Source organism: Camelus bactrianus, chromosome 29 (genome assembly GCF_048773025.1).
Source record: "Camelus bactrianus isolate YW-2024 breed Bactrian camel chromosome 29, ASM4877302v1, whole genome shotgun sequence".
Lineage (NCBI taxonomy): Eukaryota > Metazoa > Chordata > Mammalia > Artiodactyla > Camelidae > Camelus > Camelus bactrianus.
Window position 1 is genome coordinate 13,946,449 of NC_133567.1, and position 1,053,133 is coordinate 14,999,581.

The 1,053,133-nt window shown below is 40.4% G+C and overlaps 8 protein-coding genes, 2 long non-coding RNA genes and 2 pseudogenes across 21 annotated transcripts; 4 read left to right on the forward strand and 8 right to left on the reverse strand.

Annotated features, from left to right (window-relative positions):
- Nucleotides 1-94,306: 94,306 nt before the first annotated feature.
- Nucleotides 94,307-97,184, reverse strand: MSC (musculin). Its single transcript, XM_010967141.3, has 2 exons — nucleotides 96,387-97,184; nucleotides 94,307-95,487 (listed from the first exon to the last, which is right to left on the reverse strand). Exons 1-2 carry the CDS (start codon nucleotides 96,894-96,896, stop codon nucleotides 95,401-95,403), a joined length of 597 nt encoding a protein of 198 aa, XP_010965443.3. The 5' UTR covers nucleotides 96,897-97,184; the 3' UTR covers nucleotides 94,307-95,400.
- A 129,969-nt stretch (nucleotides 97,185-227,153) lies between these two features.
- On the reverse strand, nucleotides 227,154-277,874 carry TRPA1 (transient receptor potential cation channel subfamily A member 1). The gene is made up of 27 exons (XM_010967140.3): nucleotides 277,487-277,874; nucleotides 273,330-273,489; nucleotides 270,657-270,832; nucleotides 266,450-266,557; nucleotides 265,022-265,130; nucleotides 264,689-264,834; nucleotides 264,082-264,218; nucleotides 261,911-261,959; nucleotides 259,776-259,875; nucleotides 259,028-259,128; nucleotides 257,717-257,886; nucleotides 257,464-257,628; nucleotides 255,501-255,615; nucleotides 254,377-254,543; nucleotides 252,068-252,161; nucleotides 248,796-248,855; nucleotides 248,199-248,297; nucleotides 245,526-245,596; nucleotides 244,819-244,981; nucleotides 243,842-243,931; nucleotides 242,269-242,438; nucleotides 240,526-240,655; nucleotides 239,936-240,118; nucleotides 236,974-237,042; nucleotides 231,391-231,504; nucleotides 229,570-229,670; nucleotides 227,154-228,921 (listed from the first exon to the last, which is right to left on the reverse strand). The coding sequence occupies exons 1-27, from the start codon at nucleotides 277,595-277,597 to the stop codon at nucleotides 228,717-228,719; spliced, it is 3,363 nt and encodes a 1,120-aa protein (XP_010965442.1). The 5' UTR covers nucleotides 277,598-277,874; the 3' UTR covers nucleotides 227,154-228,716.
- On the forward strand, nucleotides 277,143-402,514 carry LOC141575527 (uncharacterized). The gene is made up of 3 exons (XR_012503162.1): nucleotides 277,143-277,675; nucleotides 397,003-400,449; nucleotides 402,073-402,514. It is a non-coding gene; the product is annotated as an uncharacterized LOC141575527 (long non-coding RNA).
- A 6,564-nt stretch (nucleotides 402,515-409,078) lies between these two features.
- On the forward strand, nucleotides 409,079-779,636 carry KCNB2 (potassium voltage-gated channel subfamily B member 2). Of its 2 annotated transcripts, XM_074355138.1 has the most exons (4): nucleotides 409,079-409,189; nucleotides 410,395-410,475; nucleotides 452,363-453,042; nucleotides 767,437-779,636. In XM_074355138.1, the coding sequence occupies exons 3-4, from the start codon at nucleotides 452,464-452,466 to the stop codon at nucleotides 769,594-769,596; spliced, it is 2,739 nt and encodes a 912-aa protein (XP_074211239.1). In that variant the 5' UTR covers nucleotides 409,079-409,189; nucleotides 410,395-410,475; nucleotides 452,363-452,463; the 3' UTR covers nucleotides 769,597-779,636. The 2 variants fall into 2 exon arrangements, with proteins under 2 accessions (XP_074211239.1, XP_074211238.1); XM_074355137.1 differs by lacking the exons at nucleotides 409,079-409,189; nucleotides 410,395-410,475 and adding an exon at nucleotides 427,015-427,151.
- On the reverse strand, nucleotides 423,085-426,550 carry LOC123611892 (uncharacterized). Its single transcript, XR_012503265.1, has 3 exons — nucleotides 426,414-426,550; nucleotides 425,646-425,718; nucleotides 423,085-425,366 (listed from the first exon to the last, which is right to left on the reverse strand). It is a non-coding gene; the product is annotated as an uncharacterized LOC123611892 (long non-coding RNA).
- LOC141575581 (motile sperm domain-containing protein 3 pseudogene) lies at nucleotides 716,145-717,248 on the reverse strand (annotated as a pseudogene).
- Nucleotides 744,823-746,104, reverse strand: LOC105066053 (eukaryotic translation initiation factor 3 subunit F pseudogene; annotated as a pseudogene).
- Nucleotides 779,637-804,759: 25,123 nt separating the features above from the next.
- On the forward strand, nucleotides 804,760-835,163 carry TERF1 (telomeric repeat binding factor 1). Of its 2 annotated transcripts, XM_010951313.3 has the most exons (10): nucleotides 804,760-805,104; nucleotides 809,364-809,459; nucleotides 812,797-812,918; nucleotides 814,375-814,461; nucleotides 815,806-815,955; nucleotides 816,649-816,758; nucleotides 819,816-819,875; nucleotides 821,373-821,461; nucleotides 825,617-825,726; nucleotides 833,841-835,163. In XM_010951313.3, the coding sequence occupies exons 1-10, from the start codon at nucleotides 804,798-804,800 to the stop codon at nucleotides 834,015-834,017; spliced, it is 1,308 nt and encodes a 435-aa protein (XP_010949615.2). In that variant the 5' UTR covers nucleotides 804,760-804,797; the 3' UTR covers nucleotides 834,018-835,163. The 2 variants fall into 2 exon arrangements, with proteins under 2 accessions (XP_010949615.2, XP_074210949.1); XM_074354848.1 differs by lacking the exon at nucleotides 819,816-819,875.
- Nucleotides 835,164-843,719: 8,556 nt separating this feature from the next.
- On the reverse strand, nucleotides 843,720-865,786 carry SBSPON (somatomedin B and thrombospondin type 1 domain containing). 4 transcript variants are annotated; one of them, XM_074354874.1, is made up of 6 exons: nucleotides 865,182-865,786; nucleotides 855,449-855,643; nucleotides 853,474-853,601; nucleotides 848,882-848,972; nucleotides 847,212-847,388; nucleotides 843,720-845,468 (listed from the first exon to the last, which is right to left on the reverse strand). In XM_074354874.1, exons 1-6 carry the CDS (start codon nucleotides 865,712-865,714, stop codon nucleotides 845,351-845,353), a joined length of 1,242 nt encoding a protein of 413 aa, XP_074210975.1. In that variant the 5' UTR covers nucleotides 865,715-865,786; the 3' UTR covers nucleotides 843,720-845,350. The 4 variants fall into 4 exon arrangements, with proteins under 4 accessions (XP_074210975.1, XP_074210976.1, XP_074210978.1 ...); XM_074354875.1 differs by lacking the exon at nucleotides 853,474-853,601 and having other exon boundaries at nucleotides 855,420-855,643; nucleotides 865,182-865,782; XM_074354877.1 differs by lacking the exon at nucleotides 853,474-853,601 and having other exon boundaries at nucleotides 865,182-865,512.
- A 72,442-nt stretch (nucleotides 865,787-938,228) lies between these two features.
- C29H8orf89 (chromosome 29 C8orf89 homolog) lies at nucleotides 938,229-958,271 on the reverse strand. 7 transcript variants are annotated; one of them, XM_074355014.1, is made up of 8 exons: nucleotides 958,065-958,271; nucleotides 957,457-957,490; nucleotides 946,324-946,490; nucleotides 944,624-944,777; nucleotides 942,352-942,448; nucleotides 941,543-941,597; nucleotides 940,006-940,041; nucleotides 938,229-938,532 (listed from the first exon to the last, which is right to left on the reverse strand). In XM_074355014.1, exons 3-8 carry the CDS (start codon nucleotides 946,448-946,450, stop codon nucleotides 938,384-938,386), a joined length of 618 nt encoding a protein of 205 aa, XP_074211115.1. In that variant the 5' UTR covers nucleotides 946,451-946,490; nucleotides 957,457-957,490; nucleotides 958,065-958,271; the 3' UTR covers nucleotides 938,229-938,383. The 7 variants fall into 7 exon arrangements, with proteins under 7 accessions (XP_074211115.1, XP_074211114.1, XP_074211113.1 ...); XM_074355013.1 differs by lacking the exon at nucleotides 957,457-957,490; XM_074355012.1 differs by lacking the exon at nucleotides 957,457-957,490 and having other exon boundaries at nucleotides 957,977-958,271.
- Nucleotides 958,272-963,126: 4,855 nt separating this feature from the next.
- On the reverse strand, nucleotides 963,127-965,949 carry RPL7 (ribosomal protein L7). The gene is made up of 7 exons (XM_010951347.3): nucleotides 965,795-965,949; nucleotides 965,131-965,257; nucleotides 964,697-964,863; nucleotides 964,038-964,175; nucleotides 963,809-963,918; nucleotides 963,481-963,690; nucleotides 963,127-963,195 (listed from the first exon to the last, which is right to left on the reverse strand). Exons 1-6 carry the CDS (start codon nucleotides 965,806-965,808, stop codon nucleotides 963,482-963,484), a joined length of 765 nt encoding a protein of 254 aa, XP_010949649.1. The 5' UTR covers nucleotides 965,809-965,949; the 3' UTR covers nucleotides 963,127-963,195; nucleotide 963,481.
- Nucleotides 965,950-966,697: 748 nt separating this feature from the next.
- RDH10 (retinol dehydrogenase 10) lies at nucleotides 966,698-994,771 on the forward strand. The gene is made up of 6 exons (XM_010951359.3): nucleotides 966,698-967,782; nucleotides 969,393-969,628; nucleotides 989,062-989,160; nucleotides 990,295-990,440; nucleotides 992,169-992,300; nucleotides 992,405-994,771. The coding sequence occupies exons 1-6, from the start codon at nucleotides 967,494-967,496 to the stop codon at nucleotides 992,526-992,528; spliced, it is 1,026 nt and encodes a 341-aa protein (XP_010949661.1). The 5' UTR covers nucleotides 966,698-967,493; the 3' UTR covers nucleotides 992,529-994,771.
- Nucleotides 994,772-1,053,133: the final 58,362 nt, after the last annotated feature.

The following is a 1,053,133-nucleotide window of genomic DNA, read 5'->3' on the forward strand; positions in this document are numbered from 1 at the left end:
AAGAAGATCCCTATGAATGAGGTGGGAAGGGTGGAGCAGGCTCTGGGATGGGAAACGAGTATCACCATTGGTCCCCTAGTCTCCACCGTGTACCTGCACCATCACCCCCTTCTGCACAATCTGCTCCCCTCGCCCCACACCCTCTCAGCCCTCTGTCTGCTCTCTCTGCCCTGGATCTACAATCTGGCTGAATAAAGCCAAAGGGTGGTGGTGATGGTCACAGCAGGTCCAGATGTTGGCCCGAGGCAGGTAAGGACAGTGAGAGCTCATCTGCAGAAACTGGATACCATCAAGATGCTGAAGAGCTAAAGCAGTGGCGGATGTCAGATGAACTGGGGACAGACGCAAAGACGTCTCCCCTGGAAGAAACCTCTAGAGGAACCCCATGGACCTTCATTCACATTCATGAATGTGACCTTCATTCAATGCCACGATTTGAAGAGGCTGGAGGTCCTCTCAGCCATATCCCTGTCCTGGCAGTTGTGGTGACACCTTAGGAGGAAAGGGGGAAAGGGGACTACGTTCTCAGACCCTCTTAGTTACAGGCTGCCTCCTCACAAGGAGGCTGCTTTGTCAAAGCCAAGTTGATGAACAGACCCTTACACTGGTCCCCGACTGAGATGCGTGAGACCCCTCCTGATTGTGGTTTCTCATGGCGGTACCACACCAGCAGGGAGATGAAGTGCTTTCGTTTATGATGATATCAGACTTTTAGCCAGTTTTACTCATTTATGGACTGTTCACACATGCCAGGCACTGGGCATGTGGCGTTTAAAACTTAAAACCTCTAAATACATGTTATTATTATTACCCTCCTACAAATTTGTATAGTTGTATAAACGGAGGCTAACAAGGTAATAAGTACTTGTCCAAACTCACGTTGCTGGTAACTAGCAGGTAGGATTCATCTTCTGGCAATTTAACCCCAGAGCCTTTTAGTAGCTCATCATTTGACACAATGTTCAAAATAACATACATTATAAATGCTTTAAAAATTGCGAATTAAAATGAACTGTCTCAATATGGATTAAGCAAACTGACCTAGTCTTAACATGGATTAAATATTAAATAAGCTAATTTCCTTTTTTTAACACCATTATAACACCACTGATTTTGGAAATACACTCTGACTTTGTATCAACTTACAAATATAATGTTGAAACACAACCAGCTGGTAAGTTGGGTATTAACTACGTACATGATTTACTGGGAAAACTTAGCAAAATCGTTATATACCACAAAATCTGATAATTTAAATCTGTAATTTCTGAGATCCATTCCAGTCCTGTTTATTAACATAAATGTTCACGAAGGTTAATTCTTTTACCTCAGAACTGCTGGCAGTCAAGACTTACTTAAATAGAAGCTTTGGATTCATCCAATTAGCACCTAATTGAAGCCCTGGGTTTTTATAGTTTAAATCGCAAAAGAAATAACCTGACTCAGAGAGATTTTCAGCCTAGGCTTCCACAGATCTCTGATTCTCAAATGAAACATTCAGTGATTTCATTTTGCACAGGCTTTACCCTGATGTATCCACTACGGGCCCCTGAACCCATCCTCACATAACTAACACATTAACATGTTGAGTGAAATTGTTTTATATTATCCAACTGGATGTCAAACATAATGAGTTTGATTGGAGTATAATTATTATTTGTCCTTGAAAGTTATTGACCAAAACATCCATGTACTGGTTAATTGCCAACAACAGTGGGTCTCCAGGAATGAAAGAGAAGATTCAACTGCCATCATATTAATAGGTGAGTGTTTTTCCTGTTTGTTTTAGGAGGAGAGAATGATTCCAGTCCATCTAAAAGCAAACTCTCCAAGGAAGAGCTGGACAAAGCCTCATTTCATATCATTTAAATAAAAATTTTACTGAGTCAAAAGGCCATCACTGCTATTCTAGGGCTCTGAGTTGCCCTGTAACAAGAACTCCAAAGGAGCATGATACATATATACCAGACTGATGCTGAATTCCAGAACTGGGCCTAAAATCATAGATCAATATGGTGCTGCCCAAATGCTCAGCTGTGCTCTGGAAACAGACTCATTCCTGGAAGGCCAGGAACTGGCTTTCTTTGGAGCAAGGCAGCCAAGGATGTTCAGGAAATGGCGATTCAACAATCAGCAACTAACCCCAAGGTTTACCACTTTGGAACTGGACACATGGGCAAATCGGACAATCACATAAATACACAAAATCAGCCACTTTTTCACTGCTTTGGAGAGGATATGTACCTTCCTCACATCTGCTCCAGTGTCATCGTATCAGAGCTTCCCTTGACCGCTGACCCTCTGCTCCTTCCTCCTGCTTCGACTGTCTTCAGAGCACTTATCACTACTGAATACATTATTTATGTATTTGTTTACTGACAGTTTCCACCAGTTAAAATGTCAGTTCTGGGAGGGCAGGGCCTTGGCTCTGGTCACCTAACAAGCTTTCAGTGACTGGTGGATGAATGAACTTTGGGGGTCTCAGTCTATCTCTCTGTATAAACTTGTTTGTTGAGATTAAACAAACCTGTGCCTTACACATAGTGGGCACTTTTCTGCATATTTCTCACACTGATTGGAGGGAGAACAGCTTTGCTTCTGGGAACCTCTAACTTTTATACCCTCTAATCTACATCATCGGGACCATCAAAACCACAGGCTTTTCTGTCCCATGGATAGAAAAGACAGTCTGCTCATTTGTCACCTATTCACTCAACAAACATTTATGCAGCATATGTAGGGACTCCTCTGATACTCCGGGAAGATTCCTTGTAGCTGAAATTTCTAGAACTTTCATTTTTCCTGGGCCTAGAATGTTCCTGAAGCTGGACGCTGCCCCTCATCCTCTCTGGTCTGGCCTGAAAAACTGCAGCGGCCTCTGCAGGAAGGGCCCTGCTTATTTTCCGCAGCTTCTTGTTGGCATGAGAGTGATGCTGTTTTATCTTTCCCTACTGAGTGAGAGCGAACCTAATTTCTTTCTTAAGCTACTTCATCTAGAAAATCTTATTTTCCTAAGGGAAAATGACAGCAAAGAATTTGATTTCAATTGTAGTAGCAGTAATCCTTGTTCTAGCCCCAGAATTCTTAGCAAAACCTCTTGTTTGTAATAGAAACGGGCAAAATTATTGAGGAAAGCAACCACTAAAATATGGTATTGTCTTAAACACTCATGCAGCCATTAAATCTGGATTGAGTTAGCCAAGGTACCTCCTGATGTGTATTTCAGCAAAACAGATTCTTTTTTGCATTCAAGTGGAGAGAGTTGTAGCATCAATCTCTTCCAACAATTGCTCTCACAGTATCCTCAAGTCAATCACATTCTCATCTGGCTAATTATTCACTTCAGAAAGATGAGGTATGGGGGGGAGGGTATAGCTCAAATGGTAGAGCGCCTGCTTAGCTTGCACTAGGTCCTGGGTTCAATCCCCAGTACCTCCACTGAAAAAGTAAAAAAAAATAAATAAACCTAATTACCTCCCCCCTGCAAAAAAAAAAATTATAAAAAAAAAAAAAGAAAGATGAGGTATGATGGTGACCACCTGAGCAAGGTTCTACTCATGAATTCCTACAGTCTGGTTGATAGTTGTCAGAAACAATGGCATCTGAAAATCTGTAGGTTGTGAATAACTGTTCTGATTTTATTTTAGTATCTTAAGCCTGATGAATGGAGAAGTCCTGTGAAACATGAGTCGATTTATTAGAACACAAGTTCATTCTGCACGATTCCTATGGAGCCTTGGCCAAGGTTTCTTAATCCACTCCCGTGGAAAAGAACATGCCTTTGACAAAGTAATGATGCTTTCCAATCTTTGCTTTTAAGCTAAGATATCCCAGATACCAAGATAATGCAGTGGTCACCTTCAGCCAATGCAGTTTACCCACAAATGGAATGTTTTATGGCCAAAGTAATACATGCACATTGTTTGGGGATAGCTTTCACTTCTCTGGCAGTTTCTTGACTAACTACATCTCTATAGAAAATATAAGATGCAGAATCTCCAAATCTTGTATAATCTTGTGATTTGGTTTGTCATCAGAGATAAGCCAGAATTGACGTTATTATGAAAATGTCCAGTGATGGTGCACAACACGGTTTGGATGCTCAGTGGTAGATGGAGCACATTTGCCTCTCCTGTTGCTCTTTAGAGTGGTGGGTGGCTTTTTCAGCCAGAAGCATTTTGCCAAAAATATAGCTGAGGGTGGGAGAGTCCAGATATAATTTTTGATCACTATGAATTTTAAGACAAGGCCTTGGAAGTAACTGTAGAACTTCCTGATTCTGACAAAAATCGTTCTGTCAACTTTGATTTGGGTCTGTGATTCCAGTCTGTCTGCTGTTTTTCTTGAATAATGAGTAATACACATTTTTCGAACATTGTGTAGCAAAACATATTTCCAGCACACTTGTACTGCGGCCTTCTCAGGATAATTTGGTAATGCTAAAATGTACTATAGCTGTAAGTTTTACGTGTAGACTTGACTTTGGACACTGGCTTTCAAAGAAACATTGTTTTAGATTAAAACAAAAATTTTTACAGAATAGAACCCCAATTTTAAATGTATTTTAAAGCTGAACATAGGATTTCAAAGAAGTTCTGACCTTGCTGGGCATCCCTTCTGGCCAGGCCCCCAACCTAGGATCTATGCAATCCTCTGTCTGCTGTTGGGGGTATGTGGTGGGAAAGTTTCCGGAGAATGTTTTATGCTAGAGTGCTGGGATAAGAACTCTTAATGTGTTCACAGACTTAGAAGTGAATGACCACTTCACAGCTTAGAAAACTTTCCTTAGACTGTAATACAGCATCATGGAATGCCTTTTTTCTTGCAGGCAATAATGAGGCTCTGCAATGGTTGCCTTTTATGGAAGAAAAATGTGGTAGAAATTAGATAGTACCAGAATGACCTGAAATGCTTAGTTTGCTTTTGGAGGAGGTGTATCATGGTTTCTTCCCTCCCTCCTTATCTTGAACAAAGTAAATATCTATCATTCTGGGGCAGTGACTTAATAATGAACCTAGCGCAGTTCTGATTTTACAGTTTAACTTTTCCACTGTTAGGTCAAATCAATGTAGGACTTCCTATAATATTTTTGTGAGTCTCTTTTCAGTTGATGACACATTCACTCAGTTGTCCTGTAGAGCCTTTGAATTCATCAGAGCCCTAAACCTTCTTCCTGCATGCTAAGAGTTGGCAGATTGCTCTGCAAAGACTCAGATAATAAATATTTTAGGCTTTGCAAGCCACAAAGTCTCAGCTACAACTACTCAACTTTGCCATTGTAGCAGGAAAACTGTCACAGGCGATATGTAACAAATGCCCGTGGCTGTGTTCCAATAAAACTTTATTAACAACAATATGGATACAGTAGACTTTAGCTGAGGGCAGTTTGCTGACTCTGCTATATGTTCTTGCTTAGCTAGTTCCACAGCTGCCTATTCACTCCCCCGTGACCAAAGTTCTCCCTCTCCATTCAGACCCAAATGAAGATTAAGTCCAATATTTTCCCCTCTTATATTAGTTTTGTAGGGCTGTTGTAACAAATTATGATGAACTTGGTGGCTTAACACAGCAGAAATTTATTCTCTCACAGTTCCAGGGGCCAGAAGTTCAGAATCGAGGTGCTGGCAGGGCCATGCTCTCTCTGAAGGCTCAAGAGGACAAGTCTTCCTTGCTTCTTCCCAGCTTCCCTGGGGCACAGGCAATCTTCAGCTGCAGCGTCTGGTCACTGTCTGCATTGTCACATGTCCTTCTCTCCTGTGTCTCTGACTCTATGTCCAAATTTCCCTCTTCTCATAAGGACACCATTCATTTTGAATTAGAGCCAATCTAATCCAGCATGGTGTCATCTTAACTTTATTACACCTGCAAAGACCTTATTTTTAAATAGTGTCACATTTACAGGTTCCGGGTGGATGTGAATTTTGGGGGGATACATCCAATTTCCTAATCTGTCCTCTGTTTTCTATCTCAGCTACCATAGTCCTAATTCAAATCTTTATCACCCTGCCTCTCTCATCTGACTATTCCAACAGCCTCCACAGAGATCTTGCCTCCTACAATATCTAGAGTGACTTTTCTCAAATGCAGATGTCACCATGGCCCTCTCCTTTTTACAATCCTTCTTGTCCCTGTCATCTCAGCAGAAGTCCTCTGTCTTTTGGCCAGCACACATGATGGATGAGTTCACTGTGTGACAATGTATTGGGTGCCCAGATGATGTGCAGACTGACTACACCTCTACTCAACTGAGTCTGCTTGAATTTACAGAGAAAAGCAAGGCATTTAAGTTACTGGCATTGATGATGTTACTTTCAACTCAACACTGATTGGGCCAAACTGCTTTTCAACTCTATGGCAGAAAGTCACTGGCATTCTGGAAACAAGCTCCTCCCTCATGGGACCTTAGCATGCCCTCTTTTTCTCCTTGTCTTCTGGCCGGTGCTGCTTCTCTTTATTTTTTTACTCATACTCATTACTCTTGTCTTTTTTTCTGGAATAATACATACTCTGCCTTCAAGTAACTTAATGATAACACTCTTTCACTTTAGCCTTGGGAATCTGAAGTTCATTGGCATAGCTGGACAAGTTCAACAAGTACAAGTGTCCTTTGGGAATAACATGACCGGGTATCTGAATAAGTCTATCCCAGAAAACCGAGGACATGTGGCTGCCCTAAGAAAATATAACAATATATTAACAACTTCTAATGTATTTTCCAAATTTTCTGCAACGAAGAGATGCTATCATAAAGGAATATGGTAGACAGAAGTCTGTCTCCTGGTCTCAGTCACTCTCACCACTTAGATCAGTTCTCTTCATGTCAGGACAGTTTCCCTCAAAGGCAAATCTCATCACTTGCCCCTGACTGTCTTCTGGGTGAGACCCTTATTTTCACTGTGTTAAACAAGACCCTTCATAGCTTGCTCCTGCCAGTTTGTCAGTCACTTGGGAGCCCAGCCCATGGTTCAGCCCTCAGTAGTTCTTCAGAAATATATGTTGAATGAATCAATCAGTAAATGGATGGCTACATGAAATGTTTTACAAATTAAAGAAAATGCTTTAAAATAAGCTGTAGCTAATTTCATCACACAAGTAAGTCCTTTGGTTGGAGGATATAATCAAGAGGACTTGACCACTGGCTGACCCTGAAGCAAGACCCAGGCAGTCAGAGGCTCCTCACGTCTCCCCTGCCCTTGGAATATATGCTCTATCTACCATCCCCACAGCAGGAGCTGTCCCAAGGACATGGCTTTGGGAGAGGAAGGCATTGTGGAGACCATCTGGATTGAATGCATGACTGCATCCTGTTACAGCCTCTATATACATTTTTAAGATTTGATGGGGGGATACAGAAAACTATCCATTTTGTAACCACTCAAGAGCAGCCTCATTAGTGAGTTTCCTGGCTTATTAAACCTGCCACCTACCAATCTGGAATGTCCTGCCTCTTTCTTGGGCCTCTCCCTGCTGTCTGTGTGCAGGAACCACTTTCAGACCACATCCAGGAAGCCCCCAAAGCTGTGACTCAACACCCCTCTGGGTAGAGAAGAAAAGTAAAACAGAGAAACTAAATCATTTGCCAAAAGTCACACATGTGACCTATAGGTATTCGGACTTCAAATTCTGCTCCACAAAAGAATAATATATCTACTTTTACATCATCACTTCAAGTGTTCTAACCAAACTATGCTGCTATATAGTCAACTTTACATTTTCAAAAGCCATTGGCCTGTTAGTAACTGCATGTGAGTTTGACATAAGGAACATCTAATGGGCCTTAAAAGCTGCACGCTGCGCTGTTAACCACTGAACACATGGGAAGTAATCTTTTGTGTTCAGTTCATTCATTCATTGTAAAACTGTGAACAATCAAATGACCATCTCTCCATCTGTCCTTTATAATGTATAAACGTCACGGCTAAGTTACATGCTGTTCAAAGATTTGAAAACATCGTTCAGTTTCTACTTTAGCACCTGCTTGACAGTTCTTTAATTATTTAATGTTATTAAGGTACTTAGGTTAAAGAAAAAATACTTGCATGTCTTCCTCTGGGTGTGACTAATGCTCTGACAATGCTGCTAAGAAAGACAGGACTTGTCAGAAGATGACAATGAAGGTGATGCAAAGATAAATGCCTAATAACTTGTCAAATTAAAGGAAAACTGTTGTAGACCACCAACTTAACTATACTGTACGAGCTATCAAAAGAAATTTCACACTAAATGACATGATCTCTCATTCCTACTAAATGCTAAGATAACACAGTCAAGGAAAAAAAATATAAAAGTAAATATTTCATCCTAATAATGTTGGAGAAAAATAAGAGAAATAGGTTTGGAAAAACGTATTTTTTATTTTGATATGGTAGCAGCACATACAAATCAGCATTATTTTTCTTTTGTCTTGATGCAGAAATGTGCTGTAGACATAAGCTTAATGTCAGGTTGCCAAGACCATTACAGAGCACTGTAGGGAATACTGTAGTGAGCCTTGTTCTTGTGGGTGGATAAAAAGAGGAATGTTAGACACCAAACTCCCTCAGCCTCCCTCCCTACTTCCTGGCCTTTCTGTTCTCAAAATTTTCCTGCATCTCCATCCAACTTCTCCTGCACTTCACCTCTTTCCTCCTACTCCATTCTAATCCTTCTACCTAATCCCTTGTTCCTAACCTGAAACTCTGCTGAATCAATTAAGTGGCTCCTACCCCATCCCCATGAACATTTGTTAGTATTTCCCTCTTCAAAAGTCCCTTCCATTCAGCTTGCCAACATGCTATTGTTTTCCTATCCAAACTCAGCTTTCTCTTGATCCTCCCATTCCCTCCAGCTCCCCCATGCTTCCCTGGTTCCTCCTCTGGGCCACAGCCAGACTCCTGGAAAGATGATTGTCCGTCACGGTCTCCCAGCACCTACTCAGACCACTGATCTGGTTCTCCCAACTCCTTAAAACATCTCATTCCCAAACTCACCTACTTTGGCTTATATAACTCTCATCTCTCCTGCTTCTCTAACTTCTCTGACGATGCCTTCTCTGTCTCTTCTCCCACCTGACATTCTCCATGTGAATATAGTCTGGAAGGATCAGTCTTGGCTCCTCCGTTTCTGTTTCTGGGACCATTTTCCTTCTTTCTTTCTTTTTTCCTCTTTCCCTTCCCTTCTCTTCCCTTTCCTTCCCTCCCTCCTTCACTCTTTCCTTCCTTCCTCTCTCTCTTTAATTGAATAATCTCATCCAGTCTCAACCATTCATCCATATCGGTAGATACCAACTCCTGCTTTCACTTTAAACACTCTCCTTGACTCTGGACATGCACTTCCCTCTGTCCCCAGATATGTTTATTTTAATGTTCTAACTCGGTCTTAAGTTCATTCATTAATTTGCTTATTCAATCATTCACTCAGTATATATTTATGAAGTGCCTACTATGTTAGCTAAGATGAGAGTTAAGCTCCTGTCCAAATACAATGACTTGAATAATGCAGGAGTTTGTTTTCTGTTTCACAAGATGGCAGAGCACCTGTACTCTAGGAAGTCATCCAGAAACCCAGGGCCCTTTCAAATTATCGTTCTGCCCCATGAAGTTGTTGTCTACATATGTCTGGCCAGAACTGGGTTATGTTCCTGTCAGCATGTGAGAAAGAGAAAAACAAAATGGAGAAGTCCATGCCTAGGGTCAGAAGACCAAGCCCCAGAGTGGTCTCTGTCACTCAGCTCACATGTCATTACCCTGACTCAGTCATGTCACCACACTGAACTTGTCAGGGAGGCTGAGTCTCTAGCTGGGTGGCCCTGCCTTCTGCTGAACTCTGTTGCTATGGAAGAAAAGGAAACTATATTTTTCAGAGGAGGGACATCTAGTGATCTGTCACTCCCAGTGGGACTAGGCCTTGTGCCACACATTCAAATTCATTATTCAGAATAATTCTCATTCTATTTCCTCTGGTTTCTGTTCAGGATTTTAAACCTCTATGAATGGTATTGTCATCCTTGTAGCCACTTTTTAAATATCCATGATATCTTTTTTTATTGAAGTATAATTGATTTATAGTATTATATTAGTTTCCTGTGTATAACATAGTGATTCAGTACTCCCAAGATATCTTTGATGCTTTGTCAGCCATTCCTAACCCCCCCCATAGCAGTCACAATTTTCCAAAGTGTGATGTCATCTTCCTCTGTCATATTCCTCGCTTAGCACCATTCTTTCTCTTTTCCTTAATCCATGTGAAGAGTCAGTGCCCATCATTACCATTTATTTGGGGAAGAAAAAAAGACAGACTCCCAATTTATCTCCTGTGTTCAGTCTAACTCTGCTCTTACTCATTTGCACACCCCACAGTAATGTCTCTGAAGCAAGTGCAAACCCTGTGTGTAAAGGAATGATGCAGACTGCTAGGAATGGCATTTGAGGTTTACGAGAAGGATGTGTGTCTTGTCTAGGACTGGGGATTGGGTGCCAGCAGCTTCCCCGCCCACTTCACTGGCCCTGAGACATTCTGCTTTGAGTCATAGTACAAGCTCCATATTATCTTCCTCTGCACATTTGTTCACATGTTCCCCCTGGTTATCATGCCCTTCTAGATCCAAAATCCAAATACTCTCAATATTTCAAGACCCAGTTTAAATTCCATCTTTTCAAAAAAGCTTTCTTTGTTTCTTTTATGAAAAAAAATTCTCTCTCCTCAGATCATCTATAAACCTTTATGTGTACCTCACTTGTGGCATTTAACCCTTTATTAATTGTATTATAGCTTATTTATTGTATTATAGCTTGTAGTTGCATGTCTTCTTTTCCACAGAAAGCCCCTCAATATTGGGACTAAGGCTTATTCTTCTGTGTTTTCCACTTAGGCTCTAGTACAATGCACAAAACAGTGAGTGTTTAACAGAAATCAATTTAATGAATGAATGTTTGAACAATCAGTTAAAGACATCCAGACTGTGGTAAATACAGGGCAGAGAGTCTATTAGGAAAATATGTCATTTTTGACTGAAGGATTGATAGACTATTGATTCTAGAACTGATTTCCACTCAGTTAAAATATTAGTAAGACATTAGGAAGACACATTTGTAATAACAGCAGATGGCATCTTGGTGTTTTAAGTTAGGAAGAGGGATACAGGTTTAAAAGAATCATCATAAAAGTGTTTTCCTCAACAAAACACACTTCCATATGACTGTCTAAGATGCTTGTGAGGTCCTAACTTCTTGAACTATTGTGGGGTGTTTTGGGGCTTTTTTTTTTGTACTACATTTTCCAGTTAAGCCTAAAAATATTGAAAGCTTTTTCATTCTAATTATTATGTGGTATTTCCAGTCCCAGTCAGAAGTAAGGCTATGAAAACTCTTATTAGGAAGACTCTTTTCATAGTATGTCCCAATTGAGTTTTATAGCCTGGAGATATTGCAATTCTTAAGATAATTTCCCCCCAAAGTCCAACATTTTTCCAAGCAAGAATTCTGTCTCTTTTGACATTTATGTATCTGAAGCATTGGTAAAATCAAACAAACACTTACTTGTAGCAATGCTACATCTCCCTTCTGGAGCTAGGACAATATTTTAAAGTGGCAGAATCTCATAAATGTTTCATGGAAAATAAGAAGAACATGCTATAAAAATCAGCAAACCGTGAGATAAGAAGGAAGAGGAAGGAGTGGGTGATCAGTGAATCCCTCTGGGATGATTGTGGAATAAGTTCTTCTAAATACTGGCCACATTTTCACAACTGACAAGTGACTTTCTGGCCATACATTAACTAATTCTGGAAGTTGCTTTAACCCTTTCAAGGTTAATCCTTTCAAGAACCGCACTTCTATTATCTACACAGCTAAACTTGGTCCTTTCTACATAGTCTACATTTTATTCTGGAATCCCCCACTTCAGTTAGAAGTGGCTCCTTATCAACTGTGAAATCTTGGCAAGTCCCTTTACCCTCTCAGAGCCTTAGTATCAGTATATATTAAAACGTCCATTATAGAGGTTTCTGTTACACTGACAATGGTGGGTACATAGACTCATTATTTTTGAATGTTTGAAATATTTTATGATAAATTTAACATGGGACTAAAATATAGGCAAGTTTTGTAAGAATACAGAGATTATGAATGCAAACTACCCAGTTCAACACGTGGCTTAATAGTCGATAATTATTGTTGCTAATCATGATGCTGTTGCCGGTGGTAATTGATACATTTCCTTAGCAATAGTTATGTACAGAGGAGTGTATTGGGCATTGGTGGGAGTGGGGAGCAAAGAGAGAGGACAGTGATTTAAAAAAATGATAAGAGGCCTAATCCCAGTCCTCTGTGATCTAAGCATTTTATTCTGGAAGAGTAGCATTTATAGACATAAAACTATTAAGTAACAATGCAAGGTAGCATATGATGAAGGTTAAGTGAATTATGCAGATAATATGTTCCAAAGGAGTTCAGAGAACCATGTGTTCAAATAATTTGTGTGTGGTGTTTGTGTGTGTAAAATACATGTTAAATAGGACCATGCAGGACTTTAAGAAAGGAGAAACTTTCACATTGCAGCCCAGAATGACAGAGTACCACTGGAGTTTGTTATTTAAGAAGAACTCTTTCAGGGGCCATTTTTTGAAACCCAGAGACCTGTTTGTGACAAGTCTTTCCCCTCCTGCCTACAAATGCCACCCGTGTACTATTATCCTGACATATATGGTAAAGCATAAAATATGCAGAAACCGCTGAATTGATGAGTTAACAAAATACACATGAGCACCAGGAAATTAACAAGATGATGGTCCCAGGTTAGCAGGAGGCATATAGCGTTCTGCTCTGTGTGGTTTTCTGGCATGCTTATTAGACTCCTGGGCAAGGAAATACCTCTACCTGGAGATTTAGACACTCGAATTGATACTCCCCAGCGAGAGTATACTGTTTATAATAAAAGCAGTCTTTGTGTGGAGAAAATAAAACTGCAAGCTTTGTACACTTGTAAACCACCCCTGGCTCACAAAGTTACTATCCCTGCCTTACTCTCAGATTGACAAGCTTTTAAATCTGATATATTTTAGTCTGGGAAAAAAAAAAAAAAGAGCAAGATTCTGTCAGCCTAATCTCATTACACATGTAGCTATTACAGTCAAAATGAGTTTCCTCTGAGTAAGTTTGGGTGAGTTTCAAAACCAATTCTCGGAGGAAAAGAGTCATTACGTTGAAGTGTGTGTTGCGAGATGGTGCTTTCCTATTGTACCAGGGCTTTTGCCTCTATGTTTGCTTAAGCCAGAGGGTGATGAGATGAATAACTCAGATTTTGTTCAATGAAAGAAGGGGAGAAAAACATTTAAAATGCATACTGTTAATACCTTGTTAAAGGCTTTCTTTAACAAGGAGAAAGTAATAGCCTTGGGGAATTATCTCATAATACTCCTCTCTTGCCTCTATTTGCTGTCCTACCAGTCTCTTTATTTGGACATTTTCTACTCAGAATCATTTGTCTGTTGGCCCTTTTGGTCCCTTAAACCACCTCACTTCCATCTCCTTCTTTGTTCTTTTATATAAAACTGTGTCCTCTCAAAATACATGCTGTTTGATGGCAGGGACTGGGCTTGGTGTTCACTGCATCTTTAGGGACAAAAAGTATCTTATTCCCAGTAGGTCTTCCATTAATGTTTGTCTGTAACTGACTTTACTCTGGAAGCTCCCTCTCTAGTGACTCCCTGTGAACTCAGTACCAGAAAAGATAAAGTCCTCATTGTGCATTTTGATAGTAAGGACAGTAAGGGCTGCATGTGCCATGAGAGCAGCCTGGGTCCTAAAACAAAAGTTCAGAAAGAGCCCTGATGGCGAGGCCTTGTTGCAAAAAAGTCTGCTGGGTTAGGACATGGAAAAAAAAAGAAAAGGACACGTCTTTGATTACTGGGCATTCATTATTTATTTCCTAGTTTTCTTCAAAAGTGTAACCAATGGGGCTTTTGTTCGTGTTTAGTTACACTAGGAACTTGCTTTTATTATTCTTACTGCTGCTCAATTGTCCAATCCTTGGCCAGGAGAGCCTGTTCAAGTTGGCTCCTTGGTTCTTTTGACAAAACACTAGATTTCTTTCCTTGCTTTGTGGTCATGACAAGATGTGGTAGCCTCACCTTGCTCATTTCTTGCCATAGACCTGTAATTGGTTCTTTCTCTAAGAGTATTTGTTTTTTTGCAGCAGGAAACACTTGGAGGCTACAATTTGTGCAATAGGGCTATTCATTGCTGTTCATTGGTCATCATTCATAGGTTTCTTCAGTGGATATATTAGGGAGTGTGTGTGTGTGTTAAAATAAATCATTAAGTCATATTGATCCAACCAAATCAAATTCAGGGATGTAGGGTTTTTACTTAACCTTGTGAGTATTATATTTGTATCTACTTTCTTACACAACAAAAATCTCAGTTCCCCCACATGGGGAAGGGGGTTCTGAGAGATGTAACTACCCGATCTCTTCTGTGACACAGGGGACACCTTGTAACAAAGTAGAATGAGTCAGATACTAACTAGCCTTTGCTTGTCCTTCAGGAAACAGAATTTTTTCCCCTCTACTTTAAAATTATTTCATTTTTTATTCATTTTTAGATGGGAAAGGGGGATTGTGAATCCAGCTAAAAATAATAAAAGCAATAGCCCTTAATTAGCATTTATTATGCGTTAGGTATTGGGCTAAAGTCTGTGCACATGTGTGGGGACAAGAAAGGAGGTTCTTATCCTCACAGCATTTTCTCTGAGTTTAAGTAGTTATAAGGCTGCGCAGGGAAGAAAACATACTAACAGGCCAATATTCACTTATGAACTGGTAACACAGTAGAATTTATAATTAGACTACACTTAAAAACCTTCTTTATTTTTACTAGCATCTTTTCTTGACTATAATTTAAATATCTTTTGTTTGTTTTTCCTTTTTCAGTTTTATTAGGTAGAATTATTATAGTTCAACTGCACATACATATTATATTGCATGTAAGTACATATATATAGTACACTGCACTTTTTTAGTTTACATGTGTGTACTAATTATTGTTTCTAAGAACAGATTTGAGCTTTAGCTTTTTAAACTTACATAGTTATCAAAGGAATAAAGCCAACTACAAAATAAGAATCAACAGAATGTGGTAATCCAGTCATAAAGGACAGTTAAATGTGTTTTGATTTGTGATAATCAAAATAATAATTAGTCTATTTGTGTCCTGATTATGATTTTTTTTTGATTCCTCATATAAATGATGTCATCTGGCTTATTGGTTAAGCTCTTGAAGATTGTACCATGTTGTAAATATTTAGCAATAAAATAGCCAAGATGATTTTGAAAAAGAACAAGAGTGCCCAGTTTGTAGTCTCTAAGTACAATTTTCCACTAAAAGGAATCTGGCTCAGAGAACTATAGAGAGAAAATATCAGGAATAGGAAATGTGTAACATCAGCCTGGCAGGTCTGTTTGTAGCAGAAGGAAGGAAATAACAATGACTATTGGGGTGGTACCAAATGGATTCAGAAGAGAGTCCCATTAACCAAGGATGAGATAACCTGACCATTACCAGTAACACTGTCAATGGATTAAAATATATCAAGTATGTTTAAATCCATGGGTTCACAATGATACACAAATTGATTGGGGGAGAAACTTCATGGGTTATCTTTAGAGGATGCTAGGGAACAAACTCATTATTCTATAAACTGATAAAGGGGAAAAATGAGCATTTAATCTGCCTTTCCTGTTTAAATTGAACCTCAGAGTAACCAAAAAGTTCATGAGGAGAAATTTCTATGTTTTTAATAGAAGTTTTCTACCAAATAACTGAAGAGGGAATGATAGACTATCACCACTTTTCAAAATGCTAATTAATTAATGCATCTTAACAATCATCAAAGGCCACAACATAACAAAATGTGAGGCAAATGGAAATTATGCCCCTATTGATAGGACATAGAGTCATGTGCAATTATTCTTGAAAAAAAAATTGAATCTAATCAACCCCTAAATCTAACCACCTTTTGATTTCACTGGCCCAAGAACACTGGCAAGGAAGGCAGATGTTATTGCCTGGGTGTAGACATTGCTAATCCTGGTTAGCCATGGCTGATTCAGATTTTTAAATGGGGTGGGCTGTGTGTGTATGTTGTGTGTGTGTGTGTTTGCACAATTGAGGACAGGTGGGATAGGGTGTCATCTCGTTGAGAGAGGATATTGAAATTTCACATATAGAATTCTTAACACTTTGTTGAGATGACATCGATTGTCAATGTCATAGAAAGGGGAGCTTTATGGAAATTCTGGAGGGGAATCAAAGATCCCTGTTCCCGTACAGCTACAATAATGTTACTGTAGCCCTAGAAAATAGAGCCATGCATATTTGGGTTCTTTTATTAGTCTCAGGAAGGAGAGGAAAAAGATGTTACATTCTAACAAATAAAATTTAATAAAGGAACTATTTACAAAATGTGGGAATCCAGCAGGCACCATAAGCACCTGGTAGTTAGCACTAGCAGGAAGCCATTACTACCCCAAGGCTATGGGGAAGGGGTCACTGGAATTCAGAGAGAGCTGTAGCTGAAGCTGTCAAAGAAAACTCCCAGACAAAAGATGTGGCCTTTGGTAGAGGAATTCAGTCACTGCCAACCTGCACCTAGTGGAGAGGGAACTGATGTCGGTCCCCTCCTCTCCTCTGACCTCCTGACCTCCTCTCATCACCTCCCAGTGGATGAACTGAGCTTGAAGTCAACTGGAAGCCACACAGCAAGAGAGCCCACGGAGACAGTCTATGAAGGTCCATCTCCCAAGGTGATGTCAGCAGGTCAGCAGGGTGACAAGGGGGGCTGCACCCTTGCAGTGACAGACAGAGGCTATCCACCGTAGACCTGCTCCTCATCTAGGGAAAGCTGTCTGTTCTTGGGTGATCCTATCATCATTTTTTGATAAAATATTGAATCTCTGACTTTGACACTATCAGTAATCAAGTCAACGTTTTATGATTTTATGGTTCTAGGCAGAATGTGGGTTCTTTTCCACCTTGCACATCTCCAGTGATCCCTCTATATTCTAGAAAAGAAAACAGAGAACAGGCCACTCACCATTTGGTTGAGCCCAACCTGCTCTCAGTTTACCCTTATTCCGTTCCCCTTATTCAACTCTGAACTTCCATCCATTTCCCCTTTCTTTGCCTAAGACAGGCATCATCAATTGGTCTTGGCTCTCTTTCATGATGAGGTAAGTTGCAGCCTCAGGATCTTTCTTAACTAGTTGATTTAGGAGTCAAATCAATCAATTGGAGTTGGGGTGCAAGATGAAAGCTATTTATTTTTTTAATCCCTGGTCCGTGAGTAGCCTTCAGTTAGATGTTTCCACATTTTGTTTAATAGGTCATTTCCCATTAACTCTGAGAAACATTCGCTACCCACACTGTTTGTCTTTACCAACTGGAATAACATCACCATCATCACCGTCATCATCACCGTCATCACCATCATCGGTAGTAGTACTAGTATCATTAATTGGAAGCCTTTCTTGATCTTTCTAAATAACAAGGTCTCACAGCTTCACTTTTACTGTGAGTTTCTTTTCTTTTGTGTAGCTTAGGTCCGACATTCCATCCTTTGTTTACCACTTCTACCACTGACTATGCTTTCATGACCAGGTTCTGATCAGAGCTTTGATTCTCTTACTTAGGAGATGCTGCTGCCTCACAGGATCCGTAATAACAGTGATACCTCATATTTATAGAATGCTTTACAATGCACAACACACACACACACATATTCATAAAAGTCTTTCTGATGAAAGGCAACCTTTTGTGATATAATTAAAGGATTTCAGATTTTTGGTTTATGGGACTAAATTACTCTTTAGATGTTGATTATCTTTGTATGGCTTTCAGTCACCTTTAAAAAATAATCTTTCTACCCACAAATTTCAGAGCTTCTTTTTCCTCGCATATTTTCCTTCAACCGCATGGTAATTTTGGCTTTATAGAGTTGGTCAAAGGAAGCAAGCCTTTAGAGAAATAAATCTATAAAACAAACTTCCAATTTCAGAACTGAACTACAAATAATTTCTTCCTCCAAGATGATATTCAACAATTGGACTTAATGTAAACTTAAGTTCACACATATATTGTTTAGCAATTTACATACTACAATTTACTTACAGAAACATACTGACATCACTTTTTAGACACTTTTTGTTAAGAAGGGATCTTTTTGAGGATATTAATGTTCTAACCCGCTGTTTTTGTTGTTGTTGTTAAAGAAGGGGAATGGTTTGTTTGACATATTTTAGCTGGTCCTTAAAGAAAGTTACACGTGAAATTTACATTTCTTGTGGTCTTTTTTATTGGGGGCCTTCTTTAAAAATCTTTTCACCTTTTTAAAGCCTGTTGTACCAATGCCTTTCCATAGACATATTTCATCCAGGTGTTCTGGCTGAGCCTGTAAAGCTTTCAACCACGATGAGCAAACTGGAAGCCTTACTAAACTTTTTAAAATAATGAGACCTCATCAGGCAAATTTATGATCAGGCTTCTTTTCTTCCCAGGCTAACCCATTGAATCTCACATCAGTTCATAGTTGGCCATGGCATGTGAGACAGTGGTAGTAAACAATGAAAAGGGTTTCCTAGGTGTCCCAATCTCTTTATGAGAAAGAGGAAATGACCGAGTGATTTCATGTTAGTCTGTAAAGTCATTGGATATATTGTAATGCCATTATTAACCTTGAGTCCTGATTCCGGCTCCTTTATTTTTCCCTCCAGACTGTTTGCTTCCCTTATATGATAAAGCCAAAGCCTGCAGTATGTTGGAAAAATAGAAAAAGAAAAAGGTAAAATTAGAGTGTCTCTTATCCTCTTTTAATATTCCTTGTGTTTCCCAAGGAACTTCTATTCTCGGTCATGGTTAATCTGGAGTTTGCAGCTTTAGCATTCTTACAGTATTTTGTTTCTTCTGTAATTCAGGGCCACTAACACCCCAGGGAGTATCTTTAAAACAGGAAGTTGCTCAAGCAAATTATTATCTTTAGGAGGACAGATCTATGACCAAAACACTGCAAAGGCCAGTTGCCTTTTCTTCAGGGAGGCAAGCTGACAGAGGGATACTTGAGCAAAACCAAACACACAAGGATGCTGCTTTCTGTCCTCTCTCTTTTACTCTTCAGTGAAGCCACTGATGAACCAAAAATAAGAGTCACTTAAGATGAATTGTTAAGAAGCACTTGCCAGCTTCAATTGAGTTAGTTCCTGTTTTTCTGTAAAGCATTAAGTGGTTACAAACACGATCTGCATTTTCCTTCAACATCCCCACCTTGCCCATGGTTCAGTGGCGAGCTTCATGAAGTCTTTTCATTCAAGTTTTACTTCTTTTTCCACTTCATTTGTCACCCAGCGCTCTAACGCACGTGTGCCCCTGCAGTAGGCTCCAGACCTTCACGGTTGTGGGGGAGGCGGCAGAGAGCCCGGGTGAGGAGTTAGACCACTTTGATGAACTCTAGCCAGTCCCTCTTATACTGCTTTGATTTCAGGACTTGAAGATTCCTGAATCTTATTTCCTACAGCCCCTAACAGAAATGGGATGTAGGGGGCATCCGCTGAAGGACATATCAAAAGGCTCTGTACTAAAGTTGGGAAGGATGTTAATGGATTTCAGCTTCAGGGTTAAAATCTCTTCCAGAGTAGAATTGAAATTTTTCACTGCACAGAACTTTGAAAAAGCAAACGACAGAATGATTTTGTCGTAAATGTCTATGTTGGCTGTCTGATATGGGAAAAAATGGAGGTCAAATAGTATGCAGAAAAGATAAAAGACCTGTGCAGTAAATGCCCTGTGGAGTGTGCACTCCTGTCTTAAGATGCCTTTAGGCCTTTGGGCCACCGTAGGCATGGAACCCAGTAGGCATTTAAGAATTGCTCATGAAATAAACAGGTGTCTAGCAAACTGAGTTAATGTTGAATCCCAGATAAATTTAGACAAATGGTCATAGAAAAGTAGAAAGTAGTAAGTGAAAAAGCCTTCCGTTCAATTTTCTCCAAGAGAAGTGGACTCATGGTGCTTAGTCAGAGATGAACCTGAGGTTACAGATGCTTGAGTCCCTTCCACTTGCAATTTTTAAGGTAAAAAAACTTCTTTTAAAAACAAAGTATAACACTATGAAAACACTGAATGTTTGATGTGGAAACCTTTTTTAACACCAGTAAAAAAAAAAAAAATTCTTTTATTTCAAAAACAGGGAAATGGTTTTGGATTTCCTTGAACATTTTAGAATTTAAAAGAATTTCCCATGCATGAATAAAATCAGATTATCATCAAAAGGCTTTTAAGCAAAACTCCACACTTTTCTCCATAAAACAAAACAAATATTTTGCAGAGCAATATTCTCTTACACAAAAGATTTTTACAAATCATTAGAGTGTTCTGTGTGAGGAAAATATAATTCAAAATTATTCAGTAAAATATTTTTCTTTCATTTTTTATTGCTACTGTGAATAAGAAAGCATTAAAGAGGATGTATGACTATAGATGAAAGTTATCCTGCCAAACATTAAAAAAAACGCTTTTAATGTTTTGGTCATGAACTCTGACAATGATAAATCACTTTTCAACAGCTGCAGACAGCTGTTAAAGTCTGGAGCCTAAAACGCTTAATTGGGGAAGTGTGTTAAAAGTTAAAGGGCCAGTGTCCTTCTAGGCTACATGAGGACTTTCTTCAGCACGCTCGATACAGTGCATTCTAAGGTTTGGGAAAGAATCCTCTGTAGATGCATTAAACATAAAATGTTAGATGGATAAATGTAACATCTCCCATTATATGAGCAAGAAACAAGTGGCAGAGTTTAATAAAAGCATACAAACTCCTTCACTTAATAAAGTTTTCATACAGTATTTGGTGATGTGACTGAGATGAGTGGTGCTTTTATTTCAGATGTGTGAACTGGCAATTCCTAAGCCTCTCAATGTGGGTTTTATCACAATAAACACATTTACCCGGGATTAATTTACTGAGCCATGATTTCCAGCCCGATTCAAATCAGTAGAACAAGAAAAAAATTTTTAAAGCTTAATGGGCTTTTTGTGTTGCTTATATTTTATTCTGGCAATATTTGGGCAGTGAGATACTCCAGTTAGTTTAGGGACTTCTTCACCTCAAAATTTTTCTTCATTAGGATATTTCAAACCAGTTTGCAGTCATAATGTTTATCCAAGGCACACAACTGCTGAGATAGTATCCTTTTGAAGCAGGCTTTGTTGATTGCATGTGACTTTTTTCCAGTGTGTGTGTGTGCATAATACATTGCATATATTATATATATTCACTACACATACTATATAATAGTCACTGTATAATGATATATTCACTGCAGAACACTATATATGCATGTGTATATATATATAAACTCTGCAAGAACTGAACTGGTGGTTTTATTTTACTCTTTTCCACGGGTAGCAAGTGTGTAAAGTTAAATATCATATATCTGTTTGAGGAGGGACATTTCCCATTGAGTAACTGTCGGTAGGTCATTTCTCCTCTGTAAAACTCCTGACATTCAGGAAAGGGAGTAGTTCTGTTTCACACTCCGTAGCAAAGGTGAACTCTGGGAATTGTTTGCTGAGTAATTTGCTGTTACGCAATACATCATTTTTATTGGTAATAAGGCAGATGTCACCAACAGCGGAGTTTGCCCAAGGCTGGCTCTGAAATTTCCTTTAAGGCATTATGCTCCCAATCAGGCAGAAAATCATCGTCAGCTATTGCAGATTTAAAGATCATGTTGCAGCGTCCAAGGACTGTTTATGACTTTTCCAGCTATACACAGAGTGGGTGGTGGAGAGTGGCCTTGTGCAAGCATATTTGTTCCAGATATGATGTACCCAGTGTATAAAATTTGGGAAGAAATGCACCATAAAAATATGTCATGTGAAGTTCGTTTTGTGTGAAGCAGATGAGTTTATATCAAGGATGGACGGAAAAAGACCCATTCGCAAAGTCTGTTTTATAAAGGTGTCTATTTCTAGCAATTTTACCTAGGTCTTAAAAAAAATCTAAGATGCATGGCTTTAAATGAAAGCTCTTTATTGCTCGTTTAATTAGAGAGACAGGTTTACACGTGTCATTCATTGGAATCTGGTGGGCCCTTCTTAACACACTTAATGACCAGTGTGTCACCATCTATACTTTTTCAAAGTTCTGTGCTACATAAATACAAAACAGAAACAGACTCATAGACATAGAATACAAACTTGTGGTTGCCAAAGGGGCGGCGGGTGGGAAGGGACAGACTGGGATTTCAAAATGTAGAATAGATAAACAAGATTATACTGTATAGCACAGGGAAATATATATAAGATCTTATGGTAGCTCACAGAGAAAAAAAATGTGACAATGACTATATATATGTTTATGTATAATTGAAAAATTGGGCTCTACACTGGAATTTGGCACATTGTAAAATTATTATAAATCAGTAAAAATGTTAAAAATAAAATAAATTTTAAAATTTCTTTAAAAAGAATTTTTAAAAGGTTCAAATTCAACAAATTACTTCAAACTTGAGACAACATGGTACTAACACTATACACTAAACTTGTGACTTTCAGTCTCCCAGGAATGTAGACAGATCTTCTTTTACCAGGAGCTAAGAGCAGCAGAGCCAGAATATAAATGTCACCTTTGCATCACAAGAGTGGTGAGATGGCTCATGACCAACACTGCACCAAGCCATACATTCTCTTGCTGCTTTGTTAGTACAATAAGGACTGTGTATTTCTAAAGGTAACACTAACTGGTAGAGATACCACCCTAATATTTCCATGGCTTTAACAAAATTAAAGTTTATTTCCTCTCACATCACAGTCCAACGCGGATGTTCCCAGTCAAGTGATTCTATCCCAAGAGGTGATTGAGGAACCCAGGCTTCTTCAGTCCTGTGGTTCCATCATTGTCAGTATAAAATAGCCCTATGGGATGATATTCATTAAGGAAGGGAGAGAGTGGAAGTGTCTGGGGCACTCATCCCATTGGCCCACATGCCATTGGTCAGAACACAGTCACACAGCCTGACCTAGATGCAAAGGATGCTGGGAAATGTAGTCCCCCATTGGGCAGCTACTTCCCAGCAACTCCATCTATGGAGGCGAGGCAAGCAGGGAACTTAAGTGGACAGCTAGCCACCTCCACCAGAGAGCAGAGACGTGAAGATCTCATGTTCACATTCTCTTCCTCTCTCCCTCATTCTTTCCTCAACACTTGGTTACTTGTTTTAGGGATTAGAAAGTAGGGTAAAACCTGCAGTAAAAATAAACAAAAACAGTAAATAAGAAAAATCTTATTTTGTGGGATTTGCTAAAAGTCTCCAAGCAAGAGTAGTTCTTTGCTCTTGTTTTTGTGATAGCCAACTTGCTAGTGACTTAAGACTTTAAGTATTTGAGCTTAATTAATATAAAGAAAATGTCTATACCAGCCTCCATCCTTCCCCCACCTCCATGCCCATCAACCAGGCTGGGAGCTCATGGAGTTAGGCACACAATTCTTCTCAGTGTCCAAAATGTCTAGCACATAGTATGTGCCAAATACATCTTTGAAAGTTGGCCTATCCTCATGCATGGATAAGGGAGCATTTGTGGGAGTGCATATATAAATTTAACCTTGTTTCCTGTTGGAGATCATTTTCAAGAGTAGATAATAAATACATTCCTTAAAATGTTTGTAATCTGGTTTTATAAGAAGAAAAGGGGATATGCAAAAATCTAAATTTGAAAATTAACCTTAAAAAGAGACAAATGCTAAAACTGGGGCTTCCAAGAACAAGAGGAGACTTTTTTATGAAGTAAGGAAAATGTATTTCAATCACACAGTTGATTTATGCTTATCAAGTTAAAAAAATAATGTGTGGCAAATATATTGCAGAAGTATTTTTAAAGGCTAAACATTAAAACAGCAAGAACTATAACACAGCACTTAGGATATTTGAAAAAAAAATATTAAAAAAGTTTCCACAATAATAACAACAAAAAATAAACAATTCAAGAAACCAAATGCAAATGTGTATGCCCACAAGAAAAAGTTGGCATTGATTGCTCAAAGATAAATCCAGAGAGAGAACTAAGCTAAGACATATAAGAGTAAAGGTAAAGAAAATGAAAAGACGTGCTTGTGTAAAAAAAATAAAAAAAGACAAATGCTAGTGTTTCCATTAATTACATAGACAAATACATCTTTTTATTTTTTTAAATAAAATATTTACTTTAAAAATACTGAGGCCAAGCCATGCTTTGTAAATGGGCAGGAAATCACTTTGTGTAGGAAATCATTTGATAAAATCTAGGTTAAGAATAATTGGCCAACATCTCTGAAAAGACTTGGGACAGAGACAGGAAAGAACCAGCACTGCTCATAATTAGAAGAAAAGGAAAAGCCTTTGCCTTTCATGACTGGGTAAGGAGGAAAAAGAACCCAAACAAAATCCATTCGGACTCACAGACATGAAGGGTCTAGGTTCTTAAGAACAAATTCCACCAGGCTGTGCAAGGATCTGCCTCTAATGAAGGAGAAGCCAGCATAGGGCTGAGGGAAGGATTCCACACTCCTTTACTCTGCATATTCATCAGTGGACCCAGCAAAGCACCCGAGACCACTTAACTCTTAAGTATCTTCACACCCATGAAGCATTTCTTTCTGGGAAAATGGGCGGTGGAAAATAAGCATCTATCTTAGAAACCTCACGTAAGTTAGCGGGCAGGGATTGGTCCTCTCAATGGGTACCATTTTCAAGTGACCTCTGCATGCTGCTTTCTCAGGGAAGCCCCAGGCAGATCTTAATGGATTTCCCAGCTGCCCTGATGCCTCTTGTTTGTAGCCTTTATCTTGATTGTAATTTATATCATTTGGGGGAGTGATGATGTGTTTAATATTTGTCTTCCCCACTAGACCAAATGCTCAGAGAAGGCAGGGCTCCTGAGTGGTCTGTTGCTGCATTTTTAGTATCAGACACCATCTCTGGCAAATAACAGGCTCCCAATAAATGTTGCTTAGTGAAGGAGTAATCTGAGGATTGGAAGAATGTTCTTCCCTCCACTCTTCACTTGGTATATCCCTCCTCTTACTTCAGAACTTGACTTAAGCATGGCTTTCTCAGGAAAGCCTTCCTTGATCCCCCCGATGAAGCCAAATCTACCTGTTCTGTCACTGTTTTTGTCAAAGTTGCAATTTTATACTTACTAACAGGAGTAACTGATTAATGCCTCTTCCCTCAATAGTCTGAAAGATTTATGAAAGTAGATCATTTTATTCCTAGTACCTAGCATAGTGATCAGCATATAATTGGCAGAATTTAATTAACCAGCATATAACTGGCTCCTATAGTTGAATGAAGGAACAAATAAATGAATACGTGAATGAGTGAAGAGACTGGTATTTATAAAGTTTGCCATTAAACATGTCCTAAATCTGAAGATAATCTATTTGCATATTATTCGAGAATAAAAATGTAAAGTGATCTTTTAAATTGATAAGGTAATGAAAAACAAAATGTGTAGTAACATAATAAGGCTAAAATATAAAATGCACAATGTAATAATGAGAATAATATACATTAGATACATCTTTGCTAGACAGGAGTGAAGTCAAAGTTCTGAGATTAACAATTGAAAAAGAATAAGGAAAGGAATATATATATATATGTATATATGTACAACTGAATCACTATGCTGAACACCTGAAATTAACACATTGTAAATCGACTATACCTTAATAAAAAATTTTTTTAAAACCCCAATACTGAGATTCCAAAATTATGTGGGAGGAATTCTCAAGGTCTAGGTTGAGTGAGCACCAGCGAGAAGCGTGTACCTATCTGGCTACGCCACTGCATACAGTTAAAGAAAACCTGAAGCAGATTCAGGGGAATATCCATCTGAAGAATGAGTCAGGGAATGAAAATTAATCCTTAAGAACATGTTAAAAGGACTAGTGCAACTGAGCTCCAAGGACAAGGAAAGAGGCAGCACCCTTCATGTAAAACCTTTTACACTGAGATGCTATTAGTGAGCTATTTCCAACTCTTCTGTTGCCAGAGTGATAAAAATGAACAAAATTCAGCAAGTGGGATCTATATTAGAAGTAAGGATAATTACTTGAAATTGAGCCTTTCAAACTTTGGACTAACTGATGAAGGGCACTGTGTTCCTCTCAAAAGTCTATAGGGGAAGGTCTCTTCTCAGTGCGATGGGATGATTTAGGGGCAGTCAGGGGAGGAGGTCCAGGACAAAGACCTTCGTGACCTCTGCAGTGCCCTCTACCTTCACACTGAATAATGAGAGTGAGCTGGGTAAGGAAAGATTGTTTTTCCATGGAAATCTTTTATGTCTTCACTGTAAACTTGCTCTGTGTTCAACCACATGATCTGCCTACTTTGTTAGTGAAACATCTTCAGGGGTTTATCATGAAAGGAGACAATCATAGCAGATTTATCCAGAATGTGAGTCATAATACAGAATTACTGGATCATATGGAATCCAATGGTGATTATTTCAAATTTGGGGTCAGGGATTATAAATTGAGACTGAGGAAAAATTCATACTATTAAACCAGAAACAGACTGAAATTAGTGCTAAGTTTATGAAATACAAAGTTTTCAAAAGTTAAGTAACTGTTGATCAAGTGTCTGAGTATTAAGAAAGCTACAGTTTTTTTGTCCTGAGAAATTTTCAGATATCACTGGTTCATGACAGAATATGGAACTGCCCTGTGACCAGCTAGTTCACATTATTTTTTCATTCAGTGTCAAGAGAGTATTAGCTGAGCACCCATCCTTGTGTGCGTGAAGTCAAGTGTGAAGTTCTGTGGAACTCAAGAAATTTAAAACAGGAAACCCTCCCTCATGAGGTTTGCAAACTAACCTTCTTTGGATTCAGTGTATCAGAAACTGGGTTTAGCAAACTCGAAAGTATCTATGTTTATTCTGCCCTAATATAATTAAACTCATTTATTTATTGATTCTTTCAATCAACAAATATTTATTGAAAGAGAAATGAAGCTATATTTTATCTCAAGGAGTTCTGGGTTTAGTAGGAAAGAAAATCAGTTCACACCAATATCCAGGATATCAGACAATCCACTTTCAATGCCCAAGGCAGATACTGTAGGTTGGCTCTCTCTCAACACAACCATTCCCAAACCACTTTTCTTTGTTTTCCTAATCTATCATAAAAACTAGAAAGCCAAATGTTTGATTTTGTAGCCTCTCTTGCAGTGAGGGTGGCCTTGTGACACAGTCTTCTCCCAAAGGATGCAGGGCAAAGTCTGCTGAGGGAGACTCTGTGAAAGCTTTTGCTTTCCAGGTGAAAACAGACACAATCTTTTGTTATCCTTCCTAAGCTTCCTATCTGGGATGAAAAATGATACATAGAGAAACAGCAGCCATCTTGCGTCAAGAGGCAAGAAGTATAAGAATAAAAAGTCAACATGACAAGTCTCGTGCAGTCTTGGTGTCTAAGGACACCAGTGATCAGTGGAATCAACCCTAGCAAGGGCCCACCTCCAGATCTGGAAAGAAACAAATTCCCTCCGTTTGCCCTGAAATAAAATAAAACATACCTAGGAAACATTTATTGTGTCTTCACTATGCTCTAGAAACTATGTTAGTTGCCGGGGATATAAACATTAACTGTCTCAACCTTTCAGGAAACTTACTGTTAGTTGGGAAAAGAGGCAAGCTGCCATAGTTTCTATGAGGCAAGCTTGTCACTGCACAATGGAGCCATGAAGGAGGGATTCCAGCCAAAGCTGAACAAAGTCAGTGCCATGAGCTGACAGTCATTAAAATGGGGTTTGCATTTTTACTTACTAGTTTTACCTAAGTAAAACATCCTTTATACTTTATTAACTAACAATCAATTTCTTCTCACATTACCTTTTACTATGAATAAAAGTTTTGAATTAACTCTTCTAAGAACAGAGTATTTGTGCCGTAGATGTGCCATTAAAAATTGTCTTGGAAGCACAGAGCTGATTTTTTTTTGGCATAATGCTGTGCGTAGCACAGGTCAGTCTTGGAGTCAGCAGGAATTTATTTTTAGAAGCAGAAAAACAGCTCTTATATAAGGTGGTCTTATAAACCATCTGGCCCTAGAGCCCACAGCATGGCTCCTAAGGATATTATTGAAATAAAATTCTGGATTAAAAGATACTTTTTAAATGATTTAGAAAAGAAAAGTATAGTTGCATATTTTTAGGAAAGATAAAATACGTGCATTAAAATTAAAAAGTTGTTTTATTTTATACTCTACTGAAGAGATGAGGAAAACTTAGAAGAAAATTAATTCCTCCTTTAATTTTAGCCATTGAGCCCCCACAACCCCCAATTATTCCTAAGGTGGTTTCTATACACAGTACATCCTCATTTTTAGATCCTGGGAAGGACAAGGCTCTTTGCTTCAAGTCTTTTGACTTCCACCCCCTCCCCCTCCACCAACCCCCGGTGACTTTTCATTCAACACCTCCAGGAGCAAATGAGTTTCTTTTGTCTAAAATTGTCTAGACAGATACAAGGGGGCAGGGAGATCACCAGACTGCTTTTTTTTTAGCTTGGTAATTGAGGCTGTATTAACTTACTCCATCCCAGTTCATACAAAAGACTTTGAAAACTGCTAATGTAAATCCACGTATTTAGATAAAACTATAGTGCTTACTTGTCCCTTATCTGGTGGTGCCTGAACATTATGAATATCCTTTTAGCAGGAATAATCTCCTATTTGGCTCATGATGAAAAATCTTCGTGCTTAAATCTCTTTGCTCACAAAGCCCTAAAGTACAGGAACTCTTCTGCTTTTGGGGGTCTACTTGAGAGCAGAAAGCCTGATTATTACACTCCTGTGTTTTAGCTGAAATGTAGGCTTTGTTTTCATGTTCCGGGAGCTTTTTCAGCTTCAGCAAGATTTTAATAGTAATTTTTATTCACAAAGAGAGTGACAAGAATTCCTCTCCACTCATCAGTGGACAAACAGATGACCTTGAAAACTGGCAATCTGCATCCACTCCTAAGGATGGCAGCTGGATAAAGAAATGTTTCAGGGCTCAGAAGTGACTGCTTTCTGCATATGTACTTACACGCATGTGCATGCAGGTATGTGTGTGAGACGCTTTGCATATTAGTGTGTTGTGTGTGTTAGTACATATTAGTGTATGTGTATCAGTGTGTATTGACATGTTAGTGCATGTGCCAGTGTGTATGGTGGTGTGTGTGTGCACCTATCAATGTGTGTTGGTATATGTGTTGTGTATGTTGGGGTATGTGTTACAAACACAGGGGCAAGGATAAACCCCCAAGTAGGAATAGGAAATTTGATGAGCATATTAAACAAGGAAGTCTGGGTTCTGGGTTTTTTACTTCCATGAAAATGCTAGCTGGACCTATTCCATAAAGCTCTGGGGCAAAGAAGATGTTGGGAAGAGAGGAATCAATTGAGAAAGAGAAAAAGCAAGAGTGAGGAGTGAGTGAGTGAACTAAATAGGGAGGGAGAGAAAGACAGAGAAAGTACTCGGAGGAGGCTGGAAAGGCAGCAACACTCCCTGAGCCCAGGAATGCCCCTGGCTTCCCCACAGAATGTTGAGAGTAGAACGTGCAGGAAAAATGATTGAAAGGTCAAGTTCAACCACACGGGCTGAAATCCATCTCACCTCCGTTCTGCTTTGCTCTCTTTCTGAGGAACGTTAATGATCAGTCTGATGAAGGCGAGTGCTGGGCCAGGACACCTGAAAGCTTCTGAGCTGCGGGTGACTGCCTGGGGCCAGACCACAGCGTCCTCCTGTGGATGCAGCACTGGTCCCAGGAAGAAAGGGGGAGCTGCCCCGGGGGGCTGATTCTCTTTGTGTGTGGGGTGGTGGGGGGAGGACAACCGAGGCAGAGGGAAGCACAGTTCCCCTGCAGAGTGAGATCCTTTGGAGCTGTTGGGTAGTCCTACCTGTTTTCATCTTGAGATCTTACTAACGGCATTTTATTATGATTACTAGTAAAGATTTAGTCATATTATTTATCTACACACACACACACACACACACACAAAATCCTAGAGCCTTGCCCTGCAAAACAAAAACTTTAATTGCATTTAAAAATAAGGGAGGTTAAAAAAAATAAATAAGGGGCATATTTGTAGAGATAAACATTCATGGCAAACGCTAAATGTGGTTTGGACCAAAGTCACAGGTAACATAATTAACAAGAAAACCACTGAAAGATTTGTGAGAAATATACCCTAAAATGCCTCAGAAGGGAGACGGGCTTTCCGAGTCCCCTCATTCCTCATGCTCAGCCCCCATGTCAATCATTTCCCTCCCAGCGGTCACTAACCTGGTTATTTGTCTGTTTCCACACTACTGCATCACAAAACATCATGCCCACTTGCCTGGAAAAGATAATATCTCACACATATGGGGCCTGCCTTTGATCTCTGTGGTCGAGCTAGGGGTCAGAAGCCTGCCTTCTCCAGGCCCTTACTTCAAATGATTCCTTTCATTTACTGAGAAACCAAAAGTTAGAAGGGCAAAGGCAGGAAAAATAAAAGCCGTGATTTAATAGCAATTTATGTGTTTGGCCTATTTCAGTTTGGGTTTTATTCCCTTTGGGGCACATCTAACTCGCCCTCCCTCCCCCACCATTTGTTTGTTTTTGCAGCCCTCAGACAAATTGGCCCTCAAAGGGATGCTTTTAGATCCTCTTCCTTCACTTCTGCTGCTCCATTTTGTCAATGTAGCATTCAAGACTTAATTCACTCTCTTGTTGAGAGGAAGGAAATACTGTACATAAGTCACAAGGCACAACTCTGGAGGAGACTCTTGTAAATTGCATGTTTTACATTGTGGACATAAATGGCTTTTTTCAAACTCACATGATTCACTGAGGGAATGTTCTGTTTGTACACAAATAAGGAAAGGAGGTAGAGGATGAAGCAAGTTGAACCCCAAATCGGAGTGGAACTTACCCAGGGAAAAGGATTTTATGATATTTTCTTTCATGAAAAAAATAAAAATTATAGTATCAATGGCTGTTTCAGATTTTAAAAGTATGAATTTTCATGTAAGTTATAATCATTTGTTTTGCAACTATTTCACAAGGTCATTAGCGATCAGCCCAATGCTATACTTCACTGCATAATAACGTGGAACGTTTGCATTTATTAAGGGCATCCCTTGTGTACCAGGCACTGAGCAAGGTGCTCAGTTACCTTTACTTCAAGTCATCCTCACAAATAAGCCTATGAGACAGACTGTATTATTCCACTTTTTAAAATGACAAGCAGTTTGTTGGTGAGTTGCAAAGAAAAATGCAAACCACTTTGATTCTTCTTGAATTGACAGCTCCCCTGGTGAGACTGACTGGAATGGATGTGCTTTACTGAAAAAAAAAAAAATGAAAATACTCTACTGTGCTCCTAGAAAGGGAGGACTGGAGAGCTCCACTCAGTACTGCAACGCTGGTGTCCTGGGGGCTCAGCACTCTCCCTGCTGTGCGTGTGGGCAGCCTCTGGAGTTAGAGGGCAGTGGAATCCCAAAGCCAATGTTAGCCATGTGCCGTGGGCAAGTTATGGAACCCCCTGGACCTCAGCTTCTCTATAATGTGGGTTGAAAGAGAGTACCTACTGCATGGGGCTGTCATGAGGATTAAATGGGATGACATGTGAAATCTTAGTTTTGTGCTTTCTGTATTCCATTGTACGTGTGCACACGTGTGTCCCATAGATCTAGGCCCCAACATGTATGTATATATGGGGGGCACAGAAGGAGAAACTTGGAGACTGAACTGACTACTGTGCCTGAAAATGGATAGCAGTGTTGAGTGGAAACTGGGACTTGTGGAGACATAGCAGCCATGTGATAAAACAGTCAAGACTTCTGCAGCTGAAAAAGGGGTAGCAGCAAAACATTTCTCAAAAAATTAGAAGTAAAACTACCATACAATCCAACAATTCCACTCCTATTTATCCAAAAAAAAAACCCAAAGTAACAAATTAGAAAAAGATATGTGTACCCTGACATCCATTGCACCATTATTTACAATTGCCAAGATATGGAAGCAACAGATGAATGGATAAAGAAGATACGGTGTGTATATATGCAATGGAACATTATTTGGCCATTAAAATTGATGAAATCGTATCCTTTGTGACATTCTGGATGGACCTGGAGGGTATTATGCTAAATGAAATAAGTCAGACAAAGACAAATACTATATGATTTCACTTACATGTGAAACCTAAAGAACAAATGAACAAATAAAATAGAAACAGAGTTATAGATACAGAGAACAAACAGGTGATTTCCAGAGCAGAGGTCGAGGGCAGTAAGGAAAGAAATAGGTGAGGAAGATTAAGAGGTACAAACTTCCAGTTGCAAAATGAATGAGTCACCATATGAAATGTATAGTATAGGAAGGATCGTCGATAACTAACTAATGTCTTTGTGGTGACATATCATAACTAGACTTATGTGAAGATTATTTTGAAATGTATAGAAAAAAGTCATCTGTGTAACAGGGACTAATGTAGTATTGTAGGCCAATTATACTTCAAGAACAAACTCAGAAAAAGAGATCGTATTTGTAGGGGTGAAGGGAGAGGCAACTGGATAAAAAAGGTATGGAGGAGGTAGTCAGATTTCTCAACGTTACAGCGTGGTTAGCTTATGGAGACTTGGCAAAGAAGACAGGAGCGAGACCTCTGCACATACTATTGCCTGACTATTAAAAAAACAAACATGAGTTCAGTTGATCTGGTCTAAGCAGCTTTCTGTGCACAGCAGGAGGGCAAAGGAACTGTCCCAGGGTTGCTATGTGGGGCTTGCGCAGTCTGTTGAGGACAAAGGCATGCTACATTTCCTGTCAGTGAAAGGGCAGCGGTGTGCAGTTAAGAGCCTAGACTTTGGAGCCACGCAGCCTCTGTTCAAATACCAGCTCTGATTATTAGTTGTTGGACCTTGAGCGAGGTCAGCACCTCCACCTCCCCATGGGTGTGGCACATACAGGTGTGGGGGCTACATGAGTTCATGCATGGGAAGCACTTGACAGCACTGCCTGGTACAGTGTCAGGGTTCAAAGGATGCTCACTATATAGGAACCAGGTTCAGGCTGGGTGGATTCATGTCCATGCCAGGGGCTGCCTGGAATATTTTTCAAAGCTTTCTCTCATGGCTCTCAGAATCTACTGGAAACTTTATTAAGAAGGAACGATGCAAAATTGAGAGGGGATGACATGAGCTTTCAAGAGGCTTCCAGTGTCTGATCCATTCATTGTTGGGTTATGAGAGCATACACCAGGCCTTGCACCAGCCAGGGTACCATTTGCTTCCTTTGCTCCTGAGTGAAAACACTGATGACCCAAGAATAGCCTAATGGCTGAGAAGAAAAGACTCCAGTGCTTCTGTCTGACTGAGAGAGCAAAAGACTACAAACATTTAAGAAACAAGAGTTGGATGGGAGCTAATGTCTATTTTTACCGGATGGTTCCATGAAAGTATGAAATTTAGGATTCTGAAGGATGGATTGGAACTCGAAGTTAATCCAGTTGAGAACCAGTTGATGCTACAGTCACAAGACGAGCCCAGGAAACAAAGAAGATGGCTTAGTTATGTTAGGTTAGCATTGTATATGCTTATCGTGTTCATCCAGCATTAGCTACACTCGCTTGACAGATTTGTGATAGAAAAGCCTTCATGATAATGGATTTTTAAAGAGTAGGTTCTCCCTTCACCCCAAAATGGGTGAATCCCTTATTTGGGAAGGCTCCTTGCTGACACCTAAGAGAAAGGGACAATTACACAATTAACATCAGTTTCTCCTAGAGTTAGAGGGAAAAAGCAACTGCAGTGGAGATGTATATATTTGGCAAAGAAGTTAGTTTTTTACTGGCATCCGAGAAGCAGGGTCTGGGGCAGGAGACACAGGGGGAGATACCCCTCTCCGGGTCCCTGTTACAGCAGCTGAATTCTACCTCTCAGGTGCGCACTCCACAGCAGGAAACGCTGCAGACGGGGATCAGCACCTGTGACGGTCTAAGCTCGGGGTGACCTCGGAACACAGGAAGCTAAGCTTGTCTGGGGAGGGGTTCTTACTTTCCACTCGTTTGAACTGAACCCCATGCTGCTTTCCTACACTTTTCACTTCCCACTGTGCCATCTTTCTCTATTATTTTTAAAGAAACTCTCTTGGGGTCTCCAGCTGAACCTGGTCCTGATTGGCTCACACTCACTCATCTCCAGACATTAACAGTCTGAGGTCCTGAAGACCTGGATCTCCTATCCACCTGCTAGCGGTTAAAACAATTACATGGTCAGGAGCTCACAAACAAAGCGGTTCGTAGTGGACCCAGCTTCTGTTTCCTCCTAGTCCCTCATGTAGGAGGATGAATTATGTATGTCCTTGTCCGCCCAGGACCTGTGTCTCTGAGACAATGGCGCACACACACAAAGAAGAGTGGGTCTTTTTTTTTTTTTTTTTTAAACACTGCTCCCAGTAAAAAAAAAAATCTGGACACCTATCTCCCAATCCAAAAACGTCACCTCGCAGTAAGTAATTGCTCCCAGTTTGATATTACAACTTACATTTTAAAATCCTTTTTTTTTTTTTTGGTCCATCATGTATCAATTAATTTTTGCTCGTTAATCCGATACTTAGCACATACTCGTGAACTGCTTACCGTCCCCGGGGTCACGGTGTGACGATAAGCAGAGAAAATCCTTGATCTCTAAAACTGGTGCTCTCCGGTCTGGGTGGTCCGGCAGCGCCAGGGCATGGCTGGTTACATAGAAAGTTACATCCGAGGGTAAACAGGATGTTTTTCAGTCTCCTTTTGGTAAGTGTGAGTTTCAATACTAAGTCATTTGTGATAATTTGTAAAGAATTCTGGTCCTCCCGGAAGGCACTGTCTCTGCTGGGGCTGGCTGGCTTTTTCTGAGTTATCCTGCCTCCTGTTTCTCAGAAATCCTCAGCATGTCCCGTGGCAATCCAGGTAGTGTGGCCCCTTTAAACTCACTTTAAATTAAAAAAATAACAATAAAAGCCATGCTGGAATAAATCTTTAAAACATACACAGCAGAGTGTAAACATTAAATTCAGAAAACAGGAAAAAGTAACATTCTGCCTGAGGAAAGGGGCGAGGGGCGTTAAGCCCATTTGCACCAAGGGATTGTGGGAGCTGCCTTTTCAGTGTAGCTTCAATTAGGAAGCTTCCCCAACCCAGGCCCGTGTGGCTCAGGACAGAGGCTTCTGGAAGAAAAAGCTGTGGACCCAAGAAAATAGTGAGAGCACAGGACATTTTGGAGCTTGGGGTATGGCAACCCTTTTCTAATACAGCTGATAAATTCATTCCAGTTAACAAACACGTGAAAAGCATCTTCTCTGTGATGGGCTTTGTGCCAGGTGCTGTGTGAGGAGTGGATTGGGGGGTGAGATTGTAAGTAGGGATATAACTTATTTTTTTTTTTTGCTGTGAATAATTATTTTTAATTGAAGTAGAGTTGACTTACAATATTGTATTAGTTTCAGGTATACAATAGCGATTTGATATTTTATAGATGCTATTACACATAAAGTTATAAAATATTGGCTTTATTCCCCGTGCTGTACATTAAATTCTTCTGTCTTATTTATTTTATTCCTAGTAGCTTGTACCTCTTCATCCCCTTCCCTTCTGTTGCCTCTGTCTTCACTGGCAGCCACTAGTTTGTTCTCTGTGAGTCTGTTTCTGTTTTGTTCTATTTGTTTGTTCCATTATTTTAGATTCCACATATAAGTGTAATCATACAATTGGCATTTAAGTGTGAACTTGGTATAGTTGCAGATATAAAACTGAGAATTATCAGTCAATAGTGACAAGGCTCTTGATACAAGAAAACAAGAAACCCAATGTGTCCCAGAGTGACCACAAGTAAGAGAAAACAGGTATGGAGGGGAGGGTGTCATGAACCCTGGTGTTAATTAGAACAGACAATTGCTGCCAAAGAGATTCAACCAATTCCTATCGACGAAGAATAGAAATCCATATGAAAACACTATCACATAAAGTTTGTTGTGTATGGTTATGTTTAAATTAATTGTATAGTGAGCTGTGTTCGTTCAGGCAACAGATATGTATTGAGCGTTTATACAAGTGGTTCCCACCCTGACAACATTAGAATCACTTGGGAAGAATTTTATACTCAGAGTCCCCACCCCAGACCAAATCAAAACCTTGGTGGTGGGGTGCATACACTGGTATTGCTTTAAAACTCACCCAGTGAGTGACTTGGATGTACAGCCAAGAGTTGAGAACCATTGGCCTAATGTGGTGGTTCTCAAACCTAGTGGTACATTAGAATCACTTGGGGAGCTTTTAGAACGTACTGACCTTAGTTCCCGAGACTGACCAATGAAGTCTGACTTTAGATGGGCGAGGCCTAGACATCAGGACTTAAAGTCTCCCCAGGTGATTCTAATGTTCAGCCACGGTTGTGAGCCAAGCAACCCCAGACACCCTGGTTAGGTGCTTGTCAGCAGAGAACAAAGCTAGGGAACAAATACATCAACCCTGTTCGCATAGAACTTAAGATTTAAAAAGAAAAATGCAAACAACATGGTACAAACAAATCATGATAAACTGAAACGAACATGATAAAAACTAAAAGGTGGCAACAGTTGAAAGTTATGGTGGAGTGTGAGCAAATTTAGGCAGAATGGTCAGAGGGGTGACATTTAACCTGGAAATTAAAGACAAAAGAGCTAGTCTTTGGAATAGGAGGGAGGGGGGGAGAAGGAATAGGGTATAGATGTTTCCAGGTAATCTGAACAGCACATCCTAAGGCCCTGAGGTGAGACAAAGCTAGACATGTTCAAGGATGGCAGGGAATAAAGATGAACACATGATATGAGACGACCTAGAGAAACTAGGCAGGGGCCTCATCGTGCTATGTTAGAGAACTTGTATTTCATTTTAAGCTTAATGAGACTCTATCAAAGGTTTTTAAGCAAGGATGTGAGATGCTTCCATAAGTTTTTTAAAAAGATCAGGCAAGAGATGAGAGAGGCCTGGATGAGGGTGATGCAGTGGAGATGTAGAAAGATAACTTTTATCAGCTAGGAATCCTATGTGATTGTAACAGAGACCCAGGATAGTAGTCATTTAATAGAGATTCAATTTTCTCTTACATAATGAGCATTCCAGGGCTGAAATGGCGGCTCCTTCTGCTCTCACCACTATCTTCCCTAGAGTGTGCCTCCACCCTCAGTATAATCTTATGATTGCAACACAGCTGATGCAGCCCTCGCCAGCCTGTCTTCACTCCAGGCAGGAAAAGAGAGGCAGAGCAAATAGTTCCCCACTTTAAAGCTCTTTAAAGCTCTTTACTGGAAGCCCCACCCATTTCTTCTACCTGCATCCTATTTGCCAGGACTCTGGCTAGCCCCCTGTGCCAGAGAGGCTGGAGAATGAAGCTTTGCAACTAAGCACGTCGTGACCTCCAACAAAAATTAGAATTTTGCTGAAAGGAAGAAGGGAAAAATTGACGTTGGGTAGGCATTACTGGGTTTGAGATTATATTTGGAATTAGAATCCCTATACCTTGCTGACTTGGAATGGAGAATTATCGGAAAGGGAGCAATAAAGATAAGGGCTGCAGGAGACGGGGGAAGGGCATGGAGCAAGAGGTTAGGGAATCACGTCCACCTGGGAAACAGCAAGGTGAAAACATCTGATACCTAAATGGCATTGTTAAGCAAGCGTGTGACTGAGAAAAAGAATTGAAACCAGAGAAATGGTATGGGCTGAAGATACAAATTTGGGAGTGATCATTTAGTTCAAAATTGAAGCTCTCGGTGGAAAGAGGCTGCACAAAGAGAAGGCCGACAGGAATAGCAGAAACTGGTTGAGGACTGAACCCTGAAAAATGCCAAAATGTAAGGTTCAGTCTGATGAGAGGGAGCTGGCAAAGGAAACAGAGAAGAAGCCGGTGATTTTGGCAGGAAACTGGAGGGTGGGTCAGGGCAGCCCTGAGTGTAGAGAACTTAAGGAAGGTTGGACTCAACCTGTCTAAGGCTTTTGAGAGGTTGAGAAAGTTAAGGACAAGGGTGTGTCCATTGGCTTTGGCAAATGGAGGTGACCAGTGACCTTGAAAAGAGCAGTTTCAGCAGACTGTTATGATAGGAGCTGACGGAGGAGAATTGAAGAGAGAATGGAAGATGAGGAAGTGAGTGCAGACAGCATGTCAAAGACCCCTCTTAAAAGAGGTGTGACTTGGAGAGGAGCAGAGTAATGAGCAATTGCTGGGAAAAGACTGAGAATCAGAGGGTTTATGTTGGTAAATTGGGAGACACTAGGGAATCTTTGCAGGCTGAGGGGAATTAGCCAATAAAGAAGGAGAGAATGATGATGCAGAAGAGATGGGGAAACCGGAGAAGCTGGCATCTTTAGGAAGCCAGGAAGGATAGAGTCCAGGGCAAAGTGGAAAGCCTGGCTTGTGCCGGTAGCACCCCGCAACCTCCACCACGTGGTAATGCGTTGTGTGAATGTAGGTCAGACACTCCCGGGTGATTTTTTTTCTTCTGTGATAACGTGCTCTTTAAAATCTTAGGAAATTCTGTCGGGGACAAGGATTGCAGTTAAGATCCTTGGACCCATCGTGGGCTGAGCAGATGAGCAACACCCCCTGTAAAATGCAAGGATTGTTCCCCTCTGCAAGCACAGAACAAACTTAGTAGCTGCACTACTTTTTTTTTTTTCCTTTGTCAATAGCATACACTGAATATAATATTATTCCTCATTTTCTTTGTACTGTAACCTCAACCCTCATCTTTGTTTTGAAGAAAGCAAACATCACAAACATTTTCAGTGATTTAAACTAGCACGTGTATTTGGGTACTATTTAGTTTTCAGGCATGGAGTGCTTGTCTCCAGACTAGGTGATATTACAGGGGAAAGACAGCTAGACAACATAAGATCCCCAGAGTTTTGAAGTGTCCAGTCAAATAGTAAAGTTAAGACCATCCAGAAGTAACCATTGGTAGAAATCTGAATCAGTAGTAAAGTTACTAATCCAAGTATTTCAACTCCAGCTGAACAGAGAACTTAAAAGGAGTTCTTTTTTTTTTTAAGTTTATTGTGTTGTGAATTTCAGAGAGGCAACTTTAGAATGTATTTCACCAGATTGCTTTAAGATTTTCTATTTAAAAAAGCCCTCTAAATGGTAATGATAAACATGAATGAAAGTTAAAACCCAGTAATGAGGGAAAATAAGTTACTATGGAAAAGTACTTTCAGATTTTATTTTAAAAGTTGTATAAAGGAGACTAAAAAGCCATGATAACTAAACACACAATGTGGGATTCTGGATTGGGTCCTGGGACAGAAAAAAAGGATGTTATTGGAAAATCCGGTGAAATCTGAATAAAGTCTGTAGGTTAGTTAATAGTATTGTACCAAAGTTAATTTTTTAGTTTTGATAACTGTACTATGGTTATGCACAGTGCCAACATTAAGGAAAGCTATAGAAAGCTGAATGAAGCATGTATGGAACTCTGGACTATTTTTTGCAACTTTTCTCCAAGTCTAAAATTATTTTGAAATAAAAAGCTTAAAAAATCTATAATGATAAACATAAAACAACAATAAAGCAACAATCAGTTTTGGTCTCCTAAAATGTTAGAAGAGCCAGGCAACATTTCATAATTATTTATTCTGAAGCTTGTTTAAACAAAGGAGAAATGCGCACATTGAAACATCAAAGTACCTGATGGAAATCATCAGATGCTTAAAAGTGTCCATCTCTATTCAATGCCAGCTCAAAGTTACAATTTAAAAAATTTAATTCTGTACCCCAGAGGCTGCACCTAAAAACGAATGAAGAGTTGCTTCATAGTATTTTTGTCTGTTCAAGCTAATTGCTGACAACGTGGTTTAGTTTCAGAGTCTAATAAACAGCAATCATTTTCTTCTTTTCTTCCAAATGCCTGAAAATAAAGTGCACAAAACCTCTGCGAGTTTTGTCATTAGACTTAAATCTAGAGCCACATATACTTAAGAAAATATAATTTCCACATATAAATTCATATAAAAATTGATAAAGCATCCAGATGAATTTACATGAAATACCCAAACTAGCCATATATATTATTTTAATTCATCGTGAGCTTGTTACATTTCTACCATCTTTATTAAACAGTTGTATTAATTTTTTATTAAACAATTTTTAAAGTACAGAGTTTAGCAATTTACCTTGTCTTGTATTTTATGACATGAGTCAGCCCAAATATACAAAGTTTATAAACTATTCTCAGCTACCACACTGACCTAGTTTTTATATTTGGGAAGCAGTATCATCTAATAAATGAGAGTGAAAAAAAGTTAGGCAAATACTTACTAGAGCTTTGCAAACAAAAAAGAAAATGTAGCTGACAAGTATTTGCAATTTTTTCTTTTCAAAATGCATCTCTAAACTCAGTGATTACTTTCCATTAGTATAAATACAGTACTAAAATATTTCCAGAAACTGATAAAAATAGAAGATTGAAGGTCTTTACTCAAAGTTTCTCTAAAATCTGCAACCCTACAAATAGATATTTACATACTTTTGGCAAGTAAATGCATCTATACCAAAAACAGAGGGAACTGGACTCATCTTGGTGATACCCTCCCCATACCAACCGGTATTGAAAAAGTAAAATTGCTCAAGGTTCATCCGCCTGATTTGAATGAGAGGAAGTTTATTCTTCATTTCCCAGCAGATTCTCTTTAATTTGGAAGCCACATTGACAGGTGGCCTCAACACTCAGGGCATTGCAGACCACCTTGAAGATCTTAGTGCCAGTAGCCTTTGAAGTCAGAATAATCAGCAAGTCATTTGATACCCGATCAGATGAAATGGCCCCATGGAGAAGGCTGTCTCTCAGGTAGACCGATTGTCTATCAAACAGGAATAATTTGATACAGTTTGCTGAGCCAATTCATAGACTTAATGGAACTCTAAAGTGGAGGTAAATGGGCATTACAGACTGATTTTCAGTGCTCTTACTTTCTTTATAAGTATTAATACATTTTCTTTCATGAGTGTATAAGCATCTATTAAAAAATGGTTCTTTACTAATAATGAAGGGAAGAAAAAAATAGTTTGTATTTTATGGGCAGATAAATCTCCCTCTTTTTTTGTTAAGCGGTGAAGTATTTGATCAAATATTTTGAATAAGGTGTCATCTAAAGTCATGTATAGTACAAAGAAAAAAATTAATTTTTCCCCATGATGTGTGAATAGACAGAGAAAACAATTTCCATTCTTGGAAAGGAATTGATTTTTTTCCATCAGGACAAAATAAAATTTTCTGGACATTGAATGTTCTCTACTCTAGGATGATGTTTATTAAGATTTCTGTTTCTCAAACCTGATTCCATTTGCATTGATTGAGTTCTTAGCTGGGTTTTTGCCCTTAGTTGAGCAGGTAAATTCATAGTTTTACTTTATGTAACCAACCCTTTGTGTTCAATTGAGGAGTGATTTATAGCTGCATTGTGTGCTCAGGAAAGGACCTAACAACATTTACTTGTACCTTTGTGACACTTATATTGTTGATGCTCATATCAATTCAACTTAGTACAGAAGTGTCTGAGACCCTCCTATAGTTCACTCACTGGGCCAGGTGCCATGTGAAGGCTGTTCCATAGATTACAATGGCTTTCTCAGTAGTACCGACAAATGTCCTGGTCAATCTCCCCAAAGCGAAGGATGTGTTTGACATCCTTTACATGGCTGCAGTTTCCAGAAAATCAGTTTCCTAGTTCACAGGAATGCTTGACCTTATGGAATAGGAAGAGGTTCCCATTAACAGGGACAGATCCCATGATTCACTACCTGTACTTGGGAAAAAATACCATTTTTGTTAACCTTTCCCTCACCTACCATAACCGGCCCGCCTCTTTAGAAGCTCAGACAGAGTGAAGGAAGAGATGACAATAAACAATGTAAAAAAATAATTCTTTGAATACAAACTAGTAGCCCTGGGAATGTTCCAAGACAGCTGAAGACTCATCTCTCTATGATTCCTGGATTTAATAGTCACTGGCCTCATCTTCAGTGAATGTTTGCCACTTGATTGTTGCCACATGGTACTAAGGCAGTTAAAGTGGAGATTCAAGGGCAGACTCAAAAGCTACATGCTGTAGGATTCATTTAATGACATTCTAGAAAAGGCAGACTTTTAGGAACAGAAAATAGATCAGTCATTACCAGGGGATTAGGGTGGAGGGAGGGATTAATTACAAAGGGGCAGTGCGAGAAAATCTGGGGAGGTGATGGAACATTTCTGCATCTGGATTGTGGTCATGCTTACACAACTGTACATCTGCACCTAGAGACCTGTAAGCCAAAAAGAGTTCATTTTTTGAGTGAGTAGAATAACAATAAACCAGAAAAAAAAAAATCAAGGTGTTTGAACTTGTGTGGTTAAGAGGAAAAAGATTAAAAGGTTAAAAACTAGAGAAGACCTTAGAGAACTAGAAAGAAAACCAAAACTATGTAGAGTCATGGAAGGAAAAGGAAGAGAGACTTTCTAGCAGCAGATGATGGTAAACATAGTGTCAAAGAAAGTGATTGTTGACTTCAGAAAGAGCTGTTTTAGCAAAAGAGTGACCCCATTTAGCAACCACTTTATTCTTTCTTAGATCAGCAATTCGATGTGACTTAACCACTCTCATAAGAGGTCTGGTAATGATAAGAAAAGACAAAGGTAGTTATTAGATGTGGCTTCAGGTTCAAGAGACAGTTTTAAAGATGGGGACAGACTTGGGAATATAAGACAAAGGGGCAAAGAATTCACAGGGGAAGAGGAGTCTAAAGATGTTGATGGGAGTGAGAATGTCCCCTCGGGATGGGAAGAGCTAGAGGTTAGCCTTTAAGGAAGGGCAATGGCCTCTCTTCCCTTGAGTCAGAGGGAAAGACCAGAGATAAGACAGTGAAACTAAATCACTGAGGGGCAAAGGGCTGGATCCTGGGGTGATTATCCCAGATGGCTGTGAACTCCATTCTTTCTCTCCAGTGGTGATGAGTTTTCATACAACTTACTCCTTCCTCTGGTAATTTTCATAATGGCTGGTGGGAGGTTTGGGGGGGTGCTGTTTTTGTTTTTGTAGCTTTGACTACTCTCTTGGGCAAACTTACACCAAAGCTTACACAGTGGGCCAGGAAAGTGTTAAACCAGTGCCTCCTTGTGGCCTCAGGGAAGAATGGGGCCCATTGTATACTTGGAAACACAAACTCCTAGACTCACGGTGCTCTGTAAGAGGCATACAGAGGTGCCATTACATCCACCAACATTTTCTTCTCTGTAACGTAACCACGGTTTACTCAAGTGTTGCCCTGAATAAATATTCAGGGATAATGTGCAAGTAGAAATATTAATAATGAGTACAATTACTGTTTGAATGAATTCTACTTCCAGATGTGTTCAGGTACATGTACAGCCTTCATTCAGACAAGACTTGTGAGTCTATAACTTTTGGCATCAACGAAAAAAAAAAAAAAGGAGAGTAAAACTGGCTCTGAAATTGTTCTGACTCTTCCGAAGCTTAATGGGTGTCATTTATAAATCTGTTCATAAGCCTATGGACCAATGGCTGAAGGACTAGAAACCAATTTGCAGTGGTGTTTGGAATGGGAGACTTGGGGTGCAGATGTTAAACATCAGCAAACTCAAGGCAATTGTTCATGAACAGGCCTAAGAATTGATAAAACTTGACATATGCCATACCATGTTTGCCAATTAAATAAAAACCCTGCGGAGACACATGTAGAGCTTTAATTGCAAAAATAACACCTACACTAAGGAGAGGTGCAGCAAGAATTCTCATGATTGTCATTACCTCTAATTGGAATCAAACAGCAAAATCCCTGGCCTCCGTAAGCCATATTCATTTCACAGCTGACATTTGTTTTTTTTCCCCTCAACTGATATTTTAAAGTTATCACATAGGAAGGAAAATGTTTTAGAGCCCTGCTCCATTCAGTGTTCTAGCCTTGATTTGTAGGATTACATTCAGAGGCCAGGCTCAGCCCTTTCTCCACATTCCTTTAGGTCCATATGGCAAAACGAAAATTGTAGCTCTTCCTCCTAAGCCATCATGTCCATGGGAAGGTGTCGGGGCTAAGCAGAGGAAAGTGTGAATTTCCACACTCAGAACCTGTTAGTAAAGAAACAAATGACTTTATGGTTTCCATCCTTAAATGGAAACAAAATGGCTTCACCTTTGACTCATGACAATTTTGTCCATTCCGTCCAAGTGGTTCCCAGAGGCCACAAACTTCCATATCTGGAAATGATTCGATGTGGTAAAAGTGAATGGCAGGATGTGCCCGAATGTTTAGACCCCGGTTGCCTGTTAAAGGCTGCTAACCTGAAAGCTGAAATTTATAACAGCTTCAGAGCTACGATGGTATTGATTTCTCAAATTGGCCTGGTTGAGGATTGATAAATCTGTCAGGAAGTACCACTGGGAATCCCTTCCCTGTTTGCTTGAATGGTGGAGAAGAATGAAAGTAACATGGCTGAGAGCTGAAACGGTATTTAGGGACTGCCCTGAGTCTACAACGGCAGATGCCTGAATAAAAACCAAAAATGCAGTCAATTACCCTGGATGTTTGGCCCATCCAATAGCTAAATACACAAAAGGAAATAAAAGCATAGACACAATGTCTTCCCTGCACTATTGTTCTTGGATCCACTGGAGTTTTCTATGGAGAAATTATAATAAGGTCTATTTTTTGACTTTCTATTCTTTTATTATTTTTAAAGTTGTCATATAGCAAAATTGTTTCCTTTTTGGTGTACAGTTCTACAAGTTTTAACCCATGTATAGACTTTTATTACCATCCCTACAGTCAAGTTACAAAATAGTTCCCCCAAATGCCCTCTTGCTTTATCAGTCCATAGTCACGCCATCCACACCCCAATCTCTGGCAACCACTGGTCTATTCCTCGTCACTGTAATTTTGTCATTTGTGAATGTTACATAAATGGAATTACACAGTGTGTAACATTTTGAGACTGGCTTCTTTCACCTAGCATAATGCTTTTTGAGATTTATCCAAATTGTAGCACGTACTAACAGTTCCCTTCTTCCCCAGTAGCTGTGTATGGTGTAGATGTATCATAGTTTGTTTATCCATTTACCCCACTGAAGGACATTTAGGTCCTGGTGATTATGAGCAGAGCTTCTTTCCATTTTTTGTGTGTGCCGGGGTTATCATTTCTCTAGGACAGACACCCAGAAGTGAGCCTGCTGGGTCTTATGTTAAGCGTATGTCTAACTTCATAAGAAACTGCTCAACTGGTTTCCCATACCACGGTACCACTTTGCATTCTTACCATCAAGGTGGAAGAGCTCCAGTTGCTCTGGAACACCTCTGTGCTTGGTACTGGTGTTGTCTAAAATAGACCTTATATCAGAGAATGTGACCCCAGAGGCTAATATGTCAGAGAATGCGACATAAGTTCTGTTTTAGATAACACCAGCCAGAAGAGTGAATTCACCCCCGAGAGTGATGGTAAATCAGGACTAGAAAGAAATAGATACAGACATAAACTCACACAACAGCCTTAGGGAGGAACTGTGTGAGCAGATGAATTTCCCACACCTCAGAGCACAGAGAAGGACCATCAGAAGGTCAGGGAGAGGTGCCTGGTGGGTACATGTCCAGCATCACACTCATCTTTATCCCCACCTGACTTTATATACTTATTTAGCATCTGTCCTCCCGACCCCAACCCTATTTAGAAGCTCTGTAAGAGCAGCTGTTTTGTATTTTTGAAGTCACCGTGCCTAGATCATTGCTTGTAATGTAGTAGATCCAAGGAAAACACACAGATATGGTGAGTGAGGTGGAGAAAAAGACAAAGACAAGAGATGAAAAACTGTGGAAAGAATCACAAGAAGTAGGTTGCTCATTTCTGGCTGATGAAGCTGAAATGTACAGATGCAAAAATTCTAGGAAAGGGCTATACACGAGGATAATGCCTCAGAGAAAGGTGAAGTGGCACTGAGAGCAAGCCGACCATGTCATGAGTGGTGTAGCAAGCCTCCTACTGAGAAACATTCCTCCTGGTGGTCTTCCTTAGCACCCAGGAGTCTCTTTTCAATTAAGGCAAAGCATTTAAATTGCAGTGGAAAAAGCAGGAGGCAGAAAAGAAGATTAGAAGCTATTAACACAGATATATCTCTGATTGTCACCTTTCCGCTTCACTATGTGCTTTTTTTTAAGATGACAACACAAAAGTGTGATGTAACACATGACAAAAATGTCTTCCTGATTATTGGGAAAATTTTCCAAAATTAAGATTGCTTATGGAGATGAGGACTGAAATGTGTTTGGAGTACATGATGTGATCTTATTTCAGCACATTGCATTTCCTATTCTGATCAGGTTAATATACATGCAGCTTTGTTGTTTGCAAGTATTCCTGTTGAGGGCAGAACAAATGACCTCGGAGGCTAATACGGTGCAGGGAAAGCAACTTGAGATATAAATGTGCTCTGAATACGTACAATGAGCCACCTAATACTTCTGCGTTATCGTTGCTGGTCTAGGGCAGCCAGCCAGAGGAAATGCATGTCCTAGAATTCAATGGTGGTCTGGCTCAAGCTTGAGACAATTCAGCTTTTTAATCAATGACACATAAAATCTAATAGAAAATATTGCCATTAAATATATGGATGGCTAAATTAGGCCACTGTGGTGCTATAGAGAACCAAATTAAAAATAGCAAAGCAACCTTATTAAATTGTCAAATAGAAAATGAGGATACAAGTGAGCAAGACAGGATTGAAAGTTACAATCTGACAAGAATCAATAAAGGAGGAGGAAAGGGTGGGTAGGAAAGTGGGTAAGGAGGACCCATTCTGTGCAAACTGGGCAGAAGAAGATCTGATGGTCACAGTGATCTGCAAAATGAATACTAACCAGTAATGTCAAGAGTGTTATGTGCTTTTATGAAAGCAGCTAGTATCATTAATACATGAATAGGGACATGGGGGTGAAGGAAGTATCTATACGAGTTGTTCCCTCTGTTTTTTTTTTTTTTTAAATTCAGACTAACAGAGATTGAAGTCAACCTGCCACAGCAAGCTGCCTTTGCCACTCAAGCCCACCACGTTAGGCTGCTGAGATCTGCTGGAGTGAGGCCATCTCTTCACAGATAGGTTTTCCCATAGTTCCTGCTTCCTCCAGGTGACGGTGACCACTGATCTTGAGCATTCTCTCCTAATCTCCAACCCACAGTTATGTGAGAGCAAAAAATTAGTGAGAAGGAGATGCCCCGTAAGAAAAGTGGCCCTTAGCCATCTGGGGAAACTGACTCTTTGGTCTAGTTGCTTTGCTAACAACACCTGGAAATGAGTGGCTATCCTTTGTAGCTGGAAAAATTATTCTGCAACTTACCAAAGCACACTTAACCATCTCTCTGCTCCAATGCCCAACAACCCCCACCCAGTCACTGTTGACTCCCACCTGTCATCACTAGTAAAGGATGGGGGCTGACTAGTTACATAGGGATTGAGCTGAGACACAGGTGCCTGGAACACACACGCAGGTCATGGGAGTCCTGACTGCAACTTCAGTGTGTGGCAGACTGACTTGGAAAATGCTCAAAAACAGTGGTTAAAAAAAAAAAGATATGATTATGGGTTCAGGAACCTGATCTAGTGGGGAAAAGAAAAATGAACTGTATCTATTTTATGAACAGAAGAGAATCCTGACTGGGGATCCTGTTTGTGATGGCTAGTGGCTGTTTTATGTTTGAACTTAAGAATGGTTCAGGAGCCTTGCTCTGCAGAGTGATAGATGCAGGTGAGACACGAAGACCTGCCTAAATGAATCATTTACAAAGATAATGAACTTCGCTATAAATTTTTCAGAGGAGACACAGCATTTTGGAATGTTTGAAATCAATCACATTAAATGTATATGAAGGTGTGTGACTTTTGAACTAACCCCAACTAGGATCTTCTGGGGAAGCATGTACACATTTAAGGGGCAAAAATAGTCTTCAAAGAAAGCTCACGTACCCAGGTCTGTTGAGCCATCCAGCCTTAAATACTGTTTTGTGCTCTCTATTCTCCAGATTTTTTTTCTCTTGAGCACTACAGCTATATTTAAAATATGGTGATAATTAAAGTTAAAGGAAACTTTTAGGGTCAAAGGAAACGGGCTTGGAGATGGATGAGTCAGGATGGAGTGGTGTCCTGCTCACAGTAACCTTTTCTAGAAAGGAAGAGAGGCATGGCAGTGTTGGGCTCAGGCCACAAGTTTCGTGACTTCTGACCCCAGATTAGTGACTTAACTACCTCTGAGACCCTGAATTAACCTTCCTGAGCATAACATTTTTTATAACATGTACAATAGGGATAATGATATCTACTGTGCTGTGCTGTTAATAGGATCAACACTGATTTAAATAAATAGCTGACATACAACTGGTACTCAGATTGTAGTCATGATTACACCTGTCCCTTCACATGCCACACCGAGATAGATTATACCGTATTGCATTGTATATAATGTGATGTTTACCTCTACAAACATGGTAGATAGGCAGCCAACTAAATCTGATCTGAAATTTAAATTCCAGATAAATAACATTCTTTTCAGTGTAAGTGTGTTCTACGCAATTTGTGGGACATACTTATACGAAAAAAGTGTTTGTTGCTTATCTGAAATTCACATTTGGCTGAGTACCTGGCATTTTTGTTTACTAAATCTGGCCAGCCTGCCTACTCAGCATTTATTCAGTTTATCCCTTTCTAACAGTAGGTAGACTTTCGTTCTGGTAATGAACCCTCCCCTACAACAGTTGACAGTGCATTTCTTCCCTCTGGCCGAAGTAACTGGTTATTTGGTAGGCATGTGATCTAAGTCACAGTGAATTTAGGGACTCTTGTCTGGAACCCCTTATTGGAAATACTTGCTCTCTGTTGAGTGTAAACAAGAAGTAACGGCTCTCCACATTGTTGGTAATCATTTGGCTACCATGCAAGAAGCTCACCTATAAAAGATGAGAAACCCAGCTGGGGAACTGCCATCCCTGGAGCTTGGGGTAGGACCAGTTTCCTTCGAGGTACATGGCCTTGTGGGATGTAGGGAGAGATGGACGTCTGAACAAAATTTTTTTCCTCTTTTTTTTGGGGGGGAAGGAAGGTAAAAGGGATAATTAATGCATCATGGGGAACTGCCAATATCCACTACAGGGTGAAAAGTTGAAGCAAGAAAAAGTGTGTCCTCTGGGTTAGAATGCTTTAGTTGCAGGTAATAGAAAAAACCTAACTCAAGTATAAACAATAAAGGGAATTTGTAGGTTCTTGTAACACAAAATCCCAAGGGTAGGGGAGCTTTGGTGTTGTCTTCAGGGTCCTGGGGAAGCTGTTTATTTAATAGTGAAATATAGCGACAGAGGGGAAGGGGGGTAGTTCTCTTTTTTTTTTTTTTAAGTTATCCACTTATTCCATTTTTCTGATTCCATAATTTTATGATAATTTGGCCAACTCAAAATGCAGCTGTACTCATCAGTTTTCCAAATGAATATTTATATAACTTGATGCAGACTCCGGGGCCAAATTTTTAGTGGAACTTTACAAACATTTCATTGCATTTCAGTCTTATCTGCTTAGAAAGGCAAGCATCACATTTTCCTATACACATCCCAGAATTACTTCTGCCAATTTAAGATTTCATGATAAGTTTGCATTTGTAAGCTTCATTTCCTGATGACTTGACGTGGGCCCTTGCAAATTATAATTCTGTGTATGTTCCATAGGATTAAGAGGGCAATCACAAAGCCTGGCCTGCAATGGCCCTTATTGCCTGATTTTAGAGCTCAGATTTTTTATAATAATATTTTTCCCACAGCTGATTTTAATAAGCTCTGTAATACTAATTGCTTTGAAAATGAAGGGCATGTGATAAGGGTTCTTCCTTTCAGCCCAGCAGACTTGTTTTGAACACACTGGTGTCTAGCACTGGGATATTTTTACACACATGAACTATTAATATGCATATAATGGGAAATCTTTGATCCAGGGGTCGGGACACTGGAAATATCCAAACAGTGGAATTGTTTTGAAATTTTTTTTAAGTGGCCATCCATTTTTAAAATTAAATATTGAAATACTTGAAAATAGTATAGCTAGGTACCTTCCAGGGGGCCACAATGGCAGCTCAGTGTTGCTCTGTGGCCTCAGAGGTGCCAGGGTGGCCATCAGAGTAAGACAATCACCTGGCGGGCATTTGGGTACCATACTAACTGCCTTAGCTCTCGGCTGGTACACAGTTACCATACTAACTGCATTAGCTCTCGGCCGGTACGCAGTTCAGAAGGCAACCACTGTTTTAAAGTGTTATTTTTCAATCGTGCAAATACGTGTTCTATAAATCATTCCTTAATTAGGATCATGAAAAGAGATACCACAAGGATGCACCTAGGGGCACAGAGCAAGTGTTTCCCTAATCGCCAGGTTCCATTGGAGTTCAGACAGCTCAGCTCCTGAAATACTGTTGGTCTGGACTAAGATTTCAGACTATCCCAATGAATTCTCCCCTACTAGAAACATTATTTTATTAATGATGAAAATAAGACTGGGTCTTATTTACTAAGCTGTTATTACATCAGGAACTGAGCTGAGAGTTTGACACTTATAGCCCTGTCCTCATTTTGTGGAAGAGTTTTTTTCCCTAAATCCAGAGTCATGGTCGGCCGCTTGGTCCAAGTGTCTGTAACAGCAGAGCTAATGAGGACACAGATCATTCTGGGCCCTGCTGGGGATCACAGGCAGTAAGGGACATCCTGAATAGGAGAGTTTTGTGAGACAGGCACTCATCTGCCCATTCCGGAGAAGAAACTAGTCATTTGCCAAACTCACAGAGCTGATAAATGCAAAGCCTTTAAATTGAGACTTCTGACCCTAGCTTCATTGCTCTTTCTACGAAGTATCTGCTAATGTCCCGTTCAAATACTGTATCAGTTTTTATCAATTTGGCATAAAAAGCTTAGGAATGCAGATGACATCTCCCTTGACAGAAAGAAATGTCCAATGGCAGAGCTAAGATGAGTTAAGGAAATTTTGTGGTGTAATTGATTTGGAAGGGTAAACTTTCAGAACACTCAGCCTCAAAGACAACTTCTTTTTAGTCACTGTAAGCAAAGGTAGCTAAATGCAAGTAATAGCATTCTAAACCCAGATATTTCTTCTAGCCATAGACAGGAAAAAAAAAAAAAAGCTGCAAAACAACATCAACTTTGAGAGAGGCATTTTCCTTACCATGCGGTCAAACAGCACACACAAGCTCTATTACTGGCGTTGCTGAGAAATTGTTTCTTTTATGTCATTCAAATGGCACCATAGTCTTCCCTTCAGGATCTGGCTTAAATTCAAAAAACAACAAACTACAAATTAAGACCTCCCTTTTCCAATTACTCCTTTTGTTCTGCAAAGCTGGGGCTAGCCCTCCAAATCAGAGAAATCGGTATTCCAGCAGAAAGCTGCTGCTTTAAGCAGAACAGCCTTTAATATGGGAAGATTCTTTTTTAGATTGGCCAAAGTTTTGCTTTTCTACTTGTAATCAGCTTTATAATTATAATCTACCAACAAGAAAGATGTCTTTCATGGGACAGTCATGAGAAGCAGACAGACTATTCTAAAGGCCAGGTTGTCCTTTTCACTCTCTATGCTGTTGTCCTCGAGGAGTGGCCTAGATGTGGCAGTGCAGCTTGTCCTCCTGCCTGTGTGGGGCAGGGTCCAGAGCCTGACTACCCGGGACTTGATGTTCATGTGCCTACATGCATGTACATGTGGGTGTGCACGTGGGTGTGCACCTGCATTTTGACATATTTCCGCCTCTCACCTTGGAAAAGATCACCTTTTAGGCTTCAATCTCCTCCTCATCAATAAAACTAAGGCATTGGACAAGATCAGCCACTCTCAAAGGATGGTCTGGCAATATCTGGCGGTTCCCAAGACCCTTTCAAGCAGTCCTCATGGTCAAAACTATTTTCACGATGACAGCTAAAGGTGTAATTTTCCTTTTTCACTCACGCTCTCACCAGTGGACCGTGGAGTTTTCCAGAGGCTCCCTGACATGTGATGATGTCATCAATCTAAAAGTGTGCTTAATCATTTTTAGTCTTAAAAATCTAATAGGATTCTCAGTAGGTTTGAGGAGTTAAAAGGGATCTTAAGATCAAAAAGTTTGAAAACTGCTGGACTGGATCACCTCTGCCTTGATGGTTTCTAACTACTACTGCTAGAGCTCAAATGTCCTTTTTGTAAAAGGTGGTGATGATAGGTCTTAAATGCTCAAATACTTTTTTAAAAACCTTCTACTTGGTAAGATAAAAAGCTGTATCCTTTATAAGTCCCTCCATTAAAAAAAATTATTATACTACTGGTTTATACACAGGCAGCCCTATGAACCCTTCTTGTTACTGCCAAAGATTCGGAAAAAAACATTACTTTTTATGTAGACTGCTATCACTCAAACAGGCATTCACAGTGTTCTATGAAACTGTCCTCAGGCCCCCAGAGCATTTATATAGAGTTTGCACTTAGCTGAAAATGTAACTAATAAGGAAACACTTCTCTCCATTACCACCGATTCTCTAGTGTTGAGTTCTGCCCTGTTTTGTCTTTACTTGGGCTTTCCTAGGTTTCCCACTATTAATTTCAAGTCAGATCCTGAGACAAGTCGAAAGCTCATTCCTCAAACATTATTTTAAGGTGTCAGAAAGAACTGATCAATGTAAACTCTTCCAGGAGGTGCTCAAAAAAATGCCTACTGGCAACCTCCAAGGGGAACATTCCCAATTCAATCAATAGCTCTCTTTGCAACAGTATATCTTTGACAGATTACTTCTGGGTAAGCTACAAGACAGAAAGTTCAATTTTCAATTTTGAATAGGAATCTTTATGCTTAAAGAATTGCAACTCAGGATAATATCAATGAATATTTCCTTTCCCGAACCAATTATGTGGTAAAATAGGATTATTGTGTTCATTTTATCTGTATAAAGTCCATCACATTAAATGATACATCAGCTAATCAATTGATTCCAAAGCACTTTGGGAGTGCCAAAGAATGCTTTGGTAACTCACAGACTCCCTCTTTAATTGGCTTTCCATGGTACTTTTCTCTTGATTTTTTTAAAGTACTTCTTTTTATTCTCCATTATCTCATCTTTTTTCCTCCTTGTTGGACTGATGTGACAAAGGGTGTCGAATTCATGATGAAAGAAAATAATTGAACCCAGTGAACTCACCACAGGAAACTCTGAGTTCCAACTCTGGCACCGTCTCCCCTTCATTGTCAAACCCTGGAGTTTCACAGTTGGGACAATGTATATTGTTATCATACTTCATGGAGATGTTGTAAAGATTACTGAGTGCATTTCCTTTGGCATCACTAGTCTAAAAGGCGAGGCAGAGATAAATCTTTTTCCAAATGCACTCCCCTTGAGCGAGGGTACAAGATCTGGGAAGCAACTGTCAGCCCAAATGGCAATCAGGTCAATAGCACTAGAAACAAGGTGATTAGTACTACGCTTTTCTTCACTTGTAGGAAGTTGCAGTTAGCTTAATTTCTTTGGGAGGAAATCTGAGGGACTTATCACCTGGGAAGTAGAACCTTGTTTGGAAATTGACTTCATTCTGGTATGGGTTTCACAGGTAGGTGAAAGGATCAGGGAGCAGGTTTCAGACCCAAATGCTCACCCAGCTCTATTACACTTTTCATTTGCTCTCTGGGAAATCATCAGCTAATAATTTTCAGTGCAGAATCCCTTTGATCGCTGCAAAGTTCTATTCTCCTATGGAAGGTCCTTCCCAGTGATGACATCCCTGTCTGCAGTCGAGCTTCTCAAACCTGAAGCACCACTGACATCTGGGAGAGCGTAGCTCTTTGTTTGGGAGTGGGAAGGCCTGCACGTTGGAGGATGTCTAGCAGCAACCCTGGCCTCTGCCCGCTAGAAGCCAGTAGTGTTCTCTCTTCAAGGGGTGACAATCAAAAATACCTCCACACATTGCCAAATATTCCCTGGGGGCCAAAATCACCCTCAGTTGAGCACTGCTAGTCTAGAGTCATAGAATGTCAGAATTAGAAAAGACTGTTCATATCATATAGTTCTTTTTTCTCCCCAAACTGTAGCTCATTGAGGTATGTACCGCTTGAGGTATGCCTGATGGTTTTAGGTAGAAAGCAGCACTAAACAGCATCGACTTTCATAGCAGACAGTAATTGCCTTTGCGGTTGTCTCTTGGACATTCTTTTTAATCAAGTAGAAAGTCTCTGTTTAGTACTACAGCCTCGTTAACACCTCCCTAGTATTTGCATATGGCAGCTGCCAAAGCCAGCGAGGCCTCAGGCACACAGCCTTCAGCAGCCATTGTTGAGCTGGTATGTAGTAACATTGTTTTCTTTTTTGAGGTGGGGTGTAAAATAGGTTTGTTTGTTTATTTCTTTGTTTAATGGATGTACTGGAGATTGAACCCAGGACCTCATCTGTGCTAAGCACGCACTCTACCACTAAGCTATACCCTCCCCCCACCATTGTTTTCTTTTTATGGCATTTCTTTTGTATGGTTTTCTTTTTTGTGGTAAGTGGCATTGATTCCCCATCTGCCCTACTGATGCAAAAGTTTCTTTTAAAATTAATGTATTTGGTAACCTCACTGGAAAACACTTACCTACCACTCAGCAATGCCATGCCTAGATATTTATCCACAGAAACTTGGATTTATATTCCCTGAAAGACATGTGAAGAATGTTCTAACAGCCCTGTTTGTAGCAGTCCCAAATTGGCTATTATCCAGAAGGCCATCCACAAATACACTATAGACGCTCACATAAGGGAACTTACACAGCAAGGAGAAGAATGAACCAAGACATTACACAGCAGTGAAGGTGAATCTCACAAAATATTGAGTGAAGGAAGCCAGACCAAGCAAAATCTATCTATTTGGTTATCAGGAGAGTAGTTACCCTTATGCACGGGACAGGAAGGAGCTTCTGAGTGCAGGCGATAATCTGGTGGTGTGGGTGTGTCAAGTGTGTAAAAGTTCATCTAGCATATATTATGATTTGTGAGTGTGTATACACTAAATTTCCATAAAATTTCAAAATTAAAATAAAAAGATAAGTAAAGTAGTAAGTAGATTGAGAGACAAATATTAAGAAATATTAAGTAAATAATTGTACCCATCATATGTTGAATGAAGGAACATAATTATGCATACAATTTGTAAACAACTGAAGTTGGGGAAATCCTGGTTTCGTACAACCCTGTGGGTGTTAAAAATAGGACACGTCAGATCAGGAAAAGGAGTGACCTTCCCAGAGACCTCAGGCCACGGGTAGCTGGTGACTCTGCAACCATAATCAAAGCGTTAACTCCCACTTCAGAGGCTTCTGTAACAAGACAGGTGCTTGCCAGGTGCCCTACCACCTGGTCTCAACCCTCCATTTCTGGCATCCCCTTATTCCTGCCTCTTGAATCAGCCACCTGCCATGGTCACACCAGCGCTTTCAAGTGGACAAATCGGAAACTTATTGACACGATGCACCTCAGTTTTGCCCAGTGTCTCCAGAACATCCGGGTACCCACGGGTCTGCGCAGGCACTGGGCCGCCTAATCGTTCCCCGTTGGTTGATGTGAAGGAACAGAGCAAAGTGGGGAGGACTCCCAACCCTGCTTGTTCTCATTATCTTAATAGAAACCACACTGATAATTTCTAAAGCTTGATATTATTCTCAAATAATTTCAAAGCATTTCCAGGTATCACTGTCTAACATGAAAGCAAAATGCAGAACACTGACTGTGAAAAGGGAGAGGGCAAGAGTGAAGGCACCCTCTTCTTTCTTCTAAAAGACGTTGGTTGAAAAGCTCCTCTGCAGCCCCTAAGGAGCAGTTTTCTCCATTGTCCTTCGTACAGACTTACTTGTCACCTCCTAAGGACACTGCTCTTGAGTTCAGAACCATTGTGGTGAGGTGGAAAGGGAGGGGCCTGGGTTTGGTGTGGGATGCTTTCAGCGGTGGGGGGGGCTGCTGTTCATCTCACAGAGCCTCAAAATCATCACCTGTGAGATGAGAATGAGAAGCATGCACCCTGTGTATCCCACAGGGCTGTCACGGGAACCATGCAAAATACAGCATGTGGGCAACGACGTGTATGAAAGGTGGAGTGAGGATAATTGCTTCCGCCGTTAGGCAAATACTTTGCCTCTCCTAATGGACATCATAGTTGGCATATCTTAATATTAACATGGTATTGGCAATGCTACTTTGCCTCCATAACATATTTTAACTTGACCAGAGACAGCACCTTACAGTTGCTTCATTTATAATGGGGCGAACCCAGGCTTAAAGTTCTAGAAGAAATGTTCCATTTCATTGCAATGAGAAACTCAACTGAAACAGATTTACTACTGTGTCCCTGGGATGATTATTCTTCTAGATGGAAACGCTTCTCTGCAGTTTTCCCCAAGATAAGCAGTGTGGCATTCTGGGCATCCAGCCGGCTCCAGTGGAGAACTGGGCATTATGGAAAGTTTTGCATGAAAAGTATACAGAGGGATTCTGTATTGGTGTTAGAAATTATGCCAATGACACAGTGGATGATTAAGCTATGATTTCTTCTCAGACGCTACTAGACCTCTTCGCATACGGAATCAGGGTGAGAATAACGGTGGTCTTCAGCCTGCATTACACAGAAGTTCGACTTCTGAAAGTGATTTTTGAGCCTAACTGGTATGATTTTTTATTTCCCAGGCCAAAATTATGTCAACAGCAGAGGCTTAATTGCTGTCTTGTCAATGTGTTTAGGTACCATGGAAGGTGCTTGTTTTTACTTATGTGTGACAATCACATTGGGCTGAAGAAACAGGAAAAGCTCCTGCGATGAAACGCTCTGCAGTGAAAGGGACTCAACCTTTACAGGTTTACAAGTTGCTGGATTTCCAGTGGCATGAGAGGAAGCCCCTAGAGCTGGAAGTTGGCATGTCATTGTGTAGCCCTTAGCCTGACCTGCTCCAAACATCAGCTCAGACACAAAAGACACTTTGCTCCAAATGACATTTTTACCTCCAGGCTGGTAACCCTATCATCTTCCTGAGTGACACCTCCACCACATCCACTCTTGTCAGAAAGGAAACCTTTTCATTCTTTGAAGCTCAAAGCCAGCAACTTTCTTCACAGTGACCTTGAGGGGCTGATCACCCCTTGGTACTTGCCAACCACAGATTAATTTCTATTGTTCCACCCAGAGACATCTGTCAAGGAGCTATGGATTCATGTAAGCCTCCTCTGATGGGCTAAGTCAGTTTAAATTTATTTGCAAGTGAATTTGTTTGTGGTTGATACTTTGATGGGAATTACGGAACATAGCAGGCTCTTGAAAACACTCTCGATTAGAAAAAATAGCATGAAATATCAGTGGAGCTGAACATATTTGCATCCGTGTAAGGACTACAAAATTGTTAGAAGAAACAAGTTAGGTTAAACCGTTCTATTTTGTTAACTAGACCAAGAGAAACAGAGCCAAAGACTTGATTTGAGGGTTGGCCTCAAATAGCTTCCTGTAATGAAAATGGGGAGGAAAGAAACAATCCAAAGGCAATGAGAACCAACTTCAATTTAAATCAAGCTGTTGGAAGCTCAGAGAGAGTACTTTTCCTTACCTTGTTTTCCATTTTAAAAATCCTCTTTCTCACTTAAGGCTGTGTGAGAAATTGCCCAGAGATTATTGGAAAAACTTGTTAGATGGGCCATCTGACACATTTTGCTTCTGAGCAGCAAAAGAAAAGGCCCAGGGGTCCTGCCACAATATCATTCAAGAACAGAGTTACTGGGAGTTGAATTTGGAGATGCTTTTTACAGTTTTCTGTGTTGCATTGAACTGAAACAGAAGGCCTTTGGGACTCCTGGAGTACCATGCACTTGTGCTGGTCCTCTGTGTCTTAGGGTCTCTGTAACCCTTAAATGTTGAGGGGTCTGTGTGTGTGTATTTGTGGGTTTTAGTTGAGGTGAAATTCACATCTCACAATATTAACCATTTTCCAGTGTGCAACACAATGCTTTTTAGTGTATTCAGAATGCCATACATCCATCACCACTAACTAGTTCCAAACATTATCATCCCCCAAAGAAATCTTGTGCTCCTTAAGCAGTCACTCCCCATTCCCTGTTCCCACTAATCCTTAAGCAACTACTAATCTACTTGTTGTCTCCATGGATTTGCCTATTTTGGCTATTTCCTAGAAATGGAGTTGTGTAATATGTAACTTTTTAGTCTGGCTTTCACTCAGCGTGATGTTTTCAAGGTCCGTCCGTGCTGCAGCACGTATAGTACTTGATTTCTTTGTATCAACAAATAATATTCCATTGCATGGATAGACCACATTTGTTTATTTATTCATTGATGGATATCTGGGTTGTTTCCACCTTTAAGCTACTATGAAGAGTGCGGCTGTGAATATTTGTGTGTAAATATTTGAATACCTGTTTTCAATTCTTGTGGGCATTTACCTCCGAGTGGAAATGCTGGGTCATATGGTAATTCTGTTTAAATTCCCTTGGGGAACCACCAAACTGTTTTCCACAGCACGTGCTCAGGTACTTGTGTGCATATAATCCATCTGTTTTCTTTTCACATCTTTTCGAACACAACTCAAGCAAAATAGATAAATCTTTAGAGGACCCTGTCTTCTTGAAGCTTCTCAGTGTGGAGTTGGAAGCAGCAGCTGTCATCTGTTCCATTTGGAAACCCTTTCTGGGGGCCTGATAATATGAGACTTTGTTCAGCCTGCTTTATGAATCACCCCCAACTCCAAATCTGTCTCCATCGGGGAGGAGAACTGTCCTATTTGGGAAGTATTAAACACAGTAAACACTTGCTATGCTGTGGCCTCTTAAGACCTGGATCTGCAGTTGGAAATCTGCCCCCTTTCCTCACATTTGTGCAGAGCAGCAAAGGGACTTTTAAATCAAGGGAACCAAGCTCCTGAGGCTGTTGGAGGCTCTGAGATGATCGTGTTCTTTTCATGCCCCCAGGTTACATCGCATGCTCTTCTCATTCTCCTTCATGTATCTAGGGTCTGGGTCCCTGAGCCTTGAGAGGTGGGAAGATGTTCAGCAGGTGGGCCTCCAGGAGAAGGGAATTCCAGGCAGAGAAAATGGTCCATGGAAACAAACATTATAAAGGCTGAGTGAAAGGAAGGACTCTTGAGAAGGGTGTGAGTTATTTCCAACTTTCTCTGTGGGAACTGGAAAACTGTTGAGAGGAAGTACGGAATCCCATAGGAAACAGAGATCCTCTCTTTAAAAACAATGTTTTATCCATATTATTTTTGAATTTTCATCCAAAGTTAGAAAGAAAGCTCCTTTACTTTGTTAAAACAAAAACAAAACCCGACAGACGTCTTTGAACCCTACACATTGCCCAGCTCATACGTGGATACATAGAAATAGGAGGTTCTGACATTCTGGAATATCATCCAAACCATTGTTTAAGTTTTGAGACAATACTTGTTTTTACTCAGTCTTTCCTGGAGGCTTCCAAGTTCTCCAAGATTAATAAATAAATGAGTTATTTAGCCATTTCTGTGAATTGTTTATGTTACAAAGTCACCTCCATCCTTTAGTCTCCAAGCATTCCGTTACTGCCAGCTGATGACTGTTAATACACATTCTCTGATTCCCTGAGTGTTCAACGGGGCTAGAGTTTCTTATTAAGCATGGATTTAAGAAAGAGTTCATTCTTTCTGACTTCAGGTCATAATGACTTCTCCATCTCTGCTCATTTATCGGGAAGACAACTTCCTCTTGGAACCACTTCCTTGGTTCTTGAAATATCACTGGGTTTGACTCTTACTTGCTAAGTTATGGATTCAAAAAGGCCCAGTTTGCTACCTTGGATCCCCTGGTGGCTAAAGAGACTTAATTTACACTCCAAGTGATTAATTTATGATCCTAGGCTAACTTGGACACAGTGCAGTGGCAAATTTGAGTCTGTTTTTTTTTTTTGAATGATGTATTTAAGATCTATATAATTTATTTTTTCTTTTTGTCCATAGACCATCTTTGTACTGACATATTCTATGTTGTCTATTCTTCCATTTTACTCTTACATAATAAAGTCTTTGAAAATCCTACCTCTACATTTTCTCTTTTCATGGGTTAATATTACTCATGAGACCAGGAAATTTCAACAGTGTCTCAGATCTCACTTCTTTTCCCTATCATCCAAAAATGGGAGAGCTCATATTTAAGAATTGTGTTTCCAGGGACTTGAATGGGCGGTGGTGTCCTGAGAAAGAGGTTGAAAGGGGCAAATCTTCTCCCAGGTCTTCCGGAAAAGGCAATGCAATGGCTTGTGTGTTGTTCCCAGACTGGGGCAGGACCACTGGAGACAAGCTAGGTCACAAAGGAGCCACTGCTCAGCTCCCTGGAGGTAATTTATTTGAGTCGGTTGTGGAACAATCCACACTTTTTTAAACTCAGCTGTTCTCAAGATGCAGTGCAGGGAGACAGGAGTGAAGTGCTGAGAACTCCGGGCGAGGGTCATGTCCTGTGTTATTACATGCTTAAGAAGGTAGTTAAGAGGTTGGTGGTGGAGAAACCACCACTCAAGGGAGAGGACGGACTCCCAGACACACCATCTTTGAGCTCCTTTTACGCACCACCGAGCCAGGCCCTCGGGTCTAGCCCGATTTGTATGTTAGACAGTCTCCTTTTCTTTTAAGGGGGTCACGGATTCTGTTTTGTTTTCCATGCTTTTTCCTGAAAGCATGCCATCGTGTTACTGTACCTCTCTCCAAAGTGAGTCAGACGTGCTGACCATTAGAACACCAAAGTGGTGGTTCCCATAGCAGCCAGAACCACATGGAAGCAAACAATAGAATACCAACCCTGTTCTCAGACCAGCAGAGAACTATGATCACTAGAGCAGATCGGGGATGTCGTCAGGACGCCGTGCCTTCCTGAACTTATCATTTCTTTTCCAAACTGGAGGAGTTGTCCCTCCTTCTCGGAAGGCGTCTTCTCAAAGTGAACGTTAGAGTTGCTCAGACTTTCCGAGGAAGGATGCTCTTAAGTTCCCTCCTGTATGCACAGTTCTGGCTAGGATGACGTTATACGGTGGACTCACAAACAAGACCCTTTTGTGGTCTTTCAAAGTAAAGCCAGATGTTAGTTGCTGCTTCCACAGAGACTAAATGAGGTTTCAGGTAAATCAGATATACGCATGATTATGAAATTGCATGGTCCATTTCATTGAAGTCTGCACTGGTGCAGAACATAATCTCCATGGTACAGCCTTAAAATGTGGAGTTGAACATTTACCTGGAAATATTTTCAACTTCCATAGAATCATATTTGGGTGAAATAATTACAGGGACTTGCCAGTTTTAGAATATTTACCTTTGGAACAAGGAGAGAGAAGAAGCAATTGTTCTTATGAATATGACCAAAAAGGATTTCCTTGATTCTGTATAAATAAGACAAAGAAGACATTAAGTAGGAGACAAAAAGGGAAAATTTCTAACTGATACATTTGCTTGTGTAATCGGGAGACAGTATAACTCAGGGGCTAAGAGCATACACTCTGGAATTAGGCAGATCGGTGTCTGTCTGCGAGCTTGACGTGTCCAAGCCTTGAGTGCCTTCCCTTAAGAGGGAAATTAGAGTAATAGCAATAGTTCCCATTTAGTGAGCATTTCCTGTGTGACAGGCACTGTGTCAATGTTCTATCCTCATTTAACCCGCCAACAACTTTACAAGATAGGTGCTATTATTGGCCGATTACAAATCAGGAGACTAATACAGAGATAAGTAAGTTGCCCAAGTGCCTCACAGAGCTGCCCTGTGGGTTAAGCAGTTACTGCTGGGCCTGATACATATCAGCACTAATAGATGGTACCTATGGGGGAATTGGACAGTTTGCACAATGTGTATCATTATTTTCTGTTTCATTTAGAAACGCATTTTTAGAAAGTTTTTTTCTCTCTTTCCTTTTCTCCCAGTTTTATTGAGGTACAATTGGTATACAAAAACTGCACATAATTAATGCATACAATTTTGTGAATTTGGATATATGCATATACTTGTGTTAGCATCATCAGAATCCAGGTAATAAACATGTCCATCACCTCCAAAAGTTTCCCTGTGTCCTTTCATTGTTTTTTTTGTTTTGTTTTGTTTTGTTGTGAGTGATAAGAACATCTAACATTAGATCAACCCCTCTTAAAATGTTAAGTATAAAATATTTCATTATAATTATTATAATATTATATGATAATATTAACTATGGGCACTGTGTTGACGGGCAGATCTTTGGAACTTACTACCCTTGCATAACTGTAACTTTATACCCATTTTCAAACATCAGGTTTTAAATCTGGTCTTCCCCACTACAAGAAGTGAGCAATAGATCTTCAAAAGAAAGATTTTCTTCTGCTGCTGCTTCTCTACCTAGAGTCACCATTAAATGTCACGGGGCAGTTTTACTTTTTTTTTTTCTCTAATAAGTGAGTTTAGTAAGGTTGCAGGATACAAGTCAATACGCAAAAATTCTTTTTTTGTAGTATAGTTGGTTTACAGTGTTGTGTTAGTTTCAGTTATACAGCAAAGTGATTCAGATATATTTATATACACACACACATATATATTCTTATTCAGATTCTTTTCCATTGTACATTATTACAGGATACTGAATATAGTTCCCTGTGCTATACAGTAGGTACTTGTTGTTTATCTATTTTATATATAGTATTGTGTGTCTCGTAATCCCAAACTCCTAATTTATCCCTCCCCTCACCCTTACCATAAGCTTGTTTGCTATGTCTGGGACTCTGTTTCTGTTTTGTAAGTAACTTCATTTGTATCATTTTTTTTTAGATTTCACCTATAAGTGATACATATGATATTTGTCTGACTTACTTCACTTAGTATGATAATCTCTAGGCCCACCTATATTACTGCAAATGGCATTATTTCACTCTTTTTTATGACTGAGTAATATTCCATTGCATATATATACCACAGCTTCTTTTTCCAGTCCTCTATTGATGGATAGGTAGGTTGCTTCCATGTCTTGGCTATTGTAAATAGTGTTGCTGTGAGCATTGAGGTGAGTGTATCTTTTCAAATGAGAGTTTCCATCTTTTCTGAGTATATATACCCAGGAGTGGGATTGCTGGATCATATAATAGTTCTATTCTGAGTTTTTTTAAGAAGCCTCAATACTGTTCTCCATAGTGGTTATACCAGTTTACATTCCCATTAACAGCGTAGGCTGTTTCCTTTTCTCCACACCTTCTCCAACATTTATTATTTGTAAACGTTTGATGATGGCCATGCTGACCAGTGTGAGGTGATACCTTATTGTAGTTCTGATTTGCATTTCTCTAATAATTAGTGATGTTGAGCGTCTTTTCACATGCCTGTTGGCTATCGGTATGTCCTCTTTGAAGAAACGCCTCTTTAGGTCTTCTTACTTTTAAAAAGCTATTTTTTATGCTACTCTAAAATTAGTCATCTCACCTCCAAACTTTTTATACATTTTTTTCCTATGTTTTTGGGAGGGTATTTCTCCACTTTCTCAGCTCTCATGGGGAAAGTATAGAGCAAACTCTCTTTAGGGAGAATTTCTTCCAGTGAAAAGGAAAAACCTAAAAACATATCTGAACAATCCAAACACCCATAAGTGCTTTAAAAGAAAATATTCGGATCCCCATGTTTATACACATCCAGAGATGTACATATCCCCACAGGCTGGACCAGAGCCCACCTCAGACAGTTTCTGCAGTGATGAGAAAAAAAATAAATGCATATGGAGCCATGATATAGTGAAACTCTTATAAGCCTTATTGTTTCATGCCAGATAAAATAAAAGTGAGTTGATTGGGAAAGAATGCCTAATAATGCTAGCATCATCAAGAAACAGGTTAAAAGATCTTGTAGGGAAATGAGAGCCAAAACAGATCATCATAGGCTTATTACATAAATAATAATCTGTCCTCATATTGTGGTTGTGGCCCATAAATCTCGATTCATTTTTCTGGCTGTGGGGATGAATGTGACCTGACCCCACTCACACAGCCTTGTCTGGACCGCCTCGTGATGAGGGTCAGGAATTTGTGGATGTGGGTGGGATCTGAGTGCAATCCAGAATATGAATCAGGGGCACAGCTTTCTGGTCCAAATCCTGTCCTGGCCATGCTGCCATGGGGCTCTAACCAAATGAGTTACTGTAGGGAGCTGACTGCTTCCACACAATATTTCCAGAGTTTCAAAGGATGTTTCATTTCTGTTTATTGAACTCACATATCTGAAAAAGATAGCTGTTCTTAGAACTGACATCCAGCAGGTATGTCTAGGGACACGAGCATTTCTCCTAAATATGGTGCCTATGAGTTACAGGTTAGTAAATATCTTGACTATCACCCTGAGTGATTGCATGGTACGATATAACCTGTTCATACAAATACTTATCGAAAGTCTGAAAGCATGTTAGATTTTTAAAATACCAATGCAAATCAGACATTCAGAATCTGATGTCTAAAACTGGCTTTGCTCAGTCCACTTAGATACGAATTTTTCAATTTTTTGCCTTGGAGATGTCTTTCTTTCCAGGGTTGCCAGCTGAGTGTTGGTAAATGATTCTTCCAGGAAGGACTAGGCTCTCGCCATTGAAGAAATGATTTCTGTGACCAGAGGATCTACCTGCTTAAGCCAATCACCGAGTCTGGGGACCATCCAGACTTCACAGCAGTTTCAAAGTATACATTTAGACATTACAGTTTTGAAAAACTTCCAAAACATTTGCCAAGTGCCTCCCCCGTCCCCCCCAACTTTTAATATTTGAACAGATTTAAGGGAAATCTAATCCATATGTTTCTGACTCATTTACACTTGAATCATATATTATTATCTAAGAGCCATTTAATAGCCAACAGCTTTCTGTCACCTGCAAAATATATATTTTTAGACCTTCTTCCCTTAACAACAACAACAATGACAAAAAACAATTTTGAGCAAACTAACGTGGAAAATAGGTACAATTCTAGTTCAAAGTTCTGTTTCGGGCTCATCTTAAACTTGGCAAAGGGTGCTCCTTACATGTTCTCTATTTGTTATGTTAACTTCAGAAGCATGCCAATTTTTCATTCTTTTACTATATAATTATTAACTTTAGTGCCGTTGTGGTTCCTGTTAATTCATTCCACACGTTGGATATCCTCTGAGGACCTTTATTTTTCAAGTATCTTCAAGCTTAGGTCATTTGGGGCTGAAAGAGGAAAAGAAACAATTTGGGGGGTAATTTTGCTTTTTTTGGAATGGTGAATAATTTTTCAGCAAATAACTTCTTAAAAGGCATATACACTCTGTGATCCCTAGCCAGCTCTGAATTATTTTTTCTTCATTTTGAAAACAAATAAATAAAATTCCAGACAGCACAATCATTCTAGGAAAATGCTCTAAGGAGGCCAATAGCCATTAATGCAGTCCTTGAATTTAAGGTGATTTGAATCAGAATCTGCTGTTTCCAACGCACTCATGAATAAAGAGGACTGAAGGACTGGGAACCTCAAAAACACTAGTATTACACATTACTGTATGACAGCCAAAAGCTTTTATTTTTTTAGCAAATATTATTTTTTCACTTTCTCCAAAAAGTTCATCTTGTTTAATGCATTTCAGTAATGGCCGTAGATATGTTTCTATTTCTCACTGAAAATACTTCTATTAATTGCTTCCATGTGTTGGTATCCATGCTGATGTAAAGTTGTCTTTGCTGGGAAGCACCCAGTTATTTACTTTGACATGATGTTTTAAGTATTCTGTCTTTTCCTTACATTTGTTTAACAGCTCCATACACTTGATAGAGTTCAATTGCTATCAGATTTATAGCTCTATCTTGAGAAATAAAATGGAGCCCAAGAATTTTGGGAAGAACAATTACTGTTGGTCCCATGAGATATTTCATGCATGTGTATGTGATCTGGCAAACTATCTTCCAATGCATATTTCTCATGAGGTATAATTAACACGTGCCAGGAATATCCAGGCTCCATTAAGCTATTTATCTCAAGAGTTTAAAATTCACTTTTCATTAAAAAGGAAACTACACGCATTCAAATATATCCATGAAGGTTTATTTTGATTGGAGGTATATCAGAGGTTATTAGAAGATTCAGTAAAAATAGTTCATACTACATCTACGTGACAAATTCATCGTAGTTTCACAGTGCATAAGTCTGCAGCAATTCACAGTAGACGCAAAATCAATGGCATGATAAAAAGAATGGTTGGGGTGGGTGGCCAGGTCTTTGCAGTCAATTGATTTGCTGTCCCCACTCGCCTCCCCTAGCCCAGGAGCCATTTCATCAGCTTATGTACCTGACTGACATCATCTCAAGACTTTTCTTTCTATTCTCCCACTTCCTTGACTCCAGTGCCATCGCTCACCCTCCCTGCCACATGTAAGACATCCTAAGACACCCTACTACTGCCTGCAGCTCCCACCAACACAGACAGAGACTTTAGCTTGGAAGATATCCTTGCACACATACAGAGGAAAGGGAGCTAATATTTTTGAAAATCTCACACTGATTGAGAAGACTTTCATTATCATTTTCCATGAATGAGCCAAGTTGGAGAACATAGGAAACTTTCAGTGATCAATAAAATCCTAGGATCCCAATGCCTTGCATACCTAAGCATGCTTTAGAGAATCACCGGCTCATTGATAATCTATGTGGTATAATTTACCTCTATGAGATAGAGGTGTTTCAAGGAGACACGCACAAAAGGTTTTGTCATCTCCTTTAGTAGCCACATTGCTGAAGCCTGAGTAGCATGTGTCAAAGAGACAGACACTGATCTGAGCAGTGCCAGCAGTTGCCTGCTATTATTACATCCACATTTTAAACACCTGATCTTATTTTAGAAGTAAAAATCGCTGTTTTGATTCCTACTTCAAGCCAGAGAAACAAAACACACATTTTGGCAGTATTGGACAATACTAAGAAAGTCTCCAAGCAGAAGCCAACTCCTTTACAGTTGACATTCCAAAGGTTTATTTCTTAAGGATCCTTGGTCAAATGTTCAGAGAATTTATGTTCTGAAATCCTGACTCTACCATTGGCTTGGCACACAGCCTAGGGCATGTCACTTGGATACTAAGTATCTTGAAAAATTAATATATGGTAAGAGACTGTGGGGTCCTGGAGGAAGGGCGAGCCTGTATTCAGGCCTAGGTATGATGATATGACTACAAACATGGAAATAGGGGAACCCAGGTTGGTTCATGGCATGGCTGGGGAGCAGAGAGACAGAGAGGAAGTAGCAAGAGAGATGACCTGGGGCCACATTGAGATCAATTCCTTAAGCCATGCTCTTGAGTTTGTGCTTTATCCTCAGTGGCCAAAGGGAGCCATTGACATGGTTAAGCAGGGAGGTGACAGTCATTTAGAAAGCTCACTCTGGCTAAAACAGTGTATTTTTGAAGTTCAAGGTCAACAGAAGCACTGTGGACCTTAGGAGGCAACTCAGCATTACTCTACCAGGATCAAGGGGGAGGCCACCACCTAATCAAGACCTACATTTTTAAGGTGCTCTTAGTTCTGTATAATAATAGGACAAGACAGATAGTATCACATAAGCTGTTTTAATGGCAAAAAAGCTTGAAAACTAAGTGCCTGCTCTGTGTTCACCTTCTATTGTTAACAGAATAGTCTAGTAACAGTTTTCACCACATGATTAATCTTTAATATTGCTATTTATATCTACCAAATTCATACTAGGTGATAACAAATGTAAATTATTCCATCTTCTTCTAGGTTATCTGTAGGAATGAGACCAATTAATCAAATTCTCAATATGATCTTCAGATGTCCCTATGTGACAGTGATTCTGAATAATTTGCTAATGTCACTAAAGGACACATTTCCTCCTATTCCAACTAAAATATTGTACTGAAGTTGCCATTTCTTTGAATCAATTCAAAACCCATTCCTGGACCACTCAACTCCTTTAAAACCTATCAGCCTCACTAATATTTCTTTAACTTTGGCACCTAGAAGGGACTGTTGGAGAACTGGTTATGATGACCAGAAAGAGAAGGAGCAGCAGAGAGACAATTTGAGGTATGGACTGAGAAAACACCAAGTGGAGAAAAAAAGTCATCAATCTGCAGTGGGGCTTTTGCTCAGGGGTAGAGAGAATTAAACTTGGCCCAGGCTGGGGAGAATAGCTGTTCTGTAATCGTTAATACTTCTGATTTTCATACATTCATTTTTCCACTGGAAAAAAAATATTTATTCCACTAGCCGCTCCATGGGACATGACAAATACATAATAAATGGAAACAATAACTCCATTTGATACAATTTATTTCAGTGGGTCAAGGCACATTTTTATTGCTCGCGGTCAAGGACCTTGTGTTTGGAGTGTGTTCCTGTGTCTATTTATCAAGAGACAGGTACTGATATTGGCGGAAGAGGGGGACCAACAGGAACTAATCAATTCCAAGCTTGTGGTTTCGTTGGAGTTCTTCAGCTGCCAAACGCACAGGCTGCATTCAACATTCTAAGAGCCTAGGAAACCACAAGCCAGTAAAACCCACTTTGCTCTTGCAGTGGCACATCCTGCAGAAGGACAGATTTCCCTGGTTCGAGGTGCACCATGACATTTGGTGGTGAGCAGGAGGTGGGGGCTGATGCCGGCCTTCGGAGAAGCCTGGCACTGTTGACTGTTGAGCCAGCTGCCTGGCCTCACATTACTTGGAAAACAAGCCTTCATTTTTCACTCCCCCAAAGCTGGAGGGCGGTAATTCTCGGGCTCATTACCCTTCTCTGTAAAATATTGCAATGTGAGAATGTGCTGGAGAGGGTTTCAAAGCCGGAGGACTTTGTGGTCTCGATATCTACTTGGGTGCCCAGCTCTGCATTTTATGGCACCATCGCCCTGGGTGCTCTGTGGGCATTGTACTGGATAAGCACATTGCTGCAGCCAAAGCCAAGAGGACCCGGGGTGACCAGACCATTTTTCTGTCTGTCATTAAAAACCTGATTGTGTAGAGATATTTCTAAGCTATATATTGTGAAATGAAAAAAAAGATGGATAGATAGGTATGTATGTAGATATATATATATATATTTTATTTGTAATATTCATAGGGGAAAACCTGGGAAGCCACGCGACAGCGATGTTGCAGATAGTTCCTTCTGAATAGTGGGATTTAGGTTAGTATTTCCACGCATTTATTGCCTGTGCTTTTTTCAGAGAGCCAACTCTGGGTTTGAGTTCTTCCCCCACACACGATACTAGCTGGCGATTTAGGGTGTTATTTAACTTCCCTAAATCTCAGCGTCTCTACTTGTACAAATGGAAATAATCATCAGACCCACTACAAAATGAAATGAGGTTAGATATGTAAAAGCTTGGTTCAAGTCCTGGCTCACGGTGAGCACCCCGTGAACGTCCGTCCTTGCGCACACAGTGCTATTCTGTCGTGCTGTTGGTGGTGCCATACATGTATTTGGTGAAACTGACAGAGGCAGTGATCACCTGAGACCTGTGCCCACCTGCTCACATGTGTATGTCGTTCATGAACCTCATGGACCAGGGTTATCCATCCCAGCAGTGCTTCCCAAGATGGGTGGGATTGGTGGGTTCCAAGCTCACCCACACCACTCACCAAAGTTGCTTGGTCCATACCTTATCTAAGAAAATCACACATTCATGTTTTCTGCCTTAACTAAAAAGAAAATAATCTTCAGACCATGGCTACTCACAGGATCCTTTACATTCTCTTAAGTCACTCGGGCTATAGTGAAAGTCCCAGGTAACTTAATCGGAGGGTCCTGTGAGAGAATTTCAGAGTGAACATCCCACTCCTACAATCAAGTCCCTCATCTGAATGAAACGAGTGCATGATTCTTGCCATCTCGCAGACCCTGAGAGTATTTTCAATGGGTGAGACTGCATGCTTCCAAACCTATTTCCTTAGGATGCTGGAAATCCTTACCTTCATGTTTATCAGAGTTGAGATGTTTACGAAGGGTTGTTGAAATTTCAGACTGATCTCTAAGTATTTTGAGTTTCTCTACAAGGTTCAAGAGATTGCACCTGCATCTCCTCTCTGTAAAGACACGTGGATGAGCTCTGCATTTTTATAAGGAGAATCGACCTTAGGCCGGAGCATCTTCCCATGGATGAGATTCCAGAAACCTCAAACTGTCATGTCTCCCAAAAAGCCGTCACCGCACCCATCTGCCAGGATGTTGCCCTCCCCACCTCTAACTGGTCTGAAATTCCCTCAGAGGAGTCATTTCCCTGGATTAGTCATTATCTCCAGAGAACTGACATTTTGATGGGAAGGGGTTAGGATTCTAGTTTGAGGAGCTCTCTCAGCCTGCCTGCTTTCCACTGGCCTGGGTAAGTCATCTCCACTCTGAACAACTCTTAGCAGTTTCCAAAAGGCAAGTTGACCCCTGCACGTATTGGCAGATGCAGGCAATGTGAGGAAATAATTGTAGCCCAGTCTGATCAGACTTAGTGAGGCAGGAAAAGAGGAGAAGCTTCTAGAGGCTGGGCCTTCGACTCTGGGAGTGTTTTAAGGTGGGGAGTGGTGGTGGGTGAGGTAGAGGAAATATCCAGGGCTTGCTGAGGGGGTTGTGCCCCAAAGGGAGTGGGGAGAACCTAAGCCCGGCCAGGATGACTTCCTTATTTTGTCTCAGGTCCAATCTGCCCTATAATTATGTTAGTGCAGGGAATAGTAAAGATCGTCCTGTCCAACGGTTCTGGATGGATTGAATGTCATGGGGAGCTAGTAAAAATGAGTTTTCCCAGCCCACTTCTAGGAATTCTGATAGGCCTGGCAGAGCCAGGGCAGAAATCTGCATTATCACAAGTATTGGTGATGCAGGGGACAGTTGGACAAACTGTAGCGTCCAGGGATCTTGAACTCCCAAAAGTGGACAATGTCCTGTGTCTGCAGACATCATTCAGCTCCATCCTTTTAATCCTCAAGTCCTTAGATTTGACTCAGACGAGATTAAGGTGACAGAACATGGTTGGAAACTTCATTCTCCACCTTTAGGGCTCTATTGAGGGAAGACTGACATTGATAATTATAAAAATCAGAGAGTGGCAGAATAAAACAAATAGGATTTTAAAAATATTGAATAGGGAGAAAGTTGCTGTAATAATAAATCAAGCAGTTAAATAAAGTCATGGGGAGAGATGTGAAGTCTCTCTCTTGCTCTCACACACGCAAATGTACAGGGAATTGGCATAATGCCAGAATTTTTTTTTTTTTAAAGCCAAAACACTAGAAAAAGAACAATAAGTCCAGAGTAACTGAATTGTGGTGTAAAAACATAGGGCCAATGTTTCTGTTTGCGAATTGTGACATTTTGGCTGTCAATTCTATCTTTCTGAACTTCGCCACAGAGATCTGGAGAATTAAACACTGAGCTCCCAGTTTTGCTTTTCTTCAGTATTTGCCCTTCATTATAGAAGCGCTTTAGAATGTGGAGACGCTGTTTTGCTCGGAGAGATTTAATCATAATATTTGGGTATCTGATTCACGGAGGGTGGTGATGAATGCAGCCTTTCATTCTTATGCACGTATCCATTCACTTACCCACTGAGATTTAGAAGCTGACCTCCACTTCAAAATGATCTCATCGTCCTCCCTCAAACCCTCCTCTTCTCCAGTGTTGACTGCTTCTGTAGTGGCATTATTGTCCTTCTCTTCTCTCTTTCCCTCACTAGCCACCCTTATCCCAACTCCATGACAAGCATCCTTGAAAATCTAAGTATTGACTAAATTATCTTTCCCCTGCCTCAATCGGGGATTGTCTGATTTTTCTTTAAATCTCTCCTGTGAGGCAGGTACCTGATCAGAGTAGGTGATTAATGAAAGTGGAAGGAAGGAATGAAACAGGGAATGAATGAATGACTCATCCTTTAATCTTTCTCACATGCATATCTTCTTTTTACTACCAGGGTTATAATTCAGATCTGCAACCCCCCTGAACAGACCACTGAAATTGTTTACTGACACAGCCTCACTTCTATTTTCTCCCCACCACTACCATCCGTTCCCCACACCCTCCCTTCAAGCAAGGATCTGATCTCGTTACATCTCATGAAGTCTAAAGGCCTAAAATTGGCACTCAAAGCCCCCCCACCATTTGGCTCCAATTTATCTTCTCAGCCCTACCCCCTACTCCACCCCCATTAAATCCCTGCTTTAACTGGTCCGGACTACAAATATGGCTTTGCCAGTTTCTCAGTCTTTCTTTCTGTCTAGAATGTTCCTGCCTGGATGCCCACGGCCACCCCATCTCATCCTATCCAAATCCTACTCACTTTGAAGGCTTACTTGTACAGAGCAGTTTGCTCTGTCCCCTTGGGGTAAATTTTACTTACAGCATTCATCATTTGTCACCATATCTTATCTTCCTCTACTAGATTATTGTATCGTGATGGGGAGAATTTGTGCTTCATTTATCTTCCTTCCACAGTGTTTAGAAAGTGCCTTATACATTTTAGGTACTCAGTAAATGATTCTAATTGAATTGAGTTGAACACAGAACTGCAATACAGTCCCTACCCTTAAAAGAATTCGTGAAAGAACACAACAGAGACAAAGCAGTCAGCCTTTGGCCCTAGAGATATTTTACTGCCAGTGAGAAAATGCAGATTTGTACCATGTTCTATCAGTGTTTCTTATGTGTCTGACACTGGGAGTGTAGAATCCTTCTGCTCCGATCAGGGTATTAGCAATAAAGCGTTAAACACACATAAGATTTAGCATTTTCCGTTGATAATGGACTTAAAGATCTCTTCTATGTCCCTCATACCAAACATGAAGATGCTGAATGAAGCCCAACGAGGTTAATAATATCCTTGCACCTTTACTATGTGCCAAATGCTGAGCTAAAGGCTTTATGTGCAATTCACCCTGAATCCTTATCACCCGGTGAAGTGGACACAGTTATTAGTCCACATTTCACAGGTCGGGAAGCTGAGGCTTGGAGAGGGTGAATAACTTGCCCAGGTTACATGAAGCAAGAAGCAGACAGAATCAGGGTTAAATATATAGACATAGGTATATATATATAGATACATAGTCTGGTTCAACTATATTCTTCATTATGTAGGTAATGCAATGTTTTCAAGATCTTCCAGTGAGTCAGAGGTGGGTACAAGATGACAACTCCAGATTTCTGAAACCTGTTCCATGTCTCCTTCATTTATCACTTTCATTCGGATTTTGCTAGTAAATATGGCAAGTTTGCAAGTCCTTAGGAAATGCAAATTAAAATTGAATACAATTTCCTTCATATCTCTGAGTGGGGGTGGGTACTCTTCTTTATCTATTCTAATGTCTTCTGTGCTTTTCTATATGTTTGCAATTACCTATAATTTTAAAAGTCTAAAAGCAAATACTTTATAATAACCATAAATAGAGTATAACACTTATAAATTGTGAATCACCATAGTGTAGACCTGTAACTTCCATAATAGTGCATATTAATTTATTTCAATTAAAAAAGAAAGAAAGAAAAATAAATTTAAAAGGCTATGTCCAAAACATAAATAAAATAGGATTTATTATTCTTCAACACTAGAGAATCATTCTCTAGGGAAGGGCCGTGTCAAAAGCTCCTTGGCAGGCTTTATTTTATCAGCAATAATCCTTTTCAAGAAGATTTTCTACTGAGACTCATCTGGGAACACAATTTTTAATTTAGGTAATGAGTTTGCAGGACAATGTATCAGAAATGAGGGAAGATCAGCATATAGTTAAGATTGGGTGGGGGTGCAACGTAGTCCTTTCCCAGGCAGAGGCTGCCCTCTGCTGCAAGAAAGAAGCTTTCACAGCCCCCTAGCGGATTCAGCTGCTGAATTCTTGTATCAGGTGTGCTACATGAGGCAAGATTGTTAGGTATTAAGTGCCACATTTACATTCATTATGTGAAAATCTTTTTGCCTTGGATCTGAAAAGCAGGATCTGAGCTTCAGGTCTGTGGATTCAGCTAATGAGATGATTTTCACACATGGCTAAAAAAAGTCACCTTTTTACTTTATAATGCCTCCCCAAATGACCAAATCTTATTTAATGGGAGGTCAGCGCCACTAACCAGAGCATTTCTTTTGCTCTCCTGCCAAAAGGAAGTGCCAAGTTTCCGTCGCAGGATAGTGGTCCAGATTAAAAGACGTATGCAAAGCACCCAAGCGCGAAGCCAGGCACATAGTAATTGCTCAGCAAATAGAAGTTTTCCTCATTATCTTTATCTTCATCATAATCATATCTAGAGCAGGATATTAGTGTGCTAGGGCTGCCATAACAAAACACACAGACTGGGGGGCTGTAAACAACAGAAATTTATATTCTCACAATTCTGGAGGCTACAAGTCCAAGATCAAGATGACACTGGGGTTGGTTTCTGGAGCGACGACTCTTCCTGGCTTGTAGATGGCCAACTTCCTACTGTATTTTCATGTGGATTTCTCTCTGTGCACATGCTGGGAGACAGAGCTCTGGTGTCTCTTCCTCTTCTATTGAGGACGCCAGTCCCACTGGATTAGGTCCCACCCATATGACATCACTTAGCCTTAATTACCTCTGTAAAGCCCCTACCTCTAAATATAATCACATTAGGGGTTAGGGCTTTGGGGCAACACAACTGAGTCCATAACACGGAGGACAATAAAACGTCTCTCGGGCACATCCTGGAATGCACAGACAGGTTGGTTGCCCACCTTTTACTGTTCAGGTCTGCAACTGGGTAAAATGAGCATTCAGGTGTGATAAAATGACCCCACGGCACTGTACAATTCCATGGGACCATCTAGCCTGAAATTCACAGGCTGGCCTCCCGCACTTCAGAAAGATTTTCAGTGGGAGCTGAATCAATTTATATTCAACACGAAAGGAGTTGGATAAACCTTAATTTAAGCTGAAAATTCAACAGGAAGTATCCCAGTCCTCAAAGCCCGTCTGCTTAGTGGAAGTTTCACTCTTTTCTTTTCCAGTGGTTTCATCTCACATCTTGAAGCCAGAGTAGATTCTCTAGTGCGGACCAACCATAGGACCAGTCAGCCTGTCCTTGTTGACACCAAGGCTCCAACAGAATCGAAGCAACTGTTGGTCCATAGAGGGAGGTCGCTTTGTACTGGGAATAAAAGTTATGTTGTGCCCCCAGGGCTATTTTTTGGCCTCCCAAATTGCTAATTCATTCGCAAGTCATTTAAGACCCAAGGCACTATTTGGTATACGGTAGTAAGTATAGCAGAAATGCTGAAAAAGTGCTCAGATTTTTGTGGATTTCACTTAAAAAAAATTATGAGCATTTTGGCCAGAACATCAGCTTTCACTGGACCCACCACCACATCGATTTCATAGAACAACTCAGGGAAATGAGAAAATGCATTCACATCATTCCTATTTTGCTTGCTGAGATTTAAATGTTTCTTGTGTTTTGTGGGTAAGAAATCAAGCAGAGGAAGAGAACAAATTAATACAGAGAAGAAAAATGAATCTATAGGTTTAGAACAATGGGCATCTGGCCTTCCACCTCCTCCTTGTCTTACTATGGAAAATATTTCAGCCTTTGACAAGTGGTCAAAGCTTGTTGCCCTAGAGTGCTTTCCTTTCAGAAAAATAACAATCCCCGTGGTTTTAAAAATCTTCTTGGTCAGCCCAAGATTATTCCCAATAGGTTTTTTGTTTTTTGTTTTTTGTTTTTTTTTTTTTTTTGATGCGTAGCAGATACTTTTGTGACTTCATTCTTTCAGGGATCTCGAGGGACTTGCGAGGAATGAGACTTCTTCACCAGGCCAGCTAGACTCTTGAGAATCCAGCCGCAGGCTCAGACACTTCTTCTGCTCCTCCTCCTTCTAACCATTAACTCACTGATCCCTAAACACGCTGTAATTGCTCTCTACTTCACATGCCTTTGCGTAAGCTGTTGCTTCTGCCTAGAACGCCTCTCTAACCCCATCTTGTCTGTCTGTCAAACTGGTAACCATTTACATTTTAGATTCAATCTTTTGATGCTTTGAAACATCATAACTGCAACAGAATTTATTTGCATAGAACGTGCCTTTGTTATAAGAAGTGACAGCACCTCTTAATAATGAAAGGCAACTCTTTCCTTACATAATTGCAATAGCGCACATTTTTGAATCCATCATGTGGTAAGAACTCTGCTGTATATTTCACATGCGTTGCTCCTTCTCCTCCTATGAAATTGCATAGTTGTGGAAATTGAGGCTAGGAGGAGTTAAGGGGTTGGCCTGTGATTACACAGTTCCTGTGTGTGGAGCTCAGCTGGAAGCCCATTCATTTCCTTTTGGTCCACAAGCCAGGCGCTTCGTCACCCGTTACACTGCCACTCTATTCCCCACCCCCACGAGATGACGGGCTCCTTTTTGTCAGGCTCACACTCAATGATTCCTTTTGGCCATCCGAATGTGAAGCACGATTCCCTATATCTAAATGTCGTGTCAAAATGCATGCTGAATGAATCAGTGGATATTAATGAATCATTGTGAAAGTGCTTTGAAACAAAAGTCAAATAGAAGTCTGCTTTCTAAGGTTGAGAAAGGAGGTCCTCTGAGGGAGTCTACGTGAATTTCTCCTGGTCTGGCCCCGTGTCCTCACCTCCCATCCACTTCCCTGATTTTCCCCTGCCCCCCTGCACTTCGGTCCCGCAGAGTTGGTCCCTGTCCATGTCCTCAGACACGCCAGTGCAGCTCCCTACACTGCATTAGATGTCCCCACTCCTCTCTCACCTTGCTCACCAAGCCCTTTTTCTTTTGCATCCATGCAGCTGGTGAAACCCAGACTCCCACCAGCAACATTTCCTGGACTCATCAGACAAGGAGAGAGTCTAAACACTAAAAGCTGTAAAGGGCCAGCCCGCGGGGGCAGCAGTGCCAAGCAGTCAGATGCCAGGGCTCTGGACTCAGGCACACCTGAGTTCATCCAGTGATGCTGCCACTCACTTTGCTGCATCATTTTGAAAAGTAGTTGAAGGTCTCCACACGGCAATCTTTCTCAGTGTGCCCATCTCCCAGGGTGCTTCTGAGAATTCATGCCTCTAAAGCTTAGGATTTGGTTCAGTATAACCACTCCAGGAATATTACTAATAAAACAGAAAAGGAAAATGAATCCTTCTGTAGATGAGTGGTCAGGCAGAATGGGAAGGGAAGAGGGATCTTTAGCCTCTCTGCAGATTTCAAGGCCCAGCTTTCAGGGATCTTACAAAAATCCCTAACTCCCGGGCTAAGTACATGGATGTAGCCATGGTCTGTGCATCTTTCTTTGAAAGCACATTGAAATTTGGGAGCAGGAAGCAAAAACTATAGCCCTCCCGCTAGTAAGCCAGGTAACAACTCCACACCCTGTGATTTTTGGCAAGGAGATTGATTCAAGGGCAACTATTCAGGAAAAACAGGCCATTTCCTGTTTTATGGAAACAGCTCGTAAACACATGGGCTGTAGTCTTTGAACTCGAGCACGTCAGGTCTCCAGTGACTCATGTTCATAGAAATTATTAATTGCAAGGCAGGGACACTTAACAAGTGTTGAGTCTCACGGAAAATGAATGATGGTTTCTTCAAAGGTTCATAGAGGGAACATGGGTCAGGGCAGGGGAGAGGAAACAGACTCCCATAAGTAACAGGGACCCGGGAGAGAAGGCTGGGAAGATAATATTGTCCTTTACCCTTATGCCTACAGAGTTCCCAACAACCTCTTTGACAGGAAAAAGGAACATTTTCTCTTCCAAAGTGTCCCTTTGAAGTAAAGGCTATGTCCCCAAATGATGCTTCCTTGGGGGAAAAACCTTTGGAGGAAGCTCTAGGGTGTGGTAGTCAGAGCAGAAGCTTGAAGTAAGGACACCCTGGGCTTGATCCCAGCTCTGTCACTCAGTAGTTTGGTGACCTCGGGCACTTTGCTCAATCTCCCTGAATCTTGGGTCTTTTCACTGTAGCAATATAGATAAATAATTTCCACTTCAGAAAGTTATTGTAAGGATTCAATGCAAATACCTACGAAACATCCTTAGCATGGTGCTGGTACTCAGTATTTGCTCACACACACACACACACAAACACACACACATATACATATAGCCAGTCTTGGGAATCCAGCCTCACACTCCCTCTCCAGACATACCTTTTCCTCACCTTCTCCTGCTCCGTCCAATCAACCAACTTGCTGACCCCTAAACTCTATCCATAAATACAGGTATACATATATATTTCTAATTAACCAAATTATATTTGCAGTAGAGTCCCCATGCCCTATGATAATACATCTATTTTATTTTATTTCATTTCAGTTGATTTACAATGTTGTGTTAGTTTCAGATGTACAGCAAAGTGATTCGGATATACATGTATCAGAACTTCATTTCATTTTCTGAGTTACATTTACTTATCAGAATTACATTTCAAGAATCTGAGAAAGAATATGTATATATCTGTAAAACCTGCTGAACTACCTGAATCTTCCAGGAGCATGTTCTCTTTCAGTCTCCTAAATTGGGAAGCACATTTGAGAAATTAATAAAACCTCCCACCAAATGGCTAAATACTCTATTGTTAATTTAATTGGGGCCCACGACTAAAAACAAATTTACAGGCTGATATTAATTTTGCTAGTTTAATGTTAAACGAACATGGATGCAAAGTTATAAATTGGGGGTGAAAAGATACAACTGTGCAAGGAGAGATAAGTAGGTTAGTGGTGAAACGTGTGAAAAACAATTAAACGAAATCAGTAAGAATTGAAAGTGACATGCTTGTCTATAGAAACACTTCTGGGTCGCAGCCATGAGAATGCAATGAATAGAGCCAAGGAGGCCGTAGGCTGGGATCCTTCCCATGCTGAAAGTGACGTCTGCAAACTTGAACTCATCCAAGGGAGGGCAGTGAAGGCTCTCGAGTGTAGGTGTTGTGACAAATGAACAGCAGATGAAAGGCCTTATGATTCGCAGCTTGGAGAGAATCTAGAATGAACGTGATGGTGTTTTCTTGCTTCAGATGACCAGTATAGGAACTAGACTGGACTCTGGGTACCACCGGGCAGAAACAGGTGGAGGTGGGGGAGCCTTCAAGAGACCAAAGAAATAGCCAGGGAAGGGGGCGGGAACCAAGAGTGTAGTTATATCACAGAAGCCAGGGAACAGCTCCTAGCCTGGCGGTGTTCCTCTGGAAAGAGACTCATGGCATGGTGCGGACTGCCCCTCACCATGGCCATGCCAACTGAGAGACCAGGAGGGAGAAATCGGATGCTTCCAGAAAGGGGGAAATCCTGGAACACTCTCACATTTATGTACATTCTGTGTCTTGTCTCATATCTATGTCCTTGATTTGGGCTAATCTGGGGGGTGGGGGGACTCAATTCACCTGTCCGCTGCCTTTACTCTGGGTCTAAATGGTTGTTCACTGCTGCCAACCACCTGTGAGGAAAGTTCCTGAAGACCATCAGAGTCAGGAAAAATAAAAACAAGGTAATAAGTTTTCCAGTTGAAAGAATTGCCCTTCATTTTGAAATAACATCCTTCCTACGTTTTTGTCTGAGTGTTAAATACTCCATCTTTTTTGGACATGATGATAGTTTGAACATGACTTTTTTGTATCTGATTTTGGCAAAATCAAAATTTATCATCCCTTTTATGAATTTTCTTTTTTTTTTTTTGTATAATTTCTTTTACTGGCAAACCCAGAACTCTGAGATCCAGGGCTCCAGAATACACTAGAAGGAAAAAGATTAATTTTTAAAAAATTCAAAGACAGGAACCTCAAAATTATTGTGGAAAAGGACTTTTTCCTAAGAAATCAATAAGGAAGGAAATGATGTCTAGATATGTTACTTATCATTTGGGAAGGTTTTAAAATGCATAGGTTGGGTACGTTTCAACATAAAATTAATTAATTAGAATGAGTTTTGGACTAATTCAGTTCCAAGCTTTTGCATCTAGCATTTCGTTTGAGGTTGTTCTAATTTCATAGGGGAAGGCATCATCTCTTCGGTGCTCACCTGGGCCAGGAACAGAGCGAAGCCTTTTCACATTTCATCTGCTCCCAGCCACTCTCTTAACCTCTCGTATTTACTCCATTTTACAGAAGGGGAATGTGCGAGTTTGGAGAAGTTAACAGACAATGGAAGAATTAAATTCTGTGCCATAGAACAACCAAATTACACGCAGCCTTTCCAAAATAACTGCCTTTTTGTTTCTCACTGGCAACCCTCATTTCTGTTATACCACTATTGACCACAAGGGAGAAGTATAGACTTATATTTTCATGTGTTCATTTTAAATGACCGGTTTTACCAATTTTTAGATTAATTAAAGCAGTTCAAAGTGCAAAGATATATGTTAACCATTTTTTTTTCAGTGCTTCTGCTTTTATCCATACTATCATTTGGCTGGAGTGAAGAGCCAAAATGGAAAAAAAGTAAACAGAAGTCAGTACTGCACTAGAACGTGTGTTTTCATCTCAACGGTCCTATGTGAAATAAGTGGGGGAAATGACTATAATTATGGCCGCTTTACTCGTGTTAGACCCAGACCTTGTCTTTGAGAATAAATATGGGGTGATAGATTCTCTTGCTGTGTCTTTATGAAAATACTAGAATCACTCTGGTCCTTCTCATGGAAAACCTACATCCCACATGTATAAATTCCTTGTCTGTTTTAAGATGAAAATACACATTCTAGTGCAGTGGGAGCCCCTAACATTTAGACACACATGCAGAACCCAGTTTATAAGCCTCTTTGGGTTCCCTCCAGCAAGGACTGGTCTCTAGAAAGACCCCTTCCAGCAGCTGCTTTCTTGTTGGTTGCTTAGGAAGAAGTTCCACCTCTAGGGAACGACATTTAATGAGCTCCATGGCTGCCTTCAGTAAGGGGACCGCATCACCAGCAGGGACTCCTGACATCGTGGAGGGTTGGGGGTGGGCACACCATCACAGGGCTGTGTCCTTGGAGGAGGGTGTGGGCCTGGCCCCAAGTGGTGCCCAGGGCAGGTGTATGGGAAGGAGACTCCAGGTGGGGTGGACCTCCAGGAAAGAGGGATAGAGAAGGCAGGAAATCCATCCCATCCCTTCTGCAGGACCTCCACCAGAACCACCACCCTCTGGGGACCCAGTAGTTTCCTGCAGCCTCTCTGAGCCCTGCTCATCCCCAAACTGTAAGCAGCTTAGCTCTGGACCACCGTATGTTTGCTCGCCCTCCTTCCCTGCCTCTCTTCCATTTCCCTCCACTTTTCGCTCTCCTTGGATCCCTGTTCCCCAGTCAGGTGTTAGCACACATGCTTTTGCCTCAGGCTCTGTCCCTAGGGAATCCAGGATACGACAAAGTATTCTTATTGTAGAATTTGAAGTCTTCAAGAAGGCGTGTAACCCTGACCTTTGTATTCGTGACCAGTAATCTTAAACCACTTGAGCTTGAAAAAGCAGAAAGTAACCTCAGGGTTGATATATGCAAGCAAAGGATTTGCTGCAACTTACAAACTGGTCACTAGATGGTACGCTGATCACAGCCTTGCATGACTGGGATGGTTGCATGACAAAACTCAAAAACTTGACCTTCAATTCCGTTATTTCTCTGATTGAACCCTGTGGTAAGTACTGGAGCTGCAGAGTTCCCAACACAGCAGAAACGGTGGTTATGGAAGCAAATAACATAGTGTGGAAATGTCTATTGACAGATGTATTTACTGTCCTTGAAGGTGGATTTCAGTGACTCATTTTCTTATACTTGATAACAAATATATGTTATTACTTTAAAAACATCATTTTTTTCAGATGAAATTCACATGACATTAAAATAAACAATTTTAAAGTGAATAATGTAGTGGACATTAGTACACTGACAATGTTATGCAACCACCATCTCCATCTAGTCTGTAAACATTTCCATCATTACAAACTAACTACCTTTTAAGGGGTTTCTCCTTGTTCCCCCTCATCCCAGGCCCTGGCAACCGACCAATCTGCATTTTGTCCTAATGGATTGATTTATCTATTCTGGATACTTCCTATAAATTGCATTACACAATATGTGATCTTTTGGCTTGGCTTCGTTAACTTAGCATATTGTTTTCCAGGAATATCCACATTGTGACATTTATTCATTTTTATGACTGATAATAGTGTATTGTATGGTGATGGCACAATTGGTTTATTTATTCAGGACATTTGGGCTGTTTCCATCTATGGGCTTTGTGAATTGTGCTGCTATATACAGTCATGTGCATATCCTTGTTTGAGTACCTGTTTTCAATCCTAGGAGTGGAATTGGTGGATCATATGATAATGCTGTGTTTAGCTTTTTGAAGAACTCTCAAACTGTTTTCCACATCAGCTGAACCACTTAACAGTCCCACCAGTAATGTGGGAAGATTACAATTTCTCCACATCCTCACCAATACTTGTTACTGTCCTCTTTATAATTATTAGCATAACCATCCTAGTGGGTGTGAAGTGGTAACTCATTGTGGTTTTGTTTCAAATGTTGCGAGTGACTAATGATGGTAAGCATCTTTTCATGTGCGTGTTAATCACTAGTATAACTTCTTTGGAGAAATATCTAAGTCCTTTGCCCATTCGAAAAAATTTTAGACTGTCCTTCTGCTATTGAGCTGTAAGACTTCTCTACATACTCTGGTTACTAGACCCTTATCAGAACACAATTTGCAAATATTTTCTCTCACTCTGTCAGTTACCTTCACTTTCTTGGTAATACTATCTGATACACAAAGGTTTTTAATTCTGATGAGGTCGAATATGTCCTTTTTGTTGCTGTTGCTCATTTTTGTGATGTTATATCCACTGCCAAATCCAACATCTTGAAGATTTACCCCATGTTTTCTTCTAATAGTTTCATGGTTTTGACTGTTACATTTAAGTCATTTATACATTCTGAGTTGGTTGCTGTGTGAGGTAGAGATCCCACTTCACCCTTTGGCATGTGGACACCCCAATGTGCCATTTGTTGAAGAGACCATTATTCCTTATTGAATGGTCTTGACACTCTTTCAAAAATCAATTGACCATAGATGTATGGATTTATTTCTGATTCTAAACTCTAGTCCATTGGTCTTCAGTCTATCCTTATGCTAATATCACACTGTTTGGATTGCCGTAGCATTGCTGTAGTACGTTTTGAAATTGGGAAATGTGGGTCCTCGAGCTTTATTCTTTATCAGGATTGTTTTGGCTGTTGGAGGCCCCTTGCAATTTTGTATGAATTTGAGGATCATCTTTTCCATTTCTGCCTAAAAGCCATTGGAATTTTTATAGAGATTGCATCGAATTTGTAGATCACTTTATGTAGTGCTGACATCTTAACAATATTAAGTCTTCCAATCCATGAACACGGGACCCCTTTCCGTTATTTAGTTGTTCACTTTATTTAAGCAATGTTTTATGGTTTTCAGTGTACAAGTCTTTCACCTTCTTGTTTTAATTTATACTTTTGGATGCTATTACAAATGGAATTTTTAAAAAATTTCTTTTCAGATTGTTTATTGCTAGCATAGAGAAGCAGCTTATTTGTGTGTGTTGATCTTGGATCTTGCTGCTTTGCTGAATTCATTCATTAGCTTTTGCAGCTTTTTGTGGATTTTTGTGGACTCTACTGTAAGTATATAGGACTAGGATCATATCATCGGAGACGAGATAGTTTTAATTATTTCTTTTTAATTTGGATGCCTTTTATTTGTCTTTCTTATCTAATTGCTCTGGATAGAAATTCCAACACAATATTGAACAGCAGAGGGGAAAGTGGGCATCTGTGACTTGCTCCTAATTTTAGGGGGAAAGCTTTCAGTCTTTCACCGTTGAGTTTGATGTTCGCTGTGGATTCTTCATAATTGCCCTTTATGATATGGAGAAATTTCCCTTCTTTTTCTACTTTTCTGAATTTTTTTTTTTATCATGATAGGGTATTAAATTTTGTCAGTGGCCTTTTCTGTGTCAGTTGAGATGGTCATGTGGGTTTTTATTTTCCCTTATTCTATAAGGTGATATGTTACAGATTACATTGATTGATTTCATATGTTTGAAAAAACACCCTTGCTTTCCTGGGCAATCCCTAATCCCAGATGGTTAAAACACCTCTTATCAGGCAGCTTCCTTAGGGGTACCCTAATTCTCACATGTTTCAATTCAGACATATTATCTCTTGTCCTGTCCTTGTGAAAATGGATAATGCAAGGAACCACCTGTTGCTAGTGGAAAGTTATGTCTTCCTCAGCTGACTTAAACAATGATCTATTAGGCACATCTAATCCAACTGGCCATTGTAGGCAGGGTGGGGAGACAATCAGAGAACACTTGTGGTGAGAAGGGCCCTCAGTCATGGCCCTTCCCGGCTCTCCCCACCTCCTTTTGCCCTCCAGTGGTTCGTCTCTGATCTTCAGATTAGCCACTTCCTGCCTCCTCTGCTGGGCTTTTCAAGAGTGTACAATCTTCTGAGCTAAACTTTCCAGGTAAGGATAGATCTACGTCTTTCAGCTCAGCATGTAGACATCAGGTGTTTTTCAAATCATCTTCCTCAGAAAATAAAGAGGAAAACACAACCAAAGAGGAACAGATATCTTTATAGATTTCAAGTGCCTTTCCCTGGGTTGCTGTGGTTGGCACTGCCAGCTAAGCAGACAGACCCTGGCTTCTTTCCCCATGTCCACACCAGCTGAAGAACTCAGAGCCAGTGTAACCCTGTGGCTCATCCATTGGCCCTAGGTCACACCCAAGGCTAAGGTGGCCTTGTTGGTGGAGACATCCTTGGGGAGGCAATGGGATGGGGCTGGTTAAGGGTTCAGATGCTGAACTAAAGAGAACTGGGTTTAAGCTCTGAGTCTGCTACCTATTCCCTGTGTGGCCCTTGGAAAGTTACTCAAGCTTTGTGGCCCTCGGTTTTCCTCTCTGTAAAAGAAGAGAATCACAGACTTACTAATAGTCTAATGAGAGACTTAAAGGGTTACTATCTGTAAAGTGCATAGCATGAGACTTAGCATGTTTACAATATTAATGTGTCTCTTCCAATTTTAAAGCTTTGTGCTTTATGATACTGACTCAATAAGTCTCCTTTCTGTCTGAAGGATCCCAGGAACCATCAGATCACATGCAGAGATGGCATGCTGCATTGTGCACCAGGGACCAGTGTCACCGGTCAAGCAGTGTCCTGGTTGTTCTGTGACAACTGCGTGTCTCAGGTGTCTCTAGAGAGCAGGCTTTCCCAAATCACCATCATTTCACAACAGAAACATAATTTAAACCAAAGAGTAGCATTAACTATTTTCTATTAGCACTAATTCATTAAATATTTATTGAGCACTTGCTTTGTACCAGAAAAACAATTTCATAAAAACACACACTGGAAAACCATGACCCCTGTGCTGAAGGCATTTACAGTTCAGTAACAAGAGCAAGCCATGGTCATGCAGAACTGGGGCAGGGACATTGTTTCCAAGATTTGTGTCTCTGAACCAAGTAGTCCTTGTCTCTCCTTAGGCTCTGAGCTGTTAGTGTACCCACTTCGAATCTGAATCCCTGGAACAAAACCAAATTTGATAAGAATCTTGTTAGGCCCATGCACGGTAGAGTTCCTGAATGAATGGTAGGGTTTCTAAATTCTGTACTCTTTCAAACTTGCCCTTTTAAACTTTAGTGATAAATGATGACTCATGACATACTGTATGTACACTGTCTGGCCCAAGTCAGAAACCTTGTAGTCATCATTAATTTCTTCCTGTCTTTCATCACCCACATCCAGTCTACAATCCAGTCAATTCAATTCTAGCTGTAAAATGTCTTTCAGCTTCACCCCTGTGTCCCCACCACCACTCTCAGCCTCAGGGCTCGGTCTCTCTTGCCTGGCCTGTCCAGATGGGACCTCCTTCAATCCATCCTGCAAACTGCATGCCAGTGAGCATTCTAAGAGCCCAGGCTCCGGTGAATCACATCTTGAGACGTGAAACAAACTTACAAAGTGTGCTGTTAAAGCACCAACCAAAATTTTGAAAAATCACACAGGTGAAAACTACAAAAGTAGCAGTGGGGAAAGAACCTACCTAAAGAAGGAAAGGCTCACTCGATTCTCAGAACCAGAGAACAGATGTCAACATTTCCTAGGCTTCTAGGCATATTAAAGAAAGCCTTTTTTTTTTTTTGTTTGCCTTTTTTTTTCTGAAGTTTCTTTTATTTGGATCTGATGTTTTTCCACTATAATTCTGAATCTGGGGCAAATCAAATATCATCATAGAACACTTGTTCAAAGGCCTGACAAATCTCCTTGTCTTATCATATTTTCTAATACTAATGAAAATCTGCCTTCAGAAAGAAATAGCTTTAAACATCAAAACTTACTATTTTTCGATTTCTGTATCACACAGAAGAAGACTTTAGTACCTTTGTAAGACTGAGCATTTATCATAGAAATGAAGAGTCTGTAGTGAAGTTTACAATTGACAATAAAATCACGCAGAAATAGCACAGTTCTTCCATAGAACAGACAAGTCAAAAGATGCCTGCGGGGTTTGAACTCATCTAGAACGTTTATGGTGGACTTTGTCCTTCTGCTCAGGGTTTCAGCCTCCCTGTTTGTGATGTACCAACAAACTGCAGGAAGCATCACCGACGGCATTCAGAAGACCCACAACAAAGGGGGCACTTTAGAACTGAGAGAGGCTGGAGGCTTCAACCAGCCCAGGCCCCTCATTTTCGATGAGAAAGCAAAGTTGGAAAAGGGAGTGGTTGCCCGGGGCCACCCAACTAGTCAGTTTCTCACATCACCCCACTTGTCACCCTAGGCAGCCTCCCCAGTGCTTGGCCAGTGCTCTTCGAAAGCAGCTGCAGAAAATAGCTGTCGTGGTGCCAAATCCTTATCTGCTGGTGTCCTTCAGATCGAGTGGGCCGAGTGCCAACGGGAAACTCAGAGTCTGTGAATTCTAGTCCAGGACAGTTTGGGTCAGAGGGTCTTAAATTTCCCTCCAGAGCAGAGGTTCTGTACCAGATCGGAGGGGAGCTGAAAGGCAGGGGTGCATACTGTGGGTGCATCTGTATCAGCACAGATGGTTGGTGCTGTTTTTAACCCCGGTATGTTATAATGGCCGTATGATCAATGTTCACATTTTTCTATCCAGCTGTCCTAACCATGCACATATATTTTAACAATCTATCCTCACACCCCAAAGTGATCTAGGTGTGTTGCTTGTCGTGCAGATCAATACCTTGGAGATTTCAAAATTTGGAAGAGGCCAATCCCTTTAGAGGAGAGCTGAAACAGAATCACAGTTAAAGGCTGAGAATTTTCAGATTTAAGGAAAAATCAGGGACTCTGAGTAGTCAGAGAGATTCCTAGCAATTTCTCCTCCATGCGGAGAAAATGACTTTTCTCAAACGGTCATCTCAGTGTGCAGGTGTCACTGACGCTGAAACTAACAGACTCACATTTGTTGACCACCTATGATGCCAGGCCCTGTGCTAAGTGTGTGACATTCACTGCTGGTTTGAACCTTCATGAACAACCCCATCAGGTAGGTTCTATTCTATCTTAATTTTACAAGAGAGAAAGCTGAGGTTCAGTGATGTTAAGTCACTAGTAAGAGTCTGTGTTCTTCACTGCCATACTGGACGTTACCCTTGTCATCAGACTAGAGTTGGAAGCCTTTCTCTTGCTTTGTCCAGACTGGCCTCACCTGTTGGCTCTGTGGGAAACCTTCCATGATGATCCAAGGCTGGGTGTTGTGCCCTTCCTCGCAGAGCATCACCTTCCCTCATGGCACTCGGCACACCGTACTTCAACGATCCGTCCATTCATCCCTTTCTTTGTTCCTTGGCAGCTCTTTGAGGCCAGGCAACGCTGTCATTCATTTCATTCCATCCAGCACTGTCCTGGCTCATAGCAGATGATCAGTAAGTGTTTCTTGAATAAATGGCAGAGGTGGAAATTGACTTGACAATATGTTTTGCTTATCTATTGCTGAGTTCAGAAACTACCCCCAATTCAGTAGCTTGAAACAGCAACTGTATTATGATTATGTCTCACAATTTTGCAGGTCAAGAATTAGGACAGGGCCTGGTGGGGATGGCTTACCTCTGCCATCTGTCCTCCAGAGCTTCTTCACTTTCCTTAAGACACCTCCACTGTTGGCTCTGCTGGGATCATCCATGTGGGGCCTCAGTCCTCACTGTCAGCTGGGCTCCTCAGTTCTTAGGGTCTCTCTCCTGTGGCCTCTCCATGCAGTCCCTTCAGAAACATGGTTGGAATTCTCACACAGAGGCTCAAGGATCCCAAATAAGTGCATGGAGAAGTGTTTAGTCCTTAAGGCTTACGCTGGGAACTGTCAGAGTCACTGCTGCCACCTTCTATTGGTTAGAGCAGGTCCCTGGACCAGCCCTCCACAAGCGTGTGGGCAATGGGAGGCCCGGTTCACCAGAAACCATCTTTGATGGTTAAGTTCCCCATCGTCTAGTCCAGCCAACCCCATCCCAGCCCAAGCATCCAAAGAAATGGTGTCAGACAGAGGAGGTGGATAGCTTGATCTACTCCATCAACACTGTTTGAGGGAAACCTGTCATGAAAGCACATAAAAGTTAGGGATTGCCAGACCGTTGTGTGCATGTAAACAGCGAGTGGTACAGTGCCTGGTCAGAAGCGCTGAAGATGTTCTGTTTAGTACATAGCATCCAGCCTAAGCCTGGTGATGTGGAGGTCTGAGACAGTGTTAGAACTGTGGTCTTTCCTCCCCTCACCGCTCCCTCCTTTTCTCTGTGTACATTGGGTTCACCCGCCTGCTCCCCTCAGGCTCCTGAGGCCTTGGCTTCCGCCCCTTCCAGCACTGCCCTTGGCCACTTTGATGCTCCTTAATTGGGTTCAGCCTGAGGAGTTTCTGCTATTACTTCTGCAAGAGGATACTCCCTCCTAATTCCTGGCTCTCAGAACAGTTTCTTCAAGGATCATCCAAGTCCCCTGGACCTCATGTTACTGAACTTTTGAGTTTATGGGATCCTTTCTTTGCATTTGAAGATGCTAGCTTCCAAAGAATTTGAGGACTCTGTGCATTTTTGCTGTTGTTTTTGTTTCTCTTCTACTCACATTCTGCATGTCAAGGCCTTCAGTTACTTCAGTGATGTGCCCTGTAGAAGTTAATCAACATTGTCATGAATCAATATATTTTCCCCTACTTGGCAAACCTACACGTGAAAACTCTTAACTGAGGAACAGTGCAAATGATTCCCCCATTTCCTTAAGTAAATTTCTTACATTAGTGCTATATAATGAGATGATTCTAACATAGCCCTCAGGGAATATTAACATAGGGGCAAAAGAAATTGGATTTTACCGTCATGAATTTGGAACATCACTTTCTCTTTCATCTGAAAACCAGGTCCAGTCCTGAGGCTACAAACGCTCAAAATTAAGAGCCTATAGGGACAGGAGAGATGGGTATGAGACAGAAAGAGTAGGAAATGGTACCGAGATCTTTCTGAGAACAGCCTGTGTGGAAGCAGTACACACTTTGGTCCTGCTGATTTTTCTGCCTAGACCAGAGCCATGTTGCCTGGAGAAGGCCTGCCCGTCTAAGTTGTCATCTTAACCTCTCCAGAGAATCTTTTGGATGTAATGTTTGCTCCTGTATCCAACCTGGACGTGATCTACAGGCTCCTGTCCTGCTGAGATCACCACAAAAATCAAGAAAATGTGAATTTTATCAATGAAAAGGGCCTTAGGAATTATCTAGGTCAGTGGTTCTCAAACATTTTTGCCTCTGATATTTTTACATTTGAAAAAAATCTTAAAGACATTGAAAAACTTTTGTTTATGTGGCTTGTATCTGTTGATATTTACTGGATAGGAAGTCAAAGCTGAGAGGAAACTTCTGTTAATTTATTTAAAAATAATAATGAACTAATTACATGTGAAAGTAAATAACATATTTTCAACGAAAGTAACTATGTTTTCCAAAATATTTTAGTGGGAAAAGTGGCAACGTTTTGCATTTATGCAGACCTCTTTAATATCTGACTTCATAGAAGAGAGCCTTCTCATTTCTTCTTTCCACATCAATCTGTTGTGATATGTTATTTTGATTGATGTATAGGAAGAAAATTCAGCCTCACACCAAGTTGCAATTGTAAAGGAAAGAAGTGTTTTAATGGCCGTTTTAGGTAATTGTGATATTCTTTGATTCTACACCTAGACTGCACAAGTATGGTTTCTGAAAAGTTGGCTACAATGTGAAATCTGAAATCATATCAATGAACTTTTTGGATTCTGTTACATCAAAATCCACTGGTCCATCTTGCATTCCTAAATGGATTTGTTTTGTATCCTATGTATAATTTTTGATGTTAAGTGTTATTTATGATCTTCATTTTTAAAGAGAAAACCAAATGAAAATTTCTCCTTCATGACAACAATATAGGACAACTAGATGTGGCATAAAAGAGCAAGGCGATAAATGTGATGGTGGGGAATGGCAGGACAAATGTGCAGATGAGGATTAAGGGACAGCAGAACTATCATTAGAGGAAGGAAAGAAGTCAAGTCTTCAACTTTTTAAAAAAAAATTAATGTTTATAGAATATTGCTCAGGTGCTTAAAAGAATTATCTCATTTAATCCATTTTCAATACAGTCTGTGATGTAGGATGTATCAGTCGCACCTCACAGAGAAGAGGGAAAATGGGTAAGGGTGTAGGGCTGTGGATGGCAGGGCTAGACTGGAACCAGCTACATCTGACACGGCAGCTTGCAATCCTTTTAAAAAATATGAGTTTTTAAAAACTCTAAAAATAATATATAAACTTTTTAACAAAGAAAAGTGAAAGATAAAAACCTCTTGCTCTTTACTCCCTACTCCTCCCCATTTCTATTGATAAGAGTAATAGTCAATACGAATACCATATTTCCATCCAGCTGACAGCTCCTGCCTTTAACTGCTCCACAAGTCTCTTTACCACAAGCAGTGAAGGATCTCAAAGCTGATCCATAACCTATCATGGTGAGAGGAGAACCACAAGGGCTGAGATCATTCAAGGCACTAGTACTCTCGTGCTAATTACGTTTACACAATTAGATGTAGATTTCAGGTTCCAGCTACTTCCTAAACTGTCTTAGAGTCATGGATTCCAGGGATTTCTCTGGACCATTTTTTTCACTGTTCTGAGAGAGAGAAGAAAAAATAATACAAGAGGCAAAACAGCATAGAAAAGGCGCTGAATGGTAGGTGGTGAGTGCAAAGACGCAAGCCCACTGCCCACCCTCAGGTGGATAAGCTGAAGTGCTCAGTAGGAAGAGAGTAGCCAGGTGCCCAGTACAAAGGGAGCCAATCTGTACCTCTTAGTGAATTCTCCCAGAAGTCAGATGCTTGGCAGTGAGAAGTCAATTATGAACTTACCTACTTTTTTGCCCTCCCAGACACTTTCTTGGTCATTTCATTTTATTTTGAAAGTATTAGGCAAACCATCTACCTATTACCTATTAAAATAGGGTATGTTCCACATAGTTCTTTTTATGGAGCGGGGATGTCTTTCTTATTTACTTTTGATTTATGAAGCATTTATTACTGGGGGAAAAAATCTCATCTGTAAATTGTAATGGTCATTGTCACTGTCTGTTGAAGGAGCCATCAGAACATGAAGTTGTAACTGGAAGCTCATTGCAGAAGAACACGCCCCCGGTCAATTCTCCATCCACAACCAAGAGCAATGCCGAAGTGTTTCAGAATTACAGGGCTGAAAACATTTCTTTTAAAATATTCATCTTAGGAAGAGCCTGTGAAAGGGGATTTTTGTTCTCTTTGGTTGAGTCAGTCTCACTAATAATAATGCTTTGGCCCCTCAAAAAGCCCCCTAAAGAATATTTTTCAATTTACTCATTTGATTTGTCATTCAGTACTTTTACATTATATTTCTTAAAATTTTTTTCCCTCAACTTTTCTCTCAGAGTTGTAGAATCAAATGGAAATAACCCTAAAGACAATCTTACTTCTCTTTCTTTTTAATTCCCTCATTTCCCCAGCCCCAACTGCTGTTTCTCCAACCCAAATCCCTAAAGGAAAATGATGAAGCCAAAATAGAAGAAAGGAAAGTCTGGGGGTGCTTTTCTACCACTTTGAGCACACGGTAGTCAGAATAGTCAGTAGTTGCGGTTGATCAAGGAAGGACCGATTTAAGCTGCTTCAGGCTTCTCCCAACAGCATCCCTTGCCCAGAAGCTTGAGCAATTTATACTGAATCATTGGGACTTACTAGAAATTGGCCTCTCTGTTTCTTCTCTTTTTGTAAAATAACAATTCTTGACATTGGATTTTTTACGGAAACCACGAAGTAAAACATTCTTGAGAAAATGTTGTTTATTCTTTGTAAATTGTCGGATTATCAAGTGCAATAAAAAATGAATTTGCAGAGTACAACACTGTGGGTCTGTGAGTCAGCAAACAGTACCATCTGAATGGGTGTGGGAGGCAGAATAAGGGGCAGAAAATCTGTGAGTTTGCCCTTGAAGTGTCCTGAAAGAATATAATAGTATTGTAATAGTAACACATATTTAAAATATTTTCTTTGGTTTATGAAAATGTGCCCTAATATTTCCTTGTTTATTCAAATGCTTTTTCTTATCTGTATTTGCTACAAATATAGCTTTTCTTTTCTTTTCTTTCCTTTTCTTTTCCTTCCTTTTCTCTTTTCTCTTCTTTTCTGTTTCTGCTCTGGTGGGGCACTACTCTCACTGTTTTCATCCAGGCATCTCAAAACAGGACCCTGTCTTAAAGACTGGATTCCTGAGATGTCCCACCTGTTTAAAGTGTCCTTCTCTGCCAAAGCCTCCCCTCCCTTTTCTCATAGTAGTCAGTCAGCAGTTAGGGCACTGCTCACTGCCTTAGAAGAGTTGCTGAAATATTGTTATCACATTTATTCCTGATGACAGTCTCCTGAGGCTGGCACTGTTATTATTCCATTTTGTAGATGAGGAAACTGAGGTTGAGAGGGGTCCCTAGTCTGTGGGGTGGCAGAGCTTGGATTTCAAGTAGGGGTCTTCAGACATAAGGTTCACCTTCAAAAGATGCCTAAACTATGATGCCTCCTTTCCATGAAAAGGACCTCCTTGGCTGGAAGCTTTGGAAAAGACCTTGACTAAGAGCTGGCTTCAGCCGACACCCTTCATCTAGGCACCCAGAACTTACGACCAGCCAAAGTGCCTTTAACCTCCATGGTAAGGTTTCCTGTCACTACTTACTCCCCGGTTTTCTTTTACCAGAGAGCCAGATGCCACAGAAACCAAGTAACTAGACCCCCAGACTCCTACCCTGAAGACTGGACCTGTGGGCTGGATCCCCACTGAGCATGAACAAAAGCCCAAGAAAATGGTGCCAGAAAGCAGTTCTCCAGAGTTTTGGTTTGGTTTAATTCAAAACAGGAAATCACGTTCCTCACCTCCCTCTCACCTCCTAAACTCCAGCTGTATTTTCTCTCTCTGGTCAAGAAAACTGCCTTTCAATTTTATAAAATAACAGACACACCTCAAATTGGACAGTTGTTTAGGTAGTTTTTCCCCTTCACACTTTTCTACATTTTCTAAATGTTCTACAAAGAAAATGCTCCTTTAAAAAAAAAAAAAAAGACCTGCATTTAAAACACCATGTCATGGGCTTCCCAAGTCATTACTTCCTGCGAAAACTGCAGTGGAAATGGAAGAAAATAACAAGGAAAATAAGGTGGTTACGTCAAAAGCTCTATATAAGAATTATTTGAAAAAAAGAAAAGCGCTACTGAAATGCAAATTGGCACCTTGTATTACGGTTTTATTCTGTCAGTTGGACCGGAGACCCATCCCCCACTCCGGGTGTGTGGGCTTGAACTACCCAATCGTAGGCAAGGGGGTGTGCTTAATAGGTTGATGAAAGTGTCCAATATATGTACGTGTGTGTGTGTGTGTGTGTGTGTGTGTGTGTGTAAGGAAGAAAGAAGTGCATCTATATGCCTTTGAAGAGTGTATACCTTTCAACCTGACCCTGACCCCAAAAGACTCTTAGGGCCTAACAAGCCTCCAGGGTTTGCCTTCCAGTAGCCCTTGCCTTGAGAAGAAGAATCAGAACCATAGAAATTAATGAGAGTTACCTTTGGAAATGCGCCCTTCTGCTGACGCGACCCAATCCCTGCCTAGAGACAAGAGGGCACCTTTAAGTGAATTCCCAGGCCAAGCTCGCTCAAGAGCAACAAAGACCACACTCTGATGCCCCAAGGGCACTCGGTTTTCACAACGCGTTTTATTATTCATAAAAAAATAAATTTATTTACATCTGCTAATTATGGTAGTGCAGCCTGGGGCAGCGACGCGGTCCCCTTGAGCAGGTCACTAGGTACCGAACAGCCTCCGCGGTCCAGCCCGAGGTCCTGCCACGGAGGAAAACGTGGGCGGCGCCGGGAGGCAGTGTTGGAGGAGGAGGAGGCCACCTGAGCTTGGAGATGGGAGGCCAGGCGGGGACAGTCAGGAGTTGCAGGGGACGTGGGGTGAGTGGGCTGCAAGTAGGTGTGGGAGGAGGGAGTAGAGAGAGGCCCCGAAGGAGGCCCAGCTAGGTTGGTGGTGGGAGGCCTCTGGGAGGTTCGAGCCTAGAAGGGGAGGAGGGTAGACTGGAGCCCGGTTAGGAAGAGACGGGAGCCTGCGGAGAGTGAAGGGCTTCGCCATACCGGAGGCCGAACTGCTGAGAAGCTCCCGGGAAAACCCAGCGGGGTTTGGCCTCTGAAAGCGCGCCTCCCCATCTCCCCGCACCGAGAGGGCACAGTCCGTCCCGCAGAGGGAGCTGACCTGTAGGGTACAAACCTGGGCCAGGTGTGCCACACTCCTCTCTTTGCAACTGAAGAGCGTACCCCGATGTAGGTCTTAAGTGAAGACCTCTGTTTTTAAAGCCGACCATGGAGAGCGCGTTCTAACCACTGCCTAACCGTGAGGGCCTGGCCTGTGCAGAGTCGTGCCACCGCAGATGTGTATCTGGCTTAGCTTGCAAACTAACGCTTGGGCGGCTGGCCTGGGCTCAGACTGCAGCGCCGGGGTTAGTCTACACTGCTAAAAGCCAAGGTTGGATCTGTGTCCGTGCGTAAAGTGTCGTCGCCCGGACGCGTGGCAGCCTAGCGATCCGCGCCCTGTGATGACAGCTGCGCCTCCGACCCTCAGGCTCTGCCCCCAATGCCCGCCACCTGTTGAGTTCACAGTTCCGGGGTGGGGGAGTCTAGGAGAATCCAATGGAACTTCCCATTTCTGGGGTTTCTCACGCGGTCTCGCTTCTCTCCTTGGCCCCCAAACACAGGCGCTTAACCAATAATCCTGTCGAGTTGGCGCTCCTTCTAAGCGGTGGTCCCACATAATCTGTTAGCTGCGGCAACTTCTTTGGTGTCAGAGTCGGGTCGTCCCGAGACCACAAAAGGCCAAGTCTGTAAAATCAAAAAGAGCATTAGATACTGTGGGAGAAACAACCGTTTCAAACCGAAACCGCTCTCCAAAATGAACCCTGGAATATCCCTGTCTTTGAGTAGATCTGAATTTGTCAATATTCTGGGAATCTGCCTGTTTTCTCTCTAAACTAAGACTTTAATTTTACTGGAGTTTGATAACGTGAGACGTGAGGTGTCCGTCCATGCTGCCCTCACGATGATTCGGTGAAACTTGCATGAATTAGGGATTTTGCCGCTTAATTTTCTTCTCCTTAACACACACACACACACACACACACACACACACACACACACACACACACACTCAGCCATTCGCTCCAAGTAGGAACTAGGATATGATCTTTCTCAAGCCCAGAGTGTTGGCAAGTCGGAGAGGGACTTTCCAGACAAATCCCGTTTGGGGAAACCTCTGCTGTTCTTCAAGAACTGAAAAATCCAAAGTCTTTTAAAAAAGAGCTCGGCCTTTGCTCCTTCCTTTCAGAAAGTAGAGCTCGTTGATTCAAACCTGTCACACTCAGCTGGAAACAGTTAGGGAAGGGCGATTTGCCATGCAATCTGCAACGGGGTAACGGACTCAGATGGAACCTAGATTCACCCCGGAAGTAGGATTTTAACCAATAGCTGTCACTGGGCAAAGCACCAAGTACAATGGTCAGAATGATGCAAACCCAGAAGGGTGGATGGTTCTCCTCCAGGAAAACCGCTGGCATCTCCTATGATTTGGGAGAAACTAAACTGGTCTCCTCACCACCCAGTCCGGACTCCACCCGCCATCCCCCTTCAGGGTTCCTCCCGTCCACTAGACTCTGCCCGGTGCCCGGGAGCGCGCTGGGCATCTCTGGGCCGCTCGCCCCGGGCCTCGCGCGCAGCGCCCCTACCAGGTTCACCGGGTGCACGTAGCTGTTCTCGTAGCGGTCCTCCTGCAGCAGCTGCCGCAGGTGCGCGATGTAACTGGAAGCCAGCCGGAGCGTGTCCAGCTTGGAAAGCTTGGTGTCGGGGGGCACCCAGGGCAGGCTGGTTTTGAGTCGGGAGAAGGCTTTGCTCAGCACGCGCATCCGGGCGCGCTCGCGGGCGTTGGCCGCGTTCCTCTGCGACTGCTTGCACTCGGCGGCCGAGCCCTTGGGCGGGAGGGGCTTCTTGCCGCCGCCGCCCCCCGCCACCCGGGGCCGCTTCCTCTTGCAGCCTCCCGCGCCGCGGGCCGCTCCCAGGGCACAGCGCTCCTCCTCGCCGTCGGGGTCTTCCTCCTCCGCAGAAGAGTTGTCACTGGGCGAGATGTAGCTGCGATCGGCGCCGCGGAGGGGCGGCCTCTTGGAGGCGGGGACCGGGTACCCCCGCTGCAGACCCCGCAGCTCCATGTCCTCGGGGTCGCTCACCGAGCCGGTGGACATCGCTGTGTCCCCCACGTCCCCGCCTTCCTCCTCCAGGCCAGCCTCGCGGTCTCCGCCTTCCGCTCGCTTGCGGAGGCGGGGGGACAGGCTGAACTCCCTTGAGCTCTAGATACCGCGGCCGGGAAGCGCGGAGCCCCGCCGCTGCCCCGTGAGAGCGCGGCCGAGAAGTCAGCGCCCTGGCCCAGGCTCAGCGCTCACAACCGCGCGCTGCGCCTTTTGACAGGTCTATTTATCCATACTGCTCGGAGCAAACCACCCCGGGCAAAGAACAGGGGGTTGGAAAGTGGGGCAAGAGGTGGGGCGGGGGCGTGGAAAGGGTGGGGACCGATTTTCTGAGTGCAGAGGATCTGCTGGTGGGGCGGGGAAGGGGAAGTCTCTGCTGAGCAGAGATTTGGGCCCCTGGGCCACACCGACGGGTCACTGCGAGATAAGTGTGAGTAAAGTGAGTGGAGGAGGGACCTTCGTTCCCACCCACTTCCCTCCCCATTCATCTTAGCGATGGCTAAGATTGCCGGACACTTGGAAACCCTAGGATTGCGACCTTTGCTTCTGTCCCAAGTTTTTTCCATCAGAACTGTATTTTCCAAGTTCATCACTCATAATGTATGACTGCCAATCCAAGCCTGGCCCGACGAAAGAGTAAAAGCTAAACAAGCAAACAACACCGAACTATCTGCAAGTTACCTCTCATTTTCCTGCCCTCTTTTCCTTTAACGTCAATAAATGATTTACACAACTTTCATCTACATTGGTTCCTTTATTTTCAAACATCTGTGATTTAAATGTTATTATCTCCGCTTTGCAGAACTCGGAGCTAAGCCTCAGACGTAGATTTTAAGGACCCCAAATCAACAGGGTGGTAAATAGGATATGGAGTCAAAATCCATGTGTAGAATCCCTGGCCCTTCGGTATTCCAGTCGCTACACCCCTCCTGGCCACACAGCACAGGATGCTGTATCTGCTGTTTTCTGCTGTCTTGAGAGTTCCTTGCGTCAATTTTGTTTTTAATACCACAGTGCGTAAGACAGAGGAGCCTACCCCAGCTCTTCAGGTTATAGTCTAGGGAATGGACTATTTTAGATGGTGTGTTGAAGAGAGCACTCCTGGATGCTAAGGCAGCACAATCATCCAAAGTAAAAACAAAACAAAACAAAAAAGACAAAACAGCACCCAGAAGTATGCTCCGCCCCTCAAAGGAGACAAAACACAACTGCGGTCTCATCATTTTCTAACTCGAGGGGCGTTTGCAAAACGTGGCCTAGGGATGTGTACTTCATTTTGGAAGAGGACACCAATGGCCAGCTATATTGAATGCCTGCTGTGTGTGCCAGGCACTGCTCCAGGCGCCACGCGACTGCCCACTGAGTAACTAAAACACACAAAAGTAAAACAACAAAATAAAACTCTATGAAGTCGGGGTTTGGTTAGTTACTCCGTTTTACACTGAGAAAATTGAATCTTCAAGTGCAAATTAGGTATTTACCTGTCCTTTTCCTAAGAGCCCACAGTTTCCCAAGCTGAGTGAAGCTTAAGGAGACAGATGTGCAGGCAGCCCGGGGCGGATTGGGCAGAAGCCACCGGGCCAGCCTCCCTCCACCACCTCCTCCAGCAGAACAAATGCTCCCGGCTCCCTGCCTGAAGTGCAGCAACAGGTGGCTGGCCCGGGCTGACTTCATCACTCAGGCATCATTCCACCTTCGTCTCCCGTGGGGATGTTTCGCCAAACCCCTCCAGTTCGCCCCCTTTTGCAGAGATTTTTCTCCCCGTATATTTTGTCATTTTGTTGGGTGTGGGGTTGGTGGTCGTGGTGGTGAGGCAGGAGGGGAACTGGGGGAGAGGTTCCTTTGGGAGCAGTTAAGTGAAAAGATCCCTTGCTCTTGGTTCTCTCTGGGCTGGGAACACCCAGGGAGTACTTGACAGAGCAGAGAAATCCTTCCTGGGATGCCTGAGCTTGAACTTGACTCTAGTGGGACAGGCGAAGGAGAAAAGTAAAAAGAGAAGGGGGAGTAAAAAGATGTAAAGGGGAGATCTCAGGCAGCTTTCTGCATCACCTATTGATGACTTGAAGCTATCAGTATAAGTACAGAGTCTCACACATTAGAGGCAGGCATATAGGTTTTGAAAATCTGGATTGTTTATACAGGTGCAGAACAAAGTCTTTCTTTAGAAAAGATTAATGGCAGAGAGAGCGCTAGATTTTCTCTAAACAGTCGCAAAAACTGTACCCAGCCTCAACGCGAGGCAGGTCATGGCCAGTTTCTTTTTCTTGAAGCAACTGCCTGACCCCAAGGATTCGTTCTTTTTTTCCCCCCATAGCTCTTTCCTTTGCTTTCCCTTCTTCTTCTTCTTTTTTTTTTTTGCTGTTCTCTTCTTTCTCCCTTCCCCCCTCCCTCCCTTCCCTTCTCTCCCTTCTTCCCGTCCTCCCTCTGATCTCTTTAAAGAAAGACACCTATTTTCTCTATTTTATCTTTTTTTCATTTCCCCTTCCTTCCATTTCTTCTAGTTATATTTCCATCCTTTCACTCTTTTTTTTCTTGTTGCAGACTCCTAATGAAGTTAAGAAATGTATCTTCATATATATTTCCTGTTTGTATGTAACTGAAGTTTGCTTTTAACATGTTTGTAATGAAATCTGACTTTTGTCACCACTTCACACTTTCAAAATGCTTTTACTTTTCCTTCTCTCTCAGTGACTCCAAAAACCTCATGAGCTGAATAACGCAAGTAGAATTCTTTTGAAAACCCAGTTGTTTTAATTGTTTGGCCTAGTTACCACACATTGCAGGTGAATAATAAAACTTTTACTTTTGTATTTTAAAAAAAGCACATTGAAACCAATTCCTACCTGCTCATGCTTTACAACCTTTTAGATGTGAAACATGAATACACAGTTGCTTATGGTATATATTGATGATTTTGAAATTAAGATATTCTTTTTAAGTATGCAATGGGAAGTGGGGTTAAAGTTATCTTATCAGACATTAATACATTTAATTATAATTAATACATTAATAATTCTGGCTGTTCTGCTTATTAGCTGTATGACCTTTGGCAATTTACTTTTCCTGAGGCTCAGATTACTAATCTACAATATGAAGTATCTATTTTGTTGTGAGGAAGGGAAGTATATAACCAATTGCCTGGGCCACAGCCCGATGCATGGGAGAAAATCAATAAATGCTAGTTATTTTTATTACTATGAATTGCCTTCTCAACATCACACATTTACTAAGTGTCAGGGCCCAGAACTGACCCAGAGTTTGTATATCAGGCCTTGTTCTGGGCTTCAGAGGGCACCAGATGTTTCATTTGCTTTGACTGCAGGTTTCTAGGGTCTGAAGTGCAAGGTCCCATAGCCCAACGTTTTCCATAGATCTCATAAGAGACTTTACTGAGGGAAAATGGATGGAACTACATTAGAATCTATCTTTCTCCAAGTTTTCTCACCATGAAAGTCATAGCACTTCTCCAAGGTTCATTTTCCCTATCTGAAAACTGGGATGAAATGCCTACATCAGAGTTACTGACAGGATTAAATGAGAGTGTGGAGAAGCAGCATGCTACGTGTAACACAGAAAAGGTGCATAATTTACTAAAATATTAAAAAATGCAGACTTTGGCTTTCTAAAAAGGGAGAATGAGGTGGACAATAATCAGAGACTATAGAAAAAAGCCATTTAATGCCACTCGCCCACCAGAAGTACGTACTAGGTAAGGACGTCTGACACTGAGCAAGTCAAGTACCTTCAGAATTTTTTGGGGGGGGGGCTGTGTCTATACTCTGTGAACACAAGTCAAAGCTTGTAGTAAGTAGGTTTAAGAAATGGTTGTTGGTGGGAATGCATTTGAATGGATACAGTCCTCCCCACATGACTTTCCTAGTGGTGTCCCCAGAGCCTCCTGATGTTCTGGGTTGTCCAGTTGGCCGAAGAAACTGACCATACCTTGATCTAAAAAAACAGTCTAGATCAGCACTGGCCACCATGGAAGCCACCAGCCATATGAGGAAATTGAGCACTTGGCATGTGGCTAGTTGTATACAGTATTGTAAAATACACATCAGATATTGAAGACAATATGAGAAGAGTGTAAAATATCTCATTGATTTAAAAAAATAAGACAAGGATAATACTTTGGATATACTGGGTTAAAGGAGGCATATTATTAGAGATAATTTTACCATTTCTTTTTATTTTTATAAAATTCCTAGAAATTTAGAATTACAGATGTGACTCACATTATTTATTTCTATTGGATAATTCAGGGATAAACGCTGCAAATGTGCATTGGGTGTCTACTCCTTGCCTCGGGCAGGTGTTGGTGAGACCAACTTCCGCCCACTCAGAAGGCACATTCTCCTGGGAAAAAGCACCATAATGCGGGAAGCACACATGGCAACACGTTTCCTCTTACTAACCCTGTCCTCTGCCTGCACCATTTCACGTGTACCCAGCTACTCGAATCTGTGCAACCCCAGAACAGGCTGAGAAACGCTTCTGGTTGGTTTGGATTTCTGCAGCCCGCGGAACCGAGAAAACTACCAAAGAGGCGCTGGGCTACGTTCCCCAGGCAGGACGGACCGCCCTGCAGATACCAGCCAGGGCTCCAGGGCCCAGGTCGCGGGCCTTTTCAGGGCAGCACCGGGTACAGAGTGCGACGCCCGAGCCTGGGAGCTGGAGGTTTCCGCGCAGGCGCCGCGCAGGTCACGTAGGTGCCGGTCACACGGGGGGGGGGGGGGGCGGCGCGCAGGTCACGTGGGTGCCGGTCTCGTGGTTTGCAAGTCACACGGCGAGGGGCGGGGCGCGCAGGTCACATGGGGTGCGCAAGGTCAGGCCGGCCATGTTTCTTCGTCTCCCCGAAGCCTGGGGCCGCTTTCGCTCCTGGGCTCGTGCAGGGTGTCTCCATGCTCCCTGACCGGGAGAGAATGGAACTTCTGGCACTTGGACCCTGCCAGTCACGCGCCTGTGGGAACAGTGGAACTGGGATGGGAGGAGTCCTTTGTCATCCATGACGCGACAAATCCTCCTCTGCTCATTTATTTATCCAAGAATTGCAGCCAGGTTTTTCCCTCCTTGGAGCCCCAGGAGGCCTTAGGGTTTAGGCAGGCCAGTGCCTGGACACATGAGGTTTGCGAAGTTTGAAGGTAGACAAGCTGGAATGAAGCATGAAAAAGGGGAGCGGGAAGTTGATGAGACTCAGAGACTTGATTTTCTCTGCCATTTAGGGCAGAAGGAAAAGCCCTCACTGATTGTGTTGGCAATTGAAAATGCAGGAGACTGTGAAAAAGATTTTTTTTTTTAAAGCTGTACATGTGGATTCTTGGACGCCATAACTGTTTTGCAAACCCCAGATTACTAGAACGCTGCTTGTCTCCTGCAAATGACTTTGAACACTCCATTAGGAGATTAAAGCAGCCCAGCTCTCAGGAAGAAAAGCCCCGTTGGGCGAAGATCTCCTTGGAAGGCCTGTTTGCAGAAACCCTGGACTTCTCCGATTTGGTGGTTCCTGAAGAGCAGGTTAGTCTGGACTGTGGGTCATGGGTCTGATAGAAATTTTATTTAAAAAAATTCCTTGAGACAGCCTTTCATTCCTAGGCAGAAGCTAAGACTCTGACATAGGAGATTTTTTTCTTTTACTGTTGAGTTTTATTGGCAGTACTTTGGAAGTGTGAAAACCTTCCATTACAAAACATGCCTTGAAATGTAGCAGCCAGCTCTGGTCTCCAGTATGTGATCCCAAGCCTTGGATTTAATTTAAGGAGAGAGTGACATCCTGCCATGTGGCATGTTCTGGGAAGAGGCACCTCTGCTCTAGATATTAGGAGGTTTCTGCCTATCAGCTCAGCCACCTTTGGCCACTTGCTGGCCTTCTTGGAGCTGTTTCTCTGTGCATAGCCACCTCCCAGGTGGTCGTGGTGAGGGACAAGCAGACCGCCGGTGTGCAAGTTCCACTGGAAACTGTAGAACATTGTACAAGGTCAGTTATTACGTTATTGTCCCCATTCTCTCCCCTGGGGGCTCGTTCTTGTCCTCCCCCTCTCCCAAAAGTAGGCTCTGCTCAGAGTCACTCTCATTTCAGCAGCCCTGCACCCTCTGTCCCCTTCCCCCTCAGTGCCCCATCCTCTATAGAACATTAAGTAAAAACTAAATGCTGCCTGGCGCCAGAAGGAAGTTCTCATGTAATAGATACTTTGTGGTGTCGGAGAGCAAGGATTCTATACACTTTGTCAACCAGTCCCTTAAACTCTTCTGTAAAAGGAGGCCTGGCTTATTTACATACAAACTTTGTTTTCCTAGCCCCAAGCCCCTCTGACCTCCAGTTCTAAAATGAGCTCTTATAACGATCAGAAAACTGGGAGGTGTTTTGGGAAATGTGCCCATTTTTTCTTGATTTTTTTTTCCTTTGGCTTATTTGTGCTGCTCTGCCCAATTAGCAAGGATAATGAGCCAATTAGCTAGCAGAGAGGGGAAAAATGCTGCTACATTTCTCTGCAGGTTTCAGTCTCAAAGGAGAACTCTTTGAGGATGTTGGAAACAGAACTGGGTAAGTTATCCTCATGCCTGTTTCATCACCCTGCCCCTAGTCCTTCTTAGATTGCCACACTCAAGCCACTCCCTTTAGGGAATAGAGGAGCAGAATTAAAATAAATAATAAGAAAAGTAAAAGACTAAATTGTAAACTCAAGGAAGGCAGAGGCTGTGCCTTGTTCATCTGGGTCTTCCCAGTATCTAGCACTGCCTTTGAAAGGTACTAACTAAATATTTGATGATTTAAAATATTCACAAACACGTAAACACAGTCCAGTATTCACTCGTTATTCATGGGAGACACACGTTCAACCTATCCTTTGCCCTTCATTTAACCAACTCAGTTTATTGCTCTCCCCCACTGTCAACACTTACAGAGATCCAATTTAACTTTTCATTAATTGAATGGACTTCTAAAGAGTATCTTCTGTTTTCAAATGTAGCTTTATATGTCTGTTTACTGATACTATACTTGCCACAACCACGGAGTTAATTCTAAATAACTAAAGAGTTGCATTTATGGTAAACACTGCAGTGCAAGATTTCTTATGAAAATGAAATCTGACTTTAAATAGAATTTGTAACTTTTTTTCCTGATTGAAAAAAATTCAAAATTTTTAAAAAATTTCAGGGGATCACAGACTTACAAAGCCTCAGATTAAACCTTTATCATAGAGTAAGGGGAGACTGAGACCCTTAAAGGCCCACACATTTACTGGGTGAACAGAGAAAGGGGATTCAGAAAAAGGGGCAGTAATCAGAGAGGTGAGAGGAAAACCAAGGGAGAGTAGTGTCTTTGAAAGCAAGGGAGGAATTTCAGGGATAATGGGGGTGGGACTTGCAGTTGAGGAAAGGTCTTATTTTGAAGCTTCCCCTGTGCTCCGAACACATGGCAATAAGAGTTAAAGTGTAACAGTAGGAAACTAAAAAGACATAGCCATGAGCAAAAGCTAGAAAAATACCTCTGTGGACCAGGAATAGAACAGAAACTGAACGTTGAGTGGAGTCAAAGCTCCTGGCAGGTCCTCAGGGTCTCCTCCAGGCAGGAGCATCCAGGAGTTGAGTTCCTTTGCACAAAGGGGAATGTAACTGTCCCAGCTGAGGAGGGAGACTGACCTGGGTCACTCCCTAAATTAGGATGCTGGAACAGGGCTCCACCTTAGTGAATGCAACCACTGAGGAAGTAAAGGAAAGCAGGCCCAGACAGCATGTTGGCTGTGTGACTGGATCAGTTTCTATTGTATTTTTTCTCTTAATTGTGGCTCACATTTTCCTACTACTTTGCATGCCTGGTGACTTTTGTTTGGATGCCAGACTTTGTGAATTTCGTCTGTTGGTTGCTGGCATCTTTGGATTCCTGGAAGTATTATCTGTCTTATTCTGGGATTCATTTAAGTTAGTTGGAAATCATGTAATCCTTTTCGATCTTGCTTTTAAAATAGGTAGAAGGAATCAGCGCAGTGCTTGTTCTAAGCCTAATTATTCCCGCTGCTGAGGCAGGACTCTTCCGAGCACTCGACCTAATGCCCTGTGAATCTTGAGCTTTTCCAGTCTGGCTGGGGCAGGTATCATTCCTGGTCCTGTGTGAGGACCTGGCACTGTTCCCTCTGATCTTTTTTGGTGGGAGTTCCTTTCAGCCTTTGGTAGGTTCCATGTATTCTTGTGCTGATCAGCTGAAAACCCCAGGGGGACCCTCTGCAGATCTCCAGAGTTCTCCCTCTGTGCAGCTCCCTTCTCTCTGGTCCTCTTCTCTGTGAATTCCAGCTGCCTTGTTCTGCCCAGTCTCTCAGCTCTGTCTTTTCCACTCAACAGGTCAGTCTGGGCTCTCGCTTTCTGCTTCTCAGCCTGGAAGCCTCTGTGGTGGCGATAGCCAGGGCGGCTGTAGCCGTTATAGGGCTTTCCTGTCCCTTAGGGTCCCCTGTCCTGTACTACCTCGTGCCCAGTGTTTGGAGAACCATTATTTCATGTATTTTGCCTGTTTTGTGGTGGTTTCACATGGAAGGGTGGGTCTTTAATTTTATCTCTGGAACTCAATTTTCGTCAAGTGGAAGTCTTTGGAATTGCACTTTAGTAAGAAAATTTTCTTTCTCTCTTTATTTCTTTCTCTCTCTCTCTTTCTTTCTTTCCTTTTCTTTTATTTTCTTTTCTTTCTCTTTCCTTCCTTCCTTCTTTTCTTCTTTCTTTCTTGAATTAGACTTGCTTAGACATGCTTGTATTTTGAGGAAGAGATTAAAGATTTTAAAAATATGAGAAACAAAAAGGAATAGCAATGGGCCATATTCCCAGAGAGATGGAGGGGTTAGCTTTGAAGAGCAGAAGATACACCTCTTTGCCTGAAATGAGTTGAAAATAATGTAGGATGCACTGTAGATCAGCAGAGGTTTCTCATGGGAAGTTAAAGTGCTGCTAGCCGCTGAGAGGCTTTATTTGCTCAATGGACTTTAAGTTAAGGTTATTGGCTTAGAATAGGTGAGTAGGCATGAGGAATCCAGATTAACAGAAGTGGGAAATGTGGAGTAACCATTTTGGACAATGTAAGAAAGGACTGAGTAGGTGTAAGGAAAGTCTTTCAGAGCTGCACTAAAGGCCCTGATGAGGTTGGCTGAGTAGCACTTACACCCAGTAACAAATGTGAAGTTTTCTAGCACTGTGGTTGATAGGTACTGGTTTTTAGGTAAAAATAGTTGAATCTTGATAATGAGGTTGCATATTTAGTATGAAGAATTTGTGGGAATAAGCTGCTAATGGGTTCAGTTAGGTTTTAACGAGGTAGAGAGGCAATTTAAGAATATGGAGATATTAGGGGAGATACTCTGAGTTTTAGAAGAAGTTTCTATGGTTGGAGACCCGTGGTATGCAGGAGGGAGGCAAAATGAAGGCACATTTTGTTTATTTTTTTCTTTTTGGGTTTAGTAGAAACGGAAGGATTTGTAGACACAGTGCCACTGAGTTGCACAAGTCTCGAGGGTGCTATTGGCACAGAGTACAATATGGAAGTGTCCATATATTTATTTTCTATTTATTTTTTAAATATTATGTGTTTTTTATTGAATGTATATTATATCTTTCAATTGTGCCTTGGCCTTACAACTAAAATACATAAATACATGCATGCATACATACACACAAACTGTTCTTCAAAATTTGGGCTACCTGCAGGTATTGGCAGATTTCTTTCAATATATTCCACAGCCATTTAGAACACAGCAAATACTGGGTATTTTAAGTTAATGGTAAGCCCCTGATTTCTTAATATTAGCCAAAGGGCACTCACTGGCGTGTGATATATAATTTAATGGGTGGAAAAAAACTAGTGTAAGTCAGATTAGTCCCTGACTGCCCTTATTTTCTCACCCTGCACACCGAATTTCAGTATCCTCACACATTTTACAATAAAGGTATTGAGGTTAAGAGAGGTGAAGTCCCTTGCTGAGAGACAGCTGAAGGAGAGCTCAGAATTCCAGACTAGAAGTCTAGCACTCTTGTTACCATATGCCCACAGTGGTTAATTTGATGTTTCAGTTTGGCTAGGGCATAGTACCCAGATATTTGATCAAACTCTATTCTAGATGTCTTTGTGGAGTTTTTTTTTTTTTTAAATGAACTTCACATTTAAATCAGTAGACTGAGTAAAACAGATTATTCTCTGTAGTGTGAGTGGGCCTTATCCCATCAGTTGACTGTCTTAATAGAAAAAGACTGGCCTCCTCCTCAGAAGAGGAGATTCTGCAGGGAGATTGCCTTCAGACTTGAACTCCAGCTCTTTCCTCTGTCTCCAGCCTGCCGGCCTACCCTGCACAGAATGTTCATAAAGACAGTTAAATCCTAGAGAATTTAATAAGCATGATCATGTGCAATACTAGGCATTCTGTGCTTAAATTGGGAATATTTAAATTACAAAGGGATAGTGAATCTCATAACCCTTGAAATTTAGTTCTCATCTTAGAAGTCATGGAAAAATTAGTCTTGCCAGGGAGGAAAATGCCCCAAGTAACTATTAAGTATCAACACGTTGACTTTTCATATTTCCTTTTGATATTATTTATGCTGCTTGGTTGAAAAATACTGATTTTAATTATAAATTTTCCTTTACATTGTTTAGATGGATATGACCCCTGAATCTTTTCCTTTAATAGAAATATAATTCTCCTACCACAGAATTCACCCTTCGTAAACATGCAGTTCATGGTTTTTAGTATTTTCACAAGGTTGTACAATCATTACCTTTGTGTATTTCCCAAATATTTTTATCATCCCAAATGAAACCCCAAAACAATTAGCAGTCACTCCTCACCTCCTGGAAGCTACTCCTCCACAGCTCATGGAAACCACTGATCTTTCTGTCTCTGTGTATTTGTCTCTTCTGGTTATATTACATGAATGGTATCATTTAATTTCATTTATAAGCCATCCATATAATAAGCTACAGAACTTAATGCCTTAGTTTATTTATTATAAACATATTATTAAGTATAATGTTTTTCAAGGTTTATCCATATTTTAGCGTATATTAGTACTTTTTATATGGCTGGATAATACTCCATTGTGTGTATACACTGAATTTTGTTTATCCATTCATCAATTGATGGACATTTGGGTTGTTTCCACTTTTTGGCTGTTATGAATAATGATGCTATAAATATTTGTGTATACAATTTTGTGTGAACATATGTTTTAAAGCCTCTTGGGTATATATCTAGGAGTGGAAATGCTGAGTCATATGGTAACTCTTATGTTTAACTATCTGTCAGGTTACTTTCCGAGGTGGCTGTACCATTTTATGTTTCCAGAAGCAAAGTAGAAAAGTTCCAATTTCTCCACACCCTTATCAACATTCTTTATTGTACTTTGTTCAGGTTATAGTCATCCCAGTGGGTGTGAAGTGCTGTCTCATTGAGGTTTTGATTTGCATTTCCCCAATGACTAATGATGTTTGGCATTTTTCTATATGCTTGTTGGCCATTTGTATATCTTCTTTGAAAAAAAAGTCTATTCAAGTCCTGGTCCATTTTTTAATTGGAGTGTTTGTATTTTTGTTGTTAAATTGTAAGTTTTCTTTCTTTATTCTGGCTGCTAGACCCTAATCAAATATATGATTTGTAAATATGTTTTCCCATTCTGTCTTATTAAACTATAGTTGATTTACAATCTTGTGTTAGTTTCAGGTGTACAGCTTCAGATTCTTTTCCATTATAGGTTATTACAAGATATTGAATATAGTTCCATGTGCTATACAGTAAATCCTTATTGTTTATCTATTTTATACATAGTAGTGTGTATCTAGTAATCCCCAACTTCTAATTTATCCCTCCCCCCACCTTTCCCTTTGGTAACTATAAGTTTGTTTTCTATGTCTGTGAGTTTGTTTCTGTTTTGTGAATAAGTTGATTTGTATTACTTTTTAAATTCCACATATATGTCATATCATATAATATTTGTCTTTCTCTGGCTGACTACACTTAGTATAATAGTCTCTAGGTCCATCCATGTTGCTGCAAATGGCATTATTTCATTATTTTTATGACTGGGTAATATTCCATTGTGTGTGTGTGTGTGTGTGTGTGTGTGTGTGTGTGTGTGTGTATATATATATATATATATATATATATATATCACACATCTTCTTTATTGATTCATCTGTTGATGGGCATTTAGGTTATTTCTGTGTCTTGACTGTTGTGAATATTACTCCTATGACCATTGGTGTGCATGTATCTTTTCAAATTAGAGTTTTTGTCTTTTCTGGGTGTATGCCCCAGAGTGGGATTGCTGGATCATATGGTAACTATTTTTAGTGTTTTAAGGAAGCTGTAGACAGTTTTCCATAGTGGCTGTACCAATTTACTTTCCTACTGACAGTGTAGGAGGGTTCCCTCTTCTCCACATCCTCTCCAGCCCTCTCTCTCTCTTGCTTTCTTGCTTTTTTCTTTTTGGTCTAATTGTCCTAGCTAGAATGTTGAAAAGAAGAGATAAAAGCGTATGTCCTTCTCTTATTCCTGAATTTTGGAGAAAAACATTCATTCTTTCACCAATAAGTATGATGTTAGCTGTGGATTTTTTATAGATGTGCTTTGTCATATTGAAGAAGTGTCATTCTACCCCTAGTTTGTTTGATGTTTTATCATGAAGAGTGCTGGATTTTGCAAAATGCTTTTTCTGCATCTAATGAGATCATCATGTGATTTTTGTACTTATTTCAATTGATATGGTGAATTACATTAACTGGCTTTTGAATGTAAAACCAACTTTACATTCCTGGAATAAATCCCAATTGGTTATGATACATAGCCCTTTTTATATATTGCTGGGTTTGATTGGCTAATATTTTATCAAGGATATTTATGTCTATATTCAGAAGAGATACTGGTTTCTTTTCTTGTTATGTCTTTCTCTGTTTTTGGCATCATCAGTGCAATACTGGCATCATAGAATGAATTAGGAAGTGTTCCCTTCACTTCTGCTTTTTCAAAGAGTTTGTGAAGGGTTGGTGTTAATCGTTCTTTAAATGTTTAAAGGAATTCACCGGTGCATTTATGGGCTTTCCTCTGGGAAATTTTGTAATTACTAATTTAATCTCTTGTCACAGGTCTATTCAGAAATTTTATTTCTTCTTGAATCAGTTTTGGTAGTGTGTATCTTTATCTGAATTTGCCAATTTAATTTAGATTATCTAATTTGTTGGCATGCAATTGCTCATAAAAGGTTTATAGAGAACCTTATAATCCTTTTTATTTTTGTAAAGTCAATACTAATGTCCCCTCTTTAAAGCCTGGTTTAGTAATTTGAATCCAGCCTCTTCTTTTTGGTCATTCTAAGTAAAGGTTTGATTTCGTTGATCTTACCAGAGAGCTAACGTTTTGATTTTGTTGATCACTCTTTATTTTTATATTCTTTGTTTTATTTCCACAGTGACCATCGTTTTCTTCTTTCTGCTTGCATTTGCTTTACTTTGCTCTTCTAGTTTCTTAAGGTGGAAGTTTAGATTATTGATTTGAATCCTTTTTTTCTTTTTAAATATAGGCATTTACAGGTGTGGTGGATAATTTTATGTATTGACTTAGGCTTAGTGATACCCAGAGATAGCTGCGAAAGCATTGTTTCTGGACACATCTGTGTGGGTGTCTCCAGAAGAGATTGACATTTGAGTCAGTGGACTGCATAAAAATGATTCCCCTCACCAACATGAATGAGCATCATCCAATCGTTTGAAGGGTCTGAGTAGAATTAAAATGTGGAGGAAGGGCAGGTTCACTTTCTCTACTTGAGCTGAGATATCCATCTTCCCCTGCCTTTGGACAGCAGCTGTCCTGGTTCTTGGGCCTTCAGACTCAGACTGAATTCCACTGCGAGCTTGCAGATGGTGGATTGGATTGTGGAACTTCTCAGCCTCCAAAATCCTGTGAGCCAATTCCTATAATAAATCTCCTCTTATATGTATCCTTTTGAGTTTGTCTCTCTGGAGAACCCTGACTAATACAAAAGGTATAAGTTTCCCTCAGGCACTGCTTTAATTATATTTCTCAAGTTTTGGTTTCTTGTGTCTTCCTTTTCTTACATCAAAGTATTTTCTAATTTCCTTTGTGATTTCTTCTGTGACTTACTGACTTTTTAAGGAGTATGTTGTTTAATTGCCACATCTGTGTGAGTTCCCAAATATCCTTCTATAATTGGAGAAATACTTCTTATTATTTGAGGCTTTTACTTTACTGACACTTGTTTTATGATGTAGCATACTCCCTATCCTGGAGAATGTTCCATGGCATTCTCCTGTTGTGTGGAAAGTTACATATACGTGCATGTATTATAGTATTGTTCAGGTATTCTATTTCTTTGCTGATCTTCTTTCTAGTTCTGTCCATTATTAAAAATGGGATATTGAAGATCCAACTATGATTGTTTATTTTTTCCTAATTATTCCTTTAATTCTGACAGTTTTTACTTTACATATTTTGGTATTCTTTATATAAGTTTATAATTGTTACATTTTCTTGGTGAATTGGCATTATTATTATTATTATTATTATTATTATTATTATTATTAGTCTTCAATCTGTTAAAAATGTACTATAGTCTGTTCTGTCTGATATTGGTATGGCCACTCTAGTTCCTTCAGTGACTGTTTGCAAAGTATATCTTTTCCATCCTTTTATTTTATACATATTTGTTTCTTAGAATCTAGAGAGTATCTTTTGCAAATAGCATACAATTAGATCATGTTTTTTATCTGTTCTACCAGTCTCTGCTTTGGAGAGTTAAACTGGAGAGTTTAATTCATTTATATATAGGCAGTTACCAATGAGGTAGGATTTATGCCTACCATATCACTGTTTGTTTTTTGTATATCTTACATGTTTTTTATTCCTCTTTTCTTCCATTACAGCCTCTTTTTGGTGTTAGATATTTTATAGTGTATGATTTTAATTCTTTTGTCATTTCTTTTACTATATATTTTTGGAATTACTTTATTTTTGGTTGCTCTGAGGGTTACAAATAATATCTTAATTTATAACAATCTATTTTGGATTAATACCAACTTACTTTCAATAGCATACAAAAACCTTGCTCATATGGGGCTCTGTTTTCTCCTCCCCCCCTTATTTTCTGTTACTGTCATACAAATTACATCTTTATGCATTGAAAGAAATCCATCAACACAGATTTATAATTATTGCAGTATGCAGCTGTCTTTTAAATCAAATAGAGGAGTTATCAGCAACAGAAAACATTTATACTGGTTTTTTTTTTTTTTTTTGGCTACATTGTAAAGAACAATGCTCTTTTTTCTTTGTCTGTATTCAAGAATTTGCAGAATACTGCTTAGCTCCCTTTAGTATGTCTTGTAGGGCAGGTTAGATAGTGACACATTTTCTCTGTTTTTTTTTAAACTGAGAATGTCTTAATTTGCTTCTAATGTTTGAAAAATAGCTTTGCTGGATATTGACTATTTTCTGTCAACAATTTGAATATGTTGTCCCACAGCCATATGGTTTCCATGGTTTCTGAGAAGAAATCACTACAATCTTATTGGGGATCCCTTTTATGCGATGAGTTGCTTCTCTTTTGCTGTTTTCAGGACTCCCTCTTTGTTTTTTTTTCAGTTTGATTTTGATGTGTCTCAGTGTGGATATCTGTTTATCTTATCATATGTTGAATTTCTGGAATGTATATAGATGCATACCTCTCATCAGATGTGTGAAAGTTTCAGCCATTAGTTTTCAAATAATTTTTATGCTTCTTTTTCTCTCTCCTTTCCTTTTGGGACTCCCATAATTCATATATTACAGTATGTCTGTGTCCTACAAGTCTCTAGTCTCTTCTGTGTTTTTAATTCATTTTTATTTCTCTTTCTCAGATAATATTCTCAGTTCAGCTGTCTTCTAGTTCACTTGTTCTTTTTCTGGCTGCTCAAATCTGTTGAATCCTCTCTGGTACATTTTTCATTTAAATTTATGTACTTTCAATTTCCAGAGTTTCTATTTGGTTTCTTTTTATAATTTCTGTCTCTATTGATAGTCTTTATTTGGTGAGATATTATTCTCATACTTACCTTTAGTCTTTAGATTTTCTTTTAAAAGTTCTTTGAACATATTTAAAATAGCTAATTTAAAATCTTGTGTCTAGTAAGTCCAATGTCTAGGACTTCCTTAGGTATATTTTTCTATTGGTTGCTTTTCTTCCTCATGTGTGGGCCATACTTTATTGTTTCTTTGCATGCCTCATAATTTTTTGTAGATAACCAGACATTTTGAAAAAAAACCAGACATGTAGTGGTGGCAACTCTGGAAATCAGAACTTCTTCCTCCCCAGGGTTTGCAGTTCTATGCTGTTGTTTTTGTTTGTTTAGTGACTTTCCTGCACAAATTCCCTAAAGTCTGTATTCTTTGTTGTGTGTTACCACCAAAGTTTCTACTTAGTTAGCTTCATGGTCTGCTAATGATCAGGCAGAGATTTCCTTAAATGCCTGGAACCAGTAAATCTCCCAGTCTTTGCTGAGGAGCTCACTGTGTGTGTGCTAGGACACAGCTTCAACACTTAGCCAAGCAGTTCACAATTCTCCCTCAGCCTTCCCTTCCTGTTTGCAGAGAGCCTCGAGGTCTTAAGCATGTGCACAGCTCTGGGAATTTGCACAGACGTACCTCTATTTGTGGTTTTCTCAATTCCCAGGAGCATTTCAGAGCTTTTCAAAGCCCCTGTAGATGTCTTATCCAAACTTTTCCCTTTAACATTTTTGGTTAGCCTATTATTATCCGGGTACATTATTTACTACCTTAAGCAGCTTCAGAGTTAAACAATTGCCTATAATTTTTGACACATGCACCTGGAGAAAATACTTTTTGTACTGGGTGAGCTCTGAGTCAGGTTAAATAAAGATATCACTTCAAGTAGGGTCTTGCAGAGAACTAAGTTCAGATAATGACAAGTCTTTTGGAATGAAACTTTAATGAAGCTCTACCTCATTCTGCTCCCTCCAGTGGCTGTTAGTCTGCTGAATTTCACTATGATTTTGAGCTGTCAGCTTTCAAGGCTAATGTAGAGAAGCTGGAGAGGAGGAATGGGCATAGGGCAAATTAAAATGCCACAAAGCACACTGTTCTTACCAAGATTCAGCTATTTTTTTCTTGCAAAGCCACTACCCAAATTTCTGGGAGCCTTTGGTTAATTTTTAGCATTTCTGAAAATATTGAATCTGACAATTTGTTTGTGAGTTTTCTCATTGCTTTAATGGAGGAGTTGGAGGAGAGAATTTTTGGAGGTCATTGATGGGCCGTTTTTGCTGACATCATTCCCTTTCCCACTGAATTGTGATGTATTTTACACACACACACACACACACACACACACACACACACACACACACAATGAGATCTAATTAGAAACGCAGTAAATGAAGTGTCAGTTCTCCTGTTCATGTGTAAGGAGAAGAATGTTAAGAGGCCTTATATATATTGAGTAATTTGCTTTCAATCTTTTCTTTCAACTTCTCTTGGTATGAAGTGTGACTCTAGGAGCAGCAGCTAGCTACTGGGATTTAGCTAGACTATTTGCACACTGCTTGTCCACCACATCGTCCTGTGTAGACCACACTCCTGTGCAGACCACACTCCTGTGCATGTGTGCATTTGTGGTTTTGCTTCTACATCTTCCTTAATAGCTTTTCTGTGGTTAGACTTTCCATGGCAAGAACTGAATCATTCTCTTGAGAGTCTGGTGTAGGAACAGCTGTGTTCTAAAGGCTTTCCCTCTACATCCAAGAGGGAAGGCTACTGAGAAGGGCGTCCTTAACTATTTGTCTCTATGATGATGACAAGTTAATAGTACCTAATACTTCAGTTAAACAGTTCCTAGGTGAATAAAAATAAAATGTATTAATTTTTTTTCTTTTATTCTTATCTCCCTGATGCTTTCACATACAAACACAAGACTCCCATTGCTACCAACTAGCAATAGTCATTTTAGCATACATTCAATCAATAAATTCTGTAATGAACCCAGTTAATTTAAGTTCACTTTTTCGGCAAGGACATGGTGAGCACCTACTATGGACTAGGCATGTGATTCAATTTGTCGCTGTCATTCTCCCAGAATAACAGGATTCTCCTGTTTCTTTTATATCCTGGTTGTGAACTATAGACTGTGAAATTGACTTTTTTACTGCCTCTTGCTTTATCCATAAACACAGAACAAAGTAATCCAGATGTCACACAAAATAGTCAATATTTTTCCTCTCTCTCTCTCTCCCCTTGCCTTCTCTCTCCCTTCCCTTGTGCACGTGCACACGCACATGCACACTACACATACAAAGTGAAATAAAAGTAGAAAAACTACCTATAAAACCAGTAAGTGTCAAATGAATATAATTTTTAAGCTCACACCACTTCCTAGTGTGAGACAAGATGTACTAGAGAATGGTCATCAATTAGTTTTTTCTCCACTGGTTTTGCTCAACATCCAGAGGCATGTTCAGATACTAATTTGAGATTTTGAGACTGTGGGGAAATTCTTCTCTTGAAAGATTCCACCTCTGCATCCAATATGTGGAAGGTATTGTTTTCAAAAATATTTCCTCAATTTACTGTGTAGAGTTCAGAATTTGCTGGTTGGATATTAGAGGTAGTGAGATTGCCAAGGTTGTCCTATTTCCTGTCTGTAACCTTGTTTCCTCTTTGTACATAAGCAGACAGAGCCTGCCTGGGACTTGGGACAGTCACGTGGGGGAGGGTGGGAACACTGACAGCTGCCAGCACGGCTGTGGTGGGGGATGGCTGGATGCAGGTGCACAGGCTGCCTCAATTTGACAGGCTTTAAGGCTTACATTATTTCTGGTGATATCCAATATCCTAGCCAATGAGGTGCTTAAAAACGACAGAAGCAACACAGTTACAGATACTCACCAGGGCATCCAGTTCCATAATATTCACTCAGATCTACGTGGATAAAACATCTGCAGTGTGTTATTTTTGTGATCTGCGTGGTCCTGGCGTCACAGCAGCTTAGACATTAAATCATGCACCTGACATTCTGATGCTTTGTTATCTGCATGATTTTCTTTTTGCCTGTACCCTGTATCCTATATAAAGATTTGAATTCTGAAGTTTACATAACAGTTTCTTGCCAGAGCAGTACAGGGATCAGTAGTAACTGCTGGGTGAGTTATTCTTCTGGTAGAATGTTCTTGTAGAATTTTGAAGCTATAGAATGAATGTTAGTGTGCCTCTGATTTTGAGATTTTAGTCTCGTTGTCTGATGACCTGGACTTAGTCTCACTCCACCGCTAACTAACTAGACCATGGCTGAGTCACTTAACTTTTCTAAATCTCCATTTTCTTGGCTATAAATTGAAATGAATAATCCCTGCCTGGCAGTCTCACAAGGTGGTTTTGAGACTGAAATGATAAGAATGCACATGAAAGTAATTTGGAAATGGCTGTTAGAGGCAGATAAGAGCTCGAGGTGGCCTCTCACCCCTGTAGGGTTCTCACCTAGAGAGAGAAGAATCACTAGCCAAATTGGGGTTCATAGTATCACCATTTTAGGCAGAGAAGTAGTGGATAAAATTCAAGGCTCTGGGAAATCTAGTTTGGAGAACGTGGCTCAGACATTAAAATTCAAGGTTCTGGGAAGTCTACATAAGGGAATATGGCTTAGACCTGAGGTCAAAATTGCATCCCCTTCCTCCCAGCCCAAAGAAAAACCTTTGTATTTGCAAAAAGAGCCAAATCTGCTGTGTGGCCATCCGGTCCACTTACCGCCAGTCCAAGGACGGCTTCCGCAGGGTGGGAGGAGTTGGAACAGGAGAAGATGGCAGGTGTCCCCACCAGCTGGGGCAGGCTCTTCTGCAGCGGGTCAGTGCTCAGGACAGGCAGTGCTGGGCTCACAGCAGAGGAGGAGAGGGCTCTTACTGCCTCAGCCCAGGTCCATCCAAGAGAACTAGATGTCCTGCTGCAGGCGAGCAGTGGCCTGTCATCTCATCAAGCAGGGAAATAGGCGCTAGTGGAAGCCAGGCTTCCACCAAACAGATCAGCACCGCTCCTTCCTGCAGGGAGGAGCAAGTACGCCGGGAAGAGACAGGGAGTGTCTGCTTCCTCCCCTTCAGAGGGAGGGAGAGATTGGAAGTTTGCCCCTTACTGATTTACAAAGGAGAGCAGGAGTCCCCTCCTGTCACCTGGTCATGGCAGTAAGGCACAAAGGGATCAGGGTTCACCTTTCTCGGGTGTGACTCAGTGAAAGTCTGAGGAAGTTGTTTATTAATGTCCATTAGAGGTGACTTAAACAGTCCTCTCATTTTACAGGAAGAAGGGGCCCAGAGCAGGTGGGGCACTGGCTCAAGTAGCTGATGTTGATTATCTAGTTCTCAGAAGGAAGATTAGGTCCAGAAAACAGGACACTCACCAGGGAGGGGAGGACTCTGGTGGGGGCCTGGGCTGCTGCAGAGACCAGTAAGGGAGCAGGGGAGCGTGTCCTCAGACAGGAGAGGGGAGAGCAAGATGGATGTGGAGGGCGTGACGATCATCATTTTGTTTAAAGCCATTTCCTTCAAAGAGTAAATTATGGCTGTGATTCAGATACTCAAGTGGAAATGATTTTAATGATGTAAAGAAGGGACAGGTATTTCCTTCTCACTGCCTTTCAGAAGCACATCTTCTTCTCTCTAGTCTTTACCCTCCAGGCCTTCTGATGGAAAAAAAAATGCACGAGGTTCCTTTGAGCAACTCCACTCTCAGTCCTCGTGGCAAGATAGGGCTGACCTACTCCCAAGGCTCGTGGGTAGTCTGCTGACACAGACCTGGCCAGTAAGAACATTGCATTTCCTGGACTACAGGATCTGGTTTAGGGAAGGGTGTGTGCCCCAATCCAGGCAAATGACACCCTTTTCTGGGCCTCTTCGAAATGAAAATGCCCTTTGCTGGAGAGTTTGGTGCTGACACATTATGATATAACCTAAATATAAAGCATCTTGTCACCATGAAGAGGGAGTTGCCTTGAGAATAAAGCCAGCCTAGAGGAAAATGAGCTGAAAGATGGAGAGAAACATGTTTTTTAATGATACTTTTGAGCAGCTTAATCCTGCATGTCCAAGGTCAGCATCCCAATACAATTTTCAGTTGCATGTACCAATACGTTCCATAGTTCCCTTTATTTTATTTTATTTTTATTGAAGTTTAGTTGATTTACAGTGTTGTGTTTGTTTTTGGTGTACAGCATAGTGACTCAGTTATGAATATATTTATATATTTTTATTCATATTCTTTTTCATTATACGTTATTACAAGATGTTGAATGTAATTCCCTGTGCTTTACATTAGGACCTTGTTATTTATCTATTTTATATATAGAAGTTTGTGTCTGTGTTTTTTTTAAAGCCGTTTAATTAAGGTTTCCATCACTTGAAGTCAAAAGAATTCTAACTTTCTCTTTCTCTTTGGGACCTTTCAAACATGTGGCCTGTGAGTAACATTTTTCTTTTCTCCTCTTCTTCCGTTCTCCTCTTTAGTCAACCAAGTATATTCTAACTTGAAAAATAAAACAAAAAATCATATCCCATTTATCAAAGATCCAGAGAATGTTTTAGTTTTCAACAATATTAGGCTTTTTTTTTTTTTTTTTTTTTTGCCCGGGGCTGTCTTAGGTTTACGGTCTGGTTGTATCACAGAAGAAATTGTTTTTGCAGTTTTTTATTATTATTAAATTATTGTTGCAGATCTATCTACCCCCAAACTTTGTGCTCACAGCAGCAATCATTTTATCATGTTATGACGTGGTCTGTCAGGAATTTGGCTAGGGAGCAGATGATGCTTTTTCTTCTCCATGTGGCATCAGCAAGGGTCACTTGGAGATGTTCAACTGATGGCTGGCCTGGTCTGAACAGTCCAGGATGGCTTATGCCTGGCGTCTTGGTGAGGATGACTAGAAGGCTGGGTGCAACTGGGGCCCCTTCCCATTTAGTCATGGAGCCTCTTTACATGTTCTCTCATGTTAGCTCAGGACTTCATGAGCAACCATTCCAAAAAGTCTTAGGTGTAAGCTACAAGACTTAATGCTTCCTAGATTCGTAAGTCCAAAGATGTCATTTTTACCTCATTCTAACAGTCAAGCAAGTTACTAAGGCCGACCCAGATTCAAGGGGAAAAGACAGTTAGATTTCATCCTTCAGTGAGAAGAGTGGCAAAGTATTTGCAGCCATCTGTAATCTACCACGGCATGGGACAGCAGTGGGAAGAGCTTGAGCTTTAGGCTTGGATCAGCCTGTCTCAGGGGGCTTCATCCCTCCTTAGCTGTGATTACTCAGCCTCAATTTGTAAAATAGGGGATAATAAAATCTCACTCAAAGACTTTTGAAAATCAAGTGAAGTACCCCAAGACAATGCCTAAGAGTAGTAGTTACTCAGTAAGTTATAGTTGGATTTCTTTAAAGAGATTTATCTTTTGATGAGATAAGTTCTCTTTCAGCAAATAACAGAATCTCTCTCAATTGAGATGGATTATTAAGTGTGCTGGCTCTGTCTCCATGTGTTAACTCTGGCTGTGTGCAGGCATTTGGGGTGGTCCAAAGCTAATTCATGGACTCTAGCTGCCTCTTCTTGGTTTCAGAGTTCACCTTATTGCAGGTTGTTAACGATGATATCAGTCTGCCTGGGGCCAGAATCATTTATTTTGTAGAGGAATAGTGTCATCGAAAGATAAAAGTTCAGCATCTTTCTGCAAGACTGCAGTCCTTTCAGCACAGGATTTCTCAGTTCACCATTGCCCTTGCCACAACCTAGACTCAGATCAGGGCTGAGTATAGTTTAGCCATGGACTGCCATTGAAGGGCTTCAGAGAATCCAGTTGAGGACTCAACAGTTCATCTGTATAGAAATCTCATCGGTGACATCTGGGGTCCCTAGTCAGCCTCAGAATTCCCTTGGTATTGACGTTGGTGCAGAGGGGTTGTTCTACATTTGTGAAGTCCCTTCCTCTTGAGCCATAGTCCCTTCTCCCTTTGTGTCATGATAATCATAATGAATTGGCTGTACGTGCCGGCTGCCTGGGGTGGAAATAAATTTTATGGCCCTAGTGTAATGGGAAAAAAGAAGAGACATGCATAATACTCATACTTGGAATTACTAAACTCTGGGAGCCATTATTATTACACCCATAGCCGAGTCTGTGGGTTTGCATTTGGTACATGAATTCCTAAGTGCTACTGCTGAAAGTTACGTGCAAGGAGGTGTAGTTACTGAATTATGAGTCTTCTGTATTTGAAGGCTTAATATTTTGTTCAGTGCTTTGCATAAAATTGCTCAGATGTCATGAGTAGTATATGGGTCTTGCCATCATTTTTCAGTTGTTTGAGAAAAATGGTACCCTTTAAAGGCTTCTAGTTTAAAGTTTTATAAAAATGTCATTGTTTTATTTCCACTGATCGTCTCTTAAGCTATTTGTGTTTTTACTTCTTTAAAGCATCTCATGTTGCAATATTGAGGCAATCTGGAATGTGGGTTTGCAGATTCTGTTCTGAGTAGCAGGCCAGCTGGGAGCCCTGCACAGATACCACACACCACTGCTGTGGGAAAATAGAAACCTCTTTCACCACTAATGACCCCTATAAAAGCAATCAATTTTTAAAAAAGATACATATTCTTAATAGCAGCTATTGAAAATCTCTATTTTTTATGAAGATATTTCAACTCAAATATCTGGAAGAAATGAAAGAATGAAAGATGATAAAATATCATAATTTTTAAAATTGATGGTAATGTCAATAAGGTCATCTATCTTATTTCAAATTTTAAGATCAATTTAGGTAAGGAGATAACTTTAAGAAGGTATATATTAGGTTGAATATTACAGTCACCCACTGGTATATTGCCACATTATTTTTCTGATAATTCAGGCATCAAACTCAATTTCTTGGAGGGAAAAAAATCTAGGCTTTGCTCTACTCATTGTTCTACCTTTTTAAGTGCTTCATTGTCACTGTTGGGCCATGTGAGCTGTGTTCACTCCACTAAAATACGTAAGACCTATTCTTACATGGAAGCGTCCATTGGATAATGTTTGTACAATGCTTTGAACTCCTCCAAAGTATGTTGTTCCCCAAATTCAAAATGTATTAATAAGTCTCATAAAATTCACACAAAATTTTCCCTTTATAATTACTTTAAAATAACACAATTTTTGAATATATGAGTCCTGTTAACTAAAATACCTACTCTCCTTCCACTTTATCAGTATTCCCACTGCCTACCTATTTCCTCTGCTAGGTTACATTTTATCACACAGGCAATATAAGTATTTCTACACTAATGGGAAAACAGTCACACTGAACCAATTAAAGCAAGCAAAAGGAAGAATTAGCTGAGAAAATCTGTGGTGTTTTATGGATGGAATTTCATATACAATATCAAACCTCACATTATCATAACTCACAGACTTCTTACTTTCTTAATGAGTGACAATAGCAAATCTGGAAAACATCTGCCTTGAAAAAGAACACTGACTGCTCTCTGCTTAAAAAATGTTGCTCGGCTATTACTGTATAGCAGCCATGCGTATCATATTGTGGTATGAGATGTCTTGGTTGCAAGAAATTAACATTCTCATGTTTGATTTCAAATTGCCTAGAACAGAATCCCAGCATAATTCAAATCATTGTAAAGCCACAGTTGCAATAAAGAACGTGATTTACTGTTCAGCAAATCTTCAACACTGCTGCTCAATTCCCAGGAATCACTATGACTTGGATGAAAGAAACTTAGCAAACTGTTGCATGATTTTGTGCCATCTAAAAAAAAAAAATCTGCAATATAAAAAGAAAATCTAAGAATAACCTCTTAGATTTAGTTATATATATATATAGTTAACCATTGCAACTGGTAAGCATGTTTTGGCTACACAAGTCAAGTATATTCTATAAGTCTCATTATCACCTCGAGAGTGAGAGCAGCTGTCATCAGAATAAGTTTATTAACATTCCCACCTGTGTTTCTATCATGGACAAGAGTGTTCTTCCTTTCTTCTCATTACCAATTGATAGGGGTTTGGAAGATGAAAGAATGACACTTTTAGAAGAAGGAACAAAAAGCAGTTCTGGTATCATTTGTGTCCTAATTTTTCATTAATTGTCAAAAACTCTGAAAGTTAAAGGTATCTGTTCATTCATTTTTTTATTTCTCCTGAAAGTGGGAAGTAAGATCACAGTAAAGCACTTTCTCTCTCTGAATACATGTTCTCATTGTACTAATACTGTATTATTAATTTCTAAACCATTGCAAAAGCATAGAGTTTGGCAGAATGCTCATTATTTCTTTCTTGGCTTAGCAAATACATTTGGTCATGGAAAAGAATTCATTTCTGGACTATCTGGGATATTTGTCATCATCTTTTTTTTTCAGTAGTGATGCATTATTATTACAAAGTGTGAAAATTTTCATTGAAGAGTGACTTTATCCAAGACATTATCTAATGGAACAGCTGGTACCCTTGTTCAGACTGACCCTGAACCATAGAATAGTTCGCAATTCTTGTAGACCTTTGATTTGTCTTTGTTATAAACAGAGAAGGGTCTGACTCACTTATATTAACTATTTAGCTCATCATCTATTGTTATGTTTGATGAAATATTTCCCATGAACTGAAGGTAGAGTTCTTCCATATACTGAGTTTTAAATTACATAGTTGATTTAATCTCAAACATTCATGACTAACAAAACTACTCTCAAATTGCACCCTCAAATTCATAAATTTTATATATCTGTATATATACAGATATAAATATATATCTGTTTTTAGATAATTCTACTCTTTAGCTCAATGCATAAGCAGATTTGAATTTTTAATCTTATTAGTTCCAGAAGACAAACCTAGCAGTGTATAAAGAAGGCTGAGCCAAGTCTGATGGTAGTTTGTGAATATTTCTGACTCTGAACAGAATCATATACCGTTTACAGTTGTCTTCTGCATGCAGGTGCATTATGGGAAAGCAACCCACCTCTGAAGAAGTCACAGGAATCCTTTGCTTCAAGTCTTTTAGAATCACGTAGTAAGAAATTAACAATACTATATTTGTTTTCTTTTTAATATTTCTCATATTTCTTATTCTCATTCTGTAGGAATGCATTCTAATCCAAGGACACATTCTCATACATTCATTAATCCTTGTGCTCCAAAACGATTCACATGAAAACTCAGAATCAGATGGTTTCATGTGTTCCAACTTAGCTTTTGCTAAAACAGGGTCGTCCTTGAACTTGTCATCTGCTAAGGTATTGAATTCCCTATTTCACTCAATTACATGATCTTGAGAATGTGGCCATTTGCCATTTGTTTCTCAACTTTTGAACACATGTTTTTACATCTAACTGTCCAGCCTCAGTTATAAATGACCTTCTGGGAAAAAAAAGTAAATCATTTAAGGAGCTACCCAAGTAATACATTAAAATGTTATTTCTGTTTAAAAATGAAGTATTATTAATGTAATTTTTCTGGTGATGACAAGTTTCAGCTCTTTAAAGCATGCTACTGTAATATGTGAGATACAAATTAATTGTTTAAAGAGTAAAATGTTCCTTTAGTTTTAAGAACTCTCTTATATTTAATGAAGTTTTAATCAGGGTGATATTTTGAGAGGAAATCAGTTATTTTTTTCAAATTTAAAATAGTATCCTAATGTGGAATAATTTAATTGTAAAAAATTATTTCACACATGTGTATTGTGTTACTCAGTTTTCTCCTAAAAATGAAGTGGCCAGATGTTAGTTTCAGATAATCACAATTAAATAGCTGAGTCAGGTTAAACATAATTTGTCTTCTCTGCTGGACTAAAAGCTCCTTGAGGGCACAGATTGTTTCCTGTTCATTCTTCAGAGGGAGAGATGATCAGCACAGAGTCTGCCGTAGAGTAGATGCTCATTAGATGTTATTGAACTTACCTGAATCTTTATGTGACCAGATATAAAACACCTGTTTTATTTTTTATCATATAACCTTCAACTAAAAAATAAAATATAAGCTCATGCTTTGTATTTATACCATAGCTGTTTTCTTTTTCTTTTTTTCTTTTTTTTTTTTTTTTTACTTTTCAGATCATTTCCATGTAGTTGTACCATTTGATCCTTTTGGAGTGATGGGTCTAATAAGTCTTATCAGTCCATTTTTCTTATTTGAAGTCACGCTCCTGGTTAATTAATTATGTGGCAGGAACTGAAAATTTGTTTTTTTTTTCTTTAAAAACTTGTAGACAGACATAGAAAACAAACTTATGGTTACTGGGGGGAAAGCGGGTTGGAAGGGATAAATTGGGAGTTCGAGATTTGCAGATAGTAACTACTATATATAAAATAGGTAAACAACAGGTTTCTTCTGTATAGCACAGGGGACTATATTCAATATCTTGTAGTAACCTATGGTGAAAAGGAATATGAAAACGAATATATGTATGTATATGTATGTCTGAAACAGTATGCTGTACACCAGGACTGTTGACACAACATTGTAAACTGACTATACTTCAAAAAAAAAATTAAGAAAAAAAACCTTGTAGGCCCTTTATACTTATTCACTGTTTTATGAGAGGTATGTGGGATGAGTCAAATTGCCTCTTTGTAGAAAGACTTATTATTTCAATTTGGAGATAAAGAGTGCTGAAAGGCTCTATCAGTCCTAAAGAAACAACAAGAAAAAAGCTGACAAGCTGGAAATTAATGACCTTTGAACCCAGGAGAACTAAAATTGCAGGGCAAAACAACTACCCTGAAATATGGGGAGAGACAAGTGCTTGCAAAGAAAGATGTTGCCAAACTCTATATAAACCAAAGGGAAGATTCAGCCTGGAAATTTTCAATGAATTGCTAAAGGCTGAGTGGGAGTGTGAAGTCCCTGGGGCTGCAGACATGTGTGTGTGTAGAGGGTCACAGTCTTGTGAAGGGTTTTCCTCCAGGAATTCCTCTAGGAATTCACAGGGAAGGTTGGGGAGAGGTCTAAGAAAACTTCCCTTGTAATCCTGGCTGGAACAGGGGAGGGAACAGAAACCACTGCTGAAACACTACCAGATTTATCCTCTGTATCATCTCAGAGGAACCAAAGCCTTAATATGCAGGGAAAAGGAAACTAAAGTGTAGACTAAGGCCATGGAGGGAGTGGGGCTGGGACCCTGTAGACCCAGTGTTACCCCTGGAGAAGGAACGGGAATACTAGAGATAATCACAGCCGCAGACCCAGGTTCACAATGCCTCCCTAAATCTGAGGCTTAATCAGAGCATCAGACAACACCTCCTTCCCCTATTCCTGCAGCTTCATTGCCCTGTCAAGTGTCAAATAATATTAAGAGTAGAATGCAACTGGGAGAGCTGCAAGAGACAGATTCTCTGTCTGTTGCACAGAGGACAAAAACCTAAGCCAAGTGTGAGACCCAAACCCAAGAAGGAAGCAAGCTTCAGACCAGCCTAACTCCTGACTAGACTGATATGAACCCTACACTAACGGCCCAGCAGAAGGAAAGGTGTACCCATCTCCAACTGTAACTATCTCAGTATCTATTGTCATGTACAATACATCCAATTCTAAACAAAAAACTTTAGAATGCAAAGGGGGAACTAAAAACACAGTTTAAAATGACAAAGGAGTCAACAGAGTCAGACTCAGATATGACCTAGATGTTGGAACTGTCCGATGGGAAATTTAAAATAGTTGTGGTTAATAGGTTGAAGGTGCTAACGGAGCAGGGAGACAATGTTCGTGGTCAAGTAGGTACTTTGAGCAGAGACATGGAAACTATGAAAATGAAAATCTTAGGAAAATAATTCAGGAACAGATGAAGAATGCCTTCAGCAATTTTATCTGTAATTTTATCTGATTTGATGTAGTTGAAGAGAGCCAGTGAGCTTGAAAATGGAGATAGATCAACAGAAATTACCCAAAGTGAAACACTGGGAGAAAAAAATGCATGATAAAAAAACAGAACAAAGCATCTAAGAGCTGTAGACAACACCAAATGACCTAACATACACATAAATGGAATTCCAGGAGAACAAAAAAAGAAGAGGGCAGAAAAAATATTTGAAGAAATAATGAGTAAGAATTTTTCAAACACCCAGCACCTATGAACATCATATTCAAACTTCTGAAAGCTGAAGGCAGCCAAAGAACACGATGTTACATAAGTGAACAAGGATGCAAATTACAGCAGACTTCTCATTAGAAAGCATGTAAATAAGAAGGCAATGAAATGCTGTCTGTAAAGTTCTGAAAAGGAGAAACCTGACATCTGTAAAGTGAAAATATCTTTCAAAGGTGAAAAAGAAGCAAAGCCTTTCTCAGACAAACAAAAGTTGAGGTAACTCATTACCGCAGGTCTACTCTGCAAGATGTGTTAAAGGAGGTATTTGGGTGGAAGACATATGATATCAGGAACTTGCATTATACAGAGAATGAATAATGAAGATAAAGTGGATTTTTCTAAATTTTTAGTTCTAAAAGCTAACCATGTAAAGGAAAAATTATAACTGTTTATTAGTAAAAGTTGAGTGTATGACAACAGTGGGGTGAGGAATGGGAGGACTGGAGAATGTATTGTTACATTGTATCTGAGGGGGTATAATACTATTTGAAGGTAAACTCATTAATCATTAAAAAGTTAAATATTAAAAAATAGTATCAAACCTCTGCGAGAAAGACACTGTGGCCACTGCTCCTGACTCACCACAGTTCCTTCCTGCTGAGGAAGAAGTCAGTCAGGAAATCATGCCACAGTCACGTGGCAGCCACGGCTTTTACTGATACTAGAAAGACACTGGTGGAACCGGACATGGTGGTTCACTGAGTAAGAATTACCCTAACTGTCCCCCATGTAAATTCCCTGGGGAAGGTGTGTGCTGACTTGATCAGATGCTCAAAGGAAAAGAACAGTAAAGTGAAAAGATGGGTTTGGATGTCTTCTGAGATTGAGAATCATTATGAGAAAAACTCTTCATGGTGAAGGTTCTAAGACTTGCCGCATTTCCAGATGAGGATGTGTAAGTGATACACTGTCTTGTACAGCCCTTCCAAGCATGTTAGGCAGATTACTTCTGTCCTTTTTGAGCCAGGAGTAGAGATTGAAGTCATCATTGTAGTTGCTTACATCGACTATTTTAATAAGTTGATTATTGGTTGTTTAAAAAAGAGATATAAATAATAAGTAACTGTAGGAGATAAAATAGAATCATAAAATCATTCAGAGAAGGGAGAAAGTAAATAAAAAAGCAACTAAGACCAAATAGAACAAGTCGAAAACAGCAAGGAAGTAGATTTTAGTCCAGCTGTAACAATAATCACTTTAAATGTCTAAATACATCAGTAAAAAGGCAAAGATTGCTAGACTGGATTTAGAAAGAAGACTCGGTTATGTGTTGTCTATGGAAGACTCACTTTAAATATAGAGAGATAAATAGATTGAAAGTAAAAGCAAATACAGGTTACCCCCTCTATCCAAAAATAGAGCGTTCCTGTGAAACCTCTCATAAGCCAAAATGGCTTAAAGCGAAGAAGCAGTTGCCTTAGGACACATCTTGCTGACAGATGCAAAAATTAAATCGAGATAAAGCACAGATGCTCACAGGCACATTTGAAAGCTATGGCAGCTTGACTTTGAGATGCTGAAGGTCTCTTGGGGAAGGAGCTTGGTGGTGCCCTCTCACTGCTGGGGGTGTGCTACCTCTATGCTGCAAAAAATGCTGAACACTAGTTCTTTTTTATTGAAGTATAGTTAATTTACAATATTATATTAGTTTTGGGCATACAACACAGTGATTCAGTATTTTTATAGATTATACTTCATTTAAAGTTATTACAAAGTAATAGCTGTATTCCCCTGTGCTCTACAATATATCCTTGTTACTTATTTATTTTATATGTAGTAGTCTGTATCTCTTAATCCTCTACCCCTATCTTGTCCCTCACCCATTTCCTCTCTGCTTTTGCTTTTTGCCATTTTTATAAAAGCAAAACTCCTCTTCAGATTTCTTTCAGTTAGCAAAAACAGGCACTAATATAGGTCTTTCATAAAAAGGAGGTGCTGTAAAGCAAACTTTCAAAAAGCAAAGGATACCTTACCAATCAAAGGCTGTCCACCCATCTGCCCCACCCCCCCGCACACAAAAACAAAAACGATAAACAAAGCTAGACTAGCTACATTAAATTCAGTCAAAGTAGACTTCAGAAAAAGGAGTATTATCAGAAATAAAGTAGAACATTACATAATGATAAAGTGGAAAGTTCTACAAATGGACATAGCAGTCTTAAAGGTGTACACACCTAATACCAGAGCTTCAAAATACATGAGACAAAAACTGATGAATCTGAGAGGACAAATAGACAAATCGATAGTTATCAGTGGTGACTTGAACATGCCTTTATAGTTATTGATAGAACAAGTAGGCAGAAAATAAATCAATAGGGATATAAATGGTCTGAACAACATTATCAACCAACTTGACAAAATTGACATTTATCACACCACCAGCAAACTTCAGAATACACATTCTTCTTAAGTGCACATATTTTGTGACCCATATTCTGGGTCACAAAATAAACTAACAAATTTAAAAGAACAGATGTGATACCAAGTATGTTCTCAGGTCATTTAAAAATTATATTAGAAATCAATGAAATAAATATATCTGGAAGATTGCCAAATATTTTGAAATTAAGCAATCTGAATCCAAAAAGAGGTCTCAAAGGAAATTTTAAAATATTTTGAACTCTCAACAATAGGAAAATAAACAAGCCAATTAAAGCAGGGTAAATGACCTTAACAGAAACCTCATCAAAGAAAATACACGGATGCAAATAAGCATATGAAAAGATGCTCAACATCATTTGTCATTAGGAAATTTCACATTAAAACCATTACATGCCTATTCAAATGGATAAAATTAGAAAAAAAAAAAAAACCAAAGAAAACAACCCTGACAATACTAATTGCTGGACAGGATGAATAACAAGAACTCTCACTATCTGTGGGAATGCAAAATAATACAGCTACTTTGAGAGACAATTTGGCAATTTCTTATAAAGCTAAATATAGTCTTATTATACAACACCCCTTCCTACCAATCAGATTCCTAGGTATTTATCCAATCGATTTTAAAACATGTCCACACAAAAGTTTGCACATGAAAAACAGACATTGTATCATCCTTTAGGCTATAGTAACTTCTGAAAAAAATCTTGCGTTGCTGGATTAGATAGTATATGCATATATATATGTGCATCATATGTAAAACACACACACACACACACACACACATATATATATATATAAAATCAAGAAGAATAAGATATCTTGAACATATACCTCTACAGTTCAGAAAAAGTGAAATAGATAAATCACAAATCACAGATTTTACTGTTTGTTGTAGTGCAAAGTGGTTAAAGAGAATCATTCCTGGAATTTTTTTTTCTTGTGTATATATTACCTGGAGATTAAGTAGATTTATTACCTGGGCTCTAAGTAGTGAATTAACATATGAAATGAAAGGTTTGAACCCAGCTAGGGTAGAAGCCAAGAAGCTGGCCACCATTATTCCCTCACTCGTTATGAATTTCCTCCTTCAAATTCCTGGAACTTTGTGTTTTAATTTGGTAGGTAGATTGGGAGATTATGTTTAAACCATTAAGGGATTTTAACTGGAGAAAGGTGAGAGCTGAGGCGTAATTGTTCCTGGATGACAGTAAAAGGTGCTATCAAGCATTCAGCTTCAACTTGGATAATCATTTATTTTCTCTGCATCTGGAGTGCCAGCTGTAATCCTAATCAATTACGTGTTCTTTCCTGTTGACTTTTTTGTTTTCTTTTTCTAATAGAGTGACTGGGGCTTTGGTGGGAGGGGGGAGCTGAGAGGCATAAAAACCCTATTAGTCATAGAGAATTATTTGTTGTATAGAATTACTTATTACCGATGGTGAACTGTTTTTATGGGCCATTTACTAAAACTTAGAAATGATTTACCTGGTGTAGGGGGAAGGCCATGGACACTGTACAGAAAGACCTGGCTTAGAATCTCAGTGCTCTCACTTACTACTTACATAATCCTTGGCAAGTCCACCTCTTTGAGCCTCAGTTTCCTCTTCTCCGTGGTGGGGATAATAATACCTGTCTTAATGGAGCTGTTGTGAAGAGTAAGTGAGCTAATATGATAAGGTATGTGGTAGCCACTCAATGCATTCTCGTTTTCTTTCCTTTATGACGCCTCACACTTCTGTCCACAGGCTCATTCCCCCTGCTCCTTCTGGCTGTCGAGAGCCACTATGGGCACTATGTCCCCACTGTGTCTGTTCTGCAACCCTTCATTCATCCCAGGAAAAGCACCTCAGCTGTGGTCCTCCAGGCTCCTGCAGGTCTCAGCATGCTGACGACTGTCACTCCTCCTCTCCTGCCTGCTCTAATGGTCATTGAGTGCAATGTTAAACTCTTTAGATGTATGTTTACTTACTTAATTAGCAATTAATAACATAATTAATCATGTCTACTTAAACTCCACAACTATGTTATCCCTATTTTACAGACGAGGCAATGAGACTTAAATGAGATTTCCCTCAGGTCACATAACTAGCTAATATGACACAACCTGTCCACTCTTGGTTGGCTCCAAGTTACCCAAAGGACCCAACATCAGCTTCTCAGGATGGAATACAGTTCTGTTCCTGGTGGGGTCTCCTGTCCCTCCACTCTAAGCTTCAGCCATGCTCAGAGCCGTTCCCTAAGCATTCCATGTTCTTCCATGCTTCCCGCCTTTCCACACGCTCTTCTTTCAGCCTGCAGTGCCTTGGTCTTCTTTTTCCAACCATCTAATAACCTTTGGCTTCTGTCTTGTAGCCTGGTGAAGATGTCAACCCTCTGTGAATCCTTCCTGCCTTGTTGCAGGCCCTTCAACTTCTGTAGCCCATGGCACAAACTCATAATTATAGCACTTTTCATACTCTTTGGAAATCAGTAATTCACCTGTTCCTTTTACTGTACTATTATTTATCCTATACTATTATACTGTATTATTATTATCCTTCGGCTGCTGGCAAGGAGAAGAATTTTTGCCTCCTAGTTGGTGTTTAATAATGATTTGTGTGTGTGCATGCATTTAGTTGAAATTTCTATTAAGATCATTTTAATTCACATGCAGTTAGAAGAAATAATAGAGAGCCCTTGTATATGTTGCCCATTTTCCTCCAGTACTAACATTTTGTAAAACTATAGTGTAACATCAACCCCTGACTTTGTTCAGATTTTCCCAGTTTTACTTGGAATCATTTGTGTGTGTGTGTATTAAAATTACGTTAAAATTTATCACCCATGTAGGTTTGTGTATCCGTCACTGCAATAAAAATATCAAGCAGTTCCAATACCACAGGGATTTCTCCTGTGCCCTTTTAGACCCACATCCATGGTCTTCTGTCCCTTGCCCATTTCCCTTGACCTCCTTAACCTCTGACAACCATCTGTCGGTCCTCCATTTCTAAAATTTTGTCATTTCAAAAATGTTACATAAATGGACTCATACAGTACTTAATCTTTGGGACCTGGCTATCTTAACTCAGTGTAAATCCCTGAAGATTCATCCTAGTTGTTGCATTTGTTAATAGTGGATCCCTTTTTATTGCATTGTAGTGTTACGTGGCATGTCTACACTGCATTTTATTTAAACATTCACCTGATGAAGGACATCTGGGCTGACTCCAGTTTGGGGATATTATGAATAAAGCTGCTATGAACATTCATATTCAGATTTTTAGGTGACCATAAATTTCATTTTCCCTGGGATAAATACACAAGAGTGCAAATGCTGGATGAGATGGTGATTGCATGTTTAGTTTGGTAAGAATTTTTGGCCAAATTGTTTTCCAGAGTAGCTGTACCATCTTGCATTCCCACCAGTAATGCTTGAGTGGTTCAATTTCTCTGAATCCCAGTCAGCATTTGGTAGTGCCATTATTTTTTATTTTGGCCATTCTGATCTCTCTCTCTCTCTCTCCCTCCTTCCCTCCCTCCTTACCCCCCCCCCCACTTCCCATCTTCCCTCCATCCTTCCTTTCTTTTCTTCATTCTGAGAATTATTCCTCCTTCATTGTGTGTAGTCTTCTACTGTGAGGGCATTTTTAGGTAAATGCTCACTTTCCTCCATGGGTATTTATTTTCTTGCCTCCTGTATGTAGCTAAGTTGCTTACATGAAAGGGAAGGCAGGGGTCTTTTATTTTGGCTGAGGTGCTGAGCACTCTTCCTGCTGTGGCTCCTCCTTTTCAGCACTGACAGTTCCTTCTTATTCCCAAACTTGTTTCTCCAAACACCCTGCTAGGTGAACTTCAGTATGTTTTCACAAGTTAATCTTTGCTTCGTTTAGCCAGATCTGTTGCTAGCAGTTTTGAATCTGGGTTGATATAATTTGTTTTGTTAAATGTAAATGATTTTAGTGATGCCATTATGGAAAACAATATGAAGATTCCTTAAAAAATTACCATATGATCCAGCAATCCCCTTCCGAGACATATATCTGGAGGAAACTCTTAATTAAAAAAGATACATGCACCTCAGTGTCCATAGCAGCATTATTTACAATAGCCAAGATGTGGAAGCAACTAAATGTCCATTGACAAATGAATGGATAAAGAAGATGTGGTGTGTATATAAATGTGTGTGTATATATGAAATACTACTCAGCCATAAAAAAGAATGAAATAATGCCATTTTCAGCAACGTGGATGGACCTAGAGATTATCATACAAAGTGAAGTAAGCCAGAAAGAGAAAGGAAAATACCATATGGTATTACTTATATGTGGAATCTAAAAAAATGACAGATGAACTTATTTACAAAACAGAAACAGATCAACAGACATTAGAATACAAACTTATGGTTACCAGAGGGGAAAAGGGATGGGGTAGGGACAAACTGAGAGTTTGAGATTTGCAGATACTATCTACTACATATGAAATAGATAAACAACAAGGTCTTACTGTATATAGCACAGGCAATTATATTTAATATCTTGTAATAGCCTATAATGAAAAAGAATATGAAAAGGAATATATGTATGTATAACAACTGCATCACTATGCTCGACACCAGAAACTAAATTTAAAAAGTAAATAAATGTAAATGATTTTAGTAGTCATAGTAAAATATTTAACATGTATTTCAGTGTCTGTTCTTAGTGATATAAACATGTGGAACCATTACATAATGTGGAATAGTGCTAAATATAAAAGACAAATCATGTAGGTTCAGAGGGAGAACTATTATATTTACCTGAGTGGAGATGGGGAGAGGAAATTAGGAAAAGCTTTATGGAGGATGTAGAATTTGAGTTAGGTCTTAAAAAGCAAATAGCATTTGGACAAATTATAATCCACATTGAATAGCCATTTGCTGAGTTTTGGTTTTATTTTCATCCAAATAGGCAACATAATATTTATTGACCATCTTTTCTGCATTTTCACTACTTCTTCATTTACCCATGCTAGATACATAGAAAATAGATCCTGTGCTCTAACACAGTCTGATCACCTTTGATTGGTGTAAGTGTATCCCTGTCTGCCCTGAAAGAATGATGGCAATTGTGGTGGAACTGAATTGTCAGCACTGGGGAAGAGGACACAGTATAATATATTAGTATTAGGTACTTTACAAGACAATACCCATTTTTTTGTTTTGTTTTTATGATTATTGGGGTTTTTTTTTAAGTTTTTTAAAACATACTGAGTTTTATCTAGTTGCAAAACAAGATGGAGATATGAATTTTAAAAGTATATATTTGAATATGCTGGCAGGAATTGCATCACTCCAAGGGGACCTACCCACCCATGCCATGCTGACGGGTGGTCAGGAGCAGTATCAATGAATAGAGCATAAAGTAAACTTGGGCTATCCTGTGTATATCAGAGTATAAGCAACATTCATAACTCGAAGCAAAAGCAGGTTGAATATGAAGGTTATGAATGTTAAAGTAAAAGAAACAGATACAGAGTCAGATTTGTTCTTCCCTATTGCAGTCCCTCCCAGAATATCTACCTGAATGCCACAGCATAGCCAGGAGGAAGAGCTCACAGAAGTTTCTCCTGGTGGAGCCTCACACGTGGTAAAACCTAGGTAGAAGAAACATATCTGCTAATTACCCAGTCCAGGAAAACCCAGGTAATAATTTTTGTATTGACCAAACTGCTTTATTAGTGTTATTTTTTGTTTGTTTTGTGATAACTGTGAGACGTCTGATATTTTTTGGTGCTATTTTAGCTGCTACATTAAGTAAAAAAGAAATAATGCCCAAATGTGTGATAACAAGTTGAAAACATTTCTAAATAATTAGAGGAAGGAGTGATTCTTAAATCCACTCAGGAGGCATCCAGAACAGCTGGAGGCTGCGCCTGAGTCCTAAAAAGCTGATAAAATAATGCCAGGCAAACCAGTGAGCTGAGGATGAGCACTGAGCAAGTCACTTTGATGAACTTCGCACCTGTTGTGGAGTCCAGCTAGCTTCCTGCCTTTGCCTTTCTTCCACTCGCATATGTTTGGTACTATTTTGCATATATTGATAGACTCCATGGAAAGATTTGTTGGGTCTTTCACCCTCTGTCCCTGGTGGTCCTAATGGGCACAGATACTCTGGCAAAGCAAGGAGGGAAAAGAGGAAAAAGTTGGCCATGATAAAAACAAATAAAGGAATTCATGTCCCTCTGGAGAAGTTTTAATGACACATGTGTCTCAGGATGAAAAAAAAAGACTAAATAAGTTTTAGCCGTTTAGGGGTCTGCATCTTGCTAGAAAATGGGAAGCCATCAACTAGGACTTGGTGTCAGATGCTGAGGATGCAAAGAATTGCTAGAATTCTTGGTTGCTCTCAAGTTTCAGTGCACAGTGTGAGGTCCCAGAGACCGGGGAGGTGCACACAGGAACCAGTGCCCTCAAGGTCTCACCTGCCTAGTGGGGAAAAGTAACAAGCCCCAGTGAGGACAGCCGAGGGGAAGGGTCATGCGAAGAGTGATTGTCTTCTCACTTCAAGTTCATACTGGACAGACCATGAGGCGGTTAACCCAACATCCATTCCCAGTTGCCTACTTCTCCGAGAGCAGCTGGTGGGAGAGCTGAGCGCCTACTTAGCCTCTCCTACGGCTTGGGGTGGACATGAGATATGTGCAGAAAGTGCTGGGGAGTGGGGGTGAAGAGTGTGGGGTTCTCAAAAAACTTTTGCTTTCCCATTAAGAGGGTCAGCTGTGGCTTCTTTCTGTCTTAAGTGGGGATGTGCTGCAGGAGCTGGGGGCAGCTATCTTATAAAGGAGAGAAAGGTGTTCAGAATCATTGTCCCTGATGTTGAGCTGCTGACCTAACACCAGCTTTGGCCTACGTGCAGAATTCTCTTGATGTGAGAGAAATAAACCCCTATTTGTTGAGACTGCATAAAGCTTTTTTGATACTTCCTGTTGAAACGTCCTACCTTACCTTATGACGTGTATTTCATCTGAGTTTTCTCTCAGTTAAAACTTCTGTTAACTATGCAGTAAGTGTTGTAGTCCTGTGTCCCAGGTATTTCTGGGTCGGCTAGGGAGGGCAGCGGAACCTCTTGACAACATGCTGTGAAACCACCTGGAGGAATTAATAAGATAACACTTGTATGGATGAGCTCAAATGCAATGGCATGTTATCCACAAATGATCTCACTGACTCATTGTTGATTTTTTCTGAATTGTTTTCCCAATAATTTGATAAATTAATGATTCATCCACTATAAGGTCATTTCCATTCCTGTGGTTTTGGGGTAGTCTGTGCCCCTGGTACTGTTGAAGCTAGCGGATCCTTCCAGATGAGGTCAGTGAGGGACACTTGGTATAGAGAAGAAGACACAGAGAACAAAGTCTGTGAGAGTGAGAAAGTTGGAGTTGTGGGAAGATTGGAACAGGGCTTCCAAAAATGTGCTCAATTCTGTTTTCTCTTAGTTAATATTTCTGGAATGTTTTAGATGAAATAGCATTATTAATTTCAAAATAACAGTCTCATCTCTCTTATTCTTGGTTTATTTTAGAGTCAAAGCCCAAAATTGAATTACCCTAAGGGAAACTTCCAAAATTTGCATCCCCTGTCTTCCATCCCCACCCTTGCCCACATTCAAAAAGGACAAGAAACATACTGAAGTGTGTCTAATCTTACGAGCTTGGTGGGTCTGTTTCCAAGCAGAAGTGTGGGGGATCAAGTTGGGTGATCTGAACCTTTAGAAAAAGGGGTGGTAACCAGTGAATTTTACATTTCACTAAGTGTGATGAAAACAAAATAAAACAGGTGCCTTTCAAATGAAGGCCTGAAATCTGCAAGGCTTTTTTTTCCACTCAGCTTAACTGGAATGGTTTTTTCCTGTGTCAGATTTGGTAGGGGGCTTAGAAATTGAGTTCTCTGTTCTGGGGGTATTGTCCCCGGCAATGAGGCAGGGGCCAAACAGCAATCAGGTTGGAAAGTTAAAGTTGACTGAAAGTGTCTTCTAAAACTATATTATTTCTGGTCTTCTTCCCTGCAAGTCAAATAAATCTTCAGAACTCTTCACATTTCAAACATAATATTTTTTCATGTCCACCAACTGATTTTTTGAAGCTCGTGAGTATCCTTGCTGCATGTGTGTGGCTTTTCTGTCTGTATGGTGTTTCCCAGCCATGTTATTAGTCATGCTTCCTGAGAACCCCGAGGGTGAACTCATATTGTTAACCTGGTTTGATCCTTAAGAAAACTGGCAGAGACTTATCAGAGGCCAGCTCTGTGAGCTCTTGGAATGGTGACATGTGGCAAATGGCTGAATCGTTCTGTACACTATGTTTTTAATGAGTTTTTAAAACATATCCTAGTTAAAAAAAGAAGACCCCACAGCTTAGCTATATTGCCACTTAGGATATCTGAGTCTCATATCTCATATAATATCTCATATAGCTCAGATTTTTTTTAGGTTTAGCTACTTCCTGATTTAGAGTTGATATAGACCATTTTGTGTGTGTGGATTAGGTAACATCCCTAGAAGATGATACACTTACATACAGGACCCTTTCCAGAGACAATGCTCCAGTTCCAACTAGGTGTAGAAGGAAAGCCCTAACTTTGCTTCCTTATCTGGAAAACTGGAAACTATTCTATTAGCTGGGGATTTTGACCTATCATTGACACCTAGTGTAAGAGGCTCACTGAATGTAACTAAGTTCCCCGAAGCTGGCTGGGAGCAGGACAGACGGGGGGATGGATGTATTATGGAAAGTCGGGAAAACCAGTGGCTTTCACCTCTGTTACCCTGAAGATGGACTGTTATTTTGACTTCTCTTGGGACTATTTGGCATTTAGCTCAGTGAAGGATGGTTTTAGAATCAGGGGTGACTGGGGAGAAAGTAAAGAGCTAGATTCTTTGGTGCTCAGTTTCGTAATTTTTCAGGCTTCTCGACGTGTGTACGCCAGGAGTCAGGACCACATTGAGACTGCTTGTATTGCCTTTAATGGGGCTCAGAACCGTCTAGAGAAAGCATCCACCAAAGTCGTGATTTGGGGAGGAGGAAGATTTGGCAACTAATTTTAAGGCTTCCACTTACACTGAACTTCTTTTCTATGAGTTAAAAAACTATCTACATTTGACAACATCATTCTTTCTGATCTAACAAGTCCCTCTCAGCTCATTAATGCTATATTTGTAGGAAACACAATGATAAACATTTTCTAATTTTGTTTTCAATCTGTAAAACACAGAGTACTGTAGAAATCAAATTATTGATGTGATTATGCAAGTACAAAGTTGGGGATTTTTTGATACCAGATACTGTTGTATTACAAGAACATTTATTAGGGGAAGTTGGGGAGGGAGCAGGTGTGATCCAAAAATGTGACAGCACATGAACTTTCTATCTCTGGATTTCTCTTTACACTAGGAGTGAATGGTTCATTCTAAGGAACTGGAATTTAGCTGTTTGTTTTTGCTTTGTTTGTAAAGCACAAGCTCTTTATTTCTGAGCATCAGAATGGGCACTTACCCCAATGAGACCTATAAGAAAAGTATGTTTATATTGGGAGATAACTCTGAAGAGTTTGATTTTCCAATGTTTCTTTTGAAGTTGGAATATGTATTAGAACATTGGGAAAAGAAATACAGGAAAGGGAGACAGCCAGGAAAGGGTGAGTTATGAAGGCAGCCACCAGTGTGGATGACTGGAGCTTAATTCTATGGGGGAAGCCCTGGGGAATGGTGTGGGGTCTTAAAATAATTCCTTTGAGGAGGTGAGGAAGCTTGAATACCTATACACCAGCTCCCATCATTGTTGGCTGAGTGTCAGTTCCTGGCACTGGTATTTCCATGGTTCTGGCAAGAGTCCCCTGGCACTGAGAGGTGAGGCAGGCCCTGGCCATTGGATGTCATCTGGAGGAACTGAATAGTGGGGCTCAAGGACTTTGAGTGGGACACTGACAGTGTCTGGTACAAGGGCAGTGACTCATAGATCATCAGAGGATTGTCTGACATGATTCTGATTTTGTAGATTAGGAAGCTGAAGTTCAGACAGTTTTAATGACTGGCCAGTGTCACAGAACCACTTTCAGCACAAGGGTCTCATGATTTAATAAATTGTGATGAATGAATGATCTGGCTATCATTAATTTGATTAACTAGAAATTTCAAAAAATTAACACTTAGGCAGAATGGCTCCAGTGCTCTTGGCCTCCACTTTCAACACCATTTCTTCTGATCCCTATGTGAAGCTCACCCATCATGCGTGGCATCCTTTCTGAGTTCCAATACTTGAAAGCCGTTTTCTTCCAGAAACTTAACTTTACTCCATATCCCTCAAAACTTGCTTAGGAAAAGGTCTTTTAAGTTTATTGCTACTAAGGTATGAAAGATTAAATTAATGTTACATTGAAATATTTGTTCTATTAAGAAAGTAAAATCTTTAGCTTCCATGATGAAGCTTTAGTATTTTCAGGTGAAGGAAAGTTCATTTTGAGTTCGGAGGGCCTAAGACTAATTTTAAGTATTCATACACATGAATTGTCACATACTTTAGGAAAATACTGCTGATCTTGTAATCATTGAAGTGCATTTTATCAAAGGAGATTGATCTACCCTGGAAACCAGGTTGGTCCTTAGAAGAGGGAACTGGGTGTTAAACAGCTATGAGTCATGATAATATAGTCATCACTAGAGCTGTACAGTTTGGAAATATCTAGTTGTGTTTTCCATCATACTGGGTCAAATACAAAGATAATGTCTGTTTTTAATTACAAACTAATGGAAGTAGCAACTCAGAGGATCATAAAATATTCAAATTGCAAATTAAAAAAAATTCAGTATTTGGTTTTTACTGTAATCTTTCCCAAACCATGTTTTGTTTTTGACTAAGATGAAATTGCATCTCATTATATTCAGTACTGATAGCTATCATTTTTTGAACTCCTATGCACCAGACAAAATGTCAGGGGATTTACATAATGTAATTCATTCAACTTTATAAGAATCTTGCATGATAGACATTTTTATCCTTGCTTTATGAACATAAATGAATTAAGTACTTAATTTATGTAGCAAATTCAATATTTGGCACATAATACACATTTAGTATTAGACATTAAGTAAATATTTCTGAATTCAGAATGAGTGAAGAAGACATGCCCAATGCCAGAAAGCCTCTGAGTAGCCCGTGTAGCCGGCCAGCAGCACTGCCGCCTTCGGGCTGGTTCAGCTATGAGTGGGGAACAGGTTTCCTGTAGTGGTTCCGAAGCCTGGGAAATTGGACTCACCTTGGCCGGAGGTTGCACTCCAGAGTTGGAGCCCTGCGGTCCAGTTGATGCTGTGTTGTAACTAACTCCTGAGAGCTGGGTTCGTCCTCTTCAGCAAGTCCGCTCTATTCAACATTATCAGCTTATAACTCTTGTCAAGGACTCTCTTCTTACCATGGAGGGTCATGTGTTACTCATTTGTCCATGTGCTCATCAAACGTTTGTTAAGAACCTACTATTTGTTGGGAAATTGGCTGGATTCTAGAGATAGGAAAAAGAAAAACCACTTTGTCAGATCAATATTGTGTCAGAGGCAGGCACAAGCAACCTAAAAAATGACTAAATGGACCTCTTAAATTGTTCCCAGGATCCCAAAGGAAAATGCTTTTGTGCAGAACATGTTAGTAGATCAGTAAACTACTGATTAAAGGATAACATACCATTCAGATGTTGGGTTTTAGACTTCTGTACCACTTAATGTAAAATACTTGAGAGCTAAGAGAGCAGGGGGAGAAGCATTTCCTTACACCAGGTCCCATTCACCCAGCGCTCACCCTGAGAAGAACTGCTGAGCTATTTCTCATCACCCATCTAAGAAGGATCTTGGATCAGACATACCCAGCACAAAACCTAAAAGGCAGGCAATGGGGTGCGACCACTTTGGGAGTCACGTTTTCTTTAGCGGCCATAATTCCCAGCGTGTGATTGTAACATGGCTTCGTTGCACATTCTTGATGGCTAGTGATAGGGAGCTATTGTTTTTGAAAGATCCAAGCATGCTCTGCAGCGTGGTGTCAAAATGAAAATACAGAATCAAAAAAGGCAGTTCTTAGAATCTGAATTCTTCCTGAAATCAAAGATCTCTTCTGTTAAAAAAATTTTACTTGTGATAGGTGAACATGTCCGGGTTTGTTCATAGACTTTTGGAGGAAGGCATTTCAGTGCTAAGTTTCAGTGCTAAAAGCTAGTTATGGTGTCAGGAAAGAGTTGAACCATCCTTTAGAATTTTTTTCTGGGATTTCAGATAAAATGTTTTTGCAAGGAACATTTTTTTCCCCCTTCAAGGCTCACGTTAAAATAAAGGTCAGGAAATTCAGTTGAGTAAACAAGTTAGCCACAACTTTCATCCAAAGGGACACGCATCACAGGTGTCGCTTGGTGCTGCTGGAGTTGGTTTAAGCACATTGGTCATGGTTATAAATAGCACACGAAGTCCAAACACTCACTCCAACTCCATCATCACTTACTCAGGTTGTCCCAGCAAATTCCTCTTGGACTATTTCTTTGCCAAGTTTAAAAAGTAATGGATTCTAAACTATAACAGAGAAAAATCAACTTCTCCATTTTTGAAAAAGGTAAAAAAAATATTCTCTTCCTTTCCCTAAAAAGGAAACTTTTCACATACAAATAAATTTGTAAGTAAGTGCATTTAGTTACTATAACAATGAAAGCAATAAACTAGTTTATCTCAGTAGATGAAATTTTTATAAATTAAAAAGTTATAAGTAAATGTCATATTTATTTTATGGTTTTAAATGCCATGGAAGATAAGAAGATAAGAAATAGCAAATTAATTTACCTATTATGCTTTTTAAGTAAACCTTTCTCTGAAGGAAAGTATACGTATAGAAATACACAGTTCATAAGTGTGCACTTTTTCACAAAGTGAATACACCCTTGCAACCAGCACTCAAATCAAGAACTAGATTTTCATTAGAGCATTATCCCAGGAGTTCTTCTCTTGTTCTCTGCTAGTCACCATCATTTCCTATTATTTAGGGTAATCATTACCCTTGGTTCTGACACCATAAACTAACTCAGTCATTTTTTTTTTGTACTTTGTGTAAGTGGAATTGTGCAGTATGTACTTTTTGTGTGTGTCTGGATAATGAATAGAACTGGCAGGAACATAACTGTACAAATCTTTTGATGAATACGTGCATGCATCTGTCTTAGGTATAAGCCAAACACTAGAGTTGGTGGGTCATAGATTGTGTATGTGTTCAGTTATATAGATAATGCCAAACTGTTTGCAAAGTGGTTCTGTGTGCTTTTTATGCATGCCTGTGCTAAACTATAATGCTTTTCCCTATCTCATTTGTCATGAGAGACTTTTAAATTGAAAAAAAAATCTGAAAAACTTCTGCTTCATATATTTAAAGATAATTTTGTTAATATAGTTATTTTGAGTGAAACTTTTTTGTGACCTAAATTGTAACTTGTGAAAACATATGTTCATAACGGTACTGACAACTCCACCTGAAGTCCAGGCTGGAAGTTCTGCAATGAAAGGTGAATCATCATGAGACAAGGCTGTAGTCCAGCTTAGAAATAGTGTGCATATTCTAATTTTACGTAACCAAGCTTTCTATATTGCAAACAGATACTAGGTTGCTTTCCAGGATAATCAGGTAAAAATGTGTTTCTAAGTCTTTTCCTCAAAATAGCTCAGACAGTTTTTAATCACCAACAACTGAGACCAACCCTGGTTAATTTAGCAAAAAGAAATTTGATAAAAAGATATTTAGAACCACTCAGTCTCTCAGAGGGTCAGAGAACCAGTCTTGGAGACATTTCAGTCATATAAGATGCCTTTGAACATGTTTTGGAACTGCCACAGGATATAAATCCACAGACTGCCCTGGGTAGCTGTCTTCAAGATGGCCCCTGTGAGTCTCCCATCCTGGTATTCATATTCTGTGCTGTCTCCTTTCACATGAAATTAGAGTTGCTCTGTGTGACCAATAGAGTTTGGCAGAGGTGACAGTGTGTGACTCATGAGACTAGATTATAGAGAACATTGAAGCTTCCCCTTGGTATCTGAGATTGTAAACTCAGGGGGAAACCAGCTGCCATCGTGTGTCAAGGAGCCCTGAAGAGAGGAACTGCATTCCCAGCCAACAGCCAGCACCAGCTTTCCAGCCACCTGAGTGAGCCAACATGGAAGCAGGCCCTCCCTCCCCACTCACACCTTCAGATGATTGCAGTCTTCCTAATATCTTGACTGCAAACCACTCTGAGCCGTGGCCACTCAGCGGTGCTGCTGAATTCCTGACCCACAGAAACTGAGAAAAAGAAATGTTTATAGTTGTTTGAAGCCATTACCTTTGGAGGGAGGCAGAGAATTTGTTACACAGCAACAGAGAGCCAATCATCAATCCTAGATACGGGGTACAACTGTTGGAACTGTTGCCACCACTGCCTTTGGGAACTAGATGCATCCGTAAGCAGCATCACCAAAATGGATTCTGCACGGTCTCCCTTTCTTCAGTTTATGGCTTCTGATTCAAAATCAGGGCTCTTTGCATTTGACAGACACTGCCTGGAATGATGTGCCCATATTTCAGTTGCAAAGAAGGCTTGGAAATGCAAGTAGCTGCCCACTGACCATTTCAACTTCTAGTATAGAAGGTGAGTTCTGCCTCAGAAGAAAGTTCCCCAAACCTAGGAAGATAGTTTTGACACCGGGCAGCCAAGAGGAAGCCAAGTGTCTGCTGTGTCATGACTCCTCCAAGTGTGCTGTTCTGTGAATTTTCTGTACTTGGCCTGTGATAGACAAACACAGAAAGTGAGAATGAGCTTTCAGAAACTTTTATAGCCATTTGAGATGGCCACAATATTTTTACTGTGTTTGACAACAATGTTGACCCACAACAAGTTGAAAATAAAACACAGAACTGGTTCTTCCTAAAACCACAGATAGTTTGAGAAGCACTGTCCTGCACCATATCTATCACAGTAGGACTCTTATTTGAAACTACTGTGCCTCTCAACTCTGCCTTGAGAGCCTCAGGAAGACATTGTTTTCTCATGTGACTGATGTCGCCGAGGGACAGTTTTCCCTGCATCCCTTTAGCTACTCAGAGATCCTGACATCCTTCATACCTCAACTCCTTGCATTAAAAATCAAATTGTTTTGGCCCAGGGACATGATGGGAATAAGAGGAGTAATTCTGTAATCCTCACAACAAATCTATGAGATAAGTATTAGCGTGGCACCTGCTTTACCAATGAGATCAATGAGGCACAGAGAAGATAAGTAACTTGCCTGGTCACGCAGCTCCCCACTGGGCAGAACCAGCCTTTGAATTCAGCCAACCAGCTCTACCTAGAGATCGCACTCTTGGCCACTCTACCACATAGCCAGCCTCTCTAGAGGACGAGGAAAAAGACTGATATGATCCAAAATATTAAATCAAAGGGTTTCTTCGATATGGAGTTTGTTTCCTCTTTGAGTAAAGACCTTTGTGGAGATCTCTAAGAAAGAACTTTTAGGAAAATGCTATTTTTTCTTAGTTGTTAATCTACTGTATATTTCAAGAGCTCTGGTGCCTGCCTTCTACAACATTATAAAGCCTTTGAAACATAATAAGTAATCACATTCCAGGGTTATGCTTTTAAGACAAATACCTTTATGTTTTAGGTCATTTGTGAATATGGCTTTAAAAAAATATATTGGAGTCTCTCAAGACTGAGATATACAAATCTTTCAGAATTTTAACTTCCAAGGGATGAAATGTTAGGTGGATTTCAGCATTACACACCAATCTTATAAAATGTATATGTATTATTTATATATATATATACATATATATATATATATAAAATTTTATCCCTTAAGAACTGTGGTCCATTTAGCAGACCATAAAGCTAATTTCCAGAGGTCAAAGAACCAACTCACAGTTATGAAGCAGCTGTCCATGACCTCAGAACAAGTCAAGGCAAGCCTGGACTCCAAGTTGAAGGCTTTTGTACACCTTGTAACAGTCCACATCCATCTCTTACTGACAGAGTCCTAACTGGATTTCAAACCCTGTAAATTCCCAGCACACCTCTAAGAAGTTGAGGATGGCTAAAAGTCATTTCACAGTAGGATTGATTTGCAGCCAGAATCAACCAGCCTTTGGCCTCATTTTTGTGTAGCTTGGATGATCCTATCATCAGATCTGCCTCTCTATATAAAATGTTTCCTGTTTGAATTTCCTTTTTCAAATGAATGGATTTATTATCCTAGAGAAAGACTTGGCCTCGCTGTTCTCAGAAGGGCAGGAGGAATGAAAGGTTATAGATCAAATGCATTTCATGTGGCCCTGTCAGCTGAGAATTGGTTTATGTGTATCATTTTATGGAAGGCAGAGGAACAGAGACACACACATTGGATATATTGACCTAGGTGTAACACCACTGGCTAGGTCCAAGAAAACAGATATGTATATGGAGAGAGAAAGAGAGGGCCAGAAGGGATAGAGAAGGAAAGAGAGTGAGGGAGGTGGGAGAGGAGAAAGAGAGAGAGATCACATGGTCCATTCTTATCTCACTTGGAATGTGTGGACCAAAATGGAATTCCATGCCAGTAAGTGGAGTGGAAGAGGGAGGGATCAGTGTTGGATGAAAAAGACTGAGAAGCCTTCATGGAAAAGCTGAAATCTTAGGCAGGATTTGGATAAAAACATGGCCCATCACTTACTGAATACCTGCTTTATTAAACATGATCTTAAAAAATCTTTAGCAGCCGTTTGAGGTAGGTACTACTGTACTTTACTTTCTGTTTCACAGTTCAGAAGTAAGTTGCCCATATCACATAGTTAAGAGGTAACTGGAGTTCAAACCAGACTCTAAAGCTTGTGCTCTTAACTCCATACTTCTCTTTGCTGCCTCAGACCAGGCAGAGGAAAGGTACCGAGTCCAGGGATGGAGAGGGAGACAGCAATCTGAATGAAGGTTGGGAGGTGAATGAAATCATATTCTGGGGTCAGTGCAACTGGCCTGACCAGTAGATGACTTAAGTGGATGGTTTTGAGGGAGAAATTGTGGTTGATAAAACTGGAGAATTGATAAAGTTGAAAAATGTTATAGGAACTAAAGATTACTACATAAATGGATTCTTAACATGGAAATAATATTATGGAAAATATGATTTTCTTAGGAGGGTGAACTCAGCAGTCAGTCCTGTGTAGATGAACTGACAGGGGAAGGATGGGAGGCTGGGAAGTCACTGAGAAGATCTGCACAAGTGACAGAAACAAGGCAATGAGACATGGACTAGTGTAGCAGTTCTTGGATTTTTGGTCTTAGGATCATTGATAAAAATGATGGAGGACTGCAGAGTGCTTTTGTTTACATGGGTTTTTATCTATTGTTTGTCAAATTTGAAATTAAAAGAAAATTTTAAATATGTATTAAATTATTTAAAATAATAATAAACCCATTATATATTAACAAAAGCATTTTCATGAAAAAGTATTTTTAAAACAAAATACTGAGAAAATGATTTTGTTTTACACTCCTGCAAGTTCCTTTACTGTCTAGCTTAATAGGATCTGTCTGGATTGTCATATATTCAGTTGCCATACAGTTTGTTGTAATGTCACAAGACATGTGGTCTCCAGAAAAATCCACTGTACACTTGTGAGAGAAAGTGAAAAAGGCAAATAGCACCTAAAAATTATCATGAAAATTGTTTGAACCCATGACACACTGAAAGACTTTTGGGGACTCCCATGGGTCCCTGAATGACAGTTTGAGAACCACTGGGCTGGAATGTGTCCAAGGAGATGAGAAACATGGACTGACCCAGAGAAACAAAACAGCAGCATCTGGAGACTGATCGGGCTTAGGGGGAACTGCCAAGGGAAGAGTCCTGTGTGATCCACACATCAGACCTGGGTGACCTGCAGCAGTTGTGACGCTGCTTGCAGGATGGGGAAACCCGCAGGGGAAGGCAGTCTGGTGGGGAAGTTGGTCATTTCTGGTTTTGGTGATTTGAATGTGAAGTAACAGAAAGACATTCAAGTACACGTGAAGTTAGGTCACAGAAGGTGATAGGACCTTTTGTTACTAATGAAAGTAACTTTTTCAACAGTGAGTTTTAAAATGAAATTTAAAAATTTAATTTGAAAATGAAATGGAAGCAGGTATTATGCTTTCTGTTTAATTCATCACAATGCATTTATTTATTTATTTATTTAGGGTGGAACATTAGAGGAATTCAACTGTACTTGAAAGATTTTATTTCTTAAGATGAGGAATGTGTATATGGGCATTTATTTTATTATTCTTCATGCAGGTTTATATGTCTAGAATAATTTATAATAAATCAAAAAATTTAAAGTTCACATCACAGACTAATTCACACATCTCTCTGTCATATACACGCGCACACACAATATTTATATTTCTTAGATTAGATGCCATTTTATTTCCAGATGCTAGTGCTAAGGATGACCATTTAGAAAAAGAAATAAGGGAAGGGAGAGAGGGAGAGAGAGAGAAAGAGGTGGGGGGGGGAGAGAGAGGGAGAGAGGGAGAAAGGGAGAAAGAGAAAGGAAAGAAAGGAAGAAAGGGAGGGAAGGGAGGGAGGAAGGGAGGCAGAGAAAGAAAGGAAAGAAGGAAGGAAGAAAAGAAAGAAGAAAGAAAGGCAGAAGAGAGGGTGAGGGGGCAAGGGCGTGGGGAGGAAAGAAAGTATGTAAACTAAATTCAAAATCTTGCACCTTCTCTTTAGAGATTGAAATGCAGTCTGTATGGAAACGACTTATCTGCCACACTGACAAAGTACAGGACAAGTGTAAGCTGAATAGGAAGGTGCCAGTATTCACAGGATAGCAGAGACCTGTATGTTAGTTACTATGTGCATTGAGCAATGAATGATTTAGTCAGACCCAAAGTTCCTAGAGGAGTTTACAGCATTTTGTGGGAAAGATGAATGGGAAACAGAATTTCTACTTATGTGATAAGTTTCCTGTGGAATCAGAGGCATCAGAAGAACAAAGTACTTACAGGGTGCACCAGAGGAAGCAACGGCATGTCCCTGCTCTGGGAGTGGAGGAGATCTGAGTGTGAGCTCTGACTCAGGCACTACTAGCTTTGAGCCATTGGGGACGTTACTTAATTGCATGAGCTTTAGTTTTAAAATATTTTTACAGATTAAAAATATAGTAATAGTAGCTGCTTCCCAGGATTGCAGCCAGGGTTAATGCAGGGTAGACCTCAGTGAATGGAGGCCCCTCTTACCATGTATCACAGACCATTAAACCTCCATCTGCCGTCCACCCCTGCACTCCCCCCAACCCCCCCCCACAATGGCCGCCCACATGAACGCTCATATTCTAACTACTTTGATTACAGTCTCCACCACAGAGTCATGCAATTGTCCTCCTCCTTAAGCCTTCAAGAGCCGGGGCCCTGGTTTCTATCAGCCTTTGCCCAATCTGGAGTATTTCCGGGGCATACCTTATGCCTTCCTTTCTGTGAATTTCACAGGCTTTTCATTTTCTGATCCTTCTTTAGCTCTGAAACTATTGCATATTCACCATATTACATACCTTTCCAAAGTGTGTCTTATAGCCATTGTAACCAACTAATAAATGAAGTGGGCAAGAATATATAAGTTTAATTTTTATGCAAGAAATTAACATGCTAATAAAAACTCATAAAATTCTTTTAAAAAGCATGTTTGTGGTGGGGGTGCTGTGAGAGGTGATGATCATTAGACTATCTTAGATCATTAACAAGTAGATTTACAGGTAGAAGAAGACAGTCATTTACCTTCAGTGTCTATTACAGTGTTTAGTGAATATACTCCCACCTGAGGCTCTGAACTAGAAGTAAGCCAGGTGCCTTCTTAGATCAATGAATGAATGAATGAATGGGGCAAGTGAAAAGATGTATGCAAAGACTGCTTAGCCAAAAATAATGTGCGTACGCTAAAGTGATGAATTTCACTGTGTAGGCAATTTAGCTAACAATGAAGCTTAACTTTCTTGACAAACAGGAATTTCATTTTTGGTTCTTTTTTTTAATCCAAGGATATCATTCATGTAAGGTAGGGACAAAAGTTACCTTAATGCCAAGTAGAACGTCTATCTACTAATAATTGTTTCATAAACATATGTGTTCTATAAACTGTCATAACCCTTATTCTTTTGTACTCATTTCATGACCTTTGCAAACAAATGGAAGACTCACATTTGCTCAGTTCCCCTTAGTACTTAATTACTAGAAATTTAAGGACGTAGCAGGGATGACAGCTGTTCTGAGTTTCAGTTATTTTTCTGCTTGTCTTCCAGGCTAATAACTTGGAGGTCTGGGCTGAATGCATTCCATTTTTAGCAATGGGAAGCATCTAGAGAATCTTGTTTCCCACATAACTGAGTGGAACAGAAGTGGGTCACCCACAAGTTTCAGAAATCCTCTTAGAGGAGCTCAGGAGCTAAGTGGAACATTTCCACTCTTGGGAACAATTGGTTTTAATCAGAAGATTCAGCAATGAAAGCAGAAAGCTGGGCTGAAACAGAAGGGGTGGTAGAGAAGACTTCCTGAATAGTAACAATGCCTGTGCAAAATAATGCTTGACATTCTTTTGGTGAATTTGAGCATTATTGCTGTGGTTTACACCAAGATATTGAATCATATGTCTCACATAGAATCATAGACTTAAGACCTAAATTGAATTGAAGGTGCTACTTGGATCAACTTCTTTTACAGCCCAGGAGACTGGGATCCAGAGAGCTGAAAGGACTTATCCAAAGTCCTATGGCTCGTCCGGGGCAGAGCTGGGAACAGAACACATTTCCTCTTCCCAGTCAGAGCACTTCCCTCCCCACCACATCTGCTTCCTCTCCTCCTTTTCACTTTTGTCCCTCAGGTCAGAGCTCTAGTGCTCTGATGGGTGTTCTCAGCACAATCTCCAGATGGCAATTTTCGACACTTCTGTGTCTGGGTACCTTCTTGTCTCCCAACTTAAAAAAAAAAAGTTTTTGTGAAGTTATTCAGTTTTGTGGTAGAGTCAAGCAATGATGTTTGAAAATTTATTGCATTTGGATAATATCTAGATGGCAGCTGATAATATATAGCTCTGTGCTATCGAGGTAGGTGTGTTTAGAGAATCATACAGCTGGAAGGAGTTCTTTGGCTCATGTGATCTAAGCCCCTACTTTACAGATTAGGAAACAAAAGCCTGGAAAATTTAGTGGCCATCAGTTTAAAATACATGGAATGTTCTAATGTCATGGAATGTTCTCTCAAAGCAACATTTGTGTGTTTAAACTTTGATTCTATAAAAGATTTAACAAAAATGGTCATTTTTTTCTTACATTCTAACTAAAGCTCTTTGTATTTATTAAATATTAACGTACATTATTATATTATTTTTTTGTTTTATTCACTTGGAGGAATTCTAATAGGAATGCATTAAATCATCAACCATTGAAAATTATTATAATACTGGGGTCTGAATAACTTAATGTAACTTGAGCAGCAGTAGGCTACTTTGGTCATCAACATTACCATTTTGATTAGATTGACAGTGTACTTGTCACACATGTATCTGGTTATCATTGCTTATGCTGTTGTCATCTCAGCATCCTACAACTTCACCTGTGAAATCCTCCCCACTGCCCATCCTTCAAAGCTCAGGGCAATGCCTCTCCCCCATGAAGCTTTCAACAGTTGCTCCAAACCTAGAGCATCTCTTCCTCTTTTGCATCCCAAATTCTTCTCTTCTGTCACGTATTACACTAGCCTGTGTTTTACTAGTAAATTAAATGGTGCTGTTACTCCTATTCTGGATTTTAAACTCCACAAGGGAAGAGATTAGGTTAATAGTTTTGGATTCCCTGCAATATCTTGTATTTTAGAGATGCACAGTATTTGTTAAATGAGTAAATGAGTGAATAATAAATATGAAAGCACTTGGCCAAACACAAAGCATTAAACTTTAGAATATTGATGGTGAACAGCACAAAGTGGGGAAGTCCTAAGTTTTTAAAGTTGAGACTCACTTGAGAATTTATTGAGAAGCTGAGTGTCCAGAACAGATATCATAAAGAATGTCTTCAGTTCCTCTCTGGGATGTCTTTATTCACAGACTAATCTGAGAAATAACAGTTGGTGAAATACCATACGACATTGCAAGTTATAAGGGTGGAGTTTCCATAATATTCAGTTCCCTGCGATTGGAAAACCACATGTTGCCCTTTCAAGAACTGTTTTAGCCGTATCAGGTGCGTGAACAGACTCCAGGCACCATCTGCTCCACCGCTGCCAATTAAGTTTGCTGTGTTCTCCCTGCCAGGCTGACTGTTCCATTAAAACAAGGGGCTTTTCCAGGAAAAAAAGATCTTGGGATTTTCTTTGGTCATTAGATAGCTCTACATCAGATAGGAGCATAAAAATTTTCTTTGTGTGGGGAAAGAGGAGAGCTTTCCTGAAGTGGGGCTCATATTACAAAAATGGGGGGAAAGGGATTTAAGCGCTTATTTCAGTTCCTTTTCCAAACATGGAAAGTTAAATAGTAGTTCAGCTTCAATCCTTTCAGAGGAAGATCTCATTGCAAATGTAAACTCCACTGCTCGCTCACAGTGTTTCATATATTGCAAATAACCCAGACTTGAGATTCAAGCGGCCACATGCAAATCCTAGGTGAAAGTCTGGAAGTGTCAGTGAGCTCAAAAGCAAAAGAATTCTCTCTACACACTTAGGTTCTGATTTAACTGTATTTTTTTTAACTGCCTATATTATGAACCTCCATGTTTTATCCTTTTAAATGTAAAACATGAGAAAACTAATACCACCCCATTATAAGTTGGCCACAGAGTAAATCATTGGCAGAAATGAAACATGGCCTTTGAATTTTAAACTCGCTCAAGTCCATGAGGCCAGATTGCCTCGTACTTGGCTTTGCTGTTGCTGCTGCGTGGTGAGGATGGATTAAGCATACCTGACTATTGTCTCTAAGGATAAAAGCTCCATAGAACATACTTCTTGAAACAATTAACTGAGACGGAAAACTTCATCTGTATTTCCTTCTCTGCAAGTTACTTGATTCTGTGAGCCTCATTGTTCCCAGTTTGCAAAATGAGAATAATCACTCGCCCTGCACCTCTCTTATATTCATTACAAAAATCAAGAGAGCCTCAAAAATTGTGAAGTCCTGCGTGCATTTGAGGTATTGTTGTAACTGTAGAGTGCTACATGTATTCATCTTGTGAACCTTTGACTTTCTTTAGTGAAACACTGAAACACACTGAATATCTGGTACCTCCCCAGAGCAGGCCTACTATTCTGTAATTGCTTACCTAGAAAAGGGAAAAGGCCTGCTATCCAGGAGGTGTGGAGGGAACAGACAATTTTGTTAATTAGCATATAAACACATGTAGGGAGTTATCTGTCACTTGAGGAAGTGCTTTCCTTCTTATTCCTTCTCTTCCTTCTTCTTTCCCACACACACATGCACGCATGCATGCACGCACGTACACCAATATAGACTCACTGATTATTTCTTGTTGTTCAAGTCAGTAATAGCCCATTACTTTTATTATTCATTTTGATGCTCAAATTGTCACAGTTTGACCATGGGGAGCCCCTTAAGTTGTCTCCTATGGCCTGCTACATGTCCCATCATTTTTTGAGCACTTCCTTACTTATTTTTTGCACAAGATGTGCTAGGCTCACCTTGTACTTTCCTTTCCCCAGCCCTAGAATCAACATTTTCCCAAGAAGTTCTGGTTCCTTTTGGTAGAGAATGGGATTTAGAAACCAAGATCTTTGTGTTGGATGTGCCCATTGCTCCTAGAGTGTCATTGTTTTTAGGTCCTCACAGAGAACAGAGGAAAATAAGGAAAAAGATGTAGCCGGTCTGAAATGTGTGTTTGTAGGTGACATAATAAGTCTTCCAGGTAGAAGAAATCATGGGCATATGTATGTGTTTTCTTATTTTCTTGTTTTTAATTTCTCTGATTACTAATAATGCTAAACCCTTTTTGCCATATTTATTTGTCATTTATTTTTATTCTTTTGTGAAAATAAGTGTGTACTTTTTTCTTTTTCCTAGTTCACTATTGGGTTATTTGCCACTTCTTTTATGTATTTGAACCTTTTCTTTTTTTAAACTTTGCCCTTTAAAAACTTTACAAGTATATATATGTATTTGAAATATATATGTATATTTGAAAACAGGAACTGAAACAGATATGAATATTCATATTGCAGCATTACTAATGCAGCATAATGCAGCATCCTTGCTACATGACTAGTGATAGACAAAAAGTGGAAGCAATTCAAGTGTCCGTCAACAGATGAATTGATAAAATGTAATGCTGTTGACCCTTGGAAAACAAAGGTTTGAACTGTGAGGGTCCACATATTAGTGGATTTTTTTCAGTAGTAAACACAGCAGTGTACTACATGATCTGAGGTTGGTTGAATCCACAGGTGTGGAACCATGGATATGGAGGAGCTGGATACATGAGGAAGGTTATGAGTTACAAGTTATGTAAGTTGACCGACTATAAGTTATAGGTGGATTTTTAAGGCATGGATGGTGGGTGCCCCCAACTCCTGTGTTGTTCAAGGGTCAACTGTATATGCATACAGTGAAATATTATTCAGCTATAAAAAGGGATGAAGTTTTGATACATGCTACAACATGGATGAATCTCAGAAACGTTGTACTAAGTGAAATAAGCCATACACAAAAATTGAATGATTCCACTTATATGGATTATCTAGAATAAGAAAATTCATAGATTAGAGGTCATCAGGGGAAGGGAGAATGAGGGGGTTATTGCTTAATGGTTAGAGTTTCTCTTTGTAGTGATGGAAAAGTTTTAGAACTAGAGAGTGGTGATGGTTACATAGCATGGTGAATATAGTTAATGCTACTGAATTGCACACTTAAAATGGTTAAAATAATAAATTTTATGTTTCATATAAGTGAAGTAAGCCAGAAAGAGAAAGAAAAATACCATATGATCTCGCTTATATGTGGAATAAAAAAAACAAGACACAAATGAAGTTATTTACAAAAGAGAAACAGACTCACAGGCATAGAGAACAGACTTATGGTTACCAGGGAGTAAAAGGGGTGGGAAGGAATAAATTGGAAGTTCAAAGTTTACACCTCTTGGGGAGTGATGGAAATCTTAGGTATCTTGATTGTGGTGATGGTTTCATAGGTGTTTACATCTATCAGAATTCATCCAATTGTACATCTGAAATATGTGTAGTTTACCATAGAGAAATTATACTACAATAAAGTTGTTTAAAAATAAAAATTAAATAAAATAAATATTTCTTCTGCCTTATTCCCTCTTTTCCTTCTGGAGTTCCACTTACAGTATATTAGACCATTTGGCCTTCTTTCGGAGCCCTCTTGGAAGCCCTCTTATGCTTTGTTTTTCACTATTTTTTGTGTGTTTCCATTTGGGTAATTTCTGTTGCTTTGTCTTCAAGATCACTGAATTTTACTTCAGCTGTGCAAGTCTAGTAGTGAGCCCCTCAAAGACAATCTTTATATCTGGTACCATTTCCGTTTGGTTCTGTCTTTTAGTTCCCCTCTATCTGCTGAAATCGCCCTTTTCTTTATGGATGTTGCTTATCCTTTTGTCAAGAACTTTTAACATATTAATTAGAGTTATTTTTAACTTCTTCTCTTGAAGTAATTTTAGACTTAGGGAAAAGTTTCAAAGATAGTAAAGCGTTCCTGTAGATGCTTCACTCAGCTTCTCCTAATGTTAACATCTTACCTAACCACGGTATGGTTACCAAAACTAAGAAATTAACGTTGGCGCAGTACTGTTAACCTAAGGACAGATTTTACTCAGATTTCACCAGTTATTCCACTAGTGTTCTTACTCTTTCTCAGGATCCCAAACAGGGCCCACAATGCATTTAGTTGTCATGTTTCTTTAATCTTCTCCGACCTAGGACAGTTTCTCAATCTTTCCTCTATTTGTATCCTCCTTAACACACAGGAGTGTCAAAAGTAGTGTCAACAGTACTGCTCAGGTTTTTTTGTAGAATGTCCCTCAGTTTGTTTTCTGTGGTGTTTTTCTCATGAGTAGATTAAGGTTATTTATTTTGGGGAAATGCATCACAGAGATGATGGGCTTTTCTCAGGGCATTATATCGGGGGCTCATAATATCAATATATCTTATTAAAGATGGCGTTAATTTTGGTGACTTGGGTTAGGTGGTGGCTGTCAGCGTACTCCAATGTAAAATTATTATTTCCCTATTTATAATTAATAAATATTTGGGGGGAGATACCTTGAGGCTGTGCAGATACCCTGTTTCTCTTTAAACTTTTGTCCACTGATTTTAACATTCGCTGATAAAATTTGCCTGTAGCAATTGCTGCTGTTGTGTTCTGATGGCCATTCTATTTCCTTCATTCTGTCTACATTTAATGATTGGAATTATTCTGCAAGTATGAATTACTCCTCCTCCTTCATTTATGTATTTGTTTGCTGTGTTTATATCAGTATGGACCCCCGGTAACCACCAATCTGTTTTTCCTCCTGATAACTTTCCCTTTTTAATGTTATATAAATGGAATAATGCAATATATAGCACTTGGGATCTGGCTTATTTTGCTTAGAAAACACATTTAAGTTTCATCCATTTTATTATGTGATTCAGTATTTCATTCATTTTTACTGTTGAGTCATATTCTAGTGTATAAGGTATCATATTTTATTTATGTGTTCATCATTTGAAGAACACCTAGGGTTTCCAGTTTTCAGCAATTATGAATAAAGCCACTGTAAACATTGTGTACAGACTTTTGTGTGAACATCACTTTTTCATTCATCTGGATAATACATAGGGGTGTGATTGCCAGGGCATGTGGTAAGTAAGTGTTTGGCTTTACAAGAGACTGTCAAACTGGTTTCCAAAGTGGCTGTAATCATCTTGCATACCAACCAGCAGTATGTAGAAGTTTCAGTTGTTATGCATTTTAGGTATTATTAGTTTAAAAAAATTTTAGCCATTTTAATAGTTGTGTTCTTGTATCTCATTGTGAATCACAGAAATTTAAACCTTTTGTTTCATAGATTTAACATCTGCACTACCTGAGCCTGGTTCTGTTGATTGGTTGGTCTCTTGACAGTCAGGCTGTCTTTTTTCTTTCTTATTGTGCATCATCTAATAATTTCCTGAAACTCAGGCTTATTTATTTGTGCCTAGTAATGAACACAACCCTTCTTTTGCTAGGTCTTTATTGTGAGGGTTTAAATTCTTCTTAGGAGCCGAGCTCAATTTGCGTGTTGTTATGGTTACTCTTAATACACTGCTGGCTTCAAGTATTTCCAGCATTACTTTGTGGTCAGGGCGAGGACTGGGTTTCTGATGGGTTTTTCTCAATTTTCCTGTTCCACTCTTAGCTTTAGACTGTACTGTGAGCATGTAGTTCGGAGATCTCTCCCCAAGCTCTTGTCTGCCTCTCATTGGTAGACTGATGTTGATTGTTATTCAAGGCTGGCTAGCTTGGTGATGGGAGATTAGTACACGTTATCTTCATCCTGGCTTGGCCTCATTCTTAAGCAGGCCCTGTGACTCTGGGTCTCAGGGTTAGGACTTTCTCAGTGATCCTGTTCCTCCCCAGTGGTAGGGACTCACTTGTGTTATGAGTTCCTGCCAGATTTCCACTCCTTTCCCAGGGGAAGTAGTTTTTTTTTTCCCCCTTTCTCTTCCCTATATGCAATAGGTTTTCATGAGTGCCTGTGAATGGCTGGGACCTGGGTGAAGAACATTCTTTGGACTTACCTTACTTTGGAAGCACTGACACACTAATTCAGGTGATCCTCACTCAGAGGTTTGTACAAGCACAAGGTTGGCATTGCACAAACCTGGGAGTGGGTGCCTCCTTGTATTTTGCACCTGCGTGCATCACTTACCTCATCCTAGTGCTGGCCTTGGCCCTAGGGATGACAAAGAGTTTTCTGCTCTTCCCCTAATGCCTTCGGGCTTTTGGTCCCATTGGAAGGAGAACCTTGGTAGGACTTCCTGCCCTTCCACACTGGCAACTGCTTTCCTTTTCCAGGCCTTCACACAAGGTTGTTTTTCTTGGGTTACCTGTCCTATTTCAGCAATTTTTGTGCCCCAGTGAGATCAGGGAAGGGTCTGTGAGTGGGTGCAAGCTCCCACATCTGTAATTCTCAGAACATGTAAACTTTCACTCTCGCCCCACTTGACCTTTAGTAATATGTCATACATTTCAGCCAAAATGTTACCGCCTCCTTTCGCCCTGCCTTCTTCCTATGCTCTGCCCCCAGGGACGCATGTGCGTGGAGGCACTTGCCTTTTCTTAGATGTCCGAGGAGTTGGTTTCTCTGTGTCTTCAGTTCTGACGAGTCCAAGAAAAGTTATGATTTTAGAGATTATTCAGCTTTTTTGGTTGTTAGTATAAGAGTGAAGTTTTTTCCAGCACTCTTCATCTAAGGTGGATTTTTTCAATACTTTAAAGGTCTGATTTCCTTGTCTTCTTAGTTGCATTTTGGAGGCGGGGGTTTGGAGTTTTTTTGCATGAGGAGTCAGCAATCTTGTCTTTATATCTCTATGTAATGTTTGTTATATATCTGCTTTTATAATTTTCTATAACTATTCTCTTATACTTTTCACACTGGTTTTCAGAAATTTGATTATGAACTGCCTTGGTGTGCTTTTCTTTGGAAGCATTGACTTTCTTGAATTTGTAGGTTTATATTTTTCATCAAATTTGGAATTTTTTAGTTATTATTTCTCTAAATGTTATTTTTCTGACCCCTCTTCTCATCTCTTTCCTCTAAGACTCTAATTAAAAATATGATAGACCATTTGATAGTCCCCACACCTCTGAGGTTTTGTTAAACTTTTTAGTCGTTTTTGATCCTCTGTGCTTTTGAAAAATTTTGGTTACTTATCTTCAAGCTCACTGATTTTTTCTTTGTAGAGTTGAATAAGCTCTTCTCCTATCCAATTTTAGTTTTGTATTTTGTATATATTATCTCTATATGTTCCACTTGGTTTTCATATATTTAATTTTAATCATTATGATATTCATGTTTTATTTCAGATCCTTGAGCATATTTATAGTAGCTATTTTTAAGTCCCTCTTGCAAATATATAATTTATTTCATGTCTGTTTCCATTGGGTGATTTTAACTTTGATTATGGGTCATATTTTTCTGCCCCTTAGAATGTCTAGAGGCCTTTAAGCAGAATATAGACATTATAGATATTGCATTGTTGCATGCTGGATTTTGTTCTTTCCTCAGAGAGTGATGGGCTTTTTTTTGGCATGCAGTTAAGTTGCATACATCCACTTTATCCTCTGAGGCTTGTTTTTAATCTTTAGTAGGGAGAGTTTAGAGTAGCCTTTACTCTGGGACATGGCCCTTCTGGGGTCTATAGTAAATGTTTTGAATGTTCAACAAGGATTCCTCACTCTACCGAGTAAGAAATTTGAACATCTTTAGCCCATGTGAGCTTTGGGAATTGTTCAGCTTGTGGCTTCTTGTTCTTTATGTAGTTTCATGGAATTTCACCCTATACATGTGTATGCTGGTAGTCAGCCAGTGATGCTAGATGAATGATATGGAGAATTCTAGAATCCTTTTCTTCAAACTCTGATACTCAAATACCAGTTGATTCAGGCTCATGAATTCTAATATTTGTCTCATAATTTCAGTGAGACCCATCTGTACCACTTGTGAGTCCCCCTCCCAATACAGTGGATCAAAAAGTATGTGAGATTGAATGCTTGAGTGACCATAGAGCTTCCTTCATTTATTTTCTTTCAGGAATGAGTCTTGTGCTATTACCAAATCTTAAAATCATTTGTCTCATAAATTTTGCCCATTAAAAAAGAATTATTGTTTACAATGGGAGAAGTATTGTCCCAGTTATGCCATCGTGGCATCCTCATTTCCTTATTCTAATTTGCTTTAATTTTAATTATGCTTTTCATTGTCATGTTCTGATCCTAGCTAAAAATTCTACTGTATTTAGTATAATGCTTCTGACTATTCTTTCAAAATGTTGTGACAATTTTTTAAATGGCAGGGAATGCATTACAGTATCATTAAATTATTTTGCAGGGTTTTATTCCTGCAAAAGAAATACTGTGGCTTAGGTTCATTGCATATCTACAGAATAAAATCCATATTTCAGAATTCTGTTTACACTCAATGTTTGTAAGAGCACCTGTGCCTGGTTCTGATGTACTAATTGTGTTTATGATAATGTTATAATTTTCCTGTCACAAGACAGTTATATTGAGTATTAGAAACAACACCATAAAAGTCAGAAAGGTAATTGTGTGTCATTTTAAATTCCCCCTGTTATCTTGTGTTTTTTGAAGTTAACATTTTATTCTTTTTAAACATCAGTCTGTGTCATCAAATGAAAATATAATTTTAAAATTATACATCTAAATAGATCAACTAAAAATAGCCCTGAAATCCCAAACTCAGATGTTTATAAATAGTCCTATAAGTGCACTTATAGCAGTAAGTTGAACTGGTGTGGAAAAAGCCAGTTTTGGGTAAAATCAGAAAGAAACAAAATTAAACTACTGATTCATAAAGAAGTTAATTTTATTTTTTAGTAAATCTCCTCAGACTTTTGTCCTTACATTCCATCCCATCAGTTCAGCAGATCAGCCCTTTGTCACAGCTACAGAGCACTGTGACATGGCAGCCTCCCTGGTACCACTTGTGAGCATGTGCAGCGTGCCCTGTAACTCAGCTACAGCACTGTGGGTGGGGTCCTTGGTCCCCCCTGCAGTCCTGTGCAGTGTGCTCCGTGGAGCACTAATAGTATGAGCAAGCTGGTACCTGCAGACAGACTTAGGGGTGTCACTAATCTCTGACCTTTGCCTCCTCAGGGAGACTCTGACTCCTGTTTCCTTCCCCTTCCTTCCCACCTTTGTAGCCTTTACCAGACTGACCCTTTTGAGGGGTTGGGTTTTTGTTTTCCCCACCAAGTACCATTCTAACAGCCTTACAAATACTAATTCACTTACTCTTCACTGTATTATGAACTTGGTGTATTATTATCTACGTATGTTTTTCTATGTACATCAAAGATCGGCTACGGGTCTTGACTTCACTAGCCTTATGCTCAGAATTATCAGTGTTAAGTCACAAACTTGCATGGCAATGAAAGCTCTCCTGATTTGTCTCACTCAGTTTCATGCCTCCATTCCCTAAACCCTCCAGGTGGGCAGATGTGAAAAAACAAGTTTCTCCTAATTTGCTTTCATTTATATGTGACCAAAACTTTGACTTAAAAAAAATAACGAACAACTACTTAGTAACACCAAGACTCCAGGCAGAAGTCCTGCAGTTAGCCTGTGGTTTTGTGTGTCTTTAGCACACCACTGTGATTACCCACCCAAATGTATGCATAAAATGGTTTATAGGAGTTTGCAATATTACATGTTAACTTTAGTAAAATCTTCCTTTCTAGAGATCAGTCATTTTCACTATTAACTGAATGATGCCCAAGTGAGACCCCCAGGGCTAGTCATAGAGAGGACTAACAGGAGAGCTGCCTGCCCACAGTTAACTCACTGGAAGGAGAGGTCTGAGGCCAGAGGTGGCCAGTGATGGTGAACTAGAGCATGTTTTGGTAGCACTTGTGTGCAGGAGATGATGTGTAGATGCTCAGGAGAGCTGCTAAGCTCTGGAGTTTTACAAGCCAACTGTTACACACAGCCATTGTGAAAAATTAAATTATTTTAAACTTCCAATTAAATAAATTATATTAAAAACAAAGGTAACAAACACTCAAAACTCCTTGCTTCCCAATTATTTCACCCTTCTTTAAGCTCTTGGAGTCACTGACATGTATCTGTGTGATATGCTACTACCGTGTGTCCCTTACAAGCTCTGAGTTCAGTGATGTCACTTGATAGCTTGAAATTGTCCAGGGATTTACACCACAGAAAGCTGATTGTCCAGCATGTACCAGCACACCACTGCTTGGAGGGAAACAGAAAGGAGCATGGCAGAGATTATAAATGAAGCAGAGATTTCAAAATGAAGGCATTCCAGCTCAGAGATAAATTTTGTTCGCCTTCTAAATTTAAAAAATAATTTGTATTAATTGGCAGTGCTTCTAAATGAGAGAGTTTCATGTGAAAAATCAGATTTCCAGCCTTCTTAGAAAAACAGAACATACTGGTGGTTTACTGGTGGTCATACTGAGCCACCTGCTACCTTGGCAACAATTGACTGGAGTGAAGCTTACCCTTTAGGAGGGTATCTCTCCTCTAGGATTCCTTTACGTTCCTGGCCCAGGCTGTCTTTAATACTATTCCTCCTGCTGTAATGGTAAGTGCATTGGGTTCAGTGGCCAAGAGGTTGAAAAGAATTGGGGAGTATGAGGTGCAGACTGAATGAAGTTCTGGGACTCAGCTTACAGACACAGAACATGTCAATCAGTGTTCCTTTAATGAGAAGCTTAGACTTGCCAGGACTAGCATGACTTCTTAAGAACCCACACAGATGTGGACATAGAAAGGTCTCTAAAACATCAGGATAGATGTCATAGAGTTCGTGACTTAAGGATTTGATATTTTGTGTATGGCCCATGCTCTTACTCAGAGCCTGGTTATTTGTTCTAACATTAATTTTTCTTTAGACATAATCACAAAATCATTTATATTCTCTAGTTTTCTAGACCAGAGTAGCTTATAAGGTAAAAATTGACAATAGGAACAGTACTACTAAAAACACCATCAGAAGTCAGAAATAATGGTTGATAGCAAAAAAAAAAAAAAAAAAAAACCCAAGAGATTACAGGGAAAACATATATCAAATACAGGGCCTCAAGCACAATTATATGGGGCCATTTATTTCAGGGACAGCAACTCTCCACATCTCTACAGCTCCTAAAAAGGCCATTTCTTAAAAGAGTATAATTAGTCACTGATGATTAAAATGATAACTTGAGTAAGCCAGAAAAGTTTGTCACATATTCAGCAATTTAGTTACATAGGTAGGGAAATGCAAACCATTACAGAGATGCCTGCTTTTTTCCCTCTAATCCTGGAGTTTGCTTCCTCCCAGGACCTTGTCTGCTTTGTGTCAGTTTCTTTTTGCCTCTCTTGTCATGTGGCTAATTTCTGTTTATCTTTCCAGTTTTAACTTAATATTACTTCCTCAAGGAGATCCTCTTTGATTTTCTGGTCAATATTAGGTCCCTCTATTCCATACACTGCTTCACTGTACCCTAGAATTTCCTTTACTGCTTACTCAGTCATAATTATAGTAATTTCCACCTTTAGTTTTCTTTGCTCCATGTTTATCAACATCATTAGACTATGAATTCCATGAATGCAATGACCATATTTGCCTTATTCATTGCGATGTTGCCCAATTTTGGGTGTACAGTAAATAATTTTTGAATAAATAATGGCCGAACAAAAACAAATCTAAAATGGTTGCCATTTATCTGCAAAACCTTAGTCTTAATAAAAACATGAAATGTGACTTAATTCCTATGTGTACTTTTATTTCTGAGTAGCTCATAACACAATAGGCATGGGAAATATTTGCTGAATGAATGATGCCATACAACGATAAATTTCACTTTGGTTCTTTTTCTTTAGAGCCAGTGGTTCTCAGCACCTGAAATTTGAGAGTAACTGTGCATTTACACATTTTAATTACAAATGTGATTTCTTTTACATTACAGGCAATTTCTTTTAAAATATTGGAATATTCTAAATCTTGTCTAATGTAACAATGCTGCAAATGTAAGAAAATGCGAGACTTTGTACTTATTAATTAGCCACTTTAAACCCTCACATGTTTCCAATTTTAATTTTTTGGATCATAACACTCTGCAGACTCGAACTACCCGAAGCATGTCCATCTCACCAAGTGATTCCAAAATGGAAGCGGACCCTTTCTCTAGCTAGTGATAGGCGTGTGTGGGAGACAGAGACAAAAATGTTTTAGTGGGGAGGAAAAACAAAGGCTATGTTTTAATGTAGTGGAAAATTAGGAATCCTAAACAATCTGCTCATCAATCAAAACACTGGAAATTCCAAAAAAAAAAAAAGTGAACACTTTTTTCACCTGGGGCTCATTAGTGGTTCCAAAAGTGGTTCTTTCTCCAGTTTCTAACTAATGCATGGCTGGGAGTCGGGCCAGGTGTTCCTCATACTGATTTCCACTCTGAGCAGCTTTATCCGAAAACCCATCCCCTTCACACCACACACATGTAACCTGTTCACTGGTTCCATTAAATTAGCTCAGTCTCCACCACTGTGCACAGACCACGGCAGGTGCCTGGTTTCCACTATAAAAGCTAAGAACCCTAAATTCTTCTGCCTTTTTATCTTTTGTTAATGAGAATTCGAGCTGCTTAAATTCCGAAGTCCTTTTTAGATTGTCTTGCTATGTTAAAGGAATTAAATGAGACAGTTCTCATATTCACTTTAAAAATTTGAGCAGTTAAAGCATTAGACTGATATTTTTAAATGAAAAATGTTCAATTTGCAATTTTAAGTGTACAAAACATTTGTCTTTCCCCCATGTTTCAATGAGAGGGACTGCAACTGTGCTTGGAAGAGGGTCTTGCTCCAGATCAGTTCGGCTTCTCCCATCACACTTTCCCCATGGCTTTCCAAAGCTGGAGCAGACTTGTGTTCTTCCTGTGCTTCTGTTACTTCCTCTTGCCTTGGTGAGAAATGCCTTGATGTATCCTTTTAATTTAATAATGTAAAAACTCGTATTGAAGTCTTTGTGTTGTAGACTTTCTTTTCAAATCATGGGGCAGTGCTGTCAACTGAGAGCCTAAAATTTCAACAGAGTGCACCGTAACAGGTTCCAAGGGTGACTGAGTGGGGTTCTCTTACATGCCACGTACATGTGAATGCTTCAGGCCCAGGTGCTTTGGCGAGCGATGAAGAAAATAACACAGTTTTAATGATTTGGGAAAATGGGAAACAAGTAATAAACTGTCATAAGGGTGAGACATCCTGTGCCTCCAGTGTAGCGAGGGAGTCGGGGAAGGCAGGCTGAAAGAGTCTAAGGCATGTAACAGCAGAATGAATACAGCTCTGCAAGGGAACCACGGCGCAGCTGCGGGTGGGGGCGCAATGAATTTCACCTTTGTCTTCTCAGTTAGATCAGAAGAGTTTAATTAATGAGACACAGAATTGTGTCCTCGGTACTTAGAGGAGGACATGGCCTCACATGGGCCCCCATGAGGAAGTGTAAAGACCGTTTTCAGAATCACTGAGTATACAGCTAATGCTATTAGACTGCCCACATCCTGACGCACGTGGGGAGGAAACGCCGTGGCTCGAACAGTAACCGGGGAGTGTCAGCACCCTCTAGCTGGGGGGATGTGTGTGTTTTCCTGATTCTCTTTCAAAGGGCAGTAGTATTTTTCACTTGAAGGTGTTGTGCAGCACATTCTGAGACTAGCTCCTTGTCATGGAACAGACAGTATCTAGCAAGAAGAACCAACTCCTGAATGTGTTCATTTTACTTACACTGTAGCATCCTGTGAGGAAGGTGGACTGAGTTTTTCCCCAGTTTCTCCCCACCTTTCTGGGTCCCTGATTTATGTGGCTGTGCTGGTGGATGGGACAGAACTAACAGGGAACTGAACTTGCTCACTATCAGGACAAGAGATTGGTCTCTTATGTTCAGGGTGACTGTGTTCTAGAGGGACCCAAATGGCCTGCTCTTCTGAGAAGTAAACTCGAGACGTACCTCCTGCCTTGCCTTAGGTTACTAAACCCCTAAACATACATCCCGGATGTACCGACCTCTCCATTAGCTTGCTTTGGGAAAGAGGGGCAGGTGGGCAAAAAATATACCTCTTCTTTTCCAAAAAGAGAGTGGTTGTTTGTACTTGGAATTTTAAGTCACTCTTGAGCAAATGTTAGAAATCATTTGCTTTCCTTAACCAACCAGGACAGCCCAGGATACGGTCTATACAGACAGTCACGACTAACCAGCATTAACAGATAATTTTGATAAATTGGGAAGGACTTTTCTCTCACGTCACTTTTAAAGGGTTCAGATAACTCCAGAAGAGTGGATAGCTATTACCCAAGTGCTCTTTTGGATTGGGTTAATTGAGGATGGTAGAAATAACTTATATAAATGTATTTTAAAATAGCATTAAATAACTTTTTGTCTCATAGTTCCTGGTTGTTAAGCATTACAAAAAAATCAACTCTTTCAAGGCACCAGGAAGATGTCATAGTTATGGTATGACACCTATATAGTTAAAGTCATAGAGTCGCCTCAATTTGGAAATAGGACTGAATCTAATAAAGCTCATAAATTGTGGTGCTATTTGGGTTCAACATACAGTCTATGATACGTTAAGAAGATAAAAACTTGGTTTAATTGTTCATTTCAGAAGCTGGTTGAGCTGTTTCTGCTACTGCTATCAGCCTTTGGTAAAAACACACATACTCAGTCAAACTAACGTGTGGGTGATTTATGGGTCTCAGCAGGTATTTATTTGAGAAGGAAATCACGGCGGGTCCTGGTTCACACTTATATGTAGTTATCCCAAAATTAGCTTACTGACTGCCTCTCAAAAATTATCCATGTGTAATACCAGTCTTTGCTTTGCTTTTAATGATGACCAATGAAACTAAGACCTTCCATTTTCCTGGTTTGGTAACCTGTAAGTTGCACCATAGGCTCGGTTTCAGGAAGCCAAAATCTCAAATGAAAACTAAAGATACAATGAACTCCCTATTTGTGGATTTGCAGCAGACAGAGGCCAGTGCAGTTTTAAACTAGATCTTGAGGCTAGATCTCCCCCATAGGAAGCTGTGAATACCCCTGATAAACCTGTGTCCAAATAGGGAGGGAGCGAGAGAGAGACAGAGAGATAAGAAGAAAGGAAGAAAGGAGAGAGGGAAGGAAGGTAGGAAGAACAAATAAACTTGGGTCTTTTCAGGATTTTGTGCTATTTAGGGTTTCTTTTAGTATTTGTTTAAAAAGCAGTGTTTAAGAATTGCATACTATTTCTACCCTAGCATGCTCTTCATTCTGTTTTAGTCCTGTCTAATGGCTTCTTCCACCTCGAAGGTATTCATCCTTTTCGTAGGCCACCTTCCATCCCTCAGTTTCTTCCTTTTCTTATTCTCCTCTTAGGACTTTCTTTCTAAATGTTCTTTTCATACTTTTCCCTTCTTCTTTGTTCTCTATGAAAAGAGTAAAAATGTCCTCCAGAGTTTCACACGTGACCAAATTCTTAAGTATCACATACATTTTTGTTGTTGATTTTTATAAAATTGTTTTTCACGTGCTATTAATTTAATATAAAAATGGCAGGACTATCGCTTATTTGGAATATTATATTTAACCATTAGGAACTGGGAATTTCTGTGAAAAACCCCAAAGAAAAGGAAAGATCCTGAAAGTTCTTGTGGGAACCTAGATTACCATGTATGTATGTATGTATGTATGTATGTATGTGTGTATGTATGTATTGGGCTTTGTGATATTCCCTGGAGGTGTCAGGTACTCAGTCAGAAAACATAAATGGGGAAGCAACTGAAGTCCATGCCCTAAACTGTACCCTTTCTGGTGAGTTTAAATTGAAGGGACAGGACGAATCTCAAGGAGGAGAGGCTCAAGTGCCTCACATCCACTGTTGATCATTCCTGCTTCTGGCACTGCACCAAGCATGTCTCTGGGGTAGGGTTTCACCACTGCACACTCAGGAAGATGAAGAACTAGGAAAAGACAGTCTCCTTAGATGATGTTCCACCAGCCATGCCAGTTTGGATAGAAAGGGGTTGGGTAATCGAGTGTCCAAGGGCAGCTCCTCAATCAGCACCCACCACCACTTTTATTAACTGTTTACACACAAAACTTTTGAACTGCCCTGGTATCAAAGGACCCCAGTCCTGGTGCTTTGGCTGTTCTGCCTATTTCTAGGGAATTGATGGCAGTGATTGTACGAAGACAATACAGGGTGATGAGAGAGAAAATGAAGTGATTTCCTCCAGTTTATCCTTTTTTTTAAAATTGAAGTATAGTTGATTTACAATGTTGTGTTAGTGTCTGGTGTACAGCATAGTGATTCAGTTATACATCTATATTATTTTTCATACTCTTTTTTATTCTAGGTTATTTCAGGCTATTGAATATAGTTCCCCATGCTATACGGTGGGACCTTGTTGTTTATCTGTTCTACTACTTCCAGATCCCTTCTGCCCCAGGCTTCAGTTGCAAGCTCCCACCCACATGAATTTAAGACAATGTGCAGTTTTAACAAGAGGTTACCATGGTCTTTTCTTGTGGCCATTTCACTTATTTCTAGTCCTGGAGCCCAAGCTTCTCTTTAGTTTCTATAGTTTCTGCAAGTTTGATTTTGAGGAAGAAGCTAGCTGTGTATTCACCATCTTGACAGTAACAAGAAGATGTGAAAGAGTTTCTAACTTGTACTCTGAGGAAGGTCTCTTTTTATATGCTGCCCGATCTCATTTACTCACTGAAAAAGTATCTTTACACTTAGTAGCTGGGGAAATACTAGGTATGCCCTCAACATTCTTGTTGAACCTTCAGAATTCCACAATAGCTAGATAATGATTGTTGATTTTCTAACATTTAAAAACATTAGGAAATTTTTCATATGCTGTAATTTGATATTTGGCTAAATAACGTGATTAGATTGATAAAAATTATATTAATTTTCTGTTTAATTATTGTTACCTATTTTGTATTGGCTGATTATTTAAATCATTTGTGACTGCTACTTAATTAGCAAGAAAGAGCCAGCATGGTCAAGTCAGTGATAGATAATAAATAATCTCTACTTTGTCTAGAACTATTAAAATGACTGTGTGAGCTGAAACTATGCAAAGCAGTGTTAATAACCAATAGGAAGAAATTATGATTGTTCTGTGATCTTTAAAATTTTTTGTCAAACATTAAAAACTCTTACTGTAAGATAAATAAATAGGAAAATAAAATATAGTAAAACTAATATTTCTTTAGTATACTGTAATTTAAAGTCTTGGAAACATTACAGATTAAAGTTACACCTTTGCAAAAAACTTATCAAGAGTGGTTTGCAGAATGCTTGCCTTCTCATCATATAATTTACAATATGAGTGAGCATTTTCCCTGTGCTTCATTGAACCGTCATGCTCCTTTCTAAGTTTGGGTCAGCTTCTAGCATTTTATCTTTGCACTTCCAGTGTTGTGAAATATCTCTAGGAGCTTATTTAATATGGAGATTTTTAATAGCATCAGTCCTTCTGTGATATCTTTATCTTTTTCATCACAACTTTCCTCATTAATGTCAGTAACTCCATCTTCACTGTGTTCTTCTGGTTGCATGTCCAGAGTCTCGAACAGGGGCAGGATCAACCTTCCCATGATCAGCTATTTCTTCTCTAACTCCCTTTACATTCAATTCAAATTTCACTTCTAGCATTGTCACCTCTTGGTTTTTGTTTGTTTGTTTGTTTGTTTTTTTGACTTTCATATTCTTTAGCCATTTCCCTCTTCTGATTATCCATTTATGAAATGTCATACAGGACTGTCACTAGGAGACAAGGAGATGATACAAATGCTTGCTTTGCTCTCTGTGCATGAACTTTATAACTGACACACAGTGACCAATCACCAACAGACTTTGAAAGAAGTGATGTGATTGGACATTGATCAGGTGTGCATCTGTTATGTATGTAGTGATCTGTGAACTAAAGAGCTAGCAGCAAAGTTTGTACTTTATGCAGTTTACATACAGTTAATATAACGTGGTAACTGAAATTTAAGCCATATTGTTTTAGGACTGTTGTTACTTAGCTGAATCATGATAACTGAAATCCATGCATTTTGAAACAGTGTAAAATGAGGATGGCCTGTCTATGTTTTATAACAAAGCCAGTCATTTGACAACTGGTTGAGTGTGGTGGCCATGCAAATATGCCAATCACTTCTCTTCTAAGGGAAGTGCTTGCTGGATGGCTCCAGGTGCTAAGCTCTGAACCTACCACTGTGTTCCCACCAGGGCCATGCTTCCTATGAGCTGCTCCTAGCCAGTGATTGACTGTGGCACAGATAAAAACATCCATTCCTGCCAGATGGGTGACTCTGGCCCAAGGACTCCCCATTGGCCTAGCTGAACCTCTTCAGAACTGCTCTGCAGTATGTGACTCTTCCCACCCAGCCCTGCTCTCTTCCCTCCATCCTTCACGGAGGCCACATCTGCACTGTCATCCAAAGATTCTCGCCACTCCTCCAGCTCTTTCCCTTGCAGATGTTTCCCTCAGTAAATCTCTCGTACATCTAATCTGCTTCTCACAGGTCCTAAACTAACAACAAGTAATCCTGAGAGTGGTCCCCAAAAAACAAGGATCATATGGAGATTTGGGTCTGTCACCACATGGCAGGTGAAGAGAATGCCATCATGAGTGGTATGGAGGGTCCAAATAGTCCCTTGTTTCAGATTTTACAGATGGAGAGCTGGGAAAATGTCTGGATGAAGTAGAAGGTTTACAGATGTGATACTCTGGTATCTAGGAGAAAATCTACAAAGGCAGTAGAGTTGGGTACCTGTATAGGTGCCCCACAGAAGGAGGATGAGAAATCAAGGGCCATTAACACACAGTTTTAGGCACACAGAAAAGTCCTTCTTTCCTGTACTTGAAGAGCAGAGGCAGCTGAACAGCAGAATGATGATCTGATGGAGTCACAGAGCTCCATGAATGCTCGGCTAAGCAAGTCTGCTGTGTTAAGGAGAGCTTTGGTTAGGAGAATCTGGTACCCTGAAACATGAGTTGGGGACATCTAGGTGATTGCCCCTGAGGATTCTGGCTCTACTGAACCACTCTGAAATTGCAGAGTTTGTGGCAGTGGCCCACCCTTCCCTGGAACAAGCTAGCCCTCCCAGGGCTGGAAGGAACTGCAGAGCCCACTCCCCAGAGGCAACAGGTGCCCCTCAGGAGCTGCCTCACCTGCTCCTCTGGCTGCTAGGCTGATAACTAACCAGTTGTTGACCTCGTGGTATTCTCTATCTGCAGGAAAGACAGAAAAGAATGATAATACCTGGGTCTGTGGACTACAAAAGCGGGGTGGTATCTAATTCAGTCTCTCTTTTTTTTTTTTAACTTTTTTTTATTGAGTTATAGTCAGTTTACAATATTGTGTCAGTTTCTGGTGTACAGCACAATTTTTCTCTAATTCAGTCTTGACCAAAGGAGGGACAGAGAGAATATAGAGACTGATCAGAAAAGGTCAGGCAAAAAGTGGGGATATGAACCTTGGTGGGAGAGAAGAATTGATGAGGGAGAGGAGGGGAAGGAGAAGGAGAATTCTGCACAAGAGGCAGGGCGCCAGCAGAGACATGGAGGCCTTGGAAAGCAGGGCATATATGGTAGCTGAAATTTGTTCAGAAGAGCTGAAGAGTATGGACACAGAGGAGCAGGGAGAGGTGAGAAAGAGAGGGTGACAAGCGCCTTGTATGCTTTGACAAAAGCTCTAGCTTTTGTGGTGAAGGTTATAAGTAACCCCAGGAGAATTTCACCTGGGGATGAGTGTGAATTGTGTGATGATTTTTGCATTTATGAAGGATGACTCTGGTGGCTGTACTGGAGACAGACTGGAGGGGTGATAGATTTAAATGAGGATTAAAGGAAGAGGCTGGGAGCAGGGAGGTGCCTTAGGAGGCCATTACAGGAATCCATGTGAGAAAATAATGGGAGTTTGAACAAAGACAGAGGCAGGGAGAGGGAGATAAGATGCATTTCAGAAAGACATAGAAGTATAAAGAATAGGACTTGGTGACTGGATGTGTTGTGAAGACAGACAGGATAGAATGGTCCTCAGGCTTCTTGCTTGGGTGACTAGATGGAAGGCTCAAGGTGACACATTCCCTCATGTAGGCAAAAAAAAAAAAAAAAAAAAAAAAAAAAAAAAAGGAGAAACAGGTTTTGGAGAAAGCCAAGAGTTTAGCTTTTGGACATGTTGAGTTTGAACTGCTAGTTGGATGTCCCAGTGGAAATATCTAGGCGACAAATAGATATATAGAGATTTGCATTCAGGATAGAGATGTGGGAGGTATATACTTGCCTATCTATACACATACATTCTCATTAATGTTATAGATATACACTATTTGTGTGGCTCATATATATTATGTATAATATATATGAGCATATATGTATATGTGTGTATCTATAAGTGTATATATGTATGTGTATATGTATAAACCATCACATATATAGCATATTTGAAACCAAAGAATTGCTCAGATGGGCTGGGAGAATGTATAGAAAAGAAAAAGTGAGCCTGAGACTGTGGTCCTGGAGAACCGGAAGATGGAAGTGTGGGGAGAAGAAAAGATTTCCCTAAAAGTGGCTGAGAAACACTGGGCAGGCTGCAGAGACAAAAAAGAGTTGGGGAGGCCAAAGGGAGGGTTCCCTGGGGCCCTGAGGGAAGGGGACGCCCGCCTGGTCAGTAGCACTGATGTGGCACATGAGATAAGCAGTACCATTCACTATGTTACTCCAAAGTGTTGGCAGCCATCTGGTGCACTTTGTATATGGATACTCCTGGATTCGTACGACCCCCCAAAACAAATCACAGTGAAGAAAGCAGAGTCCGTGAAGTTAAGAGCTATGTCCAGGATCACAAGACTTCAGTCAGTGCTAGGGCTTGGGTGTGAGCCCACATCAAAGCTCGTGCTCGCTTCATAACATTATGTTGTCTCTAGACAAGAGAGCAGTTTCTACAGAGTGATGTAAACAGTGGTAGAGATACCAGTTGAAGTGGTGCACAAATTGTAGCTGTAGTATGCAGTCACCCAGCTTACCAAAGAGGTGATAAGTACCACAGTGATGATGGAGCCAACAATGGTCCTTTGAAACACGCTCCAGCCTGACTATGTGACTGTTTACTTGGTGCCTGCATCTCCCCACTGGCCTGTAAAATCCAGGAGGGCAAGGACTGTGTCTGTTTTCACTCACAATTTTATCCCTGAAGCCTGGCACATAGGAGTTGAGTGAATACTTGTTTTATGAATGACTAAACTGCAGTTGAATCATTTATTTTTGGCCATTCTCATTATTGATTTATGGACCGTAGATTTGTGTAGATTTGGCTGCATAGTTCAATTTGGTTATTAAGATGATCAATTTTTTTTAAATCATTTTATTAGTATCCTGTGGCTGCTGTAACAAATTACTACAATCTTGGTGACTTAAAACAACAGAAATTTATTCTCTCACAGTTTTGGAGGCCAGAAGTCCAAAGTCAAGTGTCAGCAGGGATGAGTTTCCTCCAAAGGCTCTGGGGAGGTTCAGTTTCTTGTCTCTTCCTGCCAACTTCTGGTAGCTCCAAGTGCTTCTTGGCTTATGACTACATTGTTCCTACTGCTGCCTCCATGGTCACATCCCTTTCTCCTCTGTGTATCTGGCTCAGCGCTGCATCACTCCAGTCTCCACATCTGTCTTCGCACGGCCTCCTTCTCTTCTGTCCATGTGTTTTCTTTTGTGTGTTTCTTTTAAGGATTCTTGCCATTAGATTTAGTGCCTACCCAGATAGTCCTCTTAATTACATCTGAAAAGACTCTTATTTGTAATAAGTTAACACTCACAGGCCCTGTGGATGTTTATGTGGGAATATCTTTTGGGGAGGCACCATTCGATCCTCTACAACCATGAAAGGAGAAAAATTTCCTATTTCAAGTATCCTGGTCCCAGAGACTTACCTCACTGTAGCATCATATATGCACCAGGTAGTTGTCCTTGTTTTATTTTACTTGGCAGAAGCAATGAGGTTGTTAATTTTCAATAAAAACACTGACAACATAAACTTTACTTTTGTGATTAGGTGGAATTAGGAATGTAAATACACTTGTGATTCATCCCCTTAAAATGTTTGTGGAAGTTTCTAGGTGGTTTAGAAAGTTCAGCAAGTTGAATTCACTGGATGTTCATTCTGAATCCTGGTTCTTAGGAAGACATTTTTCAATAGGAAGGCCAGCTTTTAGCTTCTATTTTCAGTAGTTCTTTTCCAGTCAACAATCTAAGAATTGAAAGAGAATGACTACAGAAAGCTTCTTGCAGAGGCTCAGAAGCCAATGGGAAATAATAAATCAAAAAAAAAAAAAAAGATTTGAAAAATGTCATAAAAAATTTAATTTTGCAGAGGAAGGGCGACTTTGTTATAAAATTTTTTTAAAGAACAACTAACTTAACAACTAACTTATCAGTTGCCCTTGAAGCCAAAGAGCTCTGATTGAAAACTTGACTTTAGGAAAGACTGGGCTGACTGAAGATAAAGCCGCTGATGTTATCTCTGGGTGATTTATTTCCTTTTTTCCTAGAAATGAGAATCTAGAAATTTGGGGAGTACTTGCTTTGTTCTGTTCTACTTTCCTTTCCTTCATGAGACAGCAAATAGCGTTAAGAAGTTGATTCCATTAAGTAGCTGCATAAAAGATTGACATTTATGCTCAATATTGTTACGGCCATTATTTGGTGCTTCCAACTTGGAGATCCAGAGCAGCACAATGAGAGATTTTGTCTGGAAAACATGGATTTGGGGTTATTTGGGATGTAAGGAAGTGGATCAGGCCCCTAGTTTTCTTAAGAGTGGGATTAAATGTTATTTTTGTATGTTTTTATTTAGGGAAATTTAAAATGGAATTGATGAGAACTGAAAATGTCATTTAATGACTGGGCAGGATCTGAATGATCAACGGAAAACGGTTTTGTCACTATTCCAAGTGTATTCTCTATGAATCCCCCTAATATGCCCAAGTCCAGATGCTTCTTAAAAGCCATCAGTATAATGAATTAGATGGAAATATGAATCCTTCATCTGGTGTATTTTGACCCCAGCTGGTAACAGGACTGTGACCCGAGGCAAGAATTTCCAGAAGTACTAAAGGCAGTTGGAATAGCAGCAACAGATATTAGTCTCAGCTATCATGATATCAGATTTTCATTCTCCTCCAGCCTGGTGCTGCATGAAGAATACAGGCAGTCCTGTGAGATACTTCTCAGGCCTGGAGCTTTTGTGTCCGGATCCCCAGAATCTAAATCTCTCCTTGCATAACAAAAAGAGAACCTGGAAAATATGTTGAGGAATGAGAATTGGGGTAACAAATGTCCAGTTTGTCAGGGATTTGTCCAACGTGTCTCACAACGTAGTGCATGGACAATAAAGCTGGACCAGCCCTGGGTCACAAAGGGAGAATTAAAAGACGACCAGCAGCTGTTCCCATCTCTCCTGAGACCACAGAGGAAATGGGTTTACACCGGAGCGAGAGGGATTTAGGTTGGTATATGAAAGGATTTCTGACTCAAGGTAATGTTTTCTCACGAAAGCACAATCGCATCTCCCGCTTCTGTTACTTAAAAACACACAGATTCTGGTGTCTTCCAAAGTGGATTAGAGACCAGAGCCCCCCACAGTCCCAGAGGCCCACAGGATGGCTCTTTTTAATATTTCAAAAAGCCTAATGATATAAACATTTAAAACAAGAAGTCAAATAGACGACTAATAAGAATATCTTTTTGAAAGCTCTTTGATTGAAATTATATCAGCTCAGTATTATCCCATGTTGGTCAGATGCTCTTATTTTAATAAATGTTTCCTATGACTGCAAGTGGAGTATTAGTTGTTACTTAAACTCTATAATTTGTTTGCTGCTCAAAATTCTATCAAAACTTGGGTACAATGAGAAAAATAAAAAATTAAAAAGAGATCCTTGGTGGTGAGAAGGCAGCAGTCCATTTCTTTAGAAGAGAAAGCATAATGTGTTAAGAAACTAGGTTTAGGGTTCAGATACCTCTGGGTTAGAAGTCTAACTCTTCACTCACTGTCCAAAGGCATTTTCTGTAGCCTTGCTAATAAGCCTTTCCTTTGCTCATTCTAAAATAATGATACTCAACTTGTAGATTGATTGTGAATATCACATGAGAAAATATGTACAAAAATAGACTAGAAGTTCTCTAGTTCTGAAGAAGGTGGAAGCACAGAAATAAGTTTTCTAGGAAGAAAATCAAAATATCCATGGAGCCAAAGAAGAAATTTCAACAAGTGGGCTTAAACATGGCAGTCGTGTGACTGTTGCCTCTGAAACACACATGCTTGCCTGTTTGTTTTTCTTCACTACGTAAATGGAAAGGACCCCCTTGCAAAAACACAAGCAATAATAAGAATGAGGAGCTTTTAAGAGTGACAGTGATTTTATTTATTTTTTGCTGTCTCTGCCTTCTCGGTTATTGGTAATTTTGTTAATGTGGTTTCAATGCAGTTGATTATATATCCAGCTCATTTATTATTTATAGGATTTATGTGTTGTTATTCCCTCACTGATTTCTCAAGGCTTAAACATTCTTTAACCCATTGGAAAATAAATATGATGTCGTTCTTAGGCGCTGCTCTCTGTGTTTCCCATTCTCTTTTGGATTGTACTGACAGCTCACTCTTAAGAGAGGATGTGGCTGGGAACCCAAGTCTGTGTTGAGCCACATCCTTTGATGGCTGTCTTGCTTCTCTTACTCAAGTACAGGTGATATTTTGCTTTTCCCACTTTGAGGCTTACCCAGGTGCTTTTCTGGCAAGGCTGAATAAGAGCAGAGGGCTCAGCTCCTTCTGCAAAGGACACGGGGTGCAGTTGGGGGACTGCCTATACATGGTGGAAGTTTTGGAGGCAGAAGGAAGATCCAGAGAGGATGTCAGTGTGGCTCTCCTGGGGGTTTCTCAACAGCTGGTTTCCAAGGAGCATGTCACTTGGAACTTCTCTTTCTGCTTTCCTTTGGCAGTTTACCACCAGGGCCATCATCCATATATTTAATCTCTTTTTTTATTTTATTTAAAAAAATGAACATTTTCTGAGCTTTCTAAATATGGATAATTCAAAAGTAGACTCTCGTGGTTTGGGTAAGGTAGATACGTGGCTCTGAAGAGTTTCGGTCCATGGCAAGATTGATTTATATGTTTTTTTTTTTTTAAGTAACGACATCTCTAATTTTTTTATGTAACAAAAAGGGAATCTCTAATCCGAAATGTTGAATGCTGTTTTCTTTTAAGGAAATCAGAAAATAATAGTGTGGCTGCAAATGGTGATCAAGTTTGAATAGGATAATCTTTTGAGGCAAACTTACCTCAAAGGTTAGAGTGTTTTTCTTAAAAGATTCTATAGAAATTATGAAATGCATCATGTCCCTGGATTAGACAAGAATTCCTGAGAGGCTGAAATGTTCCTCCTCAGAAGGAGAAACACTTGAGCTGTGTGTTTTCCCTGCGGAGCTGGCGCATCCATTACAAAACCAACCGTGGACTCAACGGCCGAGACTGTCAGCACGTTCAGAGTTCATCTTCCTACGGGGACTTCTCTCAAAATGCAATTAGTAGGACATTTGTAGACATCTTTTCAGTGTATGGTTACAGAGGTGGGGGGGTCAACTCAACCTGGAGGATGGCAACCACAAGGCCCTCTGCTGTTCTTTTCTGAAGAGAGCAAAGATCTCTTTTTTTTTTTTTTTTTGCCATATTTAACATTTAAATACACTTAGCCAGAAAGCTCCTTAATGCTCTGTCCCCACCACCATTTACCATGATGCTTCCCCACACGCTACTTGGTCAGTGGCACAAACTCCCTCCAGGCTCCTCACCCACGCTTTGGAGAGCCTCTGTCGTATTTTTTTGCTGTCTTTTTTTCTCACTTCTGATGTGGATGAAAGTCTGCACTCACAGCTCTTTCCAATAGTTTAAGGATATTTGATCCTTCAGTATTTATCCATTATTGGCTCTGTTTACCCAAGGGAAAATTAAGTGCAGGGCCTTAGAACACTGAGCGCTTTAATACGCGGATGCATATGCTGATCTCTGACAGATGTTGGTCTTTGGGAACAACAGAAGGGAAGCTACGTCATTTGCTTGGGAAGCTGCTTGAGCAAACTGACTGATCCTGCAGGTGCCCGGGCAGCGTGGGGTGAGCAGCCCGCAATGCTGAGAAAAATGTCTGGTGCAGGGACAACTCCCGAAATATTACGGTTTTTCACACACACACCCCAGCCAGCTGGCAGGGGAGTCTGAACAGTGCCTTGTAGGAAAAATAGTGGCTCTAAGAAGTTTTGATTTTGAGTCTATATTAGTGGGCTGTAATTTGAATGGGGGGGCTTAGTAATTAGATTTTTTTGTTTGTTTATGTATGTATTTAATGGAGACACTGGGGATTGAGCCTGTGATAAGCCTGCCCTCTACCACTGAGCTATACCCGAGCCCCCATCTTAGTGGGCTTTAAAATTTCACTGTTTTATTTCTATAAAAAGAAAAATCTTATTTGTATTTGTCACTAGATAGTCTGACTTTTTTTAAATTTAATTTTTTTTAGTTTTTTTTTTTTTTGGGTGGGGGGAGGTAATTAGCTTTATTTATTTATTTACTTTTTTTTTTTAGAGGACGTACTGGGGATTGAACCCAGGACCTTGTGCTTGGTAAGCATGTGCTCTGCTTTGAGCTATACCTTCACCCCCTGATAAGCTGACTTCTCAGTCTACCCAGGTGTGGCCCTTTTCTCAGGTTAAAATGGATTTTAGGCAAAACGGTTTTTGTGCCTGCAGATGGGGGGGGTGTCTGTGTGTGCAGGCTCATGTTTATTTGTAGTAGAAGAAAATCCTTCAGGCCAGTTTTGGTAGACTCTTTTATTTCTGATTTAACTCCCCCACCCCATTTTTGCTGTTATATGAGCCTTTAGGAATTTCCGTTGCCCTGAGTCAGTGTGTGAGGGCCACAGGACTGCCCTACTGCCCCACTGCCTTGAAAGCACCTGGGGGCTGGGCCATCTCACTTATCGGGGTGTCCCCTGAACCTGTTACACTGTGGGTGCTCGTGTGTTCAACAACAGCACACCCCTGACCCAGGTAGTTGTCCCAAACACCAGATATAATTGCTTCCGTGTATCTTATTCCAAAAAGGACAAAAACCCTTCAAGGGCAGTCATGGCCCTGGGACTTTGTGTGAGAACTTTAGGGAAATTTTATCTTCATTGGGTGTGTAAAATCCTCGTTTTCTCAACCACCACCCATGATTGAGACAGCATGGATCTAAATAACCATCGGCATCTTACGTGATTCAGGCACCTCCTATGACTCAGTGGAGAGCTGCCATTAACATCCTGAGACCTTGCCTTGAGGAGCGGCAGCTGGGAGCCAGTGCCCAGGCTCGCATCTCAGCCCTGCCTCTCTCCGGGTGACCCTGATAACTTAGCCTCTCTTTAGATCAGTTGTTGGTGTGAAGATTAATTCAGTCAATCCGTGTGAAGTTCTTAGAGCAGTACTGGCATGTACTACATGTACATATTAACTATCACATAATATTATGTTATATCATATTGTGTTGTATTACTGAGTTCTCTGATAACCTCCTTCCTCCTGTTCACAGCCAGGGAATGAGGTGAACTCTGAAGGGAATGTGAGAACACTTTCATCCTTTTCCTGTGCTCTGAGGCCCATGGTTTCCATGCCTCACACCTGTGCTCTATGCTTGAGGCCTTCCTTCAACAGATGAACATGAGCCACCCCACGTGTCTTTCCTCAGTCTACCTTGGCTTCACCTTTGCTTCTAGACAGAACTAAATTCTTCCCTGTCTCTCTTTCCAAATTACCCTGCACTCTACTGAAGCATTTATCATTCCTTTAAACCTATTGATTAACATACCTGTCTCCTCGTCAGCCTTGGTATCTGAAGGACAGAGACTTTTTCTCTATTTTGCTTGTATATTCCCAGGGATAGGACAGAAGTGGTCTTAAATGTGTGTTAAGATTAATCATTGAATGTCTCACAGCCCCAAATGTCTTTAATCCTTGCTTGATCCAAGTCTACTGAAATTATCAAATGCTTTTGAAATACAAATAATCTTAGTGGACAGCTCTGGACAGCTATCATTCAACAAAGATCTTATTCTAAATACTCAAAGCTGAAATACACTTTTAGTTGGGGAATGCAGGGGTCATACAGCTATTTGGTGGTCAGTTCAGAAGAACCCTGGACAGGGCATTGCACCAGTGGGGAAAAAAAGCCCTAAATAACTATAGTACACTATAACCTACGTAAAATGCTATCTGTATTTATAAATACAAAGTATTTATTAGCATGTTTGAAAACTACTTTGTTTTTTTTTGTTTGTTTGTTTTCTTGGGCTCCTTAGGTAGTGAACGTGGCCTGTGAACTGATTTTGAAGAATAAGTTGGAAATGGCCAGATGGGTGAAGGGGGAATGCCTGCTAGTGAAACAACTGACCAGGAAAGGAGGTTACGGGGAGTACTGAAAGGTTAGGGCAGAAGGGGGGTCCTTGTCTAAAGCACAGGGTGTTTGTGGAAGTAGAAGAGAGCAGTCTGGTAGGGGGGTGGGAGCTGATCATGGAGGGTCTTACAAACCCCACTAAATTCCAAAGACCACGGGAAGTCTCATAAGCATTTCTTCCCAGGGAGGGATGTTATCAAATGACTTAAAAATAATTCTAAAGGTGTCCCTGATGCTGGAAGAGTAATGATGATAACTGTTGATGCTTCGGGAGTCCTTACTTTGTGCCAGGATCTACTCCAGGCACTTTATATGTGTCTCTGAATTTCATTTTTACAGCAACCCTAGAGATAAGTGCGAGCCTTTCTTCTTTTACCAAGTTGTGTAAACAGTAATTAACAAAGCTGAAATTTGAACTCAGGTCAGGAGGCGGGAGAGCCTGTGTGTTTAACCAATGGGCTATACTGCCTCCTCAGAGACATGGGGGATGAGGCCAGAGGTAATTAGCTGAGTTAAAAAGTGAAAGCAACCTTATAGGAAAGCAAATAATAATCTAGGCCAGTAATAAGGCAAATACAGAGAAATTTTAAGAGGCGTTTAGGAGATACAAGTAATTAGATTTGGGAAGGCACTGGAAAGCAGGTAAAGGGGAATGTTTTACATCACGTCAGGCCAGTGGAGGTGCTGATTGCAAAGACAAGGAACCGGAGAAGATACTGGGTTTGGGGCCAGGAGGAAGCTTTCAGCATGGAGTGGGATTCAACATGTAAAGCGAGTAATACTGAGCAGTGTGACAACGTGCTGTATTCAGAGTTTTGAACGCACAGAGAAGAGGTGATCCTTTCTGCTTGAAGATGGCCGGATAAGTCAGCTGGAGTTTGAAGGACATAGAGATTTTCTCCAGTTACAAGAGGGAAGGAAAGCCATTACAGGCATGGGGAACAGACTGCATGTTTGCGTGGAGCTCCAGGAGGTGTGTGAATCGGGCTGGGTGCAGGGTGAGCTGTGGGGAGTGGGAGGAGATGAGGCTGGAAGGGCCAGCAGGAGCCACCTGGGGAAGGGCACCTGCATGTTTAGGAGCTCTATCTCTGCTAACTAGCAAATCTAGCCCCAGAAGTCCCCGGGTCAGCTGGTACCTGAGTGTGCTTGTGCCTTTGGAAGGTTACAGCCAAGGTGGTGGATGAGAGTGACTGCTGAGCCTTAAAGAATCACGAAGGAAATCTGAGGCCTGAGCAGACAGGCCAGCCAGCCCCAGAGGAACTCCTGTTCCACTGATGGATCTTCTCTGCATTCTGGCCCCAGGTGGGCACGGGTGGTGGCTGTCACCAGGAGAGCATTTTGCGTAGTGCCGTGACCCCTGGCCGAGAAGACAAGCCCCTCAGAGAACGGGTGGATGGGTGGGCACTATTCACAACCCACCCCGCCCCACCCCAGGTCACTGTTTCTGTCACAAGGTCTGACACACGAGCCTGCTACTGGGGACAAATCTAATTTATCCAACTGCTCGTCCCCTTCATCACCTTGTACATTCAGTGGCACATTTTCCTCCTTTCCTGCTTGTGCCTCAGACCCTCAAGTCTCAGTTCAGAACCTCTTTATTACACTTTGCAGTTTTACAGCATTGGCAAGTCAGTGTCTGTCACACTTGATATAATTATCTGTTGATTAGTTGTCTCCTCCCATGGACTGTGAGCTCCCTGTCCTGCTCCCAGCCCCTGATTTCTGGATTCGTTGTGCCTAAGACAGTGCCCAGAATCTGCAGGTACTCAGGAAAGTTTCTTATTGAGAGTAGTGATAAGAAGAAGGGAAGCTAAAACTTCTATAACATGTACATTTCTCTCCATGTGATTCTTAACCAAACGTTTTTCCTTTTCCCCACCACGGTCAGAACCCCCTCACTGTAGGCTTTGGAAATGCAATCCTTATGGGGCAGGGTGCTTGATTACCTTCACAGAGGATCAAGACTCCACTCCTATTCCCATATTTCAAATGATAATTTTTCTGGATTATGTGTGAAATGCGCTTATCTATGGAGGAATCGATCAGTTCTGACTGTTGACGCAGCTCACATCTGCAGGAGGAAACGCGCTCATGAGTAAGATATGGCGAGGTCCATAAGCTGTGAAATCCTTTTAGCCCAAGTGAGTGTTCTGGGTCCTTTGTTCATGGAGATTGTGTAAAACAAGGCGCACATGTTGTAATGGTCACTGCAGCCCCACTTAGAGAAGGAGGGTTTGAGTTGTGTCTAGAAAAATCATTCTCGCAGATGTGAGAATAGAGAGAGCGAGGGTAGAACAGAGTGTAGCCACTTCACAAAGAAGAACGTAAACTGTTCTCTTGAAATAGTGGAGCGCATCTCCCCTTCTTTAAATTGGCCTCAAATAGCAGTTGTACACAGTTTGCTTCCAATCTCAGTGTTCTCAGCGAAAAAGAGATGACAATAGGGTTTACTCCAGGGCATTCATGCAGGATCTGCTACCTGTTATGAGCAGAAAACTTCGCAGATTCTTTGCCCTAAGGTATGGATGGGGGAAGATAGTGTTGACAGTACTCTTAGTAGTTAATTTTTAGAAGATGCAAGTTTTGTTTTGAATATCTAAATCATCTTAAAAAGAGAGAAACAGTGGGCTGTTGGCTAGCCAAAGGGTATGGCATCTAGGTTGACCTTGAAGGATGACAAACAGTCAGCAAAGATTACAAGGGGCAGGTATTCTAAACACAGGGCATAACATGTGCAAATGCAGAGCAAGGAGAGACCAGGGTGTCCCACTCAGAAAAGTCGTTCTGAAATTCTGAAATGCTGAAAGTAGTTCTGTAGGACTAGAGGATGGGGTAAGGGGGTGGGAGATGAACCTGGAGAGGGAGGCAGAAGCCAGATAGTGAAGGACCTTATATTAGACCCTAAGGACCATGCAGCTTATTTTGTAGTGAAATAGGGGCCCGTGGAAGATTTTAAGCTAGGAAGTCACATTGTTAGTTTTTTTTTTTAATAAAAAGATAACTTTAGAAGTGGACTGAGGCATTCATCTAATTGAAACAAGACTTGAGAAGACCCAGGAATGAGTCCCACTTCCAGGTAGATGTAGCTGAGAAATTTCCTCACGTGTGGGTAAGAGACACAGGAAAAGAGATCATTACAGCCTTCTTTGCAGTAGCAAAGAATCCAAAACAACCTAAATGCTCATTTTTAAGGGATTGAATGTATCAAATTACATAGAATCACATGAATAAATGTATTAACATAATTAAATGGTATGAATTTGATTTTACATAGCAGTGTAGACTGACCTTAAAATACTAGTGTTGACCGTCCCTCACAAAAACAAGACAAGTAAAAAATTGAGCATGGCATCATTTATGTAAATATAGGAAATACATGCAGAGACAAATAACAGATGACATATGTGTTTAAGTAACAATTTTAAAAGGCACTGGATGGCTGCACACCTATCTCATAATGCTTGAGGAAAGGGTCAGGGAAGGAAATAGGCCTGAATAAGGGTAGTGAATAAAAGAAGCTTTAGCTTTATCTGAAATTCCCTTTTTGTTTTAAAAGGGTGATATAGGATTACTATTACTTATATACTTTTCCCAAGGGTGTAATTGGGGGAAAAATGTGTCTGATAGCAAATACCAAACAATGTTAAAAGGTGTTAGTTCTGAGTTGTGGGCCAGTGTTTATTAGATTATACTTTATATTGTTCTATACTTGAAAAAATAATTCTTTCCTTTTAAGTGAAAAAGTGTGTGTGTGTGTGTGTGTCTTTGTGAGCAGGGTCCTGAGAAGTGTGTGTACCAACAAAGTCTGATGACTATAAAATCAAGGGATGTGAAAGTTCAAGAATTATCAACAAGGTCAAGATGAGAACTGCAAAGAGTTGAATTTGTGATTTAGCAGGCTGTTGGTGACCTTGACGTGGATGATTTCAGCGCAGTGATGGGAAGTCCTAGGGCTATTGATGGAGAGAATGAGTGGAAGATGAAGACAGTGAATTCCAGCTGTTTTCAGAAGTTTGACCACAAAAGGGAAGAAACACATGGACTAGTAAACATGGACATGAGTTTAAGGGAGGTGGTGATTGTTTTTTGTGAGTAGAAAAACTTGGTATTGTTAATCTGAAACAGGAAAATATAATAGGAGGGGAGAGGTTGATGATACATCTGAGACAGGAGGTAACTGATGGGCTGGGGTTAATGATTTAGTGAATGACTGAAAACTTCACCGAGCTTCAAGGTGTTTGGAGTATCATTTTTGTCACTAAGATCATCTAATTTCTATATTCTTGGAAAGCGTCCATGTGAAGAAAGCTCATGACATTGTTACAGTTGAATATCAGCCCTGCTAGGAAGTGACTGTGCTTCCCACTCCACCAGACTGCCTGACAGTGGTTTCAGTTTCCAATTAAAGCACTAGTTTTTGGTGTTCTTGAAACCAACCAGGGGCAGGGAGGGGGAACTTGTGAGAGCAGCAAAATTCTCAGGGGATGTTTAACATTAGCCTAGAATTTCTTAAAGAATTGGACCCAAAAACTTGGGTGCAAAGAGGAAAAGTAAATTCATCAAATTTTCAGCTAGAAAGTTACGTTGTGAGGTTGTAACCCACAACTCTTTATTTATGTATAAAGAACTCAACTTTCGATACGTTAATTAATTTCAGCCAAGACCCTTCCAGACAAATTGCACTGTCTTAGCAGATATGTTGGTTTAGAGAAGCAGAAGTTGAATCAAATGATTTTTTTATTTGGAAGCTTTCATACTGTACTATTACAGAGAAAGTCTGGGTAGATCACATATTTGATTTTTTTCCCGATTATTTTGACATTTTTGATACAAAATTATTTTATAATTTTTTCATAAAGTCAAAATGTTTGTTAATGAAAGGCTAATTAGTTGAGATGGAGGTGTATCTTGAATTTCTAATAAATCACTTCTTGGGAGGGAAGGAACAAAGGTCGCAAAGCCAAGTGCTGTTGTGCACAAAAGCACCATCTAGTGACCAGAGTGAGTAACTGCGTTCACATAATCTGTAAGAATAAAAAGCAGAACCCATTGAAGCACCAGATACAGGGACTGGCTCCCATGTGCTCACTCTTCTAGCAGCCTGAAGAATATTTGTCAGTAATTAGTTTCAAGCAATACCTTCATCTCCTTTCAGTAAATTCTTAGGTTTTTATGTACTTTCCCCTTTTCAATATTGGCTGTGTTACGAATTGACCTGATAATCATATTAAGTTGTAAATGACTGATATTTGCCCTAAACTCCCCCGCCCCCAAATGGATTCAAATTTTGAAAGACCACATTCTGCTAACAATAGAGGGATCTTGGATGTTACCTATTGTGGTGATCATGTCACAGTATATGCGTACATCAAATCATTATGCTGTACACTTGAAATTAGTAGAATGTTATATGTCAATTACATCTCAATTTTTAAAAAGAGGGATTTTTATGGGTTTTTAAGTCTGTAACTATTTTTGATACAGATAAACTCCTCAACCATTTAAAATAACTGGCCAACTGTTACTAGCATAAAATTTCCCCTGATTGCCTGGGACAGCCATTAGAAAACCACTTGGAAGCACCATCCAGGCATCAAAATTGGTGGCCTTTGGTACTTTTCTGTTGCTTAGGAGAGCAACACATGTAAAGCAAAATGCTAGAAAATTAGGTTGATATCTGTTGGCATTATGTGTTACAGTGTGTTTTTTCTTATTCAACATCAGGATTTTTTGTTGTTGCTTTATAGCCAAAATACAGCTTACTAAAAGCTAAATCCTGACTGATGCCTCTCATGAAGAAGACACAGATTTCCTGAGAGTACATCCAGGAAGGTGGATGACAGTGTCTCTTTCAAACCTGAATTTTCATTCCCTATCTGCTGTACAACCTGCCTGTTCAGCATGTTCCCACATGCTTCTAGGACTCAAGAAGTGTCATTTTTATTATTTTTATTTTTATTTTACCATACTAATTAAGAAAATAGTATCCACAAACTAAATGTCCAACAACAGTGGAATGATTAAATAAAATACAGCCTATCTCTATGCTGTACTATATGGATAGTGAAAACAAATTGTCTAAGAATATTTATCAATATAGAAAAATGCTTCTGATATACTTTGATGACATTTTTACCTTCACAACTGTATTTTTAGTTTCGGCTCAAGTTTGAAAAAAAATTTTTTTAATATCCCTGGAAAAAATACTGGAATGATGACATCATTATCAATCGTAGTTACCTGTGGCTGCTGGAATAGGGGATACATTTTAATGTCCTGTTTACCCTCACAGGTCTTTTTCAAAATCTCAGCTACTATTTTTGCCAGATTGTATGAGTGTCCTTAGTTATTCACCCGTCTCTATGTTCTTCTACTTCGCCGTGTGATTTTGTAGCTCTCCTAATAAAAAGGAGTATTTTTGCCACTTCTCCTTATATTTCGGTTCACCCTGAGACTTGCTTTGGTCAAGGGGATGTTAGCAGTCATGCCATGAGCAAAGGCCTGAACAGTGGTTCTGTTTGCCCTCTTGCACCTCTGCCATCTCCTTGGGAAGACTGGCCTTCATCACAGGAGGAGGAGGAAATGCGCGTGGAGCCCCTCTGACCCCACCTCCCCGCACATCTTTATCTGCAGCTGCGACTTTCGTGGTGGATTGTTACACAGCATTATTGTCACGATAGCTGTCATACTCACTGTTACTACAAGGATAAAGCTGAATGTGTGATTCAGACAAGTAGAGTCCAGTGTAACTGTGGAGTAGGAAAGAGAGACCCAAGGATGGAACAGATGTCTCCTCACTGCAGAATGCCTGGAGTAGTGCTCATTCTCAGGGCATTCTTCCTGCTCTTTTACATCCATGAGATCTTAAACTTTGAAATCTGTAGTCCAGATGTATAGAAACTGCAAGGAGTCTGGGTCAACTCAACTCATTTATGAACTTTTACTGGGATTTTTTTTCCTTTGCTTTTCCTTCTAGTCATTAGTGAGGAAATTGATCAATAATATATATTCCTTGTCAAAGAAGTCACTGTATTATTTTTCAATTTTCTTGCTCCAGTCCACACCCCCTTCTTTCACTCTCTCTGTTCATCCGTTCTTCCCTCCCTCAGTAGCCTTCTTCATTACAACAGTGAAACAACACAGGGCAGCAATTCTAGAGGGTTCTTTTTAAGGACGATGCCTCTGGAACAACTCGATTTAGTGCAGCACTGCTTCACTATGTTTTTTCCCCGAAGGCGCTGCTCTTGCGTGCCATCCACCTTTCTGGTTTATGGAGTCCCCAGTGCCTCAGCAGAGGTTGTGTGACTGCCTCAGTCAGCCAGGTGAGGGCAGCCAATCCAGCCACCGGCCACTTGCCTCATGCCAGAATGGGTGGTGTTTTGGTCAAGGTGGAGGACTCAGAACTAAGCCCATTTATCCACTGTGGGTTCTGAGGACTACTGCTCTCTGAGACCTGGGGTGTTAGGACTGGTCCTGGACCGTCGGCAGTGCTGAGGAACCAGCTGTGTACCTCCGTGCCCTGAGCTAGTCAGTATTTAGACACCTGATTCACAGATGGAATGAGGGGCTGCTCAGGGCTACACAGAGAAGCTGAGACAAAGAACAGAAAAAGAGAGGATTCTCATCAGGGGTCTTCAAGCAGGTGGACACAATCCGGGCTCCTCTTACCTCCTCCCCACTCGGCCTCAAAGGATCAGGTGTGGAGGAGAGGGAGGACTCCCATCCCAACTCTGCTCCCGGAGCCTCCCACCTGTGCTAGTCTGGGAACAAGAAAAGTTTGAAATGAGTATGATGTTCGAGTTTAAAAAACAAAACAGGAGTACACTTTAAGAATTAAAAGAAAACTTAAAATTGAAGTGATTCAAAAAGAGGGACTCAGGCTAGTATTACCAAGGAAAACTGGAGAGTTTGGCAGAGCACAGTTGAGAGCAGATACTAGAAAACTGAAGCCATTTACCGTGTAAACTCACAGCCTGCTAAGACTGCTTACGAAACCAGCTTCCTCAGCTCATAAACATGAGCTTTGGGGTGGGGAGGGAGGAGAGAAGGACGGGTAGGACTCTTTCTTTGCCTTCACTCCCCTCCCAGCCATCTCACCCCCACCCCTTTCTCCACACCCCAGAGGGGACCATGCTGGTTCTGTGGACTGGTTACTTTCAGACAAGAGACAACCTCCAGTCAGTCATCCTTCAGTCTTGTAGGAAGAGGGGCCAGGTGGCTGGGTCAATTTAGGGAGAGACAGTGGAGGCTGCACACACACTGTGTTCCTCATAAGGTCTCAGTCCCTGTCTGAGTCCTCGTGTGTGTGTGTGTGTGTGTGTGATGGGGGGGAGATGAGCATGCTTGTCCAAATTCTCCTAAAATCTTCAAACCTAGAGTAGGAGGCACTAAGTTCCCTGGGTTCTCATCAGTGGGCTGTAGTCCTTAATTCCTGGAAGCAAGAAGCACTTCCTTCGCACCTCACACCAGCCTGTTGGAAGTACGTGCCTCGTAGGAATGTAGCTCACCCACATTGCCTCTCATTTGCCCAACCAGCCACCTGGCTTGAGGTACTGGCTTGCACTTAGCTTTTATTTCTATTGCTAAAGCCAGTAATGAAAGTGGGAGTTGATAAAATACTCCTGGAGCGTCTGCTCTGCTCCAGGTGTGTTACCTGCTTTTTGTCATTGAGGTCTTACTACAGTACAAAGCTTTATTAATCCATGTGACTGATGAGGAATCTCTGGCTTGGACCACCTCTTTCCCATCCAAGGTCAGAGTTCTGACATTTCCTTTCTGACTTTGTGCCCCTCTGAGGCAAGTTAGGGGCCGTCACAGCCACACCCCATCCAGGAATCCAAGGGCCACCCCTGTTTTTACCTGCTGCACCAGCCAGAGAAGGGACAGGTGGGAAGTGACTTTACAAAACCAGTTACAATGGTTCACAGGTTCACAACAATGATATACAGATGTTCTGTTGACAGCAGCATGCAGACTGTTTCTTCAAAGTAAGATAAGATTGGTTCCCTACTGGGTGGGCAAGAGGAGTCCCATTTTGATGGCTTTTTGCTCCCTGCTTCTGTTAACAAAGGACCTCTGGGATGGGCCCCTACTTTTAGCTTTCACTCTGCATGGCCTCAGTTACCTTCTTTGTTGGTCCCCTCTTGTGGTGACACTCATGGAGGCCTTGGAACTGTGAGACTGGAGAGTAGGCATGAGCCATGTTTGTAGGTCAAATACTGGATGTGTGTATGCTTTAACCAACACCTTACACTCACCAGACCAATGAGAGGGTCCTGGGGGTTTTATGTTGTGTGAAGTCAACCACTGTACATTCTATCAGAACTGCGTTAGAAGCTTTAATATTCCAACATACCTAATGAAAATATTTTCATCACTCCAAGTTTCCTTTTATAATATGAGCAAGTAGTTGTGGCCGACGTTTGTTTAGCACACGAGGATTGTTTTGGCTAAAGTCTAGCACAGCACGTCTGTTTGGCAGAGTTACCTATAAACTGTCATGAATCACGTTCAGTTTGACTGCACGTCACACTGAAACATCGGTAAGAGAAATAATATTAAGCAAACCTGGAGAAACTAAGTCAGAAAAGTATTCATGGACTTGTTCACTTGGAAAAAAAAAAGTATAACCACTGTTTAAAAAGAGCTACTTGTATTTACTTCAGGAGTTCTCAAGCCAGAGAAATTAATGTTCTGAGTGAGAGAGAACTGAGTTTAGCCTTTCAGGGAGAAAGAGCTCTCTAGGGCAGCGAACTCTCCTGAAATGTTGCTTGGCCTCCGATTTCACGTCAGCTCCTCTCCCATCCTGATTCGCAGCATTTAGAAAGGCCCCTTTCCTTGTTGTTCAAGCCACACATCCTAAAATCCTGCAGCTGTTCGCCCCAGATTGCCAGCAAGATAACAGCTATAAAACTCAAACCGTAAGATGCAAATGTTTGTACATTTCTCCACTCTAGCCGAGAAAAATATTCCACATCCTTCCCTGCTTCCTAAGAGCCACTCTGTGGGGTTTTATGATTGTTCATAGGGAGGGGAGAGGATCCTGCAGACCACTTGAGCTCCCCGACCCCGTGTCTTGGTTTCTCTCGGGCCCACCGTTTGTCCGGGGAGTGACTCAGTTTAGAAATGCCGTGTTTGTTTCAAAGGCCAGCAGTCGCAGAAAGGGCCATCTTTGAAGCGAGAGGGTGCAGACAGACCACCCTTTTGCTCCTGCCAGTGAACAAAAGCACACCCTTTCTAGTTCTGATAGTTTGGACTAATACAGTGTGAAAAACTAAATATAGAATACTTTTGTTAAAAATCAGATTAGACTAATTCTATATGAAGTGCTTTAATGAAAAATGTTTAATGGTTGAAATACTATAACTCTGGAGTTAAAATGCAGGTGCAAGAATGATATTCTACACTCCCTGGAGGCCAAACTAGTACATACTGTGAAATATCAATTAAAGTTTATAGTTGCCTGGGTTGGCTAAATGTCTTTTTCATGGGAAATTTTCATTCTCTTATGAAATAATCATTTGGGGTTAAAATATGTGCTGAATTATGTGGGCATTCCAAGTTATTAAGAAATGGATTTATTTTACAAGCAAGCTGTAAGCATTCTTTGCTGTTTTTATGAGGTCATCGACATGACTTTTAAATGGGGCTCCAGGCCAACTCTGATTCTCACATCAGTTCATTAATTCACACAGCTGTCTCTGAAAACTACAAGAATAATATATACTGCAGACAGAGGGCCAGAGAGGGGGTGGAGTGAGATTTCAAGGCTGTATTTCAGTCGGGAGAGCCTGCTGACATCATAAACTATGAGAAGACAGCTTAAGCTGTTTGGGGAACAGCAGTAGCCCCCCTGATGGAAATATGGCTGGTCTAATTGATTCTTTTTCATTTCAGAATCTACAGAGGGGGGACACCCAGTCGTTTTTATTCTGAGCAAAGTCAGAACATGAAAGGCAGACACTGCAGGAATGCATTAGCAGGGAAACCCAAGCGGCGACCTGAGGTGTGGGGATGGATTTGATTGTGTTAATGGTGTCTGAGCAGCCCCGCTGACATATGAAGGGCATTGGTGGAGTTTACTGCACAATGATTTTGTTTTATACGCGATCGTGAACTCACTGTCTCTAGGAAGAGTTTTTCCAAATGAGATGTGACAAGGATGATGTGATTGTCCTGTGAGCGAGGGGCTGGGAGGACCAGATCCTCTGGAGAAGGTCCCTCACCCTCTCTCTACTTCCTAATTTGTAGCAAACATTGAATGTGAACTATCCCACAATGAGACTTCTGACAGCTTCTCCCACTTGGTTAGAAAGAAGTATTGCTCATAGCTGCACTAAAGACTCAGCCTGCTCTGAGCCCACATTCAGAAGGATTTGGTACCAAACTGAATTGGGGGGCAACTTCTGCAAAACTAATGTTTACGAGAATGTCCGGGTTTTTCAAAGCCTCCTTCAGCATTCACATGATAGTTTTAACAAGACGAGCTGCAGTTTCCTAGCCTTTAAATTCCAAATTTGTTTTGGTTGCCATGGGAAGGTGAGCTAAGTCTCTTTGAGAGTAATTTCAGTTTTACAAATAAATCCAGCCAAGTTTTTATGTCTTTGGGTGGGGGAAAGTTTTATGAAATGTGACATTTTAAGTGTGCTCTTCAGTGACTCTCCATTAAAACATTGACACCTGTGTACATGTGGATGCTGGAGATTTCCTTGCCCTTATCTCATCTGTATACACAAATGTCTTTTTGTACATGTGAATTGAAGCATCGCATGAAAAACAGATGTGTCCTTAAAGAGTATGAGACTGTTAATGCATAAGAAAGAGTGAAAAAATTCAAAATTACTGAAGAGATCAGGGTTGAATCTCCTCTAGGTTTCCCCTGCATACATGCTTTTTCATTCTCCTCGTCTACTTAATTACTCTGTGGATAAATGCTGTGGATTTTTCTCTTGGAATCTTGAAAATGTATGAAAGCCTCACATGTTGATCAGATGCTACCTTAGTCCTTTCGGGTTGCTGCAACACTTTAGAATGGGTGGCTTATAAACAACAGACATTTATTTCTTATGGTTCTGGAAGCTGCAAGTCCAAGATCATGGCACCAACAGATTCTGTGTCTGATCTGAGCTCACTTCCTTACACAAGACCTTCTTGCTGTAACCTTACAAAGTGGAAGAGGTGAGAGGGATCTTTCTGGGTTTCTAAGGGCACTAATCCCACTCATGAAGGCCCCCCTTATGACTTAATCACCCCGCAATGGCCCCATCTCCTAATACCATCACACTGGGGGTTAGGATTTCAACATATGAACCTGAGGGGGACACAGACATTCAAACTATAGCTGGAACCCCAACAAACAAACAGCAATCCCCAAGCACGACCCAAGAGACTTTTCAGTTGGCAGCCACAGCTCTGCACCCACTGCCCCAGGCCTTGTCACACCTCCACAGCATCCTCCACTACTCTGTGAGGGATGACAAGACAGTGGATCACTTGGGAGCACTTCCTCACCAAGAAGAAGTTGAGGACTTCTCATGAACAACCCTTGAAATCTTGAGAAGGCAGTTCTACCCTTTGATGGGCTTGAGAAATCCAAGTTTAGTTAAATGTGTTGTAATTTGCCTTAAAATGAATTTTTGTGTTAATTTCTGTACACAGAGGAAGTATGACAACAGCCTAGTAATGGGTTTTCATTTGTTAAAAGAGAATGATTCTTAATTTTGCATTCTACAGGTAATAAGTGGTTGAAATAAATGACACCTCTCATGGATGAGGAGACCACAATAAGGCAAAAATAGACAGTTAATTAAGAAGGATTAAACTTACAAATTAGATAAGAAAACAAGAATTAAGAGAAAATTTAGTGCAGTTAAATGTGCAGCAACCAATAATCAGAGAGTTTGTTGAAATCAGAAAGCAGTCTTGCTAGTTGTTTGAGGGTTAGGACCTATGGAGTTAATGGTTGGCAGGAGTTATAGACTGATGTTTGTGTCCCCACAAAATTCATAACTGAAGCCCTGACCTCCACTGTGATGGCATTCGGAAGTGGGGCTTTTGGAAGGTAATTATGTTTAGATGAAGTCAGGTATTCTGTTAAAAAAAAATGAAAAAAAAAAAAAAACCCAACAAAATTCAGCGGAGTAAAATTTGAAGATCTAATTGGCTTTGTTCAACAATTCATGAATCGGCCAGCATCCCATCTAGCAAATGGAAGGGTGCTCTAAGGGTACTGTGTAACACGGAAAGGTTTTATAGGAAGAAGGGTGTTGCAAGAGAGCAATTAGCAAGGTTAAAGAAAGGATTAGTTTTAGGCCAGGACATCTTCTTTTGAGGAGGGAGGAATAGGCAAAGGTTTCATCACACAGGTGTTCATCTAAAAGATAATTAAGGTCTTATTCTCAAGAACAACCTTGGGCAGAGAGTCTGAGGATCTTTGCTGGGCAACTAATGCCTTAGCAATGGAATATACAATATCTTCAAGAATTAAGGAAAGGTTTCTGATCTTATTCCCATTTGTATCTGTTCCTACTCAGGGAGTGCATTTATTCACAGGAATTGCTGTGTTCAGTTATAGATTTTCTCCTAGCCTGAAATAGAGTCATCCTAAATTCCAGAGGTAACCTCTGTCCCCTCCAACCCTGCCCTTGACAGTGGCCTGAGAGAGACAGATGATTGTGTTATCTTTCCAGGTCAAGGCCAGAGTAAAGGAAAGAAAAGAAAGGATTCTTAGTTAAAGTATGAAGTCCTGATCCATCATCTTGGGTGGAAGCAGTCTGCGTTGATGTCCCGCTGCTTCTCTTCTTTGTCAGTTTGATTAGGAAGCCTCCAGCGTTTGTACAGGACAGGCATGGGTTGGAGCCTTCATCAGCTGTGAGATGTGTACCCAAGACTCAAATCCCTGATATTTGATTGACATCTGGGTAGTAAGTCCCTTCCAAGAAGATTTAAGGGCAGTCTTTGTTCTAAATTATTCCAAACCCATAGGGTGAGAGTAATTTGAAAATGTTAGTTGGAGAGTCATATTTGAGGAAACTAGAAGAATTCAGGATCCAGTCCCACTTAGAGGTCATACAAGACCTCAAAGATAATTAACAAGACTAGAATATAATTTCTACAAAAGTGCAAACATAAATTTTCTCTCTACAATTACCCTTTTTTTTAACCAAAGATAATCACAGTAAAACTTTTTTTTTTTTTTGACAATCAGCATGAAAATAAGAATACTTACTGAGAGTTTCTGAATTCTGAAAGGATCAGATGGGGGAAAAAGTAAATGTTTCATCGTTCACAAAGTATATCTTATCAAACTGTCAATAGCTTAAGAGAAAAGATTTCTTTAAATCTGAAAAAAAATTCTAAGAACCAGCAATAATTTAAACACAAACTGATAAAAATTATAATCATCCTCATTAGTTCATTTAGTCTCATGTTACTAATTCTTGTTCTGTTTGAATCTAGTTTTCCATTAGTTCTCTCAACTTTGCCTAATAATTGAGGGTGACAGGTACAGGGATAATTGCAGGAAGTTTGTAAGGTTTTGTTAAGGCTCGTATGGTTTGCCTAGTGAAGTGGGTGCCCTTTCCCTGGAGATTGTGGAAGGTATATACCCCATATGAGAAACACGGTCTCTAACAATTTCTCTGCTGCTGTCAGGGCATCAGCCTTGCAGCAAGGGAATGCTTCACTCATCTGGAAAACATACATGCAATTACAGGAGCATATTAATAGTTCACACTAAGTGGCAGTTGAATGAAGTCCAGCCACAGGTGTTCAAAGTGTCCAGAGGGAGGAGGTCTGAGGCCTTGTTCTAGGGGCAAAGCTAGTTTTTCTTAAATGGAATATGATGAGTAAAAGGAGGAGGAGGAAAGGAGGGAGGGAGAGAAGAAAGAAAGAAGAGGGAACGAGGAAGGAAGGAAGAAAGGAAGAGAGAGAGAGAAAGAAAGAGAAAGAAGGAAAGAAAGAAAGAGAAAGGGAAAAAGACAAAGAGAAAGAAAGAAAGAAAGAAAAAAATGGGATTCACCAAGGAGCCAGGAAGATCCAAGAAGGCATCTTGGCTTTTCCAGTAGCCCTTGTTTATGCATCTAAATTTCTTTGGGGAGCAGACATCATGTTACAAGGACATCAAGATGGCAAAAGTCTGGCAATGAGGGGTCATTTTTTGCAGGAGCAGAATGGATTTCATCCACATGGGCCACAATCTATACATTCTGTTGCTGCTGCCCTTGAATGAAAGTCAGCCGGGGTATTTCTCTGATTCTCAGGTTCAGCCCTTTTAGTGTGAACGTCCATTTTGGTAATAGACATTTTATGCCAGGACATATCAAGCTTCCAGGAATTTTACACAATTTCTGGAACACTGATAACATCCACCTATACAGAAACAACATAAAGAAGGCTTAATGTTACTTCTTATTTGACAGTGCTTCCCATGTAATGTAATGTATCAAGTAAGCCTAATTAGTTTAACAAATCTTTTGGAATATTCCAAGGGCCCTCTGGAAAAATCTCAAAGTTTCTCTCAGGTCAAAAAGACTTCATTTTTATAATTTAATTTTGGGAAGTTTGTCAAAAATGTCCAAAAGTTTGGACACTTGACTAAATAGGATCACAGAACAATATGAAAACAATACTTAGTTTTCTTATCTGGTAAATGAAAGAAAATTTAGTTCTAGTTTTATGTAAGTACATTGTTGATATTAAAACTTAGTTTTTAAAAACCCTCATAATAACAATTCAGTTTTAGCCAGCTTGATTACACAAGGTAAAATTCTTTCTCTCTTCAGCCTTTTGTAAACCTTTAGTTTGTCCTTCATAACCAGAAAGTTCTATTTTAGACAAAATTACTCATTTTCCTTAATAAAAAATGCATCTTTATTTATATCTTTTAACTAAAAACCACATCACACAGAGTTGTTTCTCTTATTTCCAGTAGTTTTAATTGTATATGTTAATTAGAATTCTTAACCTTTAGAAACTTTAATTTCTAGTGAAAACTAAGAGGTAAACAAGTATAACCTGTCTTTCATATTTGCATTTTGTGGCTTTGTAAATACTTTTCATAATTTCTAGAAATGTATCTTTTTCATAGACAATTTCTCAGTGTGGCACTAAACATGTTTACTAATAGATCCCAATTTATCTTCAGTTTCTCTATAGTAAGAAGCCAACAATGGAGAAACCTGTATTCAGTAATTAAACTTGAGTACTTTTTTTCTTATTTGGGAATGATCCACATAGTCAATAAATTTTTTTTCATTTAACTTAATCTTAGCAAATCTTTAAGGTTTCAGGTTACCAAAAACATTTGAGAAACTTATTATAAAAATTCACCTAATTTTTTGATACTGGTCTTATTTATTTAATATACTACCTCTTAACAATTATATTTAGATTACTTATGAAAATTTTATCATACCAACTTATTTTTCGTGCAAAAAAATTGTAAGTCTAGGTAGAATAAAAGTACTATATTTAATGCTGATAACTCTAAAGATAGATCTGTTTTAATTAAACCAACAAATTTAAACTAGCTTTTATTTACTAACTATTATCTTAGGTCATGTGAACTTGGAAAACATTTGGGTTAGTTTCTGTTATATTTTTGAGAACTTTGGAATGCCCAATCCTTACAAACTTGTCTTCAAGCCAACTACAGAGAGCTCTTCTACAAATTAATTTTGTCAATACCATCCAGAGGTACAAAAATACCTTAATCTGCATTATATATAGACACACATAGATGCAAGCAGGTGACCTTAGAAGACAGTTTAATTCCCTAAATTCCAAATGACACTTTCCCCACTTTCTACTTTCCTTCTGATAATAATTATCTCCCTGAAGTTTGTATGTCAGTGAGATTACCTAGATAGGAGTTCACGTTTATATCTCAAAGGCACAAGGACAAGCCTTTTGAGATAAACAGGAGAGGTTTGGGATCTGGCGAAAAAGATTTTTAGACTTTGACTTGTTTCTGAAGCCGCACCTCTGGTCCTGTAAAGACTAGATTTGTAAAGTAAGAACAACTGTTTTTAATACCTCGAAGAATTAGGTTGTCACTTAAATGGTATTAGAGGAATGACACTCCCATCCACCTATTATTGGAGTGTTTCTTTCCTTCTGGGTACATTTAACTGAGGGGAAAAGGCCTAGAAAATACCTATCAGGCTCTGAATGTCAGCTTCCAGTTTGGCCACTTTTCTGATCATACAGTGATTAAGTCCTTTGAAATATCTTGTCAGGTTTTAACCAGAATGAACAATAAATATTTTTGGCAATATTGAATGACCCCCTTAATTTTAATTTTAGTTTCCCTGTGGCTGTTTAAGGGAATAACATAGCTGTTAACCAGGAAACCCCTCAGAGTCCTGTGAACTTTGGAAGGGGCCGATACAGGGACAGTTAACTTCATGTTGAAGAATCTGCATAGGGCCTTTGAGGATAATCTCTTTTCCAGCATTCCAGTTGATTATAACTGCGACATAGATTTCTGGGCCAGGGTTTTGATAATGGACATCTAGGAGGGTGTACTGAGGGCGGCCTAGGTGTTATTTTGGGTCTCTGGCCCTGGAGCTGTTGTAGCTGTAAAGCTATTAGCCTGGCAGGTTTCTGGATCCTTTAAGAGTGCTCAGCTGTCGTCAGGACTTCAGTCAGGCTACAGGCCTCCCATTTTATTTTCTACTGTTTTGTAATGGCTTTTAAAAGACCAGTTGCTATTTTGTGAGCCCTTTCTGGTCCGGGATCTGGAATATTATCCTTGGGGGTTTGCCCTCTGTTGGGACAACTGACATCCTTCAGAGCCTGATGACCCCCATTCCTGGGCTCCCAGATGCCTGACATTCTTTGCTGGGCAGTTTCCCCGAGCAAACTGACAGCCCCAGGTGATGCCCACCTTATCAGGGTCATAGACCCCACTGCCCTTCATAGACCCTAAACCTCTTACCTCACCTACAGCCAATCAGAGACTTGTGCACAAGCTATAAGGCACCTTGTGACCTGACCTTATAAAACACCTCAACAACAAGCCCTCGGGGATCACACGGGCACCTCTTGTCTGTGTGGCCTGCTGTTGTGTATGGCAGTGCACCCTAATGAACTCCTTTCTACTCCCATACGTTATCTCTGGTAAATTCTTTTACCAACCCGAGCATCACCATGTCACTGACCGGCCACCTCAATGTGTCCCACTATACCCTCTTGCTTCCTACATCCAGTTTTGGGCTTTCCCAAGTCCTAGCAACATGTGTACAAGCTGAGGAAGATCTGGGAGCCTGGGGTCATAGGCCCCCAAAATAACTCAATTCTTCAAAAACTTTTGGGGTTGCTCCCTAGGTTTGGGAATTTCTTTTACTCTATGTGAGGGGGTTCCTCTGTGCCTCGGATCATTTTGTCCTCAGTGGTGACTGTCTCATAGTCTCCTCAGGGTGGAAAGGCAGTTCAGAAAGAGAGAGTTAGGGGTATGTGCGTGAGGGCTGCGGTGAGAGAGGGAAGAAGTGCGCTGCACATCACTAGTAGTTTTGTTTTAGGTACTTCTTACGTGTCTAATTTTGTATCAGCTTTTTGCAATGAATCTTTCAATGAAGCTACTTTGGAATTTGCAGGCTTTTGCATAGCTCTTGCTTTAAAATGCACCTCTTATATGATCTTACCTATTTGAAACATTTCCCCGAGGACCATTGTAATTCCCTGAGGGCTAGTAACAGTCTGGTAGGTTCTTGGCCACAAAAAGAGTTTAACCCACATTTCTATCCAGCCATGTTTAGTTGTAAATGAAGTACAACTCACATTTCTGTTCGATCGTATTTTGGACCCCAACCTGAAGCTATAAAGTCAGGCTCTCAGGACATAAAACAAGCTTCTGCATAAAACAAGACAAACATGTGCACCTTAATATGTCAGCAGTAACCTAGAGATGTTACTCCATCCTGGACTTTAACAGTTCCCAATGAGGAATCTGGGGAAGGAATCCAAACAATTGGGGAATTGCAGACAAATGTCAGGAGTTCCTAACATGGAATCTGGGAATAGAATCAAGGGCTGGGGTTTTCCACCATTGGCAATAACCAAAAGATATTGCTGCATCCTGGGAATTGTGGTCTGAAAAGGTTAGGGGCTTGGCTTTGAGTTGATCTGTCTGCCAGCTCAGTTGGGCTCCATGACAGAATCCCTCTGCTAGCTCAAGCTGACCTGCCTGCCCTGCAAAGGAAAGCCAAAGAGATTCGGAGTTTGAATACAAAAAGAGTGGAGCTCAGCCGAGAGGAACTTAGCAATGGCCCTAGGAAATGGTGAGAAAAACAGAACTCCAAGGATTCTCTGGACACTATACCTATGTTTCTGGTTGTCCCCAAATGCAGTTGGAAACTCACTTCAATCTCACCACTGCCACCAAATATATATAAAACAAAACAAAACTCAACCAAATAAATATAAAGATCTAAATGTCTTTACTCAGTGATTTGTGAATCAGACAGCATCCCATCCAGCAACTGGAAGGATATGCCCAGGGGTTGTACAAAATGGAAGGCTTTTATAGGAAGAATGGTGGGCAAGGGAGCCATTAGAAAAAGAAAGGAGAGGATAATTTTTAGGCCACAACATCTTTTTAGGGGGAAGGGAATTGCAAGGATCTTTCAAGCAGATGCCTGTTCTTCCTCAGGGGGATGGAGAGGGCCCATCTGACAGATTACCTTACTGGTGCTTGACCAGAAAATTCCAGACTGGTCAATTATCACCTTTCTGGGGAAGGTCAAAACTGACTCAGTTATTAAGTCTAGGTTTGCCATCATGGGCTTTAGCGCAGGTGACACCATTTTGGGCCTGTGGTTTTCCCTTTAACACTGGCCAAGACAGCAGGTTTATTAGAAATTTTATTCATTTGTTCTGGTGAATGTGTACTTTTTAAAATATGGTTACTGTATTTTCTTTTTTGTTATAAAGTTTTGTTTCTTTTATTTATAGATTGTAGGTATCCAGACTTCTCAGTTTTTTCCTTGTAGCTGAATATTTCAGGTCATTGTTTGCACTGTGTATCACACCTTTCCAGTAACTGGTAGCAGCAGAAGTGGAAAGCCCAGATGACAATAAGACATCCAAAACATCCCTGTAAAATAGAAGATATTTTAGAACTTGTGGGTCTTTAATATGTTCACCTAATAAATAAATCTAGTATTTTTCTTGGTGAATGAAAGTTGAAGGTGTTAAAAAATATATTCTTTTCTTGTGAGAGTATGTGATATTGGCACAATAATGATGGAAACCCTGTTTTCAGCTCTTGGATGTTCATCCTTGTTCTCTAATAGAAAGCTGACCTGGGAGAGGGATTCTAAATATTGAATAGATTCATATTATGAATAGCTTCACCTGTTTCAAGTGTAGCAAATCATTCCAAGTCTGATTCCAAGTATTTTGCATGTAAGCGATGGTCTAGTCTCAGAAGGAATGGCTGGTCATAGGAAATAATAATTAGCCTCAAAAGAGATTAGATTGCATTTTTAAGTGACACAGCCCTCTGTTTCTTAGAAAGAGAGCAGATCACTTTAGATAATTTCATTACTTTTTGGTAAGGATTTTTTATTAATGATTTTATTTATTCTCAAGAGTGCCTGGAATTGTGGTTCTTCAGTGAACTAGGTGGCTGGACCAATTATCCAGCCATCAAGACCAACTGAACTTCAGCCTTCCCTCCCTACTCAGGAATCTCCCCATTCCTTAGTTATTTAGTGTTTCCATGGCTTCCCCTCACTGTTTCTGGAACCCTGGGGAGCAGTGTTAAGTAGTGGTTAAAAGCATGAATTTGAGTTTCAGACAGACCTCAGTTTAAATCTTGGTTCTGCTATTTAAATATTACATAACATTGAGAATGACTCTTTCTTCATCTATAAAATGGACATCCCAACAGGCACACCACCTCATGAAATGGTCATGGGGGTTCAAATGAGATGATGTATGTGAAGTACCTGGGAGTACCTGCACACAAGGGGGATGCACTCAGTATCAGTCCCCTGCAGTCCTCCACACAGAGACCCATTTCTTCTGCTTACTTTTCCCATTGGAACAAATGTAACAAGGATTTACACATCGATATCAATACCTGGTAAAACTGAGTTTCAAGGAAGTTATGAATCTTTTCTAAGATGGTAGAGTAAATGGCAAAATCGAGGATTAAACCCAGGGTGGTCTGCATGACCTTGACCACTACACCAGACATGCACACACGCGCGCACACACACACACACACACATATATGTATGGTTTTTTGTTTGTTTATGTTAAAGTATAGTTGTAAGTTGTGCCATTTTCTGAATGCACTGCACTCTCAACGTTGGGACCTGAACATTTAGACAAAAGTAGTATATTTTTGGAATTTGTTTTTCAGCAATTTATATTATAGAACCTGGGGATAGGGGTGATACCCAAGGCTTGAGATCTAAAAATATGCATATACATTGTTAACACTTGTGCAAATATATACATATCCATACAGATCTTTTCATAGAATGTTGTGTTGGGGCAAATGCACCATTAACAAAAATATTTCACATACTAAGCACAAAGTGAATCTTAACAAATATCAAAGAACTTTTGTGCATGGAGAGAAACTATACTCTGAGTACAGTGCAATTAAATTAGCAATGATTACTCAAAAGATATCCTCCAAATACTTTTGGACTATTAAAATCCTTCTAAGAAATTAATGAGTCAATAAAAAAAATCATAATTAAAATCATAGTTTTGAATATAGAAGAAATTCCAATTAAAATATTTGCATATCAAAACTACCAGTATGCTAGAAAAATATATCAGAACCAACGGTTGTTTAGCATAGGAATGCAAGAACGAGTTAATATTAAACACTCTATTAAAGTAAGTTAGCACAGTAACAGTTGAAATATTGCATTATAAATTAAGGGAAAAAATGACAGCCTATTAAGATAAAAATTGGGGAGGAAATTGGTTGTGATGTGGAAAAAATAAGTTAGGTTCCAAATTCACACTATACACAAAAATAAACTCCAAATGGCTTTAGGAATTCAACTCAAAAAGTAAATTAGTTTTGAGAACAACTTTAATGTCTCTCAAAAGAGGATAATATTCATACAGTAGAATACAATAGAGCAGCTAAATAGATGACCAAAACACTACATTTATGAAGAGTGATGAATCTCTAAACTATAAAGAAGAGGAAAATAAAGTCACAATTGTGACAACAATTTTGTAAATATAGGTAATGAAATTACAACAACATACAAGGGAAAGGACTGACATCAACCACAAGCCAGTAGTGCCCCTAAGTACTGAGAGAAGGGAACAGTGTGGACTAGGTGGGAATTTAACTATATTTTGTATGTTCAATTTCTCAAAAGAATGTAAAGCCAATATGATTAAATGTTAATATTTGCTAATAAGGGATGGTAATTAAACAAGGTCCATTATTTTATATACTTTTCTGAATGCTTAAAATAATTTAAATTAAGAAAACAAAAAAGCAATTTATGTGCATCACAGTCAAGCTAACCTTATGGTTATTTGTGTGTGTGTGTATGTGTGTGTGTGTTTTCTTATATACTTTAGGAATTAATCCCTTATCAGATATGTGTTTTGCAAATACTTTCTCCCATTCTGTAGGTTGCCTTTTTAGTCTGTTGGTTATTTCCTTTGCTGTGCAGAAGCTTTTTAGTTTGATGTAGTCCCACATACCTGTTTTCGCTCTGGTTGTCTGTGCTTTTGGTGTCAAATCCTAGAAAACATTGTCCAAAACCCATGTCAGGAAACTTTCCCTCTAAGTTTTCTTCTGTAAATTTTAAAGTTTCAAGTCTTACATTTAAATCTGTAATCCATTCTTAGTTGATTTTTGCATATGATGTAAGATGAGGGTCCGATTTCATTCTTTCACATGTGGATATCACTTTTCCTAACATCATTTATTGAAGAGAGTATCCTTTCCTCATTGTATTCTTAGCACACTTGTTGAAAATCAATTGTCTGAATATATACATGTATATTTCTGGGCTCTTGATTCTATTCTGTTGTTCTATGTCTGTCTTTATGCCAGTGTCGTACTAGTTTAATTAACTGTAGCTTTGTAAAAAAACTCTGAAATCAGTAAGTATGGTGCCTCCAGCTTTGTTCTTCTTTTTCATGATTGATTTGACTATTCATATTCTTTTGTGGTTCCATATGGATTTTAGAATTGTTTTTTCTAGTTCTGTAAAAAATGCATTGGGATTTTGAATTGGATTGCATTGAGGTTGTAGATTACTTTGGATAATATGACAATTTAACAATATTAAGTCTTCCAATCTATGACCATGGCTTTCTTTCCATTTGTTTGTATCTTCTTTAATTTCTGTCATTAATGTTTTTATAATTTTCAATTTCAATCTTTCACCTGTTCAGTAAAGTTTATTCCAAAATATTTTATTCTTTTTGGTGTTATTATAAATGAGATTGCTTTCCTCATTTCTTTTTCAAATAATTTGTTGTTAGTGTGTAGAAATGCAACTGATTTTTGCATGTTAATTTTGTATCCTAAGACTTTATTGAATTTATTAGTTATAATAGTTTTTTCATGAAGTCTTTAGGATTCCTTATATGTAAGAGCAGGCCAGTTTTACTTCTTCCTTTCCAATTTGGATACCCACTTTTTTTTCCCCCTTGCCTAATTGCTCTGGTTAGGACTTTCAGTACTATCTCAAATAGAAATGGCAAGACTAGGCATCTTTTCTGTGTTCCAGATTTTAGAGGAAAGCTTTCAGTTTTTTATCATTGAGTGTGAGGTTAGCTGTGGGCTTTTCATAAATACCTTTATTTTGTTAAGTTCTTCTTTCTATTCCTAGTTTTACCATTAAAGTGTTTTGAATTTTGATAAATGCTTTTTCTGAATGTATTGAGATGATCATGTGATTTTTATCTTTTATTTTGTTAATATGGTATATCTGATTAATTGATTTTTGTGTTGAACCATCCTTGCATCCTAGGGATAAATCCCACTTGGTCATGTTGTGTAATCCTTTTAATGTCCTGTTAAATTTTGTTTGCTAGCATTTTCTTAATGATTTTTTGTATCTATATTCATCAGGGATGTTGGCCTGTAGTTTTCTTGTGGTGCTTTATTCTGGCTTTGGTAATGAGGGGAATGTTGGCCTCATGAAATGGGTTTGAAATGTCCTTTCCTCTTCAGTTTCTTGGAAGAGTTTGAGAAAGATTAGCATTAATTCTTCTTTAAATGTTTAGCAGACCTTATTTTTTTTAGCAGATCTTATTTTTAAAGATAGTATCGCCACTTAACTGCTATGTAATTGAGAGTGTAAATATAGCCACCTCATATCTTTTCTCATCTTTAAATGGGAAAATAGATGTAAAGTCTTACCACAGAGTATGGGATATAAATGAAGCTCCATTAAAGGTAGTTTTTCTTTCCCTCTATCTCAATAGGCATATAAGGAAAGCTCAATAAATATTCATAGAAATTTTAAAACTTGTCTACACACAAACACTCATAATTTACATATCACTGTAACAATAAAATCTCATTTTTAGTTGGTATCTGGCAGTGAATAGTACCTGATACAAGCTTTTATCTTTTTATACAATAAGTAACATAATTTATTATTATATAAAAAGTGACATTTTAAAAATATTTGATTAGTGATTTGTTATAACATTTACAAAATTGAATTAGGATAATAAATTGTTATCTTTATTAACACATTAATATATTTACAAGATTAACCTCTTAACTTTAAAAATAACATTTTTATTCAAGTATATTACCAGAAATTGTTCAGTAAATCCAAGAACCATGATTACAGCGTTAAGCTATAAGCTGTTAACAAAAAACTATGATGCTCTTTTTCTGGAAGGCTTCAAATCAAAATGATTCAGATCCTTTCCAAATATACTTTTCTGGAATAATTTGTTCTGTTTTATTTTATATATTTAACCCTAAATTTTATGAGTAAAATTCCAAAATACCTGATGGGTAATGAGACGTTTCCACTTTATTTGCATTCTACACTGAGCAATTTATTCTTCCATTTCATTTACAAGATCACTTAAGAAAAACCTAAACTAATGAAATTTAACTTTTTTTAGACATATTGACTTCCTAAAAAGTTGAAACTGAGTTTCCAACCTACTTCGTTTGTTATGCTGGAATTTTACCAGTGTTATACTTTCCCTTTCAATATATTATGCATAGGTAAGGCCAGTGCATACCTGGAGATTGAGGACAGATTTTCAAATCTATTTTCAAATGTCCAAATGTTCTGACTGTAACTTAGCAGGTTATAATTAAATATTGTTTCTATCCTTGATTTCTAGGAACCTCCTTAACAGCATTAGTTTTATCAGTGACTATGTAAAATACAGTACAATTAAACATCTTAAACTTACAACTTTATTTACAATAGAGATTTCTTTATCTCACTATATTATAAGGAATTTCCTAATTTTGATAATATTCAGGTTGATTTTCAAAATGTCAGTGTATGCAAATATTTTCATTTGGTTATTTTCACTAGTGTATTTGTCTAAATATTACCCATCAGTGGGATTATCTGCAGCATAGTTCACACAAATAAATGCATTTAACTTAAGTTAGTTCATATCAACCTCATTAAGTTAGCTTTGGTTCATTTGTGGTTCTCTGTAGTACTATTACTTTTCTCCTCACTTTTAAAATGAGTTGCTTAAAAAAAAATAACAAAAAAAAAGCCAAATGAAAATCACTGTGTATGAAATATTCCTGTTGCCTTGTAAAATTAGCGACAATAAGATTTATGAAGCTAATGATATATCAGTTATTGGCTATGGAAATGGCTGGGTGCTTTGACAGGTAGGCACATGCACATATAGAATGAGTGTAACTTGATCTAGATGGAATTTCACTTTGAAAGAAGTAATTTATTGCATATATGATCCATCCGATCTGATAAAGGAAAAGTATTCACCGCCAAAATTATAGTACCTCCTATAAAGAAATTCTTAGATGAATGTTCTGTGCTATTTTAATATTGAACAGATTGGTCTTTTCTTAGATCCTTGTCAAATAAAATAATTCTTCATCAGACTAAAATGAAATTGCATATTTTAAAAATAATTGAAGATGAGCTTTCTTTGGGTCAAAGGGTAAAACTTTTTTTTAACTTAAATGAAAATTATGTAATTGAATATGAAAAATAATTTGTAACTATTATCAAGATTCTCTTTCAAAATTAACTCAGCTTATGGAGTTTAGCACAAATTCTTTTCTATGTTGTTGGAGCGACTTCTTGAATTGGCACAGTTGTCATTAATTTGAAAAGAGATTTTAAACGACCTTAAGGAAAACTTGCCACCCTCCCACCCCCCACCCCTCAATCTATCTCCCATTCAAGTTGCCCCAGCAATTGGTATCTGCCATTATCTTTTCCATTACTTTAGTGATGACTTCATTCAACAGAGTGACCTCCCCGCCTAGACTTCCTAGCTAGAAATTTGTGTATCCTCAGCTTTTCTCTCACTTACAGCCTCCATACTCACAAATACCTCCCAAATTCTGTCCTTTTTCACCCTTATGGCCATTTCCTGGAGTCTCTGAGCACCACATCTCCACCGTGAGGCTGTTAGTAGGCTGCTCCTGCACTCTCTCCCTCGTCTGCTCAGTCGCTCACAGGTCTTTTGCTTCAGACACACTAAATTCTCACCTTTCCTGGAACATTTCTGGCCTTTTCACACCTCCATGGCTTTCTCTTCGTGGCTCTACTTTTATTCTGCTTAGCGTAAAATAAAAAAATAAACAAAGAATATAACTCACCAATCAGTAGTCATCTCAAATGCCACCATCTTTGTGAAGCCTTCCTTGACTGGCTTTTCTGTACTTGAACAGCATCTCTCTCACAGCACTCATCATATTGTGGTATAATTTTACCTACATCCTCCCCACCTACTAGATCAGGCTGCCTGAGAACAGGGATGATTTCTTAACTAGCCTGGGTGCTGACAGGCTGCATTTTTTTTTTCAGTTGAAGTATACTCAGTTTACAATGTTGTGTCAATTTTTGGTGTACATGTCTGCTATAAAAAATGTATTCTTTTGATTTTTTTAGAATTAACTGCATATATACATTTGGAGACATGGAAGTACCTCTGAGACTGCTGTGACCACCCTGTCACCAAGGTAAGTCTGTCCTCACATTATCCACAAATTGTTGGTCCAGAGTAATTCCAAGTGACAAAAGGGAATACAGGCTGCCACCACCCTCGTGGACAGCGCCCCACTGCAGTGGAGCTGATAGACTGTTAGATTTATCCCAATATGCGATATGTTTTCCTTCCAATAACATTGTGAATTGCGTGCTCATTTTAAGGCTTGACTTAGTTGATGCTATGAATCCAAACCACGTTCTGAGCTCCTGTAAGAATGCAGTGCTTCTGAGTATTAGCTTTGTTTTCTTAGTGACATCAGTTTGTTTTAACATTCCCATCAGGGATTCTGTTGTGAGAGGAGATGTAAATTAGGCTTTATTTTGTTTATTCTGAGTGGCTCAAGCAGAATTTTGATGAAATGGTCTTTGAAAATCCAGAAGAACCTACACACTGTGGTAGCCTAATCCATTTTCTCCTTTGCTATCCCATCTGACATCCTTCTGGAAAAAAAGAATGAGTATTTTAGGCAGGAGACAAACTCAAGGGAAAGAAAGGGTTGGGGGGTGAAATGGGGGCCGGATGAGAACTTTAGTTTTGGTGAAACGTATCTGCTCATTTGCTGTTCCGATTCTCAATCTGCCAGCTTCCCCTGCTTCTCCGCTCTGGTTGACTCCCCCCCACCGCATGGTTAGCTGCTCCAAGGAGCAATTTATAAACTTGCAGTTCATATTCTGGTTGCTGTTCCAGGACTGACATGAAATTAAATCAGTCTTGAGTGCTGCAGGATACAAAAGCTACCTTCTGAGTTTACGGAGCCCTCCACAATGCCTAATAAATCTTGGAAAGGTGGCATTCCACCAGTAACTGCCCAGTTTCTCTGCTCTCAAAAGGACCTTGAAATGGAAACAATGAAGTTTTCTTTGAGGCCATATTTCATATCGCAAAGAGAAAGATGTACGTGGGAGCCACATTCTTAAGCACCCTTTCCAACTCTGGGGCAAGCACTTGGTAAGACAGAGTTAAAAAAGCCCTTAACTCACTCCTCTACCTTCCACATTATTGGGGCCACAGGGTCTGGAAACACCCACGAAAAGTTGACTGGACCCACAAAAGATCTTTGTTGTTTTTTTAGAGCAGAAGGTAAGTTTTTGAAAACTTGATGAGCCTATAAACATGCCTTTTCTACAAATGTGTCACTCCCCAATTTCTAGGGACCCTGAAGCATGTTGCTGGGGGCTCAGCAGTGTCACTGAGAAAAGATTTGAAGCAGATGCTGGGACATGGTTGTGTGCTGAACTCCACCTGATGCTAACTCACATGTTTTAATGTTTTCAAACTTAGTCTTAAATTGAGTCAAATCTGCCCTAAAATCTTGGGACACAGAGTCAGTTATCAAGTCCTGTGCAGTGTTTTTTAAGCATTAATGCTTAATTTTCCCCAGACCACTCTGAGCAAAGTATTATTATCATCCCTTGTGATGTTTAATTTTATGTGCCCACTGGCTTGGCCACGGTCCCCATGGTACCCAATTTGGGGCTAAGCATCAGTCTAGATGTCACTGGGAAGGTGTGTTTTAGATGAGACTAGCATTTAAATCAGTAAATTTTGAGTAAAGCAGTTGACCTTCTATGATGTGAGCAAACTCATCTATTCAGTTGAAGGCCTGAAGAAAATAAGACTGAACTTCCCTGAGGGAGCGGGAATGCTGCCTCCAGACTGCTTTTAGACTCAAGCTGCAGCCTTAGCCCTTCCCTGGGTCTCCAGCCTCCAGGCCTGCCCTGTATTTTTCACACTTGCCAGCCCTCAAAATCATATGCACCAGTTCCTTAAAATAAATCCCCAAAAAGTAAATGGATAAATAATATATATATGTATATCTAGATATACTATGTTATATGTATGTGTGTGAATGTATATATATTATATATAATACAATATATCTGAATATATAGAGAGTTCTCTGGAGAATGCTGACAACTACATCTTCATTTTACAAATGATGAAAGCAAATCTCAGAGAGAACCAGTAACTTGCTATAGGCCACACAGCTAGGTAGAAGCAGAGTGTGGGCTGCCCTTTCTTGCAAAGCCATCATCCTAGTCAAACTAGAGCCCAGGTTCCTCCCAGCCTGAGGCCAAGAACCACATGAGGGGTGTGTGAGGAGCTGGTTGTGTTTAATCCTGTCATCGCTTTATTGGAAAGCTTTCCACTGCAGCCCGAGGGAGGGAAAATGATTTGCTTGGATGAATGTGGCCACCAGTGCATTCTTTCCCTTAATCTAAACAGAGCCTCAGGCACACTCCATTGATCATGCCTTCAAGCTGAAAGGTTGCCTTAATGCTGGCCAGCAAATATTATGTTTCTCATGCTGTCAACCACATTTCCTGATCTACTCTGATGAGATATATAAACAGCTTCAGTAAAACAGAGCCCGAGCTTTGCTGTTCAAAATATAAGATAAGGCCTCCATAAAGATTCATCAACAGCAGAGACGCTGTCTGTGCTAGGCATGAGCCCTCAGAGCTCACAGCTTTGTGTGTGTGTGTGTGTGTTATAAGAAGGGTCACTGGGCAAATAGCTATGATTTATAATCACGTTTTAGTAGTGGCTGGTGCTCTGGCTAAAGGATGCCTTGGGGAGAAGAGAGGGTTAAAATAACTGAGCAGGGTCACAAAGTGGTCTCGCATTCATGACCCAGCACATGGTTGATTGACGTTCCTAAAAGTTACTCAGTCATTTTATATCTGCTAAGAATTGTCAACCTGTCCCAACTAAGAACAGGGAAGAGGTGGGCTGATGCCTGCAAGGTATAGAAGGCTTGTGAAGGAAGGATAAGGACCCTCCTAAAATTCAGTTAGAGAAATGAAGCAATCAAATCCAAACATCTTATACCTCCAAACCATCATGCCTGCTTCAGATACATCTTATACTATAAACACATGCAAGGCAGGAAAATTTTTTAGAATTTTATTGCAGATATGTGTGTTTAATTTATTTTTCTAACATTTGTCCTGACGATGGACTAAAGGATTTTTCTGGTTCCAGCTTCTTTGAAGGATAACATATGCCTTTTCTAGATGCTTTTTGGTATTTGTTTTTCAGAAGGGTAAAAGGATTATTAATATCAGTTTTAAAACAGAAAATGTAAAGTGAGAGCAAGAAGAGAATTATCCAAAATTGCTCAGTGGGAGAATGTAAGAAGTTAACATACGAGGCGAAGTTTTAATTTGCATTAATATTTATATGTAACTTCTAAAAGACATTTTGCTCACATAAAGAGCTGAGTACTCGCCGCTTTAAAGATCACTTACCATTTTCCTAAACAAACCAATACAATTTCTACTCAATACTAAGAATAATTGCCAACTTCTATTGAGTATTTACTGTGTTCCCAGGACTATTCTAAGTACTTTATACAAACTAGCTGAGAAAATCCTGCCAGCAACCAAAGAGTTTGCTGCTTTTTTCCCCCCTCTCTTAATCTCAGTCTATAAAATTATACATGCTAAATTAAATCTTTCTTGAACTGGACTAGTATTCTCCCAGATTTGGGTTAACATCAAATATAAATGTCTTTTATTTTCCTGAGATAGTAGTTTTGTTTTCTTGGAATTATCGTAACCAGTGGTTCCTATGTCTAGCTGTTCATCAAATTTATGTGAGGAGCTTTCAAAAACTACAAGTTCCTGGGCCACACCCCCACCTGTTGGCTCTATAAGGGGGGGAGCTGGCATTCCAGCAAGGAAGGTGCTATTTTTATTCCTGTCACAGAAGAAGTAACGAGTCACCTATGAGGTAAATAATGGCCTGAAGTTACACTGATAGTAAGTGGAAGAGCTAAAGGCAAACACAGGATGGCTGTAGGGGGTTTGCAGTTATACTTTGGTTAGTCAGTGCTGTTTGTGCTTCTATAACAAGGAACATATTTTCTTTGTACAAAGTACTCAAATGCTAAATGCTAAAATGAGATTAGGCTGCACTGAAGGGTACACTTGGGGAACTTAGGCCAGCTCTCTGAGGCTTCCAGAAAAATAAATAGATTTGGACTATCTTTCATTCTTTCCTTTAGATCAAATATCCTTAGGTTTGTTCACCTCAGTCTATAAAATTATACCTACTAAATTTAATGCTGTATGTATGCTGAGTATACTGCTGAGTATCACTTAGCTTATACATGCTAAGTTTAAATGCTAGATGCAAATGAGTTTCACTTGTTCGATGGACTGGAGAGAACCCTTCAGACTCATGTGGATCTGTGTGCACAGCTGTACAGACATTTGGGACCATAGGCATTTTCAGGAAGAACAGACATAACCCTGACCTACAGTCAGCAGACAGGGTCCTGGTCACTTCCTGTCTGCTCAGCCCTGAGCCAATCTCTGGATCTCTTTGGGGTCACTTCTAGTTTTTACATCTAAGTTACAGGGTCCCCCAAAGGACAGTGCCCCAGGTACTCTCCAATGAGGAGTTCTACAGCTTCCCAAACAAAGGCTCAGAACAGAGGGGCGGGGCCAGCATTTGAGAAGCCCATTTCTGAATCAAGGCAAATTCTTCATAAGAGACAAAAGTGAATCTCTGATAAAATCCAGACATGGATGGACCTAGAGATTATCATACTAAATGAAGTAAATCAAAGACAAATATCATATCACATATATGTGGAATTTAAAAAAAATACAAATGAACTGATGTAGAAAATAGACTCACAGACATAGAAAACAAATTTATGGTGACCAAAGGGGAAAGGTGGGGAGAGAGCTAAATTAGGAGTTTGGGATTAGCAGATACAAATGACAGTATATAAAATAGTCTACTGTATAGCACAGGGAACTATATTCAATATCTTGTAATAAACTGTTATGAAAAGCAACGTACATATATAGTATAACTGAATCATTATGCTGTACACCAGGAACTTACACAACGTTGTAAATCAAGTATACTTCAATTTTTTTAAAAAAAATCCAGATATGGAGAGCCTTAGAGAAGGTCCTTCCCTTCAGTTCACATTGGCTTGCTTGACATTACCAAGCCATAGGTGGTGGGGAAGGACAGGTTGCACTTAGTTTTCCATCTGTGGAAGGGAACATTCTGTTCCATGTGCTATTTTAAAAGTTCTCCCAACATACTTCCCCACATTTTCTAAGGAATGGAATTTTATATTATAAACATTACAGTCAGGGCCTTTACTGTAACAGTAGGTTTTTTCCTTAATTTTCTCTTAATTCCCAAGTACACAATACAGAGATAAACAGATCTAGCCTTTTTCCATTTAAAGCTCTGAAGTGTTTATATATAAATCCAGGAGCACTGCAATCCAGTGCACAGAGTGATACAGATCAAGTTACTGTGCCTTACACTGCATTCTTTGGTTGTAACTTCCTGTTTATTTAAGGTAAAGAAGGGTCTTGTTCCCACAGCCTGGAATCAGATATAAGCTGTGTGCACCCACCAGAGCTGGACTTACAAGGACCATCTCTGTTTTTTAAACAAGCTGTGTTTACTCTAACCTCTACAGGGTTTAGACCTGCCCATTTCCTCATTATGTTTATGCTGCATAGCTCTATTTACATATTTTTTCCAAAACCCTATGATAGCAGCTGCACACATTGTGATTTCTTTCCACTATAACACCTTTTCCTCGTATATCACATCTGGCAACTGCTACCTTATGGCACTGCCAAATCTACTGTCTTCTGCTGTTCACTGTTGACTACCTGGTAACATCTGAAATAAACATGAAATTGACACAGATCCAGTTTATAAAATAAATAGAACAATTCTCTGCAGCCCCAACTTTATGAAATGCGATTCATTCCACCGTACCTAAGTTTACTTAAATTGAAAGAAATGTTGGTCTCCCCAGCCGAAGAGTGATCAGCTTGTCCAATGAGGCTGAGCTTTGCCTGTCCTTAGTGTCTTCATCATTACTTGCCTGTTGGGGGCCCCTGCATTGCTGACTACCTACAAGGGCCTTTGTGCCTTCTTGCCATAATGCCTTACAATGGTGATTACTGATACAGCCCTTTGCCTTCAAAGCAAGTACCTAAGAATTGCTCATTTTTGGTTTCTGACTAATCCTATTTTCAGATGCAATGCTGACTAATCTTCCTATTTTCAGATGTGGTGCTGAGTGGACTTACAGAAATGCAAAGTAAGGAGGTAGTTTAAGAATTAGCAAAAGTCTTTAATGAGAAATTGATTTAGCATCGAGGGACATCCACGTGGGGAGCTGGAACACATTTTGAGAGTATCTTATAATCTTATAACTAGACCTATGCATGAGTCCCTGCCCAGTGACAGCAGATAAATAGGTCAGATCTTCTGGAAATTCTAGAGAACAGTTAAGTGATGACCCTTCTCAGTTTCTGTTTCTGTTCTGATTCAGTTTTAACTCTTGTAGGGTATTACAGACTTTTACATTGTCTTGAATATTGCTCCTCTGCTCCAGTATATGTCAACCTTGGGCTATTGAATTTTGGGTCTAATTCTTTATTGTGGAAGCTGTCCTATACATTGTAGGATATTTGGCATCATACTCATTAGATGCATGTAGCATTCCCCCCACCCTAATTGTGACAACCAAAATGTCCCTGTTGCCTGTTCTCTGCCCCACATTGAGTACTACTGCTTTAATCCTCTACTCCTAAAGTCACAGAGGGCAGAGTAGGGAGCAAGCTGCATCTTTGTCAAGTGGATGAAGGTATGTACTTCCTATAAGCCACATGCAGACCCTAGAGAAGGGAGTCAGCCACTCCCCATCTTGTGAAGGACACTGCCCTAGAGGGCTTCCAGCCAGCAATGAAGCATCTAAGCCAAAAAGGCTGGATATATGACATGGGATATAAAGATAAGGGGTGGGAAGGCAGAAGTAACTAGCAGAGGGACAGAACACACACCAGGGAGCTGCAGTTAGAGGTCCCCAGCAGAAGACTCTCAAAAACTCACAGTAGCATCTCATGAAAGAGTTCACTCTGGATGTTTGCCAGAGGGTACCAATGTTAGATCAGAGCTGCACTGTTCCATTAAGACTCCTCCTTTTCCCCTCCCTGTAGGACAAGAGGCAGCATACTGAATGTGGGAGGAAGGACTGATGAGGAAAGAGAGGAGAGGACAAATATGACACAACCTCTCCACACTGTAGGCTCCTAAAGCAAGCCAGGCTAGGACAGGGGAAATATGCTAAATTAGGTGAGAACCTTTCATTTTCAGATTGAACTTTTCATTACCTAAAAGTGACTGGAAGGTTTTTTGCCAATGGTCAAAGAGAAATAAATCTTCAGAGTGAGTTTGCCAGACTTAAAACTGCTTTTCAGCCTGTAATTTACCAAGTTCTCCAGACTGTAACAGGCATATGTCCATCTTTGAGGTCTTCAAACTAGATGAAAACAGCAAACATTCGGCACTTAAATTTCCAGTCGTGAAATGGAACAGACATTCAATAGGAAGATGAAATGCCCTAAAGAAAGAAAACATTGGCTCCTGTTAACCAGTTGTGCCAACCCCACCCTCTCTTGGCCTCTTGTCCCGGACACAGTTGACTTTTCTGGGTATTAAGTTCTAGCTTCTTGTATTTTCATGAATGTCTTCATCTTCTATCCTGCAGTGATGAGACAGATCACTGACCACTCTCCTCTCTAGATGCAGTGAGGGAACAGCCATAAGCTCCTGCTGCATACAAGCCTTTTTTTTTTTTAACATTTTTTATTGATTTATAATCATTTTACAATGTGTCAAATTCCAGTGTTCAGCACAATTTTTCAGTCACTCATGGACATATACACACTCATTGTCACATTTTTTTTATCTGCATACAAGCCTTTTTAAAGAACACATTAATAAGTGAGACTAGCCACAGGATGACAACCAAGGAGCGGATCGATCAACCAAGGTAGAATATTTTATTTAAAAATGTTGGAGGAGATGAGCTTGTATATAAAGAGAAGGGAAAGAATGAAATAATGGAATCCACACTAATCATCTTTCAATTTATAAAATTAAAAAGGGAAAATTGTGTGCTAACCAAGAAGGCTAGCTAGGCAGGGGTTAGAGGAAGCAAGTATAAAGTGAAAACATGGCCTGGTTAAGACTTTGGCTGTACTGGTGATTGATGGCTCCCTGTCAGGAAAACACTTGAAGAGTTCTTGAATTGGGTAAAATAACATTTTTTTAAGTGGATGAAATCAGCATTATTGCAGTCAGTTCATTTATTGGTGGTCTTTGGGGTCCCTGTGAACACTGGGTCTGGTCTGGGGCTGCTTTGGGCTCTCTGTTTATTATCATCCTCATTGCCAGTTTCTTCTTTCTGGCTCTGAGAAAGGCTAGGCCTGCTTTGTCTTCAGACCAGCCCCTACCCCTTGTCCCAGCTTTGCCTGCACGAGAAGACAAGGCAGGGCCTCTGAGTGTAGATGAGGAATAAACTCCACCAGCCCAATGAGTCACTAGCAGATTTTGCCTATCAGATACTGGTCAAGAAGAAAATGGTCTTTTTTTTTTTTTCTAGCTTTATTGAGATACAATTGACACATAACATGAGTTTAAGGTATACAGTGTGTTGATTTGAAACAGTTATAAAATGCAAAATGATTTTACCACCATAGTATTAGCTACTACCTCTATCCTGTCACATAGTTCCCATTTCTTTTTTTTTTTTTGTAGTGAGAGCATTTAAGATCTCCTCCCTTAGATTGGCAGGTGAGGGAAGGAGGTGGAGGGAGAACCGTCCACTATGTGCATTTTTGTGTGTTTTGGGTTTTGAACCATGTGAATGGATTAGCCATTCAAAAATTAAAATGAAATTAAAAATAAAACTGCCCAAGGATACGTACAGACACATAAAATTTAGTCTTTCAAACTGTTCAGGTATATGGTACAGTGTTATGAACTATAATCACCATGCTGTACTTTTTATTTAATCTTCCCTTTTGGAAGTCTAGTCTCTCAGTCATGAAATTCAGCTTCTGGCCCTCCTTCTGCTCTTGAGTGAACTCTTTCAGAGAACTGATGCTGTCATTCACTGCGCCCACATGCTGGGAGAGACACGTCTTCAGGGCCTGGCCCGCCCTGAAGCTCATCCTCTGTTCCATGTGCTGCTCCATGTAATAGGTCTTAACTGAATATCTGTTGAATGAATGAATCAGTCAGCCAAGAAAGTTTAATTTAATTTTATTTTTATTTCTGGGGAAATAGTTTTTGTTGTATTTATAACAGTAATAGGATGAAGATATGTTTTAAAGTCATGTCTGTCAGTCAATTAGAAGGACTCATTGTGTGCTCATTAGAAGATAAATTATCACAGTAGTGAATTATGTTTGCCTTCAGTCTCCATGGAACTAAAATCAACTGAAGCATAATCAGTAGAAAAAGACCAAAGAAGAATGGCAACACAGCTGGCAGAGGCTGGACAAAGGAAAGCTCCTTTAACATCCAATTACCATAGAAAACCAGTAGTTACTTAGAACAGTGCCTGCTGTATATGGAGTGCCCAGTGAGTGTCAGGATGATGACGATGCTCTCAGGATAACAAGATAATTTCAAGTGGTAGAGACAGTTAAGATGTTAATGTCAAATCACACACTGATGAAGTTATTTCCTTTTAAATTCAATTTCAGTTATTCTGATGATCTCCAGGAATGTTGCCAGATGGCACTAGTGTATCTTCTACACTTATTGATGTTTGATCTTTGAGCAGACCTCAAGCTCAGGGCTCAAATTTAATAGCATGTTTTGTTTTCATCACATTTATATTTATATTATATATATATGATATTATATTTGTATTATATATGTATATTATATATACAGATGATACTGATTTTTATTAATGGTAGTGTTTAAAGATTTCTTTAAAGTAATATTTATTTATGTAGCTAAAGCAAGTCAATTGAAGGAAAATGTGAGGTTACGAATAGAACAGGAGGTATGTAGATCAAGCAAAATACTGATGATAGAAGGACCACTACCTGGCCACCTGATTGGCACAGGTGGTCTAGAAAATAATTACTATCGGAGAGAAGGAAGCACCCACTGGAGGCTACACTACCTGTCAGATGCCTTGGCTCTCTTCCCAACTCTCCTGCGGAGCTGGTAGTTAGATGTACTCATAGAATCCTGTTTAGCAGCAGGTAGAACTCCTCCACAAAAGATGTAACACTTACCTCCAGTTGTGCACAGGTAAATGGTTAACAGCGGTGGCTCCGGGGAAGGCCTGGTTTGTGACATTTGCTGATTTCAGTGATCTGAGTACTTCACCTTAGCTGATTCAGGTGTGGCTGTGTTTAACACATGCTGACAAAATTCCTGAAGATGTGACAATTTCCTATGGGGAGCCAGTACCAGCAGGCTCCAGCACCCCTCTGTAAGTCATCTCCAATGTAAGCATTTGATCATGGAACTACGTTTTTCCCCACGTCCATCTTTTCTTCTAAATTTTAAGCTCTATGAGAAAAGAAACTCCATCTGTCTTATTCACCATGGTAACTCCCATGCCAGGTGCAGTTCTGACACCCAGCAGATGCCTTACAAATACTTATTAGCTGGTGCTTATTGGTGGATGATCTGAGATTTTAAAAAGTTCCCACAAAGGCCCCAGTTCCTTAAATCATCCAGATTTCTTAAGCTTAGGAAAGTTTGGTGGGTTTTGTTTTTGTTTTTGTTTCTTGGAGCAGCAGACCGGCACGGCTCCACAGTTTCAAAGAGCAAGTGTATATTCTCCTAAGTCTGAGATGAACTGGGGCTGGAAGGAAGCAGAGCAGGGCCCACCAACTCAGGTCCCCTGGGTTCAAGGGCTCCTGCCTCCCGCAGCCCAGCCCACTCTCCAGTAGTTGCCCCCATGCCACCCACCCGCCCTCCTTGTTAGTGTCCTGAGAAAACTCCCCGCTGTTAGGAGAACCTTGGTGAGTCAGGAGAGTCTGAACTGGAGGCCCTACCCCGCTGACAATTGGGGGGGCATTCCGGCCTGCACCATCGGGGGTGGGGGCAGCGGGGATGGGCAGGCGTGGTGGTGCATACTGCTCTGGAAGGAGGGCTGGGGCACTGCCACTTGGGGACTGGGAGGTGGCACTTGGCTCGGGTGCAGGGAGGCAGGCTGATGGCGTGGGTGCAGGATGCTAGTCCCCAGCGCTGTTTCCCAGGCCACCTGCGAGACCACCTGCGAGACCACCTGCGGGACCACCTGCTTGGCCACTAGTCGTCCCTGGACGTGGGTGGTGATAGGCTGGGGTGCGCTCAGCATCGCAGATGAAGTCCCAAACTTCTCTCCCCCTTTCAGTTTAGGATTGGTAACATCTCTTTCCTCTAAAAGGCAGCGACCTTCAGGGACCTGCACTTACCCTTTGGGGATGAAGGGGGTGTTACTTAAGTGGCTTAAAAGGAAACTATCCTTCATGTTCCAGCTGTCTACCTGTCCTGCTCCCAACTGCTGTGTGCAGAGCCTGTGCGGGACAACAGTGTCAGCTCCCTGGGCTTCAGAGCCACGGAAGCTGGCTGAGAGGTAGTGTCCATAGAAAGGACATTTCCCCCCAGCCTGGGACCCCAGCCTGGAGAGAACCTACTTATTTCCTATAGTACCTCTGGCCTGGGAGCTTAAAAGTACTAGTGAAGAAACCCTACAGGCTGAGATACCTTGGTTCTGTTTCCAGGGTCCTCACTAGAGGGCCGCTTACTGACCTTTAGCAAGTTACTGAACTTCTCTGGACCTTAGTTACTTCCCAAAACAGATGGAGTTGGACCAAGTGACTGTTAAGGTCCCTTTCAGCTCTGACAATCCAAGACACCAAGATTCTGCTTCCTGACACTATAAAAATATAACACAATCTCTTCTTTTAGGAATATTGTACACTTACAGGGAACAAGACAAATGCCACAGGCTTGCTTCACATATGGCAAAAAAAAATTAATAAAATACATATTTAAGAGATTCAGTATGTATTAAAAGCCCAAGTGCAAAGTGTTTAAAGTATCTGACAAGGAATGGATGACAGCAATCAGATAAATAAATAAAATGATGAACTGTGCCCTCTGTTTCCAAAGAGCTCTCTTTATATATAAGTTCTTTGTGTGGAAAAAAAAAGGAAAAAACCTTTTACATTAAGGCATATGAATGTAAAAGATTGCAACACAAGGCAGGACCAAAATGAAGAATAGAGCAACTGAGTGTAATATAGAAGATTGAGACAAAACTATAGTTGCCCTTGGAGAAGGGAAAAAATAATGCCTTTTACATTTTCTTTGGATTATAGCTAAGACAAGGAAACAGGCAAGAGTGATCAGGTGATTTTTTTGCTGTTCTATGTCAAGACTCAAGGCAGTCCAAATATATTCATAATACCATTATTAATGGCACGCAAGTCCTATTTCCTGATAAGTACTATCATTCACTGCCATCTAGTGTTAACCAGATGAATAAATTTCTTTCATATTGTTTTTCCTAAATTCCTTTCCGGTCCTATGTATGCTTCATTAAAATGAAGCATGCAAACCATCTCTCTTGAAGATCTAATCTTGTGCTGTGACGTCTGTGTCCTGAAAACTCTGTGTTTCTCTCCTGTTCCCCACCCAGGCACATCCTGTGGCTCATAGGCTCGGGTGATTTTCTGTTCATCTCCCCTGGACCTCCATCACTGGTTTTAGCCCTCTTTCCATTGATTTTTCCTCCAGACCATAATCTTAGAGAAATAGATGCACTAATTGTTGGGCAGAACATTTGTAGAATGAGAAAGCCTATAACTCACAAATAAATTGAAGAGATGACTAAGAAAAGTGCTTCTCCATTTTTGCAAGTGAGTTTAAACTTTCACTTTAATAAAACTCCAAATCAAGGGAAGCTTCTTAACTTTATATTAAATACTTGAGTTCCAAAGGCTCTGAAATATTTTCTAAAAATCGACCAAACATTATTTAGGTAAACATCAAGTTGCTTTCATGTTTGTCTTGTAACTGTAGTAAATCCATCTCTAAGCATAAATACAAATGGCCTTTATTTCAAATATCTCCAATTGCTCATATAAAATTCCTACTATAGTTGTTCTGCTCAACTTGTTAACAAAATCAACAAAATCCTAAACTTTGATGATTTAGAAATAGAATAAAAATAAAATAATTCACTCATAATATTTAAATTTAAATCATCTATATTTATAAAACACTATCTTAAGAATGATAATTCTATCAAGCTTCATTTTGAATAATTTGCATAATCCCTAAATAGTAGTAAAACTAAAGTATAGACAATCTAAAGTCCCATTTTATAAGAGATAAAAACTATTGCTATGTTCCTGGATCTTCGGAAGTAAGTTTATCGGAAGGTTGAATTAACTTCTGCAGCTAGTATGTAGGGACAGGAAAACAAACTCAGCATTTGGTGAAGACATTTTATATTGATAACAGAAGACGTGTTGGAGCAGGAAAATCCCTTGTTCTGTTCACTTAGTTCATTCACTCCTTTCTTCTCTATTTCCATTTCCTGATAAAGCAGATTTATGCATTCCTGAAGATGGAGATTTTCATCCAAACCCTCTTTTATGGCTTCCTTAAGCTGTTCTCCTTTCTTCTGACATATTTGTAAGGCTGTTTTGACTGTAACCACTTGAGACTCAATTTTAATTCAACTTCTCGTATCTGGAGTAAATCCTTTCTGTAAAGTCATCCATTAGTTCAACAGTCAATGGGATTCTTTTAGTAGCTGATTACCTTGGAGGAATCGGTGCATACACTTATAGAATATGGATCTTAATCCCTAATTCACTTGAAACTGATTTTGGGCTCCATGAAAGAAGGAACTGTATCTGTGTTTCTCATTGCTGTTGCCCCCACACCTAGTGCAGACCTAGGGCAGAGTAGGCACTCATAAATATTTGTTATGTGAATGAATAAATGAAACTTTCTCAGACACTTCAAAAAGCTTTCACACCTATTTCATCTTTTTCTTTGACATCAACAGGTCAAGATTTATCCCCATTGTACAGGTGAGGAGACTGAAATCCAGTGAAGTCCCTCATCCCTCGGACTAGGTCCTGCTCTCGTCTGGGGACCTAATTTTGGCATCTGTGCTACCCCAGCAGCTGCTACTTTCTGTTGGCTGCCCTGGCCTAGCAGACTCTTCTCCACTGGTTCCTTGGCAGCTATGTTTTAATAACCTTTGTGGGTCACACAATTCATAAACGTAGAGCTGGGATTAGGCTAATGGAGGTGCGATAAGGTTCTCCCACAATATTTCTCCCCATGATTCATTACTACCAGTTATAGCTTGACACATTTTGATAACTTATTTGAAAGAAAAAGGTTAATAACTCATGAATTCCTTATAGATCAAAACCCTTATCAGTGTAAAGCAATATTTTTGTCTTAATTTTACAGTTTTCCCCTTGAATTCTTTGTGCTAAATTGATCTTGTCACTCTTGTTTACATTTTACATTTACTTTTGCTCATCTTTCTGTAATACTGGTTTAGATTATTCTCTAGTAATTACATTTCTTAACCCAAATGGATAGTATCTTGCCTTTTATATCTGTTATCAGAATTGATAGGTTTTATTTTATTTATGTTGTTAATGATTTGGGATTTTCATGGGTCTTGATGTTCTCCCTTTTTTAAAAGCTTTTCTTATGTTGTTTGTTTTGTTTATTTTCCTCTTTATTTTAGTGTGTTCATAGATATTTATTCTGTTTAAATTATGTTTGTGGTTACTTAATTTTTGAAGGAAATAATCTAACCTATATTTTAGTTTCAAATGTCAGGTATGAAATAGTATCTTTAACTTTGATTTGAATAGAATTGACTCCTTGCTAAAATAATGAGTGATACAGTATGTTTACTGTCCCCAGTTCACAACTGTGAAATGCAAACCATTTGACTTTTTTTATAGTTGCCTGAGGTGTCAGTGATTAATACAGAAAATATAATCTAGGTTACATAGTGCTGGCTGGGTCTTTGAAATGTACACAGTGGAAATTTACAAAAGGGTTAGCCATTTTCCCATAAACATCTGTATCTTATGTCATATACATCCACGCAATGGTGTTCCTGATCTCTCAGAACATTTGTTAATTAGTGAGAATTCATAGGTGTCTCTTGTTCCAAATTTGAACTCTGGCATGGTCAATTAAAAATGAGTTTTAAAACATCATAAAACAACTATCCAGTGCCCAGTAGGACCTTAGGAAACATTCTTCTCTTGGTATTTCAGCCCTGTGTTTTATTGTTCCTGTCTTATCTGGTGGAATTGTCGCACATGTCAAATGTACTCCTCATTATGGTGAAAAATGAAACAAAAGGTACTTTTTTTCCATTACCTTATATCCTGAAATAGCCAAAATATATACACATGGCACCAGAAGAACAGAGAGTTTGCCTCTTTCTAACCCATTTTAAAAGTGCAGTGCAGACAGGCTAAATCCAGCTGGGAATTCTGTGGGTCACAAGTGTCATTAGCAGTGCAGAGTTGAAGACCCTGTCTGGGGCTGACTCTTCAGAATATTTACATGGTAAAGTTAAGCTGGAAGTGTATTTTTGTTTGTGTTGACTTAAATCTTCTTCTTAGAAGGTTATGATAGCTACTAAATGACAAAGATTAATTTTTTTTATCAGCAATACACTCTTTGTTTAATTCAGAAGCATCTGATACTTTCATCTTAATAACATTTTTAAGTTAGACACATAAAATTCTGTATAATAACACAAGAGCCCAAATGCATAGTCACGGTTTGCCGTTTACCCATTTGATCTGTGTCATTTGAAATGTACTATTTAAACCTGATTTTACATTTCAAAAGTTATCTTCAGTAGTAACTCAGTATATTCACTTATAAACAGTTCCTAGAATGTCATTTTTCAAAATATGGAGATATATGTATATAGCCATGTGAACTTAAATTCTGCAGCCAGTTACTGTTTTCTGATACTGTGTGTATATATATGTGTATATATATATAAAACTATATATATACATGTAATATTTTCTATGATGATAGTTTCTTTAAGTATTTATTTAAAAGAAAATGTTAACAATAAATGAAAGCATTTTAAATTGTACTTATTTTTGCAGTTGCCATTCTGAGTGGTTTAATCAAAACACCCACACTGACTTCTTCCCCGCTTTTTCCCGCTTGTCCTTTCCCAGCAGGTAGGGATCTGAATCTTAGGAAACATTTTATCCAAGCAGCACAGCTGTTGCCCATCATGAAAGGCCTTCTCCATGTTTTTACTCTAGTTTCATGCTTTTCAAATTATAAACAACCTTAAAAACTAAAAATAGAATGACTCTTTTAAACAACTCAGAACTTTTTTTTTTTTGCCCTATTTTATTTTGTTTTTAAAGTGGGTTTTGGTACCAATCTTGGGGAAAACTAGAAGCAGCAATTCAGCTTTTCACAGGTATTTCTCTCACTGACTCCCCACCCGGAAAGAACATCAGGGAAGCCCTGGGTATTATATTTATAACAAGGAAGGCACTGTTTTTTGATGTTTCTTATTATAAATGCTAGGACTTAAAATGGCAGTATCAAACATACATCAGATTTTCACAAATTTTCACAAAATTTCACAAAATTTCAACAGAATTCAGTTTTTTTTCCCACCTGGCTTTTCTTTAGAGTTAAAATATATACTGCCTTAAAAACTACTTAAATTGAAACTGCTTTAAAAACTTAATATTTTGGAAAATTAGGCCTGTCACATAGACAGTGCATTCATACTATGAAACTAACGTATTCCATGTTTCAAAGTTCTGTGGACTGTCACTCATCAGTTTATGGAAACTTCCAAAATCCATGATCTTCTGCCATTTATTAGCAGCGTCATCTACCAGCTTGGGTCCAGTTCTTTTCAAGGAGTGAGTTTTCAAAGTAACGACGTGTGGTGGAAATTGCACCCATTTTTACAGGCAGTTCAGTATTGCAGTTCTCAGGACTTCCCTGGTTTCTGTAGCACACTCAGCATTTGAAAGGCAAAACCCTTCAGGCCATCATGCTGCCTGCGGACCACTCAATTCTGCTGGGGTGGAAGAGACTTTGAGTCTCTTGCTGAAGACTGCAGTTTGGCTTACTGGTTTCTTTCCTTCAAAGGACCTAAGCTGTATCTCAATGGCTGGGGACATCACCTAGCATCATCGTAAACTTGGGAGTTGCAGATTTATCTGGTTGTAAAAGGTTTTGTGTCTTTTCTGAAAGTAGAGATGTCTGTATTCTTCATCCCCAGTTCCTGCTTTGTTTCCATGACTCTTTCCTCATACAGCATCAGCTTCTTCAGAATCAATGCTCTGTGTCTGCACAGCAGTGGTTCTCGGCTGATGTGTGCAATTTTTGCCTTTACTGAGTCAATTTGTTGACAGGAAAACAGTTGCCTTTGAGCCACCTGATTTTCCCCCCATACTTTCTTCTTTTTGTCAAAGTCCTTAAGTAGAGATTAAACTGAGGATCATGCCTTGCCCTTGGACCACATCTGCAGCAGGTCTTGGTGAGGTATTTGAATTTTGAAAGCAACCATTTCTCTGGGGCTATAGAAGAGTTGGTTGTGATTCTCACAGATTCCTGAGCTTCGGTATTGCTTCAAAATCAGATTCTTGCCAGCTTGTTTAGAAGGTGCAAGTGAGACCTTCCCTTCAGGTTTTGCTGGTACTGACATCCTGTCCTTTCTGTCCATAAGCCATAGCCACCCTCCTCCTCCTTCCTTTCTCCATCAATTTTTAAAAACAACTGAACACCTTATGTTACCACTGGTAACTTTCTCTTCTGAGAGTTTTCTTCCTCAATACTCATTTTTTTTTCATATTTGGTTCTAGAGAGAGGATTATATTTTCTTTAAGCTGCTAAGTACTTTTGATTCACATAAAAGTACCATTTTATACACCTGGTTGTTCTGCATTTCTATTTATTAGAAGCCTAAATACTGTAACATTGCAACTGCAACTGAGGTCTCCTTACATTACTACCACCATCTACCTTTGCCCTTGCAAGTTACCAATAAATTTCAATAAAGAAGGTGCAGAATCACTATAGATTTTCCTAAGATGAAGGATAGTCCTGCAGGAAACGGAGATCTCCAGTGACGTCCTCTGTTCCTATTAAGCATCAAGTACACCTCTAGAAAGCACTGGTTTAATTGTTGACCTTAGTTGGGTTGCAGCTCTGATAGCTTAAGTGTGCTTTTGCATGCTCAGTACCTGTGGAAGTGCTCGAATCCCTTTTTTGGGGAAGTCTACGGTTAGAAATTGCGAGGGTTAGCCCACAGCTTCCCTTCAGGGAAGGGAAGAAACTTCAGGCAAAAGAAACTGCTTTGCCTGAAGGCATGTCAGTATCAAAGACTTGGCAGAGACTTCAGACTAGAGGGTTCTATTATAAAGGGTTCTATTGTAACAGAATGAAGTTTGGCCCATCATAAAGCCACACAGTGAGCAGAACTGTGACAGTCCTTAGAATCAGAGGGAGTTCCTCTGTCAACTGACTCTGATTACTTTTAAGGCACCATTTCCACAAGGTCATCTGGAGGTTTCCCAGCTCCTGATTCTTGCAATGTCCCCATAATGGTACTCTGGATCTTGCAGTTAAGCAGGTGCAGGGTTGGTAGCTTGAGACCTGAGATCCCTGGGTTATGAGATTACTGGCCCCTCTCAGCCCTGGACCACACGTGCTACATATACTGGCTAATTTTTTTTTAATTGAGGTACAGCTGATTTACAATATTATGTTAGTTTCAGGTGTACAACATAGTGATTCAATATTTTTATAGATTATACTCCATTTAAAGAGACTACAAAACAATGGCTATATTTCCCTGTGCTGTACAATTTATCTTTGTTGCTGATTTATTTTATTCATGTTGGTTTGTATCTGTTAATCCCATACTGCTGTCTTGCCTCTACCCTTCCCTCTCCCCACTGGTAACCACTAGTTTGTTCTCTGTATCTGTGAATCTATCTGTTTAGTTGTATTAATTTACTTGTATTATTTTTTAGAGTCCACATATAAACTAGGTTTTTTTTTTAAGTTAAACATCTCTTAGGTGTTCAGTTGACCTTTGAACAGTGTGGGAGGGGGTGGTGTTAGGGACACTGTCCACAGTCCAAAATCCTGGTATAGCTTATACTCTGCCCTCCCCAGGCAGTGGTTCCTCCACATCTGTAACTCTGCATTCTCAATTCTACCAGTCTTAGATGGTGCACTACTATAATATTACTACTGAAAAAAATCCATATAGCAGTGGACCCTTGCAGTTCAAACCTGTATTGCTCAAAGGTCAACTGTATTTTGTCAGGGTTAAAAGAGTCTCTTCCTTTTTAGACAATGATTATTTGTTTTGGGAGGATGCTACTAATTTCCAGACTGCCTTCAAATCTCATCACCTTTAAAAAAATTGGCCTTTAAAATCTGCAGCCTAAACACATTTAGAAGATAGAAAATGAGCATTGAAAATTCTAATATTTATTGATATTTATATTTAGTCTTCAGGTGGTATGTTTTAGTTTCACCATCTTCTTATAAATCACCATCACTTGAAATAGCTTTCAGACTAGTGAAAGGACTATCTAGGTATCTATTTTAGTCATATTAAAGAAGCGATTTGCCCATTTGAGCTTTTACAACTTACAGAATGTCACTCATGATCTGGTAAGATAGTGAAGTCTTATCACGTGCATGAATTAAATTATATTTGGGAAATTTAGGAAACTGGGAAAAAAATCTGGAATATGGCTGAATTTTTTAAAGATAGTCCATATATAGTTCTTAAATTTCTCAGTTTGTATATAAAGGGAAAAATATCTTAAATAAATGGTTGTTCTTCTAGATCTTTATAAATGATTTACTCTTTCATAATGACTAGTGTTTATACTGAGATATTGCCAATTAACTTTTCCAAGCATTTTACCTACATTAACTTATTTCATGCTCAGCACAACTCTCTAAGGTATGTGCTTTTAATATCCCCCTTTAACAGAGAGTTTAGGTACATCTCTCGTTCAGGATCACACAGCTAAGAAACAGCTGGACTTGGAAATGCCTCAGGCAGCCTGACTGCATGGCCTGAGCACTTATTTTCATTGTGCTTCTGGTGTCCCCTGTCTCCCAACCTTTAAATGTGCTTGCCTTTGAATGTTACATCACAAATACCCACCCAGCAATCTTTCAAGTTAAAGTCCCAGAGGAAAAATTATCTTTTCTCTGATTTTTATTTCAGAGACAGTATAGCTTCATGATAGGAACACAGAATCAGGAGGAGACTGGTGAGTTCACATCTCAGCAGTGTGACCCTAAACAAGTTACTCCATCTGGAAGTGTCATGATTTCTTTCATAAAACAAGGGTGTTGGTAATAACAGTACCCACCACATATGGTTGCTTTGAGGGTCAGGTGAGATGATACACAGCATTTGGAGCAGTGCCTGACACAGAGTAAATACTTCATAAGCCTTTTTCTTTTTATTCTTATTTCATCTACTCATATCAAAATGTCTGCAATGGTTTAAAAACACACAATGACAGTGATTTTTCTTTTTTTAATTGTAGTTGATTCACAATGTTGTGTTAATTTCAGATGTATAGCAAAGTGATTCAGTTTTATATATTTATTCTTTTTCAGATGCTTTTCTATTATAGGTTATTATAAGATATTGGAATTAGTTCCCTGTGCTATAGAGTAGGTCCTTATTGTTTATCTGTTGTATGTATAGTAGTTTGTATCTACTGATCCCAAGCTCCTAATTACCCCTTCCCCACCTTTCCCCCTTTGGTAACCATAAATTTGTTTTCTGTGTCTGCAAGTCTTTTTCTGTTTTGTAAGTAAGTTCATTTGTTTTTTTTGTTTTTTTTTAGATTCCTTGTATAAGTGATATCATACGATATTTGTCTTTCTCTGTCTGACTTATTTCACTTAATATGATAATGTCTAGGCCCATCCAACAGTGATTTATTTTGACTAGCAGAAAGTTGGTGCTCTGTTGATGTTTAGTGATTTGAATTGGAGGCAAACATCAAGATAAGAAAAAGTGCTGTAATATTTAATCAGTTTTCTCTAAATGTGAGGTTTTTATTGTGGTACATACATTTCAGGATTTGTTTGGCTGATGAGGTCCAGAAGTGCCTGGAAGCTTCAGCTTGTAATAGGCTGCCAATTAGTAACATCTGTAAAATTCCACGATATGAAACTGGTATGATATGAAAACTGCAGTGTTTTAGGACCCCCCTTTACCTCCAGTAAATCAGTTTTCTTAAACTCACTGCAGTAGTACATCTACTGAAGTAGGTACTCTGCATGCACAATATTGCCCAGCCCTGCGCCACCACAGGAAAATACATTCCTGTTGCCATTTTAAGAGATGTGGAAACATCCACCCACTCAACTGAGAGGAGTCAGAGTCAGCATTAAGGTTCAAGTTGTTTTATTGCAAAGCACACACTCTATGGCCCATGCTAGCCATAGTTACAAACCATTAAACAAAAAACAGATTGAAGGAGTGAAAAAAGGCAGAAAAATGTTGTTTCAGTGTTTCTTCCATGAGTTAGAGGGAAATCATTTAACTTCTCTAGGACACAGGGTCCAAAGTTGGAGGACTATGAGGACTGTGAAAAGACCATTTGTTCCCATGATCAGGACACCCCTGGCTATTGCTCCTGTATTGTGAATTTCCAGCCTCTCTATTTAAAGGAAAACAAAGGCCAAAGATCCTTCTCTTCATATCAAAGATTAAGGCACATACAGCATAGCTTCTAAGCTGTCTGTTCTGTTGGACCACAAAGGTCAAAACGCCTTTTTTTCATATTACATACTGTCCTTCAGCATTCTGCCTCTTTATGTGAGTATGAGTATGTTTGTTTGAGGATGTCTGTGATAGCAGGAGGGGGAGGCCACCAGTGTGTCCATCTCTGGAGCAGAGATGAATCCAGTGTTGGGGAGCCCAGAAGTCCTGTACGAAAAGGGCAGATGGCACCTCAGTTGTATCTTGTAGACATAATGTCCAGTGGGAAGAAGTAAAAAAGAGAATGAGCGAACAAGAGACACTGAGTAGCAACACACCTAAATAAGAACGTACCCAAAACAACACGGTCGACAAAATGCAAGGAGACCTACATGGCTGAAGACATTCATTAGAGAGGGTGTTTCTGGGGGTAGTGAGGGAATAAACATGAGGACCGGGGTGAAAGGGAAAATAAAACAAGAGAAGGACCTTAAAGAGATCCATGATGAGGTGTTTGATTGATTCAGACTTTGTACTGGACATCCATATGTGATGGAGATGTCACTGCAAATCTCAAAAACCTAATGCAATAAAAGGCTTACACAATAATCCCTGGGGTGAGTACAGATTTTACATTTATTATGATCACTGGCAAACAAAAAACAGAAACAACATACACTCTACATAGTAAAAGTCATACATAAGGGTTATAAATTTAAAGTGACATCAGGTCTGCTAGAAGCAGTGGGAACAGCAGGGGGATTTATTCTGGTCAGAACACAGCACACAGGGTTCCACTCACAGGTTCTTCCAACACACACAAGTATACCAAGTGGTAGGACATAATACAATACTTTATTGTGTAATGCATTTACCTACCATATAAATGTTAAGCAGGGATCCAGTACTGACATTTGTATTCTAGCTTAATAGTTACATGTATTACTCCTTATCGTTAAAACTGTGTGTTTTAGTAAATTAGTTTTCTGCCCATTCAAATAATGAGAGGTAAATTCCAACCTGAACTTCAATCAGCAAGGATACTCCGTGTACATAGTGACTGGCAGAAAATAAGAAGAGAGAGAGAGTCTATGTTTTATACAGAATGCAGGGACCATGATTTTACATGTAGTGAAATCAGAATTGTATGTCTGCTTTTTCCTCCCTCTTTCCAAATTGAAACTTAGACGCAGTAAGTCAGGCCACACACCCCCAGTGGGTGCCCCATTGCAGGCGTGGACAACCCATGCTAAGGGCACTGTGTTTTCACCTTTACTGCTCTCAGTACAGAATTCCACTTGCTATTCCTCTGTTCTAACTGCTGTTTCTTAAACCTGTCTTGAAAAGAACTATGGTAATCTTCATCTTCTGTCTCAGAGATGATCTCCATCTTCTGAATGATGAGTTTAATAAGTTCATGCTGTTTTTCCAGAAGAGAACTGAGATCCTTCAGCCTAGAATGACATACGTTTCATGAGTTTCTTTTCAATAATTCTTTCAGCCCTTGAGTGCAGAAAAGCTTATGTACTCAAAGTGTTCTATATTGAATTAACTGTGCTCAGGGTTCAGCCTCACAGTAGTCATAATCCTTCTAAAGAGTACTTATTTTGAAAGTTTAAGTGATTTTTCCCAAGTGATTTTTACACTGCTGGTTCATGGCTACTTAATTTTTGTTCCCATTTTAAAGATTAAAATGCTATTGCACAGAAAGTTTAAACAGCTTGCCCAGGTTCATGCAATTAGTTAACAGTTGAGTAGGTCTTTGAACACAGGTAAAGTAAGCCTAGAGCCCTCATGTGACCACTGTTCACTACATAGCTTCTCCAGAGACCCTCAAAGCTTCCAGAGCTTTGATGTATGAATTCAGACAGCTCATGAATGTAGTTTAGAATACTGATGGGCAAACGGATTTGTCAACAGCAGCAAATCAGTTGTTTGGTCTAAAAAAAGTCTCATGATTCTCAATATACCAGCAACACCAGTCAATTAAAGCATGACTTACTATATGAGATAAACATGAATATACAACATAAACTTATACTATCCATCATTATTTAAGAGTTTTAAGTTTCTCAAATACAGATAAAAGGGAAAATACATACCGGTATTTTTGCTTTATTATTTCGGTTTCCAAAGATGTATCAACATTTGGTATTTCTTGTCTTGCTTCTTGGGTGCAGAAGATATAATGAAATACACCACGCTGTGGGGTAAAAGATTAATGGTTATGCAAGTAGAACTCTATTCAGGAAGTATTTCTTTCTTTCCTTCTTTATTTTCTTTAATTGAAGTATAGTTGATTTTCAATGTTGTGTTAGTTTCTGGTGTACAGCAAAGTGATTCAGTTATATATGTGTGTGTATATATGTCAGATTCTTTTTCATTATAATTTTTTACAAGATACTGGATGTAGTCAGGAACTGTTTCTTGAACATGTGCCATTATTTAGCTACTGAGGCAGGCAAACCAGCACAAATATTCAAAGACACAGCCATGGCCCTCAAGGGGCTCACAGTTCCTTAAGAGAAATAAACATATGTAAAGAGCTATAAAATGAAGTCATAGTTGTTGGCATAGATGAAAGTACAAGATGGATAAATAATGCAGAAGAAGGAGTGAATTGGAGTGGAAGATTGTTAGGAAAATATGCAAGTGAACCATGTATATTTTCTCATGAAAAATGTCACTCATAAGTGGTGGCATTCTGTGCAGGATTTGTTGTTATTTCTCTAAAACAGCTATGCACCATTATCCAACACAACTGAATTTCACATTCTAAATGTGAAATTTCTAAAGTGCTATTTTAATATGTATTTTTAAATTTAGTGTCTTTGAAACCACTGGTGCACTGGAGAGGGCCAAGGGCAGGTGTGAAGTGGCTAGGAATGAAGTAATTCTAGGAGTCCCAATGAGAGAAGATGGCCACTCACACAGGCCACCCAGGAAGCCAAATGGACCACATGTGGGACCAATTGGGTGTGCGGGGTGAGAAGAAGGAAAGGAGATGGCAAGGATGACATCCTGCAAAGGCACATGAATGGTGTGGACATTCACTGAAATAAGAAAGTCTGGAGAAGGATGGGGCTTCTTCACTCTCCCTGCAGGGGTGTCAGGAGGAGGTGAGACACAGGAGGAGTGGGGAGCATGAGTCTGTTTTGAACATGCAGAATTTGAAGTGACTTGAAGATATACTAGGGAAGATGTCACACAGGCAGTTGGATAGAGGGGCTTGGAACTCAATGAGCTCTAGGCCAAAGCATCAGCTGCTGAACCTTCTACATTTCAGCAGTGACTGTGCACACGAAATGTGTGAGATTTCAGATGAATGAAATCAGGCAGGGAGGTAGGGTAGAGTAGAATAAAGCCTAGGCTGCTACTTAAATTGACTTTATCATTTATGACTACACAATGGAAACTTAACTTATGAAGAACTCAGAAAGAATATTCATAGATGCAGGTGGAGCCCAGGCGTGGGCACACTAGCATCCAGTACTTTGGACTCTTAGGATAGTCCCTTTTCCATTATATCACGATGGCCTTGCTTAGTCTCTGCCAGTTTGTATGTTTTCTATAATACACACTTCCCCTGTGTGTGTGTGTGTGTACCTGTGTAAATGTACATGTGTGTTCTATATATGCACACCCATATCTGCACATATATGTGACATGTGACTAGGAAAAACAAATGAGGTGCACCTGCACTGTAAGAAAAAGTACTTAGAGGATATGGCTGGCCCACCCACCCAACTGCTCTCACAGAGGTGTGGTGCATCCTTAACACAGAGGCTGCGGACCAGCCACCTGGAAGACGGGAGCAAACATCTCCCTCCTTATCGCCCATAAACAGGCGCCCTTACAGATAACATGATGAGTGAATGTCTAGCACTATCGCAGTATTTACGTTATTTGTCACGTGTACTTACTAAGAGTCCTCCACCATATCTGGGTCTGTTGGGGTACACGACGATAGATTTCTGATCGACTTTGTGTAGGAACCAGAGTGGCAGCTTCTTCTCTAAGCTGGTATGAAGTTCCACCTAGAGTGCATTTTGGGTTAATTGAAAGGAATCATTAATAAGCACCTGGAATCCTTTGTCGTTAGCACAGCACACTGAAAACTGACTCCCGTGTCCTGGTTTGTGCACAAGCTGGGCTGGCCCGGTTTCCTTCACCCCAAGCTCACAGTCATCAGCCCCTACATCTCCCCCCATCACAGGGGCAGCCATCTGCTGTCAGGGGCCAGCTGGTTAAAGGAGAAACTCAACTCAAGTCAGCAGATGTTTACTGCTGAGGGACTGTGGCCAACACTGGGCACGGAAAGAAGAAAAGACTTAATCCGTGTTCCTGGGGCATTACACTGCAAAATGTGTGCACCCGGGAAGTGTGGCTGGAACAATGCACACTTGTGACAGGACAAAGGCAGGAGGGCTTAAATGGAGAAATACAAAAGCAAGTAGGGAAAGAATTAGCACTAGCACACCTAAGAGGACTTTATAAACCTTTCATGCTGTGCTAGCAAGTGCAAAAATGCTTATCCATGACCCGCCTTGAGTGTAATTTCTGTTTTCAGAGATAAAATCATCTTGTGTGATGTTTTTACCTTGGCTTTATATTTAGTTTAATTCTCGCAGTTCAACTTTTTTTATTTGTATTTGCCAAATTTATCTTTGATTCTTTTTTTAATAGCCCTTTGTGTCTGTTCAGCTACATTTAATATCATTACTGTATAAGTGAATTTTTGCTTTCTAATCTAAGACCATATGCTTTTTTAATATATGGTCATCTAAGTGGTTGACGTTCATAAATGGTTTGGTGGTAAGAACTTCCTTGACCACACTGTTTGAAATTGGAGCTCCCTCTCCCACATAACACATTCCCTATCTTGCTTGCCTGGTTTTTTATAGCACTTATCGCCACTTAACATACTGTATATTAGTTTGTTTCAAGAAAAGCTATGTTTTCTTCAATCTTATTAATAATTCCAACTAGATGTTTTGAGTAACGTAATAAATAATTTTCAGGGTTCTCCTTTTCCCCTGGGTCTTGAGGGTAATTTTCCCTTCCCTTGCCATACGCATTTTTTAGAGGTCATATTGACTTACTCCAACTTGATTGAGAAAGATTTATTCAAGCCTAGTGTTTGACAACAGATAAAGCACGTGGAGTTTCTTAACTTTATTCATTCTCTACATAGGAGCTGCCAGATTTCCTTTCTCAAATATGGTCCTGGGGAGGATGGCAGGCAGAGCCCCAAGACCAATTTTGGTGGATCCAATGGGACCCACCCAGTATGGATCTTCTGGGCTAAGGGAGCATCTTCAGCTCCTCTAACTGGTGGGTTTTCTGTGTTAAGGGTTAAGATGTACTCCATGGGTTTCCTTTTGTAATTTGCAGCATGTAGGCTAAAGTTTATAGAGTGTCTACAGGTGCCAGACTGTGCTGGAAAGTGGGGATACCAGTGTTAAAAACTAAATAGCTCCAAGCCCCTCAATATACGCACAACTATTGCCTTTGAGGACTGATACTTCACTGAGTGAAAACATCTCCCAGCACATACTGTCCCAGGGACCATTCTGGCCCCACATGTGTTTGAGATGATTTTGTGTGCAATGCACTCCTGCCCATTTATTACGCCCCTTGTTATGATGTGGGCTCAGAATTTGTAGGCCTCCGCCTGAAGGCTCTAGAGAATAAGCCATGGGCTAAACTGATAAAGCTGTGAGGGGTGTCACATAGCTGGCTGGATAAGAGATGGCCTATTTAATGTATCCAGTATGGACGGCTGGATAGCCAAAGACGGGTAAGGTCCTCAGAGGAGGACAACCTAAGACAGGCACAGCCGGCTGGATGACACGTGGCCTACACTAATGTGTCCAGTGTGGACGGCTGGATAGCCAAAGACGGGTAAGATCCTCAGAGGAGGACAACCTAAGACAGGCACAGCCGGCTGGATGAGACGTGGCCTACACTAATGTGTCCAGTGTGGACGGCTGGATAGCCAAAGACGGGTAAGATCCTCAGAGGAGGACAACCTAAGACAGGCACAGCCGGCTGGATGAGACGTGGCCTAAAGTGTCCAGTGTGGAAGGCTGGATAGCCAAAGACGGGTAAGATCCTCAGAGGAGGACAACCTAAGACAGGCACAGCCGGCTGGATGAGACGTGGCCTAAAGTGTCCAGTGTGGACGGCTGGATAGCCAAAGACGGGTAAGATCCTCAGAGGAGGACAACCTAAGACAGGCACAGCCGGCTGGATGAGACGTGGCCTAAAGTGTCCAGTGTGGAAGGCTGGATAGCCAAAGACGGGTAAGGTCCTCAGAGGACAACCTAAGACAGGCACAGCCGGCTGGATGACACGTGGCCTACACTAATGTGTCCAGTGTGGACGGCTGGATAGCCAAAGACGGGTAAGGTCCTCAGAGGAGGACAACCTAAGACAGGCACAGCCGGCTGGATGACACGTGGCCTACACTAATGTGTCCAGTGTGGACGGCTGGATAGCCAAAGACGGGTAAGATCCTCAGAGGAGGACAACCTAAGACAGGCACAGCCGGCTGGATGAGACGTGGCCTAAAGTGTCCAGTGTGGAAGGCTGGATAGCCAAAGACGGGTAAGGTCCTCAGAGGAGGACAACCTAAGACAGGCACAGCCGGCTGGATGAGACATGGCCTAAAGTGTCCAGTGTGGAAGGCTGGATAGCCAAAGACGGGTAAGATCCTCAGAGGAGGACAACCTAAGACAGGCACAGCCGGCTGGATGAGACGTGGCCTAAAGTGTCCAGTGTGGAAGGCTGGATAGCCAAAGACGGGTAAGGTCCTCAGAGGAGGACAACCTAAGACAGGCACAGCCGGCTGGATGAGACGTGGCCTAAAGTGTCCAGTGTGGAAGGCTGGATAGCCAAAGACGGGTAAGGTCCTCAGAGGAGGACAACCTAAGACAGGCACAGCCGGCTGGATGAGACGTGGCCTACACTAATGTGTCCAGTGTGGACGGCTGGATAGCCAAAGACGGGTAAGATCCTCAGAGGAGGACAACCTAAGACAGGCACAGCTGGCTGGATGAGACGTGGCCTAAAGTGTCCAGTGTGGATGGCTGGATAGCCAAAGACGGGTAAGGTCCTCAGAGGAGGACAACCTAAGACAGGCACAGCCGGCTGGATGACACGTGGCCTACACTAATGTGTCCAGTGTGGACGGCTGGATAGCCAAAGACGGGTAAGATCCTCAGAGGAGGACAACCTAAGACAGGCACAGCCGGCTGGATGAGACGTGGCCTACACTAATGTGTCCAGTGTGGACGGCTGGATAGCCAAAGACGGGTAAGGTCCTCAGAGGAGGACAACCTAAGACAGGCACAGCAAGCCAGATAAACGGATGGCCTACTTAATTAAGTTTCATGATGAACTTTAAAACAATCTGTCCTTGATCTTGTAACGTCTTGTGCTTACTCCAGGATCCTAGGAACCTTAATAGCTTAAGATTAACATTGTTATAACTTAGATGGTATGTGAGGCATCGTGTATGTCGTATGTAAACCCTTTTACAAGAATCAATAGAGAAATGCTTTGCTTAACTCCTCACGGTGTTCATGTGTACATGGTATCGCGCCACTGACAGACTTCAGTTGTAAGTGTGATTTAGCGAGTTGTACGTGGATGGAGGGTTGCTTGAGAAACGAGCCAGAGGAAATAGAAGAATGGCTTCCTCATTTTCTAGTTGATATTGTCCTTGATCCAAAACAAGGGACAGGTAACACGGGGCTACTTGCTTTGCCTGCTTCTCTTGGAGACCTTTGTGCTGTTTTGATCAGATCTAATATAGGATTGTGCTTTTCAAATCAACTGCACTCACACTGTAGTTTAGCAGGCTTCCCCCAGACAGGTTGTCTAGTGCCCTTGCGTTGTGTACTGTTCTTTGTATTTGTTCCTCCTGGTATTTTCAAGAGTCATTAGTTATGAAATAATGCTGACCTGTCAGCCAAGAGATTAAACATCCCTTCTGCTCTCCTCGTCGTTGTCCACCTCCCTGGAGTCCTGCACTCCATCTTTGTTATGGTAATACCTGGGCATTAGCCCTTCCTTCCTCCAGTCTTTTCCCCAATAAACCAAGATAATAACATGTCATCTTAAAGGCCACTTTCCCTTTGTCCCCATTCTTTGGAAAGGCTGTTAATAATGTTCCACTCACCAGATAACTTGAAGCGCTTCATCATTTACTGTCTTTTCTTTCAAAGCTAAGGTTTTTCTTTGTTTGCTGTTTTTGAACAAAGCCCTTTCTCATCTGGAGCAGCCTTATCCCCCCTGGAAGGAGCCATCCTTCCAGCACCGGGAGCCCCATCACACCTCCTGATCCAGTTCCTGTGTTCTGCCTTCAGTCCTTGACTCCTGTTGGGTCCCTTCTTTCTGGACCAGCCTTGCTGCCCTTCTAAATTCCACCATCTTTCAAGGACAGGTCACATCCCAACTCTTCCGCATAGCATTTCCTTAATTATCTTTACATTTATTTTCTGTACCTGATATTTTAACCACTTAATGCATACTTTTTGTTCTTTAATATTCCAAGCTCTCTGTATGGTATACAGCTTAGTCACAGAGAACAGAGTTTAAGGATAATGGTTCTAAGTTGACCTTGATATTTGACACTCCTAATGTTTTAGTTAGTGTGCCAATTAGGCTTATTTTGCTTATTATAAAAGTCAAAGATCACACCCCTTTAAATCCCTCTGGGTTCTCATGCTAAGTTTTACTGTGCTGTGTACATACCGTGTACTGGAGCAAATTTTTAGAATAAATACATGCTAATGTATAGCTGGATAAATAACAGAAGAGAGTAGTATGACAAAGAAAAGCAGAAAGAAGAGTGAGGAGAAAGTTGTATCTTAGTAGGAATTTTTCTTCCTCTTGAACTGGCCAACTCACCATCAGATATTTCTGAAGCATTAAATATTCCCATTCCAATTTAAAATTTAAATGCAGTGCAAACAAGAGCATGGGAATAGCTTTTTGTGTAGCAGGGAACTACCTCACAAGATGCAATAGCCAAGGACTATCCAGAAACCTTTGACTCTAGCAAATTTTACATCAAATTGTCTAGAAGACAATTTCTAGGGAACAACATCTCTTGGATGCAGTTAACACTTTACTAGGTCTCTGTGGGAACTTTGTAATTCTGTGCTCAGTATAGCAAGCGCTCCTTTGAACAGTTTGCTGGGAGGAGACAGACTCTAGACAGCTAACCACCCAGATGGCCACATGTTGACAGAAAAAGAGGTTCCTGCAGCTTCCCAATTTCTCTGCTGAGATTGTTGCAGAAAATCTTTTTCATGATTTTTGATTCTCTGACCAGACCAGGTACACCTGAGAAAGTGCACGACCAGCCCAGTGCAGTGATTCCTCAGGACCAAGACAATGCCTGCATTAGGTAGCTGCGTTCTCAGAAATCCGCTCTTATACATGAGCACTCAGGATGGTGCTAATTTCAGGAAGTTTTAACTAAGTATAATACTTACCTGCATAGCAGTCCTCTTCAACAGTGCGTGCTTCTGGACCTCAGCAATGTCACCAACTGCCAAACCAATCTGAGGACCAACACAGCAGTGAATCACTACCAGTGTAAAGGCTCACCCAAAATGCACTTGTGGTCTCCCTGGCTACAGTTTGGAGGCAGGCATGAAATTTACTGGCCGTAACCTCAAAATGCTATGCTTACACACCTTACAGAAAAGTCCAAAGCCTATGTACCTTTGTCACGGTGCTGGTCACAACAGTGGGTCCAGTGATTGGAAGTATTTTCATGAGAAGTTAAGATACACAAATTAGTGAGCACTTCATCTTAAAATAAAAATATGATCTTTTTGGAGAGGACAGGGGTGATGTGGTATCAAATGTGATTGGTGCAGTCATGCAGTGTGGCTGCAAACTCCAGGAGCTGAGCACCTAAGGTGACCTCACAGCACGGAAGAGGTAAAACATTAAACTGAGGGAATGGAAGGAATCTGTAACTTTCATATGTTTGGGAGGGAAAGGTGCACTTTAAGGATGGGTGAGGTTCTGGGAGGAACTCCATGTAGGAATCCATGGCTCAGTAGAATTAGGTGAGGGGGCTTTCAACTCCATTCTACTGAATCCAAATTAAAGCAGCTTACATTCACTCACTCTCTATTTGTGAGATACTTAGTACTTGTCTATGCCGACCCAGCCTCGTGCACACTGCAGCCAGAGAGAAAAAGCCAGTCTCTGCTCTCAAGGAGCTCAAAGTCAAGCAAACGCCACTGGACAAGGGCTCTGTCTGCCCAAGTCACCAATGGATGCCCCAGTACTTAGAACAGTGTGGGACATGTGGTAGGTACACAGAATAGCTGCTGAATGAATGAACAGTGAAAGAGTATCTTCTCAGGTGTGCACACTAGCACTGAGAACCAGAGTCAGCAAGTAGGTTTTATTTGGCAGGATAATTTTTTTTTTAATTTTTAATTTGGGAAACATGAGATGGGCATTCTCTCTGGTTTATATCAGCCCCCATGAAAACCTACTGCCGCATAACTGCTGCTTTACACACTTAAACTGCTTGCCTGGCCTCTGGAGATATCTGAGCTTGTGAGTTACAGGATGCATCAGTTATTAATGTTTAACCATAGTTAACATTTATTAGATGCTTATCAGGTGCCAAGCGCTGTTTTAGGTGCTTCGTTTTAGCTCATTTCATCCTCACGACAGCCTAGGAAAGGTTCTATTATCTTTCTCTGATTTGCGTCCTCAAAACTATGAAAACACAAGGAAGGGGCACCTGATTCAGACTAGGGTGAGGGGGTGAGAGGAGCTGCTTAAGAAAGTGTTCCCAGGAGAGATGATTCTGGAGCCGAGCATTGAAAGTTTATAAAGAGTTAACCCAAGGTGGGAGGGCTTTCCATAAAAAAGATCAGCCTGTGCAGAGCCCAGGACACAGGAAGGAAGGCCTGGCACCCTTGATGAATGCTCACATCTGGGTAAATCCTGCTAACGGTGGGGAGTTGGGTAAGATCTGGGTAGGAGCCAGATCATGAGAACCCTTGTGTGTCATGATGATGGGTTTAGACTGGATTGAAGCCTTTGAAGAGTCATAAAAATTTTTTTTGGAAGAGCCAGTGATGGGCCCAGCTTTTCATTATCAAAACATCACTGTGGTGACAACCTGCGGGAAGGATTGGACAGGGAAGTGAGACGAGATAGAGAGACTCTTGGGTCCCCGGCAGCAGTGTGGATGAGGCGCCATGAGGGTGCAGGCCTGCGGAAGTGGCTGTGAGAGGCAGACAGTTCTTGGAAGAAGTGAGGAAGAGGGGCGGTGATCTGCAACATCTTCCAGTGATCTGAGGCAGGTGACTAGGAGATGCTACTGAGAGTCAGTAGCAGAATTTGAAGGGAAAACACTGTCAATCTCGGCTCTGTTGGCTTTGATTTCCCTCTGGGATATGCAGGTGGAGATGCACCTTGGGTGCTGGATTTGTGAGCTTGAGTCTGGCCCCAACCTGTACTTCTACCAGGCCAAATTCTCCTCTAGATAATTATCTCCCTGAGCATACACAATTCGGAGAAGGATGTGGACTTTATCTCATTTTTTATTATTCTTAGCGCCATCCTTTATTTTTCTAGGCCACAGAAAGAAAATTCTGAAGTTATATCAAATATGTGAATCGAAACATTAAGTAGTCTGTATTATTTATTTTTTTCTTTTGAGAAACACTGCCCAGCATGATCTCTGCTACACAGTCAGACGTGGGAAAATGTGTACTGAATGCGTGTCTGCACAACCAAGTAACTAAGGGAGACCCTGCACTACGGTGCTGGCGAAGACCTGGAGTTGGGATGTACTTCTGCCTGCATCCGCCAGGATGCTCATGGCTGGAGCAAGCTCTCTGGGGAAGGGAACGCTTGTGTCTGTGAGGGCATCCTGCCTCTTGACTGGCTTAGAGGTGGCAGCTGAATGTGGCAGATGCCCTCTGCATGAGCCACTCTTCCCCACTTGAATTTCTGGAGGGTCGGTGAGAAATTTGAGGGCAGAGATGAGGTCTTAATCCTTCACTCCATGTCTGCCTAACCTTTGACCCCCACCCCAACCCCAAAGCAGCACACACCATTATCATTATGACATCATGGTACATACTTCTTTGTTTACTACTCAGCTTCATGACTCGTTTATAATCATGTCAGGACTGGGTGTTGGTCTGTTTTGTTCACCACTGTTTCCCCAGGACCTGCATCAGTGTCCGGCATTTAGTAGACTCTTGATAAGTATTTGCCAAGTGAATGCATTTTGCCTCCCCTGACCTCTCACTGCCTGGCCTCCCCCTCCCCCCAGGCACCAAATAAATGTTAAATGAATGAGTGAGTTTTATGGTAGTCTCCTTTCCCCTTCACTAAGGAGGCTACAAACCCTTATTGGTATTAATGCCCCAAGTGATTAACACACAGAAAATACAAGGATAAATTACTTACAAGTAAATTCATGAGGACAATTGGGACGAAAATGGTGAAAAAAATAAGTTGCACAAAGGATAGAATTGGATATGCCAGTTTATTTCTCAAAAACGGTTCTAGGAAGGCATCACGATAGCTGATATCTCCTAGCATCATGCTGAAGGTCTGCATTACAGAAAGCAGCGGAGAGCTGAAAGCATCCTGAGAAAAGACAGTCAGGTAAAAGTGAAATGCAAAATGTGTATAATGAAGAAATGTTTCCTGGAGAGGGAAATGATAAAAATCCTTTTTAAAATATATTTTTTAAGACAAAAGTCTATAGCTACTGAAATACAGTAGTATGAACTGCTAATAAACTGGTAAAGTTATCAAAAAGAACTTTTCTGCACATGTAACAAATCATCAGGCACTAGACATAAACAGTGGAAAAAGTCCTTGAGTAAGACTAGACTTTTTTCTGTAATAGAAATCATATAAATGCTATTATATAAGATAAAATATTCAAATAGTTATGTTATTATGAATTTTCTATACCATTAAGATTTCTGTGTAACTATATTTCCCAGTATTTATAGCAACAAAATCAACTACTCATGCAAATGCCTCACCTGTACACTCAGGAGGACATAAAAGCTGAGTCCAAAAGCCACAAAAAGGAAGGCAAACACGACTGTAGATTTCAACAGAGTTTTCATGATTACCTCCAACATCACGATAAAAATGCCACATTTTTCAAATCTAGGAACATTTTAAAAATTAAAATATTTATTCACTTTTCTCTTCAAATTGTCTCACTCAGTGTCAGTATTTATCATGCACAAGGTAATAAACATGAGACAATTACTTTCTCAGTTACTTTCAGAAAGAGGCATGAGAATTCATGAGTAGTCAAGTCTTTATTTTCAAGCTGGTTGTCAAATTGCTGTTTCTTTTTTTTTTTTTTTTCCTTTATATGGAGGTTATCTTTAATGGTTTTACCACTTGACCATTAGACATTACTTCAACTGAAATAGGAGAGGGAAAATCCTAGCTTCCCAATGTCAAAGCTAACGCTACCAAAGGCTTGATGAAGGGTGTCGAGTGAGGTTGTGTGACGCATCAGGGGAGGATGGATTTGATAAGCTCATTTGATGAAGCTCATGATGAGCTTCAATAGAAAGCATCTATTCCAGGGCACAGTCTCTGATTTACATGGCCCTCCCCAGTGCTTTCTGAGGTTTCTCCTTTGCCCCCCAGCCACGGACATTGTGAAATGTTTAGGTAGATAATAGGTGTGTCACTGCCACAAACCTGTGCTTTTCCTTTGGCAAAGACAATTTGTTAAATGGAGGAAATCACATGATTTTAAAGCTGAAAATGAACTTCAGAGTTCTCAGAAACTAAGTTCCCAGATATGCCTATTAACTCACTAAGGTCACAAAGCCAAGGGAGTGGCAGTGCCTGAACCCATCTTGAAGCCTCTTGCCCTCCAAGCCACCACACTTCCCACCATCCCAGGTCCTTTCCTAGGGGCTGGGCACATCGCTGCAGTGTAGTGCTCATGATGCAGCATTGCAGACCGCATTGGGGGAGAAGATGGCCCTGGGAGATGGGAAGACCTCGGTAAGTTGCCTACATCTTGACTTACGAGCTGAGATCTTTAGCCAGTTAATCAACTCAGGGCTTCAGCTTCTTTTGTACACCACAAGGAATAATATTTAGCCCTTACAATTGTAAAGATTATGCAAAATAACATTTCACTCGAGTTAGCGATTGCAGGAGGTAGTGGAGCTTAGTCCTTTTTACCCCCTCTAGGATTAGATTCTTCGGACTTTCTTTTTCTCTTGTGTCATTTTTCTTTCCATCACTGTCACTTCATTTTGAGGCCTTTATTCTGAAGTACATGCTTACCAAACTACTTGGTAAAACAAGAGCAGCCTGTGCTTTTTTTCCCACTTACTCTCAACACTTAATCTAGATTTGTCTAGACAAGTGGCCCTTGACCCACGGTGATTTTGTGGCCCAGGGGATATTTGGCAATATCGGTGGACATATTTTTTGTTGTCACCACTGGTATCTCATGGGTAGAGGTCAGAGATGCTGCTGAACATTCTACACTGCACAGGACAGCCTCCAACAACACACAATTCTCTGACCCCAAATTTCCACAGTGCCAAGGTTGAGAAACCCTGGTCTACACTTTGAACCACAAACCTCCCTCCCCTTTTCCTTAATAGACTATAAAAGATATCTCCAGTCTAAAACAATTGGAAAAGAAATAAGCCACTTAAAAATTTATGGTACTTTTATTAATTATTGTTTTGATATTAAACCTGCCTAAAGGATGTAGAAGCCATTCAAGCTGGTTTTACCTCTGAAGATAGAATAAGAAGTTGATCCAGTAGAAGTGTACAGCAATGGCTCCACATTGCCACTGCACATAGGCTGGTATATCAATGAACAGGGGTGACACAAAAATGATGCTTGTTGTGTAGATAACCCATTCAAGTGCATTCTTATTATCCAAGAAGTAATTCATTTTCTGGGTTGAAAAGAATGAAGAATTACCACATGTAAAGACAGAAACCTGGTATCTTATAGACGGTTTTATATAGATGCAGCCAGTAACAATAGTTGTCTGGCATTGCAGCTGGAGAGAGGTTTAGGATGAAGGAGCCAGCTCCTGTCATCCTGGACTTAACTCAGAGCTTTGGGCACAGATCAGTCTTAGGATGCCCCAGCCTCTTCTGTGCACCTGGCACTTTGGGTGTCTGATGCCTAAAGAAATTCTACAAGTTTCTGGGCTTTCTCCAGAGTTCACTCCATCTTAACTCCTGGGGGGCTGCAAAATTGGTTCAGTAATTCCCCTCTGCCTATATAAGGACATGCAGGTGAACTTCTCAGGATATAAATGAACTAAAGCTGTATCTATGGAGATTTGGGAACCTGTGCTAAGACCTTAATCACCATGATGATTTGGTGTCATTTCCTAGTCTTAAATATTTCATGTTTTGGACATCAACTTTCCTGTAGAGTAAACCACTTAAATCTCAGTAAGAAAATGGTGAGACTAAGTCCAATAGAGAAATAATATAACTTCATAGTTCAACATAGACTATAATCTGTACCTCTCATCTTTAAAAAATAAAAATAATGACAAGAGAGATTAAATACTATGCCTTGAATCATTTAAGGTACAATAGAACAATGTAGTTGAACTCCCAGAATTGTGACAATTTACTAACAGTATATATAGATGTATAAGTACTTGCAGTGTCTAATATGAAACAAGTGCAAAACACTGTCATATCATCAACATTCTCTAATGCAAATATCCTTGTGTTCAAATCATGTAAGAACGTAAGCAAGGTGTTGTGTAAAAGGTATATAACTTATCAAAAATAATATTCACAGAAAATATACCAAAAAGTGAATAATAAAAGACTTCAAACCTCCACACTGAGAAGTAAAGGATTGATGCCATTTATCGACCAAGACAAGTACCTGCAGATAATTTAAATAATTCTGGGGTCTGATCTGAACTTGCTTCACGCATTTAAAAACACGGAGTATAAAGAAAAATTGTGCTGTAAAAAGTTTCCCACCTTTATTATAACAGGAAATTTTATCCAATAAAAAAAAAACATTCTTGTTAGGAAAAGAATTCAAAGAAAGACCCATTTGAAATAGAGTCTTGGGCCAACTATGGTCTTTATCAACAGTTACATTCAAAATTATCAAATTTAAAACCTAACAATTGTGTTACCAAAATATTAAACCAATATCAGGGAAAACACAGCAAAGTAATAAGTTCATCTGTAGCTAGGCAGACCCACATGGACTAGTAGAACTGGAACATCTTTGCTTCAGGTGAGTTAGGCAATTAATTTATGTCCTGCATATTAAAATCGTTGCAACTTTAGATATATAAAATGTATCATGTACCTGCTGAAAAATTTGAGCCACTTCTTTGCAATATCCAAATATACTTGATATTAAAACCAAAATCATGCAAACTTTTATAGTATATGAATTCTGAAACAAAAAAGTGAAAGACAAACAGTTATGAGGGATATAAAATAGAACAACATTTAGTCTTCATTATAATCTCCACTATTAAATATTTCTATTGTTTTTCTTCTTCACTGCAAGTACTGTTCATTTTGGCTTTACACAGAAAATGACTGTGATGTCAAGATGACACATACTCATTTCATAATGTCCTTATTAAGAGAGGTTCAAAACCTGCCAATTGAATTCTAAAGAAATAAGAATCTGTAGACCTATGTAATTTTTTTTTTCTGTGGTAAAATAAATATAACATAAAATTTACCATTTAAAAATTTTACATTTTATACGTGCATTTACATTTTAAAATCTTCAATTCTATGGCATAAAGTATATTCACAATGTTATGCAGCCATCACTACTGTCTAGTTCTGTAACTTTTTCATCACCCCCAAATGGAAGCCTGGTCCCCACTGAGCATTACTTCCCTCTCCCCACAACTCTGGCAGCCAGAAATCTACTTTCTTGTCAACCTATTTTAAAGTTTTATCCTTCAGCATTCAAGCTAGCTTCTCCTACATGTCAATTCAACTATACTTCAACTTTTAAAATATTTTTTTAAAAATCACCAAAATTGATGCAGAAATTCAATCGGTTATTAAATATTTGCAACAAAGAAAAAAATTTTATATTTGTTTACAAGCTCATTTATTGACTTATATATTAATATTCCCCTTCATTCCACAAAAGACTTTAGGAGAAATTGCTACCATACATGATTTCTATAGGCTATTTATAATAATCAAAGTCTCAATATTTCAGATTTATCATGAGGTTAATATTCTTAAGGGAAAAAAGCACTTTGATAATTCTTTATTTTAAAAAGTTGAAATATAAAAACCAATTGAAAATACCTTGGTGTCTAATATTTCTGAATGATCGCTAGTTTCATTGATGATGCCAGTTGAGTTGAAAGCCATACCTGGTCTTATATTGACAACTAGAAAGGTCATAGGCAAGAGCCCAAGGCAGTAAGATCCTAGGTTCATAACATGGGCTCTAAATCCGTAAGCCAACCTATGAAAAATAAGCAAAGCATAATTAAGTAATTGTAATGAGAAATATTTACTCAAGGTACCTGCAGAAACAATAGTTATAACCTCTCTCAGAAATCTGTCTGTTAAATTCACTAAACTTTAAAATCAAGAAAATCTTGGAATTCACCTTTTTCTTTTCCAGAAAAGGAATGGCAGCTTCCCAAGAAATCATAACTTACTTAAAATCTCTCACCAATTAATGTAAGAGACTTTAGCTCATAGCTTCTGACTCCAGGAACACACTTGTCACTTCCCTGTCCACTAAACTACAGGGCCCAGGAATGCCTCCTCGTGTTTTATATAACAATTCCGCCACCCACCAAATACTTCATTTAATGCTAAAGATAAATAATAGCAACATTTTTAATACTAAATTTTGCCTTTGACAAGTTTCTTCTTCAAAGTCTAAAACATTAATTAGTAAAATATTAAATATTAAAATACCATTAAAGCATAATTATTTAAAGACTTTAAAATAAATTTAATGAGAGCATCATTAAAAAGAAGTACTTCTTAATACCCACCATTTCATAAGTAAATATTCTTTACACACAGGATGGTTGAGCAGCTCTGTGCGGTTATGTTGAACCATTACCTGAGAAATAAGAAAAGCTCAATAAAAGTACAACCTCATTAAACTACTAAGTATAAACTAAGCTTTTTGTTTGGACCCATCAGAGCTTATAACTTTATTTTGATACTATAAAATCAACACCTGTTTATTTTAGAAAATTTGAAAAATCAAAAATTATATCAAGAATGTGTATTTATTAAAACATAAGAGAGATAACCATTTTATACAGATGCAAATATTTGATTGTTCATCTCTTTCAATTTCTCACTAGTTGAGATAGCATAAGCTTTTTAAATCTTATACAAAGTTATAACTCAAAAGGACATTAAAGATAAATAATAACTACACCCTTGTTCTTTCCTTAAAGAATCTCAGGCTCATCTTTCTAGAAGGAGTTCAAATAGCAGAATACACACAATTCAGAGTTAAATTAGCCTATAGATTATAAATTTTCATGAGTTATTGGAAACTACCATTATCTATTTCAAAATTCATTTTTAATTATTCAAGAAATACATAGAGGAAGTGAAGTCAACAAGAAGTGGACTAGGAGGCCCCAGATCTTCCTTCACCCCATAGAGACAGAAGGCGTCAACATAACAGCAATACGAGGACCAACTGCCTTTGTGAGAAGTCTAGAAGCCAGTTAAGAGGTGCTTGCACCCCGGGTGAGCCTGTAGCCAAGAAGAACCACATCAAAGACAGTAAGAAAATTCATGGCATTTACTCGCTGTAACTTCTCCCCCAGCACAGAGCAGTGAGATCAAGAGAAAACTTCCAACTACTGGCTTCTCTGAGGAGGGAGAGAGTGGAACACATGTCCAATGTCCTCTAACTTTTTGGGGGGACTGCCTGAGGGGACTGATTTCTGTCTTGCCTGAATCTAAACCCTGACAGATCCAGAGAGGCTTTCAGACTTCTGTGCACAATAATTTCTTAGACCAGACTAGCCATCGCTCCAGAAGAACCCCACTCTGTTCTCTTAAAACTAAGGCAAGTTTTGCTATATTAAGACAGATGTTGTGAAGGCGCTGTTCAGTTGTGTACTGATAGGTCACTCACTGAGTGTGATGTATTTATTCAAATGAGCCTGTTTCATATATCATGTCACATCATAGCATAGATTATAAGTCTATAGCGTATAGAGTCCATTTCTTTTTAAAAGCTACAAAGATTTTATTTCTTCCTATTTTCATTCTGGTGGTAGAGATCATGCACTCTTTCTGATAGAAGTATGACCTATTCCATAAATTACAATGACGAAAACCCCACATACTTACACAAAAATTCTCTTAGTGTAACTGTGGTGTAGTTACTCTTAGGTCACTTAGCTATTGAATCTGAACTATAATAACAACTGAAAAGCCTAATATTCTCCAGCAGAGCTAAGATGCTTGCATACAGCAGAAGTGAGAGTCTGTTGCCATCGCCAGCCTATGGGCATAAAATCCACCTGACTTCTTTCACACTCCAAACACTTTAGATTTCACTTTAGGTGATGGTTGGTCCTATGGTCTGTACCAAAGGCTTTCATGTAGGGAAGTAAATTCATTTAAGGTGAATGAAAATTCTTAATTGGTCTAGACCAGTGCTGTCCGATGGAATTTTCTCCAGTGATGGAAACGTCCTCTATCTGTGCTGTTCAATATGAGAGCCACAAACCACATAGGCTCCTGAGTGCTTGAAATGTGGCTCTTGCAAATAAAAGAAATGGATTTCTAACTTTATTTAATTTTAATTAATTTTAATGTAAGAGGTCACCTGTGGCTCAGGTATCATATTAGACAGAGCAGATCTAGATCCTAGACCACAGCTTGCAAATCCAACCTTCAAGTATGTTTTCTTTTGCATGCACATGATTTTATGTATTGCCAATATTTACACGGGCCTGGGCTGCTGTTCCACATGGCAAAGCTTTGTTGAAATGTGTAGCTGCTGTCCTCTTAGAGCCCACTCATCTGGTACCTGTTTCTTCTGCAGTGTTTTGAGTTTGAGGCCCTCAGTTTAGACTAAAGTTGGTCATTTCCATGGCTTTCACTGCCTCATCTGCTAGAAATGTAAAAGCATTCTTAGGAATAAGAGCTGGTTTGGTGCAAGTCTCTTGGGAAATTTGGGTCCAAGCTGTGTGTTCAAGGCCTGTTTTCAGATTGAGTTCATGCTTCCAGAAGGATCTAAGAGCTTCTGAAAGGTCAGAGTTTAATGTGGAGCTCAGTGCTTGCTGGAACTTAGAAGTTACGACTGTACCATGTCACCCCCTGCATTTTCCTGTGGTTGGAAACTCTAGAACATGGATACTTACATTCAGGGGGTGGAGGTGGGGGCACGCACTGATGGTCAGCCTGTGTTGTCCATGGTATATGGGATTCTGGGTTGGGCAAGTTTTGCATGACTATTAATTAGGATTAAAGTGATCAACAGTGTGGGGCTTTAAGGGACCAAATGATAGCCATTGTAGAAAATGACTGCTTTCTTTATTAAAAAATAAAGAGGTAGGCTGCATGGCAGACACAGACATCAAACTGTAAATCTGGAATTCTTTCCAAGCTCCTTCCTGGAACAATTGTACCAAAAAATTACAGAACCTACAGAGAGACTACTTGGATAAGGAAAACACTCGACTTACATTGAGGGTTTTCAGAGGCTCGTATGTAATGTCCTGTATAGGTGTTACTTTTTTGGTGAATTCTAATGGACATTGAAGATACCTGAAATTATACTCAATCTGTAGGAGATAAAATTAAAAAAAAAAATTACAGTCTAGCGTAAGCCCCAAAAGTAGTTCTTCACAAATCAAATATGCAAGCTTATAATTCTGCTGAAAATTAAATGTTTCAAATAAAGTTGGGTCATTTCATTGGAAGAAAAGTAAATTAAGTTATTCTGTATTAGTTTCAAAAAATAAATGTCCTAGAAGGCTGTTTTTGATTGCTTTCTCAAAAGACCACTTAGATCTTTTAGAATTTCATTCTTCAGGCAATATGACCCAAGAAAATATAAAGACTAGAAACACTCCAAAGTAATGCTATTAGGAACAATTAAAATACTAGGAGAAAACTGAGATCTAAGGAAAAATTTCCTCACAAGTAGACAATATAATAATCTGAAAATGAAGACAGTTACCATCTTTTGAGATTGTAGAATTTTAATAACATTATTTTTAATATTTCTTAAATAATTATAATAAAACAAACTTTAAGTTTTTACAATAAAATAAACTTACGTGGTAGTCGTGGGAGGACTTGTCTTCTGTGGAGGGTATCATGCAGAAATCTAAAAGTACCTTTGAGAGAGGAAAACCAGCTAAGCTACTGGGCAGGAGACTAGATACGAGATGAGGTTTGATTCCATTTCTGAACTACCACCTGAGATATTCCCTTCCCCTTCCTTTGCTTCTTGCACCTCAAAGATAAACTATAATTTAAGTCATTCAGGAACAAAGTCTAAAATACGAAGTGTTACAAGTACCACTGCATTCCTTAGAAATACCAAGTGATTCAGAAAAATATCATGCACTTGAGAATGAAATTGCATTTACAAAAATGTGGGTAAGAAATACTCCGTTGTCAAAATTGTAGAATAGATTAACAAGATTACACTGTATAGCACAGGGAAATATACACAAAATGTTATGATAACTCAGAAAAAAATGTGACAATGAGTGTGTATATGTCCATGAATGACTGGAAAATTGTGCTGAACATGAATTTTACACAACATTGTAAAATGATTATAAATCAATAAAAAATGTTAAAAAAAAAAAAAAAGAAATACTTCGTTGGTTTTGCCTAAGACTTGATGTCTTCCTGGGCTTCTAGAAAATATATTAGATGATTAAGGTTTCCTTTGCTCAGCATCTTCTAGTGATAACTTATCGTTCCTGATCAAGACCTTTCGGCTGAGCACTGGGGTCTTCCCGTGGTCTAGGTCTCAGCTCCTGAGTCACTTGAGCTTGGAGTACCATGTTTGCTTCCGTACCTCACTTACAGAGCAACGTGGGCCAAGTATCCATCCAGAGTGGTATGGACAGGATAGTGGCCAGAGATGTGATAACGAGAAACAGTTGAAGGTCCTCTAGATGCTCAAAAAGGGAGAAAACACTTAAGAATTAAGCATTAGACCTGTCCCTAGGCTGTGGGGACAAACATTTTTATGCAGTCTCTGTCTACAGGAAAATGATTTGAGTCACCCCAAATCTGTGTGTTGGGACCTTTCTGGTGGCTCAGATTCATGATCCTAAGAAAGAAATACTGCTCAGTCAGACTGCCCTCCTGGAATTGGATGTGGACACAGGGCCCAGATGAGTGCATCAATATGTCCCTTGGAGTTCCTGGGGCATCTGGTTGACCCCATCTGCAGGACAAGGGTAGAGGGTTGGAGAGCACCCTGAAGATGAGAAACAGGGAACTGGGCCTTACTGGGAGGGCTGTCCATCCTGGCTGGTCTCAAGCACCAGAACAGAGGGACTTAAAAATTTCAAAGAAGTCTCTGCTGGTGACCAGGAGGCAGTACTGGGGATCATAAAAGGCATCATGAAAAATAAAGGCAAGATTAGTCAGCAGTGCTGTGCAAGGCAGAAGCAGAGAAGCAGGTCTGGCTGTGACAGTCCGAGATCTTTGTCATAATCAGCTCAGGCAAAGTGAGGCTGGGCTGCCTGGGGAGGGGGGAGTGGAGGAGGGATCGTGTAAGTTATTCAAATGTGTGGTGTGAGGCTGAAATGAAAGACTTTTAATTTCCTCTACTTAGAAACATACTCACAACACTAAAATAATACCAAGTCATTACAGAAAACTAACTAGAAAGCACATAGTAACATAGAAGAAAAGAAAAAACCAACTGTAATCCCACAAACTGTGCTCATGGTTAGTATTTGGGTATAATTTCTTTTCTATGTTTTCCATATGTGAACGTTTCTACCATATATTTTTCACTATGATTAATAAAGCTGCAGGAAACATCATTACATGTAAAGCTGTCTGTACCTCTGGTTTATTCATTAGGACAGATTCCAACAACTGGAATTACTGAGTGAGAAAACCTGAGGTCATTTTCAATCCTGAATATTTATGTGCCCTTGGATGAGCTTTATGCATCTAAAATGCTAATCTAGGAACTGGACTGGCTCCAATTTCCATTAGACATCATCCAGAAAAGTGCCCAAGAAGCACTTAGCACACACTAAGTGCTTACTAAATAAATAAAAGTAGTGTTAGTAGTAGTGCTAATAACCACATAAGCAGTGTAAAAAGAGTAGGATCTATACCATCCTGAACAGTTTTTACATTTTACCTCTAAATTTTGTAATCACTTCATCACTTCAAAAGATCAATATCAGCATCACTGTTTTAATTAGAGATTTAGAAAATAAATAATGATGCTCTGAGACGTGAAATGACCCACCTAAAGCCGCAGAACAAGAGGCAGAACCAGGATTAAACCCTAGGGCCACCTGGCTCCAAATCTGGCCTTCTATCCCCTGTCTCACTGCCTCTTCCAGTATTTGAATATGGTTTTCTCTTCAAATGGCATTTGAAGTCATTTTTTTTTTTCTTGATTATTCTACCTCTATCCCAATCCTCAAATCCCAACTTTCCCAGGAGGTCTTATATCCGCATCCTGCAACACTCACGAGCCCCACGGTTCATGCGTATTTGACTTGGAGCTGGTGTCCAGCCTTCCAGGTGTTACGTTTAATCCAGAACAGAGTCACACGTGCAGAGGCCCACAGAGGCCAGGCAAGTGCTGGAAGTGAGTGAACTGTGCCAGCCTAAGAAATCTTTCCCACTGTTCTTGAAATGTGGGCTCTCCCTGTGCTGTCTTTTATCTTCACGGGTTGGATAGAGGCACATGCAGAAAAATCTATGGGTTGGGTAGAGGCACATGCAGAGAACGATGAGGAAAACAATTGCACAAGAATGAGAATACATGGCAACCAACGCTCGATATGAGAACTGAGTATCCAAAAGGAAGAGGTGGGGTGTGTCAAATGGGAGTGCACCTGCCCGTGGTAAAGGAAGCCGCTGCTACTCAGCCCAGTGATTCCTGTCTTGTGAGGAGGTAGCCCAGTCACTAGACCTTCTGATTTCCATATAAAGCCAGATACTGGATAAGGAAAGCATCCTGGCTATAAATATTAGCAACTAAAGCAAACTTGAAATAATAACATGCATGCCCCAAAAAACTACATCTAGAGGCATTAATCAGCCAGCAACCGGCACTGGTGGTCTCTGCTCTAGACGTGAATTGTTTAAATACAAAATCTAACATATTTTCCTACATTGCACATAACAACTAATAGGATTTTTTTAGTCCAAGTAGGTCCTTCTCAAACATTTGTTGGCTAAATTCCCTTAGAACCTATATAAAACTAGAAACTTAACTTCACTTTTAAGATCGAAATTACTATGATTTAGGTTGTAATTACAGCAGTAAATCCTTACATTTTTATTATATGCCAAGCATATACCCAGAAGGAGTTTTGTTTTGAGAGCTTACCTTCATGCATTCAGGGAGGTATTCTACCATTTCCAAGACTGGACATTTATTGCTTGGAGAATAATGACTAAAAACCATAAAACATTCTTCCCATCTGCAAAGAAATAATAATAATAATAAAAAAATAAAATAATAATAATAATAACAATACAGCAACAATTCTTAATCCTTCTGCTCTGTGCAACAACAAACCTACCAGCTGAAACTCAAGATTTTATCTTTAGGAGAAACTGAATTAGTTCCAATGGAATCATTATGTGAACCAAGATCAGTGCAGTAGAGTCCTTGTCCATTAATGGAAATTAGACATGTGGCAAATTCCAGGATGGCTGTTACAATCACTGTCCTATCTCTTATCTAAATGCCTTCTCAGGAAGGCAGGGCTTTGCCTTGTCTTCCTCCTGAAGTCATGACACGTTATGTATTTTCAGAGCTGGCCATGCTAGATAGAGGTACCCGCCTTCCTGTACCTACAAGAGCAGCAAGGTACTGGGCACATGATGCTTTACATTTAATCCAGGTATACATCATGTACTGCATTAAACTAACTAAACTACAAAATAACATGTATCAAGTACATTCATAAATATGGGCTCTGTCAGAACACTGCCCCTGTCTTTATTGCCATCCAGTTGGACAGTGTAAGAAGATGCTCATGAAACCAAGGGTGAAATAAATCTACAACAGAAAGTAGAAAGATATCATTTATCTCCAAGAGCCTATCTTTGCAATAAGAGTCTAGCTCTAAAAACTACCCAAATTTTCTGTTAACCCATCCAGGAAATCTGTATAATCAACAGAAAACTTCAGTTGCACACTTGCATTGACTAGTGTTTCAAAGGAATAATCAGCAGGGGAATCTGAAGTCTGTCTGTGCTCCAAAGCACAGGCTTGGTCTGCCTTGAATATGAGATTGTTCACCTCTGTGTCCACTACTGGGTGACACTGGGCCCTGGTGCTTATCTATCTGTGATTATACAAAATAGTTTATGTTCAACACATGGGACAAAGTATCCTCCAACTTCATCATTAAAACTCTTTAGAGTAGGATTTAAAACCCCACAGCCACCACCGCAAAAGATCATGTGTTAAAGAAAATTCCTTTCGGTGGCACTGGTAACAACACAGATTTACCTCGGAGAATATTTTCACCAACATCCAGTTTTGGGGTCTCCAACAGCAGGAGAGCATCAGGCAAGTTCAGGTGGGGCAGGGCAGAGTTTGTCTGACAACAACCGTAGTGCCAGACTACACACACCCGGACCCTATGAGCCTCATGGGAGTGCTAAGAAGGTGGTCTATGCACCCATGATTTATAAATGGAAACTGCAGATCAGGGAGGTTAAGCAGCATGTCTATTGTAACCCAAAAAGTTTACTGAAAATTTTATGTAAACAATTAACGTTTTAAAATGTTGATTGATTTTGTTTGGATCTGTCTCCTAAAGCAAAGGAAATAAAAGCAAAAATAAACCAATGGGACCTAATTAAACTTCAAAGCATTTGCACAGCAAAGGAAACCTTTGACAAAACAAAAAGATAACCTCTTGAATGGCAGAAAATATTTGCCAATGATATGACCAATAAGGAGTTAATATCCAAAATATATAAACAGCTCATACAACTCAACATCAAAAAAAAAAAAAAAAAAAAAGAAACAAACAAAAAAGCAAACCCAACATGATTAAAAAATGGGCAGAAAACCTGAATAGACATTTTTCCAAAGAAGATGTGCAGATGGTCCACAGGCACATGAAGAGATACTCAACATTGCTAATTATCAGAGAAATGCAAATCAAAGCTATGATGAGAGTATCACCTCATACCTGTTAGAATGGCTATCATCAAAAAGAACACAAATAGCAAATGTTGGCGAGGATGTGGAGAAAAGAGAACACTGTTGGTGAGAAATTGGTAGAGTCACTGTGAAAAACAGTATGGAAGGTCCTCAGAAAACTAAAAACAGAACTATCATATGACCCAGCAATTCCACTCCTGGGTATATATCCAAAGAAAACAACACTAACTCAAAAAGGTACATGCACCCCAATGTTCACAGCAGCATTATTTACAGTTGCCAAGATACAGAAGTGACGTAAGTATTAGTCAACAGATGAGCGGATAAAGAAGTTGTGGTATATATATACGGTGGAATACTATTCAGCCATAAAAAGAATGAAATTTGCAACAATGTGGGTGGACATGGAGGGTATTATGCTAAATGAAATAAGTCAGACAGAGAAAACTGCTTCCTCTCAGGTTGTGAATAAGCCCTGATGGCAGAGGCTGGTGGATGGGAAGGCAGGGTACCGTTTGTTCTTGATGGTCGTGAGAACCACCTCCTTTCTCTTGTTGTGAATTGCAACGTGCAGAAAGGAGGCCAGCTGCTTGTTGAGGACGACGTCGGCATCGTAGCTCAGGAGCAGTGCAACGGCCTTGGCATGGCCCTCTCTTGCAGCAAAGTGGAGCGCAGTGTTCTTTCAGAGAAAACAGAACCACAGACAATCTGGTGACAATGGCTGCTCATCCTGTGGCTATTTTACTGCTTCATCTCACTGTTGAACTGCTTAAAAGAAATTACTGACAAAGCTAACTACTTAATAGTAAGTACTTAAAATTGAAAACTGGTGTTCAGAATCAAGCTTCAAAATAATGAGTTTCTAATACAAATATTGTGTGTGTTTGCACGTGTGTGTGTGTGTGTAGGGTGGGGTTGGGAGGCCTGTGTGTGTGTGTAAATGTGAATTCCAAGTGGATGGCTTTGCTTCTTTTTTGCAGTCAGTGGGATGTTTCCACAGGGACAGAAGACAAGCTTTTAGGGATGAGGATGTTGGAACAAACACAGAAGAAAATACTTCTGGAGATTAATCATCCATTATCGAATTGGTTTCCAGATATTAGATTTTCACAGGCTTGTAAAAATTTTTTTAAATCAGAAATCACTGTAAAGTTGCCAGTCTTTAGTTTTGCCACATAAAGACATACTAAAAAGCAATGACAGTCCTCTGTCTCCATCATTCCGTGAAAGAGTGTGTATTTCAATACTTGCTTTCCAAAACAGGAGGAAGGATGTCATAGTGGAATAAAGAACAGTCTTTCAAATCAAATCCACTTAGTTTCAGGGAAAACTTACCCCTGCTATCTTCATTTCCCTCGGTTCACCAGGGAATAATGAAAATTGTATCTTCAGTCCACATGGGCCTGTGGGCAGCCCTCTGTGAGGCTGAACAGGTGTCCTCAACATGCACCCACCCCTTGGTATTGTCTCCTTATTCTGTTCCCCTTTTACTCACTAACGGTCTGCATAGTGAGAACCCAATGAAAGGCCATGAATAGAGCAAGAAGGGAAGGGGGTAGCTAAGAAGGTTTCCTGCAATTTTGGAAGTTTCCTCTGTGCCAAGGTTTTAGGTAGGTGTGAGGAACATGTTACATACCCCTTCTTCATCTGGCCGATCCGCACACTTCATGTTAGTGTCAAGAATGACCTTCATGGTCTGAGTGTACCCGCCCAAGGAAGCATGATGCAAAGCAGTCCAGCCATTGTGGTCACTGTTCAAGAGTCAAGAAAAGACCTTTGTGTTCACCTTACAGATGAAAGGTGGGAAAGGATGCCACCCATTTGAAAGGTGGGTCTGATGACCAAGGGTAAAAATAGCGTATCTGAGATATCTCAGTTCTAGCAACTAAATATTAATTACATATTTCTAACAAATGAGCTAATTTTAAGCCTAATTGGATGAACGTAGTCAAAAGGTACAAACTCCCAGTTATAAGATAAATAAATCCTAGGGATGTAGTGTGTGACATGATAAATATAATGAACACTGCTGTATGTTATAAATGGAAGTTCTTAACAGAGTAAATCCTGAGTTCTCAACACAAACAAAAAAATTTTGTTTCTTTTTCCTCTTTTTTTGTATCTGTGTGAGATTATGGATCTTCGCAAAATTTACTGTGGTAATCCTTTCACGATGTATAAAAGTCAAATAACTAAAGCTGGGCACTTTAAACTTATACAGCATCAATTATATCTCCAAAAATTGGAAGGAAAATAAATAAAAGTAAATAAAAGTGTATAAACATATAATCAAATAATTGGGGTGGATGAAACTAGAGTTAGCATATCTATGTCATACAAAATTTTTTCAAGGCTGTAATGTACTTATACACACTATCTTAAAATTATTCTTTAATTGGATATTGTATCAAAAAATTTCCATGATGGTGGTATTCATCTTTGTGGCCACTAGTTATGGCTAATAATAATGATAATGATAATAGTATCATCTTCCAGAACATGGCTATAAGATACTTAACTTAGGGCCACTTATTTTTCTAGGAGTTCAGGTCTGAAGAGATCTTTTTCTTGTGCTCCCAAAGATGCTTATTTAATCCCTTTAAGAAATGTTTGTCCGTTCTCACAGAAATTCAGGGTGTAAATACAGTGAAGGCTTGCCTTTTTTCCAAATCAGAAATAGAAAAAAAGCATGAGATCCGGACACAATTTAATTTCAGGGCTAGTGAGCACCTGCTTTAGGGTGCAAGAGCCACCTCACTATTTCCATTATGCTGTAATTAAGCAACAACTTTCGGGCCTGGGTTCTCCCGGGGTCCCCTTTGCAGGTCTGCTGCCTAGTGTCCCCTTGGAGGCAGGAAGGATCTAAGGAGAGCATTTATTTCTTGGCTGCATCACTGCTTTGCTGGGATTGGCACCCCGATAAAGAAATGTGGCTTTGAACATTAGCCTAAATGAGCAATTTTGCTACCACCTTGGTACGATCAGAAATTAGCTCATCACAAATCTATAAAACTTTTCTGGATTTTCCTTCTCTTTTTACAGAGGTGTCATTTAATGATGCCACCTTTTATTAGGCTTAATCATTTTTCTTTGGTTTTGCTCCTTGGGTTAGATTTCCTTTAAGTATAATGAAATTCAGAAAATTTTTAAGTCTCATGTTATAGCATAAAGGGAGCCTTTCTGTCCATTATTCATCAGATTGAATGAAAAGTAGAGTCTTTGATTTGTAGTGTGTGTGTGTGTGTATGTGTGTTAGCGCGCGCATGTGCTGTTTTGTATCTGCATCAACAGATGGTAGCGTGACGAAGGACAATATGAGGAGCTGTTACTTTGGAGGTTCTGGAAACTACTTTGTACAAAGCCACTTATTCTGTGGCTTTGAACAAGACCTTCAGCTCTATAAACCTCAATGTTTTCATCTGTCAACGGGAACTAATACTGACTTCCCTTTCCATATTGGAGAAGTCATATAAGTAAGATGAGTAAAAGTACTTAGTGAGAAAGTTAGATATCATAATTAAAAATAAAACAGAAAAACAGCCTGAAAATGACTAACCAATTAAAAAGAATATATAAAAATTCCAGTCCTATAGTCTCACCTGAGAAATAATGCACCTTTTTTCAGAAGAAGTTGAACTACTTTGTCATGCCCATTTTTTGCAGCCAGGTGGAGAGGAGTCATCCCATGAAGGTCACCTTCATTCAAAAGCCTCCTGTCGCTCATGTCTTGCAGGAGCCTCTGACAGGTGTTAATGCGCCCATAACTTGAAAAAACAAGTCCGTTTCATATTTTCAAAGCAAATATTAAAGAGAGAGAAGACACGCTCATGTGTCACTTAAACTGACCCTTACCTGGCTGCAAAATGCAGGGGTGATTTCTTATCTTTGCTTTTGGAGTGAATGGACACATTGAAGTCAAGCAGGTTATTTACAGAGACAGGGACCCCCTGTCTACACGCATAATGTAGGGGAGTACACCCATCATTGTCTTCATCCATTACCAGCTGTTTAATATGTTGCATCTATGGGAAAAATTAATATTCAAAGTATAATTCTGCTATGATGCTAATACAGTATTTTTCAAACTATTCTGTAGGATAGTATTTTCCAACAAGGGCCAATATGGATCCAGTGAGGGCAAAAATATAAATAACCTGAAGGGTACTTGAGTAAAATAAATGTGGATGATGGCGCATGCTCTGTCTCTCTGTAATGTACATTACCAAAGGCTCTGAGAAATCCTAAGCATAATAAATGCATTTAACATTTATAACCCAGCATTTTTCAAATGTATTTGACTATGAACCACCTCCCTCACCCCACCAAATGACACTTAACAGCTTAATGCTAATGTGTTCTGTTAGGCAAAAGGGACGAGATGTTAAAATTAGGAACACTCTATCTTTATCTTTATATGTATATTAAATAAAAAATGCATGGCAAATGAGCAGCTTAAATAAATCCATAAACAGGGGAAGGTATAGCTCAAGAGGCAGAGCACATGCTTAGCATGCACAAGGTCCTGGATTCAACCCCTAGTACCTCCTCTAAAAATAAATAGATAAATAAATACCTAATAACCCCCCCAAAAAAACTCAGAAAAGGAAAAAAGAAAATCTTGAACAGTTTGCTTTGTCATATAAAAGAGAAGACACATGATTGCCAAAAATATCTTGTCTCATTCTATAGTATATAGCCCTTCACGTAACACACGTTCAATAAATGTCCTTTCAGGAAATTGTAACTGACTACCCTTCAATAAAAAGAATATTAAGTGGTGGAGAAAGATTCAAAAAAACTATTTTAAAAAATCCATAAACATTTATTTTTTTAAATACTCAAATATACATTCTGATTCTTTAGGAAACTGACTATATTAAAATCTATTTATTATAAATACATTTATTTATTTTAAAAATATGTTGAGGATATATGGAAACTCTCTGTAACTTGGAAAACTCAATCCCAAAGTAATTTATTATCATCATCATAATCATCATTACTACGTTGTAAATAAATGGCATCAAACATGGCATCTTTATTTAAAAATAACTTTTAAATTCCAGTATCAGCCTTCAGAATAATAAAAATCATAACAAACAAGACCACTTTACTCTCTGCTGAACCCAATTCAGTTTCTGGAAATCCATACTTGTGTATTACCTGCATAAACTCAGGTCGCAAATTCTTTAATCCATAAGGTTGTTGTACAGTCAAATGCAAAAAATTACGTCCAAGATGATCTTTTATGTCTACCCGGGCACCTAAAAAGCACAATATAAATATAACTTTTGCTCATTTATTTGAAGCAAGGCCTCTGGTGAATATTCAATTTAAGAAAATAGAAGATTTTTGACCTAAAACTTTGCCAACCTTTAAGTTAAAAAAAAAAACTTTATTTAGGTAAGAAAACTAAAATAAACACATTTTCAAATATCTTTACCTCAAACAGTGTGCATGTGTGTGTAAGGGAGTAGAGAATATATGATTTATTACATTAATTAATATATGAGGTCTTACCTTTTAAAACAGAAAATATAAATATAGAGAGACTGGAGATCAAGAGAGAAGAGGGGAGGGTACCTTTCTTCTTTGTTATCATATCAGGTTATTCTCTAAGGTGAGGACAGTTACAGTATCACACAGGATGGATTCACTGAGAGAATGTAAACAAAATGTTCAGCAAAATGCCTAGGATATAATCATTCCCTTACAAATGTTATCTATTATTGTTCTTAAATTATCCTTTCAAGTACTGCTGGACTGCAAATTATTCTAGATACGGGAGGTATTCCATTTATCTTTGTATTCATAGCCCCTGGCTCAAAGCCTGGCACGTAATAAACGGATATTAAATGTTTAACCATATTGAGCAGTAGTTCTAAAGGCTTGGCTCGGTCCCTCTTAGTACCTTCAGAGAGGAGCAAATTTACAGTATTCCAGGATGCGGAAGCAGTTGCTAATATAAGCGGAGAACGTCCTTCGGAATCGGTGCTATCAATATCTGCTCCCTAAAATAAAATACGTCATTCACCAGAGAGCTTGTGAAATGACAAATTAGCTTACATTGCAATCTGTAAGTAATGTTAATTCATCGAGACAGAGTGTCCAAAATATGGCTAGCACTCAAGTGTATGACTACTTTGAAACTTCCCTATGATTCATATGTTGTAAGATCGGAAATCAGGGCACTCTTTTATAACTTCAACCACAAAAATTCTTCTCATGTGTTAATCTTTTGACTGACATCCAGTAACAGATCTATGTTACTGCCTACGTCATAAAAATAAAATGCTTTGACCTATAATGCTACTTTGGTTCCCATCTTAAGAAGAGATTTTTAAATGGCCATAATAGGGAGTGGGTAATAGCTAAGGGGTAGAGTTCGTGCTTAGCAGGCACAAGGTCCTGGATTCAATCCCCAGTACCTCCTAAGTTTATTACATATGTGATTTGAAAAACATTCACAAGAAATTGTTCACTTTTACTGCCAAGAGAGTGAATCCTGGAAGCTCACATCACAAGGGGAAAAAAATTGTTGTAACTTTGTATGGTGACCGACAGTAGCTGGACTTACTGTGGTGATCATCTTGCAGGGTATATAAATATCTAATCTGTATGTTGTAACCTGAAACTAATATAATGTCAATTATATGTCAATTATAACTCAATAAAAAAAGAAATTGTTCACTTTTTAAAAACACTACTTCATCTGAAATAGATGAACTGAAATGGTTGAACTGAAATCATTCACATCCTAAAGTAAAATTCTAGCCAAATATCGAAGAGAATTTGTATTTAAAAATCACATATATATATATTTTAAATGAATAAGTCAATATTTATCATTCCATGCGATGGTTTTAATATTTGATATGACAAGAAACAAGCTTTTTAAAAGTTCATGGAAAGAATTCTGCCTTTTGGACAGGGTAATGTAAGTAGCTTAAATTCTGATCGTAGATATGACCCTGTTCTCCCGGGACCCACTGAAACCAGATGACCAAGGCAGCCATAGCCCCTTTGAAAGCATGATGGTGGTCAGTGAGGTCCTGTTCTGGTCCTCTCGCCAGGTAAAGAGATGGCTGCATTTGCAGGAAACCGTGCATGGCAAAACTATGGCATAGAATGAGCCTTCCCAGGATTCTTCTATGTAAATATCACAATTTCAATAGTTGCTATTGACAACAAACACATGTTAAATACTACAAACAGGGCTAGATTCATTGTTGGTATGGTGGGGCTTAAATAAATACATCATAGATTCATCTGTATAAAGGGCTAACTACAATTGAACTCAGAAGCCAGCTGATTCCACTTCTAAGGGTGAAAAAGATCTTGTGCTTTCACTGGTAACAAACCTTGGACAGCGTTTTTAATTCTTCACTTTTTTTATTATTTAAAATCTGGCACTGAGGCAGCTGGGGTAGAAGTTTACCATGGAAGGTGAAGGTTTCATGTGCTGCCTGTCCCGCCTCCACCTGAAAGCCACCTGTGCTGTAGAAGGGTCAGCAGAGTCACCACGCCCGACACTCTCCTAGGACCCAATCACAGAAGAGCTTTCCTTGCCATGGACTTGCCAAGTCTCCACACTAAAAACACTGATATGGGTATCAAAAGTACACACTGGTACTTCTAACTTCCTGGAAATGAGGCTTGGCCATTATGTATTCAAACACAGTATATTCTATTTGCAAATGTATCAATCATCTTGTCATCTTTTTTTCTTCTGGTTTTATTAAGATATAATTGACATTCAGCACTGTATATGTTTAAGGTGTACAGCAATGATTCAGCTTACATACATCACGTAATGATCAGCACAGTAACTTTAGTGAGCATCCAGCATCTCAGAGACACAAAATTAAAGAAATAGAAAAAAATTTCAAGAATTTTTGCAAGTATATCAGTCATCTTTTGTAAACCTTTTTATTGATAATCAAGAAATTAAAATTTAGTTTATTTTTGAATATTCCTAGTAGGTAACTGTATGATTTTCAACTATAAATACTAATTAAAAAATAAACCTGTCAATGGAATAGTTACCACTGAAATTAAGTAGTCTGCTAGTTCATGGTGATCAAATAATGAGGCTCTGCAAAAAGAGAATTACAAGCATATTAGGGAACTATTGATATAAATACATAAAATAAAGCTACTGTATTCAGAAAGTGAATTTAAAGGATCATTTAATAACACGATAAAATGCTAGAGAATTAATAACCTTTCAAAATCTGTAACTGATTCTGATTAGGGTCATTTTTCAAAGTAAGAGTAATAGAGAAAGGCCAAATGCATCATAAGATTTTCTTCCTCATCATATCATAAACCTGTTTTCTCTATGTAAAATCATCATGAAGATGTTCTGAAGTAAACAGTAAAATATGTCCTAAGAGCTTAAAATGAAAGACAAAAGAACTGGCTATTACCACTGCGACCATGAGGAAAAACAAAAGTTGCATATAAGGTTCACCCAACATTTATCTATCTGCAGGGTTCAAAATGCCCCCCTCTTTGGCCAAGTTAACAAGGTAGTGTTAGCTTTCCTAAAGTTTTATGACGCAAAAAAAAAAAATGATGGAGAGAGTTGAAGTCAGTGGATACCATCTCGACCAGTCATAAGGATAATGTTCATTAATAAAGCAAATAAAAATGAAATGTTTAATCTTTATTATAGGACCACCATAACAAATGCTAATACTAATGATTTTAAAGTTTGTGTTTCCTATTGCAAATTTTATTTCTTTGTCCCTATTCAAGATTATCTCAGCAAAAAAAAGAATTCTGGCCCAAAGAGTAAACTTTCCTTTGAAGTTCAAAATAAACACCAAATTTCACTGGCTACTAGAAGGATGTTCCAGGATCATAGATCAGTAGTAGATTCATCAGAATTGGACTGAACTCATCCAAGAAATCTTCAGCCAATCCAAATTGCCTGTGTCCTGCTAGTCCCCAGGCTCAGGATACTTGTGAGTCAAGTTGATAGGTCTGTCTCCCTAAAATAATTCCCTCTAATGCATATTTACACATTAAAGCTGTATTCTAAATAAACACATTTTAACTATACCCAGATCACTAGATTTCTAAATTGGCCAAACTTTGGAATCATGTTAAGAACTTAAAAAAATTCCTGAGACCCATCAGGAATTCTGATGCAACCTGGGATATGAATGGACACTGGGGTTTTATAAACTCCACACATAGTTCTAATGTGCAGTAGTTTGAGAATCTCTGGTTTAGAGGTTAATCTATCAATTGAGTTTTTTGTTTTCTTTCTTTCTTTCTTTTTTTTTTCTTGCATATCTAAGTTTTCTAACTGGACCTTTTTCATATCACCAATCTTTGATTCATAAATGTCAATTTGTTTTCCATAATCCATCATCTTAATATACTTATTTTTACATGAATATCTCAGCTCTCTTCTGTCATTCCAGGCTTCCATCTCTCTCTTTTTCTCTCTCACTCTGTGTGCGGGGGTGTGTGTGTGTGTGTGTGTGTGTGTGTGTGTGTGTGAAAGGCAGACAGACAGACAGACAGAGGCAGAGAAGGCTTATCTCAGCCACCTCTTCACTCACATAGGGAGCATTTAGTCCTCGAATTCAAGGAATGAACTCTCAGTCTACACTGCCTGTTTCCTGTCCTCGCAGCTAGTAAGCCTACAGTTTCAGATGGTTTTCTCTAAAGTGTATTTATATTAAACTCAATAGAAACATTTATCTTCTTTGGAGCTTGGCTATCATTCCCTAAAACTACGTATATGTTTTGAGAATGTTTATGTGTAACTGAGGGCCTAAGTGGAAAGGAAACTAGGGAGGGAGAAGTGAACCATCCATATGTATCTGCTCCATTCTTTTCACTGAAAATGAGAACACGATACACATGAGGAATTGGAACAGATTAGAAAGGGCTTGGAAAGTCGTGTATGTTGACCTCCTGAGCATACAGGAAATGAATCCTGAGCCTAAAACCACTGGACTAAGAATTGATCCAGAATATTCCACTGGAGATTTTATCCTATGACAATGTATTTAATGCTCCATTTTGATTCCAGAAGAACATAGAGATTCCAGTTGAACCACAGAGTCTTTATTACATCTGCTCTTTTCTTTTGAACTGTAGAATCTCAGCTACCACAAGTGCTGACTTTTTCTGTCAGGGTATAATTCAACTCACGAAGACTACAAGTCTGTACACAGAATGATCAGCAGGAAACTTACTTGTGAAGCAGCGACTCCTGATTTCCATCCACTGCATTGACAATATCGCTGCTCCCAGAATATGAAGATATCATCAGTTTAACAATCTCAGTGGCCCCCTGGGTGGCAGCAAAATGGAGGGCTGTGCATTTGCCCTTCTGTAAAGAGTTGTGACGTCAGAATCAGTCAATGTGTAAGTCCCAACATAAGGATAAAGCCTAAATTCAGTTGTTTATCCTTCCCAGGCCAACAAAATCATGGAATATGGAATTTGAGATGATGAATAGTAATCAGTTTCATCTCCTGAAAAGCATCAATGTACAAATCATAGCTAGCAATTTGACTTCTTTGCAATCTGACAGCTCTTGACAGCTCTGACGGTATTTCTACTGCTGTCAGTGTCATTATCTTTACTGTATCTGTATTTGTGTTTGCAATTTTTGGGGGGAGCTCTCAAAATTCTTTAGACAAATTAAGATTTGGGAGTCTCTTGTTCTGCTTCTTCATGAACAGCGGGAAATATTATCTGTTTCCATCTAAATTAACTAAAAGAGCTGTGAAGCATTTTTGGCAAATACTACATGACAATTCTACAATAAAAGAATCAGAATAGAACATGAACAGTTACCTCCACCAGGTCCAATTGTGCACCGTTGTCCAGGCACATTTTAATCATTTCTAGGTCACCACTTTGGACCGCCATGTGGAGGGGGCTAGCTTTCCCGTTGTTCACAAAGTTAATGTGAGACAGTCTGCTATACCCATGTTCTTCACCTTTGGGAGAAATAAAATTTGAGATAACAAATATTATATATAAATAAAAGGATTTTTTTTAAAAAGAAAAGACTTTTTAGACTTACATAAAGACCAAGTATAAATTCTATTAAATGTTTCTCAGATTAACAACATCCACCAGAATAGACTTTTTTATAATACATAATGGAGAAAAGCCTCTACTTACCAAACTTTAGTATTATTTCCATGCATTTTTTGGCACCAGAAAATGCAGCCTGGTGAATAGGGAAGCATCCCCATTTATTTGATTTACAGAGATTAGCTCCTTTATTTAACTGAAGAAAAGAACAAAAAAAGTCATGATGCAAGTTAAACTCCAGATCACAAGGATGGGCAAGATTTTGTATGCCTCTCCCAGACCTTTTCACTACTCTGTGCCTATGTAAAACTACATAGAAAAGCTTCAGATGCAATGGAATCTATGCAAGGTAATCTGGGAACTATGCTAAGATTCTAAAAAGAGACCCTTTATATTTTATAATGATGAGGTAACAATATAGACACAAGAACATCAGCTTGATCCCCCAGGAAACTAAAGTCAATACATTTTTCAATGGAATTAAAGAGATTTTTTAAAATATTATTGTGATTCCTCCTACACCCATTCTCAATTCCTTATACAAATAAAATGACAATATTTCCCTGATTCTTTCCCTTTCATTTGTGTAATTAACAGATGATTAGACCGGCACTCATGTTAAGCTATAAAACTCAGGCATCTTGACTAAGGCAAGTTCTCTACTAAAAAGTTGTTAAAAGAACCCTGGAAAATATGTTAGAACATATTTGTAAATTGAGATACCAGGTAGATATTCTGAAATTCTTTTATTTCACTGTTGCACTCTCTGGAATGGTGGAGAGGGACAATCAGAAATACAGAACCTGGCCTGAATAACATACAAGTGATTAAGGAGTATTTAAAAGAAAGCTATTTACTGGAACTCTAGTACCATGCTTGAAAGGGGCACTATGTGGAGCAGGAGTTGGCCATTCTGATGGGCAGCTCCAGAGTTTTACTGGACCAGAGAGAAGACTGGCTCTTCTGTTAGGGCTGTGGCTGAGGACCTTAGTCATTATATCACTTAGGGCTCCCTTTCGGAGAACCCAAGGCAGCAATTTCTTCTCATCTTGGGAACAGGTGATGGCTGTGTTTCCCTTCGCTTTTATTTTAGGGCCCAACAATAAGTCTGCAAATGACTATTCCTCTTGCCTTTGACTCTTCAGAAGCTCAGAGTCAAAAGTATGATCCACTTTTATTAACATACAGGCCATTATGCTTTGCATTTTGTATTCTAGCCTGACCACCGGCTTCGCCTTAATATTTCCTGTCTTTATTTTCTTTTCATTTCAATCTTCTCGCATTTTCTGTAATGCTTTCCTGTTAGTCTTCAATAAGCAATCTCACACTCATTTAAGATTTAAGGGGTGTATATATACATATACCAAAGCACACAGAACTATTTTTTTCTGACATATATTCTGTATTGTATATTTTGCTGAGAAAAGAAACTGAAAGGTGTTGTAAGTAACAAAAATTCAGGTTGTACGAACTAAAAGATTCAGAAAACAGAAAAAATATGATTAAAATACAAACCAAAATCTGCAGTGCTTCACTGTTATCTTTGAAGCATGTGATTATCAAAGCTGTGTTTCCATTTTCTCCTTCCAAATTAATGTCAGTACTGCTGTGTTCAACCAAGAGCTACAGGAAAGGGGAATAATAGTCGGAAAGTTAACTTGCCGGTTTCCAAACAGGGTATTTGCCTTCCACTAGATTATAAGCTCTCAGATGCCAGGGACCACGTCCTTATTCACCTCTGCTATCACTTCTCCCACAGAATCTGGCATAAAACCTTGCACACAGTGCGCACTACACAAATTTCTCAAATAGATGAAATAATGGCAATTTCTCTATCATATCAGTTAAGGCAATGTGGAGTGTAGAGCTGGAAATAGAATAAGAATTGTAGATACTAGTTAACATAGCACACTTAATACTGCTCAGTTGCAGTAAGTGAGCTATATTAAATAATACCTACCAAAAACTAAACTGGAATCTGTGGGTGGCAGGGGAGGAAAGGAGGTGAAGGAAGGAGAGAGGGAGGGAGGAGAAGTGGGGACGGAATGGTTTCCTTTTTCCATCTAGTCATTTTGCTTTTACCTAGGTTGCAGGTATTCTGGGAAATGTCAATTAAATGAAATGAAATCTCCATTCTCTCCAGTAGAGGAAAGAGAGTTTCACGTTAACACAGGTATAGCTTAATTCAATCAATTTAGACTTCGTCTGGAACAGAAAACTTCTCTACGATGTAAGAAATTCACCTTCTTGATAAATGGATGAAGCAATTTCCCTGATGGGAATTTAACTGAAGACCTGTTATTCCTCACCTGCTGACTACTGACCAAGAATCTATAGATCGTTAACCGGTCTTCATTTTATATGAAATCTAACAATAAGTAGCTCATGTAAATGTGTCTCACAAAAGAGAAGTCTTTGAATTGGCCTACTAGAGGCCTTTCCTCTTGCAGCATGACTATGATAAAACTATACCATGTGCTTACAATTAAATTGTTTAAAAATGAATTTCTTAAGCAAGCTGTTTCCTAAAAATCTTGACTTAAAAAGAAAGGCACACAGAGCCCCTTGTTGAGAGAATGTGCCCCAATGTGTCAGTAAATCAGCAAATTAGGTTCACTAATCAGCTCTGGTCATAAAAGAAAATTACACTGAAAGTTTAGGTCCTAAGTACAAACAGGGAGATTATCAAAGGACAGTGAGAACACACAGTTCAGTCTATGGATGTGAGGCGTGTTCACGTGTTGTTCTTCACAAACTCTGGATTCATGTGCGAAGTAACTCACCCAAGTCTATGAGGAGGGGTTTGCTCTCTCTGACTTCTTAGAATCTTGCATCATAGATTTGGAGCATCTATTAGGTATGACTGCTCACAGCCGTAAGCACAATCTTTCCTAAAGCTGTGTTAAATTGGATAAGGCAGGGGCCCAGAGAGAGCAACAAAACTGTGCACCCATTTCAAACTCAGTCATGACCAGGCAAGTCTGGAGGCTCGCAGGTGAGGCCTCCGGAGGTCCCTGTCATGAGAATCCCGGAAGTCTCACAGAAGGGTCAAACCACTGGACACTTTGAGGTTAAGCCCCAAGAACACCTGCAGGCCTGCAGGCTACTAAGAAGCGAGGCCAGCCCCCAACCCCAGAGTCAGCGTGCCCCAGGGCACACGGTGTATCTGGGTAAGAACTTGAGCTGACATAGGGCTAGCTATTTTTTCCTTTGCAACTACAAGGTAGTGGTAGAAGGTCTGGGGAAAGGCTGGACAATGGAGAAGCATCTGAAATTGGCAAGAGCTGGTGGGTTACACCTGACCCCTGGGCGTAACTGGGATAGGCAGGCCCCTGGGACTGCTATTGGCCAGCACACAGAGAGACCCTCCTCCAAGTTCCCTCCTCCTCTTCTATTCTCTTCATCTCTGGTGAAGCAGAGGGGCTCAAAAATATTTTTAGATGAAGTTGTGGCTGGTTAAGACCAAGCAAAGGAGAGACAACTAATTTCAATTCTCTTGTAACCCTAATTTTATCTTGTTCTGGTGTCACTTAGGAAAATTTTTGTTATATCTACCTTCTAGTTTATAAAATAGTTATGAGTTTATTTCTAAACTTTCTTTTCTATTTCTATTTCTGTATTTGTTAGTCTGAAGATTTCCTTTTTTTATTGAAATATAGTCAGTTTACAATGTTGCATTAATTTCTGGTGTACAGTATAGTGATTCAGTTATATATGTATGGATATTATATATATATTCTTATATGTATATACACACACCATATACACTATATATATATATATATTCTTTTTCACATTCTTTTTCATTATGGACTATTACAAGGTATTGAATATAGTTCACTGTGCTATACAGTAGGACCTTGTTGTTTATCTGTTTTATATATCGTAGTTAGTATCCACAAATCCCAAACTTGCAATTTATGCCTCCACCCCCTCACCCCTTTCTCCCCTGGTAACCATAAGTTGGTTTTCTATGTCTGTGCATCTGTTTCTGTTTTGTAAATAAGTTCATTTGTGTCTTTTTTTAGACTCCACATGTAAGTGATCTCATATGGTATTTTTCTTTCTTGTTCTGGCTTACTAGTCTAAAGATTTCTGATTTCTAATTAACAGTAGCCTTTCAACTGTTACCTGCCTTTGAATTCCCAAATCACACTTTCAGAGCCAAGATTAATGAAGTCAATGGGCATTTGTTTCTGAAAAGAGCCTTCGGAGGAAGCCTGAGAGTTCTTTGGGGAAACAGATGGCATCTCTGGGGGGCCCTGCAGTCACTGGTGGCCCAGCCCAGACGGTACAGAAGCAGCACCTGGCTCATGAATAATGCAGACAGTGAGAAAAACAGACAGCCTATCACCAGAGGATTTCCCAATAACCTCCAAATGGGGGCTGCCCTGACTCCTCTTCTTAGACACTGAGAGGAAAGTGTTTGGATGAAAGGGAGCATGGAACTCATGGACACCCCTGAGATCTCTTTGGTGATTTATAGACAAAATAGGTTTGGGTGTGGAATGATGAACTGAATATTTTTGTCCCTCAAAGTTCCTATATTGAAATTCCAGTTCCCAGCGTGGTGGCAGTGGGACGTGGGGCATTTAGGAGGAGATTAGGTCATGAAAGAGGAGCCCTCATGAATGGGATTTGTGCCCTTATGAAAGAGACCCCGCGGCTCTCTCGCCCCTTCCACTACATGAAGACGTCTGTGAACCAGGAATCAGGCCCTCACTGGACACCAGACCTGCCAGTGCTTTGACCTTGGACACCCCAGCCTCCAGAAGTGTGAGAAATACCTGTCTGTGGTTTAAGCTACCCCGTCCATGGTACTCTGTTACAGTAGCCCGAACTGGCTAAGACAGGTGCTTCTCCCAATAGCCAAGTTACCTGCAATATTGTTTCTACAGGACAACTTACTGTAAGTTCCAAATTGCCTGCCTTAGAAATGAATTTCTGGAACATGAGCCATTTGTAAATTGCATTTCTCTTCAAGTCAGGATGGGTATTTTCTAGTGTGTCTGTGAGATTCTGTGATGTAGTTTAAAAGCCACGGCCCAAATGGTACGCTTTAGGCATTTACTAAAGTTTCTTCTGTTGACCAAACTCACTCCCTTGGAAACAAATAAGAAATTTCCCAGTAGTATTATTATGTCTTCTGCCAAGACATGCCATCCACTAAGGTGTGTCATCCACACTAACAAAAACAGTAAATCATAATTACGTTCTCTGTCTCCACTGAGGCACTCAGCACTTTCTTCCCTTAACCATGAAATTGGTCAGATGAAAGCAGTAAAGCCTGGACTTGCAAACATAAAGATGGGAACAAAATTCCTAATTCTTGCTTCCACCACCTAATTCTCATGTGATAATTAGGCAGGTTACTTCATTTTCTCTCTGCCTCAGTTTCCTTAGCTATGAAATGGGGATAATAACAGTCTTACTTTATAGATTTTTTTTAAAATGAGGATGTGAAAAATGAAAACATAGAAAGCTCTTAGAAAAACACTGGTACGTAAGAACTGGTCAATCAAGATGAGACTGTTATTTTCATTGGCATCATCATCATCACCATCGTCATCAGTCCATCAGAAGAAAAGCCCACGTTGAAATCATTACATGTCATTGGCCCTGGTGGCTTGGTTGGCCATCCTGACCCCAGCGGACACCACTGGACGTGGGTCCTGGCTCGAGCTATGAGGGTCGGTGCCTGGGGAGCCACCGGCAGCCTTACCTTCAGCACCTCATTGTGCAAGAACTGTGCAGCCACGTGCAGCGGAGCCATCAGGTTGTAGTTCCGGAGGTTTGGGTTGGCTCCTTGGAGAAGGAGAAACTTAACACTTTCAACCTGGTTCTTTTCTGCAGCCCAGTGCAGAGGGGTATTTCCATAATCATCCGTCACATTCAGTTCTAGAAAAAGACACCAAAATCTGGGTTAGGCTTTGTTTGGACCATATTCAACTCCTACTGCATGCCTAGTCACTTTAGAGCTCACTGCCCCTGCAGCTGGCTTCACCTTCTCTATGAAAAATAAAATGTAGCTTCAGTTCTCAAGAAATATCTACTGGACACCCTTGGGGGTGCACATAAGTATGGTGCTGACTCTGTCAAATGAGTTAGATATCGAGCTACAAGCAACCTTAAGAAGCTGACCCTCCTATCGCTGCATGCTTTTATCTGTGGTACGAATCTGGGGATTGCTACAAAGCACAGAGCTAATATAAAAGTAATGTGTTATGCCAGGCACTCTCCTAAGCTCTGCACAACCCTCGTTTCATTCAGCTTCCAACAGCCTACAGAGAACCATGACCATTTTTCAAAAAAATCAGGAAAGATGAGACCTAAGGAGGTTCAAAATCCTGCCAACATTACATGGATAGTAAGGAGTTCTGTAAGTTGGCATACCTCTTTGAACCTCAGTTTTCTCATATTCAAATTTGGTGGAAGGAAGGAAGAAACTAAAGAAGGAAGGGCAGGAGGGAAGGAGGGAAAAAGATATGTATACCTTGCAATGTTGTTAGGAGAAGACTGTCCCATAATGTCTTCAAAGATCTTAGTGGAGTGTTTGGCCCATTGCAATGGTTCAAAAAAAATGTTAATGAAAAAGAAAAAAAAGACACACCACTAATAAACCACAGGACTGGACTTAGAGCTCGGGTCCTTGATGCCACCCATGGTTTGCACATGTTTCTACAGCACAATATACTGTACTACTTACCCTGTGAGCTCAGCAGAAGATGTGCTGTTTGATACTGCAGTTTTTTATATCTATTTTAAAACAGATATGACTATCAATTTTAACAACCATTTAATTAGTGGCAGTACATTTTTATGTCTGAAGAGGGGGAAACATGCCCATTTAGAAATAGGACTTAGGGACCATCTACAACACCTAGGACTGTGCTGCACCCACATTTCCCATTTCTCTCCCTTTAAAAATGCATCCTTCTACTACCTCCTTTCATTCATCCAAGTGCCTCACTCTCAGCAACACAGGCACACACACACTCATAGCCTCACACACTCATATACTCACACACATCCCTTGACCATTCTGTCCGATCAAGACAAAGCACTCCATCTGTCATTGCATTCAGCACCCAGCCTAATTAAACTTGGGCCTAAACTTAACAAACTCCCATTCACTAATTAAATAACTTGAATTTGGCTTTTATCTCCAGCATTTTTCGGAAATCATTTGTACAGAGGTTGTGGAGGCCTTCCAATGTCAAGGTTATTGTGATCTTCTTCCTATTTAATCTCTTCATGGCACCCGACCCTTTGAACTCCTCTCTCCCAGTGACTTACTTCTCTTTTGGCTTGTGTTCATCATCTCTTATCCATCACTGTCTTCACCATCCTTTTTCTGGCTTTTCTTCTGTCCTCCGACCCTGAACGTTGGTGCTCTACCCTTGGCTAACTCCGTTGGCAATTTTTTGGTCTCCTAAAGGATTTTCATGCATGTCCACAGTTTGAGCTACTTCCTATACAACAATGCCCCTGTGGTGTGACTCCTTTCCTTCTAAATTTCTCATCTGCTGGACACTAGATATTAGGCTACGAGTCTACTGAATATTTCCAAGTCAGTGTCTCCTGGGCCTTTTAAACTCAGTATGACCAGAACCATCCTCTCACACCCTCATGCTCACTTTTCTTGTGTTTGCTTACTTGCTTTCTTTTCTGGGAGGTTATACCATTAACCTCATTCCAAATTGGGAATCTCAAAGTCAGTTCAACCCCTTGCCACTCACCCCTCACCTTCAGCCTTTGTCAAGCACTGTTCACTCTACATGCAGAATAGCTTCTGAATCTCTCCCTGTCTCCTTGTTCCAACCTCAAAACCTTGGGGGACTCTCATTTCTCTGTATTCTAAAATACACTTTTAATTAACATTCCACTTCCAATCCACCTGCTGTAATATTGACAGAATTATCTTAACTAATAAAGGTCTTGTAACAGCACCTCACTGCTTAAATCTCTGGGGCACCCCCCTTCCTCATTTGACTACAGTTGAGTTTCTCAAACAAGGCTGGGTATACATGGCTGGGGAGGGTGTTACATCCTCTGGGGGTCTCATTTTTATTCAATGATAAGCAGTTTAAGTGTAGAATGACCTCAGTGGAAATAGTATAGAATAATACATAAAATGCATATGAATTTTTATAATAGGTCATTAGAAAGTCTGTGTTTGCAGTGGGCTGTCCCAGGTCTCTGCATTATCCTCTGCAGTTTCTCAGTAGAAAGCATTGAGGAGCACAGCCTGCAGGGAAAGCCACCCTCCTGAGTGAGAGATTCATGCCCTTGATAACCTGGGATGAATCTACCCTTCGGAACCCATTCATCCCACTTCCTAGTGAACTGAGTGGTACAATGGATTTAGGGAGCATGTGTCGTAACATTCTGTTACCTTCACAAGAGGAGTCACTGACGATCATCTCCATCAGCTCCACTTGACCTTCCTCCACAGCGTGATGCAAATGGGAGGCATTCGTATCATTGTATTTTTTCAATCTGTTTTGCTTCTTCACGAAGTTTTGTAAACCACATGCATTTTCCTCAAAAACCACCTAAAAGTGTATTTAAAAAATTGCTACCTTAAATAAGCATATGTAAAACTTACTAATATAAGTTAACCATTAAGAGATTATCAACTAAAACTAGTTATCATGCTCACAATAAATTTTTTTTTTAAAACCATAAAATGCTTAGACATATAGAAGGTGCTAGCAGATGCTGAAACATTGTTAAGGACATTAAATAAATGACTTGATTTTTTGATCATAAACCTGTACAGGTTGTAGAAATAAAAGCCTTGAAAAGAGTTTTAAAGTGAGAGTAAGGGATCTGAGCTGGGAAAAATGAAGTATAATGAAAACATAGAGGAATTTTCTCTGCCAGATGAAAACTGTCCAGAAACTACAGCATGAGGGATTTTAGTTAGATAAAAAGATTTTCATGCATGCAAGGATTAGGTGCAGGAATCTAAATTACTGTTCTCTCTGTGGCCTTCCTGTTGATGGCCAGTTCCCATCCCTTGTGTCCTTAGATAATGGAGCTAGAACCATATTGAAGGATCATCATGTAACTCACTTGGTCAGTAATCTAGAACAGCTGCCCACTGTCCTCTGGGAATGAACAATTCCTCCTCTTTTGCCTACTGGGGTCCTACACCAGGCCAGGGCAGGACAGGTTCACTTCCTCATTGTTCTCTGCAGGCAGGAAGGGCTACTATTATTGTGCACTTAGTGCCAGAGATCAGGACACAGAGGTTACATCATTTGCCCAAAGGCACACAGTAAGGGGCAAAGTTAGACTTTGAATAGCAGGTGCATGGGGTACGGATTTTGGCTGACTGATGAATGTCAAAAACAAACCTACAGCAGAAACTGAAGCTGAGGTCAAAATCACCACCCTAGAATGAACTGTGTGATACAGGAAGATACTAAAGCATAAGAATTGACTTTTAAGAGAAGACCCAGTAAGTTCTGGGCATAGTTGACAGCTGTCATTGGCCCATAAAAGTGTAATTCCAAACAGATGTTCATTTCCACTGATGTCAGGAGGAGCAAGAACTTTCTAGAATATCTTATTTTTCTCTAACACTTTTCCTTGAGGCTTTTTATATTCTTTATTATGACTGCACTGAAGTTAATTTATCATGGATGACATTAGGTTTCTTCCTTGTGAAATTCTGAGGTGACTGTGTTGACATTCTGATTTAGATTCATTCTCACAAGATATGAAACCTTTCCAAATAGAACTTTTTCTTGAAAAACTCATGGCCTAAATAGGATAAACTTACCAAAAATTAAGCAAATCTTTAAAAATCATTTTATTTAAGGTTACTCATGTTACTATAGCAACCAAAACTTCACAAAAGCCTTCAGGTCATAAACTGCCTTCCATTATCCTGCCTTTCATTATTATTTAAATTTTAATATATGTTTTGGATCAAAAGTATATTCTGGTCTCCCTAAAATTAATAATGCATCCTCTCTTAATATCTATATTAACTGACAACCTAGTTCCCTATTCAACTACTTGAAAATTCTAAATATCCATTTCCATACAGAAAATTAAGAATTTTCAAAATCATTATAGTCATATTTAATTATACTTCAACTGATTGACAAGATTTTTATCCAAAATTGCTTCTAGAATTCTTGCCTATATTTTAAAGTGAATATTTAGGTATTATCAATAAATATGAATGACTCATTTTATTGCTAACATTTTTACATTGTTTAGCTGTGATGGTATCATTGATCACATACCAGTTCAGAGACCCCAGAAATGGCATCAAATCAGGTATTCTGATATTTGGTAGATCACGTTTAAAGAAGCTAATTCTGACTAAGCCCTTTAAAATGGAGATATCAAATACGTCTGTTTTAGGTTGCCTTAGTGAAATACATATAAGCAGTAATGGGGCAAAAAGAGAGAAATACAATGAGAGAAATAACAAAGAGAGATTATAACTATGAGGAATTATAGCAAATGAAAAATCAAATGCTAAAGTATTAAGTCTCTTGAAAGAAAGTCATTGGAAAAGGTTAAAGGCATCGGTCAGATGGTTCCTCTTCCACATTTCTCATCTCGTAAGGTTTCTGCTATCCTTCAGTTCTGTCTGTATTCCTGAGACAGTGTGTGTGTGCTGGAGAAAATATTACACTCCACGTCTTCTTAACTAGGAAATCCTTAGAGTTCAGAACTCTCCAGAGTGTTGTATATGTATTGATTTGTTATTAGTCTCACCACTGAGATTTCTACAGAATGATCTGGAGTTACTGTAGGTAATAAGATAAAATGTATAAATCCTTCCATCTACAAGCTCTTCCATAGCTTTTAAAAGCCTTAAGTAACATAAACACCTCCACTTGACTTAGGCAGTAAAACTAAATAGAAACAATTAAAAATATGAAGAAAAATAAGTTTGAGACTTTGTGCTGCAGAAACCCCTCACTAATATCTCTAGAAAACAAAAACCGCATCAGTAAACAAGGAAGTATTTCTGGCGTGATTTTTGAAATTTAAAAATTTCTTCCTGTCACTTAATATTAATTCAAAGACACTATTCTAGTGCTTGATGTTCTCTTATGACCTCAGTTCTTTTTATTAAGTCAAAAGACCATGGTTAATATACTAATATTCAGGAGGAGAAAAAAGTCAATGTTTAATTTGGATGTGCAGGTACACTCGCCTTGGGAGGCCCTATTTGTTGCTGTATGTGATTACTACTCATGCCTGACTCACACATGATTGAAAACAGTGTCAATCCATGCAACCTGTTTAGAGGGCAATTTGGCATATTCTACTCATGATCCTGCTAAGACTTTAACATACATACACACTCACTAAGGCACCAGTGTACAGACAGACGAAGCCACATCTACATTCAGAGACACTCAGTGGCATGTGTAATAGCAAAACAAAACAAAATAAACACCACCTAAGTGTCCAGGTTGCAGGACAGGTTAAATAAAGCATGACACATTTATACAAGGGAATACTATAAAGCTGCTAAAAAGAGCGCGGTATATCTCCAGGTGCTGATTTAAAAAGTATTCTAAAATATATTTATGAATAAATTCCTGTGCAAATGTCATTCTTTGTTAAGTAAAAAGATGTATCAACGTGTGTGTATTTGTATAAGCACTTTTTCCCTCCTGGAAAACACATAAGGAAATGTTAACGTGGTTCCACCACGTTAAGAGATTTGTGGCGGGAATTAGACACTTTTAATTCTATTTTAACGTTTAGAAAGAGATCCTTGTATTGACAATGCGTGGAAATCCAGTGGCAAGTTTTCTGAGCATATGACGACCTCTGCCCTCAGACTGCGCCATCAGGCGGCAGGGAGAGCTGGTGCTGCCTTTCAGTCAGAGTGACCCGGAACCGCAGAAGAAATAGAAGCCCCATTTTAGCCCTTAGGACCTCCTGCAGACCACCTACCCAGCCTCGGAGGTTTCCTCCCCAACAGTCCCTCCTGACTCCCTCACCCTCTGGAGGAATCCGCCTGTCCAGCCATTCCCTGAAACGCTTCCCTGGCAGGTGCTGGTTTCTCTGTTCGTCTCAAGAGACAAGTATGCTTCTGAAGCCCCCAAACACCTCTTGAATAGCTATCCGACTACCAGGTACAGCATCTCGTTGTTTGGTTCTAAATAACATCTAGAAAAAGGTCAAGCGAAACGGCGCACGCTCCGAAACTGGCCTGATTTTAGGTAGCTGCCTGATTCTGCCAAACGCCAAGGGTCGTTTGGGGGTAGGTGTCCCCAGACTGCAGCTGCCCATCACGAGCTAGAACTGGTTGACAGCAAGCAATCAGAAAGAAGGGACGAAGCAGGCACCGTGTGGGCCCCTTAATAACGCGGTCGCTCCAGCTCCCCGCATCCTGAGCGGGTCCGGTCTTGGACCACACACACACACACCCGGAAGCAAGCAGCCCGGGCTTTCCAGCCCGGGGCTGCCCGCTAGGAAACCTCAACTCGAGGAGGGCAAAGTTATGAAGAGCCGACCCCCCGCCTGGACTTCGGAGCCCGTCCCGACCATCGATGGCCCGGGTACCTTAAAAGAGTCCTTGGAGTCGTCCATGTCGTCCTCCACTCCCTGGTAGACGACGCCCTGGGGCTCCTTCTTCTCCCCCGGGCGCAGGATCTTCCTCAGGCTGCGCTTCATTGACCACACCCCGGACGCCACCTGTGGCAGCTGCTCCCCGCGGGCGCGGGCACCTGGGACGAGAGAGCCCCGGCAGCGGTGAGCCGGCGCTGGGCGCGCGGGGTCCGTGGGGTCGCGCGCGTCGCCGGGGTCCGGGTCAGAGTCCGCGTTTAAGCCCCAAAACTCCGAGCTCTTCCGTGCCCGGCTGTCCTTGTGATAAGAAAAGCTTGCTTGGCGTGAGCCCGGGAGGATTTCTGACGGGAGTTCTCCCCCAACAGGCTACTTGCAGCGCGGGAAACAGGAGGGGCACAGGGAGGGGTGGGGACGCGGACATCGTGTCCACGGACGGCCAGGGGGCGGTGGCGCCGCGTCTACAACCCGGCTCGCCCCTTTGGGCCGAAAGCGCGACTTGGCAGTCCTGGCTGCACCTGCAGCAGCGCACGGTTGAGTCCCCTAGGTCACCTGAGTTGTGGTGTCAGTTGAGGAGGGGTCCGGTCAGGGTGGGTCCAGTGAATCTGGAATATTTTATAAAAATCCCAAGAGCCTCCACCCTGCCCCACAATCAGAGAGAAAGGGAACGGGTGGGTAGGATGGCGAGGGATAGGGAGAGAATACCTGGGTACACTGGCAAGATTTTTACTTAAAAAATGTATTTTTTCTAACTAATAGCCACTGTGCCTCAGTTTACCATGTCCGCATCATTGTAGAAGGCTCTTTGGTTTGGAAATAAGCTCTTTAGAAAACTTCTCTTTCCGAAAGAAAAGGGAGAATGATTAAATCCTAGCACTTGGTTGAGTGATTAGATGAAATCCCTTTGAACCTCTGGTCCCATTTCCTGTGCATTACAATACTAATCCCCTCAGGGGGCTGGCATTTCAGAATGGCTAATAAAATGACTGTTAGGTCAAACAAAAGTCATAACCGCTTGTGTCCACTTGTTTACCCTTGGCTTTGTTTGAAGAGCTTATCCTCAGGGGCCTGCACTGAGTTTATTCATCAGCAACATAGGTGTAAGTTGTGGAGTGGACGATATGTACTCTCCATGAGAGAGGCTAGTTCCACATTTACCAGATGATGGAGCCTCTGAAGCTGTTCCCACTGTGATTCTCCCACAAGGTTAGAAAGCAAAAAAACTTCCTTCCAAAGCTGATTACTCTTTGCACAGGCTAGAATTTAGCTTTGACAGGCTTTTGTTTGAACACTCTGTGTGCTCCTCTAAGACCCTGCATTGTCATAGTCACCTGATGGTCCCCAGCATCTGCCACAAGAGCTGCGTGGGTCCAGGACCCTGCAGAGAGCAGGCACTAAGTAGAGGTTTGTGGACTGCCTGCCCTACACTGGGCTTCAGGACATGTAAAGTAGCACGATGATACTGTGGAACTATGGGAAGTTTCCCTCTAAATCTTCCAATAGTTAACAGCAGGCTGCCATCGGTTCTACACTTTGAATGGAATTCTTTGGAAGGATACTATTAAGGAAGTTATCACTGGTCATCAACCTGTGAATGTGGACTTTTGAGAGACTGGTGAAGGGACGTAGTATTCAACTTCAACACCTGCACAGTTTTCCCATTAGTGTCTGTATTCAGGGAGTACAGAACAGGGATCAGTTTTACACCTTGTTGTTATTTGGCTGAAGTATGTAATGTATTTGGGAAAACCAATAAAGACAAAAATCAGAGGAAGGGAAAAGAGAATAACCTCAAGTCACTGCTGTCTGCTTGGCATTTTACATACATCAGGCCTTCATTGTAAAAAAGAAATGCCTCATAGGACTAGTAAGACTTTTCATTTATAGTTGTCAATTTCATCGATCAATTGCTTTTCTCCTCTTAGCTGGAAGGGGTCACTAAGACAAAAAAAATAAAATAAAGAGGAGTCTGTTTCAGGGGTCATTTTGGAAGCTGGGCAGAGGGCATGTCATGGTGGTAAGCATCAGTTGGCTGTGCTGGCCTTAGCGGGGAATGTGGGCCCAGGAAGCTCCAGCATTAGTGGGGGTGCTGGCAGGAGGGTCACAGGAAGACAACTCTCCTCCTTAGTATTAGTCACTGGCTTTGGCTGCCAGCCCAGCATCTCTCCAGAATGATGCCCTCTGCATTCTTACTTCTGTGCCCCATTTTCATCCCCCAAATCATGTATTCTTTTTAATTTGTACTCTCGTGTTTTAAGACTGAAAAATAGAGATGGTTGGTATTAGAGGTATCCCCCCACCACACACAGACACTTTCTACTTATGAAAGCAAAGAGATTGAAATATTATTTAATTTTTCCTTTTATCTTTGTCTGGACTTGTCCATTTCAGGCACTTTTCAGGCAGTGGCCTCCTGTGACCTCTCAGGAATTCCCATCAGTGTTCCTTATTAATAGTTAAATTATTTCCTACCCATCAAAAGCATCTTTTTCTTAGGGCTTCCTTTTAAAAATGACTGCAACTCACTTTAAAATGCATAGTGTAGACAGGAATAAGATGGTATCTAGTGATTTACAATCAATATCTCATTCCCTTTGAAGTTTAATTATCAATGGATAGTAATAAAATGCAATATTTTTATACCAATTTTAATTTCAAAATAGGGATACTCATTAGAGAAAATAATCTTTAATGGAAATTTCCAAAGGTAATTTTTATTATCAAATTACCTTTTGATATTACACAGGACTTTTAAACAATGAAAAATAATTACAAAGAGGATTTTATTTAAATTCTCAGGGAAAATAAATATAGTTATATACATATATCAGCTCAGTAACTTTTTACAAAGAAATCTAGATTATCAAAAATTCTCTTTAGTTATCTTCTTACATTTAAACATTGTTTCTGAGTATTTGTTCACAAATAATTACAAAACATTTTTTAAAAACATCATTAATTCCCCTCCCACCACTGGCTTATGATAAATAAGTTCATACTGTATAGCACAGGGAACTATATTCAATATCTTGTAGTAACTTACAGTGATAAAGAATATAAAAACAAATATATGTTTATGTATGACTGAAGCATTATGCTGTACACCAGAAATTGACACAGCATTGTAAATTGACTATACTACAATTAAAAAATATATATACAAGAAAATAAAGTACATCTGAGAAAAAAAAATCATTAATTCCAAATATATTAGTAGTAGAACCTATAACGGAAGGCAGAACTGGTTACTTTACCAAAAGTGCGCAACTCAATAGTATAATGAAAAGGGATCCAATAGACCCACTAAGGAACAGAAAAATTGTGTTGCATCTTTTAAAAATCATATCATAAAATTCACTCATGGTTAGTGTATGGTTTGATGATTTTTAGTACATTTATACAATTTTACAACTATCTCCACAATCTAGTTTTGGAAAACTTCCATCAATTCAAAAAGTTTCCTTATGCCCAAATGCAGTCAATCCCCTCTCCTACCCTCAGCCCCAAGCAACCTTTAATTTGTTCTCTGTCTGTACAATTTTGTCTTTTCTAGAAATTTCAGATATATGGAGTCATACAGTATACAGTCTTTTGTGTCTGACTTCTTGCTTAGCATAATACTTGAGAATAATCCATGTTGGAGTGTGAATCAGTAGTCCCTTCCTTTTTATTGGTCAGTAGTATTCTGTTATATGAATGCACAGCCTTCTATATCCGTGCACTCAGCATCCCCAGATTCAACCAACCCCAGATCAAAATATTTTTTAAAAAACAATTCCAGAAAGTTCCAAAAAGAAAAACTTGAATTTGCTGTGCACTGGCAACTCTTCACATAACACTAACATCGTATTTACAACTATGTACATAGCATTTACTTCATATTAGCTATTATAAATAATCTAGAGATGATTTAAAGTATGTTGGAGGATGTTTGTTGGTTATGTAAAAATGCTGTCTCATTTTATATAAGGGACTTGAGCATCTGTGGATTTTGATATCTGTGGGGGTCCTGGAGCCAGTCTTCTGCAGATACTGAGGAATGACTATAGCTTATTTTCTTCATTCATTTACCGGTTGATGGACATTTGGATTATTTCTAATTTTTGTCTATCATAAATAATGCTATAACTTTTTCATACACATATTTTTGCGGACATATATTTTCATTTCTCTTGGTTAAATGCCTAGTAGTGAATTGCTGAATCATATGCTACACGTGTGTTTAGCTTTGTATGAAACTGCCAAACTGTTTTCCAAAGTGGCTGTGCCATATCACATGCCCACCAGCACTATATGAGAATTCCAGTTTCTCCATATTCTCACCAAAACTTGTATCAGCAGTCTTTTTGATTATAGGCATTCTAGTGGGTTTATAGTGGTATCTCATCCTGGTTTTAATTAGCATTTCCCTAATGACTAATGATATTGTCCATGTTTTCCATTCCTTATTAGCCATTCATATGTCTTTTTAATGAGATGTTTATTAAATTATTTACCTCTTTTTAAATTCAATTATTTGTCTTATTATTGAGCTGTAAGAGCTCTTTATTCTGGATACAAGACTTATCAGATAAGTGACTTGCAAATATTGTCTTAGACTCTGTGGCTTCTCTTTATTTTCTTAATGGTGTATTGAAAAGCAATTTTTAAAAAAATTTTATAAAAATCTAATGTTCATTTTTAGGGATTGTGCTGTGTGTGTCATATATAAAAATGTTTGCCTGCTAAGATCAAAAAGATTCTCTTCAATATTTTCTTCCAGAAGGTTTATGGTGTTAGCTTTTACAAAGATTTATTTTGAGTTAATTTTTGCATATAGTGTGAGGTAGGGTTCTAAGTTCATATGGTTATCCAGTTATTACCACTTGTTGAAAAAAACTATACTTTCTTCATTGAATTGCCTTGGAACCACTGTCAAAACTCAATTGACCAGAAACATATGGGTTTGTTTCTAGACTCCTTATTCTATTTTATTGATAGATATATCTGAGTTTAAGCCAATACCATACCATCTTGATTTTGTAGCTTCATAATAAATTTTGAACTCAGATCATTTAAGTCCTCCAAATTTGTTCTTTTTTTTTCTAAATTGTTTTAGCTATTCTAAGTCTTTTGCACTATAAATTTTAGGATCAATTTGTCAATTTCCGTGGAAAAGCATGCTAGGATTTTGATAGGAATTGCATTGAGTCTATAGATCAGTTTGGTGAGAAGTGCCACCTTAATAGTAAGTCTTCTAATCCATAAATATGGTACTTTTTTTTTCCATTTATACAGAACTTTCTTGATTTCTGTCAGCAGTATTTTTTAGTTTTTAATGTACAGGTCGCACACCTTTCTTGTAAACTGTATTCCTAGGTATTTTATTAATTTTAAGATATTTTGATTGGAATTGTTTTCCTAATTTCACTTTCAGATTGTCTATTGCTAATATATAGAAGTACAGTTGAATTTTTATATTGCTCTTGTTCCCACAAGAGCTAACCTTGCTAATCTTGCTTATTAACTTTAATAGTTTTTTTTATAGATTCCTTAGAAATGTATACATATAAGATCATGTCTTATGCTATGAAGACAGTTGCTTCTTTCTTTCATAACTATATGTCTTCAGCTTTTCTTTTTCCATTTTAGTGCACTGGTTAGAAGCTCCAGGACACTGTTGAATAGAAATCCAGAGAATGGACATCCTTGTCTTGTTCCGAATCTTAGGGGGAAAGCATTCTTTTTCACCATTAAGTATGATGTTAATAATAGTATTCTCTTGATTGTTTATCATCAGGTTGAGGAACATCTACTTTATACCTACTTTGTTGAGATCTTTTTATAAGTGAGTGTTCAATTTTGTCTGATACTTTCTCTACTAGTTGAGATGATTATGTACTTTTTCTCTTTATTCTATTATTTTATATTAATTGATTTTCTAATATTAAATCAACCTTTTATATATTGCTGGATTCAATTTACTAATAGTTCGTTAAAGAATTTAATGTTTATGTTTATGAAGAATATGGGTCTGTAGTTTTTTTGTGTTTGTGTGATGTCTCTGTATGGCTTTGGTATTGGTGTAATAGTGGCCTCACTGAAGGAACTGAGAAATGTGCCTTCTCCTTTCTAAGTAGTTTGTATATTATTGACGTTATTTCTCTCATATTTGATAAAATTTACCAGCACAGCCTTTTGGGTCTGTCTGGGGATTTTTTGTTTTCTTTTTGGAAACATATTTAATTGCCAATTCACTTTTCTTATCCTTTATAGATCTTTTTTTGATTTTATATTTTCACTTGAGTAAACTTCAGTGATTTGTGTCTTTCAAATGATTTGAGAAATTTGTCCATCTATGTTGTCTATTCATTACCATAAATTTGTTTATAAAATTCTCTTATAATCCTTTTAATTTTGGGGAGGGTGTGTAATAATATCTCCCCTTCCTGATTTTAGTCATTTGTGTCATCTGTCTTTTCTAGAAGAAGTTCATCAATTTTCTGGATCTTTTCAAGGAGCCAACTTTTAATTTTATTGACAATCTCTATTTTTTTTTTTCTCTTTGGTTTTTCTTTCTAATCACTTTGGGTTTGATTTGCTCTTCTTTCTCTACTTCCCTCATATGTAACCTGAAGATTATTGATTTTAGGTCTTGTTTTCCTACTAATATAAGCATTTAAAGCTACAGAATACTTTCTAAACACTGTGTTAGCTGCATCCCATAAATTTTGTTTCATTGTTTTTATATTTGTGGTTTCTTCTTTAATTCACAAGTTATTTTTTGTAAGAAGTGTGTGTTTAACTTCTAATATTTGAGGTTTCCCCAAATTCCTTTCCTTTGTTGTTGACAATCGGTTGTGGTCAGAGAACATACTTTATGATTTCAATCCATCTAAATTCAAGTGTAAACTTACTGAAACTTGTTTTATGACTGGCATGTGGTGTCTCCTGGAAATTGTTTCATGTACACTTGAAAAGAAAGTGTATACTACTGTTGTTTGGTAAAGTTCTGTATATTTTATTAGGTCCAGTTGGTTAATAGTGTTCAACTCTTCTATATTCTTAATGATTTTCTATCTAGCCTTCTATCAGTTGCTGAGAGAAGAGTATTAAAATCTCCAATGATAACTGCTAAATTGTCAATTTATTCTCTCAGTTTTGCTCAGGATTTACTTCATTTTGAGTGGGTGTCTGTTCTTTGGTGTATACATATTTGTAATTATTGCTATTCTGTCATATTTTCCCTCTTATTATTATGAAATGTATGTCATTGTCTTAAGTAATATTTCTTGTGTTAAAATCAATTTTGTCTGAGATAGCTACTCCAGATCAATTATGTTTGTTGTTTACATGGTAGAACTTTTTCCATCCTTTTACTTTTAACCTATTTGTGTCTTTAAAGTATTTCTTATACACAACATAGAGTTAGATCTTGCTTTTTTATCCAACTCGATAGTCTCTGCCTTTTTTTGGGGGGGGTAATTAGATTTCTTTATTTACTTATTTATTTTAATGGAAGTACTGGAGATTGAATCCAAGATCTTGTGCTAGCTAAGCATACACTCTGCCACTGAGCTATATCCTCCCCAAGTCTCTGCCTTTTAATTACAATGTTTAGTCATTGATATTTAATGTAATTGTTGCTATGGTACTGCCATTTTGATATTTATTTTCTACATCTCATATCTTTTTCTGCCATTCTATTTCTCAATCCCTGGCTTCTTTTATGTTCAACAATTCTTTTAGCGAACTATTTTTAATTCATTGGTACATTTTTAATAAGTTATTTTCTTAATGTAGTGGTTATAATGTTCATCTTCGTTCAGTCTATTTCAGGTTAGTACTTATTTAATTCCAGTAAACTATAACAGCTTTGCTGCAATACACCCCTACTTTCTCCCCCTCCTTTATACTATTATTGTCATATGTAATACATTTATGCATATATACTATGTCTATGTATGTTATACTCTTCAAAATATAGTGTTACAATACTTACCATATCCAGTACTCATCATTTCTTCTTGTAGATTTGAGTTATTGTCTGGTATCATTTCTTTTCAATCAAAAGGCCTTCCTTTAGAATTTCTTGTAAGACAGTTCTGCTTGAAAAAAATATTAAAAATACTTTTGTTGGATGTAGAACTTTTATTCAACAGTTTTTTAAAGCCCTTTGAATGTTATTACACTGCCTTCTGACCTCTCTTTCTTATGATGGGAAGTCCTCAAAATATCTTACTATTGTTCCTCACTTAAGATTTTTGTCAATATCAAAGATTGTCTATATCTTCCCACTTACAATATAAGCTTAGCATGTTTACATTTCTCTATTCATGAGTGTCCCTCTCATCTGTATTAATATATTCAGTATTTTAGTTTCAGATTTTTAAAAATTAAACTTTATAAAAATATTTAGACAATTATACATTGTATTGTTGCTGTCTGTCACAATCTTTATCATTCTTTTTCTTAGATTTATAGGAATTTTTCTGGATTCCATACATAAGTAATTCTTCTAGAGAAGAATTTGTTGAAGAGAAGTTGGTGGTAAAATTTCTAGGTCCTTGCATGCCCAAAAATGTCCTTATTTTGATTTCCTATTCGATGATAGTTTAAATAGATACAAAATTCTTTCAAAGTCATTATCCCTTAGAAATGTGAAGACTTTATTATTCTCTTTCATCATCCATTTTTACAGGTAAAGTGTCTTATATCAACGTATATCTTATTCATTTCTTGGTAATTGATTTTATTTTCTCTCTGGAATCTTTTAGGATTTTTATCTTATTCTGGGTGTTATGAAATTTCACCATTATGCAACTCAAAGGGGATTTCTACTGTTTATCTTGTTCTGTACTCTGTGGTTACTTCTAGTGATTATCTTTGGCTTGGGGAAATTTTCTCCCATTTTATTTAGTATCATCATTTATTTCTACAAGGTTAGGCAGCTTTTCCTGGCAAACAATAGAAAGATGCAACCAAAACTGGTTTAATCAATAGTGGAATTGATTGGCTCAAGAACTAAAAACTCCTGTGACAATGTAGCACTAGTGTAAGACAGGTTAATCTGGGACTTAGTGTTCTCTCTTTCCTTCTATCTCTTTTTTCATCAAGAAAGGGATGAAACTCTACTTTTTTGAAGGCTCACCTACAGCAGCACGTGGCTGAAATCTTCCAAGTTTACGACCATTGGTATGATCACTGCATTTTCTACCAGCTCTATGAAATTTCATGATGTACCATTAGCTCTAGTTGAATAATGAATTCAGTCTTTTAGTCAGTCAGCGTGGCCAGGAGAACTGTGATCTGATTATCCATATGTGAGTTACATGCCCTCCACAGGACAGCTTTGCCCAAATTGCATGGACTTGGGGGGAGGTAAGGATATTTTTCCATCACCCTGAGAGAAATTGAAGTACTTTTGGCTAAAAAAAGAGAAATTGATGTTGAGTGTCTGTTTCCATCTGGATGTATAGACATTTATATACCTTCTTTCCCTTTGATTTTTCTGGGTACATATGAAAATTTCTTAACCCATTTCCTTGCATCTTAAGCTTGGCATCATATTTATATATATTTTTACTTTTTTGTTCTTTAATGCTGTATTATGAGAAAAGTCTATACTTGATCTTCCAGTTCACTATTTTGTTCTTCAGTTATGTCCATCTATCAAGTATTTTAATTTCATGAAGAAATTTTTTATTCCAAAATCTATGGTTAAGTCTCTGGGAAATATAATATATTCTCATATTTTTATTTTATTTCATTCTAAAGTCCTGATGTGCTTGTCCTGTTAACTTCATTTCCCCCTTAATAATAGTGTTAGTTTCCTTTACATATTGAATAATCCCTGTCTACTCATTTGTTTGATATCTCTATTCACTTGCATCTTCTGTTCCCTCAAGTCAGTCCCTGGTGACTATGCAGGAGGGCCGAATGCTGCTGGGAGGGCTGTGCAGTGTGCCTCAGTTTCCCTCCTGGGTACAGTGGCTCCTGTCCTCCTGGAGCACTGCCTGCCTCAAGAGTGCAGTCCCTACTCTATGCTTTAGCCAATGGGCAAACACCATTGCTGCCTGCTACTTACTACCATTCAGAGAGAAGAGAGGTGCCAACCAGCCTCACTCCATCTGTGTCTCCCCAGTTCATAACCACTGTGAGGGATGTTTAAAGACCACCTCTGTATCCCTGTGGGCACTGGCTCCCCCATCATTCTTCCCATCACATTATTTTTTGCCCATGTTTACCTTATGTTTTCCTTTATTTATATCTCTATAAATCTGGTCTGGTCCACCTCCCATCTTTCTAGAATTCTTTAATATTTTTAAACTGTTGGTCGCATTGGATTTTGTTTTCCTACATTGGTTTGGATTTAACTCTGTTAAAAACTATTTTTTTTAAATTTTGTAGACTTTCAGATAGGGAGGTAGACATGTGCTCAGACAACTATCTTAATCCAGTTGCTTTGTCTTATTTCCTATGAAATTAAAAAAAAAATCTATCCTGTTTCTGCCAACTTGTATGGAAAGGAAGACTTTTTTGTATAGCATATCTTGAAATAATTAAGCTGCATTAGAAAAGGGTTGGGTCTGAGAGGAAGGGAGGAGAATAACCTTCATGAGATTCTGCTTCTCGCTAGGCTAAGTTGTTAGTTTAGTGGCAGCTGAGTCCCTGATGGAAATTTCTGCTTAAAACAGATAAATAGATAAATTACACACAGACACACACACAGACACACACACAGACACACACACAGACACACACACACACACACACACACACACATTACTGCTTTTCTACCAGGGATTCAGAGAAACTCATTGTGCTTTGGTACAGAGAAACCTGAAGCAGATTCTGCCCTGTCTGCTTCCCAGAAGATCAGCTGATATACACAGATTATCCAGACCAGCCCCATTCCAGGGCCCTTGGCAACCGTGGTCTAGAGGGATTATTGGAACAGTTAATAAAAATGCAAATCTGATAAAGGTTATTTCAAATGTGAGCTATTAAAAAAGGCTAATTAAGTTGGCCCCCTAGACAAAGAAAACCTTGCTAAGAGTCAGTTGTGTCATGGCAAATAGGATTTCAAATTTTAGAAAAAGTAAGATATATAAATTTATTTGGTTTATATTCAACTTTTTTAAACATTTATTCTATAACTTAATCAGATGGTAGAATTAATCTTTATGTTATAAATTTTTATTTCTAACTATTTAACCTGAAGCAGCAGCCAAAATTTAAAATACATTTCCATGATATCTGCCAGAGAATGAGAGAGAACTGCAGGTCTCTTGTAGTAGTAATATTACTTTATGTGACTTGAAAGTACAATTGAAGCTACCTGCTGATTATAAAAAGCCTCTGTGGTGCAACTTTACCTATTATTACTCTTAATTAATTTACACCCAGATCATTTTAGACTGAGAAAGTGTAGAAAAGAAGGCTCTTCTCTTCTTAAGCACTTCAGTTATTTCCCTTAATAACTTTATTATACATGGAACCATTTGGGCACAAGGATATTTTAAATTAATAAATTAAAACACTTTATTGATTTATCTTAAGTAGCTGAGACAAATAATATCTGTAGTTCAAAGTCTGTCTTTAGTATACAGAGATATTCTTGCTTTATGGTTTCAGGGATATATATTTATCCTAGACTGTGAAGAGAAAAACTTTGTAGGTTCCCAAGTCTTGAGCCTCTCAGTGAATTCTGGACAACCATAGCTCAAACAACTGCTGTGCCTATGTTGAGTAATCCCTGTCTACTCATTTTGTGTTTGGTGTATCTGTTTACTTGCGTCTTCGATTCCCCAGAGTCAGTCTCTCATGACTGTGCAGAAAGGGCTGGAATTTATATGTAAATATAAGGTTTTTATTTCATCCAATTCATGATAGGAACTAGACAAGACTGAAATTAAATAACACCAAATATAAAATGAGAACTTGTATTCCTTACAGTTGAACCCCAAACTAGCCTTTCAGATGTATAATTGGTATTACTATTCTGTTAATTCCTCCTATCAGAAACCTTGGCTCATCTCACATCTGAAATACATGCATTGTCCTTTAAAGATATGAAAGTTACAGGATATTGAATAAAAATTATACTTACCTTTATTCATGGAAATTGACATCCTGTTTCTGATGTTGCACAGGCATAAACATCCAAGTAGAGAGATGTCCCTTTTCTCACACAGTCAACAGGTTGCACCCACTTTTATAGTCCCATATAATTATACAAGGGGTGGTTCATTCTAGGAGTCAATATTATGCCTTTTTATTAGACTCCCTTATATAAATGATGAGCTAACACTAAGTTTTTATAATTTGAGCTTTGAAACTTGATTACTGGCTACTGAAAAGGAGTCACCTAATTTAATTATTGCTAATAAGTTTATCTCACTTACTATTGCCTCTTATAATGTAATGTCACAAATCAAATAGTTACAAGTGGTAGCCTTAGGGAAATGATCTAACTTCTACAGGAAACTAATTATTACCCTTCTATTGAATGAAAGGCATTACCAAGAAAACTAAATAAAGGATTGCAGCATTGTCATTTATGTATTAAAATTTGTTATATACCAGTAAATTGAAGAGAAATCCAAGAGAAAATTATCCAAAATAAAATATGACAAATGCCTCATATCATAAATGTATATCTGGGTCTACCATAGATATGATTTGAAGAAAAATAAATTTATAAAGAAAGTAATTAACCAAGATACTTTGTGAAAGCTGTGATGTTTTTTAAGTTAGGCTAGCTTTGGACATCAAATATGACAGCTTGTTTGGAGATGCCCCATCTTATGTGTCCTCTGTTTTCTGTCCCAATGCATTTTTATTCTCTCATTCAGTTACTAATTCAGAAACATTTATTGAGCAATAGTTATACACTGGTATAGGTGATATATTAGGATCTTCCAAATTGCTGTGAGCTTAACGAGACAGAAAAGTAGACATTGGCACCAGAGCGTACAGAGTGTGTCAGCACAGGCTAACTGCGGGACTGAGAGTTGGTACCTTGATCACGCAAAGTCCAGAACAGGTATTCCTAAACAGCCAGAAATGTCTCTTAAAATCATGGTTCAAAGACCAGGGATGCTGCTACATAGTGACTTTGCCATCTTCATCTTGCACCTTCCCATGTTGCCTTGTTTATTTGCATGAAGCCATGGAAGAGGAAAAGCGAGAAGAAACTCTAGGTACATTGTTTTGAGCCAGGGCCATTTGTGGTCACATAACCATAATAATGGCAAGGGAGGCTGAGAGATGTAGTCCCTAAGAGGAAGAGGAAGCGTGTTTGTTGATGGTCCTTCTGGAGGTGCTGTGGGACTATGGGTATGGGTGGGAGGTTGGTCAGGGAGGGCTCTCTGAAGGAAGCAAAGCTTTTCTTATTTGATAAGTAATAGCAAACCAGGAGAAAACTGGGGTGGTGAAGGAAGATGCACGTGAGCAAGATCATGGTATATAGAAGGAAGAGCATGTGCAAATCACGGAAGTGAGAGGATGTTGAAATTAAGGAATTGCAAGAACATGGGTTCTCATGAGGAGTTAGAAGGAAATGAGAGCGTGAAGCTCTTGTAATGAGGTTGTCCATGTTGTAGGGTCTTAAACTCTATGTTTTTTTTTTTCAGATCTCTCTAGCAACATTGTAGGGGATGAAGCAAGCAGGCCAGAGCAGGGTCATGAAAATCAATAAGGATGGCACAGTTGTTGTAAAGCCAGAAAGGAGGAATCCCTGAACCAAGGGTGGGGCAATAAGGAGAGGGCTAGGATTTATCAGACCTCTGTGACACAGACACTACGGAAGTGGGAGCACAATTTGAGGGTGAGATGAGTGAAAGTAGAGTCTAGAATGACTTCAAGGTTTCTGATTTTCTGGGAAAGAGAGCAGGAGGAAAAAAGTAGGGTGTGTTTGGTGTGTTCAGAAAGGAGGGCAGAAAAAAAGATTCTATCACTCAGAAGGTGATGAGATGAGAGAGCTTCAAGATGGTAGAAAAATTTAACTTTGCAGAAACTGCAAAACGATAAAGAAAGCAAGGACTAAAAAGTATCCTTTTAATATGAAAACTAGATTCTCACTGGTGACCTTGCTAAGAGCAGTATGAGGATTTAAATCTATTGCTGATTAATAGCAAACATTTTTAATAACTTTGAAAATAATAAGACCACATTTTTATGGTAAATAATAGTATAGCTTACTCTAGTGTTTAAATAATTCAGCTACAGATAAGAGGCTTTGATGTTTAGCATAATGATACCGAACAAAGTTTAAAATAAATCTGGTTATGCTTTGAATGTAAAAAAAAAAATTATCTCTAGTTTAGAACTACTGGAGCTCCCACCCTAATATGTTTCCATATGGAAGACGTTGACCTCTGCCTAAATTTGTTGAGAAATTTGACGATGATAATACATATGACTATTATTACTAAAATATCATGCTGACTGTTGCAATTTGCAATAATATTTTTTAAAGTTCAATATCAAAATGATAACAAATCATGTTATAAGCAAGTGATGATTTGTGGAGTTTATGACAACAAAATTTCAAGCTGTGCAGAATAAAAAAGATTTTTTTCAAACCCTTGTATTAAATGATAATGTGCTTTAGCTATTATTTAGTAATCAAAGGTAAAGATTTTAATAACAGACATTTCATATGCAATACAGACTCTCCTAAGGGTACAGAATAGCTTGTAGAAAATTAGCAAAACTGGAATTGGTAGAATAGAAGATTGTGATTTTGCTAAGAAAATAACCTCTCAAAATTAAAATGCAATACTGCATTATCTGGAATAAAATCTCAAAGAAATTAAGGTGATGCAAAATAAACAACACGATATTAATGTATAGCACAGGGAACTACATTCAATACCTTGTAATAACCTATAACGAAAAAGAATATGTAAAAGAATATATAAATACATATATGCATAACTGAATCACTGTGCTGTACACCAGAAACTAACACAACATTGTAAATCAACTATACTTCAATTTAAGAAAAAGTGATGCAGAAATTCACCCACTAAATATATTTGGTTATGCAATCATTGATCCCCTTAAAAATGGAAATGGTGTACATTTTCCACCATATATTCTATGAGAAACTCAAAAGCTTAAGTGGAAAATGATATGCATTTATTTTAAACTTATGGTGAATTATTACAAAGAAAAAACAAAAGGAAGTAACCTGTGTTTCACATTTGGTTGTTTTGATTTTGTTTCTCAGTGGACTCACCAGGGATGGAATAAATATGATAATTTCATATTAGAAAGTAAAGACCAATATAGAGAATACTATGAGAGTTGGTCCATGGCCCCAGTAGGAAATTAGCAAACCCACAGCCAAAATACCATGTCCCCATAGAAGAGCCCACAAATGCTCTGCTAAACCAGTCTTTTCCAGGCTAGGGGATCAAAAGGTCATGCAATGACGTGGAATTTGAAGTAAGACCAAGGTTTGATTCCCACCATGCCATCTGGCAATTTGGTAGCCTTGGGTCAGTCATTTAATTTCTCTGAACTTCTGATCTCTTATGCACTCAATGAAAATGGTAAAACCAGCCCCACTAGGGTTATGTTAGAAACAAATCAGACAGTGTTGAGAAAATGCTCATTAAACTATGAAGTACTGTATAGCACAGTCATCTGAGTTTTACAAGCAGCATTACAAAATGTTGATTTTTGATGCTGATGATCATTTCAGTAATAGGAGAAAGCATTAGGAGCAGAGTACAAGACAGAGCATTATGAACCTCTCAGGTGGAGAAAGATTAAATCTTGGACTCTTCTGGACTCTTCTAAGATCAAAGGTGCTTTATTGTGGTTCTTGGGAATAAGATACACCATTGAGGAAATGACTATAGAGTAAGTTTTTTAATTGAGTTGCTCTAATGAAAGGGAAATAATTCTTGTGCTTCCTTTTTATTCCAGAGTCACGAAGATACTTAGTGTAATTACTGGACAGTGTTCGCTGTATTGATGGCTAATATTTATTACTGATCACAGTGAGCCAGATTGCATACTTATTATCTCATTTAAGTGCTTTGCATTTATTATCCCATTGAATTCTCATGATGATTTATGAAAGTATGTCCTTTATTTTTCCTGTTTTACAAATGAGGAAGTTGAGGCTTAGAGTGATGGAGTGACTTTCCCAAAGTCAACTTATATGACTCTTAAGGACTGTTAGGGACAGAGATTCCCTAACCTCTTTGGTTGCCAGCTCTAACATTTAATAATCTCCATGCATCATCAAGTTGCCTCACCTACCCCTGCCATTGCTCTACTCATGTCATTGTTTTCTTCATCTGTAAACATTGAGATTTGGTAGTCTGATTCATCCTGACTATGCTCAACAGATACTTCCAGACAGATTGCCTGCCCAAGAGCAAATCCTTACAGATATAAATTTCCTGTGTTGTGGCTAAAGAAAATGAAACAAAGGAAAATTAAGTTCTTGCTCAGTAAGGTATGAAATCGATACAAGTTAGGGTTAACATTGAACAAATTGTGTCTCACTCTCATCGGGAGATTCCACGCACAGACTGAAGGAAGATAACCAGTGAATCTCTAGTAAAGACCAAATTGAGAGTCAAGGTGAACATCATCACCCGCTCTCCTTAAAAATCATTTCACTTCTACTGGAAACATCAAAATACATACCCCAGTTTTCTTTTACATCTAACAACATTTAAAATAAATTTCAATGTACACATTGAAATAAAGTATTGAAATGAATACACAGATAAACATTACTCTTCTATTTTAAATGATACATTCATTCAATTAACATTTGCTGAAGACTCTTTGGGCTTAGATGCTGGAGAAACAAGAAAGATGTGGTTTCTGGGCTTAGATGCTGGAGAAACAAGAAAGAAAGATGTGGTTTCTGGTTTCACCTTGAGGAAAAAGCAGTTGGATGTGTTAACAGGAGTCAACAGATCATGGAGACGCCCTTTGAGGGAGAAGAAACATCACGGATAAAGGCTTGGGAGCCTGAAAGTCTGATATAAGCTCTCCCCCTCCCCCCCTTTTTTAATTGAAGTATAGTCAGTTTACAATGTGCCAATTTCTGGTGTACAGCATAATAGTTCAGTCATGATATAAGGTTTTCAGTGCTCTTGGAGCATGAAACTGAGAGGTGAGGGGCTGCATAGGTGAGTGGCAGTGAGATTGTTGAGATTGTTAAGGGCTTTCTCTCTCATTTTATAGGTTGTGTGAGACATCAAAAAGTTGGAGCAACATTCATTTTGCCTCTTAGAAAAATCAATCTGCTGGTATGAGGAATGGGTTGGAAGGCACAAGAACTAAACACAGGGGGACCAGTTGGGCAGGTCCTAAGGGCAGGTCCTAAGAGGCCTGTGATGCTAAGAGTCTGATGGGGAGCAGTGAAAATGCTTACAGTGAAGGCTGGTGAGTGGGAGAGTTTTATAGGCAGAAACAGTAGGAACTGTAAAGAATTCGATGTGGGTAGGTTACTGTTTCTGGGTGATGCATGGTATCATTTATCTGAGGATCAGGAGAAAGATCTAAACTCAAGGTAGAGCTGAGACCATTGGAGTAAATGAGATCAACCCAAATGAGTGAGTGGAGCCAAGGCTGCAAGTCAGACTGCTATCGCAAATGAGCGGGATTGGTGGAGAAAGAAAAAACACTGTGCAAATGAGTAAGCTGAATGAGACTGGCAAACTTAGAAGACTACATCCTGTCTAAAACCCTGCTCCTCACAATGTGGTCCAGGGACCTAAAGGCTTGTTAGAAGTGCAGCAGCATCTCAAGCCCAGCCACAGGGCTGCTCTTTCCAAATATTCGTGTAAACAAGATTCCCGGTTGCTACCCAGGCACACTGAAGTTTAGGAAGCACAGATTTCTAAAAGGTGTAATTTTTGTTCTGCTCTAGATAATTGTATTGTGGGAATCTGGGTCTGGTATTATCAAGTCTTCTCATTTTTCTCGAGGCAAGTTCCCAATTTTAAGAGATAGTCACTGTATGGTCAGGATCCCGAAGGAAGCAGAATTACCCCAGATGATTCAAAAGTACAGCCTTCTAGCAAAGGCTAATTAGAACCAACAGAACAGATGAACAGTGTTGAGGCTTCCTGGGGTCAGCAACAATGCCATGGGTGGGAAGTTTTACAGCCTGCTGGGGCTGAAGGAAAAGGAGATGGAGGGCTGAAGGAGGGGCTGCTGGCAGGAACAAGGCTATTGCCAGAGACATGGCACTGAAGGAGGGAGGAAGCAGGAGAGAACCACCATGACTTCTTCTCTTCAGTGTTCTGCTGGTATCTTCTGTCACCCAAGCCATCCATTAGCAAGTTGCATGGAAGCCTATAAGAGTCACCTCCCAGGGCAACTGAGCAAGGCAAAGACAGGGAGAGAAAGGAGAAATACCATGCAAGCCAAACCAAAACTCTTTGGGTTTTATCCAGAATAAAGGGAGAGGTGAGCCAAGAATAATGTCCTGGGCCGCACCATGTGGGTGTGACGCATTGCCTTTTAAAGTGGTGCCATTTGGAATTAGGATAAAGAATGTCGTACAAAGGAATAGCTCACCCTAAGAAGGAGCCCCAGAAACCATCCAAGAATCTTCACTAAGTAGGAGCCGCCATCCTCTGTTTATCTCTTCCTATCTTCCTGTTGTTTCCCAGTCCTATCTCTCACTTTTCCTTCAGCACCCTGCATTTCCAGATCTATGTCTTTTCTTTTGGGTGAGCTTCCTTTAATGAGGATTCCAGTCACATTCATGGGAATAACCTGACCCACTTCCATCCATTTGTTCAAACAGTAAAATTCTGCTCCCCTTATAGACCACATACTCACAAGACGCTGGCCAGTCTGGCCAGCCACAGGTACAGAGGCACCGAGGATGCACTGAACACCTCAGACTTTGGTGCACACTGTTTGAACAGCTAAGTTTCCTTCTTCCCAGATGTTAATCTTCCATTATGATTAGTATATTAGGTGTTTATATTACCAAATGTTGCCTGATGATCTGTAAAGTTGCCTCATCACTATTTCACAGCATTGCTGCCTAGTCACAAGGTCGTCTAGTCATAGGAAAAATTTAAAACATCAGGAAAGCTATCTTAGCAAATGAAATAAATATTTGGGGAGAAGATAAACGCAGATGTGTTTGTTCCGGAATAGCAACCACAGTAACATCTCTATCTTCATTTGTTGATTTTTTCCTTCTTTCAGTGGACTTTTATGCTATCTTTTGGAGTTCTTTGATGCATTTTTTACAGTGTTACTTTATTTTGATTTCCTGAAAATTATTAGGTGATCTGGTATATAAAGAAATGTCACCAGAAGTAAATACTCTTTTAATTATTTTTTATGATGGTGAGGAAATTGCATTAATCTGTTAGCACTCCTTTGAGGTGTTATTATAGGATTGAAAATGTTTGCTCCAATATTACCCTTATCTCAACTTACTCATTTATCTAGAGCAAATGTTACTAAAGTGACATGACTTAATAAGCCTTCCATAAATGTGTGTGTGTATATATATGTATATGTATATGTATATGTATATGTATTGTTATGTTATGTTATGTTATGTTATGTTATGTTATGTTATGTTATGTTATGTTATTTGTTACATCCATGCACTAAAAGTGTTAAGAAATAAGTTGTTTTTCTTGCTTTTCATGTTGACTTCTGCTGTCCTACACCTGTCATGTAATATATGTTGAAGAATGAAAGGTTGTAAAACTCACATTAGGACTTTTGTTCAAAATGGCGCATGGCAAACAACCACGGTGCAACCCAGGGTAGATGTCCCTTGCTTACCTGAATTCCATTCCATTATTTTCTTTGATAATACTGAATTTTGTTTGATAAGTTCCAGGGACTAAACTATAATAGGTCTACACTAAATATAGTACTCCCATTCCACTTTGCCAGTGATTGGTTTGGATATGAACAACTAGAACTTGAGACATGAGGAGGTTGGCTGAGGCGGGTGGTGGGCTTCTGAAAATAATTTTACTCCTTGATTGAAGGAGAGTACCATATGAAAGTCCCTTTTCTTCCTGCCTACTTCCTTCCTTTAGCTTGGGACATTATCATATGAGGATTTAATGCCTGGTGCTGTGGCAGTTGTTTTGTGACATGAGGCAAACTGCATGAGAATGGAAGTTGGCATGCTAAGAGTGGTGCTGAAGGATGAATGGAATCTGTGTCTGTGACACTATCGTTGAGCTACTGAACCAACCTTGGAATTGTTTTACCCTGTACTTTTTGTTAATATAACAATAAAAGCTATCTTTTCCTTACAGTTGAAAACAGTACTTCTCTTAAGGTACTGGGATCCAGTTTCAATGTTTGGCAGAAGTTTCCACACACCAATAAACAATTCTCCAGCAATTCTTGTGGGACATTTCAGGGTGTCCCACAATTCAACTCAATTCTGACACTTTCTCCCTGGAGATAGCATCAGATTCCATAGGTGACAGGCTCAGTCCCAACATACTGCCCCCATCCCTATGTCAGAGGCCAGTAGCAAGCTCAGGTTGTCACTTGTGCTTCTGAGCAATGAGTTAGGGATTGGAAATCCCAGTGACCCCCTTCTTGGGCTTCAGATGCCAGTCACAAGTCCAGGTTGTTACCTATACTTCCAATTGGCTGTAAATCAGAGGTTCCTATTACCCCTTCCTTGCATTTGATTAATTTGCTAGAGTGGCTCACAGAACTCAGAGAAACATTTTACTTGCTAGCTTACTGATTTATTATAAAAAGGATATAACTCAGGAACATCCAGATGAAGACATGCATAAGCCAAGGTTATGGGGAAAGGGCGTGGAGCTCCTGTGCCTGTTCTGGACTCTCCACAAATCTCCACATGCTCACCAATCTGGAAGCTCTCCAAACGCTCTCCTTTTAGTGTAGGCTACGTTACATAAGAAAGATTGAATAAATCATTGGCCATTGGCATCTGAATTCAATCTTCAACTCCTCTCCTCTCCCTGAAGGTCAGTGGGGTGGGGCTGAAATTCTCTAATCCTCTAATCATGTGATTGGCTCCACTAGCAACCAGCCTCGATCCTTAAGTTACCTACCTGCTTTCCAAAAGTCACATTAACTAGAGATACCTTTATAGCTCTCACCACTTAGGAAATTCCAATGGTTTTAGAAGCCTTGTGCCAGAAAGGGACAAAAATCAAATACATACATATATATATACTTTCGAATACATAGCCTCTCCCGATTTCTCACTAATGACACAGGAAAAATACTAGCAACTCATTCTAAAAATGAAACAAGAACACCAAAAGCCCTTATCACAAACAACTATATATAAAATAGGTAAACAACAAGGCCCTACTGTATAGCACAGGGAACTGTATTCAATAACCAATTAAAATAATAATATTAGCTGCAAAATTCTGGCTTTATTTTTTATTGGGGGCAGGAGAACTCATTACCCATATTTTCAAGAATAAAATCAGTTAGCAGGAGTTTTTTCCATGCCCTGCTTATCTTTTGCTGAAGCCAGTTATGGTGAGGAAAGAATCAGTATTGGTAGCTTTGCCAAATTACTCCCCTGCTTTTGTCACCAAAAATGTTTATTCTTTGAAAAATTATCCAGGAAAGCACCATCATGTTTCAAGGGCTTAGGCCAACTTCCTCAGTGATGAGTCATGTCTCCCAACATCAAGACATGTTGAGTAAATATAGGTCATGGTAATATAAATCCCTTTTGCCATCATAAAGGAGAGCATCACTGGTGTAAACATCCTGTGCTCAAGAAGTACCATAATTTCTTTATACAAATGTCCAAACCACAGCAATAAATGTGGCCAGAGTGTTGTGATGTGTCACAGGAGTCCACAAAGCTAAATCTGCTGCAGAAAGCAACATTTTCATTTTCTGCCCTAATTATCTTATGAGCCTTTTTATAATTGTAAATTCAAATACTGATTTTTAAAAGGCAATTTCATCTAATATATTTGCTCATATGCATCATTCCAAAAATAGAATATTAAAAAAAATGTTTAACAAAACTAGAAAACTCTATCATAGAGATCCTTAGGCAAGGGGGACATTGTAAGTAGAGTTTAAATGTGTGTATGTGTGTGTACCTAACATTCAGGAAGCATTGTCACTTACTCATTACACAAACCATTAACAACTAATTGAACTTGCTTTATCTGTATGTTCATAGAGTTGAAGTAACAGATGAAAAAAATAAGTCAGGAAAACAATACGGGAATCAGATCCCATACTGAATGGACTTCGTGAAAAGTGAACTTCTCTAGCTATTTAAAAACAAACAAACAAACAAACAAACAAACAAAAAACTGTGTATATGCTCCACTTGGAAACTTGAATGTTGACTACATTTTTTATAATATCAAGAGATTATTGCCAATTTTTTAGTATGATAATGATACTGTAGCTATGTTTTTAAGAGTTCTTATGACTTAGAGATACTAACTAAAATATTTACAGATGGAATGAGTGGTATAGTGTCTGGAGTTTGCTTCAAGATAATATGGAGCCTGGGAAGTGAGAGTATATTTGAAGCAAAATTAGTCATACGCTGATCATTGTAGCTGAGTATGATTACATGGGTACATGATGGTTCCTCATACTATTTTGTCTACTTTCTAAAAACTCTGTAAGGGACATCTCAGTTTTCATGAATTGAACACACCTGTGTAACTGGCATCCAAAGGAAGAAACAAAATATTACCAGAACCTCACAAGACTTTAAATCTATCTGAATCTTCATATTTAAAATCTATTTTCTTGTAGAGAACATACAGTTGGGTCTTGTTTGTCTTTTTTTAATCCACCCCAACAATCACTATCTTAACTGATATATTTAGATCATTTACATTTAAAATGGTTATTAATATAGTTGGATTGATATCTATTATGTTTGTGAGTGTTTTTCTATTTATTACACTATATATTGTTCTTTGTTTTGTTTTTTTTTTTTTTTCCTTCCTATATTAGTTTCCTAGGGCTGCCACAGCAAATTGCCACAAACATGTTGGCTTAATTAAAGCAGCAGACATTTATTTTCTTACAGTTCGGGAGGCCATAAATCCAAAATCAGTGTGTCAATATTGCTTGTTCCTTCTGGAGGGAGAAACTTTCTCATGTTCTCTTCTAGCTTCTGGTGTTTTCTAGTAACCCCTGGTGTTCCTTGTCTCGTAGGTGTATCACTTCAATCTCTGCCTCCGTGTTCACATTGCCTTCTTCTCTGTGTGTCTCTCTGTGACATCTCCTCCTCTTAGGGACACCAGTCATTAGATTTAGACCATAAATCCAGGGTGAACTCATCTCAAGATCCTGAAGTAATTCATCTGCAAAGACTCTGTTTCCAAGTAAGGTCAGACATCCTGAGGTTCTAGGTGGACATGAACTTTGAGGGGGTGCACTATTCAAACCTCAGTCCACTCTCTGCACCCTTCCCCAGTTTACATTCATTACATGTGAAAATTATTCATCCCATCCCAACATCCTGAAAAGTCTTAACCTATTCCAGCATCAACTCTAAGTGAAATCAGATATGGGTATGGTTCATCCTAGGGCTGAACTCCTCTCCAGCTACAGACCTGTGAAACTAGAAAACAAGTTATCTGCTTCCAAAATACGATGTTTGGATGTTCTGTTTATGATGAACTATGTATTTTCTAAGTGAAAGAAGCTTTCTCTGCCATTCTCCTTAATTCTTTCTGAACCCTCGCCAGGATAGCTTTTCACAGCCGTGATGCAAGCTTGTGCCCTGTAAGGGGCAGGAGGGGAAGCAGGAGCAGGTAGGAAGAGCCACAGACCACAAGGCAGCTGTGAGGAAGTCTTGTGCAGGCCAGTGCAGAGCCCAGAGCAGAGACTGACCATTATGGGGGCCCTTCAGTGGGCAGGAAGAGCCCCGCTCTGGCACTCTGCTCCACAGGGCAGCTCAGGAGAGTGTGGCCTTGCTGTGAATGCTGCCAAGGATCCCAAAGGTGTGGCAGCTGGGTACGGTCAGCTAACTGCACTCCTCACAGTGGGGTTTTCTGGGAAGGTCTGAGTGGCGCATTCCCATGGCTGCCACAGGGCACCATTCAGGAGAAGTCTGCTAGTGGTAGAGAAGCTTAAAGGAACTTCCAGCAGAGTCCTGGTACTAAGGGGAAAAAATGAAATTTCAGGGTCTGCCCAGTGTTAAGAGGAACGAGGGATTTGGGGAGTAACTTTGAGGGTCACACCCTAGGAATAGGGGCAAACTGGAAAAGGGCCATCTTCTGCAGGAACTAACCCCCAGCTTCTGCTCAGGTCAGTCTCTGATGGGATTCAGGAGACCTGGAATCCCGAGCCGCAGCCTAGATGCTTACACTAAAAGCGGGTGCACATCCTCACAGAAGGAACAGTAAGCCTCAAATGATCTATAGCTTTTTACCTTCAAGGATAATAAAAACACAAAGGTGAAATTGCATGTAGCCATGAATAAAGTCAACTTCGTGTAGTTTGTGTGATGCTGAAATTGAATTTGCACCCAGTAGGTTAGACCTCCATGAACTAAGTACTAAGCATGTGGCTGATTACCAAGAGAAAATTTTAAATCAGCCACTTGAGATCTAGAGTTCCCAGGGGAAAAAAAAAGTAGAACTAGAAACATTAAAAACTCCTTCCAAGCTTTATCAAATTTGTGATTAGTAGTTTTAATTAGTAGTTTTAATTATTAAGAGAGTTTGCTTTTAATGAGCATTTTGTCCAAATTAGTGCCAATGAATGGATACTTCTATAGTCACATCTAATTAATTACAAGCAGCATTCTGCAATGCAATTCAGTATTTATTCCTTGGACATTTGCTTTGTGCAAGAAACTGAATGAAGCAGTATTTTTTTTTTTTTAAATGAAAGGAATTATTTTGCTTGAGAAGGAAGCAGTAGCAATTGAAAGGGAAAGGGACCAATGAAAAAAGACAAGATGGCAACATTCTAGCCCTGATCCTGGTATCATCTTGCAATGGGGCTTTGGATAAAGTGCTTCAACAGGCTGGCTCTCAACTCAGAGTTCTGTGGAATGAGATAATTGGAAAATACGGCATTTTGTTCTAAAGCTGAATCACAAAATAGGTGATTCTCTAAAGCATGTGTGCTATAGGAGAGGACTATGAAATATTTCTAGAGTCAAAAGGCAAAGGATACTTGATCTTGGAGATCCTTCTTCTCTCTACGACAGAGAACACACAGCCTGGTATGAGTTTGTTATAAGGAATGGCTTGCATGTGAGCAAAAAATCAAGCAAAGGCATATGTTGTTTTAAAAATCATTTTATTATAAGCATCCAAGTACTGTTACTAATCACCATCCTATGAGTTGTTTTTACTCATGACACTCCTGACACCAAATATGTGGATTTTTTTTTCCTCACCATCCAATTTGCCATCTCTCCAGACACCAACTGGGTCCTACAAGTCAATTCAATTCTGACAGTAACTTCTTAGAGCTCAGACCCACAGGCTTAACACCTTACTCCCACAAGACTACTCTGACTTTAGATGCCAGTCACAGGTTTGGGGTCCCCTGTTTACCTACAGTTCTGTACAGCTTGGCTACAGTTCAGTGGGTCCCATGACCCACCCTGGATACAATAATATACTAGAATGGCTCACAGAACTCAGAAAAACCTATTGCACTCAGTTTATTATAAAGGATACAATTCAGGAACACCAAGTGGAAGAGATGCACAGGACAAGGAATGGGAAGGAGCTAAGGGGTATATGGCAGAACCTCCCTGCCCTCTCCAGGCATGCCACCCTCCCAGCACCATGAGGTGTTCACCAACCTGGAACCTCTCTGAGCCTTGTTGTTCAGGGGCATTTATGGAGATTTCATTATATTGGCATGATTGATTAAATCACCAACCATTGGTGACTAGCTCAATCTCCAGTCTCTCTCCCCTCTCAAGACATTGGGGGTGGGGCTGAAAGTTACAACTTCTACCCATACCTTGGTCTTTCTGATGACCAGATTCCACCCTGAAGCTCTCTAGGGGCCCACCGACAGTCACCTCATTAAAATAAAAGACACTCCTGCCACCCAGGAAATTCCAAGGAATTTAGGAGCTGTATGTCAGGAATCAGGACAAGGACCAAATATTAGGAAAAAAGGATGCTTCTATCATCCCTACCACTCAGGAAATTATAAGAATTTTAGAACCTACATTAGGAATGAGGGACCAAAACCAAATATATATATATATATATATATATTTCTTATTATGCCACACATCCATTTCAACTTAGAAATAGCTATTTTATACTAAATCCTCTATCACAAGAAATTTAAACTGGGCTAGTACTTTTGATTCTTGAGTTTTACTGACAATTTACTATTTCCTAGAATATTAAGTCAATCACGCTTTTAAGTTTTGAATAACAGAGATTTATTATCGTAATTTCATTCCCACAGAGAATTCTGATGGTCAGTGTCTTAGGTCAGTAAGTATCTAATGGAATCATGGAACTTGAAATAAATGTAATGTTTCTTACCAGTCTTCACAACTTATCACATGAAAAAAGGTGAAAAACTCTTGGCAAAACAAAAGGCTAAACAAAATCCTCAACAAAGTGCATTTGGATAATCTTCATTTTACTTTAATTTACTGTATTATTAAATTCCTTAAGCTCTAAAGCTTAAACCACTAAAGTTTTTTTTTTTAGATTAAAAAAGGCTTGTATTTCTAATTATGTATTTTGAAAAATTTAGTAAGAAGGTCACAGATGTCTTCACTACTCACTCCTTGGGAAGTTGGGAAGAACCACCCTTTTATGGTGTGAGGGCATCATTTATCATTCATATGTTATTATCCCTATATGTTTTAAGTTATTTTGAAATTATAATTCTTCAGTCGTTGTACTTTGGAGGATACCACTGTGTAGGGAGAAAGGACTAACCTGAGCAAAGCTTCCTAGAGTTCCCAGGATGGGGTTGAGTGGGTGATGGGCTGGTTCACTGAGGCTCTGAGATGTCAACCTTGACCTCCTACAGCCAGAAACTGGTTGAACTAACTGGCAGAGACCTGAGAGTGTCTTAGAGGTTTGAACCAGGAGATTTTGGTTCTTTTTGGATTTGGGTTCTAAGTGGGAATTTTTAGCATTTTCTATAGGGAAAGGACAAGAGGGAAAGAAACACATTTCCCATCAAGTGGCAAAATAATGACACATAAAGGGGCTTGGTCAGGAAGTCAGGAGTCCAAGTGAAGCTTCTATGCTAGTTATGCCTACCTTGCACATGTTTAGAAATACCTCATGTAAGATATATACTTTTTTTTAAATTGAAATATAGTTGATTTACAATGTTGTGTTAGTTTCTGGTGTACAGCACAGTGATTCAGTTATACATATTCTTTTTCATTATAGGTTATTATAAGCTGTTGAATATATTTCCCTGTGCTATACAGTAGAACCTTGTTATTTACCTATTTTACTATTTACTGTTATATAGTAGTTTGTATCTGCTAATTCCAAACTCCTAATTTATCCCTCCCCCACCCCCTCTCCCCTTTGATAACCCTAAGTTTGTTTTCTGTGTCTGAGTCTGTTTCTGTTTTATAAATAAGTTCATTTGTGCCATATTTTAGATTCCACATATAAATGATATCATATTGTATATGTCTTTCTCTGACTTACTTCACTTAGTATGATAATCTCTAAGTCCATCCATGTTGCTGGGAATGGCATTATTTCATTCCTTTTTTATGGCTGAGTAGTATATATATATATATATATATATATATATATATATATATATATATATATATATATATACACACATGTATTTATATATATATACACACATACACACACCATGTCTTCTTTATCCAGTCATCTGTCAATGGACATTTAGGTTGCTTCCATGTCTTGGCTTTTGTAATAGTGCTGCTATGAACATTGGGGTGCATGTATCTTTCGAATTAAATTTCCTCTGGATATATGCCCAAGAATGAGATTGCTAGATCATATGGTAACTCTATTTTTAGTTTTTAAAGGAATCTCCATGCTGTTTTCCATAGTGGCTGTGCCAAATTACATTGCCACCAACAGTGTAAGAAGGTTCCCTTTTCTCCACACTGTCTCCAGCATTTATGGTTTGTGGACTTTTTAATGATGGCCCATTCTGTGACATGATAACTCCTTTTAGTTTTTATTTACATTTCACTGATAATTTATGAACAATGTAGACTCTTAAATATGCCTTTTCCCAGCTTCATTTAAGTATAATTCTTTGTGAGAAGATTAACTCCTTTAATGGGTTTTGGGGAAACAATAGAAAGAATTTGGTGCCCTGGAACTAGTAGATTATGGAGGGACAGGGAATCTGGGGAAGCCAAATGAGATACTCCCTTAGGATGGGTATAGAAAAGCTCAGAGAAGAGGCCAGGTCTGCACATCTGACTGCCTCATCCCATCCAGAGACTCTCTAGCATTCTAGCAGGTTCAGACTACGAAGGTCATGGTACGTCAGCTGGATAACGAACGTCTTCATCTTATATCATTAAAGAATACTTACTAGGAGTACTTTTTATGAAAGTGAAAAAGTCTTTTTCTTCTAAAGCATTGGAATATGATTTAATAAATCTAGAAGGCACTTTTGCTTCTAAGGTCTTAGAGAACTTGATTTGTTCAAAATGACAAATGTACCAACAACGGCTCCCAATTACTGCTGCTAGATGGGATTCATCAAATAACTTTTGTGGATCCATTCTCATCTAGACCGACATTGGGACTCTCTTTTCCTTCCTTTACTGTTGCTGTTGAACTCTGTTAGAATGCTTTCCTATTTCACTTCCACATCAGCTTCCAATTCCCGCTGCTGCTCCCCCACCCGCCTGGGTTTCTACATTATTGCTACTCAACAGGTCCACAGGGCTGAGGTTTCCTTCAGCACTTTTCTGAACAAGAAACTTCAATTCACTGTGAGAAGCCTAATAATATTAAAATTGCGCTCTCAGAGAACATTTTTCATCTTCCAGATGCTTAATGCTGCCCATCAGGGCTCTCACTAGATGGAGATGAGGCTTTTAAAGCCCATTAGCCTTCCAAGAGCATCCCCCTTCTTCCTTGGGTTCAGATCATTTGCACACTTTCCCTCTGGGAGTGGCACCAGTAATGAAGGAATCAGCTGTTAACTGAGTTCCCGAAATTAAGCCCATCAGAGAAATTTTTCTCCAAGTCTACCTTGGTCTCAGGTCCACCTCTTTACTGAAATCTCAGTTTAAGCTTTTATGAGATACAGTTTCTATCAAAGTTTAGTTAGTAAACACTTCATCTGCACGTGCAATCACATAAATTAGGTTACATTGGAAAGCATTGAGAATAGAAGGGCAAAATTTTGGGGGGCAGAATTTAAAATGACATTTTTGGAACACAAAATTTAAGAATACCTTAATAAGGAAATAGATCTATATTTTAAAGATTATAGCTAAAGATCTTTATAAAATCAGAATTGAATACATATTTGTGGCTTCCAGTTATCTCTCATATTCATATATTATGCTATTGCTTGTGTAGAGAGATCATTTTGTCATGTTGAATAACTGAGGAATGACATACATCAAACAGACCAGAAAGGTGTTCTATTGCCCGTGGAAAACGAACCACACTAGGGTGACACTATCACAAGTGAAGAATTTTAAGATTCTTTCTGAAAGACTTACTTTTTCTTATTAGTTAATGAAATCAAAGGTTAAAATGAAAAACTTTATGGAGGGGCTCGTGCTCCATCCTATAATGCCAAGATGTCTCCTTTTTTCATCTAGAGTTTTCCTGCCCTCTTGGTGTATTCTGCTTCCATACCATAGTGATCAGGGTGCCAACATGAGCATCAGACAATTTTGATTCTCACACAAACCATCTGTGTGATTTTGGTAGGTTATATACTTTCTCTAAGTCTGAATCTCCCCGCCAGGGGGCTTGGGGTGATCATGTTCACCTTGCAGCTTCATTATGAGGATAACATAGTAGAATACTTAAAGATACCTGCTCTTATTATGCTCAGTGCCTAAAATACCCTATTTGTTTAAAAATGTTTATGGACTTGAGTTGTAGACCTATAGGCAGCATTCAATTCTATGCCCATATTATTTTGTTACTATGTGGCTAAAACTATTTCTAAAGTTTTTTTTTTCCTACAAGTGCCACTAACTTATAGATTACTTACTGGTTGTAGCCCTAACAAAGAGATCAATAAAAATTACATCCTAAAAGTTTATCCAAATGACTTGACACTTCTGCTCAGAAGTGGCCAGGGAGACTGTATAAACAGGCCATTTATTTTGCTTGTCAGTGCCCTTTGAGACCCCTGGGAATTATGAAATGTTCTCTTGGCTGGGGCATCGGATTACTCCTAAAGGCTCTCCCGTGGGTAAGTGTATTAGTTTGCTAGTGCTGCCAAAGCAAAGTACCACAAACTTGGTGACTTGAGCAGCAGAAATTTCACGTCTCATTGTTCTGGAGGCTGGAAATCCAATGTCAATATGTTGGCAGGGTTGGTTCCTCCTAAATGAAATGATACATGCTGAAATGAGCAGAGAGAAAAAATTAAGTGAGCTGTAGAGATAAGACAGAGGGAAGAAAAGACCTTAAAAGTAGAAAATAAGACTAACAGTATCATAAAAGAGAGAAGAAAAGACATCATATCCATGAAGCATAAGTATTCAGAGGAAAAAAAATCTTAGAATAATACATAATATATCATTTTTTTAAATTTAAAAATTCATTCAAAAATTTAGAAAATAAGATTGAGAAAATCTTAAAGAAAGTAGGGCACATAGATAAAATAGATAGAAGAAAGATGAAAGATGGATGAAAATAGCCAAAAAAAAAAAAAAAAGATAACTAGAATACATCTAGATATTTGGAATTCTAGAAAAAGGAAAAAGAGAAAAGAGAAGGGAGGAAAGAAATAGTTCAAGAAAAAAAATTTGTTGTCTAAATCATCTGTTTCTCCTCACAACAAATTTTCTTTACACGAGAAGACAGGAACTTGTAAACATGGGTAATTTAAAATAGAAGTAATGTAATAGCCTGTCTAAAGCAATGATAATTTAAAAACGCAAACTGAAATTTCCTGAGAAATTTAAACACCTAAGTACATACATCACAGATCATGTCTTGACAATTTAAGAAAATTTAATCAATGCTCCTAATATTGTTAAATTTCCATGACAAACATTTCCATTACACAGGAAAGGAAAGGAGAAAAAAATGAATTAATAGCTAATAAGCCTTGAGCTGTGAACAGCGATGAGTCTGATGGCTCCATAAATTGATATTTATGAATGGGGAGGGTTTAGAGCAAGGAGCCTGAGAGACTACCTAGTATAAATCCTTCATGGAAGACTTCTAAAACCCAAAGTAATTGGTTAACTGACTGGTATTGATTTGATGTAGGACTAATTTTAAAATAAAGCACATTCATTTTCTCTAGGTAGTGGATCATTTGTACAGAGATACACAATTGACAGAGTGTGTATAAAATCACAAGCAAGCTTTCTTTCTGCCTCCTGGCAACCCAGGACTCAATTGCAGGAAGGGGGAGAATCCCTTGATAAAGAGGGAAGAAGGATTCTAGGCTAGTTTCTGTGCATCCCAATAGAGGAGAAGTGGACAGGCTTTCTCACTGGCTTTCCTACCTCTCTCTGGGAGAAAGGGGTAGAAAATAAGGCCATTTGTTTTAAAAGTTAGATTTTATTATTATTACAATATGGTGAAGCCAACAGACCAGAGATGATTCCCATTGAAAAGAGAGTTATTACAGATCCCAAGAAGAGGTACACACTCTGCCACGCAGAGCCACATGGGGAAGCACTGGCTTCTGTCAGGAGGGGGGCGGCGGAGGGAGCAGGGGCACGAGCCTTTACTGTGATGTCAGTGGGAAGCAATGGACAAGCCTGGATGAGCAGGTTTAGGGCTGGCAGGCTCTGGAGGGTAGGGGCTGTCCTGAGTTGTCTGATGCCTAGCCTTGAGTGATCAGGGCAGGAGCATATTGGCACTGATGGGAAAGCCCAGTAGAGGAGGCAGTGGGACATGAGGGCTCTGGACTGGCTAGTTTGCATTTGGAAGACAAGCTCCTAGAAATAGTTTATTCTTTCCAGGAATTGACTAGCCCTGGGGAAGGCATTCTCTCCAAGACATGCAAGGCCTCAAGATGCCAAAGCATCAGAAATACAGAAAATACAAGCTACTGTACATAAAATAGATAAGCAACAAGGATTTACTGAATAGCACAGGGAATTATATTCAATATCCTGTAATAATTTGAAAAAGACATATATATATATATATATATATACATATACAGTTGAATCACTTTGCTGTACACTTGAAACTAACAGAATATTGTAATTCAATTGTAATTCAATTTTAAAAATACAGAAAATAAAAGCTGTGGTTAATACACCATTCTACATGAGGTCTACATGGATCATTAACAGCAGTTTTCCTCAGCCAGAGTAGGATATCTTGCTGTTTTGCTTTGATTTATTTTTTCCTCTGCAAACATACTGGCTAAATGGGGAAACAGGAAGAGCTGGCCATCCACTAGTTGCAATAAGAAGTATCTAGTTAATATTTTCCCAAGGAATTGGCCATATTTTTTCACAGTTTCTGCCAAAATTCTTATATATTGTCATAATTTCTTTTCACAATTTGCATCATTTAAAGAAGAACCCAAACAATTTAAATTGTGGCTTATGGTCCTAAAATGAAGAAGTTTCAGAGTATTTTGTTTAGATTAATCTTATTTTCTTTGTTTCTCCTTCCTCTCCCTCCCCTTTCCTTCCCTTTTAATTGGTCCTTTTTTACCTTTATTTTTTTCTTTCATCTGAGCTATCAAAGTAACTTCAAGATGCTATTAAGAAGATTGAATCAAGCTCACATTCCTTAGGTGTGTCCAAGTAAAATACATAAAACTAACTCTAGTCTTATAGAACAACATGCCAAACAAACAACACAGTGTCAAAGTCAATAAAAAGGCCATCTTATTAACCCTGTAATACTGCTTATTTCACGTTAATCCTTATGCTGAAAAGTCCCCAAAAGTGATCAGATGGAATATTTTATTGGAATATTTTGAATTTTTATTGATTTTGAATAATTTGTTGATTTTTGAATATTTATTGATTTTGAATAATTTACTGATTTTTGAATTTTAATTGATTGTCATAATGTCCTTAGCAATTTCTAGGTCACTCTTCCAGTTAGGATATAGAAATTTGAAAAAGATGATCATTCTCATCGTAACAGTGAGAAAATATTAGATAAACTTTTCTTTAAAAAAAAAACAAAAAACCTCTTTTTTGATCTACTTAAGAGCTGCAGAATTAGAGATGAGTAAACAAACTAAATTCCGGAGAGAGGAGACCCACTCCTAGGTGCGCACAGACAGTGGCTGCTTCTTTCACTGGGGGAAGTTACTACGTCTGGGGTCATGGTTGGGCAAAGAAGCAATCCTGCCCCAGACAAAAGTGTTTAGGAGGGAGCCCAGACTCAAAGCTGTCCTTCCCTCTTCCCTATCCAACCGTTCTCTCCCATGAGAGTTCTCCCGCATATGTTCCCCAGGTAGTACCTGGAAGCCAGAGGTGGGACTGAAAATAGAGATCTCAATTTTCCCCTATGTTTATAGAACCCTGCCAAGGGAGAATCCTGAAGCCAACCTCAGGACATTTAAAATCAGAGACGAACTGAAACTAACTAATGCTGCACGCCAACCTTGGCTCAGCTCCCATCTCTCACCCGCCTCCAAGCCTACTCAGGACAGACCAAGATTCCTTTTTCTGAATTTCCATAGAATCCTGTCTACCTCTTCTGTCACACTTTATTCAATGACTGTGACCTCCTTGAAGGCAAGGAATATTCTTACAACACTCTACAGAATGAGTGCCAAGCTTCAAGGAGAGAACTCAAACCACAGTCTGTACTGAGCCCACGAAAGTGTTTTGTTCACCCTGCACCGTGTTTGTAAAAATTCGAAGGTAACATCAGGACCCCTGCCTGGGTGGCATTCCTGCGTGGGAATGACCCTGAACTGGAGGCAGCTCTGGAGAGTCTCCAGCTCACTCTGATCCTCTGGCCTCCTCCTGGCTCCCAGCACTGCTGTCAGTTGCCTCATTTCTTTGACTTGTTTGCCAAGTCAAAGGAGCAATAAGCATTTTTGGAATGACTGAAGACATTTATAGATTAAATGACTGTAAGAGAAAGCTTTTCCAAAAAGAAGAAAAGCCTTTCATGGAAAGAGGGTGGGTTGGGGTGAATTTATAAAATTCTAATGATAAATCCCAAGCAAAGTCATTCATTTTCATGATTGTAAATGTCTCCAAGTGATTCTCTGCCTTCTTCCAAGGCCAAAGTAGTCACTATTTCTATATGTGCCACTCAACGTCCATCTTAGATACATTTTATGACATTGATCCTGTTAGGAAATGCAGAACTGTAACTTCCAGGTGCTACAGGCTGTTTTCGGTTTATACAAAGCTAATTCCAGATACCTCCAAATTAAGGGTCTCTCATTCATTTGAAAACATTCAATGGTAAACATTTATAACAAAATATGGGATTCAGATTGAATAATCTTTCCATTGGAATCTTTATAATATTTGCTCCCTGCCGCTGTGACAGCCATTTGGCATCGCTTCCCATTGCATCAATAAAGCAAATTATTTCCTGAAGTAGTTTCATTGATGTGTAAGTCTGGAAGCCCCTTCTAATTGTAGTTAAATGATGCTGTTTAAAAAGCCACAGTCTTCAGAGGGCTGTTTTGGGGCAGAGAGAGAAGTCTCTTTTGCCTGGGAAAAGCCAAATAGCATATGTGAAAAGCTTTTATTACCTGGGGGGTTCTTGAACTGAGGGGAGTTGATATGGCATCCAAAGTGTTTCATAAAATATCACTTATAAAGTCACTGGAAACATACAGAACAAACTTATAGTTACCAGGGGGGAAAGGGGTGGGTGGAGGGATAAATTGGGAGCTCAGGATTTGCAAATACACACTACTATATATAAAATAGATAAACAAGGTCCTACTATATAGCACAGGGAACTATATTCAATATCTTGTAATAGCCTATAATGAAAAAGAATATGAAGAGGAATATGTATATATGTATAACTGAACCACAATGCTGTACACCAAAACTTAACACAACATTGTAAATTGACTATACTTCAATAAAAATATAAAAATTCATTTGCAGCAACATGGATGCTCTTGGAGAATGTCATTCTAAGTGAAGTAAGCCAGAAAGAGAAAGAAAAATACCATATGAGATTGCTCATATGTGGAATCTAAAAAAAAAAAAAGCATAAATACAAAGCAGAAATAGACTCACATAGAATATAAACTTGTGGTTGCCAAGGGGGCGGGGGGTGGGAAGAGATAGACTGGGATTTCAAAATTGTAGAATAGATAAACAAGATTATACTGTAGAGCACAGGGAAATATACACAAGATCTTATGGTAGCTCACAGAGAAAAAAATGTGACAATGAATATATATATGTTCACGTATAACTGAAAAATTGTGCTCTACACTGGAATTTGACACAACATTGTAAAATGATTATAAATCAATAAAAATTGTTTACAAAAATTTAGAAAAAGAATGTCACTAGAAAAAATAGAAGCAAGTAAGTAGGAAAAAGTTATTGACTATTTTAAAATAAAATTATTCCTAAACACATAAATAAATATTCTTCCACAATATATATGGAGATAAGCAGTATACATTTTAGAGATTGTAAGAAAATTGCCCTTTATAAATGGAAGAGATATAGGTAAGTAAGTTATTATAACCATACAATAATAACATACCTTTGACTTTATAGATTGTTACGTTTCTAGGGGACAGGGCTTCACTGTGTGCAGAAGTCCAGAAAGTAGGGACCTTAGAAAATGGACCCCTTTATAAGGAGAAGGGAAACACTGCAGTTGGGCTTTGCCAGACCTTGGAGGCATAAAACCTGTTATAAATTCAAGGGAGTCCTGTGATATGACTCTACAACCCAGGGTTTTTTTTCTGTCCAGCGTATTATTAATGAAAAGCTTCAAAAGTGATAGATGTGTTCCTGTTAAATGTCCAGCTTAGTAGTTAATTATTAATGTATGTATTGTCCCCAAGTGCCTCACACTGAGCCCTGTACATAATAGTTGCTCAAGAGATAGTTGTTTAATTTCCTGCATCTGACTTGGGGCCCCCCCAGCAGGAGTGTAGCTAAAGTGTCTCTCCATGAGAGGCACCATTTAATTAGTGGGCCTCCTGGTCAATAGAACCTTGAATGCAAATATCTCTAGTAGAGCCTAGAACGTACTAGAGCAACAGTAAGCAAGAAGCGGAGAATGCCGACCCCAGAGCATGGAGTGAGACTGCTGGGCAGTTTTCTATGTAGTTAATGAAATTGTGGAGGGAGATTAGGTAGATGGATAGGCATGTATGTGTAGAAATGAAAGAACTGGATTTAATTAAAACCTGTCTACCTGTTTTTCTCCTCTCTATCTATCTATCTATCTATCTATCTATCTATCTATCTATCTATCTATCTATCACTTATAGGAATACAGTCATCACAAATTCTATACACAAATTCTGGTAGTTACTTTTTAATTCTTCCTAAGGAACTGGTTCAAGGGGGCTATTAGTTTGCTAGAGCTAAAAAGTCTTGCCTCACAATTCTGGAGGCTGGAAGTCCAAGATTAAGTTTCTGGCAGGATTGATTGCCTCAGAAGGTTGTGAGGGAGACTCTGCCCCATGTCCCTCCTGGCGTCTAGGGGTTTGCTGGCCCTCTTTGATGTTCCTTCACTAGTAGATGCCTCAGCTGGATCTCTGCTTCCCTTGTCTTGTGGTGCCCTCCCTGCGCGCATCTGTCTCTGGGTTCAAACTTCCCCTTTTGATAAGGACACCAGTCACTGAATTAGGGACCCACCCTACTTTAGGATGACCTCATCTTAACTACACAATTATATCTGCAATGACCCTGTTTCCATATCAGGACACCTTCTGAGGTATTGCAGATCAGAACTTAAACATGTGAAGTTTGTTTTGTTTTTGTTTTTGTTTTTTTTGTGGGGAACACAATTCAACCCATAACACCAGGGATGCTTAAGATAAACGTCTGTGTTCACCTTTCCTATGCTTTCCAGATCCCATCAACCCTTCTCTCTTTATCTCATACTGGTCTTTCCTTGTGTAAAGTACCCTGGGATGGTTGCTGCTTTATATCAGAAACTTTATGACAAATGGAAATTCTTGGGTCAGGCAAAAAGGTTTTAAGAACAATCTTCATTGGCTCTGGGTGAAGGGGGTGCCCCTCAGCTATGAGGTCTGGGGGTCCATCACCGGTTAGGTGTCAGTGGGACTGGCTTCTCTGGGGGACCGTGCTGGGTGAGAGCGCTGCTCGCTGCCTCCCTCCACTCTGCTGCCTGACGTCATGGTGGGCAGTGGCCACGGGAGGAGAGTACCTGCCAGATGGAGTTGGAAGGGCTTCTTTGCTGCCCAGAAACACGCTCTGACAGGCGTCCAGCCTGTGACCATTGATCTGCATCCGGGGACTTTCTCCTGGTCTGCGTGGATTATTTGATACCACCACCAGGTTGATCACTACCCTTAGGTTTAGACATTCAGAAATAAGTGTCTCATTCCCTCTACAGAGATGCCATCCTTGCCAGCTTGTCATTATGAATATAAATAGAAAGAGAAATTCAGAAATTTTATAAACCTAAGGTAAAGGATGGTGGGTTTCCTTTTATCTATACAACCTATGGCCCAGTCACAATTAGAAATAACATTTCTCATGTTTGGTGTTCTTCCCTAAAGGTTATGCTAGCTGGATATGATAGTTTATTTTACATTTCTCTCTTAGGTAATAAGCAGCAGCATTTACTAAGCTCACGCTAAGGCAGTCATTACACAGCAGAGGTTTAGTTACAAGAATCCTTGGGGGAGAAGTCAGTGTAAAGAGCTGGCTTTCTGGGTGATTGGATGTGATTACTTCCAGCAGCAAACCTCAGGTAAGTCGGTAAATAAACAATCTCTGCATATGAGTTTTCCTGGCTAAAATCTATGTTTTCTGCTTGCCTTAAAAGCTATTTACCTTTAACTTCTGTTGCAAATGTTCTCATCAGTATGAAAATAAACTATTGTTCTGAATTTTAGCCATTACCACAGAATCTGCCCCCAAATATGACTGTCCTTGCACTAAACAATCAATAAAATCACCCAAAATTTCTCTTTGGAAATCTTATATTAGATTCTGATTTTTTTCCTGCCTTGTCCTTAGATGCTGGGGTTTTGTATATAGCCATATTAACCCTCTTGTTTTGAACTGACTTAAATTAACCCATTTGCTGCTTCTAATCTAAAGGAGAAACCAGGCGCTCAAACTTGTTAGATTTCTATGCAAAGTGAGCAGAAGGGTTTGGCTCAGGCACCACGGGGGAGATAGTCATAAGTGTTAGTGTTTGGATACTCTGAGACTTATTTGGGTTTCTTAGATTCTCTCAGTACTTTTTCTCAGCTTCTTTTCTGTCTGTTAGATGTGTCCCCAGAAATCTGAGGTTTCCAGACACCTGAGTCCTGGAGAAGCTAGGCGCCGTCCTACTAATCAGTAATAACAAATGTGCTTTCACATGCATGAGCTCTTCTACTTTGAACCCAGTTCTTATGTCAGACTTTCTTAAGAATATTAAGTCTCCACTTTTGAAGAGTTAATGATCTTATTGGACTACACAAGGCACCCAAATGAAGAAGACTGAGAACATTTACAAAAGATTAGACATTTAAAGATCATAATAGAACATTTACGGGGCATTAAATGGAGTAGTACAGGGATGAAATTAATCAGGAAAGAAGTACCTTCCCCATGGGACTGAAGAGGAGGCAAGATGAGAGGGCTCTGAGGGAGCAGGGGGTCAGATGGAAATATGTAAATGGAAAGAGCTCTTGGTACCGGATGAGGAGGAATGAAAGCAGAGAGTCAAAAACTAGTTCCTAAGAAATGCACCTTGGTGACTAAGGGCTGGGGAACGTAATAGGGAAAGAGCTGCAGGGCAGGAGGTATGATGTAGTTAACTGCTTCTCACATCTCTGTGTTTTGTAACAGAAACACACTACTGCATAAAAAGAGGTAAACAACAGAGGCCTACTGTATAGCACAGAGAACTGTATTCAGTATCTTGTAATAACCTATAATGGAAAAGAATCTGAAAAAGAATATATATAAGTATAATTGAATCACTTTGCTGTAGACAGGAAACTAACACAGCATTAAAAATCAACTCTATGTCAATTTGAATAAATAAATACATAGTCTGTGTGCTTTGTATTCCTTTCTCCTGGTAGAGGATTCAAATGTGTTATTTCCCAAACACAGCAGAGTTTCAGTTTTACTTTCAGCCCCTCCCCAGCATGTTTAGCAGGGGCTGCAGTTAATTTCAGTGCAACTAGAAGCAAATCAGGCAGTGCCGTCAGCTGCCCTGTGTACTTCCTTGTGTCTTCATCTCTCTTCTTACCCCTCCATCCCCACTATCATGGCCTCTATAGTTTCTTTGGAGGTTCCACTGGGTGGGGGTTCCTCTCCTACAGGAGCCCAGCCTAACACTTCTCATAGTGTTGTTACCAAGGATACAGTATTACTAAGGACAATGATATTTCTGCATCCTTGGTGCCCCGTGAACCATTCGGGTAGAACTGGCACTTGATGCCCATGTGTAAGGAGCAGAGCTATTTGGTCAATCCATACCAAATTGCCAATATTTGATCAGCTTACACCTACAAAATCTCTCATAAAATTCAATCTCATATTTTTATCCCTACTCCCCGTGAAAGGAACTTCTATGTACTGCTCTCTTGGCCCTCTGGCTTGTGGTTCCCTAGACCCTCTCATCCAAGAAAGAGTTCATGGGGTGATGCTGTTATGCAATTCAGTGTTTTTCCAACCTTATTCCAAGTTTATCAGATTTTATTTACTCTTGAAAAAAAAAAAAACCTGCTTGTCCTTTCTCAACAGACAGATACATATATATTTGCCTGTACCAATTGTGTCCAGTGTTGTAGCAGCAAGGGGATTAAGATTTATAAAATTAAGAAAGCCACTGGCTTCATTATCACGTTTCTTCTGTTTAAGAAATCTTTTGCAAAATTTTTCTTTGAGGACACAACATTTCAACTTGTATTATGAAAAATTCTTCCCCACTTTGGAAATCAAGCCACAGCCATTACTTAATGAGGTTTACAAACAGGATTAATAAAATCCATGCTGCATCTCGTGCTCCATCTGTTTCCTTTAAAGCAAAGATTGCTTCTTTTCCATGTGGAAATGTTGAAACACATTCCTCTTAGATAGCATCCGAGGAATGAGTTTTCTAAAAGTACTTACAATCGCAGAATTTTGAACTGAAAATGAGATTAGAAATAATCTATTCCAACTTTCAGATTTTTTACCATATGAAACAGACAAGCAAATGAAGGAACTCGTCCAAAGTTTAACACTAGTTGGTAGAAGCACTGGAATTGTCATCCAAATTTTTAAAATCTTAGTCAAATTTATTGCCATGTCTACTGAATACAAGACCGAGTCATGGAGAAGCAAGAATGATCAACACCTAGAGTCCTTGGTCATCATCAGGGCCCCTGCCCTAGACGTGGCCAGCCAGGTACCACGCAGAGAAATGGAAGCTTCCTGTGTTCTTCTCCTCTTTAGAATTTCATGGGAGTTGGTGTTCACTGGGACCTCTGAGTTCATTTGCTGACAACTGAGGCTGTTACTAAATTAGTTACCCGGAATGGCAAGTAACCAAACGTGGCTCACAGTGGTAGGTGGGAGATGTGACTATATTGTGTGAAACTGAACACTGAAATATGGTGGCTCGGATGGGATTCCTGTGGGAGCAAGAATGTTGCATTTGCATATGAACAGAAAACATGGCGCTCCCTTGTCGGGAATGATGCTGTTCAGCCACCCATGCTGAGGACTGCAATGTGCACTCTGACTTAACATAATGGGATGACATCTGGAAAAAGGGTTCCTTGCTTGCCTCTTGAGAGGCTCAGAGATTCTTGGAGTTCCCTAGATTTTGAGGCATGCCAGCTTAGTCCCAGGATGTCTGCTGAGCTCAGAGTGCTTCCAATCTAAATAAGATTATGAAGCTCTAAGTCACCCTAGAAGTAGGAGGAACTCAGGGATTTCATTCATATCAACCTCCCAGATCTCTTTCAAGCCAATTTCAATTCATAGGAGTTTAGAACCAATTTTCCTAGGGTTGGATAGAATCTAAATCTAACGCTATAGGAACCTGGATTGGCTCAGGTTCAAGGGTTTGATCTTGATCTGACATATACAGTTGAAATGCATAGTGGTCCTAAAAAAAGGCACTTATTTCTAAGTATAAAAGAAGAAGCTGTCATACGTATGCAGGTCTGGTTGCATTTTTATTAATGAAATATAAACTGTTCTTTCACTTTCCTTTTACCATGGATATTAAGATAAGACTTGAGAAATTGACACAAATATATGAATTAAATGATTACCTTTGGTCCTAGAAAGAGTTTGCTCTATAGCCTGATAATATCACATAACTATATGCTATTGAAAATAGGAAAGAGTACGAATTTAATTTAAAAGGATTTGACAGTTTAAAAACTTTTCATTTGAGGAGATTAGCTAGATTCCTACTTGCCATTATTCTTTCACACGCTTCTTGATCAGCGTGACAGATTCTGCTGGTCACCTCCCCAATACATCCTCCCCTTCTTGTTTTAATAAGGCCCCAGGACTAACTGGGCACAGAAAAAAAGACACAATTCTTTGCCTCCCTGGCAGCAAGGGTCAGCCATGCTACTAAGTTTTGACAAAGGAATTAAAAACAGAAGTGTTATATGCCATTTTGAGGAAATTTCTTTAATAAGGCAGGACGTACTCTTCTCCACTTCTCTTCTTTCTTCCTTTCTTCTGCATTGAGTATGGATTTTATACGATGGCTGGAGCTCTAGAAGCCATCTTGTGCCACATGGAAGAGGACTGGTAGAGTAAATAAAAGAAAGGCTGGACCTTGGATGATTATGTACCTGCCTAAGGAGCTGTACTGTAAATGTTTGAATTTCTTTTTCATGAGAGAGAAATTAGCTTCCTTCTTGCTTAAGCCTTTGTTTGTTTAATCATATAAAGTAAATGCAATCCTAAACCATGCAATAATTTAATGATTAGTGATATCTTCTCTAAGAACTTACTGAAAATTTATATTTGATAGAAGCAACTGTACTGTATAAATGGGGAATTTATTCCTTTTCTCTAGTAGTATGAGGTGTACCTCACTCACTCTTTGCCTTGGGAGGAGAAATAGCTGATCTTATTGGTGAGTTTAGGGAAAGGACACAGCACGCACTGGTCTTTTTTTCAGGCGGGCCTGGTCCCAGCCCCTCCTGTGGTCAGTTTACCGCTGTTGGCTCTGCCCACAGGAGGAGAACTTTATAGTCACCGAGGGAGAGTAAACCGCAGTGAGGAAGTTATTTGTGGCCTCACACCTCCCATCTAGCTGTATCAATATGTAAACTGATGTTTTTCATCTCCACTGATATTTTTCAAATCTTTTTCACCTGTAAGTTCTATTTTCCAGCATTTGCTTTTTCTCCTGAAGAGCCTTATTATATTATTTTATAAATAATCATCTCTTAGATTAGTTAAATGACATTCCTATCATTTTAGCTCCAAGATAAAGTCAATATTAGCACTCCTGTGACGCTCAGCACTTACCCTGATACCCATTCACCTCCCCACCTGCAGCAGTGGTTTCCTGACCCCCAGCAGCATGATCCTCACCAGTTTACAAACCCTGGATTGTGCACAACTAGGGGGTCCTGTCTACATTGTATTTACGTGTTTGTACCCGATGCTCTATACAATTGCTGACCGTAGTGCAGTTGAATCAATCAGTAATTGAATGAATGAATCGTCAAATTAATTTTTTTTAAATTGTACCTTTTCCAAACACCATATGAGGAGCCTGAATGATTGTCCCTGCCTTCCTGCCTCTTCCAGCCTGGCCCCAGGCCCCTCTCCCCTGCCTTTTCTTAGATTTCAGTCTCAAGCCATTGGTTCTTAACTTTGTCTACACTTTGATATCACCTGGTGGCTAAAAACACTGATGCCTTTGTCCTGTACCTGGAGATTTTATTTGCTTGGTCTGCGGTGTGACTCTTTTACAACAGTCCTGGAGATCCTGTCCTGCAGCCAGAGTTGAGAATGAATGCCTCCCTCGCATTGACAGAGCACCAACAGCTCTGGTTCTCTCCACTTATCTCGTGTTTGGACAGTTCTTATCCTGTCCCCGCCCCCACACTATGCCCCTGCCTTTGAAGCTGATGCTGTATGTAAGCTTTCTGTAAATTATGTTTAAAATCAGTCATTCACAGGATAAAAGCAGATTTCTTCTAAAGATATAGGTATTTAGATTGTGCTTCTGGCTTGGTGTCATAAAGAGAAATGGTTAATTAAGGTCATCACAAATTAGCCTGTTTCAGTTGGATTGAGCCAAGAGCGCGCTCAGTTTAGCTGCAGCACTGCTGCCACCTGCTGGAAGCCTTCAGAACAACAGCTTTTCTGCGCTTTTCCTTTTGTTTTCCTTCTGCGCTTGTTGAACATGGTCAGTTATTTGCGGCCACACGCACACACTCACAAAAACACAGTTAGCCATTTATAGTTTTCTGTTGTTAATCAGGCACTCACTTTCTATGGGCAGTGAGCCACACAGCCTCATGCTTGGGTCAGCCAGACTGTCCAGCATCCTCCACTTGGTCAGCATCTTCTGGGTAATGGTTTGATTATTAAAAGCAAGATAAATACCCTAGCAAATGAACTATTTAGTGACTCCCTACCTTCATCCTCTAAGCCATTACCATAAAAGGTGTTAATTTCATTTTAATGGTTTATTCTTATCACCACTATTTCTTCTCAGTAGAGGCTAGCACTAATACTCTCCAATACGAAGGATAATTTATCAAGAAACACACATTTAGGAAGATATTTTTAATTTTTAACCTACTGTTTCCCTGGTGAAATAGTATTGTAGGACCCTCTGACCTCACTTTATAATATTGAGCAATTTAAAAAGTTTAGGTCATTGGTTTGGATTAGAAATGGTGAAAGAATTTTTTCTAAAAACCAAGTATTCCTGACAGACAGAAGGCTTCTGCTGTTTTATGTCATGTGGCAGATTTTGAGACGGTAAATGCAAACTTCAAATGCTCAGACTTTTCCTAATCACCCAGAGGATGGCTGGATATCCAAATTTTATTGACTCCAAACATATAAGGGAAAAGAATGCACCTCCCCTAATTCAGTAATGCTAAATACTGCTTTCCTTTTAGCTCCATGTAATTTCATCCTTCAAAGGCTTTACTCCTAATACTATAATGTCTTACATTTTGCACGTAAAAATACATAATCACTGTAACCACATCTATAATTTTCCTGCTAGTGAACTACATTTTGATTAGCACATGACTCCTTCCTTGGGCAATAACAGAACAATTTGTCATATTCTAGATCAATACTGTCCAACAGAACTTTCTACCATGGTGATAATATTAGACCTACACTGTCCAAAACAGGAGCCACTAGCCACATGTGGCTGTTGAGCACTTTAAATGTGCTGGTGCTATTAGTAAGTGTGCTTGTGCTACTGAGAAACTCAGTTTCTAACTCTATTAACTTTGAATTAATTGAAATGTATAAAGCCAGGAGAATACAGTTCTAGATGGTACAGATGATTTTGTCGGTGGATCAAATTGCTTCTCCTGACGTCAAATTGACTAATGTTACTTTGTGCATTAAAACTTGCTCAACTGTTTTAAATGCATTTACTCAGAAAAGACTGTCTCAGAATTAAACTTTTAAAAGAAGTTTTCAATCTTGTTCCTGATTGAAGTCTTTATCAGATTCTCCCTAATCTCTCTGTTTCTTTCTAAAGTTCACTGCTGCCACCCCCAACCTGTGGCTTCACACCTTTTTAAATTGATGGATTCTTTTTTGTTGTTCTTTGGCCCTCCCATCCAAGTGCTGCTTCTGACCATTGACTTCTGTGTTCTTACACATTCTCCCAGTGTTACCCCATTCACTTCATGGTTTTAATTCCCATTTCTCTGTTGTTGATTTCCTAATCTGTAGCAGCAGCCCTGACCTCAGCTTTCCATGTCAGCACATTTCCAGCTGCTTAGTGGATACCTCCACGTGGAGGGTTCCAATAAAATATCCAAAACTAAACTTATATTCCTCTAAGTGGGCTCTTTGTATAGATCATATTACAGCCAATCAATTACCACGCCAGGTACTGAGCTCCGCCATTGACTTCTTCTCCTCCCCCTCCTGCATATAATCAATCAGCACGTTCTACTAGTTTTGATAGTGCTCAAATCCTTCTCCCTCTCTCCCATGGCAGCAGCCTTCTCAGTGGTTTCCTTATTTTGTCTGCCTCAAATCCTCTCTCCACACAGCTATGTCTTTTTATAGCCAGCTTCTCCCACTTAACACCTTCCGAAGGCTCCTGAGTCACCCAAGGATCAAGTTCAAACCTCTTTGTGTATCTTGCAGTGTTTCCATGACCTGCTCCCCCAACTATCCAGCCTTGATTCTCACCATCTGGTCTCATGCTTTGCCCTGCCATGATTTCAACTGCTTATAACTCCCTGAACACCCCACTGTGTTTCCCGTCTCTCTTTTCATACCTCGGAAGCTGTATTCATTCCACTCCCACCATTGGAACCATTGTCTGTCCCTCACACAGAGACAAATCCCTCATTTCCTGGCTATTTTCTCCTTATTCAGGCACAACTCAGGCAGCATCTCCTCTGGGAAGCCTTCCCTCAATGCCCAGGCTAAACCCAGGCACCCTACTACAGCTCTTCACGTATCTTTATCTTGGCAGTTGTAATTGTTGGCTTTCTCATTCAGCTGCTTAAAAGCAAGGATTTAGAAAAAAAAAACAACAAAAACCTATCTTATTCAATGACTGCACCCAGTAGATGCTCAAACCCAAAATTTTTATCAAACTTTTGAATGAAACTCATGATCAAATTGGAAGAACCGCTCCTCTCATCTGAGTAAGTATGCAGGGAAGTGGAGGGTGGGTCTGTAAGGAGGAAAATTATGAAGCAGCCCTGGGTAGGACTTGCCTGTATCCAAGTGCACTAACTTCCCAGTCACGACAGATTTCTTTGCAAAATCATCCCAAGTGGCCTGTAGTGTATCTCAAATGTTTGCTATGAGATTCAATATCTAAAGGCAATTCTACCAAATAGTGCAGGGGAGGGAGCATCGAAGACACTCACTAAGGGAGAGGAATTTGCATGGTTTGCCTTTATAAGTGTGGTTCAAAGCTTGATTATGAGAACTTAACCTTGGCCTTACCTACACCTCGCCAGGTTTGGTGATTCACAGTAGATGGATTCCTGGTGACTCCAGACTGAAGCCGGCACAGGAATCAGTGGGCTAGCTCAGGGTCTGGAAGCTTCCTGGCCTGCTTCCACTCTTCACCCTGTGACCTCTGTGCTAAACATCACACCCAAGCCCCAGATCCACACTCTATGCACAGAGCTCCATCTCCATGGACAGCCTTTTCAATTCCCAGATCGGCCTCCCTGTCAAGAACAGTGAATTTCTCTTCTAGATCAGAAGCCAAAACAGTTAAAATTTTGCCAACCGTAAGGCATTACATTCGGAGGATGCCTTCCTTCCTTCTCATTCTGGGTAGCCCCAGTGTAGGACAACTTCGTGTGCAAGCGGTCACCGTTGGCATAGAATTAGTCATTAGTCACTGTAGGACTGCACTCTGGGGACTCTAGAAAATGATGCTCAGCACTGGCAGGCCTTCCAGAAGCTCAGGCCTCAGCAAGGAGACCAGCAGGCAGGGCAAGGGCCCAGCGGGAGCACGAGGCTCTGCAGGTGCGGGGGACATGGCTGAGGTGTCGGAGCTCATTGTGCAGATGGAGCTGCTGAGCAGCCACGGCCCAGGTAAAGATGCAGCTGGGGAGAGCAGACGTGTTCTCCCCTTAGGACTTTTCATGTGGGGAAAGAACAGTTTGAACGGGTTCGCTGTCTGCTTGCTGGGTCTGCAGTTCCGCTGTACACGTGCCACAGACGCTGCTTTTAGATGGTTAGTACCGGGCAGCTAGACAGCGAGGGCTGGAGTGGTTGCCCCCCGATTCCATCTGCAAGCAGGGCCACGGAGGAAACTGGAAGACTGTCTTAGAATTCAATTAGCTTATTCACAGACTCCTGAGTTTAAAAATTCCAAATAGCTTCTAGGTGACAATACAAGTGATACGGGTGTCCTGTAGGTGTGCTGGGAGGGAAAACATGTGATAAATATGCAGAATTCAAAACCACAGGGAATAAGTGGTATCGAGGTGCCCTGTCTGAGGTCAGTTCCTCACTCACCCCCTCGGGCAGTGGTTCTCAAACAATAGACTGCATCACAGTCCCCCGAGGGCTTGTGAAACCACAGGTGGCTGCCCTCCTTCCACCCCACCCCCAAGTTTCCTGTGGGTCTGAGTGGGGCCTGAGAATTAGCATTCCTAAAACATCCCCTTGGAGCCTGATAACGTGAGTCTGGGGACCAGGTTTTTTTGAGAAGGCATCAGAGCATCAAAAGCAGCTTCAGTCCAAGTATCAGTGGTTTTCCAGCTGAAACAGACTTGGGTTTGAAGGGGACGATCTTTCCTAAGCAGTGGGGTTATTAGTGGGCTAAGTTAGAAGTCAGCTGAAAACCTGAAAAGAAAGTGGGTGAGAGTTACTGGGCCCCCCCTAAAAAAGCCTCACCATTCTTTTTCCAATTAAACTAGAAAATTGATTACCATTCTTCCAATTGCATGAAAGTAAAATGAGCAGATGGTTGGGATCCTAAGTGTTGTCCCAGGTGAGAGCATCCTTTTGTCGCATTTATCCACTCGCCAATTTTATTGGGTATCACTAACCAAAATGAACAGATTATTAACCAAGAGTTTACTATGTTTTAGGCCCTGTAATTATGCAGATTTCTCCTCCACCTTCTCCTTTGTAAATGATCATACAAGCACTAATACTACCCACTCAGGACGGTAGTCAGGATTTTAAAAGAGTCGAATTGTGTTGCTCAGAAGTGTGCCTGGCCACATGGCAAGTGAGTGGTTAGCTTTGTTACCTGTTGCTGAGTGTTCTGGAACAGAAGTACAAGATACCAGAGGAGTGCTTTGCCTGGTCCAGAAATGTCACCGGCAGTGATGCTTAAATCATGACCTGAAGAAGCATTATTAGCGGGCGCAGGTGAAGGAGGGTCCACATGGGAGAAGGGTGGTCCAGGTGGCAGGAGAGTCTGTTGTGAATGCCCTCGGGTGGGAAGAATCTGTGGGATCTGAGGAACTGACAGATGGTCAGGGAGAGGTAGGAACGGAGAGGCCAGAGTGAGACTGAAGATGTCTAGAAAGACCTAGAATGTTCCAGAAGCTTGGAAAACACATGATGCTGATCCTTTAGCACCACATGATTGAGCTGGGGAGAGAGATTTACACAGATAAATATCCGGTGCAGCGAGGCAGCACGTGACAAATTCCAAAAGGATGTGGAGAACTTCTGGCACCAGGAATCTGCCAAGAGGCGGCCGCCATTTTTTCCACTCCTGTCTCCACTTTAACTGGTTGCCCCCATTCACCTTCTCCTGTGAAGTCCTGGGTTTTACCTGGGCTTTGATGCCAAATGCTATGTGCTTGGGAAGCGCCGGCTTCTTGCTGTGGCTGCGCCACCTTTGCTGTCGGGCTCCTGTCTGTGGTTCCTGTGAGCCCAGCTGTCTCTAGATACTACACATGTGCTTTCTCCAAGCTTCACTGTCTCCCTGATCCAGCAGGTCATCTTTATTTTGTTGAACATTTTCATAGTATTCGTCTGTGTGGGGGCAGATAGTCGCAGTTCACTTATTCTCTTTGCTACTTCATAGTTCATTGTACAAACGTCCCATGGCTGATTTAACTGCTCCATTTCCTATGATTTTGATGTGGTTCTCACCTATCAAATTTTTAGCAGGGGAATAACACGATAGAAATAATATTTCAGGGAAAGGAGTCAACAGTCAGTGTACCAGAGGAGCTGGAGAGAAGACAAAAGAAACACAAACTATTTGAGTGCTTTCATGTGCGAGGCACCTGAACTGTCCAGGCAGGGGCGGTACCAATGGCCCAGGAGGCTGGCTTTGGTCACGGTGCACTCGAGCTCCGCCAAGAGCTGACTTGAGCTTCCTTCTCTCAGCATATGGCACACAGGGCAGCCCATGAGATCTGCTGTCACAGCCCTGCATTCCCAAACTGATGCTTAATGTCAAAATGAGACTGATGGTATCGCCCTCCTGGGATTGTTGCGACACTTAGGTAAGATGTTTTCAGGAGTCCATTATTTCATCAGCATTTCACAAGTCAGGACATTTAGAAAAGTTAAGCACTTTTATTCCATTTCTCCTCTGGTCCCTGTCTCCCCATTTCCTGTCCAGTGAGAATGGACAGGAGTCGCTGAAATTCTTACCCTTGAGACATCAAAAGAACCAAATACTGTGCAAAATTGCACCAGAACACAAGACAAATAAAGCCTCTGATACAACTCTCAGGAAGGACCGTGTCATTTCAAATTCTGTCTCTTCATGGTTGTGACTCCCTATTGCAAATACATGTGTTTAGGATTACCGAGTTAGGTACTTTTCCAAACAAATCAGTGTGAGAACCAGGGTTTATACCTCTCCATCTCTCTTTGAGCTCAGAGTGAGCAGTTTGGCTAAAGATATGAATTATCTTCTTTGACTCTAAAGTTTCCCTCCAAGATGACAACATAACAACCCATGAACTTCCAATAAAATCACCGGAACCTCTTCACCAAATAACTCTTGAACCATGGAGCAATTTTCCTTAAATGTACCATCACTGGACACACTCCAAATAGTTAAATTTGGTCCAAGTCACAGAGATGCTGGCCTTTTTAGAAGAAAGCACAGAGATTACAGTTAAAGGATGTAAATGAATTTCGTTGGTCACCATCAGCAAAATTTTTGACAAGTGTAGACCTAGCCCATTTCTAATCAGAGGGAAACTTGATTTAGTAATCATCAAGGTCAGCTTCTCAGTATAGCCATATTTATTTATAATGTTCACATGTCTGCAAAGTAGTCTGAGGGCAGTGAATAGAACAGAATGCTAGATAGAGAGATGGCTCTGATGCTCAGAGTTGTCTACAAGGTTAGCCATGAACCCAGTGGGTTTCTATATGGGAGATACCTGTGGGGGTTTTACTCAGTAGGGTAAAATTGCTACCTGTTTTGATCTGATAACATATACATGCTATAGCCTGGCTATCAATAATCTAAAGCCCTTTGATTCATTTTGCCTGGCCCAAACAGCTTCTTCATTCTTACAGAAAAATTTAGTGTTCTAGGCTTCACCCTTTCAGACTGAAAAAAGTAATACATCCCCCTGGGTTAACTGGTTTACAACAAGAGACTGAGGCTGGTTTATACATACAAGAAGAAATAGATAAATGTGTGAGTCTTAGGCCAGTCTGCTTACATGCAAGAATATCAGAGGAAAGAAAAGAAGAATAAAGTAAATTCGTGTTCAAATCGGGGCTGATTTCTAAATCATAGCAGATGGTAAATGAAGGGGAGAGGTGACTCATCATAGCTATTTAGAGAAAACCAGCAAACAGACTGTCACCCATCCTCTTATGAGTTTGTTTGCCTGTGAACTAGCCCAAGAAATTTACCAAATTTATTAAATTGCCCCATGGTAAAAACGGCTTAGTGCAAAAAGTACACGAAATCCCTGTTGACCAGTCAAGTCCTTAAAGTATAGAGAAACATACACCCACCAAACTGAGGCCCACAAAGGAACATATTCCCAAGTGAGTTCTTTTTGATGCTACCAGGTGCCCGAGTTCACTTACGTAACTCAGCTGTCTGCAGTGCCCTCATCTGCAAAGCCTTATGCCTTCAGCACCTTGTCTTCAGCACACAGAACTGCACCTCTTTATTGGTTTCTACCACCACCCCAAGCACACTGAGCATTTTGTGAGAGTTATAAGTTCCACTCAAGAGCCTATTGCCCTGAAATTTCTCTTGGACTGCTTCCTTTCCAACCACCCACTTCTTATGCTAATAATGCAACCTGCATCTCAGCCCACCTCCCAACCCGTGGCTGCCAGCAGACCTTGCATTCTGTTTCCCTCTTCATAGTTCTCAAGTAGTTATAATGCCAGGCAATTTATCTGTCCCAAGTTCCACTTCAGACCTGTGTGCCATCACACACCAAAGCATTTAGCATTCTAGTTAGAATATCCACCCTTTTGGGAAAGATTCACATAGTACATATATTTTGTGTGTGTGCCACTGAAATATATTGACATGTACAATGGATTTCTTCATAACATTTAGCATGAATCTTATCCACATGGTTAAAATCTGTTTCCAAAATGTCTGTTCACATTTTTAACCCTACTTGGGTAAAAACTAAGATTGTACATTATGTATGCATGTTCACTGATAAATGTTCGTGGCACACCTGCCTGATTTGGCCCCCACCTGGCTCCCCACCTGCCCCACTGCTTTCTGTGGCCTCGCTGCAGCCATGCTGGCCTTCTTGCTAGTCTTCAAACTTGCCAAGTCTGTTCCCATGGCAGGACATGTCCCCATACTGTTCCCTCTGTGTGAATGCTCGTCCTCTGCCTCACTCCTTCACATCAGTACAGTCTTTGCTCAAATGCTGAGTTTTCAGACCTTGCCCATCCCCCCTGTCTCAGGTTACCTATCACCTGGTCCCTCTCCAGCCACTGGGCTGGCTTTACTTTTCCTCCCAGCCCTTATCTCTCCCAGAAATCATATTCTGTTTATATGTAATCTGATTTTTCACTGTCTTTCTGTTACTGTGTGTGAACTCCATGAGGCCAAGAAATGTGTCTTTGTTCACTGCCTTCTGTCTTGTGCTGGGAACAGTGAGAGCCCAGCACTCAGTAAGTCACAGTAAACATTTACCAAACCAGGTGTTGGTTCCTGTATTTTCATTTTCGTATGCATTCCTTATTTTTATCTCTGCAATTTTCAGGTCTAACATAGAACAAAAAGTCCAACTATCCCCTCAAACAAGAGGGGATTCTTCTTACCCGACTGCCTTTGAGGTGGGACATTGGGTTTCTTCCTGCCTTTGGACTTGAACTTAAACCTCAGCTCTTCCTGGGTCTTGAGCCTGTTGGTTTTTGACTGGAACTTCTCTTTTGACTTGTCTGAATCGCCAGCTTGCCGACTGCAGATCCATGATCATCACACGGGGCAGTTTCTTATAATATATGCATACATCATACATATAAACAAGCATCCTGTTGATTCTGTGTTTCTGGAAAACCCTGATCCACGGAGGTTGTCTGTTTTTTCTGTAAGTGACATAGATGGACACTAGGCATGTCAACAGACTACCTCACAGAGCTGTGCCCTTGGTCAGCTCCCCCAGGAGAAGGACCACAGATGGTTGATTCCAGTTACCACTGCCTTTAGACACATACCTCAAGGAGCCTATGAATCCTGGCTCATTTCTTTCATTCGAATGTGTAAACAGAGGTCAACACACTCACGTTAAACCACGTAGCATTTCAACAGTACTTTGCAAGCCAAGCACCCTCTGTCATGCATTTCCCTGCGATAAAAGCTGAATCTCGGGGCAAAGCCTGTCAGCACCAAAGGCGCCTTTATTTACACTCCTTCCTGTCACATTTACAGTGTGTGTCACCCCACCTTTGAACTGCGTTTTCTAAAAATGAGTTAATTTTGCTTGGATGAGTTGGTTTTAATAAAGAATACATTTGTCTCTCACATTTGAACTACCTAAAGCAAGTTCTTTTTTACCCACTCAGACATTTCCAGACATTGTGTACATTTTAAATTCCAAGACATTTTTGATGATGTTTAAATGAATTCTAATCATAGAATATTGAGAAACTGACATTTGAAATACAAGGATCGCTTTTGTGGGATTTTTTTTTTCATTTTCATTTACCTGAGAGGAGTCTAAAATATGTATTCTTTTCTCTGTGCTAATTAGATGTTTATTGGACTATAAGCGAATAAATTCTAACTCAGTCTCCTCCAGTTGCTTTGTATTACAGTTCTGTTGACTGTAAGGCAGAATTTCAAAGAAAGAGAGAGAGAAGCACAACGGTGTTGTACATCAAAATTCTTTGCCACTCTCCTTTGGAGTCAGTCTTTTTTTGTTTGTTTTTTTAAGAGTAACTTATTTATTTACTTAGGGTTTTTGTCGGAGGAGGGAGGTGATTAGGTTTATTTATTTCTTTATTTTTAGAGGAGGTGCTGGACCTTTGTGACCCCAGGACCTTGTGCATGCTAAGCATGTGCTCTGCCACTTGAGCTGTACCCTCCCACCTTGGTGTCATTCTTTATATCAGTTTCCTTCAGGTGGCAGAGACTAATCTTTTCAGTCCTTTTTACATCTTCAGTGTCTGCCAGCACATTATAAGTGCTCAATAATGGAATTTTGGAAACTTGAGTTTTTTAATTGAGTAGAATTGACTTACAATATTATATTAGTTTCAGGTGTACAGCATAGTGATTCAGTATTTTTAAAGGTTATGCTCCATTAAACATTATTACCAGATCATGGATATAATTCCCTGTGCTATACAATATATCCTTGTTGCTCATCTATTTTGTACATAGTAGTTTGTATCTGTTAATCCCATACTCCTAACTTCCACCCCTTCCCTTTCCCCTTTGGTAACCACCAGTTTGTTTTCTATGTCTGTGAGTCTGTTTGTTTTACATATACATTCATTTGTATTATTTTTTAGTTTCCACATACAAGTAATACCATACAGTATTTGTCTTTCTCTGACTTGCTTCACTGATCAGTAGTGATTTTTGATGACCACAGTTACCCTTTACTTAAGCAATAGTAAGAATTACACTTGTCAATGCCTTGTAAAGTGAAATCAGTCAAATGTGGGTACGGATTTGAATTGCCTGCCAAAATTTATGCTATTTTGCGTACTTCCCCTTGTTCTATGCCTGTGGATTTTGGTGGGTTTTGTGTCTGAGTTTGCTGAGAAGGTGCACTGCCTTCCCTCCCCTAGTTTGCCCCAGCTGTCTTGAGACCTGTATTTTGACACTTATGTTGCTATCTCATTCGGAGGGATTGAGTTTACTCACCAGCACGTGGGCTCCGCCCTAGGACTGCCCTGCAGGAAAAGATAAAATAGATGGACTGTTTTCTAAGTTTGTGAGACAAACTTAATTTTATCTCCTTTTTTTTAGAATTTTCTTAACCACTTCCATTATCCTTGAATCTGCATTCTATATAATATACAATTTCTGAGATCTCAAAAGTAGACCTGTCACGGGTTCTGGCCTCCAGCCAAGCTTCTTTATGTGCCTGTGGGGACCCAGGACAGCCTGGGCTCCTCCCTCAAATTGATTCAGTGGAGCCATCAGCTCAAGGGGGAAGGGTGTCTTCGGTTTTTACAATTTAGAGAGGAAACACATTATGAAGAGATTTGAAAGATCTACTAGGCCGAAGAATGAAATGTGAGAGAGAACTTCTATCATTGTAAAGTTTCTGATTGCTGTCAAGAGAGTCTTTTGTGAGGTACTGTAACAAATTGAAGATCAAGGAACAAAAACATTTGAGAGCAGAAACCTGTTGTAAGAAAGATATGAAACAGAAAAAAAAAGTTACAAAATGAGCAGGCATAAAGAAGATATGAACACATTTGCTACCCATTGTAGTGAAGTTATTCTGAGAATGTGCCAGAATATTTCAAAGTTGCCTGGGTACCTTAGATGAGTCAGATATTAAATAATCCAGATAAAACATCCACTTCAGCTTTTTAAATTTCAGGCTATAGTCTCCCAAGGACAGCACCAGAAATTTCATCACTAACAATTTTAATATGGATGAGAAAGTGATCAGATGTTGCCTCATGCAAAAAGAATTCAGAAATCACAAGGAAAATGCCTTTATATGAGACGGGATTTAATGGAATTTCAAAAGTTCCCTCAAAAGGTAGTTTTTTTAAGTTGTTCTTTCAAAACAAGTCGAGTATGTCACAAGAAAAATACACTCACCCTGAAAGGAATGACAATAGACTGTACAGTAAACTTTACATCCTGTAGTCCATTCATGGGAGAAGTTCTCTCTCCTGTCTTACTGACAAGGAAGACAGAGATTTGAGAGTAGTTTGATGTATGATCTGCTGGCAAGAACCATCTACGCTGAGAAGTACATTGAAGAATTCATAGAAGGGGTGCTGACTCTCTCTCTCCCTCTGACAAGAGGTTAGGACAAACACTCACTCTTTAAAACTCAAAGGTATGTTTCTAACTATGCCAGTCAACACGTTCTGTAGCATGCAGTGATTAGATAAACATTATTTTTGCTCACTTATAAATTTTGACTCTGTCGGGTGCCCCGTAGTTGGTGACCATGTATAGGAATCATATGCATTTATGAGCCTTTAAGGACATAATCTTTTTAAAATCAAGCTCAGAGTTCTATTGTACATCAGCTAGTTCAAACTAAAGCAATGCAGGAAAAAAAGATATTTACAAGAATTGCATATGCAACCAAGCATTTATTTATCTAAACAAAGTTTTAAGAACTATAAAATGGTTGAACCTTGGGTTAGCATTCTGAGAAAACAGCAGAAAGACTAATGAGATATTAAACGAGATTATCCAATGAGCAGCAGGACCAAAATGAACCTGCATGAACCTCTGTGTATCTTCCACAGAGAACCCCAAAGAACGGAAGAAAAATTGGAAATAGGAAGAGTGAAACTAATCACATAGAATTACTGGATAAGAATAGTCATCTAACTGTAGTAAATGTGGGAGAATAAAAAAGAAGTATCTAATACAAGCATGAGCACTGCAATGCAGGCTAAAATGTGTCAAACAATTATAATATCCATACCTATTGATCAAGATTTGTTAGAATGGCTAACATTTTAAAGGACTTTGTTTTTTGTTTTTTTTTATTAGTTTTTTTTGTAGTTCAGTATTACTAAGGATTTAATTCTTGGTGGTCATGACTATACACATTCGATCATTAGTTATGTGCAGGAATGGGCTTCCTTTTATCTAATGAAATACCATATTCTCCCACTGGATGGCAATAATGGTTCAAAAACCACGACTGCTTTCAAGTAGGAATAGTGTCATAATCATCTTAGTATCCCCTACACCCAAAACAGTGGCTGGTACCTATAGATATTTGATAAACATTTGTTAAACAGAAACAAACTGAAGGTATATTCAGTTTTATATGGGTAATTTTAAATTACATAAAATTCCCTTCCAACCATCCCTGGCTCTCCATCTTTGCAAATGTTGTAAAGGAATGTCAGCATTTATTTATTCCCTCAACAGAAGTATTGGGGACTTAATGATATTATCAGTCACTTGTTAGGGGCTGAGAGTTTATATATGAATAATACCAGGTAGCTCCCCTCAGGGAATTAACAGTTTAATAAAGTAGAGACTTATAAACAAATAATTTTAGAAGGTTCTAGAAGTACTTATAGAGATACATACAGTCTGCTGTGGAAGAAGAGAGAAAAGGAGCAATACATTCTAATAACAGACAGGTCTTAAAAGTCTTCAAAAAGAACGCATTGAGGTGTTTTGCAACCTGTACACCTACCCATCAAAATACATAAATCTCTCATCCGTCAGCAGCATAAACTGTCAGAACCACAACACCCACCAGAGAAAATGTCAAATTAGAAGTCATCCAGCACCTGTCAAAATTCAGACTAACACAAGTGAGATTCCATGAAGAGATGCTAAGTGTGTGAAAGATATTATCTATTGACTTGTTTGGAAAACAACAGATTTGAGCCAGGTGCAGAGAGCGTTTTTGCCTCCCTGCATCGCTCTAAATCTTGATCAAAAGCTGCATGAGTAGGGTGTCCCTCAGTTCAAAAAGTCATTAAGAAGAGCCCCACAGAGCCCCAGGGGAAGTGTTCCTCCTCCCCATCCCCCTCTTGCATGGGGCTTCTGCTGAGAAGACCTCGCAGGAGACCGGCATCCTGTCGTCACTAGTGCATCCAGGAGAGGGCTCCCCTGAACGCCCTATGACAGGGTCTACGTAGACTTGAATGGAAGCGAGAGCCTCGTGGTCTTTCCCCTAGTTCATTTCAGTTCTCTCACACAGCAGATTTCAGTGGCTTGACTTCTGTGAATACCATTTCTGCCAGACACTTATTTTGTTTACTTAGTTCTGTTTGGTAAATACTGAAAACCCTTTCACCGTCTTCCCCCGGAGCTAGAACTGTCAGCTACCAGGAGCTAAAAATAAGAGGGACTCACAGGCATTTAAACAAATACTGACATTTAAACAGAATCTCTCTTCTTTTATTCTAAGAGTTCAAAAATAAGGTCCAGGCAATTATTTTTCACATACTTTAGTGTATTTCAGTGAAAAATAGTGCCATGTTTTAATATCTGTAACTTAGAATTCTCATCTAAGCAAAAAAATGTTCTGACTTCTCGGGACCCCATTTGACAAACATCCCTTAGGGAGATTGATCCATAGATATATCAGTACTTTATTTTAAATGTGAATCCCCCTTATGAAAAACATATTTTCATTGGCCAATAAAATTCTCGCAGTCCCTCAGTGATTTTCCAGCCTCCAATGTAAGTCCTTATTAGGAAAAGCAGGACGTGAACTGACATAGTTTGGTGTCTGTTAGGTTAGGGTTGTCTGATGAGCAATTTCCACACATTGCCTCCTTCAGGTTTTTATAACGATCCTCTTAGGGAGACATTATTTTCACCATTTCCCTGAGGAGAAGACAGATTTGAGGGACTAAATAACATTTCAAAGATCACATAGCCAAAAAAGTGTCAATGCTGGGATTTGAGCCATGGTTGATCTGATTTTTAAATTGCTGCTTCCAGATTTGTGAGATTTATTCTATTCTTGACACATGTATGGAATAGTGTCAAGACTAGGCTCTCTTCCTCCAGCCCTGGTTTTATAGGAAGGGATTGCAGTAATGAGATAATTTTCTACAGTGTACATCTTGTACACCCGACATCATATCAATAATTAAATGTGGTTTAATTGTATATGTAGTTATGTTTTGGTGCAGGTGAGACTCACAATTCAATAGCAATAATGAGAATGAATTAGAGTTTAGATTCTAAAATCTGGCTTGTATACCATGTCTTCTTTACTCTCAATGAATATATTGAAATAAAACCACTGCCAAGTAAAATGGCTGAATGGTGAACTAATGGAACATCCTAGGGTTCTTGGTGTGTGTTTGGGTCTTCCTGGTGTTCCAGCTTTACTCTAGGCCAGGGGATTGCAGCCCCCTGCAGGCAGATGTTGACTATTACATTTTCTAATCTTTTAAATTACCTGCCAATCAAAAAAGAATGAAATAATGCCTTTTTCAGCAACATGGATGGGCTTAGAGATTATCACGTTGAATGAAGTCAGAGAAAGAGAAATATTACGTATCACTTATATGTGGAATCTAAGAAATAGTACAAATGAACCTATTTACAAAACAGAAACAGACCCACAGACACAGAAATCAAACTTAGGTTACCAAAGGAAAAGGAGGGGTGAGATAAATTGGGAGCATGGGGTTTAAAGATACACACTACTTACATAAAATAACCAGTAGGGTTTACTGTGTAGTGCAAGGAACTATAGTCAGTATCTTTCAATAACCTACATGGAAAAGAATTTTTAAAGAATATAGGTACATACATATGTACAACCAAATCACTCTGCTGTACCCCTGAAACTGATGCAATATTGTAAATCACCTGTACTTCAGTAAAAAGAGGAGATGGACGATGGCCTTTGTTATTCGTATAGGCGAGCAGAACATTCCAGGCTTTTCCTGGTTCAGCTGCTTCTCTGTGTTGGCCTTGAGGCTTTCGCATCTCTGTCTCACTTGGTAAGGACTTTGTTGTGGCTTGAGGTCACTCTTTGAAATGTAAGAAAGTAGCTTTCACCTCCAAGTTCTGACTCCATTTCTACTTCTCAATTCTTTGTTTCTGTCAAGGCTGGTTTGACATCTTTATTTGGGTACCTGTTTAGTCCTTTCATAAGACCCCACCTAAAAGTAGGCCCTGCTCTTCATTTTAAATTTTATCTTACATTGGCCTTAAACTCTTCTGATTTTCTCCCTAGGGATGCCTGTATAAATTTAACTATGAAGGTCCGAGTGGAATCTCATCTGAATGCTTGACTGGGAAGAAATTGCTTCCAAGTATGTGTAGTTGTTGGTAGGATTTAGTTCCCCAGGGACTGCTGGACTGAAGGCCTCAGTTCCAGAGGCTGTCATCAGTTTCTTACCACATGGGCAGATCTGGGGGAAAATTCACTTCTGAACTCAGCCAGGTTGTTGGAAGAATCTAGTTCTTTGTGATTTTAAGACTGAGGTCTGTGTTCCCTTTCTGGCCATCACTTGGAGTCTGGTCTTTGTTCCTCAGAGCTGCCTGGACTCCTCATCAGATGGGCCCTGCCATCTGCAAAGCCAACAACGGTGTGGAGAATCTTTCTCATGCTTCAGGTTTCTCTTACTTCCCCTTTTAACACCAGCCAGAGAAATTTCATTGTTTTTAAGGACTTATGTGATTAGATTAGGCCCACTGAGATAATCTCCCTGGGTTGAGGTCATGTGCCACTGAACATAGCACAGTGATGAGAGTGATACCTTATTTATACTCACAGATTCTGGGGGTTAGAACCCAACATCTTTGGGGAGCCAGAAATTCTGCCACCACAGGCAGTTTTGATTCACTGAAGTGTGGTAGCTTTAGAAAGCAATACAGCCTGCCAGCAAGATGCAAGTCACAGCGGTGTGTGAACAGCAGGAGGCAGTGAACACTGGGGCCCCATCACACCATGGTCTGCCTGCCATCCTGTCTAATGTTCCTATTTCCTCTGTGAAGTAGGGACTGAGAATGAGCAGGAGTTGCTATGGCCAGAAAGGGGACCATAGCAACTCCTATGAAGAAAGGAGAAGAAAGGGGGAATTTTCTACTCACCACAGTGGAGAATAATGAAGCACACAGACTAGGGAAACGCGGAAGGACTGCTGGGCAGTACCAGATGAGGCCCGGAGGTTGGAGGTTAGGAATTTCGCTTATTAAAAAAAGACTCACAAAATGCTTCCAGTTTTCCAAAATCTCAGTCTGATTTATGTGGCACAGGTACCAGATGGTATTTCTAGAATTATGAATGGTCTGAGAGACTTTGGTTAATTTAGCTACAGCAAATAGGCCATTCTTTGCAAGATCATCTTATGCGTAGCCATGGCTCCAAAGAGATATTCTACCCAAAGTCCAGAGATTTACACTCACAGACATGTTTATTTTGGGGGAAATAATCAAATATTTAGTCAATATGGTACTATAACTAAAATGTGAAATTACTACTGAGAAATGCAAGGCCTAGTTGGATAAATGTTTAGTTAAAACGATTGAGCTGGCAACTGTGTTCATGGATTTCAAAATTTTCTTAGGAATCTCCAGTCTTGCACAATTTGAACAACTGTGCATAGACTAAAGTTACTGAATGAAAATAGCCTTCAATAAGCAGATGAAAAGTATGTAAATTTAGAGCTCTCATGTATGTTGCTGGGTGGCAGAATATTGTTCTGACCTTAGACGAGTTACTGAACCTCTGGACCTTAGTTTCTTTATCTGGCAAATTGGAGCAATAATATATCTCTCACAAATTAACTGTAAGTATTAAATGAGACAACATCGTAATTAGTACAGAGTAAGCAATATATGTATTTATTTATGATCAGCGCATTTTTATTGCTCAATTTACTCAAAAAAGAATGATTAATCCAAATGTCATTCTGACCTAAATCATTGTAAAACCAAATCAATGTCCAAGGTCTATTTCAAGACTCAAAAGGAACTGAAAGGAAAGTCTTGGAATTTTTTTCTTGTTGGGATGGGAATTGGAAAATAATGCAACCCCTTTTTTCATAATAGACACTTTATCTTAATTTTCTACTTGTTCAAAGGGCTGATTTACAGTTACTCATTGCGTTCTGATGTTGGTGAAGAACCCAATTATTTCTCTAATGGAAGTGACCTATAAATGTTTGTACTTCAAAAGGCTTAGTAAATAAATATTAATCAGAGAATCTCACAGAAACTATGAATGAAAAATGTGCATATGAGTTCAACCAAGAAAGAAATGGATATGATCAGTCTGCTACTCGATTTGGAAATTGGAGAAGGAAGGAAATGGCTCATTTCATGACAAATGGGAATTTGCCTATAGCCAAAATACACTTGATGGTTTATTGTAGGCTCAAAAAAATATGTAACATATTAATTAAGTTTTAATTATATTGGCCTCTCCAATGGCCATTAATGTTCACATAAAACTTGAATTTTGCACTTCAGGTTAACTGAAATTTGAAAGGGAGTGAAGTGTATTTCAATTTAATATCCACTCTTTTTAAATTAATCCACCATTGGTAATCAAGGAATATATTATGGGTACTTGTGCCTTTTTTATATCACAAGCCATATTTCCTGCTTCATTCAAACAACTTTAATGGTACATATACAAAATTAAAGGCTGGAGTAATCATTTAAAATTTCCAATCGCTTGGGACAGCTTGATTCTCCTCTGCTCAGGAAGCAACATTTGCTGTAATACAATTTTCACAGTATAATTTATTTGAATAAATTAGAACCTTAGATATAACATGGAACTATAAAGGCCAACTCTGAACTCAACATCATACACACACACACCCTTAACTATGGCACGTACATGTTTAGTGACTGTGTAACACCTATTCATTAATTCAGTGAGCAAACAAAACTGAGCTCCACATCTTGGTGGGGCATGATTTATGTTATATAGACACAATATTAAACAAGAAATAGTTGCTGCCCTCAAAAACTCACAGATCGGTCAGAGAATTAAAACAAGCAGTTGTAATACCCTGTCATAAGTGTTCCAGATAGTAGAAGGAACCTCAGCACATGTAGGAAGGCTGGCTCCCACTCTCCTATCCCAGACTGCAGACCGCTTCTGGAGGAGACAAAACATATGGATGACTTCATACATTGTCATAGAAGCCCCTAGAAAATCTAGTCAATCCATTTATCCTACTTACTATGGGCTTCTAGGCATCACTATATTTGAATTACCACACATTTTTTTCCAGACATCTAGTTTGCTGTAGGAACATCCAGTTTCCCTCACATTCTTTCACTTAAATTTTTTTCAAGGAGCAGGATGAACATGTGATAAATGATACTTAATTCATTCAGCTAGCATTTACTGAGTACCAACTACATGTCAGGCACTCTCCTAAGAACTCAAGACACACTGGGAAATCTAGACAGAAGTCCCTATTCTTATGTAGTTATAGTGAACAACTAAACAGAAAATGTAACTTTTGATGTACAAATGTATCATGAAAAAATTTAAGACAGGGTAAAGGGCTGAAAAAGATGGGAAGATAAGCACTATTGACAAAGAAAGAGAATTAGTCCAGAGAAGACTAGTCTACAGAAGTGACATTTGATGTGATGATAATGATGATGATGGAGACAGTAATGACATGATGACAATGATGAGGAAGGCAGTGATAACAAAGGTGGCCAAAGGTTAAGCCAAAAGTTGCTGGACAGTACATGCAGCTCTGTTACATTTCCACTGCATAGTGCGGACTCCCCAGAACAAGTCGTCTCTTGTATCTAATTTGTTAGATGCTTGAATGAAAGATTGTGTAAAAATGTGAGAATAGCACCATTAGTCCTGTTCCTGATTCTGTTACATTTTGTTCTTTCCCAAATTGCTTGCTTACTCTTTTAAAAAAGATTACTTATACTTTCTAGGATGGATCACAATGTATTTTAAGTAGGATCATAACCATCACTATTTCTTATCAAATAGAAAATTTCACAATTCTCAAGGAAAGTAAACAATAAATTCTCATTTTAATGAAGACTTTGACCTAAGGCAAATTAAACATGTCTAATCTTTTTCAGCAATCAAATAAGTTCCCAGCAAGAGACTAGCCAAAGACATGCCAAGTAATGATTTTCCTTGACATGAATGTTATTATTTCTTCATCTGGGGAGCTAGTCCTGTTCCTACCCTCACCCCTACCCACCCCCCAAAAAAAGACTTTTAATGATGTGAGTCCTTTTCAATATAATCCTGATACTTTCAGGCAAAGGGCAAAGCATATATCTGAAGTAAGCAATCCTCTTACTTCCTTCAAGAATAATACAATTTTCACTTCTATTGTCAGTCATGTTATACATCAAGATTAAAGAAAAAAATACTATTGCAAACCTATTCAATTCTTCTTCCTAAATCCTTTTGACATCCAATAATTCCAACATCTTTATTTATACCCAAAATAGACTCAATGATAAGAATTTCCCCAACTAATAATCATTTTCATAAGACTCAGAAATTCATGTTTTTTAATTGAACTATAGTCATTTTACAATGATGTGTAAGCTTCTGGTGTAGAGCATAGTGATTCAGTTTTTATATATATATAGTTTTATTTATATATAGTTTATATATATATATGTATCTTTTCATATTCTTTTTCATTATAGGCTATTACAAGGTAGTGAATATAGTTCCCTGTGTCATGTTTATTTCAAAAGATATACTTCCTAAAGATAAATCAATTATTTACTGATCTATACTGTTTTTTTAGAATTAAAAGTTATGTGATTTGCAGAAGAAATAATTTTAATTCAGCATATCTTGTTTACAAATAATGCTTTTGCACAAATAGGAGTTTCCACCCTTTGCAAATAAGTTGTCCTCATAATATTTTTTTTTGCTCATTAAAAAAAAATTCTGCTTATTTGAATGTCAGTGACTTCTCTGTGACAGTCTTCCCAAAAGTAACAGCATCCTGAGCTATGTGTGCATGTGCTGGGGTAGTGGGGAGGGAGTAACTGGAGTGTGGGTGGGCTTACAGGCAGGAATGACCCTTCTTGACCAGAGTGTGAAGTTCAGATTAATTAAATTGAGGCAGTTTAGTTTATCTAAACTTCACACAGGCAGAAGAGTTATTTTCTGCAAGAAGCTACTACCTATTCCATAAATGGCCTAGGAACAAACATAGATTGGTGCCTTTTGGAGGCAGAAATGCCACTTCTAAGCATCCGTGACCTGCAGTGACCATGGAGCAGTGGAGCAGGAAGGTGGACCATGTACTAAGCTAGTAGCTTAATAACCAACCTATTAACCCATGGCTTTGTTTTCTTTATCTTATTACATCTAAAATCGGCTGTGATGATGAGACCAATTTAAATTGTAGGCTTTCAATGAAAGGTTCACAAGAGACTCAGTTCCACTCCCTTTACTTCTGTGATGAATTGAACTGTGTCCTTCAAGATCAGATGTTGAAGTCCTACCCCGTAGTCCCTGTGAATGTGACCTTGTTCGGCAGTAGGGTCTTTGCATATTTAATCACGTTAAGATGAGGTGTTTGGGGGTGGGGCTTAATCCAGTATAACTGGTGTCCTTATAAAAAAAGAGGGCCATGTAAAGAGACACAGGAAGGGAAGATGCTATCTGATGACGGAGGCAGAGATTGGAGAGATGCGTCCCCAAGCCAAGGACTGTAGGTAACACCAGAAGCCATGAGGGGCATGGAACAGATTCTCCTTCAGAGTGCTTGAGGGGAATCAATGCTGCTAACACCTTGATTTTGGACTTCCAGCCTCTAGAACTGGGAAACAATGAATTTCTGTTTTTTGAAGCCACTCTGTTCATGGTACTTCGTTAGAGCAGCCCTGGGAAGCTAGCACAGCCTCAGAAAGCACTTCACCATGCACTCCATTTCCCCCTCATCTTCAGATCTCAGGGATCTCAGGTGATAGCAACACACCTCTCTGACCACAAGCTAGTCCATCCCCTTGCTGTTGACTCTAGCTCATCCCTGCATCCTTGCGGGGCATCACTGAGGGAGAAGGACACCATCATGTGCCCTTGCTTCTGACTGCATCGCACTTATTCTGGGACAAACATGACACTTCTGATCATTTCCCTTCTTTAAAAAAACAATGGCTTCCACATGAAGTCTTATATCAATCTTTCATTACTTTATTCTTTTAGAAGGCAAATATATCTTCAAAATGTCATTATCAACTTCCAAATTTCTTGATAGTCTGTTACAAAAGATAAAGCCACTTGTGTCCAGAGAGAGAAAATGATCCATTAGATGAGCCTTTTACATTTCAACTCTGCCACTTGGCATTGGTTTTCCATGGAACTTGGAGTAAATCATTTAACATTTCTGTATCTCAGTTTAATACTGTTGACCTCCCTTATAGGGATGTCCTGAAATTAAGTAATGTTGAGTTGAAAAACCCTTGGGAACTATAAGGATAAATGTAAAGGTTAAAAAGAATGACCCTTCTTGACCAAAGAAGAAAATTCAGGTCCTGATTAATTTAATTACTCTCCAGCCACACACCATTCTCAAGTGATTTTTCTTGGGGGGAAGAAAACAAAACAGACTGTTTACTATATTTGGAGCAATAGAAAATCACCTTGCAAGGTAGGATTGACATATCTTGCTGATTTCAAGTTATTCACAGCTCAGTCACTATATTAAAGGTAATAATAGGATAAAACAGTGTTTTTGCCTTCATGTATTGCGTATTCACACTACTTATTTCTGCAGTATTTCTTAGAGGAAGAACTGCCAGAATTTATCATGGTCCTAAGTCATAATATATTACAACTCCTGAAGTCATAGACAGACTCTGTGTTTATAGTAGCCGAGAAATCTATGTTTGAATTTTGTGATTATTAAATCATTTGGAGTGGAGGATGGGTCATTGTAATTCATTTCACATTCTAATTTAAATGGATTAAAATTGTTTACCTTCGAGAGTACAGATGGGGCCATCCAGATCCTGCCCAGATAATGGAAGATATAAGCCAAGTTCTTTTGTCATTTCATTTTATGGGCAGTTTGTTTACTGCTGCCTCATTCTGTGCCCTGGTTGGACACATTTGCTTTAATGTATTACAGCACTGAGATTAATTTTTATGTGTTAACTTATTTTGTTGGATAATTGATATAATTATATTATTGTCAGATTTCTCTTTCAAGGACCTGGGGCTCAGGATAATAAGGAAAAATGGTAAATTTAGCTGGCACTCCGTTCTCCTAGTTATCGAGGAGAGAGGGCTGCAATACTTGCTCTTTGCAGGGTTAACAAAGAACATACAGAGCCTGTGTTCAGTGGTGGGCACAGAATGAATCTGTGGAACCCAGATGCCTGGTTGCTCCTTTGATTGGGCTTCCATGCTTCCTGCTGGCTTAAAGGCTGTCTCTAGAGTCCTGTGCCCTTTCATGGGTTGCCCCTTAGAGAATGTAGTTTGTTAAGTTCTAGACAAGATGTGTGACCTGACCCTTACCTGTAGGAGATGAGCAAGTGTGGTCACCTCTCAGGACTCAGGACATCTTCTGGAAGCAATCTGACCAGAGGTGGAAGACCAGCCTGTCCCAACCTTGGAGCCAAAAATGGACTCTCCACTTCACATCATCTCCTAACCCCAAATTCTCTGCTGATCCCATATAAACCTGTCTTTGCTGGAGAAATAGCTGGTAGTCGATTTTTTTAGGTCCACAAATATGACTATAAGTAGAAAGTAAATCCCTGAAACTTAGAAAATAAATAAATCCCGTATAGAAAAACAAATACTCAACTTCAATATAAAGTAATTTCTGAATTAAATATGTACCCGAAGAATTAACTTTACTAGTACTATTACTTGTAAAAGCGTTCTTTCCAGAGACGACAACGTGCTTTGTAAGGAATTCTCTTTGAAGACAGGCAAATGCCTCTGGCTTTACCAAAGCCCAAAGATGAAAACCACACCAAGCCAAAATGTGTCAGAGAAGCATCATTTCAGTTGTAGTGTAAGAAATAAAAAGTATCTTGTTCCTGAATTGTACAGTGAACTTTCTTTCTAATGCTTCTAGTCGTTAGTCCCTGAATCATGCAAATAGACAATGAGTCGTGGATAAACTGGGGGGAAGACTGGATAAGAAAGGAGGGTAGATTTACCCCAATGTGTATTTTAAATCCGGGCATCCTTAGATGCAGCGGTGATCTTTCCTGGAGATCTTTCACAAGTAATGCTAAGAAAGTTTCCTAGGAACACTCAGCCTTAACTCCCATCTCTGCTGACATTTGCTGTTATCTGATCTATATTTTGAAGGTAGCTTTTTTCTTCTTTCTCTCCCTGTATGTGTGATTTCTTTATCTGTTAGGTTGAACCATAGGAAGTTGCTGTATTTAACCATTTTTGACCTATAAAAACAATGATTTCATATATCACAACCTAGTAATCTATCAGGCACAGTGTTGCATATTGTAATTTGTGTATTTCTAAACTTATTTCATTTCTTTAGATTTAAATTTTTCAGGAGAGTTGTTGGTAAATTGCATTATAATTTTTAAAAACTAAACGACTTTATTCATATTATTTAGGATCCAGCTAACTAACCAGGCAGACATAGAATTCCAAGGGCTTTTGCTTCTTCAGTTATAAAAAGAATACTTAAGGGAATCATTAAATAAATAATCAACTGCAGAAGGAACTTGAAACCTCATAAATTTCATTCATAGATAGAAAACTAAAATCTTACGAAGATTGACATTTTACCTTACAATATTCTTCAAAAATACAGAGCAGATTCAATCCTACTATCTGGGCTCAGTCAACACACAAGATAATCCCTGGCAGCAAATCTGGGAAAGAGAAGCCAGTCATTCCTTCCTCCCTTCCTTCCTTCCTTCATCTATTCATCCAGTTAAAATTTGTTGACTTGCACCAGTATATCAACAGAGTTACACTCATGTAAAAGACAGAGATGTTGCCTTCTCCTACCGAATTCACATTCTATTCTAACCATGTTGGCACCAGGAAGAGTGAGAAGGTTCAAAATACCCATACAGATGTCTGCACAATGATCTGTCAGGGATCTGGTCTATATGTACTATGGTGTACCTTATTTGTATGACTTCAGTTAGAAGAACAGTTGTAAGAAGCATATTGAACTTGATGATTATATACTTCCATACAATCTGGATTCTGTCATTTGACGTACATTAAATAATTTTTGGAACTAAAATTTCTTAATAATGATGTTGTTATTTGCAACATGACTCTACATGCATATCCTGCCTTGTGGGTATTAAAAGAACTGATTATTCCCAGCTCCTACTGTTAAAAGGAAATTGAATCTCTGGCTCAGTGGTTCTCAACCTGGGATGGTTTTACCCTAATCCCTGCCCCTCTCTTCCCTCCCTTGTCTGCCACCCAAGGACATATGGCAAAGACTGGAGACATATTTGGTTATCACTACTGGTATCTGATGCGTACAGGTCAGGGCTGAAACTAAACACTCTACAATGCACAATGTAGCAAATGCTCCCCCCCGAAGAGAACCCCAAATTTTCCTCCCCAAATGTGAATACTGCTAATGTTGAGAAACCCTGCCCTCACTTTTATTATAGATTATTCCCATCCCATCTTATTTTCCCTCTGTCTCCCCACCTCACTTTCAAAAGTTTAATTCCATTGATTTAGTCAACCATTTATTTATTTACGTTCTTCCAAAAACCATTGTTAAGACACTGTGGGGGATACAAAGATATATAACATAGCACATCTGGTCTTTAATTTACATCTGATTGCAAGAAACTACGTTACATCTAGCTGGAGAATGACTTGGCTTTCTGAAAAGGATGAGTGACCAATTGAAACATTCCTTTGGGTGATGATACCAGGACATCTTTTGTGCATTCTGTTCATCATCCCAGCTCTCTCTACCCCATTTTGCACCGTACAAGTCTGGTTCTGAATTCTCTGCAAGATAAAAATGCAGTTCTATTGTTCAAACTGCATGAAAGGCAGAACTGCGTAGGGGTGAGAAGTACAGGAAAATACGACCCTTTGTAATCATAATATAGGGGAAATGTTTGGCTTAATAACAGGTTACAAAATAGATTTCTTAATCTAAATGATAAAATCTCCTGAAGAGGGGCAAGCTGATACCTCAGATCATGGACAAGTAAGGCAATATTTATTCACATTATTTACCTTGGGATAGGTGGAACCAGTAACCCTTCCTTGTCTGCCATTAGTCACATTTACCCTTTAACAGTACACAGATCCTCCTCATTTGCCCCCAAATGGCGATGAGTCACATCAAGAGGAGAAGATAACATCAGAGTTGTGTAACAGATCCCTAATTGAACAGTCAGATATAGGTGTTCTTTGACTCCATTTGACTAAGAAAATAGAAAGACACAGAAAAGCTAAGTATGAACAAAGCAAAGTTACTGTGTTTTCCCATCATCAATCACTACACACATACCCTACACATGTGTACACACACAAGCATTCAGTATTATCCAGAAACACCCATGTAATGAAGAGGTACCCTGCCTGTCTTTTCTTTAAAGAGCTGATTAAGTGGTTCACAGTAGAGCAGTGAGCTATTTACTCTTAGCCTCCATTTTCCTGATGATTCACCTAGAATATGGCTATCTACCTAGAAACAGCTAAAATTAACAGAACAATTTAGAAAACCCACTGAGCTAAAGTTGCACAGCACAGACTAAAAGAAGGGAGGAAGATGGGTGACTCAGGGGATTCTTAATGGATTTTAAAACTTTCATTTTCGTGCTTCCTCAATTTATGGACAAAGCACTCTTCTCTTGGACACTTTTGAAGTGCTTTTTTGGACAACTCATTACTTCAGATTGGGATAGGCAGATAGCAGGAGACAGGCAGGACTAGAGGCAAGATTTCTTGCTCTAGATTTCTGGTGTTTAGCAACTTGATTTATAGGGCACACTGTCAGTGACGAAGGGACTGGTACAGCATTGTCTGCCACTCCCCTCACCCTGGGAGACCTGCTCCCGTGCTGACAAGCTTGTCCCCTAAATCAGCGCCAAGGTCTGAAGGAGGGGGAGGGAGGTGGCTAGAACATCCCCCACAGTCCTGGGGGAGAAGCTTCCAGGCTGGGAGTGAACCCACTGTAGGGGTCATTGTTGTCCATGAGTTTCCCGCCTCCAAACCCTTCCAATTCAGATCACAGCAGTTGAATGTGTTCAAACATTTAAAAATCTGAGATGGATACTGAGTACTTTTCCAAAAACAGATAATTATAAGAACCAGTGCAAAACTTTTTCAAAAGCCCACACTCACCTCACTTTTCCTAGTATCTCAGAGAAAAATGCTGTTTCCAATTTAGTCTTGTTATTATGGAGACAAATTCTCCCTTTAATTCATGACCGTGAACCTCAAGTGGGCCCAGCAGCCAAAATAAGACCAAGGAGCACACTCCAGCAAGAAAGGATAGTCGAGTTAAAGACTAAAAATTAATCATCAGCTCTAGCGGTGGTGACCATGGCAAGAATGTGAACAAGAGATTTTGTTTTGGCCTCGGTTTATAAGATATCAGTTGGTAAAGATAAATATTTTGAGAAGTTTTACTGCAGAAAGCAACAAAGACGTTTTAGTAGCTGGGTGATAAGTGGGGCCAAGGGGAGTTTTTTGTTTTTGTTTTTTTTTCTTTTGAGTTGGAAGAATAACAGTGTATTTGTATGCTAATGAGAATGATCCAGTAGAGACTGCATTTGCTCTGGAAAAGTAAGGAGAGAATTGCTGGAGCAATGCATTTGGATAGAAAACAAGAGAGAGGCTCTGGTTTTAGAAAAGAGTGAGGAATCTTGGCCCTGCTCACCACCTCCCCTGCCACCAGCCCATCCAGGCCATCGTGGTCTCTCACCTGGACAACTGTGGTAGCACCTAACTAGTCTCCCTGCTTCCTTCCGTTATCCACCTATGAACCGTCCTCAACACAGCATTCAGAGCGATCCTCTTAAAAGGTGTGTCAGATCAGGCCAGCCTTGTGCTCCAAACCCTGCAACGGACCTCACTTTACAGGAGAAAGGGCAGAGTCCTTGCAAGGTACCTGGTGATCTGCTGCTCTCCCTCACTCCTCCTGAAACTCCGAGGAGCCCCTCCCAGTGCCATTGACTGTTTCCTTCTGTTGATTACATTGTGTTGCCTCTCCCCCAGGTACAGTGTGAGTCCCATGAGACTCATATTCACTAGTATCTTCAGCTTCTTAGAACTCTGCCTAGAACATAGTAGTCAATAGATATCTGTAAGTTGAATTAATAGACTTAGCTATCAGAAAAAAAACCCTTGTGAGCTCTCTGAAGATTTATGAATGAGAAGTCAGAAACTGCCTCTCTGTGCCAGGTAAATATATTACTCTCCATAAATCTCATCAATGGTGTGTCTGCTAAGCTGCAACAAATTAATTAGAAAGCTAAAGGAACTGTATGATATTTTTATTTAACTCTTTTGCATTCAAGGCAAAACATATTCATCAAATAAATATTTGTAGTAACCTTCACAGATGTTTAGCAGCTACGGATTTATGATTTCTTTCAGTTAAACCTCCCCAACAACATTGTGAGATGGGCATTATCATCCTCATTTAATTGATAAAGAAAATGAAACTCAGAAGACTTAAGTGGTTTGTGCAAATTCTTACAAAATTAGTAAATGGCGGGGCTGGGCAGGTCTTAATTACAGACTTTCTTTACATTCCAATGGAGATGCTTCCTAGCTTAGCTATGTTATATGAAGCACCAAATATTTGTAATTTTAGTATTGAAGGAATTTTAAAATTTCATATTGGTAGTTTGTGAGCCTCCACATCAAATTTTATCTAAATATCTATATATCCATCCATCTGTCTGTGTATCTTTCTAGCCATATAATGTACATATATATTTATATTTATTGAGTATTTACTGTGCCAAGCATGATGCTAAGAGCTATGCAAATATCACCTCAGTTTTATCCTTTCCTAAACACTGCAGTCAAGGTATCCCATTTTACAGACAGAAAAACTGAGACACAGAATGGTTCACTAAGTTGCCCCAAGTTGACAGCAGATGGAGCCACACAGTGAACCTGGGAAATCTAAGGACACAGTCAGTGTACCTAACCGTCACAACATACATTTTCCTTCCTCTGTTAATGAGAAGAGGTTTGATTGTCTTAATCAGATAATATTTAGAGGAAAGCAAATAATTTCTGAACCACTTTGCTTCCTCCTTGAAGAAAGATGCCTGTTTCTTAGCGTGCCTCTGATGTGTTCTGCTGTGGACCTATGCTATTAAGCATGCCTGCTGTCCCACATGGGGCTGATGCAAAATGACCATGGCAGTGAGGCTGGTGTGGCCCGAGCCCCACATCTTCACACACATGCCTCACTGCCTCCTCAGACTGGCCACCATCCACCCAATTCCTGGAGCCTGAGCCCAGCATACCAGCATTATAGGTTAAAAGATGGATATTTTCATCAGAACCTTCTCATTTCAAAATCTGATTAACATTTCTGCATGGGTTAAAAATTTTTCTGGAATGGGAGGGTGTGAGAAGACCAAGCTAAACTTTCAGATTCAGAATGCAAATATGTCCGTGTGAAGGGATAGGCCTCTGGAAAGCAACCCACATGCCTGTAAGCTCACTTTAACTACATTCCAGAAATTGCCCCGTGCTCTAAACCTGACTGGAATTTCATAGTTCAAGATCTAAGCTTCACAAGCCCTCAAAGAGCTGGGCAGTACTCTCCACTGCTTCTCTTGGCCTGTCATTACCACTGGAGGAACTAGAGAACAGAGAAAAACAATACTCTCATTTTTAAGAGATCAAAAAAATTACACATAATCACATTCTGGGGGCTTTCCCATCATTTGTGATAAAGGCATTCTTCATTTATTGAAATTTGTCAATACTAAGAAGATACAGGCAAGTTTTTTTTTTTTTCATGTAACATAATGAAGTTAAGTTGGATAAGATGAACTTAATAACTAGTCTAAAAGCAGTACAAACCCATCCCCTAAAGTGATTAATTGAATAGTTTCTTTCCAAATATGATCTGATTTCTATTGGGCTAGCTCCACTGTATTCTTATTAGACTTCTCTTGATTTCTTCTAAACATCAGCCATTTATTCACTTATTGATTTAACAAACATCTTATTGAATGTCCATGTGTTAGAAACTGCACAAGGCATCAAGAGGGACGGGTTCCAATCAGTTCCCACCCTGAAGGCACTCAAGGTCTTGTGAGAAAAGAACAGGCAGTTACACTCTAAGTGATAACCACAGTGATAGAGGTAGTTATACAAGACCCTGTGCCTTATAGGATTGTTTTAAACCAGATAATTTCATCTGCATACGAAATCAAATCCAAAACAGAAACTACCACACTATTGCATGCAAATCTGTCCACCAAACATACAATGTATACAGCCAAACTGTATTTATCTCAATAACAGAAAAGAAAAAAAATCTAATAATTACAACTCAAAAAGTATCAAATCATTACATATGGCGGATGGGGCTATTTAATTAGCTGCACGATACTTTAAAAAATAGTACTTTACAAATGTGCTTTGTTATTTTTTAATTCCTAATGATTCTATTTTTTAAAATATTTTATTCAGTAAATTTTTATTTTTTAATTTTTTTACTAAGTATGGTTGATGTACAATATTATATAAATTACAAATGTACAATATAGTGATTCACAATTTTTAAAGGTTATGCTCTATTTATAGTTATTATAAGGTATTGGCTATATTCCTCATGTTGCACAATATATCTTTGTAGCTTATTTTATATATAATAATTTGTACCTTTTAATCCCCTACCCCTGTGTTTCTCCTCCCCACCTCTCTCTCCCACTAGTAACCGCTAGTTGGTTCTCTGTCTGTGAGTCTGCTTCTTTTTTGTTATATTCACTACTTTGTTGTATTTTTAGATTCCACATATAAATGAAATTGTCTTTCTCTGTCTGACTTATTTCACTTAACATAATACCTTTAAAGTCCATCCCTGTTGTTGCAAATGTCAAGATTTAATTTTTTATGGCTGAGTAATATTCTATTGTGTGTGTGTATGTGTGTGTGTATATATATATATATATATATGTATATACCACATCTTCTTTATCCATTCATCTATCGATGGACACTTAGGTTGCTTCCATATCTTGGCTATTGTAAATAATGCTGCTGTGAACACTGGGGTGCATGTATCTTTTCAAATGAGTGTTTTGGTTTTTTTCAGCTATATACCCAGGAGTGCATTTGTTGGGTCATGTAGTAGTTCTATTTCTATTTTTTTGAGGCACCTCCATACTGCTTTCCATAGTGGCTGCACCAATTTACAGTCTCACCAATAGGGTTGCCTTTTCTCCACATCCTCACCAACATTTGTTATTTGTAGACTTTTGATGATAGCCATTTTCACAGGTGTGAGGTGACATCTCATTGTTGTTTTGATTTGCATTTCTCTGGTGATTAGCAATGTTGAGAATCTTTCATGTGCTCATTGGCCCTCTGTATATCTTCTTTGGAAAAATGTTTTTTCAGGTCTTCTGCCCATTTTTGATTAGGTTTGATTGAGTTGTATGAGCTGTTTATAAGCTTCAGATATTAATCCCTTATTGGCCATGTCATTTACAAATATCTTCTTCCACTCAGTAGGCTGTCTTTTTGTTTTGTCAGTCATTTCCTTTGTTGTGCAAAGTTTTAAAATTTAATTAGGTCCCATTTGTTTATTTTTGCTTTTGTTTCTTTTGCCTTAGAAGACAGATCCAAAAAATATTTCTATGATTTATGTCAAAGAGTGTTCTACGTGTTTATGTTCTCTTCTAAGTGTTTTATGGTTTCAGATCTTACATTTAGGTCTTTAATCCATTTTGAGTTTGTTTTTGTATGACATTTTCTACCCTCTGGAGGCTCCTTTTCAAGTCAGAGTGCTACCTGCAGCTCTTCTGTTCTGGGCCCACTCAGAACACTGATTCCTCTGCCTCCTCAGTAGTAGACAGTGAATGCTGAGAGTTTCCTATGTGACATTCAGGTCCAGATTCTGGCTTTGGTATTCCCTAACCAATCCCATTGTTCTAACATGAGTGAATTATCCTGATTATGGTCTAAGTCCTATCAAATCAGCTCCAAAAAAAATTAGTTTTGTTTTTGTAGCATTTCTCAATGCCAGAAACCCACTTCCATCTGCTGCTTTAATTCACTGATCACTACAACCCACCTGACACCTATTGACTTATTTTTCCTTGTTGCCTATGATATACCAGGTACTATACTGTACACCTGCACTTCCGTTATTTGAAAGCCAGAAATACTTGGGCAGACAAAGTAGAATCTTATGATAAAGAACTCAAAGTATTTACATGTACTATTAAGACTGAAAGGAAGTGTTAAAATAAAACTTACATGATATATTAAAGTTATTGGAAATCTAAAAATCACATGAGTTGCTGTTGTACAAAACTCCCTTCTTTGTGTGGTACTGGAAGGTGGGAGGGGAGTTAAGGTCTAAGATACAGTTTTTCCTCATTTGCTTCTGGGAGAATATACTGAGATTGTGTTCCTGTGACCTTTGCACTTTAATCACTCTCTACCATTTACATTTCTCCTTTCAGCTGATTAACAGGTGAACTGATATAAAACCCTTGAATAAATATGTCTTGCATAAGTGGGACTGATTTACTGGGACTTAGTAAAATCGAAGCTCCTAAGGGCTCTCACAGATAAATTTTCTTCAGCAGCATCATCATTAATGGTGATTATACCACTTCATGGTGGAATCTATAGTGCATGAAAATCTTGGTTTAATTTTATTTAAATTCTACCTGTTTCTTTATAAGCTATTTGGAATAAACCAACACACACCAAGATAGAATAAATAACTGCAAAATGTATCCACTTTTCTTTCCACTTGACTTCCAGAGGTTAACTTAAAGTAGGAAGTGACACATCTCAGTGTTCAGTTCCTAATGAGACAAGCCAGGGGACACTAGACAAAGGGTAGGCTATGTGATTTCTTAGAGGAGTGGCAGTGGTGGCAGCAGGGGACAGGGTGGAAGAGGGTGAGTGGGAGGGAGAGGCGGTGAAGGGTGAGCAGAATATAGATGTGTGGTCAGAGAGAGCTAGAAGAAATAGCAGATTTGGAATTTACAAATATCTCTGAGTAGGTTCCACACATGTGCTGTTTACAAGCTGAGCCACATTAAAATATGCTGAAAATAAGGGAAACTGACTTAGTGACAAAAAGGATAGAGTAGAGATAAATGGGGAAGAATAAAAATGCTAGACTAGACCGTAATAACTGAATGGGATTATGTGGTACTATCTCTAAATTCATAGGTGTGTCAGTTAGAAGCTTTGGCTCTGAAACACAGAAGGCTCAATCCAAACTGGCTAAACCACAGTAGAGGTTATTCAGTTATTTAACTGGAAATCCAAAGGTAAATTGGGCTCCAAGATGGCTTAACTAAGCAGCATTAGCTCTACTTGGCTGTAGTTCTCTTACTTTCCTCTCTTCTAGATGTCACATTCGTCCTTGCGCTGGGAATAAGATGGTAGCAGCCACCCCGGGTCTTGTGTTGATATGTGACAGCTTCCCCTGTTGCAGAAAAAATGTGTTACAACTCAGTTGTGACAGCAACCTGGATCCGGGCAAGAGACCAAGCAGCACTCAGAGAGTTGGAGAACTCAGGTTTATTATGCTAGCAGGCCCAGAGGAGTTAAAACTCCAAGCTCTGGACCCCGTCCATAGGTTCACACAGGCTTTTATAGGCTGCCAGTTTTTATAGGCTGCCAGTTTTATAGGCTGCAACATCATATGCAAATAAGGTATAACAAAAGTTGACTAATTAAGAACAAGCTTTGTAAAAATGGACCAATCAGGAGGGAGAGAAATAACCAATCAGGAGTGAAGAAAATAACCAATCAGGAGTGAGCTCAGGGAACCAATAGAATTTTAGGGGTAAGTAAGCCGTTTCAGAGGCAAACAGTGAGATAGAGACTCTGGGCCAGGGAACCGGATGGTGCTGGCAGGAGAGTAGTGGCCCTGCCTAGGGGTCCTGCCAGTCTTTTTATGGGCCTTCCCACCTCACCCCAACAAAGGGACAGAGATTTGTTTCTTGAAGTTCCTAAGAAACATTACCCAAAAACATTCCTAGAAGCCTCTTCTTTAATCTCATTGGCCCATGTTGAGTCACATGGTCACTCATGAAACAATCACTGGCACAAGAGATGGTCTTCCCTCTCCTTAGACCAGAAGGCCATCTGTGAATCTGGGGTTTGGTCAACCTGAGGACTCAGGCCTGTCTGAGAGCTCTTCCAATCATCTGACACTTGGCTGTTTTTCCACTGCTGGAAATAGTTACATTCGAAAATATCTGAGTAGCATATTTTGCAGTGAAGTTTTTTCTATTGTAAGAAGAAAACCCAAAGATTTATTTAGAAATATTTCTTTCTCTTATAATGTAATTTATTGGGTTTTTTTATTATTATGGAAATGATATTACTCCCTTTAGAGAACTGTAAATACAAAAAGCATAAAGAAGAAAATAAAAATTATATATAATTTCTCACCACCATTAACATTCTAAAAATCTCTTGCTACTCTGTTTTCTATGAATATTTGTTTATCCCATGTTTTACTGGTTATTAATGATAGAAAGGCATTCCAAATTGATTTAAATAAAAATGAGAATTTATATAGAGTACACTGGGGATATTCCAGAGAATTACAAGGGCAGAACCATACAGGTACAAACATCAGAAATTGGGAAGCAAGTGAGGACATAGGGAGCAGTGGCTCTGTTCTCTCTTTCTGTAGCCTGGCTTTCTTGGCTTTGGCATGCAGCTAGTCAAATATGGTTGCTCCATAGGTTCCAAGTCTATACTGTATTCTTTCTACCATTTATTAAAAACAAGTGTAGATTCCTGGGGGAATCAATCAGTTTCTTCAAGCTTAGACCAAGAGTCCACTCTTTGTCCAATCAGCTGTGGTTGAGAAGCACTCACATAAGACAGCATGGATGCTGAGGGCCCGTGTGTGTGGGAAGTGGATCATCTGTCACAGAAAGAGAACCCTTGTCCCCTGGACAAAGCCTCCAGAGCTTACTACTACATTACCCTCCTGCTATTACCGCTGCTGCTACCGAGACATAAAACACACCTACACAAACACGTAAATGTCACTGAGACCATCCTGAACATGACAACGTGTAACATGCCTTTGAAAAAAACTCCCAAACATTCTAACGTGAACATCTCTTATGTGATTATAATTGCTCCCAAAACATCATCTTCTGTGGCTCTTTAACATCCCTTCTAATGGATATACCACGACTTAGTTGTACCATATCTTAATTGGAGAAAGAATGTTTACACCTTTCCCAATTTCCTGTTATCATAAATAATACTTAAATAGATATTTTTGTAAAGTGATTTTTGCTTTCATACTGGCTTACTCTCATAGAATGGAGTCTTAATAGTGGAAAATATAGGGGCACAAAACTTACCAAGACTCAATCATTATTTTCCAAAAAGGTTGTACTAAATTACGTCTCTTGCAGCAATGTCTGAGAGTTCTCATCCTGTAGAGTGTATCTTTGGTAACATATCTGATTATCCAGAGAGAGTCCCTTCAGTGAATTATACTGTTATATCAGAACAACATTATAAGTGCTTAGAATTTATTCTGTTATTAAAGTAGAATTCCCAAACATTTCCTGCTCCCTACATCCTGCCTAGGTCCCCTGGGTCCCACTTTCCCTCTCCTAAAAGCCTGGGGCCACAGGGCATGGCCAGCTGTGAGTGTTGTCCATCCAGCCTTAGAACAGAGTGTGGGGAAGAGGAAGTCTTTTCTGTTTTGCCATGTGTCCCTGGGGAATGGTAATCAGGGATTGAGTCCTAAATGAATGCCAGGTCAGATGGAGAGCAAACACTGTCAAACTAACTATCCATCAAGAGAAAGTTAAGGTTGGAAGCCAAAGAGAAGGCGGAGACAAGGGGGTGCAAGAAGATTGGAGGCAGGATCTCAAATGCCTTGAGGGGCCAGGCAGGTGGAGGGTGGAGCAGGCTAGGATGTGGCTAAAGCTATCTGGGAAGCCCACGTCTTACCTAAATCACTGCTCCTCAGCCCCAGCAGGTGCTACCCATGGAGATAGCTCAGAGCTTTGAGATTCAAAATCTTTTAGAAATAAACCAGAAATGTGGATTTTTATAGAACTCCTCCTAATTTTTAAGTATTGTCTCAATTTAAAAAAAAATGTGTCAGACAAACATGTCTATGGTCTATAGATGAACAGTTTGTGATCTTTGACCTAGATTAATAAGAAAGCTGGACTGTAGTCCCCTGCTGTGGTCTTTTATGTGATTTTCATAAGCACAGGCACAGTATGGCTGGAAATATTTAAGTTTCAAGATGGGGCAGTTAAAAGTCAGGCAAATACAAAGGTGGCTGGAAGTTTCAAATGAGATCTGCTCTTGTCCATAAGTAGCAAGACCCCTGGGAAGGACAAGTCAGACCTCCATTTTATAACAGAAAAGGTAACTTTACCTCGGCTGAGGCCATGTGACACCTCTAGAGATGGTGAGTATTGTCACATTCCTCTGCAAAGAGCACATCCCCTGTACATGAGCCTCTGGAATAAGATGCTCAGGGAAGTGGTTTCACTGGCTAGCACCAGCACGGCTGGACGCTGTGACAGTTTTGTCATGTATCACTTCAGCATGTAGATGAGTCCAGATAAGACAGCAACATGGGATGCTCAGGTCTAAAAATAGAGCCACAGCTTAGTCAATGTTGCCCTTTAAATTCAGTTTGCTTCTAACTTTGCTGGCAGCCAAGTCCTGGGATCGGCATGAGTCTGATCATAAAAACAAGAGCCCATGTTTAGGAAGGAAAGCTGATTTGTGTTGGAAATTGGTGGACATGGCTGTTTTGACTGGCTTGCTGTTCTCAACCTTAGCAATGCCATCTACCCTCATAGCTATAACACGAATTACATGTGAAGCCTTTGGATTCATAGCCTTCCAAGGTCTTTCATTGTGGATCAGTTCCCTCAGCTCAGTCGAGTGGAGTCCTCCTGGCCTTGCCTCCCACGTCGCCAACACCAGTGACCACTCCCCTTCTGCCTGGCACTCTCACCAGCTTGGGGTGTGCTGCAGATCTGTCCCTGGTCGGGGAGGGATCACGCTGAAAGAGAAACCTATGTTGAAGCACTAAAATCAAGACAGGCACACACATTTCAAGCTGTGTTGCTCCCTGTTGCTAGTAGTGGTGTAGCAGAACAGTCAACATGCAGGCTTTTCACACAGACCCATAATTAGAGACTCAAAAACCAGCTCTTGGTGTGGGAGCTCCTGCTTGTCTTTTTGCACTGCTTCATGCCATGTGGGTTTGGATACTGGGGGACAGAGTTTAGTCTGCCTGCTGAACAAGATGTGCAGTAATATGTCAGCATGCACTTAGTCCAGAATTAGACACTCGGATGAATTCTAAGAAAAGCCCTGAAGTGAGGGTGGCTTAGGATTGAGGGTCCTTTTTTATTCTCTAGACATAAAGGATTCCATTAATAAAATCTGGTAGGGCCTTAGACTCTCGACTCTCAGATGACCACAACTAGTCATGAATAAAAGAATTCTCAGTAAGTATGATACTTAATGAGATACTGCAAAGCACAGGAATCCTTATTATTTATTGAGTTCTCGCTATGTGCCATGGAGAGTGCTTTATGTGCATTTTCTCATTTAATATTCATATGAGCCTAGGAGGGGGCATAGCATAATAGTTAAGCACAAAACTTCTGGAATTAGACTGCTTGGATTCAAATCCTGACACACTCCTGTTATTAACTGTGAAAGACTGAACTGTTCACCACCCGGAGCTTCAGTGTCTGTATCTGCAATATGGCCAAATAGTAATTACTGGGTCACAGAATCACTAAAAGATTAAATGGAATAAATCAGACAATGGTCTTAGCTCAGTGCTTGGCACATAACAAATGCTCAATAAATGTTAACTGTTATATATTGTAATTACTCTAATTATGGAACCAAGGGTCAGATAATGTAAGAAACCTGCCCAAGATCACATAGCTACAATTTGAAACACATCTATCAGAGGCCAAAGTCCCTGCTTTCAGCCCCCCTCAGTATTCATTTCCATGACACATAGATAGATATTCCTGAACTATTTTGCCTCCTGTGTGGATAAATGGACTCAAGTCAAGAGGTCGAATAGGGCACATGAAAATGAATGGGAATAAGACATACAGCTGCATAAAGTGTGTCTCCCCCTAAATAGACTGTTAACTCCTTGACACCAGGGACAATGTCTTATTCACTGTTGTATTTTCAAGAGGTCTTACCTGACTTATGTCTCCAGTCCCTTGTGAGGCCCTGTACATGAGCAGGTACCTGACAAATACTGAAGGAATGATGCCTTCAGGACTATTTCCAAGGACCATGCTACCATGCAGACTTGTCCTTTCCCAGGCTACTGCTGGATGCAGAATTGTCCATGGGCTTTAGACTCAGCCCAGCCTTTGCTCCGCAAAGACCAGAGCCTCAGGAAAATAATCTTACTATTCAGATTTCCTTTTTTTAAGATATTATGCAGTATAATACTCTTCTGTCATGGGAATATTTTTGAAATTAATTAGTTTGATTTTTTTTGGTATGTGCACAGAAAAAAATCAGAGTAAGTGTACACCAAGCTATTAACAGGTTATTTCTAAGAGAACATGAGACATTTACTTACTAATTTTCTGTATTTTGTAAAATATGATTTTCTTTGACAGTGAACATCTACTATTTCAGTAGATGAGAAAAACAATTCAGATTTTTGAAACAATTAGGCTTAATTTGTTTACACTCATTTTATATGAATTAAATGATCTCTTCTTTGAGATATTTAAGAGATACTTTTAACTCATCAGCAAAATCTTTGTCCATCTGGAGGGTTCCCTCTGAGGTGACTCATCAGGCTTTTGCACTGATTTGCATTAGGTTTTTAGAGAATTGTATCTTCTGAGCTTCTAGGGGTACATAATACTGAGAATCTTCAGTTTCAAGCAACCCAGATGCATTGATGATGCCTCAGGAAACTTAGAGAGAAAAGTAACCTAGATTCACAATGACGTAGAGTTGACAGGTTCTGGAAGTGATACAATCCAGCCTTTGTTGCCCTGCTGCTCTCTCCTGCACCAGCCTCTTCGGAAAGCTTCCTGGAAAGGGGAGCTTGGAGACTTAAGAGGTAGCGTTCTCCATGGTTGTGCAGTTTTGTTGAGAAATGTTGAGAAAACATTCAGCTGCAACTTGCCCTATTGTTGTGTTCGTCTGTTCATGCCCGCTCTGCTCTCTGGAGCTACCGAGACAGGGCTGTGTGCCAGCACCATGACTCCCTCCACCTGTTAGAATCTGACCAGAGCTGTTTGCTGGTTTAGTGATGTGAGCAGGAGACGACTAGCTGGAAGGAGGAGACGGATGTTGAAGAGTAAGTGGGATGGGCACACATTGCTCTCCAAAATCAATCTTCATTGTTTCACACAATGTTAAGACACAAAAGGCTTTTTTATTTCTTTTACAGGAGCAAGGGACAAGGTAAACTGGCTATAGATGAGGGGGAAGAGTGTTTGGTCTTACTGATAGATATAGTTTTTAAAGGAAAGACCAAGACATTTAGTCGATAACCTAGGTTGTAGTCCACATCCAGATATGAAAATAAAATCTCGGTAGCTTCCACTCTTTCTGCTCATAGGCCCAGAGTGTGGGGCCTTTTCAGAGATGACTGTTCTGTAATAAGATTTCCACAGTGTTCTAACAACTCTCTACACTTGGACAGAGCCTAGAACTGAACGGCCTCACAGTGAAGAGGACTATGGTGAGAGCACAGAGCACCATCACACTAACCATCTCGTGTTGCTGTGGGTTTAATGCCTCCACTGGACAGTTATAGTGTCTCTTGATTCCATTACCACAACTTGGCAGGCTTCTGAAAATAAAAATGACCAGATAATGAAGTGGAATTGGGGAGGAGGGTCAACTCGGGAGGTCTTGCACAGATCTACCCTAGCAGGAGATTTCTTTCCAGGTTGACTTGAGGCATTAATCAGCATCCTTAGGGCTGAGTTCAGCCAAGGACCAGTCTTGTACTATCATCTAAAGACCATGTTTCTACTTCTGAGCCACTGGGATATGACGAAGACTTTGCCAAAAAGTCTTGCTGGGATTCAGGTGTTGGGCCTCCCCAGTTTTCCCCAGTGTCACCATTCCAATTCTAGTTCCTTTAATAAGCATGTGACCTTTCCTTTCCCTTTCCATTGTTTCAGTTCTGAACTTACTAACAGAACAGAAATGACTAATAATTCCTCCACTCAGGAAATAGACCCATCTTTCTGTTCATCTTGTTCTGCGTAAGCACTTCTTTCACAATGTAGACGACAATGGGAAAGGTTTCCAGAAAATTTAATAAAATGTGGAACAGACAAATTCATAAAGATTTACTAGGAGATTTTGTGTTATATAATTAGCAGTCCTTGGTGACTTTTGAAAAAGAAGGAAATAAAGTTCCCCACAGGCTGAGGAGGAGGATATTACAGAAATGACTTTTGAAGAAAAGAGGAGATGGTGAATAAAATAAGGTCAACAGTTGGAGGGATGGCCTTGAAGATGAGAGAGAAACCATGTTCTTCTGAACGAGGGAAGGAAAAGGGGAGCTTTGAATATACTGAAGCGTTAGAGCAGTGTTTTAGTCTTCTCTGCATGCTGTGACAAATGACCACAGACTTAATGACTTAAAACAACAAGACTTATCCTCTTATAGCTATTTAACTGAGAAGTCAGGTCTGGGTCTCACTGGGCCAGCATCAAGGTGTTGGCAGGGCTGCATTTCTTTCCAGAGGCTTTAGGAGAAAATACGTTTCCTTGCCTTTTCCAACTTCTGCATTCCTTGGCTTGTGGCCTCCTCCCTCTGTTTTCAAAGCCGCAGTGTCCAGTTGAGTTTTTCTCACATTGCACCACTCTGACCCTCTTCTGCCTCCTCCTTTCACATTTAAGGACACTTTTCATTACCTTACCTCACCTGATAAATCCAGGATAATTTTCCTGAAGACGTTATTAGCAACCTTAATTCCATCTGCAATCTGGTTCCCCCTTGCCAGGTACGGTAACATATTCACAGCCTCTGGGGATTGGGACGTGGACATCTTTGGGAGGTGATTATTCTGCCTACCACAGACAGGAAATTGAGGAAACTTGGGTAGAGTGATTTGCTTTTAATTAATGAAATTGAAAGCTTAATCATTTTCTCAAAGCAAGAAAAAAGAGGATAAGGCTGGAATTATTTTCATTTTCAAGAAGCTAAAAAAAGCTCAGGCATCCTGCAGCAGCTTTGGCCGACGTTAGCCGTCTACCCTGACACACCAGTGTCAGTTTTATATCCTAATATAAAGATTGGCTTCCCTGTGGTGGCTCAGTTCCCTTTTTATACTTTCTTGTTTAATGTCTGTTTCTCCTTTAGGCTGTAAACAACATAGAAGGTTGAGGGGACGATGTCTTTTTGTTCTCAGTTGTATGCCCTGCACCTAGAGTCTATAATAGGCTCTAAATAAATGTTTATTGACAAATTTAAATAAATCCTACTGGACAGTCTGACATTTCCACACTTGTAAAATTCAAATGGTTTTGCTGGTAATGAAATCCAAAAGCTTCCACAATCACCGCCGCTCAGAGAAAGGCTTCTAAATCATATGGTTCAAAGGCTCTCCTCAGCCCTCCAGGTGCACGTTCTGCCTCTTGGTCACTCCCTCGGTCAGCGTGTGCTGTTCCAGGTTAGTCCTGGGCACCTACAGACCTGCCAGAGTGGGGTTTATCTTGGTGTCTGATGGTTTAATTTTCTCACCAGCATCCAAATCCCCGATTTCAAAAAGGCATATATTAGAGTCTTTTACTCTGAAAGCATCCAGCAGTTTACCCCCAAGACAGACAGATTTTTTAACAGCTTTATTGAGGTGTAAATGATATTTTAAAACTGTGTGTCAGCTTTTTAATCTATATGACATGGTACGTTTTGACATATGTACACCCCTGATGGTACATATCCATCACACCTCAAAAGTCTTCTCCTGCCCCTTTGGGGTTTTTTTGTTGTCATCATTGTTGTTGTTTTTGTTTGTTTTTATTATGATAAGATCACTTAATATGAGATCTACCCCCTAGACATGTTTTCAGATGCACAAGACAATATTGTTAACTGTAGGCACAGGGTTGTATAGCAGATTTTATAGTGGCTTCTCAAAAAGTAATGCTTTTCTTCTTCCAGAGTCTGTAAATTGAGCCATTAACCGTGAGGTGCTCATTGCAGGCTTTCTGGAGCAGCTGTCAGCCCCAGGCCCTCCTCCCCCTCCTCTCCAGGTGAAGTCATCCTTGAAGGGTAGAGGTCGTCCTGACTCTAAGAGTGGATCCTGGGAACACTGTTTCATCAACAACAGCCATTACCTCATATTAAGTTCCAGCCACGATCCTGTGTGCAATCTGGCCATGACCCTCACAATTCAAGTTACTGTGAACTTGGATTACATCATTCTGAGCTACATAGTTCCTTCAGACATGAAGTTGGCTCTCCTAACATACTGAGATCAGGGAACTTTCTAAGGGTTGTTTTTCTACTTGTAATAATAGATTTGTGCTGATCTCCCCAGTTCTTTTTGTCCTTATCTAGAAAAATTAGACCATGGACTTGGGTCAGGAGTATGGTCTGTGATGATCCAAAGTAATAAAGATAAAAATCACTCTTTGGTGATTTAACCCTTAATCATATGAGAAATTTTAAGGATTTAAGTAATTTAAAATATGAAATACACAAAGTTCATTTAATTTTGCTTATTAGAAGGTAACCCCATTCCGAATCCCATAGATTCTAACAAGAGATTCATGAGAGAGCCTGTGAGTCTTAAAAGGAATACAGTCTTATCTCAATCCCTACAACAGAGCACGTTCTAAATAAATTGAAGAACTAAATATAAAGTTAAAGACTATAGGAAAATGGAAGCAAATATTCATCAAATCTTTAGGAGAAGAAATGTCTAAATATGGAAGCAACAGGAGAAATTACAAAAGAAAAGATTGAAAGACTTATATCTGCATAAAACATTTAAATTCCTCTAATTAAAAATATAATAGAAATGGATGTGGAGAAAAGGGAAGCCTCCTACATTGTTAGTGGGAATGTAAATTGGTGCAGTTACTATGGAAAACAGTATTGAGGTTCCTTAAAAAACTAAAAATAGACTTACCATATGATCCAGCAATCCCACTCTTCAGCATATATCTGGAGAAAACTCTAATTCAAAAAGATACATGCACCCCAGTGTTTATAGTGGCACTACTTACAATAGCCAAGACATGGAGGCAACCTAAATGTCCATCAGCAGATGACTGGATAAAGAAGATGTGGTATATATACAATGGAATACTACTCAGCCATAAAAAAGAATGAAATAGTGCCATTTGCATCAACATGGATGGACCTAGAGATTATCATATGAAGTGAAGTAAATCTGACAAAGACAAATATCATGTGATATCACTTGTATGTAGAATCTAAAAGATTATACAAACTAACTTATTTCACAACAGGAACAGACTCACAGACATAGAAAATAAACTTATGGTTACCAAAGGGGAAAGGGTGGGGAGGGATAAATTAGGAGTTTGGGATTAGCAGATACAAACTACTCTATATAAAACAGATAAACAACAAGGACCTACTCTATAGCACAGGGAACTATATTCAATATCTTGTAAGAACCTATAATGGAAAAGAATATGAAAAAGAAAAATATATATATATCCAAAAAACTGACTCACTTTTCTATTAACCAGAAACTAACATAAAATTATAAATCAACTATACTTCAATAAAAAAAATAAAAAATAGAAATGGAAATTCAAACAACACATTAGAAGAGAGCATTTGCTTATTATTGATAAGAAAAGATTATTAATATTTTTATATAAAAGGTTAACATATTTTGATAAGAAAAGCAGTAAGATTTGATGGGAAAATGAGCAAAAGATGAGAATTACCTTAACTAACAAAAGAGGAAACACAGCCAGTTTTTAAAAATATATAAAAATGTTCTACCTTGTAGTCATCAATGAAAATTTTAAAAACTAAGATACCACTTCCATTCCTTTAGTAATAGTTATTTACTTATTCAGTACATGATTCACCCAGCCAGCCTTTATTCAACAAGAACAGGCAAGGTGATAAGAGTTAGTGGTTAGACACCCAGAGTCCTGCCCTCAGTGACATTTCAGCTCCTTGGAGAGAGAAGGGCTCAAATAGAGAAAACAGGTGCAAAAAATAAATGAGTGGTAAAATATACATGGTATAGGAAATAGTTTTGCAAATATTTGGTATCATTAATAGTACCACTGCTGATAAGAATTTGGTACAAACAGGCCTTCTTACATATGGCAAGTAGGAGTCAAAATTGTTACCATTTCTTTTTTTAGACCAAAATTCTCATTTATTAGTCTACTGTGAGAAATAGAACTGTCAAGATGTCCAGATATTGTTCTGACTTAATACAACCTTCCTTTTAGGCCTTGGATTGCCAGGACTGTTACCACCTTTTTGGAAAGAAATTGTCAAAATATTTTATGAATGCCAGTGCATGAACTCTAAATCCTTACTCTTTGACCCAGTTCTTATTTTTCTAGGCACCTAGTGGAAAGGAAGGATTTTGTGTCCAGAAAAAAATTTATAGACAAAGATTTTCATAACACCAGCAGTGATCATTATAAGCACAAAAGATTGGAAGAAACCTAAATGGCCAGAATGTAGAGAAATTATGCTTCCTCATCTTAATGAAATATTATACAGCCAGGAAAGATAATTTTCATGAATATTATTCTATTGAACAAATATTTGAAACCTAAAATTATATATATACTAAAATAAAAACTGTTTAATAAGTTAACTATGCCCAAAATGATTCCTGAAAGTTTCAGCAGAAGTGATGTTTGGATATAGCAATTGTCATAATGTTATTGTTCTTAATAATTCACTTTACGCATAACTGTAAGAGGCTTATACCTCCCTGTCCCCTGAGTTCTGGGGTTAGCCACATGACTTGCTTTGACCAGTGGACTGTGAATAGACAAGCATACTCTCTGTCCCAGGAGAAGCTTTCTTGCAATTGCTTGATTGGAGTCAGCCTCTTGCTCCTCTGCCCTCTGCTGTGCAAGCAGCATGACCTGATTAGGGACCACTCCTCCAGATCTCAAAATGAGAAGGCACAGATCACCCTGCCGACCCCCGGTAATTGAGAAATGAATATGTTACCATGAGTCTCTGGAGTTTTAGAATTGTTTCATCAGCAAAGGCTGACTAATACAGAAACTTGGTGTGTTTCTTTTTTAGAATACTGTATTTTCAGAAATTTCTTAATAAGCATTTAATGATTTTCAAAGTTTCAAATATAAACAAGAACCACTGCCTGAAACCTAAGAACGGCCTGGGAGGGAAATGAAAATCGTTGTTTTTCAAACAAGATGGAGGATCACATCTGGGTACCATGGGAAATTATCATGATTTGTCCTGAGGATTAAAAAAAAATTCTGTTAAATTCAGTAACTTTTTTTCACTCTTAAGCTGAGTTTACTTTTTATTTTTCTTATTGAAAATGAAGGGGAATGTTATTTGGGACAGAGAAACTGGAACAACTAATGAAGACCCATATTCAGGAACAATACACATCCTTCTAAAGCATTATTTCCCTTCCTAGCTCATTCTCATTATCTTGGAATAATAGGAATCAACTGCCACTATTACACTAGGAATGAGTGCAGTGGCTTTGCCTGTTGGCAGGAGTGACAACAAAGGACCCCTAATATTTAAAACCCAGAATGGGCCATTAATAAATGGCAGCAAATAATACTCAAAATATTCATTGGAGACATTTTTCTTGCTCCAGAAATGAAAACAAGAATCTTTCTATAAACTCACTACTGCCAGTTGCATATCTAAAATGGTGCATAGGAGAGTCTATCCTAGGGGAAATAAAGAGATTTCCTTTGATAAAGAACAATCCAAGAGTCATACTTTGGCACTAGCTCCAGAAAAGACAATGAGAAGCAGAGCAGGAGCTCCCTGGCAAGCAAAAAAATGTACAGTTTATCGCAGGTTGATACTATGTATGTATTTCTCCAACAAAATGTTACTGAGCATCTGCTGAATCTCATGCATTCTATGAAGTACCAAGTGAAGAAGATGGACATAGCTTCTGTTTTTCCAGACCCTTCAGAGACTGATATGACCCTAGCCTTCATCAACCATATAATCCAGTGGGAAAAAAACATTAATTAAGGGAAAAAAAGTTATTTTGGGAGAGCAGAGCAGGAGCAACTTAGCTAGAGTAAGAGGGAATCAGGGAAGACTTCTTAGAGGAAATAGAACTAAGCTTATTTTTAAAGGATCCATAGGAGTGATGCAGGAAGTAGGAGGATGGGGACCCTGTGGTGGAGAATGTTCCGGGAACAAAGAACAGGATGTCCAAAAGGGAGACAGAACCTGTACATCAGAAGAGGCTAGGCAGGGTCAGTGTGAATGAGGGACGGTCAGGAGAGGAGGCGGGAGCCATCACTCAGGCGCTTCACTCATGTAAATTTACTAGGATTTTATAGCAAAAAGAACAGGATGCCAGTAAAAAGAATTTCAGGCAGAAACATAATGTCAGGTTTGTATCTCAGTGAGATCATCTCGATTAATATGGGCCATCGAAAAAGAGTCCAGAAAAGCGATGATGTATCCAGAAGTAGAGCGAGGGCAGGGAAGATGACAAGTAGATGGGTTCAAGACATATATCTAGGGGGCAGAATCATTTGGAATTATTGAAGCCAACCAGCTCCCTCCTCTGGCTTTGTCATCACACCCCCCATTATCATGTTAGGTTGCCCTCACCCAGCTGCATATGGTATCTAGACAGCTAGACTTCTTATTACCTATGAATAAGTTATATTTCTAGTTAGACATTTCTGATTCTTGGGTGCTTATTGAGAAGGAAATTAAATCAGGATGCCCAAGTCTGATAAACTCTAGGACTCGAAAAAGATTTTCTGCCTCTTCAAGACCAAGGGCTGGTCCTCATGTAGTAAATTCACCAAAGTCACGTCATCCTGTGAATCCCCTTGGTAGGGGCCCTGCCACCCACACTTACGTCAGGTACCACCCTTGAACTTCAGTCTCCCGGAGGCCTGGAGCCATGATTAGTGCTGGTTGCATGTGGTTCAGGGAGCAACAGCAGCAGTTGTAGGTAAAGCAGCTCGATGTCAGGGAAACCTTCATCAGGGCAGACCAACGATGAATCGGAGTTCCCTAAAATCTTTAGTACTTCCAGAAATCATTAATTCATTGTTGAAGACTTACTTTTAATCATGTGCTCTTACCTGTATTTCCTCATGATTGGCCTAGTGTCTCAAAATATAAATCCATCTAAATGAGTAGCTCCCATTGCACTCTTCATGGATTAGGAATATTTCTTTCAAACTGTTTTCATCATTTTCAGTTGTATATTTGTAAAATAATTTTCTTTAATAGTCATTTGTTCCACTAGGCTTGTTTTGCTCACTACTATATTCTCAGTGTCCAGTATCCAGTAAGCACTCAAGAAGTATTTGTTAGTTGGTTGTGTGATTGATTTCATGGGTTAGAAAGTTAGATTACTTGACTTTAAAAGTCTGTGGTTTTATGAGAGCCCATATTTCTGCAGATAAGGATTTCTATGCCATCTAGATGATCCTGATTGATTTCACCCTGCTTCCGCACAGTGAGCAGTGCCCTGTGAATAAAGTTAAACCTCTGAAAAGCTGAATAGTTTTCTGCAGATCACATCGTGGTGGTTCTTGAACTCTGGGACTGGACTAGCTCCATGGCTTGTTAAATGTGCAAGCCAACACGAGTCACCTAAAGTCTCTGCGTGCCAGGTTTCTCATCATAAATTGGGGATCGTTGAAGTACCTGCCTTATGGTTGTTTCGGGATTTAAAGTCCTTAGGAGAGTGTCTGGCATATAGGAAGTGCTGTGTGTATGTGAGTTATTATTACACAATTGAAGATGATCTAGCCTTTTGATTCCTAGGATCATGAGTCCAGCTTTCTGTTCAACACATTTACTTGATACTCTCCAAGACCTAGCTATGAGTCTAGGTCTTCAGGATGTGAAAACAATTTAGACAGGTCTTGCTCTTGAAGAACGTGAGGTCCAAGAAGGACAAATAAGCCAGAGGACAGATATCACCATGAGATTATGACAAGTATTGCTGCTGAATTAAAAATCCAAGTGTTCCAGGAGTATATATGGCAAAGTAACCAATCCTACTTGAGGCTAGAGGAGGGACTATACTTAATGGCAAAGTGGTCATCTCAGTTGGGTCATGAAGGATGCATATGAGTTAATAGGTGTGGCAGACCCACATTTATGACATCCCCTCTTCTCTGAAGATAGGAAATTACTTTTTCAAGAACCTTGCAGAGACCCCTGATCTTAAGGCAAATAGGTCTCTACCCTAGTCCCATGGATCTATCAAGATTGATTTAAACCAGTCCTGGTACTATTTGTCTTCTTAGCCATCAATTGGTTCAGTCTGTCAACCTAGGTGTATGAAAAGATGACCCTTCTTGAATTAAGCAGACAAAGCCTTACGATTAGAAGGCCACTGTTCCCTTTTCCCTTCCCCCATCTGTCTGGTACACAGATGCAATGCCTAGAAGGAGGTAGAGTAGAGGCCAGTGGGCCTCAGAGGAGGGAGCAGGGAGGTAGAAGGAGCCCATGTCCCTGACACTGTGAGTGAATCACCAGGGTAGCCTGGAACTCCTGCCTTTAGTCTTGTTAAGGGAGAAAAATACATCTTGATTTGGTTAAACCACAGTGGTCAAGTTTTCTGTAACTTAACAGCTGAAAGCATTCCTGACACAAAGAAGCAAAAGTGGCAATGTATTCTAAACAGAGAAGTGTCTGTGCAGAGGGTCTGTTTGCCCACGGATGGGTCAGAAGCTAAGAATGGCAGGATCATAAAAGAAAGAGAGAAAAAAAGAGATGGGGGCCGCAGCAGGAAATGAGGGTAGAAGTGAAAGACCATGAATGCTGTAGGTTTAGATTTGGATTTGTATCTTCTTGGTAATTGCAAACCAACAGAGAAATTGAGGCAGTTATGTGATACGCTCAATGCTGCTTATTTAGGAAAACAGCCCAGGCAGTTGTGTCCAGCGCACTGGAATCCAGTTCAGGGGTGCAGTGGTTTAAGAAAGAGGATGAACCAAAACATCAACATGGGATGAAGAATAAGGGTCAGCCAGAAGGACCCTTCCTGAGGTCATATTTCTGGGGCCAGCAGACTTCCTTACTTGGCAGTAGTTCAGAAGCGGAGAAATGTATGGGAGAATTGAGAAGTGAATTTAGCCTCTGGAGTCTGACTGCTGGTTTGAATCACAGCTCCCTCATTTGGCACCTGTGTGAGCCTCACCACCCTCAGCCTCACAAAGCCACAGTGTTCTCACCTGCACAGTGTGCTCAGTAATTCAGTTGTTTTAGTTTATTTAACAGACGGTGATATATCCCCACTGACTTTATGCCAGGATGTTCCTAAGTGCTTTACAAATATTTCTAAATTTAATCTTCATAAGAAACCTGTGAGATAAGTACTTTTACTATCCCTGTTTTATAGTGTTGCCTTGTTTATTCGATTGCTGTGGGAATCAATTGAAAACAATGCTTGTAAAATGCTTAACACAGTGTCTGACACGCTGAAAGCCTTCAATAAGCACTAGCTTTTGCTACTGCCTCTTTTTTTTTCTATTCAAATTGTTACCATGGAATTTTTTTTTTAATTTCTTACCCTTTGAGTGATAAATAGTGGTACAGAAACATCACATTTCTTTCCTCACTTTTCCCTCTGTCTGTCTGTCTGTTTCTCTCTCTGAGACGGGATGATCGGGTTTATTGCAATATAAGTGATATACAGTAAGTTTCAGCCTTTAAATGACTGATGAGTTTAGACAAATATGTATAGTTGTGTTCCCCTCACCACTTTGGAATGCTTTGTCACCCATTTTCAATACCCCAAAAAATTATCTCTTGCTCTTTTGCAAATCAGTACTTTTCCCCCAATCCCAGCCCCAGCAGCCAGCGATCTGAATTCTTTCCCATTTTTATTTTTCTTTCACAAAATGTTGTATAAATGGAATCATATAGAGTGAATTATTTTGATATGACTTTTTTTCACTTCGTAGAATGCTCTTGAGGTGTTGTTGCATTATCTGCAGTTCATTCCTTTTTATGGCTAGTGCTGTAACATGTAAATACACAAGTGCTTTATCAAATAAATCATTTTCAAATATTTTCTCCCAATTTGTGGCTAATGTTACCTTCTCTTCAGAATGTTTTGCAAAGAGCAGGAATTTTAAATGTTGATAGTTTGTAGTTTTTGTAACTTAAGTCTTTGTAACTCTGGTTCACAGAGAATGCAAACCCTTGCCTTGTTCCTTATCTGACAGAAGCATCCAGACTTCGACTATTATGTCTGAGGCTATCTGTCAGTTTTCATGAGTGATCTTTATTGGCTTCTAGAAATTTCCTGCTTTGTCTGTTTCAGTGAGAACTTTTTACAATGAACGAGTGTTGAATCTTGTCAAATTATTTTTCTGCATCTACTGGGCTGAGCACATGGTTTTGCTTTTATAGTCTATTAAAATGGTGAATTAGATTGATGTGGGGGTGTTGAAACACCCTCCCATTCCTTGGATAAACCCCAGTTGTTCACGAGGCACTGCCCTTTTTATATTTAGCAGGATTCAGTCTGCTGGCATTTTGTGAAGGCTTTTTTTTTTTCATCTGTGTTCTATTTTCTGGAAGAGTTTGTGTAGTGCATGTATTATTTCTCCCTGAAGCATTTGGTGGAATTCACCAGCGAAGCCATCTGGCCTGTGGTCTTTATGGGAAGGTTTTTAACTTCCCATAGATGTAATGCTATTCAGGTTATCTGTTACTTCTTGAGTGAGCTTTGGGAGTTTGTGTCTTTCCAGGAATTTGCCATTTCATGTAAGTTATCAGATGTATTGGCATGAAGTTTTTCATAATATTTATTTGCTGTCCTGTGATGCATATAGAATCTGTAGTGATGGTTCCTCTTTTTTCCTAATCTAGTGATTTGTTCTTCTCCCTCTCCTTAATCAGTCTGATGAAACATTTATTAAATTAGTTCTTCTTTTAAAAATAACCAGCTTTTGATTTTGCTTTTTCTCTATTGTTTATTTCATTGATTTTTTTTGCTCTAACATCATTTTCTTCCTTCTTGCTTTATGTTTAATTTTATCTTATTTTTCCAGTTTTCAAGGTGAACACTTAAGCATTAAGACTTTTCTTATTTTCTAAGATAAACATTTGATGCCACAAATTTCCCTCTAAGCACCACTTTAGTAGCATCTCACAAGTTTGATATGATCTGTTTCATTTTCATTCAATTCAGCTAATTTCTGTTTACCTGTGGGTTTCTTCTTTGATCCTTTGGTTATTAGAAGTGTGTTTAATTCCAGATATTTTGGAATTTTTTCCTAATTTAATTTTATTATGGTCAGCAAATTTTTTTTTTTATGATTTCAGCCATTTTAACTTGCTGGGATTTGTTTCATGATCCAGAAATTTTGTAAATGTTCCATGTGCATTTTAAAGAATATGTCTTTCTCTGTTGAGGGTTCAAGTAGCCTATAAATGCCAAGTATAGTTTACTGAGAATGATGTTCAGATTTTCCATATATTTGTGATTTTTTAACCTCTTTTTCTGTCATTTGCTTAGAGATCGGTTGTGAAGTCACCAAGCTAATTGTTGATTTCTCTGTTTCTCTTTTCATTATTAGTTCTGTTTTATGCCTTTTGAAGCTCTGTTACTAGGTACAAACACATTAAGATTGTTATGTCTTCTTGATGAATTGACAAATTGTAGTGTCTCTTTTCATCCTAGCTGTATATCTCCTGTGTTCTGAAGTCTAGTTTGTCCCATTCATATATTTACTCCAGCTTTCTTGTGATTAGCTTTTCCATGCTATGTACATCTTCTGTCTTTTCTCATCTACATCTATATATTTAAATTGGGTTTCCCGGTAGGTAGCATATAATTGAGGCTTGCATTTTGATTCAATTTGATCTCTTTGTCTTTTAATCAGAATGTTCAGGCCATTGAAATTTAGTGTAATGATTAATATAATTGGATTTAAATCCACCCTCTTCACAGTTGTTTTCTGTTTATTCTTTGTTCCTTTTTCCCTTTGTTTCCTGCCTTCTTTTGCACTGACTGAGCATTTCTTAGGCCATATCATTTTTACTTATTAGTTATGGCTTTTAGTTAAACTTTGTTTTTTTTGGTAGTGGCTTTAGGACAAGGATTCTCAAATAGAGGCAGTTGTTCCCTCCAGGGGATATATGTCAATGTCTGGAGGCATTTTCGATTTTCACGACTCAATGGAGGTGTTGCTGGCATCTAGTTGGTAGAGGCCAAGTGTTCTGCTAAGCCCCCTATAATACACAAGGCAGCCCCCATGACAAAAACTTACAAATATCATATCGCCAATGTCGATGTTTGTCTGGAGGCTCCCTGTGACTTCCCACTTCTCTCCCTGCTTTCGAGCAGCCCCACAGCCCTCTCTCACAGCTGACAATTTCCTCTCACACTTCACCGAGCAAAGAGAAACCATCAGACACAGACTCCCTCCCTTCCTTCCACCAGAGCCGCCCAACTCACAGTCTTCCCAGGGTATGTTCTTCTCCCATCAAGCCCTGCCCCCCCACAACTACTCAGGACCCCATCTCTCTTCACCATCAGTTACACTTTCACACTCATGCATCATCCATCAGTTTCTTTCTATAGGATCATTCACATCAGCCTACCTATACACTCTAATATCTCCCTTCTAAAATCAAACCAGCAAAGCTCTGTGGACCCTCCTCCTTCCTCCAGCAACTGTTACATTTCCTGTCCCCCCTCAACCAAATGTGTCTTAAGAGGTGTCTATACCTGGTCTCTCCTTAACCCTACCTGCCATTTCTTCTCTATGGAATGATTCCCCACCAACTATCCCACCTTCAGTTTCACCCTATATGTCTCTTAAGCCATCCCCGAGCACCCTGTCAAAAATAGGTCATCCACTCTTAGTTTCTTTCTCAAACTATTGATTAATTCATTCAGACCACTTATTACTTCTTTCTTTCTTTCCTTTCTTTCTTTCTTTCTTTTTTTTTGTGGTGGGCTAACTGTTTGCTCCCTCACCAGGGATATAATATAATATAACAGGTTGTATTATGGGATTTAATAATTATAGGAGGTAATACAATGTAAAATAGTGACTGTAAACTCCATGCAGACAGGAACTGTGTCCAGCTTGCCCACCACTGGCTTGTATTATCTATGAACAGCACAGAGCCTGGCATATGATAAAGGCTCAAGATATTCCAGGATGACTGACTACAGTAATAAACAAATTAACGGAACAGCATCATTGAAAACAGGGTATTAGTTGTGATGTTTAAGATATACTCATTGTAATGTGGCATGGCTATTTTTTAAAATTCATTTTATTATTCATTGTTTTAATTGAACTTGAAAATTTTTTATTATATTGCTGAAATTATAAAGTTGTTCCCATTACATATTTTTTGTAGATCATTCAAAGATGAATATATATATAATTTTTTTTATTGAAGTACAGTCAGTTATAGTGTGTCAGTATTTCTGGTGTCCAGCACAATGTCTCAGTCATGCATGCACATACATATATTTGTTTTCATACTCTTCTTCATTAAAGGTTATTACAAGTTACTGAACATGGTTTCCTGTGCTATACAGAAGAAACTTTAACACAATGTTTAAATCAACTATACTTCAAAAAAATTGTTCACAGTTACCTGCTCAGTTTCAAATTCAGTCTTTCATTTAGCCTTAACATATCCCAGTGGTGGCCTTTTTCTCCTTAGACCTTATCAAAGCTTTGATATTGAAACTATCCTTAGAAATGGAGGTTTGCATTCACAACTATGTGAGGTTAAACAGAGCATTTCAAAAGGAGAAGAAATTTTACAAAACACTAAAATCACCCAGTGCTTCCTCTGCTAGACATATCAGGAAACAAGAATTCTGCTTCAAGCCTTCCACTGAGCATGCTGTGGATTTCAGGTTCCCAAAGCAGGCAAACCAATGATGGCACAAATTCCTCTGAAAACACTTGTTCAGCCATCTCATAAGATTTCAACCAGTTTCAGCTTCATTATCTAAAAGATGTCTAGAAAATTGGGTTCTAGTTATTTTAACAGCTTTGCAGACAGAGAGACAAAATCAACAAGTTGAAGGGGAAATTTTAAGAGCAAAGACACCTCTTGTTTTTATATTTCAATGCTTTTATTTGAAATGCTCTCAGTCAATTATTAATTTCTTCTAGCACCAGAATGTTTGAGCAGTGAACTGGGGCAGTGTTACCATTTGATTAGTGGTTTCCAAGAAACCAGTTACCAAAAGGGCAATGTTGTTCATTATTTTAGGAGGAAAATGTACCCTTGTTCTGATTTATTGTGTATATTTTAACTGGGCTTAGTTTCATCTTGCCATTCCAGTGATCTTTGGCTTTGAGAAATATTTTGAATTTTGGGTGTCAAAATAGCATATTGTGACTGATTAAAATGTAACAACGTATGTCAAAGGGATGCTTTCTTATTTCTTCTTCTCCAAAGAACCTTAGAAAAATCTGAAAAATGTTGGAACTAGTGCTTTCAGCAATGTGAGAATCCTATAAGAGGTCTTTGGATTATTTTTGAAAGAACTTTTAAAAGTAATGTCTGACTTCCTCAAAGAGAAATGTCTCCCCTTGTAAGAATTATGGAAGCATTAACCATCCAATTCTAATGTGGCTTTTCCCCCTAGAACTCGTTAATGTGCTTGAGATTATCAGGGAGGAAGAAATCTTCCTCTGACCTTCTAGGTTCTTCTGGCTGCTCTGAGAATTAAATTGACCAGAGACAGATTAACAGGAGGAAATTCAACAAAAGTTTAATAACACGTATACGTGGGAGAGCCCCAGGAAAACTGAGTAACTCCCTCAAACAGAGCCAAGTCTTCACTTTGATAACCCTGTTCAGCTAAAGACAAAGAGGATGTTGGAGGTGGTGGTTGGGACTTCAAAGGGGAGGAAGGCAATTCACATGGAGATGGAAAAGAAAAGATATGAGAAACAAATGCTTGCTGGGCTGTGCAGAGATCATGGGACACACTGTGGACTCTGGTCTCCAGGCCCTGCTAGTTGCTCCCACCACACTTCAGCCCAGATCCTTTGCAGATACCTCTGGTGATAGCTCTATTTTAGGAATAGGTTCTCTATTAAGTTCTTTTAGGCAGATATGGGAGGGTCAAAGTTTCTTCCTGAGTCCTTTGGGCCTTGATTGTTTTCAGCTCAAAATAATCTGCTTGTCAAAGAGACACATTTTGGCAAATTTTGTTCCCATATAATGTGCATGTGACAAATCACTGGCTTTGCTACCCTTTGGAGATAGTCATTTTCAAACACAGTGAAAATAATCAACAGAGGCCTGAATGTCAAGGTGCCCTTTCTGTGATGATGGCCATTGTTCAATTATGTAAGAATTGACAATTTCAAAAGTATTTTTTGCACAGTACTTTAGTATATGTGCTGCCGAAGTGAGCGCTTTTAGACAGGATTTTAACACATTATTTCAGTACTATAGTTTAAGTTTCTGATGTAGAAGAAATACAATTTTGTGTTTATGTCTAGTGCTAACAAAAATGAGTATGTGTTCTGTAAAGGTAATTGAATTTTGACTGCTTTATTTTAAACTCACCCTCTATTACTGATGTGAAAAATTCATATTAATGGAGTTAGTATTGGCTTACTTGCTCTGGAATCCTTGAAGTCCCATAATCTTTAAATAGGAAGACCATCCAAGTTATCACAAATGGCAAAATTTAATTTTTTATGGCCTATTTTCCATTGCATATATCTGTATCTATCTACCTATCTATCCATCTATCCATCTATCCATCCATCCATCTATATACCACATCTTCTTTATCTGTTCATCGATCAATGGGCATTTTACATTGCTTCCATATCTTGGTTGTTGTAAATAATGCTGCAATGAACTTAAGGGTGCATATATTGTTTTGAATAAGTGTTTTCATTTTTTTCAGGTATTCCAGGAGTGGAATTTCTAGATCGTATGATAGTTCTATTTTTAATTTTTTGAGGAATCTCCATACTATTTTCTCTAGTGGCTACACCAATTTGCATTCCCACCAACAGTGCACCCTTTTCTTCACATCCTCACCAACACTTTGTTATTTGTTTTATTTTTGATACTAGCCACTCTGACAGCTGTGAAGTGTTACCTCATTGTGGTCTTGATTTGCTTTTCTCTCATGATTTGTGAGGTTGAGCTTCTTTTCACATGCCTGTGGGTCATCCATACATCTTCTTTGGAAAAACATCTATTCAGATCTTTTGCCCATTTTTTAATCAGGTTGTTTTGGTTTTTGGTTTTGGGGTTTTGTTTTTGTTTTTTGCTATTGAGTTGTATGAGTTCTCTTATATTTTGCATATTAACCCTTTATTGAGTGTATCATTTGCAAATACCTTCTCCAATTCAGTAAGTAGCCTTTTTGTTTTGTTGAAAGTTTCCTTCCTTGTGCAAAAAGTTTTTAATTAGATGTAGTCCCATTTGCTTATTTTTGCTTTTGTTTCCTTTGCCTGAGGAGACATATTCAAAAACAAATTGCTAAGCCTGATGTCAAACATGGGCAGTATGGAACAGGGACTAACATAGGGTTGTAGGTCAAGTTCACTTCAAAAACAAACAAATGAACTCATAGAAGAAGAAACCGGAGCCAGAACCACACACCCAGGCTGGTTCTGAATTCCTGACTCTCATAACTCTATGAGAAAATAAATATTTATTATTGTTTTAAGCTGCTAAGTTTGGGGTAATTTTTTACAGAGCAATAGTTATATTATGCTATATAATAGCAATTGGTTATATTATGAAACTCCATTTTATCTTAGCCATCAGATGCCCACACATTCCCCACCAACATTTTGTTTTGAGAACTTCACACAATCTGGAATAAATTGATTTCTTCCTAGAGATGAGACTTAGGTTAAACATTTTGTCAAGAATAGTACATCAGTGATACCATATTCCCAACTGTCTTTCCTGCTTGTCCATTAAAAATCTGTTTTATCCAGTTATTCACAAATGCCTGTTAATTTTACCTTGAATTCACTGGATACCTACTATGTACTAGGCCTGTGTTTGGCTTTTTTTTTTTTTTTTTTTTTAATTCAATGAAATATCCAATGTTCTTTTATTAATTCATTCAAATTGTTTTTGAATGTCTATAATGTATAGTATTTTTCATTAGAGACTTAGACTACAGGATAGTTGATGCAACTATGAACCTCAAATCCTTTAAACACAAAATGAACCATAATTTCTTTAACATGTTTTAAAGACCTCAAGGAGGAAATATATGTCTATAAAATTGGTAAGAAACAAAAATATTCCAAAAATCTGTGGCCTCAATTCATCTGCTAACTCACATCCAAAAGGAAATAAAAGCTAAACATTCTACTCTTTTTCTACCGGATTTGGGGGACTTGAAAAGGGTCTCTTCCTCTTTGATTTATGAAAAAACTGATTTCTTTAGTTTAGCAAAAATATTTATGAATTCTACAGTAGAAGACTCTAAGCACAGATGGCCAGAAAAACAAAAGAGATGAACTTGGAGAGTTTAGTGGAAGAAATTGAAATTGCTAAGTTGGGAAAGGTTTGTATTTGGTGCCAAATGTAACACAGAAGCAAATGCATCAATGCAGGGACGCATTTATCAACTTAACACATGCTGGTTGTGTGGCTACAACCCACTGGACTGTACTGAGCATCCCCACTCAGTGGGATTGGCTGGAACCTCTTTATTTGTTTATTTTTGGATGTGAAAATCTGTGCCCAGAGCTCAAAAGTCCCTCAGGGTATACCAACAATATCAATTACCGAGTAGACACAAAGGACAAAGGAAACAAGATAGCAAATGACAAAAGACCCAGATCCTCTTCCTCTGAGGTGCTGCTTCCAATCAGCATGGCAGAGCTGAAGATGCGCATAAAGGCCAGCCATCTGGCCAAGACTCTGCCCTCAGAGGACAGTTCCTGATTTTCTTTTTTCCCTTGGGTTCATATGAGCAGTGGGGCAGAGAAGGCAAATCACACAGATCCACAGAAACATTCATAGAGGGGAAAAATGGTTCAAATAAAAGAGGCAAAATGTTTATAACATGCTGAGCCCTATTTCACTGTGTGGTTGTGTGTGTATTTCTCTTTTTAAACACTACACACACACACAGACACACACACACACATTTATATTCCACAGTCAATTTAGTGAGATGACATGCAAAGTAAAACATTTTTTAAAATTACTTCTAAGCCTAATAAAACTGAAATATAATGTTAAACCTCTAAAATCCTAAATCCTTTGCAGTATAACAAAAATAATAAACTCATCCAGAGGACCCAAGTTTGACCCTTGTATATAGTTTTTAAAAAGAGAGAAAAAAATGTAGCTATATAAGGTATAAATTTGGTGAGTAAGATCAGATAGAAGCTTAGACTATTCTTGGTCCATATCTTAGAAATGTATTTCATTTACCCAACTTTATAAACTAAGGTCAAGAGCCATGAACTTGATAGAATTTTTTGCTGGATCTGGCTATTACTCACTTGTATGTTGGCGTGGAATAAAAAGCTTACACTAAAGTGCCTTGGGAGATTCTTTCATCCCCAGAACTATCAAGGACTAGTGGTACTAGTCCCTGGTTTTTTCCCACTCTTTTCAACCTTATGTGTGGAACTTTACAGTCTATCGCATTTTTTTAAAAGGAAATATCTGATTTTCTCAAGACATTAAACTCAATAGTGCAATGCATTCCATTTGAAATTTGTGTCTCCTTTTTAGTAGATGGCAATCCTGGGATCCTTGGGTTAGAATTCTAGCCAAGGAGCAGACAGGCCTAATGCATGGCATTTCTATTATGGTAACTAACATATATTATCTTCTTCTAGAGAAATCTGCTGAGACTATTATAAGATTATTTGCATTTTTCTAACCTTAGCCTTTGACTCAGGTAATTGGTTAATTATGCAGTATGATGGATGGATTTAGTACGGATTCCCATCTGATTTCCATACCAAACCCATAGTCAATGCTATTTCAAGAGTTTGAGAAGAATGACATCTTGAAACAGAAAACAATAATTTCCAGTTGTCATTTTAAAAATGATGCATTCTGCCATCACTCACTGCCAATCTCCACCATTTAAAAAACTTTACCTCTTATGAAGGAAAAATTCAAACATTTGCAAACACAATGGGATAGTATAATAACCCCTCATGTACTTACTACCCAGATCCAATGCTTATCAACTTTCTACCTTATTTCATCTATATGCTTCAACCTACTCCTTACACCCCTAGATTATTATTATTTTGTTAGAGTTCTTTTTCCACCACTCTTTTTAATTTACTGTTTGACTACTTGATATCATCTCTGGATGGAGTGGATGCATGTCTTCTATCCTTACAGATAGAAATGTAAGCGCTTTTGTACATACAGAGGTCATGGATTTGTCACAATCTAGCTTCCATAGACATCTGGTCTGGCAATGCAAATTCTGCCAAAGAGAAGAACAGCAGATAATTCTGAAGACAGTCATTGTTTCCTGTCACTGACCAGTGTTTAGCCTGCCCAGAATTCTTCCTTATTCTGGGAGCACCACTACTTTCTTCTTTGCAGTGCCTATTTCTCCTGGTTCTAATGGAGGCAACTCTGTCTATGAGCTTATGCTTTGGGAAAAATAAATCCAGACAGAGTTACAGGCTCCTTCTATTTCATCCTCCCCCAGCACGAGCCCAGAGGAGGTCAGGGGAGCCAGCCACTTGTGAGAACTGGCAGAAGAGTAAGGAAGAGAAAGTAAGGAAGCACACAAGGAGGAAAAGTTAGGAGCTCCAGATATCCATCCTTATATCAAATCGGCAAAACCATCCAATGAGCCCTGTGTTACTCTTCAAATTTTACAGATAGGAAAACTGACATGCAAAGTGGTTACCCAGCTATTAAATACTATTAACAGCTATTAAATAACAGACTAGTTATTGGAGTGTAACTTTAATTGACCCCCATATGTTCAATCAAACTCATGGCATTCTTTGTAAATAGGCTGTATCATAGAATGGTAGAATATTTCTATTTACAAGGATCTAATTTATTTGGATTAGTGTTAAGTGTCTAATTAGGTATTTTTTAATTATAGGAGAGGAACTTTCTCAGCATTGTTTGAAACTGGAATACAGATGTAGATGTTAAATGCTTTTGCTTCTTAAAAAAAACTTTCCTCATGGACCCAACTAAGATTGTATTAACCCCACCAAGATCAACCCAGGAACAAGTATTTTCTAGGCAGCTTGACAAGTTTTCATACTTGGAGAATTTGAACAAGAACAATCACTCAGTGGGGCACTGCTTGCCACGACTCTCCTGCCTGCTGGGTTTCTGGCTTTTAGGCATTTTGACAATATGTAGTCTTTAATTGGCCTTTTTTCAAATGCCGCTTCTCACATTTGGCATTAATTGCTAATTAATAAAAGCATGAAAATGTCAGTATGTCAGCATTTGAGCCAACACCTTGATGTGGAGGAATTAGGTAGAAACACGGTGTTTAAATTTGGGATAGGCTAAAGGAAAAATATTGAACAGGTCCCAGCATCCTTTCTTTAAACTTGCCCTGAGGTGGAAAGTCGACTTTCCTAGGACCCTTAGGGCCTTCCCTTCCCCAAAGGACTTAAATCAGAAGGTTCTGCACAAGCAAGATGCTGGGTAACTCTTGCCAAACCCTGCAAGGTACCCACCTGCCACCTGAAGTGAGGGGATGTTTGCTTGACCTCAACTCATTGTTAAACTTGGGATGCTTTAGGTACAAATGTAAATACACAGCTATCACACACATGAGTGGTCTCGTTATTTCAGTTTCAAGCAACTGGGGTAGGATGGGAGCTTGGCCTTGGAGCTCCCAGGGGAGAAGCTTTCCCTGGACTGTGAGACTCAGCCGCTGCCCCTGCCTGGGTTCTCAGAGAGCTCTGAACTGCAGTGATGGGCAGGAGCCCTCCAAAGGAAGGGGCCTCCAGGTGCCCTCTTGTTCCCATTGCAACTGTAAATACGTCCCTTGGGAACTTCATGGCAAAGGGTGAGCTTACAGAGATTTCTCTTCACTGACAGCCGCTAAATACCAGCATGTTTCATCTTGGAGAGTTCACAGTAGCAAAACATGGGGGAAGTTCCTTTTCCCACAACTCTTTCTCCCCCTACTTGAAAGCCTCTGTTAGAGAAAAAAACAAAAACCAAAAACAAACTATGCTTTAAACTGGACGGCAAGAGCCTAGTGTCTTCTGAACACGGTAGGGGTTCTAAAAAGCCTTGATTTGAAGTGGGCTCCCTCTTAGTATCTGGCTTGGAGCCCAGTGCGCCTTCAGACGTCAGCAAGCGGAGACCTGATCACTGTTGCCAAAAGGCAGTGGGTATTGGACAAAGAAGAAAGTCTCAATTCTCCACTTTGCTTTTTTATAATAAATTTATTTGAGAATACTTTCATGGAAAAATTGCAAAGGTAATAGGGACAGTTTCCTTACACTCCTCACTCAGTTTCCCCTGTTAGATTTGACATCGCCAAGTACGAGTGTCAGAACTGAGAAACTAATGCCGAGAAACTACTGTTTTTAACTAAATTCCCAACTGTATTTTGATTTTGTTCGCTTTTCCACTAATGTCCTTTTTCTGTTCCGGGATCCAATCCGGACACCACGTGGTGTCTAGTCCTCGCGTCTCCCCAGTCTCCCCAGGTCTGTGACGGTCTCTCAGACTCCTTGTTGTTCATGACCATGACAGCTTTGAGGAGTACTGCTTAGGTATTTTGCAGCATGTCTCTCAGTTTGCGTTTGTATGATGTATTTCCTCATGATTAGAGAAATGCATAACCCCGGGTACGCAGTTTTAGAAATAGTATCACAGAAGTGAGATGCCTTTCTCATCCTATTATGTCAGGAGATATCTGAGATGTTTGAAGAGGTACTTGATGTCAGCATGATATCACATGGAGATGTTAACCTTAATCACTTGGTTAAGGTAGTGTTTGTCAGGCTCTACAATGTGGAAGTACTGTAATTCCCTTTCCACATTCTTCTTTTGAAGCAAGTTGCTAACTCCAGCCCACCTTCAAGGAGGGGAGGGATTGAGATCCAGGTCCTGGAGGAAGAGGGAGTATCTATCTATATTTGGAATTCACTTTTAAGGAAGATTTGCCCCTTCTCTATAACATATTTATTTATTCAATCATTTTTAAATTATTATGGACTCATATTTATTTTATATTTTGGATTATATAGTAATTTTTTTTTTTGCCCAAATTATCTCAATTTTGGCCATTTGGGTCTTCTTCACAGTGGGTCCTATGTCCTTTGACAAGACCCATCTTCTTGTTTTTTGAGCACTTCCTTCATTTCTGGCACTGGAAGACACTCCAAGATCATCTAGTATTTTCCCTGTCCCTGTCTTGAAATCAGTCATTTTTCCAAAAAGTTAAGTTCCTTTTATTATGGAATAACATTTAGAAACCAAAACTGGGCACTGGGTATACTCATTGCTGCTGGGGTTTGCTGCCTAAAAGCCCTGTCAATTCATTTGTACAAATATTAAGATGAATATGATCTTACTGATATCTTTGATTCTAATCCAGGACTGTGAGGTACAATTCATGTACAGTTGTCCCTCAGTATCTACAGGGGACTGTCTCCAGAAACTCTCCACCCCCATGGATACCCAAATCCATAGGTGATCTAGTCTCTTACATAAAATGGTGTAGTATTTGCATGTAAGCAATATGCATTCTCCATATACTTTAAATCATCTCTAGATTACCTATAATACTTAACAGAATGTAAATGTTATGTAAATAGTTGTAAATATAATGTAAATGCTATGTAAATAGTTGTTGGTGCATGGCAAATTCAAGCTTTGCTTTTTGGAACTTTCTGAAATTAAAAAAAAAATTCTTTTCATCCACAATTGGTTGAATCTTAGGTTGAATGTGAGGATGTGGAACACACGGATATGGAGATCTGGCTGTACTTATTTGCTTAACCCTAGGAATACTTTGCCTTCTGAAGTGGAGATATAGCTCAGAATAGCAAAGTATAGAACTGAGGTAGTGGTCTGTGTGATTCATGAAAAATGAGACTTTTAATCTCCCCTCCCCCCATATTGCAAATAAATGCAACTTAAGTACTGTTAAAAATCTGTATTTGTAAAATGCAAAGAATAATCCTGTCTACCTCATGAAATTACTTGTGAGATTTTTAATGAGACAACACACTTAATGATTTTAGTAAATAGCACGTTTAGAATAAATACTAGCTCTTATGACTACACCTAATAACCCAAACTGTTAGAATTCCTTATAAATTTATATTCTGAAATTATAATTTTCTACTCTACGTAAAAGCCTAAGAGCCTCACTTAAAACTAATGGGAAAGGAGCTTTGAGACCAGAGTGGTAGGGATGGCCCCGCTGGCCGACGGGGACAGGGTGAAAATGCTGCCAGTGACGTCCGTGCTCTGCAGCTGTGCTGGCCTTGGCAGATCCGCCAAAGATCAGGAGGCCTGAGACGTCTGTGAAACCGAAAGGGAGTCACTAAACAGAAGCTCAGTGAGTGCAGTTCAGGAGCTAGAGGAGCCCTAGGGATCTCAGCCCAGCTGACGAAGACAGCCCAAGCACAGTTTACTGAAGATAAAAAAAGGGGTCTTATTTTTCTAAAATAGATGGAGGGTCCTGTCTCCCAGTCAGCAGTGTGTGAATGCAAAGAGCCAAAGACATGAGAAAGATTAAAACATAATCTCGGAAGATGGAAAACAAGAGCAGATAGGACCGCAAGCCTCAGACATTGTGTCCCCTGTGGGTGAGGATACACAGGCCCATGGCCAGCAGAGTCTAAAGATGCCGCAGTGTCTAAAGATGCCGCAGTGTCTGAGGGCCAGTGAGGCCACTGGTCAGCGGTCCACTGCTGTGAGCATCTTGTAACAGGCTGACAACTGGAATGAAATGAAATGCAAGTCTTTTGTTTAGTTTTTACCAGTGAAATGCTATCCATCACTATGGATGTTCATTTTTACATAATCCAAGTCTGAAATAAGGAAACTGAGGTTGCTCTGTTTAACTCCTGTTTAAAATTTGCATCTGGTTACTAAAGGCCACCAAAATATTTCATTTTACATGAAGCTCATTAATGTCATCAGCTCCATGAATGTAGCCTAATTCCTTTATTCCCCAGTAATAATATGCTGGGGAAAGGAAGTACACTTTTCTGTTCATTAGATTTGCTGTCCACCCCGAAACCAAGCCCATAACCCACTAATCAGGTTTGGAAAGACGTTCTCCTCTTAATTTATGAGTGAAATGACAGTACACTAATTATATCCTTGCAATGCTGCCAATGTATGCAAGTAATGAAGTACTTGATTCAGGCCTCAGAAGTAAGTTTTAGCAATTCTGGACACATACTAGAAGTAGTCACTAATATTGGAGCTTTCAAGAGGTAAATTCCCATGTTTTTATGCAGCAAAAATATGTGAATAATGAATATGAATTGTTCTTTCTATGTAAACATATTTTATCCAGAGATGAAAATTGCTAATTCAGCTTTTTTGTAGAGGTCAACTCTAAAATGTAAACTTACCTGATGGAGAGTTGATGGGAAGTATAATTTGACCTCTCACTGATCATTTTATATTCAGCTTTTAGGGACACCTAGTTCCTACCCTGTCCTGAATCTCAAAATTACATAGTCCTTTTTTTTTTTTTTTCTTTATTGCTTATACTGGGTTTTTCTGACTGCTTAGTCCTATTCTCCTTTGTTTTAATTTTTTTTTCTGTCTACTGGAATTTCACACTGGCCTCAGCATGATTTTTTTCTATAGCATCTCATTTTTAAAGGTCATTTAGGAAATGAACAATGTACTTACTTATCTCTTGATATTAACATTTTGATATTCAGCATCTCATGATTATGAGAGATAATTAATATTTACTCCAGCTTCTGTTATGGAATGTGGCCTCAAAATATTCACAGGGCTGACTTCACTTTGTTTTCAAACCAGTAGTCAGTGTTAGCAGACGGCAGGATTTTCCCACATTTAGATCCTACTATTGAAAAAATTCACAAAAGCATGAACTTACATTAAGAAATTATACTTTAGTCAATGATAACAAAGCAACATTTATACTGACTTAAAGCATTCTTTCAAATTTTCCATAATTGGACATCATGAAATAAAAGGGGAAAGGAAGAGGCTATCGGGGAGTCTAGAGAGAGCAGAGGTGTTTGAGTTTATTATTAAAGGACCCCCTTTGCTTTTTTATCACTGTTTTTCCACCCACCACGAAGACACACATTATATACAATGAATAATTCATGAGGGTGTGACGTGCAGCGTGGGGAGTGTAGTCAATAACGTTGTAATAACTTTGCATGGTGACAGATGGTACTTGGACTTATCATGGTGACCGTTTCTTAGTGTTTAAAAATATCAAATCACTATGTTGTATAGCTAAAACTAATATGATATTGTAAGTCAATTATACGTCAATTTAAAAAAATTTAAGGCATTGTAGTTTTTGCTCTGTCCATCATTCTTCTGGAGGACAGGTTTTGGTGCGGCGGAACGATAAGACCACACGTCTACCTGCAGGAGGGGGAAAGGCTGCCCCGGACATGAGAGGGCCGATAACAAACAAACTGCATCAGCTGCTTTTTTCCTGAGGATTCTGCAAAACCCTGGAAATTATCTCAGTGGTGAATATTATAGCTGTTAGAAGCATGGTGGCTCTAGCTAGACTGATTGGATTCGAATGCCAGCTCCATCAGTTACAGCTGACAAGTCACTGGGCAAATTACCAAGTCTCTTGGTGCCTCAGTTTCCTCCTGTTTTATGAGAATAGTAGGAGTGCTTATTTTGTGAGGGTGCTATGAGGATTAAATGATTTATATATCTGTAAATGCTTCCAGGAGTGCCTGGAATTTTTAAAATGATATATATCTGTGTTAAATTAAAAAGTACATGAAGTAAAATTTTACTCCTCTCCTAAAAACCTTCTAATTCTTCTCATCTCACTCAGAGTAAAACTCCCTTGAATGGTCTGTCCTTTGTGATCTGTCTCCCTTCCTTGTCTGATGTCATTTCTTCTGTTCTAGCACTCAGCTAGATGGCCCTTTGCATAATGTGCAACTGACTTCTGGCCATGGCATGTGGCCCACCATGATGCATTTCCAGTCTGGCCAATGGTTACCAACCATGCCAGTTTTAACACTGAAATCCCACATCCTGGGAAACCTGTCATTCCCAGGCAAATGGGGAGAGTTAGTCACCCTTCCCTGGCCTGTAAAAAGCTCTTGTAACTCTTCATACTCTCTTCTACCACCTGCTGGATACCAATGTCCAAGGTGACCTTGAAAGTCACCTATCAAAGATGACAGAGCCACCAACGGCCTTGGGCTTCTGAATGGAGCCAAATTATGTGAACAAGATCAATTTCTATTCTGATAAACCATTAAAATTTCATTGCATTAGCTTAACCAATAAACTAATTACCATGCTGGTCATTCTGGCCTCCTTCCTGTTTCCTGAACAAAACAAGCATGCATTGGCCATCACTCTGTTCAGAATACTCTTTCGCAGACATCTGCACAGCTGACTCCTTTATCTCTGACCATTCTCTGATTAACTCTTGTTTTCTGTGGCACTTACTCATCCAGTATATTCAAAATATCAGCCATTACTCCATTCTCCTCCCCTTTTTTGCCACAATTATCAAAGCCTTCTAATTTATTCTGTATCATTTACCCTCATCTCTTATGGTGATTGTTTATTGCCTATCTTGCCTCCCACCTCAGAATATAAGCTTCACAAGGGTTGAGAACTTTGTTTCAATGACTGCGTACAGTCTAGAACATTGCCTGGCACATAGTAGATGCTCAATAACTATTTGAATGAATTACTTCAATTTATTTCATTTTCAGAGTTTATCAAGTTGACAAAAATAAAATTAAAGCTTAAAATGACTTGCCTCCTCAAGAAGTAGCATGTTTCATGAAGCTTCAAAATGACAAACCCTTTCAACCATTTCGAGAAGATGATTATGGATTTGAGAAATTAGACATAGAATAATCCTGCTGTTTACTATTTCACAGTAATTTTTTCTCCTGGTGTGCATCCAAGGTTCTCCAAAACAGAGAATCTAAATAGAATATGTCTAAAATCAAATATTTAAGTGTATCAGTGTCTTTGTAATCAGCTTTATTACTTAGATTCTGCAGTGTCTCAAATCACATGATTTTAACACTATAGCATTAAAGTTGTAGCAATAGCTTGTTACGGGCACTCTGTCTCTTTCAGTTTATTGGTACTCATATCAGTGCTTTCAAGTCTTCATAATTCTGAATGTTTCAAAGAGTGTTAGAGACTTATCCAATATTTACCTTTATAAATTGTAAACTCTTCTGCAACTTGGAGGTGTAGTATCCTTGAGCAGGGTGAGGGGGCAACAGACTCAACTGGCTCTCCTGTTACTCCATTATACAAAAAGAAAGGACATATTTGTCATATTTCGTTCCTTGCTTAGAGAAGGTATCACGCACCAGTCTTTTATGGCAATAATTAAAATACAGAGATCCACAGGGAATGGTTTGTGTCTTCTTTTCAACAATCAGAACATGAAGTATCACCTGTTTCTATGAGCACCCTTTTCGGTTCAAGGTTCTAGTTAATCAAGATTTGGGCTTGGCAGGAATAGCATCCCTGAGTGTTTGCTCTCAGAGTCCTCAGAGCTTTTTGCATTCAAAGAAGTGTTACCATGGAGAAAGTCCTCCATCCACTAATAAGATTGGTATGATTCTGGAAAAGATTAAACAAGCCACCATGGTGTAAATCCATTGTTTATTTATATGCCTTTGGGAACAGTCTCAGAACAGCTGTTATCAATGAAGGGTACATATTAAGAGAAGGGGCCTAATCAGAGATTAGTTTTGAATGACTAGTTACAGAAGACCTAATCTAAAATCTTTCAGAATTAAAATTTTTTATAATTTATTTTGAATTTATTTGCCTGCGAACTTTAAAAATCAACTCCAAAATTGAATATATTTCCGGTACTGGGCTAAGTGTCAGGATGACATGGTGAGCCAGACTATGCCACCTCAGGGAGCCTGCAGCCAGCGGTAAGGATGGGGTGAGGAAACAGGAGAGTGTGATTCAGCACCTTCGTGTGGTATGAAAGAGAGAAGTACCAAGTACCCTAACCCAGGTTCGGTTTGCTGGAAGAGACTGGAGATGGCAGTGAGTCTGGTGTGACAGGGACACCGCAGATAGCTCACTGTGTTTGTCGGGGAGGGAGGGAAGGAGCTACGAGTGCAGGGCTGGAGACTGGGCTTAAAATGTAGAACTCTGCATTGTGCAAAGGAGTTTGAACTCTATTTGAACCTAAGAAAAGCCACTAACAGAAAAGCTGAGGGGTAAAACTATCAAATGTGTCCTTTAGAAAGTTCACCCTTCTGTAAACAGGTGGAGGAGTTTTAAATGGTTAAGGAAACAAAAGCCAAAACAGGAAGCTGAGAGACCTATTTGGACAGGCTTTACTTGAAAAGAGTCAACGATGGTTGTGATCCCAAAAGTAAAGTAGTGGCCAAGACATTGGGGAGAAATAGAATCAAGTCAACCAGCCTGGGAACAGTGGAATTTTTCATGGAATCAGTTCAGACTTTAAAAAATTTGAATTACTGTTATAACAACTGAAAAGACATCCATTCTCTTTGTGTTGGCTTCACATTTCTTTGTCTTGTTAAAAGTCCAATTAGAAGGAACAGAAACCAATTTCTCTATTTCAGAGGCTTTCAAATTTTTAACCGCAACTCACAATAAGAATTGTATTTTACAACATTAGGTACACATACACAAAAGGGGAACCAAAAAAAATCCGCAGAACAGCAATCAGCCTCATTACATATAATGTACTCTGGTATTTTCTGTCTTGCTGTCATTTTAATTATCTCTTCACGACACAGTACATTTCACTATCATGAATATAAAAGTTTAACTTAAGTAATGAGGAATGCTCTGAGGACATTTTCTTCCTTTGAACTCAAGGCTTGACACAGGAAAATATGCTGGAAAAAGTTCTGGACTTTGAAATCAGCCCTGAGTCCAACCCTGGATTCACAATTTACCAATTATCACTTCTAAGGCAGTACCTGCTCCTTGAGGACATATAGTAATGCTACCAGTCATCATTCATTAAGCACTTTCTCTGTAGCAGGCATCATACTGATCTACACCAAAAAAAGAAAAAAAAATACAAAGCAAGATAAAACGAACCCAAAGTAAAGATACAATAGTACCATAGTAATACCGATTAGAGGACTCTAGTCTTGATTAAATGTAATGAGACCTGGCATAGGATCCAGAGTATAGTAGTTAAAAAATGAATGAATGAAAAAAAATATATATAAGGTGAAGCATTTATTAAAACCAAACAGGAACTATTTTATTTCTTACTACACAATTTCAAACATTCAAAAGAACTCACACATGCGTGCGCACACATGGATGTTTAAAAAATTACACTAACAAACCATTAGCTCATGGACCCAGCAATCAGCTTAAGAAACTATACATTAGATACACCTCTGAACTGAAGCAAGCTGTGTGCTCCTCCCCATCTCATTCCCTTCTTTCTCCCTGGAAGTAATCTCTACCCTGACTTTTGTGTCTACCTTTCTCTTTCTTTGCTACATTGTTTTTCCACATTTATATGAGTTTTTAAAAATATGTTGTGTCCTTTAGCATCATTTAAAGTTACAGACGTGGCATCTCTCTCTGTATTATTTCTGTGACTTGCTTCTTCCCTCTCAACTGAGCCTGTGATATTATCCAAGAGGAGATGTATAAAAGGAGCTCATCCACGTTTAGTGTTGGATACCCCACACTTTATTTATGAATGTGTGGGTTATTTCCACTTGTTTGTTTTTTGTATTACAAACAATGCTCCTAAAAGCAATCATGTACAGGCTTCCCAGTACATATACACACGAGTTTCTAGGGTTGCCAAATATAAAACAGGACATCCAATTAAATTTGAATTTTAGAGAAACAATGAAAGGTTTTTTTTTAACACAAGTAAGCCCCATGCAAAATTAGGACATACTGATACTAAGGTTTATTTGTCATGTCTCTGGAATTAAATTTAACTGAATGCCCTGTATTTTTATTTGCTTAATCTAGCAATCCTATGGATTTCTCGTACTTAAGGGTGGAATTTCTGGGCCATAGGGAATATTTGAGGTGCTGTCAAATGTTTTCGAAAATAGCTGAAACAATTTGCCACACATACCACTACCAAGAGGTTATGAGTTCTCATGGATTTATTGCCTCACTATATGGAATGAACCATATCCTCCAAAATTTATATGTTGAAGCTCTAACTCCCAGGGTAACTGTGTTTGGAGAGAGCTCCTTTAAGAAAGCAATTAAGGTTAAATTAGGTCATAAGGGTGGGGCCTTAAGACTGTTGTCCTTAAAAGAAGAGGAAGAGACACCAGAGCACACTCTCACGCGTTCTCTCTCTCTCTGTCTCTCTTTTTCTGTCTCTGTCCATTCAGAAGAGAGGCCAAGGCAACAGCCTACAAGCCAGAAAGAGAGGTCTCACTTGACTTCCAAGCATCCAGAACCATGAGAAAATAAAGGTCTGTTGTGTAAGCTACTCAGTCTGTGGTACCTTGTCATGGCAGCCCTAACAGACTAATACATTCACCAACATCTGGTATACCGACATTTTTGTGACTATAATTGTCAGAAATAGCTTGTCTTTGTAATTTTAATGTATGTTCCTCTAATTACTAACAAAATTAAAGCTTCTTTTCATATGTTTATGGTCCATTTATGTTTCCTCTTCTGTGATGTACCTACTTTTGTCTTTGCCCATTTTCTTTTTGAGTTAGTTTCCTTTTACTTATTGAATTACTGGATATTAGTCCTTAGGTAATTATATGTGGTTCATATATCTTCTTGAAGTTTGTGACTTGACCTTTCCAGTTCTCTGTGGTATCTTTTGAAAAACAGAAATTATCAATTCTGATGAAACTCAATTTATCCATCTTTTCCTTCACTATTTATGCCTATTTCTCTTGCTTAAGAAACATTTTCCTAACTTGATGTCAGACCTATTTTCCTTCATTTTCTCCTAGAAGTTTAAATTTTTCTGCTTCACATTTTCACATTAATCCATCAGTGATTGAAATTTTTGTGTATGGCATGAAGCAGAAATTCAATTTCACCTATGTGCTAGAATCTTAGCATTGCTTATCAGATTAAGCACTAATTCTTCACAGATCTACAGTGTCTCTTATAAATCAAATTTAAATATATACTCGAATCTGTTTCATTTTGTTCTTTGATCAAATACTCTTTTGCTATCTCATACTAGACAAGTTTCTTAATTACTATAACTTTATATTAAAGTCTTGATAACTGGTAAAGCAAGGCTTCCCATCGTATATTTTTTACTTAAGGAGTCTTGGTTATTTGGAATCTTTGTTCTTTCATATAAATTTTAGAATCATCTTGAAATTTTCCTCAAAGAATCCCTATTGGGATGTTCATTACACTGATCAGTTTGGGAGAGCTGTTTGGATTTGGAGTTTTCATATCCATGAACACAACCTAACACACCATTTATTAAGGTCTTTCAAAAATGCATTTAAATAATGTTACATAGTTTTTCCAAAACTGGCCTCAAACAACTTTTGCAGGATTTTTCCTAGGTAGAACCCATTATACTCCAATTTAGAATTTGTAAATATAACAAAAACTAGTTCCTAAGTGATTGGTACCTAAGGCGGAATGATGTCAGTGCTTTGGAATGAAGTCACCTTGGTTCATGAATTTTGCTGGGAGGATTATTTTATATCACTAAGTAGCAACACAAAGTACGTAAGCACAGCTGAATGGGGAGCACTGGGGAGACAGAGTGTATGTGATGCCCATTTATACCTGTTCTTCTTCTTCCCCCAGTTTCATCAAGTGAAGTACCTCTTCTTAGAGGCACTTATTGTATGATCCTCCCCATTCACTGTTCCGTTTGTCCTTGTCTCCATAACACTGCGACTTCAGCATTTCCTCCCCTTTCACCAAGGTTCCTTCACCTTTTTTTAAAAAAAAAGTAAGGTCTTATATTTATTAGAGCATTTCTTTATATAGTAAGAATGAGATTTTTAAAAACACATCAGTCTACATTAATAGTAGCTGTGTCTGCATAATAAAGAACATGTAAATCATACGGCTATCACTAAATTATTTTTAAAACATTCAGATTTTTCATGATTCTCTGCTCATTATTCATATTTTTTGCATTTTAAAATGTCACAACTAGTCTAAATTATGGCTCACTAGTTCAGTTTCTTTTCTTCATTATCTAAAACTTAGCCAAACCATGTGCTATAATCTTCTAGCTAGCTTGTTCCCATTCTTTTAGATCAAATATTTACACTGAAGGATCTCTCTCTCTCTTTTTAGTTCCCCAAGTGTACAGTAACTTCAATTAGTATTCTTGAGTTTTATAAACTGTAAAAAATAAGAGAGGAATACAAATAAGCAGAAGTGTCCCAACGGTTAGTTTTTTCTGCCTTTTACACAAGACAGCCTGGTTTTATTTCTCCTAGGGATGAAGCAATACAATGTAGGAGATTTTTCAGAAAATACATTGGATGGGGTAAAAAGAAAATTAGGCATTTCAGAAGGAGAGCTTGGTGAACTTGAAGATGCAGCAATAATTCACTTCTGAACCCACTCAAATCTGGTTCTACCTTCACTTTCCATTCAGACTCTCCCTGGGTCATCTCCATGATAGCCACTTGAGAAGTACCCTTTGTAGGCTTCTCATCCTTTGTGTAAATATTTCAAGGCTCCCTCTTGTCTCCTGCTTCCCCACTTCTCCCCTTCCTTCCTCACCCTATATATTCTCCCTGGACAATTTGTGCATGCTTGTGACTGTAATTATAACTTTGCCGCTTATGACTTCCAATTTTATAGCTGACTCAAATGACTTGCCCGTCCCAGGTCCATATGTCCAATGTTGATGTTTTCTTTACTCAAAACACTCTCTAACTCAACATGTTCAAAGAGGGATTTATCTTCCCCAGAAACATACCTGTGACTTACATTTGCTATATAATGGCACCATTATATAACATCTTCTGCTTACTGAAGCCAGAGACTTGGGTGTCATCTTAAAATTGTCCTTTCCCTTCACTCTGTATTGAACCAGTCATCAATTTCTATCAGTTCTTCCTTTTATATCCACCCCACCACCACCATTTTCCTACTACTAACATATTGTAGGCCCTTGTCAGTTTTCTCTTATGGAAGAACAATGAGAACTTTCTGATGGTCTCTCTGCTTCAGATTTTACCCATCTCCAGTCATCCCTTCAATTTGCTGCCAGAGAACTTTTTATAGTACACAGTCTGGACGATGTCATGGCCCTAGTTCTAAGTGTTTCAGTGGCTCCTTATCACACCAAAAGATAAGATCAAAATGTCTTATCAATGTCTTGCTGCCAAAGCCTCTGCCTACCTTCTTGGCCTCATCTCCCACCAGCGCTAGTTCCAGAATACCTCATGATCTCACACCTGCCCAAGAAGGACCCTCTCCCTGGACATTCTCTCCCCATACCTTGCCTTCCTACCTCAATATTCCTGAAAATTACTACTCATCCTTAGCTCTCCTCTCAAAAACCTTCTTCATAAAGCTATTGAAGTTTCCATCATTCGGTCTTAAGTGGTCCTTCTCCTAAACACCCATGTGCACTTTAAATTTTGTAAGACTAGGTGCAGAAAATGGTGATACAAAATCATAACAAATCAGAGCATGCCTTTCCACCAATAACATATGAAGATTCCCAAAGTAGGAAGGGTGGGAGCAGGAAGGAAATCAGAGAAAAGGGAGTTTAGATACTGGTCAACTTCTGTGCCATTTAGACTGAGCTCTGGGAGAGCAGAGGAAAGGAAGGAGGAAAGCAAGTGATAACACAATGTCCAGATGGATTTGCAGGATGGAGAGTAGAGAAGACTGGAGCATCTCTTCCTGAATAGATCAGCAGGAGTGGAGTGGAACAACAGGAGAGAAATGGCTCTATGGTGTGTCTCAGCAGAGAGGGCCACTCAGGATAGAGCAAAAATAGGATGATGACTTTGTGGGTGTGAGAACTGCAGGCAGATAGGATCTCAGAAAGCCACATAATGTATTTTCAGGCCCCATGGGTCTTGTGGCAGCAAAATTGATTCCTGTGCACCAATGAAGGGCACAGAAGTAGCAAGAGGAGTCACTAGAGCTAGAATCCTCACACCTGGAACCAGAAATAATGGATCACGACTCCCAGGGACACATGACTTAGAGCCAATTAAGATTTACCCTTAGAATTGCTTGAGGATCTAACCTTTTCTCCATATCCAACTCTAAAGGTAAATGGTAACTTGTAACCGGTCATGGTAGCCACACCGGGTGATGGTGATACCATTGGGGTTTTTAGGGAAAGCTTTGCTCACTGCCAGAAGGAGGCCCTGGAAAAGAGTCCGTTACTGTCTCTGAGTGTTGCTGTCTCTTAATTATCTCGGCAACCACTGCTGCCGTCTTACAGTCATGAGACAAGACAACCTAAGAGCAAAGCTAATCTAGGGGAGGCAGAGAAAGAGACGGAAAAAATCAATGTTCTTAATGATACTGAGTCACTGTATCAACTCTGAAACCTATCCTCCAATTAGGTGAGGTCAGATGTGTCTCTTTATTATTTAAACCACTTTGAGCTAGGATTTTCTGTTATTTAAAATCAAAGACATTCTGCTTACACAATTGTCTTATGCTTCAGGAAAACTAAAACTTTCGCTTTAAAAAACCAGCATGATCCTTTCCCTCTGCTCATTTGCAGGAATTTCACTATCAATTGTACACCTTTGTCAGTCATTGTATGTTGAAATGGTTCAATGAAGCATCACATAAATGGCCAAAAGGGAAGCCCAGATGGGGTACAGAGCACATCTCATGTAGTACATTTCACATAAATACACTCAGCCGAGGGTTTTGCATTTTCCAGGGTGGGGAGCTCTGACTCCTTGGTTGAGGGCATAGAGTGCAGTCTGCAATGCTAATTTTCACCATCTGAGTGCTCAGGAGAGTGGTCAGCACATGGAGAGGCTATGCATGAATGTTTCCTTAGGAAAATATCTTGGAGAGAGATTGTACATTTAATTACTTAATAATTTTATATAGCTATAAAATTAATCAGTACTTCATAGGTAGCATCAAACAAGGTACCTAATCAGCAAGGTTTTATGGTGTCTGTTCTCCGGAAACTAGAAACCTAAAGAACAGAAGAGGAAGTAGACCGCAGAAGTTACACAGGCTAGTGGGGGCAGTGTGGGGGAACAAGAATCTAAGACAAGGAAGAAGGGAAGGTTGGAGGAAGAGGAAGGGAAAGTTAAAATCTGAAGAATCTTGGGTGGTAATGATTGCAACTTAGTTCCATCTAACCATGAAATCTAGTTGAGGAGGGAGGTAAGTGAAAGTAGAATGGAGTGACAGCCTGAAATAATTAGCAAAGATTGAGTAGATGTAATAGGGACAAAGAAATGTGAGACAGGGTGGACCAGAAGTGATGGTTCAAAGCCTGAACTCTAAGAGGTGGCTCAAGAGTGAAAAGGCTAAGATGGAACTAAGATGGCTGAACGAGCATGAAGGATGGAGGTCAGGGAAGGATGAAGTACTGAGCACCACGTGCTAGCCTGTCATCCATATGGATGGAAAGAGGAAGACCATTTCAGAAAATAGCATATTCATTCTTTATTGTCCAAACATTTTACATGCAGAGATTAAAATTGCCTTTCATGAAGGCATTCGGTATAACACTAATCATCTCTTTTTATTTTGAAAACACAAAGAGATACAGCGCATATTTGTGGAAGATGTGTTTTAGTCTGTATCAAAATGCAGTCACCATAAACACTGGCTTGCTGAGTCTTCCCTGAAGGAAAACTTACAGGCTTGTTGAGAAGATCATTTGATTATCCTGTACATAAATGGCAATACTTATTTTTTTTTTAATTTCCTTTTCAATGTCTGATGCTTTATGACAAGTTTATGTTCTGCTTACCAAGACACATCGAGATGAAAAAATTAAACTCGGTCTCTAGAATTTAGTGTTTTCCTTCCTGTGTTGACTAGTTGTTTTTTGTGGGGGTTTTTTGTGTGTTTTTTTGCTTTTGTTGTTCATCTGTGTTTATTTTTGTTTACTTCCTTGCAGTATCCGGGCTGAGTCTTTGGATCCCAGAGGTGCTGTAGCTTCACTCTCAAGATGCAGACTTTGCAGCCTCCTGGGCACCGTCAGACACCTCCTCTGAAGACCCAGAATGAAACCATTGGACCACATGTCCTGTACATTCTCTAATAACTACTTAGACCTAAGGTCTTTGTTTCAACACTTTTCTTTGAGCACTAAGACTATGTAATATGGAATGATGAAAGAACTTGAACTTTGAGAACCAATGGCCCTTGCCTTTTTTCCCTAATTATGCCTTCTAGAGAAAGTTACTTAACCTCTCTGTGCCTTAATTTCCTGTCTGTAAAAAGGGGGTGACAATATGGTTCATCATTCTCAATTATTACAAGGGTTAAGTGAAAGAATTTCGATACGTGATAAACATAAATACTCAATGAATCATAACTTTCAGATAGAATTCTGAAGGGCTCCCTTAGCCGTGCTGCCTCGAGGCGCCCCTGCAGTCCAGGAAGATTATAGTCCCCGAGTAACTCTCTTCTCCAGTCATGGAAATAAGGAAATTTCTTTTGCTTTGTTCTGTGGAAAATTGCCCTCCAGGAATTCAGTGAAGACTGTTCAGTTGAAAATAGTTAACACAATTTTTAAATATGCAGAGTAAAGAAAATAGATTTTATTTTAGTCTTAATACAGCAGAAATGGAAGAAAATGGAAAATACTGATGAATATAATTTAGGTATAAAATATACACAGAAATGAACCTAATAAGGAAATTAGCTTCTAGCCCTAACATGAGGTTTCAGTTCTATGGGTAATTTGTGAAAAAAAAAAAAATCTTTTTTACTCACTAATATCTTAGGCTCTCAATTTGTTAATCAATTAGGAAAGCTGGAGGTAAGAAAAAAAATTCCACTGGTTCTTATGCAGAGATGTACAGTGAATAGGTTTAGAATTTGAATCATAGAAATTCAACTATAGAGAAAGACACATAGATGTTCTGGTGCTTTTTGAACCTAGATATTCAGGTGTGAGTATCTTGCTCTCATACGAATTTATTAACTACACATTTTTGCTATCCACAGTCATTCCTTGGTGAGCTCATTTAGTTTCATGGCTTTAAATACTGTCTTACTGCCAACAACTCCCAAATTTATGCCTCTAGTTCAGACTTCTCTGCTGGACACCAGACTCATACATCCAACAGCTGCTTGACATCTCCACGTATGTGATGAATAAATGTCTCAAACTTAACATGTCCCAAACTCCCAAGCTCCTCCTCAAGCAACTGCTCTCTTCTCCATTTTTATTCATAAAATCTGCATTCTTGTCACTACCCACACCCAGTCCTTCACAAAATTCTATTGTGTCTCCCTTCAGAATACCTCCAGATTCTGGTCACCTCTACTGCTTCTACCCTTGGCCAATTCCATCATCCTGACCTAGACCTTGATATTTCTGCTTCTGCCTTTGGCCTCCTGCAGTCTAATTCTCAAGCAGCTGCAGGAAAGAGCCTTTTAAGACTTAAGTTAGATCATATAATTCTTTTGATCAAAACTCTGCAGTTTCTTTCCTTGCCACTCAGATTAAAAGGCAGCCAATTAACCTACCTCCCTGACCTTGTCTGCTACTACTGGTCCCCACCACCTCGTCCCCAGCTACACTGGCTTCTTGGTGTCCCTGATTACAGCAGGGAAGGCTCCGCCAAGGCTTTTGCTACTGCTCTTTCCTCACCTGGGCTATTCTCCTCCACCCCCTATTCCCTCGTGGCTAGCTGTCTCCACCCAGCGCATGTCTTGACACAAATGTCACCTTCCCACTGAGACCTTCCTCAACCACCTCTCTTTATCTGGATCCTCCAAGAAGCAGACTTCAAGAAGGGGTCAGATGTGCAAGGATCTTTTAAGGGGAAACACCTTTTAGGGAATTTTCAGTAGACATCTCGGGAAGGCTGAGAGAATCACCAGACTGTGATGCAAGCCTGGCCCTGAGGCTAGGAGCGAGGGGAGGAGGTTGGGGTGGAGGTGTCTGAGACCATGTGGTCTGTGGGGCAGAGGCCTTGGCAGCATCTTCCAGCAAAGCTGAAGGGCTAGTTTTCACTAGGGAAGAGTGGGCTACCTCTGCAAGCCCACAGAGTCTGGGAGAAGGGATGCGGTAAGGTCAGCAACCTCAGAGGCATCCATAAAGATGTCCCCATCCCATGTTTGTTTCAGGATCTCCTGACCTTTGCATAGCAGACCTGCATTGGCTGAGCTTTCAAAATTCCCTGCAAGTCTGACAATTAGACCTTCAGCCTGCCCTCAGTTGTGTCTTCCCTGCCACTCTAGGACAGAGAAGCCTCCTTATAAGCCACCGTATAGGCCCTATGACTGTCACACTTGTTGACAGCCTCGCTTTCTTGTTTTCCTTCTGTAGAGCGTGACTGCAGCTTAGCAGTAACTGTCAATTCTGATGTCTTTGTAGGCACTGCTCCCCTGATTTTTAACAAATGCTTTTATATTACACCTGCCACAGTGTTCTCATTCCCATCAGGACATGGCTCCAGGCCACCCCCAGTGAAATCTTTAGCAATGGGGCTGCTATCTTGTGTCAGGCACTGTTGGTGTCTTTCTTACCAACAAGTACAGGAACTTCTCTGCCTGCTGCTAGGTGGTAGGTAAACCAAGCCCAGATGCCTTTCTCCACTGGTGGTACCTCTTTTGTTAGTCCAGGACTTCCAAGAGGCAGACACCAATATTATGTGCATGGATTTTATTAGGGGAAATTCTTGTGTTGCAAGAATTGACCCCAGTGAGGGGGAGGGAAAAAAAGGCTGGATGAGAGCATCCCAGAATGCCATGCAGACTGAGGAAGGTTTGGAAAAGCCCTCAGGTTGTCCTCAAGCCAAAGTCAGCTGTCAGAGGATCCCATGTGTCCCAGGAATGTGCTTCCTTAATGCAGCTCCTGGTGCCCTTGAACTTGGTAGTGTATATAATGTCCCCCCAAAGATGTCCACAGCCTCATCCCTAGGATCTGTGAATGTTCCATTGCATAGTACAAAGGGATTTTACGAATATAATTAAGGTTAGAGACCATAAGATAGGGAGATTATCCTGGATAAGAGATCAGTCTAACCACATGAAGCCTTAAAAGCAACGACCTTTCTCCTGCTAGAGGCAGAAGACCTGTAACAGAAGGGTAAGTCAGAGAAATTCAAAGCATGAGAAGGACTCGCAGTGCTGTTGCAGGAATTCAGGTGGGCCTGTAGGAGCTGAGAGACGTTTCCCCTGGCAGCCAGCAAGGAAACGACTTCAGTCCTACAACTGCAAGGAACCAACTCTGCCAAAGACCTGAGTGCACTGGGAAGCAAATTCTCCTCCAGAGTCCACAGAGAAGAGTCCAGGCCTGCCCACATCTTAATTACAGCCCAGTGAGACCCAGAGCAGAGGAACCGGCCACGCCAGCCCAAGGCTTCTGACCTACAGCAGCTGTGAGATAGTACGTATGTGCTGTTTTGAGCTGCAACGTTCGGGGTAACTCATTACAGCAGCAGAAGAAACAAAGCCACACTCTCTATAGCTGGAGGTCTGTGAGGCTCATTCTCCAGGCCTCCACTCCATCCTATTGAGAGGCAGAGTCCAGCCCTTTCTCCCTAGCCTTCCCCCTGCCTTATTACCCTTATATCGTATAGCACATAGCGCCTTCTAACAACTTATATAATTTCCTGATTGGTTGGGTGTATTGTCTGTTTCTTTCCACAAGGAAAAGCACCTGGAGCATAAGAAAAGGCTTTTTAAAATTCAATTTAAAATTGAATGAATGAATGAAAGACTGTTAATTTTGCCACATTTCCACTGGCTTTGGACTGTGGCAGTAGGCAATTGACTCCATGGGATGTGGGTCAAGAAGTCCAAGAATAGAAGAATATAAAGCTTTAAAAAATGACTGTCAGTGCCACTGACCTGCTCAATGGATTTTGGTGGTCACGGGTCATCTGAGCAGCAGTGTGTCCTGGGTGCGTGCTCACAGAGTGATTAGTAATTTGTTGCAAAGGACACCCAGCTACAAATCTTTTGGTTCATTGATTGTCAAAGACATGGCTAGACCCTCCCTCTGGGACACCCTGGAGCCACCCATTTAGTCCACGAAAGCTGGTAAACCTTGGCTTTGGCATTTGCTAGTTTACAGATCACATTGACACCCACGATCTGGGTATTCTGCTGAGGTCACTCACCTGAGGTCCAGGTGATACAATATCCAGCTTAGAGATAAACTGAAGCTCAGAAAGATAGTCATTTGCTCAGTCATGCAAATAATTAGAAGCAGAGCCTGCACTCGGCTCCATGGCTTTTAATTTCAAATTCCATGTTCCTCGCATTGTGACATGCTGCCTTTTGCTTTGATGGGTCTTAAAAATGATGAATGAGAAAGAAGGCATATAGAAACAGGGAAACTGGTTTAAGAGATCTAAGTGTGGAAGAGTGAGATTTCAAGAAAAGAAAAAAAAAATAGGGCATAATGCATTTAGAAAGGGTACCAAAAAGCTTTATTTTTGAACATGGCTAAAAACAGACTGTGAACATTAATTATATACACAATCATTGGTGATTCACTCAGATAGTTTATTAACCTGGATATGACCCTGAGAAAACTAATGAGAACCATGACTCTAGATGACCTTTTCTCAATGCACTGAGCACAAAACAAGGGGAGAATCATAAGCATTGCTGAAGTCAGAGCATCTTAAATTATCTTCTCTCCTCAAGCCCATTGGCTTTCACCCAACTAGAGAAGGACATGGAGCACAGTGACGGGGCTTTCCTTATATCCCGTGCTCACCGCTACCCAGCTGCTCTTCTAAAATGGAGGCCACCATGATGGTTCCTATAACATGGATGGTTAAAATATAACAGGGGGACATCCATAAAAGTAATACTTGGTCATTTTAGAAAATTTGAAAAATAGACAGAAATATAAAGAGTAGGAAAAATATTGTCCAAGGTGCTACCTTCCACAGTCACTTCCTATTACTACATTTTAGTTTACCTCTGTCCAATTCATGTTTGTGGCTTTTTGCATATTATAAATAAAACTGAAGTATTTTAAATTCTCTCTCCCCAGCTCCATTTCCTTCTGTCCCCAGAGCCAGCCACTTTCAAAAATGGCACACATTCTTCAAGGTAATATTTTATATTTTTGTTATATACACATTTGTATGATATTATTTTGAGGTTTTAAAATTTTTGCATAAATGCTACCATACTGTTCTAAAGCTCTCTTCAATTAAGGTTTTTTTTTTTTTCATTCAGACTATTTTTTTAATCTATCCTTATTGTCAAAAGTGAATGCATTTCTCATGGATTTTAACTGCAAGATAATATTTCATTATATGACTACACCATAATTTATTTATTCCTCTGAATAACATTGAGTTCTTTTTAATTTCCCTCTTATATTTAAAAAACACTCTATGTGTGTAACTACGGATGGTTGTGGATATTACCTAGCTTATTGTTGTGATCATTTAGCAATGTATACAAATATCAAATCGTTATTTTGTCCACCTGAAAGTAATCTATTACATGTCAATGATATCTCAATGAAAATTTAAAAAACAAAATTCTTTCACATTAAAAATAAATAAATAAATCTTGTCCTAGTTATTGGTCACATACTTGGCGACTTCCCTTGTTGGCTGTTATTAGTGGTCAATATTCCCTTCAAGCCCCATAACCAACCCCAGTTCCCTTTCTTTCTCTTTCTTCTTGAAGAAAAAGGCAGTGACAATGATTAAGGTAATACTGTGGCTCTGTGAAATGTGTCTTAGAAATGCTCAGCATAAAAATAAAGTCCTAAGTTTCTGGATGGAAAGGTAAGAGTCTCCGCACTACAGTCCTGTGTACTTACTGCTCCAGCCCACTCCTCCTCACCCCTGATGGGACAGCCATACTGAATGACCAAAGACATTTATATTTGCTCATGCTATTCTCTACATAAAATTACTTCACCCCTTCCCACACCCATCTCTTTTAAATGTACTCCCTGAAAAATCTCATCCATACTTAAGGAGTCAACTTTGAGGCATCTCCTAATCCTTTCAGATAGAATTGGTAGGTTAGTTAGTATTTACCGCTTTATGTATATACAAATAAAGTTCTTTATTCGGTTTCAGAGATGTAAGACGCTCAGCCTCTCTGTGCAGATAATACTAGTATGTATTTCTTATTGTTGCTGTTACAAGGATTAAATGAGTTAATACTTATCTGCTACTTTGATCAGGATGGTTAGTAAGAGCTTAAAACTTTTAGCTGTTATTGTTTTCATTGCTATTTGTAGATCTTTGCATAAATCCTGCATTGCCTTAATGACTACAGCTTTATAATTAATGTTGATATCTGCCAGGGCAAGTCATTTTCCTATTTTATTTTTTAATTAAAAATTTCTTAACTATGTTAAGCATTTTCCCTTTGAAATCATAAGATAAGCATTTTCCTATTTCCTGAAATATTGTTGGTTAAAATATTTTTAATGATTGCAAATATTCCATCATACACTAATTTACTTATTCATTTTCCTGATTTTGGACCTTGTAATGTTACAGTTTTTCACTGTTGTCAGCAATGCTATGACAAAAATTTTTACGTAAGTTTTAATCTGTATTTCATATTACTTTAAGATGGAGCTCTCAAAAGTAGAATTATTGAGTGGAAGTGGGTGGAACTCAGGAGCTAAGGGTATCAAAGGCCAGTTTTTACATTTTTGAAACAATAAACTGTTAATATAAATATCTGTTAGACTAGCACTTCTAAATGTTGTATATACTCTGACCAGTAGATCCCATGATTATCTGCCCATTGATGTACCTTTTTTGCTGTAAAATTTGGAGGCAATGATACATAGGGTCTACGTCAGTAAATCAAATACTCTATAATCCTAGCATGATGCAGGCTAAAATAGTGCCTAGAGAAAAGGAAAATTCATAGCTGGAATATGATTCAATTCCCATAAGGACAAAAGTGTTGACCTTTTCAAGACAGAATCTTTTCAGGGTAATCAGCTTGTCACCAAGTGGCTGAGTAGTTTCCTCGAAGATGGTAAGGTATTGGAGGCTTAAAGTCAGTCTTATGTTTCTTGAATTCGGGACCCCTAGGCCCCATACTATTGAATGTCCTAGGTTTAAATCCAATATTTTGGAGTGAAGTTGAAATTATTGATGGTATTTGCACCAAAATCACTTTTGATTTGAGTTGATGTTGTAAAGAATTCTCAGTATTTATAGTACGCGGCTCTGGTTTTAGAATGCTGATGGGTCCTCCAGTGATACAATAGGAAAACTGTTTGTGGTGATGACCACCATGAAGAGAAGGAATATGCGAGCATAATGTCATTAAGAGGGATGCAGGTTACTTTTGTAAAAACAGGACAAAACAAGTTACTTAGTGTGATAGACCCAAACAGACAAAGATGAATAAAATTTTGGTGATAGCTATTTTAACACATAAAAAGAAAAGAATTCCCCATTTTCATATAACCTTGGAGGAGATTATACAGTGTTTAGGGTCATATGCTCAGAAAGGATGTAATAATATTATGACATTTTAAAATTATGCTTTAGTCATTGGGCTAATCTCAAGTTAAAAAATGAAGCGATTTGTTCCATTAGACCCAAGAGATCACAGAAGCTAATTATTCCATCGCTTCCTCGGGCATAATCTCCCTGTCTGTTGTTTTAAGGAGCTAATTCTCTGAGGATGCTATTAGCAACTCACTTCTGCACCATTTGTCCCACACTGGAAATAGTGCAGGTGTTATAAATGTCACTGTGTTTCCAAAGCATAAACCTCCATTAGTCATTTATATTTATGGTTTACCAGGAAATAATGTCACTAAGTGGCGATCGGATATTATTAGGGTAAGTGGGATACTGAGAAATTTCTAAGAGCAATGTGCACTTTCACGCCTCTGTGCCTTCGTGTGTATTGTTCCCTTGACCGAGGAGCCTCTTTACCTCTCTCTCTCTCTATTTCTTATGAATTTTGACGTGTATTCAAGGCCCAGATCAAATATCAGCTCTGTAAAGCCTTCCCTGTCTTCCCCAGTATAAAGCTCTCTCGCCTTCCCCTTTGTTTAAACAAGTGTTTTAATACTTACCAGGCTCTGCCTGTGTGTCTCTTTCTAGTTCTCTGCTGGCTTCTTATCTGTCTGCTCCACTACATTTAAACTTTTGAATTGGATCTTTCTCATCTTTGTTGCCCCAATACACAGAATGAGGCTTGAAGCACAGTAGACGCTCAGTCTGCTTACACCGTGTGCTGTTTTTTTCTAAAGGGTCCCTCATTGTACCCACGCCGCCTTCAGTACCTATCAATATGGATGCCTCTTTGCAAATGTTTGTAGAATTGAACAGAATCCATTTACATGTGAGACAAATATTTGATGATTATTTTAATTTTCTTAACACTCTCTAAATGGCACTAATAATAGTAGATAGATGCCCATTGCTGTTACTATGGGCAGTCCATAATGGCACTTAGGAATGAATAACTGGCTTCAACTTTCTTTAGTAAAAGCCTATAATCTGAAACCACTATGCATGTGTACTGGAATTGGACAATTAAGTAAATGGATGGCAGAAGGTGGGAGCCAGGTTTCTCTCTGTTGGAGTGGGACGTTTCAGACAAGGAAGGAGAGAAGGCTAGAATGATCCAAGTGGAAATAGGTTAGAATTGGAAACATCAGTATGAACTCCTGTTAGGCTTAATATAAATACAAATGTATATATAGATAGATACAAATACGGGGATCATTATGCCAGTTGGTATTTCCTGGCTCGGCCAACTGAGGGGGCCTAGAGATAACACCACTCCAGCAGCAACAAGCACACCTAGTGCCCAGACCTTGATTTCTGTAGCATTCTCCGATAAAAAGAACCAGGGGTCCTTGGAGAAATCGTTGATTAGAGAACTGGAGCAAGAGATGTACAAAATGAGCCTGGAGCATCTTATAGGGCCAGAAAGTAAGCAAGTACTAAAACAACCACCAATGATGAACAGGTCCAAGGGGCTCAGGAGTCAGCTGAAACAGCTCCCAATGGCCAAAGCTGCGACAATTTAAGCAACAAAATATAGTAGTGTATTATAACCTAAAGTAGAAAGTATATATCTGTGAGTCCATACTGATGTAATTGATAGATAAGCAAACAGACAAATGCGGAGAAGAGACAAACCTTCCCTGCAGAAGAATTTCAATAATTTATATAACTTCTCCACCCTCAAGGTGGAGCATAGTTCCTCATTCCTTAAGTGTGGGCTGCACAGGGTGACTGCCTTCCAAAGAGTGCAGGATGGAAAGATGAGGAAAGAGTAGATTTACGGTGGAGAAACTCTACAACCCCCCCTCGGTCAAGACCCAAGACTAACATTAACAGTGATAAATCATAGGGATGGTCTGTGATGGGAGTGGTGCTTTTTGTCTGTGGGTCTTCTTTGATCCCTTTTCCTGTCTTCTTCCCCAAAACCCATAACTGAAGACTAATTATGAGAAAAACACCAGAAAAAATCCCAATGGAAGTACATTCTACTAAATACCTGGCCAGTACTCCTCAAAACTTTCAATATCATTAAAAATAAGGGAAGTCTGAGAAGCTGTCCCAGCCAGAAAGAACCTGACCTCTGAAAGTTACATAGCATCCTGGATGGAATAGAAAAGGGACATTAGGTAAAAACTAAGGAAATCTGAATAAATTGTGGACTTCAGCTAATTAAAAAAAAAAACTATCAGTACATAATATAAAGAGCCAACCAGAATGTCAGATGTGGACTGGAGTATGGCGAACATTTAGCATGTATTAGGTAAGTAAGTGTGGGAATGAATGGGCTTTCCTTACACTTATGCTCCTCACCCACACATACATAGGGAACCAAAATCATATAAACAAAATCACATAAATCATATGAATCATATAAACATACATACAAATATGTACACCCATATATGTCTAAATATGGATATAAATACTAACAAGTGATAGTAGACAGGCAATTAGATACATTTCTGGCTTATTGGTGAGATCTTTTCAAAACTGGAGCCCTTTATTTTCATTCTCCTTCTCTCATTTCAATAGACTATAAAAATTTCATTAGGCCAAGTGATAACCCAGTTGTAAGGCTATTGGCTTCTGCATTTCTGTAAAACTTAGAGATATAGAGAAAACACTAAATCACTGTATTTAGAAGCAACCACTGAGTGTGGCTGCTGATTTCTTCTCCTTGACATCCCTGCCACAAACTACCACATGTTCATTCACGTATTTCACAGGGATGCTAGACACACTGCTTTCCACCACGTCTGACCACATGCAGCTCATTCTCCATCTAACTGGCAGATCGATGCACAGAAACAAACTGCAGCCAACATCAAGGAAGGCTTCACCAGAGCTTCGATTCAGCTGGACTTGAAAGATGAATGGGCATCCAGTGGGGAAGCAATCACAGTCATACTAGATCTTGAGTAAACAGCGACTCTTAACAAGTCATTCTGTGTTTCTACATGAGGACGGGGGAGGAGAAGTCTAGGAACAAGATTATCCTGTCTTTAGCAATAGAGGCAAAATGGTGAAGTTGGTGAGGGTTGTCTTTGATGCTTCCTGCTCTTAGGGGACATGAAGAGTGATTAGGGTCTGGTTTCATTTTTGTTTAACTTTTCTGGAATATTTTCCATAATTCTTTTCTAAAAATGCAAACATCTACATAAAAATTCAGTACTTTTTTCAAGTTTTAAGTCATGCTCCTCTGCTTCATGGTTAAGAAGGGCAGTGATGTTCCAGAAGTGTCCAACCACGTCTCCCTGGTCTCAAGGAAGAAAGAGAAATCCCCGACTCTTCTGTGGAATCCTGAAGACCTGAGCGTCTCCTGAGAGCTTCCTTCCCTAAATTTGCCATCCTTCTCTCTCACACACACCCTTTCTATCTCTTCTAAATGGTATCCCAAACCCTACTCTTCCCTCGCCACCAAGACTCCCCACATTTAGTTTCTGAATGCTTACTTCTTCTTTCATTCTGGAATTATCTCACTCCTTGGGATTGGATCTCTTCATCTTCTAACAAAAGCTACTCTGTCCTCGAGAAAGCCCTCTCCCATCCTTCATTCCAAAGAGATAAAACATACTGTAGAATCATTTTAACTAGAAATAATCGCTCAAATTTGTGACATCATAGAAGAATAATTCAGTGGCAGGAGTGTCCAGGCAAGTAGGAAGAAAGGGTAGCTTTTTGGTGACCTAAAAGGAGAGGTAACCACTTTCCTCAATTTTTTTCCCACGGACAAAGCTGACTTACAATGTATTCCCCACAACATTGCTGTACTGGAGACATTTTTCAAAATTTAATACCAAGAGTACTTGGTATTAAACTTAAAATTTGAAAGAAGCTATACAAGGTGAAAATATATTATGAATAGTTGGGGATGGGGTGGGGGGTAGGGGTAGAGGAGCAATTTCTCCAGCTTTGGCTGATGCTGCCAGAAAGCTGACACCTAATTTGTACACATACAGGAATACTTGGCCTTTATTTAATACACCAGCCAGAGGAAATGACCTACCATTCATGTTTCTCTGACACCCTGAGGTGAAATCTGGGCTGCCACCCAGCAGCCACCTCACACAAAGCAGGGGTGAAGGGTGAGCATCCCAATTTTGCCACGATGGCATCTCTACCACGTGACTTGATAACCTGTGTTTAAAAAAATGTAGTCATGTGTGTCAAATATCCTTCCAAATTAATTTATTGCCAAATCTGTTCAAGGTTAAACTTTTCCCATATAAATAAAAGGCGTATGAAAGTGTTAGTTTTTAACCTTTGAATTACAAGTCACTTCTCGGTCAAGTCTGCCCTTGAGTCCCAATTTGTCCCTTCAGGACCATCCAAAACAAATTTAATGTCTCTTCCATATGATGGCTTTTTAAATATTTAGAAACAACTTTTATGTCCCCAATGTATTAGTTATCTCCCTCAGCAGCAATTGTGCAGAATTTGTTTACTGAAATAAAATGTAACTAAGATAATAGTTTACAATGATTGAAAGGAGGTGTTTTTCATTTCTCTTCTTGTGGAACATTTTCCCTGGCAACCAGTCTTTCAGGATTGCCTCGGAGACGGGGGGTGACAGCGGCCACCTCGGGAAGAGCCCGACAGCTGCAGAGAAAGGAAGCTGGGAGTCCCGGAGAGGAGAACGGGGCTAAGGTGGGTGTGGCTCGCCTGTGACACCTGTGTGTTCTCACCCTACCTTTCTGGGTCAAAGCCCCAGAGTGGAAAGGCATTTTAGGTAGAGGGAAGCCAAAAGCTGAGGGAGGAAATCAGCCTAACTGGCTGGCACAGGAAAGTGGCATCGTGGAGGGAGCTGGGGGAATATTCCAGAGCCACACTCAAATCCTGTGTGGGAGGAAGCAGCCCAGGGCTGCATGTACACCTTCAGGTGGGGAGCCTACCTGGCCAGAGGGCTCACAGCCCGGGAACAGGGAGCCCACGTTTGAGACTGCGGGACAGTTTGGCCAAGCTGAGATCAGTGGTGAGTCATGGCAAAACCTCAGGGGTCTTCAGCCCTTGAGAGCACCACGTTGGGGCCGAGTCATCAGAGTGAGGACCTCAGCTCCTGGCTGAACCCGTGGAACAGAGTCTGAGTTCACAATGTATCCCAAAATTTTGAAGCTGACAAATGCAAAAAGCATTACAAAGTCCAGGAAAATAATAGCATAAAATTACTAATGAATTGCCCTACCCACTTCTACAATATTTTTTCTTCTACATTACTTGGCTGCATACTCAATCACATCTTAATATGATAATTACTTTTTAAAAATCATCTTCTGTAGAGAAAATGGAAAGGTAATAAATTCTTTCCTCTAAAAATTGACTGCAAATTGTTTTTCTTATTAATTGTCTGACATAAAACATATGACTTCATACACATTCTGGTTGTTTGTCATACTGCTATAGGTTTGTGCTGTGAAAATACAAAATTTTCATGAATTCTATTTTATCCAAATCCCCTAAAATTGCATAGTGTCTTTGTAATCATAGTTATACACTGTTTATTTATCTGTGTATATTTATGATAGTTTGCTATTGACAAAAGAGAACTTCTGCTTTGACCAGGTGGCACTGAAAACCAACTCTTCCACTTACAATTCTACATGTCAAAAGATAGAAATCATTTTAATACAGTTATTGACCACTGGGGTTTTCAGTTCTCTGAAATGTCTGTTCATATCCATTGCCTATTTTTCTATTTTTCTTATTCATTTGGATGTATTCTTTATATATTCTTGGTAGTGCTTTCAAAATTTTCTCTAATCTGATGTCAAAGAGATGCACTGCTGTAATTTTTAAGTTAAATTTTTTTTTTCACATTCAGGCCTTTAATCTTTCTGAATTTTGTTTTCTCAAAGGTATGAGTTTATCTTTTTTGCCACAAGAAAGTAACGGTATACCATCACCACGACTGAACAGACCATCCTTTCCTCACTGAGGTAAGGTATTATCTTTATCATAAAATGAGTCTTCATATATATTTAGATCTAGACAACACATGCATTATATCATAAAGTGTTGTATGTAAATTTCTGAAGTAGATGGATAGTAAATGCTAGCAAAACCACAGCCCTAAAGGAGTACATTATTGTGAATGACCGAATTGGCCAGAGAGCTAGGGGACAGCATTTTGAGGTTCAAAACTTTTTAATTGTGTCAGTTTTGAAGGGATATTATTCTATATGAAGTATCCCTATTTTTAATTTATCCTTTGAGTTACAAGTCTGATAATAACTCTTCCTTGTAACGTTTTGTCACTATGGCAGACCAAACTAACAAAGAAAACCTCATTATTATAAATTCATAGAAATAAGGAATGAAATATAAACAAATTTGAAAAAAACACATGACCAAGCTAGAAGGAAAGAGAAGGAAAGTCCCAGTGCTAAAGCAAAAGGGGAAATCAAGAGATGAGCTGTGAACTGACAAGCTGGAGTTGTGGCATCCTAGAGAGATACAGAATCAGAGATAGACTGGAGGATCTAGAGCTGGGGTTTTAATCTCCATGCCAGGGTAGAAGATGTGACTTTAGGGCCCCAGGGTATGTAGCGAGAACTGAGATACCTGCAGAAAACTGAGCTCCGGGAAGGCTGCCTCCTCCAAAAAGCTGAACTGGAAAAACTTCTCTGCCAATACTTCTGCCCAGGGAAGTAATAAGAAACTGGGTGAAGAAGGAATTAAAAAGTCTGAGCCATGTACCTGTGAATCTTACCAAATGCACAATAAGGGAACCATTGCAACAATAAAAAATTAATGTCCAAAACTAGTCCTGATGTGGGGTAACCCCTGGGGCACTGGGCAGAAGCAAATACACAGTCATTATTCAGCAAACTTCAGCCCAAAATACACACGGTTCTCAGAGAAATATGATCCCTGTGGAAAACAAACTCATCTTCCAAAATTACAAGGTGCACTAGGAAGTGATCTGCCTCCTGCAGAGTCAACACAAAGAAGAAAGAGCCACGTTAGACTTTTAGAATATTAGTATACATAAAATCACAAAAGTGGTCATGTCTAGGATGATGGTGACAGATTTTTAAGGCACTTCTTTTTTGTAATGGAAGTACTGTGGATTGAACCCAGGACCTTGTGTGTGCTAGGCATGCACTCTTCCACTGAGCTATATCCACCCACCTCGATGTATTTTTTAAATGGAAACATTATTGCAAAAAAGGGATATTATAAGAAATAAAACATATTTTCTTTAAAAAGAATATATAGAATTTAAAATCTTAATTATTTGATGTTAAAAACTTAGCAAATTGGATTGTAGATGAGACAGTAGAAGAGAGAATTAGTGAACCAGATTTTCTATCCAAAAAAACTTATTTCGCAACACGAGAAAAATAGATTAAACAACTGTTAAAAGACAAGGATGAAAGAGCCAAGAAGGAGAGTGTATAAAGAATGGCAATATTGAAACATAATGACTGATACAATTTCAGAATTTATGTAAGACAGAAATCCTCAGATTAAAGTAAAAACATCTAGTCTAATTAGGATGAAATAAAAAAATTTATTCACACCTGGAAAAATCTTAGTAAACTTGTGAAACATCAGAAACAACCAAAGTATGAAACTTCAAAATATCTAATTTAGTTAGGACGAAGAAAAATAAATTCACACTTGGAAACATCATAGTAAAAGTGTGAAACATCAAAAACAGTAAAAAACACCCAGAGGTGAAAGCTAGATTATCAACCAAGGAACATTTATGCTGGTAGCTCTCTTCTCAATGACAACAATATAGGCTAAAGACAAAAGCGTATTTTCAAACTTCCAAGAGAGAACAGCTGTCATCCTTAACTGTTAAGCATATTTAAACTATCATTTAAGAATTAGATTTCAAAAAATACATTTTTAGGTAAATTAAAAAAAAATACTAATGGATGTAGTTTAGGGATAAGTAAACAGATCCTAGAAGGAGTAGGGTACGTATGAAACAGAGAAATTAAAGGCATTAGGAAACATCTGGAGAAGTCTAAATAAACATCAACTGTAAAAACAAGAGCAAAGACTAATTTGGAGTGAGAGAGTTTAAAAAGACGGTGAAATTAAAATATTTCACAGCCATGACATGGAAGATAGGAAACACGGAAATTCAAGTCCATGTGTTTGCTCTAAGATGCTTCTGTTGTTCAAGATGAAGTCAGACCTTTTAATAATTATTATTAGCTTTTTAGGGTCAAATATGAATGTTAAAAATTTAAGGATAATTACTAAGTAAATAAGAAAAAAATCTGTAACAGTAAACCAGTCGAGGGGTTAAAAAGGTGAGGAATAAAGAAAACTTGATGGATCCAGCAGAAAGGCTGGATTTCCACTCCTAGCTGCATAACCTAGAGAGACTCTGGCACAGGCATGGAAGAAGATAACGACAACAGTATTCACTGCATCATTCATCTCTGTCTGTAGCAGAATAAATAAATTGTGGTAAAGTTATACAATAGAACATTACAGGCAATTAAAATAAATTAACTACATCAACATGGATAATGCTGGAAAGAAATGTTGAATATAAAAAATAAGTAGCAGAATGATAGGTAAAAATGATGCCATTTACTTAAACTTATGTACACAAAAAGAGATCTCAGGTGTTTATGAATGCATTTGATGTCTTCTCTGTAACTCACAGGGACTCGAACAGATATTTATATACCAATGTTCATAGCAGCATTATTCACAATAGCCAAAAAATAGAAACAACCCAAATGTCCATTATCAGATGAATGGATAAACAAAATGTGACAGATACATACAATGGAATATTATTCATCCATTAAGAGAAATGAAATTATGATACATGCTCCAGCATGGATGGACCTTGAAAACAAGTGAAATCAGCCAGACACAGAAGGTCAACCATTATATGATTTCACTAACATGAGATACCTCTAATGGTCAAATTCATAGAGACAGAAAGTAGAAGTAGTTACCAGGGTCCAGGGGTAGAGAATAATTAGTAGTTATCGTTTGAACAGAGTTTCAGCTTGGGATGGTGAAAAAGTTCTGGAGATGGATAATGGTGATGGTTGCACAGCAACTGAATATATCTAGCCACTCAACTGTACACTTAAAAATGGCTAAACCTGTAAAAATTTATGTTATGTATATCTTATCACAATAAAAATTATAGTAATATGAAAATCGAAAACACGAATTCAAAAAGATACATATACCCAATGTTCATAGCAGCATTATTTACAATTGCCAAGATATGGAAGCAACCTAAGTGTCCATGAACAGCTGACTGGATAAAGAAGAGCTGGTGTATATATACAATGAAATATTACTCCATCATAAAAAAGAATGAAATTTTTCCATTTGCAGTAATATGGATGTACTTGAAGGGCATTATGCTAAGTGAAATAAGTCAAAGACAAATATTGTATGACATCACTTACATGTGAAATCTAAAAAATACAACAAACTAGTAAGCATAACAAAAAACAACATAGAGAACAAAATAGTGGTTACCAGTGGGGGGAAGGCATTATAGGGATGAGGATTAAGAGGTGCAAACTATTATGTATCAAATAAGCTACAAAGATACATTGTACAACACGGAATATAGCCAATAATTTATAATAACTATAGATTGAGAATAACCTTTAAAAATTGTGAATCAGTATACTGTACAGCTGTAACATATAATATTGTATATCAACTTCAATAAAAATGAAATGAAAGCTGAAAAAAATTATAACAATATGGAAAAAATAAAGTAAGCTACTAGAATATTTTTTAAGTGATGAATGAAAAGAAAATATTTTGAGTTCTTGAAAGTCTAAAAATCTCTTTAATTTCCCTCAGATTTTATTGACAGTTTAGCCAAGTATAGAATTCTAGGTTGAAAACAGTTCTTATTCAGAAATCTGAATACATTGCCAGTGAGAAGTCCAATGACAGCCTGATCCTTGAAAGCTCTTAGGAATTTAGCATGCGTCCTTAAAGTAAGACCGAAGAATTGAAGACCAAAGAAATTCCAGATGACTTTCTCCCTTATATTTTCAACTACAGATGAACTTCAAATTTAACTTATAGAATCCTGATCTGTTAAGAAATCTGAAGATTGCTTATGCTATTTAAAAATAACTCATTCTTACAACCTTTAGAGCTATGTAACTAATTGGCTATGCCTATCAAATTATCAAGACAGGGTCTTTAATACATATTTGAATAAGGAGTTTGAATCTTATGTGGGTGCTTGTCTCTTTTTATGCTATGTTATAATTCAGAAATAGTGAAGTCTTACCCCCTAATCAAGCACTATTGAACCTAATTAAAAAAATTGCATGAGACTAATCATTATCTGTAAAGACAAAAGCATCAACGGGCTGATTTAATCAAGGGAGGCTGCTCAATATCTTTGGATATAAGAATTTTAATTAAAAGTGGTATGTGTTTCAATTTTTCATTTCCTTACCTTAAATGGGAAGATTGCCAAGCCTGAAGGCATAAATATAAGCCAGAAATCATTAAAATATATAATAAAAGCTAGACTTCCAAGTAAACTTTTTTCATGTCCTTATACTCTGAGTTCATTTTTGGTAAAAAGAAAGCTAGTAGTGTTACCTTAGTTGAGTTATCCTCTAAATAGTATATGTACCAAATCGACATTACAATCCAGACATTATTGGTAAGCTTATTTCTTTCTACAATTCTGCTTCTGTGTTACTTATTGTTACCAAAGAAACATAATCTCCTTTTCTGCAACCAGAAAGTCAATCATGAATGCCCCCAAATGATATTAAGAAGCATAAACAATATTACTGATTATTACTTGTTTCTTAATTCTGTTTACAATTTGTAGGAAATTTCACATGGCTGATTTCTGAATTTGTATTGAATTATCTATTCCCCTTAAAGCCATACAAGATTTGGGGCCTAATTGCCCTGCATCCAACATTCCAGCAGCACAGGCAGCTAGGGTGCTGCTGTCAACTGTTCCCACACCTGAACACAGAAACACAAGGCAGCGTTTCCACACGGGGGCTTCCACACTGTCATTCCCTTGCTGGTCCTTAGGGCTCAGAGCAAAGTGTGTGCTTTTGTTTTGCAACATTTTATTGAATTTTCTGCCTACTGGATTTAGCTTAACTGGATGTAATGTTACTACTTTTTTTCCAGTAGTCGACACTGTCTTATATTTTTAGTAAACAGTTAAAGTACATTATTTTGTTTCATGAAATTTCAGCCTCCTTTTGAAATCTGGCAGCACTGAGATCAGAAAAAAAAGAAAAGGACAAATTACAGGTCAGTGAGCCCGTCTTACGGGGTCATTGCCTTCCGTACTGTTATTTTCTCTGTAGCTGCACCCCACCTCAACATGGGAGTCGGCTCCACCATGATTTCATGTTAAACTCCCATTTCACCATAAACTTAGACAGACCTGCGTCTTAATTTTTGTGTGTGGAGAATTACAAACCTATGGTTTATCTCACCAAATCTAACTCTAATAACACTATACTCTATGAAACAGAACATATATGTCATTCTTAATATCTTACATTCATGTAGTACATAACATCTTATGAATTATACACTATATATTTAATCTCACTTAATCCTCAGAGAAATTCCGTGGGAAGGGAATTATTAGTCCTATTTTACAGAAGAGAAAACAAAGGTTCAGAGAGGTGAAGAGAGTTCCCTAGGGTCACACAGCTATTCATTATCAAAGTCAGGACATTAGCCCAGCCTTCCGAAACCAAGTTCATGCTTTTACAAATATCTTGCACCTACTCTTCTTCCCCTCTGGTTATTTCCCACATACTACAATAGGGGCAAATTAAAAAGAGAGCAACAGTTCACAGTTTGATATTTTTCAGTGTGTCTTATTTCAGGTTAGTGAGAAAAACAGTCCCTGGCCTGCCAATCCTGGTTTTCCTCAGCCTTGCCCCAGACTACATGGTCAGCCCTGTTACTCTCTAATCTCTCGTGTATACTTTTGCTCTAGTGAGACTGAGCAACTTCTTTTCTAAGAAATGTTAAAAATTTAAATTGTTACAAAAAGTTTTGTTATCCATGAATTTTGACCAAGTCCTGGTCAAAATTCTGTGAGTAAGCTACTTTAGAGGGCACACAGGGAAAGGAAGAGTGGCCATTTCTTGAGTGCCTTTTGTGGTTGATATCTTTGCATAGATTAGTTTAATTAGCCTCTAAAATAAGCTTGCAACATAGGTACATCCTTTTCCTTTCTGCAAGCAAGGAACCTGCAGCTTAGAGAAGCTGAGTAACTTGCCCACTCTCATGGCAACGTCTTGAGTTTGTTTTGAACTTCATAGATGATTGTAATTTCAAAGCTAGTAGTTTTTCATTTTTTCTTTACCAAATGTCCCTCAAGTTGCTGATCATCTAATTAGAGAAACAGATGACCTTGCAATGCTCTATAAAAAGCAATGATGAGATCGCATTTAGCATATATATTAGACGTCCAGTATAATATGTGGGAGAAAGGAGTATGTTGATTCTAAAGGCTCAATGCTACTATTTTCTAAGAGAAATAAATAGCAGATAAGGTGTTATCGTTTCAGAGAGAACAAAATCTCTTCCGCCTAAAGTAGTCAATGAGGGTGTCAGGGAGTAAGTGAGGTTATGATTATTATTATTTAGGTGGGACTGTTCAGAGAAGGGAGTATTTCAAGATAAGAACATGGTGCGGTTGAAAGGTGTGGAGTTGGGAAAGGCCGAGTCTCTTTGAGGGCTAGTGTCTACAGGAATATGTGTGGGGAATGAGGCTGCAAACGTGGGCTGGAGTCCAATCACAGAAAGGTTTGAGCCTCAGGCTGAGGGGTTGAGGATTTATTCTGTAGGTAGAAGGGAACCATTTTTAAATCCAGATGTGATGGGATGATAGGAGTGTTTTGGGAAGGTGGTCATGGGGAGAGAATTCATACTGCAGGGAATTGTGGGAATGAGGTAAGGTATGAAGCAGTGTGTGTGTGTGTGTGTGTGTGTGTGTGTGTGTGTGTGCGCATGCACCTGCAAGACTGAGTTAGGAGACATGAAAGAAAAGTCAAGGAGACTTGGTAAGTAGCTGGATGTGGGAAGGAGCAAGCGATGGGTTAAGATGCCTGCCAGTGCTTTGATGCAGGACCGTGAAAAGAAGAGCAGTAACTTAGAAGGCCTGGTGATCAAAGGGTGGAAGTTCTTCAGGTGAATTGATTTGAGGCGATGGCAGAATATCCAAGTGGAAGGCCCCAAAAGACAGTTGGAAGGGTAACATTAATTGCAATTATCGAGGTTTAGAAATTCTGGTTTGGGAGCCATCTGCATATAGATGAAAGTTCTAGAGGCAGTGATGGGCACCAAGAGAGAAAAAGGCAGGAACATCAGAGTGGAGGATGTGGTCAGCACTGATTCTGGCTTTCCTGATTCTATCATTTCCATGCAGCTTTCCAAGGGACAACCCAACTTGTGGGAGAAATCATTACATATTTTTTCAGCTACTAAAACTGTCACTCTAGCTGTGATAGATATAAAATTGTCCATAAAGTGTGATAGGAAGGAAATAGGGAAGGAATATCAAATAAAAACACCAAAAACTTAGCTAAATCTATAACTTTCTAAGGAAAAAAATACAATACTTTGTATAGAAATCATTTACTCTGACTTTGGCAAGTAAATTTTCATTTAGACATAGACTTAACACAATTTTAATTCTCTAAATCATAAATAATTATGGATAAAGGTATAAGTAGTCCAAGTATTTAATAATGTTAATATTTATTATATGATTTAACTATATATTTTCTTTTTTATTGTTTTTAAAAAATGTTTTAATGGAGGTACTGGGGATTGAACCCAGGACCTCGTGCATGCTAAGCATGTACTCTGCCACTGAGCTATATCCTCCCCCTAGAACTGTATAGTTTCAAAATACAATGAGGCCCCAGGACATATTACATAATGTGCCTTATTATTTAAAGGATCGAATAAAGTATCACAATTCTTAGGTGTTGATTACATTAGCAAGCATTATCAGGATAAAATGTTCTAAAACACATATTTTTTTCTTAAGAGAATAAGAAAATTAGCTCTTTATCATGAACAACTTACATTCAAGTCTAAGTATCATTTTGCTTTGCTTTGTTTTGTTTTAAAGTGGTGCTTACTATAAGCACTTTGAGAACAGTATTTTATAATAACTTTTCGTATCTTATAAAATGGATGTTTTAAGAATAGAAGTTTTGGTTATCTTTAATCTCACTCCACTGTTGTATTTAGTTCGTGACACTGAACACAATCTCAGCGTTACTTCTATTCATACTGAGGGATCATTCTTCAGACATAGGGTTTCTAAATCTTTGTTTTGTCACCAGTCGCTCTGGTAGTACAAATGTAATATTCCTTTGCCCTATTTTCTTCTTTAATCATTTATGTTAGTCTTTTCCAAATTCCCTCTAATCTGGCCACATTCTTTTGGTAATAAAGTATATAAAATCGATTGTAATTTTCCGGGTCAAGTCATAACAGAGTCATTTAAATGTCAACAGTCCCATTTTTCAAATGGGGATGTCCAAGTATTTTACAGCTCTGCACACCGAACAGGAATATTGTCTATGGGCACTCAAATGTCATGCTTCACGGAGTACACTGGAGAGTTTGTAAAGAGATAAGCAAGTGCTCCGTCCCTCCTCAGCATTCACTATTTAACGAACTCAATTTATCCAGTCTGCTTTTTTGTTAACTTTTTTTTTTTGCATTAGTTTTCAGTTCTACAACTATTGGGTAATTGCCATAGGCGATACAGAAAATTACATAAACCAATAACCTGGCACTGTATTGAAATTCTCTTCCTGGTAACTCTCTTGAGCTTGTAGTTCTTAATAGGTAAATGTCATTTTATGTATATAGAGAAACACATTCTCCTCCAAACAACAATTTCATGATTTCCTATAGGGTGCCCTTCAAATTTTCAAATGAACTTTGTGTAAAATGCTAAAATTAAAGATTTCTCCTTGGACTATAATTATTAGAAATGTTTTAAATTAGTGCAACTTATAGTAGAAGATATGATGAGGCTTACGCTAGATTTCTTTTGTGTCAATTATTATCAAATATAGTTGTCACAACTATTCAGGAATTTCAAAGCAGTACAAGAGAATGACACACTCCTTTTTGTGTGTGCCGTCACACAAGTAACTAGTCAGAACTGATAAACAGGTATCCCCACCTGGTACCAGAGATGCGCACCCCCAGCTAATATCAGGGGCTAGTTTGGGAGATAAATATACAAAGAGAAAGAGGGAACAACAGAAATTGTCTAATTTCTGCATGTGAGATTTCACCCCCCGCCTCAACTCCAATTAGCGTGAACCACAGAAGGGATGTGGTTTTAATTTTTGTTTCTGTTTTCCAGAGAGGTTAGGTTTTCTATTGAACTCACTTTCTTGTGTGGTGGAAAGGAATATGACAGGACGAGTCATGGCTGACTTGGGGCTCATGAAGATTTTTAGTGACACTAACATCTCTGTCAATGCAGCGCTGTGTGAACTGATGCATTGCTGGGGCAGTACGGTGACCTCCTGATAGCAGGAGCAGAAAGTCCCATCAGATTGCTTTCATGCTAATTAGACTCATTTAACAGGCTGAGTTTCCACATCTGATTCTCGTTTCCCATATCTGATTATTCTATGAGCAATGCAATCAACTAAATCAAACAGGAAGTATGACAGATTCTGACATCTAGTTGGGCCTGGTTGAGCTATGCATAGAGTAGAAGTGGGGGGTGAGGGTAAGTAAAAAATAGTCTTTTCAAAATTTTCATCTCTGGAATTTTAATTCCAGTTAAAATCACTTGCTCTTGTGTTCTAAAATACATACCAGGGCTTGTTAAAAGAAGTCTTCATTTTTTTAATTGAAAAGGAGGAGATGAATAAACAGAACCAAACATCTAAGATGCACGATGACAATATTTAACTTCAAATTTTATATATATATATATATATATATAATATGTAACATATTATGTGAAGTAAAATATTGAATGCTAAAATTAGCACATATATTTAATTCCATAAATGGGCAATTTGTTAGTAGTAAATAAGCAAAGGTTGGCATTAGTGAAAATATCATTCTTTTATTTCTTTAGCATATTTTAAGTAAAATGTGCTTATTTTTATATCTGTCTTCTGATCTGTGTTTATCAGTTTTAACTAGTTACTCACATCCAGTCATCTTTAATACTAAAAACTTTTCAATATTTACTATGTTAAGTTCTTGATATAATGTTACTGAATATACAATGTTAGGGTGCTTTAAAAAAAAAAGCTTTGATTTTATATTTATTACCACAATATATTTTGTTGAGAACAAAACACTGAAGCAACTTTAATTAGTACTGAGAAATGATAACTGTCAGGCTATGGATTCTAGTAACGATCAATATTCCTACTCAGTACTGCAAAGAAAGTTTTGAAAGTTGCAAGGACAAGGAAGACCAAGAAACATGGCAGCATTACTATTTTGTCATTCTGAGAATTAGCGGCCCTTTTGGAAATATGCCTCTGCTGAATGTAATGTCAGTTCAGGCTTCTTTCTCAGAAGCAAACAAAGGCACTCTTAGAGTATCTGTCACAATTTAAACCCAATTGCTTTGTTGAGTCCTAGGTCCACTCGGCAATTGATCAGAAAAGATTCTGGGTAACTAATTTGCTTTTGCTTGCCGTGGCTGTGATCATGGCTTCTGACAGACAAAGTCCTTGCATAGTCAGGAGGGACATGTTATATCATTAGATCCACTTTTTGCTTATAATCATGTAAAGTCTGGGGTTAAGAATAATGTCCCTGTATTTGCAAAGAGGGTTCTTCTGCTTGTGACTGGTTGCTATTTCCTCCACTGTTGGAGATTATCCATTTCCTACTTCTCCAAAGCCCAGATTATTCTAAGAGCCGTAGAAGCTTTCTGATCCACTGTGCAGGTGGTACGTTCATAATCAGGATCTGTTCTGGCCTTCTGTGTGGATTGTGATCCACAAAGATATCTCCTTGTGGAAGCCTGAAAGCCTTCATCCTCTTCCATGGCAACATGCCTCACCCCAAATGTGCCCAAGCTTGACAGATCAAATCTCAGACAAATGACTTGTAAAAAATTAGTGAGTGGGGTGGGTGGATCAGCATCAGTCTACCTGTTGGAAGAACAAAAGTTGCCTGTCCTACCTCCGTCCCCCTTAAACACCAACAACAAATTCTTTCCTTTTCCTTTCTTTTATCTTCTCTCTTTTTCTTTTCATAGATTGTATTTTGCCACTTCTACATTTATCTTAGCCAGATTTCCATCCTAAAAATTAAAAATAATATTTTATACATTATTTCCCCACATGAACTGGAGACAACCTGTGAAACAGGAAGAAAGATGTTATCAGTGTGGGATGAGGTAGAGGGAAACAGCTTAAAATTTTAAAGTCACATGTCTTAGGTCAAATTCTAATTCTGACAGTGTGATTTCGGGCAAATAATTTAAATCTTCTCTTGTTCAGTCACTTCTTTTATTAACTGGAATAATAATGATAGTATATACCTCAAAGAGCCATTATAAGGACTAAATTAGCCACTACCAGTAAAGAATTTAGCCCAGTGCCTAACGCTGTAGTGTCTTGCTGAAATTTACCTGTTATTACACAGCACAAATATGTAACAGGGATGCAACTCAGATCTGACTAGGAATCCAATCATTGCTCTACCATGTCCTGGAAAAATGTAGTTAAATATTTTTTATGCAGAGTATTTTTTGAATTTCCAGTTAATTGGCCCAAGAAATTCTTTACCCTCAACCTCATGGATTCCTAAGAAAAAATTAGGTTGCTTAGAAACCTAGGGAAGTAGTTCTAAAGATGGATTCAAACACAGTACTTACAGTTCTGCTACTACATAGCAAAAAAAAAAAAAAATATGTTTAAGCATTTGACATTTTCCAAGAAGTTCATGCTCAGTACAAGAACTGTATTTAAAGAAAAAATACAAATACAGTCAGTCTGGAGTTTATCTCTTACTTTAAATCTTCAAAGGGCAGCCAAATCTGTCTCAACAAAACTCAAAAGAATCAGTGAGATAGTACTTATCTCCTCAATGAAGAACACACAAACAGCTCATTTATTTTTCAAGCCTTCACTGCAATGTACGAGTATAGGATTTCAGTGGCTGCTAGGATTCTGTGAGTTTCTCTAAATTGCCCAGCTTTCCTACACTTTCAATTAAAAGGGAAAAAGAAGGCACTTTAAGTCTAAAAATGTGGTAAATCCTAATCACTCTTCAGTGGCTGCTTTCTTATATGACGATGAGCATCGTAACAGTATTTTCTCCATTAAAAAAAAAAGTGTAGCCCTGATCTATGGATATATTTGGTTAATAATGAAAAGCCTAGTGTCCTCATGGTGCTGATGTTTGCAGATTAATATTCACCCACCTTTGGGTATATCCATGTTATACCAAATGAAACAAAACCTGCCTCTCAACTCTTAAAGATAACTCCTGTAGCTTATTAACATACATCCTTCCAGAATACATAACACACACACTAAATTTATGTTTTTGTATTTTTTCCTTTAATGTAGTTCACATCATTTTTAAAGACTCTTCCTCTAAATTCGCTTTTATTTCTGTTTGGTTTAACTCAATATGCTATATACACTTCTTTCCATTTGACTTTTTAAATCAATTTAAATCAAATTCTAATTATTTAGTCTCCAAAAGTTTGCAAATTCTTCCCCCTCTCCTTTTAACATTTTAAAAAATGTTCATCCTCCAGCCTTTTCTCCTTTATTCTCATCTATACAGGCTCTTCCTGTAAGTCAACTCGCCAATGAAAATTCCAGTTGGTAAGTTAAAGTGTAGTCAGTAACTATGTTATTCAGATTATACTAAATATTTTTCAGATACTTTATTCAACAAAAATTACCAAAAATCTATTTTTCTCGATATTGTGTGTATATACATCAATATTCCAATATACCAGCATCGTGATGTATGAGGAAATACATTGTTCATCTAAATTGATCTTATGATACACATAAGATTACTTCAGGTTAACCTTATATTAAAGTGATTTATTTTACCAAGTGTTATGAGGAAAGCATTTTGACATAGTAAACAGATATTTCTTCCCTTTATTATTAACATGATTTCATCTCATGATAAATCTGAGAAATTGAAATACAAGCAAAAGGAACATTTTCATAAACGTTAATAAAGGTCAAAAAAAGATGGCTTAAGAAGCAATGTGAAAATATGTCTAACTTTTCAGCTAGATCGTTTTGATCTTTTCCTTGGAGAATAATTTAAAAAATACGTAATTATACAAAAAATACAAAACACTAAGACAGTAAAACCACATGGTGATAATCAACACAAGAGCCTTAGCAGCCATCCAGAATTCAAGCTGTGCATATGGAGAACTCAGCTTTTCAAAAAAAAAAGTGTATATTAAGGTTATTCTCTGTAATCCATTTGAGCTATGAGTAATTTAGTAAGTAGAATTAGATTTTATTTCCAAAGATTGTTTTCCGTATCATTGCATGCTTACAGACAAGACTCAGGCATGATGGGTCCTAGCACCCTACTTCCTGTTAGTGGAGATAGCAGCAGTGTTTTACACGATAGATAATTTGCTCTCTTGACCTATGACCACTTAGCAAGAAAATGGATTTAGATTTCTAAACTCCTACGGAAATTTAAAATAAAAAATATTTTTAACAAATACTTGTCAAATAATTAAATTCTTATTGAAGGTGATGAATGATGTTGATGTGGGCCAGGAAAGTAAGGGGATTTTTCACCACCCATAAAATGTGTGAAAGCTCATACTACTTTACATTAGGCACAGCTCAAAATGAATCTTTTTCTCTTTTTTCTTTTGTTTCATGAGGGGTAGGTAAGTAGGTTTATTTATTTATTTTTATTTGGAGGAGGTACAGGGGATGGAACCCAGGACCGCCTACGTACTAAGTATGCGCTCTACCACTTGAGCTATACCCTGCCCCCTAAAAATGAATCTTAAGCAGTCTTTCTAGACGAAATATTTTGTAAATTCCATTCATTTAACAAATACCGAGTGCCTGACAAAAGTTGCAAAATAATATTTGTTGGATGAATAGGTATCTCATAGTGCTTGGATTTGGGTTATAGGGGAAAAAATGCAAACAAAGTGATATGGAATCCACCCTGGAGAAACATTTAAAGTGGAAGGCTTGTACATAGAAAGCACATGTATTCTGTAGGGCGCGGAAGGCGGTAAGTCTTTTAAAAGGTAGCTCTGACCACGTACTACGTACGTACGACAAAAGGGAGGGGTCACGGAGGAGGCCAAGTTTGAAGTGGGCCTTGAAGTGCTGGAATGGTTTAGACCTAAGACTGGGAGAGGAGCATCCCAGGAGAGACTGGCGTGCAGTGCACAGAAATCAGCAGACACTGTTTAGTAGGGAATGGGGACGCTAGGGAACTTCATGAACAGGGAAGTGTTATGTCAGGGTGCAGTCGGGGAAGAGTAACCTGCAGGAAGTACTTATACGACACTGGAAAGGCTGGAGGCGAGGCGCAAGGTCCTGCAGGTCCCTCGAAATGTGGAGCTGAGTCTTGGAAACTGGTCAGGAGTTGGCGATAAAGGTTTGGGGATCTGGGAGTCCTCTTCCTTCTCCTAGTGTACTTGAGAAGTACTTGAGATGCCCGGAGGACAGCAGAGGACCAGCACAGGTCTTGGGCGATGGCGTCATCCCGCCCAACATCTAGCACCTCGGAAAAAACCACTTAGCACAAGGTAAGGTCCGCGGAGAGGTGGGAAGTCAAAGTGTAGAGAATCCTAGATGTTAGCGCATCCCAGTGTACGTCAGGGCTAAAACAGAAGAAAGAATTAAATGAGATATTTTAAATTGAGTGTATTTAGACTTCTTCCATAGCCATCTTTCCCGACCTAAAGAAACTCAGGAGTTCCAGCTTTAAAAATATTGCCATGGCCTACATTCTTTTTAAAAGGGGGTTTCAAGCTACGTTGGTTTCCTGAAAGCCCTTGTAACTGTGCTGGCTGTCTCTACCTCGTTCTTGTTAAGGAGCACATAGGTCAGGAACCCGGAGAGCCCAATGATGTTATTATTCAAGTTTATCCTGTCTTTACCTTGACTTGAAGGTGGAGAAAGGTCTGGGTGTCCATCTGGTGGCCTCGCCAAGGAGGAACTTGGCTCAGTTCTCTGGATGGCAGGGAAAGCGGGCAAAAGAAAGCAAGCCAGAGTATCAATAGCGCCCCCGTGGGAAGCAAGAGTTAAGGCTGTTACCGACCCGGCTTTTCCCTCAGACCCAGGAAAGCGGGGTTACTGGGGCTGACGACGGCCCCCGAGCGGAGCTGGAGGTGGGAGGAAGAAAGTCAGGTCCTATCTGCGCCCCTAGTTATCCCCGCACTCCTTCCCCGGGAGAAAACTCTAGGCCCCATCACTCAGGAGCGGTCTCTCGCTCTGGTTCCCAGGGTGAGCAGCTGGCCGGGGTCAGGGGCACGTAGGGGCGGGCTAGGAGAGCCCAGCAGCTGGGAGCAGAAGGGCCCAGGGAATCCCGCGAAGCCGCCCGAGCGCATCCAGGCGGGGCGGCCCGGGCTTTCCCCGCCGCCGTGTGCGCGGCGCCCGCGGGGCTGCGACCCTCCCGCTCCGCAGAGCGGGAGCCGCGGAGGGAAGCAGGTGGGTGTGGAGCCAGGCCCGGGCCGCGGGGAGCGGCGGGCGCGTGGGAGGAGTGGGAGGCGCCCGGCGAGGTGTGGGCGGTGCCCTCCCGCCCGCGCCCCGGCCGCGCCCTGGGCACCGGGGCGCTGTCCCCGCTCGAGCGCACAGCTCCCGCGCCTCGAGGCCGAGCCCGGGCGTCCCTGGCGGTGCCCGGCCGGCCGCGCAGCCCCGCCGCCCACCTCGAGAACCGCGAGCGCCCAGGAAGAGGAGGCAGCGGCGGCGGCGGCGTTCGCTCCAGCCCGCGGGTGCGCGGAGCGCGGGAGGAGGCGGAGCGCGAGGTGGGGTGGCCGCGGGCGGGTGTGCGCGCCGGAACCGGCGCCCCCGAGCGCCCCGCCTCGCCTCCCGCGCCCAGCCTCTGCCCGGCTCCGCCACAGACACACACCCACCAAGCACCCACCGCCCTCCGCCCCCACCGGCCGCCGCCGCCGCCGCCGCGCCGCGGGCCGCCCGAGCGAGCGGCAACTCCCCGGCTGGCGCGGCTCGCCTTCCCGGCTCCTTCCGCACGGCGAGCTCAGCCCCGCTTGATTTTTCCTTTTCTATCCCAGCCCTCTCCGGTCTGGGCGGCGGCGGCGGCAGGGGGATGGGGGACAGCTAGGGGAAGGGGGTGAACATCGATGAAGATTATTGTTCTTTTTAAGGATGCCTTAGCTTCCTCCCGCCGCCTCTTTTTTTGAGCCTTCCTACTAGAGACCGTGAACCAGAGTCAGGGATGTGAAGAGAGGGGAGGGGGAAACGCAGGAGCTCCAGCCAGCCGGGGAGACCCTCCTCTCCGTGGAGGGGAGGGGGATTTCCAGCGACAGATCATTGACGAAGGGGACCATCGCGGGGAGAGGAGCCCCGGAGGGAGCGGGGAATCCCACAGCCCTTTGTGGCGCCCGAGCCCGTGCTGCCTGCTGAGCGGGGTCTGTGGGAGCTAGGTAAGTGGCGGGGGCATTGCTGCTCTCCGAAGGGGTCTTCCTTTAAGAATGCATCATCGCGGGCAGCCTAGCCAGACTTGAGTTGCTAAAGGAATTGGAAACTGCCATATGGCACTGAGTGGGCTTATAGACAAAGCTGACTTAACCCTGAGAGGGTTATTAATGTAAGGCTCCGTCCCCGTGGGGAAGGCGCCGAAGTGTCAGCCCCCCGAAAAGCTTCCAAGCAGTCTGCTTGGGAAGGGATGGGAAATGTTATTTCTAGGAGATGAGCTCGTGTTGCCTTCTGTTCATTTGTTGGTAAATGCCACACTCACATGCACACACTTGTGGGACGGGATTTAGGGAGTGTGATGTCTCTGATGTATGAACAGTCCTCAGAACACAAGAGACGTGCATGCATTCTGTTCTCCAAGCGGTGCACGGTCTCCGTTCTGTAGCGCACGGTTCCTGAGAGAGAACGAACGAGTCTCTAAGGAAAGAGCTTCATGGCTGTTTCCAACACACTCTGCTAGGGACTTGGGAATACAGTTGCCCTGAATGGCACCAAACGACACCGACCATTTACCTCATTGTTTGCTTCCAGGGCTTAAAAGACCGCTTTCAAAATAGTATGATGCTTTCCATTTTCTAGAATTATGAGCATTTTTGTGTATTCATTCATAAAAATTCTCAGTGTGCAGTATGCCCAGACATGCCATGTATACATCATTTATGACTGCATAAGTGTTATAATAATAGGTTACACTGAAAATGTAGGATGCACAGATGTACACCGGGTTCATTTCATTGCAGGTTCAGCATTCCTTCTCATCAAGTTATGCAATAATGTCAGTATTTTAAATAGCATTTTACATCTCTGTTTTTGCATTGATGCGTTTTTGCATTTTGTTGGGAATTTGATTTTTTTTAAAGCTCAACTCAAAGGAAAAGTAGAGATTTGTTTTTGCTTTTAACCATGTAGTATTGTGTGGGACAGAGGTCTCTCGGTTTATTTACCAAAAAACCATCAATTGAGATATCACATTTCATAGAACCAGAGAGAGAGAGAGAAATTCCAGTCAAAAATCAGAAGTCTAACTTGTCAGTACTGAGTAACTTACTGGAAAGATTTTGAAAAAGTTAATAACATTCAAAAAATTAGGTAGTTATAAAGTTTTACTTTATTTCATTCTTTAGAGGGGTGTGTGTGTGTACACGCGTGTATCAATAAATGTAAAGTTGTCTGAAGCTTACATGTAACAGATATAAGATCTATGGTCAGCTGGACTAGAGAGTTCTTGGTTCTTAAATTCATCACAGCTTAAACAGTTCAGTAATTTGGCACACTGCGCACGTGTCTGTGCTGCTGGAGATGGGGTTTTTAACATAAGGCGTAAATACGTGATTACTTGTGTGGCTACATAGACTTTCTGAGAATTTGGAGGGTCCATTGTATAAATGATTCTTCCAGGGAATGAAAAGTAACCTCATGCTCTAAAAGAGTTAACATGCCTCCACCAAGTAAATAGTACAGTCCCCTCCCTCATGCTGTCAGGTTCAGACCAATTGTTTATCACAAATAGAATTGTGTCTGATGCACTCTCTTGCCTTGTCTGGCACGACTCAGACTCTTGGAGAAAGGAGTGAATCACTTGGCAGTTCTCTTTGCGTTCTTCCTCCTTTTAACCTTCACTTTTCCCTCTCTGCATTAGTGTTCCCCAACCTCCCTCATACACAAATGCACACCCTGCTTCTAGAAAATAACTCTATTGCCTGCCATTTGGAGAATTCTAGTGTCCCTCTCTTTTCTCTTGCTCCTGTGTTTTTCTAAATAGAATCAATCCAGGCATCTGTTGAAACTATTTCCAATCGCACTTTTCTCCAAATCCCACAGTTCAGTTTTCCAGTCATATATGTTTGCTGAATATTCAGATGGGATGGGTGAATATTACCTTAGCCAACGTCTCATCTGGCTTTTAAAGTTTCCTTGTTGACACTGTAGGGCAACTATGAACATGAACTCACCCTTCTAATCTCTAGTGTGGTAACAAAAGTGAGACTGCCAGAGAGATGAAATGACAAGATATGCTTTCAGTCATGTTTCTTGGCAACTTAAAAGCATATTTGTGCAGGTTTTTTGCTACTTGTCTGTGTATCTGTGCAAAATCTTCTTTAAGCATTGAAAAAATTTTTTTTTCTTGAATTTATATCCAGCATTTTGCAATAGTATTCTAGAGAGACTGGTTTACATGTATGTGTGTGTATTGTGAAAGTAACCAAAGGACTGGTAAAATCTAGGAAATCTACAAGACATAGTTTATTCTGATCTAATGCATTTTTTCCTTGACAAATTGTAAGAAAGTAATTAGTTCCTTGAAATTTGCTATCCTTTAGAGACTGATTCCTAAGGAACATCCTTAGAGTTGATGGGACACCTCCTCGTGTACATTTTAAGTTAAACATATAAGGTTAAGACTTTCTGTTTGCTTCAGAATGTAATGTTACTTGAGGTTTGCATATATTTGTCAGGTGGATTTTACATAAAACTCGGAAACCTATTATTCTCATAAGCGCTTCAGAGGATTGGAGAGTACACGTGCACTACATACGGTATTTTTTAAGTCCAGAGTATTTTTTAAGGTAAAAGTTTATCACCTTGTTACTCCCAAAGTGATAAAATAAACTTTATGGAGCAGCACAGTCTTAAAATTTTTAATGCTTTACTACAAGTATCTTCGTACTCCAGATCGGTAGCCCATTCTTTTCATTGCTTATTTCCTCCTTCAGCTTCTTAGATACATATTCCCACCGACTCTTCACTGCAAGTCCAGGCTGTCTGGCAGAAGGTCAAGTGTGTGAGACTAGGGTCTCCATGGCCTCTGTGAGCCGGACCCAACTGTATCACCTTTAAGGGAAAAGTGCCTGTTCCTGTAGGCTGAACTGCACCTGTCTATACTGTCTGGTTTAAGGCCATGTATTCACTAACTCATTCATTAATTCATTCATTGCTCATTAAGCAAGTATTAGAAGGGTACTTGATTAAAGTATAACCAACGTAAAAGAGATAGAAGACATAATCCCTGCCCCTCAAGGATTTTTTACAATATAGAGAGTAAAACTTGAATAACTAATAGGAGAATCATGTGTCTGCTTCAAAATCAGGGATTTCCTGCTAACAGAAATACATTCAAGTTTCATACTTCATAAATTAATTAAGGCAGATTGAGGAAGAGGATCATGAAAATTTGTCACAGTCTCTGCATTGGGGAATTACTAGAAAACAATAATAATAATAACTTTAATTAAAATTTTTAAATTTTAAATTAAATAAAGCATTACTAGTAATATTTACATTATTTTTGTTTCTTATAAGTAACGTTTACATTATTATTTTATTTGTGTAAATAAAATAAATTTATTTTCATTATTATTATGATGAACCGTTGAGCCAACTACTTTTTAAATGTTTTACAAATACTAAATGTTTTAATTCTCACAACCACTCTATGAGGCAGCTCTCACTAATACTCTTCACTATATAGATATAAAAGTTAAATTACACTGCAATTTGACACAACATTGTAAAATGACTATAACTCAATAAAAAATGTTATTTAAAAAAAAGTTAAAATACAGAGACTTTTCTTGTCTAAAGTCACAGAGGAAGTAAGTGATACCATCAGACTTGAACCCAGGCATTCTGGCTCCAATTACCTACTATGATATTAAGTATCAAGGAACGTGATCCCTGGCAGAATAAGAAAAGATGATTGTAGCTCCTAGATTTATTTGGAGTTATATCCCGCCACGAGAGGAGGCCGTAGTTGTCATAACAGGGGATGCTTGGAAAAGGCCAAAAGTAGAGACTTTACTTTAAATAGGAGAAAACTCCAAAACTTTCATTATGAATTTGAAATAAGAAGGTAGTTTAGTTAGAGGCTAATTTTTTTGAAGTATAGTCGATTTACAATGTTGTGTTAATTTCTAGTATACAGCATAATGATTCAGTTATGAATATATATATATATACTCCTTTTCATATTCTTTTTCATCATAGGCCATTACAAGGTATTGACTATAGTTCCCTGTGCTATACAGTAGGACCTTGTTGTTGATCTATTTTATATATAGTAGTGTGTATCTGCAAATCCTGAACTCCCAACAGATCCCTCCCTGCCACCCCTTTCCCCTTTGATAACCATAAGTTTGTTTCCTAATGTCCGTGAGTCTATGTCTGCTTTGTAAATAAGTTCATTTATGTCCTCATTTAAAAAAATGGTGATTGGGCTTTTATCAGAGTGCTAAAGCATTAGGAAGTACTGGCCTTACAATGACGGCAGAGACTGACGCAGGCCAACACACGTGATCTGACTGGTCAGTTTCTAATTCTAGTTTATTTCATTTTCACTTTCAGTTCTTTTTTAATTACAAATTATTTTGGATATAGTGTTATAAATACTTAAATTTATTATGTTTAGATTATATATCCATATAATAAGAGAATGATTAGTTTTGCAATATAATTTTCTTTTACCCATGTCCTCACTTTTTCCTCTGCAAAATGTATCCCCAATGTACTGATGGAAAATAGAATATAATCACTTAACAGGTTTATTTTCTAGTATATTGTCTAGAGTGCCTTTTATTTTATGAAGTGACAACTGTAATAAAATCATGAAAACATAAGTCAAATCATAAATTAATGAGATCTTCATCAACAAAAGTTTATGTAATATTTGAAGGAAAGTTCTTTCTAAATATCCACTGTTTCTGTTTATGTGAAAAATACCATCTGGATTAAAGTTGGAAGATAAAATGGCTAAATATTGCCTGCAGGATGCCATACAATCAAATATTTAGATACAGCCTCATGATTGATTAACATTTTTATTTTTCTCACAAATATTAGGTCTCACAGGCCCAGTCACATTGTACAGACAACTCTCAACCTACAATTGGCTTGTAGCATAAAAGTCAGTTTTTAAAGTTTGTTTTTTTCAGAACTTGTCATTCATTTATAGAAACAGTACTTGGAATGATGCTTCGATCTCTAGACCAATCCACAAATACCCTTTTAATCAATAATATACCTGAAGTACAGTGCTGTTAGCACTAAAAACACAGCCATTATGTATAGCAATATTACCAGGGAATAATTTGATTTAAATAGTATTTATTGACTGTTTCTTCTGTGTAGGGTTCTTTTAGGATACACAGGTGAACAGAGAACTGCCTACAACCACAAGGAGGAGAGGAAATTGAGAGAGTTTGTATGTAACTGATTCTGACATTAGGCAGAATGAAGAAAGCTTTATAATATTGGTATAGGCAAAATGTGGACTAATTGATTCAGACTTCAGTGGAGACAGCCAGGGACTGCGTACCTCCTCAGGATCCTCATTTGTTATTTCATCCTGAAGGTATCTACTGAGCTTTCTCTCTGAGTCAAGCCCTAAGTTAGGGGTTGGGGACATAAATATGAATAAGACATCATACATTTACAGCCTACACATGTAGATTCATAAACCACAACAAAACGTGGTAAATTCTATTGGTGGAGCAGGATGGCAGTTCAACTGAGTAACCGCCTAACAGAAGCATCCCAAGAGTAAAAGAAATATGGTTTCTTTGAATTCCTAGATGTATTTAGCCACAATTCTCTATTCAGTCAGACCCAGAACCCTCTTTTAAAAAGCAGTATTTTGCAATGTCCCTTTTACTTTCCTGAAATGATGTTTACAGGTAATATAATCTGTCTATACATATAATGTTTTAAAAATTGATATAAATTCTCCATCTGTAATAGAAACAAGAAATAAAAGGAAAGTAGCTTATGAAAATTGCAAGTATATCACTGTGTGTACACTCAGGTATAACTGCACTAAAAATGTCATAAAGCAGTCAGATGCCTGCTATTTAAAATGCAAAATTTGGATTTAAGAGAAAGTATTCAACTGAATATTGCTGACTCTTTGGCATTTTGAAATAAGAGTGAAGTAAATATGTTCATAGAGTGTGACAGTTACAGCTGCAAACAGATGTGGGTGTGCTGTATTTATTGATGAAGCAGTTAATGTGAGCAGCATTACAGTGGGTGATGTGACTTTCCAAAATGGTGAGCAAATCTTGGTGAAGTTCCAAATATGGTAGTTATATTCCTAGAACATTCCTATGAAAAACGATTTTACATACAACACGGTTAGAATGTGGTCATAGATGATAATCAAGTTTTCATTTACATGTGTGTCTGGTGAAAGTGTGAAAATAATGGAGGATGCAGAATTTCTACCCACATTGTAGGATTTCTTGAATTCCTGGGCCTTGTCTTCCAAATAGTAACAATTTTTGAAGACTTATTCAAAAAGATCGTATTAATCCCATTCAGCAACACTGATTATGGCTGTATTCTCCCACTGAAAGAAGCCAATCTAATTCTAATGCATAATTTTGAAAAAGCAGACTTCTCTAAGTTTTTAGTAAGAAGGTAAGTTTAGAGGCTGACTAAATAAATGAAATAAACAGCAGCAAAATTAAACCATGCAGATTTCTAAGCACTAGAAACAAACTAATAGTAGGCACAATATTTGAGACTGACTAATCTGATCATAGCTGTCGGAGTTTCCCTTTCTATGCAGGCGTGTCAGAAAAGACTTCAAAGTTGAAGTGACATCTAAGCTGATTTTTAAGAGATGAGTAAGCGTTCTCTGGGCTGAAAAGGAGGCAGATGGATAACATTCGAGGCAGAGGGAACAGCATTTGCAAAGAAGAGTCATACAAAGGGCTGGGCTGGTAATTGGGGCTCAACATTGGCAGTTGTAGGGAATTGATGGCAGATGAGACTGGGGATTAAACGTGAAAGGTGTCTGTGCCATGCAAAGTCACTTGGTGGGACAAGCAGTGGGGGTCAATAGAGTAAATAGAGTAGTGTGGTCCAGTTTTATTGGGGGACAGTTTCTGAGCTAGCACGAGGAAAATGGACTATAAGAGGAGAAGAGATTGATGCCTGGGAGACCAGCCAGGAGACTGTTGAGGAATACAGGTAAAATAAGGTCCAGGAGTAGCTTAAAAAGGAATGGTGAAGAGTGGGAGGAGGCTTTGGAGACCCCACAGCAAACACTTGTAATCCAGGTGTCTCCAAATCATTCAACTCCCAACATAGGTCATAATAGCCAGCTTGAAGCCTCCCTCTTTCTTCTTCAAGGGTCATTGTATTAATTAAGGTAACTTGAGCTTCTGTAATAAACCTCCATATTGCAGTAATTAATAGAGTAGAAGTTTACCTCTGGCTCATATGAGAGTCCATTGTGTGTGTTCTATGCAGTGGTTTGGGGACCCAGATTCTTTCCATCTGAACTAGGGACTTGGAGTTCTCTGTGTCTGGTTGGCAAATGTGGAAGAGAATGAGCACAGAGAAGGCATATCCAAGAAGTGACACACCTTGTTTCCATTTCACATTCTGTTGGTGTGATAATCACATGACTCCATCCGTATAAACAGAGGGGAATGTGTAACCCCTGGCTAGCAGCCATTCTTTTATCATGGAAAGGGAGGCACAAATTTTGCTAAACAGTTATTTATATTATATTCTGCCTCTCTGGCTACATGTAGGAAAACCTCACCCCCAGGAGACTACCTGACTCCTTGGTCACTGCATCCATTTTAAAGTCCGGGTTCTATGGGTAATAATACTAAATCCCTCCTCCCCAGTTAAATTTGGATATGGCCCCTCCTTGTCCAGATACCATTACACTTAAAAGGCAGGTTGTTGGCCTCCCATTATACATGATGGGTCAGGTATGGAATAACTGCATTCAAAATTCTCATTTAGAAAAGGAAAGAATGGGAGACATAGAGCAGTCATTGGCCAATAACACGAGAAATCGCACTATACATTGCTGAAGACCTGCTCTGGCAGCAGGGGAAATTCCTCTGTTAGACTCTGGTTTTGCTGTCTTGGAAGAACTCCTTTGCTCATTGTTCTCTGTAGCCCTGGTCACCTTCTGGATGGTTCTTCTTTGTCCATTGCTTTCCATGGCTACATCCAGTGGGTCTTGGCACTTTGATCCTTCTTGGGAGTTATATTACTTTCTTGGCCCACATCTTGCTGGTACAAGTTGAGATGCCTTGAGGTTGTTTTATAGTCACTGTTCTATAGTCGCTAGAAATTAGGCTCCTAATTTCTTTGACAATGCATTTCTCTCAAGATCGTTATGGGTTTCTTATCTATTTGCTGTCAGTTGCACCACTAAACTACCGTGAAAGTTCTTTCCTATTCATAGTTCTTGAACCTGCCTCATTTCTTTGCTCATGTCTCAACCACCTGTGTCTCCAGTGGTTATTTTGGGGTCATCTGGAACAAGAGGCTTGGGTGGTTGGGTAACTTCATTAATTAGATCTTTGCTGCATGGCAGAGTCCCCTTGTCTCACTGGGAAGTCTAAATGGGTGTCTGTTACTCAGAACTTTCTTCAGTGTCATTCCTCACCATTAGAGTCCCTGAAGCAATGGTTTGTTCCAGCTTTGTAGTCTTATATTTCTAGAGTTTGGCTATTTGCCCTTATTTCTGGTCTCAAACTAGCCAATTCTTTCATGAGCTCATCCACTGTCTTGTAACACCTTGATGTAGGCAGTGAGGAGCCATCACATATTAGCATTCTGGCTCTTTCCAGCCGTTTATTCTAGAGCTGTAGATCTGCCCTCTGGTTAGCATGGTTTTGCCAGGGCATAACCGGGTTCCAGGTGTCTGGTCTTCGCTGTTTCCTTGCCAGTGGCCAACACCACGTATTCAGATTTTTGTTGAGGCAGCATGGACTTCAAGATATCAATTTCAGAATAAGTTAGGATGATGCTAGCTGCTGTAATAAACTAAACTTAGTGGCTTACCATAATAAACGTTTATTTCTCACCCACATAACAGTCAGATGGAGAGAGAGTGAGACCAAGAGCAAGCATTGAAAAGCCATCTAATTCTTAAACCTCCTGACTCAGATGTGACACCAACAGCGCTCTGCTTATATTCCATTGATGGAAACTAATCACATGGTCCACAGAGATGCAGAGGGGCTGGGAAGTGTCATCCCTGGCTCAACAAGAGCATCTCAGTGACAATTCTCGTTTACAGAAATGAAACCTGTAAGTTTAAGTAGGGAATTAGCCATTCCCTGCTATAGTCATCTTCCTCCAGAATAAATTGGGGGGGAGGGGAGGGAAGGGCTTGAATTGCATTCACTCACTAGTTAATCTGTGCTATAGATGGCATCTCCCCCATCTCACTCCTGTCCTGTCTTTGGCTCTTGACTCAGACTTCTGAGACTACCACACATTTTCCTTCATTCTTCAAAGCATCACTAGTATAAGGCTTTTGCAGATAACAGACTCTGGTTGAGTGTTTTGGGATAAAGGATGGTGATTATTATCATAGCCCGGAAACTAATTCTAACTGAATGTTAGATGTCACTGCTCCTAGAAATGTGCTCACCATTTCTCACCATGGAGACTTGCCAAGATCTCTCTGAGACACAGAGACTGGCCACTTGGTAGGCCTTTCCCTTCCTCTGGTCTCTCCCTTCCTCTGGTCTCTCCCTCACATCTCTTCATCTAGGATTTTCCCTCTGTCCTTCCCTGAGGTACCTGTGGACTCAGTGTGCAAGTTCACAATGGGACGTGCCTGGAATAGCCAAACAGTCCATTATGCTTTTTTTCTGAAACAGAGCAGCAGCTCTTTCTCTAAGAGGACTTATTGCTTTCTCATAGTCCAAGTGGCTCAAAGTTGTAGCCAGTTTTTAAGATACGCACTTAGCAAATATTTATTAAGTACTTTTCATAGGTGGAGCACTATTCTAGGTCACTAGGTTAAATGAAATTGGTCTTTACCCTCACCGGCCTTATAGTCTATCTGAAGGCAAACATAGGAACCCCCAGTTCCCTCTCTAGTGACCAAGTACAGTGAGCCCTGGCTCAAACAATCAATGTGTCCTTATGAACTATTTAGAAAGGAAAAGTGATGGGCAGAGGCAAGGCTCCTGAAAACGAAATGGTGACAGCGACATTTCTGGAATGAGGAACAGCACGTGGGCTGTAGTTTTGCTAAGTTGGGGGAGCTGGGTCATTATGCCACCACTAATTACCCAGAGATACTTTTAAACTCTGTTTCTGGTTACCTGTTTGTTTTCTGCAGATTCCAGAGCTTTTTGGTTCTTTTTCTCCTCTCTCCTTTTATTTTCTAGCAGTGAGTCCTCAGGAATGGCAGGATAAACTGGTCCTAAAAGGAGATCAGCCAGGTAGGCAAACATGGCATCAGGAGAGAGTGGAGACAGAGGGCAAGTGGCAGTTCGAGGAGGGAGGAAGTTAGATTTAAGGAGTTCTTGGCGGAGTCCTGGCCATACATGGGGAGGGTAGTCTGGGAACTGGGAAGATTTGAAGATTTAGGCGGGCAGGGGCAGGTGGGGCAGGCAGGGTTAAAGGAGATCCAGCCCCATAGGCTCAAATGCTACAGTTTGGGGGTACTTAGAGTTTAGGAATGGGTCTGTCTTAGGTAGCTAGCCGGGGTCCAGATCACTTTAGACATAGGTGTGTGTTCTCTGGAAAGCTGTGTGATGGTCGCGCTGTCGTATCAGGTACTCAGGCACAGTGGGCAGGACCATTTCCTTGTACGTCACCAAATACCAACTCCTCTCTCTGGACTTTCACTAAAGCTTGCTAACTGGACTCTTAGCTTCCCTTCTTGTGCTTTCAATCCATTTGCCCTTTGCTTTTTTGATAAAAGGCAGATCTGATTGTATCACTGATGTCCTTAAAACCCTGAAACAATTTCCCATTTTTCTTCAGAGAAAGGCCTAAATCTTTAACTTGGGGGGTTGCCACATTCCGTCTTGATTTTCCAAAGCATCACCAGTGTAAAGCTGTTGTTCATAACAGGCTCTAGTCAGTCTGGCCCCTGCCCGCCAGTGTCATCTCAGGCACACTTGATCCTCGTTTGCTGCTATGATTTCTGGCTTTCTTTGAGTTCCCCCTCAGGTCCCTGGGATCACGTGCCAGGAGACCTGCACACGTCATTGTTCAGAATGCTCTCTCCGCCCACTTTCTGAGCTCTTACTCATGTCTCTCATCTCAGGTCAAAAGTCGTCGCTCAAAGGTGTCTCCTGGGGCTCCCAGAATCGGGCTGGGTCTCTCCAGTCTTACCTTTCTAGCACTCTTGTTTTCTCCTTTGCAGCACTTAACCCAATTCTGAGTTTTAATTGTGAGTAATTTACTTCTGAAGTGTCATTCCCCTGTGTGCGAACGTCAGCTCAGTAAAGGCAGGGACTGTCCTCCTTCACTGCTTTATCCAGGGGTTCCTCTGCAACTCCATGCACATAATTGATGCTCATTGTTTATTTGTTGATCCAATGAGTGCAGGAATGGATGGAGTTGGGACTGAAGTCAGGTTGTAGGTCACAAAACAACACCAAGAGTGCATTTGCCAAGAACTGCTGACCAGGATTGGGCATAGGAGGACCAGAGCAAGTTTGCCTGGTGATGAACTGCCAAGCCATGGCCCTGTGCTATTTTACACTCACACACTCTTCACGTTCTTCTTGATGAGGACCAAATGGTGCTAGAATGTGGGATGGAGGAGAGTTTATAAGTGGAGGTCCAGGGGCCATCACTGCTAAGAGTGGAGGCAGCTGATAAAATGACCAGACAGAACATGGTGCTTCCAATAGAATTTTTCTCTGTCCTCTATTTCAGAAAATACTCAGCCTCAAACTTTACAGGAAGGCTGTTTAGCCCAGTGCTTTCCAATAGAACTTGATGTGACGATGGGAAATTTCTATATCTGGGCTCTCTGATAGAGTAGCTACTAGCCACATAAGCTATTGACTTGAACATGACTCGTCGGACAGAGAAATTAAAATTAAAATAGACATATATGGTTGGTGGCTACCATATGAGACAGTGCAGACATGGACTATTATTAGCATGAATTACTTTAGGAAACCCTAAGTTTCAAAAGTAGTATGGCTTAAATTCTAGAAATATCCATTTACAACCAATGTTGTCCTCCAGTTCACCATATATAAACATGTCTGGAATCCAATGCCTGTTTTGACTCTAGTGAATATCTCCCAAGTTCCTAGTGAAGAGGTCTGAAAGCACCATGTCTGGTTTCTAACCATAGGAATTGTTTTTTATCGAAGGCATTTCTTTATGTGAACTGTACAAAATGTAAAATTCTACAAAGGTAGTCCATTATCTTTGTAAGTGTCTATGTAATATGACCTTGAAGGCTTTCCCACACTCACTCTTCCCAACCAGGATTTTTTTTTTCTTTTTTTGTTCCCTCTCCTTTTCTCTGCCTCTCCTTCCTCTGTTCTTAATTTCTTTTCTAACCTCTAAAATGACGGGCACAACACTATGTCCTTTAGCAAGTTCGTCTTCTTCTGCATATTGGTTTCTTTACTTTTGTGCTTGTTTACAAAAGCTGTCTTATCAGTTCAGATCATTAACAAAAACCAGCCAAAGGACAGTTCAGTTCATAGCCAAAAAAAAAAAAAAAAACAAAACTGAAATGATAGCTCTTGACAGGCCAATTGATACATTTTTGGAGATTTATCAGATATAACAATTTCAGTATTTAGTCTGTAAAAAATGTAAGGTGAAGCATTGTACTGTTTTTTTTCCACAGCTGTCATCTAGATAACATTGTGGTTGCTCTTAATCCTTTGAAAGTCCTCATGTGACTGGATCTCTTGAATTCTTGTCCAGCTTTTCACAAATGAAAAGCTTTCCAGTAAGCTCATACCAGACTGAGAAAGTGGAGATTTGAAGGAGAAATTATGAAACATAACAATAAAGTAACATTTGAAAAGAGATGGTCCATCTTTATCCCTTTTCCCTAGTCTGGATAGAACAAGTGTGTCTACAGACTTTCATGCTGAATGTCTCCAGTTCATAAAATCACAATTATTAATCAGACTATCATTAAATATTAACTTACTTTTGAGACAAATGTCATTTTAAATTTGGAATCCTAGTCTTTGCTAAATCTAAAGAGAGCTTTTGCATTAGGCTTTTTAGAAAGAATGCACATAGAAAGCTTAGAAGCTATTAAAAAGCTGCTTAAACTCGACTTCTGGTTTCATTCAGGCCCAGCATAATAAACACAGTTTGTAATCAGATGTATATGCAGTTAAAGTAGAACATTATAGTAAGGGCTTTAGCCTTTTTCTTTTCTTTTTTAAATCTAGGGCGCCATTTTCTTGCAGGCATTTTATAACATTTGGAACGTAGTGCTTGATGTGTAATACGTGCTCAGTAAATATTTGTTGAATGAATTAATTAAATGATTCATCAAATTCATTAATTCATAGAAGACCTCAGAGAGCTTTTAAAATCCCAAACGGTGGCCAAGGCTATCACTCCCATAAATGAAGATTGTATTCTATAGAGCCTCATGGCTTAAGACATTGTCCTCATTGGCTGGTGTTTTATAGCTCTCTCTTCCTTTACATCAACATGTTTAAATCAGGTAGGAAGCTTTAATTAGGTGCTAGATAAATATTTAAGTCCATGATACTATCTGAGCCTACAAAACATGCTAAAATCACAAATCCAAAATTTCCTGTAATACTTGTTGCAGTAATCGTTTGGGTTCCTTGAGATCAAGGGTTATTTTACCCACTTTCGTCCCCCTGCACTCAATACATACTAATAGCCAAGTAATGCCTTGTTTGGAAGGAAGGGAGGGAATGAGGGAGGAATAATGGATCTAAATCAGTGTATGTTATAGTTTATGATCTCTTTCCATTCTGACCATTACTGGAATAGTAGAAATTACAGATTTATGTTTTAGTCAGGAATCATTAATAATTAGGTTCACCTCATCAGGATTTATAGGTTTTACTGGGTATGAATTAGCTAAATGGCTCCTGCTTCACACTTTTCCTCTTTCATCACTCTAATCTCATGCTCACTTCTGGTGCCTGGAGGTAGTGGGATCTAGTGGGAAGAACATGGGTTCAGGAACCAGAGCCTTGGCTTCTAGCCCTGATGCTGAATGGACCCTTGGAAGGTCATTTAAATCCCCCATTGCTGCCCTTCCCAAATACTGTAAATTTTATATTTTTGACATTTAAAAAATATTTTAAAGCACCTCTCTTGACTGTAAATCTCAAATACAAAGACTAATAGCATTACTTTTGAAATCCATGTACTAAAATTTATATTTGGTTTTAAAGATTTAAAACTACAGAAACAGTTGCCAGCCTTACCATCTCTAGCCACAAGGAAATTATTACTTTAAATGTATTCTATACATGCCACATGTCTAGGCCAAGGGACAGACATAATGCTATAGGAATTATTTGAGGGTCGTTCTTTCTTTCTCTATTATGCTAAAAAGATCGCTCAGTGTTGGTCCCCTTTGTACATTTATTTATTGTTCTGAGGCATCTAGAAAGCTGCCATTCAAGGAAAATCCCCAGCACCTTAGAAGGTCAAGAACGTGGGCTTTGAGTTAAGATAATGCTGGGCTGGAACCCTAGAACCAGCACTCACTGGTTATGTTGTCTTAAGGCTACTTAGGTCATCCTTTCTGAACCTCACTTTCTTTATCTGTAAATGAAAGATAATAATACCTACCCCAGGGTGGACTGAGAATTAGTGAGAGTTATCCCTGGGAGAACTAAATGGAATAAGCCCAGTGGCTGCATAGGATAATCTCTCAACATATGGCAGGTGGTAACAGGGGTAATTATTAACCAAATTCACAGAGCAAATGAGATGTCCTCATTTGCAACTTTGGCTGCCCTTCAGATACAACTCCAAGAACATCCCTACCTTCTAGGAAATACAGTGTCTACTTATGGACATTTTAATCTTAAGCTGAAACAAAATCCAAATGGCAAATCTGAATTCCATAGCAATGGCTTATTTCACACTGACGTGTTCTTTTATTATATTCCCATCTACCTGAGGATTTCAAAGGTGAAAAAGAGTGTTTTAAATATCACCAACTCTAAAACCAATATGATTAGTTTTTTTTATTGAAGAAAAAAATAGTAACAGTAAAGAAGAACTGGAAAAAGCAGAATAAAATCCATAATTTCCCCATCCTTAAGCACACTACTCCTTTCAGTGAAAACAATGGCTGTCCTTTGTTTCCGAACATTTTCACCCTTGGCTCAAAGTCCCATTCCCTACTGCACTGCTACAACCATAATTTTTGTGATTTTTCCACACTGTTTTTCACGTTATTTATTTCAAGACTGTATCATCTGGTACAAGTCACATGAACTCAGGGCTTCAGTCAGTCCATCTGTGGTCCCTAATTTTCACATTTTTATTTTAGAAAATGTTGATGGCATACGATGAGCTCATTTTTCCCCGTCAAATGCTTTGATGTTTTCTTATCAAATTGTGCTAAATTGTATTATTAGCCGTAAATTTAACATCCTAAGATTCAGAGATGCTAGCAGGTCATCTCGTCCATCTGCCTTACGTTCTTACCATTAATTATTTATTATACTTTGTAGCTCCCTAGCATTTTATACAACAGAGACACATGGTAGATTGAAAAAAGGTGCAGAGGCGAGGGGAGGAATATTTATAAAGTGCCATACACAGATGGATGCTTAATAAATGCTGTTTAATGATACTCACTGATGACATAGGTTGGAAAACATTACTCATAAGGGATCTGGAGATGGATGTTTGTAGTTCAGTGAACCTTTTCCCTTTTCTACTTAAGGCACAGGGGAAAAAATCAAGCATACAATTACTTGTGACATATTCTGCTTTTTTAAAATTAGTTCCATTAATGAAGGATACCACTGATTTGTTAGATACTGTTTTTCTTTTTCATGCTAGAATCTAGATACACTATGTTGAATATGCAGAGTCAGGAAAGAAGGAGAGGTACCTATAGATGTGGCTACACAGTGTCCTAAGATCTGCTTTGGGTGTGAAATACAGCCACCTATACATTGTGAGCTGAATACACTGAGAAATATTTCTGCCTTTTGCCCTAAGTGATTTTCCCAAGCCAAATACTGCTCTGCTTTATTTCCATTACTGTAGGGTCATTCCTTTGATTAAACTTTGCCCCCGTCTTATAGTCTTCACATCACAATACTTTATATTATTTAGAAAGAAAAGCTCATCTTTTGAAAAAATGTTGAGACTCACTAACCTTGACTCTTTTCTTTGTCCTTTTATTGGTAGAAATTCAGTGATGTTGGCTTTTCTGACTCAACTGTTTTTCCTAGGAGTGAGCGTAAGCTGAGAAATAGGAAATTCATTTTGGCCAAAATTTAAACTGAAGAAATTGACAATAGTGAACTTTTCTCCTGTTCTTCGTCTGCCCAGTGGAATATGTAAATGTGTTGTAGTCACACAGAAATCTCCTAGAAACGTGACATTTCAGAGATAGAAGGTACCTTGGAAGCAGTCTTGTCCATCTCTCAGCAGGGCAGGAGTTTCCCTTTTGCATACCTTATAGGTGGTCACCTGGGGTCCTTTGAACCTTACCAGGCCCAGGGGTGTTTTGAGGCAGTGTATTCCACTTGGGGGCAGCAATAATTATTAGAGAGTCTCATTTGTTTATCATGTGGCTCTTATTCTGAACCCAAGCCTTATGAAAGTAGGCCAATAAGGGCCAGCAGAACTTCTAAACAACTTGGAAATCACCGCAATAATCTGATATTGGGTGATGTTAACCAAAACATGTGACCACACACAAAAAAAAGGATATTAGTGCTTTGAAATTCTTATTCATTCATTCTTTCTTTCTTGTAGTCCACAAACGTTTGTCAAGCACTTGCCTACCAAAGATGCAAATATGGATAAGAGCTGTTTATCATTTTTAAGGACTCACAGCCAAGGAGGTGTTTTCAGTTAAAGCTCATGGCACCATTTCTCTGTTGTAGTTTTATAACCATTGTCATTAATTGCTTGTTGTGTTTGTTCATAGCATATTTATCTACCTTCACTAGAATGTGAGCTTCATGATGTCAGAGACTGCCCCTCAAACAGAGGAAAGGCTCATAAATGTTTGCTGAATGAATGGATAAGAGATTCCTTAAAAAAAATTAAGAATAGACTTAAATATATGATCCAGCAATCCCACTCCAGGTATATACCCAGAGAAAACTAATTCGAAAAGACACATGCACCCCAGTGTTCATTGCAGCACTGTTTACAGTAGCCAAGACATGGAAGCAACCTAAATATCCATCCACAGATGACTGGATAAAGAAGCTGTGGCATATATACACAATGGAATACTACTCGGTCATTAAAAATGAAATGATGCCATTTACAGCAACTTGGATGGACCTGGAGATTATCATACTAAGTAAGTCAGACAGAGAAAGACAAATATATGATATCATTTCTATGTGGAATCTAAAACAATGATGCAGATGAACTCATCTACAAGTTCACTGAGAAAGAGACTCGTAGATGTAGAAAACAAAAGTTATGGTTACCAAAGGGGAAAGTGCAGGGGAGGGGTAAATTAGGAGTTTGGGATTAGCAGATACAAACTACTATATATAAAATAGATAAAAAATAAGGTCCTACTGTATAGCACAGGGAATTACATTCAATATCTTACAATAACCTGTAATGAAAACAAATATATATATGTATAACTGAATCGCTATGCTGAACACCAGAAACTAGCACAACATTGTAAATCAATTATACTTCACTTTAAAAAAAATGGACACTAGGGCATCAGAGGCAAGGAAAGAACAATTCTGTGAAGGGCATCTCTCTTCAGAAGAACACAGTCAGGTTGCCTGACTGCAGCCATTACCCTCTAAGGAAACGAACAATGTGTAGGAGATAACACATTCAACTTAGTGTAGTTTGAATCCAATATTTTGACATGGGGGTAAGACAAAGAAAGCAAAGCTTTTGAAAACTTCGAGTAGAAAGTGAAAAGCAAAGAAAAGTGAGCTGGAGTGTAATGCAAAGAGACTTACATAGGCGTCTGCAGACCTGGGTTCTAGTCCAAGTTCAGCAGCTAACAGAGAGAGGTCAGCCAAGTCACGTGGCCTCATTGGACCTCAGTTTTGAAAGCTGTAAATAAGGAAATTGGACCAGAGCACATACACATTCCCTTCTGTCATGTTCTGTGATTCTAGTGTCCAAACAAAACATGGGGGTATCTACAGCATGACATCTGTTTGTCATAGAGACTAGTCTCAAATCAGACAGTATTTGAGCTCTTAATAAAAGCTTCATTGCCTACAGTATGTTAGTTTATGGAGAAATAAGGGACCAGAATGTAATCGAAAAGTATATTTTTACAATTAAACAGAGCTCAACAGAGAAACATCCTTTGTCAAGATTCTTACTGCCAGACATTCTAGACCAACCATTGCATGGTCTAAAATCTAATTTTATTAGAAGAAAACTAAAAAAGTGTTCGAATCCTATTCAAACTTCATGAATATTTTTTACTTGGTTCCATAGAGGCTAATTCTAACTTATGCCACGACATGGAGATTAGATATGAAATTTAAGCCAGTCACCCAAACAGAAGATTGTATCATCCACAGAGAACTGCAGGTAGTGACTGAAGTTTGTGATTTCTTTTATCAGGATATTACGGCGTGACCCAGCCTCATTTCTCATTCCTTTCAGTGGTGTCAATAGTTCCTCTGTTGACTTTTTTTATTTTTCTCATCACCTTTCATCTTTATATATCCCCTGCACACCACTGTGACTCTGGGAAGACGTCTGCAAGAGGAGACATTTAAAAGTACACATCTTGGGCGCCAATATAAAGGGCACTTTGACCATCATAATAGAAAAATCTTCTACCAGCTGAATGGCTTATATAAAAATTTGAGCTTTTTTGTGTGTGTTTTGAAACAGACTGAAATTTCAAGCTATGACTATACCTTGCAGTTTATAAAAGGCCCCCGATGCATTATAGCATTAGTATTACATTTTTCAGAGTAGGGAAGTATTTTTCCTGAGTGATACCTTATAAAAGGCCATTTTTCTAAAGGCAAACCTAGTGGTTTACTCTCTAATTATAGCAAATGTATATATAGGAGCTAATTCTTTAAATAGTTCTCTTGTGATGAAGAAAATTCATATTCTGTGTCTAAATAAAATAGTTTATTTATAAATTTGGTTAGTCAGAGACATCAGTGATATGCAAAGATGCTCATATTACTTACTGCTTGTCTCTGCAACACAATGCTTCCTTTGACCACTGAAGGCAAAGCTTTTAGGATTTTGTTTGAGTGTATCTAAAAAAAGCATCGGTTATATCAAGGATAAAAGTTCCGGATTTTTTTTTAACTAAGGAGTAAATAGTTGCGCTAAAATCGAGGAACATATTGATATTAGCGGCCTCTGATAGCAGAAAAGAAATGCCATGTCCACCTTTCTGAGGGCAAGGACAGTGTTTCCGTTATTACTAGAACCTGTCATGTTCAAAAACAACAAACAGTATGAAATTCATTAGTATTTCTGGCCAGGTTCTAAAGTAATTCAGCAGTTTTATTGAATTTCTTAGAACAGCTGAAAGTTTCCAGGACCTGACTTTGCAATAGTACCAATCTGTCTTTCTCAAATAAATCTGATTTGTTTTTAACTTGCTATAAATTCATTGTTTTTCATTGGTAAGTTCTGGAGGTGCTTTTTCAAACTCCAGTGAGTGCTAATTATTTTTTTAAGCACTGATTAAAAACATGCATTCACTACTTAATACTAGACACGAAAATTTAAGAAAATGCTGCAGAGCTGTATATACATAGAGTGATTTAGACTTAAAGGTCTCAGAACTGCGTGTTTACAAATGTGTGCTCAGCGGGTACCAGCAACACAGAAATGAAGTGTTAAACATCACTTAGGTCTTTAGAAAGATTTGCTTTTCATCTTCACGGAATCGCACATGGGGCTTATCCTGCCTTGCTGCACTAAGGAAGTGTCAAGTATATGATGTAACAGTAGTATTTTTGAGACTACAGTAAAAAAAAAAAAAGAAAAAAAAAATCCGCCCTGCCCCCACACCACCATTCCCCTGCCTCAGACCTGGAGTCTCAAGCTGTAATTATGATGCCATGATCAGAAAGTTGTGTTTTGTCAGGTTTGGCCCTGAACGGATGGCAGCATAATACCACGCTGCTGGTAGGAGCCTGCAAACCGAGGCTTTGTGCAGCTGTGCAAACCGAGAATGTTTGTTGTTGTTTATTGTTTAAAGAGTCGCGTTCTTCCTCTAACAGACTAATGAAGGGATGTTTAGTACATTTGCATTGGTTGACTGATTGTTGCAAGCTTGACTCTCGATTGATCGAAGGAGATGAAATAAACTAACAGACTGCCGAAAGAAAAGATTTACTGAGATTCTGCCTTTGACATAAAAATGTGTGTTCGGTTTATAGCTATTTATGTATATAAATTCTACACGGTTGTAAAACATCTCCACAGCTGAAATATGGAATTACTACATTTTATATTAAACTTATATACTACACTGAATTACATGATTGATTCTTAGGGGGCAAAATTATTATGGTAGACATAATTTCACTTGTAAAAGTAAATGTGACAAAACATAGCCTCATATCCACTTTAATTAATAAAATTAAAAACATAAATTTTGCAAGCTCTCGAGAGTGGCAAAACACGGTTTCTAACCCAGAGGGAAACGACAGATTCACTGTTAGAAGTAAAATTAATATTGCAGAAAAGAACATAGATTAAAATGAAAAGTTAAAAACACTAAATAAAATGAAGGAAACTTTTTTGATGTTCTGAATGTAGTGTGTTTCAAGCTCTGATAAATCTTAAAGGGTCCTTGAAATAAAATATGAAAACTACCTTTTCCTAAGAAACTAGACATGAAAAAAATGTTTTCATGGACTCTGAAGTCATATGATATGCTTATTTCTATCTAAAGTGAAGATGGTGATTGGAAAGGGAGGATAGTAATGGCCAGAGAGGAAAAATATTAACCAAGTGCCATAGGAAACCAAAGAATTTTAGGCATGGAAATGCCATTGTTTGATATGTGAAGAAACTGAAGTCCAATCAAAAAGGTGAGGGGGTTGCACAAGTCCCACCCAACTGGACCCTGGGGTCGTGAGTCTCAGAGCAGAACCCCTTCTGCAATCCCATACCACCTCCCATAAGAAGCAGCTCAGTTTAGATGTTTTTCTCTTCTTCTGGAGAGAGACATGGCATTTTCAGCTGAGGAGGTTTTCTCCTTAAGGATGTAGAAAACTTCGTGAAGTATGTACAAGTTGGAAGATACATGATTTGGTTTTGTGGTTGTTTAAGAGACACTGAGGATAGAAAGATCTAGGAGGCCAATGCCTTATCCATTTGAGATTTGCAAATGATAACCACTGTATATAAAAATAGATTAAAAAAAACAAATTTCTTCAGTATAGCACAGGAACTATATTCAATGTCTTATAATAACTTTTAATGAAAATGAATGTGTATATATATATATATATATATATATATATATATATATATATATATGCATGACTGGGACATTATGCTGTACACCAGAAATTGACACATTATAACTGACTATACTTCAATTAAAAAAAAGAAAGATCGAGGGAACTGGATAGGAAGAGAGGGAGAAAAATGGAAGAGAGATGAGCAGCTTGTGGGGAAGTAAGATGGGAAATGGGAGAGAAAAACCACAGAGGAGGAGGTAGCAGGGAGCATGGCAGATGGGCAGGTAGACAGAAAGGCTCAGTGAGTTCCTAAGGGACTGCTGAGCAGGGCTTATGCTCTGCACTTGACCTGAATTTCAGGCTTACCAGTGTGACCCCTTGTGTCCTACAACTATTTTGAAAGCCTGATGAGCTCTCTGAACACTAGTCACAGTTCTCTACCTGCTCAAGAACTCACCCCTTTGAGCCTGTACTCTACATCAGGTCACAAGTAGAACATTCTGCTCAGGGAGAATCAAAAATGTTTAACCACGGTAACAATAATCAGAGCAGATCATCTTAAAGTCTTCAGAAAATCAAAGCAACAGGCTACATTCTCTCATGATAAGTTTCTCTACCCATGCTTTGAAGAAAGGACATTGAATTTCAGGCTGTCTTTTATTGTGGGGTTTGTAATCAACACTGGATTTCTTATAATAGAAAGTTCTTGATTAGTAAAGAAGACACTTTGAAATTTAAGTCTTATGACCTCTCTTCACTTGAGACACATACTCTACAGAAAGGAGGAATTCACTATAAGTCATGAGGATGGAATTATTTAAGATAAATAGTGACCTACAGGTGACTATGACAGAGCATTTATGCTTTTAGTAATGACTTTTACAAGAAAGCAAGCCACACTAAGCCACTGACCATAAACATGAGATGTTTGTATCCCTTTGAAGTTTGCTCTTACTCTTTCTGGAAAACTTCGTATCTGATACTAAAATCAGTTCAAAAACCATCTCTCTTCTTCACAGTAGTTGTAAGTCATTATATTCCAAAAAGAGTAAATTCATTTTTATTTTTATTTTTATTCAAATTAAAGATGTATTAGGTTTCCTGCTTATTATTCATGTGGGTTGTTCACATAATCTATACAGATTACTGAGATGTCATTGCGCCAAAACCAAGTTATTTAATGGAGAACAGACATTTAGATTCACCACTGAAATTGCCCATCTCTCATATTTTTAGATGTTTTGCCTGATCCTAATATTACTGTGCCCCACCTCTGTATGTGTGTGTGTGTGTGTATGCATGTGTGTGTACTCCATTCTCATTTGAATACAAAATTTGGACATGGGCATCAATGGTGTCAAAGATATGTGCTGTGTATAGGTACAGTGCTCAGTAGAGAAAAGTTGGGACCAACAATTCCTGTCCTTATAAGCTTATAATCCACTAGAGAGGACTGAATATATATGTGTGTATATATATAGAAAAAATTTTAAATGTTAGCATTTATTTAATAAACACCAGTACAGCTTTTACTCATAGTGTTCATTCAGTGATTGGAAGCTAAACATAAAGGAGAAATATGAGTTTCCTTATTGTATTTGGATATACCTCCCTGTAGTGAGCGCTTCACATAAACTATCTCATTTAATTGTCATAATACTGCCAATGAAGTTGATACTATTATTTTCATTTTGTAGATTAAGAAATTGAGGCTTAGGGAATTGAAATTACTTGGCCAATTATTGTAACTTCTTTATTAGAAAAATAGGCTTTTATTGTCATCTGCAATGAAAGTGTGTGTGTGTATACTTTAAATATTTCTTTAACTGTGGAGCTGAAAAAACTCCCAATTCAAATATATTTATTGGCCATATTTACAATACTTTTTATATAGTCCATCTCCAGTTTTTTCATAAATTTGACTTATTTTCACTTGAGAGGATACTTGGCTCCAGATGGAGAAATAAATTTAACTCACAGGAGTGGAGAAACCAGACACATGCAGAAATTGGTGTGGATCTTATAAAGAGAATTCTAATTATAAGGACCTCTTAAATCTAAAAGCTTTTCCCTTTGGTATAAGCAATTGACTGTGTGTGAAACATGATGTTTTACATTAAAAGTGGTGTTTTGGATGAATTGCTTGAAGCTCTATGGTTTTCTGCAAAAAACATTATAGGGGAAGATCAAGTAAGAAGATGCTTGCTGCTACAGATCAGAAGAATAGATCAACAAGAGGGAGTGCCAGGACACTTGTGTCTTAAACAATTAGTACACAGGAGAAAACAGCTGTGGGGCAAAGAACACAAGTGCACACACACATTCTGACACACATGATGTGCACACAAACATGTATACATAACATGTACACATAGATGCATTTTAGTCAAGTGATTCAAATAACTCCTTTTATGCATTTTCTGGCCATATACATTAGCCCTACTAGATATTTTGTCAGCTGTCTTGTGGAAAACAAAGAATTGACAAATTATTTAACATTTATTAAACCCTCACAATATATAAGCACTGTGCTCAGTGATAAGACTATAACAGAGAAGATAGTCTTTGTCTTCAGGAACTCCCAGCATCCTTGGGAAAGTTTTTTTGCAGTGGTCTGATAAAACAGAGGAGACATTCAGGGAGTTCATGATCCTAAAGGAGGTATATCATGGAGGGCTTTCTGGAGGAGGTGATGTCTGAGTTGAGTCTTGAAGAGCAAGGAGCCATTAGTCAAAAGGAAATGGGAAAGGAGGAGGCTCCTCCAGGACACAGCATGAAGAAAGGCCAGGAGCTTGAAACAGAAAGATATGTAGAGTCTGGGGTTGCTGGAATGAAGTGATGAGGGAGGGAGGAGAAGTGAGGATGGAGAGGTAGGCCAGATCTTGACTTCGTAGACTTTATGCTGCCCATAACAATGAGCCTTTGTAGGATTTAAAGCATGGTAAGGTCACCAGAGACCTCTTTCTGAAGCTCTGGACTAAAATATCCATATGCTGATCAATGCTTCCTAGACATCTTAAACTAAAATGGCTGCACCTTCAACCTGCCCCTGCCCAACTGGTTACCAGTTCTTCTCAGGACCCTGAGGACCTTCTCCTGGTCTTCAGATTGAGAAGGACTGGAAACTGTCCTTCTAGTAGCTGTGCAGAGAACGGTTTTTATATAGACTAAACCAGAGCTCAGGATCCAGTTTAAGATGTTACTGTAGAAATGTTGCAAGAGATTCTGAGAGTTTGAACCAGTTTCATGGTTCAGGGTAACAGGGACAGGGTAATGGGGACGGAGGGCTTAAGCAACATTTAGGAGTTACAGGTGGCTGAGACCTGGTGTTTATTTGGATGTGGACTGATGGACCAGGATTTCTCAGGGGTTTAGCTTGGGTGACTCATACTGGAGTGCAGTTTCTGGTCCTTCTCAATCTGAAGACCAGGAGAAGGTCCTCAGGTTCCTGAGAAGAACTAGGAACTAGCTGGGCAGGTTGGAGGTGCAGCCAGTTTAGTTTAAGATGTCTAGGAAGCATTGATCAGCATATGGATATTTTAGTCCAGAGCTTCAGAAAGAGGTCTCTGGTGACAAATTGGGGGTCTGTCAACCTATATGTATATAAAACGCAATACACAGCCTCTTCTGTGTAGTGCACTGTGTTGTCTTTTTCTCCTTATATCTTAAAGCAAAGATGTACGTCTCCACAAATACCCAGTAATTAATAGCATATCTCTTGGTTGTGCAGGAACAGCAGTGATCCCACGGAATAGGAAATGCTTTATTTAGGAAAAATGCAAGTAACCGAGGGGTGTGTTGTTCCTTTCTTCCAGGTGTGTCCGTGGAAATGCCGGCCACAGAGGGATATTGCTTGAGTTGACCTGGCGACTCCTTCCTTTGAGGACCCGGGCTCTGTGGCTCTGTTTGGTCCAAAATGGCCGAGAAGGCCCCCCCTGGCTTAAACAGGAAGACTTCAAGGTCGACGCTTTCTCTGCCACCAGAACCCGTGGACATTATTAGGAGCAAAACGTGCTCCCGGAGGGTGAAAATCAACGTGGGGGGCCTCAACCACGAGGTCCTGTGGCGAACGTTGGACCGGCTGCCCAGGACCCGCCTGGGGAAGCTCCGGGACTGTAACACGCACGAGAGCCTCCTGGAGGTGTGCGATGACTACAATCTGAGCGAGAACGAGTATTTCTTTGATCGGCATCCCGGAGCCTTCACCTCCATTTTAAACTTCTACCGGACAGGGAAGCTCCACATGATGGAAGAAATGTGCGCGCTGTCTTTCGGCCAAGAGCTTGATTACTGGGGGATTGATGAGATCTACTTAGAGTCCTGCTGCCAAGCCAGGTATCATCAAAAGAAAGAGCAGATGAACGAAGAGCTGCGGCGCGAGGCAGAGACCATGCGGGAGCGGGAGGGAGAAGAGTTCGATAACACCTGCTGCCCCGAGAAGAGGAAGAAGCTCTGGGACCTGCTGGAGAAACCCAACTCGTCCGTGGCTGCAAAGGTATGAAAAGCAGAGCGTTGCTTTCCCGCGCGTGGTCAGAAAAGGCCATAGGTGTATCCTAGAGAGTGTGGTGGTCATCACAGAGGGTGTTTTGGTAAGAGAGCCAGTGCGGTCATGCGATGAGACATCCTTTCCAGGATCGTACTGAGTCAGATTTAGTCTTCCTGTTACAGCCTGCGATGGCATTGCTCTTTCCTAAATGGTATTATTATGTAGGAACAGGTCTGGGCAACAGCATCAGAGAATTCTGGCGACCCTGGTGTTGTGTGATGTTGGTGACTTGGAGATTAAGGAGCCAGGACAAGCTCAGATGTGTCAGGCATGGAGTCTTGCAGAAAGGCCTGGGCTCCATCCTGCATGAAAACTCGGTGTGGTCTTTGAAAGTGGAGGAGGTGCCTCCTGGTTCTCTAGAGGTGCAGGGAGAGACTGGACTGTGGACCCATGTGTCTCGGTGGGCTGGGGGCCCCACACACAAGGAAGGAGCTGCCTTTTTAAGCAGTGTAAGCAGTGAATCACTGTCCAGAGTGCGTCCAGTTACCTCCCCTTGGGAGGTCTATTTCTGTCGGCGTATACTTTTATCCACCACCCAGGTAGTACTATATCTCAGAGGTCATAAAGTGTTGGCGGGAAATGAAGGTTTATTCATATTTTTCCATTGTGCCTGCATATATCTAAATCTCAGAGTAATATTTTTTGCCACTAATTTCAGTATTTAATTCACCTGGATGACTCTGTTTATCTACTTTTATTTAGAGCTTTGAGGGTTAGCACAAACTGATTCTCATCTCGTATGTTTGGTTCCTTATTTCAATATGAACTATAAGTAAAAAGCCAAAAGAGTCTGGTTTAGCTACAGAAGCACAGTACTGATGTTTCATGCATATTAGATGAAAATGCAACATGGAATAGAGACGAGAAGAGTGTCTTAGCCCATGAATTCTTATGATTATTTACCATTTTTTCAATTATCTTTTCTTATAAATAGTAAAGATGACAGAAATATAATTGACTGTGCCTTTTGACTGGAAATTAAAATTCTCTGTGATAGTCTACAACATATAAATAATGTAAATAACCAGCGAATGCAGTGATCATAAAACTGCTTCTTGCCCTGATTGATATTTCTAGTTTGCATCTTTTGACTTCTACAGGCATTTTACTTTCCGGCCAGGATGTGGAACTAAATGAAATAAAATGTTACTTCTGCTGTACTTAGTGAAATAATGCACGTTTTGTGACAAATGGAAGATTTCAGCCAGGTCTTTTTGTAGTTATGAGTAATTTGTTTGCTTTTGTTTTATCTGTAAGAAAGAGCTGTGCTACATTTGTGGGTTTTGGTGAGAAAGGTTACTGCTCTTTCCAAGATCAAGTGTTTAAGTTACACATTCGAGTTACTACTAAAAATATGGAGTGAATTTTGAAGCTGAATAAGATAAACTCTGGATTTAGGGAAGTTTTTGCAGTGTCAGATGAACTCTTTCAAGCTTTTAGGCAATTTAGGAATAAATCGTTGTTTCCCCAGATATTCCAGAGGAAGTTAGCCAAATATGTAAAAATAAGCAGCTAAGTTAAAGAAAATTTGAAAGGTTACTGTGGTTTATTTGCTGATAACGACATTACTAACACACATCTAAAATTAAGTACTGTTATAGAAAAAGTTTTAATATATACCTATTTTTTTTCTGAAGGATTTCTGGTAAGGATGGCATAAGGTCATAAACTCATTTCCCAGATAAGGGAGTTCATTTAATCTTTAAATTTTAGACATAGTAGCGCCCTCTTGATGTCCAAGGTGATGTTGATAATGGCTTATTATAATATACCATTATATACCCCCATACATCAGACAGATTATTTAAACGTGCTTCAGATTACGTACATACAGATATCTACTGACAAACTATACCCGGCAGTGAAGGACGTTGGTTTGGAAATTTTTATGTAGTTATAAATAATAAATTTGGTTCCAAATTATTAATCAGGATAAGTGAATCCTTGCTACCCTAAGTAGAGTCTCTGCTAAATTTTCATAAAGGATTTGTGTTTGTTTGTTTGTTTAAATGTCTGCATTTCCCCTCTCTGTTTGAATGGTGAAATATTATGCAAATTCCTTACATTTGATTATAGGGTAGTTAAGTGAAAGTGTTGTTCATTTGTCTAAGGTTTGGAGCCTTTTAAAACCAGCTCTGTATGATACGTATATAAACCACCACCTTGCCTGTGCTCTTCTCAAGTCATGTAACTTGTTATTTTTCCAGGATCATTATTGGTGAGGGGAGTGCTAATGCTATGTGTGTGTGTGTGTGTGAATATGTGTAAATAGTATTTTTACAACTTTCATTTTTTCATTACAAAATGAAGAAATTCATTTTATCCAAGCTGCAGCGGGGTGACACTCTGGCCCTCACTGTGCTGTGGGTGTCAGGATCCTGCTTTTCCTAGCAAGCTCCCGTGTAGGGCGGCTTGGAATCTATGCGTCCTTTCCTAACTTGCTTTGGAGATAACTTATCTCTGGAGGAGAATGTCTGTTTACCTTGCCTTTTCAGTTAGTGATTATTCAGCAATAATTGGTAATGAGTCAAATGTATAAAAATTGTTCTCTGTGCACTATGCACATTCGAGTAGACATGTAGAAAGACAATCCTTTCTCTCCAGAAATTAAAAAAAAAATAGACTCTTAGCTTAAGCAGGGATTTCATATCCTTGAAAATACTTGTTTTTTCTCTTTTGGTTTTTCTGTGTTTTATAATTTATAATATTTCTTTAATAAAGTATAAATGTGATGGGATTTCATGCCAAATTCCTAGCGTGGCAGGAAAAATTTGATCTTTTCTATCAAATATTCTACAGTGGGTTAAAACATCTATTCATTGACATGGAATAAATACCCAATAGTCAGTTAAGGAATAATTGTTCAGCCCATGTGCATCCACTGTAATATGTAAAATTACTGCAAGGCCCACCAATCTGTCATCCTATCCTTGGGTGTAACCCTGACACACCCAGTAGCAATTCAGCTCTTGTAGAACATGCTTCTTGGTGTCACTTCTATTAATTGAACTTTCTAGTGTATTAGGAACTAAAAAAATGCCAAATAGAGTTTAAAAGTGTGGTGTATTTAAAATGTCTATATTTAACAAATTAACGTTTTTACAATACACAGAATACCATGAACTATAATGGTACTTTTCACAAAATACCAAGAGGACTAGTAGACATTGGTGGTTTTCTGGGGTGTGGGGTGACCTAGTAATGGGACCTGAGTGTATATCTGTATGATGGACTGTGTTTTCTCTCAGTTCTGTCGGTGTATCTGGTGACTGTATATTTTTCCTCATATAGAGATAATGTACCAAGTTTAAACTGGAGGCTATTTATGAATGTGGGGCCCGGCCAAATGGGCCCAGGGTAGTGGGGCGTGGCTGGGACTGAGCTCCGGGGTTACCACATCTTAGAATTGCTAGCTCTGGGATGCCTTTCATAGGAACATGCAAGGGGAGGGGATGGGCTTAATTGGCTGCCAGTTTCCTGGGCAGTGATTTCGAGTTAGACTTGATCCTGTACCTCTTCCAGCCCAGGGCAATTTAGTCAGCTTCTGGATTGGAAACATTTTTCTCTTTTCTTTGGCCTCTTCCCAAAGGAACTGAAGTGGCTTTTCCCCTTTACACACTGCACAGAGACTTGGGTCTCAGAAGTGTTTGAAAGCCTTTAAGGGAAAGGGGTCCTAAGGCATGAGGTCTTAGCAGCCTTGGGGGTGAAGAATCACCAGGAGGGAGCACAGCCCACCTGAGAGCTGAGTGGGGCTCAGGCTGAACGGCGCCCTCACTCGGATATCTGAAGAAGGTCAAGAGCGAAGGATGTCAGCGGGTCTTTAGGCAGACCCAGCAGGGAATGGCTGGGCCCTGAGCTGAGCTCAGCCCAGCAGGTGGGTGAATCTGGTGTGCCCAACAGCGCCGGCGACTGGCCAATCTCAGGTGTCAGGTCAGGAAACAAGACTGCAAGCAGCTCTCATTTGATAAGGACAATATAAGGCAAGGTCTGCAGAAGGACGTGTCTGTTCATCTGACCCAGTACAGAGAGAGCCACCTGTTGGGCAGGGTCCAGGGTCAATGGGCCACTGTTTTATTATCTGCTGCCCTCTCTTCAGGTCCCCATTTATCCTCAGCTGTCACTTATTTAAGAGGCATATTTTCCCCATTGTCTTCTCCTCCCCCACCCCCCATTTTCTCTGTTTCTCTTTTGTGCTCCAGAAAGGGAGAGGATGATTGACCAGAGAATCATTAACTTTTTCCATGGCTGACCTCCTAAGGAGAAAAATGAAGCTAAATTTAAATTCTCCCTAAAGAGAGAAACTGCTTACAAAGGAATCAGATTTTGTCACGGAGAGTGGAGCTGGAAGGGCCACAAACTATTGTAACATCTGAGATTTTTGTCACCCCTCCCCATAAGAACCAACGTTCTCCTCTTGGCAATGACATTGAACATGTGTAGAAATGGAGGGAAGGGGATGACAGTGTTTCCTGCCTACTCCACCCACTCACATGGTCACCATCGCAGGCAAGACAGGGCACAGCACTCAGAGGAAGCCTGGGAAGGGGCGGGAGACCTCAGTCACATCCTCGGATCAAGAGGGAGCTGTGGTGGTCCTGACGTTCACAGTCTGTCCCTGGAGCTCCAGGGGCAAGGTTGGAGGTTTCCCAGGGGATGGTGCCTGTTTGTTGCCCTTTGACAATAACCTTGAGAACTACACTCTCTCTTCTAACTGAATTATTTGAGTGTGGGCCTTTCCAGCCATGGAAATAGTAAAAAGAAAATAAATCCAAATAAAACAAAACTCCTGTGTACTCATCAAGGGGAAAAGAATGCTTAACATTCTTATTCTATTTATAGTATATGGATCAGTTATTCTCAGGCTTTGAATGAAAAAAAGAAAGGTATGAGAACAGAGCCATAAATGATTTCCTTTTAGTCCAAGAACAGAACTTTCACATTGTGTGTATATCTGTGCACCACACATACATAGTGTATATGTGTGCATATAGTCTGTGTATATGTATAGTCAAGTGAACAATTCTGTCCATGCAAAACTCTCAGTTTCACTTTCTGATGCCTCTCATAGTGATTAACATTAACACTGGCCATTAAGACCCCAAGAAAACAGATGCAGTGTGAGCACACACGGCAGCCTTCCTGCATCGGGGCCCCTCTGTGGACGGAACTCCCGTTCCTCCCTGGGATCGCGCGTGGCCTAGCGAGCATGCCAGTCGTGCTGCTTCTGGGCCGAATGTTTGCTGTTTTCCCTTCTTGCGCTTTCCTTTCTGCATCCCAGCGGCACAGAGTAGGTTTTTGTGCTTTTCTGATAGCAGGGCGTGAGGGCTCAGAAGTGCTCACAGAAGATAGTTTAATAGGACTTGGCTGGTCCGTGGAGGGTTGACGTAGAGATAGGTTTTCTTTTTTTTATACGTAACCCGTGCAGACTAACAGGTTGAGAGCCCCAAAGCAATTAGGGATAAGAGAATAAAACAGATAAGATAGAAAACAGCACTGGGTTTTCATTAAAATGCCTCAGATGTTCCATTGTTTGCTTCCAGTGATCCTATTTCTAAATCTGTGCTTCTCTGCTTTCCCTGAAAAGCTGCCCTGAAAATGCACCACTTTGCTCTCTTGGCCTCACTTGATCATAGAGAGAAGGAGGAGAAAGAAGGAGGAAACTGATACAAAGTCCACATCCCAGGTCCTTTTTCCTAGGGTGCCATAAGTCTTGATTTTGCTGCGAATACCCCCAGTGAATGCCTTTTGTCCTAGTCTAATTATTAATAACATCTCCTTTCACTCTTAAAAAGTGTTCCCCTTTGGACCATAAACTATATGATCACCTTACATGTGAATATTTTTTAAAAGAAATTATCCCAGAATGATGTACTTTTCATTTCCTCTTTGCTTCTTGGTTACATCTGAAGAGGGCCAGTCTTAATTTTCAAGCAATTTTTTCATCTCTTTTGAAAAATCATTGGTTTCCATTAATATTACTAGACGATGTTCAGATCCCTTTCAAGCTTGATTTTTAAACCTCAATAAGTAATTATCATCTTCAAAGTATAAAAAAAGAAAACTAAGGACTTCTTTCCACATCATCTAATGTTATCACAAAACAGAATACGTTGGCAGTATTTAAATATTCTGGTTTTGAAAATCCATGTTTTCATTTTTAACAGATTTGTTTTCTTTGTTTCAAGTGAGTGACTTTATAGTGACTGATGGACTATTTTAGGTGAGCATAAGTATTATGAAGGAACGGTCACAATATTGAATACTCTCCAGTTTGGAAGGAGCTAGAAGGGTTTGAATAAATGTTTTAGATTAAGTGTTCTTATCTGAGCTTAATTCCCGTTTTAAAAAAAGCAGCAGCAAAACAAATACTTTCCAAATGCTAAGAGTTTATAAGAAAATTCCCATGTGCATATGCCTTGACCTCACATAGCTTGCCCATAGTATTAACTTTTAAGCATGTATGTTGTCTGGTGGAACTTTGCCCTGAAAGATTCGTCTAATAATTGTGTGAAAGTACAGTCTTGTAACTGCTTTGATTCCTCAAGGAGATGGTTAGTCATTGCCTCACCCATATTTATTTATATTATTACTATGTAACTTTTCCCCAGCATGTTAGAGACTATCCAGGTCATCCTGATGACTTTTAATTAGCCCTGTGATGCGGTACAGATACAACTGCCTAGTTGGTTACATTGGAACTGAACATGGGAAGATGCTATTTTGAATGTCACTGTTCTTTTCCCTTTTATTAGCCATTATATTTGACAGGAGTATTTGTTGTATACAATGAAATGAAATAATCTCTTTCCAAAGAACTTGTTAAGATAGTTTATTATGGAATGTGAAATTAGCCAATTTTTATTGAATATTAAATATTGCATACAAAATATAAAATATTTATGGAATATTAAACATTGCCTACATTGAATCATCAGAAATAAAAAGCCTTGAACAGTCCATTTATTTTTAACTCCTCTGCACTTCCACCTTATTCCACAAAAGAGGCAGCTTGCTAGAAATATGTACACTAAAAGTTCAAATAAAATAACCAAAAAAGAATTAAGAGCAAAGAAAAAGAACTAAGAGAAATAAATTTTAAATTGTCACAGTAATGCTAGGGAATGCTTCATTTTCTGCAAAATGTTTTGCATAATTTAATTTAAAAAATGACAGTCTTGCAGTTTAATAATAGAGTTGACAATTAATAAACAAAATTTGTGCTCATGATTAGAAAAATGTACCTGTCTATTCTTAGAGGACCTGGTTTACTGACCAGACCAGGGTAAGAGCCATTCTTAACACAAAGACTCTGTGTGTATGCTCATGTGAATTGACCATTCTGATTGAGAAGAAAAATATTTTCAAAATAATTAACAAAGTTGATTCTAGAAGAATTACTGGAATAAAAATACCCTTTTGATCAAAACATGATTACACAGGGAAAAATAAACCCAGCTGCCAATGTACAATCCATGAACTAACCATAGATTACAATAGATGTTTTAATTTTGGCATTGATTTAGCATTGGTGGTTTTATTCTGTTTCAGAATAATCCCCAGAGTTCCATGACATCCAATAATCTGTAGTGTGGGGAGGCCTAAGTCTGAATTCTATATAATGTAAGGTTGGTCTGTAGTAGCTAGTGACTTTGATAGTGAGCTTAGCTGGCCACTTGAGACTGTTGGCCTCACCCAATCTGGTGGTTTTCTCTGATTGTCATACAATTCTCAATAATTGTTCCTGTATTTTATAGTGGAGATCATGGTATCAGAGAGATTCACACAGGACACATCCTTTATTTAAAATATCCTACTTAGGTATTCCAAGAGTGATAGACGCTGTTTAAGGCAAAAGTCAACCTGGAAATTATTCTTGCCCACTAATATTCTGGGTGGTCGCTAAAACCCTTCCTACCTCAGCAGTGGAGCAGAGAAGGGTAAAGAAGTTCCCAGGTCGTGGCAGCCAGCATGTTCCACGTAGCATGTGGGCATCTGAGGCAAGCTGCACTTCCTGTATCTCCAACGCTGTAGTTGGTGATAACTTTATAGTTTACAGTTGGCACTTTGAAGGACTTCAGGAGACCGAGACTTCTCTGCAATTGCTCTGTCAGCCTTGATACACAGACCTAACCAATCTAGAATAAAGCAGCTAGATGTGGACCAGAAACAAATGGAGAAGTACGGTAACAGGCAGTGGAAAAGTGGGAGAGGACGATGTTTGCTCTCGTCCCTCTAGAACTTTCCCAGGAGGCACTAAAAGCTAACATCAGAACTCTATCAGACTCTGCACCTATGTATTATTTATTTATGTCTGTATACATCTATGTTGAAGTTAATGCCTTAGCTAATGCAGAAAATGAGTGGATTTTTTTTCCCTTTTAAGTCATCCCCTTTCATGTCTTCATAAAGCTTTCAATGAAAGAACTCTGGATATTACTAAGGACGGGTACCTGAAGTAGATAGATCCATCTGCTGTTTGTGGTCAAGTTTCTGTGTCTAGGGTGGGCAAACCAGGTAGCAGCAGCCTTCACCAAGTGGCACCTGAATTTAGAGAGAGAGAGAGAGAGAGAGAGAGAGAGAGAGAGAGAGAGAGAGAGAGAGAGAGAGAAATTGCTCATATACACTTCCACTTCTCCATTAGAGCTATTATGTTATAAAAACCCACCTGCACAAAAACGCAGTGAACTTCAACCTGTATTTGGTAATTTACGATAGATGCAACTTTGTCATCCAAATAAGACAGCTCATTCAGAATATAAAGTTTTATGATAACCTGATCGGGCATGAAGTTCATGAAAAATGTTCTAGTGGTCCAAGAATAGCAAGAAGAAGTGTTTTCATTAGTCTCCAGGATTTTGTTTTAGGATGGTAGAGGTCATTGCCACCCTGGATTTCACGCTTTTAGTTATGTCTTGTTGAGTCACTCTTGACACAACCACAAGTGTCAAATGCTACTTTATATAGCTTCTCAAGCCTACGCCACAGCAGTGCCAAGGACGGCCAAGTAATCCCGGTGCAGCTCTGAAGGGAGTTGCCTAATTGGAGCATCCTTCACTGCAGCCAACCTCAGGATATTTGCATATGAATGAAAGAACTTCCAACCTTCTGATCATTGTTTGATTTTGAATTAATATAAAACCTAGAGTGCAATTTTGGATATTGACATGCGGCTGTCTTATCTGGTGTCATCTAAGTGAAACCCACAACCAAATGTGTTTTTCAAATTAGATTTTTTTAAACATTCATAGTTTAGTTTCCATCTTAGAGGTACATGTGTCTCTGGCAACATTTTGTGTAGGACTGTCGAACTTGTACATTGGTGTCCAAACATGTTGTTTCAGCCAGAATTTTGGTTGAATTAGAAAATAAATCACTGCCACTATGTATGAAGTATAGCAACTGATTTGTCCGGTGATAAATTAGACATATATCATTAATACAATGGAAAATTTCACATTGGGAAACTAGCAAAGGCCGTGTATAGTATCTTTACGGTAAGCACCCCTATTCCATTTTAGTGCAGTTCTTAGTTTAGCGGCAGAAAAACATTAGTAGGCAATCTTGTTTTTTAAGAGGTGATAATTTGCTGTACTACAGATGGAATGAACTGCATATGCAATGAAAGAAAGCATGAAGTAGTGGGCTAGAATCTAGGATAACGTGAATTTGCTCTTCCATATTTCCTATGTGAAAAAGCTAGCACATTTTATTATATTTAAGTGAATTCTGCAGGTGTGAAAATTATTGTATTATATAAGTAAAGTAATTGCATTATGAGTAATATTAAAATTCAAAGCAAAGATCTGTTTTAAGCACTGATCTTCATTTTTCAAACTCTTGCTCGTGAGCCATTATAAATATTTTAAATTGCAGGGAGTGTTTATAAAGTACTAATCACATGCACTTTTTTCCCCCAAAGTTTTTATAATTAGATTATGCATGAGGTAGCTTAAAGGGGAGCAAACTGTTTTTGATAGGCATCTTTTAACCATATATCAGCTACATTTATGTGCTCGAAAAGAGAAATGTTCTATTACAGTTGGAAACATCGTTTTGGGTTCTGTGTTTACCTGTCTCTGTTAAGTTATCCGACAAATGCCAAAGTATTGAACTTTTCTACCCTGCTGCCCTTTGAGGCATACATCCAAATGGGGGTCTGAAGATCAGAGGACAGTCTCTGCTGTTTATCAGACATTCTGTGAGAAAAAGTCCTCCAGGGCGCCAGGTTGCCACCAGTGGGTACTTTGAAAACATCCAAACGCCTTTCTAATTGCAGTGCAGCCCAAAGGAAGAAATGTCCTTATTGCTTCCTTGCAGCTTTTACTTCCTCTCTGTCTGAGGAGGCTCACCTTGCCCCGCTCCCCTTTCTACATCACTCCTTCTTGGCTCCTTCACCTGGCTCAGCCCTTCCACAGGAACACAAAAGAAACCCCGTCCTCCTGCCCACACCACATACAGCCCCGCCGGTCCCCTCCAGAGTCCTCCTCATCACCGGCTGTATTGGTGACACTATCCAAACCATTGATTTTTCCATGTAATTTCCTTGCCTCCAGTTGGATTTCACATTTGTCTTTGCCTGGCTCTAAGTCTTTTCACAAGGTGATATCTACCAGATTTCAATGAAATTGGATGTAGCAGAGTCCAGAATAGAGAAGGTAGAGAAACCTAAAACATCCAGGCTTCATTTTGCCTTTATAAACAGGTGTTTGTGTTCCTTTATCCTCCAGCATCAGAGTCTGAGAGTAGGCAGACTTTTTTCTTCTCAACTCTTTAAAAGCACTATCGAAATCATCCTTTTCCTCTTTGTTTGAGAGAATCTGATTCCTCATCACCCCCCATGCCCTCTCCTAACCCGTGAGCTCTGCGTGCACAGATCCAAGGTGGTTTTTCTTCCCACTTCCTCACGATAGTTGTCCCTCTCCCCAGAGCCTTCTGTTTGGAGGAGAAATTTAACTCTGGGGGAAGAGATGGTGGCTTGTTGATACCTGATACAGTAACAGATGCTTTTCATGAAGCTATCTTAGATTCTGTTTTGAAAGTCCTCTGTGAGGTCTAGCTAGAACATCCTGACGTCATCTGTGTTCTTGCAACGCTTAACTCTGTCTCTTACTCTGAGCCAGTTCTTTTCTAACAATACCGCTTCCTTCACAACCTGAAAAAGAATCAACCTTGTTCCCTGAAGTCCAAAGTCACGAAGTAGAAGCCACATTTTCTCATCCTTTCAGTAATTAGGATGACCTTTGTGTAACAGCAGGAAGGAAAGAATTTATACTGGGTGCCCGCTGTGTGTCAGACCCTGAACTTGGGGATTTTTCATGTTGACCATTTACAACAGGCTTCCAACAGAATGGATACAAATCCCAACATGCCACTTAGCGAGGGATGACAGACAGGAATTTGATATTTCTAGGTCTCAGCCCTCTAAACTGTGTAATGGATTGTCTTCTCCCAGCACTGGTATGAAGCAGTGGTACGTAAACCATGGCCCATGGGCCAAATCCTGGCTGCTGTCAAGCTTTACTGGAACCCAGCTACGCCCATTTCTTCACGTGCTGTCTGGCTACCTTCACACCAGAAAGAGTTGAGGAGCTGTGACAGTGACCTTCTGGCCTATAAAGCTGAAAATATTTACTATCTGGCCCTTTACAGAAAAAGGGTGCTGACCTCTGATTGGGTCACTTCTGAACTCGAAACCTCAGTGATTTCCCATTGCTCGCAGCCGAGTTCAGACTCTGCATTGGCATTTAAGACTCATCACAACCCACCTGTCCGGCCACATGCCTTCCCACTCCTCATCCATTATACTCCAGTTATTCCAGACTGTCCACCGTTCCTGAAGACCAGGCTGTTTACGTCACTCAACAAGCAGTGTTCTCACTGGCTCTGTCCATCCAGAGGGGATGCCTTTTTTCTCATTTGCGTGTGGTGCCTTGTAAACTGGCTGCAACCACAGCTGCACACACCCGGCACGTTCACATGGACACCGCTGCTCTCCTGACCTGGATCGCCCTTTGTCCCTCATCTGTCCTTCCTTTTGTCGCAGCTCAGATGACCCCTTTCTGTGAGATCCACCTGACTCCTCTCTTCCTGGTTTCCCCTAGCTCTTTCTTCGTACCTGTAATCTCTCTGTGCCATGCCACCTCCCCAGCTAGGTTGTCACACTTGAGGGATCAGACTACAAACCTTCGTCTTCAATTCCTGACAGCTAGTTCCTGGCCACTCAGCACCTACCACCAAATGGCACGGCGGGGCAGACATGACAGTAAAACCAGATGTTTCATAATGTGTCTATTTCTCTGTGAAGATGAAACAACATAGAGGTTGAGTATCTCAGCCCAGTGATTAGACCTGAATGATGCGAAGTTTGTTTTAGGCAGTTCAAGGAAGCTGAATGTCTTACTCATTTTAAATGGCTTTATGTTTTTGAAATCGGCCGAGAGCCATAGATGTGGGTTTTCCATTTTCACATTGTATAAATGCTACATCCAGAATAGCGTGTAGGCTGCTCTGTATGCCACCGAGTTTATGCAGAGAAAGGCATCAGGTGCTGCTGAAAGGCAAGCTTTCAGAGGCTTTGCTTTGCTGAGATTGCTCATTTCATCTGAACTGCCAGTTCTGGGAACTCTTGTAGTAGGTAAAAGGTAGCCTTTGTTTGAACCAGCGAAGGAGGGCGTGAGCTGGTCCCCAGGGGACAGGCAGTCCTTCCATGCCCTCCAGAGCCTGGATAGAGCCTTTCTTTACATTCAATCATCTACCCACCCTTTAGAGGATCTTGGTCCCAAGCTGTGTTATCCCATTAGTCAGGAGAGCTACAAACGTGGAGTTCCAAGACTTGAGTTAAGATGTATCTACAATATGATGTCTTTTTGTACAAATATGATGAGAGTCTGAAAAAATAAATTTTTAAAGGCATAATGTAAAAAAGGGAGATCAGGCATCTTCGTTTTTACTGCAAAAGCTGTAATACTCATAAAGGTGTCAACTTGAGGGCGAATTTACTTTTATTGTAATCCAAAAGGATACTTTCTGGAAACTTCTATTTTGAATTTTTTGAAATAGAAATTAAGCATTCTTTTTGTCTCAGAATTGCTTGCTGTCAGCATGCCACTTGGTCATCAGGTACATTCAGTTATTATTCTGATATTTCACTGTTCTGATGGGATTTTCTTACTTAATTTTTTAGAAAGAGACTTTTTAATGCCCTCGTCTCTTAGGAAGTATTTTTGACATGCTTCAGTTTAATAATTCATAAAATTATAGTTTGAAGAGCTACTTCGTATATAAGAGATCTTTAAGCCTCATATATGTCTTCTCAGAATTTTAATGAGATAGCTGCTAAGAGTAAAATTGTTTTCATTTGTTAAAGCCTTTGACCTTATCACAGCTTGGTTTTTAAGAGTTTTTAATAGCGTTGTATTCTAATTTAATTCTTTCAATTCTACTGCAAATGGAAACTGTCAAGTTAAAGTATGTTTTCAGTTCTGCTGTTAATTACTTGTGCATTGACCAGAGGAAAAGGCATCTTTGAAGAGATGACCAGAGGAAAAGGCATCTTTGAAGAGATCACAAGATTTTATGGGAGACAAGCTTGATAGATATAAAATGATCGGAGAATGTTCTTTATAACCACAAATTTGAGTAAGCTTCCATTCTGTGTGGCATTTGGGATTTCAGAGGCAGGATCTGATTGTGTCAATTTTTAACAGGTAGGGAAAGCTTTGTAAAGGAGAGAGAATCAAATCAGAAAGATAGAAAAATACTTGGAGAAGAGGGGGAAAGCATAAACAAAGGCAAAAAAAAGAGGGATTTAAGGTGCCCGATGCATGTATGGGACATTAGGGAAACTCTGTAGTAGCAATTAGGTTGGAAGGGTTAGGGAGGGCCGGGTACTGCTCTGGCTTGAGTGCCCACCTGAGAGTCTGTGCTCCCACAGAAGGTCATAGATGGGTGATGTTTGGGCCTGTACCTGTCAGTGGCTGGTGGAAAACTGCTAGGGAGGTGGGGTGACACAGTGGTGAGGAGCATAAGCCATAGGGGTAAGGTGACCTTGGGGTAGAGGACTCACTCAGCCACTTACCAACTTGGTGACATTGCTAAGCCTCAGATTCCCAGCAGAGTAGTGGAGAGGATACAATACACTTATTGTAAAGATTAAATGAACTAGTTAGCTGAATCTCTGGTACACAAGCACACCTAGAATATATTACATATTAGTGTTATTATTATTATTACCAGTTTTACTCAAAAGAATTTATTTTGAACTATCATCAAGAGGAATTTTTTCCCGTAAATATTGGGTATTCTTCTGTTGCACGTTGAGTAGTTTTATTAGACTGTGGAGACAACATCTGTGTACAGGGAACAAACTATTTTCATCTCATTTTTAGCACCAAACCCCTTAAGAGCAACGAATTGAATTAATGTTTATTGATTTGTCCAAATTTTCATGACAGCGATACTTTAGATAAGTGGAACCTGGAATATAAATTAAAATTTAAATCTTAAAAAGGTTATTTTGGGGAAATGGATCCTATTAATGGAAATGATGAAAATAAAAAGAATGAACAGACCATTCCAAAGTTTGATTACAGTAGAGTCTTTGTGTTTATTGCTTCTCCTGATGGTTGCCTTCGTGTTAATCACCAATATTAATATAGCTGCCTGGAAGTTGAGCTGCTAGAAATAGTTCTATTCTTATTCACAGACAGTGCCTCTGCTTTGAGAGACGGAAGTGATCAGACTACCACTTTGTGCTTTCCGGTTGGGCTCATTGGCTCATATTTCTTATCTAAGTATCTGTTAGTAGGGTATGAAATTGAGCTCAGATCATTGACCTTCTAAATCCCTGTCATTATGATTCATTAACAGTAATATGTTTGATTGCAAATAATATTTGGCTCAGGAAGAATTGGATTCAAAGTAAATGTCGTCTCAGCTGTAAAATTTCCACCCTGAACTTCAAAAACTCCCATTTGTTGGGAGTGGTTAAAAGTGGTTTCTATCACTCATAGAAAATAAATGATTTTTAATTACTAGTTTTTCATGAAGAACCACATTTTCCAAGCTTAAGACCGAGACAGGTATTTGGCACAGCATTTGTTTCCTGATGTGTACATTTAAAATAAAATAATAAAATTATTAAAGAATCAAGATATCAGATTTTTAAATTGAGATTAGCACTGAAGAAACCATCGTCTTGACTAAGAACATTTATTATTGGTCTCATTTCCCCTAAATTATTTAATGCATCTTACAGAGATATCTAACACTGCAGGATAATAAATGACTGAATGCATTGTAAGTACATAGGTTGATCAACTAGATGGAAAGACAGACTAAATAGAAAGACAGAATAGATAAATAGAGAGATAGAATAGATAGATAATGAGGTAGATTGATAACTGCATAGATAGCTAGGTGGATGTATAGATTAATGGATAGATAAAAGACAAAAATGGCAAAAAGGAAATACGCTTAGAAAAATAATGAGGGAATTGGGGTGATTAGCATATAAAATCTTCATGACACAAGTGCCTCTTGTAATTGGTGCAACAGGGCAACAGGCTTGGAACATTCTTAATGCTAAAGCAAATCGGAAAACACATAAAAAGAACAAAATTACATAAAATCTGCACAGGCAAGCAGGGAAGGAGGAGTGCATGGTCAGCTCTTCAGATGACCAAAATAAAGCAAGAAGCAAGTTTAGGGAGTGACCGGGGCCTGATGCTTCCATTTTAAATAGGCTTTCCAGGGAAGGCTTCACTGGAAAGGTTATTTTTGAACAAAGTTCCGCAGAATTGAAGGAGCCCTGTGGATGTCGGGGGGAGAGGGTTCCCGGCAGCAGTGGACACATGACTGGCAGCCGTGGTCCTCAACCTGGGGTGGTTTTGTCCTTCGGGGACCCTTGGCAATGTCAGGAGGAGGTTTTGGTCTTCAGCTTTGGGGAAGGGATGCTGACCTCATCCAGTAGGGGGAGGCCAGTGAAGCTCCTCCATCTCCTCCAGTGCCCAGGACAGCCCACAACAAAGACCCGTCTAGTCCAAGGTGCCAGTAGTGCTGAGGTTGAAAAACCTGGTCCAGTACAAGGAGGCTACAGTGCCGTGAGCCTGGGGGAGCGTGGGAGAGGGATGGGGTCAGAGACAGAAGGGGCATCCAGATCCTGCAGGGCCTTGTCAGCTCTTCCAAAGACTCGTCCGTGAGGGAGAATGGGGACCAGGGGAGAGTTCTGAGCAGTGATGATCTGAGCCACAGGGTCACAGGCCCACCCTAGCTCCTGTGTTGAAAATGGACTTTAGCAAGAGGAGAAGATGAAGCTGGGGACTCTTGTGATAATTCTGGAAAGGGACCGAATCACATGAAATGACAAAATTATACAGAATGAATGAGTATGTTATTTATTCAACAAAATAGCATCCAGAATATTTCCATCTTAAATCTGGGATTTATTTTTTTAAACTATGGAGAAATATTGCCATCTTTCAAAATTTAGGTTTCAACAGTTAATAGAATATCTCAGGGGGAAAAAAAGAAAACAAAAACAAACCTCTTTCATGCCTGAGATTTGTCCTCAGCTAGCCTTATAATTAATTAACTTGTTTGGTGCCGTCTAAAAAAATGAGCATTTAGAAAAAAATAAAACCAGGCACAGATGAATCCAGATACTTTTTTAAGGGGTATCTAAGAAGGATTGTTTAAAGAAGATCAATCAGAGAAGATAGACAAAAACAGATTTTTTAAAAAAGGCAAGTCTAGACACAGATAAATATGAGGACCTGCATGAAACCAGGGAAATCCAGAATCAAGGAAGTGCCATGGACCTTATTTGGCTTCAGTGCTTAGAATGAGGCTCAGAACTGATGTCCGTAAGGGCCTTCTCCCACCTCAACTCCCAGGGCTAATTCGATTCAAATGGAAGATGCATTTTTCACTTATTTTTATTATAAATAAATATATTGTTTATTTACATGTTTGAGTATGTATATTTTAAATCATTAATTATAATAGCGGTAATGATTTATAGGAAGTGAAAAAATATTAAAATTTCGACCAGATTGAGAGACTCATAGGAGGCTCCACCTGCTGGCAATATTATAAGCCACTCCCCACCCCCTGTACAGGAATGTGGACTGTCTCTCGGGAAAGCCACAGCAAATATCTGTGTAATCTTGATTCACAGAGCGAGTGACACATTGCTGTTCCTACTGTATGAGAAAGACATGGTCTAATACATTAACAATGTTTCAGATCTTGGAATACACTTTGGTGTTTGCTTTGTGGTTACTTGCTACTGACAAAAATGACCACGCAGAGCTGTTGAAGATGCAAAAGCCTTTGCCCCTTTCTCTGTGTCCAACTCTCTTGGCTCCCTTATTCTGGATTACTACAGTGAGCGTGCCAGGGTGAAGACTGGCCTCCGGAGCCTCAACCTTGCAAATCATGGCTCTGGGCCTGGAGGAAAGGCTGGTCCTTCAGGCACGGGACCACTTAGTGCCTTATGCTTCTCATCTGGAACGTGGGTGGTCACCGTCCTGGCTCACAGGTCCTGCTGAGGACTGAATGGCTTAATGCATGCCACGTGACTTTGCAGAATACCTAGCAAACAGGAAGCACTGAATGAGGGGCTTTGTTGTTATTATTAGTTTCAGTCCCTGGCCAAGTGGCAGAGTGTACGCGAAAGATGCGATCAAGCTCTGTGAGCAACTCTCAGGGAACAGGGAGAAAAGTTGCAAGTAATTCCCTTGGAATTATTTATATTTAAATCAGTAAAGTTTTCCTGTAAGAAATCAGCATGCATTTAGTCATCTGCTTCTTAATTGAATCTTTTGTGGCTATGTGTTCCTTTTCCCAATTAGATCTTAAATAGACTGAATGTCCTGCTCCATATTTCCTTCTCTCTCTAATACTCAAATTAGTATTACAGTGTGGTGACTATATATAAAACAAACAACAAGGACCTATGTACAGCACAGGGAACTATGTTCGATCTCTTATAATAATCTGTAATGGAAAAGAATGCCTCTGGAAAAGAATATATATATGTATATGTAGAATTGAATCACTTTGCTGTAATCCAGAAACTAACACAACATTGTAAGTCAACTATACTTCAATAACAAAAAGTACACGCACAAAAAGATATTCCAGTGTGATGCAAAGCATTAAGCATATGATCAGCCACTGCATAGTTTTTGAATGTTTTCTTTAAAAACAAATTATATTGATGGTGAAAAAAGGGAAAAAAATTAAGATTTTTCTATATAAACAATTATGATAGAATATGATTTCTTGTAACAGGCATCTGCTGGGTTTTTCTGAGCAGGTTTGGAAAATACCTTATTTCAGCCAAATAAGGGCAGTGGACATTTGTTTGAATTTGTCATTTGATATTTTTCAAATCTATATTTTCAAGAAAGAAAAAACTGACAGTTTGAAAAGGCAATAGTCTGAAACATTTAAAAGGGTATGGCATTTCTATCAGATCTCTTCCAAAAATTAATTGCTCTCTCAATCTGAGTAGACTTTTATATTAACCCATCAGCATTCCTGAAAAGTGTTTCATACCGATGTTTCTCCATGTGGAGCAGAAGAAATGTCCACACTACCAGATGCCTCAGGCTTAGCAGAACTCTTACATTTCTGTCCCCTACCTCCTTACTGCAGAACAGAAAAACTTTTACAAAATTGACTGCTTGGAAATACATGAGGCTAGTTACCAATGCAGAACCCATTACTGCAGTCTGTTCTACTTTGAAAGACTATCTCTGAGGAATGACAATGGTAGCTTCCATTTGTAGGTGCTTCTTTATTGCTGAGATTAAAATGGAGTTCCAGGTGGTACTTATATTGGAATTTCTTTTTATACATAAGCTCAAAGGTAATTCAACTAGTTCCTCAAAAAGATAATAAAATGTATCAATTGATATCATTTTTGAAACAAATGTGTTGAGCATTCTGTAATTTCTGCACTTATTTAAAGAAAAATTTTCGTAGAAAAGAACGTGATGACATGATGATGCAGAAGGATGCAGTGCGTGGGAGAGAGACAAGTGTTAATTGTCCACCATGATACTTTCCACGTTATCTGATTTCAGCCACACAGCCCAAAGCTCTTTTACTTACTTTTGAGGATGAAAAACTAAAGCTGAGAGAGATTAAGAAACAAGCAGAAAATCCAGAGCATTTTCAAACTTCCAATCCTGGTTTGAGTGACTCCATCACTGGCGCTGTTAAGACAGTGTAAATAATCCTTGAATAAAGAAGGAAAACTGAAGTCAACAATCCATCCACATCACATTTATGAAAAGCCTCCTGGATTACTAGGACTGGGGTCATTTCCAGCAGTCGTTAATTTAACTTTCTAGGCATCAGAATGTCCCCCCCACCTCGATACTCTCAAATTACCAGTTTCCCTCCGTCCCTGAGGTTTGCATTCCTGTGTTCTTTATTCAGAAATGACCTATAGAAACCAAAGATAAAATCCTAAATTTTCTATTTGATGAAGTACTACAGTGCCTGGCTGTCAGGAAAGAAACAGTTCTTTTTTTTTCTGGAATTTGCTCAGTATGTACAGACTGGACAGTGAAGAAATAACAAATCTTGACTCTAACCTTGAGAACAGCTCTCGGCCCAGGTTTACCACCATGCTTACGAGATCCGCATCGTGTTTCACACTGAGTGCCAATCCGTGTGTGTCAGCCTGTCAGCCTGTCTGCCTCAACAGACTGAGAGCTTTTTGAAGACAGGGATTATATCTTTTAGTTCATTATTTCCAGCTCCTACTTCAGTGACAAGAACATGGGAGGTTCTCTTTAAATGGCAGCTCAGGGAAACAAAGAAAGAAAGAAAGAGAGGCAGAGGGGGAGAGAGAGAGAAAGAGAGAAAGAGAGAAAGAGAGGAAGGAAGGAAGGAAGGGAGAAAAAAATGAATTTGTTACATCTAAATATGATTTTGTAGCAGTTAGCATAAATCCTGAAAATGTAAACTCCAAAACAGGGTGAAACTTTAAGTCACTATTTGTATTTGGTAAGATTGTTACAACCCCTTGATTACATTGGGAAAATAGGGCTAAATATTACTTTGCATTGAGCATCCGTATAAGAACTAGAGCCAGAGTTAACTTTATTAACATGAATCATTTAAAGCCAGAAAGAGGATAGATTCAAACATCCATTTGCATTCAAGACAACAGTTAATGTTATGCTCCACTCACACTGTTTTTGTTGAACACATTTACTGAAAAGCTATTTTCTTGGTTGTTGGATTAGAACAGAACTGGCGCCATGAAACATGGACACATCTTTCAAACCTGAAAGTTCTGTCTTACTTGTAAATGTTCTTAACGACACACTTTAGAGTTTATGATTTTAAATTTCTAAGTTTTCTTCCAGTCTGAGGTTTCCAGACTCTCTGGGGTTCTTCACCTTAAAAGAGATTCTTGAATATCATTCATGTTTTAACTTGCACTCTGGGACTGATGATAACAGCCCAGACTTAATGAGTACTTAACTCTACCCTAGGCACTGTCCTGAGCACTTAATGGATCAAGTCACTTCATCTTCACAGTAAGCCTAAGAGATTGCTGTATTTCTAGGTCATTTTACTAGGTGAGGGAATAGAGGCACAGATACATTAAGAAACATGCTCCAAGTCACATAGCTGGGAGGGGACCAAGCTGAGTTCTGAACTCATAGTCTCATCCTAGGTTCTGTGGACTGACTTGCTGTGCACACTGCTCTACTCAGGGGCAGTGGGGAAAAATGAAGAGGGCATAGCAACAAGGAGAGGATACTCAGTGCTGGAAAGGTGGGTAGGTAAACTGAGCAGTCAACCAGGGCCAGCACCTACGGTTTCTTATTTCTGGGCTGCGACAGGATTAGGGGTCCCCTGAAGGTATGAGTTTAGATTGCTGCCTCCTCAGACTATATGGCATGGATGATGGCAAATAAATCACTTAGTTTGATTCACTTAGAAGATTTCTTTGTAATTTTGGTCCATGTGAGTGTCTGCTGTCTGCTTTGAGTCAGAATGTGTGTGTGATATGATAAATCACAGGGATGTGACTGATGACAGCATGTGGACTGTGGTTAATAATCCTGTATTGAATATTTGGAAAGTTGCTAAGAGAATAGGTCTTCAAAGTTTTCATCACAAGAAAAAAATTGTAACAATATATGGTGATGGATGTTAAGACTCGTCTTATTGTGGTGATCATTTCACAATATATACAAATATCACATCATTATATTGTACACCTGAAGCCAGTATAATGTTATATCTCAAATATATCAAAATAAAAAAAGTTTGTGGTGTGGAGAAACTTCTAAAATATGTATACTTAGCTTCTCAATATACTGCTTTCCTTTTAGTTTAATATTTGTTGGTAGAAGTAGTTCTCGGTGGTATTGACACCTTTCCCTACGGAGATAATGTGTGTGTGTACAGGGGGAGGCTGTCTCAGTGACTGTGGCACAGTTGAGAATTAGTAGGTAGGGGCCAGGCACACAGCCATGCAGTGTAGGCAGGAACGAACAGAACTGGAAAACATGTCTAATTACCTGAACCTAGGACCTGGTCTAATTACTTGAAGCTAGAACCTAACTGTTGACACATTTTTGATCCCAGTTTTAATAAATGTTGAATTTTTCAGGAGCGCAACTGAAGTATAAATCTAAAGATGATTGTGGTTTCTTTCGCTCTGAATTTTACGGGAGATGTTCACCATTTCTACAGATCTCATCATTGGTAGCAACACTGCTCCTGGTACTTGAGTCACTAATAACACACACTTCCAGATACCGCATTCGTGGTGATTATACAACTAAATGCAGGCATGTGACTCTTTGATTCTAGTTGTCCAGCCTGAGTGTTTACATTATGGAAACACAGATGATTTTATTATAAATTAGTTTCCTTTTATCTTTTATATTACAGTTTTGTTCTTATGATGATATTTTAAAAGAATGTCTGTGTAGGTAAGTTAAATTTTTCATGAATTCCATTTCAATGTAGTAAACGAGGCCACACAAAATGATATTTCTCTAAGGAGATGTTGTGAGTTATAGAGTTGAGAATCCCTTAGTTAAATTCCACTTGGAGCCATAGACACCCAGAGTTGTTTAGTTTTATTCTTCAAAATTTTACAGCAATTTAACCATAGGTAGTTTAATCACCTCAGAATTGTCTCCTTTTTAAATACCATGTGGTACAATTAACATATATCTACACCATCTATTGGCTTTGTAATTTGTTTCAGTTTCACTGAAACCAAAAGTCCTACAAGAATGGAAGTATCTTCCTGAGAAGGTTCCTCTTAGTCCTCCTTTCCTGTTGCTTTTATTTTTTTTGCTCTCCTCTGAGGGAACACTAGAATCAGAACGAAGCTAATACCAGTGAGCAAAGGGGCAAAGTTACTTCTTTTAAAAGAAAAGCTCACTTTTCACCATGGTAACCAGCCTATCATATGACACACACACCACATGGCCCATGAAACATGAACCCTTTCAGAAATACATTTCTACCCGCGCATAATGAGCTTTCCTGTTAGCGTAGCAAGGACTGGAATAAGGTGGCACTTTACGTTTATTTGGGTCAAGTGATTCCTTTGCTATCTTGTAATATTTTTCTTGCAGTTTTCAAGAGGCAACACTAGCATTTCATTTTCTTAAAATGCTTAATGAAACTGAGCCATATGCTGTGAACACAAGATAAATAGATTCCACCGAGTACTAGAAATGGTGCATTCCCATTTCCTTTGAGTGTAGGGACCGAGAAAAAACCCTGAGATTTTTGTCTTCTTTCTGCCTCTCAGGATGTGTTTTTGTAGCTGCCTACGTACTCAAGCAAAAACAAAAACAAAAGTTAAAAATCACAGCTGAGCATAGCGTGCCCATAACCACTGCTCTTTCTTTTCATTATGGTAGCTAAAACCTTTGTTTTGCTTCAAATGTATGATGTTTGAGAAAGGACTAATAAAGAAAAGGAAGAGGGAAACCTTTCAAAGTATGTATCACATCTTGGGATGAGTAAAAATGAAAATGTTTCACTCAGCTTTTAAATATCCTTTTGCCCTTTTTGCTTGGAAGCACCTTTGGTTCAGTGAACTCTTTGCAGTTAACGTCTTTGGAAATCTCTTCTAACCATAGTACTTCCTCAGTCCACTTACCCATAAAGTGTTCAGGCACTTTATATTCCAATCGATCTAGTTCCGTAGGCATTCAGAAACTTAGTAGGTCCCTGAAGACTCTGGGTAGCTTCAGATATGATGACTCAGATAAGCACGGATTTCTATAGCCGGATACTGATCTGTTCCCTGTAGCGCATCCAGTGGGATATTAGTGGTTTTGGAGCCAAAAGTTTTCTTTACAAATATATAAATCAACCTATAATATATTGAATCTGGAACTGAGCTGGAAGTTGATACGCATGTAGAACAAGCTTCTTTCAAAGCTTACGTGGAAATATAATGGAAATTGAATATTTTTCCTTCTATGGAAGTGGCAATTATTTATTCTAGTAAACCTAATGGCAAAGTCATAAAATCTTGTCATATGTTTAGCCATCAGTGAAGAAAAAGTCGAGTTGTATTTCTATTTCTTAATCCAATTCCTCTTCCCCCTCAAATTTTCCTATTTGCATAGACTTGAATTCACAAGATTTTAAGGAGAGGATGCAAGGAAGGTAAGATTCTTATACACAATGGAAAAAATTCAATGACGGGCAGTTAGACCAGACTGTCAGTGGACTGAAGATCAGAGTCGTATTTCCTTTAACTTTGGCTCCCTTGCATGTACTGTGGAGCTTAGTAGACACTCAATAGATACTTGGTGAAATAAAATTATTTTGGTTTTTTTTTATGTAAAGCTTTTTCTATTGTAATGTTAACCTTTTGAATTATAAGAATAGTATCACTGAGAATAATCTTACATAAGCTTATGTAACTAAGAACTAGATAATCTCTTAAAATGAATATTTAGCTACATCAAAGTATACATCCAAAACTTAAAGCACAAGAAATTTACATTTTGGCTTTAGAGATCCACATTATTATTGAATTATGCTATGTCCATCTGCTCAAGTACTGGATATATTTAGGCGCTAGTGAGCCAAAATGAAAGATTCAATGGATTATTCATCTGCTTCATGCTCTGATACATGGAAACCTTCTGATTTGTAAATTTTACCCCAAATTCATCTTCCCTCTTTGTTTCACGATAAGGAAGTTACGACATGCATACTTGGGTTGAGAATGACTTTGTGATTTTTTTTTCACTCTAAAACAGAGAAAATGGAGTTCATAGTAAGTGAGTGCTTGCATTGTTGCTGAATTTGAGAATGACTTTTCTTTTTCTAACACTAATGTTGCAAAATTTATATATATATAATATATATATAAATGTAATGTATATACATAATTTATATATACACAAATTGAGTGTAAATGATTCATTTCTGGATGCCAGGTCTACCTAAAATTGTGGTAGTCATTAGGGCTGTTTACAAATATTTCTTTCAAATGATCCATGACTATCTGACTTGCAATGGCCATTGAAATATGAATGTTGAAGTGGGTTTCACTTCTGGGCAGACGCTTTAAGATTCAGTGTGCACTTCGCACATTTATCCTGTCTTGGTGAATATGAAAGTGTGTATTGAGATGGGTCTTACATCATTTAGGTTCTCTCAGAGACTCTGTTAAGTGGAATACCCTCAAGGTCCATGTTAGTCCCATGCAATAAGAATGAGAGACTTTTATGTATTAAACGTCTGAGATTTTGGTGTTTGGGTTTTTGTTTGGTTTTGTTATAGCAGCATATCCTAACATACTAAGGCTAAAATACCCATCAGGTCATTTTTGTTTTGTACCACTGAAGAAAAATCCAAGTATCTGATATAAGGATTTATAAGAGAATCTGAGGGGATAAAAATATAGAGTTTTAACATTTGAGCTACTTTGAAATTTATAGACTTTTATTTTAAGCTTCTTTTGTAAAGTTGTCAGAAGAGAAGACAACATGTAAAACGGAGTTTTCTTTGATTACGTTGAGTATTTGGCATGCTTGATCGATGGGGGTTGTAATTTAAATTAGAAAATAACGGCTACTATATTTAGAATTCATGGTTGTTTGTAGACATCTTTTAAAGTTTGTATAATTTTTACATTTAGATGGATATGCTTAGCCCTAAATATCTATATGGAGAGAAGCACTTCAAAGTGCAAAACACTGTAAAAGAAATATGACTTATGGGAAGAGTTTCATTAAATTCTTTAATGATGTTCTCAGTGTAAACTGGTTTTGTTTTGGGGGAAGTGCAGATGTGTTGGATCTTGTTCTTGGCTATGGAAAAGGTGAAGGAAAGTGGCTCTGGGGTCTTTAGTGACTGAAGAGAAAGATGTTGAAAATTCAGTTCAGTAGGAGAAAAGATAGGTAAAGAACATGTCACTTGTGAGGTGGGTGTTAGGAAAATCAGGTTAACTGCTTTCCTCTCCTGTTTCTATTTAAGTTCCTGGGCACCTCCAGGGAAATGGTTGAGAACTGATGTGTGGTCAGGACTAAGCCATTGATGTCTTTCTCACCTTGATGGTGTGAGATGTGGAACCACCGGGGATAGGGACCACTTCTGGGTCTGAGTGAATTTCCAATAACCTGTTCCTGATCTGGAGCCATAATCTGTTACCTTGGCTGAATAGATTTTGTGGTGATCAATTATGAAGACCATTGTTACAGCATCTAAAATGGTTGAATCTGCTGGGTTATGGATAATTTCATGAATATTGAATGAGCCACAGTCTGCCAAATGGCTTTGCTCTGTTTATAGGACTCACAGAAAGCAAACGGGAACTTGGCCTTGTTAATTTTTTTTTCAGAGTGAAGGGAAAAGAAAACCTCTGCATAGAATGTTAGTTAGTCACCGAGTCTCAGTGAAGGCTGTTTCACTTAGCTCTGCTCAACAGCAACTAATTGAACAAGATATTATGCTAGACACTATTAGGGGATAGAAGGATGAGTAAAAGTAGCCTCAATTTCAAGGAATTTAGAATCTAACAGGAAGTTATAATCTAGTTATATGTTGCATCTTGATATTGCTTATGACTCAGCACCATTGATATTTATGAGAGCCTTCAAAGAATTTGAAAATGGAAATAAGAAGATAGAACATGTTCCTTATTATTAAAATTTTAAAGTATTTTCAACTTGAAAAAAGTTAAAAATTTAACTCTACAACAAGAGGCAAAGCAATGTGCCCCCCCATCCCTGCTACCCACCGTCATTCAAAGGCTTGTTCACCACGTTCTCTGGTCCAGATCACTGAGAATACATCTTCCAAACCAAATACAATCAGGCAGAAAATCTTTCACACTGCTCTGGCTTGTGATGAGTAGTCTTGGAGATATGGCTGAAGATGCATGAAGTGACATCTCAGGTCGATTCTGATGGTTTTGGAAACAAAGAAGTAGGGTATTTGATTTTGGTGGCTAGAGGCTAGACTTCCTTTGGTAATGGTTGAAGTTTCGAGATGAATGTGTCAGCAGAAAAGTGATGCAAATTTCAGCAAGCAGTATGCTCTTTAATACAGTGGCACTTTTCTTTACCTGGGGGTCATCAACTCAGCAAGTCCAGCTAAGGAAGCACAGGTAGTAACAGAGTCCAGGGGCCCTCGATCCCAGTCCTTCATACTACTTATGAAAGTTCACTCAGCCAGTTTGCTTATTTACTCTTTTTAAAAAGTTGAAAGAAATTAAAGCATTTGAGTAAATAGTTTTATGTAGTATAGCAGGCTGGAAGCAGCAAATTAGGTTAGAAAATTTTCCTCAGTCTACTCATATTAGTTGACAAACACCTGGACAACAGAGGAGAAAGAAAAACTGTGAAAAGCTGATGCCAAGATAGTGAGCTCAGCAACCCGGGACCGTGTAGTGAAGGGGAATTGTTCTCAGTTCAGCATCCCTGAGGTGCTGCCACTTTGCAGACAGTAGTGCAGCCTGATCCTGCCGCTATCCTAGGGGAAGCATCAGCCTCTTCCCATCGGCATCCACCCTGCACTCCTTCGCGGAGCCCTTTGCATGCTGGCCCTGGCTTCCCCTGCCCACCGCCGTTCCTGCCCACTCTGCTCCAGCCCTTGAACTCCTTCACATGATCAACCTCAAATGGATCACGTATCTCTCTTGTCTCTGGACCTCCTGGTTTCTTCTTCCTGAAGTCCTTCTTGCTACTTTCTACTCATACTTTAATTCTCACCCATGTCACTGATGCTCCTGGAATGAGTTAAGTGGCCCTGCCATGTGGCCTTCCCATAGCATCCTGTGTTTCCTGTATGCCATGCTACGTTGTAATGTAACAGCCTGTTTAGTGGTCTTGAGTGGGACTTGGCCAACTGTGGCCCGTGGACCAAATCCAGCTCCCGCCTACTTCTGTAAATAAAATTGTATTGGAACTCAGCCATGCTTATTTCTATGACTCCTTTCACACTCTAGTGGCAGAGCTGAGTAACTGAGACAGATACTTTGATGTGCCACAAAACAAAACAAAAAATTTACTATCTGGGCTTATACAGAAAAAGTTTGCTGACTCTTGGTCTCAAGGACAGGCAGCATGTCTACCTTACTCACCTTTGAATCTCTCATATTTGGCACAGTGTTTGCACAAAGTAGATGTTCTGTATATTTTGAAGGAACTAGTTAAATGTAAATACCAGAAGAGTGACCAAGGAAAGATGAAGATAATTATTTGGCAGCTTCCGTGCACTAGGCGCTGTTGTAGGTGCTATATGTGTGCGCTCATGTAATCCTCACAGAAACCCTGTGAAGTGGGGGTTGTTATATCCAGTTTTCAATTGAGACACTGAAGTTAAGCATGGATGAATGATTTCCTTAAGTGATACAAAGTAAGTAAAAATGGATTTCCTGGGGTTTGAACTTAGACTTCCCCTGTAGTAAGGAGCTCTGTCTAATACCGAGAGACTAGCTGGCATTCCATGTAGTGAAGAGCCCAGTTTCACTCCTGACTCCACCACTTAAAAGTTTCATGACCAGGAACAGGAAGTCACTGAATTGCTCTGTGCTTTATTGTCCACAACTGTAACAAGTTATTTAACCCTTCTGGCCTTTGTCTCTGCAGCTAATAAGTGCGAAGATTTCAACATCTCATTTGAATGTTGTGAAGTTTAAATGAGATATTATGCACAAAGTGCTTTGAGATTTTTGGCATATCAGAAGCACTCAAGACATGTTAATCTTTGTTATTACATAAAGGTGCCTCAAAATCATTGCTCATAGCTCGGAATTCTCAAGAAATTCCATTCTATTTATAACTTATGTTTACCTAATATCAATGTTGCCTTGTGTTATGTATTCTCTATAAAGGTAAGGGAGTGGTTCAAGATATAGCTTATTAAAAGTAACACGAAGTATTATATCCTATTTTCTATGTTGGGCTAAAGAAATCATCTGCTTTTGCTATTGCATTAACTGTCCCTGCTTTTTGGAATTTTCCAAACGTCAAATACATGGTGTCAAAATGAGATGTGCAGATCAGTGTGTGGTTTCCCTCCTAAGGATCTTCTGCTGATGCTACTTCCTGTGCTGTTGGCCCCACCATCATAGGAGCACTGTGATGCGGCCAGCTTGTTGGCATTTTCACATTGCCTGATGCTGGCATGTTTTCCTTTTTAATAAATGACAATATCAAGCTACTGCATAAAAAACACAGAAGTCTAATATCTGTTTACAGTTTGGGATTTTTTTTTTTTTGTTCCTTGCCCATGCAATGTAAAAATCGGCTTTATAGTCTTTCTTCATACCTGTCCCAGCTTCTTGAGAGTTAAATCTTACAAAGAAACTATTTCCTTCATATCACTTTTAGAAAAAATTTATTGGACAAATCAGCCCTAATGATATAGTTAAGATCGTTTGTTCTGGCTTCATATGAGAATATTAAGGTCGTGAAACCCAGGGTTCTAGAACTCAGCCGTAACTTTGCCAGCCAGTAGTCCCCAACTCATAAACACTAAAAACAAAGATGATATATCCTAGTTACAATGAATTGTGTGTTTGAGTCTTAAAACTGTATTACTACCTATAAAGAAATAGTATCAGCATATTCATTAATTATCCTTATATGTTTTAGTTGACATTTTAGCATTTCATTAAACGTTCTCTTAATCATAAATATAACTCTCAATAAGAGTTGACGAACTTGAATTTCACCATTTATGTCAATTACTTTGGCCTTATTTATGCTGGCAAAGGATTATCTTTAATCAGCATTTTCCCCCCACAAAATGATCCTAAAGATAAAGCTTTGAAAAGTAAGTTGTTAATATTCATTCTAATGGAGAGCATGAAAAATATGATTATTAAACCTCTATCAATTAGCATTTTGCCTCCCATGACTTAGAGAAAGGGGAAAATTGTGAGTCGTGAGTTTACAAAAGAAGGCATGGACCTTTCAGCAAACAGTAATGTAGGAAGATGTGGTTATAAACTTTCTTAGCTTCCTTTTAGTGGTGATACCGACATGACAAATTAAACTTCTGTAGGTTAAAGATCTAACCACTTTTGTATGGAGTTAAGGATCCAATCCTGCATTGATTTTTAGATAGTGATTTGACGTGTTATAACTTGATTGATGACTTAGCTTCCACTGATAAGTGTTTAAGGGCAAACACTCAGGCATGCTACTGAATACTGAATACGACTATTATCCTAGCAGGGTAAATCTTAACAGTTGAAATAGATGCTAATGTAGTTTCTTGACCTAAGTGGCTTGAAATGCCAGTTCAGTGCAGGACATGCTAGCATAAAAACACTTTGTTGAAAATATCAGCAGAGAAGTAATTCAGTGACCCTAAAAGATGTGGGCAGGCAACTAATGAGAACAAGGAGTCATGAACTGAAGCTCCACAGACATCCACACATTTGCAGACAGATTTTAAGTTGCTTAGGTCCTCAGAATTGCAATTCGAGTTTGGTCAACAATCAAGTAGATGAAGGCTTGTGCTTTTCCAGACATGCTCTATTTTTGTTCACTCCATGTGTGTGGGCAGAAGCCCTGGAAAAGCTTTGTTATCGTTCCTGAAATGCAGAATGTTCTATTTAGTTTAGAAGCTCTATTCTTTGTACTAATCAGTGATATTAGGCAGCTCCAGCCATTTTTAAAATGATTAAAAGAGAATGAACCTTGGCATTTAAGTCTCAGTAACTGAGTGATCTGTCATGGTTGTACCCAACTAAATATGAGGGAAAGTAGCCTCAATGTTGTTTTCATTTCTTTCCTTCCCTTGAGTTGCATCACACAATAAGCAGAATTTTTTTCGCTTGCATCGACTACTGAATCACTACCAGAATACTTAATACCCTACTGAATTTTAATCAAAGGAGGGATGTACATTTCAAACTTATTTTAATTTGTCACTCTTATTAATATTTGTTCACTTAGCTTTCCATAACATCTGTGTGAGAGATTAAATAAGTCATGCCATCTCATTCTGTGGCTAGTTTCCAGTTATCGCTTCCAAACTATCCCAAACTGTAGTGGCTTTAGCAACAACCATTTTACTCTGACTCGCAATTCCATGGTTTGGGAATGCAGGCGGGGCACACCTTGGCAGGTCTTCAGTGTCACACAGCATCATCAACTGAGGTCACTTGGTAGAATTCAGCTGGCAGCTGGCTGGTCCTTGCTCACAAGCCTGGCACCTTCGTGGGAGCAGCTGGAAGGCTGGGCTCCCAGAGGCTCCCTTCCCTCTCCATGTACTCTTCCGGTCTTTCCTCACGATCCCCCCAGTAGGATTGTCAGAATTCTTATGTGGCAATTCCAGTTTCCCAGAGTGAGTCTTCCGAGAAGCCCAGGTAGGAGTGTCCAAGCTTCTAATGACTTAGCCCCAGATGTCCCAGTACGTCACGGAGCCCACCCTAAACCAAGGAGAGGAGGATGAACATTGCCCTACTCTACATAGAAGGGTGTCAAAGAATTCGTGGGCATCTTTACCCCGCCACAGATGGGTTAGTCAATTTCATTTCCTCTGTGGTTAAGCACACCAAACAAAGCCTGCAGGCTAGTCACTGACTATAAAGCGTTATCTCCTTTAAACCTAACATATAGTCCATCCTTCTCTTACTCCCTTCAGCCAATCAAATTATTATCTTGAGTTTGACCACTGGAATTTAGCCTCTGAGCATCTCTTGTATAGTCTCCTAACTAGTATCCCCAAATGATCGTACAAAAGCACACGTGTGATGTGTCGTTTCTAATTAATGGCTCCAAGTGGCCTATAAGCCAGAATCCAGATGCCTTAGTCTGACACACATTATTTGTTCTCAGTCTTCTTTTTAACCATAGCCTCCACCACTCCCTTCCCAACTGTGCCATACACATGCACTGCTCACCACATCCCAGAGTGCTCTGGCCAAGCTGTTTCCCAAACACGGCATGCCCCTGCATGGCTATGTGCCTTCCTTAGCAGTTCTCTCCTCCTTGAATATGATCCATTCCCCCATATCCACGTACTGAAAGTGGATGGTCTGTTCATCTTTCAAGGTTCCATTCAAATGTCACCTGCCCTGCTCTCCCACAACATGGTGCTTGTGCCACCAGGGCAAAAGCGGGTTGTGCTTTTGCTGATAGTCATCGCGTGTGTGTTGGAGAGGTACCCAGAACACAGTGGTCACAAGCATAGACTCTGAGCTGGAGGGGAATCCCAGTTTCACAACTTACTAGCTGTACTAGGTTGAATGGTGTCCTCTCAAAATTCACATCCTTCTGGAACTTGAGAATGTGACCTTAGACATAGGGTTGTTTTGCAGATGTAATTAGTTAAGATGAGGTCATACTGGAGTAAGTTGGGCCCTTCATCCGATATGACTGGTGTCCTTATACGAAGAGGAGACACAGAGACAAACATGAGAGACACAGCGAGCACCCCATGTGACCATGCAGGCTGAGACTGGAGTAATACATCTACAAGAAAAGAAATGCCAAGGATCGTAGTAACCCAGGAAGCTAGGAGAAGGACATGGAGTGTATTCTCCCCTAGAACTTGTCCCCACTGGCACCTTGATTTCAGACTTACAGCCTCCAGAACTGTGAGAGAATCTGTACTTGTTGTTTGAAGTCACTTGGTTTGCGCTCCTTTGGATGGCTACCCTAGGAAATTAACACTCAACCAGTGTGACCTCAAGTCACGTATCCTCTCTCTCTACCTCGACTTCCTCATCTTTAAAATGGTCTTAATAATGAATTTTAATAGAGTTTTTGTGTGAATTAAGTGAATCAAGAGGTGGTAACTGCTTAAAATACCACCTACATACGATAAGCGCTCCATTCTCTAAGCTATTTTTAATGTGTATGTGTGTGTCTTCCACTAGGATGGAGAGCATGTTCTGTTTGTTTTTTATGCCTTATTTTGAGAAGCAGTGTGACATTGCAAAAAGAGACAATGCTCAGAAAAACAAAAAACCTTGCTTTCAGTTTCAAGATGTGTTATTTAAGCCACTGTGTGATTTTGAGCCTCAGTCTTCTCATCTGTAAAATGAGGCAAATGATCCTGATTTTGCTGGGTTGTTTTGGGAATATGAATTTCTATATGTCTTGCATATAATAGGTCTTCAGATAATGAAAGAGCTATGTACTTTTCCCCAAAATTACCTGGCAAAGAGCCATGAACATACTAATTGCTCAGAAATGTCTTTCAATTGGATGTATTAATTAATCCCTCAGTACCTGTTTCAGTGAACATTTCTGGCAATTAATTCTGTATTTTTCCCTGAAGTATTTTCTGGTTTTGAATTTTGTGTCCTTTCACTCAATCTCCAAAGGTCATGCCTCTCAGGGATTAGCATGCTGAGTAAAAGCACATGATTTTTTAAAAATGCTTCTTTCATTATTTTATGAACTAGCCATCAATCACACCTTTCCCTGTGTTTTGTGAAGGAAGAGGTAATGGTTTTAACATCCTTGACAAGCCTTCTGTGGCTGCATCTTGATGCCAGGTTGTTTTCTCCTGTTCTCATGACTTTATTGACCGCCTTGCTTAGAATATTTTATTTTGTTCCTGTTGTCCTGTCACTTTTGAGACAGCCAGTCAGCCTAAGTGTGGTTCACCATAGTGTGTGCCACTCACATTTGCAATAAGAAAGTATTTGCAGCACAAGGCTGGGAGGTAAAGTTAATAGAAGGAGGCTGTAAAAAGTCACTTGGGGGAAATGTCAGGAAGAAATGGAATGCCCCATTGCTTCGCTGCCATGTTCATTAGCAAGCCTGACAGCACAGCTGGGACGTGGTGATAGCAGCAGTGCCCACACGGTCACCTCGCTCATAGGCAGCTGGCTGGTGTCTCAGCTACACTGGGGCCCAGCACAAGACATCACTAGGAGTTTTGTGGTGGTGACAGCTTTTGGTTTTGTTCTTTGGGCCCATTTGTGTCATTACTACAAATCTGGAAACATGAAGACTTTAAACTATGGGGAACACTATTGCATAGCCTTAAAGAAATTTCTTAGAGAAAGGGAACTATATTTCAAGTGAACCCCATGTGGTCCTATTAGAACAGCTTTCTAAGTCATTACTAACAAAAAGAATGTCTTTCAACAGTTTCATGTTATATACAGACACTAAGAGAGTTGTGTTAAGTAGAGTATTTTTTAATGCTTTGAAAACTGCTTCCAGAAGATTGTGGAAAAGCCTTTATGTCGCACAAACTAATTTACCTGCAGACCAATTTCATTGGAAAGAAATACTCCAAATGAATCTTTTTTCCAATTTCAACTTGTCTCTGTCAAGAAGTGTGTCTCAACAAAGATGCTAATGATGGCAGGTGAGCATAAAATTATAGACAAGGTAGGAATTAAATGGAACTTATTTTTATAGGAATATAAAAAATTATAATTTTTAAGACTAGCTTTTCAATAGAAACTATAGAGATGTCATATCTTTAATGTCTCAAAACAACGAAGGGAACATTAATCCAACAATTGAAAAAAAGACAAAACATTTGAAGAAAATTTACAAATTAACCAATGTAGTACCAAAGAAATATAAATTGAAATAACCTAATTTTCAAATTGTACAATTTCAAAGATCAAAAAAAAAAAAAAAAAAGAAGAAGAAAGAAAGAGAGAAGCCTTAATTCTGGTGCAACAAGACAGGACCCCTAGAATAGGTAAAAATTGTTATCATTTTCTGGAAGACAATTTGGCAGAACAATTGGTTCACATCATTGACTCTGCAGTTTTATTTCTAGGAATTGGTCCTAAGGAATAATAAGAAATTCACTCAGTATTAGGTATAAATACTTCTTTCACAGAATTATTATAATAGAAAGAAACTAAAAATAATTATAGAGGAATTACTCAGTATTAGTGACAAATCCATGGACTCATATGCACTGTTGATGAATATTTAATGATACATGAACTTGCTCATAATCCAAGTAAAAAAAACTACGGAATTGTAGATGAAATACTATATATCATTGTATAGAATTTATAATGTCTTTAAAGATAGGGAAACACATCAAAATGTTATGGTTATTCGTGAATGGTGGGATAATGGTGATGTATTATTTTATTATTATTTATCATACTAATTATTAATTACTACTTTATAATCAAAAACAAGTGGAACATTAATTTTTTACCCCAGAGGCATCTAGAGAGAGGCTCTCAGCTCCATAGTCCCTATGGATTTGGCCCTTTATAAGGCTGTAGACTGGTCAGTTTGCATGAAGGTCTGATAAACCATGGAGGAGAGGTTATGAATAAACCATCAGGGATGCTCTCCATGGAGCAGAGAGGCAAACAGATAGATGTGAATGTCCACCATGTAACTGCTGCAACCTGTGAGCCCAGGTGATGAAGTAACTCTCCCTAAGTTGGAGCAAGTTGAGGTGGAAAAGCGTATCCAAGATGAGAGCTGCATTCTGGGTTCCAAGACATCATTGCTGGGATGGATGTAGAGAGAGCTGTGATTGGTGTCTGGGAGAGCAGGCCTGAGGAACCAGTCTTGGGGACTGAGATGGGGTCATACAGCCAAGAGTTCAGTTTTGGCTACAGAAGACACCAGGGCAAAATCTATTCTAGAATGATGGACTGTCCTGGGTGTTGATGGAGGGAGAGAAGGTAAGTAACAGGGTAACTGCCTCAACCTCTGACTGGCCTTTCCTAGGTTCCTTTATGGGTTCCTTCCAACAGAGTATTTGGGGCAGCAGGGGTAGTGGTAATGCTCACAAGGTGATAAGTGACACTGTCACAAGCATCAAAGACAACCAGAGGAACAGTGGCCGTTAGAGTTATGAGGGCAGAGTTTGAAGAACATGGATGGGAGCCAACGCAGAGGCTCCTGAGAAGCAGAAGGAAGGAAGGTAGACTTCATAAAGTAGAAGGGACTGTCATTTCAAGAATGTTGCAAGGCACTCCAAGGACCCCTTGTTTCCAATGCAGCGATTTAGGGAGAGAGGTGAAGGGTTGGAATCTGTCCAGTGTATCTACCATTGGAGACTGAGCTAGAGAATTTAATTGTGTTGCTGTTAGAGTGACTTGTTCTTTATTACTGTGTTCCTAGGCTGGTGTGTCCTGGCAAGAATATTGAAGTGTAAGAATGATGAGGATAAAACACTTAAATCTCTGTGTCTAATAGTAATATAATGAGCAAAAAAATATGATTTTGTGATTCATATTTTATGATATATTTAGAAAATGATCAATTTTTTTTAAATCCTTAGAGATAGCTATAGAAAATTCACCTTCAGGAAGTTTTGTCACTTCCACATTGCATAATTGGTCTTAGGAAAAAAGTTTATAAATTAGAAAAGATCCATAGATACACTTCATATAGGAATGAAGTAGCACATTTGAATACAAACGTGAAATCCTACAAATAAAATTGAATTTGTCGAGTCTGTTTTAAAGTTCACGTATTTATTTATAAAATTAAAATTACAATTATGAAAGAAAAGTGACTTATTTAGACCGGGTCAGTAAATGAAAATGCAGAAATTTATTCATTCATTTATTCATTCATTCGTCATTATTAAGAAGCATTTATTGAGCATCTGCTATGTGCCGGGCATTGTTCGAAGAGTCAGTTTTTTGATGTAAACTAAGCAGACAAGCTCCTGCTTTAATGGAGCTTATAGGCTCATGGGGGCTGAGAGAAATAACTTGAAAATATTTTCAGATAGTGATGAGCTACTCAGGGATCTGAAAGTAGAATGATATGGTAGAGGCTTCTGGGTGGTTACTCTAGGTCACGTAGTTGAAGAAAGCCCCTGGGAGAAGGAGCTAGCCACATGCATTTTTGCAGTAGGATGTGGTGGCCATTCCCAGTAGAGATGGGGTGACTGGGAATGGGAGGCGAAAGTGATCGGAGAGCTGGGAAGAGGCTGGTAGCACAGGGCAGTGTCAGCCAGGGAGTGGTAGCTGCACTTGGTTCAAACCGCAGTGGGCAAACATTAAATGGTGTTAAAGCAGGGATGTGATGAGATCTGATTTATACTTTTAATCAATCACTCTGGCTTCTGTGTGGAAGGTGGGCTTTAGGAATGTAAGGGTAGAAGCAGAGAGGACGTTGGGAGACTATGAAATAAGTAAGTGAGGGGTGCTGGTGCCTTGGGTGAGGGTAGTGGATCTGGAGATGGAGAAGTGGAGGGTGTAAGTTAGAGATGCCTGCTGGTGTCAGCCTAGCAGCTGGAGTGTGTGGACAGAAGGAAGGGAGCCAGGAAATACCCCGAGGGCACTACTAACACTGAGAGGTTGAGCGGATAAGAGAAGATAGTCAAGGGGCCAATAGAGAACAACAGTTTAAATGTGTTCTCTCAGAAGATGAGAGAGGGAAGTGTTTCAAAAAGGACGGGATGAGAGGTCAGTCCAGGGGCCGGATGGAAGACACCACTGTGAACATAAACTAGCTCAAAACCAGGAGCCTGCTCTGAGTCTCACAACTTGGCCCATCTAACTTACATTTATCATATAGATGGCAACCACCCAAAGATTGTCAAAGGGTGACTGTAAGGAAGACAAGACGTACAAACAAGTAGTTTACCTTAAAAATCCATAATTTGGTACAATGATATGCAACAGGTCATTTTCTATGATGGAGGTATAACTTTAAGCAAGAGCAATAGGATGAGAAGCAGGTGAATTGTTTCATAGATTATTAGAATGAAAAGAAATCTCAAAGGTTATGGTCCAAAACCCCTTTTATCTTCCAGATAAGGAAACTAAGTCCCACAGTGTCTAAGAGAACTCGTTCAAGATTCCATAGCAAGTTGGTGGAAAAGCCAAAGCTATAACCTGTGTCTGTGTTTCTTAGGCCAAACAGGTCCTACACACACACACACACACACACACACACACACGCAATTCTCACACGTGCTCACAAGTCCATTCACACATATGATCACAGGGTATTAGGTGATAATTATTTGCTTTAAAAGTTATTTAAAAGAGTCATGCTGAAAAATAAAAAACTCTCGAGGAGCATTTTTAAAAGTTTATTTGATTTATAAAATTTCAGTTAACATTTTTCCAAGAAGTTTCTTTATAAACTGTGTTCCATTTTTCCTTCCTTAAAAAAAAAGAAAACTTTTATTCCTTCCAATTAAAAAATGTTAGCGTAATAGATTGCAGGGTTTGTAATCTTATTCTTTTTTTCCCATTAGCTACAAGAGTTTATCTACAATAAGTATTATTAGTATGTTCTTCTGCCCTTTTATTTGTACTTGAACATAAACTAGAGTAGACAGAGATATAATCAGATTTGTAATGTACTGTAAAATCTGTTTTCAGGCAAAAAGAGCAAGAAAGAAATATTTAATATTTTATGCTGCTACAATGCCAATTAGTGTCAGTGTCTAGTACAATTTTATTTGTAGTTCTTGGAAAATCTGTCAAATATTTTAGGCCATTGAGCATTAAGCTCAACTGTGCATTTATCTCAATCATTTTTCATTGTCAGCTAGATGCACATCTCCAGTGCTGCCACACTGCACTCAGGATAGCATTCACGTAGGAAGGACTCCATGGCCTAGGGGCTGCTGTTTACATGGGTTTACATGGACTGTGTCTACAAGGTGCAGCCCTGGATATCTTCTTTTTCCTTATGTAAAGGATCCTGAAAACCTAAAGTAGCTTTTTCTTGCCCCTATTAAAGTACCATAAATTAATAATACCTGAAAAGAATTTGCTGACATTTCTAATATTAGGTTTATGATAAGACCACAGGGAAAAATCTGCACATCAATGAACAGAAAAAGATCAGAGCAGGGAGTTTGAGGGAAGAGGAAAGATGATGACTGTTAAAGCACTTGAAATCGCATCTCTTGAAAAGATGTTGCACTGAAATATAATCCCCTTGGACTCAAGGATTTTACATCTCAATATTCCTGTTTAAATCAGTGGGGGTCTCTTTTTCCAACTGATGTGCTGGCAAACTGAACTCCAAGCCAGGAACAAAGTTTGAAACAGAATCTAGACTTTCAGCAGTTACTTTATGATGATATGAAGATTTATTTAGTATTCTTTTCTTATTTGTGTTTAGTAAGCATGATTTTTTTTAAAGCCTAGACCTGCAATTTATTTGTCCCTTCCTGAAATTTTCAAAACAAATCACACCTAACAAAAGGATAGGGATGTGATCTCTTATTGCATATTTAGTAATAATACCACTAATAATAACCAGAAATTACACAGCACTTCCCATGTGGAAGGCACCACGCTAAGCACTTTACAAGTGTGTTAACTCATCAGCCCTCACAACAAACCATGGGATGTAAAGTCTATTATTAGCTCATTCTAAAATGTGGGTGAAGAATTAAGTCAGCATTACATTAAAAATGAAATCATCCCAAAGGAAAATGAAGACAAATTAGCAATTAGATTGGGTAAATTCAGAAGACACATGGTTTACATAACACAGGATTTTGGTCATTTAAGACAGGCAGCTTGGGTCATGAGGGGATAACGGGGTGTCTTAGGCCAAATCCAGTGAGAGCAGATTTGTGAGGAAAATGGTTTTGTCTCAAATCAGTAATGACAGGCTGGCCTTGGGTTTAAGAAACCACCTTTAGAACATTGCTTTAGTCACTGGTACCGATTAACAGATTTGCTCCAAGAGTCAAGGTGTGTATGTTGACGTCACTATAAATTCATGGATCTGTCATTTTGTAGGGAGTGCGGAGTACTGAAAAAATGGAGAAATGTATATGCTATAAATCTTAAAACTGAGATAATAGTTTAATTCTCAGAATATTATCAGTGTTTTCTTTTAAATTCCTGACAATTATGCCCATGCTTAAGCTTAAAACATCATTTTCAAAGTTGATTGCTATTACAAAATAGGTAGCTCTATTAATTTCACCAAAATATTAATAAAGGTAACTGATCTAAAGAAATCTCTTAAATATGGAAGGGATCACTGTTTCCAAATGCTACCCTGGGATTAGAAAGCAATCTCTTAACTATGGATGGGGTCGCTCTCTTTCCAGATGCTATTCTGGGGCTAGAGTTGGGCTCACCACTTTCAAGCTTGCAACTTGTGAGTTTTGGGGACCCTGGAGTATTGAAGTCCCATACCTGATAGGGATGTGTGTCCCATAGCTACATTCCCTATGCTATTTTAGTCACAGATAATGGTTATATTGTGTAATATATGATCTTTTAATGATCTATACTTCCTATTACGAGACAGGCTCCCTTGCCTTGTGGATTACACATGCCTTGTTGGCAGCATCAGTGGATGCAGAGAGGGTTGTGTGGACTTTTGCTTTGCTCTGTGGCACACTGGCTCTTTACAGTGGACTGTGGAAAGAGCACCTTCTACTGCGAATACATATAAAGACCATAGTATAGTTCTTTCCATTTCAGCTTTTTGCTTTATATTTGCTGTGTACAGGTATAGAAGATGCCAGGCCTTATTAGCTCACTCCAGTTGGACTTAGTACCTAGGTGGCCTGCTTGCTGCCTGCCTTTGAGAAATCCATTTATTTTTTCAGGTCTTCACTTTCCTCACTTGCACATGGGGACAACTGGACTCTGATAAGGATTAAATGATATTAATCAACTAGCTAAAGAATTAATATATGTTTAAAACTCACTTAATGTTAACTATAATTTAAAGTAGAAAAAAATAATGCCCACTCCCCTATTATTGAGTCCAAATGAAATCTAGCATATAGACCTTAAAAAACATGATACAAATGTCAGGTACTCTCAACATTTCCTAAGCAATGTCATTATCAGCCCCACCTTTCACTTAAAACTCATAATCAATATATTCTGTGACTTTTCTCAATTCACAGCTGTTCCAACAACATTAAGTACTAGCATAGAAAGCCTGACTGTTGGCCTATCCCAGCTTACTTTACTGACAGATGTGAATTTACTTGTATCTGTTCAGTGTTCTTGGATTGAAGGATTCAGCAATGCTGGGTTCTGGGTGGAGAGTGATCCTTAACCTGCCCACAAGTGACTCAAGATTCACTACACTGAACTTTTGGTAAACATCTTGAAAACACACAGAAATAAAACCTTGTTGAAGACTTGCTGGTGAATTTTCAGAATAAGATATCACTTCCAGTTCTTTTTTGTTATTTCAAACTGATGGAATTTTTTTGCCCTGATTTCTTCTTCCCTGAAGTTTTCTGTCTCTTTTAAGCAAATAATAATCACGGGATATGCTACAGGAATTAGAAACACGCGCCCCTGAAAATCTGGTTTGAATTCAGGGTCTTCTTAGTGAAGCTCAACACATTGGCGCAGACAATGCCAGGAAGCCAGACCTCAGGGTCAAAGTCTAGAACAAGATAAATAGAAGCGGTTGCCTTGGGCATTGTGGAGGTTGGATGGGCGTCAGAATACTGCTGGATGAAATAATTGATTTTTCCTGAGGCAAGGATTCTTTCAGTCCTTAGAACTCCTTGGCGTTTTTAACTTACTGAAAATTTTTTTTTTTAAATAAAGTGCAGCATGAAAATAGCTGGAATGTGCGTGACAGTAGATTTCAGTTAGTTTCTCTGTGTTTTAATACTTTTTTTTGGACAATTAAAGAGGATGGTATTGTTAGAAGATACAGTCCCCCGTTGAAATAACATCTCTATAAAGTGAATATCATTTTATTCCTGCACACACAGTTACAGAATAAAGGCAACTAGACAAGAGCAGATAGAGAACTGCTCCCTAGATCCATATGGACTAATTTGTTTCTGTCATTCTATATCATTAAAGTGCTTTCCACACCGTGACCAGACAGAGTGAATCTGGATTTAGAAAGATAAGCTGAAAATAAAAGTGGAAACAGTGGATTATGAATAGGCAATTATCTTCCCACTGAATTCAATCATAACAAGCAAAAAACAGGCAGTCACATTTGGCCTCTGCAAAGTTCTTAGGGAATCTGCTACTATGCCTCTGATGACTATGAATCTAATATTCCTCAAAAAAAAAAGTTTTAAATACCATTCACACTGTTATCCAATATACATTGAGTCACTGACAGACTATGATGATTTGTGTTATGTAGCTATAAAAAAATATTGCTAATTAGTCCTATGTTTCTGCAGCATTTGACTTAGAAGAAAAAAAGAAAAAGAAAAAGAAAATCCCTCTTGTATCGAATCAGCGTTTTGCTCTGTATTGAGATCTGGCCATCTGCGGGGTGTGCCCAGCTGGTGCTACATCATGTCTCAGTGTGAGCTGTGCTGCCAGGAGTAAATTGCATCCCATTTTGTCCTGTCCCAGCCATTCCGGGATGCCTGATCCCATATTCACACGTCTGACATAGTCACACTCTAATCCTGCTGGGCTTAAACACTGGACTTGTGAGTTGCTGTCCGTTGGCACATCAGATGTTTCATCAGTGGAGTTCCTTTCCTCTTCTGGTAAATTCTGAACAGTCCACACTGAAAATTCATCCCCAGAATGAAGTCATGCGGCAGAGTGGTTTCTTGAGCTCTTGCAGTTATGCAGATGAGGTCTAAATACGCAGAGATTACGGGTTTAAACTCCCACACTGCCACTGAGATAATGACACCAACTCAAAGCATAAATGTGGACGATCTAATTTTAGTCGGGTGGCGTGAATTCTCCTGGAGCAATGCTGCCTGTCTTCCTGCTGGGACAGACGGGGCAACGTACCGAGTCACACCATTGATGCAAACTAGTTTTGTTCTTGCAACAGTGTGTAATGTGCAGTCTGCATTAAGCAGCTCTTGTTTCTGGTAACGTCACAGCCTCTTCTTCCAGTGCTGTTGATTGGGAAAGAATAGTTCTATTAGATGTAGATTAAATGCCAAATACGAAGGAGACACCTTCTAATTTATTTTTAATATATTTCTTTGTTTTAGCTCCTGCCATTGAAGGATTTTTGGTGGTGGTGTTCTAAAGGGTCATTGCATAATGTTATATGAAGGATCAGAGAGGACTTGCGTTTAAGCTCTAGCTCTGCCCTAGTAGCTCTGTGTATGTGGGCAAGGTTCGTAACTTTGAAACTTAATTTCCTTTGTTTTTAAATGAATATTCCCCACCTGACCGTATTGTTCTTACAACTAAAGGAGATCACACAGTAAATTAGAGAACTGGGCACGAAGCAGATACTGGTGTGTGATTTTTGAAGTTATTTGATGTTTGTCCTTGCTCTGTGTTCTGGAGAAAGGGTGTTTATAAGGGTGTGTGCTCTTGTATGGCTTTTCCAAGGAGAACTGCTTCAGGGTACTTTAAATCTGTCACCTGCAACTAGGTGCTCAGAGTCTGTCTTCTGTAGGTTCTGTTGTTTCTGAAACAAGTTGTTTATTTCTTGAATAATTTCTTGTGCCTACTCCATCCTGACAAAAAAGTTCAGAGGAGGGGAGAGGCGCATAGCTCAGTGGTAGAGCATGTGCTTAGCATGCATGAGGTCCTGGATTCAATCCTCAGGATCTCCATTAAAAAAAAAGAGAGAGAGAAATAGAATTTAAAAAAAAAGTTCAGAGGAGACACATTTCCATGGAGACCTGAAGAGATGTCATATTTACTTAGGACCACATAGTGGCACATATGATCTAGGTGATTGAATGCCAAAATACTTTTAAGGTGCCAAAAATATCAGAGAAACAGGGCAATCTTAGTCAGCTAGGGATGCCATAACAAAATATCAGAGACTGAGTGGCTTAAACAGAAATGTATTTCCTCACAGTTCTGGAGGCTAGAAGTCTGAGATTAGGTGCCAACATGGTGGGTTCTTGTGAGAGCTCTTTTCCTGGCTTACAAATGTCACCTTCTCACTGAGTCCTCATATGGTAGAGAGAAAGAGCAAGCTGTCTGGTGTCTCCTCTTACAAGGGCACTAATCCCATCACAAGGACCCCACCCTCATGACCTCATCTAAGCCTGATTACCTCCCAAAGACCTCATTTCCAAATACCATCACATTGGAGACTAGGGCTATAACATGAATTTTGGAGGGACACAGTTCAGTTCATAGCAGGAACTATGTCACTGAAGGCCCCCCACCGCCAGCTGATAGACATGGCCAGGGAAGCAGCAGCAGTCCACAGCCATGGACATAACCTCTTCCCACATAGCATTAGCTACGAGCTGTCCCTTGGACTCCGTATTTGGAGTGTGTAGGTTAAGTATGGCCAATCCAGAAAACAAGAGCATGGAACTCCTTAGAAGACCTGAAATCAACCCCCAGGTCTGTCTCTTAACTAACTACATCCAGTGCACACATCATTTTTTCCCTCTGAACCTCAGTTCCCTTATCTGTTAAAAGAAAATCATAAGATCTCTTTTGCCTCTTTTGAAGGGTGGTTGTGAGAATCAATTAAGATGTACGTGAAAGCACTTGGTAATCTGGGGTCCTGTTTTGTTTTGTTTTGGTTTTTTAACCTGGCTTTTCCTGGCTCTGGAACCGTAAGTTGAGAGGCTCACCAGGTCCAAGATGGAGCCCAAAACTCACCTTATACATGAGTCTGGGTTTCCAATTGTGGGAGAATTACCTAGGGTGCTGGTTTCACACAGAATTTAGGACCCCAGTCTATGAGTTTCTAACTTATTTGGGCCATGGGAGAGCCAAGAACCTGCATTTTCACATACTTGCAGGTGATGGTTTGGATAGAGCTGGTCCTGGGGCCACTTTGTGAAAAATGCTGTTCTGTGCTGTAAGAGGCCAAACGCTTGAGGATGGGTATGTTTGGGGGATTAACAAGAAATAATAAAGTAGAGAAGAGGTGTATATTGTCGACTGGGAATTCTGATGCCTGTGTTGTACACTAAAACTTGGAAATTTTATGAAAAATTGAGTAAGGTTAAAAAAAGAGATTAATCTATAAATTGGCTTTTCTTTGCCCACATGAGGCAAACTTTTTTTTTTTTAAAGGTGAATGAACACAGTGAACAGAGCGAAGAAAACAGATTCATCCTTGCTAGAGTCTGTCAGCTCACAGCTTCAAGTCTCATAATTTGCTTTACTAAGTTTATAAAGTCAGTGGACAAAAGATAATTTAAGTTTCAGTCACACAGAAAATAATGTGTTGCTGTTGGAACGTCAGCTGCCCTGTGTTGGCTTGTCCCAGTGATTAACTCTCCCTCATTCCTGAAACCCAAGGCTGTATGTTGACAAGGGTAAAAAAGCTTCTCTGAGCTATTTGAAGTGATTCTGATATTTTAAAGTTCTCAACGGACCATCATGTCAGCCTTTCTCTTCCTTAAATTTTGTATTAAAAGATTCCTTTTGAGTTTATACATTTTGTTGGCATTAAGTGTAGGACCTGCAAGAATTGTCATCTTCTATTTCCTGGCCATTGAGACTTTCAGGTGGAAATTTGGAATAGCTATAAAATTAGATCTGGGGTGGAAATATAGCTGTCATTTCCAGAGTAATATGGATTTTGTTTGTACAAGTGACATGTTTATGAGGAACAGAGGCTAACAACAAAACAATGTCATCAGTGACCTGCCGATGTTAAGAGAGGCTTGCATCGGGCTTTTTTGACTCCAAAATTTATTGAAATATTTTTAACCAACAAAGTCAGGCACATTCCAGTATGTCTCAGTGTAAAATTCTTCAACTCTTAGGGTTTGGTTTTGTTTTGTTTTTCATTCAGGTCTGCATTTAAATACTCAGTGTTGTTCTAAGAGTGTATCACAAACTCCCCCATGTAAAGAACTCGTCTCTCTTCCATCATGTTATTTGTTTTTATTTTCATAGCATGTAGCATTGCCTGAAATTTTCCTGTTTCTTTATCCATTAACTGTTTTCCGTGTCCCAGTAGGATGTAAAGCTTCTGAAAGCAGGGATTCTGTCAGGATGATAGCTCTTTCCAGTTCCTAAAGCTGCACCTGGCACAAAGAGAGAAGCTTAAGAAATATTTGCTTATTGTCTGGGGTGGGTTGTAGATATGATGGGAACAGCTTCCTTGGGGCCCTGTGTCCCTCCCTTCGCCCTCCGGAATTCCTTACTCTCCCAGAGTTCTGTGACTTCACACTCTGGGCCAGGTTTTGGCTCTTTTTTTTTTTTTTAACTATAGTTGATTTATAATATTGTGTTAGTTTCAGGTGTACAGCTTCAGATTATTTTCCATGATAGGTTTTTACAAGATACTGAACATAGTTCCCTAAATTATAGAGTAAATCCTTGTTATTTATCTGTTTTATATATAGTTGTGTATATCTGTTCATCCCATACTTCTAATTTATCCCTCCTCCTCCCCTTTCCCCTTTGGTAATCATAAGTTTATTTTCTATGTCTATGAATTTGTTTCTGTTTTATAATAAGTTGATTTGTAGTTTTTAGATTCGACATATAAGTAATATCATGTGATATTTGTCTTCCTCTGTCTGACTTACTACACTTAGTATGATCATCTCTAGGTCCATCCATGTTGCTGCAAATGGCATTATTTCATCCTTTTTTATGGCTGAGTAATATTCCATTGTATATATGCACCATATCTTCTTTATTTATTTATCTGTTGATGGACAATTTGCTTACATGTCTTGTTTGTTGTGAATAGTGCTGTTATGACTATTGGGGTGCATGTATCTTTTCAACTTAAAAGTTTTCATTCTTTCTAGATACAGGCCCAGGTTTTTGGCTCTAATGTGATTTATACAGATTAATTCCAAGTAGCCAATGACATAGTGGTGGAATAATTAAGGGTCTGTTATAAAAATGCCAGCTAATCAATCAAGAGGAGCCCTGGTTCATTGTCTCTTTTTGTGTTTCCATTCTGCTAGTCTAGATCAGTCAGATGCGCTGGTTTCTGTTTCATGTTGGAGGCAAAGTGGGGCCTGGGAGCTAAGCCTGCCAGTCAAAGATGAGAATCCTCTGAGCGTCTCTAGGGTTGGATGAAGGAATCACTCGAGTCTGATTCAAGCCCCAAAGCCCTGTCTTCTTGAAATGAAACCCTGCCTGGGTCTCCCTCTTCCATCTGAAACATACATCAGTGAACGCACATCTTTGTTTTGGAAATTGGAAATAAGGGTTTTGGGCTTTTTTTTTTTTTTTTTTTTTTAAATACTGTTTGGACACCAGGGGAGAAGTTATCATCTAAAAAAGGCTGGAGGATTAGAACAAGGTTGGATCCTTTGATTACCTGTTTGTCTGGCACTGGGTGGAGCTTTATGATGAAGTTTGATTATGTAGAGAGAGGAAAGGTTTAGAAAAGTTGGGGAAACAAAATGATATATACAGAAATGTTATCTACAGAATTGATCCAAAATAAGTTACACAGGTTGCAGGTAGACGGTGACATGAGGACATTTCCTAGCTGAGAATCCTGGAGGAAAGGAGGGGACACAGACCAATCTGCAGAACTCACAGATGTTCCCAGAGCTGACCCTGTTGGTCCCAGTCATCTGCCTTCCCCCACTTCTAAATTCTCCATCTAGTGGTTTTCCCAGACTCTGAACTCCCCCACACTCTTCAAATAAATAAATAAATAAATAAATAAATAAATAAAAAACCAATTAAAAATAGTGATTCTTGGCAAGTGCTGTCAACCTTTTTTTTTTTTTTTTTTTTTTTTTAGAAAACACACACCATAATATGATCTAAGCCCCTCAGGCTCCTTAGCGAGGGGTATGAATATGTGGGAGCACTGCTTGGGGGCTCACGGGCGAGAACACCCGCGGTGACCCCGGGAGACCGTCACCCGCGGCCGCGCCGCAGCCTCCCACGCCGTGGTCCCCCCGCGCACGGTCGACTCTCCGGCAGCCCCCGTGGTGCTGCCTGTGTGTGACGGGGAAGCTAAAAATACCTGCCAAGATGGCTTGGAGACCGACGTTCTCTCTCCAGCCTCGCGAGCTGCACAACGTGTGTAAGAAAATGATCCCAAAGCTCTAACATCCCAAATGATTCAAGTTTCTGTAGGACCTAGCAACAGAGGAGTCGGTCAGAACCATTCAGTTTATATGATATATGAAGGGATTTACATATTCATAGGATTTAATACTTCAGAGCTGTGCTGTCCAATGTGGTAACGACTGAACACTTTAAATACAGCTGGTGTGAATTGAAGAGGTGCTACAAGAGTGAAGTACACACTGGACTTCAAAGACTTAGTCCAAAAAAAAAAAAAATGTGAACTATCTCATTAAAAAAAAGTTTGTATTGATTGCATATTGAAATAATATTTCAATATATTGTGTTAAATGTGTTATTAAAATTAACATCACTTGCTTGCATGAACTTCTTTAAATGTGGCATAGAAATTTTTATTTACGTGTATTTCTATTGGATAGCGCTGCTTTAGAAACTAAAGTTTCCTGGTTATTCTACTGGAAAACAGTTTAATACAACAATGAAAGGAAGATAGAGTAGCTGCCTCAGGTGGACCACAGAGAGCTGACAGTGCCCCTCCAGCAGAGACTGGGAAGGTATGTCTGGGAAGGAGCAGGCAGGCTTATTGTCTGTGCCGATTCTATCCTGAGTCCCTCTTCTGCAACATCAACAATATCAATTAGTGCTACCTGGAAGGAGTTAGGATCTTAAACTTTCTGGAAAGAAAGGGATTCAAATGAACTACCCTGTGCAGTAGAGACAGGCATTTCAGTGCCCTCTTGAATGACTGTGATAAATCCCAGTGCCCCCCCCCCTTTTAATTGAAGTATAGTTGGTTTACAGTGTTGTGTTAATTTCTGGCATATAGTATAGTGATTCAGTTATGCATGTATATATATTCCTTTTCATATTATTTTTCATTTTATGTTATTACAAGATATTGAATATAGTTCCCTGTGCTATGCAGTAGGACCTTGTTATTTATCTGCTTTATATATAGTAGTGTGTATCTGCAAATCCCAAGCTCCTAATTTATCCCTCCACCCTTCCCTTTCCCACTGGTAACCATAAGTTTGTTTTCTATGTCTGTGAGTCTGTTTCTGCTTTGTAAATAAGCTCATCTGCGTCATTTTCTAAGATTCCACATATGAGTGGTATCATACAGTATTTTTCTTTCTGGCTTGCTTCACTTAGGATGACACCACATCAACCAGTGTCCCTTTCTAACCAAAGCGTTTCTTTTAGAAGCAATTGTGGTCCAAGGTTGTCGGACCCTCCAATGTTACATCTCAGATATATTAATTCAGTGCATTATGTATTAAGCCCTTAAATGTGGAAATGAATATCTGGACTTTTTCATTTTAATTGTGGTAAAATACGCATGACATAAAATTTCCAGTCTTACTCATTTTAAATGTATATATTGCGGTAGTATTAAGTATACTTATACACAACCAATTTTCAGAACTCTTTTTATCTTGTAGAACTGAAACTCTCTACCCGTTAAACAGCAGCTCCCTGTTCCTCCCTGTTCCCATGGTATCTGGACTTGTGTCTGTCTGAGACTTTTGTTTTTCTGAGAAATCTAACCATCTCATATGTGAATGTTCTAGAATAAGAAATACTAATACATTATGATGAATATAAGTGATTCTGTACATATGGGTCTCCCTTTTTTATTGATACAAGACAGAAGACTGCAAATTTATGGAAATGTGTTTTTCAAAAGAATCTCAGTGAAATTACATCTCTTAACCCTTTCTGATCTGAATTTTTTATATGATCCAAATAATTTAAATCCAGCCTCTCAGTAACGACCTCTTACACATACCAAGGAGCTTCTGCCACCTGCTGGTGTACCTGGAAGACTCGGCAGAGATCCCCAACATGATCACATCACCCAGTCCACATCCTAGCTTCCAGATCTTTCTATTCTAAAACCTAGAAAGATGAAATGATCATCAGTTCAGCTAGTGACTCATTCTGTTGCTTCCCAGAAAGGTTTTTTTTTTTTTTTCTGTCTTGTTATACCATAAGAACAACATTACTTGACTCAAATATTTTCTTTCACTTACTTTAGAGGTTTAAAAAAATAGAAATAATCCAGTATCAACACCACGGTTTTAATAAAATTTAGACTAAAATCTTCAATTAAGTACAAAATCAAATAAAAACCTATTGAAATCTGTAGCTTAATCTAATCATCATTTGGTATTCACTTTACAGGGTTATTTGAAACATTGGTTAAATGTTGGTGGCTGTATTCACACATCAGATGAGTGTGCATGTAAACCCAAACATACAAACAGGCACTGTTTCCCTCTTTGTTGTTATTTAATCTACTACATTTGACCTTTAGACAAATTATTTATAGTTAGGTTTGCCTTTTACAGCATTAACTTGTATTATCCATAATCTAGTCTGTCATTTTTTCTCTTTCTTTTTATTTATTTCTTTCCTATTTAATGAATATCCACAATATGCCAAGCCCTATGTGAAGTGTTATGAATAAATTGATAAGTAAGATCTCATTCTAATCTTTGTGGAATGATGTGCAAGGAAAAAAACATGCTTTAGAGTTTTCTAAGAGTTTTTTTTCTTGTTCTTCAAAATAGGAATAAAAATGTTCGCCTGGTTTCAACAGGATGTAAACATTTCTTAAATGCTTCATAAACGATTTCAGAAGGAGGAAAACCCACCACCTCTGTGACTGGTCTTATGAATAATCTAGACAGTCTTCTCATTATCATCCAAGAATATAGAGACCAGTGGGAACATTTCCTGACCCTCCAGTATTAGGAGACATTCAGATACATTACTCACATAGCCTACCATCACACACATCAGCTGATATAATGTGACTGGAATCATGGTCTGCTAGAAAGTCTAAGAGTAAATTTTACTGTGATGACAAGTGATGAACATCCTCCTACACAGGCAAAGTGAAATGGGGATGAAAGTCATTTTCTCTTGTGTCAAATCTCCAAAAATGATTAATTTATTAATCAGAATACTTTAGACAATTAAAAAAAAATACCTAGGAATCTAATGAAGAGGGACATGAATAATCCAGATGATTAAGTCCTACTGTGCAATTTTCTTTATAAGTTGGTCTACGGTGAATGCCAGGAAGACTCTGTAAGAATCTGATAAGAGAACCCTAATGTTTAATTGTTCTGTTCTGTATCAGAATGTTAACTTGCCTGTAATTTGTATGAGGCAGAATTTGATCTGAAGGGGGTGCATCCTGGACCCCTGTCTATCGAAGTGCTCAGTGCATCTTCCTTGGAGTCAGAGGAACCTATAGGAGAGTCTGGTGGCTCAGTTCTCAGACCCCAGCACTTCTGTATCTGGGATCCATTCCAACTCTTCTTGAACCCATTGTGTGGGCTTGTGTGAAACACTGAATCTCCCTGAGCTAGAATTTCCCATCTATAAAACAAGGGGGGTGGGCTCAACATCCTGATTTTACAAAAAATCCGAATAATGCAAGAAGAAGGAAACTGGAGGTTTGTAAATGTTATTCTGGGTCTGTCCTCACTGGCTGGCTTGTTAAGATGATGCTGTCTCATTGCAGCATTTCTGTTGGGAAAGGTTCTCTTGCAGTCAGCCAGAGCCGATCGATGTTGAGGTTAACTTTCTCTGACTGTATTGATCGAGTGAAACAGTTATCCCCAATGCTGGAGGAAAAAAATAAATTCCTTCTACTGACTTAGATCATAGAGATGCCCATCACAGTTCAGGGGCTTTTCTCATCATTTTCCCTCTGAAGTTGACATGGCTCTAGGAGAACACATGCTCACCTACAGCTCTGAGGAAGTGGGCACCGAGGAAGGGCGGGGGAGAGAACTGAGGCATCATTTACTGAAATGGGGAGGGTGGAGACGGAAGAGGCAGGAAAGTGAAGGCTGTGATGTGCAGTTACTGGTTTGTTCTAATAGAGGACTTTAGGACCCAAGCCATCTGGACATGCTTCAGGGGACAATGAAAAACAAACAAACAAAAAAAGGTTTTATAAATGGAAGGAAGGCTGATAGGTTTTTAGGGGAAAGAGACGAGTCATGACCTTGTGATCGAGTGGCAAGGAAGGAGGCTTCCAGTGTTCAGGAAGCTTGGACCAGACGACAAAGATTACCCACCCATTTGTAACATGTCACAACGTGGGCACTGCATTTCATGGTTGGTTTGAAAGGGGAGAAAAAAAAGGAAAATGGCTCTTGGTAACAATGATCTCTTATAAGGATAGTAATATAGTTTAACATTTATTAATAATTGATAACTAATATGGTTTCTTCTAGGGCTATCAGAATGAATTTACATGACTTTTCCTGGTGTTTGCATGTTTCTATGCTAGAAGGGATGCACATTATCAGTTGGATACGTTTAAATCTGCTTTTCTAACGAATAATAGTAAATCTCAGAGCTAACATTTATCTTCCCGGTGGTATTCTAAATGCATTACCTGTAACTGATTCTCACGGTAGCCACTGGAGGAAGGTCTGTTACTCTCCGTTTTATAGATGAGAAGTCACGGGGAAGTCAGGAACCCAAAGTCTCAGCTGTGGAGGGTCACACTCAGGCTGGCCCCAGAGATAACACTCCTATTTGCATACTGTGTCCTCTCCAGCCACTGCTCCCTTGGTGCCCTCTTGCTCACCCCTTCTTTTCACAGATGGCCAGATGCTTCAGGGCTTTTTTCATCACCACCTAAGCCTCTGTTCATTAGATAGAGTGGTTAAGCTGGTCAGGAGCTTATCCTATAAATCACTTAGTAGATACGGAACTGAAAACCATGCCTCCTCGTTTTTCTATCCACTCCACTTAAATATATAAATCAATCTGGTTTATTTGATGTTCATGTTAGTAAAATATTTAAACATGATCTGTTTTCCAAATGCATACTTATTTCCTAAATATCTTTATTCTGCCTGATGCAAACTTTGCTTTCTGTACCGATCTCCCGTTCAAAGCATATGGAGCTGGATGGTTCTGAGGGAAAACTTCTCCGATCATCTTTACACTCAGAAAACTTGGGAGAACCACCTAAAAGAAGGACATGCCCATCCAGGGCGTTTTGCTTGATTGGGCTGCCCCTCTGCCACGGCACTTCATCCCTCTGTGCTTGTGGAAGTGCTGTCTTCTGCAAAAAAAAAAAAAAAAAAAAAAAAATCACGTGATGGTTCTGTACTGCATTCATGATCTCTCTCCAAATGTTTTCATAAGCCAGAGATGGCTTTTCACAAATTATTTTTACTCAGGTGTTTTTTAACTAAAGAGGGAATTGAAAATCTACTGGTTACAGAATAAAGGTCTCAAAATTTAAACTTGTCCCATATGATCTTGTTCACTAGAGTCCCCAGGACTCCCACCTCCTGATGGTCATGCCCTTGTGTCTCATTCTCCCCTGGAGTATGGGTGGGGCCTGTGACTTGCTTCTAACCAATAGAATGGGGTGAAAGATCTATGTGATAACATGTATGTGATTATGTAACATTGCAGTGCCTATCTTGCTGGAGTCTGTCTCTCTATCTCCCCTTGCTGCTGACTTTGAAGAACTGAGCTGCCCATGTTGGGAGCCCACATTTCAAGGGGCTGAGGGCAGCCTCCTAGAGCCAAGGGAGCTTCCAGCCAACAGCTGTAAGTCACCGAAGCTCCCAGTATCACAGCCATAAGGAACTGAATTCTGCCAACAAAATCAGATACTTTTCCCAGCCAAGTCTAAGATGAGACCTTAGCACTGGCTGACACCTTTATTGTAGCCTTGTGAGATCCTAGCAGAGGACCTGGTCGGGCTGTATCAGGACTCCTGACCCACAGAAACTGGGAGATTTCTAACAAACAGCTAAGTGTTTGTTGTTTTGAGTCACTAAGCTTGTAGTAATTTGTTACATAGAAATAGGAAGCTAACACAAGCACCTACAGCATTCTAGACACGGTCTTAGATGTTGGAAATGGAGCAGTGGGCAAAACAGTCTTCCCCGAGGAGCTTGGGTTCAAATAAATCCAGAACACACACATGTATATATATTAGAAGCTTTAATTCATCTAAATCATAGTTTCAAAATAAAAAGCTTAATAGTCTCAGCTAAATAAGAAAGAAAATCCAAATTTGCTTAAAATCCTCATTCCAACATGGTAGACATTTTATATTTGAAGATTTTGTTTTTGGTTCAAAGGAGAAAAAAAGATTATTCTGAACAAATGCTAGCATTGAATTACCAGGTGATGCTATTCAAGAAAATACCATAAGCTGGGCTTTGTTAGCTGTGGAGAGACGAGTTCTCTGCAGCTCCAGCATCAGAATCAGAGCTGTGCAGTGCCTGATAATTTGGTCACACAGCACATGTACCCACTTCAAAAGCAAGATACTTAAAAGCTAAATAGAAAACTGCCAAAAGTCATCAAAATAAAAAAGCAATTTCAAAATTAGCCAAATGATTCTATTTTGATTGAAAGACGACTGTCTAAAGGAAAACCTGGAATCATTCTGCATCTTCAGAAGACTGAAATCACATTTATTAACCTGCACAAATGTTAGTTCTGGTGTCTGGGCTGAAGCGCTAAGGAGGGCAGGGTCTTGGCTTGAATCTCTACGCAAGCACCCTGGCTTTATATTGCAGTCCCATCCTGCTGGGCACACAGTGGGTCATCTGTCCGGTGGTTCTGTGCTACTGGTCTCTTGGGAACCAGGAGCCTGTGCTTTATTAACAGACCACAAAGCTAAGACCACATTCTATGGAATAGACTTAAGAATCTTTTAAAATTAATAAGTAACCCATCATATTCAGAACATCCATGGGCAGCTTATACGTGTACTGCACTGCATTAAATGGCTAACATTTGTATTGTGTGTGCAGATGGTGTCTGAATTCTTGTTCTTAGCAACACATATTGAGCATCAGCTCTGTCTAGACATTGTACTGAGTATTTTGAAATGTATTTCATTTTGTTTTCTTAAAAGGATCATTATCCCCATTGTATGGATGAAGAAACTGAACCTCAGAGAACCCAAGGGACATACCCAAATTCCAACAAAGGAGACCTAGTGGGGTGGGATCAAGATTCTAATCCAGGCAGTCTGATTGCAGAGCTGTGCCCTCAACCATCATGTGTGCTGCCCCCCATTAACCTGATAATCATGAGGCCAGAAATCATTTTCTTTTGTTTGTTCCTTAGAACAACCTTGTGAAAGACACCTGGGGATGATAGGATGAGCATTGAGTGACTCTCTCAAACAACCAATTTGAGGAGGAACTGAGATGGAGACACGCCTCTGATGGCACAGTCACACCTTACACAGCCGGGATGAATGGGGGCACTGAGGACTATGGTCCTAAGTATATGACCATTGTATGCTATTTAGGAAGTATTTAAAAGACCACTTTACTTCCTGTAGCCCCACTATGAGTTTAATAATACCTCATATCCAAAATTACATGCTAAAATCCTTTACCCGGAAGCTTTGATCTCCTTGAAATTGTTCCTAGTCCTTTAACCTTATCAGTCATGTATACTTTAGTAAGAATAAGTTTATCTCACTCTTCCATGAAAGCAGAGTTTTATACAAAAGAGAATACAAAAATATAAGGCTCCCAGGTGCTAAATCTAGAAAAAGTCACTAAAGAATGAAGAAAAGGGGCAGGAGGGATGGAGCCTAGTGACAAACAAATATGAAAAACACTTTCCAGAGCTTTTAAATTTGGAGTTTTCTGTGCATATAATTATACTTTCTATCACAGTAGAAAGTTGTAGAGTAGAAACAGTGGAAAGTACCTGTATAGATTCAAAAAGCAAAGTAGAGTCAGTTCTGCTATACGCGTATTTTGAAAACACAGTTGATACATTAGAGAACAGTTTGAGCGTAACAGGCATTTCTTGTTTTCTTATGCATGGTTTTGTCATGATGAACACTAGATGAATAAGGAAAAGTGCACTCAGCTACAATGAGCTGTGCGGAAATGCACCAATCACACATGTGTACGCACCTCAGGCATCTGCCAGCTGCCTCAGTTCCCTGCGGGTTATGAGCCACATCCATCCACATCTGGGGTTCCCCCTTTCCCCAGTTTCAGGTAACCCTCCTCCCATCACTTCACTGTAACTCACAAGCTGCCGTCCTTCCAAAGCTCACTTTCACAAGCAAACTCCAGGCCATTTCAGGATAAAGTGTTCTATATGTTGTAGTATTTAGGTATTCCAGAACCATTTAACATGTGTACCATTTTTATCAGGTGACTTCTTTTTTCAATATTTCACTGCTGAAACTTTGGGCATCCCTTTTTCTCATGCACCCCATGCTCTTTATTGCACGATTTTACACAGCGCAGTGATTTTTAGAAACGTTAGAGCAGGACTGACCATCCTGTCCTGTATCATGTGGATCATGTTTGTGCAGGAGGCCGACATTATTTGAAGCACTTCTTTTCACAGCAGTTTAGCAGGCTGGCAGGTTTCTCCAGGAAAGAAGAGCTAACCAGGCATCAAAACAATACTTCTTAGGAGAGTGCCCGGAGGACAGCTCCCACAGAACTAGGTGCATTGATCCCCTAGGTTGTTATGTCAAAAGAACTCATGCTAATGACAATGTGTCTCTCTCCAGTGCCTCGGGGCACAGCTTTCAGATAGTGAAATTCTCACCTCTGCTTCCACCTTTTTATTCTCAGATTTAGCTGAGATCAGGAGTTGGTGGGTTTCCCTTGGGGTCAACATTTGGGAATAGTCCTAACCCTGCTCCCTGCTGGTGAATAACATCCACATGAAAACCCCACCGTGAGGTTAAGACCTTGGCTGGTGAGCCTGCTGACTCCCTTCTCTTACCTTTGTAAAGCATCCTCTGAGTCTCCCTTCCTTTGCTTCAAAGCTTCAGAAGTAGATCTGTGCTTTTAGAGCTCTGTGCAGCTCCAGAATTCATTAGAGACTTACCTTTTAGGCACTAAATCAATGGTAATGTAACAGGAGAGTCAAAACCATCATCAAGAAGTAAGCGGAAGGCAGTGACACCAAGGACAAAAAAGGACGACATTTGGAAGCCTTAGTGCCATCCAGTGGTTCTGAAGTAGGGTAAAGCCAGATACGGTAAATCTCAGTAGTTTAAATTCAGGACTTCTGACAAATAAATTGCAACTTGTACTCAAATGCCAAAGAGAAAATTCAGGTGTTAACCATGGGAAGAATCCCATTGACAGGAGGAGGAGACTCCTGGTGTTTGGTAACTCCTTATTTAGGGGCACTGATGTCACTTGAAGTTAATCCAAACTCTACCTTCATCTTTCGTAGGCAGGCTCTCTCCTTAACAGGCTTTCGCAAACTCCAGGCTTACAGTCTATCCTCTCAGCAATCCCAGTGGAAAACAAATATATCTTTCCCAGAATTTCCAGAGTAATAACAACAATAATAATAGCAACTCCACATGGAGCTTTCCTGGTCAGGTGTGAATTGCATGCCAAACCCTGAGCAAGGCATGAAGCTGGTGTGACAAGAGAAATGTGATGCTCTGATGGGCCAGCCCTGACTCATGCTCAGTTTGGAGCCAGGAAAGGAATAAATTTCAAATTGCATCACAGGAATTGAGAGTAGAAGATAAGCAGTTCCTCAGAGGAAATCACAGCGCTGTCCCCAGAAGGGGGATGGGTTCTGGACACACAAGAAGAGCAGGTGGCCGCTCTCAGGGCCTCCTAAGCCAGCCTGTTGCTAGGACTGGGACTGTATAGGTGACCAAGAGACAGAGCCTCTGGCCCCCTCAGTTTACAGTAGTTTGGGGACATTTGTTGAATAAATACACAATTGAGGAAAGTGAAACTTAGAGAGATGAAGTCACTTTCTCGATGACACACAGCAAGTTAGAGGCAGCACAGTGTCTAGAAACTCTGGAATCATCTCCAATATCAAGGGGCCACATAGCATTCTTTCTGTGTGCATGTCTGTGTTCAACTTTCCTCCTTTTTATAAGGACACCCATCATAGTAAATGAGGACCCACCCTAATGGCTTCATTTCAACTCAGTTGTTACCTGTAAAGACCCTATTTCCAAATAAGGTCACAGTCTGAGGCACGGGGGTTAGGGCTTCAACGTATCTTTTTGAGGTGGACATAATTCAACTCGTAACAGCACTGTAATTGTTCAATTGTCAGACATTAGTATCAATACATGAACAAATGTCCTTTGCCACATTAGAGTTCTAACAAATGAACATTTCATTCCTTATAGAAAGCAGATATTCTTAGGGAGTTGCTTTCCATATTATTCAGAATGGCCTGCAGGAGTTGTCGATCCATCCTGGTCCTCAGCCGTATGCCGGTACTTCCTTTGGGCAAGTACAACCTTAATTTTAGAGCAGAGTCAGTCAACCCACTGCCTTGTTCTATATGGCCTCCAAGCCAAGAATGGTTTTCACATGTTTAAAGCATTGAAAAAAAAATCAAAAGGAAAGGAATATTTCATGATGTGAAAATTACATGAAATTCAAATTTCAGTTCCAATAAAGTTTTATGGGTGCATGGCCCCACTCACTCATTTGCATATCATCTCTAGCTGCTTTCACACTCTACCAGCAGAGTTGAGGGGTTGGAAAAGAGACCATTTGGTCCACAAAGCTTAAAATAATTACCATGTGCCATTTACAGGGAATGTTTGCTGACCCCTGCTTTAGGATGCTAATTCTGTGAACCATACGTCATTCACAGTCCATTGCTGCCACTCCCAGATGACACAGCCCAGCCGCTGAGGCAGCTAATAAGTATGATGTTGCCAACCTCATGCTGTGAGGGATGTTTTTGTTCATCAGTGATAACATCATGATTTGGCCTAATCCGTTGCTATGGGAAGATTCATACAGTTAATCAGTAAGCATTTAATTAGAAAGCTGAATCAATGCTGTTAATGGGCATGCTTAATATTCCATTGACAGAATTAACTGCTAGAGATCAAAGGTGTGTTCATCACCGCCCCCAGGCTCCCCCCACTATGGCAGTATTTTGTTGAACATAACCTCTGCGTGTAGTTTACACCTTGAAATAATTCAGATCAGTTAAATTCAGTGGGTTTGTATTTAACCCCTTCCGTATTGGTTTTCTATTGCTGCCAAAATAAATTACCATAAACTTGACTTAAAACAGTGGAAATTTTATTATCTCAGAGATCTGTGGGTCAGAAGTCCAGGGGGTCGAGTGATTTCTCTGTTTCAGGTTTCACAAGGCTGAGACCAAGATGTCAGCAGAGCTGCATTCCTTTCTGGAGATTCTGGAAAAGAATATGCTTTCCATGCTCCTCCAGATTGTTGGCAGAAGTCAGTTCCTTGTGGCTATAGGGCTGGGGTCCCTGCTTCCTTGCAGGCTGTCACAGGAAGCTGCCTGCATTCCTCATCTTTATGCCCACCTCCATCATCAGACCAGCGATGGCACCTCAACTCCTTCTCATGCTTCGAGTCTCTCTGTCTTCTCCTTCTGCCTCATCACTCCTGCCCGTAGCCAGAGAACATTCACTTTTAAGGGCTTACGTGATGAGATTGATTCCTTCAGGCAGTTAAGGAAGATCTCCCTAAAGTTTGTAACATTATTTCATCTGAAAAGTCTCTTTGCCATGTAATTTAAGAGATTCAGGTTGCAAGAATTAGAGTGAGGGCATCATTGGGGAGCCATTTTGCCAGCACATCTTCTGCGGATTCTGTCTTTCCAACCTGAGCATTCTGCTCCTCTGTGTTCCCCTTCAAGACAACACAGGATCATCACATGGCCCTGGTGACTGTGTTCTCTTTTTCAGTTTGGGAGCCCCTTTTGCTGGGTCATTTCTTTGAACTGTAAAGTTGGCATTTAATCTGGGCGTCACCATGTTATTCCCATGCAACACAGTTAAACAGTCTAAGCCAAAATCGCTCAGAATATGTACACTTAGTCATTTCATGGATAAAATATACATTAACAACACTATGAACATAGCACCTAGGCTTGCGCAGTGCACAACATGCTCAGCCTGACACTGCCATCTTAACAAAAGTTCTGTCTATATTCTGGTCACCCACCCTCTCTTTCTCCTAAAGTCAAAAGCAGGGGAGTGAGATTGAAAAACATGGGCTCTCTCTGAAGTTTGGAATATATCCATTTATTCCTGACTTTTCAAATTATGGGCAAATTATCACCTTACTGGGTCCTCTATTCCTGGTTACCCATCTGAATCTTGTTGAAGTCCAGGTTTGGAAGAGTTCTTGGACTTAATCCAAGTGTGAGAAAACTTGAATTATTCTGGAAATTCAGGCTCCATTATAAATACATTTAGAAAATGCTGGATAACTAACTGAAGGAGATCCCCACATGATGTGGGGGATGTGGTAATGGGGAGCTTACCTTTCTTTTCACTGACTATAACCGCAGCACAGAAGCACTCAGAGAGAGTATAGACCAGGGCTGCTTAAACTCTAGCATGGTCGTCAGTCACTGGGGAACTTGTGAAATGCAGGTTCTAATGATATGAGTCTGGACTGGGACGTAAGACTCCACATTTCTAACCACCTCCCAGGTGATGTAACCCCTGCAAGTCCATAGACCACACTTGTCATGGCAGGAGTTTAGACAATGAGAATAATGGGTGGATTTCTTTCCAAAGGATTATTTTCTTTCCCATTCTAATTTGTGATTTCTAGGTTAAATAAATTCATGTTACTGGGACAGTCAAATAATTCAGTTCCACTTTTCTTTCTTAGCATTGGGGTTTCAGTGTAATTTTAATGACAATGTATTCCCTCAGCAGGGAAAAACAACTATGAAGAATGCCATTCATTCTAATCAACTCTAATCTAATTAAAGAGAGTAATAAGTGTATAAAAGAATACATCAAGTTAAAATTTGGATCCAAATAGGGTCCTGATGACTGGGTTAGCATGAGGAAGATCATTTTTTTCAAAATGTTTCAGGTACAATTGGAGAATAGACAGTGTGGTCTAATGGTTAGTGTTGATGGGGAGACATTTGAGGTTGGACTAAAATAGTCCCTTCTCTCCCTCCTCGACATCTCTTTTCAGCCTCCTGGAGTTCTTTGGGAAGCCCAGAAACATGCTAGCTTTTGTTGTGTGTGTTGCGTTGGTCCAGGTAGTATGAGTCTGAAATGTTAGCATTTGTGTTAAGTGGCCCTGGGTCCGGTCTGGACGGATAGCACGGGCTGCACACTGAAGCCTTTTATGGGAGAAGCCTAACCGTTTCAGAGTGCTTTGTCATACCTGAAGCTCGGTGTGAGGCTGGTCATCCCCGGGGAGATGCCTGCTTGTCTGTGTTTGCTGGCAAAGCTGGACTCCGATAGGCTTCTTCTCCCCATTCAATCCTGATTGAAGGTAGGTGGGGGCAGATATCACATCCCCCACCTTCCGTGGTCAAAGAATTTGAGAGCGCTTCTAAAGCAATATAGCTCAATTTAGGAGAGATTCTGAATCCTCAAGATTAGGTTTGGTTACCATCAAAGTGAAGGAATTATCTTCCCGGTGACTTTGTAGCCTGTCACTCAGCTCAGTGTGCCTGATTGACAGCAGAGGCCCCCGAGGCATTCGGTGGGGTCCTCCTGGGGAACTTGGAGCCCAGGCTTGAACGAAGAGCGTCTCTCTCTGCAGCCGAGATCTCACCAGGGATAGTGGGAAAGGCTCCTAGTCTTCAGTTTTATTTCCTCACCTCTAGTGTTACCAGGTTTGCATCTGGCTACTTTTGTAAGATGGAGGTACACTGCAAAGGCTGGTACCCACTCTATGCAGAAAAGGGCTAAAACCTCATTTGGGGTATGAAAGATAAAGGCAAAAAGACCAGAGTCTGTGTGAACAAAGCATTCAGAGTAGACCAGTTCTCACCTGCCTGCCTTCGACCAAAAGTGTTTTATAATCTGGGTCTTCTCTGTGGCATCTGTTTCCTCAGAGAGAAGTGGTCTGATTTCTGGCACCCTTCTGCCTACTGGTTGTGTCACTTTGGGCAAGTTCCTTAATTTCCTAGTTGCCCCAGTTTTCTCATCTATGAAATGGGACTAGTAGAAATCCATAGGGGTTTGTGAGGATTATAAGCTTACACATCTGACTGATTAGGACAGTGCCTGGCACATCCACATGCTCGGTGAACACTAGCTCTTACTGTTGAGTTTCCTGATGTTCAGAGAACCTGAGGCAACAGCAGTGAGATCAGAAGACATGGGTTCAGTCTGACTCTGGGCACCAATTTGGGCCTGTCACGCGGGGTCTCTGCAGCTCTGTCTCTGTAAAACAGGGAACATGGTACCTGTCTCTTCTGGTTCCAGTTAAGGTGAAAGGACAATTTAAATGAAGAGGAGGTTGTCACTTGAGGAGATTGAAGTCCAGCTCATGACAGCAAATATTACTACTAAAAGGTATTAAGTTAACCAAGAGCAAGCAAACAAGCTTCTTCTATAAATTAGAAATCTATTTGCAGACAGATACCCATTTAAACAGTGGAAGTGATGTGTTTTCCTCTAGTTCTAATCCTTTCATTTTGATTAAGTGAGATTATAATCATGACGACATTTATTGAATGCTTTATATACTTATCTCGTCAGTCCTTCCCACAACAAGGCAAAATCATGATAGGGAATATTATGATCCCTGTTATACTGTATATTAGAAATCTGCAGCTCAGAGAGGTTAAGTAACTTGCCGAAGGTCACATAGCCACTGAGAGGCAGAGGCAAGGCTGTAACCTAGTTCTCTCTGATGCCAAAGATGGCGCTCTTTACAACTACGATGTCCTCCCTTCCATAAGTCAAGTCAGATCTCTTGATCTCTCAGAGAAGTTTTTGTTATGACAGTTCAAATTAGAGAAGATCAGACCTTAATTTCAGTTCAAAGCAAGCAAGGTGGCCAAAGGAGAAGAAAGAACAAGGGTTCACAAAAGTCAGGTGCCGACCCATGTCTGACACTGACAAACTGACATGCCTTAAGGCTGAATCGCTATCTTCCAGTCTTGAAGTGTCTGCCTCCCCAAATTATCCCCCTTACAGGAGGCCGTCGTGAGCTGTATTGGGTTAGAAGGGGAAGGAATGGTTGGTGCTCTTACCTGGAAGCTGCCTTTGCCGAGCAAGCGCACAGTTCTTTTGAAAGTGCTGTTCTTACTCGGGTGGCTTGACGTGGTTGATAGTGGTTCTAGAGCCAGAGCCTCCCTGCCACCATCTCTAGGTGATGGACGTGTGTGTGGCCTTCAACTCAGTCTCTGCCAACAATAACCAGAGGTAGGTGAAGATGAAAAAGTCTACTGCACAGTGTGGTCTGGAATAACCCAGTGTTTATTAGCCTTACTAGATTAAACTAGGCTGCAAAGAATAGCCCTTCCCCTACACTAAATGAACTCTGTATTTTATACTGGCCCGTATCGAGAGAGTTAATCTGTTTTTGCTGGGCGAGTTGTACTAAGGGATTTCACAGCTTAGTTCATTGCTTTTGTAAACAACGTTTTTCCTCCTCCTTCTGAATAGATCTTTTTGTAGGGAAATTAGAGCTATCAGTCCACCCAGAGGGATGCAATCACGTCACTCTTTTCCATCAGATGATCCTATTAGCTGATCGTAAGCATGTGTGTGGGCTGGGAGACGGGAGGAAGCAGAGAAGGACCTAGAAGGCAGAAATGTGTGCGGTGTTGCTCATGCTGCTAACAGCAAAGATGTGCCCCAGTGCTCCTGGTTGAGCTCAGAGACACACTCTCTCTCTCTGTCTCTCTCCCTCCCTTTCTCTTACTGTCCTTTCAAAGTAGCTAAATCTTGAAAGTCTTGGAAGACCTCAAGTTCCTCTTCTCTCATCTCCTTCATGTATAAATGTCATTTAACAGTTGAGTTGCACTATTATGCATTTGACGAAAAGACTATTAAACCTACAAGTCACCAAGGACCCGCCATCAACCTTGTACGAAAACAGTGAGGGACAAAAGTAGAGTAGGTGCTGCAAAGCCAACTAGACACCAGATTTGAAGGTAATTGAGGGGAATATTAAAAAGAAGAAGGAGGAGGAGAAAACCAGCTGTGGAGTGAGGAGTAAACAGAGGTAAAAACTTGAAGGACCGTGGGTGGGTGCTTCCTTGTTTCTCCTCTTACCAACCCTGAGACTCGGGCCTTTGTGTTCTCATCTGCAAAATGGGATAATCATAATGCCAACATCATATAGTTGTGAAGATTGAGTGAAAAAATAATGGAAAGCAATTGGCACAGATTATCATCTGTGTTCATTTGCTATTGTTAGAAGCATTACTCTTTTCTTCACAGTAGTAATTAGAGACTGTGAGGGATCATTTAAGATCCTATGAGCTTTGAAATGTGTCAGAACCTATTCTGTCATCTCGTCTTTTTTTTTCCCCGTTCCATTTTTATCTTTCACATTACACTAAAACTAGAGTAAACACCCTAAGGTTTTCCCCTGTAAGTTTATGGAAACTTGCAAAGTATTGGTAAACCGCGGTGAAATTAAGCCTTTTTGCTCTTTAATCCCTAGAAGCTATTTCTGCCCAGGGCAGTGGCCACCAAGTTTCACAAGTGATGCTAATTCTTTGGCCTCTTTCCAAAATAACCACGTCACAATCTCCTTCACAGCCCCAGAAAATCCTTTTGTAGAAGCTGAGTCCTTCTCTTAATAACTGTTTCTAATGGTTCTGTTTGCTTGTATAAGGCAAACACCTATATTTTTAACTCAGCCTTAAAATCTTAACTACTGTCTAACTTCTGCCTCTTAAATTAAAAAAAAAAAAATGAACTACAAGGCAGCAATGCCCCCTAACTCCTGTGAAATTCAATTTCAATCAATTCATAGCTTTTTATAGCTTCTAGAAGGAACTCAGAAACCCTTTGATGCCATTTCCTTCATCTTATAATTGAAGGAGTGATATTGGAGAGGTTGGAACCTGCTCAGACACACGGTTATTCTGGAAGAGCCTGGAATTTCTCCTACTCCGTTGTACCATTTCCCATCCCCAAATGGAAAAACTCCAAATAAAAACACCCTTCATGCCTTTAAAGGATGAATGCCCAAAGAAAGTGTTTCCAGGGCCAACTTTAGATGGTATTAAATTCATTATCCAACTGATGTAGATCATTTTGTCTTCTTTGAATTCTCATTATTGGCTGCAGACAGGCCCAGTGTGCACAAATTATCACCTGGATCTCTCCTTCTTTCTACCTACAGTGATGGCCCAGGCTGGAAATGGGAATCAGTCTTTAAACTTTTAGGTACTTTTATGTTTAACAAATTCATCATGATACAAAGGAAGCCAGGATTTTCGGGTCCGTGATCTTTGAGGCTGATGAACATGACCTTCCCCAGCTCAGTCTCTGTTGTAGAAGAGCCACATGACTCCTGATTCTGATCCCGGACGACTGTAAGCTTGCTCCACCATCCACAGTGGCAGCACAGAAATAGAATGAACAGGCCCCGGAACTGTTGATTGAACATCCACCAGTTATGTCACTGGTTACCTGTTTCTCAACCTTCAGACAGAAGAACATTCCCAACTCTCGTGTGTTTATTTTAAAACCTCCTGTTTCACATTTTCTTCCTATGGTTGGAGGTTTCTCCACCTCCTGCTGCGATTGTTGCCTTAGCTATTATTTGACAAACAGAGCCTCTTTCCTCTGGTCTCTCCTCTGCCTCTCATCCAGATATTCTGCTCCACGACTCTCCCTGGGGGAGAAGGATCGTTCCTCCATAGGGTTGTGCAGCGAAGCCAAGGGAAGTCTGTGCTTTCATCCAAGTTTGCTCCTCAGGCTTCATGATCACTGAGTGAAGCAGTGTTTTAGAATCCTGACCGTCTTCTGGAATCACTGAGGGAGCATTGGAAATGAAATTACCATGGTAACCACTTCACAATATATGTAAGTCTAGTCATTATACTGTTCACCTTAAATGTACACGGTGCTGTATGTCAATTATATGATGATAAAACTGAAAGGAAGGAAAAAGGTAGGGGCCGGGGCCACCCTGGAGACCACTTGAAACATAATTTCAGGGGGGAGGTCCTGGCATAGGTCTACTTTTAAGCTTCCCAAGTTAACCTAGTATGCAGCCAGGGTTCAGAACTTCTCAGTGAGTTTTCCTATAACATAGAATAAAACTAAACATAGAAATAAGGACTGAACCCCTGAAAGGTTAGACAGATCCACAGTGTCAAGTAAAGGAGAGCTAATGGCAGAGAAGGCAGGGCTGGGCCTGATAAGAATACATCATGGATTTTTTTTAATACTTTTTTTAAGAGCAGTTGATCAAATGCATCACTGCATGTGTCTGGAGCTGTAGCCTCAGGGTGGTGGGGCCATGGCCCTGACCCATGATAAAGGGGCTTTTTGACCCTTTTAAGCAAGACATGGAGGAATAGAGTAGTATGTGCTTTGTTCAATGAATGGTGATCATTAACTCTCATTCTGGGTTTTACTTGCTGTGTGATACTGACTGTTCATTGTACGTCAGTTTCCTGCAACACAGTGACTTCTCCAGTAATGGGAACGTGTCTGTCTCCAGTGCTAGACACACAGCAGGAGCTAAAGATGTGCTTGTGGAACAAACAAGTAAGGGAAGAATGAGTAGATGAACAACAAAATCAGACCTCTGGGGCAGTCTGCCATCTTGCTGGGTTTTATTATGGTTGTCAGTGATCTGGCATCAGGGCATGAAGTAACCCAAGTCATGGAAATGAAGTAACCCAAGTCCTGCCTTATCAAGTCCTTTAGAAAAATCACATCCTGCCCTTTCAGAACATGCTGTCAATGGATATCTGTAGTAGCACTCAATCCAGTGTGCTGGGAACACGAATGCTGAGGTCTAGGAATTAAAAAAAAAAGAAAAAACTTAATTAAAAATTCCATTCTTAAGCTCTATAAAATCAGATGCTAGATGAAAAAGTATAAGAAAGCCCATATAACAACTCATGATAAAAAAAACATTAGGAAGAAGGAATTTAATTACAGTGTATAAACTGTCGGTGCTACATTATCATTGACTTCAATGCGGACCAACTGGCTTCATGATTTTGGTGAAAAACTTTATCTTCTAAACCTAAGGTTTTTTAAGTGATGCTATTATAAGCTAGTCAGTTAATTCCATTTTAAATTACCAATGGTGCAAGACCAGGCTTAAGAAAAGGTATAAAAGTGAAAGAAGCTGGTCTTAACTGCCCTCCTCAGCCACAGCCAGAATCTTACACAGTGATGCTTATTCTATACATGTTCATATATTGGAAAAGGAGGCAGAGAGGGGGGAAAGGGGGAGGAGATTGGTAAATAGAGAGAATTAAAAGAATTGTTCTAAATGAAAGCAAAAGTGCAGGAGATCAAGCAATAGCTAGCTTGTATAATTATTAGTTATGCCATTGATGAAACTGCCTGAATTCCCCCTTTACAATCAAACAAAATTTTCTTACTTAATTAAATTTTTGATGCATCAAAGTACCATCATATGCTTTCATTTGGGGATGATTATTTTGATGGTAACAGTTCTACTGGTGATAACAGACCTAACTGCGCCCTACTACTAGATGCATTCATTTTTTTCATATCCCTTAAAGCACCTTCCAGTGGACTTATTTTCCTGTAACTACCCAGCTAGGTTAAATCAAGCCCATGTAATTAATTCTTCACTGTCCATGAGAGAGAGAGAGAGAGAGAGAGAGAGAGAGAGAGAGAGAGAGAGAGAGAGAGAGAGAGGTGTATTATGTCCTTCTATGTCAGGAAAATAAATGGGCATTCTAGATGTCCTGGAGTAGACCTTCTTTCCCCACTTGGATACTCTCATTACTACTGCCTCCAGGCCTTTTAACCTTTGTTTTTATATCATGTTAAATTAGAAACCAATGAAATTGGGTATTGTGGGCTCTCCTCGAGCCATGTGAATACTGAAAGCATGATGGCTAGCGTGCGCCAGAACTTGGTGATCAGGCCGCCTGGACTTGAACCTTGACGCTGCTTCTCACTGGCAGTATGCCTCTGGAGAGGCTACTTAACTAAGACTCAGTTCCCTCATCTGTAAAATGAGCACCATCAGACCTCACAAGGCTAGTCACGAAGATGAATAAAATAATGTCTTGTAAAACACTTAACGCCGTGCCTGGGACCAGCGAAGAGCTGGCTGGGTGTTAAGTACTAAATATAATATTTAGCCAGATATTTCATGGGAAGTTGTGCCAGGGACCTCCATAAGCCAGAAACACTTATGCACTGAATTGTCAACTACTTATTAATCATAAATACTCTGAACACAGGGCTACATTAAGCCCAGGCTTTGAATGAACCTTGAAGTTTAATTAAGTAGGATTTAGTTAAGTAAGTAGAAAGGAAGAATAATCTGTGCTGTCCATTATCATAGCCTCTAGTTACATGTAGCTACTGAGTACTTGAAATGTGGCTCATCTAAACTGAGATGTGCTCTAAGTGTAGAAGACACACCTGATTTTAGAAACTTTGTCCAGAAAAAGAAAATGTAACCACATTCACTTATATTGATTATATGTTGAACTGATAATATTTGGGATATATTTTGTTAAATGAAATGTAATGAATTTCACCTATTTCTTTATACCTTTGAAAAGCATGACTGTTAGAAAACTTAAAATTAAGTGTACACTTCACAGTCTATTTCTAGCAGACAACACTATTCTAGATGGTACAGCTCATCGTTAAAAAGAAAACAGTGGAATGGGCATGACTCAAAGAACTTCTATTGATACACACGAGAAAGGCACCCACAGTACCTTATCTGACCTGGTTCATAACACCTGGGGGCTTTGAGGTCACCTGCATCTTTTACATACTTAGTGCAGTTGAGGGAGTTGCAACTATGGCTCTCATCATCTAAAAACCCACCTAAGCAGCAAAGGAATTTTCCTAAACACTTTTGAGAACTTAACAGCAGCCTGTTTGTCTTCTGCAAAATCAGATATCAAAAAAGCAAAATGAAGGTAACAGCTCCCTTCTGGTTCTGTGATCTTTGGATCCTCTCTGTTCAGAGAACTTTCTTTTTATTTTTGCATTAGTTTGTGTAGTATTTTGGCCAATAGAATCGAGACATATTTTGGAGTGCTTTGTTGAAAAAATATAAGATGTAAAATAAGTCTGAATATAGAGAACTTGAAATCAGGAGGAAAAAAGGCACATTTTAAAGCTTTTAGCCTTGTCAAGAAATAGCTATTTTGACTTTCGGATAGATAGCTTTTGAGCCTGCCAAGGAAAGGAAACAAAATTTCAACTAGCCTACCAGAACTTGATTTTCTTTTTTTCCCCATGTGCCAAATATGAAGTGGCTGTTCTGTCTTCTAGTGCAGGAGCATGCTTTCACTGCTTCCAGAAAAATCCAGGGACCCTTTGCATGCATAGCCAATAAACACAGAGCATCTTGAACCTTTAGCTTTTTGAAATAAATAAGGGAAGGGTGGAAGTAAGGATAGAAAGAAGGACAGAATTTTCATGGAGATTCTTCTGCTTGGCAGCATCATCATGTTTAATTGAGGAGGAGTGTGATCGGCTAGAACTCTATGGAAATTAATTTCAGGTAAGGAGCAAAAAGCTCCTTGGTCATCCCAGGACAGTGACAGTATGGCACACCTTAGACCCTGCATTACTGCCTAGTCTAGACTAAGACCCTTCAGTGTTTATCTTGAGGTTTCTTTCCAACCATTCTGTGTGTCCTGTTCACATCACCCGCAGGGAGGAAGATCCCTCCACAGTGTGGGGTGTGGCCATTCACTTTGCCGGGATGTGTTGGTCTGCCTTTCCGTGAGAATGTGGTGCACATTTTTGAGGCTGACTCCTCTTTTCCTTCTAAATTTGTATCACTTTTGATCACTGCTATGTCCTCCCTTCTGGAAACTTCTCTTTCATGCCATGAATCCCTAATGGAAAATATAGAGACTCTAGACACTTTCCATACAGAACTGATTTTTGAAGACCAGTGGACATCTGCATGACCAAAGGAAACTTCGTCTGTTGGACAAATTTCTCTTTGCTCTGAGCACAGGCCTATAGAGAAAACTTGCAGGAAGTAAATTTAAGCAAACTTTTCTCTCATGTTCCCAGCAATTTGAAATTGGCTGAATTGGTACAACCCAAAATAACCTTTGTTTGTCAGTAGGTTATATTGCTTTGAACATCTGGGGAAAGAATGGCCCTTCATTCATTGAAATGTGTGCAGTGAATAAATAGTGATAACATTATGATCAGCAACCTAAATTTGTGTGTAAAATGCCATGTTCTTTCAAAGTGGATTTTGTGCTGTACATGAACCAGTTGTTTTCATACCCCCAAAACAATCATTCATACCAGAAATTTAATTACCTGTGTGTACCGTACCTGTGCCAACCACATTAAACCCTGGTTTTTTAAAATCACACACCCCTTTCTCTTCAGCCAAATGCTATCTGGAAATGAAGTGTTTTTTTGTTTTGTTTTATTTTGTTTTGCGGTGAATGATACTGCTTGATGATATTTTCTGATTTCTTACCAGATTTCTATCTATACCGTTTAGTCAGTTTGGCCAGTCCTGATGGTACAGTTTGGAATCTTTATAACAAAAGGAAAGGAAGCAAGAGATGAAAAGGTATTTGACTTGCAATGTAATATGTTGGTGCCACATACTGGACCCTGAAAATAATAATACCATTGCTCCTACAGCATTAGGACAAGCTTTGCACAATTGGAGGCTGCCATATTAGAAACCACATGTTTGTCTAAAGAACACACACGTAGCCTTTGACTAGAATGTTACTAGCAGTACCCTGGATTTAAAGCAGAGTCATCATTATCTGTTAAATGTCATTTAAATATGTGTCAAGCATTTGTGTGGGTCTCTGACTGTATTAGCGCACAATCCTATCAAGATTTGTTGAGTGTTTTCCCCATGCCAGGCACTCACGGATCTGTTCATTTCCATTCTCTCAAGGAGTCCTTGGCAGAAGCCTGTGAGCTTCTTTTTCTTGCTCTACAAATAAAGAAACAGATATCTAGAGGAATTAAACAGCTTGATCAAAAGAAATGAAAGTCAAGACTGAAATCCAAGTCAGCCGCCCCCAAGTCTAGCAATAGACTTGTTGCTCCACCAGTAGGTCTGGAGCCTGTGCTGAAGGGATTGCGATAGGGATGCCCCAGATTGCAGTAGAGAAAAGGAAATGGTGCCAGCATTTCCTCTATACTTATCTTATTAGAAATTAGAGATGTTGTATTTGTGATCTTTGCAGAATATAATTGAGTCACGGCACCAGGATGAGATCCATTGCTGATGAGCACTTGGAAGAGCCTAATCGGTACCACACCTGTATTGACTGAGTTTAATGTGCAGTGATGCAAAATCCTGGTGCTCATCTCCCACCTCAGAACCACGTCTTGTGGAGGCAGGGATTCACCCCCAGCACTTAACGATTCACATGTGGGGTACATATGCCAGATCTCTGCCATGTGCTGCTTTACAGGTGCCTTGTCATAGATTGTATGTCCTGTGGTTGGGATATGTCCCATCCGAAGGAGCCCCAAGCTGCTCCTGGACTCTTCATATGAGCAGCTGCAAGATGGCAGTAGTACATTTTATGCTTTCAAAGGCATCATTATATATAAATATATAATGTATCTCACAACATCAATTCTGTCTTCACGAAGCCTAGTAACACAGCTGCCATCTTCCTCCACTGCTGAAGGCAGCCCCAGAAAAAGTATTATATATAGTTCACTTTGATTCACTTGGCTCAGCTCTTAGTGATATCAGAGCTTCTGGGCTGTTATTTCAGAGGAGCTTATGGGTGGCCATGTTCAGCTGGCGCTTCAGATGGGACACGGGACAGCTCTGTCAGCTAAACTGCCTGGTGATCTCTAAATGGAACCAAATTATGTCCCGATGCTTCCACTTGCCAGCCCTAAGCACTCATGAATTGAACCACACCTACTTGAAGATGAAACTCCAAGTGGAAATAGCAACAGTTCTCCTGCCTTTATCAGTTTTAGATACTGATCCATCAATGATGTCACCTTGATTAATAGATGACAGAGGGCCTTGAGGAGACTTTGCAACTACTGTCATTGATATTCAATACGTATCCTGTTCTACAAATTGGTACGTTAGGCCACCAGCCTCTGAAGTGTCAACTATTGTCATCTTTTTCTCTTCTTTAGCTTTTTCATTAATGTTAACAGAATTTATCCCCTTCATTTTAAAACAGATGAAAGATTTATCAGGTTGAATTAGGGAGTGTTTTTTGAGATGTGAATTATATTTTTACAATTTTTCTAGGTATATATAAATTTAATATAACCTGATATAGATATATCAGAAATGTTTGTATGTTAAAATTACACAATATATTCAAATATATATGTCAAATACATTATACATTAATATTGCTATTTGAATGGCATTGTCTTTTTTCTGCATTTTTCATTGTTATTTAGTGCTTAATGTTTAATAATCCAGATATTATGAGAAGTATAATTAAGAGATATGTATTTTTCCCAAAGTCTTAATTTCTTATGAGGGAATACAGTGATAGTATTCCAGCATCTCTTTGTTTGCATGATGAAAGTCAGAAATAAATACTATTTAGACAGAGGTTATATTTCCCAAAAAAATTAGATTAAAAAGTAATTTTTGAGCTCTCCAATTGGCACTTTTATCTTTTTTGTTTATTACACATTCTCCAGTGAACCTCACTGGACTAGGTGATTCAGAGTCAGGCAAGATTCCCCCACTTTGGCACCTCCAGTGAAGGTCCAAACAGCAAGTCCAACTGAGTTCTACATTTTAATTAGTAATCCTTTTATTTTTTACACTTGGGAGTGGTCATAATAAAGGCTGGCATTAATAAACTTAGGCTCTACCTTAAAAAAAAGTAATTCTGTATTTAGCCTTAAAAGGAGGGAATTCAGATACATGCTACACCATAGATGGACCTCAAGGACATTATGCTAAGTGAAACAAGACACACAACAAAAGGAAAATATATGATTCCATTTCACTCATATGAGGTCCCTTGAGTAGGCAAATTCATGAAGACAAAGTAGAATGGTGGTTTCTGTCGGGGAGGAAGAAATTTCCCTCTACCCTTCTAGCTTCTTCTGGCTGGCCTAAGAATTAAATTGACAGGAGACAGATTAACAGGAGAAAGTCAAACAAAAGTTTAATAACATGTAAACATGGGAGAGACTCAGAAAAACTGAGTAACTCCCCAGAATGGCTGAAGCCTTCACCTTGAGTGTCATCTTCAGCTAAAGACAAAAGAGGATGTTTCGAATAGTGGCTTGGGACATCAAAAAGGAGGAAAGCCATTTACATGAAGATGGGAAAGCAAATGTTTTGTGAACCAATGTTTGCTGGGCTGTGCAGAGACAATGGGAAACAGAGCAGACTGTGATCTCCAGGTCCTGCCTAGAGTTTTCACCCCACACCTCGCCCACATTCTTGTAGATTTCTTTAGTGATAGCTCTTTTCTTGGAATAGGCTGTTTATCTAAAACTTCCTGAATCTTTTCTGTTTCTTAATAATAATCAGCCTAAATTAATCCTCTTAACTAAGAGACACATTTTGGGGTGGCACATTTTGCTCCCTTATATCATCAAGGACTGGCAGGGGTGGGAGGGGAATGGGAGTTAGTGTTTAATGAGTGTGGAGTTTCAGTTTGGAGTGTTGACAAAGCTCTAGAGATGGATGGTGGTGATGGCTACACAACAGTGTGAATGTACTTAATGCCGCTGAATTGTACACATAAAAATGGTTAAAGTGGTAAATTTTATGTTATGTGTGTTGCACCACAATAAAAAAAAAAAAAAAGTCATCCTGGCCTGGTTTCCCTGTAACTAAAGAGTGTGATTCCCCAAGTCTTGAAGGACTTTCAGACAAAGGCGGGGAATTTAAGGAGGGGACTCAGCACTCATTTAATAATCTATGGTTTTGTGGAATCTATCTGTCCTAACTTTGTAAAAGTTAGTGCAAGAGTTGGGAAAATGGCACCTTCTTCTGTTTACCACAACCATCAACAATTCTTGATAGAGATTCTGCGATTCTGAGAAAGATCACAGGGACACAAAATCATAACACATTTTTAGAAGAAAGCATTTGTTACCAAAATTTTCTAGGAAAAGTTATAGTGATTTTATTTGCTTGGCTGAAGTCCCAAAATAAAAGGAAGTTGAGGAACCATGAGATCACTCAGTAAATGCAAGGAAAGCTAAAAATGGATCCAAGGATTCCCCAGTTCGCCCTGCATCTCAGTGAACATGCCTGAGTCCTTCTCTGCAGCGAGGTTGTCAGGATATGTGAGAGGCTAGAAGCGTGAAGAGAATCTTCCACACCTTAAAATAAAAACCTCTGGTGGCAAAGCAAACTCTGTTACACACTCTGACTCTGCGCCCCAGCCCGGCATTATCTCCTGATGGAGAGGAACTTGAGGAAACAGCTTTCCTTCTTCTAATAGTCATGTGGCCATTTCTATTTGAAGTCCTCCTCTTTGAATTCTTAATTGTTTGGGTCCCTTTTAATTCTATTTTTTTCTCTTTTTCAAAAAGTGCCTTTATTAAGTTTGACAAGGCTTTTTCAGTGCCACAGAAATTAATAGAAATTTTAAAATCTATTCAATATCAACAAACAGATTAGTCTTCAGTTTGCTTTAAGAAGCACATGTGAAAGGTTTATTGCAGGGCCAAGTAAAGAGATCAGGTGGCTTGTGCTCAAGAGACCGGAACTCCACAATGGTTTTCAGGGAAAGGTTCTTTGGATACTTACCAAAGATACATTCAGTGACAGTTCAGTGAAGTAGTCTATTTTAATGAAAAAGTGAAGGCTTGGTGCTGTCAAAAATAAACAAAGCTGGACATTAATTAAAATGGTGAAAACAGATTTTATTCGCTAACCGCTGATGGTAGGGGAAAGGGCAGAGCTCCATTCTGAACTGCAAAATGCACAGAGGCAACTGGGCCTTTTAAATGGAGGCTGAGGAAGCAGGTAGGAAGACAAGCCCAGGCTCCTGTAGAATCAGAGTTAGGACTGTTTTCCCATGGGGACCAAGGCCCTAGCTCTCCTAATGATTCCATTTCAAAGGAATCCAGGTCCTGGAGAGAAAGATGCTCTTTTGAGTGTGTTGATGATACATCTCAAAGGAATAGAAGAAGGATTCACAATTGTTAAGTCCTTTTTAATAAATCCTCTAAGAAAGGGCAGGCAGGGTCTTCTCAGGTGTTGGCTAGGAGAAACAGTAAATCCTTTTGATAGCCTTGAGCTTTTCTAGGCAGGAAGTCACAAGGGAACTGGGTCATCCAGGGACACCACCTTGGGCTGTGAGAAGCCACAAGTTTAGTCAAATGTCTTAGTGCAGGAGTTTGAATGGAGTGTTTGTGCCCGACAGGTTTTGTAGTCCACAGTTCTGATGATGCTACGTCTCAGTAGAAAAGATGCTATTTCTCTATAGAAAAGAACATAGTATCTGATTTGGAGGGGGCAACCAAAAGCTTGATTCTGAGCTCTGCTTTAGTTCTTCAGGGTCTAAATATGAGAATTGTGAATGAGGTTTGACCTGACTTTGATAAACACCTTACCAATGGTCGCTTGTGTTTGGGCCAAGATATTTGTAGTTTAGGATAAAAGGAATAAGAAATAGCTTTTAAACCACACAGTAATATTTTTGCATCAGAGGCATGAGAAATTTCACTAGATTCAGTGGAAATTTCAGAAGATTCAGCAGAAACATGCATTGTGCATGTTTTAATGTATTTTTTCAGTAAAGTATTAACAAATTAGTATTAATGAATGGATGTTCGTTAATATATTGAGTTTCCATCTTCTTTTATTCTGGCTTGTGTATTTTCCTGGTTAAGTACAGAAGACATATTAGTCTAGAGAAATCTATGAAATAATGCATATCAGAGAAGGAGAGAGAAAAATTGCTGATTCGGAAATGACGTCTGTCTAAATAGCTTTTATAAGCAAAGAGAAGATTATATTACTCACCAGACCAAGTAGTCATACCTAAGAGCCCATAGAAAATATCTGCATAGTAGGCATTCACTTCGTAGGAAATATGTTTGCGACTAAGTTAACTTGACATTGTCTCTGCTATGAAATTTTTCATTGTGCAAGGTGTTTTAAATTTTTTTTTGCATTGTTTACTTTTCTTATCTTTATTGATATGTGCATAATACAAAACTATGTCTGCTGTGTTTTTCTGTTGAAGACAATTTTTCTCACCTACCTTTAAAAGAGGCTTTCATCATATCTGATAGGCTAAGAATATGTTTTTCCTTATTATTCCTCTGTATTTCACAGAATGGAATAAATAGTGCTTATTTTGACATCTCACTCATAGTTTCCAGAGCTATACTGTGCCAGATTTATGGGTTTATGTTTGTATTTCTAAGTTATTCATCACTAAGAGCCTGTTGTTTGTCTTGTTCTAAACTTTTCTGAGGGAGATACTGAAACACCAGCTCTCGCTGACTTTGAAGGGTTTGATATCATTCAGTTTGCCAGGGGGAGATTGGAGGATGAGTCATGGGCTCTTTAAAAGTGTTTCCCACTAATCCACGCAAATAGATGCTTCAGTGTTGGAGATGTGAGGTCAAATGGGTCAAGCGGCATATTGTGAAAATCTTCCCAGGCCTCTGTCATGGACAGAGATCCCATTAAAGTCTCAGCAAACCTCTAAGCACAGTGATCTTTTCTGATTCTGAACAATTCCAAATATCACATCCAATAAAGTGATTAACAGAGCCACCTGGAGTGACTCCAGTGGGGGCAGATCATCCTGACTCCAGGAATGGCATCTGCAGCTCACTGAACAGGTGGTGCTTTCAATAGTGGCAAGCCTGTTCTTGATTGGTTGACAATGAGAAGGCAGTGAACGTGGAGGGAGGGACTAGGTAGAAGTGGTCCAGGGTTCTAACCCACTTGATGCTACCATGGATCATAAATTAGTAAAGAGTCATTAAAAGGAAAAACAATACCTAGAAATAGTTAAACTAAAGTAGTCACATACATATTTAATTCTTTAAATAAAATATATTTTTCATTGAGGGAAAAATAGATAACATCCTGTAGCCATTTTGTGGCCCCTGCCTGTAAATTGCTTTAACATACAGCCTGCTTTTATCTTCACAAGTCCATTCAACCAGTGATTCTAGATTTCTTGGCTACCTTAGACACTTTTCTAAAATCCAAACCTGGGATTTCAGTCTGCTGGGTACTTCAATATTATCCTCTAGCTCCCACCTAGTGGCTCCCTTTTTCTAATTGCTCTACCCCTGCCCACTTGCTCTTACTTAAAATAAAAAGAGGCAGGAAGTAACACTGAAAGAGCTCTGGCTTTGAGTTAGGCACTTTCAATATATTTTCTCCTTTAATCTTTGCAACAATCTTCAATTTACTGATGAGGAAAATAAGGCCAGAGAGGTTAAGTAACTTGTTCAAACTCATATTGTCAGCCTCCATCAGAGCCAAGGATGACCACCAGACAGGTCCTTCTGATGCCACCTGGGCAACCTGCATTCCAAGGTCTTGTCACCAGTTGAGTCACTCACTGATGAATGAGTGTATCTGTGACAGTCTGCTTGAAAAAAAAAAAAAAAAAAAAGCAGAATCGGTATTTATAGAGTATTTTTTGTTGCTTATTTTTAAGGGGTAAGTCAAAATTTATCGTACTTTCTAAAGAATTTACCTGTCAGTGTCTCTGAGCTCTGATAAAAACATAGAAATAAAGACACAGATGTAGAGATTCCTGCCCCACCCCCATCCACCAGTTAAAAAATGACTCAATCTCCCCAGAGACACTTATATTTACTCCTTGGCAGCCAAGTCCTGTTTAGTAGACTGATACATTTGAGAATGTCAAGATAGCATAGGTGTCAAAACTGACATTAATTTTCCAAACCCTAGAATTACCGTGTCACAGGCCTGTGGGAAGCATTGGAAAAATGTCTTTACCTGTTTCTGCAGCCTTCATTGAGAAAACTTCAGTGAAGAGAGTCTAGGGAATGAGGAAAAGATCAGACATGAGCCTGGTGGCTTTCTTCCAGTATAAACAGGCTCAAATTTTTACCCATGAGACAGTTGTGCATCATCTTTCATTTTCTACAAGCCTTATAAAAATAATTATATTAAAAAGTATCTGTTTCTGTTAATATCCAGTTTGACCTATGGTTTATTAAAGTTATGATTTCCATAAGAAAGTAATTTTTTCAGTAAGGGTGGCTGTTTGGACAAAGGAATAATAAACAATTTTCTCTTGGGGATTCTTTCAAAAGTTGCATTTTAATTGACATGGTGTTGGATAACAAAAGCAGCGTGAAGTGGAATTATGGATTTGAAGTACTTACCATCCAACACTAAAACAACTCATTAAACCCCTACTGTTCAAGATTACTTAACATTAACATCCGCAGAGACTTCCTAACCCCAAAGTCAATGAAGGCAGCCCTGAGCCACACAAACCAGTGATAAAAGGCCCGGCGGTGACTTGGCTCTAGGCCCAGATGTGGTTCGTCTTCTATAAGTTTTACCAGATAATCGTAGTCAATTACAAGCACTTTCTGAAAAATGCTTTTATTTTTAATTTGGGCACTCGATCCACGTCCAGTCCACCCAGTCACCCTTACACTATTAGGGAGGGAAAGGTAATAACAATTTATTACATAATTTCAAGATATAATCATTCTAGAAAAGAGTTTATCAGAAATTAACCCCTAATTTAGTATATACAGCTCAGTCTCTCTACATCTCAAAGGTAGCAGGAAGAAGTAATCCTTGAGTCCATGGCTGCCCCCCACAAACAGATCAGAAGGGCATTACACTGTTTGCCCCATCTTGGTAAATTATATCACTCAGTGACTCAAATCAAAAGTCATGTGTCATGCTTGAATCTTCCCTCTCTCACTCCCAATGGCAGCAAGTCCATCAGTTTCTACCATAATCTACTTTGAATTTGACCTCTTCTCAGTATCCTCTCACCACTGGCCCAAGGACCAACCATCATTAGCCCTCGTGAAAATTTTTAAAAAGCATCCCTTTCTCAAGACACAACAGTTTGTTGGAATATTGCTCTTCTATACTGTTTTTCTCCAAAGAGGACAACACCATGCCTGTCTGCCGGAAAGCTCTTGTAGCAAACATATAAGCCCATGATGTTTGCGCTGTGAGTGGCACTCCTGAGGTTGTGCTGTGCAAAACCGACAGAATGTTGTATGGCAGCCTTGAGTCAGGCAACCATCCTCTGATGTCTCAACTTCTGCAAGAGCTGTCTAACTGTCCTGCTTCCTCTCTGGCCCTTCTGCTATGGTCATTTTTTTTTCACAGAGCATCTAGAATGATCTTTTTAAAATCAGACATTAAATCATGTCCCTCCCCTGCTCAGAACCTTCCAATAGCTTCCATTTACACTCAAAATTCAATTCAAACTCCCTTCCATGACCCACAAATCTTTTCTCTAGTCTTTCCTACAACCTCTTAGGCTGTAAATGTATCAGTCGATGCTGGCAGGGCTTAATAACTGGCATCTGTTCTGATTGGTGGGTACCTTATCAGGTCAGCCATTAAATATTTTGAATATCTACCCTGATTACCTCTTTCATCTCTGCCCTCTTGACTCTAGCCACTCTGGTTTTCCTGGAACATATCACCATTACCTAGGGCTGCCTTAAGAAATCACCACAAAGTGGGTGGCTTAAAATAACAGAAATTTATTCTCTCACAGTTGTGGAGGCAAGAGATCTGAAGTCAAGATGTCCTCAGAGTTGTGCCTTCTCAAGGCAATGAGGGAGAATCCATCCCATTCTCTCTTCTAGCTTCTGGTGAACATTGGCAGTCCTCAGTGCTCCTTGGCTTATAGCTGTGTGACTCCAGTCTCTGCCTCTGCCTTCTCTTCTTCCCTCTTCTCTCTATGTCTGTTTCCCCTTTTCTTCTAAGGGCTTGTCATTGGATTTAGGGCCCACCCTAACACAGGATAATCTCAAGAGCGTTTACTTGCTTTCATCAGCAAAGACACTTATTCCAATTAAGTTCATATTCTAAGGTTCCCGGTGGACATAAACTTTGGAGCACCACTATTGAAACCACTGTTCTTTATAACAGTTTTGCATATGCAGTTTCTTCTTGAAAATTTTGTCACTTTGCAGACATGGCATTGCTCCTTCACTTTATCCATTTCTTCTCAAGTAATGATTTCTCATAGAGGCCTTCTCTGACTGCCCCATCTAAAATAGCATCTCCCCCAACATTTCTTTTGATTCTCTTATTCTGCTTTTATTGTTCTTTGTGGCCCTTTAATACCATCTGCCATTTCATTGTGTATTGTTTATTTTTTATTTATTGATTATTGTCCTCACTAAAATGTATGCTCTGTGTGGTCAGGGACTTTGTCTTCTTCACCTCAGTATCACTTAGGACTGGAGTCAGCAAACTGTGTCCTACCAGCTACATCTGTCCTGCCACCTATTTTTATAAGTAAAGTTTTATTGGAGCACAGTCAAGCCCCTGTATCTAATGTTGTCTATGACCACCTTTGTGCTATAACAGGAAAGGTTAAATAGGAGTCATGATAGAGATATATGGCCCACAAAACCAAAAATCTCTGCTATCTGGCCCTTTAAGGAAAATGACATGTGCACGGTAAGTTTGTCTGGGTTATTGTATTTGTTAATTTACATTGTAAAGAGTTATTTCTAAACCCAGAAATTTAATTTGGTCTTAGGATTGACACCCTGAAGAAGAAGATCCCTGGGTTCTTTTTTTCCCCTAATTTAGAATAATTTATAAATGCTAATTTGGGTGGTTAAAAGAGGAAGAGGAATTCTATTAAGAGAAGATTACAGAATGTACTTCTTAGATCACAAATTACTTGGGAGGGTGTGCCATCTTGTTTAATTTTCATAATTACCCATTTAGGTCAGCATTATGTTCTTTATTTCACAGCAGATAAAAATGAGGTCACCCAGGTGGTAAGAGGCAAAGCCAGGATTCCAACTGGGCTCTAGCTTTAAATTCAGGTGTCTTCCCTTTGCTTCTGTTCCACAGCAAATGTAACTGTCCCCAAAAGACCGCAAATCCAGATGCTTCACTAGGGCTACTTCATGTTTCCAACAGTCCAGAGACACATACCTCACCATGACTCACATACCTCTTGGACTGCCCAAATCATGAGTATTAGCTTACATTTGAGTGTAAAATTTAAAGATTAAAGATTACCAGCTACCTCAGAGCATAAATAATGCTATATATTTTTGTACCCCCACAATGTCTGAAAAAGTGCAAGATATAAACTGAGATAAGTAATCAATACTTAGTAAATGTAATTGAATTCTGATACCCAATACAAAATAAAAAGAGATGCTATTTGAAGGCCTAAGTGACTTAAAATATTTCCTTGAACTCTCAAATGGTCATCTGTAGGATGGAGGGTAAGGTAATAGGCCCAGGGGAACACTAAATTTGTTAATTACTAGACTCTTTGTATCATTAACTGATTTTTCAGGTTCTAAAACCATTTGCTTTAATAAGGAACTGTTAAATGAAAAGGCAGTAAACATCAGAATGGATAGGAAAAAGAACAATTAGTAAGTAACAATACTAACTTGAAAAATTCTCCAAGAACATGGAGCAGAGCGATAAAGCAGGGAAAACTATGACAGAAAAGATGGAAGATATGGAGGGACAGTGCGAGACATTCAATGTCTGTACAATGGGAGTTTCAGAAGGAGAAAAACAAAGGAGATAGAGAACAAACTATTATCAAACAAAGTCTTGAGTGTTGAATTGGAAAAAATTCAGGGAATATGACAGGATTCATGAGTGAAGAAGAGACATAGGAGATAATTTCTCAAGTATGTAGAGTACCAGTAAACCAGTAATAGGTTACCCATCAAGGAAAGTTCATCAAACAACAAACATAGTTTGACCCTGATGCATTTAGGCGTTATGCTGGTTGGTAAGCTATTTGCAAGATTATTTAAGGAGTTCAAACATACTCATAATCATGATTAAGACTTTGAATAGAAGGGTAGAAAATTCACTAGTCACATTATTCTAAAAGACAGAGTCAGTACATCTACCTGAGACTCAGTCCTTTCTTGTTTTTTATTTATTCCTCCACTGTCCGTGGTTGCTGAGCACTCAATGCTAGATGCTGGTGACACACAGCTGAGTAAGGCACATGCCTCACACTCGGGGAGTGCAGTCAGGTGGGAGGCAGACAATTTCAGTAGGTGTGGCCTAGGAGAGATCTAGGAAGGCTTCTCAGTGGAAGAGGCTTCTGAGCAGGAGGTCAGGGAGGAAGGGGCATTATGAGCAGAAGTGCCTGCATGTGCCAGAGTACAGAGGCAAACAAGTTTTAGCTTCATTCATTGTCTTTTTTTTTTTTATTTCTTCACCCCTTTGCTTTCAATTTTGCAACACTGGAACCCCAAACCAACTATTTTTCAGGGAAATTAACATCTTCATTCATTGTTGCAATGATCTTCTCTGAATGAAGATGTGCACAAATTAAGGCAAAAGGTTAAAAAGGATAAAGAAAGAAAAGGACAAGTGTTTTAAACACAAAGCTCCTTGCACCCTTGAGAGTCAGCTACCTCCAGAGAGTTTTAATATGAAATATTTTGCCTGTGTTTTTCATTCATTGAGCCCCAGGGCGGAAGCCATGCTTACTGTATGGCTTATGCAATGCTGAATTGGCTGTCACATTCAAATCATAAATAATGATAATGGCACACAAAAGGTAGGAAATGCCAAAGCGAAGGCTTTCATTATAATGTTAACTTGTCCATATCGTATACATATATTGTGCTTCAATATCTAGATAAACTTTCCAGGGTTGTTTTATTATATGAAAAATGTGCAATATAGTCAAGTTACCATTCTAATGAGAACCTTAGATTCTCACAATTTGGACCTTTTCTAAGTATTATGGCTTAAAGCCATCACATTGTATTAGCAGGAAGTTTTATATTAAGGAGTAAAAGCAGACCATCCTTTGTATTTGTAAATAATTCTCCTCTCTGAAAGTAGGAGCACGTGTACTGTGGAAGCTGGTTTTCAGTAGAGGACGTAGATTTCCTTGCTGCCTCTGTGCCTTCTCACCAAATCCAACTGAGGACCCGAAGCTCACTGTCAAATTCTGAGGATGCCCGAGGAGAGGAGTCAGGTTACCTGGGACAGAAAATCTGATGGTCCATGTCTGTAAACACGCAAGTGCAATAGGCTCCCCAGCCTTGGAAGTGATCACTGGCGTCAGGCTCTATTTTATTACGGTAGAAAACGATTCAGAGTGTTATCAAATTCACTTAACTAAAAGAAAAGTGATTCTAATTCAGTTTGTAAATACTTAATTGACTATCTCTAATGTTCCTATATTCACAACATACACCTAGGCACAGTATAAAATGCATAGATTGGAACATATTCCCTACTCACACACAATAAAATTGTAATCTACAGGAACAGTGGTCAACTTAGACAAAGATTGAGCAAGATAGTGTATAATTAAAGAAGTACAAAGCACTTTGAGAGTTTATAGGGAGGAATTACAGGAAGAGGTCAAAGGCAGATTCCTAGAAAGGAAACTATGAAAGAGATGTTAAAGCTGGACAGGATTTTTAAAACAAGTTTCATTTAGTTAAATATAGTAATCTTTAGTATATTCAGCCCTGGTTACACAGAAATAGAGTTTCAAATGTCTCTATTTGCAAGATTATTCATGTAAAGCTCTTATTACAGGTCATGTTATGGAGGAGTTGTTAAACAGCAACAATTGGAAATTTTACCCTTAAATTATTTAGAAGAAAAAGAAAAGGAGACATTTACTCATGGAATTCACGTTTAAACTACATTTATAAAATAGTCTAAGGATTGTATCTCACTTTCATTGAGCAACTGTATAATCACTTGACTACTGTAGTAAAAGTAAATGAGAGGAAATTCAAAATGACTTTAGAAGGAAAACCAAAAAGTTTCTGTGTCAATAGAAGAGACTTTTGAAGTAGTTTAAATGAAAATATTATCCTCTTAGACTATCTAAAAATCAAATAAGGTAAAAAACATTAATAAAGTTCACATTTATATAATGTATACCTATAAAGCATTCTCCTAAGAATGATAATCATGTCAAGTTTCCATTTGAACTATTTGCATAATCATTACATAACAGCAGTAAAACCAGAAGAGAAAAAATTCAAAATTATATTAGGAGAAATTAAAACATCTTGCTGTGTTTCTGGGTGATTTTAGTGGACTTGTTAACAACAATAAAAATGCTGTAATTTTACTACTTATGAATAGAATTACATAGATGTTACTAACCTACCAGATTTACATTTCAATCATCTACAATTATAAAACATTATCCTAGGAATTAAATTCTATCATGCTTTCATTTGAGCCATAATCACTTAATGGCGATACAACCAGTAAGCAGAAACATTGAATTATTTTAGTCTCAGGGAAAAAAAGCATCTTGCTGAGGTTCTGGACCTTCAGAAGGAGGCTTATTAAGGTGGGATCAACTTGCAAGGGTGACTCACTTGTGTTCTCCGCTTGTGTGAAGGGAAAACCAAATCCAGAGTTCGGTGCAAAGATTTTTCTTGATGCTTGTAGCGGATGTTTCAGGCCAGGGAAGTCCCTCAGTGGAGAGAGAATTCCTAGATAATTTCAGGGAAAATTTGTCCCCACTTTTAAGAATGGAGGAAGAAATAGGAATTCTTTTCTGAGGAACCTCCTCCTGGGAGCCCTCCGGAACACCTGACCACTGATGGGATCATGAGATGGAGGACCAGCGCTCTGGCCTCTGGCTGCCCTCCAAGTGGGAAGGTTGACTCAAAAGAAGGTCCCAAGTGCCAGCACAGGGAGCCCCAGGAGAAGTGCTGGTGTGCCCTCACTGAGGACCTGCTGCATCAGGATGGAGGTGGCTTCGTGGAGGGAGGGATTCTCCCCTCTACAGTTTTGCCCCCCCCCGGACATCTGGTCCACACAGGGTGCTAGACTGAATCTCTGCACCACCACTATCAGATGCTCATTCTTTCTGGTGATGTCATCATCCAGAGGATTCCTTGGTAATCGAGGATTCCTTGGTGATCCCTGCAAGCTTCTGCAAAATGCCCCATTTCTAGCATCAAGAACATAATATACTTTTCAAAATGCTTAAATTCTTCTGCAATAAGTTTTTTATCTGATGTATGCCTTTTCTCTTCTTAAGTCATTGAGATTTCTGTCAACCAGCAGGACTCTTGAACTATTGCCATAAACTTTTCTTTCATGAGAAATAAACTGGCTTTGATAAGAGTCAGTGATTCATTTGAATTTTTCTAAACACATTCTGGCTTGTGTTTTATAGATGCCCACCACTTCACATGCACAGATGATCTTGTATCAGCTTTGGAAAAGTTCACCTCTATTTTTATGAGTTAAGTTATTTCTAAATTGAATATTTGGTGAAAATCCTTTCCATTTTTTTTTAAATGCAGTTTAGAAAGGGTCTAAAGTTTCTACTGGACTTTTTGAACTTCGCTTTCTGTTTTTTCTAACCACAGGAGAGCCTTCTCTGTATGAAGACTTCTAATGTGATCTTTAGGTTCATTGGTTTATTTTATTTCCTCCAGTTAATTTGGGGTACATTTGATTTATTTTTTCTTTTATCAATATGTATTTGATTTCAATTAGTTTTCTCAAAACTAGTTTTGATCCTTGTTCTAAGAGGCCTCCATTTTCTGATGGTTTTGTTTGATCCAATTTCAAGTTCCCACTATTCGTGTTGCTTCATCGAGAGCACCCCAATCTCTCTTCTTTAGCAAGAAGTCATCCAGAGACTTCATTTAACTTTCTGGTTATTTAAACCTGTCCCGTGGGCACTTTAACATTTTCTACTATTTTATTCTGTTCAACTAGTCTGTTCACTCTTTCTTTTCATCCATCAATCTCTTATGAAAAGCAGCTTATACTTCCTTAAAGGAGTAGAATTTCCATCCAAAGCATCTTTTAATGCTGTATAAAGTTCTTAATTTTTCTGTTGTGCTTTGAAGGCTGTAGTGGCAGCTACTTGGAATTGGATATGTGTTGATGCACCTTCTAAAGACTGAGTCTTTCTTGTCATGTCAGACATCAGTTCAACTTTTCTAAGTGTTTAGATTCCTCTTCTTGAAGACCTTTTCTTAAAGTCTCTATTGCAAACCCAAGTAAAGAGCTAGACCCTTCCAGCCCTTCCCTTTCTTTTTCAATGAGGCTAAGCTTCTCAAGAATTTGATATCCTTCTTCAAGACTTTGTTTTACATAGAGTAGACTTTTCATGATAAAATAGCCTCCCCTTCCACAGCCGTCCATGGGGCTCTGGGCCTGGTCTCCGGGCCCTGGCAGCACTGCACCGCCTGGCACAGCCTCTCCAGGGCCCTGACAGTGCAGAGCATCGTGATCATCTGTGCATCCTCCAAGGCCCCCCGGGCTACCACTGACTTGCCTTAGCTTCCACCGCTCTGGTGGCCATAGCAGACCACAGGGAACACTAGAGAGCATTCCTCCAAGAACCAACCCAGTGCGGAGCAACCAGCACAGACCTCAGTGGAGGAGGGGGAGAGAAGACAGACAGTTCCTCCGAACCTCCTCACTTTACAAAATATGTAGATAGTGATACTGCTGCATGACATTGGGCAGCATGAACCGAGGCTGCTGGAGGATGTGGACGATGACCCAGGGCTCCAGGCCCTCCAGGCCCTACCTGATTGCTCCTAAGGGAAGCAGTGTCACACTGTAACCCATTCAGTGTCACCGGTTGGGCCACCTTGCTATGGAGGGTTTGCAGGCCCTCGACTCTGGCCAATGCTCCTCATTTCCTTGAATAAACACTTTACTCTGTGACTCTGGAGACCTCATCCTGCCCACATGAGTCACAAGAAACTGCCCGTGGCCCCTCCTGCATCTGCGTCTGGCCTGCTTTGCGCAGCACAGGGAGGGGTGCAGGAGGGGTCCTGGAGGGTTTCGGCTTTCTTCCTAAAGTGCACCTTTAAAAACTAAGAAAAAAGTAAGTGGGGTGGTCATAGTTCACACAGATCAAGAATGTGCAGCCCAACTGTGAGCAAGGAAAGCATGATTTCAAACTTTTCCTGCCTCAGGTGAAATGTTTGATGGCAAGGAGTTTCTTCAGGGCACTGAGATTCAGAAAGATGATCTCTGACGGTGTTAGAGCTCTCCCTGAAGTGGCAGGAGTGCTGGGCCACCGAGTGCCTCCCCCATGTGGAGACCATCCCTGGGCCTGGGAGAGTAGCTGACATCCGTGGGACACGGCTCCCACACAGGTGGGGTGCTGATTGCTCCTCGTGGGTTAGCTCATAACAGTGTTATGGGGTAGATATTTCTGTTTCCAGCTTCTGCAGATGGATTCACAAAGGCTTTTAAAGGCTCTGTAATCTGCCTAAGGTTCATACAACTAGAAGACTCTTGATTCCAATGCAGTTTTTAATAATACAGGACATGGCAGAATGAAAGTGAGGAAGTATTCCGAGTGACAGTGAGCAGGATGCTTTGCTTTAACATGGGATAGATATTGAATATAGAGTCAGAGAACAATGGGAAGGTACTTTGGGGTCATCACTGGTGGAAAATCTTGGGAAGCAGAGTGAAAAAAAACCCAGCTAGTCAGTATTTCAGGCCAAGGTTTTGCAAACAGTGCCAGGGAGACCTAATGTTTGCAAATGTGTGTGTGGGATATTGGGGAGTGGACAGGGGAGGGTGGGTATGAGAACCAATCGGTTTCTAGGCTGTCTACCCCACCCTCTTAAAGCAGAGCATTTCTGCTTTTATCTGTAGTATATTTTAGTATGGCGCTTATTTTTAAGAAAGAGTTCTATTGCTTAAACATAAAAATTTAACCACTGTTTTGAACAATGAAAAGTCACGGGAAGTATTTGAGAGGGAGTAACATGATATGGGATGAACGACAGTCACATTAAAGATATGCGTAAAAGGGGGGTTGTCGAGAAAGATGAAAAGTAGGGCAACCAGAAAGGATGATTTTTACACTGATAAAATAATAGCTTTCCTATTTCTGCATTTTTATTTTTTATTTTATAAACAAAGACCTTAAAGATCCTAAAGTATTATTTCCAGGAAGCAAGTACAGTTTCTCCTTTTAGCAATGCAACATCGTCGCCTCCTTATGATTTTCTTTCCATAAGTAAACGGGCCCCTTCCTTGGTGCTTCGCCATGGGACCCTACTTTAAATGAAATTCTCTTTGAGTGCAAATGTTGGGTCATTTTAGCTTTAGGATAAGATCCAGTTCTGTGATTGAGGTTACAGTTAAAAGGGGAATTCATTTTCACAGCAGGAATGATGTGACTCATCTGGGCTTTCAAAGCTGTAAGTTCCCATGAGATAAGGATGAACATGCTGGCCTCTCTCTGTTCAGTGGCCACCTGTTCCCCCATGTCAGCTTTGCCTCCCGATTCTGTTCCTCTGCAGCTTCCTCACAGATGAAGTCTGCATGCGGGACTCTGTGCAGGGCCAGCGCGGGGATCAAGTCAATGTAAAGTGATGGTGTCTGAGGAAGAGCGTGCCTGCATTTTGGGCTCCGAGAGGACTTGAGGTCAAACAACTGTCCGTTTGTTTCTGTGCTTGAGGATAACGTGCCATAAACACATCCGAGGTAGCATCGACAAACACTAGTCCCTTCTCCCAACCCAGAGCCCTAACCCTTTCCATCATCTCTGGTTTGATAAATGGCCTCATTGCCGAGGGTCAACCTGAAATGCTGCTTGTATCACATAAAAACCTTTTCTCGCACAGAGCCTGCTTCTGCAGAATCTGTTATCTCAAAGGCTACACTACCTACCCTTTCTGACTTGGAACATAGAAAGCATCCGTCTCATCATAACGCTCGTTCATGTAACAAGTCCTTATTGCATACCTGCTGTGTGCCAGATGCTGTTCTCAGTACCAGGGATACAGCAATAAGCAAAACAAAAAATCCTACCCACCTGGTACTCATTTTCAGTGGAGAGAAATAGATAAAATAAATAAATAAAAGTATAGTCTGTTAGAAAATGACAACTGTTATGGAAAAAATAATGCTGAGAAACAGTTTGGGGCTTGTTGGGGGATTGCCAAATTTAAGTAGGGTGATCGGGGAAGACTGTGGATGCAAACCAATGAACATGGGCAGAGGACACAGCAAAGACAAAAGCCCAAGGCAGTGCCTTCGGGGTTCAGTAGGCATCGCAGGGGCCAGGGAGGCTGAAGTGCCAAGAACAGAGGAAAAGGGCAAATGCAGAAGCAGTGGGGGAGGACACAGGGGAACAGATCTGGAGGAAACTTGTAGGACTGACATTCACTCCACGTAAGCTGGGACGCTCATGGAGGGTATTGACAGAGGGATGTGTTGCTGTGATGACTCACTTATGCACCTGCTCACTTGAGTTGCTGTGCAGAGACATCTTTCCTGACCGCCATACCTAAGTAGGTCCATTCCTTTATTACACTCTATCACAGAACCGTCATCAAATCCTTTGTGACACTTATCTCAAATGACAATTATGTGTGTGTGTAATCATTCACTTGCTTCTTGTCTGTCTCCTCAACTAGATTTGAAGATCCACAAGGATGCAGACAGACGTATGTATGTCTTGTGTGCAATACATTGTCTGAGATGTGATTATTACTCAAAAGACATTTTATGAATGATGGGAGCTGTTATTTTTATATGTATACTTGTCTCCTTGGTTTTCATTTGTAATTTTTTTTCTTTTTTTAAAATATTTTTTCTTTTTTCTTTTCTTTTTTTTTTTTTTTTTGAAGAGAGAGCTAATTAGGTTTATTCATTTATTTATTTTTTTAGAGGAGGTCCTGGAGGTTGAACCCAGGACCTTGTGCATGCTAAGCATGAGCTCTACCACATGAGCTATAACCTCCTCCTTCATTTGTAATTTTAATGACTGTTTCATTATCTAATTTGTCAGTCAGCTGTGAGGATATTTTGGCTGCCCTGTCTGTAACCTCTTAGGTTAATTAGGCTAGCCTGGCTGGTCAGGCAATTTCCACCTTTCTGCTGGCCCTTCATGTGTGTCTTTGGGAAGCACCCACTCTGTGAATGAGGGAGAGAGGCAGGCCCTGAGGGAAAGCAACTCATTCTTCATAACTTCTTCCCAGAACCACAGCACAGCTCAAGATCCATTACAGCCATTAGGTCACGCCTCCATTTACTTTGTGAACTGCATGTGTATGACATTTACATTTCAACTGAATCAGCGTTATTCAGAGAGTTCAGTAGAATTAATGTGTCATAGCTTAGTAAGATTTTAGAGTATGTGTAACATTTTGTTTTGAATTTTTAACTAAAATATTTTACTAATAATGGTTATAGAAATAACCACGTAAAAAGATAACTTTCTCAGTTCAAGGAAATGTGACACAGAGAAGAAAGAGATAAATATATCCAAAAGATTCTGATTCACTGTGATGTGTATAATTTTGGAAATGTCACTGTCATAAACAGAAACTTCTTGCAGTTTTGAAGTTTTGGGGAAAAACTCTAATAGCTTATGGCAGTTTTCAGAAAATGTATTCCTTCTTAGTAATGAAATCATCTGACAGGTATTTCATTCAGATTCTGTACAAGAATTTAAATAAACACAGCCGTAAAAAAAAATTCTCTCATTATTTCATGATTTCACATTTTCTGTTTCAAGGGATTTCAAATCCGGGGGCTTGCCATTCAGGGTCCTGGAGAATTAGGAAGCAGCCAATATTCACAGGCTCATCTGATTACCTGGATCTACTCTATACCAACCTTACCATACTGCCTGCTGCTCTCTGTCCTCAAATATTTTATAGTCCAGTTGAAGATCACATGGTTGAGAATATTGACTTAAACACGTGCACAGACGTAAAGGTGCCTGTGTGCTCGTAGTATCATACAAAGAGCACCGGCTGACCCTGATCAGAGGAGTCGGACTCTGGTCTCAGTCCCACCACTGATTAACTGGATCACTTGACTACAGCTCACCAAGCCCCAGTCTCCTCATTCATAAGACAAGAAGATTGAACACGATGATCTCAAAATTGCTTACAATACTAATAACCTAGATTCTGTCTTCCTTTGCCGATGTCCTAGAGGACCTCAGTAGTTATCAAGAGATTAGATTGTGCTCTACCAGCCAGGTGGACAGTTGAGCCTGCTGAAAGCTGAATGGCCAGGAAAGTGCTTCCAATAGGTGATGACTGCTCTTAGTGATAGGTCAATTTGAGCCTCTCATTACTCTTGTGATGCTTTCAAGGCTAATTACTATGACCTATGACAAGGATCTCTGTCTTTGATAGAACCTGGATTTGGAATAAATTCATTTCAACAGGAAATTTTGGAGAAAGTTTGAGGATTAACATTTACTGTAGAATATATAACTTGGCATATAATTGGACTGGCTTCCTACTTTCAAAAAAAAAAAAAAAATTTAAGGCACCAAGATCCTCTCTTACCCATAGCCTTCTCTTTCAGAGCTTCTTCACTCTCACTGCCTTCTTCCTAATTTAGATTCTCATTATTTCTTACCTAGACAATTTCAATAACCCATGGACTTGTCTGCCCACCTCCTCTCTCTACATAAGGCAGTTCTGTACAGCACTATAAGCATGGAGAAATGCCTTAGAAAGATTAAGTCTGCAGAAATAAGTGCAACTCTTCAGCTTGCTGTTCAAGGCCATAAAGAATATAGATCCACCTGCCTTTCTGGGGTTATCTCCCACCAATTGTCCATGTTTACCCTTTGTTTCAGCAAAGTTGAATCACCCCCTGGCCTTAAGTATGCCCAGCCTCACCTAACTCTGCTCCTTCCCTGCCCCCACTGGTTTTTAAAGTCCTACAAGTCCTTAAATGTTACCTTTCCCATGAAGACCTTCTCTGGCTGCAAATGTGTGTCACCTCTTTTTCTTTTAAATTCATCTGTTATTCTGGGTAGTTCTCTTAAAGTACTTATATTCTGCCTTCCATTATTTTATACCTTAAATAATAAAATTGGGGAATCTCAGAGCTGAATGAAATCTTACAGATCATTCTTAATTTGAAAGATATTTTATAGATCCTGCAGCAGAATTCTGAGCAGGGATGGAGATTGATTTTTCATCTTGCCCATTGATTTCTCACTACAGTCATATCACTCACATTCCTAAGTTCTTACTGGAGCTTTTTGCTCAAAAGAGATGCACCTCTCACATTTAATGGATACATTGGATGCAGTCACCTCAACAAAGGAAAATAAATACTGATGTAGAAAAATCACAAAACACACACTTTTCTTATGCTAATTAATACTGTCACAAGTTAATATCATGTTGAACATTACAGTCTGAAGAATCTTTCATTCTTCATTAACTCATTCATCCAGCCTTAACTGAACAGCTACTCTGTGTTAGGTACTGGATTGGATTCTTCCTGTTCTAGAGTACTTACAGATTAGCAAGGTACTTGTCAGGAGACTTGTAATTGGTCCAAAGGAAAAAGGGCCCTGCCCCAGAAACTGTATTAAGAAAAATTCTATCACAGCCTAAGTATATGAACGTGAGTGTGATAGACTGTTAGCATTAATGGCTCTGTCTTTCACCTCTTTCTGTATGCAGATTCTTTGTCCATATGACCTTGAAATTTGTACCTTCGAAAGGTAGAGTATGGTTCACCGCTGCTTGATTCTGAATGTAATCATTGCACTTGCCTTGGCCAATATCACGTTAGCAGTTGTGTCACAGGCGGCAGCTTGAAAACACACTCGCCTGTCTCTGTTTCCTCTCCTACTTCATTCCCCTGATCACAAGGATACACCTAGACTAGCTTGCTGAGGCCAAGTCCCCTGTGTCTCTTGGGTGTGGCCATCCTGGGTCATCCAACAGTCAGCTGACACCTAGACATGTCACAAAGCCCAGTTTCCATCACCTAAGCCCTGGCCAGATCAGCCCCTGCAGACTTACTGGCTACATAAATGGTCATTCCATTCCACTGAGGATCAATAGTTGATTGTTTTGTAGCATTAGTGGGGCACTTGATAACTGATACAGTGAGAGCAAGGGGAGTCCTCAGTCTTGTACCTGCCCTAGCAAGGAAGTGACAAGTCGTTCACTAGCGGTTTCCTATTTGCTAGCATATCTAAGGGCAGCTGGATCCAATGTTCATTGAAAAAAATCAAAGGTATTCTGGAAAGTTTATTTGGCTACAAAATTATTGTTTTTAATTGAGTTAAATGAATTAGAAAAATAATGGAATCTCTCTATTTAAAACCATAAAAGAGATAATACTCAACTAACTCATTTCCCTCAAATTCATTAGCATAGCCATTTCCACCACCATTGCAGCAAATTAACATGGACTATTACTCCACATCAGTAATTATTTATTTATCAGCATACTATCGCATCCTGAATTATAGATGGCTTAATGAAATTTGACAATGGCACATTGCTCCTTGAGAGACAATTTTAGGGGGTACCATAAGGCTGTAGGCAGTTGTGATCAAGTAAGATAGTTTTATTTTCTATTATAATGGCTCCTATTACCATTCAGTGATACCATCTCTAGTGAAAGTTCAGTTTATATTGTCTTTTGCTCTTTTTTATTTAATGACAATTGTTTCTAAGGTCTCCGAGTCTTCTGTTTATTGAAAAGGTTTCTGGATCAAATTGCAATTTAAAAATTAGTAGAATTATCACAAAAAATACCATGGTTGACACTGACTGGCACACAAGGCATGAGTTAGTAACGTCTGGTGGATTTGATATTTCTCAATGTTAAAAGGAGACTGTTCTTTTGATTCTGTGGGTTGGTGGAAGGCCATCCATGACAGAGCAGAGAGTATACCAGACTACTGTCCAATTTCCACTTTTCCCAGTGCCTCCTGCTTCTGTCAGGGGAAGCTAGCAGCCTTCAGTTGATGTGATTCGGCCCCAGCCTTGCAATAATGCATGCAAGGTTGGTTTATGAGACTGACACACTGCCTGCTGCACCAAGAGGGCAGATAAAGGCTGGTTTAAATGTTGCCTTTAACAAGTTGTTTAGGGAGGGAAGAAATCATGGAAATGCAGAAGCATACACATATGCAAAGAACCACAGATGAAGCACCATTTTTTCAGTGGCAAATGCATAGACTGGATTCATTCCCTGCCATCAACATCAAGGGGCCATGTCACAATTGTTTTGTGGGGATAGACTGGCCCACGGGAGGAGAAGAATGAAAACAGGGTGGGTCTGGCTGAGCTTTGAGTTGCCTTCCTCCATGGTATCTAAGCCAGAGCATCTTGAAAAGTCATCTTGAAAATTTGGTAGCGGGTAGAATGATTGGCCTAAGCCTAAGAAAACCCCCTTTAATTAGTCGACATCGTCTCCCAGGCCATGTCCACGTGCGAGCTTGGTTTCCTTTGTAGCATCATGGATAGAATTTTATATTTGATGGATATCATGCATATTTTTCATTGATTTCATTTCAGGTTGGGCTTGTGAGCAGTTTTTGCTTTGGCTTTCTATTATTGTAATATCATGTCTGTCATGAAGTAATTCTTTTTAAAATGAAAACAAAATGGAAAATAACAAGTGTTGGTGAGGATGTGGAGAAATGCACACTTTTGGTGGGAATGTAAAAAGCACAGAGGTGCAGCCTCTATGCAAAACAGTATGGCAGTTCCCAAAAAGTTAAACATATAACTTCCATGTGACCCAGCAATTCCACCTCTGGGTATATACCCAGAAGAATTGAAAGCAGGGACTCCAACATATATGTGTATGACAGTGTTCATAGCAGCATTATTGACAATAGCATTATTCACATCCTTCTGGAGAAAACCCAAATGTCCATTGACAATGAATAGATAAGCAAAAGGTGATTTATACAGATAATGGAATATTATTCAACTTTAGAAAGTCATGAAATTCTGATATATGCTACAAGATGGGTGAACTTGGAAAACATTATGCACAGTGAAAGAAGCCAGACACACAAGGACAGTATTGCATGATTCCACTTAGAGGAGGTACTTAGAATCATCAAAGTCATATGGACAAAAAATAGAGTAGTGGTTACCAAAGGCTTGAAGGGGAGGAGAAAGAGGAGTTATTATTTAATGGGTACAGAGTTTCAGTCTGAGATGATGGAAATGTTCTGCAGATGGGTGGTGGTGACGATTGCACATCAGAGTGAACACACTTAATGCCACTGACCTGTACATCTAAAAATGGTTAAAATAGTAAATTTTGTGTTGGGTATGTTTTACAACAATCAAAATATGAAAGAGAAAAAAACTATTACTAGTAGCTTAAGTGCATCAGTACATTCCCTGGTCATTCTGTGAACATTTTCCGTCAGCCTCTTGATTGCCTGTCTCTGCAGAAAGAACTGGTATGAATGATAGTATGATGATAAGGTCATAGGCTGTAAGGTCAGATCATGGCATGAGTTCAAATCTCAAGCACATCTCTTATGGCTATGAGGCAAGGTAATTAACCTTTTCTTACCCTTAATTTTCTTTTCTATAAATGGTGATGGTAATATCTACCTAGATAGGTTGTTTTAAAGAGTTAAGCATCTTAGAGATCATAGTGTCATTCTTTTTTTTTTCACTAATGCTTCTGATTTTCCTTCATTTGGTTTGCTAAATACCACTTATGTTAAGTCACAGGTTTCGTCAAAGGTCAAGGACATATCAGGGTCTGCTTAGGTTTTGGAAGGGTGGAATGGCATTTCGTTACTTCCCATTTGTAATTTTAAGGTCTTGAGGAGGTAGTGTATAGTAATTAAACTCTACAAATATAGTACTTTTCATTCATCAGCCCCATTTACTTATTGAAGAAAAAAGTTCAATATAAATGAAAAGAAGCTTTACAAATACCATCATGGTAAAGATTGTAATTTTCTTTATTTATAAAGTAAGTGTGAAGTTATTTGCTTAAATAACTGGTGATAGGAGATATGCCATTTGTCTTTGTAGCCCCAGCAGTTGGCACATATTAAGTATTTAATTTGTGTTTTGAATGGAAATATGAAACCTAAGTTCTGACTCATAGAGAAAGATATTTGTAGGTTGAAAACTACAAGGGTGCAACTGTGAAACCATGCTTCCAGCACATAAGCTTCCAGATTGAACAGTTGAAAGAATTGTTAGAAAACTGTATGTGTTCTACTGTGGAGCATTGGATAAAGTTACATCAAATAAAAAATAAGGGTTTTTTCCTTTTATAAAAGGAAAAAATGATGTTATATGGAAACGAGAAAGCAAACATGTGCCTAAAACAACCCAAAAGTAACTGCTGTGGTTTCACTTTGCTGGAAGGGCTGACTTCTGTTTATTCTTTTAGTCATTCCCATTGTTTACATACAGCTAAATGCAGAAATGACTGATGCGGGCTGCAATACTGGGAGAGAACAATATGAAACAAAAAAGGATTGTTTTTATTGCAAAACAAGGTAGTGTATGTAGGTACATTGGGGGAAAAAACTTAATAAAAAGTATTTAAGTATCTTTGCCAAGAATTTTTTTGAATCAAAGCTTTTATGTTTATGAGTTTTCTGATGGAAGCAGTGAGCACAATCTTTGTTCAATTTGTTTCAAAGCAGTATTGAGGAAAATTGAACAAAATATGCAATAATAAAAAATTCTGTGCCATCCCCCTGGGTATGTACAGGCTGACAATATAATAGATGTTTTCCATTTTCCTGTGTCTACAGTCCTAGGTGGCTGAGGCCACATATCACCCTTGGTCCTCTCCCACCATTTTCACTGACATTAATGGGAGGCTTATTGCAGAAATAAGGCAATCTGCAGTCTTATTTTTATTTATGGAATGAGATCATTCTGTTTGGTATAAGAACTCCATTGTCCCTCATTATACACTCAAGACAGACAAAAATGCTGGTAGCAATTATGTGAGTGTACTGGAGAAGAATTAAGCCTCAGAAAAGGGTAACATTGCAAAGATTCATTTAAAGGAGAGATGTTTAAAATAACTCAGCAATGAACATTCCAGACCAGTCACATTGTTTTTGTCCACACTATCTCCTCCCCCACCCCAATCTAATCATCACTAATGCACAGAGCATCTTTAGATTTAGAGGTGAAAATTGAGAGGAAATGATAGTATTTCTTTTGTCAAAGTCTCCATTGCAAAATCAAGGGCAGTAATTGCTAAACATAAAGAACTTGAAAATAATTCATTTAAATCATAAAGATATTGAGGCCAATGAGCAATGAGCATTTACCTCAATTCCCATGGATAATAAAATTGTTCCTCAGTTCTGGGATTATTAAAATCCACTTTAATATTTCTTCTCTCCCATAGCATCCTGGGAAGAGTCCGTCATAGTTTTCATGCCTTGAGGAGGGTTTCTGCTTCAGATTAGTTTTTTCTGCTCCCTGTATTTTGTTCTGTTACCTCCTCCCATAATCTAATGTTTACACATCCATTAACCCACCTTTCTAGGTAGTACTAGATACCTCTTCATGTGCACATTAGAGCATAATTCCTTGATTCCTTAAATCATCATTCCAGCTAGAGCTTTTCTGAATTGCATACTTTGGGGGGGGGTGGATAATAGAATTTACTTTTAAATGTAGTAGAACTCACTTGCAATTGGATTGGGCAGTAGTCAGCAGACGTTTAGTTTAGTTGGGCAAGCAGGGGTTAACCTTAGGATGTTGAGATTGCTTTTTATTTCACTGCGAAAATGGAAGCAATCAGAAGAGAACGTCCACACACTCCACCACCACAACTAACCCTTTATCTGTACCTGAATCTGTATACACTCTCTGTCTGCCTCCCTCTTACAAACACCAGCCTTTCCACTTTGCATTGGGTCCTGATACAAGTTGACTTGTGTCCTTCCAAAATTTATATATTGAAGTCCTAACTCTCGTACTCAGAATGTGCCCTTATTTGGAACAGGGTCATTGCAGATGTAGTTAAGATGAGGTCATGCCAGAAAAGGGTGGGGCCCTAATCTACAATGATTGGTGTCCTTATGAAAAAGGAAAATTTGGACTCACACAGGAAGAACTTGCTGTGAAGATCAGACTTGTGGTGCCTGGGAAGACCCTTCCCTAGTGAGCAGAGGGTGTTGGGCCTACCAGCATGTTAAATTTGGGCTTCTAGCTTTCAGAACCAGGAGATAATAGATATCTTTTGGTTAAGCCACCCAGTTTGTGGCAGGCCCAGGAAGCTGATAAAGATCCCAGCCCCTCTCCTCACTAAGCCATTATTCTCACAGCATTAGGACATCTTCTCCTCCATGTAGACCATTTCCATCAGCACATAAACATACTGTAAGCCCCCTCCAGCTTTGGCCCAGTTTCTTTGCTCCCTCATAGAAAAGTCAAGAAATCATTTATACTCCCTCCCTCCTCCTCTTCTCCTTGAAACTAACTCCATTCAGGCTTTTATCAGAACTGCTCTTGACTGCTACAGTGCCAAATCCAGGGCATGTATCTCAGTATATATTTTACTTCATCCATCAGCAGCAGTGAATACTTGGCCTCCAGAACACCATTCTCTTTTTGTTCTTCTCCAAAGTCACTGGCTACTCTTTCTTATTTCCTTTGCTGTTTCATCCTATTTGCTCCCCTTAAACATTTGTGTTTCAATTATACCTTAGTAAAGCTCTTACAAAAACAGACTGACAGTAGAGTACTTCAGATCTCCATCCCCAGACCTATTAAGATGCTCTAAATCTACATTCATTCTTAGACGATCTTATCTAGGCCCCCTGGCTGTAAATAAAATATTGCTATGCTGGGGCTTCCAAGTTTGTCTTCATCTTGGACCTTGCTCCTGAACTCAAGAATTGTGTATCCAGCTACTAGGAGGCATCTCAATAAGGATCTCAAAGTAAACCTAGCTCCTTCAAACCTGTTCTCCAGATGGAAACTCCATTCTTCCTGATGTGTGAACTAAATATTTGGGAAACATCCTTAACTACTCTCTTTTCCTGACACCCATATCCATGATACCAGAAAATTGGAAATATCTTTGTAACAGCCGGCATCCAACCGCTTTTCACCATCTCCACTACCAGAGCAAGCCACCATCATCTCTCTCTTCATTTATTGCAAGAGTCTTCTAATTGAAGATATGCTATGTTAATAATTGCCCTGTAATCTACCTTCCACATGGCTGCCTGGATAATCCTTTCAAAAAGCATGGATCATGTCACCATCTCCTGTAGTCCCCATCTCAGTTCCATCCAAAGTCCTTATCCTGACCTGCAGGCTCCATGTGATCTGCTCTTCCATCATTCTGTTCCAGCCACCCCAGCCTCACTTCTTGTTTTGTTTTGTTTTTACCCTGGCATGCCAAGCATGATCCTGCCTCAAGGCCTTTGCACTTGGTAGTTCCCTCTGCCTTTGATGCCTCTGCTTGATGGTCCCATGGCTGTCTTCCTCACCCCTTCAAGTGCTCAAATGTCATCTAACTGAAGAGTCTTCCCTGATCAAACTCTTCCCCATCACTATTCCTATTACCTTATTTGAAGTAACACTAAAAGCTTCATGACACACAAACGTATGTTGAATAAATTACTGAATAACCCAGGATTAGCCTGGTAAGTTTACCCTGCCGAGTATAGCCTGGTATTCCTATACTCCATTCAATGCTCTGATGTATCCACCTCAGATCCTGCCAGGTGTCCCAGTGTGGATTCTTATGGTGATGCCCTTTGAGGAATGTTTTTGTTTTCTGTATTTTCTTCATGTCTAGATGAGTACCCATCACATGGTAAATGATTTTGAATGGCTAAGTGTATAGTTGGTTTTTGGCTTTAGCTTTTTAATCTTGAGCTATAATCCTGACCCAAATTGATTCTGCTATAATCTTGTTCCAGATTTGTTTTAAAGGGATTTAGATGGCACATCTTCCAAAATATGATAACTAAATCATGTTTTAGAAAACCCAGGGTACTTTGTGAAACTTCAGTGAAATAAGCTAAAGCAATAAAAGCCACAACCAACTTTTTTTTTCACAACCAACTTTTAAAGAATAGCATGGACAATATTCTTATTTGTACACAGTCTCATATAAAACAATTTAAACATTTTTCTTTTTGTATGTATTAATAGGACATGCCCTTCATGTCTGGCAAGAGCCTTTCATCACATGGTAACTAGACTGCAGTGGGTCTTGGTTCATAATGCTTAGCACATGACATCAGCATGTCTCAAGCTTTTCCATTGAAATACTTGTAATATCAGAGAATGGCAGCATGCACTCCCCAGAGTCTGGCTGTGTAAACCAAAAGAGTCAGCAGCAAATTCAAAAGTGGTTCACGTTTTATTATGAAAAAAATTATGGAATTTTCCATTCTTCTCTATAATAAACCCATGGAGTTTTATGTTTTGACATAAAATACTATGAGATATTTTCAGCTCAATTATTTATATTGTTTCCTGAATCCTCAAAAGTAAATCAGAGATGAACCTTGTTTATCCTGTGGCTTGGAGTAGCCCCTGGGACCTGGCATCAATTTAAATCCTGGATCTGGGACTGACTACACGATGTTTGGCAAACATCAGAATTGACCATCTTTGTTAGATGTGGCTCTGGCAGCTACTGAACCAACCCAACTGCCTAGGATGGCTGCCCTCTGGTCTTATGGCTGCTCTTGGCAGCTGATAACTTCCTGTCTGATCCAATCCTCATCTCTAATAGAATGATGCATCACTGTGTAATGGGTCCTGTTTTATTCATCCTGTTCTATTAAGCCAAGATCAATAATGGAACTAGCATCCTGAAAGCTCAAATTATATACAAGTTTCACTATGGTGTCACCCCTCCTTAGCACAAAACATAGTTTAATAGTATTGAACGTTTAATAAGGTTTTCATTACCCAAATTTCTAAGGCACTAGAACACACTTTCAGCTCTGATACATTTGGGGATTTACCCAGGCCTGTATTCCAGGGAACGAAGCCTTAGAGGCCACCTAGAAGAGCTTACAGAGGGCCATGACATAAGTAAAGGCATGGAGGGATAAATGGGACAGGTTGAGGATGGAGAACCTCAGGGTAAGGGAGCCATGGGAGGTGAAGTCAGAAGGATAAGAGGGGTGAGGTCATGGTGTAATACGACATCTAACCTTCTCCCTTGGCCTTGGATGCCTGCGCCATTGAGACATTGGAATTTATTAGGTGAAAGTTGTCATGCTGCCAAGGGGAGGCTTTTGGAAGCCTTTGGATTGTTGACATGAAAATGAATTTGGAGATTTTTGGTGGATTTGGGGGCTACTTCCTGGCTGTGAGAGTTCATGTGTCAAGCGAGGGCATGACAAAGCTCACAAGGTCATTCCTGATGACTAATGCAGTAAAATAGAACGTTTAGCTGGTGGGCGTGTAGGAGTGCTGGAGGCAGAGTGGTGTAGCTTGAGCTCTGGAGCCTACTGCCTGGGTTTGAGCTCTGGCTTGGCACCTATGTGCTGGATGGGGCTTGCTACATAATCCCAAATTCTCCAAGCCTCACTTCCTCCCTCCACCCAGAAGAGGGGGATGATTATAGAGCCTTTCCAAAGGCAGTTTGTGAAGATTAAAAATATAAGCATTCAATTTCTGCCCACTTTTGTATCTCTTCTGCTGTCGTGTAACAGCCTGCAGTCTAGGAGCAAAAATAAATAAAGGAGCAGGCATGGCAAAGGTGGAGAAGAGCTGATAACTGGTTTCATATTAAGGGTATTGCAAATAATAAGTCAGCCCTCAAAATGGTTAGATGGACAGCAAACGGGAAATCAGGAAATGGAGTGAGTTCAGTTTGAGGGGATGAGATGATATAGTGGGAGATGTTGACTTGAAGTAACTTTCCACTGGAAATAGTAGGCCAATACCAAGTTCAAATGATAAACTTACTGGGGCAGCATACTTTATTTTCACTCTTCATTTATCACGCACTGATGTAGGATGTTATTAATATTTGCACTAAGGGGCTGAAAACCCAAACTTGCCAGTTGTACTTTCTGAGGGGTGGTGGAACTTCATAGACCCTCCCTTGTGGCTATTTTTAAAGGAAAAAAAAATTTTTTCACTGAGTTTTCTAGCTGAAGGAGATCATCTGATTCTATCCCCTCATTCTTTGGCTGAGTAAATGGGGACCCAAGGCAGACAGTTGATTTGCTCAAGGACATACATACAGCTGCTGAATGGACAAGCCAGACGGGACCCCTGTCCCCAGACTCCCTTTACTTGCTCTTGGAATGACACCTTGCTGTCCTTTATACCTGGCTCTCTGCTCACTTTATTACTGTTGGGTAGATGCCATAATTAAACAACAAAAGTCTTATTTATCCCCCAGACTCACTGTATGGATATTGCCTAGTAGTAATTTCAGGGTAACCTACATCCCAGATTCGGTACTCTGTGGCAATAGATGTTGGGAGAAAGGCCCATGAAGACTGCAGGCTTTCATAAGTGAGCCTTCCTTTCCCAATCAGGATGCCATCTTTTTATCCTGTTGACTGGAGTAAGTCAGACAGAAAAAGACAAATATCATATGATATCACTTATATGTGGAATCTAAAAAAAATGAGATAAATTCTATTTATAAACCGAAAACAGACTCATGGACATAACAAACTATGGTTACCAAAGAGAAAAGGGCAGGAGGGATAAATTAGGGATTGGGGATTAACAGACTCACATTACTACATATATAAAATAGATAAACAACAAGTACCTACTGTATAGCACAAGGAACTATATTCAATTTCTTGTAATAACATATGATGGAAAACAATCTGAAAAGAAAAAATATGTATATTCATATGTATAACAATCCCTTTGCTGTACACCTGAAACTAACATTGTAAGTCAACTACACTTCAATAAAAAAATTAAAAAAAAAAGAATACTGTCTTTGATTCTAGAGGAGAACGATAGGTCCTTTCAGCAGGAGTCTCCTGAAAGGCTTGGCATGACTTACTGGTTACGGGGTGGTTATGGGCCAAGGCAACAGAATATCTTATACTTTTCTAAATTTTATGTAATCACATATATAATGTATAGTAATATATATAATTATTGTACTGTGCCCTCTGGAATTAGGAACACTGCTGACTAGAATTAAAAAGAAGTTGCCAGTTACAGTGTTAACATCATCCTGTTCACACAAGAATTTCTGTAAGCTCTAAAGTCATTTCTAGTAAATCCCAGAAACTAGAAAAACCCCATATTTGATGGTGGCACTTTCTCTTTCTCACTCTGTCTCCTGACTCAGCCTCAGAGTCTTTCTCAACATAGTTGTCCAGGTAGTCATTGGCGTTAGAGCTGAAATCTAATTGTCACCTGGGCAAATTTGATAAAATACTATCATTAAGATTGCATCCAAATATTAGAAGTTATTCTTTCCCCATATTTACAGTATATCCAGAACATGTTAAGTAGAAAGAGAAATCAAAGAATCACATGATCTAGTACTGATGAAGTCATACGATCGGTCCTTGTGGGCAACATTTATCCCGACGTAATGACAAAGCTCTCTTACTCTTTCCTTTGTAACGTCAGGGAATATGAAGTGAACATTAGGGAAGTAAAGAGACAAGATAGCTCATATACTCTGACATCATCATTGAATGTCAGCATCTTTCCATCGCTTTGACACGTTTTCTTCTGTTCCTTCTCAAGGGTTTTCATTATCCATGTATGCAAGCATTCATTAATTAACTTAATAAATGTTCATTGATTTCTAGGTACTGTACCAGGCCAGCAGAGAAAGAAGAATAAAACAATAAAATCCATTTTTCAAGAGCTTTTTCAGTTTGGGTTTGGTGGGATAGGTGGGGGCCAGTTGGCAAGCAACTTAAAAAAAAATTACAAGATCAGAAGAACTAAGTTTTAGGAATGCTGGAGCAAGGGTCACTCCTAGCATCTAGATAGCAGAAGTCAGGGTTTGTCCCAACAGAGGCAGTGCTGTTGAAGTGTAGCAGCTCCACCTCTTGTCCATTTGGGGTCATTCTACCCAGCTGAAAATCTGGCAGGAGCTTCTGATTAGCCTGGTGTACAAGTCAGGAGCCCACCCCTTGAGAAGGGAGGGCAGAGTAGTTTGACTGATGGGCTTTCCAACAGAGCCAGAGCCCAGGTAACTCCAAAGTTCTGCTACCAAAAGACGAGAGAACAGACTCTGCCCAGGCGAGAAGAGCAGATGCCTGCTGCAGAGGGGGCAGGTGAGAGCCATTCTCACCCGCTGTGAGGCCCACAGTGTTAGGGGTTTGGATGGACAGGTTGCAAGAGGAGATCCACGTATTAGAAAGCAGCAAAAGATGTGGTTGGATGGGTTGGGAGGGACTAGATCATAAAGGGCCTCCTATGGTCGTTCGTGAGGTTGTGCTTTATACTGTGAGTGATGGCTAGAGATTGAAGGATATGAACATAAAAAATTATTTTAGAAAAATGACTCGGCTGGCAAGGCAGTGGACAGATGATGTGAGAGAAGAGTGAGGTCATCAATTAAGAGAAGTGGCAGGGACAAAGGGCAGCGCTGGTGGAGCTGGAAGAGGGCAGGTTCTTGACACACTTAAAATGTAAAGGATTTGGCGACCAGCTGACCATGAGACATGGGGGAGAATTAGAATTCTGAGTGACTTTCGGGCTTCTGGCTCAAGCCAACTAAGAGAGGAGATAGAAAAAAGTAAGTGCTGAACTTTTGACACATGGACTTGATATTTCCCTGAGACTTCCAGGTGGCATAGCCCAAGAGGCCATGGTGTAAAAGGATCAGAGATCAGCCAAGTGGTCGGGGCTGGGGGTTTGGCTGTGAGCAGTGCGGATAGGTGGTAGTAAAGCCCTTGATGTCGGCAGGATTGCTCAGGCAGAGCAGAAAGTGTTAAGAGGGCAAGTTAGAATCCTTGGAATTCACAAGATTTGAGACAGGAGGAAGAAGAAAGGGCAGGAGGAAAAAAGGAACGTCATCTGTCCCTGCCTGACCCTTCCCTCCCCCCAAACTGTAAGTAGGTTTGATAAATCTGTAGAGATTCAAATAATCCCTTTTCTCTAAAAAAGGCACGTCCCTGGTACAGTACATCCTGGTACCATGGGGAACTCTTGAATATGTGCGATTTGAAAAGACTATTTGATCAGTGACCGACAGCTGACACCAACCATCACTAGAAGGCTTAGAACTTTTTTAAGATTTGGACCAGCATCAGTGTATTCAGTGTTTGAATTAGAAAGCCACCGAGTGCATGTGTGGTATGTGTAGTTCTACACCAAGATGTTCACACAGAGTATTCCAGTTTACTTTCTGAGGTGCACCCACCTGAATTTAAATCACGCTCATTATGCTTCTACCCTGTGCATAAACACGGTCATCTCTACTCTTTACACTCTTAGTCCTTCATCTTTAAATAACTTATGTCAAAGCAAATTTAGGAGGTTTCCAGGTTATGAAAATAAAATGATAATTTTACTAAGGTCAAGAAAAGCAGGAAACATTTCACTAAGGTACTACGACAGGACTCTGTTGCTGTTCTGAAACACATGTGTGGAGTCAGTACATAATGCCATTCTCAGAAATCAGAAAAAAAGCTTCTGACATTGCACTGTCTGTGACAAGACATACTGATGTGTATAGGGCTCAGAAAAGGATGACTCGGGGTTGGGGAAACCTGACTCTTAGAATCAGCATCCCATGTTCTTACAGTCGGTTTTTTTTTTCCCTTACCATGTTTCTGACAATCCCTTTTTTGTTCTTTAAAGTTCTAAAAACAGTATGTGCAAAATGTATGTTCATAAAAACTGGGAAAGTTTTTCATGAATTCATTGACAAATGTTTATTTGAGTTCTCTATGCCGGGTCTTGTCCTTGGACATGGAGGTACCATGTTGAATGGACCAACATGGCCCCTATCCTCTCAGCTTGCAGTCTGTAGAGAAAGACAGGCACAGGGTATTAAAAATGAGGCCTGGTGGGTCTTCTGACATTGGAGAGCCCAGAAGCCATGCGAGCATGTAGCCAGAAGCACCTGACTTAAGTGTAGGTCAAAGAAGGTAGCCAAGAGGGGATGTTCAAGCTGAGACCTGCAGAAAAATGGCAGAGGGGGTGAGGCAGGGTCAGAAAGAGGCAGCAGAGGGAATGTCAGTCAGTGCGAGAAGGTCCAGATGCCAGAGAGGGGATGGTACCTGGGTCCGTTTGTGGAAACAGAGGAAATTCAAGGTGCTGGAAGGGCAGCACGTGAAAAGGAGATTTCTGCTGATGTCAGTCCTATTTGTTTGAAACATTGTCTGTAAGATGACATTTCTCCTATTCAAAACACAAAATTTCTCGACTTATGCTTCGTCAAAACCTTGAGCTTTCACACAGAAAAATGCTCTGCCCCTTAGATGGAGTTTGTAGTGCAGGCCTGTTGTAGTGTAGCCTCCTCTGTAAATATCCTAATATTAGTCTCACAAGCTATCTCTGGGCTTCTCCAAGTTCACAGTGTGTGATCCTTCTTTTTTTGGAAATTTCTACCTAAGAAACTTGAAAGAGAATTGGAAGCAAAGCTACAGGGAAAGAAGTTGGTATTGCAGAAAAGCCATCAATAAATTCTTACCAGCATGGTAAGCGACCTGAAAACAAACTTAACCTCAAACACAGTACATCAGCCAGTGTTCTGTAAGAATTTGTTTCTTGTCACTGAGTGGTAAGTAGTTTTCTAAGCCTGAGAATGATTGTTCACCCATGGTAGGATTACATACCCTGGTTGATTTTGTTTAGAAACAGAACCCTGAGGCACAGAACTCAGAGATTAAACCATATCATGTTTATCCAGATCAATACTTAGAATTAAATGTGTGTCCTAAATAGCCATCGTAAAATTACTTTGCTCTCCAGGACAATGGTCTTCTTCCAAGTTCGATGACATAGAATAATGAGGATGAGGTTCCTTTAGAATTCCCTTGGGAGGTCTGATCCACATGAATGCTCGTCTCACAGCATCAATTACCTGGGAAGCTCGGTGTGAAGTCACTGGGGAATGCTGCTGAGAATAATAAAAAGCATCCTCTCTCCCTGGCAAAAAGCTGGTGATGTCTCCACAGCTCTTTGAGATGAAAGAATCTGATTCAACTCACTCTTTGCTGTTGATAGCTTTTGATAGTAACATATTGAAATACCTATTCTTGAAAACAAAGCAATTTTTAAAAACTGATTAATCAGTATGAGTGTTTTTATGGTATTTTCTCATGACTTTGTGAGCATTTTTTGGAAGTTTTAGTATTTTTCTCTCAACTCAGTGGAAATTTTAGACTGCCTACGTGACCATAACAGAAAAATTTCCTCACTTAAACAGGTTTATTTTGTGTGTATATTATATTTAGCCTGTTTTCAGGCTTGACCCGTCATCTTTCTCCCTCAGTGAGTGATGAGAAAACTGTCTAAAGAGATTTATTCTTTGTCATTTGCAGCAAGTGTGCTGCCTTGGGGTAGACATGTGACTTTCTCTGTGGGAGACGGGCTGCAACAATGGAACTCATTAACAATAAGATGGCAGCAATAAAAATCCAAAAATAAACCATGATCTAAGTATTGTGGCTTAGGTCACAAACTGTATTGTTCCAGAAAGTTATGAGTTCGTTGGTTTTTCCACTAAAATTTGGTTTTAGTAATTTCATTTTGACCTTAAACAGTGATGGTTCTGCACTAGCACGTGAATTCTAGAAAGACGTAATGGCCTTGGAAATGGAGACATTGGTCCGCGTTCTTTTAGTTGAATGTCTTTTTAAATAAGATGCACGATGCCTCTAAATCCTGTGTCACAGAGGCCCAGAGGCAGCCTGCTCTGGATGCCTGATGGGCAGCCATGGTTGGGAGCTGGATTTGTCAATGCCAAGGGGAGAGTAGGGACTCCTGTGCAGGGCAGCTGGAGAGGTCTTGGCCACAGAGGACCGGGCAGGCCAGAGTCCATGAGAGGAAGTGTGGAAACACCAGAGGCTGACTGAAGTCCTGGTTACTGGAGATGGAATTAGAGTCTGGAAACCTGGGAGGCAGAACCCTGAGAGATGCCAGGAACACCACTGCTGTGCAGCTCATCTGCAAGGTATATCCTATCTGTCCCCAACACTGACGTCGAAATGATCTTTCTAAAATACCCATCTGATCTTCAGATCACCAGTTTGAAATCCTTCATAGGTCCTCTGATTTTCAGGTTAAAAAAAAAATCAATGACCTCTTCTGCTTGTCTCAGTAGGCCTTTTTTAAACTGGTGTTGGTCCACCAGTCTTGTTTCCAGTTGTTTCCTGTTGGTACCAGGGATGCCCTCACACCTTAGGCTGCAGAACCTGTGAAACTTCCCCAAGTTCATGGTGCTGTTTCACACCTCTGTGTTGGTCCTTCTGCTGGATTATCCATCCTCTTTGAGCTATCTTATAGCTAATTCTTCCTTAGCCTTCTTGGATAGGCTGGGTTGAAAATTCATAGTCCCCCACAATACCTTCCATATGCCTTTACTGTAATATTCACTACATTTTACTCTAATCCTTCATTATTTGGCTCTCCACTATGTCATATGCTTCCTGAGGGCAGAGACCAGGGCTCATTGCACTTTGCATTTCAGTGCCCAACGAAGTGCTTAATAAATATTTAAGGAAATTTTGAATTTGCTAATTAATTAATTAACTACTTTATAATTACTGAAGGGAGAAAGAAAGGAGAGACTTTAATTCACTCATTCTTTAACTTAAGGTACATTGTGTTTATAAATAACCTTAAAACATTTCGAGTCGAGATAGACATACAGGTGGATATAGATATAAATTTAGATAGATCGATAAATAACAGAGATAGATTGTAGTTTAAAAATTATTTCATTTGTGTAATTGCTCATCAATAAGTATGTATTGAATGACAGCTGTTATTGAGATGAAATTTACATACCAAAAAATTCACCCATTTTAAGTGTACGTGTCAATGATTTTTAGTATATTGTCAGAATTGTGCAGTTATTGCCATGTCCTAATTTTAGAACATTTCCATCAACCCAAAAGCAAAGTTTGTGCCCATTTGCAGTCACTCTCCCAGCTCCAGGCAACCACTAATCTACTTTCTGCCTCCATAGATTTACCTTTTCAGGCCACGTCCAAAAATGTAATCACATCTCTGTGATCTTTTGTCTTTGGGTTCTTTCACTTAGCATAAGATTTTTGAGACCTACCCACGTTGCATAGATTATCTCAGTATTTCATTTCTCCTTATTACCAAATAGCATCCCATTATATGAATATTCCACATTTTGTTTATCTTTTCACTGGTTAATGGACATTTTGTGTTGTTTCCATTTGGGGGAATAAAATGAACTTTGGAATTAAAGAAAAATTCTTCTGATTTTGAGTCTGGCTTATGCTTTGCATTGCTACCTATAAAATCTGTCTTTATTTTACATTTGTTAACCAGACTGGGACCCAGCTTCTTTTATTTGTGACAGTAAAAATGGTTATTTTTTCTGAAATTATTCATTCCACTACCAAATCTACATTAAAGCCTGCTCTAGCCATGAAAAAAAAAAAAGTTCAAATTGCTAAAAGTTTAAAGCTCTATAGTCATAGTGGGATCCTGCAAGAGAGATTTTTCTGAAGCCAACCTGTCACATTTTCTATATACATTGAGCTTTGAGACATAGGAAGAATTTTATTTCAAGTCACTTGCTCCTGTGAACAGTTGCTGTGTGGAAATGGACGTGATTTTCATCTTGAATCCTTTTCAAAGTGGACTTGTCAAATGCTGTACAGTAAGAGGAACTAGATGATTCAATAATTATTGTTTTCTTCTCTCCCAAGAAGCAAATCGCTGTCATTACCAACTGTCATCAGTTAAATCAACTATCATCTCAGTGTCTGTAGACCAGCTGAAGATCCCTCCTTTAATGGAATAAAGCCAAAAACAAGCATTCTCATTTCCCACAAAATCTTTCTGCCTGTCCGCACACATGCTTGCCTCTCTGGTAGCACTTTGTACTTTCTCTAATTCTCACTGTCTGTCACCCCCACTAGACTTGAACTTCCTTGAGGACAACAGCTAAATCCTCCTTGGCTAGGGCCATCATTTCTAGAAGTGCCCAACTTCAGCTTTTGATATGACTTTAAACAATTTACCACTAAAATTGTATATGACCATTTTATTCCATGGGGTCATCAAATGCATGGCTGTACTTCCTTAAGTTAAAACTATAAAAGGATACCATGATTAGTTAATTCAGACACTGCAGAGCATCCAGAACCATGTGCTACGTGTCTTTTAAGACAGCAGATACAAGAAGAATCTCACAAAGTCCCTCACATTTTAAAATCAGAAAAGAGTGGTTGATTCTCACATTTGCCAAAGCTTCTGGTTCCATCCTCCTGAAAAATAAAGACATCTGGATGCATAGACGGGGTCTTACAGGTAGCCAGGTGTGTGTCCTTTTTGAAAGATCTCTGGCAGATCCTGAACTTGCTGTGTTGACAGAGGTGAGTGTCAAGTCGGCCTGGTACCTGTCTTCATATGATGGGCGGGTTCAGCTCCCCCAGGCCAAGGGACATTTAATCTGTTTCCTTTTTGAAGCAAGTGTTTATATAACCTGACGTTTTGAAAAAATTGGCTTTGTCTTCCCCAGTGCCTGTGGCTCCCCGTAATTCTGAAAAGCAAGCTCTCACAGCAGACATCACTGTGCTTCTCCAAGCACCTGACTTTTGCACAGAATAAAAATGAAGTCTCACAGCTGTGAGGACACCTTTTATCACTTTGGACAAATAACCAGTTGACTTAAATCCTCTCATAACAGCCAGTGCTGAAGTTGCAGTCAAAAGAGAAGTCTTACCTACTTGAACTAATGCCATTTTACTGCACAGTGGGAAACTCCTTCCAGTTGATAATCGGTTTTAGATCCTGAAATCTCAGCAGTAGGAAGCCTTATAATTATTCCAGCGAATGTAAGTGGTAGTTTTTACTCTTGTGTAAGGAGCTAATCTGTTTGCTTCAATAATATTCAATTTCTGCAGGTGTCACAGGTTAATTGCACATCGTAGTACAAATACAGCAAGCTCACAAGTCATTTGATGTCTGCAAAATTCTCAAGCCCAGTGATTCCCATGGAGAGCCTGGAAGTTTCTTGATTCTTCAGAGCTGGTCATCAGACACATGGGTGGACTTGGAGGGTATGCTAAGTGAAGTAAGTCAGAGAAGCACAAACACTGTATGATATCACTTACATGTGGAATCTAAAAAATACAAAAACCTAGTGGATAGGCCAAAAAAAAAGAAGCAGACTCAGATATAGAGAACAAACTAGTGGTTACTAGCGGGGAGAGAGAAGGGGAAGTGGCAACACAGGGGTAGGAAAAAAGGGTTATTATGGGATTATATAAAATCACGTGTGTGAAACTTTTGAAAATTGTAAAGCACGGTAGAATTTAAAGAATGTTTCATTCAATAAAAAAAGTAAAAAAAATAAAAAATAAAATTCATTTCAAAGCTGGTCATCAGGGAACTTTCATGGCAACATATATTGGCTCTACTTCATTTCTATCACCGACTTTCTCCTTCTGTAATTTCAGTATTTCCACATGAGATGACTAAAGATCCCTGACTTCCTATTTTGTTGCTACATAAAGTGAGTTGTTTGTCAGTGGTCTGTGATGAGATACATATGATAGTTTGTGTCTGCTGAATCTAATTATAGAAACTGGGGGTGCATTTTATACATGTTGGGGTTTTTTTAAGTTCATTTTTCTATTCCTTAATTTTTACTGTATTTGACAGAAGTATCCATCTGTGAAGGACTTGAGTAGGGGAAGCAGACCCTTTATCCCAGGTAGTTAAAGAAACACTACCCCATTCTAGCAGCACCTGGCTTGTGAGCAGAATGGACAGGTCCCCATGTTTCCCACCTAACAATGTGGTTTGCTGTTATTTGGGAAAGTTAGTGGGAGAGTTTGTCTCCTCCAGTGGTTTATAATGTCTTCCGTCTGGCATCATGTCAACATCCAAAGATCGTATTTTGGGATGAAGAGACACGTGGGTCTTGAATTCTAGGCTTGTACCCACCGAAGTGCTCCCCACACCTACATGTCATCCCATCCCATGTACATAATCTCACAAATTACATAAAATAGCTTTCTGTTTTATTTCTGAAACTATATTCCATAATACTAGGTTTTTTCCCTACTTTGGGGTTATTGGTACTTAATATTATATTACTCACTGCATTTTAAAATATATTGATAGCTTTCCTAATTCGGGATTGTTTTTGTTAAAGTGGTGAACTGCAAGCCAGCCTAGGTCTCTGACAAATCTTCAGTCAGGTAGTAGTGCCGATGGTGACTTAAGTCTCACGGATTTTGTCTTGAGGCTTTGTGCTAATGGTGAAATTCTGCAACTTGCTGCTGATAATGAAAACGTGTGATTATCATCATATTATGATAGCATTATCCCTGACAACCCTCTTTTGGTCACCATGATTAGCTGCCTTGTCTAATTTGAACAAATGAGGAGCAGTTGAGTACCTTTGCACCAGCTCCTTCCATTTATGGCTGGCTGGTCTTCAGCGACAACCAGGCCTGTGGATGGTGTTTACACCATGGGGACGCTGGCCGGGGCCTGGGGAAGATGCGCTTCCAAGAGCACTTTTCTTACTGCAGTTGCCATCTGCTCTCTGCACAAAGCGGAGACCACTCCTTTAGTGCCCAGCTGTCTTTTCACAGAAGCACTGCTGTCACACACATTGTCGTGTCTGAGAGTACACCTGTGGATGTCAGGCCTTGTCCTCCCCGTGCCCTTGTACCAGGTTCTATGGGACTTGTTGAGAGACTGTGTCACACAAGGAGCATAAATCCTACTGTCTGTCAACTTGCACATCCACCCCACAGCCAGAGAGAGGGCAAGTTCTATGTTCTAAAAAAAGCAACAACTCTCTGCAGAAAAATGTCACTCATTCTGCCCCCGATTGGGCCCTGGCTCGGGAATATATAGGCATTTCATAATATTTCAGAAATATTCTCGGAAGGACTTAAAATTTAGCCAGTTTAACCTTATCTGAGGAAGCCTGCTTCTCCCAGGAGTCACAGGGTTTCAGTTTGTACTAGATGTCCCCAGGGAGGAGAGAATGGAGACGCACAGAGAAACGGAGGCCCCGGGAGGGAGAGAGTAAGAATGTCCCCGTCTCTCTCCCGCCCCTGCATCTGGGAAACATTACCTAGAAATCAGCAAAACCTGGATTTCCCCTGGACATGCTGCTGTGGCTTACAGTTCAATATTCTGTTTTTCCTTTTGCTGAACAACAGGAAAACTTGCATTCAAATTGACCAGTATTCCAAACAGAATATAAAATGTTTATCCTGTGGATGAAATAACAGATACATTGGGAAAGAAATTAAAACTGTAGTATTAAATGTGTACATTTTTATATCATCTGCTGTCCTTGGGGGAGAGGAAGAGGAGTAATTGTAGCATAACTCAATTATGAACTATTAAAGGACATGGAAGTACTGGGGCCTAACTTAATTTTTGTTTATTCTGCAAAGGTCATTCCTTAAAATATCCTCTTGCAGGCAGGCAGAGTATTTTACTTTGCATAAGGTGGCCATGAAGAAGACTGGCTTTTAGAGTCAAATCGGCGGGTTTGCATGTGTGACATAGTCACATCTGTCCACTGGTATATATGTGCATTTCCTTTTGTCTTTCCAACCATAAGCCCTCTGCAGTGCTCAGAAATACCAGGATTTATATATTGTGTGGATTTGTTCCGTTTAAGTGTTCCTGCATTTTAAAGAGAAAGCTGCCTTAAGCAATCATTCTAAAGACCAAAAATAAATCCATCATGTAGCAGCAGTTTTGAAATAACATTTTTTTAACGTGTATGGAAAAATTAGATCAAAATGTTCTGGAAGGTGGTGACTTCTACACAGGCATTAAAAAAACAGTGTTTTCAAATCCTGTCAGCTATAGCAAAATAGGGGATATTATATACTATTTCATGAGTGTGAGCTGTTGATAAATGGGCTTCTTTAAAAATACTGAGTATAATGTGTTACCTACACTATCAATCTGGATCAAGCAATAAGCAATAGTAGTGACTATTTTTAATAAAAACTTTTATAGCATCTGGGTTTCCATCTTTTCTCATTAAAAATATTAAGTTTCTTAAGTAAGTAAATATTTCATTTGTTCAACTTACTAAACTCTATGTTTCAGGCTTTTTTTAAACAGAGAACAGTCAGTTACAATGTGTCAGTTTCTGGTGTACAGCACAATGTCCCAGTCATGCCTATACATGCATATATTTGTTTTCATATTCTTTTTCATTAAAAGTTATTACAAGATATTGAACATAGTTCCCTGTGCTATACTGAAGAAACTTTTTTTTTAATCTATTTTTGTATATACTGGCTAACATTTGTAAATCTCAAAATCCCAAATTTATCCCTTCCCACCCCCTTTTTCCGGTAACCATGAGATTGTTTACCATGTTTGTGAGTCTGTTTCTGTTTTGTGGATGAGTTCATAGCATCCTTTTTTTTTAAGATCCCACATATGAGTGATATCATAAGGTATTTTTCTTTCTCTTTCTGCTTTACTTCACTTAAATGACGATCTCTACGCCCATTCATGTTGCTGCAAATGGCATTATTTTAGTCTTTTTTATGGCTGAGTAGTATTCCATTGCATAGCTATACTACAATTTCTTTATGCAGTCATCTGTCGATGGACATTTAGGTTGCTTTCATGTCTTGGCTATTGTATATAGTGCTGCTATGAACATTGGGGTGCATGTATGTTTCAGGCTCACTTAAATTTTTGTCCTAGTTAATTCATTAACTTAAACATATAAAGCTGAATAGTTACACTTATAAGCCTGTATTTTCTCATCCGTAAAATGGGTTAATAATATATCCTATTTAAAGGGAACTTTTGAGGAATAAATGAGACAATCACTGCTAAGGAAATAACACAGTGCTTGGCATAAAGTAAGTGCCCAGCATATGAACGCTGTTCTTGTTAGTTAGTTGTAGAGAACTTTCAACGTCTATTCTACTGCCTTTGCTATCTCCCTCCTCCAGTTTTGAGAAGGAAATGAGGAAATAAAAATTCAGATTTTAATATTGCAATATTTAATGATGTTTCTTCGACCTGGAAACTTCACCCTGTTAGCACTAGAAATAGTTTACTTCAATACAGTAAAATATCTCCTTCAAAAAGTAGGAACCAGGTATTCAAGCAAGTATGGTATTTATTTAGAGAGTGATGAATTTTCCCATGTGAACCTGATTATAAGACTACGGTGTTTTCAAAGATGACAGATTTTAAAGGTTAATCAAGTCATCGAAGCAACAAGCATTTTAGAAGATAGTAGACTTCTTAATCAGTACTGGATGTCTCATTTAATTCATCCATGCAAAGATCATATGTTCAGAGGAGAAACTTCTACAAGTGACAGAGGCAGAGCCATCAGCAAATTAAACAAGAGCATTATTTTTTTTTTCTGGTGTAATTTTTCTCTTCTTGACTAATTTAACTCATCTGATGTATTTCCTAGAACTGATTTTTGACACATCAGTGTATCCATAACCCCTGAGTGAATCACTGCCTGACTTGGGTCCTTGTTTAACGTACACAGCCAAATAATTCTAACAATTTCTTTGCCCTAATTGCTTAATACTGTCTGTCTGTTTTGTATTTTCCAAGACCTCTTCCAAATTAAGTATCCTCTGTACAAGGTGACACATCAAATTAGTGACAAAGATAGAATATGGGTTGGCTGAATTGTGGTCCTAGGCTACAGCCCACGAAACACACCGAGACAGTGATTTTTTCTAAAGTGATTTAGTAGCTGGCACTTACGGAGTCATCCATTGGAGGCGGTTTGGTGTAACCTTGTCGGGGGACCGGGAATAAATCTAGTTTTTGAAGTTTCCCTCCCTGCTTTCCTTCCTTTCCTTCAGTAAATATTTATTGAAGGCTTTCTCTAAGTGCTTTGGCAAGAAGCCGGGGGGAATTGGTTGTGGCTCCTGCCCTGAAGGGGTTGATAATCTAGCAGAAACACCAGAGCAGGAATAGCCTGAACTCATCTGCTCAGTGGCATGAGAGGTGTCTAAAGTGAGGGGTCATTCACATGGCAGAGATGATTTCAGTGTTGGAAATTAAGGAAAATATGAATCTCTTGGAGCCCAATAAAGGATTTAGACCTTTCTCAGGAGGAATAAACCTCCCAGTAAGCATATAACTTCAGAGAGTTTATGAAACCACTGGAGGCATTTGTGTGTGCATGTGACGTTTGTGATGTATGTGTATGTGGTATATGTGTGTGTGGTGAGTGTAGATGTGCACCTGTGTGTAGTGTGTGTGGTGTATGTTTGTTATACATGATTATATATATGGTGTACTTGTGTTGTGTGTAGCGTATATGTATGTAGTGTCTATGTGTGGTGTGTCAGTGTGTGTAGTGTGTATTTATGTGTGTGGCATGTGTGTGTGGTGGGAGTCTGGTTAAGAATCTTTGACTTAGTGAATGAGCATTTGACTTGAGCCTTCAAGTAGGGGCAGCATTTGGATGGAAAAGCCATATGGGAAGGAGCCTGGGACAGCGAGAGCAGCAGGAGGAAACTGGGAACCAAGGAAGCACAGCCATCAAGGGAGCAACCCTTCTGGTCTTGGATTCTGCTTTCTTGTTTGAGAACCACTTTTCTGTTTAAATCACCCTGCTAAACTTTAGGGACCTTCATGAGCCACAGCCATGCTGGAAGTTTCTTATTTTCATAAAAATCCTTTCTTTTCATCATTTATCTTTTCTCTCTCCTGAGAAGAAATTATTTTTTCTATATAGTAGTCCATCTGAGAAAAGCAAGTAAAAATAATGGCTTTGTGTCATTAATCTGTTTTTAAACCTACCTGTGTACACCTAACATGCGGTCATCTTCCTAAGAAACTTGGAATGTCACTTAAAATCATACCAGTCATTTATACGAGAGACTGAAAAGTATTTATCTGAGAAAATTACTATTTAATCACTGTAAACATCACTACTGCCTTACTCTTAAAGTTTATCATGCATTTGGCATTATTGGGGGTGTTTCAAGGTCTGTCTGCAAAATAGACTGGTACAGCAGATAACTAACCAAACAATTCACTTTCCATAGCATGTGAAATATGTCTCAGCTTTCTTATCTTAGGAAGAGATGGGCTAGACCCGCTCCTACAATTGCAGTGCAGATGGGAGGAGAAGTAATAGTTGTACAATGCTTGTGAAAGGCTCTGATTCATAGTAAGTTCTCAGTAAATGTCAGCGATAGTCAGCATTTATTTTTACTTTTACCTTAGATATTTTCTGTGTCTTCTCAGTACCTGATTCTCCAGCTAAACATCTTCTACATACTATTCAGCAAAGGTTTTACCCAGGAAGTCATCACCCCCTAGAAGCAGGGCCCTGTTTAAGTCAGTCCACTTTCAGAAAATTCAGACTCACAAAACAGATAATTCGGGGGAGGAATTATTGACATCTCTCTTTGTCCATTGGGCTGCTGTGACGGAACGTCATAGACTCAGTGGTTTGTAAAGAACAGAAATTTACAACTCTGGAGGCTGGGAAGTGCAAGATCAAGAGTTGGTGTCTGGTGGGTGCCCACTTCCTAGTTCATAGACACCTGTCTTCTCACTGTGTCTTCATGAAGCAGAAGGGGCAACGATGCTCTCAGAGGTTTGTGTAATTAGGGCACTCATCCCATTCATGAGGACTTCACCCTCATGTCTTAATCACCTCCCAAATGCCCCATCTCCAAACCTAATCTTGGGGATTAGGTTTCAATATATGAATTTTGGGGGGGTTGAAACGTTCAGTCTATAGATACATAAAAAGTGATTTTTTTTTTAACAAGAAGCAACATTTGAATAAAAACAAGAAAGTATTACTTCAGGTTCCTTAAATAAGTTCCTGTAAAACTGGAGTTTTCAAAGTATGATTCAGGCACCGGCAGCAGCAGCATCACCTGGCAGCTGTTAAAGATGCAGGTGCTCAGGCCTGGACCCAACCTGCTGTATCTGAAACTCTGGAGTTGGAGCTGAGCAAGCCGTGTTTCAACCGGGGATTCTGACGCATGTTCAGGTCTGAGAACCACCTCTCTGACACATCTCAAATTAAAACTTAAACTTCATTGTGGAATAGGCACTGTTGGTTTCACATTGAAAATGTTATTACCATTTTCCTTATATTCATTATTTAAAAGATTAATCAGTTGTGTAAAAGCATGCACATCTCATAGCAATGGATGTCATTTAGCGACCAAGTTATCTGTTAGTAACATCAGCCTCCAGCATCCTCCCTGCCCTGCATCCATGTTGATACCATGTAGATGTAATGTGAGCTGTGGTGCTTTACATTACACCTGTCCCGTCGTGTAGGTGTTTTGAAACTTCCTACTGCTTTTCTACAATGATTTTCCTAACTTGGGTGTAGAATACCCAGCAGAATGCAGAGCACTAGGAGACTTCCATTGTGACCTTTGTTGTCAGTGATGAGGTCAAAAGCCCACCCCAGCACTGTATCAAAACATGATCTCATCAGTGGGCACACATAACCAAAACATAAATTAACTACCCTGGATTCAGATTTCGTGAACATGCCTATTTAAGGGTGGAAGAACTCATTCAGTACTGCTGTCATTTCCAACTAACTCGATTTCTCCCCTACCCTCCAGCTTGTCATCTTCCAGGGAACTCCTCACTGGGACCAAGACAGATAGAAGCTTGTGAACACAGACAAAAATGTGCATCCTCAAATAACACCAAACAAAGCGTGCCAGCAGTACAGAGTCTTTACTGGTTCCTATTGTTAATGTCCTAAAATTATGAACATGGTTTCTATGTGGCCTGGTTGCAGATTTGGCTCAGAGGGAAGTCTGGTTTTGTTTTCGTTTTGTGTTTTCTCCCCCAGAGCCTGGAAAATAGGGCACACCATCAATTACTTTGCTAGTGGCCCTTCAGAAACTTCAGGCTCCCAGAACATCAGAAAGGAGAGGAGGGCTGACCTTATCAGGCCCTCACTGTCTCAGGCTGCCACACTTGGAGGGAAAGAAATGATATGAAGAAATTGAACCATGATGTGCTGTTCATTTAATTTGAAAAGCCAGCTTCTGCCACGAATCTGCTAGAAAAATAGTGAGCTGAACTGTTAAATGTTGTGTTCTGTCATAGGAGGCCTTCAACCTGGCAGACACAGCCCTGGATGTGGGTGGCAAGGCAGAGTGCTTGTTGTACCTTAGAAGAGGTTTGGGAAGTGACGGAGAGGCACTTGGGTCACCAGATTTAGGGGGTAACGTTAGAGGTCCTGGAGGTCTGTAGGTTTCCAGTGATCCCTTCCTCAGAGCCATGCTGCCCTGTATTTGGGCTGTCCTTCTTCCTGGTGACCTGGCTTCATCTCTGGGCCAGTGGGGAGCATTAAGGAACCACTTCCCTGGCCCGGTTCTACCAAGGAAGCTTTTAGGCATGCTTCTCATCTTGTTAGGGCAGCAATTAAGAGCTCTTATGTAAATATCAATAAACGCTTCATCAAAAGGCCAGGGAGAGAAAAGTATGGAAATTAAAGGCCTTTTCTTTTCCTGGATGCATCGTTTTATGCACAGTTCTAAGTGCAGTTGTGGTGCTGTTGGAAGGAGAGAGCTTGGCCATCGTCTTATGCTGGAACGCTCCTCCTGCAAGGAGATGAGGGTGTCAGGCTCCAGCTCCTGGGAAGCGTCTCTGAGATGGAAATTTGCAAGCCCTAACTTATCAGGAAGTGACCTGTCTGGGACTGTGGACAGCAGAGGAAGAAGTAGACATGTGATGTCACCACCACAGCCTCAGCTGATCCCACAGGTTGTCAGCAGTTGGGATGAGAAGACTGGGCCTTTATACCTCTCCTGTGACCACTCATTGGGTGTAGGCTGTCCCGGGGAAAGGGACATGACCTTGGGGAAAATGATGTTCTTCAGCCTTGACAATACCTAGAAAGGGTCTCAGCCGAGAGCTTCTGGCTGCCAATATTTCCAGCATCTGAGAGGATGAGGACTTCAGTCCTGGGGTCAGGGTAGGGGAAAAGCTGGGGTTCTGTTCTTTGCAGTGAATCCTGGAGGGGATTGCACTGCAAGGAATAGAACCCCACCCCCACCCCCACCAAAAGAAAAAGAAATCTGACTGTAGTAGGTGGTTAAATGGTTTATGTAGGTAGTTCTGGGACAAGAGGTATAATGTCATTGAACTCTCTGAAAACTACCCATGAAATGGTGTGCATTTAGGGAAGAAGCTCTGGATTGAACAGTGTGTTGTTCATGAAGAATAGATAATGCTTCCAAACATCGTCCTATTAATGTCGCTCTAAGAAGTGTACCGCCTTTGATTCTATGCTTAAACATTTAAATATAGTGGATAAGTTTCCAGAAAGAGGCCAAGGACTGATTCTGCATCTAAATTCTCAATGTACAGCTGCCAGAGGGTAAGTAAGCATCCCATGTGTCAACCATCCAGCTTGAAAATCTATTTTTGGATAGTGTCAGCGACTGTGAAAAACAGACCTTTGTACTAGAGTTAATTGAGAGAGTTCAAGTCCAAATTACTTTATCAGTCATTTAGTCAATGACATTTATTGAGCAAATAACCTTTGATATAAAGGTTGTAAGGCACCATCAAAGAGGAGTGGAAACAATGACTACTAACATTTGGCTCATTCTTCATTGTCTGTGGAATATTTTAGCATTATATTATCTCATTTAATGTGTTATGTTACTGTCTCCATTTTATAGATGAGGAAAAGGAAGTTCAGAAAAGCAAGTAAATTGCCCAATTTCATGCAGCTGATAATAGGTGGTATTTATTACTCTAAACAATTTCTAGGAGTCTGCAGAATGGAAGGAGCTACTGAAATGACACAGCTATTACAGCTCATTAATAGCTGTAGAGAGAATCAGAGGTAGCTTGTGTGTGTGTGTATGAAACAGCTAAGCCATCCTGGACTCGGGGTATAGATTGGATGAGCACTGCATCCCTAAGAGGACATCAGCCTTCAGAAGAATTCTCTGACCCAACACTCAAGAATATGGAGTAGGCTTCAAGATAAGTTAAGAGTTACTCTTTTGATGATCTCTCTAAAGATGAGAAATTTATCAGTAACTCCAGATCTGAAGATGTGAAAGGTAACAAGTCAACAAAGGATGATATAAATCTTAGCTCAGGACTCCTTCTTTCTACACTGCTGAATTCCTTTGACATGTTTTTTTTTTTTTTTAATTCCTTGATCTGTCTTTTACCTAATCATCAGTGGGACTGAAGCTCAAGCTATTTACCAGCAAAGTGGTCCAGCTAAAGCTTTATTATCCCTGGAACCTGTTTCTTTCACTGGCCCTTTCTATTGCACACAGCCTTATAATGCAAAGTCCTACCTGGTTTTCCTCACTAGATTTTAGGTAGGACCCATCCCCCATTGACCAAGTCCAGTAAGGAATTCCCACACGGGATCCAATCCAGTTTTTCTGATAAAATGTAAAGACTGTAAAATTCAATGTTGGGAGGAATTTAAACTAGGTCTTAACTAGTGGAGAGCAGGGGAAAAAAGATTAAGAACCTCTGAGACACTGTATCTGTGAAGAAATAAATCTTACTGGCAAGTTATTGTAGGTTCTGTAAAGATGGACATGTTGGATGGGTTTCTCTTATCTGCTGTACCAGTGGGTGTGGTAGTGGTAGGTGGCTCAGTAGACAGTGAGAAACCATGAAAACTGAGTTTGTCTTAGGGTGGAGGAAAGCAATCAAGCCAAGTAGGTCAGAGCACCCTTGGGTGTCGGTAGACAACGTAAGGTCTAGACAGATGTAGGGGAGGGATCTTAAGAGGCATCAGAGTTGTTTGGTGTATGGAGCATGGGAGTGAGGTGTTTACTACCAGGACTGCTGGCAGCAGATAATGGCACCCAGGCAGCCTCGGTGGGAGAAATGGAAGTGCAGAGAGGCTCAGTCTTTAAAGACCCGAGGTTGCTGTAGGTTACCTGGGCAGATGCAGACTCAGAGGAACAAGACTGGGACCCAGTTCCTGACTAAGATCTACTTCCGGGAATTGGCTGGGCAACTGGGGCAGAAAGTCCATCCCTAAAGCTCCAGTCTTCAGGTGGGAGGAGCCAAAAGCAGGTGTGGCTGGAGAGAGAGGGATGCTAGACAGAGAATCTCAGAGGATGACCTTCCCCTGCCAGGGCAAACCTGAAAGACAAGGGCAGGATTCAACTGAAGGAAAGTGAGGGAAAGCTGGGCTAGTCGAGGGGCAGGGGATTGAGAGCACAGGAGACTGGCCCCTGGGTGCTAAGCCTCCTGAAAATGGAGAGAGAAGGGGTCAGTCTGAGAAATTGTGTTCAGAGAAAAGGTCACACAGCAGTGTCTATGTTTCTGGAGTGACCAGAGGAGGACTGGTGAGATCTTTCTTAGGCATTCAGCCTGAGTGATGAGTGTGTGTCTGGTCAGAATGAGCCTAAGCACCTTCTGAAGACTCTGATCCTTCTCTCCTCTCACTACCTGAAGTCCTGAGTTTCCACAGTTAGAAATAATATGTATTTATTATTATGAGCTGATCTAATAGCTCAATGTGGACACTTGGTTATGGATCTGTAGATAGAAAGCACCAAGGGTTTTGGCTCAAAGTGTTGGTTTTAAACCACCAACCACAATTTTTTTTAATAAAAAATACATAAGTATAGTCCACAAGGTACCCAAGTTGACTATAATGCCTTTCCTTTAAGACGACTGTGAATTCATCAGGCAGCGGGATTGCTGCTTCACGTCCCCAGAGAGGTCAGTTACCAGTGAGTGTCATGGTGCCAGGTTTCTCCTCGTGCAGATAGGCACAGGGATTCATAGTCGTGTTTTGCTTTTGTTTTGCTTTTGCTTTTTTACTATCCCCAGGATCATTGTTTCCATCTGTACAGAATGCTGCAATAAACACTCCATGAGTTAGAAAAATAAACATGACCTGTCTTTCCATTGTCTCATGCAGAATAAAAAATATGCTTACAGTTTTTGTGTCCTATAGAGCCCCCTTTGAAGAAGGATGAGCAAAGTTGCCACCAGTTTGTTAAAATAACAGTTGGGTCTCATTTGAAGCAACGAGATTATGAAGCAAGTCATATAATTCTTAAAAGGTCTTCAAGAAGTGATCCTGCTTTGCCATTGCATTGCCCACAGCTTCAGTCTTTATTCACGAATCTGTGTGTGTTTAGGGTGTGTGTTGCTCATTATCCATCTGGTTCTCTGCTGAATCACATTCCCATCAGTGCCGCTGCTTCCCGTGATCAGCTTTAGGGCTTCTTTGTTTGATACCAATTTGATACCCCTTTCTGCCATTGCCTTGTAAATAATGGTGCTTACTGATTAGTACTTTATGGACTAAGAAGGGACCTTGAGAGATCATTTAATCTCAAACCTTGCCTTCTGAGAGAGTCAGAGCAGAACCATCCCGGAGAGGTGAGAACCTAATTCTCAAAGACATTCAGAGAAAGTAATTTCACAGCTTTCCTTACTCTCCCACTTAAGTGTTTTAAAAGAGAATAACCTTTACAGACAGGAAGTGGCTCTCTTTTTAAATTTCTAATTTGGGTTCCTCATGCTGCAATGTAAATGCTTCTTGGGAACACAGGAGGGATGAAGAATGGTTGGTGGATGCCCTTTAGATTTTGAAAGAGCCTCCTAATTGTCCCTTTTTTTGTCCCTATGTTTCTCTTCTCCTTCAGCTACCTGATTTGGTTACTCAGATCTTACTTTTTAGCTCCATTTCACAGAATGCAAAACAGAACAAGGGGTGACATTGTGAGTCGGTGGTGTGAGTTAGGGAATCAGAAAACCTGACCCCACTCCTGCAAGCACAGGCTGCACAAACACAGGAGTTGCCACACACTCAGAAGCCCCACCAACACTCCATGCCCAAGAAAGAGGTTATCCAGAGCTCGGAACTAAAAGTGGTGCGTCTTGTAAAAAAGTTAGGACAGGAATAAGGCTTGATGTGTTTCCTGTTCAGGGTTATTTTTCTCCCATTTTCCAGGTCATCAAGACATGGCCTGGGAAATACACTTTTTCACTTTCAAATAAGCTGTCATTCAGGGTGTCAGCTGGCCAGAAACAGATGACGCAGCACACTCAAACTGGAGGAGAGTGTAACAAAGGGACCCTTAGGTGGAACATGGTGAGGGGACCCCAAGGAAGTGGTAATAGTGGGGCTCTGTTCCCACACCCAGGCCTGAAGAGTTGAGGACACCAGAACCCAGACACAGAGAGAATGTAGAGAGAGTCCCTGGGTGAGGGGTGTGGCCAGACTCCTGTGATGAAGCCAGTCTCCTACCAGTGTGCCCCATCCCAAAAGGTGACCAGTCCCAAAAGGAAGCTGGAGGGCACTGCAGGCAGACTTCGCTGTGGTCCATTGCAGTCAGCCTTGCAGGGCCCAGAGGAAAACAGGGAAACGTGTTGAGCAGGCCTGGTGGGCAAATGAGAGAGTTCCAGTACTGACGGTAAGAAGAAATGTGGCTTCTTATGGAAAGTAGAATTTGGATTGTCTATTCAGTTCTCTTTTCCTTGGAAAGTGCATTATTTCAACAGTGTGACCACAGAAGAAACAGCTAAGTGTGAGTAGAGGTGAATGTACAGTTTGTTCTAATGTGCTGAGGTCACCTAAAATGACTTATCCTGGGACAATAAGGAATCAATAGTTGAGTACTGACTGGAAGTTGCCATTGATTTTGGGGAATGCCATCTTCGGGTGCATTATCTTAGAGTTGATGCTTCTCTTTTCAAGGGTCGGGACAAGCCTCAAATCTCCCTGCAGGCTCTCCTCCACCGGTGTTAATTATTCAGGCATTTTACCCTTTTAGAGTGCAAAGAGTGATGATTTCTCAGTCTTTGATTTCAGTGTCTTCATGAATGTGCCCTTTTCTCCCTCTGCTCAGCGGGAAGGCACATGCAGACTTGTTTTGTATCAGAGACATGGGCTCCAGTGGTTTTCCTGGTTCCAACCTCTGGACTTCACAATAATGTCTTTCTGCCTCCGTGTTTCATAAAAATGGAAGCAAAGTGTTTCCAAAAGTCTGACATAGTTTAAAGAGTGAGAATCTGGCTATGGTTATTCTTACCCCTGTCATATTTTTATCAGGCCGGCTTGGTGACATAAGAGATTTCAGAAATCAAACTCTCCCAGGATCGCCTTTCTACCTTACGGACATCAGTAGTCTAACGTGTGACTTGGATATCTACACCCTGCCAGGTGGTTAAGGAACAGCTAATAAAAAATGGCAGGTGCTGAAAAAAGTGATGTGTCATTTACCTTGTGATAACATCACTCTCCCAAACACTGACTTTATTTATTGCCTCTTTATATATTTTCATCAAGCAGCCAGTGGTTTGAGTTTAACCTCTGGGGTTATTAAATATGTCTACAAGAACAGGCATAGGAGTACTATTTTTTCTACTGAAAGCAAAATAAATACATAAATAAATAAATAAATAAATAAATAAATAAATAAATAAAAGAAGAAAAGAAAAAGAACACTCTCCCTAGTCTGTCTCTATCACTTCCGCTGTAAAACAAAAATAAATTTTTTTGAAATTTCCTTGGCATGCAGTAAGGTCAAAAGAAGATCCCAAACTAATTTTTTACTCTTTTGGAATGTGGTTAACCTTCTTAAATAAAGAACGAGATTCTCTGTCTCTCAGCTATGTCAAGTATGCCTCTGTTTGATGACAGTGGAACCATTCGGTAAGTTGCTTTTTAACCAGAATGGTCTCAGAGACGCCTCTTATAGTCCAGTGGTTGCTCAGCCCTGGGAGATAGCTGCACTGACTCTGGATGAAGCCATGAAATGGAGCTTTTGACACTGCAACTTCTTGCCCAGTCAGTAACCCAGCTCCTAAGTGTTCGTGGCCTTCAGTCTGTTCTGACCTGTCCAGAGCATCTATGGAAGCACTTTCATAGCATCAAAACACCTTTATCTGGTGTCCCAGTATTCCCAGGACCACATTAGCTGGCAGATGTTTTAGGGCAGTAATTAATTAACTTTAACCTATCCCCAGATAGCTTAGATTTCATGAAGGTCTCTCAGGCACACCAGTGCAAAGGCATGTTGGCAGTTTGGGGACAGTTACACCCTCTGACTCCCTTCAGACCATGTGCCACAGGACATGGCTAATGCACTACAGTTCTACTTTATTTCCCATATTTACCTCTTTCAGATCTCATAAAAACTCCCAAATAAGAAACCAGTACTTGGAAATGATAAGTGACTTATCTAAGGACACAGATAATTAGAGCCAATAATGAACTGACATGAAGAATGTGGCCTTTGTTCTTGTTCAGGCTCTGCATATTTTGAACCACAGGGAAAGAGAAGTGTGTGTGTGTGTGTTTGTGTGTGTGTGTGTGTGTGTGTGTGTGTCTATGTGTCTGTGTGTGTTGAGTAAGAGCAGAAACTAAGGGAAGCGTGGATGGGAAGAGCAGGGAGGCCCGCCCCCCTCAGCAGTGGTGACAGGTGGCCTCACACTGAGCTGAGTTATCGGTGGCTTGGCCACAGTGTGCCAGAACCAACAGCATAGTGAAATCTCAGAGGATCCTTCTGTATTGCCAAACATACTCCGTATGTCACCTCCCTGGTTAGATGCAAAGAAGAATTTCCTAACCAAGGCATTAAACATCCAGATGTATTCCTAATCATCTCTAGAGATTTTAAGAAGAGATTAAATTTAAAGTATGGGCTTCCCTGAAAGAGAGGCAATGGATTGGAAAGCCTCTCAAGACTATTTAAGCAGATGGGTCAGAGTGCTAGTTCTTCTTTATTCATTCATCAATATTATAGGCCTCCCATATCAGGATGGGCTGTTATACTAATAACAAACCATGCCAGAATCTCAGTAGTCTACAAGGACAAGGATTTGTTTCTTGCTCTTGCTACATGTCCATCGAGGTCAGCCAGGGGCTCTGCTCAGCACTGTCCTCACTCCAGGATCCAGATGGACAGAGCAGCCACTGTCTGGGAAGTTGCTGGCCCCCATGACAGGGGGGAAGAGTGCTATGTCGCATCTTGCGCTGGCAGTTGATTGCTCTGTCCCAGAAGTGATACCTTTCATTTCCACTCGTAACTCATTGGCCAGACCACGTTGCACAGCCCAGCACAACCACAGGTGGGCCAGGTGGTGCAGTCCTACTGTGAGCCAGGGAGGCAGAGAGCCAGGGATACTTGCAAACAGCACTAATGATAGCCACACTGCCTACATGTGCTGTGCTGTCTCAGAGGTCCAGGATCACAGTCTCCTCTTGCAGTCTGTACGTTCATACTGAAGAGTCAGATACGTAAACTGTCAACTTCAGTTACTTTTAATAAGGTCTCTGATAAAGAATGCACAGGAGCACATATGAAGGGAAGCCTAAATTATTCATAGAGTCACGAGATGTGCCAGGCGCCACATCAGCCGTGACGCTTACCTACAGTCTTGCTAGTTGAGTGGGTAGTGGCATTTTGTTCACTGACTCCTGCTGATAGAGTGGCAGGTTTCTTGCCCTTTTATCCTGCCATACGCATTTTGTTTTGAAAACAGTTGTCCTGGTGGCCTGACTCAGACCATGGCTCTGTCCATGGTCCTGTGACCTGAGCTGACATCGAGTTAGATAATGTGGTTTTCTTCTGTAACAATAATGTAACAGTAGCTATCATTTACTGAATGCTTACTGTATACCATAGATGGTGGTCAAAGCTTTACGTGCATATGGTTTATGCACTTCAGTATTCTAAAGTTTAGTGACCACTCAGGGAATTATCCATTATGGCAACAAATCTGTAAGGTGCGTATTATTATTGTGTTTTTTCCCCCTTTTTTACAAGTAAAAGAAGTTCAGAGATGGGAGTAAATTGGCAAGGTCATAAGTTGAGATAATTTTTTCCTACCTTTCAGTAGATTTGAATACCTCAAATGTTAGAAGGATTATGGCAATAATAGTAATATGAGACCTGAATTAATATTAGTATGGCAACAATATTAATATGAGACCCCAAATGTGTGATAGGCATTGGTATCCGGTCTCTTGGCTGATACACTTGGAATAATGCCTAATATTAAGAAAGGGAGGGAACATTCTCTCCAATCACCACGTGGGGCTTCTTTTGATTTTACCGTCAAGCGCTGCAAACCCAGGTTGTCCGTCATATTCATAAAGGAGAACTCAACCCCCATTAGTTCCTGACACTCTTGTGGAAACAGTGGAAGTGCTAGGAAGGCATGGTCCTCGCTCACCTGTTCCCTAGAATGAAACTTTCTTGGTGACACCAGTCATGAAACCATCTAATTTATTAATCTTTTAAAATACAGAGGATAATGACATTCCTCTCATCTCAGAGCTCTTCTGCTGAAAATATGCAGATGTATTTATTACTAAATACATTCATTTCATAGTTAAACACTTACAAGTTTGGTTTATAAAGTGGTTGGGGTTTTCCCATCAAAATATATTTTCTTTGATAAAAATCTAAATTACCCCTTAATTTTCTGTCTGCCTAAGTCATTATCAATGTCCTCCCACAGATTTCATTTTAGTTGAAAAGTAGAAAGAAGCTTTGGGGCCTGAGGGTTAAACACTTTCCTCCTTTGCCCCTGCTCAGTCATATTAAACCAGGGAGAAATCATGAGTAGGTGGTAGCAGCTGACAATTGTAGTGTTTTAGTGCAGGAGGAAGGAAGGGAGGAAGAAAGGAAGGCAAAAAAATCAATTCTAATTGAAAAACAAGGAGCCGAAAAGACAAAAGGAAAACCCTAAGAAAATTAAATTTATTCAAATATATAACAGGAAGAAAAAAAAGGTTAAGGGAAATAGTAGGGGGAAAAAAAAACAATGGCCAGTCTTCTATTCTATATTCTGAAGAAAACATTTAGAGGCTCTGAAGCATTTAAGATGAAAAATGGAATTAAAGAAAAATGAGGTCCAAACTAATGAGTGACCAAGGCTGGCCTACTCACTCATCCATTTCATCTCCCTGCATGTTTCACACTCTGATCTTAGAAACTGTACCTTAAGCCACAAATTCTGTTTTTAAGTATATTTTATGCTACCTTTCTCTTCTGTGATGATCTGTAGTACTTGAAGTCTTGCTAGTTGAGTGGGCAGTGGCATTTTGTTCAGACACAAGTAAGTCCTGCTCTCTCAAGGTACACCAGTATCTTGGTGCTTGGAAGGAGACACATTTGCTGCCAAGTTTGCTGAGACTGAGGTGGGAGGGGTCAGAGAACAGGAGATAGTTGTCATGTATGGATGATACTTATCCATCTTTTTTTTAGGTCTTATCTGTTGTGGAGAAAACGTCTCTGGATCTTAACCCTTGCTATTTTGCTGTAATTCTTCACCTAACAATTGTTTCTCTCTTTTTTTTTTCTTGCTTGGCACCTTTTTTTTTATTGAAGTATAGTTGACTTGCGTTGTTGTGTTAGTTTCAGGTAGTTTACATCAGAACCATCCCCACAGTCCACAGAAGTCTTTCCCAACATCTTTAAATATGCCGTCAAATCCTCCTTCCAAAAGCATTTCATGGCCAAGCTCATCTCCTTCCAAAACTTTTCCTACCCCAACAGACCCTCTCCTGGTCGTATGTCATGGTTTCCCCCACTGTGTTCTTGTCACCCTTTATGCCTGCCTCTCTTGTAGCCCTCATGATGCTGGATTGTACTTATTTGTTTGCACTCTCTCTCTTCCCTACTTAGTCATGGGACCATTCATCATCACATCCCAGGGTCCAGTACAATGACTGGCACATAGTAGGTGCTTGATAAAAGTTAGTTGAATGAGTGCATGAACAGAGATTGAATTCAGACATTTGATAAATGTTTATTGAGCATCTGTTCTGTGCCAAGGCACTCAATCTCAATTATATGGTCCACCCTAGACACTCTGCATCATCAACTAATCTAAATGCTTTATGTTATAAATGTCTCATTATTTTCCAAGTGTTTATATTAAAATTTGCTGCAGAATTTTTCTTCTGTTGGCTCTTGACATCTTGTTTTATACTATATAGAGACAGTACAACTAGTTGAGTGGGGCCTTTTGCAGAAAGGGAAGAGACAGGTGAAATTCCATTTGACTTTAGTCTCAAATAAACAAAGGACCTCAGATCTGGGCTTTGTCATTATCACCAAGTGATGCTATGCAGACATTAGAGATAAGCTGAAATAACTAAAAGAGGAGGACTTTTATCATCCAACTTTACAATTTTTATCCCATCCCTGGCTCATACTGCCTCTGGTGTGTATACTGCTATTTCTCTGACCCCTGTTTTAGCATTTCTTCACCAGGTCTCTCTCAAGCCTAGGCTATGCCCCATCATCCAGAGGTTGCCATCTTCCCTGGTGAACTCTTCTGATGAGTTATAATGTGGAAATGAGTTTGATATGGTTTTTTCTCCTTGAAAATAGAAGTTTCAGGAAGGTAAGCACCTCGTGTCTTTGTTTTAGCCATATTCCTACTATCTCACACGATGCCTGACAGTTAATAGGCTCTCAATATTGCTATGTCCCTACTACCTAAAAGAAGGTGAGAGTAAGGTAACAGAGAGAGAAAATATCAGAGGCAGAAAGAGTGGGAGGGCAACACAGGCTCAATGGTCAGCAAGAGCCATGTCGGTGCAGGACTCTGCAGTTGACTCTCTTTATGTACATGAAATCATTTAACTCAGACTCCACCCTGCATCATCCTTCTTACTGGACAGAGGAAGACATCGAGCCTGCACATGGTAGAGCTGAGGCTGAAATGGTCCTCTAGCTTGAAGTCTGCTCTGCTGGCTTCTGCCCCATATAGCAAACATGAACCTTGTTCTCTGACACACCTTGGGCAATAGACACTTGAACCAATGGCTTTTCTGGTCCTTCTCTGAATTCCAGATGCATATATACAACCTCCTATTGGGTAGATCACTCTGGATTGCCCAAGAGCAGCCTTTCTGAGACCAAACGCACCCTCTTCTCCCCATGCTTGCTCTATTTCTGGAGTTTGCTGTCTTAGTGATCAACATCCTGGTCTTCCCAGCTGAGCAAGTAGGAAAGCCCAGGATCCTCCTCGAAGCTCCCTTTACTGAGTCTGTGAAATCTGTCATCAGCTCTGTTGATTTCCCTCCTCACTGCCCCTCAAGTCTGACCCCACCGTCCCCACCAACCATCACCTGTCCCAGCTACCCCTGCAGCCTTGCCTCCTGCGTCCACTGGGGCCTTCTTCCAGTCTGCTCTCCACCTTGCAGGCAGAGTGATCTTCAAAACTAAGTGATCCTGCCAGCTCCCTTCTTGAAACCCTCGGACAGCTTCTCATTGCTCATCCACTTAAGGTAAATCCCTGCAAGACCCGCAGGGCCTGTTGTCTGCCTCCCTTTCCTGCTGTCCTCGCTGCATCAGCACAGGACCTCCATTCCTTCCCTAAAATGTGCAGTGCTCTCCTAACCCAGGCCTTTTGCCTGTGCTGTGCCTTCTGCTCAAAATTCTCTTTTTGCCCTTTTTGCCTGGCCAACACCTACTCGTTTTTCAGCAAGCCCCTCTGTAGTCTCTCCCTAAAGTCTCTGTCCTTGCTCAGATCATCAGGAAGCAACTGTCAACATTATGGCCTCCATGATGGCAGAAGCCCTGGAATCCAGAGCCTGGGAAACTCTTGGGCTCTGCCTTCCCTTTGGTAGCCAGCTGTCCATTCAAGGGTCAGGTCCTCCTCTGCCTAATGATTAGGCCCCTGGCAAACACTCAAACCTCAGATACCAGTTGGGATTGCTTCCCCAGTCTCACAATCCAGTGGTCCAAAATGCAAAAGACTCAGGGTCATGGTCATGTTTTCCAGACCATAATCAGTTGAACAAGGGCTCTTGAGGAGAACCAAGAAATGGTAGGATTTCCCAAGCCCACTTTGGGACATTTGGTCACAGAACATTCTGGAGCAGCTTTCTCTCCCTGGCAATTATATGGAGAGGCCATAAGCCTTGGCTGTGACTTGTTAGAGCACCCCTTATATGCGTCTGTTACACCATGATTGCTCCTTGCATCTATTCACTTGGGCAGATTAAAAGTAATTCCTCACCTTCTGACCATGATTTTTGCATCTTGTGCCTCGGAAGTAATACTTCTTTCTTCTTTCCTTTATTCAGGTTCTAAGGACCTTTCCCTTAAGAGTTAGAGCTTCACCTTTTCTGCTCCCAATTAGCCTCCTGCCCTTTTCTTTGCTCTACCTTCTTGTCACAGAGTAATGGCCATATTTCATAATCTTACTTGAGGATATTGTGTGTCACTGTCTGCTTTGTATTTTTATTGTGTACTCACAGTTCCATAAATTAAATATGAGTGAGTGGTTATGGCCAGGAAAATCAATCTTTAAATGAATTAATATTTTAATGCCAGTTGTATAGCTGTTTCTCCATTTAATGTGTGCCTTGGCTTAGAAATGGAGAACAGTGAATGTATCATTTTGGAAAAACTTAAATCAAAGTGAAGGTAAAGAAAGCAAGCCAAATATGCCATAAGATTTTGAAACTGAATGTTAGAGGAGAACTAATGCCTTAATTTGCGAGAGTTCAGATCTTTTAAGACAAACAGTGGCAACTTTATTTGATTTCTTTCCCTGCCATTTCATTTTCATGGTATGGAAAGAAAAATGCAAATCACCATACCTGCCTATGGTTACCAAATAAAATACAGGATGCCAAGTTAAATTTGAATTTCAGTTGAATAATAACATTTAGTATAACTTTGTCTCAAATATGGCATGGGACATACTCACACTAATAAAAATTGTATTTGTTGTGTATCTGAAGTTCAGATTAACTAGGTGTCCTTTTTTTTTTTTTTTTTTTTTTTTTGGTTAAACTTGATAACCCTACCATATAAAGCAGTTGTAAGAAATAAAAGCAATTTTCTGAGATAATATAAATGAAAGAATCTACTATAATACTCAACACACAATAAGTTTCTCTTCCCTTTATTAAGAAGTCACGGATTATCTTTCTGAAAAAAAAATATATTCTTCACTACTCAGCCATAAAAATATAATAAAACAATGCCATTGGCAGGAACATGGATGGACCTGGAGAATCTCATTCTAAGTGAAGTAAGCCAGAAAGAGAAAGAAAAATACCATGTGATATCACTTATGTGTGGAATCTTAAAAAAAAAAAAAAGGACAAATGAACTCATTTATAAGACAGAAACAGACTCACAGGCATAGAAAACAAACTTATGGTTACCAGTGGGGGAAAAGGGTAGGAAGGGATAAACTGGGAGTTTGAGATTTGCAGATACTAACTACTATATATAAAATAAACAAGTTTATGCTGTATAGCAAAGGGAGCTATATTCAATATCTTGTAGTAACCTATAGTAAAAAAGAATATGAAAATGAATATATGTATGTATATGTATGACTGAACTATTATGCTCTACACCAGAAATTGACACCACATTGTAAACTAACTATACTTCAATAAACGAAAGAGAGAGAAAGAAAGAAAGAAAGAAAGAAAGGAGAAAGAAAGAAAGAAAGAAAGGAGAAAGAAAGAAAGTGAGGGAGGAAGGGAGGAAGGAAGGGAGGAAGGAAGGGAGGAAGGGAGGGAGGAAGGGAGGAAGGAAAGAAAAGAAATTCTTTATTATTCAGAGAAATAGTTTAGGTTTGAGAGCTTTAGCACCAAAGGAATGTTACTTTTCTTTTTTCTTCTGTTAACACTAGAGATGTCAAAATCACTTCCAAAAAATTGTTTTAAGATTTAGTTTCACTTAACACCTCTAGAAAATCAGTCCTTAAAGAAAACCATATTTCAGATAAGAAAATTAAACTTTTGGTTGCATTGATGTTCCCCCCTCCCCACCGGATTATTCCAAAATTAAACTATAAGCAAGTAATATTAAATATTTTTAAATTTTCACTTCTTCATTGTACCTCAGAACAGGGTATTTGTGGTGAATACATCTTCTTTCTCTATCTAGTGAAGGATATATCAATAATTCTATGAATTTATGCCAAAGAAAGATTTTTATATTCACAGAGATATATTCCCAATGATGTTTATCACAATATTCTTACAGTAGAAGAAACTGAAAACAACTTAAATATCAGCTATGGACTCACTGCCACAATTCATAGGTTGAAGCCCCAACTCCAAATGTGATGGTGGGGCCTTTGGGAACAAATATTAAATTTAGATGAGGTCAAGAGGCTGGGGCCCTCATGACAGGATTAGTGACCTTTTAAGAAGCGACACCAGAGTGTTTGCTTTCTATCTCTCCCTCCCTGCCCTGAGGATACAGCGAGAAGGCACCTGTGGACAAGTCAGAAATAGAGTCCTCATCAGAATGCTACCATACTGACACCCTGATCTCAAACTTCCATCCCCACACCTGAAAAAATCAATTTCTGTTGTTTAAGCCACACAATCTATGCTTTATTTTGTTACGTCAGCCCCCACAGAGTAAGACAATATAGAAGAATAGGATATTGGTCAAATAAAAGAAGCTGAATCTGTATGTCAATTACTGTGTGGTCATAATCATTCTTTAAAAGACTTGTATGGGAAAATTTTCACTGTGTTTAAGTGAAAAGGAGGCTAAAAAAATAGTATTGAATGTGGTATCATTTTTTAAAACCAATATACATACACATATACACATTATATACAAATTTTTGAAAAATACAAGCCAGACACCAAAATATGAATAAATAATTATCTCTGGGTGATTGAATTACAGGTTATTTTTCCCTTAATTTTTCTTTGTGCTTTGCTGTATTTTACAAATTCTGGGTTCAGAATATTTTTTGGTTTTGTGATTAGAAAAATAAATTTAGAGTTTTTGTTTGTTTTTGAGGTTTTTTGTTTGTTTGCTAATGAGCTGATATCCACTTAGCGGGGGTTGACATTGAAAATAAAGAGGTAGTTTCTTAGACCTGGCGTCTCTCCCATGATGGCTGAGAGGCCCCAGCTTTAGCCAACAGCTTCTTACTGTACCAAGAGACAGAGCTCAGAGATCCAGTAGCGTCATGAGCCCCACCTAATGGAAATGCTCTCTGTTTTCTTTTCTCAGCTTTTTATCTCATCACTATTTCACTTGCCAATTTTTCTGATATTTCTGCTCATTGGATGAAAAACTAGTAAGCCAAAAAGAACCAGGAAATCTTTAACAAGTAGAAACAGGAAGATGTTTTAATGAGATAAGAGACCTTTAGAAAATGAAACAAAATGAGGAGAAATGTTTCAAACAGAAAATGAGTTGTTTCAAAGGTCTGACTTGGCTTCCCTACCCTTCCCTTTAGACCAATTTTAAATCCCTTGTGCACTCACCCTTTTCCTTAATTGGTGCACAGTTTGAAAATGTGTCTTGCTATCGAATATTTTAACAATTACACTGCAAACTCAGAAACAGGGGTATGTGCCTTATCTTGCTTTGGTTAGTACAGTCAGCTCATTAACCAAGACATTTCCCCCACTTCTTCATCTTCTTTTTGTCATATAGCTCATTATAATAGTGCATCTGTGTAACTGTGCTGCACTGTTATAAGATGGAAGCATTTTTGTAGCTTACATTCAAAAGATTTCAGTCTCTTCATTTGCTGGGTGACCTCCAACCCTTAACATAGGTGAGGTCCTTATATCCCGGCATCTCACTGGAAATAATGGCAAAGTCTATACCTCGTTAGCAAGGTTGAGGTTGAAACCTTGCATGGGACAATTACCCTTGCCCTTTTGGTCACAAGCTATGAAGAGTGACCATAAGCCTAGAGAAGTGCCTAAATTATAAGGACTGTGTGAAGTGGCTGGTGGCACACGAATCCTTAGCAGACTAAGTCACAAAGAAGACTGGGCCAGAGATCATTAACTACTACTTTTAAACACGTATGAAAGAACTTTGAAGATGAGTTAGAACTATTATAAAAGGAGAGAGTCAACATAATTCTTTAAGCAGCTATTTTAAAGCACAGTTTTATGGCATATGCATAAGTAATAATCTTAGCAATACCTTCCTTCCATTTCTAGACTTTATTTAAATACCAAGATTATTTACCCCAAAATGCAAGGAAAACTAATTTGGGAAGCATGAAAAACAGTTCAAAACTGCAGAAAGCAAAACATAGTCTCTTTCTGTGGGTGGTTGTAATTGTCCTTTTACCTGAAGCATGTCACAGCCGGGAAACCATGCGAAAGAATGGAGGTCAACCCTTCTCTCCCAACTGCAGAGCTTCCAGAAGTGTCTTGCTCTCAGTCTGACTCTGTTCTCCTGACATCTCTGCTCACTTTTTAAAGTGGGAAGGAGGAAGTAAACATTAATTCCATGTATCATCAGCTAACTATTTGGGTCCAAAATCTATGTGATTTAGAATGCTTTCATTTGTCCCGGTAATGCAATACTCAGTTATTCTTCACAAAATGTCATAAATGGCATTGCCCCCTGTTCCTGTTAATACTGCTGTATTTTCTGGTCTTGTTTCCTTGGTCTAATTCCCTGCTATACTAATAATGTACTGTGTTTAAAGAGCTAGATAAATGAGCACTCATTTGGGACCAGTAGAGAAAGACAAACACTTGATTGAACAAGCCCTCAGTGAACATCTACATGGATTGCATTTCAAGCACTGAACTCCTCTAGAATACAAAACAGGCAATAGCCCGCCGGGTCTCCATAGTCTGGAGGGACCAGCAGAGGTGGACAGATGTCTGTGACATATAATGTGATATGTGCTGTCATGCAGACATAAAAGAGCACTATGGGGAAATTAATTATACCTTAGTTAAGACCTTAATTATTCAGTTTTCCCCTCTAGGGTAAAGGGGAGGGAAAATAACACAAGAGAAGTTATAGGAAAAAAGTAACATTAAGCAAGGCCTGGAAGTGTCATGAGAAGTTTGCCAGACAGAGAGGGCAACGAAGAGCATTGCAGGAAGAATAGCAAACTGTCTATTTACACTCAATGTTATTCTTCAAAGAATTCTAGATGAATACCATTCCATTGGTCCATTTTTTGTTTTTAATTTGCAGGTGTTCCTTGGGGCGTCAGCTCCAGGATTCTAGACATAGAGGAACCTGAAGGCTAGCAAACTGACTCTTAAATGCAAACTAACAGGGCCTTTTCCTGCCCAGCCATGGGTACTCCATGTGTTTCCACTGAGAAAGATGCATCTGCAGTGAATTCCTGTCCTGTGAAGTTTCACTTGATACTAGGATATTCTCTAACACCTCCTCCCTTTTCAAATTTCTCAAGAAGAAGAATTTTTATTTTTCCTACAAAATAGCTGATGATGTTCAATGACTCAGAATATTTGGATCTTAATGAGGGGCAAAGAATAAACTTTTTTTTGTTTTTAAACGTTATTGGTATAGAGGATCACATCTTTGTGGTTCATCTATTTTTATTATTATTTTTTATTGAAATGTAATCGGTTGACAATGTTAGTTTTGGTTGTACAGCTAAGCAGTTCAGTTTTATACATACATACCTACTTATATGTATTTTCAGTTTCTTTTCCATCACAGCTCATTATACGAAATTGAATATACTTCCCTGTGCTATACAGTAGGTCCCTGATGTTTACCTACTTCACATTCCCAAACTCCCAATCTATCCCTCCCCACCTTCCCCCTGCTAACCACAGTTCGTTTTCTACATCTGTCAGTCTGTTTCTGGTTTGTAAATAAAATTTGAATGTGTATCTTTTCTTTTTAGGTTCCACATATGAGCGACGTCGTATGATACTTGTCTCTGTCTGACTTCTTTCACTTAATATGACTATGGCCATTTCGATTTTTAGTAACCAAGGGGAGAGAAGTTTTGTGCTAGTTCTGTGGCTCTTGTTGTTTACTGATGCTGTTTAATCTCGAGTTCCTTTTTGATGCCTCTAGACATCATCCCCACATACGAGAGGCCCCCCATTCTGTCCACTTCCGCAGGAGACCCTGTACTTTACATTAGTAACAAAACTTTCAGTTTCGCCTAGACAGTGGGGGAGGAGTTGAGCTTATTTAGGGCTGGCTGGACCCCAAAGTACACTCATGGATTTGCTTCTGCTACATTTCTCCTTCAGACTGTCCTTATTTTTCAAGCAGTCAACCACCATTCCAAACTTATTTCAGTACATTTTAAATTGGATGTCTAAAATAGCCTTGATGAAATCTAGATTAATTTGTATTAATTTCAAAGGAAATGTCAATTGAATACTAAAACCATATTGAGAAAGAACAGAGTGTATAATGCTTATCTTAATGATTGATTAAGTTTTACCTCTTGTGGTTGGCCTTTTTAATCCAGGGAAGTCTTACTGAGTGTATAATGAGGCAGTAACTCATGAACTAGTTCATTTGTCCTGGTTTCTTCACAATCAGTGTCACTTTTCCAGTTTTTCCCATCCAATGAGCAGTGAAATTTGAAGGAAAAAAGTAATTAGCTCTATATTCAACATTTTTACTTTCCACAGTGAATTCTCCAAAAATAAAATGGCAGAGTTAAATCATCTACATGAAATACAGTATGTGGAGACAGAAAAATATAGTATATCTTTTTTTAAGAAAATCAGAATTAGGAGGTATAACCAAGCTCAAGGTTGAACTTCTAAAGACCAGCCAACTTAGCCAGTTTCTTAAAAGCTTATTATCAAGAAATTACTCAGATAACTCTCATCAAAACAAACTACTTTGGGGTATAAATGATTTGGAAATTTCATACCAAGAGAGGATGTTCTCTTTTACAAAAATAATGATGCCAGATATAGCTTTCCTGGCCAGGAAGCCAAATTTCCCAGCCACATTTCTGACCAGGAAGCCTTCTCCCCATTGTGTCCCTTCTGTTGTGTGTCATCCTAATTACTAGGAAATGGCTACTGGAAGTGAGATGTGGAATCTCTGGCAATTCTGGTACAATGATCAGAAGCCCTAGGTCTGCAAGGATGGACTGGATGGAAGGATGAATGAGAGGGAAAAGAGATAGAGGAAAACATCTTGCATCATACCTGCATCATCCTACCTTTTCAGAGAATGAAATATTTCCCTTGCAAAAAAAAAAATTATCATACATAGATATCAATGATGAATTGTTCACTTAAGAGTAGCATACAATAAAATGCACTGCAGACAAAAATCCATATTGGGCAGAATTTAATTTTTGTGTTAGTGTTTCAAAAGGCTTTTCGGAATCTTGAAATCCTCATTGTGAATGTCAGTCATCATTGTGTGTTAAACATGGAAGGACCTGCCAAGAGAGTTTGCCTGTTAACCAAGCATTACTATGTTTGTAAGAATACGTCACAAACAAGAAGACAGATGCTTCCTTATAAGAGGTACCACTTTAGGAGCTGATTTGAGCATGGCCACTGGCTCAGGGGTAGATATTGTGAGGCAGTGTGGTGTTCCCTCTCGAGTGTGAGGCAGTTTGGGTGTAAACACATCATTTAACCTTCCTCAGCCTCTGTTGCCTCCCATGGGGTGATAAGGTTTCCTCCTCTTAGGACAACTGTGAGAAGTGAGCTAAGGAGAGGAGAGAAAAATACATCACAAATCAATAGATATTTAACAGAAGAGCAATAGTACTTCTCACAGTGTCCTATGTTTGAAAAGATAATTGATTCTAGAAACTGGCTCTTTGATGTCATGCCTGGTAAGCTGGATCCCTGCCATGGCGATCTTGTCATTCTGGGGCCACTGGCCCGCTAGAAACCAGCTGCCTTGGGACAGCCTCTGCTGAAGTCACATGGCATCTGGTAGCACATATGAGTCTGGTTAGTTCATCTTTGCAGAATGGAAGATGTTTTCACACAGATGGACTTGAGTTCTCTGCTGAGTCTTCTTCCGCTTTGGATCCCAAGAGGATGTGTCGGTTGGAAGTCATTGCAGCCGTGTGCATAGAGTTGATTCTGTGCAGTACAGGGTATTTTATTTTCCATGGAAGATGTTTTCTTCTATTCTGTTGGAAATGGCTTCTTTACACGATCCCACAGTTGTCTATTCAGGGGCAGTTTACTATGAGTTAAACAGCAAGTATTTAGGTGGTAGGTGCTACTCCTTGGCCAGCACCTGTGAACACTGTGGTCTACCGCTCTATCTGCTCGGACTCCAGACTTCCCAGGTGAGGGAGGTGAGGCAGAGCTTGCCTTTGTGTTACAATCTGTGGTCATACAGCCAGTCATCACTCTGACCCAATGCCACTGCTGGGAGGCAGCCCACAGGCTTCTAGGAAACACTTGGCAACATCCTGCTGGTCACTCTCTACCCTTCAGACATTTAGACATTACCAGACAGTGTGACTAATAGAACTGAGGTGCCTACTAGAGAGACAGATTTTTTTTTCCAAAGATTTTTTGACTACAGGACTGATTAGCTAACACAGTACTTAGAACCTCTCACCAGACCCATATTTACAGTGAGTGTAATGTTGAAGGTGGTGAGTCTGTGAATTTGGAGAGTGAAATAGCGTACATAAGAGTGACTTCCTTCTATTGACTGTTTCCTCAACCATGCTTGAGATTAGTATTAAACATAGGAATGCTGTTAAAAATAAGACATGTAACAACATTTTGTACCTGCCTAAGGCTGGTTTGACTGCCCATCCTAGGATCGAGGACAGTACTCAGTGTGATGTCCTGTTATAGGCAGTATCACTCTGCACCATTACCTACCTGTGACTTCTATGTCTCCCCAGCTAGAAAGGAAGCACTTTGAGACAGTAATTGTATCTTTGTATCTCCAGCACACAGCACTGGGCCTGGTGTGTTGAAAGCAGTGAAGAAATAACAGAACAGATAAATGCATGAATAAATAAATTAATCTGTAAGAGAAAGAACAGGGGGGAGAAATAGAGAGAAAGGGATAGAAAAAGGAAGAAAAGAAGGGAGGTATAAATGACAGGGTCCTGCTGTGTAGCACAAGGAACTTTATTCAATACCTTGTAATAGCCTATAATGAAAAAGAAGATTTATAAATGAATCACTATGTTGTACACCAGAAATTAACACTACATTGTAAATTGACTATATTTCAATAAAAACAGAAAGAAAGAAGGGAGGCTCTGCAAATGCTAAAGTTACGGTTACTTAGCATGGACAGATGTTACAGCAAGAGCTAAAACTCCATCACTTTTCAGCCATGTATTATCGTGGTGTGTTCCAAGTTTTAACAAAACTGCATCACTTTATTTCTTTACTTTTCACCTATATTTTCTTTTTTTTAATTCAAGTCAACCAGACTCAAGATTCTGGTTTTGAGATGGGGGTGCAGGACGTAGGGCAAATTGGCAGATCCCCTAAGAGGGCACTAACTTGGGTGTGTGGTGAGTTTACTGTTCTTGACCAAACAGGCAGCAGAGCATAATGGCTGAAAGCAGGGCTCTGTGTTCTGATACCAGAATCTGCTCTGCCCCTCATTAAGCATGTGCCCTTGAATGAGTTCTTTACTTGAGCCCTCTTTTCCTCATGGGGCTGTTGAAAGACTCTAGAAGTCGTGTATTAAAGCATTTGGTACAGTGCCCGGCACCTTGTACACACGTTCTAAATGTTAGCACTAAAAAGCCATCCTTTCCCAGGAAGGCTGTTGTTAGAACAGCGAGGAGGAGGCGGTGGAGGGGAGGAAAAGGAGGAGAAAGAGGAGCAGGGGAGGAGGGATGTTCTGAGCCAACAGCTTCACGCTGCAGCTTCCGATGTAGCCCCTGCCTCTGGTGCTGATGACTCTAACGTGCCTGCTAGGAGCACAGAACGCACCATAGAAATCATTGTTTAAGGAGCTGGATGGAGGGAGGGAGCCAGGGTGGTTGGAGGGGGAAGCCTGACATTGAAGTGAACTAAATCTGTGCAAGTGGCTATTTTTGTCAGCCCAGCCACAGTGGGTGTGTGTTCGGGAGTCTACTTCTTGATCCAGCTCTTTTTAGAGTGGCTGGTTTTTCTTAAAGGCGACTCTTCCTCCATCATTTCCCAGGCTGCTGAGCTGCTCTGAAAGACAGCTTGCAGAGTATTTATCATCTGCAATCTGGAAAAGACAACATTTAGATTAGTAATTAACTACTCCTTTAAGATGTAAAAACAGTCTCATTATCAACCATAGCCTGGATTCAGCATAATGGTATTTTATCTATCAAGACTGCAAACAACATTACCATTTCAAAAGTGCTTTAGATTGACAACAAAGGCAGCTTTAGTGAACGTTCGTGCTAACATCAGTGCACCACAGCAGCCTGTCCTCTTTGTTCTTAGGATGAAACCTTGATTTCAACTGTTTCCAAACATTTTCCCGTTGTTATCAGACTGGTTCAACTCGAGTCCCCTGCTCCCAAAGAGCGTTTATATGAAGTTACAAACTGATGCAAAAGTAGGACGTCTGTGTCATTTGGCGCTTTGAAAGTATTTTTTTAAAGAATTGTTGGAACATGTCCTACCTGTTGGCCTACCCTGAAAAGTTATTTTTAAGAGTCTGGATGTGACTAATCATTCCAACACCTGAGCCACAGACTCCATAGCACGATGCCAATGCACATATCTGCGTGTGTCCCTGGAAGAAGAAAGCTGAATGAGACTCATTGCCATCACCTCTGAGTCTTCAGTACCAAGTGTCCAGACTGAGACTTTGACCTGTTTAGAGAGGAAATCAGTGTCAGCGTGCTGGGGTGTGCTCTAGGGGGTCACCTGGCTGAGTGGTGTGGGCAGTATCTCACAGTAACACGGAAAATTTTCAGTGGTTTCGGATAAAGGACAGCCGTTTTAGAAAAATGAGGACTTTTTGTTTCTCCCTTATTCTCCCCGCTAGAGCCAGGCAGGAGGGCCACTAGCAGGCTTGTGCTAATGAATTAGGCAGCTTACACTGTACAAAGTGCATTTTCATAACTATGAACAAAGCAGGCTGTGGGGGAAATTTGATAGGTGGCTTCCACTCAAAAGACAAGATGCATTTATCTGAAGGCAATTCAGTGGTTTTTAATGGACAGCAGGGCCCCTTTGTCTCTTTGTCACAATCTTCCTGTGAACATCACCATGATTCATAGTCAAATTATAGTCACTTTCTACCACCCTAGCTATTTAAATCGCAGACTCTCCAATTTACGAACTTCACGATTTTAAATAGCACCCAGGAGTGCAGTTCCATTTTTTAACACAATATTTTGAATTTGCACAAATAAGAATTGGTCACCAGGAAGTGACTTTTTGATTATTTCTTGTGCTTTGCTATAGAAAAGTATTGGGGCTTTTACAAAGTAGTTTGATGATAAGCAGTTGGAATCGCAGTCATTTCCCAGCAAGGCTTATTATTTCACTCATGAAAGTCATTGTGTATCTTACCAAAAAAAATGGTAATAATTTCTCATTTCCCTCAAGCATCTGCACATCAGCCCTGATGCTCAGCCTGGGTAAAGGTCTCCAATTCATAAAAAGATGAAGCCATAAGGTAACAAGTTATTGTCAGCATCAGTGATTCTCAAACTTCACAGTGTATCAGAGTCATCCAGGGTACCTGGTGAACACTCAGAGACTGAGGCCCATTCCTACTTCAGCGAGGCTGGTCTTTGTATTCTTTATGGTCTCTCCAGGGGCTAATGAACACTGGGCTAGACCATTTCATGCTTTGGTTTAATAAGGAGAAGAACAAGCCTGGACTGTCCTCTGGGAACAGTAATGGCTCTGTTTTCCCAGGAATGCTCATAGGGTATGCATGGTATGCATACTAGTCATTTAATAAACTAGATGGTCAATCCCTTAATCTCCTGATTTGCCCAGATGCCAGCAAGATTGTTCTTAATGGATGCCATTAAGATATATTATAGAAACTGGATGGGGCTGACTCAAGTTCAGATTTCACGGAAATTATAGCTTCCCAGTAAATCAGACTACAAGTTTATAGACAAATTGATCATTGCTCCCGCTTGGAGACTATATATATGCTAGAGAAATAATTTCCAAATGCCCATGCAGGACCACAGTCCTTAATCTGAGCTCCAAAGTCCCCAAACACTGAAGACTCAAAGATTTCCCAAGTTTTGCATATAAAATCCCTTGACAACAAAATTTGGCCTGAATTGATGTGAGGCTATTAATAGCCTTTACTTATTGCATAATTACACAATTTAGTGTGACTACTGAAACATTTTACTGCAGAAATAGTCCTGATTTGGACTCCCTGCTGGTAATGTTATGCAGTATTCCAGCATATGCACCGTATTGCCTTTCCATCATTAAAAAAAAAAAATTCTGAATCCTGAAATACATCTGGCCTCAAAATGGTCAGAGATGAAGCTGTAGAGCAGTAATGTATTATTCCATATTGTTGATGGAGAGCTGCAGATTCATCTGCCACGTTGGCTCACTCCCAACAGTTGCTATTGATAAAATTCAACAAGATAAAATTCATTCGATTGAAACTTAAAATGACTAACTCTAATTATTAAGGAATATGACAGATGTTAATGCTCATTCTCTACTGAATGAACCATGGATCTCTTTACTTTTTTTCTGACAAAATGCCCTGCTTGAAAAAAGCAAAAAGGAGTTTGTCTGGTTTTAGATGCGTATCCCACCATCCTTTACCTTCTAGACCACCCTTTTGATCCCCTCTTCTTCAGAGTCTACCAAAATGCAGGGGTAATACATTCTAAATTGACTTTATGACTGAAGTCTGAAACGGAGGTAAATATGATGGTCAAAAATGAGCCAAATTATAAAAACAGACAAATAGACCAGTGAAACAGAATTGAGAGCCCAGAAATAAATCCAAGCACGTATAGTCAGCCAGTATTTTACAAGTGAGCCAATAAGACTCAATGGAGAAAAGACAGTCTCGTTGATAAATGGTGCTGGGAAAATTAGATATTCATGTGTAAAAGAATGAATGTAGACCTCTATCTTTCATGACTCACAAAACTTAGCTTGAAGTGGATTAAGGACTTAAATGTAAGACCTGAAACCATGACAATCATAGAAGAAAACAGGAAAATCTCCTTGACATGTGTCTTGACAGTGATTTTTTTGGGAATGACACCTAAAGCACAAGTAAGAAAAAAAAAATAAGCAAGTGAGACAACATTGAACTAAGAGGCTTCTACACAGCAAAAGAAACCATCAACAGTGAAAAGACAACCCACAGAATGGGGGAAAAATTTGCAAACAATATATCTGACAAGAGTTTAATATCCAAACTATATAAAGAGCACATACAATTCAATAGTGAAAAAAATCCTATTAAAAATGGATTATTTAAGCATCATATACTTTTTACGCAAGAATCTAACAATGCTTGTGGCTGATTCTTAACATAAGTTTGGGCTGTAGTTGAGTTTGCAAATAATTTCTGAGCTAAATAAACAACAATATGCTAGCTTTCCAGATAAGGACTATTAGTTGTGATTGATAATATATGGATTTTGCCAACTATATTAAGTAATGAATGCTCCTTATGGGCAAAATCAATTGCCTACTCTGCTTAAAATCTTGGCTTCAATTCAGAGTTACTGTGGGACGAGGTTAAACCTTCATAGCTTGTAAGCATGTCTACTTAGCCAGTGTTCATTAATGCAAATTAGTTGAAGACAAATGTTCTCAACAGCATTTTGAAAGAGGATGTAGATCCTTTCTGCGATGTTTTGCAGATAGCTAGTAGATTCAATGTTTAGTTTCAACTGTTATAGTTACCAACTTCATGACAGTGTGAAAAGTACAGTAAATTTAGTAATGAGTCATAAATCAGGTCCTCTGCAGTAGGATGGGAAGATTACTAAATTAACTATTACTAACTAGCAGTTGAGCTTAGAAATGGGGGTGGATATGGGACATCATTTGTGGAAGACTGTCCTGCTCTAAGTTCAAGAGCAGACAATAGTCTGGATTCTCTCTCCTCAGAAAAATATGCAAATTTCAGTACTTAATTCTTACATAGCTATTAACTCATAGCAGTTGTTTTTCAGATTCCTTACTTTTGATGATATTTTTACTGCAATTTAGAAGCATCTCTATTGGGTGCCATTAAAAAAATCTGAATGAGGTGTGGGATTTTCCTGATTTTCAAAATGGCAGCCCTATACTCACTGCAGACTTGCACCATATGTTTAGAACCAAGAGTTTTCAAAGTATTTGTGCACAAAATATTTCATTTTACTCAAATTGACAAACCTAAAACAAATACAATCTTCATAGATTCCTTAAAAGAGTTCTCAACTTGAGGGCCTCTCTGAGGAGTGGGGATGGGATATCCAGTGTTCTGGATGTGTGGAATTTGTGCATTTTTCCTGGAATACAGTCCGTGATATCCATCAACTTCTCAGAAGCTTTATGACCCCTCAAAAAAGGTTAAGAGCCCTCATTTTAGAGAAATAACCACCTACAGTTTCTAAACTACAAATGTGTATCTTTCTGTTTTTTATTTAAAATGCGTACTGACCTGTACAACTCACCCTGAGCTCTGACTCTGGGCAGGAAGTCCTTCCGGGAGTTGATTATCAAATCCTCACTTGATTGCTCATTCTACCGGAAGTGACTTGTAAGATTGTTTCTTGATGCTTAAAGGGCAGTTGTCTAAGTTGTCTTCTAAGATAGCACCTGCCAGCCCCGTGTCTGCTTCCTTCTTCCTCAGCTCTCCCTGGGGTTTACTTCTCCATTTCAGAGCCATCCCCGGCCGTTGGAAACATGGATGCATTATGATGAGGACTCACAAGAAGCCCTGCCTGCCCTCCATTAATCTCTGGGAGAAAAGCAAACCACTTTCAGCCCACCCTTAGCTGTCCTGCTGTGACTGTACACAGCCAGCATATGGTGATACAAATTAATTGGTTGCTTTGGCATCATTTTGTAACTCAGTACCAGGGCAAAGGGAGCCGAGTCTGAGACTCTCTGGCAAGAGAACAACACACTGAACAAAGAATTAAGCTAAAAATAGTTTCATCATATTAAATTACATTGTTGTTCTAGCCTGACAAAGAGCGTTTCTTCAATAGGGGCATCTGAGAACATGATGGCATAGGAAGTGATTCGTGTTGACATCACACTTAGAAAGGGTGTAACTTCAAAGTATTCTTTATGGATAATCATCCCAAATTTCCATCATTTTAAATATTATTTACATATTCCAACTATACTGCTTATTAGGATCAAAAGATCCATTTTTCTGTTTTCTTTAAATTTGCCTTTCAAATACGAAGTGAAAGATCCTGGCTTGAGGACATATTGCGAGATTCAGTGGATAGGTTTAAGCTTCTGAATGGTTTCGTAGGTATCATCCCATAATCACTCCACCCTGTTGCGCTCTATGGTTTCTTTTCAGATCTTTCAGCTCTCTTGAAGAAAACCTCTGTGCCATCTGCCACCACCCCCACAATGGAATTTATTTAACTGATATTTATTGAGCTCCCATTGTATGCCTAGGTTCCACATTAGGCACTAGGGACACAAATGTAAATTAGGTTCAGATCCTCATCCTCACTTACAAAACTAGGGTAGTAAGGGAATTCAACAAATATATAAGAGATTTCAACACCATGTGAAATTGCTATCAGTCAAATATGGAGGTACAGTGGAAGCAAAAAGGAGACGTGCAGAACTTTTCAGGATGAGAGAAGACTTTCCAGAGGAGACTTTTAAGTGGATGAGTAGGAATTAAACAAAGAGAGTGGGAAGTGCTTTTCAAGCAGAGGAAATGGCCTGGAGGTAAAAAAAGAAAAAAAAAATATATATATATATATACATATAAATCTGGAAAATGGCCTATGATTTGGTAGGGCTAGGACTTTGGGTTCAGGGAATAAAGGACAAGAAGATTAGGCTGGAAAAAATCAGGGACCAAGTAAAATGGGTTCCCTAAAACTTGTAACAGACTTGGATTTTGTCCTGAAGATGAAAGGGAGCCTCAGAAAAATAGAAAGAATAATCAATCATCAGTTCTATCAGTACCACATAGTTCACCCCTTTATTTTTTCTCCAGTTGTTTCTTGGGAATTTATCTCTCCAAATAAACAAAATAGAGAAACTATATCAAACTGTGCCATGTTCAACACTATAGGGAAAACAGACATTGAACCAAAAAGTGCTGATTGATTGGAACAGTCCAGCTGCTTCTAGATGGCTATAGTTTGGGCCCAGCTTAGTGACTTCATGAGTATCCTTTTGTAAGTACTCAGCTTCTGAGGGTTTTAGGGCTCTACCTGTTTAAAAAAAAAAAAAAAAGGAAGAAAGAAAAGAAAACTTATTCGTGAACTTCTACCTGCATTTGTTTGATATTGATACTCTTTGAGTTTGGATAATATTCAAATAGTGACTTAATTTAGATCAAGTTGAAGTCAGCCTATTTGTATGATATTTGAAATTGTGTCATGCCAAAAAGGTACTATTTTTATTGACACTGACCCAGAAGAGCATATAAGATATCATTTTCTGAAACACATGTTCAGAATCAGATTTCTGGCTGGGAGGTGTGAGCAGGGACCTATGTGCTGAGTACTAGGGCTCTTGGAATTCCCCCAGTCAAGCCAGCTAATGCCTCAACTTCTTCAGTAAGAAGTTTGGACCGCCGTGTCCTACTACAAACGTGGCAGGGAAAGACACTTTGTTAATCCTTAGTAATCATTCAGACTTAATATGAATATGTTTATAAAATCCTTCCCAAAGAGCAAATTGTCTATGGGAAAACCTAAAAGGACCAGAAACCACTCACTGCCAAAAGGAAGGGATAGAGCAGAAAAAGGCTCAGATAGAGAAACACAAACTTGACCCTGTTCACGGTATACTTGGCCAGCCCTGTATTCTCCTTTGATGATTCAGTAAGAACTACAGCTAAAGAAAATCCCTCAGCCTGTCTTTGAATCCTCAGTACCTAACTTAATTCTCGTAAGATCTTATATCATCTGTTCTTCCAGCTAAGTGAAGTGTTTCGGAATTTACGGGACTAAGTATTTTTGAATCTCAACAGGTAGCATTTGCAGCAAAAGGAAAATGAATTCTGGATTTTTCCATGGGCTATTGCATCGTATATAATATAACTTTATTCTAGATATTTTAATTGATGTCTTAGATATCTTACTGTTTTTAATTGATGTGTTTTTCTCTTCTCAAGACATGTTCACTTTTCAGGTCCACTTTCTCACTGTGAGCCAAAATACTGTTGATTATGGAAATGGAAAAAAATCACCTCAATGAATGAGAACTTTCCTTCCTCTTAAACAGAGTCTCAGGGATAATAAACTCCCGTGAAATCTAAAGGAAAGAAAAAGAGCAGAGGTCTTTTGAAAATAGTTAAAATAACTATTTTAAATAATCTTGGCAATAAATCCCCCAAATTTGTTGTTATTATTTCTAACATTATGTTTAAACTTCATATATTTTCTGTATCTCCCTAAGAGCTTTGGTTATAATACGGCATTTTGCACAGGCTGACTCTGATGACTTTGGTTGAGAGGAAGGAGACCAGATTTCATGCTCACCTTTCAAGCCTTTATTCTGCTGCTTCCCAATGAACACACAGTTTGTGCGCCACTCTGTGGTTTCTAGAACAATGCCACGTACCATCATATTTGGGAGCTTTAACTTTGTAAGGTCCCTTTGACCCCCTTAATGCCTGCTACATCCCTGCTCCTCCTTTGATCCTCAGTTCAAAAGTCACCTCTTAACTCCCTGGACAGAATCAGTGATTCTCTTGTCTGTGCTCATTTTTCAAGTTGTGGGCATTTTTACTACCTACCCTGTTTTTACATGGCATTGTGATTATGGTTTCAGGTAAGGCTTCTTTAGGTTTTGTCACACATATTCACTATTGATCCTTTTTTATGGAAGTATAATTGATCTGCAATATTCTATTAGTTTCAGGTGTACAACATAGTGATTCAATATTTTTATAGATTGTATTCCATATAAAGTCATTACTAAATGATGGCAGTATTTTTCTGGGCTGTACAGTATATCCTTGTTGCTTGTTTATTTTGTGCATGGTAATTTGTCTCAATTGAGCCTTGAATCCCATTCCTTCCTCCTGTGTTCAGGTTTCCTTTTCTTGATGTTCATTCTTTAGTCATTCTTTCAAGTACAGGTCTATAATGATAATTCTCATAGTCTCTTTCTGAAAATGTGTTTTGCTCTCACACTTGAAAAATAGTTTAGCTAGGTTAGAGATTATTTTTGCTTAGTATTCCTAACACCCTAAGGGTGGTATAAATTCAGACTCTGTACCCGTGGTTGGGGGAGACTGGGGATTTTTATTTCTCATGGATGACACGTCCTGCCCTACCCAGCCACAGTCCAGAGCCAGGAGTAGAAATACACTGCCCTTTTACCTCTCTGGCTGATCGATTCCCCCTCCCAACAGCAGGTATCTGGGTAACACTGAAGTTGCCTGTCCATAGCACAAATTACCAGTGTGGCAATATTCTAGGCAGTTATGGTCCGAAATGAAGACACATGACTCCTTATTTTTATGTCATTCCTATCTCTAACCTGTACCTCCTGTAATAGAGGTTGACTGTAATGAAAAAAAATTGCATCTTTTTATCTTAAAGAGTAAGTATTCCAGGGAGGCTTTGTTTCATCTTTCAGCCAGAATGGCGACTTCCCGTTAAAAGCACACCCTCTATTTCAAAAGGTTGTATTGGATGGCACTTAAAAAGGAATTGCAGCTGGTTTAATTTAGGGTGTTGAACAAATTCCAATCCAAGAATATTCCTTGGTGCTGGGCCTATGGCATTTTTATTTGATTTTAAATTGGATAAATTTTCATTCATTTTCAGTTCTTTGCTTTACATATTTTTTTCTTCTGAGACAAGCAACTCACTATTGGTATTTATTCTGTCTTTAACACTGTAGCTAAATTATGACATGTTGTATACATCTTATCAAATTCCCTGTAAGCTTTACTTATTATTGTACAGATCCGTCTATACTTTAAAACATACCAATCACATCCATTAAATCTTGACAAAGCTGTGCCCTAAGAATAATATAAGAAAATAATTGCACCATAAGTCCTTTTCCCCTTGTTAATATCGCTTTATAGTTCATGGTGTAAATTTAGTCAATTTTGAAGCACTGAATCTTATTTTCCCATATATTTTTTTCCAATTTCTTTATGAGTTGTTGTATTCTTTGTTTTATTTTGTTTTGACTTCTAACTTATGCTTCCTGGGAGACAGTATTAATTTTTTTTTTAAATAAAAGAATGAGAGAGACAGAGAAAGGGAAAAAGGAGGAAAAAAGGACTATTATCTTTTGCTAAGACTGTAGGGAGCAATTAGGAATCAGTCACAGAAGGATATTGTTTGAAGTCTGGGCAGGGCTGGATCCATGAGGCAGGAAGAAGAGACGGTCAAGGGCACGACCTTGAGCAACACTTACTAGACAGTAGAAGCAGCCACTGAAATGGCTGGATATGTGACTCAGTCTCCACAGTTCCTTAAAGAGAGGAGAGGCATCTGAGACACCACCTGCAGGGATCACACCACCTACCATGGCGGAGCAGCTGGCGAATGCTCTCCATTCAGTCCTTCACTCGCTGAGAGCTGCTCCTTACTATTCCATGAGCCAAGGATCCGATGTAAACATTACAGGCAAAATCCCTGTCATTTTGTGCTCATGTTAGGGTGGTGTATGTGGGAGAGGTACAAATAGGAGACAAGATTGTAACCAAACAAATACCTAATCGATCCCTGTAGCCATTAAGTGCTGCAAAGAAAATTAACCAAGTAAGAGGCTAGGAAGGAGCCTCTGGGAGGAAGTGACATTGAAGCTAAAATGTATGTGCTTGGAAGGAGCCACCAAATGAGCTGTGAGGAAGGAGCCTTCCAGAGAGAAAACAAGTGCCAAGGATTGAAGCAAGAACAGAGTGGTTGAGGGACAGGACGGGGCCGGTGTGGCTGAAGCTTAATGCACAGTGACAGGGAGTCAGAGAGGTGAGCTGGATACAAGGGCCCCTTTGGCCGTGAAAGTTGTTTAAATCTGATTCTGTTTGCAGTTGTCTTGTGGGCTGATCCACTTGATCCTACTAGTTTGTCCCTGCACTGCTGCGGCTCCTGCCAGTGTCATTCAGCTACTTGGTCCTGTTTAACAGGGTCTGAAGAGACTTGGAACACAGCTAAAAAAAGAAGGCAACACTTTGCTACCATAGCTTTCTCTCTCACCTTTTGAATTAAATATGCATTTTGGGATCCCTTCCCCTCCCCAATCCAGAGAGATCTGGTGCCAACCACCCGCCCCCCAACCCAGAGAAAGAAGCTAAGCAAATCAGTGGCAAAATTGGAGTGAAGTGAGCCCACATGAAAACTGTGCTGGTAAAATAAATGAACAATAAGGAGCTCTCCATCCTAAACATATGTGTAGTGTTAATTAGAAGGGAGGGAGGGAGAGAGAGAATGAGTATGGATATTTGAGAGCCTCTCTATTCCTGGGTGCACAGAGGGTAAGGGTACAGTCCTCTGCAGACTGCCCTCACTTCAAACACCAGCCACAAGTTTGGGGGTTCCCCAGGACCACCATCACTTCTGACCAACTGGCTACAAATTTAGGCTTTCCCACTATCCTCTTACGTTTAATAATTCACCAGAAAGACTCACAGAACTCACTGGAAGCATTGTGCTTATGATTATGATTTTTTTAACATTTTTTATTGATTTATAATCATTTTACAATGTTGTGTCAAGTCCCAGTGTAGAGCACAATTTTTCAATTATACATGAACATATATATATTCATTGTCACATTTTTTTCTCTGTGAGCTACCACAAGATCTTGTATATATATACACAAGATTATGGTTTGATTATAGCAAAAGAATACAAATTCAAAGAGACACACAGGGCAAAGTGTGGCAAGATTCCAAACAGGAAAGTTCTGTTATCCTCAGGGATGCATTACTCAATTAGCATGCTGATGTGTGACAACCTGCAGAGAACTGCCAACTGGGGAAGCTCACCCAAGTTTTAGTTCAAAGTTTTTATTGGGGTTTCACTAAGTAGGGCATGATTGGTCCAATTGTTGGCTGGGAGCTTGAACTCAATCTCCAGCCTCTCTGCCCTCTCCAGGGATGGATCTGATATGACATGGTTCAAAGCTTCAACCCTCTAAGGACATGGTCAGTCTTTCTGGCATGGCTAGCCCCCATCCTGAGTCCCCTCGTCAGTATAAACTCTGAGGTGTGACCTGAGGGACCCACTGAACAACAGGAAAGACACTCCCATGACACTGGAAATTCTAGGGGTTTAGAGGCTCCCTCCAAAGAACCAAGGACAGCATTCATTCAAATTTTTTATTACATACTAGGACTTTTCAGTCAGGTTTGTAATCAGTTGCCTGTTCTGTATACCAGTCCTGAGTACAGTTGAGTGTAACTGCTTGAGTAAGGCAGACTCAGTATGCATTGCTTGAATTTTTTAGCAGATGAGAGCCATGGAATTTAAGGCATCATTAGAAAGTTATTATAGATCCATGTTGCCCACCTCTGGGCCTCAAACTCTTTTTTCCCAAGCACCATTTCTATGTGTTTCCTTCCTAGCTGACAAGGGTCACGTTTCTGTTCTGTCCTCTACTGAGTGCAAGTTGGATATTTGCCTATGCCTGACAAATGTTACTTTGTGCAAATGATATAAATATTATGAAAAACAGTGAGAAAAGAAAAGCAGCCCTAACTCATCCTTTTGTCCAATTGAAAGTGGTCATAAATAGAACCTTGATGTCCTTAACATTTAGAATCAGAGTCTGCTGTCAACCTTTCAAAATTTTTTTTGTGTACTACCAAGAAAGCACCAAAAAAAAAAAAACCCAGAAAAACAGAAAACAATGACAACAAAAACTGGGTGACTAAATGGGAAGATGAGGTAAAGAACTTCATGTCTTATTGCATAATCAGCTAGGAGATGTACACCCTCATGTACTGGTTTTCCAGATGACCTTGAACAGCGCACAGAAACTCGGCCTGCCCCGTTTCTTAACAAGTGTGACAGCTGGGAAGTGTAGCCTCAGCGATTAACACAACCCTCTGAAGAAGCTGCAGTATGCCTTTCTGTAATGGCTGGGCCTGTACCAACCCGAAGAACTCTGTGGCACACAAAGATGATGGCCACATGTCAGCTGACTTCTAAATGGAAAGTCACAAAATTGAATCCCCCAAATGTTACCAAGCATTGTGTAGATGAGCCATCCAGAAAACTGAATTTTCTTTCAACTATATTTTATCATCTTGGTGCCTCAGTTTAATGCCCCTCCCCGTCATTCCAGGCCATTCCAAGTAAAGGCTTATTTGATCACAATTCCAGGGGGAATGTGAGATCATCCTAAGGGGTTAGTGGGATGTTTTAAAAGGGATAACCTGGCATGTGTGTAAATCAGGTATGTTAAGATCCACAGACACGAAAGTGATTGACATGAAGTAAGAAGTTTTTTGTACTTACAGATTCCAAGGGACAGGTGGCATGGCATACCACGCAGGGCCACACAGGGAAGCTCCAGGGCCAGTGAAAGTGGAGGAAATACAGGCAAGAGTCTGTATTGTGATTTGTGCAGGAAGGCAAGGGTAAGGCAGAGTAAGCAGGTTTAGACTGGATAGTTTGAATAATTTCAGCAGGCACTTGGGAATGAGGCTGTCCTTAGTTGTCTGGCACCTGGTCCTAGAGTGATTAGAGCAGAATAATGGCCCAGAGTATAAATTTGGATAATGGAGGTGATTGGGGTCTGCTCTCTGGATTGGTTAGTTTGCATATGAAAGGTGCGCTCCTAGGAGAGTTGTTAGCTCTGGGAGTGAGCTAGCTGCTGCCATGGGAGGAGCAGTTCTGAGATCAGCAAGGCCCTAATGTCAGTGCATCAGATACAGAAATGAGAAAACATGGTGATTATATGGAATTAGGGAGGGGTTTCTTAGTCATAAGTCCTTTAGCATCAAGATTTTTTTTTTAATTTTTCATTTACCTTTAACATAACTCATGTAATTGTATAAATTCCCAGAATTAACCTAAATATTTACATTTCTTTAGTGGAAGGAAGGAAAACAGATCTTACCCTATTTCTCAAACATCAGTGTTTATACAAATCACCTGTTGGGTTGTCAGATAAAATATAGGACACTCAGCTAAATTTTAATTTTAGATAAACAACAAATAATTTTTTTAGGGTAAATATGGCTTATGTAATAGTTGAGACATACTATCCTTAAAAAGAAAGAAAGAAAAAAATTCATTGTTTACCTAAAATTCCAATTTACCTGGACATCCTGTCTTTTTATTTGCTATATATGGTGACCCTTATCACCTGGGGAATCTTGTTAAAGTGCAGAGTCTGATTCAGTAGGTCTGGAGAGAGCCTGAGAATCTGCATTTCTAACTAGCTCACAAGGTTTGTCAGTATTGCTCTCCCTTGAACCACATTTTGAACAACAAAACTCTGTTGGACACTTTGTGACTGTACTCAGTGTGACATAATACCAAGCAGTCAACCAGTACTACTGACTGAAGAAATGGAATTAGTCACCTTAACTTCTACAGTGTAAATGGATTGATTCTCTAAAAGACACTACTTGATTATTAACACATCTGCCTTCCTGTGCCAAAGAATCTATTTCCTGGATTAGAGATTGTTTAGGTTCTGGTTTATAAATAAAATCCTTTAAATTTGCAAATCCAAAGACTTTGAAACCACAATAAAAAAAATTCACTTATTTTTGGAAGAATACAGAGATTATTTCTAAAAGCAAAGGAAATGATCAGGATGATTGTCAGCCTATGAGAATATTCTTGTACTCAGTACAAAGCTCAAACCTAGATGATACGCTTTCTATTTTATTTTATTTTATTTCTTTTATTTTTTATTTTAGAAAGCAATTGAAATTATATATTGAGACATTTGACTAAAGCAATTGCAGTTTTTCTTCTGTTTGGGAACAATCTGGTACTTCCATCTTCAAAGCTGTTATTTACACATCAACAGCTTTGTTTGGCTCCCCTGTTCTTCGGTCAAGTGTGAAATTACAATGAAAAGTAGAGAACAGGGTGGCACCCATAGATGTAAGATCAGAAAAAGACAAGGAAGGAGTAAACAAGAATATGAGAACAGATAAACAATACTGACTAGAAGTCCACACAGATTGCGTCAATTTAAAATGAATTAAATTTGTATGGTCATAATTTTGTTTAATATCCTGGATATTTATTTCCTCACTAGTTTGTCTCATCAACTTATAAAATGTTCAGTGTTGGGTTTTCTTTTTTTTAATTAGCTAAGATACTGAAGTCACTGGGGCCACTAAGATGATTTTATGTCCTTCAATGTTATTTTATCAGTTAAGCTTCAACAGATGCTTATAGCCTTTTCTCTGTGCTGGACTATTGCACACCGTATCCATTAGAAGAGCAAACTGTTACTGATTTGGGTTATAATATTTTATTACACTGTTAAGAATTTCAAGCTATTTTTTATTTCAAAGACCTGCAGACCTTTGAGGGTCTTAGGGGAGAGTAAATAGGCTTAAATAAATAAATAATCAATCAATCAAATAAATATTTTTTTTCCATTATTACCAAATTTACAATGTACCAAACTTACTTTGGTTTCTTTTAGAAATTAGAAGCTAAAGAAATAAAGCATGAAGTTTGATTATAATATTGTATTGATGCATATACTCTTGAACCCATAGTCAGCCAGGACCTTTTATGGTTCCACACTTAGATTCTAGTCTTCCCAGTCATAGTCTCTGAAATTGTGAAAAAAGAGTTTTTAGCTGGTAAAATATGTATTTTATGGTAAGAAATGATCACTATATTTTATAGACTCTATATATAATGTCATTAACCCCATTCCAGGAAACAAACCCCAAGCTGGTTTTAAGTGTAAATACTTAGAATCCAACCTACTTTTTATTACCTAGAACTATTCAGACAAGAGAAGTAACACTTTAGACTCCAAAATCATGATACACTTTTAAAAGACTTTTCTAATATGTAGACTTGGCACATGCAAAAAAGTAACGCATATGTACATTTTAAAAATGTAATAATAAATTAAAGACCCATGAACACCCCCCCCATTCCACTGGAAGCCAGACTTACTCCAGTCATACAGCTCATTTTTTTATAACATTTTTTATTGATTAATAATCATTTTACAATGTTGTGTCAAATTCCAGTGTTCAGCACAATTTTTCAGTCATACATGGACATATACATACTCATTGTCACATTTTTTTCTCTGTGAGCTACCGTAAGATTTTGCGTATATTTCCCTGTGATATATGGTATAATCTTGTCTATCTGTTCTATAATTTTGAAATCCCAGTCTATCCCTTCCCACCCTCCACCCCCCTGGCAACAAGTCTGTATTGTATGTCTATGAGTCTATTTCTGTCCTGTATTTACACTTTGTTTGTGGTTTGTTTATGTTTTTTAGATTCCACATATAAGCGATCTCATATGGTATTTTTCTTTCTCTTTCTGGCTTACTTCATTTAGAATGACATTCTCCAGGAGCATCCATGTTGCTGCAAATGGCGTTATGTTGTCAGTTTTTATGGCTGAGTAGTATTCCATTGTATAAATATACCACCTCTTCTTTATCCAGTCATCTGTTGATGGACATTTAGGCTGTTTCCATGTTTTGGCTATTATAAATAGTGCTGCTATGAACATTGGGGTGCAGATGTCATCCTGAAGTAGGGTTCCTTCTGGATATAAGCCCAGGAGTGGGATTCCTGGGTCATACAGTAAGTCTATTCCTAGTATTTTGAGGAATCTCCAGAGTTTTCTGTAGTGGCTGCACCAAGCTGCATTCCCACCAGCAGTGTAGGAGGGTTCCCCTGGCTCCACAGCCTCTCCAGCATTTGTCATTTGTAGATTTTTGAATGACGGCCATGCTGACTGGTGTGAGGTGATACCTCATTGTAGTTTTGATTTGCATTTCTCTGATAATTAGTGATATTGGGCATTTTTTCATGTGCCTTTTGATCATTTGTATGTCTTCCTTGGAGAATTGCTTGTTTAGGTCTTCTGCCCATTTTTGGATTGGGTTGTTTATTTTTTTCTTACTGAGTTGTATGAGCTGCTTATATATTCTGGAGATCAAGCCTTTGTTGGTTTCATCTGCAAAAATTTTCTCCCATTCTGTAGGTTGTCTTTTTGTTTTACTTATGGTTTCCCATCCAGCTCATTTATCTACCTCTAGAGGAAATGAACCACCCTGTGTTAAGCACTCTATGTATATTACCTCATTTAATCTGCCCAGCATTCCTATGCATGGATATTAACATCTCCTTACCATGTTATAAATAAAGAAACTAAAGGATTAAAAATCTTGTAGAGAATTTTAAGCCCTCTCCCCAGGTGTGGGCTATACACTGTGACTTCCTCCTGATGCCTGCAGTACAGAAAGGGGAAAAAGGTCTAACCATACAGTGGAGAATTCTGATAAACACTGTCTCAGCCAGGTGATCCAGGTCAGCATCAACAGTGATAAGTCATGTCACTTATATATACCCTTGATATGATGTGATGAGAATGGCATTTTTCCTCTATGGCCTTCTTCCCAAAAATCCATAATCCCTGCCTAATTGGAAGAGAAGCTGTCAGCAATATGCAACTGAGGGATGTTCTGCAAAGCACCTGACGAGTACTCCTCAAAACTAGCAAAGTCGTCAAAAACAAGGAAAGTCTAGGAAGCTGTCACAACCAAGAAGAGACTAAGAAGATATGACAACTAAATACAATATGGGATCCTGAAAAAGGACATCAGATAAAAACTAAGGAAACCTGAACAAGCTATGGACTTTAGTTCATAATAATATATCAGCATTGCTTCATTTATTGTAACAAAGGTACATACTAATGTAAGACATTAGTAATAAGGGAAATGGAGTTTAGGACGTATGGGGACTCTACTGTCATTGCAATTTTTCTGTTAATCTAAAGTGTTCTAAAAATATATAGTTTATTTTTTAAATTACATTAAAAAGGCCAAAGACAATTTGATCAGACACTGCACCGAAAAGGGCATATGAATGACAAATAAGCACATGAAAAGATGCCCAGTGCCTTTGTTCATTAGGGAAAACACACATAAAACCACAATCAGGTACTACTCGACACCTACTGGAATGGCTGAAATAAACAATTCTGACAACAGCAAGTGCTGACAAAGATGCAGAGCAGCTGGAACTCTTCTCCATTGCTGGTGGAAAAGCAAGATCGTTCAGGCACTCTGAAAAACAATTTGGAAGTTATGTTACTGTGTGATTCTGTTAATGTGACATTTGATAAAAGACAGAACTGTAGCAATAGAGATCAGATCAATTTTTCCATGTGCTCGGGTTAGGTGGGGGCGGTTAGGGGATGGCATCGCTGCAAAGTGTTAATACTGCAGGATGATGGGACTGTTCTGTGTCCTGTCTGTGGTGGTGGTGGTTACATGAATACAGTGGTGTCTCAGTATCCATGAGGATTGGTTCCAGGACCCCCTCAGATTCCGAGACCTGCAGATGCTCAAGTCTCTAATATCAAGTGGTGTAGTATTTGCATGTAACCTACATACATCCTCTCACGTACTTTAAATCATCTCCAGATTTCTTACAATTCCTAATACAATGTAAATGTTATGCAAATATTTTTAAATACAATGTAAATGCTACATAAATAGTTGCCAACATGAGGCAAATATAAGTTTTGCTTTTAGGAACTTTCTGGAATTTTTCTTCCTGGAATATTTTAGACCCACAGTTGGTTGAATCAGCAGATGTGGAACTCAAGGATACAGAGGGCCGACTGCATACACGTGTGAAAACTTATCAAACTGATCCACAAAACAAACCTCATTTGACTGTTACTAATTTGAAACAACTAAAAAGCAAGACACTCTAGAGAACCAACCTATCCTTATGAAAAAAAAAAGGGGGGCTTTTATAGAGAGTGGCCCATCTGAAAGCAGGAAAGCCTGAGCCTCCACTACAAAAGGAACAAAAGGCAGAGACATTTGTGGTCCTGATGCATGGACGTCGTCCTTCCAGAAGAGGCTGAGACCACGTGGTGGCTGTCAGTTACATCATGGAGGATTTTTCCTTGTGTGGTCAGTGAAACCCCTGAAAGAGATTTCTTATTCAAACATAACCAAAAAGTCTGTAACTTGATGCTAGTATGGTTTTCACCAGGTCATTATTCAGCTAATACATCAGCCTCTCATATAGCAATTTATTTCTAAGAGAAATTTGGTGTGGGTGTTTTAATATTGTTGTGAAAGTTTTGTATCCGTTAAGCTTCCTGCTATTTTTTTAGGGGTGTCCGCACTGAATTTTGAACACAGCCTTACCTGCAAATGGGTGTGTAATACTTACCTTAATTCAATGCTGGTGTTGAAAATGTGTGACTGCCTGTGGATGCAGGTACAGGTATTAAACAAAATAAAACAAAGAAAGGAATGGACATGTGACTATCACAGCTCTTCCCGGGGAAAATGGCTTTATGGTATAAGGCAAAACAAGCTTATCCATATGATTTGAATCATTCAAACTGCCGCAGTATCAATGTCTACACTAATTAATGAAGTAAAAGGAGGAATGGTGGCCCCAGATTGGCCAGACCAGGATCCCTTGGGAAAGGGGCCCCGGCCCCAGTGACAGGAATGGAGCTGGTGTCCAGGAGGCATTTCTTTCTCCTGCCGTGAGATTATAGACCCATGGAGGACAGGGGACTCTTTCTCCTGGAAGAAAACATTTACAAATCATCAAACCTAGCAAAAGACTTGTATCCAGAATATGCAGAGAATTCTTAAAACTCAACAACAATTAAACACACTTAGTTAAAAGAGAGATGGACTGAAAAGAACCTGGGTCCTTTGGGCCTCCTGTAATCACCACAGTTAAGAAAGGTCAGGATGGTCAATGGTTAAACCCTCTGTTAAGTGCCTTATAACCCAGAAAGGGATCATGGCTCATTCATCAAGAAGAGCTGTAAGGCGGCCCCAGCTTGAGCAGAATGCCTGTATTTAAAAGACTGTAGTCACTGATTAGTTAGCAGAGAAATGGCCACAGGATCACTGCCGCTCCCTTCTGAAGCATGGTCTGTGCCAGCAAGGGCCCAACGATGTGATCGTGCCCTGGAGGCAGCCTGCTACGGTGAGGCTGGCAAGCTCTCAGCAGCCAGGTTGTCTTGGGCTGGACTCCAAGGCCTGCCCCTTAGTAGCCATCTACCCTGGCCAAGGGAAGTCTTCTGAACCTCAGCTTCTGGATCCTAAAGTGAGGAAAATACAACCTGTGACACAGAGTTAATGTGAAAATAAAGGTGATGACATATGTGAGGCCTAGTGCATCTCTGCTAGGCAGTCAGTGGTAGCAGGAACCATTTATAAGGCAGCAGCTTTATCTGCAGGCAGGGTGAGTACACCTTTGGACCTGCTGTCCACAGACTTGCGCCGAAGAAGTGCTGAAGAGACCACAGGTGGGGTGGGAAGGGAACTGATGTCTGCAGAGAGCAGCTGGTGGAGGAAGGGGGTCTGGGAGGTGTAGACCACTGAACATACATCCAGCTCCGGAAGGTTTCTGGACTGGAATGCATCTCAGAGAGCCTGCACCTCTGGTGATGGAGAGTGTCACCTGCTGCATCAGTTCTGTAGGGTGGCAGAAACAAGGTACCACAAACTATATGACCTAAAACAACAGAAATTTATTTTTTTCATGATTTTGGAAGCAAGAAGGCCAAAATTAAGGTGTCAGCATGGCCCTGCTCCCTCTGAAACCTGTAGAAGAAGAAAGGTCCTTGCCTCTGCTGGCTTCTGATGGTTTGCTGGCAATCTTTGGCATTCCCTGGACTACAGATGCATCAGTGCAATTCTCCGTCCTGACGTGGCCTTCTCCCTGTGTGTCTCCACAGTGTTTTCCATCAGTGTGGCTCTGATTCTGTGTCCAAATTGCTTCTTTTTATAAGGACATCTGGATGACGACTCACCCTAATGACCTCGTTTCAACTTGATGACCTCCTTAAAGACCCTATTTCCAAATAAGGTGACATTCTGAGGTAGTGAGCATTAAGACTTCAACAAACACTTTTCTAGGGGGCACAATTCAACCCAAAATGTCTAGTTATGAGAGTCAGAGGCCTTAGTTGTCACTTTGTACCTACAAGTAGGGGACTGCTACTTGCGCTACAAAGCAAATGTTCTGGCTTTCTTGAGCCAAAAGAAAGGCTCCATTGTTGAGATTCAATGAAAAGGGAAGCTTTCATCCATCAAACCCAGCTCCTGACTTATTACCACACCGTCTCGGTGTCTGCCGTGTGAGGGTCGGGAGGAGTGTGGAATGGGTAGCGTCTTCATCCCACAGAGGCCCGCTGAGGAAACCTGTCCAGCAGTCCTGCCCAGCTGGAGAGAGCTGCCTCCTGTAACCTCCAGCAGCTGGACGGGTGATGCCAACTTTCAGGCCAGGACTGCCAGAAAATTCTTGGTCTTCTTACAATGGACTCAGCCCAGAAGCGGACAATGTAAAGCTCATGTGCTGGGAAGAGGCCCAGCCCATTGTGGGCCAGAGGTGTTCCCCGGGCTGCACGGTCAGGGCCATGTCCTGAAGCACCTGGGAAGCAGGGAGCAGCCTTCTGGGAAGCAAATGTCCTATGTCACTGCATAGGCCAGTGAGTTGCTGAGGGTCAGTGACTCCCCCTCACATCCTGCCATTGCTCTTTTTCCCATTCTGTTGCCCTGTGCCCCCATTCCATCCCTCTACCCTAATCCCCAGTTATCCTTCATGTGAAGTACTGCCTGTGTGATATCTTACACCAGTATCCTACATGCACATAAGCTGGGTGATTTCTATCACGGAGCTGACACGAGGACGGTTGTTGAGAGCCTTGGCTCATGACCTTGGCTGCATATTTGAATCACATGGAGAGTTTTTAAAATTTCAATACCTAGGCCTCCCCCAAACTAATTACAACAGAAGTTTGGGGATCAGATCCCAGCATCAGTATTTTTCAAAGTTTCCTTTGATTTGGAATATTTCATTCCAATGTTTGGCCAAAGTTAAATCCCACAGATTTAATGGGAAGCCGGGTAAAGGAGCTAAGTTACTTATCCAGCTATGGCACCCAACCTTTCCAGTAGCTAAGTTAGAGTCACCACAGTAGGTCAGGTAGGGGAGGAGCCAAGCAGTTCGGAATGGAGAGGTGAGGCAGCTTCGGGCAGTCATGAAAGGTGAAGTCAGCAGAGCTTGGGGAAACTGATAGGAAGTTAAAAAAGGAAGGAGCCCCAATAAAACCCAGGTTTCAGGTTCTATTAAATCAGTATGAGAAAGGCAAGGAGAGGGAAAAAACTGAGTTGGGGTTTGGATGTGTTGAATGTCATGTGCTTCTGGAGCTATCCAGGTGGCAGTGTCAGATGCTCAGGAGAGATGTGGGCCAGAGAGTTGATTTGGGAATCATTGGTATAAAATGACACCTAAAGCTGTAGGGGCCAGTGAGATTGTCTTGAGAGGGCAGGTGGAGTGGGCAGGGCAGAGCGCTGGCCAGCACAGGCAGGGCAGAAGGAAAGGGGCCAGAAAAGCAGCCTGAGAAGTTGTAAGAGTAAAAGGAGAGCCGGGAGAGTGTCACAAAAGACAGAGGAGCAGACGTGGGCAGGAAGAGAACTGATGAGCAGGTCGGATGAGAATGCTAGATCAGATGTCATGTTTATTGAATTTGGCAACATGGTGGTCAAGGGTGACTTGACCAGGCCAGACCATTTTAGCAGGGCAGTGGTGGCAGGACCCTGACCACAATGAGGCTGAAGAGGGAAATAAGGAAATACAGACGGCAAGTGTAAATGACTCTTCTGAAAAATTGGCTGTGGGTAGAAAGAGAGGTACTCAGTGGTAGCTGGAGAAGAATGCAGAATTCAGGGAAGGAAGACAGAGAGAGAGAGAGAATGTTTGTGTAAGCTACAGGGAAGGAATCAGTATGAGGCAGAGATTGAAATTCCAAGAAAGAGGATGCATAATCGATATATCAAGATTCTGAGTGGGAGAGAGGGGATGGTATCTGGAGAGCTTTGAGCCAGAGGGACACCTTTGATCTGCTTATTTTTTTGTGTGTTTGTGAGCACAGAGAAAGGAGAAAGATTTCTCTAAGGAAGGGTATAGAATAAAAACATTTTCATTTGACCTTTTCCCTGTAGGAGGCCAGGGTTGGTGCAGTGGGGGCTGGTGCTGATGTTGGGGTACTGAGAGCAGAGGGAAATGAGACTGCCAGACACAGAAGGAGCCAAGGAGTGAGTGAGAGCTGCATCCCAACAAGTGCAGAGTTTCAAGGTCACGGAAGTCAAGAGCAGTCTTCAAGTTCAAAAGTTATGAGTGGGGCCAAGGCCACTATACTAAGCCGAGGTCAGGTGCCCTTTGGGATGCACATGCTGTGGAGGGAAAACAGTAAAGTACAGCAGCAAGAGTCCTGGGAGCTGAGGCTTTCTTAGCCATCATCTTGGTCATCATCAAATTGGGAGACTGAACAAGGCAGGACTCATGGTGTCTGTTGAGAAAAAGGGAACAGGAGTTTGGTAAGGAGGCTGGAGGAGAGCAGTAAAGCTTTGGAATGTCACTGAGAATAGAAAAGGAAGGTGATGAAGGACGAATAAAAAAGAGTGGTCCAGCTGAAATCACAGACTAGAAATCTGTAGCAGTGTCAGCCCTGGCAGGTGAGTTATTGTCTCTATTTGTGCTCAGCAGCCCGAGGACAGTAGCAAACAAACAGCACTGTGAAACCACTCATGCTGGGCAGGTGTGGCAGACGTCCAGGGCCCGGGCAGTCGAGGAGGCTGGAAAAGGAATGAGTCAAATAGGTGCAAAAGCAAAGTTTATAAACAGAGATAGAAACATAACTGTATAATCATACAGCTAATGAATAACTCATAATTATGGAAATTAACCTAAGCCTATTTTTAGATGGCACTTTTCTACTTTCTAAGAGTAAAGTCTCCTGTTCTCTCCACTCAAGGAGATCGTCTTGCTCCAGGTTCAATACACAGACCGCTCAGTTGCCATTTTTCTCTCTCAAAAGACGAATGTTTTACTCTCTTGTGGTGGTAGGTCATCAGGTAGACAGAGACACAGCTGAAGTTCTGGAGGTACTTTCGCAGTGATTAAATCGTGATTGAGTTGGCAGTCACCGAAAACTCAGAACCCACAGTTCCATATTTTTGGAAGGAAGCACATGGGTTATTTCCCCTGGGAGTTCCATTAATGGAGAAAAAAACACAACTCCACAAACTAAACTGGTCTGACATTTACTTAAAATATACCAAGTGTTATTTATCTGGATTATCTTATTACATGCCCTAGCTCTGCCAGATAATTAAAGGGCAGCTGGAAAACGAGGATCAAATCATGGCAGTATCTTCCAGGAAGAACTTTTAGGGCTCCCTCCCCTTTGTTTAATGAGCTTAGTCTGAACTAATGAAAGTATTGTGTTGGGGCCAGGAGGGGATACAGTGGGAACAGAAGGGGAGATTGCTTCCCCTCTTGTTTTAAAAAGATGTTTTGTTTATTCTGGTAAGTAAAAGAGTTGGCAGGATAGAGAGAAGGATATGAATCTTTTTAGTTTTAATAGAAAAATTTTCATTCTTGGCTCATTTATTCTCTTTTATGACATTATATTGCATTATAAAGTATGGAAATGAAACTCACCCTGGGGAATAAAGAATGCTACCTCCCTATATTTTTATTGGAAATTAAGATATATAATATATTAATGAGAATTTATGGGGGGGGAACCCCTGGAGATTCTGGGAAGAATCCTGCAAAGAAGCATGCCTCCTGCAGACATGCAATAAATATTAATAGATGAGGTCATGAGAATTTAAATTTGGTTCTCTGATCCAACTCTGCTGCCTTCTTTCTCCTACCACAGCTACCTAAAATTAATCAACCACAGTGTTCAGGGCTTTGAATGGAACATATATTTCTGTCTTTGTGTGGAATTAATTAACCAAACTACAACATGGCTAATTTTGAAAGCTGGGATCCACGTCGTTTCTTCAAAATGAGCAAATCACCACACCTGTCTTTGGAAGAGGTCAGTGTAGGGAGGGTATGATTGGGCATTGCCCAGTTCTCAGTGGCATCACTACGAGCAGGTGGCCCATTAGGCAACTGTACTCATAAGAGGATTTGCCAGGAACCTTTTCAGGATTAGCTGGTTGTCCAAAGGCCGGGGTGATGACTGGATACCTGAGCGAGACCAGATCAGGGGCCAAACCATCAGAATTCAGATAAGGTTACCAATGTCGCAGGTGGAAACAGAGAAATTCAGCATGGCTGGGGTGGAGCGTCGGCAGTTTGGACAGCCTCTGCCTAAAACAAGTGGATCAGTATTCCCCATAGTCAGCTCAGATGCATGCCTTCTTGACTTCTTCTGGCTTTTTTCTTTTCTGGGGGCTTTATAAGGTCCCCTTTACAAAGATAAAGGCAAGCTGGTATATGGAAAGGTCTGGATGTCATGGGAGGTCTAAGGTTTGGAGCCAGACCAAACCAGGCTGAATCTCAGCTTAAGCATTAATGACCTTCAAGGACTTGAGTGAACTGACCTCCATTCTCCTAACAAGAAGCAGGGACCATGATGCCTAGCTGTCAGGTTGTTGTGAGCATTAAATGAGGTAATGTACGAAAGCAGCTAGGACACAGGAGTTTCTGAATATTTTTCTCTTTCCCTTTCATGAGTAAACATTCAAAAAGCCTGGATGATATAGGCCTATCCTGAAATCCTCATTTTTCAATGAGGAAGTCAAGAATTCCCTTGCTTAAGGCCTCAGGATGTGGTTCTCAGATTTGGTCCCTGCACCAGTGCAACAGCCTCACCTCAGACCTTGGGCCCCATCCTGGACCTACTGGATCAGAAACTCATGATTAGAGATCAGAAACCCAGCAACCTGTGTTTTACCAGCCTTCCAGCTGATCTGCTGTAGGCTAAAGTTTGAAAACTGTTGTATTAGCATAAATCAGGTCAGTAACTCACAGTGTACAGCAGGTAGAGAGCTCACAGGCCTCAGGTGAACAGTTTATATGAAATACAGAATCATCCTTTCCTCCCCAGATGCACCGCGTGTTGGCAATGCTTTACTTTGAGCTGTGCAGGGTTGCCCTCAGCTGGAGTCCACATCATGATGGCACCTAAGTCCTGAACTTGGGAGAGCAGTCATTACCAAAATTCTCTCTGCTGTGAGACCGTTAGTTCAGTTACCATCTCTATCAGATTTAAGAAACAAAATGTAGAACTCATCACCTTCCTGTTGCATGAAGCCAGTTCTTTTTTTTTTTTTTTCATAAACAGGAAGAGAATTTTTTCATTTTATTGAGATATAACTGACCTATAGCATTGAATGAGTTTAAAGTATACAACATAATGGTTTGATATGTGTCTATGTTGTGAAATGATTACCACAGTAAGACTAGATAACATCATCACCATATATTGTTTAAAAAATATCTTTTTCTTGTGATGAGAACCTTTAAGATCTCTTGTCTCTCTCTTTTTTTTTTTTTTTTTTTTTTTTTTTTTAGATTCCACGTATAAGTGATATTGTAAAGTATTTTTCTTTCTCTTTCTGGCTTACTTCACTTACTGTGACAATCTCCAAATCCATCCATGTTGCTGCAAATGGCATTATTTTATTCTTTTTATGGCAGAGTAGTATTCCATTGTATAAATATACCACACCTTCTTTATCCAGTCAGCAGTCGATGGACATTCAGGTCGCTTACTGGAGAGCACGTTGAATTCTATTCAATACCTTGTAATGACCTATAATGAAAAAGAATATGAAAAAGAACATATATATGTGTATATATTCACTATGCTGTATACCAGAAATTAACACAATGTTGTAAATCGACTATACTTCAATTAAAAAAAAAATCTATTCTCTTAACAACTTTTAAATATACGATACAGTATTGTTAACTATAGTCATCACATTGTACAACCCGAAGCCATTTCTTATGGGCATTGTCACTCTCCTTCCCTTCCTCCTCACTGTATTTGATGACTGAATATCAAACTGGCCACTGGGTAACTTGAGATGCTTCCAACCATTGCAAAACCTTACAGTCTCAAAAATAGTCATGACTCTGGACAGCAGCACCCCAGAGAACAAGCTTCTGAGAGGTCCTGGATAGTTCAGCCTGGGGATTAGGAGGAGTGGGACCAATTTACAATTGATGACTTCTGCAGTCCAGCCCCACTCTACCCCCTGCGCCCAGTCCTGCAGGCCCTGTGTTGGGCGCCGCCTCACTGTAGGACTTTGAAATGACTTCTCAGCGGGTATCTGTCATACTTTGGATTAACTGAACACCTGCTTCCTCTGCCTCACTGTATCTTTCCACGGAAGAGAAAAACAAAATACAGCCTTGAGCTTGTCGAAACACATGCATCATACACGAGCTGATTTCAACAACACCCAAGGAGATTCGGAAAACAAAACCAGCTCTTTCTCTCTTGTACACACAGTGGCCACCAAAGGATACGCATTGTTCTGTCAAGGTCCAACACTTGCTAGAGTAATTGCTGGAACCTTTGGGGAAGAGAGATCGTGTTTATAATGAGAGAAAAATGGATTAATCAAAACTCTAGCCTTCGGCTGTCAGCAGTAGAATACAATATGTCAATTGGAGTATAAGGTGGCTTTAACAAGAATACCATCTTGCTTGCTTTAGTCAGTCCTATTTGGAGCAAGCTGATTTAAGCAATGATTTTTTTTTCTCCACAGCAGATGAATGCATCCCAACAAAATCCATTAGCTATGAAAGTTGTGGCATTGATTTTAGAATAGAATGCTGTTGCAAAAGAAGGAAATTATATTCTAATTTCTCCACTGCTGACAGCATGTACCAGCCTTGGGAGAGGTCTGTTTCAACCAAGCAGTGTGGCATGCAGGCAGGACAGCAGCGGGCAAGAGGCAACCGTGTCCACCTTACCTTCAGTTCTTGGTAGAGGTTCTGTCCAGGTCCCCGAATTGTCTGTTGGACTATTGGCACATCTCTAGACTTGAGGGAATGGCCACTTGTTTGGGCCATTGTATATAGTCTTAAATTTCATTTGCCTGTGTTTCCTCTTAGTTGAGAAAACATGAAGTAGTAATTACAGAATAATCCTATTCAATTCCTGTTTGCTTTTCATGTAGCATTTATTCGGAAAGTACATTTTGAAATTTATCAAGGAAAAAAATGAACACTAACCACCTAGTTTGTTTTATTGCTTTACTGCTGGACAGAGGAATAGAACAGAGTTGGTACCTACTCTGAGGGAACTCCGTAAGATTCATTAGGATTAATTCCCCAATGAGAAACAACAGAGTAACTCTCCAGCACAGGATTTGCTAACTATGGCAAATACCTAAAGGGGAAGACATTTACCCGTTAGCACAATTCAACTGGCATTTTTAAAAACTGAACTATCATTGATTTACATTATTGTGTTAGTTGCAGGTGTACAGCAAATTTAACTGGTATTTTTAAGTTTATAAACCTAATGGCTCCCAATTAGGGAATATTCCAAGAATTTATAAGCCAGGAGGAGACTCACATAATTCTGTATAATTGAGAAGAGATGTGTGTCTAGTCTTCAGCAAACGTTGTTTCTGGATCCCCATTGCCTGAAGCCACAGTGTGGGAAATGATGTCTCTAACCTTCCTCGTAATTGTCCCTGACAGGCAACCCAGCTTCTGCCATCATGAGGGACTCTTACCAGGGTTGTCTGTTGACAGCTTTGTTCCATTGAGGTGATAATTGCCAGGGAAAGTACCTGAACTTGTGACGCCTTCAAATGGAATTATCTGATTTCCATCTGTATGTTGTACTGATAAATATGCCATGAGTTTCATCACCTCTGTCCTCTCTGTCAGACTTTATTAAATCAGATATAATGGCAAGTTCTCTGCTGATTTCAGTCAATCTGCTTTATGCTCATATATAGTTAAAGAAGATATTTCTCCCCAAACCAGGGTGGGGATAGTCACATCCACATCTTGTTCAATTTTAACCTCCTTCTCCCTCAAAGGTATCACAGTTCCAATTATGCAGAATGTTAGCCATTTCGAGGGTCAGAATAAGTTCAATGGAAAATAGTCTCTTTCAAGACAGTCTAGAACCTCCTTCTGTAGAGTTGAGATGAGCACAAGCAAGCTGATTATTATATAATCGATAATACTGATTAGTACATTTTAAATGCATGTGGAATTAAGGCTATGCTTTATCCTGGTGGTTCTCAAACGTGAGCCTGCATCAGAATCACCTTGAGGGGAGTCATTAACACAGATTGCTGGACCCCATTCCCAGAATTTCTAACTCCCTAGTTTGAGGGTGTGGCCTCCAGATTTAAAATTCTAACACATTCCCAGGTGATGCTGACCATTGCTGATCTGGAACCTACCCTGTAAGAAGCATTTTTTAAATTTCTATTTATGTTAATAAGTTAATTGAGCCAGATGTTTTCCACTCTCATTCTTGAAGTTGCTTCTTGCAACATGGCCTAAGAGCCACATACATTGGAATCACTTGGGATACTTGTGAATAATGAATGGGACCTGTCCCAGGCTTCTGAATCAGAAGCCCAGTGTGATGGACAGGCTTTCTAGGAGATAGCAAGGAACTACTATATAACAGTGGCTCTCAGCCTTGGCTCCAAATCAGAATCACTCAGAGAGCATTAAACACACAGATTCCCAGGTTCCAATTACAAAGATTGCTTTCCAGTTGATTTGAATGCATCCTGGACTTTGAACTTTTTAAAAGTTTCCCAGAGATTCTAAGGTACAGCCAAAGAACCACGGCCCTGAAAGGAGTGCTTTTTAATAAACTCTTCAGTTTGTCATTTCTTAAATTCTGCTCCTGAAGAAAATTTATGATCCATCAGATGTTTATAAGCAATATTTTTTTAATATGATATGGCCAGGAAACACTAGGTTAAACAATGTTACTAGGTTATTTTACACCAAGAAGCCTCAGGGCCATTGCATCACAGCTCTTCCATGTGACATTTTCAAACTGTTTCACCAAAGAACACTCTCCTGAAGAGCATTTTACATTTTATTAAATGGGTTTTAGGTTTTAGAAAACCCCTAAAATTGTGTATCTGTTTGTGAATGAATGTATTAACACAACCACTTATGTGCTTTTTGGAGAGAAAGCCCTTAATATTCATCAGATTTTTTTTCAACCAGTTCTGAACGTGATCCATAAGTGGTTAAGAAATACTCGCCTAGTGGAGAAAAGGGAACCCTCCAACACTGTTAGTGGGAATGTAAATTGGTACAGCCACTATAGAGAACAATATGGAGGTTCCTTAAGAAACTAAAAATAGAGTTACTGTATGATCCAACAATCCCATTCCTGTACATACATCCAGAAAAAAAAAGAAAACTCTAATTCAAAATGATATATGCAACCCAATGCTCATAGCAGCACTATTTATGATAACCAAGACATGGAAGCAACCTAAGTGTCCATCGACAGATGAAAAGAGAAAGAAGATGTGGTATATATAAACAATGGAATATTACTCAGCCATAATGAAGAGGGAAATAATGCCATTTGCAGCAACATGGATGGACCTAGAAATTAACATACTGAGTGAAGTAAGTCAGAGAAAGACAAATATTATATGGTACCATCTAAATATCTATCTAAAAAATAATACAAATGAATTTATTTACAAAACAGAAACAGACTCACAGGCATAGAAAACATACTTATGGTTACCAAAGGAGAAAGGGAGTGGGGAGGGGTAAATTAGAAGTGTGAGATTAACAAACACACATCACTATATATAAAATAGATAAACAACAAGGATTTACTGTATAGCACAGGGAACTGTATTCAGTATAATGTAATAACCTATAATGGAAAAGAATCTGGAAAAAACATGTATATAACTGAATCACTTTGCTGTACACCTGAAACTAACACAAAATTATAAATCAACTATACTTCAGTTTTTAAGAAATACTCCCCAAGAGTGTCAGATCCACTTTGGGGTTCTAACAAGATCCACAAGAAACAAATAAAGGAAATAGAGAATTGTTCCTTCATGATCTTAGACTCAGTTATATCCACCAGACTGTCTTTGTACTGATACTTACTAGTCCCATTCTTTTGGGTTTTTTAAAACGTCTTTTCTATGATACATTCCACATACTACAAAATCCACCCATTTAATGTATACAATTTAATGGTTTTAGTATGCTCACAGAGTTGTGTATCCATCACCATAATCTAGTTGCTGCTTGTGCTTTTTGGTCTCATATCTAAGAAGCCATTGCCTAATCCAAGGTCACAAAATTTTCTGCTTGTTTTTGTCTAAAACATTTATAGTTTTACATTTAGGTCTGTGATCCATTTTGAGTCAATTTTTGTGGCTGGTATAAGGAAGGAACCCAACTTCATTGATTTGCTTATGGACATCTGGTTGTGTTGAAAAGACTGCTCTTTTCCACATTGAATTGTCTTGGCACCCTCCTCATTTCCTTTGAAAATTGTGGCATAAAAAGATAAGATTTTCATGGATTAAAAGGTTCACTGAGAACCAGATAAGGTGGATATGTCTGATGAATACTGTTAGTGTCCTGGTTAAGAGCCTAATTCGGCATCCACTGGACACTGGGTAAATAATTCGTGTGTGCCAGGTTCTGAGATGATAGAAAGGTTAACTGACCCTAATTTCTGTCCAATCTCTCAGTCCACCTGGGAAGACAGGTAAGCAAACAAATATAGCAATATGGGAGACGCTCTAATAGAGATACGTACAAGGCAAAATGGAAACATGGTAGCCCAGTTGCTCAGCTCTGCCTGGCATGAAATTTGAGCTCAGCCTTGAAGTTGGAATGGGCACTCCTGGAAGAAGGTAAAGAACAGTGGTGTGGAGGGAAGGGATCTTCAGTGGGAATACCATTGGGCTGGATGCTTGGAGCGTGTGCGGCGCATGGAGAGTAGTTGGAGATGAGATGAAAAGGCAGTCAGATAGTGAAGAGCTCCCTCTGCATGCCCGCCTGTGGAGTTTGGGCAACAGTCTGTGAGCAGGAGGCAGCTGCTGAAGGACCTCAAGAAGAGGTGCTTTAGTGAATTCCTGGAAGGTTCCTGAGTCTCCTTTGGGAATCTGGCTTTGGCAAGAGGTGGTCCCAAGTCTGGCATCACTGGCAGAGAGTCCTAAATCTTTCATTATCTCCAAACCATGCCTCAGAAGCTTGCACTCTCCTTACACAGGAAATGCTCCACTCTGGGGTTCCAGTCACAGCTCAAGCTCCCTTCTTTATAGTAGAGCACTGGCCCCAGTAAAAATGAAAAGATAGGTAAGTACAATAAAATAGTAACTTCTCCAAATATTATCAGTGTCTCATCAGAGGCCAGCCAACTCTCATCAAGTTGAAGGTCAGTCCGCTTATTAGGATAAAAGGAATAGCCCTTGAAGTTATAGGAGCACCATGGCTCCAGATGCCCTGCAGCATAATTTTACAGCCACAACCCCAAAATATCCCTCCATAAGCAGTCCTGGGAGAGCTCAAAAAACAGTGAAGAGTATGTTTATGCTAATGTAGTCAGAACACAGACCCCTACCTGTAAGTCTCTACCCCATATGCCATCTATGTTTCCAAAGACCTTAATGGTATTTGATGATGCCTGTTATTAAGACATGGGCCATGGGAGTTTGTGGGGGTGTGTGTTTTAACTGAAAAGGCCTCTTAGAGGAACAATCTCTAATGCCCTACCTGAGCTCTAAGGAGGGGCGTCTAAGTGCTGTTATTTGTCAAGTAGAGCAAGAAAATGTTCCTCAACACTGTGAGAAATAAATAAAATCATCAAAAATCAGAGGGAAGGGAGGTAGTGGACCAGTTGAGTATTGGAGCAGGGTCGTACGACTGAACTTAAAGCTTGTGTCTGTCACTTACCAGCTGTGTGATCTTGGGCGTGTTACTTGTTGAAGCTTTAGCTCCTTGATCTGTAAAATCAGGATAATACCACGACCTACCTCATAAAGCCATTGCGGGGATTCAGTGGGATAATCCATGTAAAAAGCTTTGCTAGCTGGCAAAAACTAAGTGCTCGATGAGTGATCTCTGTTATTATTATGAAGGCTAGAGAGATTTCTTAATTTCTCTTCAGAAATCAATATAGATGCAGTACACTGAAAAGAATAATGTGTATTCATGGCGTGTAAAAACTTCTGAACTGAATCCTTGGCCAAACCACTTAGCAATGCACGTTTAAGCATAATTTCTGAGGAAATGGTACTGTTCTTAAATCTGTCCAAATGATATTTTTAACACATTGGGTTGTGATAGGGACTCAGCTCCATTGGTTTATGATGATTTGTGTCTTGTTGAAGAAGAAGGCTCCCAGCAATTGGCTGAGAGACGTAACCAGAACTAGCTTTAGCTGAAGTCCGTGGTTTCTCCAGAAAAGTCATCTGAGGCTGCAATTACTACACAGGAGATGGACATAAGCTATATAATTAAGGAAAGGATGCATAACCAAAAAGTTATGATGATAAAAGGAGGGAAGATGACATATAATTAACCTTTCCGACAGTTAACATCCTCTTTTCACAGAACTGCTCATTTAAAAAGCATCCAGGTTTGCTGTGGTGTGTTATTAAATATTTAATTTACCTGCCTGCAGATTAAGTGATTTCCTCTTTTGTTGTTGTTGTCTTTGAGTTATAGAGTCCTGCTTTTCACCACACCCACATTCCAAATTGTATTTTATTAAGTGAACTTGATTTTTTTCTTGATTTTTTTTCTATTGAAGTACTGTCAGTTACAATGTGTCAGTTTCTGGAGTACAGCACAATGTCCCAGTCATGCATATACCTACATGTATTCATTTTAAATGAACTGATTTTTAAAGGAGCTGATTTTTCCCTTGATTCTCTAAATGGAAACTAATATCGGATAAATATTCATTATGGGGAGGCCAGCCCAGTGTTTCGAGCGAAGGATGAGCATGAGATGGGGAATTGTAGGTTCTCCACGGGCTGGGTCTCAGTGAGCGGGTGATAGGACAGGCCAGCAGGGACAGAGCAGGGACAGGGACCAGGGAAACCTGCAGGACCAGGGAAGGCCAAGCAGAGCGTGCTTGGAAGATTTGGTGTGAGGTCAGTCTAGCTGTGGTCGGAAGTCAGGTGTTTCAGGAGCCACACAGAGGAGGCCATTTGATAGGACATCATGAAGAGAAGCCCAGGCCTTGAAACCTGAGACGTTAGCATGTTTGTCCACCTATTAGAGTCTCCAGGAGGCCCCGAGCAGGAAACAAAGCAGATAAGTGGCTGGCATCTGAGGACCTCATGGCAGGCCACAGGGTCCCAGCCCAGAGCACTAGAATGTGGGGTCAGGACTTCAGTCCCTGAGGGACTCAAAAGCTAAGACCGCAGTTCCTGCTGAACCAGGCAGAACATAGGTCAGGAAATCAGAGGAGGAACTCAGGGCTCTCGAGTGGTAGATTATAAAGCTTCTGAAAATTTTTTTTTAATTTTGTTTTTTATTGACGTGTAGTTGACTTACAGTGTTAGTTTCAGGTGTACAGCAAAGCGATTCAGTTAGACATACACGTATGTATACTTAAAACTTCTAAAATTCTTAAAAGGAGTGTTATGCAAGTCAAGTTGTTAGTTATGCTAAATGTTAGCGATAAGAATAATTTTTAAATTACCAAGGGCTTATCATATGCTACTGTGCAAAGGGCTTTTACAGCATTTCTCATGAAATCCTTTGTAACCCGTTGAGATTATTACTGTTACTATCCCCATTTTATAGATAAGGAAACTGAGGCATGGAAAGTAACTTGCCTAAGGTCATAGCAGGCGGTGAAGTCAGCATTCTAGCCCGGCAGTCTGACTACAAAGTCTGCACTCAGCATCATTACACTCTTCTCACCATTTTTCTTATATATGAACCAAAGGAGTGATATATGGACTATTTCTGCAGTCTTACTTTTCACTCTTTTTTCACATTCATCTCATCTTCTGTCATTAGAATTATATATATAAAAAAATCATTAAAGTATAGCATCATGATGATAGCTAATGACACTGTATTGCATATTTGAAAGTTACCAAGAGAATAAATCTTAAAAGTTCTCACCACAAGAAAAAAAATTTTTGTGACTGTGTATGGTGTCAGATGTTAACCAGACTTACTGTGGTGATCATTTTGCAGCATATACAAATATCAAATCATTTTATTGTATACCTGAAATTAATGTTATATGTCAATTTTATATCAATAAAAAATCATAATGAACATATAAATGAGAAAATGCTCATGCCCTAGTAGGAATGTATACTTCCCTGGGTTACACTTGACAGTGAGGACAACAACAAACTACAAATATAAAAATGGGAGATATTAATAATAACAATGTCTAGTGTTAATTTGCTCCAATGCCTCCTTTGTAGAGACCTGCTGAAAGTCTTCATGACTGGGGCTCAAGGAATCCCCTCTCTGCTGGGCTCACAGGCAAAGAGCTACCCAAACCCGGTTTGCATTGCAAAGAGGAACGGGAGCAGCCCATTCACAATTGGCCAAGCAGAAGCATTTAAGCAGCTAAGGTCACCACGTGGGAGAGGTGTCAAAAGACCAGAGAAGTCAGCCCACCCCTAATGCTGACACCACTGAGGGCATTCTTGATCACACCTCACTTCCTGCTCTGAGCTCAGGATTACAAGTTCCCTGGAGAGAGGAGAGCAGGAAGGGACTCTTCACCTACCATCCTTGCCTCCTGACCCCCTGTGCACAGAAGGGACAGAGAAAAAGGTCGGCTCTCCCCTGCATGGTCAGAGCCTTTCACAGCCTCCCTTTCCTCCCTAGAATAGACAGTATCTGAAAACTCCATGCTCCAGGAACTGGCCCCAGCCCACATCCATAGGTGGTGGTGGACCCCAAAGAGAAGCAGAATATAGGCAATGTCAGAAAACACTCAAATTCCAGCTTTTCAAAGGACCATGCCTACGGAACAAAACCATCTGTGGCCAGACTGTGGCCCCAGGCTGCCAATTTTTGACCTCTGTTAGAACCTCCCGTAATGAGAGGGCTCAAGGGATCCCATCAGAATCGGCACAGTTTGACCTGAGAGGAACTGTGGCTCTTGCTTCAATCTCAAGATGTGTGCATGTATTTATAAAAGCACGTTCTTTAGTCTTCCTTTAAGTAAATAGATATTTAAAAAACACAGATGCGTGACTTTACTGTGTGACTCACAGTAAACAATCCAGTGGCAACACCCCTCAGCCTTGGAGCAAAAGCAGAAAACCACTTTCCCTCCCTCCTCCCCTCCCCCCAGCCTTTTATTAATAAATGGGAAATGGGACAAAAAGTAAGTGGCAGTCTGAATGAGCTTTCAAAAAATGACCTGCAGGTGAGAACAGCCAGGTAGACCCCATTTTAGACTGCAAAATCCCAGGCTATGTCCTTCTTTAAAAACCGTTTAATTATTTCCTGTGTTTTCAAAAGCACACTGCTCTCTATTCATCCTCGGGTCCTTATTTATGTATGTTTGGTTTGTGTGGGCGTTGGGATCACAGGAGGGTGTTATCAACTCCACTGGTGAATATTTTTGGCTTTTTCAGTGTAGGACTCCTAGTTCACAGCATCTTATTTGTGTTTCTATGATTTTTGCTAACAGTATCCTTTACAAACATCTGTGGGGTGGGGACTTGGAAGCTGGGCCTGAGGGAGATGAGTCTAACGTGACCAAGATCAGGGTTCTGGGGTGATGATCATGACATACAGTTCAGAAATCAATGTGGATTAATCCAGGTCCATAAATCAGTTCCAGATCATGTCATCGGTTAAAGACCCACAAAGGAAAGCCCATTATGGAGGAGAGGACCCTCTGCCACCTGCCAAGGTAGCTGAGCAACCTTGGACCTAAGTTTTACATCTTCAACTAGGAAATGAGAAGACGGTTGAATGACTTCTGAGGTTCCTTCCAGTTATAACATTCTGTGACTCTGTGATTTGTTATTCTTTGATCTAACACTGAATGCGCTTTAAACGGAATAGACCACAGAACATTCACAGGAGAACCCAAGAAGATGAACTACTTTATTTATTGACATCTACACTGCGGCAGGACATTAAGGAATTGTCGTGTTAGTTCATTTCAATAGCGTCTTCTCCCATCCTGTTTGTAGCTCATTGTCATACCAATGAATCAAGTGCCCGGGGCGGAAGAGCGCTACACAAACGTTAAGCTCAACAGACTGCTGAATAATGTTGTATCTGTTGTCATTTGAGCGTCGCATATTTGCAAAGTGCTACTAAGCCATTTTATGAACCCGTTTAACGTGGCACTTGGCTAACGACAGGATGAGACTTCGATTTGGGAGGCATGGCATGGGATGAGTTTCTTGACCCTTCTTGGAATTGGAAGTGATGGAGATTATGAGTGAATTGAGCTGCGGTGACTCAGCAGGATGATGCCATCCAAGGCAGCCCCCCGGAGGCGGGAAGTCATGACCCAGGCATTCAGTGTGTCTTCTTAGAAGAGTCACTCACATTTAGTGTCCCCAGTTCTTAGTTTATAAAATTGGTCTTATGAAAAGTATTGTCGCAGTTAATGGTTGCCACCATGTTTTTTTTGAAGACTTTCTAGGATCCCAGATTTTTTAAAAGTGATAAAGGAATAATATATCGTATGGTTGTATTATTAGAAATATTCTTAAAAATAGTGTGTATATGCTCACACACACGTGCGTGCACGCATGCACGCTGAGATTATCTGCTTTATCATACTTAAGTTCAGTAGTCGCAGTGGGAAAAAGAGGAGGTAATAATACACGACATTCTGCTGGATTAAAAAACAATTATACATGCAGCTCTTCCAAACAGTTGGCTGGTACAGTCTTTTTGGAATTTATATATCCATTGATTTGTTATTGAGCATGTAATTTCCTTCTTTCAAAGGAAACTCCACTACTGAACCTTCATTTGACTTCTTCTCGTACCCTAACAATCCTGCTATTCCGGACACCTGAGATAAAATGTGCCTTTTTACCCCGACTCTCTTTTCTCCAGCACAGGATGTCAGAAGTGCTGCTGTGTCCATGCTTTGTACTTATAAACTAACATTAGACTAAAAATGTATTGTCTGAAATAGCGTCTGTGAGAGTTAGTAGCTCTTGTGGGTGGGCCGTATGCTAGCTCTGCCATCACTTGCCGTGCGATATTTATAATTAATACTGTCTCCTTCCTAGCCAACAGTTACACAGCTTAGTTTTCTAATTATGGAAACAAAGAATGAGTTCTCACACAGAGGTGTTATTGTTTTTACTGCCCTGGAAAAGGAAGATTCATGAAAAGAAATGAATTTCCATTGGCCTCTGGCTTCCTACCCTTCTTGTAGGTTCAGCTGTGTTACTTTGCCACACTTGAAGGAGGGTAAGGATGCACATCTCTTGGTTTGGGGGATATTCAGAGGTGGCTCCTCCATTCAACATCTCCTTTCTCCAGAAATCATTTGGATTCAGTGGAGTTCAAAATAACAAAGTAAGATATATTCTAATCCCAACCCAACTTTGTAGCAAAACTTCCTACTGGGTGACTTGGAAAGCCAAGTGTAGGTTTTGGCTGACATGCTCCCTTTTAAACTTAGCTGCCAATGTTGCCTGCAGGGCAGGTGATGGGAAGATGCCAGATAGTGCCTCAGAAGCCAGTTGTAAGAAGCTGGATCGCTGAGCTCTGTGGTGATGTCCTCTGCCCCAGTCAGTGAGTACATACACTGCTGGAAAGTCTCCAACATCCCACTTGGCTTGTGGCTCAGTCACAGCTTCGCTTATTGCTTTCCAAGTGGGAATGGGTCAAGGCTTTGGCACAGGAGGCTCAGGAAGAGAAAGGTGGGCTTTATCCTCAGCCTGCCTGCAAAGCAAAGGATAAAGCATCTTCATCACTCCTTTATTCTGCAGTCCTCCACTAACGAAGGCCATGGTCTCTGCTTTAGAGATACCCTTTCAGCTCCCCCTAGTGCTGACCATAGGAACAAGGGGTGAAATCTAACCACACCTAGATCTGCACCCAGGACAACTTCAACACAGAGTGTTCCTGTATCCTGGGTCCAATGGCCAGGCAAGCTGGTATCTTTACTTCAAACTGAACAAAAACCAGGTATCTTCCTGCGGGAAGTCTCTCCAGCCAGCTGCAAACTGCCTGGTGCCCGAGCTCCCCAAGGAGGACAAGAAAAAGCAGTTTTCAAAACACATTTGACGTGGTGCTCCAATTTGGATCCTCTTAATTTTCATTTACCCGGTTCCAGAATTCAGTTCCTACATGTGATATGCGTGTCCTCCGTGAATTTTATGGCTTTTCAAAAATCTTACCATCTGGCTGTTGAGCTCTTCTTTTTTAAAGTGACTTGACAATTTCAGAATATACAATTACAGATAAAGGAAGAAAAGGTGCCAGATCAGTCTGTGTAAAACTATGCTGACTGAATGATATAGAGGCTAAGTCAAGCCCAATAGTCTGGTCTTCAGCTCAGCATGAAATTGAATATCTGAGAGCTGCATAAAAATGGACTGCTGTCTCCCAGTGACCCCGTGTTTCAGTATCCTCCACTACCTCTCAGGGTTTTGCATTCAGTTTGAGAATGTTATTGAGATTTATCTAGCATCTTTCTTCCAATTACTATGCACCACACTTGGGAAAGAGGGTGGCCCCACCCATTTATTTTGAGCCATTACAGTGGATAAAGCTGCCTCGTCACTATAAATCAGAGTCTCTCTGTCTGAAATGCTATTTAATAGTGTCCAGAGCTGTAAGTGAAATCGAGTGGTTCAGACTCAGAGCCAGGAGCCAAATACTTTGCATTCCCCTCTCAGCCCAGGCACTTTGACTTTATTCTGTGACTTCTGTCTGTATGCTCAGAAGGAATTGAAACTGTGAGGTAAATTTGACCAAGAAAGATCACCATATTTGCAAGATCCTGGTGTTGAAATCATTTCATTTTAAATTCTAGGATTAAGGTATGCTTCCCACCCCCATTTGCGTTCTTCATCTTCTGTTTCTTCTATAAAATGATTGCAGATATCATTTAGCTACTGAAAAATGTTAATATTCTCATAGAAAGGGATCTGTAAACTTAAAGTGTTTAGGACCAAAGAGCTTCCCAAACGTGGGACCAAATTGTAAGCCTGTTTCAAGGTTCAAATTAATTCTATAAATCTCAAATCATTAAGAAATTCTCCTTTTATTTCCCCATCGGACTAAAGTTTCTTGATGATTAGCATTGTGTTTAATTTGCATTAGAAAAGTCCAGCTTTTCCAAACAGCATGTTGATGTCAGATGTCAGGAAATTTTTTATTGTACTTACTCCCCACCATGTCAGCTCCTCATGTGTTACTAAGAATTCCAGGGCAATCCATTTAAGCATTGCGGGTTGGTTAAAGATGAGACAGTGTGCAGGGAATGCCTTGTTTCATTTTGGTTATCTGAACCTTTGAGAAGACCCAAGCCAAGAGTGTTGACCTTTGTTGTGACCCATTGCTTTTATGAGATGGCCATCCTTCTACATCATCCATCCTAAGTGGCTCTTATCCCTTTTTTCTGGATAACTCCTGAGTAAGACCCACTTCACTCAAGTAATTTTCTCAATGTTTATCTTGCTGGCTGGGGGTCAAATTCAAGTTGAAGTTCAATGTCGTATTGAAAATTGTTGGCCATGGCAGAGTGTTTGAAGAGAGTATTTGGCTGTTAGTTTAAGTTTTTCTCCTTCTGGGTCATTTTTTATTCTTCCGCTGTACATTTGATCTTACAAGTTTTAGCTTGCAAATCCTTCAAGCAGTTGTTATCATTACAACACAAGAGAGAGAATGCTTTTCCTATCATGAGAGTGGTCATGGATTCAGAGCTCATTAGAGTTGTAGGGAGCTTCCACGTTTACCTTCTGCAGCACCATCTGATGTTTGCATCTACTCTACAATATAGATGTGTCTGACATTGTGTCTTACAGAACTCTTCCCTGCAGTAGTTGTAAGGACTTCACAAAATAGTCAAGTCACCATCATTCCTAGTCTCCTACGAGGACTCCCAGCTTCTACTTCCCACCCCCCCCACAATTTATTCCCCACACAGCAACCATTGTGACCTCTTTAGACCATAAATCGCTCCCCTCCTTTCAGTTGATAAAGGAAAAAGTGGGGCATGAGAGGATGGCTGTGTCCCAGGTCTCAGATGAGTCCCCGGGAAGCATCCCGCCAAGTGAGGGTTCTTGGCTTCGTGCAGGAGAGAATTCAAGAGCAAGCCTTAGTAGAGTGAAGGTACACTTATTCAGAGAGGTGCATACTCCATAGACAGAGTGTCGGCCTTCTCAAAAGGCAAGCAGAAAGGCCACAAGGTGTGGGGTTGCTAGTTTTATGGGCTAGGGAACTTTATACACTAACAAGTGGGAGGATTATTCCAGCAGCTTTGGGGAAGGGGCTGGGATTCCCAGGAATTGGGCCATCACCCACTTTTTCACCTTTTATGGTCAGCCCTGAAACTGCCATGGCACCTGTGGGAGTGCAAGTTAGAGTGCTATTGTGTTACAATGAGGGTATAATGAAGCTCAAGGTCTATTGGGAGTTGAATCTTCCACCATATTGGTGCTATTTGCTGTGTCATTCTTTTAGTGGCTGTGCTGTGCCCCCTTCCCTCCTGTCCCACAATGACTTCCTGTGAAATCTAACCCCTTACCCTGGGCAGCAGGGCCCTTCAAGACTGACCCTTGGGCTCCCTCTTCAAACTCCCTTTCTGACCTCTTCTCACTCATCTCAGACAAATATCTCATCTCCCAGGTCCTTGACTATCCAAGTTTATTCCTACCTCAAAGCCTTTGCAATTGCTGGTTCCTCTGCTGAGAAATCTCTTTCCGAGTAATCCAAGCAAATCCTTTGGGCTTCATGGTTCAATGTCACCTCCTCAGAGGCTCTTGCTGCCCCACTATATAAAGATGCCTGCCCATGCCACCTCCCCTAACTCTCTGTCCCATTAACCGTTTCTGTTTTCTTCACAGAATCTGTCAGTATCAGAAGTCACTCCTTTGCCCCGCTAGGTGTAAGCTCCCAGAAACAGAGACCTGTCTCTTGTCTACTGCTGTAAGCCATGCACATAGTCATTCAGCCAAGGGAGAAGTTATGATCCAAGATTTTATAAAACTTGCTTCCAGTCACACTATGAGTAGGAACAAACTCCTGTTTCTATGAATATACCATAGTATTTCTAATTCCTTGATCTTGTTCATATGCTGTTCTTTCCCTGGAAGCTTGTCAGTCTGATAGATAAGTTCTAGCATCCTTTAAAACCAGTTCAGCTGCCTGCCATTTAGGAAACCTTCTCTTACCTCCTCAGACTGGGTTAGGTAACCAATGCTAAGCACTTCGTATGCCCCGTGTGGTCTCTACCATTGTACTTACCATATTATTCTGTAATCATTGCTTTGGTTGACAGGCTCTTCCAGGAGACCAGGATCCACTACAGGGAAGGGACTATTTAATTCATAGAATTAATTTTCCCAGCCCAGACTATGCCTTTGAGCACATGCACAATTCAGGTTTGCTGAAGGAGACCAGAACCTTAAACTTCTGATTGTGGTTGACTGTATCATCAAAATACATTGCGTGTTCTACAGATGGGAGTCATCAGTGTCTCAATCCACATTTTATTACAATTCTTTAGTTAGACTTTAAGAGTTTAAAAAAAAACCCTTTATAATCCAATGTCAGTCAATTTAAACTGTTTTCAACACAAGGGGAATGTGGCTTGCTGCTATAATTCTAAAAATCACCTAAGGATTGCTAGGGATAATTTAGATTCAAAGGTAACCCCCAGACCTTATTGTAGAAGTTAATGACACCAAATGTTTTATCCAAGCGGCTAAACAATGAGGAACTATATTGATATGAGTTTAATTTCTTTACATTTCTCTTCCTAACAAAAATATGCAGGAGAAAGGGAGGAATAAAAGGGATTATAAACAGCCCACCTGCTGGCTAATGAGCGCCTGAGTAATTGAGAGCTGCCTGACTGTGTCAGTCATTTCTCGCAGTTCCCTCAGACTGTCAAGTCCTTCCTGGAGGTGATGAGAGGCACTGAGAAAATAATAAAATGCGCTGTGCTCCTTTTCCTCCATTCTCAGGGAAGAAAATAACATTAAGCCAGTTAACAATTCAGATAAAGACAGAAAGACAGTTGGCTCAGGTTTAACCCTGTTCCTTAATTGAAAGTAGTTTTCTGCCCTCAGGGAAGATGATAGCATTTAATCAGGTATTTTTCCGACATTCTGTTTTATGTGATTATAGATATCTGCCATGAATAACAAATCATTTGTTTTGTTGGTGCGTTTCCAAAATTTCTGCCATGTTGTCTTCTCAAGCAGAGTAACTTTGTCTTCCATAAAGCTGTTTTCCTCTGGCAATTATTTAAAGAGCTCTTGGAACTTAATGTAGAAGATGTGACTCATCCTTTTAGTAGCTGTTGAGTGCCTACTGTGTGTCAGCCGCAGCACTGGGTACCAGATGAGATGCATCGTGGGGTTTATATTTAATGAGACCTTTCCCTATAACCAGCATACTGAAAAGGGCAATGCCATTTTTAAATTCATAATATTTCCATATGGAAATGTGGCTTGCAGACACAAAAAGGTCAGTAGTTTTGTGCAAAAATAGACTTGTTCATAATTAAGAGGAAAAAGAAACTAAAAACAAACCAGAAAAAGCAAGAAGACTTTATTCTCATCTTTGTAATTAGTATGCTCATATTTATCTATTTATAAAATCATAAATTATATTAGCTTTTCATTCAGCTATTACAAGCACAGAAATAATATTATAGTCTAATTTGACATGGCTATATTGTTTGAAACATATACACTCATCCCTGATAATACAGGGCAAAGCATTCACCAAATACATCGTGTGTTATACAGATGGAAACCATTTATACATATATAATCATTACTAATAATTATTTATATATATAATCATTACTAATAATTATTTAGTTAGAACTGTAGAGTTAAAAAAAAAACAACTATTGAGTTTCTGCAATCCTTAAGGCGTTTTATGACAAATTTTAGAATGAGTAATATATAATACATGGCTTGTCAAAGGTTGCTCAGTGAGGGAGAGCTTCTCTGGAAGAATGCCCACATTTAAGTACCTCCCCAACACCTTGCTCATTATATACATCAAGAAGATATGTTCTTCCCTCTTGCCTATGTAGTCAGTGTTCAAACGACCATCCTAAAGCTCTGTGTAAGGCCAGACTGGCTGCACTGTGAGAATTTTTTCTGCAACAGCAGCATTCTCCATGGGTCATATCTCCTCTTACCATACAGCTTGGTAAGTTCAGCCACTTCTCAGCTCTGAGGCCAGGAATTGTCAGCTATGTCCACACTTCCTCTGTTGGATTCATTGAGCAGGTTGATGTAATCAAATAATTCAGTTGGACCTCCTCAGGGCTAGCGTAACTTGAGGATATCTTCTGAGAGCCTAGATTTGCTTAATGCTGAGTATCTTAAGTTGATTGTGTCTATCCTAAAATAAAAACAGTCTTTAAGGAACTGGAATAAAAACAGGAGAGACTAACTCTCAGTCATTGGGGAAAAAAAGACTCTTAAAGAAGAACAGGCAACTCTTTCCCCATTTTTTCTCTCCCTGTGAGCACACCTCCTAGGGCTCAGGGATGTAGTGTTTTACATAAATTCCCAAGTGAAAGGGATAGTAGACCATTGCCTACAGTTTGTTTTTCTGCAGCATGCTAGTACTTTCCACATTAATCATCTGCTGACTATAAACGAACCCATTCCATTTATGAAGTACTCATCTCTTTTGCCTCTAATCATAGTTAGAAAATGAGTCTTACTTTTATTGGCCCAGGGAGTAAATCATAAAAATGATAAGTGCTTTGCCACCAACAGGAAGTCACTCCATGAATACACTGAGACTAAAACCTAGCATATGAAATTTAAATGAATGTGGTATCATTTTCCCAAAGTGCCAGGGTGAGTGGGGGCATGTACATCACTACAGCAGAAGCTCTCCTAATCTACTGCATTTAACCAATTAGCCAGAGTAACCACGGCTTCCATTCTCTTCCAAATAAACTGACCAGTCCCAGAGCATCCTGGCCACTCAGGGCTAAGAGGATGCCCACACACCGCCTCCTCCCTCAAAACCCCAGGTTCAGTCACTAAGAATCTCTTGTGTTTGCTCCTCAATCTATGCCAGTTGATACTGTTGTACTTACACAACATAATTCAATAATATATAAACCTGTAAAATATAAGTACAATCAAAACGGATTGTTGCTTTTATGAAGCTAAAGTGAGTAGAGAGATTCAGTAAGGGTGTGTGGCAAAAAAAAAAATTCTTTTGAGTTAGGTGTGGATATGGCAACTTTAAAAGACTGAGGGAAGAGGAGGAATGTAAAAATCAAGACACATCTTCACACAAATTGCTTAGCACGGGTCTTAAGGATTCATTCCACTTTGAAAGACCTAAAATGAGATTGTCAGTGATGCATTAAGGGTGTGGTTTACAGAAGAAGGATAATGCAGAATTCCCAGAATCCATATCAAAGAAATGCTCATTGCCTTGAGCCCTCCTCCTCCCCACCCAGTAAAATACTGGCACATGAATGTCCATTTATGCATTTTACGTTAAGGCGGCATTTTAAAATTATGTATTTTTTACTGTTTTTTCTCTTTAATTCTTTTATTAACCACTAACTACTATTCTTGCTCATGTCAGATAAGTTGGTTTCACCACTTACATGGTGGTTGGGTACTCAGGCTCTGAGGACAGACATCCCAATTCCAGATCTGACACTTCTTGTTGTCTGTGTCTTTGGACAAGGCACTTAAATATTCTGATCTTCTGTTTCCTCATTTGTAAGCTGATGATAATAATAGTATCTGCTTCTTAAGTTTGTCAAGAGGATTAAAGGAGAAAATGCATATTAAGGACTTGGCATAGTGTTAGTGTCTGGCAGCACCTTAAGCCCTTAATCAATAATATCAATTTATATGTCTTTATTATTAGAGCAAAAATTTTAACTCAGCTGTTAGTCAGCTCGGGCTGCCATAACAAAATACCACAGACTGGGCAACTTAAACAACAGAAATTTATTTTCTCACAGTTTGGGAGGCTGGAAGTCCAAGAGCAAGATGTCAGCAGGGCTGGTTTCTGATGAGACTTCTCCTCAGTTTGCAGATGGTGCCTTCTAACTGCTTCCTCACCTGGCCTTTTCTCTGTGCGTGCAGAGAAAGAGACAGCTCTGGGGTCTCTTCCCCTTCTTATAAGGACATCCACCTTATTGGATTAGGGCCCCAGCCTTACGACCTTATCTAACTTTATTTACCCTGTCCCCAAATATTACCACATTGTGAGTTAGGGCTTTAACATGTGAATTTGGGGGCACACAGTTCAGTCTATAATACCAGGTATATTTATCCTCTACTTATAATGAATGGGACCTAGAAGTAGCTTTGGGATGCAGAAATGACCCATCGTGTAGGTTGAACCCCAAAGAGAGGATATGTTTCAGTCCACGGTGATACAGATTCAGGAAAGAATCTTAGTTCCATGTCTGATTCCACTGTCTGAAACTGTAATTGTTATTTAATTTCTTTTTTTCTCTAGATCCACATATAATATGAAATTGTAAGCGAGCCCCTCATCTACTTGCTTCATGAGGGTGTGTTAAGGACTAATGTGACATTGTTCAGTAACTTGTCTGAGATTTCTTGATAAGATAAATATCAAGCAGCAAGACAAGCTTGTTCCACTTAATATTATATTCATTTGTTCTTCTATCCATTCATTGAAAAGGCAGTCAAAAGCTTCAAAATTCTAGTTACATGATGAATAAGTACTAGGGATATAATGTACAACATGATAAATATAATTAACACTGCTGTATGTTAAATATGGAAGTTAAGAGAGTAAATCCTAAGAGTTCTCATCACAAGGAAGAAAAAGTTTTTCTATTCCTTTAATTTTATATCTATATAAAATGATGGATGTTCACTAGACTTATTGTGGTCATAATTTCATGATGTATGTAAGTCAAATCATTATGCTGTGCACCTTAAACTTACACAGCGATACATGTCAATTATGTCTCAGTAAAACTGGAAGGAAAAATAATGTATTGATCCTACTATGTGCAAACACCAGGAGTTCAGAGGAAGTAATTTCTAGAGCATAACTTTAAAGTAGCTCACAGGTCTTTGGGAAAGGCAGACATGTAAATAAGTAATTACAATAAACCAGAAACATGGTACACAATTGTTTTTTGTAAGATTCACTGCCATGCAAATGTAGTAAAAATATCACTTATTGGGTGCTTACTATGATATTCCAGTTACCATGCCAAGTGTTTTGTATTCATTATTTCATCTAATATTTATAACAATATTGAGTTAAGTACTGTTATTGTCAACATTTTATAGGTTTAGAGAGATTAAGTGTCTTGTCCAATGGCCCATAGATGTGAAGTGTTAGAGCTGAGAGGAGAACTCACTTGTGCCTAATTCGAGAGGACATTTCCATAACCAGTTCATGCTGCCCCTTTGCCCTGGGAGCATGGAAGAGCATGTACATCTGTCTGAGCCAGGGAATGCTTCATAGACGAGGTTACTGCTGAGCTGGATACTGAAGGAGGGATAGAAGTTGTCCGGGTGGCAGAGGAGGAAGCAGGAATGCAGGAAGGCTGAGAGATGTGAAGGAACCCAGCTCACTCAGGAGTGCAGAGGAGAATGTGTATCAGGGAATGACCCTATGTGAGATCACCTTGAGGACAGATGCTCAAGGACCTAGTAAGTCATGCTTTGTCCTAAAGACAGCCAGGGACATTGGAGATTTTTTGAGCAGGAAGGTAATGCAAAATGAGATATGCTTTCCATTCCCTTAGGTCACTCTGATGGAGATAGGTACTTGGGGCCGGGAGGGGGTACAGCAAAGTTGCAGCATTTAGAGAAAGGAAGACCCTACTACTACACTCATCCAAGCAAGAAGTGATATGGACCTGGACTTTAGAAGTAGGAGGAGAGCTGGGGGAAAGAATGTTGAAAACATGTACTTAAGGAATAGACTTGCCATTAGTTTGTGGTTAATCAGATATGAGAAACAAGTCTGGTGAAAAGACTGGCTCCTAGGTTCCTAGCTCAAAGAATTGGGTGAAATTCTGTGCTTTGAGCCAAGAGAGGGAAAATGGGAGGAGGTGTGGGCTCAAGGTAGATGATAGAGTCCCATTTTGGATGCCTTCTTTGAGCTGCTTATGGGCTATCTCAGTCATTGTCACCTGGAGACCAACAGAAATGCCATCTGGAGCTCCAAGGAGAATGTCGGGGCCAGGACTGTGACTGGGAAATTGTCATCACATCTGTAGATGACAGTTCAAGTCAGTGTGCCCATGTGAGCAGCTTGAGGAAAGAGAATCCACCACAGTCAGCTCCCAGAGGATCCCAGAGGAACCCAGAGTGGATGAAGACCCTAGAAAGATCAGAAAGGCAGGAGAACTAGGAGAGAGGAACATTCTAGAAGCCAGGAGAACTCAAGAGGGTCACAGGAGTCAGTGCTGCAGCGGTTAAGTAAGGAGGATCTCTTAAGTATCCATTGAATTTGGTCATTCGGAGGTCACTGGAGGACATTGCTGCAGTAGCTTCAGTGGACTATGAGGACAAATGCCAAACTGTAGTGATTAATGGAAGGTGAGGAAATGGAAACCTCAAGTAAAGAATATGTTTTCAAGAACTTGGGCGCTGGTGGAAGGAACGTTCTCTGACAGTAGCTAGTGGGGACAGGGCGGGAAGGATCAAGGGAGCACTGGTGGGTTTTCCCCATTACCTCACATGTTTCTAATAATATCCTAACTTAAAAAAATTTTTTAATTGACGTATAGTTGATATACAATGTTAGCTTCAGGTGTACAGGAAAGTGATTCAGTTATACATATGCATACACATATATTTTTTCTTTTCAGATTCTTTTCCATTATGTTATTAAAAGGAATTGAATATAGTTCCTTGTGCTATGCAGTAGGTCCTTGTTGTTTATCAATTTTATAAAGAGTAATGTGTATAATATCCTAACTTTTAAGGCCTTTGAAAAACACCTTACAGACATTCTAAGTTGTACTTCATTTGCGAGTGATAAATAAAATTTGTTTGCACTTGAAATTCATATAGGAGATTTTCCTGTGCTTACTGTGTGTCCAGCTGGTAGAAAAGCCTTCATAAAAAGGTCTGTCCTAAGGAGTATCAAATTCAGAATGTTTTTATTATGCTTCTTCTGTCAATGTCAATTCAAATGTCTCATAAATCTGTTAATGTGATTTGATTCATTCGACCATGTGATCAGAATAAAGAAAACATCCTACATGAGTTCATTTCCATAAATAAACAAAAGACCAAGGAGAGGAAGAGAGAGTAACCAAATGACTCCTCCCAAAGATTTGCATGTTTGGGTTATTGAGAGGGAGAGATCCTCAGAACTCAGCTGAAATTATCCGAGTAGCTAATGTGAGGCAGGATGTTAGAGGCCCTTTTTCTAAGCTTCAGGCAAGAGGTGCAGAGTTCCAAGAAACAGGGATGAACATTTTCACGTAGCACGTTCATCCACACGTTGGCTCTCTGGGGGATGCTGAGGAGCTGTGAAGAGCACCTGGATCCAGGCTTCACTCCCTCCTTCGAGGAAGACCACAGGCTGGTTGGGAAAGCCACCCTCAGTGAGATGACAGAGTCCCCCTGTTCTTCATGGGATGCTGAATGATAATCATTTGAGAGTAGCCAGCACATTCATGGACCTTCTATTCTCCAATTTTTCTGGCTTGTTTACCTGAGAAAGAGGTGTAAGAGGGGCCCACACTCCCCTGCAAAGTGAGGGCCAGGAGAGACAGGGTAAGATGTTGAGATAACACTGTCTAGGGCTTAAAGTAATACTTGTCCTGGCAAAAATCGATTGATAACCATTGACATTCCAAACACGCCTTTTGCACTTACAGTGTGCTAGGCCCAGTCCTCCCAGTGGGTCTCCTTGCAATTCAGAGAGAAGAAAGAAGAAAATCCCCAGGCATGCCCAACTCCTTACATACACCACCCATGTTTACCCGTGTTGACCGTAACAGTCCAATGAGAAAGGTGTTATCATTCTGTTTTGTAGCAGAAGTAAATGAGGCTAAGAAAAGTCCAGCAAATGATCCTGGGTACCTGAGCTAGTAGATTGCAGAGTGAGTGTCAAAGAATGTCATCCATCTCTTGCCTGAGGCCTGGTCTCTGTGTTGCCCCAGGTTGCCTTCTTCCGGCCAAATAGTTTAGCTAACAAAACCCCTCTCTGTCCCTCCCAAGAAACTGCACATTCCACATTTCTCTGGCTTAATTAGCACTTTAAAAATATTTTTTCCTCCAAAAATAAAAATAAAAATCTACTTTTTTATGACCACTAATAGCATTCGTGACTTTGTAAAGTAAGATGATGAAGTGAAAATCAGTGTGTGCCAGGGTGAAAACTAAACATCCGTATTGTCAGCAAAGGATTTCTCTTGTTGGAGATACATTCTACCTGGATTAGCATATTTAATAGGTTTTTGCTCTCTCCTCAGGCTAAATTATGTTGATTGTCAGTGACTATTAAACCTAACTGCACAGCAGAATCACTGAGGGGAAGCCTCAGGGAAAAAAAAGAAAAAGAAAAAACTCAAAAAAATTTTGATGCCAAAACACCATCATCAGAAATTCTATTTTAATTATCCTATGGTAGAATCCAGGCATATGTATGTGTTTTTCTTAATTCCCCAGAAGGTTCTAATGTGCAGCCAAGTTTTGAAATCACTGAGCTCCACCATGTGATAACTGCACTTGTAAACTTGGAGCTAAATCATGTGTTTAGAAGATGGATGAGAATCCTCAGTTATATGTCCTGCCTTTATCTTTTGTACATCATCAGCCAGATGGTGGAAGACAGCTTGGTGATGGATCAATAACACTTATGAACAAAACTGTAGGTCACAGGATGTTTTGGATCCCGACTGATTAAATATCTTAAAACTTAAGCAGTTAGGACATTGAGAATAAAAAGAGAACCTCTTCCATCTCCCGTCCTCAAGCCAAAGATTGGCTACAAAACTTTAAACGTTTCTAGTCTGTTAAGCAAATAAAATGCCCCAGAGTTTTTAGGAAAGTACCATGAATATTCTTTCTTACTTTCTCATAATTACACTGATACCACATTTACTTGTTCACTTATCAAATATTTTTGAGAATCTATCCTATTTTAAGTACTGAGGTTGGTTCTTGCTTGTATTAAATTTACAGTCTAGAGGGATGAGCAGAAATGAAGGAATAAACAGACCAGAAACAATCAGGACTAGCATGAAAACCGGAGAGCATGATGGAGACGTGGGAGTCAGTGACTGGGGGAGGCTTCTCTGAGGAGGTGACGATGGAGCTAAGACCCAAGTGACAGGAAGGAGCCAGCCTTCTGAAAATCTGGGAGAAGAGCATGTCCTCAAGGCAGGAGAGGGCTTAGTACATTGGAGGCCCTGGAGCTGGAACAGCAAGAAGGAAAGCAAGAGTCAGGGGGACAGGGACGTACAGCTGGCCCATGACCAGTCACGTGGGCAGTGTCTTCATGCTGTACATCCTGGGGCTTTAGAAAACAAAGAAAAGACCCAAAGCCCAGACCCACCCTAGATCCACTGATTCAAAATCTCAGGAATCTCAACATTAGTTTTCTCCACGTGCTCCTAACGTGTGGAAAGGATGAGATCCACTAAGCAAAGCTTTAAGAACCAGGTGTGGGATTTTACTTTACTTTATGGGAAGTAACTAACTGAATGGCTTTAAGCTAGACAGTGACACTACTTAGTGGACACTGGATTAGGGGGGGCTCAGCAAGATCAAAAGGGAGGGAATCCAGTTGAGGCAACTGCAGTATTTCAGAAGAAAGGTGGTGGTGGTGTGTCCTAGTGTTTCACGTGTTTCCAGAAGAAAGGAATGGCCAACTGGTTTAAAGGCTGCTGAGGGGCCGGTAGAGAGGTAGCCACCAGAAAAATCTTTGCCCTGATTTGAGGTTTGGCGAATATAGTCACCAAAAATAACACTGTTAATGACACTAAGATTCTTGCCACAAGTTAACACATACTTTTTTTTAATATATCTGGACTGAAAATATATAGGTGAAGATGCTAAAGTGATGTGTGTGTGCACACACACGTGTGTGTGTGTGTGTGTAGGAATAATGCAACATGATTACAAGATAAGTAAGATTTAGTTTTAATACCAGCACAGAAAAAAGCATATGGGTCTCATTTCTTCCTAAGGTGCAGTAAGTGGATACATTCCAGAGAAAACAAATAGTGACTCAGTACATTTTACATATTTTCTACTTCTCTTTTTCTTTAAAAATTCAGTCAGACCTAAGAGAGCTGATGTGTCAGGAACAATAGTTACTGGCAAGGCTAGAAATTTCAATCCGTTAAATGACCTGCTTTGGAACGAGCGGAGCACATCCACAAAAGGACCCCTCAAATAAATAAGCTGAATGGTTTCTACCACTAGTTTGAGATTTCCATTGAAAACTGTGTAATGTGAATGGAATACTAAGGTATTTTCAAAACAACCTTAATTTGTTTTAAGGAGAGTGCAGTGCATTAAGCGAGCCCTGAACCACAAAGGGCCAGCTGTTTCGATGACTACAAGAAATTGGACACAGATTACTGCTAACTTGAGTTTAGTCATTATCAGGGATCTTCATTTCCAAAAACAAGCAAAAAGACTAAAACTAGAATTTCACCCCTCAAATGTCCTGGAGCGTTCCATGTTAAGGGGAACTGTGAAAAATTAAGATAGTGCAGGATCCCTGAAGTTGACGCTAGACACGTGCCAAATAGAGCCAAAAACATATGTGCAGCCATTATTCATGTTATGGTAAAGAACAGCGTATTTCTGTTTCTCTTCATACAGCAAGCAAGCAGGAGTCTCTCTCACAGATCCTCATAGTGATGTCTCAATAATGGAATTAAGATACTAACTACTATATAGAAAAGAGAAAAACAGCAAGGTCCTACTGTGTAGCACAGGGAACTCTATTCAATATCTTGTAGTGACCTACAATGAAAAAAGATATGAAAAGGAAAATATATATGTATATGGATGACGGAAACATTACACTGACACCAGAAATTGACACAACATTGTAAACTGACTATGCTTTCATTTTTTTTTAATGGAAAAAAATAATGAAATCAGCTTCTCTAATTTTGTAGAGTCTGAGAGAAGGTCTGCATCTTTTGTTCCGCATGACTGAAAATATGAATATGTAGCCCCAAGATGTTGTTCAACTTGCAAAATAGAGTGTAACACCCAGGAAAAAGTATACCCCAAGAGCAAAACTCCCTTCTCACAGTCCTAAAGAGATCATAATAGTCACCCTTTTAAGGCTCCATCTGGCATGCCCTGCATTAAGCTGCCGCATTTATGACCCATGATCTTTTATATCACCAGGAAATATTTACTGAAGGAAATATTTGTTCAGGTTTGTTTGTCATGGGGTGACCACCTGTTTGGAGCCATTGCGATAATCAGTGTTTGAACTATTACAGATTCAGATTTGTTCTTTGCAACCAAAATCTAAAACTTCTTATACATTCTCAGGTTTTCATCCCAAATACAGAAGAGCTAAATGAAAGACACGATCTTAGGTATAAAAGGATATAGAGATAAATATGTTTGCTCCTTTTCATTGAGGCAAACAGCTGGCTAATGCTAACTGTACAGCTGGAAATTTGGTAACTTTCCAAAGAAATATGAAACCAATTTGTTATTTCATCAATTATTCCCATGACTTTAGGACAGTTTCCAAAAACTGCTTTATGTCAAATGTTAAAGTAATTATGGCTTTCAGCTTCTTGCAGGTGCTTTGGGAGAATTTATAAATATACAAGGCACTTGTTGAGATAATAAGGTTGAAATTTATGTACCTAGTCAACTAACCAGACCTACTCTAACTTACTAAAAACTGCAAAATCAAAATTCCCTATTAAAGTCTCCTGGAAATAAGTCCCAGGGAATAGTTTTTGATTTGTTACACAGAATACATGCTATCTAGGAACATTTTAGATCTTACTATGTCTAAAGCAATTCTATGAGAACTTCAGTTTGTCACCAAATCCTTATCCATCGCATACTGAAAAGTATGCTTCTGCATGCATGTCTCATGTAGAGAATTTCAGTGGCGCTTTGCAAGTGTCCAGAAAGTTATCTGACCATTCCTGAGTAGAGAGCTTGCTAGATATTCTTGGAACTGTTTTTAGGTGAATCCAGTGGTCAGTTGGGATCATGTGTGTGAAAGTCTCCATAAACTACAGAAAGTTCTATTTATTGTGCACATCATGACCTCTCTAGGTTAATCATGATGACATGGTGTGATTTAATGATACATGATAATGAGAACTTCAGATCTTTTTCTGCTCCTCCTTTCATGATTGAGGTGATGCTGGCGATGTCATTTGTCATCTCTAAAGGAGAATCCTTGTTTACCTGAATTTGCAAGGAGTATCGTTATATGTGTCATAAAAGATTTTGAAGGATCTATCAATGCAGTCCCCACAAAGGCATCAGAAAAAGTACCTATACAGTGGAATAAATCTTCCTGTTTTATCATCTCAGAAACCTGAAGTTCTGTCTTCGGTGCCTTACTAATAAACATAACACTGACAATAAATTACCCCCAAAGCCACTAGTGTAATAAAAAAGTGACCTCATTTGCAATGTGGGGTCAGCAACAGGCCACTCCAGGCCTGTGGGCTCAGAGGAGACCCCTCCGGTGGTGCCCGCATTGGCTAGAGACCATGAGAGTAGCTTTGCGTTTCTATCAACTTGATTGGTTTATTCTTCTACTTATGTTTTTAACTCTATCGCCAAGAAAATGTGCTACCAATGGGAATAGCTTAATAAAGTGAAATGAAGTCTGCAGGATTCCACATCTAGCACCTGCCAGGTTTAGAGCCTTTTTTCATCCATCTGGGATAACCCTCACTGACAAAGCGTTGCTCTGTGAAACCAATCATCCCGCATCGCTCATGGTAACACGGCCTGAGCTGGATTATGCTTATGCCAACCATGGCGAGTCCATGACAGCTCCCAAGGGCTGGCCTGGAATGCTGCTGGGAAGTGTCTCATGGAGACTTTTAGGGCAGCTGGGGAGGAAGAGGTGAACAAACAGCTAAAAGAGGACTCTCGTCATCTGGGTGTTTTAGAATTGTTTCTAATGGTCAGAACTTTCAAAAATGTGTATCTGTGTCAAACAATTTTTTAGGTCCCTTTTCCTACCCGACTTGTCATCTGCAATATTATTTCTTTGTCCTTCTTTGCCCATCTTTTCCTTTCTTAATATGAGGACACCAAACCCTTTCCTTTGCAATATTTTCATCAGGATGTTGTATGATGGGTCAGGGCTGGAAAACTTACCGCGGTTCTGAGGTTGTTCTTGATCCTGAGAGACAGCTTGTATCTTTCACATTTTTATAAGTTTGAGGAAAATAGCCCTAAGTTTAGAACTCCGCCACTCCTGCATTAATGTGTGATAGCCATGGGAACTTTTCTAGCTGTGCCTTAAGCCTAGCTTACAAAGACAGAGATTCACCCCAGATCTCTGCCTCTCGATGAGTGGGTGATCCAGAACAGACACGCATTCTTCAGTAACCCAAGCATGAATGCTCTGACATGCCGCCTGGAACTTCAGCTCTTCCTGAAGGCAGGTTCTCTATCATACTTATCATAGTGCTGAGTGTAATGCCTTTACTCATAGAATTGTTCAATTAATGCTTGTAAATGTGGGGTTTTCCTTTGTTTATTCTACCCTGCTACTCCTGGAAACCTAAAACTAGCTGATGCTAAAACCTAGCTCTTGGGAATCCTGTTGGTCTAAGAGGCTAATAAATCATGGGTTTCTTTTTGGTAGGATAAAGAAAGCCCACTCCTCTTCCTACTGGGCTCACCCTCGCATCCCACCCCACCCCACACACACAAACCTATTGGTTTCTATTCCATTTCTATGTCTCTACTTCCTCCAGCCCCATTAGTACCATATGCCCTAATAGTAGGGATGCTCTGCTACATGGTATAGGGTGGTGGGTTTCTAGTGGATTAATACTGAGGGCCAGAATCCTGTGAGGAATGGTCTTTAAGGGGAAGAGGCCCAGGACGAGCTTATTCTTAGATGACTATCTGGCGAGTCAAGGAGGTGACAGATCAGTGCAGAGAATCTCTTATTGTCTCTCTTCTTGCAGCCTCTTGAGTGGTGCCTCTCCGGGAGCATCTTTGCCAACATAGCACCATCTCTGCTGGGCTCTATCACTGCGAAGCATCACAGTGGGAGTCTTACGGCATGGCTTTCTTAATTATAGGCCTTAGTTCCAAAATGCAGACACTCAAGCGACATGTACCTTGTGTGAAGACCAGGGGAGACTGGCCCGTTAACCATCTTATCAGCTCTCATGGATCACCTCCGTCACATCATCACACTCACTTTGCATAATTCAGAGAACCAGACAAAATGTACTGGAGAATAGTTTTTTCCTACAGGCCAGTCTAGTGCTGATACCTTGAACAAGTCAGCTGGAGCTTCCTTAACTATACAATTGAAATAGCACTGCTTTTCCCCGACCCCTAGTTTAAAAAACTAAATAAATAACAAATAAAAGATTCAACTGGAAAGGACTCAGCTCTTTTCAACCAAAACACACTGCTCAAAAACAGTTCTCCAATACATGTTTGGTTTTCAGAACTTTACAAAGCAGATGAGTATTTAAACAAAAATCATTTACTTTCAAAACACTGATGAAACAAATCTCCTTAGCACTTCATGTGTAACGTATAAAGAAGGGTAAGGGACCAGACAAGAGAATGACTCCATGACCGTAGAGTCATAGAATGTTAGGTCTGTCAAGTATCTAAAAAGGTACTAGCCTCATGCTCTGATTTTGGCAGAGAAGGACGGGGACAGGGAAGCAGTAAATATGTATTCATTACACCCGGGCCAGGCACTGTGCTGGCTGCTTAAGGAGGGAGGTGTCTCAAGACATAGACATACAGAAAAATAGCTGAAGGAGAAACTTGATATTGTGGGAGGACTGAGATTAATTTTACTGAGAAAGGACTCTTGGAAGAGACTGTTCAGTATGAGTCTTGAAGGAGTGAAGTATCAGCTAAGCAGAGCTGTAAGTACTGCATGCTTAACGCAGGGCAGTTTTTATGTTGGGGTGCTGCTTAGGAATATTATAGTCTGTTTGCCTGATGCATGAGTACAAAGAGAGAATAAGGGACTATTGAGCTGGCTGGTTGAGGATAGATCAGTGTGAAAAACAGTTTAATTAATTTGAGTTTCATCTGCAGGCCTTAGACTTTGAAAGTTTTTGAGCATGGGACTGAAATGATCAGAGCTGTCTGTATTTAGATACAGAATCAGGCTTTTACCCACATGCCTATAGAATACCTTGAGAGAGAGAGTGTGTGTGTGTGATTGTTTTTTGTTTTGCTTTTTGTAACGTCTTCATGGGTTGAAGAGGACAGTAAAAAATAGACATTTAGAAGCCTAGTCTGGCAGCAGCAACATGTCATTGGAGTATAACCATCCTCCTTCAAGAAAGCAGTCCAGTTTATTCAGTGGAAAATAACAACACGCTACGTTTCTGTGTTTTAGTCAACTATAATTCATGAATGTTTAGCGTTCAGTCCCTGACTGCGGGACACCATGTCTCTTGGCCCACAATTTTTGGTTACTGAACAAGTTTGAATTTTGTATAATAAAAAGATTCCTGAGGTAGCTTGTTTATTCATAAATGAAAACGTATGTACGTTTGTAAAGAATCCCGAGTGAGGCTAGTAGCTTGCTGGAGTCAGTGTCCCCAACTCCCTAAGGCTCCATATTTGAGAAAGTATGGTTATTACCTTAGAACTCCATAAAAGGTCCAGTACTTGATTTGTCTATTGGGAGTCAATAAGTAAGTTTTGCCAATGACACAATCCCTACTCCCTTTTCATAGATTTTTTTTTCTGTCCTTCAATCCCCCAAGGGCAAGGATGCAGTTGACTGCAGTTGTGTTTATTGTTATAACAAATAGAATATCAGATTCTCCTTCTGAGATGACACTTTGTAACATGATGTGAAAGCAACATTTACAGTTACTGACGATAAAAATGGCCCCTCAAGTTCTGGTGTTTGGCTTCCAATAATAAGGATGCTCTCCGAGTTAAAACTTCCCTACAGGTTCAGAGTCTTCCTAAAAGAGGGAAACTTTTTATTCCAGCTGAGGTTGGTGCAAGAAGCTCTCTGCATACTTTTCCTCCTATTACATTCATTCTGTTTCCACCAGTGTGAGATGATTCACCAGTGGCTCAAAACATGAAAGGGAAAAATCCTGACTTGAATCCCATGTTTCCCCTTAGGGAAGATAATGCAGACTAAATCCCTGTTAAACCTGGAGAGGATGGGGCTGAGACTAAGACCTGCTAGAGTCCTGTGTTTCAAAGATGCCATGATTTGGTTGAAATGGAAGTCGTATATAGCATATTGGGTCATCATAAACTCCCTTTTTCAAATACTTGTTTCAAAAACCTATGGTATCTTTTTTGACAGCAGAGTCCCTTTTTTCTATGTTTGTAAAAAGGATAGAACATATTCACAGATCTCCCCGAACCCTATTTTGGGGATCCCCTTGGGAAGATGGGTTTTATACCAACTATACTTTGGGTTTTAGACGAAAACTTTGAAGGTCAGATAATAAAGCATCTTACTTTTGTAGATCATTCTGTTGTCTTAATATTTTTCAGGATCCCTAATTTTTTTCTGGAACATTTCTTGATTTCAGTATATATTTACTAAGGATAAATTGAGGCACTGGATATATAAAACTGAATAACATGGCCCCTGCTCTTAGCTCTAAATGAGGAAGACAGACTGCCCTCCACTACAGGAAACCCTCCACTATTGTATGGTATCATGAGGACAGATGGAACCACCAAGTAGAACCACCAAGAAAGACAGCCTTTATCTGGGCACATCAGAGAAGGTATCTAAGAAGTGGCTTGTATCCAGGCTCGAAGCAGGAGTGGAAGTTTTCCAGATGGATGAAGTGAGGGCTGTGAGACCGAGTAAAGGAGCAGCAGCATGGCCTCATTTCCCGTTGTACACATTTGCTAAGACAAATGCAGAATCATTTAAGCCACTTCCTCCATCCTCTAAGGAGGGAAAAACTTAACATTTAAAAGAAAAATTAAGTAACTGATTTCCTTATTAAATCTCTGTAAAAGATGAGGTTATTAGTCCTTTTAGTCTGCCCAGATCTCAATTTGGATAATTACAATCCTCCTACCTAATTTATCCCTGTAGTTTTAATGGGTTTCAGAATTCGACTGCATTTCTCTTCAATTGTGTAGTGGTGTTATTCGGTATCAAACAGCTGGTACGTCCTACCACAGAGGTGAATATTTTTCAGCAACCGATGCAGTGATTTCTGTTGTATAGGGCAAGTAAGACAATCAACAAGGGCTTTGAGATGACAAATAACCCCTAAATGTGTAGATGTGAGGCATTAATTATTAATAGCAATGGTCACACCCATAGAGTCACTGCTCTTAGAATAACACAGAGCATCGTCTTTGGTCTGCAAAGTCATATATGCAGAGAAAAGTCCTTGTTTCAATAGATGTTATCTCTGGGTTGACATACGCTCCAAAGTGTCGATGGTCTTTCTTCTACTTTGCTGAGATCATTTTGGTTTTAATTAAATGCATACTGCAGTGTACTAAGAACAGATGTTCATTTTGCTTCTTAATCAACTTAGAGGAAGTTCGTTGGGTCGTTTACATGTGTACCCATGTGCTGTGTAGCCATTCTCCATTCGATCACTTGTTTGTTTATGTTCGACTGAGGATGACAGAGATTGAAAGTCTGCAACGAAAAGCTACTCTGAAGTCTGACTTCAGTGTGTTAAATGAATTTGGTCATCCTTTTAGGGACCCACGTTATTGCCAGTACTGCTGCTAAGTGCCACGTTTGACACCTCTAATGGAGACAAGCAATCTCTGTCATCCATTGTGGTTTCACTTTGTGTTCAGGCACAGGGTAAGTGAGAATGACCTAAATGGTAGACATGTAAGCAGCCTCCTTCTCCATCTTTCCCACATCAGAAAAAGGTTTTCTTTGCTCTTTTGATGAATGTGGTAAAACATCTGAAATATCTCCCACTGAGAATTGATGTTCACTAAAACATTTATTTCTACCCAAATGTCTGGCAACTTTATCACCCAAACCTTTGGAAAGTCCCGTGACCTGGGGAAATGTGGTCACCACCGAGATGCACATGCTCACTGCTGACAACTCTAGCCCTGTGTCATGGCCTCGACCTGTGGAGATAATCAAGGCAGGAGCCTCTTTGTTCACTTTAGGGGATGAAGACAAGCAAGAGCAGCACAGAGTAGTCAGCACCAGCCCCGGGGAGGCCAGAGCAGGTAGTTACTGACCTGGGCTGGCACTGCTGAGAACCAGCTGATGTCATTGTCTCTGTTTGTCTTCCATGGACAGTCCACCCCCATAGCATCTTCTGTATTGCCCACTGCTCTCACATCTCACCTACATCAGGTGCCCTTTTTTGTTTTTTTATGATGATAGTATCTCACCAGCATTCTTCCAGACTTTTCTGATGAAAAATCCCAGAAGCATGACAGCCACTCTAAAAACTAGGAATTGCGTACCCAAGGTAGCCGCCTATCCGGACCACCACCATCACAGCTGTAGGGATGGGGCGTGGTAATACTGACTCCTCTCTACAGTCCTGTGAGTTCACAGGTCTGGAAGAGGAGGAGCAAACGTTAACTGCCTGTAGACAGTGACACAAGAATTGAGTGTCTCAAAGAGAGTTTTGGTGTAAGGACAGGTCGACACAATGCTGACAGAAATGTGAATAACAGCCCAGTACCAGGGGTTGATGGGGATGTCTGGTCCGGCAAAGGCAGAGAGAAGCAGGAATCATGAATGCGAAGTTGCAAAGTGCATTTCTGCTTGGCTGTTCTGATCATAGGGTTGGAGGGGCAGAAAAAGCAGGGAGGAGGCAATGAGTCACCTGACCTTGAGCAATAGCTTTACCTTTCCATCCCAGGAGGAGAAGGATGTGTATGCGGGCAGGAAGGCATTTTCAACAGATATAACTCTGTGCAAAGGCATATGAGAGTGGTGTGTTCCAGAAGAAACAGTGGTTCAGTATGGCCGCAATGAGGGGGAATGAGTGGACTGGGGTGGGGGAGAGGTCTTCAGAAAGGAAGTTGAGCCTAGTTGTGAGGACTTCAGGGCCATAAATGGAGTCATGCTTATCCCCAAGGTGCTGGGGAGCCATTACAGGGAGACTTTACATGGAGGAAGGGTGGCATCAAACTTCTTTTAGCAGAATCATAGCACATATATTGAAGTGGGGAGGGATTGTAGGGAGGCAAAAAAAAAAGTTTTAGGCAGCTTCCTCAGTGGTCCAGGACAATAGCTAACAAAAGCAAGTATACCTGCCTTCCTCTCTTCCTTCCTTTTTTGGGGGGGTTGGGGGTGCAGGGAGAATCCTGCATATTACTGCATAGCATTCTCTTCCCTCACTGCTGTAATGGAATATGGTACCTAGAAAGCGAGTCTGTTTTGAGTTATAAAGTATCACTAGGATACAGAAGCTGCTGGTGGTCACTTCAAAATAGAATTGTACCGGGGAAGAGGTAATTGCCTAGGGACAACAAAAATAAAATAAAATTGATTCTGCTCATGAAGATTAGTATTAGCATTTGATTGCGCTCACATCCAAGGTTTTAATCAATATTGTCCCTCCTTTTCTACTTCCTTGCTGTCCACACCATCCCCCTTCCCATAGGTTTAACCAAATTAACTACTAATTAAGCTGTAACATTTGATGATGACTTGTGAGACTTTGCTATATTATTAATAAAGTGAAAGGAATGGCAATTGATTTGGAAAGGTCATCCACTCATTGAACAAACACTGTTTGACCATCTGTGATCTGTGTTTGTCAGCTACTGTGCTAACGATTGGCAACACCAAGATGAAAAACTGTCTCTGCTTCTCGGAGCTGGAGCAGCGGCATGGGAGGGGTGACTAAGGACCTGATCAAGTGGGTGTATCAAAAAGAAAGTACTAGATTTCCCACACCATAGAAAAGAAGAGGAAAGGAGGAGAAAATACCAGATCTCAAGGTATCATGGAGGAGTGGATCTTTTGCTCCTTAGAGTAAATGTTACAATGAGACTATCACCTCAGATCATCAAAGATGAGCTATTACAGCACCTAGCCTGCTGGGCACTGGTGCCAAACTGCCTGGGTTCAAATCCCAGTTCCCTCACTTACTAGCTCAGCTTCTTCACCTGTGAAGGTGGGTCCTCACATCAGAAGAGTAATTGTGAGGAGCATGCAGGTTAGTGTCTATGAAGGGCTCAGAGCAGTGGCTCATGCCTTGTAGCTGCTCAGTCACTGCTATTTATTATTGTCATTATTATTATTATTATTATTATTATGATCAAAAGCCAAACAACTTACAACAGCAAAGTGGAAAAATAAATTTCAACAGATCAGGTATATTCAGGAAGAGATGACTTCTCCACATACTGTCCTCCCTCTGCAGGGTAAACTTTGTCCATTTGGCCATGATTCTAATCATAAAGTTATCATCTCTGAAATCAGATGACCATGAGAAAGATATTATTATTGTTCCTGCTTTCCAAGGGTGACATGGTGGGGAGTGGCACCCCTAAGAGAATTATAAGATGAATGGAATTTAAGGGCATTTTCTTAGAGTACAAATCTGTCTTCCTGCATACAGCTTTGTTGTGGTTATGAGTTATTCTTACCGCAAGTAAAAATCTTGGGAAACAGTGATATATGTGTTGTTAGCCCAGTCTACTGACCGGATGGTGTTCAAAATTGGCCCTTTTTACCCCTCATTTACCAGATTGATTCATGCTTCTCTCAACCTCAAACCCATTTTCAATCTGGCTCTTTAAATAATATAACCAACCAACATACTGGTGTTTGCTTTCAAAGTGACAGACTCAACCAACATCAACATGTCCTTGAGTTTACAAATCACTTCATAGAATGCTTTCTCTTCAGTCCACAAGTACAAAGGCTACAAGGGTCAATGGAACCTTTTATAAATATTGTCCTTCTCTATAAAATAGTCAGGGTGTGGTAGGAAGGGAATTGGGCTGGGGGAGGAAAGATGACCTGGCTCTAGTCCTGGCTCTGACCTTGGAAAAGCAACAACTTCCTGGGCTTCAATTTCTCCATCTGTAAAATAGTGGAGCTAGACTATGTGAACTCTACGGTTTTACTCCATTTCAGGTTCCCAGCTAATGAGAAGTGATGAATGTTTTAATCAAAGGTATAATTGAATGAAATCCTTAGTAGAGAAATGTAAGATGATTTCATTCATTCAATCAACGACTATTTATTGAAAGCCTCATATGTACCTGTACCAGGTACAGTGCTCGGGGCATGGTGGTAGCAAGGATAGGTCCCTACATTTATGGAGCATATATTCTAATGGGGAGACAGACAATAAAGAAATTAGCAAAATATTTTCAGATTGTTAGAAGTACTCTGAGGGAAATAACCAAGAAATGGAAGCAAGAATAGCAGAAGGAGGCTCATGTTTATAGAGAGTGGTCCCATGGTCACACTCTCTCTCTCTATCCCTCCCCCTCCACCCTCCATCTCTCTTTCCCTCTCTCTCTCTCTCTCTCTCTCTCTCGTGGATACATTTTAATGGTGACCAGAATGAAGAGTCTGCCACAAAGGAAAAGGAAGAGAGATTTCTAAGAGAGGGTACAGCCCATTGCAAAGACCCCTAAGGAGGGAAAATATTTAAGATTTTTAACACAACTACCAAACCTAAATATGCACCCACTAACAGCCAGTGGGAAATTGATAGCTGGTTTTGGAAGCTACAGAGCTATGGTTTCACAGCACTCAGACACTGTAGGTTATGTCCTATATCTCATAACATGCCTGCTCCCTAAAGAGCTCTTGAGATGAAGTATATGAACCATATACTGTGTGCAAGCCAGCGCAAGCAAGCTGTTTTCTAGAATCAAGGTTGTTATGAGAATCATATGATATACTCTTCAGTGAGTGAGCCCTTGCAAACTTGACCCACCCTGCGGGGGTGAGTTATTATTGTGCTTCCTGCTAATAGAGACGTTACAGGTGGCTTCTGTGAGCACCGTCCACTTCTGGACTTTCAGCTTGGTCCTGAGGGCAGCTCTGTTCTTCCTGCTTCTGTCGTCCTTTGCACATATCGGACTAACCTTGCTTGGGATCCTACGTCACAAAGGTGAGGTCTGCCCATTACTGGTTCATACAAACAAATTTGTCTTCCACTTACTCACTGAGTCCTGTGAAACTGCTCAGCATCACTAATTGGAAAACACCATCTGGATGGCTTCAGGGAGGGAGAAAGACAGCCACTTCTTTATCACACAAATGTGGGACAAGAATTAATATATGTCAGGGAAGAGTATAGCTCAACTGATAGAGCACATGCTTAGCATGTATGAGGTCCTGGGTTCAATCCCCAGTATTGCCTCTAAAAAAATAAATAAAACTAATTACCCCACCCCCCAAAAAAACTAAATCACTCTTAATTTTTTTAAAAAAGAATAAATGTATGTTTCAATTTGGGTCACATATTTCTCCAGGAAATAATACATGAAAGAAAAAACCTAGGTAAAAATGAGCCCAAAGAAAGTGTTTTTCTAACTCCTCTATTGAGTTAGTAATGGACTTTGGGAGAAATAAGAAACCAGAGAGAAGGAAAACAGAAAAGCAAACCCATTTAGTAAAGCAGAGTTGCTGTTAAAAAGGCTGAAAAGTTACTAAAACACTTGCCATGACAATTTTCCTGATGCTAACCTTGCCAATAGTTTCAATGCAACTTACACAAGAGCCAGGAACTTTCACGTGGCCATGTTTCTTGGTTTGGCCGAATACAGCCTCCTGTTTGACCTCTCTAAATCTTACACACTGGGGATCAGTTCTGCTCTGAAACATAGTCTTCTAATACAAGCTACATGAATATCATATAATCAAATGAATTCTATCTGCAGTTCTCTACATATCACCAATATATTTCAGGATATATGCTTTGATCAGAAATATCTAAATCTATGTCATGATAACTTCATAAAAAATTTTACTGAAGTATGGTGGATTCACAATGTTGTGTTAGTTTCTGGTGTGTAGCACAGTGATTCAGTTACATATATATTCTTTTTCACATTTTTCAATATAGGTTATTACAAGCTATTGAATGTAGTTCTCTGTGCTATACCGTAGGACCTTGTTGTTTATCTATTTTATATATAGTAGTTTGTATCTGCTAATCCCAAACTCCTAATTTATCCCTTCCCCAACCCCTTTCCCCTTTGGTAATCATAGTTTGTTTTCTCTGTCTGTGACATAATATTTTTGACATTTCATAATGTTCATAAATTAAAATTTGTAGATGACAACAAAATGTTTGAACTATCAAATGATCTGTTTCATGTCATAGTTTTACAAAACACCTGGTATGGTGCCTGGCATGTTCGTGGGCAACTCAGTGTTTCTTGAATGAAAACTGTTTAAATGGAGTCTTTATATCTAAGAAGACTCATTGTAACCTGGTCCCCATACTAACCTTGTGATCCAGAATCCATATACTTTGTGAAGTGGAAAAAAGTTTTGGAGGATGTTTGCAGTTAGAAAATATTAGCCACAACACACTCTTAGTGTCTTTGAGAGAAATTTTTTAATACCATTGAGGATTAGATCACTTAATGGGAAGATAAACAAGGATCCTGCGTACTTGGCATACGTCCCCACCCCACCCTCAAGCCAACTCTTCACCTTGGTAATGCCGACTTATCCTCCAGACCCAGAGTCCTGTCCTAAGGAATCCTTCTGGACCCTAAATCTGCATCTGATCTCCTTTTATACACTCATAGCCCCAAGTATGATGGCCTCAAAGTACTAACCTCCGTGAGGATCCTACTCAGAACATCACAAATGTGAGGCTCCTTTAATTGCTCACACATCTATAATTTTACATATGTTTAGTTCATTACTTGATTAATGCCTATTTTCCACAGTAGACTATAAGGTCCTTGAGGACAGGATCATGAAAAAAGATTGCTTGCTGTTCTAGCATGGTGCCTGGCCCAAACTGAGTGCTCAATAAATATTTGTTGAGCAAACATTGTATGAAGTGGTTTTGTATCCAAGACCTGCATGGCTCGTTAGTCATTTTAAGCCATCAGAAAAGCAGCCTTTAAATCTAGTCAATTATGATCCAGTATTTTCATCTAAATGCTCTTCTCTGCGTGACGTTGTTGGGATGACACTGTTCCATGTTGAGATGAGGTCCATACATCAAAAAATCTTCTCTTTTCCAAGACAAACACTTTAACCAATATCCCTAACCAATTTCTCCTCTAATATATGAAAATCAGTTGTCCTTCATCCTCTCAATCTTATTTTCACCCAAAGGTATATGTGACCTTTACAAATTATAATTAAATTAGCATTAAAATGAACAGAAAAAGAGATAATTGACCTTGGAGTAGTTACAGCTCCTCTCCCGGGCAAACTCCCATTACTCTGGAGAACGGAAAGGAAAGTTGGTAGATTAGCTCTGGACATTGGTCTCTGAGATAAAGTAAGACTCCTTTCCATTTTATTAGAGAAACACTTTTTTCAAAATGAATTCATAGTGCTAATATTGACCCTAAATATGTCTTCTATCACTTCCCTGAAATGGGTAATTCATATACAAGAATGCCTCTTCCTAAGGAATCTGGAAAGATCCGAAATGCTGCAGATTCTCCAAGATATTTGGTGCTTACCAGTGGCTGACATCAGACCTTCCACCTTAAAATTTACAAACAGATGTCATTCTTAAATTGTAATCTTTTTTCTTTTCAAAGAAATAAAGGAATACCAGTATAGAAAGGTGTTTTTTCAGTTATCTATCACCACAATAATGCTGCATAATCAATAATCACAGTACATTGGTGGCCTATTATAAGAAACATTTTTTTTTTGCACACACGCACACACACACACACACACACACACACACACACACACACACACACACAAAGCAAGCAGTAAAGAAGTAATTTCCTGATGCCTTTTCCAGGGGTATAAGCCTTTGTTTCTTAATATTTTTCTTTATATTTCTTTATTGTCAGTCTTATCTTAGTATCCATTACTCTAACGGCAATTACCTCACTCTTTTAGTTATTGTCAGTGGAACCAGAACACTGAAATCCCATTGGCTAAATATCTCTCTCATCTTAACTCCTACTTGGATGATTTTTACCTGTATAGTCAAGCTGCCCCCTAGCCTAGAGTCCAGGGAGATGTGAGGTGGATACACCACCTGAGATGCCATGGGGGAGGAAGAATATCTTGGGAAGCTGCCAGTCAGAAATCAGAAAAGATTATCCAAACACTGAAGAAATTTAGCAGAGAGGATTCAGCACCAAGGGGACTGAGGTGAGAAAACAGGTGAGACAGAGAAAGCTGAAGGTTTAGTGACAGGATGCCCATATAATTTCTCATCCATTTTATTCTGAGAATGGTAGGAGTAGGAGGCTCTATAAATAATTATATCACAACAAGAGTCAAAACCTGGACAGTCCCTGACCAGGAAACATGGTCACCATCAAAGGGAGAGGAATCCAGAGCAACCCTGAAGATTCCACTGTGGTGGACTCTGTCCTTTGTCCATATGTCCATTGCTGAGCAACTCCTCTCTGATGGAAATGTCACTTCCTTCTTTTGTTTAAGTAAAGAAATACCTTCAATCAGGTCAAGTCTTATCTTAGTATCACCCAGTGTCTTTAAGGTGACACACCTGGGTATCCCTGATGGGACCAGTTATGTGTTAATTTTATAGTATAACTATTAGAGGGGAACAGACATGTCCTTTATTCCCAAGTTTTTGAAGAATATTCTCCAATACAATCACTCCCAAATTTTTTCTGCATTTATTAGAAGGATATCCATTTTTTTCTTAAAAAAAGATACTATTTTTCAAAGTTTTGGAACCTCACATTAAGCAACTTTGGTGCTTGGAGGAGGGAAAGCATGGGTTGCCCCCTTAAACATCCCAATCTAAAGCCCACATTTCTCTGGGTGGACATTCTTAAGTGTTTAAAATATGATAGAATCTGTCAGAAAGGCAAGGTATCAGCTGTGTAACTTGCGATACATAAATTATGACCCAGTTGGTTGTATAACTGTCATAATTGTCAAGCTAGAGCATAAAAGCAAAGAGAAATAATGAGCATCATCATCTCATGAAAAGAAACCTGTCCAAACTGTATTTATGTCACCTATTATACTGTCTTCTCAACCATTTCTTTTCCAACTGATGTCTTACTTAAAGAAAGAAGCTTCAGTTATCTGGAACAAGTATAGAAAATGCCAGAGAAGGAAATGATTTCCATCTGTTTTCTTTTCTGTGTTTAGTTTAGTTGTTTTTTATTTTTTTAAGCTTCCTGATTATAAGTCAGAATTTAAATTGGCTTTCTCTATTCCAAGGTTATAAAGGTATTTTGTCCTTTTCTTCTAGACCTTTTATGGTTTTGTTTATTTTTGACACAAATCTTTGGCCCATCTGGAATTTATCCTGTAATGACAAGTGGATCCAACTCACCTTTTCCATATGGCTAATGCCTTATCCCAGTGATGCTACATTTATCATATATAAAGACCTGTAAGAGATGGGGTCTTTTTTCTTTTTTTTTTTTTTTTTTTTTTTTTTTATATTCTTCATCTGGTCTATCTATCTAGTCATGTGCTTGTGCCACACTGATTTAATTATGAAGGCTTTACAGTGTGTTTTAACATCTGGCAGGGCTAGTCCCATTTTATCTCTCTTCTTTCTCAGAATTTTTCAGCTCTCTTTGTTTATTTATTTTTCCCTATAGACTTTAGAATCAGCTAGTTTATTTTCTTTGAGCTCATTGATATTTTTATTAGGATTACGTTAACTTCATAAATTCCATTAGGGGGAATGACAGCTCTCCATCGCCACATTTTCTGCTCCCAAGAGTATGAGATGTTTTTGTCTATTAGGCCTTATTTTGTGTTGTTCAGGAACATCTTAAAGTTTTCATATAACTTTCCACATTGCTCATTAAGTTTTATCCTTGGGAGTACTATTCTAAGTGGGGTCTTTTATTGTATCTTCTAACTTGTATTTAGATACAAAGACTATTGATTTCTATTAATTAGTGTTATAGCTTACTGAATTTTCTCATTATTTGTATGCTTTTTCTGTGGATTCTCTTAGATTTTCAAGGTAAAAATTCTTATCTAAATATAGGAATAGATTTTTCTCCTCCTTTCCAGTTTTTTTACTTCCAATGTCTTTTTCTTGTCTAATTTTGTTAAATAATAGTAGTAACAGGGAGTATCCTTATTTCATTCTGTAACATTAGCAGGACTGCTGTTTATGTTTCTCCATTGAATTTGATGCCAGTTTTTGGCAGACATGGATGATGGGTAGATGGACGGATAAAGATATAGAGACACATTTATTATGTCAAGGAAGTAGCTATTAATTCTTTCTTTAATTAAGGTTTTTAATTAAAAAAAAAGTTCCTGGACTTAAACAAGTACCTTTTCAGGCCTATAGAGGTGATCATATTTTCCTTAAGTCTATAAATATGATAAATTATATTAATAAATTCCCTAATACCAATCTTTGTATTTTTAGAATAACCTCTACTTGGTCACGAAGTTTTATTTGAGTGTGTTGCCAGATTCTGATTGTTACTACGTGACAGAGGATTTTTGCATTTATATGCTTAAGTTTTATTGAGCTTCAGTTTTCCTTTCTGTACAGTACTTGTCAGATTTTGGTATCCATGTTGTGCAGACATCATATAAAGAATTTGGAAGGGTTCTTTATTTTTCTATGTCTTGGAGAAGTAGAAGAGGCATGGGAACTAGATGATCTTTAATGATATGGTAAAATTCCCAGCAGGCTTGACTGATCGCCTGCTTGGCATCAAACGCTGTGTTTGGTCCCTGGAGGTAAGAGGTGAATGAAAGATGGTCCCAGCCTTCAAGGAACTCGTGATTTAATAGATGTTATAAACATATCGATAACATATTACAAAATTGTATTACAAGTTTCTATAATGAAAGCATAGAGAATGGTTTCTTCAAGGAAACAATGAACTATGCTCAGTCAGTGATGACATTACTCATGTGAAACACAAGGAGAAGCCTAACCAGTGTGATTCTAGAAGCCCTAACCCCCGAAACCTGCTTTCAGCTGCTGAAGTGCCTCTAAAAGGTGACTAAAACTTTTTATTTCACATTATTTCATATTGTACATCTTAAAATGTAGCTGCCCTGGGAGAGGTGGGACACCCTTTTAGTTTACACTCAGAGGGGAATGACTGATAGACATGTGTTGCTCATGGTAATTGTCAATTTACTCATTCGTCTGAGTTTCTACCCATGATGCAGTCAGTGAGTGGATTAGCTTGTTTCTTCACCATTGTCTTTCTGCCTCTCTCAGGCTCATTCTCTCTTACTCTCACCCTTACTCTCTCTCTTTCCCATTCTTTCACTCTCCTCGTCAATTTAATTGGAGAATTATACAGAAAAGTACACACACAGAATAAAAGTAGAAAGCTTGATTAATTTTCACAAATTAAACACACTCCTGTAGCCCACAACCACCCTCCAGTGAGTGCTCTCCTGACTGCCTGTTTTTGAACCTGATGTAAATAAAATCATATAGCGTGTGTTTTTTGTGGTTCTGGTTTCTCTGGTTCAGTATTTTTTGTGAAATTCAGCCACACTGATGCATGTTAGCTCCATTCTCGCTGCAGTGCAGTATTGCATTGTATGAATACACCACAGTGTGCTTGTCTGTTCTTATAAGGATAGTTCTCAGTTTGGACTATGATGAAGTCTCATACTGCTGTAGGCATTCTTGTCCATGATGTTGCATTATCCTCCTGTTGGGTATGTACCTAGGAGTGGAATTACTAGATGGTAGGATAGGCATGTGGTCACCTTTTACAGGCACTGCCAAATGGTTTTCCAAAGTGGTTCTGCTCATTTTCTCTCCCTCCAGCAGTGTACAGAGTTCTATTCCTTCTACAGCTTCAGCAATACTTGCTAATTCCTGTCTTTATTGTTTTAGCCTTTCTGTGCAAGCTACACATGAAAGTTAGTTTCAGTACTTAGTAAACATTTGCCTAATTTTGATTAAAGAACTCATTTTTTAAGATAAATAAACAAGAGGAACAGAAAGTTTTTAAGTAGCCAAAGATTTCATTCATTCGGAGGATAAAATCATCCCACTGAGACCAGTTTTCATTCAAATCAACACTGAGCAAATTCCTATCATTAGGACGATGCACTTTTTAGGTTTAATTTTTTTTCCAGTTGTAATGTTGCTACTTTAGCCTATACACTATAGTTCTAATACATGACGTCTCCAAGTGTGTGGAATAATAATTGTTTCACATAAATAATGCAAGATAATGAGCCAAAGAATAGTTTATGAATTACAGAGAAAACAGTGGGTTGAACTGTAGTAATTACTGAAAATTAAAGAAGTCAATCAGAAGATCAATAATAGATAAAGAGGAATTAAGCAGAGCAGAGAAAGGGGACATAGCTTCTACTGAGGTTGGAGAATTCCTTGTCAACTGGTAGGTTAAAGGTCATGAAGAGGGAGTTGCAAAAAATGTGCACTTTGAATTGTAGGAAGTCTGCTCCACCATGATTCTGGGCTCTTTTACAAAATCTCCCCAGGGAAGAGTGACAGTCAACTCTAGCCATTAAAGCAAATGCTGAATGCATCCTCTTTTTATACTTGGAAAGGAAAAAAATGGAAATGAAAGAGACAGAAGCAGAGGAGTTAGAATGTTCTGAAATGGTTTCTAATGGATATTTTAATTTTTTAGTGCAAACTAGCCCCAGAATGTATTCAGACATACGGACTAAAAAGATATGAATATCCCATTTTATCTTGTCCTATTAATTCTTAAAGATAAAGCATTAGATATAATGTAACAACATGTACTTTCTCCTTTAGTAGCGCTTATCGGTGTTCTGCTTGCTTGTCTTTATCCCTCATAGACTGTGCATCAGAGAAAGCAGGGACCTTTGACTGTTGTCTCCCATTGCTTAGCACCTGAGCCACTCAGTAAATACTGGTTGAACACATGACTGCATGAACAAACAAATAAGGACCAAGTCTAGGTTAACACTTTTCCTTTGTCTTTTATTGATTAATCTCCAAGTCTTATCTTTCATACCTGGTATAAATGGGGGAGGTGTTAAGATCTGGTCCCATCATCCCAAATTTCTTGTGCAAAAAGGAAAATTTTGCATGAAGGATTCCACGGGACAGGAGAGAGAATGAGAAGGCCAAGTCTATATGAAAATGAATAAATGTATGTATGTATGTGCATGACTGGGATGTTGTGCTGTACACCAGAAATTGACACACTGTAATTGACTGTACTTCAATTAAAAAAATAAAATAAAAGAAGGCCAACTCTGTCCTTGAGGAAGGTCAGGAGAGGCCAGGAAGGATTTCCTAAAACCCTGAGAGTAAACCCCCAAATTAAAGCCTTAATATTTAAAGTTTGTGAGAATTAAGTGAGATTATGGAGAAAACAACATAATATAAAAGGGAAAATATTTGAATACAGTTTAATTTGAATTAACTGTAAAAGACAATCATGAAAGAAAATAGAAAATAAGAAAGACAAAGTTATAATTTAGTGACTCAAAGCTATATCACAGTAAGGAGGACAAATTTTAGGATATTTTATAAAGAGGAAAAAACTTATCATCAGCAATGCTTGAGACCAAGGAGAGAAGCTGGAATAAGATGGATCCTTCTAAAATGAAAATAGATTTCCTTCAAGAGGAAAGATTGGACAGATTTCTGCAAAATGTGATGAATAGTAATGCTCATCACCGTGAGAAGTTAGTGAAGATAAGCTTCTTGGATTTAAGCTAGATCCCTGAACCCTGGTCCTTTGCAAATTGCACAGCTGCCAATGCATCAGCCGGGTTTTATTTTAACAACATTTACAATTTCCCTTTCAGTTGAAGCAAGGCTGAGGGACCATCTGAACAGATAATGAAATAACTGTGAAAGTTCAGAGCATGCTGAACAAAACAAAATATGTTTTGCCTGATTTATGCAAACTAAACATATTGTCAAGGTTTTGAAGCAGTTAGTCCAAAATATGCACAAAATACAGTGTTTTCTCAAGTAGCCTGGCAGCAGATGAATTAAATGGAAATGTGCCCCTGAAACAGCTTAATCAGATTGTATAGATGTGCTGAACATTCTGATAGTTTTGTGATAATGCATTCATGAATAATGTCTTTTCCTTAATGAAGACCCTACCAAGTTCACCCTAAAACCACAACTCTTGCCCCTTATTAATGGAGTTCTTCCATTACAGATTCTAAGAGCATCTTTATTTTTGGAACCTCTGCTAAAGAGGAAGTGAAATTAAAGATGATGCTTGCTCCTTTCCCTAGGGAAAACAAGCCAGATCGATGAGGGGGCCTCTGTCACTGTTGCTGTCACACAGAGAAGGTCCAGGACTTTGTATGTCTGAGGAGGACTTTTCTATCCCCAGCCATGGCTGCAGTGAAGAGGTCGACGGATTCTGCAAATACACAAAGTTAGAGAATTCTGAAACTCAACTGTCGTAACTCCTAGTGTGTTCGATCCTGAAGGAGGACACATCCTGTAGAAAAATAATCTTCTGAGGGGAAAGAAAAACACTGTCCTTGATGAAGACTTCAAAGGATTTTGAATAAATGAGTTTCCGCTTATGACAGAAACTCTCAGTGGTTTTATATTTCTGGAGGAGCAAATTGTGATTCATAGGGCAAAATCTTGGTGAGGGCTGTGGCAAGTGGTGCTTGAAATAGCCTTGCCCTCTTCTCCTCGCCCAGAGCTCCTCCTCACCAAGCAGGTTCACTCAGGGCCTAGCCTGTAGAAAGTATAGAACATGCAATGGCTTCTACAACTGACATCTTAGAAAGACATGGTGGAACATCCCAAATATGCATTGATTTTTCTATAATATCTTTGGAGGAAGCAGAATAATCAAGCTCTTGACTCAGTGATATCTCAGATTTTGGTGGGAAGAGTTTCTGCTCTTGTGAAAACACAAAGGTCATCATTTTTTGACGTCCTTGATGGTGACTGATAAGATGTCTACATCCTTTGCTTTTCACCTTCCTTCATTGGACTCTGCCGTAGTCAGTCTCCATCTACCGCATTAACATTTCTTACAGCAACTTTCCCAACAAAAACCCAAGGAATTATTTCTCTTGGACCTAATGGGTGACTTACCAAACCTTCTCCCCCCTTGCCAGCCTCCCTGCTGGATTTATTATTAGCAACAACACCAGTCAGTTGTATTGAGAGTTCCTCAGTGACTGAGAAGTGAAGACATTAGGATGCCTTACAATTCTCTCCTTACAGAAATCTGTCCATTTTCTCATAGCAGTGCTGATGGACATTTTTTTTTTGGCATATTCTCGATTATGTTTTTAAATCTAATTTAGTGAAAAAAAAATCATACATTGTGTTAAATTTTGTGCCAATAAAATGTTTCATAAACATCTTCATGGATGTCTCCTCTGTCATCAGACAGGGGAAATTTGAATTGGGGGAGTTGGGGAGGAAGGACTAACAATACTGTTACTTCACAAATGAAGAAATGTGTGGGAGGAGGGATTTGATACACAGCATTACCCAATAGAGTTAATGACCCATAATTTAATGCCAGGTTCATAGGCTTTGAATTTCATTCTTAAAATGTGCTGCCATTCTAACTCAAAGTGGGAAAACTTCTTGCAACCATTTTATTTGTAGGCAAAGGAAATGTATTAATCTCTAACAAAAATGAAAAAAAAATTTTAATATCCTGGCCTACCACCCTAGTATGGAATGAAAATATTATATAATTTCTCTAGTGATACCAAGATTTTTTTTTTTCTGACAGTCAAATAACTTGCTAAATTTAAATCTATTGCTCTTAATAAGATGCATCAAGATGCATACCAAGTCCGATTCTCTTTGTACCTTAGGAGAGATTTTGGTTTGGAATAATTATACAATGGGCAGGAAATAAAACCAATGTGATCCTAGTTCTACTCCTGACTTGCTCTGTGACTTTGAAAATGTCACTGTAACATCCTGGGGCTCACCTGGGAAATGCACAGTCATACCTCCTTCACACATCGCTATTTTAAGGACAAAGTAATATGAACTAACGTAGTGCCTGGCCAGGTGGGTGGGAAAATGTTTTAGGTAATAATAAAGTAAGTTGTTAAATTAATTGATATTGAGTAAATATATCTTATGATGATATTTTTTAAAAGCTTTACTTTCTAAGTCTTAGGCTAATTTTCAGGCTGTCCATTTCCCTTCAGTAATCTCGTGAGAAATTCCTCCTCTTCTGTCCCTATGGTGTACCAAGAGGCACTGTATTCGTTCAGTGACTTCTCTCTCGCTCCTCACATTTAATTAATTACTAAATCTTCCCCATCCTTTTATTCACGGCTCCTCTCCTTTCTACTCTTCCAGTGTAGACCTTCCCAACCTCTCACCTAAATGACTGCAGGTTCGAATCCAGACTCCACTACTTACTTCTTCTGTGTCTCATATTCACCAGTGGTTGAATAGTGAGAGAGTAAGACACAGGACAGAGAAAGTAAAACTCACCCTGGTAACAATCAGGCTGTGACACAAAATCAAGTCAGAGACTAAGTGAACACAAAGCAATGATTCTTCCAAGGTCAGCCACCAAATGTCTTACCCCCTTCTTTTTGAATAATTGCTGCTTTCTTATCAGTGACTTCCCCAGCCCCACTCTGTTCCTGAAAGAAGGTTACTGAGAGAGCCAATTGCTAAACCACCCTCACTCCTTAGCAGCAGCCAACTCAGAGCTAATCCCATCTCAAGGAATCAAGATCCAGAGATGATCCCCATTCACCTTGGGTCCTCCTTAGAATTATTCAGCCAAGCTCAAATCCTACAAAAAGCACCTCCCTACTCCCTCTTCTCAAGACTCTCCACAATTTCCCATGATGTGAATTCTCCCTTGTTGCAACAAGTTGAATAACTCTAACTTATGGGACCAGAGGCGTTTTCCTGATTGTCTTTATTGGATTGGATTTAATAAGGAGTAATATCATTCCCTTAAGGACGCTAAGAGAATTAAGTGAGATACTGTATCTAAAGCCCTTCACAGTGATAGGCATTACATAGTAGGCACTCAGTAAATGTCAGACTCTTCTATCATCATCATCATCATCATCATCACCATCTTTATCATTGTAACGCCCTCTTTACTGATGTCTGCCACCAACCTCTTCCCTCCCAAGCCACCCTGCATGGGGTTTCAAATTATTCTCATCTATTTATACCCTTATGTGAATTTCTCAGTGGCCCTCCACTGCTGACAAAGGAAGTCCAGACTCAGTCTGATATCCAACCCCTGCTATATTGACAACAATGGCCTTTGTCTTTATATTGTTCTACAAAAAGCCTTCACTCCAGCTGACTGGTTTTTTTCCTGGTTCTCAAATAGCTTACATGTGCCTGTACACTTCTGCTTAAGACAGATTCCCATCTTGTAATGGCCTCCTGACTTCCTTTCCAACTCTCCAAATACTGCCCATCTTTTTTCAGCCCACTGCAAAGCCTTCCCCCTCCAGGAAGTACTCTCATTAAGCTCTCATCCCCTCTGAGCCACACAGGGCCTCGTTGCTTATTCCATTAATTAAAATTATGATTATAATGGAATATCATGATTCCATTAAAATCATATATTTCTTTGCATGGTTACTTTTCTCACAAATAACATTTTTATCTGACTTGTAAGCCTACAGCAAATACTGGATCATATATCTCTTTTTATTACAAATACTTTTGTCATAAATAAATGATATATTTTGAATTAACAGCTTCACAAATCAATCTTTTTGTTTCCCTAAACAATATATTTCTTCCGTGAACTCTTTTCCAGTTAATTTGCACAATGAATTTGTCTAAATATGTGAGACTCCCAGGGTGGATTTCTCAAACATGTTCAAGGTGAGATTTTTCAATTCCAGACTTTCAAATAAATGCATAACTTGCACACAGTTACTTACATCTCCTTTATCTATCTCTCTGTTGCAAAGTTGTATCTTGAAATGTTTGTCTGTATCTGACCTATGACTTTTTTTGTTCTGTGATCGTTTCAACTTTTCAGTTCTCTCACTTTGTGAAATAGCATCATAGTGAATCTTGTGATTATTTCTACCTTGAATTGTCCCCCTAAATTAAATTAATATTATTTTCTTTACCTCTTGAAGTTTTGAAAACTATTCAGCTTACCCTCTCTAAATACATTATATTACCCTACTTTTGATTCCCTCTTTCAGATCAGTTTATAATAATCTTCCATTTCTCTTATTCTGACATTCAGACACAACCATCCTATTTTCCTTAAATTTATTGGTTTTGCTAGTTTTTTCTCAACATTATCTCTTAACTTTGAGATACTCCTGCTACAAAGTCCAGAGCATGTTTCCAATCTTATTCATCCTTTTCATACAAGCCAAATATGTTCTTTTCTAATATTCTTCAAAAGAACTATAATCTACTAAGGTTTTATTATGTTATTCCTTAGCACGTTCTAATAACATTCTTTTCTTAGAGATTTAAATGCCCCTACCCACTGAATTAGGTTCATCTTTTCTTCCTCAAATTTCATTTCTCAAAACACAATATTCTCTAATAGACAAAACAAAGAAGTTAGTGATGTTGTCCTGTTATGACTTGTGTTTAACCATGAATATTCACTGAACCCTCCTATCCACATTCTCAATCCAGTGCCGAGAACTGTCATCCTGGCCCCTGTGGACTCATGATGGATGCTGTAAGGATTGCTGAGTTTACTTGTGAAACCTCCTGATCGCATCTTAAAAAGTATTAAATAAATAGGTAGTAATTAATGTTAATATGGCTAATGATTTGTCCTGTTATTACTCTGTGTTCTAACACATGACTAACGTAGACCTATGCAGCACTGGGTGGGAGTAGGGAGACAGCAAAGTCTGGTGTAAAGACCTAAGTTCAAGTCCTGGCTCCAACTCCTGATAGCCACATGACCTTGGATGACACCTAGCTGCTCTGAACTTCAGTTTTTGCTATAAAGCAGAGCGATAATAACTATGTGATAATGGCTGTTTATGTTTCACACAGAAGTGATATATCAGAATTTACTAAAGAATTTGAAGCTAATGATCTGTGTTTTCTGACATACTCATCTCAAGGAAGGTTCTACACTCCACTAAACTGATTACTCAGTTGAAACACACACACACCCTGAGCCCCACAGTGCATAGAACTGGAAAAACTAGACAATGATTGATTAAACATAGTCCCATTAAATTTAACTTCTGTAAGCAGTCATTGATATTTCTTTACAACAAAAGTAAAAATCTGTTTCTTTAGAGCAAAAGTGAAAGGGAGAGAGAGAGAAAAGACACCACGCATGTCATCCTTTCCTCTTGCTTCTTTCTTGGCCCCTCCCCTCATCCAATCAATTACCGAGTCAGGTGGCTGAGGTGGTTTTCACCACCTAAACATGAATCACATGCACCCCCTTTCCTCCATCTTCATCCCCACTGCACCCACCGTCTCCTAGGCTACTGCACCAGCCTGGCAGCCAGTCTCACTACACCATTTTTGTCCCCACTCTGACCTATTTGCTAATCTGACAATGTCCCCATCCTCTTTGGAGCTCCCTGGTGACTTCCAGGTCATTGTAAAGGGCCTTTCTTCAGGGAATAGCTGTGTGTGCCTGTGTCTGCTGCCCTTTCTCATTTAACAAGACTGATAGTTTTGCCTTTATGGAACTTGTCATATTCTGTATTATTTGCTGGTTAATTGTGCATTTGCCTTATGTTGCCTTACGGTCCCTCACTTCTGGTAAGTTTAGGGAGGGCCAGTGTCACATACATGCCAAGTGCCTGGTATCTATGTGTTGAACGACATGACAATCTAGTTGCAAAGACAAGACACAGACGTGAAAGAGTAGAGAACAAGTTCAGGGCAATATTTACTGATCCCAGTGTTGTGTGGGGCATTCTTATCTTACTTGGGAAGAAGCAAGCCCAGCCAGCATCTCTGCTTCCCTTCCCTCCACCTCTACCACCCAAGTCCGAGCACCATCATTTATCATTCGGACAATTCAGTCTCTCTGATCACCCTGCCCCCTACCTTCTACTCGGTTCATCTTCAGTAACAGCCACAATGATCTTATAAGTGACTATAAATCAGATTACATCACTTCACTGTTTAAAACTCTTTAATGGTTTTCTATCAAACCTAGGACAAAATCCAAACTTAGTAGAAGATCCTCCAAAATCAGGCACCTTTTTCGTTCTCTGACCTCTAGCGCTTCTGTGTAGTGGAGATAGTCTTTGCCAGGATCTTCCCAAGTCCTAGATCCTTCATGTCATTTTCACATCTCAGCGTAAATGCCACCACCTCATTTTCTTGGCCACCTAAAGACTGTGGAATATTTATTTATGCATGCATGATCTGTCTTCTACTGTGGCCCTCACCAGCTTGCTGGAAAATGTCCATCTGTTCCAGCACTGGTTTCCCAGGGCCTAGACCAGTGCCTGGCTTGTACAGAGCAGATGGGGGTGTTTGGTCGCTTCATGATCACTCCCTCAAATCCTGAGCAAAGTCTTTTTGCAAATCCTCATCTCCACTTGCATGAACGTGCTCTCTCCCTCATAAGGCATCTCTGTAACTTAGGAACCTCTCTCATACCCTCTGTTTGCTCAACACTTATGATCCAGCAGATAGCCAGAAAGAGAAAGCCACCGTGAGTCACGCTGTGCAATTTTGAGTACCTTGAGAGAGGTGATATTTTTCACCATGTCAGCTGCAGTTCTTTGCAAGTGCTTCCCTGTTGCCATGGAAAAGCCTTTATGAAGCAAATCCAGCCAAAGAGAAACAAGTTCTCCACGGCTCCTGAAGCCTCTGCACAGTCACCGTCCCCCAAGTGGGTTCAGCAGAGGACTTGCTCGTGGCAGGCCCCCGTCAACGCCGAGCTGAGTGAAACTGACTTGGGGCTTTGATGCTTATAATTGCTTCCAAGCTCCCAAGTTTCCAGGATTTCAGACAAAAGATTTGGGATATTCTTTGTTGGAAACTAGATTCTCTAGAGGCCAACACCTGTCATTTTTTTCTACCCATAATAATAATCAGAGCTCACAGTTAGTAAGCACGTACTTTCATTGTCTCATTTAATGCTAAATCAAGGTGGCAGATACTGTAATTAGTCCCATTTTACAAATGAAGAAGTCGAGGCTCAAAGAAGGTAAGTAAATTATCTTGGGTGACAACGGAGAACACAATTGTAAGACCAGACCTCAACCCGGATGTCGCCCTGGGGGCCACTGGCTTCACTTTTACTTCTTGGGGTTTTCCATGAAACCTACACCAGTCCTGCAAGGCCCCGCACATGGGAGCCCCCATCTTGTAGCTGGTGGTGGTTGATGATCCAAATGCAGTGATATTTTTTGTCTCCTGCTGTCCCTTTGAACTCTGTGCAACATAAGTAATATTCCTTTTCTCCATGGACCCTATTGCTTTTCTGCTCCATCAGAAGTAGCCACTTTGTGTGGCGGGCTTAATTGAGCCCTGGGAATGTAGGGTATAAGGTACTAGTTGAAACATAGAAGTCACTTGAAACTACTCTCGGTGCTTGGCTTGCTCTGGGCCACCTTGGCCCCACCCTTTCTTGTGTCCATCACCACGGGGTGGAGAGAGAGGCAAGGATTCCCCTACTCAAGACAGTTCTTACTTGGACCGGCTCCTCTGCACACTGGCCCTTTGCTTCCTGGCCTGGCAGACGCTTAAAAGCTGACTCTCTCGCACTGTTTGTCCATGACTCTTTGGACCCCCGCTGGATTCTCCTGCCCTTTTCCCTCACCCTCCCACAATTCTTTATCAGATATATGCTTTGAAAATATTTTCTCCCGTTCCACGGATTATCTTTTCACTCGTTGAGAGGATCCTTTGATACACAAAAGTTTTTAATTTTGAGGTAGTCCAACGCATCTCTTTTTTTTCCCTTTGGTTGCCAGTGCTTTTGGTGTCGTATCCAAGAATTCATTACCAAACCCAGTGTCACCAAGCTTTCCACTATGTTTTCTTCTATCAGTTTTATAATTTTAGTTCTCATTTCTAGGTCTTGATCCATTTTGAATTAATTTTTACATATGGTGTAATGCATCTGACTCTCTTTTCAAGGTTTTGACTTGCTATGGATTCTGGCATCATGGATTTTCTTTGGAAATCTCATACGCAAATTTTTCTAACACTTACTTTGTATCCAGTATTTATCATATTGGTAGTTCAGTCAAAGCTGAGTCAGGATGCATCTGATTCTAACATCTGCATGATAGGAGTACCAGAAGTAGAAACTGCAACTTATCAGCTGTTCCCCGGTTGGATTCCCTGTAGCACAGATCCAACTAGGGCGGCAGCCGCATGTTGGAGTTTCCCACCCTAACAAAATTAAAAGCAGAGTAAAAATTTTTGATATCTACGAACAATAAGGAAAGGCAAAAAGAGTTATTCCACTTGGAGAAGAGAAGAGTAAGGAGTGATAAGAATAGTTTTCAAGCATATGACAAGGGTTGCAGACAGCTGTTCCCTTACTTCACTGAGGAAACAATGAAAGGAAATAAGTTTAAATTATAGCATGAGGGATTAAGTTAGATATTTCCTGAGAATGTGTATCTAGGTTACCATGGATGGCAAGTCTCTCTTTAGAGATTTTCATCTTAAAAGAAAATAGAAGACTGAATGGGGATGGGGTTGAAGTAAATGACTCCTTAAAGTCTCTTCCCATTGGGAAATGATATTACAGGAAAAAGCTCATGTTTTGAAAGGAATTAATTTCCTTATCTGACTAGTCAGTAAGTAACTTTGAACACTAAGTTCAAACCCAAAGTGCTCTCGGCTATAACTTCCATATGTTACTGCCTAGTCCCTTTTTTCAATTTCTGTGCCATTTATGATAGCTAAATGTAAACAACAATAATAGTTACATAGAATCTTTGTTATTTTCACTTTTTCCTTCTCTGCTGTATTTGTTTTATATTTGAATATTGCAGAGAAAGGATCAGACAGCATTAAACATTTCTTTGCTCTCATGGGCACCTTTGGGCTAGCCACTGTACTGAAAGGAAAGTGGCTTGAATATCTGTAACATCAGATAATTCCAGAATCAGTTTGATTTTGGAATATATCATCTGACTTATTAGGGAAAGACTGACCTTCTTATGATAGCTGAAGGGAAGGGAAGCTGGCTATTAGTAAATTTAGTTTGCATCTTTTGCTCAGGAGGAGAGAGGAGAAGGGAGAAGTACCTTGGATGTGTCTTGGGAACTCAACTTGACATTGAGATTTTTTTTTCCCACAGTTGATCCATTAAATAATCAGTGTGTGAGTTGACCTCATAACATTAACACTCCTAGGCTCTTTTTTCCCCCTAATGAATTCAAGGTACATCCACCTAGGTTACACTTGGAATGTTTGCTTCCCAGTCCATGCACAGCAATTGCTGAGTGATTATTACTTCCTTCCTAATGCAGAAAGTGAACTTCTCAGATGTTGCAGAGTTATAGTTGGCTTTTCCCCAGAAGCTCATCCCTGGCTCTGACCTCTGCCTGCCTGTCTGGGCTTATTTCCTCCCACTTCCTGCCCTCTGTCTCTGCCCCAACTTCTTTCCCAGACCTAAGTCTTCCACGCCAGCCATGCTGCATTATGTATCTCCTTTCTGGACATGCCATGCGCTCCATATGGCCGTCCCTTTGCCCTGAACGTGTAGTGGTTCTATCCTTCAAGTGTCTTTGAAGTCTTCCTGCCTCTCCCGCTGAACCCAGGCTGAAAGACATTTTTTCGCAGCACCAGGGTGTTCCCTATCATGGAACTGTAGACCTCGTAGTCATCCACCAATGTCTCATTCCCAGCATTCTCTCCCTCTAAGCTTCTCAACGGAAGGGATATGATATGTTCATCCTTGGAACCCTTGCATCCAGCATATAAATGTTTGTGGTGATTAAATGAATAAATTACTATCCCAACAATAACTAGCATTTCTAAAGCATTTAAACAGGTATTGATAGTTGTTGGATTTTTTTTAATCCAGGAAATCAGATCTACCCTTCAAAATACATCATAGATCATTTAAACGTATATTCTCTTCCATGATGGAAAATTCCATCCAAGCATTTCCTTAGCCATGACCTTAAAAGAAATGAGTAAGTTAAGGACAAATGAGAAAAAGACCTTTCTTAATTGCCACACCAGCATGCAAGAGTTGTGAAAAGATCCTAACTGCCAACTTTTTTATTCATTTCACTTAGTCATTCAGCAAACATTTGTGAATGCCTCCTTGATATTTATAAATAGGTTACGGTACCAAATGCTAGAGATACAAGCCTGAGAAAGGCCTCATTTCTTCCCTAGGGAAGCTCATTCTATGTTCTGTGCATTCAAATTCTGGTGAATATTATTCTTCCTTCAACAAAATATCTTTTTAATTGCAACCATATAGAAAAAGAAAAAGGTTGACATGAGGAGCAATGTGAAATATGTGAGGGGAGAACAAGGTCAAAAACTACAAGTTCATTTGTAACCAATTTTCTCTTGTGAACTCAGCTCAAATACTGATCGTTGAAAAAATAAAATCCAATTATATTCATGACCTTATATTATTAGTGTCTTGTTAAATAATGTGCTGTGAACATATGGGAAAATAACCTAGTCTTTACAGTATTTCAGTAGTTTTCTCTTTGGTCTAATATCCTGAGTACTTGGGTTGTATCAGTAATAAGTATCCTAGAAGTACTTACGCATATTTTCATCAGTAAGAAATAGGTTAATGTCTATGCTTTGAGGCCATTTATCATATGGCCCTAACAGAGAAGTTGGAAGGAGTTCCTGGATTTCTTTTAATGTGCGTTATTTGATTAGAGCAACTCTCCTGATCTCACAGGATTTCGTTTGAGAGAGGACAGATTTGCGCCTGCAGGGTTTCAGTGTTTATCCAATCTTAAAACCCTGGACATGTTACAAAACAGCACATGGGCTTCCATCTGTTTGCTCCTTCTATGGATCTATTTTTTGGAAGGATTGAAAAGATTTATTATGCTAAAAATATATTCTATTCTATAGTTTTCAAGCCAAGCCAGGATCATTCATCTTCCAAATCCTCTAAGAATGAGGATGCTATATTCACCCATTCTCTAATCCTTTAAACCTAGAAAGTCCCTAGTGCTACTTAAGCAGAAGTCCCAAAGTAAGACAGAAACTAGCAATAATACTGGTGCCTCTTCTTTTCCAGCACTGAGAGAAAGCCTAACATTTTAGATAGTTTGAAAATAGCCCTTTATGTTTCTTATTTCTGCCTTATTCAGACCACTATAATATTATTAAACATAAATGCCTGGGTGCTGTACCTGCCTGCTCTCATTGTCTCCAGGGTGATGTTATGTTTCTCTGTTGGACTCCAATTCTGAGGCCCTTCAGGCACACTTCCTCCCATGACTCATTGTAATTTCATTTGCTTCATCATGGCTCTGCCCAGAGAAAATTCTGAATATCTGCCTCCAAAGACTAAGTCCTATCTGTTGAAAAGTGAAGAGTCAAGTTAGTAATTTATTTTAGATAATACTGCCCAGAAGTATTCCCCAAATTTTAAAAATGTTGGAGGCCTGAATTATTGTCCTGAGGACAGTCTTACATTATTATATACATGGAGATGTTCACCAAATATGCTACCATTTAACCAAATTCGGTAATTATCCAACTCTCCACATTACTTTGGAAATGCAGCCTAGACTACAGAAACAACTTCATTAGTAAATGGTAGCTAGACTGGGTACAATTGAAATCTTCAGAATGAGTAGAAATCTACTAGTGCTTCCAGAATTGTGGTCTTTGCTGCAGTGCCAAAACAGCCTCTGTGTAAAGGGGATACAGAATGAATAATAATTGAGAGGGAGTTAACATTTGCATAGTTCTTCAAAGAAATTCATTTTAAAAAAAGTTTTTTCTTAAACTCTCAGCACAACTCTATAAGGAAGATCTTGTTTTTACCATCTCACATATGGGGAAGGTAGGAATTACAGAAATGAGGTAACTTGCCTCAGGTCACAGTATTCATTGATGGGTCAGAAATGCAATCCAGGTTTGGCACTTCTAAATTGCACACTTTTTCTACTAGGTACAGTTCCAATATTAGCTTTTAATATGTTATGATATTTGGCTTTGTAAACCTTTTTCCAGGCCTTGATGATTTAAAATAAATAAAACAAAAATACTGTACCTTTTTGAAATTAAAACGTCCAAATGATCCTTTCGTATGACTGGCTTTTGTGACCTTTGATATGAGCATCCTTATATGAATTCTGAGAGACAGAAGGTGAAAAATTGGGTCAGGAATTCTTATTCTTTGAAGGGGTAAAATGGGAGTAGGAAGTGAAAGAGAGATGGGGGGAAAAAACTGTTGTCAAATAAATCAACAAAAACTGGTTATTCCACAATTAGTTGCCAAAAATTGCTACTGTTTGTCAATGGAGAATATCCAATGTTCTTCAAAATCACATCTCTTCTGTTTTTCACTATTTCTTCTGCTTTTAGTGTAACACAACCCACTTCATCATAGTCTCCTTGCCTTCTTAGGACATATTCCCACACATGTTGCTGTAACAGTAGAAATTCTTAGAGCTGAAAAATGTCTTCATTGATATTTGCCAAAAAGAAAGCGAGGGAGGAAGGGAAGGGGTCCTCAATTTTCCTGTTCAGAAGCTAACCAAAAATATAGGCTATCATACCATGTGGAAATATGCTCACTCACCCAAAGGCGCTCGTAAGATGCATGGATCCAAAGAGAACTATATAGGGCCATTCAAAACCTATCTGAATGCTAATTCACAATGGAAAAAAAGGACCCCTGGGTCATGATATACTGAACAGAACAAGCCAACCAATCCCTTGCCCATGCAAGAACTATTTAAATTCTCATTCCACTCATTTCAGAAGTGAATGAGTTCCACTTCTTCCATGTTTCATTTATTCTCCTAAATCTTGGTGCCTGGTAACTTTACATGTTAATATCTTCTGATTCTCCATCATGGTTTATGGACTGCTTTTCACTCTGTGTGCTTGGGCAGGCATGCAAGCCTCTGTCCTCCCATGGCTTACACCACAGCTGAGAACCAGCACCTGGTCTCTCAGTTCATGCTTCGGACACCGTTTTAATTTCACCCAGGGAGCATCTTCGGTGTCTTTGTGATGATGTGAGAAAGAAAGCAGTGAAAATTTGAGTGAAAGCAATGAATCTCAGGGCCTCATAGTCCAGTCTTCATTTGGAGAAGGGTGGGGATTGAGATATTCTGTGACTTCAAATGAAATCCTCAGGCTTGCCTAAGCTTTAGCTCAAATCTAGAGCCATTTGGGTTTGAATTCCAAGCGATTTCTGTTTTGCTCTCCTTATATATGAATACCATAAAAATAAGCATCAATTTTAAATAGAGTAGAAACTCTCTTAACCTTCTTCTGCTCTAACAACTCATTGGATTGTGACTACTCCATTGCCCTTTAGTAGTTATGCTGACTGAGGTGCATGACAAGCCACATCCTCAGCTTATAAGCCACTGTAGTATGATCTTTCCCACATACCCCCACAGCGTGAACAGTATACTCACTAGGAGTCAAACAAAGGACTTTATCAACTGTCCATTCACCACAATAGCAATAGCCAAGGTATCAGCATTTTCTTATCTTTGTTTCCCTAGGCCTAGTTCTTTCAAGGTGATGCAGAGAAGGCCAGGTGACACCTGGATTGTATTACAGGAGAGGAACCCTAGGTTTAAGAAGCCAAAACCTTATATAATGCAAACTTATCCTTTGTTTTAAGGGAGATGCTAGCTCTGTCTTCCAAGGCTATTTGCTATCCAGACATCTTTGGGGAAATGGTCCAAAACAAAGGCAGTCATACCCCTGCTTATAGATGTGGAGAAACTCTGGAGACCCTTGAAGAATTGTTTCCCAAGGTAGAGGAGAAGTTAAGTGGAAGGGGAAATATCGATCATCATAAAAGATAAATAATGGTAAAGTTCTATAAAGAGTTGGAAAAGCTAGAATCAAGAGTATTGATTTGGAAAGGAGAAATTGTTTATAACTGGAATAGGAGAGAGCTAGAAAAGAATGGGTGCATTATGGTAAAACATTAAAGAAGAGAGGTGGAAAGTTGTAGGAACTTTGATCAGAATTCCCTTTTCTTTTGGAAGAAGGAACAAATGAGGTCAACTGTGAAGACCTACCAGGATGGTTCAGAGTGGGGAGGAGGGGAGGTGATTGGGAGAAGATAGGAAAGAGTTTCATAAGCTTTAGGTAGCTATTGTGGGGCAGATGATGTGCTGTCTACAAAGAATGGATAAGGGGACCCCTGGAAGAGGTGAGGTCCAGCTGTGGAGAGAGAGACTGTGTGACTCCTCAGTGAGGCAGATGAGAACCATTTGTGCCTTTGACCTGTATCTCTTTGTTCTGTGAAAGCTGATATAGCAGAAACAAATGTTAGAACCTTTTTCAGAAGGCAGATAACAGAAGGTCTAGGCAGTTTGGAACTCTTAGTTACTGACATCTTTGACTGTAGGGTTCAGATGTGGGAAACAAAATAAAGCTAAAAGGGGGCTGATGGACTGGAGTGGGGACCCGAGGGGAAGGGAGGTAGTTTATCATTAAATCAAAAATAGTGCTGAAGGCAAGGAGCTGTCCAGCAGAAGTGTGGAAGAACAAGAGCCAGAAGGTAACAATGTGGTTGCAGGGGAAAAGTGTGAACTTTGGAAGAGGAGCAGTTCTAAATGAAAAGAGGACTTAGAAGTGGCTGGCTGACATGGAGCTCAGAGGAAACCCTCTAGGGATGACGTTCAGGAACTATGTGGTGAGGAGGAGAATCAATCAATCAAGTTGTGATGAAGGCAGGACAACAAAGGGATCCACCACCACTTCCCCTGCCCCTTAATTTTGTATCTTTTCTTAGACTCTCATTTGGCCCTTGTGTTCTGTCACATCAGCATGTGTAGTTTTGCCCAAAGGACCTCAGTTAAGCATTTGATAGAAATCAGATTTTTTTTTACACAAAAGCATCTCTCTCCCCACCAGGTTTTTAAAGTTATATTTAACTGAGAAAGTTATAGCTGTGGCTTTGTGAGTCATTCAGTTTTCCATATAAACTAGTTATTACTAATTAGCTATTTATTTGTGCATCTGTGTGAGACATCTTTTAACCCATACAGGAACCAAAATTTTAAACCTTGCATTGATCCTTTAATGTCCTTGAGTTCCTGCCTCTATCAAGTCTCTAAGTGGCAAAAACATCTCATGATTATGATAAGGAAATATGGGAGCAAGAGATATCCCATCCTGCAGAACCCACCCTATGAGGCGGCTCTAGAATTTTGACTGGAGTAATGTTTGGAGAAACATTGCTACAGGAAGAGAAGAGCAGTTCACAGGAGAAAACGGCATGTGAGGAAGTAGGTAGGGCATGAATTTGGATCAGGCCTAAAGAGAGCCAGGCACTAGCCTTGACTTGACCTCCTGGGAGTCACAATTCTGAAGGACTCATTATCCAGCCCAACTGAGGGGAACTCACAAAGTAATTTGAAGTCTTTGCTATGGGATGGAACTCAACCAAAATTCTTTGCTGGAAGGTCTCAGACACAAACTCCAAGTCAGTCCTGGAGCAGTCTTCCAAGGAGCTGTGACTTTCCTGAGGCATCTTCAGGCCACTGTTTGGCCGAGGAAGAGAGGCATGAGCTCACTGTCCAGAATCTTGGTGGATCTGAAGGATGCACCCAATCTACTCAAGCCTTTCTATAAAAGAAATGAGGTGAGGTGCCCCCAGGGATATTTCAGGGAAATAATTACTATGACTATTATGAAAAAATTAATCACCATTTTTTAATGTAATTTAGAAGTCACACCAGAAATACATATAACATCACCTTTTTGTTTCTCTCACTCTGCATCAAGCCCAGCAAATAGGGTGATTGCCTTCTCCAAACCGTGCCAGTGCTGCATGGAAAACTGGCAGGACAAAGTGGGTCATGCTAGTCCTCTAGTGAATATTCCTCATGTGAGGCTCCCTCCTCATGTTCCAAGAACAAGTGTACCTTTGAAGAGTAACTCAAAGCTCATGCAGTGCTTGGGGGTGGGGGGAGTGGGGGTGGGGAATGAAGCAAGTGAAGCATGCATGCATTCAGGACAGAAGCTAACCAGGCAAATGCTAACCAAAGCCATTTTGTCCAAAATATTTCAGATTATAAACACACTGCTTTAATGCTTCACTTTAATGCTGAGTGTAAGTGGGTTTTCAAGGGTTTTAGTTTAATTTACAAGTAAGATATTTTATTATAGGAAGAAATAGTATACCTTACCACTCTCCAGATTAAACTAAAATTATGTGGTTTTGTGGGTCACTGTGGCTTTGCCTTATCAGGAAGGGGAAAGCAGTAGAAAAACAAAATGGTAAAAGGCTAGGCATACACTCCCAGATGCTGAAAGAAAGATGGATGGTGCCCCCACAGCAGAGAGTTCTGGGAATCATGTTTTTTTTATTACAACTCTGGCAGGATAACCTACAAACTAACAACCTCTGTCTTTAACAGTTGGTGCTAAGAGTTATGGGAACTAGACTTGACGGTCCTTACAGTACTTCAAAATAAATAACCTGCACTTATTCTGAAGTTTTCCATGCAAAGAGTTCCCAGATGTGTGACTTCCAAGGCTCCCGGAGTGTAAGCAAACTAGAAGTCACCAGTAGAAATTACAAATCACACAGGGCGCGAGCTGAAATTTCACAGGTGTCTGATTAATGAGGTTGGTATAGACAGCCAAACTGGACAAATTCAATCAAAACCTACCTCCCACCCTGACCATTGCAGATTCACTTCTAGAAAATACTCCTTCATTCACGCACTCATTTACTCCTTCGGCAATCCCACCCTTTGTCGCTGTAGCCCAAAGGTGCTGTGCTAACCATAAATATAAACAGAACTCCAGTACACAAGAATCCATGTTTGGCTTTCCCAGTGTATGTCTGCCTTGAGCTGGCTGCCTTTTTTATTTGTCTCTTCATAACAATTCATATTTAATATCCTATTCGTTATTAATGGTGGAGTCTAGCAGCAAAATTTTCAATCGTGATATTTTGCCCAAAGAATTCTCTAGATTTTCAGTTAAAATGTCAACACACCAAATCTGTTCCACTTCCATTCTCCTGCCATTGTTTTCATCTTCTCTTGATATTGCCAAGTGCCTGTGAAAGAGGTAACAGAAACTAGCATTCAAAAAAATACACCAGAGAGGTATTATTCAAAATTGTCACATTGCAGCTATTGTTTTTGCTTTTGAAAAAAAAAAAACTGGCTACCATTTGCAAAGTAAATTTATTTTAAAACAAGCCCACCTTCACATCAACTTATACTAACTGAAATAACAAATGACCATGAAAAAGCCAGATATGTTTCTTTGGAAAAAAATTTAAAAATGGAGATATTTTGCAAGAGGGATGGCATGCCTGTTGCTGTGGCCCAGCAGCAGACAGAGCTTGTTGCAAGTGATCATGCCAACATAAATTAACTCTTTCTTTGGGGAATTTTTAGCATGTCCTAGAAATTTTACAAGTTAGGGTTTCCCTTGCACATATGGCTACTCTAGGCCAGGGAATCTGAAAGTTACTCTGCTGCCAGTTCATCACCTTATTCTACTTTCACTGCCCTAAACATTATCAACTGCTCTTTCTTTCTGTTGGAGTACCTCACGTTTAACGTGGACCTCAATAAAATAGTCACAGTGGGCAGTACCACTTCAGGTCAGAACATGGTGGCTTCTAATTCGGTGAAAAGGAGTTTGAGCCCAGCTTCATCCATTCAATGTATTTAGAATTGTACATTCATGGTATTCTTGGAACCAGAGAAATTTTTACTGGTAAGTGGTCTCTGGGCTGCAGCTCTCAAGAACACTACCCTATAACTGCCCTTTCCTCCCTGTCAAAAGAGGGACAAATTGGGAGTTCAGGATTTGCAGATGCTAACTACTACATATAAAATGGATAAACAGCAAGGTCCCACTGTAGAGCACTGGGAACAATATTCAATACCTTGTAACAGCCTATAATGAAAAAGAATATGAAATTAACACAAGAATATGAAATTAACACAACATTTTTGTAAACTGACTGTACTTCAATTAAAAAAAATTTTTAATAATAAAAAATTTTTAAAAAGAAAAACACAAAGGCTCCTGAAGCTTCTGGGTCTTTCTCAGAGCACCACATCCTTTACTTTACCTCGTGCTTCGTGGCAATGAGTCCCCCAGAGGTCCTCCCACTAGGAGTTCTCGTGCCTCTGCCTGTTGACTGAAAAACCATGATTTTTAGGCAGTAAATGATTTTAAAGTGTAAAATTTATTATCTCATTAACTAGTCAATAAAATGTTGAGCTAATTAATAACATAGCAAGGTCTACTATCCCCACAGCCATTCCACAGCAAAGGAAAATGTTACAGATCTTGAAAAACAAATATTTTCAGGCACTTGAAAGCATTTGCTATGCTAATTTCAAAGCTTTTTTTTTTTTCAATTTATTGATTAAAGAAGTCATTTACCAAGAACCAAGACTATAAGATATTTTATTAACAAAGCTTGGGTCCAGATTGATATTTAAACAACACGGCTACATTTGTCTACAACTATTTATGGGTTTTGATTTGTACATTCATACTGGTCTTCCCTTTTTAAATTATATGAAGTACATTTTATGGTATTAATAGTATCTTTAGGAAATGTACGCATTCAGCATTAACATAAGTTAATTGATATTAATGAAATACTTCAGACCAAATGCTGTAGGCATGACAGCTGTTTTGTGGTATGGTAACTTCACCTTAAAATGTCTGGATCTAAATTGTAATATATACTATAAATCTACATATATAGTAAAATGGACAATAATATATAAAATAAAGAAAATTCATACATGTCACATTTTTCCAAGATTTTTAGATAATGAAAAATATCCTTGACTCATATGAAATTTCCAAATTTTTGAAGCCAACGTGGATTTGGGATGTTGAATAAGCAAGATAATTCTCCCCCAACCTTTTTTTGTTTGTTTGTTTATTGGCATTAGCTAAAAAAAATTGTGAATTTATACATATAAAATAATATATTACATAGATAACAATAGTAAAAAAAACCTTTTACAAATACCATGCTCATCATCCAAATACAATTATTTTCCATTTTACATGATTCCTGCTACTTTTCTTATTACTACGTGTATATATTTCCTAGGTAAATCATGATTTACAGAATATTTTGTTCTATTTTCTCTGAATTCTATAATAAATATTTTCCCTATTTCTACGTAGTCATTTTATTTTTTTAACTAAACGATTTAATATCATTTAAATGGCAGAAAACAGGTTTACGAGTGTTGTCTCTCCTATTTTTTAGAAAATCTCAGATTCCACCTCCACTCAACAATATCTTTTGAAGAACAATGGTGTATTTTGCCATGTAACTTGTGAGGCATTACAGCAGAAAGGTGAATAAGACACCGTCTGTGCCCTTGAGGAAATTATAACCTAATAAGGAAAAAGCAAGAACACACCCCGGAAATGTCCAGTAATTTCTACAGGTGCTATTTAATAAAATAACACATTTCACTTTGCTGGGAGAAGGCTAGGAAGGATAAGAAGGGATCCCTGAACTGAGTTTGGAAAAGCTCCAGCATTAAAATTCTGAATGATTCCATGAGCTGGATTGGGTTCCCACTCCTGAAACAACATGAAAATCAGCTCTCTCAGAAAGAGGGACTTAGAAGCAACCTTCAGTGTTGTCTTGTGCTGGCCACACACTCCCTGAGCGCCCTTTACAACATCGCCCCCAAGTGGCTGAAGCCTCTGCTTGAACATGGGACCTCCCAGGATGCCAACCTTGCAGGCATTTTTCAGTCTCCTTGCTAGGACTGTGCAGTGCTTCTGCAACAAGTTGCTTTACAGCTTCCAGCCCTTGCTTGCTATTTTAACTATTTAGTTTCCTAGATATATGTTAACATGTTCATAAATTTAGTATTCTTGCATCAAGATTATGTATTTCCTTTGGCATGTATACAACCAATCAAGGGTGGGAAGTCATTTTGACTATGTAAAATATGAAATTTTAATTTCATTTGATAGGATCATCTGCTGCTCCAGGCCTAGGAGCCCCTGGTTTCAGAAGTCACTGGGGTTTTCTAAATGAAAGAAAAAGCCAAATGAAAATGATTGTCTGAATAAGACAAGGCACAAAACAACAAACAACACGTTTGCCACAAAACCTGGATACTCCAGGCAAATAGCTGGTTGAGGGCATCAATAGACGAATGTTTTCCCCATGAAGCCCCACTAATTGTCTCAACTCCCCAACTCACTATAAATAGACAGACCTTCCCTGATACTCGCTGCAGCAGGAGAGCTAGGGTAGAACAGAGGTCTCTGTGGGAAGTAAATTAAATTCTCCCCCTTAACACTCATGCTCCTCATCATATATCGCAAGCCAGGCCTACCCCACTGCGTCCAGTGTCCCCCTTAACATTTATTTCATGTGTGTGTTTCTTCCTGAATTACATTCTTTCTGGCATGAATTCTAAATATTGCTGCTGCTGCTGCTGCTGCTGGGGAGGTTTATTTCCACCAGTGAGGCTCACTGTGCATTTAGAATATAGAAAAATAACTAGATGCTTGTTATCTTATCGATAAAAATAAGTCATAAAATCAAGCCCTTAACTAAAAGATTTATCTTTTCCAAATATGAAAGAGCTGGGAGCTTTTGGCTCCAACAATCCCAGCCCTTACCGGCTACTTGATTTATCAAGCTTGATTTCCTTATCAGTAGAGTGGGGATCATAGTATATACTTTAGAGCAGTGCTTTTCAGACTCTCAGCTGAAGCACCAGTTTCTGATTTTTTTTTTTTTTTTGCTTCCTTTCCTGTTTCTTTGCAGTTTCCAATTTGTTGTGGATCAATACTCTTGTAAAAAAAAAAAAAGTGAAAAGTAAATTGGGATGAAACATGATCATCTCTTGGCTGTTTATGCAGTGTCAAATTGTCTTCAAAAAAATTCTCAGTGCTTACTCTCAGTATCTGTACTGTACTTATCTTCCATGGATTAGTGACAATTTGCATATGGGCCTGGGTCCACAGACCACACTTTGAGTAGCACTGATTAAAGGACTGATCTATGACTTACCATGTAAAGCACCTAAAACAAAGCAAGACATAATACAAACTAGGTCTAAGTAATGCTACTTTCATCTCCTTTCTCTTAAAATTCATTATTCAAATCAGTTATTAGTTGATCCTCTACCTCTTTGTTCAACAATTATTTATTGAAAATTTATTGGGTTGGCCACTGTGCTAAATAGTGGGATATGGTAATGAAAAAGAACCCCAGTTCTTACCATCAAGGAGTTTACGTGCCACTGAAAATGTTTTCACTAAAATAGCCAAAAAATTTGAAATTAAAAATCTAACATTATAAAATCATTATGCTTTTTTCACTTTTATGTCTTAATATTTTTTTATTTTTCAGTATTTTCTCATCTTTGACATTATTTAATGTACACTCAAAACACACACACATGCCCACACATTATTTATTTTAAGGCCCAGCTGATTATTAATTATTCTTATTTTCTTAGCCTCAAAAAAGAAGAATTTCCCCCACCAGCCTTGTAGTTCTTTCTTTTCACAGTGTGTAAATCAGAGTTCTTTTTGGTTTCATTGGGATTAGTTCTACCAACCTTCTTGATAATTCTAAGCACGACTTTTATATGACTATAAAATCCATTTTTCCTAAACACAGGCTCTCTTACTCAGTCTGTCAATCATCATTTAAAATATATCATATAAAACCAGTGTTCTGCTTACTTTTAAAAATCCCCTCTCCATTGAAAATTTTATAGACATTTAGAATGAGAAAGTTAAATCTCTTTATTGCTTGGGAGAAGAGCTAGCCAAAAATGCTTTTTAAAAGCAGGATCCCTGCTAGTATCCATTTTTCAATAGTTCTTCAATAGCACAAGGCATCTTTGTCTTTCTGTTACCACCACCATGTAGCATGAAGCTGGGGTGGGATGGGGCAGTCTTCAAGAAAACTGAGACTTTGCTACAAATAATAAATGCTGGAGAGGGTGTGGACAAAAGGGAACCCTCCTACACTGTTGGTGGGAATGCAAATTGGTGCAGCCACTAGAGAAAAGAGTATGGAGGTTTCTTAAAAAACTAAAAATAGAACTAACCTATGACCCAGCAATCCCACTCCTGAGCATATGTCCAGAAAAAGCAAAAACTCTAATTTGAAAAGATGCATGCACACCCAATGTTCATAGCAGCACTATTTACAATAGCTAAGGCATGAAAGCAACCTAAATGTCCATCGACGGATGACTGGATAAAGAAGATGTGAGATACATATATTCCATAAGTATATAATGGAATATTACTCATCCATTAAAAAAGAATGAAGTGATGCCATTTGCAGCAACATGAATAAGCCTAGAGATTACCAAACTGACTGAATTAAGTCAGAGGAAGACAAATATCATATGATATCACTTATATGTGGAATCTAAAAAAAAAAAATGATACAAGTGAACTTATTTATGGATCAGAAATAGACTCACAGACATAGAAAACAAATTTATGGTTACCAAAGGGGAAGGGGTGGGGAGGGATAAATTAGGAGTTTGGCATTAACAGATACACAATACTATATATAAAATAGATAAATAAAAAGCATAGGGAACTATTAAACATCTTGTAATAACCTATAATGGAAAAGAATCTGAAAAAGGATATATATGTATATAACTGAATCACTTTGCTCTTCACCTGAAACATTGTAAATCAACTATATTTCAATTAAAATATATATTAAATATTTTAAAGAAAATAAAACTGGGACTTAATATCTGCAGCATAACATCTGACAATGCTGTGTGTCCAGAGTCAAAGCCCTGTCATCCAAGGTGCAGTGACATCTACTTGTCTGCAACATCCAGCACTTCATCAAACAGAATCCTATGCCTCTTGAGGACAGGGACCATGCTTAGTCTGTCTTGTATCCCAACATCTAGTACCGTTATGACACTTAGTAGACACCTAGACCAATGTTTATTAAGTGAATGTTAAATATAATAATAGGAAATCAATTGTGTATAGATCTAATTTTAAATAATTTAAAGGCTTTACATATTTAAGTTTTTTTGCCACTTTAGATTTAATAAGTTGCAAAAATCCTCTTTACCCAGAGGAGCCAGTTGAGTAATTTATGGTGCAAAACTCAGATTCTGCTTTATAAAAAGAAATTATTTGATGGAGACTTTTATGATATACAGTAATCTCCACACAGTCCTATAAATCCCAAACCCTAGTTAATGTTGGAGTGCTAGAGGAGAAATTTTAATAGTATAGTTTTATAACCCTGTATGAATGAGATGCAGAAAGTTAACACCTGGCATAAATTAGGAGAGGCTAATTATTCAAATCACTTCGCATTGTGTGTGTGTATAATATAAGGTATACTCTGTATAAGTATCAATGTTAAAGATTCCTTCTTTCAGAGTCAGTTGATTTTTTTTTAATTGAAGTATAGTCAATTACAATGTGTCAGTCTGTGGTGTACAGCACAATGTCCCAGTCACGCATATACATTATAGTCATTTGAACTTGATACAGTCATTTTGATTGTCATTTAAGTGGGAATCCAGTATTTGTGGCTGTGTCTAATTCTGTGTCTCATACAGGTCCTCTCCTCCGATACAATAAGTAACTCTCCACTGTGACTGGTGGTACCAAAACCATGGCACTCAGACACAAGCACTAAAGCACATCCCGTAAAAAGAATTGATGGTCACCAAACCTGATTGTCTCACTAGAAGCTGAAACTCATGCAGCACAGCCTGTAAAACACATGAACATACTGATCCTTTCTTTGGAATGAGGTAGAACATCTCCAAAGGTGAACTACGGGAAATTCCACCTTCCCTCATTTCTACTAACATTTAAACATAGAACATTCTCGGCATTACTGCCTTACATCCTCACATACTTAGGGACCTCCACCTATGTGCTTAGACCTGGGCGTGATGGGGTTACAGTGACATCTAGTTAGGAGAGATGAGATGTGACCATCTGAAACAGTTAGTGATGGGACAATAAACGATAGTGTCTGCACTATACTGTTTAGCATTAATTACATTTTCGTGTTCATTTTGCATTCTTCTTATAATTTGAGGTTCAAATGAATTTTGATGTTGGAGAATTTGAAACAATGTTAAATTTCTCTCAAGGACTGGACACAAATATCAGAGCCAGAACATTCCTCTAAAAACCAGGCTGAACTTCTGTCAGATGAACTTCTATCGCTTTCTAGTAAATGGCAAGAATCCTGCCAGAGAAGGAAGTTTACTCCCCACAGGGCTCCTGCAGAGCACCTGCGTACTGAGGCTCCACAGCTCTGAAATGTCAAATGGCTCCACGTGAGGGCAGGGAAGATTCCAATACGACCACTGGCCTGATTTGTTCATGAAGCCGTTGTGCTGCTGGGCAATGCCCCTGGAGGAAAAAGCTGATGTTTACCTCGAGCGAGCAATGGGTTCTTTCTTTTTGTCTTCAATCCTTCCTTCTTTCCTCTCTAACCCGCTCCCTCCTTTCCTTCCTCCCTTCCTTCCTTTCCTTGTGTCTTTTAATGTAGTAACTACTAGAAAATCACATGCTGCTGAGTTCTGAGATTTCCCCACTGCCTTTCCAGACTCTTGATCAGATATGAGAAAATCTGATGTGTGTGTATATAAAGGATAAAAAGGAATTTAGGGAACAAAAGACTCATTTCCTTGTTTCTGATATTAAAAGAGTACGTAACTAGCAGCCTTGTTTGTGCACAGAGAGTGCTCTCTTCAGTTTAATTCCAATACGTCCTGTCTCTGCTCTTCTTAGTCCAATCCAAGAGCCACTACCTACATGACTGCTGCACACTGGAAATGTGACTGAGACGCTCTAAGTGTAAAATACACACCAGATTTTGCAGACTTAGAGAGAAAAAGAGAGAGTTTTAAATACCACTTTAATAAATATTTTGTTGATTATATGTATAATATTTTAGACATACTGGGTTAAATTAAATATATTATTGACCTCAGTTTCACCCACTTCTTTTTGATCTTTTTAATGGGACTACTAGAAACTTTAAAATTACACTGGTGACTCACATTGTGTTTCGATTGGACAATCAGTGCTGCTTTAGATAATGTCAAGTACTATGAAATGTATTCCAGATGATTTTTATTTTCTCAAAATCTCTTCATTGTCGAAATCTTGTCAGGAAAACCAGGAGAAAAGATATTAATTCTGTCCACAAAGCCTAGTGCTTTCCATGCATCTTAAAATCTTATTCTCAAAATAGCTTCCTTTCTGCACCTTAAAAACTGACTGAAGGAACCATATCTTAGGTTTCCATTGAGGTTCCCTAGGAGGGCACTCAAAAATATCATTAACTGAGTCACACAAATTAAAAAGGCTGCCAGTTCTTACAGATTGAACTTGAAGTTTTTAGAAGACTTTTGAAGGTGATTTTCTTCCCAAATACGACTTTAAAGACAAATATAATCCTCTTTGCACTAACACACCATGCTTTTCATGACCATTTCTACTACTTTTCTACTAATTAAAAAAGACATTTATATTATTTATCAGCAGTATTACATGTTCCATTATATTTATTGCTTTGTTTATACTTGTACTACTGTGATACAAACTACAATTGAAATATTGCAAGCCTTACACAATTCTATTGTATTAATCTTAGTTTTGTAGCAGACAATATTACTAAATATTTATGTGGGATGGGAAAGCAATCAATAGGCATATTCTGCAGTGGATAATCTACAACTGAATAGGTTCACCGTAATCGTTCTCTGCACCGGATGGTGGAGATACTCCAATAGAATCTGACAGTTAATTTCTCAGTCTTATTTCCCTATGGAAAAGTATTCTATAAGTGAATAGCCAACAACAGTGAGCAAGGATGAACAAATTATTTACTCACCCATGGTTTTAGAAGTTTGGTCACTGTAATTTATAAAGTCGAGCCTTGTGTTGTATCAGGTAGCTTTTTATGTTCATATGGATGATTTACTTCGGGATTTCACATACATAAAATTCAGAAAATAAGTCTATGATTGTAATGCTTTCTCATTAACACATTGTAGTCAATAACACCAAAACACTGACTATTTGGAGAGTGTTTGCACTAGCATATGGTTAATAAATTCCACCTCTGCACAGAGCAATAAGCTTTTGTGTGTGTGTGTGTGAAGCTAAATTATTGGTTTCTATTCAGTTCTACTGAAAAGAGCACTAAATCTGGAATCAGTAGGTTTGGATCCAACAAAGCATAGTTGATACTTATCATCTGTGTTATCTTGGGCAACCCGCTTATAATAGACACTGTTTATTCCTCATCCAGATCCCCTTTACTGGGTCAGTACACCCATGCTCAATTGCTCTGAGGGTTGGCTACTAACAGAGCAGAGCTGCTCCCTATTCACAGAAGGCCAAGAGGAGCTGCCTTGCCCAGGAAGTTACACATCCTGCCCCATTTCCACCCAGGACAGCCTGCAGCCCATGACTGAGCTGGCACAGGGTAGAAAGGACCAGCTCCCTTTGTTAAGGAAGGACCAGTTTTATAATGCAACACACTCCAGAGCTCACCATGGGGTCAGGCTGAAGCTAGTCTCCTGCTGAGTACGTCTCAGCTCCGTTGCACTAGTCCCTGTCTCTAGCACAGTGCCTTTCAGAGATCACCCTTGGTCAAGTTTGAGTTGCTCTCACACAAAAGCAACTAAAAGTAGTTAGAGCCTGATGATCCAGCTACATCTGTTAAGACTAAAATCTATTCTCCACTATAGCTTCCTAAGTAATCCACCTGAAATTGCAGTTTGCTTTTGCATATGGAGCTCTTCAAGACTGGAGTATCTCAGAGGGAGAGTATAGCTCAGTAGCAGAGTGCACGCTTGGCATGCCTGAGGTCCTGGGCTCGTTCCCCAGTGCCACTATTTTAAAAAAAAAAAAAGGTGAAATTAACATTAATGACATACTTTATTTAGCCCAGTATCTCCAAAATATTATCATTTCAGTGTATAAACAAGATAAAAATTATTAATATTTTCTATTCTTTTTTTAATACTAAGTGTCTGAAATCTGTTGTGTGTTTTACACTCACAGCAGATTCCAACTTGGGTTCATCACATTTAAAGTCCTCAATAGCTGCATGTGGCTAGTGGCCACCACATGGGACAAGGCAGATCTAGACATTTAGCTTCCGGGTAAGGCACAACCACAACTACCACAACAACAAAAACCTGAGAACAAGTTGAACAGAACTGATAAAATCTCACTGAAAAGACCTTGAAGGAGTCAGTTGTCTGAGAATTTAGAGGCTTGAATTATCTGGTTTGGCTTCCTGTGCTGATGGGATAAAATGTTTCCATCAGTTTCTACATAATATCTGGAGATAGTTTATGTATTATTATCACTTGAAAGAAAGGCAGCATTTCCTTCATTCTTCATAGACCATATTTCTTATTTCTAAAACTACAGATGCAGAGGAAAGAGCTGGATGCAATTAAAGAGCATTGTACCAAGTGACAATTTTTTAAATTCTGAAAGATAGTATTCATATTTCAGGGGGCAAAAGCCAACAACTGGAATATTTGCTAGTAACAGGATTTCTTCCCTTGTTCCCAGAATCAGCATTATAGCTTATCTCAGTTGATCGATTTATTAATATCACAGAATGAATGAGATTCAACAAAGGAGCCAGACCCCCTTCCCCACCGCAGGAACACAGGGAAACACAGAAGTCAAGTCTATGGGTAGAAAGACTACAATTCTCTTTCATACACCTTCGCATCCTTTGCATTTAGTTCAAGGACTGACATGTATTTACTAAGAAATATAATCTTTTTTTATTCATTCTTTTACTCATTTGTACAGTAAATACTTACTGAGCACTTACCATGTACAGACCTTGTGCTGGGCTTTGGGACAATGCAGTCACTGCCTTTGGGGAGCATGCAGCCTCTCAGGGAAGTCAGACATTTACCAAGTCTGTGATATGCATGGTGAAATGTGCTAGATTTTTTGGAAACAGGGTGGAACCTGGTCCATAAGATCAGGGGAGGCCTTCCAGAGGAAGGGTTATTAAGGTGAGGACTGAAGGAGGAGTGGGAGGGAGTTGGCCAGTTGAGTAGAAAGGGGCAGGACAGCCCAGGCAAAGGAAAGATGTGTGGAAGATCCAAATTTAAGAGAGCATATGGTGGTCTTGGCTTTCAGAAGCCAGCTTTCCAGGAACTGGAAATGTCTGTGATAAGAGGAAGAGAGAAAGTATGGGCTAGAATGATGGTTAATGAGGCTGGAGGAGAAGGAAAGGGGTCAGCTCACAAAGAGACAGAAGTGTTAAAATGGCAGGTACCCTGAGATGGTTGGTTGCAATCGGTTAAAATGACTGGAACCAGGGAAGGAGTGGGAGCAAGGTAGATGAAATGGAAAACACAGGTTGAGACCGCAGGCAGTAAATGGATGAAAGGGTAAAGAATAATGAGCATCAGAAAAAGAATTAAGGGGATTTCATGTTTAATCACAGTGAAAAAACAACACTGTATTTGGACCAATTATAAAACTACAGCAACCTTGGAAGGGTGATCCTGTCATCAAAAAACTTGATATTCTCAGGCCCTGTGCATATATTATTTCTCCCGGCAGCATATTTTGCCATAAAGAAATGGAAGCTCAGGATGGTTTTGTAACCAGCCCAAGATTATATGTTAATAAATGGTGTGCAAGGGATGTAAACTCAGATGTGTCGAGCCACAGTGCCCAGGCTTTCCATGAGGCCCATTAAAAAAGGGAATCTTAGCTGATCTTTAGAGTAACCTTTTGAGTTAAAAATGGAGTTCAGCCTCTGACATTAAAAGTTCTATTGGAAAAGTTGTTAAGCCTTATCTGTTTGGCCTTAGTGTTAAAACAGGACTTTTACTAGTTCCCCTTCCTTTCTACGTGCATAAGTAGTCATAAGATAATATATGTGCAGTGCTTTGAGCTAGCAGAATGCATGGTGACACATAAAAATCCATGTGTTTATTGTCAAATTTCTAAATCATATAGTTCCCATTTTTAGAAATTAGAACATGTTTTAAAATATGCTAAAAAGATTAACCAAATTAAATTGGACTGGCCCAGTAATATTTTATGAGATGTCTTTTATAATGTTAAGATGTATCTTAAGAAGACCATCATCAAGTCCATTAAAAATAATGCTATGCTATAGATAAACAAGATTATACTGTACACAAGAAATATACACAAGATCTTATGGTAGCTCACAGAGAAAAAAATGACAATGAATATATATATGTTCATGTATAACTGAAAAATTGTGCTCTACACTGGAATTTGACACAACATTGTAAAATGATTATAAATCAATAAAAAATGTTAAAAAAATAGTGCTATGATAATTTTCTAAAAAGAAGAGTACTTTTGCAAGAAAAAAATGCTTAGATTAGGGAGTAACTTTAACTCTTTACTTCATGATATGCCATTAGCCTTTTTCTTTTCTGAAATTGTTAAGTTATTTTCCATAACTGCATTTTTAAAGTGTTAGGGCACAGAAACCTAGGAGGAATATTCCCACTTTGCAGCACAAATTTGCTTTCTCTCCAGAGCTTAGCACTGTGGTCATAGTCCTTTAGTAAAATGAAGCTTCTCAAGAAAAGACATGGAAGCAAAGTGGGCAATATATGAGGTTTCAAGATTGTTGTCACTATATTGCCATAAGTCTCCCCCTCTGGAAGCTACTCTGATTACCAGTGGCCTTGCAAAGTGACTGCAGAATGGAACCTCCTGGGGATCTGGCTTTTGTTGTGGCTTCTGCTCCTCCTTAGTGCATATCGTCTTACAGTGGTCTGAGCTGCTCCTCTCCCTGGAAACTTTCCCTGAATAAACGCAACTCACCAAGGGAAATAATGGTCTCTGTTTTCTGCACCCTTTATCTCATGTAAATTACTCTTGACTTCAAGAATGGGGCTTTTAATCTTGTTTTCCTCCATCACCAATATATACAGGATTACACAAATGCTAAATGATTGCTCCTGCAATAAAAACGTCCACATAGATGGTCCCTGAAACCTTTGGTTTTTCACAATAATGCCTCCAATTTTTAAAGCATGAGTCTCCTAAAGAAAAAAATATCTCAGCATGAATCCAGGACACAAAAGTGTTTGGTCTCAGCAGGTCCCTGTAGGAAGATAGACGGTAGAGTGGTTTGTTGTGGTTACTGCCATCTTATTGAAGGGGAGGCACCAAAAGGGGCTAATCTGAGATTCCTCAGGGGATAGCAAGTAGTTGAAAATTTTCCTGTAGGATATTGTCAAACATTGCTGTTTTCTTATAAGTTTTCAGTGCTTTGATTACTTTTTTAAACAACAGACTTATTGAGGTATAATTCACATTCCGCACAATTTGTCCACTGAAAATGCACGTTTCAGTGTTTTCTAGTATATTCACGGAGTTGTGCATTCGTCATCACAATCAATTTTAAAACTTTTTCATTACCTGCAAAAGAAACTCTGCATCCCTTAGCCACCACCTTTCAATCTCTCCATCTCCCTTGCTGGCCCCAGGCAACCACTAATCTACTTTCTGTCTCTAGAGATTTGCTTATTCTGGGCATTTCATATAAATGAAATCATACAATATAGAGTCTTTTGTGACTGGCTTTTTTCACACAGCATAGTGATTTCAAGATTCAATCATAATATAGTATATATCAGTATTTTATTTCTTTTATTGCCAAATAATATTTCATTGTGTGTTTCTACTACATTTTATTTATGTATTCATCAGCTAATGAGCATTTGAGTTATTTCCACCATTTGGTTATTAAGAATAATGCTGTGATCCAGCAGAAAAAAATGTGACAATGAATATATGTATGTTCATGTATAACTGAAAAATTGTGCTCTACACTGGAATTTGACACAACATTGTAAAATGACTACAACTCAAAAAATGTTTTAAAAAAAGAATAATGCTGTGATGAGCATTTATGTACAGGTCTTTATGTTCATATATTTTCTTTTTTTTAATGTTTTTTTTTATTGAGTTATAATCATTTTACAATGTTGTGTCAAATTCCAGTGTAGAGCACAATTTTTCAGTTATACATGAACATATATATATTCATTGTCACATTTTTTTCTCTGTGAGCTACCATAAGATCTTGTGTATAGTTCCCTGTGCTATACAGTATAATCTTGTTTATCTATTCTACATTTTGAAATCCCAGACTGACCATTCCCACCTCCTGCCCCCTTGGCAACCCCAAGTTTGTGTTCTATGTCTATGAGTCTGTTTCTGTTCTGTATTTATGTTTTGTTTTGTTTTGGTTTTTGATTCCACATATAAGCGATCTCATATGGTATTTTTCTTTCTCTTTCTGGCTTACTTCACTTAGAATGACATTCTCCAGGAGCATCCATGTTGCTGCAAATGGCGTTATATGTCGATATATTTTCATTTCTCTTGAGTATATATATACCCAGAAGTGCAATTGCTCCATCATGTGATAACTCCGTGTTTAACCTTTTAGGGAACTGTCAGACTGTTTTCCAATAAGGCTGCACCATTCTACATTTCCATTAGTGGTATATGAGGATTCCAATTTCTCTGTGTCCTCACCAATACTTGTTATTATCTGTCTCCTTGATTCTAGCCATCCTAGTGGGTGTGAAGTGATATCTCACTGTGGTTTTGATCTGCATTTCCCTGATAGCTAATGAGGCTGAGCATTTTTCATGTGCTTATTAGCCATCTGTCTTGATGCTCTTTTTACATCTGCTTCTCTGCTGGGTTTTAAAAGCAACACCACTCAAATGACAAGTAATGGCTGGAGTCCTTCAAATAAAGGGTTGGCCATTTGGGCTACAGTATTTCTACTTGTATCTATAAAACTGCCTTTCCATTTGCCTGGAGAAGCAGTATCCCATAGCAAGCAGGCCTTTCACTGGTGTCTGAGGAAATACATTTTAAAAGAAGACATCATTCTTACTCTTAAGGTATTAAGGAAATTAAAAGGCAAAGTCCATTCCCTCTCCCTCTTCCTAATCCATCCTTAAATAGTCACAAGAACAGATGAGCATCTCCTTGGCTATTTCTCCAACACATGATGTACCTTCTTGAAGAATGAACCAATATGTGTCTTAAAGGGAAGTTTTCCCATCTACCTGGCAAAAGGTCGAGTTCACACCAGCAAGACAATTAATTCACTTTTGCCCAAATCCAAATAGCTTAAATAATTGAAGGGAAAGTATTTGAAGTTAGGGTTTGAAAATTACCAAAACAAAAATTTTTTGTATATAGCTCATTAAATTTGAATTTTGATCTGTAGTTTGTGAAATCAGAAGGTTCCACATTTTTTAAGTGTTAGAAAGCTGGAAGGGACCTCATCTCCTCATTTCACAAATGGGGAAAGGCAGACTCAGGACACTGAGGGACTAACTCAGATCCATACGTGACACCGGGGGAAGTGGGACCAGAATACATGTGTCAGGTCCCCCTGTTTAATATATTTTCCATAACACCAGGCTGTCTCTCTATCTAGACCTGTCTAGTTCTGTCAGTCACTTTAAATGCATATCAGGGGGAAAACGTTAAGGACCTGGTTTTGTGGAGATGAACTAAGAATCAAGTGTCCTAGAAGAGAGGAGCCTTTTCCTGAATAACTCAGACTGAGGAAATTGACTGGACTGAGTGCATTCACTTGTACGGAGCTACCCCTCAGCTGGTGGTTTTCAAACTGTAGGTCTCAACCCAAATAGGAGTCATGAAATCTGTGTGTGTGTGTGTGTGTGTGTGTTTAATGGAGGTACTGGGGATTGAACCCAGGACCTCATCATGTGCTCTACCACTGAGCTATCCCCTCCCCCACTAGGACATCTTTTTGATGATACTTTGTTGGGAACTGGCAATTCCAGAACTTCTCTCCATGTGGGTTTGGAGGGGGAAATTTGCTTGGAGGATGGGACCCTGGGGAATGCTTCTTGAAGCTGAGCACAGAAAGAACACTGTTTTAAACCTGCTTTTATGTTTATTTGGGGAGGCTTTGCAAGGAGGCTGATGGGGACAGGGGTCACACATTTGTTGATGTCCAAGGTCTAGAATATGCAGTGTTCCTGCAGAACAGGTTGGGGAGGAGGAGCAGGAAATAGGGGTGAACAACAATGAAAAGTCCCTGGCATCCTAGGTTAACCTGTAAGTATGAAAGAGACACAAGAGGAAATGAAGGCCAGAGACAAATGCCCCCTCTTCAAAACCAAACCTGGAGGCAAAGCCCACAGGGGGGCATGCAGATCCAACAGATGATAACCTGCTCTAGAATAGTCTAGTTGGAGGGAAATAATTAATTACATTGAAAGAGGGTTACAGAGGCTGGAATCCATGTTTGACTTAAAAAAAAACCAAAACTCTAATGCCAAAATTTATGGACAAAAATAAAAATCCGCTTGTGCAGGGTATCTGAGACTGTATTGCACCCACTGAGCAAATGCAGAGCTCTGCTTTCTTGCACATGCATAATTCTGCCACCAAAGAGAGTTGTCCCTGGAGCCATGTGGCCAGCAGCCTACAGGCTGTAATTGTACAAGCAGAGTCCAGATAAAATCTGCAAGTAGAATTCCTTGTCAGCTCTGGTGTCCTTCTGGTGTCCGGGCCAATACTCCCTTTCTGGAAGGAAAGAGGGGTGAAGTTGCTTAGGGAATCCCTTCTTTACGAAATCAGGGAAGCAGCTGCCTGTCCCTGCTGCCACCTTTATGAAAGGAATGTGCCAGAAAGCTTAGGAGGGCTCCACACTGGTTTTGTTTGACTTACTTCCAGCTATTATCTTTAAGTCTTTGCTCTGCCATTCTTCTTTCTAGAAGTACCTTCCCTGCTTCATCCAGCAGTTACTGTCTATTATTTCCTTTTAAACTTGGTGTGAAGTTTCTTTCTTCTCTGAGAAGTCTTCTGTGATTATAATGATCCCTCCCTGCCCCCCACCGTGACCCCATGTCCTTGTGTTCTGAGTCCACTCAGCACTGGGATAAAATTTGCATCACTATTTAAAGACACACATATACAACAGAAAACAAACAGTACTGCACATGTTAGAGGATACTTGAAATTTTGTGATCTTTAAGAACATTCTAGAGAGTCCTTTGGAACTGGTTCCCACCTAACCAAAAGGTTATTCATTCAGTTTAGTATAAGTTTCTATCATCATATATCTCCTATTTTGTAGGTTCGTGATGCTTACTTTTGCATGTATTAATTACTTGATCGTCTTTCACAATATGTAGTTACTGCTTGTTTATTTGTATGGTTGGTGGTAGTAAGCTTTTTTTTTTTTTTTGGTTTTGCTTTGTTTAATCATTCTCAGATAAGGCAACCAATGGGCCAATATAAGAATTTTTATGTATCCTAGTGTATAGTTATTACCATTAGCTTATCCACATTGTCTGTAATTACACCCAGGTTTTGTATTATGTGCATGCATGTGTATACTATATTATAAACTCTCCAGATCGAGGACTGTGTCTTCCTATTTTTTTAGTAATTTGAAGGTACCTTACAAAATGTGGAGCACACAGCAGCTGCTCAGAAATAAGTATGTTAATAAGCAAATTGTCTAGTTTAGAAAAATCCACATTCAACTCATCTCAAAAAGCTAGAAGGACACAGGAGGTTTTTTCTCTGTTTGTTCTCAGAACAGTATGATCTGTGTCAAGCAGAGTGGACTTTTCTTCCTTTTTTACTTAAGTGTTTGTCTTGTCTGAACAAAAGCCATTTATAAATGGTGAGCCTCCCATACATTTGTTAATGTCCCCAGTGGAAACAAATCAAAATGATCAAATTCACAAATTGTGATTTTTCTGTATATTTCTAACCTCAAAGCTATTATGTCATTGTCATAATGCAATTTGGGTAAAAATAAGAATGTGATCAGAGCCATGCAATTTAAATCCAAGAAATGCATACTAGCTCCTCTTACTTGCAGGCTTTCAGTGGCAGTTAGTGCACCACTCCCCATGGGCCCTGAGAGACAGAAGCTCACCAGAGGGGCCTGGTAGCTCAGATGCACTGAGACTTGGCTTCTTAGAGCCAAGGGTGTCTTTGTGGAGCAGAATGTGGGTGGGGGCTCTGTCTGGTTTTGACAATGACCTTTCCTATACCAGGACTGGACCAAATGCTCCCTAACAAAAGGAAAATCTCAATTTGCTTGACCTGAAAAACAAAGTGAATCAAAGACTAATTCACAAAATTTCATTAATTATATTAAAATTAATGTTGTGCTTAAATAGTGTTAAGATGACTTCCTAATGTCCCATGAATGCTCTGTAAAATGGAGAGAGTTTGTATCTTCTGTGGCCAAAGACTGTCCTTTTCAGAGTTGTTACCAAGTTAAAATGTGTGGTTGGGTTTTTTTATTTCATTGAGAAACACTAGAAACTTGAAACTCAAAAAACTTGTGAAGTGGCCACCATTTTTAATTTCTTCAAGTCTAGAGATAAGCCAAATTTAATTTTTTTACTTAATTAAACAAATCATTATCCAAGTATAAATAGAGATGTAAAGAGAAATGCAAGTCGTGAACTTGCCAGTATGTTTGCCAGCTGTGGCCTTTAACTATATGGTCAATTTCTTTCCTGATATATTTACACAAAACCCATAAAATTTCAATTGTTGTTAAATGTTTAAAACATGAAATTTTCCAAAATATTGACATTAAAGAAATTTTATGATTTTTAATAAATGGTTTTTATTGAGCCTCTTTTCCTTTTCTAATGCTAGACTGTTGGATTTGACACTGAAGTTATAAAGGATGGCATTTCCACAGTTTTTCTCTTCTATGAGAAGGGAATTCTGTAATAGCTGGTACTCAGTAAACGAAAGCTGTTATTTTTATTATAGTTAATCAAATCACCATTTTTAAATTGGGTTATAGTTGATTTACAATAGTATGTAAGTTTCAGGTATACAAAGTAGTGATTCACAATTTTCAAAGATTATACACCATTTACAGTTATTATAAAACATTGGCTATATTCCCTGTGCTGTGCAATATATCCTTGTAGCTTATTTATTTTCTGCATAGTAGTTTGTACCTGTTAACTCCCTCCCTGCTTTCCTCTCTCCACTAGTAACCACTAATTGTTCTCTGTATCTTTGAGTCTGTTTCTTTTTTGTTATAGTCACTAGTTGGTTTCGTTGTTTAGGTCCCACATATAGGTGGTATCATATACAGTGTTTGTCTTTCTCTGTCTGACTTATTGCATGAAGCGTAATACCCTCCGAGTCCATCCATGTTGTTGCAGATGGCAAAAGTTCATTGTTTTTCATGGCAGATCACCATGTTCTTGCTTACTTTCTCTCCTGTTTGTGAGATTGTATTGCATTTCTACAGAATTACATTTTTACCTCTCAAACCCAAAGTCTCTCTAGATAAACACACAGATGAACCCTTATTACATGCTATCAGCGGTTCTAGTGTCTGGCCGTATAACTGTGGTATCTTCAAAATAACCTGTGAAGGTCAGTATAGGCCTCACTTTACCTAAGAGAAAACAAAGGTTTAGAGATGAAGCCACCCACCCAGAGTCACAAAGATAATTAAAGGGAAAGTCTGTCATACAAATCCCGATTTTTCTGATCCTAAATCTCATGTTTTTTGCACGCTTTCAAATAGTCTTCCTTTTAATTACAATAGAATTTTAAGAAATACAGTTTTATTCTCAAAAAAAAAAAAAAACAGTAACTCAAATTAAGTCAATTCAGTGTTGCCTAGTAGGGAAGATCTGATTTAATTAACAAATTCTAATGGTTTATGAGCAGCGTGTCATTTGTTTCTATGTAAACAGCACTCCTACAGGGCTTGTCAGTGCTGAAAACAATTTGTCCTTTAAGTATTTTAAACGTTCCCTCTGCAATCTGGTTTGCACTATTAATTTTACACTATTAAGAAAGTGTTTTACCAAGCAAAAATAAGCGAACCCAGCTTGGGCCTGTCAAAATGATGATAAATTCTGAAGTAGTGGAATTTTTATTAGGTCTTTGTGTGTTTTAATGGATTTCACTATTATTATCCAAAAATCCAAGTCACTTAATGCATCCAAAAAAAAAGTCCAAACTTTTGTGTCGGCTTCCTTGTCAGTGTAGCATCCTTTGAGCTGTCATCCCACCTGGGTATTAACCATCATGTTATCATTAGTGGTCAGTGTTCTTAGAGTTGGCATTTGTACTCGGAGGATGTTTCATTCACTGGAGGGGTAAAGATCCCCTACCTGGGACTCCAGCCTCTGAGACGGTGACAGAGCCCACAGCTTGTGAAAGTGTGACTAACAGCGATAAGTGTACAAAAAGCATAATATTTTTTTTTTCACACTCAATCCAGGTGGCCAGCCGAGTAAGGAAAAATCAGCATTTTCTAAAACTCAATTCCAGCCTGCCTCCCAGTTGCCTCAACTAAGCCTGATTCAAATCAATTGTAGGTCCTGTGCAGGAATGCGGGATGGTGGGTAAGATGATGGAATCAGAGCCTAAATAATACAGAAGTCACTAAATGGATTGGTTCTCTTCATCAGGTTGAAGAGTCCAGTGTCTAACCCCTGTCCACTCAGAGGACCAGTATCCACCCTTTTGTGCTCCTTATTAGGAAAAACATGCGCTAAGTAGATCTTTGAAAATGCGAAGTTAATATTTTATCGTAAAGTCCATCTTTTATATCTTGAAAGTGGGTTATTTATTCTGAAAATATATCTTCTCTTCCTCTCTCCTAGTTCATAAAAAACAGAAACAAAAACCAAAGCAAAAACCCTGTGTGAGTTCGATAGTAGATACCTTCTGCCTGCCTTAGAGGAGGTATAAATAATTTATGGAACTTGCATTAAGGTCAGCCAGAGTGTATATTACCTACCGTGTGTGCATGTCAGGGGAGTATGGGCTCCCAGCTAATGATCCAGGCTCGAGATAGGGAAGGTTTCTGTTGCTTTCAGGGAATGCAGATGTGTCCCAACATGTGATTTACCAATACAGATACGGAAAATAACTGAAAGACAGGAGATAACTGTAATAGGATTCTATATATAGCAGAACGTGGAGCCATTCCCAGCACTTTTCTTTTATTGCCCGGCTTGATTTCAACATTTGATCTTCTTTTAAGAGCATTTGTAAAGGAATAGGCTGGGCTTTCTCAGGGTAGTCCTGCTTAATTAAGTCTCTCGGAAGGGATTCTGTTTGGTTGAAGAAAATGGGTGTGAGAAGGAATCAGGACCAGTGTTTAATACTTTTGAAATATGTTTGTCCTGCTGACACTTCAAATCAAAATGTCTGGTACTGAATCATCATCTCCCGAACCTCCTGCCTGGCCGAGTTTGCCTGCCACATGGCTCACCGTTGCCTTCTCTCCTCCACCAGTGGCCACTCCTCTGGCAAAGGCCTTCAGAGTCTCTTCTCAGAATGATGACCGCTGGCCCTTGGCTGACCTCTGAGGACCACTCACAGCATGTTGCTGTTGGCAGAGTTATAGCCATAAAACTATCTCAGCTTTTTCACCTCCACTCAGAGCTGTGTGAGGGCCCCTCACCACTCCCATCCTCATTCTCCATCTTGCAGCCAACAGTTACCCACTGCCTGATGCCCAAAGGCTAGGGACACTCCCACCAGGTGCCCCTCTGCTAGCTATGGGGAACTCTATCCAAGGCGTCCAGTTCTCAGGCCTGTGCCCCAGCTTCCTTCCTGCTCTGCCTGGTTCTTCTCAAGCCTCTTTCAGAGAGCCTGGAATGCTCCCTTGAATTTCAAGGGCATATTTTCTTGCATAGTTTTTGTGCGAAAATATATGTTGAAAGCCTATAGCATAGTACTTACCACTCACTAAATTAATAATTTAGTATAATAATAATTAATAACTTAAAACTAGTCAGCACTAATGATCGTGATGATTATTATGATTATCATGACTGAATCACTTAGAATAGTCCCTGGCTGTAAATAACAATTGCTTAATAAATGTTAGTCTTCTCCCCTCTTTAAGTTGCTTACGTTATTTACATTTTTTATAAGCAACTCCCAAAATTATAAAAGGCTTTCCTTCTTAAAGCTTTTGACTTTCAGCGTTCACAACACTCTAAACTCTTTCATGAATTTGTGTGGAATATTGTCTTTCCGTTCTTCGGTTCACCGCCTCTGTTTCATCCCTATCGTCTCCTCTGAAATGTCACCTCCTCGGCAAAGCAGTCCCTGACCTACCTAAGTAACCCCCTTCCCCCTCCTGTCCTGACTTCACTTTGTCCCTTTTCTTGATGGTGCTCAGCACTGCTTGTGATCATCTGTGTGCAATACTTTGTGTGTTACCGTCTTCCTCTCACCGTGTGTACTATCATGTCCACCAAGGCAGGTGGTGATGCTCCTGACACAAGACCTGTCCCATTGTAGTCACTCAATAAATATTTGTTCAACTAATTATCAGTTTCAACCAGAATTAAATATGCAGAATTAACACTTACCTTCAGACGGTGAAAATAAGGACTGCCAAGAGTGGTCGGTAATGGAAAAAGCCAACAAAGAAGTCTGAGTATGCTGAGCATTATGACTTTAAAAAAAAAAGGCAGCAATTCTCATTGTGACACTTGTACCGTGTTGCTCCTGGGACACACTCCCATCACTCTTCCCATACATGGCTTGACAAGCCATCAATCATTCCTAGGTCCAGTTACAACCGAGAGCATTCTACTGGAAAACAGATATGTCATCCGACCCAAGCACAGAGTGGCTCCATGTTCAGTAGAGGCTCCTGTAAGAAAACTCATGGGAGCAAAGCTTAGAAGATGGGAAACTGTCCTTTAAGTATGTTTGCACAGATTTATTTCTACTTCAGTGTCAATTACCCAGTTTCAATTTCTATCTCTAAACACCTTTGCAAAGCAAGTGCAATGTAGCCATACACAGGATCCAAAGTTATCAAGTTTTCCAGCCCAGGGGTACTTGACGTGGAAAGTCAAAAACCTTAAAAGGAACACTCATAATGTCCTTCTCATTACAGTTGCTCTGTTTGAACACATTTGACACAGAACAAGCCTTTTTGGAATAAATATGCTTTTGTTTCAATAACATTCTTGGACCTCTCAGACCCACTTGCAGAGACATTCAGAGAAGTAAGTGTGCTTTCTGCAAGCAAGCATAACTGCTGCTACTGACACCTTTTACGCTATGAATTTTTTTTTAAAAAAAAGCAAAATTCTCATCTATTTTTAATGATTTATAGCAGGTAGGAAAATTTTTTTTTATAAGGGTGGGACTCCCAATTAAATCAATTGCAGACTTTGAAATTGATTCAGATCAAGTGTCCTCTTCTGTAAGAAACCATCTCAGAACCCCCACTGTACGTTTGCTGCCTTTCTCTGTGCTCTCGCTGCCTCCTCCGGGTGCCTGGGTTGCACACTCTCACAGAAGACGTGCTCCTTGAGGACAGACGCTATGTCTTTCAGCCCTGAAGTCCAAGGAATTTTTTTTTTAATTATGCAATTAAAAGAATATTTTAATTGTAAAATACACATAACATTAAATTTAACATTTTAATCATGTTTTTCATTGTTCTATAACTGGCCTGGAATTTCTTTGTTTTTATCAAAGGATTTTCAGTGTTGCTTTAGTTTCTGGTGTACAGCATAGTGATCAGTTAGACACACATATATTCTTTTTCATATAGGTTATTATGAAATACTGAATATAGTTCCCTGTGCTATACAGTAGGACCTTGTTGTTTATCTGTTCTGTATATAGTAGTTTGTATCTGCTTCCAAGGAATTTCTGTGTCCCAAACTATGTCCGGCATTCTACCTGGCATAGAGTAAGAGATTACTAAATAATAATGAAGGAATGAATGAATGAATAAGTTAGCCCATCACTTGGAGTTACGTTAGTCAGTTGCTCACCCATTTATAATCCTCTTCGTGTTCCTCTATTTTAGACATCATTCTGTCTACACAAGTGACACCTGATGAATGCATCCCTGAATACTATATTGTGGGACATATGGCTTAATATGAGAAGTCAGGTAGCCCCAGATGTGAATATTTACTCAGTTTACAGGAAACCATTCTTACCTTTGTTCTGGGCAGTCAGTCCTTTGTGAGCAGATCTTGAAGCTGCAGGTCACGGACTGTCTTCTTGATAATAAATAATGGCTCTTGTTTAAGCCTGAATTAGTCAAATGAGTCTGGGATCTAACAAGAGAGCTTTATAAAATGCTGCCCACACTGTCACAGGCCACACTTCTCATGAACTTAATCAGTGAGCTGGGACACATTTTGCTTTTGCTTGTTGGGGTTTCAAAAGGGCAAACCCAATAAATCCACTCACATTTAAAGTGAGCTATTAGCCCGCAGTAGACACGGTGTGCCCTGAACCATCAGTCCAGCAGCAGCATTCCCACTTCAGTGCCTCCTTTTCCTTTGCATCAAATGAAGATGACATCACTACTGCTGTTTTCCAGATTGGAGCAGAGGAGCAATGGCCACTACCTCTGGGTATATTCCAGTATTGCTTGACTGTTATCTTCTTTTCATCTTTTACCTCACAAGGATGGCATAAGGGTTCACAGGAAAAATTCTGTCCAGTTCTTTGAAATGAGTAACATAAACATGGCAGACATCCATGTCATTGATCAATGAAATAATAGTCTACAAGCCAATGGAGGTTATTTTGGTTTTATTCTAGTTTTTTTTTTTAATGTAATTATTGCACATTCATGTTTTCCAGTCTAATAAGGGCCTTGTTATTAAAAGAGACTCTTTGAAGCTGTTTATTTTAAGTGAACATTTAAAAAATACTACCTTGGTGGCCTGAGTTACAGCTCAGATGGGAAGACATAAAATGCACTGTTCTGAATTGATCTGTTGAGAAAAGTAAAAGCACTCAAAACAGGACACTGGAGCATCAGGGGAAGAGCTTGTTTGTGCCAAAGGTGCACGTCTGTGTCCATGGCAGGCTCCATCCAGGCCTGGGGAGATGGAAGTGGGGCCCCTCCCTGTACCCCAATCTCATGCTAGCCACCACCAACCAAACCATCCTTCAATGGGATAGGGTGCCTTTCTTCCTACAAAGTCCTCATTTACCAAAATTAGAATTAGGCAGGTGGCCAGAATTGGGGGGGGGGTGTCATACAGAGTAGAAGACATTGCTCACCCAGCAAGGTGACCCTCCAGCCCAAGCCAGCACCAGTCCTCTCACAGCCATAGGGAGGGAAAGAATCCCACTCGGGAAGCAGCCAGAGGTGAGAACTGGGGTGTGGTGCAGGTGCCCGCCTTGTGGGTGATGACAGCACAGGACTGAATGGCCTTAGGAGGCAGGGAGCAGTGAGTCTGTACCTCGTAGCTGGCAGGGGGTTTGGAGGGAGAAGCAGACCCCAGGAAAGCTCAGAGACTCTTGGAGGTTTTATCCACATCTGGAAGGGGACATGGCAGCAAGGCTGCATTCTGATTTTCATGGGACCCAGGAACTTTTGCCTTTGTGGCCCCTTCTTCCATTAAAAACATCTTTTAAATTATATTTTATGACTGCACTGGAGCAACAATGAATATAATCCAGGTTTGAGTCATTCTTCTATATTAGTTTTTATATTCATTTCTTCTACTAATTTGAAATAAACTTACCACAAAAACATTTAGTGGCTCCCTAAAAGTATCATAGCCCTAGGCACGGTGCATGCTGTGTCTAGTGGACAAAGTATTCAAGTCAGGGAGAACCTGAACCTTCCTCATACTATATTCTCTTGAGTGGAAACAAGGTGTCCCAGAATGGGAAAGTGTAGGGAAATGGTCCAAGGGTCTTCCACCTGTAAGCTGTATGACTATGACCTTGAGTAAATTACTTTTTCTGAGTCTTGCCTTCCTCCTAAGTTGTACTTATGAGGATTCAAAGGAGATAGATACAAAATACTTTGCCCCCCTCCTGTTTTAAAGCAGTGAGTAAATGGTAGCTAATGATAGTAAGAGCAAGTGTGTGATATATAGGAAGCCACTTAAATGGAGTCAAAAGATGTAGCTTCTCATTCTGTTTGTTTTTTTTTTTTAAACACACTAGCTATGTGACACTAGCATTTAACCTTTCTGAGCCTTAGTTTCATCTGTAATAATATCCGCCCTGCCAACCCAACCTCACAGGATTGCTGAAAGAATAAATCAGATAATGGATGTAGAAGCATGTTTATTACAGATAAAAGCATTGCATTCAGGAATTATTGTTGAAAATTAGGTAGAAGGAAGTGTGCAGTGCCATTCTGTAGATGTTTATTGAATGAATGAATGTGTCACAAAGCTTTCAACTTTGGACACACTGAAATCCCCACTGGTGTGCTAATGGCGAAAAGCATTGCAAAGGCAGCTCAAGACAAAAATAACAAATATTTCACGTGAGAAGGAGGTTGTAACTAATAATCCTTAACTATAACTTTTACCAACATGTAAATACCTTAGATTGCAAGCTTCTGGGAAGCCCACTTTATTTGTATTTTTGTATCTTCAACACCTCCCATCCCAGTGTTGATACTCAGCCAATGCTTGAAAATTGAATTGAGTTTATCCAATAGGACTTGCTCCTGTAGCCGTCTTAATCTTAATCTCTCTTCATACTGAAATATTCCTAACTGCATTCTTTCCCCCAAGTTCTTGCATTGCTATTTGTGTAAAACTCTCAAATTAAGGGCTTTCAACAAATATTACTTGGATGAATAAATTAATGTTTCCCACTGTAGTTTTATTTTAAATTTGTGTTGCTAACCATACAGCTAGCAGATGCTTGAGAAAATACACTTTTGTATTGTGGGAGATAAAATAGTTTAAACACCTATGGTACCTTAATCAAATCAGACTTGAGAATGCCACTCATAATTCTTGCTTGGATGAATCACTGTACACGTCTATTGTATCTTAGAGAAGAATCATGACCAAATCTAGGAGTATCTGATTGATGGGACCAGTCCAGCATGCCCTCTTCCCAGCTTTGGAGGGCAGCCCTCCCATGTCCAAAAACAAAGTGCTCAAGTGTAAAGAACTCTCCTGCCAGCTTGTCAGCATCACACAGCCTGTTGCATCTTTGAAGCTGTGACCACTTGTTTGTTACAAGAACGAATGTCTCTGGAGAAGGCGTGTGGTGCATTTTGTGAAAATTGCTCCTTTTGGCAGCATCTGAGAATAAATTGGCATCTCAGCGGTGCAGCTGTGACTATAATTGACTGAAGTTCTCAGCAGAAAGGGCACTGACCATCTTTCTCAGGCAAATAGCTCTGTCAGAAAGTCCTCATTCCAAATACCTTGCCATCAGCCTTTAAAGGTAGATCTTTCACTGGCTTTCTTTGATGTGCATCTTCTACAGTTTTATCCTTTCCTCCATTAGTTCTAACGTGGTGGTTCTTGTGTGTGCAGTGGGAGAGTCCCTAGATAGTCTCTTGGATGTTAATCAGTTTTTGTTTTCGGGGGAAAAAATTGAAAGGAAGTCTTTTGATTTCATTTATCATCTGTGGAGGTTTCCATGACTCTTGTGTCTGTCCTAAAAACGATTGTCCCTAGTAAATTGTCCTGAGTGGTACATAATACTTAATGATAGCAAGATGTTCTACATGGAACAGAGAACAGCTTTTCAAAACAGAAACTGTTACCCTTGCATGAAAGGACATAAAGTAGAAATGTGGTCTTCATCCTGTGCCTAACCTCATCCCATTAGCATAAAGCAGTTCAGCTCTCAAGAAGGAAAGAAAGTCCTGGCAGAGAATCTTCTAAAATATGCAAGGAGGTTATTTTCCCGGCAGACCACAACGTTTATATTTCTCCGTGTGGGCCAGCTCTGTTCTGCATCTGTTTGAAGAGTTGTATCTCCTGCATAGATTGAGTGTATCTGCATATTCCTTTTGGATCCCCAGAGCCTCTCCAGGCACATAGTAGGAGCTCAAAAAGTGTTCACTGGCTGAGTGAATCACATAGACTCAGCTTTGTGCCCTGAATTGGCAACACCCACACTTGGCCCAACACAAGGTCAAGTTCTACCCTCTTTGTAGACTGCTCCCCTCAGACACTTCCACATTCCACCATGCCACAAAAAGGATCTCAGTGATGACTTTTGTCTTTAAAACCCTCATTTATTAAAATCCAAACTTGAAACTGACCTAAAATGGCCAGCACTTCCAGAGAGACATTTCCTCTTCCTCCATAGATGGGGGGACCATGCACCATGCAGGTAGAGCCTGCTTCATTTCTCTGTGAATGCTGAGCCACCCTCCCCACAACTGTGTAGCAGAACCAACAGAAAGGACCCTAGTCTTAGAGTCAATACCACTTTGAAGCCTGCCTCTGACATATGCCTTGCGGCTTTGGATTTAAAACACAAAAAACTTAACCTGACTAAATTGTGTTTTCTCATAATTGGAATAATAAATCCAGTGCCCCCACCTGTACCTGTTGGAATGGGATTAGGTGAGAAACACAGAAGTGCCTGATGCAGAGTAGCTTCTCAGTGACTGTTCATGGTTCTACCCAGGGGCCTCTGGCAGGGCCAGCTGACCACCAAGAGAACAGGAGCCTGTGATTGGCAGTGATGAGTTGCGTGACAAAAAGAGGAAGGAATAATCGGGTGTTCAGTGATCATGTGACAGCAATGGGGAGGGAGATAATGATGCAGATCTATGAGCCTACATGACGTGGTGGGGATGCTCCCCACCCCCCCAACACACACACACACACACACACACACACACACACACACACACACACACGAGTCTTTCCATTTAGAACAAAGGGAAGTCCATTACTTCCTCTGGAAGTCACTCAGGCGGCCCTGCGAGGGATGGGGAGGCAGAATGAGGTACCCAGTCCCCACCCAGGTGGTACCCATAACCCATCTACCTTTCAGGGAGCCAGAGCCTCTTCTCCTACAGATTTTAACTTTTCTCATAGAAGAGCATTTCCTGAAACTCCTGTTTTCTGAGAACAGATAATGTGTTGCTTAGTTTTGACAAATTTGGTATTCCGTGAAATACATGTAATGTACATAGCATTTTCCTTATTTCCATCGGAAGCATCAAAAGGCAAGTGTGGACTCGCTTACTCAAGCTCCTTCACATCTTCAATTTAAAGTGAATTAGGGTTATTTGCTCTTTTGTCTGTTGAAGACTGTCTTTTCCTTTAACTTTTTACCTTTAGTTTGTATAACTCTCATTAAAAAAAAAAATCTTTACCACTGCCCAGAGTCATTTACGAAGCATCTTAGGTGATGTGGCTCTGCCCAGAATGATCAGGATTAATTGGAGACATTCCACAATTATTGAGAGTATCTTAAAATGAAACTGAAAGCGCCATCCTGTTCCAGCCACTGATGAACACAGATATGCCAAGAGCTCTCCCAGCCTGCCGGCGGTGGTCCTGAGTGGAACGCACCCCCTGGGACTTCCTGACAGACTGTTGGCGAGTCTGGCTTCCACCCAGTGTGCATGCATAGTAGCAGAGCCAGCTTTGGGGGCCCACCCCAGCCCTTGCCCATCAGTAGTTTATCATCTCAGCCATGGAGAGGTGGATGCAAAGACCTATAGGAAGAAAGTTGTTCAGAGGCAGGGCTGTGACAGGACCAGCCGAGCAGATGAAATGTTTACATTGTGGGTGAGGCTCTTGTTTGGCTGCTGGAACCAAACATCTGTCACCATCCTGCGGGGCCTAGAGGCCCTCATCACCTCCAAGTCAGGAACAGGAGGGGGCGGGGCCCCACTGTGACACCATCTGTGTGCCAGGGACTCGGGCCAAAAGACCTGGCGCACACGGGCTTAATTTCACTCCATCCAGTCTGCAATGGGGAAAAATCTCAGAATAGACGAGCAGAATTGTCATCCTCTCTCACTTCCCTAACCCACCACCATCTCCAAAAACCATACACTGATCATTTGCTGCTTGTAGGAGCTCTACTGTCCGCCTCTGATCTTAAGCTCACCTCCTCCAGAGCTGCCCTCCTAAAAACAGTAACGGATGGCATTACTGTGTTTTTCCCGGAAGGAACATACCTGTCCTCCTGGGCCCCTGCTGCCTCATCTGCCACCACCCAGCTAGGGACCTCCCCCAACAAGGGTCAGATGACATATGATCACCCAGGCGAGGAGAGGACACACACATCTTCCGAGTGAAGAAAGGGAAGCTGCGTCTTCTCCCCACTCCTCTCAACCCCCTCCCCCTTAGCCTTGGCTTAGCCATGACCTTCCCTTACTCCTCAGGGTGCAGCCCATGGACCGGCAATATGGGAGCATCACTTGGGAGCTTGACGGCTCTGCAGCATCTCAGACCTACCCACGCACACAGAATCAGAATCTGCACTTTCACAGGATCCGCGGATGATTCCCCATGCACGGTCAAATCCAAGAAGCCGAGATCAGATGTGTGATTATTCTATATTAACTTCAAGTAGAAGGAATGCTCTACTTATTCCAAATCTTAGAAAGAACAGTAAAGAGACCCTAACATCTGTAGACGGGAAAGCACAACTACACAGAAGTTAGTTGCTAACATTAGCAATATTTATGCACAACTCTTAACTACCTTTGCCCAGCCACTGGCTCAGAAAGGTTCTGGAGAATAAAGCCTGTGTTTCTTAAGTAGAAGCACCCAGACAATGGACAGGGTGTTTCCTCGGACTCCTGTCCACCCTCGGAGCAGGAGGAGGCCCGGGCCCCTCACTCCTACCTTCTGCTGCAGCCAGAGAAGGGCTAGTGAAAACCACTTGGAACTTCCCTGTCACTCAGAGGCCATTAATTTTTTACTAGATGAAAAGTACTTTTTCCAAAAATAAAACCCAGAGTTATCATTTCAGTAGGCTGGGGAAATGTACAGTTCCTTATTATAGCTGCGAATGAGAGCAGTTCCATAACAGTTCTAAACTTCTGATTCTACAGTCTACTCTTCTTAGCAGGAAAAAAAAAAAAAAAACATAGTAAAGGGCTCAGGTGCCCTTTAGACCCTAAGGCACACCTGTGCCCAACAGCACACTCGACAAATTCCTAGAGCATCACCATCCTTCACGTACGATTCCTCAATTCCTCGATTCCTCCCATGTAACCTCTCAGTGTCCCCCCTCCTGCCCCACCGACCCCTCTGGACCTCGGTTTTCCCTTTGTCAATGAGCTGTTAGAAAAGCTCAGATGCCTTCAGGGGCCTCATGGAATGAAAGCGGGGGATGGGGAGTGAGGAGGGGGCTTGCAGCACAGGGAGAATGTAACATGAGGACATGGACCATCGCTAGGTGACCATCCTAGCTCCTTCGGTGGTCCTGTTTGGATGTCACAAAGCTGACACAGCACATCTTTTTGTTATCTTTGTGCCAGTTCTTTAGGGCTGAGTATGCACGCGTGCGTATGTGTTCATTACTAGCCTGCAGCTGTAGTTCCTGTGCAACAGGGGGCAGTAATGAGACCCAGTGGTGGATCCTAGGAGCCAGTGCTTTGTGGATTCCAAACAAGACCGTCAGCTAGCAGAGATCCCCAAGGAGCGGCTTGTGTATGTTTTTTGTTGTTGTTTGTCCTACACAGTATTTTCAGAAACGTTTGAATTACTTGGAACATTTAAAAATCAGGACATTTCAGATCTTTTTTTTTAATCCATATTTCTGACTTCTCTTGAATTGGAAAAAATCTGATGACACTCACCCTCATTTCCATGTGGCAACAATCAGCTAAATTTGTAGCCACTTCCCACTTTAGAGGCCCTCTCGCATTTCCCACTGTCCCCTCCACTCCCCAGAGGCTTCCGCCTGCCCTTGCCTCACTCCTGGTTCACTCCTGATTATGGCTCACCTGGGCCCAGAAGGCATTTCTGTTTCCAACCCCTTTTTACAGCCTGATGCAAAGCTGGGCTCCCAGTCAGGGATGGTGTGTGAGAGGCCAGATGGCTGAGAACATGGCTGGTGGGAGGGTCCACTTGATTTGGTTTACAAAGCACTAAAATGTTTCTTTATCTCAGAACATTAGGTTTAAAAAAAAATGGAATGCACTGAGAAGAAAATGAAGCCACTGGGTAGTGAAACTACCTAGCGATTAAACGGGGATCCAGCCCCCAACAAACATCAAATGGCAGTTTAACTAGCGGGTTCCTCTCGCTGTCAGTCCTATACTGGGCATCTCCCTGGCTCCAGCCTCGGGTCAGGAATGTTCTGCCATCCACGCTGTGTACCATCTGGGTGCAGGCCCTTTACAGCCTCACTGACCCGGCTACCAGGATGCTCTCAGCCTCTCAGTTTACTCACTGCCCCTTGTAGCTTCATTGTGCTTTAATTGTAGATTTGTTGCTGTTCCTTTGTTTTAATCTTTATTATTAATTACTTCAGATCAAGAGAAAAGAACTGAGGTCGGCATAACCTACCTACTTTCCAGCTTGACTGAAACCTACACGTGGCTCCAGATTGTTTTTTTCTGAGGAACAAAGTCATACAGAGCCCACCCTGATCCTTTTCTCTCACTTCCCAGAGGTTAACCAGCAGCCTAAATGATCCTTCTCTTGCCTTATTTAAAATATGTTTTTTAGATTTAACCATCTGATACCAGTTCCTTTTTAAATGCTAGGTAACGTTCCCCTGGAAGATGGATTTTAAGCTCTTCTTTTCTTTCTTTTTTTTTTTTCTCAGTTCAATTTTACAAATTTATTTTATTCAACTTGGAAAATGAATACAAATCCCTGGGTTTTGGGGGTGGGGTAAGGGCAGGAAGGAGGAAGAAGGAAGCAGGAGCTGAGGCAAGGTTATGAGCATCACAGTGGCTGTCTCATGTCCAGGTCCATGTCCCTGCCCAGGGAGGGGGCTGGAGGTTAAGCTTGGAGCTCAGGTCCGGAGGAACACCATGGTCAGGAGGCCCAAGACGTAGGCTGCCACCAACTTTTGTCCCAGGGAGACGTGCAGGATTTGGGGCAGCTGGCTGCCGAATTCATCCTGGAGCGGGAGAAGCAGGAAGGCCACAGAGACTATGCCTGTCAGCAAGAAGAGGAGGAAGGAGCTGGTGGCTAGTTGAGGGTGGGGATTTTCTGGGAAGTGTTGGGCCGTGGGTGGTGCTGTCCAGGAAGGAGGCCCTGGGTGGGGTGTTGTTTCAGGCTGTCCCTGAAGCTTAAGGGGGTATGCAGGGGCCCTCAGAACCGAGGTGATGTCCTTGCGCCCCACCACACGGCCCTCTGTTCTCTCCTCAGACAGCTCAGTGCGGAAGTGGTCCTGGACGTCATAATGACTGGGATTAGAGGCTACGTGGCGAATCACAATGTCAGTGCAGGATTGAGGCTTCACATACCCTTCCGTGTCAAACAGTGTGTATTTGGCAGGTGCTGTGCACAGGACTCGGAAGCGAAGCGCTGCTCCCGTGGGGTTATAGAGGGTCAGCAGCTGCCGGGGTCCGCTCCGCTGGTCCGCCCTGAATACTAGATCCGGGGGAAAGACGAGAACCGGGACAACAGGTCCCGAGAGAGGAGGGGCGCCCCGGGACCCCCGCCCAGGAGCCCCTGAACCCACCAGCTCCTAGTCCTGGGGCGCCCCACGGCGCATGCACGCTCTGGGCGGTGGAACATCCGAGGGCAGAGCTCAAGGGACAGGGCCTGGAGTATAGAGCTGAGGGGAGAGAAGGGCGAAAGGGAACCGGATGAGATCTTAGGGCAGGGCCTGGACCGATGCCGCCGCCGCCTCGGAATCCCGCTAGATGAGGCCCCCGCAGACCAGGCACAGGCCCCCCCAAACCCTTTCTCAAGCTCTTCTTTTCTTGATGGGCGTACAAACTGTTTCCTCCTCGTTGTTGTTACCAGCAATGCTGCAGTGAATGTTCCTGTATCTCTTCCTACACACACGAGTACAAGTCCCTTTATACACCTGGAAGTGGAATTGTGAGTCACAGAGCAGCACTTTTTTTACCTTTATTTTCTTGCCAAATCCTTCTCCAAAATGACTGTGTTGACTGGCTCTTCAGCAACCACAGACGTAAGAGAGCTTCCTTTCCCTGGCTCTTTCCCCCTACTTGGCCTTGTCAAGGCTCTTAATTTGGGCCAATCTGAAGGTGAAATGGCATTTTGTCATCGTGTGAATTTTTGTTTTTCTGATTACTGGGGAGTTTGAGCATCTTTTCATGTGTTTAGGGACCACAGGATTGTCTCATACTATGAACTGCTTACTCACTGATTTTGCACTCTTTTTTTTTTTCCTATCAGACTGCTTTCTTTGTATTACCTTGTAGGCATGCTTTCTAATTTCAGTAACAAATTGTTTGAAGGTTATATGCCTCACAAATGTCTCCTCCCAGTTTTTTTTTCCCCCTAATATGGAGTCTTTTGTTTTAGATAGGTTTTGAATTTTTTTTAATGAAAGAAAAAGAGTCTATTAACATGTGCAGTGCACACACATGTGGGAGAAACTCAGTGAGGGGAAACTCAAAGGGGTGGTTAGAACTTGGGGCTCACATAGTGTCTTAACAAAGATCAGAGAATTTATAGAGAAGTGACAAGAAAAAGGAAAAGGGGCCCCTAAAGGGACAATAAACTGGAAAAGTAAACGTATGGAGAAACTAATGGAAGATATGGGTTATTTTAGTAAGATTTATTACGCAGGTTCCTCTCCCTTCTTCTCTAGACTAATAACAGTCTAGCGCTGTCTCCCATGGTTAAGACTCAGAGGTTTTGAATTTTAATATCATCCAGTTTGTTAATATTTTCCTTTATGGCTTATGCTTCTTATGTCTTATTTAAGAAACAGTTCCCTTCCTTGAAGTCATAAATACATTTTCCTGTGTTATTTTCTAAAGGTTTTAAAGTTTTACTCTCCACTTTTAAATCATTGATCTCACCAGAATTTGTATCTGTCAGGAAATAGGAATCTCTTCACTTTCCACTTTTATTGAGGACTTAATTTTTTTCCACACCAATCTGCCATATCACCTCCATCACACATGTATTTTTATATACATTTGGGACTGTTTCTGGACTCTCTGTGCTGTTTCATTTGTTCTTTTTCATCCACCCCACATTGCTATCACATGCCTTAGTTACCAAGGAAGGCTTCATAACAGTGGCAACTCCAACTATTTTTTGTTTGTTTGGGGATGGGAGGTAATTAGATTTATTTATGTATTTATTTTTAATGAAGGTGCTGGGAATTGAAGCCAGGGCCTCATGCATGCTAAGCATGCATTCTACCACTGAGCCATTCCCTTCCCCACCACCTCCAACTATTTTTTGTATTTCAAACTTATCTTAGCTCTTCTTTTTCTTTTATTGCAATACAGTTGACATACAGTGTTAATTTCAGGGGTACAACACAGTGATTTAACATTTAAACACACTACAAAATGATCATCACGATAAGTCTAGTAACCATCTGTCCCCATCCAAAGTTATTTCACTATCACTGACCATATTCCTTATGTGCATATTACATCCCCATAACTCTTCTTAACCTTGTGCTCTTCTGTGAGAATTTTAAGATCAGCTTGTTGTATATCATGAGGATCTCTACTGGGATTTTGTTTGGAATTGCATTGCTATAAATTAATTTGGAATTTTGTTTTAGAGAGATTCTTGTATAAGGTTAAGGAACTTTCTTTTTTATTTGTGGTTTGGTAAGAATTCTTAATCCTAAGTGATGGTGGAATGCTATCAGATTTTTTTCTGTCTACTGATATGATCATATGTTTTATGATATAACCTCTTTTTTTATTGAAGCGTAATTCATTTACATTGTGTCAATTTCTGGGGTACAGCATAATGTTTCAGTCATCCATATACACACATATATTCTTTTTCATATTCTTTTACATTATAGGTTCCTGCAGGATATTGAATATAGCTATACAGAAGAAATTTGTTGTTTATCTATTTTATATATAGTAGTTAATTTTGCAAATTCTCAAGCTCCCAATTTATCCCTTCCCATTCTGTTTCCCCCCAGTAACCATAAGTTTGTTTACTATGTCTGTGAGTCTGTTTCTGTTTTGTAGATAAGCTCATTAGTGTATGACATAATCTCTTTTAATCTGTTTTTTTATATTTTATTAATATTTCATTAATAGATCTTAAATATTAAACTATGCTTGCATTCCTTGAATAAATTCTCCTTAGTCATACATACTGCTCAACTAACTTGCTAATATTTTACTTAAGAATTTTTCATTTGTATTTGTTAAATGAGATTAGTCTATGATGTCCTTGTACTTTCTATTCATTTTTATTTGTTAGTCAAATGAGTTGGGTAGCTTTCTCTTTTCCTGTTCTTTAAAATAGTTTCTATAAGAAATAATTTGTTCCTTGAAGATTTGTTAAGTGTCACATATAAAACCATTTGGGCTTTGTGTCTTTTGGACAAAGTTAAGCTTCTGTTTACTGATTTCAGTTTCTTTAATAGTTGTTGGTGTAGTCAGACTCTCCACTTCTTCTTGAGTCAGTCTGGTATTTCATTGTTTCCTATAAAATTATCCATTTTATCTTAGTATTCAATATTATTGGCATAAAGATGTGCATCATAATACTTAATTTTTTTAATCTCTACTGTATCAGTAGTTAATCCCCCTTATAATTTCAGTATTTTTCTATTGCTATTTCTACTCCCCCCTCTCTCCCAGCCTTTCTTTCTCCTGACTCTTTTTACTTTTTCATTTACACATATCATCACAAAGCTCAACTCTGAATAGTAATTTCTTCTGCTACAAGTTTGAAATTATAATTGATTTCTGAGATGGTAAGTAGGGCTATTTCTAAATATGCATGATTTTAGGTAGCATGTACTGCCAGAAAGATTGTCTCTTAGTATTTTAAATTCCTGTTTTCCCTGGAATTTTTCTAATTCTGACTAAAGACATCAATGTTGCAACTTGGAGTCCAGTCAAACCCCATCCCCCAAATCTAGGCCTTCTAAACTAGCTGTTTGGGAAGAAAAAAAAATTTTTTAGCCTTCCCTACCTTGCTATCCCACAAATTATCTTTCCCTATATCAGAACTCATTTTAATTGCTACATTTCATATATCTTACGTGTTTTGATTAAACTTATTAGGAGAAATATATATTCCTTTTTAGATATTTATTCATATATTCTTATGCTTAACTACAAAGAAAGCCTGAGAGTGTCTTTGCTTCTCTCCTGATCTTGGTACCCTGCCCTCCCACCCTAAACCCCCTCCCCAGCTCAGCATCATCACCTTGTAGAATCTGGAAACTTGTTTCACCTCAAAGTCCCTGCCACTTTTCCATGATCCCAAAGGCTGCCCTGTCTCAGTCTCTCTTTCTCTTTCCTGGAAACAGCAGTGAAGAGCAAATCCAACAGAAAGAGGGTGAGGGAGTGAGACACAACATTCCTGTGACAGTCTTCTGGCTCCCGGCCAAAAGTTCTACTTCCAAAAATCTCCTTTCTTTCCTAGACTGTGTCTCCCCACCAGGAATTAGATATAAAGCATATTTCTATCTGGGAAGCATAAATCCCCACCCTCCACTTTTCTTGGCTCAGAAAGAGATACTTTTTTCAAAAGCAGTTTCTGTTAAGAAGGGAACAGTGCTGCCTGCACCTCCGAGCTCATCTGGCTTGTCCCCACAGAGCCTACAGCTGCCCCGACTCTGGTGGGGTCATTGTCCTTGGCCCTGCTCCTGGCAATGACATTCACAGGCTGCCTCAGAAAGTTTCCAGTGGCCCAAACTCTGTCAGCCAAACAAGACAGCAGCGATTTCAACAGATAATCAGCTTTCATCCCAGTGGCAGCTGGCACATTGGGAACAGTCAGTAAATATTAATCGATAGCTATCCAGTGGCACTGCAGAGAGAAAAAAGAATAATCTCATAGCTTAACCGAGGTCACATGAAACAGATGCTGGGCCCCCCCTCATTTTCAAAAGATGGTCCTTGTTCCACTAGCTTGAGCTGCTCAGGCAGGGGAATCTGCCCCAGCCCAAAACCTTTTGCTTCCGCAGGCAAGCTCTCCAGGACGACGGAGGTGTTCTGCCTCTGGTTGATCTGTATTAGTGAACGGGGATTATTCAGGATACCCTACACCAGCCTCATGAGAATTTTCTATAACTGTTTTCTGCCATCAAATGAGGGAGCTGAGGCAGGTCCTGACTGTGGACCTTGAGATGAAACCACAGCATCCGCCAATACCTCGATCCACCCTGAACGACCTATTTGTCTAATACAAATACAGCCCAGTATTGCATCTTCTACAGTTTTCTGTACCTGAAAATTGGTCATGCTGGTGATAGATCTGGACTACTTAGTGAACAACCCTCTAAGAACTGAAAAAGATGGAATGTATTGTTTGAAAACACAGAAAGCAGAAACTTTACTGAATGGCATAGTAAGTTTAGTCTGTTTGCGTGGAGGAGGGCCTGACAAGGTCTCTGACTTCCTTGGATGGTCCAATTTCAAGTGGTCTTCCTTTGTTGAGCATGTCAGGAGACGAGCCCAATCTCTAGCCAAGAAAGGGACCAGGCCTTCTGATCAAGAGCCCCTGTCCAACTGGCTGAGAGGATTTGCCCTGCCCCCTGCATGGAGGCGGAGTTGAAGTCCGGCTCCAGAGATGCTTCCAGCTCTACTTTCCTAAGTGCTTTACTCCCTGACCTAACTGATCGCCCCTCTTGGCTCTTACTCCCTTATGCTCCACCGCACAGACAGGACTCAGCTCAACCCTGCCCCAGCTTCCCTCACTCAGTCGTGTCCAGCTCTGAAACCCAGTCCTAGGCCGGGGCTCTGGACTTCCTCTCTCCCCGGAAGGGAAGCTGGGATGTGCACAGGCGTGTGGGAGAGAACACACCATCACAGTTCTCCTTCAGCCTGTTTCGTGGTTCCCGGAAATGCGCTATTTGGAAGGTACACCCAATAAACATAGCCTGCCTCACATCACTTGTCTGTCTCATTTCCCCAGATTGATGCTCCTTCAGAGAAGAGTCTTTACACTTTAATCAAGTGTTTTGCACGTGACAGTCTCCTAATAAAATTTCTTGATTGATTTCCAATCAGTTAATTTTCTAACTTACCTATGTTCACCATCATGATTATGAAAGGTTGTTTTTTTTTAAAACAACTACTGAAACTTTGCTTTTTTTTTTTTAAATGGGGAAGGGTATAGCTCAAGTGGTAGAGAGCATGCTTAGCATGCATGAGGTCCTCAGTTCAATCCCCAGTAGCTCCTCTAAAAATAAAGAAAGAAAGAAATCTAATTACCTCCCTCCCCACTCCCCCCAAAACCCAAGAAAAACAATATTTTTTTAAAAATTTAATGGTTACCAAAGGGGAAAGGGGTGGGGAGGAATAAATTAGGAGCTTAGGATTAACACATCCACACTACTATGTATGAAACAGATGAACAGCAGGGACCCGCTGTATAGCACAGGCAAATGTACTCAGTGTCTTGTAATAAGCTATAATGGAAGAAAATCTGGAAAAATATACACACATATATATATATATGTATATGTATAATTAAATCACTTTGCTGTTCACCAGAATCTAATACAAAATTGTAAGCCAACTATACTTTCAATTTAAAAAAAAAAAATTCATAGAGAACCAAGACTGAAGTAGTTCCTTAGGACTTTGACTCAGACCGACTATTGCTTTTGACACAGCTATACATGTTAAAGAAAACATTCTGTGGACATAAAGGTAAATTATACATAGCACCTTGCCATCTCTTAAGCATCAGACTTAAAAAACAACAGAATTAAACTCCTTGTTCCTCAGCAGTAGAGGTTTCTATTATGATTCCCCAGTAATATAAACTGCTGCTGGCTCTCAGCAGAGGGGAGTGTAAGCCAGTCTCTCTCCTTCATAATTATTTTATTTAGAAGGTATAGAAGAGACATATAGAAAAATAACAGTGTTGAAGAGTACAGGGAGAACTCATTTCTTGGAGCGGGTTGTAAATGAATTAGAAATGTATTTTTGCCATCTGCTGCTGCTACTGCTCTTATGAAATTTGGGAGTCACAAATTGCAGTTTGTATAACACTAACTCTGGGACTCGGAAAATCTACTCAGGATCTGTAACCTGAGGGAAATGTTCTGGATGACTTCGGAGAGCTCCGTAACACAATAAGGAACATATGCTCTGTGGGGCTTCCCCGACATCTGACAGGCAATGGTACCACGTGCTCATCAGGGGAGAGGGAGGATGTTAGCGCCATGGTGCCAGATACTGTGCCACGTCCCATGTTTGAAAACCCTCTACAGCACTTCAGTGTGACTACTCTCAGCATCCCTTAGTGCAGAGATTCTCATTATCCAGCTAGAAAGACAGGCTCACTGAGGCTAAAATCATAGGATCCAACGCAGCAAAAGATAAGAAAGGAATTTAAAGGTACTTTCTCACCACTGCCTCTTCTCAAGGAAAACAGACATTTCCCTAATCAAAAAGAAATGATAAAACACATGAGCAGTAAATTAAATGAAGTGATAAATGCAAAACTCAGCACCCAAACTGTATTGTCCTTTAATCTCTTATAAGTCTTTTTATTTTTTTATTATTTATTTTTCTTAAGGTACAGTTGATTTACAATGTTGTGTTAGTTTCAGGTGTACAGCAAAGTGATTCAGTTTTATATATATATATTTATGTATATATTTATATATATTCTTTTTCAGATCCTTTTCCATTATAGGTTATTACAAGATATTGAATATAATTCCCTGTGCTATACAGTAGGTCCTTGCTGTTTATCTGTTTTATATATGGTAGTGTGTATATGTTAATACCAAACTCCTAATTTATCCCTCCCCTCCTCCTTCCTCTTTGGTAACCATAAGTTTGTTTTCTATGTTTGTGAGTCTGTAAATAAGTTCATTTTTGTCATACCTCAGATTTCACATTTGTGTTGTACTTTAGATTTCACATATAAGTGATGTCATATATTGGGCTTACTTCACTTAGTATGATAATCTCTAGATCTATCCATGTTGCTGCAAATTCATTCTCTTTTATGGCTGAGTGATATTCCATTGTGTACATTCCATGTCTTCTTTATCCGTTCATCTGTCAATGGACATTTAGGTTGCTTCCATGTCTTGGCAATTGTGAATAGTGCTGCTATGAACATTGAGGTGCAGATATCTTTTCAAATTAGAGTTTTCATCTTTTCCATATGTAAGTCCAGGCATGGGACTGCTGGGACTCTATTTTTAGTTTTTTAAGGAAACTCCATACTGTTCTCCACGGTGGCTGCAGCAATTTGCATGCCCACCAACAGTGTAGGAGGGTTCCCTTTTCTCCACAGCCCCTCCATCATTTATTACTTGTACATTTTTTGATGATGGCCATTCTGACCGGTGTAAGGTAATAATACCTCATTGTAGTTTTGATTTGCATTTCTCTAATTAGCACAAATCCCATTACTTCTTCATCTTTATTCTTCACTAGGCTTCTAAAGGGGAAAGGGAAAGAGGGATAGAGAACAAGTTCTCTAATCATCTCTCAAAGGGTCAGATTCAGATTCTACAGTTCTAGAACATTCTCTGTAGCAAAGTAACCACAGATGGCCAGTCTACCCAAATACAAATACCTTGGTCACTCCATTCATTCTTCCAGCAGTGCCAGGCACTGGGACTACAGATGAAAAGACAAGGCACCCAGGGAGCCTCAGGTCTAGTGGGGAGGCAGAGACACCGTCAATCACATAGACATGACCGTGCTTTAATGGAGGAAGGTATAGAGTGTGGTGGGGCAGGGATGGAACACAGAACCAGTAAATCTCTGCCCGCCAATCTAATGCTCTTCATACCTGTGAAGCTTGGGTCCCTCCCCAGTCCTGTCACATCAAGCCCCTGTTCCCACCGGTCATCATCCGAATCACAGCCCCAAACTTGTGCAGGAAATAGTGGATGTGCATGAACTTCGAGTACCCACTCTCTGCAGGGGGCATTATTTTATTTAATCTTCACAACAACCGCATTTTCTGGATGAGATCATTGAGGTCCAGAGAAGTTCCATGGTGCCAATATCAGAATAAGGAAGGAGCTGCCTCTGACCTCAAAGTCCCTGTTCTTTCCAATATATTTCACTGTTTCAACCGCTTTGCCCACAAATAATGATCAACAGCAATGCTGGAGGTAGCCCTGCTTCTGTGTACTTCAGTTTAGTCTCTTTAGTGTAGATTGCAATCTGTTGGCAGAAAAATAACTTTCAACAATGGTGAGTCATTACATGCATTTTAGATTCACATTGGAGAATCCTCAGGAATACCAAGCACAGCTCTCCCACCGAGACTCTTGGCACAAACCCCATTGTCCCCAGGGCCAGTGCATTTATGCAGGGGGCAAAACGAATCCATACGACACATAGTTCACCACGAGTGGTGACCAGGACTGTCGCCTTCCTTAATTCTAACCATGTCAGGCTAAAGTATCTTATATAAATGCCATTGAAATGGAACACCAGTTTCCTGCATCGATGCAAAAATCTGAGTGGTTATAAAACCACATGCTGCTTATGTATTTTTAATGTAAAATAAACTTTGTTTTCTTGGAACTGTGAAGACTGTGGTCAGATGTCATCAGGAGGCAGCAATGTCAGAAGCAGATTTAAGGAGCCCAGCTGGAGGTGATAATGTTTACTGCTTACATTTGCAAGATAGTTGTACTGTACGTGTGCAGAATGGGGACAGGGGTGTTGTCAAGACCCTGCGTAAAATTGCATCACTGTCTTTAACAATATTGTACATGCTTATGTAGCAAGAACTGGACTGGAGGAAGAATAATAGTGAAAGGATGTGCTAATAGAATTATTAATGAACAGGCTTCATATGATGCAATTCTCAGAAATGGTAACTATCCAGCTTACATTGGAGAAGACCTACCTCCTTTCCAAAATGTGCATCTGGAAAACCAAGGCTCAAAATTCAGGAAGCTGGTGTCTTGTAGATCCACTTCAGTGCTTATACACACAGCACCTAAAGTGCAGACAGGCACTTTGATGGATGGGTGACTGATGGACTGGATGATGTCATTAACCATTCAGTCACTGTTCATAGATCTTTATATTGTGGAATATTTTCTGAGATTTAACTAAAGCTGGCCGTGATCCAGGTGGAAGAGGTGACACTTCAGCCCAACCTATCAGGATGCTTAGGTGGAAAGTACCTAGAGGTGTTTTCCTTTTAAAGAACCAGAAGCACTCAGGAATTAACCTATTACATTCACTATTGGCCATTATTCTTAGTGCGAATAATTTAATCATATGTCATCCTTGTAATGGATGACTGATCAGATGGGCATTTTGATAGGCTCCGAGTGGAGAGGAGAGAACTGGGGAGCCTGGCCACTGGATCCAAAGGTGTGGTCCCAGGTCTGAGAAGCCAGAGCAGCTTGAAAGAGGAAGTGGGCTAGGAGATGGGGGAAATCCAGAGCCATCATTTCCACAGCCTTGGTTTTGCTCCATTCCATTCTCAGCGTCCCTTGAAAACAACAGTACGAAAGGAAATCTGCAGCTCTCCCTCAGCCTTATCAGGTTGTCCATCCTAAACTTCTCTCCCACTGGGGATTTTTCAGAATTGACATTTCCCCCTACTGGGTTCTCACTCTGTGATTCCTGGGGTGCAGGACACTCACTGCTCCTCCTTAGTTGTAAGGGAGAGAGAGCAATGGCTGTGTGTACGGAAGGGGCTTCCACGAGCAATGACCACAGGACAGGGCCCCACGTCACTGGGAGGGACCACAAAGCAAGATGCTTCCAGCAGGGCCATCACCCATGGAAAGTAAAAAATGACCTATTCGGCAAATTAAAAGACGTTGCCACAAACATCTAAGCCTCCTTGATCCTTTTCCTTCATTCTTTGGCATGGGTAAACTGATTCTTCTCAGTTAATCTGAGGCCATGAATTAGGTACCTGGCACATGTCATGTGTTTCACAAATCACCTCATTGAACTCCCAACAGCCTGAAAAGTTGGCATATTATCCCTGTTTTTGGATGAGAAAACTGAGGCTCTGAAAGGTTGCATTGCTTGCACAGGGTTTATGTCACTGCAAAGTAGCTGAGGCAGGATTTGAACCTGGGAAAAAGACTTCCCAGCCTACACCCTGGTTCCCGTTCTTACACCTCCCTATATCCTAATTCTATATCTCATGCAGTTCTTAATTTTTTTCTAAATCCCCTATGAAAATTGTTGCCTATGAAAATGTGCCTACCGTCTGATAGCTCTGGACACAAAGCCATTAGGTTGTAAATTAAATTTCAGTTACTGTTCAAAGAAGTATGCAAAACAATCTTTAAAAGCAGCAATATGCTTAAGGAAATGACCGTGATGGCATTTCTCTTCTGAAATGATGCGCTTTTCAGTGCCAGCTAATCAACCCTCGGGAATCTTTAATGATTTTGTCCCAGACAACTGCACAGCCAGAAAATTCAGTTTGACCTGAGGATGATGGATGTGTGTGATTTAGATCTGAAGACTGATAAAAGGGAGGAGGTTTATGCAAGTTGACAAAAAGCAAAATAGCCATGGTTCAGTGTGATTTGCTATTTATAAAGAGATTCTATTTGCTTTTGTGGCAGTTTTGTCTGCCCTGATATTTCTTCCGCTTATTAAAAATAATTCACACTCATCAGTTCGCTCTCTGAGCATGATAAATACATTTCAAGTCCCAAGTCCTATTACATTAAATTTATTTTCCATTCTAGAATGGGCAGAAAATATATCTTTGATTTGTTCTTTCCAACTCCATTGAGTGCATTATTGCTTTATTGTGTGATGTTATGCATTTCATACTTTTAGATAATTTACTTGCACTTTGAGATCTTCTATGTAATTTTTTTAATTGAAGTATAGTCAGTTTATAATTTTTTAAATTGAAATATAGATTTTTTAATTGAAGTATAGACTTCTATCTGTTTTAACGTGTAAAGCCCACAATATTAGTAAGCACAGTTCAGACCTAAAATTCAATCATAATACCTTTCACAAAATAACAATAGCAGTAAACATGCTGTGCAAAGTGTTTTTTATATATGCATTGCCTTATTCAGTCTTTGTGTGTATTGCTTATCAGAATTCATTGAAACAAGTAAGATTAAAGCAATTCATCATGTTATAATCTCACCATATTTGGTCACCTAACAGATAACACAGGAAAAAATACTGAGGTCTAGGTAATGTCTTCACAATATCAAAATGTCTAGTCACTTTCTTTTTTGATCCAGATGTCTGTTATTATACAAACTTAAAAGCCAAATAGTTTGTAGTGGTTACCAGAGGGAAGAGGGAGGAGGGAGGGACAAATTAGGTGTATGGGATTAAGAGACCCAACTACTATGTATGAAATAGATAAACAACATGGATACACTCTACAGCACAGGTGACTATAGCTATTGTCTTGTAATAACTTTTAATGGAGTACAATCGGTAAAAATGCTAAATCTCTATGCTGTACACCTGAAACTGATGTAATATTGTAAATCAATTATATTTAAATTAAAAAAGAAAAAAAAGAAACCTCAGATTTTTTTAAAGGCCAAATAGTTTGATTTGCTGTATGGACATTGAAATGTTCACAAAGAACACAGTAAAATCACTGACATTTTCCATGACATTGTAAAATCAGTTCTGAACCCAGAGGTGTGCCCATCCAAGTGGTACATCAGTAAAGTCATGTATAAACCCAATTGCCTATTCTTTCATGCCACCCATAATTATTGAGCCCCTACCCCCTGCCAGGCACTGTTCTGGGCACCGAGGATACAGCAGTAACACAGACTGGCACTTTCCTTGCTCCCTTAAGCTAAGCATCTAATAAATCTCAGAGAATGGCAAGTGCTAGGCCAGGAATTGAAACAAGGGGTTGTGGTAGGGAGATGTTCCCTCTCACTATGGAGGTAACATTTCACCTGAGATCTGAATGCAGGAAGGAGCTAGCAGTGAACAGTTAGCAGGACAGGCCTTGCAGGTGTAGAGAAAAGCAAAGATGCTAAAAGGGGAAGGGGCTCAGCAAGAGGTCTGTGGTCAAGGTGGGGAGCGGAGGAGGAGGTGAGGTCACAGAGAGGAAAGGCAAGGCCACGCAGGGCTCTGAGACCTGGCCTAGGAGTTTGCATTTCATTCCAAATGTGAGAGGAAGCCACGGGGGGGATTTAATAGGAAGGGTATGATCTGATTTACACTTTTTAATGTTTTAAATGTCTAAGTTAAGAATGTGACCATGTGCTAATTCTTATAATAAAGAACAAATGAATTACCTGTTGATTAGATCAAGTTGCATGCCCTCAGTCCCCTCCTCCCTTCACTTTCTCCCTCGCACTGTGACCACAAAGAGGCCATATTTTGACACCTTCATCTGTCTTTTCAAGGACCTCTCTGGGGAGGCACCCCTGGAAGCAGCATCCTTATCAGTTCATCTTGTTTAGGTGTTCCCTGATCTAAACTCCATTTGCCAATAGCTTTACATGGGATTCAAGCGAGTCTCCAGCACTTTCTGTCAGTTCATGAAATCCTGCTTCTTGCGCAAGAATTTTACTTTAACTTGACCACAGGTCTGTATGGCATATTTTAGAGCATCTGGATACTCAGGACACAGGCATGGTGGTGTGGAGAGAGCCCAGAGTCAAGGGAGGGACATTTGAGAAACACTGTAAATATTCAGGTGGGCATTTACATGTTCTGTTTCCCTAGATCTCTTAGCTACAAGGACTGAAATAACAAATACTTCTAAAACCTACTGGGCCTTGCCTCTAAGGCCCCTAGAAAGTGGTTGGGAAAATGAATTAATAGTCATGAAAGAATCAGTGAACACAACAGAATGATACTTTTTAGCCTTCTACAATGTCCTGGGCAGAATAATGGCCTCTAAAAACGTCTGTATCCTAATCCCCAGAATATGTCAGCATGTTACATTACATGACAAAAGGGAATTACGGTTGCAAATGGAATTAAGATGGCTAATCAGCTGACCTTAAAATAGGGAGCTTATCCTGGATTATCCAAAGAGGCCCCAGGTAATCACAGGGTCCTTAAAAGTGGAAGGAGAAGTCAAAAGAAAGTCATAGAAAGATGTGACAACACAAGAAAGGTGAGAGAAATGACTTGTTACGGGTTTTAAGGATGAAGGAGGGAGCCATCGAGACTCAAAGAATGCCAGAGATCCTGGAAAGAGCGGGGATGTGGATTGTCCCCTTTTGTCCCTCCTAAAAGGGACACAGCCCTGTCAACACACTTTGATTTTAATCCAGTCAGACTCGTGTCTAATTTCTGAACTACAGAACTGTCAGATGTAAATGTGTGTGTTTTAAGTTGGTAGTACATTGTTACAGCAGCAGTAGAAAATTGATGATAGAATAAAACTCCACATTGTGGAATAAGTTAGGAGGTGTAAGGGGTGAAGATGAGGGGGAGAAATATAGAGTCACAAACTAAGGATCTCATAGAGGAGGTGAATCTTGGTCCAGAAAACCTATGATTAAAAAAAACCTTTTGCAGAAGATAAGGTAAAACACAGCTCTTAACATCTTTGGGGCCAACACTCATAACCAGAGCAGCCTGCCCAAATTCGTCCAGGGTCAGTGTTTTTGAATTATTTCTGTATATAATTTTAACATATTTGGGCTAATTAATATGGCTGCTGATTAGGAGATAGATTTTGTTCCTAATTTTAAAAGTCCATCTTTCATAAACATTTAAGTTGTCATTTACAGCTCAGAAAAATTAGCAGGGCATGATATCCTTGAGCTTTTTTTTTTTTTAAGCTTCCAAAATAAGTTCCTGTAAACTTCTGTGGATATTTGAAAGGCATTGTTATGATGAAGCATAATCTATACTCTGGCAGAGTTTTGTTTTGCTGAATGTTCCAGACTAAGAGAAAGTTAGCTCAGGAAACCCTCTTAAGTGGATATTGAATAAGCTTGACTCTGAACAAGTTTCAGCCAGTTCCTTCCTCTTCCAGAAAGTCGACACTGTCTCGGGTTGTCCGTTATATAAGCTCTTTGTGGGAGGATGCCATCACCTGAATTCCTGGCTCTGGAAATTGCTGGGGGATAGGCGTTTGTCTCCACATTTTCTCCTCCCTCAGGACAGATGCAAGATGTACCCTTCACCTCTGTGTCCACCCCACCCACAAGCACAGAATCTTTCCCAAAGTCAACACAAAATGATATTTCATGAATGAAATAAATGGGCACTCTAATTAGAGCTGAGACATTGTGCCAAGTAGCCTTTTCAGATTCATAATTATGTATGAATCTCCAGACTTGCACAGGAAACTCCTGTATTTCTGTGTGCCTGTAAATATACAAAGGTCATTCTAATACATCTAATTTTGTCCGCCTAAAAATATCAGACTGTTGAGTGCTACACTGTTATCAAATACATTAATTCTGATGATCCAGAAAACATTTCAAAAGAAAGCATTGTATTCTAGAATCAGAACTTCTCTTTCTTGAAGTACTTCTTCAAAATGGCTGATTTTGATCCGGTATCTTAATTGGGGGCTTTTCTTGATCTAGTCTCTGTCACTGGAGAAAGAAGTCAAGCTATGAATCGTTCAGAGAAATTCACATTGTCAGGCTGATACAGACCCCAAGACAGGATAGTTCCTTTCCCTTTTGTTGTTAATATCTGTTTATCCTTAATGGGCATTTTAATATCATTTGTTGTGCAAAATGACAGACCATGGTTGTGCCTACAAATGTGTACATTTAAGAAAGATAAATGCATTATTTAGATTCGAGACAATTCCAAGCCAAGTTTTTTCATTACATTATTACAATAGAGGAAATTACCTCCATCTTACTGACCCCTGCACTGAGACAGAGACCACACCTTATTGATTTAATATAATTCCTTATACCTAGAAGACACTGGCCCTCAAAATTTTTGTTGAATTTCACTCAGTAGGTAATAGAAAACTAATAAAACAATGCAAAATCAAGTGAAAATAAGAAAGTTATCTAATTCATTTTACTGTTGGATATAATAATAATAAAACTGGATCATTAAGGAGTCCGATGCTCACTTACCCAGTTTGGCCAGTTAATAGAGAATTTTTTAAATATTTTATCTACTATTGTATGATTTAATTATTTTATTTTGGTGGGGGTGGGGTAACTAGGCTTATTTATTTTTAGAGGAGGTACTGGGAATCGAACCCAGAACCTCTTGCATGCTAAACATGCTAAGCAGGCACTCTACCATTTGAGCTATACCCTCACCCAGTTAATAGAGAATTTAAGAAATTATCTGAACAAAAAATTAAGAAAAACTTTTGTCGCTATCAAGATATTTGAAGTATAAGTCATCTTCAGTTTGAATTATCCACAGAATATTCCAATCCCCTCTCCTTGTTTTGCATGTGTAATCACAGATCAAGATTAAGTGTTTTATTTAAGAACCTCTTTAAAAGACAGTAGTGGCTAATCATTTAAAATTAGCTCCTTGACCGGAACTGCCCAACCGTGCAAAACCAAAGCTTGAGGCTTGATCCTAATTACTCAGATTGATTGTCTGCTTGTCCCAAATTCATTAATTCCAAACTCCAGTTTCTAGCACTGCCTCTCAGTTGGGCTGTCTTGATCTCACCCTTGAAAGCATTATTGCTTGGGGAGGAAGGATGGCTGTTTTAAGTGAATTCAAAATATGGGAAATCAATATAAAATCCCATCAGGAAAGGAAATTCTCATCCTGATACTGTGTTCTTTGTTTACAATTTTGACTTCTTGGATGCACCCTCTTCTCAGATATGCGAGGACTCGGTGTGTCTTGGAGGAGACTGTAACAGATCCTGCTGGAAAGACAGAGGTGCCCTGTACAGTTACAAAGCCTATGCTCTTCAAAAGGCAGTCCCACTTGTGATCGCTCTACATTTTTAAGGATTGCTTGGGCTTTCCAAAAGCCACCCTTGGACTCTGAGAACTGTCTTATCTGCCTTTCGTTTCATACTTCAAATTCAATTTTTAAAATGAGAATTTCTTTCTGTATGGAATTCAAGTGGATTTGCATGTCTAACAAGGACTAGCCTATTTGGAACAAATTGAGGAGGATTCTTTGTAACCACTGAGGTGTCTGACAGATTACAACCGTAGGCAGAAAACACCATTGGCATTGAAAAGCTGACCACTTATTCTGTCTGGAGCAGTTATTTCCTGGATGCATTATGGAGGCAAAAGCTACGCTAGCTTAAACTATACTTACCAAATGTGTTGAAATTAAGCCAGGGCTCTTATCAAACCCAGCCAGAAGCTTCCTTTGCTCTTTCACATTCTTTCTCAATTTTGCTGCGCTTCCTAGACATTCATTTCAAAACGCCGTTTCTTCGTGGGCTCATGAACATTACTTACCTTTTCAGACAACTTTACAAAAACTTTAAATTCCACAAATGTTCAAAAACTATCTCCTGAATATTAACTGTAGACCCAGGACCATGGCAAGCCAATAGAATTCTAAAGGTTTTTCTGATACATAGCAATGAGCTTGGCCTCTGATACATTCATTCTAGACCTTCTTTAATTTACAGACTTCTCCAAGTGAAAGTCCGTCCACTTAGTTTATCTTTTTTGCTCCAGGAAGATGATTTGCCCAACTGAAGGCCAATTGCTTTAGCTGAGGACATTTGTGCTTAAGTACAAGAAACAGCAAAGCATAGATTCCATTTTTAAGCAGTAATTTCAGTAGTCCTGAATGCCAATAAGCTGTGTTTGAAGCCATCATTTATTTCATTGTTTTGGCCCTTTACATTGTCTCTAGTCTGGAAGCGGTAGGTGGGAGAGGGTTGTAGGAATCCAGAGAGCCAGCCAAGCAAGGATAGAGATCTGGAATGTGGTAGGAGAGGCACAGATGCCTGCTACAGGGGATAGCTCTGGTATGCAGTGAGGAAGGCATGGCACAATGTCCAAGGGGAATGCCCATCTCAGATGCATTTTAGCAAATGATTGGCAATAAACAGTAACCAGGTTTCCAAAAAAGAGGCAGAATCCTTCCCTGGGGACATCCAGGCAATAGTCAGTGTGTAAGAACCAGGCAGCCACACACTGTTCTTTCTGAAAATATAAGCAAATATGTACATAGATTCCTATCCTAACCACCTTTTTTACATCAAAGGTAGCATATTACAACTTTCTTCTACACTTCGCCTTTTTCACTGAATGACTACTGAAGACCACTCCATAATAGTCTCCATTTCTTTTTAACAACCACACATACTCCATCGTGGATGTGCCTTTGTTTATGGTACTGAAAGACATTTGGGCTGTTTCCAATCTTTTCTTCTTACAGTGTTAGAATTAATAGCTTTGTGAGTAGGTCACTTTGTGTTTTTGCCATTTTGTCTTTCAGATAGATTCCTAGAAGTGGATTTTCTGATTCAAGGTATATGCACTCTTGCTGGGTGCTGCCAAATCACCTTCCATAGAGGTTGTGCCATTTTGCGTTCCCATCAGCAGAGAAAATCGAGTGCAGATGATGTTATGTTAGAAAAGCAGAATAGGAATTTGAGATACTTCAAGTCTGGGGCTTCCACTTTCTGTTGAAATGGAAAACAAGGTCATCAGTAATAGAGGCAGTGGTAAGTGTAGAGTTGGTGTCTAGAGGGGAGCAGGGAAGTCTCCAAATAGCTGAAGTGAGCAACAGGGTAGGATGGAACTTATCAGCAGTTCACGGGGCTCAGTCTAGACTGTGGTCTTTGAGTTTCTCCTTGCATCAGTCAGCATGGTCAGGCAAATTTCTTCAGCAGTGATTCATGGACCAAGTACAGGGCTCTAAAAACACAAATGGTTGGCTAAATCTATGGCAAGGTTGGGGTGGCATAGTTAGGGCATCAATGGAATTGAAGGTATTTGTCAAGAGAATGGATTCTAGGCTGGATGGAGGAAATGAAGCTAAGGAGGGTCTAATGGAGAAGGAGTTAAGCAACAGAAGTCCACGATGAAGAGTCAAAGATCGGGGTTTGGGAGTAGCATAATGGGAAAGCTAGATGGCTATGAAGCCTTGATCAGACTGTGGAATTTTAGAGTTTGAGACTTCAGATATGGAGCAGTACCAGGTGATAGCAAGGTCCTCATGGGGCCATGGGGGTCAACAGCTGACTTGGAAGGGAACTGAAGTTAAGAACGTTGAGAAGCTTAGAGGCAAGGGCATTAGAAGGGACATTGGAGTCCCCCTGAGATAGGGCTAGAGTTGACCAAATTATTCAATTAGTAGAGGGAATGTCTACTATTATTTCACTCTGAGAGGGCCTATATCCTAACACATAGTTGGAGTTCATAAAATAATTGTTAAATGAACAAGTGAATAAAATACCCGACTGCTGTAGAAAAGACATATCAGCTTTTAGGAGATAATACGGTTTAGGGACACTAGTGATATCTACTGTTAGTATTCGCGGTCGTATTACTGATTTGTGCAAAGTTTTATCTCTGATGGCTGACTAGTAAGGGAAATTGGCATATTTCTTCCTCTGTATCTTATTTTTCTCCATATGTGAAGACATATGTAGTAGAAAGATGTATAAGGGAAAATTGGGAAATCAGAGTTTTGTAAAGTCCCAGTATTGTTGCTGGTTACCTGTGATCTTTGACAAGCGTCTCCTCTTTCTTCATAAGAAATGGTTTTGGATAATCTCTTCATTCATTTCTATAACTAACTCTAAAATTCAGGTGTCTCTCTGACTATGGAAATTGATGTAAGTTAGAAAGTAAAAATTCTACTTGTATTCAAACATCTAGTCTGAAACTATTTTGGCTTCAAATTGTTTTGAAGGCAAATACTGAAACTCTTGAATTGACCTTTTAAAACAACTTATGGGAAATCATGCCAATTTCTTGCCACAGAGATTCAAAATGATGGAAACACCTCTCAAATATCCCATGATCCTAAATCAAAGGTTGTCTCTGAAAAGATGATCTTCCCCATGAAAGTTAGACATCTAAGAAGCCAGATCTTGCTTTCTTGATCTGGTTAATTACATATGAGTTTCCCTTTTTATCTAGTATAGGAATGAAAAATATATTTCTTTATACAACAAAAACTTCATTTTATGTAGTACTTGGATGGCTAAGACACAGCTCTTTGGCCTTGAGATACTTACGTGCGCCTAGGGGAGATACCACCACGTGGAAATATAACAAATAACCACAGTTCAAATCAGACCAAATCCCATATGAGCAGTTAAAGTGAAAATAGGTCCCTAGGTTATTTTTTTAAGTGCTGAAAAGCAGGGAGTAACTGAAATATTCCCATTTCTCATTTTTTATCTTTATGCCATTTTTTTCCATTTTCAGCTCTATTTTTATCTAAATGATTTGCTTTTGTATACAGAAGTTGGCTACATTACCAATTATTTTTATTCAATATTGATGTGCTTACAGGTAAGTATAGCATTGCTAAGATGCACAACTTAAAATGCTATTTTTAAGTGTATATAGAGAATTTTAGACTCTTTGCAATTCAGTTAACCAAAGTGGATTGTCCACTTTCTGTGTAATGTTGATCTCTCCCCATTTTTCAGTCTTGGACATTTCAAAGTTCTTTAACAATTAGACAAGAGAAAGAAACTAAGATGCAAATTAAATTAGCTTATCTGGCTGCCTCTAAGTAGCTTTGGTGTTTCAAAAATGTAAAAAGCTTCTTTATTGTTCTTTATTGGTGCTCCCATAGCACTTTATGTGAACTTATATTTTAAAATGTATTGCACTGTATGGTAATCTTTAGCTCCAATGCCTCCCTTACCTCTTACCCCTTACCTCCTTCCCTCCTCCATCCTTTCCTTCCTCCCTTTTCTCTCACCAGAATAGAACACCTAGGGGACAGGAACCTGTCCTATTCACTTTTGTATTCCTTGTACCTTGTTCAGAGATAAACACTGGATGGGTGAATGAATGGATAATGGATGATGGATGGATGGGTGGATGGGAGGCAACTCTGAACTCTTCCGCAAGGTCTGGAGAACCACACATGACTGATTGTCTTTTAACCATGAAACACCTGCCAAGTATCAATCTCACTTTCAATGGGTTTTTGACAACTAGATCTATCAAATGGTTTATTTAAAAGACCTAAGAATCAATATCTTTAAAAGTTTCTCAAAAACTCTTATGAAGTAAGCTTGGCCTCTGAAAATGAAGATAGTGGTATATTTTTAAAGCTCACTGCAGACTGATGAAAGGCACACTTCGAACCTTCTGGAGAGTTCTCTCCTCTCCTTCTCCCTCCAGGCTCGCCACCCTGAAAGGTTCCCAATTAACAGGATTCTACTGTTCTCTGCTTCCCTTGAGCCATTCAGATGGGACTTAAAGAATGACACTGGAAGTGTAATTGCAAAAAATAAAGATAAAATTTAGGTCCTTAGGGAAATATTTGTGTGCTAAAGCTATAAGCAGATTAGAAAGTTCAGTGAATGTTAATGATGTAAGCCATTTTTATAAGGAAAAAGGCTTTCAGCAAAAGAAGAATGATGATATCTCTGCAGAGTAGAGGGACCACTCAGGGATGTTGACCACAGTCCTCTGCTGTGCATATTTGCTGATTGCCCAGGAGCATGGGCATTGCAACACCACTGACTAGTCATCAGAAATGGGAGCATTTCAACTGCTCTGTATGTGAGGCAGGCTTGCTTCTAGCAAAAGGGCCTTCAGTCAGATCCCTGAAGTCTGTTGCAACAGCCCTACTTTAACCTGGAACCCACCAAGAACCTTAGGAAAACTGGTTATCAGTCCAGAACTCATGCACAATGCTGTGCTCACCAAAAGCCACCAGACCATCAGGAATGAATATAAGTTATTTCAGAAGCAAATCCACGGTGATGTAGAATCCCTCAGGGCCACTGCCCATAGTAGGGACAATTCAGGGTCAGATCTACCCTGAGCAGGCCTTTCTCCCCCATCATCAGAAGCAAGCCACTGTTCAATTTTCTCTCTTCTTCCCTTGATGCTTTTAAGTTGTCAGCCAGCCCTGGAACTGCCATGTTCACTTTCACATGAATATCTTAGGCTTCATTTCTGCATATAAGTTCAACTATTCGCTATATTTGAAGAAGCTTTAGGAAGGAAAAAAATACAAAGCAAAGTGAGAACCTGGCATTATGCCTTTTGCTCTTTCTTTTCCACTAAAGAATATTCATTTCTGATGCCTTAATTTCTTAAGCCTTTTACAGTTTTTAACCTAAGCCTCCTATTTTAAGAAACCAATGAATCTTTTGCTTTTTATTCCCCTTTAGATCGTACGATTCCAGCTAGTATCTTAAGCATTTCCAGGAAGAGATTTGGATCATCTCCATTAGTCCTAGGATTAGGTAAAATTAAACATGAGAATTTATAATCTAGAAAAAGGATTTATTTCAGTTTCTTTACAAGTGAAATATTCAGTAGTTTCAAAAGAGTTTAAAAGATATGCTATAGAATTCAAACTAAATAGTAAAAGAAAGCTGCCTCAGTGATTTTATGTAAAAGTCATTTCCCCTCTTAGAGTAGAAGTTGGTTTGCAAATTAACGAGGTGGAGCCAAAATAGAGAATTGCATTGTAAGAGAGTGACTCACAATGTTTTGACTTTTTAAAATATATCTTTCCCGACAGCAAAGGCTGCCTTGTCATCTGATTGCTTTCTAATTAATGTTAAGTCTTCCATTATAAATATCACACTTTTGCCACCAGAGCTACCAGTTGTGACCTCATATTACCTGTCCTTGAAGGACGCACAGGGCAATTATGGCTGTGGGTGTCTGTGATTACAGAGATGTATCTCCTCATATTCTAACCCGAGCCGTGGTACAATCAGTACCACCATAAGAATGCTTCCATTAATAGCAGAGGAGCAAATCAATGTTTGTTTGCTTGGAAGTAAAAATAGGTACTTGCTGATAAGTATGTGTTCCTTGCTACTTTTATTTACAAAGAATTAACCAACCATGAGGTATCCTCAACAAATAAAACCAAGTTACAATACTCAGAAACTAATATTTTTTTAAAGAGAAAACTGTACTTTATGCAATGTGGAAGGTGGATTGAGCAGATAAAATCAATCCAAGACACAGAATCTGTCGGGCAGAGCAGACTCTACTTGAAGTCCCTGCCTGAAGGCTTCACACAAACTTAAAAGAAGAATTTGACCTGGAGGGATACAGGAACCCATTTGGGATTCTCTGAACACACACACACATACAATGTTTGCAAATAGAAAATCAAAGCTGCATTTAAAAGACTTCAGAGTCATACTATGACAGAGGTAGGTCCTGGAAGCATCAGTGCCTCTCTGCCTATGTGCCAGTATATTTAGTAATTTAGATTTAGGGCTAGTCTGGGGTGCCACCCCCACTGTCTGTGAACCAGTGGACAAATTGAAAAATTAGCCTTGGTATCCGCTGAATATTATATGATAAGGTTTACATCTGGAATTAATCAGTTCTTACATTTAACTTCCAGTTCATTTTTTCCTTTCTTTTTGAGTTGAGGTAGAGAACTAATTTTTTCCCCAGCCTCCTAAGACACTGGTCCTTGTACAACTGTCTGCAGGAACTGTCACCCTCCACTTGAACTGAGACTGTGCTCACCTCTTCCTCCGGCACATCTGGGTCTAAGCTGACTTTTCTGTGGGTGTTTTTTCCCACCATTCCTGATTCATTCAACAACTATTTATTGAACATCTCTGCTGTGTAGGCACTGAAGGAGAGCACTGACCACTGAAAGAATATAGACTTTTCTTTTCATTCTACACCTGCTCTACTCCTCCTTATCCTTTATGTCAACCATCACTTCCTCCGAGAAGCATCCCTGACCCACAGTCTAGATCAGTCTTCTTTGTTGTATAGACCTCAGCCTTTTCCTTACAGAATGTATTTGTTCATAAATAAACTCACTTACTGATTATTTTACTAATGCCAGTCTCCCCAGTTGAGAACAGGAACCATGTCTAGTTTTGCTTGCCAATTTATCCCAGTGCCTGGCACACAGCAACACTCCGTTCATTGGTGAATTGATTGGTGGGTGATGAATGGATGGATTGATGCATTGAAGCATGGTTTCTTCCCTCTAAGAGCTCCTTACATATTATAGGGAAATAAGCATAGCTATGTGTGGAAAAATAGGTTTGGGGCAAAACTATAAACAGCTTTGTGGAGGTGTTTCATCATCATCTTGTAGAAGAGAAGCTAACAAAGATGTCGAAACAATGATGAGGTTAGTGTTTCAGGAAGCTCCCCAAGGTAGCAGGATGGAGGACAGCCTGGGAGAGGAGGAAGGAGTCCGTTGGCAGGAAGAGCAGGGAGGTGCTGCCATGGCCCGGGTCTCGGATGAGGAGGTTTATACAAAGGCAACAGCTGCAGAACAGCAGGAGTCGAGGCACTGAGTCACAGAATCCAGACATCCCCACCCTTTCTTAGAAGATTAAAAAAGCTCTACAAGGAACACCCTCCAGAGAATGGTCTCCTCCTGTAGAGAGAGTAGGGACCCAGATGGCAAAAAGACCCCTGAGCCAGGGGCTGATCCCAACTTGGGCTTGACACATGTGGCACGACCAGCAGGATGACAGTTTGCTCTGTGTCCTCCTGGCCGTATCTCAGAGTTTCAGGAAGGTCAAAACTCCGTGTTTAGTCAGACAGTTAACCAACATTTATTAAGCACAGGCCGTATATCAGGGAGTGGGGAGAGAAGGATTAGAAAGCTGGGCGTGGATGTGGCCACTGTCCTTGCAAAGCTTAGGGACTAATGAGCAAAACAGCAGCAAGTGAGCATGTGCAGCTCAGTGTGGCAAGGGTTCTGACGGAAAAGGCACAGAGGGCTGTGGGCACACGGAGCAGCACCCAGCCTGGTCCCAGAGGACGTGTGATCTAAGCTGGGAACCAACGGAGAAGAAGAGTCAATCGGAGAAGTCATAGGAGAACGTACCTAGCAAAGGGACCAGCACATGCACGGACTCCTAACAAGAGAGAACACAGCATGTGGGAGGGAGCAAGCCCAATTCTAGAGCACGGAGCATGGGAGGGAAGCGGTAGATGGGACAAAAGGGGCAGGAGGTGAGGGAGAGCCTGCAGAGTGAAGCAGGGGCAAGATCATGCAGTGCCCTGTAATCCACGTCAGGAATTGAGCTCTGTGTTGAGGGCAATGGGAGATGCGCTTTGCATTCTGGAAAGCTAATTGGTTCCCTCCCAGTACACTCAGGAGGAGCAGGGCCTGTGGAGGAAAGCCAGTTCCAAGGCTGATGGCATTCATCTGGATGAGGTGATGGTGGCCCGCACTCGGGGAGTAGCAGAGAGGTGGAGAGTAATGAATAGGTAAGAGAGGTATTGAAGAGGTGGATTTGTCAGGCTTCAAGGACTGATCAGGTGAGGAGGGAAGAAGAGACAAGGTGTTGAGGATGCTGGCATCACTGTGGGACAGCAGGGCCTTTGACTGTGCGGGACACACACAAGAGGAATTTAGGTGTTGATAGAGGAGAGATGGTGAGTTCAGCTTGAGATAGGTTAGGTAAAAAGTACCCATGGGACAAGCCAGGGGAAACGCTCAGCTGTCAGTTGGGTCAGTGGGTCTGGAACTAAGGAGAGTGATGCCAGCAGTCTTTGTGACTGCTCTGGGTGATCTGCTGTGACCTGATCACAGGTTGGCATCCAGTATAGCAACATGGGCTTTTGAGTCACGGGAGATGTCAGTTCAAGTCACTGATGAGCTGCGTAAGCTTGGACATTACATTCCTAAGCCTGTTTCTCCATCATAAGCTGGAATAACGGTCTGACCTTCTTCATAGGATGTTGGGAGAAATAAATGAAATCATGCTTGGCCTCAGTAAATCCTCACTGGTTGTGTAGCAGGATCATCTAGCCTGGAAATGTAGATTTGAGCACCAGTGTACAGATGGTACTGGGAACCACTGGAAAAAATAATGAAGGGAAAGAGGCGTGTATAAAAAAACACCAACGTTGAAGGGTTACATAAGGACATACACAGTGGAGATAGAGAAGTAACCAGGGAGGTAAAGGGAAAATGCAGGCAGTGCTGTGACATCATGGAAGTGAAGGGAAGAGAAGGTTTCCAGAACGGGAGGTGGTCAGTTGGGTAAATTCCTAGCAACGGGTCGAGAAAGGTAAGGGCTGTGTAGTGACATTGGATTCGGGGACAAGTAGGATCAGCGACCCCCGAGACAACCGTTTCAGTAGAAGGGCAGGGGCAAAAGCAGATTACGGCCGGTTGAGAGAAGTTGCTAGATACAGATCTCTATTTAGTATGCGAACACTTTGTTGAGTTAAAAAAAAATGGCACAAGGCAGAGGCATAAGAGAAAATTAAAAATCTTTTCTGATTGTAAAAATTTGATTTTGCCTCAAGGCTCTGATTCAGTGTGTAATAAAAAGACCTTCTGGCCCTGGATACAGGCACCCCATTCTAGCTTTTCATCGAGCATTGCCAGGCACTGGCGAAGGAAAGGGAAAATAATCATTCTCAAGGCATTCCCTATAGAGGAGACGTCTTGAGTACACCATCCAGGCCTAATGTGTTCATTCTGTTCTCAAGGCTGTTTTGGAAAGAAATTAAACTCTCTGTAGCATCAGTAGCAATTTTCTGCATTGTGTGCATGTTCACTTGGAGAATTCATTTTCCCATGTAGAGCACTGTAAGATCTCTACTGAGCAGGAACTCTGGCAAGAGCCTACATCTCTCAGCTCCACCGCAGGGTCTTCTCAATGACTTTTGCGGATTCGAGGCCAGCCTTGCACTCCCAGCAGCACTAACAGAGAGAACGCCCGGATTTGGGGTTGGCACTCGGAATTTACTTATCCTTGCGTGTGGACATTGCACGTGATCCATGTTAGGACCTTTACTCACAAACCAAACAAGCATTATTCCCTCCAAACACATGCACACACTCACATACACACAGACAGAGGCATACACTCACAAACACACTTATACACCGACACACACTGCTCAAAGCCTTTCACCTGGAAATAGCCTTGAACAGACAAGAGGACTGAGGTACCAAGTGATTCGTTTTCAGACAAGCATCACTGGTCAAACTAGAGCCTGGTCCCTTCTCATTAGCCAGCACTGCCTTCTGAGCCACGGTTTTCCAGGTAGTCCCATTCTCAGCATCGTTTCAGTGGGATGACTTGCAGCAGGTGGTTCTTACTGTATGTTCCCAAGTTTGAGAATCACTGCACGAGTGCCTTCTTTTCCAGACCAGTCTCTGGAGCCAGATTGGCTGGATTCAAATCCTGCCTCTGCCATTTACCAGCTATGGGCAATTTAGTTCATCTTTCTGTGCCTCCATTTCCCACTTTGTGTCACGAGGACAACAGTAGTATCAGCGGCAGTGTAGTGGGGAGACAATGTGAATTAACTATGTCAGATATTTAGCCCTGTGCTTGGCCCTTAACCTTAACCTTTTGTCTTTCCTTTTCCTTTCTGTAAACTAAGGATGATAATTGTTCCCACTTTCAAATGAGTTTGCCACCAGCATAAGCTGATGCATGTAAATGCTCAGTTGCCACATGCACACATCTCCCTCTGTTTAGTTTACGTCCCCACTAAAACTTACTTGGGAAGTCAGGATAGCTTCTGGGCTCTTCCATGAAAATGTTTGTGCATCTTCATGGTGAGTCACTTTCCCACTGATATAGTCTCTTGGTATGTTTCACTTTCCCCACTTCTCAAGTTTTATCTGTAACAGCTCAAGCCATGAAACCCAGCTTCACATGGAAAGGATCTTCCTTGGTTGTGGTGGATGGGAGGTGGCTTGTGCCTCTCCCCTCTCATGGAAATACATCAGGTGGTCAAAAGAACCTAGCTCAGGGAAAACCTCCACAGTATTTACGATTTCATTATTCCAGCATCCATAGCCTCTGAGAGACAAGTCACAAAGAAGGTGGACACATGCCCTCCAGTAACCTTATTAACTCAGTTCAACTATGCCAACATGGGAACAGCTTTTATTTTTCATATAAATGTATTTTTATTTTGTAGTCTTCATATCCTGTATATATAAAAGATGTATATATCCTGTATGCATAGAAGATATTTATATAGCCTGTCACATGCCACGCAGTGTTCTAGCCACTTTAGATGTGATATTTATTCTTATAACAACTTTATCACGTAGTACTAGGATTATCATTATCCGCCTTTTATATATGAGGAAACTGAAGCACAAAATAAATAAGTAGCTCAAGGAAGATCAGTCCAGTAATAAGAAGCACAGCGAGGATTTAAACCCAGATAGTCTGGAGACAGAGGCTATGTATAACACTATTATAGATAACACTATTATATATTACATGTATTATTTACGTTATGTTATTTATATACATTATATATAACACTATTATAATAGAGAACTCCAGAGGACACTTAATTCAGGGTTTTATTTTGTAGGCAAGGGAATCAATGTTTAGGAGAAGAGTCTGACCTTTTTTTTTTTTTTTTTTTTTTTTCATTTACAAAAGGTAGGCTATGTTTATTTAGAGTCACAAGCAGTTGACTGACTCAGTGTGACTCAAACCACAAAGAAACCATTTCTCCTTCACTCCATTCTGAGTCCCAGGGTGGGCTGGGGCCCAGGCTGGCAGGAGTGCTGCCTGGGGCCCATTCACATGTTTACAAGTTTCTCATTGAGGGCAATTTGTGACTGTGTGAGATTGGCCACGTAGGTCACCATCAGCAGGTCGTTGATGTTGCTGTTGAGCATGGTCTCGAAGTCCTCGGGAACTATTTTGGGGACTTGGTTAACCAGACTCATCAAGAAGCGGCCCACGGTATTGTCAGCAGACACCTTTCCAGACAGCACGTCCTCTGCATACTGCAGCACCGTGCTGAGGGCGTCCCGGATGCGGGCCGATGCCCCGCCCACCTGCTGCAAGTCACTGGAGAGGCCGATCACCCGGTTGGGGCTAAAACAGGTCTTCATGACCAGGTCAACTCCGATGCGTTCATATTTCACTATCAGCGGTGTGAACATCACCCCATGGTCCTCCCAGGAACACCCATTAAAGTGCTGACATAGGCCTTGATGCTCATGCGGCCGTTCTGGAGGCTCGTGTCCACAGTGAGGTGGATGGGGCTGGGGGCTTCCCGGCTGTAGTACTCATGGATCAGCACAGAGTGCTCTGTGATGTCATGGCCCGTGGCATACCAGCCCAGGATGAGCTCATTTGGAGAGACTTTCTTGTGCAGTTCATTCATGTTCTTAGCAAATTCCATGTCAACAGCCACCTCATCTTCTGACTCATTGTGCGGCACTGAAAAGCAATTGGTGACTTCCACTGAGTGCTTGTCGACGGTTCCCAGCAGGGTCCCGATAACTCGGGCGGCGCCCTCGTTGCGTCGCTCGTAGCTGTCCACGATGGAGGCCAAAATGACGGGTGCAGCCGGACCACGCGGCCGCCGGGGAAGGCGCCTGGGAGGGCAGGACTAGGCAGCGACTGTGCCGGCGTCTGCGCTGGGGCTGGCGCTGAGGCTGGGGTCTGGCCCGGAGCCGCAGTCCCAGCCGCTGCTGCCGCCGGGTCAGAGGCTGAGGCTGGAGCCGGCGACGGGGCTGCAACGGGCGCTGCAGCCGGCGCAGGCGCTGGCGCTGGCGCTGGAGCTGAGGCTGGGGCTGGGGCCGGGGCCGGAGTCAGGACTGGGGTTGTGGCCGCAGCCGGGGCTGGGGCTGGACTGGCGGGAGGAGCGCTCACCGAAACTGCCGGTGTAGCCATCTTGTCGAGAAAGCGAGTCTGACCTGAGCAGCCTCATATACCTAGAAACTTAGTTATTGCTGTTTTGCTCAGAAACACACCAGTGATTTAAAGGAGAGGAAGCCGAGCAACAAGGCTAATTTAAGTGCCCAAGAGTGAGAAGGGGGCTTATCTTGAAAAAGCCCTCCAACATGATCAGCAACTAAGCTGCAAAGGAAGGCCAAGTGAATATAAATAAAAAGAGAAGTCACTTTTTATCTTGCCTTCAAAGTATACGATTTCTAAAGCAAAGATGCCTTTTATGTAACGTCTCTGCTTCCAGGAGTTTGGGGAAGAGCATGATGGAACAGGGACACCTACTGGTGAGAACAAGCTTCACTTTGTAGATTTCTATCACTTCTTTTAAGAATGACGGTGATTCCCACCCCACCCCCCCATTATTTGAAATATATTGGTCGTGGGCAGTATTTAAGTTAGATACAGAATCTTCCATTCAGGATATTACATTTTTAAAAGAAAAAAATCAGATGTCTCCAACTATTTATAAGCAATTCAAGCACAGGATCTCCATTCTCCCTTATAGGAATTCCAAGCTACATTTTAGGGTCCTGCATTAGTCAGCTCTGCTTGGGTGAAGCAAACACCAGGCTGGGTGCCAGGTGCCTGGAGCCCTGCATTACTCTCATTTCAAGTCAAAAGACCTTACTTGAACACTTGCATTCCAAGGGGAGGTGAGAGAGAGGTTCCTGCACAAGTCACTCCCATCTCAGAAGCCGGGAACCAAGATGCTCATCATTCTGGATGTCTCAGGGTGGCTCTAGACAGATGCTTCCCATCCAGGCTGCAGCTTCCAGGACTTGGACCTGGTCTGACCAGATCAGACATTCTTGTCTCTTCTGGAGCACTCAGATGTTACTTTGATGTTCTTCCATCAAAAATGAATGTGTAATCGTTTGAATTCTCTCCTATACCATGTCAGTTTGTTGAGGTTGGAATTGTACTTTGAAAATTGTGCTTTTCTAAGTTTTTTCTAGGAGAAAGAATTCAGAAAGGAGAAATGAGGAAAATTGGTGAAGGAAAATGGAGCTTAAGAGAGGAGAAATCTTTGCAGGGAGATGGCAGTATCATCCTTTGGCTTTGATTTCATTAGTTAAAACACTTTGGATCCTGCTCAAACTTTCTAAACTTCCTAGCCATCACCATGTATAATTGAAAAGTCTTGATGGCTTTAGAAGAAATTGTTCTCAGTTGGGTTGTTGAGATGCAATAGATTCTTTTGTTTGGTTTTAGTTTCAATGTGGAATTTGGAGTCAAAATAAGAGAATTTGCCTTCCTGCATGTGCAGTTGAGTGATACAAAAGTGATTTAGGCATCCAGAGACCCAAAAAGGATAGTTTTCATCTGTGTTGGGGAAGAGTTGGGAGAATTTAAAACAAGTTCATGGAAGATATGCACACTGGCATTGAGAATATAGCCAACTATTGAGATGTAGCATTGAATATTAAAAATAAATTCATGAATACTACTAATTAAATTTTATTTATTAAGCACCAAAGCGTAAGCATTGTGTTTGGAGCTCTAAAGAAAACAGATCTCAATCCAATCTGTCCTGACCCTTTAGAAGTTGTAATACAGCAGGACAGATGAGACAAATGACAAATCTCTGAGACAGTAGGGAGAAGCCACTGGGAGAGTGAAACAGAAAAGGACAACAAAAACATTCTCTACTCCTTGAATCCATGCTTCCCCCACATCCATTTCATCCCCAGAAAGAAATGGGCAAGACAAGAGGTAATTGAATTAGGAGGTTAGTGCAATTGTTTAAAAATGAAGAGTTGAGGGACTGAATTAACAGGGCAGGGGGCGGGGGAGGACAAGGGAAGAAGAGATGGATTGAGGGGAGAAAAGGTCTTAAAAGATGAATGAATAGAATTTAAGGACTTAGATGTGGAGCTTAAGGGAGGAGCGTTATACATAAGCATAGATACAGACACAGAATATTAGAGCTGGTGGAACAAATCTTTAATTCCCAGGTTAGAACAAGGACATAAAGGCAACACTAATAGAAACAGAAAAATCAAGAGGGATTTGAAGCAGGAAAGTGGGACAGAGGGCAACATTCTGAGTTTCTTTTTCCAAGTGTCTGTAGGGCAAAAGAGACCAATGGACGTGTAGGTGGAAACATCCCCTAGGGACGCTGGAAACTGGTCCCATGAAACTATTTCTGAATCAGGAGATCGATGAAGCGAATCCATGAGATTTTATGAACTCCTCCAAAACCTCGTGCAAAGAAATTATATTAATTTGTTTAATATTAGGGGTTAATTTGAAATTACCCTTATTCCCATGTGCTTTTGTGGAAGGTTAGTTTAATATGAAAGAGTATTGGTTATAAAAGAAGTTTCTAGACATGAGGAGCAGTAAATCATTAAGTTAAGAAGGAAAATATTTCCCTGTGTGACTTTTTTGATGAGTACTAAATTTGAGAAGTGATTTAACTGTTTAGAGAGTGAATAAATCAAAATGAAATACAACCTCCTATAGCTTAGAGAAACCAAGAATCAAAAGGTTGAATTTAGTTAAAAAAAAAAAAGTTGAATTCAGCACCAAATATGCTTTCAGTGGAATGAAAGTGAATACTATAATTAGTTGGCTAAAAGCAGTCATTAATATATGAGATATCACCCTTATTATAATGTTCACATAAAAAAGAAAGCCAAAAAACAGACAATATAAATGAAAGGGAATTTATTTATGCTCTCCTTAAATAAGCATATGGTCATTTTATTGAAAATAAAGAATAAATTCCAAAGTTAAAAGCCTGAGACTTAGTCAATAAATCAACTCTAAAATGTTCTTAATTGGCAACTATATACTCCATGAATAAAGCCAAGTATTTGGGTTTTAGTTCAAGCAAAATTTTCATTCTGCCAATAGAGGTGAGATTAAGAGAGGAAAAAAAGAAACTACTGTGTATTTAAGTGGTAAATTTTTTAAAGAATGATGGTTCCTTGTACCAAAACATATTACTCCAGTAATCAGCCTTAAGATTCGGCATAGTAGGTGGATGTTTTGTAGTAAAATTCGGAAGGTTCTGCAAATCAAAAATATCTCCATTGCCTGTGATTCTGCTGATGAGGATGTATTCATCTGGGTCAAGATATAATCCAGCTGTCATAGTAGTATCCGGTTGGTAGAGCAGGAGTCAGAGGTCAAGATGCAGTGGAGCTGCTTAGAGCTGTCCAACATAGCACACGCTGCTGCTGCCCCTTCCTTCCACCCTCCATGGAAACATCTGTCCAGCAGCCTTGACCTCTGACTCCTGTTTGGTGTCTCCCAGGCTGGCCTGGATGCCAATATGCAATTGAGCCATTATGTTCTTATTTTCAACCTACTTAGTCATGGTTTTGCAACAGAGCAAATTAGTTCTTTTTAGCCTATTTCTGTTGTGAATTTTCCTGTTCTTTGTGTATCTGCCAAATATGTGGTACCTGACAATCTCCGAACCATGTCATTAAGATGAAAACTTCAAAGCAAAAAAGTCCAAGCAGCATGAAATTTGTGTCTTTTGCAACAGTGCTAGGTCATCATCTGCCTGTGCTTTGTTCTCCCGTCTCTTAGACGTTCAGAAGCAAACACCTACTATTTATGCAGTGAGAAGATAGGGCTGTGGGAATGACACTGTGGGGTTTTTTGTATTATTATCATTATGTCAACTCTTATATTTACATAGAAAGCTTAGAATGTGTTTTCCTCAGCTTAATTTCTTAGGAAATAAGATTTAGCGACTCTAAGGGCCATGGACGGCATCTGTTGGATTTGTATTTGCAGAAATAAAAATTTGTCAAGAATGACACACATATTCAATGGGCATTCTTGGGGTTGAAACCTGGGCAAGAATCCTAGAAAATGCTTTTTAGGGAATTCTAAGCCAATTTGTAAATAATGTGACAAAATACATTTTGTATATTTTATCATGTTTATCTAAATGATCCAAAACCACAAAAAATAGTACTCTGATATTATGAGAAAATGTGATTCAGTCTCTCCTGGCACCCAAACCTTTCAGTCTCCTAGAGGCCATTTAATATAGTACAGCTGACCAATGACAGCCAGGGTTCACTGGATCACAGTTTGATGTACTATCTTAATATAATATGTTTAGTCATGCCCTCTGCCTGTTCTAAGAGGTCGAAGTTTAGTTTCTTGGCACATACAAAACTGGACTGGCCCTTAGGAGCCCTAGAAGCCTAAAAGACAGAGCTGCACTCAGTAACCAATTCTGCAAACAACAGCTGGGGCCACAAATAAAATAGCCTTTTATTTGTGAGTAAATCGTGTGGAAAGGGCTTTTGCTCACACAAAAGTCTTTCCCACCAGATTCTCAAACACAGCTAACAATATCGTCTCCAAAAGAAAGGTACGACTGTTTAGGTACATAAATGCATGTGTCTGTATGTGTGCATATGTTCCGCCATAGAATGAAGGTACTTCTATGAACTTCTATGAAAAGTGTTCACCTCTTCACATATTTATGCATCTTCAGCACCATGAGGAAGGACAGTTCCACCTGATTTGTAGGGATTTCCCCCACCCCAGAGCACTGTCCACTAAGTCATCTTCTTTCAGGAGGGGCCACCTAAGGCATGTCCAGAAAATCCCAAGGCTCCAGAAACCCCATTTGGAAAACTAAAGAAGGAAGCAATTCTTACTATGGAGATCAAGAACGTTGTTTTTTTTTTTTTTTTAAGAAGATGTAGCTTTTAAACTGAGCCTGATTCAAAATAGTTGTCTACCACACAGAACATAGACCGTGAACAGATGCCATTAGAAGGAAAGGGATGTCTGGTGGCCTTCAGACCTGACCTTCCATCTCTCCTTGCAGCTGGTGAATATTTTATAGGCTACAAAAAATAAGGAATGGCCAATCATTCAAAAATCCACAAATGACAAATGCTGGAGAGGCTGTGGAGAAAGGGGAACCCTCCTACACTGCTGGTGGGAATGCAGTTTGCTGCAGCCACTGTGGAAAACAGTATGGAGATTCCTCAAAGGACTAGGAGTAGACTTAACATATGACCCAGGAATCCCGCTCCTGGGCATATAGCCAGAAGGAACCCTACCTCAGGATGACACCTGCATCCCAATGTTCATAGCAGCACTATTTACAATAGCCAATACATGGAAACAGCCTAAATGTCCATCAACAGGTGACTGGATAAAGAAGATGTGGCATATTTATACAATGGAATACTACTCAGCCATAAAAACTGACAACATAACGCCATTTGCAGCAACATGGATGCTCCTGGAGAATGTCATTCTAAGTGAAGTAAGCCAGAAAGAGAAAGAAAAATACCATATGAGATCACTCATATGTGGAATCTAAAAACAAACAAACAAACAAAGCATAAATACAAAACAGAAATAGACTCATAGACATAGACTATAAACTTGTGGTTGCCAAGGGGGCAGAGGGTGGGAAGGGATAGACTGGGATTTCCAAATTGTAGAATAGGTAAACAAGATTATACTGTATAGCACAGGGAAATATATACAAGATCATACGGTAGTTCACAGAGAAAATAATGTGACAATGAATATATATATGTTCATGTATAACTGAAAAATTGTGCTCTACACTGGAATTTGACACAACATTGTAAAATGATTATAAATCAATAAAAAATGTTTAAAAAAATAAAAATAAGGCATGGCCAGAAGCAGTGACAGGGTGGCCATGTGTAAGTCAACAACTGACAAACTTCTACTTAAATGTAAGAAATTCAGACATGAGAATGTTTAGGCTATATATAAAACTTATCTGAACATTTGTCATAATATAGTTAGTGTGTTTTTATATTTAGACTAAATATCTCAGTGGCTGAATTTTGCCTTGCTAACCCAGAATCACTATAGACCTAAGTCTTCATCTGTGAAAACTATTTCTGGAATATATGCAATAATATTAGCCATCATTTAATAAGTACCTACTAAGTGCTTTATATATTTAAGCTCTAACCCTTTATATATTTAAGCTCAACCCTTATTTATAAAATAAGAGATTTTATAAACTCTTATCTGAAGAGTAGTTGCCTCATAGCTCAGTGACAGAATTAGGATTTGAGTCCAAAATGTGACCCATTAGCTAAGGTTGTAGTTTAAAATTATGGAATCAGTTATTTTAATATTATTATCAACTGTTTAAGTCACATATAACTTTCATATGATAAATAAACATTCACCTAATCAAAAATAGGGTCTTTAATCTTATTTTGAGACAAATCACTTAATTGAAAAATCCACATGATATTTAGAAACCAGTATCAATCAATGATCTATCAGTAACCTTAAATTCTATTAAATTTTGAATTATTTAATTAAGGGGTTAATAAAGAGTATCCTAAACTGACAGTAATGATCAGGCACAATTTATTATATGTCATGTCCTTGTAACAAAGATTTATAACCTTATAAACCTTATAACAAAGACTTGCTGAATAGATTTGCTAGTGATCAGTTGACAGTTGATCACCCCAACATATATCCTGGGAGATACCATGAAATAAACTACTTGAATCCATTCAAAATTGGAATGTGCAAAAAGTAATAAGTAAGAGATCAGAAATCTGTATGTCAGAACTAAGAAAGGATCTGTATGACCATAACACAGAGCTATACACAGGGACATAAGTTGGCCAAGTCTTGTTAAAAGACTAAGAGTTCTGTCCTTTTTTGGGAAGTGTAAAAGGTAACCTGCCTTCTCTCTCTCATTGATAGAAATTATCCAAAGCTCAGCTTAGGAAACACTAGATCATGTTATCTTTATACAGATCATCAAAGTAAAATAATAATTAAAATGTAATAATAACTATTATTATTGCTATTATTACTGGGGGGTAGGAATTATGGCCCAGTACACATACATAGACAGACAGACAGACACACACACACACACACACATCAACAAACATTTTACAAAACACTGCTTACCCTCCTGATATTGGCAATCCTATCCTCATTGATTTCTGACCTATAAAGGGGTTGGTACTCACAGTGTGAAAGTGCTGTGCTAAGGAGCTGTTCGTAGGTAGCTGCCACCATGGTCTGGGGGGACCTGCTTACTAGGGGCTTGAATGACAGTGAGACAAGGATACACAGTACACTTCCTGGTGGTTTTTATGTAAAAATATTGGTCTATCTAGACAATAGCATGAGAATTTCCTAGCACTTTTAACTTATAAACCACCACTAGGGGAAGTGTTTAAAATTGGGTTTTTTGTTGTTGTTCCACCTTCACATACAGGTGTAGGTCCAATTCTCTCATCTCCTTTATGGCAAATTTCTTTGAAAACTAATCGCAAATGCTGTCTTGTTTTTATGCATTAAGTTTTAATCACAGCATCTGAAACGTTTTTTGAGAAGGTTGCTTTTTCTCTATATTATCATAGTCCAGGTAATGCAGATGCTGATGATCACATAAGGTAAGTGTCTTAGTATATAATGACATGACTTCTACAGAAACTACCAAAAAAATTTTTGTTTTGTATTTCGCTAGAATTGAGGCGTGAAATACTGGAGCAGGGACATATGCAATATGTATATCACATAAAAGAAAAGTATAAATTAGTGCTAAGGGCAGCGTGGCTAGTGATTGTATAATCCCCATCATTCTTTTTTTAACATTTTTTATTGATTTATAATCATTTTACAATGTTGTGTCAAATTCCTGTGTAGAGCACAATTTTTCAGTTTTACATGAACGTATATATATTCATTGTCACATTTTTTTCTCTGTGGGCTACCATAAAATCTTGTATATATTTCCCTGTGCTATACAGTATAATCTTGTTTATCTATTCTACAATTTCAAAATCCCAGTCTCTCCCTTCCCACCCTCCATCCTCTTGGCAACCACAAGTTTATAGTCTATGTCTATGAGTCTATTTCTGTTTTGTATTTATGCTTTGTGGCTTTTTTTTTTTTTAGATTCCACATATGAGCGATCTCATGGTATTTTTCTTTCTCTTTCTGGCTTACTTCACTTAGAATGACATTCTCCAGGAGCATCCATGTTGCTGCAAATGGCGTTATGTTGTCAGTTTTTATGGCTGAGTAGTATTCCATTGTATAAATATGCCACATCTTCTTTATCCAGTCACCTGTTGATGGACATTTAGGCTGTTTCCATGTATTGGCTATTGTAAATAGTGCTGCTATGAACATTGGGATGCAGGTGTCATCCTGAGGTAGGGTTCCTTCTGGCTATATGCCCAGGAGCGGGATTCCTGGGTCATATGTTAAGTCTACTCCTAGTCTTTTGAGGAACCTCCATACTGTTTTCCACAGTGGCTGCACCAAACTGCATTCCCACCCATCATTCTTTTTTAATGTAAGTTTCAGGTGTACAGCAGTATAATTCAACATCTGTATACACCAGAAAGTGATCACCAGTGCAATTCTAGTTTCCATCCATCTAAAACTGGGTTAATTTCCCAATGTCAGAGAAATTTCTCATTGTTCACTTGACCACTTTAATACGTTATTCTATAGTGTTCCCTTATTTTTCTCTTACATCCCACTGGTGTAAGTGACTTTTACAGCTTCTGGACTCACATGTTCTAACTTGCACTGGGCTGCTATTTAGAATGCAGGTGTTAATTACCTACTTAATGAACCATAGTTATTCACTTCCAACAGTAAATACAACTTAGTTTCTCCCAATTAAGATCTGTTTTTCCTGCTGGCTAAGGTTCCAAACCTCTGTGACTTCCCTCTCCTTTGCAAATAAAATTAAGTTCACTTTTGAAGGGAATATATGTAATGGCTCTTTGAGTATTCTCAACTCTGCCTCTCATTAAAGACTGGGCCCTTTCACTGAATAATGCAACCAGACTGTATTAATTTTTTAGGGCTTCTGTAACAAAATGCCACAAACTGGGTGGCTTAAAACAACAAAAGTTTATTTTCTCAGTGTTCTGGAGGATAGAAGTCTGAAATCAAGGTGTCTGAAGGCTCTAGAGAGGAATCCTTCCTTACCTCTTCCTGGCTTCTGATAGTTGCTGTCAATCCTTCCTTGAAATCTGTTGCCTTATATGTGTTACCACTCCAATCTCTGCTTCCACTGTCACATGGCCATCTTCTCTCTGTGTGTCTCTAAGTCTCTTTGGATTTCTTTTAACGACACCAGTTATTGGATTTAGGGTTCACCCTCATTGAATATGATCTCATCTTAACTAATTACATTTGCAAAGACTATTTCCAAATAAGGTCACATGCTGAGGTTCTGGGTATTCATGAATTTTCGGGGGTGGGGGGAGAGACACTATTCAACCCAGTATGCTGACTTTCCAAAAGGACTAGACATTTATCTCTAGCAAACTTACCAGTCAGCTGCAGCCAGAGAAATGGGCTAAATGGCAATTTCATAGGAAAGAATGTGCTAACTTCAAACAGGAAATTGTAAGAATAAAGTTCTTGTACTGCCAAGATTTTATACTAGTTAATAATTTTGCCCCAAACTCTATAGTCCATGTTTTCTTTTTTTAAATGTGCTTGGATCATAAAAATACTGGCATTTCTATAGAACTTTGTAACTTCCAAAACATTTTCACATGCATTAGGTAATTTCATCATCACTACAACATAGTCGTGTAAATGAACTTGTCATGATTAGCCCCAGTTCATGCATGAAGAAATTGAAGCTCCCTATCTTGACACAGGTCATGCAGTTGATTTCATTGACCCAGGAGGAAGGTCAAGTTGTCTGACTCCTCATCCAGCATTCCTTCTGCTGCCAAGTTGAACTGTATTATGTGTGTTTGAAGCAATGACTGTCAACCGCAGGCTGGAAGCAGAGGTCTGGGCAGGATCAGAGACCACTTCAGCATCATTTGTGAGGCTTTTTTCTGGCTGACTACATCCACCCACTCTAGACCCTCTGAACAGTTTTGAAAATCCCCACAAGGCCTAACAACCCACCCCTGCCTCCAAAACTGAGATCCGCTGGTTAAAAAAATCTATGGAAGGGCCTCCTTCACTGATTTTTTAAATTTAATTGTGTGGATTTGTGTCTGAGATCCGGGCTTCTCAAACTTTAAAGTGAGTATGAACCACTTGGGAATCTTGTGAAAATAGATTTTGACTCAGTGGGCTCTTTGGATGGAGCCTGAGACTGTGTATTTCCAGTAAGCTCCAAGCGATGCTGCAGGTTCAAGGATCACGTTTTGATTGACAAGACCTTAGATAGTCTTCATACGGAACTCAGGAAGGACTCTGTACAGATAACAGAATGAGTCTATGTGATTGTAGAAAATGCCCACACCAAACAGCTATAAAAAGCAGGACCCCTCTGCCCAGTGAACACCTCCTCAAGACCTATAAGTACAGAAATGCTTGAACCCATTCAAATCATGGGTCTCTGATGGTTGCTGGCAAAACAAGCCAAGCAGGAGTCCATTAAAAGGCCCTTGTTTGCGATGCTTGGCTTCATGCCATGAAGAACACCTGTCATCCATGCAACTGAAGCATCAGTGAGCTGCGGCTGCCCACTGGCCCTGGGACAACATGGCAGCCTGCCCCTAGGAGCAGATGCAAGGTGAACCATGCAACTTTCTGCAGTCACGGCTGAATTTGGCTCCCATCTAACTTTTCCCTTGGCAGAGCTGCTTCGTTTCAGTGTGACCCTCATTTGTCTTCTGTTTTCTGGCATTCTATAACGTAGTCTTAATGATGTTGACCCCAAAAGTACTTTTTAGAAGAGGTTTACTGCAGAGATTCGTTAAAGGGAAAAATAATGATTGAATTAAGGCTTTTGTTGTTTTCTTTCTTTGAAGCTGCTGGGACACGGTCTTTAGATATGGGGATAATGGTGGAAATAAATCCTTGCAGCTCCCTGTTAATGGTGATTGATGAGCTGATGAGGCCGACTAGGTGTCTAAGGAACAAAGCCAGTTTTTAATGGCACTTTAATTCTGGAAATGCAGAAGACTTCCTTGCAGAAATTGGAAGTTAGAGTGGATGAGAAATAATTCAACAAATGAGCGTGCGTTCAGGGACCAGCTAGCATAAATGGGTTCTTAAACTAGTCTTTGCCCTGTGTGATTTCGGAGTGTACACTTTAGGTAAAATTTTACAAAAAAAAAATTGTTCTGGCAAATAATATAATGTGTGTCTCTTAAGGTTTTCATGGGCCAATAGACTGTTGTTTAACTCTAAGAAAAAGATTTCTCTGTTTCTACTTCAAAACCTGAAGTTCTTATTAGAATTTTTTATTGTGAAGAAATATTTTCAAAGACAGATGATGATTTAAGTCAAGGGTCACTTGAGGTTTCTACCTGTGTAAGATAATAATGGAGATCTGTCAGGGCTACTGAATCTTCCTGGTAAACTCAGTCATAAACATGGCAGAGTCTCCATCCCCACAGCAAGGAAGGCTGAGATTCCACCTTGTACAGTGGTCCCTCGGCATCTGTGGGGGATGGGTCCAGGATGCCCGCGGGTACCAAAATCTACAGGTGCTCAAGATGGGTATGTAAAGTAGTGTAGGACAGTCAGCCCCCCTGCCTCCCGCTCCAGGGATGCAGAACCTGCGGATACGGAGGGTCGACTGTAAGTGTTTTTATAACCTATTCCCTTCCTGCCCTGTCCTGCCTCCACTGCAGTGGAGACTTCTCTTCTTGTCTTCATTCACACCCCTACTCCATCCAGTCAGTCCCACACATCCCAGTTTGTGCTCTCTCTAAATGCACATCTGATGGTGCCATTCCCTTGCCTAAAATGTCCATGGCTCTTACTTCTCAAGCTTTAGTGAGCGTGGGGATCATGTAGGGGGCTTGTTGAAACACAGATTGAGGGAGGGTACAGCTCAAGTGGTAGAGTGCTTGCTTAGCATGCATGAGGTCCTGGGTTTAATTCCCAGTACCTCCTCTAAAAATAAATAAACAAACCTAATTACCTGCCCCTGCCCCCGACCAAAAAAAAGGAAAAGAAAGAAAGAAAGAAAAAATGAAATAAAGACATTTAAAAAGAGAGAGAGGGAAATCTTAAAAAAAAATTTGAAAAAACTACAGATTGCTGGGGGTCTGATAATAGGTATGGAGTAAGGGCTAGAAAATTTGCATTTCTCACAAGTTACCACATAATGCTGATGCTACTGGTCCAGGGACCATACTGTGATGAAAACTGGTCTTCAGAAGGAAGGCCACCAAAGTCGCCATCAATGCATCCAGCACCCTTCAGAATCTGTCCGTTTTATAACTTCCCAGAAGCACCCCACCCCACCCCCAAGCCCTGTGCTTCCACCCACATCCAGTCACATTGGACTACTCAGTCCCCAGAAACCAGGGCTCTCGCAAGCTTGTGAAAGTTGTGCGCTGCCCAAATGACGGAGGCATCATTCACATGCTAACCTCTTTACTGGTACCCTCTGCAGCTGACCTACACCTTTACGTGCAGCATCACCACTGACTCCTCTGGATGCCCCCAGTCATACCAAATTGCCTGGAACTTTCTGAGCAAACCACGTGTTCTGGGCTTTGAAGCTTCACCTTTCCTGTCCTTTTAGCCTGTCCTGCCCTTTAACCCCTTTTCTGCATGGAAACTTCTACCCATCCTTTATAGCCTCCCTCTCAGAAAGATTGATGATTAGAATTGACCTTACAGCAAAGGAAACATTTTTCCAAACGTAAAAGGAAGGATGTTATAGAATCTGGAGAGACCTGTACATACCCTGGTGTTCAAAATCCTCTGTGTTCAAAATCTGTTTTTTCTCCCTCAGGTTTTCAGGAATTATCTTTTTAAAGAACTAGAAGATGGATAACAAAGAGAAAAGGGAGGGAATTTTCTTTTTGTTTTCTTATTTTGTTTTAGGTCTTCACACATGGAAGATGTTTATTGTACAGACATGGTATTTTAACACATTATACTGGTAAATAAATGTTAAATGGATATGCAACATTCTTAAGTTTACAGTTTTATGAATTTTTATGACTTTTCTGTGATGTCTTACTTTGGGTTTCATGGAACAGTAATGTATGTGTGTGTGAGTGTGTGTGTGTGTGTGTGTATTTTTTAGTAGATAACCTACATTATTAATTCTTCTCAGTGGCTTAACATTTTATTGCAGAAACCTGAATCCACCCAGATCTATACATGGAATTACCACTTTATTCACTGGCTGGATTAACTGCAGACTCCAAGTCATACTCGGGGAAAAAAAAAAATGTGATATAGAATGAATGCAGCATTTTTCTTTAAGAAAAATGTATCCTGTGAAGGTAAAGCCCAAAGCTAATATATAGTCAAAAGCAGGCTTCTCAGAGAATAAGGTTAAAAAAAAAAAAAAAAAAGCAGTCTGCTCAGCAAAATGAAAAAAAAGAAAAAGAAAGGATTAGTAAAAAGTACAGGGCTTCACCCAGGAATAGATATGTTGCTGAACTTGTAAAGCTGGTCTGTTATCGCAAAATGTATTATTTGTCCCAGGAATTTCTATTGTGAAAGGAAAGTCTATTGCTGGTTAAAGCGTTTAGGCTGACTTTGGGCCATGTGGAAGCAAGAGAAAATAACTAAGAACATGTCTTATTCTTCTCTGGTGATTAGGAAATACATGGTTTCTTCAAGGTCCATTCTCCTTTCCTCCTGTTCTATGAGCTTCTCCCTTCTCTTCTGGTGATTCATTTATTCAGAATAGATTTGTGAGGTGTCTGCTCTGTGTGAGGCACTGTAAGAAAGTCTACAGAAGAGGGGTAGTCATTGCCTTCCGTGATTCTAAAATTCCGTTCAAGAAACAAAACTATCTTCTGGGAAATTATCAGGTGATTCATTGCAAGGTTGTATGGGTGTAACAGATCGATACTCTGGCAAACTTAAGCTAAAAAGTGGGGAAGAGGAGAGATACCTTATTGGAAGGTCCAGGTCCAACGCAGAAAATAAGGAGCTTTGTCGCTCCTCCTTCCCTGCAACTCCTAATCTCCAAGTCTCTCAGTTCAAACTTCAGATTTGAAGGAGGAAGAGAATCTGACTGGGCCAGCCTGGAGCAAGGATTGTCCCCTGGATCAGCATTCCAAGGAGGTAAGGTTGCCAGATCAAATACAGAATGCCTAGTGAATTTCATATAAATGACAATACATTTTTAGGCTAGAAATGCCCCCATCCAAAAACTTGATTCAAGGATAACTGGGCATCTTGTATCTTTATTTCCTAAATCTGGCAATCCTGCAAGGAGGCAGCTCTCAGAATGCAGAGTGCAGTTGACAGTGCGAGTTGAAGTAACTGCATGAAGTGTCCGTGGCACCTTCTGTGCATTTGGTAACCCAGGAAATAGAGGCTACAAGCATTCAGAGGAGAGAGGCCACTGTAGCCGGGAGTGCCAAGGAGGGCTGGATTTGGGCAGATGGAGGACAGTGGAGGGAGGCAGTACCTGATGGGATGAAGGGAACTGACATGCCTAGCAAGCAGCGAGGGTCCCAGCCTGGCTGGAGGGGGAGTTCAAGTCAATTTAACCACCGAGGGTGAGTAATAGGGAATGGAAACATGAAACTAGCTGGAAAACGCAGGAAAGTAAACCAGTCTTTACAAGGGCCTCAAATGTGACTCAGTTACTGCTTCCCCACACTACACTGGGGATGAGTCCCAGTGACACATGATTAACAAACCATTGATGCCTGTTTTTCGAGAGCAATATGTGTGGATCTTTATTTTCCTCTTGCTCACTTCCCTGCATTCACTTCAGCTCAGCTAAGTGGGAGAGGTGGCATCTTAGGAGGTTGGTAGCTGTTAACAAAAGTCCCATTTAGGGAATTCTTGATTCATTTGCACCAAGTAGTAGAACCTTCTCCTTATGGCCGTCTAAATTATGCCACACACATGAATACTGTTTGTAGGATGATGAAAGGACCACCATCTAGGCACTGGAGTCACACAAAGAATGAGGAACTGGATTCTTCTCATGGCTCAACAGTAACAGATGTATGATTTATGAAGTTCTCAAATAAGTATAATAATTTACACTTTTTAGCACCCTACAGCTTGCAAAGTGCTATCATGTACTTTATTTGTTCTTGTATTAGAATTCTCCAGAGAAACAGAACCAATAGAATATATATATACACATAAATATATATAGGTGTGTGTATGTGTATTTATATACATATAGAGGCAGACAGACAGACAGACATTAAGGAATTGGCCTCACACAATTGTGAGGATTGGCAAGTCTGAAATCCACAAAGCAAGAGAGCAGGCTGAAAAGTCAGAGAGCAGTTGATGTTGCAGTCTTGAGATCAAAATCCACAGAGCAGGCCAGGAAGACGAAACTCAAGCAGGGTTTCTGTGTTGCTATCTTGAGGCAGAATTTCTCCCTCTTTGGGAAACGTGTCTTCTTCTTAAGACCTTCAACTGATTGGACGAGGCCCACCCCACGTTAGGGAGGATAATCTGTGCTTTACTCAAAGTCTACTGATGTAAACGTTAATCACATCTAAAAAAATACCTTCACAACTTCTTGAAAGCTATTTGATCAGACACCTGGGCAACCACAGCCTAGCCAAGTTGGCATATAAAATTAACCAGCACAGTCCTCAAAACAATGCTATTGAGGTAAGCAAAACAAGTATTTATTTCCTACATTTTTAATATGGGAATGCTGAGTCCCGGGAATGCTGAGTCCCATAAAAGCTAATAACAGTGTTGCCCAGTCCTCAAAACTAATACAGTGACCAGAACCAGGATTTTTCAGATGTTTCAACTCTAAATCCCATACTACTCCCATCTGTCCAGCCACCAGGCACAGTAGAATCCTTGAATCTTTGTTTCTTTATCTATAAAGTGAGAAATGGCATACTTCAAAGATTTCTTCTAACTTGAGTGTTCTGTGATTTTTTTTTTACAGTCTAGGTAGCAAGTTAAATGAAATCCTGTTCAAAGGATACCTTCCACTAATTCTCTTGGGTCCTCCCCACCCCGACCCCAAATCTGTCATTCACACACTAAGAAGAGCCTAAACATTTATGTTGTACTTTCTTTCAGGAGTTAGTAGAGGCAGTAATGTTTGTGTTCCACCAAGCTTGGCCCATCTCCATTTTCACTCTCTAGCTTCTAAAGACTTTGTAAGAACAAATTACCTACAAAGAGGCTGTCTAATCCTTGGAGTGGGTGTAAGATTAAAGGTGTCTCCATCTCACTGTTGCTCCTTTCATTGCAGAGTTACTATGAATAAGATTAAAGCTCCCCTCACCAGCCTTCTACCTAATGACTTGCTTCCTAAAATCTAATCTTTTAAAATAAGAAACATATCATGGCTAGTGAAACAAAGCTCATTTCAGGAGATACCAAGAACATATTAAAACAGTACCTTCTAGTCTTAAGATAGCCCAAAGTTCTACTCTCAAAAAATTGGTTTTGCATGTGAGAATTAAAAAACCAAAGGAAGAGTTTGATAGCACGTAAGACTGGATGTCGTCTCACATCCCTCCCCACCCGAAATGAAAGGCATTGTGCGGACTGCGGGCTGCCATCAACTTGTGTGGGGGTGACCAAGTCTTTTCACACCCCTCATTTCACAGTCCACGAATGGGCAGGTGTGGGGGTAGGGATTGAATTCCTGGGGTCCTGTCATCCACAGGTCCAAAATAAATAAAAATCAACCTAACTTTCGAGTGATGCTCACTCTTTGCATGCGTCACGTGGGGTTAGTCTGTTAGGGATCCATGCTTATATATGCAAATCGGAGAATCAGCACAGAATCCCTTTTGTGCTGGGAGGGCGAGGGAATCTTTGGGAGAAGAAAGGGCTGGCCATCAACCAGCGGCCCCCAGCCTTAGAGGAGAGCATTGTGTGTTCAAGGAACATGAGATGGCAGAGCTGTGAACCACCCGAGACAGTTCTTCCTCTGGTGCAAATCACAGGGTTTATATTCTGGTTTGCTTCATCCAGTAGTCTTCTTGGGAAATAGCTAGAAATAGAAGATGGGTAGAGAATAGAAGATTTATAAATGTGTAACTGAATCACCATGCTGTACACCAGAAATTAACACAACATTGTAAACCGACTACACTTCAATTTAAAAAAATTTTTTATGAAAATGAATATATGTATATATATGTAAGGCTGAGACATTGTACTGTACACCAGACATTGATACATTATAAATGACTGTACTTCTAATTGACTGTAATTCAATTAAAAAGTTTTTTTAATAAAAAAATGTTTTTAATGAGCTCCAGTTTTCTGGGTTTGGCATGCAAACCACTAGTTAGGTGATAGAATGTGCTTGAAAGTGTTGAAAATATGAACATTACATAGGTCTGCAATTGTATTTAAATGGGAGATAAGCAATTTGAGTTCTTTATTCCCTCCCAGTGATGGCCAAAGTTGCTTTTTCCAGACCCATCTCCAGCATGTCTTACACTTTAATCGTTTACATTGTATAGATACTTCATGTGCTCGATCTAGTCTGACCCTCAACAACCCTCCAAGGCAGGCGAGGCAAATGTGAGGCACTGCAGTTTGCAGATGAGGGCGCTGGGGTTCAGAGAGGCAACAGGCTTGTCCGTGTGGCCAGTGGAGGCAGAGCCATGTGTTTTAATTCTTTGCTCTGTGTTCCTTTCACCACCCACTATCTTCAAAGGATATAAAATCAACAAGTTGGGAAATAGAAGCAAATCTCCAACTGGCCTTACTTCTCTCACAAAGAGAATTAGCATAACCAATTGCTAATTGGGGACCCATTACCGCGTGTGCTGGGAACCCCATTCTTAACTCCATGTGATCCTCTGAATGTCTGGATCTAAGAGAAGAATTAAATTGTTATCCAGGCAATTCAAAAGGGAAGAGAAGTTTTATCCAGAAAGAACATGTATCCCCAGTAACTAAATGCTTGGAACAAAGTGTGATGTTTTTCAAAGCTTTCCCATTTGAATTTTTTATTTCGTAAACAACAAACTGTATTTTGGCAATTCATCCAAAATGACAGGATCAATTGTGATTTGTCCTTGGTTTGGCTTGCAGACGTGACTGGAATTAGCAAAATATCTTAGTTTAGAAAGAATCTCCAATGTTAGAGGTGAGAGGAACCTTGGGGATGATCTAATCCAAATCTCCAAGGGGGCTGGCTGATATTACACAGATAATTGTTTGGAATTTCCACTTCATTTGCCAGGTACAAACACAAGTCTGTTTGCTGGAGCCGAGAGAAACAGCCAGCTCTGGAGGCCAGTTATTAGAGGTGACAGGATTAAAAACCTAACTTGTGCACAGTTAAGATAAATGAAGCAATACCTAAATGTCATTTGGGTTTGCTGTATTAAAGTAAACATCCAAGTTTAGAAGTGTATCCTGTAGCTTAGAGCAAAACTTTCACATCTGTTCTTTTATTGTGTTAGGAAAAAAAAAAAACTCTACAATAAGACAGTAACCTTGCATTTGGCTTACTGCATCACACATCATCCTTGGTATATACTGAATAATTTGCCTAAAGTATTGTCTTTCTGGGAGAACTCACAAGATATTTAAATCTTCACAAGAAGCTTCACAAGATATTTAAAATAAGCCATTCCAGGGTGTTGAGTATAACTCAGCGGTAGAGTGCGTGCTTAGCACGCATGAGGCCTGGGTTCAATCCCCAGCACCTCCATTAAAAATAATAATAGTAATAACAATAGTAGTAAAAGAAAAAATAAGCCATTCCTTTACATCGAGAGCAAATGGGTTTTGACAGATTGAATTTGAACATGAGACAGAAAATAATGCACCTCAGTACCTTATGGTTTCTTTAACATGACTTGGGGGTGACTGGGGAGTTGCTGAGGGCTTGAGAGTTTGGGGGAGAATTTAGTAATTCTTTTTCTTCAGTAATGTACTTCAAATCATACTGGGCAGGTACTAAATTTTCAGGTGTTAAAAGTAGCTGTATTCATTAAGTTGCCAGAGCCTAGACCCTAGGCTGTGGTAGAACTATGTGATGTTTCATTATTTCCCAAAATTAGCTGTCAAAGAAAAATGACCTCCAACCTAGCTCGGATTGTGGAGTCAAGGAAAACTGAAGGCTCACCTTGGGTCTTCCACTGTGTTCTTTGTCTGAGAGGTTGGGCACTAATAGAATGGTCTCATTTCATTTCTACTTCTCTCTGTGCTCTTGGAAGTGATAAACATCAGTAAAATATATCCAAAATGGGCAGGTACACAGATAAAAAGATACAGAAAATCTAGAATGTGGATTATCAGCACAAGAATGATGATACCCGTACTTGAAATGCCCAAAGGTGTATTAGCAATAGTGTGACCTCCTAGAAAACACAGAGGGACCTGGTTCCTGACAGTAAGATCACAAAAGTGGGTGGAATGTGACCAGTGCTCCCTAAGAATATTTTAGCAACAGAATATTGTAAATATCCCCCTTCCATTGGCCTCTGAAGGTAGAGGTTCTAGGCGAGCACTCCCAACTTGTCCTTAATAGACCCTCTCAATCCATTTTCCGTGGGTATAGCTAAACCCTCTTGAGGGAGTTTCTAACTTCAGCCTTCACAGTCTCATAGAGATGAAGAGAACCTTTATTCTACTGTTATTCATTGAGCCACATTTTTAAAGACAATTCTAAAGTATACTCAAGTAAAAAGTACTCAATGTAGTTCTGTGTAAGTAAAAATATATAAAACTCTAATAATGAAGTATTATTCTTTAAGTTAAGGAACCATAAACCTTTACTTAACATCTGCAGCACATTCTGACACAAACTATGGTTTTCCTCTAAAGCGATTTAAGAGGAAAGATGAGAGCTGGAAGAAACAAGAAGAAAAAACAATGAGAAACATAAAGAAGGCGGATGAGGACAACAGAGCAAGATTAAGGAGAATAACCCAGAAGCAGAGAAACTCAGGATAAAGGGAAGGGTCCAAAGGTTCAGAAGTCCTGGTGTCACTTATAGATAAACTAATTTTCAGTCTCATGTTTACTGAGCTGTGTGGCCTCGAGATATTTAATCACTGCCTTCTGAAGTGTTTACTAGATGCGGAATCACTAAAGTGAAACAGTCCCTGTCAAAATACTTTTTGCAGAGCTACAAGTAATTACTGAGACCAGTGACACCTCCCAAGGTCATTGCCCATCAGATGAAACCAAGCCAGACCTAACCTAGAGAAGAGAGGTTTCCTGCTTCAGCAAGAATTGTGTGTTCCAGATGCACAGTCTTTGCTAAGCAAAGAAGTGCTTCCATCCATTGCCCTCGAGCCTTAAACTTCATGCTTTGCCTTATCAATCTAGAACACTGGCTTCCGGGGAGGAAATCCCTGCCTGGGCTGTCTACGCCCGGCATGGTTTTACAGATATCCCCACGTATCTGTTCCTGCTCTTCGTCTTTCCAGACTGAGGTCTGGTTCATTTCGGCCTTGAATCCTATGAGTCATTTTCATTTATATAAAGATGTCTGTGTGCCATGTAATCTTCACACTGGCCATGAAATAACTACAAGTGCTGTGCTCATTCAACAGATCTGTAAACTGAGACACAGAGAGGTTAAGTAACTTTCCCAAAGTCACACAGTAAGTGATAAAGCCAAACTCAGAAGTCAGAATGACTGACTCCAAAATTCAGTCACTTGACCCTCCTTTGACTTGTTATTGAGTGCTTTCTGGCTCCATCGTGCTGCTGTTCCTCTGCCCGAGATGTCTGCCCTGGAACTTAAATCATCCTGGACAGTCTTCAAGTTCTTCTTTGTGAAACCTTCCTTGACTGAATGAAGTTAGCTCAAAGTCTTCCTCTCCCACATGAGGCTGGCCAGAAGTCCACACATTGCAGGATGAAGGCTCCCCTGACTTGGGTCTGCCGTCAGTGCTTACCACGCAAACCGTATTTGTGCTATAGGAAGCATTGTTGTACTGAGGCCATATTATCTCTTCATGTATAGCTCTGCATTCTTGTTTCCAGTTGTAGAATGAAAATTCTGGACATCATGGATTTTTTCTAGCTTCTGTTACATGGATGGCAATGAATTCACTTAAGAAAACCCAAACTGTGTGGTTAAGAGAGAAAAATTACAAATAACTAAGAGAGGAGAAATGATTATTCCACCTAAATTATTCCAAATTTGCCTAAGAACAGATGGGCAAGGAGGAGAGGAGAATGGACATTTTTCAAATAGCTTGGGCCCTAGAATGTAAATGTGTGCTGCATTAGGCTTCTAAGGGAAATGAACTCATAAAAAGTGAATGTATTTGTATTAGTTAGGGGATTGGGGGTTGTAAAGGGACCTTCTTGGAATGCATTTGAGTGATACACATTATTTAAAGCATGGTGAACCCATCTGTCTCCTGGCTGCCTAAACAGACTAAGATGACTTGCTAACTTGACTTTGGGTTCTTTTCCAGATCTTGGCCATCGTGTCCATCCTGTTCATCGTACTCTCCACCATCGCACTCTCTCTCAACACGCTCCCAGAGCTGCAGGAGATGGATGAGTTCGGACAGCCCAACGACAACCCCCAGTTAGCACACGTGGAGGCCGTGTGCATCGCCTGGTTTACCATGGAGTACCTTTTACGGTTCCTGTCCTCGCCAAATAAATGGAAGTTCTTTAAAGGCCCGCTGAACGTCATCGACTTGCTGGCCATCCTACCGTACTACGTCACCATTTTCCTCACCGAGTCCAACAAGAGCGTCCTGCAGTTCCAGAACGTGAGGCGCGTGGTTCAGATCTTCCGAATCATGCGGATCCTCCGGATCCTGAAACTTGCCAGACATTCGACAGGCCTGCAGTCTCTGGGTTTCACTCTCAGGCGGAGTTACAATGAATTGGGTTTGTTGATATTGTTTCTGGCCATGGGGATAATGATATTTTCCAGCCTGGTATTTTTTGCTGAGAAGGACGAAGATGCTACCAAGTTCACCAGTATCCCGGCCTCCTTTTGGTGGGCCACCATCACCATGACCACAGTAGGCTACGGTGACATCTACCCAAAAACGTTACTAGGGAAGATTGTGGGAGGCCTCTGCTGTATTGCCGGGGTTCTGGTGATCGCCCTTCCCATCCCAATCATCGTGAACAATTTTTCTGAGTTTTACAAGGAGCAGAAACGCCAGGAGAAGGCCATTAAAAGGCGAGAGGCTCTTGAGCGGGCCAAAAGGAATGGAAGCATCGTGTCTATGAACTTAAAAGATGCCTTTGCTCGAAGTATGGAACTGATAGACGTGGCTGTGGAGAAGACAGGAGAGTCAGCCAACACCAAGGACTCCACGGATGATAATCACCTCTCTCCGAGCCGGTGGAAGTGGGCCAGGAAGGCTCTGTCAGAAACAAGCTCCAACAAGTCTTACGAGAATAAGTACCAGGAGGTTAGCCAAAAAGACTCCCACGAGCAGCTGAACAACACTTCCTCCTCCAGCCCACAGCATCTGAGTGCCCAGAAACTGGAGATGCTGTACAATGAAATCACCAAGACCCAGCCTCACTCTCACCCGAACCTAGACTGCCAGGAGCAGCCCAAGAGGCCGTCGGCGTATGAAGAAGAGATAGAGATGGAGGAGGTGGTCTGCCCGCAGGAGCAGCTGGCCGTGGCGCAGACCGAGGTCATCGTGGACATGAAGAGCACCTCCAGCATCGACAGTTTCACCAGCTGTGCCACCGACTTCACAGAGACAGAGAGGTCGCCCCTGCCGCCACCCTCCGCATCTCACCTGCAGATGAAGTTCCCACCTGACCTCACAGGGATAGAGGAGCACCCCAGAGCCAGGGGCCCCCCATTCCTTACACTAACCAGAGAGAAGGGGCCGGCGGTTAGGGAGGCCACCCCAGACTACGCTCCGATCGACGTAACTGTGAACCTCAATGCTGGCAGTTCCCAAAGTGGGCTCCCTGGCCCCTTGCAGTCTGACAGTGCCTCTGAGAGCCCAAAGAGCTCGCTGAAAGGCAGCAACCCGCTCAAGTCCCGATCGCTCAAGGTGAACTTCAAGGACAACAGAGGCGGTGCCCCGCAGACCCCACCCAGCACAGCCAGGCCACTGCCGGTCACCACGGCTGACTTTCCACTCAGCACCCCTCAGCTCATCAGCACCATCCTCTTAGAAGAAGCACCCTCCCAGGGAGATAGACCCTTGCTGGGCGCTGAGGTTCCGGCACATTGTCAGGGACCCTCCAAAGGGCTGACACCTCGGTTTCCCAAACAGAAGCTCTTTCTTTTCTCGACACGAGAGAGGAGGAGCTTCACGGAAATAGACACTGGCGAAGACGACGACTTCTTAGAGCTCCAGGGGACCACGAGGCAGGACAAGCAGGCAGACTCCAGCCCAAATTGCTTTGCAGATAAGCCTAGTGATGGAAGAGACCCTTTAAGAGAAGAGACCTCTGTGGGCTCTTCCTCTCCAAAGGACACAAGTCACAACTGTAGGCAAGACATTTACCAGGCTGTGGCAGAAGTAAAAAAGGACAACAGTCAAGAAGGGTGCAAGATGGAAAACCACTTGTTTGCCCCAGAAATTCATTCCAACCCGGGAGACACAGGTTACTGTCCCACACGTGAAACCAGCATGTGACTAGTTACAAAAGCAATAAAAAAAAAAAAACTTGTTTCTTAAAAATGCGGTTAATAATACCTGTGAACTAAAACGTGGGAAGCCCCTCCTTCCCAAAAAAAGTGCATAAAATGTTATTTTTGCATGGCATGAACAGTTTAGTTTAAGTACTGTTTAAATAAAGAATCAAGACTGCATTTTGTAACAAACAAACAAAAATGACTGAAGAATAGTGAACAAATAAAGAAAGCTCTATTAGGAACCAGTATTCTGCAATGTCTGACATTTTTGATCCTTTCATTTCAGATTGTAGACAGAGTTTCAACTTTGAGCTTTTCTGTTACCATGAATTTTAGAATTCGCACGTGAAAGGATGAAATGTCATTGCATGCATTCACAATTGGGAGGCGCAAGGTGCTTTGAGCTTGCAAAATGCATAACTTTGTAAATAACGGGGCCTGGGAAGCAAAAGTGTCAAGAACGTATGGAAACAAGTTTCTGAGACACAGGCACTTCCTTCACAGCTACTGCCTGGAGGAGCTGTACAGACTTCTTGTTGCACAATTGCAACCTCTTCTTAAACCATCTCACATATCTTGCTTTGGGTTATAAAGCTCTTACAAGTACATTTGTTAAAAGGAATACAGTATTTTTATTGACCTGTGATATAACTCATAGGGTGCATTTTTCTTTTTTGCTTCTGCTTAGTTGTGGCATTTGTGGTTTTATTTCTAAATCATGAAAATAGGCAAGATGTAATGACCAGATATCCAAAAATTTGGAATTGAAGCTTGAAATTTTGCCCGTCAATTATATCAATAATTTCATGGGGGGAAAAAGTATATAACATGCCACAGCCTGTTACAGAAATGTAGTTTTTTAAAACCTGAGCATATTTAAAAGCTTATACATCTAAACTTTTTTTAATGGCACTCCACATATGGAAATCAGTTCTTAAAAAAAAATGTACATTGGTCATCTAAAGATGACTGTATTTTCCACTTGTATCCAACATAACCTTTTCTGTCTATAGATCTAAAGATAGAATGTAAATATGCCAAAATGGGAATTCCAAAAAGTTTGACTTTTGGCAAACTAAAAGCAGAGCTATTTAAGTGAGACTGACACCCAACTCTCCATAGATAGAGCTGGGTTCGGAAATGAGTTAACATAAAAAGAACCCTGACTTGGGGGGAGGGTATAGCTCAGGGGTAGAGCACGTGCTTAGCATTGCAAGAGGTCCTGGGTTCAATTCCCTAGTACCAATTCAATTTACATAAATAAACCTAATTACCTCTCCCCCACCCCCGCCCCGACCCAATGCCAAAAAAAGAACCCTGACCTGATAATGGGTCCCCCAGTGGGGGAAGGAACACTGCCACGTGGAGAGGGCCACCAATGTCAGTAGCACCATCAGTAATGGCAGTCACTGCAGCATCTAAAATGCCCCCTCACCTTTCCAAGGCCCCCAGGAGGTGGTCAGGATTACCCTTGTTGAAAGCAATACTTCTAGCATTTTCCACTGAGAACAGTAAAATCCAGAGGAGTTAGGGTACTTGCTGGCGGTTGCCCTGGCGGTGAAAACTCTTCTAAAACCCAGGTCACTTGGATCCACTTTGCCTCACAGGAAATCAAGGGTCAGACTCAGATATGCAACTGCCTGATGTGTGATCCTGGATGAGCCTTGAAAACCTATCTTTGTCTCAGTTTTACCCCAATAAAAGCCAAGACAAATTATTTATCAGCTACCTTATGACTTCAAACTAATATGATTCGTGGGAACGTCCAAGTTTTGTCTCCTCAGAATGCATTTTGTATGTAGGTGTGGGTGTGTGGGTAGGTGTGGGTGTATAGTTCAGGGTAATAGGAAAGTTCTGGGCCAAATTTAAAGCACAACCTTTTGTTTATGGAGAAAAAAAATCTAACTTTTATTCTATTTTTAAAAGAAAAAAACACACTGGAAAAAGACAACCCAAATATTTAGACTCTAACTTAAGGCTCTAAGGAATAACATGTCTTTATTAACAAAATCTGGTCATTATATCTCAGATAAGAAAACAAGTTTTGATCTTAGTTGAAATCCACGCAACTCTACTGCTAAAAATAATCTTAAACATTTCTTTCTCACTGTGCTTAGAATTTCTTGATGGTTTTATGTTTGTTTCAAAATACAACCTTTAAGAGTTTATGGTCATTAATCATTGATATTTACATTACTCATACTTATTTCAGTGTCTGAAACTAATTGTTGATTAGTTTTTGTAAATCTAGAGTGTCTGAATTTTCTATATATAGTTTTTCAAGGAAACAGATATATCTGCTGTTAGAGGAATAGCAAATAAGTCATGAAAATTATTTTCTTTACATAGTCTCACGAAGCAATTATTTTCTAATGTCTGTGTATTGATGAATCTCAGTTTTTTTTTAATTTATCTGATAGTTTATTAATAATACTACCTTTCATGTGTCCATTAGGCCTTCTACTGAGAACTTTGCTCCAGAATGCTGAATATTAGAAATCTTTCCTAGATAAGAAATCCTAGACATTCCTCCTGAAAGCGTTATCCTTAAAAACATTTTCCCGTGTAATATTTTTTAAGTTTTAAAGAATTTTCAAGAACATCCTATGGAAAGTTTAACCTTCAATTCTTCTTAGCCCCTCTGAGCCAAAAGTCTTCAGCTAGGAAAAAATAAAATAAAATGCTCCTCTAAAAAAGAAAAAGCTTTGACTTTATTGTTTCACAGGGAAGCACTGTGGGAACCGAGGGCTCCCAGAATGCACTTGTGCAGAGCTTCCTAAACCTTTTCAGTGAACTTCACCTAATGCAGAGGTAAAGGCGTCTGCCTGGAGTGGTCTGGGAACATACCAAGCACAGAGTTCCTTCAAAATCTGATGTTTTACAGTAAAAAGTCATGAAAATTCTGCATTTTCCTAGCATAGGTTTCAATGTAAAAGAAATGATGTTTTCTTTTCCTTATCAACTAGTAAAATCGATAGTCTTTTAACTTCAAATACCTCTTTTATATCCTCTGGAAAACACATCTCCAGGTTGAGAAACACTGCATGAGTGGTGGGGACATAAGCTGGCTCCCTGAGGGGCCCTGGAGGTTTCTGCTGCTGGGATTGCACCCTCATTGTCACCTAGCTCAGTAACCAGGGACAGATGTCAAAGAGGAAAGATGATTTGCGTGAACTCAAAATAACACAGTCCCAGGAATGGTTAATTCACTTCTGCTGGTTATCTTAATAACAAAGGCAAATTGCTGCAAGATTGTTTTAGCTCAAAGACTGAGGTTAATTTTAAGAGGATAGAAATGCGCTGCATGGATGTATGTCTTGGGCTGTGTCACAGATATAAGAGTGATGCGCTGAGTCCCTGGAGTTCACCTAATGAGTCTCTAAATATTTTCACTAGAAATTTCTCCACTCTGGCACGGCCAATGGCTTGGAGGCAAGCATTTAGATCGGGCATTATCCTGATGTGAACTGGATTTGGTAACAGGGAGAATATGTGCCAAGTGTCTGTTCCCATTAATTTCTTGTCAAAGCAGTCTCACTGTCATGTAGACATGAGGAAAGTCAACAATTCAAATATTTTCTCTTGGAATTTGAATGGGGTGGGGAAAGCCTTATGTGTGTAGAGTATTTTAGAGATTTTTGTCATGCTTAGTTCTCACAACAGCCTTCTGAATTAGGTATTATTTATTAATAAAAGACCAGAGTGGCTGGGAATCTTGTTCAAGTTCTCACTGGTCACTGGTGAATAGTAGAACGAGGCCTCCCCACGTCCTCTGGCTTCAAGACCAGTGCTCTGAGAAACCACAAGAAACTGTGTTTAGTTAGGTTCTTTTTTTTCTATTAGTATTCAAAATCATGTAAATGAAAGTGGAGGTGCATTTATTGTCCTGCAGTTTGTTTAAAGCAGCAGTAGATCATGCTACATGGTAATGACTTAAGATAAATGACATTGACCATCTTTAGCACATAGGTGTGCCCATTTGGAATTCTAGTCATAAGATACACATCGCTGGGTTAAAGAAAAGAATTTATTACTCACGATGTAACATGACATACACATTAGGCTGAAGGAAGCCACTTGATTTTCAAAAAGCAAAAAATTAGACTTTAGAACTACTTCTAAGTTCAGAAATATTGTCTAATAGTGTATTATTAGGCCATTCATTTAGCAAAGACTAGGTGTGCACCCTTATATTCTATAGAAGGCATTGTGTTCGGTGCTGGAGTACAGGCCCCAGCCTCATGGGGCTTACTGCCTTGCCCACTTCAAGCCAGGCTGAGGATCAATCGGGGTGCTGAAAAATGTCTCTTCTGGATGTGGAAATACTACTCAATTATCAAACCAGGGAAGCATATGAAAGGAATAAGTGAAACGCTTTTCCAAAGAACTGTTTTCCTAAGTAATGGATGAATGGTATAAATGGAAGTCTGACGCATAATTAATTTTGAATCACAGTTTAGATTTATGTTTGAGATAGCAAATTGTTCCTCTGATCGAGTAAAGTTATGGGTTGTCTTTCCTTATTAACTGATAAATTGAAAAATAATTTTTCAATTATACTGCTTGTCAAAATAACTAATCATAGTCTATTGCTAATAACTAGAGCAAAATTTGATATCAGTGAAAAATCTATCACAAATTTTATATTTTAATAGTGTGTTGATGGTTATTTGGTTAAAAACAAAGCATTTTAATGTTTTTTCTTACTTCCTATTGATGATAGGCAACATTTCAGCAATGTATCACTTGTTTAGTCCTCTGAATTTCTAAATAGAAGATATTTAAAATTCAGTATTGAAAAATTATTTAGCTTGACTTAAGGAATTTATTCACTAGGTCCTGGTGAATTTCAAAAATATATAGGGTATTTTTTTCCGCTGCCACTGTCCTTACCTAAACAAGAACTAAAAAAAAAAAAAAAAAAAAAAGAGAGAGAGAGAGCCAACAAAATCCAAGTTAAAGACCTAAATGTTCAAAGGTCCATCCCTAATAAGAAATAAGAAAGGTTCCCATTCCAAAATCTTGGTGAACATTCTCTATTTTTGAAGTTAACACTTACTGTAATATAATGCTGTCTTTTAGTGTCTCCAATTACCATTTCTTCTACTTGCCGTTTTAAACAGCCTGACTTAATCTCATAAACCTTATTTGCCATTGCTATAATGCATAATCTCTTCCTTATTAAGTCTGAAAGAGTTTAAACCCATAAATATACATTTAAATAAAGAAAAGGGGATTCTCTTTAATAAGACAACCCACAGCCAGCAAAAGATACAAGTACCCCAAAAGAAAAAGAAAGACTAAGAAATAGGTAGGTAAGTTAATTGTATTTTTAAGGAGAGAAAATTGTACTAGGTACGTGTATTTACTCACATAAAATTTAATCTAAATATTTCTTATGAAATTTACAGTTGAGACCATAATTCCAACTTTAAATTTCTCCTGAAGAAATGATTTCTTATTAGCTAACCGATACTTCCATATTGCTGGGATTAAAATATTTCATTCAATAAGCATTATTGTCTACCATGTGCCAGAAATTAATTTATGTACCGTTTATTCCCTCAACAGTCTAGGAGAGGTTTCATGTTTAAAGAGATGAATTCCAGTTCAGCTCACAGGGTGAGCTGGAAATAGTATGACAATATGTTTGAGGTTTTGGCCTGAGAATTTCTCTAATCGACTTTTATTTTCTCTCAGACTCAAGTTACTTATTTTCATTCCTTAATCTAGAATCTGAGTGGCCACCACATGAGCTTTCTGAACTTGCATGCTTAAAATTATAGTAGCTGTCTGGAATCTAGGGACAATTTACTTTAATGTAAATATTGCCCACTTCAGCCAAAGGACCTACAATTCTAGCAAAAATGATACTGAAATTAGTTTCATATGCACCCATAACTGTTTGGTTTGATTTTCTTTAACCCCAGCCTGTAGGCTGAGTTAGAAACTATCACAATTTACTGATTTGAAGAAAGCTTAATGCTAATCTGTGTTCATCCACTGTGGGCAATGCTGGCAAGCAATATAGCTGAATGGTTGTTCTTTTAGTTATTTTTTGATAAAAGGCTTTATGTTGCATACCAAACAATAAAATGGACTTCCAAAATCAAGACTTAGGAAAGGAGACACAGAGTAGTGGCAAAGACGGAGGTAAAGGCACAGATTCAGGAAGGATGTCAGAAGCTCACCATCCTGCTTTTTATTCCCCATGTTGAGAGCCCTCTCGTGGTCAAGTTTGACAGAAAGCGGAATTCTATTTGCCAAGGAAGGATGAGTTAAGGGAAGACTTGAGGTTCTCTACTATTTTCCACCTTCCAGTACCTGTGCATATAGTCAAAATCACAACTACGTCCCAGATATTTTTTTCAGTGATCTTATTTCTCAGTTTTCATTTTCTTATGCCAAAATATCTGATAAAACTGTTGCTGCCCTCTGCACAGCACTTTCAAAATATTTCCATCTACTGCTTCCAAATCAAAACATAATCACAAGTTTAGCTAAATATTTAGCAGGGTTCTAGTCTGCACTCTGGAGATACCGTAAATGCTATTTTGACCTTTCTGCCATTAGTGGAAAGGTAGAAAAGAACTTAAAGTGGTGATTTTTTTTTTTTTAAGAATCACAAACCTGTAAGACAAACCCACAGCCTCCATTCTACTTGAAGATTACAAGTGGAACCTGAAATACCCCTGAACTGACCCTGGGAAAAAAAAAACAGGTGGTTTCTAATCTTCCAAGCAACATCTGTGGGTACTGGCCAGAAATTCTATTACAGCCAGAATTCTCCCATCATTTAAACCAAGATGCTTCTAACATTCTTATTTGCAGCATATGGATTAGGCTGTAATTTTAACCTGAAGATTATATGTACATCATAATATTTAATTGAAATTAGGAGGATTTTTCATAAAGAAAACATAGAGGGTAATATGTATTAATATGACCCAAATTACTTATCCAACAAAATTTTATCACCAGAATTAGCAAATACGGATATACTATGAAAGTCTCACTAAAGAATTTGTGAAATCATCCCATTTATTTCAATGTCAAAGAAAAAAAAAGGAAAACCTGCAACTTACAAAATACTGGGTCTGGCATACAATAGCCAAGTTTCAAACGTATGCAATTTTAAAGAGGTATGATATTAAGCCATTAAAAATTCAACACTGAATGTATAAAAAAGGCTTATTAAGCAAGTATAAGGTACCATTAGCACACTGAAGCATTTTTAATAGCCTTTCATTTAACTGCATAATGACGCCATCTGCTCCTAGCGCCTTGCTTTCAATCTGAAAGTATTCCTGCTTTATATTGTTGCTTGTGTGTTTGCTTGCTTGCTTGCTTTTGTTTGAAGAAGTGAGGGTAAGTGGGAGAACAGGCTTAAAGGGAAAAGTGATTGGGTAAATTACTAAACTACCTTCTGTGCCTTGGGCTGCAGTAGAAACCATCTGTGGAAGTGACTTGACCTTCTCACTCCCTTCTCCCTTCTTTTCAAGTTTCATCCTCTTGGTTTGGAAACAGATTCTTTTGATCAAATCTCAGATGCTGTCATCCAGATTTGTCATTCCTCTCCTGTCTGCAGTACCCAAGAGCAATCCCTTCTTAGGGTCTGCTTGGATGTACAAGACTTCAGTGTCAAGCCAAATGAGCTGGTAGCAATAGCAACTTGGAGTCCAAAGTAAAGGAGGCTCTCCAGGTGGTCAGAAATCTTAGAGAAGCCTAGGGACAAAGGCAATGTCTCTATACCATGTCATAGTGTGATTTGACCAACAAAGCAATGACACAGTGTTTTTCCCACTACTAACAAAAGAACAATAATTTGTGAAACCTCTATTAAGTTCTTGAACTTCAAAGGCAAATAACTAGGTTATTTGCTATGAAAAATATTGCTATGAAAAAAGCGGTGCCCAACTCACTAATTTATCAGAAGATACCCTAAATGCAAACTTTCCACTAAATTTTTGTGTGTAACCTGATTCATGTGTCTGTTTTCATGGCAGAATACAAAAAGGAAAATACCAATAGGATCCTTTTCATCGTTTTTAATAGTAACATTTTAATCAGGGAAAACTGGTATTACTGTGGTAGTTTTTATATGGTTCTCAACCAAAATTGTAATGGCAATTTAAACAAAGCTTTAGCAAGAGATACTAGAAATGGACAGAAGGCCATATTGAAAAACTACGTTACTGTACATCCAATGAGAAATAATTAGTGTTTGGATTAGGATTTTAAGTTTTTGCATGTAGAAATATCTTTAGGTTTGTCATTTGAAATTAATATTTCTCATCTTACTATAAATATGAGTTTTTTTAAAGACTATTAAAAATGAAATGAGGTAGTAAATAGTAAAGCACCGAGCAAAATGCCTGAAGACAAATAAGAGGATTTTTTTTAAGTATTCCAGAAGAAAGCATTCAATTCACATTTGTGTGCTAATTACTTAGTCTTCTAAAATTCTCTTGTGGCTTTTTGGACAATCAAAATTTGAAATGTTGTGAGTTTAAACGTAGGGTTTTATTCAGTGTTACCTTAATAGAGACAGCATTTTATTTGCCAAATTATATATATATACACATATATATATAGCCATCTCATGTGATTTTAAAGATAGATTGACATTTTTCAGACAAATAACATGCTATGAAAACTTACGTAATGCATTTTTTTACCTAACAGCCTTAGATTTTTCATGTTTAATAGACAAATGTCAATTTCTCTAAGAAAAATCAGCTTCTTACAATTACTAAGACTTTAGATGTATTCTATTTGAAGAGTCTTCTACACCATCCTTATTACCACAAAATTAAACATACTTAGTCACGATGTGAATATTCAACATACTGTTCCATTTTTATGCTTTAAATATTTGTAAACCTGAGGATATATTTCATAAAATAATTTAAAGCAGAATTTTGTCCCAGATTTACTGTAATTGGCGATTTGCCAGAGTAGAGTATAAAAATGAGAACAAAAACTTTCAGTATGAAAAAAAACTTCATTAAATTTTGTTTTTAGAATCTAGAGTATGAACTATCATCAGATTTCATATGAGACTTTTTTACTTATTTTCTTTATGTTAAAATCTTATTGACCAAGAAAGGTAACAGAGGAGGAGGCTTGTTTTCTATTTCAATTTATTTAAGATGCCAAGTCACAAAAATTTAACTAAAGCTCTTACTTCCTGTGGGTGATGACCAAGGACCACATCTAATGCGGCACACGTAGTCCTTACACTGACTAAATGCAACTAGTCCAACCAAATCAGGGTGGTCACTGTGCAACCACAGGGATGCAACGAAGTCCAGCATTAAAGACAGACTTACTCTGGGTAGATCTTCCATTGAATCTGCAAAGGAATTTCCATGATATGCTAAAATTTCACCTTCACAGTATCCGGTATCCACCATTAGTAAACTGAAAATAATACTTGGATTTTAACGAGGGTTTTTTGATTTGTCTTTTGGTTTTTGGTTTTGTTTCTGGTTCTTTGGGGCTTTTTTTTGTTTTTTGTTTGTGTTTAGTAATTTTATGAAAGTTTTAGTATAACACATTACTTAGTCTGGGGTTTCAATCAACTTACGACGCTTTAAAAAAAATCCATGTTCTAAAGCATAACTGCATGACAGTGTAGATCTTATTACCATTTAGTTATAGCTTAATGAATACTGTATTCCTACCTGTTTTCTCAAAAAACAAAGTTCCTAGCTTATTAAATAGTATTCAGATAAAGCTTTGTGCTACCCAGTCGGCTCCCTAAATGTATTTATTACCTGTCTTTACATAGCTTGTGTAAAAACTCAATGTCGACTGTCCTTGTCTGCTGCTTTTAAAAGCTGCTTGTGTGACTGTCTCATCTTATTATGTCAACGCACCACGTTACAGTGTCACGTGCATAGGCCATGGTACAAAAAGTGACTGTAAACTTGCTTACTCAACATCTAGTCCAAAAACAGGTGTCAGGCAGTGCAATAACGCCTCACTGTATGAATCGTTTCAACCTGTGCATTCTTTATCATAAATACCGACGTCATATTTTTTAACTGTCTTTTCAGGCTTGTAATAAAAATCTCTGCATCGCATCTACGTAGTCTAAACATGTCGAGTAATTCAGTTTAAAAGTGTTGTCTCCCAACAAACTAAAGAGAAATAGCTGCTGGATTTTTCCAGATAACTGCTTAATTGATTTTCCATTGCCAACATAGACCTGCCTTAAGTGGTTTCCTTCACCACAATTGTGTGTAAAACAAAGGGAGGCTATTGTGGTGAATGCTTACCTAATGCCATTAGCTCTGTTCTCTAGTCAAGGACGTATATTCCTCAGAAGTGACCCATTTAGTGACGTCCAGTAGTTAAAAGAGTGCACATTATTTTCCTTTTGGTCTTCAAAACCTAAAGTTGGATATCTATAAAATTAACATATATAGACTTTCAGAGGCTAGCATTTTAGGGAGAAAAGAGGGCAGAGGAGGAAAGAAGGTGAGGAGATGAAGGAGAAAGAAAGGGAAAGAAAACAAGAAAGCTAATAGAGAAAAGCAAATCTCCAAATGAGTTAAATAAGGAAAACTGAAGTTTATCATGTACATTTTTTTGAAAAGTTGATCAGCTTTTGGGAAAGCCATACGTGTTTGTGTGTGTGTGTGTGTGTGTGCGTGTGGACATGAGTGTGTTTAGGGTCAGGAGGGGGAGCCTGAACTATCCACTGCTTTTTGTGGTTAACTTGAGTCATATATTATTAAAAACAAATGTCTAACTCCCCAAACTCATTAATTCAGTGTTTAATGTTAGAATGACCTTCTGGTTAAACTCAGGACAACTCTGTGACTGTTCACAAAGTAATTTTCACTGATGGTGAAACTATAAAACTATCAGTAATGAATGCACATAAAAAGCCTTGCTGGGAATAATCATGGGGAATTTCCCTCTAAAACCGGTTGATAAACAACCTGTTCTTTTTTTCTCAACTTGTAGGGATGTTAATAGTTTCTATTAAGTCCCTAACATCTCCCAGATTAAAAATACTCAAAGCTATTTTTAAAAACTAAGGAATATAGAGTATCAGAAATTCAAAGTTAAATAATAGTTCTTAAAATTGCTGTATACGTTAATACAATTTCGTATTTCTTAGTTACGTATGGTATTAAACGCATAGGTATAGTCGCATGAAACATCACTCTCTTTTATTAATTTGGATGTTTTAGAGAGTTTTCATACCATCTATGAATGCTCTGAATGCAGCAGGGAAAAAGAAGCACAATCAGTATTTTATTTTTGAAGATTTATTTTGAAGATTTCTCAGTCGGGTTATCCTGTCTGGTCTACACACATAATAGCATTAGCATTTCATCTTATACTATGTTGAGATATTTTTAATATAAACTCTCAATAGAAGCCAGAGTTTATGTATGCATAAGTGGTACGTCTTGTCTAGTCTCATTCATCTGCCTCAACATGCTTTATTTCATTCTATCTGCAAACAAAAATGTTTTGATTTCAGTTCTGTAAAGAGGATACGATTTAACATACTCGTGTTTGTTCAGCTGTCCATTCTTCACCATTAATACAATGCCTTTCTTGCCCATTTGATGGTGTTTGTATCAGTGTCCCCATATCTGCTGCATTTTAACTCCATGAAAAGAAAATGTGATTTTGTAGTAGTAGTTTTGCTGATCAGCTCAATATTTCTGCACCAGTCAGCATCCTTATATGCATGTAGTAGTCTGTACGATTGTTCAACATCAAAAAACTTGTTTCCTTTATGTCAAAATGTCTGTTAAATTGCTGGCATTGTTCTCCATTCCAGTCTGGCAGAATAAGCAAGACAGAAAATAAATGTGTAAATGAATCATCTGTGTCATTTCAGTTCTCTGCATGAAGCCACTTCACATCGAGCATGGCATACGTGCCTGCCACCCAGTAATCCATGGTTCCTTGACACCTCATTACTGACTGTTGAGGCAGGTGGCTTTTGGAGGAAGGTTAGGAAAAAAACTGCTAAGTCTGGAAAAAAAATGAAAGTTGGATCCATCGCCATTCAAAGTACTCTCCTTTTCAAATGAATCCTTTTAGAGAGCCTACGGATGAATCACTTGGTTTATATTTTAAAAAAAAAAAAAAAAAACCACTCAGTGCACACCACCTTGCCAAAACTCTGGGGTGAGATCATCAAAGAATTCTGAGATTGTCTCCCACTGCCATTCCTAAAACCAACTCAGGGCAGTCTTTGTTGGATAAAGCAAATCTTATCTCCTGACCTCAGAGCTAGCTTCATGGGTGTGTGATCTGTGCAGTCACACAGAGGGGCCAATGCTGAGGAGAGTCCAGCACTTAATTTAATAACCCTGCTGTCGCCATCTTGAAATTCTGAATAATGTCTGAGTAAGGAACTCTGTATTTTCATTTTGCGTTGGACCTCATAAATCATATAGCCGGTCCTGCCTAACGGGGAAAGATAAATGCTAAGACTGCCAATTGAGTCAGGCTCTCCAAGGCAAGAAGTTAACAGATAGTGAGGAGAGAGGCTTATTTATTTAATAAACTCTCATAGAGCACTTACTATGTGCCAAATCCTATACATACACTTATTCATTTAATCCTCATAATATAGTCATATTTTCACCCTCATTTTACAGAAGAGGACACTGAGGCACAGAAAAGTAGTTTGTTCAAGGTCACACAGCTAGTGAGGCCAGGATTTCAATCTAGGTAGCTTGGCTACAGGGTTTGGGTGCTTGACCATTTAGGCCAATGCTGGCTCTTGCTTTGCTTGGCTGCCTTTCCAGCAAAGAAAACTTCCTCATTCTGTTAATAGAGTGTTGAGGATCTGCGTTACAGTCTTTACCTGAAAGGCCTTTCCTTAATAGTCTGAAAGTCTCAAGAGTGTAAATAAGTTAGTAAGTGATGGCTACTAATATTAAGTAAAATATTGCCAGTGTGTTTGTGGCTCAACACAGCTATAGTTACAGAGCACCTGGTGTCTCTGCACCTCAGCCCTATACTGAGCACCGAGGGGAAAGAAGTGACAAGGGGAATGGGCTGGCCTTGGACTCGGTGACACTTTCCTCCATCCGCTCCCTCCTAGCTCTGATAACCACCACCCTCTTCCAAAAGCAAGAGGTCCTCATCCTGGTCGTCATTTCATTTAAAAGAGGAAAAAGCACATAAAGCATGCATTATTATGGACGTAAGAGGTCGGGGCTGGCAAACTAGAGAAATTCTGAGAATTAGACAAGGAGTAATGTACTCACCAGTCTTTGGAACCTGCAAGAGCCCTTCTCTCTGGGCTAAAGTTCAAGGTCCAAAGCTGTGGGTAAGGGAAGAGGGATCCCCCAGAAGCCTGCTACACCTGCACCCTCCAGGCGTAACTGCACCACCCAGAGCAGCCCTTCCAGTCAAAAGCCAATGGGTTTCTCTGTCACCCCAGAGGGTCAGCAGCCCCCAGGATAAAGGTGATATATCCATGGAAGGAAACGGAAATCTTTCTCCCACATAAGCATCTCCATTTCACCCACCACACTCCACTTCCCAAACTCTACCTTTCTGAAAGTTCAGGAAACACAGACTAAGAGAAATAATCAGAAGTCAGGAAAGGAGTCACCCATTTCTACGATTCCATTCATCCCGTAAGAAACGGAATGAAGCAGCCTTCAGCTCTTTCCCTTTGTTGACCTGGTTGAATGCAAAATTCTCACCCTTTCGTTACAGTCCCTTCTTTCTGCTCCAGTCCACCCTAGCCAAGCTCCACCCTCAGCCTTAGAAAAACAAATCCTACAGTGCATGATCTGGGCCGCAAAAAAGATGGAGGTGGAAGCAGGGAATAATAGCATGGCATCTACTCTGAGCGAACTGAAAAAAGAACTTTTCCCCTTCTCCACCTTTCCCCGTATTCAGCCTAGTGTAAACAGATGGTTTTAACATTGTGACTCGGTGGCTGCGGAACAGCAGACACAGCACTGGAGCCAAACCTGAGCACGTTCCTTACTCCAGAGTTTTCCTTTCTCAACCCTTGTGCCTCCTCTGACAGTCTTCTAAGAGCTAAAGATGATAAAGCTCCCCAGCAAGAACTTTAGAGCTTAATTTGCAAAGTGGGCAACCATCCTCACCAGGATGAAATTTTGTTTGGAAGCCTCTGATTCCATTGGCTGAAACACTGTGACACCTCACGTGACTTTGAAACGTGTTGTTCCCCACCTGCAGACATAGCCAGTGTGATGCCAGGAAGCATCAGCACAGAGCTTGAAATACAAGAACTCATCACAAGGCTCAGGGTTGTAACAAGACGCAGGATTTCCCTCTGGTCTCTGTAACTCACCCATAGTCTGGATGAACTTAAAGCACCTTCAGAGGAGAGTCACAATGACTGTGACCTCTCTGGCCAAAGTGAAAAAAAAAAAAAAAAGGAAGAGATGAAAGAGGGCTGACCTGAAAAAGAGCAACATGTTCAAGGACTTTTTTAAAAAATTATAACCCGATATTGGAAGATAGGAATAGCACTCATATGATAACAGAAATATTCTGTTGAGTGATTTTTATAATAGTCAACCTGTAAGTGTTTAATACATATTGTGTCTTTCTGTGCTAGGCACAGTGCTGAGTACCAGGGACCCAAGACGAATAAGATGGAGTCCCTGCTTTCAAAGAGCTTGCAGTCATCATCACGGGGATGGCAAACAGCTGGCACAAAGGTGGCCATTCCTTCCAGCCCCCTGTCCTCACCTGTGACAACCATAAATCATGCATTCCTTTCCAATGAGCCAGGATACAGCAGCCAAGTCAACCACCGCCAGGCAAGTCAGAGCTGATAATCCCAAAATGACTCCATCTTCCTTTATCACCAGACAAAGACCCTGATGTCTCCTTCTACAGCCATGATGGTGATAATGGTTATTTTGACAGCTAACATACTTGGAGCACCTATTATGCGCCAGACTCTGGTCTAAGAGCTTTATACGCACTACCTCCTTCCATCCCATTTCTCTAAGGTGGTTGGTTAACTGAAATCTGATGTGGTCCTCCCTGGAGATGCATTTAAAGGCAATGGGAATAAACTCCAGCCTGAGGAAATTAGATGTCCTTCAGATGAATTTTCCACAAGTGATGGATGTTTCACATTAGCGATAACGAGAGAGCTGGTGAGACCTGCTTCGCAGGATGTCTTCAGAATTAGGACAGATTCTCACGCAGCTGTAATGAGAAGTGCAAACCTGCCGGAATGAAGAAGGGCAACTCAGATGGCCTTTCCGTGTTCTTTTCATTTCCGAGATCCTATCCTTTGTGGCACTCCAGAATCAAATTTATTTTTTTACTAAAGTCTGTGGTAAATTGTATTCATTAAATTGTCTCCACATGCGCTTAGCAGAGATGACAAATTAGCAAAGGTAGGGGGAGGCAAGCAATTTGCAAAAACATATTTTTAAGTTTCGATTAATCACATATCTACATTTTCTTTTTTTCTTTTTTTCTTTTTTTTTCTTTTCTTTTTTTTTTTTTTTTTTTTTGGCTGAAGCACAAATCTTGTTGGGACAATTACTCTCAAAAATACCTCAAGGCAAATCACTGGACATGAGGCAAAGTCCTGGAAATTCACACCAGCGAATCACTGTAATGTGCATGAGTGAATTAATTTGTGGTGAATTGCCTTATTTTAGGATGAGTATAATTTCATGAACAATTATTACTTGTAGATGCCAATTGACTCTGAAATCCCAGTGTTTTTTAAAAAAGAAAAGCAATGCATAACATCAGATAACATTTTTCTATTTTAAGAACTCAAAGTTCTTCCTAACTATAATTCAGAAAAATATAATTTATGTTGCACTTCATTTTACCAAGACATCTCCTTGTAATGCTTACTATAAAGCCATTTCCCAAAGAAAAGCCCATTCTATTTCTAATCTTTAAATGATGGCATTCTAACATTTATGTGCTGTAACATAGAACTATCTGGCTGTATCTATTCTTAAACCTTTGTGAAGTTTAAGAAGTCCAACCTATTAGGCTCTTGGTACCCACCCCAACCATCGTAAGGTTGACATACATATTCCCAAATAAATTAGAATTCCAATTTCCATTGACTAACTAAGGGGAGGTAAAAGCACATGCCAGCTGAAACAGAGAAAAGAAATGGGCACAGGAGAAACAAGAAGCTGGTAAAGCAATTTACAAATGATCAAGGTCATTATCAAATCAAGAAATACAGCAAGAAGAAAGATACAAAGTCTTCTGTCTTTTCCTTGATAGAATTTTTAGTCTTTATTTTTGCCTTTTGCATGGCAGTTTGGAAAAATCACAAGAGAGGAGGAAGTCTAATATATCACGAGTCCTAAGCACTTCAGCTCTTTAGAGACCTTGCCCAGTTCCCAGCTGAGCACCAACCACATCAAATGGATGCTTCCACTTCAAGAGTGCAAGCTTTGGTTGGAGTAGGGGCAGGGGGAAGTGGCTTAGTGGCAGAGCAATGCTTAGCATGCATGAGGTCCTGGGTTCAATCCTCAGTACCTCCATTAAGAAAAGAAAGAAAGAAAGAGAGGGAGGGAGGAAGGAAGGAAGGAAGAAAGAAGGAAGGAAGGAAGGAAGAAAGAAAGAAAGAAAGAAATTTAAATGAAAAAAGAGCACAAGGCTTTCTTAGCTCCATACGTGGTGGTCACATCACCAGGTGTGGTGCCAAGAGAGGGACACAGGACCTGGGGAGTCGGGAAGGGCATCCCCCAAGGTGACTCCAGTGACATCACTGGAGAAACCTTACTCACCACTCAGCTCTGACCACCTCAGCTTCAGTTCCCACACACACACCTGAGCAGGGAGTGGAGCAACCTCTTGGCCAGCAACTTCTCTTTGGTGTCAAAGTTAGGATCTGGGTGTGTAACGCAGTCCCCCAGGACCTGAGTGAATGTGGAATTAATACAAGAGTTAGAAGAGACCCAGGAAGGAGGAAGGGAATGGTGAACACTGTCAGATTCTCTCTAGGGACTGAGGAGTCATTGTTGGATTTGTTGATTAACGAAGAGGTTGCTGACCACAAAATCTAGAATCTCTATAAAGAAAGACTGATGGATCTGGTAATAAAAATGTTTCAGTGGCAAAGATACTATGAACAAAAACAAACTAAGAACTGGGAAAATATATTTGCAACACATATAACCATGAAAGAGCTAATTTACTTAATTTAAAAAGACCTCTTCCAAATCTGGAAGAAAAAGAACAACCCAGTAGAAGAGTGGGCAAAAGCCCTGAAGAAGCAGTTAACAACAGCAAAAAGAACTCCAAAGGGTTTTTAAATGCTTAGAAAGTACTCAACCTCATTCAGAAAAGACGTGGAAACAACCCAAATGTCCATTGACAGATGACTGGATAAAGAAGATGGGAGATATATATATACACACACACACATACACACACAATGGAATACTACTCAGCCATAGAAAAGAATAAAATAATGCCATTTGTAGCAACATAGATGGACCTGGAGGTTGTCATTCTAAGTGAAGTAAGCCAGAAAGAGCAAGAAAAATATCGTATGATATTGTTTATATATGGAATCTTAAAAAAAAAAGGGCACAAATGAACTTACCTACAAAACAGAAACAGACTCACAGACATAGAGAACAAAGTTAGGGTTACCAAGGGGTAAAGGGGGTGGGAAGGGATAACTTGGGAATTCAAAATTTGCACCTCTTGGGGAGTGACGGAAATGCTAGCTATCTTGATTGTAGTGGTGGTTTCATTGGTGTATATATCTATCAAAATTCATCGCGTTGTACATCTGAAATATGTGTAGTTTACTGTACAGGAATCATACCACAACAAAGGCATTAAAAAACCTAGATATCATTTTTCTCCCATCAGAATAACAAAGATCTGTTTTAAATAACAGTACACAGTATTTGGCCACTGTGTAGGTGTAAAAAAATAATAAATAGAAACGTCAATTAAACAGAGCTGGGAGAGCAGAAGAGGGAGCTCTCACGCCCTGTGAAGACAGCAGAGCCCAACAGGAGGAGGAAAGACTCCTTTCCGGGCAAGGATTCAGCCAGTAAAAAGCCGTGGAGTTTTTGTTAACTCTACCCCTCCTGATTTCCTTGTTCTCACTATAAAAACTTTCTCCGTCCCTTACTTTGTAGAGACTTGCAGATGGCTCGCCATGGTTGTGGACCTCAAGTTGCAATTCTCTGCTGATTCTGAATAAACCCATCTTTACACTTTGCTGTACATCTGAAACTAACATTGTAAATCAACTACACTTCAGTAAAAAAATAATAATAAACCCATCTTCGCTGGAGAAATATCTGGCAATTTATTTGTTTCAAGTCAGCCTAGGAAACTGGCATTCTTATACACTGTGGGAGTATAAATTGGTATAAATTCTTTGGCCGGAAGTTTAGCAATATCTATCAAAAGATGAAAATTTGATTTGCCCTAGCAATGCATCTTTTAGGAATTTATCTTAAAGAAATGTTCTCATCTGAGCAAAAATCTATGTTTACAAAGACGTTCACTGCAGCCTAGTTTAAAAGAACAACACTGAAGGAACCTAAATGTCCTTTGAAGCAGTTCAGGATTTACCACCCCAAATATGCCACTTCAGTGGATTGATTTATTTTGAGCTGAAGGCACTTAAAGAACAGCGAATGCAAGGAAAGGCTTTCTCTGAACTCCTCCAAAACGAACTCAATTGTCGAGTTTCATCAACCAGGGGAGATTGACTCATCGGAGAGGAGACTAGAAACTGACACCACACCCAGGAAGGAAGGAAGGAAGGAAAAAAGGAAGGAAGGAAGGAAGGGAAAGAAAATTCGAGGTAGATCAGTACTTCCAGTGCTTAACTGACAATAAGAAAATGGTGATGATAGTTGCCTCTGGGACAGTGGCTGGGGGATTGAGTGCTTGATTGGAGAGAAGATGGACTTTTGGCTGTAAATCTTTTGTACAATTTGGATTTTTTTCAAGCTTGTAATTTTTTTTTCCAAGTGAAAAAAGAAGGTGAAAGATTAAAGAAAACGTTTCAGCAAAGTGGGAGAGGCAGCTGGAGTGCAAGGGAGTGAGAGGTAATCTAAACAGAAAATGCACGGAATACAGGTGGGGGTGCGGCATCTAGGCTCATCTCCCCTCCCTGTTCTTTAACCCTGATTACAGCCCACCATGCTACTTGTTGCCATCGCAGGGATGGAGAATAAGGCTCAGGGGAAATATTTAAAATCGTAAGAAGGGAAGATGAGCAAGGAGGAAGGTAAGGCCATTCCATGCCATACAGTGCTGACTCTGAGCTGGCTGTGCAGAATCCTAGCCCCTTTCTCCTTCCCACTCTGCCTGCTGAGAATTTTATGCTTCCAGACAAGATTCCAAGAGCACCAAAAGTGCCTCCTGTGAATATTTTGGGGGGCCTTGGATTTCCTCTTAAACTTACTTGAAATTGCTCTGAGAAATTCCTAGATATTGAGGCACTGAAAGAAATTTCATCAACAGCCTAAAAATTCTTTGTGCAAATGGAAAACTTGGCTCTGGCTGAACAAGTAATCAACCATTATTCTCTAAAGAGCCATTTCCTCTTTGTGAGAACAGAAGCCCATTTCAGAGACTTCATAAATGTAACTGTTTTATAAATGAGCCACCATCAAAAGGACCACTCCACCGTTAAAGATGGAAGCAGCAAACCAGGAAATGAGGGACTGGCAGTAGAGAGAATTCGTTCAGCTCTGAGAAATTGTCTATACTGCCTTTTAGGCTGCAATATTTTTAAATGAGCCAAGCAATTCCAAAACTATAAATAAATATGACTGATAGTTCAATCATCAATTGAAAAGTCAGGCTGACTTAAATTTGTGAGGGAAAAGATTGCTTTAACAAGATTAAAGCACTCTGTTCAGATGAATGAAGATGCAAAGAGTTAAAATGAAGTCAGCTGTCATTTTTGCAAAATATAAAAGCAACACAATAGCTATAATTGTATATTATAATTATATTATCATTATCTTTATAATATTATGTATGTATTATATGTAATACATAATTGTATCACAAATTTATAAAATTATAAATTATATTATAAATCATACATTATATATAAAATTATAAATATAGTATATAAATGTAATTATAATATAATTGTAGTTATTATCGTAGAAAAGATCTGGAGCAATTATTTTCTCTTCATTAAAAATGGGTGTTAGTGGTTTTTAATCTTTTTTGAGTCAGAGCTGTCTTTCAGACTCCAATGAAAATGTAGATGGTTAAAAATTCAAGTCCAAGAGTTACATGGCCTGAGTTCAAATTCCTGTCCACTATTTATTACCTTTGTACTTTAGGCAACTAATAACCCTTCCAAACCAAAGTTTTCTCATCTATATGATGGAAATAGTAACAGTAACTGTTTAATAGGGCTGCTGTGAGAACTAAGAGAGGTAACTCACCTGTGGTGCTTACAGCATCGCCTGACACTCAGGCAGTAATAAATGCTCCCTGTGACTACAATCATATGGACTCAAGTATCCAAAAAAATGCAGGGATTTCTGGCTTTAGACATCTGGATCCAGTGGCTCAAATGATACCCTTTTGTCTCCTCTGCTTTCTCTGTGTTGGCTCAGGCAGCCTCTTCCCAACAGGGTTGTTCTCTCAGAAACTTGGATGAGAATCCATGCTTCCTTAACATTCCCAGAGATGAGTCTCCTGGCCGGTTCTGTGCGTGCAATCCTGAACCAATCACCGCGCCCAAGGGAATGCAAAGCTCTGATTGGCATGGCCTGGGTCAGCCAGGATGGGGAAGACCTTCCAAAGCCAGGTATGGACATACAGGGAGTGGGAGGGTAGTGTTTCCCTGAGAAAAATCAGAATGTCATTCCTAAGGGAAGAGTGAATGGAAACTGAACAAACAAAACCGGTGGATAACCACCAATCCCAGGTCTAAGCCTTTATTTTAGGCCACCACATCCTCGATTATTAGGGAAATTGAAGCAATTCCATAATTTTCTCTATTATCCATTCAGTGCTTACCAGTTCTAAGTATGAAGAAATGTTTTCTTTCGTTTAACTTTGAATCTTGAAGAGAAATTATAACTCATTTTCTCTGAGACTTGAGAGTCATTTTCAAAAAGAAAACTTGTGTCCTTACCATGTTTGACTCTGTGGTGTTTGGTTTTCTGGGTGCTGGTTCCTTTGTCTGTAAAAATGAAAGGGTTGGCTTGGGATGATCCCTAAAGTCGCTTCTAAACATCCGTGATTTCTAAGAACAATAGCAATGACTCAACAGAAAAATTGCTTGTTACCATCAATTCTATGAACCCTGGAAAAGCCTTCCTTTTATCTGGGCTGGTTCCTCAAATCTCGTCTCTAAGCAACAGATTCTGGAGTGTTTGATTTAGAGGGCAGACACTGGATGCAGAGTGCCTAGTCCAAGTCCTGCCTCTGGTCACTATGGCTGTGTGACTTTGGGCGAATTGCATAACCTCTCTGTTGCCTTTTCTGTAAAATGAATTTAACAACAGACCCTAACGCAGAGCTGTGTGAGCATTAAATAATTTATAAATGCAAGTACCTGACTTTGTTATGTTAGTAAAGGCATTGGCCATTATTAAGCAGGCATCACCTATGAGAATAAAAAACACTTTACCTATAGAGGAATAAGGATGAAAATTACAGTGGACTTCCCATCACAAACAACACTTGCAAGAAGAAAATGAAGTGAAATATTTAAGATGTTGAAAGAAGTCAGTTTTTGGTTACATAGGCATACACATTTATCTAACAACCATGTACCTTAAAATGAGTGCATCTTATTTTATGTAAATTATAATGCCTCCATAAAGTTTTTTTTTAAGTCTACTAAAGTCTACCATATGCCAGTTATCAAGTGAGGATCTGAGGGATTTTAAAAAGAGAAGGGGCAGTGGGAGGGGCTTAAGGCATAGTCCTTATCCCTCATGACTTAAAGGCTAAAAGTAGCTCTTTTATGGGGTCAGGGGGTTGGGAGGAATAATTAGTACAATGTGCTGAGAAGCCTAAGAAAAACAGGAACAAGGGAAGTCATAGGATAAGCACTCAGCAGCTCCTGGGAAGGTCAGGAAGGTCTCTAGAAAATGTGACATTTGGGCTAAGGCTTCGAGAAGCAGCAGGAGCTAACCAATGTTTTCCTATTGCCATTTGTACCATAGTCTCCAGCTGCCATCTTGTAAGGCCCGAGGAGTCACCACTGTCCTGAGCAGCCAGCCTGCTGGCTGCCACTGGGCCTCCTGCTGTGGCACGAGTTCTCAACTCCTGCCACCAGGTTCAGGCTGAGAAAGTGTCCGGGCTGAGTGCTGCTTTGTAATTTTTTCACTTGGTCTCGTCTAGACTTTCTAATTTCTTCCCCTTTAAATGTGAGACCATAAATGTCCAGAATATAGTCAACTTTTGGTTTATAATATTTCACGATGATTTAGGTTTCATTTTCAAAAGGAATAAAATTATAGGCAGAAGAAATTCGGGGGTCAGAAAGACCCAGAGGCCATTTTTCATGTTGCTCAGGTTTTGGTCCAGGTGTGAAATGTGTCCTACGACTGTTGCCCCTGCTGTTTTCCAGATGTCCCATGTCATAACTCTTTATGACTAAAAATTGAAAAATTAAAAACAAAGTATTAATCTTTATGTTGGAAGAAAAAAAGATTTTTTTTTTAATCTTTGTGTTGGAAAGCAATCTTCCTGGAGGGCTGGCTCCATCTATCCTCACTAGTCTTTCTTCCTGTTCACCCCTCTTCACTCAGTGGAGCCCAGTCCTTGTAGCTCCTCCAGCCCCAGCAGGATCTGCTTTCTGTGAAACTGGTCCAGCGTCAGCTTCAGAGCACCTCACCGCAAGGTCCCCTTCCAAGTCCCCACACAATCTGGATCTGCCCCTAGCCTATTTCATGTGACACAAACACTCCTTAATCTGGGGACAGCTGGGGGACTTTACAGCCACACCCCACAGCAGCCCCTAGTCCTATCCAAAGGGGGCGAGTTCATTAGGATGGGCAAACCCAATCCTTTCTCTCTTTCCCTCTAAGCCAACCTACTGATGAGGGCTGTACTCATTAACTTTGAACAAACCTTAATCATCTTTGAACACACAGTTTAAATGTTAAGCCTAATTAAATCAATAACACCATCACTTTTCATTTGGTGTGTTAATGGGGACACAAACAGGGACTACTAAAGTAATGACTCTCATTAGAGGAAGAACAAAATTAGCATTTATGGGTTCTAATTAAATTTTGGCTCCCAAATATGATGGCTTTTGCTTTTTGCTGAAAATAGTGAACTTTCAGACTAGAGAAGGAAATAATAAAATGCCCAGATAATTCAAAGGAAATTGATACAAGAGTAGCCCCATTTTCTGTTTCTGAATCTTATGGTCTGTCTAGAGTTCCTTGAGCCATGGAGACCCCAGATTCACCCGTGAGACAAAATAAGATAAAAATAAATAATAAATGTGAATGCCCTTCAAAAAGGGTAAACATCTCTCAAATATCAGCTGCTTAATATTATTATCATTGCTGCTGCCATAATAATACCAGCCCTTGCAGCTGGAGGGAGAGAGACTGTGGACCACAGAATATTAAATGCAAAAAATTGAAAAAGCTTATTGCTTTCAGTTCTTCCAGGGTTAGGAATAGCAGAAGTTGTTCAAAGCCTTTAGAAATCAAAACCAAAAATACTTCCATGTGGAATGGATGGTTAAAAAACAAACAAAAAAAAAGCACTCAGAGCAGAAGAATTTTACCTGGACCTTGTATAGCACACTCAGACAAAAATAAGCCTTTATTTTCTCCCAAAGCATGCTGCAAAATGCCTACAACTGCTTAGTTACTACCAAGGGAAGATGTCTCCATCTATCAGTGGCCCTTGCAGCTTTCTCTCCCTAATTAGAGCCTCCATATTGTCTGGCCATCTGCTTCTGAGTTCTGCCCAAGTTGTGGTAATGGAAGGGGTATTTTATGATCTCATCCTTTTAGTGGGAGGGTAAATTCTACATGGGCCTGGGCAGGACAAAATACCTTTGGGGAAGACAAATGGACCCCATATTTGTGTAACTGCTAAATATTCCCCCCCAGCTCTAGATGTAGTAGGGGTTCCTGCTTGACTATCCCACAGCCAGTTAGCATGAAACTACCCTACACAGAACATATCCTACCTGCTCTCGACCACTGTCCTTATGATGTCTCCTTCTACTTGATTTGCTGCTTGATAGAAGCCTTGTCTTTTCCCCATGTTTAGCTGCCTTCTCTTACGCTGGGGCATTTTGGCTTTAGATACAACCATTTGGGTAACCACCAGCCTGGACTAACCCTTTGACCCCAGCTTCTCATTTGTCCATATTCAGTCAAACTTTCTGGAACCTAGTTCACAGGGAGAGCTTTCAACAGTCCCCCTCATCCCTATACACACACATCTCTCCTCCTCTCAAGCGGTGAAGTCTACCTGTTCACCACTGAATCTGGGATGACTTTATGGCTGGCTTGGACCAAAGAAGTGACTGTTCTGGGCGTAGGCCTTCAGAGGGCTGACAGTGCCTGTTTCACTCCCTTAAAGCCTAGCTGCCATGGAAAGAAGTCCAATCAATCCTACTCAAGAAAGAGGCCATGATGACAGGCCCTGGAGAAGACACCACATGGGAGGAGAGACCGCGTGAAGAAAACCAAGGACCCAGACACACACATGAGCCCAGCTTACATCCTGAGGAGAGGCCCAGTCAGTCCACCCAGAACCCAGCCTTTTGAGCCATCCCTGATAAGGTGCCAGACATATGGTGGAGGCTATCTTGGGCCCTTCAGCCACATGGAGGAGAGTTAGGGCACCTTAGCTAAGAACCAGTGTCACCCATCAGAAATGAGAACGAGGCCATTTGGAACCCTCTCCCAGCAGATGACTGTGAACACGGGAAGAATCCCAGGCAAGACCACCCAGACTGTCAACCCATGGAGTCATGAGAAATACCCGCTGTTGTTTTAAGCCACTAAGTTTGGGGCTGGCTTTCTGGATAGCAGAGTATAATAAAGAAAAATACTCACCCACCTGCCTGGTTTATCTGTGCTGGCTCCCCCAGCCTTTTCACTGCAGTGATAAATCCAAGCCCACAATCCAGGCTGACAATGCAGCCAAGCTTCCAACTCCAACTGTGATGCTGGAAGCAGAAGAAGGTCAGGCACAGGGTCCCTAGAATCACACTGCCTGGAATTAATCAGAGCTCTGCCATTGACAAGACGAATAACCTAAGGCAAGTTACCCTGTTTGTTAAATAGGGATCATAATAGTGGGCACCTCCCTGAGCTGTTGTGAGCATTCAGTGAGATGGTCTACGTGGAATATACTCAGTAAATGTTAGACAGTTTTTCAAAGGCATGAGATAGGTTTTGAGGGGAAGGTTTTTAAATGAAGTCACATCCTCGAAAACTGTTTTTATAAATTGTAACTGAGAATGAAAAGCCCACATTCCATAGCCCTCCAAGCCTCCTTCAGAGAGTTGCCATGGTCATACTGGAAGGAGTACAGAGTAAATGACATAGGGCATCTTTTAACCGGATATATCTGTAGAAGGGAATACTTCTAAGTGCTCATTTAAATATTTTGGGCAAAGCTTTAAGCTCTGCTTTACAAAAGAAAATTACTACTTCTAATTATTTCTTAAACTAGGATTTTAAAATTTTAGTTTTCCAGCCAGTTTGAAGATAGGCATCTAAAATACTTGCTTTATTCTGATACTGCACAACAGAAATATTGGTAAACTAGAGAAAGTACACAAAACTAGCACTAATATTAAGTTCCATAGAAGAGAATGAGAAGTTTAGTTAAGGTTGTTACTGAACCAAACTTGGATCTGCTCACCAGTGCACAGTAAAGACAGTCTACTGACACTGGGTTGTGGTGAAGGAAAGTACAGCATTTATTGCAGGGCACCAAGCAAGGAGTCTTGGACAACTAGTGCTCAAAAAGCCCAAATTCCCTGGTGAGTCTCAGCAAGGCATTTTTAAAGGCCAGGTGAGGTGGCGGGGAGCGGGGGTCCTCAGGATATGTGATCAGCTCATGCACAATTCTCTGGTTGATGGTGAGGTAACAGGGCAGTGTCAATGGGGTTAACATTATCAGTCCTTAGGTTCCAGTAGGTCTGGGGACTATGTGCTCATGGTCAAGTACTTAATATCTTCCATTTGGTGGGGGGGTTAGCAGCTGTAAAATAACTCAGGAAATGTACATCAGATACTGTTATCTGAGTACTTCAGAGAGTACCTAAATGAAAGGACCCAGGGGAGGGGTCTGTCCTGGAAAGGCCCAGTAGGGTCCTGCTTCATTACAAGATGATATGGCACTGGAAGCATAGGAAGGGAATTAAGCAGCTCTAAAACTTAGAAAATCACCACTGAAGACTGAAAATGTGATGAAAAGATATTATGTCTATACATCATAATTTGTACACTGGGAATAACAGGCAGAATAAAGGCAAATGGTCCGATTTTTTGAATTATAATGCAAATAATTCATTTTAATTGGATTAGGGGTTTTTAACCTTGAATATTGCTTCATAAAATTGAGATATGAACAAAATTGTCAAGATGGTGCATTCAGAGTGAAGCATCTTCTTTAATAAGAACAAATAAAATGAGAATTCTCTAGAGTCAGAGACCACAGCACAACTCTGGAATATTTTTAAAAATCAGGACAGAAAATACTAAGAAAAAAATAGTATGCTTTTTAGTTTTCTTAGCCAGTTCAGGCTGCTCTACTGAGATACCATAGACCGGGTGGCTTAGAAAACAGAAATTTATTTCTCACAGTTCTGGAGGCTGGAAAGTCCATGATTAAGGTGCCATCCGGTTCAGTTCCTGGTGAAAGGTTCTTCCTCATTATGTTCTCACATGGTAAAGGGAGAGAGGAGGGAACAGATCTTTTCTTACTGGGGCCGGGGCAGAGGCGGCCAGGGGTGGGGCTGGTGGTATTTAAAACAAAAAAATAAAAAAAATAAAAGCTCTTCTTATAAGAGGGCTCTACCCTCAAGACTTAATTACATTCCAAATGCCCCGTCTCCCAATACCATCTCCTTGGGGATTAGAGTTTTAACATAGGAATTGGGTGGGGGGTGGAGGACACAAACATTCAGTTCATAGCACTAGTTAAAAGGTTACTGTGGCAAGTTGTTTTCTATAAATGGCCACAGTATTTCTTGTCCCACATGCTCTTTCAAAACCTTTCCATTCTCCTTTAAATAGGTGGGCATTGTGTCTCTCTGCCCTTGAAGCTGGGCAGGCCTTTGTGACTGCCTCAAAAAAAAGAACAGTGTTTTTCACCCAGTGGTGTCTTGTCCCCTCGGGAACATTTGGCAATATCTGGAGACAGCTTTGGTTGTCACAACTTGGGGGAAGGGTGCTACTGCTGCTAACCATCCAAAAATGCACAGAGCAGCCCACAACAATTATGGGCCCAAAAGTTGGACAGTATGGAGGTTGAACAGCTCTGTAATAGAGTACAGTGGAGGTGATGCTTTATGATTCTCGAGGCTAGATCATGAAAGGCAATACAACTTCTGCCTAGCCCCCTCTCTGGGGGGTTTGATATCCCTGGGAACCCAGCAACTATACAATGAAAAGCCCAGTCCACATAGTGGCCCACATGCAGAAGAACCTGGCTGAGGTCCCAACCAACAACCAGCAACAACTCAGCCAGTCATATGAATATGCCATCTTGGAATCAGATCCTCCAGCCCTCAGTCAAGCCACCCAGCCGATGCCATGTGGAGCAGGCATGAGCCATTGTCTCTGAGTCCTGTTCAAATTGCAGAGTCATGAGACAATGATTTATTTTTTTAATTCACTAAGTTTGGAGACGGCTTGTTACTCAGCAATAGAAAACTGTCATCTTATCTATCCATCCATCAGTCCATCGATTACCCATCCATCCATGTATCAGGAATTGCAGATTAACACCTTTATACATAGTATTATGTGCTTGATAAAGATTTCTGTAGTTTATTCTCAAATGTCTTACTCACTTTGTCTTACTTTGTAGAGTGGGAAGTCTTTGGGGAGCAATAGGCCCTTCCATGGGGATCCTTCCTTTAGGTACAATGCATTAGTGGCCACGTACAGAGTTACCAATGAATCTGGCACTCAGATCTTCTACAGTTCTTAAGAACTGTAAAAATAATGCAGTAAATATAAATTGGAATTCTAAGACTGTATAGCAAGAACAAAAAAGAGCATAATTATTGATTTTTTTCATAACTTCTGAAATAAATATAAGGCTCAGATGCATTCAGCAGGGTAAGAATATTATTTTTAAAGAATCAATACATATACTATATAGCTATGATGCTTTATAGGAGAATCTTTTTCGGTAGAAAATTGCTCCAGAGACAAATTAGTGGAAGAAATTCAAATAACGGGTTTTATTTATACTCAGAATTTCTATATTAAAATGTATCAAATAATTATACCAAGAAACTTTCATCAGGCCATTGATATACTGAATGAAATTATGATGGCAAATGGAATATTTTTCAAATTAGTTGATATCTTAGAACTCACCAGGATATTTTTAATCAATATCCTCATCCTTTGCAGTATGCTGTTTTGAATTTTATATATCTTTTGAAGGTATTACTTTTTCCATTAACAGAGTTTCACATGGCTAACATTTTAGAATCATAATATCAAGATAGAGTACCATCTTTTCATCACTTAATTCTTATAAAAGTATAAGTGTCTTATTTCTGCTCTAAGTGCTTTGTGGAGTGAGATTGGATGGATGGATGGATGGATGATAGGTTATTAATAGGTAGGTAAGTAGATGATAGATGAAAGAAAGAAAAAGAAAGAAAGAGAGAAAGAGAGAAGAAAGAAAGAGAGAAAGAAAGAAAGAAAGAAAGAAAGAAAGAAAGAAAGAAAGCAAGAAAGAAAGAAAGAAAGAAAGAAAGGAAGGAAGGAAATACTACTCTCTCTGGCAGCAAACTTAATCCTATTAAGATTTTAAATCATTCCAATTTCCTAATTAAATTTTCTCATTGAGAATCTGATAATAGAAACCCAATCTCTGCCCAAAAAGAACTGCCTTTTTTTCTTCCTTCATCCTTCTTACTTCACAAGTGTCCTCACTTATTTTACATCCCAAGGAGTCATTTTGAGAGTGAAAAGACTAGACATCAGTGCACAGACTCCAGTCCTAGCTGTAACCACATGGCTTTGGGCAGGTTATTCAACTTTCTGAGCCTCCATTTTTCTCATTTGGAATACGTGTAGGGACTGTGTAAGGATTAGCATGATGATGCTGTGAAGCATTTGGCACATGCCTGCCATGTAGCAATGAGCAAGAAACTGTTGTGACCATTATTTTTAAATTGTTGAAGCTGTCTTGCAGTTAGAATTATCTTCCAGTTCTTATCACGATTTCATTTTCTCCATGTAAAACTTTCTTAAAACTATCATCTCCTCTCTAGTTACAAACAAAATTATTCGAAAACTCTAGTGTTTTCAAACTGCAGCAAATAAGTATCTTAGCAATGAGTATTAGCTGTAAAAAAAATTAATAAGCAGAAACCTCAATTAAATAGGGTTGGAAGACCAGAAGGGGGAGTTCTCACACCCTACAACAATGGCAGAGCACAAGAAGACTCTTCTTTCTAGGCAAGGGCTCAGCCAATGAAAAGCCATGAGTTCTTTGTTTACGATAGCCCTCCCAACTTCCTCTCTATAAAAGTGGTCTCCTTCCCTTGCCATGTGAGAAATTGCAGATGGCTCTCCATGGTTGCGGACCTCAAATTATAATTCTCTGCTGATCTCAAATAAACCCATCTTTACTGGAGAAACATCTATTTGTTTCAGGTCGACATAACTCAGCAATTATATTAGAATTTTTTATTTCCAGTATTAAATGACCTGAATGAATTCATGAAATCCAAATATATCCGATTTAAATCAATCAAATAATTTCATGGAGAACATCAGTGCTGATCAACCACAGCTCAATGAAAATAGCTAGGAAGCATCAAAGTCCTATGCTCCTCATTCCAAATCACAGAGACACGTGGCTGGAATTGGCCTTACCAATCAAACACACATTTTGCTGCTAGATGTCTTTCTGCTTTGAGGGCCTTTGTCCCAGATTTTGTCTGAATGTGTCTCCCTTTCCTTGGCTGTAAGAAATAAGATAGCCTGAAACTTACTGACAGTCCAGGCTGACATGGATGGTTTAGCCAAACTACTGAAAACTGAAACCACATGCTTTAAGTCAAAGTGCCACAAATCAGTTCATCTGCATGTGTCAGCTGACTGGTTTGGCTTGACTGAAGTCCATAGAGGTGGCCTGTATACACGTGTACTGCTCTGGAGAGGCAATCACCACAGGCTCTCCCCTCTGGCAATACTGTCCAGCAATCTTCTGGCAACCATGAGGGAAGCTGTTCTTAAAGAGCTGAACAGTGCACTGAGCAAAGCAGAATGGAGAGATGAAAAGAACCCGAGTCCTTGATGGCGATGTTGGGCCACTGGTGGACCCACCTTGGAATTGACACACACTCAGCCTCCTTGTTATGACATAATACATTCTCCTTGTGACTTAAGCTATTTTGAATTGGGTCTTCTGTTAGGTTCAACCAAAAACACACCAAATGATTCACAGAGACAGATAAATTATCCATGATAGAAAACGTTTTTCATAGGTCAAAAAAAAAAAAAAATCCTGATGCAGAGTGAGCATTCAAAGGATACTTCTCATGCTACAACTTAACAATTGATAAGGGAGGGAGGGATGTCAGTGACTGGCCTGATCCACCTTCCTGAGGGATCTCTGACTTAGTGGCACCTTGCTCCTTCAGTTCCCTGATTCTTATGAACTTAGTCCCAACAGGTGCCATATTGGTGCTCCATGGAGAGCAGTGAGAGAAAATATTAGACATCTGAAATCAGAAGAAATTCCTGAAGCCAAAAGAGCAAACACAGTAAGCCATATTCATGAATGTTACTTGTATTTGTGTGGTAGCTTTCAAGCCAGCTTCTTGGGTCTCTGGCCCCCATCCCATCTCATGCTTGACTTTTTTGCACACTGGGCTTATAAGTGAGCTAATAAGAAAGAATTTCATAATTTTTTTTAAAAAAAGATTGAAAATCTTTGCATGGGGGAAGTTATACTATGTATTCTATTGCTTAACCAAAGAATTCACTACATAGTGACCTCTACTGGAAAGAGCGAATGTTATCACCAGGGCTGACAAAATAAGCAGGCAATTTAGTCTGTTTAATCAAGGAATTGGTTAATTTAGAAAGGCAATGCTGGTCAAATCTGTTATTTAGAATTAAGGCCCAATTGTATTCTGAATATTTTTATTTTAAAGAAAGATTTTGTGAACTATTTCAAACTTTGGAGTATAGAAAATAATACAATAAACACATACCTGCCACCCAGTCTTATCAAATATTAATATTTGACCACACAATTAAAGAGAAAACCACGGGCCCAAGATGATGCCACTTGTGCTAAAAGTCCATGATACCAAGCCTAGACTTCATACCTGACTTAATTGTAGTTTTGACCTTCCCCAGAAAGGTAATCTTAATCAACTATCTACAAGTTTCTGGTTAGTACCAACGAGATGATCTGTTAAGTGGGCATTCTTCATCTCCCTGAGGAAGAGGAGGCATCTGCATGATAAAACCCTCACTTTTCCCTTCACCCCTCAAAAGATATCCTGGCCTAAAAATAATCCCTTCTTTCCCTTTGCCAACAGCTCCCTTGACCATCCTTTTTCCTATAAAAACCTTCCATTTTGTACAACATCCTTGAGCACCCTCCTATTTAATAGAGGGGGTTCTGCCTGATTCTTAAATTGCTGAATAAAGCCAATTAGGTCTTCAAATTTACCCAGCTGAACATTGTTTTTTAACACTTCAGGTCATTTTTTAGTAGGACAATTCTATCTACATGAAGCCCCCATGTCCCTTCTGTTGTGGGCACAATGCGGCGGCTGGTGATGTGGTGACCCATGGGTTGGTAAAAGAATTTACCAGAGATAAAGTATGAGAATAGAAAGGAGTTTATTAGGGTACACTGCCGTAGACAACAGGGGGCCACGCAGATGAGAGGTGACTGTGCGAGTGAGCTCCAAGTGCTGGTTATTGGGGTCTTTTATAAGGTCAGGTCACAAGATGCCTGATTGGCTTGTGCACAAGTCTCTGACTGGTTGTAGGTGAGGTAAGAGTTTTAGGGTCCGTAAAGGGGTTTGACTCTGATAAGGTGGGCTGAAACAAGCCAGCCTGTGCTGTTGTGACATTAGGCAACACCTAGGGCTTTGTTAGTGGAAACACACCCAGTAAAGAACATACTTTATCTGTTGAGGGATCGCAGGCAGACATCTGAGAGCCCAGGAATGGGGGTCATTGGACTTTGAAGGATATCAGTTGGCCCAACACCTCCCCTTCATCCCCTCTCATGAGGGTACTACTGAAACCGAGCAGGACCCTGTGAGGCCTCCCCAGGTACAAAAGCCTTTCTGGGTCCCCTATTTCTCATTTGTAGGAAAAAAGTTTCAGCTTCCTAGATCTTCCTTGAGTTCCAAAGGGCAGATTCAAACCGTTGCTAAACAGGGAAGGGAGGAAATGTAGAAACAAAGGAAAGGCAGTCAAGAAACAATAGTGCAGCCTTGGGGCAGGGGCCTGGTTTCCCCCCAAGGGATATGCATAGCAATCTGGTAAGTGTCTCTGAGTTCTTCGTTGAAACTAAGGCCTTCCTCCAGGTGGAGGTTGGTAACTTCAGGCTGAGCACTAGTCTTGGACTCCAGACTGGTTGCAACCAGAAGGCTGGTGATTGAGATTCCTGGTGATTGAGATTCCACCCTCGTATCTCACCCCCAACCAATCAGAGGAAAGTCACACACCCTGCAGCCCTTCCAGCAAATTTTGCCTGTAAAAACTCTTCCCTGAAAACCATCCGGGAGATCAGGCTTTTTGAGCACAAGCCACTTGTTCTCCTTGCTTAGCCCTTGCAGTAAACCTTTCTCTACTCCAAACTCTGATGTTTCATTTGTTTGGTCTCATTGTCCAAAACACTACTTGGTATTTATCTTTCAAAGTATGAATATTTTCATACTTCTTCATATAAATGAATTATGTATGTATGTACGTATTTTTTGGTAGAGGGGGTAGTTAGTTGTATTTTTTATTTACTCTTAGAGGAGGTACTGGGAATTGAACTCAGGACCTTATGAATGCTAAGCATGTGCTCTACCACTTGAACTATACCCTCCCCTCATATAAATATATTTATATATAAAATAGGGTATAATGTTGCAAATTTTACATTTTTATGTAAATGGAATCTCACACACACACACACACCCCTTTCTGAAATTCACACTTCCTGCCTGTTGTATTGGCCTGCTATTGCAGTCATACCCCTCTCAAGGGAAAAAAAAGCAAAACTTTGAGATTTAACCTGATGGGGAAAACATGATTCTTCATAATAGAGGTACGTAGGATAAAGCTGCTGAAGGGATTTTGTACAAAAATGTTTGAAAACCAGGACAAACAGCATTATTAGTGACACATTATTATCATTATTAGTGACAAATACTCAACATCATAAACATAAGAATTTAAGAAACTTATGGGTTTCAAAGTGTTCTTTAGAAAACAGTCCAAGGAGGAAACTGTCTTGGGAATTACAACAGTATGGGGAATGTCTTCTAGGTTTTGAGGGATTCTGTATTAGTTAACTTGGTCTGTCATACAAAATACCACAAATGGGGTGGCTTAAACAACAGAAATTTATTTTCTCATAGTTCTGAAGGCCAGGGAGTCAAGATCAAGGTGCTGGCTGATTTGATTCTGAGTGAAGGCTCTCTTCCTGGCTTATAGACAGCTACCTTCTCACTGTGTCTTTACATAGCTGGGGAGGGAGAGAGGGTGGAGAGTAAGATCTTTGATGTCTTTTCTTATAAGGATACCAATCTTATTGGATCAGGGCCCGAACCTTATGACCACATTTAATCTGAATTACTTCCTTATAGTTCCTATCTCCAAGTACGGTCGCATTGAGGGTTAGGGCTTCAACATATGGTTTGGGAGTGGGGGGAGTGCACAATTCAGTCGATAGCACAATCTTTCCACAGTATCTCTGTCCAGTGGTCATTCAGCCAATACATCAGTGATTCTAGTGATAAGAAATCAGTACTTGGCAATACTTCATTGCAGTAAAATAAATAAATAAATAAATAACCCCCTCCTCCCCAAAATAAAGGCTTTGATAATGTTGGATGTTATAAACAGAAAGGTTTTTAAAGTAAACTTTTTATTCAGTTATAACACATATACTGAAAAGTGCCTAAATCATGTTCAATGAATTTTCATAAAGTGACTACACTGATGTAACTATTACCCACACAGAGAAATAGAACATAACCAGACTCCCTCCTCCCATCCCCTTTTGTGCTTGAGAGTAAGTTTCCAAATTCAGAAATATTCACTTATTGTTGTACAAGCTAAAATCTACAGTCTATTTCAGACTTTGACTGAAATTCATTTCCATAATAATATACTCTTTCTGGAGCAATTAATTCTCAAAATTTTGTTTCCAGACAAGCAGCCTCATTATCACCTGAGAACTTAAGACTTGCAAATTCAAGGATCCCAGTCCATCCCTACAGAGCAGAAACTCTGGAGGTGGGGCCGAGCAATCTGTGTTTTAATAAGCCCCGGGGCTGATTCTGAGGCCTATGGGTTTGGAGAAGCATGGATCTAAGTCTGTTGGAAGAGTGTTGGTTCGCGATGGAAGAGTAACTGTTAAGCGAATACTGGGTCTAAAGCGTTACGCTTGAATAACGGTGACTAGTTTTAATCACCTCTTTTTGAAACACACTGAGGATAACAGGCTTTTCCATTTTAACCAACTGTATTGTTGTTTTAGTCAATGTTGCATTTTAGCACGAGGATAAAGCAGCCCTCTCAGCTCCTACCCTCTTTCCCAGCACAGTTAGAACTTGTTCAGTTTACCAACAAAGTGGCGCCCTAGAGCCGCGGGTAATTCAAGGTCCAGAGGCGGGAGCAGGTCTCGGCCAATCAGAAGCCAGGCTCGACTCCCTCGCCCATCTCAGCGGTGTGATTGGTGGTTTCCCGCAGGCGGAAGCGACCCTCGGCGGCTCCGCCCCGCGACCTCCAGCACAAGCCAATCGTCTCCCGGCGCCGGAAACGGCAGAAGCCGCGCGAGCGATTTAACATGGCGGAGGACGCAGCCTCAGCGGCTCCGAGCCCGCGAGGGCGTGCTGACGGGGAGGACGCGGGCCCCTCGGAGGAGCGGACGGTGGAAACGGCGAAAGAGAATCAGGAACAGTTTGAGTGCCAGGAACTGCTCGAATGCCAGGTGCAGTTGGAGGCCCCAGAGGAAGAGGAGGACTCGGGCCTGGTGGCTGAGGCCGAGGCGGTAGCTGCTGGCTGGATGCTCGATTTCCTCTGCCTCTCTCTTTGCCGGGCCTTCCGTGACGGCCGCTCCGACGACTTCCACCGGACCCGCGACAGCGCCGAGGGTGAGTGCCAGGCGCGGGCCCAGGGGTCTGTTTGCCGCGCTGTCCTCCTGGGGGTAGGGGTGTCGGGGCTCCTCGGGCGCCGGAGCGAGGGCTCCAGGCTCCGAGTTGAACGTTAGTTCGAATTCCGCGTCGGCCTCTTAGCAGCTCCTCGTTTTGCTCAGATTCCCAGTTTTTCTCCGGTAACGGTAAAATGAGAATAAGACCCCCGGCTAGAGTTGCTAGAGGGTTAAATGAGTGGAAAATGTATAAAATTGCACCTAAGCTAGTGTCCAACTCCTTTTCTTTGGCGCATGTATTTTTTTTTGTACTGAGTTATTCCTGCAATGGCATTTATTTAGCAAGTCACTGTGACCTAGGCTTCAGTGTTTTCTATGAATTTGTGAGCTGTTTAAATCAGTATAGGCTTCATAATAGAGGCAACCGACGGTGAAATCCGCCTAAACAAGGCAGCTTGTAAACGATGGACGAAGACATTGACGCGTAGAGACTAGCTGGCTTTTTTGAATGATGCTCTAGTATTTGTTTAGTTGGCACCCAACTATTGCAGGTGAGTGCAGCCCCAAAGCTAGTGTTTAATGGGAAATTAAATACTTCAGAAAACCATATTGACACATTTCTTCACGGTTATCCCATGAGTTACAAAAGTAATCTCAGTTTATAGAGGAGTGAACTAGTTAAGGAACCTAAAGTATTGATAGGTAGGTGAAAAAGGTTGTTCTAGACCCATGCCTTATCATCCAATTCAAGAACCGTTCCTCTGTGTCCGGATAACATTACAGCCGTGGTTAATTAACATTAATTAGAAAGTTAAATCCTGGAATGAAGCCAGTTCACCATAATTAGAATTTTTAAAAAGTCCTGTTTGGGAAGGAGGTAATGATGTATTTCCTTGTTCTCTCAGATGAAAGGGGACTGAAGCAATGTAACCCTAGTAGCAACTGCTACACTTAGTACCCAGGTCTTGGTTTCTAATACCATTCTCCAGAGAAATTGCCTGATTCTAGGACTGGGACAGGAAATATGCAAGTTGAACCTGGAGTGTCTGTGACAGAAAGTAAGGAAGTGCTAGAAACAAAGCCAAACAAGACTCCCAAACAAAAACTCCCACAAAGAAGGGGGCCCAAGGGGACACAAGAGCCAATTACAAGAACTCCCAGTGGCCAAAGCTGAAATAACTCAAGCAAGAAAGTAAAGTACAGTTAACCCTTAAACAACAGGTTTGAACTGTACCTGTCCACTTACGTGCCAGTTTTGTTTTATTTTGTTTGCATAGTATACTACAGTACTACATGATCTGTGGTTGGTTAAGGCCGGCTATAAAGTTACACAGGTATTTTCAACTGCTCAGAGAGTCAGGGCCCCTAACTCACACATTGTTCAGGAGTCAACAGTAGTGTTGGATTATAATCCAAAGTATACAGTATCTGTAAGCCCATACTGATGTAAATAAATGGCAGAATAAATACATGAGTGGGAGAAGAGACAAATCTATACAGAAGAATTCCTCTGTCCTCAAGGAGATGGGGCATAAATCACCATTCCTTAAGTATAGGCTGTGCAAAGTGACTTTTCTTCTGAAGAGTGTAGTGTAGAAAGGGAGAGAAAGAATAACTTTATGGTAGAGAAACCTGACAAACACTACCTCACCTAGGTAATCAAGGTCATCGTCAGCAGTGATAGTTGGTAGCTTGTACACTTGATATAATGTGATGAAAATGGAACTTTACCCCTGTGATCTTCTTCCCGATACCCTGTAATTCTAGTCTAATCATGAGAAAAACTTCAGACAAAGCCCAATAGAGAGGTACATTCTACAGAATATCTCAAAACTGTCAAGGTCATCGAAACCAAGGGAAAGTCTGAGAAACTTACAGCCAAGAGATCCCTAAAGAGACATGACAGCTAAATGTAATGTGGTACCTTGGATGGAATCCTGCAGCAGAAAAAAGATGTTAAGTAAAAGCTAAGGAAATCTGAATAAAGCATGGACTCTAGTTAATGATGTATCAATATTGGTTAATTACTGTATCAAATACTAATATAAGATGCCAATAATAGGGGGAATTTGGTAGAGGGTATATGGGACTTCCACTGTCTTTCTTCACTACATTCTGTGAATTTAAAACCATTCTAAAAAGTAAAGTTCATTTAAGAAAAAATAAATAAAGACGCCTTTCAAGGTTCTAGCCCAAGACCCAAGAAATAATCTAGGCACCTCCATTACTTTAGGATTAAAGGCACAGAAACCCAGAAAGAGTAAACTAGTTTTCAATTTGCATTGCTAAATCAGTGACAGATATACAAATTGTGAACATAGTGTTGTCTCAATATTCCATTTTTTTAAAAATTGAAGTATAGTTGATTTACATCTGCATTCCATTTTTGACTGAAAGGACTTACTTTTATGAACTCTTCTGTAGAGTTCCATTTACTACAGTTTTCAAGATTGTAAAAATACACAACAAAGAGTATGCAGCTCCCGAGTGAATTGAGTTTGATCCCTGGCTCTGCTAGTTTATAGCCATGATACTTGAAGCAAGTACTTGGTACCACCACCGTTTCCTTGGTACCACAATTTCCATCTGTAAAATGATAGTAATAATAATATCTACCCTAAAGGGCTGTTGAGAGAAGCAAATGGACTAATGTATATAAAGCAGAGTCTCTTAGTCTCAGCCTGTTGACGTTTTGTACCACATCATCCTTTGTTCTGGGTATGCTGGGGATGGGGAGCAGGGGGGCGGTGCAGGGGTAGAGATTCTCCTGTGCATTATAGGATCCCTGATCGCAACCACTAGGTGTCAGTAGCACCCACTCCTTCCCCTTTCCACTTATGACAATTAAAAAATGTCTCTAGATATCGTCCCTAGGGGACAAATCACCCCCAATTGAAAACTACTGGTAAAAAAAAAGGGAGGGGGAAGAAAACCCCTGGTATAAAGTGCTTACAATAGTGCCTGGTGTTAAAGTGCTTAAGTGTAGTTGTTGCTGGTCATCAGCTCCTCCCTCATGTGTTTTTGTCAGCAGTGTTTGGTTACAGGTATGGAAAAAGCAGATAACCAGTTTCAACCAGGGTAGATTTTCATAGTTTTTGTTTTGTTTTTTGCCTAACGGGTACAAAGAACAGAAGGTCAATGGTTTGTGGGGTATCTGTAGTGAATGCATAGTAGACACACTTAAGATAAAGAGAAGTGAAGACAGAAGGGATCTGGACTTTCTTCCCTTGACTAGATTAGATCTTTCTTTTGTTTTGCTCCTTTACCGCACTTATCCTTTATGACGCATTAACATTTTAATTAGTCACGAATAACTTTAATTTGTGCCTTCTCAGACTTTATTTCCTCAGAGAAACCTTTCCTGGTATCTGCTCCCTCTAATCAGCTACTGAAATACATTCTAAGATTTCTTTGTAATATGCGTTCATAGCATTTTGTACTTGTCTTTTTCAGTTTTCTCCACAATTTTGCTTTAGTTGTTCAGTCATTTGTCTTTTATTGCTACATGATAAACCCATTGAAGACCAGGATTATGGTTTACTCATCATTGTACATACTCACTGCCTAGCATAACGTCTGGGTGGGCATTCAAATATTGGGGAGATTAATATTAATATGTTTTTAAAAGCTTTGTAAACTGAACGGACTGAACTAAAACTAAAACTCACTGAAACCTTGAAAGAATTAATATGTTTCCTATAATATTAGGCATTTTAAGGTATAAAATTAGGTTCCAACCGATGATTTGACACATTTTATAATTTGGATCTAAATCTTCCTCTTTGTTACTTGTGATGCTTACTTTGATACTTGTAATACTTAATGCTACTTGTGAAAGTATGTAGTTTTTGGTTTTGTTTTTTAGGTGTTGTTTTTTTTCGGGGGGCAGGTAAATAGGTTTATTTATTTAATTTTTTTTCTTAATGGAGGTACTGGGAACTGAACCCAGGTCTTCCTGCATGCTAAGCATACACTCTACCACTTGAGCTATATCTTTTTCTTGGAAAGTATGTGGTTTTAAATAGGTATTATTCTGCATATGAAACCTCAGTTTTATTTTGAAAGAAAAGTGTTCATTGTTACTCTTTTTTCTGATTCCTTAAAAATTGTCTATAAGTAAAGCATACATCTCTAAATTTGTAATAGTCTTTGGGTGAGATTTATAGCCTATTACTCAGTAAACCACACAGAGGCACTGCTGGGTCAAGTTTGGTGTTCTGTTTTGTTTTTATGTTTTAATAAAAATGACTTTTTCACTTTCAGCTATTATTCATGGACTGTCCAGTCTAACAGCTTATCAACTGAAAACTATATACATATGTCAATTTTTGACAAGAATTTCAGCAGGAAAAGCCCTTGGTAAATATGTTTTTTTTTTAATTGAAGAATAGTCAGTTTACAATGTGTTAATTTCTGGTGTATGGCATAGTAATAGTTATACATATATATTACTTTTCATATTCTTTTTCATTACAGGCTGTTACAAGGTATTAAATATAGTTCCCTGTGCTATACAGTAGGACCTTGTTGTGTATCGGTAAATATGTGTTTTTATCTTTCAAGTAAGTTCCCAGGTGATTGTGATGCTTATTGGGGAACCATGCTCCATGGACTCTGTCTTAAAGATATCACTGAATTTGCCTGGATGGTAACTTTGTGATGACTCTTGTTACTATCATACATAACACTGTTTTTTACTGGCAACTGTGATACTTGAAACCTCTTATTTGAGCTTGATTTCAGGACTTACTCAATAACAGAATGTGATTTATAGTTAAAATAGCTTTCTCCTTTGTCCCCATAGTTTATTTTAGATTGCAATGGCCAAGCCTGGTTCAGTTTATCAGTAATGGCTGATATTTACAACATGGTCATTTAAAGGACCTTTTGATGCAAATAATTACATATTGTTTCTTACAATTTACAAAATGCTTTCCCAATAGTCTCCAGTGGTAGGCAATAATTATACAAAACCATTTACATATAAACATGTTGCGTTACATAAAATCCCAGTGTATTAGTACCACTCTCATGGCCTTAACTAATCTGGCTCTGGCTCATGTTGTGTGCTTTGTTGTGGGGATGAGGTTAGGTCTGGCATTGGTGCCAGGACCATAAGTGAATTAAGACTAGAGGCAGAGAGATATTGGGGAGACAGTAGATAGGCAGGCTGGGCTAGTGGCTGAAGAAAACAGGCTGATGTAGATGCAGAGAATTCCTGACCATGCAGTCCATAAGTTAACATGGTTAACAGAGTTGTTTTGTAAATGTAACAAAATATTCTAAAGGTGCTCAGCTGGACTTTGCATATAGCAGTTGTTCAGCATATCTTCGTTTCTCCCTCCAACAACCTTTCTTCCCCCCAAAAAGGTGGAAAAAAATCCCTATTTTGTGTGTGATACCATTGTTTAGTCTTGGAATTCACCGGGATCCTCTTTTGGGTACATCTTAGATGTAATAGGCCAAAGTCAGTGATCAAGAATCAATATATTTCACTATAATGGACTCAAGTGTGGCAGCATTTAAAGTTTCTTTTTAAGTCATATATTGGATTTTCAGCTATATGTAACCCTTTTGCACTTCTTTTCTTTTAGTGATTGCTGTATAGCCGCACTGCCTAATAGAAATATAATGTGACCCACATACATGGTCAAAACTTTTCTAATAGCTATGTTAAATAAAGTAGAAACAAATTGGTGGGATTAATTTTAGCAATATCTTATTTAATCCAATATTTCTAAAATATATGTCAACGTATAATCAGTATAAAACATGCTAATGAGATATCTTACCACTTTTCTTTTTCAGTAGGTCTTTGAAATCTGTTTTGTATTTTACACTTAAAGTACATCTCAGTTTGGACTAGCTGTGCTTTAACTGCCCAATAATTATGTATAGCTAGTGGCTACCATATATTAACTTCAATCTCCCGTCCCACTTAGCCTTAATATATGGCAAATGTCTTGCAGGGGAAACTTTTGTTTATGGCAGGCTCTCTGCTCTTCCTCCTCATAAAGGGACTTGATCTCTTAAGATCTGTGCAACTCCGGGAGATTTCCCTACCTTTCCACCCCAGCTTCCTGTGCTGCCCCAGTATTCAGCAAATGTTTTGTTGGGAAAAGTCAAGCATGTGTTTTCAGTTCCTCTAGTTTCCCATCCACCAAGCTAGTCCCAAGGAAACCACCAGAAGCTTTCCTTGTTTCTCTTACCCCAGTAAAACTCCTGCCTGGAGTACACCAGATCCTCAGCCTTACCAGCAAATGAGCCCAGGGGAGAAAAGAGCTGCAAATCATCAGCTTGCCTGAGAAGGACTCTCTCTGGAATGTAGCTCATCTAATTCTCAGTGCTTACACAGCTGTCACATGTCTTTAGTGACATGATTGTAATTTATCCCAATTTTTTTCTGGTTTTAGTGAGTGTTGTCCTGCTGCAGTATCCTACATCCTACTGGAAAGTGAAAGTCTACGCTATGACTTTTATAGCGAAGGCAGATGAGTGAGAAGAGTTAGATAATGTCAGTCACAGACTTATTAGGAATGATGAGTATTGAAATGAGTTTTATGCTGATCTTCACTCTAGTATCACTTTCTCAGAGAGGCCTTTTCTAAAAGAGCCTACTCCTCTCCCATTATTCCTTGTTCCTAATGCCTTTTTTATTCTTTTTAGCTCTTGTTACTCTGAAGTTATTTATTTATATGTTTATTACCTGTCCTGCATTATCATTGTGAACATAATAAGAGTAGAAACTTTGTTTGATTCACTGAGGTATCCTCAGTTTTTAGGCAACTGCCTACACATAATGAATGCTTAATACTTGTTGAATGAATGGATTAGAGATTATAGATGCAAGACATACATAGTGAAGGTGCTGAATGTCAGATTGAGATGTTTGTATGTAATTTACTAAGTAGTTAACAGCTACTGTCAGTCTTTGCTTAGAATAACCTGATGAAAATTCTGTTTTAAGAAAGTTTAACAGTAGTACAATTTTCTCACTAAATATTCACATATTTATTGTCAGCATTTTATAAGTGAAAAAACTGAGGCTTAGAAAGGTGAAATAACTTTCAGCACCACACAGATAATACACGATGAAGTCTGGAATAAACTCCAAAGTCAAGTTTTAAAACCACTATACAATATATTGCAACAGATTGGATATGATGATGACAAAGAGGAAAGAGTAAAACAGTGACTTCTTAGGTTTGAAGCCATGGTGATTGGAAGAGTATTGGGAGAGAAATAACTTCTCAAATGATCCTGTTTCAAATATCTAGAAAATACATAACAAAGATTTCAATTAGTATATGGTAAAATCCAATTTCAGTAAACTAATTTCATGCTCTGTCTTGAGGTTTGTTATATTGCAGTTAAACTTTAAAAATCACTTAAGAATTCTCTTACTGTGACACCTTATGTAAAGTTAGCTTATTTCAGCTCTTAAAATCAGGATTTTAGTAGAGAAAAGCTTCAGATGTTTTGTGGACTTATGTAGCTTTTTCTTTTTTTTTAAGTTGATTTTAATGAGGAAATTAACATGACAAATTAAGTCACTTCCCTAAACTGGTATATGCAAGAGTAGTGCCTGGCCCATAGTATACACTCAGTCAATATTTAAAGAAATGTATTTATAAAAACTTAACACTGTAAGGTTCTCTGTAGCTTTCTAAGTTACTTTTTTTCTTTTTTTTGAAAGATGCACAATTTGAAATTGATGAACGAATTACACCCTTGGAATCAGCCCTGATGATTTGGGCTTCAATTGAAAAGGAACATGACAAGCTTCATGAAGAAATACAGAATTTAATTAAAATTCAGGTATGAGTATCACTTTGTATTTATAATTATTACTTTGCTAGAAAATACAAACATAACATTTAAAGAAATTAAGAGCCACTTAATAGAAGTGGGATGGTAAACCTATGGTAAAATTTAATATAATCATTCTCTTTAGAAATTTGACCTTTGGTTTATAGTCTTGACATGTAATCTGAAAGCTGAGACTTAATGTTTGCTACCTATGTGCATATTGCCCCCACTTTGGAAAATACATCGAATCTAATTTATGATCACCAAACAGCTTTCAAAAACCAGTTTGTGCTTTCCCATTTAAAGATTATCAAATGGTGAATGAATGGAATTTTGTGATTAAGAGATTGTTAAATTTTAACTGTATAGAGAGAATTTAGTAGACTTAATAAAGAGTGAGAAGCTAAGGAAAGTCATTCAAAGGAATAATAACAGGGATGGTATGTTTTGCTAACAGGCAAAGCAAATACCCAGGATTTTCATAGTTAAATAAACTTTTCCTGATTTTTCAAAAAAATGTCATGGTTGAGTAGGAGAAAAAAGTCCAGGTAGCATTCCACCTTCTCAAGAATTAATTATTGATAGTGTGGTGACTATCAGGTAGAATTAAGACCTGAAGAAAATGGTCAGAAAAATGACTGCTTCTATTAAGAACTTCAGCCCAGGCAGAGATTTGTCATGTTATCCCAGTCTTTTGGAACTCTAGGGGAAGCAGCCCTTGTGAAAATGTGCTCATATAAAATTGAGTGGGGTTACCATAAAAACACATAGCAAACATGTAATGATATGTTGCTTTCTATTTGCCAGATACTGTTCTAAGCACTTTCATATATAACTCTTTAATTCTCACACTACCCTAGGAAATAGTACTATTATTTTCACCATTGATAAGAAACTGAGGCACCAAGAGGTTAAATAGCTTGCCCAGGTTTACAGAGCTACCCACATGGTAATGGTGGTCCTGTATCTTACCACATATGGTATCAAAAAGTCCAGTTTATAAAATGATTATTCAAAAGCATCTGGCTTCCTGGCTTTCTACTAGAAATTTTCCTGGGATCCTAAGTAGCAAATTTTGTATATTCTAATCATCATAAGTGCTGTCAGTCTGCCTCCTCTCTCATTTCCCTTTTGCTCAAAATTAGTATTTTGGTGGGCCCTCAATGTACATGGTATAGCTCCTAATTTATTTGTTAACACTAGTGTTTAATTTGGCCTAAATTACAAAGAGATAGAATGCTGGGCATTTATTAGTAAATATTCGAGGGGCCAATGAAAAATTTTCGTATCATTTCAAACAATAGTTATTTTATCTTTGAAAAGTATTTTATATCATTTGTCAAGTCAAAATTAAATTGCAAAGTAATATTTTAAATGAAGTAGTCCAGGGTTATTTCCATGTTAAACAATTATTGGATATTTTCAAAAGCAATCTAAAGTATGTATTTGTCATCCTATCTTTTAGGCTATAGCTGTTTGCATGGAAAATGGAAATTTTAAGGAAGCAGAAGAAGTCTTTGAAAGAATATTTGGTGACCCAAATACTTGTACGGTAATTATTTAAATTAGAATCAGAATTTTAGAGCCATTTATATGGAATAAAGAAAATTGAAAGAGAGAACATTGGAGGAGAAAAGAAATGCTTTCTCTTTTAAGTAGTATAGAGGAGTACTGTCCAATAGAAATACAATGCCAGTCACATATGTGATTTTAAATTTTCCAGGAGCCACATTAAAAGAGTAAAAAGAAACAAATAAAACTAATTTTAGTACCATTTAACCCAATATATCCAAAAACATCGTTATTCTCGACAACCAACATAAAAAAGTATTGGTAAACTGATGATTTGCAGCTCTTTTCTTCCCTGGGCTCATTTGCTGGTAAGGCTGAGGATCTGGTGTACTCCAGGCAGGAGTTTTACTGGGGTAAGAGAAACAAGGAAAGCTTCTGGTGGTTTCCTTGGGACTAGCTTGGAGGATGAGAAACTAGAGGAACTGAAAACACATGCTTGACTTTTCCCAACAAAACATTTGCTGAATACTGGGGCAGCGCAGGAAGCTGGGGTGGAAAGGTAGGGAAATCTCCCGGAGTTGCACAGATCTTAAGAGATCAAGTCCCTTTATGAGGAGGGAGAGCAGGGAGCCTGCCATAAACAAAAGTTTCCCCTGCAAGACATTTGCCATATATTAAGGCTAAGTGGGACGGGAGATTGAAGTTAATATATGGTAGCCACTAGCTATACATAATTGTTGGGCATTTAAAGCACAGCTAGTCCAAACTGAGATGTACTTTAAGTGTAAAATACACACCAGATTCCAAAGACTTACTGCAAAAAGAAAAAAGAAAGAAAAAAGTGGTAAAATATATCATTAATACATTTTATATTGATTATAACAGTTTTTTGGTTTTGGCCAGTTTGTTGGTTAACTGGACAATTTCAAGCTGGGCTGGGAGAGAGATAAGGAGCTGAGCAGGCTGCTTTATTCTCGTACTAAAAGACAGTACAGTTGTCCCATGGTGTCTGCCAGGGGTTGATTCTAGGACTACCCTCGGATACCAAAAATCCAAGGATGCTCAAGTTCCTTATATGAAATGGTATAGTATTTGCATATAACCTATACACATCTTCTCCTATACTTTAAATCATCTCTAGATTGCTTACAATACCTAGTACAATGTAAATGCTATCTAAATAATTGCCACCATGTGGCAAATTCAAGTTTTGCTTTTTGGAACCTCCTGGAATTTTTTCTTCCCAAATATTTTTGAACTGCAGTTGGTTGAATCCCAAGATTTGAAATCCAGGATACAGAAGGCTGACTGTACAAAAAAGGGAGTGCAAAATATCTCACTAATACTGATTTATGCATTAATATGTTTCTTCTGTTTTCTTTAGCCTTTAAAAAGGAAACTGCTTATGATAATCTCTCAGAAAGATACATTCCATTCCTTTTTTCAACACTTCAGCTACAACCACATGATGGAGAAAATTAAGAGTTATGTGAATTATGTGCTAAATGAAAAATCATCCACCTTTCTAATGAAGGTATGCATATTTCAGAGAGATTCTAAACGTAGACTTAGGAGAAACTGTTATAAGAAAGGAGAATGCTTGAAATAGAAATCCTTAAAAACTAATCAGAATTTTATTTAGTGATTTTATAGAAGAATGTGGCAAAACGTTAAAAATAGTGAATCTAAAGGATTTATTGGTGATCTTTGTAATATTTTAATTTTTCAAAATGAAAAGTTGAGGGGAAAACTTACCAAAATAGGAAATAAATGAAAAGAAATAATCCGTTTTAATTTAATTAAATTTAAAAGAAGTTTTTAGCGTATTTTTGAGAAAAGTCAAATTGGACTGAAGGACAGTTAAAATTTTTTTTGTATAACATTTTACCCTATCTTAGCCTCAGAAAGTTTTAACTTAATATGTTATAGTGGAGCATTGATTAATTTGAGGTAGTTTTATTTTTTAAATACCTGGAGTTTTTTTTTAAAGTGACATTTTATTTTAAAATTGCCTATAGAGCATTGTGTGTATTAAATATGTTTATAAGGAAAGCCCTTCTCCATGATGCTTATAAACCAAGTACGCAGCTGATGGTGATGTCATAGTTACTGGGAAATAATAATGCACTGCCCTTTATTGGCCTGTGAACAGATATTTGGTTATGACTGTCAAAGAACCAGAAGGCTTAAATGCATTTCTTCCTCTCCCACAACCCCCCTTTTTAAGGCTGCAGCAAAAGTAGTGGAAAGTAAAAGAGCAAGAACAACTTCTCAAGATAAATCTAATGGTGATGATGTTGAAATGGAAACTGAAGCTAATTTGGATATAGGAAAAAGGTTTGTGAGTTAATATATTTTTGTCATATGGATGTAGTAGCTATATCAAAGTGATGCTAGTGAGCCATTATTAATAAAAATAATTTTTGAGTAGTAGGTATATTGTCTTACTGATGATTAACATTTTGATATTTCGAAGTACTATAGAGTTACTTCATGGCTTATGCGAATTCTGTTATATATGCTAAGCAAAAGTAGAGAGAAAATAGTACTGTTTAAACAGTGTAGTCATATTTACCATTCTCAGGGAGCATATGCTCTGGAACAGCGTTGAGGTTGAAAGTGTGACTCCTGTGCCCCTTAGTTCTCAGATCCTACATGCCCTCATGTGACTGTTTTACTGGACATTAGGGTTATTCTAATATTTTTATATATTAGGGTTATTCTAATATTTTAAAATATTCATACATCTTCTCTGAGGGTAAGCTAACTGCTTCATCTGGTTCTGAAATGAAGAAACTGTGACTTGCTCCAGTGCCAGAGGGCAACAGGCTGTGTCTGTCCTACATGTTGAGAGACAGGAGTTCGGTCTCCCTGATTATTTCTTGGTGGAGGATCAGCGGTAGAGTGCATGCTTAGTAAGCACAGGGTCCTAGGTTCAATCCCCAGTACCTCCATTAAAAATAAATAAATAAACCGAATTACCTCCCCCCAAAATTAATTTAAAAAATAAACTGTAATAAAATTATTTCTTTAGGAATTGCCAAGGGTAAATTTTACAGGGTTGACTTTTACCTTTTTCTTTAGCTTTAGAAACTAACCCCTGTTGAAGAAGATAAACTCTACCATTTTAAACATTATAAAGTTATTATCTCTTGAACCTGTGGTTCATTCCCTCTATTCATCCATCCTTAAACCAAAACCAAATAGTCAAATCCTTATGGTCTCTGGATGGATGTATTTGGCAATGGATGTATTATTACTCTAAGTCTTCCATGACTTAAATGCTGCAAGTCCTCATTTTAACTACTTTTTGAGAGGTGGGGATTGGAGGTTGAGTTGAATGAACATGGTATTGGTCACACTTCAGGACTGAGATCAGTCTCCGTACAGTTCTTGTCCCTGCCTATCAAAGCCTGATCTGCTTGCTCCTCACTGCTTCATCTCCCCAAGGGCTCTACTGAAGTCTTATTTCTCATTGACTTATTTATTTCTAAGACCCATTTTGAGATGTAGAGATTTCATTTATATTGGCTCAGTTTTTAGTTATTTCATGTTGTTTAGGAAATCAAAGTTTAGTAATACTAAGACCCAGTACGTTCTGTGGCCCAGCCTTGTGCCCAGTGTAGTAGTGCTTTAACATAAAATAGAATTCAAACTTATCATGATTCTTGTAGATAATGAGCATATTTCCTGTGTACTCTTCTAATATAATACTACCCACTTATTTCAAGTGCCCTTCTAGACACGTACACAGTTCCATCAGGGTGTGTAAAAACAGAACTCTCGTTCTCACGTGTCTCTGTGTACCCTGGCTCTCCTTTACCTCACACATCCAGTTATCTCCCCAAGTGTTAGGAATTTCATCTCAGAAATGCCTCTTTAATGCATTCTTATCATCTGTGTCCTGGATTATTACTTAGCTTTGTACCACACAAATCCGTCTTTGACTTGACTTCCAGAGTTAGCTTCCTATAAAAATAAATCTGTTTAACTCAGTTCCCAGCTTAATAACTTAATAATTGGTTTTCTGTTTCCTACTTGATGAATAGATTGTATTGCATGGCTTACAGAGCCTTACTTAGCTCCTTTCTGGTTTTGTTTTCATATACACTTTGTCCCTAAGTATTAACCCCTTCCTGCCCACATACATGGCACTTTCTAGCAATATAACTTCTCTCTGACTTTCAAATATTATGAGCTCTTTCAAGCCTTGACTCTGCTTCAGTTTTGAATTTTCTTCTTTCTATTCTCTTCAAGGTAAGATCTCACTTGCCATTCAAGGTCCAGCTCAGAGATCACCTCTAGAAGTCTTACTGAGTTCTCTGATCAGAGCTGTCACTTCTGTGCTCTCATAGCACTGAGTCATACCTCTAGAAGGGACTTATCTTGAATAGTAACATATCTGTTTACCTGTTTATATCTCACTAGATTGAGAATTCTTTGAAGGTTCTTCATTAGCTCTGTATTCTTGGTGCCTAATTCATTACCAGGCATACATTAGAACTAACATTGCATTAGACACAGAGAACAAAACCAAAACTTAGAGACAAAGTAAAGATCAAGAATCAAGCATATATCAAAACCAGCCTGGGAATCAGGGCAAATCATCAAATTCACCAGTTTCAAGGAAAGAATCAGTAGGAGGCAAGTGAAGAAGGAAAGAGTTGGAAGTGTGATTTTGAGGTCAGACAAATGGCTAGAAAAGATGAAACCCCTCATGTTAACAACACTAGATGAAATACATATTTTGTTCTGATAAAGTTTATAAAGTATTTGAAGCAATAAAAACTATAGACTTGAAACAGTAGGAGACATTACATAATTTGTTGTTAAAGTTTATATAGACTCAAATGCTAAGAAGTTGAAATGGACAGCTTCACCCAAGTGTCACCATTGAGCTGGCCTTGAAGGATGGTTAAGATTTTTTACAAGTGAATGGAAGACAAAATGTCTTTTCAGGAAAGAGGAATAGTTCTAGTGAAGGCATAGAGGTGCAAATGGTCGTGCTGTGTTTGTTGGAGCTTATTGTAACAATAACAAAGGGGAAGAATTTTATAAGTTCAGTTGGAGACTGCTGGGGAGGACAAGAAATTAAATTTGATTTCACAGTAATATCCATAAGAGAGTTTTTGAAAAAGTGACATTGTGAATGCTCAGTTGCAGCATTAACTCTGCTGAACTTACGTTTAGGGAAGCTTGATTTAATGACTCTGGTAAACACATCTGGGCAAAAATTAGCCATGTTGTAATGGACTATAAAGGTCCTAATTTTACTGGTGTTTATTTCCAAACATACTTTTTATAAATTGAAATATGACTTGACCATATGGAAAGTACTATCTTATGAAAAGTTTCTTTTATTTACATTCTTACAAATGTTTTCTTCTTTTAAAGTGTTAGTGACAAACAGTCTGCGGTAACTGAATCCTCAGGGGATACAGTATCCTTATTGAGGTGAAGTAAATTGACATTTTATTTTCTCTGTTTTTAAAATCTCTGAAGCAATTCATGCAAATCTAGATAGGCTATAAAAAGTGCCGTGCAGATGGTATGATGTGAAGAATATCTCAGGGTCCTCCTTATTTCAGTAGATTTTTAAGACCCTGATGTGTCTTGAAATACCACGTAGTGGAGACCTGCCTCTGGGATCCTGGGTGGTTTCACATCGTTTCTACAAAGAATACACGTGGAGGGAGTACTTTAACTTAAAGAGATATTTAGTAAACTCTCACTCTGTCAGAAAGAAGTATATGATGCTGGGGCAGGAAGGGAATGGAGGTTTCATTTCTGATGAATGTCCCAAATTCTTACCTCATCAGATTGCTTAAAAGACAGTATAGCTTACTAGAAATGCTATGACAGACAGTATAACATGTTCAGAGATCAAAAAGTCTGCCTGAATGATTTCCGAGGGTAGCGCAGTTGGGATGCTAAATGAACCATGGCAAGGGGTGGCTGACTTGGTGTGAAGGAGGTCACTGGAAATGAGTTGACAGGCCAGGTTGTTATATGGTTTATCCATGAAAACACTGAAATAATTCATGGAAATGGCAGTACTTGGGGGTAGAGAAAGATTTGTGAATGGTGGGAAGTGTTTGGAAGGATAGTGAATGATTCTGGAGAACGGTAGACGGTGATACACTCCTGTGGCATGAATCCTCACAGGCTAAGATTTCTATGGAAACAGGATCCTGAAAGTGGCATAAATTAAGAAATGAAAAGTATAGAGAGCCATCCCGACCATCCCTGGGACCCTGCGGTTCATGGAAGGTGGAAGATGAAGCTAATCTCTACTTGAGGAGGTCACAAGAGAGAGAAGTACTGTCCACAGGGGAGAGCTAAACTTTAGACAAGGCGAAGAGGTGAAGAGGTTGAGAATGGCATTCCAGAGGACGCAGTAGCAAGCTTTGGGAGGGAGGGCAAGCACCAGCAGGTTGCATAGAGCGCTCGTAGGAGTAAAGGTATAGGTTTTCGGTGGTGATGAAATAGCTGCCTAAGCTTAGGTGAGCTACTTTTTTCACTTCAGTTTACTTCTTTATAAAATGGAAATAATACCAAGTTTGCAAGGTTGTCAGAAAATTCTGCCACATCCTGTATGTCCAAACAATTTTAACCTTTCAAAAAAGCCCTATTTGGAATCTGTAAAGATAAACAGGTGATACCTGCCATCATTTATAAAGGAATTTGAGGATTTCTCTGATTGGAAGACCAAAAGAATCTTAATTTCTAAGTAGATGAGATGGAGAAAATAAGTGATGGGAGAGAGGGAAGTCTTGACAACAAGTATCTTAGAGGCCGGAGATTAAGGTGGGCACTATGCAAGGAGAGCACCGAAGGAAGCAGGCCAAAGTAGAAAGAGGTCCTAGACAGAGATGGAGACAAACCATCTACCTTTTTTCCATAACTTTTCTACTCTGCAGAACAAATGACAAGCTTTCGTGTTTCATTTAGGTCTCACAAAAATCTCTTATCTAAGTTGAAACGTGGAAGCCAACAACAAGATATTAATAAGAAAGAGGAAAGAGGGGAAACTCTTCAGAGTAAGTACACTCATTACAGTTTTGGGAGTGGAGAATTGATGTGTCCTTGAAAGTAATCCAACCCTTGACCTCACACCACAGCACACAGACATACTTCAGAAAACAAAAGCACAAAGAGATTAATAAATGTCATGACTTCACAGAGTTAACTAGAGGTGGTACCAATTTAGAAAGTTAGCTCTTCTGACTGCCTAGCTTAGCGTGCTTTTGCCATGCTTACCTTAACTTTATTTGGCAACTTAGGCTAGTTCTTTACCTGAAACATAAATATAATTGATTCTTTTTATTTTTTGCAATGTTCCGTAAAGTCATCATGAACACTTAATCAGTGAATCCAGAACAATTACAGAGGAATACTGGATTGGGTTCTTTTGAGCCTCTGGTTACATTTTTATCAACTATTCAATACATAACCTTGTTTTATGTGTTTCTGTTTAAAGACACTTTATTTAATATATGTTGTTGATTCATTAACATTGAACTCATGGCCAACACCACTATAACTCATGCCTGAATGAAGCTTATGTAACACATTTTCTCTGTAAGGAACTTCGTATATAGCCTTCTTGCACTTAGGAACACTAGAGGGGACTTCCACAATACACTTGGGGGCCATTTTAAACAGCAAAGTTTCCCCAGAAAAGCACAAAAATATAGCACTAAGTAGACTGTAAAAAGAACAGTTATTTCTAGGGTGGGAGCTGAAACAGGAAAGCAGAGTTTCACCTTGTTTGACCTCAGCTGGGAACATGCACGTTGGGTAACTCAGCTCAAATTTTTGCCACTCTCTGCATGTCTACCAGTGACCACAAAAACACTGCAAGTGTTGATTTTTGAGTTACAGCTTTTAGCAAGTAGGTGAATTTGCAAATACCAGAATCCATGAATATAATGAGGATTGACTGTATATAGAATCTGGCTACCCTCCTCATTGCATTTATAATTTATTATCCTTACAAAAGGCATGGCTGGATTTAAAAAACAAGCAACAATAACCCAAACAAAAAAATCTTAGAAGTGGTCCCTAATTATTTTCTATTATAATTTGATTATAAGTTCCTCCTTAGTATATATTCATTCAATAAATGTCTATTGAACTCATTCTGTGTCTAATGCAGGGATTTTTAAAGCTTATTGATTCAAATCTAAATACTTACTGATCAATATAAAAATAATAGATGTACCAATCTGATGACAGGCTCGTAGTAGGTCTGCAGTAAATAATAATTGAAAAAATTTATTCATAGCTGATGGCTGATGGCTGCTGTTAGCTATTATATGTAAGTTACAGTTCTAAAACATTTATACCCATAGATATTATCATCATCCTCTCTTTAAAGATAGTAAAGTTAAATTCAAAGAAATATTTGCTTCATGTTGGAGTTCCTAGCTGCAAAACGGCTAGGAATCATAATTCTAAACTAAAATAATTTGGAGATTTTCCTGCATTTGTAATTTCATCATATAAAATTCAAAGAAATGGAAGCTACACCTTTCTGCATTCTTGACGATCAATAGTTAAACTGATGAAGACCATAATTTTATTGGAGAGTGTCTTGACGGTGACTATAGATAAGCCTAGAAGATCTTGTGAGTTTTAGTACATTCTTAACTTTTTGTTAGATATTAGTAATATATACATATGTGTTCCAAAAAATTCCAAGTTGTTTAAATGGTGCCCAGGTATCCTCTTTTTACTAATAGAGGATATCAGTTTTGTTTGTGCTAAACATTTAAAAAAGTTTTTTAAACATCTTTAAAAAATTTTTTTTCAGATTTGTAAAATCACCATAGACTTTAAGAAAGAAACAAGTAATTAGAAAAGTTGAAAGAAAAAAGATCACATAAATTCTTTTAGTGCAGAAAAATCTCAGCAGCATTCAGTGAAATAGTGATTAATATTTGAGTTAAATGCATTTTATCTATAAACTCAGCCCTCAAAACAGTCTGGATTTGTGCTTTTTTTTTTTTTTTTTAAATCACCCCCATTTTACGGATGAAGAAGCCAAGACAAAAGGTTAAATAAAAAGCCGTTGGTCACATAGATTGTGAACTGGAACCAGACCCAGAATTTGAAATCAGACATTTCTGACTTAAGAGCCCATGTCCTTAAATGCTGAGAAAGACCGTCTCAGTGGAAGAATAGACAGAATCATAACAAATAAAATTTTATAAAAATGTGATGAGGTTACATGTTTTATTTTAAAATATATTTACATTTATTTTTTGAAAGGTGATACTGAAGGATTTAGTGAGCTTCAGGTAAATGCTATTTCATAAAAAATATATCAATAAACTATAAGATTCCTCCAAAATGAAGAATAAGTAATATGAAGTGTTTTGGTAGGTTGGATCAGGTTGCTTCTATAACTGTCAGATTTAAACTTTAAACTACTAATTGATTTTAACTGTAAATGGTGAGATTAAGCAAAAAATCTCTCCCACACATTCTCAGTTTTCTTTTTGGTAATATTTTATATGATCAAATTTTATAAGTCTGTTTTCTAGCCATAATGCTCATAGTAGTTTAATCTGTATTTAAATTGATTATTGCTCATCACTAACCCTTTGGTTAGGATTTTTCTGCCCTTAACTCTTCATTTTGATTTATTTCTTGTTTGGGTTTTTAAAACCTTGCCAGGTCCCAGAGTCAGTGCACTGGGCCCAGGTGAATGGTGTGCAGGCAGTAAGTTGTACTGAAAGGAGGAACTTGGGACCAAGGGCACATTTTGAGTAAGTAGCAAAACACTGTAGCAAAGAGTCCAGTTCCCTTCCCCAGGAGAGAGTAGTTATGCAGTGGCCAGGCTGGGGTTCCCTTGGCTCACTTAGGCACCCGATTAACTGCAGAAACTGTTTAATATCAGGAAGTGACTAGCCTTGTACATTAACCAAGAGCTGCAGGGATGCTTAGGGCCCATGGTGGACTACCTCTCCTCACACATAAATTTAGAATAATCTTGTTAAGGTCTACAAAGAACCCTATTGAAATTTTGATTTGAAATCACATTGTAATAGGTAATTTTGCAGAGCGCTGACACAATTGTTGTCTTCCTATGCATGAACAAAGTATTTTTCTCTGTTTCAAGAAATATATTTCTCTATTTAGATTGTCATATATATTTTTTCTTAGAACATGTATATGTCTGTACACACATATAGTAAAGCATTACAATTTAGTGCATACAGATCTTGATTGCTTTTGCTCAGTTTATCCCTAAGAATATTAGATATTTTGTTACTGTTGTAACTGTTACCTTTTTATTATTTTAGCTAAATGTTTTAACTGTTGCTAATGTACAGAAATACTCTTGAGTTTTGTTTATTGATCTTACCTTATTATCCAGCCATCTTGCTAAACCCTTTTTAATTGTATTTGTAGATTCTTTGAGGTTTTCTGTGCAGCACAACATGGGGATTGGGGGCACCAGCCCCTGTGCAGTCACACAGTCTGCTGTCTGCCTGAAAAACAAAGGAATTGATAAATGACTCACTCGAGGGCAGGAAGTCATTTCCTGGAACTCCTGGAATAGAATCAGGAGGACTCAAACCCAAGTTCTTTTGATTCCACATATTATGATCTCTAATCAAACACAAACTTTCCCTTACACTTAAAGATTTATAAAATGAGAATGCTATAGTTACTGAAAAGATTCCATGTATAAGTAGACCCATTAAGGTCCAACCCATGTTACTTAAGGGTCAACTACATAAGTAAGTTTCCTTCAATACTTACCATTCCATTTCTTTTCAGTTGCATATCCATTTATTTTCTTGTCTTACTAAACTGTGAATAATAAGAAAGAGGAAAGGGTTTACTTTATACACTGTATAAGACACTCCTTAAACATTATCTTAAGAAATTTCAACAATCCTATAAGGTAAATATTATTCCTTTTTTTAACAGATGATGAAAGGCAGGCTCTGGGAGGTGAGATGACTTCTTTTAAAGACATAAAAGAATCAAGATTCAAAATACACCCCCTTTGGCTTTCTATTTTATTTTTTCAGTTCTGTAATTGACAATCAGCAGTTCTCATCCATGTTAACTGTCGGAGATTTTTGAAAGTGGTGATGGGTACATAGGTAACCAACATATGGAGCTTGTTTGATCTTAATCCTCATTACAGTTTTTGGTGATAGTATTTCTACTTTTAGGTGGACGAAAGGAAAAAGAAAATAATAGGCGAGCCACTGAAAACAAGAGAATACGTGTTTTAAACAGTCAGCCTGTAACTCCTAAGAAATGTCAATCTAGGAAAAGACAGGTATTTGTTTATTATAATTGAATAATACTTAATGGATATTAAAGTCATAACTTGAATAATAGTGATTGTTTCACATTATTACTGTTCAACCCTAAAAAATCTTGAGTGCAAAAATCTCTTTTCCATACTAGATTAGATGACCCACATTTTAAAGATATTCTTAAGTTGGGTGTTGATAGCAAAACTTATTTAGAATTATTGTATTGTTATTATTTTATATTTATATCTTCCTAACAGATTCAATTTAAATGATCTTTCTGTGCTTTTTTTGAAAAAGAAGAATATACCGTTTGATAAAGAATTTTTCTAAATGTCTTATTGTTGAGGTATTGGGACTAGGGTCAGATCCTAGGCTGCCATGCCTTCTTCCCCAGTGGATATGGCCAGCAGCTCCTGCTTTTGATTTGCTTCCTGCAGGCATTTCTTACCTGTGTGATTCCGTATTTAGCTCAACCACCTCTACCTTTTGGAGCTATTGCTAATCAAGGGAGGCCCCTGCTGTTGTTTGCAGACCAGGGATTTAAGGTGTACGCCTCAGGATGTGTTCCTCACTTTGGGAAAGTGTACACAGCAGGCTTTCTGAGATGGATAGATAGAGTGGCTGTGCCACGCCTCTTCACATACCTTTTGTCAATTTCTGCCGATAATGCACTGCCTTCACTTATATTGGTTCAGGTCAAAGGATTCTCCTAATTTTCTCAGTTTGGGATTTCGTTTCTTTCCTTGTTGCTGCTTGGTGAATTCCCAAGGGAGGATGAAGAAATGTTGAACGTTATGCCATTATATGTAGCCAAAAATCATGTATTTCTGTCTTTGATTTTTTTTCCACTTTGAATGTATTGAACCAAAGTGTAGATTTTTCGGTATTTATCCTACTTTGTGTTATCCATCCTGGATCTGTTTTGATTTTTTGTTAATTTTGGAAAATTTTCAGCCATAACTATTTCAAGTCTTCTTTCCTTCTGGTGTCCCATTATGTGTATGTTGCACCTTTTGTAATTGTCTTGCAGTTTTTGCTACTCTTCTTTTTCTCTCTCTCTTTTTTTATTCTTAAAGCTTTTCAGTTTAGGTAGTTTCTGTTAACTTCAAGCTCACTGAATTCTTCATCAGTGTTTAGTCTGCTGATGATCTCATCAGAGGCATTCTTCATTTCTGTTACTGTGTTGTTGATTTTTAGCATTTCCTTTTGATTCTTTTTTTGTGTGTGTTTGTTTGTTTTTGAAGTATTTTTTAAATGACTTTGTTTTACTTGTTTCTTTAATTTTTAGGCCGGGGGGGTAATTAGGTTTATTTATTTATTTATTTATTTTTAGAGGAGGTACCAGCAGTTGAACCCAGGACCTTGTGCTTGCTAAGCATGCATTCCACCACTTGAGCTATACCCTCCTGCCTCTTTTGATTCTTTCTTAGGGTTTACATCCCTGCATACATTTACTCATCTGATTTTACATGTTACCCATTTTTTTCGTTAGTGGTAAAATGCATATTGGCATGTTAATCATAGTTATTTTAAATTCCCAAGCTGGTTATTTCAAAATCTCTGCCATAGCTGAGCTTGATGCTGCTGTTTCTTCAGATGGTGTTCTGCCTTTGAGTGTACCTTAGAATTCTTTGTGGATAGCTGGACATGATGTATCAGGTAAAAGGGACAGAAGTAAGTTGGACTTGAGTGTGAAGTTTTATATTTGTCTGGCTAGGAGTTAGGCTTTCTTTACTGTTCACTGTAGATGTGGGTGTCACGGACTAAAGTTTCCTTGTTTTTGTCTCCCTTGTTTTTTGAGTTTCCCTCGACTCCTTAGTAACTAAGGGTCTGAGGTAGCTCTTTGAGCTGGGGCACTTAATATACAGGAGCTCAGATAATATGCTAAGGTGGGGACAGGTAGTGGAAACATTGTTTAGCTCTCTGGTTGTCTCATTGTTTTAGTAAGCTTGTATCCTGGGCTATGACACTTCATGTGCTTCTCAGCTTTTATTTCCCTCTCTTGAATAAGACAGGAAGGCTAGAGGGGGCTGAAGTTGAGTATTTCCACAAGTCAAAGATTAGTTTCTCTTGAGGGCAGGCATTGTTAATGGGAACAGGATGCTCTGGATGTAGTTCAGAATTGGTACTTTCCTTCTTCCGCCTGCTAGAAGCAGATTTTTCTTTCATCTTCACCCTGAGAACTTGGAGCTTTTGGAGGGAAAACTCACAAGTTCATAGGCCCCCCAAGATTGTGCCCCTGGAGTCTTTAACTCAAGGTTGTTCACAGTGAGCCTCCATCAATTTGTCCATCATAGTAAATGTTCCTACCAGTACTGGCCCCAGCCATGAGCTGCTTCCAGTCTCCTGCTTCCAGTCAGCTGTGATGCTCTGTATCCACCTTTCTGTCTTTCTGCTTTTCAAGGTAGCAGGTTGCCCTGTGACATTAATTTTCTGAGAAATCTAGGAAGTGTTGTTGACTTTCAGTTCGTTCAGTTTTTCTCTTCTTGTGAGGACTGGGATGATACTTGGATGTTAGTCCAAAATCCAGAAGTCTCTGTCTCATACATTTATCTTTCCCTGTGGTTCTTCTGGCAGTAATTCTAAATGGGATTATAGGTGTTATTAACTATATATCAGAAAACAGTTTCTCTGTATTTTTTGTATTTGAAACAAAATGTAGGATATCAACTACATAATTTTAAAGAGTAGAATATAGGTGGTATTGTCTGAATCACTGTTTACTCTGCCAGAAAATAATTACTTCCACTTTTTGGTGGGATAACTTATTTCGTTGAGTGACTGATTTTACCTTATTTTGTGTTGAGATTTCGGTTCTTTAGAAATTTTTATTGCAGTAGACTGCAATTTCTTGTGTGATTTCTTGGACAGTTTCTTTTTGCTGCATTTGTATGTTAAACAGAAAAAGGTATTTCTGCCTGCCTCATCACAATTTAAAAAGAGGTCTTCCTTTTGTAAATTTATTCAAGAAAAAAAGTAGATGCTGAACAATACTTTTTCCCATAGATGATATATAATGGGAGTTACTATATAGTATTTGTTTTAATTATAAATGATCTTTTTTGTACACATCAGCTGTTTTATTTTAAAACATGTCTACACTGCATTTGAGCACCAAGACAGATGTGACCAAGAAACCCACAGTCCTGTCTCAGCAGGCAGTGGGTCCAGTGTATGACTTTTGAGGTATTATTTTTCCCAGTAACAGAAAAATGAGAGGATAGGAAAGATGAAATGAACATTACTCTCAACTCCTGTTCAGGAATCTGAGTGATGAAATGGAATGATATTTAAGTTTGAAAAGCTCTACTAAAGCACCTTCTCTCAAACTAGTTAATGTTTAAAGGTGGAACCTAGGGTGGTGGACCAGCTGGACGTGAGCAACACAAGGGCACACAAGGAATATGTAAAACAACGTCCACACCTTACTGCAAGAAATGGGGAACAGGCTGTGCTTTCTGACTGATAGTTCACTTTTCCCTGTTTTATGAATTCGTACAAGTTTAGAGGCTGTCAGAACTGCACAGCCACAACTGTGATGCAGCATCTGCACAAAAAACCTCTTTATTTTGTCAGTTGGAAAGAATCCAGTTGACCTATGGGAAGAAGTGTCCTGAATAGGGTGATGCCAATACATAATATTCAGTTATGACCCCACAGAAATATGTGGTTTATACTGAAAAGTAGGAATATCTTTTATTTTTAAATTGTCTTTCTATTCAGCTGTGTTTTTTTTTTTAAATTAGTATTTGATAAGGTTATGTTAGCCTCCTGTATCTTTCCTCTAAGGGAGAAAGTAAATATTAGAAGACTGGCAGGTTGTTTCTCAGGCACACACAGGGTTTCTTTCTGTTTGGGGACTACTTTGGTTCTTAGCTTCTGGAATAATTGCGCCTCTGGCACCCTTGGGCCTCCAGCAGTGTCCTCACCTTCCAGCGCTGAGACCTCCATATTCCAAAACAAAGTAGCCAACCTGAAGGACTTGCATCGTGGGAAAGAGAGGTCACCCCCCTTTGCTTTTGGCTCCCCATCATCGGAGGGAAGTGAAGGGGGCAGGTAGGAGCATACCTCTTGGGGCATCAGATCATCGCTAAGCCTAGAGCCTGCCTGGTAGCCCTGTTGTGAGAAACAAAATGCCTTCTCCAAAGTATACACTTCCTATTTAAGACCTAAAGTAGATGCTTTTGAAATGATTTATCTGGGCCAGTGAAAGGCAGTTGCTCATTATATATTATCCAAGTTCAGATTTTCTACTTGATCATGCACATCAAATCAGGCTTTAAAAATAGACCAAACTAGACTGGAATATGTGCATTTCAACAGATCAGAAGTTGCAAAATGCTTATACCATTTACTGACATAGCACTACACCCAAGGACTCCGTTGGTGTGAATAAATAGCATTTTTAAAGGCTTATAAAACATTATTTTATCCTCTAAAAGGCATTAGAAATGATAGCAATTTTTGAAAATTAGTTATATAAACTTTTTGGCCTTAGGAAAGAAAAAGATGGGTGCATTTTAATTTGTTACATGCTTTTTGTATGTTTTGAGTTGTGCCCATGGCTAGATTGTTTTGTTGGGTTTTTTTTAATTGAATTATTTTTTACTTCTAAGAAAAGCAAGAGCCAAAAGAGAATAGCACTAAGGGCACAGCTTTTGCTTATGTCCTGAAATACATTGTCTAAAACTCTTTGTTAACCATGTCTCATTATGAATGGGATCTAGCAGTAAGTCAAATGTCCAGTGTATAATATGAAGAAACAAAAAGAGTTTTAAGCCAAAGAGTAGACTTAACAGTTGTACTGCCCTTACGTTTTCTTTCTGATCTGACGCTGATAAGCTGATTGTGTCACTTACCCAGTTCTATCTGGACAATAGAAGTTGGCCTCTTTAAACTGTAAACTTTTAAAGATTACAGTTTTTATTTGCTACATGATCACTTATTCTATGTGATGTTTTTCAAGACTCTTTAACCTTTAAATCATAGATAAAATTAACCAACAACCGTTAAGAAAATATGTAGATGAAACAAAATAAGCCATAATCACTGTGTAACAATAATATATCAAGTTATAATTGCTCTTTTTCAGTAGAAAGAAAAAAACTAAATATTTAATGTTAAACACATCTTTTCAGTTAACCTTTACTGACAACAGTATAACCTTTTTCTTGATCAGAGGTTGACAAACTATTTCTATAAAGGGCCAGGCAGTGAATATTTTAGGCTTTGTGGGACATATACAGTTTCTGTCACATGTTCTTCTCTTTCTTTTTTAAAATGTAAAGACCATTGTTAGCTCCTGGGCTGTACAAACAGCCTGGGGCTGTATTCTGGCCATCACTTGCCCAGCCCTTGCTGTGTATGAGCCACTGCAAAATACTGCTTAAACTTCTGTTGTACCCAGAAACTTACATAGTATTCAAACAGAAAGTGTTAGTTATTTCTTGAGAGAAATAGGGTTTTCTAGTGTATCAGATACCATCTTTGCTGTCTACTAAAAGTAATATTGCTCAGATCATAACAAGAAAACAGTGCTGTGTATGAGGTTGGGATAAATCAAAGACTACTTGTTAAAACTGAATAAACCTGTAGCAGCTACTTACACAACAAAAATTCTTAACTTGGGGACCATAAAATTGATAGGTTTTTTTTTTTTAAGGGGAGTCCAAGTGGCTCCTGAAATGTCATGTAGAATTTGGTATTCCTTCACTTATCTGTAAAGTGGATCCATAGTTTCATCACATTCTCAAAGATTTATGTGACCCTGAAGATGAATAACCCACTGCTGAAGTACTTGTAAAGTAAGTACGTGCCACCCCCTTAAACTCCTCCCCTGCACGTGCAAAATTTACATCTCCATTGGTTTTGTGTCTGTTAGAAGCTTCCAGTGTGGTAAGGCTTTGTAGGAGCGGTGGCTGGTGAGGGAAGTGGACTGGCATGGTCAGTACGGAAGGTCGTAGGAGGGACGTCAGTCTGTATGGAGGTTGAGTGGCCGTGCACTGATATCGGCTGTGCAGTCGCTGACGGGTGGCAGCTCAGACTCCTGCAAGAGGTATGCTTATGGTCACTGTCAGGGTGTGACATCGGGCCGTAGACAAGACAGTTTTCTTTTCGTGTTTGTTTACAAGCACTTTGAGGTCCTTTGTGATATTGTATCGGACAACTGAGCTGGGTATTTTTTCTTTAATTGTAATAGAATACACAAAGCAAAGTTTGCCAGCTTAACCTTTAAAGTGTATATAGTTCAGTGGCATTAAACACATCGTTGTGCTACCATCACCACCATCCATCCACAGAGTTCTTGTCATCTTGCAAAACTAACTCTACCCGTAAAACAGTTCCTCATTCACCCCTCCCCCAAGCCTCTGGCGACCACCATTCTACTTTCTGTCTCTGAATTTGACTATTTTAGGTACCTCGTATAAGTGGAGTCATACAATATTTGTTCTTTTGTGTTTGACTTATTTCACTTAGTGTAATTTCCTCAAGGTTCATCTACACTGTATTATGTGTCAGAATTTCCTTTTTAAAGCTGAATAATATCTCATTGTATTTATATGCCACATTTTGCTTATGCAGTCATCCACCAGTGGACACTTGGGTTGCTTCCACCTTTTGGCTATTATGTTTTAATACTGCTATCAACAGGGTGTACAAATTTCAAGTCTCTCCTTTCAGTTCTTTTGGATATATACCCATGAGTAGAATTGTTGGGTCACATGGTACTTTTATTTTTAATTTTTGAAGAACCACCTTACTATTTTCCATAGCAGCCACACTTTTTCATTCCTACCAAGCATGATTAGAATTCCAGTTTCTCCAACACCTATTATTTTGTTTTTTTGATGGTGGACATCCTAATGAGTTTGAAGTAGTATCTCCTGGTGGTTTTGATTTGCATATTCCTAATGATTAGTGATGATGAGCATCTTTTCATGTGCTTGTTGGCCATTTGTAAATCTTTTTTTGAGAATTATTCAAATCCTTTGCTTATATTTATTTGTAGTAAAACATAACATGAAATTTATCATATTAGTCACTTTTAAGTGTATGATTCACTAGCATTAAATGCATTCTCATTGTTACGCAGCAGTCTCCAGAACTTTTTCACCTTGCAAAACTGAAACACTGTACTCATTAAACAGCTCCCCATTTCCCCCTCCTCCCATTCCCTGGCAACCACTCTTCTACATCCTGTTTCTGTGAGTTTGACGACTCTAGATATCGAATGTAAATGAAATCATACAGTATGTGCCTTTTTGTTACTAATGATGAGTGGATTTTTAAAGAAAATGTGGAAGGCAGCTGGGGAAGTTCATCAAAGTTCAGATGCAGTAAATAATCACTCAGATGACACTGGTCCTTCAGCATGTCCGCAGGAGGAGAAGTTTGACACCTATAGCAAGTGCCAAGTGTCAGTGATCTTTTTCCGTGTAAAGTACTGAATTGTGTTTTTAAAAATGTTCAGTCATTTTTTTTTCAAAAATAAAATAGTGTATTTTTAATTTGTGTTAGTTGTGTTTTCAGAAATCTTTAGAGATTTTGAGTTTTATGTGTGTGTATACTTTACCCAACAAAGAACAGTATTTCACTGATTTCGTTAGAGAGCTATTAAATATTCATATGTTCTATTTAGAGAAAAATAATCTATTAGCAATTATAGAGAAGTATCTTTCTTAAGAGACAGTGTGGGTTTAAAGTCAGACAAATTGAGTTTGTATGTAGCTGTCTGATCTGGGGCCACTGAGCCAGTGTGTTCATGTGAAATGAACAGTAATGTAGAAGGACCCTTGAAAGTCTCACCACAAAAAATACAAGATCTTACAGAAACCTAAGATATGTTTGCTGGATTTCTTCTACTCTTAAGAGATTATAAAATTATTTTGATAAAAAACAGTTGTATTTCTAGTAGATACATGCTCTTTAAAGAATTGCTTCTGTGAATAACTGTTCTACTTTTTTATCTACTTTTGACAGATAGTAACTTGATTTATTGTGGTGATCATTTCACAACATACATGAATACTGGATCATTATGTTGTACACCTGAAATTAATAAAATGTTATATATCATTTATACTTCAATTAAAAAGAATTGCTTCTGTGAATAACTTCTACTTTTTATCAAAAGGTGTGGCTTTGGGAAGAAGACAAAAATCTGAGATCTGGTGTGAGGAAATATGGAGAAGGAAATTGGTCTAAAATACTGTCCCATTATAAATTCAACAACCGAACAAGCGTCATGTTGAAAGACAGATGGAGGACCATGAAGAAGCTAAAACTCATCTGCTCCGACAGTGAAGACTGAATGTGTTTGCATAGCTTGATGAAATGACAGTTAAATATTTTGATCACTGCATTTTATTTGAAACTTGGTGGTCGTTAATCTAACTTAAAATTTTGTTTAAAGCATTACAGTATTTTTCTCGACACAGTCATTTAATAAGAGGATTTGTGCTGCAAGAGTAAGATTGTATGCCATCACTGTATTCCTTAAGGATCTTTTTACTTTGGTAAAAAATAAATCTGTTGAACCCTGATATTTTCAATACTCCTACTTCCAGACTTCCAGACCTGTTCCAGTAAAAAAAAAAAAAAAAAAAGGAAACTTTGTAGGAGAAGTGTATTGCTTTTAACCCCTTTTGTGTCTGTAGACTGACTTCAACTCTGTACCACACATAAAAGTGAGATACCTGAATCAGTGAATAATAATTAGGCCTTTGCCACAAGGGGTAATGAATTGATTTATGGCCTTAATATTTAATTACTAAGACATTTGTTTATAGAATGATAAATGGGTAGAGTAATCTGAGTTATTACATACTTAAATTTTCCTTTTAGTAGTTTCATGTAAAGGGAAGAAACTTGAGAACAATACCCATGGGACAAGGTTTATACTATTACTGAGAATAGCTTAGGTCTCATCTAGGTACATTTGCTTTTTGTTTTAGTTGAAACTTTGACAAAGATGGTTGTAAGTAAAGCTTACTAACACAGCATTATAAATCAACTGTGCTTGCAATACAAAAAATTTTTTAAATAAAGCTTTTTTATAATCTGATGCCATGAGTATAAGTATCAGTTCCTCTGATATTTTCATTTAATAGATCAATATTAGGCCTAAATAGTATTCTGTAAATGCTTAAATTGGTTTTAACCGTGATCATTTTGACGTCTATGATAAACACTAAACAAGGTCATACATACCTTATTAGACGGTTTTGAGTTTTCACCAACATCTTTAGAGGATTTAGTAAAAAACTAGAATTATTTGGCATTTTGAGTTATGTGTGCTTTATTTAACAAGTGAGTGAAAATACTTGAGCATCTGCATAAAAAGTTAAATGGTAGTATTTTGCAATCTGTATTTCTTATTAAAGTTTTATACATTACTTTCTCATTGTCCCTGAATGTGTTGTCTTACACATACAGTAAACAGAAATGTGGATACTTACTCTATGCTTCTTGAGTCAGTCTGTCCTGTTACACCACTGGTTAGTCACTGTGTTTATTGCAGACACTTTGATGGTGAGTGCTAGAGCTGATGGCATAAGCCAAAATAGACCAGTAAGTCAGTCTCATTCCAAACATACCATAAATCATCAAATCTAAGTTGATACTAATGTAAGATGCTCACTTATTTTATGTGCCACTAAAAAAAATCACTATCAATTATACTTATTTAGAATTCCATTTTACCTTTAAGAGAGCTATTATAGATATAAGCATAGATTTTTATTGTATAACTTTTTTATCGGATGCATGAAAAGGAAAAGCAGGATAAACTGGGTAATGTATTCCTAAAACTTCATCTTAAGTCTGAAGTTTGAATTTCTTAATTGAAAATTTTGAGGTAACTGGATTTATATGTAGTTGTGAGAAATAATAGTTCCCTTGTACACTTGTTCCAGCTTCCCCCAATGTCATGTGTTTAAAAAACTACATTACCACCATTAGGATATTGGTACTGATTTCCCCATTCTTGCACATTGTGTGTGCAGTGTTGTGAGTATTTCATTGTGAGCATAGCACTTGTGTAGGTTCATGTGTCTACCACAGGCAAGATACTGAACACTCCAACACCATGAGGATCCTTTCTGTTACTCCTCTCCCTCCTGCATCATTCCTCCAACCCCTGGCAACCACTAATCTGCCTTCCACATCTAAAATTTAATCATTTAAAGTGTTAACGTAGAATTGGGGAGGGTATATAGCTCAGTGGTAGAGTGTACACTTCGCATGCATGCAGTCCTGAGTTCAATCCCCAATACCACTGCTTAATAAACCTAGTTACCTCTCCCCCTAAAAAAAGAACCAAAACATACAAAATGTTACATACTGACTTCCTGAAAATGGCAGAGTAGGGGGCTCCAAAGAGCCTTCCCTCTACTGAAATGACTTAAACTGGCAGAAACTTAGAGTCAACTTTCTGAAACTAGTAACTGGGGAGTACTTAATGAAGAAAGAGGCTACTTAATTTTGGTAAGAGGATTTCAGTGTTTAAACCTGCTTGAAGGGCTAAGTGGCCTGTGTTCTTGTGCATCTGGATGCTACGTGAGGTGGCAATACGGACCTTGTGCTCAGATTGTGGTTGTATGTTTTGGCCTGTCGGGCAGTTCCCGGAGGGTTCAGTTCAGAGGTATGCCTTTGTTTTGACCCCTCTGAACTCTCAAGGGCTTTAAAAACATTACCTAGAGCCACCTAGGGTCAAGGACAGCAGGAGGGCAAGCAGCAGACAAACTGAAAAGCCTGGGGAGGAAGGTACGTGGTGGGTGAGGGGTTAAGGGCTTTGAAGGGCTCTGGAGTAAACCAGGGAAACCAGAGGGCCAGGCACATGCCCAGGACTGGACAGTCTCAGGGATGACCTGGAGGACCCTCGGCCTCTATGCCGAGTGATCTTTAGGCTTCATAAGTGCGGGAGGGGGAGGTTAAGGCAGAGTTGTAAGTGGCCTGGCTCAGCGTTGAACACGTGCTCCAACTCAGAGCCAGTCAGCAAAGGCTGAGAGAGTATCTTGTTTTTCTCTCTAAGGAAATTAAATGAAATACTCTATGTATCCTTTGCCATTTTTTCTTTCACTCAACATACTCATGTTGTATGCAGTTGTACTTGTTCATTTGCATTTCTATACAGTAATATATAATTACATCACAATAATCTGTTACGCCGCTGAGCATTTCAGTTGTGGAAATAAATGACAGCTCAGAAGTGAAAAGAGGCTGTTGATTCAGGGCTTTCTATAGAAAAGGAGTCAGCCACCAGCACCTGTGTTTGGCAGAGATGCAGGCTGACGTCTTTGGTGGGACAGCTTTACAATGAAAAACAAAGGCTTCGGGCGTGCCCTGATTGGAGGTTGCTGGCGTGAGGGACCTGGAGGCTGGCCAACTAGCAGTGGGGATCTTACATGATTATTTTAGGAAACATATTTGGCTTTCTCTGGTCCTGAGGTGGAGGGAGTAGGGACAAAAAAAACCGGGATGTTGGCAGTCATCAACCAAGTCCTGCCCATTCTGGGTTGATTGCTGCAGGGGTTTAGTTCAGCATTCTAAACTGGTGGCTGCAGACAGGTTGTGGCTCTGAGTTGTCACGTAAGCTCTGCCCTTTGTCAGTTTTTATATTCAGTCTCTGAGTTGTTTCCAGTTAATGGCTGCAAGGCTTTTCCAATTTACATGAAGTGTAATGTTAGGAATAATATTAATTCTTAAATGAACTGTGTAAGCCCTGGAGCAATCATACACACATAATAGGTACAGACTTATGTATAATTGTATACACGTATGTTGCCAATAAATAAATTAAAATAAAATAGCAAAGATTATTCAAATAATCCAAAAGAAAGAAAAAGTCGAGGGAAGGGGACAGGAAGTAAAAATAAAAGCACAGGGACAAACAAAAAAAATGAACAATGGTGCTCCTGAATCCAACCACATTGATAATTACATTGAATGTCAATAGTCTAAGCCAGAGGGTAAGCAAACTTTCTGGAAAGGGCCAGATAAAATATTTTCGGCCTTGTGGGCCATGAGGTTTCTGTCAGCTCCGCTTGCAGTTAGCCATAGACATAAACATGTGAATGAGTGGGTGTAGCTGTGTGCCAGAGAAACTATTACAGAAATAGACAGCAGGCAAGATTTAGCCTGTGTGCATTCTGACCATCTTGCTGAAGAGAGGGCAGCAAGGGAAATAAGGACAATAAGATGGCCCCTGGCTGCTGTGCCAAATGGTGGAACCCAGCCTGCTGGTTGTGGTGAAGAAACTGGCTGTGCTGGTCTGGAACAACAGCCCACCGTTCCTGGGCGGTGAGGGGAGGGTGGAGAGGTGTTTCCATGTGAACAAAGTGCAGCGGGAGCACAGAGGCAAAATGTGCCTGGTCTGCTTCCCCCAACTCTAGCCTGCCCCCTGCATCTTCCAGATCACTCGCTGTCCCCTAACGTTACAAAGAAAATGAAGAATATGAAAAGAAATATATGTCTGTTCCTGTCTGACTGAAGCACTGTGCTATACACCAGAAACTGAAACAACATTGTAAACTGACTGAATTTTAAAAAAGCAATGAAAGACTAAACATTTTTACTGAAAAAAAAAAGAAAGAAGAAAAGGATACAGAAAGACATTGAATGGAGGGCTTCTCCTCTCCCAGGCCCACTTTCCAGGATGGTTCTCGGTTTTAGATGTGCTGGGGGTCATCACCATCCCCATTCTAAATAACGTGCTTATGCTTGCATTTCCAGGTTACTTACCATGGCCTGATCCCTATGACAGCAGCTCCCTGATGTGACAGGTGAGACACCCACTGCCTCACACTTCCTCTCCCTCCCCTCCTGCGCTGCTTCTGAACTTTGCTCAATCTATTCCTTCTTTTAGTAGCGAAAGCTCTTTCTTGTGCCATTCTGTCTAGGCAGGAATCCTTGTCTCCCCTATGCAGGATGAGGAAATTCGGACCCTCTACCCCTATGTCCCCTCTGCCCAGCTTCCCACACCCTCCTGTTACTTTTACATTGTCAAGGGTTCAGTTTGTTGTTGGTTTGGTTTGGTTTGGTTTGGTTTTAACATTTATTCTGTCCAGTGATTAAAATGAAATATTTTGTGCTTTGTGTATGGGTTGATTCTAAAAAATCAGAAACTGATAACCGTGTGTTATGATTATATAGTATATTATTCACATGAGATCCTAGAAGTGTGACTCACTCACCAAAAAATGTAACCCTGTATCACAAAATTCATGCAACTCAACGAACTGTCGAGGTAAATTGTATTCTCCCCTTCTGTCTCATTGTTTTTCTACCCTCCTCTCTCCAGTAGCTCAAAATCATGCCACATTTTAGTTTGCTTCAGATTTTGACCATACTTTGATTTCAATTTCTTCTTGAAACTTTTATTTCCATTTTTATAAAAATAATACACATTCATAGACTCACTTTTCGTTTCTTAATACATTTTCCCCCATTCTATTGTATATATGTTCTGTACTTTAATTCCCATTCCTTTATTGATAGGTCTTCGAGTTTTTTCCTTTTTTTTTTTTTAATGGAGATACTGGGGCTTGAACCCAGGACCTCATGCCTGCTAAACATGTGCTGTACCACTGAGCTATACCCTCCCCTCCACGTTCATGGCTTTAAAACTGAAGCACTCTTTCCTCCCACTGCCCTTCAGTTCTCTCTAAGCTCAAGTGACCATTCTCAACTCTTCCAGCTCTTTTCTCGGGTGTATGCTCAGACTGCTGTTTGTTATGTTCCAGTGTGAGGTGTTACATTAGTCACCCCCCACGATACAGCATGAGGTTTGGGGTCTCTTGTATGCTCCCCGCAACCCTCCACAAGCATGTACCTCGCACCCATACATATGCTTCTCCCCAGTTCTTCCAGAGTAATTTGCATGTTTCTGATTAAATCAGTATTCAGTGTTTGTGTTACTATAACCCTGTAACTGTTATTTACATCTGAGCTGTGTGTACCCATCACTTACTCATCTCCAAATTCTCCGACCAATTTTAAAACCTCTGATGACGTTGAAATATGTCAGACATTCTACTGATTTCATTGGGTTTTGGTGGCATCGCTCCTACCCCCATGTGTCTGCTTGCCCTCCAGCCTGGCTGCACAGCTGTCAAGCTTACATCTCCCCTCATCGTGGCTCTGGGCATCCCAATTATCTCTCTCCTGGTCTGGAGTCCCTGTTTCCTGGATCCTCTCTCTTGGCTTATACTCTCATTTATCCAGAGCATCGCCTCCTATATTTTCCCAAGAAAATATGCATATAGTGAAAAATGTTTATATCATGCATGTCTGAACACATCCTTATTCTACCCCTCTATTTCATGAATAATTTCATTGGATATAGAATTTTAGTTTGAAAAACATTTTCTCAGAATTTCAAAGGCATTGCTCAGTTGTCTTGAGCATCAAATGTTGCTTTAGGTACTGTGACTCTGACACCATTCTGATTACTGAGCCTTTGCATGTGACCTACTTTTTTTCTCGCTGGAAGCTTGTAAATTCTTCTGTGTATCCAAAGATCTAGAATTTCATGGTAACATGCTTTGATGTGAGTCTTCTTTTTAAACTAATGATACTCAATGAATTCTGAAATCCCTAGGCTAATTTCTGAAAAGTATTATTCTATTATTTCTTTGCTAATTTTCTCCTGTCTTTTTTTGTACTTTCTTTCTGGAACTCCCATTACTCAGGCATTGGATCTCTTTGACGGATCTTCTAATTCTTATCTTTTGTCTCCTAATTTCTGTATCTTTAATTTTTTGGTTTACTTTCTGGGGAAAATGTTATAAAACTTAATCTTCCAAGGTTTTATAACATATATCCACTATCAAACTTTTTAATTTACAAGAGCTTTTAGTGCTCTGATTATTCCTTTTTTAGGGCATTCTGTTCTTATTTCATGATTGATAACATTTCATTCTTCTGCTCCTGGCAGTGTTTACTGCCTCCGAGTTTTGTTATATTGCTTGTTTGTTTCTGTTTAATTTTGGTTTCCCTCTTTCTTTGTTAATGGTTTTCTTCCAAGTGCCTGGTTGAACTGAGCTATCCATTTGTATTTATAAGTGAGGATGAAGACGTTGCTTGAAAGCTCTGTGAGCACTAATGTGTGCTCACACGTCAAGGTAGTGATCGAACAGAGACTTGGCTCTTTCACATATTGGTACCTACAATCATTTTATTGGATGATTCATTTTCTCAGAGAGGAATCCGGCAAGCTGGTGTGAGGGGGTGAGTGTCACAGTGAGGCAGTGAGGGAGGGGATACAGCGTTCTCAGAGCATGTGGAGGAGGGACCTGGGGGGTCACCACTCAGAACAGAGACTGAGTCTCCCTTCTCAGTTGTTCTTTCTGGTGTGTCCAATCTGGAGTCCCCTCCAAAGAGTAAACCTGTCCAGCTGTTGCCTGGCTGCAGAGCAATCTAAGGCTCTGTTTCTTATACCAACTCTCAACCATTCCGCTGAAGGAAACACCTGGAACCTTATGTGCTTGAGCCTTTCCAGGGTGTTGTCAATGACCTTGCTCACTGAAATTCACTCCCAGAGGCCTCTGGCTTTCTCCTTTCTTCTTAGACAGCCTCTCCTTTTCTAGTCCTGAAATTTTGTGACCATCCCTTTTCAGCTGTATTTTTCTCTTTTAATCTCCTTTTCATTACTTTTTTTTGTCTTAAAAAAAATCCTTTAATTGTAATTTTATTGGGAATTGGCAGGTAAAGGGGGTAAATATATGTTCAACCTGCCGTGTTTAACTGAAAAAGAATACCCTACTTACGACCATCTCACACGGCTTCTGAATCTCTCTGCCTCAGAAAGGCTGAATCTTGCCTTCACACTTTCTTAGTAGCTTGGCTGATAGAGAAATGTTAGTTTTAAAGTCATACTCCCTCAGAGCTTGGAGGTTTTATTCTATTAGACTTTAAGTCTCTACTGATGCTGCTGAAGTGATTGCTGTCTCTCAGGGGGGAGTCTTGGTTTTTTTTGTAGATAATCTGTCTTTCTCTGTCTGGAAGGTTTTATAGCCTTTTCTTTATCCTTGATTTTAAATTTCACAAATTTGTCTCTAGGGGGTGGGGATTTTTTAAATTCATCTTGTTTGTGGTCAGTGAGCCCTCTCCATCCTGAGAAGAATGGCTCACACCTCTGACTCCACCTCCTTTTCTATGTGTTTTAAAGGGGATGGTCCCTCCATTCTGGTTTACCCATCAGTAGAATCCCGGGTGCTTTCAGTCTTCAAAAATATTCTTCAAAATCTCTGGGCTGATTCCCACCCTCCCTTCTGATCTATGTTATAGACTCTTTCTCTTTTGTGAATCCTGTCACCTCAGTGGGATTGGAGGAAGGAGAGAAGGTAAACATGTATCCATCACCTTGACCTAGAAGCTTCGCTTCTCTTTCTATGTGCCCATCACCTGATCGCTTACACTTCAGAATGCCCAGGCTTCCTAAATCAAACTACAGTTATTTGTATGAATCTTCAAGAGAATATTCTTAGAGGGCAGAACCAGTTTTATTTTACATCATTTTGGTGCAAACCTAGAAAAGACAGCTAATTAAACTTTTTATGCCAGAATAGAATTAAGCAATTTAAATTATTGCTATTGCTATGTATGCATCATTGCAACATTCTCGAATAAAAACGTCCCAAGAATGAACCCAAAACAGAACGGTGTGATTATATATCACCTTATTCTTTGTCATCTCTTTCTCTCTTTTTTTCCCCCACTTTTCTAAATGATCACCATCTCTAATTCCTTCCTCCTTGTTTCCTGAGTGGGGATATTTATTTTTGTTCAAATTACTTTCCTCATGCATTTTTGAAAAGCAGCCTATTAAGGAATTCTAGGGTCCGTAAATCATTGTAGAGTGCCCGTGGAAAGGACCCCAACTCTAACGTGCTCATTAGAAAAGAACACTGAAGAAGTCTTACCTACTTTGATCTTTAACTCTGAAAGTAAAAACTTTTGGTTCTTCATCAATCACTTGGACTACATGTTTCATTTCTGGACTGTTTCCTTGGGCTTTGCTAGAATGAATACCAAGCTTTTCAAGATCATTATTGAATAGTTACAACTTCTAACCTATGAAATTCTTCTCAAGAATAGAAATAAAAATATGCCCCAATATGAAAGTAATTAATGGCCATGTACCAAAAGCGAAAGACCTACTTTTAAAAATTGATTTTACACAACTCAGTTATGCTAAATGTTATAACACATATTGGAACCATAAATACATCACAGCTTTTTTGCTGTTAGCATCATACTTATGTCGATCAGTTCTAAAGTGTTTTGTTTAGGTTATGGTGAAATTTTATTTATTCTCTGACCAGTCCAGAAAATTTGGTTATTTTTTAGTCAGATAAATAGCTTTTAAAAATGTGAACAGAAAGTTTATTTAGTGGCATAAAATTTTAAGCAACATTGAAAATTACTCAGGTTTGCCTTCAAAAATTTTGCTTTACAAAAGGGAGTGGGAAGAGATAAGTTTAGGAGTTTGAGATTTGCAAATGTTAGCCACTGTATATAAAAATAGACTTAAAAAAAACAAATTTCTTCTGCATAGCACAGGGAACTATATTCAGTATCTTATAATAACCTTTAATGAAAAAGAATATGAAAAAAATATATGTATGTATATGTATGACTGGGACATTGTGCTGTACACCAGAAATTGACAGATTATAACTGACTATACTTCAATTAAAAAAAATTTGCTTTACAAATGTTAGAAATGGCCTTTAAATGTTAATTCTGAACTTAGAGTTGAAATTCCTAACCCTGATGAGACTCAAATTTTTTATTATTGGTTTCTGAAGAATTTAATTTACCACACAAACAATTCTGACAGCTGAATATATATAGTCAGAAATATTGCTGCTCTCAGCATTAAATATTGGGGATTTTCCCATCCCTATTAAGCTTGCAATTATTATGTTATTACATGAATGTACCAAGAAATATGTATTTTAGTAAATCATTTGTTAGGTAATAATATTTTATACAAATGAAACCAAAGGAATTTCATATACAAGCATATCTCATTTTATTGTGCTTCACAGATAATTGCATTCTTTACAAACTGAAAGTTTGTGGCAACCCTGCATCTAGCAAGTCTATTGGCTCCATTTTTCCAATACCATCTGTTCACTTTGTGTCTCTGTGTCACATTTTGGTAATTCTCACAATATTTCAAACTTTTTCACTATTATTATTATACTTGTTAAGGTGTTCTGTGATCAGTGATCTTTGTTGTTACTACTCACTAAAGGTTCAGATGATGGTTAGCGTTTTTCAGTAATAAAGTATTTTTCAATGAAGGTATACACATTGTTTTTTCAGACATAATGCTATTGCACAGGTAACAAACTTCAATATAGTGTGAACAAAACTTTTATTTGCACTGGGAAGCCAAAATTTCTTGTGACCCGCTTTATTGTGGTGGTTTGGAACCGAACCCAAACATCTCCAGGATATGCCGGTAGATTAAATCTCAAGCTTCAGTAATCTCCCAAGAAAATATCCTGAATTTAAAATTTTGCAGAAATAAAAAGGGCTTCACTTTTATAGCACCATCTTTGGCATCATCAGGCTCTCCATCAAAGCTGATTCCTGGATGAAAAGCTGAGATCTGGGTCCAGCTGTCATCCCAAATCCTTCAACAAGGCACTTTGTCTCTGGTTCATTGCTTCTCTAACCATAAAACGAGACTAATACTTCTCTGTGTGCGGTGGTGGGGATCCTAGCATTTGTAATAAATCTATGCCGTCCATAATCTATACCTCTGGCTTCTACTCCAGACATAAGAAAACGTGTGCATGTGTGCTGCAGGAAAACAAAGTCATATGTTTTACTTCAATTAACTCCAAGCTCATCTTAGTCAACTTCAGGCTTTAAGCCTTGGAAATAATCTTAGATGCTAATGATGGTAGAATGTTCACAATTAAAGCAAGTGTTTCATTCATTGGTGCCAAAATTTCACTTCCTGGAAATTATAACATTTAAAGAAACTCTGTACTGACCTAGAATGAACATATGATTGATTCTTTTCGATTAACTGAAGAAAATTTCTTCTAGTTTAAAAAAAGTATTTTAGTATAGCTTTTGGTTTTGCATTAGCTTACTAAATCTTAACTTGACTGTGGAAAGTGATTTGTGACAATTTGTTTGACAGTTATTATTTCAGAATTTATGGAATAATATATGGGAAATGTATGAGCATACATATATCTGTAGGCATTTTTTAAGGCTTTTCTTTTTAAGAGATTACAGAATAGAAAGAAAGAATGCAAGACTCAAAGCATGGATACCCTTAACATGACAGCTTACCGATAAACGAACCACGTACAGACAAACATGAACTCCGTGTCCAGTGTGCCTCCTGTTGAATGAGGAGCCTCCAGGTGACAGGTCAAGGATGTAAAACCACAGGAGACTGCATGGTGGGCCCTCAACTTAGTAAAAATAAAAATAAAGGCGTTGTGTTTCTTGAGAACTGGCCCCTAAATTTCCTTTCCCTATTTCACAGTGTGGCAGTGACTTTTATACAGGGGCCCTTGGCCAAAGAGTTTATAAAGGATTATGAAACACTGAACGTGATTTGTTAATATTTAGCATGTTTACAAACACATTTTGAAATATTTCCATCACAATCTATATAAAAATAAAGCTGTGAACAGCTGGACAAGAACACCGTTCAACTCGCCGCACTTTTTTCCAAGTTCCTTGACACCGAGGACTGCCGACTGCTTGCCAACGGAGAGTCTGGTTTCTGAAACAGTATTTTCAAAATGTGAGTTACACGAAAAGCAAACCAAAGGAAATTCTAATTTACAGAATTATAAATCGAAATTTGTTGTTTTTCTTTTTTATTTTTTTCCCAGAATGATCACACCTAGAGTTTTGAAATGCATTACAAATTAAAAAAAAAAAAAAATCACAAACTAAGTCCCTTCTTTGGGTTCCATTAAAACAAGTTAACAATTAATCTCTATTTGGAGACACCCCTCTTAAACTGTAGTTTGAGGCTACTGTGCTGGTTTCTCTCACTCACTCTGAGTATATAAAGTGCTACGTAAAGGAAAAAGGCTTCCTGGTTTGTGTATATTTAAATTAGAGGGGTCTGCACCAAATGCTCTCTTGTAACACTTTGATTCCATAATGAAAAATGGGAGACGTGAAAAGAAAAAAGCCAGATTATTGAAATTATTATTTTTAAAGTCACTGGAACCCCAGCCACGGTTTAAGGTGTTTTATGGGTACGAATTAAATTACAATATTCATTTAAAGTCAAAATATGGATGAGGTATTGCAGAAAAACATTAAATCTAAATATTAATTGTCTATTTCCCGAGTTCCTTACCCACTTAACTGTGTAGACGGTGAACTCAGCACAGAGGCTGCTGGCACAAGAGACTAATAAACATAAATTCAGGTTAATAAATATTAAAATGTACTGTGGGAATAGCGATTAACTGGAAAAGTCGTATTTTTTCTTTCTAATCTATATTTTTACCAGTTCCAGCTGACATACTTAAAACCATAATCCATGTCCATCACAAAGCCTGCCCTTCTTTTAGTTATGAATAGTGTTAGCAGATTTAACTGGTAGCTAAATACAGGACGGAGACGGGTTTTTAGATGGTAAAATGTTTTCAAGGGTCAATTCTCTTGGCCAATCTATAGATTTCTGTAGGTGTATGCAACATTATGATTTATAAGAAATGTATATTTGATCCTTCAGATGACCAAAATGTATTTCTCATGTATATTTGGTCTTTGTCCAGAGTTCCTGGCTGGTAACACCCAAAGCCCTTGGAATTTCCTAAGTGTTGAGAGTGATAAAGGTGTCTTTTGTTATGTGGATGCACCTTAAGTAGGGAGTTGGTTGCCAAGAGAGCCAACCAGGTGATTAGAGGGTTAGAACTTTCAGTGCCCTCCCACCCCCATCCTGACCTCCAGGGAGGGAGAGGGGCTGAAGGTAGAATCGATGGCCAATGGCCAATGGCCAGTGATTTAATCAATGGTGCCTACCTAATGGGGCCTCCATAAAAGCCCGAAAGGATGGGGTTCAGAGCATTTCTAGGTAGGGGACCACGTGGAGATGTGGGAAAAATGAGTTGAAAGAAAAGTAAAAGAATATTTTGTGATACATGAAAATTATATAAAATTCAAATTTTAGTGCCCATTAATACAGTATTAGAAAAAAGGCAAGCTCTTCTGTTTCCATAGTGTGTATGGTTGCTTTTGTGCAGGTCTTTGGTGGTCATTTAGGATCTTGGCCCGAACCCCAATACCCAAATTCACCCACTCATCTCTGGTATAGAGCCTCTAAGTCCCCGAGTGTGAACTGCGCCCTGGACTCTGCAGTTGCCAGATGGAGGGTTCTCCTCGTTGTTTTGACTCCCCAGGTCACGCCTCGATCTGCTACCTACTGGTCTGTTGTTTAGGACGAGGAGAGGACAGATCTTCCCGAGTACCAAAAAAAACCTTCCAACCAGTTTCCCTCCCTTACCCATCAGAGTCCAGCCCGTCTCCAGAACAGCGAAGGCTCACAGAGTTCATAGCCGGGGGCTGGCAGTCCACACACACCGTGTACCCCTCTCGGAGGTACTGCATCCAGCGAGTCAGGGGGCGGTTTTCCAGGGCACAGTGAGGGGTCAATGACTCTGTCTTGAACTCCATACAGTATCTAGGGGAAAAAAGGGGAATAATTTCACTTGCTGGCATGAGAAGTGGCCTAATGCTGTAGAAGGTCTTAGGAAGCCTGGAATCCCCAAGGAAACTTGACAGCCCGGAGAAGGTAGGGCGGCGCGTGCGCACGGGTCACAGGTGTCTTGGCAAGTCCCTCGTTGGCTGAACTGTGACCGTGCCTGCCTGACAACTATAGTGACCCTTTGTGCTGTTTTTCAATCCATGGTTGAATTATCTGGTCAACGTGAATTTGCAGAAATTTGTCTCATGTCCTGTCTAGTCTGACCGCTATCTTGGGTATAAAAGCACATTTCAGTAGGAAAATAGCCCTTGATAACTTTGCTGAGATTTTAATGAATTATATAAATTGAACAAGAACTTGCTTGAGCCTGAGTGCCTGTGAGCCCAGGGAGGTCTAGTCCTTGACACCCAGGCAGGCACCTTTTTCCGCCTTTCCCATATATACCCCCACCCAGCTCACCCACGTGATCTGGGGGAATGCGATGTCTTAACTTGAAGCTGAGCATCAGAGTTATCCTGGGCATCACAAACAAAAGGACAGAGAGGCTGAGACATGTTTTTCTGTAACAGACTAGGGAAAAGTCTATTCTGTGACTAGAATCTGAAGGCTCTGGGGGAGCAGCTAGGTGTGGATGGATATTTTGGAGTCTTGTCCTTAAAAGCAACACGATTTTACAATTCTTCAGGGAAACAAAACAGAGTAAAAACCCTGAATGTGGCATTTCAGGTTCTAATTATGCTAAAATGGACTAGGTTGTTTTGTTCTGTTTTTTATCTATACCATTATGAGTGGTAATGGCTTAGATGGAATTGTTTGGAAAATCTGCTTTATAAAAGATCTTTAGCAATGGTGGGTGTGATTTACTAGGTTCCTTGAGGTATTAAGACAGGAAATTCTATGATGCAGCTTCAGTCAATTTCAGATAGTTTAACCCGGATATCTTTTTAGTGATATTTTCTCATTAAATCCTCACAGCAACCCCATGTGGTAGGAATTAATATTCTCATTTTTCAAGAAGAAAAAACTGAGGCGCAGTGAGTGGCAGGGTGAGGAATGAATCTGCAGCCATCCGATGTCTCTGTTCTGACAGCAGAAGAGTGGACTCTTCATGAGTGTGAAGGTTCCTCCCAACCTGAGCCATTAGGACTCAGTAGAAATCCTCAGAGGCGGTGCCGGAGTCCACGGTTCCATAAAGACCACAGGATGATGTGACTGCCAAAGTTACATCATCCCATTTTTATATAGCATGTTTCATCTTAGAGATCAGACCTCAGAGACAAAGACATCTTTATAGCCCCACAAGAATGGAGAAGGGACAAGTACTTTCCCAGCTCTGTGGTGGAGAGTCATGTTTTACCCAAAGTCAATGAACAAATAACAGAAGAAAACCCATCTCCCCAAGTTACCTCTGTGGGCTGACTGGACCGTCCAACTGGAAAAAACATAAGTAAAAAACATCAGCAAGTTACCCGGCATCTTCGATGTCTGTAGACCACTGTGGGGAGGCCACCTGTCTTGTCCTCTCCTTGTTGAATGCGGAGGAAGTTATAAAGGCAGGGACTGGAAAAGGAGAATGATGCTGAACACGTGCAGCCTGAAGTACCCAGAGCAAAGTCCCCCCAACTTGGTTCCCAGTCCATCCAAAGCCTTCCATCCCCAAGTCCAGAAGTCTGTGGGACACCGTCAAGGAATGAAAGAAGGTTAAGGTGGAGTCCCCAAAAGCCAATTCCATGAAGATTTGGGCAATGCAGTTGGGTAGGGAGAACTGCGGGCCTTTGATAAGCATACTTGTCAGCAGTGGTAACACAGCTGGAAAGGATGGAGACGGGCCAGGAAGCAAGGCCCAGAGCGGATAATAAAAACATGGGTTGGGCTGGGGGTGGAGTGGTGCAACCAAGGTTAAAAATGTCTTCCGATAACCACAGCCTGGAAGCTCTGACCCTAGCCATGCAGCCCAGGGTGTGAGTGCCAGGTGGCGGCCAGCACAGCGCTCTCCCAGCGCCAGTAGCGAGGAAGGATGGTCCTGAAGATTCTCTTTCCCTTCCTCTCTGCCACCCCATTCCACCTCTGATGCTCTGGGTTGGAGAAAAGAAAACCGCCAGAAATTCTTTCCTCCCACCTCTGCTGTCTTCTTTTACTTTGTTTGTCCCCTTCCTATTTCATCTCTAAGTCTAGGGAGGCATCAGTTGCTCTGTGTAGCACATGGAGAGAAACCTCTTGATTCCACCTTGCTGTCAACTCACGGAAGACAGGATTTTGCCTTGTTCATCCCAGCAGCCTTCACACATTTACACACGTAATAAATATGGTGTGATGAATGACTGGGTTGATGGATGAACGAATGGATCAAATTGCTACCAGTGTGCATGGTCTCTACTTCCCTGTGGTCTTCTGTCCCTACACTGAGCCTTGGGGCTGAGATGGCTCAACCATCCTTCCTACCCTTTGTTTCAGAAATTGGACCATCCTAGGAAGGGGAGAAACCAGCTGAGGTCGGCTTGTGTGATGCCCAAGTCATCAATCAGCAAGAGCGAAATGGCAGCAGGGTACCAGCAGCAAGACCTAGATTCTTTGAGCTTCCAGGTTCATCTTGCTAAGCTCCCTTCTGCCACAAGGTGGCAGCCCTGATTCTTCTTTAGATTGCTGAAGGCAGAGTCCTTTTTATTTTACATGTAAGACAAGAGTGACCTAGCACCTGGTGGCCACTTGGTCCTAAGAGTTGCAGGCACAGTTCTTGTCTCTTGTGGTTCTGCACCTAATCTCTCCGGGCTGGACATTATCCACATCTGGTGTAAACTCTAGAGTCCCAGCTGAGTGGCTCTTCACTGCTGTGCTAACAAGTTTAATTGTTTTCCAAAGAGAACATGACATTCTTTCTAAATGTGACTGCAGCTTTCAAACATCCAAAATCCACGGGACAGAATCAAAAAAGAACAAGTGACTGCATGTATCCTTCTCTGTTTCTCTTAGATCTAATTATGAAAAACACAAACATCAAAAGGGTTTTTGTTTTCTCAAGTATGGTGTTCATTTCTGTTCTTCTGACGCATTTATGTGCTTCCTCACTACGTGAGGCATGCACTTACTGCTAAAACCATGGAGCATTATACCAAACTGTAGTATTTTGGGGATGTGTTTCTTTAGCCCAAAACATTTCTCTGAGCTCCTAATTTGTACTGCATCAATTATTAAAAAAGTTCAAAGGCAATCCTCTTACTATATAGCTCAGGGGAAAAAAATTTTGGTTAAGAAGTAGAAAGCAAGTATATGACTATAGTTTCTGATACAAAATCCTAAGAAAAGTTCTAAGATAGTAAAAATTAAAGCTAACAGTGATGCATATCTAAGTTTCCAGGCACAATGCTAAGCCCTTTTCATGTGTTAAAGAATTTAATTCTCACAACCACCCTCTGAGATAGATCTTCTTGCTTCCCCATTTCACAGATGAGGAACCTGTGGGCCAGAGAGGTTAAGAAAGGCTCATTATGTATAAGCCTGGCAGTGCCCGGCAGTGTCTCCAAAACCATCTCCTCACTGCCACGCTCGACAGCCTCTATCACAAGGCAGATGACAAAGTGTCACTATTTTAAGTTTCACTGTTGCAGCATGTTTCCTACAAATCATTTACATTTGGCTTTATTTTCCCTTTCTGTCCCTAACCACTGTCCTTAATGCAACGTGAGATCTCAGGGAGTAAGGGGGGAACATTAGCCCAGGCACTCCAGGCCCCCTCGGGCCACAGGGGAGGGGGTGGGAGCTGTGGCCCGGGAGGTGGGGTGGGGGGAGGGATCGCTGCTGGCACAGATTAACACCTGGAGCAGGATGGCACCTTGGGCATTGGTAACCTGCTCGTTTGCAAAGTGCTTTCACATCATACGTTACTGATCTTCACCAAAGCTTTGTAAAGAGGTGTTCTGATGAGGGTTTCTCATCAGAGAACTGAAGCTCATTGAGGTTAAAGGAAGGGAAATTAATAGTAAATGACCACGCAGGGGCCCCAGTACAGAAGATAGCTTCTGTTTTTTCAGACCTACTCCCCACACTCAGTGTCAAGCCTCTGTGGTTATGACCCGTCATAGAAGGGTCCAGTGGCTCTGGACCTGGTCCTCCCCACCCCCCCATCCTGGGCCCTCCAGCCTGAGGCTTGGTTTGGTGCCACATTCTATGGAGGGGGGCGCCCTCTTCCCTGGCGGGAGTCTAAAGTGAACAAGCCAGGAGCCAGATCATCTGGAGGTCTCTGAACCAGCGCCACTTTCTAACATCCCACACACATTTAATGTTTCATTACTTAAGAGTGGTAAGTAATTTAGAAATTCTTTCACCTCCAGTCCCACTTCTGCTTATGTATGGAAGCACGTGACCAGTGCCCCAGGACAAAGGCTCTCCATAAAAGCCAGTTCCCCCTCCTCTCCCCTTCCTGGCAACAATATTCAAATGTAATAGACTCTTTGTTAACAGGGTATTTGCCAACTTTTCCGGCATCCCATCAATCTACCATTGTCTGCTTTTGCAACAGCTTCCACTGCTCAAAGTGGGGCACCGCACACACTTACTTTGAACATGAAAGTAAATTGAATTTGCTTTGAGAATTTCATAAAGGCCCCTGACACAATGGGGTGGGCCACCTGAGAGCCACTCGCCTGGAGATACAGCAAAGACGAGAGCAGAATGAAAATTTGACAGATGACACCAGCCTGGAAGCACTCAGTTCATAATAATGCACAGTGGTCTCCTCTCAGGAGGAAAATGCATATAAACCATCGTCAGTATGGGCAACAAATACATGATATGGGTTTGTGGATTTGTTTTGATGATAAAAAATATAGTCATGATATACATTAAACAAAACAGGAAGAATGCAACAGCTACTTGACTGTAAGAGTGCTTCAGTGACCATGTTTCAGTCTGGCCTTTATATTTCTCCTTAGTTACAGGAATCTGCAATTGCAATGTTAGCTCTACTGGTAACAGCAAAACAACTTGTGGTAGAGGAGAGGGGCCCATGGGATTTAGAGCCACGAGGTTTAAGTTCTGTACCCTTTACAAGTGCTGTCATCTCTCTGAACTCCAATGTCCTATCTCCACGACAGGGAGAATAATGCCCCCCCGCCCAGTCCCCAAAAAGATGTCAGTATCTAATCCCCAGAACCTGTGAACATGTTATGTTACACGACAAAGAGTGAAGGTTGTTACTCAGTTGACCTTAAAATAGGGAGACGGGCTGGATTATCCAGATGGGCTGAATGTAATCACAAGGGTCTTCAGAGTCAGAGGAAGATGGTACCACAGAAGGAAAGCACAGAAAGATGTTAGGTTGCTGGCTCTGAAGGTGGAGGAAGGGGGCATGAGAAAAGGGTTGTGCATTCTGGGAAATTCTGCCTTCAGCAAAGCATCATTGATGTGATCCTGCTGGGATGCAGGGGCTGAGGGCAGAACCAAGCATCCCTTCTTGGGCTGGACCAGCAGCTCCTGAACTCCAGCAAGCAGCAGAGGCCCCTGGAGGCCTCATCCCCGGCAGAGCGCTACGTCCCCCTCCAGGGACTGTGACCCCGCGGGACTGGGTGGGGCCCAAGGCATGTGCATTTCTAACAGGTTCCCAGGTAAGGCCGAAGCTGCTGGTGTGAGACCACGCTTAAGGAGCCACCAAACTGGAGCATTCTCGGGGTCCTGTGTGCCCTGACCAGCTTGTGACACCAGTCATCATTTCAAGGACATCCCAAAGGGGAATCCTGGGGTGCGAAGTCAGGGCTACAAATGCCAGTGGCCCTGCCCCAAGTCTAGATTTCTCCTGATAGGAGGCCATTAAGAACAGACTGCTCTTGTTAGTGTCACACCAAAGTCATAACACCTCCTGGGGAGTCACATAAAATCGTCTTTGTGGAGTTTGCGGGGAGGGGAGGTGCAATGGGGAATTTGGGAGCTGGGGGACATTTGGAGGAAGGCAGGCCTGTTGGCCTGGCCCATCAGGGACGGAGGAGGGGATACCTCCAGGTAGGGAAGAGGACCCCAGGGGCCAGGGGTGGGCCCATCACGTTCCACTGGATCCTCTTCACTGACCCACCTGTCCCTTTTCCTGTGATCTGCATGATCTTTCTATGAAGAGATCCAGGGCTGGGAGGAGATCTGGGTATCCTCATGTGACACTGAAGAGTCAGATGTGCTGAAGGAATACTTTCTAGCAGCTGGACCCTGTAACCAAGTGGTGCAGTGACTTTTTCTGACAGATCTGCCCTAGGTTGTGAGAGCCATCAAAAAAATCAATTATGTCCCACAGCGACTTCCCCCCTGAGCCTTTCCGTAGTGTTTCTGCAGAGTGCAGAGCTGAATGTGTCTTGTTCTATGAGCATGTGAGCACTAAACTATTGCCCTGCGAACTTAACATGGTGGCCGTATCCAGGAGGGGCCTCCACCCTGGCCCCGCCACTCCGCATGTCCCTGAGATATCTTCAAATCACAGATCTGATCACATTGGCTCCTACAGAAAACACCCCAGTGGCTTTCCATGGCTCTTAAAATAAAGACCAGAATCCTAAACAAGGACCCCGGGCCAGGCATGGAGGGGGTGTCAGCACAGAGGCCTCCCCTCTCACCACCCACCTCCCTCTTTGCTGCCCACACCATGGCCTGCCTTTGGCTTCTCAGATGGGCCTCGTGCCCCTCACCCTCCGTGTTATAAAAATGAGCCAAACATGGTCCCTTGGTTGTTTACGTCTCACAGCAGGTGGAGATCTGTTAGCTCTAAAACCTACTGGCACCAAACTCAAATTTTTATCTAGTTGTTTTACAAATAGCCAAACAAGTAGATTTTTAGGCATTTAGGCCCTGCCTGCTTTGCATACCCTGAAGTGACACCCAGCATCTGCTGGCCATCGTGGTTACAAGACCCCAAGCCAACAGGAGCTTCCTGCCCTTTGGAGCTCTCTGGCCCAGAGGTCCTGGGCCATGCTGCTTAGCTGACATCACCCAGACACACCAGCTCCCGGCCAGTGCTTCTCCCGCTCTGGATGGTGGTCGCCACATCATAGCTTTTGGAAGTCCCCTCTCATGCAACCCTGTTCAAGCAGCACCCTCTAAGGTTGTTGTTTGATGCTGCCTCTCATGGTCACGTGTTTTTCTTAGATCAGCCCCCCAAACCCTCAAACCCCCTACACCCAACACTAGACCGTGATCTACCTGACCACAGGCTCCACGCCAGCTTTTCTCCCCATTGTAACTCTGGCAGACAGCCCAGGGCCTGGCATCAAGCAGACTCTCGATACATGTTTGCGTGAGGAATGAAAAGGGAACAAAATAGCTTGGCGAGGGTCCTGTAAACATGGAATTTTCCAGGTTCCTATGAAAAACATGATCTTTGCTGCCCTGAGCAGTCAGTGTTTGTTCTATCAGATTTAATCCCAGCCCACACTCTGGTCTTGGCCTTTCTGCTGTTTCCCGTGGCTTCCGCCTCAAGGAGGAGCCGACTGCTGGTCTCCTCGGCCATTTCACTTCGACCAGAACAGTCTTCCCCGGCCATAAATCCCATCACCTCAGCCCTAGTCCCCTTGACTGAGAGAAGCAGGTGTTTCAAGAGGATCTTGTTATCATCCTTCAGGAATGTCTCATTTTTCTACTGCTTTCGCATGGGTGCGGGTGTTTGTGGTTAAACTGGAACGACAGGGAAAGGTGAAATCCTTATCCTTACCGGACACGTGCTATCCGGATGACATCCTCCTTCTACCCAAAGCCCTTGTCGTCAGCTAGGCTGAGCTCGCTAGAAACCGCCGTGCGCGCCCTCACACCGAGCGCGCGCGCCGCAGGAAGGGGCCCCCGCGGGGTCACAGACACACCCAGGGGAGGGGCGGGAGGGGGCGCCGGGAGGCCTCGGTGCGGCTGACGGAGCATTCCTTTACCAAGCATTTCCTGAGCTTCCTATCTCGCCCGAGCAGACGGGCGCCTCCCACTCCCCGCAGCGCGTGGAAGTTTCCCTGCCCCGGGGGCTTTCTGTGGGACGAAGGGATGGAAAGTCACCCGGGCAGCAAGCGTGGAAGCCGCAGTACCGAAGGCGTGCCCGCAGTCCTGGCCCTGGGCCGTCGCGTACTCCAGGCAGCCGGCTCTCTCCTCCAGGACCGGGCAGGGCGCGCCGCCGTTGCGAGGCTCCTGCCGCACCGCGCGCCTCCGCACGCGCGCCGTCGGCCGGCACCGGTCCGCGCAGCCGCTCCAGGGGCTCCACTCCCCGACCAGGCACGGGCGAGCTGAAAAACAGCGCCACCGGGCGCGCACCTGAGCACACCCGGCGCCCGCCGGGCCGCCCCGCCGACGCACACCGCCGGGTTCAGCCCGTGTCGGCTGCGCTCGGACCCGGCCCTGGGTCGGGGGGAACACGGTGACATGGACGCCTCCCGCCCTGATGGTTAACTGATAATCCGGTACCTCTTAGGGACAGGCGGACGTTTCAGGATCCTGGAGGTGGGACTGAGCCGAGGCACGTCAGTCAAATAAACTGAGTAAAACAGACCGATGCCCTCAGGGTATCTCCGTTTATGCCTCGGGCTTAGATCAGATCTTTGCTCTTGTGTTTCTTTGATCCTAACTTGAGCCTCCTCTGCCCAAAACATTTTAATTGTAGCAGTAATACATATTCATTGTAGAAAACATAAAGGAAAAAAAGTGTAAAAAACAAAATGTATTTCTCCCACCCATAACCCCACCACTTAACCAGGTCAATCCTTATCAGGAAATGTGTCTCCGTAAGACCTGGCTTAGGGCCACACCATGGGACCCCTATCCTCGAGGCTCCTCCTGGACGCTCTGCTCTCATCCTCCAGGGCTCAGGGACTCATACACTGAGAGGTGGGGTTTACAGAGGAGAAACCAAAGCCCCCAGAGGTCGAGAATGCTTGCGGTCATGCATGAAGGGGCAGAATTGTAGGGGAGAATTTGGCTCTCGCTTGGGCAATTCTCTGGCCATGACAGTAAAATCAATGTGGTTGCGCATTTAACTTCCCCACTGAAAGTCCTAATGAGTCTTTAAAGGACCGTTATGAGTTTTTAAATTGAATTACTTGAGGACTTGACATTGGATACAAGAAAAGAACAAGGACACAGAAGATGGACCTCTGAACTACATGCCAAACTCTTTCTTTCCCACAAACTGCAACCCACTTTATCCCTATCACTCTCATCCCTTCAAGTTCACAGAGTTTTCACCAGAAAACACCCCCAACTTCTTTGAAATCTGATTGGACTTCTGACAGTCTGTGCTCAAAAACTCACGTTGCCTCTCAGCGCTCTGATTTAGGGATCGTGGCGCTTGGAAGCTGTATTGTTTGGAAGCACGTAGCTAACCCCTGACAAGGAAAGGGTCACATTCAACATAAAGCTTGGCTAGCAATTTAAACATTTCAAACTTTTAAAAACATACTTCTATTAATCATCTAAAAACTCACAGGCACCACCTAACTACCTAAGGAAGCTAGAACGAGCCACATGGCAGTTTGTTCCTGATACCCATGCACACATCCTTTGGAAAATCAATGACAGATCACTTCCTGCTGGTCATCTCTTGTTGACCTTCCCTATTTATTTTTCTCGGTCCCATGATTTAATTGGCCCATAGAACCAGAGGGCTTTGAAAGAGGCTGCCAGGTTTGGAGCTAGTTGAGAAGGACTCCTTCTGACCTTAATTCTTTCAATAACTCTTCCCCCCATCACCAAATCTCTTCGTCCCTGAGTCTATCCAGTCCTGCCCTGATATGTTGGACTTGAACTATCCTTAATAATACACTTAAAAAAAATTTACTTTTTTCAAAGATTAATATTTGGACATCACTATAAAATACAATTTTGCCACGGCTTTAATTCAGAACTTAGCAATACGGCCTTGGTTACTAAGTTACAAACTATCCATATGGTAAAAGATGGCATGCGGATGAATTTAGTCTTTCAGTATTTCTTCAACATTTGTGTCTCGCATCTACTGTTTATTTATGTTACTTGGTTTGACCCATAGGTAAAGTCCTCAAATCACAGAATCATTAACTAAGTTGTTCTTACTAGTTCAGGTCTGTCCTTGGCAAAATGCTGTGGATTATTTGGATTGCAATTTGTCACAGATCACAAGCAACCTTTGGTCAAGGAGGTTGGGAGAAGGACAGAAGCTTCTGACAGATTTATTACCACAAGGCATATATCTCAGCTGTGTGACAGAAACTGCCTTTGAACTATTCCATGAGTATTACCTTCCCACTAAAGCTTACCTAATTCGTGTCTATATACAGCATACCAAAATATTCTGTCTTCAGATCTGACTTTCTCTTCCTTCATGTTTCACTGACTGTCACTGGGGCCCAACACACTGTAACCTCGTGAGCAAAGATCTCCTGTGGCTCTAAGCTTGTCCCAGCTCCCTGTTAACAGTTCAGATTTGATGACAGCATCCCACCCCTTTAAGGGGAAAGAAGCCTAGATTTAATGGGTGCCCGGGAGCTGGGTAAACTCCTCTCTTTTCTTCTTCTTTTACAACATTCAGGTCAAGTTTCCCCAGAAGCAGACCTTGAGATATGAATCTGAATGCAAACAGTTTATGTGGGAGGTGGTCCCAGGAAGCACAGTCAGAGATTGGGGAACAGAGACAGAGAGGCAGACGTAGAAGAGAACAGAGATCAGAAGTAGACGCTGAGTTTCTCCTTTTGATCAAGTGGGCGCCCTTGGATCTGGGCTCATTGGGCAGGGAGATAGTGGACAGTCCATGGGGGAAAGGAATCATCAAACCCTTCCAGATGGACCAGCTGGTGCCCCTTTCTCAGGGGCTGTCTGGTTATCAGATGTCCCTACCAAGGCTTGAGCAGGATGGCCAAGAGCAGAACAGTAAGTGATCGAGCTCAGTAACAAGTCAGCACACACAGAGGACATTTTCACATGTCCTAACAGGGATGTCCATCCAGTCCTATCCAAGTACAACTGCCTCAAAAGATGTACCAGTAATCCTTTTTAAAAAATGGATTTTTTTCCTCCTTAATGGTAGTACTGGAGATGGAACCCAGGACCTCATGCACACCAAGCTTGGGCTCTACCACTGAGTTATACCCCCTACCATCCCTCCATAAATGGCTTTTTAAAACTCCCTGCATGGCTAGCCATTGAATTTGGAACAAAATCTAACTTCCTGCGTGGTCTACAAAGTCCTGTGTGACCTGCCTGTGCCTGTGCCTCCTCCCACCTGGAGCTGGGCCCCCCACCCTCACCTTTGCTCCCAGCTCCACCCACGCCGACCTCATCGTCCCCCAACACACCAGGCTCTTTCACAGTCTGAGGCCTCTATATGTGTGTTCCCTCTGCCAGGAATGTTCCTCCCACACTGCGCATGGCTGGGTTCGGCTCATCTTTTAGGTTCCAGAAGATTTATTTCATTTTCAGAGAGCCCTTCCCTGGCCAGCTTATCCAACTAGTCTCTCTCTCTCTCACACACACACACACACATCTTATAAAATTATCTCCTCTCAGAACTGAGTGTTCCTTGCCTTCCAACATCTCCATAATTCAAATGACATATTTGTGTATCTGGCTTATTGTTGAGCTTCTTCTTTCATGCCTAACACTTGGCACATGGCAGGTGCTCAGCAGATATCTGCTGAATGACTGAGTGAATGAAATGGCCTTGGGCGCGTTCCTCCTTCCTAAATTAAGCTCAGCACTGAAACAGACTCTGGTCTGCTCACATCATAAGTAAGGAGGCAAAGCACTGATGGAGACTCCAGGGTGGGAAGGAGAGCCCGCAGAAGGACAGGAGCAAAATCAGAAACTCCCAGAGCCAAACATAAGCAATTCTGAACCTGGACCGGAGTGGTCTGGGCTCTCCTGGCAATGGTGGCCCAGAAGGCTGTCCACTGGGAGGGGCACTGCTTTCTGCACCTTCAGGTTACGAGGATCCCAGCTTCTCCTGGGAGCCACAGTCTGTCAAGTCCTTTTTAATCCACGGATTTCTCCTACCAATACCATGTCTTGAAAGTAACAAGCTTCTTTAATTTCACTATCCGTGGCATGAAGTGGTATTTCCTTTTATTTGAGCCCAGTTTCCCTCACTCAAGAATTTCAGAATATGGTGGAAAAAAATCTGCATTCATCTTATGTGTGCCACCCGTGGACCTACTGTTTCAGTCGGCCTCCTTCCCTTCAGCTTTTGGACCCATCTGTCTGTGGACACTTTCCCTCTCAGAATGAGCACTGGACTCTCCCTAGGCCCGTTTGCCGCCCAGCGAGTTGTGCAACCAGAACTAGACATGCTAGTCTCAGTCTTCAGGTACCAAGGGGTAGTATAAAAACTTTTTTTTTCTAATGCTTTTCTTGATGATGCCAAACACACCTCCCTACACCACCACCTCCCCCTTACGTTCCCCCCAAACTCCAGACACACACAGCAGGAGCAACAGCAAATTGAGCTGAAAGCCAGACTACTTCACTTTGTAAATATAGTCTGGATTATTTCTTCTGAATGTCTTTGCTAATCTTCATGGAGTGTCTCCTTGGTTAATCACAGACACTCAAGCCTTCCTCTGTGTAATCTGGCCCTGCCTGCCTGGCTCTCAGCCACCTAACAGTTGAAGGCCACCCACGACAAAGCACTTTCTCCCTCACGTTGTTAAGTTCAAATAGCCCTCATCATTCCTAAGGAAATATTTTTCTCGCACTTGACCCACAGCTGTACCATTCATGTGTAGCTTCTGTTTCTTGACAATCTCTGGAGGAAAAATAAAACAGTTCCTTTACACACACACACACACACACACACACACACAAAATCTCAGGGTGACACAATTTTAAATGTAAATCATCTCCCTCTTTCTCTCTCCTTATGTATACCCCTTCCCAAGGACCCTGTCAAAACTTCTTTGGAATGAGACCATGTTGCCCCAGTATCTACAGCACCAGTAAAATGATCAAGTATTTGTTTCCTCCTGCAGAAGCCATGTTATCTGGCCCCTGGTAGTTTTCTTTTTTTTTTTTTCCTTTTGAGACATTAACTGGACAAGTCCATGAAATGCTAACAAGACAGTGAAAGGAGCAGTCTCCTTAGAAAAACAGAATTTTATACACCCTGCAACCCTAGGAAAAAAGGGAATAAAAATCAAGAAGATAATGATGTTTTTTCTGGTTAGTAAGTTTCCAAGTGAGTTTTTTTCTCTTTTGCGCATTTCTACATTTTCTGAGTTTTCTGCAACAAACATGTATTTTGTAGTCAGAGAAGAAGTGTTACTTTTAAAAAGGACAGGCGGCTAGGCCCCAGGTGACACTGCCCTCTGAAGCCACAGATAACATCCCCCAGGTGGAACAATCTGTCACTTTTTTACTTAAAAATATTTGGGGGGGGTGGAATTAAGTATCTATTTATTTATTTTATATGGAAGTACTGAGGATTGAACCCAGGACCTCATGCATGCTAAGCATGCACTCTACCACTGAGCTATACCTTCCCCCAACAATTGGTCAATTTTTTTGACAAACGTTCATAAGTGACACTGCGATAGTTCTTGGGATTGCGAAGAGGAGTGGGACACATTTTTTTGCCCTTGAGGGGCACACAGCTGATGGAGAAAGACAACTCACTCACTCTACCTCTATTTATCAGGAAGGTCCACAGCTTCTCATTAAAGCCTCATTTCTCGGAGGCAGTAAAAACATAATGTTTAAATGTGTGGGTGGACCTAGAGTTCCGGGGTTCAAATCTTGCTTTATCACTTATTAGCTGTGTGACTTTGGACAAATTGCCTGACCTCTCTGTGCTCTGGTTACCTTGACTGTAAAATGAGACCAAAAGCAAGAATACCATGGTGGACTGTGAGACTAAGTTTAGAGCTGTGAGGTGCCTGGGAGAGAAGGGCCCAGCCCAGAGTAAATGCTTACCCTCCCGGGCTGCACACCCAGGGCTGTAGCCAAATCATGTCAGATACTGGCGCCAGGCCCTGCTCGTTATTCCTGCACAGACAAAGGCTGGGAAGCCACATGCTGTCTCTCAGGCCTCTAAACAGGCTGGCTCCAGTAAATCCTTGACTTTCTAAATCATTGTAGGCTGTGACATCCTTTTTTTGGGGACTGAGTTTTGAAGCCCACATCTTCCAGAATATTTTCCCTTCTCCCTCCAGATATGATGTCAGCAGATTTTGGCCAGTTGGTTTCTTAGATTCCCCATAAATCTAGGAGAAGAGATTGGACTATAAAGACTACTCAATTTTTGTCCTGTTCCACTTGGGTTAATTATTTCTTTTTCCTTAAGTGGCTCATCCAAGATCCAGTGCAACCTTGTGCTTCTAGAATCTTTGAATGCAGACTGTAGGTGATGACTTAGAGACTGAGTGCTATGAGCCTGATAGGCAAGCCTTCCAAGAAGTTCTTTCAGGGCTGGGGAACTTGGACCTGTCCCCTCCTTTGCCCCTGCACATCCTTGATCAGGTTCAGACAATGGAGAATTTTCTTTTTTGGGGGGTGGGGGTAGGGTGGTTTTGGAGATGCATTAGTGCTGTTGAAACTCATGCCGTCATCATGAGATTTTCTGAGCTGATTAGTTTCAAAACTGATTTTTCTTTTGGAGTGTCTGTAGATTCAAATTTTTAATTTTTACTGAGAGAAAAAAAAAATCACCCAAACAGCAGAAACCCCAAACCTTTCTATTTGAAAAAAAAGTGCCAGTATTTCATCTCTTAGCTACATCAAGATGAAAAAATTAGAAGGTATAGAATGAAGCATGCTTAGTTCTACTGACACAGTTACGTTTTCATTCACATTTAATGCAATTTCAGTCAAAAGGCTTCAGGCAGCATCATTAGGTAACATAACGCTGGACAGGAAGGAAATGAGAGGTGGGGAGGGATAAATTGGGAGTTTGGAACTTGTAGGTACTAAATACTATATATAAAATAGATAAACAACAAGGTCCTACTGTATAGCACAGGGAAATATATTCAATACCCTGTAATAGCCTATAATGAAAAACAATATGAAAAAGAATATATATATGTATAACTGAATCACTATGCTGTACACCAGAGATACAACATTGTAAATCGACTATACTTCAATTAAAAAAAAAAAAGAAGAAGAAAATGAGATTCTAAGAGGCAGAGGCAGAGTGGTTCTATGTACACAGAGTAACGAGGCTCTGGCTGCTGAACCTTGATTTACCTAGGAATAAATAATAGCTATGAATTGGGACAAACAGATGGGGCTGGTGGCAGCCTGAAGTCAGGCAGTCGTGGGTTCAGACTGCACTCGGCTGTCCACCCATGTTAACTTTGTGATGGGAACGCCCTCTGAAAGACCCAGCTCCTGCAGCTGGAAACACAGGAGCATCACGCCTTTTCCCAAACCCCGGAATCTGCACCATCGGGCCCCTTGTCCAGGGCTGAGGAGCCGAGCACGTTGGCTGTGTCCTGCCCTCGCTCTCACCCTCAGCTCTGAAGCACGAGCAGGCTCGCCAAGTGGCCAACTTTCAACTGTCTCTGTTTTCTTGCTGCCATCCCCCCAAACTCCAGGTGCAGAGAATTAACCAACGAGGAGCATTTTCCATCCCGAGTCTGTTTCTGCCTAGGCCTGCAAGGGCCTCCGTTAACTCCCCGGGGAAGGACATTTACGGCCCCTGAAAATGCTCCTTTATAAAATTCTACCAGACACTGTCTCCTTCTCTGGCTTGGGTTCCTTTGTCCACCGCGCACAGCTCTTCCTAGGCACCAAGTGGCTGGGATTTCTTTCTGAGCTCTCCTGGGGATGGTAAGGTCATCTCCCTTCTGCTGTTACTTCTCCAGTAAATCCATACTCTGCAATGATAGGCTGTTTGTTTCAGTATATCTACATCCTGGACTGAAAATAAGGGGTCTATTTTTGACCAAATAGAGACTTGGAGGATTCTGCAATCCCTCTTAGTGCTGTTAGGGCTCACAAAAAAGCCAGTTTTCCACATGACACTCACCTATCAAGGTGTGTTCACTGACTGTCCTGTTCACCAGGTGAGCCTCAGGGCCTAGGCTACGCTGCTGGGGGTCACACTGAACAGACACGGGGCACTTTCCTCCTGGAATTCCTCTTCTCCTCATTTATTCTCTGGGACTAGGCTTGCCCATTACTTCCTCTGGGAAGTCTCCCCTGAATTCCTCTGGGCTCCTGAGCTGTTCCTCTCTGCCCTCTTGGATTCATTATTTTGGCACTGAGTCTATTTGCAAATGGTTTTGTGTGTGTGTTTCCCTGCTCAACTATGAACTTCCAGAGGGCAGAGACGTGTCTTCATCATCTTTGTATCCCTGTGCTTATCACAGACGGGCCCATTATCTGAACTACAGGAATTCTGTATTTACCTTTAAGATGTAGGCAGATCCCTGGAGAGAAAATATTTAGTGAGAGAGGCTGCATAGTGAAAAGGCTTCCCTTGCATGATCCAGATAACTGGGGCAAACAGCTGTTTAGGGAGGATGTTGCGAGGAGGGAGCTGGGGATGCCTGGCTGAAGGATACTGAGTTTCCTAGGTAACTGAATCTTCACCTTACTTTAGTAATAACGTACACTGGCCTTGAGCAGGAAAGGGAAAGAAGTGTATCAAAAAGATCAATATTCGCAGGTAAATCATTAGCCTTCAATCAGGATTTGAAAATTTGTCATCTGTGTTCTTTCAGCAGCAGGCCTGGGTGGCTGTCCTGCCATGACTGGTGGCCTCTCCTGGCAGAAAAGAGGCAGAAGGGCTCCTCCTCTCTCTCTCTCTATGCAGCATCTGGTTCCCCAGGTAATGACACAGCCCTGCAGACTCTTCTTCCAGGAAGGAGCTGAGGCTCTCACAACACCAGTATCCTTGAGGTCAGACCCTAATGATGTATGGCTTTGGGTGATGTAATTATAAGGGAGCAGGGCTAATTTTATTTCCAGGGCTGGCTTCTCTCAGATACGCCTTGTTCTTAAAGACTACACTCACCATGTCTTCCGTAGCCTTTTGATTTTAATTAAATCATCAAATATTGAGCCCACACCAGGGGCTGTGATACTGTGGGAAATTTAAAGATGAAAAAGACAGACTCTAACGGAAAATCAGCAAGATTAAAACCTACTGGGAGACCTGAGACAGCAATCTTTATCATGCTGAATGGATACAAATGACTTCGAAGAACAGATCGAATGCCTCCTAGGAGAAAGGGGCTGTGCGACATGCGAGAGTCCAGGTGAGGACAGCCGTGGTCCTCCCTGAACTTGTTCTTCAGACGAAAGCACCCTCCCAGAGCAAGCCCTTGGTGCCTAATTCCTCATTCCTTCCCTCATCACCTGTCACTAGGCCCGTAAGATCCCTGAGGGTTAACAGAATGAAAGCAGAGGAACCTGGCCCAGGAGCGTGCCCCCGGGACCTGTCAGTGCCATATTTCCAGGTGGGAGGTGGCCCTACCGAGCTGGAGCTCCTGAGCAGAGGAGTTTATTCAGCAGAGGACCCTTCCAGAACACAGGGCTCCGGCCCCTTCCACCAAGGCTCTGGTAGGGAGGTGGGCTGTGGAGTGGCCTATCTAGATGGAGAGGACTGGGAGACCGCTGGACGGAGGGGGCTGGGGGGCCCTAGGATGGAGAGTTTGGGGGTGCACCCAGAGAGAGGGGGCTAGAGGGCCCTAGGACGAAGAGAGCTAGGTGTACTTGGATGGAGGGGTCTGGGGTAGGCCGGGATAGAGGGACCGGGGGCCCCTGGCTCCGGGGCTGCGGTCCTTGGTGTGGGACCCCTGTGCCCCTTGGCTTCGGACGAACGGCCAGCTCCCCATCCTCGGCCCTGCCACCCACCTGGGCACGCCCTGGCATAGTCGAAGCAGCAGTCGCCGGTGATGAGGCAGGCTTGGTCGCAGAAGCACGTCCCATAGACTCTGTCCAGCCTCCAGCCGTGGACGAAGCAGGCGGGGTCTCGGCCGGGGCAGCAGCGCCCCGAGTCGGCGCAGCCGGCCAGGGCCCCGGGCCACAGCCGCGCCAGCGCGCACAGCGCCATCCACAGGGTCCTCATGGCCCGCGCTCCGCAGACCTTCGGGGCAAGTGCTGTTCTCCGGGGAGAGCGCCGGCCCTGCCCCGCGGCCGGCCCCCGCCCTCCCGCGCAGCCCCTCCCCAGCCCGGGCGGCGCGCCCGTCGGGAGCCGGGCGGGTGCCGCAGCGGCCCGGCCGGGGCGGGGAGGGCGCCTCCGCCCGGGGCGCCCGCGATCGACGCCCGCGGCACCAGCCCCCTCCTCGCGGCACACCGCCCCGAGGCAGGGGAAAGCAGGTGCGCCGGGATCCCAGCGGCCCAGCGAGCGGCGGGGCCCGCCAGCAGCGCCGCCACGGCGGCCACATCTCCTGGCTCCAAACTCGGTTTCCTGACGTCGGCGGACACGTTAGCCAGTGGGCACTTTTGACTCTAAAGCCAGAAGCCGAGTTGATGTGCACACGCGGAGTTCAGCCGCACGATGCGCGGGGGTCACCCTGACTTCGCCCAGGAAACCCATGCTGTACTTCTCCTGGGACACCAGTTCCACACTACCCCCGCCCCGCCCCCACGTCCCGGGGCACAAAATCAAGAAGTAAGACCGAAGAAACATCCTTCCTTTCCGCCTCATTTTATGATGGGATTTTCCTGCCCTGGGAAAATGACACTTTGCTTCGCTGACGAGGCAATTAATGAACGTGAAAGAAAGGATTCATAGAATATAAACAGTGCTCTGCTTTCTGTTAAAACAGAATTTCTTTGGGGAAGCGATACTTCAGAAATAACTTTCACTTTAATCATGTGCCTGCCTAACTTTCCATAGACATTCTCTTCCACCTTTCTCTCCAAATATATTATAAGCACCTCGCCCTTTTTGTTAACCAAAAATCATCCTGGAAGTTTCATTTGATGTTACATTCTTAAATCATTTAAACTATTAATGGTTTTTGTGAGAAACCAGGAATATAAAGTTTCTGTATCTATGAATCTGAGAAATTTAACTTCAGAGCAAATTTTTTTCCTTTCTCGTATAAACGTTTCTCAAAGAGGAATTCCCTTTCCTCTTCAGAGAGAAAAGTAACAAAAGAGAGAGAGAGGGAAAAAAAGCTTTGTTGCAAAAGTAATAAAACAATGGAATTATCAAATATAAAAAAATAAGTAAAATAGATGTGAAATGAAAAAGATTGAATACATTATAAGAATTGTATCTTATGAACTGTAATCACAGATGAAATGTGACAAATGGACAATGCAATCTTTTCTCACTGTCCAAGGAAAATGCACTCTAAAATCAAAAAGAAATCCTTTCTTTGTGATTATTTATACTAATAAATCTCAGACTTGGAGACATTTTTGTTTTCCTCTTTGAGTTAGTCTTTCTTACTTTTTGCAATTTAATTAAATAATATATACTTTATTTTTTATATTTTTAGTTCTTGGTAGTTGGTGCTAAATAACTTTGTCAGCAAATTATGTCCTCTGCCTTTACCTGTGTTGCAGGTTTTATTAGCAGCTTTGGACTAACTGATTCGCGTAATTGATCTCCCACGTGTTCACTAAGGCTGTCTGCTTTATGGAATGCCTTTAGCTAGAGACTTGTTCTGTAATGCCCTAAGAACCTGGACTTGTTCCAGGAAAATGTAAAGGAAAATGATCCACCAACAAGTTCATTTCCAGATACAGAAAGTAGAAGAAGATGACCTCCGGCTTAAGAGGATTAAAAATATAATGCCAAATGCTTGCTCAAATACTTTCCCCCACCCTTTTCCACCTGTATACTCAGACAAAAATCAAAAGCTAAAATCCAAGCAAACAGTTAGGGGGTCTGTGCTCAGGGGGTTTGGGTCCAGTTCTGATTCTATGATCTTGGACAAATCGCCTCAGTGTCCTCATTTCACATACGGAATACTAAACTCTCTCAGATGGCCATGAGTTGTTTCTAGAAATGAGGTGATGTGTGTAAATAGTGCACCAAGTGGCCCTAAATATCTGCTAGGTCATGTCCTATTGCCCACCCCACTCCCACTTCATAATTTAAGCCTAAAGCCAAGTAAAAGACAAACTCAGTTTTAACAGTATGCAAAGTAGGGGAAAGCACGAAGTTAAAAAGAGGAAACCTCGAATATAGTCATCCCTCAGTATGGGGGGGGCGGGGAATTGGTTCTAGGACCCTCCTCCCCACCTCCCCTGTAATACCAAACTCCGAGATACTCAAGTCCCTTATGTAAAATGGCAGTTACCCCCTCCATTCCTCCCTCCCCCATATTCACAGGTTCTGCATCCTCGGATTCAACCAACCGCTAGTGGAATGTGGAACCCGGATGCTAGTGATTACTTGTCACCAAATGTAAAACGGAGCTTATCTGTGGTGACATTGAAAGAAATTCACAATTTCAAGTTAAAGCTTGCACTGTCTTGAAAACAGTTACCCTAGCAGGCCCTTGCAAAGGAAGTAGTTCCCGCCAGAAGGCAAAGTCAAGGGGACACTGACATTTAAAGCGGTGGAGTTCACATTCTTACTGGAAACTGGGTGCAGTCAAAAGTAACAATCAGTCACTTTGTTTCCCAGGTCTTAAAGATCTTTGGAGAACAGAAATCATTCCAGTGATCAAGTGGTGAATATAGGAAATAATCAAATGCACCTTAAATGAAACACCCTTTCTTCTGAAGTGTTGTCTTTGGAAGCTGTCCAAGATTGGTTAAAATTACAGAGGGGAAGGGAGGCCTCCTCTGTTCATCAGATTCCAGAATTCAGTCATTTTATAGGATGTCCACATACATGATCTCATTCGACCTTGCATAACTGTGAGGAAAATGTTGGCATCCCCATTTTGCAGATGACAGAGATTAGACATGTAGCTAATTAGTGACAAAACCAGACTAGAACTAAAATTATTCCTTCCGAAGCATTGCAGAGTTCTTCCCATTACTTAAAACTTGGTGGAGGTGGGGAGATGGTAATGGAAAATGAGGACAAGTAAGATTAAGTGCTGTACTAACCACTGTAACTAGGGGATGTGGAAATAAGAAGACCAATAATTTCCAAAAAGGTCTGGATATATTTAAGATGGATAGGGAGTTACTAAAGGCATCCAGGAAACTCTGAGGGCTGTAGAGGCAAACTCTTAAGGTTGACAGATGGAATATTTGATTCTTTTTTTTTTCCCCTTTCGGTTTAATTGAGATGTAATGGACATACAGAACTGTATAAGTTTAAGGGGTACAGCATAATGATTTGACTTAATACATCATGAAATCATGACCACAGTAGGTTTAGTGAACATCCATCATTTCGTACAGATGCAACATTAAAAAAGTAGAAAAAAAATTACCCTAGTGATGAGAACTCTTAGGATTTACTCTCATAACAACTTTCATATATAATATACAGCAGTGTTAATTATCTTTATCATGTTGTAGATTACATCCCTAGGACTTATTAATCTTATAATTAGAACTCTGTAGCTTTCGATCACCTTCATCCTATTCCTCCTTCTCCCACCTCTGGTCACCATGAATCTGATGTCTTTTCCTATGAATTTTGTGTGTTTGTTTTTGATGTATAATTGACTTCAACACTAAATTAGTTCCTGGTATACAACATAATGATTCGACATTTCTATACAGTTCAAAATCATCACCCTCATAAGTCTAGCTGCCATCTGTCAAAGCTATTACAAAATCATTGACTGTATTCCCCACACTGTACGTTTCATACTTGTGACTCAGTTATTTTGTAACTTGACATTTGTGTCTCTTAATCTCCCTCACCTATTCATCTCTTCCCCGAAACCCCCTCCCCTCTGGCAACCACCTGTTTTTTCTCTGTATCTACGACTATGTTTCTATTTAGTTATGCTATTTGTTTGTTCTGTTTTTGTTTTTGTTTTTAGATTCCATATCAAGTAGGATAGTTGACTTATAGAAAGGTTTTGGGGCATCTGTCAGAGGCAAACTATTGCATGGATGTCAATAACGTCATATTTTGTTGAATATCAGATGCCTTTAATTATAAGATTCATCATTATTTTATGTAATACTAAGAGACAGTACGTAAGACAAGACATTGTCAATTAAGGTATGGAGTGTATTTAAACATGGATTGCAGTATTGTCTTAGTCTGCTCAGGCTGTTATAACAAAATACCATCATAAATAACACTTATTCCCCACATGTCCAGAGTCCAAGATCAAGGTGCCAGATCAGTGTATGGTGGGAGTCTGCTCTCTGATTCACAGACGGTGCCTTCCAGCTGTAACTGCACTTGGCAAAAGGGCTAGGAGCTCCATGGGGTCTCTTTCGTGGCAGCATTGATCTCCTTCATGAGGTCTTGTAACCTAAGCTCCTCCCAAAGGCCCTGCTTCCTGATACCGTCACCTTGCGCATGAGGTTTCAATATATGAATTTGGGGGAAGCATAAACATTCCATCCATTGCAAGAATGGACCTTGGTTTCAGAGGTGTGAAGATATGTGAAAATGTCCCTCTTAGAATTAGTGAAAAAATCAAAAGAAACAACACTTTCATCACTTTATGTTCTATAACACGTGTTTCAGGAAATCCTACGAGGCAGATATGGTTAATTTTCTCATTTTGTGGAAGGGGAGGTTCCGAGGAGCTAAGTGACCTCCCCAGCATTCTGGGCCTCAAGCTGAGCCCATCCCTCACAGCCGCACTGCTTCTTTGGCAGTACTTAGTCCCTTTCTGTGGGTGAGATGCCCCTCCAGGCTGAGGGCCAAAGATGGGTACAAACTGGTCCTTCCCTAAGGAGACTGAGGTCTCATGGAGAAACTGGCCATGTAACAATCATCACCGAGTGTTATGTGACGAGGGCTATTCTAAAAGGGAGTGCTGGAGGTGCCTTGGATGACTGACATGGGAACCGGGCAGGGAAGAGGAGACTGAACTTGGTTATAGAGGACTGGGTCACTGTTAGTCCCTTACCTTCTCCCCGCAAAGTACGGATTCAGCCTCCAGGAAAATCTTGCATATCGTTTAGGAAGGTCTTGCCTGGATAGGCTGATACTTATTCATTTAAAAATGCTTAACATGCAGGCAGGAATCCCAAGATACTTGTTAGAGATTGGTGTGCATCATGTACCTTCAACAATTCCTCCCCTACCACTTTACAGCAAGCAGCCAAGGACACCATTATCAACGTTTATGCTGCCAATTTTATAATGTTGATCCTATCAATTAAATAAACATGGAGGGGATACCAAGATGGGAAGGTAAATGCACTGGTTGCCTGTAAAATATTAATTCTTCCCTTCTTTTCTTACAGCCCCCAGATTTCTCTTTGGGGGGACCCCCCTTCCCTCTGTTATGTGACAGCAGTTCATTTGGGGTGGATTAACCTCACTCCTAGCTCTAGTGATGGGTTCTGAGGGTTAATTCCATCCTCAGCCTATGGACTAGTCCTGGGATTGGTCCAATCAGAGCCCCAGGATTGAGATGTTTGCTCCTTCAATGGATGATCTGCTTTCACATTTGCCTTCCTCGGATGTGCCGGAGGACACATGTGGCCTGTATGAAGCCACCTGAGATTTTAGCCAACAAACAAGGGAAGGCAGAGCAGGGGGTCACAGGGCTCTGACTGAATGACACTTGACATCAATTTCTGTGGCTTAAATTAAACAAAAGCACCCCACAGAGCGATGTGGAAAGTAAGGAGCTCAAGTTTTAAAGAGAACAGTAGTTTTGTGCTGTGGCTCTATCACTTACTAGCTATGGAACATTGTAAATCTTTCAAGTCTCAGTTTCCCTACCTGTAAAATGGAGATAAAGAAGGAAAGGATTAAGTAACGTCTAGTTTAGTTCCTGATATATAAGAATAAGTTGGTAATTAATGATAATTTTTATACTTGTTCTCTGGACTTTAACACAAAAGGCACGCTTTAATTATAAGCAATAAAATTCCCTTTCATAAACTATTCATATTCATATTCATAACCTGTCAGGCTATAAGGTACAATTGCAACAGCTTTGCACCGGGAGTCCAAAGACCTGACTCCTAGAATCCTGCCAATGAGTGATCGTGGGCTGTTCGTTTAGGATCTCCAGACCTCGATTTCTCTTATATGATTTGAGGCTATGAGCCAAGAAAATCTCCAATGACCCTTTTAGCTCAAAAATTCTAATATTCAACTTATGTAGCAATATAAGTCATGAGAGAGAGATCTCCCACGCTTACTTTGACCCTCATAGGAGGCTGCAAGGAACACAGTTGAAGTCACTCTGCAGAGTCCCAGTCTCTCCAGGCTGAGATCAGAAGGGCTTATTTGGAGACAGACATTTACGTCCACAGATTAATTACAAATTCATCCTAGATGCTTGCGTGAATGTGTATGAGTCATGAAGATTATTGTAGAATGACATGGTTTTAAAAAAAATCTGATTTAGGAGATGAGAATTATGGCCCATAACTTGCTAGCTGTGTGACTTTGAAGAAAGCATTTAATTTCTCTATGCTCCAGAATCTCACCTATCAAATCAAGTGTCTTGAGAAGCTTTGTGAGATCTCCAGTGGGTCCAGCACTGATTCTGTGACTAAAATTGTCTAGTTCAGAGATAGATAAATTATGCCTATTTTTTTCAATGCCTATTTTTGTACAGCTTGTGAGGTAAGAGGAAAAAGTTCTCAGAGATCTTTTGTGTGTCATGTGAAATTAAGTGAATGTCACATTTCAGTGTCTGTCAATAAAGTTTTGTTGGAATGCAACCATGCTCATATTTTTACATATTGTCTATGACTCTTTTCACTCTTACGGGCAGAGCTGAGCAGTTGCAGCAGACAGAAACTGCATGGCCTGCAAAGCTGAAAACATTTACTACCTGGGCCTTTACAGAAAATGTCTGGCTGACCCCGAGTCAATACACCCAGCTCTAAAATTCTGTGAACTAATATACTTTAAACACTTTGCAAACTATACAGCATTCATCCACATGGAAGGGGTTCATGTGAAATGGAATTCTGAAATTAAAAAGGCACAGCCAGAAACCCCCTGACCTGCAATCATTGTTCAGGTTGAAGCCATGGCTTGTGCCAAGGTGAGCCTGAGCTGCTAGGAAATACTATGAAATTGGAAGCAAACTTAAAAAATAAAAAGGAGAAAATCATCTGGATGACATTAAGGAAGTTGTGTAACTCACTCCTTTTATGGTAAAATAACCTTCTCTGATCCACAGCAGGGCTCTTTAGAGCAGATTGTTCTTTCTTCCTACACGCAGATCTCCCACTACGTCAGCTCAGTGAAGGGCAAGAGCCCCTTAAATCCCTGCCACAAGAGCCAGAGAGAAATGTGCCCATTGGAAGGAGCAGAATGTTCCTGCTCCACTGGGTTCTGAGAAGTAAGTGGGGAACTAGTGCGCTCGCGGGCACGCCTGGCAGCCCCGTGTGGGTGTGAGGCGGTCCACACTGCATATCATCACTTTGGCCTTGATCCCAGGCATTTGTTTGAGAGAAAACATGTTCTTTACACGCTAAGCCTCCAGATACTCTGACTTCTAGGGAATAACAGAGCTACATCTATAAAGGTCTATTTGGTACCACAAACTCTCTCATATACTTAATGTATCTTATTTTATTAAAGCTTAAGAGGCAAGTATTACTATTTATTTTTGACAGTTCAGAAAATTGAAGTTTGATGTGTTAAAGAATTTGTCCAAACTAAAGATATTTAAACATGTTCTGTGCAATTTCACAGATCTACACTTTTTTTTCCTACTCAGAGAATTATGTAATCAACAACTGGATTTCTATTAAAATGTCACAGATTTTTTATGACAACTATCTTGACAAATAGTGCATAGTTAGACCATTGAAAAACCCAAAGGCAGTGAACCCCATGGTAGTATTTTATATTATCAGTTCCTTAAATTCTTCTTTTTTCTTTTAGTTACAATTTTTCTATTTCTTGTGATGAGAATGTTAAAGATTTACTCCCTTAGCAACTTTCAAATGTACATCCAGTGTTATTAACTATAGTCACCATGCTGTACATTTCATCCCTTATTTGCATGACATTTACTTTATAACTGGAAGTTTGTACCTTTGACCATCTTCACCTGTTCTGCTCACCTCCCATCTGATACCTCTGGCAACCACTATCTGTAGCTAGGTATGAGTTCAGTTGTTTTCTTTGCTTATTCTTTTTTGGTTTGTTTGTTTGTTTGTTTGTTTGTTTTTAGATTCTACATATAAGTGAGATCATACGGTGTTTGTCTTTCTCTAACTTATTTTACTTAGCATAATGCCATCAAGGTCTATCCATGTTGTCGCAAATGGCAGGATTTCTTCCTTTTCATGGCTGAGTAGTATTCCATTGTATATCTATACCCCATTTTCTTTATCTATTCATCCATTCACGGACACTTATCTTGTTTCCATATCTTGGCTATTGTAAATAATGTTGCTGTGAACACCGAGGTGCAGATTTTTTTTAAGTTAGTGTTTTTGTTTCCTTGGGATAAATACACAGAAGTGTGATTGCTAGATCATATGATAGGTCAACTTTTAATTTCTTGAGAAACCGCCATGCTATTTTCCATTGTAGCTGCCCCAATTTACATTTACCACCAATGCACAAGGGCCCCCTTTTCTCCACATCCTCACCCACACTTGCTATTTCTGGTCTTTTTGATAACAGTCATTCTGATAGGTATGAGGTGATATCTTATTGTGGTTTTGATTTGTATGTCCAACAGTTCCTAAAATTCTTAAACATTTAATTAATGATAGAGAATATTGAATTGGAGGTCAGAAGAACTGGGCCCTAGTGTGTGGGGTTTTTTTCTTTTTCTTTTTCTTTCTTTCTTTTTTTTTTTTTTTTTTGCTACTCCCTACTTGTGTTTAAACTCCACAAGTCTCACTTTTCTCACCTGTATAACAGGGACACTAAGACCTACCTTAATAACAGGGCTCTCGTACGAAAGTGCTTTGTAAGCACTTACTATTACTTGGTCAAAGTTGGATTCTTCATATATATAATTTTATATTAAAATGTTAGTTATTAATATTCTAATAAGTAAATGGGAACATACTTCAAGAATTTAAGTAGATGTAAACACCATTGACTGAGAAATACTATTTTTAAAGAAAAAAATCATATCTCTTTTTAGCAAGCTCAAAAGGCTAAAATTATTATCACAATGAACAACCACTTTCCAATTTTATGTAAGATGCTGTGGAAAGAGAATGGCACAGCTACAGTCGCAAACCCTCTTGGAGCCTGCATTTTAGTCAGATGTAGCGAAAGGTTTAATTCCATGCCCACATATCACCCTGTGCGCCTGTTTAGATAATAACCCCCAGAAATATCTCCCACAAGTCCCAGTTCACAGCCTTCCAAGAATCAAAGGGGATGCTGGACACAGCCTGGCAGAAGTCTGCACGTCCAGCACGTCCTGGCTACTCCACTTGGAAATATCCGACAAGTTGGAGACACCCACCGGGTTTCTTCCCCCAGCCCTGTAGGCTGTTCCGACCCACAGCGCCATCTGCTGGCTGTCTCCGGGAACTGATTCGATGGCCGCCTCTTCTCCCGCGGACCTGGCTTTCCCCAGCTGTCCTCTTCCTGCCTGTGTATCCTGCGCTTCACAATTCAGTTCACTCCGTGTTAAGAAGTCATTCTTACACTTGTATACAGACGTTCTTCATTCCTAGATTAATTTGCTAGGGCTGCCATAACAAAGTCCCACAAACTGGGTGGCTTAAACAACGGAAATTTACTGACTGTCTCACGGTTCTGGAGGCCAAGAGTCAGAAATCAAGCTGTGAGCCGGCTGCTACCTCCTGAGGGCTGAGAGGGGAAGATCTGGCCCAGGCCCCGCTCCTTGGCTTGTAGATGGCCGTCCTTGTGCTCACAGGGTGTTCTTCCTGTAGGCGTGTCTCTGTGTCCAAATGTCTGCTTTTTTATGAGGACACCAGTCATATTGGGTCAGGGCCCACTCTAATGACCTCATCTTAACTTAACTAATTATATCTGCAATGACCTTATCTCCAAATAAGGGCACATTCTGATGTTCTGGGGACTGGGACTTCAGCACATGCATTTGGAGGGGGGACACACAATCAATCCGCTGCAGCTCCCCTTAAATTTCCTTCCGACTTGCTCAGATAACACGAGGCATTCTCTTATTCTCATTCTCTCTTCTGCTCAGCCTCCTACCTACCTTGCAGCCTGCAAATTATCTTATATGATGGAGACACGTAAAAATGGGTGTGTCTAGGAAAAAGACAGCCACGTGCTTTGAAACCTGACCTGGGTGGAGATGTGAGAACCCACAACTCACTCAGGATGCCTCTTCTGAAGGTCCTCACTTCCTCACCTTCCTTTATTTAAACCAGCTTGTCTTATTTTCCTTAAGCACCATCGTTCAAAGTAAATACTTCCCACACAGCATTTTTCTGTTTGAATCACCAATATTCACACCGTACTATGTTCTGCTATATTTTCATTGTCAATGTGTAGTATTTTAACTGTTATAAAATATATTGGAATAAAAGTGCCTATGAGATGGTAACTCCTCCCCTCAACCCACCGCCCCCATTAAAGATACAACTGTTGGTCTCTAAGTATTTGTGTGCTGGCCACTGTGGTGGGTGTGGGAGATACAAACATAAGTGAGGCAAGATGTCTACTATAAAGAAAGGCCAGACAAACATAACTAATACTCTAAGTTTCAGAACAGTGTATTTATAAGATGATACAGCAGCACAAAATTGGAGTGATTAATTAAGCACTAGGAATCAGAAGTCATCAGCTCCCATCCATCTAGTAAAGGATAGCATTCTTGGTGAAGGTAAACTTTCATAAGAGATTGAATGAGGAGAGAGAAAGGCTGGCCTGCAGAAGAGAAGGGCATTCCAGTACTTTGGGGACAAACTCAAAAGTCGACAGAACATGTGAGTGGGATATTGCATGAAAGAGTCTTTGAGCATCTTCCATCCAACCACTAGCCTCCTGCTGCTGTGTATTAGTTTATGAAAGTGATGGATGCCATCTTTGACCTCAGGGACACACACACACACTGACCAGTGGAAATGAATGAAATATTTTCTGAACTTGCAATGAATTTCTGGAATTGCAATTCAAGCCTCTTCATCAACTTACAAGAGTCATTATAATCATCCGACCAATGAATTGTTGACATACTATTTCATCTACCCTACGATGACTATTACGAGCTGCAGTGTGTCCAGTCATCCACAGAAACTTTCAATTTTCTCTTGGTAGTTAGTTTCACATCATTTCCGCTTGTACCAATTCTTTGGTTTGTTTGGGACTGCGTCACTGCAGCATTCACCATACACTCTTTGAGCTAAAACCTGGACACACCATAAGCAGGCTTTAGAATTATTCTTTTGCGAAAACAGTCTCAGAATCCTGATTTTCACTTGCATCGCTTGACTGCATCCTCAAAAGTCAGAAGGAATATGTTGTTCTTCTTGTTTGCTGTCTTTGAGGCCAAGATTTGGTCAGGGTTGTGCACACAGGGTCCTTTCTCTATTACCACTGACTTCACACTGTTACATCTCCCCAGTTAATGAGGTGATCCATGTCACTCCAACCAAATCCTACCCCTGACCCTAGAATGGTTTCTTATCCCCCAAACAGTAGTCCAGATCCAAGAAATATCAAAACACTAAAGCTGAGAGTGTTAGAGATGATCTTATCCAACCACATACTTTTACAGTGAGAACACTAAGCCCCAGAGAAATTATAGGACTGATAAGATTATGCAGAATCCAAACAAGAATTAAGTTCCCCAGATATTCAGCTTTGCTATTGTTCTGTGTGTTGCTGTCTGTTGGTTTCTGTCCTCCAGCCCTCACCTCTCTCTCTGTGTGAACCATGTTAAGGATTTTGATCTTTTCTTAAAAAGGTAGGGAACCAGCTGCAGGATTTTTAAGCTGAGTGAGCATGATCTGATTGATAAATTTTTTTAAAACTCCCAGTGGCAAGTGGAGGCTGGACTGGAAGGAGCACTGTCACAAATATGTGTTATTGTGTTTGCCCTAATCACAACCCCGAAATGACCCCTGTGCCTCCTGAAGCCCAACCACCTGGGCCACAGCTCAGTGTCCTTGGATGGACACCCAGTCCAGGGCAACCAGGCAGCAGCTAAGACAGAGGCTTCCCAAATAGAGATGTATGGGTCTGCTAGTCTCTCCCCAGAGGTTCTGACTGAGTCACCTGGGATGGGCCCCCAGCAGTCTGTGTTTTTAAAGCACCAGGTGATTTCAATGATTAGCCAGATTTCAGAGTCACTACTCTAAGGAATAAGAGACACAGAACCAACTGTCTGCTGTGATGGGGAATGAACCAGGATGTTGTGATGTTGGGGCTTGAAACCATCTTGGGCCAAATGCCAAGTGAGTGATGAGAAGACAGTGCTTGAGGGATAGAGGAGCAACAGAGGCAGAGAAGAAAGAGAGAGACCTCTGTTCCTGAAGTTCCAACTGCCCAAGACCTACTATACTTCATTTGATATCCCTGTAACTTCTAGTAATACTGGACCATCACAATAATCCATCCTTCATCTATCCTGTGTGTGTGTATGTGTGTGCACACATGCGTCTTTGCTGCTGAAACATCCATCATTTTGGAAGAGGTCCCTAACTTCCCCTTCCCTTAACTCTCTATTTGTTCTCATTTTCTCTACCCCAACCCAGACCTTGGTCAAGGGCTACCTCTCGTCCCAGAAACTGATGATGTTATCAAAAGCTTGATAAGGGTTTGGTGTGATATCTATCAGCAGGCACATTTCTACTTGAGAATCTTCCGAGGATTCCTGTAGTGCGAAGGATCATGGGTTCTTGGAGCATGGAGGAACCAAAGAGGGCTTGGCAGGAGATTGTTTATGATGGAAATGATGGGGACTCCCTTACTTCACACTTTTTGATCACACCATTTGGTTGAGATCACACAAACCTGATCGGGAAGCTCTGATTTCAGCATCTACACAGTCTCCACGCCACCCACGGTCATGAACAGAAGCTTTAGTCCTAACCTCCTCTGATGGCTCTGATCTGAAAATCATGTTATAGTACATGGTCCGGGAGTTAGCTTCTTGTAGGTGAAACTAAAGGCGCAGCTACTGAGGAAGACAAATGGAAGCTTCTATTCAAAAATGGGTCAAACTGAGGGGAACTGGAGTTACTAACTTCAAGAAACTTTATTTCTAGTAGAGTAATCCTTAATATATGAACACACACACACACACGTGAGAGAGAGACAGGTAGATGGATAGTCTGGAAGAATTCCCACCAGAATGTTCATTGAGATTATTCTTGGAAGAGGCGGCCCACGGCTTTGTTTTGATTTTTTGTGTTTGCTTATTTGTATTTTTCCTAATGTTTTGTAAGGGGCATTACATGTGCTATATAGTATTGTATCAGTACTGAAAGAAAACAAGAGTGAGAAACCTTTTTTTCTATGAAAAACAGAAAAGAAAGAAAGGAAGGAAGAAGGAAATGGGGAGGAAGGAAGGAGGAAGAAAAACTTCAGAAAAGGTACTGTTACTGTTAAGAACCCAGCGCTCAGTCCTGGTCTACGGGTCGACTTGCCCTGCAGAGAGTTGCTTTCCCAAACTGGGTGCATGAAGTGTGGAGGCGGAATGCACCACCAAGAAAAGGAGAGCAGACGGAAACCATCTGCACGGAGAGAAGCCGCTCCTCGCACAGACGATTTACTCAATCGTAGAAACACTTTGTTTCCGTTTCAAGTTTAAATTACAGCCGCAGCGATACTGAGCACCCGATGAAAGGATGGTTCAGGTCAACTTCAAAGTGAAGCTGAGACCAGGAGATGGCCCCACGTCACCTCCACCTCCTCGCCCAGCCCGCCCCCGATGGCAAACCCGCCCCCCTCACTTTGTAGCTTCTCCCGGGGATTTAACTGATGGAATCAAGATGGAAGACTTCAAATAGGTTGCATTTCTGTATTTTTCCTCCGCCTTCTCCCCTCAGTTGCTTATTTCCTTGTGTCTGTTTACTCTTTAGAGCTCTTGCTCTCTCTCCCAAGATCCTAGGATGGAAGTTCCCTAAAACCAGGGAACCCCAAGCTAACTTCCCACCAGCATGAACACTGAGTCATTTCGCTCACAAGCATCCATTTAATTTTAATTTTAAGATTACTCCAAGGATCCCTAGAGGACCTTTGTATTTTTCCTTAAAAAAATAAGTCTATTTTAATATCCTGAATACTGATATGCCTAAAGCAGTATCAGACAGGTCAAAGTTAAATGAACATTATAATTGTCAAACTGCAATTTAAATTCCAGGCCTCAGAAGCCAGCATTTCAGAGCCAGGCATTTCCTTCCTTTACTAATAACAGTGATTAACAATTGTATTTTGTTTTTAATGCATACAAGGCATTTCTGCATTATCTTAGGTGAACCTTTTCACAACCCTGAGCAGGAAACAGGGCATTGTATTATCTCCAGTTTACAAAGATGGGAAATAGAAATTAAAAGAAGTTAAGTGATCTGCAGAAGCAAATAGCCCCTGGAACAGGACTGAGGCACAATTTTTCCACACTCACCACCACTCAGCTCCATTCTCAAAGAGTAAGAAGTTCCTTTCCTGGAATTTACTTTGCTTTCTACAGGTCATCCATGGTCAGGATGGTGCTGGGGGCTGTCTAAAATACATTTCCAATACAATTGCATGTGTTATGTTTTCCCAAAGAGGAAATGCAGATGGTCAACCAGCACAGGAAAAGATGCTCAACATGGCTAGTTATCAGGGAAATGCAAATCCAAACCACAGTGAGATTTCATCTCTCAGCTGTCAGAATGGCTGTCATCAAAAAGAACACAAACACATGTTGGTGAGCACGTGGAGCAAAGGGAGCCCTCATACGCTGTTGGCAGGCATGTCAGTTGGTGCAGCCACGGTTGAAAACAGTATGGAGGGTTCTCAAAAAACTAAAGATAGAACTACCATATAATCCAGTAATTTCTCTCCTGGGTAGACATCAAAAAAACACCAAACCACTAATTTGAAAAGATACATGCCTCCCAGTGTTCATTGCAGCATTGTTTACAACAGCCAAGATATGGAAGCAACCTAAGTGTCCATCAACTGGTGAATGGATAAAGAAGATGTGATTATATATATGTACATACATAATGGAATACTACTCAGCCACAAGAAAGAATGAAATTTTCCCATTTGCAGCAATATGGATGGACTTGGAGGGCATTATGCTGAGTGAAATAAATCAGACAGAGAAAGGCAAATACCGTATGATATCACCTATATGTAGAATCTAAAAAATACAACAAACAAGTGAATATAACAAAAAAGAAGCAGACTTATGGAGAATCAACTAGTGGTTACCACTGGGGAAAGGGGGGGTAATATAAAGGCGGGGGAGTGGGAGAAAAAAAATACATTTCCAATAAAATTGTATGTTTTACAGTTAATAAAATTATTTATTTAAAAATTTTAACATTTTTATGCCATTTTGATCAACCCTAACAATATTTGATAACTCAGCTCCAGAGTAAATTTTTAACACAGTCTTAGAGACATAGGAAATATAAACATTTAAATTTGTATGCATATTTTTATTGTAAAACTTTCAAGCACAAGATAATAGGGTAAAATTCAATTTTGAGGGGGGAGAAGTGGAATGGAAATACAAGTTCAAGGAAGCAAATGACCATTGCAAACTTTCCCGAAGTTTGAGAAGAGTTTTTCCACATGTTTTACAAGTGGATGACAATGGTTATAAAATAACTATGGTGTTTGTAGTTCAGTGAATATATTTAAATGAATAATGTAATAGCATTATTTTTAACTACCGATATTTATACTACAATAGATTGCAGTATACATACAATAAATGTAGTATACAATAGATTGTAACTGTTGCATCCAATTGCATCACTGATAAAAAATTTTAGATGTCAATTTTTTTAAGCACGAACGTTACCCCAAGTTTATATAATGTTCTTTGGATGGGAAGGAGCATTAAAACTATTTTGAAAGCCAACATATCAGAGGCCCCGTGGCCTCAACTGAGGGTGGGAGGAGCAGTGAAAGGTGTATGTTTTAATAAACTATTTAATGAGAGAGAGAAGCTTTTAATGGAGTAAAGCAGACTGATGCCAATTTGGATATGAGACTTCATTTTGGACTAAACTAAATCAAACTTTTTACAAACTGAAAGTAACCCAAAGCTGTGGGATGGGGTTTGACAGAAAATTTTTAAAGGCAACAATTGGATTTAAAAAAAATTAAACTATTTTGTGTTTGTAATTAACCAAGTTCTAACTGTTTGATAAACCACTTAAATAACACCTTTCCACTGAAAAAAAAATGGAACTTTTCCTTTAATTAGTTCAGCTGAGCTGTGTGAAAGGGCTAAAGAGAGCCACAGTGTGCTGCTTGGAAATGAAGGCAGCCTGAAATATCTCACTTAATGACTTAGCTGGGATTTTTTAAAATGTGTTCATGTAGCCATGAATAAATACACTTACTGTGATAATGGGATAGGGTTAGCACACATTTTATTCCCATTTTTATGTGAGCCCTGGGAAAATGTTCACATAAATTAGTGTATGGAAATGGAAGATATTTCATTATAACCAAGTCCTTTAACTCTTTGAACTCCATTAACGTATTCTGTGATCAAAAATTATTTTTATATGTCCATGAATGACTGAAACATTGTGCTGAACACTGGAATTTGACACAACATTGTAAAATGATTACAAATCAATAAAAAATGTTAAAAAAGTTATTTTTAATGATCAGCTTACAACTCAAAAAGCCCATCCTTCAAAGCTCCACAGTGGCTTTCTGAGGGCCACTTCAATCCTTTCTTCTCTTCCAGCCAAGCATCTTAGAACTCAGCCTGAGTCTAGTGCAAAACAAAAACCCAACACCCCCAAAACAAACACTTGTTTTAAGAATACTTGCTTAATTCAATATAATAGCTTCAAATTAGATAAGGAGGTCATCTTAAGTACCTCACTAAGGCTCCTTTTCTATAAAGTTATCCATAAAGAGTGGGGAGAAGAGGTAAAGGGCTACGCAAACAGCAGCTACTACAATAATTACGGTAACAGATATCAGTTGATTACTTACTGTGTGATGAGAGCCTTGTATACATTAGCTGAAACGTTCCTCATAATAAAGATATGCTGTAGTCAATTTTATCCTCATCTTACAGATGAGGAAAGTAGGAATCTAAGGGGTTAGATAGCCTGGCTGTATGCGAGTAACTTGTAGGGCTTGCATGAAAACCCACACTGTTCTGATTTCCAAGTCCATGGTGTTAACTATTATGCCTCCTCATTGCAAGTACATGAAAAGTGCCCATGGATGGCTTATGTGATGCTCCAAGAGCCACTGCCTTCCCGCCTCCTTCACACCCATCCACTCTCCTTGATCTTCCTCTTTTTGCTCTGCCCATCTTTCATTAGGTATGCCAATATTTTCAGTCTTCTAAAGGCACCTCTGTAAGCATTGCCTCATTCCTCCCAGGGTTAAAAAGCTCAGCACACCCTGGTCTTGTGGGAAGGATATTCAGGATTTGGACCTGTTTCTAATGTCACATTCCATCTCTGGACTAATTTTTCCCCTGAAGCCCACACAGAGTAATTAATATTGAACGGCAAAACAAATTCTTCAGTAATGAACACCTGGAAGGGAGCCAGCCAGCTGGCATCAAAGCCAGGCTCAGTGCAATTTGGTTTCATTGAGCTGGATAGATAATGAAGAAAAGAACATTTAGTCACCACTACGAGGATTTGGGCTTTAGAGGGTGAAAAATTCCGGACGATACACAAACAAAGATAGGAGATAGGACACTGGAAGGAACGCGGAGTAACAATGTGGCTAAGGACACCTAAGCTGAAGGGACACATGAGCTGGGGATGGGACACAGAAGAAAATATGATGCAGCCTGTGGACAGTGGGGGGCTTTATGTGGTTAAAACCACTGTGCTTACTGAGATTTCATAAGTTCTGTGTTGAGGTCAAAAGGGGCATTTGGATCAGCTAATAATTGTTCTGAAATCAGTTCTACTCCAACGAGGCTCGCTGTACCCACAAGGCATGATGAAATGAGCAGGAAATGAGTGGAAAGTCCCACTGTCACAACGCCCAATCATAGTGCTTCAAATCCCCCACGAGCCACCCTTCTGGGTTAGAGCCCTCGAGGGGTCTATCACAACATGTGCAGCATAAGATTCCAACAAGAGAGCCAATCATTTTCCTTTCACCATGGGAGGAGTCAGTAACCTAACACTCCAGTTAGATTTCCCTCTTCCACCAAGCAAGTTATTCCATGACCTACTAGGTAGTCGGGCACACCCACTGCCACATCAGTGCTATGACAAGTTCTCACAAAAGAGGGGCCACATACTGTTCACAGTCCTGTTCTACAGGGGCAGACAGAATTGCAAAGCAATTTGAAGTCCAGAGTTTACAGCCAGTTTTGCTTTGGGATTTTGGTTTTCAAAGAAAGTATTTCTGAAAAATTTTCTTAGGTTCACTGAAATACAGTAGAAAAGCAAATACACTTTCCATTTCCATAAAGTATTAAATGCCCTGAAAAGTCACCCTCACCTGCAAGCGAGTAATTCACCTGTTTTTTTTTTAATTAAGGTAATATTTACCTAACATAAAATTAACCATTTTAACATGAATAATTCAGCCAACTGGCAAAAGCCAGACTTATCGTAATTTGGTTTTATTGAGCTGGACAGATAATGAAGAAACAGAACAACATTTAGTTACCACCAGAATGTTTGAAGCTATAATGGGGTAATAAAAGCTAGACCACAGTGGCATTTAGTACATTCACAATATTGTGCAACCATCACCTCTATCTGGTTCCAAAACATTTTCATAATCCCAAAAGGAGACTGGGTACCCAATAAGCAGTCACTCCTAAATCTCCCCACCCCTACCCCTGGCAACTACCAACCTGTGTTCTGTCTCTGTGTATTTAACTCTTCTGATTATTTCATATAAATGGAATCATATTATGTGTGACCCTTTGAGTCTGGCTTCTTTCACTTACCATAGTGTTTTCAGGGTTCATCCAGGTTATCTTATGTATCCATAGTTCGTGCCTTTTTAATGATTGAATAATTGTCCACTGTATGGATATACTGCATTTTGTTTCCCCATTCACCTGCTGATGGACATCTGGGTTGTTCTAGTTATTGTGAATAGCACTGCTGTGAACCCAGTGAAAATTGAATACCTATTTTCAATTCTTTCGGGTATATACTTTGGGAGTGAAATTATAGGATCGTATGGTAATTCTACGTCTAATTTTTTGAGGAACCACCAAACTGTTTCTCACAGGAGTTGCAGCATTTTACATTCTCACCATGTCTCATTTTCTCCACAGCCTCACTAATTCTTGTCGTTTTCCTTTATTGTTGGTGTTGGTTTTTTGTTTTTGGTTTGGTTTGGTTATAACCATCCTAGTGAATGAGTAGTGATGTCTCATTGTGGTTGTGATTTGCAATTCCCTAATGACTAATGATTTTGAACATCTCTTCTTGTGGATGTTGGCCATTTGTATGGTTGACCCTGAGGCTCTACATACAGGATTCAATCAACTTCAGATCATGTAGTAATGTAGTATGTATTTATTGGGAAAAAAAAATCCACCTATGAGTAGATCTTCACAGTTCAAACCCATGTTCTTCAAGAGTCAACTGAATAGTCAACATTAAATCCAGCTGCTTTCTACGTGAGCTTTCCAGTTAAATGATAGAGAAAAATTTCTATAAGCTCTCTAAGAAGGAACTAAAAAACTTGACGTTTATCTACTTAGAATATTAGTAAGTGTGCATTGTCATTCAATTGTTTCGGTGCCATATAAATTACGGTATGTGGACTGGAAATAAAAATACATCAAAAATAAAAGCTAATTATGATGAGCTTGAAAAAAATAGTCAACTGAATATCTTTTTTGGAGAAATGTCTATTCAAGTTCTTTGCCCATATTTCACTGGAATTGTTCATGAGTAATCACTTTTAAAAAGTGACGTTTATTGCTTCTCCAAACTATTCATAGTTGGTATTTTCTAACTTGGGGGTTGTAATGAGGGTTAGCATCCTGACTCTTTATATCTCTCACCTCGACACTATTCTAAGAGCCACTGCCCTCCGATCTGAATCCCAAGTAAGAACCAAGCTAACATTTATTGAGTCCTTACTATATGCTAGACAGTGTTTTCAGTGCTCTTACATTTAGTAACTCATCTAATTGCCGTGAAAACCCTATGCAATACACCCTCACTGAGTTAAAAACCAAGATGAAAAAGCATTAAAATGACTTTGCTCCAGATCACATAGCTGGAAAGTGGTGGTGCTGGGATTTAAAGCCAGTTCAGATGCTAGGCACCAAGAGAGGTAAAATAAGATGTGACCGAGGTAGTCCTCAGCTCAAGTTTTTGATAGTTAATAGTCTCTACGAGGTGGTTTTCGGGTCGGTTTTTACTCCAGAGTTCTAGAAAGCTATTGGGACAGGACGATGAACTGCTGTGCACACAACTAAACTTTGTCAAGAGAGTAGCAAGCCTGTGAGCGTCTTAAAATTGTATCTAGGCAAATAGAAAGATGTTAACAAAAAAAAAGCACACCTGGGTGTAAAATAGAACAACTTCAGTGAAAAACAGTTTGAATTTCCACCAATGAATGCGATCAGTGATAGAGGACGTAGAGGAGTCAGAGTGCAGCATTAGGGGGGCTAAGCCCAGGAACTGCATGAAGAGACCCCGTGGGCTGCTCGTTCCCTCGTCATCAGGAAAATAGGTGAACGTGCTGAATGGAAACCTCGTGGAAACATCACTGGGTGTAACCTAATGAAAACCAGGGTCCCAAAATTTGCTCACCAGGGAATTAAAAAATGAAAATAAAAGCTCAATGATCTGTTCTATGTTTTAACACAGAGGAAAAAAGTCGATCCAATTACACCGAGTAAAGTTTTTTTTTGGTAACTGGATTCATTAAGCACAGGATGTGCCCAAACTTCTTCCTGAAAGTACGCTAAGTAGTCTTTGAAGATGTTATTGGCTCAATGAAATGCATTAATAAACCTAAAAACATCCATATGTTTTAACATGAGTGAGTCGTGAGCATGATTACACCCTCTTCCCCCAGAGCCTTCATTTCCCACCCACTTCCATCTTTATTTCCTTCTGATCCCTTTCTTTTAAGTTTTTTTTCTCTCATTAAAAACTACTTATAACTTTATAGCAAGAATTGAGGTCTATAAGAAGCTGTCATTAACTCGATAGCCAAATGCCAGAAAAAAGAGACGAGTTTGGAAAACAAAACTGATTTGGAACAAAGCAGACAGTAAAACTGGCAAAGAACAGGTTGAGAGCAAACTGCCTGTGGGCACAGGTTTGAGTCTGTGATTCACGACTGATACTAAGTGGACTTTGTAAGTAGCCAGTCGTCTAATGTGTAGACGTTAGTTTTTGAATCATCAGTAGTCCTAGAACAAGTGGAAGTCTGACCAAGATACAGATTAGACAACTGTGTAATTCACAACAACTGAGCAAACGTAGCTCAGAAAAAAAGGGCGAAGAGCAGAGAGAGTTTCCTTGCATTTAACGAAATCGCTTGTGACTCCACTCGGCGTGGTGTCCGATGACGGTCTTTCCAGGGTCTGTTTCACAGCGGAGTGGGCAGATACGCTCCATGGGAACGTTGCTGGAGGGAAGAGAGGTCGCTAGACCGAGACTTAGGAAAGCTGTCCCTGCGGAGTCGGGTTTGGAAACGGATCTGTGAGGAAGAGACAGGGGTGATCAGGCAGGAAGGATGTGGGAGGCCCTTCCAGCTGGGGTGGGGGCGAGAACAGAGGCATCCTGAGAACAAGAGAGAGAGGGGTCAAGCGTGTGTCGCTTGCGAAAAATGAGAAAAGGAGCCCAACGTCATGTGCACAAATGCGGGGAAGGGACAGAGAAGAGAGGCGTGCCTAGGTCAGGAAGCCTGGAGTGTAAGCAGCATTTGGCCTCAGAAAACCAAGAGCATTGTGCTGCTGAGAGTGTGAGTGGACGCCTGTGGGTAACCTGCGCGAGGTCTGTCCTTTGCAGCAGGTTTTTGTTTTGATTTAGCAGATGCTGGAAACCTTCAGTGCAACGTTGACCTACACAGGCTGAGACTCATCCCCGTCTCTGCGATCCATCTGGTTGGCGACTAGAGGAGTGAAAGGCCAACGTGTAGAGCAGTGGTTCTTAGCTTCGGGGAGACTTTGCCCGCGCTCCACCAGGGGACATTTGGCAATGTCAGGGAATATATTTGGTTGTCACAACTGGTGGTGGGACGGGAGGCTACTGGCACCTAGTGGGTAGAGGCTGGAGAGGCTGCTAACCAGCCCCGTGCTCAGGACAGCCCCCACCACAAAGACTCGCCCAGGCCAAAATGTCAGTAGTGCTGAGGCTGGGAAACTTGGGGACAGACTGATCCATCCTTTCCCTTCCCTTGTGCTCCACGCCAAGGACACCTCACCCCTCCCCCAAACACACACAGAATGAATTCAGGAATCCAAGTCCGAGACCCAGTTGTCAGGGTGTTGGGCTGTCATCTGGAGGCCAGAGGGGCTGAATACTGACAACAATAGCAGCTACCAGTGTTGAGTGTCCCATGCGAGGTGCCCTGCTTTATTCAGCTCTCAGCTAATCCCTATGCAGCCCTGCTGGCTAGGTACTCCCAGCTCACACTCACACAGGAAGGAACGCAGACTCAGAAAACGTACCCAGGGTCACACAGCCAGTCCTTCAGGGGGCTTAGCCAGGATTTTGAACCAAGTTCTAAAGATTCTAAAGTCCTGTTTTTGTTTTATTTTGTTTCCCCTTAATGGAGGTACTGGGGATTGAACCCAGGACCTCGTGCATGCTAAGCATGCGCTCTACCACTGAGTTCTACCCTCCCCTCTAAAGCTCTGTTTTTTGACAAGATTGGTTCAGCATCCACTCTGATGCCAGAGCCATTTCAATGTGGAACATTTTGCAGTGGAGGAAAAAACAGGTGTTAAACCCTCAGCTGTTTTAACCAACAGCATTTCAGTCTGTCCCCTCACTTGTTTGATGGCCTGAGGCAGGGTTGATCTGAGCAGGGCTCAGAAATTGATGTTGTTTTTAGGTTTGATGAGGGAATGAAAACACAGAGGCATTAAATCAGCCTGCCTCTGGCTCTCTCTCCTGTACCACACGGCATTGCTTCCGTCATATAGCACACTCGTGTGTGTGTCTGTCTGCGTGTGAGTGTGGGATGGTGGACAGCCTACATGTGTTTTCATATATAACAGGAGTGTTCTAGCTTCCTGACTCCTCCTGTCCCCTCTCCATGCTCTCTCAGCACCATGTACATTGTTAGCCAATGCCACACCCTCAACAAGCGTTCAGTTAGTGTTAGCTGTTAATATGATTGTTACCATTTCCCCATGTCGGTGCATGTGACAAGGTGAGGCAATACGGTCCATTTGTCTCTCTCGTCTCTGGGACTGCAACCTCTTGTAAGGCAGGGACCGTGTCTTTCTTATCTTTGAAATCCAGCTCCTGGCACAGGGGTGCCACTCAATAAATGTTTGTTGAATGACTACTCTATGGGAAAGTAAGCCTCCAACACAAGGTTTTGATGATTCAAGGGGCCTGGTGGGCGCTTCTACTCAGCACCTCTGTTTCTCAGAAGAGTTGGCACAATTCTTCAAAGCCATCACTCTGCGGAAACATCAGAGTTGGGCGCTTCAAGCAGGGCACTTGGTGACTGGTACCAACCGCGTCAAAGAGTCACGGTATTTGTCAGAAGACAACTTGATGGAGAGACACAGCTTTCTCTGCCTTCTGATATACTTCTATTTTTTTAATTATTAAAATTCAAAATAACAACATAAATGTTAAAAACTTAAACATTTTAATGTGTGTGTTTGTGGTATCATCATTTTAAAGTAAAACTTAATTTAAACTCCAAAGAAGAGAAAGAAGCAAGGTGTTGCTCTAACTGTCCCACCACCTCCTTATTTCTAAATGAAATGTATGGTTAGAAAGTTGATCTTGGAGTTAAAAGAACAAACAAATAGGTCCTTGAGTCAGTAAATAAGGCTTTTGTTTTCTTTTTTTGCACTGATACATACAGTGCAAATTAAAGAACATGGTTTTTGTAGTTCTTGGCTTGGTAATCACCCTGGAAAATGATTGTGGAATGTGAGTGATTGCAAGAGATTGTTTATTCCATTACTTTCACCCTGACCAAGCCCACATCTTTCTCTAAAGTATGTCTTATTTTTAGAGCTTATAAATCAAATGTATTGTTGAGAAGGAATGAAGCATGAAATGCACTGGCAAACAAAAACCCAGCCTTATTCAGCAGTCCTTATACACCAGAAACGAAAGTGTGGCCACTAAGTCTGTTCTTTCCATGAGGCTCTAGCTTTGGACCCCTTTTGAGATATTTATCATGTGTTATTGTTAAAAAGAAAGAAAGAGAGAGAGAAAGAGAGAAAGAGAGAAAGAGAGAAAGAAAGAGAGAAAGAAAGAAAGAAAGAAAGAAAGAAAGAAAGAAAGAAAGAAAGAAAGAAAGAAAGAAAGAAAGAAAGAAAGAAAAGTCTACTTTTCAAGAATACTTGTGATTTCAACAAATAGGTAGCAGGAAAGACAAAAACCAACAGTTAATTCTTATTCATTTCAACATTTAAGACCACAAGTTTTAAATATGTAAATCCCATGGGAGATATATGCATATTTAAAATGAGCATAAAAATAAGACTAAGCAGAAGAAAATAATTCATGAACATACGATCACCTCCAGGTCTAGGGAGAAAGTGTATGTCCTTGGTGAATCACTGATCCTCTCTGCACCCCAGTTTTCTCACCTGGGAGATAAAGTTGTTGAACCCTGGTTGCCCCGTCCCTTCCTGGTCTCACATGCCATGATCGCCTCTTCCTCACTTCCAAGTCTGTTAACCACCTCAGAAGTCATACATATGTTGCAGAACACTGATTACAGCCATCTGAAGGGGTGTGAGACCCAGAGATTCCCGTGGGCATTTTTAAGTCAGTTTGGTAATGGGACCAGCTTCCAAGGAAAATCGAGCTGCTCAGAGAGGGACCAGCTCTGTGGTACATTACTGCTAATGAGCTGAGCCTTCATACATGATGGAAAAACCTTCCCTTCCCATGTTTTTGCTGATGGTATCCTAGTGCTTAAAAAGCCTCTGTCCCTTGTCCCCCTGCCAGAGGCCCCAGCCCCGGGGACCATCAACTGCCCATGGCCATCTCACTTTCTGACTTTGAACCTTAGGCTCAGCACTGCAGATTTGTTTCCTCCCCCGGGTTATACCTCATTTAGATACATACCTCAAAACCCATGTATGCCTTTCATTTGGGCCCTAGTGACTTTATGCTTTGAAAAGTTTTTATGTCGATTAGCTCATTGATTGTTTTGAAATGGCAGCATCCAACAATAATCTCAGAACATTCGGTTTCTTTTTGTATTATTATTATTTTTTAAATAACATATTTATTTTGGTATGGTTCCTGCACAGTAAACTACACATATTTCAACTGTACAGCTTGCTGAATTTTGATAAATGTCTACACCAATGAAGCCACTACCACAATCAAGAGGTGCAATTTTCGAATTCCCAGTTTAACCCTTCCCACTCGCTTTACCCCTTGGTAACCATAAATTTTGTTCTCCATGTCTGTGAGTCTGTTTCTGTTTTGTAGATAAGTTCATTCATACCCTTTTTTTTTAGAGTTCCACATTTAAGCAATATCATATGGCACTTTTCTTTCTTTCTGGCATAGTATTATTATTCCTCTTTTTTTTTTTTATTGAAGTGTAGTTGATTTGCAATGTTAGTTTCAGGTGTTCAGCAAAGCAACTCGGTTACATACATACATACATATATATATATATGAACATCCGGTTTCTAAACAGAGTCCTATTATAAAACAAAAACCCAAACCTATGTGTTTCACTTTGCCTTAGTTTTCTCATCTGGATAAATAAGAACGCATCATAGCCTTTGCTTCTGCCCTCAGATACAGTAAGGGTAACATGAGATATAAATGCAAAGGAGTTCTGGAAAGTTTTTGCTCAGCATTATATCAATATAAAGTAATATTCCAGTGAAATTCGTGTTAGAACAATCTCCAAGAAATACTTTTCAGTGTGTGTGATGCCTCTTCATGTCAGGTGCCTGATGAATGACAGCCTTCAGACCCAAGTTAACGGAGCGGTGGGAAAGAATTCTCCCTCTCCCCATGCCTCCCACCCCATCTTTTCTTCTTGCCTGAAACATCTGGCAGCCCTTTGTAGTTCTGGATGATTTGATTTGGAATTCATTAGTAATAATTGATGTGCTTTCTGGAATTTGTTTAAACAGTTAATCGCGTGGTGAGTAGCTAAGTCAAAAAGGATTGTTTGAATGGAGTCTGCCAACCTGGTAGCATTGAGATGGGCAAGAACGGAGTGGCTGGTGCCTGAGGTTTAAAGGGCTACCCCAGCCCTGCCCTTCACCCACCGGGGGCCTGAAGGAGCTTATCTGTCACAGGGGAAGCTTGGTTTCCTTGTAGGTTTCCTTTTAAAAGCTCTCTTTTGTCAGGGATGGGGGGACAACCGAAGACATTTGTACTTTAATGACCATCAGTGATGGGGCCACACAAATATGCAGAGCTTGGAACTGGCATTGGAGAAGGTTAAAATGTGGAAATCTGGAAAAGAAAGTGTCCATGCAGACAACTCTAAGCAGAGAGGGGAAGATTCCTCTAAGGCAACTTGGGGGCATGGGTTCTTCATTCTGGGGGTCATGGACCTCCACTAGAATCTGATGAGAGCTGTTGTCAGATGTGTGCCACACGCGTAAGACATAAGCACGAAGATGTTTGTGTGTGTCTTTGTGTGCAAGTTGATTGGGCATACAATTGTGAGGGGTTCCTAGACCTCCTGAGGTGCATACAAGGACTTGGGTTAAAAAGCTCTGAAATAGTGATGGTAAAATAATAAGAGGAATGAGGTTTGTGCTGGAGAATCTTTGGAAATAACTGAATTACATTTGGTATTAAAGTCCAGACTGAGAGTCCAGCAATCCCACTTCTAGGAATATTTCTGAAGGAAACAAAAAAAGCTATGTTAAATAGATATCTGCACTCACATTTAATAATAGCCTTATTTACAATAGCCAAGACATGGAAATAACCCAAGGGCCCATCAATGAATGAATGGGTAAAGAAAATGTGATGTGTGTGTGTGTGTGTGTATGTATATATATATGTGTATATGTGTGTGTATGTATATATATGTGTATATATGTGTGTGTTTGTATATATATGTATATATATACAATGAAATATTATGCAGCCATAAAAAAGAAGGAAATCTTGCCATTTGGGACAACATGAATGGACCTTGAAGGCATTATTCTAAATGAACTAAATCAGACAAAGACAAATACTGTATGCTCCTTCTTATATGTAGAATCTAATAAAAACCAAACTCATAGAAACTAAACAGGTTGGTGGTTGCCAGTGGCAGGGGCAGGGGAGTGGGTGAAATGGGTATAGGGGTCCAAAGGTATAGTCTTCTAGTTATAAGATAAGTAAATTCCAGGGATGCAACAGATATCATGATGACTATAGTTAACAATACTGTAGTGTATATTTGAAAGTTAAGAGAGTAAACCTTCAAAATTCTCATCACAAGAAAAAAAATGTTTGTATACGAGATGATGTTTGCTAACTGGACTTACTTTGGTAGTCATTTTGCAATCTATACATATATCAAATCATAATGTTGTACACTTTAAGCTAATACAATGTTATATGTTGATGATATTTCAATAAAACTGGGGAGAGGGGAAGCCAAAAAAAAATAGAACCTTCTATATAAGATCACAGCACTTGCAGGATACACAAATTTACTACCAGGATACCTCTAAGAGAGTCTAGTGATAAGGCAAATGAGATTGACATTTTTACAAGTTGCCTAGATCAAATGTCAATCACCTAAAGCCATAGCCACTGTACATCTATTTCCAAGGCATAATTCCTTCGAATCTGGGATCAACAGATTGTAAACCAGTTTTATTAAGTAGCTGGGTGGTAGGCAGTGCTTTCATAGAAGTTCTAAGCTACTGACAAAATACATGTCAAAGTGGAAATACTCATTGGGAAGTAGTGTTTTTGCTTCTGTAATGATAGGAACAAGGTTTTTTATCCAGCAATTAGTAAGATGTTCTGTACGAAAGATTGGGAACCATTGCCCTAATGATCACCCAGAGACTATTGTAATTTATCCAAAGAATCCGTTTTTAGGAGTTTCTCCATTTCTGAAATAGGGCACAGTACTGCAGCAAGTGGCCGCTTAATGCAGAAAAAATTTTGAGGTGTCAGATTCCTTTGAAAATGTGAGTCCAAAATGGAAACACTAACTGTAAACCCTGAGGTTACAGGAGACTTTAGAGATCAATAAGGGAGGGAAAGGACATTGCAAAGGAAGTATGAATTCTCTCCTTAATGTGGATTTGTTTTGTTTTGTTTCACTTTGATTTTAGATCCAAACAGTATTCTTTACTGGAGAGCAGATGTTCAGTAGGAACTGGAAATATAAGTTAAATCAAGAGTGTCCCTTGCTTTGTGGTCAACACACAGAGTCAGAACAAACAAAAAAAGAGGCCTCCAGAGAGTCTTCCTTCTTTGACTGGCCTCTCTCTCCAGGTGACATGAAACGAACACAGCCTCCCACACCAGCTGAGCCCTGCATCTTAAGGGAGGTGGTCCTGCCAGGCGTGGGCTAGAAGCATGCAGCTTGATGATTTGCGCTGCATCTTCAGATGCTGTTTTCACAAAATATGAGGACCACTTAAATGAACCCCTTTTTATAATAAACTCAATTCAAACGGGAATCCATCAAGCTTCATGCTTTAAAAAAAAATCTTATAACTAGTCAATTTACCCTGTTTTTCACAAAGTCTATGGCGACACTTCCTGACTTTCTCTGTGTTTCCTCCACTGGGTTATTTCTTCAATCACCTTTTGAGAATATAGCCCTCCTTTGGAAGACTGGTAGGAATAATCTCTAAACAGGAACTGTGTGATGACACATCTGGAAAGTTCAGAAGAGAAACTCAGAGTGGCCAAGATGGTTTTTTTCTGAAAAGCACTGCAAAGTGCCTAAAAAGCTTTCTTGTGTTGGAGGTCCACATGAGAACTTTGGTCCACCTCACCTTCAGGCAAAGCATCTCAGCTCTCTAACCCTCAGTGTCCTTATTGTGAAATCCTTTTCCAAAGCAAATTGGATTAGGTCATTGATAAATCAGAAACCATGGTGAGTCTGAGATTTTGCTCCATTTGCAAGCTAACAAGTTAGCCTACCACGGGTTTGTGTAGTTATACTGATAGAAGACTCTGGGTCAGAGATACAGACCAGTTCTTACTCACAGCAGAAGAAACAACCAGAGCGGTATCTTGCTTTGTTTCCTCAGCGTGACAAGAGCCAGATGATACCCACATATACAGTGGGGTGTATCAGAGGAGAGAAACTCTGAAGTTAGGAAAATTTGATTTTATATAGGGCTGCTGGTAACCAGCCCACCCTTCCCTCTAAAGAGAAAGATTATATATTACTTTGGAATGTAAACTAGGCTCCTCCAGGGAGCGAAAGAAAGGGGTTTTATCTTTATTATCCTGGGATGTCTCCAGAGAAGAAGAGAGACATCTCTAAGCTTTATTATCCTGGAATGTCTCCTTATACAAACAAGGGCTATAAATGCCTTTGCTCGGAGGACCTGGGCCATGCAGGAATATGGGGAATCCATAGATAAGTGTCTCCCAGCAGTCATTTGCTTGCTCAAAACCCTCGGTCATTTTCCTCTGTAACTAGAATAATAGCCAACCCTGCCTTGCCGTGGTCTAGGAGACCGACTTGATCTGATCCCTTCCTACCTTTCCAATCTCATCTCATTCGTCTCCACTAGGCTCCAGTCACATTGGTTTCTCATGTGTGTCTCTTGAACATTTCAAGTTTATTTTTACCTTGAAATTCTCGAACTTGGTGCTGGAACGCTATTCCCTGGGACCTTCCCATAACTGATTTCTGATCTTCATCTAAGACACACAATGCAAGTGTCACCTCTGCAGGGAAGCCTTTCCTCTCCCAACATAGTCCTTCTCTATTACATCACCATCTCATTGTCTTCATAGCCTTTGTCATTCTTTTCTGCTCACTTCTCTGTTTGCTGTCTGTCTGCCCCTGCAAGAATGTTAAGTCCTATGAGAGCAGAGAACTTTGTACTCAATTTTTAATCTATTAGCTAGAACAATATCTGGCTTATTTTAGAAAACATTTGTTGAATGTATGTTGAATCTATAAAATGGGGATAATGATAGTTATTTCATAGAAGCTTAATTTACTGAATATGAACATGTTTGTAAATTATAGGTAGATATAATGGAACTATATTAATAGTAATATTGGGTCCAATCATGGCGGTGAAGAGTTAGCACTACACTGAACTCTAAATAGTCAGCAGTCAACTCCAGAACATAGCTTCCTCTGGCAGAGGACATATATTAAATTCAAATCAATTCAAAAATCAGTAGGGACTTGGTACTCATTTGTGTATGCTTCTTACTTTTTCATTTTTGTATTTTTTTAAATTGAAGTATAGTTGATTTGCAACGTTGTGTTAGTTTTAGGTGTACAGCAAAGTGGTTCAGTTACACATTATGCATAGGTAGGATCTTGTTGTTTTTCTATTTTATATATAGTGGTTTGTATCAGCTAATCCCAAACTCTTAGTTTATCTTTCCCCCTTTCCCCTTTGGTAACTATAAATTTGTTTTCTAAGTCTATGAGTCTGTTTCTATAAATAAATTCATTTGTATCATTTTTTTTTAGATTCCACATATAAGTGATATCATATGATATTTGTCTTTCTCTGTCTGACTTACTTCACTTAGTATGATAATCTCAAGGTCCATCCATGTTGCTGCAAATGGCATTTCATTCTTTTTTATTGCTGAGTAGTATTCCATTGTGTGTATGTATGTATGTATGTATGTATGTATGTATGTGTGTGTGTATCTATACACACCACATATTCTTTATCCAGTCATCTGTCAATGGACATTTAGGTTGCTTCCATGTCTTGGCTATTGTAAGTAGTGCTGCTATGAACATTGAGGTATACATATTACTTTTGATCTATTTGTGAAAAATTGTAGAAATGCATAAATAAGTTTGATGCATTCATATTTTAAAATTTTCTTTAGAGCTTTGCCTAGTAGGGGACTGTACACTCAGTAAATGTATATTAAAATGAATTGACTTAATTATTTAATATATAAATAACACTGCTGTTGGGCCATAAAGATGAGTTTCTTCATTCAACAAATATTTATTGAGAATTTTCTGTTAACATGATGCTGTACTAGGCTCTGGGAATTCACCAATGAAGGTGAGCATCTGTCTTCAAGGAGCTCATTTTAATACCAGATAGAGGCGGGTGAATGACTTGCCAAATCTAAGGTAATATTAATATCTAGTACCACTGATGGGAAGCAGAAAATTCATATTCTTTTTCTGATTTGGCTCATGACTTACTTTCTCAATGGTTATCTTTCCCCATCTGTAAAATGGGTATTCTGGGCTCTATTCCTTCCTCACAACCCTAGTCTGGGCCTTCACTTTCTCTTGCTTCTCTTGGACCAGTGTGACTATCTCTTAATTGTTTTTTCTCCCTTCAGTCTTGGACCTCACAAGTCTACTCTCTTTTCTTACTGAATCAAATCCAATCTTTTTAATAGGGCACAGAAATTTCTTCACGATCTGGCACCTGACAAATCCCCTAACCTCATTTTGTTCTTTCTTGCCTCACAATCTACATTCTAGATATGTTGACCCGCTCTTACTCTCTGACCTTACTCTATTCTTTCAGACTTCTGTTCTTTGCTTGTCCTGTGCTCACAGACCAGAAAGCCTGGAGCACTTTTCTTTCCTACACATGCCCACCCTCACCTGCTCAGGCTAGGAGGCTGTCCCTGCTCCATCTTCAACCCCTCTCCCTTTATTTTGGCTCTTGTCTGTGCGCCTTGTGTTTGTCTCCATCGCTGCACTCACACGCTTATGATTTCCTCTGTGCATATCTGCTTTCTCCACTGTTCTCACTTCCTCTGCTAGAAATGCTGTCTGAGTTAGCCTTTCATCTTTAACATCTAACCTGTTATATGATAGAATCGATGCTCATACTATTTGTTGAAGGCAAGATGGAAAGAAGGAAAGAAGGATGAGAGAAAGGGGAAAATAGAAGAAAGGAAGAAGCAGAGAGAAAGTATCATTTTTGCAGTGGGAAAAATAGAACTTTCAAATACAACAGTTGATTAAGTATAGTGATGATAAAATAGAGACATAAACTCTTTGATGCTGTCTTAGTTAAAACTGAGAGAAATTATAGGTTAGAATCAATTTGATGTCTTGGGGGCAAAGTCCTATTATGTCAAGCATCAGCCATTAATAAGAGAGGTGGACTGAAAAACTTTTCACTCTTGTAATCTCAGCAGTAAAAAGAACAAAGAAATCAGACAGGAGGGAAAATGTCTTATTTACATTTGAATGATATGGGCCGTGACCACTGCTATGTTTCTTAAGAAGAAACAAGAAGATTCCCAAAATATTCACAAATTCTTCATGGGCTTTTCTTTCTAGGATGGTCCTAAAAGCTAAGTACAAAATTTCTGGAATGTAAACTTTAATCTCAAAGCATGTAAAACAGGGAATTGTTTATTTAATCTGTAGAATAACATTTGTTTTAAGGACTGGAACTTGCTCACTTTAATTGTAAATTAACTATTAATCTGACTCATCATTATACAAATTGTGTGGAATTATTTGTTCGTTAGAGAAAATTATTGGGGCCTCTGGGTCTAGTTTTTCTCTATACCTGCTTTGCCATCCATAACAAAAATAAGAAATTTATAGCGAACTCAAACCCAAGCACACTGAGACGTGTAGCATCTTTGAAAACATGCTTTCCCTTGTTTTAAACACACACTGTTATCATGGATTCAGGTTTCTAAAAAACACCGCTGAAAGTCCAATCTTTATGGTCTCTGGACAGAAATTTCTTTCAAAAATCTTACTTTGTTTATTTTCAAACTTTTTCAATGTAAAAAATAATTCAGCTCTTCTCTGCTTTGCCATGGTCAGAATATCCAAACACTGGAAACAATTTGAAGCTATTCCTCTATCATTTTTTCCATTTCAGTAATATTTTCCCCTTTCCTCTTAAGGAAGAGATTCAGGTTATTTTCCATTGTATGACTTGGCTGCTAACAACCAGGGCACTTAAGAATAGATATCAGAGAAAATTACAGGGCCAGGGAGCAGGAGACCCCCCAGGAGCAGGTCCACATTCACTGTCTAATTATGTTGTCATGTATCCAAAATGAAATAGCATCTCTCCAAGAAGCATGGCCAGGCGATGCCCCAGGTATTAGGGAACTAGGTTAGGGACATGCCTGAGTGCTGGTCTCAGAAAGCTGTGCGAAGCAGGACTCTGATTCTGTGGACAGCATGGTAGGCAGGTGGCATGTCTCCTCTGTGTTACAGTGGCCACCTTGAGACAGCAGCAGGTCTGAGCTGTGGGCAGGCTTCTTGCTGTGTGTTTATCTCCATTAGATGAATGGCCACAGTTACACAAATGATAGGCTATTCAGTTGGAAGCGGTCTTCGGAAAAATCAACAAAAACTAGATGCCTTTCTAACATTTTCACTCTTTTGTAGAAAGAAAGGCTTAGCCTCACCATTCTCTTTTGAAATTAGTAGATTTTGAAGGTGTCTTTGATACATTTCTTGGATTTAGGAGGAAGAATTATTAGGAGACTTTTCATGCTAGCAGTTAGAATTTATTCTGTGCCAGTGAGAAACCCTTGAAATTATTTAAATGGAAGAGTAATATAAACAGATTTGTATTTCAGGAGAAACACAGTATGGAAGATAAACTGAAGGGGGGCCATGACGGTGGCAGTAAGGAGGCAGAGTTGGGGAACTTGGTGATTGTGTGAGTCAAGGATGACCCAGGTTTCTAACTTGAAGGGGTGGGTGGACCTTTCACTGAAATAGGAAACAGGAAGCGAAGAAGGCTCACGAGGATGAGTTCAGATTTGGACATGTTGGACTTGAGATGCCTGTAGGATATCCAGGTGAACAAGAAGGAGAATTAATAAAATGGCCACATTTAGGCTAACAGATGGCTTATTTGTATGCTTGTCCTTAAAACAGTCAACTGATCTGACTGACTGGTTGCTACTCAAAGCTCCAGGCCCGTAGTTGAAATAAAGCTATGAATTTTACTGTTTCTGCCTTATTCCAGCAATCAAAAGTAATAGTCATACTTGGTTTCTGCATTGTTCTCCAGGGAGAAGGTCACGGAACTATAACCTTACAAAATAGGCTAAATACCAAGAAGTCCACGCCTTGGGCACTTACAAGACAAAGAGATCTCATAAAAAATGTGACAACTACTAGCTTCTATAGAATTGATCACCTGGAGGAATTGTGACGCCTCTCTAAGTCTTATGATGAGAAAATGATTCTGTTGATTGTTTATTGTTTGAGCTATGGCTAAATAATCACCCTCCCTTATCCGCACTGTGGGTTCACAGTTTTGAAGGCACTGGCTTGCTGTGAGTCCCCTTTGTCCAGCAAAGCAATAAAGCTGGATCTTTTCTTCTAAGCTCCAAGACCCTGTCTCTGAGTTTCAGTTTGGCTCATCAGGGATGGGGGCCAATTTTTCAGCAACAAACACATAGATAAATCTGGAGCTAAGGAGAGAGGTACAAATTGGAAAACAGAAATGTGGATGTCAGCACCTTATTGGGACACAATTAAGTCAGAACTATGGATAAGATTGTCCTAAGGGGCTCTGAGAGACAGGAGCCTTGGACTGGACATCTGAGTAATAGCAGGATGTAGGGGATGAAAAGAGGAAGCGGAGCTGTGGAAAGAGATTGACAGGGAACGATCAGAGAGAGAAAAAACGTGGCATTGTTTTAGAAACCAAAAGAGAAAACATCAAGAGGACTTGTGCACCAATCTCAAACACTGCAGACAGTCAGCAGGTGCCCTCTGTGCTCCCAAACACCTCCCATCACCCTCACTATGTCTTACACTGTTTACCTGTGTCTCTTCTTCGGGGCTGACAAGAGCCTCAAGGTCAGGGCTTCTGTATTCCCAGGATCTAAAGTATACCCAATGGTTTGGACAACTGAGTGCAGTTTCCATGAAGTGGTAACAGGTGGAATTCTGACTGAGGGATGTATAAGGGAGGAGAAATTTCAAATGTGGCTACATCTCAATTATCCAAGCTGAGGGAGTAGAACAGAAATGTGGGAGAGACAAAAAATAGACAAGCTCAAAATTCACATCTGACTTTGAGCAAAGACTCCATAGAAAGCCTATATTTTTTCATCAATCCAGACAGTCCTTCCTCCAGTCCCAGTCCTCCCTCCAGTCCCAGTCCTCCTGTGATGTGACCTTAATGTCTTCCATTGAAACTCTCCCAGGAAGAGGAAAGAGACAGTGGACACCTCAAAGGGAATGAGCCTGTGATTAAGTGAGAACTGACAAGTATGGAAGGGGCGTGGAAGAATGAAGCTCCCTCCATGTGGGTAAAACTCTGCTGTTGTAGATAACAGATAATCATAAGGTGTGTCACCCTTATTTCCATGATAAACAGAAGGTCTGAGCATTTGCAAGCCCATAAAACATTTTCTAGCCTTGAAAATGAGTGTACTTTAAGATTTTAGATGAATGCCATTCAGAAAGTGTTTCCTTTATAAAGGTGTCATTATAATAATGAATGTTTTGTATTTGGGGAAGTGGTGTCATATGTGGAATGTTCAGCCAAAGTGAAAAAGATTAGTAGCTAGTTTTAATGACTTCTGGAGAAGATGAGAGTTTTAGTTTCTTAAGTCTCTCTCTTTTTTTTTTCCAACCCAAAGTCAAATGAAGGGTGGCATAAAGAAAAATTGAAAACAAAAACTAGTGAGCTGGTTTGATCATAATAATTACAAAAGAACTTCCTGTACAGTTTAAAGGAATAGTCTGTTCTTTAAAGTACTTCCACATGCATTATCTGATTTGATGTATACTCATAAACAAAACAAATTAATGCAGGTTAGCTCTGATAATCCTTGTGAAAGAGGTGAGGAAACTGATGATCAGATATAGCTTCATCTTCTGTGGCACCATTTTTTTGAGAAAATGCCCAGACTGTTTCAGGAGAATGGGGTGCGAGAAGATGGCCATGTCGCAGGTCTTGGGCAAGTCCCTGGGATGCACCCCAGGTTGAGTGAGGGTCCTTGGCTTCATGCACAAAAGCATTCAAGGGTGAGCCATAGTGATGTGAAAGTAGACTTATTCAGGGAGATACTCCATGGACAGAGTGTGGTCCCTCTCACTCAGAAGGGAGAGTAGCAACTAGGTGTAGTTAGTATTTAAGGGCTGCGTAATTTCATATGCTAATGAGTGGGAGGATCATCCCAACTGTGTTGGGGAAGGTGTGGGGATTTCCAGGATTTGAGCCCTGCTTACTTTTTGGCCTTTTGCAGTTAGCCTGGGGACTGTCATGGCGCCTGTGGGTTTGTCTTGAGGCTCAAGGCTACTGGAAGTCGAATCTTCTGCCATTTTTGTTCTAACCAGTTAATCCTCAGCTGCTGTGTCATTCTTTCATTGGTTGTGCCCTGCCCTCTTCCCTCCTGTCTCAAAACCAGTATTCTCCTTCCAGTATATAATGATCCTCCCACCTGCCTTCCTTCCCTCCTATCTACTTTCTTTTTCACCTTTCCGTTTCTCCTTCATTAATTTCTTCTTTCCTTCCCTGCCTCCCCCTTCCTTCCTTCCTTTAGAAAACAAGGACTCTGCCATTGTGATATTGTGATATAATAGAAGTATACATTTTGTTCTTCAGCCCTGGCTCCTGAAGCAGCTCCAGAGCAATCAAGGTGAAAGGAGTATCTTTTGTTATAAGATTTGGTTTTTGTTCTTGAAGTTGTTCTGAAGTGATAAAGATGAAAGGAGCCTCTTTTGTTATTCATAGCAAGCCCCTTTCAACCACCTCTGAGTTTATGTTAATAAGGTGACTTTTGGAAAGCCCCTAAAGATGGGGGGGTGGGGTAGGTGGAGGGCTGGTTTCCAGGGGAATGAATCATGTGACTAGAGGGTTGGAACTTTCAGCACCCACTACCCAGACTGGCTCTAATCTGAGTTAATCACTAATGGTTAATGATTGAATCAGTCATGTCTATGGAATGAAACCTCCATAAAAACCTTAACTGAAGGGGTTCAAGGAGCTTCTGAGTTGGCGAACACATGGAGGACTGGGCTCCCAGAGAGGTCACAGAGGCTCTGCGCTTCCCCTATACCTTGCCCTGTGGTCAGTGTGGGGGGGAAAGAAAACAGGTTTGGCATTAGAAATGGAGGCAGGAGAGTAAGAAATGGCATTCTCTTTCTAGTGAAGTACTTACTATACAAGGCACTGAATCTAATAAATATCTTATAACCTGTGCTCCCAAGTTACTGTAACTTCAAATGCGCGTTCTTCCTACAGAAAGGTGAGTGTGGCTGGCAGCGTGAGGCAGGTGGCCCCAGTGTCTAGTACTCTTGTCTATACATGTATATCAAGTATCAAATGTGTTGACATTTATTTATTTTAAAAGGGTACTGATTAACATTTGAATATGCACCTTTTGGGCAAATTTTTTTAACTTTTTTTTTGAGTTATAGTCATTTTACAATGTATCAAATTCCAGTGTAGAGCACAATTTTTCAGTCATACATGAACATATATATATTCATTGTCACTTTTTTTTTCGCTGTGAGCTACCACAAGATCTTGTATATATTTCCCTGTGCTATACAGTATAATCTTGTTTATCTATTCTACATACGCCTGTCAGTATCTACAGATTTTGAATTCCCAGTCTATCTCTTCCTACCCACCTCCCCCTTGGCAACCACAAGTTTGTATTCTATGTCTATGAGCCTGTTTCTGTTTTGTATTTATGTTCTTTTTTTTTAGATTTCACATATGAGTGATCTCAGATGGTACTTTTCTACTTTTGGGCAAATTTAACAATTATTTGTAATTGTCATAGTTACATTTTTTGGATTCAATTATGTTAACCTTATTTGTGGTGAAATATACACATAGGGAAATGCATAAAGCATAAATGTAACTTATTTTGAAATAGAGCTTTTGAGTACTTCTACAGCGTTATTCAACTTGACCTTCTCAATAGCTCTGTGAGGAAGGAAGGGGCGTCATCAGTATCATCACCTACATTTCCTAAATGGGGAAATAAGACAGTTGACTTCCCCAAGTTCAAAGCCAGTGGTGGATCCAGAACTTGAACCCATGTCTTCTGCCCTCAGAGCCCGGGGTGCTCTGACATGCATTTAGCATTTATATGACTTAGCATTTATCCGACTTAGCATTTATCCCATGCTGGGTCTCTTAGAAACTACAGGAATCCCGTGAAATTTGGTAAAGACAGAAAGCAGTTGAGTGAAGTTCTGAAAAATTACTGGTAAATAAGAAATGAATAGAAAGGAGCAGTAGTCGCTGTAGCTGTTTAAACATACGACATGCCGGGAGCTATGGAGTAAATGCTGCATGAATTACCCCTTGAGATAAACAGTGTCTAGTGGGCAGAATGTGCAAAATCGCTCCCATAGATTTAGGATTTTACTATAAATGTAGTAAAGGGGGGAGAGAAGGACACAGCTTTGGCAACCCTTCCTCCTTGTCACTATTTTTGGTTCCCTGTCTGAAGAAAATTTTCAAGATTTCCTTGTAAGGACAGAAGAAAAAAATCATTCTGTGGCCTCATGACCTGAGCAGAAGCAACCATGAGTGAATATTCCTCTCCGCCAGCAGCTGGGAAGAACTGGGAGCAGATGGTAAAAGCTTCCCACCTGCAAATGACATCAACTGACGAAGTCAGTTCAACACTCTCAGAAAGTGGTCTCTTGGAATCATCAGCCTCTCCGCTTCAGATATGGAAAGCCCCCCAGGATGGGAATAAAGTGTGCACCCTAGGAAGGAGGCAGCCTTTTCTTCCTTAAGTGGGCATTGGATCCGAGCCCTTGTGAGAGATGCTTGGTTATGTGTATTTGGTTCTCATACATGCTTTCATTTATGGAATTTCTTCTGGTTGGTGGAAAGAAGAGAAGCAATAAAGTCTGGTTCCCATGTATCTGGAGATCAGTCACATTGCGTGAACAAGTTGCCGAGCGATAGGAATAAAGTCATTCTTCTCCCACAAAGGAATACTGAACCAACCCAGCTCATTTATTTAACACACACTTAAATCATGTTTATTGAGTGCCAGCTGGGGACTTGACAAATATTATTAACTCACTTAATCCTCCTAACAACCCTCTGAGGGAGGTATTGTTTTACTAGTGAGGAAACTGAGGCACAGGAAATTTCATCAACTGGTCTGAGGTCAAAAAACTTTCGGCTTTGTGTCTCTGAAATATTAGAGCCTAAGATTCAGGAAATAGATTGTGTTTTCCTCCAAGGGTGACATTTTTGTTATATTTCTCCCACTTACCTGGATCACTGCTTTCTGAAGTGAGTGGAAGGTAGGAATAGGTACCACCAAGTGTGTGGCAGAGATGACCAGCTGCCCATCAAACTTGCATCTTCTTCTCTTTCAAATGAATGAGTCCTGGTTCTTAGCTGGGCACTGGTACCCAGCTATAGGGGGACATTGCCCCTGTTCCCTAACAATTTGGTGTGGCCACCTGACTAAGCTCTGGCCAAGAAGATGTAAGCAAGAGTGTTCTGTGGGGTTTCCAGAAAGTTCTGTAATAGAAGTTGCACCCACTCCCTTTCCATCTTCCATCTTGTTGTTTGGGAAGTGACTGAGATGCTGAAATTGCAGCAGGCATCTTGGACGTGAAGAAGCAGGCACATCCAAGGGAAGGAGGAGGGTAAGACGAGACAGGGGTTTGTATCTCTGGTAACAGTGTCATCATCAGATCAACCCTGGACTACCTGGCTCCAGACTTCTTATGTATGAGAAATAATTAGACTACTATCTCGTTTAACTTTTTTTGGGGGGGGGGGAAATCATCTGTTATTCACAGCTGACCCTAATTTTAACTGAAAAATGCTATGACTCATCAATTTCCCTGATAGCTTTGAATCTCTTCTCTAAAGTAGGATGCTAAGAGGTAATTTGATCTGACGTGATTGGCAATTAACGGATTATCTTGTGATAAACCCCTATAACTCTGGATTCACGGACTCATGACGTCACGTTCGTTCGGCACTTTACAGTTTCTTGTAGAAACTGACATGAGTCGGGCGTCTCCTTCATGCCGCACCAATGGGGAGAAAAGCTGAATAGACTCCGACTCAGCTGGAGGAACAGAAGCACAAACAAATCATCATAATTCAACATTCCATGTGCCAGAGAAGAGCTTGGGGAAAGCATTAGAATAGAGGCTACTGCCTCGTCCTTGGAAAGTTTGAAGTAGACTTCACCGGGGAAGCAGTGCCCCACCACCCAGGCCTAGGAAGAAGGAGGAAAGACGGGCTGGGCGAGGGAGCCGTTCCCACGCACTCCGTCAGCGGCCCTTCACCACCTCTTCTGGGGAGGGCGGGGGCGGTGGCTACAGCCCCGCTTTACCCGTCGGAGCCTTGCCGAGGGGCTCCTGGCCGTGAAGAGAAACACAGAGGGCCCAGAACCTGAGCTCTGGCTCCTAATCCCGTTCTCTGTCCACCCTGCCTCACGGTCCCCCTAAGTAACATTGAGGACCATGAGTTCAGCCCCAAAGGAGGTCAGGTGTTTCTTATTTTCTCAGCTAAAATAAGCCCAGCAACCCAATTCATTTAACTTACTGCATTTCCCCTTGCACTTTTCATAATCCTTTTATTTATGAGGCCAGAGTTCTTAGTAATTCCCTTCCCAGAATCTTCCCCAAGGAAACATTCAGAGAGGCAGGCATAGGTTTATGCACAAAAACTCTCCTTGCAGAGCTAGTTATAATAACAGAAAAGAGGAAACAACCTAAATTTCCAACAAAAACAGACTAGTGGGCAGCCCCTAAACATCTTTCCATATATTTTATAATGGCATTTTAAAAGTACTTACAATTAAGGCTACTAAAACCAGGTTGAAGATGGCTGATCCCCATTTTGTTAGGTATACACACCCACACACGCATAGAAAACAGAAGGGCTCTCAGCAAGGCGTATGCAGTGGCCATCTTGGCACTATTTGTATTTTCTACATTTTTCTACAATGTGCATTTTATCATCAGAAAAAATCTCAATGAATATTGTTTAATAAAATGCAAAAGTCATCACAAGGGCAATAAGACAGAGATTCCTGTATTAGAGTTCTCCAGAGAAACAGAAACAGAAACAATAGAATGAAATATATATATACATACACTGTTTATATACAAACAATAGAAAAAAAATAGAGAGAGAGATTGTTTTTAAGGAATTGGCTCATGTGATTATGAAGGCTGGCAAGTCCAAACTTTGCAGGAGACCCAGGGAAGAGTTGATGCTACAGCTCAAGTCCAGAGGCTATTAGCTGGCAGAATTCCATCTTGAACAGAAGTCAGTCTTTTTCTATTAAGGCCACCAGCTGACTGGATGAGGCCCACCCACATTATGGAGGATAATCTGCTTTACTCAGAGTCTATGGATTTAATTTAAGTTTCATCTAAAAAAACCCACAAAACCTTCACAAGCACGTTGACAATACTGTTTGACCAAATTCTTGGATGCGGTAATCTAGCCAAGTTGACACTTAAAAGTAACCATCACAATTTCCAGCCACTTACGATTTCTTACCAGTTGCCCCGACTGTTTAAAGATGGGCGCTGTCCCCTCTCCGTCTTCCTGTCACTCAGTACAGGCCTGGCTCATGGCAGATGTTAAGCAGGTGTTGGAATGAGTGTGTGGGGGAGTGAGGGAGTGAGGAAGTGAGCTGCTGAGAAGATAGGCAACAATATTACAAAATCATCAGCTCAGAATGTCACAAATCTACAGCAGGGTTCTTTAAACTGAGACCTGGCCAGCCACCTCAGAGGAAGCCACATCACACTATAAGGGCAGGCCCGAGCCTCCACAATGACCCTAAACCCTACCCCACCCACCTATGTAGACCCACCAAAGACTCACCCTGAGTCCAGAGACCTCTGCGGACATGCAGTCTCCCTAGTGGTGCTGCCCTGCCAAAAGCAATGGTCAGTGGGAGGCAGGTGTTTTTTTTGGACCAGAAATGTGGACCTTCTTGGGGCTGCCCAAGTATAGGGTCCCCTCTGGGTGGCCTCCATGGCCTCAGTCCAGGCAGGCGGCGGTGGGAGCAACTCTTCCCTGTGAGCTACAGCCGGACAGCAGCCCCCTGCTGCTTCAGCCCATGATGAGAGCATGTAGCTTCTCCAGCCACTAGAAAGTTCTCTCCCATCTTTCAACATGGGCTTTTGTCCCCTTCAGACATTACTTATGTTACCTATCAGGTCAACTCTTGCTTTGGGCTAGCATCTTTCCTGAAGCCACCGAGCCCCAGATCCTGTGACCCTCTGCTGTTCCACCTCCATCTGGAGCCTCAGAAGGGCCGGACTCTGGGTGTCCAGTCAGTTCAGAGCAGCCTGGATTCCTAAAGACATTTCCATAGCTATAGTTACCAGAGCACAAAAGCCAGGAAATTGGGGACGCTGATAAAGTGATTTGAAAGGAGCAAGGTTGGTTTCCCTATATTACAAATGGATAAAAATCTTCTATTCAATGAAGTGCTCTTGTTCTAGTTGTACAAAAGGTATTTTTTATTTTAAAACATCTACTATGAGGAACAAGTTCTAAGATCTCACTTATTTCATAGGAAAATTCAGACATGAGTCCTTGCTAGGGGAAGGAGACCACGTTCTCATTTAGGAATGGGAGCGGAAACTGGCTGGTAAACCGCCATCAGCGGCACATTTGAGGTGGGGGTAAAAGGGCTGGGTGCCTCCCCATGAAGGAAGGGACCCATTAGGTGGGCTGGTTCCTTTCTAAGCACAAAAGGGCTGGCATGCCATCTGGATGGGAAGGTGTTAGCTCTGTGTACAGAGGGTGAGCACACCTGGTGGGGAGGTATCCCAGAAAATCAACAGTTCGAAAAGTATGGCTCATAGAATCTGTCTGATGTGGTAACAGCACACACTGATGGGGCACTTCCCAACAGTCAGGCACTGTTCCAAGTGCTTTGCATAGATGACCTCACTTAATCCTTGCAATATCCCTGTGACGTTGCTACTAAAATTCTCCAACTTTATAACTAAGGAATCTGATGCATGACTTGATTTGCCCCGAGCACTCCACCAGTTAAGTGATGGAGTTGGGAGTTCTTCCAGCAGGGTGATCCCACAATGGTCACTCTTAAAGTGTATCTACATAAACACATGCGCTCATGTATATACATGTACACAGATTTCTTGGGATGCTGAGTCAGATGCCTTTTCTGTTTCCCTCTTACATAAAAATAGCACACACTTTCTTATCTTCCCAACCCTAGTTTGAAGCAATTTTCTGACACCGATCCCTGTTCCACCCCACTCCAATATTCCAGTTGCAAATCTAAACAGCTACATTCTAGTCTTGAATTTTCCTTCTTTATGTTCTCTGCTGTGACAGCTCCAGGCCAAGAAGTCACCACACACTAGGATGAATGGCACCCTAAGCTCATTAGCTGGCTGCCCTTGGACACATGTTTCTTCAGTGTTGGCAGTAGTGGAGCAGCATGGAGGAGAAGCAAATGAGCCCTGGACCCAGGAAACACCAATCTACCTCCAAGGGTTCTCTCTCTAAATTGAAGAAATTGGCCTCAACCATCTCTAAAACACTAACAAATTATGTCTCAATGGTCTCCTCCCAGCAGAGCAAGACTGGTAATTCTTCCCTTTTGTAGCCACCAGGCTTTCCCAGGGAGCTCAGTGGTCTATCTTTGGGCAAGAATGAGATACAAAGAGATTAATTTTAGGAAACGTACCATCCATACACACAAGTATTCACGGTGTCTTTTGGAGCATAGAAAAGCAAGACTCAAACACTGACAACAAATGCATCTTTGCCAAGTCTTAGAAGGGAGCGTTCTGATTTACAGGTTCAAGTTCATTCCTCAATCCAGAACAACTTGTTCTTCCTCTTCTTTCAGGATATTTGCAGAGGAGAATTCTAGGACTATTCACAGTCATTCAGCCAACATAAAATTGGCATGAGACTAAATGACTCACCTTTTGAAATCAGAAAGAGTTTCCAGGGACCTAGCTTTGAGAAAGGTAAATATTTGCTATTTGCCCATCCTGTGCGTTAAACAGCATTAAGAAAGCATCAAAGAACACAAATAACTTCTGGGAGGCAGGCAGGTGTCCAGAGGCACTATGAAAACTGAGTTGGAGCCAAGGGGCCATGTGTAGTTAGGGAAACCCGCCACAGAGCTAGAAGACAGCCAGTATCAGTCTGATACACCACCCTGGCCTTAGGAATTTCCTGATCCTTCCTTGGAATGGCAGGGTCAATGCAGTGAATCTAATCTTCTTTCAGACATTGCTGGGACCACCCAAACCAAGAGAGAAAATGAGCATGGTTAGTGGCTTGGCCGCCAACAAGGTGGGTGGAGGCGCTGATGTGCTGTCTTTCCTGACTAGCTGGCTTCTTGCTTTACGAAGCCCTCCTTCTCCAGGTAGAACCCCTCCAACTGTACTTCCCAGCGTCACTTATACCTGAAGCCCAGGCATATAACCAGGGCCAGCCACGGAATTTGGGGGGCCCAGTGAAAATGGAAAAACCTGAGGTCCCTTATGTAAAAAGTAGGAGGGAAAGGCACAGTTAAAGGCACTAAAATATAATCCACTTTTCTTTAAGAATGTTTTATTATTCATAAAATGTATGATGGGGAACAGTGATACATTAATAACAACATAAATTTACAAATTGCAAAAAAAAAATTTGTGCCATAATTTTAAATACCATCACAAGAAAATGCTTTATTAATGTGATATCTTAACTGATCGTTAGATTTTTCTAAATTGTTTTTCTAAAGATTCACTTATTAGATCCTCAAAATGCATGCTTTTGGCAACATGATTTCAATCAATGTAATCAAAATAAAGTTAGTTGCTGTTAGCAAATGTAAGATCACAAATAACTTTTCATAATTTTTAATTCTGAGGACTTCGCTGATGCCACTTTTATTGGAATTGTTAAGAGTATTTTATAGTCTCTGACAACATTGGGATTAATTGACAAATTATTTTGAAATAAAAATTTTAGTACATCTAGAGTTGACAATTCTTGCAAAACAAATTTTCTAAAAAGCTTTAACTCCTCATACAAATCAGTTTTGTGTAAGTCTGAATTTAGTTTTGTTTTATTTATTTATTATATTTTTTAGAGGAAGTAGTGGAGGAATTGAACCCAGGGCCTCATGCATGCCAAGCATGCACTCTACCACTTGAGCTATACCCTACCTCTCTGGACTTGGTTTTAAATGCAAACATACAATGACATTTTGATGTTTTCCTCTGATACTTCCTATAACTTGTTGAGGTCATACAGGAAACTGAAAGTGGTCTCATGATTTGTGCACAATTCAGACCATGCCTGTTTATACATTCTGTCACTGTATCCTCAAACACAAAGAAAAATTAATCATAAAATTACCTTCCTTGTTAATAATTGGTTCATCTAAAGCTTCGTATGAAAAGAATGTTTTTTTCCCATCAAATATGGCGATTAAAAAATTTTAAATTCTGTCTCTAACCCTGTAGCTATTTACTTTGCAATGTGGCAGCAGTTTTAAAAACTGGAGATTTTAAATTATTTGAAGAATTTAATAATTTCCTAATGTGCTTTACTGTGACGTCTGTGTGTGTGTGGCTTTTATTTTGTAATAACTTACCAAGCACCAGCAGTTCCCATCCTGGCTCTCAGAATGGAGAATCTAAATGAGATTAGATTCACTGCGTTAATATTTGTATGAATGCTGCAGGAATGCAGACAACCCAGCTTCCTACCCCATAGGGAGCTCTTTTCCTCTCCCAGGGAGCAGCCACTGCCACCATAGTTGCTGCTTTTTTTGCCGTGTCTGCTGCAGTCACCACCACCAGTCTTCACGGTGCCCGGGACTCTCCCAGGTGAAGACGTGGGCACAGGGCACCCAAGCCAACTGCTCAGGGCACACACTTCCCTCACAGCTGAGCCCATGTGTGTACACGCTGCCGCCCAGTGCATCTCCTCCACACATGCACATGCTCCATTGCCCCATCAAACTTCTCACACAAAACCAAGTTCAAAAATAACATTAATAAGAATTTCAAGACAGCAGCCACAGTAGACCATTAAACCAAGCAAGGGAGAGAGGAGCCCTGTGCACCTACCTGCACAGGTCACTCACCGTAAAGCCGCCCTGCATGTAAGCAGGGTTCCAGTGACCAGGCACACCCCTGGGAGAGTTTGATTCAGGAGCGAGCTGAGCAGAGAGACGGGTGGGGTAGGGAGGCTTCTGTTTTGCCATCACGGTTGCCAATGGAGGCAGTCTGTTTCTGGGGTAGATGGTATTTCCACACCACTGCAAACAGAATGGTGGATGGAGGCAGCAATGCCTCCATTAAGTCAATGAGAAAGAATCATTGTGGGAGGTATTCCTGGAAATGCTCCCCAGAGCCCATTTCTCAAGATCCTCTGGGGTCCTATGAGCCACTTAGTGTCTCTTTAGTTGATCTCTTTCTGCTTAAACTAGGTCGAGAGAATTCCTGTTTGCAACTAAGAACCCTGGTAATCTGGTAAGTATTTTCTCCGTTTTACAGACGAAGAGAGTAGGGTTCAGTGAGAACTTGTCTACGGCCATAGGACTAGTGAACAGTACAGTAAGGATTCAGGCCTGAAGCCTGGGCTTGTAGCTACTACGCCGCACCAATTCTTCACGCAGCATCGGAGAGCTCACTAAATCATCCTTCGTACTGCATCACAATTTGGTACTGAATATCCATCACTTTTTTCCTCGGGCGGCTGTCTCTTCTGCACTCGGTGGCGCTGTCAGTCAAGTGCCTTGACTCTCCAGTCAGTGGGAGGAATGCGATGTCGCCTGGGCCAATCAGAATATCCCATCTTCCTTAAACACAACCGTGGGCCCAGTGGTGGACTTTGGACTCAAGCAAGGTCATTCAGAGTCCACTCTGGAGGACTAATACGCCTACTGGGAAAGTGGGTCTCTCCTTCTGAGATCGTAATCACCATGAAAGTTCGTTGGGGCCAGTTTTCTATCCAAACGGAGTAAGAAACTAACATAGAAAAAAAAAAGCAGAGCTGAAAGACACTCGTGGTCATGTCATTTGAACCCCTGGATCTAGCCATTCTTGAGGTCTAATAAGTGAGCCGATAAATTATTTTTACCTATGCTAGTCTGAGTTGATTTTTCCACCTCTAAACATAAAGGAAAAAAAAAAACCTTCAAAGCTACTTCATAGAGCAGAAGGGGCAGCAAACTTGAGTCATACTCTCTGGCCACCATCTGCTGCCTGACTCTGTAACTGTTTATCAAGACTTCTTCACTGACCCAGATAGCTTCTCACCAGGGACCATTTCTCTCCCATTATTTATTTTCCATTTCTGTTCACAATGGAGGTCACACTGATCAGGAATTACTGCTACAACCATCCGCTCTCCATATAATTCATGCATCTTTCCTTCTCTGTGCACTCGCTCCCTGGCCGTGCTGACTCTCAAGTAAAAGGCATTGTCTACCCTTGTCAGAGACAGAGGAAGGTATAGAGAGCCTCCCTTTAGATTCTAGGCTGCCTATTCAACATCTAGTCGCACCAGAAACAACATGAAATCCCGCAGATGATGTGATTCATTATAGACAGTGTGATTTGGTTAAAACCAGCGTCTGGATTTCTTCAGATACATAAACTAAAAGGTACTAAAAGGAACCATGGAGGTGATCTCTTTCAGGGTCAGTGATGTGTAGGTGGCTCTCACGGGGATACGAGAGATGGCTTCATAGGAACACGGGCATGGCATTAAATAGCACAGAATCAGAAGCACGCCCATCTTCCCCAAGTCTGTTAAATGGAACCATCAACCAACCAGGATCTGAGGGTCAGTCTCTTAAGGAACTAGCCTGCATCATTCCAGAATGTCAATGTTATGAGATGCAAAGAAAGGCTGAGGAACTGTTCCAGGTTAAAGAAGACTAAAGAGAAATGATCACTAAATGCAACACATGATCTGAACTGGGTTCCTACACTGGGGGAGAAAATGTCATAAATGTCATTATTGGGTCAATGGACAAAATCAAATTACAGCCCAGAGTTAGATAGAAGTATTGCATCCATGTTAAATTTCCTGAATATGGTTATGTTACTGTGGTTACATCCAGAGAACATCCTTCTTTTTCAGAAATACATGCTGAGGTATTAAAGGGCATGGTGTAAGGAACCTACTCAGTGGTTTGAAAGCAAATATAAGTATATACAGAGACAGTGAATTATGGAGCAAACGTGGCCAATATGCAAAATTGGCAAATGCGGATAAACGCTCAACTGGAGTTCTTTTGCACTATTCTTACACCTTTTCTGAAAGTTTGAAGTTATTTCAAAAAAGAAAGTTTTCTAACAAAAGAGCAAGCCGGTCTTTCAAGTTTCTTTCAACCCTCATGATTATATCAAAGAGAAAGAATCCGCTTGAGACTAACATATCTTTAAGACTTTTCCAACACTTGCTAACCTCCCTTTTTAATAAAGAGAGAGCAAGCCTCAGGCTCAGTCTTGGCAAGGAGCAGTTACCAGCTAGAATTTAATATCTTAGTTTTGTTTTCATTGTATTTACTTTCTATTTATGGCAAGTGGGGTAGTTTCCTTGCACAGTGAGATACACAGTTACCTTTTAAAGAAATTTCTATAATTAGAAATGAGTTAATGTAAAAAAGCATTTGTATTTCTTTTTAATGTAACATTAATAATTACTAATATAAAAGTGCAGGTAGCATTTGGAGGGTAAAGACATGATGTTTAAACACAACAAATTGCCTGACTTTCAGGAAACACTAATGTTTCTATTCTCGGTCTGTATTCCAGTTCTAGTCTCATGGCCTCATCGTACAGGAAGGGAAAGTGAAATCTACAAGTTGGATGGCTGGTCTATGATCACAGGGTCCGCAGTGATGATGGCAGGGCAGGTATACAGCGAACCCTCCCAATCATTGCCCCACCCATTCCTGTGCGACTCACGACACAAGAGTGCCAAGACCAGCTCTGCAATAAGAAACACAGCTCAGGGTGGTACCACCTATTATTTACACGCATGCATGCAAACTAGGTAGCCACACTGCAAGTCAGGCAACTCACAGCCAAAGCAGCCCTAACTGTTGGCTTGGACCTTTGACCTTGAAACCGTCTTGTCTCTTCTCACTCCCCAAGTGGCCAATGGAAGAGAATGAGTTGTTCTTACATAGTTTATGAACAAATTCAAACATTTTCTTTCAAAGGCAGGGATGTGATCCTAGAGTCTTGGAAGCATGAAATAACAGGCAGTTGAATCTTGTAAATGGTTTCAGAAATGGTCGAGGGAAGCAAAGCTGGGGCGTATATGTCCTGAGGCACTGGCCCTGTCTCCCAGAGCTCACACTCCAAATTCCGGGAGCTGACAGTTAAAATACTTCCTTTTTCTCTCATGTTCTCACTCAACACTGATTTTTTCTAAATCTGTGGGTGGGTTTTATTTGCCGTTTGGTGAAAAATTAGAGGTACTGGAGTGAATCTTACTGTATGTGTCTGATCCAGTCCTTTCACAGCTGTCAGGGAATTCAACCTCATTGCCAAGAGGCGAGTTCCCTCTGCCTGCAGGGGTCCCAGAGGAGGGCATGTGACAGCTTCCTTGGTCTCATCCCAGGCTTGACTGCTTTGACTGGCAGGGCCACTTTCCTCCCACCGACTGAATCCACTTGAGCACAAGTGTGTGTCTGCCCCTCTGTTCCCTCCTCTGTGGACAGCAAATGTCCTCCAGTCTTTGTAAGATAATCATTATGTGTTTGGAGGTGAACACCCATCCTTCTCCTTGACTATCTCTCCCTAAAGTGAATGCACCCAGTTTTTTCCATCTTCATGCTTAAAATAACAATTTCCAATCTATTCATCATCTTCATGGCTCACCTCTGAGCCTTCGTGTTGTTTTTTCCTATCACTCTAAAGTCACTGAGCTCAGAGCACAGTGCAGTGTTTTGAGGGTGTGTGCAGTCAGTGTGAAAATGCTCAACATTCCTGCTTCCTTGGGAGGACTGAGCCTCTCCCCTGGTAGGTGGGTCCCTCTGGGCTCTGCTGGACTGAGCAAATCTGTCTGGGGCCTTTGCTTGTTCAAGTTCCACCTCCACAGCATTTTAGGTAGGATGTAGTATGGGGGGGTGGTACCTCAGAGACACAACCTGTAATTTCACAAGTGGAAAGTCCAGTTTAGCACCAGCTCACTCAGTGGTTCTAGAAGACTACTGAAAAGTCGGCCAGGTCCTAAGGCTGCTCCCCCTAGAGAATTAAATTAACTAAGGGAAAATTAGGTGTCCAGGTCATTCTGGAACTTGACAAACTCTATCCAAGTAGCCTAGTTATGGGAGGCTGTTATGTGGAATGATTTTAGGGACACTGAAAAAAATCACAGAGATGCCTGCCTGTGGGAGAAATTCCACACTGTGCCTGAAAATTTCAATTTGCCAAACATATTTGGGCTTCATTTAGCAATTCTGGGTAACAGTCTTGCCCTGCTTGCCTCGCCGTGGTGTGGGAATGCACTGATACGGGGTGACATCTTTTGAAAACTTTGAAAAGCAGAAAGAAGACAGAGCGAGGTGGGGGACAGAGCCGGTTTTTACCCATCTGTGTCTGAGGCCGTCTCAGAACTGTCCCAGCCCCTGACTGCCATGAGGCCAGTTCAAGGACCTGAAGGACCCACTTGCAAGGTTAAAGAGTCAGGCCTGGAATTCCCACATTCCTTCGAGATTAAAGGGGGTTGTTAAGAGGCTGCATATTAGACAATCTACTCAAACGGCAGAAAAATTATTCTCTAAACAGAGTTTTATGCTGGTCATTGGAAGTCGGTGAGTCTAGACATCTCACTTTTCACGTAGGGAAACTGTAGCCCAGAGAGAGTGACTGGTCCAAGGTCAGGCAACAAGTAGTGGCAGAACCAGGACTAAATTGACATCCCTTTCCTTGACCATTCTGACCCTCTTTGAAAATGCTAGGGTAGCAAACCACTGAATAGAATGGGAGGAATTCCTACATCTCTCGCTAGACATTTGTGATGGATGGAGGCTTGCCAGCCGCCATTGTCTGGTTCCGTGCAGATGGCAGCTACAGGCTGGGTAAGTAGGAGGCAGGGTCGAACCTTGTGTGTGTGTACATTTCAACTCCTTTCTTTGCATTTTGGTTACATTTAACAACGTGTTACCTCTTCACGGAGTAGTTTATATCATTGCAGGATGCCAGGAATGACATCAACATCTCTTAAAACCTAATGTTTCACATTCCCAACTGTAAACATTAACATTGCTTCATTTCCAGATATAAACTTAAAGTCATTCTGAAGTTGGATGGTTTCTTTCCAAGAAAGTTGGTGTTACTGTAATGAAATTTACCTAATTAATCTCCTTAAGGAGGGAAGGAGTCCAAGGATGACTGTTAATAAAGACCTTAACGTTTTTGCAAAGCAAGACAATCTGTGGATTCATTTTGGGAGAGACCATAACTTTCCAAATAAATCTTAGTAAAACTTTGCAGACGGGGTACTTGAGCTATTTCCCCATTTGGATGGTTTGCTTTCAGCCTTAATCAGCCCTGAGAAAACTTCTATAGAACCTCTGGATGTATTTATACTCATTTGTGACCTTGGACCCCAATGTCCAGGGTCACTGTTCTTGGTGCCAAGAACTCATATGAAAAGTAAATTTGAACAAGTCATTGATGGAAATTCTTGGCCTGCCATATTTCAAAGCCATCCCCTCCCTGGGCTTCACCTGCATGCTGTGCGCATGGACCTATCTTGATACCTGCACCACATTTTGGTTGCACCAAGCAGTGAGGATGAAGAACAGAGGCCACCACCCTCTGCCAGGGCCTTTGCCCTGAACCCCAGTGGAACCATCTACATGTATATAACCAAGACTCTCTCCTTTCGGAGGGTGTGGGGAAAAGGGGACCTTCCTGCACTGTTGGTGGGAATGTACATTGGTGCAGCCACAATGGAGAACATTATGGAGGTTCCTTAAAAAACTAAAATCAGAGTTACCATGTGAACCAGCAATCCCACTCCTGGGCATATATCCAAAAAAGATGGAAATCCTAGTTCTAAAAGATATATGCCCCCAAATGTTCACAGCAGCACTATTTATAACAGCCAAGACATGGAAGCAAACTAAATGTCCAGGGACAGATGAATATAAGGAAGATGTGGTGTATATATATATGATGGAATACTACTCAGCCATAAACAAGAATGAGAGATGCCATTTATAGCAACACGGATGGATGGAGAGATTATCATATTAAGTGAAGTAAGTCAGACAGAGAAAGACAGATATTATATGATATTACTTATATGTGGACTCTAAAAAAAATTATACAAATGGAAATAGACTCACAGACATAGAAAACAAACTTATGGTTACCAAAGAGGAAAGGTGGGGAGGGATAAATTGGGAATTTGGGATTAATAGATACCATTGTATATAAAATAGATAAACAAGGACGTGCTGTACAGCACAGGGAACTATATTCAGTACCTTGTAATGATCTGTAATGGAAAAGGATCCAAAAAGAATATGTGTGTGTAACTGAATCACTTTGCTGTACACATGAAACATTGTAAATCAAATATACTTCAATTTTAAAAATGTGAAACAAACAGACAAAAAAAGAATCTCTCCTTTCAAAGGAGCACAGAGTATAGGAAGCCACACTGGGGAACAGGAGAACATTCCTCAGTCTCCTGGCCCTGAGGTCAAGAGGACTGCAGAAGGGGTACCCGCAGGGAAGAGTCTTTGGAGAGACAGCCTCTGTGTGGTGTTGAGGGAGTGGGGACATTTGTGAACCCTGGGACTCGGTTGGGGGTGGGGCGTCCAACAGGAATAAAGGGAATCACTAGGCTGGAGTCTGGGGATATCAGAGCAGTCTGCTGCATGAGGGTATGGAAGAGTTCACAAGGTTAGAGGGAATGCTTAGGAATGTGGCAGGAATCCAGTCTTCAAAATTGGGACAGCTGGTCACAGAGAGACAGACAGCCAAGGGTAACTTGGGCCTCAGCGCCCAAATACAGAGCTGGATCTGTGTAAGTCCTTACTGATTCAGGACCTGACCAGACTGGGAAGGGAGGTGGGGCTGGGTTTACAGGTGGCAGGTGGGACGAAGGATGTCAAGGCAGGTAACTTGCCAGGCCTGACACTCTCTCAGCAAAGAAGGCCATAAAGAGTCTCAGAAGGCCGGTAACCTGAGTAGAATTTTCAAGAACAGAATCTCTCCACCTCTCCCTCACCCTATGCAGGAAAACAAATACCGTTTAGGCCTTGATATGGTAACATTCTGGCGTAATTCATCCTATGGCAGTCAGCCTGTGCTCTCTGCAATCTCCACTCCCCTTGTGAGGCGTCTGAAGTCTGGGACTGGGCTCAGCTTTTACTGGAATTTCTGGTCTCATCATTTGTGTCCATGAGGGCAGATCTATTTCTGTAGATCAATTTCCAGCCCAATGCTGGCACTCAGTGAATATTTGGTGACAGAACGGATAACTCTGGCAGATAGCGTTACTATGATCAAGTATTCACTTCCTCCTTCTTTATAACCCAACCCTTTGGGCTTGGCTATGTGACTTGTTTTATGCAGCGCAAGTCAAGTAGGCACAACCCCTGGCATTTCCGAGCAGTGGATTGAAGTGAGAGCGTCTGGCTTGGCTCAGACTCTTGTGCTTTTCTGTTCTCTGCCTCAAGGCTGCAGGTTGCAGGTAGGGGTTGCTCCTGCAGCCTGAGTCCCAGACAGGAAGATGCTAAAAGCCCATCCACAGTCAGCCCACAGCCTATCGCCGAGCTGTGGCCATTCCATAGCATGATGGAGAAGTGAATGTTTGTAAGCCACTGGATTTGGGAGCCTTTGCCATGACAAAAAGCCTGCGACTGGGGGAGTGAGGTATCTCCTGTTTAATTTCCCCCAGTGCTGGCACCGCTGCCTTCAATTCCTCCATTTTGCCAAAGTTGAGAGCAGATGGCGAACCTATTTCCCTTGCCGCCCGTAGGATCTAGAGAGGGGCCTCTCTGCTGTTCTCTACAAGAGAACACACAGTTCCCTTCATCTCAGGGAAACCTAACGGTTAACTGTCAAGGCTGCTTACAGTGAAAAGCAGCCTGAAAGCGAGTTTACATATCACATTTTAAACATGCAGTTTTAAAATAAATACAAGCCTGAAGCTGGCTCCAGCCCCCTCCCTTTCTTCACCTGCCAGAAGCATGTTTTCTCCAGTTCTTCAAAAAGTCGGAGTGCTATTCAGGGGCTGGAGGTGGAGTGCTGTCTGCAAGCCACCTGATTGAAAGCTCAGGGTCTTCTCCCTCTGCCCCGTCTTCGATTTGTCTTGGGAAGAACTCAGAATATAAAACGTGTGTGGACTTTGCACACAAGGAAAGGCAGACACAAAGAAATCCTGGAGACACTGTGCTCTGCTCCGTTCTCTTACTCCTCCCTGGAGCTGTCTATATTGCATTTAAATGTTTGATGAGAGGTGAAAAAAAAATTCAGACAGATTTCTGAGATACTAAATAGCTAAACATTCGGAAACTAAACTAAATGGTTCATATTTTTTATCAGACTCCGTAATGATATCCACCCTCCCAGTCTCAGCCCCCACCTATATGCTGATAATTGCAAATTCTACCTTGCCAACCTTGACTTTTCTCACAAGGTGCAGATCCTTAGAGCCACCTGACTGTCCACGATGCTTCAAATGCAGTATATTTGAAATGAAATGTTGGTTATGACCTTTCTTTCCCTTCATTTTCCATATTGACTGCCGACACCTCATCTATGCTCTTGTCCAAGCCAGAAACTGGGGATCCTGTTGGATGTTTCCTCTCCCTCAGCCCCTGCATTCATCTGATGCTCAAGTCCTGGGGCACCACCCCAAAGCCTTTAGCTGGCTATAAATCATTCATACCTGCCTATATAAATAAATGTCCTACTTAGAGTATCTCTGAAATGGCCTTAAAACTCCTTTCCCCTATCCCCACTGAGGAGGAAAAAACTTTCCCCTGTCCTTCTAGGTTCTTCTGGCTGATCTAAGACTTAACTCGACATAAGACAGAGTAACAGGAGAAGACTAGATTTAATTTTGTATGTACAGGGACCCCTACCTACATGACAAGACCACAGACAGAAAGGCAAAATGCAGTCTATATGCCATCCTGAGCTAGGAATGGGATGGGGGCCTGGGGCTTCCAAGGACATAGGGTCCTTCACAGGGCAAATGGGAGAAGTGCAAATGCTTAGTAATTAGATGTTTGCCCTGCCATGCAGGTAGGGCCACTTGGATAAAATTTATCTTCGGTGATAACTCTTTTCTGGGAAAAATTCCCAATTTAAATTCTTGTAGGTAGCTAGGCAGTACTCTTCTCTGGAACCCGCAGGATCTCAACTGCTTTTAGCTCAAAATAATCCTCATGTCAAAGTGACACATTTAGGGGAGGCTCATTCTGAACCCTTATAGCCCTCAGCATCCCCCACCCTAATTGCATCTTGGCTATTGCAAACATCTCCTAACTGGTCTCTGCATCCAGTCTCACTGCTGCCCCCTGACCTGTAGTCCATCCTCAGACCAGAGTCCTCTTCCTAAAACACAGATTTAATGGTCTGATTCCCTCCCTAGAAAGCCCAGGGGCTTCCCGTCGGATACAGAGTAAAGCCCCACCTTTTGACTGGCTCATGGAGAACTTTGTGATGGACTCTGGAAGTTTTTCAGGCTCTTCTCTCAGAGTGTCCAAGCTCTGGGCATTTGAACACGCTGTGTTCTTTTTCCCTGGGGATGCTGTGTTTACCTCGGAGACTCCTGCTCATCCTCCATGACTCCACTCAAGGACCCTGTCCTCGGTGAAGGCTGTCCTGCTGACTCTACCCCTCAGAGATCTAGGCGGCTCCCCTACCCACCAACTGTCCAAACTCTGTAACTCTGTTCCAGCCCCAGTAGCATGGCTTCTCATGGTGTGTTCACCTGTCTGCCTCCCTTGTCAACTGTGAGTGATGTGAGGGTGGCAAACCAGCCTGAGTTATCACTCCAGCGTTAGGTCCAGGCACACTGCATCCATTTTGTGAACATCACAGAACACATGGAAGAAGGAATAGAGGCGTAAAACCTCTAGTCATAGCCTAAGTGTCCTTGAGTGGATAAGCGACTTAGCATATTAACTTTCCTACCTGTATCTGAAAGTCAGAATGGGAATCAGCAGGGCGGGTTTTTTTGTTTGTTTGTTTGTTTGTTTGTTTTTTAAAGCACTGTTCTAAATAGAAGGACAAAAAATTATGCTATTCCAGCATTATTTTTGTAAGGACGGTGGCATTTGCTGGAGAACCAGACACGAGAATACAGATATGCGGACGGATAGGATTGGCATCCCAGTGCGCTCATGTCGAGAGGGGATATTAGGGAGGAAAGCGCTTAGAACCTAAGCTTTTCCCTTTGTATTGAGAAAGCATAAAAGCTTATCTGGCAGAGCTCCCCAGCCTTCTCTTTTGTGAAGAGGATAGTCACTAAGAGCATGAACTTTGGAGCCAAAATTCTCAAGATCTGAGTCTCAGCCCCAGCACGTGTTAGCTTTGTGACTTTAGGCAAGCAGCTTAATCTCTCTGTGCCTCAATTTTCCTGTCTGCAAAAGTAGTATGTTCACAGAGCCTACCTATCTCATCAGTTATTATAAGGATTAACTGAAATGAATGCAGATAAAGCACCTAATGCTTGTGATAACACAAGAGCTAGTTAAGCCATATATTTTCCCCCAAATCTTAGGGTACATTTTCTAAGTATCAGAGATGGTTAGATCCCCTTTATGTGGCATTGCTCCTATATCCTCAAATGTTTTTGTTATTTTTATATGGGCCTTTGTGATTATTTACTGTCCAGAGTTTTACAAAATCCACACAATTTTCACCATGCTTGTATGAAGATTTAGAGAAATATATCCAAGATATAGAACTTCAGGGAGTTCAATCCTGACTCCCTGCCTTAACAAGCCTCCAACTTTAGTTGAGGGGTGATCAAGCCAATGTGAGTGATTGCAGGAGACCCAGAGGCTTGCTTGTGTATGCGGTCAGTGTCACTGCGCCACCTAGTGGGCACTGTTTGAAACTCTCAGAGGTGCCGGATTCCAGGGAAGGGTTTAGCCACGCGTGTTTTGGTCCATCTGCCCAGCTTGCAGGTGATCTCATAACACCAGCCCCTTGATTCGCATCATCAGCACTAATCATCTGGGACGCCCGGAATCCCTCGCCTAAGCTGACAGCTCTACTGCTGAATTCAGCTTGTCCATCCTCCATCACAGCCATCTTTGCAGAAGCAGGCAGAGAAGAAAGGAATGAAAACAGACAGGACAGTATTTATAAAAGCGAGAAAGAAGCCAGCCAACATCCACCTATGTTTTAATAAGGATATACCAAACAAGCCAGCCAGCAAGACGTGCCAATGCTTAGTAACTTTTTGACCTTCATTTCTGGCTTCAGTGCATCTTGGCACAAGGAAACCTGGGGCTGACAAGGGCTGAGCCAACTGAGGGCTGAGTCCCACTTTATTGAAGTGTTTTTAGAGGAGGCCAGCCGCTCTTTGAGGGTGATTAAAAGCTTATCCCCAGAAGGCGAGTAAACACTCCCCTGCCAATAACTCAGCTCTGGCATCCAGGGCAAGGGGCACTGAACACCTAAGTGCGAGAGCCTATCCACATAGAAACCCAATCAAAGGCAACGTTTGCCTTTGAGGGGCGCATGGAGGCCAATAATCCACCTCGTCTTTATTTTCTATTCAAAGTTCTTGGCCACAGTCCCCATGGCAGACCAATATTAAGCTTGAAAGACAATGGGTTTGAAATCAATAACTAACTGAAATCACTTGCAAATATGGTTTCCATAAATAGTTTCATGAATAGTGACTATTACTTATCTTTTATGGGACAAGGGTAGAAACAAGGAGTACTGAGCCATGAACCGTCTTGAGACCCACCCACCCTCAGTGGGGGGCTTCCATGGGTGCCTTCCTGCTGCCTGTGATCTTGCCACCCCTGCCACAGTGCATTCATTGCACCAGATCCGAGGCAACCCATTCAGGGTGTCATCTGTGGTGTGGTTTGGGGCAAAACAGCCCATCAGGAATGACAATGACATTGTAAATTATTCTGAGGTGTTGGAACAGGAGACTTAAAAAGAGGGCTGAACAGGGGTGGGAGGAGCAGAAGTTGGAAAAAAAAAAACTATTTGAAAAAACCAAGACAGGAGAATGGGTACTTATGCTGCTGATGGGTACCAGAAATAGCCCAGACCCCTCCACTCCAAAACCACGCCCATCCTGGGGGAGCCCCAGTTCTTGGTGGTACTCAGGAAGCCGGGCCCTGGGGTGGAGATGCCATTGTCCTGATTTCTCCGGCATTCTGACAACAATGCCCTTGGTGAGTGCGCTTCTGCTCCTGGTAACCCAAGGAGGACAACAAACGCACGGTGGTGTCCAGGGAGCCAAGCCACAGTAGAGATTTATTGATGCAGACTCAGACTTGTCAGTTATTTGATCTCCCACTGTGCAGTTTCCTGGTCCTGTCTTGGGAAGAGAGGTATGAAGGTCCATAGTCCTCATCTCGAGGGGACAAGTCTATGGAAGTTGTCACAGAAGCACCTTGAGCAAGGTCAGGAGCCTGTTGCCCACCTGGGAGTCAACCTGCAGGTGCCAGGAAACAATAGGATCCATGCTTGGACCCAGCCTGGGGCTTGACGAGCCCAGCACATGGGCAGGGACCTGTTTCCCAGCCACAGCTCGTTCCCCTCCCCTTCTCCTATAAGTGCTGGTCTCACCATTTCTCAGCTTCATTGCCTGAGCCTCACTGAGCATCACTGGGTGCCAGACTGTCCCATCTGGAGGCTCTGGGGGCTGGAGATAACACAGGGGAAGAAACAGGAGGATGTTCTAAAGGAGCCTGAGGTCTCCGTGGAAATGATGCAGACTCAGGAAACAGTGCCACAGTGGGAAGGGCAAACAAATACTGGTTGAGCACCTCTATTTTTCCAGGAGCATTTGGGACATTATCTCTAGCCCTGACTACAGTTCTACAAGGCTGGTATTGTACCATTTTACAATAAAGTACAAGATTCAGAGATGTTAATTAATTTTTTTCCCAGACTGAAAACCAGTGGGGAACCACAGTAGATTCCCAGGAGAAGAGTAAAACAATGGCAGTGGCACTTTCGGAAGATTAATTAAGAGATGATATTCAGGGTTGTCCTAACGTGAAGGAAACCATACATTGTATACTAATCTGTGCGGAATATGAGACAGGACTGTTGTGGGGTTAAGAGGGACAGGAGGTTTGGAAAAAAAGATGTGTGATCACCGAGGAGACAGAAAAGATGCTGTAAGGACTGATCCAGTTTAAGTTCAGAAGAGTGTTCCCTGATGACTGGTGTTTGATATTCACATGTAAATACATACTCACCAGTCACAGTCCACATCTTCTGTCAGATTAGAAAAAAAAAATTTAAAGAAAACATGCAAAGTTAACCAATGCCCTGAATCTGAACTAATTTTGGAGTTGATAATGTTTGGAGTGACAAGGCCACTGAATGAGGCAGGTGAAACTGCCTGCCCCAGCCCAGCCCCAACTCTACCCCCATCCTGAGGCTCTGCTGAAGACATAAGCTTAGGTGGCCTCGTTTGTACATGACCTCGTCGCCAACATAGATCTATCAGACAATAAGTGGATGCCTGGTATACTGGCCATGCATGGGTTAGTTAACCAGAAATCTTTTGCTGGCGTGTGAAGTTTGGCAGGAGACAGGAAGAAAGGAAATAAGAGACACTCGGGGGGTTTCTAGAGAAGGGAGGGAGAAGTCACTTGTGGGTGGCAGCTCAAAAGGTGCCAAAGGCAAATTTTCACTTTTTTGAAATTTTTACCTGAATGTCAAATGTCATTGGTTCAGGGCTCTCCACGCCTACGTGTTGGGACAAGCTGGAGTGGGACCCACGAACTTCAACAGTATTCGTTGCACACAGAGTAGAATTCAGGGCGATTTGGCAGAGATGCACTGGGAGCCAATACTCGAAGATGGCAAGGAATGTGAGCCCAGAAAGCAGAAATCCAACTGTCCTGCAAGAGCAGAACAGAGAAGAATAAACTCGAAATGACCGCGATTAGCCAGTGGAGAAAGCAGAGAGACACGCCAAGAGAACAGCTCAGACGGAGGCGCCTTGGGAGCAGCTGGTCCATCTGGAGCGAAAGCATAACTTAATTGAATCGTAACTGTTCTGAAGAAAGAAATGTGTCCACAGACACGACTGGGGAGGCCACCTGACCGGAGTCCCGAAAGGAGAGACGGTGAGAGAGCGTCAGTCAGCCCGTCTCCAGCCGATGGATCCAGGAGTGAGAGCCATGCTGCCCTGCCCACTGGGCATCAGGTGTGCCGACAGTCTCACTCAGGACACTCAGTGAAGTTCATGTACTGGCATGTTTTCTTCCCGGCTCTGAACCCCCAACTGCCCAAAGTCTTTCATCATATGTTAATGCACAATCATTTTAAGTACCGCAAAGAAAAAACAATTATGCCAGTTGTAACACAGTGCTTTCTTTTCACTTTGGTTTTTAATCACAGAGGAGTTTAGACTTACTTAGATGCAGATTTTATTACACGTCAAGTCTTGTGCATACATGAAAAGAAAAATGTGAGGGAAATAAAATGGCTTAAATGGCTTCCTAAAACGTCTTCATATCTGGTGTCGCATTCTCTGAATCACTGTTAGACTCAGAGCCTTTGATGTCTGTGTTTTTTCCAACACAGTCACCCCCCACCTCCAGCAATGCTGGTGATGCAGCACTTCCTAAAAGAGAATAAAACTGATACGCATATTTATTCCACTGGAATTTTGAATATGGGTCGTATATCAAATAATATTAAGATGTTGACGTTAAATTTCTCGAAAGTGATAATAGTATGTGGTTATCTAGAAGAATGCCCTTGTTATTCAAAGATACATGCTGACATATTTAGGAGTGAAGTGTCATGATATTTGCACATCACTTTCAAAATGACCCAGCAAAAAAACAAAAATACCAAAACATAAAAAAAAAAACCAGTTAGAAAGAGGCAAGGCAAATGCATCTAAATGATATCAACAAGGTGAAAAAGAACATGAAAATGAATATATGTACGTTCGTGTATGACTGAAGCCTTGTGCTGTGCACCAGAAAGCGACACATTTTTAAACTGACTATACTTCAATTAAAAAAAGTAAAAAGTAAATGATATCAACAAGAAACTCTAGGTGAAGAAGATCTAAGTATTCATTAAACAATTTTTAAACTTTTCTGTGAGTTTAAAAATCTTCAAAATAAAATGTTATGAGAAAATAAAAATGTTCTACTAAGAAATCCACTCAGATTTTCTTCCAGGTTTTCTCAAGCTGCCAACACTAATTCTGAAGGCTTTGATTCCAGCGCTTTCTTGATGGATGTCAACAGAAATTTCAGACAAGGATCATGACTCATAGTTCTTCCCCCAAGTGGTCCTCACTGGTTTTTTGACTGAAGCACCAATGCTTGCAGTCTTCTAGGCGTGTCACAAGAAATAGCCAAATTCATCTACTTGCAGGCAACACCAGCTATGTCGGGGCTGCTGTCTGGCTGACAGTGGTTGTAAAATGAAGCCCTGTGTCAGTAAAACATGAAAACGGAAGATGCATCTGAAAATCAGACAGCTGACACACATATCCATGCCACCTGGCAGTTATCCGTCTCCCCGTGGGCTAACAAATTGGAAATCTGCTTGAAGTGTCCGTCCTTGTGAGTTTGGTGAACAGGAGATACGGCACTTGGCTTGAACAGTTTGTAGAATGGCGCATCTGGTCACATCTCTTGGACCAGGTGACCCCAAGGCACCCCCAGTCCATGAGACCCTGCCTGCATAGCAGCCCACCTTTTCTCCCAGTGACATCTCTGCCTGCCGTCTCTGAGGGCGGCTGAGATCAGCACCATCTAAGAGGGCCTTTTAACCAAGTGCATCCCTTGTAATAGATGGTGACAGGGAACTGGGAAGGGGGGTGTCTCATCCTATTTCTGCCTGTACCGTTAACTTATCTGCCACCTGAGATTACCAATGTCTGCGTTGCTTCCTCTCATCTTCAATAAATATGAAGCTGCTGCTACACCTTATAGGATTATTGTGAACAGTCAAAGGCAGGCCCCCCTCACTCCCCACCAAAAAAGTATGAAGGTCTGAAAGGACAGATGGGAACAATGATCTCCAAACAGAGCTCAGGACACGTTCTTCTTTAATGAAGTTATTTACTCTCATTCCTTTGGTTCTTGAAGGAAAGATAATCTCGGTAGCTTGTTTTCCTAGCCTTTCCTTTTATTTGCCCCTGTGGATATAAAACGCCTGTTATGAATTACTCAAATATGCCTAGAACACAAAAGCATGCTGGTGACCATGCCCTTTTACATGTTTAATGTGGAAAAACCTCCCTCGCAAGAAAATAGCAAGGCGTGGGGATAATGAGCTGCCTTCCTCCTGCGGTCCTGACGTATCCACGTGTCACGCCCAGTCCTGCAGCCCAACTCTTCGGCGGCCTCCTTGGGGCCCCCCGGCCCCTGCAGCCACCAGCCTGCCCTGGTGGGACAGACGCCTTCTCACCCCTGCAGAGCAGCCCCCAAAAGGCAAACCCTGGGTTTGTTGACATTTGCTCTACAAAAGGAGGAAGTGTTAGTAAATCAAGCGGACAGGAGTGACTCAAACAGCTCCAGCAGTGACTCAACCAGCTCCAGCAGCTTCTATTCTGGACACGCACAGATGAAGACACGGGAGGTGGAACACGTCACCCACAGCCGTGCAGCTCCTTAGATGGGCCAGGCTCCCCCGGCTGATGCAGACCTGTCCTGTTTTCTCATCGCTGGCCCTTCGCCCTGTTGGTGAAGGAGCCCTAGGGTTTGGGGGACAGGCACACACTCAGCACCAACACTGGACAGATGAGATGGGCAGGGGCTTATTGGTCACATAGACTCCCAGCCCAGGGGAGGAGGACCTTGCACGGGGGTCGCACTCTGGAACAGAGTGAACTAGCAGGGGCCGTGGAGGCAGGTTTTATAGTATCAAGAGGGTGGGGTGTCCCCTGGTTCCCAAGGGAGGATGTGATTGACTTGTTTGAATAATTCCACAGGCTGCCAGGGAACTGAAGCTCAGTACCCAGGGATAAGCAGGCACTGTGCCTGGTCCCTGGATGTGGAGGGTAGCTTGGCTAAGGTGCCTATTCCGTGGGAGCAGAGTGGGGAAGAACCTGTGGTTAGGGCATTCTAAGCCCTCTGGTTTCAGATGTCAAGGCAGCACGTAATATCGGGCTTTCTTTAAGGCCCATCCCACACACCCGTCACTACATCTTCCTTTTCATCTTCTGTGCTCAGGAGATGGATTTCTTTTAAATCTCTTTATATAATTCTATTTTGTTTCACAATGTCATTCTTCATTGGCTATACAAGGCATTTTTGTATAAAGACTGTTTCCTACCTAAATGGGAAGCTTCTGGAGCCTCAGTGCAGGGGTGTTTTCTGGAGCGAAGCTGAGAAGGATAGCATACCCTGGGAGAAATGGACATTTTAAGGTAGAACTCTGTAAGGGTGCTGCTTATGGAGATTTTGTCTACTTGAAGCAATAGAGTCCTTACCCCAATGTCAGATGGTGTCCTCTCAATCCAGAGCTAGATAAAGCTTTACATGGAGGAATGCTGGAAACTTTATAAAAAGGCAAAACATTTGATGAGAATGACTTACTCCTGCTCTGTAATGAGATTCCATTCAAGCCATTGTGCTTTGTTAATCACAACGAATCATATAGACACACGTAAGCAAAGACACAGGCTGCAATAGTAATGCTGGTGATGTCTGTGGGTTGGAATCATGGGATTTCCTCCTCCCTTTATTTTTATTTGAAAATGATTATAGATTCAGAGTAAGTTGCAAACAATGGTACAGACGCAGGTCCTGTGCCCTTCACCCAGCTTTTCCCAAAGGCAACCCCCTTTTTTGCTCACGTTTTTTTCCTTTCCTTCTCTTTTGTCCTTCCTCCCTCCCTCCCTCCCTCCCTTTCTTCCTTCTTTCCTCCCTTTCTTCTCTCTTTCTCTCTCTCCTTCACAATCACGGTACTTTACTTGGGTGACAAGGAAAGGAGATGATTAAGAGCAACTTTTACACTGTAAATGGCAGCTGTCGGCTGTTAGCCTCCCTCACCATTAGGCTAGGGCGTCTGCTACAGCGTCAGGGGGCAGTGTTCTGAGGGTCTGCTTGCACTTGGTTAGAGTCCCCTAGGGGCTGAGTGGGAGGCTGTCCTCCCCTTCAACGTGTCCTGCACATCTCTGTGCTCCTTGGTAGGAAACAGTATCATGTTGCTGCTGCCGCTGAACTTCTCGGTCCTGTGTGTCCAGGTTCTCACCTCGTGGCGGCCAGTGTTCTATCGCCCTGAAATCTACCTCCACTCCTGTGAAGTCTGCAACTCACCCACATGTCTTGTTCAAGTGTTTTTTTTGTGTGTGTTTGTGCGTGTACATGTGTGTGCACACGTGTGTGCACCAAAGAAGGGGGCTAAGTACCATGCCTGGGTGGTCATAGCACAGAAGGAAAACAACACCTGCAGATGGCAGTTCAGGAGAAGCGGGGCTGGGGGGGCCAGAGGACTCTCTTTCTCCTGCCTCCTTGGGAATTTGCACACCGTTGGGGACAGCAATAGATTTCCACAACGTTCAAGACAAAGTCAAGGAGCTCATAAGAGATGGGGCAGGAAATTGCCTTCCCCCCTTACCCACCTCTACCAATCTGGTATCTGATTTCTATAAAAACCAAAACATCTTTTCTTTTAAATGCAGACATCAGCCAGCACTCTTAGAAGCTGAGCCAGGCGATAAAACTTTGTCAGTGATCTCAGCTTGCTTCTAATTATTTATACTTCTCTCGGAGATTAAGGAAAAAAAGAAAACCACCCAATAAACCCAAACAAATAAAGTAAAATACTAAAGGGGCAATGCACAAAAGAATGAGTGAAGCCTCTTGATTCTGTCGAAGACGAAAAGTGGGAAATGCCTCCCGGTGTGGGCCCGCGGGCTGCAACGCGCATGCTGCATTCCCACCGGGTGCATCACCGGCTCCCCCTCCTGGGCAGGAATGGAAGGACGCAGCGGGGAGAAGCAAGGCCATCCTGGAAAATTGTGCGTGTGGACACCATCCATCACCAGGCTGGCAGGGTGGTCCATTGAGTTAGCAGAGAGAACTCAGGTCCTCAAGATGGCATAAGATGACAGACATACCCGCACTACCCAGAAATAATTATCTGAAATAAATGACACGCTAGATGCCAAGGGGAGGGATAATGATCAAGATGAATTTCAAAGTTTTGTGTTGTCAGGGAGGAAAAAAATGATCACTTGCGAACTGAGCAGTGCCCTGAAGTCCAACAGAATTCATTGCTAAAGTGTCTCCTGACAGGGGCTTGGGTTAGAGTGCAGGATACTAGGTCCATGCTGAAGCGGTGGCCTATTATAGTTGCTTGGGCAACAAAAATAGAATTGATGGTTTCCATCAAAAACTTACCCTCCTCTGTAAGGCTTGTCTCATCAATCTTTAGATCAGAAAGTTCGAGAGGGGCGTAATATTGTTCTCAAGGATCTGAAAAATACATTCAAACTCACACTAATAATTTTTTTCTTTTTAAACCCTGTTGCATAGGGCAAGTCTGTATGTGATTCAGAGACCCAATGAAAGAAATGTGAGCTTTATGATTTATTTTTAAAACTCAAAACAACACATTCTCAGGGTTAAGTAGAAAGGTCACCACCAATAAAATAAAAAAAGAAACCCATCTAATCAGCCTCATTATTGTGTTCCTTTAGGAACATTTCTCTTACTTAATAGAGCATGTCTCCTCTGAAGAAGCATTAGATTTCACAATAACACATGCAAAGACCAAGGAAGGAATCTGTGTCCTGCAGCCAGGACCCATCAGCCCAGGGAGCATCTGCCTCAGAGGGAGAGAAAAGAGAGGCAAACATTTAAAGATCTGAAAGCTTAATGAAGTTTCGAGAAGATACACCTGCATGGAACTACAAGGGACTTTGTAACTGAGTGTTCCCCCGATCCCCGCAGCAGTAGTAGACTCCTGCCTGGTATCAGTGAAGAATCCTGGGCCCAAGATTCCAGAAGCAATTGGCAGTCTTATTTACCGAATAATCTGAAGAGTTAATAGAGTGTTACTATTGCTTGAATGAAATACAGTGGTTTTGTGACTCCTGGATTCCTACCAAATCCAGATTAAAATCTTCCTTCAAGGGATTATGAAAGTCTTTCCTCTGTGTCCTTGGCCATTGCTTCTGTCTCCTGGATGCTCACTCTTCCATCCTCTGTCAAATGGGCAACCTTGTCTATCTACCTCCTTTCCCTGGGTAACCTCATCCAGTCCCAGGACTTTAAATATCATTTCTACACTGTTAACTCTCACAGGTGAATTGCCAGACTGGAACTCTTCTCTGAGTTCTGGACTTGAGCATCCAGTTTCTGACTTGATACCTTCACGTGATCGGGAACCTCACACGTCCAACACAGAACTCGTGACTTTCCCCTCTCAGGAAGTGGCCCCAACATTCCTTCCATTGCTCAAACTAAGCCCAGGAATCATCCCTGAGTCCTCCCTCGTTCAGTCCATCATCAAATCCTTTTACTTTACTTCTGATATGTGTCCCAAATCCTTCCTTCGCCTCTGGCACCCGCCTTGTCCAGACCACCATTCTCTTGTGACTAAACTGCTTTGCTAGGCCCCTCAGTGGTCTCCCCACTTCCACTCTTACCCTTCTAAAATGCACTCTCCACAAAGCAGCCGGGGGAGCTTTGAAAAACGTAAATCAGATAATATCACTCTGTTACTTAAACCCCCCCAGGAAGCATCTGCTTCCACTTAGGGTGCAAGAGAACATAGATTTCCCCAACAATGAGAAAATGGCAGACAATCTACAAATCATAACTTTTCTTGGACCAATCGCGGACTTGAGGGGGGAGGGTGTAGTGTAGCTCAAGTGGTAGAGCGCATGCTCAGCACACACAAGGTCCTGGGTTCAATCCCCAGTACTTCGTCTAAAAATAATAAATAAATAAGTAAACCTAACTACCCCCCCCAATTTTTTAAATAGTAAAAAAAGATTAAAAAAAAAATCACTGACTTGAGGTCACAAGGCAACCAAGTTAACTGAAGCCCTGTGAGGAGAGATGGGACACAAACACTGCTTCACCTTTGGCAGAGCAAGGAAGGGAGAGGTGGCGGCCGCCAGTGAGTAAAAAGAAATTACCTAATGCTCTGACATATTCTTAACAGCCAGTGTGGGCTAGCTGATCAGTCTGGAATAGGTAGACACAAGAGAACTTTGCACTCGCTTACAAGCTCTTTACCATGCTCTGCAGCCAGTGCTGATGAGAAAGACTGGAGAAAACCCAAGAGACCCTCTTAGTGGTACAAGTGTAGCTGAAGCCCAACTAAAAGGCTAAGATTGGCGGACTGGATTAAAAAACAAGACCCAGCCACATGCTATCCATTAGAAACCCACTTTAAAAATGGGGAAACACATAAGGGTATGTGATAGCTTCATGGTACAGTGCATACTTAGCATGCATGAGGTCCTGGGTTCAATCACCAGTATCTCCATTAAAAAAGAAAAATAGGGAAACACAAACTGGTTAAAAATGAAAGGATGGAGAAAAAGATATGCCATGAAATTACTGCTCAAACTAGTGGGTACGTCAGTATCAGACAAGGTGGATTTCAGAAAAAAAGGGATATTACCAGTGATAAAGGGAGACATTGAACATTAACAAAGTGGTCAATTCATTAAAAAGATGTTACAGCCCTTCATGGGCACGCACCTAACAGAGCTTCAAAATATAAACTGGTTGGACAAAAAGAAAAAATACATATAAATATATAATTATAACTGAGATTTTGATACTGCTCTCTCAACAACTGATAGAGCAAATAGACAGAAAATCAGCAAGACTATAGTGACCATTATTAATTGACAATTAGAGAACATTTTAACCAACAAGAGCTGAACACACATTCAGTTGACATGCTTATAAAACATTTGCCAAGACAGACCATATTCTGAGTCATAAAAAAAGCCTCAATAATTTTTTAAAAATTAAAATCATACAAAAACTCTGTTCTCTGACCAAAATAGGTTAAAACCAGAAGTCAATGACAGAAACACATCTACAAAAATCACTAAAATACTTCCTATTAAACAACAATGTTCTAAAGAATTCTTGGTTGAAAAAGAAATTCACAAGGATATTAGAAAATATTTTTAATAAGATGAAAAAGAAACTGTAACACATCAAAATTAGAGGGACGCAGCTACAGCAGTTCTTAGAGAGAAATTTCTAACATGAAATGCTTATATTAGCAAATAAAAAAGATCTCAAATCAATAATGCAAGTTTCACTACATAAAAGACTAGAGACAAAAGAGCAAATCAAACTCAATCAAGCAGAAGGAAGGAAAGGGTTCATTTTATTATTATTCTTTTATTGCTGGTGCCAAATATTGGTGTGATGGTGCTTAGGCCAATATAAGTCAAAATGTTCATAACCATCCTTTAAAAACTTTAATTCCAGACTCATTGCATGTACATCAGCCTGACTTGCTACCTATGAGTCCGTAAAGAAAAGTACCTCCTACCTCCATCTCAGAGAATGGCATGTGTAGACTGCCGGTAAATACGTGAGGAACTGACCTGAATTTCCCACATCTTTACACACGGAATGTATCTAAAGACTAAAGAACAGACTCAGACCAGTTAAAATGAATTTATTAGGATATATAATCCAAAACCTTTTAAGGAAAGGTTTAGGTCCTTTCACTTTGAAAGAACTGAAGTCTGCACTTTGAAAAATTAATAAATAAGATGTTTCAGTTTCTATTTTCCACATTAACTATCACTTTAATTAGTCTTCCGCATTCTCAAAAGGATGAATAACAACTAGTTTTACAACTGGCAACTTCTAAATTCTCTGCACTTGGTGTTTTAGAGGTATAGAACTATGTCTTTGTTCCCCTTCTGATAATTCTAGACACATCTCTGGCAAAGAGGCTGATTCTCACATAGCGTTCTCTGGCTGACAGTTTGGAGCAGAGCCCTCAAGACACGTTTCTTATGTAGGGATCAGGAAATGGACCTTTTCCAAAATTCTGGGTCATCGTTGACTATGAACTGCCCCAGGATGAATAATATGGTGCTGGGTACACTGCAAATTATTTTGTCAATCCCCTGGCACGATCCCTTCCTTCGGATAGAGTCAGTAATTAGGAATCCAAGTCAGTGCAGAATTCGGTATTCATGAGGGTTGGAGGAGGCAGCGGCTCAAAGGGGATTCCAACATATTCTCATGACTGAGACACTGTGAGGGAGCCTGGCTGACTAACAGAGAACAGCCTTGCCCTTTCAGCTCTGCAAATTCAAATGCAATTTGTCATCCAATGGAAAATGAATTTGGCCATGTGTAATCCTGCAGGATGGAGAAACGTTGTCCCGGAAGAACTCAAGAACATGAAAGAGGGGCATTGAAAAATAAAATCCACAAAATGATTGAGAGCGCACATCCATATGCTAATAACAAATTCCTTTTCCAGAATAATGGCCAGCCCTGTGATTCCTTGGCTAGTATGGACTCCATTGTCATAGAAGGGGTCAAGGTGGGGAATGGATGTTAATTTTCCTTTCTCCTTGGAATTGGAATTATGTTTTCATATTTATTTTTCACTATCTCCTCTTGTAATTTATTTATTTATTTTTTATTAAATAGAAGGTTCTTTAAATTCTATAGTGCTTTACAATTTTCAAAAGTTTTATACACATGATTTCATATAATCCTGAACCAGGAAGAAATAGAAAATATGAAGAGAACAATGACCAGTAATGAAACTGAATCAGTAATTTAAAAATTCCCAGCCAACAAAAGTCCAGGAAGAGATGACTTCACAGGTGAATTCTACCAAATGTTTAGAGATGAGTTAACACCTATTCTTCTTAAACTACTCCAAAAAATTGCAGAGGAGGGAACACTTCCAAACACATTCTATGAGGCCACCATCACCCTGATATCAAAACCAGACGAAGATATCACAAAAGGAGACAATTACAGGCCAATATCACTGATAAACACAGATGCAAAAATCCTCAACAAAATATCAGCAAATCTACTTCAACAACACATTTAAAGGATCAGACACCACGATCAAGTGGGATTTATCCCAGGGATAAAGGATTTTTCAATATTCTCAGATCAGTCAATGTGATACACCACATTAACAAACTGAAGAATAAAAACCATATGACCATCCTGGAGTGCAGCAGAGTGGTTAAGAGCATGGGCTTTGGTGTAAGACAGACATAAGTTCAAATACTAGTTCTGGCCATTAACTAGCTGTGGGACCTTAAGAAAGTTACCTAACCTCTCTGAGCCTCATCGAAAAATGGGGATAATGATAATAACAATACCTGGTTCATTGGGCCACTGTGAGGAATAAATGAAATAATGATTGTTAAATACTTCGTATCCAACATTGCTAGGGCAAACAGCAGTGGTAGTTACCCATCTGGGCATCATCTCAGTGTCACCTGCTTTGGACCCAACCTCAGCTCACAGGTCTCCATGGAGACATCACTCCCTCTTAGCAATCTAACAACTCCTGTGGTTTACTGCCCACAGACTTCGAGTACTACTTCCTCGGCAACTCAGGGAGTCGCGGGGTGGGGGAGGAAACAGTGAAAGCTGCTGATTTCAAAACAGAGGCAGGATATAGTAAGTCACTCAGCGACGGGCAATTTCAAGTACACTACTTGTATATGTCTTTCTTGCATCAGTGGTAAGCATCAGCAGGAGGACTGTGAATAAAGAAAAAAAATTGGAAGGAGGAGAAAGCCACCAGGAGGGTATGGGAAGGAAACCTAGATTCTCTCTGCTTTCTTGAACCAAAATAATAACAAGAGTTGGACACTGGGGTCCTTTACTTAGTGAAGCGGGGGAAAAGGGGCCAATGTAAAAGCTCATTTAAGAGAATGTGTATCAACATTTAAACTCTGATATGAGCATTTACCTATTATCTTTCAAAACTGGAGATAGGGACATACTCCTCTTCCTCTAAGTTTACGACTGTGAACAGGTAATTGAAGAAATCAGAGCCACCAGCCTGGCGGCACAGAGCTCAGGGATGCTTAGAAAAGTCCTTCTTAACACATTTGCACCACCACCCTCGTCTTAACGTCAGCAATGATCAAAAGGGGATCCGAGTTGGGTTCGTCTCCCCGCCCCGTGCCCCAGAGGGAAAGCCGTGTCTCAGTGGGGAACACCGGTGTCTCCCTTCACTGCAGATTCCTTAATCCGATTCCTTAAGATGATCCAGAGAAGGTGGGAACACACAGCGGTAGCCTGTGATTTTCTTTGTTGTCAGCAGCCTGCAAGCCTCTTTTCATCTTATTAAAATTATACCCTTTCTGCCAAGATTGAAAAGAAAATCAGGAATTGGTAATTGTATTCCCCTCAACTCCTTCCAAACTGGGGAGCGTGTCTGAGAGCCCTTCTCGGCTTACAGCACTACTCGTGTGGTGTTTCCCACCGCACCCAAGGATTAAAATGAAGTTCGCCCTAGTGCCCAGCCAAGTACACGATTCTCAAGCGCACAGCATGTCCTTGTTTATGTTAGTCCACCTTTCTAGTCCACCCTCCCTGTCTTCGAGGCCCACTTCTAACACTGCACCCTTCATGAAGATTTCTATGAACATGCTGGATGTTACTGCCTCGTTTTTAAACCTCTGCTACCCTCTGTCGTTCTCTTCCGGCCTGTTTCTCACTCTGGATCAGTCACTGGTATCCTTGATTTCTCCCCATTTTTCAGGAAGGTGTATTGACAAACACTTCTCCCCTACTCCACAGGCTTTCCTGCAGAGGGGTTTTCCTCTTGACGTAGACCATCCTCCTCCCCGCAGAGGCAGAGCGAGTCTCTCTCTCCTCGCCCCCTTTCCTCTCAGGGGTTTGTCTGTCTGTCTACACGGTGGAGATGCCTTGCTCTGCTTGGCAGTGAAGGCCTGACTCAGCAGGTGAGCCTGAGGCTGTCAGCAGTACCTGGCTGGGTACATTTGCCCAATTCTGAAGTTCGGGATGAGGAAACCCTTGTTGCCACACATCTAAGCCAAGATTTCCCTTCCAGTTTTTATCAGGAAACAAAGCTAATATTTTCATCTTCCTCTGCTTGAATACTAATCTCACAACTGCTTTCAAACTCAAGCACGGAAAAGGAGGCGTTCTTGCTGAGTGCCTTCTAACTCCAATAATAAGGACTCACTGTTGCATCTTCTGCAGATTCTAGCAAAACTCATTGTACAGACAGCCACTCAAATAACATTTCTCAAATGGAATTGAAAGAGATAATCAATGTGCATAAAATTCATGGAATGTAATTTTCCTTATGCTTATGTTCCCATCTAAAAACCATACAAACAATAACTTAAATATCTCTTTGTAAGGTTAACAAAATACAACATATTCCGTATATAACAAAATATTTATTTCCTATTTACATTTCCATTTTTATGTAAATCATTGCACAACATACTGCATATCAAAAAAAGAAAAAAGAAAAAGAAAGGAAAAATATAAACCTGAAAAGTCAGTGAAGACAGCATCCCACTGCATGATAATCAGCAGTCTCGAGGCTCCTGTTTCTTGCTCTTTTTTAATTTTCTGGTTGTTTCTTGACGAATGGTGTCATACTCCAATATGGCCATTTTGGAAAGTCTCTGTAAGTACTGAGATGGTGCTCCAGAGAGAGGATCGCTGAAGCCAGAACCTGCAAAGAAAAAGAAAATCCCGACTATTATAATTAAGCACACGTGAATGGTATTCTCTAAAACACAGTACAAACAAAATACCTGCTCCTCAAATGACCATTAAACACCACTAGTTCTTCATATGACACATTCTCTGAGGTAGAAATGAGAGCTACTTAACTTTCTAAAGTGGTTGGGATGGCAAATCACCTCAAAAAATATTTAAATAAAAAATGCTGAAATGCTTGTATTTAATTATATAAAACTAAATCTGAGTCTGTAACACACTTCTTAAAACAAGAGTGGCTGTGGAATTTATTCCAAAATAAAAGGCACAATCTCCATAAATAATTAACTCACTTCATACCTGATACGCTTATCAAATTACTGTCTCCAAATAAACCCATTTCTTAAAAATGCTAAGTGAAATAAGAGTGAAACTACAAAGTGAAATAAGGCATTTAGTAAAGCTACAACAGCGTTAATAAAGCTTCTATGATAGAATGGTAATAGTAGTAATAATAATAATAATAATAATAATAATAATAATAATAATAATAATAATAATAATAGATAACATTTATTGAATGATCTTTCTCATCCACACAAAAATACTGTGAAGCTCATGACTAGTACTATCTTGGATTACAGATTCAAAAAACTTTTTTTAAGTTGTTAGAGGCAGGATTTAAACCCAGATCCATCCAATTCAAAGTTCCCATATAATCACAACATATTACTCTAAACATGTGAATATGTGTAATACTTTTATTTAGAAACATACAGCCTTTGAAAATAAAATACTGATCCATATTGTTTCAAAATACTATTATGTAACTTCAGTTTCAAGTGCCAAAAAAAATTCTCCAGTGTGGTTGTTATGTTTTGTTTGTTTTGTTTTATTTGGGTGTGTAATGTGAGTAGAAATTTCAGAGAGAGAGTAGAGGGAAAGAAGATACATTTTTAACAATAAGATAAATTTTTAAATTCTCAACTATTTAGAAATATATACACACATTCTGAATTATTCATCCATCAAAAAAGAAATTGAAATAAACATTAAAAATACTTGTAACTAAACGATCAAGAAAATATTATAAAACTTGTGCAATGCAGCAAGAGTTGTACATAGAGAGGTTTATACCCTAAAATTCCTGTGTTAGAAAAGAAGACTAAAAATTAATAAGCTAGGAATAAGATATACATTAGGAAAAGAATAAGCCCAAAGAACATGAAGGAAAGAAGATAATACAGAAAAGAGGAGAAATCAATGAAATAGGAAACAAACTTACAATAAGAAAGATTTCTTAAAAAATGAATTCTTCAATAAAAGGCTAATAAAAAAGGAAAGCCATTGGTTAGATAAATTAAGGAAAAAAGATGAAGGCCCAAATAAGTAATATTAGAAGTACAGAGAGGGCAAAGACTAAAATTTATGCCAATACATTTGAAAATGTAGACAAAATGCAAAAAATTCTAGAAATGTAACTTACCAAAATTGATTGAAGAATTAGCATGCCTCAGGAGTCCTAAAATTAAAATGCCTGAATTAATACTAAAAGATTTCTCCAAAGAAAACAAGTAAGCTAAATGATTTTACAAATGAATTCTATCAGAGGTCATCCCAATTTTAGATCATATACTTCAGAGAATAGAAAAAGCAGAATACTCCCCAATTCATGCCATGAGACCATTACAATCCAATCCATTACAGAGAATCCAGACAAAGAAAGGACAAAGAGGAAAATTAGTGGTAATCTCACTCATTAACACAGTTAAAAAGAAACAATAATAAAATGCTAGCAAATTAAATACGGCAGTGCACAAAAAACATAATACATCATTCCTTAAATGAGAGTATTCAGAGAATGTTGAGTGGCTTAACATTACAAAATCTACAAATGTTATTCTTCACATTAAAAAATTAAACAGAAAATCACGTGATCATCTCAAACTCATACTCTAAATAAGTGGAAAATGCTCCTTGGTGCTATAAACCCTCTTAGTCACCATGGAGTAGTTTTTTGGAACCCAAACTGTTGGCATATAGATAGGTTTTTGTAGTTGAATATTATCTGCACACAGGTTCATGAAAGACTTAATTAGAAGATAAGACTAGAAAGCAAAGTTAGGGGAAGATGGTAAAGAGTTCAGGGCCAAGCTAAGGAGTTCATACTTGAGTCTGTGGGTAACAAGGAGTCGTCGTTTTTGAAGAAGGGAGTAATATGATTAAGGGCCATGATTTTAGGCTTATATTGTAGTGCTGAAGGATTTCCAAGGTCAGAAACTCGAAGCAAGACCATTTTCCAGGCTCTGCAGAGGCCCACGTGAGAGATGATGGAGGCCTATCCAGGGCCCTGGGAGGCATGGCTGTTAGCATGGCTGACGCCATCTTGGGTCCACACAGTTTCTCCTGTCCTTCCACTGACCCTACCCAGGACTGTACTGTGTGGTAAATCACTTCTCTGTCATCAAGGGCTTCGGAGTTAATAGATATTGTTTAATAATCCTTGGGACCAGGTGGACACTATGCTCTGTTGGCCTCCAAATAATGATGAAGACCTTCCTGGTGCCCATGAGACTGGTTACCCATTCATAAATCTTGATTTAGGAATGCACTTCCTGTTTCTAAGCACATACCCCCATACCTATGTTAACTATAAAGTCCCAGCGGACCCTCGGTGTGTGGAATGCAGCTACAAATGCTTCCAGATCATTGTCCACCCCATCCCACCCTGAGAGTAAGTTACCATATAATAAACTGATCCATTGATACATGGAGCTGCCTGCCTCGGTTTTCGGTCTCAAGATACCTTCTCAGTTCAGTGGGCACTTTACCTTCCCTCCATCCTCCAACATGAGATGATTGTGTATGTATATTTTGAACACAACATCCACTAAGTTTATCAAATGAACAAAGCTTAAAAGAAGCATCAACAAAACAGAGATAATTATGTCAATGGAAAGAACGGTAAGTACTCCACACTTTTACTAAGACATGTGGTAGGAGAAAAAGATGCCCCAGCCTACCTTTTGGTTTCTCCTTAAGTGGTACCACAGTACATGCTGCCTTTGTCTTCTTTATCCTAAAATGATACATTATCATAAAATCATTTTTATATAAATCCAGGGTACATTAATTTTTTAACATACAGTAAGAGACAAGAAGCACACTTTCAGTGAAATTCACTTGTGGAGGGACATCAAATGGAAATTAAATAAACATTAATCCATCCATCATAAATAATCCAATCAGAAGCAGATATGACCCAACTCAGTATCTCAGTTTCTGCTAATAAATTTTAGCAGCAGATGAGTGTTATGTCTAACTTTTTCCGCCTTTATCTTATCACTAATTATGATTCGGGGAATGCTAAAGGAAAGGAATCAAGATTAAATTAAATTATCTTGAGATGCCAGATACCAACTATCACTTATCTGTGCTCTTTTTACCTATTAATCACCACAGTCTGAGTTTTGTCATAATTAACTTTCATTCCTACTGGAATGGACCTAGATAGTGAGGAGGTTCTTAGAAGAAACATGTCACGATTGAGTCTGCTGTGGGGTGAGATAACCCAGAAGAATTCCAGATTTCTTGCAACTATATTAAACTTCAGAGCTCAGCTATAACTTTTAAATGCACTTCCCCTTGAGGACTACTTGCAGTTTTATTACCAAAGGATGCCTTGAGAGTCACTGGAAAATTTTATCACTAAAGAAATTTAAAAACACATTAAACTTTTATCAGAGTTTTAAAATCACATATCCACATATGGAGATAAAAAAAGAAAAAGAGGACAAGGGGTTGTATACAAGACAGTAAGAGTTGGTACTTCCCTGCTTTGCCAAGACTGTTCTTTCACAGGGCGCTGGGCAATATGCAGAGGAGAATAAAACACTTGCAGGCAACTCGACATGTTCTCACTAGAATGGCTAAAATAAAGACACTCATTTCAGGGACAGGGAAAAGAGCTGATGTGTACGTCTGCCAAGCACTCCATAGACATCGTGGCACTTGGCCACCCATCTTCCCCTTTGTACCTCAAGAACACTTGTTGTAACATGAATATAATGTATTCAAATTACCCTTCATTGACTTCAGTAAATTCACTCTCAAGTCAATGGAAAATGTTGAGGAATCATTTCACAAATAGCCAAGTTGCAAATGAAAAAAAAAAAAACTGAAATAGAGTAAAAACAGCAGGAAGCAAAATGAAGACTTAAAACTTAGAGGCAGAATGGGCTGATTCAGGGGGTACTTTCCAAGTCTCAGTCTCGAGATGATCACATGCACTGCAAGAAGGGAGACAAGGCTGGTCTCTACTGAGACAAGTCCATGTCCATAGGCAGCCCTATACACTTTCACCCCCACCCTTCTCAAAGGGCACTGGGACTTCTGGTGAGAAAGACAAGAGTGAGCTGAGTGTCAGGGACATAGGTGTCTCAGTAATGATGGAAACTCACTGTCCTTAGCAGGTTTCATATTCATGTTTCTGACGGTCTCTCTCCTTTCTCCATCCCTGCTTTCCCTTCTGTTTAACTGCTACCATCAACCCTAATGGCAAATCTCTCTCTCTTCTTCCATCTCTGGTTCTGCCTATTTCATTATACTCTCACTTCAGAAAGAGTAATTTTGCTTTTTATATTTTTATAGCTTGACAATCTGTCCTTGGATATTATTAAAAAACGATGGGAAAGGCTTTACGTATACAGTTGTTCATTATGGTGTTATTGGCAAAACCAGTTAAATAAACTATGGATCCACCAGTAAAATCATACATGGCCAGCAAAGTCAGTCTGAAGATTGTGCAGTGACATGAAAAAAAAATGTATACATGTAATATTAAGTAAAAAAAGGGCAGAATAAAAAAATTTTAAGTACACCCAAATCACAATTTAAAGTTCCATGAAAATGAAGGAGGACAGAAGAGAACACTCAACAATAAAAATGGATATGTTAGGATGGGCAAATTATCCAATAATTGTTTATCTTTTTCCCCCAAGTTTCTGCATTCTTACTTACTTTCATGATTTAGATATAAATTATACACAACTTTTCATTTTTACCATATTCTAGTTTTCTATTTAAATTACCAAAATTTATTTCAAGAGTAATTAACAAGACCAATAATACTAGTGGAAAACTCAAGAAATATATTCTGAAATTCCAATACGTGTGTGCTATGTATAACTAAATGACTTTAAAGCTCATTATGGCAGAAGATAATATGAAAATATATATCCTCTGCTAAACAGAGTTGCAACTCAGACTGCTATAAATCCTTTGTCTTTTTTCAGGCTGGCTAAGTGAACTAGTTCCAGACATTTAATAAATACTTGATGAATGAGTAAATAAATCAAAGCAGAAACCAAATAGGAATATGAGACCGTCTTACTAATTTATAGATCTTTTTGGAGAAAGAAGTTTTTTTTTTATTTTTATTTTTAATGGAGGTCCTGGGGATTTAGCACAGGACCTCATGCGGGCTAAGTATGTACTCTACCACTGAGCTCTATCCACCCCCGAAGGAAGTTTTCTTTCAGTGATATGTCAGGAAGTCTGATTTATAGTAGGAAAGGTGTTTATCATAATGTTTTTAAGTGCCAGTATTCAAAGTCAGTGGGATTTTTTGGCTGACAAACTCATTTCATCCGAGAGCCAAGCAAAGTCTTCATTAGGCTGACCTCTCATTCATACTCTGCCCTCACACCACTTCAGTCAAACTAGAAACACAAGGTTCTGTATTTAGGGTAAAGACACCTGCTCATATTGCAGGGAGTCTTCATTTATTTTTATTGCTGAAAATTCCAGTATTCTCATGAGCTATTTACACTTAGGGCAATAAAGACTTTTTTTTTTTTTTTTTTTTTTTTTTTTTTTTAACGAAGTCCTTAAATCCTTTCTGGAAATGTCACTTGAAAACTGAGAAACCACCTACTGGTCAAACTGAGTAAAACTGCTAATTTAGATCTAAAAAACTAAATCCTTTGTGCAAAAAAATAGTAGGCAAGAAAGAATTAGATTCACTAGCCAGAAAAACCTCTATATTCAGCACTGTTACTACAAATCAATATTCAACAAAAGAGCATCAAATAGAGAGGACTTACCTGACAGGAGGCATCTTGGTATCAGCACGCAGGAGTCTTTTATGAACCTCTAGTGGAGTGGAACTTACACTTTTGGGGCAATTTTGCAATCCTGGTAAACATGGCATTTTGATACATTCTTTGAACTCTTCTAGACCAAATGCTGTGGTGTATTCTAATTAAAAACAGTATCATAAATGATCATCTGTATTATTTCTTGGTTAAACATATATAACTTCTTTTACTATATACTAAAATGCATAATAAATATACTAAATCAGTCATTAAGAACAAAAATTAAGCTACTGCAATTGATCTAGCATCTTTACCAAGAGAAGACCTTTCAGTTCCTAGTATGGGGGCTGTAGGGAAGAGCTGATTAAGGGGCTAAGAGTTAGAACAAAGAAGGACTTCCAGATCCTCCACAGTTGTCACTGTCCTCTGCCTTCATCATTTTTATTTAATTAGAATTCCCAGAACACTGGAAACATTCACAATGAAATAGGGTTTAAAAGCACTTTCAGGAGTCTTGCAATATCTGCTGTTTTAAATTTTTTTTATCTTCCCACTTTTGCGTAATCAAGAAGTACAAATACATGATTATCGGAACTAGCAATGAAAGAGAAAAGAACTCTATTTCAGGCATTGATTTTTAATTCTCTCTCTGCAAAGTTCCACACCAAACCTATGAACAGCAACATCTGAAGCACTCAGAGGGGACTTCTTCCTGTATCACTGGTAGAAGAGGTTCTCAATTTTTTTTTTAGCTTCAAAATGAAGACAGTAAAGGGAAAAATCAGATTACAAGATGAAAGGTTTGGGTGATTTTCAAACATTGAGCATTATTTTTCAAGCTTTCTTTGCTAAGCAAGTCTAGCACAGCAATAGAAATAGTATTTAATGGGACTTGAGTTATAGTAAATGCTCAAGGTGCTATTTTGCAACTTTTGGTTATTCTCTTTTGGGAAAAAAAAGTTTCTCTTGATCAAAAATCATGGAGAGTCTCCTTTTAGCTTTACATTTAGAGGTAGGAGAACAGATAATCTGGTGTCTTCTGAGTACCTTTAATGAGAATCTAGTGAAAACATTAAAAAAAAAAAAAAACACAGCAACACACTTGAAACCAAGAATGATGAAGTGGCTGGGGAGTTTAAATTTTGCTCTTTTCAAGAATTATTTCTCCATTAATAAAGCTGAAGGCAGAAGTCAGGATAAACAAGAAATGCAATTATAATTTGAAATTAAGGGAGAAAGCTATTACATTTGTATACAAATCAAAAGTTCTCAAATTAGTCTTTTGAGCAACTATCAGATGTAAGGTATTTTCCACATAACTCACTCAAAAATTTAAAGTTTTGGTTAGAATTATTAAAACAGAAAGGTGCTGTTAAAGATTTGAGTTTCTTAAAATATAAACAACAACTTGAGGTATATAAAAGCAAACACTATTTATGAAAAAAGTATGATCCAACAGAGATAGTGTTACACTGATATCAAGAGTAGTTTTTTAGAATGTGTTCCCATTACGAGTTACTGAATTATCGTAAGTACATTAATTCTAATCTGCTTCCGTTTTTCTTTTCCACAAGCCTAAGGTGTTATCCTTACATAAATATTACAGAAATCATTCAATTTCTCTTGATTACTTAAAAAAGTACCTGTAAATTCAAGGCACTATTTCTATATTTTCTTAAGTAAAATAAGAGTAAAAATGAAGTTACCTTTCCTCATCTTCTGTGTTTCTAAAACTGCTTTCCTCCAACTACTTTCAAAAAGAAAACAACTGCGAAGGGAATTTCTGGCAACATTAGAAGTCTCAAATTTGATGTCAGGAGATAGCACCGGCATTTTTTCTTCTTCTTTTAACAGTACTGATGAAGGTGAGATGCTGCACCAGATCCAGGACACAGGTACAAAACAAAAGAAAAGGTATTTCACAGATAAACATTTTTCTAATTTGTTTTCCATCATACAAATTAAGTACTAATATAGATTTAAATAAAAAGTTCACTTATAACTTGTAAATATATATTCTTGGGATTTTAAAGCAAGAGGCTTTTAAGAATACAGCTAAAATAAGTAGACTCTTAAAATTTTTTTTAATATTTTAATGAATTCTTTCAATTTCAAAGTTATAGATATTTGGCAATTAAAAAAATTTTAAGTCCAACAGCAAGTTATTATGTACAAGACAATGGAATGCTTAGGAGTCTTTCAAAAATATTACCATTATGCACCATGACAAGGTGAAATTTATCTCTGGGATGCAAGGATGGTTCAATATAAAACATTAATGAGTGTAATATATCAGAGATAAGATAAATAAGTATTAGGGATGTAATAAGTACAGAATGAAAGATTAAAAATCACAGGATCATCTCAATAGACGCATTTGATAAAATTCAACATGCTTTCATGATAAAAAGATAAACTTTCAACAAATTAGAATTAGACAGAAATTATCACAACATAAAAAAGGCTACATATGAAAAGCCCACAGTGAACATCGTAATCAATCATAAGAACTGAAAGCTTTCCTCTGAGATCAGCAACAAGGCAAGGATGCCCACTCTCACAACTATGTAACATAGTACTGGCAGTGCTAGCCAAAGCAATCAAAAACAAACAAACAAACGCATAGAAAGAGAGAGCAGATTTGTGGTTACCAGAGGCGGAGGCTGAGGAGAGGGGAAATTGAATGAAGGCAGTCAAAAGGTATAAATTTCCAGTTATAAGATAAGTACTAAGGATGCAATGTACATGATAAATACAATGAACACTGCTATGCATTATATATGAAAGCTGTTAAGAGAGTAAATCCTAAGAGTCTTCATTACAAGGAAAACTTTTTCTTCTATTTCTTTAATTTTGTGTTTATATAAGATGGTGGATGTTTACTAAACTTACTGTGATAATCATTTCATGACGTATGTAAGTCAAAGAATTATGCTGTACACTTTAAACTTTTACAGTGCTGTGTGTCAGTCACATATCAAAACTGAGAGAGAAAAGAATTTATTATATTTAACATAAAAAAAGGAAAAAGAAAATGGGAAAATCTTCAAGATATTCTTCTTAACAATGATTTTATGGATATGACACCAAAGGCACGGGAAACAAAGCAAAAACACACAAAAATCAACTCAAAATGGATAAAAGATTTAAACCTAAGACCTGAAACTGTAAAATTTCTAGAAGAAAACATAAGGAAAAGTTTCATGACATTGGTCTTGGCAAGTTATATGGATAGAACAGGAAACAAAAGCAAAAACAGACAAGTGGGACTATACAAACTAAAAAGCTTCTGTGCGGCAAAGGAAACAATCAACAGAATGAAAAGAAAACCTACAGAATGGAAGAAAACAATTGCAAATTATTTATCTGATAAGAGGAAGTCCTAGAACTCCTCAGCAAAAACAAACAAAAGAAAAACAATAAAAAAAAAAAAACCCTATTAAAAATGGGCTAAAACCAGAGATTGACACATTGTAATTGACTACACTTCAAATAAATAAACAAATAAATAAATAAATAATTTTTTAAAAGAAAAAAAAAATGGGCTAAGGACTTGAATAGATATTTCTCCAAAGAAGACATAGAAATGGCAAGCAGGTATGTACAAAGATGCTCAACAGCACTAAACATCAGAGAAATACAAATCAAAACCACAACGGGCTATCACCTCACACCTGCTATGATACCTATTATAAAAATTTTTGTGTTGGTGAAGCCATAGAGAAATTGGAACCCATATACACTATTGGTGCAAACGCAAAATGGTGCAGCCACTATGTAAAATAGTATGGAGATTCCTCAAAAAAATTAAAGAGAACTACCATAAGATCCAGCAATTCCACTTCTGGGGATTTATCCAAAAGAATTGAAATCAAGATCTCAAAGAGTTACAGGGTGGGAAGGGATAGATGAGATTTCAAAATTGTAGAACAGATAAACAAGATTATACTGTATAGCACAGGGAAATATACACAAGGTCTTATGGCAGCTCAGAGAGAAAAAAATGTGACAATGAGTATATGTATGTTCATGTATAACTGAAAAATTGTGCTCTACAATGGAATTTGACACAACATTGTAAAATGATTATAAATCAATAAAAAATGTTAAAAAATAAATTTAAAAAAAAGATCTCAAAGAGTTACTAGCACTCCCATGTTCATTATACCACTATTCACAATGGCCAGGATGTGGAAACAACTTAAATGTCCATCAGTGGCTGAATGGATAAAGAAAATGTGGTATAGATATACAATGGTATATTATTCAGCCATAAAAGAAGAAAGAAATGGTGAAATATGAAACAACATGGATGAACCTTGAGGACATTATGCTAAATAAATCAGTCATAGAATGACAAATGCCTCACGAGTCCACGTGTATGAGGCATCTAAAATAGTCAAACTCATAGATGCGTAGAATGGTAGTTGCCAGGCTCTGGGATGGGGGAGGAAACGGGGAGGGGCTAATCAGAGGTTATAAAGTTTCACTTATGCAAGATGAATGCATTCCAGAGATCTGCTGTACAACATTGTACCTGTAGATAACAATACTCTACTGTACACTTAAAAATCTGTTAAGAGGGTAAATCTCATAGCGTGTTTTTACCACAATAAAATTAAAGTTTAGAAATTATTACCATCACAAAATGCATTTGTGCCTGAAAAAAAGATAATTTCTATGCTCCATGGAAAATAAACATAGCCCCAAGATAGCCATTGCTTTTAGTCTAAACATGGACACAGGAGAATAACTAATCATACATCCAGCTTATTTACTATATAGTCAATTATATATATTGTGTGTATGATGTGCAAGGCATTACCAGCCTCTGAAGAAAGTGCAACCATGAGCAAGACTCCGCCCCCATTCTCGGAGAAGACAACCACCGCTCCAGGTACAACTACCTGAATGCCTACGGCCATCCTCCTTGGTGGGCATTTGTTCATTTCTCCAATCTTCCCAACAAAAAAGGTTATGAACATCCAGATTCAGCTGTGCTCATTCATTCATACAAAATATGATTTGCTGCAGGTTGATTCTCTGTCAAGGACTGCACAAGGCATTGGAAAACCCTGGTAAAACAGTCCCTGCCCTGGGGGAGCTCGGAGTCCACAAAGAAACACAGACAGCGGAACAAATAATGTAGTGTAATAAGTGCTACGATGGGGAAACAGGGTGCTACGGGGCACGCAGGAGAGACGGGTAATCCGGTCTCGGGCGTTAGGGAAGCTAACAAAGCAGAAAGCTGGCGGGAGGGGGGTGGGGGTGGGAACAGGACTGCGAGCTGAGCGACAACATAGCTCAGGAACGTAGTTTCATATAGTTGGAGTGTGTGCACGTGTGTGCGTGTGTCCAAGCGCTTAGAGGCTCACTGACGAGGAAGGAGGGGAAAGATGAGAACGTGGGAGAGGAAAGGGAAGAAGGAGTAAAAGGAACAAAACAAGGAAGAGGGAAAAGAGGAAAGATGAAGGGGGAGGAGGGATGGAGAGCGACATAAAGTAGCCTCAGAGGTGGGGTCGTGGTGAGAAGTGAATGTCTCCCAGGAAGGCCGTGCCTAAGGAGCCAGCTGCATCAAGTCCTGGAGACATTATTCGTTGTGACATGAGAAAATGGGATAAAAATAAAGGGGGAAAGGTCTTTGGATTTGGGGAGGAGATCTTGGGTCTGCTTTGAAATGGCAGTGTTGGCAGTTAAAGAGTGGAAACCAGAGAGTTACGGGCTGCAGAGTCGGGGTGAAAAGCACTAGGAAACGCCCATCAGGGACAGGAAGAGAAAGGGAGAGCCACAACCTCAGTGGGCATCTCCAATCAGAGCTGCCAGTCCTCTGGCTCTGAGCCCGCTAAGAGGCTCACATTGCTCCCCGTTATTCTCCAACGCTGCCACCACTCTATACTTGCGGTTGATCCTCCTTCCCAGCAACAAGAAAGAAGAGTAGTTCATTCTTTCTTTGATGCTCTTGAATTCTCTTGATTTCATAGGATTTATTGCTAAAGACTTGAGAAAACAAAACAAACATAAGGGCAACAACAATCATAAAAATGACAACAAATCTAAACTACGGAGTAAATTATAATTTCCAAAGTCTTAAGAGGACTCTCCAAATCACAATCCAGGACCCCATCTAAGAACTTTTCTCCCCTTGCACTTGTAGAGGTGAAGATGACCAGACAACTTTCTTTCAGCTCCAAGGCACACCATCCTCTCCTTCTTAGAAGCCTCTCTACCAGGACAGAAGAAGCAACCAAGGGACTAACAATCAACGCCTGGTGTCAAACAAGGTTAAGAAAAACTTCCTTAAAACTGAGTATTTTGAAAAAGTTTACACAATGAATATATGAGGGATCATGTATAATAGCTACATTTTTGTGTATGTTTGAAATTTTCCATAATAAGTTAGGGGGGAGAAAAACCTACAGCTGCAAGAATAATGTACAACTTAAAGAATGTGCTGAAATTTAAAAAAATTTTTGATCCTATGTTTCCTGAAAACATGGTCACCACCTAATTCTAATGGGAAAAGAAAAATAAAGGATACTTTACAGGGATAAATTGGGAGTTTGAAATTTGCAGATACTAATTACTATATATAAAATAAATGATTTTATGATACATAGCACAGGAATTATATTCAATATATTGTAATAACCTATAATGAAAAAAGAATATGAAAATGAATATATGCATATGTATGACTGAAACATTGTGCTGTACCCCAGAAATGGACAAAATACTGTAAAATGACTATATCTCAATTTAAAAAAGCTTTAGCTTTTATTAGATTTTTCTTTTAAGATTAACACTACTCAGAACTTTACGTACATGGTTTAAAAGCAGAATTCTTAAACAAAATGTTAATAAAAGGTGCCCTCCAACTAGATCTATCTATACCAGTTAAATCTATCTGTATTTTTGAAAGTGCTAAGAAGGTAGGAGGTGCCTATGAACAGAGATAGAACACACTGAAGTTACACTATCAGTTTCAGATCCCTGCATTACCTGAAAAACTGTAACAACAGCTGGGTACATCATAGTAAAAAGACTAAATATTTTTTAAAAAACAGAAAAAAAGATATGTTCCCTTCAAGGGAGGAATGGTAAGATATACGACTGACTTGTCAATGTAGACTAGTATGTTAATGAAAGTTGTTTAGGTTAATATAGGAACTTTCATTAGGAACCTATAGTATCAAGAAGATCTTTAATTTCTTAGTGATGGATAACATAATTGTTCAGTGAAACGAAAAACAACTATTTTAAGACTATTTTAAAAAACGACCTCAGTCATTGCAGGAGAAATTCATTCTTATTGAAGACTTTCTGGACTACATCCCCAAATGAAAATCTAAAAATGAGGAAGGAGGTAAGTGAAAGTCATTGAAACTTTATTAATCACTCTTTTTTCAGTCAAGTCTATATATCTGTATAAAAAGAATATCTTATTACTGTCTGAATTGAGATTCTTACTTGAGAATTAAGGACTGATATAACAGAAATCACTGATTTACACAACTGTAAGAGACCTAATCTCCTAATTTCTGAATTAAACAACTTGAGGTTTGGGAGGGTTAAATGGTTTTCCTCTAATGTGTATATAACAGGGAACGACAACAAAAAACTATTAATTTTATCAAATTCTCTTTTTTTAGGGGGGAAGAGAGATGGACAAGGGAATTTAAAAAGTATTAAGATTCAGCTCTAACAAAATTAAAAATAAGAGACATGCAAAATGTTACAAAAAGCAATTTGTAAAACTATATGCAAAGTTCCCATCTGGACACAAGTATCTCCCATTACCCAAAAGGAGTTAATTTGCCAATTTGTGTTTAAACAGTCAACTCACTGGAAGAGCTACTTAAGCATTCTCTGAGTTAAGAACCCTCAGCCTGTGAATTAAGAAATGAAGAAATGTAGAAGCAATGGCTTCTCCAATATATCTGCATCCACCTCTACATCCCAGAGCCCACTGTTACTGCCCTCTTCCTGTCACCCAATCCTGAATGGAAAAAAAACCCAATTACTTCCTTGTTAACTTTTCCATGCCTCTGTCTCCCTACCTAGGGAATAATACTCTCTGCCTTACAGAGGTACGGTGAAGTTTAAAGCTAATTTAAGAAAAGCATCTTACTAAATGCCTAATACACTGTCTGAATTCTCAAAGAATCTTCAGTTCAGAGCAGAGTCAGGTATCTCTATACACGGAAACAAACGACAGCTGTGCTATCATCATAATAATCACGGTGATGACGATTACGAGCCAAGAATCAATACCTGGCATGACTCAGTGCCTCTCCCTCTCTTCCTTCAGGGTGCATGTGCAGCCCCGGGCTCTCCTGTTCTCATTCACACTGTTCCATGCTTGCCCTGCAGTCTCCATCCGTTCACCTCCTTGAATACTATAAATTAAAGCTTTTTCCCAAGATGTTTATTATTTTCAGTTTGGGGGCACAAATCTCCCATTTGCTGCATCTGCCAAGTCTCCCTCCTTGTGGTTCATTTCCTTATGTGATCTGTAGACTTGGACTGTGAGCTCGTCTCTAGAGAGACTGCTGTCTACAGGAGTCCAGTGTTCCCTGAGCTATGGAAACCTTGCTGTACATCTCTGTATAGGCTTTTTCTTCTTCTTCTTTTTTTTAAAAGTATTTATTTATTTATTTAGGAGAGGAGGTAATTAGGTTTTTTTATGTATTTAATGGAGGGACTGGGATTGAGCCCAGGACCTCATGTAGGCTAAGCACACACTCTACCACTGAGCTGTAGCCTCCCCAGGACAGACTTCCCATTGCTCTCCGCCTGGCCCTGGGCTTCAGAGGAATCAGATGGATTAGTATGCCCATTTCCTAGGCTGTAGTCCCTGGACCATGCAGTAATGTGACTTCAGACCTCGGACTTGAGCCAGCGCAAGATGTGATGCTCTCACGTCTAGAAGCTGACTCCTTCCTACCACAGTTCAAGTGGATGGTAAGCTTCCTCAGAGCCACCTCAGGCCAATGGGGGGTATTTTTCTAGTTACCTCTGTGTCAAGGTACTTGTGGCAGGTTGTGTTTTCCAAAGAAGGATGCACTAATACATATCCATGTCTGCATGTTCTTCCTTCAATGTGATGTTGACACTTCTCTGTCAAGAGGTGAGGTCGGTGTTCCCTTCCCTGAAACTGATTTCCTCGGTCAGTACAATGCAGCAGAAGTGACACTGTGGTTTTCAAGGCTAGGTCATAAAAGGTGATATGATTTCCACTGGCTCATCTCGGGACGCTAGAAACCCAGCCACCATTTTGTGAGGGAGCTAGGTGCCAGGAAGAGGCCACTGTAGAAAGGTTCCATCTGACATCTACGGCTAAGGTCTCAGTCCAGAGCCAGGATCAACCACCAGACATAGGAGTGGATGAGCCCGCTGGTGATTCCAGCCCCAAGTGTGCAAATCTTCTATCTGAGGCCCCAGGCATGGTAAAGCAGAGCCAAGCTGTCCCTGCCGTGCACTGTCCGAATTCCTGCACTGTCCCACAGAGCCCAGGAGCACAATCAATGGTTGTTTTGCACCACTGAGTTTTGGAGAAGTTTGTTACGCAGCCATAGTAACTAGAACAGTGCTCCTTTGTGACTCCCAGCTTCCAGCAGATGCTCAACAGTGCCTTCCTGTGTGAGCTTTCCTTCACTTCCGGCACCTGGGGATCTCCTCCTCTTGGTCCCTAGCTCAGCCACATAGCCATAAACTATCTTCCTATTCTTTACCCAACATTTGGAATACATTGAAGCAGAATGGAGTTTCTTCCATGTCAGCTCCCTCTGCCACACTGCTCAGAAGGTCCCAGAATAACTTTTCAAACGATGACATAAAGAATTGAAGGATTCAATTTCTTTGGTATATAAAGACATTTAAAAATCAATAAGAAAGTGATCTTAAAGAGAGTGTATTTATTAAAGAACAGATAACTTATTACAGAAAAAATACAAATGGTCAATAAAAGTTCTCCCTCACCAGTACCCAAATAAAAGCAAAATATTGAGCTATAACTTTTGCTCTGAAAATAGCAAGGATTTTTTTTAACTACTAGACAGTGTATGATGGGGTTCAAGGAAATAGGTACTATCATAAGGTTTCAGTGGATGTATCAGTATAATATTTCTAGAGAACAATCCAGAAATATATATGCCCTTATAATTTTATATACTTTTGACCCAGTAATTCCACTTCCAGGAGTTTATCCTAAAGGAATAATCAATGATACATACAAATATTTATCTTCAAGGATGTCAAATCCTATATTTTTTATAATAGAAAAGCAACAAAGCTGAAAATAGTGCAAACATCAAACAGCAGGTGGTAAGATAATCTATTTTTAGCTTTGACTAAACCAAAAGAAATCATCAAGTAAACATAAAGAGAGGTGAGCTGTAGATTCACTGAGAAAGCTAGTTATTTGTCCACAATGCCAGTCATTCATTGGGCTAAGAGCTGAAATACAAAAAAATGACTGAGATGCCAAAGCATATACTCTTTTAGGGGGAGCCGAGTAAACAAACAATGTGTTTGTTACAATAAATATTGATGATAAATCTGTGTTTAAATTTTTATGGTACAACAGAGCCTTTGCTGACCTACCCAGACTGGGGAAGGAGAGTTTTGCTACTGTTTTTGAGCAAGGGATGTTCAAACTAAGTCTCACAGGTTTTGGTAAGTAGAAATGAGAGTAGGCATGAGGGTTTTAGAACAGAGGTGTAGCATATTCATGGCCATGCTTTAGGAAGATTAAGCTGGCAGGGACTGGGGCCAGGTTAAGAGGCTACATATAATAGTTCAGAGTGCTTAAGTTAGAGTAGTACCAATGACGCAAGACTGACGAATGACTGAATTTAGGAGGTTCAGCAAAGAAAAAAAGAGTCAAAGTTGTCTGAGGCCCTGAACTAGAGTCGCCCAGAGAATTATGGAACCATGAATTAATTTCAAAGAAAGTGTTAGTCTGGGGGTGGAGGGCAACAAGCAGCCCAGTTTTAGATAAAATGAGCACAGAACATTCAGGTGGAGACCTATTTATTACCTGGATTTGGGCTATAGGAATATTGAGGACTACAGGTTTGTTTGCCAGATGAAGCTTTTAAGAGTTATCTATTTACGGGTGAGAATTAAGGCCAAAGACTGGATTAAAGTTAGCAAAGGAGATTTGAGAGAGAGAAGAAAGCCTGATTCCCTTAAAATACATGCAAGGCAGGAAGATTAAAAAAAAAAAAAAAAAAAAGGCAGAAAGAGTGCCTAGAGAGCCAAATGACCCAGAGGAACCAGAACTGCAGGGAGCACTGGCCCACATCCAGTTCTACAGGAGTGAGTAGAGAAAGGAACTATGTGCTAATAATACTGTAACACCAAATACACAATTTAATCATTTAATCCTCAAAGAACCCATGACGCACAATTCTCAATTACTGACCAGGAGTTCAGACGTGACAAGGAACACAAGCACTGGAGGTAAAATGAACCTGGATTCTAATCTTGGCTCTGCCCTTCAACAGTTGCATCACCATAGGGTCATAGGGAGAGGATACAGCTTAGTGGCGAGGTGCCTGCTTAGTAAGCAGGAGGGCCTGGGTTCAATCCCTAGTACCTCCATTTAGAAAAAGAATAAATAAATAAACCTAATTACTTCCTCCCCACCACTCCAAAGAAACAAAAGTAAAGTGGACAATCATAAAAAAAAATAGTTGCATCACCATAGAGTCACGAAGAAAATAGCAATGCTGCTGGCTCTCGCAGGGTGAGTGAGGATTAAATTTTAAAATGCATATAAAGTGTTCAGCACAGTGCTGACCAGGTAATAAACATTCAATAAGTGGGAGCTATTGATTTAATTGTTTTAAAATAATAAACACAAGGGGTTTTTTTGTTTGTTTTTTTGTTTCACCACAGCCTGTTGATGGAAATGTAAATCAGTAAAGGCTTTTTGGAAGGCAAGTTTTCACCAAAATTTTTTAATGTACAAACATCTGACCCAGCAATTCTACTTCAAGGAATTCACTTTATAGAACAGTTTCCGTATGTAAGAATGTTCACTGTTGCGTTGTTTGTAATAAGGAAAAATTGGAACCAATCTTAGAGGAATGGTTACATAAATTATGATACATCTGTACCATATGATCATACATCTATATGACACATCTATGAAATAGTGCAGAACTAAGTGATATGAAAGTGCAGAACTGATATGAAAGGCATTCAGCACATCTTAAGTGAAAAAGGCAGTTCCTCAAAAGAATCCATATGATTCCACTGATGATCAGAAAACAAATGAAAAGAGAACAGAAGCATAAATACTAAATCAAGTCTAAGAAGTGTTAGAAATTAAAGGAGTAGAAACTAAAGGGGGCTTTCAACTCCAACTCTGTATACTTCCGCGCTGTCTGCATGAGAAGTACTGATGTATTACAACGGAATTTCAAAAATGTAAGAACTTGAAAAAGGAAATGTCGGAAGTATTTTTGAAGAAATACCATGTAATGGAAGATTTAAACTCATCATTAACAATATAGGTAAGGGGGGAGGGTATAGCTCAAGTAGTAGAGCACATGCTTAGCATGCATGAGGTCTTGGGTTCAATCCTCAGTGCCTTCATTAAAAAACCAAATAAATAAATGAACCTAATTACCTCTCCCCTGGAAAAAAAAAAAAAGCAGCAGCAGCAATGTAGATAAAAAGTCAATAAAGATGAAAGGCAGGGATTCTTGTGCTTCAGAGGGTACAATACCCTGAAAATGGTTGCAAAACTCAATTTGTCTACAGGTAGATACTCCAGTTTCCATGTCTATGAAATGTGGTGGGGAAATGACCAGTACAACAGAGCAGATTACCTTCATGACACGTCTTCTCTAGTATATTTAACCCCTTGTAAAAAAGAAAAAGTAATATAATAAACAAATTACAGGTAAATCTGACACAATGCAAAAGTGAAAACCCGGCCAGCTATCTGATTAACACGGTCAGCATCCCAAGCCCTGCTCCACCCGGGAGAAAGGGGCAGTCAAAGGAGGAAAAAAAAAACACATTCAACTCCCTCTTCACTTTAAACCCTGGGAGGGTCGGAGTGCGAACCTGTAAGGGCGTGTCCTTGAGGGATGGCTATTATGCCTGCCGGTCCCAGGACGTGGGAGGACGGGAAGGCACAGACCTGGCAGGGAGGCCCTCTACCCCGGGTTTCATTCGCACCTCTCCTACACCTGACCCGCCCACCTGGGTCAGGTCCTCAGCCCCCGCCTTCCCGCCAGCTCCCCAGGAAGCGCGTCACGAAAATCCTTGGGGCGACCCATGAGCATCACTAGGCTAGTTCTCTTTCCTGGGAAGAGGCCAGACCAGCTGCTCTCCGGGACCCACCTCCCTTTCAGCCCTGTCCTTGCTGGCAAGGTCCCCTTCCCGTCCGTGGCCCGGGCTCCCCCGAGGCCCGCCGGCCTCCCGCACTCACTGTCCCCGCAGCTCCGCCGTGGAGGGAAGGGGCTTCTTCGCGCGCCCGGCCCGCGGCGGCGGCGCCCAGGTCTCGGGCTCTGGCAGCGGAGTCAGCGGGGACAGCGGGGGCAGCGGACAGCGCGGGAGCCAGCGGCGGCCGGGCGCCGAGCCGAGCCCCCGGCCGGGCAGGGCCGAGTCGCGGGGCTGGCCGCGGCGGCGGGGCGGGGCGGACGGCCGCGCGCTCGCTCGGGCGCCGCTCTCGGGGCGAGCATGCTTGGCGGCCGGCAGCCCGGCGACGCTCGGGAGCGCGTCGCGCCCGCCGCTCAGCCCCGCCGGCCCGACGCGCGCGGGTTGCTAGGCGCCCGGAGCTTCCGGGATGCCTGCCTCGCGGTCATCGGCCGCCGTCCCGCAAGGAATCAGGTCGAGAGTTAGGGTCCAAGCCAGGATGGTGCTTGGGCGGCTGCGGGGTCGCTGGGACTCACTCGACAACGCTATACGGTGCCGCCGCCTTCGGGGTCACGGCTGCAGGGGGCGGGGTGGGAGGAAGGTGCGGGAACAAGGCTGGGTGAAGAGGACTCAGTCGTGACACAAGGTCAGTGGGGCACGAGTGTGGGTAGTGGGCAGCTGGACAAGGTTGGTGAGGTTCAGTTCTCTGGGCTGCATTTTAAAGGTTCAAACTAACCAGGCTCTCCAGAGTACAGATGAGTACGGACCAGCAACACCTGACCAACCCAATCGTCGGTAATGACGTCGTTGTCCGAGGTTCCCTCACGTACCCGCGAGTTCCGTGTTCCACGCCTCCTTTGTCTAGGTTCTTTGGTGAGATGTTCGGTGCGGGTCCCCTTCCAAGTTAGAAAGTCTAGCAGCCTGACTCACACAGTAGCGTCTTAGCCTCTATTTACTGTCAAATTTTCCTAAACCTTGTCTTCGTTTCTTGACCCTTCCACAAGGGCTGCAAGTTTAGCCCAGGTAATAATGGTTTCAGATCCCACAAAACTCCTGAAACCGCTCTCAGCTTTTCGTTAAGCTGGATTCTAACCTTCCCTAGCTCCTCTGGTTAAGAAACCAACTCAAATTAGACGTGCCTTATACTAGCCCCACTACTTAGCTGGGTGATTCCAGGGTCAGGAAAGTTAGCCCCTCATCTTAAAAAACTGGGGATAGCAGTGTATTTACCTAATAGACTAGGCAGCACTTTAAAAAATAACACAAAGGATTTAAAGGGAAAGTCTGGGGCCCATCCCAAAACCAATTAAGAATTCAGTTCTGGGGTTGCACTCAAAGTGAAGAGCCACCCACCCAGGATTATGTGGGATTAAGTGTACATGTGATCAAATGTTTATTATTAAATGGTCTGTTTTGAGTTTTGCTAAACCCTCCTCTTGGCTTTTACCACCTCTCCCCCATCCCACTATCTACCACCAGGTGCCCAAATTCTACCTCCTCTGTGAAACTTCAAATCCTCACAGTAGGAACAATCTCCTATATTCCTCTAGCATGTTTTCATGAACTACTATCCCTACACAATAAAACTTATTTTTTCCTGAGTAGAATATAATTTTTCCCAGAAAAAAAAATACGTGTGTATGTGTGTGTATATTCTAGCCTCTACACCTCCTCTTACCACTCCCTACCCAAACACCCAAGGACTAAAATGTGTGAACACTGGAGATGGAATAGCTACTGCCTTTAAAATGCTTGATTCACTCAATCAACAAAGCAAAGGGCCTACAATGTACCAGGCATTGTTCTGTTAAAATAAAGAAAGCTAAGACTCAAGCCTGATAGTGGCTGTGAAAGTATATTCAAACCCTTGAGTGGCTGTGAAAAGCAACAGATAACAAGTAAACGGAACAATTAGTTCATACAGTAACTGATGGTATGGGAAAAACAAGGTTATTTGGAGAAATGTGTCAGAGATCTCTTTTTCCAGAATGAAAAAGCCAAGTACAGACCTCAGGGCTGAATATTCCAGACTCAAGATTCCAAGTGCCAAAACCTTACACTGGAAGCTTGCCATTCTTGAGGCACAAGCAAAAAGACAGCTGGGAGCCATAAAGATCGAAGAATGACCCTCTCAAATATCTCTCTGCCTTAACTTCTAGAATTTGTGACCATGCTACCTCTGTACACTTTGCAGAGGTACTTACATTAAGGAACCTGAGATGGGGAATTATCCTGGATTATCTGGGTGGCCCAACATAAGCACAAGAGTCCATGTAAGAGGCAGGCAGGAGGATCAGAGCCAGAGAGATGATGGAAGGATGGAAGCAGAGATTACACTCTGAAGATGGACGAAGGGGCCACAAGCCAAGAAAACTTCTAGAAGCTGGAAAAGGCAAGGAAACAGATCATCCCCTGGAGCCTTCGAAAGGCAGGCAGGCCTGCTGACCCCTTAAGTTAGCCCAGTGAAACTGATTTTGAACTTCCGACCTCCAAAACTATTAGGAGTTTGTATTTTAAGTCATGTAGGTTTCTGGTAATTTGTTACAGCAGCAATAGGAAAACACTTAGCACCTACTGTGTTGTATGTCAGGTACTGGGTAGAAAAAAAAAGAACTGCCTTACAAAGTTTACTGCCCAAGAGAAGAGAGGCTCGTGTACGAGAGCAATGTTTTGGCTGGTTTGATACCAAATCTGTAAAGAAAGACAGCGGGGGGCCAGAAAGTTGTCAATCTCCCCTGGAAGTGGTCCCCAATGACACCTTAAGAGGCTGTGACATCTTAGACATCCTTGTAGCACTTGTGCTAAGTCTGTCTTGCCCATTAGACTTACACACGAAAGCAGGCTACCTGCATCTGTACACCCGTCTAAGTGCTCAAGTTACAGAGCAAACAGTATTTACTTAGCACTTTGGGCCAGGCACTGCCCTAAGCACTTCACATGACCTGACATATTTAATCTTTACTAAAACTCTATGAAATTAGGTACCATTATTTCCCCCATTTTGCTGATTAAGGAAACATGAAGAAATTTAAATGGCCCAAACTATTAAATGGAAGCTGGAAATGAATTCAAGCAGTTTGGCTCCAGAGCCAGCACTTACTCCTGCTTACCACAAAGTAACTTCAAAGGTAAGCCCAGACACCACTGAAGGCCAGTGAGTGCAACAGACAACTAAACTTGGAGACCAGGAGAGCTAAGGGGGAGACCTAGTAAGGATGGCAGATTTCCATTGGAGAGGTGGTTAGCCTTCTAGACCCTTGTAAAGTGACATCACTTTTAGGAGGTGAGTTCTTTAAGTAAAATAAGGTATTAAGTTGCATTTCAACAGGTTCACAAAATATTCTCATACCTATTTTTAGTTCTCACCATCCTGTGAAAGTAGATTATTCCACTTTACTCCCTAGGAATTTGACAGCCATTAATTGCCACCTGACAGCATGCTTTTTTACATTTATCCCCACTGCTTTAGAGCTCTCTACCCTAATCCCAGGTACCCCCCCCCCAACTCTTACATGTCCCCATCCTCTGGTTCTCTACGCCCATTTGGAAACTATGTGGACAAAGTTGAATTTCCAGGGCTGAAACCAAATGCCTGCAGAGGACACATACAGCCCGAACACTTGCTTCTTTATCCTATCTACACCTACAGAATCTTCTATCTATCACCAGCTTCAAGAACTCTACTTCTGGTGATTGAACGAATTAATGTGTCAATTCACAGACTGCAACAATTGTGTCACTTAATGTTGACAGTAGGGGAGACTGTGGGTGTTTGGGGACAGGGGAGTATATGGGAACGCTATAGTTTCCACTCAAAACTGTGCTTGAACCTTAAACTGCTCTAAAACCTAATTTAAAAAAACAGCATTGTTAAATACCACCATCATATATATAGAATGTCATTTCTATTACTTCCCCAAACCCTCCATTTAGTGCCTCCCCCACCCACACACGCCTAGGTAGTAGCACTATGCCACCTGTACAACATCATTACAGTAATCAGGTATTTTCTTCCAAGCCACTTCTACTTTTCAGGATACTGAGTGCACAAAAACTGGGGGCTGTACTCTGTATTTACCTACCAAAGCAGTAAAACAAAACAGGTCACTTCAAACTTAAGACTTTCAGGCTCCACCTAGAAGTTAATGTACAATTTTTTTTAATACACTGATCCAACTGTTTACCAAGACATTACATTTCTTGCAAAACACTGGCACACTCCTGTATACATGTTAACACTTTTACAAATAACTTTCTTGATTTCCCTCCAGGATTTGTTGACCCTAAACTCACTAATGCAGAGAAGCAGACTTTGAGACCCAAGAATTTAACAAATTCTTAAATATATTTGTTCAACAACTTTCAAATACTAAGAAGTAATGATCCTGGTGCAACAGTGTCAAGAGACGAGGGCATCTGCTTCCTACTGCATCATACCCTTGGCACAATGAAAGACAACCACAAATTTCACTGTTACCATATGTACTTCAGGTTACACTCTACACTTAAAACCTTCTGGTTTACTAGTCTAGGTGGGATCATCCATAAAAATATAGAGGAATGTTATTTATAAAATGCCAACTCTCCCTTTCAAGTTTTTGCTCACTAGTTTCATTAGGAATACTTTAGATGTTCCAAAAGAAATTGTATCCGTGGGCACAAATTTCATTTTTTTCCTTCATGATGTACACAATATGTAATGGAATTACTAAAAATTCACCTAAATGTGGGTAGACGATGCAAAACAAGAACATAAAAGTAAAATGCAGAAAGAAAATGATACACTTATAGGCTAATTTATAGGCAAGCCAAAGCCGGAGAAAATGGAATTTCAGCAACATAATTTTATTCACAAACTGAACCTTTATCACCTTACCTATAAATTATGCACAAAGGGCTGTGAAATTGGCTTTCTTAGAATCGACCCATTTTGGCCAACTCACAATTCAAAAGTGAAAAGTTAGGATCTTTTTGTACAGACAAGTCTTTAATAAACCCAAAGAATGGTTTTCATAAGACGCAAATTGGACCCTAAGTTTTGCATGCAACAAGCTGTTGATCTGCCTTAATTTTGTCACACCAAGATTTGCCACAATAGTTAAGGGACAGCAGAGAAAAGATATCAGTCACCAACATTTCAATTTGAAGGCAGTCACTGTTTATTAATTAACTGACCAGATTACAAAAATAATCATGGTAGATACCTGAAAAGAAAAAAAAAACCCATTAAAAGAAACACCTTAAAAACTAAGAATTAACATAAATCAGGAAGTTACAGAAGTACCAATTCAGTTTCCATCTTTAAGTAGGAAAAAAAATTTTTTTCTTCCTGCCACAAATGTCCCCAGGAGAAACCAAACCAACTGCGATCATAAAATGGTTGTTTTCTCCCTCTAAAATACTGCTTAGAACTCAACCAAACCCTTATTGGCATTTAAGGTACTTTACTCCAGTATTACGTGAACTTCTCTCAGGAGGCAGTTGCTCACCTTAGTTCATCCTTCTAATAAGCCTGTTGATCTGGTCTTCCCTGTTGCCAGCATCTCCACCTTCTACATAATGGGTGGTCTTTTTCTTCATTCCACCTCGTGGAGAAGACAATTTGAAGGGCCATAGGAAGTTGTTTGCTTCTTTGAAACGTTTGCCAACAGTATAGATCTCATGAATCAGATCCTCCATGCAGATGATGCCATATTTACCTGAGCATTTTCAAGATTATTAAAGTTATTAAATTTTTGGAGACTTAAAATCCTTTGACTGATAGGATAATTTTTATAATTAATAACAATAACTTTTCCCCAAAGAGGCAGAACCTACCAAGAGATCGAGCAATCAAAGCGTTATCTGTCAGGGCGATTCGCTTCTTCTTGATTTTGCCATAACCACGCTTGTAGATCAGTTCATTTACTGACTTCAGGTTTGGGTACCTAAACATGAAAAACAAGACATAGATGAGCAAACAAGACCAGCAAGGACTATCAAAACACCTAAAGTTCATTTTGCTAATGTAGCCAATTTACCAAACAGAAGTCAAAAGGATACCTACCCCCATGCAATATATGGTTCCACAATTCTCAGCATGTTAATTGAAGCCTTGTTGAGCTTGACAAACGTGCCATTGAAGATCTGACGGAGGCGAAGAAGCTGCAACACCTTTCGAACCTTTGGGCTCACGCCATTGATACTGCAGTGGAAAAAGACAAATTCGTTTAGCTTTTATCAGCATTTTTACTTATTAAAGAAGGAAACTAATCGTTGTAATTTTGGGCAACAGGAGTCTGACCGAACAGGAATCCTCTCCTGTTACTGAGACCAATTTTCCCTTTAGTTATATTCTATCACCTCTCCCAACTTGCCTCCCCTGTAAGTAAACTGTCTTCTGACACACACCTTTGACATTTAAAACTTTCCCTGACCCTCTTACTACTTCCTAGTATTATATACATCTGTTATAGCACTTCTAAGGCAACATTTTAACTACTTTTGAAGTTAATCCCCAGGACACTGAACTCAAGTGTTCAGAGAATGGAGAGGCTTTGGGCATAGGGCTTACAACCATGAAAGTAACTCCCCTTTGTTCTAGTTATTCCCAAAACATCTTTATTCCAATGTTTCAGAACCAAGGCCCCAACAAGCAATGCAAACTTTTGCTGGGATCGTGTAGCTTTCTCTTTAAAATCAGAATGCAGTAAAAACTGAACTCACCCTCTGATTCTGATGACAAATGCCAATTTGGGTTCTGCAGGTACGTAGAAGTTGCCGGCTTTCCTTGCCATCCTGGCCATTCGAATCTCGGTTCTGTACATCTGCCTGTATTCCTTATGATAGTGCTTAGCTTTTTCGTAGATTAGCTTCCTCCTCGCCTTTCGAAGCTGAAAACCACATCAGTTATTCACCTGCTTTTTAGCTCACAAACACAATTAGCAATACCACTTCTTTAAGAGAAAAACGCTTCCCTTGAAACTTGTTTTTCTCACCACAGTAAGCACTAACCTTCCGAGAGAGATACTACCTTCATTTGAAAAGGTTGTACTAAAACCAAGCCCACAGGTACAGCAGCTGAAGTAAACAAGTCTTGTTCAGAACACCCACCTCATTTCAACTACAGGGCCTCTTCTACGTCCCTTAAAATTACTTACCATCTTTTGGGCAAACTTCTTTCTCAGGCGCTTGATCTTAAGCTCTGCGAAATTCTTCCGCTTTTTCTTAAGGGTTTCTGGTACAGCAGGAACCTTCTTTTTCTTCTCTTTAGCAGGGACCACTTTCCTTAAACGAGTCAAAGATAATCACATTTTACCTACGATCAGTCCCGGGCTCCCACAACAAAAATATCAACAGCGAAGAGTACAGACTAAAAGACTGCTGCAACACACTCATCCCTAGACAATCAGCGAGTCTGAGTCTAAGAAGCTTAAGAGTCTCGAAAACAAAACCTCAACTACCACTCTGGTTCAAGCCTCCAGCTCCACATGCTGTAAGCAAACGCCCGATGGCAAGGACGCCTGGGGCAAATGCCAGCCAATTCAGGGGTTCTGAGCCTCCCTTAAAAGAAGGTGGACTGGACAACCGGCCGGTCCCGCACACACTCAACTCACACCGTGTTGCCGTATCTCCAAAGCCTTTGCCCCAAGGCCGCCTGAATTCCATCTTAACCTGGGACCACCACTAGTGTCACAAAACGTCACAAACACACAGATAAGTTGGCAAAAGTACTGGCTACAGTGGGAGCGGGGGAAAGTGCAACAAAAAGCCTCTGGTTTCAGGGATGGAGAAGGATTCTTCAGAAGACGAAGAGAAACTTACTCTGCACCCTCCATGGTTCCAGCCGGGAAAGAGGAAGTCGGCGCATGCGCGCTGCCCACTTAAAGACGGTTAGCGTGAAGCCCCATGACTTATAGGTGTCCCGGGATAAGCCAGAAAAGAACTCAGAACTGAGAACTAGCCTTGCAGATGCAGAATTAAGAACTGCCTGATTCAGCCTCTTACGATCAAGTTTCGGGTAAAATTTGTATCACAAAAAATGAGTACATTGGTTAGACTCTTTAATCAATATGATGAGAGCAAGAGTGCTGACGCCTTAACTATTCGGGGTCCTAATCCCTTGGCTGCGTTGACAGCGTAGGGCTCGAATTCTAGCCAGTGATATAGGCAAATAACACGCCGCTGGGGCGCGAACTACAAATCCCGGCATGCATCACTTTCCTTGCCAGCCTGTCGGAAGGGCAATTCTTGACCGGGGCTGTAGAGGACCACAGAGGTGGTAATTCCAGCCGGGGAAATTGAGAGCCTTTTGGCCCACGTCCCTACGGTTCTAAGTCGCTCCCGGATTTTGACCGCCTTCTCGGCTCTCTGCCAACCCTGGCCGTAGACCGGCACGCCCGTTGCCGCGCTGCCGAGGTCCTTCTCTTCGTTCCGCCAGCCTGCAGGGCTGTCTTCCGCAGCGCCTGATCGCATGCGGGGCCACCCAGAGATCCCTGGTTAACGAAAGCGACGAGACAGGGACAAACGAGGACCGGACGGCCGGACAAGGATGGCCGGGGCAATGCTGACCGTCCGGCCCGGCAGGCGGCGGCCGGGACACCCCACGGCGGGGGGCGTGAACCGCGAAGGGAGGTGCGAGAAGGCTGGAGGCTGCGGCCACGGCCATGTGAGAGGGGCTGCCCCGCCGCGGTTCGGCGGACGGCGGGCGGGCGGGGGGCTGGGCCGGGGGCGGGGTGCGCCCGGGGGCGGGGAGGGCCGAGCGGAGGGAGGGCCGATGCCGCCGCCGGCTCTTCCCGGTCGCGGGTTATATAGCGCGGAGTGTGGAGCCCGCTCAGAGGCGGCCGGGAGCGCTCCGACTTGCAAGCATCGCTGCGGAGCCCGGTGCCTGAGTGACAGCCTCGGGGAGTGCAGGGCACGGGGACACGAGACCCAGGAGGCAGCTGCAAGCCGTTGGGGAGCGCTCGCCGGCGCCGAGCGAGTCGCCCCTTCCTGGCGTTCCCGCTGCCCCGCACCCCACTCTCCCACCCTTTCGCAACTTGGGTCAAGTTGACAACTCCCGCGGCGGCCGGCCGGCCCGTGCCGTCTCCGCTGCGCGCCCCTCCCCCGGGGTGAAAGGGAGCCGCCGCGCCGGCTCCGGGGACGCTCGGGCGGCAGCGGCTTGACCATGAGAGCCGCGCGCGCCTCCTAAGTCGCGGCTGTCACCGCCGCTGCATTGGGACCAGCCAGACGGGCGGGCGCTCCCGGACGGGCGGGCGGCAGCCGGCAGGAGGCGCCGAGCCGGGCGGCTTCGCGGAGGGCACAGCCCGGGGCCACCGCGCCGAACCCGGGCGGGAGTGGCCCCGCGCAAGCAGAGAGCGGCGACGCGCACTCCAGCCCGGCGGGCACCTCGGGGGCGGGGGCGGGGCGCAGCCTGCTCATCCCGGCCGCTCTGACAAGCGACCCGGGGCCGGGAGCCCGGCTGCGCGGCGCGGGGTGGGCGCGGACGCGGGCGCTGGGCTCGTGCGGGGCCCCGGACGTCGCGATGAACATCGTGGTGGAGTTCTTCGTGGTCACTTTCAAAGTGCTCTGGGCGTTCGTCCTGGCCGCGGCGCGCTGGCTGGTGCGGCCCAAAGAGAAGAGCGTGGCGGGCCAGGTGTGCCTCATTACGGGCGCCGGCAGCGGCCTGGGCCGCCTCTTCGCGCTCGAGTTCGCCCGGCGCCGGGCGCTGCTGGTGCTCTGGGACATCAACACTCAGAGCAACGAGGAGACGGCGGGCATGGTGCGCCACATCTACCGCGACCTGGAGGCAGCGGACGCCGCGGCGCTGCGAGGTAACCGGACCTGCGCTCGAGCATTGTTGCGTCAAGCCTCTTCCCACCCCCGCGCCCTACCCCCAGAGGGCCTTGAAACCCCACTGTCATGGGCAGACCTGCTCTCGAAGAAGAGCATCCCCCCACCCCCAGGCGGTCTTCTGCGAGTGGAATTTGCCCCCTGATAAAGGAACATGATCACCTCTGTATTAGAAGGGAGAAAGTACGCCAAAGCCTTGCCTTAGCGGAGCTCCTGTCCTTTTGGGGACGACTGTGGGGTTTTCTAAGCCCTCTGAGGCTAAGCAAGTCCAGGGAACTTGTTACTACAGATCTGAATCCTAAAGAAATGCCTCAGTCTGGTTTGCGATGGAAAACTAGAGTCTTTGGGAAGTTGTTCTCAGACTCGACTGATGCATGTGTGTATGTCACTGCGGTCTCAACCTCCGAGATGAGGGCAGCATTGATGATTTCACTATAACTTTAGTCAGGAGGAAATAATTACATTGTTTCACCAGAGGTAAGTCAGTACTTTAGTTACATACTCGGACTGATTGAAAGGTACCCTGTCTCTTAAGGGAAAACGGTCGAAGGATTTAAGCCTTATTGTAAAATGTATTCCATGCTTGGGGTAACCTTAGGAAATCTGCATTTTTGTATATTTATTAACTAACCTAAATCTGACACTTTTTAAAGAAAAGGCCATAGTGGAGACCATAAGTAACCATAAGTATTGGTCCGGGAGATTTGATAGTGGCTCTTGATTTTTGACAATTTTTCATTTCCAGGGAAAACATTGAACTCTACCAGGAAGATTAGCTTGGGTACCACTCCACCCTCATATTGATCGTTTGTCACCAAAATGTTTGGCACCTGCCTTTTAAATCAGAAAATCAAAGGTCAAAAACGGTAGCAAATACAGATTTTTGTGCTCCCTGACAAGAAAGAAAGAACGGTATTCCAGGGAAGAGATTTGGATTTTTTTAATTGAGTTCTTATGTGGTAAAACTGCATATTTACCTGTAAACTTGATTTATGTGAGGGTGCTTCTTAGGGGAGTTTAGCTACTCCAGTTGGAATAAACCACTGTGACCCCCACTTTTTCATGAGAAACTTGAGGTTCATTTCTTGGCTTTGGATGAGTTCAGGTTATTAATTATAATTTTGATTTGTGAGCCTAGAGGTGAGTTTCCATTTTCAGAGTGCCTATACTAAAGAGTAAAGAGCCGGCTTCTGGCCACTGTTTCTCCCAAAAAAGAAGTGTGTAGCGTGTGTGTTTGGGAGGAGGGGGTGTTACTCTCTGGGCTGAGATCAGTTCATTCCAGGTGTCTTTAGCTCCAGGAAGCCAATCCCATGAGGTCTGACTTGTATTGGGCTTGTCACAATTACATGATTTTCCCCTAAGCAAAGTTATCCAGTAAATTACTGTAATTCCCAAAGACTTTTGGGGGAGGAAGGCAGCTGTAAGTTCAGTCATTGGCAAGCCTTAACTGTGTTAGAAATTTGAAGCTCACTGTAGTATTTTTGTTTTGTGTGATCTTTGTCCTCTTGACAGCCATGTGACTCACATTTTGCACTCCCTCCTCTTCTCTGTTCCATTTTTTTTTCTCCTTCATCTGGACTTCTGAGGACAGCTGGAAATGGTGAGGAAGAAATTCTGCCCCACTGTAACTTGCAGGTTTTTACCTACACCTGTGATGTGGGGAAAAGGGAGAATGTCTACCTGACAGCGGAAAAGGTCCGCAAGGAAGTTGGCGAGGTCTCGGTCCTGGTCAATAATGCCGGCGTGGTGTCTGGGCATCACCTTCTGGAATGTCCTGATGAGCTCATTGAGAGAACCATGATGGTCAATTGCCACGCACACTTCTGGGTAAATATAAACATCGTTGTTTTTATTACTGGGCCCTCCTCAGCAAAAAGGCTGGGAAGGAGTGAGACTTCAGTACCAGCCTGAAAGCCACCTGCACTCTTTCACCACAAAGCTTCCTTCTAATTCCCTATTCCCCCCCTGGTGAGTTGCAACATATGCCAGTTACTATTAAATTGTTGTTTTCTGCCACCAACCCCCCCCCCCCAGCCATTCAGTATTTCTAGAGAAGGTAGAGCACTGAACATTTTGAACTAGTTTGAAAGATTGCCATAAAAATAACAAGAGGGAGCATAAAACCCCGGATTTGTTTATTTTACTTTCTGTTGAGTTTGTAAAACATTGGTTGTTCTTATGAATTCCTATAGTCAGAGTTTAGGCTTCCAAATTACTGCTCAGCCACATTTCAGAAAGTGCCAAAGATTCTGAGATCAGCATTTGTGGTCCAGTGGGAGTGGTCAGGCCACCCTGGCAGTCGCTTAACATCCATTGATCATCCCTAGGGTCTGTGGCATTGTCTTGTTGGAGTGAATCTCAGAACTTTCTCAGCTTAGAAGATGCCGTCTCTTCCGAGAACAGAAGTCACCCTGATAGGACCACAGAGTCCCTGTATAGGGAGCAGGGGGATTGTAAGACCTGGGGAACCAGGGACTTGCACCATATCAGCGTCTCACCATCAGAGTTATTACATCATCTAAGTAGATGAGAGGGGAGGGCCCTCTGCTCTGTGGGCAGAACTGACCCCCGTTTTCCAGCAGAACTGATCTTCAGGAATGGTAGGTGCGACTATTTTCCCCTATAACTGTACACTCTTGACCCACTTTATGCTTTTCTTCCCCCTGTAGTAGTTCCCCGTTACTTTTGTAGGCAGGTGGGATCCAGGAAAGAAAGGGTAAGGAGATAACTTTTCTGTTGTTGTTTCCCTATAGGCGGGTTAGCCTTCTAACAGAGCACAACAAAGAACTGTTTCTCCTAAATAGGTCACATTAAACCTCATTAATTTTTTAGCAATTGCTTAAAAACTTAATCTGGCTTTAGAAGTACTTATTCAAATTTTGCTCCTTGAACAGCAAACCATTTCTCTGATCCTGGAAGAAGCTTATTTTTAATGTTTTATTTTCAAACACGAGCTTTATTCATTTCCAAAGCTCTAGAAATGAACGTATAAATGACATGAGCTAAACTCATATCTATGCTTTAAATGAGGAAGGAGGTTACTCAATGCAGTTCGGAGGACTTTGAGTGTGCTTGTGTGTGCGCACGCTTGCGTAGGTGTGTGTATATGTTGTGTGCAGTGGGGGTGGGGAAGAATAAAGTCCTTGCTGCTGTGGGGGCCACAGGAACCTGCAGCAAGTGACAAGGGGGTGGATCGGGTGAGGAAAGGCCAGCACAACTGAATAAACTTGGCAGTACAGTTTATCAAGAATCTTGTGTTAATACTTCTGAGTAAAACAAGCAGCTGCCATTGGAAATAAAAGGCATGTGTAAATTGCAGGTGGACTGTAGTTTTCATATTTAAAGACAAGTGAGGATGAGGCTGCCATAGAAACTCCAGCTAGGTATGAGCCGTAAACACCAGGGCTGGTTTTTTACCCCCAATAATCTTTGAGATGGTGCACGGTGTCCAGACTATGAACTTTCACCTACACAAAATACTCTGAAGTTTAACCATCCTGCCCACTTTCTCTGCATGATTATTTCTCTGAGTTGCACAGTTTCAAAAGTAACCAGATTTTTAAAGAAACCTCATACATTTTGCAATTAAATACTAGTAAGAAGAAAGCAGCTTCTCTATGCTAGACATCCTATAAAAAGAGCTAGTTTAGAGTGTGTTAATGTTAAGTACACAAAATCCATCGCCTCAGCTTGGAAAATGCACATTAGTTGATAGACATGTGATACACTTTCTAACCTAAGGAGAAAATTGAATCAAACTTTCAATAGACAAATTATTGTGGAACTGAATCTATATATAAAGGAGGAGCAGGCCACCTTCCCAGAGTCCTTACTTTGCTTTCAGATGTTGCTTAACTACACAATTTAGGGAGTTCTTGGAAGCCTTGACAGTAATGACGTCACTTCATATTAAAATATGGGAGGCTCCTGAATTCTCCAGCTGTTTTTCCCCTAAGCATCTGAACTTAAGAATTACAAAATTGAGTCAGAAAATTCATTTTAGAGTTGGAATTTCTGACTTCTTGCCAAGACCTATAAACCTTTTAAGAAGAGATCTAGCAACCAAAATTTAAAAAAAGACTTACTATAATTTTTACAGTGATTTTTTTGTGTGTGGGGGGATTGGGAGGGGGGGTGGTTTAAGTATAAGAACCACTGAGTTCGGCTTCCCTTCCAGTAGTCCTTTTAGGTGAAAATGTTCATGGTAACTGTCCAAAGATATATTGGCCTGTACTGTTTTCCTTCCAGAAAAAATAACCAGCGTGTCTTTTTACTGTATCTGGGAGGGGAAAAGAAGTTGCCCCATGCATTTTAAAGAGTGGATCAGCTGAGCAAAGACTTGTTCAGTCATTTGAACAGATCATCTCGAGCCAGACTTTCAAGGAGCAGTTGATGTCTGTTTTCATAACATAATCAACCATATGTTGATCCTCACCCAGAGTTAAAGTCATAGGCAGGAAACTAGAAACCACATGGACTTCACTGAAGAGCTGTGGGCGCTCCTGCTTCAAACCATTGGTCACACTCTCCCTGCCTGGAAGGCCCTCTTCTCTGGGCTGCAGACCTTGTGAGGCCTACCTCGAGTTGTTAATCCAAGCTTCTATCCCCACTCCAGTCCCTTTCTGGCATCTAGCCTGTCAGAGCGGCAAGGCTCCTTAGAGGTCATCTCTTCCGACCCCTTGTTTGCTGGCGAAGATGCAGTTAGATGACTCGTCTCTTCTTCCCATTGATCTCTCACAGCGTTTGCTATCATCCCCATCTTTTGTGCACAGTGTGTGCTCTTTGGTGTGACTTCTGCCACATTGTGCCCTGAAACGCCCAAGTAGATGGCAAGCGGTCTGCAGGCAGTTTGTTATGGACATCTATTTATTTTCCGCGGCCAGGACCAGAACTCACTCCTTGTCCCTCAGTAAATGTTTGATAATAGAGGCGAGGCTTCTGCTTAAATATTTAGAAGACAGCCTATTCAGAGACTGCGCACGTGGGTCTGGCTGCTGAAGTTTCAAGAGGTAAGCATTATGTCGGACTAATTCAAGCTGCGTATGATTGACAGGATCTCAGTGAGACGGGCTCACACTCGTTACTGTGTACATGTCCTTTTGTTTTCCTTCACGGCTTGTCCGTCCTCCCTGCCCCACCTCTGTGCTCATCCTCAGTGTTTTAACCCTGCTCATTGGTGTGAGGCTAGCGACTGTGCGAAGGCTGGTGTTGACAGACCAGTTTGAATCAGCTCAGTATGCATATGTGGTGACCACGTGTGTCTTCCAGTGGCTGAGCCTCTAGAAGAGGATTCCTGCTGCAGTTCCTTCCTTGCTGCTTCTTAACCTCGGACCTATTCCTAAACGCGTTAGAAGTCTTTGCCATCCTTGGCGTTATTCCGCACAGCCCTCCAGTCTGCTGTGACACGTCATCTGCCAGTGTTATCACCAGCAGCTCTCCTGGGCACCTTCTCTTGGTCACCAGTCAAGAAGTGATAGATGTGGGGCAGGTTCTAATCAGCATAATCAAGAACATGAGAATGTATGCAATACCGTGCACTTGAACTTTGGCATAAATCAGGAAAAAGAAAAAAAAAGAAAAAACCATCCACTTAGGCTCTCTCAGTATCTGGGTGAGATGCAAAAGCTTGAAACTAGCCCTCTGGTAGCCTTTGAAATATGGAAAGTTGGTCTTCATATAGGCACTGCCAACCCATGTTTCCCCCAAAACATTGCTGTTGCTTCACTTGTTATTTTTTAAGAGGAATCTTAAAACTTAGCTTGCCATTTCTAAAAGACAAAGTTTATCTATAGATCCTTTTTGACCAAAGCTGCATTTGGCCTTTATGTGTGAGCCGCACATTGATCCCTGATTAGCCAAAAGGGGGAAGCAAAAGCATTTAACTCCAAGCCTTTTGTGTTCTGAAGAAATTTTGTGTGGTAAAGGACTAAATCTGTCAAATAGCTAGTCGGTAATTTACTTCTATTGATATGATAGTCAGACAAGATAATTGGTAGTTAATTAATAGACCACTTAACTTAAAAGGTTTCACAGTTTTAAAATACTAATTACTGAATTAGGCATTTATCTATATCCAAATGTCTAAAGTCTATTTAGTTAAAATCCATCCAGGAAAAGTAAAAGCCCACCAGCTAGATCTGAGTAATGTAGCACTTAAAGACATTAGTGCTGTGGCTGTACCTAATAGCTCATGAATGGTCCCTAATCATTAATATTTTAAGTTCTTATGTGATTTACTTGTTTTTAATCTCAAATACTGTATTCCTCTGTTCTCCAGTTAGAGAAACCTAATTTTGTTCAAGGCTTCTTAGATTTAGAATTAAAAAAAAAATTTCTAGCGTATTCTTATAAAACTTTTTGGCTGATATTGCCTCTAAACTGTAATATTAAGAATTCTTAGACTAAATATTTTATAGAGTATTATTTTCCTGTCTTAGGATTAGCTACTAAAAACTTGGAATTCTTGGCATATTTTTAATTCTGTACTAGAGCTGGCTTTTGTTATTAAATAAATTCATAGGCTTACAAATCAAATGTTGAGCTTTAGAAACAAACTTTTTATGTCTTGAACTGACCTGTAAATTGACCTAAGATAAGCATACTTTATCTTATTAATTCTCATGGTCACAGTTAAAAACTGAGTTAAAACATCTCTTTTGTATGGATACCTGGAACTCAGTACACACCTAACAGGGTCATTTCATAGCCTTTTTTTCCTAACACAAAATAAGATCACATGCTCACTGAGCTTTGAGTTTCTATATTTGATACATTATATGCTGGACCCAAATCTGGTGCTATTAGAAGTCAGCATCTATGGCATGATAAACTGTCACTTTACATAAGTGGTGTGAGTGGGGAACCATTCTGTAAGTCTTCCCAACACCTTTGCTGTATGTTCTCATCTGGGTCTGGTTATCTCAATTGTTTAGAAAACATTGCCAAGGAACCAATGTCACATGAAAAAATAGCCGGGCTCCGCTAATGGCCAAATCCAACGTGCGGCCTGACGTTTCTGCAGAACGTAGGCCTGTTGACCATCTTTCTGAAACTCTAGCGCTCCAGCTCCCGCTATAAGCCCACTTTCTGTTGCTTCTATTCGTGTCTTCCCATTCCTCTTAGCCTCCCTACCTCCGAAAGGTGATGGCTTCTTTAGCACGGCGTGCTCAAACCTCTTCTCACTGTGCTCTTCTAGCTGGGTAATATGTTTATTTCAGAGGCTTTAACTGTGATTTCTAAGACAGTTCCCAAATTCACACAGCTGTCTTGGCTATTCCAAGCAGTCCCTAAAGTCAGCAAGTCTCAAAACTGGACTAACTCTTCTTTGCCTCTTTTGAGTTTCCTGGTATGGCCAGTACCAGGCTTGGAAACCTCAGCAGTATCTTTAATTCTCCATCCTGCACATTCGTGGGTCTTCGAATCCAGACTGTTGTGTTGGTGCCATGTGCTTCGACCCCCTCCTTCCTACTTCCTCCTGTGTGCTTCCATCACCTCTTGCCTGGACTCTGCAAAGGATCGCCCAACTTCTTTCCCCATTTCCAGCCTTTGCTCTCCAACCTAGTGTTGTCTAAGCAAACTGGAGTTTGCGATATGCCTGTTCAAAGACTATGTTCACCAGAACCTACCCGCAGCCCTTGCATGACCGTACTGTTCACAGCACAAAGTCCCGGCTCACCAGCATGGCAGCTGAGGCCTTCCAAAGCTGATTGTCACCTGCCTTCTAAGCTAATCACCCATTATATCCCTGGTGAACCCTGAACTCCAGCCGGGCTGGACACCTCACTGTCCGCTGGAGGGGCCCTGCACTCCCGGCTGTTCTGCCGTTTTGGTCCCGTCTTGCCAGGAGACCAAAGTTGAATAGTTCAGACGAAGTTATCGCTGCTCCCGAGGGAAAAAAATGAACACGTTCAAAATCTTTCCACGTTGACTAAATAGTATCTTTCTACATTAAGGGAACAGTCCTTGTAGAATAGTCTTGAATTCCTGCTTCAGGGAATGGCCTCTCTTGTTTGACTGAGTGTGTTTCTCTTGAGGCCTGGAGGCAAAGTTAGTGTTTGTTCTTCTCTCCCTGGTTATTTCTACTTCTAGGGCTGTATCCGTTATCAGCCCGAGTAGAAATTAATCTGTAGGGCCTGTCGGAGTGGAAGCATTCGTTAACCCCCGCTAATGCTAACACTGCTGGAAGAGGTTTTTCAGAATTAGCAAAGAGAGGGCGCGCAGCGGCGTCCTCGGCCGTTTGCTGCAGGCCTGGGTCCCTGCGGCCCCAAGGAGCCACAGACCCCACAGTTAAGTGCGTAACTGCTCACCATCTCCACTTGCTCTCTCCCTTGACATTTGTTTTTGCCCTAACCATTTTTCAGATTTTCAAGATCTTTGGCAAATTCTAGTAAATTGACTTTAGTGACTTGAACGTATCTAAGACGTGGCAATCGGAAAACTTTCAAGCAGTTTAATGACCTCACTTGGGAGGTAGAGTAACTTTCTTTAAGTAGGAACCACCCCCCTTTTCTTTAAACTTAAGGAATATTAGTAGCAGATTTAGCTCAAAGTTCTGTTCTAGTTCTTTCAGAAACTAAAAGCCTGTTTCAGTTGTGCTGAGTAGGCAGGTTGCCTCTGTCCGGTCCAGCTATGTGCCTAGGATAGGGCGACAGGTCTTGTTTGCTGGCCTGTTTTGGAGTGCTCAGCGAATAAGAAGGTTTCTGGCTGTGTTGTAGTTACAGCTACTGGACTTGGGAAAGTCCATTCCAGCCTTGGTTACTTACGTCCTACATACCTGGGATGTTTTTGGCCCCCCAGGTTGTACTATGCTGAAATTCCACTAGGGGGTGTGCTAGCAGGGTAGATTTGTATCTTATTTCCCTCTACACATACAATCGGTAATTTACCCAAGATAAAGGGCCTTTTGTAGCTAATCTTTGGAATATGGCAAACTCTGATAGTCCTTAAGAAATAGGAAACTGTTATTCCCTGCCTCAGTTGAATGGGTTAAATCCAATGTTTTGAGCCTGTAACTCCATGGATCCGATTAAAACGTGTTCATCTCTTTTGGTTTAAACAGTGATTTCTTATCTCAGAAGTTACTACGGTAGTTAGCTGTTTAAAGAACTAACCCCTTCTTATAGTTCTTTTAACAGACCTAAAAACCCCTTGTAGGCAGAGACCCCTTGTAAGCATAACCAGAAAATAACTTGGAGGAGGATGGAGTCGTCGTCTTTCTTTGAAAATGAACGGTAGGCAGGTAAAGCACACATCTGGTCCCTACAATAGGGCTGCCTCTGAGAAGCTCCCTGTGTTGTGACCTAAGCCTCTTAAGACACCATTGTTCAGAAAAAGGTTGTCAGAGCGTGGCTTTAGGATCTAATCTCGTTTACCCTGACGCACTTGGCCAGCCAGTTCCAGTCGCCTGGGCCTCTGGGTTCACACAGGCTTACGCCATCTCAGCACCGGTGGGGACGCCTTTCAGCAGAAGGAATACTTGAGCTTACCGAGCATGGCCCGTTCTTGAGTTTCTTCTTCTTTTTCACTTTATTTGTCAATTCCCTCAAAACTCTAAGTTCACACCTGTCAGGGGCCGTTTTCCTAAATGCTCTGAAACTAAAATTAAGTGAACCACGGGGGAAAAAATTGAATATCCTCTCATAATGATCATAAAACTTTCAACACTGCAGCAAATGCTGCTAGAATATTTAACAAGGAAGGGCAATTACTGCCGCAACCTTGAGTGCTGTCAAGTGAACCCAACTGACAAGCCACTTACAATGAATCTACATTTGGAAACAAAACATGACTTGGTCTGTGAAACTTTCAGAGATCACACAAAGGCGTGTGGAAGGTGGCAACGGTGTTGACATTGTGAACATTGACATTTTTTGGTTTGGGGAAACAACAGTGTTTCTCCGTCATTTGCTGCTTGCATAAAATGTGAATTTCTTGCCTTTCCTTCAAATGGCTTAGTACTGGATTTCTGAATATTAACACGGTTCAGCTTCTTAGTGTGATTCTAAACAATGGGGCTCAAAATAACACTTCCCAAATCAGGGTAACTGGGGAAATATTTGTGGTGTAACTTACGTAAGCACATGGGTATTTTGAGGACAAGTGAAACTTAAAATTCAAAGCCTGAATTTTCCCACCTGCAAACTGTAATTAACATACTGCCCCCTACTGATTTCTCAAGTATTTTTTAAAAAATGGGGCCAGTTCTACAATCTCTTGGGAAAGGGAAACATCGGGTATAATAAATGATTTTTAAGTAGTTCTCTGCTAACTTTTTGTATTTTTACATTTGCTGGACTCTTCTCTGACAAGCACTGTAATTTATATATTTTTGAAAATTATTTTCGGGGGGGAGTAGAGTAGTTAGGTTTATTTGTCTTTCAACGGGGGTACTGGGGATTGAACCCAGGACCTCATGCATGCTAAGCACTCACTCTACCACTAAGCTATGCCCTCCCCCTGTAATTTATATTTTTAAATGGTTTTCTGCTCCCAGTAGAACAAGACTAAAGACGAGGATTAGAGAAGAGGTGTTACTGTAAAGTGTCTGGTTTCCCAGCATCATCCAGGATTCTGGAGGTGGGGGCAGGAAGCCGAAGCAGAAGCTTAGCTCTGTGTTTGTAAGACTGCTTTTGCCGGAAGTGTGGGCTGGGGCTGCGTGGAGGGCAGGGAGGCCTGGGAGCCGTACATAGTAAGAACAAGGAATTGCAGGAACTTAAGAAACACACAACCAAAAATAGACAGCACTTATAACCAAAACAGCCTATAAATACATGCTTAATTAGCCTTGGTTGCATTTACTGTACTTTTATATAGCATTTAAATTTTACAAAGTCCCTTCATGTGCTCCTCATAGCGACTGTGGATTAAGTAGAGCCATTATGCCCATTTTTATGGATGAGGAAACAAACCCAGAGAGGTTGTGGGACTTGCCTAAGGTCACCACTGGGGAAGGAAGAAGCTAGGAGCCGACGCTCCACCTAGGGCCTTAGTTTGGAAGCTCTGCAAACACTTACCTGGGCTCCTTGTCCAAAGCTCCTGGAAGGTTTTCCTGAGTCACGTATGCTTTTGCCCTGCAGTATAATGTAAGAATCCACCTTCAAATGTTGATTTTTTTTTTATTAGCATGGTTAGTTTAGCAATGACTGACTAACCCTAGCTTAATATCCCCAGAAAATTTGCTCCATGAATTACACAAGCATGTGAAATTCTGAAGAACCAATATCATGCTTGAGTTTTATTACCAAAACCGGATTCATGTGTTTTTTTTCTGTGCCTTTTCTGTAAATTTCCATGGTGTGTAGCTGAGGTGGTTACTTCATTGAGAAGAATGTGGTATATCCTTGGTCACTGAGCTTCCTTCTCCTCCTGGTTTGCATGTCAACACTGACAGACTGGACATAAACAACAGTGAATCACAGAGGCTCTTGCACAAGGACTGGCTGAACAAAGTTCTACAAATACTTGATACCAAAATGTCAGTAACAAGGTGGTCTTAGTTTAGGTTTTTGTTTGTTTGTTTAAAGCTTATCTCCTGGAAGATGTAAAACCTTTATTCTCTATTCTGTTATGTAATCAACTTATGGGATCAGGAGTCCGGATAGCTCCACATTGAGCTTTGCTTTGGAAATGCTAATCACGGATTCTTAAAAACTGCCTGTGCGGTTTTGGCCGAGCATCTGACTTTTAAAGGGCTCCTATTTTCCTATGTGGGGTTTTCTCACAGGCTTACCAAAGCATGAAAGCTTCAGAAAGGTAAATGTGGAAAACGAAAAAGGTGAATGCTTAGGCTGAAAGGGTCTGAATTCCTTGTCTTGAAAGCTGAGCCTTCAAAGCCTCTGTGGATAAGGGGAGAGGATTTTAAAGTCATCTGGGTCTCTTGTTTTTGAGAGCTTGTCCTAATGGGGATGGGGCTCTCTTAGTCCATCTGGGCGGCTGTCACAGAACACCAGGAATGGATGGGGTGAATTATAAACAACAGGAATTTATTTCTCACAATTCGGAGGCTGGAAGTCCAAGATCAAGGCTCCAGGAGACGTGGTATCTGGTGACAACCCGCTTCCTGGTTCATAGACAGCTGTCTTTGCTGTGACCTCACATGGTGGGAGGGGTGTCTTTGCTGTGACCTCACATGGTGGGAGGGGTGAGGGAGCTCTCTGGGGTCTCTTTTATGAGGGCACTAATCCCATTCATGAGGGCTCCACCCTTATGACCTAATCACCTCCCAAAGGCCTTCCTGACAACATCACGTTGGGTGTTAGGTTTCAACAGGAATTTTGGAGGAACGCAAACACCCAGACCACAGCAGAGGAGCCTGCCAGTACTAAAAATGGGTCCCAGGCAACTGTACATATGGCTGTAAACTCCCATAGTTGTCCTTACTAAGCTCCCAGGGCTCCTGACATCAGTTTGAACTGGCCTTTATCTGATGAACATTGTTGGAGGAAGGATGTGGGGGATGGAGAATGGGGCCTCTCGACCCCTGATACTCTGGTTCAAAGCACACAGGTGGCACAGAAGGTCGAGAAATTCGTCTGCCTATTTTGCTGAATTTCTAGAGAAATTGATCTGAAGCCACTTAAGGTTTGGAGTAGACAGTTCTGGCTCATGCTAGAACCTCAGCCTGCGTTCAGTCCAGAGCAGCAGCACTAGCATCACCCCACCCCTCACCCCCGCCCAAGGCTGCACATGAGAAAAGCAAACTCTCAGGCCCCCTCCCCAACCTAATGGATCAGAGTCTGCATTTGATTCAGATCCCAGGTGATCATGCACATCAAAGTTTGAGGAGGAACTGCCCTTGAGTATTTAACTTTCCTTCCCACTTTCTCAATATTAATATTCTCTCTCTGTGTCTTTTTTTTTTTTTCCCTTGAACTAATCAGCCCTTTAGGAATGTTGTAGGCTAGCAATGCCAGACCATGCCCTCTGGGGTCCACCTTTGTTTAGGTTTATTTTTTTGATTTGGCTTCCAGGCCATTATTTACAAAGAAGAGTCCAGGTGCCCCCCTGCCCCCTGTTCCCCTTGGATGCTGTGCCCAGGATGGCGTTTCCAAAGCCATGAGTATCATGGCTCAAAGTCCAGGCCACGCATTGGAGAGCTTTGTTCTTTCTGCCCAGGACCAAACTGGCTGTCCGGAAATGAGTTGCAGGAGAGCAGAGACTTTGCCTTTGTGCAGCCCCTCCTCTGCTCCTGGCCCCCACCGTTACTGGCATTATTTCCTTTCAATGATGTTAATGTTAACTTAGTAGCAGAGTGGTGGTTTGTAGGTATTAACATGTAAACTAAAAGTGATGGACTGCTGAGCCCATATTTGTGATTTTTTTTTTAAAGCCTAGAATGTCTTCCAAAGCTAGAAAATGTCATTATAATATGAGAATTAAAGCTTGGAGAAGTCATCACTGGACTATATGGAACTTGATTTGCAATGTGCATGTTCCTTCTAAAGAGTGGTTCTCTTAGGGGCTGTTTCCTGCTCAGGGACATTTGGCCACATCCGAAGACATTTTTCCCTTGTCAAAACCAGTGGGGCTGTTCCTGGCATCTAGTGGATTGAAGCCGTGGATGTTGCTAAACATCCTGCAATGCCCAGCACAGCCCTCCCGCAGCATAAAGTGATCCAGCACAAAATGGCAGTGGCGCTGGGGGCAGACACTCTGTTCTAGAACACCAGCTCTCATACATGGCTGCACGTTGGAGTCACCTGGGGAGTGTTGTCCCCCAGTGCTCGATCCCCTCCCAAATATAAGTGGCGGTTGTGCCTGGGCATTAAAACTAGAACCTCCCCCAATGAGTCCAGTGTGTAGCACAGTTTGAGAACTCATTGCTAGAAAAGGCGGCTTTTACAGTCCTTAAAATTTCTTTAAGAGGTTCGCAAAGATTTTTTTTTTCTTTTACTACTGCCTAACAATACAGATACCTCGAAGACCCTCACAAAGAGTGCATGAGTTCTGAGTTGTTACAGCACACGTCTAAGAATAAAATACGTTTTCAGGAGTAACCTCTTGATTGCATTTATCTTTCATTTAGGTAAAGATTTCGTTTTCTATAAAGACTCCATAGTGAGCAAACTAGAAAGCAGAGAAGAATTTGAACTCCTTGCATGTATGAAGTACAGGAGATGATGGGAGGTGATCATGGTGACATTGCTGGGCTGCGGTGTTGGAGTTGGGGGCAGGGGGGTGGTCCTGCCACTTCAGATGCCCTCAGCCGTGGCTGAACCCCCGTGCACGTGGTCATGCCTTGTGGAAGTGGTTACCAGTCACTGGAGCAGAACCGAAGCCTCTGCCCTTTGTAAGATCTGTCTTTATTACAGTTTCAGGGATGTGACTTGAGTTTGGGGCAAAGCAAAGGGATGAATGACAACCTGTTGCTTAACAGACTATTTGGCTGCAATTTTGTGGGTTATTTCAATATTCTGTGAAGAGTTATTAAATAGGAGAAGGGGCCCAAGCTAGAGAGCGCTCAGGGAATGCTCCTTTGATCACTGAGGACTCAGCCAGGGGGAGAGGCAGGGAAACCAGCATTTGAGAACCAGTGTTCAGCAATTCATTGTTTCTTTGAACACACAGATCTCCTGTGGACTCAAGTAAAACACAGAAAAACGATGATTGCTTCGCAGATAATTTGTAATTTTTTTGATGTGTAGGAGGCATGGCTTCAAGTTACATTATTTTAAAAGGCACAGCCATGACAACATATAAATGTTTAATGAATAGATATTTTTGCTGCTCACCAGATGCCGGCAGCCGCACTAATGGAGTTGATACCTCACTGAGTCATTTATGAGAGTCTTAGGCGAGTAATACCTCAGTGTTACGACTTGTATATTGAATGCGTGGTAGGAATCAAAGAAAGAATAATTGGATGTGAGTCGTCATAACATTTTTGAGCTAAGAAACCTTGGAGACCTCCTTTCTGTCCCACAAATGAGTTATGTCAAGAGAAGTCAAGTAACAAGGAAGGTTAAGTGATTGACAGTCAGTACCAGGTGGGTTCCTGGACTCCAAAGGCCAGTGTATTTTCCAGACAGATGGAGTTTTAAGTCTCCTCCTTTCTGGTATTTCTGCACAGCAAACTCTAAAGTGTAAGGGAGTGTTGATATCTGAGTCGCTGCCTCGGGGTAGATTCATCCCATGTTTTAACAGTGGGAAGGCAAGTTAATGAAGCATTTATTTTTGCTGAATAACTAATGGTGTCATCATCTAGGTGTTCATTTGAAAAGCCTAGCTCTTTTATTAGCTTCTTGGTTGCAGGGCAACTGTAGGAGTGTTCTTGTGCATGTGTGTTAAGTATTAACTGCTGATGCCTCTAAATGTTGAACTAATGCCTGTGGCCTCAAAATAACAGAAAGGACAGGAAATGGAACATAGGTATGAATTGGGTGATTATGACGTATTCTTTAGTCTTTCTGCTATAGCTAAAGAGGACATTTTGTGTCAAGCTGATGGAGATTTCGATGAACACTTTAAGTCTGAGAGTCATTCCAGGCGTCAGTATCTTGGGGCTTTGTTGCACAATTCGTCAAGAGACCTTTCTGTCTCTACAAACACTCAAATAGGGGGAAAAAAGGTGTCATTGAATTGCACGAATCTCAGAATTTGTGCTGTCAACTAAAACTAAAGTATTGAAAGTCGGTATATTGCTAGCAAATACAGATTTTGGTTTTACTTCCTAACTGAAGATAATTTTGTAATGAAAAATTTCAAGTTACACCCTCTACGGTCAAAGTGAATTATCTAAAGTTTCGTGGTCAGTATGTGGCCTAAGCAGATACCTGTAAATCTGCTGGATCAAGAATATTGATTTAGCCATGTGTCTCTTTTCCCAGTTTAGTTTGGGGGTAGGTCACCACTTTTTAATCTTTGAACACATCAGTGATTTATCCTATTAAATAGCCTTTTAAACCCAGTTTACCATAGTTTCAGCGCTTTCAATAGTTTGTACCATTGAATCGTAGTTTTCCAGGCACGGTGACTGAATCTTCAGAGAAGAGTGCCACCAGATGTCATTTTAGCCTTGTAAATAAGCAGCCTGTTCCCCTTGTGATTTGATAAAGATAAATTACTCTAGTAGCAACCCAAGCAGAAGCAGCAAACACCAAGGAGAGTTGTTGAAGCATTTGGAGGGGTACTGTGAGGATGTCCAGGTAAATGTACTCCGTTCAGTGGAGTCTTGACCGTACTTTTTCCAAATTGTATATATTGCTGTTATTTGTAGATTCTGCAAACCCTCAGGCTTACATCAGAAAACTGCACTATATATGTGCCGGTGATGTTAACCCTTTTCACACTATAACGTGATTTTTGGTCCTCTTTAGAAATGAAAGTTTTCTTGGACATTCAAATGAGAGAGAAACACTTCAAAATGACTCTTTTAGAAAGACGCCTTTCCTTGAATTGACCACAGTCATGCAAATGCACAAAAATTGAGTATGAGGCCTTTTCCTATGGTGAGGAATTAACTTTGGTTTTCCCTTGGTCTCCATTAACCTTGAATTGCGTGCAAATACGGAAAACGTATTCTGAGTGTCTTACCTACACCTTTAAAATGTCATCCGTCTCGAAATTTCAAAAGTCAGACTTTGCCGGATCCCACATTTCTTCACATGCTCCTTTGTTTAACTTTAGGTTAATTTGTCCTGACAGTGCAGCTGCAGGCTCCGCATTGCAGTCTGTCATTAAGAGCAGCAAGAATGATCTGGAGGGTTGGAACTGTTAGGAGTTAATTTGGCGTAAACCTAACATTCAAAGATTTCTCAAGATATGACATGTCATGTCTCTGTCCAGTCACACTTCTGTTTAAGAAGTTCTTGTTTATATTATAAATATGACCTTTACAGTTATCTTTCAAAGTGCCCAGTGCTTTGAAGAGGAACCCTGAGGAGCTATGGAGATATTAAACTCACAAAGCATGTTTCATAGGAATGTCAGTGTCCATTTGAGTGTCTTTTTTTTTTTCTCCTTCTTTTTAGCCACATAGCAACCCTGTCAGCTGGTGGCAGATTGTGGTATTAGAGTCTTGTGATAGAATTAATCCCAGGTAATCAAAGGTCCATCATCACACTTTTTAGCCAGAGTCCATTATTAAAAGTGTTTTCTCCTCTGCAGATAAAATAATCCCTTGGTTCCTTCCCACTCTAGATTCTCTCACCGAACATACGAATTGGCATTGTGTTGGTTACTGACTTTGAGACCCACCTCAGAGCAAGTCAGCCTACTTTCCTAATGATGAACGAGGTGCCCTCCTCTGTTTCTTAGACATTTGACTGTGAGGACATAGTGATGGAGTGCAGTCCTCTGATGGAGGCTAAGCGTCTGGCTAACCTTGCCAGCCACCAGTGGGACCAGCTAAGTCTAGTGACCCATCAGACGTACTTCCTCTAGAGATCCCTCTACTGGGTGGCAATTCCCTATCTAGATGCTTCGTCCTTACAGTGATGAGGTGGCCTAACGGCCCTGGTGCTCCGCGGGGTTTCCGAGTTGCCCCTCTCAGAACCCCCATTGGCAGCACCTGCGCCCACTTACACTTAAGCCGTTCGGGGGTTCGCCACAGATCTGCTCTATGTGTTCTTGTAACGACTCTGAGACAAAGTTAGAGATCACGAACCTGAGCTTGAACTGACTGGTGTCATGGCAACTGGCACTTCACCTTTGGCTGGTCCCGGTCCCATACGCGCTGCAATATTTGTGCACATTAATAATTCATCACAAAGTGCCAGGTTTCTTTGTGCTGTCAAACTGTGTCAAGGACGGAATAGGCTGTGCTATCTCAGATGTCACCTACCAGACTGCGGAGGGCAAGAGGAATTAGAAAAGAAACCTCGTCGGGTTACTTGGGAACGTTCCCGAGAACGCATGCCTTCTTGCCACACGTTTGTAGCATTTTTCTCGGAAAGTAAGGAATAGACTTGGTGTTGATCAAAGTTTATTTGGTAACGTGCCCCCGACTCAAGGCAGGCGTTTGGTTGTGGAAAGGACGCATGAGCGGTAATCGGTCGCCTCCACTCAGGCGGCAAAGGAAATGATTAACAGCCGTAGTGCTCGGTCACGTGCATCGGGCTCCGGCGTGAGCCCTGCAGACTCGGGTTTAAAAAGAAACCTGAGCCGCCCCGGTGTGAATGCTCTTCCCCCGGCTTGCCTTCGCCCGGCACCCAGTAGGAGCTGTGTGGCCAACACCAGCTTTGGAAGACAATCAGTCTGAGTTCCGTGGCCACCCGGCCCCTGAGATGGCTTGCTTACCTCCCCTCCCAGTTTCCTCAGCACCTTGTTTGTTGTTCCCGACACTGTTCGTAGTTGTAGTGATTGTAGTATTGTAAGTGGCGAGACTTTCTAAATAAAGAACGTAGGCCTTTTTCTTGGAAGGTAGAAAATACAGACACGCTGGATTTCATTTACACAAAAGGCCAAATTCATCCCTGATTAGAGAGAGAAATTACATTTTATAAGAAACTTTGACCTGCCACTACCTTTTCTTTTTTTAAATCAACCCCTCTCTCCCTCTGAAAAGAAGCCTCATATTAAAACAAACAAACCTGTGTCACACTTTACTGGCTACCTAAAGTGAAGCGTATTTCCCTGGAAAACATGTTTACAGTCTACCACTGGAAAAGACTTTAGTAACATAGCCATATTTGGATTCTTTTTTCTCTTTTTCTTTTTTCCTTTTTCCTTTAAATGCAAAACCAGTAGCTTCAATGTCCTTCCAAAGTGCTCTGCGGGAGGAAGCAGCACTAAGTCGCATCGTTTAGAATCTGCAGCCATAGCGCCCTGCTCTTAAGAGAGAGAAACTAGGACAGCTTCATATTCGAGGTGCTGACTTAACACAGGTGCTAGTGAGACTGAATCCTGCTGAGGGACAGGAATGGGACCTGCTTCCAGTTTACCCATCATTGTTTGGCCAGATCATAATACAGTGCCTGCACGTAGTAGATGTTCAAGAAATACTTGTTGAATGAATAAGTTAAGTCTGCTGGAGCAGAAGTGGACTTTAATCAGTTTCAGAACCTTGCAGCAAATTGAACTTAAAAACAGTTAGGAACTTGCTAATCTTCTATCACCTACCTTTATATGTGCTGGGGATCTGGATGAGCCATTTAACACCTGCAGGCATCCACATGGAACGTGAATATGGAGAAGTCATTAGAGCCAGTGACTTGGCGTCTGCGTTTCTGGTGGGGGCTCACCACCAGGTCGTGCTCGCGTGGACACTGGCCCTGAAAGAGCACGGTCAGAGATTCGGGTCTGTAAGCTCACCCAGTGGCACATCCTTGCTGACATTATATGTGTGTGTGTAAGTACTTAGGATTTAATATTGAATCCTTCTACTTACTTAACTTAAAAATAGGACCTTCATCCTAAATCCATCCCTCTCTTCCAAGACTTGGCAAACTTTTAATACTTAGAAGATCTCTGGATAACATCAAGACTAAATTTTGTACTTTTTAGCCAATCTAGGAACAATTAATTATAATCAAGTACTTAAAAGAAGATTTACAGGTATAATTACTTAAGGTTGTGTTGTCTGGTTTAGATTAGAATAGATAAGCTTCTTTGTGATGTTACTTTATTGTAATTCTGCAATATAATGTCCATATATAAGCTATAAAGCCTAAAGTGTCCAGGTCCTATGGACTGAAAAAAAATCAGAATACTACAAAACATAATTATATGTTACAGTGAATGATACTGATTATATGTCTTAAGGAAATATAGACAAAATCAAGGTGAATGGAATAATATTAGATAAAGGCTTAACACCCTAACTACCTTCCATAGAGAATTATTGAGAGACTCTGATGACCTAATTAACGTAAAGCACTTTTAAAAGCGTGAGAGACTATGTAAATATGTGATTAATATTACGCTTTGGATTATATAGGAGGGCATTGCAGGTAGACTGTCAGAGAAGAGTTCGTAGGTAAAACCTTACAGGTGAGAGCAAGAGTGACTGGGCAACAGCAGAGAGAAGGCCCAGACAAACAGGTGTGAGTGGGGACCCAGGGGTTTATGTGATGAGCAGGCGTCAGATTGAGGAAGACCTTGGAGACGTTCACAGAGACTCATCTGGCAATGTATGCATCATGGATGGGAACATGGGAGAACCTTAGAATTAAGGGAATGGCTGTTTATGATCTTGTATATGCAAATGTTATCAAAACAAATTAAATACGTATGCAAAAATTCAGTGATCTCCTGGTCAGAAAATCCTCTGAGAAGGGAATGCAGCTCTTCTTTAAGGCCACTGTGTAGTGTTTGGGTCTTTTTAACTTCATAAATCACGGGAAGCAGTGTTGGTAGTGGGGTATAACTCAACAGTAGACAGATTGCTCTTTGCTGCTTTCTTTTAAGAAGCAGGTTATAAAACTGTTGGGAGCCTGGTGGAGTAGTTAATAGATCACCTTAAGCAATTTGAAGTAATTTTTAAAAAAAATACAGCCTTGCATCTTGAAGGCAAGACAGCCAGAGGGAAAGGAGAAGTTTAGTGCGTAAGAAATCAATACGGCCTCTGGGTCCACTGCCCTGGAACTTCTGTCACTGTGCTTTGCCCCCTTGAGTGGCCAGGCACCTGCCTCTGGGGGAGGTCACTCCCCAGTAGACCCCACAGTGGAGTGTGGTCATTCGGATGGCTATTAATTGTTGTCAAGGCAAAGTAGGCCTTATGACACATTTTTCATTCAAATGATTCTGTACTTGTACTCTCTTTTTCTTAACACCTAAGTACTTTATATCCTCTTAGTATACTTTGGTAGTAAAGCTCTGGATGCTGAAAGATGCTGCTGGAGTATCTCTTCATTCATGAGTCTGTGCTGTGTAGACACAGCCATAAGGTAAACATTATACGAGGCACCTCTTGGTGGGTAGGCAGGAGGTCCCTCCCAGACAGGAGATGGCTGCGCTGAAGTGTCATGAGCGTGAAGAGATCTCTGACCTGGGAGTAGTTTAGATTAGCAGATAACTATCACTTGAAAGGTGATAAAGAGCCTCCTGCTAATGGCTCTCTTTTCATCTCTGGACATTGTCCCCTAAAGCTCTTGTGTTTCAGTCTTGTTGGTCACGGCTTCTAACAGGCCTTCCATGCCAATGACACGGTGCTAAGTTAGCCAGACGCTCAGAGGATCTTCTCTTCCTGATAAATGTAAAATGTTTTAAAACAAATGGGGAAATGCATCGTTATGTGGGTAAAGCTTTGCTTTGTGACCTGGGATTGGGTTTTAGATGAAACTCATAATGTCAGTTCTAAAGCTTGAATCTTCCTTTCCTTTCAGACCACAAAAGCGTTCCTCCCTACCATGCTGGAGATTAACCACGGTCACATCGTGACGGTTGCAAGTTCCCTGGGATTGTTCAGTACGGCTGGAGTTGAGGTTGGTCCAATATAAAGCATCTCCTTCATTCAATCGATTTATCTTGTGACGAATACAGCAAAGTCCTAGGAAGAGTATCCGCTGCCCGCACGTTCGTGAAAGCCTGTGAACTCACACTGCCTGTGAGGGACGGTGCCCCAGGGCCAGCTGCCGAAGCGCCACTTACGCCCCGCTTTCCTGAGCAGTTTTGCTTGATGGCGGTGGGAAGGCACGGGGTCAAGATGAGACTGGAGGGCAGTGGCCGTGCCACAGGGAACAGATAAATGAGGCCAAAGGTTGACGTTCTGTTTTGGTCAGCTTGCCAAAAAGCAAGCTATCCTGTATCACCTCATCAGACGAGATGGCTAGGGACGGGTATGAGGTGTCTGCATTGTAAGTTTGTGGAACTGGGCTTAATCAGACCCTTTTCCTCACCATATTCAAGTGACATAGAGTGTATATGTATATTGTTCTGTGCTGTTTGTCCCATGGGTGCCTGGAGGGTAAAACTGAAAACATCACCCCCTGCAAATATGCAAAAGGATGCAGAAGATAAGGCTTCTACCTTCTCCGTTCCCACAGCGAAATTGAAAGTTGGGTAACGGAGAAGAACGTTCTTTCTAGACCGTGAGTCCTTAGGTTAAGCTCTAGTTTAAGTTCACAGGGTGTACTTGTCATTTCCATTTTCACTTGACCCTGGAAAGAAAATCGGATCATAACAGCTTATAACCCAAGCTAGACTCGCCTTTGTTCTCCTAGCATTAATTTAAACAAACTGGTTTTTCAGTCTCCTTTTCTGAACAAGAGACCATTTGTAAATTTTCCAGACACTTCAAAGTGAACCTCTCTCCATTTTTAACTCCAGCTTGTTAGCTTTCATAGAATCCTTTGTGGTGACTTCCCCAGAGTAATATGATACTTCGTTGATGTGGCAAAAAGTGTTCATCTGTTTCTGCTGTTGCTTTGAAAATATTATTTCTGCACCGAACCACATCAGATATGTGTCTTTTAAAATGCTCTCCTTTTTTCTTTGCTTAGTCACCTGTAACCTTTTGTATCAAGCATGTAACCAGAGTAACAGGGCCAGGAAAGCTTCAGTTTGGTGAGGAATGTGTGCGCTTACTGAGTATTTCTGCTCTTTCCCCATCACCTCAGGATTACTGTGCCAGTAAATTTGGAGTTGTGGGTTTTCATGAATCTCTGAGCCACGAGTTAAAGGCTGCTGAAAAAGATGGAATTAAAACAACGCTGGTGTGCCCTTACCTTGTAGACACTGGCATGTTCAGAGGCTGCCGAATTAGGTGAGTAAGCACCTGCCTTAATACTGACAAGAAGCCGTTTTAAAAATCACCTTTCCATCTCAGGAGACAATGGAATCAATTGGATCCCCAGCCACAATCAGCCTTGCACATTAACAGCCATCATTGGACAGTTAACCTGTAGTTTTCATTGGTCAAGTTTTGTAAAATTGGGGTGTGCACGACTGACGAGCGAGGGGCTGGAGTGAGCTTGCAGAAGTCGGCCTGGAGGCCTCAGTGGGCAGTGGCTGCTCTGCACCTTCCAAGAGAAAACCAGGACCCAGGACTTTCCTGAGAAGCTACTTCTTCAGGAGAGATTTTCTTTCTTTTATTAGTGTTGGTCCATAAATGCAACTCTGGTTTGGTTACCAATGTCACTGCCACAGAGGAGGATGGCCTTTCTTCTAAAAAGACCCTTGAATGTGACACTCCAGATCTGGGGACTTGGAGGGAGGATAGAGCTCGGTGGTAGATCACATGCTTAGCACGCACGAGGTCCTGGGTTCAATCCCCAGTACCTCCATTAAATAAATAAACAATCAAACCTAGTTACCTCCTCCTACAAAAAAGCAAACAAACAAACCAAAAAAAAAAAAAAAATCAGAGGAACAGATTTGGGAACTTCCTTTTGGCAGAAAGTGTTTATAGCTAGATTCACTCTTGACAGAATGAGAAGAAACGTTTAGATTTACTAAAAATGAAATAAAATGCCCACACACTTTGAAAGGAGGCATGTGGGAATAGAAATGTCAAGTCACATCTGACTTGAGCTAAGCAGAATAAACAAAACCATGACTCATTAAGAGGATACTTGTAAGGACATGCTTACTAACTCGAGATCTCTGCTTGGCTGAATTTGAAAGGCCAAGCAAGATAACCAAACCAGTTCCCTGTGGGTCAGGGCCAATCCTAACACATCCTGAACCTGACCACGCCGTGAAGCAGGTGGAGATTTGAGTCATTTCGATCTCAGGCTGACTAAGTCTGGACCCAGGGGGACTCGCCCCTGCCTCTTTTCCCATATGTGCGCACGTGTGCATGTGTGTGTGCGTGTTGGTTTGGTTTTTTCCTCTTAGGAACTTAGGAACCAGGTGCTGAGGGTCTGCAGCGCTCTGTTTCCTAGTCATTGTCACGACAGGTGTCCAGAGCTGTGAGGGGACAATGAAAGGGGAAAAGAATAAATTATGTTAAGTTATCTCAGTGTGTAATGGATCGAATTCAGCTGAAGGTAGGCTATCTCCGTGCCCTTCATTTCAGAGACCCCCAGAGGAAACGCGGTCTAGGACAGCACCCCAAGGACTTTGATTCCACTCGGAAAGGTTTTGTCGGCGTTTACACGCCACCATTTGAACTACGCTTAACGCTGAAAGTTTGGCATCTTGTTTGGGTGTAGTGTTTGTTATGCCAGACAACCTCTCCTTTTTCAACTGAGAGGAAAAAATAATAATAATTTGAAATACGTTTTAAGGCATTTTGAAAACACGACTTTCTCACTTTACAGAAAAGCAGACCAATTCTGCTTTTGTTAACTTGTTTTCTAGACTATGCAAATAAAATGTGTTCATAGTAGGAAAGTTTAGAAAATACAGAAATAACACAACGAAGTAAAATGGACCCCAAATCCTGTCCCTCAGATAACGTCACCCACCCTTCGTATTTTGATGCATGTTTCCCAGTCTTCCCTATTCTGTGTTCACTCTTAATTTCGTCTTCTGAATGTGTAACTCCCAGGAAAGAAATTGAGCCCTTTCTGCCCCCTCTGAAGCCCGATTACTGTGTGAAGCAGGCCATGAAGGCCATCCTCACCGACCAGCCCATGATCTGCACCCCCCGCCTCATGTACATCGTGACTTTCATGAAGAGGTAACTGAGGGGCTCCCCGCTCCGCTGGGCCTCCCACACCCGCCCCGTAACATAACTGCCACACAGCGTCCCCCGTTTGCTAACTGTGACTTTTCCTCTTTCAGCATCCTCCCTTTTGAAGCAGTTGTGTGCATGTATCGGTTCCTAGGAGCGGACAAGTGTATGTACCCCTTTATCGCTCAGAGAAAACAAGCCACAAACAATAACGAAGCAAAAAATGGAATCTAAGGATTTTTTTTGTATATGGAATATTATTTCTACCAGAAGGTGATCAAGATATCTCGGTTCGATCCACATCAGCATGACTGATAATCTCTGGATTCTAAATCCACATTGACTGTTTTTTTTTAATCAACTTTTTTTAAAAAAAATAATAAAAGTGTAAATTAACTGACTAGAGTATTTGGAAAATGTGATCAGCAAAAGTGAGCTTAATTGCCAACAGGGTCCTTTTCAGGCAGAACCCTGAAACCAGTCCAATCTTTTAGACCAGCGCTGTGTGACATCTCCGGGCTAGCATTATTATTATTTTTATTTTTTGAATGAGCAGGAAGTCTCGAGACGATAACCACAGTGTGTTTCACGTGTGTGGTTTTTCTTAATTCCCATAGAGTTTATTAATTCTTGTAATTAATCTCTAGCCAGTTGACACCCTTGCAACTTCAAGGACTGACATGCTATATTTTCTCATGTTTTCTAAGTTTCAGTTTTGCAAAACCTGTGTGGCCCTTTCATGGTGTTTGTATGTACAACTCTTTTAAAAAGGCATTTTGAAATCTCCATCAGTTTGAAGTAAACGATGTCTGGTTATTACAGTAAAAGTGACCAGGTCTCTCTGTTAAAGTCGTAACGACTCAAGTTGGTCAAATTTTAAAATTTATCTCTGAAATCTTTCCTTAAGTATCTGTTCCTCTGGAGACCTATTTAATCCAAAAAAGATCGTACGTTTTCTACCTATGAATTGTGCTGCAGTACAGAAAGTGCCCTTTCCTCAGGAAGTTGCTGTGTTTCATTTCTTTGGATGGACTTTGATCTGGAATACATAGCAGCTCTGCAAAGAAACAGTTTCTAAAAATGGGAACTTCTGCATTTAAAAATGTCCCCATTTTTGTGCCAACTATGATTAGTGAGGGGGAGAAAATCTTATACTATGGAGTACGTATGGAAGGGTGTAAAGATTCTTTTGAAAGTTTTATTTACATTGTAGAACAGCAAATGACATTTTTACAGTATTTTTTTGTAAAGCAAACTATTTTGTGCCTTGAATTTGGTAAATGTGTATTAGTGAAGCGTTGTAAAAGTGAACTTCTACCTCTGTATCTAAATGTATACCATCCACTTGTAAATTACTATAAACTATTATGTGATTGCTTTTTTTTTTTTTTAGAATGTCTTGTTTAAATAGCGACCAATGTTTAAGGCTAATAAAATAAGCCATCTTTTACTAATTAATTGGGAAATTTTATAAAGGACTGATTAAATTTAAAGACTGAACTTACAAACAAATGACTGTGTGATTATTAGTTATCAGCAGTGTTGTAGGGACAGTCTTTGTGTTCTTTTTTTCTCTGTACCATATCACACCTTTAAAGAAAAACGTTTGAATGGGATAGAGAATAGACATTAGCAGCTGAGGGTGTCATACATTCACACTTCCAGTGTCACCATCTACTTAAGATTAGATACTTTGTCAGGGGCTTGTTGATTCTAAAAGTGAGAAAACAGAAAGAATCCCATTACCTGTGTGTTGTCTGGCTGCACCCCAGATTTAATCAGCACTGTATCCACCTGCAGGAAAGTCCTGGCTCACTGCTCATGGCCCCAGCAGTGGCTGGTCTTAAGGAATATGTTCGAATTTTGTTCTATGTTCAAATTTCTCCTTATAAATGATAACTAAGCCTGAGGCCATTATAACACTTGGAGCACTGGCTGCTTCTTATTTTCCATTTTGGATTTTAAGAAGTACAGTTGACCCTTGGACAACACGGGGTCAGGAGCACCAACCCTATATCGAGTCAAAAATCCATGTACAACTTAGAGTCAGCTCTCAGTATCCATGGTTTCTCCTTACCCGCAATTCCCCATCTGCTGATGGAACCGACCGCAGGCTGTGTCGCACTGTAGTACTGACCACTGAAAAAACGCACGTGTGAGTGGCCCGGCGCATTTCAACCCTGTGTCGTTCAAGGGTCAACTATGCTTTGACGTAGCCTCATAACAATGTGGGGTGGAGACTTACTTTCAGAGGTTGTCCAGGTCTGCCTGCCAGCCAGTCCCTGGCACACTGCAGCCATCCTACAGAGCTCTGCTCTGCTTTTAACAACCCACTTATCAATCTTAAGACTAAGGAAAGTCTTCTTTACATTTAGTTTTACTCTCATGTGTTGTAATTTCAACCTATTTCTACTCTTGTTTGTTACTGCCCTTATAAGATTGTCCATCTCTAAATTCAATAAACCAAATTCCTGTAACTGTTTTGTAGAAGTCTTCAATTCCCATGTCCCAGCCTTAGTTTAATTACCTCTGTCTGTGGCTCTCCCTGGAACATTGTCCAAATTCTGTTTCCCATCTTTAGCTGTGGAGTTTGGAAGGGGGCACAGTTAACGCAAGCGCAGGACCGCAGGGTTCCCACGTGTGGTGTTGCTTTGACCTGGTGTCCTGTTCTTGGTACAGCGCTGCACTGATGACACTGTTGTCCCCGAACGCGGGCTCTCCTCTAGGCAAGCCTGCACACGTGCATTGGTCACTTAAGTCATGGCCAACGTCACTTTTCTTGCTGATTATTCATCTACACTCCCAACCCCACCTTGAGATTGATTCCGACTTTGAACAGGTTCCCTTTTTCTGTCATCTGGCCCTTTCAGGAGATGTTCATGGCCACTGGGCTCAAGGCTGACCCCCTAGGGAGGCCTCTTCTGTCCCCCTCAGCTAGAACTGGTGCTCTCTCTAACCTCTCAAGCAGTTTAATGGTAATCATACTGAGCGGGACCCAGGAATCAAAAGTTTCAAAGCCAGCAAAGATAAATGCCAACTATTGTTTCCCCTCCTTGATCTACCAGGTCTGCAGCTCTGTCACAAAAGATTAGATTAGCTTGACAGGATTGAACTATGTAAATCCAGGCTGGTAGAGGGTTTTTTTTGTTTTTGTTTTTTTTTAAGTATCCTGTGTCCTTGAAAGGCTATCGCTTTCAAATTTTTCCCAAGTTGAAAAAAAAGTCAAATGTCTTTTTCAAAGTTTTCTTTGCCAACTGGCAGAAAAAATTCTAAATTGGTGTTGATTTGAATCTTGGAAATTTGCTTTTGCCTCCAACAAAATGTATAATCAGTGGGGGTTGGGGGAGAAGGGTAGGTCTTTCCATGCCAAATTTATTGCCTGTGTCTGATTAAAAAGGGGCGTAGAGAAAGCAAGGCTTTCTCAGGCCAGAAGTGGCTAGGACACGGGGCCAGGGAGTGTACTGTCAGCATTTGCCCATACTCAGCTTAACAAGTACACCGGACATCTACAAGGCCCATGGACTCAAGTAGCTTGCAATTAACTCACAAGTTCAAATACAAGTCTCTTGGTGTACATGTGCCACAGATGAAGCCTCAGAGTGTGATGAGGTCTCAACGAGACCGAGAGGCAGAAGCCTTGAAGGCTGGCGATGCAACAGCTAGAGCTGAGAATAAGAGCTGGGCATTACAAGGGACAGACAGTCTGGAGAGGCCCAGAGGCTGAAAAAGGAAGGTTATATTCACTGTGCCTGGAATGCAACGGGCAAAGAGAATGCCACGCGTTCCTGATGAAGGTCTCAACTTGAAAACAGGCCTTCATTCCAGGAGGAGGAATGACGGCTTCATTTGATAGAGAAGAGGGAAGCCCTGGGAAGTTTAGCAGGAAAGCGAGATAATTGCATCATCAATCCAGCCCATGTAAGGAACTTGGAGACCCCGGGAGCCAGGAGGGCAGACAGGAGGGACGCTATGGCAGGGGTGCAGCTGAGCGGTGACGGGCCTGAGAGCCAGTCCAGTGATGAGGATGGAAAAGACAGCGGCTCCTGGAGTTCAGGAGGGAGAAGAACTCTGCCAGGCTGAACAGCCAATTGCCTAGGAGATCTAACTTTGGCTTGAGTGACTGAAGCCTCATTTGTCATGAGCCAAGTCTTTTTGTTTTGTTTTGTTTGAAGTATAGTTGATTTACAATGTTGTGTTAGTTTCAGGTGTACAGAAAAGCAATAATTATACATATATATTATATATATTCAGTTACACATACATATGTTCCTTTTCATATTCTTTTCCATTATGGTTTATTACGAGATACTGAATATAGGACCTAGAGATTGCCATACTAAGTGAAGTAAGCCAGACAGAGGCCAGGTCATTTTTAAGCTCAAGCAGCAGAATGATCAGTGAGTTTATCTTAGAAATGTTGCATTTGGGATGACGATCAATCCCAGGCAGACAGGTGGACATCAGACCTGGCCCTCAGGAAAGAGGTGGGTGTGAGGATTCTGGAACCATCTGCATAGACGCTGTGAAGTGAAGGGAACTGAAAGAGTGGCGAAGCCCGGAATGAGAAGGTCCAGGGCTCACAACCTGGGGAACGTGAGGAAGCAGTTCCATCGTAAAAGGTAACGTCGGAGAGGAGTTTCTCCTCCAGAGTTCAGAGCGGAACAATAATCACCTCTGCCAGGTCTCATCTGCAGTCTGAGTCACAGGTAAGAAACCTCCAACTGGCCCAAGAAAAGAGCTGGTGTGGCCAGGCCTGGGGCAGTGTCCCCAGAGGTGAAGGGCAGTGTTAACAGATGACGTGTGGAGCCTGCCTACCAGGCACTCAGGCTCCAAGGGTCTGAAGCCGTGGTTCAAACAAACCAAAGGAGCATTTCTTCCTACGGGAAGCCTGGAGAGTGTCGTTGTTTGTCCATCATGTTTGCTTGCCCTCAGAAGCATGACTGGCTTCAATGTGCCAGCCACGTTTCATGAGAACCCTGGGGGAAACCGAAAGGCCCTCAAGGGTCTCCAAATGGATACACATTAGTTCAAATGAACTCCTTTTTGACCTGCCCAAAGGGATAAGGCAGACCCCGCTGCTCTCATGCTGCCCACCCAGGCAGGCCCCCCTCTTCCCCTCAAGCACTAGACTCAGTGGCCAAGAAGTGCTCTGGGCAGGTCCCCAGCTCTCCCTGGAAGTGGCAAGACTGTGCCTGACCACAGTCCCAGTACTGTTCATTACGTCAGACTCTTCTTGGGCAGTACCTACATTATAAGAGCTATTTCAAAGCACTTAACACATCTTCGTGACCACCTCCTTGGGCAAGCACTGAGACTGGGCAGCCATTTAGCCCAGAATACTCCTCACTAGGTCATGATTTCTCATTTAACTTGCTGCACTTCTGTAGAGCACCTCCAAGATATCTTCCAGGAGCTTCTAACAAGCTTTTCAAGTAAAGTGTTGAAATGTTTCTCACCACTAGCCAAAAGCAAGAGAATTGATTAGCAAGAAAAACAAAGCCATCTTCAGCCCAGATTCTAAGTTTGAGGTTTTCCTGTCAAGGTGATTTAAACCACGCTGCAGGGAAAGATGTGTGTTCATGGCAGCCATGAAAAATGCCCCCTTTGCCTTGCCCACGCAGCCTGGGTGGTCCACCTAGACACTGCTCAGCAGGCCTCCCCTCCTCTGCAGGGGAGGTGCCTGGCTCATCCATCTCAGCCCTCTGTCTGCACCTAAGCTGTCACCCGAGCTGGCCTGGCTCTGGATGGGGCATGAGTGGTCCAGGAGGCCAATGGGCACGTGGGGCTCCTGGCCCAACACAGGCACGCAGCATCCTGCAGTCTGAGCTCCCGTTTGAACTCAGTGTCATGGGTTGAAATGTGCCCCTCCAAAGATAATGTTGAAGTCCTAACCCCCAGTTCCAGTAAATGGACCATATTTGGATACAGGACCTCTGCAGGTGTAAGCATGATGAGGTCATATTGCATGAAGGTGGGCCCTTAGTCCAATCACTGGAGCACTTTTAAGAAAGATGGCAACACACAGGGAGACGACCACGTGACGACAGAGGCAATGATGGGAGGGATGCAGTTACGCGCCAGGGAAGGTCAAGGATGGACAGTGAGGACCAGAAGAAGTAAGGAGCAGATCCTCCCTCAGCCTCCAAGAAGGAATCAATCCTGTCAACACCTCGATTTCAGATTTCTAGTCTCTGGGACCGTGAGAGAATATATCTCTGCTGTTTCAGACGCCCAGCTGGCGATACTCTGTTAAGGCAGCCCCAGGGGAAGGACACACTCCAGGTCGGCTGACACGTGGCCTGAGCTCGAGTGCAGCTCTGCCCCCCACTAGCCATATATCCTCGGCCTTTTTCCTAACCTCCATAAAGCTCAGGCTCCGCGTGTGTAAACTGGGAATAATAACAGTACGTGTCTCAGGATCATCGCGAGGCATGCACAGGAGGACACACCAAAGCACTCGGCACTGTGCCGACTACAGACAGTGGATGTTGGAGAGGAGGTGTTAGGTTGAATTATATGAACCTGCCGTGACTCCGCTATTTTTGATCTACAAAAAAGGCAATTTCTTATGGTCTGGCCTCACAGTAACAATGGTTGTGGTCGTGGTCACAGTACGGAGACAAGAGACCACTGTTTGGTTTTTCCAATGACAGTTCTCCATCCTCTGACACCAGCTGGGTGCCTCACAGCTCAGTTTCAATTCTGACACCACGCAGCTTTGCACAGAACCCACAGGTTAGGGGCGCAGCCCCACGAGACTGCCCCTGCTTCAGACGCCAGTTGCAAATGGGGGCCCTGGGCCACCCACACCTCTGTCCAGCTGACTACAAATTTGGGGGTTCCCAAATTAGCACCCCCTCAGGTTTACTAGAACTTCTGAGAACTCGGTACACACTATACTCAAGATTGTAGTTTATTAGATAGGGCACAAATGAACAGCCAGAGGAACAGGCACATAGATCAGGGAGGGGCCAAGGGAGGGTGGCACACAGATTCCGAGCCATCTCAGGACATGCCACCCGCCCAACACCTTAGTGGTTTGCCAACCCGAAGGCTCTCTAAATCTTATGGTTCAAGAATTATGGTGGTTTGATTACGTAGGCATGATTGACTAAATCAGTGGCCATTGATAAATGAACTCAATCTCCATCCTCTCTTCCTACCCTAGAGATGGGAGGGGAGGGGTGGTAGTTGAAAATTCCAACCTTCTAAGCCAGGCCAGCCCCTCCTGGAAACTATCTAAGTGCCAGCTCCTTGTCACCTCATTAGCATAAACTCAGGTTTGGTTGAAAAGGACTTGTTATGAATAACAAAAGACACGCCCTTCACTCCTGAAGTTCCAAGGGCTTTAGAAGCTCTGTGCCAGGAACTAGGAGGCAAGGAACAAATATATTTTTTATTATACCACAAATATCTACTGTGTTGCAATTGATGCAGGGAAACAGACGTGGGGCGTGAGGAGGGCCGAGTCCCAGGTCTCGGTTGAGCCCCTGGGATGTGCCCCGCCAAGTGTGGGTCCTTCGCTTCACGCAGCAAAGTATTCAAGTGCGAGCCACCGTTGAGTAAAGGTAGACTTATTTGGAGAGCTACAATACTGCATAGAGTGTAAGGCAAGAGAAAGGCAAGGAAAGAGGTGTGGGAATTGGGTGCTCAGGGTAAAGTAAAAGTAAGTACACTCTCCATTGACAGAGTGAGGGCCGTCTCCAAAGGGGAGAGGGCGAAAAGGGCCACTAGGCCTGGTGGTGTCACTTTTTATGGTCTCAGTAGCTTCACACGCCTGCAGGTGGGATCAATCCAACTGCCCTGGGGAAGGGGCTAGGATTACCAGGAACTGGGCCACCACCCATTCTTTGGCCTTTGGCGGTTAGCCTTGGGGCTGTCATGGCGCCTGCAGGCATGTTATTTGATCCCGCTGTTACAATGAGCATATAATGAAGCTCAAGGTCTGCTAGAAGTTAAACCTCTTAATCCTTAAGGCCCACTAGGAGGTGACTCTTCCACCATTTTGGTGTTAAATTGCTGTCATTCCTTGAGTGGCTGTGGCCTGTCCCCTTCCCTCCTGTCTCACAATTATTTGTGTATCGAGGACAAGAGTCCTGTTTACTCATCTCAACTGTCCTGGTCCTAGCACCTCAGAGAGAGTTAGCGCACAGCTAGACGCTCAGTTCATGTTGACCTGAATGACCTCTGTGCTCTGCACATATTACCTGGGGGCTGTCTCATCTGTGGAACAAAAAGGGCACTTCCCAAATCTTCTGAACTTTTTTTCCTGCTCTGTTGCTTCAAAAAGAACCCCAAGGACAAAGGAATTTTTTATCCACGAGGCCTTCAGAGCTTTTGCTATGACCATGGTCACCGGGTATGCAAGTTTTCCAAGACCAGAGAGGTTTGTAAGGTGTCTACAGATCCTCCTCCACAGATGCTGGTCCTCCCAGCCCCTGAGAATGTCTGGCCAGTCTTGGAAAAGTCAAGAGAGAAAAACAAAAGTTAGCTATGTTTTGAAAAGGAGAAGCATTGAGGCAGACACAGAGAAGTTGAATTGGACCCCTAAAGCACCATATTCTTCTGGCTTGAAGTGACACTAGAAAGCTTTGTCTTTTCAGGAAAAGAAGAGGAAAATAAAATAAAATAAATAGAAGCTTCTCTTGTCCAGACACTGCCTTTCATTTTCTACTGCTTTGCTCTAACTTCGGCAACAGCATTGTCAGATTTTCTGGGCTTTGCTGTGAGATGGATATTAAGGGTCTTTGCAGTATCTCTGGAAGTGGACCTAAGATGCTTTTCTCATGACAGCCTCTGGAGCCCAATCCACTGCCCTCAGCATTCCTGCAGCGGAGGGAGTCCCTCCTGGACTGATGGCCGGGAAACGCAGAACCTGGCCAAGGAGTGAAGAAACGAATCCGGCTGTCACGGAAGGAACTTGATGGAGCAAAAGCTGCAGCCCCGGGGGAGATTCCCTAACCACAGTTCCTCCAGCTGCTCTGACTTCCTGCTCCACCACCGCCTGGAGTCTGTCCCTGAGGACCTCCCCACAGCCAGCTGAAAACCCAGGAACCATTTCTCCTTACCTGCTACACATGCAACAGAGCACATTCTGGAGAAGAGGGACTGGCCGGATTCCCCAGTCTGGGATGGAGTTTCTGGAAAACGAGTTTCATTCGCACCTCTAGGTTTTAACTCAGAGAGGCACAGAATAAAAAGTTTGTTCAATTTGGGTTCCTCTGGCCTATTCTCAATGAAGAAATGTCTGTTTGAAATGATTTCTCTTAGAAGGGAAGAAGTAGTAATTTACAGATAGGAGAAAAGAGAAATCAAGTAACTTCAAAAGTTGGGTAAATGTCAGTTAAAGAGGAAAGGATGAAGTTATGGTAGACTAGAGAAAATGCCCCAAACTGGAGGAATCTACTTTGCCCTTCCTGGCAGCAGAGACTTGTAGGCTGAAGTAAGATACCAGCCTTAGGAGTTTCTAGTGTGTTCTCGTTCATCAGACCCCAAAATCAGATTCATCTGCAAACAATCCAGTTACAATTTTGGAGGAGGGAAGATGAGAAAGGAGAGGAGAAGAAAAAGTTTCTATATTTCCAACTTCAAATGAGATCTATTTAAAGAAAACCCTCCAGTCTTAGAAGAACAGCTATTTAAAAGACTGGAACCCTTGTGCATTATTAGTAGAAAAGTAAAATGGTGCAGCCACAGCAGAAAAAGTATGGTGTTCCCTGAAAAAATTAAAAATAGAATTTTCATATAATCCAGCAATTCCACTTCTGGGTATCTATCCAAAAGAGGTAAAAGCAGGATCTTGAAGAGATATTTGTAACCCATTTTCATAGCAGCACTAGTCACCATAGCCAAAGGGTGGAACAAACTCACATGTCCACTGACAGAGGAATGGTTAAACAAAACATGGTCTATACATACAGTGGAATATTATTCAGCCTTCAAAAGAAAGGAAATTTTGAGACATGCTACAACATGAATGAAGCTTGAGAACATAAAGCTAAGTGAAATAAACTGGTCACAAAAGGAAAAATACTGTATGATTCCACTCATATGAGGTACCTAGAGTAGTCAAATTCACAGGGACAGAAAGTAGAATGGTGGTTGTCGGCGGGGGGGGGGGTGCTTGTTATGGGGGCTGGGAGGAGAGAAGGGAAATGGGGAGTTATTAATAAGTACAGAGCTTCAGTTTAGCAAGACAAAAAAGTTCAAGAGATTGATTACACAACAATGTGAATATACTTAACACTATTGAACTATAAGCCTAAAAATGGTCAAGATGGTTAAAATATGTTATGTGTATTTTACCACAATTTAAAAAGCAGGGGGGAGGTATAGTTCAAGTGGTAGAGCACATGCTTAGCATGCACAGGGTCCAGGATTCAATTTCCTGTACCTCCATCGAAAAAAAAAAAAAAGAAAACAAATTTTTTTCAATTCTGTTTTTAAAAAAAGAATAATTAAAAAAAAAAAAGAATAAAAAAACCCAAAACAGTTGAATGGCCTGGCTTTTGGGGCCACTATTGAGAAGGCAGCATTCCATAGCTAGCCATGGCCAATGGGCTCCTTGCCTGATGTCATCTTTGCCTGTAGCAAGAGATGAAGAAATCATAGGACAAACACTGAGCTGATACCACATGCTGTGCACTGAGGATGCAAAGGACACACATCCTTAGGGGATCGCAGTTCAGACATTCAGATGGAATGATTTCTCTATGAGCACTCCAAAGACTGTTGCTACATGTACTTTCTAAGTGACCAGCACTGCCAGCTCTGGCTTACCGTGGCTTCTCCAGCTCCCAAACAGCACCCCACTCATAATGTGGGGCAGGTCCACAGGAAATACAGCACCATTTCCCCACTAGTCTCATGAGATGCTACCAGAAAAACGCTCCCTGGCCAGAGGCTGTTCCCAGGGCACCGTGAACAACCCCACGGTCCACAGGGGCAGTTGGTTTTGAGCAACCCCTGGAATTTGGCTGCTGTTTGCACCTCTGTGTGTCTGATCCTGGCTGGACCAGGTGCCCTCCGGGAATCAGGATTAAATCTTGGTTTTCTTCTGAGTGCTTGGTACCCGGTAGGCATTCAGGGCACATGAGCTATTATTTTGCACACTTCTTTCCCCACCAAAACAATGGAAAAACTACCCAGTTGGGAACCAACTCTCTGCCTGGCCTAGGGTAGAAAGTAATGGAAGCCAGAATGACTTTTCCCAAGAGTCTTCGGGTCCCTCAGGTCAGTTGTAAATGATCTGAGAGGCAGGACCAGGAACCACAAGGCTGAGGCCTGGTGGGGATCTGACAGCCTGCAGAGGAACCGAGCGGAGACCCCAAGGACAGGGGCGGGCCACCAGTTGTCCCAGGCTCTGCACAGGGGGCCAGGTGCTAACACAGGTGTCACCTGGTAGAAAAACAACACCTCTGGGCTCCCAGGTCTTCAGGCCACCTGTCCTCAGCCACACTCACACGCCTGTGTAAGAGCAGCCCCACCACGAATTCACACAGCAGCCCTGCTGCTGCAGTTCCTGAGGTCACTGACGAGGCTCCAGGCACTAAATTCTCAGATGAAATTTCCCAATCTCCCATTCATATTGTTATTATATTATATTATTATTATTGTTGTTATTCTGTAGCTTTACCCTGTCAATTTTTAATTGTATATCGTCTCATTCATGTATTTCCCTCCAACACACATGCCTTCCCCCACCTCCATTCCCAACATTCTCCTGGATTTACTTTCTCCCTGGGGATCTTTGAGCTCCGGCCAGGCCATTCCTACTGGTTTCCTACTTCCAACGTCGTCTTTCAAGCTCAGCCCCCATTTCCCTGGACCTGCCTCAGGTCTCATTCCCTCCACCGGGCCTCAAAATTGCCCCACCAGAAGTGCCGTCTCCTTCCCTGCACGGAACTCTCAGAAGGCCAGGTCCTGGCTGGGAGAACTCACTGTTCACATCTCTGCTGAAAGCAATTGGAAGGCAGGGATCTTACCTTAGTCACATTTGTATGTCTCCTCTGGAATACCATGACCCCATGCCTAGCACATAATCTCTGATCAGAAACTTTTTATTGAAAGAATACATGCAACTCAACAATAACAAGTCAAATAGCCCAATTAAAACATGAGCAAAGAACTCGAATAGACATTTCTCCAAAGAATATCTACAACTGGCCAGCAAGCTCACGAAAAGATGTCCAGTGTCAGCAGTCACTAGAGAAACACCAACGAAAGCCGTGATAAATAAGAGACCCCTTCGCATCCACTAGGATGGCTATCATAATAATTTTTTTAAAAAACAGAAAATAAATGTTGGTGACGATGTGGGAAAACTGGTACGGTTGTACATTGTGGGTGGGAATGCAACATGGTGCAGCTGCCGTGGAAAACAGTTTGGTAGTTCCTCGAAAAATTAAACACAGAACTACCACATGGCCCAGCAATACTGATCTTCAAAGAATTAGAAATAGGTATTCAAACGAAAACTTACCCAGGAAGGTTCATGGCAGCGCTATTCACAATAGTCAAAAGGTAGAAACAATGTAAACTACCAGTAGTTGAAGGTACGACACGTGCCACGACAGGAATGAGCCTTGCAAACGTTACCCTAAGTGAAAGAAGCCAGGTGCAAAAGATGACCTGTTACTGTACCATTCCGTTATATGGAATGTCCAGAATAGGCAACTCTGCAGCAGCAAAAAGTAGATCCATCGTTGCTTACGACTGGGAATGGAGATGCGGGTTGGGGTGTGATAGTTAAACTGTAGGGGCTTTTTCTCTGCGATGATAAAAATCTTCTAAAATTGACTGTGGTGATGGTGGCACAACCCTGTGAATATACTAAAAACCATTGAATTGTACACTTTGAATGGGTGAATTGTGTGGTATGTAAATTCTATTTCAATACAGCTGTTTTTAAAAAGAATAAATGAAGGTATTTAACAAACTCTTAACATTGAAGTGTTTGCATTCTTGTCTTCAGATATTCATGCAATATACCAAAGATGACATGCCATCATTTAAAATTTTCGGGGACCCAGTCTGAATTCCACAAGTCAGGAAGCTGTCATATTGGAGGGAATCCTCAGGCCAAGTGGGGAGACCAAATGCCAGCCGGATTTCTTTACACTCACAGGGCATTTGTTTTATACACTAAGATAGAAGAGAAGTGATAGACATTCCAGTGCCGCTTTGTTTTTTTGTGAAAAAAAAAAATGGCCCTGGTCAGTGGAGAAGGGAGTCATAAAATCAATAGGTATAAAAAAGTGATGGTGTTTCACTAGTTGGAATTCCAGGAAAGTCTGTGCATTTCCCCAGGAAATACTGAACATCTAGTGTGTTTAGAATCCTGGCTTTTACAGAGGGAAGGAAGTCACCACAAATCTAGAGTCCAACTTGGAATTAATATCCAAACAAAACTCAGTGGCTGGAGATAAAGATCTTTCTATACAGGTGCCAGGAGAGGTGTAGACAAAGTATTTGGGATCATGTGGTTTAAGGAGAATAAAGTGATCCTACTTATCTTTACACCCACTATGGAAATAACTCCCAGGGCTGAGGTACTTGCAGGGGAAAGATGGAGGAGAGGCTGTGAAAGAGAATATACATTCTGTGGCCCGTGGATAAAGAGCCACCCCACCCCTCCCACATGCGGAGCCATGGGGAGGTAGCAATAGCCAAGGGGATTCTCCCAGGGGCGTTGCTAGGGAACCTGCTGCCTTAGTGTGGCATGGAGGCGGTAAGTAGGTTCAGGGCCCCCATGCAGCTCCAGCATGACTTTTGTGGTCCCAAGTGTGGAGACAGACACAGCCACTAGGGAAGCACAGAATCCAAATGTGTGTCATTAAACAGCTCTAAGAGTTGTGGTCTGACTAGACAGGAAGAATATATGGGAGGGAGGGGATTCTGAACAGAATCAGGCAGTGAATAAATAAGATGAAGCAACCTTGGTGCGGGGAGTTGCAGACTCAGACCAGATGGGAGACTTGGGTGATGTGCACCTTGAACCCCGGAGATTCCAACCCCCTTTACAAGGCATGGAGTTCCTTTCATGACAGTTCAACTCATCACATCTGTATCTCGAGGAAAACTGGGTGCTGTGTCCAGAGCAAAATCCCAGAGCTGTATCACCTTAGTCCGCTGAGATGGAAACTACAACTTGCTTGGTTCAACTTTACTGTTTCCTCCTTGAGTAAGTGTCTTTCAACCTTGGAAGGGGTTCAAATTAAGTATTTATACTTTTCTATTAGATTTTGCAACAATTTGTGTATATTGAGCCTTTCCCATGTTTATAATGTTTAAGAGGAGCTGGCATTAAAGAATCTAATATATTAGCCTCATGATTCCAATTTAAAATGTGCAATTGAGTGATTGTTTAGATTTGTGATTTTACTAGGTTTGTAAACAATATTGGAATGTTTATGAGAACTTGAGATGCACTGTATTTTTAAGTTTAATTTATTACACTTATTAGGATCGTTTTAGAATTGGGGAATGTTCTGATTGTTAGGTATTTGAAGTGTTTATAAATAAAACCAAATACTTTACATTTATAAATCCAATTTAAAATATATAAGGGGATTTAATTAACAAAATGTAAAAAGCCCCTTTAAGAGTGATTGTTAAAATTTACAAGATTTATAAATAAAATAAGGAGAGTTGTCAGTTGAACTTAAAAGCTTAAGGTAAATTAGGGGTTTTCTCAAAGTATTATTTAAATAAATTGAGTATAATTTTTAAAAAGTAACCACACATAGTGCCTCCTCTACACACAGAGCTCTCCTCCGGGACATTACACAAGTCACTGGCTATCGCACTTTACAGAAGTGGCAGAGGGGCTCCCAGGGCCTCTCCGGTGGGAGAACAGGGAGGGGGGCAACAACGTGCTGACATGGATGACCAGATGTTCCTCTCCCTAGTCCTGCCGCTGCACAAGCACAGAAGCTCCATGGAATCTTTTCCCGCCTTTTTATTATGGAAATTTTCAAATATACAAAACGTTGAAAAACGTACAGTACAACGAACACTCATATACCCACCACCTAGATTTCAACCATTGTAAACGTTGTCATACTGCTTTTATTTACATCTATCTGTCTGTCTATCTATCTATCTCTCTATCTGTCATCTACCCATCTATCTTTCAGAACCATTACAAAGCAGTCTGCAGATATCATGACACTTTATCTCAAAATGCTTCAGTATAGATCTCCTAAAAGTAAGGATATTCTCTTATAGAAAAAACCATAATACTGTATCACACCTGACAATGTTAACAATGATTTCTTAATGTCATCTAAATTCCCAGTCTACATTCAAATGTTCTCAAATATGGGAAGGAGGGTATAGTTCAAGTGGTAGAGTGTATGCTTAGCATACACAAGGTCCTGAGTTCAATCCCCAGTACTTCCTTTAAAAATAAATAAGTAAACCTAATTACCTCCCCTGCCCCCCCAATTTTTTTAATTAAAAAAAAAAAACAAAGCAAAAATGTTGTCAAATATATGTCCAAATGACTCTTTTTCCTTTTGTGTCTGATTAATTTATATTATGTTCTTGAGATACATGTAGGTTGGGTGATGCAGTAGGATATTCTGTTTAAGGTGTATATAAACAGAATGCTGGACTGTAGCTGTATTATACTGCTGTATCATATTCCATCGTATTATATATGTATGTATTTGTATGTCCATTCGGCTGGTTATATGCATTATTGTTGCTTCCAGTTTTTGCCTCTTCAAATGGTGCTTTCTTAAACTACATTCCCGACAAGAATCATGCGTCATATGTCTCTTCGTAGTACTTTAATCCGGAACAGCCTTTCGCCTTTATCATAACTTTCATGAAGCTAATGGGCTTCCAGGGTCAGTGGTCTTGAAAAACATCCCAAATTCTGAATTCGTCTATTTTCTTTTTTTATGACACGGTTTTAATCTGTTTCTCTATCTCTGGGTTTCCTGTAAACTGGAAGTCAGACCAAAAGGCTGGTTTAGGTTCAGTTTAAATATGTTTGGCAAGAATGCTTCATAGGTGATACTGTGTACTGAATATTGTATCATATTTGGAGACTCATAAAATTAGGTTGTCCCACTATAATGTGGTTAAGGAACACAGCAATCACAAAGTAAATATTGCCTGTTATAAACTCCATTTTACAGATGAGAAAACTGAAACCTCTACATTTGCAGCTCTCTTTAGGTAACCTAGCTTATGAGTGACAAGCTGAGGGCTCAAACTCTGGCCCTCTGATTCCAAATTCAATCTTCTTTCCCTTTATGATCCAAATTCCCAGCTTCTTAGAGCTAAAAGCCACCTTACAAGTCATTCATTTACTTATTTGTTCATTCAGCAATTTTTTCTCCTTTGATGGTGATACTAGCGATGGCATCCAGGATCTCACACATGCTAAGCACACACTCTGCCACTGAGCTGTGTCCGCACCCCTGCTCAACAACTAATTAACGGAAGCTTACTGTGAGTGTCTCAGGCACACATCCTGAGGGAGCTTACATTGTAGTGGAGTGAGATGGTCAGTAAACATAAGCAATAAATACAATTGTAAAAGATGTTACAGGATTTAGAGGAAAATAAAGGACCCTCAAGGGGCCGGGGAGTGTCTCACTGAGACAGTGAATTTTGAACAGACTTGCAGGAGGTGAGAGGGTGGGCTGGGCAGAAATCTGGGGGGAGAGTGTTCTAAGCAAAGGAAACAGCCAGTGGCAAGGCCCTGAGGCAGAAGCACAGGCACAGCGGGTATATGTGAAGAACACGGAGAAACAGTCCCTCCGGCTTCTAACCCTGAGACTGTCCCACAGAGGTGTCCCACTACAGCTGTTCCATGGACAGGTATGCAGATACATGGACGTATTCCTTTGCTTCTGTAATAGTCCATGTACGGCCCCCACTCAAGTACCCACAGATGCATTTGTGTGTCCCTCTTGCCAACCTGCCCAAAAGGTCCCCCAAGGCCCGATCACAGTGTGATTCTCCCCTACGATGATCAAAGAAAAAAAGAAGTGAACACCACGTGACACAACGCATAGCAGGTGAGCACAGGTTTGGAGTCTGAGAGGTCAGATCTTTGGGGCCAATGGCGTGAACAGCTGTCATCCCTCCTCATCCTCTGTCTGAGGCTTTCAGGCCTCCCTGAAGCCGCCCCCCAGGTGATGGCTCCATGTACCCCACCTCAGCCCACAGCCTCTTACTGGTAACTCTTGCAGACAGCAGGAGGAGAGCCGTGACTGACAGGTCCAACAATCCACTCATCTAAATCAATAAGTAGTTAGAGGTGAGGTCCAGTAGAGGAACTTGAATTTGAAGCTGTGGGAAATTTGGGTTTCCAAGCTTTGCAACCTCCACCCCTGTTACCAGACTGGAGGCGGGTGGACACAGCTGAGCTCCCCGGGAAAAAGTCCCGGAACTCCCCAGAAAGTAGAGCAGGGAGCCCTGTGTGAGCCTTGGGCCTGCCCTGGGGCTGCCAGGAACCTTCCTGCCTTGGGTTTGGGTTCTCCAGGCTGGATCGATGGACGGGTATCCATTGAATTAAGAGCACGGGCTGGACACTCTTGGGTGGGTCGTTGGAAAGGTCTGCTTAAGGAGCTCATGAAGCTGATCAAAGCCGGGCAGGCCCCATGCTGGTCACAGAATGCATTCCTTCATCCACTACGCAGATGCAGACACAGCTACAAGTTTGTAGCCGTGATCAGGGTGTAGCTGGAGGGAAGGGTCATCCCAAAGCGGTTAACCTGTTCCACCACGAGCTTGCACGGCTCCTACGAAGTACCCCAGATGCTCCCTTTAGACCAGAACTGGTGACAGTGCCTTGGGCAGGACCCGCTGCCCTCATCCTCACACTTCCTCTCCCTGGCTGGAAAGTTTCCCACCATCTAAAACCATTTTTGCTCACTGGGGCTGAAAACAGGCTGCAAAGTGAATAAAGTGGAAGTTCAAAGTGACTTTCTTCTCATCCCCAAAGTAAGAGATTTCCTGCCTAAGATTTTTCAGACTTGACGTGAGGGCATGAAAGCAACAGAGGAGCTAAAGGAGATGCAGATGTGGCAGAGGGAGCCATTCTTAGGAAAGGTTGGGGGAAGATTTCCCCAGAAGGATTTTCTGGAGTGTCAGGGTTAGATTGACCAAGCCTCGTGCCAAGGGCCTGAGGTCCAGTGTGGGACAGGGCAGGATCTGGCGGTGTGGGGAGGCCCAAGTCAGAAGCAGAAACGGGTTTTTCTTTCTGCCTGCAGTACTCAGGCAGCTGTGGTCCGGGGGACTAAGCTGGCCTTTCTCATTCTGCTTCTTCCACTCTGTGTTCCTGGCCCTGCATCTGATGACCAGAGGTGCACTTTTTAAAAGAGGTTCATCAAAGTCTTACTTAGACCGAAGAGAAGCTATTAACTGAGACTGCACTCTTTTTGCTTTGAAGACAGAGACAAACAAGATAAGAGAGTTCTTATGTCGCTCAAACAGAAGACGGTCTGTTAAGAACTCAGAGGAAGCTGTTGAGCAGAGCAGAACAAACATGAGCTGAAGCTGAAATACAGAATGCGAGGTTTAAAAATAGCAGACCCTGGCCGAGCCCGGGCTTTTACATAGTAACTCATCTAATCTTCACAACAACCCTGTGGGGCAGTTACTATTATTAAACTCGGTTACAGACAGAAACAGAGGCACAGAGACACTGACTCATTCAGCCCAAGGTCGTGGAGATGGCACAGAGCCAGGCTTGGAACACCCATAATCTGGTGTCAGAGTCTGCACTCAGCTATTCCTCTTTCTCACTTGCCCTCACTTTGAGTTAGGGGCTGATGTCCCTCTTCAATCGAGGAGCCTAGGTTCCAGTTCCTCTGTCACACATGGAAGTCAAACAGGACCCCGAAAGCCAATCCCACACCCTGATGATGGAGGGAAAACCAAGGGGAAGAATCACATTCTCCAGATGCATTTCCTGTGATTCACAACCTCAGACAAAGCAATTGAGCCAAGTCCTGCCTCTGCTTCTATAACATGCAGTGAATGAAAAGATGCTCAATGTCATTCATCATTAGGAAAATGCAAATCAAAACCACAAAGAGATACACTTCACACCCACGGGGATGGCTATCATCAAAAAGTCAGAAAATAAGTGTTGGTGAGGATGTAGAGAAACTGGAACCCTCATCCATTGCTGGTGAGGATGTAAAATGGTGCAGCTGCGTTGAAAACCAGCATGGCAGGCTCTCAAATTGTTAACTATAGAATTGCCATATGACTTAGCAATTCCATTCCTAGGTATATCCCCAAAAAGAATTGGAAACAGGGATTCGAACAGATAGTTGGACACAAGTGTTCACAGAAGCTCTATTCATGATAGCCAAAAGGTGGAAATAAACCAAATGTCCATCAACAGATGCATGGGAAAACAAAAGGCGGTATATCCTTACAATGGAATATTACTCAGTCATGAAAAGGAATAAAGTATCAGTACATGCTACAATATGGATGAACCTCAGAAACATTATGCTAATGGAAAGAAGCCAGATACAAAAGGTTGTCCATTCTATGATTCCATTTCTATGATGTATCCAGAAGAGGTAAATCTATAGAAACAGGAAACAGATGAGTGGTTTCCAGGATCTGAGGGGACAGAGGTCTGGGGAGTGATTACTTAATAGACACAGAGTTTCCTTCTAGAACGATGAAAAAGTTTTGAAAGTCTAAAGAGTTGACAGTTGCACAACATTGTGGATGTACTAAATGGCACTGAATTGGCTAATTTTACTTTATTTGAATTTTACCTCCATTTTTTAAAAAAGCAAAAACAAAACATAAAGCATAGAAGAGGGGAGAAATGTAGTTTGCAATCTTTTCTTCTGAAAACCTTAGAGTGTTTGGTAAGTACGGCTAAGTGTGAACCAAGGACGATACCAGAAGGATGATCTATGTGTGGGGAGCTTCCCCTGCCCAGGCACTGCCCCCGGGACTGCCCCGTTCGCTCCTGACAACACCATGAAGGCAAGGGCCTGGCAATGTACGGTCAGCTGTACAGGTAGAAAAGGGCAGAGCTGGGGTTCAAATCCAGGGACTCACCATTAGAGTTCATGCCATCAAATAACTCTGCTTTTCTATAGTAATAGTGGTAATGAAGATAGCAAACAACCATACAAGGCCATACTATTATTCTTATTATCCCTGTTTTATAGGAAAATAATCTGAAGCTCAGATTAGTTAGGTAACAAATTCAAGATTCCACAGCCAGTAAGTTTGGACCTGAGATTTGACCAGGTGGTCCCAGAGCCCAGAACCTGAAACAAACAAAAACCTCAGCTACAGATCTTTTACCAAATACAAACTTAGCCTCCGGCTGTGCTATTTAAGTCCCTGATCCATATGCACACACGTCGCTTATACTCTGCATTTTAGGCAGAACTCGAGAGGCAAGGAGATACCCAGAGTGAAAGGAGGGCAGTGATGCTGGCCCTGGATCTCAGTTCGATCCTCTACCTTGGAGCTTGGCAGAATTAAAGCTTCAATTTAGCAGTGAGGAAAACTGAGACACCGACAGGGCTTGACACTGCCACAGGTGCTAAGGGGGTCAGGTGGCGGAGCTGGAATTTGGACCCAGACAGTCTCAGACCGGAGGCAAGGAGTTTACCCTCGGGTCCACATTACTTTTATCTCGGGTCCCTGACAGCGTTAGACCCATGAACTTCGAATGCCATCTTCTCCCCCGTCCCGGACTCCCATCCCTGCAGGTGGGCTGAGGACCATCCAGTCACTTTGCATCTCCTCTCTCTTCCCGGTCTCACTACATCCTCAGAGCTTTCTTTCCTCCCTGCCTGTGGCCCATCCACTGTTGCCAAATCCTGCCAGGCTGCTCCAAACCTCCTCATTCCCACTTGTCCACCCCCAGGGCCCCTGTCACTCTCTCACTCACAAACTGGGAATGCAAAGGCAAGGTGAGGCCTTACCCTCAAGGAGCTCACAGGAGGCAGAAACTAGTGAGTAGACAGAGATGGTTTGTATACAGTGAGGAAATCCATGGGAAAGGATGGCACAGGGTCATGCCTACAAGTGGAGGACATAAGGGTAGACGTCTAGGTAACCTGAGAAAGTCAGGAAAGGCTTCCTGGAGGAGGTGATGCCTGGATTGAGACCTGCAGGACAGTAGGGACAAGAGGCATGGGCCAGCTCACTCACAGCTCTCTGCAGGTTGGCCTTGTATACCAGTCATGCCTCCCCATCCCCCATCTCCCAAGAATCCTGTGCTCTGCACACTCTCTACCCTACAGTTTTGCTCAGACAGGAATTGGAGGAGCATGGGTTCAAATCCCCATTCTGACGCAACCCAGCAGCCTGTGGCTGGTTGTGTAATTTTACAAAGCCTTCATTTCCTGGACTGTGACATAGTGAGAAGAGTACCTACTGTGCATGGCCGCTGTAAGAATTAGCAATAACGTATGTCCCTCTGGCACGCAGTTATTTAATAAGTGGTTGCCCTTGATACTAGACAATTTGTTCTTCTTGAAATACTTTTCCCTCTCAAGCCTCAGTTTCTTTAAGAAATTATCTGAATCCAAGAGTTGAAATTAGCATTTCCTCTTTCAGATCCCATGTCACTGCTATTAGCCAACTCAGAGTCTGCCTTGCAGTAGTGACCAATGGCATGTCTGAATCTCTTAAGAGATGCTCAGCTCTGGAGAATAACAATTGTGTTTCATTCATTTTTAACCCCTCAGTGCTCAGCCCAGCCCCAGCTTATCACTAGTATATTTAAGATTGAAATATGGACCAAATCCTGTCCTGATGGATGTCTGGGGTAATTGGAGCAGGGGTTGGGTGAGGTTGTGGGATTCTGGTCATGGGCCACGACAGGGACAGGCCAGGGAACCAGGACCCAATGTTGATTGTGTAGTGGGGGTGGAGTGAGGTGAGGGGTGAGAACGACACAGGTCAGATCCAGAAAAGAGAAGGTGAAAATTAATAAAACTAACATTCTTCAGATCATCTGACCTTATAAATTAGAGTCATCTTGCTTCACATTTAAAAATCTCCCACAAAGAGGCAATCCCCAAAAGAAGAAAATTTAAAAGACATTCATCATTGCAAAAATGGCCAAATTCACTAGAAGTAAAATGTGAAAATTAAAACAAGACACAAAACCTCAGAGTGGTAAAGACAGAAACAATATGTGTGTCCCATTGGTGGCCCTCCCATCCATCTGTGGTAGGAAGTGAATTGATCCAACATTAAAATGTGCACACTCCTTAATTCTATAATCTTGCTTCTAGGAAATTCTCTTCAGGAAATTATCAGAAGTGTGATAGTCCACACAAAAAGGTTTTATTACAGCATTGCCTATAATACTAGCAAATAATGGCAAACAATAAAATACCCAATGATAGGATGCTATTAAATAAATTATGGCACAGTTTTAAAAAAATTGGGGGCTTGGGTAATTAGGTTTGTTTGTTTTTTTGTTTGTTTATTATTTTTAATGGCAATACAGGGGATTGAACCCAGGACCTCATGCATGCTAAGCACTGAGCTATACCCTCCCCCCATGGCACAATATTATGTAGCCACTAAAAATAATGTGGCAAATCTGTAATTCTTAACATTGAAAGATGTTCATGATATGGTAAAAGTGAAAAAAAAGCAAATTACAAAATGATAATATCCTCTTTTTGTATTTTTATATATACATACATATATATATATATATATATACAGAGAGAGAGAGAAAGGGGGAAAGAGAGAGGGAGAGAATTTAAAAATCCTCCTGTGTATGGTGCTAACATATGCATTTTTTCCAATTTTTCTGCAGTTACATAAAATAAATTTCGTATTCCTTGTGGGCTGTAAGTGACCTGGCAGTCCAGTAAATCACATAGCTGCTGCCCTCTGTCTGGTGAAAACTGGCTGCCCAGGTGCTCACCCGACATCCCAGTTACTCAGTCCCCATCAGGACAGGAGCCTGAAGCCACCAGCAGAGAAACCCTTCCCAGGCCAGAGTAGGTCCGACTGTCTTGCCTGGGAGAGCAGAAGATGGAGTCTCTCCGCAGATGGACAGGTTTGTGAGGACATAGGTGGGGCTGTCCTCAGCAGCTCACTCCAGAATTAGAGGTTGACACCCACATGAGCAGTCAGACAGCCCAAGGTCCTACTCCCCAGAGCAGGGATGGTCCACGGTGGGGGAAGGAACACAAGACCTCCATCCCCAGGAAGTCACCACCTCAAGACCTCACTGACATCGCCAGTCATTGCAATGTCAGATTTCCGCAAGCTGAGAGAAGAGAAACCTGGTACCAGCTTTGGCATTAACTGACCATCAGCCAGTGTAAGAATTTCTCCCTGCCTGAGACACATCTCTGAGCAAAGGGGTCCTCAGGAAGCTGGCTCTAGGCACCAGCATATACTTGAAGTAAATCCTTGGGCTTGAACTTACTCCAGGCTGCAGGAAAGCTCTCATGGAGAAGCAAACAGGAAGAAGTTTCGAGGAAAAGGCAGGAAAAATGTCCCTAGAGATAGGTCCTACTTCCTCCAAAGGTCCACCAGGACCTTTCCTTCTATTATTCATTGGCAGTGAGCACTTCCTGTTTGCTACTATTGTCTTCGTGTATTTTCAGGCACTTCATAGCTTACTTCCTTCATTACATTGACCATGTCCTGAGGAAGGGCCAGTTTCACTTGTCTTTTTACCCCCCTCCCTCAGTACCAAGAATGGTGCCCTGTGCAACAAAATCATTCCTTCAACCGGTACTTACTGAAGGCCTACTATGTGCCACGCATTGTTGCAGAGTCCGTAGTGAACAGGACAGACTGGCTTTTGAACTCACTGAATACACATTCTAACAGATGAACACAGCACCAGATACAAATAAATAAGTGAGCGAATATGACACTGAACACTCATCTGATTTACGTAATTTTAACTGCATTTGCTCAGAATACTCAGTAACACTGAGGACAATAAACAGAATGATTAAATAAGGCAGGCAAGTCCACCTGCCACTCCACTCAGTGAGGCCACATCCAGAGAGGGCCTGAGATGGAGGAAGTGAATCTGCTGTCCCCTCCTGAGCCACTCACCCTGCTGAATGCGACCCTGACATGAATGTAGTTTGGGTTTTTTTGTTGTTGTTTTTGTTTTTTCATAAAGCATCACTCTTGAGTAAAAGCCAACCGCTTCATCTGGTGTTCAACCACAGGAAACAGGGATCTGTTCCAACTTGGAGGATGAATGATTCTGTCAAACTTACTGAGAGATGATATGTGGTTTTTCAATGTGTTGTCTCCCAGGGTCGGGGGCTGGAGATACTCAAGTATTATACCAAAGATTAAAATAAGACACAAGATCTCAGAGTGGTAAAGACAGAAACAATGTGTGTTTCCCATTGGTGGTCCTCCCGGCCACCCCTGGCAGGAGAGAGGGTCTGCTTCAGACCCTGGTTCACATCCTTGACCCTTAAAAGAGGTTCCCTTGCTTCTGATCTCACCCTCTCCCACATGCAGCCTGCACCTTCTGGTCTGGCCCTTTTTCACAACGCTGAGTTGTGCATGTCATGTGCGTGTTCCAGTCCTCTGATGGCTCGGTCCCAGCAGCAGTCTGCAGGCCTCCTGCCCACCTTTCCAGCCCATATTCCCTTCCTCGGCTAGCTCGTGTGTGCCCCCTGCACCTCCCTGTCCCTAGTGAGTCCTGCTTTCAGGCTCTGTGAGTGTGCAGCTCCCCCTGCCTGGAGCCCTCGCCTGCTGACCTGCCCACCTTGGAGGCCTGGCACCACCTCCAGTTGCCATGCAACCGCTACCGCAACCGAATAGCTTCACTGTCACCCATCACCCCAGGCAGAACCATGCCTCCTCCTTCCTTGCACCTTTCTTTGCCCCTAACAAAGCACCCATCTCATTGTTTCTCATTCTCACCCTCTGCCTTCTAGGATAGTGGTTCAATGCAACAGGGACAGTAACCTCACCTAGCACTTGGCCTTGGCCCAATGGCTGGCACAAAGCAGGTACTCACTAAACGCTTGCTGGGGGATGAACCTGAGGGTGAGGAGGACCGAGGCCGATGCAAGTGTCAAGCATTCATACTTCATTAGTAATCAGCGTCAGTTTGGTGCTCGACTGATGCGATGCTTTGAAGCCAGTGAGTACTGACCACAGGCAAATCCGAAATACCTTTTCAGAGATTCATCTTCGCTCTCCGTACCCAATTAACGCGGGGCCATTAGTCCTTTCTGAAGCTGCCAGGATCTATTAAGCCATTTAACTTATCCTCAGGCACTTCAGGATCAGTCCCAAGGGCATTTTTTTCAGGCCTGGCGGCCAAAGCCTAAACGACTTAAGTGGTGAGCTTTCTATCACTCCCACTGGGAACCCATCCACCGAAGCAAAGCATTAATGGACCTCAAGCTCTGTGAGGCAGGAAATCTCCTGAAACTCGGTCTGGAATCAGCTTCAACCCTTAAAGAAACACTGGTCGGGGCCCTTCCTAAGGGCTAAGCCTTCTGAGTAACTGAAGCAGGAAACCACCCTCTGTGGTGATTGGAATGGTCCTAGGAAAGTCCCCAGGCCTCAAGGATGTCCCTCAGCCATTCACCCCAGTGCCTGAAATTCCCTCCATTAATCACTTAACAAATATTTGTTGAGCACCTACTAGGTGCCAGGCACTTGGGGATTCTGAGATGAATCATGACACGTTTGTTATTTTGAGCTAAGTTGGGGCTTTATGCTGAGCTCAAAAGCAATTGTCCCTTTGAGGATACTCAGCTAAGCATTAGTAGTGGTTAATAGCATCCAAGGAGACTGCTGAGGCAGGGGACCGCTGCACGGTGAGGTCTTGGGACAGATAGGGATGCAAGTTGATGGGGAGCAAGAAGAGGTGTGAGCCTACAGGCGAATCCCAGGGTAGCGAGGGGCCAGCGCACTCCAGGTTAGCTGTTTCCATACCCCACCCCCTCCATCTGCCCCACCCCGCCCTCCAGCCCTCTAGAATTGCTAGATTAGAGAAATAAGCAGAGCGAGTGTGTCCGATATAGCTGGTTTATGGGATTAGCCTGTATCCCACGGCCTGGCCCCCCTTTCCATTACATCAAGAAACACCCCAGGTTTGCATTTGATGTGTGAAAGCATATCTAAACTTCCAAGTTTTGACATTCAGTTGAACCTCTGTGAACAAAACTAATGCCAGGGCCAACGCTAAACTGCAGTAATAATAATAACACAACAACTACAGCTATCATTTATCAGGTCCTACTAGGTGCAGGGGCAGCTGATGGGACAGTTTTCCCTCCGGTGGATTCGGACGTATCAGGAAGGGTCCCAGCCGCAAACATCTTTAAACTCTTCTCCCGCTGGGCATCGATTCCCTGCAATACGCCACTCCGCGGCCATGGATAATCTGACCCTTGATGGGCCAGCTCACTGTAAATGAACACACTGGATTTGTGACCATTCAACTGCTTTTGTGAACTTAGAGCCTGGTGTCTCCGGGTACACCAATAACAGCCCAGACCCTGGACCACAGAGTCCACCAGTGAGGTCTGTCTGGACTCTGGGCTGGCCAGGCAGACCCTCTTGCTGGCCTCAAGCTTTCTTTAGATGGTTGCAGACCCTGCTAACCCTCCCTCCCTCCTTAGGAATCTGCTGCCTTTGAGCTGGCCCGGGTCCAGCTGCACGCCTCACAGGAAACCCAGGGACAACCTGGTACCCACAGGAGTGGGTGTGTCTTGTCAGCCTCCTTTCTCTGGACTCTGCCTTCTAAAATTTCATGCACCTTCATCTGATAAACCAAACCACGTGTTACCTTTCCCAGGTATTAAAACTAAAAATAGCTTCTGAAGCATTAAAAATCATTATAACTTTTATTATAGAAAATATATCATATATTTCAACTGTATTATAAATTATTGTATGTATATTATTCATCAATATATTTTTTCAGATACTAGCTACTATATATAAGATAAAAAAACAACGAAGTCCTATGATACAGCACAGGAAATTATGTTCAATACTTTGTAGTGAAAAAGAATATGAAAAGGAATATATATATGTATAAATGAATCACTGTGCTATACACCAGAAATTAATACAACATTGTAAATTGACTATACTTAAATTAAAAACATAAATTTTATCATAGAAAATATATCATATATTTCAATTGTATTAAGTATAGTATTGTATATCATTCATCAATATATTAATAATAAATACTATTTAGTTATAATTATATTCTAGAACTTTTCAACCTACAAAAAGCAGAGAGAAGACTATAATGAACTTCAACACCCTCCTCACCTAACTTCAACAATAATCAACATTTTGTCAATCTGGTTGAATCCATCCCCCGCACTTTTTTGCTCTGAGCATGTTTAAAGCAAATACCAGGCATGTATGATTTCACCCACAGAAACTTGGGTATGTGCCTTTAACAGATAAGCACGTTTATAATACAGAACCATAATGCCAAACAATAAACCCTTAATATGATCTAATACTCAGTCCAAATATTCAAATTTCTCAGATTGTTTTTAAAATGTCTTATTGTGACTAGTTATTCATGCTTACCTGAAGACAGAACAACCAGATTTAGCATATGAACCTCGCAGATGTCCTATTTTCAGATTCCCTGTCAGCCTTTCACTCGATAGCTTTAGCATCTATTGAGGATCATTTCTAAATCCATTCTTTTATTAGGAGTTGCCAAAGTCATGATTTTCTAATTCTACTGTGCCTTATTATCAGGGAGAATTTTGACATAAAGATGGACTTTATCTGACCAGCTCTTTGGTTACTCTGAGATACGATTCAGGCCGGAAAGGTAGGGTGCAACCTTATTCTTCTATCAATTTTCAGAGAGATGAATTGGTACCCAAACAACCTCTAATGGTGACCAATAAAGAGCATCTTTTTTCTTAGCATTATGAACTTCAGGTTTTCTGTCTTTGCCATATTTCAGTACATTGCAGTCATTACTCTTTTTGATGTTAAGCATTTCCCGTCTTGGGCCAGAAGGGCTCGCCAGCTGACTCCTGGACCAGGTCTGACCACTTCTCTGCTTTCTGGCACAACCATATAGGCTCATCTTGGACGCCTCTTGCCCTAATCAGAAATCAGCCACTTTTCCAAGGAGCCCTAGTTCCTCTCCATGTTCCAGGCATCTCTAAAGGCTTCCCCTTGGGATGATAACATGACCTCGAAGAACTGAATAAAACTGGGAATTGGAAGCACCGAGATGAGTAAATAAGACAAAGATTTTCTTCTCTGGGGCTGGAGAAGGGTAAAATGAAAGGAGAAAGATTTCAGAGGCCCTCGCACAGTTCTACCTGCCCTGCTCATCCCTTTCTCTGAATCTCTGTTCTCTGTCTCCTCTACTTTTAGCACGAGAACTTTCTATTCCTATTAAGTGCAGGTGAAAGTTCAGTTAACTGGAACCCAGGGCCCCACCTGACCTCCCTTTGCAAAGAGCCCAGAGCCTTTGTCCCGAGTTGCATCACTTCCCACCCAGCCCTTCCTGAGCCAACTCCCCGATGTCTCCGGGAGAACACAGTCGGCGTCATCCCAATGACATCAGGGAAACTCCTATCTCCAGCAGTTTCTCCTTCAGCTGCAAAAATGTGCAGCGGTAGACAGGGTGTGGGCTTTTGAAGTCTCTGCAGGAAGCAGAGTTGTTTTCTCAGCACCACCTCTGAGCGCATCTTCTGGGAGAGCTGTAGTTGCTCAGCTGGTGTGGACCCCTCCCATCCCCTCACCCTGTCCGCCACCACACCCACGTGGGCCAGGGAGGGCAAACCCCACACCACATGGAGGGTGTTCAGGAAGACAGGGGACCGGCCCAGAGGAGCAAAACGTAATGGAGGCTGGAGAGGGGGTTATCTGATACCCCTTCTGGTTTTCCTGAATATCCTTTGTTTCTTCCATCCCCTACTCAGAAAAGCAATCAATATCACTGCACTTAAACTTACATCAGCTCAGGAGAGTCTCAATGCCTGCCCTACTCCAGCAGTGTGTTCTTGAATCTAGAATGGCCGTTCCATACGGTTACCACAGCCCGCTGCTGCTGCCGGCCAGAAATGTTTATTGTCACAGCTTCCTCAATGTGCCTCCTAATCCCGGAAGACAAGGGAAGAAGTCCCAGATTAATAACATTCAGATGCCTGCTATTCCTGGCACACAGCTCAGAGGGCCTACTGTGTGCTTGGGACGCTTTCCAATGGGTTCTGTTTGCTCCTTCCAGCAGGCCTGTGGGCAGACACTGTTATTTCCACTGTGTAGCTGGAGAATTTGAGGATCTCTAGAAATTAAGACATTGGCCCAAGATTCCACGGTTGGCTCGGGTCAGATCTCAATGTCCTGGGGCCAGGTGCTATGGTCCCTTGTGTGCCCACCTCTTTCTGCTTTCCAGGCTCTGCAGTCAGAGCTCAGGGGACACTTGGTCAATGAATCCTCTTCCCTGGGACTAGAAAACCCGTAATGTATTTCCTTTTCCTTTTAGGAACAAGAAGTTGGCTAATTATGGCTATTACAGTATTAAAACCACAATACCCTGGCTTCTGTTTTAGATCTAGAGAAATAGACTCTAGCTCTGTGATACAGCTAATATAAACCTGGCCAAATAGAGTGAGTCAGATCATGCCCTCATCGGCTCAAAGATCCTCAGTATCTTCTCATCTCAGGGACTAGTCAAGGTCCTTACAAGGTTTTCGAGAGCCTACGCTATCTGCTCCCAGCTCTCATGTGCCTCATCCTGCTCCCCCAGTCCCTATAGAGGACACCTTTCCAGCCATGGTCTCTGTGAGCGCCACCTCCCAGGGATGTGCAGGGCACAAGTTCCTGCAACTTTCTCCCTTGCTTATTCCACTCCAGCCATCAGCCTCTTTGGTGTCCACTAACACACCCAGCCACATTTCTGCCCCTGGACCTTTGCACTTTCTGTTCTAGTGTTAATGCATGGTGGAGGCAGAATTCAAACCTAGGCATCGGGTCTAGGGTCCACACCCTTCACCATGAAACTCTACTATCTTTTCCCATGTAAAGGTCTTCACATTGGACCCCATCTTTCCCTTTTTCAGGAGAGATGCCCAGTAACGTCAAATGATATCATCTTATTTTCTAAGCCCTAGATCATCTGTGGGTTCTCACGTGGGGTTCAAAACCCTGTGCGTTAGGGAGACCTACTCCTGCTGCTTCTCCACTAATCAGAAGAAGTTCTCGAACACAGAAGGCCTCCCTAGCACCTCCCAATGGGTTCAGGGCTGTGTTCTATTTTCTTATCTTAAGCCTGGGAGCTTGACCTCTCCCATTACTTGAAGCCTTTTTCAAAGGCTGCAGATTTTACATTTAATCTGGAGAAGACCTTGCTGGGACAGGCGGATCTACCTTGCCATTGGCTGGATCTGTCTGCACTTGGGTGATTACCCCATCCAGACGCGCAAGGGCAGGTCACGCTGGCCGCCACTGGGGATGGCGTTTCCCTCAACCGGACTCTTTGTGTTTATCATCTCATTTCCTCTTTGCTCTGCTTTATAAAGTGGCTCTGAATACGCCCCCTTCACAAATAAAGAACTTCGTCTAATGTGACTAAGATTTGTATCTAAGCCTGACTCCAAAGCCCATGCCTTTTCCAGTAAGCTGCCCTGCCTTTCCAAAGTAGGTAATTTCTCCATCTTGCCCAATCCCCAGTTTCTGGATCTGTGGTACATTAAATGCACAAAAATGCAAAGAGACACAGCAATGCTTCCATGTCTGAATGGTATCCAGCTTCCATTAGCCTTAGAAGACACCCCAGTGGGAGGCTGGGATCTGAAACCCCGTCCAGGCCAGTGTCCATCAAGGCATGCCACTGTTCAGGACTCCAGAGCCTTTTAACTGATAGTTAACATTTTAAATTTTCATTTGCTTTAGAGAAAGTACAACCAGTACACCAAATCTATTATTTAAGATATTAATTAGGATGAAGCTATGTTTTTAAAAGTCCTTAAGAATAGTAAAGAACTAATGGTGCAGCCAGTTCACAGATGTGGCAAAAATCAGGACAATAAGTGACAAATATGAGAAACGTGTGTACTTCAGTGTGTAATGAGCAAATGGTTTTCCTTTTGTATCCAGCTGGTACCCTGACTTTTTAGCGAGTTAATTGATAATGATTGTAAAGCAGGATGAGATTAGCTGGAATTGTCTATTGCTGGCTTTTTCACTATCTAAAGATGGAACTGTTTCCCTATCCTCCAGCACCTGAAAACCAAAATAGAAAACATAAAATGAAGAATGTCTTTCCCCTTCATGTGGACGTCTCATGAGGTTTACTGAAAAACTACTTTTAACGCTATGAGAGTTTATGGGAAACAATAATCCATCCCAGGAATAAACAGTCAGTGGGATGACGATTCTCTAGGAAGTGCAATGTCTGGCTGCGGTAGCAGCAGCGATGAGCTGAGAGAGGGTTTTTGGCAGCGCTGGAGGGCCGTGGAAAGCCATGAACTCTGATTAAGAAAGCACTCATCTGTTTATCTCCATGGGAGTGGGGGAGTGCCTTCGATGAGGCATGAGCGTGTCCATCTTATCTGGGGATTTCCTTTGGCATTACAGAAAATGACTCAGGGTGCCTCCATTCCCCGGAAGGAGAGGTGAGAGGCCGACCAGCATCTCTGTGGGGTCTGGATGCTCACTGACGTTAGCTCAGGGACTCTGGCCAAACGATTCATCGGCTGCCTGCCTGGTTTGGAGGACAGCTCCATGCTGGGTTTCTAAGACGGAGCCCCTCAGCCCAGGAGAAATATACTCCTGTTTCTTCCCTTCCTAAATAAAAGCCATGGTAAGAAAGCACAGTGGCTCGTGGAGTCTTTACAAATGAGAGTATTCCATGTGCAGAAATGTTCAACATTGTACTATTGGCAACAGCAAAAATTTAGAGGCAACTATGCCTACGAGTGGGAGACTAATTTAGTATGTTGTGGTATGTCTGGTATGTTGTATGATGAAAGACAATGAAAGACGTATTTCGAAAACTGACAGCAGATCTATGTGAATGGAAAGTGAAGGATGTCCAATATGTTTAAATGGAAAAGATAAGCCACAGAAGCACATGCAGACTGTGGTCCAGGCTGTGTGTGTAATACACACCTATGGACGCAGTGCATAGAGAAAGGTCTGGGAGAAAACATGCCTGTGGAAGGGGCCAGCAGGGCTGCCTGATGAACCTGGGGAGAGGGTGAGAGAGGGGCCCCATGTTGCTACCTCTCCTTTCATGATCTGAGAGGAAAGGAGACATCTGAATTAATAGGACATATGAGTAACTGATCTTGTTCCCAGGACCCTTTGGGGGAAACCTGAACTTTTGCCCTTTTCTGGGACTGGGAAGAACTGTCAGTGGCCCTCACGCATTGTCTGAGGAGGTGATCAGACCCCCCACCCCGGGTCCTGAGGACCGGCCAGCCCAGGGGGACACGAGGAGGGTGGGGCCTATTCCGCCCCTTGGACGGGACTTCTTCTTCCTCCATCTTCCACAGGGTTCCTGGTCCCCAACCTGCACCTGAAGGCCCAGGGCCCACCCCTCTCCCCTGGGCATTTCCCTAAACTCAAGGACTTCCCCTCCCTTGATCCTTTTGTCCAGGCATCTCTGCCAGGCAGCATATTTGCATGTTAACTGGGATTTTCTGGGAAAAACTCATTACCCAGAACAAATCCACCCATTCTTTCAACAAGCAGGTGGTGAGCACCTACTCCAGGCCAGGCGCTGGGAATAAATAGTGAGCCCTGCCTGGTGGAGGGCATCCTGCAGGGTCGGAGTCTGGCACAGGCGGGGCCGGGAGGGAATGGATTTCAGACAAGAGGGCAGCAAGAGCAAAAGGTGTTTTGGGAGAAGTGAGCTTCATCAATGTGATCAAAGCAGACCACGTAGGCACTGCCCAGCATTGGTGGGAATGTATGTTTTGGGGCATAATCAACTTAGGGATAGGAGAGCTGGGTTCAAATCTGGTCTCCATCACTGACCCTCTGGGCAACCTTGGGCAAATCAAGTCACTCAAGCCCAGAATTTCCTCATGAGTGAAAAAGGGATAAAAACAGTGCCTGTGTACCAACCCATGGGATTCTAGTCATGCTAACTGAGATGTGTTGGGATTTACTTTCCACATTGCAACGTCCTGGATGAATGTTGTTGAGATGTCTACTTGCTCTTCCAGGAGGCACAGTGTGGCCTTGTGGCCAGTGCCCCCTGGCCTCAGGCTGCTGGGATTGTGACACAGAAGATTGACACGGTGACCAGGTGCCTATAGTGGTCAGATGCACAGACTCTGAGGCCAGGTGTCTGGGTCCGGCTCTGTGACCTTGGGCAGTTCACCTAACTTCTCAGGACCCCAATTTTCTCATTTTAAAATGGAGAAAATAAGAGCAACAAGAAAAATAAATAAATAAATAAAATAGAGACAGTAATACAATAACTCACTGCATTGGCCTGTTGAGAAGATTAAATTCATGCAAATGCAACATCGGTGGCAAGCTCCCTGACCTCAATCTTGGTGAGGATTTTTTTGATTTGACACTGAAAGCAACGGCAACAAAAGCAAAACTAAGCAAGAGGGACTATATCAAACTAAAACATTTCTGCACAGCAAAGGAAACCATCAACAAAATGAAAAGGCAACCTATTGAATGGAAGAAAATATTTGCAAATCATATATTTGATAAGAAGCTAATATCCAAAATATATGATGAAAACATGCAACTTATTAGCAACAAAAAAAAAGTCCAATTTAAAAAATGGGCAGAGGCTTTGAATAGACAATTTTCCAAAATAGACATACAGATGGTCAACAGGTTCATAAAAAGGTGTTCAACATTACTAATCATCAGAGAAATGCAAGTCAAAATCACAATGATATCACTTCACACCTGTTAGAATGTCTGAAATCAAAAAGATACAGAGATAAATGCTGGTGAGCATTTGGAGAAAAGGGAACCCTTGTGCACTGTTGGTGGGAATGTAAATTGGAATGTAAATGCCACCTTGGAAACAGTAAGGAGTTTCCTTAAAAAATTAAAAATAGAACTACCATGTGATCTAGCAGTCCGTCTTCTGGATATTTATCCAATAAAGGCCCCAAACACTAACTTGAAAATATATCTGCAGCACCATGTTTATTGCAGCATTATTTATAGCAGTCAAGACATGGAAACAACCTAAGTGTCCATTGGTGAATGAATGCATAAAGAAAATATTATATATATAATGTGTTTTATATATATAATGTTTTATATGTGTGTGTGTCTGTGTGTGTATAATGAAATGTTATTCAGCCATAAAAAAGAAGGAAACCCTGCCATTTGTGACAGAACGGATGGACCTTGAGGGCATTGTGCTAAGTGCAATCAGTCAGATGGAGCATGACAAAATCTATATAATCCCACTTATATGTTGTATCCGAAAAAACAAATAACCCGAAACAAAATCACTCTTGAATTCACAGATAATAGAAACAGATTAGTGGTTACCAGAGGCAGGGGCTAGGGAGCATGGGTGATACGGGTGAAGGGGATCAAAAGGTACAAACTTTCAGTTATAAAATGAGTCCTGAAGATGGAGTGTCCAGCATGGTGGCTATAGTTAACAATATTGTACTGTATATTTGAAAGTTGCTAAGAGAGTAAATCTTTTTGTTTGTTGGGGAGAGGTAATTAGGTTTATTTATTTATTTAAATGGAGGTGCTGGGGATTGATCCCAGGACCTCAAGCGTGCTAAGCATGCACTCTACCACTGAGCTAGACCCTCCCCTACTAAGAGGGTAAATCTTAAAAGTTCTCATCACAAGGAAAAGAAATGGTAACTATGTATCGTGGTGCTGTTTACTAGACTTATTGGGGTGATCATTTCACAATATAGACATACATTGAATCATTATGTTGTACACCTGAAACCAATATAAAGTTATATGTCAATTACATCTCAATTTTTTAAAATCCATGTAAAAGTAGTGAACGGTGAGCAGTGCCTGACTCGGATTGGTCCAGTGTGAGCTATTGGCAGGGACCCCTGAGGAAGGGTCATGCACTCAGTGATGACTAAAGCTGGGTGGTGGGTGCATCAAGCACGTGGGTTTCCAGAGAGAATTCTGCTTCATTTCCTAGCAGAAGGGAGCCAAGACGAAGCAATGCATGACTAGTGGTCCCTATCAGGCTGATTCTCTGACCATAGCATTAGTCACAGCTAAAGATGCATCAAATCCTAGAATGTGAGGCTTTCACGTTTTTTTCTGAAAAAAGAATGGGCTCTAAATAATAAAACTAACAGTGAGCCATTTAAAAAGAGCAAAGCTAGAGATTTCCACAACCAGTTCTGAGGATAAATAAAAATCAGTGGAAGACAACTATTCTGAAATGAATTAAATTTATGAAGCTGTTGAATTTTGAGAAGAAAAGTGTTTTCCTGCTGATCTGGGGAGGCTCCAGGAATACTGGGGACTTCAGGTGTCATTCAGACAGCATTGACCTCACTCCCGGTCATGCTCACGTCCAGAGGGGAGATACAGAGGGGGTAAGACATTGCATCATCCGTCTTCCAGCATCAGGGATGAGGTGTGTGCTGACTGCTGGTGAGCAGCACAGCAATAAAGGCTTTGGGATCTCAGAGGAAACCTTGGGTTTTGAGGCCTGAGATGAGTAAGGAAAGATTCAAGGAGGAGATGCATTCTGAGTCAGACTGGATGATGGGAAACTCTTTGGTACCAAAAAAAAAAAAAAAAAAAAAGAGCCATTTAAAGCCTCTTCAAATTTAGTATGAGATGGACCAGAAAGAAAAGAAAAGTAGAATTTTAGAAATCAGTGTGGCAGAGAATCAGTGAGCAAGTGTTTCTCAGATAAAGTGAAACCAGATTCTGTCCACTGGCATCAGCTCCCAGGGAGCTGGAGACCTCAGGCCTCATGTGACCATGTTTTTAGTGAAAGGCACACATTCAAACAAAGGGATACAGGTTTAAATGTACCGTTTGGACCAGATCTCAGTTAAATTTCCCCAAATAATTTATCAGATGTCCAACCATTATATGTCCAATAAACTTGGGGACAGTTCACAACATTGAACAAAACTCCTTTGTGGGTATTTGTGTGAGCGACAGGAGAGCTATGTATAGACTTGTGACAAAGCCTCGTGGGCTTTGAGCTTTGCTGTTTTTTTTTTTTTTTTTTCCTAGTCAGCAACTAAGTGACCATGTGCATTTCTAGCCTCTGCAAAGAAACACTCTATGTAGGAGTGAAATGTAGAGAAATTTGCAGTTTCCAGGGTGGCCACGATACTGGCGGGTAGAACCCACCTGCAACAGAATGATGCCACCAGGAGCTCCCTGTCCAAGACGGACTTGGAGTTGAAACCAATCAATAACTGTTCTGTCCACTATCACTGATAATCGTTTACCGTGAAGCCTGTGGATTGAAAGTCTCCCCACTTCCAAAAACTAAAAATAAAAAAGATACAGAACCTGTGAATGTGATGTTATTTGGAAAGAGTCTTTTCAGATGTAATCAAGGATCTTGAGATGGATTCATCCTGGGTTAGGGTAGATCCTATATCTAAGGACAAGTGTCTTTGTAAGAGAGGAGAGGGTCATGTGAAGATGAAGGCAGAGGTTGGAGTGATGCATCTCTGAGCCAAGGAACATCAAGGATCAGCAGCCGCCGCCAGAAGCCGCACGATGCCAAATACTCTCCCCTGCAGTCGTCAGTGGAGCGCAGCACGACAATACCTGGATTTTGGACTTGTGGCCTCCAGAACTGTGAGAGAAGGCATTTCTGTTGTTTTCAGCCACTCAGTTGGTGGTATTTTGTTACCAGCAGCCTCAGGAAACTCATACAAGACCCGTGAATTTTCTTTATATGGCATCTAACAGAAGACGTTGATTCAAAAGGGGTTCTTTTGATTTTAAAGAAAGCCCCCACCCCCACTCCCACCACTAACACTGACCAGGGAGCAGCATCCAGAACAGTGGAGGGGACAGAGTAGGAAGAAGCTGGCCCCAGAACTGACTCCCCAGCTGCGACCCTGGAGGAGCCAAGCCACCTCTGTCCCTTATCTGTCAAATGAGGATGGTATGGAGAGGAGCAAACTAGAAAAATCGTGGGAACGTGTCCATATAAAGGGCTGGCTTCCCCTTCTCACTTCCGGGTTCCCCACTAGGAAGAACATTCTTGTTGACCCAGTGGCTGTCCCCCTACAGAGTTGGTGGAGAGACACAGAGTATGAGCCCTGCAGGCAGGCTGCCTGGGCTCCCGTCCTACAGCTCTGTGACCACTGGGGCAAGTTCCTTCCCCAAGTTTCTGCTCCTTATCCATACAGCAAAAATAATAATAAAAACACCTAGTCAACGGCATTGATCATAGGTTGGACATAAAGATTGAGGAACTTAATACATGGGAGGTAGTTGATCAGCGTAATGCTTGGCCCATAGCCAGCTCTCAGAATTTGCCTGTCCTCAGCAGTACCATTCAGCTCTGATAATGAAATCTCCAAGGGTGTGGCCCCATTGCGATGAAGCCATCTTCTTCAACCTCAGGCCTCCTGGGTCCCCTTGATTTCCTTTCACTTCACCCACCTAACTTGCCTGTTCTGAATGCAAATGCCAGCACCTTGATGAGGTCAACATGATCATCCAGTTAACAATGATCGGCTTTAGAGTTGGGGAGGAGGGGGAGTGGGAGGCACAGGAAGACACACTCAGCACTAGGTTTGTATCTTTTATTTTTTTGTTTTTACAGCTTAGGTGCATTTGTGGACACTCAGCCCAGGGTTTTGAGAAACATGATAGACAAATCATGAGGTCCTACATCTTCACTGCTTTCGCTAATGAAGAGGAAATTTTTCAGGGTTAATATTTTTGTTGTGAAGAATCACTTATTTAAAGTTTGGCAACACCTTTGATTACTTTTCTTTTTCTGTTAAATTCAAGAAAAATTGAATTTTCAACTTAAAACACCCATGTATTGAATAATCTCATTTTTGTAAAGTTTATCGATCTGACCCTGCCTTTTATAAGTGTATATGCATACAGCGATGTCAGGGACGATGGTCATCAAATGTTGACAGTGATATGTTATGATGCAATTTTCCTTCGCACATTTCTGTGTTCCTTGAGCATGTGTCTGTGTATGTGTATATATGTGTGTATGTGTGTACATATATGTATGTATATAAACATGTATTACATTCACAAAAATAACACGGTTATTTCTAAAAACTTATCTGTTGGTAGCTAGAATTGGTAAATTCATAGAGACAGAAAGTAGACTAGAGTTTACCAGGAGTTCAGGGGAGTGCGGAATGGAGAGTTCCTCTTTCATGGGTACAGAGTTTCTGTTCGGGATGATGAAAAAGTTCTGGAAATGGATAATGGTGATGGTTGCACAACATTTGGAATGTGTTTAGCGCCACTGAATTGTACCCTGGAAAATGGTTAAAATGGTCAATTTTATTATACAAACACACACACATATACATATATATATACATATATTTGTGTATATATGTGTACATATGTATATGTGTATATTTCATTTAACCACAGCGAAAATTAAAAAGCTTACCTCTGTGTTTCCCATCCCTCAGCCACTATGACAGTAAACATCTAGGTGGCCAGTGTGGCGGCTGAACTTGGCCGATGGGCTGACTTCTCCAGGTCAGTATTTGCACAAGTGAGGCTGTAGTGATTTAACTTCAAGAAGAGACTAAAGGGGGGATTTCAGGATCTTAGGCAGGGCCCGAGGAAGAAAAACCTGCTAAATAACTTCAAGTGGAAGAGAGGGGTGGGGTTGAAGAGGATCTTTCCTTGAAAGCCCAGCAGGTAGGTGGGGGCTTTCTTTTCCTTTTCCTTTGCAAAAACTAGCCAAGAAGTTCTGAGCTTTGAGCTGCTGTTGGAGCCCTGTGCTCTGTAACCTCTCATTCAGCTAAGTGTCCCATGTCTGGCTCAGTGATCCAATAACCAAGTCCAAGTTTACGTCTGTGTGTCTGGCTGGGGCCTGTCATCTTCCATGGAAGTGCAGTCCTGTAGTATGTGCTCTCTCTCTCTCTCTCTGAGGAAGACAGATGGATCAGCAAATCGTGGGCAGGCGACAGGATCTCAGGCCCCACCTCCGGCCTGTCAATTCCAAGCCCCTCAGAACCACTGTTGTACTTGCTGTCATGGCAACTGCTGGGGAAAACACCTGGCGGAGAGGGAGCCGCCAAAGCCCACTGCAGCAACAGCCAGGGACGCGGAAGAGGGTATTTCCGGGACAGTGAGCAATGAGAAACGAAGGGGCCAGATCGGAGCCCGCCAGCCTGAGCGGTCTGGAAGGGTTTGACTCAGAGTTTAAACCTCAGAGGCTGAAAATATAATTTAAAAAAAATCAATATGATCGCTTCTGTAAGCGCTAAATACCGAAAGACTCTTTGTAAGCGCCTTTCTCCGTCTTTATTCTGGGGCATGATGACCAATAAGACTGCTGGCCTCCACTCCTGGCCCTTCACGGGGTTTATAATTACAGCAGCTCCGCAGAGAGCTCCCAAACACCCCGGCCCAGCCAGGCGGACACCAGCTGTTTGCACACAGACCTTGAAGAGAGCGATGCCTGCAGACAGTAAAGCGTGTTCTCGTATCAGCGTCTTGCTCTGAGCACTGCCCCGCTACACTGTTAACATAAGTCGCAGGAGGCAAAGTGGCTTCCCTGTGTGTGTTTCTCCTCTCCACAACCCCCCCGCAACCTTCTTTTAACATAGAGTTTTAAATTTCACGTTCTGTGATCTAACGTCCCATTTCCCACTCACAAACAAATGACATCTGGCCACTCTCAACAATAAACTTGGAAAGATGAGACATTTCCTGTTAGTTCTCCATGTAACCCCTGCTTAAACTTTCAAATTCCTGAAAGAATTGCCTGAAAAATAAATGGATCATTAAAAAGTGAGGAAAAGATGGGGGCTGGGGATGGGGGGACCTGCCACAAGAGCCCTTTGACAGTTAATGCTGATAAGCTCTTACCAGTTTTTCAGCTCTTTTTCCCCTTTAACCATGTTATAGCACGCTGGGAGATCAAAGCGGATTTGCTATCCTGCACAACCCACTTGTGGGAAAACCTTCTTCCAGGCTGCTGGGTCCCCCATCACGTCTAACTGCCCTATTCCTGTAAGTGGTGGCAGGAAATATTCTTTTAAAGGACTTACCAGTTTTTTAGCACCCAGCTTATCTGCCCACTCAGTTCCTTAGAAATGGCATGTGGCTTCACAACCTCAACAGTTACACAATAATTTTCACTTCTTTCAAATGTCCATTTCCAAACCTGGACTTTTGGTTTCATCTTCAACTGCCAGGGGGACACTGGGACATTTCTGCATGGAGACCCTGCCTTTGTCTCCTAATCAGCATGACTGAGGCTGCTTACTCCTCACCAGTTTCCCAAAGCGAGCTCCCTCTTCCACACTTCCTCTTTCTCTCCACTTTTCCGGCTTTTTCCAAGATTCAGGCTCAAGCTGTGGATTAATCCCCAAATCAGTCCACAGAGATGGCGCTCCATCCTATCACATCCCCTTCCGCTCCCTACAACCACCAACCATCCCCGTGAGCCTTTGCCCACATGCTTTACAAGCTCAGTGATTTCCTAGTGGGTCTCCCTCTGCCACTCCCTGTCCCCACGCATCCATGAGGCCCCCCATAGATAGTCTTTCTAACCGATCACTTTAATCCAGCGTTTTCCTGCTCGCAATCTCTCGGTGCATTCTCAAAGCTTCCACACAGCATGGGCATCACAGGGGCCCCAGCTGGGCAGTCACACAGGGCTCCGGAGGGCACTGCACTTGGTTCAGTGCTCTGCTGCACTGTCTTGAAACTTACATTTTTTAACGAGGCCCCCCGGATTTTCATTTTGCACTGAGCCCTGCAGATTAGGTAACTGGTCCTGCTTCCATGCCAAGTCCCTGGCTTGGCATTAAGAATTCTCACAACCTGGCTGGCCCCTCTCTGTAGTCTAATGATCAGATCTTGACATCAACCCCCAACTCCAGCCATTCATATCAATGGTCTATTGTAACAGGAACGCGCCATGCTCATTCTTGGTTCTACTTCTTTGTTCACTGAATTCCTCTCCCCAAGCACATCTTCCCTACTCCAACGCCCTCTCATTTCAATACTACTTATATCTCAGTATCCTCCTCCCCCATAATCACTCCCTGCGCTCTGCTCCTCTGAAGATGATAGTCAGCCTCATCTGGCTCTTATGCACTTATTTTTCTTACTTTCTCCTTTTACTCCCTGAACCTTGTCCTCCCAACCAGTAAATACTGGGCTCTGAGAGCATGTCTTAATGTCACCGCAATCCCTACGATGCCTTGCAGGGTGCGTGGGTGATAACCAACGGATGAGCTCTCTCTCCCCTGTCTCTAGTGAGAGTGTTAGAGTGTCTCCACTTTATAGATGAGTAACATACACAAAGTGGGTTAAAATTCACTCAAATAAAGTGTAGAAAGCTGGAATTATTCATTGAGTACCTCTATACATGAATTCAATAAATAATGAAGGCACGCTTTGTGCCAGGCACTGGTCAACTCTAAGCAGTTCAAGAGGCAGCAGGTAGGGTGGGGGCCAGCTATTTGGGTGTCTCCTACAGCCCCAGGGATGTTCTGTGGCTGGACCCACAGAGGCAGGCTGCCTACCTTTCAGTGCTGCCCTTGGGCTCATGGGAACATCCTTCAACTTCCAGGTGAAGCCATCATAGCCATGTCTGCTCTGGGATCTTGGTACCCAGCTCCTCCAGGGCTCAGCCTGAGGCCAGATCTCTGCTCTTGTCTCTCTCAGGTTCCTCAAACATACCGAGAGTTTGTGCTGTTGGCTGTCTACCTGGGACGTGGTTTTTCGGGATACTGGGAGAGGGAGAGGGGATTCACCCTCCCCACCTTTTACTCCTCCACTTTTTCTCCACTAACTCAGGAAATCTAATTCATGAGGAATTGGTCCAAATCAATGCCTTCTGCCCCAATTTCCCTCAAAAAATCCCCAAATCCCATCCTGCTAATGGTACATTCCCTGAGGCAATGAATGCCTCTTCATGGCTGCCTGTCTGGAGTGGAGCAATGGTTCTGGGGTAGAAGGAAATACTGGGGAACAAACAGGTTAATCTTTTAAAATTACATAACAGCTCACACTCCTCCTTTTAACAGAAATTGACGGGGCATCCCTTCCACGTGACAGGTGCTGGACCAACTGTGTATACGGAAAATGGTGACAGCCCCTTCCCCTGCTCACAACACACTGCAGCTTCCAGTCTAGAGGGAAGGAATTACAGATCCTCCTGCACTAAGGAAACTCTTAGTCAGCTCTTCTGAAAACTGCTATCCCAAAGGGAAGTGACTTCTTAGACACAGAGTGAGAGGAACCATTAGACTTTTTCTTATAAATACAGATAAAAAGAGCAGACAGCTCCTGGTGGGAACAAAAGCACTGTGTGGCTACACACACACACACACACACACACACACACACAAACACACACACACACACACTTGTTAAATAGACTATTATTATTTCTTTGCACAGTGACCTTCCTCTTCCTAAAATCTCCTCCATTAGAGTCCAATCCGCTTCAAGCTTTGGAAAGGAATGTGCCCTTTTTCTTCCCTTAGGTCGATTCTAGAAGTAAAGGGATGGAGGACAGGGTTCCTGGTGGCCCCTCTAAAGCAGGTGTGTTTCGGCTCTTGGTTTCCAGTTGTGTGGCGACTGGTTGTCAACTCTGAGGGGAGAAGAAATTGGGACCAAGAATGAAGAGTGAGAGCCAACCCCCAAGCCGTGGGGTCAGGCCAGGAAGCCGCTCCTGCAGCGAATTTAAACGGTGCCTAATTCCCTCCTGAGACCGAGCTGAGGAGAGCACTGCCCAGAAGGTCCTGGCGGGGAGGCGGAGGAGGCCGGCGGGCATTCTGAGAAAAGCGGGAGGGAGAATTGTGAAACTCCCTGAGGACCCGGGACAGACAAGCGGGCTTGCTTCTCCAACGTCACAGAATTGCACCCGGAAAATAACTAAATTTTTATTCCGATTTATTTATGATCACAAAGGAAAGGCATGTTGATTTCTGGTTCTCTAATGAAGTGTTTTTGATGATGGGTTTTTTGTAAAGCTAATATGTATTTATTAAGCTATTCCTAGGAAAAGAAGGTTTTTTGTTTTTTGTGGGTTTTTTTTTTCATACTTCTTTGAAAAAGATTGCATTTTTCTCAAGAAGTTCTTACAGAACCCAGCCACAGAGGAAGACAAAGGCATTTTTACATTCGTCTTTTTTGCATTCATCAGTGTTGGTTGAATACATGTGAGGCCGAGCGTATTGCTAGGTACTGAGGATGAAGGCAGGTAAGACAGAGCCTGGGTCCTCAAGGAACTTGCAGCCCACAGAGGGAGGGAGATAAATGCTCAGATGGAGAGTGAGGAGGAAAAGAAAGAAGCATGTGAGGAAGGAGGAAGAGATGGCTAAATTCCTGGAATAGCTCACATAATCTGACCCGCTCAGACTCTCCATTTTGTTCTGAGTTAAAGCCAAGCCCCTACTCCCTCCGCCCTGGCCCCTTCCTCTCCAGCTGCATCTCCTCATCTCTCGCCGCTCCGGCCTTCCCCCCTCCACGCCAGCCACACTGCCCGCACCAGACACACCTGCCCAGGTGCTTTCAACCTGCTGTTCTCTCTGCCCTCAACGCTCCCCCTGGAAGTATGCCCAGGATGCCTTCTTCCTTCAGGCCTTTACTCAGCTGTCATCTTCACTGTGAAGCTCTCCTCCCACCCTCCACACACTCCAACATTCTTCCCGGCATCACAAAACTCCCAAAGCAAATGGTGAACCCTCAAGGGTCCATAGGCTCCACCTTGAGGACTGCTGCATTCAGGTTCCATGGGAGACTCGTTAACATCCAGCTGGTCCCCCAGAGATGCTGTTTTAGTGGCTGTAGAGAAGAGCCTGGGACTCTGCATTTTAAAAAGCAGCTCAAGTGATTCTGATGTTGTGGTCCAGGAGCACCCTTTGCAAAAATAAGGAAGATGGGAAGCCATTGAAAGGTTCCAAACTGGTGTTGCCAAAAAAAGAGTGGCCTCTGTCCCCCGATAGCCGAATTGAGAGTTGGAGGCAGAGTTTGGGGAGTATAGAAAGCTGCATCGCTTCGCCAGCAAAGGAAGTCACAGCAGGCTTGTGCCTTAAAGACCGGGACCCCCTCTTGAGGTTTGGGTCTTGAAATTTTATAGAAAAGGTGGTAACGATCAGGGCATTTTACAGGTGTTAACATTCCTGTCACCTCAATGAATCTGCAGGAGGAACTCCCGGAGGGCCTGCCCATTCTTCTGAGATTATCAACCTGTTATCTCCTCCCTGGAGCATAGCCTCTGGGTTGAAGTTATTCTCACTAAAGAGTGAATCCGCAGACAGTTTTCACATCAGGGAAGTCCATTTGCTAGTTTGCGTTATGCTTCTTCACTGGGAGTGACAAGATACATCAGGCCCAAAGGGAGCCCTGGGGGCCACAGTCCTAATTTCCAAGAGATCACTGGGGTCCAAATCAAGAGTCAGCTAACTACGTCCTGTGGGTGAAATCTGGTCCTCCACCTGTTTGTGCAAATAACGTTTTCTTGGAACACGATCGTACCCATTCTTTTACCTAATTGTTGACAGCGGCTCTCATGCTAGAACTGCAGGGTTGAGTAGCTGTGACAGAGACTATAAGGCTGCCAAAGCAAAAAATATTGACTATCTGAGCCTTTTTAGAAGAAATTTGCCAATCCCTGGTCTAAACCAAGGGCTGGAAGGCAGAGAGAAAAAGTGATCAACATTTGGAGAGAAGACCAGATGAGCAGATGGGGTGAGGTGAGGGTGGGGAGGGAGGAGCTGAGCCCCCAGAGATGGGCCCCGGATCTCAAGCTCAGACCACCGGGTGAAACTGATACCTCCAAATGAGATCTGTGTAGCTAGAAGAGGCCCAGGGTTTTCATGAGAATGGTAACTATATGTTTTGGAATATATATTTTCCATGCTTAACATACAGTTTCACTGAGATTTTCTGTAGTTCGTCCCTATCAGGTTGGTATTTGCCTCTCAGAAATAAGGCTAAGAGTTTTATCAGAGGAACCCAAGGCACTAATCTAAAATGCATTGCCTCATTTATCCCCGTCAATGAAAAGGTACAATTATTTTCATTTTATAGAGCAGCAAAAATGAACTTAGAGGTTTAATAATGTACCCAAGGACAGATCTGTTAGATTCCAGAGTTCTTAATGTTGCTCTTTGCAAAAAGATCTACTTTGTATGTTGTATGGTTTGCAAAGGTGGTTTTTAAAAGACCACTCCCAGTGACAGGTAATAGAGGATTGAGTTGTTTGTGCATTTCTACCCAGAGCTTGTCTTACCCTTTGCTTCCTGTTTCTAAGTCAGTTTCTGATCCATAACAAAACATTACACTTAATCCCATTTACAGTAACTGAATATTTTTACAATCAGTTGTGGCGAGACTGGCCAAGACTTTTTCGATAGGTTAAATAAAATAAAATACTTCCACTGGTAATTTGTTCACACGGATTGATAACTTCAGAACCAGAGTAGGTGATCCAAAGTGAAATTCATGGTGCCTCTCATAGCCCGAGGGAGCACACTGAGTATCCCCAAGCTGATGGTGTTCCCACTGACTTTTAGCACAAACTCCACTTTTGTCACATTAAAGCTGAGTTCATTTCACAGCCAAGAGGAAGAAAAGTGAAATCTTTACTCACTTTATTTTTATCCCTTAGCCAGAGAGCATGGCAGATCTGCTACCAGAGAGTCAAAAACGAAGAGAACTGGGTTTATTCACCAGTTTACTTCAAGGAAGACAATACAATAATCTCTTGCTAACTTGGGACTGCTTTCCTATGAAAGATTGAGATTGAAAAGGAAGGAGGGGATAGCAACAGGAAAGATAGTAAAATGATATGAAAATTTAAAAAAAAACACACACATAGTGAGTGACAGTTTTAGAACATATCCACTTCCAAATTTGTTGCTGTTAAGAACCTGTTCCAGTTCATAGCTCTTCCCTTATTTCCCTCTTCCGTGGCCTCTCATTGTAAATGAAATAAAATCTGAACTCTATACTGTTGCCTCCAGTTCCCTAATGATGTGACCCTCACTGCCATACTGGCTTCTGTGGGGTCCTCAAGGCCTTTGACCCTCAGACATTCCCCCTGCTCCTCATCCTTCAGCTTTTAGCTCCAGCTTGACTCAGACGGGCTGTCCAGGGGTGCCCAATCATTCTCTGAGCATCCTTGGTTTACTTCCTTTATGGCATACATGATCAGCAGTACTCCTGTTTATGTATTGATTTAGTTGTCTGTCTTCTGTCTGCCCCACTAGAATGCAAATTCCATAAAGTTAGAAGCTGTATTTGCTTTTTCAGTGATATGACTTGAATGCATAAGATTGTTAAAAAATAAAATAAAATTCAACTGAGTAAATTTAAGTATCAAATTGGCTTTACTTAATAATTTATAAATTTGGGGGAAAGGGTATAGCTCAAGTGGTAGAGCACATGCTTAGCATACACAAGGTATGGGGTCCAATCCCTAGTACCTCCTCTAAAAATAAATAAATAGATAAATAAGTTAACCTAACTACCTACCCCCACAAAAAATAAATTAAAAATTTTAAAGTGAGGTTAAAAATAATTTATAAATTGGGCAGGTGCCCTTCTTAGCAGATAGAAAGGAGCTCTGAGGAGCTGCACAAAATGTAAGACTTTTATAGGCGGAAGGAGGTAGGGCAAGGAGATTATTTTAACAAAGAGTGGATTGTTTCTGGCAAGGTCACTTTCCTTTGAGGGAGAGTGGGGGTCTGTCAGGCAGATTACTTCACTAGTGCTGACCAGGTAATTCCAGAATGACTGGTTAAAGTTCACATTCCCGGGAGAGGCTGAAACTGAAATTCAGTTAGATATTAAGTCTTGGCTTGCTGATGTGTGGGGCTTAGCACAAGTGACTCCATTTTGGGCCCATTGTTTCCTTTTTTAAAAACAATTCTCCCTTTTAATAAAACTCTCAGTTTAACTGAGAAATGACAACCAAAATGTAAGGCATTAGTGCTACATCTCGACACCACTCTGAAGTTCTAACAGTTTTTGCTGATCCTCTGAATGAAATGACTTCTGATTCACATTTCTTAAGTTGGTTATTCTCTTCAGTCCCTTTTTGATGTTCCAGTCTTTGCGACACCAGTTAGTGGCTGCAAACATGCATTTAAAGCTTTTGAAAGAATACAGTACAAGGAAGTCTATTATAATTATTATAAGCACGCTAATTCCCAATGCCTGGAGTGCACTTCAGAGCAATGGCCCCTAAGATGCAAACCAATCAAAATAAAATTAGTCAAAGAAAGACCCTGCTGAAGGAGTCACTTTTGTAAGCCAGTTTTCTTAAGTAACCAAGGACCTAATGAAGAATCTTTGTTTTCTAGGCAGATTACTTTAAAGGGTAAATAAAAGCCTTTTACAATCTCTTATCAAGAGCTGATCAACAATCTAAGGAAACTTTGTCCTTTTAACAGAGAGAAAATCAAAGTTTAATTTTGCACTTAAATTTATTTTTAATTTTGATATTAAAATTAATTTTGATGTCAAAACTCTTTTTTGTTTTTTACTCAAATAAAGTAATTTTAGTCTTAGCCAGCTTGGTCACACATAAAATTCCTTTCCAAAGATTTTTTTTTCCCACAAACTTTCCACAACTTTCTGTTTTTGTATTCAGATTTTGTCCTGTTTTTCCTCTTTCTAATTCTGAAGTAATCAGTCTCGCTTTAGAGCAAAATTACTTTCTTTCCCCTCAACAAAATGCATCTCTATTCCACTATCATCTTTTACCAAAAATACATTGTTTCCCTGATTACAGAGATGTTTACCTTATTATTTCTAGTAGTTTTAATTACATATACAATTGACCTTTAAACGTGGGGATTTGGATGCTGACCATCCCTCTCCCCCACCACCATGTAGTAGAAAATCCATTCATAAATTTTAAGTTGACCCTTCATATTCAGTTCCACAACCTCAGATTCCACCAACTGTGGATAGTATAGTACTGTAGTACACATTTATTAAAAAAAAAAAATCAGTGGATGTATGCAGTTCAAACTCATGTTGTTTAAGAACCAACTACAGTAGAATTTTTAATGCTTAAAAACCTTAAATTTTAGTGAAAGAAGTGAATAATTGTGCACTGCCTTTTATGTTCCTACAACTGAATACTGAGTATTTGCTCAGATCATGTGAACTTGAAAAGTGTGCGTTATTTCTATTATATTTTTGAGAATTTTTTCTATTATATTTTTGAGAATTAAGAATACTTAATTCATATAAGTGTTGAATTTTCTTCAAACCAGTTAAATAGAGCTCTTTTACAAATTAATTTTGGTACTACCATCTAGAGGGAGAAAAATACCACACATCTACAACACATACATACGCATACATGCAAACATACAGACATATGTAAACAGAGAACTTACAGCTTCTGTTCTAAGGTTTTAGCCATGAATCAGGTACAATGATACAAAACTCACTATATGTTTGTAGCAAATGAAATAAGATTACCTTCTCAGATGGCTAAAGCTTTTGCTGATATTTGTGGAGAAGACACAGATTGTTCATTTACCCAAATCTTAAATAACATTTCCCCCTTTTGTTTTCCTTCAGCGAAGAATTACCTCCCTGAAGTTTTTATTTCAAAGAGATGACCTAGATAAGAGTTCCTGGAGAAGACCAAGTAGAACATTTACATCTCAAAAGCACAGGGAAAGAATGCAAGCTCCTCCAAGAAGGACTTTTGCTCCCTAAGGCCAGAGGTGTTTGGTTTTTTTTTTTTTTACAATATCTACAAAATTTGTGATGAACAGGTGAGGTTAATTGTTTCAAAGGCTAGGTGGACTCTGAATCATTTTGAGAGCTGCATTTCTGGTCTTACAAAGTTTTGTTGGATAAAGATATTTGCTTCTCATTCTTTGAAGAATTGGGTTGTAGCCTAAATGATACAAAGGGCTGAACTGCCCATCCAACCACATTATTCTGAATTTGCTTCTTTACATCAGGGAGAAGATTTTCAACTAAGAAGGAAATCAAAAGAATTAGAGCTTTATCTTTGGAATGTTTTTCTTTCCCTCTGGGTACATTTAATTTTGAGGAGAAAGCCTACAAAAATTTCCTATCAGGCATTTTCAAAAATCCTTTTAAATATCTTGTAACAATCCCGTCAACTCAAGAGGTGTCTCCCAAGAGGGTGCAAAGATATTTTATTTTTCTCTTTCCTGGGTACTACAGACAAGAGATTTGGGAGAGCTGACTGTGGTAAGAATTCTCACCCTTAGCTGACTTCTGCCAGTTTTCCCAGGACCCCTTCTGTAGGCTTTGGCATCTACCAGAATTTGGCAAGGTTTTCCATTAATTTTAATTTTAGTTTCTCTTGGCTGTTTAAAGGAATAGTGTAGCAATTTACCAGAAAATCCCTCAGAGACTCATCAACTCTGAGAGGGGGCCATATGGGATCCTCCTTCAAGGGTAGATATGGGGACGTCTGTAAGGCCCCTAACTTGGTTTACAGTCTTGTTCCAAAGTCCTTTCAAAGTGCTCAGCTATGCTTATGAGTTCAGTCAGACTAGTGGCCTCTCACCTTATTTTCTGCCTTTTTATCAATCTCCTTATCTCTGGAGATGATCCATTTACAAAGCCTTTTGTGGATTCTCCCTGGGTTTAGGAAATTCTTCAACTTAATTCAGTCTTTGACCAAAGAGGAAGATACCTAAAGAGGATTGCCTGTAGCCTCCAGTTATCTTACTTAAAAAGGTAACTGTTTGATAGTCTCTTCAGGGTGGAAAGGCAATTCAGACGTAGGGTTCCTAGAATGAGTGCTCAAATGAAAGAGAACAAAGGCAGGCCATAGGAGTTATGTCAGTCTTACAGTCTTTGGCTTCAGGTACCTCTTATATCTTTAATTTTTCATTAGCCCTGGACATCAACTCTTTCAATGAAGCTGTTTTGGAGTTTTGAAGTCTTTTGGAGTCTTCTGCACACAGTTGAGAAATACTGGCCTTTCCAGGACCAAACTGAACCTCATGTATGTAAAAAGATCTAAGACCAACTTATTTAAGCTATAAATTTAAAATTGGCCAGTGAAGGATTATTACACATTTCCATTTCCACACAGGCTCCTTTTCTGTGCAGATAGGACCTCATCACCATCTAATAAGACTCAGTAATGGCTGAGCCAAGAATACACATTGCTGGAAATCAACAGGCAGGAAGAAGGGCTAGTAATATCAGTGACCAGCATCACACCCAAATTACTGTCTTGTTGACTTGTGGGTTTGTGCAAATTTATGAGGGAGGCACAGGCAGGGCATAAAACAATGAGCTGCTGCTTCTGGTGTAACAGATTTGCTGCTGAATACATGTTACTGGGAATGGAAACTGGAGTCTGGAGAAGGCACCATGCTATCCTGGGGTGCAGGGCAGTGTGTGTTGGCAGCCTAGACTCGGCCCCACAATAACTCAGCCCTCACAGGCAGTTGGGCCAGAGAGATTTATGGACCCCAAGGAAAGCATGCGACCAAGGCTGCTCAAAGAGGGTCATACATTGTGAAATTCTGACTGTCAAATAACATGTTGGGGTTTCTTCAGTGGTCCCAAGACTTAGAGATTACATCTTTAACACATCAATAACTTAGCCTCTGGTTAGCAAGGTTCACTGGGGCATGACTAATCAGCGGATGAAAGTGTCTTTGTGGGGATTAACTTTAATGAAAAGAAAAGGAATAGTTATTTGGGGAGTTTGAAATCTTCCATAAATCAAAGCGAACACTGACAAAGCAGGTTCATAAGGTAAGAATGAAGCCATTGTGGGGAAAATTAAGGAACAGCTACTTTTTATATAAATCACAGGCCAGGGCTACATTGGTTGAGGATTCCATGGGAACAGGACAGTTTCACTTCTTCAGGTGTAAAGGAGTAATATTTGGAAGGAAGCTCAACTCTCCTTAAGGGAAACCAGATGTCCTGTGTCCTTATTAACCCTTTCCCACTGACGTGCAAAGTAATCTGTCAATGGGCTGATTGAATCTTTGAGGGAGTGATCTCCAGTTATTCCGAATTCAGTTTTCAAAGAACATTTCAACCCATCCTTACTTAAGGGCCCTGTAATTCAAAGTCCATCCCGGATACCATGGGAACAACTCCATGCAGGCCACCAATCACTTAAGAAAGATGACTCTCTGTCCCACTGAGAACTTAGGCAGTAGATTTATAAGAATAAGCTGGACTCCACCGTAATCAAGTGATTAAAGTTTACTCCACTAGTAATGGGTAAAACTAGCATGACATGCCTCCTGAAGCAACGCATCGAGTTTCTGCCAAACGTGTAGCCTGAGCCTAATCATGGGGAAACTACTAGATAAACCCAGATAGAGGGGAAATCTATTAAATAGCCAGCCAGTTCTCTTTAAAAAAATTTTTTTTTTCGTAAAAGACAAAGAAATTCAGAGCAACCATTCCTGAATAAAGGAGACCAAAGAGAATGGCAACTAAACCAATGTGTCATCCTGGACTGGGTTCTCCTCAAGACAAAAGTTGCTATAAAAGCATTGGGGTATTTGGGAAATGTACGTTTGACTCCTGCTTTAGTAACAGTACTGTATCAATGTTAAATTTCTTGAATTTCATAATTAAATAGCATTATAAGAGACTATCCTAGCTTCTGAAGGATACACCTAGAATATTTTGAGGTTAAATTTCAAGATGTCTGCAGCTTATTCTCAAAGGGTTCAGAAAAATATTACATATATAACACATATATATATATATATATATATTTAGAGAGAGAGAGAAACCGAGACAGAGAAAGACAAAGAGACAGAAAAGTAGCAAAACATTAACTAACAATTGGTGAATTTAAATGAAAATACCTAGGAGTTTACGGTGTTCTCATAATTTTTGTGGAGGTCTGAATTTTCTTAGATAAAAAGTAAAAAAATTGAAATGAATCAGATATACTTTAAGAATAGTAAATGTAGGGGGGAATTCACATATTTCTTTAAAATTTTTTTTAGCTGAGGTCGGGTTGTTAGTCAGTCAGTGACAGTCTATTCAGAAGTGTGTGATATGAAAGACATGGTTCATATTATAAACTAGGAATGCTTTTGACTTCAAGTTTAATAAGCCAAACTTACACAGTTATGAATCTTTGTTTCTCACATCAGCTGTTCTGGAACTGGTGAGAAGCTTCCTGGGCTCTTATCCTTTCACTCTGCATTTTTAATGGATCGGCTTTTTGTCTCATGGATACAAGATGGCTGCAGCACTTCCAGGCATCATGTCTTCCTTCCAGGAGGAAAAGAGGTGGAATAAGAAAGAAGAAGTGCATCTGTTTAGAAAAGCAACAGCTTTTCCAGAAACTTCCAGAGGCTAGTTACAGGTAAATATACTCAAAACATGTCTATTTTCTAGATACTCCTTCTCTTGACCATGAAATTATGTATTATGAAATGTTAGAGAAAGAGTGGTAACTAGGAGCCTGAAGACTGGGTTCAGTCCTGGTGCTTTCACTCTCTATGTAATGTTACACAAGTCAGTCAACATTTCTGGACCTCCATTTCCTCAGTTTTAAAATGAGAACTTTTTTTTAACTTTTTTTTTTTTTGAGTTATAGTCAGTTTAACTGGATTAGCTTGAGTTCTCTTCCAGCAATAACAATCTATGATTGTATAATATTTCCTAGTGTTTACGGGTACTTTTATCTGAAGTGTACACAGCTCTGACTGAAACTGGCTTAAATAACTAGGAAATTTATTCTGTCTCTCCCTTTTAATTATTAACAGTGGCCAGTGGAATTGGATGGAGAAAATCTATAGATCCAGTCAAAAATAAGTTTCTGAAACTAACATGTAAATCAACTACACTTCAATAAAAATTTTTCAAAATTTTTTTAAAAAGAAGGAAATCCTGACACACACCACAGCATGGATAACCTTGAGGAGATCATGCTAAGTAAAATAAGCGACTCACAAAAGGACAGTATTGTATGATTCCACAAATATTTTAATATTCTTAGAGTAGTTAAATTCATAGAGACAGAAAGTAGAATGGGGGTTTCCAGGTCCTGGGGAGAGAGGTGAACGAGGAGTTCGGGTTTAATAGGTACAGAGCGTCAGTTGGAAAAGACAGAAAAGTCTTGGAGATGGATGGTGGTGACAGTTGCACAACAGTGTGGATATTCTTAATGACAGAACTATACAGCTAAGATGGTTAAAATGGTAAATTTTATGTTATATATATTTTACCACATTTTTGTAAAGTGAAAAAAACCTCCAGTAGTAGGAAGACAACCCAATTTTAAAATGGTCAAATTTTACATAATCACAGAAGAGAGATGACTAATAAGAACAGGAAGAGATGCTGAATTTGATCAGCCTTGTGGAAATGCAAATTAAAACCACAATGAGATACCAGCACACACCTACTATAATGGCTATAATTCAAAAGATTACCAATGCCAAGTGTTGTGAAGAAAATGGAATTTTTGCACATTGCTGGTGGACATATAGAATTGTACAGTCAAAGTTTGGAAAATTATTTGACAATTTTAAGAAATTTAAACATATATTTACTATATAACCCAGCAATGTCACTAGCAGGTATCTACCCAAGAAAAATGTGTCCACACAAACTTGTATAAGCAGCATTATTCATAATGGTCCCAAACTAGAAACAATCCAGATGTTCATAAACGGGTGAACAGGTAAACAATATGTGGTGTATCCACACAATAGAATAATAATTCATAATAAAAACAAATGGATTATTGATACATGGAATGTGAAGCTGAAAGATCCAGCTACCAATACCATGCGAAGATTCCCACTTCGCAGAGGTTAGCGAAGAATGTAGCACCACCAACCACCGGAAGTGGGAGCCCACAGACCTTGGCCCACCGCATCACCTATGGGTTCAGATCCGCCAAGGAGCACTCAGCACACAAGGCACTGATTGGAACAACTCTTACTCACAGAAAGGAGAAAAGATGCAGCAAGTTCAGCATCCCTAGTGTGTGACAGTCTCCCATGGCCAGCAGGTCTCCCCATAGCTGACACAGGGCAATGGGCTGCATATGGCCCCTCATGCTGCAGGTGAAGACCTGGTTCCCCTCCCATGGTGGGTGGTAGGGTGGAGGAGTGGGCACATACACTAGTGGGGCTGGCCAGCTGCCCAATGACGCACATGCTTAAGCAGTACAAGGAAGTTCACTAAATTCTCAGAACAGGGAAAGATTTCTCCTAATAAGGAAGAAGAATTTGAGGCCAAGCAACAGCTAGGTACCTGGCATCCATATAAGGAAATGTTCTAGGCTCACTGATTGGCCAGTCCCTGGGAAGGGGGACAGGCTGCCTGATGGCTCCTTCCCTAACAGCCAACAGCATGGATCGAGTTTAAAAACATCATACTAGGGAAAAGAAGCCAGACACAAAAGACTACATATTATATTTAGGTGACATTTCGAGAAAAGGCAAACCTGTGGCAATAGAAAGTAGATCAGTGGTTGTCTGGGACTAGGAGCCAGAGCAGAGGTTGGCTAAAGGAGTCATGAAGGAACTTTTAGGGGTGATGGAAATGTTCTGTGATGACTTATATACATCAAACTGTATACTTACAAGGGATGAATTTAATGGTGTGTAAAATATACTTCGATAAAGCTGTTAAAAAATTAAAGAAACTAAAGAGACATAGCAACCAAATACCAAAGAGCGATTCTTGCTTAGATTCTGGATCTAAAACAAAAACTATAAAAGAAAGTTTGGGGACACTTGTGGAAGTTTGAATATAGGCTATATATTTGGTAACATTACAGAATTGGTCGTTTTTGTAGGTGTGATAGCAGTACATGGCTTTATAGGAGGACGTCTGTCTTAAGAGATGCCTGCCGAAGTATTTAGGGATGAAATCTTCTGGTTCTACAACTTATTTTCAAATGGCTCAGAAAAAAAAAAGATAGAGGTAAAGTAAATGTAGCAAAATGTTGATGCGAGTATAGATGAAGGTAAATGATTTTTGTTGTACTAATATTCAAGTTTTTCTTTTATGTATATTTTTTATTGAAGTATAGTCAGTTTACAATGTTGTGTCAATTTCTCCTGTACAGCACAGTTCTTCAGTCATACATGAACATACATATGTTCATTTTCATATTCTTTTTCACTATAAGTTCCTACAAGATACTGAACATAATTCCCTGTGCTATACAAGGTTTTTTTTTACATTGGAAATTTTTCCAAATAAAATCTGGGAAAGAGCAAGAAATCCATGCCTTGTCACAATAATAAAACTGTGGAACTCTAAAGACAAATAGGAGATCTTAAAAGCAGCCAGAGGAAAAAACAGATTGTCTACAAAGGAATAGCATTAGATAAGAGCAACAACAGAAATCAAAATGCAGTGCACTGTCTTCAAAGGTTTGAGAGAAAATAACTTCAAACCTACAGGTGAGTACCCAGCAAAGCCATCTTTTAAGAATGAGGACAAAATTAAGATGTTTACTGAGAGCCTGTTGCACAGAACCTTTCATAAGAAACATCTAAACCTAAAGGATTATATCTCAGCAAGAAGCAAAGTTAAACTGTAAGGAGTTTGAGATAGAAGGAATGTCGAGAAAATAAAATGGAAAACATATGTGTAAAAAATAATAGTAATGACAGTTATAAAGATGTCTGATTTGCTAAGTTTAAAAAAAAGGACAGAACTAAAATATCAGACCACTAGAGTATATAAATTAGGAGGGGGTGATCAGAGGGAAAATGTTCTAAGATGCTGGCATTAATTTAGGAGGGAAATTAATAGATTTTAATGTTAGACTTTGTTAAGATAAATGTGCAAAGTAATATTCCAATAAAAGGACAGCAAAGGAATATATAAATCCCAAACTAGGGCCCCCAGTGGAGAAAGAATATTACACATATGCATTATTGGCAAATGTCCTAGTTCTCTGGCTGGGTGATGGGTTCATAGCTTTTCATTATATTATATTTATATTGTAAATATATGTTATTATATTATTATACATAATATAATGTGTATATAATAAACATTTTAAGACAAATTTTTTAAAGAAAGAAAAAATTGCATGATATAATTTGTCACTCCTAGAGGGACTGCCCTCTTGCTCTGTCGAGCTGCATTTCATTCCTTAGAAATCGTAGGGTTAAGTGTGCGTGGCTCCTGATTCCTGTAATTATTCTGTGGGTTTGAAATTGAGTGTGTTTTTACCAGGCCAAGAGCCCGCCCTCTGGCGCCTCTGATGGCTCTTTCTTGCTATTCATCTCACTCAGTTGTTATTTTTTCCCGTCTGTATTCAGTGGCCTTATAATGTTCCAAAATTTTCCATGAGGATAATTTCCAGAAGAATGAGCTACTGAGTCTGGATAGCAAGCTAACTGGCTCACTCTGTCCCTGCAGGACCAATGGGGAACAGCCTTGGCAGGCCTGGCCACTTAGATGACCTGCCCAGGCCTTGGGATCCCACCAACCACACTTCCCAAAGTCTCCATTAAGAAGGAGAAGCCAGAAAAGCCATCTCCATCCCCATCCTCATCCCCATCTTCATCCACATCCCGATCTTCATCCCTAAACCCACCCCCACCCCCACCCCCATCCCCATCTCCATATCCTCTAACTTGGTCTCAGCCCTCACCACTACCCAGCCTGGAGCAACCAGACGGTAGGGCCTCCTGGGCTCCACAAACAATGCCTATGAATGGACAAGGGGTGGGTACTCAGTGGAGGCCTGGCCCAGGCCAGTGTCCTAAGCTGAACCTTACTCCAGAGCAGGACCCCAGTCCCATGCCCAAATCTATCCCTCCACCTATGTTTGTAAATAAAGTTTTATAGCACACAGCCACTCATTCATTTACATACTGTCTATGGCTACATTCACACCTCAGTGGCCCAGCTGAGTAGACTGACAGAGACGGTGTGGCCCACAGAGCTATTTACAATCTGGCCTTTTACAGAACAAGTTTGCTGACCCTCTGCCTCATTTCCCAGTGTCCAGGACTCTGTCTGCCTCCTAAAGGGGAGCCCCAGTATCAGACCCGTCAGCTGATGAGAGCAGCATGGTGGACAGAGGCCATGGTAAACACCCACCTCTGTTCTGCCCTCAGAAGACGGATTTGGGTCTCTAGTCTGCCACTGATGAGCAAAACACAGAACTTCTTTCTGCCTCCACCTGTCCATTTGGCAGATGGAAAAGGCAATATCTGCCCAATTTACCTTTCCAGGTGAGGAACAGGTTAAATACTATGTCTGAGCATGTCAGACTGAAGAGCAGACCCTAGAGGAGCAATTCTTAAGCCTCATCCCCCGAAACACCCAGAAGGCTTGTCAAAACACAGCTTGCTGGGGCCCACCCCCCAGAACTTTGGATTCAGCATGTCTGGTGGGGGGCCCGAGAAAACTGCATTTTTACAAGTTTCTGGGCTATGCTATTACTGCTGGTCCAGGGGCCACGTTTTGGGAACCTCTGCCTTGGATTAGTAAGTGGTTCTTCTCCACACCTGCACTTCGGAGTCACCAGGAAGCTTTAAAAATCCTGATGCACAGCACACGTCCCAGAACAACTAAGTCCGAATCTCCGGGAATGGGACGCAGACATCAGCGTTTATAAAAGCTTTCCAGGTGATTCCAATGTACAGCCAAGGTTAAGAGCATTAACCAGGGACACTGGGAGGAATATCTGGGTCTTATATGTTTGTTTAGTGATGCTATGTCATTTACAACTTTTAAAAATCAGATCAACTACAGATACATTATAGACTAGAATGCAAAACCTATATGAATTTTCAAAGCCATTTTCTGTTTGCAGTGAACTAGTTAATGCTTGAGGTTCACAGCCTCCCAACAAGGGGAGTCATGATTTACAAGCGAGTGTCTTGCATCTTGGGAGAAGCCAAGGCTGACCTGTATCATCCTAGGCAATCTTTGTCTAAATCCCTCCCCAGGTTTGCTTCTGATGCAGCCAACTGACAGGATTTCCAGGGTTACCTCCTTCTGCAGCCAGCTATGAATTGACTTCCTCCAAAATGCACCTGGATCTATTTTTGTTCCTCCATCAGCCAAGCCACCACCACGTCTCACCTGTGCCCCTACAATGGCCTTCTGATGATACTGCGTTCCTCTGCATTCCTTACCAATAACTGGATCGGTTTTACGAAATGGAAATCTGATTACGTCTCCCTCTTGTCCCAGTTCTTCAGTGGCTACCACTGCACCCAGAATAAAATTTAAACTCTGTACTCAGTTTACAAGTCCCGTCCGCTGCCCACCTTCCCATCCTCATCCTGCTCCCTCCTCTTCCAAACACCCGTGACACCAGGCTTCTCTCAGCTCCTGAAAGAACCCAAACATTTCCCCCTCCAAGGCCTTCCATCCACCTCAGCAACCTTCCCCAAATCTCCTCATCCTTCAGGGCTGAGCTTAAAAATGTCTCCCCAGACAGGCGCTCCCCACCGTCCTGTCCGGGGGAGGCCACCCGGCCCCAGGCTAGGTTCTGCTGCATCTTCTCTTTTATCTGGTCCCTTTAGGGCCACAGTCATGCTTTGCAGTTATTGTTTTCTTTCTCCTCCCCCCCCTCCCCCCTCCCTTTTTTTCTGTCTCTACCTCCTCTAGAATCTAAGTTCCTTTAGAAAAGAGACTAAGTCTTCTGTTCTCCACTTTGTCCTCAGGACCAAACAGACCAGGTAGGTGCTCAGGAAATATTTACTATATTAAGCTTAGTTTAATGTTACTATCAGCCAACCTTGACTTCTCTCTTTCCCGTCCGCACAAGTGACATGATATGCCATGAGGTGAGCTGGGCGACAGGAGTGAAGGAGGACGAGGCCTCTGAGGGGCCAGCTGCCCCTCATTCCTGCCAGTTGTCACCACGTAGGCCCTTGGTTGATGGATTTTCCAACATTTCAAGAGATGCAGACAATTCAGATCATCTGTGATTTAAAAACCCTGGCAACTAAACTAAATTTCTTAAAAAAAAAAAAAAAAAAAAAGCAAAGAAAAAAGAACACCCAACCCTCTGGGAGGCCAAACAAAACACATAACACATCTGTGGGCTGGGTCCAGCCGGAGGGCTGCCAGTTTGCAACCTCTGCTGAAATCCAGATGGACAAAATCCATGGCTCTGCTCTGATCTACCAGCCCAGTCACCCTATCAAAGGGAGGAATGAGGTTAGATGTGGTTTGGATTATCAGTGTTTCCTAAGAAAAGATAGTCCTTTGAACCATGAATCTGACTGCAGATTTCAAGGGCTGTAGGCCCAGCGATGGGGCAAGCCCAGCCAGCCTGCCACTCACTACACATTTCTCAGACCCGGGATGTGCCAGGGAGGGTGCAGCCCTTTGGGCAGTGGCTAGAGCTCAAAGCCTTGAGCTGCGCTGCTCCCAGCCTGTTCCTTCCTCACTCTGCCCTCCCCGCTGCCTCCCTGAAGCTCCAGCCTCACTGCTCACTCCTGCCCCACTCATCACCCCTTCCTGGCTCCCTAGAAACCCACTGGCCCCCAACCCCACCTTCTCCTCAAAGCCTTGTCAGAGGAGATGTCCATCCTTCCAAGCTCCTCCTCCCCGGTGGTGGCGGCGCTGGAGGTGATGCCGTGGTTTGGGTGGTGGCGGCTCAGGCTGTTTTGTCAGGCTTTATTCTACTGTGTTTTTTTCATCCCATATCTGTCCCTCCCTCCCTCTCTCCATCCATCAAAACATTTTCTTTCCTGATGCATTTCAAAGTCAGATGGACACATCGGTTTACTTCAGAATAAAGTCACTGTGAGCATTCTTGCACAGATGTTTTGGTGTTCACCTCTCTCAGGTAAATCCTTGGAGGTGGAACCGCTGGCTCACAGAGCAGAGGCGTGTCATCCGGTTTTGATTGGGGTTTCTCTTTGATCCAGTGATATCAGCAGTCATGTCTGAGTTTCTCCTATGGGCCAGACCTGGCTGGATATGTCTATCAAGGGAAAGACAGATCTGGTCTTCAGAGAGCATGCAGTTCCGTGAGGGGGACAGGCACGCACATGCGGCCACTTAAATGACAACATGTGGAACATGGGGCTCACCATCTGCTACGGAGAGGATGAAGGAGGCAGCCCAGTGGTGCCATGTGTTTGGGCAGGCAGGGGCTGGAGAATCCGGGACGGCTTCATGCAGGAGGCAGACCTGAGCTGCACCTGGAGAGGACGGTGAGGAGGAAAGGGGGAGGAGTGGACATGTTAGACAGGAGGAGGTGAGAAAAACATGCGGGCAGGACAGAGCCAGGCATGTTCAGAAGACAAATGACCCACCCTAGAAGGGCCTGGAGAGGCTGCCGAACATTTGGGGTTCAGATCATTGACTGCCAGGCTCCAGAACTTCAGGTCTTGGAAAGTTCTCCTTTCTCTTCTGGGGCTCAGTGAGTTGGGTTATCAGTAATTTTAGATCCCCCCCCAAAAACTCTCAAAATCCAGACACAACTGTGGAATTTTCAAGTTCTTTAGTATTTCCAGAAAATTGAGTATGGCCTTCCAATACTGCCCTAGCGATGTTCCAGTTTTACTTTTTGGTTTTTCAGGCAGGTGCGTAAACTTCACAAAAACTGCACGGAGCAGGACATCTCTAGTCTTAGGATCAAGTGGTCACCGTCATTGCTTTTTTACTTTTTTTAATGGAGGTACTGGGATTGGACCTGGCACCTCATGCATGCTATGTATGCACTCTACCACTCCACTGTCACTGCCTCTTAAACGCCCCTATTTGTGACTTTGGGTGCCCTGCTCTCTGCCCTGTGCTGCTGGCGGTTCTGAAGGTGGGGG

Excerpts from the sequence above, each read along its gene's own strand:
- MSC (XM_010967141.3), bottom strand. The coding sequence starts at position 96,896 with ATGTCCACCGGCTCGGTGAGCGACCCCGAGGACATGGAGCTGCGGGGT. Across the intron at positions 95,488-96,386 it reads ACGTGCACCCGGTGAACCTG|ACTTGGCCTTTTGTGGTCTC; the intron begins GTAGGGGCGCTG and ends TTGATTTTACAG.
- TRPA1 (XM_010967140.3), bottom strand. The coding sequence starts at position 277,597 with ATGAAGCGCAGCCTGAGGAAGATCCTGCGCCCGGGGGAGAAGAAGGAG. Across the intron at positions 265,131-266,449 it reads GTGAAGCACTGCAGATTTTG|TTAAATAAAGGAGCTAATCT; the intron begins GTTTGTATTTTA and ends TCTTTTCTTCAG. Across the intron at positions 240,119-240,525 it reads ATGTCCTCCTGAGTGTACAG|GATGCTTTCAGCTCTCCGCT; the intron begins GTGAGGCATTTG and ends GTCTTTTCTCAG.
- KCNB2 (XM_074355138.1), top strand. The coding sequence starts at position 452,464 with ATGGCCGAGAAGGCCCCCCCTGGCTTAAACAGGAAGACTTCAAGGTCG. Across the intron at positions 453,043-767,436 it reads ACTCGTCCGTGGCTGCAAAG|ATCTTGGCCATCGTGTCCAT; the intron begins GTATGAAAAGCA and ends GTTCTTTTCCAG.
- TERF1 (XM_010951313.3), top strand. The coding sequence starts at position 804,798 with ATGGCGGAGGACGCAGCCTCAGCGGCTCCGAGCCCGCGAGGGCGTGCT. Across the intron at positions 814,462-815,805 it reads GTGACCCAAATACTTGTACG|CCTTTAAAAAGGAAACTGCT; the intron begins GTAATTATTTAA and ends TGTTTTCTTTAG. Across the intron at positions 819,876-821,372 it reads GATACAGTATCCTTATTGAG|GTCTCACAAAAATCTCTTAT; the intron begins GTGAAGTAAATT and ends TGTTTCATTTAG.
- SBSPON (XM_074354874.1), bottom strand. The coding sequence starts at position 865,714 with ATGTGGCCGCCGTGGCGGCGCTGCTGGCGGGCCCCGCCGCTCGCTGGG. Across the intron at positions 847,389-848,881 it reads ACAGACATCGAAGATGCCGG|ATACTGTATGGAGTTCAAGA; the intron begins GTAACTTGCTGA and ends TTTTTCCCCTAG. Across the intron at positions 845,469-847,211 it reads GACGGGCTGGACTCTGATGG|AAACCAGACTCTCCGTTGGC; the intron begins GTAAGGGAGGGA and ends ATACTGTTTCAG.
- C29H8orf89 (XM_074355011.1), bottom strand. The coding sequence starts at position 946,573 with ATGATGGAAAACAAATTAGAAAAATGTTTATCTGTGAAATACCTTTTC. Across the intron at positions 944,778-946,323 it reads AACACAGAAGATGAGGAAAG|AATACACCACAGCATTTGGT; the intron begins GTAACTTCATTT and ends GTTTTTAATTAG. Across the intron at positions 938,533-940,005 it reads TAATTCTTCAATCAATTTTG|GTTCTGGCTTCAGCGATCCT; the intron begins GTAAGTTACATT and ends TTTTCTTTGCAG.
- RPL7 (XM_010951347.3), bottom strand. Across the intron at positions 964,176-964,696 it reads TTTGTCATCAGAATCAGAGG|TATCAATGGCGTGAGCCCAA; the intron begins GTGAGTTCAGTT and ends TTTCCACTGCAG. Across the intron at positions 963,691-963,808 it reads TTTGATTGCTCGATCTCTTG|GTAAATATGGCATCATCTGC; the intron begins GTAGGTTCTGCC and ends GAAAATGCTCAG.
- RDH10 (XM_010951359.3), top strand. The coding sequence starts at position 967,494 with ATGAACATCGTGGTGGAGTTCTTCGTGGTCACTTTCAAAGTGCTCTGG. Across the intron at positions 989,161-990,294 it reads TCAGTACGGCTGGAGTTGAG|GATTACTGTGCCAGTAAATT; the intron begins GTTGGTCCAATA and ends CCATCACCTCAG. Across the intron at positions 992,301-992,404 it reads ATCGTGACTTTCATGAAGAG|CATCCTCCCTTTTGAAGCAG; the intron begins GTAACTGAGGGG and ends TTCCTCTTTCAG.